This window comes from Triturus cristatus, chromosome 2_2 (assembly GCF_964204655.1).
Source record: "Triturus cristatus chromosome 2_2, aTriCri1.1, whole genome shotgun sequence".
In the NCBI taxonomy this organism is placed as follows: Eukaryota; Metazoa; Chordata; class Amphibia; order Caudata; family Salamandridae; genus Triturus; species Triturus cristatus.
The window spans coordinates 245043983-246197415 of NC_140582.1; positions in this window are offsets into that span (position 1 = coordinate 245043983).

Below are 1153433 nucleotides of genomic sequence, written 5' to 3' on the forward strand. Positions count from 1 at the left end.
AGTTGCATGGATACACTGCCAGGGTTTAAAGGTGCTGTGCAGATCCAGTTACCCACAGTATAGCTGTGCTCTCCTGCCTCCCTTCCCCTCCTTGCAATGTGTTCCCTGGTCTGTGTGTAGTCACTCCTTCCCAAGGTAATGTAGGCTGGCGCTTTCTCCACGTGAACTATGCCTGTAGCATCATGTGTGGGGGTGGTGTGTAACAGGTTTGGGGGCCTTGCCTGTGCCCTGTCCAGTTCAGTACATGTGGGTTCCATGTCTTTTGGCACTGATGCAGAGTCCAGACATGGGAGTTAGTCTCACAAGTGTCATGCCTTACAGCGCGCATGTCCTATGTTGTGGCCTGTGACATGATGTGCATGAGTGTGCGATACGCATAGTGCAGGGATGGTGGCGTGTGTTGCAGTCATTCCCATTCAGGACCATGGAGTTGTGTTGCCACTACTGTCCCCTGGGGCATATTTTCATAGGTGTCATGTGTGTCATCACAAAACGTGGACACTCTCAGTGTCTACAGCATAGGTTGTGCTCTGTGCCATTGTCCCCTGGCACCATGTATATTGACATGAAATGTAGTACAAGTGTCCACTGTACAGCCTGACCTGATTTTCCTTGTTCATAGTCACAGTGGCCAGTGCCTGTGTGTCTTGTTACAATCATCTGATGATGGCCATTTGTACATGATTATTTGGACAGGCGCACCTCGGGTATTTGGCGTCCAATCTTGCATTTATGCATCCCCTGTGTATTTCACCCAGACTAAGAGATGTAAGTGCCACCTGTGTCTCAACAAATTGTCTCATGTAGGGGGTGGTTGGTGCGGGCCAAGCCTACATGTCAAAACCAGAATTCTCCTTGCTACGTCTGGCCAGTGTGTGATGTTTGTCTGGACATACACTCAAGGTGCAGTGAGCCAGTCATGTTGGGCATGTTTTCAGTATTACCTATGCAGCATGTGCCTCAAGCTCATGGATTTGGTCCCTCCTCATCCCTATTGTCGGCAACGCTGTGTGGTGCAGATGCAGTGCTGGATTGTCCCCAGGGCCTGGCTCCTATGTCAAACTCCATTTCATGTCATTTGCTATTGTGTCATGCTCTCCATGGATTTTCAGTGGCATGGTGGGTGAACCAACTGTGTGTTGCATTCCCTACATCTGTACCTTGTTTTGTAGATGTTACTGAACTTTCTTTGCAGGCTATGCACTGTAACCTATGTAGATTGGACTCATGTGACATATGTATACAGGTGTGTGATTAATTGCTGTCTCTTCACCTTGCCCACAGCATCGTCGGGGGACACGGAGGGAGACATGAGCACAGACGGAGCGGAGGGACCGAGCACCAGTGCCAGCGTTGACATCGTGGCTGGCACATTGAGTGGTACAGAGGCAGAGGAGAGTGAGGCCGAGGACCTGTCCTCTGGCACCACCGAATATGAAGCCGACGGGTCCAAGGATGATCTCTCCGAGTGGGCGGAGGCTGCACCAGCAGCTGACAGCAGAACAACATCGCACCCCGCCCCCTCCATTGCCATCAGCTGCCTCCCACTTGCTCATGTCCCTTCCCAACGTCCACGGTCACCACATGTCTCCTTCCTGCCAGGCACCGCACCCCCTGCCCCTGTCTCCACTGCTGCCGCCAATGCCGAGTCTGTGGACATCCAGCAGCAGTTGCAGGTTGGTCAGGCTGCGATCCTTAATGTCCTCCATGGCCACAGCCAAGTGCTGCACAACATGGAGGCATACTTGGAGGGCATTTTTTCGTCGCAGGCTGACCAACGCCAGTTGCTGAGGTCCATAGACTCGACACTGACTGCAGCAGTGGGTCTCCTGCAGCGCTACGTCCCACCCCCTACCCCTGCCCCATCCACACTTCCCACTCCCATGCCTGTCCCACGTACACCCAGACGTCAGCATGCACCCACCACAACAGACACAGGCACCACACCAGCAGGGAAGGTCATACGCACACCTCCTGGCACGCACACACAGGGTGAGGTAGGCACACCCACTGGGTCGGGGGCAAGCGTAAGACACGCAGCCAGAGTGGGAGTCCGCATTCCACCCAATCCACTCCCTCCAAATCCCCTCCTCTCAGCTCTCCTGGCCACATATCCGGCAAGGACTCCTTCATGGCCGCTCTGTCCCTGAGCCCCACTGTGACACCACCCCGCAAGCGGTCAAGGGAGTCCCCGGTCAGGGTGGTTGAGTCCCCCCCCTGTCCACACCCTCCCCCAGTGGCACTGCGACCCATCCCTCCGCCCCCCCCTCCTTGGGGCCTGTAGTTCCTTCGGGTGCAGGGGAGACGCTGGAGGACCTTGCTAAGGTGTGCAGTGAGATCCTGGCCTCCGCCTTTGGCCCTGCCCCACCCCCTGTGGTGGAGTCCTCCATCCCTGCACCCACGACGCCTACCCTTCGCCCTCCTGTCCCTGCGGTGCCTGGTCCTTCCCCCCAACATGATGCCCTCCCCGCTGTGGAAGACGAAGGAGTCTGACTGTGCAGGCAAGCTAGGGGACACGCGTCCCACTGTGTCCCCCGTCCAGCTGTGACTCATGGACTGCCCTATGGGCTTTGTAAATATTGAACTTTCTACGAACACACTATTTAAGATCATGCTGATTAAAGCCATTTTTGTTTCCTTTGAACACTACTGCTTTTCTGATGTTGCTGTTGGTGGGGCTGCTACATGATTTTGGGTGGTAATCATGTGTTGGGTGTGTGGGAAATGTAGTAGTGTGCTGTCATAGGGGGGACCCTGGTATCTGTGTGCCATCACACGGTGTTAGCTAGGTTTCTCTGTTCATGTAAGCAGTTACTGCATGGTTAAATTGTCCCAAGGTGTATTCCTTCCTCTGTGTACCCTGACATCTTCCCTGCAGGGTGTTCCCAATATTTAGCGCTGAGCTGTGCGTACATTAGCTGGGTGTGTGACGGACTCCTTCAACTTTGCACATGCATGCTGAGCGATGTCTCCACCTGCATCATTCGTGGCATCCTTGGTAGTCATTGTACTTGTGTATGTGGACTATTGACATGACTTCATGTGGACATGTTTTCTTTTCGGCGCTATGCATGCATATACTCCCGGCCTCGCACACATGTGGTACATGTACTGCAGGGTCTTTGTACACCTGACTGACATTTGTGGGCATGGTATCTGTGGCTACTCCACCCTTTGCGTTCCATGGGCACTGCTGGGAGTGTTAGGCACCCACCCCTCCTGTGTCTGGGCACTGCTGGGAGGACTCTGCACCCACCCCTCCTGTCTCTGGGCACTGCTGGTAGTGTTAGGCACCCACCCCTCCTGTGTCTGGGCACTGCTGGGAGGACTCTGCACCCACCCCTCCTGTCTCTGGGCACTGCTGGGAGTGATAGGCACACACCCCTCCTGTCTCTGGGCACTGCTGGGAGTGATAGGCACACACCCCTCCTGTCTCTGGGCACTGCTGGGAGGACTCTGCACCCACCCCTCCTGTCTCTGGGCACTGCTGGGAGTGATAGGCACACACCCCTCCTGTCTCTGGGCACTGCTGGGAGGACTCTGCACCCACCCCTCCTGTCTCTGGGCACTGCTGGAAATGATAAGCACACACCCCTCCTGTCTCTGGGCACTGCTGGGAGGACTCTGCACCCACCCCTCCTGTCTCTGGGCACTGCTGGGAGTGATAGGCACACACCCCTCCTGTCTCTGGGCACTGCTGGGAGTGATAGGCACACACCCCTCCTGTCTCTGGGCACTGCTGGGAAGACTCTGCATCCACCCCTCCTGTCTCTGGGCACAGCTGGGAGTGATAGGCACACACCCCTCCTGTGTCTGGGCACTGCTGGGAGGACTCTGCACCCACCCGTCCAGTCTCTGGGCACTGCTGGTAGTGTTAGGCACCCACCCCTCCTGTGTCTGGGCACTGCTGGGAGGACTCTGCACCCACCCCTCCTGTCTCTGGGCACTGCTGGGAGTGATAGGCACACACCCCTCCTGTCTCTGGGCACTGCTGGGAGTGATAGGCACACACCCCTCCTGTCTCTGGGCACTGCTGGGAGGACTCTGCACCCACCCCTCCTGTCTCTGGGCACTGCTGGGAGTGATAGGCACACACCCCTCCTGTCTCTGGGCACTGCTGGGAGGACTCTGCACCCACCCCTCCTGTCTCTGGGCACTGCTGGTAGTGTTAGGCACCCACCCCTCCTGTGTCTGGGCACTGCTGGGGGACTCAGGCACTGCTGGGAGTGATAGGCACACACCCCTCCTGACTCTGGGCACTGCTGGGAGTGATAAGCACACACCCCTCCTGTCTCTGGGCACTGCTGGGAGTGATAGGCACACACCCCTCCTGTCTCTGGGCACTGCTGGGAGGACTCTGCACCCACCCCTCCTGTCTCTGGGCACTGCTGGGAGTGATAGGCACACACCCCTCCTGACTCTGGGCACTGCTGGGAGTGATAAGCACACACCCCTCCTGTCTCTGGGCACTGCTGGGAGTGATAGGCACACACCCCTCCTGTCTCTGGGCACTGCTGGGAGGACTCTGCACCCACCCCTCCTGTCTCTGGGCACTGCTGGGTGTGATAGGCACACACCCCTCCTGTCTCTGAGCACTGCTGGGAGGACTCTGCACCCACCCCTCCTGTCTCTGGGCACTGCTGGGAGTGATAGGCACACACCCCTCCTGTCTCTGGGCACTGCTGGGAGTGATAGGCACACACCCTTCCTGTCTCTGGGCACTGCTGGGAGGACTCTGCAACCACCCCTCCTGTCTCTGGGCACTGCTGGGAGTGATAGGCACACACCCCTCCTGTCTCTGGGCACTGCTGGGAGGACTCTGCACCCACCCCTCCTGTCTCTGGGCACTGCTGGGAGTGATAGGCACACACCCCTCCTGTCTCTGGGCACTTCTGGGAGTGATAGGCACACACCCCTCCTGTCTCTGGGCACTGCTGGGAGGACTCTGCATCCACCCCTCCTGTCTCTGGGCACTGCTGGGAGTGATAGGCACACACCCCTCCTGTGTCTGGGCACTGCTGGGAGGACTCTGCACCCACCCGTCCTGTCTCTGGGCACTGCTGGTAGTGTTAGGCACCCACCCCTCCTGTGTCTGGGCACTGCTGGGAGGACTCTGCACCCACCCCTCCTGTCTCTGGGCACTGCTGGGAGTGATAGGCACACACCCCTCCTGTGTCTGGGCACTGCTGGGAGGACTCTGCACCCACCCCTCCTGTCTCTGGGCACTGCTGGGTGTGATAGGCACACACCCCTCCTGTCTCTGGGCACTGCTGGAAGTGATAGGCACACACCCCTCCTGTCTCTGGGCACTGCTGGGAGGACTCTGCACCCACCCCTCCTGTCTCTGGGCACTGCTGGGAGTGATAGGCACACACCCCTCCTGTCTCTGGGCACTGCTGGGAGGACTCTGCACCCACCCCTCCTGTCTCTGGGCACTGCTGGGAGTGATAGGCACACACCCCTCCTGTCTCTGGGCACTGTTGGGAGTGATAGGCACACACCCCTCCTGTCTCTGGGCACTGCTGGGAGGACTCTGCACCCACCCCTCCTGTCTCTGGGCACTGATGGGAGTGATAGGCACACACCCGTCCTGTCTCTGGGCACTGCTGGGAGGACTCTGCACCCACCCCTCCTGTCTCTGGGCACTGCTGGGAGTGATAGGCACACACCCCTCCTGTCTCTGGGCACTGCTGGGAGTGATAGGCACACACCCCTCCTGTCTCTGGGCACTGCTGGGAGGACTCTGCATCCACCCCTCCTGTCTCTGGGCACTGCTGGGAGTGATAGGCACACACCCCTCCTGTGTCTGGGCACTGCTGGGAGGACTCTGCACCCACCCCTCCTGTCTCTGGGCACTGCTGGTAGTTTTAGGCACCCACCCCTCCTGTGTCTGGGCACTGCTGGGAGGACTCTGCACCCACCCCTCCTGTCTCTGGGCACTGCTGGGAGTGATAGGCACACACCCCTCCTGTCTCTGGGCACTGCTGGGAGTGATAGGCACACACCCCTCCTGTCTCTGGGCACGGCTGGGAGGACTCTGCACCCACCCCTCCTGTCTCTGGGCACTGCTGGGAGTGATAGGCACACACCCCTCCTGTCTCTGGGCACTGCTGGAAGTGATAGGCACACACCCCTCCTGTCTCTGGGCACTGCTGGGAGGACTCTGCACCCACCCCTCCTGTCTCTGGGCACTGCTGGGAGTGATAGGCACACACCCCTCCTGTCTCTGGGCACTGCTGGGAGGACTCTGCACCCACCCCTCCTGTCTCTGGGCACTGCTGGTAGTGTTAGGCACCCACCCCTCCTGTGTCTGGGCACTGCTGGGGGGACTCTGCACCCACCCCTCCTGTCTCTGGGCACTGCTGGGAGTGATAGGCACACACCCCTCCTGTCTCTGGGCACTGCTGGGAGTGATAGGCACACACCCCTCCTGTCTCTGGGCAGTGCTGGGAGGACTCTGCACCCACCCCTCCTGTCTCTGGGCACTGCTGGGAGTGATAGGCACACACCCCTCCTGTCTCTGGGCACTGCTGGGAGGACTCTGCACCCACCCCTCCTGTCTCTGGGCACTGCTGGGAGTGATAGGCACACACCCCTCCTGTCTCTGGGCACTGCTGTGAGTGATAGGCACACACCCCTCCTGTCTCTGGGCACTGCTGGGAGGACTCTGCACCCACCCCTCCTGTCTCTGGGCACTGCTGGGAGTGATAGGCACACACCCCTCCTGTCTCTGGGCACTGCTGGGAGGACTCTGCACCCACCCCTCCTGTCTCTGGGCACTGCTGGGAGTGATAGGCACACACCCCTCCTGTCTCTGGGCACTGCTGGGAGTGATAGGCACACACCCCTCCTGTCTCAGGGCACTGCTGGGAGGACTCTGCATCCACCCCTCCTGTCTCTGGGCACTGCTGGGAGTGATAGGCACACACCCCTCCTGTGTCTGGGCACTGCTGGGAGGACTCTGCACCCACCCGTCCTGTCTCTGGGCACTGCTGGTAGTGTTAGGCACCCACCCCTCCTGTGTCTGGGCACTGCTGGGAGGACTCTGCACCCACCCCTCCTGTCTCTGGGCACTGCTGGGAGTGATAGGCACACACCCCTCCTGTCTCTGGGCACTGCTGGGAGTGATAGGCACACACCCCTCCTGACTCTGGGCACTGCTGGGAGCACTCTGCACCCACCCTTCCTGTCTCTGGGCACTGCTGGGAGTGATAGGCACACACCCCTCCTGTCTCTGGGCACTGCTGGGAGGACTCTGCACCCACCCCTCCTGTCTCTGGGCACTGCTGGTAGTGTTAGGCACCCACCCCTCCTGTGTCTGGGCACTGCTGGGGGGACTCTGCACCCACCCCTCCTGTCTCTGGGCACTGCTGGGAGTGATAGGCACACACCCCTCCTGTCTCTGGGCACTGCTGGGAGTGATAGGCACACACCCCTCCTGTCTCTGGGCACTGCTGGGAGGACTCTGCACCCACCCCTCCTGTCTCTGGGCACTGCTGGGAGTGATAGGCACACACCCCTCCTGTCTCTGGGCACTGCTGGGAGGACTCTGCACCCACCCCTCCTGTCTCTGAGCACTGCTGGGAGGACTCTGCACACACCCCTCCTATTTCACAATATGTACGCTTAGAACATACACGTGTGTGGGTTCGCTCCATGCATATGAGGTGGGGGTACGTGTCGTACATACACGGTTGGGGTGGGGGTATGCTCCATACGTCCGCGGGTGAGGGTACGGGTCGTATTTACACTGTTGGGGTGGGGGGTACGCTCCATACGTCCGCGGGTGAGGGTACGGGTCGTACTTACACTGTTGGGGTGGGGGTACGCTCCATACGTCCGCGGGTGAGGGTACGAGTCGTACTTACACTGTTGGGGTGGGGGGTACGCTCCATATGTCCGCGGGTGAGGGTACGGGTCGTACGTACACTATTGGCATGGGGGGTACGCTCCATACGTCCGCGGGTGAGGGTATGGGTCGTACTTACACTGTTGGGGTGGGGGGTACGCTCCATACGTACACGGGTGGGGTACAGTTCGTACTTACACTGTTCGGGTGGGGGGTACACTCCATACGTCCGCGGGTGAGGGTACGGGTCGTACTTACACTGTTGGGGTGGGGGGTACGCTCCATACGTCCGCAGGTGAGGGTACGGGTCGTACTTACACTGTTGGGGTGGGGGTACGCTCCATACGTCCGCGGGTGAGGGTACGGGTCGTACGTACACTGTTGGCATGGGGGTACGCTCCATGCATACGGGGTTGGGGGTACTGTTAGAAGGCGACCTCAGAGGGGCCCGGAGGGGGCCCTGACTGTCCTGAGACCAACCCTCGAGGTATCGTAGCCGGGCACTGGCGGGAGACTCCTCAGGGGAGGAATCTCGTATCTAGGATCGTACACTCGGCACCACACGACAAAGAGACACCACACCGAGAGTTCTTAAGAGCAAATCTTTATCAGATCGGAGTGGTAAGATCTTTATGATCAGCAATGCAATATATATACAAGTAGAGCGCGGGCTCACAAAGTCTTGGAGGGGGGTTAGGAGGTAGCGGGACAGTCTTTGGGGGAATGGATCAAATGCAGGAGCGTATCCGGCGCACAGCTCACAATCCTCGAGCTGGGGGATACGCTTGTCGTCGTGGGGTCCGGCGGGACCAAGGGAGTCTGGGGGCGCTGCGAGATACTCAGCAGGCTCGAGTACAAGTTCGGAGGTCTTACGATCTTCAGGGAGCCGCGAGTCACTCAGCAGGGCTCAAGCACAAGTTCGGAGGTCTTACGATCTTCATGGAGCCGCGAGTCACTCAGCAGGGCTCAAGCACAAGTTCGGAGGTCTTACGATCTTCAGGGAGCCGCGAGTCACTCAGCAGGGCTCAAGCACAAGTTCGGAGGTCTTACGATCTTCAGGGAGCCGCGAGTCACTCAGCAGGGCTCAAGCACAAGTTCGGAGGTCTTACGATCTTTCAGGGAGCCGCGAGTCACTCAGCAGGGCTCAGGTGTTTCCAAGGCGAATCTGCCGGACAGTCCCAGGGCACCCCTTGTTATAGGGCGACTCCTCTTTGATGTCCGGAGTCTGTGCAGGCAGGGGTCTTGTCACCTGGGGGTCGCTTGTTGGGGGTTTCCTGCCATTGTCCTTTGATCCTTTCAGGGCTGGGTCGGGAGGAGCCCCAGACACCCAGCAGGCGTGGAGCCAGCCATCGGGGAGGCCGGCGGGTCGATCGAAACCCACCTTCCCAGGGAAGCGCAGAGGTGTGATGGAAACTGCTCCTCCCTTTCTCATCCCAAGGGGAGCGCGATGTCCTCCAGCCGGAGTGGCGCCTGTAGGCTAGGGTCGCGCTAGGGCCGGGCTGCCATCTTGGTGCATGGAGTGGGCACGCGGGCCCGGGGTGGCCGAAGGAGGAAGGCCTACGGACGGGGGAAGTCCGGGTAGGGTGTGTGTGTTCTGGTGGGAAGGATCGGCCAGGCCAGGGGCTCGGGGCTGGTGTGAGGTGCAGGGGTCAGGTCTGGCTATGTTACGAGGGCCGGGTCTAACACGCGTCCCCCCCAGCTGAAAGCCGGAGAGAACTACCCATCTTCTTGGGGGTTCTCTTCGCTGAGGCGGAAGAATCGGGAGAGGCCATCGGCGTTGGCGTGGTCCGTACCAGGGCGATGTTCCACGGTGAAATCCATCCCCTGGAGGGAGATTGACCACCGCAGAAGCTTGGGGTTTTCCCCTCGCATCTGCATGAGCCATCGCAAGGGGCGATGGTCGGTCTGGACCCTGAAATGGGTGCCGAACAGGTAAGGGCGTAGTTTCTTGAGGGCCCAGACTACTGCGAACGCCTCGCGCTCGATGGTACTCCATCTCTGTTCCCGGGGCAACAGCCGTCGGCTGAGGAAGGCCACGGGCTGGTCCAGACCCTGGTCATTTACTTGGGAGAGGACGGCCCCGATGCCATGCTCGGAGGCATCAGTTTGTACCACAAACTCTTTGGAGTAGTCGGGGGCCTGGAGGACGGGGGCCGTACACATGGCAGTTTTCAGGGCATTGAACACCTCTTGGCAGGCAGGGGACCACTGTACCTTCTTGGGCTGCTTCTTGGACGTGAGCCCCGTGAGGGGACCGACCAGGCTGCCGTAATTCCGGATGAATCTCCGATAGTAGCCTGTGAGGCCCAGAAAGGCTCGGACCTCTGTTTGGGTAGTGGGAGGTTCCCAGGCTAGGATGGCGTCGATTTTGGGCTGTAGAGGGGCGACCTGCCCGCTTCCGACCTGGTGCCCCAGGTAGGTTACCGAACCTTGCCCAATCTGGCATTTGCTGGCTTTCACGGTGAGGCCCGCCTGGCGTAGGGCGGTTAGCACCCTCCGGAGGTGTTGGAGGTGCTCGCTCCATTCGGAACTAAAAACTGCGATATCGTCAAAATATGCAGCGCTGAATTTTTCCAGCCCGGCCAGGACTCTATTTACCAGTCGCTGGAAGGTGGCCGGGGCATTTTTCATCCCGAAGGGCATTAAGCGAAAGCGATAGTGCCCATCCGGGGTGGAGAAGGCGGACCGCTCCTTGGCTCCCTCTGTGAGCGCAATTTGCCAGTAGCCACAGGTGAGATCGAAGGTGCTGAGGAACCGTGCAGCTCCGAGCCGGTCAATGAGCTCGTCGGCTCGGGGAATGGGGTGGGCATCGGCTCGGGTGACCTCATTGAGCCCCCGGTAGTCCACGCAAAAGCGGAGTTCCGGGGCGACCCCGGGGGCGGCTGCTTTTGGGACCAGGACCACGGGGCTGGCCCAGGGGCTGTCTGAGGGTTCGATCACGCCTAAGGTCAACATTTTTGAGACTTCGGCTTGGATACAGGACCGGACCCGATCGGGGACTCGGTAGGCTCGGTGTCTCACTGGTGGGCTGTCCCCGGTATCCACATCATGGACACACCAGTCGGTGACCTTGGGGACCAGGGAGAAAAGGTCCGGAAACTGCCCTAGGAGCTGGCGGCAATCCTCACGTTGCTGGGGAGTGAGAGACGGGGAGAGGTTCACTCCTTCTACGGAGCCGTCCTTCTCCTTGGTGCATAGAAGATCAGGTAGAGGATCCGACTCTTCTTCGGACCCGTCGTCAGTGGCCAGTAGGAGGCTCAGCTCTGTCCGCACAAAGTGGGGTTTGAGGCGGTTCACGTGGAGGACCCGGAGGGGGTCCCTGGGTGACTGGACGTCTACCAAGTACGTGACCGGGCTCTTTCGCTCAACTACTTTGAAGGGCCCGGTCCATTTATCCTGGAGAGCGCAGGGTTTCACGGGGGCCATGACCCACACCAGCTGGCCCGGCTGAAACTCGACTAGCGCGTCATTCTGGTCGTACCAGCGCTTCATCTCCTCCTGACTCGCCTCCAGATTGGACTCTGCCATTTCCCGGAACCTCCTAGTCTGATTGCGGAGGGTCAGGACGTAACGGAACACGTCTCGGGGGGTGCCTCGGGGCGCCGCCTCCCACTCTTCTTTGACCAGGCTGAGGGGCCCCCTGACGGGGTGCCCGTAGAGTAGCTCGAAGGGGCTGAAACCCAAGGATTTCTGGGGAACTTCTCGGTATGCGAATAGGAGGCAGGGGAGCAGGAGGTCCCACTTACGCCGGAGGGGCTCTTCCAGGCCCACGATCATCCCCTTCAGAGTCCGGTTAAACTGCTCTACCAGGCCGTTTCCTTGGGGGTGGTACGGGGTGGTGAACTTGTAGGACACCCCGCACTGTTGCCATAAGGACCTCATGTATCGGGAGATAAAGTTGGTACCGCGATCGCTCACGACCTCGCGGGGAAAACCCATGCGGGAGAAGATCCCCATCAGCGCCCGGCCCACCACGGGGGCCGTGACGGTGCGCAGGGGGATGGCCTCAGGGTAACGAGTGGCATGGTCCACCAGGACGAGGATGAACCGGTGCCCCTGGGAAGTTGGGGGGTCCAGAGGTCCTACAATGTCGATCCCGACCCGCTCAAAAGGGGTACTGACGACAGGGAAGGGCTGGAGGGGAGCCTTGCGCTTCCCTCCACTCTTCCCACTGGCCTGGCACGTGGGACAGGACTTGCAGTGGGCTTCTACATCCACTTTCATTCTGGGCCAGTAGAAGTGAGTCACGAGGCGACTGTATGTTTTGTCTTGACCCAAGTGGCCTGCGAGGGGGACGTCGTGGGCCAAGCCCAGGAGGAGGTCTCGGAAGCGTAGTGGTACCACCAGCACTCGGCCGGACCCTAGCTCCACCGACTTCTGTTCGCTGTACAGAAGGTCATTCTCCCAACAGACCCGGTGCGTCCCCGTCTGGTCGCCTGCGGCCTGGGCCTCTGCCTGTTGCCGGGGCCCGACCAGGGAGGGACAGGTAGCCTGCTCTCGGCAGAACTCCTCTCGGGAGGGGCCCCCTTCGTGGCGCCACTGTGCTAATTCGGGCAGATCGCCTAACTCGGTGTCTGCGGTGGGGTCAGAAGGCGGCGGTTCGTCACTGGCGAGCGACTCTTCCGGTGGGGGGATGTGGGGGCCCTCGGCCGGGACCATCCCATCTTCAGGGGTCGGGGCGTCGTCGACGTCCCTCAGGGGGGTCAGTCGAGTCGCCATGGATCGAGTGGTGGCGCACACCCACTCAGGGAGGCCCATCATCCCTAGGTGGGTCTTGCGCTCAACTTGCCCCCAGGGGGAACTTTCCAGGTCGTTCCCCAGGAGACAGTCGACGGGCTGGGATGTTCTCACTGCGACGTTCAGTTTACCCACCACCCCTCCCCACTCGAAAGGCACCAGGGCTACCTTACATAGGCTTTCTGTGTTGTCGGCTGAAATGACAGGGCAAAATACGTTGGGGAGGACCTGGTCCTCGTGGACTAAATGGCTGAGGACACCGGTGATGCTGGCCCCGGTGTCACGGAGGGCTTCTACTTGGTGGCCATTGATCGTGACGAGCTGCCCATATTTCTTTGTGTTAGAGGGCAGGAGGCTCCCAGGGACCATCTCTCTATCTCCTAAGGACACTAGGGCCATAGCGGCGGGTTCCCACTCCTCGGCCTCCTCAACCTCCTCCCCCAGGGCTACATTGGCTATCTGTCTAGCGGGGGGTGCTGCCTGGTTGGTGCGTGGGGCCATGGGGCATTCAGGGTCGTTGGCGTAATGCCCGGGCTTCTGGCAACGGAAACAAGTGATGGTTACCCGGTGCCCCCGTCTCAGGGGGGGGCCGGATACAGCTGGTGGGGGTGCCGGGAAAGGCGTAGGTTGGGACTTCGGGGGACTAGTCTGGGGCTCTCTCTGCCCTCCCTGGTTCCCCCCCCTCTCTGGCGGGGTGGTCCCTGACTGGCTCGGGGGTACTCTCCTACAGGGCCCCGGGAGACCCGGGTGTTGGTCCAGCGATCCGCCTCGACAGCCAGCTTTCTCGGGTCCGTGAGCTTGCTGTCAAGCAGATGCTGGCGTAGTTCCACAAAACAGTTGGCAGCCAGGTGTTCCCATAACATAAGGTCAGTTAGTTCTTCCAGGGTGGTTACCTTGCTGCCCTTGATCCCCCCATCGAAGACACGGCTGAAGAAATTCACATATTCCACCCAGGTGGTACCCGGGATCTTCCGGCAGTCCCGGAACCGCTGGCGGTACATCTCCGGGGTGAGGCCGTACCTTGTGAGGAGGGCCGCTTTCATGTGTTCATATGAGGTCTGCATGGAGGTGGGTAGGTCAAGCAGGGTGTCTCTTCCTTCGCTCAGGAACCGTCCCCATAACCCAGCCCCCCAATCCTTCTGCGGGACCCGATGGGAGGTCATGGCGACCTCGTAGGCCCGAAACCACTGCTGAATGTCATCATTCTTGTAATATTCCTTGACCACATCCTTGGGGATGTGGACCTTCTGTTCCGTCGGGGCGGCCGCCTCTCGGTTCCCCGGGGGCCGCGCTTCTTCGCTTCTTGCTTTCAGTTCTATTTCCTTCAAACTGCGTTCATGTTCTAGTTGAAGTCTCCTTCCCTCGTGTTCTCGTTGGAGTTTCTTCTCTTCCAATTCTCCTTGCACTCGCAACTGTTCTACTGCTAGCTTTTTTTCGGCTAATTTCAACTCGCCCTCAATTTTGAGTTTGGCTAATTCGAGCTCATGATGGCGACTTTTTTCTCTGTCTGCGAGTTCCTCCGGGGATAGGCCTCCGTCTGGTACGAAGCCTCGCACCTGGTTGCTGCTGCGTTCTCCTTGGGGGGGTCCTGCTTCGTCGTGGGGCTCCACCGCTCCTTCTGGGCGGGGGGCTCCCGAATCCACCCAAGCTTTCAGTGCCTTTTGCATATCTTCTTTGGTGTTGAGACCAGTGGTAGCGATTCTGAGTTCCTTACAGAATTGCTTTAGTTCCCTGTGAGTGTACTCTTCCAGCTGTTCCACCTGGAACACGGTACTGGCGTCGTCTTCTACGAGAACCACGGCGTTTCCTTCTGCCATCTTTGTCGGTAGTACGTCTGCCGTTCACGGTACGATCTCTAGATTATGGGCCCGAATCCCGTCGCTTGCCACCAATGTTAGAAGGCGACCTCAGAGGGGCCCGGAGGGGGCCCTGACTGTCCTGAGACCAACCCTCGAGGTATCGTAGCCGGGCACTGGAGGGAGACTCCTCAGGGGAGGAATCTCGTATCTAGGATCGTACACTCGGCACCACACGACAAAGAGACACCACACCGAGAGTTCTTAAGAGCAAATCTTTATCAGATCGGAGTGGTAAGATCTTTATGATCAGCAAGGCAATATATATACAAGTAGAGCGCAGGCTCACAAAGTCTTGGAGGGGGGTTAGGAGGTAGGGGGACAGTCTTTGGGGGAATGGATCAAATGCAGGAGCGTATCCGGCGCACAGCTCACAATCCTCGAGCTGGGGGATACGCTTGTCGTCGTGGGGTCCGGCGGGACCAAGGGAGTCTGGGGGCGCTGCGAGATACTCAGCAGGCTTGAGTACAAGTTCGGAGGTCTTACGATCTTCAGGGAGCCGCGAGTCACTCAGCAGGGCTCAAGCACAAGTTCGTAGGTCTTACGATCTTCAGGGAGCCGCGAGTCACTCAGCAGGGCTCAAGCACAAGTTCGGAGGTCTTACGATCTTCAGGGAGCCGCGAGTCACTCAGCAGGGCTCAAGCACAAGTTCGGAGGTCTTACGATCTTTCAGGGAGCCGCGAGTCACTCAGCAGGGCTCAGGTGTTTCCAAGGCGAATCTGCCGGACAGTCCCAGGGCACCCCTTGTTATAGGGCGACTCCTCTTTGATGTGCGGAGTCTGTGCAGGCAGGGGTCTTGTCACCTGGGGGTCGCTTGTTGGGGGTTTCCTGCCATTGTCCTTTGATCCTTTCAGGGCCGGGTCGGGAGGAGCCCCAGACACCCAGCAGGCATGGAGCCAGCCCTCGGGGAGGCCGGCGGGTCGATCGAAACCCACCTTCCCAGGGAAGCGCAGAGGTGTGATGGAAACTGCTCCTCCCTTTCTCATCCCAAGGGGAGCGCGATGTCCTCCAGCCGGAGTGGCGCCTGTAGGCTAGGGTCGCGCTGGGGCCGGGCGGCCATCTTAGTGCATGGAGTGGGCACGCGGGCCCGGGGTGGCCGAAGGAGGAAGGCCTACGGACGGGGGAAGTCCGGGTCGGGTGTGTGTGTTCTGGTGGGAAGGATCGGCCAGGCCAGGGGCTCGGGGCTGGTGTGAGGTGCAGGGGTCAGGTCTGACTATGTTACGAGGGCCGGGTCTAACAGGTACGGTCTGTACATATCCGTACCCACGCTATGGAATGCTTGGCGGGCCGTACCCAGGCCTTTGCCACATGGGTACAGCCTTCCCGCCATTGTTGGGATGACGTAGGTGTGGGCGGGGTACGACTCGTACCCACGCTCTTAAGGCGTGGGTACGGGACGTACCTGTATTGTTGTGTTGCCGGTTCGCGTCGTCAAGCACTTCCGTTGTGGTGGACGCTGGCTTTGCTGGACACGCCCCCACCCCCTCGTAGTGACCAGGGCCTGGGGGTCAGGTATGTCCAGGGCATGTGTGCTGTGTGACTTTGGTGGGGGTTTTGTGGCCTGCCCCTGCTCCTGCCCCCCCCTTTCCCCCCTCCCTTTGTTGTTCTGACCTTCTGCGGCGTCTGCGTCCGAACCTGTAGAGGAGGTCGACTGCTATGAGGGCCGGGATGACACGTAGGTTCGGGTCCATGTCTGTCCGTCGCGTGCAGGTACTCCTTGTTCGCGTCGTCCTGATTTTCCGGCAGTTTTTGGCAGCCGGAAAATATTCACCGTGCGGGATGACGTCGGTGCGAATCGTAATTCCTGGTTCGTGAATGGCAGGCTGCGTGCGTCCCGACGTCACGTCGGCGCTTTCCCGGATCGCATTTGTATGTTTATTTTCGTCGGTCGGGGTTTTGTACGAATCGTACGGAAATGGAGTTTCCTTGCGATTCGTAATTCCATGTTTGTAAGTTTTGACGACCGGGTTCGCGTCGGACGGAGAATATGCTCCGTCCAACGGTTCGTACCCGGTTTTTACAGGATCGTGATCGGCACCCTTGTCCAAAAAAAAACAGCAACTGATCCAAAAAAAATCATTTGGCGATAAATCCAATTGGCAAACCCTTCAAAAACCCAAAAACGCTTACAAAGTAAAAAACACTCTATGAAAACGCGAAAAATTAAGAGTGTGTTAAATAAACATTAGTTCACTAAACTAATACACACCTCTTAAAAAAAAAGAAACGGCAACATTCTCCAAAAAGCTACGTCGTCAAAGAGAAACCTGTAAAACAAAAAAAAACATACCCACCCACACAAAAATACATAAACAAAACTTCTAAAAACGTTTAATAACATTTAATAACAATACACATAATAATATCTACAAACACTTCTACAGAAACACGAGTTCTAAAACACGTAACCTACTCGAAAATTCCCACAACGTAACGCACACCTAAATTACGCCAGAAACACAACCACCAAACTCTAAGATGACTACAAACCAACAAACTACATCCAAATTACCTTTAAACCTAATTGAAACAATAATAAATAACTCTTACCTGCCTCCAAGCGACACAGCTCCCAACCGCGATCTCATCCCGGCGAAATAACCCAAAACGACACTAAGCGGTTACAAAAATAGTCCCCTTCAACAAAAAGGATTGAATAAATAAAAAGGTTAAACTTAAATATAATAAAACATACAGTAAACTTACCGAAACTTTTACCAAAATATTTTCTAAAAGGTTTAAAAAAAAATGATTCATTTCCCAAAATTTCATAAAACTAGTACAACATTAATAATAAATAATATAACACATATATTAATTTTTAATATTAAAAATCAATAGGATTATTAACTCTACATATCAAAATATAAAATAAATACATAAGTTGACACCAAAATACAAAACACTTAAATATTGTAAATATTAATTTTATTTAAAAAAATATATTAATAATATTAATTCAACATATCTAATATATATACAAAATATACTATTAAAGTTATATTATGTTTTGTTAAATGCAATTAAATGAAAATGCAATATTCCTATTACAACAATAATGAAAATATAACCAATTTATTTATTAATACTATTAATAATACACATATTAATAATATTAATACTCTATTAATTATATATATATTTAAACTGTTAGGTGAAAATATGATCATTTTCTAAAGTACAATATAAAAATGCTATATTGTATTAATCAATACTATTCCAACTCCACTCAGTATTAAATCATGGAAGGTACTGGATATTAAATCTATATAATTTACTATTCCAACTCCAGTCAGTATTAAATAAGGGAAGGTGCTGGATAGTAAATAAATATAATTTACTATTCCAACTCCAGTCAGTATTAATTTAGGGAAGGTGCTGGATAGTAAATAAATATAATTGACTATTCCAACTCCAGTCAGTATTAATTTAGGGAAGGTGCTGGATAGTAAATAAATATAATTTACTATTCCAACTCCAATCAATATTAAATCATGGAAGGTGCTGGATAGTAAATAAATATAATTGACTATTCCAACTCCACTCAGTATTAAATCAAAGAAAGTGCTGGATAGTAAATCAATATAATTTACTACTCCAACTCCAATCAATATTAAATCAGGGAAGGTGCTGGATAGTAAATAAATATAATTTACTATTCCAACTCCAGTCAGTATTAATTTAGGGAAGGTGCTGGATAGTAAATAAATATAATTTACTATTTGAACTCCAATAAATATTAAATCTGGGAAGGTGCTGGATAGTAAATAAATATAATTTACTATTCCAACTCCAGTCAGTATTAATTTAGGGAAGGTGCTGGATAGTAAATAAATATAATTTACTATTCCAACTCCAATAAATATTAAATCTGGGAAGGTGCTGGATAGTCAATAAATATAATTTACTATTCCAACTCCAGTCAGTATTAATTTAGGGAAGGTGCTGGATAGTAAATAAATAGAATTTACTATTCCAACTCCAATAAATATTAAATCAGGGAAGGTGCTGGATAGTAAATAAATATAATTTACTAATCCAACTCCTGTCAGTATTAAATAAGGGAAGATGCTGGATAGTAACTAAATATAATTTACTATTCCAACTCCAGTCAATATTAAACCAGGGAAGGTGCTGGATAGTAAATAAATATAATTTACTATTCCAACTCCAGTCAGTATTAATTTAGGGAAGGTGCTGGATAGTAAATAAATATAATTTACTATTCCAACTCCACTAAGGTGCCGATTATGATCCTGGAGAAACCGGGTACGAACCGTTGGTCAGGGCGTTTTCTCCGTCCGACTCGTACCCGGGAAATAAACATTACAAACATGCAAGTACGATTCCCACGGAAACACCATTTCCGTATGAATCGTAAAAAACACAGACCGACGAGAAAATACATACCAATGTGATCCGAGACAGCGCCGACGTGACGTCGGGACGCATTCAGGCTGCGGTTCACGAACCAGGAAGTACGATCCGCACCGACGTCACCCCGCACGGATAAAATTCTCCGCCTGCCAAAAACTGCCGGGAAATCAGGACGACGCGCACAAGGAGCACCTGTACGCGATGGACAGCCATGGACCCGAACCTACGTGCCATCCCAGCCCTCATAGCAGTCCACCTGCTCTACAGGCATCGACGCAGACGCCGCAGAAGGTCAGAATAACACCCAGGGGCAAAGGGGGGGCAGGGGCAGGACACATAACCCCCACCCAAGTCACAAATTACACATGCCCTGGACATACCTGACCTGCAGGACCTGGTCACCTCGAGGGGGTGGGGGCGTGTCCAGCAACGCAAGCGTCCGCCACAACGGAAGTGGATGTTGACGCGAACCGATAACACAACAATACCGGTACGTACCGTACCCAGGCCTTAAGAGCGTGGGTACGGGTCGTACCACGCCCACCACTACGTCACCCCAACAATGGCGGTACGGCCCGTACCCACGTTCTAAAGGCCTGGGTACGGGCCGTACCAGCATTGTTGGGGTGACGTAGGGGTGGGCGTGGTACAACCCGTACCAATGCTCTGAAGGCCTGGGTACGGTGCAGACCCCAATGGGGTGCCGTAGGGGTACACACCGAACCCAGCCCTGCAGAGCGTGGGTACGGGTCGTACCACGCGTACCCCTACATCACCCCAACAATGCTGGTACGGCCCATACCCAGGCCTTTAGAACGTGGGTACGGGCCGTACCGCTATTGTTGGGGTGACGTAGTGGTGGGCGTGGTACGACCCGTACCCACACACTTAAGGCCTGGGTACGGTACGTACCCAGGCCTGCAAATCGTGGGTACGGGAATGTACGGAGCGTACCCCCACCCATGTATGAATGGAGCGTACCCACACCCGTGTATGTCCCGACCGTACATGCCCAGACATAGGAGGGGTGGGTGCAGAGTCCTCCCAGCAGTGCCCAGACATAGGAGGGGTGTGTGCAGAGTCCTCCCAGCAGTGCCCAGACATAGGAGGGGTGGGTGCCTATCACTCCCAGCAGTGCCCAGACACAGGAGGGGTGTGTGCAGAGTCCTCCCAGCAGTGCCCAGACACAGGAGGGGTGGGGCATAGTCCTCCCAGCAGTGCCCAGACACAGGAGGGGTGTGTGCAGAGTCCTCCCAGCAGTGCCCAGACATAGGAGGGGTGGGTGCAGAGTCCTCCCAGCAGTGCCCAGACATAGGAGGGGTGGGGGCAGAGTCCCCCAGCAGTGCCCAGACACAGGAGGGGTGTGTGCAGAGTCCTCCCAGCAGTGCCCAGACATAGGAGGGGTGTGTGCAGAGTCCTCCCAGCAGTGCCCAGACACAGGAGGGGTGTGTACCTATCACTCCCAGCAGTGCCCAGACACAGGAGGGGTGTGTGCAGAGTCCTCCCAGCAGTGCCCAGACACAGGAGGGGTGTGTGCAGAGTCCTCCCAGCAATGCCCAGACACAGGAGGGGTGTGTGCAGAGTCCTCCCAGCAGTGCCCAGACACAGGAGGGGTGGGTGCAGAGTCCTCCCAGCAGTGCCCAGACATAGGAGGGGTGTGTGCAGAGTCCTCCCAGCAGTGCCCAGACACAGGAGGAGTGTGTGCAGAGTCCTCCCAGCAGTGCCCATGGAAAAAAAGGGTGCAGTACCCACAGATACAATGCCCACAATAGTCAGTCAGGTGCTCAAAGACCCTGCAGAACACGTAACATGTGTGCGAGGCTGGGAGTACACACATGCATAGTGTGTAAAAGGGAACATGTCCACATGAAGTAACTTCAATATACTCCACACACAAGTACAGTGACCACCAAGGATGCCACAAATGATGCAGGTGGAGACATTGCCCAGCATGCATGGCCAAAGTAGAACGGATCCGTCATACAACAAGGATATGTAGACACAGCTCAGCACAACATTTAGGAAACACCCTGCAGGGAAGATGTCAGGGTCCACAGAGGAAGCGACACACCTTGGGACAATGTCACCATGCAGTAAGAGCATACATGAACAAAGTTATTTGGCAAATACCTTGTGATGGCACACAGATACCAGGGTCCATCCCATGAGCAGCACACCACTACATCTGCCAGACACCTAACACATTATCCCCACCCCAAACATGGAGCAGCACCACCAACACCAATACCAGAAAAGCAGTAGTGTGCAAAGGGAAAAAAACATTGCTTTATTCAGCATAAAAAAACGATTTGTAATTAAAAGTTGAATATGTACAAGGCCCATAGGGCAGTCCATAGTCCCATTCCTGGTGGGGGACACATAGGGACGCGTGTCCCCTAGCTTGCCTGCACAGTTCATACCTCCTTTGCTTCCACAGGGGGGGGCATCATGTGGGGGGGAAGGACCAGTCACCGCAGGGACAGGAGGGGCAAGGGTAGGTGTTGTGGGTGCAGGGACGGAGGACTCCACCACAGGGGGTGGGGCAGCGCCAAAGGTGGAGGTCAGAATGGCGCTGCACACGGTTGCAAGGTCCCCCAGCGTCTCCCCTGCACCCGAAGGAACCACAGGCCCCAAGGAGGGGGGGGTCAGAGGGATGGGTCGCAGCGCTACTGGGGGAGGGTGTGGACAGGGGGGGACTCAACCACCCTGACTGGGGACTCCTTTGACCGCTTGCGGGGTGGTGTCACTTTGGGGCTCAGAGACAGAGCGGTCATGAAGGAGTCTTTGGTGGAATCCTGGCCAGGAGAGCTGAGGGGAGTGGATTTGGAGGTAGTGGGTTGTGATGAATGTGGACTCCCACTGTGGCTGCGTGTCTTCCGTTTGCCCCCCGACCCAGTGGGTGTGCCTACTTCACCCTGTGTGTGCGTGACAGGAGGTGTGCGCTTGGCCTTCCCTGGAGGTGTGGTGCCTGTGTCTGGTGGGGTGCGTGCATGGCTACGTCTGGGTGTGCTTTGGACAGGCATGGTAGTGGGAAGTGTGGATGGTGCAGGGGTAGGGGGGGGACGTAGCGCTGCAGGAGACCCACTGCTGCAGTCAGTGTCGAGTCAATGGACCTCAGCAACTGGCGTTGGTCAGACTGTGCAGCTGAGATGCCCTCCATGTATGCCTCCATCTGGGTGAGCACTCGTGTGTGGCCATGGAGGACATTAAGCATCGCAGTCTGACCAACCTGCAACTGGCGCAGGATGTCCACAGACTCTGCATTGGCGGCAGCAGTGGAGACAGGGGCAGGGGGTGGGGTGCCTAGCAAGAAGGAGACACGTGGTGACCTAGCACGGTTGGAAGGGACCAGAGCAAGTGGGAGACCGGTGATGGGAATCGAGGGGGCGGGTAGAGATCGAGTGCTGCTGTCAGCTGTGGGAGCAGCCTCCGCCCCCTCTGGGAGATCAGCCTCGGACCCGTCAGTGTCATAGTCGGTGGTGTTACTGGACAGGTCCTCCGCCTCACTCCCCTCGGCCTCCGTGCCACTCGATGCACCAGACAAGACAGCACTGCTGCCACTGGTGCCTGCTCCCTCCTCACGGTCCGTGCCAGTGTCTCCCTCGGAGTCCCCCGACGATGCTGTGGGCAAGGTGAAGAGACAGGAAATGATCAGACACCTGTATACATATGTCACATGAGTCAAATCAACATAGGTCACAGTGCATAGCCTGAAAAGCAACATGAGTAACATCTACAACACAAGGTACATATGTAGGCCCTGCAACACCCAGCTGGTTGACCCACCATGCCACTGAGAAACAATGGAGAGCATGACCCAACAGCAAATTACTTGTTATCAAATAGGACAGAGGAGCCAGGCTCTGGGGACAATCGTGCACAGCATCTGTACCACACAGCGTTGACAAAAAAGGAATGAGCAGGAACCATGTCCATTAACTTTTTGCACATGCTGCAAAGCCAATACATTAAAACATGCACAACATGACTGGGTCACTGCACCTTGAGTGTATGTCCAGACAAACATCACACACAGGCCAGACCTAGCAGGGAGACTTCAGATTTGGACATGTAGGCCTTGCCCGCACAAAGCACCCCCTACCTGAGACAATGTGATTGTGACAGAGAAAGTACTTACACCTCTTACTCTGGGATAAAAACACATGGCCTGCACTAAATCCTGATTGTACACAAACTACCCCTGGTGCGCCTGTCCACATATATCATTGACAATCAACCATCATCAGATTGTCGTTCCGAGACATACAGGCACTGCCCACTGTGAGTATGCACAAGCAAAATTGGGTCACACTGTACAGTGGACACATGTAGCACAGTTTACGTCAATACAGATGAGGCCAGGGTACAATGCCACAGAGCCCAACCTATGCCGAAGATATCCACATAGTTGGATGACACACATGATACATAGGAAAAGGTGCCCCAGGGCACGGTGGTGGCTACACACCTCCATGGTCCTGGATGGATATGACTGCAACTGAAGCAACCATCCCTGCACTATGCATTAATCCCACTCATGGACATCATGTCAGAGGGCACAACATTGGACATGCATGCTGGAAGGCAGTACACTTTAAAGACACACTCCTATGTTGGGACTCAGCATCAGTGCCAACTGACATGGACCCCACAATGACTGAACTGGCCAGGGCACAGCCAAGGTCCCAAAACCTGTTACACTCCACCCCCACACATGATGCTGCAAGCATTGGGCACTTGGATTGACTGCCAGCCTAGATTACCTTGTGCAAGAGTGACTACACACAGACCAGGGAACACATGGCAAGGAGGGGAAGGGAGGAAGAACAGCACCGGTTTACTTTGGGGAACTGGTTATGCACTGCACATGTAAACCCTGGCAGTATATCCATGCAACTGCGCACTTCCAAAAGCTGGTGACACACAACAAACACACATGTACCTACCTCCTTCCTGCTGCTGCTTCTCCAGTAAGCGCCTATCCAAGTCGGGGAAGACCACCGCCAGCACACGCTTCTGGATGTGAGTCAGACGCCGGCGCCCACGGTTCTTACGGCTCTCAGGTGAGTCCCCCAACAGGACCCGTGCAATCCTCCTCGTCCAGCACCGGATATCCTGCCAGCGTTTCCTCACCTGGGCTAGGCGCCGCTTCCGACCCTCCGTTTTCCTCACGGCACTGACGGCTTGCTTCCATATCTCCCCCTTGGCATGGACGCCTACCTGTGAGGATGCAAAAGTGAGAATACTTTAATTCACCTGAGCAATGACACAGAGACACACATATTAACAAATTGTCTTCTTTGAACAGGCCATGGTATGCAGGCAACTCATTGCACATTTGTCATAGGGACATAATCCACTGTGGAAGGCAAAATGCACTACGTGGCATTGAAGGTACACTGGTGGCATGAGGGGTGCCACACAATCAATGATCCTGGATCACACTGAGCATCACAAGCTACACAAGGATTATGTACAACACCTCAAAGCAGTCACATGTCCCAGCCCACTGACGCTACCTCAGCAGAGTACACAGACACACACAGGCACAGGACAATCACCTGCCATTGCCAACTGCGGGTACAAACCTCACTCTGCCCATGTGCCACTAGACTGGGGGGTGTCACAGGTGTGGGGCTGGCTCAGCACGGCAGTCACACAGCACTGCTCCCTGCTCACATCACATGGGCAGGGTATATCCATCCCTCATGCAGCTGGTGTGCAACACTCCCCATATGCACTCACCCACATGACAGGGGACTTACACACACACCAATGTCCAGGGGACGAACACATCATTTGGACACTCACAGCACAGGTACACTAAACAAACACACATCTATGGGTACTGTCACCTGTCACACTGGGGGGACCACAGAATCACATCAGGACTGTAGCAACAACATACCCAGGAGGAGTAGCCAGGCAGAATGTGGCATGCACCATGCATTGATTGTCACAGTAAGCACAATGCAAGTGAGGAGTGCACACAGGAACCACAGCATGCTCTGCATGGGAGACATGAGGCCTTCCCCACCCTGTGACCCACTCGAAACAACATTGCATGTCTGTCACACAGGGACACAATGCCAGAAGTCACAGTCACAAAAAAGGGGCACAGTCTAAGCTAGTGGAGTCTGCACTCACCTGCTCCCCTGGTCGACCATACAGCATGGTGTACTGTGGGAGGATCACATCCACCAACGCCATATTCTCCTCCATGGTGAATGGCTGGGCCCTCTCCACAGACCTGGACATGGTGCCAGAGGAATCACGAGCAGCAGCAGTGTTGTGGAATGAAAGGATGTGCAGGCAAGTGCTCTCTCATGGGACCTGGCCGCCTTATATCTGCCTTGCTGGCCTGTTTCATTCACAGGAGTACAGAGGGATTGGTCAGTCACATTAGCATCCTACGTTTCCTCCAATCCCTGTAAACCTACCCCAGTGAGTGGCTTTGCATGGTTTAAAAATTGAGCATGATGTCAAGTCAACAACCACTTTGCAACAAAGTATATTGTTTCCAACCGACTTCTGCTGGCCACCTGATGCAATAATTCAAACTTTAAACTTGGTCTCCATGACAACCAGCATGCATTTAGGCCCTTATACTTGTCCCTCATGTGTCCCCTATGTTATTTCAAGATTTACACACAGGTACGGTCCGTTTCATGGCCCTAGGGCACCCCAAATGCAGTGATACGGCCCGTACACGCGTGTGTAGGGTCCCTATCACTATGGGAGTGCTGGCGAATGCGTACGCCACAGTGATATGGACCGTACACGCGTGTGTAGGGTCCCTATCACTATGGGAGTGCTGGCGTATGCGTACGCCACATTTATATGGACTGTACACGCGTGTGTAGGGTCCCTATCACTATGGGAGTGCTGGCGTATGCGTACGCCATAGTGATACGGACCGACCCTACACACGCGTGTACGGTCCGTATCACTGTGGCGTACGCATTCGCCAGCACTCCCATAGTGATAGGGACCCTACACACGCGTGTACGGTCCGTATCACTGGGGCGTACGCATACGCCAGCACTCCCATAGTGATAGGGACCCTACACACGCGTGTACGGTCCGTATCACTGTGGCGTACGCATACGCCAGCACTCCCATAGTGTTAGGGACCCTACACACGCGTGTATGGTCCATATCACTATGGCGTACGCATACGCCAGCACTCCCATAGTGATAGGGACCCTACACACGCCCTCAGAGCGTATGTACGGTGCGTTTCACACCTGACAGTGGTGACAGGCGGCACACAGAAAGGAATTGAGCTGTCATACTTGGCCAAGGCTGGACATCAAGGCATTGTCTGTGCAGTACTACATGTGTCGGGCACAGGTGGGTCAGGCTGTGATGTGGCATTATACTCCTGAGGTCTGAAGCTAATTAAAGTATGATGAGCTGTGTACACATGTCATGTGTGATGGTACCCTATGTGCCACACATCCCCTTCACTCCTTTGACATGTGTGCATGTAGTACAGACTTGGTGAGCCATGCGTCACTGGCATGGCACAGTCACCGACACCCGCAAATGTCCCCTGATGCCAGGTACACGGAATATTACCCCTGACAAGTGAATGCCCGCGTTGCACGCTGTAACTATGTCATGTGTGTCATGTGTTCCCATAGGTTTGCTGTAGGTGTTTGGTCAAATGCATCTGCAGTTGCTGCAACCAACATGTGTCTGTGTGTAGATGGGCATGGCACACTGTTACGCACACCAGCACACATGTGTAATCCGACGTAAGGTGTGTATGTATGCATCAACATGGAGTTTCAAAACAAGGACATATTTGCATACTCTAAATGTATGTGTGATCAGTCTTGACATGTAATCCTTCATGGCAAGGTGTGTGGTCTGTTCTTTTTCTATGACATGTGACCTGTGCCTTTAGTGTTCCGCAACCTGTCTGTACAATAAACATCCTTCTTCTGCACATATTTGGATGTCTGTAACTCCTGTAATGCGTCTGCCTGCTCACTTACACTGGCCCACAGCTAGTTTCATGGCATGGCATATTGAGGTTGAGAATCAACGTTTGTAGCTGGCTCTTGGTAGGAGTGTCACCTGCCTGGCATACGTGTCCAGGGCATATTGCACAGACCTGACTCTGTATGTATTAATCAATCAATCATGGAATTTATATCGCGCACTACTCACCCGGAATGATCTCAAGGCGCTAGGGGGAGGGGGTCTGCTACTGCTCGAACAGCCAGGTCTTGAGCTGTTTCCTGAAGGCGAGGTGGTCCTGGGTCAGCCGCAGGGGGACGGGCAGGGAGTTCCATGTCTTAGCCGCCAGGTAGGAGAAGGATCTTCCTCCGGCGGTGGCTCTCTGGATGCGAGGGACGACGGCGAGGGTGAGGTTCGCGGATCGTAGCTGGCGGGTGGGCGTGTAGAAGGTCAGGCGGTCGTTGAGGTACTTTGGGCCTAGGTCGTGGAGGGATTTGTGTGCGTGGGTGAGGAGTCTGAACGTGATCCTCTTGTTGACAGGGAGCCAGTGCAGGTCTCTCAGGTGGCTCGAGATGTGGCTGCGACGGGGGACGTCCAGGATGAGTCGGGCGGAGGCGTTCTGGATACGCTGAAGTCTTTTCTGTAGCTTGGCTGTTGTACCGGCGTAGAGGTTGTTTCCGTAGTCTAGTCTACTGATGACAAGGGCCTGGGTGACAGTCTTCCTGGTCTCGGTCGGGATCCATCGGAAGATCTTGCGGAGCATGCGGAGGTTGTGGAAGCAGGATGAGGAGACGGCGTTGACTTGTCTAGTCATCGAAAGGGAGGAGTCCAGGATGACACCCAAGTTGCGTGCGTGGTACGTTGGCTTGGGTGCGGTGCCTAGGGCCGGGGGCCACCAGGAGTCGTCCCATGCGGAGGGCGACGGTCCCAGGATGAGGACTTCTGTCTTGTCCGTGTTCAACTTCAGGCGGCTGATGTTCATCCACTCGGCGACGTTTTTCATCCCTTCGTGTAGGCTGGCTTTGGCGGTGTCGGGGTCTCTGGTGAGGGAGAGAATCAGCTGGGTGTCATCGGCGTAGGAAATGATGTTGAGGTTGTGTTGGGTCTTGAGCTGTTTCCTGAAGGCGAGGTGGTCCTGGGTCAGCCGCAGGGGGACGGGCAGGGAGTTCCATGTCTTAGCCGCCAGGTAGGAGAAGGATCTTCCTCCGGCGGTGGCTCTCTGGATGCGAGGGACGACGGCGAGGGTGAGGTTCGCGGATCGTAGCTGGCGGGTGGGCGTGTAGAAGGTCAGGCGGTCGTTGAGGTACTTTGGGCCTAGGTCGTGGAGGGATTTGTGTGCGTGGGTGAGGAGTCTGAACGTGATCCTCTTGTTGACAGGGAGCCAGTGCAGGTCTCTCAGGTGGCTCGAGATGTGGCTGCGACGGGGGACGTCCAGGATGAGTCGGGCGGAGGCGTTCTGGATACGCTGAAGTCTTTTCTGTAGCTTGGCTGTTGTACCGGCGTAGAGGTTGTTTCCGTAGTCTAGTCTGCTGATGACGAGGGCCTGGGTGACAGTCTTCCTGGTCTCGGTCGGGATCCATCGGAAGATCTTGCGGAGCATGCGGAGGTTGTGGAAGCAGGATGAGGAGACGGCGTTGACTTGTCTAGTCATCGAAAGGGAGGAGTCCAGGATGACGCCCAAGTTGCGTGCGTGGTACGTTGGCTTGGGTGCGGTGCCTAGGGCCGGGGGCCACCAGGAGTCGTCCCATGCGGAGGGCGACGGTCCCAGGATGAGGACTTCTGTCTTGTCCGTGTTCAACTTCAGGCGGCTGATGTTCATCCACTCGGCGACGTTTTTCATCCCTTCGTGTAGGCTGGCTTTGGCGGTGTCGGGGTCTCTGGTGAGGGAGAGAATCAGCTGGGTGTCATCGGCGTAGGAAATGATGTTGAGGTTGTGTTGGCGTGCGATGGCAGCGAGGGGTTTCATGTAGATGTTGAAGAGAGTAGGGCTGAGCGACGATCCTTGCGGGACGCCGCAGAGGACTTTGGTGGCCTCAGATCGGAACGGGGGGAGGCGTACTCTCTGTGTTCTGCCGGAAAGGTATGAGATGATCCATTCCAGAGCCTTCCCCTGGATGCCGGTGTCGTTGAGGCGTTGGACTAGGGTGCGGTGGCAGACAGTGTCAAATGCTGCGGAGAGGTCAAGGAGGATGAGTGCCGCTGTTTCACCGTTGTCGAGCAGGGCTCGGATGTCGTCGGTGGCTGCGATGAGGGCGGTCTCGGTGCTGTGGTTGGCTCTGAATCCGGACTGCGATGGGTCGAGGGATCCGTTCGTCTCGAGGAAGGCGGCCAGTTGCTTGTTGACGATCTTCTCGATGACTTTGGCAGGGAAGGGAAGGAGCGAGATGGGGCGGAAGTTCTTGAGGTCGGTCGGGTCCGCTGTTGGTTTCTTCAGTAGTGCGCTGAGCTCGGCGTGCTTCCAGCTCTCCGGGAAGGTGGCTGTGTCGAAGGAGGTGTTGATGATGTCTCGGAGGTGGGGGGCGATGGTAGAGGCGGCCTTGTTGAAAACATGGTGGGGGCATGGGTCGGTCAGAGATCCGGAGTGGATGGTGTTCATCATGTGTGTCGTGTCTTCGGGGGTCACTTCGGTCCATGTCTGGAGGATGGCGGCGGGGTGTGTAGGTTCGGTCGATGGGTGCGGGGGTGGAACGCCGAAGCTGTTGTGGATGTCGGCGATCTTCCGGTGGAAGTACGAAGCGAGGGAGTCGCAGAGGTCCTGCGAGGGAGTGATGTCGTTGTTGCCGGTGCTGGGGTTGGAGAACTCCTTGACGATGTTGAAGAGCTCCTTGCTGTCATGGGCATTCTTGTCCAGTCGTTTCTTCAGAGATTTCTTCTTGGTGGTGCGGATGAGCTGGTGATGTCTGCGGGTGGCGAGTTTGAGGGCGGTCTTGTTGTCGGTGGTCTTGTCGAGGAGCCAGGCCTTCTCGAGGGTGCGGCAGGCCTTCTTGGAGTCCTTGAGTTCGTTGGTGAACCAGGGGGCCTTCTTGCTTCTGGGCCTGGTGAGTGGGTTCTTCAGTGGGGCGAGGTCGTCGGCACAGGAGGTCAGCCATTGCGTGAGGTCGAGGGCTGCTGTGTTAGGGTCCGTTGTCCTGATAGGTGGGTTCTGGGTGAGGGAGGTGGTGAGCTGGTCGACAGTGATCTTGCTCCAGTTTCTGTGGGGAACCTGCTTCGGGTGGTGGTGGACCGTGTTCCTTTTGAAGCTGAAGTGGACGCAGCTGTGGTCAGTCCAGTGGAGTCCGGTGCAGTGGCTGAAGGTGACGTGCTTGCTGGATGAGAAGAGAGGGTCGAGCGTGTGGCCGGCGTAGTGGGTGGGGGAGTAGACCAGTTGCTTGAGTCCGAGGTTGGCGAGGTTGTCCAGCAGGGCGGTGGTGTTGCGATCGTTGTTGTTCTCCAGGTGGAAGTTGAGGTCCCCGAGGAGGATGTAGTCGGCGGAGGAGAGGCCGTGAGGGCTGATGAAGTCTGTGATGTCTTCGCTGAACTGTGCGCGTGGTCCCGGGGGTCTGTAGATGAGGGTGCCTCTGAGGGTAGTCTTGGGGTCGGTGTGGATCTGGAAGTGCAGGTATTCGGCGGCGTTGAATGCGTCGATGCAGTCAGTCTAGATGCGAATGGTGCTTTTGTGAACGATGGCGATGCCCCCTCCGGTCTGGTTGATGCGATCCTTCCTGATGATCTTGTAGCCGTCCGGGATGGCTATGGCGATGTCGGGGGCTGAGGAGGCGTTCATCCAGGTTTCCGTGAGGAAGGCGACGTCTGGAGATGCGGTGTCGAGGAGGTTCCAGAGTTCCACGGCGTGTCTGTGGACGGAGCGGGTGTTGACCAGGATGCACTTGAGGTGGTTGCTGTTGTCCGTCTTGGTGGGCGTAGTGCCTGTTCGGAGGCAGGAGAAGTTGCAGGATCGGCAGACGAAGGGTCCATGGGTGCGTCGCGGGGGCGCTCGGTAGCATCCAGGTGCTCGGGCGGTGTTGAGTGCGATGAGCGTGGCGAAGTCGTAGGTCCTGCGGGGGGGCTGGCGGGCGCGGGGACCAGGGGGCCTGGCACTGGGCGCGGTCCAGGCGCAGACGGGCTTACCTTTGGCGCACCTTCGGCGCTCAGTCGGCGCGCCCGCTGCGCGCGTCCGCTGCGCGGTCGCTGAGGGGGCGTCATAAGTATGAGCCGGGAGGGAGGCTCAGCCGGGAGGCGGGAGGACCAATGGGAGAGGAGGGGAGGCGGAGCTACGGGTCAGCGGCGGTGGGAAAGTGGCGGGAAGCACGGAGGTGACCGGGGCAGCGGGGCCGGTGAGGAGCGGGGGCAGAGGCGGCAGGCTGCGGGCAGAAGGTGAACCTAAGGAGGATGCGGAGGGCAGCGGCGTAGAAGAGGTGAGCGGAGGTCTTCAGCAATCAGGGAGCGGCCAGGCAGCAGGTAAGTCAGCAGGCAGGCAGGCGAGCGGCAGAGCAGCGTGGAGGGAGCGACCGCCTGCGAGGGCACAGGGGCCTGTTGAGCATGTGCTCAGTACATTGACATTGGTGGTGTACTGTACTCACTCTTCGTTGTCCCTTCTAATTCACTGCAGGGCTCCACCTCTCCCTCGACCAATTCCGGACTTGGCTGACCTGAGGGAACATGACTGTATACGCCGCTACCGCTTCCCCCAACGTTTGATTGAGGACTTGACGACACGGCTGGCACCACACCTCCAACCGCTACACAGGTATCCTACTGCACTGACACCCAAGATGAAGGTGATGGCAGCCCTACATTTCTTTGCCACGGGTACCTTTCAACATACCATTGCCCATGTCGGTGGCATGTCCCAAACCATGTTCAGCCGTGTTCTGCATGATTTTTTAGAGGCCATGTTGGATCACCTGGATGAGTTCATTAAATTCCCAACTCCTGAGCAGTTGACAGGTGTCAAGCGTGAGTTCTATGCCCTGGGAGGGATGCCCCATGTCATTGGGTCCATAGATGGAACACATGTGGCTTTGGTACCACCACAGGCACAGGAGGTAGAGTATAGGAACCGCAAGCATTACCACTCCATTAATGCCCTTGTGGTGTGTCTTGCCAACATGGTGATTTCACGTCTGTGCTCGTTTTCCAGGATCAGCACACGATGCCTACATCATGAGGAGTAGCAGGGTGCCTGAAATGATATTGCAGCTGCGCAATGAACGAGCATGTATTGTTGGTGGGTATACTCTGGCAGTCCTGTATTTAACGTCATCTTCCTGTCTTACTACTTCTCCTGACCCACTGTTGTCCATGATGTTTCCATGTAGGGGACGCTGGCTATCCCAACATGCCATGGCTGATCACGCCTCTCCCTAACCCCAGCACGGCTGCCGATCACCGCTACAACAACGCCCATGGGCGGACCAGGCGAGTGATAGAGAGGAAGTTTGGCCTCCTGAAGAGCTGATTCCGTTGCCTCCACAAGACCGGTGGCGCACTCCCATATGCACCGGTGAAGGTCTGCAAGATCTTCCGCGTGTGCTGCATGCTGCACAACATGGCAGTGGAGAAAGCTGTGCACTCATCCTGGATCCAGATGAGCAGGACCATCCACCCGTGGAGGATGAAGGGCTTGGTCACGAGGCAAGTGATGTGGAGGAGGAGGAGGCAGTAGAGGATATCCAGAGTCGGCTCATACGCAACTTCTTTGCTTAGTGGTGAGTTCCAGTGTCTGAGTGTGCACGCATTGGGCCGTGTGTGGCATGTGTTGCAATGTGTGTGTCCATCTGCATGTCTGCCAAGTGAGTCAGAGGTGTGTTTGGATGTGTCACTCGAGTGATGGTGCAATGGAAGAATGTTTTTCCAGAGTCCTCATTGTCACCTAGCATGTTGACAACCTTATACGTGTCGAGTACATGCACATGCATGCGGTTGTGCTTCTTCTGGTGTGTCTTTCATCCACAGGTACTTGCGCATGCTGTCTGCTGGTGGCATTGTTGTGCTCCTGCTATTCCTCATGAACACAGCAACATGTGTTGAATCAGCGTTACATGCACGGACACGTTTGAAAATCTCCTTAGGGTAAGGGATGCAGCACGGCTTTTTGGGAGTGGTATTTGTTTTGAATGTGTGTGCACTGCTCCTGTTCATGTTTGGATACTTTACATACATGTAGAATCACCATGGGGCACATGACATGGAGCTGAATTCACCTGAATTGATGGTCAGACTTGGTGACAGTCATCTGTAATGGGATTGTGGATTGGGATGGAGCCATCAATGTGTGTAACACTGCCCTCGGAAACATACGGGTTGCACCGGGTTGACATGGTGTGTGAATTCCCCATTAGGGGCTCAATGGTGTATAGCAGCCTCTCCTTGAGCAGCAGGGGGTGTTTAGCTGTAACCCGTCACTTGTGTGCCAGTGCCATGGATTTCCAGCATCTGTGGTGCAAAGGGGGGTGCCAGTGTTGGTCCCACGTGTTCATCCACATGACCTGTGTATGTGTTGACAGAGTTGCATTAGCATTCCGACACACATGAGTAATAAAGGTGTCCCTCTGCCTCCAAGGTGCCTCATCTCTGTCAATGTTGGTCTGTTGCCACTGTGCATGCGGCATGTCTGGCATTGTTCTCAGAGATGGTGCATATGAGTCTATGTGTAGAGTAGCAAGATGCAAGCTGTTTGTCAGGGATTAGATTCTGTATTGTGCATGATGTCCATGGCTGTGTGGCATGTCAGTCTCCACGACGGCCACTGTGCTGCATGTGAATTCATTGTGTGTTTGAGTGATATGTTGAACCAGACATTCCTTCCTTGACATACACCTTTTGCATAGTTCCTTCCGGAGAGCCTTGTCTTTGTGTGCTACTTGTGGCATTGTTTTCTTGACATGGCACATGCTGCTGCAGGCCCTGCAGCAAGGGCACCCAGTGTCCACGCAAACGAGCTAGTGTTCATCATGGATTGCTTGCTGACATGTGCTATGCTGATCAGCAGCATCTGTGCCTCATGCGGCAGCACACTCTGCATTATGCACAAGATCCCCAGTTCCATCAACCTCAAGGCAAGAGGGAGACCCTCCCCCAGGTCAACTACGACATCCGTGTCTAATCCTACCCTGCACTCTACGGACATGTGGGTTACAAATCCCATGATACTTGTCCACATCCAGGGTGCATCTGCACAGCTCTGCTTCTACATCCGGCGACCAGGCCACATCAACGTCCAACAGAGATGGGGGGAGTGGATCACTGCCAGCTGCAGGATGACCTTCTCAATCCACGCACACACTCAGGATGTAGCCCACAACCACAACACAACCTTGTGGCACTGTGATCCAACACCCCATTGTGCCATCTCCATGCATCCAACCTTGCCCGGCCCACCATTCTCCACATCCACCTGACTCAAGCATGCAGGACATGGTTCTGCCACGTGTCTACACATACCTGGGACTCCCACCCCAGGACACTCCACATGATCCCTGACCTCTGCGCATGACTGTAGCTAAATAGGTCTGTAGGCACAGTTGTGCGGCCACCCCCTCAGCTGGTTGGGCCCATCACGGGTGAGTATGGTGCTCCATGTCTGTCTTGGATGATACATTGTGTCCCATGTGTGTCCTGTGCCAGACTCAGACACCAGGGTATGGATGGTTGGAGTTACTACTGAAATCAGGCATGGTTTGACTTTACAACACAAACATGTAGTGGAATAATGCAAAATGACGGCATCATCTGGTGATTGTGATGTTTTTTATTTGTGGTGGGGCACATGTTTGGGGGGATGACAAGAGGTGCTTGGCGGGAGTGTAGAATCCATAGTTCACAGGGGGAGTTGGTATCCTTGCCATTGACAGTCATCAGAGTCTATGCCACAGTCTTTGTCTACATTGGTCAGACAGTGACCAGCAAGGCCATGTGGAAGAGAATGTCATTTGCTGATGTGCTGCTGTTGGGCCAGAGGGCCAGGTGCCAGGCCAGGTGACCTGGGAGATGGTGATGTTCCGCTGACTCTCACGGTCTTTTGCTTGGATGACCCACCCTCCTGCGGGGACCCTCAGAAGCAGGCCGTGACAATGCGTGGGATGCTCCGTCGGATGAATCCTCCTCCTCCTGATCCCTCCCTATGGGTGGTGATGTTCTATGCCTGGTGGCACAGGGAGGGTTGCCCATGTTTTCGGCAATCCGATGGAGTACACGGGTCATGTCCGTTTGCACCGCCACGAGCTCAGCCAGTCTTGCCTCCATTTGTCCTTGGTGTAGCTGTTGACTGGCATGTTGCTCGACCTGCAGGGTCTTCATCTCCTCGAGGGTGGACACAACCTGGCTGATGCCCCTGGTGTCACGCCGGTATGAGTCGAGGATGGTGCTGACGTGTGACATTACCGGTTCCTGAGCCAACTGGTCAGGTTCGCGCCTCCGCCGTCCTCCACTACCACCACCCCTGCCCACTTGCGCCTGGCCTGCCGTTGTGGGCACATCGGGTCTCCGGGACCCCTGAGGGATGGCATTTGCGGTGTCGCCTGCCTCCTCCTGGGTGCCCGGAGCACCTTGTCCCTCGTGGACAGACTGGCTGTGTTGTTGTGTGCGGGCAGGGCTCCTGGGTGTCTCCTGGGATGTGGTAGGAATGGGGGTGGTGGTTGGTACAGTTGTACCTGACGCAGGTGCTGCAGGTGGTTGGACACCAGAGGGGCCAGGTTGGTCTGGGTCATCCACAGAGTGGTGAGAGTCGTCGCTGCCAGTGGGGTCCTCTTCACGCAGAGCCTGGTCCTGTGAGTCTTCCCCCCCAGTGTTGGGGGGAGATCGACGACGTTGACCTGTGTGTGAGAGAGACAGTGTTAATTGTGTTACATGCGACATCCATGTTTCATTCATTTTTGATTAGGCACAGTTCCTCTGGGTGGTTGGATTTGGCTAGCATTCCTCTCACAGTGCACTTGTGCATGGGTATGTCCCTTGGCCACAGCTTTCGACACTTTACCTATGTGTGACACAATCTTAGTTGATGCATCTTTTGGGAACGCAGTCAGCAGTGTAGTGAGCGGGTGTAGCAAGTCATGCAGAGCCGCCTTACGTGTTGCACTGTACGTGGCCAAATGGTGTTTTTTCCATGCTATTTGAGAATGCAGGTAGGTAAATTAACAATTTGTGACAGGGTTCTGACAAACACAGTGGGTGGGTATACTGGGTGTAAGGTTCTGTTTGTGCCTGCAGCACGGATGTACTCGTGCACAGATTGACACATGGCCCAGTGTTTATCAGAGGTTGAAGGGGGGGTTCATGCACTGCCAAACCTTGTCTACATGCACACAGTCCACCTGCTGACGAGCGGACATGGCCACACCACCCAAGGGTGATTTGGTCTCCCTCTGTCTCCCTTTCTCCCTCCCTCTGTCAGCCTCCTCCCACTGTCCATCTCCCTCTGTCTCCCTTTCTCCCTCCCTCTGTCAGCCTCCTCCCTCTGTCCGTCTCCCTTTCTCCCTCCCTCTGTCAGCCTCCTCCCTCTGTCCGTCTCCCTTTCTCCCTCCCTCTGTCAGCCTCCTCCCACTGTCCATCTCCCTTTCTCCCTCCCTCTGTCAGCCTCCTCCCACTGTCCATCTCCCTTTCTCCCTCCCTCTGTCAGCCTCCTCCCACTGTCCGTCTCCCTCTGTCTCCCTTTCTCCCTCCCTCTGTCAGCCTCCTCCCACTGTCCATCTCCCTCTGTCTCCCTTTCTCCCTCCCTCTGTCAGCCTCCTCCCTCTGTCCGTCTCCCTTTCTCCCTCCCTCTGTCAGCCTCCTCCCTCTGTCCATCTCCCTTTCTCCCTCCCTCTGTCAGCCTCCTCCCACTGTCCATCTCCCTTTCTCCCTCCCTCTGTCAGCCTCCTCCCACTGTCCATCTCCCTTTCTCCCTCCCTCTGTCAGCCTCCTCCCACTGTCCATCTCCCTCTGTCTCCCTTTCTCCCTCCCTCTGTCAGCCTCCTCCCTCTGTCCGTCTCCCTCTGTCTCCCTTTCTCCCTCCCTCTGTCAGCCTCGTCTTTCCCTCTGTCTGTCTCCCTGTGTCCACCTCTGTCTCTGTCCCTCTCTCTGCCCCTCTCCCTCCCTCTGTGTGTCACCCTCTGTCACCTCAGCCCAGCTTCCTGGGCACACACAGTTTGCAGGTCTTTCAAAGGCCATTGGCTTGTTCATGTGGGTTTGTTTCTTCTCTGCAGGCACCCATTGGGCGGTGTGTCTGAGTCTGCGCTGCTGCTGTGGCGGTGTGTGCTGACACTCTTTCAGAGTGATGCGTCTTAATTAGCTGCTGTTATGTGCAAATTGTGCCTTCATACCCATGTCATCCTGCAACGCGGCCACCATTAGCAGGCAAACCAGTACTGTGTGGGGACACACTGTTTGTATGGCTGTGCCCTAAGCCATATGGGCTGAGGGCATTGTTGTGTGCTTCAGAGTTGCTCTATGTTAGTTTTGAGGCCCACCCTCCCGGCATCGGGGACATCCTGTCTTGTGTTGATGTTTTGTGTGGCCTGTGACTTGGCATGGCCTTGCTTGGGGCATGGGGCATGGAGGCGCTAGTGGCATGTGTGTGTTTTTGGAGTGTGGTTGTGTACGGTGCAGGCTTGGGGGGGGGTTGCGTGCATGATTGGTATTTTGGTTGTGTATGGCGTTCCCCCCATGTGAGGTGAGTTGTTTGTGTACTTACCAGGCTCTCAGACTCCTTCTACTCCGTCTACTCCCACCGGCGGCAGCGTGGCCATCACCTTCTCCTCCCAGGGATGGTAGTGTACCGGTCTGCGGGGCGGCCCCCCTCCAGTGATGTTGGCCTCGTTGTGCTCATCCGTCATTTTGCAGCGGACCGTCCTCCGCAGATCGTACCACCTGGCTTGGCACTCATGCCTGGTCCTTCTGGTGGACCCAACAGCATTCACAGAATTGACTATCCTCTCCCACATGGCAGATTTTTCAGATATGCTGGTCCGTCTGACCAATGTTCCAAAGAGCTGTGGCTCGACTCTGACGATTTCATCAACAAGGACCTCCAGCTCCTCCTTTGTGAACTTTGGATTCTTGTTAGTGGGCATGGTGTGGGGTGTGGGTGTGGATGGTTGTGGGGGTGTGGGTGTGGATGGTTGTGGGGGTGTGAGTGTGGTTGTGCAGGTGTGTGTGTGTGAATGTGATGAGGGGGTGTTTGTGATGGTGGTTGTGTGAAGGAGTGCAAGTGGAAGGTGTATTGATGTATGTAGTATGGTGCAGTGCGTTGTCTCTGTGGTCTGGCAGTAGGGGATCTGTTGCAAGTGATCATCATTTGTGTGTGCTGGGCCTTTTTATTGGTCCATTTGTGGGTGTGGCTGTGTTTGAACTTTGGGTGGGTGTGTTATAAGGAGTGGTAGTGGTTTGGGCCTCTGTTTAGCTGTTTGTCAGTTGCAGGTCAGTGTACAGGATGTATTTGGGCTTGTTGGATATGTTTTGTGGTGTTGTGTGCTTCAAATTGACTCTCCTTGTGTTTTTTTGGTTTGTCCTGGTTCAGTACGAGTGTTTTTTGCGTCTGTACGGTGCGTACATGGGCCATGTTGTTGTTCAGTGCTGTCCTTTGCTATGGCTTAGTACGACTCGTACATGCGCGCTGTTGGGTGAGGGTGCTGGTGTGTGGGCCTGGGGTAGGGAGCGTACAGACACGGGCAGGGTGTTGGTCCGCACCGTCCATCGGTGGTGGTATTTCGCACCGTACATACAGGGGGGGCTGGGTGTAGGGTCCGTACATACACTGGTGGGGTGTGGGTACGGTCCGTACATACACGGGTGGGGGTATGCTCCATACATACACGGGTGGGGAGTCGGTACGCTCCATGCATACACGGGTGGGGGTACGGTCCGTACATACACGGGTGGGGGTACGGTCCGTACATACACTGGTGGGGGGTTGGTACGCTCCATGCATACACGGGTGGGGGTACGGTCCGTACATACATGGGTGGGGGTACGGTCCGTACATACACTGGTGGGGTGTGGGTACAGTCCGTACATACACGGGTGGGGGTACGGTCCATACATACACGGGTGGGGTGTTGGTACATTCCATGCATACACGGGTGGGGGTACGGTCTGTACATACACGGGTGGGGGTACGGTCCGTACATACACTGGTGGGGGTTTGGTACGCTCCATGCATACACGGGTGGGGGTACGGTCCGTACATACACGGGTGGGGGTACGATCCGTACATACACTGGTGGGGTGTGGGTATGGTCCGTACATACACGGTTGGGGGTACGGTCCGTACATACACGGGTGGGGTGTTGGTACGCTCCATGCATACACGGGTGGGGGTACGCTCCATAGATACACTGGTGGGGGTTCGGCGCATACATACGAGGGCTGGGGGGGTGTTCTGCGTGTACATACGGGGTCTGGGGTGGGGTGTTCGGCGCGTATGCGGGCACATGTCTCCATGGTTGCTAAAGGAGTTCGGTCCGTACGGTGTTTTCTCCATCCAGTTGTAAAATCGAAAGGACGGGAGTGATCGTACTTGCGCGGTCGGACTTCATTTTTCTGATTCGTACGATAAATCGTCCGGGGATGTGTCGGACACATTTTCCGACCCGAGGACGTGTGGGGAAATTTTCCCACTGCGATTCGAATGGACTTTTTCCCATGCGAATCGTACTTGGCAGTTTGTACGCTACTTGTACGAATCGTACGGTAAAATATCCGGATACGATTCGTACGGGGACATTTTTTCCAGGATCGGAATCGACCCCTAAGTATTAACCCCTTCGGTGCTCATGACGGAACGGTTCCGTCATGAGCCACGGTTGAGCTGTGCTCATGACGGAACCGTTCCGTCATGACCACGCCCGCGCAGGAAAAGATCAGCACAGCAGGGGAATCCGTCCAGCATGGAAGGGGTTAAATCTGGGAAAGTGTTGGATAGTAAATAAATACAATTTACTATTCCACATCCAGTCAGTATTAAATCAGGGAAGATGCTGGATATTAAATAAATATAATTTACTATTCCAACTCCAATCAGTATTAAAGCAGGAAAGATGCTGGATAGTAAATAAATATTATTTACTATTCCCACTCCAGTCACTTCTAAATGACAACATATTCTGTATATTTAAAAAACATATGTCTGTATTATTTTTAATTAAAATATTATTAAATATTTTATATATCTATTCCCACTACATTCTAATATAACAATTTACTATCAAATAGTCTAACATATCAAAAATCTAAATCTTTTATTTACATATAGAAACTGAAAAGTTATACATTTCCATTATTAGTTATTTTATCTAAATGAACATTTATTATATTTCTAAAACTTTTAATTATTTCACCAGTCATTTATTTAATGTTTAAATATATCTTTTAATCTCAAAATATTTAATTATTATGAAATAATTTACTAATTTTTCTATAATTTAACCATGCCCAGCTGTATACCTTTACAACTCAACAAACCACTACACAATTACACATAACAATATTAATCATAGAACATTTATGTAAAACAGCACAACACAAACAACCAAGAAATATTAAACTAAAATGCAAAATTTACAAATTGTCTATAAATTGTGAAATTTTTTAATATTCTAAATTATAAAGATAGTAAAAATATTTATTAACATTAAATTATCTTTTATAAACTCTCAACAAATATTACTTATTACTAACATATTAGAAATTTCTAATTTTTGAAAACAGTACACACCCTTACCCACTAATAACACAACATCCCACTCCTAAAATTTCCATAACTCATAATTAATTATATATTAAAAATAAAATTATCTCATAAATATATATTTACTCTCAACAATAAATATTTTATATTAACATATTATAAAATAGTATATTTTAAAAAAAACTCCCCACCCTTATCCCCTAATAACCCAACATACCGCTCCTAAAATTGTTAAAAAATATCATTTATATTATTAATTTGACTAATTATTAATATCTAATAAAAAATGTATTCTCATAATTTGTTTAAAATTAACATATTATAAAAACAATTATTTTAAAATACTCCCCACCCTTATCCCCTAATACCCCAACATCCCACTCCTATTATTTATATTCGAAATAACCTTTCTAAAAAATGAATATATCATTATTTTCTCATAAAAATATATTTACTCTCAACAATTGCAAATTATAATTTACATATTATTTATATATATATTTTTAAAACACTCCCCACCCTTATCCCCTAATAACCCAACATCCCACTCCTATTATTTATATTAGAAATAACCTTTCTAAAAAATTAATATATATTATTATCTCATAAATATATATTTACTCTCAACAATTACAAATTATAATTTACATTTTATTTATATATATATTTTTAAAACACTCCCCACCCTTATCCCCTAATAACCCAACATCCCACTCCTATTATTTATATTATAAATAACCTTTCTAAAAAATTAATATATTATTATTATCTCATAAATATATATTTACTCTCAACAATTACAAATTATAATTTACATATTATTTATATATATATTTTTAAAACACTCCCCACCCTTATCCCCTAATAACCTAACATCCTGCTCCTAAAATTTATAATACAATGGGCCCGATTCACAGAACTAACTTAAGACAAAATCCTAAACTTACTACCATTTTGGTATTCACAGAAGGCACTTACTCATTTTGGTATTCACAGAAGGCACTTACTCATTTCGGTATTCACAGAAGTTAGGAGTCCTAACTTTAGGACTCCTAAATGCCTTCTGTGAATACCGAAAGTCTTAAAATTAGGATTTTTCTCAGTTTAGTAGTAGTATAGTTAGGACTCCTAACTTTAGGACTCCTAAATGCCTTCTGTGAATACCGAAAGCCTTAAAATTAGGATTTTTCTCAGTTTAGTAGTTGTAAAGTTAGGAGTCCTAACCTTAGGACTCCTAAACTGAGAAAAATCCTAATTTTAAGACTTTCGGTATTCACAGAAGGCATTTAGGAGTCCTAAAGTTAGGAGTCCTAAACTTAGGACTACTAAATTGAGAAAAATCCTAATTTTAAGACTTTCGGTATTCACAGAAGGCATTTAGGAGTCCTAAAGTTAGGAATCCTAACTATACTACTACTAAACTGAGAAAAATCCTAATTTTAAGACTTTCGGTATTCACAGAAGGCATTTAGGAGCCCTAAACTTAGGAGTCCTAAACTTAGGACTACTAAATTGAGAAAAATCCTAATTTTAAGACTTTCGGTATTCACAGAAGGCATTTAGGAGTCCTAAAGTTAGGAGTCCTAACTATACTACTACTAAACTGAGAAAAATCCTAATTTTAAGACTTTCGGTATTCACAGAAGGCATTTAGGAGTCCTAAAGTTAGGACTCCTAACTTCTGTGAATACCGAAATGAGTAAGTGCCTTCTGTGAATACCAAAATGAGTAAGTGCCTTCTGTGAATACCAAAATGGTAGTAAGTTTAGGATTTTGTCTTAAGTTAGTTCTGTGAATCGGGCCCCCTAACTTTAGGACTCCTAAATGCCTTCTGTGAATACCGAAAGTCTTAAAATTTGGATTTTTCTCAATTTAGTAGTCCTAAGTTTAGGACTCCTAACTTTAGGACTCCTAAATGCCTTCTGTGAATACCGAAAGCCTTAAAATTAGGATTTTTCTCAGTTTAGGAGTCCTAAGGTTAGGACTCCTAACTTTACAACTACTAAACTGAGAAAAATCCTAATTTTAAGGCTTTCGGTACTCACAGAAGGCATTTAGGAGTCCGAAAGTTAGGAGTCCTAAACTTAGGACTACTAAATTGAGAAAAATCCTAATTGTAAGACTTTCGGTATTCACAGAAGGCTTTTAGGAGTCCTAAAGTTAGGAGTCCTAACTATACTACTACTAAACTGAGAAAAAGCCTAATTTTAAGACTTTCGGTATTCACAGAAGGCATTTAGGAGTCCTAAAGTTAGGAGTCCTAAATTTAGGACTACTAAATTGAGAAAAATCCTAATTTTAAGACTTTCGGTATTCACAGAAGGCATTTAGGAGTCCGAAAGTTAGGAGTCCTAACTATACTACTACTAAACTGAGAAAAATCCTAATTTTAAGACTTTCGGTATTCACAGAAGGCATTTAGGAGTCCTAAAGTTAGGACTCCTAACTTCTGTGAATACCGAAATGAGTAAGTGCCTTCTGTGAATACCAAAATGAGTAAGTGCCTTCTGTGAATACCAAAATGGTAGTAAGTTTAGGATTTTGTCTTAAGTTAGTTCTGTGAATCGGGCCCCCTAACTTTAGGACTCCTAAATGCCTTCTGTGAATACCGAAAGTCTTAAAATTTGGATTTTTCTCAATTTAGTAGTCCTAAGTTTAGGGCTCCTAACTTTAGGACTCCTAAATGCCTTCTGTGAATACCGAAAGCCTTAAAATTAGGATTTTTCTCAGTTTAGGAGTCCTAAGGTTAGGACTCCTAACTTTACAACTACTAAACTGAGAAAAATCCTAATTTTAAGGCTTTCGGTACTCACAGAAGGCATTTAGGAGTCCGAAAGTTAGGAGTCCTAAACTTAGGACTACTAAATTGAGAAAAATCCTAATTTTAAGACTTTCGGTATTCACAGAAGGCTTTTAGGAGTCCTAAAGTTAGGAGTCCTAACTATACTACTACTAAACTGAGAAAAAGCCTAATTTTAAGACTTTCGGTATTCACAGAAGGCATTTAGGAGTCCTAAAGTTAGGAGTCCTAAACTTAGGACTACTAAATTGAGAAAAATCCTAATTTTAAGACTTTCGGTATTCACAGAAGGCATTTAGGAGTCCGAAAGTTAGGAGTCCTAACTATACTACTACTAAACTGAGAAAAATCCTAATTTTAAGACTTTCGGTATTCACAGAAGGCATTTAGGAGTCCTAAAGTTAGGAGTCCTAACTATACTACTACTAAACTGAGAAAAATCCTAATTTTAAGACTTTCGGTATTCACAGAAGGCATTTAGGAGCCCTAAACTTAGGAGTCCTAAACTTAGGACTACTAAATTGAGAAAAATCCTAATTTTAAGACTTTCGGTATTCACAGAAGGCATTTAGGAGTCCTAAAGTTAGGAGTCCTAACTATACTACTACTAAACTGAGAAAAATCCTAATTTTAAGACTTTCGGTATTCACAGAAGGCATTTAGGAGTCCTAAAGTTAGGACTCCTAACTTCTGTGAATACCGAAATGAGTAAGTGCCTTCTGTGAATACCAAAATGAGTAAGTGCCTTCTGTGAATACCAAAATGGTAGTAAGTTTAGGATTTTGTCTTAAGTTAGTTCTGTGAATCGGGCCCCCTAACTTTAGGACTCCTAAATGCCTTCTGTGAATACCGAAAGTCTTAAAATTTGGATTTTTCTCAATTTAGTAGTCCTAAGTTTAGGACTCCTAAAGTTAGGACTCCTAACTTCTGTGAATACCGAAATGAGTAAGTGCCTTCTGTGAATACCAAAATGAGTAAGTGCCTTCTGTGAATACCAAAATGGTAGTAAGTTTAGGATTTTGTCTTAAGTTAGTTCTGTGAATCGGGCCCCCTAACTTTAGGACTCCTAAATGCCTTCTGTGAATACCGAAAGCCTTAAAATTAGGATTTTTCTCAGTTTAGGAGTCCTAAGGTTAGGACTCCTAACTTTACAACTACTAAACTGAGAAAAATCCTAATTTTAAGGCTTTCGGTACTCACAGAAGGCATTTAGGAGTCCGAAAGTTAGGAGTCCTAAACTTAGGACTACTAAATTGAGAAAAATCCTAATTTTAAGACTTTCGGTATTCACAGAAGGCTTTTAGGAGTCCTAAAGTTAGGAGTCCTAACTATACTACTACTAAACTGAGAAAAAGCCTAATTTTAAGACTTTCGGTATTCACAGAAGGCATTTAGGAGTCCTAAAGTTAGGAGTCCTAAACTTAGGACTACTAAATTGAGAAAAATCCTAATTTTTAGACTTTCGGTATTCACAGAAGGCATTTAGGAGTCCGAAAGTTAGGAGTCCTAACTATACTACTACTAAACTGAGAAAAATCCTAATTTTAAGACTTTCGGTATTCACAGAAGGCATTTAGGAGTCCTAAAGTTAGGACTCCTAACTTCTGTGAATACCGAAATGAGTAAGTGCCTTCTGTGAATACCAAAATGAGTAAGTGCCTTCTGTGAATACCAAAATGGTAGTAAGTTTAGGAGTTTGTCTTAAGTTAGTTCTGTGAATCAGGCCCTAAGACTTTTTTACATATTTTTAATCTATTATTATATATACTATTTTGAATTTATTATTATTACTACCGTAATATGTTAATATTTTCAAATTCAGATTTTTGTTATAATTCGACATTATCATATTCGATATTACTTACCTTAACAAAATAACTATATTTTGTCCTTTCGATATTTTAGACTCGATATTTGAACATTCGATATTTAAAAATAAAAAAAACAAACGATATTTAGGCATTCGATATACTGACAAACGATATTTTGGTACATTCGATATTACAAACTCGATATTATGTCATCTCGATATTTAAAAGTCGATATTATGTCCATTTACCCTTTTGACCATAGTGCAATGGTACCTGCGCTGGCGCTAAACAGCCCATTGTGCACCAGTGCTGGAAAAGGCTGGAACGCACCATATTGTGATAATATGGCACATTATTGTCCTTCACCTGGAATGCAGCACAGTGAGGTGACTGACTGCACTGTGCTGCTCTAATTTTCGATAAATATGCCCCAAAATGTTTCCCCCAGTAGCATGAGGTTAAAATTCACATTACGTATCGGGCAGTACATGGCAAAATATTTGTTTCAATAGGAACAAGAGAAATTGGCATCAGTACGCACATAGAGGGCCACATGTATGTAGGTTTCATGTTGGGATATCCTAATAGTGATTTTTTGCGATTTGTTATTAGGAAATCAAACACACCTATGTACTAATGTTTCTTTGACACATTAGGCAATTCCTAATGGGGTCTCAATTGACCTACCTCATTCTTATTCATGAGGTAGGTCGCAATTTACGACCCATAGGGAATCACTAAGAACACAGGGCCACATCTGTGTTTGCTTTTAAATAAAACAATGTTTTTTTTTTCATGCAACCTGTTTTCATGCCTTTCAAAAAGAAAAGTGAAACATTTCAGTTTCATTTTTTAAGAGTAGGCAGTCGTTTATGGGACCACTGCCTGCTCTGAAAGTTTTGTTTTGCATACATTCACAAAGGGGAAGGGGTTCACTGGGGCCCCCTTTCCATTGGCAAATGTGTTGCCACCTACTTGAAGTAGGCAGTAAAATGTAAATGTTTTTCGACCACATTTTGGTCACAAAACATTCATACATAGCACTGCAATTCGCTATTATTAAGAGACGCCCTTGGTACGCCCCTTCCTAACCCATTATGCGATTCTGTAATGGGTTACCGAATCGCGAAATGGGTTAAGTACATAGGAAAATGCTTTTTTCCGATCAATAATAGCCTGATTCTGGGAACCAGGCCATTTGCGACTGGAAAAAACCTATGTATTTCTGGTCTATGTTCACTTATCTTGTAACTTCCACTGCTGGCATGAACAAGTAATGCTTCCTTCAATACGATGTGCTGCCTTAGAAGACATCTCCCTGCAGCAGTGGTTTCTGAGCATGGGTGGAGGGGCCACACCCTTCTAATTACATTGGTTATGGATGGTAATTTCACAAAGCCATTACCAACCAATTTAAATTATATTATGTGCATTTACCACCTTCACCTACCTAGAACAGGCTAGTCCGTTCTCCAAAATGGATGTCAGGCAGATGCAGTTTTAATTAGGCATATGCGCTAGTGCGCATGTGCCTGTTATTTGGTGGCAGCAGTGAATATTAAACAGCCTATGGGCTGACATGCTGCCAGCACGGATGTGCAATGCTTTGGGTCTCCAGGGACCTCCCACTAATGACGCGGTAAAATGTCACATTCTGAAGCAGCCCTGGGCGTGTACAGTATCAGCCTTATACTCCCAAGGCTGCTTGTCAGTTATGTACAGCTGCTTCTCACCACCGCTCCCTTTCCTAAGTAGTCTCAGGATGAAGAGTTGGGAAGGGGAGAGGTTGCAGCCTTCGGAAGAGGGCCTGACAGAGGCCAGGACATGTGCTGTAAACAGATACACTGCGCATGCTTCTACGCCTCATGTTCTGTTTACAGCATTCCAGCAAAGAGGGGATTTCACGGGCTGCTAGCTCATGGAGAAGAGCCGTGAACTGTTGGTGTGTAATATGTCCAGTGCAATGCAAAACCAGCCACACTACAACAAGACTTTAGAGGTAAGTGATTTTGACTTGACGTAATGTTTGGGTTCCCGCCTCATTTCCCCTCTTTTACTCCCTTTCTCTCTTCATTCTCCTTCATTTCATTTTCTCTCTGTGCTTTTTGAGTCGCTCTTTTCTCCTTTTGTTGCTATTTGCTCTATCTCTCTTCAGTTCTAGTAGCAGCAGCAGTGCTGATACTAAAGAGAGAGACAAGAAGATCAAAAAGCGAAGCAGGCAATAAATTAGGCACTTTCTGGGCCTTTGGCAGCATTAGCATTCTAAATTCTGCCACTCTGAGAATGCTTCTTAAAGTCATTTATCCCAGATGTATGTTCTGCATCTTCAAAGCAAGTCACCTAATTAAATTACGCAACTTGCTTTCTAGACATGGAATGTATGTATTTCTGAAGTGTATTAATTTATCCCAGAATGTGTTTTATGTCTATAAAGCAAGTTTCCAATTTCATTAGGCAACTTCCTTCCTCGACACAAAACTTATGTACTGGATAAAAGCCCACTTTTTAACTCTTTGGGTGCCATGGATGTAACGGTTATGTCCTCAGCTGTGGCGCTGGTGTGCAAAGGACTTAACTGTTACATCCTCTGCACACCAGTGAGAAGTACCTCTCCTGTAAGCAGCAGAGTGATTTCTTTTTCTTTTCTTTTTTTCAGCCTCATGAGCTGGGGAAGAGCTTTCCCAGCTGCTCAAGGCTTTTTTTTCAGTGCAATGTGTACTGACTTCAGTACACTGAAAGTGAAAGTGAAATGAGCTGATCGGCTCATTTCACTTTCACTGCATATGTGCTCGTGGGGCTATCTCAGCCACCCCAAAACACGTAGGCAGATGGGATGGGTACCATTTAAAAGGTGGTGAAACTCCCCTTTCCAATGATGCTCCTCCCTACTGGATTCTTGCGTGGGGATCACCACAAGAGGGCGATCTCCAAGCAGGGATCCACCACTAGACACCAGGGAGGGGGAAGCTGCCCCTTGGGCAAGAGCCTTTTCTCACCCCATATTACTTTGGGCATAGTCAGTCTTATTGCCTCTGGGGGTCAGAAAGCACACTAGGCACCAGAGATTATTTTCTTTCCAAAACACAGGGGTGGGGTCTGCCCAAAATGGGCATGCCAATGCCCCCACCCCCCCAAAAACAAAAGGGACAGTCTTCTGTCTCCCCTGGAGGGCACATGGGGGTTCTTACCCCCGATCTGCCCCCGGTGGGGCGAAAGCCTACTACACACCAGAGCTTTTTTATTTTATAATAAAAGAGGGATGGGGCTACCCACAATGGGCAAGACCATCCACCTACCCACAATAACAAAGAAAAAAGTGTTTCTGACCCCCCGAGGGGGCAGAAAGCCCATTAGGCACCAGGGATTATTTTTAAATGTAGGGGTGAGAGCTGCCCAAAATGGGCATGTCAGTGCCCCCACCGCCAAACAAAAAAGGGACAGTATTTCTGCCTGCCTTGGTAGGCAGATGGAATTCTTTATCCCCGATCTGCCTCCGGGGGGAGGGCAGAAATTCCACTAGATAACAGGGTTTTATATGTTTATTAAAAGAGGAGTGGGAACTGCTAATGGGCAAGACCATGTACCCTCCCCCCCAAAAAATACCCACAGTCTTTCTGCCTCCCATGGGCAGATGGGGAAATTGCCTCCTAATGTCAATTTAGCAGTGGTGGCTGCCCTGAATGGGCATTGTAATATCCCCACCCCACCAAGAAATATGCATAGTCTTTCTGCCCCTCAGGGGGGAGATGGGGGCAATAGCCCCCAATATGCCTCCTTGGGGCTAGAAAGCCCACTAGGAAGCCCTGGGGATGCTAATGCCCCACCCCATCCCAAATAAATAGCCACAGTCTTTCTGCCCGCCTTAGGGGCATATGGGGGTTATTAGCCCTGATCTGCCACTGGGTGCCTACTAGCCACCAGGGTTTTTCTGGGGGAAGGGCAGGGGCTGCCCACAATGGGCAAGGCCATGCCCCCAACCCACTCAAAAAATACCCACAGTCCCTTTGCCCCCCTCAGGTGGGCAGATGGGGGTAATAGCCCACAATCTGCACCCTTGGTTGGGCAGAATGCACACAAGGAAATAAGGATTTTTTGATGTAAGTTTAGCGATAGAGGCTGTCCTGAATGGGCATTGTAATGCTCCCACCCCACCAAGAAATAGGCACAGTCTTTCTGCCCCCGGAGCGGTTATGGGCCCCTTGGGGGCAAACAGCCCAATAGGAATAGCCACTGTCATTAAGCTCGCAGTATAATAGTAACAGATCTGCCCCGGGGGGGAAAAAAAGCCCTATAGGCACCAGAGATATGTTTATGGGTTTGTTAGGGAGCAGCCCCTAAGGGTATCATCATGCTGGCACAAATTTCTTACCAACCAGCGTTCCCCTTGGTCTCCCAAGTGAAATGTTACCTCACTTGTGTGGGTGGGCAAAGGACCTGCTACTAGGAAATGCCAAAAACATATTGATTGAGGGGCTAGCACAGCGAGCATTAAGCTCTAACAGCCTCATGCATCAAGCCATAATCCAGTCGGTAAAATACCGATTCGCTAATAGCTCCCGGTATTGAGTTAAAAATACCCAATCCCAATGCATCAACCCAAAAGCAAAAATCGCAATTTAAGGAATCCTTAAATAGCGATTCCTTAAATAGCGATAGCATTTAAGGAATCCCAAATTGAGATTCCTTAATTTAAGGAATCTCAATTTGGGATTCCTTAAATGCAATGCATGAAAGTTAAAAAATTAGCGAATTCGCTAATAGGGGGAGCAAATTACCATGAAGATGAACTGCATGGTAATTTGCTAAAAGTTTGAAAAATGCACTTTTGTGCATTTTTCAAAGTTTCATGTTGCGCACACACATGCCCTTAGAGCATGTGTGTGTGCAACATATGTGCACATATCAATTTCAGGGGGTGCAATAGGGTGTCATTTTGACACCCTTGCACCCTTGAAATTGCATGAGCAATTTGCGAGAACCTACTGGTACTCGCTATTTGCTCATGCAATCTCCAATTCATTCCTATGGGCCTGGAGGCCCATAGGAATGATTGGGATGGCATTCCTTAATTGCTACTCGCAATTTGCTAGTAGCAATTAAGGAAAGTTAAGGAATCGCTATTTGAATAGCGATTCCTACATGCATAGCCTTTTGCTATTCCTTATTAGCGATTCCTTATTTTTCGCTAATAAGGAATCGCAAATGGCATTGTTGATGCATGTGCCCCTATATCTTTTTCATATACATTTTTAGGCTGACTCTACATTAGACACTCACACAAGTGAGGTATCATTTTTATCGGGAGACCAAGGGGAACCCTGGGTGGTAGGAAATTTGTGCCAGTCCGATGGCCCTAGAAATGTAAGGAAAATATGATTTCTTTTAGCTAAATATGAGGTTTACAGGAGATTCTAGGTAGGAAAACGTTCAGGGATCCACGCAAGCCACACATCCTTGGACTCCTCCAAGAGTGTAGTTTTCAGAAATGGCTGGGTTTGGTAGGTTTCCTTAGATGGCCGCCGAGCCCTGGACCAAAAAGACAGGTCTCCCCTTAGAAAGCCAGGTCGTTTTGTGATAGATAATTTTGATGTCTCAAAAATACTTTTTCAGCCCTTCCCTGTAGCAGGACTAGGCCCACCCACACAAGTGAGGTACCGTTTTTATTAGGAGACCTGGGGGAATGCTGGGTGGTAGGGAATTTGTGTCTTCCCAGTGATTCCACAAATTTTCCACACAGAAATAAGAGGAAAATATGATTTTTGAAGCAAAATGTAAGGGCTGCAGGGGATTCTGGGTAGGAAAACATTGGTAGATACATGCAAGCCACCCACTCCCTGGACTCCCCCGTGTCTAGTTTTCAGAAATGTCTGGGCTTTGTAGGCTTCCCTATATGGACACCGAGCCCGGGACCAAAATCGCAGCTGACTCCATCGCAAAACCAGGGGCCCGATTCACAGAACAAACTTAAGACAAAATCCTAAACTTAGTACCATTTTGGCATTCACAGAATGCACTTACTACTTCTGGTATTCACAGAATGAACTTACTACTTTTGCGATTCACAGAATAAACTTACTACTTTTGCTATTCACAGAATGGATTTACGACTCCTAACTTTACGTCCGCACTCGGGCCGGAAATTCCGGGCCGGAGGCGGAGCTTCCGGGCCGGAGGCGGAGCTTCCAGCCAGGTGCGGAGATTTAGCCATGGCCAAATTCTCCACCTCTGGGCCGGAAGCCCCGCCTCCGGCCCGGAAGCCCCGCCTCCGGGCCAGAAGCCCCGCCTCCGGGCCGGAAGCCCCGCCTCAGGGCCGGAAGCTCCGCCTCCGGGCCGGAAGCTCCGCCTCCGGGCCGGAGTTTCCGGCCCGAGTCCGGACGTACAGTTAGGAGTCGTAAATCCATTCTGTGAATAGCAAAAGTAGTACGTTTATTCTGTGAATCGCAAAAGTAGTAAGTTCAATCTGTGAATACCAGAAGTAGTAAGTGCATTCTGTGAATACCAAAATGGTACTAAGTTTAGGATTTTGTCTTAAGTTTGTTCTGTGAATCGGGCCCCAGGTCTTTTTGTGATCAATAATTTTCAAGTCTCCATGGTAACATTTGGGACATTTCCTGTCGCGGGCACTAGGCTTACCCACAAAAATGTAGTACAACTTTTATCTGGAGATTTGGAATACTGGGTGGGTGGAAGTTTGTGGCTTCCCGCAGATTCTAGAACTTTCCCTTACAGAAATGTGAGGAACCTGTGTTTTTGTTTGACGAAGTTTGAGGTTTGTAAGGTATTCTGGGTAAAAGAACCTGGTGAGGGTCACACAATTCACCCCATCCTGGATTCCCCTTGGCGTCTAGTTTAAAAAAATTAACAGGTTTGCTAGGTTCCCCCAGGTGACGTGGAAGCTTTGACATTAATACATCACATTATAGCACTGCAATGAGAAGTGCTTTTCAAACGTGATTTTTTTTTAGACTTGAACCACTACTGAACTAAGAGGCAAGAAGAAAGGTTATCTAAACCCTGGGACTAATTTTAAATGGGAACATGTGACATCATGGTGACCCAAGGGGCTTGTAAATAAGCACCCCTGTACGTGGTCCATATTATTACATAGGAACATTATAGTCTATTAAATCAAGCTAAATTGCTTTTTATACAGCTGTTATTCTGAACTAACATTTTAGAAAGTGCTTTCATGCTTGATAATGTAGAAAATGGAGTTTTGGTGAAATAAAATATTCCCCTAAAATCACATAATTTAAGTGGGGAAGCCATAATTTATCTAGATTTCCTGGTTTCAATTTATACAAATCAGCCACTAAAGAAATATCTGTTTCTCTTTCATTATGTTAAGGATTTGTTTTTTACCCACTTTGTGCAGTTTTTATATAGCGAAAACGCAACCTGAATATACTGAAGTTGCTTACATGCATGCCAGTCACATTAAACATGGTCACATACATTTTCTTTTAGGCACAGGAGAGATTAACTGATTTGCTTAGAAACTGAGGGGCAGATTTACAACTTCTGGCGCATCTCTGCAAATCAGCAGGGATGCGCCAGAACAGATGCGTCACGTAATGCCCCATTGCACTACCACGGATGCGTCGCATTTACAATGCGGTGCACCATGGTGCAAGGAGGGGAAGATGCGTGACGCATCTTGGGGCGTACGGGTGGCGCATTGCTGGAGTCGCGTCGCAAGCGCAACGCAACTCCTGCAGTGCACGGGGGCCGCCCATACTTAACGTGGTGCGTCACTCCTTACGCCTGCTTCAAGCAGGCCTAAGGATTTGACGCAGCAGCGTCGTAAAACTGACTCAGTGAAATCTTGTAGATTTCACTGCGTCAGTTTTACTGGACTTTCCTGCGAGGGAACGCCCACCCTGCGACAGAAAGCCCACATGAAACCTGACGCAGGTTTCATGTGGCATAGGGCTTTACAACATGACGCATCTGCCTAGATGCGTCACGTTGTAAATAAGTCGCAACGTGAAGCATGGTTTACGCCGCAGCTGCGTCACAAAAGTGATGCAACGGCGGCGTAAAAGTGTCGCAAGGGGCTTGTAAATCTGCCCCAAAGGATGTTGAGCCAATGCCTAAAGTTGAACCTAGTTCCTCAGTTCCAGAGTTGGCAGCTCTGGCTGTATCCACATCCTTTACAGAGGGGTGGTGGCCGGCTGAATCCAGTATAAGAACCGTATTGTTGGTCCATTTATCACAGAAGTAGTGCAGAAAACTGTAGCAAAAGACACCGCTCACAAACCCTCCTCACAAACATCAGGATCGATCCATTCGCTCGTTCACGCTATAATTCATACATTGCTCTTATGCCACACCGCTTTCAAATTCCACCAGCCACCTCTGTCTCCCTGGATAAGCTTCAGCAGTTTTCAAGGAGGCAAGGAGTAGCGTTCTCAGTCAGCTACTCTTCAATGACTGGCTCGAGGAGAAGTGAGACAGAGAAGGTACTAACGCCTTTGATTACTTAAGTTTGCAAATGATTGATTGCTAAACAAGATATGTCCATTGACAATGAGGAACAAGTAAAACACAAAGGAGTGGTTACTCTCACTTATAACAAGATATCAGTGGGTTCCGAAATCTTCATAAATGTTGCTCCGCCTGTGCCTGGTCATGCGTGTACATGGTGGTTGGAAGAATTGCACAATAACAAAAACTGTTTCGAGCTATAAACCATGAGAAACAACACAATAGTACTTTTATGACTTAAGTTTCCCTCCCAAATAAATTGAAAAGTCTTCCATACCAGTTAAAGCTTGCCTGACCTGCACAACGAATGAGACAGAGGAGGAGTTTGGCATCCCATGATCCTCACTATTTAGAGTGTATACATGGATCTTACGTAAACATGGCTACTCATCAAATAGAATGGAAGGTATGGCCACCTATGCTTGCCAAATGTCATGAATCCATCAAACTCCAAATAAAAGCCACACTTCTGTCTTGTGCTTGGCGTCTGCAAGGCAGAATACTTGGAAAAGGTTTTCCAGGAGCTATGGAATGAAATGTACAGGTAAGCTGAATAATTATCTGGTCGAAGGAGTCTCACACTATTACTATTGTTGCAAAGCTGTAACTAATTTTCCAGAGCCTGCATGCAATTGATGGTGCATGGACTAGGGGTGGGCGGAATTTGCGAAATTAACTTTCGCAAATTATCGCGAAAATGTTTAAAATTATCGCAAACAAGCAGAAATATCGCGAAGATGCAGAAGTTTTTTTCCGGCATGTTCGTGAGATTTTCTGCATGGTTGCGGGGCGCCAACTTACCCATGTGGTTGCTTGCGGGCGCGGCCATCTTGTTTTGAGTTGTCTCGCGGTGCATGATCGCGAGAAGAAAGACGTGATCGCGCGACGCATGATGTCACTGCGGGCGCGAAATGTCACGAGACAGCGCATATGGCTAAAAACAATACAACATCTCATGGAGAACGCGCTATTTTTGCATCTACAAGGCCATGAAAACCCAAGCAGGGTGCCTTTACGTGCCGTTGTAGATGTGGCCCTGCAGTGTGCATTGCCGGACCGTCACTAAAAGTGATGTCCCGGCTGTGCACAGGGGCTCTTAAATTAGGCCCTCAGTCTGCACTGATGTGGGAATCTTCACTGTCTGTGCAGACCTGCCACACATTAGAGTTTCCTAAATGACCATGTGTACACATTCAGCTGCAATATGCAGTAGACAGGCAGATAGGTTTCATTCCACAAATTCCATGTCAACATTGAGTTTAATCATAATGTCCTTTGTACCATCATGCCATGTTGCCTATCTCTCCTCTGTCACACCATCTCACATGTCACAGATATGCAGTACTCTGAGGAATGTGCTTGTACCCATGATGCACGGTGACAGCTATAGCATATCATGATCAATGTTGTCTAAGGGGTGAGCACAGGTAACTCAATGACATGGGCAATGGACTTATGGACTCACTAAAACAAATGGAGATATGTGACTAGACCACTGCTCATGTCATTTGAAATGATACATGTTAACTATGCCACCTCACTTATACATCTGCTGCATCTATACTAGGAAGGGATCTTGTATTGTTACGGGGAACCTTCACACATGCTCACCCAAGTCCATTGAAGTCCAGACTTTGGATAGAAGGTGTACTACAGGTACATCTATGGAAGGCCAAATAATATGCTGTTTGTGTGGCATGAATGTCTGACATGCTTTCCATCATTTAGCCTGTAACCAATGTTGGTAGGGTAGAGGTAAGTAATTGGCAGCCATGTGCTTGGTATGATGTGAATACACAATATTTGAGCACATATATTGGTCACATAATCATTGTGCACATGTCAACATCCAATGTGCTGTTGAGTATTTGAGGGGTTGTGTGGGATATGTGTTACACTTCAACCTCTGTGTCCTGGCTAAGATATGACATGGGCACACATACTGTGTCAGGGAGTTCATAGCCTAGACCATGCAACATGTGTGTCACCTACTTGGGCTTGATGGAGGGAATCTGCTCCTACACATTGATATTACTTTAATTATACACGGGTGAAAAACAACTTAAAGAACTAAGAACGATCAAATAAAACAAAAAAGGCAACTTACTTAGTTTGGCCAACTAGAGGAAGGCTTAGTCACATTTCGTGATGTTGGAAGGGAATAAGATGAAGCCCTCTTTATACTTCAGAATTTTGCCCTGAAGAAGTCCTCTGGGACGAAACGCGTCGGCTACGCTGTATGTGTCTTTTATACTTGTAAAGAGAAGAAGAACCCAATAAAGAAATAATTTTGAAACAACACCTGCTGAATGGACTGATATATTATATGATCATAAAACAATTTTGTGGAGTGCTGGATCGCAGTGATTTGTTGACATATTGTAGGATCTCTGATCCTAAGGGGGTTTAGGGGTATTTAACCTCATGATCCTTGGCACCCGAAGAATATTAATAACTTTGACCTGACTAAATGATTTGGTGCACTTAAGCTTCTGCCTTATACCCCGTCTCTTTTGTGTGTTGCTACTTGGGGTAACATGTTGGCAATTGTGGACCATAGTATGGCTGACGGTTATTATAATCAATTTCCATCTTTAGGGTTTGGGGCAAATGATGGTACATGTGCCATCAGTCTTCTCACCATAGCTGACACAATGCTAGCACAGCATAATAAGAGGCATCCAGTATGTGGGCCTGCATACATTACTAATAATTCCAGATGGCAAATTGGACCTTGGAAGTTTATCTTCCTCCTATTGTAAATCACCATGTAAGTTGCAGCTCATGTCCGCAGACCGGTTATGCCCCTTGCATATTTCACTGCAAACCATGCCAGCAAACACATTCGCTACAGACCACACTGATAATGAGGTGACACTCACAGGTAGCATTGGTATCTCTGAATGCCGCAATCTCTGCAGAGGTGTATGGGGTTGGGCCGCCCACAGGACAAAATCATGGTACATTGCTCTGTGAATGCTGAACATTTACACTGTGTACATATGAAGCACACTACATTGGGCCTTATTTACAATTTTGTGACACATACAGTGCAGCAAGCCTTCCTGCTGCGCTGCTCTGCATCCAAAGCAAAAGACAGGAATGCACCATATCAACAAGATACAGAACATTTCTATGCTTTTTCCCTGTGCTGGCATCCAGTAGGTTTCCATGCGCCAATGCAGACACCGTTGAGCCATGGTGAAAGTGTGTCTGCATTGTAGGGGCGATTGTTTTTGTGCACAAAAATAATTACAAGAGATATTTTCCTCTTTCTATATGTGCTACAGAATGCAGCACACATGGAAAAAAGAAAAACAAGGAAAAATAAAGTTAATTCTCCTCGTTGCACCTCCCTTACACCTAGGGAGCAAGACCACTGACTCATTGTCAGTGAAATTGCTCCCCCTCCCTCGCAGCTCCACCATTAAGTGAAGCCTGCCCCTGCACTTGCACTCTTGTGTGTTGGTGTTTGAGGCCCTCCTCCACCCGCAGGTTTACCTGCGCCTCATCCCTGGTGGTCCAGTGGAACTATGTCTCCTTTCTATCGCTCGGCTTTTCTCTCCATTTCGCTCGTTTTTACCGTCTTTTCAAACCCCCCTTTTCACTCTCCTACTGTGTCTTTCCTCTACTTCTGTGCCTTTCCTCCACTTTTTCTTGCAATCTTTCTGCCTCGTTTTCGCTCTGCATTGTAGGGGCGATTGTTTTTGTGCAGGAAGGAACATCGTCCTGCACAAAAATAATTACAAGAGATATTTTCCTCTTTCTATATGTGCTGCAGAATGCAGCACACATGGAAAAAGGAAAAACAAGGAAAAATAAAGTTAATTCTCCTCATTGCACCTCCCTTACACCTAGGGAGCAAGACCACTGACTCATTGTCAGTGAAATTGCTCCCCCTCCCTCGCAGCTCCACCATTAGGTGAGGCTTGCCCCTGCACTTGCACTCTCGCGTGTTGGTGTTTGAGGCCCTCCTCCATCCGCCAGGAACACCCCTCCAGCACCGCCAAGATCACAGACCCAGCGCAACTCGCCCGCAAGAACGCAACCGAACTGAAGACCCTGCAATGCATCCTCCTCAACGTCCGATCCCTCCAAAAACACGCCACCAAAATCTGGGACCTCCTTGACAGCACGACCCCGGACTTAGCATTCTTCGCCGAAACCTGGACCAACCACACCTCGGGACCGGACATCGCAATCACCATTCCCCGGGGCTACAAGATCTCCAGGAAGGTCCGCCCCACCCGCCCGGGAGGAGGAATCGCCATCATCCACAACTCCACCCTCCACCTGAGCACACTCCCCGAAGAGCCCACAGACCTGATGGAACACCTTCACTTCAAGATACTGGCCAGCCCTATGACCACCCTCCAAGGAACCCTCATTTACCGACCCCCTGGACCCCGCGGACTTTTTACCAACTCCATTACCAACATCATCTACCCAAAGGCCATCACATCCACCAACTACACCCTACTGGGAGACCTCAACTTCCACCTCGACAACCAACTGGACCCCAACACCACATCCCTCCTGGACAACCTCCACAACATCAGACTTCACCAGATCGTAACCGAACCCATGCACTCAGCAGGACACACCCTCGACCCCCTCTTCACAACAGGAAACTCCATCACCTTCAGCCATACCACCGAACTCCCATGGACTGACCATCGATGCATCCACTTCACCTTCAGAACACCCACCATCCACAGACACCAACACCAGCTCCCACGAAGAAACTGGACCAGAATCAGCAACGGCCAACTCACCTCCTCACTCAGCAACTCCTCCCCAACCATCGCCGAAAACGGCGACCCTAACGCTGCAGCCCGAACTCTGCACGGATGGATCTCCGACAGCACCAACACCATAGCCCCCTCAAGAAAAACAACAACACCCATGCCAAGAAAGCCAGATGGTTTACCATCAAACTTCAACAGTCCAGACGCACCGAAAAGGCCTGGAGGAACTCCAAATCCACAGAAGCCCACAATAACTTCGGAGCCGCCACCAACGCCCACCACCAACTCATCAGAAAAACAAGGAAAAAAGCGATTGAAGAACAGAATCTCCACTCACGCGCACAACAGCAAAGAACTCTTCAACATCATCAAGGAATTCGCCCAACCCAGCAGCGAATCCACCAACATCCCTCCCTCACAAGCCCTCTGCGACAAACTCAGCACCTTTTTCCACCACAAAATTAAGAGCATCTACGACAACTTCGACGAAGACAACCAACACACTGAACCCTCACCAACCACCCCCGACACCCTGAAGCTAGCGATTGACAACTGGACAGCCCTCACCACCGAAGAAACACTGAAGACGATGAAGTCAATCCACTCCGGGGCCCCCACGGACCCCTGTCCCCACCACATCTTTAACAGAGCAGCCAATACCATCGCATCCCTGCTCCGCCACACCATCAACTGCTCTCTGGCAACCGCCTCGCTCCCTGATGACTGGAAACACACCAAGGTCAACCCCCTCCTGAAGAAACCCTCGGCGGACCCCACCGACCTAAAAAATTACAGACCCATCTCCCTGCTCCCGTTCCCAGCGAAAGTCATCGAGAAAGCCATCAACAGCCAACTCGCCACAACATCCTTGACCCCTCCCAATCTGGCTTCAAAAAGAACCACAGTACGGAAACTGCCCTCCTCACCGCAACCGACGACATCCGCATCCTACTGGACAAAGGAGAAACAGTAGCTCTCATCCTCCTTGACCTTTCAGCGGCGTTCGACACAGTCTCCCACCACACCCTAATACACAGACTCCACGATGCAGGAATCCAAGACAAGGCCCTTGACTTGATCCTCTCCTTCCTCTCCGGCAGAACACAAAGGGTCAGACTCCCCCCTTTCATCTCGTACCCTACACCAACCACCTGCGGATGCCCAAGGATCCTCCCTCAGCCCTACGCTCTTCAACGTTTACATGGCTCCACTCGCCCCCATCATCAGAACTTACGGACTTAACATTGTGTCATACGCAGACGACACCCAACTCATCCTCTCCCTATCCAACGAACCCAACACCGTCAGATACAACTTCCGAGAAGGCATGGAAGCCGTCGCCAAATGGATAAAAAACAGCTGCCTACAACTAAACACCAACAAAACAGAAGTACTCATCTGGGCCCAAACCCCGACGCCTGGAATGACAACTGGTGGTCCCCCTCCCTTGGAAGCTACAGTCACCTTCAAGATGCTCACCCATGCACACAAGGCCCTCCATGACACCAGACCAACATACCTGAACAGCAGACTCAAATTCCACACACCCCAAAGGAACCTATGATCAGCCCAGCTCTCCTACGCAGTGGTCCCCCACACCAGAAAGACTAGATCGGGTGGCAGTTCCTTCTCCTTCCTCGCAGCCAGAGCCTGGAACGCCCTTCCGCTCCACCTAAGACAGACAACATCGCTCCCCATCTTCGCAAGAAACCTCAAAACCTGACTCTTCGACAGACCCCCTCCTTGATGGACTGGAACCTGCACCTCCCCCCCCCAGCACCTTGAGGTCCTTACGGGTGAGTAGTCGCACTCCACAAACACCTGATTGATTGATTGATAGGGAGGAGTAGGAATTTGACATATTCCCAGGTTTACAAAAACTTCTAAATCTGAGATTACGTCAGGGTCCAAGGATGTTGCGCAGGAACAACCACAGCAACACCCATAGAACACCCATTTCAAACAGGGTAATGCATGACAGGGGGCCATATTTACAAGAGCATGAAAAGCCACACAGGGTAGCTTTATTTAACATTGTAAATATGGCCACGCATACTGAGTCGCCAATGCATACCACAAAATGACACACTGGCGGTGAAATGGCATGTTAATAAGCCCCATTGTCATAACAAATGCCTGATATTGTCTGTACATTAGACTTGTAGCACAGGGCACAGTTGGAATGCCCTCATGATGAGCATATGTATGCCCTGTTATAGTGTATTCAGATGATAGCAGGTTCATCACATATGAGGTGCACTGAGTGCAGACCAGGTACAAGATCAGCCTAGATTGAAACATGGTCAAAATTAATTGACCACATTCTGCATAGTATGACAGAGCTGGAGCCTTCTCAAGGTCATACGTAAACTTTACAAGGCTACACACATCTGACTATAGCCATGCTTGTTTGTCTCCTCACTTAGCTCCTTATATGTTATCAGGGCACTGTAAATGAACAATGTTCAATCACGACCCATACAGGCTCATAAAGGTATGAGGATGTAGTTATATAACAGAGATATATGTATGACTTTTTGGGGGGACACAGACACCTGATGACATCTGAGTGTGATCCCCTGCAACAAATATGGGAGGTGGGCCACACAGTTCAGAGTCAGTATTGATCTAGCATGCTGGGTGACACTACTGTCTGAACAATGCAGGATAGGTCCTAACACATGGGCCTTCCCTGCACTGCATTGCATGCTTTGGCCACTATGATGCCCTTGTGAACAGGCCCCTGTGTCATGTTCAGTGTCTGTAATTTAGTTAGCACGTATCATGTCCTAGTCACCTAGATAGATATATGGCCCTTTCAATTACAAAAGCATAAAAAATATTCTGCTACAGCCAAACAGCTACAAGCTCATGGTATATGGGAAGTTACCGACATTTCCTCCAACTTCTAGGCCTAGGTGATCAAGAAGATCCGGCTCCTGATTGACAATGTCAGACCACTGGTGCTTGTATTGTCTGAGTTTCTGGTCCACACCGAACATTTGTTCCATTTGGAAGCACACCTTCTCCCACTAGTGCCGCCTCTCCTGGGTTAGGTAACCCTGTAGCACCCTGCCTTCACTCCCAATCATGTTAGGCAGGTATCTCACAATCAGCCACAGCAGGCCCCTATACTGCTCCTCGGGCAGGTTCCTGGACCTGCCCCTGTCCCTACCCAACACCCTAACCCCAACTACAAAAAAACTACCCCTTGCCCGTACATCTATCACTAATAACCCTTATTTAGACAAATACCCTGCAATACACGACACAAAACAACACAAAATACAATACAAATACAAGACAAAAATAACAATTTGGGGACACTTCTCATAAAGCACAGGCACCTAAACAACCAGGAAACACCACCAAACACCCCAGCAAACTTCAAACACCTCCACCACCCAACACGGACAAAAATACAGTAAGTGAAAGAAACTTCAAACTTCCTGGTCTGCAGCATGGCTGTGCCATTACATAACTTCCTGTGTGGATAAAGCACGTTTTTGGTTGTATGTATCTTTTTTCTGAGTAAAGCATGTTTTTTTTCTGATGCATCGCTAGGCAAATGTCCAAGTCACTAGTTAGACTATGGACAAAGCATTGTTTTTTATGCAGTGCCCTTGACGCGTGGCTTCCAGGGGATGCTCATTCGATTTATGAATCATGTTTAGTAGTAAAGCATCTGTTTACCTATTAAAGTGGCACATTCAACACATGAAAATCACTTTGCATGCCATTGAGTCATTTTTCCTAGTCAAATGTCACTTTTAATGGTAATGAGTGATTTTCCATGCCAAAAAGGAATGTTTCATACAGAAAAGCCACCCTTCACATTATTGAGTCACTTTTCCTAATTCAATGTCACTTTAAGTGGTCATGCATGACAAAGAGTCACATTGAGTAGAATCGCCTTTCATTCCTTTGAGTCATTTTTCCTAATTCTATGTCACTTTTAATGGTAATGCATGCCTTTCCTTGCCACAAAATCACATTTCCTACATAAAACTCACCTGTCATGCCATTGAGTCCCTTTTCCTAGTCCAATGTCAATTTTAGTGGTCATGCATGACTTTGCATAACAAACAGTCACATTGAGTCACTTTTCCTTGGTCAATGTCACTTTTATGGTTAATGTGTGACTTTCCATGGCAAAAAGTCACAGTTCCTTCAGAAAAGTCGCATTTCTTTCCATTGAGTCACTTTTCTTAGTCCTATGTATCTTTCAGTGTGCATGTGTCACTCTCCATGCCAAAGATTCACATTCACTACAGAAAATACACCTTTCATAGCATAGTGTAACCATGTGTACTGGAGTGTCACCTTCCCTACTGAAATCTAGTTGTTTACTGACACACTGCTATGGAATTGGTCAAGGTACAAGTGACACACAACATTTGACAATGCACGGTGGATTGTTTTAGGGAGTTTGACATTAATGCCTGGCTTCCAACCTGAATGGACACTTCTGAGGGCTACTTCTAGTTGACAAAATGTGTGGACGCAGATGTTTCCTGGAAATGTGACATAAACAAACACAAAGACAAGCAATAGTTTCAAACATTTATTATCATGTTGAAACATTCATTCAGGTTGTTTCATGGTCCATTCACAAACGTGTTTCATGTAAGAAAAAAATTGCGTAATGTGTGCACTTCTGTGATTGCCTGCAGCTGTATTTTAGATGTCTCAATCCTCGGCATCCTCCTCTTCATAATCATCCTCCATGGGGTCCTGAAGTTGTAAGTCACCGTACCAGGGCACATTAGTCCGCTCACAAATGTTGTGCGGTATTGCACAGACCTAGATGATCTTGCAGACCATTGGGGGAAGTAGAGCAATTTATCCCCCAAAATGTCAAAGCAGCGGAACATGGCCTTCAGCGGTCCAAAGGTTCTTTTGACGATGTTCAGGGTCCTGCTGAGAGCCTGACTATAGGCCTTCTCCGGCTCAGTCTGGGGATGTGCATGGGGTATCATGACACATGGCTGGATTCCATAACCCTGGACTGCTGAAAGTGAAGCAAAAGGACAACTGTCAACACTTTAGAAAGCTGTTACTGATACATGTCAGGCCATGTGCGTTATATTTACACCGTCATACATATTTCTTACATTGGTTTCACAATATGTGTTAGTCATACAGTTGATGATAGGTTGACACTTTTTTTGCTAAGCATGGGCTAATACATCGTACACTTCTACATCATGACTGTGATGCACATCCCGTTATTTTCTGTGATGTCTATTTGGAGTAGCTCATGACCACTCAATGGTATGTGCTCACACAACATATGTGAACTTGCGATAGGGGTACATATTTGGGTACTTGGTCCTCCGCAGGTAGATGTTGACATAGGAGACATGCCTTACACTGACACATGCATTTGTCCATGGTTAACCACAGATGTGGTTGTTGAGTTACATGACATGATTGATGAACCATGGAAGGGGCATGTAGACACCCCCACAACTCCCATGGAAAACCTCCCTTACACACATTGATGCTTCACTGCATTGGGGCCAGCAATGCATTGCTGTACCCTTCCAACATTAAATGGACACCATAGTGGCTTTGTGTGTCTTGATATTTGGTCCTTGTGGGTTTGCCTGACATGCACCATGATACATGGTGCATGTATGTGCTCCACCCTCTTACTTCTGCTCCTAACAACGTCAACAGACACAGTAAGGGGTCTTATGTCATCCATTTCTAACTGTTAGTGGGTGTGTTAGGTATTAGAGTTTAGCTTACCTACAAGTAAGCTATTCCCATATTGTCCATTCTGGAATCGGTCATTAATGATGCAGTGCCTGACTATGTATGCATCATGCACACTGCCAGGGTATTTGGCCAGCACATTGGTGAAGAGGCCCCTGTGATCCACAATGGCCTAGACATTTATAGAGTGTGTGTGTGCTTCTGGTTTCTGTAGAGATGGGATGGGGCTGCAGAGGGTACCAGTTGCACATGTGTGAAGTCCATGGTGCACAGCATGTGTGTGAACCCAACAATGGCATAAAATCTTTGGTTGCTCTCTAGATGCAGTTCTTGGGTGTTGGAGAAGAGGAAGTAGAAGGATGATGGCATCCTGGATGGATGGAAGGAATGATGAGAAAGAGGGCTGGGGGATTCTGGCCAATAGGGCAGCTGTGATCTGAAAGGACCCCGAGGCCAGCATATGTAGTACAGCCATGAGCTTCTCCTGTGGAAGGATCTTGGTAGCCCGGTCAGTTGTTGGCTGAAGGATTGGGTCAATCAGGTGTAGCAGGTCTACAATGGACGGCCTCATCAGCTGGTAATAGGTGATTACCTCATCCTCCCTGAGTCCTATTAGGGTGGTCCTCTGTCAATATATGCGCTCCCGCCTCCTGCTTTGCCTTTGTGGTGGTGGCGGACTAGGTAGGGGTGGATGATGGTGGTCATCTCCGTGCAACTCCCAGCTGCAAAATAACTACCTCCATGGCGTAGTTCTAGTTGCTAAACTGTCCTGCCTAGCTTTTCTTTACATAGCAAAATGAATGTGTCATTTTCTTTGCGTGGGTTTCACAGGCACAGGAATTTACCGCACCGCTGTGTCACTTCTGCAGCCACTGCATCAATAATGTCATAAATATCCATGTGTCTCTTTTATGCTGGGAATTACAACAGAACAGCTACTTTGCATATATTAATACTTATGTAATACAAGAAATTCTGATGCAGGCTTCATTTGTCGCACAAGTCTAAAAAGTGATGCATGCTCAAAAATACTTCACCGTGTAAATATGGAGCAGTGATTGCACCGCCAATGCATCAAATATTTTGACGTACTGATGGAGCAAGCTCCTTGTAAATAAGCCCCTTGGAGTATTCTATTTCAGTGCAATTAATGAAGGGTCTACAGGATACAGCAGACCAACACTCTAACTCTCACATAAACACTGCCACTCAAGCCATGGGAGTCAGTGAGAATCCGCTGGGAAAAAACACTTATGGTCTCCAACTGTCCCAGAAGCCATAGTGTGTGAGGAACTGTTTGTCTCGCAGCACTGCATGTCCTATATGTCCTTCACCTTTTGTAAAGCTCACTGCTCACCCGTGAGAGTCTCAAGGCGATGGGTGTGGGTGTGAGCAGCTCCGTTGAGGTCATTCGAAGAGCCAGGTCTTGTGGTCCTTCCTGAATTGGTGCAGTGTCGGGGTCCATCGGAAGTGAAGGGGGGAGTTTGTTCCAGGTCTTGGCTGTGAGGTAGGAGAAGGATCTTCCACCTTCTCTGGTCCTGTAGAAGCATGGGACGGTGGCTAGGGAGAGGTCGGTTGAGCGGTGGCTTCTTTTGGGGGAGTGGAAGTTGATTTGGTCTTTGGGGTAATGAGGCCCAGTGTTGTAGAGGGCCTTGTAGGCATGTGTGAGTAGCTAGACAGTTATTCTTCTTTCTACGGGGAGCCAGTGGAGGTTTTCAGAGGTGTTGGGTGATGTGGTGGTGCCTTCACTGCTTCAGCCCTGTCAACACTTCTGTCTGAGCAGCAGAGGCCAACAATTACACGAGCATCTACTCGACTGTAGCTTTGGTGTTTGCAGCACTTCTCCACTCCAGAAGCGCACTTGCCAGGGATACCCATATCCCTCCTAGATGGATGTCAGCATCAAGTGCTAGATGACAAGAACATAAAGCTGCCCTTCTCACTATTTAGGAAGAATCCACTTGACATAATTGCATTTTATTTATAGATTTGTTCATTTGGAGAACCGTCATGAAAAAATGGCATATGATTTAAACTCTTATTAGGAAGAAACAGCATTTGCTACTGCCTGTCATACGTTTCCCCTTACTGCAGGTGCTCTTGATAGGCCCTATGGACATTTTTTAGGTTGAAAATATTGCTGATAATGTGTTGTAGGAGTTCTATAAAATAAAAGTGCACTACTCATCTCTTATGTACTGGTCCCAGAACACAAGGACCTCCATAGTACTCAGGGCCTCTTCTGACTTTCAGCACACATTATCTACTTGATTTGTTTGAAATCATTTTCAGGTTTAGTATGATCTTTCCTTCATTGATAGGACATGTCTAAGGCTGTTATTACTGCTGTTCTGGTTTAATTGTTTTTATCTTAGCGGGTCTGAGCCACTGTTGCAGCAGTTTGCTCCCAAGAGTAAAGAGTTAACAGAAAAAAGCATGGTTTAGGGAGGGCTACAATTTTCAAACCACAGTAAGCAGGTTAGTAACTCAAATGCTGGTGTGTCGGGTCACTGAGGATCTAGTGGCCTTTGAAGAAGAACAACTGAAGGCCATTGAGGGGACAAACAAAGTTAAAACTGCTCAGAGGTCAGTGCTCAAGGGAGGTACTAGTGCTTGAAAATTAATTAGCACCAATAGGGAGTGGGGACATGCAGGGGCGTCATGAACCCCAGCTTTGGCAGCTACAGTGGGGGCGGGGCACTTTATGGTCCTCTTTTGTATGGAACTAGGCAGACAAAATCTAATAATTAACATGATGGAGGAATTTAGCATCAATAGAAGAGCATGCGGGAGCAAGGCAAACAAAAGATGGTAAATAGAAAAGGGAAAGGAGGATGGAATATTGAATAGAAGGAAGGGTGAAGGGAAGAATGGAGGGATGTGTATACAGATGAATGTGTAGGTAGATGAACGAATGGGTGAAATGGATAGGTGGATAGATGGGTGTCAAGATGGCCCAGTAGATGGATGGATGGATGAGTGAATCAATGGATCGATGGAAGAACAGGTGAATTGATGGTATAATAAAGGGATGCATGAGTGGGTCAAAGGATGAGCAAATGGATGGCAGAGTGGACGAATGAGTGGAAGGATGATGATGGATGGCAGGGTGAATGGATAGATGGATGAATAGCAGAGTGGATGGATGGCAAGATGGATGGATGGCAGCTTGAATGGATGGCAGAGTGGATGGATTGATGGAATGGGGAAAGATTAACTCATGCCTAAAAAAATGAATGTATGTAAGAATGTAAAGGTGAAATTGTGGGTATCAGTGGGTGCATGGAAGTGTGAACGGATGAATGGTTATATGTCTGTATGGAAGAGACAGGGAAGCTCTTCTAGGGAGGGGCCGGCTCACTTGCTTTATTTACTTTTGTCACCAGAGCTTTCATTTCAAAGTGGGGGGGGGGGTACTTAAATTCTCTGGCTACTCCCCTGTGGACATGTAAATGTCAAACTAGCTGTACAGTCAGAAAAGGTGAACTGCAAAAACAGATAGAGTTGCACCTAGGCATAGTAGTAAATATATAAGTGAGTAAATGTACATGTAAATATGTACCTTTGCAAATAGGCTCTAGAGACTGTACAAGACAATTATGGGTAATTTTTACTTTCTCAGCCTCATATTCCCTTTCTTTAGGAAGTCTATAGAGTGAGCATGCGAGAGAGGGTTAAGGCAGCTGGTGCATTTTTATAAATCATGATCTTCCTAAACGAATTCACTAATCCAGAAATCCTTCATCCTTCAAATTTAACTGTGTTGTCAAGTGTAAAGAAAACAAAGATATGCAGAAGTAATGAACAAGTCCACCATGCACAGAGATAATCGAAAAATGCTCCTCTCCAATCCATCACCGTGGCGTATCTGTACATCAAAGGTTACTTAAAGGTATGAAAATATAAGATTGTGCAGTTCCGGAATCTCATTTGCATAAACCTATTTCGTTTCGATTATTGCAAAAGTGTATCACATGTTACTCATAAGAAAAATAGACGTTTGGTAATGTAAACAACTACACAGTTTCGTTATTCTAGTACATTTGCTTTTGCGAGGTGAGAAACATATCTCCATTGAATTATCTTTAGGAAATTCCACCTTGGAAATTGAAACTTCGACGTGTTCTTTTTAGAAGTCTGTGATGTAGTGAATTATAAACTATTTTCTCTCCAGAATTCTATTTAGATATAAAAGCCCGGATTCATGAAAGTAAATGGAAATGTACGGGTGGAGATTTATGCCTTCGCCGGAGGACTTTTCGGTTTATTTCCTAGCCAATAACATCCCCGGAACAAACCCTGAAAGCTGCTTCACGTTTACGTTTCCTGGCATACTGCAGGAAATGTCAAAATCTATTTTAAAGAAATGTCACCCATACCGTTTATGGCATAGTAGTCCTCACACGGCCGGCTTTAGAGCTATTGATGCTCGGTGCGACAATCATTTTTTGGCGCCCCCTCCCCCATGACGACCTCCTCCTCCTCGGATTCCATCACGACCACCGGACAAAAGTGCTCCCCATCTCTCCACAGCCCCTCTCGCACATATATTTCATTTGTTTTAAAGCACCGGTAAAATCCTACTTTACTAATAAGAATGCTATCAACCCAAACAAACACCTTTCAGCAACGTTAGGACAAGATAATGAAAGACTGAGGGGAAAAAACAGAACGTCCTAACCTATTTAATGCAGTTTGCATGCAGGTCTTTAATGACAGTAGGTACCGGTCACTGTTTTTAGGGTTGTATCTTATGAATTTTGGTAGCAAAAGGATCCCTGTGACAAAAGCAGTAATCCACTCAAATATCCACATTAAATGCAGATCTGTGATCTGCACAGTACACGTTATTTGCAGCTGGCATCTTAAACCTCCGCAGTACTTTATGGTGATTCAATACTGGCACTAGCTGACACTCTGATCTCTCTCTAGCACGAAGCCAAGAGTTATCTTTACATTTGTGATGCTGCCTGAAAATGGACACAGGTGTTGTAAAATGGTAAGTTATTGCTAAACAGCACCACCCCCTGAGGTCAGCGCCCCCTGCCCAGGTCAGCGCCCTGTGCGGCTGGACCAGTTGTTCCGCCCTAAAGCCTGCCCTTAGTCCGCACATGCTTAATGGATCCCTCTCTGAAAGCATACTTTTCTCTGTGCACGGAAAACATTTTTCCGATGGCAAAGCCAAATCTGGTGGTGATTCTTTCTCATTCACCATTTTAGGAAGGGGAGTTACATTGCATAAATATTGGCACACTGAAGCAAGCAGCAGGTTTTATTTTATTTTATTTTATTTTTTTGTGGTCTATGCGTGCAATAAAAAAAAAATACCTTCTACACTGCTTGGCAAGGCCAGACCTGTTGGCTTTGACAAGTTTATGGAATTAAAGAGGCAGCGAAGATAAAAGCTAAATACTTGGAAATCCAGCAGTCTGAATGCTACAAATTAGAGCCTTACAGTATAAGATGTTTGTTGAGTAAGGAATATCTCTCTATAAAGCAATATCTCACCATGTGGAATAATTAACCCTTTCTTTTCACATATTTTCATTTGTAAGGTCCTTTGTTCTTGCATCATCTTTAGAGTCACAGGGGTGTATTCACTAAAATTTCTGGCAGCTCAGCGCAGTAACCAAAGCTGTTGTGTTGGGCGTTGTGTGCGAGGGAGAGAGCATTTAAGCTCCACGGGACATATCATCAACGAGCAGCGATAAATATCGCCGAGCTAGCTTAGCGCGATTTTGATTAACGCCGGCTATCGCCGGATTTGATCGCCAAGATATCACGTTATTTACAACGCTTATCTCCACAGCGATGAAAAATCCGGCGATAGCGGCGAAATGCAGGTTTATCGCTGTGAATCCAGCGATAAACCTGCAGGGATGGGGGAATCCTTAGTATTAGGGAGATGTGGATTTTGCTCTACAATCCACCTCCCATGTAAAAGATAGTGAAGTCAGGAATTTATCAGACGTAAAATACCGGCGATAATCACGGTTAGCGTGGATTTTAACATCGCTATTGGTGTCCTGGGCGGGCTTGTAAATGCCGCGAAGGACCGATAGCGATATTTTTAATGTTGTTTTTCTTGGGAACGCCTACTTTGCATCTTATTAGAGATGCGATGCAAGGCGTAAGGAAAACCGGTGCTGTAACAAGGAAGCACACGTTAGCGTGTCCTTGCTAATAGTGCGATGCCATTATCTCCGCTTTTCGGCCGAAAACGGCCGCTAAAGCGGCGATAATGGACTTGATAATATGCCCCCACATCTCCAGAAATACAGTACTGTCCAGTTCCCTCTAAAATGCTTGCTCCCAGTCAGGCTGACAGCGCCACACACACCTATCCATCTGTGCACCACAGTGCAATGGTGTTTAAGGCATGTCTAGCATAGGTTTAGTGCTGCAATGGTACGCGTCCAGGTCAAAATACTCTGCTTAGATTAACTTTTAAACGTTTCCCACTTTTGGATGTGTACTGTACAGTTCAGCACACATGCCAAGTCAGAAAAAATTGGAGAAATAACTCCTCGATAGAGTAAATGTCAAAACAGAGGTTATTTTTTTATGGAAAACCCTTTCTACCTTTTCAAATGGAAAGGATTATGTGTCAAATACATTTCATATAAAAATTTCACGCTTATTTGCATCACTCCTGTGACACAAAGCCAGTGCAAAATGGTAATAAATATATCACACACTCATTATCTCTTCCACAAGTTCAAATGAGACATTGTAGTTTAGCTTCACCACCAGGTCTTCCTACACTGTTACTTAGAGAACTAAGTGAAGCTAACAATAGGCACTTATTGAAAATAGAATGTTTAGATTTAGTTTAACTTCCATAAACAAATTGTAGATAAACAAGGGAAAATGGTCAATGCCAGTGGATTGATATGATGCAGTGGATGTAGCATGTGAAGCGTAATTCTGAATTTAGTGTATTTACCACACAATTTTCCACCTATTATGCAGATTTCACCAACAATAATGTTCCTATCTAAAATGCATGTCAAAGCTCTGCAAAGGGGTTTGAGAGGCTGCCATTTTGATAATGAAATCCATATCTATCTATCTATCTATCTATCTATCTATCTATCTATCTATCTATCTATCTATCTATCTATCTATCTATCTATCTATCTATCTATCTATCTATCTATCTATCTATCTATCTATCTATCTATCTATCTATCTATCTATCTATCTATCTATCTATCTATCTATCTATCTATCTATCTATCTACCTACCTACCTACCTACCTACCTACCTACCTACCTACCTACCTACCTACCTACCTACCTATCTATCTATCTATCTATCTATCTATCTATCTATCTATCTATCTATCTATCTATCTATCTATCTATCTATCTATCTATCTATCTATCTATCTATCCATCCATCCATCCATCCATCCATCCATCCATCCATCCATCCATCCATCCATCCATCCATCCATCCATCCATCCATCCATCCATCCATCCATCCATCCATCTATCTATCTATCTATCTATCTATCTATCTATCTATCTATCTATCTATCCGTCAGTCTGTCCGTCCGTCCGTCTATCTGTCTGTCTGTCTGTCTACAAATGGTACCTCACTTGTGTGGGTAGGCATAGTGGCCTATGCCTACCCACACAAGTGAGGTACCATTTGCATACCTCACTAGACACCCTGGGGAGTCTAGTGAGGTATGCAAGCCATAACTCACTAGACTCCCCAGGTTCTCTAGTTTTCAGAAATGTGTGGGTTTGGTAAGTTTCCCTACACAGCGGCAAGCCCAGTGCCAAAAAAACAGGTCACCCCTCCTCCAAAACCAGGTCGTTTTATGATAGGTAATTTTGAAGTCTCCAAAGTACAATTTGGTCCATTTCCTTTTAAGGCCACTTTGCCTACCCACACAGGTGAGGTACCATTTTTATCGGGAGACATGGGGGAATGCTGGGCGGTAGGACATTTGTGTCAGCCCAGTGATCGTACAACTTTCCTAACATAATATTTTGAGAAAAATTGATTTTTTCAGCAAAATTTGACGTTTGCAGTGGATTCTGGTTAGGGAAACATTGGTGGAGCCACGCAAGCCATAACTCACTAGACTCCCCGGGGTGTCTAGTTTTCAGAAATGTGAGGGATTGGTAGGTTTCCCGAGAGGGCCGCCGAGCCCACGGCCAAAAACTCAGGTGACCCAACCTGCAAAACCAGGTTGTTTCAAAATAGGAAATAGTGATGTATCCACAATATGTTTTGAGCCCTTTCCTGCCGTGGGTACTTGGCCCATCCACACAAGTGAGGTACCATTTTTATTGGGAGACTTGGGTGGTAGGAAATTTGATGTTTCTTTCTGAAGAGTGAAAATTATGGCACAGTAATGCAAGGAAAATGTGACAGTCACATTTTGAGGTTTTCAGGACATTATGGGTAAGATAACTTGTTGGGATCCACAAGAGAGACATCACCATGTACTCCCCTGGGTGGTTAGTTTACTAGAATATCTAGAGTTGGTAGGTTTACCTTAGATGGAATGTACACCCAGGCAGAGGAAGACAGAAAACATAAATATTACTGCACAACCTTCTATTCCTCAAAGACACACACATACTGGTTGGATTTGGCACAATGGTGAGTGATGGTTCAGTGTATAAAAGTTTATTAACAATAGATTTCACAGAAATTAAATGCACTGTCAATAATTGAAAGGACAAAAAACTGAACCAGTGACTCACACTCATGAGCTGTAAAGCTACAACAAGGCACCAACCTCTTTACTGGGCATTCGTACACCTTTCATTCGTGTGACACATACAAAACCATTCATACTGCCAGCCGCGGGCCCATCATATTACAACACTCACATCAGCAGACAGTGCCATTCAAGTGCCCATTACTTTCACACACCCACATGCCTGACACAGCAAACACACCAGCTGATGGAATGCATGGACTGGGGCTTGGCTACCAGTGTGTGTGTAGTGACCAGCAGCAAGTCAATACTCACATACCGCCAGCCAAGTGCCAGTCCACACACACCGCCTGCCAAGCACCAGTTCACACACACTGCCAGCCAAACGCCAGTCTACGCACACCACCTGCCAAGCACCAGTCCATGCACACTGCCTGCCAAGTGCCAGTCCACGCACACCGCCAGCCAAGCGCCAGTCTACACACACCACCAGCCAAGCGTCAGTCCACACACACACCCAGCCAAGCGCCAGTCCATGCACACCGCCAGCCAAGCGCCAGTTTACGCACACTGCCAGCCAAGCACCAGCCTACACACACCACCATCACATTTAGGGTTTTTTATACAAAAGAGAGAGCACAAACAAATTGTAAATAGATACAAATCTACTAAAACAAAATCTGAAACAAAATACATTGCACTAATGCCAACCTTGAAACCGAACCAAAAGTTTTAAACAATACAGACCAGGCAGTTCACTTTACCACTCATGGATGCACCCAAAAATATTTTTGCGTGTGGTACATTCTAAAATAAGCAGTCACACACAGTGTAGGGTTAGAAGAACACTCGGGCAGTACATACGAGTCTCCTTCCGCATACTTCTTTGCCAACACACTCTACATATCCTACTGGGAAAGTCTTTTGAGGGCATGTGAGGAATATGATCAGGAAAGTGGCGATCTTTCAATATAGCCACATCCTCCACCACTCCAACTCTCGGAACACTTGCCTGTTCCATTACAACAAGGATGCCTATTACAGACTCCTGAAACTTAGCAATAGTCATCTTTGACTCAGGACAACAATACTTAAATACAACAAAAGCATTAAAGGTTGCCAATTGGAAGGTGGGGCGTGGCCAGCCACGAGCGATGGCGGACGCAAAGGCTGAGAGCTTCCGGGCCGGGCTGCTAAAAACCCAGACACATATAATTAATCCTTATGAATGACCACCGATACCACCGCAGCAATGTGGTTGGATGACCTAGCAACCGTGTGGACCCGAGGACGAGCGTGACTGCCCCGGCTGGCGGGTTCGGTGTCGAGGCTGTGTGCGGGCCAGCTGACGATTCACACAAGGTCTTGGCTGGCGGCCTGGTCCACCCGATGCACGTCGCTGGGCTCGCAGACACGGGGCTCGGAGTGGCTGGCGGGGTGCCGTGCTACCTGGTCCCAGAGTCTGCCTTTGGTGCGCTGGGCGGTTTTCTGGTACTGACGGCGTGAATTCCCTTTGCCAGTGGCCCTGCGAGTGATACAGAGGAGTGCAGAAGACATTGAAAAGAGTGCGATCGGTGGCGGCATGCGAAGGCGCTCCCTATGCCCTGAATTGGATCTGGAGTTGGTGGCCTTGCTCTGCTTTGCCGAGGTGGGTGCCCACTCTGCCCCCCCACATTGGAGAACCCCCACTCCGGATGGGGCATGTTTTATAAGTGGAGAGAGGGAGGACCAACTGTAATGGGGAGCACCTTGGAGAGGAGTGGGAAGGAGACGCGACCTCCGCTCTGAATTATTTCTAGTGAAGGCTGGAACAGCCACTTCCTTTGCCAGCGGTGGGTGACCCAGGATTGCCCTGAACTGGTCCTCGCTCTCTTGGGATCTCCCTACGGCACAGAGGATCCAATAAGGGAGTGGCCCCTCATGGACATAGCTTAGTTGCCTGGCTGTGAAGCAGAGAACCTGGGACGGGAGTGGCGGCGCTGCAGTACCATTTGCAGACCTGATCGGTAGCAAGGTGCTTCAATCTTGGTGTGGTGACATTTGGCGCTCACCTGTACGACTGCGTGCCGGACGGGACTATTATTCTACGGTCACTGGGGGGGCAGCCTGGAAGTGGTGTGCCGCACAGTATGGGGCGGACCAAAGGGAAAACGGTGGATCAAGGCCAACCTGTAAAAGCTGGTCCTCACTCGCAGCCCGATCCTCCACTCACGCTAGATGTGATTCCAGACTCCCTCATGCAGGACGAGCAGCCCCTGGACTAACTGGATATTATCTTGAAGGAGATCCAAGAGTCTAGGGCGGTGGTGGAGCAACAGCTGGGCAGTCTGGCGACGGATGTGAATTTGCTCTGTGCAGATCATAAAAAACTAGCAGAACGGGTGCAGACCCATGCAACTACCCTATTGGACATTATGCCCTGGGGTAAGGCGCAGTCGGAGACGGTCTCCCTGCTTCAGCGACAGGTGAAAGAGCTCCAAGAAAGAGTTGACGATGCTGAGGGGGGGTCCAGGAGAAGTAAACTTCGTATTGTTGGCATGCCGCAAAAAAGTGAAGGCCCGGACCCTACACAATTTATTGAAAATTGTCTCCGCCCTACAGTAGCGCCAGAGGGACTGACCACAATGTTTAGCGTGGAAAGAGCTTACAGGGTGCCGACAGGGCCCAGGGCCCCCAGAATGCCACCCCAGCCTATTGTGGCAAAGATCCTGAATTATAGCGACAGGGACACACTGCTCCGCAAGGCACAGGAGAAAGCCACCCTCCTGTATGAAAATTCAAGGGTCTCCTTGTTTCCGAACTATACGATCCAGGTGCAACGGCAGAGGGAGGCATTTTATGGGGTTAAACAGCACCTGCAACAGTTGAATCTACGGTATGCTTTACTTTTCCAACTAAAAGTCCTACAGCATAATTCCAGTCATTTTTATCAAGACGTCAAGACGGCCTGGTTGGGGATCGAAGTGAACTTTCCCAATCTAGCAATACTAGAGGAACATCGACAGCCATGAACACTGAGTCAATGCCGCCGGCGCATAGAGCTCCATTGTGTATTTAGGCCTAAAACAAGGGGCGAGAGGGAACCAATTCCTGAACAGCAATTGGAGAGCAAGAGAGCGGCGTTGAAGGCGGTTGCTATGTGGAGAGCACCGAGAAGGAGCGGCGGACGTGATTCGTCTTCGGAGGAAGCCCCAGCAACGTACTCAGAGGCCAGTCAACAGTTATTCCCATCTGTGACGCTGCAAACCGCCAGGGAACTGGAGGACTGACCGCGCTGCCAGAATGGAACTGGTGCTGAGTTGTAAGACACTGGAGGAGATGGTGGGGGCTCCCCAGCGCCCGAAGTCCAGAGACTCTACATGACGTAGATAGACAGCAAAGAAGTCTGCGAGCTGGCACCAGTTGGTAACTGTATCGATAAGAATGATTCTTCATATATAATGTGTGTTGATGGGGGGAGGTGTCCCAGGCCCAGGAAGCAATCTCTTTTTCTCCCCTAACTGTGACTTTTTCTTGTTTTCTTATCTTAAGTTTGTACTGTTTAATTTACCAAGCTCAATTACTGTCGTATATCAGTAGTAAAGGACACTTTTGGCACAGCGTGTTGTGCGTGCATGAGGCAAAATGGCCCACGGCTGGCGTATCATCTTCACCCCGTGCAGAAGCAATAGACGAGTTTTAGCTGTTATTGCATGTAGCAGCTGTTTGGTCGAACACAGTTTTGGGGTTGGACCTTCGAATTGGGGTATTTTGAGAATTCACTGCAGCAGTTACAAGGGGGCACAATTGATTATGCAGAAGCTGACACTGAGACAAGGCACAGGGGACAAGGGCTGGTGGAGTTCAACATACCTGCTATGGATGGAGTCCAGGGCATCGTATAACCTTATTACATGGAATGTACGAGGTATGGGCTGCATGCATAAACAATACCACATTCATGCCCAGCTTGGTAGACGGAAAGCACAAATTGTCCTCCTACAGGACATACATCTAATCACCAGTGAAGCGAATAAATTGCGTAAAAGTTGGAGAGGCCAGTTATATACTACAACTTAATCAGCCTTCGTGAGAGGAGTGGCTGTATGGATACGGGTGGGGGTCCCTTACAGAGTGATGGAGCAAATGGTGTATGTTGAGGGCAGGTATGTACTACTGAGGGGTGAGCTGGATGGACAGATGCTGGTGTTTGGGAGCATTTATGCACCAAACTCAGAACAGGAAGGGTTCCTCCAACGATTGAGCACAGCATTGGCAGACTGGGTACCGTACCCTTGGATTCGTGGGGGGGACTATAATTCGGTGCTGAACGTGCACGTGGATAGATCACTCCCACCACTCCGAGACGCATTGGCAACATGACAAACCAGGGCATTAGGGGTCTGGGCAGACGGGTGGGACCTCAAAGAAGCTTGGCGCGTTAAATATGCAGCGACACAGGAATACTCCTTCTACTCCCATGTACATGCAGTACACACTAGAATAGATCATATCTTCTGTCCCCCCCATTCTTCCGAGAATGTTGCGCATAGCACATTTAGGTAAGACGCTCTCTGACCACTGTCCGCTAGAGATGACAATAGAGTGGGGATACAGTCCGACACCGGTGCCGACATGGAGGTTTAACCCCACCGTGCTTGAGGACGGGGCTTTTCGGGCACAAATGACTGCCACTGTTACAGACTATTTCGCCAGGAATGCGGTCTCCGCCTCCTCCCCACTCACAGAATGGGAAGCGTTCAATGTGGTAGTAAGGGCGGCCTCTATAGGAGCAGTGGAGGGAGCAAGGCAGGAGATAGTGCGCATGTTGACGGAAGTTGAGGGTCAATTGGGGCCTCTGCAAGTAGCAGCTGCGGACTCTCCAACTCAAGGGGATAGTCTGCAGAAGATGCGAGTTGAAAATGCCGATTTACCGGAGCGGCTGCGAGTAATTGATTATAAAGCGTATGTCCAGAGAACTCACGTGGAGGATGATAAGGCAGGTATCCTACTGGCACGCATTATTAGAGACCAGCCTCAGTGACCCCTATAACACAAATCCGTTCCCCGTCAGGCGAAGTGGCTGATACTCAATTATCAATAAATTAGGTATTTCGGAAATATTATAGCAGTTTGTACAGCGCCCCTTGAGACTCACAGGGACCAGAAATCCGGGGGTTTCTACAGGGAGTGAGGCTGCCGAAGCTGTCAGCAACCGAACGAGAGGAACTAAGTTCCCCCATCACAACGGCAGAAATGGTAACCGCCATCCAGACCCTGCTGGGAAATAAAACCACGGGGCTGGACGGCCTACCGGCAGAGTTTAATTCAACCTACACCAGGGAATTGGCCCCCCACTTGCAGGTGCTGTACACAGTGTCTGCTGAGGAAGGAGCTCTCCCCCAGACCACAAACCAGGCACTAGTGGTTTCCCTGCCCAAGCCTGGGCGAGATGCGGCTGACATCTCAGCGTACCGTCCCTTATCACTCCTCAACACCGAGTATAAGATTCTAAGTAAGATTTTAGCAACACGATTACTGCCCTATCTTAATAAGCTAATACATGTAGACCAATGTGGTTTTGTACCATGCAGGAGAACGGCGCAAAATGTGAGGCGGCTATTTCAAATAATGTGGGCCCCCTTGGAGCGTTTCCCAAGGGCGGGCTGCCTCTCCTTAGATATGCGACAGGCGTTCGACACGCTGAGTTGGGAATACATGCAGCACACCCTGGCCCTATATGGGACACCTGCTGAATACAACAATTGGGTTAGGTTATTGTACGCTGCCCCAATGACTCGAGTTAGGACTGGAGGCAACATATCGCAGGCGTATCGGGTTCAAAGGGGTACGAGACAAGGTTGCCCCTTGTCCCCGATGCTCTTTATACTAGCGGTCGAACCGCTTGCATACAAACTGTGCATATCAGCCCCCGATTGGGGCATACTAGTAGGCCCGGTGATACAAGCTGCATCGCTATACGCTGATGACATCATACTGCATTCCAGAGATTTATATAGCGGACTTCCTGATGCAGCAGTGACCATTAAGGAGTTCGGGATGTGTCTGGGCTCCGCATAAACTTGGATAAATCAGTGGCATATTTCTTCCACCACCTGGATGCCCCATGTATAGCAGGATTCGGGGACGACGAGGTACAGGTGGCCCCAGTTACGTTTAAATATCTGGGTGTGCACATAAATAGAACACAGCTAGACAGAGCCGATGGCAATGTGCAGAGGGCAATAAATGCACTGCGTTCTCAGATAGCGTTCTGGACCACATTGCCGTTATCAGTCATGGGATGTCTCGCCATCGCTAAGATGGTAATGCTACCTAGAGTACTGTACTATTTCACGAGAATCCCGATCTTCCTCCCGGCGAAAATATTTAGTACTAGACTCCTTACTGATAGAACTAGTATGGGGCACGGGTTTGAGAAGAGTGGCGTTTAAGAAGTTGCAATTACGGACCACTGCTGGAGGGGTGGGAGCACCTGACTTTAGGGCTTATTGCATGGCGAACCAGCTACAATGGTTTTCATTCTGGCTTGCTGGACACAACCTGCAGGAGATTGGGTACACGACCAGGATGTGGTCGCAAGGTAAATTGCATTCGAAACTACATAGCGAGCACCCAATTGATACTATGGTCTCACCACTACCACAAATAGCGTTGAAATACTGGACTTACGCCAAACGGTACACTCGCGCACGTGTACCATACGCTCCAAGTATCCCTTTTGTAGGACTACCTATCCCAACAGGGATAGTTGTAAAGAGACAGGTAGCAAGTTGGGAGACGGAGGGAGCAGCAATGGTGGGAACACTATTCCAAGAGGGTACATTAATGTCACACGCTGATTTCACGAATGCTAATGGCTTGATGGATACCTTGTTCCTCTTACACACGGTATTGTCACACTGTGTGCAACAATTATGGTCCCCAACTGGACAAGAGCTACCTGTGAATGACTTAGTGCATATGCTCCATTTAATGGGCTATGGTACACATTTAACAAAATGGCTTTATGTGGGTATAAGAGGGAGAGTAACATCACCCCTTAGGACATTGCGGGTGAAATGGGAAGCAGATGTAATGGGGGGACTGTCGGACAAAGACTGAGTGAGAGCACTAGCATACCCAAAGATATTGTCCCGCAATGCGCAGTTAAAATTTATACAATTTCTGATTCTTCAGAGAGCACACCTCACCCCACATGAACTTCACAAAATATTCCCAGCCGCCCCCCCGCCCCCCCGCCCCCGATTGCCTGCTTTGCGTTGAGTCAGATGCCGGGTTTGTGCATATGCTATGGTCCTGTCCAGCACTATCCCATTATTGGGGGCAGATTGCGAGTGTGCTTACAGAAGTTATAGGGGGCAATGCTTGGAATACGGCGAGGAGCTGTTTGCTGGGTTATACCGCCAACCCAAGGGGTACAAGGTGCAGGCGTGTTTTGCCAACCTATCGCTCTTACTAGTGAAGAGATACATAACTAGTCGATGGAAGGCGGCCAGGCTGCCCAGCTTAGAGTCCTTGGGTGAGGACGTGATAATATGGAGTCTCACTGAAAGTGCTGCGATATGCAGAGAAGAACATAGATGACTGCAAACAATTCCAATATCACTGGCGTGGGATGTGTTGTGTGAGGCGTTTAAAAGCTGGGTGGAACCAACGCAGGTTTGATGTACCATGAGCATGGCTGTAGCTGAGCGATACTGTGTCGGGGATAGATGCTTCTCACAAGTTATCCCTGAGCGCCCCAGATTGGGGGCGCTTATGTTCCGAATCCTAGGTCTTGTACAGGTCTTTACGCATCATGTTACTATTTTACTAGACAGTGCTCCCAGTTAGATAACTGCAGATGGGGGGAGGAAGGAGGGTTCCAGGGTAGTTCTATTGTTTTATCAGACATGATTACACTCTCACAATGTAAGGTAAAGATATAGACAGGAATACTGACTATCACGTGTTGTACAAATAATGATGTATTGTTGTTGACAAATCATGCACATTGTACTGTTGCACTGGCACCTTGTTAATGTACGTGTTCACTAAGTGTGCAACGACATGCCACACGATCTACATTGTGATTTACTGTGATTATGGAATATGATTTTCTCTTATAATTGAAAAGCTTAATAAAGTTTGTGTTAAAAAAAAAGGTTGCCAATTGGAAAAGATGGATAGCCAACTTTCTATACCAAATGTAAGCCTTACGAAGAGCAGTGTAAGGTTTCAACCTCTGCTCTACTCTATCAACATCACCCATGTGCCTATTATAGTCTATAATGCACACAGGTGTGCGCACTTCAGCAACCTGACCCCAAAGAGTCACAGGTGAAGTGCTTTCATCATGGATGGTAGTCAGCATGTAGACATCTCTCCTGTCTGCAAACTTCACCGATAGAAGTTCCTCGTTACGCACCGCACTGCCACCGCACAAACATTTGACAGACAAGTTATTTTGGGAAACCTTTGCGGTTAGAGTGGATTGTGCCACAAGCAACAGTTTCCACTTTGGCCAATTACCTGAAAAACTGCACACAAGTGTAGAAGTTATCTACGTATAAGTGGTGACCTTTGTTAAAAAGTCCACTACCAAGTTCCCACACAATTGTCTCAGTCACTCCAAAAGTGGATGGACAACCAAGGGAGTCAATCCTGTAATCCCTACCAGTGTACACCCTGAAATTAGAGACATATCCAGTACTACTGTCACACAGCATATACATCTTAATTCCATAGTGTGCCCTCTTGCTAGGAATATATTGCCTAAAACCCAAGCAGCCATTGAACAAGACCAAAGACTCATCCACAACTATTTGTTTCACTGGAGCATAGATCTCAGAAAATTGATCTACAAAGTGATCAATGACAGGCCAAACCTTAAAAAGATGGTCACAATCAGGGTGATCTCGTGGAAACGCTAAACCGTTATCGACAAATACAGCATCTGAAGCAGAAGAAAATACCTATCATGACTTATGACTGGCGGAAATATAGCTGTTGCCTTCAAAGGACTAGTAGACCAATATGAAGACATTGATGGCTTCCTTAGTAAGCCCATCAAAAAAGTTAAACCCAAGAACTTCTTCATCTCTTCCAGATTTGTAGGAGTCCACCGGGTAGCTCTAGAGTGGGGCCTAAGGCTGGCACTGTTGTCCCTCAAAAACCGTGCAGCATACAATTTTTTTTATTTTTTAAATTAATTTATTTATTCAACTTAAAAAAAAAATACACATTCACTTTTTACAGTAAAAAAGGAAAAAGAGAAGAAAAAAATGATACACAGGTCACGTACAATGCACAAAGTTCTACTGAAGGAATATAGAGGGGGGAAGAGGGGAAGTTAACTTTCCTCAAACCGAACATCACCAATACAACAGTGGCGTACTCTCCAGAGGGACATATACTAGTTGAATAAGCAATCTCTCCACATTTGCATCTCATGAGTTAATAGCTACGCAGCTATATTGATACAGCAGATAAATTGTAAATTATATACACACAATTTTAGCTTGTCTGTGCACCGTTGGCAGAACGAATGGCTGCCTGATATTGAGCGAAAAGGCCCCAAAAACTTAAGGGATGGGAAGAAGGTGGGAGCAGCTCGTTGTACACATCTGACTGGGTGTTGCAGTACACCATGTCTCTTTCCCACTTTGCCAGTGTTGGTAAAGGCCCCCGCATCCACCTCATTGCCAGCAGACGTTTGGCTAAGAGAAGACCCATGGCTACCAACTTACGCATTTTTTTTGCAGGAGTGTCATATAACCCAGTAGGGCTAATAGTGGATCAGGAGTGAAATGGGAGCCCACTATAGCAGTCAGAGTCGCGAAGCTTTGACTCCAAAACTCCGCCACAGGAGAACATGACCATGCCAGATGATAAAACCCGCACCTGGACAGTCACAATGATCACACAGTCAGACTCACGCAACCCATACCTGTGCAAGCGCTCCGGCGTATAATGAACCGTATTGAGGAATTTAAAGTGTGCTAGTCTAAGCCTGCCATTTAAAGAGATTTTCCTAGTGGCCTCGCAGCAATAAAACCATATGGGGTCCGAGAGGAGCTCCCCGATGTCGGTTTGCCAAGCCAACCGAGCCTTTGTGTATGGAGATATCTTAGTTAGTAAGGCCGAAACATACAGTTTAGAGACCAACTTGACTGGGGATTAAGATAGGAGTAAGAGGGATAGAGGAGGGGATTCCAATGCGTGCTTTGTGTGAAAAAAATTGAAACTGTGTGAGTGCAGAAGGTCGTTCCTTGTTCGCAATAGTATCATCCAAGTAACCAACTTGCCATCCTTATAAAGGTCACCCATGTCGGACAATCCAAGACTGTTCAGGCCACGTAACACTCCCCTGTCCGAGCTAAAAACAAACCATTGGCACCATTCTATACGCAATTGCGGCGAATACAGTTGGGTTCTGGCAAACATGCCGAGCAGAGTGTGCCACGCGTGGACAATGGAATTTACAGAGTCAAGGATACCACAACGCCGATCCGGAGCTTTAGTCAAGAGCCAAGGCAATGGCTCGGGAGCTGCTGCAACTCTTTCTATATGAAGATGTGGTAGAGTGTGGGGACCATGAACCCAGAAATGCACGTGGGATGCCTGAGCGACTCTATAGTAAAGTTCGAAATCCGGAGCACCCAATCCGCCAGCAGAGCATGGCAACATAAGAGTGTCCATAGAGACTCGTGGCACCTTGCCTGCCCAAGCCAATCTGACCATCAGCACCCGCAATTCCTTAAATAGATGCCGTGGGACAACAATAGGGATCTTCACAAATAAAAATAGCAGGCGAGGCAATACCACCATCTTCATCAAAGAGACTCTCCCCACCAGGGACAACGGGAGACAAATCCAGCGGTCCGCGTCATCACTCAACTTTGCCATCGATCTGCCGTAGTTCGCTCGGACCACCAGTTCTGCATCCGAATGAACCCGTATTCCGAGATAGCGGACTGGATCTGAAGTCCATTGCAAAGGGTAATCAAGCTCCACCAGGGTGGTACAGGGAGTCAGCGGGAAGATCAAGGACTTATCCCAGTTGATGTTTAGACCCGATAGACCCCCGTAACGCAACACCTCACGTACAATCTTCCGGATTTCTTATGTACAGAAGAGTGTCGTCCGCATAGGCCGATACTATCAAATTGTAATTATGGAAGCAGAGGCCTCTGTGGCCGTGATATTCTCTCAAGGCTCTCAACAGGGGTTCAGCAGCCAGCGCATACAGTAGCGGGGATAGGGGACATCCCTGCCTGGTGCCTCTGCAGATGACAATAGGAAAGGATACAACATCTCCCACCTGAGTTTGAGCCCCCGGCTTATTATAAAGGATCTCAGCCAGTTGTAAAAAAACAGGGCCAACCCCACACGTTTCAGGACTGTATAGAGGAACAGCCACACGATAGAATCGAACGCCTTTTCGGCATCTAAAAAGACCGCCACTGCTGGGACATCCGAACGAGTATTCTGTAGGACTCCGAATACCGTACGAAGATTGTGTGAAAGCGTGCGACCGGGGATAAAACCGGCTTGCTCAGGGTCAATTAACTGAGGCAACAGTGGAGACAGAAGGTTTGCGAGGATCTTGGAGAAAATCTTAGCATCACATTCAGCAACGAAAGCGGACGAAAAGAGGAACACAGGTGGGGATCTTTATCGGGCTTTAATAAGGTGAGAATCAAGGCTTCCCGCATTGTTTGTGGCATAATCCCAAACGCACCTATTTCCTGGAACAGCGTGGCCAGGTGGGGAAGCAGTAAATCACTGAAGGCATTATAGAACGTAACCGTTAGGCCGTCCTGACCAGGCGCACTGCCTTCCCTCATAGAGTACAATGCCAGTCGGATCTCTTGCAGCTCCATGGGTCGCATTAAAAACTCCCTGTGCCAGTTTTGTAACCAAGGGAGTTCGATATATTCCAGATACTGTACAATGTCTACATCACTGGGGGAGACCTTAGAGCTGTATAGCTCTTGGTAATATCTCCGGAACTGCTCAGTAACAATCACTGGGTCCGATTAAGTGGAGCCAGTGGTTGAAGTCAGAATGGGGACATAACTGGAGCACACCCTACACCTAGCCATGGCCGCCAGGACTGAACCTGGCCGATCCGCTTCCCCATAGACCCACGCCGTAGCATATTTTCCCATGTGCTTAACCTCCACATCCACCTTGTCACTGAACTCAGCCATCGCGGATTTCAGTAGGTCAAGCAGCTGTGGAGAGGACCCCTGAGACAGCTCGTCCTCCAACACGGCAATCCGAGTTTCCAGCTGCGCCAGTCTGCGCCCCTCCCGCTCCCTTGACTCGTCCAGAGATACCTTGTTTCCTGTTCCTGAGCTCTGAAACTGACTTGCGGTTGCGTTTTTGACTGATACGCGAGCCGCGAACTCCACATTCTGACACCTGAGAGCTTTCTTAAGCCATTGGCTTCCTTGCCTTTTGTTTGTAGTTAGCTCAGTGACTTTTTTCTGACGTTTCCCAAGGAAAGACACACTCTGGGCCTCAAGTCATTTTTATTTTGAATGTCTTCTTTGACCACTTCTGCAACTACTTTAAGCTGTGGGTAAAGAAGTATTTGCCTGCATGTAAATTGCAAGTAAACTTACTCTAATGATATTTCACAGAGATGTACAGCTGGTAAGTGGATTTCTTCGTTTGTACAGAGCATGCGTTTAGTGGATTGTTATATTCCCCTGTTATAGAAAATAGGAGATTCTGATAGATGTTTTTGTTTTCCCTTTAGGCTACTACACATCCTGCCTCTCGTTCTAAATTAACCTGTTGAGCCTGCTGGGGGAAAGAGAAGTGGTCGTCTTCCAGAAATTATTCCCCACATCTCCTTGAGAGAGTGATCTTACGTGAGAGTTACTTAATCCTCATTTTGGGTGCTATCTTTTGGGAGTGTGGGGAACTCCTCTTCGTTCCTGTGGATTAGGCCCAGTTCCAGGTTAGTGGCGATTCCGACACTTATTTCTCTTTTTTTTTCAAGCCTGCGAGAAATGTACCTGCCAATCCACACATCACGAATCTATGTATATTGTTAATAAAATGTTAAATAAAGTTTTTTTTTAAACGTATTGAAAAGTATTGTTTGGTGGAACAGTGTTGGACAATGGAGTGTACAGACAAAGATTGGATTATAGAGTTAGACAGAGGAGTGTACATGAATAGAGTGAAATAGAGTCTAGTAGAGTGTCAAAGAGTGGTTTGGCGGTACATTTTAGTGCATTACAGTGGAGTGCCATACAGTGGAATAGTGTAGAGTGTTGTAGCATACAGTGGAGTAGTGTATGGTGAAATAGTGTGTAGTCGAGTAGTGCATAGTGAAGTTGTGTACAGGGGAGTGGCATACACTGGATGTGCATCCAGTGTAGTGTGTAGAGTGGAGTTGTGTACAGTGGAGCTGTGAATACTGCAGTGAGTTACAGTGGAGTGGGGTAGAGTAAGATAACATATTGTGGAGTGTCCCAGAGTGACGTGTCATCCTAGGCAATAGCATAGAGTGGAATGGCATAACGTGTAGTGGCATAGAGTGTAGTGGAGAACAGTGGAGTAGCGTGCATTTGAGTGCTATACGGTGAAATATGGTAGAGTGGAGTGAAGTAGTGTTGAGAGGCATATAGTGGAATAGTGTGTGGAGTTGCATACTGTGCAGTTGCATACAATTGAGTGGTGTACACTGCGCTGGCATACAATGAAGTAGCGCAGAGTTGAGTGGTGTACAGTGTAGTGCCATACAGTGCAGTGGGGTATGTATGTACTAGAAATTTTGGGGGACTGTAGATAATGGTGTGCAGTAATGCAAGTCAGTGACTTGCACTGAACTGTGTTTCTGTGCATGTTCCACGCAAAGCAGGGCAACGCATGGTGTGTTTGCATAGTTTGGTAAATGTTATGTAAGTATTGCGCTCTCTCTTTGCAACACTATGTGTATAAGCAAGGGTAACGGAATAAAATCCCAAATTTGTCCCATAGTGATATATTGTGCCACAGTACACTACTCTAAGATAATGGTGTACCTTGGTACATTGAGATAAAACGCCAGTGTATAATTGGTGAATGTCCACCTTTACAAATTTAAAAGACAGCTATAATCGTTTTAGTAGACTTTTGGAATGTTTTAGTTTATGACCATAAACATAGGTAACAAATTGGCATTTTTTAAAGGGGAAATAGGCATGGGAATTTATTTATAATTTTCTATATATTTATTTAACCAGTTGATGCTGTACCACATATGTGCCTAGCAAGTACCTTGTTTTTTTACAAAATTTTCCTTTTTTTGGTAACTTTTTAAAGGAACGCAGTAATTTGTAGGTATTACCATGGTAATGCAGAGACTTTTTTTGACATCACAAAATATGTAAAGAAATGAAAAGACACATTAGTACAATCTAAATATTGTTTATTACAGTGTTTTTCAATTTTACTAAATATGATTTTCTTCTTTTTAGGATCCTGCACTCCTACTTTTCTAGTACCCAGGTAGTAGGCCGGTAGTCTGTCATATGTATTTTAAAAATATATGCAAACTAATAATTATATTTTCCTACCAATTTCCACTTAAAGCATGTGGAAATATGTAGGGAAAACATATGAAACCTGATACTTACCGATATCTAAGGCCCTAAGCTACAGCACTGGCAAAGTGGCCTTAAATAACATGGCTGCCTGCAATTTTAGTAAAGACACTCATTATCCAATCAGATAATAACTTTTCATTGCCATGACCTGTGGGACTACCTCGAAAGTACTGTGCTAACAGACATCAATAAGTTAAAAATGCTAATAAATCCTAAACTACTTACCCTTTTTAGTTTCAACTGTACACTATAATCTTCAATCCTGCCAGATTTCATCAAAATCCGACTGACCATTTTTGTGCTACATGAAATACAAAAGTTTATGTAAAATGCATTGGAGTCCAAGTGTGATTTGGGACCCCCATTTTTCTTTGCAACCCTTTTAGCAAACGCTGCCAAACTTTCAATTCTTCACCAATGTGACAGTTGCAATAGGCCTGCAAAGTTTTGCAAAGATTTATCAAGTTGGTGCCACTCTGTAAGATGATATCTGTATATGTCTTATCTACCGGAGGTCGCCAGTAGAAAGTTATAGTTAGGACCATGGTTCCATAGTAAAAGCTTTATTTGACTTGCCTATATCTTTGGCACCGTTTGACTAATCTTCCTGAACTTTTCCAGAAAAAATTTCACAGTGAGTCTTGTTCTGCATGGAAAGTTTTGGGGTGATCTGTCAAGTGGGGGTTGAGAAAAGAGGGGGTAGAAAAAGTGTGTTTCCTATGTTAATTCCCATAGGGGTTTTGAGCACGACCCCAGCCTGAACAGCTGAATGGAATTGCACTAAATTTGGCAGAAAGGTAGATTTGGTTATGCAGGTCATGCTTTCAGTTATTTGGTGTAAATTCATTCAGTAGTAAATTCATTCAGTAGCTGTTAAGAAATTTAAAGAAATCCAATTTTGTATATCTGCGATTGCGGTTAAATCGAGAATAATAACTAGCCCTTGCAGGGAAATGCAGAGCTTTGATTGGCTGCAAACACTTTAAGTAGGAACTGTTGGCAGTCATTTTGAGACCAGTATGACAAAAAAACAAAAACATAAAAGAAAAGGGGGCAAGGTAGGAATACCTTGACACCCAAGGTTTGGTCTTTGGGGTCCCAAGCATAAAAGCATTTTTTTTAAATTCACTGCGATTTTTGTGAAATATTTATGAATATCGCTGTGAATCTTTAAAAAGTCCTTGTTTTAATTGTAGCCCCCAGATGGGCCCACTCCTGGGGGTATGTGGGATTTAATGAAAAAATGGAGGGAGCACATGGGCCCCTCCAAGGACCTAAAAATGCCCAGTGGACAACCTCCTCCCTGGGACTAATTTAAATCGTGAGTGAGTAAGCCACAGGGACCCCCAGCTCCTGGGAACCACCACCACCCTGGGGCTACAAATTAAAAATGATATGGGGGGCCACATGGATCCTTCTGAGCCCCTGGAACTACCACCCCCTAGGGCTATAAATGAATTTCTTTATTTTTAAGGAGTGGGCGTGCGCCCCCCCTCCAGGTCTGTTCCTGGTCCTGGGGCCCTCCACCTCCCCAGGGCGGCCTGTGCAAACAGAAGGAGGCCCTTGGGATCGCCACCCCCCAGGGCAGCACCTGCCATGTCCTGAGGTCACCCGGGAAATAGCTGTTAGCTTTTGTTTGGCGGTAGCTTTGACAGCTCCCTCCAAGCAAAAGCAAACACTCTGGTTCCAGCGTGTGTTGGAGTTGCCAAAGTACTCCTGCCCACTGGAAGTGGCGGTTTCATATCTTTTCCTGCTTGCAGACATGCGGGCAGGAAAAGAGGTGAAGCATTTGCTTCTGCATGGAGGGAGCTGTCTTTCCAGCAGCTACACTGTGCAGCAGCAATGGGGGCTCTTGCGGGAGGTGGGAAGTCGGAAGGGACCGCAGGGGAATTTAGTTCCCTCACGGTCCGCAATGCTGGCGACTGGGTGCCACGGGTGGGCTCCAGGGCACCCAGCATTACATACCTGGGACCGAGGGATGGGGTCTTCAGGCCAGAAATTCGCCTGGAGGCTGGGGCCATGCCTCCCCATCCCCCTTATTAATAGAAATAAATTTAGGCCGTGCCCCTGGAGATGGGGTACCTGGTGTCAAAATCAGCCAGGGGAGGGGGGCTTCCCCATTTAAATGTGTCCTGGAAACTCACACAGCAGGCCCTCCCAGACCCATTCAGACAGTAACACACCCACTCACTAATAAAAAAAGTTATTCAATTATTAATTAATTAACTTCCCACCCTAAACTTTTTTTTTACATAATTTGCTTTCCCCAGTCCACGCTAATGTCAACATGTATTACAGAAATAAAAGATATCAACAATTCTTGTCTTTCTTTGTATTTGTTAGGTTTATTCTTATATATTCTTGTTTAGTTCTTTTTTTAGCCTCTTTTCAGCCAACATGTGTCTCATCACCCATGGCAGGTGGCCACAACTTCCTCAGGGCTGTTTCATCTGTATGGTTAGTGTTATCTTTTAACCGGTTGAAATTCTGTCCCGGTTTCCCCAATTAATTCCCTGTTTTCACTAGTTTTTCTCTCCCAATCATGTCAATATTGTCCCTTATCATTTATTGTCATCCGTATTACCGCCTTCCGAGTGTTTGCTCGTGCAGCCTTTCGTCGTCTCAGCGAGTACGATTTGACCTGAAATATAAACAAAAGAAATCATATTCCAGAATTTTCATATTTAAAATCATTTAAATAATGAACAATTATTGTTAATTAATTATTACCTTCCCACCCTAGACCACTGCACACCTAGCAGCTCACAACCAAACTATAAAGAAAATAAACAAGTATTCCATAATTTACAAATTTAAAATTCAATTGAATAATTATTTTGCAACTAATAGTTAATTAGATATTCGTTAATTAACTTCCTAGCAAATACCCCAAAAAAGCTAGCAGTCCACAATTAAAATATAATTGAAATAAATCAGTATTTCATCATTTGCATAATTAAAAAAACAATTAAAATATTGTTTTACAAATATAAATTAATTGTTAAATAATGAATACTATGTTAACTTCTCACCATAGACTCATACAAACCTAGCAGCCTGTAACTAAAATATAAGTAAAATAAATCTGTTTTCCATATTTTACAAAATTAAAAATCAATTAAATTATTAATTGTAAATTACTTGTAATTTAATTAACTTCCCACCCTTTATCCTACACATCTAAAAGCCTATAAATAACATATAACACAAATAAATCAGTTTTACATAATTTACATATTAAATATCAATGGCATAGTAAAATGTAAGTTATTTAGCAATTCATGATTTTTTTTTACTTAATTAACTAACCACTTTATACCCTATAAACATAACAACCTGCTACAACACTAAGAGTTACAATCAATAATTAAAGAAAATATTCTAAAGCACTTTAAAATACAAGGTATATTAAAAAAAAATAACATACTTACTCTTGCACTCTGCACTACAGGGGAAGCTTCCTAGAAGAATGCCACATGGCTTTGATGAGTTTTGTTTTGTTATAGGAATTAATAGTGGAAGGAAATGTAGATGTGGGTTTATAATACATCGGATCCTGCATTCCCTGTGTCAAAGCAGGGCTCCAATTTTCTTAGTGCATTAGAGTTGTCACTGTCTGGCCCTTGTAATAAGAAAATTATGCAGCTGCTCATTTGTAATAAATGACTACAGTTGAGTTGTGATGTCATAATGCCTAATGCCAAAGCCAACAGTCAGCGTGAAAGGCAGGTCACAATTCTTAATGGCAGTTGCAGGTTAAACCACCAAAACCGAGAGCTGGCTTTTTCTATTTCTGTTCCGTTTCCTTAATATAAACAGTGATTGGAAGAAAAAAGATGTTAATAGCAACAAGTTTAATTGTTGCAGTCATTAGAGGACAAATGAAATCTCTGCTTGCTGTTACATATTCTAAGCTGTTAGCATTTCTATTCTAATTCACTTAAAACTGATTTTAGTATGTTTTCTATAACAAATTAACTGTTTCTTGTGATTAATTTTGCAGTACAGATTCTGCTTTTATACTTCAAATCTTCAGTCATACTATCTGTTTCACGTGAATATTGTGGAAAAGGTGATGTGTGACGCTAAATTATGATTAAAAAGATGTTGCAAGTCACCTTGGTGCACCTAACTTTATAATGGAATTAGGCCTTCAGCCTTTTTCCTGTATGTGCTTACGGAAGTCCTCGGTGACGTATGGCAGGACTAGTATATCTTATATATAAGCAAAGAAGAAGCCCAGATTCGGTATCTAGGTATACAAATATCGCAGAAGATTTCTGATTTAGCACAAGTAAATCTTGATTTAAAAAAGGAAGAAATTACTGTACTACTAAGATCTTTGGCAGGCCTTCCACTGACTATTTTAGGCCGTTCTAACTTGATTAAAATGTCTATCCTGCCAAAATGTACTTTCATTCACTCCCTCTATATTTCAGCTTTGCTACCTTGAAGGGCCTCCAGGGCTTCATAAATAGTTTCTTCTGGCTAATAAAGAGGTTAGGATAGCATGGAGGAAACTGCGGTGTGAAAAGTTAGAGGGTGGCATTACTGCTTCTGATCTTCGATTTTATTGTCATGCCTTCCAACTGAAGAATCTAAGGTCCCTTTTGTTTAATGCTTCCTGTTTCCCCCCAATGTTTTAAGCAATGGTTAAAAATACTCCTCAAGGTGGAGATGGCTGCCTTTTTAAATTTGGACATCCCAAATACTTTAAAACGATTAAACTCAAGGTATTAAGAGCTGCCTGTGAAGTCTGGTATTATATAAGGAAGATTCTAAAAATCTCTTGTTATAGTTCCGAGGCCCCCATTTGGAATTCCCCTGGGACTCCTACCTGTTTAAAAGATTGTTTGTCAACACCGTTGTTGGAAGAGGGTTTTTCTAAGTGGGGCCAACTCTTACAAGAAAATGAACTCTTTCCTTGGGAAATACTTTCCAACACCACCCATCAAAGACTCTCAAGAATTAAGTATTATCAGTTATCGAGTTGGGCTGCCAAACTAAATAAAGAGGGGGAAATAAATGGAGATTATGAATTCACCTCACGGGGACCCCTTCGTCAGCGTAAAGTGGTCTCTAAATGGTACTGGTTGCTGATCAGGGGGAGCCTCCCCTACAACCGGTGGAAGAACCCTGGATGAAAGACCTGCCTTTGTCCAACGTAACATACTTATGGCAAGTATCGATGCACACTTTATGGAACGTGGTCAAAGCTGCCCATCTTAAAAGAAACCATATGTTCACACTCCATAGGGCGTATTAGACCCCGAAGAGACTCTCAAAATTAGGAGGAAGTCGGCAGAGGGTCTGCCCGAAATGTGTTTCCGTCGATGCTGATGATGTACATATGTTTTTGCAGTGTTCTTCTATCCAGAGCTTCTGGTCCAATCTTGGTAAGGCTTTTACAGAGATGATGGGGAGAGAAATTAAGGTAAGCCTGATCTTGGTTATTTTTGGGGGTTTTCCAGAGGAAACTCAGAGTTGAAATCTTTCTAAATTACAAGTTTCCGTTTTATTTTTGTTAATTTTACTTGCAAGAAGGGAAATTTGTATAAAATGGATCTCTCCTCAATCTCCAACGATACTTGATTGGGTCTCCTCGGTGAAACCTATATATAAACTTGACCTTGCAAGTTCTTCAAAAAGTAGAATAGAAATGTGGGGGATTTTTTACAGGTGGGTTAATAACCTTAGTTAATTTTTTTATTTAATATTTTGAACATAGAACACCCTGTCAATTTTCAATATCCTTACGGTCCAATGATTATACTTTAAGTGAGACCCTGGAAGACATACAGCAGGGTGTGTATTTCCTTCCTTTGGGATGGTGGCAGTTAGTTTCGTCGGATCCCCTTTGATTTACCAACTCGGTATCGTCACCTTATTTAGGGGATCTGAGAATAAACTTATGGCCTGCCTATAAACCTCTCACCTATTGATAAATGAGGACAAAAAACAATACAAATTTTAAAAAAGAAGTCCATTAGTGCTAGAATGTGAATGTCAACATGTGAATGTAAATCTCCACTTTGCTCTTTACTTGACGGATAGCATTGTGTGATTGCCCCCAAAGAAACAATGAAAGTTCGCAAAATTACTTTTTATTTTATTATTGCAAAACTTCCTAGGCTATTTGAAATGTGGTTAATGGTTGTTAGACATACAAAAATAACTGTTCACATTTTTATTGAGACTGCACACTTTTCATTTCATGCATAAATCAAGCTTGGTGCATGCATAATGACTACCCACCAATTTATTTTAGAAAGATTGAGTTTTAAGCATGTAGATTAATCTCACAACCAAAAGGATTTTGTAGCTCCTGGCTGTCAGGCTGTCATTTTACATTTTGCTTGTTTACCCTGTCTTGACCTTCAGCACAGATCTCAAGTTGGCCAATGTCAGACGCCATTTTTCTCTTTACATTTTGGTACTTGTTGTCTAATCTAAATGAAAAACCTCAAAACACGACCTGTTTTCTCATAAAACTGTGCGGTATCTGTGCAAACATTATCACATAGTAAGAGATATATTTTGTCCTTGCTTCACAACCAACAGAGCGGGTGGAGGAAACCTGGAGTGTAATATAAAGTCTGTTTCTGCATTTCTGTATGAAGTATGCATTTTGCAGAAATACATTTTTTGGGTGAGAGTGGTGGGCAGTGGTTGGCAGCATGACTACATTTAATTGGATTTAGATATTTCTTGACTGATTTTCTACACATGGCAATTTGCATTGTGCCACAGATTGCTACCCATTGACCTAAACCAGTGCAATTGAAACTGAACCAGTTACACATGATGAATACCAGACAAAAAAATAAGAACCAAACTAGGAGAGAAAAAGGTATAATGACCGTGAGATGGCGACAGGGAAATATGCAGACATAGCGGCAGAAAGTTAGATTAACGGTGAGACAACAATGATAATATAAAAAAGGATTAGGGAACCATAGGAAGATAGTACCAAAAGAACAGCCAGAGAAAGAAAGACAGTGAAAGAGAGGAATAAATATTGATTGGAAAAAGGCAGGTAGGGAAAAGTCACAGAGGAGAGTGAACAAGAGTGAAAAGATTGAAAGGGATACAGTGGCAGGGGTTCAAGACAAGTGAAGCGGTGTAGAAGCAAACCCTTGTGGTTAAATTGTCTATTGCTTCTATACCATTAAACATAATATAAATGAACTGAGTTGAATTTAAATACCAGCTTAGAACTTCTCACTTTATTATCAGATTATGAATTTCTTGCTTCACAAAGGTTATTTAAGTATTCATATGTCAGTTGATTTATTATTTATTTTCTGCTCATTTGTGCGACAAATCTTATTTTTACATGGTGATCAAATGTGAACCCCTTGTGCTCAATATATGTTGTTCGCCATCTTCACAATTACCCCATTAAAGTGCACCTCATCAGCACCATTTTGTTCTGGATAATGTAAAAAAGTGAAAGCACCAGGGTCGTGCTGGTCTTTATCACAAACTAGCAATGTCGCATGGGCCAGTCTGACAAGTCAGTGTATGGGCTGGTTTTGTGGCTGTGTGTGGGTCAGTTTTGTGGAGACATGACCAAGTTTGAGGCTGTAGCTAACCCAGTGTTGGGAACATCTTTATGTAATGACAAGGACGCAGTAGCAGGTAGTACTGTGCAGGCAACAGTAGGTTGCAGTAGAGACATAGTGCAACCCTGTCATATCTCATACGGTATGTACCTGGTGTTCAGCGGCAGGCGGTGCACCTTACACAGGGGCGGCTCCTCCATTAGGGCGGAGGAGCGTCACCCCACTGCTTTCTCGCAGTGTGAGAAAGTAGAAACATAAAATGGTATTATAAATACCATTTTATGTTTCTGCTTCTCGCACTGCGAGAAAGCAGAAGAGTTTGGTTGTAGGTGGGCAGGTGAGCAGGTGGGCAGCTGGGGAGGAGTTGCTTGCCCACTGTTGTTGGCGCTGACTATTTGTGGAAAACGGCCTCCCCATAGACGCCTGTGTGGTCGGCATCCCAGCCAATCACAACGCTGACATTGCAGCATTGTGATTGGCTTAGGGGAGGGGAGGGAGGCTACCAGCTTCCTTGGACTCGGAGGGACGCAACGCGGGACCGGACTGGGCAGGCAAAGATAAGTTTAATTTTCTTTTTATTAGCCCCCATCCGCCCCCTCACCCACGAGTCATGCCACCCGTGACTGACCTCAAATATGAAAATCACCTGACTTCCCATGGTTGCTGAATACTATCCTACTCTGAATTCTCCACTCTCCAACTTTGTGTAAATCCTAATCATGCAGGCGCTGAATGCACCCATGAATGTCCAATGACCACTGCCTAGTCCCGCCTGAAGCTCCGGCAGCTTGTAATTGACAGGCTGTGATGGGTGGGGAGAGTGGACAAGCGGGCTGTAGGTGCAGCAAGAACTCCACAGAGGTATGAATGGAGAGAGGCTGGCTGCCTGGCACGCTGTCATGCAGTACTGTTTTTTTATTATTATTATTTACGGAAACGTTTATTTTTTGCACTTCTCAGGTAGTTTTAGAAAAGTTAGAATCTGTTCTTTTTTTTCAGTTATAATTGCGGGAATAAATTGAAACAACAAAAAATCATAACAATTTACACACATTCCTTATAGCTGTTATATTCCACGTTTATCCATTTAATTGGCATATGTTGCGCTCGGGCCTTTAGTCTATATTCCAGGACATCATACCCAGTGGCTTTTATCAAACACGTTAGTCTTATTATCCATTCTTAGCAGAGTTATGTAGTAAAACTTCACGAAACGGCAACCAAAGGCCTTTAGGTCGGGATGCTTCCGGGAGTAGTTTATTATGCAGTTCAAGTTGTTCACTACAATAGGTCATCTTAGACAACCTTTGTTTTAATGTGGGGACCAGGCCCAGACCCAGTGCTGCGCAACCAATTGCAAAGACGCGGCTGTCAATGGACGTTTCGTCAATGGACGTTTAGTGTAAGGAATTTTCTGTACCCATCCTAGTAGTGCGATTTGTGGAAATGACTGTACAAAGATATTGATTATTTTTAGTATCATGCCTACTACCCTTTCCCAATTTGTTCAAGGGCCTTGGTGCATCGCCCTGCGAAATGCGTACATGCTGCATCTTCCATTTTACACAACTCACATCTAGAGTCAGCTCTCTCTCAGTCCTCGCTTATGCAGTTTAGTATACCCCATGGATATCACACAAGCTACAATGTACTATTAGGTAGGGGCTCACTGTCTGTTCGTCCCAATTCTCCAAAATCGGGTAGTGAGAAGAGCGTCTAAATATACGTGCCATCCAGGGCTGGGCTGGGAACCAAAACCGGCCCTGGCAAAGTGCTCGGCCGGCACCACCACCCCTCCCCCCTCCCGGGTTGGGGGTGCGGCCGAGCTCTTTGCCATGGTTGGTTTTTGGCCGATTTGGTTACAGGGCCGATTTTGCAGCTGCAGCAAAAAACGGCAATGTAACAAAAACGGCCCCCAGGGGCCCAAAACCACCCATGTGGCGCACCAGGGGATTGCCCAGTGCCCACTATGGCCAGTCCGGACCTGGTGCCATCTGTAATGATGTGCGCTGACTAAGACAGGTCAGGCACTAGGACCGGCCCGAGTGGGGACCAGGGCGGGCGGAAAGGGAGGAGCAAAGGGCTAGGGACGGCAGTTAGCCGTTAGCCCTGGATGAGGAAGTATCGAATAAACGAAGCTGACCACCTATACTCTGTGTCCGTGTCCTTGGTGTCCACGGGAACACTACAACTGGCGATGAAGGGAGCTTCCACGTGTGCGTGAAGCTATTGAGGAAACAGCGCGACGACAGACGTGCCCACCGGGAGTCCACCCCGGCGGCGACAAAGTAGGAGCTCGCCCCGCGTGTGGAGGCTGAAGCGTAAGACATAACGAGCCTACCGGGAGCCCACCCCGGCGGCGACTGACCCAGAGCTGCTCGCCCTGCGTGTGGGGCTGGAGCGTGAGGCATAACGAGCCTACCGGGAGCCCATCCCGGCGGCGACTGACCAAGAGCCACTCGTGGCATCTAAAGAGCCTACCAGGAGCCCACCCCGGCGGCAACAGCGAACAGTGCCCAAAAGTAAAGAAAACAGCCTTACCTGGCACGGTAGCGGCGCCCAGAAGCGGAGCCCCGGTGAGTGACATCGAGCAAAATTAAGCGCGAACCAGCGCGGGTCTCCGGCCACTTGAAAAGCCAAAATCTCGCTGTACACGAGATTCTCGCGGCGGCCATCTTAAAATCAGGCACGAGATTTGCCCGATCCCTTGTCAGGAACCACCGGCGGCCATCTTTAAGTCAGGCAGATGAGCCAAACAGCAACAAGCATTGACAAATGAAACAGAAATAACAAACAAGCATTAGTAAATGCAATAGGAACAACGAACAAGCATTGGTAAATGCAACGGAAGTAACAAACAAGCATTAGTAAATACAACAAGAACAACAAACAAGCATTGGTAAACACAACAGAAGTAACAAACAAGCATTGGTAAAGACAAGAGAAGTAAAAAAAAAATATTGGTAAAAGCAACAGAAGAAAAAAACAAGCATTGGTAAAGACAAGAGAAATAACAAACAAACATTGGTAAAAGCAACAAAAAAAAGCATTGGTAAAGACAAGAGAAGTAACAAACAACCATTGGCAAATACAACAAGCGCAACAAACAAGCACTGGTGAGTGCAACAGAGAGCGAACAAAGTGGGTAACAGCAACGAGAACTGAACAATGCCTGACCAAGCGCCCGCAAATATGTTTGGAGCCTCATTCCTGCGCCGCCCTGAGCCCCTCGTTCTTGAATCAAGCGGGGGCATGGGTCCGCGATGGCAAGAATGGATAGAAGATTTCGAGGACTTCATGAAAGCGTCCAAGGTGACAGACCGTGAAGAACAACTGTTTGCCCTCAAGAACCTGATTGGCAAGGAAGTCGGACGGATCATAAAAGAACTACCGGCTGAGTCCTCTGGTACCTATGACAAAGTTCGCGAAGCACTAGATCGCAAGTTCCTCCACAAACGGAACGTTGACTACGAGCGGTACACATTCAATCTGGCCGCGCAAGAGAAAGGTGAACAAATGGGGGTGTTCGTCACACGGCTGAGACGACTGGCGAGATACTGTGAATTTGACAATTTCTCAACTGAAGACGCCCTTCGGCTGAGAGTCATAGAAGGATGCCTCTCTGAACCACTACGACGCAAATTGCTCAAGAAAAGCTACTCGCTGGATGAGATAGAAGAGATGACGAGAGTAGAAGAGCAAGCAGACGAACATGCGAAGAAAATAGAAGCCGGGAAAGGTGAGAGACGAGAGCAAGCATTCAGGATGCAGTCTCGGCCTAGACATGGAAGATCACCACCACAGAGGCGTTCCTCCAGATCCAAGAGACAACATCACCAGTCAAGCAATGGACACAAAGGCAGACAACATCACAAGGAACGGTCAGACAGACACCTCAAATGTTACAGATGCGGCTACGACTTCCCACATACCGACGCATGTCCAGCACTTGGCCAACAATGCCGGAAGTGTGGTAGAGACAACCACTTTGAAAGCATGTGCGGGGCAGTACCCAAAGGTGATCAAAGGGGAGGGCACCGGCAACATCAACATTCAAACAGTCGTCACCATGTCAGAGCAGTCAAGGATAGACGAGACTCATCCACTGGGTCGTCACAATCGAGCTGCCACTCTTGCAGGACATATCAGTCTCGACGGTCGTCATCAGGAGAATCTCGATCAACATCACCAATTTCTCACGACCGAAAGGAATACATTTACTGTGTAGCCGACCCTGATCGGCTGAAAGAATACCCGAGATTGGACATCAAAATTGGGGCTCACCCCACCAAGTTCGTGCTAGACAGTGGGGCGTCACTAAACTACCTGCCCGTCACGGAATACCAACGAATGAAATCACCCCCCAAGCTGGACAACGCACACGTACGAGTGTACACGTGGATGTCCAAAAAGCCACTAACGTGTCTTGGGAAATTTGCAACCGAACTGTCGTATCAAGATCGCACAATATCAGCATACATCCACGTCATCGAGGGACCTGAGGCCGACTGCCTCCTGAGCCTGGCCACCGCAGAACGACTGAAACTGATTGACATCTTATACCGAGTGGCTGACAAACCAGCTATCATCCACAAGTTCCCCAAACTCTTTCAAGGCCTGGGAAAAATGAAAGACTGCCAAATAAGACTACACATAAACGAACAAATCACACCGGTAGCGCAGCACCACCGAAAAATCGCATTCCACCTGCAAGAAGCCGTGGAGAAGGAGCTCCAGGATCTACTGGAGGCAGGCATCATAGAAAGAACAGATGGGCCGACCCCCTGGGTCTCCCCGGTGGTGGTAGTCCCGAAGAAAGGGGAAACAAGCCGAGTCCGCATATGTGTGGACATGAGGGCGCCCAACATGGCGATAGAGAGAGAGAGACATCCAGGTCCTCACATCAGTGACATGATCACTTCACTCAATGGAGCGAAGATATTCTCAAAATTAGATCTCAACAAAGGATACCACCAGCTAGAATTGCATGAAAGGTCAAGATACATTACGACATTCTCGACACACCTCGGGCTGTTCAGGTACAAATGCCTAAGCTTCGGAGTGTCATCAGCAGCGGAAATATTCCAAGAGGCAATCAGGAGAACAATACATCATATTCCACATGTCCTAAATTACAGCGACGACATCCTAGTATATGGAGCAACGACTCAAGAACACGACAAAGCACTAGATGAAGTCTGTCAGGCACTCATGGAAGCCAATCTTACACTAAACAAGGACAAGTGTGAATTTCACAAACCAACGCTAAAATTTTTCGGACACATATTCTCTGGAAGTGGCATGAAACCAGACCCAGACAAAGTAGCAGCGCTAAACGACACACCAAGCCCAGATGACGTGGGCGACGTAAGATCGTTCCTAGGAATGGCCAGCTACTGTTCCAGATACATACCTGACTACGCCACGTTGAGCTACCCCCTGAGGATGCTCACCAAGCAAGGACAACCTTTTCAGTGGTCCGCCCAATGTGAAGGGGCGTTCAGAGAAATCAAAAGAGCTGTAGAGTCGGCGAAAAATCTAGCCTACTTCAATCCAAAGAAGAAAACAGAGATAACAGTGGACGCCAGCCCCGTAGGACTAGGGGCTATCCTAGCACAATATGTGAGAGAAGAAGATCAGCGACACATAGTAGCATACGCCAGCAGAAGTCTAACAGACACAGAGAGAGCCTACTCACAGCCAGAAAAAGAAAGCCTGGCCGTTGTCTGGGCGTGTGAACACTTCCACATCTTTATCTTTGGGAAACACTTTACACTAGTGACTGACCATCAAGCTTTGACAACAATTTTCGGAAACCCGCGGGCAAAAATGCCACCAAGAATAGAGCGATGGGGCCTCCGGCTCCAAGAATACACCTACACTATCATCCACAAGCCAGGAAAAGCTGCAAACCCTGCCGACTACATGTCCCGACACCCCATCAGATGCAGCAAATCAGAACAATCAATCGCAGACGAATACATCCACTTCGTAGTGGACCAAGCGAGACCTCCGGCTGTCCCACTAGAAGCCATTTGCGAAGCGACGCAAGCAGATGCCACCCTGCAAGAGGTGAAACGTCGGATCCAAACAAACAGCTGGAGACACGAGCACAGCAGTGAACCAAGCGACCAAGAAATGACGGCATTCAAACATGTCCACGATGAACTGTCAATAGCGGCGAATGGTCTCATCCTACGAGACACCAGAATAGTGATCCCACGACAACTCAGACAAGGAGTCATCAACTTGGCTCATGAAGGACACCGGGGCATAGTAGCCACAAAGAGAGCACTCCGTGAAAGAGTATGGTTTCCGACACTAGACATGATGGTAGAGACAACACTAAAAGACTGCCCGCAATGCCAACTGGTGAGCCGTCCGGACCCTCCTGCACCACTACAAATGTCTCCGCTACCGGAGGGTGTTTGGCAACACATTGCTGTAGACTTCTTCGGGCCAATAAAATCGAACCAATACGTCCTGGTCATCATGGACGAATACTCCAGATTCCCCATAGCGCCCCTGTGTTCATCAACGAAAGCGTCGAGCGCCATACCGATATTAGAGGAGGTCTTCGCTGCATGGGGCATCCCTCTAGTGGTAAAGTCAGATAACGGGCCTCCATTTAACAGCCATGACTTTGCTGATTTTGCTCAACACCTCAATTTCAAGCATCGCAAGATCACACCACTATGGCCTCAAGCCAACGGAATGGTTGAGCGCTTCATGGGCACGATAAAGAAAACGATTCAGCAAGCAGAACTCACTGGAAAGAGCATTCAAATGGCCCTCAACGAGGTACTACGAGCGTACCGAAACACGCCTCATTCCACCACAGGCAAATGTCCTGCCACTCTCATGCTGGGACGCCAGTGCGTACCAGACTACCAATGATGACTAGGGCAGTGAACGAACAGTACCCTGATTCTGACCATGAGGAGCTGGCAGCTAGAGACAAAATAAAGAAAGAAAAGATGAAAGACTATGCTGATGAACGGCGACGTGCTGCGTCCCCACACATACAAGAAGGAGACTGGGTGCTTGCGCGACAAGAGCAGCCCCGGAAGACCGACAGCAAGTACCACGAGGTTCCGCTGAAAGTGATACAACAAAAGGGGACCATGATCACTGCAGAGACTGACGCAAAAAGACTAACCAGGAATGTGGCGTACTTCAAAAAGTGCGGACCCAACATTAAGGAACTACTGACTGAACCAAAGATGGAGATGGAAGAACCAGAGACACTGCCCACACCCAGTCGGGCATTGATAGAACTGGCTGACGAGAACGAGTGTGAAAATACTGAACTCCAGTCACGCCCCAGACGGGTCATCACAAAACCGACCCGCCTCATTGAGGAACTCTAAAGAGACAGTTACTGTACTGTTCTTACTTTGCTTCATTTACAGAGGGGGGAGATGTAATGATGTGCGCTGACTAAGACAGGTCAGGCACTAGGACCGGCCCGAGTGGGGACCAGGGCGGGCGGAAAGGGAGGAGCAAAGGGCTAGGGACAGCAGTTAGCCGTTAGCCCTGGATGAGGAAGTATCGAATAAACAAAGCTGACCACCTATACTCTGTGTCCGTGTCCTTGGTGTCCACGGGAACACTACACCATCCCACCATGGCATCCAATTAATTCCGAGTGGGCATCTCACCCTGGCAAATGTACAATGGGATTGCGGCACCGGAGCATCAATTTTGATGTTCTGGTGGTGCAATTCCCCTCACCCTATTTCTAAAGCAGCTTTAATGATACTTAGCATAACTTAACACTCCTTTCACACAAGTATCTGTGTGAAAGGGGCCTGCAATGGGTGTTCCTGTGTGCGTTCCACCACAACACCTATTGCTTTTTGATGCTCCCCAGATTCACAAAGATTTGTAAATCTGAGGCAGCGCCAAAAACGAATGCCATGCAAAAGCAGGCATTAGATTGGTGCAACGAGGAGAAATATTTTTATTTCTCCTCATTTTTGCTCTTTCTACATGTGCTGCATTCTGCGGCACATGTAGAAAGAGCAAAATGCCATTAATGATTGTTTTTGTGCAGGAAGGCACTATGGAGCAATGGTGTTTGTGTTGGCGCTAGGTAGCTATTTTAAGTTCCAGCGCAAGGGAAAATGCAGGGATACACCGTATTCTTGCAAATATGGTGCACCCCTACGTGTTTTTTAAATGACGCAGCGTGACACTGCAAATTTAGCCGCAGCACCACGCTGCGCCATTTCCTCGTACAAATGGCCCTCTGCGTCTCCCGTTACAGTATTAAATACGCGTTTTTAGTGGGGTTTGTGAACAAAACTGTCTAAAACGGTGTGAATCTCTCTGGTTATTGTTTTTCAGATTGTTTTCAACCTATATTGTAAAAATGTATCTAAAGGTGTATTTTCAACTCGTGTTTGGATATTGTCTATTGCAAAACATGTGCCCTTGTCATAGAGTTCTCTAAAACATCTGAAGTTTTGCTTTTGTACCTGGAAATATTCCTTTTGCTCAGAAGACATAGGAAAATATAGAGGTACCAGCAAGGGAGTGTTTGGTGCACATAGTAGGTTGAATTTTGTTTTATGTCTCAGATTATCCCACAATGCAATTGTGCACTTTACAGAGTTCATTTCATCGTAACATGGAAACGATCTGCTGCATCTTTCTCCACTGCCAAATGTGCAGAATATTTCCGGAGGGAAAGCCAGAATTGAATGAAGAGCGCCTGGATACAGAGGTAATATAATTCCATATTAGTGATCACAAATCCCCCTTTGTGATATGGCTTCATCCTAGTTTACCAAGTAATTTCAGGTTATTCCCAGCCCATGTAAGTTAAATAAGAGTAAGTTTAATGTTTGGAAGAAGCTTTTCTTTAACCGAATGGGAATGTTCACAAAATGATATAGGAATTGTGGTAGGATTACTATTTTTATTATTCCAATAGTTACACCCATTGTGAGGGGTAATTGTAGCTGTATCGTTATGGTACCTTCCAAGTTGCTAAATGCACTTCCGTAGTTAAGGGTAATGAATCGCAGGATGCTTGTTTCCGGTTCAGGGAAGACCTGGCATGGCAGTTCGGGTTGGACTGTTCCCATGAGGCACAGGGTCAAGACTGATTTGCATGTGGCTGGTTTCAAACTGGAATGGCATGGTGAGCAAAAAAATGATGGATTTAGGCCCAGATCTCATTACTGGGGTGAATGTATGACATTGTTCTACATTCTGTCCATCAATTGTTGTTTTTGCATTTGTCACCCCGAGTGGGACGGGTATGCTCAGACGTGAGTCCCGTGCTCTCAATGCCACTGGAATCAAGCTATCCTGGCTGAAGAGGGGTGAAACCCCAAAACCGGTCCTTGGATGCTTGTTTCCAGTCCAGGGAGGACCTGGCATGGCAGTTCGGGCTGGACTGTTCCCATGAGGCACAGGGTCAAGACTGATTTGCATGTGGCTGGTTTCAAACTGGAATGGCATGGTGAGCAAAAAAACGATGGATTTAGGCCCAGATCTCTGTACTGGGGTGAATGTATGACATTGTTCTGCATTCTGTCCATCAATTGTTGTTTTTGCATTGGACTGTTCCCATGAGGCACAGGGTCAAGACTGATTTGCATATAGCTGGGCTTGAACTGAGGTGGCGAAGTGAGCTAAAGAATAATAATGGATTCAATCCATATCTGTGACTGGGGGTGAGAGTCTGAAAAGCTTCAGCGCTCCGTCCATCATCTCCTTGTGTTTCCTTTGTTCGCCCTAAATTGGCAGGATATGCCAAGATGTGGGTCCCTTGCTCACTTTGCCACTGGATTCAAGCTTGCCTGGCTGATGAAGGGTGTTACCCAGAAACCGGTCCCAGGATGCTTGTTTCCGGGTTCAGGGAATACCTGGCTTGTCAGTTCGGACTGGACTGTTCCCATGAGGCACAGGGTCAAGACTGATTTGCATATAGCTGGGTCTGAACTGAGGTGGCGAAGTGAGCTAAACAATTATGATGGATTCAACCCAGATCTGTGACTGGGGTGAGAGTTTGCAAAGTTTCAGCATTCCATCCATCATTTCTTTGTGTTTGCTTTGTTCGCCCTAGGTTTGCAGGATATGCCAAGACATGGGTCCCTTGCTCACTTGCCACTGGATTCAAGCTAGCCTGGCTGATGAAGGGTGTTACCAGAAACTGGTATCAGGATGCTTGTTTCCAGTTCAGGAAACACTTGCCTTAGCAGTTTGGGCTGGACAATTCCCATGAGGCACAGGATCAAGACTGGTTTGCATATAGCTGGGTCTGAACTGAGGAGGCGAAGTGAGCTAAAGAATGATGATGGATTCAACCCAGATCCGTGACTGGGGGGTGAGTGTCTGAAAAGTTTCAGCACTCAGTCCATCATTTCCTTGTGTTTGGCCTCAGGAATCAACACACTTTACCACTTCTTAACAGTGCTAAAGTGCTTGTGCTCTCTCCCTAAAACATGGTAGCATTGGTTTGCACCCTGTAATCACAGTTAATTTGCTTGTAAGCACCTAGTAGAGTGGTACTACATGTACCCAGGGCATGTAAATTGAATGGTACTAGTGGGCCTACAGCACTCATTGCACATGTACTTTTAACTTTATCTAACCTGGTAGTGAAAAAATCTGCAACTCATTTTTCACTATTGCAAGGACTACCTCTCTCATAGGACAACATTGGATTACCTTATTGCATTTAATAAGTGTTCATTTTCTATTGGGAGCAGGTAAGAAAGCCGAGCTAGGCCTCTAAAGAGTTGTAATTTTTAGTCACAATTCTGAAAATGTAACTTTTAGAAAGTTGGCAGTTTCTTGTCAGAACCATTTGGTGCCAGCAGCCTGTATCCTGTGTCACATGACTAGGTGCAGCTGGCAGTTGGTCTTTTTGTGTTACTCCTAGACAGTTGCACAAAGGGGAATAGCTTTTGACAGGATGGGACATTTCTGTCAGGATGAGGGGGAGGAGCTTTCAGCTAATACACTTGCACATCACTAAGAGTTTCACACCAGTATTTTTGTGACCACAGACTTGGTGGGCCCAGGGCAGGGAGGTAGGAAATTCCAGACATCTCTGCACTGAGAGCACTCTAGAAGCTTCTCCCACTTCAAAGCGGGTGCCAGGTATAAATGTTGGACCCTCGGACCAATCTCTTAAGTACGCTTCTGGACTTGTGAAAGACTTAAAAGTACTGCTGTGCTGCTCTGTTGCTGCCTTGCTGTCTGAGTGAGAAGGACTAGACCTGCATCCTGAACCCAGGACCACCAGTGTGGCACGAACGGCTAGTTGACTGGCCCCCTGATCAAAGACTCAGGGACAGAAAAGGCTCTATTCAACTTGAACCCTGCACCTGGACTCTATCTGCTGTGAGTCCTTCTCCCCAAGTGTTGCCACCCCTGTCCTGGAACCATGGAAGTGGGCCTGAAGGTAGTCTGCCAAACCGGCTGTGGTCTCCATTGGAACTAATGTGAAGCAACACAAATCCCCACAAAGCCTCCCACTACAGCTACAAAGCTGCCAGCCTCATCAAAACCATTGAGCGAGGCAAAGCTCAGTTAAGCCTCACGACACAGATGGCAGCTTCATCGAAACCAACGCAAAGTGAAGCAAAACCCCGACAAGCTTTGCCGCACCGTTCACACAGCCGACACAGTGCAAAGCCCCACAGGCCTTGCCGCACAGCCTCATTGGAACAGAAACAGATGATGCAAAGCGTCACAAAACATTGCCACAGAGTCCCTGCAGCACGTGTTACTTTATTCAATGAGCCTAACTTGATCCCTGTACCTGGCCCATGACCCATTGCAGTCAGCCTGAATTTGTGACTTTGTCCCGGTTTGTCATGACCAGTTTACCCCAATTGGCACTTGGTGTTTTTTAACACTGTTCTTACCTACATCTTTAAAAGTTCATATCTCTGGGTCTACTAATTGGATTTTTGTCATTTTGGTCTCAAATAATTTATTACAGTTTCCTCTATTTCTGTAAGTTGCTATAGGATTTCTCTTGTGTTGTATTTTTACTTTATTACTGTTTGAAGAGGTGCATAAATGCTTTACACATTGCCTTTAAGTACAGCCTGACTGTTTTTGTGCCAATCTACCAGAAGGTTGAGCATATGTTAATTTGTGGTTTACTTGTGTTTCACCCTGACAAGAACTGTGGTTCCTGCTTGAGAAGAGATCGGCCCCCACAACCAGTAACCCAGTTTCATACATTGGTGTTGAGCGGTCCGGGTTAGGACTTGTGTTTATGGAGTGCCATTCAGTAATTGTGTGTTACTCTAAAAATCTCAGATATATAATTTGGTACCAATCCAAGAATTTTTTAGTTTTTTTATTCTCCTTGATTGGCCCTGTTTGCATTTTCCAAACTCACTCTCATTCTACCAGGTCTGTAGCCATACCAGCAGAAATGAAATTTGAGCTCATCAATCTGGAGAGCTACACTGTAGTTGAGATCAAGGAGTTCTGTAAGTAAAAGAGGCTTCCAAACAAAATGGGCACCAACAAGTTGGAACTTCAGAAAGCAATGTGGGCCTGGGAGGAGACTCAACAGTTACTGACAACAACAGCTGACCAGGATTAGGGAATATGATAAGTAGTGGACCTCGGTGCAGGTCCTGAGATGCAGCACACAGGGGAGGGGTTGTTTTGCCTCTAGAATTGGAGATCACTACCAGAGCGAAAAGGAGTGTGTCCTCCCAAGGTCAGTCCCCAGAGGAGTTGGTGGACAAGAAAGCTTATATGGAGCTTAGCCTGCAGATGACCAATTTCAAGATGGAGGAACAGAAACTGGTCATGGAAGCAGAGCAAAAGAAGGCTGAGGCTAAGAGATCCTTGGTAAGGGAAAAATGTGAGGCTGAAATAGCCTTGAAGAAAAAGAGTCTGGCCATGGGGGAGAGAAGAATGGCCCAAGAGCTATGTCTCAGAGAGCAGGACATCAGAGCTAAGCAAGCAGAGTCCAGTAATAATGGTGGCAGCATACCCACAGTGCCCTCTGGAGACAAGAGGTTCCACATTTCTAAGGATCTGGTGCTTAACTTTGTTTTGGTGGATGACGTCGATAAGTAGTTTGAAGCATATGACATTGCTCTGGGGAACACAAGTTCCAGGGACTCTCCTTCCTCTTTCATAGTTCAGTGGGCGTTTGGAGTCTAGTCGAACTTTCAAATACTCCTCCAACATTGTGCTCCTCCCTAGGATCCTTGCTTTTCATGAGTACCTAAGCTTAATTTCCCCTTGTTTTAAAATAGTGTGCACATTACATGCAGTTGGTTTTCTTAAAATAGTTCCTTGAGGTGCTTATGAATCCCTAAGCGATTTTCTTTTTGACACTGCAGAGTTGTTCATTCACTAGGTTTAAAAGACCCAAATTCCAGAGGAATCGAGGCACCGCCAAACCAGCTGGTAACTGTTTGCCTGCAGGTGTGGATATTCAGATTCAATCAGATTGGTTTGAGAAGTCTCTTCCTTTGGTCCATAACTATTGGGCACCTGCACAAGAGGTGACATATTGACTCCAGTTTGTAACCGCATAAACAGCAATTTGGGTCTGTCAGCCTGCCCTTTCATGTCGGTTGCAGGTCTGTGGAATCAAAATGCCCAAAACGATATAGCATGAAACATTGTTCTAAAGCCAGTGGAAGTGATCCTCGATGTATGCTTGAGGCCCCATAGTTTTGTAAGAGTTTATCACAGCCTAAGTGTACCACATCTTTGCGAAAATATTTTTTTGTGTGTGACTTTTTTGATGAGGAGTTGGTGGTTCAGCTGCACGCTGTTCATTTCATCCTACTTTCCCATACTTCCAGAATGTCTAAATGTGCCAATGCCTCCCCCCTGGATAATCTCCACATGAGTATACTTGTTTTTTCCCCATTTGCACCTCGATCTCTAGCCAGCATAAGTTGTTCAGGGATCAGCTCACTGAGGCAACAGCTGGAATGGTACACATGACTGTTACTGAAATTAATAATGGCACAGCAAGGGTGCCATGGATATTAGTGAAAGTAAGTAATTCATCCCCACAAGCCAACAATTCAACACCACATACTTCTCTCATGCTTTGCCTAACCCCTCGTTGCATATCTCCTCTTTCAAATATTTTTTTCCCTCAATTCCATGTTATCATTCCAGCCATCTGTTTCTTCTTCTGCCTCTCTTTACCCTTGTTTCCTGTTTCTCCTTTGCCTCTGATGTACTCACATTTGTGATGGCAAAAGTGATCTATCTACAAACCAGTGCTAGAAAAGAAAGACAAGAATAGGTAAAGTATCCCACTATCCAGTCCCTCTTTTGGAAAGCCTGGGTAGTGTGAAGAAGCCCCAGTAGGCATTTCCCAAATGTCCCTACTAGCTACCCACAATCAGCGAGAGGAGGACTGTGTCATCTGCCTGCCATTTTTGAAGTGCCATCACATAGCCAGCAATGACTGCTTCTGCTCTCTCCTGAGTTGAGCAGTCAGCACCATGTCCCTATGCATCAAGTGCAAAGAAATATTACCCAAAATTATATCAGGTATGCATGCTGCTAATCCTCCCTCCAATTGCTTAGCTGACAATTTTTTTAATTAAGTAATGTGAGAGAGGATATTCGATATAATTCTAGGAGACATGGAAGGAAGAATGAATGGTCTATGTGTCCAGCCATGTGCTTTGACTCTGCTTTCTACCTTATAAAATGGCATCCGTCAACCATATCTACCTTTAAAGGAGAACCAAAAGCACTTGGCAGAACTGCAGGGTCAGGTGGAAGACCTCTCGACTTTGGAAATTGTCCAGAGTGTTCATCAGATTTGCAAGAGGTAGGCTTGTCACTTTAACTACAAGTGCAATCCGGAGTTTAAGCTCTGCCCACCTGCAAGTGACGCTGCTCTTTACGGCACACTTTTATCTGATAGACATTAATGTAAATAGACACACACCTTAACTTGTTTTTCCACTTACCACTTGTTACCACAACCATGCAGTTAAAGAGCAACTTTAATGCGGGTATCCGCCTGAGCAGTGCTTAGTTCAGTCGCACTAAAAGAATGAAAGGCTGAGTTTGCAGCCACAGAATGCGAGCCTGTCACATTCTGGTTGCCCTTAGTTAAGCACAAAAGAAACATTGATCAGTCGGGTATCATACCAGCCACACAATTGTAACTAAGGGCAAAATGGCTTGGGGATTAAGCACCTGCTGAGAGGATCAAGGTACCTTATGGTATGTGTGCATCCAACACCTCTTAATATGATGCTTTTACTACATCGCTAAGGTTTATGATACACTTGATAAAGAGATCTGTCCCAAATATGATGCTCACAAGTTTGAGCAATCATACAACATCCTGAACGGTTATGCTACTTGACAACCTGGAGGGTTATTTTGCCTGCTTAAAAGTACTGTCTGCAACCCTGTGCTCACATTCTAAATTCAAACAAAGATGGCACAGTCACTTAAATTGGTGGAGGCGACAATAGAGGTGACCAAGACTAAACCAGGGGTACACCTTTGGGGGAATTCAGGAAGGAGCATTGTGGGTGCTACAATGTCACCAAAGCAAATTTAAATGGAACAATATCACTTTCTGAGTACAAAAACAGGGATGTTACATTTAAAAAAATCTTTTTAATAGGAAAGGAGCATAATTAATTTTAATGCTGGGCATCCTCAATATCTATTCAAACATTAGCTGCAAATAGCATAAAACCAAGTGGCTCCCTACGGCTCAGAGACTACCCAGCCAGGTGTTCTTAAAAAGCTAAAAGTTCTTTGGTTAACTTTTAGACTCTTAAGGGGGTCTGCATGAACCAATGAAAACAGGGATGTTAGAGTGATGGGGTGGGAATGCAGGAACATAAGAATTCTCGAAATTACACTTGCACAAATATATATCATTCTGTTCTTCATGCGTGCAACACACATGTTTTGAATACATGCACTTGCTATGCCCTTAAATAGTAAAAGGTGGATTGGATATTCCTGCCCCAGGGTGTTTTTTCAGCATTTTCTTGAACGTAAACGTTAACAGCCTCAGATGTATGTGCTTTTATTGAATTTCTGTTTAGAATGTGCCCTACGATAATCCCCTGGGTTAGTACGTGACAGCACATGCTAACAGTGTATCCACAAAATAATCCTGCTGGATCATTTGGATGCTAGGAGGTCCCTTAAGGATTAGCAATAGCACTGCTGGTTTTAGGTCGGCGGCTGCCGCTGATGGAGCACTTTTAGGTTGAGTGAGACTATCCTAGGCATTAACCACAGCTGGCTTAGAGAACTTGTAAAATATCTGATCTTAGTAATGGAACAAGAACCTGGGAGAAAAGAAGAGCAGTGACTTTGTGTCAAGCTGCACCATAGGCCATGGCTCAAAAACCATTATCTAGGATTATGTGCCAAAAAGCTGTAGCAATATTGCTATTTTCACGCTCTGTTTAAGAGATTGCTATTGACTGCATTCAAGACAAGAACCTAAAAGTAATTTAAACTCTAATATCCAAGCACGGACAGAGCTTTCTTCGATGGTTGCTGTGGGACACATGTGCACTCAATTTTAGACAGTGAACATTGCATCTGTCATAATAATAGGATCTGTATCATTGATATTGAAGTAGTAGCAACACCGACAGAAAGGGGGGTATCTCAGCCTATTTATTGGTTCTGGCAAATCTTCTCTGTGTATTAAGGATTCATGCTTGGCGTCTCTGTGATAGTGGCGATATTCTAGTGGTAAAAAGTCACTGGCCATGTAACCTTTTATGCACACCTCAAACTCCTAGACCAAGCCAGGGACAGAAGGAGGCAAACGCTTTCAGTGCTGCCTTTCTAAAGTACAAATACCTCTCCTGTTGATCTGATATTATCGGGGAGGTCAGTGCTTATTGTCGAAAGGGATGATGGAGAATGTGAGAAATGCCATGCACAAATGAAAACACATCATAACTTATAGGATGGAACATCCATATGAAGAGAATTAACAGTTGTGAATACTGTATTGATAGTACATCACTGTGAAGAAAAAAACTGTAAAACCGGAGATCATTAAGAGCTGCAGTGTTAGGAAAATATAAATACAAAATTGAGTAATTTTAAATGCTTTACATCGCAGAGAAATTTTAATTTTTAGGACGAAGGTTCCTCTGCTTCAAATTAAACGTACAGGGGACATTTATTTACCACTGCTTTTCAGAAGCTTACACTTTACCACCGCTATTAAGAACCCACCTCAGACAGCAGTGAGGCACCTGATCAGGTCCACAAAGGGAAACAGTTGCTGTGCCACAAAGACTGGAGGCATTGGACAAAGTTCACTTCCCACTTAAAATATGGGTCGGTGCAAAGTTTTTTCAAGTCGTAGAAAGTTACAAAGGATGTCCAATTAATTATGGTCATCATCAATCACTTAAAGTGTGGTTTAAAAAGGGGGGCTGGTGGTTTAAGAAGCCGAATGGTGAACTTAGCATGATGTGAGGCCCTTGGATTGCAACAGTGATTGATCTTTGTCATTCATCTCTGAGCAGTGAACGTCATTGAAGCAGTCAATGCTCACTGGGGGATTGCGTCAAACATACAGCAGCCTAGAATGGGCTCCATATGGTTCTATCAGTCAGTGAGCCTGATTTTGGGATCCAGGTAAGATCATTGCTCATTCCAGGTCTCCATAAGGCCAAGCTAGTTGGGAACCACTCTCATGGCAGCCCTTACCTATATAAGTAACTTTAGCTGTCTTCTTCATCCTGTACATGATTGTCTCGCTCCTTGGCCCTTTACCAAGCTCAGTTTTTCCCCAGATAGGTTTTTGTTATACAAGTGCCAATACACACATACAAAAGTACGTAGTGTTTCCTTTATGTTGTAGTCTTTGCATTACACTTTATATCTAAGATCTACCAGGAAAGAAACACCTCTGATGGGAAAAGCATTCGTTTACGTATCGCCCTGTAACAGACTGAAGTAAAGAGAGCCACTCTTCTGTTCTATTGTTGAAGCCCTCCTTTCAATCCTCCCCTTGATGTCTGCTCTCATCCTTTGTGATATGAACAAACCGAGTTAAAGCTTTTGAAAGGTGGGCTTTCAGAAGTAACTCATGAAGGATTCAGGTCAGACACAAAAGGCAGATCAGGGTGCAGAATCCACATGATATTTTCATTGTGCTCCCAAGAGTGCCCAATGGGGGAGCATTATGGATAGGCTACCAAGAAGACTTATTGGTCTACATGGTGGTGCATACTGCCATCTTGGTGCAAGCTAGCTAAGCTCGCTACCTCACATATTTGGATACTTCCCCAGGCTTATTGAATCCCAGATATTCACCCCTGCACTGCCACCCCAAGCACACACTCAGTCAGCCCAGGTGATTCCCTGAAGTTTTCTGAAACCAGAGAAAGAGAGTATGTTGAGGTGAACATCATCATCTCCACATTGGTGGAAGCATCAGCTTGTTTACCACAATGGACCAGGCTACTAAGCCCATGTCAAAATGAGGTTGGATTTATAGGTGGCTGGAAGAGTCTGGGATTATGCAGGTTAAGACACGTCAAAACAAGGTGGACCAATACTTCACTACTCTGATTACAAAGCCTACTGGTATCATTTTGTAGCTGAGTAGAAATGTATCATTTAATAAACTCGAAGTTACTAATGAACTGAAGTCTATAATTCATAAATTTCAAGTACACTTAGGGCCTGATTATGACTTTGGCGGTCGGACCGCCGCCAGCCTGATGACACATCGCCGCCACTGTCAGGATCATGGATGCCGACGGTCTGACCACCAGGTTCGTAATCAGGCCCTTAGGGCCAGATGTATCAAAGGGTTTTACTCATTCTGTGTCTATGGGAAAATGTATTTGTACATATGGCCCTTAGTGACATAAAGTATCATCCAGATATCTATGAAGGGCAGACAGTTTATATACCTAGATGCACATAGATGCAATTGAGTAGTACAATGTAAACTGACTAAATCTCTCACAGTCGCCTAACAAACTGAACACTTTTATATGAGTTAGAATATTTTTTTTTTACCAAGAGGATAGATTAAGGTGTTATTCTACACACCTTTCAAACTATTACCTATCATTTTCAAACCCTTGTGTCTAGCAAAACACTCCCATGCATATCCTAACAATATGCCGTTGTAGCCCTTTCCACACATAAGCAATATCATAAAAACGTTTGGTTTTGTAACAACTAATAAATGGTGAGCACTGATTCTAAACAGTAGAGTGCTTGATGAGTGGTTTGCTTTAAATGAAACTGCTGTCTAATAGTTAACCACACTATTCAATTTGCACTGGGAAACTCAGTTGGAGTAGCCATGCTCTTTATAAATTTATAGATAGAAAGTCAACCTAAGTACATTCATGGTATTATGTAAAGGCATATATTATGACAGAAGAAACGTTTGCTCTATATCTATTATTGGAGTTCTTTAAGCTACTACATGCAGCTAAAACATTTGTATGTAAGCACCACCATAGTAGTTCTTAACCATTCCAACCTCTTTTTATTAAAACACCAAGAAAAACACAGTTTTCTTATCACACTTAAAAACATTTGTTTTGTTGATTGGAAAATAGAAAATGTTCACCATTTTGAGATGCTAAATGATCTAGCTGATGCTTGAGGCCAATAGGTATCACTAAATTATCAGCATATACGCACAGTATAAATTGGGTCGAGATAATTTGGAAATAAACTCAACTCATTTGGTAGGGTAAACCTGCTAAGTGCATTTTTTTAAAAAAAAGAGTAGAAGGAGGCTGCCTTTTTAAAGGCTATTGTTAGATTGTACTTTCCTGCTATACTGACCGCCCTTGCCCAAACATAGCCTAACACACATGTCTATATGGAAAGCCTGGAGCAACATTATAGAGCTGCCATTCAAACCCAATACACCCAGTTTCTTCCAAAGCGTGTGCTGGCTGATTTTGTCAAAGCCACCCCATTATCTACCATACACACATATAAACTGGTGCTCTCCCTCAGTGTTTTGATTGCAGCTGGTGACAAAATCATGATATTGCCTCAGAGTTCTTTCTAAATCCAAGTTGCTCTTTTGGTATGGCATAAACTTTTTCAATCATTTCAGCCAAATTACCCAAAGCAAGATGAGCATGGCTTTTTCTGTCGTTATCCAGCAAGGTTATTTATCTATAATTGACTGGATCCATTCTTTCTCAATCAAGTGACTACCGATCCCTGATTCTGGAACCTTATCGTACACCTTCTTGTCACTTTGTGAAATGTGGGTAGAATCTGAGAAGCACAGAAACATAGATTACATTGATGTAACACCATCACAAGTTCATTTGGACTAGGTGGGCCGTGATGGCTTAACTTGCCTAATAAGACATACAATATGTTTAATGAACATATTATCAAGAATCAGGGAATTGTCCAAATAATTATTACCTTGCTCACAAAGGATACTATTATCCCTCCCATAGACAGAATCAATATGTGCCAACTAGTGTCTTTAACTAATTATAGAATGCAAAAAACCCTTCAAAACCATCTGCCAAAAGTTTTTATAAAGGTTTGACCAAATTCCACTAACAAGTGTTTCCCACTGTCTCCTCATGAAATATTGTTTGCCAGAACTAATTTGTGTTTTATACTCTAATTTACTGGTGGCTTCAAACAGTCGTTTGGGTCATATGGGCAAGAGCCAAGGTCTGTTTCCTTAGGTTATGACGCTTACTATGAAACCAGTGTACACGGATTTAGAAGGACTTTATTTTCTTTTAGTAGGAATGTCGTAAATATTTGTTGATCCCTCATTTCTAGGGGCCTAATTACGAGTCTGGCAGTCCAAGGACCGCCAGACTCATGGGGGTGTGGCAGTGGTGGTCCAGCCACCATAGCACCCACAGTCTGACCGCCCCTTTACAAGTTGGCGGTCGGGCTGCCATTGAACCGGCTGGTGGCACGGTGGTCAGGGCCTCAGTAATATGCTGGTGGTGCCGCTGCGACACCGCCATGCATATTACGCGTTTCAGGACTGCCAGCAGTGTCATGGAGCTCTTTCCTCCATGGAAAGGCTGGCGATCCTGAAACAAGTGGCCCCCTGGTGCCCATGTCATGGCGATACATGCAGGGGGCACAACATGTGACCCCTGTATGCATGCAACCCAGTTGCTGCACAGCATGGACTTTACAGTCCATGCCGTGCAGGAACTTTTTTGGGCGCACCCATTGCGGCGCCTGTTTTCAGGGGCACCGCCGTGGGACTGACAAAAAAGCATAGCAGTCCACAACTGCACCGCCAAACTTGTAATTCTGCCTGCAAACAGTTGAAAATAAATTCCACAGTAGGCTGTTAGCAGTCCCAAAGAGCACCACAAATGTTATAACCCACAGGGACACTGGTCTCCCCTATATGGTTGACATAATATCACACTGCTTGTCCTTTGATTGAAGATTTGGAGTTGTCCTTACAGTAAATTGTTATGCCACGTTCTCGTAGACTGTGCCATACTAGAGCATAACGATTTAATGCCTTGGTTAGCTTACATAAAAAGAACATTTACATAACTTATTTCACTCTCCAAATGATATAAATAACAACACAAGGGCCATGGTAAAAATTATTTTTCACAACCATAGATCATAAAGCAGAGCAACCAAGTTTCAGACAATGGACACAGTCCGCCACTCCATAGAGATTAACAATAAGGGTCCTGATCCCTTTTACTATGGATTCCTAACCTTGAGCATAGATTTTATCTAACTCGTTTTATATTGAGCACAGGCCATTTCCTGGCAACTTTTCCACAACAGGGCACATGGGTTTCTACTCTGCACTGCTACCCCTGTGATAATTTTATGCAGCAATCTTTTATTCATTCAATGCATTTTAGCGACTTTTATGCATTACCTTGAGCCCAGACTTTATGTCCCATACTGCGTGCAATTAACCTTAATGACATCCTTTTCTGAACTGGGACTAAGATACAATTCCAAACTTTCTGACTTCCAGACTTTCACCAGGACCAATCCATTTGGTGTATCCGACCAGGGCTCCATCGTGGTTAGACTCAAATCACATCTAGGTCCTCGTCTAACACTTCCGTAGACTACCATTTGCACTTAATGCTTTTTGGTGCTATTTTTACTTAAAATTCTAAAACTTCTAATCTGTTGTTCACTGTATTGATCTCTGATCTTTTGGGGTCATTAAATAGTACTCTTTATCTAATCAGGAAGTTCCCTTGCCGCATTGCATGAAAGTTTAGGAAATCCCGTCCTGAATGTATATGTGCCCTCTCTCCTTCTCTCCTTATCCTCTTTCTCAATCTCCCTCTCTTAATCTCTCCTCTCTCTCTCTATACATATATATATATATGAAAGAAGCAAACGAAATGCAGAAAGAAGCAACAGAAGTCCTCAAAGACGAAGAAAAGTGCAGGAAGAAGGAAGACGTGCAGAAAGAACAAACAGAGGAGCAGAAAGAGGCCTTGTTACAAATTCATCCTGTACCCTCAACTTTTTCAGATGGGTACTGGTGGTAACTGACTCTGACTAACCAGTCCTAGAGCCAGTGCTATGCTAAAAGACACTTAGAATACAGTTAAAACACCTACATACACTAGGGAACACTATGCATCTGGGTACCCCTGTGATTACCATGTCCTCCTCTGTAAGCCCCTAGGACATAATAGGACAGGGGTATTAAAACTACCTCTTAAAATGCACCACAGGGCGCGTTTGCACACTGGTGAATGGAGGGAGGGCCTGAGGTGACATGTGTGCAAAAACACTCTGTGGCCGTGTTAATTTGGAGGATAAAGTCCCCTTGAATCCTGGGTGTCCCTTGGGTCCAACTAGCCCACCAGGTATCTCCAGGTAGCGCCACAGAGCTGCGTTGCGAAGAGGTGTACAAAGGGGCACGGCTTGGACCACCTCTCTGCAACGCAGCGCAGTAGTGCTTACTGGAAGCACCTGGTGGGCTAGTTGGCCCCCAGGGGCCCTCAGGATTGAAGGGGAATAATTTCCCCAACTTAAAATGTGCCACAGGGCGTGTTTGCACACGTCACCTCAGGCTCCACACCCTCCCTTCACCACTGTGTAAACGCGCCCTGTGGCCGTTTTAAGTTGGGAGATTAAGTCCCCTTGAATCCTGAGAGTCCCTAGGGTCCAACTAGCCCACCCGGGGCCTCCAGTAAGCGCCACAGAGCTGCGTTCCAGACAAGTGTATAAAGGGGAACGGCCTGGACCACCTCTCTGCAACGCAGCACAGTTGCGCTTACTGGAAGCACCTGGTGAGCTAGTTAGCCCCCAGGGCCCCTCAGGGTTGAAGGGGAATTATTTCAGCAACTTAAAATGCACCACAGGGCGTGTTTGCACATGTCACCTCAGGCCCCGTCCCCTTCCTTCCCCACTGTGTAAACACGCCCTGTGGCCGTTTTAATTTGGGAGAATAAGTCCCCTTGAATCCTGAGGGTCCCTAGGCTCAAACTAGCCTACTAAGTACCTCCAGTAAGCACCACAGAGCTGTGTTGCACAGAGGTGTAAAAAGGGGCGTGGCCTCTGAACACTTCTCTGGAATGCAGATCCCTGGCGCATACTGGAGGTACCTGGTGGGCTAGTTGGTCCTCAGGGACCCTAAGTATTGAAGAGGAATTAATTTCCTAACTTACAACTCGCCAGGGGGCGCGTATGCACAATGGTGAAGAAAGGGGGCGTGGCCTGAGGTGACATGTCTGCAAACACGACCTGTGGTGCGTTTTAAGTTGGGGAATTAATTCCTCTTCAATCCTTAGGGTCCCTAGGGGCCAACTAGCCCACCAGGTACCTCCAGTATGTGCCAGAGAGCTGCATTGCAGAGAGGTGTTCAGAGGCCACACCCCTTTATACAACACTCTGGAACGCAGCTCCGTGGCGCTTACTGGAGGTACATGGTGCGCTAGTTGGCCCCCAGGGACCCTCAGGATTGAAGAGGAATTAATTCCCCAACTAAAACCGCGCCACAGGGTGTGTTTGCACACATGTCAACTCAGGCCCCGCCCTCTCCCTTCACCACCGTGCAAACGCGCCCTGTGGTGCATTTTAAGTTGGGGGATTAACTCCCCTTATATCCTGAGGGTCCATTAACCGCCACAGAGCTGCATTGCAGAGAAGTGTAAAAAAGGACGTAGCCTCAAAACACCTCTCTGCAACGCAGCTCCCTGACGCATACTAGAGGTTACTGGTGGGCTAATTGGCCCCCAGGGATCTCCAGTATTCAAGGGGAAATAGTTCCCCATCTGCAAACGCGCCAGAGTGCTGCAAGGAGGGGCCGGGGCCCCCAGCACGATGCCGGTCTTTTTCTTTCCTTATTTTTTATGAAGAGGGGCTGTGTGGCCCCCCTTCTTTTTCTAATTAATAGGCCTTGGGGACCCCAACCACACAGGATCATTTATTTTACAATTAAAGCCCCGGCGGTTGGCGGTCCCTGGGTCTGGGGGGGCTGTGAGGCCCCCCACATATTTTTTTGAAAGCCCCGGGGGTGGCAGTCCCCAGGGCTTGGGGGGCCTTTGAGCCCCGCCACCCATTTCTTTTTGAAGCTCCGGAAGAGGCGGTCCCTGGGGCTGGGGGGGCTGAGAGCCCCTTCACACATATTTGAGAAAAGCCCCGCGGGTGGCTGTCCCCGGGGCTGGGGGGCCCCTCTGGGCCCCCATTATATAAAAGATATTGCCCCCGGGACTTGGCCTCCCCGGGGGCTAAATACTAACGAATCGCGGGAGGCGGCGCTTTGTTTTTTCCCCCTGCGGCCGGATCCGTGGATCCTCCATGGATTTTCCCGTAAAAAAAAAATATTTTTTGGGGGGGGGCCCTGGGGGTCCTTGTGGGACCCCTAAGCAGGCCTAGGAGGTCAGGGTGTTTCTACCCTGCCTCCTTTTTGCGTTTTGCGCACTTGTATGACTGATTTCTTGTGCCTCGGTTCTACAGAGGCACAAGATGGCTGCCAACACTTCCTGGTTTGGAGTGTTGATAGCCAATTAGCATACAGCTCGTGATCGGGAGGGTGCGCGGATCCTCCGCGGCCATAGATATATATGTGTTTTTACTTTTGATTTTCTCAGCAACTGCTGAACGTATTTACACCATTTAACAAAAAGGGTTCTTTCTGAACCAAGAACTACCTCTTTGCCAAATTTGGTGTAATTCCGTTCAGCAGTTCGGGCTGTAGCTGTGTCTAAAGTTTCCTATGGAAAATTGCATGGGGAAAACACGTTTTGGGACCCCCCTTTTTTCTCAGCCCCGCTTGCAAAATCACCCCGAAACTTTCAGGATAGGAGCGGACCGGAGAGCCCCACGAGTTTTGAAAATGTCGCGAAGATTTATCAACCGGCGCCAAAGTTATTGGAAATAGAATGTTGTGAATTTCCTATTGAAAATAGGTCCTAACTATAACTACCTACTGGTGACCGCCAGTAGGTTATATATATATTATCTACTGGCGTTCGCCAGTAGATAGTTATAGTTAGGACCTATTTGCTATAGGAAATCCGCAACATTCTATTTGGAATAACGTTGGTGCCGATTGACGAATCTTCGCGAAATTTTCCAAACTTTTGGCCAGCTCCGCTCCACTCCTACCTTAAAAGTTTTGTGGTGATTCGTCAAGCAGGGGCTGAGAAAAAAGGGGGGTCCCAAAACACGTTTTCCCAATGCAATTTCCCAAAGGACCTGTTGTCGCAGCTACAGCCCGAACTGCTGAAAGGAATTACACCAAATTTGGCAAATAGGGAGTCCTCAGTACAGACTCGTGCCTTTTGCTTAAATGGTGTAAATCCATTCAGTAGTTCCTGAGAAAATTACAGTTAAAAGTATATATGTATATATGGCCGAGGAGGATCCGCGGACCCTCCACGCACCCAGCACGCACCCTACCGTGCATGAGCTGAATGCTAATTGGCTGTCAACACTCCAGATCAGGAAGTGTTGGCAGCCATCTTGTGTGTCGAGAACCGAGGCACAAGAAACCTAAAAAAAAAAGTGAAAAACGCGACAAGGGGGCAGGGTAGAAACACCCTGACCCCCTACGTCGGCTCAGGGGGTCCCACAAGGTCCCCCAGGGCCAAAAAAGGAATTAAAAAAAATAAATAAATTGGCGAGATTCGCGCACCCAGTGCGAATTTCGGCCGGAAAAAAAAAATTCTAGTCTGTATCTGTCTGTCTGTTGGTGTATGAGCGGCTGCATGGTTTTGTGAATAGCTATATGAGTGTCTATATGGGTTATTGATTGGTTGCCTGAGTATCTGTATGGGTGCCTGAGTGTTTGTGTGGGTAGGGTGTGTGTGACTCTGTGACTAGATGTGTGAGTGGGTGATTCACTGGGTGCATGGTTTTAAGAGTGCATCTGTGATGGACTGTATGGTTGGGTGAGTGTATGTATGGGTGATTGAATGTATATCTCAGTTGTACATGTGTCAGTAACTACATATGTGAAACACAGTGTATATGTGTGTAAGAGTATATAACTATCTTTATGTGAGAGTGTGTGATTTTGGGAGTGGCTGTATGCGCCATAGTGCAAGGATATCTGTGTCATGTGCTGTTTGTTTTTTCTGCAGGAAGACACAGAATTTGTTAGTATTTTTATGAGTAAGTGAACTTGAGTGTGTTTAACTGTATAGGTGAGTAAATTGGACTGTGATTAATTATTTGCATGACTGACGAGATGTGTCAGTACCTCAATGGATGATTGGCGGTGTGTGAGTGTCTATATAGGTGTATAAATACACAGAGTGACTGTAAGTATGAGTGACTGTAGAGGTGAGTGAGTGGACAAGTATGTAGACCTAAAAGTCAATGAGTGGGTGAGTAGTTATTGGTATTGGAGTATCTATGGTTGTCAAAATGGCCATCTGAAATTTTGAGTCGGTGTATCAAAGGCTATATTAGGGTGGGAGAAGATGCACTAATTTATCACATGGATGACGTCACCAGTGATGTCATCAGTGATGTCATTTGAGATGTCATCAGTGATGTCATCAGTGATGTCACTGACCATGTCATGAGTGATGTAATCTGTGACATCATCAGCAGTGCATTGCGGGGGCGCGAGTTATAGTTAGCTGAACTAACTATAACAGGGGAATTTCTAGGGTTTTGTATAAGGGAAATGTCCAGCTAACTATAACGCCCCTGAAACCTATGGTTTTTTCAGTGAATTTCTAAGGTTTTTTAAATGCCAATTCCTAACTATAACGTGCATGAAACCTATGGTTTTTTCAGTGAATTTCAAAGGTTTTTTAAATGATAATTCCTATCTATATCTCATCTCTGAAGATATCATGTTTAATGATTTTGATTGAATTTCTATATTTTTCAAATTCAGTGTGTCATTTCATTAATTACATTTTTTTAAAATACTTTTTTATCACCATTTTTAAAAGTATTTTTTCAATTAATTCTTTTAAAAATTAAAAAATATTATTTGAACTTAATGGGTTTTTCAAACATATTTTTGTATATTTTTCAAAATATTTTTTTAACTATATGTGCAAAACTTTATTTTATATATATTTTTTCCATGTTTTTGGATCCGCGCACCCTGCGCGCACCGTTCTCGATCCCTACGCGGTAGCATCCGTGCATGGTATGCGTCGGGTACGTGGTTAGTGCGCGATTCCAATGCGACTGGTACGCGACTCCCAGCCTATACGTGACACGTTCGATGTACGTAACGCGACGTTTACGCGCTTCCGTGATGCGTCATCTGCGTCTATGACACGGTGGGTGAGCGGATCCCGCGAAGTATTTAACATTTAAAAAAACATATTTATGTATTTCATGTGAATATTCATTGAAGACAAACTCTAAACTAGTCTTAAAAGTAATATATTTTGACATCTAATCCTATATTTCTTTTTAATTCAATTTTGCGGATGCGCGCTGGGTGCGTACGCGCAGGGTGCGCGGATCCCACGTGACCTGCAAAAAAAGAGATTTGATTGGTTCATTACACTTCCTGTTCTAACTACTGAAAGACCCCACCCATTTCAATTATTCTTCTTTGAGCTTCGTTGGAGAACCACGTCTTTGGAGAGAAGAAGATTTTTTAGACTAAGTTTACACTTAGCTCTAACTTTTTTCGACCAAAAATGGCTTCCGGGCAGCAGGCATCACCTGCATCACCTCATAGTTCTGAGGATGAATTTTTGCCGGAGGCACCACTCCAAAAACAATTTTCTTCAGTGGTGTGGAAATTTTTTACTTTTCCCGAGGGGCAAAATAAGACCAATGCCACCTTGGTCACGTGCAAGATTTGCAAAAGAGTCCTAACGAGAGGGGATCCTAACAAGAAATACTCTTGCGGCACGGCAAGTATGATGAAGCACATGAGGACCCTTCATCCAAACAATCTTGCAATAGAAGAGTGCCGACGGATGAGAAACACTCCTGCTCCTGCGCCATCCACCTCATCGCAGCCAAGCACATCAAGAGTGCATCCATAAGCCCAAACCTTGGACATCCGTCCCCAATTTCAATTTTTAAAAGTGCTCTGCACTAAGTGCAATAAGACTTTGTGCTATAGCGAGTAGTCGATCGATCTGATCTGCCGCCCCCAAGAAAGTCAGATTTGCTATTTTTTTTTTATTGTTCCCTTAAGTTCATTGTTTGGTTTCTCCTGTTCTTGTTTTTGTTTTTTTTTCCAGAAAAAAAAAAAATATCACAAAATTGTTAGAAAACCCCCCAAAAAATATAAAAGAAGAAAGAAGAATAAAAGTTCTTGTAAGAACTAACTTTCCTGGTTTAAAAAAAAGAGCTACATTTCTTTGTTAGTGTGTGAAAGTTTAGATGAATGTATCTGTAGTACGTAATTGACTGAATGAATGCATTAGTAGCGTATGGTGAATGTATAAGTGCAGAACTATAAGGAAGTGCTGCAGCATCACACAGTAACCTCTTTAACTGCAGTGTGCTGTAGTACTTCCGAAGCACAGGGATGCAACATATGTACATAAATATGTTGCAAATCTATGCTTCTCTCTGCACGGCTGCTTAAACTGCAGCCATGTGGTGACACAGGCACCCTTGCACCATAGTGCAAGGATATCTGTGTCATGTGCTGTTTGTTTTTCTACAGGAAGACACACCTTCCTGCACAAAAACAATGAGAAAATGCATTTTTCTCCTTCAATGTATGCTGAACATTTCAGCATATTTTGAAGATATAAAAATGTAGAGAACTTAAAACAATTCTCTTTGTTGTGCTTTCCTACACCAATTTTAGAATGGTGCACCATTCACACACATATCGAGATTTATGATTTCTGATAAATCTAGACATGTGTCTTGTTCTATGAGTATTAAGTGCAATCATGCACAACAACACTTATAGAACACCCTTTCAACACAAAGTGTTCTAAATGATGACGTTGTATTTATATGGAGTATAAAAAGTGCACAGAGTGCCTTTTCCTCTCTTTGTAAATATAAAAGAGTATCTTGCACAATAACTATGTTAAAAAAGTGACATATTTCCGTTTTTAAATTTCCTTGCGAATGATAGAAGGTAAGCACAGAGTTTTGTCTGCAAAGATGTTCAACGAAGAATGATTGAAATGATTGCGGTCCTTCAACAGCTAAAAAGGTGAAATATTATGAACCCCTCAAATCTCTTTTTTTGCAGGTCACATGATATCTGATTATGGTCAGATTTCAAAACTACATAAACAGAGTGTTTTTAGAAACGTGTTTCAACTTTGTAGCTTCTTGCAGGACTCTTCATTCTGCATATTGAGACTTAGTTAAACTTACCTTCACAGTAATAGGAATAAAAAATGGTATTCATTTTTTGCTGTTTTTCATTTAAATATAAATTCTTAAAAATTGCTTATTTTAAAATTTGGATCTGTGAAAGGAAAGAAAAAAAAATTATAACATATAATAATACATTTTTTACAACACAACATAATTTCCACAAAGTAATTTGTTTGCCTTTTTTGATGTTCTCAGAATATATTGAATTTCACTAAAAATAGTGATTTCAATCGTACTCATCACTTAACAGCGGGTAAAAAAACGATGTTACCAAATGCTTCTCTCACAATGCACACAGACTCTAAGGAAGTGCTGCAGCATCACACAGTAACCTCTTTAACTGCAGTGTGCTGTAGTACTTCCGAAGCACAGGGATGCAACATATGTACATAAATATGTTGCAAATCTATGCTTCTCTCTGCACGGCTGCTTAAACTGCAGCCATGTGGTGACACAGGCACCCTTGCACCATAGTGCAAGGATATCTGTGTCATGTGCTGTTTGTTTTTCTACAGGAAGACACACCTTCCTGCACAAAAACAATGAGAAAATGCATTTTTCTCCTTCAATGTATGCTGAACATTTCAGCATATTTTGAAGATATAAAAATGTAGAGAACTTAAAACAATTCTCTTTGTTGTGCTTTCCTACACCAATTTTAGAATGGTGCACCATTCACACACATATCGAGATTTATGATTTCTGATAAATCTAGACATGTGTCTTGTTCTATGAGTATTAAGTGCAATCATGCACAACAACACTTATAGAACACCCTTTCAACACAAAGTGTTCTAAATGATGACGTTGTATTTATATGGAGTATAAAAAGTGCACAGAGTGCCTTTTCCTCTCTTTGTAAATATAAAAGAGTATCTTGCACAATAACTATGTTAAAAAAGTGACATATTTCCGTTTTTAAATTTCCTTGCGAATGATAGAAGGTAAGCACAGAGTTTTGTCTGCAAAGATGTTCAACGAAGAATGATTGAAATGATTGAAATGATTGCGGTCCTTCAACAGCTAAAAAGGTGAAATATTATGAACCCCTCAAATCTCTTTTTTTGCAGGTCACATGATATCTGATTATGGTCAGATTTCAAAACTACATAAACAGAGTGTTTTTAGAAACGTGTTTCAACTTTGTAGCTTCTTGCAGGACTCTTCATTCTGCATATTGAGACTTAGTTAAACTTACCTTCACAGTAATAGGAATAAAAAATGGTATTCATTTTTTGCTGTTTTTCATTTAAATATAAATTCTTAAAAATTGCTTATTTTAAAATTTGGATCTGTGAAAGGAAAGAAAAAAAAATTATAACATATAATAATACATTTTTTACAACACAACATAATTTCCACAAAGTAATTTGTTTGCCTTTTTTGATGTTCTCAGAATATATTGAATTTCACTAAAAATAGTGATTTCAATCGTACTCATCACTTAACAGCGGGTAAAAAAACGATGTTACCAAATGCTTCTCTCACAATGCACACAGACTCACAGTGTGATTCTAGACAAGCACCACTATCCCTAGGAGTTTACCAAAACTCATTCACTACACTGGAAGTGGTAAGGGAACTGCACACAATCTACATATTTCACGACTACACTTTACTGTCAATACCTAGCTCAGCCATAACTGTCTTCTAATGCTACTAAAACTTAACAACATGACATGTTTTAAAACAGTTATCTGTCAGCAAATACACAATGTTACCAAACGCTTCTCTCACAGTGGTTCCCAAATGTACACAGACTCACAGTGTGATTCTAGACAAGCACCATTATCCCTAGGAGTTTACCAAAACTCATTCACTACAGGGAAAGAGGTAAGGGAACTGCCCACAATCTACATATTTCACGACTGCACTTTAGTGTCAATGCCTGACTCATTTAATCAACGCATAAGCAAAGACTGGCTTCTAATGCTACTAAAACTTGACAACATGACAGGTTTTAAAGCAGTTATCTGTCAGCAAATACACGATGTTACCAAACGCTTCTCTCATAGTGGTTCCCAAATGCACACAGACTCACAGTGTGATTCTCGACAAGCACCACTATCCCTAGGAGTTTACCAAAACTCATTCACTACAGTGGAAGTGGTAAGGGAACTGCGCACAATCTACATATTTCACGACTGCACTTTAGTGTCAATGCCTGACTCATTTAATCAACGCATAAGCAATGACTGGCTTCTGATGCTACTAAAACTTGACAACATGACAGGATTTAAAATAGTTATCTGTCAGCAAATACACAATGTTACCATATGCTTCTCTCACATTGGTTCCCAAATGCACACAGACTCACAGTGTGATTCGAGACAACAACCACTATCCCTACGAGTTGATCAAACCTTATTTACTACTATGGAAGTGGTAAGGGAACTGCACACAATGTGCATATTTCAAAAGTGAACTTTTGTGTCAAAGCCTGACTCATTTAATCAACGCATAAGCAAAGACTGGCTTCTAATGCTACTAAAACTTGACAACATGACAGGTTTTAAAAGAGTTATCTGTCAGCAAATACAAGATATTACTAAATGCTTCTCTCACAGTGGTTCCCAAATGCACACAGGCTCTCTGTGTGATTCTGGACAAACAACACTATCCCTTGCACTATACCAAAACACATTTCTTCATCTACAAGGAGTACTACATTTTACTGCAGAAACATAACTCATTTCACAAATTCATAAACAATGACTGGTTTCTAATTCTACCAAAATATAAAAACTGCATAGTTATCTGTCTACAAACACATGAAAAAAACAAATCCTTATCACAAAATGGTTTCTACATGCACACACAGGGTCAATAAGATTGTAGAGAAAAAAAGTACTCCCTACACTTTAGCAGAAGAAATACATTACTCTGATTAACATAAAAATAGTCTACATACATCCCCTGACAATTAAATAACTCACCTTTCAAGATGTTTTGTAGATTAAGAAGTATATCAGTCACACACCAGATATCAGTCACACACCAGATTTTTTTATACAGAATCTCTGCACTGTGCACCTGTCAGCAGAACCAAAGAATGGCAAAGTTTCCCTCTCATTTTCCACACATATACATGTAAACATCAAATCACATTCCTTCCCACATAAATTCAAAAGCAAACACACATTTCTATTGGTTAAACATTTCAACCCTTTCCAGATGACATAAACTTCAACCCTTCCCCCAATCTGCCTTCTGCCCGTTACCATAGAAACAGGTCATGGAACACTGTACTGAGCACACAGGTCACAAGTTCAGCACACACAATGTTGCTAATCAAAACAGCAAGTGTGCTTGACTTCTCAACATATCAGCTTATCATATATAATGTTCCTTACAATCAGTTTTTGTTAACCAATAAGAATCATGCGTTTAAAAAACAGAAATATGCACCCTACCTTTCAGTGTAGAAGGTTGTTAAACAACCAATGATTTCTTGTCTTTTTTCAAAATTGCATCTTAGCCACCATTTTAGAAACTTCTTACTTTCCAAACTGCCATTTCATTTACAGAGACCATCTGAGTGCATCCAGACCTCCTTACAAGATGCTTACAGTGTGGATTGTGGGACACAGCTACATTTTCTGGAGCCAAAGGTATGCAGAAAACAAAGGCATTCTCAAAGAAAAGGGATTGCCAAATGTAGACAATAAATGGATTGGACAGAGAGGGTTAAAGTGGCACCAATTGATGCCATTGGTGAAATCCTTCATGCAAATCCAACACTCTGACCTCATAATAGTGCACTGTGGTGGCAATGACCTAGGCACTTTGACTGGGGTAGGTCTGGAAATGCTTATGAAGGACACCTTTGCAGAACTGATTTCACTTTTCCCTAAAACTGCCTTTGTGTACTCTAACATATGCCAAAGGCAGAAATGGAACTGGTCCGATCATTTTTGTCCACAGATTGAGAAAGCTAGGAAACATGTGAATAAATCTGTTTCTGCTTTTCTCCGAGACTACAGAATGGGGTCCATTTACAATAACAATCTGCACTTTCATATGCAAGAGATGTATAGGAGAGATGGAGTACACTTAACTGATGAAGGAAACAGAGTCTTCCTCAACAACTTTAGACTCTGTATAGGTACTTACTTATAAGTACCAAAAACTCTCAATGAACACAACGGCTCTTTTTAGAGACACTGAAGAACAAAACACTTAAGCTTAATCTTTATCTCCCAACAATTTCATTTTTTTTCCCTTGGATCCGCGAACCCACCGCAAGAGGATCCGTGCATCCAACGCGATAGGATGCGCACACCATTTTTTTTTAAAAAGGGGGGACCCAGGGGGTCCTTCTGGGACCCCCTAAGCACCTCTAGAGGGTCAGAGTATTTCCACTCTGCCCCCTTTATATGTTTTACACACTTATTCCCCTTGCTTCTTCAGCCTCGCTTCTACCGAGGCAGAAAATGGCCGCCAACAGTTCCTGGTTTCGAATGAAGAGAGACACTCGACAGCCAATTAGCATTCAGCGCGCGATCGGGAGGGTGCGCGCTCGGTTCGGGGAGGGTGCGCGTACGATGCGTGTACGGTCCGCGGATCCTCCGTGGCCATAGATATCACTAACTTTTTTACCCTAATTTTCTCAGGAACTACTGAACAGATTCACACCATTTATACAAAAGGCACAAGTCTGAACAGAAGACTACCTCTTGGCCAAATTTGGTGTCATTCCGTTCAGCGGTTCGGGCTGTAGCTGCGACAACAGATCCTATGGAAAATTGCATGGGGAAAACGCGTTTTGGGACCCCCCTTTCTTCTCTGCCCCCGCTTGACAAATCACCATAAAACTTTCAGGGTAGGAGCGGAGCTGGCCAAAAGTTTGGAAAATTTCACGAAGATTCGTCAATCGGCGCCAGACTTATTGGGAATAGAATGTTGCGGATTTCCTATGGAAAATAGGTCCTAACTATAACTACCTACTGGCGACCGTAGTGGCTTGTTCACACAACGTTGTCTGAACAAGCCACTACGGTGGCGAAACGCTTCACGGCGGGTTTATGAGAGGAATAAACCCCCACATGGATATGAATTGAAGCCTGGTTTATTGTGTCAGAGGTTTTTGAGAGCGCGAGTGGGACTTCGTTTCAAAACTATATATATATATATATATACTTTTTCACAGTTTGTCCCAAAGAGCGCACTCCTCACCAGGATCAAAAATAAAGCTCAGGCAGGGTAAAGACAAGTAGATTTCATCCTCATTATTTCATGCCCAACGCGTTTCAGAATTAATTTCCTTGGTCACGGGCAGCAGCACCTTCTGAGATCTCACGAGACTAAAATGCACTGTTTTTCAATCTGCTTTATTGAATCTCAAATGAGGGTCACGTGCTCAACAGTGCATGCTGGTAAACATAGTTTCAAAAATGTAAGTCTCTCTGTACAATGCCGCTTTCAATATTAGTGCAATCCTTCATACCCTTGATACGGTGGATGAGACCATCTGTCTTCGTCCTGTCAACATAAGAGCATCCCGGGATTCCGACTAGCTTTGCAATCTCAAAGCCGCAGACCTGCCAATATATAGCCAGCAGCGGTGCGCTCACGGCCGGACCAGCCGTATATATACTTTTTCACAGTTTGTCCCAAAGAGCGCACTCCTCACCAGGATCAAAAATAAAGCTCAGGCAGGGTAAAGACAAGTAGATTTCATCCTCATTATTTCATGCCCAACGCGTTTCAGAATTAATTTCCTTGGTCACGGGTAGCAGCACCTTCTGAGATCTCACGAGACTAAAATGCACTGTTTTTCAATCTGCTTTATTGAATCTCAAATGAGGGTCACGTGCTCAACAGTGCATGCTGGTAAACATAGTTTCAAAAATGTAAGTCTCTCTGTACAATGCCGCTTTCAATATTAGTGCAATCCTTCATACCCTTGATACGGAGGATGAGACCATCTGTCTTCGTCCTGTCAACATAAGAGCATCCCGGGATTCCGACTAGCTTTGCAATCTCAAAGCCGCAGACCTGCCAATATATGCCAGCAGCGGTGCGCTCACGGCCGGACCAGCCGTATATATACTTTTTCACAGTTTGTCCCAAAGAGCGCACTCCTCACCAGGATCAAAAATAAAGCTCAGGCAGGGTAAAGACAAGTAGATTTCATCCTCATTATTTCATGCCCAACGCGTTTCAGAATTAATTTCCTTGGTCACGGGCAGCAGCACCTTCTGAGATCTCACGAGACTAAAATGCACTGTTTTTCAATCTGCTTTATTGAATCTCAATTCTGAAACGCGTTGGGCATGAGGAGTGCGCTCTTTGGGACAAACTGTGAAAAAGTATATATATATATATATGTATATATATATATATATGTATATATATATATATGCAAAAAAGAAGCAGAGAACTCTGGGTAGTTCTCAAGTTTATGTGGAAAGCAGCTCCTGTATGGAGCACTCTCAACACCAGCGACACTCTAGATCTACTCACCTCAAATGTCTGTTTTTCTATCAAAATCTTTAAGCATAGGATTAGCACAGTGCCATCCACGCCGAGAAAAGGACAAAGTCTTTTGCCATTTGTACAGCAAAGTCTTTAAGCATAGGACTAGCACAGTGCTGTCCTTGCCGAGCTGTAAAATGACAAAAGCCAATTACCACTCCAGGCACAGTATTACAGCTTTGAGTTGGTAAAATACAAATCAAGCCAACCTGAAATGAGTAAAAGCAACCCCTGACACAGTGTTTCGCTCTAATTAGAGCTCTTCAGAGAGGTATAGCTTTGTCCAGACACAAGGGAGCACCCAGTATAAGTCAAAGAAATACCCTTTCAGGCATAGAGTGACGAATAAATTATGCAAAAAAGAAGCAGAGAACTCTGGGTAGTTCTCAAGTTTTCTCTGCTTCTTTTTTGCATAATTTATTCGTCACTCTATGCCTGAAAGGGACTTATACTGGGTGCTCCCTTGTGTCTGGACAAAGCTATACCTCTCTGAAGAGCTCTAATTAGAGCGAAACACTGCGTCAGGGGTTGCTTTTACTCATTTCAGGAGTGGTAATTGGCTTTTGTCATTTTACAGCTCGGCAAGGACAGCACTGTGCTAGTCCTATGCTTAAAGACTTTGCTGTACAAATGGCAAAAGACTTTGTCCTTTTCTATCTCGGCGTGGATGGCACTGTGCTAATCCTCTGCTTAAAGATTTTGATAGAAAAACAGACATTTGAGGTGAGCAGATCTAGAGTGTCGCTGGTGTTGAGAGTGCTCCATACAGGAGCTGCTTTCCACCTAAACTTGAGAACTACCCAGAGTTCTCTGCTTCTTTTTTGCATAATTTATTCGTCACTCTATGCCTGAAAGGGTATTTCGTTGACTTATACTGGGTGCTCCCTTGTGTCTGGACAAAGCTATACCTCTCTGAAGAGCTCTAATTAGAGCGAAACACTGTGTCAGGGGTTGCTTTTACTCATTTCAGGTTGGCTTGATTGGTATTTTACCAACTCAAAGCTGTAATACTGTGCCTGGAGTGGTAATTGGCTTTTGTCATTTTACAGCTCGGCAAGGACAGCACTTTGCTAGTCCTATGCTTAAAGACTTTGCTGTACAAATGGCAAAAGACTTTGACCTTTTCTATCTCGGCGTGGATGGCACTGTGCTAATCCTATGCTTAAAGATTTTGATAGAAAAACAGACATTTGAGGTGAGCAGATCTAGAGTGTCGCTGGTGTTGAGAGTGCTCCATACAGGAGCTGTTTTCCACCTAAACTTGAGAACTACCCAGAGTTCTCTGCTTTTTTTTTGCATAATTTATTCGTCACTCTATGCCTGAAAGGGTATTTCTTTGATATATATATATATATATATATATATATATATATATATATATATATATATTCACTGAAAAAACCATAGGTTTCACACATGTTATAGTTAGCGGAAATTTTACTGATAAAAAACCAATGAAATTGCCCCGTTATAGTTAGTGCTGGCAACTATAACTCACGCAACCGCAATCTTCTGCTGATGACATATGTGTCTTTATGAAAAAAAAATATTTGTAATATATGTATAGCTAAAAATGTATGGAAGAAGACATGGGCAAATAAGTGTCTAAATACAGTATTAGCATCAGCAGAGGATTGCGGTCGCGTGAGTTATAGTTGCCAGCACTAACTATAACGGGGCAATTTCATTGGTTTTTTATCAGTAAAATTTCCGCTAACTATAACATGTGTGAAACCTATGGTTTTTTCAGTGAATTTGTACGGTTTTTTAAATGCTAAGTGACTTTACGCCATTCGTGGCGTGCGCGCCCACTTAACGCAGTTCGTTCCGTGCGCGCACGGTGCGCTTCGCGCACCGTGCGCGCACAGTGAGCACGCGGTGCGCTTCGCGCACCGCGCACCCACTTTACGCAGTTAGTGCCGTGCCCACGTTACGCTAGATGGGCCATGTACGCACGATGCGCTTCGCGCACCGTGCGCACATGGAGGACATATTATGCGCTTCCTTGTGATAGGTAATCTGTTGAAATTTTTTGGGAAATTTCTGTGCTCTGATAAGCCATGCACAAATGGTGGCCTTCGGCCACCATTTGCACAAGGGGTGGAGAAAGTGTGGATAGTGTTTTTTTTATTTTTATTTTTTTACCGTACGCTTACGGTAAGCGTACGGTAAGCGTACCCCGCGAAATTGCCGAAAAAAAAATAATGCCGTTTTTGCTCTTGGGGGATGTTTGGGGACTCCCTCAACATGACTATGTGAGAGGGAGTTGTCAAAACATCCCCGTAACATGTTTTTGGCCATCATGTTTGATACATAACACTCAGTGCGGTAGACAAAATGGCGGACGCCGCTTCCTGGTTTCTGCCGATTCGAATGTTTACTAAGATCTAAGAGCCAATCAGAATCGCGCTCGCGCACGCCACCGTACGCTTACCGTAAGCGTACGGTAAGCGTACCGTAAGCGGGCTCAGATATATATATTGATTTAAAGGCTATTTTCTCAGAATCTACTGAACAGATTTACACCAAACCTACAAAAGGCACTTCCTTGACCTAGGGACTACCTCTCTGCCAAATTTCTAGTAATTCTGTTCAGCCGTTCGGGCTGTAGCTCGTTCTAAAGGTCCTATGGAAAAATGCATGGGAAAAAAGCGTTTTGGGACCCCCCTTTTATCTCAGCCCCCGCTTGACGAATCCCCCCGAGACTTTCAGGGTAGGAGCGGAGCGTAGCGCCCCACCTATTTTGAGAAATTCGCGAGGATTCGTCGACCGGCGCCAAAGTTATTCAAAATAGAATGTTGAGGTTTTCCTATGGAAACGTGGTCCTAACTATAACTACCTACTGGCGACCGCCAGTAGGTAATATATATATATATATATATATTACCTACTGGCGGTCGCCAGTAGGTAGTTATAGTTAGGACCACGTTTCCATAGGAAAACCTCAACATTCTATTTTGAATAACTTTGGCGCCGGTCGACGAATCCTCGCGAATTTCTCAAAATAGGTGGGGCGCTACGCTCCGCTCCTACCCTGAAAGTCTCGGGGGGATCCGTCAAGCGGGGGCTGAGATAAAAGGGGGGTCCCAAAACGCGTTTTTCCCATGCATTTTTCCATAGGACCTTTAGAACGAGCTACAGCCCGAACGGCTGAACAGAATTACTCAAAATTTGGCAGAGAGGTAGTCCCTAGGTCAAGGAAGTGCCTTTTGTAGGTTTGGTGTAAATCTGTTCAGTAGATTCTGAGAAAATAGCCTTTAAATCAATATATATATCTGAGCCCGCTTACGGTACGCTTACCGTACGCTTACGGTAAGCGTACGGTGGCGTGCGCGAGCGCGATTCTGATTGGCTCTTAGATCTTAGTAAACATTCGAATCGGCCGAAACCAGGAAGCGGCGGCCGCCATTTTCTGTGTTTCACTCTGAAAAAAAAAGAGTGAAAACAAGAAAAGGGGGCAATGAGGAGAGTTACAGACCCCCTTACATTTGTGAGGGGGTCAAAGAAGGACTGTAAAGTACAAAACAAACATTTATTGATTTTTAAAAAAAATCACGGGGTACGCGTACGGTAAGCTTACGGTAAGCGTACGGAAGAAACATGGCGTGCGCGAAGGAGATTCTGATTGGCCCATAGATCTTAGTAAACATTCGAATCGGCCGAAACCAGGAAGCGGCGGCCGCCATTTTGTGTGTTTCACTCAGAAAAAAAACAGAGAAAACAAGGAAAGGGGGCAATGAGGAGAGTTACAGACCCCCTAACATTTGTAAGGGGGTCAAAGAAGGACAGAAAAGTACAAAAAAAACATTTATTGATTTTAAAAAAAATCACGGGGTACGCGTACCGTAAGCTTACGGTAAGCGTACGGTAAAAAAAATAAAAAAAAATAAATGAAAAGCAGATTTAAGAGTTTGCTCATCATATGTCCTCCATGTGCGCACGGTGCGCGAAGCGCATCGTGCGTTCATGGCCCATCTAGCGTAATGTGGGCACGCGGTGCGCGAAGCGCACCGCGTGCTCACTGTGCGCGCACGGTGCGCGAAGCGCACCGTGCGCGCATGGAACGAACTGCGTTAAGTGGGCGCGCACGCCACAAATGGCGTAAAGTAACTTAGCATTTAAAAAACCGTACAAATTCACTGAAAAAACCATAGGTTTCACACATGTTATAGTTAGCTGGACATTTTACTGATAAAAAAACCAATGAAATTCCCCCGTTATAGTTACTGTAGGCAACTATAACTCACGCGACCGTAATCCTCTGCTGATGACATATGTGTCTTTATGAAAAAAAAATATTTGTAATATATGTATAGCTAAAATTTAATGGAAGAAGACATGGGCAAATAAGTGTCTAAATACAGTATTAGCATCAGCAGAGGATTGCGGTCGCGTGAGTTATAGTTGCCTACAGTAACTATAACGGGGGAATTTCATTGGTTTTTTATCAGTAAAATGTCCAGCTAACTATAACATGTGTGAAACCTATGGTTTTTTCAGTGAATTTATATATATATATATATATATATATGTATTTATTTATTTATTTTTTATCTTAGAAATCCAAAGGTGACAAATTAATTAGAAATGTAATAATTTCTTTTTTTGCATTAAGAAAAGAAAACCTTAGAAATTAGTAGAAAAAATTTAAAAGATAATGAGAGATTATAGTTAGATAAAAATGTCAATTAAAATATATAGTTTTAAACAAACAGAACCACTTAAATTCACCAGTTATAGGTATCTTAAGTAACTATAACTTGTGCCCTCAAGTAAATTTAACTGTTGCCCCTGCCATAAATATTGTTGACATCAGTGATGTCATTTCAGATGTTGCAGTGATTTTATCAATAATTTCACAGAACATTAAGAGAGATGTAATATGTGTGGTCATAAGCAGTGCATGACGAGGGAGCTAATTATAGTTACTTTAAGGCATGAGTTATAGTTACTTGTGATTTCACCCAACTTCATAACTGATTAAGTAACTAATTTAAAATAACCAGACAGAGCAGTTCAAAGCTGCCAACATACTGAAAAACCACATAGTGTATTTATCTGCCTTTCACACCTAATCATCTACCACACTGCTATGGGCAGTGTCCCATAACACAATAACTGCATCTTGTTGGTCAGCAAGTACAACAATGAAATACTTCCTGCCAGGATCACCAAACAAATACAACACCTTTTTAACTACACCAGACAGGCCGTAGCTTGTGGCCCATGCTGGTAAGCACTTCAGTTGCCGACATAGGGATAGTAAGTGCTATGCAAATGCTGCAATGCAATACAGTTCAATATTTATAAGTTGTGCATCAGCAAGCTTTGTTTTAATCCTATGAAAACCTTTGCTTCCATCATACTTTAGAATTAAAAATAAAAAGTGCTTAATTTGCTTTGTCATAACCTCTGAAAATGTGTGCAGTTCATTTACAGGAATTAACATTTTGTTGCATATTAGAAAAAAAATACATCCTATGGTCTTTCTTTTGGTAATCCATGTACCTCAGGGAGATTATTAGATAGTTCCTTTGCAAAATTCGCTCACCTTGCAGTCAGAGACATATTCTGACATTTGACCTCTGTCTTTAAATGCACAGTAAATGTGACAAGATAAAAACAACACCTAAAGACAGGTTTACTGCTCATTTACCTTCTAAACTTGAACATGGTTATTTTTGGGGGGTGCTACAGTGCCCTTGTTTTTCGATTGGATTATATGCATTCAAAAGTCAATGCAGATTATTTAGATAAACTACCTTTTCTATAAATGCTGGGACAGCTGCCAGTGTCATTTGGATGGGCCAAAGATTAATATGAGCTGGCCCAACCCTTAAATGCCTCCCTGTGGCTACGGTCCTGGTGTGGATTAGCTTGGTGGTAGACAATTAGGGGTAAATGTATCATAGTGTTGCATCGACCTTGCACCCTGCAATGGCACGCAAGGGCAATGCAACACTAAAGTTAGATTTATCAAGCCTTGTGAAGCCACCTTGCGTGGCCTTGAGTGGCATGATAAATCCAGAGCAATGCAACGGATTGCAAATGACTGCCTTGCGTTACTATGCCCCAGGGAGGTGTTCCAATGGTGAAGTGTGGTTGTCCCCTCGCATCCACTTATGCATTTTGGCACATGGCCAGATTTTCCATTAATGGGAGATCTGAGAATGTGTCAAAATGTTACACATTTCTAGGGGAGGTGTAACAAGGAGAAATATCTTTAATATGCCTCATGTTTCCACTTTCTATGTGTGTTGCGTTCTGCAGCTCACATAGAAAGAGGAAAATATCTCAGATGGGTAAACCTTCCCGCACAAAAACAATCCTGTCTGCAATGCAGGCACCCTTGCACCACGGCACATGGGTGCCTGCATTGGTGCTAGGAATCAGTTTGTGCACCAGCGCAAGGAAATGGAAGGAATGTGCTGTATAATGTAAAATACACCGCATTCTTGACAGTTCCCTTTCCCGCAGCGAGCACAGTGCAGCCAGGTAGCTTGCTGCACTGCTCTGCATGAAAGATTCATAAATTTGGCCCATACTTCCTGTCACAGCTGTGTCCTAGATTCAACACAGGGCTTCATTTACAAACCCATTGCACCTCCAGTGCATCTATTTTTTTGACACACTGGTGGTGCAGTGTGCCTGCCCTTATTTACAAGGCCAGGTAAAGTCACCCTGTGTGACTTTTCATGGCCTTGTAAATATGGGCCCCTTTCACACATTAGTCTGCGTGAAAGGGGCGTTCCATGTGAGTTGCTGTAGGTGTTTCCACGCAACATCCATGGAACCTGACACATCCCCAGGTTTACAAAATGTCATAAACCTGGGAATGTGTCAAAATACTACGCCTCCCCACGGGAGATGTATGAGTGGCATGACGAGGAAAATACAATCTCTTCAATGCAGGCACCCTTGCACCACGGTGCGAGGGTGTCTGTGTTGGTTCACGACTTCTGTGTTTGCGTTGGTGCAGGGGAGAAGGACTGGAATGTCCCATACCTTGTTGATATGATGCATTCTGGCCCTTTTAGTAGCACAGCAGGAAGGCTATAGTAAATGAGACCCACAGTTCTTTATTTTCGAAAGTGATTTTGGCACAACCTTCAGACCACCATGAATTAGTTTCCCAGAATAGCACCCAGTGAATGAATTATTTTATATTTGTGGTGATGTCGTAGTATTAACCTGTGCTCCTAACAAGCTACGAAGATTACTAGCAAACTTTGAAGAGCAATACCCAAAGAAGGACATGGTAATGGATGGACTAATGCAAAAATTAGGGCCTCTCGACAAATGAAGGCACCTTCCCAGAAATATTTAATATACGTATCCATTAGTTGTATTTCATCATGATGTTAAGTTAGGGCTTTCTAGGCTCATTTCTGGTAAAAGAAGAAAAGAACATCCATGTTATTAAAGCAATTAGCCATGCTCTCTAAAGTTTCAAATAATGGGGTACAGAAAAATGACACAGTGACTAGCAAAGTTTGTTTGTGAGGCTGAACTTTAGAGAGGGACAAATGTAACTGTCTTGTAAATTACATTTTATTTGTCTAAATGCTCAATTGCCTTTACTTTAAGATAAAAGCTGGTTGTCGCAGGTGGTGATACAATAAAAGCATTTAACATTGTATTTTGTTTGGCTTACTATAAAAATGGACGCATTGGTTGATGGTTTTCAGGAAGCTCTTAAAGTTAGCCCTGTGCACCCGGATAGCAGGAAGACCATTTATTGCACCTATGTCAAGAGCACCTAAAAGAATTTGTAGTTGTGTTGAAAGGGAGAGAGGTGGAGTGCCATATCTACTAAGATATGGTGCTCTTCAATTCTCTACCTGCACTTGTGCACTTGAGGCTGCCTAGCACCAGCACAATAAACCTTGCGCTATGCTCTAAGGGTGTCAGTGTTACAGGTTGTTTTGTGTAGGAAAGAACCTTCCTGCACAAAACAATCCTAAGAAGAAATGTCCTCTTTCTATACATGATACAGAATGCATCACACAGAATAAAGAAGTAACAATGAAAAATATACATATTTATCCTTGTTATTCCACTATCTGGTAGGCTCGCCATTTTGAATGAATGAATGAATGATTAATTTATAAAGTGTAGCAATACCCTGGGGTGTCTAGGCGCTACCTGAAAGAACATGTAGCTAGGTACACGGGGGATATGTGTTTTATGCCCTGAAGAGCCATGTTTTTAGTCTCTTTTTGAAGCAATTCCAGGTTTACTACTGGTAAATATGGGACTGTGTTAAATCCATGGGTGGAAGCATAAGAACGCCTATGCTCAACCCTTGGAGCAAATACCACAAAGAAATATAATCCAACAAGGCACAAGCTGCTGTGTTGAGTTACATTTTTTACAAATACACGCAAGGTAGTGCAAATAACCCCTTGAATGGCTTTGTAAATCCAAATAAAGGACTTCCATTGCCTCGTAACGACTTGCGTCACACAATGACAAAGCCAGGCCGTAATAAATCTGGGACCAAATATTGGCCAAATGCTTTGCAGATAAGAATATTAACATGCTTATTAGGTCTGCATTTTGTTGTTCATTAATTTTATCTATTTTAATAACCAGCCCTGCGCAGCAACCAACGAAAGAGCAATGCAGAGTCATCTTACTAAATACGCTTGTTGCTGCTATACTGGTGCACAAAGATGCGGTTACTCCCACCCACGCATCACCCATGGAATGCCACCCTGGGCTGAGTAATGCAGCACAACGATTAGTGCCATTCATGGTGGCCTTGTATGACTTGATAAATTGCACTAAAACTTTGACTGTTGAACTATTTCTAAGACTTTGTTTGGTCAGTGAAACTGTATTAAAATGTAATTTTGCCAGTTGTGACCAGGGTCCAGGGCTTTCAAAAGGATTTTGTAAAACATCCTCATGAAACCAAACTTTCACTGGCTCTGCACTTTGAATTAATATTAAGATATGAAACACACAAAAGGTGATGGGAGGCTGCTTGTAATAATTCTAACCACTGGCAATAGCTGGGGGTAGCACTCCAACCCATGGTTCTTTTGTTCACCATGCCACCTCAGTTTGGAACCAGCCATATGAAAAACAGTCTTTTCCCTGTTCTTTATGGGAATAGTCCAGCCCGAACTGCCGTGCCAGATCCACCCTGGACCGGAACATAAGCAACTATGGGCCATATTATCAAGCAACGGCGATAACATTATCGCCGCTTCAGCGGAATGGAAACTGCCGCTAAAGCGGCGATAATGTTATCGCCGTTCCTTGATAATATTGCCCCAAATTTTTAGATAAACAGTTGTACCGTTTCCTCCTGCCGTTTTTGTTCGTTTCTGGTTTTGCTTTAAATGTCCTAGCAGAAGAGGACCAATAACGTGTGCACCCCACTGCATCACTTCAGAGACTTACTTATATGAAATGGACAGATATTGACTTTATTTGATGTGATCCCGAGGACCAATTACTCCAAGGGGAAGAGTTGATGGATGAGTAATCAATTCTGCAGTTCTGCAGAATCATTATGCTTACCTGTAATTAAAGAATTTCCGGTGAGATTGGAGATATATTACGGCCACACAGATTGTAAACATTTATGAAATGAGACAGAGGCAAAATAGAGGGAAATAGATCAGTCCTATTTAATTCAACAAAACACTGCCACGTAAAGGCTGACATTACCAGGGCATATTAAGGTCATACAACCATTATAAGAAGAGCAATTTTTCAAATCTTCTCACCACCGTGTTGAAATTGACAACGAGTTTAAGAACCCATCTTTAAAAGTTCCATGCAGAATTAGCTAAAACATCAGTGCATTATTTAAACCCAGTTACTCACTAAAATGATGTCATTTTACATCTCATTCTCTTTGTCAAATTGGCGCATCATCAATTCCAAATTACATTCACTGGCTTTTACCCTTCAGCTGATTGCTACAATTTTTATCTATGATTTAAGACTTTATGTCCTTTGATTTTGAAATATAAGTAGATTGTAAAGGAGAAACAAAGAGGAGTCTTACCCAGGCAAATAACTTCTAGATATTGAAAGTAGGAGGAACCCTAAAAATTGGACTTTTCTACATTATTTGTGACAGCTGGTAGCTGCCATAGTCTTTGTAGGAGACGAACAGTGATGACTCAATTAGAAATAAAGAAAAACTAAGGCTTTAAAAGAAAACATTTAAAGTGGAAGTGGTAGTGTAGAAACACAGCTGGACTTCCACCATTAGTCCTGAGGTGGTAGAGCAGCAGCCATTAGAGTCCAGGCGGCCCATCAGACAGTTGGAAATAGGAAATTACTCCTCAATAATTTTCTATCATCCACTACTGATGATTATGAAAAATCTTTTGTATAATTAATACCAATCAAATTAACAAAGATCAACATTTCTCCATATTCCTCCTTAAATAGGCAGCAAACTCCAGTTGTACACCTTGAACAAGTCCAATACAGATGAATATTTACAAAGTCTCTCTCACCTTTCCAACTCGCTGTCCAATGAATTGATAATGGAAAACTATCTTAGACCACAGCCTCCCTCATTCACTCAACAATCATTGTCTCTAACTTTAGAAATGCATTGCAAGTTTATTCTCACTTTGAATTGGTGGTACAAAATTGTTGAAGCGAAATGGACACATCTAAACAGTCGCTAAAACGCTGGGGCTGCGGGGCCCCCCTTCGCAAACTATTATAGGTCCGGGGAGCCTACTCTGGGGCCGAACCTTAATAAAAAGATGAGTGGGCCGCACAGTCCCCCACCCTGAGTCTCTGTTTGCAACAGAGCAAAAGTCTGCTCTCAGCTGGCGGGACCATTTTTAAAGCTCTCGTCTCGCTCGGAGCAAACTTTATGCCTCATTTACGAGACCCCTAGCATCACTTTTGCACCTCCGGAGCGTCACTTTTTGTATGCTCCCATGGTGCAATGTGGTGCTGCATATTTACAAAGCCACGCAACACCACTTTGAATGGGTTTTCATGACCATTTAAATATTTTCCCCTTTAACGTAGAACATTGCATGAAGGGGGCGTTCCATGGGTGTTGTTGTGGATGTTCCCATGCAGCACCCATGGACTCTGAAGCATTCCTGGATTTACGAGGAATCATAAACCTGGGAATGCGTCAGATTCTAATGCCACCCCAGGGGGGGTACTAGGGAGAGACAATGAGGTGAAATATTCTCATTGTGCATTCAGCAGCACACATAGAAAGAGGAAAACAACTCTTGTGATTGTTTTTGTGCAGGAAGATTTCCTTCCTGCACAAAAACGATCACCCCCTACAACTTAGACACTCTTGCACCATGTCACAAGGGTGCCTGTGTAGGTGCATGGCAGCCAATTGTGCGCCAGCGCTGGGGAAAAGGACAGGAATGTGGCGTATCTCGTAGAAACAGTGCATCGCAGCCTTTTTCTTTTGACACAAGGCAGCGCAACAAGATTCCTCACAGCACCGCCCTGTGCTAAAACCTCATAAATGAGTCTCTTTGGGTTTGCTCCCGTAAGGCAGTAGATTAAAAAATGCTCCCACCAAGAGGTTGCTGATGATTAGTGTCTCGGGGTGGGGGGGTGCATGGCCGCCCTCCCCTTTAGTAATAAAATCTGTCCTGGGTGGATGTGTTCCCTGGGGACACCATTTTTTCTTTTTTGTTCCTGCCTGAGATTTGGGCCCCAGGGGCACTCCTCTATGGGGCCTAGAAGTTCTTCGTATCCCTAACCTGCCCCCATATATATTAATTTTCTTTTTTTACTTCAGGACAGGCGACTGAGTCCCCGAGTTGTGTAATGACTGCAAGCAACATTTTTCTCATGCTGTTGGCAGCCAATCAGAGCTCCCGCTCCTGCGCAGGAGTCTGGCTCCCTAGGGAGCAGGATGGCCCAAGGGAAACAAAGCTACCCCAGCCAATCAGAATGCTCCATTTTTGACTTGGCGCTCCTATAAGAGTCTCTCGAGCCCCTTGCGAATCCAACGATCCTGCTATACAATTATTTTTTAACCTTAATTCCTCAAAAACGACTGAACAGATTTACAGCAAATCACAAAAAGCACAATCTGGGGAGCAAAATCTGGCTTTGTGCCAAATTTAGTGTAATTCGTTCAGCAGTTTTTGCTGTAGCCCTGCCTAAAGAAGTCCATGGAAAATGAATAGGGATTTTGTGTTTTGCGACCACCCTTTATTCTCGGGCCCTGCTTGACCTAGCACTCCAAAACTTTTAATGCACAAACTAACTAAATATAGCACCTTTTTGGAAAGTTTAATTGAAATTCACAAAATGGTACCAAGGTTATTAGCAACACAAAAAGTGCTTTACCTAGGGTACAGCTGACTTAATTATAACTACCCAGTGGTGACTGCCACCGGGTAATATAAATAGATAGATAGATAGATAGATAGATAGATAGATAGATAGATAGATAGATAGATAGATAGATAGATAGATAGATAGATAGATAGATAGATAGATAGATAGATAGATAGATAGATAGAATTTCTCAGAAATGTAGTTGCTAATAACTGTGCCCCCATTTGATGAATCTTCACAAGATGTTCCAGTTGTATCGCTTTTTCTGCATTTGCGGAGGATGGAAAGTTTCACAGTGATTGGTCAGGGGGATGGGGTGCAAAGATAAAACGGGCGTCCCAAAATGCATTTTTCCACCAATGCATTTTTCATGAACTTTTGCACCTTGCATACTAAAAAAACAGCTGAATGGATTTAATAAATTTGGCAGGATTACACATTATGGTGCATGGATGATACATTAGACTAATACAAGTACATAGGGTGAGTATTTTTTAAGTTATAAGGCATTTAAATTTAGTGATATGTTGTTGCTGTATTTTTACATAATTTTGTGGTATTTCACAGTATTTCGCAGAAGTGCGGCAGCACATAGTGATGACAAGTCAATATGTAATTTTGACTAATGACTGACATTACAAACGTTAGAGGCAGCCATATTTTTTTTCAGTGCACTTTGGCTGTGTTCTGCATTTCACACTTAGATATAGGTACGTTTTAGGTTTAATATATTGTTCCCCTTACCTATTGTCACTTTATTCAAGTGGCATTTGTAGGGAAAAATATTTCCAAGCTTCTATATATATTTTTTAAAGTCTTCCGTGGGGCCTCAGGAGTACTGTGGACTTAAACATAATAAAAATGAAAAATATGTTAAAAAATGAAAAAATACACTGTACTCCCCTATAGTTTAAAAATATAGTGTAGTAGAGTTTATTACTATCTATTATTAACATATTTAAATCTTCACCAGAATGTCTAAGCAAAAAATGTGAAGTTCTCCCTAAACACTTTAATAAAGTGGTAATAGGTAGGGAACAACAATAAAACCTAGTACTTACCATTGTCTAAGATCCGAATCCAGAATGCAGTGAAACGTAAAACAGCAAATGCAGCCAAACAGTGAACAAAACAACATGGCTGTGTTTTACGTCTAGTAAACACAGTCATTAGCCATTCACTTACTGCTGTGTCATGTGCATGTACCATGGTATACAGCGAACCTATCATGGTATACCGCACCACAATATATAACGAAATATTTTAAAACTTATATTTTTAACGCTACTTAACTATTCACATATACTACCTAAAAGTACCATTTACACCTAATAATGTATTTTCCTGCCATATTATATCTACATACGTTCACACATTTTCAGGCTACATTTATTTCAATTACCACACTCTACTCCACTTTATGCGGCTTCACTGTACTTCACATCATTATTCGCACCTCCACTCTACTCCTCTCCTCTCAACTCTACAACACTCCACTCTAAGCCATTACACTGTACAGTATTACACTCTACGCCTGTCCACTGTACGCACTGCACTCTACGCTGCGCCACTGTATGCTATCCACTGTAGGCTATTACAATGTACATCACTCCATTTTAAGCCACTCCACTCTACGCCACTCCACTCCACTCTATGCCAATCCACTATCCCTACCTACTATAATCTACGCTATTCCATTGTACAACACTCCACTCTATATTACTCTACTCTATGCTATTCCACTATACATCACTCCACTCTATGTCACTACACTGTACGCCAGTAACACCCAACATTATTTCCCTCTACACCACTCCTCTGTACACTTCTCCACAGTATGCCACTTCACTCTACGTCACTCTCTTCTACACCACTACAGTCTATGCTACTCCACTGTACGCCACTCCACTCTACAACACTCTACTGTATGCTATTACACTGTACGCCACTATAGGCAACCCCACTACACTGTAACCCGCTCGAATTTACAACACTCCACTCTACATTTTTCCACTCTACAACACTCCACTCTATGCTACTACACTATGCACCATTTCTCTCTATGCCACTCCAGCCTATGCTATTTCTCTGCATGCCACTGCACTGTAGATCACTCGCCTCTATGCTATTCTACTCTACACCAACCCTCTCCACAGTTGGCCGGTCCACTATACCCAACCCCACTCTACAGCACTCTAGTGTACGCTATTCCACTGTAGGTCACTCCACTGTACGCCACTCAGTCAATACCTCTCCAGTGTACACAACAACACTCTACGACACTGTACGCTATGCTCTTCCACTGTACGGAACTCCACTCTACCCCACTCCACTGTATGCTATTCCACTCTACAACACTTCACAGTATACTTTTTCACTGAATACCACTCCACTGTACTCTATTCTATGGCACTCCACTGTACAACACTCCACTCCATGTCACTCCACTATATGGCATTCCACTGTATGTAACTATACTCTACACCACTCAACTCTACACTATTCAACATTACCCCACTCTACTCTAACAAACTCCACTGTACGTCACTCTACTGTATGCTATTTCACTGTATGCTACTCCACTATACCCCACTCCACTGTACGCCACTCCAATGTATGAAACTCTGCTCTATGCCACTCCACTCTATGCCACTCCACTGTACACCACTCTACGTCACTCTAAGCTATTCTACCTCTATGCCACTCCACTCTACAACACTTGAGTTAAAGCCAATCCACTGTACGCCGCTACACTCTATAACACTGTACTCTGTGCTATTTCACTGTTCGTAACTCAACTCTACCCCACTCCACTCTATTCTAATCCACTGTATGACACACCACTGTATGCCACTCCATTCTCCTCCACTCCACTGTATGCTATTGCACTGTAGGCTACTCCATTCTACGCCACTCCACTGTACATTACTCTATTCTATGCCACTCCACTCTACCTAACTCCACTGCACACCACTCCACTACGCTCCTCTCAACAACACTCTACTATACTCAACAAAACTCTTTGCCCCTCCACTGTACTACACTTTAGTCTACCAATATAGCACTATACTGTGTAACAATGTGCTCCTTTCAATGTCACTTTAAAGCAGTCTATTTTACTGTGTGGCACTTTACAACACTACTCCAATCTACGACCTTCTATGCAACTCCCTCTACACCGCTCCACCACAGTCATTATACTCTAGTCGATGAAACTCTACTCAACTGTATTCTACTCTGCTCTACTACTGCACTCTACTCTACTCCACTGTATGCTACTCTATGCCACTCAATTCTACAACAGTCTATCCAACTCTGCTCTACCATAGTGTACTGGACTCCACTCTACTCCATGCCATTCCACTGTACAACACTTTATTCCACTCTGTGACACTTTAATCTAGCACATGCTATTCTACTCTAGACTACACCACTCCATTGGACTCCATTATACTCTACTCCACTTCACAACACTTTACCCCACTCTATAGCACTGTACAGCCCTCAATTCTACATCGTCCCACTGTACCACACTCTACTCCATTCTATACAATTCCACTCTAAACAACTCTACTGCACTCTGTGCCACTATGAATAGATGCACACCACTCGATGCCCCTACACTACACTGTGCAACCATCTACTCCACTCTATGCCCCAGCAACCCACTGTACAACACTGCACAACACTTTCCAAAACTTTACAACACACCACTCCACTATACAGTACAAAACGGCATTCCAATTTATAACACTTTACTCAATTCTACAATACTCCTGCCCACTCTGGTGCACTCCACGCCAGTGTACTATAACAACATGCCACTACACTATACATTTAGGACCATATTTATGTAGTGGTTGCATCACTTTTGCACCAAGTAAAGTGATGCATGTGCGACACAACCCTAAAACGCGATTTAACAAACCACGCAAGGCCACTTTGTATGCCCCTGTGTGGCTTGATAAATCCAGAGTGAGCCAACTCAGCGCAAAGCACTGGATTGTGTTACACTGGCCTAGGAAGGCATTCCATGGGCCTTGTCTGGGCGTATTCATGCAACACCCATGGATTTTGATGCATTCCCAGATTTACCATTAATGGTAGACCCGGGATTGTGCCAAAATGCTGCTCCTTTCCGGGGAGGTTAACGAAGAGAAATATCTTTATTTCTCCTCATTACTTGCTCTTTCTATGGTTGCTGCATTTAGCAACACACATTGAAAGAGGAAAATGTCTCAGGGGATTGTTTTTGTCCTAGAAGGTGCCACATCCTGCACAAAAACAATCTTGCCTGTAACGCAGGCTCCCTTGCTCCATGGTGCAAGAGTGCCTGCGTTGACGCTAGGCAGCACATACACACTATATTGATAGCCAAGTCAGGAAACCCAAGACTTAGGGGATCTAGCACAACCTGGGGTTTCCACAGGAGATTTGCAGAGTTCAAACTCATTATTGCGTCTTCAAATGGACAGACTTACATCTCTAAATGAAGGACGTGGTAAAATGGAAATATAATAGGTTAAATCTACTAATTTATTCTGCTTGAGACACAGTCCAAGTTAATACATCATGATATGAGTTTGGGGTCAGATAATTCCAATGGAGCTGAGGTAGACTCGGCTAGATCTCAAGATGAAGACCAGAGGAGAGACGACCTTTTTTTCCCACTCCTGAATGTTCAAGATTGGCCAAGCATCTCTGCCCTGACTCATAAATAACTTTCATCAAAATTGGCTAGGTTTTTGTGTCTCATTTCTTGTGATTGAAATTCTGAAGTAACAGATCTGGATTTAGATGGTAAACTATTTTCATCTGAAAGAGGTTACCTTTATCATCAGAAGGGGAACCAAGTTGCCCTCAATAATGGTTAGTTACTCTTCTTTCCCAGACCAACCACAGCTCTGTGTAGTACAGTGTTCAAAAGAATGGGAGGAGAGATGTTATGGGGTCAGACCAAGGTCTGTATCAACTGTCCTTTTGGCAAGATGGGTGAAATGGATAATGTCTAAGGCTAATATTAATGTAGACAGGTTTAGTGCACATTCAGTGAAATGAGAGAGGAGCAGTGGCAACCAAAGTTTTATTGTAGGAACTCATTTAGTACATATTATGCAAGCTGCGGATTGGTCTTCAGATTCAATGCTTAAATAATGTTTTTCGACAGCTTGACTACTGTGACTTCCAAAGTAACTGATAAGCTTTGAACTCGCGTAATACACAACAGTCACTGAATATATGTCCAAGTTTTTATGCCTGAAAGTTTTAACTCAGGTACAGACACATAGGTGAGTATTACCCCACCGGTCATGTGTATTGTGCAACTGTTCTACCTCAAGTTTGCATTGAGGGGATCACAATGAATGGAAGGAAATTGTACTATACTGCTTCATTTTTCTTCTCTCCCATGGTATTAAAAATAATGATAATGCTTGCAATGTTGTAAATGATTGCATGCATATACCTTAGGTTCGGGCCACAAACTGGGCAAATGAATGAATCTATGAAGCTTGCAAAGAAGGAGCCAAGATGGCCATGCAGCATTCTCTTATGCAATGGACGTCTGCTGATATTTGTACCTTATTATGTGATGGGGCGAGTTACCATGTTTAACTTGACTTATAGGGAATTTACTCTTCATTTCTGTAACGTTGTCATTCTTATTTGACTGCTGTAAAAGTAAAGAGAAGCATGCATTAATACTCGCAACCCTGTCCCTAATAGAATTTAACTTTTCCGTTAAGAAAGCTAGGGCATTTTTAATGCTGCATTTCCAATTCCAGCTACATGGCATCCAGTTACACATCACACTTGTCATGAATGCAGAATGTTACTATTCTGTTTTTCAATAGAACTAAGTAGTGAAGTTACAATAAAAGGCAGGGGAATTAGCTGGTCTGCTGTTGCTGGAAGCACATATTTAATTTCGCATGTCAGACGTGATTTCTCACAAGGATTCGTGGGATATTTGTGTATTTAGTACAGGGTTCTTCTTTTGTTTTCTGTATCACTAATCCTAATGCCCTAAAAAAATTAAACCCCTCACTAGTTTTTTTGATTTAATACAGTTTATTCTACAGTAAAAGTTTTCAATTCTCTAGTTATATTTCCAGCAACATGATGTTCAGGTATATCTCACACAAATTTAGTATTTCAGTTGTCCGTTAGACCTTTTTGCTGAATTTGCTTTAGATGATGGGGGATCAACTGACAGCTGCTGCTGGAAGTACGTGTTTTACTAACCATGCAATACTATTTTTCCGACATGGATGAGGAAAATATGTGTCATAGAACAGATAATCTGAAATTAATACAACATTTCTCCTCAAAGATGCTCACCAAATCCCAGACGAGGATCAGCATTGTCACATTATGAAATCACCTTAGACCTCTTCACAATTCCTAAAAACAATGAGGTACCACCAATAAATTATTTCTATTGCAACTAGAAGCTATTACCTCCCTTTCAATATGCTTCTTTTTGTGACCCTCAAAACCAGCCATTCATTACAGTGCATTTAAATAGTACAAAAAAAAATCCAATGGGATTTTCGTAACCTTCTACCTAAATAGCACCAAATGTTTAGGGTCTGATTTACAATAGCAATGTTTTCCAAGGGGGAGGGATCTGAGGGAATTTATTGACCAGGGTGGAGTGCAGCCATCTGCTTTGCCTCGGGTCCTCTGATTCCTCTCCGGTCAATAACTACTTGGGAGTGTCTCCCCTTTTGGTGATAGTATTGCTCTATTAACACCCTGGATCTAACGCTAGAAGCTGGACAGCTTAATTGGGGGGGGGGGGGGGCATTAGTTATCGTTACTGGCCCTCTGAGGGAGCACTCTGTGCTGCCACTTCTGTGTTGGGTTACACTCCCACCCCTATCCATAGTTGCCCAAGCCTCAGACTTAGGTCAACAGCTGGTAAAAATTAGGAGCACATTGGTAGCAGGAACTGGCCGAAGTAGCTGTTGTTTAAGACTTGGCTATCGAGACTTCCATCCTTACTTTACTGAAGGGAAAGCCCCATCAACCAAAGAAAAGTTACAAATATAATCATTCTCACGTGTTTGTTTATTTTTTTGCTATTATATGGCAATCAGGTCTACAATCCTCCATCAAAGCAAGGAAAGAAGCTCAGATTGCCATGTGTGGACCCGCTGTTTGGTGCAGGAGACTGAAGAAGTGCCAGGGCAGATGAAGCTGTTGCTTTTTCTCTGTGCTGCAAATGAGAGCCACAGCCTGATCTCACTCTGCTCCATAATTTGGGTTGAGATACCTAATAGCCTGTGACTGGGAACCACTGCAATGTTGAGTGTAATTAACAGCACCTTCCGGCACAAAAAACAATCAATAGAAATGTTTTCATAGCACACATAGAAAGAGGAAAAATAGAAGAGCAATAATATTTCTCCACCTCCACTGGGGAGGCGTAAGATTTTCACACATTCATAGGTTTACAAGTCCTTGTAATCTGGGAATCCATAAAAAACCATGGGAGTTGCATGGGAACACACACTCGAACGCCCATGGAAAGCCCCACTTGTGCAAGTAAGGTGACACAGCTATTTGCACTGTGTTGGCTTACTCCAGATATATGAAGCCATTCAAAGCCACACAATGTGGCTTTTCATGGCTACAAGTATCTTACTTAGAGGCTTGCTTCATGCATGTACCAATTTGCGTGGTGCAAACGGAACGCAAGCCTCTCATAAATATGTCACTAACTTCATATACACTTACAAAGCTTCAAACTGAATGCTTTTAAATGCAGTTCAATTTTTACGGCAATGCTTTCAGGTAGCAAAAGTCTTGGTTTCAATCAGCATTTTGGAATACAAGGACACTGGTTGCAATGACAACAAGCTTCTCAACTAAAATGATGGCAACATAGGTCCATTAAACTCAAATAAATTGAGGAGAACATGAAAAATGTGGATTCCTACGCAGATGGAAACTACAAGAGCAATGAACAATGATTCACACTGAAGGTTTAACTAGACTGCTCTCCTACCCATGTAATTCACTTTAGATAAAGGAAATTAATGTAACGGCAGAATGTAAGCCAATGAATAGCATTCCATTACCTAAGGGTCCAAGTAACGATGCTAAAAGATGTTTAGAATAGCTGTACGATTACCTATTAGATGCACTGCTTTTATCAAGAATTAAGCCAGTCAGCCAACAAGAAATGTCATGTGTTTCCTGCATTGCCATTGTAGTTTTCCCTATGTTAGCCCAATTGTGCACGTTGTAGGCCGCATTTTCCTGTGCACACGTTACTATATAGCACACTTGCTTTTGTGCCACATTGTACTTTCACACAGAACTTGCATATGATTTGCGTTCTGTTGTTTTCCTGGGATTTAGTCTGAACACACTAAACAAGGTAAAACAACAATGGGCCATATGTATCATTCCAAATTGCGATCGCAACTGCCGAAATTAGCAGAATTTCGGTGTTTGCGATCGCTATTGGGCTCAATGGTAGATATGAAAGAAAAACTGCCTCGCAAAATTTGCGATTTCCTATTTTGCGATTGCATTTAAGAAATCGCAAATTGCTATTCCTTAAATGCAATGTAAGAAGCACAGAAAAAGTGCAATTTGGCCGTAAGGAATCGCAAATTACTACCAACTTCAAGTTGGTGGTAATTTGCGATTTCTCTGAAAAATGCTCTTTTTGGCATTTTTCAAAGTGCCATGTGGCGCACATACATGCCCTTAGGGCATGTATCTGTGCCACATGTGCACACATGCACATTTCAGGGGTGCAAAAGGGTGTCTTTTGAGAATCGCAAATTGAGAATGCCTTCCCATTCATTCCTATGGGCCTCTAGGCCCATAGGAATGAATGGGGAGGTATTCCTTAAAGAATATGTAAGATTCTCAAAATTATTTGCAAATCCTACATACATAGCGTTTTGCGATTCCCAAATAGCGATTCGCAAAAAAATCGCAATTTCAGAATCACAAAATCAGAGTTTGACACAAATGGCCCAATGTCCCTTGTTATTCTCTCTGGTCAGACACTAGCACATAGACATAACATGACAACGCAGCTTGCTGTTTGTGAGCACACACATTTTGTCGTATAACTGAGCACAAAAACTTGAGAAAACACACACACACACACACACACACACTGAGCGAGTGTGCTGAGACGAGATTGCTACATCAGCTGAGATGTAGAATGTCCATCTGTGTATGCTAAGGTACAGGGCCCCTAAATAATCCCAGAAATCTTCTTTGAGATATAATCATTTAGCTTCAGTAGAAGGGAGGGAGGTTAGAATATTCTGTCTTATAATATACCAGGGCTTTTTATGATATATGGTTTATTGACCATGCTAACAGTATTTATAGAATGCATTTGTTTTCTAATTGTGGCATGAATAGTGCATTTTAGCACACATCAATTTGAATAAATGTTCTAAACTTCCTTTGTGTCAATTGTTTATTTTATTGTGGACGAGAAGGGAGCGAAAGGGTGTGTCCTCTTACCCCGATCCCTGAGAGGGTCGAGAGTGTTGTGTTCTAGGTTGCCAGCTCACTTGTTTCTGTGGTAAGGTTGGGAGGGCAAGTGGGGCACAATAGCTAGTCGACTACTGAGGTAGTATGGTGACTCAGTCCCTATGTGCCGATGTTCTCTGGTCCCAAGCATAGTTTTGTTCCTGAGCAAAATCCCTGCAACAGAAATAGACAGATTATCCCATTATTAAAAAAAATATAAGTCAAACATTGGTGAGAGTCAAACAACTTGCAGACCTTATTTTTCTCCTTGTGGTTATCCTGAACTTCTGTGTCGACAGCATCATAGAATGGTAGCTGATGTATGTATCTCACTTGGGACTTTTTCAAGGAGTGAGATGCTCTTCAGGAGAGTCAACATACAGTCAAGTGAAAACAGCCTATACTTGCTAAAGTGTGCTCAGGTCAGTTACAGGGAGTTTTGAAAGCTGCAATGCACAAGGATTTAAAATTAAAGCAAGCTTTCCAGTTATACATAAATACAGTGTTACTGGTTATTCCAACATAGGAGGCTGAAGCTCCTTCAGAAACTATACTATGGAGTGCCGATATGCTGAATCAGTAGAGTATCAGTAAGGAATTGGCATAAAATCCCCCTATGATGGTGACATATAACACATATGCATACCACTGGGTAGCTTTATTCCTCATTCTACCGTTTTTAAAAGAAAGCAGTATTAATTAATCTATCTGTTATGAGTTGACAGAAGCATACTGTCATTCATCTATTCTTACTTTCTCAGGTTCAAGCAGCATTCTGATTTCCAGGTATTTGGTGCTTTACTTAAGCAGGGAATCCATCAGTGATTGTTTGGGCCATAATCCCATAACTGTAAAAGTTAGATACTCTCCTTATATATATTTTGCAGCACTTCCTACAACACTGCCACCTGCTTCAACACCCTGAAACTTATAATGGCTCCCAACTAGGACACGCGGAACTGTCACATGGACCCTCACCACAAGCAAGCAGGACTACAGAAACACCCTCTACTCCAGGATCAGAAAACAATGTATCAGGCAACTCAGAAGCCAGAATCACTCCCAACCTACCACACCACATGCACATCACACCACACCCCAAGAACTTCTACTGGCTTACAATATACAAACAAGTACAATTTAAACTCCTCGCACACCTTCAAAGCACTAAACAATGTGGGCCTAGACTACCGCAAGTCGAATATCATTTCACAAACCAACCAGGTGCTTACACTTGGCTGGACATCTACTTGAACACATCCCATAAAGAACCAGCATTGCTCTTCGAATGAGTAGAGCCCATGACTGCCCCAGTCCTATCTATATATGTTCTTGAAACAGTACCAGGATATCCTCCCAGGTGAAGGTGTGCTTTACAAATACACATAACATAACATAACATATTTCTCTCACAACACAAAAAAAAGGCACTATGGATGTGTGTCAACATTTCGGACACATTATGCTTGTATTTTTCACATGAAAGGTGTTGGCAAATGCTTGCTTGAGCATTTCAATCCTATGGAAGATGAACAAGAACATCCTCAGATTAAACGACCTGGCCAATCTTCAATGCGAGATAACATCATGGCACTCCTATTTATTCAGAATCAGTAAATTCAAAAGAAAGCATGCTGAGCAAATTAGTCTAAAATTGTAAAACAAACTTTCTGACCTTGGGATACCATGAAGGATGCTGGAGTTGGTGGTAGCCTTACACACCAATACCAGTGTCAGGTTTTTATAGCAGCAGTACAGGCCTCAATAGCTATACCAAACAGCCTCCTAAAGGGATATGTTCTCGCTTTCCTGTTATGTTCTTTGTATCTGTAAGATCTCTCATCAATCTTTACCAGAATTGAAGTTTTCCCCTCTCTTTAGGTGCTTTATAGAGATAATATAATTGCCTTAGACTTAACATCAGTTGATGTCGAGCGTGGTTTTGTGCAGGAATTCCTACTCCTGTGGCATATATGTTAAAATAGACAACAGAAGGAGTAAACAATGGTATTCAGAAAGCACTCCTTTGAGATCATAGGTCTTGACATGGGGATTGCCTGAATTCGATTTAAAGTGTATGGTGCAATAGTTAGATGGTGCTATTGATTTCAATCTGCAATTATACGAGGTAGTGTTAGAGAGATCTGCCTTTCACTTTTAACAACAATTTAAGAGACACCACAGTCATCTTGGCCACATATTCCCTGATTTACACTGTTCTGCAGATGCAGTAAATCAAGTAGGAAGTTGTCCCGGAACACAGGTTTATTGCTCATTGACACTGTTCTATAATAGCACAACTTCTTCCTGTGTGTAAGGATGACGCACTGAAAAAACACAATAGCCTGGATTGCGACGGAAGCCTATACCGAGGGAGAGGGCCTTTAACAACTAGTATACTCCAATGCAGAAGGGCTGTAAGGCTATTAGGACATTACACACACTGAGGGTATAATGTTCTAAATTAAAAATGGAGAAACAAAAAGACTCACATTCGAACTTTGGAACAGAAGGCTTATACTGTTCATTATAAGCCCTGAGCCACTTCATTGTCTTCCATTGAGCTCCCAACATTCCAATGTTCTAATAATTCATGCATTCCTCAAAATAGTCTGTTGTCATTGAACTGTCATAAGCAGTGACTTCTACTGTTAAATGATCTACAAACAATAACACTCTTTCTGAGTTTTGAGAGCATGGTTTTAACTCCGAGATCACAGTGACGGCTGACACAATTAAAGAAAGGTAGGGCAGGTGAAGGGGCCACGAGGGGAGCATGAGGAGGAGTGCGGTGGGTAATAGTAATGAAATAAAACTTGCCTGATGCTGCCGGCTGCCTCGCGCCTCAGTGCTCCTGGGCTTCCTGGTCCCAGCAGTTCCTGAAAAAGCATTAGAGACTTTCTATTGAATTACCACGCTGCTCTCATACTATATTACCATGCATGAGAGCAACGCGGGGACTAGCCTGAGCGGGCTGGTTTAATGCTAGCTCAGGCACAGGGAGTCTATGCTGTTTCTCCAAGCCGGCTGTGCTATATAGCTGGGTTGGAGAAACATAACTGCACATGTCTAAGACGGCCTGCCACACACACATGCGCACTTAGCAGTGCACATTGGGAAACAGCATTTACAACGCTGGTAATACCACGAGGATAGGTTACCGCGTTGTTACCACGCATGGCATTACGGAGCGCAACACCAGGGAATGTGTTGGATTTTAAATCCAACACATTACCTGCTATTGGGCTAACTGGAGAAGGAATAGTAATTTATACTATTCCTAAATCCAGCGCGCCATTTAGCGCAAGTCGTAGAAACGACTTGCGATGTAAAGCCATGCGCGGTAACAACGCGGATTATGTAACGTCCGTGTTGTAACCTACTGCGGGGTAATAGATGGCGTAGTAATGTCATACATTTGTGCACATCACTCAGCCCCATCTGCCATGGCATGTACCCGCCCCTCCCTACATACTCTGGCTCAGCCACCAGCTGAAAAATAAATTGATAATGAAATATTTTTCTATTTTTCAGCTGCTGGCTCTGAGCCAGTGGGATGACGTTCTTCCGCCATTGCCGCAGCTAGATAATGGTGTCCCATGAAGAATGACTGCGTTCTTTCAGGAACTTGGGGGCCAGGACTTAAATCATGTTTTGTTAATCTCTTAGCAACAGCAGCATCTAACTTTTCAAGTTTATTAGGATAATGCCTTTTAATAATATTGTCAAATGAGAAAATCCAGATTTAAGAATTTCGTACTCTTGCTGCCACTTGGGACAGTTTGGTACTGAGATTTTACATTTTATGAATTTGTCTTAAACTGAATGGTTAATGATTCTGTATCTGTTGCATTGTTTTTCGATCTTTATCAGAGGTGATTGTCAGAACTAATAAACTAAATAAAATACCGTTAGCAAACAGGGCCACTTTGTATCAATCTATGGGTGTCTGATTTTTTTGCTGTTAGGGCAGTTTCTGCACAATTTTACTGTGGACTTGCGTAAAAGCCAAATATGCTAATCAGCGCATGGTAATCAGTCAAGACGTTTTAGTGGTATAATACATGTATGAGTGATTACAACCTCTAACTGCTCTGAGGTCCAAAATAGCAACAATCCAGAGCCTAGTGTGCAAACAATTTTGAGGTTTCAAATCACATGCTGTGCGACTCGAAAAGACTATTTTGAAACTTACAAAATAACTGTCTTATGAGTTTGGTATGTCTATCCAACTCATAAAAGGGGTTTTGCGTCTCTTCAACTAGGAAGGGTTGTGAAAGTAGCTTACCTCTCCTATTTTGGAGTTGCAATGGAATGTGTCAATAGTTTGCACTGCAATTGCAGGTGCTATCCATGGATCATATACCAACACCTCAAAGGCAATTGTAACCAATGCTCCCTCTAATTATTTTCCTCTGTGTGCGGCAGAGTAAGGTCTCTGTACGCTGCAGCCAAGAACCTGACCGCGTGTGTAGCCCAGGGCTTTAAGTGGGATGAAAAAACCAGGGGGGTCTCTCAAAGGTGTGTGACCGATGCAATTAAGGGTGTGGCTTAAAAGCAATTAAGCTAAAAATCTATGCTTAGAGGAAGAAAGATTCCCCTTTATTAGTTACAACTTGTAACTAATAAAGGGTAAGCTGTCTTCGTGGGACATATTTCCCTTTGGGAGTTGTGTCAGGTGGCTTCAGGGGAGGTGGGTACTGGTCCAGTGGGTGACTGCCTGCTTTCTCAAGTGTGTTCTCAAATAGGAAACCTTTGCAGTTTAATAGTAATGAAAGTGTGCCTATTGCACAGTCCTGTGTATAATCTGATGGTGACAGTTTCAAATCCATGTAAAATACCTCAGTGGGTTCATCCATTTGCAAACATCCCTGTGTATAATCTGCAGGTAACAGTTTCAAATCCTAGTAAGATAGCTCAGTGGGTTTGTCCAGTTGCAAACATCCCTGAATTATATCAAGGTCATGAGTTTGGCTCTTCAGAAACAGTTCAGTGCGTGATGCATTGACGTCAAACGTGAACATGTGAACTACTTGGCATACGTTTGAATCCTTTCTTGGCTGGAATCTTCATATTCTGCTAAATAAATGGCAATAGACAGTAATATTACTACATGAGGAAAATTGTACTGTGCTATGCAAATGCGAAATATAAGTATAATTAATCATGTATATATTACATATTAATAAACAAATAAAAACAAAGTCCTCCATATCCTCTCTTTCTCTTTTTCCTCAGGTATTATTGCACACATTTTCTCAACTTTTTCCTTTCAAGTCATTTTCAGGGACCATCTCAGCATGGAATGCTTTCATTCATACTTTTATCATGGTTTGGCCAACTTATGATATGATGAGGTAGATTGCAGCTTTATTTCCCCTAATGACCTGCTTAGTCACACATCCAAGAATGAGGGTCCAGCAGAGCTACCAGTGACCTTAGACAGCTCCACTAGGCCCTTCACAGCGGCCATCTAATAGTAAGTTGTGGTAGTCTAGGTTTTTTGTTTCACTAATATTTGTTCAAATTTACATCCCAAAGTTGAGATGCTTGTAGTAGAATCACTGTTCTAGATAGCTCTGAGAGCAGAGACACTCCTTAACCCCTATTCAGTAAACTCTTCTAAACATAATATTGATAAAAACACAAATGCATCATTATTTGACTTCAGCAGATATCAAAGCCCTATGCAATTCAGGAGGAACCTATGTTTTTTGATGAAATGACTATGTGGTTACCTTTTAATTCTGGACCTGTAATGAAAGAGGATGAGTGAGTAATACAAGGGACTTTCCAAAAACATGTATGGTTTAATGAATCGTTCCTTTTCTAGGTCAAGACTGCATTTTGGAAAGTATCTTCATGGCACGCTCTACCGTCCAGGTCTGGACATTACTTGGCAAGTACTTAGAGTAGGCCTGCTTCCAGAGAACAGTACTGAGTGTGGGAGACATTTTTCACAGATCAGCCTCTTCTGCCTGCCTAGTTTGTTGGGCCATCCAAACATGGCGGTTTTCAAGGTAACAAGTTTTATATAAGCATTGGTTTTCAATTATTTTAATAGGCATCACAAGGGCTGTAATATTAAAAGATTCTACAGATTCCACAGCCAAACTAGCTGCAGATAGGGCTTACATCCCACCCCTTCCTATAACTCCATTGCCATCTCCCCATCCTATTTGTCACCTGCTCTCCCCCAGATGTCATTTGTTTCCTCACTTGTCCTCTTCTTTAACCCCTAATTCCTTTATTTCCTAACTACGTTGTCCCCTGCGTCTCACACATCTCCACAGCTCACATCAAATTCATTCCCTCTCCCCACCTCCCCGAAACCTCTCCTTTAGTCCTTCTTCATTGCATTCCAGACATCCAAATCCTTCTGTCTCTACCTATGAGAGCATCTCTAATAAAAATAAATTAACGCTTAATATAAATGCAATCTAGTTAGCATAAATCTTTAGTTAACATGACTGCGGCCTTGTCAAACCGCATTGACATTTATTTTACATTCACCTAAATAAGTGCACTCTTAAATTACATGAACAAACTTTCTATGTGCATTTTTGTCTTCGATGTTTCTCCATTTCAGAAAATAAAGCAAAATTGAATTCCTTTCACAGTGTTATTTACTTGTGGAGCTTAAGTGTATTCATTTGTATTACTCAAGAAGCAAGCCATGTAGAGAATGTTTCTGTATTTGCAACAAATTGAAGGCTCTGTGCCTGAGTCTGCTGTAGGAATCATTGCTCGGTTGTTGTTTTTTGTTGCAGAAATGTCATATTATTTCCCTCATTTCCTATGTACACATTATTATAATTATGCATGAAATTAAGGGATTCTTATTTGATGTATAAAATTTTCTTGAGAAGACATTCGTTTATGTGTATGTTGCTTTAATTATAAACAGTGGTATTATGTCAGACCATACAGTGTGGTGATTGTGCGACTTTCATTGCTTGAAACCTATAAAATGTGCCCTTTTTAAGAGATGTGCTGGAGCAATTTGCCTTTCTATCTGAGCAGACTCTGCACTAGTCTATTGGCTTAATACTAATGTCTACTGACTTAATGCTTAAACTATTTGAGCAGATTGTACATTAGTTCTCTTGCTGAACTGTACCTAGTACTGGCTTATTACTTGCTTTGGATATAGACCTCATTTGATTGTCTTACAGTTACATTATTTGATGCATTATTGATGCTGAGTTTAATTTGACTAAACATTTATGGTTTTACTGTTGAATTTTGTCTTGTGATGATTTCTTTCATTTGCACAAAGGCCATTGTCTTATGAGACTCACACAGCCCCAGTCCTGCATCAAACCGTTTAAGATATTAATTAAAGGAATTGAAATTCTTTGTACTTTAATGCTACTCTAGTTTCTATGCAGATGCATTCATATTATAGGAAAGGCTATGACTTAATGGATGACAAGGGAAAGGCTAACTTTCACCGATAGCTGCTCATAAGCAAAGAGGCAGGTCTGACTATCGATCTGAATTTACCTATGGCGTCAGGTGGTGTAATATCCTCATAGGATTCTTTCACAGTAGAGGAAGGTCACTCCAACAAAGGGCTAGGTGGTTTAACAACCTAGCATCCTCACTCTCTTCTTCTAGAAAGTAGGATAGAGGTGAAGTGTTGCTATTGGATTGAAACATCTTACTTTTCCATGGACGGACTGTTTGTGCAGGCTAAAGAAAGCTAATCGTGGAGTCTGCTTTCAAAGGTTAGATTTTTCCTCATCTTGAGGTATTACTCAAAAGAGCTGGTGCTTCTCTGCCTGCAAATCCTAACTATGCCCTCCAAATGCAACATCCCTGAATACCTGAGGGATACCTTGAAGAGTACTGAAATCTTGGAACAGAGCATTTCTCCACATACACCTGCCTCAGCAACATTTAGCATTGTCCATATCCCTCTTGCAACACAGTTGTTTAACCACTGTTCAGTCTTGGGCCCCTTAGGAAAGGGTCCTTCCTTGCTTCTACTTTTTCTCCTGATGTTGAGATGAGATCTCCTGTCACCTGTCTGGGCCAATCCCTTAAAACCATTCCTTACTCCTTCACTGGGGTTGACCTTTCCTACTAAATGCAACATCTCTGGAACCCAGTTTACCTGTGTTGGCTGATTTGGTGACCATGCTTCCCTGCTCAGCCCTAATTGTCTTCCAAAGAATAAGCTTGCTTTCAGGGGCTCCTTTCATCCCAGCTTGCTGCCATAGTACTACCTCCTAATGGCACTGACCACACCACAATATATATCTTGGAGAAATATATCCAAGTGGAAAATACAATAGACCTCTCAATCTTTTAGTTTTCATTGTGTCAAGCTCTCCAAGGAAATACATTAACACAATAAACCCCTGTGATACCACATCACTTAAAAGTCTTGCTGATAGTCTCACATTGGACCTTACCCAGCATGATACCTAAATACATTAAAAGGTATAATGTTCATTCAAAGTAGCAATAACACTCCTTTATGGGCATTTGTGGTGAAGTAAACTGTCCACCAATCTTTAAATAATGCCCCTATTTAGCAAAGGAGGTAAAACTAAAAAAATATCTAGGCTGCCAAGCATCAACTAAACCTTCAGCCTACCAAACCCACCATATGTAAAATATACCTCTCTCACCCTATACAGCTCTTACCTTACACTCACTACAGCCACCCTAGAGAATCAAGTCCACACATCTGTGGTCCAACACCACTCCTCTGCTACCCAGTGATGTCACCATATTTCCAAATGATACAAACAACATGTAGCTCTCACATGCCCCAATGGCGTCTCAAATTCTCTTCTGCAGTCTGATTTGAATATCGTAGCCTGGCACTTCCTTAACACTGACCACCTACACATCGACAAACATACCAGATCCCTTTGTAAGCTCACTACCCATGCCACCATAAGCCTCTCTTTATATCAAAGCATTAACAATTAAAAAAAGCAAACTTTAATCAAAAGCTGCAAATAGAAACCCACCAACTCACCAGTTCACTAACCAAAGTCTTACAAAAAACCCATAACACTGCCCATACACACCCACAACGTTTTTCTTTTTTTTTTAAAACAACCTTTTCTTGGCACCTCCAAAAACTGTACATCTATGAATTGCTCCTTCACAGAAACACACATATTTTATTCCTTGCACAAAACTGATTAGATTATTATTGTACTTCCATTATACAAAAGGCATTAACATTATCAATATAAGTTCCTTTCAAATTTATCATCCACTATCAAATGACTCAAAAAGGTGAGGAGTGATTGTTCTAGCTTACATGGAATGGATAAGTTAAAAATGTGAACCAGTCTTCACACTTAAATATGAAGTATAGTTCCTACACTACTCTTTAGCACATAACACCAACCTCTCTATGCTCTGACCTAAAGACCTTCTTGATACAATCAAAGATCTGAGACACTGAAGCAAGCATCATGTTAGTGCATCCACCCATCAACATTCTCGAAGACAGCAAAATAAGGTTCATTATTCCCAACAAACCTTCAACCCACTTCCATATCAGTAACCCAGAATAACGTAATTTAAGAAATTTGAAGACAGTTAAATGCACAACAAGCTTATTTTACCCACACGGAATATCTGTGTCAAGAAAAGCCCCATATAACAATTGTCTCTACTACCACTAAATTGAGGCTTGAGAACCTCTAATCCAGAGGTCTTCAATCTGTGGGGCGTGACCCCGATGGGGGGCCATGGAGTCCTGTGAAGGGTGACGTGCACTCCCCAGCCTCACTTTTGTCTGGAATCCAAAACGTTTGCTTTCGTTTTGGGAAACAAACAACCAGCAATAGCCTGCTACTTTTGATCATTAAAATGCTTCAGCTGAAGTTTCATTGATTGAGTCTCTTGTGCTGTGAGAAGCCTTCATGCCATGGTGCCTGCTTGATTGAATGAAATGCAAATGTTCACTAATAGTTAATCTGCAAATGTAAAAGGTGCTTCGGAGCCGGTACCGGCTTTAATTGATCGCATCACTCCAAGCTTTGTGATGGTTTTTTTGAGTGGTAGTGCAAAGTGTCAATAACTGGGCGGTGAGGCCCGTGCTTTAAATCAAAATTGTATTTACACAGCCCTTAGTAACCCTAAGGAGGTGTTGAAGGGACAGTAATGCAAACAAAATGCATTGCATATGCTCTGGTATTACTAAAATCTACATTTTGGAAGCACCAATTTATCGTAAATCTATTTGCACATTTTGTATCAGTCTATCTTATACAGCGTGTAATGCAAGTATAAAATAATGACTTACATATTCACATTGCTTTCTGTTAAAGCCTGTGAACTCGTAGCACAAAAAATACACTAGTCACTATTCTCCACTGGACCAACCAAGATTTAATTCTGTGGCTCTCTGGTTATACACAGACCTCTACATACGCATTATCTAATAGAGATTTCATAATGTACTACAGTGCATTTCCCAGTAACAACTTTTAAAATTAATTTTCATTTAAAATGTCTATTATTTTATATGTGGCTACCTGATGGTGAAAGACCTAAAAAACGTACAGAATATTTTGGGGCTTATTTATGAACAGCTTGAGCCTCCAGAAAAGAATTTATTTTGACGCTCCTCTCAACCATACCTATGGGGCAGCGCAAAGTCACCCTACATTGCTTTGCATGGCCTCATAGTTATGGTGTATAACAAAGCAGCCCAAGTCACTGCATTGCCTTGATCTTTGTCATTGAGGCATTCCATGGGCATTGGGTGGGAGTTCCCATGCAACACCCATGCATTTTGATGCTTCCCCAGATTTACAAAATCACGTAAACCTGGGCTCAAAACTTTATGCCTCCCCAGCGATGGCTTAATGAGGAGAAATGTCTGCATTTCTCCTCGTTTTTTCCTCTTTCCATGCGTGCTGCTTTCTGCAGCACATAGAAAGAGGAAAAAGCCTCTCAGGTGCCCCTTCCTGCACGAAAACAATCCTGCCTATGTTGTTGCTAGGCAGAAACTTCGTTCCAAAGCACGGTGAAAGGGCAGAAATGCATCGTATTTAAAAAATACAGTGCATTCCTGCCTTTTCAAATTGGCGTTGGGCAGCGCAGCAACAAGACTTGCAGCGCTGCCCTACGCCAATTACTAATAAATGAGGCTCTTTGTTTTTAGCTACACCCTTCACCACACCCTCACTCTCACTGACTTTTGGTTTGCTAAGCACTGTTCAATATTATTTCCCCACCATAAAAATGATATGCTGTGTGAATTGAGGACGTTTATGGTAGTCGATAGTTGTTGATGATGAGGAGTGCCTGGTTCTTTACATTTTTGTAAGGCGGGTGTCCTTATGCCTCAAGAATTTTGACAAGGGGTATCGTCATCAAAAAGTTTGAAGACCTCTATCTAATCTAGTCAAACAAACCAAAGGTAAACATTGTCAGACAATGGAATCACCAAAACAGACACAGCAGCCAGGCTCATGGACAACTCTGAGTACTACACGTTCTGCCCTGTTTATTCCTAATTCGCCCATTAACTCAACCAATTCCATCCTTGACTGACTAAATACATCAACTCCCTAGCTCACATCCTCACTGCCTCATCTCAAGAGAATAAAACATCCAGACGAGCACAAACGGTGCACCTTTTAGCTCTTACAAGTCTTAATGATCTTATAGTAAGAGCTGAGATGCTATCGAGTCACCACACAACACTCCAAGTAAGTACATTCAGCAAATAAAATTGGCGGATTGCAGCTGACAGAGCCGACAGCTAGGAGCATGCATCCTTCTGCTGGTGTTTGTGTGTGTGTGCTGCCACTGGTTGGAAGTGAGCTGCAGAGTTTTGCATTATTTGTTCCTTTCATTAATCACAACCCAGTGCACTCCGGGAGGCTGGGAATCGGGTTGCGGGCTGGTCAGCTTCTCAGGGAATTGTCACTGCAGGGTTGGAACACAAACATACAGTCACAACTAGTGACTGCTGTGAGTAGAGTGGGGGCAAGGAGTTCCTTACCTTGTTGGTCTTCCGCTGTTCTGTTTTCTTGATCACTGAGGGTGATGTCTCTCATTGCAAAAACACTCAGGGCAGAGATGGCAAGAGTAAACTGCCTTGCCATGCTGTCTTAGAGTTCCAATTAGGTGCTTATATTTTAACATTATAGTTAAGACTAAAGAAAGCTAACACAATATGAAATCATATTTTTTCCATTCTACACTACACTTTGCGTCACACTGTGAATTGTTTGTTTCTGCTATTTTTCCCACCCAGAGTTCTACTTAGTGTAAGCTTGTTGTTTCTGCATAATGTATCTGATTACAAATTGCTCTATTTCATTTTATTGTGTTTGCCAAGAGAGTGCAGCGAGCAGTTTGTACAGCTCAGGTTCCCCCTCCCGACCTTATAATGGCACCTCTTACCTCCTCATATAAAGAGCAAGAAAATGAAACAATCACAGTTGTCATTGTTTCTACAAACAATACAGAAGAGTCCAGCACTGCCTATGAGATATAGTACCCTTCCTTTGGCCTGAGAATGTAACCCCAATAAACAAGGCTTACCCATGGCTAGTTCAGCCTATCTTCGAAAGAAACAAAATAGGAGGAGAAGTCTGACATCGAGAACAAGAAACAAAGCACAAGAAAGGTGGAAGAAGACCCTCTAGTCCCTAAACGTAGTGTTGTGATTCAGGCACAAAACATGCCTGAGGCAGAAAGCAGCAAATAGGCGCCAAAGGTTCAAATGATAATGGACATGAGGTTACAGATTACGCGGTTGGCCATCCAGTTGAGGATCTTCAGTCAAGAATGCGGATCTAGACTCACAGGAAGCTTCCATTAGAATGGCCTTGTTACCAATCTCCAACTTAGATTTACCCAGAGTCATTTTAGCAATTCCAGATTAAAATGTCTTCACTTTCCTCATTCATTTGAACTCACCAATATAGGAGAATTTGCTTACATTGGTTGGATCTCAAAAGAAAACTCTTAGTGGGACTGAAAAATCCTGCTTCTACTCCCGCCTCTGGGAATTGCCCATTTAGAGCCACAGGTAAGCAAGATGTTGACGACCACATTGCCCAAACAATTCCAACCCAATCTTTAAAAATGAATGGCCAAACATACAAGTCAGAGACTTCCCATCATCAAATACAAAGGAACAAAATTCCATTTGTGCAAACTCTACCATGCAGACACCAAATTCAGTAGTGCAATTCCCAAAGCATCCTCTAGCATTGTATCCTCAAAAACGTTATGCTCCTCACAAAAATGTGTCTACCCCAGAAGGAGAAAAATGTGATAAAAAAAGACATTTTAAGAAATTAAGTTATTGGTTGGGGGGTGAAAATCCTACTGAAACAACAACCACAATCCTTGCAAGGATGAACAAAAAAAGGCCCTAATTAAACTCTGATCAACCCTCTTGCAGCTTTGCAGAAAAACAGTCTTGGCTTACCTTTGAACTTAGAAAGCAGGCTGTGTGCCGAGTTGGACTTGTTGTTGTCGGTTAGCCACTGGAATAAATCTTGGTGAAGCTGTTGATGATGGCAGGAAAAAGCTGTGAGAGGGAAAAGCTGGATTTCCATGCCAAGGATGTCATCATCATCATCGATGGGAGCCAGTCACTGTCGAACCAGGGGGTGAATTTTACCTCCAGACTTAAACAACTTTTTGGAAGTCGGAAGCCTCCAGCGGGAAGAAGCTGCTGATGGTAGCTGAAGAGGCCTCCAAGAGGCAGGATACTGTCAACTAAGAGGACCCACTGACAGAATTTGCTGCTGTGGAGAAGAACGCTGTGAGAGCTACAGAGAAGTCAAGCTGACCGGCAATGCATTTTCAGGATTGGCTGGCTGGTAGGTCCTGGTCTTCTATTGGTTCTCCAGGACGTTTTGGGTGAAAATTCCCAAGTTTTAAGGTTAGTCAGGTGCAGTACTTCTAACACCATTTGCAAAGGTCCAGGACCAGGGGAGCATCACTTAGGGAGGCTTAATACTAACTCCAGCAGAGGCCAGATGTAAGGTTCAAGGCTCTCCGGAGCTTACTATGCCCCTTTAGCTCGCACCTGAGGTTGACCCTTGGAGTCACTTCTGGTGGTCCAGGATTTAAGGAGATGGTCCAGTTCTCCTTCAAGCAGCAAGGCAGTCCTTCAAGCAGCAGGGCAGTCCTCTGGTAGCAGCAGTCCCCAGGGAGTCAAGGCAATCCTTTTGAAGTCTTTCAAAGGTCCAAAGGTGTACTGAAGAGTTGTTGTTAGTGTCTAATAATTTTTCCTGGTGCCTGCCTTTTAAGTGTGGGGGGGTGTTTCTGAAAAGCTTTTCCCTTCCCCTACCAAGGTTCCAGGAAGTCTGCAGTGACAAAATGCTAGTGTCAGGGTACTTTGTGTATGCTGGAGACAAGAACTTTAAAGTATAAGTGGGGCAAGGAACAGCTCAACCACCAGCCAGCCCAGCAGGATTGTTCATCCAGCCAACACTTAGTCCCTTTTGTCTCACTGTCCGGGAGGAATGCACAAATCCCATAGCAGGGCCATTCACAGTCATGTAAACCAGGCCACTGGCAGAAGCCCAAAATGGCTAGGACAGGAAATGTTAACTTTCTAAAAGTAGCATTTTCAGAATAGTGAATTATAATTCGACTTTACCATTACAGTGGAGCTTAAATTACAATTCACTTGAGTTTAAACATGAGCTTTCTACCTTCTCCTAATCAAAGTTTAGCACTTAGGAAATGCAATAAGGCAATCTAGTTTCTATAGGCCTGTGGAAGAGGTGGCCTTACAGTAGTGCAATACAAATATGAGCTTTTCACTACCAGGATAAAAGATATGTAAACCCATATGTCCCTCATTTTAAATACAGTGCACACTGCTCTGTGGGCCTTTAGGGCCTACCTGAGGGGTGTCTTATATGTATTAAAAAGGAAGGTTTAGGCCTGGAAAAAGGTTTATTTTGCCAGATTGAGATGCCAGAAACTGCCCAAGAGGCTGCAATGGCAGGTAGAGGACATTTTTAAAGTGCTACTTACTGGGGGAGGGGGGGGGCAATAAGTGCTGGAGATCCATTAGTAGCATTTAATATACAGCTTCTGAACAGTATCATATAGTAGGGACTTATCAGTAAATTAAATGTGCAAATCAGGGGCAGGCCTAAATTGCCAGGTTTACTGGACAGAGCACAAGCACTTTAGTGGTAAAGTGCAGAGTTCTAATGTGAACAAAAACAAATTCAGAAAACAACAGGGGCGAAGGCAAGACATTTCAGGGAATACCACACCAAGAATGTCGGGTTTAACAGAAAAGATAAGGAAAATGGCACTCGATGCAATAATACCAGCATTTGATCCAAAATCAAGGAGGGAATTTAGGAATAATATCAGAGAATTGGTAGAATCCAAAAGGAATTTGTCAGTAATCCTAGACCCAAAGTTGGAGAACTTAGTTTTTTTATGAACATCACATTGTGCTTCTCAGTGTTCTCAAAAAATCCCACGATGAACTTTGGGAAGCATTTTGTAACCAGGTCAAAGACAATTTCAGACCTGGGACAGTTTGTTTACAGGACATGAAGAGAGAACATTGTGGGGCCGATTACGATCCTGGAAAAACCCGGTACAAACCGTGGGTCGGAGCTTTTTCTCCGTCCGACTCGTACCGGGTTGTAAAACTTTACAAACATGCAATTACGATTCGTTCGGAAACACCATTCCCGTACGAATCGGAAAAAAGACCAACCGACAGAAAAATACATACAAATGTGATCCGGGACACCGCGGACGTGACGTCCGGACGGAGTTAGGCATGTTTTTACGTACCAGCAATTACGATTCGCACCGACTGCAGTCCGGATGGGAAAATTTTTACGGCACCTAAAAAGTGCCGGAAAAGCTAAGTACGCAGCGATGCGAGCTGATTAGGGGGCCCGGTACTCGCCGTACCCCCCCCGCCCCCCGTATGTACGGAGCGTACCCCTGTACCCCCCAGCCCCCTTATGTACGAAGCGTACCCCCATATGTACGGAGCGTACCCCCGTACCCCCCAGCCCCCTTATGTACGAAGTGTACCCCCATATGTACGGAGCGTACCCCCGTACCCCCCAGCCCCCCGTATGTACGGAGAGTACCCCCCAGCCCCCCGTATGTACGGAGCGTACCCCCACCCCCGTATGTACGGTGCGGACCCCCAGCGCTACGCGCTGGTGGTCCGCACCGTACATATGGGGTGGGGGTACGCTCCGTACATACGGGGGGCTGGGGGTACGGCGCGCCCATCCGCAGGGGGGGGCTGGGGGTACGGCGCGAACATACGGGGGGCGGGGGGGGGGGGGTACGGCACGTACCAGGCACTTGTTTGGACATCTCCATGGTTGCTATGGGAGTTCGCTCGGACGGTCTTTTTTCCATACAGTTGTACAATCGGACGGATGGGACGGATCGTAATTGCGCATTGGGACTTCAGTTTTCCCATTTGTACGTAAAAATGTCCAGGGACGTGTCGGAGACTTTTCCTGACCCGAGGACGTGTGGGGGAATTTTCCCAATGCGATTTGTATGGACTTTTTCCCTTACGAATCGTAATTGGCAGTTTGTACGGCGCTTTTACCATTTGTACGGAAAAAAGTCCAGATTCAATTCGGTTGGGGAAATTTTTTCCAGGATCCTAATCGGCATCTGTGTCTTCAACCATGTCTGCTACAATAAGTACTCCACCATTAAAGAGACATGTTAAGACATGAGCAAAGTGGGCAATTGCACAGGGCCCCCACCTTCCGAAGTGTTGGGCCCTGGGCAAAGGGAAATTGACCTTTCTAGTTCACTTGTGTGTATTTATGTACCTTTAAGGTGTAATTCAATATTGTAAGCCAACAAAGGGCTTGAATTAGCAAAAATGGGTAATAAAATTCGAAATTGTTCCGAAAATAAGCCAGCCGAAATCTTTAGGATCTCACTGCATCATTATGGTTTGTTGTTTGGGAAATCTACCTGAGTTTGTTTGGCTCTCCATAGAAACATTTTTTTTAGATATCCATGCTGAAATTGGCAGCTGGCCATATAGCAAACTCGTGAGACATTTTCTGAAGGTGCTCAGCTAGACTCATCAACACTTAAGATGAAAAGCAACATTAGTACAATATTTCATAACTACCTCCTAACATTTAAAGTTTCTCCTTTTGCAATACTAGATATTTTTTTGTTTCTTAAGAAAACAAGGCCAAATTGGTCAAAAGCCCCATTCTTTCAAATATACTGCTTTCTACATGGTTTGTTCTGGTTTTGTGGAAAAAAGTTTAAAATAAATGGCTATTGAAATCTGTTTTCCATATCTTTCCCTCTCCCCGTGTTTGCTTACAAAGGGGTTGAAATGGACATCTCATTAATTTTAAAGTGTGTGGTAGCACTGGTGGAATACATCTATCTTTTTGAACTTTTTCTTTCACTTCCCTCCCTTTCGCTTATTGTCCCTGCTTTCGCTGCAGACTGTCACACTATCAACCAACTCACCTTTTGGGCCAAACTAAAAAACTTCAGCATCAAAGGTTTAACCCATATCTGGATAGCAGATGTGTTAGATCTTTTCCCATACTCATGGCCCACCTCAATATTGTGTTATTTTTACTATTATTTATTAGGTATGGATGGGTAGAATGCCTTAAGAATTTGCTAATTTACGTAGCTGATTGTTTTACCTTTTGTATTTATTTGCTTATTATCACACCACAAATATTAAATGGATATTTTCACAATATGAATGGTACAACTTCTAGCTATAATTAGATTCTACGGGGCAGATTTACAAGCCCCTTGCACCACTTTTGCGTCACTTTTAACATGGGAAACGTGATGCAAAAGTGGCGCAAGGGGCTTGTAAATCTGCCCCTATGTTTTTTTATAAATAATCTCCGAGTTTACTCACCGCTGGTTTCAAGAAGACTCAACTTTGGAAAGGAAACTTTTAATTCTAGTAATACTACTTCTCCCTCAAGGGTAATTTGCGTAATTTATTTAAATTAACGACTTGCCGTCCTACCTGTAAAAACCAGAAATAGAGTTGAGCATTCCCTACAATTATTGTTTTCTTAGTCTTTCTCAATCTTTCCCAAAAAGATGAACTGCTGTGAATTCTGAGAAAGTCAAACACATGAATTCCTCAAAAAGGTAGCAACAGATTTAATAACACTTGTTAGACATGGCATCCTTGGCATGCTTTCCCCTGTCTTTTTGCCTCTACCTCCTGCATTTTTGAAGCTATGCTGGACTTCATTTTTGCTGTTTTATGTACTCTAGGCACTTTACCAATGCTGCTCAGTGCTAAAGTGCAAGTGCTCCCTATGTAAATTGTGATTCTGATTGGTTTATCATGATTGGCATATTTGATTTACTAGTAAGTGCCTAGTAAAGCGCACTGTGGGCCTGATTCACAGAACTAACTTAAGACAAAATCCTAAACTTACTACCATTTTGGTATTCACAGAAGGCTCTTACTCATTTTGGTATTCACAGAAGGCACTTACTCATTTCGGTATTCACAGGAGTTAGGAGTCCTAACTTTAGGACTCCTAAATGCCTTCTGTGAATACCGAAAGTCTTAAAATTAGGATTTTTCTCAGTTTAGAAGTAGTAAAGTTAGGAGCCCTAACTTTCTTACTCCTAAACTGAAAAAAATACTAACTTTGAGACTTTCGGTATTCACAGAAGGAATTTAGGAGTCCTAAAATTAGGAGTGCTAACTTTACTACTCCTAAACTGAGAAAAATCCTAACTTTAAGACTTTCGGTATTCACAGAAGGCATTTAGGAGTCCTAAAGTTAGGACTCCTAACTCCTGTGAATACCGATATGAGGGTGAGCAGCTAAAATATCGAAACTAAAATATCTACCTACACTAATATCGAGTTTTAAATATCGAAGGGACAGAATATCGATGTCAATAATATCTATGGACAGAATATCGATCCTAAGGTAAGTATTTTAATATCGATGTTAGTAATATCGAAGATAGTAATATCGACATCAAATATATCGATTTTACTAATATTGATGTTACTAATATCGATATTTATATTATTGTTATGTATTTTATTATGTATTTAAAATGTATGTGTTATATGTTTTTAGTTAAGTGTTCTACTGGTTTTAACATATATGTATAGAATTTTTATATGTTAACAATGGTTTTTTAAGTCAATTTTGGTGCCTATCACGATCCGGTAAAAACCGGGTACGAACCGTCGGACGGAGCATATTCTCCGTCCGACGCGTACCCGGTCGTCAAAATTTACAAACAAGGAATTACGAATCGCACGGGTACACCATTACCGTACGATTCGTAAAAAAGCCCGACCGAACAAAAAACACCTACCAATGCGATCCGGGAAAGCGACGACCTGACGTCGGGACGCTCGCAGCCAGCCATTCACGACCCAGGAATCACGATTCGCACCGACGTCACCCCGCACGGTGAATATTTTGCGGCAGCCAAAAACTGCCGGGAAATCAGGACGACGCGAACAAGGACCACCAGTACGCGACGGACAGACGACGACGCGAACAAGGAGGACCAGTACGCGACGGACAGACATGGACCCGAACCTACGAGTCATCCCTGCCCTCATAGCAGTACACCTCCTCTACAGGTTACGACGCAGACGCCGCAGAAGGTCAGAATAACTAAGGGAGGGGGGAAAGTGGGGTGGGGTGGGGGTGGCACGACCAGGGCAGGCCACAAAACAACCACATAAGTCACACACCACACATGGCCTGGACATACCTGACTCCCATGCCCTGGTCACCACGAGGGGGTGGGGGCGTGTCCTGATAAGCCAGCGACCGCCACAACGGAAGTCCGTCACCACGCGAACCGGCAACACAACCAGACAGGTACGTCCCGTACCCACGCCTGAAGAGCGTGGGTACCAGTCGGACCACGCCCACACACGTCACCCCAACAATGGCGGGACGGATCGCACCCACGTGGCAAAGGCCTGGGTACGGGCCGCACAAACATCACATAGCGTGGGGACGGATATGTACGGACCCTACCCCCACCCCGTATGCAAGGAGCGTACCCCCCAGCCCAACAGTGTAAGTACGACTCGAACCCCCACCCACGAATGCAAGGAGCGTACCCCCCAGCCCAACAGTGTAAGTACGACCCGTACCCCCACCCGCGGACGTACGGAGCGTACCCCCACCCCAACAGTGTAAGTTCGACCCGTACCCCCACCCGCGTATGCATGCAGCGTACCCCCCATGCCAACAGTGAAAGTACGACCCGTACCCCCACCCGCGAATGCAAGGAGCGTACCCCCCATGCCAACAGTGTAAGTACGACTCGAACCCCCACCCACGAATGCAAGGAGCGTACCCCCCAGCCCAACAGTGTAAGTACGACCCGTACCCCCACCCGCGAATGCAAGGAGCGTACCCCCCAGCCCAACAGTGTAAGTACGACCCGTACCCCCACCCGCGAATGCAAGGAGCGTACCCCCCATGCCAACAGTGTAAGTACGACTCGAACCCCCACCCACGAATGCAAGGAGCGTACCCCCCAGCCCAACAGTGTAAGTACGACCCGTACCCCCACCCGCGAATGCAAGGAGCGTACCCCCCATGCCAACAGTGTCAGTACGACCCGTACCCCCACCCGCTGACGTACGGAGCGTACCCCCACCACACCAGTGTCAGTAGACTCGTACCCTCACCTCGAATGCATTGTGCGTACCCCCACCGTGTATGTGCCAAGCGCACATATCCTGAAATCGGAGGTGTGTGTGCAGAGTCCACCCAGCAGTGCCCTGAGACAGGAGGGGTGGGTGTGGAGTCCACCCAGCAGTGCCCTGAGACAGGAGGGGTGGGTGTGGAGTCCTCCCAGCAGTGCCCTGAGACAGGAGGGGTGGGTGTGGAGTCCTCCCAGCAGTGCCCTGAGACAGGAGGGGTGGGTGTGGAGTCCTCCCAGCAGTGCCCTGAGACAGGAGGGGTGGGTGTGGAGTCCTCCCAGCAGTGCCCTGAGACAGGAGGGGTGGGTGTGGAGTCCTCCCAGCAGTGCCCTGAGACAGGAGGGGTGGGTGTGGAGTCCTCCCAGCAGTGCCCTGAGACAGGAGGGGTGGGTGTGGAGTCCTCCCAGCAGTGCCCTGAGACAGGAGGGGTGGGTGTGGAGTCCTCCCAGCAGTGCCCTGAGACAGGAGGGGTGGGTGTGGAGTCCTCCCAGCAGTGCCCTGAGACAGGAGGGGTGGGTGTGGAGTCCTCCCAGCAGTGCCCTGATACAGGAGGGGTGTAACACATGTGTGTGAGGCCAGAATTATCCACATGCATACTGGCTACAAGGGAACATGTCCCCATGAACTCATGTCAACAGACTCCACACACAAGTACAGTGATCACCAAGGATGCCACGATTGTCGCAGGTGGAGACATGGCCCTGCATGCATGGCCAAAGTAGAAGGTCTCCGTCACACACACAGCTCATGTAGACACAGCTCTGCGCTAAACATTGGGAACACCCTGCAGGGAAGAAAGCTGGGTACACAGAGGAAGGAATACACCCTGGGACAAGTGCACCATGCAGTAACTGCTTACATTAACAAAGAAAGTTAGCCAACACCTTGTGATGGCACACAGATCACAGGGTCCCACCAATGAGCAGTACACTACTACACATCCCACACACCCAAACCCTTACACACCACCCAAAACCATGTAGCAGCCCCACCAACACCAATACCAGCATAGCAGTAGTGTGATAATGAAAACAAAATTAAGCTTTATTCAGCATGAGCACAATGTCCGTGGATCACAGGCAGTTCAATCTTCACAAAGCCCATAGGGCAGTCAATGATTCTCAGCTGGATGGGGGACACAGTGGGATGCGTGTCCCCTACATTGCCTGCACAGTCAAATGGCATCGTCTTCCACACTGGTGAGGGCATCAGGGGGGGGGGAAGCAACAGGCACCGCAGGGACATCAGGGCAAAGGGGCGGCGTTGTGGGTGCAGGGATGGAGGACTCCACCACAGGGGGTGGGTCAGTGCCAAAGGCGGAGGCCAGGATGGCACTACACACCTTTGCAAGGTCCTCCAGGGAGTCCCCTGCACCCGAAGGGACCTCAGGCCCCAAGGAGGGGGGGGGGGTCAGAGGGATGGGTCGCAGCGCCACCGGGGGAGGGTGGAGACAGGGGGGGAGACTCAACCACCCTGACCGGGGACCTCCTTGACCGCTTGCGTGGTGGTGTAACTGTGGGGCTCAGGGACAGAGCGGCCATGAAGGTGTCCTTGGGGGAGATGTGGCCAGGAGAGCTGAGGGGAGGGGATTTGGAGGGAGTGGACTGGGTGGAATGCGGACTCCCACTATGGCTGCGTGTCACACGTTTGCCCCCCGACCCAGTGGATGTGCCTACCTCACCCTGTGTGTGCGTGTCAGGAGGAGTGCGGTGGACCTTCCCTGCTGGTGTGGTGCCCGTGTCCGTTGATGTGGGTGCATGCCGACGTCTGGGTGTACGTGTGACAGGCATGGGAGTGGGAAGTGTGGATGGGGCAGGGGTAGGTGGGGGGAGGTCGCGCTGCAGGAGACCCACTGCTGCAGTCAGTGTGGAGTCGATGGACCTCAGCAAGTTGCGTTGGTCAGCCTGCGATGAATGAATGCCCTCCAAGAAAGCCTCGATGTTGGTGAGGGTTTTGCCGTGGGCATGGAGGACATTAAGGATTGCAGCCTGACCAACCTGCAGTTGCCGCTGGATGTCCACAGACTCTGCATTGGCGGCAGCAGTGGAGACAGGGGCAGGGGGTGCGGTGCCTGGCAGGAAGGAGACATGCTGTGACCGGGCACGCTGGGAAGGGACACGAGCAAGTGGGAGGCGGCTGGTGGAAACTGAGGGGGCGGTGCGAGGTGTTGTTTCGCTGTCAGCTGCTGGTGCAGCCTCCGCCCACTCGGAGACATCGTCCCCGGACCTGTCAGCTTCGTAGTCTGATGTGCCAGTCGACAGGTCCTCGGCCACACTCTCCTCCGCCTCTGTACCACTCGATGTGCCAGACCCGATGTCACGGCTGGCACTGGTGCTCGGTCCCTCCGCCTGGTCTGTGTCCATGTCTCCCTCCGTGTCCCCCGACGATGCTGTGGGCAGGGTGGAGAGACAGAAATAATCAGACATCTGTACACATCTGTCACATGAGTCCAATCCACATAGGTAACATTGCATGGCCTGAAAAGGAAGATCCCTAACATCTACTGAACAGGGTACCGATGTAGGGCATGAAACACACAGTTGGTTGAGCCACCATGCCACTGAAATACCATGGAGAGCATGAGACAATAGCTAAACACAGGAAAAGGAGTCTGACATAGCACCCAGGCCCTGGGGACAATCCAGCACTGCATCTGCACCACACAGCGTTGGCGAAAATACCGATGACCAGGGACCATATCCATGAACTTGAGACACATGCTGCATAGGTAATGCTGAAAACATGCACAACATGACTCTGTCACTGCACATTGCGTGTGTGTCCAGACACATCACACACTGCCCAGACCCAGCAAGTGGTAATCAGGATTTAACACATAGGCATTGCCCGCCCCAACAAGACCCTACACGAGGCAAATTGTTGAGACACAGGTGGCACCAACATCTCATAGTCTGGGTGATACACACAGGGGCAGCCAAAAAGCGAGATTGAACGCCAAACAGCCAAGGTGCGCCTGTACAAATAATGTGGTACCAGTGCCCATCCTCAGATGAGTATAGCAAGACACACAGGCACTGGCAACTGTGAGTATGAAGAAGGACAATCAGGTCAGGCTGCACAGTGGACACCTGTACAAAATAGCACGTCTATATACATGGTGACAGGGGACAATGGCAGAGAGCACAACTTATGCTGTAGACACTGACAGTGGCCACGTTTATGATGACACATACACCACTGAGGAAAAGGTGCCCCAGGGGACATTAGTGGGCACGCAACTACATGCTACTGAATGGTAATGACTGCAACACACGTCACCATCCCTGCACTATGTGTATCGCACACTCATGCACATCATGTCACAGGCCACTACATGGGACATGCGCGCTGTAAGGCATGACACATGAGAGACCAACTCCCATGTCTGGAGTCAGCATCAGTGCCAACTGATATGGAACCCACATGCAGTGAACTTGACAGTGCACAGGCAATGTCCCACAACCTGTTACACACCACCCCCACACATGATGCTACAGACATTGTTCCCGTGGACAAAGCGCCAGCCTACATTACCCTGTGAAGGAGTGACTACACACAGACCAGGGAACACATTGCAAGGAGGGGAAGGGTGGCAGGGGCACAGCGCTATACTGGGGCAAACAGGATCTGCACAGCACCTTTAAACCCTGCCAGTGAATTCATGCTACTGTGCCCTTACAAATGCCGGTGACACACAACAAACACACATGTACCTACCCCCTTCCGGCTGCTGCATCGCCTGTAAGCGCCTCTCCAGGTCTGGAAAGACCACCGGCAGCACACGCCTGTGGAGGTGGCTCAGACGGCGGCGGCCGCGGTTCTTGTGGCTCTCAGGTGAGTCCCCCAGCAGGAGCCGTGCAATCCTCCGCGTCCAGCACCGGATATCCTGCCAGCGTTTCCTCACCTGGGCCAGGCTCCGCCTCCGACCATCCACACGCCTCACGGCACTGACGGCGGTCAGCCAGATCTGCTCCTTGGCAGTGGCGCCTACCTGTGAGGAAGAACAAGTGACACCACATCAATACACCAGCCACATGTCACAGAGAGACATATGGGTACAAATTAGCTGGTTACAACACGGCATGTCATGCAGCCAACGCATTGCACCTTTGTCATAGGGACATCATCCCCTGGTGAGGGGAAAAAGCACTACGTGCCACAGTGTGTACACAGGTGGAATGATGGCAATGTCACAATCAATGATCAAGGCTCACACTGTGCATCACACCCACCCCTCCTGTCTCAGGGCACTGCTGTGAGTGATAGGCACACACCCCTCCTGTCTCAGGGCACTGCTGGGAGCACTCTGTACCCACCCCTCCTGTCTCAGGGCACTGCTGGTAGCACTCTGTACCCACCCCTCCTGTCTCAGGGCACTGCTGGGAGCACTCTGTACCCACCCCTCCTGTCTCAGGGCACTGCTGTTAGTGATAGGCACACACCCCTCCTGTCTCAGGGCACTGCTGGGAGCACTCTGTACCCACCCCTCCTGTCTCAGGGCACTGCTGTTAGTGATAGGCACACACCCCTCCTGTCTCAGGGCACTGCTGGGAGCACTCTGTACCCACCCCTCCTGTCTCAGGGCACTGCTGGGAGCACTCTGTACCCACCCCTCCTGTCTCAGGGCACTGCTGTTAGTGATAGGCCCCCACCCCTCCTGTCTCAGGGCACTGCTGGGAGACATCAGGCACCCCCCCCCTGGGACCCCCCCGACAGTACATGGCATGTGTGTTACACCTGGACGCAATGGCAGAAGTCACAGTCACAACATAGGGACAGTCTGTGGCAGTGGCCTATGCACTCACCTGATACCCTGGTCGCCCATACAGCATGGGGTACTGTGGGAGGATCACATCCAGCAGAGCCATGTTCTCCTCCAGGGTGAATGGCTGTGTCCTCTCCACAGCCCTTGACATGGTTCCAGAGAATCAGTAGCAGCAGCTGGGTTGACGAATGCAAAGATGTGCAGGCAAGTGCTCCCTCATGGGACCTGGCTGCCTTATATGTGCCCTTCTGCCCAGTCTCATGCACAGGAGTACAGAGAGATTGGTCACTCACATTTGCATCCTATGTTTCCACCAATCCCTACAAACCTAGCAGTCTGTGTGTTCTCTATCGGTTTCATTCTCCTGCATGATGTCAGCCCCACAAACACATTGCAACAAAGTAGACAAATTCCAACTGACTTCTGCTGTGCACCTTCCAGAACGATTTCGAATTTTGAACTTGGTCTCCATGACAACCAGCATGCATGTAGGCCTTAATACTTGTCCCCTATGTAATTTGGAGCATCACACACAGGTACGGTGCGTGTGGTGGCCCTAGGGCACCCCAAATGCATGGCAACGGCCCGTACATGCATGCCTACCCTCTCCATCACTATGGGTCTGCACGCGTATGCGTACCCGTAGTGGTACGGACCGTACACTCGCATCTACGCTCACTATCACTATGGGTCTGCACGCGTATGCGTACCCGTAGTGGTACGGACCGTACACTCGCATCTACGCTCACTATCACTACGAGTACGCATACGCGTGCAGACCCATAGTGATAGTGAGCGTAGATGCGAGTGTACGGTCCGTACCACTACGGGTACGCATACGCGTGCAGACCCATAGTGATAGGGCCGTACACTCGCATCTACGCTCTCTATCACTATGGGTCTGCACGCGTATGCGTACCCGTAGTGGTACGGACCGTACACTCGCATCTACGCTCACTATCACTATGGGTCTGCACGCGTATGCGTACCCGTAGTGGTACGGACCGTACACTCGCATCTACGCTCACTATCACTATGGGTCTGCACGCGTATGCGTACCCGTAGTGGTACGGACCGTACACTCGCATCTACGCTCACTATCACTATGGGTCTGCACGAGTATGCGTACTCGTAGTGGTAAGGACCGTACACTCACATTTACGCTCTCCATCACTATGGGTCTGCACGCGTATGCGTACCCGTAGTGGCACGGACCGTACACTCGCATCTACGCTCGCCATCACGATGGGTACACATACGGCAGCACTCCCACAGTGATTTGGGAACATGCACAGGCCCTCTCAGCAGCAGTACGGTGGATTTTACACATCACTGTGGTGATAGGCGACACACATGTAGGAATAGGGCGGACATACTTGTCCATGGATGGACATACTTGTCCAGGAATGGACATCAAGGCATCGTCTGTGCATTACCACATGTGTGGGGCACAGGTGTCACAGGCTGTGATGTGGAACATGCCTCCTGAGTGGAGAAGGCACCAGATGTATGATGAGATGTGTACATGTGTACTGTGTGAGGGTGCAATGTGTGCCAGGCATGCCCTTGACTCCTTTGACATGTGTGCATGTGGGACTGCGCACTTGGGGTGAGCGTCACTGGAATGGCACCGACACCAACACACGGAAGTGTCCCATGATGCCAGGTACAGGGGTCATGACACATGACTTATCACTACCCACAGTGCACAATGTGACTATGCCATATATGTGTCCGGGATTTACATCAGGTTGATGTTGTAGCACCCTCAAAAGCTGCAGCCGTTGCAGCAACCAACATGTGGCTGTGTGTAGATTGTCATTGCACACTGTTCCCAACACCATGCCACATGTGTTCTCGGATGTGAGGTGCACATGTATGCAAGGGACACGGAGTAGCGTGACAAGGCCATGTCAGCAAACTCACAAGGAATGTGTGGTGAGTCATGACATGTGCACCTTCATGGCAAGGTGTGTGGGCTGGACTAGTGTAATGTCATGTGACCTGTGGCTCAAGTGTTCCGCTGCCAGTCTCTGCAATCGGCATCACACTACTGCTGATGTGTGGGTGTATGTCACTCCTGTCTTGCGTCGGGCAGTGCACTTGCACTGGGACACAGCTATTTCCATGGCATGGCATGGGGAGGTTCTCAATCACCGTGTGTAGCTGGGTCTTGGAAGGAGTGTCACCTTGCATCCATACGTGTCCTGGGCATGTAGCACATGCCTGACTCCCTATGTGGCATGTGTGTATTGCCAGATTTACATGTGCTCAGAAGACATGAGTTGTTCTCGTAGTGCACTCACTCTTCCTTGTCACTTCCAAATTACTGCAGAGCGCCTCCTGTTGCCCGAAGAATTCCAGACTTGGCCACCATGCAGGAGAATGACAGGATCCGGCTCTACCGCTTCACCCAACCGTTGATTCTGGAGCTGACGGCGAGACTGGCACCACACCTGCAACCGCAGCACAGGTATCCTACGGCACTGACACCCCAGCTGAAGGTAATGGCTGCCCTACATTTCCTTGCCACGGGTACCTTCCAAAATACCATAGCTCATGTTGGTGGCATGTCCCAGAGCATGTTCAGCGGTGTGCTGCATGATTTCTTGGAGGCCATGTTGATTCACCTGGATGACTTCATCAAGTTCCCAACCCCTGAACAGATGACTGAGGTCAAGCGTGGTTTCTATGCCCTGGGAGGGATGCCCCATGTCATTGGGTCCATAGATGGGACACATGTAGGTTTGGTACCACCACACGCACGGGAGGTGGCGTACCGCAATCGGAAGCACTACCACTCCATCAATGCCCTTGTGGTGTGTCTGTCCAACATGGTGATTTCACATGTCTGTGCTCGTTTCCCAGGATCAGCACACGATGCCTACATCATGAGGCGTAGCGGGATGCCTGATATGATGATGCAGCTGCGCAACGAACGAGCATGTGTTGTTGGTGGGTACAGTCTGTCTGTCCTGTATTCTGTTTGGCCGAGCAGCACTACCGCTTCGCCAGTTCTAACGATATCCATGTGCTTTCCATTTAGGGGACGCTGGCTATCCCAACATGCCTTGGCTGCTGACACCTCTCCGCAACCCCATCACGCCGGCCCAGCTCCGCTACAACACCGCCCATGGCCGGACAAGGCGAGTGATAGAGAGGACGTTTGGCATGCTGAAGAGCCGATTCCGGTGCCTCCACAAGACCGGCGGCGCACTCCCATATGCCCCGGCAAAGGTTTGCAAGATCTTCATGGTCTGCTGCATGCTGCACAACATGGCAGTTGAAAGAGCTGTGCCACTCATCCTGAATCAACATGACGAGGAACATCCACCCGTGGAGGACGAAGGGCTTGGCAATGGGGCTAGTGATGTGGAGGATGTGGAGCCGCAAGAGGACATCCGGACTCGGCTCATACGCGACTTCTTTGCTTAGTGGTGAGTACCAGTGTCTGAGTGTGCACGCCTTGGTCCCCGTGTGGCATGTGTTGTGATGCGTGTCTCCACCTGCATGTATGGCACGTGAGTCAGAGGTGTGCGTGGGTGTGTCACTGGAGTGATGGTGGTAGTGATGGTAGTATTTCCCCACTCATAATTGTGACCTAGCATTTTTTCATCCATACATGTGTCGAGTCAATGCACATGCAAGTGGCTGTGCTCTGTGTGGCTGACTTCTTGTGTGTCTCTCTTCCCCAGGTACCTGCGCATGCCGTCTTCTGGTTGCATTGTTGTGGCACTGCTATTCCTCATGGACATGGCATCGTGGGCTGACTCAGCGTTACAGGCACGGACACGTTTGGAAGTCTCCATGGGGTAAGGGATGCATCTGGGGTGTATTGGGTGTGGCAGTTGTTCACGATGTGTGCACACTGGCCAGGTCGGTGTTTGGTTCCTCTGCAGACATGTGGCATCCCCATGGGACACAACATGCAGCTGGGTACACCTGAATAGATGGGCTGCCTGGTTGTCAGTCATCAGTGATGGGATAGTGGATTGTGATGAAGGCATCAATGTGTGTGACACTGCCCTCGGACACATACGGTTAACATTGTCTTGACATGGCGTGGGACTTCCACATCAGCGGATGTATGGTGTATGGCAGTCTCTCCGTGAGCAGCTGTGGGTATTTAGCTGTTAGCCGACACTTGTGTGCCAGTTCCATGGCTATCACGCATTTGTGCTGCAGAAGGGGGGTGCCAGTGTTTGAGCCACATGTTACTCCACATGATGTGTTCATGTGTACTTCAAGTTGCCTCTGCAATCCCAAAAACATGACTATTAAAGGTGTCCCTATGCCTCCAAGGTGCCTCTGCTCAGTCAATGCTGGTGTGTTGGCACGGTGCATCCTGCATGTCTGGCATGGTATTCCCAGATTGTGGCTATGTGTCAATGTGTCGAGTAGCAATATGCAAGCTGTGTGTGTGTGCTGAGACTGTGTATTGGGCATGATGTCCATGACTGTGTGGGTATTGTGACATGTGCCATCCCCATGCATCCAACGTTGTCCAGGCCCCCATTCTCTGCATCCACCGGACTCAAGCTTGCAGGACATGGTTCTGCCACCTGTCTACACGTACCTGGGTGCCCCCCAGGACACGGGCCAGGTTCCCTGACCTCTGCGCATGACTGTTGCTGTACTCAATGTGTCTGTCAGCACGGTTGTTCGGCCACCCCCTCAGCTGGTTCTGACCATCACGGGTGTGTATGGTGCTCCATGTCTGTCTTGCCTAATAAACTGTGACCCATGTGTCCTGTGCCAGACTCAGGCCCCAGGGTGTGGATGGTTGAAGTGAACAGATGACTCAGGCATGTTTAGACTGTACAAGACACATGTTAGGTAATAATGCTACCAGCAGGCATCTACTCTTAATAGTGTGATTTATTATGGGGGGGGGGACAAAGTGAGGGGCTTTCCGGGATTAGGGAATCCAAAGTTCAGTAGGGGAGTTGGTGTCCTTGCCATTGGAAATCCTCAGAGTCCATGCCACAGTCTTTGTCAACATTGGTCAGCCAGTGACCAGCAGGGCCATGTGGCAGAGAATGTCTCTTGATGCTGTGATGCTGTTGCTCCAGTGGGCCAGGTGCCAGGCCAGGTGTCCTGGGAGATGGTGATGTAGCAGCCACCCTCACGGTCCTTTCCGTGGACGACCCGGCTTCCTGCGGGGAACCTCAGCAGCAGGCCGTGACGACGTCTGGGATGCTCCGTCGGATGTTTCCTCCTCCTCCTCATGATCCCTCCCTGTGGGTGGTGATGTTCTCCGCCTTCTGGCACAGGGAGGGTCGGCCATGGTGTCGGCCATCCGACGGAGTTCAGCGTGAATCCCCTGGGACGCCGTCACTTGCTCAGCCTGTCTGTCCTCCATCCTCCGTTGGTGTAGCTGTAGACAGGCTATTAGCTCCGCATGTTGCTGGGCCTGCTGGACCTTGATCCCCTCGAGGACGGACACAACCTGGGCCATGCCCGTGGTGTCCTGCCGGTATGAGTCCAGGATGTTACGGACATGTGAAAATACCGGATCCCCAGCCAACTGGTCAGGCTCGCGCCTCCGCCGTCCTCCACTCCCACCACCCCTGCCCACTTGCGTCTGGCCTGCACTTGTGGGCACATCGGGTCTCCGGGACCCCTGAGGGGTGGCATTGGCGTTGTCGCCTGCCTCCTCCTGGGTGCCCGGGACACCGTGTCCCTCCTGGCGAGCCTGGCTGCATTGTGGTGTTGGGGCAGGGATCCTGGGTGTCTCCTGGGATGTGGCAGGAGTGGGGGTGGTGGTTGGCACGGTTGTACCTGACGCAGGTGCTGCAGGTGGTTGGACACCAGAGGGGCCAGGTCGGTCGGGGTCGTCCGCAGAGTGGTGAGAGTGGTCGCTGCCGGTGGGATCGGTCTCCTGCAGATCCGGGTCCTGTGAGTGTTCCCCCCCAGTGTTGGGGGGTGCAGCACGACGTTGACCTGTGTGTGAGAGAGAAAATGTTAATTTGGATCCATGCAACATCCATGTTTCATCCGTTACAAAGTTGGCACATTTCCTCTTGGAATTAGGATCTGTCTTGCATTCCACTCACAGTGCACTTGTGCATGTGTGTGTCCCTTGGGCACCAATTTGGCCCCTTTAACTATGTGTGGCACAGTCTTACTTGCTGCGTCAAGTGTGACTGCAGTCAGCAGTGGAGTGTGCATGTGTGCCGAGCTATGCATTTGCGCCTTCCTTGTAGCACTGTACATGTGCACATGGAGTGGATCCACACACTCATATGATGCAGGTGGCTGTCCTTGTGCTCGTGTACAGGTTGTGACATGGCCCTGCGTTTTGCCATGATGAAGAGGGGGGGTTCTGGCACTGGCTACCCTTGTCTACATGCACGCAGTCCACCTGCTGACGAGCAGACATTCCCACACACCACAGGACTGATTTGCTCTCCCTGTGTCTCCCTCCTTCTCTGTCCCCCTCTCCCTCCCTCTCTGTCCCCCTCTCCCTCCCTCTGTGTCCCCCTCTCCCTCCCTCTGTGTCCCCCTCTCCCTCCCTCTCTGTCCCCCTCTCCCTCCCTCTGTGTGTCAGCCTCCTCCCTCTGTCCATCTTCCTGTGTCTCCCTCCCTCTCTGTCCCCCTCTCCCTCCCTCTCTGTCCCCCTCTCCCTCCCTCTCTGTCCCCCTCTCCCTCCCTCTCTGTCCCCCTCTCCCTCCCTCTGTGTCCCCCCTCCCTCCCTCTCTGTCCCCCTCTCCCTCCCTCTGTGTGTCAGCCTCCTCCCTCTGTCCATCTTCCTGTGTCTCCCTCCCTCTCTGTCCCCCTCTCCCTCCCTCTGTGTCCCCCTCTCCCTCCCTCTCTGTCCCCCTCTCCCTCCCTCTCTGTCCCCCTCTCCCTCCCTCTGTGTCCCCCTCTCCCTCCCTCTCTGTCCCCCTCTCCCTCCCTCTGTGTGTCAGCCTCCTCCCTCTGTCCATCTTCCTGTGTCTCCCTCCCTCTCTGTCCCCCTCTCCCTCCCTCTCTGTCCCCCTCTCCCTCCCTCTGTGTGTCAGCCTCCTCCCTCTGTCCGTCTCCCTCCCTCTCAGTCCCCCTCTCCCTCCCTCTGTGTCCCCCTCTCCCTCCCTCCGTGTGTCACCCTCTGTCACCTTGGCCCAGCTTCCTGGGCACACACTGTTAGCAGATCTTTGAGTGGCCCTTGGCCTGTTGATGTGAGTTTGTTTCTGATCTCCAGGCACCCATTTTGTCTGCTGTGTGTCTGTGCGCTGCTGCTGTGGTGGTGTGTGCTGCCACTCTTTCACACTGTTGGCTGTTCATTAGCTGCTGGCATGTGCAAAACAGTGCCTTCACCCCCATGTGTTGATGCAAGGCGTCCGCCATTTGCTGGCAAGTCATTCCTGTGTTGGGACACAGTGTTTGTCTGGCTGTGACCTAGGCCATATGGGCAGAGGGCATTGTTGTCTGCTTTGGAGTCGCACTATGTGATTCTTGGTGCCCAGCCTCCCGACATCCGGGTTACCGTGTCATGTGTTGTTGTCTTCTGTGGCCTGTGACTTGACATTGTCCAGCTGGGTGCATGGGGCATGGTGGCAGCAGTGGCATGTGCCTGCTCATGGAGTGTGGTTGAGTAATGCGATGGCTTGTGGTGGTTGCGTGCCTGTTATTAATTTTGGTTGTGGTTGCAGTTCCCCCCATGTGAGGTGCGTTGTTTGTGTACTCACCCGGGTCTCGGAGTCCTTCTACTCCTTCAACTGCCTCCACCGGCAGTATGGCCATCACCCTCTCCTCCCAAGGATGGTACTGTACGGGTCTGCGGGAGGGCCCTCCTCCGGTGGCGTTGGCCTGGTCGTGTTCCTCCTGTCTCTTGGCTCTGACCCTCCTCCGCAGATCGTACCACCTGTTCTGGCAATCCTGCTTGGTCCTCCTGGTGTCCGCAACAGCATTCACAGCATCGACGATGGTCTGCCACATGGCTGTTTTGGCTGCCTGGCTGGTGCTTCTGACCAATGTTCCAAAGATCTGTGGCTCGACTCTGAGGATTTGATCAACAAGGACCTCCAACTCTCGGTGACTGAACTTTGGATTCTTGGTAGTGGGCATGGTGAGGGGTGTGGGTGGGGATGGTGTGGGTGTGGGGGGTGTGTGGATGTTGGGGGGGGGTGTGGATGGTTGTGTGTGTGTGTGAATGTGATGAGAGGGTGTTTGTGAGGGTGGTCGTGTGAAGGTGTGCAAGTGTAAGATGTGGTGTCGCTTGTAGTCTGGTTCTGTGGTGTCTGGCAGCAGTGGGTCTGTTGCAAAGGCTCATGGTTTGTGTGTGTGGGCCCTTTTTATTGGTCCATGGGTGGGTGTGGCAGTGTTTGAATTTTGGGTGGGTGTGTTATAAGGAGTGGTGGTGTATTGGGCCTCTGTTTGTTTTTGACAGTTGCAGGTCAGTGATTGTGTCATTTTAGTGGTTCTTGGCCATGTTTAGTGGCTGTGTGCCTTTCGAATTGTGTATTGTTGAGTTGTTTTGTTTTGTCCTTGTTGTGTACGTGCGTTTTGAGCGTGTGTACGGTGTGTACATGGGCCATTTGGTTGTACGATTTGGTCCTTGTGTGTGGCTTTGTACGACTCGTACATGCGGTTGTGATGTTGGGGCATGGGGTGCGCTCCGTACTTAGGAGGTTGTGTTGGGGGTGCGCCAGGAACGTACTGGGGTGGGGGTACGACTGGAACGTACTGGGGTGTGGGTAGACGGGGCTATGACACGTCCTGGGGTGGGGGTGTGGCTCGCACGTACTGGGGTGTAGGTACACGGGGGGTACGACACGTACAGGGGGGGTGTACATGGACGGTGGTACGACACGTACTGGGGTGGGGGTACGACTGGAACGTACTGGGGTGTAGGTACACGGTGGTACGACACGTACTGGGGTGGGGGTACTACTGGAACGTACTGGGGTGTACATAGACGGTGGTACGACACGTACTGGGGTGGGGGTACGACTGGAACGTACTGGGGTGTAGGTACACGGTGGTACGACACGTACTGGGGTGGGGGTACGACTGGAACGTACTGGGGTGTAGGTACACGGTGGTACGACACGTACTATGGTGGGGGTACTACTGGAACGTACCTGGGTGTGGGTAGACGGGGCTATGACACGTACTGGGGTGGGGGTACGACTTGAACGTACTGGGGTGTACCTAGACGGGTGGGGGTATACATACACGGGGGGTACGTGTCGGACGTACGGGGGCTGGGGGGAGTGTTGGGCGCGTATGCGGGCACATGTCTCCATGGTTGCTATAGGTGTTCGGTGCGGACGGTGTTTTTTCCATACGGTTGTCGGCTCGGACGCACGGGATGGATCGTGATTCCTCGGTCGGACTTGGATTTTTACGTTTGTAAGGTAAATCGTCCGAGGACGTGTCGGACACATTTTCCGACCCGAGGACGTGTGGGGAATGATTCCCGGTGCGGTTCGTATGGACTTTTTACCATGCGAATCGTGATTGCCAGTTCGTACGGCACTTGTACGATTCGTACGGTAAAAAGACCCGATACAAGTCGCACGGGGGTATTTTTTACCGGATCGTGATCGGCACCTTTGTGTTTTAGTACCGTAGCGGGTTGTGGGTTTATAGGGGAATAGGGTGGGAAGTAATTTAATTATATGGAATTAATTATACATTTTTAGGAATTATAAATTGATTTTAATACATTTTTGCGTTTAAGTTCTGTAGCTGGTTGTGGGTTTATAGGGGAATAGGGTGGGAAGTAATTTAATTGTAATTAATTAATAATTTATTTTCATTTATTGGTATTGATAATTATATTATTGGTAATTAGGTATTAATTGGTAATTAATTTTTATTAATTGGCAATTAGTTTTAATTAATTGATTAATTGATAATTATGTTAAGTGTATTATTTTATTAGTGGAGTGTGTTGTGCGTTTATAGGGGAATAGTGTTGGAAGTAATTGAAATCTAATTAAGTGATTATTAAATTAGTTGTTGGGTATTGATAATTAATTAATTGGATGATAATTATCAATTGGTAAATATTTTAAATTATAATATTTTGTTTATGAAAAATAATTAATTGTTGAGTAATCATTAACTGTGACTTAAATATAATTAAATATTATGCATTGATATTTATAATTAATATATTAATAAGTAATTATTAATTGGTAATTAATGTGTAATATTTAATATTTTGGCATATGAAAAATATTTAATAGTTCAATATTTTTTAATTGGTAATTAATGTTTCATAATTATTATTTTGCGGTATATATTTTTTGAAATTGTTAAATATATTTTAATTGGTATTTACTTTTTAATAATTCATATGTTTTTGGTTATGAAAAATATTTTATCGTTTAATATTTATTATTTGGTAATTAATATTTATTAATTATTATTTATTGGTATTTATTATTAATGTATTGTTAATTAATTATTCTTTGGTAGTTATTTTCGTAATAATTATTTATTGGTATTTGTAAATAATTTTGAGTTATTTAATAATTAAATCACTAATTATTTTAAATAATTATTTTATTTATAACTATGTTATTTTTAACTTCTACGCTATCCAACACTTTCCCTACTGTTGCACCCTCTGGAGTTGGAATAGTAAATTTTATCTCTACGCTATCCAACACTTTCCGTACTGTTGCATTCTCTGGAGTTGGAATAGTAATTTTTACCCCTACGCTATCCAACACTTTCCCTACTGTTGCACTCTCTGGAGTGGGAATAGTAATTTTTACCCCTACGCTATCCAACACTTTCCCTTCTGTTGCACTCGTTGGAGTTGGAATAGTAATTTTTACCCCTTCGCTATCCAACACTTTCCCTACTGTTGCACTCTGTGGAGTTGGAATAGTAATTTTTACCCCTACACTATCCAACACTTTCCCTACTGTTGCACTCTTTGGAGTGGGAATAGTAATTTTTACCCCTACGCTATCCAACACTTTCCCTACTGTTGCACTCTCTGGAGTTGGAATAGTAATTTTTACCCCTGCGCTATCCAACACTTTCCCTACTGTTGCACTCTCTGGAGTTGGAAGAGTAATTTTTACCCCTTTGCTATCCAACACTTTCCCTACTGTTGCACTCTCTGGAGTTGGAATAGTAATTTTTACCCTTACGCTATCCAACACTTTCCCTACTGTTGCACTCTCTGGAGTTGGAATAGTAATTTGTACCCCTTCGCTATCCAACACTTTCCCTACTGTTGCACTCTCTGGAGTGGGAATAGTAATTTTTTCCCCTCCGCTATCCAACATTTTCCCTACTGTTGCACTCTCTGGAGTTGGAATATTAATTTTTACCCCTACATTATCCAACACTTTCCCTACTGTTGCACTCTCTGGAGTGGGAATAGTAATTTTTACCCCTACGCTATCCAACACTTTCCCTACTGTTGCACTCTGTGGAGTTGTGTCACGTTGGTTCAGTCCTCGGGATCGGATTGTTGCTATGTGAGGTCCACCTCTTGATCTACCCAAGCCTAAATAGCCGTTATGGCACAGGTCATTAGGAGGATCAAGTGAGGGAAGGAAAGGAAGGGGACAGCAGGGAGGGAGATCTGTAAGACACAAAGAACACGATTAATACCCTACCTATCTTCCCTAACTTCTTGGCATCCCTCTTTAACGTGGTATGCTGTATACATCTATTACCATCTCTATGTACCTGTAAAGAAAAAGAATGTGCAGCTTTATGGCGTCACTCTGGGTGTTCCTAACAGCTGTTCTCTTTGGAGTGCTACATCAGAGGATACAGAGTAACAATGCAATCATAGGACAACACCACAGCGTCTCCGCTAGCACACTTTTCCCCAACACCTGTTATATCACAGTATAGGTTTCTCCCCGCACCTACCCCAAACAATGCTCCACCTTGCTTCACAGGAAGGGTGCTAGTCCGCACACTTTAAAGGGCTCCCTGTTAAAGATGGAGTCGAGAGCACACACAGTACAATACAACAGTACACATTAGGAACAACAACAGAGAGGAATTCGCCAATGGGTTTCTCAACCTCCTCTAGAGGTCAGAATCCCGACAGCTTGCAATGTTGGCAATAAGACGTAAGGACACAACAAAACAAACATTGAGTGATGCGTTGAGGTCAAAGTTACTGCCTCGTACAGGCTTGTGACAGAGTGCCAGATGAGTCACGATATACTGAAATGAACCGGAAGCCTCCGGACAAGAGTAATTATCAAGAGTCAAGGAGTCGGTGGGTCCGTGCCACAGACGACGAGTGTAATCAACAGGAACCACTCCCCTTTCTCCGCATGAGCTGAGCTCAGCTTCACCAACGAGAGAAAGGAGGAAGTGACTGGGGACAGCGTTGGGACTCGGTGCACTGCACCCTTACCGGACCTGACGCCCGACTGGAAAACGCTCTACCTCCACCTCCGATCACCGCACCGTTGAGAAGCCGGCTCCACAGTGACCGCTACACCAGGACCGGTTCCAGGAAAGAATTTCCGACGCTCGGTGAGGCTGCGTCAACGTCTTTGTAGCGGCTGCTTGGGCGTGATGACGCATCACGCTGCTTGCGTGAGGCGCGCATGGGTTTTCTGGGTACTGTAGTTCTGGCGGGAGGGGTTTATCGAGCGCGCTCGAGCTCGAACCGCAACAGTACATCCCTCTCTTCAACGAGAGCGTGCAAGAGGACTGGGTTTTTGTGGGTTTTTTCTGTGGAACTCGGCCACTAGACGGTCTGCATGGATGTTGGTTGCTGGTTACCATGAGTCTTCTTCTGGCCCGTATCCCTTCCATGCTACTAAATACCACAATCTTCTACCATGGAACTTAGAGTCCTTAATCCTTTTTACCTCGTACTCTGGAACATCACCCACCATGACTGGTGGAGGGCGAGTGGTGTAGGAAGCGCTAGCCGGCTTCAGTAGAGAGACATGAAAAACAGGGTGTATTCTGAGGTGTGGGGGCAAGTGCAGCTTCATGTTTACCGGACTGATACATTTCTTTATTGTGTACGGGCTGATATACTTGGGATGAAACACACTATGTTTTTTAAAACGAATGTTACGTGTTGACAACCAGACTGAGTCGCCTTCTTGATATACCGGTCCGGGTTTTCGGTGCTTATCCGCTGCTGCCTTGTACTTGTCTTTTGCGAGCCGTAACTGCTTTTGTGTCGTTTCTACGATTTCCCGAATGTGTTTCACTCTCCTGGCTACTTCGGGTATGCTGGTGGAGTTGTCCGGGTGAACAAATGGGAGGAACCGTGGATGGTATCCATAAGTGCAATAAAACGGGGAAGAGCGCGTGGAACCATGGGTGGCGTTGTTGTAGGCTATTTCCGCTAGCCATAGGTACTCTACCCATTTCTCCGTATCTTGGCGTACATAACACCGTAGGTATTGCTTTAGCGTTTGATTAAGGCGTTCGGTCTGCCCATCGGTTTGCGGGTGATAACTCGTTGATAGGGCTGTGTTGATGTGGAGAGCTGAGCACCATTGCATCCAAAACCTTGCTGTGAACTGGGAGCCTCTGTCCGACACAATGATCTTTGGTATTCCATACAGTCGCACAACATTTTTCATGAGCGTGGTGGCTAGTTGACCTGCCGTGGGCACCGCCTTACAGCCACGAAGTGTCCCATCTTGGTCAAATAGTCTATGACCACCATTATCACAGTGTACCCGTTATCTGCGGGTAAGCCCACTACAAAGTCCACTGAAATGTTCTCCCACGAACCGCTAGGCGTGGGTAGGGGTTGTAATAGACCTTGTGGTCGTTGATTGTCTGATTTCATTGTGGCACATGTGTTGCATTCCTTGATCCATGATACCACGTCGCATCTTATGGATGGCCACCAAAACTGCCGATTCAGCAGACTAAGGGTCTTTTGTATACCAAAGTGCCCTGCGCTAGGGGATTCGTGACACCACCAAAAGGCTTGTTTCCTGAGTTGTTGAGTCGGTATTAATAAGCGGCCTTGGTTCATAGGGAAGCCATCTTTGTTTCGCCATTCCTTGTGGCTCCTTAACCAGGTTCTCCATGTTCCTGCCTGAACTCCCTGTAGTACTCCCTTGAGGAACACCTCCGGCTGGATCACTCCAATCACCTTTGTTGGATGAATGATGGACTGCTCCGGTGTCTTCACTTCCACGGAGGACGACTGTCTAGTCAGTGCATCGGCTTTGCGATTTCCCACTCCGGGTCTATAAGTGATTATGAAGTTATATTCTGAAAAGAACAGAATCCACCTCAGTTGTCTCGGTGTAAGATGACGTGCCGCTGCCATGAATTGAAGATTTCTATGATCTGTGTACACAGTAACCACATGTCTGGCCCCCATCAGAAAATGTCTCCATTCCATAAAGGCTGCTTTGATGGCCAACAGTTCTTTTTCCGAGATGTTGTAGTTACGCTCGGCATCATTTAATTTCTTAGACATAAAAGCTATTGGATGCATTTGTCCAGTGATGGGGTGCCTTTGGGATAACACCGCCCCTAACGCCACATCAGATGCGTCGGCCTCGACAATGTAGGGTTTCTCTGGATCCAGATGTGAAAGAACCGGAGCCGTGATGAAGGCGGTTTTCAATGCTTCAAAGGCGTCTTGCGCTTCTTTTGACCAATGGAATTTCTGGGATTTCCTCAGCAATCGGGTTATGGGGGCCACTAGATTAGAAAACTGATGGATGAAGCGCCGGTAAAAATTGGCGAACCCTATAAAACATTGTACATCCCGCACATTCAAGGGGGTCGGCCATTCCTTAATGGCAACTATCTTTCGTTCTGCCATTTCTTGTCCATGAGGGGTAAGCATAACCCCTAAGAATTCCACCGTGGTTTCGTGGAATTCACACTTTGTCAATTTGCAGAACAAATGATGGTTATGAAGAATCTGCAATACCTTTTTTACGTGTTCCACGTGAATCTCTGGGTTTTCGGAATAGATGAGAATGTCATCGATGTAGACAACCACATAGTTGTCTAGAATTTCTCGTAACACGTCGTTCAGGAAATACTGAAACGCTGCCGGGGCGTTGCAGAGTCCAAACGGCATGACCAGGTATTCGTATAGGCCATAGCGTGTCTTGAACGCTGTCTTCCATTCGTCACCCTCCCTCATCCTCACGAGATGATATGCCCCCTTGAGATCGAGTTTGGTATATATCTTTGCCTTTTTTACCTGTTCGAGTAAGACCGGGATGAGAGGCAAGGGGTACCTGTTCTTGACCGTGACTGCATTCAACGCCCTAAAGTCGATACAGGCGCGTAGCTCGCCATTGGCCTTGGGTATAAAGAAGAGTGGCGAGGCGGCCGGGGACTTGGAGGGACAAATGAAGCCCAGGTCCAAATATTTGTCCAGATATTGTCTAAGGTGCCTGTTCTCGGGTTCTGTTAAAGCATAAATCCGCCCGCTGGGTACCACCGCTCCTGGAACCAGATCGATTTGACAATCGTACTGTCTGTGTGGTGGTAGTTCTTCTGCTTGACCCTCGTTGAACACTTCACGGTATTCATAATAAACTTTCGGTAACTGGACGTTTTTCTCTGCTGCAGTGGCTATCTCCAGTCTGGAAGCCAACGATGTAGCGGGTCCGTCGAGATTCCCTTGGCAGAATGCCTGGCAATACGGAGAATTCATGAGTACTGTACGTTTTTCCCAATCGATAGTGGGGTTATGGCGTATCAACCAGGGTAGCCCCAAAATGATGCCATACTGAGGAGCATGAATCAGGTTAAAGGATAACCGTTCCCAATGAAAGGTGCCATATTGCACCTGGACTTCTGCGGTATTGTACCCAACTGGACCTGTGAGCAATTCCCTCCCATCAACGGCATAGATACGTTCTGGGCTGTCCTTAGGTATTAGGGCCATATTTCTGCGCTTGGCTTCTCCTAAGTCCATAAAGACACCTGTAGCCCCAGAGTCAATCATGGCTGTCACCTGAACCCATTCCCTATCTAATAATAATAATAAAGGAATGAACAAATGTCCTTGTTCCACTGTCGTAGGAGTGCACAAAGAAGGGATATACTGTTGACCCCAAGAAGACCCTTCCACCTTTCTTGGTTCTGTTAGTTTTCCGGGGCCATATCCCCCACTGCTACGGCCGATTTGCAGCGAAATCGATTAGTCTTTGGCTTTACAGGACACTCTTTGACAAAATGTCCCTTTTTGCCACAATAAAGGCATAACCCTTGTTTACGTCTGGCCTCTTTTTCCTCTGTGGTGAGAGCCGCTCGTATCGAGCCTATGTCCATCGGCTCTCCGGCTTGTGACACTCGAGCATCCGTAGTTCTTGGGCGATCCCACTGAGGTGCTTTTCTTTCTTTTCTCTTGTGGTCTCCATGGCGTTCACTCAACCTGTGGTCTAGTCTCAAAACCAGATTTATGAGATCTTCACAAGTAGCTGGCTGTGGGTCGATCTGGGCTATAATATCCTTAAGATCCTCTCTTAGTCCTTGATGAAAGATGGCCGTTTGTTTAGGTTCTGGCCACTTGGTTTCCGTTACTAATCTCCGAAAAGCATTTAGGTAGGTTATTAGATCTTTGTTCCCTTGTCTTAATTCTAATAATTCCCTATCTGCTGCATACGACTCAGTTCTCCTGTCGAACACCCTGAGAAACTCAGCCCTAAACTCGTCCCAATCGTAGAGTAGAGGATCATCACGGGATACCAACGGTACCGCCCACTGGGCGGCATCGCCGGCCAAATAAGAAATGAGAAAGGCGACTCTCGCTTGGTTAGTGAGAAAGGATTTTTTTTTGCACGAGAAATGAAGCAGGACCTGGGTTAAGAACACTTGGACCTTGCTGGAGTCCCCATGAAACCTCTCTGGTGTGGCTAGTGGTACCGATACCGGTAATTCCACTAAGACCGCACTTGAGGGAACTGCTGTTGCTAACGCACCCCCTGCATTAAACGGGTTACGTTGCATACTCTCTACTCTAGCTCTAAGATCTGCGGTCTCTTGACGGGAGGCTGTTAGTTCTGCCTGAACACTAGCAAGAGCCGTCATCACATCGTTGAGCGTGGCCATCCTCACAACCCGACCAGGAGGACTCAATTCGTAGGTCGGAAATTCTGTCACGTTGGTTCAGTCCTCGGGATCGGATTGTTGCTATGTGAGGTCCACCTCTTGATCTACCCAAGCCTAAATAGCCGTTATGGCACAGGTCATTAGGAGGATCAAGTGAGGGAAGGAAAGGAAGGGGACAGCAGGGAGGGAGATCTGTAAGACACAAAGAACACGATTAATACCCTACCTATCTTCCCTAACTTCTTGGCATCCCTCTTTAACGTGGTATGCTGTATACATCTATTACCATCTCTATGTACCTGTAAAGAAAAAGAATGTGCAGCTTTATGGCGTCACTCTGGGTGTTCCTAACAGCTGTTCTCTTTGGAGTGCTACATCAGAGGATACAGAGTAACAATGCAATCATAGGACAACACCACAGCGTCTCCGCTAAGCACACTTTTCCCCAACACCTGTTATATCACAGTATAGGTTTCTCCCCGCACCTACCCCAAACAATGCTCCACCTTGCTTCACAGGAAGGGTGCTAGTCCGCACACTTTAAAGGGCTCCCTGTTAAGGATGGAGTCGAGAGCACACACAGTACAATACAACAGTACACATTAGGAACAACAACAGAGAGGAAGTCTATTGGCAATAAGACGTAAGGACACAACAAAACAAACATTGAGTGATGCTATGAGGTCAAAGTTACTGCCTCGTACAGGCTTGTGACAGAGTGCCAGATGAGTCACGATATACTGAAATGAACCGGAAGCCTCCGGACAAGAGTAATTATCAAGAGTCAAGGAGTCGGTGGGTCCGTGCCACAGACGACGAGTGTAATCAACAGGAACCACTCCCCTTTCTCCGCATGAGCTGAGCTCAGCTTCACCAACGAGAGAAAGGAGGAAGTGACTGGGGACAGCGTTGGGACTCGGTTCACTGCACCCTTACCGGACCTGACGCCCGACTGGAAAACGCTCTACCTCCACCTCCGATCACCGCACCGTTGAGAAGCCGGCTCCGCAGCGACCGCTACACCAGGACCGGTTCCAGGAAAGAATTTCCGACGCTCGGTGAGGCTGCGTCAACGTCTTGGTAGCGGCTGCTTGGGCGTGATGACGCATCACGCTGCTTGCGTGAGGCGCGCATGGGTTTTCTGGGTACTGTAGTTCTGGCGGGAGGGGTTTATCGAGCGCGCTCGAGCTCGAACCGCAACAAGTTGGAATAGTAATTTTTACCCCTACGCTATCCAACACTTTCCCTACTGTTGCAGTCTCTGGAGTGGGAATAGTAATTTTTACCCCTACGCTATCCAACACTTTCCCTACTGTTGCACTCTCTGGAGTGGGAATAGTAATTTTTACCCCTACGCTATCCAACACTTTCCCTACTGTTGCACTCTGTGGAGTTGGAATAGTAATTTTTTTCCCCTACGCTATCCAACACTTTCCCTACTGTTGCACTCTCTAGAGTGGGAATTGTAATTTTTACCCCTACGCTATCCAACACTTTCCCTACTGTTGCACTCTCTGGAGTGGGAATATTAATTTTTACCCCTACGCTATCCAACACTTTCCCTACTGTTGCACTCTTTGGAGTTGGAATAGTCATTTTTACCCCTACGCTATCCAACACTTTCCTTACTGTTGTACTCCCTGCAGTGGGTATAGTAATTTATACCTGTACGTTATCCAACACTTTCCCTATTGTTACACTCCCTGGAGTGGAAATAGTAATTTTAGCTCTACGCTATCCAACATTTTCTTTACTGGTTTTTTTATGAACTGGAGTAGTAGTTTTATTGTTGGTGCTATTTAATATTTTTTGTATTATTTTAGCTAATGTAATATATAATTAATTTTAACAATATTCAAATTAAATGTAATTTTTTAAATGTGTTATATATAATTATTTAATTTTTATTCATGTTATTGTTTTATGTGTATGATGTATTTGTAAATTATAATAATTTTTAACAAGTTATAAGGTATTAAAACAATTATTAAAATGTATTATTAAGTAAGTATATATATTATATATTATATGTATATGTTTAATTAATGCTTTATTACATTGCATATATTAATTATTAATTTTAAACATTATAAAATATACTTAATTATGTTTATTTTATTTATAAGTATTATTTGGTTTATTTTACATATTTTTTTTTAACTAAAAAATACTTTATATTTTTAATAACGATATTTTTGACATTCTATATTTTATTTTCGATATTTTTGTACTTACCATGTTGTAGATAGGATCTCGATATTCTTGTCATCGATATTTTTGTGTCAATATTTTTGTAGGTCGATTTTCTGTCCGTCGATATTCTGTCAGACATTCGATATGAGTAAGTGCCTTCTGTGAATACCAAAATGAGTAAGTGCCTTCTGTGAATACCAAAATGGTAGTAAGTTTAGGATTTTGTCTTAAGTTAGTTCTGTGAATCGGGCCCTGTGTGTGCCCATGGCCTGTAAATCAAATGATACTAGTGGGCCTGCAGCACTGCTCGTGCCACTCACATGAGTAGCCCTGTAAACTTGTCTCAGGCATGAAGTGTCTGTGAGTGCAGTTTTAAACTGCCATATCGACGTGGCAAGTGCACTCATTTGCTAGGCCCTAACCTTCCCTTTTACTACATGTAAGGCCCCCCCTAAGGTATGCCCAACGTACCCCCATAGGCAGGATACAGTGGGCGTGAAAGGTAGGACATGTATCTGTGTGTTTTACATGTCCTGATAGTGAAAGACTGACAAAGTTTGTTTTCATTATTGCAACAGCTAGGTCTCGCACAAGCTAACTTTGGGGTACATTGTAACATTTGTAAAAGGGAAAATTTCAATTGGGAACAGCCAGAGATTTGGAGTTTGACCTCCCTGAGCTCAGAATGTAATACATCTTTTAGTGCAGGTGGTTTGTAAATTGTGTGTTTAAAAATGCCACTTTTAGAAAGTAGGCATTTCTTGTTTAACCATCCTGTGCCTCTGCCTGCCCTTTGGAATTGGTGTCTGGTTTAGAATGAGTTGGGCCTGTTTATGCATTTACTCTTGACAGTGACACTAAGGGAGTTGAAGTGTGCCCTGCATATCCTGATCGCCCATCACTCGGCAGGCGGCGCTTCCTGGTGGTGGGAGGAGTTGTCACATAAACCTGACTAGGGCTGTGCCTGGCCTCTCACAATACTGTCTCCACCCCGCCTGGAGTGTGCCTGGAGCCCAGACTAGGCAGGACAAGAACTTGCGCACTACAAAGGCAATCCTTTGAAGAATGCCTACTTCAAAGGCCAAAAGGGGTATAAGTATTGGACCTAAAACCCCAGACTTTTATAACACTTCTGGATCACGAGGAGACTCTGGCAAGGAGAAGAACTGAAGAGCTGTAAAGAGGAGTACTGCCCCTTTGCTGTGTGCTGCTTTGCTAGTTTGGCCTGCAGTTGCTGCATCTGCTTTGGAGAAGAAAGGGGCTGGACTTTGCTGTATATCCTGCTTGTGAAGTTTCTCCAAGGGCTTGTGTGGGCTTGCCTCCTCTTAGAGGTCTCACAGCCATCAAAGAATTCACCTGCAGCATCCCTCAACTTCACTGCTGGGAGTTCTGACCTGCCAAGGGGTACTAATTCCAATGCTGGACCCTTGAAGGTTGTCCCTGCTGCATAAAGCTGCAAAAGAATTCAAAATCAATGCTTCACCTTTCCAGCGCCTTTTTTCCTGCACAGTGCATGAAACGTTTCCATGCACCACTGCCATGCCACCAAAGAAATCAATGCTGTATCTGCACACAGCCGAAGAAACCACTGCAGCCCGAGTTCAGCGCACCGTGTCTCTGAAGTCCGAGACCCCTGCACATATTCCAATGCAGGCTCTGCTGTGCGGCTGAAAGAATCGACGCACTGTGGGACCGCAGCTGAAGAAACCGATGCAGAGCCTGTTTTTAGCGGCTGCATCGATATCCAGTTTGTCAGAATTTCCATGCATTGCACCTGTGGGCCAATTTTTCCACCACAACAAATTGGATTTCGATGCATTACAGTCCAGATTCAATAGAACACTTCTCCTGTGTGCAGCTGAACTGACACATCGCCTACCCAGGCAGTGAGGAATCAATGCATTGCTGTGTTTTCTGACACTTCCCTCCACTGGAACTGTTTTCCTTTGTGGATTTTGATGCATCTAAGGTACCTTGAGTAAAATCACCGCATTCATACAGTTCTATGGACAGAATTGCTTAGCATCTACAAAAAGTCATTTTTTGAGTTCTGTATGTTGGATTTTTGTAATTTGGTCTTGTTTCCGCTATGGGGAACTCTGCAGAGTGCAAAAAAACCTCGGCCACGCTACACTGAGCCCCGCAAGCAGCGGAGTGCTTTAGATTAATGCTGTTCGCAGTGATTTTCAGTGCCAGGTGCCTGTCCACACTGTGCAATCATCGCAAACGGCACCATGCACAGGGCAAGCGGGTGATGCTTCTTTTCTGCTGCTCAAGCAGATTTTTACGCAAGCGGCAGCTTTCTCAATGCGAACGGACGGTTTCTCAATGCTTGAAGTCGCGAGCATACTCGACCACTCGCAATGAGAAATCGCACCGTCCACATTGAGAAATCTCAACAGGTTGACTTTCCATGCTCGGATTGGCCAACTTTATGTTGACGATCACGAACGAGTACGCATCCACCGGGTCAAATCCGCCCATTTGGAGTCAACATGCCCCCAAGGGGGATTTTACCCGGTGGATGCGGACGCCAGCCTGGAGAGCTGGCTGAGTAGCTCCTTAGACGTCATTCTCCCAAAGAAAAAGATGCTCATCAGGGATAAGAGAGCGGGCTCGGCCCCATGGTACTCTCCTGAGCTAAGGGCACTGAGAAAAAGCTGTAAAAGGCTAGAACGGGGGTGGAGGAAGGACTGGGGGACAACAAGTAAGAACAAGTATCGCTCAGCCATGAGACTGTATAAGAATGCGATAAGGGAGGCTAAGATCAAATACTTTGATGAAAGAATTTGTAAAGCCACCTGTTCCTCGAGAGAGTCCTTCAAAGTAATGAAAGAGTTGCTCAAAACCCCCGACCCACCGGTTATTCACGACAATGCCCAAGGGAAATGTCTCGAGCTGGCTATTTACTTCAGTTCCAAAATTGAGACCATCCTATGCTCACTCCCCCAATTAACCGCAGTGGCAGCGCCAACTGCTCAGCATAGGGCAGGAACAACGGAGTTTGATCTTTTTGGCCCTGTGACTGAGGAGGAAGTACTGAGGGTGCTTGGGAAATTGATGAGTGGCTCCCCCAAGGACCCTGTCCCGATGTGATACTTAAAACAGGTTGCGACGACCATTGTGGCCCCGGTGACCGAGCTGATTAACCTGTCTCTATCGCAGGGAGTGGTGCCACCTGGATGGAAAGGAGCAGTCGTTAAGGCCATCCTGAAGAAGCCGAGCCTTGACCCCATTGACCTGGCCAATTTTAGGCCAATCTCTCTGCTTCCGGGTGTAAGCAAGATAGCTGAAAGATTGGTTAACCACCAACTATCTAATTTCCTGGAGGCCAATGGCCGGTTACGGGATTCCCAGACGGGATTTCGTCCTGGACAGGGCACAGACACCGCCCTTCTGGCTGTGGTGGAGGAAGCCAGGTGCATTCTGGATTCAGGAGGATCAGTGGCAGTGATCCTCCTGGACCTGAGTGCGGCTTTTGGTACGGTAAATCATCAGGTACTACTCCAACGGCTGGAAGGGTTGGGTGTGAGGGATGGCTCGGAGATGGCTTGCCTCCTTTTTAGGAGGACAGTCATTTGAAGTCTGGGAAGGAAATGAGAAGTCTCCCCCCTTTGCCCTCCAGTGTGGGGTTCCTCAGGACTCGTCGCTGAGCCCTACCCTATTTAATGTATATATGGCCCCCCTGGAGGATGTGGTGTCTCCGTTCGGCTTTAACATCATTAGTTACGCGGATGACACGCAGTTGGTGGTGGGGCTTTCTCAATTAGAGAAGCAACCTGCGATGCTTCATTCCTGACTGGAGGAAGTGTTTAGGTGGATGTCGAATTCGTCCCTTAAACTGAATGGCTCAAAGACCGAGCTTATGATCTTAGGCCAAAAGTCCTTCTCCCTGTCTCCCAGTAGCTGGCCTGACTGCTTGGGAGCCCCTCCCTGCCCGAAGAAGGAGATTAAGAGCCTGGGGGTGTGGCTGGAGCAGGACTTGACATTTCGAACACACGCCAAAAAAATTGCTGGTATCTTTTTTGGTATGCTCCGGTCAGCCCGCAGGATTCTGTCACTCCTCCCTGAGACCTCTCGTAAGCTGCTTATACAGGGGCTCATCATTTCGAGGCTGGATTACAGCAATGCACTTTTTTTGGGCGCGCCGGAATCTACATTTAAGAAGTTGCAGCAGGTGCAAAACGCAGCGGCCAGACTCCTGACTAACGTCCCCAGAAGGCAGTCCGCCAAACCGGCACTGAAGGTGCTTCACTGGTTGCCGGTGCGGGAAAGAGTAACCTTTAAAGCACTCTGCATGGCACAGAAGAGTCTACAGGGGAAGGGTCCAGTGGTCTTAAGAAACATGATCAAACCCTATAAAGAAGCAAGGGCTCTCCGTTCGGATCATAAGTTCCTCCTCCAGCCTCCTAGAGTAAGACGAGCCCGCACTGGAGGGAGAAGGTTCTCAGTGAATACGGCCTCCGCTTGGAATGCGCTTCCACTTGTATTGCGGGCAGAGATCAGTACTCTGCGTTTTCGCAAACTATTAAAAACTCATCTTTTCCCAGTTTAGTGTGTCATGGTTGGCTGTGGTTGGTCTCTGGATAGCGCTGGGATGCTCAATGGTAACCGTGCGCAATATAAAATTCCAAATAATAATAATAATAATAATAATAATAATAATAATCTCTCGGGGAAGTGGATTTTCCTCGCTCCCTGGGGAGGTGTATATTTTTGGCGCAGTCCCAGGTTTACATGTTGTGGTAAATCCAGGAAGGCATCTAAAACCATTGGAGTTGCATGTGAACACCCACGCAACACACATGGAACTCCTCCCTAGTGCAGGGTAGGGCAATGCAGCCATGTTTACTGCGTTGCTTTACTCAAGACTTATGAAGCCACTCAGGTCCCGCAAGGTGGCCTTGCATGGCTTCATAAATCTCTTTTTTGTGTTGCATCGCTGTTGCCCCACATTGTGTGGTGAAGGGGCGATGCAACGTGGCTCGTATATATGCCTCCAAATCAATATTTACCTTCTATGGTAATAATACATTATGTGAATTCTTTCTTGTGATATTTCACTGCATCCAAGAAGCTGGAATATTTTGTAAATGAGAACTTTTTTGTCCTCAGACTTGGGTATTATTTACTGCCTCACGCCTTTATAGGGAATCAGTTTAATGTATTTAGTGTCCTTTGCTTCTCCTTCTTGCACAATAAGTTCTACACCATTCCAAAATCACTGATTCAGGGAAACAAGCAGAAGGTTGACATCCAGCATGAGATTGTGAGACAATGTCACCATAATTGTCCAACATCATGCTGTTAAGGCACACACATCCTGATCCCGAAATCGGTCCTAGGATGCTTGTTTCAGGTCCAGGGAGGACCTGGCTTGGCAGTTCGGGTTGGACTGTTCCCATGAGGCACAGTGTCAAGACTGATTTGCATATGGCCAGGTCTAAACTGAGGTGGCATTGTGAGCAAAAGAATGATGGATGTACCCAGATCTCTTGACTGGGGGTGAATGTTTTGATTTGTTCTACATTCCATCCATCAATTGTGTGTCTTTTGCTTTCTGAACCTCTGTTTAAACATGGGTTGAAATTATGAGTTAAACAATATTTAACATATCCGATAATTATCAGGTGTGTTACATACCTCAAGCTTCTATACATTTCAGTAGGTCAAATCTGCTGATATTTAACAGGGGAAATACGTAAATTTTTTACTGATTTATATGGATTTGGTATGTTAAACACCAAAATCCACATGTTGTTCCCCACAAACTCTGTAATAGGTGCAATTTATTGCACCCGATAAGTAATGTACCCCGTGGTACTGTCATTTATTAGTTGCGCAAAAAAACACTACCACTCATAATCATGGCGATAGCCTATTAAGCAAACACGTGATATGCCAACCACAAATGGCCAAACCCACTGCCAATCAAAATTCTCTAGCAGTTAGAGTTTAGTGTCAGGGTTCCATAGAGCAAGGCTAATGAGAGCATTTTTAATCTTTCTAGTGCACCGGCATCTGACAAGCCACTGGTGTTCGGTTATATCACTGTCCCTGTGTCTGTCACCAGTGGATAGCATGCTTGCTGAGATATCTAATAATGTTTTGCAGCATGAAATTACTGAGCCCAGACTTGAGATTTGGTGCATAATACTCCATCTGAGAAATTGGGTTACTGGTTGATGGCGGTGAAACCCTACTCAAGCAGCTACCACATTTCTTGTCAGGGTGAGGCATAAGCGAACCCCAAATTAGCAGCCCTCTGGTAGCTTGGCACAGAGAAACTAGGCTTAATTTAGAGTTACTATGTAAAGTATTTATGCAGCACTTCAAATAGTAATTAAGTACAAACAAAACACAAGAAAAGTCCCACATCAATTTAGAAAAATAGAACAAGCTGTAATAAATAAATCCAGTCCAAAACAACAAATATTCAATCACTTTTAAAGATCTAAGGGAAATGAGTGCCAAAAAGTAAAAAATGCCAGCCACGGCTATCTGGTTTTGCGATACTTGGAGAAAGTCACAAGTTTATACCAACTGCAATGGAGCGCTGGTTGGATACAGGGACCAAGTTAGTCATGCGGAAATGTTAGAGTGAAGATACTGTTGTCGTGAGAGGGCGGGCCGAAGGTTCACGATGGCACTCTCTGCAAATGGTTGATGATGAGCACCAAGAATTGGGTTGATGGAACTTTGCGTTGGCAAGATCTGCAGCAAGATTTTGGTGTCAATGGGTCCATTCATGGTCGCAAAAAAACAAAACCTTCAGTTCAGCCTCTCTGAAGCCACACCAATGGTCTAGAACTGGAGGGCCAGCCCTTGGGGACCAAGGGTCTGCTCTAACTGGATCTGGGTGCTGGTTCAGGTGGTTGTGAACCTGTGGCCCTGAAGAACAGAGTCATTCTGAGGGTCCAGTATTTAGGTGTGGAACCAATACCTCTGACTCAGGCAGGAGAGCAGCAAGACAGCAATCCAGCAAGGCATAAGTCCAGCAAGGCAGTTGTCCAGCAGGGCAGCAGGCCAGCAGAGTGGCAGTCCATTTAGCAGCACAGCTGTCCTTATTCCTGGCAGTCTCCACAGATGCCTCCTTTGAAGTGGGATAACCTTCCAGAGGTTTCCGTCCAAAGTATACAGTTTTCCTGCCACACCTGCCCTGGCTCCAGACTAACTACAGGGGGTATGCCGTCCTTTGTGTGAAGACAGGACACAGCATATATTAAACTGTAAGTAGCGTGTTGCCCAACTCCGACCACCCATCCTACCAGTGAATGCCCATCCAAGCACACCTAAGCCTTCAATTGTGTGTGGCTCTTTAAGAGGACGACACAAATCTTAACTGTCAGCTACACCTGGTCATGTAACCCGGAGACAGGCTGCAGGCACTAATGGCATAGACAGGAAAATTGCAACTTTCTAAAGGTGACATTTTCAAAACTGTAATTTCAAATCCGACGTTACCATAAGAGAGGGTTTTCTTTTCCTATTCCAAAGACACCAAACGTGAACTGGTGACCTGTTTCCAATTGGAAGTTACAGCTTATTAAATATAATAAGGTAACTTCAATGTTATCTTATGGGGGAGGTAGACCTTGCAGTAGTGAAACAAACAATTTAAGAGTTTTTTTTACTACCAGGATATTTAAAACATAAAAGTACATGTCCAGCCTTTTAAATACAGCACATGCTTCCCTCTGAACTGTCCTGGCCTACCCTAGGGGTGACTTATGTATATTAAAACAAAAGAATTGGGCATGGCAAAAGGTTTATTTTGTCAGGTCAAAATGGTAGTTTAAAACAGCACATATAGGTTGCAATGGTAGAAAGACCTTAGACAGGTTTAAATGACTACTTAAGTAGGTTTCACAATCAATGCTTCGGCCCTCTAGTAGCATTTAATTTAAAGGTCCTGGTTACAGGTAGTGCTGCTTTACTAGGGACTTATAAGTAAAATAAATATGCCAATAGGATATAAGCCATGTTTTAAAAAGAGAGCACAAGCAATTCAGCACTCGGAAAGTGTGCATAGTCATAAGGCCAGTAAAAATAAAGTCTGCAAAATAGGATGGTTGAAGGCAAAAAGTTAGAGGAAAACCACACCAATAATGCCTGGTCTACCCCTCCATCTCTCTTTGCTTGGGCTTGAGTCTCTGGGAGAAATATTAACTATTATTAATAGGATTCTTTCTTAGAGAACGATGTTGCTAAAAAATGCTCTTGTGTACAACATACTGTCACCACAGTGGATGAAATGGAATATGCAGGAGTGAGATAAGGGGGCAGAATGTTTAGGGCTTGGAACAATAAGACTTGACGTGAAATCAGGGCTATCAAATTAACAAAAGAAGGAGGGAAGAGGTAGTGCTCGAAGAGCATAAGAGGTGGATACATCCTCCTCAGTTCAATATGTAACAAAACAGTTTGCATGCAGCTCTTATATGTCAGTTAATAGCTCACAACTGTTCTAAGTTTGCATTTTAACTTATAAACTACAAGTAACAAAAGGATTTTGCTGACAAAAGCAGTAACCCACTGACCCATTTACATTATGTACACTTTGTGATCAGCATGGTACATGTTCTTTACAGCAGGCACATTAACCCTCTGCACTACCTTTCTATGAGCCAAAACGTTCACTAGACAAAACTATAATCCATCTCTCGCTAAGAAGAACATCAATCACCTGAGTTATCATGACATTTTTATTGTTGCTGATGCCCCCACCCAAACTCAGAGCCTGGTGTGGTCACAACAGTCACACCTCCCTAGAGCCGGCCCTTCTCAAGGATCCTGTAACCTCATGCTCTAGGGTGTGATGCTTCATAGGCTACCTGCAATGCTGAAGATGACGTTTTGGTTGACAGACCTTCAAGGTTAACCCGCACTTGCCACTGCTAGGGTCCTCCTGTTGGTGGTAAGACACTAGGGCTTCTAAGCTCTTGCAGAGCCTTCTAAGGTCTAGCATGAGAATGTGCTCCCTCAGAAGAGTGGTCTGGATGTATGGTCATGAAGGCTGAACCTGGTTCCCCAGTTGCAAATTGGGCAACTTTCATCATAGTGCCACATCCTCTCCCCCACTAAAAACCATAGTCCCCAACTAAGAGAAACTGGCACTGCCTTCAACTACAACGCAATTCTACCACGCTATAAACACCTGGATTCGCCTCAATTCAAATTACGCACTAGACAAGTGCAATATGCTGCATAAAAAAAAAGTAACAACATCCTGGAAAAACAAAACTCTCATAGGCAATGCAGGATTAAGTAAAGCATGTGAAATGTAAGCAAGAACAACATGGTTACCTTAACACTTTTACACTCAATATTCAGAAATCAGTGAGTGCTTTTCCTTAAATAGTTAAGGACATGACTACAGGGCCTGGAAGGGACCCATTTCAATATCCATTGCTTATATTCTTACAAAATGTAAGAAGTATGGTTTAAGAAGACCACATCCATAAACACAGAGCTGCGGTACACATTTTGTTTTCTAATTTACCCAACAATCATGTATTGCAGTACCTTCAGGATTGGTGCACTTCCCCACTGGGGGAAAACAATGCTATTCAAAGAAAGAAAAGAAACCAAAAGTAGCGCTTCACTGGTAAACTCTGTAAAGTGACGCTAATGTGTTTGTGTGTGAATAAAATCATTCTGGCCACTTTGAGACCACTTTACCTTGATTTATTTTGTTATTTATTTAATTTTCATATTTTGGACCATTTATTTCAGAGGCTGCACTTTGCAATAGGAAAATGTAAAAAAGACGACATTTCCACCAAAAATGTTCATTTTTTTGGAACCCATTTCACAAGTGAGCAAAACAAAAGGATGAAAGAGACGGTCAGAACCGTTTCTTGAAGTCACGGTCTTCAGTAACTGAGGAGGAGCTAGACAGAAAGAGAGTTAATAAGAGGAAGAAATAGAGGGAGGGAGCAGCTGCCAGAGGCAGGGCACAAATGGAAACTGTACTTGTCTTCTCCATGCAAGAATTAAAAGACTAACTGGCACATGCATCAACAATGCCATTTGCGATTCCTTATTAGCGAAAAATAAGGATTCGCTAATAAGGAATAGCAAAAGGCTATGCATGTGGAAATTGCTTACAAAATAGCGATTTCTAAACATTCCTTAATTGCTACTCGCAAATTGCGAGTTGCAATTAACGAATTACCTCCCCATTCATTCCTATGGGCCTATAGGCCCATAGGAATGAATGGGAAGACTTTCTTAATTTGCGATTCTAAATTAGAGAATCGCAAATTGCTCATGCAATTTCAAGGGTGCCAGGGTGTCAAAAGGACACCCTGTTGCACCCCTGAAATCTGCATCTGAGTACATCTTGCACACACACATGCCCCAAGGGCATGTGTGTGTGTAAAATGGAACTTTGAAAAAAGCACTTTAGTGCATTTTTCAAAGTTTTTGCAAATTACCATGAAGTTCAACTTCATGGTAATTTGCTCCCCCTATTAGCGAAATCGCTAATTTTTTTACTTTAATGCATTGCATTTAAGGAATCTCAATTTGGGATTCCTTAAATGCAAGCGCAATTTAAGGAATCGCTATTTAGAGATTCCTTAAATTGCGATTTTTGCATTTGGGATGATGCATCCCAAATGCAAAAATACCGGTCGCAAAGGGGCAGATTCTGCTAATCTGCCCGTTTGCGACCAGTTTTCTCGTTGATGCATGTGGCCCAGAGTCCTTTTCCTTCTCTGCCCGCCCCGCCCATCCCTTAACGGCCAAAAATGCAGAAACTTATCTGTAGGCCTCCACTATTTCTGCCGTCCTGGGATGCGTGTGTAAATTAAAAAGTAGAGGAACGGATTATAATGATTAAAAGAGGTAGGAGCACACCGTGCCCTGCTGATCCAGGTAACTTCGACCACTGGTCTCACTATAGTCTTGAAAGCATGCAGGCATGTGTATCTGCCTTTTGCTACTAGCATCAAACATAAAAGAAACATACACATAGATGTATACCTGTGTTTTATAGCTCTAGCACCTTCAGGTGCAGAACACATGTAAAAATACATGTAGAAGTACAGACATTCCTCAGTCACAACTCCATGCAGTTCTTTCAACTTCACAGACTGCACTTCCGATTTCAAGCAGATACCTAAATTTATATGGCCTACTTGAAGTACACCTTTCCACAGACTCATACAAAGTAGCCTAATCACTAATCACTCTGCCAGCCTGTCTTAAACCTCACTTTTATCTTCCAGCTTCACTATTCAGCGACTACTCAGAGTGTTGGAAAGAACCAAATATAGAGCAGCAACCCTTAGCATGCCTCTGCTGCAACTCTCACGATATTCCTCAAACCATCCACACGTGTCTGTGCGTTTTGCTAGTGCCATCATATATAAAAGCAAAATACAAATAGATGCATACCTGTGTTTTATACATCTAGCGTTGTTGCAGGGATTCTGCACAAATACAGAACTATGTGCAGAAGTATGGGACCTTGGTATATACGGACTAGGTATTCCAACCACCTTACTCCTCAGAAACTCAGGACCGACTAGCTATGGTGTCTCCCGTGCTCTCCTACACAATTCCCATAGAAACAAATCATTAGACACCCCAGAACACAACACTCCCAGATCTCTCAGGAATCGCGGTAACAAGGCACACCCTTTCACTCACACTGTTCTACTTGTCCACAATAAGATCTGACAGAGACACAAAACAGTTTAAAATATTTATTTTAACTCATGTGCCCTAACATGCTGTATACGTGCCACAACAAGCAGGAAAATATATAGTACTAATATAGTCAGCATAGCAGCGAGTCCATACATCATAAAGGGATATGTCATCATAAAAAGACAATGGAGAAAAACACTATGGTGCCGAACCTTCCTCCCCATGCTAAGAAGAACTATTATTATATAATACAAGATCTCTGGGCATTAACTTAGCCTATACATGGTATATCTACATCATAGGTCTTCTCTCTGAAAAAGTCCCTCTCCAAGTGTGCCTTTTCATGTACCCTACTAAAAAACCTAAGTACGCTGTCCAGACAACAGCTGCATCAGTATGTTTTATCTTAGGGCTAAGGGCTGGCCAGAACAAAATAACAAGGGGTATTGTTGCTCGACCTTGCATATAATGTTCAGTCAAAATCCCAGGAACTTGCAGAGAGCGAACACAGCCATGACTTCCTGTGTGAAAGCAGTCATTGAAATATTGCAAAAATAAAGATGTGTAATAACGTGCTCAAAAGCAGCAGGCAAGCTGCGAAGTTCCCATACTAACTTAGTGAAAAACGACAATGTCCCTATAAGCCACTTGACGCCCTTCCCTTGGCCAGAGCATTAGCCATATGTGGAATCACAAATCAGAGATATTTAGAAGCAAAATGTCTTAGTCGCAGTCCAATTGAGATTGGCAAAAAGGCCCAAAACATTAAGGGCCATATGTAGGTAATTTCTATTTACCGATTCCTAAATACCGAATTTTACCGATTCGGTATTTAAGAATCGGTAAATAGAATGTAGAACAATCGGTAAATGTTACCGATTCGGTAATATTTGTTATTACCGATTTGGTATTTACCGAATCGGAAATAAGGAATACCTTCCCATTCATTTCTATGGGCCTGGAGGCCCATAGGAATGAATGGGAAGCCATTCACTATTACCAATTCGGTAAATACCGAATCGGTAATAGGGGGAGCATATTCAAGGGTGGCAGGGTGTCACATTGACACCCTGTTGCACCCCTGAATCGTGCATATGTGCACATGTGGTGCACATACATGCATAAGGGCATGTATGTCTGCCACATGGCACTTTTAAAAAAGCACAAAATTGCTTTTGAAAAGGTATTCGGTATTTACCACCAACTTGTAGTTGGTGGTAAATAACGAATTCTTAAACCAAAAATGCACTCACTTGAGTGCTCCCTACATAGGATTTAAGGATTCGGTAATTTACCAATTCAGTATTTTACCGATTCCTTAAAATACCGAATCGGTAAATTACCGAATCCTTAAATCCAGCCTCCTACATCTCAAAGGGCTAAATACCGGTCGGTAACGGGGAAATTTACCGATTTTCGGCTGTTACCGACCGGTATTAGCCCACCTACATATGGCCCTTAGTATTTTCAAAAATATATTGTTTGGAAAGACAAGATTTTGCCAATCGGGCGCTCAAAAGTCCATTCATTTACATGTCGTCGTCAGTGACCAAAATGTTGCAAGAAAAGTGGAATGCCATGAACTCCAAAATGTTCTCTGTTTCTTCCATTGCAAGTTTGCCATCCAGTTGATAAGATCAAACAAACACACATGCTCCTCATATCCACAGGTTCTTAGGAGCATTTCAGGGCAACCTTCGTCAACTTCGATGAAACTCTGAGTAATGAGGCACTGCGAACGGGCGCAGGTACTCAAGTCTGCCCTTGGTCCTAATAAGGGATAGCATAACAGGCGCCTGCCCATAGCACATTCCTGGTCATGGGCCTTTTAGGCACCAATTTGCAGATCCTAATCCATGGTGGCTTGTGTGGTACTGGAGAGGCATACATCCAGGGCCCATTGAAAGGGGCACCACAGGCAGTGGAACACAGGTTGCACGCAGGTGAAATAGGCATAGCGGAAGGTCGGCCAATATTCCATGGAAAAGAAGGTCTCCAGCAGAGACCCAAAAAGCTGCCACATCCGATCACGGTACAGCTGCAACTGGACCTCGCCTGGCAGTTCCACAAATCAAGCAGCCATTGCAAAGCAACAGTTTAAGAACCAGCACGCCGCAAATCAACTGGAGCAACAGGGGAAACCCTCCGAAGGCATTGGAAAAAAACGAATGAATAAAGGCTGGTATTACTCCAATAAATAGTCTCAAAGGAAGAAACAAGGTCATTTCCCACCAGTTTAAATAAGTGAGGGAAGCCTTCCCTATTAGACACATTAAAAATTTGAAGAATTAATTCTCGAAAACAGTGGGAGATTCGTGTTTAGCAGTGAGTTTATCTCACTTGCACTTGTTCCCACCTGCAATTTGAAGGTCTCCCCAACCGATCTGAGAGTGACTTCTTGTTGAAACAATAGGACTTTGATTCTGCCGAGTTTGTTGAAATCTGTTTTCAAAGTTGGAATTGAAGGCCAAATGGAACTGTTTACTATACCATGTGAGGTCGGAAACAGGAGGTTGCTGAAACATGGACCTCTATGACAACAGTTACTATGTACGGAACACCAGCCCGAAAGCCACGGCACTCATGGTTATTCGAAATAAGATAACTGCCATTACAAAGCAAAGTAAGCTCGGAAATAACAGCTGGGACCGGAATATCTTTTTAAAAGCAAGCCAGATTTGGAGCCAAAACGTTACAACCCAGTACAACTTAACTTGTTTGCATATTAGGGAATGTCCTACTATACAATCGCAGTCCTCCCCTGTAAGAAAAAGTTCCCTTTCCGTGTGCTGACATCTATAGGTGAACGTAAGCAACCATAGTCTGTGAATATAATTATTGCCAAGGGGGTTATATATCTACCAATTGTGCACTGTTTCATGCAAGCTGTGAACTGAAAACATGAGATAGGCAGTGAAATAACCCCATATATTAATCACACAGCTTAATCAGTCCGCTACAGGAAAAGGTAACTGTTCTGATTGCTCAAAATGTAATAATGCGTAAATACAAACATACCTCAGTCACAACTCCATGCAATTATTTCACCTTGATAGACTACACTTCCCATTTCAGACAGATACCTACATTTATATGGCATACTTGAAGTGTACCTTTCCACAGACTCATACAAAGTAGCATAATCACTAATCGCTCCACCAGCATGTCTTAAACCTCACTTTTCTCTTGCTGCTTCACTATTCGGCAACTACTCAGAATGTTTGTCCTAGCCAAATATAAACAAGCAACCTTTTACATGTCTCTGTTATAAATCTCACCATATTCCTGAAAACATGCATGCATGTCTCTCTACCTTTTGCTAGTGGTATCATATATAAAAGAAACATCCGAGGTCAAGCTTCCCGCTCCACCGAGGGAGCGTCGGTCTTTTGAGCGCCTCTGGGCGCTTTGATGACGTCAGGGGGCACTAGGGCGCCTGGGAGCTGTAGTCTCCCCGCACCAGACCCGCGGCGTGTTGTGGCGGCAGCAGCAGGGACACTCGCGGCAACATGAGTCAGCAGCAGGGCTCCAGGTGAGCAGGACAGGGCACCAGCAGCTTCCCCTCCAAGGGATGTGCTCGAAACAATTGGCAGGGCTCCGAGGTCAAGCTTGCACTAACTATTTCAATCATCATTTCAGTACAACAACAAAAAACTACAATGCAAATCTGTGCATTTCGTATTATATTTCAAACATCACACTTCGCTAATAATTTCAAAACTTTGAAAATAATGCCTTTCAGATCTAAAAATATCACTACATAGAGTGAAGCACTACTACACCTTACATATGTGTAACTCGCCTCTGTAATAGTATTGCAGAATATGAAATATCACAAACTCATAAAAGATTTTCTTTCTCACACAATAAATGTAATGCACCACTCTCAACAAGGTAAAACCAGCAATGGCAAGCTTTCCCTCTCTTTCTCCACACAAATAAATGTAAGTAGCAAATCAAATTGCTTCCTACTTTGTTTCAAATTGTGAAGCACATTTCTATTGGTTAGACATATTAACCCTTTCTAAATGTTACGATGCCGAAGTGTAGCATCCCGATGGAGCTGCAAACCCTTACGGAAGTTCCAAAACCTATTTCCAATAATACTAGTATTATTTTTTTAACATCACACCACTTCTAAATATAGTACTTATTTGGGAAAACGTACTGTATCAGCATATCACTTATATATAAGTTAGCATTTCATATTATAAAATGACAGTTGAGTTTCGACACTTCCCCCATTCTGCTTAATAATAGTTTCCATAGCAACACTTTTTGCAACATTGAACTCTACCAGAAGGTCGCAAGTTCACCATATTTTCAAGTTCAGCACAGTAGCTTGCTAGAGCAAGAAGCAGGTGTGGTTGACTTTTGCAACATATTAGCTTATCCCATCTCCCGTACCTTTCAAACATTTTTCTATAACCAATCTGAAACATGCTTCTTGAGCAAAATAACATGCAACCTATTTTGATTGCACAAGGATTCCTACTGGCTGTTTCTCTGGACCTGCCACCGGTCTGCTGTTGTTGCCATTGTTGTCCTCTGCCTTTTTTGACTTGAAATTCATCAGCAACTCGCCGGACCCGCTTCGCGGGTCCCGCAGCGCACATTCCACCATCGAGAGTTGCTGCTGAGAGAGGGGCTGTCTTGTGCTTTAAAACTTGGGGCGTGTTATTGCTGGCAGGGCTGCGAGTACGTTAGCAGGGACTACATCACCCAGGAGTCCCTGCGAGCCCAATTTGTTTCACCTGGGCTGCTCTCCCTGCTGGACCCGCCCCCCCGCCCATAGACTTAAAACTGGGATTCAGGACTTTGTTTGTTGGATTCCTACTGGCTGTTTCTCTGGACCTGCCACCGGTCTGCTGTTGTTGCCATTGTTGCCCTCTGCCTTTTTTTACTTGAAATTCATCAGCAACTCGCCGGACCCGCTTCGCGGGTCCCGCAGCGCACATTCCACCATCGAGAGTTGCTGCTGAGAGAGGGGCTGTCTTGTGCTTTAAAATTTGGGGCGTGTTATTGCTGGCAGGGCTGCGACTACAGGGACTTCATCACCCAGGAGTCTCTGCGAGCCCAATTTGTTTCACCTGGGCTGCTCTCCCGGCTGGACCCGCCCCCCCGCCCACAGACTTAAAACTGGGATTCAGGACTTTGTTTGTTGGATTCCTACTGGCTGTTTCTCTGGACCTGCCACCGGTCTGCTGTTGTTGCCATTGTTGCCCTCGGCCTTTTTTGACTTGAAATTCATCAGCAACTCGCCGGACCCGCTTCGCGGGTCCCACAGCGCACATTCCACCAGCGAGAGTTGCTGCTGAGAGAGGGGCTGTCTTGTGCTTTAAAACTTGGGGCGTGTTATTGCTGGCAGGGCTGCGAGTACGTTAGCAGGGACTACATCACCCAGGAGTCCCTGCGAGCCCAATTTGTTTCACCTGGGCTGCTCTCCCTGCTGGACCCGCCCCCCCGCCTATCACCCCTTTTGTTCTACTTAAGGAGGCCGCAGAGCCGCAGCGCGGGAGCGTGCCGGGAGAAGCCCGGGACAAGGGCGGGACCGTCTGTGGCCGTCCGGGGCTGGACAAGGCTGGGCTGGGCCACCCCTCTGATATCTGCTTTAGGAGGTGCACGGGTAGCAAGCATTGTGAGTGTATTGGATTGTTAGCTGAAGGATTCCTTCTCTAGGCGCAGTTAGTGGCTTAACTATCTCTGCTGAGGTCTCTATGCCAATGTCTACGTGATCAGGTAGGGGCTTGAGGGGGTAGGCGGGGCGGGCGCTGGTTGTGTTTCTGGGACTATGGACCAATTTATTACCCGGGTTGTTACGGTTATCGAGAAAGAAATCGCCATGACGGAACGGCGTCTTTCTCGGGAACCTCTGACCGGTAAACGCTCATCGTTGGGCTCTCTGGCATTACTTCCCTCCCCAGTACACCCAACTGACCCTCTAGTTAATGTTTCTCCTGTTCATGCATCTGATCCCTTAGTTAATGTTTTACTAGACCCTGACCACCCACGGGTTGTTGCGATTAGGGCTAGCCTGGACCGGCTAGAGAGTTTGTCTGCTGCGGTTTCGCTGGGAGGTGAGAGCGCCCTGCCAGAGCCACGGCCGATTGGGACCTCTGCGCCTTTGCTCCCTGTTGCTACCCCACCTCGTCAGGAGGAATCCACCGCCCCTTCTGTGCCCTTACCAATGGCAGTTAATGGCCAAGTTTTTAGCAAAAGGAAACGACTGGCTAGTCCACATAAGGGCAGTTACTTAAAACCTTTTAAGAAACCTAGGAGAGTTGGAAGTAGGGTGGGTTGGTCCCATAAGGGTGCAGGGGTGGGTGTTGGTTATCCACAGGGGCTTAAAGGGGGAGCAGTTACTGGTGCTGTTGTAGAGAAGACGTGTGTGGATCTGATGTCCGATCCTCCTGAATCTGCCGACGGCCCCCCTACCGAGACCCCATTAATCACCCAGCTCGAAAAAATCATGAAATCATTGTTGATCCCGGTTCTAGAGAGAGTGAAGGGGCTAACAGAGCGACTGGACAGATTCGAGCAAGTCACTCTTGATAATTTTTTCTCCCTAAAATCTCTCATTAAACTCCACTCTAGAATTAGGGAGGATGTCTCAGTAGGGAATTTTGCTCCTCGAGAGTCACCTCCTGCCCCAATAAGTCTAACTAACACGTGTGGGGCAGTGCAGGGGGTGGTTGAGGTAAATAGCCCTGTGGTACAAACTGTGGCCTCCTCTGGAGCCATCCCAAAGTTCGGGGCAACCACAGTGGGGGTACCGGCGCAATCTAACGCAGCACTGGGTAGCATTGTCTATCCAGTGACGATTGCGAGGTCTACGGGCCCAAGCACAAGCGGTATCGCTACGACTAAAAAATCTAGCGATAGTAATTGTACTGGTACAACTAATACCAAATCTGGCAAAATAACCCCAACTTCCATCTTACAACCAAGAAATGCTCCAAGCATTTTTCCTGTCCCCAATGTCAACTTACCCCCAGACTGCCAGCCCTTTGTGACAGTACTTACTGGGGTTCCCGTGCTAAAGCCAGGTAAACATGAGTCATATGCCGAACTTAAGAATAAAACCCTATTCTGGCTAAAGGAAAACAGACCTCTCCCTAGCTCATTGGGTGGTCGGGTTATCCATGTGAGGAGGGTTAGCTGGTTAGGCACCCGGCCCAAAGACATAATGGGGGACTGTATTATAGTTAATTTTGAAGACCCTAGGGTAGCCAGCTATGTTTGTAGTTTCAACAATAGTGAGGGCGGTATGGGCCCCAACACAGGAATTGGTACGCGTGATCTTAGTTTTTTTAATCCCTATGTAGCTCCCGCCCGGCCTGCTAGAATCGCTAGTTGGGAGGGATGGATTGGCAGACAAACTCCTCAAAATCTCCCCCAATTCAGCCTGTTTCGTCAAAATCCATGCCCATTTCCCACTTGGTCCTGGCAGGATTGTTGACAAAATAGTTACCAACCTCCCATGAAGTCACCTGCTGTACTTGAGGAGGAGGAGAGCTGTGTTTTAGATTGTAAAGGGGTAGTTTTGGGGCCACCCTTTTATAACTTATCTTCTTTTGAGGGTAGTGCTGTGTCCCATATTGTGGAGACAACAGGTTATTCAAATCCCGAAGAGTCCGCCCTCGAAGCCTCTAACCAGCTGAAACCAGTAAGTGATGTACCAACTAACTCTGGATTTCAGGATAGTCTATCCGTGCAGAGGTTTCCCTCTGCACAGGTTGCAGTTGATGATGAGGTCCTGAAGATTGTCAGCTGGAATATAGCGGGCATTTCTCGCAACCTGGACATACCGGAATGGAACTCTTTTATTGAGTCATTCGGGATATGCTTATTTCAGGAAACCTGGTGTCTGGAACCACGATACAAGGTTGGTTACACCACCTATTTTGTACCTGCAACCCCTTCGTCCGCTGGGAGAGGTCGACCTTCAGGCCGTCTATTAATTTGGGTAAGCATCTTATTGGGGTATCAGATTAGATGTATAGAAACTAAGTCCCCAGATTTGCAGAGACTAGTAGTCAGAGGGTCTTCTGGGGGGCGGACTTTAGAGATTTTTAATATCTATGTTAGATCCCCGAAAGGGGGCGCGCCCTCATTGACCCTACTGGGCTTAGAGGATGCACTCAGATCCTGTAGGGCAGCAACGTATATTATGATAGCAGGGGACTTTAACTGCACCTTTGAACCCCTAGCCAAGGATGACATATTAGGCTCTCAAGAAGACGATGTTAGGAGAGGCAGTCCACCCCTGTTAATACCACCTATTAAGAGCTGGACCCAAAGTGCTATCCATTTAAATGCCCTAACCCTGGAATATGGTGTGAGGGCAGTAAATGGACGGTCAAAGTCGGACTCCTGTAGGGCCCACACCTTCAATAGGGTAGGTCATTCATCTCGAATTGACTATATCCTGCTGAATTTCAAGCTCTGGGGGCATTTGTTGGATATGGCAGTCCTCCCTTCATCTGACAGCGATCATAATCCGCTGTCTTTGTCACTGTCCCCAATGTGGACGGTTGGGGAGAAACTGCAAGCCCCCCAGGCGTGGAAGTCAACAAGCGATGTTTGTCCCTCGAATTGCGGTAGGCGCCTAAAATGGAAAAATGTAGCTTTCGATGAGGGCAAGATCGTGGCAATAAGATCAATCATGGCTAATGCCTTGTCCAGAATAGATTCCCTTGCGACGAATGTTCATGAGATTTCCACTCTGTGTAGCCATACTACCAAAGCATTAGGTGACCTCTTCACTGTGCGAAATCCAGGTTATAGGGCCAACAAGGTGGGGCGCCCTAAGGGTAACCCTGGTTGGTATTCTGCTCCCTGCAGAAGTGCGAAAAGGGACTTAATCAATGCAGTTAAACTTAAGGATACCGAATTGATTAGTACAGCCAGGAAGTTGTACAGGGGTGCTATTGGTAAGGCGAAGAAAGAGTGGGAAAATCAGTTCTGGTGTGATCTAAAACTGGCAAGTGCTTGGAGGGACTCAAAGGGTTTTTGGGATTTAATTAGAACCAGGGACAAACCCATAGATTCCCTTATAACATGCAATATCCCTGAGGCGTCATGGTTTGACCATTTTTCCAACCTTTATACTGTGGCTACGGGGGTTGGGGTAGATCCAGCTGAAACTTTTTCGGTTTATTTTTTCGGGCTGAGTGAGGACCTCCTGTTTACAGGGAAGGAAGTAGAGGCTGCGATTTCGTGTCTTGTCCCAAATAAAGCTGAGGGGCCGGATGGGCTACCCGGGGATTTGATCCGCATTAATATATTAGAATGGGGAAAGCTCATTGCATCATTACTTAATGCAATTTTTTATCATGCACCTCTCCCAGACTCCTGGATGGGCGCTGAGGTCGTCCCGATTTTCTAAAAAGGGAGTCGGGACGACCCAGCTAATTATCGCCCTATAAGCCTACTGGATTCATCGCAAAAGGTGGCAGGAAAGGTGGTTTTAGGGAGGATGCTCCAGTGGGTAGAGGAGAATAGGATACTTTCTGATTTCCAGGTGGGCTTTAGGTCAGGTACTGGGACCATTGAGCAGTCATTCCGTCTGCTGTTGTTATACTGGAAGGTGGTTGTGCTGGGCAAAGGCAGTCTGTATCTTGCCTTTATAGATTTACGGACTGCCTTTGACCTAGTGCCCCGCAGCCGCCTATGGAGGGTGTTGTCAGATTTAGGTATGCCACCGTACTTATTATCTTTGATAATTAAGTTCCATGCAGAAAACTTTGCACAGGTTCGGTGGGGCAATCAGGGCCAAAAGACCGCCCGAATAACTGTAAATAGAGGTGTCCGTCAGGGCTGTGTTTTAGCCCCCACTCTGTTTTCATTGTACGTCAATGGAGTGGTGGAGCATCTCTTACAAAATCCTTCAGATGCTCCATCCCTGGCGGGCAGGAGAATACCCACTCTATTATTTGCAGACGACACCCTCTTGATCTCCAAGACCCCAGTTGGGCTGCAGAGCCTCCTTGATAGGTTCCAAACTTTTTGTAATTTGAGGGGATTAGAAATTAACACGGGAAAGACCAAATATTTGGTCTTGAATCCCCCCCAAAAAAGGGGTAGGCCACCTGCACTGAACTCAGTGTCCCTAGAAAGGGTCAAGGAGTTTGACTATTTAGGAATCCGCCTCTCTGACACCATGAGGTGGAATTGTCATCTCCATAAAATGCTGCTAAGTCATAAAAGGGTGGTGGGGGCACTGCTCAAAGAACAACGGTCCTCCACCCTCAAACCGATTGCCCCAGTACTTGACATCTACAAGTCAAGAGGGGTGAGTGCGGCGCTTTACGGAGCAGAGCTTTGGGGGGCGCAGAATGTGGATCAGTTGACCCGTTCAGAAAATAAGTTTTTGAAGGATTTAATGGGCCTCCCTTATAGTACCCCCACCCTTCCCTTACTCCTTGACATGGGCTGCTGTCCTATTAAAGAACAGGCAAGGTTGCGCCCTCTACTCCTCTGGGCCCGCATATGGAGAGTTCCGGAGCTTGTTAGTTATGCGGAGGGGCTAAATGAGGTTTTATCAATGCCTGGTTGGCATAAAATAGGATGGTTGAGGGATGTTAAGCGGTTGCTGCGCGAGTTGGGTCTTGGAGAGGCCTGGCAGTCCAGGACCGCACCATCCAAGTCTGTCCTGAAAAAACTGTACTGGAAATGGGTAATGGATTCCAGAAACTCTAATCCCAATCTATGTAGATGTTCTGCTGAATTCCTATTAGTAAAGGAGGTGGCACGACTTGAGCCTTATCTCGATATCATTTCAAAATTTTGAGATAGGGCTTTATATTTTAAATTTAGGATAGGTGTGCTGCCTGTGTGTGAGTTGACCGCAGGATGGAAGGTACCAGCACCTTTCTGCCCTTTCTGTGAGACCAGGATTGAGTCGGTTTCCCACCTTTTATTTGAATGTCCTGCATATAAAGCTCCTCGCCTCAGGTGGCTGAAACCCCTATGTAAAGAGCTAGGCACAAGACAATGTAGTGAGGCTCTCCGTATTTTAAAATCCGACACACACCCTTTATTCGCCTGTGGTATGGCGAAGTTCTTAAATTGGGCATGGTCGATCAGATCAAAAAGGCTTTTGTATGTTGTTTAATTATGGTTTTAAAAATTTGAATTTTTATGTAATTTATCTATGCCATTCGTATTTTGAACCTGCATAATTGTTTTCTTATGAATTGGCCTTTTATTTTATTTTTAAAAATAGATGTATTGTATTGCTTTTAAAGATATGTTTTATATCGAAATAAAGCCAACTTTGACTGACTGACTGACTGACTGAGTGCACAATGTTAATCAGCAGCCAATCACTTATCGGCTTTTTCAAAAATGACATCTTCTCCACCATTTTAAATACCTCTCATTCTACCAACTGACCATCACTATCACCTAAAGCTTGTCAGCTCAATGACTCAAGGGAGACTTTTCAAAATAAAGGGGGTTGGGAGCACATCGCTTCACTTCCCAGCACAGTTCACCCCTTTGTATTATGGTAAATGCAGTTCATGGTAAATGCTCACTTGAATATTTACTGGAGTATTTCACAAAAGTTAGTGCAGGTTAGTGCTGTAAATCTCTGGACACGTGTTTTGTGGTATCATCTGTCATCAGTAGAGATAAAACATATTTAATCAGGGGTTGCTTGAGAAGGCTGCCACAATCCTCTTAGGTCTCAGTACCTCTCACTGGCGCAGGTGCATCACCAAAAGCTTGTCAGCTCAATGACTCAGAGAGTCTTTTGAAAATAAAGGGGGTTGGGAGAACACCGCTTCACCTCCCAGCACAGTTCACCCCTTAGCATTATAGTAAATGCAGTTCAAGTAAGCATTTAAAATTAACTGCATTTACCATAATGCTAAGCGGTGAACTGTGCTGGGTGGTGAAGCAGTGTGCTCCCATTCCCCTTCTGTTTGAAAAGGCTCCCTTGAGCCATTGAGCTGACAAGCTTTTGGAGATGCACCTGTGCGCCTGTGAAAGGTACTGAGACCTGAAAGGATTGTGGCAGCTTGCTCGGCAACCCCAGATAAATTTCATTTTTCTATCGCTACTGATAAAGAATAATATCCAGAAACACAAGTGCCTAGAGATTGACAGCACTAACCTGAACCACCTTCGGTGAAATACTTCAGCAAAAACTCAGGTAGCCATTTAAAATTAACTGCATTTACCATATTGCTAAGGGGTGAACTGTGCTGGGAGGTGAAGCAGTGTGCACCTATCCCCCTTCTGTTTGAAAAGGCTCCCTTGAGCCACTGAGCTGATGAACTTTTGGAGATGCGCCTGTGCGCCTGTGAGAGGTACTGAGAACTGAGAGGATTGTGGCAGCTTGCTCAGCAACTCCAGATACATTTTGTGTTTTATCTCTACTGCTGAAGGAAAATATCAAGAAACACATGTGTCTAGAGATTGGCAGCACTAACCCGTACCAACTTTGGTGAAACATTGCAGGAAAAACTTAATGCTAAGGGGTGAACTGTGCTGGGAGGTGAAGCAGTGTGCTCCCATCATCCTTCTGTTTGAAAAGGCTCCCTTGAGCCATTGAGTTGACGAGCTTTTGAAGGTGCACCTGTGCGCCAGAGAGAGGTACTGAGACCTGAAAGGATTGTGGCAGCTTGCTCAGCAACCCCAAATAAATGCCATTTTTTATCTCAACTGATAAAGGATAATATTCAGAAACATGTGTCTAGCGATTGACAGCACTAACCTGCACCAACTTTGGTGAAACTCTTCAGCAAAAACTCAAGTAAGAATTCAAACGGAACTGCAGTTACCATAATGTTAAAGGGTGAACTGTGCTGGGAGCTGAAGCAGTGTGCTGCCATCCCCCTTCTGTTTACAAAGGCTCCCTTGAGCAATTGAGCTGACGAGCTTTTTGAGGTGCACTTGTGCACCTGTGAGGGTACTGAGACCTGAAAGAATTGTGGCAGCTTTCTCAGCAACCCCAGATACATTTAGGTTTCTATTTCTACTGATGAAGGCTAATATCCAGAAACACATGTCTAGAAATTGACAGCAGTAACCTGCACCAACTTTGGTGATACACTTCAGCTAAAACTCAAGTAAGCATTTATAATGAACTGCATTTACCATAATGCTAAGAGGTGAACTGTGCTGGGATGTGAAGCAGTGTGCTCCCATCCCCCTTCTGTTTGAAAAGGCTCCTTTGAGCCATTGAGCTGACGAGCATTTGGAGATGCGCCTGTGAGAGGTTCTGAGACCTGAAATGATTGTGTCCGCTTGCTGAGCAACCCCAGATAAATTTTGTTTTATATCTCTACTGATTAAGGATTATATCCAGAAACACATGTGTATAGAGATTGACAGCCCTAACCTGCACCAACTTTGGTGAAAACCCTTAGCAAAAACTCAAGTAAGCATTTAAAAGGACATGCATTTACCATAATGCCAAGGGGTGAACTGTGCTGAGAGGTGAAGCAGTGTGCTTCTTTTCCCCTACTGTTTGAAAAGGCTCCCTTAAGCCATTGAGCTGACGAGCTTTGGGAGATGCACCTGTGTGCCTGTGAGAGGTACTGAGACCTGTAAGGATTGTGGCCGCTTGCTCAGCAACCCCAGATACATTTAGATTTTTATCTCTACTGATGAAGGATAATATCCAGAAACACGTGTCTAGAGATTGACAGCACTAACCTGCACCAACTTTGGTGAACCACTACAGCTAAAATATAAGTAAGAAATCACTGTGAACTGCATTTACCAAAATGCTAAGGGGTGAACTGTGCTGGGAGGTGTGGCAGTGTGCTCCCATCCCCCATTTGTTTGAAAAGGCTCCCTTGAGCCACTGAGCTGACGAGCTCATGGCGATGCACCTGTGCGCCAGAGAGAGGTACTGAGACCTGAGAGACTATGGCAGCCTTTCCAGCAATCCCAGAAAGAATGTTCATTTTTTATCTCTACTGAAGACGAATAATATCCAGAAACACATGTATCTAGAGATTCACAGCACTAACCTGCGCCAACTTTGGTAAAAAACGTAAGCAAAAATTCAAGTAAGCATTTAAAATGAAGATTGTGGCAGCTTGTTCAGCAACCCCAGATAAATTCCCCCACTTAAGATTATGGGGGGGCCTACTGCCCCTCTTGTCAGCTCATTGATCTTTGTAATGGCTTGGGGGGGTCATCTTCTATTGGGGCATAATATTTCACAAAACTATAATTTATAAAGCATCTCGTTCACCCCTGTGACCACCTAAATCCACCTTCCCGTGGAGTCTCTTAGGACTTGCGAGATCTCCCAATCGATACCTTGCCCGAAATAAATAGCAACCCCACTTATTGCCAGCCCAGTTTAGGCAAAATAGGCTTGATAAAAATATTTGGGGATAAAAAGTTTTGGGGTATTTGTTTTTAAATGAGTGTCCGGCTAAAAACAATTGTGGAGAAAGAGAAGTTAACAATCCATTCAATCCGCTGTATTTGTATTTGTTAGAAACTCCATTTACATTTACCGAAACTTTACAGGCTTTAAGAGCCATCATTCCTTACGGGTAGGACCAACTAACATTGTGAAATTAGAGCTTCTACATAATAAATCCATATCTTTTTTTTTATTGTTTTATCCCCTTGCTCAGAATAGCTTCTTCTACTATAATTCTGCTCTTTTTTCATTATTGCTCCTAACCCTTACCACCCCATGCCCCCCCAACCATGGCAATTGGGGAATTACCCACCATGCCCCTAGTCTACCTCCCATGGTTAGACCTTAGTCTGTGTGCCATGGGGCCATGGTGCCGATGGAAAATTGTCTCTTTTGAATGGCCCTATTGAGTATCTGTTCTTTCAGACGGAAATCTGCGAAATTGACTAAGATCGTTTGAGGCAGCATTGAGTTGGGGAACAGCTGTGTTGTTACCCTGTGTGCTCTTGTAATTGTTAAATCTCCTGTAAGCTCTGGCAAGACATTGTGTTAATAAATGTCTCAACCCGTTTATGAGCTTGCGCGCCTTCACATCATTCTTAGACTCCCACTAAGCGCAAGTTGGAACGTCATAGCCTGATGCTGCATCATACTCATTTGATCTTCAAGCTGGGAGATCCGAGATTCGACTTCTTGCATTCTGGCCGGATAGCTACTGACTATAATGGTGTAGAGATGGAATATCACTTGCCTGTGTTGCTTAAGTTCAGGTATCTCATCAAGAAAAAGATTTAACATAGGTTTAATATCATATTTGGCGATGCAGTGTTTCTTGGAGTGTTTCTAGTGCCTGGTTTTCTGAAGATGCATTTAATGCTTGCAGCACCTGGTCATGCTGTCCCACCTCTGCGAATTTACCTAAAATGAAAACTGTAAGCCATGGCTGGGAATCTGTAGAGGCGGTATTCTGAGGCTCAAAGAGTTGAGGAGCCCCCTTTTCTTTTTCCAAAATGTTTTGTGACAGAGTAATCGATTGGTCAGTTCGGAGCAATCCTGATTGTAAGTTAATGGTGGATCCTTGTACTTGTACTTGTGCTGTAGTTGTTAACATTTGAGTTGTTTTGGATTTTGTAAATAGAGGATATTCCTTAGATTTTTTTTCATTCAGACTCTTCTCTGTATTTTCTGCTATCCAGCTGCCATTGTTGGAAATGTCCACTCCACCGGCTGGACCAATTTGAGCCTTCTTCTTCTGCCGACCTTTACTGCTGAGAAGTTTCCAAACCTCAAACGCCCGCTTTAGCCCCCACTCCATGCTCCAACCTATCCTCCTCTGAGCTTAGGGGGCTTGATATTGGGGCTGACCCATGACAGGATTTTTGAGAGTGCTCGCTCTTGCTTCCGCTGAAGCAATCTTCATCTGAGCTGTACGAGATTTAGATATAAAGCCCACATTGGAACCGACATGGGCCATTACATTAGCGATCTTTAGATGCTTCCCCATCCTAACAAGAGCCAAATGGATGCAATGCTATTGGCAAAGCCACCCAGATTTGAGGGAGCAAAAGAAAAAGCTCAGACCACAGTGTAGTCTCCTTATAAGAAGGATGGCAGTCCCAAGATCATCAAAGCATGCAAGATTACATGCACGTTTCCCTTTCCGCTTTCTCAGTAAGCCTTCAAATTTAACAACAAGCATTAAGGGGCCAGATTTCAATAGATAAAAGAAACACCCTCACAAGAGAACAGACTGTCAAAATTAATCCAATAGCCTCCTGAGATTAGCTGCTGTCCACCATTGAGAGCCGTAACGCATGTACCTGAAAATCCCTGTAATTTTTTACGGAGTGGTAGCAGCTGCCGAGCATTGTTTACCACAGGTTTTCACCCTCATCAGCGGGTGCCCCCACAGCTCCTGCAGCGCTGGCAAGCATTCGTCATTCCTCAGGTCCCGGCGGCAAAAGACGTCTCTCACGCATCTGCAAAATCCCAAGGCGGCTCATTTTTTCTGTGGCAGCAGCTCCCATTAGCGTCTCTGCCCAGTGCGAATGTGCTCCAGAAACTGAAGCGGCATTATGTGGGATGAGGAGGGGCGAAGAGGTCCACCAGCGGCAGATCATACTGGGTTTGCCTGGCCCCGCCACCTATCTTGATAAGTGAATGATCATCATTATAACATTTCTAATATGTGCAGGAAGAATCTTGAATGATTCCAAAACATTTACTTCTGCCATGTTACACCCATGCTGAAGATCGTGCAGTCCAAGGGTACCTCTAAAACTAAACTTCTGTTAATATTTGCAGCACTTCACGCATCCTTTTACTTAATTGTCCACTTCTTCATCCAGACCGGGCCATCAATATTAGTTTCTGAGTCTCTTCCTGTTACTGGCCATATGACTGTTATGTACAGCCTCTAAACTCCTTTTATGAAAACATGTCATCTTATTAGCTCGCACAATCTTGCCTTTTTTTAAAGAAATTAGTCAGCCACTTTCCAGTATGTCTGCAATTCTATGCAAAATATTTTTTTTTTAGGCTATCATTCCAGCACATTTTTCACTGCGTCCTTTAATAGCAAATCTTTTTGCACTTCACAAATGTTTCTCCTAACACAACCATAACATTAACACTTGACACAATACATTCTTCAATCTCACATTCTCAGTGCTGCTCTTTCTCATCTTCCAACAGTAACCTGGATCAAACCATCACACCTCGTGCCCTACAGTTTTTTCCATTCTTTAAATGGCTAAGCTTAAAATTAAATTTCAGCGGCTTTGCTGACAACTTGTCCAACAGGGCTGTAGTTGCTCATTCTTACATCTGGTCAGAATATTACCAAAGGCCAATGGTGGGTTTTCAACAGGATTGATATTCCCCTATAGTCCTCATACATGCTAGCAATTCTTGATATCTGAGTATGTTCTCTCTTTGATTGTAATGTTGTAGATTAAAATCCATCAGTCAGTTGACGTTTCCCATGCATATGAGTCAGAATTGCACCCAAGCCATACGAGATAGCATTCACAGTCACGGAATTCATTTGACCTTCCACAAAATGTTACAATGCCAGGACACAGAGCATTCTTACCTTGATCTCAACAAAACACATTTCACACTCCTCTGGCTAATTGAATTATGTTCCTTTTTTCAGTAAAACCCTGAAAAATTCCAATAACAACTTCATATTTTTCCATAAGCTTTGCATTAAACTCATACATGTCCAAAAAATGGAGTAACTGTTCTATTTACTCGGGATGGAGCCTTGACAGTGCTTTCCACTAAACTTGGTTTGGCCTTTACTCTTTCGTCTGATACAATATGACTAAAGTACTCTATCTCATTTGCCTGAATTCACACTTGTCATTCATCAAAGTGATTCCCTTCTTGTCTAACACTGTCATTACTTAAAATAATGCCTTCTCATGTTCAGTTTCTGTTTTAGAAAATACTAAAAATATTAAAATATCACCCTCAATTGTAACTTTTCAAGAGCCACTTAGAAATATGACTCCACCCAAAGTTAACCTAAATGGAAGTCTGAAAAAAATTAAAGACTCATTTCAGATAAAGGCAGTTAAATTTTGTGATTCTGGATCCTGCTCCATTTGGTGACACTTCACCCTCAAATACAAATTAATGGAAAAGCCACATTGACCAATTTAGTTTGTTAGAGCACTCAAATTTAGGGGAAGTAATTTGCTTTTATCAAAGTGGCATCATTCAAACGTTTCAAATCTACTCACAACAGCGACTTGCCAGATCTCCTGCATACCAATAAAAGCTAGTGATAAACACAACATGGCATCTACTAGTTCAATGACCCCTCGTGAACACATGCCTTTTAGCATTTCTGATGAATTGTTCCTCACTCTATATGGCATTCTATGAAACCTGTGTTTAATTGACACAAGGATTTATTTAACTTTGATAGAATTCACAAAACCTTTGGCATTGCCCAGTTTACCATGAAAACAGACTTTTCTTACTTAGAACTTTAACAACTTCTACTCTTCTTCTATTAACACATATGGAGTTTCTTAATCCTGGTTTAATAGTAATATGAAATTCATTCTAGGGGTGGAAGCCCAACACATAGATTCCCTTTTTCACACTAATAATCTTGATAAAAATCTCAATAGTCATCTGCAAATAAATTATCATATCAATTTTGCTTCTGTCAAGAGCTGTGCTGATGGCCTCCAGAGGCAGCAACAGTTTATCATCCCACTGTGCTTTGTATGTGCCTTGAATCGACTAATACTTTAATATTATTCTCCTCAATGTTAAAATGAATGCCACAATTCCCAAATGTCTCTCCATTAGAAGTGTTGATTCTGTTGCACTAAATTACTAACACATCATGTGCACCCTCACCAGATTTTGGTTATTTCCTTAGGAATCTCCTTGTTGCATTCCTTTTCTCTGTACATATCCTATAAATATGTCAAGTTTTCACAACGGTCTTGTATTGTTGACGAATAGTCAGGCAATAGCCAAACACGTTTGAGCAATTGACAAATGAGTGTTGGGTCTATCCAAACCTTTAACACACCACGTTCATAGAATGTCTTACTGATTAGTAGGATGTAAATGTTTGTGCCTGTACTTTTCTAGCAACACTAGTGGCTGCTCGCTATAACTCAAAACAGTATTTTGCTATTGGACAGGCACCACAATATCCTAGCACTGATCATCCACCAACAGCTTAAAAAGTGAATGCATCTACATCTCTGCATTGTGGATTTCTGTGCCTCTTTTCATAGTGTTCATTGGAATGAGAAATACCGGTTGAGTGGGTAATGCAGCCTTCTTTTCTAAGATCCATCCAACTGGTTTACACTAACATCTGGGAAAGAATTCAGATTGGTATTCGTTCGTTTGTGTCCAGGAAGATTAAAACCCCCCTAGGCTTGAGACAGGAATGTGCTTTGGTGCCCGAACGTTTAAGCTTATTTCTGGCGGACCTGACATCTGGCCTGGATTCTGTAAATGCTCACCCTTCAAAAATAGTGGCTGGCCTTTATCTAACCTGTTATATGCAGACAATGTATTTCTAGCAAGTCAAACTAAAGTTAGTTTTCAAAGGCCTATTAACAACCTAGCAGAGTACACAACTAAAAATTACTTGGAAATAAACGTAATAAATTCTATGGTGATGGAGCTTGACAACAAAACAAATAAAACACATACATGATACAAAGGGAGTCAGTCAGTCAGTCAAAATACTTTATTCGATATATAAAATATCATAAAAGTATAAAACATATAAAAACAGTGATTAAGATGAATAAAAAAAGGAAAGAATTAAGGCAATGTCTGTAGCAGCATAATTCATAAGCCCCGAGGGGAAAGGTGGTCAGCAATCTATACAGTGTAAAAAAAAAGACAAATATAGCAGCGGTAAGCCAGTTCAAGAAGTGCTAGGGGCTAGGCTGAAACCAAGTGACATTTAAACTTTAGCACAAAGGCTGGCACTTCTTGAGAAGCCTCTGTCTAATCCTCCATGCCCCCCCCCCCCAAGAACTTGGCAGTCCCGCAGATGACACTAGGGACTGTTGTCTCATAGGTAAGGATGCGCAGGGCCACCCTGGCTGACCTACAGCCCAGATTTAGACAGATGGGTTTCAGCCATCTAGATCGTACCTGACTGTATGCCCGGCAAGCAAACAGAAAATGGGCGGTTGATTCCGTAGGACAGGCACAACCCGGGCAGCCCTTTGCAACACCCTGCCTGCAACTCCACCCTGACTGGAACTCGTGTAATGGTAGAGTACCGTATCTAAGCTTGAGGTATAATGACTCAATCAGGTCCAAGAAGGCCTCTAATCTAGGTGTGGGTTTACAGGCACATGCATCAAACCTTTTTGCGATCGCAAACGGTGCGAATCGCAAAAATTGGCCGTTTGCGATCGCAAAATACCGTGTCGAAATGCATCAACTGTATATTTGCGAAAACCCAGCTTTTCGCAAAAATAAGGAATCGCAAAAAAATCAGCGATTAAAATAGCGAATCGGTGTTAGCGTCTCCCAAATTGCGAATCGCAAACAAAGAATCGCAAAATGTATGCATGAAAAATCGCTAAATGCGATTCCCGTGAAAATCGCAATTTTGCGTGAGCTAAATAAGAAGGATCCCAACCAGGTGGTAATCATGAGTGCAAATCAGAGACAGCTGAAAACCAACTAAAACCCATTTAAACACATCCAGAATGAGCCAGCACCTTTCACAATGGCAGGGATTTACGTCATGGCGAGGAGGATGAGGCTGCAGGCTGCCGGACAGAGACGGAGGCGAATAAATGAGCGCATTTACCGACTCCGCATAACTTTGCTAGGACAGCAAGAGGATGAGATATACGATAAGTATAGGCTCAATGCAGCAATGATCCATGATCTGATCAATGAATTGGACCCCATACTGCAACGATAGACACGTAGGACCAATGCTATCCCAACGCATGTGCAGGTCGTATGTTGCCTACACCTACTGGCTTCAGGCAGTTTCCAGGGGGTCATTGCTGTAGCAGGAGGTGTGTCACGAAGCGCAATTTCAAGAATATTCAAAGCATTCCTTGATGCCATGATGGCCTTGATCGGGTCTCACATCAAGTTCCCTACCACTGCTCTTGACCTTGCAAAAACCAAACAGGAGTTCTACCAGAGAGCTCGCTTCCCACATGTGTTGGGTTGTATTGATTGCACCCACGTGCCAATATGTCCCCCTGCAGCACAGGAATATTTATATAGAAATAGGAAATGTTACCATTCCCTCAATATTCAGGTTGTATGCAATGCCAAAAACATCATCACTGACATAGTTGCGCAATTTCCCGGAAGTGCACATGATTCTTATATTTTCAGGCAAAGTGGCATACACACCCGTCTTGTCAGGGGAGAATTTGGAGAGGGACATCTGCTTGGTAAATATGTGTAATTGTTTCTCACTGTCATTGTACGCATGTCAATGTCAAACTGCCACTGACCCTTTCCTTCCTTACATGTAGGTGACAGCGCATACCCCTTGCGTAATTACCTCATGACGCCTTACCTCAATCCCACAACTGCCAATCAACAGAGGTACAATGCAGCACATATCTCTACGAGGAACATCATAGAGCGTACATTTGGGCTGCTGAAGAGCCGATTCAGATGTCTACATAAGACCGGTGGTGCACTGCAGTACAATCCTGAACAATGCTGCAAGATAGTAGCAGCATGTGCCATGCTGCACAATATTGCGCCAAAGGGAGGAATGGAAATCGAGGTGTCTGACAGCGATACGGAGGATGGGAACCAGCAAGTGCCACACCACCATGCAGCACAAGGGGCAAACGCAGCAGAAGGGCGTAGGAGAAGATTGGACATCACACATAATTATTTCTGAGGTGAGTAATGATGACACAGACACGTTATATTGCAATCAAAGTAATCTTTAATTAAATAAATAGGTCATGAGTGTTGAAGCACACTTTTAATCTGACCTGTATAATGTATATAAGTGGTTTGCAAAAGAAAATGGACTTGTAAGGCAGTCAAAAGTCAGGTCACAACAATGGTTACGTCACCATAGTAGAATGTACTTGTACATGGCAGTCTAGCGCTTTCTACCACGAACACCCAGACGCCTGTCAGAGCCAGCATGGTCATCCCTAATGTTGGAAGCGGAGGGGGTACTGCTGCGTGTGTTGCGTCTTCCTGCAGTGGCGACTGGAATTGCCAAACTGCTTAGGCTTGAGGCACCCTCACTACCCTCTTCGGCCGTGGAATTGTTGGCAGCAATTGTGGAAGCATTAAGCAATTCAACTGCATTGGTGACCTGGTCCAGTGCTTTAGCCACATCCCCGCTACAATGACACATTTTAGTTTGCATGGTCCCAGACCTACGTGCCAGCAGTGCAGTTGTGGTGGCCAGCCTATTGTTCGATTTTGCAAACATTTTGAGGTGCAGCATTAGTTCACGATGCTGTCTCTTTTGGGATACATTTCCCTCCTGCATCACCTTGCTCAGTTGCTGCACACTTTCTGATAGTACTGCTATGTTGCTTGCCATCTTGCCTACTTGCAATTGCACTGCACGTGTGTTCTTTGTCTGCAGGCGCTGCATACGGAGCATCTGTCCCTCCAGACCACCCCAGACATCAATTGGTTGCTCCTCCTGCTGTGTCCTGAGTGCTCTTCCTCTTCTACGCCGGACTCTGAGATTGGTTCTGGGGACCTGTGGTTGTGGTTGTTGGATGGAAGTGGGCTGTCCATGGCTGCCACCTGGTGTTGCATCAGCCTCATCATCACACTCCATGGTGACTAGGGATGGGACAGTTGGCCTGCGTGAGTGTGTGGCACGTGACAGATTTATTTGCACCACGGGTGTGTCCATGTGTTCACCTGCGCTGGTGTCCTGCATGTCTGGGGAATCGCTATCCACGGCTTCTACACGTTGAGCATCTGTGAGTTGAAACAGTGCAAAACTGCATTATTTAATGTCTGTGTTCAAAATATCACAGTCATACATTTGGTAGTTTGTTAATGAATTCATAATCTATTAAACTATTTTGGGTCGTTTCTCTGAGATTTGTCATTGTAACTGCTTGACCTGACTACATCTCCCATAATGCACCACCCCTAATGTATACATTGTGTGCTGGATGGTCAAAGTGTGCACTTGGGCTGTACTGTGGATATGTTCTACCTTTACATTTTGGGATAATGGTAACATGCATTCATCTTACCTTCAGATGTGTTTGCTGCTCCGGACGTGTCAAGCTGGGTCACCCCTACAACAGCTTCTGGCTGGATGGTGGATTCGACCAAGTCCTCCATGGAAGTGTTCCCAGTGTCTGTTGGTGTTCCCCCTCCTGTCTTTTTTGCCTCCTTGAGCCGGTCAGCTATGCGCACCTTAGCCCGACTGCGCAAGTTGTACCATCGTTTTTTCAGTTCTTCAATGGTGCGGTGTGTCACCCCAATGGCATTGACCCTGTTTTGGATCCGGAGCCAGATTTTCCTTTTCTCCTGCTCTGCCACTTTTAATGATGCCTTTCCAAACAGCTTGTCATGGCTGTGGACTACTCCCTCAATGAGGGTGTCAATTTCTTTTTCTGCAAACTTTATTTTGCGCTTCCTGCCTGTTTGGCTCTCCTCTGCTGTTTGTGAGGCTTCCATTTGGTAGAGGAAGTTTTTCTGATGTCTCTGTCCCACTCCTGTTCAGCTCCCAGAGCCAGCTCCCTCCTCTCCCTGAGACTGTGCACTGGAAATGAGGCTGGAGCTGCTCACTTCCTGGTTGTGATGTCATCAGGATGCATCAAAATGCGACTTCTGTAACTGCGATTTCGCAAATAGCGAAATCGCTATTAGCGAGTTCGCAATTGCCGGAATCGCTATTATATTTGCGATTTTTAGCGATTCTTTATTTTCTCGCTATTTTTGTGGTGCATCGCGATTTGCGAGTCTTTATTTGCGATTCCTTAAAAATCGCTAATAAGAACTCGCAATTTTCATTTTTGATGCATGTGCCTGTTAGTGTCTAGAAATTTCTCGCTGAGAATATCTTTCTGGGACCTCAGGGTAGCAGCGTTAATCCAGGCCCAATAGATTTTTTTTACAATGGCTTTGGAAGGGGGGCTCTGGCTCTCACAAAACTCGCTCAAGCCCAGTGCCACCACCAATTTGTATAGGTTAGATACCCAGGGAATCTTGAAGCGAGCACCAAGTAGGAGAATGTCGTTCAGGGCAGATGCATACTGGCCCAAGTACGGAGACCTCCTTAGCCTAACCCAATATAATAGAGGGCGTAGTCTAGCCACGTCGCTTGTAGGGTATCTGCCAAGGTCGCTGCAAAGGGGGGCTAGGGGAGTAGACTGGGGGAGTGAAACAATATCTCTAAAGAATTTGTTTTCTGATTTAATCAGATCTGTAAGGTTATCGAATCCCCATAGTTCCGCCCCATAGAGAGATGCTGGTAGAGCCTTCCCCTGGTAGACCTCTGTTGCTGCAGCAATTGGACGACTATAAGACAGCCTCTGATGTCTTACTATAGCTCCAGCTGTGCGTTTGTGGCACAGGAGCATTTTGGAGAGGTGTGGTGCCCAGTTCAGCTTGTTATTGACCCTCACCCGAGGTAGTCAAAAGCTGTAACCAGCTCCAGTTTCGAATTGTCCACCCTGATGTTGTTCTTGAAGTTCTTGGAGGGGGACATGGCCATTAACTTGGTCTTAGAGGTGTTGATTACAAGGCCCCTGATGTTGCAGAAGTCGGTGAAGCGGGTCAGGAGTTTTTGAAGGCCCATAGGGCTTTTCGAGATCAGCAGCGTATCGTCTGCAAACAGCAAGGAGGGTGTTTTTTCCCCGTTCCGGGTTGGCGCGTCGACCCCATCAACCCTCAAATGGTCAACCACCCCATTAATAAAGAGGGAAAATAGGGTCGGCGCCAACACACAACCCTGCCGGACCCCTCTCCCTACTGCTATTCTCTCGCTCGTCTGTCCCTGGAGGCCCCACCTGACTCTTGCAAAATTATCTTCGTGGAGCCGAATAAGAAGATCCAGAATAAAGGGGGAATGCCAAGATCAGCCAAGACTTGCCATAGCTTTAAACGAGGAACCAAGTCAAAGGCTGTCTTGAGGTCGATGAACGCCAGGTAAAGGCTGCCCTTTTCGATAGTCACCGATTTCCAATATATGGTACAGAGTCGGAAAACCTGGTCGATAGTTCCCACTCCTTGCCTGAAGCCTGCCTGAAAGTGGGACAAGATGCCAGCTTCATCGACCCAGTCCCTAATCCTGGTTAGGAGAACCCTGCCAACCACTTTTTGGATCACATCAATTAGGCTGATAGGCCTGTAGTTGGCAGGGTCCTCTTTGTCTCCTTTTTTATAGATGGCCACCACCTCTGCCCCCTTCCAAGAGTCTGGCACGGGGTGACCAATAGCAATGTTGTTCAGGGTTAATAGGATGAACTCGGCCCAAAGGTCTCTATCGTGGAGAAGGAGATCTCCAGGGAGGCCATCAGGTCCAGCTGCCTTGACAGGCGCAATCATCTTTAGAGCCGAGTGGATCTCGCTAAGGCTAATATGGGCCTCCCCCCTTTGGGGGCAATAAGTTCCCGAATTGGGCCGTCGGTCAGCAAGGGAGAATCTTCCCCTGATGAGTATAGGCCGGAGAAGTGTTCAAACCACTGGTGCCCAGTTATGTGGTTCGGGATTGGGTCCGCTCCTCCCCTTGCGCTGATATTTATGAGGTCCCAAAACAGGGTCTGATCTTTGCATCGTACTGCAGATTTCAGATCCTGCCAGTGATCCTCTTCCCAGAGACTCTTAGCTTTTTTTATGGAGTTGTAATATGATTTTCGGGCGCAGACAATAGAAGGCTGATCCCTTAATTTTAGAGCCCTAACGAGTTCCTGCCCACTTGCCCTGCAGTCGGCAGAGAACCACAAGTTACCCATGTTGAGTCTGGGTTGCTTACAGCCCCCGTTAGAATTGGTTACAAAGAAATTCCCCACCTTTTTGATGGTCTCAAGGTAGATCTTTTCAAAGCTACTGGGTAATGTAATACTGAGAGGGCAAACCCGGGCAGCCTCCAACAGACCCGTACTTTCTACCACAATGTCTTTTATCCTGGCCAAATCTGGCTCTCGCTTGGCAACATTAGACCACTTAAGTCGTCTGTTGCAGTTGGATGGAGCAACCTCTCTGGACCAATAAGACTGGGTTCCATTGGGCGCAATGGATGTGGTAATCATTTCACGTCTGAGTTGCATGGTTAGTGGGTTGTGGTTGCTCTCCTGCCTGGATATAACTTCCATGTCAATGAGATCCGGCCACAACTCCACATCCAGCAGGATGTAGTCTAGGCGCGAAGGGACCCTAGTTCTAATGAATGTAGGTGCTCCTATAGTATCAGAGCGAGATCTACCATTTGTCGCCCTAAGGTTGAACTCCAGAGTTATGGCAGTGATTTGAACAGCCCTTTTTGACCAAGTTTTGAGTGGCAATAAGCCAAGAGGGGGGATTCCTAGCTTATGATCGACCAATTCTATGCCTAGGATGTTGTCATCTCCAAGGGGCTCAAAGGTGCAATTAAAGTCACCAGCGACTACGACACCCGAGGTGGGGGTAAGGGCAGAAAGCAGGGACTCGAGATGAGACAACGTAGGACTCTCTTGCGCTCCTGAAGATCCTCTAGCATACAGATAAAAAATGTCAAGGCCGTGGTATAATTCAGACCCACCAACTGATAGGTGGAGAATATCGTGGGATAAGCTGACATTGTGCTTAACTGACCAGTTCAACTCTATATTCACCCAGGTAAGAAGGCTCCCTGATGGACGCCCTCTGGGAGAGCTGATTGCTGGAACAAAATAAGTAATGAACCCAGATCTATGAATGGGTTCCAAACACCAGGTTTCCTGGAGAAGGATGACATCAAATTTGTGGATAAATTCATTCCACACAGGATCGGTGAAGTTCCTTTTTAGGCCGGCAATGTTCCAGGATAAGGACTGGATGACTCTTGTTGGACACAAGGTAGTTGAGGGAACTACCGCTCCAGCCCTGCATGTTGTAGGTCTCCCAGTATGGCCTCCCCCTAAAGCTTCACTAGGAGTTGCATAGATGACTGGGTTAGCCACAGTGGGGTCCCGAGAATGGGCAGAAAATAATCGAGTGACCTCTGGTGGAGGGCTTTCTGGGAGAGATAGAGAAACGTGTGCATGGGGCCTGGGTAGTCAGTCCACCTGTCTTAGGCCTGAATCAGCCCGGTCACTGAACTGGGGCCAGATCGGACAGCTGCGAATTTGGATAGAGGAGTGAGCGGGTGGTGTGGACCTATATTCCAGCAAGATTACATTTTCGGCTACAAAGGGAGTCACATTTGTAATGTGTATGAAAACAAGCACTTAGGGGAGGATTGTAAACTCTAAAGGCACCTTCCAACAACAGAAGAGGCAGTTGAATGTTAAAGACCGCTCACTAATGGTATATTTTCTAAAAAGTTTCTAAACACATAAAGGCCCACCCTAACCCCCTTTTCGAAAGCAGTATCTGCAAAATTGTTACCAACCTTAACTTGAAGTGAGGCCCTAGGTGGATGAGTTTTAACACTGCTGGACACTATTCTTTCCAATACATGTAGGTACCTGTTCTCCCTTCAGGAGAATGCATCCCCCACTCAGATATGCCTGGAGTTGGGTAGAACTAAGCAAATATTAGCAAAGCTGGGAACCTTTGTTAAGTGTTGCCGCAGGCAGGGCGCAACAACTAAAACATCTTTTAATCAGGTCTTGTCAACAGAAATAGCAAATGGTTCTGAATACTCACCTACAAGGATGTGCCATAAACATATTTGCATACTCTTCAGATAAATCCTTTATGGGATGTGTAGTTTACGCATGCCTTTCAAAGAAAACATTGAATAGTGTAATTAAACAGCTTGACAGAGGACAAGGCACGCTTGTCCAAACAAAAAAAATGCATGGATGCTGATGAACACTTATAACGCTTGAAATCCCAAGTCATATCTGGGAATAGATTACTCTCTCTCCATAAAATGGAAATTCATGAACCACAGGTTTAGCAACATTCCTTCACTTAGTCAGATTCCACCATGGCTCAAGGAAACTGAGAGTATTATTTGCCGGCTCGTGGATAGTCTACGATGTAAGGCCTCACAGACCCCTGCAAGTATCTTCAAGAACTTGACACATGTTTTAATTGACTTAATTAGAGCTTTTGCTCTTGCCAAAAAACATTCACAATCATTTTTCGGATTCTGATTGTTAGATGAACCCCTTTCAGAGGGCAACGGGAAACACAAGATCTGCTGAACCCAATTGTTGTGGATGAGGCTTTTTACTTCTGATGTCCTGGGGCCCGACCTACTATTGATCGTGCTCAACTGGGCCGAGTAAGCCTTCTGCACTTGACTCTCAGTGGTAGCTCTGGTAGAGCAGTCAAGGCTCCCTCGGGAAGGATGCAGATACAGGTCAGTGAAGAAGAGCCAAATATTTGCTTTTATACGAAATAATAGTATTTTATTTCAAATTCTGCTCATTCAAAGAGATGCGATATTCAAATTCAATAACACAAGTCCCCTTGAGGTCGGGGCTCTAGTAGTTGTCAGGCGAATCTCTGTGCAACTCTCCTTCGTCTAACATGTTTACTGTTATTCCACATTCACTGGAGGCCACATTAGGGAATGTACAGTATTAGACTGTACTCAAGAGTTCTCCCTTCTGACCTTTTATGAATGTAGTCAAAAGTGTTTATCGTGGTGCAGCATCATTAGCAGCAGGTCTCCAATAGCCCCAAAGGCCTAGTTTAAGTCTTACCCCCTCCAGGTGTATGACAGTGTTCAGTGGTGCAGTAAGTGCCCTCTTCTCAGGCTCTCCCAAGTCTGGATTCTGTACCTCGAAATCGGGCCACTCATCAGGGCTGCAACAGCACCCAGCTGTGCAGAATTTTTCCGTCGATCAGAGCTGCTGGTCTGTTTCCAGTGATCGGAGCTGCTTCCACTTGACAAACACAAAATGTAATTTGCTCTTACCCATAGCAGAGGAGTTGGGGTGCTGGTGTGCTCCTCCAGCTCCCAATCAGAGCTCCAACGAGGGTGAGACATTCTCAGCAGCACCTCAGTGAACCTCCGGGACATCATCAGGTGAACATCACAGTGTGCAGACTTGACTCGCTAGTCACATCAGTTCTGCTTTGGTCCAGACCATGACTGCCCAAACTCTAAGCCAAAGTGGTACCGACAGCCCCTCCTGGCATACAGAGTTGCCATGGTAATCAAAATCAGTGCACAGAGTCTCCTGATCCACTCACTACGTTGGTTCCTCATGGTTTATAGTGTTGCCGATCTAGGCAATCAATCCACCACTAGACCGCGCTTCGTCCAACACTCTCTTTTCCCTCACAGGGCACACTAGTTTTGGCAAAGAGGCAGTTTATGGTGCTCCATTCTCCAGGGCAGGTGATCTTGGTGTCCTGGCTGATGTCTCCTCATCCAGCAGGGAGACTAGGGAGCCTTTTACCCCTGTCCTGGTCACAGACAGAAGTCTTGAAGAGCTTCCACTTCACACACAGCCCATCTGGCTGCTTGGCAGATGATAAATGTTTGGGGACTCAACCTCCCCTAGTCCTTTTCCATACACCAAATATTGTTTAGGGTCTGGGTCTCTGAAAGTTAATTTGAGGTTTTGTACTTTTGAAGTGGGCACTTCTTCTTTTCATCTTCCTTCAGGAAAGAAGTCTATCACAACAGGCACAACTCCAAAGCTGATTGCCTGCAGCATTATTTATGGGAGGGACCAGAGTTTACATCTGGATGTCAGCCACAGTGATATGTGAATCAAAGTATTAACCATAGACCCCCAGTACTTCTCTTTATGATTCTCTTATCAGAGAAATTCTACCTGTCGGTCTGCAGAACTCATTGTGCTACCCACTGAAGTAGCACTTAAAAATTAGTCATCTACCTTTTTAATATTTATAAGTTGCCCCTAAGGTAGGCCCTAAAAGCCCATAGGAAAGGGTGAATTGTAATAAAAAGCAGGACATGTGTTCCAATGTTTTCCATGTCCCGGTAGCAAAAAGCTCCTAAATCTGTTTTTTACTACTGTAAGGCCTGATCTCCCATTGAATAAAATTAGGTCAACTTCCTATATTTAATAAGTGCTACCTCTGGATTGGGAGCAGGTACGAATGTCATGTTTAGACGCAAAATCAGATTTCACTCCACAATTATGACAATACCACTTTGTGAAATTTGGCATTTTCTTGTCCGAACAATTTGTGCCTTCTCGCATTGTTGTAGGTCACATGACTGTGAACGGCTCTGCTGTTCAGGTTTCTGGATTCCTGCCAGGCAGTGAGAAATAAGAAGATTGGATGTTGGCATGATGGTTGTGGTGGAGCTGTTCCCTGCCCCACTTACATTTCAAAAGGGTTGCCTCCACCTCACACAAAGGAACCTAACACTGGTTTTTTGTCACGCTAGGCTTCTGATAGCTTTGGCAGGGGAAGGGCACAGTTTCCAGAAATAGTAGCCTAGAAGATTCCCCAACTTCAAAGGATGACACCAGATATACATTTTAGACCCTCACAGCAACTCTTCAATACGCTTTCGGACCTGTGGACAACAGAAAAAGAACTGCCTTGTTCCCCCAGTAGAATGACCTGCTCCTTTTTGCCTGCCTTGTTCTTCAGAGGACTGCCCTGCTCCTACCAGCATTCTGCCCTGCTAATGGAGGCCCCCCTTATTCTTCAGAGGGCCGCCTTGCTGCTTGTAGCCTGCCCTGCTTTCTGAGAAGGAAGGATATACCTGCTCCCTTCTTTTCAGGCTGACCTGAGTGACCCTAAAGATTAGTTGGCTGACCTCCTGTTCTGAGCTACAGGGACACAAAAAGCTCCAAGGCCTTTGCTGTAACTGCCCACCTAGCCTACTACACTGGGCCTGCTTGGGCCCTGTTGGCCCCTGCTGGAGTGAACCTGTGGTCCCCAAGAGATGTCTCTCTAGTCCTGGCTCCTTGGTTGGCATCAGAGTTCACTCCTCTGTGAAGAAATGAGATATTCTAATGTTTTGGGCTCCTCACAACCGTGAATAGAACTATTCATGCCGAGACTCTGCCGCCCGACTACAGCCAACGCGAAGCTCCAGTGAACCTAAGTCTTCACTCTACACCAACCACCAGTGCCGACTGCTAATGAGAGAATTGATCTTCATTCTGCAGCAACAACAGCCCATTATGACCGCCAGCACAAAGCACCAGCAACCACCATGTGTGACTCCTGACCGAATATTCTCAATACAGTGACAACCATATGTGACGTCAGATGTCCCTAATCCCCTCAACCCCCGCCACCATGAACGAAACTCTTCACACTGGAATTTAAGAAGGTAATTTATATAGTGCCACTAACCTAGTCCCTGTATCTAGCCCATTATCCATCGTGGTCGGCCTGAACTTGTAACATTACCCAGTCTAGCATGACCAAATGACTGCAAGTGGCACTTTATGCATTTGGTGCTATATCTATTGAAATTTTTAAAGGCCTGATTCACAAAGGTTACCTTTTTTATTATTAATAAATTACAAGTTAATAGTAAGCTTACGACTGCAGACAATCTACAGTGAGGGAGAGAACTCTGTAAATATAGAGATAGACATGCCTTGAAAGTCAAAAACTTACTATCCATTTGTAGTTTGTGAATACCATAAAAAAAAGTAAACGTACACAAAAGTATAAGTTCACCTTTGTAAATCAGGCCGTATAATTGCATGTCTATGGTTCTACTGATTTAATTTTTGTCATTCTAGTATCATTTTCTTTATCGAATTGCTCTCTAATTTTCTAAATTGGTGTGGGATTGTTCTTATTTTGTGTTTTCACTTTGTTACTGGTTGAGTGCTGCATAAACACTGAACACAGTTCCTCTAAGTTAAGGCTGACTGCTTTTGACAACCTACCAGACCAGGGTTGTGGTTGTTGCTTGAGAAGGGTTTTCATCGCCCTCAAAAACTCGATTTCTTACACACACAACATACTCCCAGTTGATCTCACATCTGGATTATGAGTAGGCTTTCCTGTACTCAATTCTTATTATTTACACATTGCAGTGGGTTTTTTCAGTGTTTTCCAATGTTTTCAAAAAGTGTTTGTCGGTTGTCAGTGTTTAGTGCTTTTGTCTCGGTGAAAGTCACAGGCCTGGTGTTTTTCTACCACTAATAAAGAATTTCAGTTCTACAATTCCTATATCCTACTCCCAATTTCATTCTTTGTACCATTTCCTTGATTTTTTTTAAAAGTAATGTTTCATTGTTTTTCTCATCTTTATGCTAGTGTCATTTGTCAGCAGTAGTAAACTCCAAGTTTCAAATTGAGATGAAGACAGTAGGAATGGATGTTGAACTTGAAGTGCTCACAAACAAAGGGAGATAGCATGAACACTTTGGAGACTGCTCACAGACACAGAATAGAGCTGTTTACCTGCTTTTCAAGTACTCACACCTTCTATAGTACATGCACTAAATAAGCAAAGCTAAGAATTAGATAAGTTAGAAGCTGAGCTGAAAGTAACCCAGCAGGGAAACCTGAAGAGGTAATCACAATGCCATCTTTCTGAGCTGCCCTGTCTGCAGGTCATCTTTTAGATTCTAGTGTTCTAGTGTTACATAGTTTGTACATGTCCTTTACACAACACAAATTCTTGAAAAACCTGTGTCCAGTTGCAGAACATGTTTATGTTATAGCCCTGAGATTTTTAACATGGTGTGTGAGAGTGAGAGTAATTTTACACTGAACATGTTGAGAAACAGAGTTAGGGTAGGGACATGAACAGGGACCTTTGCTTGGCATGTTCACAGGATTATGTTCAAACAGGACCTTGCAAAAGGTGGGAATGGGGAAGAGGACATGTAAAGAGAACTCTGCCAGGGAAAACAGTGAAATCAGTTTGCATGTCACATCGCAAGTGGCTGGGGAACAGTCAGCAGACATGTTGGGAAAGGTATCTATGATGGGTAATGTCTACAATGCAGCACAAATCTGCCCATTGCCCAAAAATGAAATGTTTTGTTATTTAAGTCTGATTTGTAATCATGGTAACTAACATTTATGAAGGCCAGGTGGCCGAAACGCGTTTCTGTTAGCTCTTTTTCCTGGAGCACGCTGGAATAAATTGAATTTTTCTGTATAAGCCCAAGTGCGCAGCCGTGTGTGTCCCTGTGCTGCAGATCGGCGCATATAAATTCTCCCTACTTCCACGGACAGAGTAAACCTACAGTCGCACGCACATACACTCATCATACGCTAGGGCCCATCACACTAACATTCATTCTATACTCTATCCACACTGAATATAGGAGAGAAACCTAAACCAATCTGCATCTAAAACGAGGTCAATGCGATCATAAAGACATTGTCCTGAGTCATGATTTTAAACATAGGAAATACGTTTGAAACTCAATAAATGACAAAGAAATAACCACCCGACACTAGAATTCAAACAAAAGTCATATTTTATCTAAATTAGTTCAAATGAAAGTCAATCAAAAGCAATCAATAGCAAGATCATTATTCTCATAGTTACCTATTCTAGCTAAATGGGTCAGGACAGGTCTCTCAGTAATGTCTCTCGAGCTGCCGTCCTCAGCATAGGTTCAGGAAGAAGTGGCCAAAATCTGAAATGCAACGCCACAGACCCTCTCTAGTCTAGTATATTTATAACAAAACTTGTGAAATAAAAGTTACAAACAAATTCTGAATGTCCGTTGAGCCGCTGAGCAGAGCGAGCAGGAAAGGATGTCACTTGGTAACATTTAGAAAACCTCCGCTCAGGAAAAATCACAAAAATAAAAACACGGAAGAAGGAAACTCGAGTTTGCAAATGATACATTCATGAATGCTCTTCCTTGGTACCATAGCAGAGCCACTGCAGGTTTATCTTTGTTCATTGTGGCTTCATTCTCCTCCAAGGACAATTGGAAACATGCCCAGAGCTGCTGTCCTCACGGAAACATTTAATTCAGACAGAGGCTGTGGTCAGGTGACTTTCAACCATGTTCAGCAAGGCCTCTCGTCAAAGTTCAATCACTTGAGCGCAGGCTGTAAATAGCAGCCATCTTGGTTTAGGCCAAAACGGACCATCTTAATTAAAAGAAACACAAAACAACGTTACCACATCATAATGATTATACAGTGTTAATCCCCACTAATACCCTTATGTGTATGTAATTACCTAGCCGTCTGCAACACAAAGAAGCATTAGCACACGTTATTTAAAAAGCGTTTGCGCTTAAACAAATAACAGAATAGCACTTTTGTGACACTTATTTAATTAATTTGCTCACCAATTTAATTCACATATTAATAAAGCAACATATATGCATTCCCACGTGTAATTTTCTCTCATTAGTAATGTTGATTAGTCAAGATTTCTAACAAAGTTAATAATTAATGATTATAAATTAGTAATTTTAATCATAACATATAGACAAAACTGGAGCTTAAAACTCAATAAATTTTCAACAGAAAACGCTGCTCCAGCAATCCCCCCTTTGTTGATATATTATCACCACAAAAACCAACCCAAAAAAAAAAAAATTGTCCCAATTTTAGGAGAAATTGAAAATGTCTTTTATGACACAACATTAAACACCAGACTCCCTCACATCATCCCTCTTTGACTCCAAGTAAACACTCTCCCTCAATTCTTCTAATTCTATTTCTTGTGGGTCTCTCTTTGACCTCTTTTGTTTCTTTACAGAATTTCCTCTAATTATTCTCTTTTTCCCTCCCCTGTTTTTACAACACAAACACCCCAATTTTAGTATCAATAAAGCAACAATTACACATGTCAATGGAAATAATATTTTACCAATAATGGTACTACCTATTTTAGCAATAAAACTCTTAACAGCAACTATCTTATTAGCTATTTTAGTCCAGATACTCTCAGCTTCCAGTGCTACTAATTCCTCATGCAAATCAGTAATATTTTTGATATAGACCTTTAGATCTCTGCTTTCGTCAGGAATGTAAGTGCAACAATGTTGAACCTTCAGCATTCCATAAACTCCACCCTCCTTGGCCAATAGAATATCAAGGGCAAGTCGATTTTGCATAGACATGGCACGTACGGCAATCATCTCCGTATTTACCAAAAGAAACCCTCCAGCGGTACTTGTCGATAAGCGATCCACCACTGTTGACAGTTTCCGAATCCCATATGCATTTAAAGAAATTCCCACTGCTGGAATCAAAGCTCCAAAAATATCACCCACGATTTCTGACCAAGTTTCTCTCTTAAAACGTGTTAGTAAATTAATGTGTTCTACATCTTCTATCCTATGTATATGGAAAATCAGGCCCACATAACACGTGCCATACCAATGGTCAGGCAACTTGTAATAAGCCTTGTTCCCACAAACATAATACACTCCTGGGAAAACTGGATCTTCTCCACCTTTAAAACCCCATCCTGTTGCAATGAAGTATGTATCATGACACTCACTAGTCCCAACAAAATACCTATCATATTGGGATTTCCTTCTGGTAATGCATAGTTTACCCTTCTGTGGTGCATCTAAAGCTAAAGTTGGACTAGCTCCATTCTTCAATTCCTTTCCCATCTCAATATCCCATATTGTCTCACTCACTTTATATTTCCCTGCCTTCTCATGCATGCTCACTCTCCTTTCCTCTACCATGTCTAGGAAAGCCTTCTCTTCTTCTTTCAAACTGCAAGTTAAATTGTTTCTAAAAAAATAATCTAATGTTAATTCTTCTTTCTCAATAAAAATCTCACCAAAAATGTTAGCTTCTTTAGCTGGATTCAGCTTTTTATTCATAGGCAATTGCCCAAAAATGTTATCTTTGTTAGACATCTCATAATCTATTTTCCCTAACAAATAAAAAACACTACTTAGCACACTACACGAAATTCCATACGTAGCTGGTAAATGGTGATAAGTAACACCTTCAGAAACGGATGCAGGTAATTGCATGCAGACGTAGCAATCCCTAACTTCCATTGTCTTTAGGTATTCGTACAACAACTTTGAAAAAACATTGCTAGAAAAATCATTAATTAACCTATCTTTATGTATGTAAATGTTACTAATTCTAGTCGGAACTATTTTCTGTGAACTCTTCCCTATATTAGTCACATTCTCAGTGTGTATCCCAAAAGTGTCTATTGTAACTCTAAAAGTAACTAGTAAAGCTAGTACACCCCATAATAGCATTAATAATCCAGTACAGCAGCAGCACATTCTACACCATCTTTTCAAGAAGGCACATCTACTTTGATTATTTTCTGTGTTAGCCATTTTACTACTTTGGCAGTGTCTTTTGACTTTGCCTCTTCTACTCCACTACTTAAATTTAGATCACTAGATTATTTCAAACAGCTAATTTTTAGATTTTATTCTTTTCACTTTTCTCCAAGTGACTCCTTTAGTTCACTCAATTTGGATTTTCATCACTTTTCACTTCTTCTTCCACAACATCAAACTGTATCAGATCTTCAACAACATCCTGAGCATCCGACTCTTCTCCAATGTCAGTCAAGATAACTTTCAGGATTCCAACAGTTTTCTCCTCAACCACTTCTCGTACGGTCCCCTCTGGATTTCCTTGACTTTCTGCCTCTTCACCTTCAGACAGTGCCACATACGTCCATTCCGGTGACCTATACTTCTGGTTAGGTTTTCTGATTCTCTTGATCTCCTCTGGTTCTTTTGAGACCTTTTGTTTTTCACTTTTTGCTTGATTCTGACTCGACACCTCGTTCACCTGTTCAGCTTTTGATGAATTTGCTCGTGTCAGTCTGTACCTCAGTCTCTTTATTCTATTAGGCCAAAGATCTCCTCTTACAACCCTTTTCGGTCTCACTTCTTTATTATTTCTTTCTCCAATCCAAGTTCTCTTTCTCAGAACTCGACCCTCTGGCTTCTCATTCTCACTTTCATCTGATTCTGTTTCATTTGCCTCTTGTTCTTCAACAATTTTCTTTCGCTCCACAGTCTTTTCCACCACTGATTGAGATTTCCCTATTTCTGTCCCTCCTCGGGTCTCCGACACGCAATCTTCTTGCTGTCTACTTGTCCCTTCACCTAGCTTATCAGGAATGTTCCCTACACCTCCTCGGGGGTCTTCCGCAATCTGTCCCTCTCTATCTTCTTCTGACCCTGCTTCTTCAGGTATAATCTCAAGTGGATTTTCAACCTCCTCATCTGATTCAGGTGTAGTCTCTGTGGAATTTCTCTTTTCTCTTCTTTCTTCTCCACTGCTTGTTGGAACTTCAGGCACTCTTACAGAATCCGATCTCTCCTCTGAGACTCCCAATGTTTCTCTTGAAGCCTCTCTTGGAAAGAAAAAAGAATCATCTGACTCTCTTTCTCCTTCACCCCTTTCAGGATTCTTTCTTCTTCTCACTGGTTCAGTTTCTGCATCATCACTGGAATCTGACTCTTCAAAATACTCTTTACCAGTCCCATCCTTTGGATTTGGAACTCTCAGAGTATGACTCGCATGCACCCAGTTTTTCACACCGGCACACTTTACTGCAGTCGTTGTAGTCAGAATAACTTGTCTTGGCCTTCCCCACCTTGGAACCAAGCAATTTCTTCTTCTGTGTACCTTAATCCTCACCCAGTCCCCTGGACTCAAATCATGGGCTTGCTTCTTCTCAAGTGTGGTAGCGTCTTCTCCAACCTGGTGAAACACAGAATGAACTGCGTCAGCCAGGCCGTTACAGTAATCCAAAATCATGTCATCAGTTATTGTCATCAACTTGTTGACAGGCACAAATGCATGTCTCATTGCACGTCCCATTAATATTTCGTGTGGACTTAAACCTGTGGTTCTATCTGGAGTAGACCTAATAGTCATCAACACTAGAGGCAAGACATCAGGCCATTTCATTCCAGTGGCTAAACACATCTTACCAATTCGGTTTTTGATTGTGCCATTCATCTGTTCAACGACTCCAGAAGCCTCTGGTCTGTATGCACAATGTAGCTTCTGCTGTATGCTCAATGCTTCACAAATTAAACCCATGAGCTCATCCTCTGCTACCAGAAAACTGCTGCAGATCGGCGCATATAAATTCTCCCTACTTCCACGGACAGAGTAAACCTACAGTCGCACGCACATACACTCATCATACGCTAGGGCCCATCACACTAACATTCATTCTATACTCTATCCACACTGAATATAGGAGAGAAAGCTAAACCAATCTGCATCTAAAACGAGGTCAATGCGATCATAAAGACATTGTCCTGAGTCATGATTTTAAACATAGGAAATACGTTTGAAACTCAATAAATGACAAAGAAATAACCACCCGACACTAGAATTCAAACAAAAGTCATATTTTATCTAAATTAGTTCAAATGAAAGTCAATCAAAAGCAATCAATACCAAGATCATTATTCTCATAGTTACCTATTCTAGCTAAATGGGTCAGGACAGGTCTCTCAGTAATGTCTCTCGAGCTGCCGTCCTCAGCATAGGTTCAGGAAGAAGTGGCCAAAATCCGAAATGCAACGCCACAGACCCTCTCTAGTCTAGTATATTTATAACAAAACTAGCGAAATAAAAGTTACAAACAAATTCTGAATGTCCGTTGAGCCGCTGAGCAGAGCGAGCAGGAAAGGATTCACTTGGTAACATTTAGAAAACCTCCGCTCAGGAAAAATCACAAAAATAAAAACACGGAAGAAGGAAACTCGAGTTTGCAAATGATACATTCATGAATGCTCTTCCTTGGTACCATAGCAGAGCCACTGCAGGTTTATCTTTGTTCATTGTGGCTTCATTCTCCTCCAAGGACAATTGGAAACATGCCCAGAGCTGCTGTCCTCACGGAAACTTTTAATTCAGACAGAGGCTGTGGTCAGGTGACTTTCAACCATGTTCAGCAAGGCCTCTCGTCAAAATTCAATCACTCGAGCGCAGGCTGTAAATAGCAGCCATCTTGGTTTAGGCTAAAACGGACCATCTTAATTAAAAGAAACACAAAACAACGTTACCACATCATAATGATTATACAGTGTTAATCCCCACTAATACCCTTATGTGTATGTAATTACCTAGCCGTCTGCAACACAAAGAAACATTAGCACACGTTATTTAAAAAGCGTTTGCGCTTAAACAAATAACAGAATAGCACTTTTGCGACACTTATTTAATTAATTTGCTCACCAATTTAATTCACATATTAATAAAGCAACATAATAATGCAAACTGCTGTTGCTAATGTGATTCGAATTGTGCACTGACTCCCCGGTCCACCGCAGCTACTCGGGCTGATTGTTGTGGAGGGAGAACAGAGCGCTCCTACTTCCTGGTAGTGCCATTTCTTGGCGGCCGTTTTAGTGGGTTGACGCTCCAGTGTTCCCTGAGCCCTGACTACTTAGGCTCCCAGCGCTGACACGCTCGAGTAAAACCTGAATTGATCACTCCTGCGCCAGCGCTCTAGGTGATAGCACCTTTGCTGTTTGTTGAATGTGTTTTTTTAAAAAGAGAAAATTGTTTTTTTAAAAGGGAGAAAATCGTTTTTTTAAAAGGAGAAAATTGTTTTTGAAAAAGAGAAAATCGTTTTTACATGCAAACTGCTGTTGCTAATGTGATTCGAATTGTGCACTGACTCCCCGGTCCACCGCAGCTACTCGGGCTGATTGTTGTGGAGGGAGAACAGAGCGCTCCTACTTCCTGGTAGTGCCCTTTCTTGGCGGCCATTTTAGTGGGTTGACGCTCCAGTGTTCCCTGAGCCCAATCTATATTAACTTCCTTCGCCCCGCGCAGCGGCACGCGCAGCGGTAGCGCCTTAGACGCGCCGAAGAGGCGCCAAAGAGAAGCCAGTCTGCGCCAGTCCGCGTCCAGACGCTTCTAGTCTCCGGACCCAGCTGTCATCATGGTAGGAAATCTCCTCACATACAGCACTTCCTCACTATATGCATTGCGTCCTTCGGTCAACCCACTATGTTTGTATTCAGTCCTTCCCTTACACCCGAAGGCCCACTGCAAAACTTGTGATTGGGGCATAACTACTCCAAATGTTGTGAAAAACCTCTCCAAGCAGAAATGGAGGATTTTCCTTCTTAACTGCCGTTCCCTGCCCAAACACCATACTGAACTGGCCATGCTGATAGAGGAGCTCAATCCAGACGCCCTCTTTCTAACAGAGACATGGCTTCAGCTAGAAACTGATCCTGCAATAGCATGGGCCACCCCCCAAGGCTATACTATTAAACATTTGGATCGCAAGACTGGCAGAGGTGGAGGGCTGGCTATTATCTATAGGGACAACTTTAGATGCCGCATCACTCCCTCCCCCATGCCAGCCTGTGAGAACCTACATTTCACTCTTGAGTTCTCCCCATCCACTACTTTCTCCGGTATCCTAGTCTATCGACCACCTGGCACCCTCAACAACTTTATCACTAACATGACGGATTTAGCTGCCAACCTAGTGCTCACCTCGGCAAACTTCACCCTGCTGGGCGATCTTAATTTACACCTAGATGAGCCACTTGATTCAACAGCCAATAGTCTTCGAACAAACTTTCAGTCCATTGACCTGGCTCAGAAAGGCTTTCAATCAACGCATGTCAAGGGACATCTCCTAGATCACATCTACAGCAATCTAGATAGCTTAACCGTCGAGGCTCCAGTACCACTATCCTGGACCGATCATTTTTTAGTACCTTTTACATGGTCCACTTGCTCCCCCCCCATCTCACAAAATCACAATAAGCAGCGGGGAAGAAAATGGGCCTCCCTCCCACTTTCTAAGTGGAAACTGGCTCTTATAGAACACCTTCCCCCAAATGTGACCAATCCCAATACAGCCATTGTCAATTTTGATAACTGGATCTCCAGTTCCCTTGACCTAGTCCTACCAGAGGAATCTTTGCACTTAATAAACAGAGCCAAAGTGGCCCCCTGGTACTCCCCGACTCTCAGGACTATGAAGCAATCTTGCCGCAAACTAGAGAGAGCCTGGAGACAAGATTACTCACAATCAAAGCAAGTTGAGTATAGAGCCGCAATAAAGCTCTATAAAAATCAAATAAAATCTGTGCAAGCCCATTTTTATGAAGCCAAAATCAATCTAGCTGCAAACTCCCCCAAAGAAATTTTTAAAATAGCCAAATCTTTAATTTCTCTCCCTCCCCCCGAGCGTCTGTCACCTGACGGCGCGCAAACCCGTTGCAATAATTTAGCCACTTTCTTCTCCCAGAAGATCCAGGCCATCTATTCTTCATTTTCTACTGGCAGTGGTGACATGGACCACACCACCACCACAGATTCTGACTTCTTAGCCCCCAGCTCACTGGATGAATTCCCCCTCCTCGATTCCGACACTTTAGACAGAATGCTTCTTAAAGTCATCTCGGGATCCCCCAATGACCCAGCACCCCCGCAAACTCTCAATAAGGTGATGGACATCATCCGCCCTGTCATTCTGGATGTCCTTAATGCTTCCATCTCCTCTAACTCCGTCCCAGCACCATGGAAATGTGCGATGGTTAGGGCCCTTTTGAAAAAACCCACCTTGGACCAGAACAACTTGGCCAATTTCCGCCCCATTTCCCTACTTCCCTGGATGAGCAAACTGCTTGAAAGGCACATCAATAATATCTTAGTGGACTACTTAGAATCAAATAGTCTGCTATGCGCCTCTCAGACGGGTTTCCGCCCGCAACATGGAACTGAAACTGCTCTCCTAGCAGTGACGGAAGAAACTAGATTGGTGCTGGACCGGGGAGGAAAAGCAGCCATCATACTACTCGACCTCAGTGCCGCGTTCGACACTGTCAACCATGCTACACCGTCTGAAAGGCATGGGCGTGTCGGGCGCGGCCCTGGAGTGGCTGACCTCCTTCCTGGACGAGCGCTTCTTCCAGGTGTTTGAGGGCAAAGCAGTCTCCCCTCAGCAACAACTTAGATGTGGGGTTCCTCAGGGCTCCTCCCTGAGCCCCACACTTTTTAATGTCTATATGCGACCTCTAGCGGAGATAGTCCAGCCCTTTGGCGTGCGTATTGTCACCTACGCGGAAGACACCCAGTTGGTGGTCTCTTTGGACCACACTGAGGAGCCGTCCAACACCCTGGGCCTCTGTCTAGAGGCCGTTGCTAAGTGGATGCAATCGTCCTGTCTCAAACTTAACGGGGAGAAGACAGAGATTATGCTATTGGGTAACCCTCCTCCGACCATTTTGACATCAATTTGGCCCACCTGCCTTGGTGCTCCCCCCCCCTCCCAAACCGCAGATAAAGAGTCTGGAAATCTGGCTCGATAAAGCGCTGGACTTCTCGGTCCAGGCTACCAAAACTGCCTCCACGTGTGTCGGCCTAATGAAAATGCTCCGCAAAGTACTCCCTCTGCTTCCTTTCCAGGCGAGGAGAATCATGGTTCAGGCCCTGATACTCTCCCGCCTGGACTATGGAAACGCGCTATATCTGGGTGCCCCGGCTTCAGTGACCAACAGGCTCCAAGTCACGCAAAACTGCGCCGCCCGATTATTATTCAACATCCCCCGCTGGCAGTCAGCCAAGAAAGCTCTAAAAGAATTGCACTGGCTCCTGATGGCTGCTAGAGCACAGTTTAAGGCTATGTGCATTGTGCACAAATCTTTCCATCGAACAGGCCCTGCCATCCTGTCCCCCTTAGTTGTGCCCTACGCTCCATCCAGAGCCCTTCGCTCGGGATCATTGCACCTAGTTACCACTTCTAAAATCAACAAAGCACGTTGGGGCGGCCGTTCCTTCTCCCATACTGCTGCGAGACTTTGGAACTCCCTCCCCTTAGCCCTCAGAGAAAATAATAACCGGCTGGCTTTTAGGAAAGCTTTGAAAACCCACCTGTTTGCAAAAACGTGCTAGTCTCACCCTGCGGCCCGCCACAGTGATCAATTAAAGCGCTGCGAGGCCTCCGGGTAGTCTATGCGCTATATAAATATAATTTTTCATTTCATTTCATTTCATATGCATTCCCACGTGTAATTCTCTTTCATTAGTAATGTTGATTAGTCAAGATTTCTAACAAAGTTAATAATTAATGATTATAAATTAGTAATTTTAATCATAACATATAGGCAAAACTGGAGCTTAAAACTCAATAAATTTTCAACAGAAAACTCTGCTCCAGCACCTGGACATTGGTATATATATATAGAACACGCCAAGACATTGTGGTGAGATGGTCGGATAAAGGCAGTAATGTTGTCCTTTGGCCATTAGATCAATACAATCTGGAAGCGCATCAACAACTCCAAGACCCTGAATGCTACTGTCGGGTAAGCCCTACATCTTTAGTTAGTACTAAAGAAAAATATCATGCGGACCTATACCAGTGGAGATGTTCCAACCTGATCTCAAAACCTGAATTTGATTTTCTCAAGACAGACTTTCCTATTATTCCACAGTTGTACTTAATACCTAAGATACACAAAAACGCAACAAATCCACCTGGAAGACCAATTATATCCGCCATAGGAGGTCTTTTTGAGAACACTTCTAAATTTATTGACTCTTTCTTACAGCCGTATGTTCAGACTCTTCCATCTTTTATTAAAGATACCGGTGATTTTTTGACAAAGATCTATGACCTACATTGTGAAGAAGACTTTGTTCTGATGACACTTGATGTCAATACTCTTTATACAAGTATTAGACATAGAGATGGACTCAACGCCCTAAATTACTACCTGGGAAAAAGATCTATTGACTTATATACTCACACTCTCATGTTGCTAAAGATGTCTGAATGGTGTCTAGACAACAATGTGTTTGTATTTGACAAATTATTTTACAAACAACTGCGCGGGACGGCCATGGGTACCTGCTTCGCCCCCAGTTTTGCTAATTTGCATATGGGCTGGTGGGAGGAGCAGGTACTCATGGTCGAACATGAACAGGAAATGACTGAAAATGTGAAGCTGTATGTTCGTTATATAGATGATTTGTTTTTTCTTTGGCATGGTACAGAAGAATCTGCTCTTAACTTTGCTAAAGCACTCAATGAAAACTCTCTTAATTTATCTTTTACATGTAACATCAACAAGTCGTCTATTCCATTTTTGGATTTAGAGGTCTATGTGGAGAATTCCAAATTAGAGACTAGAACCTATAGGAAACCTACATCAGGAAATTCCATTCTCCACTATAGTAGCTTCCACCCCACCTCTCTGAAACAAAGCATCCCATACGCAGAATGTCTCCGTATGAAGAGAAACTGCAGTACAGAAAGTAGTCTTGTCAAAGCCACTAAAACTCTATTTGATAGATTAGAACATAGAGGTTATAATGCAGACACTTTAAATAAAGCCAATGCCAAAGTACAAAATGACACCATAAAGGAACTTCTTTTCCCTAATCCTGAAAACGCAAAGGACAAAAGTAAAAATTCTACATCAGGAATACCTAGATTTATAACTGGATATAATGTTTATCATGACGTTTTGAGAAAGACATTATACAAGCATTGGCAAATTGTGCGCAATGACCCTGTTCTAGGTCCAAAAATGCCAAGAACACCGTCTCTAACTTTCAGACGTGCTAAATCCATGAGACAGGAATTAGTCAACAATGCACCTAGTGTCACCAAGGGTTCTGAGTGGTTAAAAACCAACAATGGCTTCAGGAAATGTTTTAAATGCAAGGCCTGTCGCCATGGGATTAATGTGAGAGAGATCAGTTCCCCACTTAGACACTCTCCCTTTATTATAAGGGGAAGTTTCACATGTAAAAGTGATTTTGCAGTATACATGTTACAACGCACATGTAATAAACGCTACATAGGGTCTACCATCCACCCTGTTCATGTACGTATACTGCAACATTTGCGGGCAATCAACAATGATGACCCAAATTACCCAGTGGCCAGACACATCAATCAATACCACAGTGGAAGATCCTCTGACCTTTCCTACTGTGTTATTGATACTGTGCCTAGGAATCCTAGAGGAGGGAACAGACAGCAAACTTTGCGTAGATTAGAATCCAAATACATTATTCTGTTTAATACCAAAATACCCATTGGATTAAACACGGATGAAGCCTTATCCGTACATTTATGAATCTACTCTGCCTGTCTCTAATCGTACCCATACTCCGTTTTTTATCCCAGGTTCACTCTTTTGTATTTTTAGTTTTCTTTTAATTATGTGTCTGGATTACTATCATCCTCAGCCCAGGGGGACAGATGATATGTTTTTGTATGTACTCATTACGAGTTCAGTCTAGCCTCTCTCTCCCTTTCAGTCCTCTTAGAAGTATGTAGCTATTTGGCTAATAATTTTAAGGACAGTAGGAGGGAGTCTTTTCAGTCTAGGCCCACTTGGGCTCTATAATTAACTTTTGAATTAATTTAATCAATTTAAAGAATTAATTCATGCATTAACTTACGCTAATGTTCTTTTTCTGTTGAACTGATATTGCTTAAATTTTTGCATAATTATCAGCGGTAAGGAACCGGTATGCTAAACGAAACAGTCTGTCTTCCAAGACTGGGGCTAAGATGTCCTTTGTTGTTTTCTATGTCAATTGTATACCGTTGTCATGACGATTCTTCTATGACGCACAGTACTTAATGGTTGTCAATTGTTGTTACCTGGGATATTGACAAAGGCGGCTTGCCGCCGAAACGCGTCATGGTCTTCAGACGATAATAAATTCCTTCATGCTTCATTCTCACGGAGTCTACGCCTGTTTTGAATTCCCACAGCAGGATTGGTTGTATGTTAAAGACGATCCGGAGTCTTCACGTAGACCCTCCTCGATTTGGAGCACCGCGTAACCGGGACCTGGTGGTTTCTTTTTGTGCAGAAAACGCAGCGCCCCCCGCACCGGATTTCACCCACCTCGATCATTATTTTGTGTCGACTTTTCTTGCAGACACACACGATAGCCGGAGGGCAGTCTGTCTGTCAGGTAAGAATTTCTTCGCATACTTGACTTCGAGTGTGGTATTGCAGTGGCTGATGGGAGAGGTAGTCCCGAGATAATTATTCGGGCAGTGAGAAGCAAGAAGGGAGATTTTCCATTCGTAAGATGGCCGAGGAGTGGGACCGAGAAAGAGAAGAGGCAGCATTAGACATATTCAGTGATGAAAAAACAGATTTGCAAACACAGCCAACAAATAGCACTGAGGCTATGAATAAAAATAAAGATATAAAACAGACTATGTATGACTTGGAGAAACTACGCAAGTTGGAAATAACCAAATAGTGGGAGTGCAAATCACTACAGAGGTACTTGGATGTAGGTCGCATACCGAGAGGATTACGAGTGCTCGTTGCACCAACCTACGAAAATCCAGATCCAAATATGCTAAAGGAGTGGGCTGAAAACAGCGCCATTTCATCACGGCGCATGTTAGAGATCCTGATAAAATATGCGATCAGTGATCGAGAGAAAATCTTGTTGAAAATAGATGAATTACACAAGGAATTGGAAAAATTCACAGACAAAGAAGAACTCAGTAAAGCCCAAATCGAGATGAAAAAAAAATTGGTCAAACATGAACAATCAATCAAGGAACCTAAAGCAACGAAATTCCAGAGAGACAAACGAGATTACCTCAATGGAAGAATATATACTTTTTCAAAGAAATTCGATAACATTCGAAGACAACAACTATCTTCAGCCAGTATCTCTCAACAAAAATCAACAGATCCCAGCGGTTCAGAGCTTAGCTCAGAAGTCGAATCAGATATTGAAGAAATTGCATCTGGTGCCACGCCATCCGTAATCCAAGAGCTGTATTTTTTACGGCTAGAGCGTTCCATGCATTTGAGACCCCGCCCGCCTCGATACGAACAATCAAACAAAACAAAAAATCAAAGACGAGAAGGCGGAAAGACCGGAGATGGGGAGGGAGAAACAAGCACATCCAAAACAACCAACAGACGAACAAAGAGAAAGTAACATTCAACACCACTATTGATAATACAGTCATAAACCTTACCAACATGATGCTGACGGAAAAAGAACAAGAACTATTGTCACTAGGTTTATCGTGGTGTGCACCCACCAACTTTGATTATGTGCAAACTCGTGTAGATCTCTTCCATTTTGTAAGGAAACTCAAATTACAAAAATACTTCAGTTCCACCAATAAATCTGAAATTCCAGCACTGAACCAAATGGATGGTAATCAGCCAGAAAGCAACTTGAGAGTGGCTGACATGGTGTTGTTACAAGATATGGCAGCATTGGAATCTGGAGAAGACACTCCTTTCAAGCAAGTGGCAGATAGCATGGGATTGGATATCTATGGGAGGAAACCAACTCCGTACAAACCCAAATCAAGTTTCCTTCCAGCTATGCCAAGAGACAACATTGATATTTTCGCTGAAAATATGATCAAGGACCTGAAAAATGTATCCATCTTATCTAGTACAAGGTTCATCCGTACCAATTACAATCAGAGAATCAATTACGAAAAACTCATAAGCAGAATTAGAACACGCCAAGACATTGTGGTGAGATGGTCGGATAAAGGCGGTAATGTTGTCCTTTGGCCATTAGATCAATACAATCTGGAAGCGCATCAACAACTCCAAGACCCTGAATGCTACTGTCGGGTAAGCCCTACATCTTTAGTTAGTACTAAAGAAAAATATCATGCGGACCTATACCAGTGGAGATGTTCCAACCTGATCTCAAAACCTGAATTTGATTTTCTCAAGACAGACTTTCCTATTGTTCCACAGTTGTACTTAATACCTAAGATACACAAAAACGCAACAAATCCACCTGGAAGACCAATTATATCCGCCATAGGAGGTCTTTTTGAGAACACTTCTAAATTTGTTGACTCTTTCTTACAGCCGTATGTTCAGACTCTTCCGTCTTTTATTAAAGATACGGGTGATTTTTTGACAAAGATCTATGACCTACATTGTGAAGAAGACTTTGTTCTGATGACACTTGATGTCAATACTCTTTATACAAGTATTAGACATAGAGATGGACTCAACGCCCTAAATTACTACCTGGGAAAAAGATCTATTGACTTATATACTCACACTCTCATGTGGCTAAAGATGTCTGAATGGTGTCTAGACAACAATGTGTTTGTATTTGACAAATTATTTTACAAACAACTGCGCGGGACGGCCATGGGTACCTGCTTCGCCCCCAGTTATGCTAATTTGCATATGGGCTGGTGGGAGGAGCAGGTACTCATGGTCGAACATGAACAGGAAATGACTGAAAATGTGAAGCTGTATGTTCGTTATATAGATGATTTGTTTTTTCTTTGGCATGGTACAGAAGAATCTGCTCTTAACTTTGCTAAAGCACTCAATGAAAACTCTCTTAATTTATCTTTTACATGTAACATCAACAAGTCGTCTATTCAATTTTTGGATTTAGAGGTCTATGTGGAGAATTCCAAATTAGAGACTAGAACCTATAGGAAACCTACATCAGGAAATTCCATTCTCCACTATAGTAGCTTCCACCCCACCTCTCTGAAACAAAGCATCCCATACGCAGAATGTCTCCGTATGAAGAGAAACTGCAGTACAGAAAGTAGTCTTGTCAAAGCCACTAAAACTCTATTTGATAGATTAGAACATAGAGGTTATAATGCAGACACTTTAAATAAAGCCAATGCCAAAGTACAAAATGTCACCAGAAATGAACTTCTTTTCCCTAATCCTGAAAACGCAAAGGACAAAAGTAAAAATTTTACATCAGGAATACCTAGATTTATAACTGGATATAATGTTTATCATGATGTTTTGAGAAAGACATTATACAAGCATTGGCAAATTGTGCGCAATGACCCTGTTCTAGGTCCAAAAATGCCAAGAACACCGTCTCTAACTTTCAGACGTGCTAAATCCATGAGACAGGAATTAGTCAACAATGCACCTAGTGTCACCAAGGGTTCTGAGTGGTTAAAAACCAACAATGTCTTCAGGAAATGTTTTAAATGCAAGGCCTGTCGCCATGGGATTAATGTGAGAGAGATCAGTTCCCCACTTAGACACTCTCCCTTTATTATAAGGGGAAGTTTCACATGTAAAAGTGATTTTGCAGTATACATGTTACAATGCACATGTAATAAACGCTACATAGGGTCTACCATCCACCTTGTTCATGTACGTATACTGCAACATTTGCGGGCAATCAACAATGATGACCCAAATTACCCAGTGGCCAGACACATCAATCAATACCACAGTGGAAGATCCTCTGACCTTTCCTACTGTGTTATTGATACTGTGCCTAGGAATCCTAGAGGAGGGAACAGACAGCAAACTTTGAGTAGATTAGAATCCAAATACATTATTCTGTTTAATACCAAAATACCCATTGGATTAAACACGGATGAAGCCTTATCCGTACATTTATGAATCTACTCTGCCTGTCTCTAATCGTACCCATACTCCGTTTTTTATCCCAGGTTCACTCTTTTGTATTTTTAGTTTTCTTTTAATTATGTGTCTGGATTACTATCATCCTCAGCCCAGGGGGACAGATGATATGTTTTTGTATGTACTCATTACGAGTTCAGTCTAGCCTCTCTCTCCCTTTCAGTCCTCTTAGAAGTATGTAGCTATTTGGCTAATAATTTTAAGGACAGTAGGAGGGAGTCTTTTCAGTCTAGGCCCACTTGGGCTCTATAATTAACTTTTGAATTAATTTAATCAATTTAAAGAATTAATTCATGCATTAACTTACGCTAATGTTCTTTTTCTGTTGAACTGATATTGCTTAAATTTTTGCATAATTATCAGCGGTAAGGAACCGGTATGCTAAACGAAACAGTGTGTCTTCCAAGACTGGGGCTAAGATGTCCTTTGTTGTTTTCTATGTCAATTGTATACCGTTGTCATGACGATTCTTCTATGACGCACAGTACTTAATGGTTGTCAATTGTTGTTACCTGGGATATTGACAAAGGCGGCTTGCCGCCGAAACGCGTCATGGTCTTCAGACGATAATAAATTCCTTCATGCTTCATTCTCACGGAGTCTACGCCTGTTTTGAATTTCCACAGCAGGATTGGTTGTATGTTAAAGACGATCCGGAGTCTTCACGTAGACCCTCCTCGATTTGGAGCACCGCGTAACCGGGACCTGGTGGTTTCTTTTTGTGCAGAAAACGCAGCGCCCCCCGCAGCGGATATCACCCACCTCGATCATTATTTTGTGTCGACGTTTCTTGCAGACACACACGATAGCCGGAGGGCAGTCTGTCTGTCAGGTAAGAATTTCTTCGCATACTTGACTTCGAGTGTGGTATTGCAGTGGCTGATGGGAGAGGTAGTCCCGAGATAATTATTCGGGCAGTGAGAAGCAAGAAGGGAGATTTTCCATTCGTAAGATGGCCGAGGAGTGGGTCCGAGAAAGAGAAGAGGCAGCATTAGACATATTCAGTGATGAAAAAACAGATTTGCAAACACAGCCAACAAATAGCACTGAGGCTATGAATAAAAATAAAGATATAAAACAGACTATGTATGACTTGGAGAAACTACGCAAGTTGGAAATAACCAAATGGTGGGAGTGCAAATCACTACAGAGGTACTTGGATGTAGGTCGCATACCGAGAGGATTACGAGTGCTCGTTGCACCAACCTACGAAAATCCAGATCCAAATATGCTAAAGGAGTGGGCTGAAAACAGCGCCATTTCATCACGGCGCATGTTAGAGATCCTGATAAAATATGCGATCAGTGATCGAGAGAAAATCTTGTTGAAAATAGATGAATTACACAAGGAATTGGAAAAATTCACAGACAAAGAAGAACTCAGTAAAGCCCAAATCGAGATGAAAAAGAGATTGGTCAAACATGAACAATCAATCAAGGAACGTAAAGCAACGAAATTCCAGAGAGACAAACGAGATTACCTCAATGGAAGAATATATACTTTTTCAAAGAAATTCGATAACATTCGAAGACAACAACTATCTTCAGCCAGTATCTCTCAACAAAAATCAACAGATCCCAGCGGTTCAGAGCTTAGCTCAGAAGTCGAATCAGATATTGAAGAAATTGCATCTGGTGCCACGCCATCCGTAATCCAAGAGCTGTATTTTTTACGGCTAGAGCGTTCCATGCATTTGAGACCCCGCCCGCCTCGATACGAACAATCAAACAAAACAAAAAATCAAAGACGAGAAGGCGGAAAGACCGGAGATGGGGAGGGAGAAACAAGCACATCCAAAACAACCAACAGACGAACAAAGAGAAAGTAACATTCAACACCACTATTGATAATACAGTCATAAACCTTACCAACATGATGCTGACGGAAAAAGAACAAGAACTATTGTCACTAGGTTTATCGTGGTGTGCACCCACCAACTTTGATTATGTGCAAACTCGTGTAGATCTCTTCCATTTTGTAAGGAAACTCAAATTACAAAAATACTTCAGTTCCACCAATAAATCTGAAATTCCAGCACTGAACCAAATGGATGGTAATCAGCCAGAAAGCAACTTGAGAGTGGCTGACATGGTGTTGTTACAAGATATGGCAGCATTGGAATCTGGAGAAGACACTCCTTTCAAGCAAGTGGCAGATAGCATGGGATTGGATATCTATGGGAGGAAACCAACTCCGTACAAACCCAAATCAAGTTTCCTTCCAGCTATGCCAAGAGACAACATTGATATTTTCGCTGAAAATATGATCAAGGACCTGAAAAATGTATCCATCTTATCTAGTACAAGGTTCATCCGTACCAATTACAATCAGAGAATCAATTACGAAAAACTCATAAGCAGAATTAGAACACGCCAAGACATTGTGGTGAGATGGTCGGATAAAGGCGGTAATGTTGTCCTTTGGCCATTAGATCAATACAATCTGGAAGCGCATCAACAACTCCAAGACCCTGAATGCTACTGTCGGGTAAGCCCTACATCTTTAGTTAGTACTAAAGAAAAATATCATGCGGACCTATACCAGTGGAGATGTTCCAACCTGATCTCAAAACCTGAATTTGATTTTCTCAAGACAGACTTTCCTATTGTTCCACAGTTGTACTTAATACCTAAGATACACAAAAACGCAACAAATCCACCTGGAAGACCAATTATATCCGCCATAGGAGGTCTTTTTGAGAACACTTCTAAATTTGTTGACTCTTTCTTACAGCCGTATGTTCAGACTCTTCCGTCTTTTATTAAAGATACGGGTGATTTTTTGACAAAGATCTATGACCTACATTGTGAAGAAGACTTTGTTCTGATGACACTTGATGTCAATACTCTTTATACAAGTATTAGACATAGAGATGGACTCAACGCCCTAAATTACTACCTGGGAAAAAGATCTATTGACTTATATACTCACACTTTCATGTTGCTAAAGATGTCTGAATGGTGTCTAGACAACAATGTGTTTGTATTTGACAAATTATTTTACAAACAACTGCGCGGGACGGCCATGGGTACCTGCTTCGCCCCCAGTTATGCTAATTTGCATATGGGCTGGTGGGAGGAGCAGGTACTCATGGTCGAACATGAACAGGAAATGACTGAAAATGTGAAGCTGTATGTTCGTTATAGAGATGATTTGTTTTTTCTTTGGCATGGTACAGAAGAATCTGCTCTTAACTTTGCTAAAGCACTCAATGAAAACTCTCTTAATTTATCTTTTACATGTAACATCAACAAGTCGTCTATTCAATTTTTGGATTTAGAGGTCTATGTGGAGAATTCCAAATTAGAGACTAGAACCTATAGGAAACCTACATCAGGAAATTCCATTCTCCACTATAGTAGCTTCCACCCCACCTCTCTGAAACAAAGCATCCCATACGCAGAATGTCTCCGTATGAAGAGAAACTGCAGTACAGAAAGTAGTCTTGTCAAAGCCACTAAAACTCTATTTGATAGATTAGAACATAGAGGTTATAATGCAGACACTTTAAATAAAGCCAATGCCAAAGTACAAAATGTCACCAGAAATGAACTTCTTTTCCCTAATCCTGAAAACGCAAAGGACAAAAGTAAAAATTCTACATCAGGAATACCTAGATTTATAACTGGATATAATGTTTATCATGACGTTTTGAGAAAGACATTATACAAGCATTGGCAAATTGTGCACAATGACCCTGTTCTAGGTCCAAAAATGCCAAGAACACCGTCTGTAACTTTCAGACGTGCTAAATCCATGAGACAGGAATTAGTCAACAATGCACCTAGTGTCACCAAGGGTTCTGAGTGGTTAAAAACCAACAATGTCTTCAGGAAATGTTTTAAATGCAAGGCCTGTCGCCATGGGATTAATGTGAGAGAGATCAGTTCCCCACTTAGACTCTCTCCCTTTATTATAAGGGGAAGTTTCACATGTAAAAGTGATTTTGCAGTATACATGTTACAATGCACATGTAATAAACGCTACATAGGGTCTACCATCCACCTTGTTCATGTACGTATACTGCAACATTTGCGGGCAATCAACAATGATGACCCAAATTACCCAGTGGCCAGACACATCAATCAATACCACAGTGGAAGATCCTCTGACCTTTCCTACTGTGTTATTGATACTGTGCCTCGGAATCCTAGAGGAGGGAACAGACAACAAACTTTGCGTAGATTAGAATCCAAATACATTATTCTGTTTAATACCAAAATACCCATTGGATTAAACACGGATGAAGCCTTATCCGTACATTTATGAATCTACTCTGCCTGTCTCTAATCGTACCCATACTCCGTTTTTTATCCCAGGTTCACTCTTTTGTATTTTTAGTTTTCTTTTAATTATGTGTCTGGATTACTATCATCCTCAGCCCAGGGGGACAGATGATATGTTTTTGTATGTACTCATTACGAGTTCAGTCTAGCCTCTCTCTCCCTTTCAGTCCTCTTAGAAGTATGTAGCTATTTGGCTAATAATTTTAAGGACAGTAGGAGGGAGTCTTTTCAGTCTAGGCCCACTTGGGCTCTATAATTAACTTTTGAATTAATTTAATCAATTTAAAGAATTAATTCATGCATTAACTTACGCTAATGTTCTTTTTCTGTTGAACTGATATTGCTTAAATGTTTGCATAATTATCAGCGGTAAGGAACCGGTATGCTAAACGAAACAGTCTGTCTTCCAAGACTGGGGCTAAGATGTCCTTTGTTGTTTTCTATGTCAATTGTATACCGTTGTCATGACGATTCTTCTATGACGCACAGTACTTAATGGTTGTCAATTGTTGTTACCTGGGATATTGACAAAGGCGGCTTGCCGTCGAAACGCGTCATGGTCTTCAGACGATAATAAATTCCTTCATGCTTCATTCTCACGGAGTCTACGCCTGTTTTGAATTTCCACAGCAGGATTGGTTGTATATATATATATATATATATATATATATATATATATATATATATATATATATATGTATATTATCTACTGGCGGTCGCCAGTAGATAGTTATAGTTAGGACCGAGTTTCCTTAGGAAATCTCAAAATTCTATTTTGAATAACTTTGGCGCCGATTGAAGAATCCTCGCGAAATTTTCAAAACTAATGGGGCGCTCCGCTCCGCTCCTACCCTGAAAGTCTTGGGGTGATATGTCAAGCGGGGGCCGAGAAAAAGGGGGGGTCCCAAAACGCGTTTTCCCCATGGATTTTTCCATAGGGACTTTAGTCGCAGCTACAGCCCGAACGGCTGAACAGAATTACATGAAATTTGGCAGAGAGGTAGCCATAAGGTCCATGAAGTGCTTTTTGCAGGTTTGGTGTAAATCTGTTCAGTATTTCCAGAGAAAATAGCATTTAAATAAATATATATATCTGTACGCGCGCAGCGTGCGCGCTCGGTGCGCGCACCTTGCCGTGCACGAGCGCAATTCTGATTGGTTGTTAGATCTTAGTAAACATTCGAATCGGTCGAAACCAGGAATTGTGGGCCGCCATTTTGTCTCTCGCACTCTGAGGGGGTGAAAAACAAATGTGGAGAACGTGAAAAGGGGGCAGGGTGGACAGTTCCCGACCCCCTAGCCGTGGTCAGGGGGTCCCAGAAGGACCCCCAAGGGCCAAAAAACAATGTATTTTTTTTTCGAAAAATCGCCGAGTGCGCGCACCCTGCGCGCACCACCCAAACGGGAAAAATTCTGCGAAGTTCGCGCAGCGTGCGCGCACTCCGCGATTTATCGAAAAAAAAAAAGTATTTGGCCCTTGGGGGCGAAGCGCTCCGTGCGCGCACGGCACGAACTTTGTGAAGTGGCCGGGCGGTGCTCAAAGCGCACCGTGTGGCCACCGCGTGCGCACGGTGCGCGCGCCGTGAAAAAGTTTTGTTTAAAAAAATATATTAATAAATACATAACTTAGCATTTAAAAAAACGTACAAATTCACTGAAAAAACCATAGCTTTCACACACGTTATAGTTAGGAATTAGCATTTTAAAAAACCTTGCAAATTCACTTAAAAAACCATAAGTTTCACACATGTTATAGTTAGCTGGGCATTTCCCTCGTAAAAAAACAATGAAATTCCCCCGTTATAGTTAGTGCAGGCAACTATAACTCACGCGACCGCAATCCTCTGCTGATGACGTCAGATATTACATCACTGATGACATATGTGTCTTTCTGAAAAAAAAAAAAGTGTAATATATGTATAGCTAAAGATGAATGGAAGAAGACATGGGTAAATAAGTGTCTAAATACAGTGATGTAATATCTGACGTCATCAGCAGAGGATTGCGGTCGCGTGAGTTATAGTTGCCTGCACTAACTATAACGGGGGAATTTCATTGTTTTTTTACGAGGGAAATGCCCAGCTAAGTATAACATGTGTGAAACCTATGGTTTTTTGGTTTTTTAAGTGAATATATATATATATATATATATATATATCCAACTTCTTAATTGTCCCTTCAGTTAGAAACAAACTCAGACACAGGTCTGGAATAAATCCTTGACTGGTAAAATCGTTTCTCATGTGCAGATGTCTCTTCCAACTTCCCCGTCGATTATGCCTGATGCGTTTCAAAGCCCAAAGCTTCTTCTTCAGAGGCTCGAAGTTCGATATGCAATCTCTGACACACCTCTTTTCTACTTGATACCACGCCCCCTGATGGGCAAAGAAATATGGTTCTTTTAGTGTGTCTTGCAATTCTCCCCCTATATGGGTGCACCTTTCTGCTGTTGACCTTCACTCAAAGCCCACAGATGATTCCGAAATAAATCCAATGTCTGTGTCCCACGATGGAGGCTAGGTTGGATACCGAGCCCCGTGGCCCCCAATGCTGGCATTGCACGGGGAGAAAGCATTTTGGGTCTCCCCCTTTTGCTCAGCTCCCGATTGACTGATCTTCCCACATCTTTTCATGCACAATTAGGCAAAAAAGGGCACTTTTTTTAGAAAGGCTCGTAAAGATTCATGAAACGTGACAAAGTAATTAGCAAAACAAAAAAATGCTTTGTCTATGGGAAAAGTTGGTCCTAACTATAAATACCTACTGGCTTTAGGGCAGTAGCTGATACTTTATACTTTGTTTAACGTTTTAATAAAAAAGCAATGCATTAATTTCAATAATGTATTATGTTATGTATTTTGTATAATTATGATTTTTTTTACCAAGCAAATATATGTGTGTGTATGTATATATATATATATATATGTTTGTTTAACATTTTGAGTACAAAAATGTTTTATGTGTTAATTTTAACAAGGGATTATAATATAAATATTTTTACAGTTAGTTATTAATATTTTGAAGTATTTGTTTACATTGTAAACGTAATATTTTTTTTAAAAAAATTGACTATTAAGTTATATTTATGTTAAATAGTTGACTTATAGACTGATATTTATTTTAAAACATATTTTTGCCACTGTTTTGGTGATTTTCTGTTAAACAATATTTTTGACAAAATATTTTTGCATTCTCTGCGGTATGCATAGGAAAACAATGTTTTTGACAATTATATTTTTAACACATTATTTATGTGTGTTGACATTCTTGCTGTAGATATTTGGACATTTAACCCCACTTTACAATGACAATATCTGTGTAGTGGCTTCAAAGCCCTGAGGCCACAATTAAACCCATAACTGTTGCGTCCTACCCAACTCAGTACATTTAAATGATTACACCACACTCAGAGCTAGGCATTGCACATCTTTATTCCTCAGCATATAACTGCAAACGCAAAACTCTAAATCATGAATTTCATTAATGATACCCGAACATTTATGTAACAGTCCCATGGAGCAAAAGACACACAATTGATGGACGGAATGCACAACAAATCAAAACATTCACCCCCAGTCAAGAGATTTGGTTTAAATCCAACATTCTTTTGCTCACCATGCCACCCCAGTTTAGATCTGGCCATATGCAAATCAGTCTTGACCCTGTGCCTCATGGGAACAGTCCAGCCCGAACTGCCAAGCCAGGTCCTCCCTGGACCAGAAACAAGCATCCTAGGACCGGTTTCGGGGTTTCACCCCTCTTCAGCAAGGATAGCTTGATTCCAGTGGCACAGTGAGCCCAGGACCTACGTCTGGGCAGTGAGCCCAGGACTCACGTCTGGGCATGCCTGGCGCACTTAGGGCGAGAAAGCAAAAGACACACAATTGATGGACGAAATGCAGAACAAATCAAAACATTCACCCCCAGTCAAGAGATCTGGGTTAAATTCATCATTCTTTTGCTCACCATGCCACCCCAGTTTAGATATTGCCATATGCAAATCAGTCTTGACGCTGTGCCTCATGGGAACAGTCCAGCCCGAACAGCCAAGCCAGGTCCTCCCTGGACCAGAAACAAGCATCGTAGGACCATGTTTGGGGTTTCACCCCTATTCAGCCAGGATAGCTTCATTCCGGTGGCACAGTGAGCCCGGACCCACGTCTGGGCATACCTGGCGCACTTAGGGCGAGAAAGCAAAAGACACACAATTGATGGACGGAATGCAGAACAAATCAAAACATTCACCCCCATTCAAGAGATATGGGTTAAATCCATCATTCTTTTGCTCACCATGCCACCCCAGTTTAGATCTGGTAATATGCAAATCAGTCTTGACCCTGTGCCTCATGTTAACAGTCCAGCCCGAACTTCCAAGCCAGGTCCTCCCTGGACAAGAAACAAGCATCCTAGGACCGGTTTCGGGGTTTCACCCCTCTTCAGCCAGGATAGCTTGATTCCAGCGGCACAGTGAGCCCAGGACCAACGTCTGGGCATACCTGGCGCACTTAGGGCGAGAAAGCAAAAGACACACAATTGATGGACGTAATGCAGAACAAATCAAAATTTTCACCCCCAGTCAAGAGATTTGGTTTAAATCCATCATTCTTTTGCTCACCATGCGACCCCAGTTTAGATCTGGCCATATGCAAATCAGTATTGACCCATGGGAACAGTCCAGCCCAAACTGCCGAGCCAGGTCCTCCGTGGACCAGAAAAAAGCATCGTAGGACCGGTTTTGGGGTTTCACCCATCTTCAGCCAGGATAGATTCGTTCCAGTGGCACAGTGAGCCCAGGACCCACGTCTGGGCATACCTGGCGCACTTAGGCCGAGAAAGCAAAAGGCACACAATTGATGGACGGAATGCAGAACAAATCAAAATATTCACCCCTATTCAAGAGATCTGGGTTAAATCCATCATTATTTTGCTCACCATGCCACCCCAGTTTAGATCTGGCCATATGCAAATCAGTCTTGACCCTGTGCCTCATGGGAACAGTCCAGCCCGAACTGCCAAGCCAGGTCCTCCCTGGACCAGAAACAAGCATCCTAGGACCGGTTTCGGGGTTTCACCCATCTTCAGCCAGGATAGCTTGATTCCAGTGGCACAGTGAGCCCAGGACCCACGTCTGGGCATACCTGGCGCACTTAGGGCGAGAAAGCAAAAGACACACAATTGATGGACGGAATGCAGAACAAATCAAAACATTCACCCCCAGTCATGAGATCTGGGTTAAATCCATCATTCTTTTGCTCACCATGCCATCCCAGTTTAGATCTGGCCATATGCAAATCAGTCTTGACCCTGTGCCTCATGGGAACAGTCCAGCCCGAAATGCCAAGCCAGGTCTTCCCTGGACCAGAAACAAGCATCCTAGGACCGGTTTCGGGGTTTCACCCCTCTTCAGCAAGGATAGCTTGATTCCAGTGGCACAGTGACCCCAGGACCTACGTCTGGGCAGTGAGCCCAGGACCCACGTCTGGGCATGTCTGGCGCACTTAGGGTGAGAAAGCAAAAGACAAACAATTGATGGACGTAATGCAGAGCAAATCAAAACATTCACCCCCAGTGAAGAGATCTGGGTTAAATTCATCATTCTCTTGCTCACCATGCCACCCCAGTTTAGATATTGCCATATGCAAATCAGTCTTGACCCTGTGCCTCATGGGAACAGTCCAGCCCGAACTGCCAAACCAGGTCCTCCCTGGACCAGAAACAAGCATCCTAGGACCGGTTTTGGGGTTTCACCCCTCTTCAGCCAGGATAGCTTCATTCCAGTGGCACAGTGAGCCCAGGACCCACGTCTGGGCATACCTAGCGCACTTAGGGCGAGAAAGCAAAAGACACACAATTGATGGACGGAATGCAGAACAAATCAAAACATTCACCCCCATTCAAGAGATCTGGGTTAAATCCATCATTCTTCTGCTCACCAAGCCACCCCAGTTTAGATCTGGCCATATGCAAATCAGTCTTGACCCTGTGCCTCATTGTAACATTCTAGCCCGAACGGACAAGCCAGGTCCTCCCTGGACCAGAAACAAGCATCCTAGCACCAGTTTCAGGGTCTCACCCCTCTTCAGCAAGGATAGCTTGATTCCAGTGGCACAGTGAGCCCAGGACCTACGTCTGGGCAGTGAGCCCAGGACTCACGTCTGGGCATGCCTTGCGCACTTAGGGCGAGAAAGCAAAAGACACACAATTGATGGACGGAATGCAGAACAAATCAAAACATTCACCCCCAGTCAAGAGATCTGGGTTAAATTCATCATTCTTTTGCTCACCATGCCACCCCAGTTTAGATATTGCCATATGCAAATCAGTCTTGACGCTGTGCCTCATGGGAACAGTCCAGCCCGAACAGCCAAGCCAGGTCCTCCCTGGACCAGAAACAAGCATCGTAGGACCATTTTTGGGGTTTCACCCCTATTCAGCCAGGATAGCTTCATTCCGGTGGCACAGTGAGCCCGGACCCACGTCTGGGCATACCTGGCGCACTTAGGGCGAGAAAGCAAAAGACACACAATTGATGGACGGAATGCAGAACAAATCAAAACATTCACCCCCATTCAAGAGATATGGGTTAAATCCATCATTCTTTTGCTCACCATGCCACCCCAGTTTAGATCTGGCCATATGCAAATCAGTCTTGACCCTGTGCCTCATGTTAACAGTCCAGCCCGAACTTCCAAGCCAAGTCCTCCCTGCACAAGAAACAAGCATCCTAGGACCGGTTTCGGGGTTTCACCCCTCTTCAGCCAGGATAGCTTGATTCCAGCGGCACAGTGAGCCCAGGACCAACGTCTGGGCATACCTGGCGCACTTAGGGCGAGAAAGCAAAAGACACACAATTGATGGACGTAATGCAGAACAAATCAAAATTTTCACCCCCAGTCAAGAGATTTGGTTTAAATCCATCATTCTTTTGCTCACCATGCGACCCCAGTTTAGATCTGGCCATATGCAAATCAGTATTGACCCATGGGAACAGTCCAGCCCGAACTGCCGAGCCAGGTCCTCCGTGGACCAGAAAAAAGCATCGTAGGACTGGTTTTGGGGTTTCACCCATCTTCAGCCAGGATAGATTCATTCCAGTGGCACAGTGAGCCCAGGACCCACGTCTGGGCATACCTGGCGCACTTAGGGCGAGAAAGCAAAAGACACACAATTGATGGATGGAATGCAGAACAAATCAAAACATTCACCCCCAGTCATGAGATCTGGGTTAAATCCATCATTCTTTTGCTCACCATGCCACCCCAGTTTAGATCTGGCCATATGCAAATCAGTCTTGACCCTGTGCCTCATGGGAACAGTCCAGCCCGAAATGCCAAGCCAGGTCTTCCCTGGACCAGAAACAAGCATCCTAGGACCGGTTTCGGGGTTTCACCCCTCTTCAGCAAGGATAGCTTGATTCCAGTGGCACAGTGACCCCAGGACCTACGTCTGGGCAGTGAGCCCAGGACCCACATCTGGGCATGTCTGGCGCACTTAGGGCGAGAAAGCAAAAGACACACAATTGATGGACGGAATGCAGAACAAATCAAAACATTCACCCCCAGTGAAGAGATCTGGGTTAAAATCATCATTCTCTTGCTCACCATGCCACCCCAGTTTAGATATTGCCATATGCAAATCAGTCTTGACCCTGTGCCTCATGGGAACAGTCCAGCCCGAACTGCCAAGCCAGGTCCTCCCTGGACCAGAAACAAGCATCCTAGGACCGGTTTTGGGGTTTCACCCCTCTTCAGCCAGGATAGCTTCATTCCAGTGGCACAGTGAGCCCAGGACCCACGTCTGGGCATGCCTAGCGCACTTAGAGCGAGAAAGCAAAAGACACACAATTGATGGACGGAATGCAGAACAAATCAAAACATTCACCCCCATTCAAGAGATCTGGGTTAAATCCATCATTCTTCTGCTCACCAAGCCACCCCAGTTTAGATCTGGCCATATGCAAATCAGTCTTGACCCTGTGCCTCATTGTAACATTCTAGCCCGAACTGACAAGCCAGGTCCTCCCTGGACCAGAAACAAGCATCCTAGCACCAGTTTCAGGGTCTCACCCCTCTTCAGCAAGGATAGCTTGATTCCAGTGGCACAGTGAGCCCAGGACCTACGTCTGGGCAGTGAGCCCAGGACTCACGTCTGGGCATGCCTGGCGCACTTAGGGCGAGAAAGCAAAAGACACACAATTGATGGACGGAATGCAGAACAAATCAAAACATTCACCCCCAGTCAAGAGATCTGGGTTAAATTCATCATTCTTTTGCTCACCATGCCACCCCAGTTTAGATATTGCCATATGCAAATCAGTCTTGACCCTGTGCCTCATGGGAACAGTCCAGCCCGAACAGCCAAGCCAGGTCCTCCCTGGACCAGAAACAAGCATCGTAGGACCATTTTTGGGGTTTCACCCCTATTCAGCCAGGATAGCTTCATTCCGGTGGCACAGTGAGCCCGGACCCACGTCTGGGCATACCTGGCGCACTTAGGGCGAGAAAGCAAAAGACACACAATTGATGGACGGAATGCAGAACAAATCAAAACATTCACCCCCATTCAAGAGATATGGGTTAAATCCATCATTCTTTTGCTCACCATGCCACCCCAGTTTAGATCTGGCCATATGCAAATCAGTCTTGACCCTGTGCCTCATGTTAACAGTCCAGCCCGAACTTCCAAGCCAGGTCCTCCCTGGACAAGAAACAAGCATCCTAGGACCGGTTTCGGGGTTTCACCCCTCTTCAGCCAGGATAGCTTGATTCCAGCGGCACAGTGAGCCCAGGACCAACGTCTGGGCATACCTGGCGCACTTAGGGCGAGAAAGTAAAAGACACACAATTGATGGACGGAATGCAGAACAAATCAAAACATTCACCCCCATTCAAGAGATATGGGTTAAATCCATCATTCTTTTGCTCACCATGCCACCCCAGTTTAGATCTGGCCATATGCAAATCAGTCTTGACCCTGTGCCTCATGTTAACAGTCCAGCCCGAACTTCCAAGCCAGGTCCTCCCTGGACAAGAAACAAGCATCCTAGGACCGGTTTCGGGGTTTCACCCCTCTTCAGCCAGGATAGCTTGATTCCAGTGGCACAGTGAGCCCAGGACCAACGTCTGGGCATACCTGGCGCACTTAGGGCGAGAAAGCAAAAGACACACAATTGATGGACGTAATGCAGAACAAATCAAAATTTTCACCTCCAGTCAAGAGATTTGGTTTAAATCCATCATTCTTTTGCTCACCATGCGACCCCAGTTTAGATCTGGCCATATGCAAATCAGTATTGACCCATGGGAACAGTCCAGCCCGAACTGCCGAGCCAGGTCCTCCGTGGACCAGAAAAAAGCATCGTAGGACCGGTTTTGGGGTTTCACCCATCTTCAGCCAGGATAGATTCATTCCAGTGGCACAGTGAGCCCAGGACCCACGTCTGGGCATACCTGGCGCACTTAGGCCGAGAAAGCAAAAGGCACACAATTGATGGACGGAATGCAGAACAAATCAAAATATTCACCCCTATTCAAGAGATCTGGGTTAAATCCATCATTATTTTGCTCACCATGCCACCCCAGTTTAGATCTGGCCATATGCAAATCAGTCTTGACCCTGTGCCTCATGGGAACAGTCCAGCCCGAACTGCCAAGCCAGGTCCTCCCTGGACCAGAAACAAGCATCCTAGGACCGGTTTTGGGGTTTCACCCATCTTCAGCCAGGATAGCTTGATTCCTGTGGCACAGTGAGCCCAGGACCCACGTCTGGGCATACCTGGCGCACTTAGGGCGAGAAAGCAAAAGACACACAATTGATGGACGGAATGCAGAACAAATCAAAACATTCACCCCCAGTCATGAGATCTGGGTTAAATCCATCATTCTTTTGCTCACCATGCCACCCCAGTTTAGATCTGGCCATATGCAAATCAGTCTTGACCCTGTGCCTCATGGGAACAGTCCAGCCCGAAATGCCAAGCCAGGTCTTCCCTGGACCAGAAACAAGCATCCTAGGACCGGTTTCGGGGTTTCACCCCTCTTCAGCAAGGATAGCTTGATTCCAGTGGCACAGTGACCCCAGGACCTACGTCTGGGCAGTGAGCCCAGGACCCACGTCTGGACATGTCTGGCGCACTTAGGGTGAGAAAGCAAAAGACAAACAATTGATGGACGTAATGCAGAGCAAATCAAAACATTCACCCCCAGTGAAGAGATCTGGGTTAAATTCATCATTCTCTTGCTCACCATGCCACCCCAGTTTAGATCTGGCCATATGCAAATCAGTCTTGACCCTGTGCCTCATGTTAACAGTCCAGCCCGAACTTCCAAGCCAGGTCCTCCCTGGACAAGAAACAAGCATCCTAGGACCGGTTTCGGGGTTTCACCCCTCTTCAGCCAGGATAGCTTGATTCCAGCGGCACAGTGAGCCCAGGACCAACGTCTGGGCATACCTGGCGCACTTAGGGCGAGAAAGCAAAAGACACACAATTGATGGACGTAATGCAGAACAAATCAAAATTTTCACCCCCAGTCAAGAGATTTGGTTTAAATCCATCATTCTTTTGCTCACCATGCCACCCCAGTTTAGATCTGGCCATATGCAAATCAGTCTTGACCCTGTGCCTCATGGGAACAGTCCAGCCCGAACTGCCAAGCCAGGTCCTCCCTGGACCAGAAACAAGCATCCTAGGACCGGTTTCGGGGTTTCACCCCTCTTCAGCAAGGATAGCTTGATTCCAGTTGCACAGTGAGCCCAGGACCTACGTCTGGGCAGTGAGCCCAGGACTCACGTCTGGGCATGCCTGGCGCACTTAGGGCGAGAAAGCAAAAGACACACAATTGATGGACGAAATGCAGAACAAATCAAAACATTCACCCCCAGTCAAGAGATCTGGGTTAAATTCATCATTCTTTTGCTCACCATGCCACCCCAGTTTAGATATTGCCATATGCAAATCAGTCTTGACGCTGTGCCTCATGGGAACAGTCCAGCCCGAACAGCCAAGCCAGGTCCTCCCTGGACCAGAAACAAGCATCGTAGGACCATTTTTGGGGTTTCACCCCTATTCAGCCAGGATAGCTTCATTCCGGTGGCACAGTGAGCCCGGACCCACGTCTGGGCATACCTGGCGCACTTAGGGCGAGAAAGCAAAAGACACACAATTGATGGACGGAATGCAGAACAAATCAAAACATTCACCCCCATTCAAGAGATATGGGTTAAATCCATCATTCTTTTGCTCACCATGCCACCCCAGTTTAGATCTGGCCATATGCAAATCAGTCTTGACCCTGTGCCTCATGTTGACAGTCCAGCCCGAACTTCCAAGCCAGGTCCTCCCTGCACAAGAAACAAGCATCCTAGGACCGGTTTCGGGGTTTCACCCCTCTTCAGCCAGGATAGCTTGATTCCAGCGGCACAGTGAGCCCAGGACCAACGTCTGGGCATACCTGGCGCACTTAGGGCGAGAAAGCAAAAGACACACAATTGATGGACGTAATGCAGAACAAATCAAAATTTTCACCCCCAGTCAAGAGATTTGGTTTAAATCCATCATTCTTTTGCTCACCATGCGACCCCAGTTTAGATCTGGCCATATGCAAATCAGTATTGACCCATGGGAACAGTCCAGCCCGAACTGCCGAGCCAGGTCCTCCGTGGACCAGAAAAAAGCATCGTAGGACTGGTTTTGGGGTTTCACCCATCTTCAGCCAGGATAGATTCATTCCAGTGGCACAGTGAGCCCAGGACCCACGTCTGGGCATACCTGGCGCACTTAGGGCGAGAAAGCAAAAGACACACAATTGATGGATGGAATGCAGAACAAATCAAAACATTCACCCCCAGTCATGAGATCTGGGTTAAATCCATCATTCTTTTGCTCACCATGCCACCCCAGTTTAGATCTGGCCATATGCAAATCAGTCTTGACCCTGTGCCTCATGGGAACAGTCCAGCCCGAAATGCCAAGCCAGGTCTTCCCTGGACCAGAAACAAGCATCCTAGGACCGGTTTCGGGGTTTCACCCCTCTTCAGCAAGGATAGCTTGATTCCAGTGGCACAGTGACCCCAGGACCTACGTCTGGGCAGTGAGCCCAGGACCCACATCTGGGCATGTCTGGCGCACTTAGGGCGAGAAAGCAAAAGACACACAATTGATGGACGGAATGCAGAACAAATCAAAACATTCACCCCCAGTGAAGAGATCTGGGTTAAAATCATCATTCTCTTGCTCACCATGCCACCCCAGTTTAGATATTGCCATATGCAAATCAGTCTTGACCCTGTGCCTCATGGGAACAGTCCAGCCCGAACTGCCAAGCCAGGTCCTCCCTGGACCAGAAACAAGCATCCTAGGACCGGTTTTGGGGTTTCACCCCTCTTCAGCCAGGATAGCTTCATTCCAGTGGCACAGTGAGCCCAGGACCCACGTCTGGGCATACCTAGCGCACTTAGAGCGATAAAGCAAAAGACACACAATTGATGGACGGAATGCAGAACAAATCAAAACATTCACCCCCATTCAAGAGATCTGGGTTAAATCCATCATTCTTCTGCTCACCAAGCCACCCCAGTTTAGATCTGGCCATATGCAAATCAGTCTTGACCCTGTGCCTCATTGTAACATTCTAGCCCGAACTGACAAGCCAGGTCCTCCCTGGACCAGAAACAAGCATCCTAGCACCAGTTTCAGGGTCTCACCCCTCTTCAGCAAGGATAGCTTGATTCCAGTGGCACAGTGAGCCCAGGACCTACGTCTGGGCAGTGAGCCCAGGACTCACGTCTGGGCATGCCTGGCGCACTTAGGGCGAGAAAGCAAAAGACACACAATTGATGGACGGAATGCAGAACAAATCAAAACATTCACCCCCAGTCAAGAGATCTGGGTTAAATTCATCATTCTTTTGCTCACCATGCCACCCCAGTTTAGATATTGCCATATGCAAATCAGTCTTGACCCTGTGCCTCATAGGAACAGTCCAGCCCGAACAGCCAAGCCAGGTCCTCCCTGGACCAGAAACAAGCATCGTAGGACCATTTTTGGGGTTTCACCCCTATTCAGCCAGGATAGCTTCATTCCGGTGGCACAGTGAGCCCGGACCCACGTCTGGGCATACCTGGCGCACTTAGGGCGAGAAAGCAAAAGACACACAATTGATGGACGGAATGCAGAACAAATCAAAACATTCACCCCCATTCAAGAGATATGGGTTAAATCCATCATTCTTTTGCTCACCATGCCACCCCAGTTTAGATCTGGCCATATGCAAATCAGTCTTGACCCTGTGCCTCATGTTAACAGTCCAGCCCGAACTTCCAAGCCAGGTCCTCCCTGGACAAGAAACAAGCATCCTAGGACCGGTTTCGGGGTTTCACCCCTCTTCAGCCAGGATAGCTTGATTCCAGCGGCACAGTGAGCCCAGGACCAACGTCTGGGCATACCTGGCGCACTTAGGGCGAGAAAGTAAAAGACACACAATTGATGGACGGAATGCAGAACAAATCAAAACATTCACCCCCATTCAAGAGATATGGGTTAAATCCATCATTCTTTTGCTCACCATGCCACCCCAGTTTAGATCTGGCCATATGCAAATCAGTCTTGACCCTGTGCCTCATGTTAACAGTCCAGCCCGAACTTCCAAGCCAGGTCCTCCCTGGACAAGAAACAAGCATCCTAGGACCGGTTTCGGGGTTTCACCCCTCTTCAGCCAGGATAGCTTGATTCCAGCGGCACAGTGAGCCCAGGACCAACGTCTGGGCATACCTGGCGCACTTAGGGCGAGAAAGCAAAAGACACACAATTGATGGACGTAATGCAGAACAAATCAAAATTTTCACCTCCAGTCAAGAGATTTGGTTTAAATCCATCATTCTTTTGCTCACCATGCGACCCCAGTTTAGATCTGGCCATATGCAAATCAGTATTGACCCATGGGAACAGTCCAGCCCGAACTGCCAAGCCAGGTCCTCCCTGGACCAGAAACAAGCATCCTAGGACCGGTTTTGGGGTTTCACCCATCTTCAGCCAGGATAGCTTGATTCCTGTGGCACAGTGAGCCCAGGACCCACGTCTGGGCATACCTGGCGCACTTAGGGCGAGAAAGCAAAAGACACACAATTGATGGACGGAATGCAGAACAAATCAAAACATTCACCCCCAGTCATGAGATCTGGGTTAAATCCATCATTCTTTTGCTCACCATGCCACCCCAGTTTAGATCTGGCCATATGCAAATCAGTCTTGACCCTGTGCCTCATGGGAACAGTCCAGCCCGAAATGCCAAGCCAGGTCTTCCCTGGACCAGAAACAAGCATCGTAGGACCATTTTTGGGGTTTCACCCCTATTCAGCCAGGATAGCTTCATTCCGGTGGCACAGTGAGCCCAGGACCCACGTCTGGGCATACCTGGCGCACTTAGGGCGAGAAAGCAAAAGACACACAATTGATGGACGGAATGCAGAACAAATCAAAACATTCACCCCCATTCAAGAGATATGGGTTAAATCCATCATTCTTTTGCTCACCATGCCACCCCAGTTTAGATCTGGCCATATGCAAATCAGTCTTGACCCTGTGCCTCATGTTGACAGTCCAGCCCGAACTTCCAAGCCAGGTCCTCCCTGCACAAGAAACAAGCATCCTAGGACCGGTTTCGGGGTTTCACCCCTCTTCAGCCAGGATAGCTTGATTCCAGCGGCACAGTGAGCCCAGGACCAACGTCTGGGCATACCTGGCGCACTTAGGGCGAGAAAGCAAAAGACACACAATTGATGGACGTAATGCAGAACAAATCAAAATTTTCACCCCCAGTCAAGAGATTTGGTTTAAATCCATCATTCTTTTGCTCACCATGCGACCCCAGTTTAGATCTGGCCATATGCAAATCAGTATTGACCCCTGGGAACAGTCCAGCCCGAACTGCCGAGCCAGGTCCTCCGTGGACCAGAAAAAAGCATCGTAGGACTGGTTTTGGGGTTTCACCCATCTTCAGCCAGGATAGATTCATTCCAGTGGCACAGTGAGCCCAGGACCCACGTCTGGGCATACCTGGCGCACTTAGGGCGAGAAAGCAAAAGACACACAATTGATGGATGGAATGCAGAACAAATCAAAACATTCACCCCCAGTCATGAGATCTGGGTTAAATCCATCATTCTTTTGCTCACCATGCCACCCCAGTTTAGATCTGGCCATATGCAAATCAGTCTTGACCCTGAGCCTCATGGGAACAGTCCAGCCCGAAATGCCAAGCCAGGTCTTCCCTGGACCAGAAACAAGCATCCTAGGACCGGTTTCGGGGTTTCACCCCTCTTCAGCAAGGATAGCTTGATTCCAGTGGCACAGTGACCCCAGGACCTACGTCTGGGCAGTGAGCCCAGGACCCACATCTGGGCATGTCTGGCGCACTTAGGGCGAGAAAGCAAAAGACACACAATTGATGGACGGAATGCAGAACAAATCAAAACATTCACCCCCAGTGAAGAGATCTGGGTTAAAATCATCATTCTCTTGCTCACCATGCCACCCCAGTTTAGATATTGCCATATGCAAATCAGTCTTGACCCTGTGCCTCATGGGAACAGTCCAGCCCGAACTGCCAAGCCAGGTCCTCCCTGGACCAGAAACAAGCATCCTAGGACCGGTTTTGGGGTTTCACCCCTCTTCAGCCAGGATAGCTTCATTCCAGTGGCACAGTGAGCCCAGGACCCACGTCTGGGCATACCTAGCGCACTTAGAGCGAGAAAGCAAAAGACACACAATTGATGGACGGAATGCAGAACAAATCAAAACATTCACCCCCATTCAAGAGATCTGGGTTAAATCCATCATTCTTCTGCTCACCAAGCCACCCCAGTTTAGATCTGGCCAAATGCAAATCAGTCTTGACCCTGTGCCTCATTGTAACATTCTAGCCCGAACTGACAAGCCAGGTCCTCCCTGGACCAGAAACAAGCATCCTAGCACCAGTTTCAGGGTCTCACCCCTCTTCAGCAAGGATAGCTTGATTCCAGTGGCACAGTGAGCCCAGGACCTACGTCTGGGCAGTGAGCCCAGGACTCACGTCTGGGCATGCCTGGCGCACTTAGGGCGAGAAAGCAAAAGACACACAATTGATGGACGGAATGCAGAACAAATCAAAACATTCACCCCCAGTCAAGAGATCTGGGTTAAATTCATCATTCTTTTGCTCACCATGCCACCCCAGTTTAGATATTGCCATATGCAAATCAGTCTTGACCCTGTGCCTCATGGGAACAGTCCAGCCCGAACAGCCAAGCCAGGTCCTCCCTGGACCAGAAACAAGCATTGTAGGACCATTTTTGGGGTTTCACCCCTATTCAGCCAGGATAGCTTCATTCCGGTGGCACAGTGAGCCCGGACCCACGTCTGGGCATACCTGGCGCACTTAGGGCGAGAAAGCAAAAGACACACAATTGATGGACGGAATGCAGAACAAATCAAAACATTCACCCCCATTCAAGAGATATGGGTTAAATCCATCATTCTTTTGCTCACCATGCCACCCCAGTTTAGATCTGGCCATATGCAAATCAGTCTTGACCCTGTGCCTCATGTTAACAGTCCAGCCCGAACTTCCAAGCCAGGTCCTCCCTGGACAAGAAACAAGCATCCTAGGACCGGTTTCGGGGTTTCACCCCTCTTCAGCCAGGATAGCTTGATTCCAGCGGCACAGTGAGCCCAGGACCAACGTCTGGGCATACCTGGCGCACTTAGGGCGAGAAAGTAAAAGACACACAATTGATGGACGGAATGCAGAACAAATCAAAACATTCACCCCCATTCAAGAGATATGGGTTAAATCCATCATTCTTTTGCTCACCATGCCACCCCAGTTTAGATCTGGCCATATGCAAATCAGTCTTGACCCTGTGCCTCATGTTAACAGTCCAGCCCGAACTTCCAAGCCAGGTCCTCCCTGGACAAGAAACAAGCATCCTAGGACCGGTTTCGGGGTTTCACCCCTCTTCAGCCAGGATAGCTTGATTCCAGCGGCACAGTGAGCCCAGGACCAACGTCTGGGCATACCTGGCGCACTTAGGGCGAGAAAGCAAAAGACACACAATTGATGGACGTAATGCAGAACAAATCAAAATTTTCACCTCCAGTCAAGAGATTTGGTTTAAATCCATCATTCTTTTGCTCACCATGCGACCCCAGTTTAGATCTGGCCATATGCAAATCAGTATTGACCCATGGGAACAGTCCAGCCCGAACTGCCGAGCCAGGTCCTCCGTGGACCAGAAAAAAGCATCGTAGGACCGGTTTTGGGGTTTCACCCATCTTCAGCCAGGATAGATTCATTCCAGTGGCACAGTGAGCCCAGGACCCACGTCTGGGCATACCTGGCGCACTTAGGCCGAGAAAGCAAAAGGCACACAATTGATGGACGGAATGCAGAACAAATCAAAATATTCACCCCTATTCAAGAGATCTGGGTTAAATCCATCATTATTTTGCTCACCATGCCACCCCAGTTTAGATCTGGCCATATGCAAATCAGTCTTGACCCTGTGCCTCATGGGAACAGTCCAGCCCGAACTGCCAAGCCAGGTCCTCCCTGGACCAGAAACAAGCATCCTAGGACCGGTTTTGGGGTTTCACCCATCTTCAGCCAGGATAGCTTGATTCCTGTGGCACAGTGAGCCCAGGACCCACGTCTGGGCATACCTGGCGCACTTAGGGCGAGAAAGCAAAAGACACACAATTGATGGACGGAATGCAGAACAAATCAAAACATTCACCCCCAGTCATGAGATCTGGGTTAAATCCATCATTCTTTTGCTCACCATGCCACCCCAGTTTAGATCTGGCCATATGCAAATCAGTCTTGACCCTGTGCCTCATGGGAACAGTCCAGCCCGAAATGCCAAGCCAGGTCTTCCCTGGACCAGAAACAAGCATCCTAGGACCAGTTTCGGGGTTTCACCCCTCTTCAGCAAGGATAGCTTGATTCCAGTGGCACAGTGACCCCAGGACCTACGTCTGGGCAGTGAGCCCAGGACCCACGTCTGGACATGTCTGGCGCACTTAGGGTGAGAAAGCAAAAGACAAACAATTGATGGACGTAATGCAGAGCAAATCAAAACATTCACCCCCAGTGAAGAGATCTGGGTTAAATTCATCATTCTCTTGCTCACCATGCCACCCCAGTTTAGATCTGGCCATATGCAAATCAGTCTTGACCCTGTGCCTCATGTTAACAGTCCAGCCCGAACTTCCAAGCCAGGTCCTCCCTGGACAAGAAACAAGCATCCTAGGACCGGTTTCGGGGTTTCACCCCTCTTCAGCCAGGATAGCTTGATTCCAGCGGCACAGTGAGCCCAGGACCAACGTCTGGGCATACCTGGCGCACTTAGGGCGAGAAAGCAAAAGACACACAATTGATGGACGTAATGCAGAACAAATCAAAATTTTCACCCCCAGTCAAGAGATTTGGTTTAAATCCATCATTCTTTTGCTCACCATGCCACCCCAGTTTAGATCTGGCCATATGCAAATCAGTCTTGACCCTGTGCCTCATGGGAACAGTCCAGCCCGAACTGCCAAGCCAGGTCCTCCCTGGACCAGAAACAAGCATCCTAGGACCGGTTTCGGGGTTTCACCCCTCTTCAGCAAGGATAGCTTGATTCCAGTGGCACAGTGAGCCCAGGACCTACGTCTGGGCAGTGAGCCCAGGACTCACGTCTGGGCATGCCTGGCGCACTTAGGGCGAGAAAGCAAAAGACACACAATTGATGGACGAAATGCAGAACAAATCAAAACATTCACCCCCAGTCAAGAGATCTGGGTTAAATTCATCATTCTTTTGCTCACCATGCCACCCCAGTTTAGATATTGCCATATGCAAATCAGTCTTGACCCTGTGCCTCATGGGAACAGTCCAGCCCGAACAGCCAAGCCAGGTCCTCCCTGGACCAGAAACAAGCATCGTAGGACCATTTTTGGGGTTTCACCCCTATTCAGCCAGGATAGCTTCATTCCGGTGGCACAGTGAGCCCGGACCCACGTCTGGGCATACCTGGCGCACTTAGGGCGAGAAAGCAAAAGACACACAATTGATGGACGGAATGCAGAACAAATCAAAACATTCACCCCCATTCAAGAGATATGGGTTAAATCCATCATTCTTTTGCTCACCATGCCACCCCAGTTTAGATCTGGCCATATGCAAATCAGTCTTGACCCTGTGCCTCATGTTAACAGTCCAGCCCGAACTTCCAAGCCAGGTCCTCCCTGGACAAGAAACAAGCATCCTAGGACCGGTTTCGGGGTTTCACCCCTCTTCAGCCAGGATAGCTTGATTCCAGCGGCACAGTGAGCCCAGGACCAACGTCTGGGCATACCTGGCGCACTTAGGGCGAGAAAGTAAAAGACACACAATTGATGGACGGAATGCAGAACAAATCAAAACATTCACCCCCATTCAAGAGATATGGGTTAAATCCATCATTCTTTTGCTCACCATGCCACCCCAGTTTAGATCTGGCCATATGCAAATCAGTCTTGACCCTGTGCCTCATGTTAACAGTCCAGCCCGAACTTCCAAGCCAGGTCCTCCCTGGACAAGAAACAAGCATCCTAGGACCGGTTTCGGGGTTTCACCCCTCTTCAGCCAGGATAGCTTGATTCCAGCGGCACAGTGAGCCCAGGACCAACGTCTGGGCATACCTGGCGCACTTAGGGCGAGAAAGCAAAAGACACACAATTGATGGACGTAATGCAGAACAAATCAAAATTCTCACCTCCAGTCAAGAGATTTGGTTTAAATCCATCATTCTTTTGCTCACCATGCGACCCCAGTTTAGATCTGGCCATATGCAAATCAGTATTGACCCATGGGAACAGTCGAGCCCGAACTGCCGAGCCAGGTCCTCCGTGGACCAGAAAAAAGCATCGTAGGACCGGTTTTGGGGTTTCACCCATCTTCAGCCAGGATAGATTCATTCCAGTGGCACAGTGAGCCCAGGACCCACGTCTGGGCATACCTGGCGCACTTAGGCCGAGAAAGCAAAAGGCACACAATTGATGGACGGAATGCAGAACAAATCAAAATATTCACCCCTATTCAAGAGATCTGGGTTAAATCCATCATTATTTTGCTCACCATGCCACCCCAGTTTAGATCTGGCCATATGCAAATCAGTCTTGACCCTGTGCCTCATGGGAACAGTCCAGCCCGAACTGCCAAGCCAGGTCCTCCCTGGACCAGAAACAAGCATCCTAGGACCGGTTTTGGGGTTTCACCCATCTTCAGCCAGGATAGCTTGATTCCAGTGGCACAGTGAGCCCAGGACCCACGTCTGGGCATACCTGGCGCACTTAGGGCGAGAAAGCAAAAGACACATAATTGATGGACGGAATGCAGAACAAATCAAAACATTCACCCCCAGTCATGAGATCTGGGTTAAATCCATCATTCTTTTGCTCACCATGCCACCCCAGTTTAGATCTGGCCATATGCAAATCAGTCTTGACCCTGTGCCTCATGGGAACAGTCCAGCCCGAAATGCCAAGCCAGGTCTTCCCTGGACCAGAAACAAGCATCCTAGGACCGGTTTCGGGGTTTCACCCCTCTTCAGCAAGGATAGCTTGATTCCAGTGGCACAGTGACCCCAGGACCTACGTCTGGGCAGTGAGCCCAGGACCCACGTCTGGACATGTCTGGCGCACTTAGGGTGAGAAAGCAAAAGACAAACAATTGATGGACGTAATGCAGAGAAAATCAAAACATTCACCCCCAGTGAAGAGATCTGGGTTAAATTCATCATTCTCTTGCTCACCATGCCACCCCAGTTTAGATCTGCCCATATGCAAATCAGTCTTGACCCTGTGCCTCATGTTAACAGTCCAGCCCGAACTTCCAAGCCAGGTCCTCCCTGGACAAGAAACAAGCATCCTAGGACCGGTTTCGGGGTTTCACCCCTCTTCAGCCAGGATAGCTTGATTCCAGTGGCACAGTGAGCCCAGGACCAACGTCTGGGCATACCTGGCGCACTTAGGGCGAGAAAGCAAAAGACACACAATTGATGGACGTAATGCAGAACAAATCAAAATTTTCACCTCCAGTCAAGAGATTTGGTTTAAATCCATCATTCTTTTGCTCACCATGCGACCCCAGTTTAGATCTGGCCATATGCAAATCAGTATTGACCCATGGGAACAGTCCAGCCCGAACTGCCGAGCCAGGTCCTCCGTGGACCAGAAAAAAGCATCGTAGGACCGGTTTTGGGGTTTCACCCATCTTCAGCCAGGATAGATTCATTCCAGTGGCACAGTGAGCCCAGGACCCACGTCTGGGCATACCTGGCGCACTTAGGCCGAGAAAGCAAAAGGCACACAATTGATGGACGGAATGCAGAACAAATCAAAATATTCACCCCTATTCAAGAGATCTGGGTTAAATCCATCATTATTTTGCTCACCATGCCACCCCAGTTTAGATCTGGCCATATGCAAATCAGTCTTGACCCTGTGCCTCATGGGAACAGTCCAGCCCGAACTGCCAAGCCAGGTCCTCCCTGGACCAGAAACAAGCATCCTAGGACCGGTTTTGGGGTTTCACCCATCTTCAGCCAGGATAGCTTGATTCCTGTGGCACAGTGAGCCCAGGACCCACGTCTGGGCATACCTGGCGCACTTAGGGCGAGAAAGCAAAAGACACACAATTGATGGACGGAATGCAGAACAAATCAAAACATTCACCCCCAGTCATGAGATCTGGGTGAAATCCATCATTCTTTTGCTCACCATGCCACCCCAGTTTAGATCTGGCCATATGCAAATCAGTCTTGACCCTGTGCCTCATGGGAACAGTCCAGCCCGAAATGCCAAGCCAGGTCTTCCCTGGACCAGAAACAAGCATCCTAGGACCAGTTTCGGGGTTTCACCCCTCTTCAGCAAGGATAGCTTGATTCCAGTGGCACAGTGACCCCAGGACCTACGTCTGGGCAGTGAGCCCAGGACCCACGTCTGGACATGTCTGGCGCACTTAGGGTGAGAAAGCAAAAGACAAACAATTGATGGACGTAATGCAGAGCAAATCAAAACATTCACCCCCAGTGAAGAGATCTGGGTTAAATTCATCATTCTCTTGCTCACCATGCCACCCCAGTTTAGATCTGGCCATATGCAAATCAGTCTTGACCCTGTGCCTCATGTTAACAGTCCAGCCCGAACTTCCAAGCCAGGTCCTCCCTGGACAAGAAACAAGCATCCTAGGACCGGTTTCGGGGTTTCACCCCTCTTCAGCCAGGATAGCTTGATTCCAGCGGCACAGTGAGCCCAGGACCAACGTCTGGGCATACCTGGCGCACTTAGGGCGAGAAAGCAAAAGACACACAATTGATGGACGTAATGCAGAACAAATCAAAATTTTCACCCCCAGTCAAGAGATTTGGTTTAAATCCATCATTCTTTTGCTCACCATGCCACCCCAGTTTAGATCTGGCCATATGCAAATCAGTCTTGACCCTGTGCCTCATGGGAACAGTCCAGCCCGAACTGCCAAGCCAGGTCCTCCCTGGACCAGAAACAAGCATCCTAGGACCGGTTTCGGGGTTTCACCCCTCTTCAGCAAGGATAGCTTGATTCCAGTGGCACAGTGAGCCCAGGACCTACGTCTGGGCAGTGAGCCCAGGACTCACGTCTGGGCATGCCTGGCGCACTTAGGGCGAGAAAGCAAAAGACACACAATTGATGGACGAAATGCAGAACAAATCAAAACATTCACCCCCAGTCAAGAGATCTGGGTTAAATTCATCATTCTTTTGCTCACCATGCCACCCCAGTTTAGATATTGCCATATGCAAATCAGTCTTGACCCTGTGCCTCATGGGAACAGTCCAGCCCGAACAGCCAAGCCAGGTCCTCCCTGGACCAGAAACAAGCATCGTAGGACCATTTTTGGGGTTTCACCCCTATTCAGCCAGGATAGCTTCATTCCGGTGGCACAGTGAGCCCGGACCCACGTCTGGGCATACCTGGCGCACTTAGGGCGAGAAAGCAAAAGACACACAATTGATGGACGGAATGCAGAACAAATCAAAACATTCACCCCCATTCAAGAGATATGGGTTAAATCCATCATTCTTTTGCTCACCATGCCACCCCAGTTTAGATCTGGCCATATGCAAATCAGTCTTGACCCTGTGCCTCATGTTAACAGTCCAGCCCGAACTTCCAAGCCAGGTCCTCCCTGGACAAGAAACAAGCATCCTAGGACCGGTTTCGGGGTTTCACCCCTCTTCAGCCAGGATAGCTTGATTCCAGCGGCACAGTGAGCCCAGGACCAACGTCTGGGCATACCTGGCGCACTTAGGGCGAGAAAGTAAAAGACACACAATTGATGGACGGAATGCAGAACAAATCAAAACATTCACCCCCATTCAAGAGATATGGGTTAAATCCATCATTCTTTTGCTCACCATGCCACCCCAGTTTAGATCTGGCCATATGCAAATCAGTCTTGACCCTGTGCCTCATGTTAACAGTCCAGCCCGAACTTCCAAGCCAGGTCCTCCCTGGACAAGAAACAAGCATCCTAGGACCGGTTTCGGGGTTTCACCCCTCTTCAGCCAGGATAGCTTGATTCCAGCGGCACAGTGAGCCCAGGACCAACGTCTGGGCATACCTGGCGCACTTAGGGCGAGAAAGCAAAAGACACACAATTGATGGACGTAATGCAGAACAAATCAAAATTTTCACCTCCAGTCAAGAGATTTGGTTTAAATCCATCATTCTTTTGCTCACCATGCGACCCCAGTTTAGATCTGGCCATATGCAAATCAGTATTGACCCATGGGAACAGTCGAGCCCGAACTGCCGAGCCAGGTCCTCCGTGGACCAGAAAAAAGCATCGTAGGACCGGTTTTGGGGTTTCACCCATCTTCAGCCAGGATAGATTCATTCCAGTGGCACAGTGAGCCCAGGACCCACGTCTGGGCATACCTGGCGCACTTAGGCCGAGAAAGCAAAAGGCACACAATTGATGGACGGAATGCAGAACAAATCAAAATATTCACCCCTATTCAAGAGATCTGGGTTAAATCCATCATTATTTTGCTCACCATGCCACCCCAGTTTAGATCTGGCCATATGCAAATCAGTCTTGACCCTGTGCCTCATGGGAACAGTCCAGCCCGAACTGCCAAGCCAGGTCCTCCCTGGACCAGAAACAAGCATCCTAGGACCGGTTTTGGGGTTTCACCCATCTTCAGCCAGGATAGCTTGATTCCAGTGGCACAGTGAGCCCAGGACCCACGTCTGGGCATACCTGGCGCACTTAGGGCGAGAAAGCAAAAGACACATAATTGATGGACGGAATGCAGAACAAATCAAAACATTCACCCCCAGTCATAAGATCTGGGTTAAATCCATCATTCTTTTGCTCACCATGCCACCCCAGTTTAGATCTGGCCATATGCAAATCAGTCTTGACCCTGTGCCTCATGGGAACAGTCCAGCCCGAAATGCCAAGCCAGGTCTTCCCTGGACCAGAAACAAGCATCCTAGGACCGGTTTCGGGGTTTCACCCCTCTTCAGCAAGGATAGCTTGATTCCAGTGGCACAGTGAGCCCAGGACCTACGTCTGGGCAGTGAGCCCAGGACCCACGTCTGGACATGTCTGGCGCACTTAGGGTGAGAAAGCAAAAGACAAACAATTGATGGACGTAATGCAGAGAAAATCAAAACATTCACCCCCAGTGAAGAGATCTGGGTTAAATTCATCATTCTCTTGCTCACCATGCCACCCCAGTTTAGATCTGCCCATATGCAAATCAGTCTTGACCCTGTGCCTCATGTTAACAGTCCAGCCCGAACTTCCAAGCCAGGTCCTCCCTGGACAAGAAACAAGCATCCTAGGACCGGTTTCGGGGTTTCACCCCTCTTCAGCCAGGATAGCTTGATTCCTGTGGCACAGTGAGCCCAGGACCCACGTCTGGGCATACCTGGCGCACTTAGGGCGAGAAAGCAAAAGACACACAATTGATGGACGGAATGCAGAACAAATCAAAACATTCACCCCCAGTCATGAGATCTGGGTTAAATCCATCATTCTTTTGCTCACCATGCCACCCCAGTTTAGATCTGGCCATATGCAAATCAGTCTTGACCCTGTGCCTCATGGGAACAGTCCAGCCCGAAATGCCAAGCCAGGTCTTCCCTGGACCAGAAACAAGCATCCTAGGACCAGTTTCGGGGTTTCACCCCTCTTCAGCAAGGATAGCTTGATTCCAGTGGCACAGTGACCCCAGGACCTACGTCTGGGCAGTGAGCCCAGGACCCACGTCTGGACATGTCTGGCGCACTTAGGGTGAGAAAGCAAAAGACAAACAATTGATGGACGTAATGCAGAGCAAATCAAAACATTCACCCCCAGTGAAGAGATCTGGGTTAAATTCATCATTCTCTTGCTCACCATGCCACCCCAGTTTAGATCTGGCCATATGCAAATCAGTCTTGACCCTGTGCCTCATGTTAACAGTCCAGCCCGAACTTCCAAGCCAGGTCCTCCCTGGACAAGAAACAAGCATCCTAGGACCGGTTTCGGGGTTTCACCCCTCTTCAGCCAGGATAGCTTGATTCCAGCGGCACAGTGAGCCCAGGACCAACGTCTGGGCATACCTGGCGCACTTAGGGCGAGAAAGCAAAAGACACACAATTGATGGACGTAATGCAGAACAAATCAAAATTTTCACCCCCAGTCAAGAGATTTGGTTTAAATCCATCATTCTTTTGCTCACCATGCCACCCCAGTTTAGATCTGGCCATATGCAAATCAGTCTTGACCCTGTGCCTCATGGGAACAGTCCAGCCCGAACTGCCAAGCCAGGTCCTCCCAGGACCAGAAACAAGCATCCTAGGACCGGTTTCGGGGTTTCACCCCTCTTCAGCAAGGATAGCTTGATTCCAGTGGCACAGTGAGCCCAGGACCTACGTCTGGGCAGTGAGCCCAGGACTCACGTCTGGGCATGCCTGGCGCACTTAGGGCGAGAAAGCAAAAGACACACAATTGATGGACGAAATGCAGAACAAATCAAAACATTCACCCCCAGTCAAGAGATCTGGGTTAAATTCATCATTCTTTTGCTCACCATGCCACCCCAGTTTAGATATTGCCATATGCAAATCAGTCTTGACCCTGTGCCTCATGGGAACAGTCCAGCCCGAACAGCCAAGCCAGGTCCTCCCTGGACCAGAAACAAGCATCGTAGGACCATTTTTGGGGTTTCACCCCTATTCAGCCAGGATAGCTTCATTCCGGTGGCACAGTGAGCCCGGACCCACGTCTGGGCATACCTGGCGCACTTAGGGCGAGAAAGCAAAAGACACACAATTGATGGACGGAATGCAGAACAAATCAAAACATTCACCCCCATTCAAGAGATATGGGTTAAATCCATCATTCTTTTGCTCACCATGCCACCCCAGTTTAGATCTGGCCATATGCAAATCAGTCTTGACCCTGTGCCTTATGTTAACAGTCCAGCCCGAACTTCCAAGCCAGGTCCTCCCTGGACAAGAAACAAGCATCCTAGGACCGGTTTCGGGGTTTCACCCCTCTTCAGCCAGGATAGCTTGATTCCAGCGGCACAGTGAGCCCAGGACCAACGTCTGGGCATACCTGGCGCACTTAGGGCGAGAAAGTAAAAGACACACCATTGATGGACGGAATGCAGAACAAATCAAAACATTCACCCCCATTCAAGAGATATGGGTTAAATCCATCATTCTTTTGCTCACCATGCCACCCCAGTTTAGATCTGGCCATATGCAAATCAGTCTTGACCCTGTGCCTCATGTTAACAGTCCAGCCCGAACTTCCAAGCCAGGTCCTCCCTGGACAAGAAACAAGCATCCTAGGACCGGTTTCGGGGTTTCACCCCTCTTCAGCCAGGATAGCTTGATTCCAGCGGCACAGTGAGCCCAGGACCAACGTCTGGGCATACCTGGCGCACTTAGGGCGAGAAAGCAAAAGACACACAATTGATGGACGTAATGCAGAACAAATCAAAATTTTCACCTCCAGTCAAGAGATTTGGTTTAAATCCATCATTCTTTTGCTCACCATGCGACCCCAGTTTAGATCTGGCCATATGCAAATCAGTATTGACCCATGGGAACAGTCGAGCCCGAACTGCCGAGCCAGGTCCTCCGTGGACCAGAAAAAAGCATCGTAGGACCGGTTTTGGGGTTTCACCCATCTTCAGCCAGGATAGATTCATTCCAGTGGCACAGTGAGCCCAGGACCCACGTCTGGGCATACCTGGCGCACTTAGGCCGAGAAAGCAAAAGGCACACAATTGATGGACGGAATGCAGAACAAATCAAAATATTCACCCCTATTCAAGAGATCTGGGTTAAATCCATCATTATTTTGCTCACCATGCCACCCCAGTTTAGATCTGGCCATATGCAAATCAGTCTTGACCCTGTGCCTCATGGGAACAGTCCAGCCCGAACTGCCAAGCCAGGTCCTCCCTGGACCAGAAACAAGCATCCTAGGACCGGTTTTGGGGTTTCACCCATCTTCAGCCAGGATAGCTTGATTCCAGTGGCACAGTGAGCCCAGGACCCACGTCTGGGCATACCTGGCGCACTTAGGGCGAGAAAGCAAAAGACACATAATTGATGGACGGAATGCAGAACAAATCAAAACATTCACCCCCAGTCATAAGATCTGGGTTAAATCCATCATTCTTTTGCTCACCATGCCACACCAGTTTAGATCTGGCCATATGCAAATCAGTCTTGACCCTGTGCCTCATGGGAACAGTCCAGCCCGAAATGCCAAGCCAGGTCTTCCCTGGACCAGAAACAAGCATCCTAGGACCGGTTTCGGGGTTTCACCCCTCTTCAGCAAGGATAGCTTGATTCCAGTGGCACAGTGACCCCAGGACCTACGTCTGGGCAGTGAGCCCAGGACCCACGTCTGGACATGTCTGGCGCACTTAGGGTGAGAAAGCAAAAGACAAACAATTGATGGACGTAATGCAGAGCAAATCAAAACATTCACCCCCAGTGAAGAGATCTGGGTTAAATTCATCATTCTCTTGCTCACCATGCCACCCCAGTTTAGATCTGCCCATATGCAAATCAGTCTTGACCCTGTGCCTCATGTTAACAGTCCAGCCCGAACTTCCAAGCCAGGTCCTCCCTGGACAAGAAACAAGCATCCTAGGACCGGTTTCGGGGTTTCACCCCTCTTCAGCCAGGATAGCTTGATTCCAGCGGCACAGTGAGCCCAGGACCAACGTCTGGGCATACCTGGCGCACTTAGGGCGAGAAAGCAAAAGACACACAATTGATGGACGTAATGCAGAACAAATCAAAATTTTCACCCCCAGTCAAGAGATTTGGTTTAAATCCATCATTCTTTTGCTCACCATGCCACCCCAGTTTAGATCTGGCCATATGCAAATCAGTCTTGACCCTGTGCCTCATGGGAACAGTCCAGCCCGAACTGCCAAGCCAGGTCCTCCCTGGACCAGAAACAAGCATCCTAGGACCGGTTTCGGGGTTTCACCCCTCTTCAGCAAGGATAGCTTGATTCCAGTGGCACAGTGAGCCCAGGACCTACGTCTGGGCAGTGAGCCCAGGACTCACGTCTGGGCATGCCTGGCGCACTTAGGGCGAGAAAGCAAAAGACACACAATTGATGGACGGAATGCAGAACAAATCAAAACATTCACCCCCAGTCAAGAGATCTGGGTTAAATTCATCATTCTTTTGCTCACCATGCCACCCCAGTTTAGATATTGCCATATGCAAATCAGTCTTGACGCTGTGCCTCATGGGAACAGTCCAGCCCGAACAGCCAAGCCAGGTCCTCCCTGGACCAGAAACAAGCATCGTAGGACCCTGTTTGGGGTTTCACCCCTATTCAGCCAGGATAGCTTCATTCCGGTGGCACAGTGAGCCCGGACCCACGTCTGGGCATACCTGGCGCACTTAGGGCGAGAAAGCAAAAGACACACAATTGATGGACGGAATGCAGAACAAATCAAAACATTCACCCCCATTCAAGAGATATGGGTTAAATCCATCATTCTTTTGCTCACCATGCCACCCCAGTTTAGATCTGGTAATATGCAAATCAGTCTTGACCCTGTGCCTCATGTTAACAGTCCAGCCCGAACTTCCAAGCCAGGTCCTCCCTGGACAAGACACAAGCATCCTAGGACCGGTTTCGGGGTTTCACCCCTCTTCAGCCAGGATAGCTTGATTCCAGCGGCACAGTGAGCCCAGGACCAACGTCTGGGCATACCTGGCGCACTTAGGGCGAGAAAGCAAAAGACACACAATTGATGGACGTAATGCAGAACAAATCAAAATTTTCACCCCCAGTCAAGAGATTTGGTTTAAATCCATCATTCTTTTGCTCACCATGCGACCCCAGTTTAGATCTGGCCATATGCAAATCAGTATTGACCCATGGGAACAGTCCAGCCCAAACTGCCGAGCCAGGTCCTCCGTGGACCAGAAAAAAGCATCGTAGGACCGGTTTTGGGGTTTCACCCATCTTCAGCCAGGATAGATTCATTCCAGTGGCACAGTGAGCCCAGGACCCACGTCTGGGCATACCTGGCGCACTTAGGCCGAGAAAGCAAAAGGCACACAATTGATGGACGGAATGCAGAACAAATCAAAATATTCACCCCTATTCAAGAGATCTGGGTTAAATCCATCATTATTTTGCTCACCATGCCACCCCAGTTTAGATCTGGCCATATGCAAATCAGTCTTGACCCTGTGCCTCATGGGAACAGTCCAGCCCGAACTGCCAAGCCAGGTCCTCCCTGGACCAGAAACAAGCATCCTAGGACCGGTTTCGGGGTTTCACCCATCTTCAGCCAGGATAGCTTGATTCCAGTGGCACAGTGAGCCCAGGACCCACGTCTGGGCATACCTGGCGCACTTAGGGCGAGAAAGCAAAAGACACACAATTGATGGACGGAATGAAGAACAAATCAAAACATTCACCCCCAGTCATGAGATCTGGGTTAAATCCATCATTCTTTTGCTCACCATGCCATCCCAGTTTAGATCTGGCCATATGCAAATCAGTCTTGACCCTGTGCCTCATGGGAACAGTCCAGCCCGAAATGCCAAGCCAGGTCTTCCCTGGACCAGAAACAAGCATCCTAGGACCGGTTTCGGGGTTTCACCCCTCTTCAGCAAGGATAGCTTGATTCCAGTGGCACAGTGACCCCAGGACCTACGTCTGGGCAGTGAGCCCAGGACTCACGTCTGGGCATGCCTTGCGCACTTAGGGCGAGAAAGCAAAAGACACACAATTGATGGACGGAATGCAGAACAAATCAAAACATTCACCCCCAGTCAAGAGATCTGGGTTAAATTCATCATTCTTTTGCTCACCATGCCACCCCAGTTTAGATATTGCCATATGCAAATCAGTCTTGACGCTGTGCCTCATGGGAACAGTCCAGCCCGAACAGCCAAGCCAGGTCCTCCCTGGACCAGAAACAAGCATCGTAGGACCATGTTTGGGGTTTCACCCCTATTCAGCCAGGATAGCTTCATTCCGGTGGCACAGTGAGCCCGGACCCACGTCTGGGCATACCTGGCGCACTTAGGGCGAGAAAGCAAAAGACACACAATTGATGGACGGAATGCAGAACAAATCAAAACATTCACCCCCATTCAAGAGATATGGGTTAAATCCATCATTCTTTTGCTCACCATGCCACCCCAGTTTAGATCTGGTAATATGCAAATCAGTCTTGACCCTGTGCCTCATGTTAACAGTCCAGCCCGAACTTCCAAGCCAGGTCCTCCCTGGACAAGAAACAAGCATCCTAGGACCGGTTTCGGGGTTTCACCCCTCTTCAGCCAGGATAGCTTGATTCCAGCGGCACAGTGAGCCCAGGACCAACGTCTGGGCATACCTGGCGCACTTAGGGCGAGAAAGCAAAAGACACACAATTGATGGACGTAATGCAGAACAAATCAAAATTTTCACCCCCAGTCAAGAGATTTGGTTTAAATCCATCATTCTTTTGCTCACCATGCGACCCCAGTTTAGATCTGGCCATATGCAAATCAGTCTTGACCCTGTGCCTCATGGGAACAGTCCAGCCCGAACTGCCAAGCCAGGTCCTCCCTGGACCAGAAACAAGCATCCTAGGACCGGTTTCGGGGTTTCACCCATCTTCAGCCAGGATAGCTTGATTCCAGTGGCACAGTGAGCCCAGGACCCACGTCTGGGCATACCTGGCGCACTTAGGGCGAGAAAGCAAAAGACACACAATTGATGGACGGAATGAAGAACAAATCAAAACATTCACCCCCAGTCATGAGATCTGGGTTAAATCCATCATTCTTTTGCTCACCATGCCATCCCAGTTTAGATCTGGCCATATGCAAATCAGTCTTGACCCTGTGCCTCATGGGAACAGTCCAGCCCGAAATGCCAAGCCAGGTCTTCCCTGGACCAGAAACAAGCATCCTAGGACCGGTTTCGGGGTTTCACCCCTCTTCAGCAAGGATAGCTTGATTCCAGTGGCACAGTGACCTCAGGACCTACGTCTGGGCAGTGAGCCCAGGACCCACGTCTGGCGCACTTAGGGTGAGAAAGCAAAAGACAAACAATTGATGGACGTAATGCAGAGCAAATCAAAACATTCACCCCCAGTGAAGAGATCTGGGTTAAATTCATCATTCTCTTGCTCACCATGCCACCCCAGTTTAGATATTGCCATATGCAAATCAGTCTTGACCCTGTGCCTCATGGGAACAGTCCAGCCCGAACTGCCAAACCAGGTCCTCCCTGGACCAGAAACAAGCATCCTAGGACCGGTTTTGGGGTTTCACCCCTCTTCAGCCAGGATAGCTTCATTCCAGTGGCACAGTGAGCCCAGGACCCACGTCTGGGCATACCTAGCGCACTTAGGGCGAGAAAGCAAAAGACACACAATTGATGGACGGAATGCAGAACAAATCAAAACATTCACCCCCATTCAAGAGATCTGGGTTAAATCCATCATTCTTCTGCTCACCAAGCCACCCCAGTTTAGATCTGGCCATATGCAAATCAGTCTTGACCCTGTGCCTCATTGTAACATTCTAGCCCGAACTGACAAGCCAGGTCCTCCCTGGACCAGAAACAAGCATCCTAGCACCAGTTTCAGGGTCTCACCCCTCTTCAGCAAGGATAGCTTGATTCCAGTGGCACAGTGAGCCCAGGACCTACGTCTGGGCAGTGAGCCCAGGACTCACGTCTGGGCATGCCTTGCGCACTTAGGGCGAGAAAGCAAAAGACACACAATTGATGGACGGAATGCAGAACAAATCAAAACATTCACCCCCAGTCAAGAGATCTGGGTTAAATTCATCATTCTTTTGCTCACCATGCCACCCCAGTTTAGATATTGCCATATGCAAATCAGTCTTGACGCTGTGCCTCATGGGAACAGTCCAGCCCGAACAGCCAAGCCAGGTACTCCCTGGACCAGAAACAAGCATCGTAGGACCATTTTTGGGGTTTCACCCCTATTCAGCCAGGATAGCTTCATTCCGGTGGCACAGTGAGCCCGGACCCACGTCTGGGCATACCTGGCGCACTTAGGGCGAGAAAGCAAAAGACACACAATTGATGCACGGAATGCAGAACAAATCAAAACATTCACCCCCATTCAAGAGATATGGGTTAAATCCATCATTCTTTTGCTCACCATGCCACCCCAGTTTAGATCTGGCCATATGCAAATCAGTCTTGACCCTGTGCCTCATGTTAACAGTCCAGCCCGAACTTCCAAGCCAGGTCCTCCCTGCACAAGAAACAAGCATCCTAGGACCGGTTTCGGGGTTTCACCCCTCTTCAGCCAGGATAGCTTGATTCCAGCGGCACAGTGAGCCCAGGACCAACGTCTGGGCATACCTGGCGCACTTAGGGCGAGAAAGCAAAAGACACACAATTGATGGACGTAATGCAGAACAAATCAAAATTTTCACCCCCAGTCAAGAGATTTGGTTTAAATCCATCATTCTTTTGCTCACCATGCGACCCCAGTTTAGATCTGGCCATATGCAAATCAGTATTGACCCATGGGAACAGTCCAGCCCGAACTGCCGAGCCAGGTCCTCCGTGGACCAGAAAAAAGCATCGTAGGACTGGTTTTGGGGTTTCACCCATCTTCAGCCAGGATAGATTCATTCCAGTGGCACAGTGAGCCCAGGACCCACGTCTGGGCATACCTGGCGCACTTAGGGCGAGAAAGCAAAAGACACACAATTGATGGATGGAATGCAGAACAAATCAAAACATTCACCCCCAGTCATGAGATCTGGGTTAAATCCATCATTCTTTTGCTCACCATGCCACCCCAGTTTAGATCTGGCCATATGCAAATCAGTCTTGACCCTGTGCCTCATGGGAACAGTCCAGCCCGAAATGCCAAGCCAGGTCTTCCCTGGACCAGAAACAAGCATCCTAGGACCGGTTTCGGGGTTTCACCCCTCTTCAGCAAGGATAGCTTGATTCCCGTGGCACAGTGACCCCAGGACCTACGTCTGGGCAGTGAGCCCAGGACCCACATCTGGGCATGTCTGGCGCACTTAGGGCGAGAAAGCAAAAGACACACAATTGATGGACGGAATGCAGAACAAATCAAAACATTCACCCCCAGTGAAGAGATCTGGGTTAAAATCATCATTCTCTTGCTCACCATGCCACCCCAGTTTAGATATTGCCATATGCAAATCAGTCTTGACCCTGTGCCTCATGGGAACAGTCCAGCCCGAACTGCCAAGCCAGGTCCTCCCTGGACCAGAAACAAGCATCCTAGGACCGGTTTTGGGGTTTCACCCCTCTTCAGCCAGGATAGCTTCATTCCAGTGGCACAGTGAGCCCAGGACCCACGTCTGGGCATACCTAGCGCACTTAGAGCGAGAAAGCAAAAGACACACAATTGATGGACGGAATGCAGAACAAATCAAAACATTCACCCCCATTCAAGAGATCTGGGTTAAATCCATCATTCTTCTGCTCACCAAGCCACCCCAGTTTAGATCTGGCCATATGCAAATCAGTCTTGACCCTGTGCCTCATTGTAATATTCTAGCCCGAACTGACAAGCCAGGTCCTCCCTGGACCAGAAACAAGCATCCTAGCACCAGTTTCAGGGTCTCACCCCTCTTCAGCAAGGATAGCTTGATTCCAGTGGCACAGTGAGCCCAGGACCTACGTCTGGGCAGTGAGCCCAGGACTCACGTCTGGGCATGCCTGGCGCACTTAGGGCGAGAAAGCAAAAGACACACAATTGATGGACGGAATGCAGAACAAATCAAAACATTCACCCCCAGTCAAGAGATCTGGGTTAAATTCATCATTCTTTTGCTCACCATGCCACCCCAGTTTAGATATTGCCATATGCAAATCAGTCTTGACGCTGTGCCTCATGGGAACAGTCCAGCCCGAACAGCCAAGCCAGGTCCTCCCTGGACAAGAAACAAGCATCCTAGGACCGGTTTCGGGGTTTCACCCCTCTTCAGCCAGGATAGCTTCATTCCGGTGGCACAGTGAGCCCGGACCCACGTCTGGGCATACCTGGCGCACTTAGGGCGAGAAAGCAAAAGACACACAATTGATGGACGGAATGCAGAACAAATCAAAACATTCACCCCCATTCAAGAGATATGGGTTAAATCCATCATTCTTTTGCTCACCATGCCACCCCAGTTTAGATCTGGCCATATGCAAATCAGTCTTGACCCTGTGCCTCATGTTAACAGTCCAGCCCGAACTTCCAAGCCAGGTCCTCCCTGGACAAGAAACAAGCATCCTAGGACCGGTTTTGGGGTTTCACCCCTCTTCAGCCAGGATAGCTTGATTCCAGCGGCACAGTGAGCCCAGGACCAACGTCTGGGCATACCTGGCGCACTTAGGGCGAGAAAGTAAAAGACACACAATTGATGGACGGAATGCAGAACAAATCAAAACATTCACCCCCATTCAAGAGATATGGGTTAAATCCATCATTCTTTTGCTCACCATGCCACCCCAGTTTAGATCTGGCCATATGCAAATCAGTCTTGACCCTGTGCCTCATGTTAACAGTCCAGCCCGAACTTCCAAGCCAGGTCCTCCCTGGACAAGAAACAAGCATCCTAGGACCGGTTTCGGGGTTTCACCCCTCTTCAGCCAGGATAGCTTGATTCCAGCGGCACAGTGAGCCCAGGACCAACGTCTGGGCATACCTGGCGCACTTAGGGCGAGAAAGCAAAAGACACACAATTGATGGACGTAATGCAGAACAAATCAAAATTTTCACCTCCAGTCAAGAGATTTGGTTTAAATCCATCATTCTTTTGCTCACCATGCGACCCCAGTTTAGATCTGGCCATATGCAAATCAGTATTGCCCCATGGGAACAGTCCAGCCCGAACTGCCGAGCCAGGTCCTCCGTGGACCAGAAAAAAGCATCGTAGGACCGGTTTTGGGGTTTCACCCATCTTCAGCCAGGATAGATTCATTCCAGTGGCACAGTGAGCCCAGGACCCACGTCTGGGCATACCTGGCGCACTTAGGCCGAGAAAGCAAAAGGCACACAATTGATGGACGGAATGCAGAACAAATCAAAATATTCACCCCTATTCAAGAGATCTGGGTTAAATCCATCATTATTTTGCTCACCATGCCACCCCAGTTTAGATCTGGCCATATGCAAATCAGTCTTGACCCTGTGCCTCATGGGAACAGTCCAGCCCGAACTGCCAAGCCAGGTCCTCCCTGGACCAGAAACAAGCATCCTAGGACCGGTTTCGGGGTTTCACCCATCTTCAGCCAGGATAGCTTGATTCCAGTGGCACAGTGAGCCCAGGACCCACGTCTGGGCATACCTGGCGCACTTAGGGCGAGAAAGCAAAAGACACACAATTGATGGACGGAATGCAGAACAAATCAAAACATTCACCCCCAGTCATGAGATCTGGGTTAAATCCATCATTCTTTTGCTCACCATGCCACCCCAGTTTAGATCTGGCCATATGCAAATCAGTCTTGACCCTGTGCCTCATGGGAACAGTCCAGCCCGAAATGCCAAGCCAGGTCTTCCCTGGACCAGAAACAAGCATCCTAGGACCGGTTTCGGGGTTTCACCCCTCTTCAGCAAGGATAGCTTGATTCCAGTGGCACAGTGACCCCAGGACCTACGTCTGGGCAGTGAGCCCAGGACCCACGTCTGGACATGTCTGGCGCACTTAGGGTGAGAAAGCAAAAGACAAACAATTGATGGACGTAATGCAGAGCAAATCAAAACATTCACCCCCAGTGAAGAGATCTGGGTTAAATTCATCATTCTCTTGCTCACCATGCCACCCCAGTTTAGATCTGGCCATATGCAAATCAGTCTTGACCCTGTGCCTCATGTTAACAGTCCAGCCCGAACTTCCAAGCCAGGTCCTCCCTGGACAAGAAACAAGCATCCTAGGACCGGTTTCGGGGTTTCACCCCTCTTCAGCCAGGATAGCTTGATTCCAGCGGCACAGTGAGCCCAGGACCAACGTCTGGGCATACCTGGCGCACTTAGGGCGAGAAAGCAAAAGACACACAATTGATGGACGTAATGCAGAACAAATCAAAATTTTCACCCCCAGTCAAGAGATTTGGTTTAAATCCATCATTCTTTTGCTCACCATGCGACCCCAGTTTAGATCTGGCCATATACAAATCAGTATTGACCCATGGGAACAGTCCAGCCCGAACTGCCGAGCCAGGTCCTCCGTGGACCAGAAAAAAGCATTGTAGGACCGGTTTTGGGGTTTCACCCATCTTCAGCCAGGATAGATTCATTCCAGTGGCACAGTGAGCCCAGGACCCACGTCTGGGCATACCTGGCGCACTTAGGCCGAGAAAGCAAAAGGCACACAATTGATGGACGGAATGCAGAACAAATCAAAATATTCACCCCTATTCAAGAGATCTGGGTTAAATCCATCATTATTTTGCTCACCATGCCACCCCAGTTTAGATCTGGCCATATGCAAATCAGTCTTGACCCTGTGCCTCATGGGAACAGTCCAGCCCGAACTGCCAAGCCAGGTCCTCCCTGGACCAGAAACAAGCATCCTAGGACCGGTTTCGGGGTTTCACCCATCTTCAGCCAGGATAGCTTGATTCCAGTGGCACAGTGAGCCCAGGACCCACGTCTGGGCATACCTGGCGCACTTAGGGCGAGAAAGCAAAAGACACACAATTGATGGACGGAATGCAGAACAAATCAAAACATTCACCCCCAGTCATGAGATCTGGGTTAAATCCATCATTCTTTTGCTCACCATGCCACCCCAGTTTAGATCTGGCCATATGCAAATCAGTCTTGACCCTGTGCCTCATGGGAACAGTCCAGCCCGAACAGCCAAGCCAGGTCCTCCCTGGACAAGAAACAAGCATCCTAGCACCAGTTTCAGGGTCTCACCCCTCTTCAGCAAGGATAGCTTGATTCCAGTGGCACAGTGAGCCCAGGACCTACGTCTGGGCAGTGAGCCCAGGACTCACGTCTGGGCATGCCTGGCGCACTTAGGGCGAGAAAGCAAAAGACACACAATTGATGGACGGAATGCAGAACAAATCAAAACATTCACCCCCAGTCAAGAGATCTGGGTTAAATTCATCATTCTTTTGCTCACCATGCCACCCCAGTTTAGATATTGCCATATGCAAATCAGTCTTGACGCTGTGCCTCATGGGAACAGTCCAGCCCGAACAGCCAAGCCAGGTCCTCCCTGGACAAGAAACAAGCATCCTAGGACCGGTTTCGGGGTTTCACCCCTCTTCAGCCAGGATAGCTTCATTCCGGTGGCACAGTGAGCCCGGACCCACGTCTGGGCATACCTGGCGCACTTAGGGCGAGAAAGCAAAAGACACACAATTGATGGACGGAATGCAGAACAAATCAAAACATTCACCCCCATTCAAGAGATATGGGTTAAATCCATCATTCTTTTGCTCACCATGCCACCCCAGTTTAGATCTGGCCATATGCAAATCAGTCTTGACCCTGTGCCTCATGTTAACAGTCCAGCCCGAACTTCCAAGCCAGGTCCTCCCTGGACAAGAAACAAGCATCCTAGGACCGGTTTCGGGGTTTCACCCCTCTTCAGCCAGGATAGCTTGATTCCAGCGGCACAGTGAGCCCAGGACCAACGTCTGGGCATACCTGGCGCACTTAGGGCGAGAAAGTAAAAGACACACAATTGATGGACGGAATGCAGAACAAATCAAAACATTCACCCCCATTCAAGAGATATGGGTTAAATCCATCATTCTTTTGCTCACCATGCCACCCCAGTTTAGATCTGGCCATATGCAAATCAGTCTTGACCCTGTGCCTCATGTTAACAGTCCAGCCCGAACTTCCAAGCCAGGTCCTCCCTGGACAAGAAACAAGCATCCTAGGACCGGTTTCGGGGTTTCACCCCTCTTCAGCCAGGATAGCTTGATTCCAGCGGCACAGTGAGCCCAGGACCAACGTCTGGGCATACCTGGCGCACTTAGGGCGAGAAAGCAAAAGACACACAATTGATGGACGTAATGCAGAACAAATCAAAATTTTCACCTCCAGTCAAGAGATTTGGTTTAAATCCATCATTCTTTTGCTCACCATGCGACCCCAGTTTAGATCTGGCCATATGCAAATCAGTATTGCCCCATGGGAACAGTCCAGCCCGAACTGCCGAGCCAGGTCCTCCGTGGACCAGAAAAAAGCATCGTAGGACCGGTTTTGGGGTTTCACCCATCTTCAGCCAGGATAGATTCATTCCAGTGGCACAGTGAGCCCAGGACCCACGTCTGGGCATACCTGGCGCACTTAGGCCGAGAAAGCAAAAGGCACACAATTGATGGACGGAATGCAGAACAAATCAAAATATTCACCCCTATTCAAGAGATCTGGGTTAAATCCATCATTATTTTGCTCACCATGCCACCCCAGTTTAGATCTGGCCATATGCAAATCAGTCTTGACCCTGTGCCTCATGGGAACAGTCCAGCCCGAACTGCCAAGCCAGGTCCTCCCTGGACCAGAAACAAGCATCCTAGGACCGGTTTCGGGGTTTCACCCATCTTCAGCCAGGATAGCTTGATTCCAGTGGCACAGTGAGCCCAGGACCCACGTCTGGGCATACCTGGCGCACTTAGGGCGAGAAAGCAAAAGACACACAATTGATGGACGGAATGCAGAACAAATCAAAACATTCACCCCCAGTCATGAGATCTGGGTTAAATCCATCATTCTTTTGCTCACCATGCCACCCCAGTTTAGATCTGGCCATATGCAAATCAGTCTTGACCCTGTGCCTCATGGGAACAGTCCAGCCCGAAATGCCAAGCCAGGTCTTCCCTGGACCAGAAACAAGCATCCTAGGACCGGTTTCGGGGTTTCACCCCTCTTCAGCAAGGATAGCTTGATTCCAGTGGCACAGTGACCCCAGGACCTACGTCTGGGCAGTGAGCCCAGGACCCACGTCTGGACATGTCTGGCGCACTTAGGGTGAGAAAGCAAAAGACAAACAATTGATGGACGTAATGCAGAGCAAATCAAAACATTCACCCCCAGTGAAGAGATCTGGGTTAAATTCATCATTCTCTTGCTCACCATGCCACCCCAGTTTAGATCTGGCCATATGCAAATCAGTCTTGACCCTGTGCCTCATGTTAACAGTCCAGCCCAAACTTCCAAGCCAGGTCCTCCCTGGACAAGAAACAAGCATCCTAGGACCGGTTTCGGGGTTTCACCCCTCTTCAGCCAGGATAGCTTGATTCCAGCGGCACAGTGAGCCCAGGACCAACGTCTGGGCATACCTGGCGCACTTAGGGCGAGAAAGCAAAAGACACACAATTGATGGACGTAATGCAGAACAAATCAAAATTTTCACCCCCAGTCAAGAGATTTGGTTTAAATCCATCATTCTTTTGCTCACCATGCGACCCCAGTTTAGATCTGGCCATATACAAATCAGTATTGACCCATGGGAACAGTCCAGCCCGAACTGCCGAGCCAGGTCCTCCGTGGACCAGAAAAAAGCATTGTAGGACCGGTTTTGGGGTTTCACCCATCTTCAGCCAGGATAGATTCATTCCAGTGGCACAGTGAGCCCAGGACCCACGTCTGGGCATACCTGGCGCACTTAGGCCGAGAAAGCAAAAGGCACACAATTGATGGACGGAATGCAGAACAAATCAAAATATTCACCCCTATTCAAGAGATCTGGGTTAAATCCATCATTATTTTGCTCACCATGCCACCCCAGTTTAGATCTGGCCATATGCAAATCAGTCTTGACCCTGTGCCTCATGGGAACAGTCCAGCCCGAACTGCCAAGCCAGGTCCTCCCTGGACCAGAAACAAGCATCCTAGGACCGGTTTCGGGGTTTCACCCATCTTCAGCCAGGATAGCTTGATTCCAGTGGCACAGTGAGCCCAGGACCCACGTCTGGGCATACCTGGCGCACTTAGGGCGAGAAAGCAAAAGACACACAATTGATGGACGGAATGCAGAACAAATCAAAACATTCACCCCCAGTCATGAGATCTGGGTTAAATCCATCATTCTTTTGCTCACCATGCCACCCCAGTTTAGATCTGGCCATATGCAAATCAGTCTTGACCCTGTGCCTCATGGGAACAGTCCAGCCCAAAATGCCAAGCCAGGTCTTCCCTGGACCAGAAACAAGCATCCTAGGACCGGTTTCGGGGTTTCACCCCTCTTCAGCAAGGATAGCTTGATTCCAGTGGCACAGTGACCCCAGGACCTACGTCTGAGCAGTGAGCCCAGGACCCACGTCTGGGCATGTCTGGCGCACTTAGGGTGAGAAAGCAAAAGACAAACAATTAATGGACGTAATGCAGAGCAAATCAAAACATTCACCCCCAGTGAAGAGATCTGGGTTAAATTCATCCTTCTCTTGCTCACCATGCCACCCCAGTTTTGATATTGCCATATGCAAATCAGTCTTGACCCTGTGCCTCATGGGAATAGTCCAGCCCGAACTGCCAAACCAGGTCCTCCCTGGACCAGAAACAAGCATCCTAGGACCGGTTTTGGGGTTTCACCCCTCTTCAGCCAGGATAGCTTCATTCCAGTGGCACAGTGAGCCCAGGACCCACGTCTGGGCATACCTAGCGCACTTAGGGCGAGAAAGCAAAAGACACACAATTGATGGACGGAATGCAGAACAAATCAAAACATTCACCCCCATTCAAGAGATCTGGGTTAAATCCATCATTCTTCTGCTCACCAAGCCACCCCAGTTTAGATCTGGCCATATGCAAATCAGTCTTGACCCTGTGCCTCATTGTAACATTCTAGCCCGAACTGACAATCCAGGTCCTCCCTGGACCAGAAACAAGCATCCTAGCACCAGTTTCAGGGTCTCACCCCTCTTCAGCCAGGATAGCTTGATTCCAGCGGCACAGTGAGCCCAGGACCCACGTCTGGGCATGCCTGGCGCACTTAGGGCGAGAAAGCAAAAGACACACAATTGATGGACGGAATGCAGAACAAATCAAAACATTCGCCACAGTCAAGAGATTTGGTTTAAATCCATCATTCTTTTGCTCACCATGCCACACCAGTTTAGATCTGACCATATGCAAATCAGTCTTGACCCTGTGCCTCATGGGAACAGTCCAGCCCGAACTGCCAAGCCAGGTCCTCCCTGGACCAGAAACAAGCATCCTCGGACTGGTGTCGGGTTTTCACCCCTCTTCAGCCATGATAGTTTGATTCTAGTGGCACAATGAGCCCAGGACCCACGTCTGGGCATACCTGGCGCACTTAGGGCAAGAAAGCAAAAGACACACAAATGATGGACGGAATGCAGAACAAATCAAAACATTCACCCCCAGTCAAGAGATCTGGGTTAAATCCATCATTCTTATGCTCACCATGCCACCCCAGTTTAGATCTAATCATATGCAAATCAGTCATGACCCTGTGCCTCATGGGAACAGTCCAGCCCGAATTGCCGAGCCAGGTCCTCCCTGGACCAGAAACAAGCATCCTAGGACCGGTTTCGGTGTTTCACCCTCTTCAGCCAGGATAGCTTGATTCCAGTGGCACAGTGAGTCAAGGACCCACGTCTGGGCTAACCTGGCACACTTAGGGCGAAAAGCAAAAGACACTCAATTGATGGACGGAATGCAGAACAAATCAAAACATTCACCCCGAGTCAAGAGATCTGGGTTAAATCCATCATTATTTTGCTCACCATGCCACCCCAGTTTAGATATGGCCATATGCAAATCAGTCTTGACTCTGTGCCTCATGGGAACAGTCCAGCCTGAACTGCCAAGCCAGGGTCCTCTCTGGACCAGAAACAAGCATCCTAGGACCGGTTTCGGGGTTTCACCCCTCTTCAGCAAGGATAGCTTGATTCCAGTGGCACAGTGACCCCAGGACCTACGTCTGGGCAGTGAGCCCAGGACCCACGTCTGGGCATGTCTGGCGCACTTAGGGTGAGAAAGCAAAAGACACACAATTGATGGACGGAATGCAGAACAAATCAAAACATTCACCCCCAGTCATGAGATCTGGGTTAAATCCATCATTCTTTTGCTCACCATGCCACCCCAGTTTAGATCTGGCCATATGCAAATCAGTCTTGACCCTGTGCCTCATGGGAACAGTCCAGCCCGAAATGCCAAGCCAGGTCTTCCCTGGACCAGAAACAAGCATCCTAGGACCGGTTTCGGGGTTTCACCCCTCTTCAGCAAGGATAGCTTGATTCCAGTGGCACAGTGACCCCAGGACCTACGTCTGGGCAGTGAGCCCAGGACCCACGTCTGGACATGTCTGGCGCACTTAGGGTGAGAAAGCAAAAGACAAACAATTGATGGACGTAATGCAGAGCAAATCAAAACATTCACCCCCAGTGAAGAGATCTGGGTTAAATTCATCATTCTCTTGCTCACCATGCCACCCCAGTTTAGATCTGGCCATATGCAAATCAGTCTTGACCCTGTGCCTCATGTTAACAGTCCAGCCCGAACTTCCAAGCCAGGTCCTCCCTGGACAAGAAACAAGCATCCTAGGACCGGTTTCGGGGTTTCACCCCTCTTCAGCCAGGATAGCTTGATTCCAGCGGCACAGTGAGCCCAGGACCAACGTCTGGGCATACCTGGCGCACTTAGGGCGAGAAAGCAAAAGACACACAATTGATGGACGTAATGCAGAACAAATCAAAATTTTCACCCCCAGTCAAGAGATTTGGTTTAAATCCATCATTCTTTTGCTCACCATGCGACCCCAGTTTAGATCTGGCCATATACAAATCAGTATTGACCCATGGGAACAGTCCAGCCCGAACTGCCGAGCCAGGTCCTCCGTGGACCAGAAAAAAGCATTGTAGGACCGGTTTTGGGGTTTCACCCATCTTCAGCCAGGATAGATTCATTCCAGTGGCACAGTGAGCCCAGGACCCACGTCTGGGCATACCTGGCGCACTTAGGCCGAGAAAGCAAAAGGCACACAATTGATGGACGGAATGCAGAACAAATCAAAATATTCACCCCTATTCAAGAGATCTGGGTTAAATCCATCATTATTTTGCTCACCATGCCACCCCAGTTTAGATCTGGCCATATGCAAATCAGTCTTGACCCTGTGCCTCATGGGAACAGTCCAGCCCGAACTGCCAAGCCAGGTCCTCCCTGGACCAGAAACAAGCATCCTAGGACCGGTTTCGGGGTTTCACCCATCTTCAGCCAGGATAGCTTGATTCCAGTGGCACAGTGAGCCCAGGACCCACGTCTGGGCATACCTGGCGCACTTAGGGCGAGAAAGCAAAAGACACACAATTGATGGACGGAATGCAGAACAAATCAAAACATTCACCCCCAGTCATGAGATCTGGGTTAAATCCATCATTCTTTTGCTCACCATGCCACCCCAGTTTAGATCTGGCCATATGCAAATCAGTCTTGACCCTGTGCCTCATGGGAACAGTCCAGCCCAAAATGCCAAGCCAGGTCTTCCCTGGACCAGAAACAAGCATCCTAGGACCGGTTTCGGGGTTTCACCCCTCTTCAGCAAGGATAGCTTGATTCCAGTGGCACAGTGACCCCAGGACCTACGTCTGAGCAGTGAGCCCAGGACCCACGTCTGGGCATGTCTGGCGCACTTAGGGTGAGAAAGCTAAAGACAAACAATTAATGGACGTAATGCAGAGCAAATCAAAACATTCACCCCCAGTGAAGAGATCTGGGTTAAATTCATCATTCTCTTGCTCACCATGCCACCCCAGTTTTGATATTGCCATATGCAAATCAGTCTTGACCCTGTGCCTCATGGGAATAGTCCAGCCCGAACTGCCAAACCAGGTCCTCCCTGGACCAGAAACAAGCATCCTAGGACCGGTTTTGGGGTTTCACCCCTCTTCAGCCAGGATAGCTTCATTCCAGTGGCACAGTGAGCCCAGGACCCACGTCTGGGCATACCTAGCGCACTTAGGGCGAGAAAGCAAAAGACACACAATTGATGGACGGAATGCAGAACAAATCAAAACATTCACCCCCATTCAAGAGATCTGGGTTAAATCCATCATTCTTCTGCTCACCAAGCCACCCCAGTTTAGATCTGGCCATATGCAAATCAGTCTTGACCCTGTGCCTCATTGTAACATTCTAGCCCGAACTGACAATCCAGGTCCTCCCTGGACCAGAAACAAGCATCCTAGCACCAGTTTCAGGGTCTCACCCCTCTTCAGCCAGGATAGCTTGATTCCAGCGGCACAGTGAGCCCAGGACCCACGTCTGGGCATGCCTGGCGCACTTAGGGCGAGAAAGCAAAAGACACACAATTGATGGACGGAATGCAGAACAAATCAAAACATTCGCCACAGTCAAGAGATTTGGTTTAAATCCATCATTCTTTTGCTCACCATGCCACACCAGTTTAGATCTGACCATATGCAAATCAGTCTTGACCCTGTGCCTCATGGGAACAGTCCAGCCCGAACTGCCAAGCCAGGTCCTCCCTGGACCAGAAACAAGCATCCTCGGACTGGTGTCGGGTTTTCACCCCTCTTCAGCCATGATAGTTTGATTCTAGTGGCACAATGAGCCCAGGACCCACGTCTGGGCATACCTGGCGCACTTAGGGCAAGAAAGCAAAAGACACACAAATGATGGACGGAATGCAGAACAAATCAAAACATTCACCCCCAGTCAAGAGATCTGGGTTAAATCCATCATTCTTATGCTCACCATGCCACCCCAGTTTAGATCTAATCATATGCAAATCAGTCATGACCCTGTGCCTCATGGGAACAGTCCAGCCCGAATTGCCGAGCCAGGTCCTCCCTGGACCAGAAACAAGCATCCTAGGACCGGTTTCGGTGTTTCACCCTCTTCAGCCAGGATAGCTTGATTCCAGTGGCACAGTGAGTCAAGGACCCACGTCTGGGCTAACCTGGCACACTTAGGGCGAAAAGCAAAAGACACTCAATTGATGGACGGAATGCAGAACAAATCAAAACATTCACCCCGAGTCAAGAGATCTGGGTTAAATCCATCATTATTTTGCTCACCATGCCACCCCAGTTTAGATATGGCCATATGCAAATCAGTCTTGACTCTGTGCCTCATGGGAACAGTCCAGCCTGAACTGCCAAGCCAGGGTCCTCTCTGGACCAGAAACAAGCATCCTAGGACCGGTTTCGGGGTTTCACCCCTCTTCAGCAAGGATAGCTTGATTCCAGTGGCACAGTGACCCCAGGACCTACGTCTGGGCAGTGAGCCCAGGACCCACGTCTGGGCATGTCTGGCGCACTTAGGGTGAGAAAGCAAAAGACAAACAATTGATGGATGTAATGCAGAGCAAATCAAAACATTCACCCCCAGTGAAGAGATCTGGGTTGAATTCATCATTCTCTTGCTCACCATGCCACCCCAGTTTAGATATTGCCATATGCAAATCAGTCTTGACCCTGTGCCTCATGGGAACAGTCCAGCCCGAACTGCCAAACCAGGTCCTCCCTGGACCAGAAACAAGCATCCTAGGACCGGTTTTGGGGGTTCACCCCTCTTCAGCCAGGATAGCTTCATTCCAGTGGCACAGTGAGCCCAGGACCCACGTCTGGGCATACCTAGCGCACTTAGGGCGAGAAAGCAAAAGACACACAATTGATGGACGGAATGCAGAACAAATCAAAACATTCACCCCCATTCAAGAGATCTGGACTAAATCCATCATTCTTCTGCTCACCGAGCCACCCCAGTTTAGATCTGGCCATATGCAAATCAGTCTTGACCCTGTGCCTCATTGTAACATTCTAGCCCGAACTGACAAGCCAGGTCCTCCCTGGACCAGAAACAAGCATCCTAGCACCAGTTTCAGGGTCTCACCCCTCTTCAGCCAGGATAGCTTGATTCCAGCGGCACAGTGAGCCCAGGACCCACGTCTGGGCATGCCTGGCGCACTTAGGGCGAGAAAGCAAAAGACACACAATTGATGGACGGAATGCAGAACAAATCAAAACATTCACCCCCAGTCAAGAGATCTGGGTTAAATCCATCATTCTTTTGCTCACCATGCCACCCCGGTTTAGATCTAGCCATATGCAAATCAGTCATGACCCTGTGCCTCATGGGAACAGTCCAGCCCGAATTGCCGAGCCAGGTCCTCCCTGGACCAGAAACAAGCATCCTAGGACCGGTTTCGGTGTTTCACCCTCTTCAGCCAGGATAGCTTGATTCCAGTGGCACAGTGAGTCAAGGACCCACGTCTGGGCTAACCTGGCACACTTAGGGCGAAAAGCAAAAGACACTCAATTGATGGACGGAATGCAGAACAAATCAAAACATTCACCCCGAGTCAAGAGATCTGGGTTAAATCCATCATTATTTTGCTCACCATGCCACCCCAGTTTAGATATGGCCATATGCAAATCAGTCTTGACTCTGTGCCTCATGGGAACAGTCCAGCCTGAACTGCCAAGCCAGGGTCCTCTCTGGACCAGAAACAAGCATCCTAGGACCGGTTTCGGGGTTTCACCCCTCTTCAGCAAGGATAGCTTGATTCCAGTGGCACAGTGACCCCAGGACCTACGTCTGGGCAGTGAGCCCAGGACTCACGTCTGGGCATGCCTTGCGCACTTAGGGCGAGAAAGCAAAAGACACACAATTGATGGACGGAATGCAGAACAAATCAAAACATTCACCCCCAGTCAAGAGATCTGGGTTAAATTCATCATTCTTTTGCTCACCATGCCACCCCAGTTTAGATATTGCCATATGCAAATCAGTCTTGACGCTGTGCCTCATGGGAACAGTCCAGCCCGAACAGCCAAGCCAGGTCCTCCCTGGACCAGAAACAAGCATCGTAGGACCATTTTTGGGGTTTCACCCCTATTCAGCCAGGATAGCTTCATTCCGGTGGCACAGTGAGCCCGGACCCACGTCTGGGCATACCTGGCGCACTTAGGGCGAGAAAGCAAAAGACACACAATTGATGGACGGAATGCAGAACAAATCAAAACATTCACCCCCATTCAAGAGATATGGGTTAAATCCATCATTCTTTTGCTCACCATGCGACCCCAGTTTAGATCTGGCCATATGCAAATCAGTATTGACCCATGGGAACAGTCCAGCCCGAACTGCCGAGCCAGGTCCTCCGTGGACCAGAAAAAAGCATCGTAGGACTGGTTTTGGGGTTTCACCCATCTTCAGCCAGGAAAGATTCATTCCAGTGGCACAGTGAGCCCAGGACCCACGTCTTGGCATACCTGGCGCACTTAGGGCGAGAAAGCAAAAGACACACAATTGATGGATGGAATGCAGAACAAATCAAAACATTCACCCCCAGTCATGAGATCTGGGTTAAATCCATCATTCTTTTGCTCACCATGCCACCCCAGTTTAGATCTGGCCATATGCAAATCAGTCTTGACCCTGTGCCACATGGGAACAGTCCAGCCCGAAATGCCAAGCCAGGTCTTCCCTGGACCAGAAACAAGCATCCTAGGACCGGTTTCGGGGTTTCACCCCTCTTCAGCAAGGATAGCTTGATTCCCGTGGCACAGTGACCCCAGGACCTACGTCTGGGCAGTGAGCCCAGGACCCACATCTGGGCATGTCTGGCGCACTTAGGGCGAGAAAGCAAAAGACACACAATTGATGGACGGAATGCAGAACAAATCAAAACATTCACCCCCAGTGAAGAGATCTGGGTTAAAATCATCATTCTCTTGCTCACCATGCCACCCCAGTTTAGATATTGCCATATGCAAATCAGTCTTGACCCTGTGCCTCATGGGAACAGTCCAGCCCGAACTGCCAAGCCAGGTCCTCCCTGGACCAGAAACAAGCATCCTAGGACCGGTTTTGGGGTTTCACCCCTCTTCAGCCAGGATAGCTTCATTCCAGTGGCACAGTGAGCCCAGGACCCACGTCTGGGCATACCTAGCGCACTTAGAGCGAGAAAGCAAAAGACACACAATTGATGGACGGAATGCAGAACAAATCAAAACATTCACCCCCATTCAAGAGATCTGGGTTAAATCCATCATTCTTCTGCTCACCAAGCCACCCCAGTTTAGATCTGGCCATATGCAAATCAGTCTTGACCCTGTGCCTCATTGTAACATTCTAGCCCGAACTGACAAGCCAGGTCCTCCCTGGACCAGAAACAAGCATCCTAGCACCAGTTTCAGGGTCTCACCCCTCTTCAGCAAGGATAGCTTGATTCCAGTGGCACAGTGAGCCCAGGACCTAGGTCTGGGCAGTGAGCCCAGGACTCACGTCTGGGCATGCCTGGCGCACTTAGGGCGAGAAAGCAAAAGACACACAATTGATGGACGGAATGCAGAACAAATCAAAACATTCACCCCCAGTCAAGAGATCTGGGTTAAATTCATCATTCTTTTGCTCACCATGCCACCCCAGTTTAGATATTGCCATATGCAAATCAGTCTTGACCCTGTGCCTCATGGGAACAGTCCAGCCCGAACAGCCAAGCCAGGTCCTCCCTGGACCAGAAATAAGCATCGTAGGACCATTTTTGGGGTTTCACCCCTATTCAGCCAGGATAGCTTCATTCCGGTGGCACAGTGAGCCCGGACCCACGTCTGGGCATACCTGGCGCACTTAGGGCGAGAAAGCAAAAGACACACAATTGATGGACGGAATGCAGAACAAATCAAAACATTCACCCCCATTCAAGAGATATGGGTTAAATCCATCATTCTTTTGCTCACCATGCCACCCCAGTTTAGATCTGGCCATATGCAAATCAGTCTTGACCCTGTGCCTCATGTTAACAGTCCAGCCCGAACTTCCAAGCCAGGTCCTCCCTGGACAAGAAACAAGCATCCTAGGACCGGTTTCGGGGTTTCACCCCTCTTCAGCCAGGATAGCTTGATTCCAGCGGCACAGTGAGCCCAGGACCAACGTCTGGGCATACCTGGCGCACTTAGGGCGAGAAAGTAAAAGACACACAATTGATGGACGGAATGCAGAACAAATCAAAACATTCACCCCCATTCAAGAGATATGGGTTAAATCCATCATTCTTTTGCTCACCATGCCACCCCAGTTTAGATCTGGCCATATGCAAATCAGTCTTGACCCTGTGCCTCATGTTAACAGTCCAGCCCGAACTTCCAAGCCAGGTCCTCCCTGGACAAGAAACAAGCATCCTAGGACCGGTTTCGGGGTTTCACCCCTCTTCAGCCAGGATAGCTTGATTCCAGCGGCACAGTGAGCCCAGGACCAACGTCTGGGCATACCTGGCGCACTTAGGGCGAGAAAGCAAAAGACACACAATTGATGGACGTAATGCAGAACAAATCAAAATTTTCACCTCCAGTCAAGAGATTTGGTTTAAATCCATCATTCTTTTGCTCACCATGCGACCCCAGTTTAGATCTGGCCATATGCAAATCAGTATTGACCCATGGGAACAGTCCAGCCCGAACTGCCGAGCCAGGTCCTCCGTGGACCAGAAAAAAGCATCGTAGGACCGGTTTTGGGGTTTCACCCATCTTCAGCCAGGATAGATTCATTCCAGTGGCACAGTGAGCCCAGGACCCACGTCTGGGCATACCTGGCGCACTTAGGCCGAGAAAGCAAAAGACACACAATTGATGGACGGAATGCAGAACAAATCAAAACATTCACCCCCAGTCATGAGATCTGGGTTAAATCCATCATTCTTTTGCTCACCATGCCACCCCAGTTTAGATCTGGCCATATGCAAATCAGTCTTGACCCTGTGCCTCATGGGAACAGTCCAGCCCGAAATGCCAAGCCAGGTCTTCCCTGGACCAGAAACAAGCATCCTAGGACCGGTTTCGGGGTTTCACCCCTCTTCAGCAAGGATAGCTTGATTCCAGTGGCACAGTGACCCCAGGACCTACGTCTGGGCAGTGAGCCCAGGACCCACGTCTGGACATGTCTGGCGCACTTAGGGTGAGAAAGCAAAAGACAAACAATTGATGGACGTAATGCAGAGCAAATCAAAACATTCACCCCCAGTGAAGAGATCTGGGTTAAATTCATCATTCTCTTGCTCACCATGCCACCCCAGTTTAGATCTGGCCATATGCAAATCAGTCTTGACCCTGTGCCTCATGTTAACAGTCCAGCCCGAACTTCCAAGCCAGGTCCTCCCTGGACAAGAAACAAGCATCCTAGGACCGGTTTCGGGGTTTCACCCCTCTTCAGCCAGGATAGCTTGATTCCAGCGGCACAGTGAGCCCAGGACCAACGTCTGGGCATACCTGGCGCACTTAGGGCGAGAAAGCAAAAGACACACAATTGATGGACGTAATGCAGAACAAATCAAACTTTTCACCCCCAGTCAAGAGATTTGGTTTAAATCCATCATTCTTTTGCTCACCATGCGACCCCAGTTTAGATCTGGCCATATACAAATCAGTATTGACCCATGGGAACAGTCCAGCCCGAACTGCCGAGCCAGGTCCTCCGTGGACCAGAAAAAAGCATTGTAGGACCGGTTTTGGGGTTTCACCCATCTTCAGCCAGGATAGATTCATTCCAGTGGCACAGTGAGCCCAGGATCCACGTCTGGGCATACCTGGCGCACTTAGGCCCAGAAAGCAAAAGGCACACAATTGATGGACGGAATGCAGAACAAATCAAAATATTCACCCCTATTCAAGAGATCTGGGTTAAATCCATCATTATTTTGCTCACCATGCCACCCCAGTTTAGATCTGGCCATATGCAAATCAGTCTTGACCCTGTGCCTCATGGGAACAGTCCAGCCCGAACTGCCAAGCCAGGTCCTCCCTGGACCAGAAACAAGCATCCTAGGACCGGTTTCGGGGTTTCACCCATCTTCAGCCAGGATAGCTTGATTCCAGTGGCACAGTGAGCCCAGGACCCACGTCTGGGCATACCTGGCGCACTTAGGGCGAGAAAGCAAAAGACACACAATTGATGGACGGAATGCAGAACAAATCAAAACATTCACCCCCAGTCATGAGATCTGGGTTAAATCCATCATTCTTTTGCTCACCATGCCACCCCAGTTTAGATCTGGCCATATGCAAATCAGTCTTGACCCTGTGCCTCATGGGAACAGTCCAGCCCAAAATGCCAAGCCAGGTCTTCCCTGGACCAGAAACAAGCATCCTAGGACCGGTTTCGGGGTTTCACCCCTCTTCAGCAAGGATAGCTTGATTCCAGTGGCACAGTGACCCCAGGACCTACGTCTGAGCAGTGAGCCCAGGACCCACGTCTGGGCATGTCTGGCGCACTTAGGGTGAGAAAGCAAAAGACAAACAATTAATGGACGTAATGCAGAGCAAATCAAAACATTCACCCCCAGTGAAGAGATCTGGGTTAAATTCATCATTCTCTTGCTCACCATGCCACCCCAGTTTTGATATTGCCATATGCAAATCAGTCTTGACCCTGTGCCTCATGGGAATAGTCCAGCCCGAACTGCCAAACCAGGTCCTCCCTGGACCAGAAACAAGCATCCTAGGACCGGTTTTGGGGTTTCACCCCTCTTCAGCCAGGATAGCTTCATTCCAGTGGCACAGTGAGCCCAGGACCCACGTCTGGGCATACCTAGCGCACTTAGGGCGAGAAAGCAAAAGACACACAATTGATGGACGGAATGCAGAACAAATCAAAACATTCACCCCCATTCAAGAGATCTGGGTTAAATCCATCATTCTTCTGCTCACCAAGCCACCCCAGTTTAGATCTGGCCATATGCAAATCAGTCTTGACCCTGTGCCTCATTGTAACATTCTAGCCCGAACTGACAAGCCAGGTCCTCCCTGGACCAGAAACAAGCATCCTAGCACCAGTTTCAGGGTCTCACCCCTCTTCAGCCAGGATAGCTTGATTCCAGCGGCACAGTGAGCCCAGGACCCACGTCTGGGCATGCCTGGCGCACTTAGGGCGAGAAAGCAAAAGACACACAATTGATGGACGGAATGCAGAACAAATCAAAACATTCGCCACAGTCAAGAGATTTGGTTTAAATCCATCATTCTTTTGCTCACCATGCCACACCAGTTTAGATCTGACCATATGCAAATCAGTCTTGACCCTGTGCCTCATGGGAACAGTCCAGCCCGAACTGCCAAGCCAGGTCCTCCCTGGACCAGAAACAAGCATCCTCGGACTGGTGTCGGGTTTTCACCCCTCTTCAGCCATGATAGTTTGATTCTAGTGGCACAGTGAGCCCAGGACCCACGTCTGGGCATACCTGGCGCACTTAGGGCAAGAAAGCAAAAGACACACAAATGATGGACGGAATGCAGAACAAATCAAAACATTCACCCCCAGTCAAGAGATCTGGGTTAAATCCATCATTCTTATGCTCACCATGCCACCCCAGTTTAGATCTAGCCATATGCAAATCAGTCATGACCCTGTGCCTCATGGGAACAGTCCAGCCCGAATTGCCGAGCCAGGTCCTCCCTGGACCAGAAACAAGCATCCTAGGACCGGTTTCGGTGTTTCACCCTCTTCAGCCAGGATAGCTTGATTCCAGTGGCACAGTGAGTCAAGGACCCACGTCTGGGCTAACCTGGCACACTTAGGGCGAAAAGCAAAAGACACTCAATTGATGGACGGAATGCAGAACAAATCAAAACATTCACCCCGAGTCAAGAGATCTGGGTTAAATCCATCATTATTTTGCTCACCATGCCACCCCAGTTTAGATATGGCCATATGCAAATCAGTCTTGACTCTGTGCCTCATGGGAACAGTCCAGCCTGAACTGCCAAGCCAGGGTCCTCTCTGGACCAGAAACAAGCATCCTAGGACCGGTTTCGGGGTTTCACCCCTCTTCAGCAAGGATAGCTTGATTCCAGTGGCACAGTGACCCCAGGACCTACGTCTGGGCAGTGAGCCCAGGACCCACGTCTGAGCATGTCTGGCGCACTTAGGGTGAGAAAGCAAAAGACAAACAATTGATGGATGTAATGCAGAGCAAATCAAAACATTCACCCCCAGTGAAGAGATCTGGGTTAAATTCATCATTCTCTTGCTCACCATGCCACCCCAGTTTAGATATTGCCATATGCAAATCAGTCTTGACCCTGTGCCTCATGGGAACAGTCCAGCCCGAACTGCCAAACCAGGTCCTCCCTGGACCAGAAACAAGCATCCTAGGACCGGTTTTGGGGTTTCACCCCTCTTCAGCCAGGATAGCTTCATTCCAGTGGCACAGTGAGCCCAGGACCCACGTCTGGGCATACCTAGCGCACTTAGGGCGAGAAAGCAAAAGACACACAATTGATGGACGGAATGCAGAACAAATCAAAACATTCACCCCCATTCAAGAGATCTGGGTTAAATCCATCATTCTTCTGCTCACCAAGCCACCCCAGTTTAGATCTGGCCATATGCAAATCAGTCTTGACCCTGTGCCTCATTGTAACATTCTAGCCCGAACTGACAAGCCAGGTCCTCCCTGGACCAGAAACAAGCATCCTAGCACCAGTTTCAGGGTCTCACCCCTCTTCAGCCAGGATAGCTTGATTCCAGCGGCACAGTGAGCCCAGGACCCACGTCTGGGCATGCCTGGCGCACTTAGGGCGAGAAAGCAAAAGACACACAATTGATGGACGGAATGCAGAACAAATCAAAACATTCACCCCCAGTCAAGAGATCTGGGTTAAATCCATCATTCTTTTGCTCACCATGCCACCCCGGTTTAGATCTAGCCATATGCAAATCAGTCATGACCCTGTGCCTCATGGGAACAGTCCAGCCCGAATTGCCGAGCCAGGTCCTCCCTGGACCAGAAACAAGCATCCTAGGACCGGTTTCGGTGTTTCACCCTCTTCAGCCAGGATAGCTTGATTCCAGTGGCACAGTGAGTCAAGGACCCACGTCTGGGCTAACCTGGCACACTTAGGGCGAAAAGCAAAAGACACTAAATTGATGGACGGAATGCAGAACAAATCAAAATATTCACCCGAGTCAAGAGATCTGGGTTAAATCCATCATTATTTTGCTCACCATGCCACCCCAGTTTAGATATGGCCATATGCAAATCAGTCTTGACTCTGTGCCTCATGGGAACAGTCCAGCCTGAACTGCCAAGCCAGGGTCCTCTCTGGACCAGAAACAAGCATCCTAGGACCGGTTTCGGGGTTTCACCCCTCTTCAGCAAGGATAGCTTGATTCCAGTGGCACAGTGACCCCAGGACCTACGTCTGGGCAGTGAGCCTAGGACCCACGTCTGGTCATGTCTGACGCACTTAGGGCGAGAAAGCAAAAGACACACAATTGATGGACGGAATGCAGAATAAATCAAAACATTCACACCCAGTCAAGAGATCTGGGTAACATCCATCATTCCTTTGCTCACCATGCCACGCCATTTTAGATATTGCCATATGTAAATCAGTCTTGACCCTGTGCCTCATGGGAACAGTCCAGGCCGAACTGCCAAGCCAGGTCCTCCCTGGACCAGAAACAAGCATCCTAGGACTGGTTTCGGGGTTTTACCCCTCTTCAGCCAGGATTGCTTGATTCCAGTGGCACAGTGAGCCCAGGACCCACGTCTGGGCATACCTGGCGCACTTAGGGCGACAAAGCAAAAGACACACAATTGATGGACGGAATGCAGAACAAATCAAAACATTCACCCTCAGTCATGAGATCTGGGTTAAATCCATCATTCTTTTGCCCACCATGCCACCCCAGTTTAGATCTGGCCATATGCAAATCAGTCTTGACCCTGTGCCTCATGGGAACAGTCCAGCCCGAACTGCCAAGCCAGGTCTTCCCTGGACCAGAAACAAGCATCCTAGGACCGGTTTCGGGGTTTCACCCCTCATCAGCAAGGATAGCTTGATTCCAGTGGCACAGTAACCCCAGGACCTGCGTCTGGGCAGTGAGCCCAGGACCCACGTCTGGGCATACCTGGCGCACTTAGGGCGAGAAAGCAAAAGACACACAATTGATGGACGGAATGCAGAACAAATCAAAACGTTCACCCCGACTCAAGAGATCTGGGTTAATTCCATCATTCTTATGCTCACCATGCCACCCCAGTTTACATCTGGCCATATGCAAATCAGTCTTGACCCTGTGCCTCATGGTAACAGTCCAGCCCGAACTGCCGAGCTAGGTCCTCCCTGGACCAGTACCAAGCATCCTAGGAACGGTTTCGGTGTTTCACCCTCTTCAGCCAGGATAGCTTGATTCCAGTGGCACAGTGAGTCAAGGACCCACGTCTGGGCAAACCTGGCGCACTTAGGGCGAAAAGCAAAAGACACTCAATTGAAGGACGGAATGCAGAAAAAATCAAAACATTCACCCCCAGTCAAGGGATCTGGGTTAAATCCATCATTCTTTTGCTCACCATACAACCCCAGTTTAGATCTGGCCATATGCAAATCAGTCTTGACCCTGTGCCTCATGGGAACAGTCCAGCCCAAACTGCCGAGCCAGGTCCTCCGTTGACCAGAAACAAGCATCCTAGGACCGGTTTCGGGGTTTCACCCCTCTTCAGCCAGGATAGCTTGATTCCAGTGGCACAGTGAGCCCAGGGCCCACGTCTGGGGATACCTGGCGCACTTAGGGCGAGAAAACAAAAGACACACACAATTGATGGACGGAATGCAGAACAAATCGAAACATTCACCCTCAGTCATGAGATCTGGGTTAAATCCATCATTCTTTTGCCCACCATGCCACCCCAGTTTAGATCTGGCCATATGCAAATCAGTCTTGACCCTGTGCCTCATGGGAACAGTCCAGCCCGAACTGCCAAGCCAGGTCTTCCCTGGACCAGAAACAAGCATCCTAGGACCGGTTTCGGGGTTTCACCCCTCATCAGCAAGGATAGCTTGATTCCAGTGGCACAGTAACCCCAGGACCTGCGTCTGGGCAGTGAGCCCAGGACCCACGTCTGGGCATACCTGGCGCAATTAGGGCGAGAAAGCAAAAGACACACAATTGATGGACGGAATGCAGAACAAATCAAAACGTTCACCCCGACTCAAGAGATCTGGGTTAATTCCATCATTCTTATGCTCACCATGCCACTCCAGTTTACATCTGGCCATATGCAAATCAGTCTTGACCCTGTGCCTCATGGTTACAGTCCAGCCCGAACTGCCGAGCTAGGTCCTCCCTGGACCAGAAACAAGCATCCTAGGAACGGTTTCGGTGTTTCACCCTCTTCAGCCAGGATAGCTTGATTCCAGTGGCACAGTGAGTCAAGGACCCACGTCTGGGCAAACCTGGCGCACTTAGGGCGAAAAGCAAAAGACACTCAATTGAAGGACGGAATGCAGAAAAAATCAAAACATTCACCCCCAGTCAAGGGATCTGGGTTAAATCCATCATTCTTTTGCTCACCATACAACCCCAGTTTAGATCTGGCCATATGCAAATCAGTCTTGACCCTGTGCCTCATGGGAACAGTCCAGCCCGAACTGCCGAGCCAGGTCCTCCGTTGACCAGAAACAAGCATCCTAGGACCGGTTTCGGGGTTTCACCCCTCTTCAGCCAGGATAGCTTGATTCCAGTGGCACAGTGAGCCCAGGGCCCACGTCTGGGGATACCTGGCGCACTTAGGGCGAGAAAACAAAAGACACACACAATTGATGGACGGAATGCAGAACAAATCGAAACATTCACCCCCAGTCAAGAGATCTGGGTTAAATCCATCATTCTTTTGCCCACCATGCCACCCCAGTTTAGATATGGCCATATGCAAATCAGTCTTGACTCTGTGCCTCATGGGAACAGTCCAGCCCGAACTCCCAAGCCAGGTCCTCCCTGGACCAGAAACAAGCATCCTAGGACCGGTTTTGGGGTTTCACCCATCTTCACCAAGGATAGCTTGATTCCAGTGGCACAGTCACCCCAGGACCTACATCTGGGCAGTGAGCCCAGGACCCACATCTGGGCATGTCTGGCGCACTTAGGGCGAGAAAGCAAAAGACACACAATTGATGGACGGAATGCAGAACAAATCAAAACATTTACCCCCAGTCAAGAGATCTGGGTTAAATTCATCATTCTTTTGCTCACCATGCCACCCCAGTTTAGATATTGCCATATGTAAATCAGTCTTGACCCTGTGCCTCATGGGAGAAGTACAGGCCGAACTGCCAAGCCAGGTCCTCCCTGGACCAGAAACAAACATCCTAGGACTGGTTTCGTGGTTTTACCCCTCTTCAGCCAGGATAGCTTGATTCCAGTGGCACAGTGAGCCCAGGACCCACGTCTGGGCATACCTGGCGCACTTAGGACGAGAAAGCAAAAAACACACAATTGATGGACGGAATACAGAACAAATCAAAACATTCACCCCCAGTCAAGAGATCTGGGTTAAATCCATCATTCTTTTGCTCACCATGCCACCCCGGTTTAGATCTGGCTATATGCAAATCAGTCTTGACCCTCTGACTCATGGGAACAGTTCAGCCCGAACTGCCAAGCCAGGTACTCACTGGACCAGAAACAAACATCCTAGGACTGGTTTCGTGGTTTTACCCCTCTTCAGCCAGGATAGCTTGATTCCAGTGGCACAGTGAGCCCAGGACCCACGTCTGGGCAGTGAGCCCAGGACCCACGTCTGGGCATATCTGGCGCACTTAGGGTGAGAAAGCAAAAGACACACAATTGATGGATGGATACAGAGCAAATCAAAACATTCACCCCCAGTGAAGAGATCTGGGTTAAATTCATCATTCTTATGCTCACCATGCCACCCCAGTTTAGATATTGCCATATGCAAATCAGTCTTGACCCTGTGCCTCATGGTAACATTCCAGCCCGAACTGCCAAGCCAGGTCCTCCCTGGACCAGAAACAAGCATCCTAGCACTGGTTTCGGGGCTTCACCCCTCTTCAGCCAGGATAGCTTGATTTCAGCGGCACAGTGAGCCCAGGACCCACGTCTGGGCATGCCTGGCGCACTTAGGGCGAGAAAGCAAAAGACACACAATTGATGGACGGAATGCAGAACAAATCAAAACATTCACCCCCAGTCAAGAGATCTGGGTTAAATCCATCATTATTTTGCTCACCATGCCACACCAGTTTAGATCTGGCCATATGCAAATCAGTCTTGACCCTGTGCCTCATGGGAACAGTCCAGCCCGAACTGCCAAGCCAGGTCCTCCCTGGACCAGAAACAAGCATCCTAGGACCGGTTTCGGGTTTTCTCCCCTCTTCAGACATGATAGTTCGATTCCAGTGGCACAGTGAGCCCAGGACCCACGTCTGGGCATACGTGGCACACTTAGGGCGAGAAAGCAAAAGCCTCACAATTGATGGACGGAATGCAGAACAAATCAAAACATTCACCCCCTGTCAAGAGATCTGGGTTAAATCCATCATTCTTTTGCTCACCATGCCACCCCAGTTTAGATCTGGCCATATGCAAATCAGTCTTGACCCTGTGCCTCATGGGAGCAGTCCAGCCCACACTGCCGAGCCAGGTCCTCCGTGGACAAGAAACAAGCATCCTAGGACCGGTTTTGGGTTTTCACCCCTCTTCAGCCAGGATAGTTTGATTCCAGGGGCACAGTGAGCCCAGGAACCACGTCTGGGCATACCTGGCGTACTTAGGGCGAGTTAGCAAAAGACACACAATTGATGGACAGAATGCAGAACAAATCAAAACGTTCACCCCCAGTCAAGAGATCTTGATTAAATCCATCATTCTTTTGCTCACCATGCCACCCCAGTTTAGATCTGCCATATGCAAATCAGTCTTGACCCTGTGCCTCATGGGAACATTCCAGCCCGAACTGCCAAGCCAGGTCCTCCCTGGACCAGAAACAAGCATCCTAGGACCGGTTTTGGGTTTTCACCCCTCTTCAGCCAGGATAGTTTGATTCCAGGGGCACAGTGAGCCCAGGAACCACATCTGGGCATACCTGGCGAACTTAGGGCGAGAAAGCAAAAGACACACAGTTTATGGACGGAATGCAGAACAAATCGAAACATTCACCCCCAATCAAGACATCTGGATTACATCCATCATTCTTTTGCTCACCATGCCACCCCAGTTTAGATCTGGCCATATGCAAATCAGTCTTCACCCTGTGCCTCATGGGAACAGTCCAGCCCAAACTGCCAAGCCAGGTCCTCCCTGGACCAGAAACAAGCATCCTAGGACCGGTTTCGGGTTTTCACCCCTCTTCAGCCAGGATAGTTTGATTCCAGTGGCACAGTGAGCCGAGGAACCACATCGGGGCATACCTGGCACACTTAGGGCGAGAAAGCAAAAGACACACAAGTGATGGACGGAATGCAGAACAAATCAAAACATTCACCCCCAGTCAAGAGATCTGGGTTAAATCCATCATTCTTTTGCTCACCATGCCACCCCAGTTTAGATCTGGCCATATGCAAATCAGTCTTGACCCTGTGCCTCATGGGAACAGTCCAGCCCGAACTGCCGAGCCAGGTCCTCCGTGGACCAGAAACAAGCATCCTCGGACCGGTTTCGGGGTTTCACCCCTCTTCAGCCAGGATAGCTTGATTCCAGTGGCACAGTGAGCCCATGGCCCACGTCTGGGTATACCTGGCACACTTAGGACGAGCAAGCAAAGGACACACACAATTGATGGGCGGAATGCAGAACAAATCAAAACATTCACCCCCATTCAAGAGATCTGGGTTAAATCCATCATTCTTTTGCTCACCATGCCACCCCAGTTTAGATCTGGCCATATGCAAATCAGTCTTGACCCTGTGCCTCATGGGAACAGTCCAGCCCGAACTGCCAAGCCAGGTCTTCCCTGGACCAGAAACAAGCATCCTAGGACCGGTTTCGGGGTTTCATCCCTCTTCAGCAAGGATAGCTTGATTCCAGTGGCACAGTGACCCCAGGACCTACGTCTGGGCAGTGAGCCCAGGACCCACGTCTGGGTATATCTGGCGCACTTAGGGTGAGAAAGCAAAAGACACACAATTGATGGATGAATACAGAGCAAATCAAAACATTCACCCCCAGTGAAGAGATCTGGGTTAAATTCATCATTCTTATGCTCACCATGCCACCCCAGTTTAGATATTGCCATATGCAAATCAGTCTTGACCCTGTGCCTCATGGTAAAATTCCAGCCCGAACTGCCAAGCCAGGTCCTCCCTGGACCAGAAACAAGCATCCTAGCACTGGTTTCGGGGCTTCACCCCTCTTCAGCCAGGATAGCTTGATTTCAGCGGCACAGTGAGCCCAGGACCCACGTCTGGGCATGCCTGGCGCACTTAGGGCGAGAAAGCAAAAGACACACAATTGATGGACGGAATGCAAAACAAATCAAAACATTCACCCCCAGTCAAGAGATCTGGGTTAAATCCATCATTATTTTGCTCACCATGCCACACCAGTTTAGATCTGGCCATATGCAAATCAGTCTTGACCCTGTGCCTCATGGGAACAGTCCAGCCCGAACTGCCAAGCCAGGTCCTCCCTGGACCAGAAACAAGCATCCTAGGACCGGTTTCGGGTTTCCACCCCTCTTCAGACATGATAGTTCGATTCCAGTGGCACAGTGAGCCCAGGACCCACGTCTGGGCATACCTGGCACACTTAGGGCGAGAAAGCAAAAGCCTCACAATTGATGGACGGAATGCAGAACAAATCAAAACATTCACCCCCTGTCAAGAGATCTGGGTTAAATCCATCATTCTTTTGCTCACCATGCCACCCCAGTTTAGATCTGGCCATATGCAAATCAGTCTTGACCCTGTGCCTCATGGGAGCAGTCCAGCCCAAACTGCCGAGCCAGGTCCTCCGTGGACCAGAAACAAGCATCCTAGGACCGGTTTCGGGGTTTCACCCCTCTTCAGCAAGGATAGCTTGATTCCAGTGGCACAGTGACCCCAGGACCTACGTCTGGGCAGTGAGCCAAGGACCCAGGTCTGGGCATGTCTGGCGCACTTAGGGCGAGAAAGCAAAAGACACACAATTGATGGACGGAATGCAGAACAAATCAAAACATTCACCCCCAGTCAAGAGATCTTGGTAAAATCCATTATTCTTTTGCTCACCATGCCACCCCAGTTTAGATATTGCCATATGCAAATCAGTCTTGACCTTCTGCCTCATGGGAACAGTCCAGGCCGAACTGCCAAGCTAGGTCCTCCCTGGACCAGAAACAAGCATCGTAGGACCGTTTTGGGGGTTTCACCCCTCTTTAGCCAGGATAGCTTCATTCCAGTGGCACAGTGAGCCCAGGACCCATGTCTGGGCATACCTGGCGCACTTAGGGCGAGAAAGCAAAGAACACACAATTGATGGACGGAATGCAGATCAAATCAAAACATTCACCCCCAGTCAAGAGATCTGGGTTAAATCCATCATTCTTTTGCTCACCATGCCACCCCAGTTTAGATCTGGCTATATGCAAATCAGTCTTGTCCCTGTGCCTCATGGGAACAGTCCAGCCCGTACTGCCAAGCCAGGTCCTCCCCGGACCAGAAACAAGCATCATAGGGCCGGTTTCAGGGTTTCATCCCTTTTCTGCCAGGATAGCTTGATTCCAGGGGCACAGTGAGCCCAGGACCCACGTCTGGGCATACCTGGCACACTTAAGGCGAGAAAGCAAAAGACACACAATTGATGGACGGAATGCAGAACAAATCAAAACATTCACCCCCTGTCAAGAGATCTGGGTTAAATCCATCATTCTTTTGCTCACCATGCCACCGCAGTTTAGATCTGGCCATATGGAAATCGGTCTTTACCCTGTGCCTCATGGGAACAGTCCAGCCCAAACTGCCAAGCCAGGTCCTCCCTGGACCAGAAACAAGCATCCTAGGACCGGTTTCGATGTTTCACCCTCTTCAGCCAGGATAGCTTGATTCCAGTGTCACAGTGAGTCAAGGACCCACATCTGGGCATACCTGGCGCACTTAGGGCGAAAAGCAAAAGACACTCAATTGATGGACGGAATGCAGAACAAATCAAAACATTTACCCCCATTCAAGAGTTCTGGGTTACATCCATCATTCTTTTGCTCACCATGCGACCCCAGTTTAGATCTGGCCATATGCAAATCAGTCTTGACCCTGTGCCTCATGGGAGCAGTCCAGCCCAAACTGCCGAGCCAGGTCCTCGGTGGACCAGAAACAAGCATCCTAGGACCGGTTTCGGGGTTTCACCCCTCTTCAGCAAGGATAGCTTGATTCCAGTGGCACAGTGACCCCAGGACCTACGTCTGGGCAGTGAGCCCAGTACCCACGTCTGGGCATGTCTGGCGCACTTAGGGCGAGAAAGCAAAAGACACACAATTGATCGATGGAATGCAGAACAAATCAAAACATTCACCCCCAGTCAAGAGATCTGGGGAAAATCCATCATTCTTTTGCTCACCCTGCCACCCCAGTTTAGATATTGCCATATGCAAATCAGTCTTGACCCTGTGCCTCATGGGAACAGTCCAGGCCGAACTGTCAAGCCAGGATCTCCCTGGACCAGAAACAAGCATCGTAGGACCGTTTTGGGGGTTTCACCCCTCTTCAGCCAGGATAGCTTCATTCCAGTGGCACAGTGAGCCCAGGACCCACGTCTGGGCATACCTGGCGCACTTAGGGCGAGAAAGCAAAGAACACACAATTGATGGACGGAATGCAGATCAAATCAAAACATTCACCCCCAGTCAAGAGATCTGGGTTAAATCCATCATTCTTTTGCTCACCATGCCACCCCAGTTTAGATCTGGCTATATGCAAATCAGTCTTGTCCCTGTGCCTCATGGGAACAGTCCAGCCCGTACTGCCAAGCCAGGTCCTCCCCGGACCAGAAACAAGCATCATAGGGCTGGTTTCAGGGTTACATCCCTCTTCTGCCAGGATAGCTTGATTCCAGGGGCACAGTGAGCCCAGGACCCACGTCTGGGCATACCTGGCACACTTAAGGCGAGAAAGCAAAAGACACACAATTGATGGACGGAATGCAGAACAAATCAAAACATTCACCCCCTGTGAAGAGATCTGGGTTAAATCCATCATTCTTTTGCTCACCATGCCACCCCAGTTTAGATCTGGCCATATGGAAATCAGTCTTTACCCTGTGCTTCATGGGAACAGTCCAGCCCAAACTGCCAAGCCAGGTCCTCCCTGGACCAGAAACAAGCATCCTAGGACCGGTTTCGATGTTTCACCCTCTTCAGCCAGGATAGCTTGATTCCAGTGTCACAGTGAGTCAAGGACCCACATCTGGGCATACCTGGCGCACTTAGGGCGAAAAGCAAAAGACACACAATTGATGGACGGAATGCAGAACAAATCAAAACATTCACCCCCAGTCAAGAGATCTGGGGAAAATCCATCATTCTTTTGCTCACCCTGCCACCCCAGTTTAGATATTGCCATATGCAAATCAGTCTTGACCCTGTGCCTCATGGGAACAGTCCAGGCCGAAGTGTCAAGCCAGGTTCTCCCTGGACCAGAAACAAGCATCGTAGGACCGTTTTGCGGGTTTCACCCCTGTTCAGCCAGGATAGCTTCATTCCAGTGGCACAGTGAGCCCAGGACCCACGTCTGGGCATACCTGGCGCACTTAGGGCGAGACAGCAAAAGACACACAATTGATGGACGGAATGCATATCAAATCAAAACATTCACCCCCAGTCAAGAGATCTGTGTTAAATCCATCATTCTTTTGCTCACCATGCCACCCCACTTTAGATCTGGCCATATGGAAATCAGTCTTTACCCTGTGCCTCATGGGAACAGTCCAGCCCGAACTGCCAAGCCAGGTCCTCCCTGGACCAGAAACAAGCATCCTAGGACCGGTTTCGGGGTTTCACCCCTCTTCAGCCAGGGTAGCTTGATTCCAGTGGCCCAGTGAGCCCAGGACCCACGTCTGGGCATACCTGGCGCACTTAGGGCGAGACAGCAAAAGACACACAATTGATGGACGGAATGCAGAACAAATCAAAACATTTACCCCCAGCCAAGAGATCTGGGTTAAATCCATCATTCTTTTGCTCACCATGCCACCCCAGTTTAGATCTAGCCATATGCAAATCCGTCTTGACCCTGTGACTCATGGGAACAGTTCAGCCCGAACTGCCAAGCCAGGTCCTCCCTGGACCAGAAACAAACATCCTAGGACCGGTTTTGTGGTTTCACCCCTCTTCAGCCAGGATAGCTTGATTCCAGTGGCACAGTGAGCCCAGGACCCACGTCTGGGCATACCTGGCGCACTTAGGGCGAGATAGCAAAAGACACACAATTGATGGACGGAATGCGGAACAAATTAAAACATTCACCCCCCGTCAAGAAATTTGTGTTAAATCCATCATTCTTTTGCTCACCATGCCACCCCAGTTTAGATCTGGCCATATGCAAATCAGTCTTGACCCTGTGCCTCATGGGAACAGTCTAGCCCGAACTGCCAAGCCAGGTCCTCCTATGGAGTCCCTCAGGAACCAAAAGGGCTTGTCATCTCTAACTCACAAGACACATCTCCCATTTGTTAAATAAAAATGTACAAATATTACATGTTCATATCACAACTCTTTGATAAGTCATATTGGAGCTCAAATCAATCACCCAGACCTTGTTCTATGAGGCTGTGAAGAGATAGGAGAAGTGTCCATGAATGACACTGGTGATCCAGAGAGAGACGTAATCAGTGGGCTCTTAGAAGTCTAAATTGAAACAATCTCGTTGCTGAAATCTAGTGTTAGCGAATGATGAGGCAGATGTTTGAAATGCAAAGAATCTTGCATAATGGACTTTCCAGGACAGTGAGCAGTCACTATGTGTCCTTTACTAGTCACAATTGTAAATGGTTCACCATCAAATGGAGCATCAGATATGAATTTTCTCTTTTCTCTGATCTCTTGAGTCTGTTTAGCAAAGTTCACCATCATTTGTTGATCTTTCATTGATCCATTGTGGCAACTTGGTTTTCATGGCTATCCCGAACATCAGGCTGGCTCACTTTCAACTGTTGTTGAATGTGGAGTAGACCGGTAGGCACAAAAAGCAAAGAGCAAAATGAAGAGCTGATTTGAGATCAAGCTTCTAAAGTGCAGCATGCTAAACAGTCTTCTTGAGTGTGCTCACAACGTGCTTGACAACACCATTTGCTTGTGGCCAAAATGATGTACTTTTCTGATGCTTAACATTGAGATGATTAAGAAAGAGTCTGAATTCTTGACTGTTGAAAGGTGGGTCATTGTCAGACTTAAGAAGTTACGGAACATCCCATGTTGCAAAAATGCCATCTAACCTCTTTATAACTTTTTCTTGATTGATCAATAAGAGTTCTTCTTCCAAAGGAAAATGAGAGCACTCATCAATGACCACCATCAAGTGATGTTCAATGTCAAGGGGTCCAAAGAAGTCAGAAGTCAAAAGGAATTCTCACCCACACATGTTCTCGTAGAGCAGATGTGTTCAATGGATGCTGAGTTGTTTTGGGAGATAAGCATTTGCACAGATGACAGGCCTTTAATTCCCTCTGAAGATGAGGAAACCAGTCTTGTAGAGTTTGTTTAGTATCGAGAATTTCACGATGTACTTTATTTGCCACTTCACTTACTGGGTGTTGCAGACTCTGTGATATGGCAATTTTCGAACCTCATAAGACGATACCTTCCTGGTTGGCAGACAGTTCATCGTTCCCATTTATTAATTTCTGATATTTACTGTCATTTGTAAGAGGTCGAGTATGCTGTTTCTAGGATTGATGTTCAATAATGTATTTAAATATCAGCATGTCACTGTCTGTGCTCGTAGCATTAAGGATTTGTCCCAATGAAATAGCAGCAGGTGTACTAGAGTTTACGATGAAGTTAATGTATGCTTCAGCTGCTTTGTAAGTAGTACTATGATACTGCATACTGACACTCGTTAAAAATAGTCAGCAGGGTTTCGATCTTTTTCTTGTTGGTGCACAATAGCGTAGTCATATTCTTGTAGATACAAACCTCAATGTTCAAATCTAGGAGGCATCTTGGCTTTAGAATTGCCAAATATGTTAAGCAATGCTTGATGATCTGTGACAATGCGTTCCTAAAAAAATATGTGGAAATGTTCACAAGCCAACAAACCTGCAAAACGTTCTTTTTCAGGCTCTGAATAGGCACATTCAGTGTGTGACAATCTTCTGGTAGCATGTGCCACAATATGCCTTTGAGCATTTGGGTGTCCATTGTGTTGGGCAAGGATCGCACCCAACCCTACAGGGCTTGCGACAACAACAACATCTATATAAAGCTTGGGATCAAAGTAGGCCATTTCAGTGGTGCCTGAATTGCATGTTTGATTTTCTTTAAGCTTTGTTCACATTCTTGTGACCATTAAACATTTAATTTAGTTAAATCTCTTAAGGGAGCACTTACTGTTGCAAATTCACGTATGTAACTAGAACAGTAACTGGCCATGCCAAGAAAAGAATGTAACATGTTTATACCTTGTGGGTGACAGGTGGATGACAAAACTGGTACTTCAGCCAGATCTGGAGTCATTCCCCCATCAGAGAAAATATGGCCAGAGCTCTGCAATCAAGGTTAGACCAGCATCAGCACGTAATCAACATACGTGTGCAAGAGCTTTATAATGTTCTTATCATGTAGCTGCAAACACCAATATATCATCACTGAAAGCATTTGTGACAGGCTGTATTATACGTGGAATGACATCTTGAAAAAGTTCTGCAGCTGATGACACACCAAAACTAAGGCCTAATTATGAGTACAGCACCCTATAGGACTATCGCACTAGCTGTGGCGTAGTGGGAACCGCTGCACTGGAGGTCTGACCACTGCATTTTGAGTGCGCGATGCCACTGCCACAAGACCACCACAACCTCCGGGAATTTGCAATCCCTTGATGGTGGTTTAGTGGTCTGGCCTAGCAATATGCTGCCAGTGCTGCTGAAGCACCACCAAGGATATTCTGAATGTCCTCACTGCCACAGTTTTAAGTGCGGCAGTGAGAATTCTAAGGTGGCCCTAGGGGGCCTACTGCTTTCTCACAGCCTTGGGATGCATGCATGGAGGCACATGTTGTGCCCCCCTGTGTGCATGCACCCCAGTTCCTGTACAGAATGGACTGCATCAGTCCATGACATGCAGCAATGGGCTTTGGTGCTCCCTTAGTGCTTCATTGATATGGCTTACTTATGAGCCTTTGTACTGCACTGCTGCGGGACCAACAAACGACCGCCTACCAGACCATGAGGAAACACGTCATCTGGCAGCCGGTCGGCTGTTGAGTTTGGCGGTGTGGAAGCGGGGCGTGGCATGCTGCCCCACTCCTACACTGCCAAACTCGTAATCGGGTCCTTAATCTTTCATATCCGAACAAACCAATATAGGTAGAAAAGGTGGTTTTGTGCGTGCAATTTTCTTCAAGTTACAATTGATGATATCCTTTGTTCAGATTAAGGCAAGAGAAGGCTTTGGCACCATTTAGCTTTGTGATCATGTCAGCAATGTGTGGACCTGGATGTAGTTCTCTTTCAATTACCTTGTTAGCTTCCAGTAGCGGTCCGTGGAGGGAGTTCGGTGGGGCAGTGAGGTGGGGCGGGGGAGGGGCAGGGTGGGTCACATTTTGCGATGCAGCGCGTGCAAAGGAATTTGTTTTATTTATTTAAATGTGTACTTACCTCCGTTCACATTTAAATAAAGGGGCAGCGCTTCTGTTTCACTGCAACCTGGGGCTGCGCGCAGTTTGAAAAGGGGATTCCCCCGCTTTTGGTGCTTATTTATAACGGGTGCCCACCCCGCGTTCTTGTAGCCTTGGGTGCCTTTAATTTATAGCGGGTGCCCACCCCGCTTATCTCCTCATCTTTGACGTTAATACGAAGGCGGGAGCCCACCCCGCGCTTCGTTGTACGGAGAAGATCACCGCCGCGGCCGGGCTCGAAGGAAGTCAGGCAGGCCGGGGGCGGGACTCCGGGACAACCGGAAGTAGGAGGGCGGGAGCCTACCCGACCTCCCTCCGAAAGACTCGCGGCTGTTTCCTGGGCCCCGGAGCAGGCAGGAGCCCACCCTGCGCCCCGGTGCCCTCGCCCGAGCAGAGAAGACGACGGGAGCAACGCGGCCGGAGGGGAGCAGAGAGCCTCCCGCCGCGACCAGAGACAGCCTCGTCGCTCCGGTGAGTGCGAGAGGGTGCACGGGGCAGCCTGTTCTGTTACTGAGCGCTGGTGCGCTCCAACGGGGCTCGCACTAACTAACGAGCCTACAACGCGCCCCCCCCCCAGTTGTTGCAGAGCCAGCAAGGCTCAGTGGGACATCTGTGTGGGTAGAGCCTGCGAGGCTCACGAGTCCCCCGCGTGGGACTCCAACGGTTGGGGGCAGTATTTCCGAGTCCAGAGGGACTCCAACGACGGCGCATTGGTTGCCTAGAGCCCACGAGGCTCCCAACACGTTTTAGGGGGCATTTCTATGGCAATCAGAGCGGCCCCGGAAGGCAGCGGGCCGCTCCAACTTTTATGGGGCACATTTGTTTATTGAGCCTGTGAGGCTCTAACGGGGGCATTTCTTTATCGTTCAGAGCCCAGAGGGGCTCGGGGGACAGTCTGTGGACAGAGCCTGCAAGGCTCCAGCGTTGGCCCCATCCTTGTCCTACAGCTGCCCAGCACTTCGTGGGCAGCTGCTCCGTTTAGGCCCCTGACTCTGCTGGACGCAGGGCGTCCTAGACCCAACAAGGCCAGTTGGCCTAGGGACTGCCACAGGTGGTGGCTAATGTGAGTTCTTGCGCAATTGTGTTTCCCTGCACCTCTGAATGTGTTTTTATGCGTCATGTGCCTTGTTTTACACCGCTGAATGTGTTTTTTTGCGTCATGTGCCTTGTGTTTACACCTCTGAATGTGTTGTGATGCATCATGTGTAATGTGCGTTTACCCCTACAGGTATTGTGATACTTAGGTGGTTGTTTTCTCCTAGTACAGGTGGGGCTAGTGAGGTCCTGGTTCCCTGCGCAATATTTTCCTAAGGTGGTTAGGGTTGCATAGGTGGTACTTACCTGTTACCAGTAGTTACTGGTTGTGTGCTACATGTGTTATTTTGCGCTACAGTAATTTTATATTCTATGTTCTAAGTGCTAATTTCTACAAAGTGCTAATTCCTGACAGTGGTCCATGCGGCCCTGTCCCCTGTACATATAATCCCTTGTAAATTCTGCCCGTGCCTATTGGCACATTGTTGAGTGTGTGTTCTTATCTAATGTTTTCTGGTAAAAATACAAAGGTTATTTTTATATAATACCTTGTGTGGAGTTTCTTTTGTGGTGGGCCTTGGGTTTTGTTGCTGGGTGCACGCGCAAACGCTTTACACATCGCCTCCGAGATAAGCCTGACTGCTCGTGCCAAGCTACCAAGGGGGTGAGCAGGGGTTATCTTTGGCGTGTAACTTCCTTGCCCTGACTAGAGTGGTGGTTTCTGCCTGGCTTTGGCGCAAGCCCTAGCCAACCAGAAATCCCATTTCTAACATATGGCCACTTTGATTGGAGGGTATGAGACTTATTCAGCATGTGGTATTTTCTTTAGTACCTCCTTTACTCCTTAACCGGCAAGATTTTTGAGATATTTGATAATCTTTCTGTTATCTGTTACTTCCAGTGCATCAAATAAATCATCAAATTTATATCCATGCAGTCCATCTGTAACCAATATACTGCTTTTTGGAAGTATCGAACTGAAGTGGTGGTTTAGAAAGGCAGCAGCATTACAACCATTTGTGGAACTTACTGACATGGAAAGTGGGGTACTCTCCACCATGTCTGCTGTCCGCTGGGAACCTGCTTCATTTATGACATCACTGAGGTCCTGGGACCTGCTGGCATCAGGGTTGTCCAGGCTCACTCACCGGATGTGCTACACCTTCTTCTTCCTTTATGGTAAGGACTGGTTTTATTTCTTGTACCTGTTATTCATCATCTTCACCCATCTGCATTGTACTTGGTTTTTCACTGCCTTTAGAGTTTCTTTGTATCAGGCTAGTTATCTGCTAGTGCTTACTTGCATCTGCCTATCACTGTCTTTAATGCTTTTTATTCCGCAGCTCAGTGTTGTGTTGTAATATGACTCGTTACAACGTGAGTCATCACAACGCGTGCCATTACAACGCGGTCGTTACTATGACCGCATTGTTATCACGCAAAGCCATTGCTACGCAAGTCATTACATCGACTTGCAGTAGATGGCGCGCTGACATTAGAAATGTATAATTTACTATTCCAACTCCAGCCTCTGTAACAGTAGGGAAGGTGCTGGAATAGTGAACTATACTATTTCTAATGTTAGCACGCCACCTACTGCAAGTCGATGTAATGACTTGCGTAGTAATGGCATTGCGTGGTAACAACGCTGTCGTTGTAACAACCGCATTGTAATGGCATTGCGATGTGATGCCTGCACTGTAGTGGCTGTTTTCCATTGTGTTGTGGTGCAGTACGTCTTTCAAAGCCTCACCAGCAGGTTCCTGGCCGATGATGAGTAAATGTCTGTGGGAGGCTTTCAATTCCTTCAAAAGCTTGGCACTGGATGGAGTGGTACTTCGACTCCACATACAATAAAAGTTGATCTTCACTTTGACTGAGGCATTTGTGGCATCCACGATCAGTTTGCTGTACCACGGCAAACTCTCTGAAAGAGCACTGTTTATTCTTCAGGTTACATACCGCCTATCTCGTCGCAACTTGTCTTGTTCTCCCCAGCCTGTACATGTAAATGATTATACCACACACAGAGCTTAGTATTACATGTCTCAATTCCTCTGTGTGCAATTGTGAACTCACCTCACCATTCTAAATCATTAATTCTATTAACCACACCCGAACACTTACGCCACAGTTCTATGGAGCCCGTCAGGAACCAAAGGGTCCAGTTATCTCTAAATTACAAGACAAGGCAATAACCTTTTCACCCTTCATGTCAGAATTGTGCTGCAGTCCTAGGACTTAAGTGCCACAATTGTGACAATGACAAGCACTTTGCTAAAATTAACAGGGTTAAAAATGCAAGTGCAAGAAATCCAAAGTTCCAACACACAGGAAAATAGAGAAGACATTGAACTAGCAATCAGCACATCTACTGAAAGTGAATCGGTTAAGAAGCTAAATATGACATCGGCATATGCACAGTCTTTCAAAGAAGGACATGCACAGCTGGACTGGGAACCTCATGCAGCCCAGGCAAAAAAAGTTAAAACAGGACTTACAAACAGGCAGACAACAGGGCCCTGGTCCCATCCCAAAGCACATTAAATTAGTGACTGAGAAAAGTTACCATATCTGACCACACAGGAGTCATACATTTTGAAATTAAACAATTAATTCAGGAACTGGCGATTACTTCTAGCAGTGGATTTATTCGCTGTTTGCAAGGTGTAATAATGTAAAAATGTTTGCTTCTGATTCAAAACTTTACCAAGTACTAATAGGAAAAGTAGTCAAAAAGATATGTGCGCACAGCTGTTAAGAATAATAGCTAACTTGTTGGACAATTATTATAGGATCCATTCATGCTCCCACCCATCAAAAATGGTTGGCACATTGATGCAGGTGGGCACAGCAGGATACTGAGCTGAGCCATTGCTCCAGGGTGACTTGCTAAATCTCTAACAGTTTATGAACACTGCATTCCCCACTGAGATTCATAATGGAGGAGTTAGTATGAGGTGAGAGTAGAAAGATGACTTTGTAAAGGCTCTTCAACAATGAAAAAATGACTTTATTTTACTAGCAACAAAGAGGGAAGCAGCTGGAAGCCTGGGAACATTTGAAAAGAAATTGCCTTGTCATAGCGTGCTTTAAAAGCTTCAATGTTTAAAAGATTTTCTGATCATTCAAAACTGAGAAACACTAGAACAGAGAGCATGTTAAGCTAACAGTTTTTTTTAACAATGCAGTTTTGATTAAAGCCCAGGTGCAAGCTGTGTGTAGACCAAAAAAGACGCTCCGCTGAGATGTGATATATATTCCACACAGAAACAGTACATGATAAACCTTTCTTTTGATCTTCTAAAGGAAGAAAAACCTTCTTTATGGCTAAGGTGTGGATAGAATGTAATCACTGCTGTTGTGAGTCTCCTATGGGACCTATTGTATTTTTGCCTTATATTTGCCTAACTATACACATAATAGGCTGCTTTTGCTTTGCACATGTTATGCAGCAACACTCTGGTTTTTGTATCACACTTTTCTGTTCTTCTTCGTGCAAGGGCAAACAGCACTGTGCCCTGTTTGTCTCTGTGGTCAGACACTAACACCTAGATATAATTGCAAAATCCAGCTGCTGTTTTTCGAACAGAGCAAGTCTTATCATGTATGCCAAGACTTTCAGTTCTAAAAACAGAGTGAAAAGAGGCTTGCAGAGAAAATGTCCTGAGCTGAACTAGCTATGCGCCTTAGATGTAGACCAATTGATTATGACTCTCAGGTATGGGGTCTAGCACTAAGCCCAGAGATCATTAGTATAATACTGTATTTATAAAGTAAAGGTCAGTTCATGTTGATTTGCCATTCGCTATGACAGTGCTTTTCATTCTGTACAGTTTAATAATTGTGCTGATCAGATTCTTGACTTGCATATGTCTCCTAATTGCAGCACAGTTTTTGCATGATAGAGCCCGCTAGTTTCAATAAATATTGTAAGCTTTCTACGCGTCTCTTTCCTTTTATTGTGAACATGTGTGAGTGAGAACACCAAAGGTAATGACCTGTTACCGCGACTCCTGAGGCAGTGCAGTGTTGTGTTCTGGGGCGCTTAGTTACCTGCCTATCTGGAAGGTTAGGAGGGGAAGTAAAGCACGATGAGTTAGTCTGAATTAGGGGCCATAGGTTATGCTGTTGCGAGGTGACTGAGTCCCTACATGCCGATGTCCTGTGATCCCAGGCACAGTTCTGTTTCTGAGCAGAATCCCTGCAACACTGCTGAAAACTTAAACATAAAAGTAAATCCACTTGAAATTTAGGGCTCAAGCATAAGTTGAACGATAATCGCAGTGTGGTAACTCTGCAGCCTGAACTTCCGGTACCATGAAATATTACTCAACTATTACTGTGTAATTCTGATTAATCCCCTAAATATTGGAACTAACATGTAGAATGCCTAATTACCAAATGTTTATGCATGTATTTCCCATTACTAGGCTATTTACCAGACATGAATTCCTTGATATGTGTCCAGCACCAGACATTTCACCACCTGAACTGCACCACAATAGACTGTGACAGTTGCAGGCAGATCAAATTTCTATAGGGAAGAGAAGGGACATAATATTGATTCAACATATATTGAAATACAATAATATCAGAAATTAAATATCGATAACAAAAATATAAACTCCATATATTTATCTATAAAAAGTACAAATAAGCAAGAACACAAATGAAAATCATTTTTTACATATATTGAAAACAAAATAAATATATGAAAGAAAAATAATGTTATCTTAAAATAAATATAGACTATGCCAGACATATTGATCCACACAATATTAGTAAAACAATAATGAAAACACTTTTTACATGACAAAATTACTTTAAATAAACCCAAAAAGTAGTAGTATACAAATATTTATTCTAAACAAGAATATATTAATATTTACCATGCACCCCAAATTATTCTAGATCTGAAATACATACAATAAACCCCCCACACATTACCATTAACTACAAACAAGTAAACACCAATCTTAGGATTACCAAATATACATATATAATTAATTATACAAACAGAAATATGGAACTATATATTAAACATAAGTAGTAAAACACAAATTAGACCTCCACACCTGAGTTGCTGGATTGGGAGGGATATAAGGCAGAAACTCGGCTTTTCTCACTTTCACACTTCCTGCGCCACGTTGGATCTGATCTTCAAAGTTCTGCAGCTGCTGCTGTTGCTTTATGACAGAGAAAACATTCAGCGTCAAGGACACAAACGACGGTATCCTCCACTTTTACAAGTTACCTATTGACTTGTCTGTTAACATTTGCACAGGATTTGTGCATTTATAAATCTCTCTTACAAGCAATAGCATGTCAATGTGCAATGCATATGTCTGTAATGTTGACGTTTAGGAAATTTAAAGAAACACACCTGTATGATCACATGGTAATTATACATGTGGGGCTAGCTGCTTTCAAAAGCAATTTGCACTTGCACAAAAAAGGGCATGCGTAAAAAATTAAAAAGTCACCATACTGGTGTGTTTAAAGAAATCCCTAACATTTCCACATTAAATAAATATAAAACACACATCATAGGGATGAATGCAATGTAACATGATATATACATTGCACTAGACAAGGTGTAACATTTACCTTATATATTAACAGTAACATCAATGTCAGTCACAAATTAGTATTCAACATATGCATCCATGAAACATTTACCCTTGTCTAGTGCACATCTTGTAGTGTGTCCAATTTCAATAGTCACTAAATTGATCATACTGATCAGTAATCGAGGTGAAACAAACACACCTGTAGTAACACATCCTAAGAAACATTTTAACATCAATTAGTTGGTGCAAGTGGCAATTAGAATGATGAATAGCTGCACTAAATTCGAATGACCATTCCATACTGCATTAAAGTGTATGCACTTAAGAAAGTAGACATTTAAAAAATCGGTTGTATTACCTGCCTTTATGGTAAATAAAAAATTGTGCTTCATATTTTACACAGAAACATTGCTAGGAATCAAAAAATTGCTAAGGAAAAGTAATGCCAGGACTGATTTGATGAAATAAAAAGTGTGAATTTAATCCAAAATAATATTCCAGCCCAATGACAAAAAGTCCACAATTGTGCACTGTTGTGCAGTGGCACAAAGCGCACCTCCAATCAACTGCCAAGGGAAACCTCAGGAAGGGCCATTTAATGGGCAGAGCAGGCCCCTCAAAGATAGTACATGGGAGGGGGATTGGGTTTGGGAGGGGTGCCCTTTGGTTTGGGAGGGGTGCTCTTGGGTTTAGGGGGGCAGTTTGAGAGGGGTGCTCTTGCATTTAGTAGCAGTGATTTGGGATGTGGAAGTGGTGGGTTGTAGTGTGGAAGGGGTAGATTTAAGCTTGCTAGTGATGGGGTGGGATGTGCAAGGGGTGGTATGGGGTGTAGAAGGGGTAGATTTGCATTTGCTAGGGGTGGGTTGGGTTTTGAATGGGTTAGGGCAAGGGTAAAAAGAACATATAAAGAAAAATGGATAGGGTGTTCGGCAGGGAGTTTGGTTTGGGAGGTAGAGGGAGTGGCAGTGCCTGATGTGCATGTGTCTGTTGAGGTTGCAAGTACATGTGGGTCTGGTGTATGTTGAGCACATTTGGGTGTGTCTTGCTTACTAGGTGTCTATTGTGTGCATGAATGGGGGCATTTGAGTTTTGGAGTATGTATTCTAGGTTGTGTATGTGAGTGGATGGGGTGCTGTGGAGGTGCTTGGTGTGGTTGTGGTGCATGTAGCTGTGTTGTCTGTGGGAGTGCTAGTGGTGGGGGTGGTACATTTGAGTGTGGCAGTGGCTACAGTGTCTGTGGCTGTGCTGGTGGTGAGGGTGGTGCATGTGTGTGTGGTGGTAGCTGCCGTGTCTGTGGTTGTGCTATTGGTGAGGGCAGTGCATTTGGGTGTGATAGTGGATTTGGTGTCTGTGGAGGTGCTGGGTGTGGTTGTGGTACATGTGGGTGGTATGGTGGATGCATTGTCTGTGGAAGTGCTGGATATGGTTGTGGTGCATGTGGGTGTGGTGGTGGTTGCAGTGTCTAAATGTTTGTTTGTGGTGTTTGTGTTTCTGTGTGAGTGTGCTGCTTGTGTCTGTTTGAGTGGATGCATGCAAAGATGTGAGTGTGTTTGGGACAGGTCTGGGAATAGGGAAATTTGATGGGCAAGGGGCGGGAGGTGGGGCACAAGGTTGGGTTGTGTGGAAGCATGCAGTCTGTAGGGAGGCTAGACCTTGAAAAGACCTCTGTAGGCCAGATATAGCAATGTGAATGCTTACAGGTAGACTATCATTTGTTGCAATTGGCAGGCATGCCCCTGGATAGGACTGAGTAGTGCAGTCTGGCATACAGATGTTTTCCAGAGGAGGTCAATAGCCTCCTCACTCAGCACAGCCAAGAGGGATAGAGGCAGGTTGTGAGGTGCCTGTAGCAAAGGAGATGCCACCCCTTTTAGGGCGGTAGGTTTTGCCAAATGGGGGTAGCAAGAGGGAGGATGGGGACGGTACTTTGGGTGGTGGACAACAATGTAGGTGGTTAAAATCCTGTTGGGTCTGCCACCACTAGGGAGTACTCACTGGAGGAGGCCTCCGAAGAAGATGTTAAGGAGCTGTACACCTCCATTGCACTTCCCTCACCCTCTATGCCACTGGATGCCTCAGTGTCAGTGGTTCCCACACCCAAAGCACAGGGGGCAGCTGTTTCCCCACCTACATTGGCAACTTCTCTTTTGCCTGCTCCAGATGATGCTGAAATGACATATACAATAGTTTTATTGACCTTTAATCACAAATCAGTTCACAAGTTTTCAGATTTCACCTGCTTCAAGGCTCTCAAACTTTGGTTCTACATTAGCATAAGCTCATGCATGTAGGCGGCATTGTCAGAAAACATTTACTCACAGTTATGCCATTCCCCATGATAGATTCTATATCATGTATGATCTTGTCTCTCATCCAACATTATGTCTCTCCAGGAACTGTTTCACATCTCTGAATGGTTGGCCTTGGTAGTTTAGAATAGTTAAGTGATGTCACCAAAAATGATATCAACCAAAACTACCTTTGTACAGTGTGTTCACAAGGCCCTAAAATATGCATACTTTTCATTCTCAATAATTGAAATATGAATAAATGTGTGTCAACAAATACTGAAATGTTGCACCAATATTGGTATAAACTGAAAGCAGGTTACTTTTGTTTAGGCATTTCACAATGGCTACACGTTTTTCAAATCCATAAAGTAAAAGTTAAATGTCAAAAACTCATAAATGAATACTGTACTGAAGTAGCTTAACAATGTATCACATACTGTGTAGATGCCTATGCTGTTGAAGACTGTAAGAATCATATATTTGGGTGGATTAACAAATGGCTTCTGCAGCATAAGTAAATGCATAGTCCTTGATACATATCTAGTCCACCTCAGACCAGACCAAAAACATTTTCCCACATTTGACAAATAAATAAATCTAGGTTTTTGATGTTTGTATTACCATTGTGTAATTGTTTCACAAAATACGGTGGTGTTCACTCTAGGTGCACATTGGTATAAAATCACGATAATTATTCTATACACTGATTCACATATAAATGTTTACTTCAAATATTCAAATGTTTATCACAATATGCAACATATTACATTTGATGCATTTTTACATTTGCCTAATGAGTCATGAATTGGGCCCGATTCTGAGTTTTCCTGATTGGATATGCCTACATATAAGTGATGGAACATTCCATCTTCCGCAATCCTTTTAAGTTTACCATTTTTCTCCATCATTGATTTATCATCTGTACATGACAAAGGACATTGACACATGATTTTGAGTATGTGCTACTGTCACCAATGTGTACACATTCCTATCTGTGTTTCAACAAAAACTGTATGCGTATCTCAATTTGTAATCTAAAACAGACTGGCTTGCACACACATTTGGGAAGGAGTAAGACATCATGCAAATCTGTCTCTTTTAGCATGTATGAAACAGTATTTCTGATGTTAAACCCAATTTGGATATGTATTCCTTCCAAAATGTAGCCATTAATTCTGATGTGACTATTCATTTTGGATCACACGCTCACTCTTGTTTGTGTAGAATCTCATCTTACCAATTTGATGAATAGTACATCCACTATATCATAAGTGACTAGTATGCTATGTCACATGTAATAGGGTTGCCGTTACATCATCCACAACAGTGAAAATCATCACATGTGACACAATCAAGACTATTGGCCTGTTTGGTACAACTGTCCCTCATAAAATCAAAGAAAGTGATGTATATGTGGAGTTTAGGAAGCCATGTGTCTGTTCAGAACAGAACTTTGTTAGTGAACAGGAATGTGGTGATATCCTTTCAAACAAATGAATAGACTAAGCACATCATCATGTGCATTGTACAAAATTGACACCTTCAATAACTCTTCTTGTGCGTTGGACCTGTGCCACCATTAATATTGATGGGAAAATGTCCTGGCTGAAGCAACAAATTAGTCATGTAATGTGAAACTCTGATAAGAACTTACTCCCTTGTTGTTGCTGTTGGGCACTCAACTGTCCATCAAGCTCTGGATATGCCAAGAATATATATCAAGAATGCGGGCCATTAGGGGACTCAGGGTTTGGTGCACATGCTTCCCACATTGGGAGGACTGCCCAAGTTGGACTTTTGACTGACTTTCTGGTCCTGTGTCTTAGGTCCTCCCACCTCTTGTGGCAATGGATTCTGCACCACTTGTACACCCCCAGGGTCCAGCACCTTCCTGACGATGACCTTCCAAATGTCCCGCTTCTGATTTGCGTTAACCTCTATGGGTACATGAATTGAAAGAAAAAATAATGCTTTGGTGACTTTTTCATCTGTATTGATGTAACACAATGTTTATACATCTATCACTAGCATGACTCATAAGTTAGCATACAACATGTGTATTTTCACATGCTGACCAAAACAAACATCTCAGTATACACTTTTGCAGATCCCTGTTGACTCTTCTCATCCCATGTTGTGGCCTAAACTCACTAATCCAGGCCTGAGACATCATCTTGCCCAAGGGGTGTTTACATATTCTGTGACCTACTTCTGATCAGTGCAAAAGATGGTGAACTACTGAAGCCTAAACATAAACTTGTATGGCACAATTAATACTGGCTACTGTGAGGAAAGGGCCTGCAGTTCGGACATGACACACTTTGAAATGGGAGAAAATGAAAGGAGATGTTAGCTCAAGGAATTAAGTAACTCTCCCTTTCAACTGCCGTCCATTTAAAGGCATTCAGGGGCATAATTTTTGAGCACACCTCAAAATTTGACCTGGCAAATATATATGTATATGACTCAGTGCTTCAGTTGTTTGTCCCTGTGACTCAGCCCTAACCTGTCCCATTATTCTGACTGAGCAAAGCTTATTGTCAGGCCTTGTTATCTGCAGCTTGATGTTCATGATGTCACATGAACACAGCCTTCCCTTAACCTTTACATGAAAAATGCACTGGTGCCCCTTCTAATACAATACCTCAAGCCTCGGTGCTACCCTGAGGGTATATGGGAGCTACTAGGAGCTCCAATACAACTGTTTGGAGAGCCCTGATCTAGGCTGAGTGATTTGTGGGACAATACACATAGCTAAGCTCAGTTTTGTTTGGTGTGTACAGAAAACATTTTTCTCTACAGTTGTAAAGAGTATGTAATGTGTTTTCTAATTTCCCTGATGTGAGTTTTCAACATATCATGTAATTCAAACATATACATAGATGTATATCTAAATACACACCAATTACAAACTAGGGCTTTAAACACACAACACATACTAATGTTGTTGTTTTTTAACTTTGTAAAGTGCTGAAAAATTCCCAACATCATTGTCCTATGTAACAAACTAAATGTATGACCCTTTATATTAATAACTACACTTCACTCAGGAACTCAAAGGGACATTGTAGCCTGTGTTCATGAAAAAAGAAACAGTTAGATTGATTCACATATATATTTCAGACATGTACCTGTTCCTCTAGTGAGCCATAGAGCTGGCCATGCAGGAAGAGGACCTCCTTTGCCAGCAACTTCAGCTCCTCTGGAGAGAATGCAGAGGCACTCTCCCTTTTTCAATCTGCCATCGCTGCTCTCGGAGGTCAGTAACAGCAGCAAAAGTGGAGGAGGACTTGGTGGCTGCAGTGTTAGGATGCAAGTGAGTTTTTTTGAACCACTGTGTACATGTATGAGCCGTATGCGGTCCTCAGCCGAGACGGACACAGCCATTGGCCTTTGTCATTGCTTTCACCAACATTAGCCGATGGCTGTGTCCACTGTGTACTTTACTCCCCACTACACGGTCAATTCGATCACGTCTTACTGATTCCAAATGTCCTATTGGCAAAGTCAGGCACCCGCCATTTCAGATGTTTAAAAGTGTGTGTATGTGACTGTTAAGTGCATTACCACCTCGCAAAATGGGAGCTACTTTGTTTGCATATTCAAACTTCGATGGACACTCGGGCATATTCTAAAGGACCTATTGCCGAGTTATCGTCACATTAGCGCAGCCAAAGTCAGATAAATGTATCGCCCCATTCACAAGCTGGTGCTAACAGCTGATAACACCAGTTTACCTGCAATAGCAACCGCAAAAGACATCGCCACAGATGACCCTGACAACTAACGCTAATGAGATGCAGAGTAGGCGTTCCCGAGCAAAAAGAAGCATCAACACTACTCCCCAACATTCCCAACGACCAGCCACATCTGTGATATAATCACAAAACAGGCGATAAGGCGTGTTAGCAACAGGAAACTAACACCTGCTCTGACCTGGTGCAAAGTCGGACGACAACCGGCAGCAGCCAAGGGAGCACAGCCCATAGCCAAACATGATGAACAACAGATGCCCCCGAGCAACTGAACATGCAGGCCGGAGCCCCAATAGGGCAACAACACCCACCGCTACCACCCCCAGGACCCCACCACTCCCCCTTTGGACAAAGATGATGCACATCAACTCCACAAAACCATGAACCAAACAAATCGTCTGAAGTTGCACAATCACAACACCTAACATACAGGTGTGGCCAGAAAAAGGGAAATCATACATTCATATCATATGAGCCAAATAAAATGTTTATTACAGATTAAACAAAAAGCAACAATTCTGAAAAGGCACAGTGGGTCTTCTCTGGGCATTTTGTAAGTCACAGCCTGCAAGACAGAAATACAGATAAGAAGGTGTGTCATGCGCCCATCAAAGTACAGAGAGAGAGAGTGAAAGAGAGAGAGAGAGAGAGGGGGGAGAGGGGGAGAGAGAAAGAGAGAAGAGAGAGGGAGAGAAAAAGAGAGAGAGAGAGAGGGAGAGAGAAAGAGAAGAAAGAGAGGGAGGGAGAGGGAGAGAAAAAGAGAGAGAAAAAGGTAGGGAGAGCGAAAGAGAGAGAAAGAGAGTGCCGACACTGCGGACCCAGACCTCACTGCTCACCTGCTGCAACTGGTGTGTCTCCTACCACGTGCCGGTATACACTGCGGTCCCCCAGGTCCCTTATCTGCAACAGTTCACAGAGACATGAATGGCAGAGTCCATACAGTTGCACCGCCATCATAGCTTGCACACCCCTGCGCACACAGTTTGCTGCACCCCAGCCCCTCCCGCCGCCCAGTGATGATTGCCCGCCCCTGCTCAACCAGGCCTCACTGCTCACCTTCCGACACCGTCATGTCTCCAAGAGGGCACACCACGTGCTGGTGGGAGCACCAAGCCTGGGGCCAGCGACCATGGCACCCTCCACATCATGCAGCCCTGCACCGGGGGCCACCAGATCACACACTTGATTCTGGGTCTTGATTATGCAATGGCAGAGACCATATCAGTGCATACGGCATCATCGCAGGCTGCACACCCTCTCAGCCCTAGAGGTGCCACTAACTCTGAACCGCTAGGCAATGCCACGTGGCGAGAGGCCGGCACTGCCCGCTGGCTCAGGAGTACACTGCGGTGCAGCAATGCGCACACCTCGCCAGTCAGGACAGCTAGGGTGGTGCATCATCGCAGGCTGCACACCCACTCAGCACTTAAGGTGCCCTTACCTCAGTGCACCGAAAGACACCGTCCCGTGGCAGTGTGCCTGTGCCTGCCACAGTGTATCCGATACCACCAAGTCTGTGCACCGCAAGCCATGGACCCTTTATGAATGAGTCACGTGGTGCGGATGCCATCATGTCACCCCCAGCACTGTCCAATGTGCTGTGGCAGGGCCCTAGGGACTCATTCAGAAATGAGAACCACATGGAGACAACCAGTTACAGAGTGGAAATGGCGTCCAGCACGTGCACCAGGCCCTTTATATTGGCAGGGTCACATGTCCTGTGATGGCTGTGCTGGATGGGTGTGGTGTGGGTGTAAACCAGCCATGAGGGAGTGGCTGTGGCATGCTGACAACTAGACCTGTGAGCAGCAGATCCCTACAGGGAAGAGCTGGGACATGTAGAGTTGTCCCCCCCCCCCCCGTGAGCATAAGCCGAGTGGGCTGGCCTGGCATATGCCTGTCCAGCGTAAGGGTGAGAACAATGACCCTGGGGCACTGGGTGTAATTCCATCCTGGGCTGGACAAGGAAGTAACTAATGCGTGTGTCCCTTTGTAGTGTCAGCGCCACCCGTGCCGCAATCGGCACTGTGTCACCCGTGACCCAAGTCCCACAACATGAGCAACATGAAAGTAAGGGAGAATCACTGACCCTAAATTTATCCATACTTCCACACTTGAAAGATCATAGGCATGACACATCGGTGTGACCACAAATGTTTATTGCACAATCAGTGGAGTTCTGAAGCCGGAGCAGTACAGGGCCATGCAAACACCACTTCACATTGTTGGCCCGTGTAGGGCCAGCAAGAGTCCTTCAGGGAATGACAGGCACATTAGAAGAGGAGGATATCAGTCCGTAGTCTGATAGCTGTGTCATTGGTAACCAAACAGAATATGGCAGTCCATGTTGAGGTTCAAGGTAAGTGCCGCAGAGTGGAAGGTGATGATGCAGAGGGCAGAACCAAGCAGAAACAGGCAATATGGCGGAGATGGATGCTACTGTGACCTTCTCACCACGGAGCCAGATTCATCCGCATCTTAGTCCTCTGCTGTTGCATGTGCCTCACATGTGGGTGCTGGTGTGCTGTCTCCAGCACTGTGTGGCAGGGACACCTCAGGGGCCGGAGGTGGAATGTCTGACGCACTGTGTGGCACTGACACATCAGGGGTCAGAGATGTGGATGGAGTGGTAGCAGCAGCATGCATCAGCGCCAGGCCTTGTGGCAGCAATGTCATGAGGAGGGTCTTTATAGCAGATGCTCTTTCTGCCCGTGTCCGCTCCGTGTTCTCCATGAGCCTTCGTATGAGTCCCAACTCCCAGGCGAGTTCACTGGAGGCACTCTGACTAGACAGTCATTCTTGTCGCAGAGTCAGGACTTTAGCGATGTCAGCCATGGTTCATTGGAGAGCATGGAGGGACTGTGGCTGTCCGTTAGGGACTGTGAGTGGGCCCTTATGATACTTAGACACCCACATATGGCGTCTAGTTTGTCTGCCATGCAATCAAACCCCAACTGCACCCGTTCTGCCAGCTTCTCCTGGCACCTCAACACACGTGTTGGAAGGCCATATGTATGTCATGGGGGTCCTTGGAGGCAGCTGTGGCGGTGGGTGCTGCTTACTATGTGTTCTGTGTTGGGGGTGGGTTTTCCTCGTAGAAGCTGGGCTGCCCTGCTCCTGGAGGTGGGGTGCGGAGGCTCTCCACAAGCTGTTGGAGGGCGTCGGAGTCGAAGGTGTGGTGGTCCTCTTCATCATCAGAGAAGAGAGGTTGGGACTGCTCTGCAGAAGGTGTTGGATTCCCCCCTGAAATGTGAAGGGGAGATGCAGTTTAACATTGTCTTCACATGTATGTTGACGCATTGTACATGTTTACATGCAGACTGAATGACAGTGTACATTGTGACTGTTGGTGGGGAGCTGCCTATATGATGCGGGACAGTGGACATTTCGACAACATATAGCATGTGTGTTTGTACTTGTACATTGTCAACTCACATTTCCCTGCGATGCCATATGTGATTGGTCAGTTTCTGCACACTAGCGGCACCAGTTGTGTCCTCTGTTCTGTTGTGGACATGTTGCGGTTTGTATCATGACGTTGTCAATGTTGATGTGCTCTACCTGTAATCTGTGTGTGCCGCATTTTGGGGGAGTCGCCCCTGCAGCTCTGATTTGGCTGCCCCTTATCTGCCTCTGGCTTCTGTGCTCATACAGTGCTGAGATGTTTCATACTTGGGTGCATTGGTCTCTTGATGGGAGTTGGGGATCTGGGGCATGGTTTGTCCGCAGATGTGCTATGCTTAATTGTGCATGTGTGCCATTGTGCCCATTTCCCCCCGTCCCCCCAGTCCCTGGTAGTTACTCACCCTGTTGTTGTTGTGTCCGGTCATGTTGAGCAGTGTCCGGGCCCCCAACTCCTGCCACCGTCTCACCATTGATTACTGTAGACACCATTTCCTCCATCTCGTCAAGCTCCTCCTGTGGCGCTGGACTCCCACCTCCAGTCTGCATTGCTGCCTTCCTTTTGTTTGTGAGTTTCTGCTTGGTTTTGCGCTTGACATCATTCCAGCGCCTACAACAAAATGGTCGCACACTGCTGACCTACCTGCGTGTTACCCCAAAGAACTGTGGTCCCTGTAGTTAGCGTCGGCGGATACACCTATGCTCGTGTCGTGAGTGCAAGTGTGAATAGCGTTAGCCATCCCTGGACACGTGTTTCGAGATAGTTGCCTCTCGTCAGGAGGGAGTAGGAAAGAGTGTAGGGTTGCAATGTAAGCTGCTAAAATCATTATCAGGTCTAGTACCTCTCGTAGCAACGCAGGTGCGTAACCTGAGTCCGTCGACTCCCTGGCTCAGAGAGCCACTAAATAGTTACAACAAAATGGTCGCACACTGCTGACCTACCTGCGTGTTACCCCAAAGAACTGTGGTCCCTGTAGTTAGCGTCGGCGGATACACCTATGCTCGTGTCGTGTCGTGAGTGCAAGTGTGAATAGCGTTAGCCATCCCTGGACACGTGTTTCGAGGTAGTTGCCTCTCGTCAGCAGGGAGTAGGAAAGAGTGTAGGGTTGCAATGTAAGCTGCTAAAATCATTATCAGGTCTAGTACCTCTCGTAGCAACGCAGGTGCGTAACCTGAGTCCGTCGACTCCCCGGCTCAGAGAGCCACTAAATAGTTACAACAAAATGGTCGCACACTGCTGACCTACCTGCGTGTTACCCCAAAGAACTGTGGTCCCTGTAGTTAGCGTCGGCGGATACACCTATGCTCGTGTCGTGAGTGCAAGTGTGAATAGCGTTAGCCATCCCTGGACACGTGTTTCGAGGTAGTTGCCTCTCGTCAGCAGGAAGTAGGAAAGAGTGTAGGGTTGCAATGTAAGCTGCTAAAATCATTATCAGGTCTAGTACCTCTCGTAGCAACGCAGGTGCGTAACCTGAGTCCGTCGACTCCCCGGCTCAGAGAGCCACTAAATAGTTACAACAAAATGGTCGCACACTGCTGACCTACCTGCGTGTTACTCCAAAGAACTGTGGTCCCTGTAGTTAGCGTCGGCGGATACACCTATGCTCGTGTCGTGAGTGCAAGTGTGAATAGCGTTAGCCATCCCTGGACACGTGTTTCGAGGTAGTTGCCTCTCGTCAGCAGGGAGTAGGAAAGAGTGTAGGGTTGCAATGTAAGCTGCTAAAATCATTATCAGGTCTAGTACCTCTCGTAGCAACGCAGGTGCGTAACCTGAGTCCGTCGACTCCCCGGCTCAGAGAGCCACTAAATAGTTACAACAAAATGGTCGCACACTGCTGACCTACCTGCGTGTTACCCCAAAGAACTGTGGTCCCTGTAGTTAGCGTCGGCGGATACACCTATGCTCGTGTCGTGAGTGCAAGTGTGAATAGCGTTAGCCATCCCTGGACACGTGTTTCGAGGTAGTTGCCTCTCATCAGCAGGGAGTAGGAAAGAGTGTGGGGTTGCAATGTAAGCTGCTAAAATCATTATCAGGTCTAGTACCTCTCGTAGCAACGCAGGTGTGTAACCTGAGTCCGTCGACTCCCCGGCTCAGAGAGCCACTAAATAGTTACAACAAAATTGTCGCACACTGCTGACCTACCTGCGTGTTACCCCAAAGAACTGTGGTCCCTGTAGTTAGCGTCGGCGGATACACCTATGCTCGTGTCGTGAGTGCAAGTGTGAATATCGTTAGCCATCCCTGGACACGTGTTTCGAGGTAGTTGCCTCTCGTCAGCAGGGAGTAGGAAAGAGTGTAGGGTTGCAATGTAAGCTGCTAAAATCATTATCAGGTCTAGTACCTCTCGTAGCAATGCAGGTGCGTAACCTGAGTCCGTCGACTCCCCGGCTCAGAGAGCCACTAAATAGTTACAACAAAATGGTCGCACACTGCTGACCTACCTGCGTGTTACCCCAAAGAACTGTGGTCCCTGTAGTTAGCGTCGGCGGACACACCTATGCTCGTGTCGTGAGTGCAAGTGTGAATAGCGTTAGCCATCCCTGGACACGTGTTTCGAGGTAGTTGCCTCTCGTCAGAAGGGAGTAGGCAAGAGTGTAGGGTTGCAATGTAAGCTGCTAAAATCATTATCAGGTTGAGTACCTCTCGTAGCAACGCAAGTGCGTAACCTGAGTCCGTCGACTCCCCGGCTCAGAGAGCCACTAAATAGTTACAACAAAATGGTCGCACACTGCTGACCTACCTGCGTGTTACCCCAAAGAACTGTGGTCCCTGTAGTTAGCGTCGGCGGATACACCTATGCTCGTGTCGTGAGTGCAAGTGTGAATAGCGTTAGCCATCCCTGGACACGTGTTTCGAGGTAGTTGCCTCTCGTCAGCAGGGAGTAGGAAAGAGTGTAGGGTTGCAATGTAAGCTGCTAAAATCATTATCAGGTCTAGTACCTCTCGTAGCAACGCAGGTGCGTAACCTGAGTCCGTCGACTGCCCGGCTCAGAGAGCCACTAAATAGTTACAACAAAATGGTCGCACACTGCTGACCTACCTGCGTGTTACCCCAAAGAACTGTGGTCCCTGTAGTTAGCGTCGGCGGATACACCTATGCTCGTGTCGTGAGTGCAATTGTGAATAGCGTTAGCCATCCATGGACACGTGTTTCGAGGTAGTTGCCTCTCGTCAGCAGGGAGTAGGAAAGAGTGTAGGGTTGCAATGTAAGCTGCTAAAATCATTATCAGGTCTAGTACCTCTCGTAGCAACGCAGGTGCGTAACCTGAGTCCGTCGACTCCCCGGCTCAGAGAGCCACTAAATAGTTACAACAAAATGGTCGCACACTGCTGACCTACCTGCGTGTTACCCCAAAGAACTGTGGTCCCTGTAGTTAGCGTCGGCGGATACACCTATGCTCGTGTCATGAGTGCAAGTGTGAATAGCGTTAGCCATCCCTGGACACGTGTTTCGAGGTAGTTGCCTCTCGTCAGCAGGGAGTAGGAAAGAGTGTAGGTTTGCAATGTAAGCTGCTAAAATCATTATCAGGTCTAGTACCTCTCGTAGCAACGCAGGTGCGTAACCTGAGTCCGTCGACTCCCCGGCTCAGAGAGCCACTAAATAGTTACAACAAAATGGTCGCACACTGCTGACCTACCTGCGTGTTACCCCAAAGAACTGTGGTCCCTGTAGTTAGCGTCGGCGGATACACCTATGCTCGTGTCGTGAGTGCAAGTGTGAATAGCGTTAGCCATCCCTGGACACGTGTTTCGAGGTAGTTGCCTCTCGTCAGCAGGGAGTAGGAAAGAGTGTAGGGTTGCAATGTAAGCTGCTAAAATCATTATCAGGTCTAGTACCTCTCGTAGCAACGCAGGTGCGTAACCTGAGTCCGTCGACTCCCCGGCTCAGAGAGCCACTAAATAGTTACAACAAAATGGTCACACACTGCTGACCTACCTGCGTGTTACCCCAAAGAACTGTGGTCCCTGTAGTTAGCGTCGGCGGATACACCTATGCTCGTGTCGTGAGTGCAAGTGTGAATAGCGTTAGCCATCCCTGGACACGTGTTTCGAGGTAGTTGCCTCTCGTCAGCAGGGAGTAGGAAAGAGTGTAGGGTTGCAATGTAAGCTGCTAAAATCATTATCAGGTCTAGTACCTCCCGTAGCAACGCAGGTGCGTAACCTGAGTCCGTCGACTCCCCGGCTCAGAGAGCCACTAAATAGTTACAACAAAATGGTCGCACACTGCTGACCTACCTGCGTGTTACCCCAAAGAACTGTGGTCCCTGTAGTTAGCGTCGGCGGATACACCTATGCTCGTGTCGTGATTGCAAGTGTGAATAGCGTTAGCCATCCCTGGACACGTGTTTCGAGGTAGTTGCCTCTCTTCAGCAGGGAGTAGGAAAGAGTGTAGGGTTGCAATGTAAGCTGCTAAAATCATTATCAGGTCTAGTACCTCTCGTAGCAACGCAGGTGCATAACCTGAGTCCGTCGACTCCCCGGCTCAGAGAGCCACTACATAGTTACAACAAAATGGTTGCACACTGCTGATCTACCTGCGTGTTACCCCAAAGAACTGTGGTCCCTGTAGTTAGCGTCGGCGGATATACCTATGCTCGTGTCCTGAGTGCAAGTGTGAATAGCGTTAGCCATCCCTGGACACGTGTTTCGAGGTAGTTGCCTCTCGTCAGCAGGGAGTAGGAAAGAGTGTAGGGTTGCAATGTAAGCTGCTAAAATCATTATCAGGTCTAGTACCTCTCGTAGCAACGCAGGTGCGTAACCTGAGTCTGTCGACTCCCCGGCTCAGAGAGCCACTAAATAGGTACAACAAAATGGTCGCACACTGCTGACCTACCTGCGTGTTACCCCAAAGAACTGTGGTCCCTGTAGTTAGCGTCGGCGGATACACCTATGCTCGTGTCGTGAGTGCAAGTGTGAATAGCGTTAGCCATCCCTGGACACGTGTTTCGAGGTAGTTGCCTCTCGTCAGCAGGGAGTAGGAAAGAGTGTAGGGTTGCAATGTAAGCTGCTAAAATCATTATCAGGTCTAGTACCTCTCGTAGCAACGCAGGTGCGTAACCTGAGTCCGTCGACTCCCCGGCTCAGAGAGCCACTAAATAGTTACAACAAAATGGTCGCACACTGCTGACCTACCTGCGTGTTACCCCAAAGAACTGTGGTCCCTGTAGTTAGCGTCGGCGGATACACCTATGCTCGTGTCGTGAGTGCAAGTGTGAATAGCGTTAGCCATCCCTGGACACGTGTTTCGAGGTAGTTGCCTCTCGTCAGCAGGGAGTAGGAAAGAGTGTAGGGTTGCAATGTAAGCTCCTCTTGACCTCTTCCATTGACCTCTTCAGCACTCCGACTGCGTTCACCTTGTCCACGATGGTCTGCCAAATTCCATTTTTAGTTGCCAGTGACACAGTGGAGGTGACGAACAGTAATTGATGGTGTTCTATCACCTCCGTTATCAGGATCCTGTTTTCCAGCGAACTGAACCGCTTCTTCCTACTCTTCTTGTCCTTGCCCTTCCCTGACCCCGTAGGCCCAGGCTGGTCCTCCGGGGGGGCTGGTGGGGTTCTGGTTGTCCTCTGCACTTGCGCCGGCTACCTCCAGTGGGCTTCACTGTTGTTTGGCTTTTGTCTGTGTTTTTTATTTACTTGATGCGTGGGAATTGCAGGCCTGTGGCTGGTTTTTGTTGCTTTTTGTATCGCGATTGGCCTCATCGCAGCTTTTTTTGCGTTCGTGTTTCATAATTTTTGCGGCATCATGTTGACTTTAACGTGGTCATTTGGCGTTTTATCGTGGGAGTATTGCATGGTGCCGCCAGGTGGAGAATACCACGTTGACACGGAGTTATTTTCCCGCAATAGACTGTGATGTGAAGGGTTGCATTAAGCTAAATTTGCAATGGTTATCACACGTTCTTGAGAATATCCCCCTCATTGTTTTAGAAATAAAAATTTATATGGAGTGCAATAGTGTGCTGAAATGCAATATTTGCGCTGTTTTGCTTACACCTTTAATGAAAGTCATTTTAGAGGAAAGATATTTAAAAATACATTTGAAATGTATTATTCACACATTTTGTTTTTACATTTATTTTAGTCTATAAATGTCATTTGTGAAGAATAAAGGAAAGCAGGCAAATGTTTGATTAAAATATGCAGTAAAACCATATATATTTTGTAAAACTGCATTTCTGTATTTGTGTAGGATAAAAAAGTAGTACATACAAAAGGTAGAGCCAAGAGAAAAAGGAATATTAAACTGACACACATCCAGCAAAACAAAATGCCTCTAAGCACATCTCCAATACGACAGTGCAAAGTGCAAAATACGATTATACCAATTCATATTTGTAAGTCAAAACAAACAAGTATCATTTTTAATGAAATCTAGGATTTCTCAAGAGAAGAATAAAAATCCAGTTTAAAATACATCACAGAAAGTGCAAAGTATAAGATACAACTTTTGGCAATTCATCATAACCTGATATCTTGAATTGTATTTCTTGGTTAACGAAAAAAAATGGAATTCTAGATTTCCAGCAACCTTACATTGTTACAGATAGCACTAAATGTGGGATACAAAATGCTCACAAATGGCTATAGAGGAACTCTAGATACAGATGACAAAAGTTATATAGAGCCACCCTATGAAGAACAATTACCTTAATTCATTTTTAGGCTCGGTAGTAAACTTGATATCTACATAGCAACTATGAAGCAGAAAGAATGGGAATCAACAATTTCATTCATTAGCCACTAATAATAGAGAAAAACCTGACCACATTACCTTAAATCCATGCATTGCAGCCCTGTGCTTAGCATATGCCTCCTCAAAAGCATGACTCCTGGGCATTTCACTAAACCATTGCTGTACTGATGGTATCCTATCTGAGTTCCAGTTCTGCAGGATCAGAGATCTGGCTACCACTATTGCAATGAAATATTGATGATTTTTCTTCAGCTGGTATACCTTATGTGAGGAGCCACACAACACGAGTCTGAGTGAATGCGAAGTTGAAGTGGACATTGATCGATCAATCACCTTAAAAACCTCCTCCCAGAATTGTTGTAGATGACTGCAATAGAAAAATATATGATTCTATACTCCTGTTCCACTAGTATTCACCTAAAACGTTGATCTGAGAGAAATGGGAACATCTTATGCAACCTATATGGGGTATAATAAGTCATCCATCTTGATAAAAAGCCATAATTGACTGCTCTTAGTGCTCTGTATCCAGCCTCACTTAGGGGCATATTATCAAGGACGGCGTTACAATTATCGCTAAAGCGGCGATAATTGTAACGCCTTCCTTGATAATATGCCCCTGAATATCTGCCATTCTTTAATATTCACGCTATAGCCTATTTCGTCTTCTACTTTTACTAAAAATAGATCTATCTCTTTCTGATCTCTGGTCTGACGTAAAAGATGACCAATTACTCACCCCTAGCAATTTGTTCTTCTGCTTTTGCGAAATAATCGTCCTCCCCAAATCACTGAGCAGCCCACAATTATCCCTTAGAAAACTAGTTAGTTGGTTGAAACTTAGTCAAAGCCCTGCATTCTGTCCGCCAAACTACAGTACAGTCGAATCCCAAGTATGAGGACTTGCAAGATTGTAAAAATCACCCAATCGTTCAAAACTAAGATCTCTCTATGAACGTAAAACCCCCCAAGAAACCTGTAAGCCCCAAATCTCACAATCAAGGATTCTATTGAATGCATGGCACGCCGGTACAGTGCGTGCTTTAAAAAATAATTGTATACAAGATACTAAGATATTAACATCTTATACCTTGATGTTTTCTGTAGTTTTGGAGATTGCAAAACAACAGGTAATTTAATTGCACTTTCATTTTGCATGGAATTCATTTTAGAATTTTTGTATTTTGGAGGTGCTGCAGTTAACTGAATTGTAAACTTAACCAATGCTGCCTGATAGTATGTCTCGAAGTGTGGAAGTGCTAAGCCCCCCTGTCTTGTATCTCATTGAAGTAGAGACAGTTTAACTCTTGGTTGCTTACTAGCCCAGATAAACTTTTGAATAATCACATCCAGCTTTATAATATATGGATGGGGTATTTTAAGAGGAAGATTAAGAAACAAAAATAAGAATAATGGTAAAATGGACATTTTGATCAATGATACGCGTCTTTAGTGACATCAGGAGCAAATACTATTTGTTTAAAAGATTTTTCACTTTTTCAAGAGTATTGCCATAATTTAGCAAAAATGATTGCTCATAATTGTTTGTTACAAATACATGGAGAGAATACCATGCTAGCAAGACCACCCCAGGGTGGGGAGAATCGCATACTACCAACATTTATTGTAAAGGGGATGTGACTCGTGGGAGCTGCACATGCCGGGAAGCAGAGGCTGCTGACAGTGGGAGGAGGCGGCTGGGGAAAGCCGTCCCTTCTCCGCGCGCACCCCCGCCCATGCAAGCAGCCGGGGCTCGGGCCGGCGACCTTACCGAGCCCTCTGCCCGCTCCCTTCGCACATGCTCGGCAGTGGAGCGAACGGGATGACAAGGTCCCGGTGACGAGCAGCGCTGCGGGGGACAGCGGGTCAGAGCCCACCGGCGGCCCTACTGACCCTACTGACCACAGCCGATGGCACTGACCACAGCGGAGGCAGTGGCACACCGAGGAAGGCAGCTTGGAGGACGGATCCTTGAGCTACTACAGCCTCTATGACTCCACCTCCCTCCTCCAATTCTGCAACGGAACTTTGAGTGTGGATTTTACTTAAGACCCATTAAGTGCATTAAGTGCTGCTGCTTGCCACAGGACCACAGGCCCCAGAAGTCTTGCCCCCTGAAGGGAGGGAGGACCACTGACACGCGGCAAAAAGTATCTTCTGTTTCCCGTGGCGCAGGACGCATTTACCGCCGCTGCTTGCCACAGGACTACAGACCACAGTCCACAGAGGTCTTTGCTCCCTGGAGGGCGAGAAGACCATCAACGTGTTACAAAAGTGCCTCCGTTTCCCCCAGCGTGGGACGCCATTTACCGCGTCATAGACTGTTTTTCGCCGCCGTGAGGGAAACGGCCAACGAAGATTTAATTTCCTAGTAGCCCCAGCCCAGGCGCCTGACACCAGCATCACCAGACAGAGCCAGGCTGCATTAAAGCAGAGCCGGTGCCCCGCAGAGTGCGCGCGGGTGTGCGCTGGGCTAAGCCCGGGCAAAGGGCGGGCCGCCTGTGGCCGTCAGCAGCCAATGGAGGCCGGGCCGGACCATCCCTCTAAGCTGGACATACCGCGTTCGGACTTGGAATGTTTTCTGGTAATCTTTCAGTATGTTGTTCAGTCAAAGTTAGGCTTTTAAGTGATTATTTCATATGATTCACTGTTACAGCGTTTTTAATGGTGTTTTTGTTAACTTCTTAAAGACCACTACCCTTTGTAAATAGTGAAGTACTGGGATATTACTATCCTAAACGATTAAGCATTGTACGTGTTGCATTATGGGCAAACCAAAACCTCCAACCTCTCGCTCTCTCACATGACAAAAGGCAGCCCTAATACCCCCAGTTCCGAGTTTAACTGCTATAGATAAAATGTTACAAAAAACAATAGGGGTGGTAGCATCGGCTATTGAGAATACCGAAAGACGCCTTTCCCTTACTCCAGCTATACCCCCCCTTTTGCCGTCTGAGAATATATCTCTAGCCACTTGTAATTCACCTGACTCATTGTTAGCTTCCTCCTTTGCTGAGCTCCCTCGCACACAGGTAGTGCAAGATGTTAGCTATCCTACTAATTTGGTACCTGAGACAGCTCCTAAGGTGATTAAAAAGGCACCTAAGCACCGCCCCAGAAATAAGAAATCAAAAACGAAAAAAATACCACCGAAGACTAATACATCTGCCCTAGACTCCTCTCAGGATGATTTAGGCACCCCTTTCTCCACTTTAGCACCCCCGGTCTGGCCACTCACTTATTAATCGATCTTCAGGCCCAAATGGAACAGCTTATCAAATCTCAGTTTAAAATCTTGATGAGTAGAATTGATAAAGTAGTCTCATTGATTAACAATAAGAGTCATGAGGGTGAACAGTTGCCCATACGCACTGGGAACAACTCTGCGATATTGGCTGCATGTAACATTGACCAGGTGGTTCAGGGCCCTAGTCCTAATGAAGGGTCTCGATCTGACGTCCAGGCACAAGGATCGGTATCAATGAACACGTGTAGACGCACCCCTAATAACATTGGTCCCGGCCCTGACACCCGTCTCAGGGTGCACCCGGATAAAGTTACTCTTCCCACTCTAGACCCACCCATATTCCAAAAATCCATCAGTAAGCAGCAGCCGGAGGGGGGTCCGGCGCCTCAAAAGCCCAACATGAATTTTTCAAAAAATGGAAATCGACAATCATTATTTTACCCCCAGTTACCACCTGAGGCTTCTCCGTACGTGGTGGTATTAACCGGTGTCCCTCCGCTGTCTGGCGAACGAGGCGAAACATACACCGCGCTGAAGAATAAAATCACTTCGTGGTTAAACAGACATAGACCACTAATGAGATCGGGTCAGGGGGAAATACTATTTGTTAGAAGAGTTACTTGCCTGGGGACAAATCCAAAAGATATCGGAGGGGAGTGCGTGATTGTTAATTTTAGGGATCCTGGAGTAGTCAAGCACATCCTTGATTGGGGAGGACCCTGTCAAATGGGTGCAATTATTCCACTTCCTTTGGGGTACTTCAGTATCAGGGGGACTTGAACCAACTCATTTTCATCAAGGTGGCCTGGAGGGGGAATATAATATACCCACAGCCAATGGATTTAGTGCCTTGAATAATGTAGATTGACTATTTCACTCATTGGGGTCTAAAAAAACGAATTCCAACGTAGCGGGGTGCCCCTTGGAGGCTTCTGGGGTTAAGGAAGTAGGTCTGGGAATAATCCCCTTAAGCCCAGGTGCAGATATAAGCTTGTCAAGAGATAGATTTGAACTGGAGAATTCTGCAGGGACTCCTTCTATCATCATGCCTTCTTCCACCTCACCCAGTCCTCATAGGGCAGAACCCCCAAGATCATTATTAGATCCTGGAATGTAGCAGGGCTGAGATCTAAGCTATCCAATCCAGAATGGGGTGAGTTGGTGGATCAGTATGATCTGTGCTTGTTCCAAGAAACCTGGATAGTATCTGCCCCCACAAGGGTGGGATTTGCAACATTCCATCTACCCGCTGTACAGGGACCTAGAGGAAGACCTTCGGGGGGACTGTGCATCTGGGTATCTACACACCTGGGGTGTACAGTGAAAGTAATAGATTCTCATTCCCTGGACATTCTCTCTATCGTCCTTAAATTTATGGATGGCTCGAAGGTGATGGTTGCTAATATATATTTGCGTCCTACCCCCCACGAGCTGGGGCTATCTATGTTAGAGGCTCTTGACAAACTTCTTTCATTTTCTTCACCATCAACACATAGAATTATCGGGGGTGACTTTAACTGTCACTTCGAACCTCTTGTGGGGATTCCCTCTGTAACCTTAGAGGAGGATTCCATCTGGCATATCCAGGAGTGTTCTATGTACCCAGCCATGCGCTTAATGCCAGTGGCCATACAGATTAATAAGGTTCTAGTAACCCACTCTCTTGGAGCCTGCAATGGCAGATTCCCTCCTGATGTTCCAGGGAATTTTACATTCAATAGAGTGGGGAAAAGCACTACTATTGACTACATTATGGTCAGTGTAGAATTCTGGTCTCAAATAAGGGCTTTTTGTGTAATTCAAAGGGTAGATAGTGACCACAATCTTTTGTCTTTAGAACTAAAACACACACTGGGTCACCCACATAGATCAGGGGAGTTGGACATCCGTGTTGACAGGAACTTAATCTCAGTAGCGGGTGGCAGACGCATTAGGTGGGCCAAGTTTGTGCTTGCACCCGAAAAAATTGTTGAGCTATATTTACTTGTAGCTCGCTCCCTAGAAGAGGCCTTTGAACTTCCAGCTGTGAATTATGATCTTTCTTACTTTCATCCACTGGACTGTATTCACACTAACCTAATCGCCAATATTTTTATACCACAGAAACAAAAAAACAGGTCCAGTGGTTTATTAAAGCTTGTAGGGAGGTGAAATGTGCACTTGTTAGGGAGGTTAACCCCTTGAGTGCCCATGACGAGATGGTCTCGCCATGGGCCGCGGTTGCGCTGTGCCCATGATGAGACTATCTCGTCATGAGCCCCGCCCGCTAATGAAACGCCCGGCACAGGGCGTGGAAAGGGCGGGGCACACAAGGGGTTAAAATCGGTTCTGTGCAGAGTATTAGAGTGGCCAGAACTGCTTATAAAAGTATAATCGCGGAGGCCAAGTCGGAATGGGAGGCCCTAAGATGGGCAAGTATAAAAGAAGCCTTGGATAGGCATGACTATGGCACGTTTTGGAACCTTGTGAGATCAGGCTCGTTAGAAGGGACGCCCGCTATAACACCCAAACTGAGCAAAGAGGTTTGGATAGCCCACTTTAAGCCCTTGTACTCTCACACTGACATTGTTTCCTCGGTAGAACTAGGTCTCCCCGCTAAGTGCACATCCCCTTTAGTATTATCGGAGGTGAAGGACTCCGATTGTCAATCTTGTTCTATGCGGGAAATTAAGGCGGCCCTTAAAAGTTTGTCTTCTGGGAAGGCTCCGGGATTGGATAGAATCCCAGGAGATCTTTTTCTGAGTGAGCAGAAGGTTTGGGTTCCCTACATCTGGTTATATTTTAATGCCATCTTACATGGCATGGAAATTCCCCGAACTTGGTTGGGGGCCGAGATCATTCCCATCTATAAGAAGACATCCCCACTTGATCCGGCTAATTACCGTCCCATTAGCCTCATTGATGTCTTGCAGAAACTGTTTGCCCGCCTTTTACTAACGAGGTTGCAGTGCTGGATGGACGATCAACACATCCTGACCTCCGTCCAAGCGGGCATTCGTGCTAAGGTCTCTACTATCGACCAACTGTTTAGACTTCAACTGGTCTATTGGAAGACGGTGACTCTGGGGGCTGGTAGCCTATACTTGATCTTTGTAGATCTTCGATCTGCATTTGATTTGGTACAGAAGGATAAGCTCTGGGCTATACTGGTAGAGATGGGTGCCCCAGCATACCTGTGCCAATTGTTCAAACGTCTACATCAAGGCACCTTTGCGAGGGTGAGGTATGGGAGAAATGGGGAGCTTTCGGCCCCCTTTCCGGTCGAAAGGGGAGTGAGGCAGGGGTGTGTGTTGGCCCCTACTCTCTTCTCTTTGTTTCTTAATGGATAAATTGACCATCTTTTGGGGATTAGGGATTTAGATTCTCCTAGCTTAGCAGGCCGCAAGATACCAGCCCTGATGTTCGCTGATGACACCCCTCTATGGGTATTCAGCGAACACTGGAGGCGTTCTGCTTTTTTTACAAGACAAGAAATCTGGAGATTAACCTCTCCAAAACCAAATTCATGGCTTTTAATGCAAAATCATCTAATTGTCCCCACCCCCATTTGGATGGCACGGTGTTGGAAAGAGTCTCCACCTTTGACTATTTAGGAGTAACACTGAACGATAAGATGGGTTGGGGGTCGCAGATGGCCAAGACAAACATGAAGTTGGCCCAATCCTCTGGTGGTATCTTAAAGGTGCATGAAGAGAGTTCACCTAAAACACTGGGACCCCCTTTGAAATATACAAGGCCCAGGCGAGACGTGGGGCACTCTATGGGGTAGAGCTATGGGGTCATGTTAGCGCCACCCCCTTGTCTATCACTGAGAATAGCTTTATTAGGCATCTATTGAGTCTCCCGCAGAGCACACCTCTGATTCCTTTCCGGTTAGATCTGGGTCTGGCCCCCATACAGGAGATCATTTCGAACCGACCTCTGATGTACTGGAGGCGACTCTGGGCTACCCCAGAGCTGCTAAGCTACCAGGATGACCTAAGGGATTTAATGACAATAAGGGGGGGTAGGAAAAATCCCCTCGCTAAAATATGTTAAGCAGCTCTGCTATGCACTGGGTAGGGGAGACATTTGGCTCTCTCCGGAGCAGACATGTCCTTTGATGCCTAAAAGGGTGTTGGTCAACTTACTCAATCAATATCGAATGGATCTTGTATGTTCTAGTCCATCCCTGGGCAAGTTGACCAACAGATTCCTGGAGGCGAAGGATATTTACCGCTTTGAGAAACTCCTGGATGACATTCAGCCCTCACTGGCGAAGAAACTTTATGTCCAATTTAGACATGGGACACTTCCACTGAGGGCAGTGACAAACAAGTGGTCAATCGCTTCACACGTTTCTAGCTCATGCCCGGGATGTGATGGTTGTGAAGAGACAGATCTGCCTGTTCTGCTCTTCTGCCCTCTTTACACCAGGGCTAGAGCTAAATGGATTGTCCAGCTTTGTAAGTCACTGGGTCTCAGGGATTACAGGGAAGCATTTAGAATATTTAAATACGACACCACCCCCCTGATTGTCTTTGCGACCTCTAGATACCTCTGGGCCATGTGGTGCGCCAGAGGCGCAAAAATTTAAAAACAATAATCTGTTAAGCTCGCGTTACCACAGACCCAGCATATCACAGGGATTCCCTGATATTAACTTGTGAAGGGATTGATTTACTTTTTTATCTGTTATGTTTTAAATTGCATAGGATTATTTCCTGGTTTTATACTTGCATTTAAAAACTATTTTAGGAGTATTCCTCTTCATCATGAATATATTGCATTGTGGGATATTGGTATGTTTTATTTAAATCTTTGTAAATATGTGCTTTTATGGTTTTTAGCCGATAATAAAGCTTTTTTGACGGACTGACTGACAAATATTCCCAAATGTCGTGATGTTATCAATTGCATGTAAGGTGAAAGCTGCAAAATAGTTGAATTAAACAACAGTACTTCAGTCTTAGCTTGATTTAATCTATATCCCCCTAAATGTGCAAAGGCCTGCATTTCCTCTAATACATATTTGTGAGCTCATCTTTAAGGTATAGAATGATATCAACCGCAAATGATTTTCTTAGCCATTTAACTTATAGGGGGTAGAACCTGGAGATTTCTGCAAATTTTAATTGCAAGAGGTCCAATAAACAGTGTAAACAAGAGAGGGGACATCGAGCAACCCTGCCTAGTACCCCACTTAATCTGTGCCACCCCGCCTCTTCTATACTTATACTAATTTTATCCTCTGATCCTTCATAAAGTTCTTGCAACATTTCAAAAAATTGGGGGGAAACCCACATCTTGCCAATATAAAATACAATGCCTGCCAGTCAACAAGGTCAAAGGCTTTTTCAGCATCTAGCACAAGTATAGCGGCCATGACCCTCTTGACTGTCATAATCAATAGCTTGCATTAAAAAATAAGTGCTTGCAGTCATTATTCTCTTTGGTAAAAAAAAAGTTTGATGCCAATAGACAACCTGTTGAGCACATGGAGCTATCCTTGATGCCCAATTATTCATCAATAATTAGTAATCTACGTTTAGTGGACTAATATGGCGGTAACCATTAAGATCCCTTGGATCTTTGTGTTTCTTTAGAAGGCTTACTACTTCTGCTTCCTTTACATTTTTAGATATGGTAATCCCTCCCTTCATCTGATTGAAAAACGTTATTAAAAATGGTAGTATCTCAGCTTGGAAGCTCTTATAAACCTCTGGAGGAATACCATCACTTCCTGATACCTTTGAGTTAGCCATATTTTTAAGAGCGCCCGCCACTTCATCACAATCTATTTGTTTAGTGAGTGAATCACTGTGATCAACAGAAATGTGGTAATTGGAGGGGTCCAATAAAATATAACAACTGTTGAGGATCTCCAGCCTGCACTTCCTCATACATATTTTTGAAATGGTTAAGGCAAATTTTACCAATCTTCGCCTTGTTATCCTCTCTGGTGCCTGTATTTGGATAGCTCACCTGGAAAATTGTGTGTCTACTATTTTATTATTTGATGGTCCAAGCCAAATATCTACCTATATGTTGACTTTCCTTGTTTACTCCCTGCAATATCTTCCAGTATAAAAAAGTCCTTTAGTTGCTCTTTGGCTTTGAACAATTCTTGATACAAGATGGTTGTCTGAGATCCTGTCAACCCTGAGTTTAATTCAGACTTAATCTTTTCTGCAGCTATTTGTAAGACCTCTATTTTTCTAAGTCACTGAAAATTAATCCTTACCTTAAAGGCAATAGCCTGGCCTTGAAAAGTAGCTTTAAAAGCTCCCAAGATCAAACATATTAGGGCTGAATTTTCAGTAATTTTGAAAAAAATTTGAATAAACATCTTCATTTCTTTGGTTCATACTGGGTTTTCCAGTAAGATTTGATCATACTGCCAACGTCGCATATTTTTCCTCTTTACATCTTCTGTCTTAACTATCACTAAAACCAAGGAGTGATCAGAAAAAGAATTGGTTATTATCTCAGACCCCCCTCTTTCCATACACTTATCCACCAGAAAGAAATCTATCCATGAGGCAGACTTGAACCTGGAAGAGTATCAGGCAAATTGCGAACAGCCTGGGTGGTCTGCCCGGTATTGATCCATTAAGGCCAGGTTGTGTTTCATAATATTTATCAGTCTCATCGTTTTACGTTTTAACTGTTTCTTTGATGTATTCGATGTATCTATTTTGACAGCTTGAATATAGTTAAAATCACCTCAGAAAATTAAGGATCCTTTAGCCAAGACCAATAAATCATAAACTTGTTACAATACCTCAGTATTATCAAAAACAGAGCAATAGTAATTCAACAAATGCAAAACCACCTCAGCCATCTTGACCTTAAGCTAGATCCATCTATGTTGTTGATCTCCAATAACTTGCTCAACCTCCCAAGCCACAGTGATCAACCGTAATATCCCAGCCCCACAAAACAGCTGAGCTTGCTGATGCAAAGCAAGCTTGAATATGTTTATTAGGCTATACAAATTTGAGGGTTTAGTCTTAATTGGGTCTCCTGCACAAATAATATCTCAGTTGAAAAAGACAACAGCCAATTTAACAGAGGGCCCTCTTTCTGATTATTCAGCAGACAATTCGCATTACACATAATTATCGTAATATTATGGAAACTATCTCTCAAAGAAAATCTTTCTCATATTCCTCTCTTTTGCTATTCCTTTGAGCCTGATTAACTAGAAATAAAATAATCTGCTCTTTACCTACTCTTTTTTCCTCCCTGCACCCCAACCCCAACCCCCCTCTCCCTCCCCCTCCCGCTCACCCCTTGCCTATGAGACATATGAATTTAGCGCCGGCGCAGGGGGAAATGCAGGGCTGCGTCATATTCTTGTAAATATGGTGTAGCCCTGCGTTTCTAAAGTTACAAAGCGCGGTGTTAGCCTTCTTGGCTTAACGCCTCACTTCACCACTTTATTTGTAAATATGCCCCCTGTCTCTTCTCCATACCCTTTCTTCTCTTTCTTCTCTTTCTTCTCTTTCTTCCACTCTCCTTGCTGAATAGAACGGATTGCTCAGGGAGGCTTCCCACCCACCAAATATTATTACTCAATCTTAGGAGTTTCAAGTGTTTTAAGAAAGAATTCCATTCAAAAGGTGTCTTCCTCTTTTCTTCCCTCTTACCTCTTTTCCACTTTTCTGTGCTTTAAGGAGCATAATTATCAAGGGTATGCATCGCATTTGCACCACACAACGTGGTACATTATGACAAAAACCCAAAATGCGATTTATCAAGCCCTGCAAGGCCACTTGTTCTTGGCCCTGAGTGATGTGATAAATCAGGAGTAACAGAACGCAGCATTTTACTCAGTCCTCAGTGATAACAATGTTTACTATGTTTACTATTCATAGTCAGTTATCCCTCTGCTGCATTTCACCCCGGAGCAAATTTGTGCAGTAATTAAAAATAGCAGACAGGGTGGAACCCCGAGCGCAAATGGAATACCCCAAGCACTGTGTATACAAACCCTGCTTTCTGGGTGTCCAATATTTCTACATACTTCAATAGCGCCCTTTAATTAGAGACGATTCTGGACTCGTGGAAGGGATCAACCCCATCTTTAAAGGAGGCGAACACCACGCCATAAAATTATAAACTCATAACATTATTAGACACTGAGGCTAAACACTTTGCAGGTCTTGTCGCATCTGATCTACAGCTTTGGGCAGAAGAAAAACAAATTGTCCTCCCCAATCAAACTGGGTTTATGCAGCGCATGGGCACAATAACTAATCTCTTTTCGCTGTTCGTCATCGCAGACAAATAGAAGCTGAACAAGCAATCAATCTTTATGCATTTGACTGTGTGCAGCGCAATCTCCTCTGGCGAAAGTTGGTCCATTGGGGTATCTCGGTTAACCTACTGAAAGCAATACAGATGCTTTTAGGAAGGCAAGGGTAAAAAAAGGTCATGGCTACCCCTTGTCCAGGAAAATCAATACCATAGATGGTCTCAAACAAGGATTATTTTAGCTCCGTATTTGTTCAACCTCTTCCTGGCTGACTTATCGGGAGCCTTGAATAAAGTAAACGCTCATCTCCCAAAAATGGGCAACATTTCCCTCTCAAATCTTTTATTTGTGGATGATGTGGATGATGTAATACTATTAAATCAAATAAAACGGTCTGCCATGCCTTATTGATTTATTATCCACTACTCATCTGCCAACGGGATGACTGTAAATGAGAAAAAGCAAAAGGTGATGGAAGCGAGCAGTAGAAAACAGAAAACCCACAACTGGGGGCAGATTTACAAGCCCCTTGCGCCTCTTTTACCCCGCTGTTGCGTCACTTTTGTGACGCAGCGGCGGCGCAAAGCCAGCGCCATGGTGCGGGGTACTTACAACGTGATGCATCTGGGAGATGCGTTATGTTGTAAAGCCCTGCACCACATGTAGGCGTTTCGGCACAGGGGAGGGGCGTTCCGGCGCAGGAACGCCTTCTAAAATGGCTGAGTGAAATCTACAAGATTTCACTCAGCCACTTTTAAGGCCATGCTGCGTCAAAACCCTGTGCCTGCTTGAAGCAGGCGTAAGGATTGATGCAGCATTTTAAAGATAGGGCACCCCCAGGCCTTGCTGGAGCTATGTCGTGCTTGCGACACAACTCCAGCAATGCGCCGCCTTTACAGCAGCAGATGCGTCACGCATCTGTCCATTTTTGCCCCATGGTGCACCGCATTGTAAATGTGGCGCATCCATGATGGCGGAACCGTGACGCACAATAACTGACGCATCCCTGCTGATATGCAGGGATGCGCCAGTTATTGTAAATCTGCCCCCTGGTTTTTACAAAGTCGTCAATTGGAAAGGTTAAACCCCATAGATGTCTTTGGGTCCTCTTCGATGACAAGGCCTCCTTCCTCCAGCTTAAGCAAGACCTGCAGTGAAAGGCCAATAATTTTCTTCTGGCATTTTGCACCCTACAGAGATCTCTTGGTGGCCATAACTACAAGCCGTTGCTAAAATAATTGCAGCAAAGCTTCTGCTGACTATCTCCTATGGGGGCAAGGTTTTACGAGGCAGAGATTCACTTCTTTTAAACATCATTATTGCAAAAATATTCAGGTTCCTCTTTTGACTTCCATTTACTGCTTCAGCGTCCAGATAAGACTTTAATTTGGCTTTTTAAATCAAACGGTAGCAAGGAAATGGGCCTACGTCAAGGTCTGGAAGAGAATTAAATAATTGTCAAATAATCAACTATGCCAAGCTATGTGGTGTGAAGTGCAGACAAATAAACGCTCACCTGCCTGGCAGTATCTGGACCAGACAGCTGACGGTCTAGCCCTTGGTACACTGACTTTAGACCCATTTAAAAAAGTGGTCAACAGCGTATTGAAAAAAAACATCTATGGTAAGAGATGAAGACTCCGTTAGATCTCACACTTGGACAATCTTAGGTGAATATAAGGTTCTTAAACCTCAGCCCTATTTGGAGGGTGGGTGGGCAATGCATTTAAAAGGGCAGTTTTTGAGACTTCGCTTAGGTTCCCTCCAAGGCCTTATTCATGCCTTGCCTTGGCTCAACGACGCTTCCTGTAGACTGTGCAAGGGAGGCGAAGAGAGCATCATTCATAGAAAATGCATGCGCCCTGGTTTGCTCATGGAAAGAAGGAGACTATTAAGACCTTTGTTTAACCACTGTGGCATACAGACTTGTAGGCAGGCGGTAATTGCCTGCTTCAAGGCATCAGGCGTTGCTTTAAACTCTAGTTTTACAACATTTTTAAAACTTGCTATAACAAAGTTTGATACATGTTGTAGCTTCTTTTTTCTGTGTATCAAAAACGTATCCATAAATGTGTGCGGGTAGCTGATGTCTGCCTGCACTGCAGTTTTTAAACATGATTCTGTAGGCAGGCAATGACGTTTGTGCAGGTATAACATGGCTAACAGGTATCTCAAAAATAATAAATATTTGTGAAATATTTTAGGGAGTGCACTTATTGCCTTTAAATTAAAACCTACTTGGACAGTATGCACCTTGATGTAAGGCCACGTTTAAGTGGCCCTTTCTTATGAATACTCATTTACACATTCACCTGCACTTTACTAGCACTTTACCTCGTTGTTTCCGAGAGGGGCCCCTTTGCTCTAATATTCATGTCCACTTTGGTGCATACCTTAGTAGCACTCAACTCTGACGTTTAGGAATTGTACAACTACTGTACTCTGTGATTCACCTACGGTTACTTTATGAACCATTTTAGCCTATGTCCTCTAAAAGCAGCTGTATATTAATTTGTATTAATTGACTGACCCAGGTGTTTAAAAGTTTTACTATTTTTACATTAATTGTGGTATATGTTTTATCAAGTATGTATTTTTTAAGTAAGATATTAACAAATAGTTTTATGTCGTTTGTCTTTAATGAACTTGAGTGCCTAAAAAAAGAATTACAACACCACCAATGTTAGAAATGTGCTTCCCGAAATCAAATATTATCTTTAATTATATCTTGGAAATTCAGCTATTTTTCTCCAAACATCAACGTATGAGTTCTGAAAGTACACACAGGGACGTTTTAAGGATTTTGGGGGCCCTGGGCTAAATGTATATTGGGGGCCCCTGTTCGGACCAGCTTTGATTTTATGATCCAGTCTCAACTCTTTCATGCCTTCTTTGGTCAAATACTAAATGTGCGTACATCTGATATTCAGGGATAGTGATGTGTGTTTTCAATATGTAACACAACAGCAGTTCACTAATATTACTGCAAATAATCTCTGTCACACCCTCCCATTTCTCATATGCGAGGTCCTGTATTGATCTAAAATAATGCATGACGCATAAACACATTTTGTCTGCAAAATGTCTATAATAGATTCTTACACATTAAAAATGAATGATAGAAAAACGATGTTTACAACATTGTGTTAAAAAAAAAATCAAGGTCATGAGGGCAAGACTCTTTCAACCCCCCCACCCCCTTTGAAAGGCTGGGGCCCTGGGCCAGAGCCCACTTTGCCCATGCCTTAAAACGTCTCTGAGTACACACATTTTCATCTCAACTATACACTCTCAATTTTGGTATTTTGTATATTATTTAAACTAAGCAAAACATCTTATATAGTAGGCTAGGTTGCTCACAGGAGAGTTACTTACAGTTAGCTGTAGAGATACCAGTAGCTCTTGAGTGACTCGTTGGAGAAGCCTGGTCTTCGTGCATCATCGACTGCCTGCCAAGTAAACAATTTACGTTAAGTCCCTGTAGGTCAATGTGCATGCGTGCCTCTTTATCTGTTGGTTTGTGTGTAAGGGCCCGATGTACGACAGTTTTTTGCGGTCACAAAAGGGTATTTACCCCTTTTGCGACTACAAAAACCTGTAGTGGAATCTACCAACGCTATTTTGCCAGTCACAGACTCGCAAAATAGCGTTTGCAACTCGCTATTAGGAAAGGGCGTGCAAAGGGCCTCCCTTCCTAATAGCGAGTCCAAATGGTATATATCATTGTTTTGCAACCACGTTTGGGGTCGCAAAACACTTGCAGTTTATGACATACTTCAAGTAGGTGGCAAACGATTCTCAAACAGGAAGTCGTCCCCAGGAGACCCCTTCCCCTTTGTGAATGGGTTTTTAAATATTTTTTAAGAGCAGGCAGTGGTGCCGGGAACCACTGCCTGCTCCTAAAAAATGAAACTGAAAGAAACTGAAAAGTTTAATTTTTCTTTTTTAAATGCATCTTGTTTTCCTTTTACAGAAAACGGGCAGCATTAAAAACAAAATCTGATTTATGTAAAAAGCAGTCCCAAACATGGTGGTCTGCTGACCCCAGCAGCCCACCGTCACAGGGAGTGCTAGCCATTTCCAATGGGGTCGCAAATTGTGCTTCACTCATGAATATTTATAAGGCATGCAACTTGCGACCCTATTGGGAATCGCTAACAGTGTCTATGATACTGTTGTACATTGCATTTTGCGACTCGCATATTGCAAGTAACAAAGCGACGCAATTTGTGAGTCGCAAAATGTAAGCGTCGTACATCTGGCCCTAAGTCTCCTTTTGTTTGTAGTTTGTGTAAAGGTTTATTTTCACCCTATAAACATTTGCAAATTTTCTGATTTTTGTCCTCCACTAAATTTGCAAATTTCCAGTTTTTCTTTCAATGTCAACCTGTGAGTTTTTTTATCCTCATAGTTAGAAAATGTTCACCCTAATGCGGTGGAGTCTGCTGGTGGGGCGAACGTGTGAGGCTAACTCAAAATAAATAAAATATATAAAAGATTCACTTACCTCTGCCCTCAGTGCTCACAGCTCCTCCTTCTCCTCGTCAGTGGCTCAAACTCACCTCTTCCAATCAAGGCACTGCTCTCAGGCTACATAGGCAGCATGACAGAAGCACCAGGATTGGCTGGAGCAGACTGGCTCCACTCTCACTGAGGCACTTGGGCCCTCTGCTTGCTCTCCACCCGGCTGTCTTAGAGTAGCAAGATGGCCTGCCACACTGACCAGCACAGTGTATACTGGGGGAGTGAACACCACTCCCCTGCTGCCAGTCAGCAGTGGCCCCGCTTGCAAACATGGCTCGGGCTGGGGAAAGGGAAAAATAAAATGGTAATAAATTCATGTTTTTACCATTTTATTTTTCACGTTATGAGGCTCTGGCAGCAAGAATGCGAAGTTCCTCTGTCATAATAAAGGGGCCACCACTGCCCTAATGGACTGCAGTCAAACTGCGCACAACAAAATGCCATTGACACTAGATGCATGTTTATCTCATAATTGCCTGGCTGGACGTATATTATGTACAGCTTTTATAAGTATTAAAAAAACACTTACAATAGCTCATAGAATTCTAACGTGTTTACTGCAAAAAATAGCCAGCAAGCTTCCTATATATCAATTGCCATTTCAGTAGACCAAAGATTCACACGTGATAAGTCATAGCATGTAATGCTAATATCCATAGGGGGATATTCTCAAGAACGTGTGACAACTAACGTAAAAGTAGCGCTACGCAACTCTTCACATCGCAGTCTATTGCGGGATATTAACACTGTGGTAACGTGGTATTCTCAACACGGCGGCAACATGCGATAGACCCACTACAACGTAGCAAATTAACGCATTAAAATCAATGCGGCACCTCAAAAATGCAAAACACCAACGTGAAAAAAGCAGCGATGACGCAAATCACGATACATAAATCAGTGAAAACCAGCCACAAGCCTGCAATCCCCATGCAACATGTGGGAAAATGCACTACAAAAGTTGAGGGAAAAAACACATACAAAAGCCAAACAACGGCGAAGCACAATGGATGCAGCCGGAGTAAGTGCAGAGGACAACCAGAACCCCACAAGCCCCAGGAGGACAAGCCTGGGAGCTTGGGGTCAGGGAAGGGCAAGGAGAAGAAGAGTAGGAAGGAAAGGTGCAGTCCGAAGGAAAACAGGATCCTGATAACGGAGGTGATAGAACACCATCAACTACTGTTCGTCACCTCCACTGTGTCACTGGCAACTAAAAATGGAATATGGCAGACCATCGTGGACAAGGTGAATGCAGTCGGAGTGCTGAAGAGGACAATGGAAGAGGTCAAGAGGTGCTGGAATGATGTCAAGCGCAAAACCAAGCAGAAACTCCCAAACAACTGGAAGGCAGCAATACAGACTGGAGGTGGGAGCTGAGTGCTGCAGGAGGAGCTGGACGAGATGGAGAAAGTGGTGTCCACAGTCATCAGTGGGAAGACGGTGGCAGGAGTTGGGGGACCGGACACTGCTCAACATGACCGGACACAACAGCAAGAGGATGAGTAACGACCAGGGACTGGGGAGAAGGGGGGAGATGGGCATAATGGCACACATGCACAATTAAGCATAATTAAGCCCAATGCATCCAAGTATGCAACATCTCAGCACTGTATAGGCACAGAAGTCAGAGGCACACCGCATGTAAGGGATAAGGGGCAGCCAAATCAGAGCTGCAGGGGCGACTCCCCCAAAATGCATCACACACATCACTTCCGGCGCACATCAACATTCAAAACGATGTGCACAATCTGCAACATGTCCACCACAGAACAGAGGACACAACTGGTGCCCCTTGTGTGCAGAAACTGGCCAATCACATGTGGCATAGCAGGGAAATGTGAGTTGACAATGTACAAGTACAAACACACATCCGTGATGTTGTCGGAATGTCCAATGTCCCGCATCATTTAGGCATCTCCCCACAAACAGTCACAATGTACACTGGCATGCATTCTTAATGTAAACATGTACAATGCGACAACATACATGTGAACACAATGTTAAACTGCATCTGCCCTTCATATTGCAGAGGGAAATTCAACACCTCCTGCAGAGCAGCCCCAACCTCTTTTATCTGATAACGAAGAGGACCACGACACCTTTGACTCCAACGCCCTCCACAGTGGCGGCTCCCCCATTAGGGCGTTGGGGCATTGCCCCACTGCTTTCTCGCGGTGCGAGAAGGCAGAAACATAAATGGTAAAAACGACCATTTATCATTTATGTTTCTGCCTTCTTGCATTGCAAGAAAGCAGAAGTGCCTCTGTGCTTGGTTGGGGGAGGGAGGGTGGGCGGTCGTGGTCGAGGGCAGGGGTGGAGTGGCTTACCCACTGTTGTAGATACTGACTGTTTGGCCGTCGGCCCTGAGCCGACCAAACAGTCAATACCCACAACAGTGGGTAAGCCACTCCCCCCCTGCCCTCGAGCATGACCGCCCACTCTCCCTTTTTCTATATGCGGGAGAATATGGCGAGGCTGGGGCGCTCTCCCCAGCGCCTCACCAACATTGTGATTGGTGGAGGGAGGGAGGCGTCCTTTCCAGTTGTCGACGTCGACGAGGAGCGAGGCGGCCTTTCCAGTTGACGAGGAGGAGCTGCAGGAATTGGCGCAGGACCGGACGGCGGGAGTCGGAAGTCATCGGACCCATCCAGAAGCTCAGTAAGTTTTATTTAATATTTTGAAGTAACTTATTAAACCCCTCCCGCCTCCCCCCATACCCCACCTGACGACCCCATTTCCACCTAACAATAATCTATCCCAAAACATCTGCGTGTGCTACTCCTAAAGGTATATAGAAACATAAGCTCCGATCAATAAATGTTTAATTTTATTACATTCATATAAAATGTATTTCTTTTTCTTCAATACCTTTGTTTCGTGGTATTTATGTCAAAGCCTAACATTTCTCTTTTCACTGTGAGTAGATGATATTTCCCGCCCCTATTCAGTGACTAAAAATAACTATTGCCGAGCGTGGGATCCTGGTGGATGCCGACCACTAAACCCCCAGGCTGTGTGGAATGCGGTTCTCTCTGGGTATTTTGCATTTCACAAGGCACAGGATGGAAGTTGCCTTGATAATATCCTTTGAAAAAAATTACAGGAAGCTGTTTTTGGACTCGTAGGTGGCCCATCGCATTCCACATGCAGGGACAGTATTCGTTATTATGTACCGCACCTGCAAGGCCTATGGAGGCCCAAAGCTTGGTTTCATCCTGGTGTTGGCAAAGTGCGTTAGGCAGGATAGGTTCCCAGTCCGAGTCCGACCCTGCCTCTGCTGTGTGCGAGTCGCTCAGCAGGTTCGGAGGTCACAGTCTAGCTTTAGAAATGTTCAGAGATAGTGGAAAGGAGAGACAACGTAATGAAGAGAATTAAGAAGAAAACGCTCGGGGTTCACCTGACGGAATGGTGAAAATCGTCGGTGTAGTGCTTTGATTTGCATTGTACAGCCAGATGCCAGTTGTGAAAGTGGGGGCGCTTTTTTGGAATTACAAATATCCAGTAATAAATCGCTGTGTGCCGTTGTCTTACTTTAATAGTATGAAATTGTTCACTAAACATCCAGCAAGTTATTGTTGCAAATACAAACATCTTGATCCAAACTGCACCTACGGACCATGTCTCCTTTGTAAGTACATACCGTACACGGGGAATCTCTATGGAAAATGAAGTACTTGGTGAAAGGTCCTATATAAAAGCCTCCTTTAGTTATTGTGTATACGTATTTCAGTTTCCTAAACATGCGTAACATAGGGGTACATTTGCATATTTTTTAAATTGCACAGATAATAGTTTTTTTATTCAAATACCTGATGCCATGTGCCAGCCAAATGGCAAGGTAATTGAAGAAACATGTCGCACCGAACAGCATCATTCAAAGCATACTTGGTTACACCGCAGCCTGGATCTGCATATACACTGCCCAGCCTTTGTAATTTGTTTTTTTTAACATTAGCATACCTAATTGAATTAGCTTGAGTCCCCTGCCAACCTCTGCATCTCTCTTCATCTCACGTTGAAAGTGTTATACTTCAAAAGTGTAATTAGCGCTTTAATGCTGAGCTCTTCCTGCTCAAACTGCCGATCAACCACTCATCCATAACTTTTACGCCCCCCACTTTCAAATGTCACCAGCCGCCACTGGCCCTCCAACAGCTCGTGGACAGCCTCTGCAGCCCACTTCCAGGAGCAGGGCAGGCCAGCTGCTACGAGGAGAACCCACCCCCTCCACAGAGCACACAGCAGGCAGCACCCACCAACACGGCTGCCTCCCAGGACCCCCACAACGAACACATGGCCTTTCAACGCTGTGTGTTGGGGTGCCAGGAGAAGCTGGCTGAATAGGTGCAGGTGGGGTTCAATCACAAGGCAGACAAACTAGATGCCATACGTGGGTGTCTAAGCCCCATCAGGGACCATTAATAGTCCCTAACGGACACCCACATGCCCTACAACGAACCATGGCTGACATCGCCAGAGTCCTGACTCTGCGTCAAGAATGACTGTACAGTCAGAGTGGCTACAGCGAGCTCGCGCGGGAGTTGGGACTCATGCGGAGACTCATGGAAAACATGGAGCGGACGCGGGTATAAAGATTGGCTGCCAAGGCTGCACACGAGCGAGAGGTAGCTGGGTCACTCAATACCATAAAGATTGACTGCCGCAAGGCATGGCGCTGATGCATGCTGCTGCTACCATTCCATTCACATCCCCAGCCCCACACAGGGCTGGAGACAAAACACCACCAACCACATGTGAGGCACCTGAAACAGATGAGGACGAAGATGCAGATGAATCTACACTCGTGGTCAGAAGGAAGCGGTGGCATTCATCCCCGACATATGGCCTATTTCTGCTTGGTTCTGCCGTTTGCATCATCACCTTCCACTGTCCCCCGATGCACTCTGCAACACTCACCTTGGACCTCGACATGGACTGACATATTCTGTTTGGTCACCAAAGACACAGCTATCAGACTGCGGACTGTACTCCTCCTCTTCTGATGTACTTGTCATTCCCTGAAGGACTCTGGCTGGCCCTCCACGGGTTATCAATGTAACAAGGGTTTTGCATGGCCCTGTACTGCTCCAGCTATGGCACTCCATTGAATGTGCATTAAACATTCATTGTCACACCGATGTGTCATGTCTATGATCTTGCAAGTGTGGAGGTATGGATGGATGTAGGCTCACAGGGTGACACATTGCCGATTGCGTTCCGGGTGGCGCCGACACTAGAACGGAGACACACGCATTAGTCACTTCCCTGTCCAGCCCAGAACGGAAGCACGCCCAGAGCCCTGGGGTCATTGTTCACACCCTTACGCTGGACTGGCATATGCCAGGCCAGCCCACTCCGCTTATGCTCACGGGGGGGGGACAACGCTACATGTCCCAGGTCTTCCCTGTAGGGATCTGCTGCTCACAGGTCTAGTTGTCAGCATGCCACAGCCACTCCCTCACGGCTGGTTCACACCCACACCACACCCATTCAGCACCGGCATCACAGGACATGTGACCCTGGCAATAAAAAGGGCCTGGCGCACATGCTGCCATTTCCACTCTCCAACTGGGTGTCTCCAGGTGGGCATCATTTATGCATGAGGGCCTAGGGCCCGGGTACAGCACATTGCCCGGTGCCATGGGTGACATGATGGCATCCGCACCACGAGACTCAAGCATAAAGGGTCCATGGCTTGCGGTGCTCAGACTTGGTAGCGCGCAGATACACTGCGGCATGCACAGGCACACCGCCAGCGGATGGTGTCTTCCGGTGCACTGAGGTAGGAGCACCTAAAATGGTGAGTGGGTGTGCAGCCTGCGATGAGGCCGTGTGCATTGATATGTTCTCTGACATAGTGAAATTAAGACCCAGAATCAAGTGTGTGACCTGGTGGCCCGTGGTGCGGACTGCATGATGTGGAGGGTGCCATGGTCGCGGGCCCCGGACTTGGTGCTCCCAGCGGCACATGGTGGGCCCTCTTGGAGACACGCCGTTGGTGGAAGGGGCTGGGGTGCAGCAGCCTGTGTGCACAGGGGCAGGCAAGTGCGGATTGCGTGTGCTACTGTATAGACTCTGCCATTCATGTGTCTGGCAACTGTTTCAGATGAGGGACCTGGGGGACTGCAGTGTCTAACGGCACGTGGTTGGAGACACACCGGTGGTTGCAGGTGAGCAGTGAGGCCTGGGTCTGCAGTGTCAGAACTCTCTCTCCTCTCTTTCTCTTTCTCTTTCTCTCCCTCTCTTTCTCTTTCTCCCTCCCTCTCTTTCTCTCTCTCTCTTTCTCTCTCTCTCTCTTTCTCTCTCTCTCTTTCACTCTCCCTCTCTTTCTCTCCCTCTCTCTCTATCTCTCTTTCTCTCTCCCTCTCTTACTATCCCTCTCTTTTTCTCTCCCTTTCTTTCTCTCTCCCCCCTCTCTCTCTCTCTTTCGCTCTCTCTCTCTGTACATTGATAGGCGCATGACATACCTTTTTATCTGTATTTCTGTCTTGCAGGCTGTAATTTAGAGAATGCCCAGAGAAGGCCCGCTGTGCCTCTTCAAGATTGTTGTTTTTGTTTAATCTGTAATAAAGGTTTTTTTGGGATTATATGATTTGAATGTATGATTTCCATTTGTCTGGCCGCACCAGTATGTTTCATTTTGTGATTGTGTGACTTCAGGCAATTTGTTTGGTTCATGGTTTCGTGGTGTTGATGTGCATTCTTTTTGTCCAAAGGGAGGGGGGGTGGGTGGTGGGGTCCTGGGGGTGTTGTTGGTGGGTGTTGTTGCCCTATTTGGCTCGGGCTGCATGTTCCATTGCTCGGGGGCATCTGTTGTTCTTCATGTTTGGCTCTGGGCTGTGCTTCCTTGGCTACTGCAGGTTGTCGTCCGACTTTACACCAGGTCAGAGCAGGTGTTAGTTTCCTGTTGCTAACGCGCCTTATCACCTGTTTTGTGATCTTATCGCAGATCAGGCTGGTAGTTGAGAATGTTGAGGTGTGGTGTGGGGTTGTTGCTGATTTTTCATCGGGAACGCCTACTCTGCATCTCATTAGCGATAGTTGCCGGGATCATCTGTGGCAATGTTTTTGGAAGATGCTATCGCCGGAAAACTGGTGATATGGACTGTTTGCACCAGCTTGTGAATGGGGCGATAAATTTATCGACAATTTGGCTGCAATATAGTGCCGATAACTTGGCGATAGCTCCTTGAGAATATGCCCCATACATGTTAAGGCTACAATTTATTGCTTCTTCTTAATACAAGTGAATTGAATCAGTAGCGCAAGTCAGACATTAAACTTGTGGATCAACACTAATGAGAAGGTGGCAAGATATCCTCATGGGAAGATAAGCCCTGACTACTATTTTCTAAAATCCTCTCATTGCTTTGCAAACTTCAGAATGGGGCTTCACTTTGCTAGAATGATTCATAGAAAATGTTCAGAGTATAACAGAGAATAACAAAACGAGATTTCATTTAAAAAGTGTGTAAGTGTGCAAGCATATTAAAGTTTTAGTGGTCTTAAAACAGGTATAAAACGTAAGTGTGATTGACTAATAAAATACAATAGTGCGCGTTATGGCATACATGGACATTTGTATTGCCATCGTAAACATATAAGCAATTAAGACACATGTGGAGATGAATTTTCTATCTTAAGCCCTCCTTTAGTTATTTGTAACATCTATACAATCAGGTGTGCTCAATGAAGACAGGTAACACTATGTCATCCCATAGTGTAAAGTATAAGGGAGAAGAACCCCCAGTATACACAGAGTATCAAGAGAATGTCTAGAGCACCACCAAAATAAGTTGTAAAGGGTCTGTCAAAAAAACGCTGATTCCATTTGTTTTTATTCTGTTCCTTGCACAAGGAATGGAAGAAAAACGAATGGAATCATTGGTTTGCTGTGCTTACCTTACGTTTATTGAAGTTCATTGTGCTGAAACGGAACCACTAGAATGATGGACCCTTTACAACTTATTTTAGTGGTGCTCTGGACATTCTCTTGATACTCCATTAGATGATATACATAATACATTTAAATAGCACATATAAACCTATTAGGACAATTTAAAAATATATATTTATCCCCAAGTTACTAAATTTGCCTGACAACCAAGACCAGATGCCACACAAGTTGAAATCGAATCTCATGTAATTTTCTTAATTTGGTCTATCTGTTCATGTGCACCAAGTGAGGGATTGGGGAGGTGTTTAAAAACCTTGGTGCCTATTGTTGCACAGGCCCCCCCTCGGGCTGCCAGGATTTAATCTAAGGACACCCTATACATCTATCTCATGGTCTTGTCGGTATCTAATTGATCTATTAGCAAACCTAAGAAAATGACGGTAGCACAGGGTCAAGACTGATTTGCATATGGCTGGGTCCAAACTGGGGTGGCGTAGTGGTCAAAAGAACAATGGATTTATGCCAGATCACTTGACTGGGGAGAATGATTGAATCATTCAGCATTCTGTCCATCATTTGCTGCAGTTACACTTTTCACCCTAAGTGGGATGGGCATGCCCAGGCTTGAGGCCCTTGCTCACTGTGCCACTGGATTCAAGCTAGCCTGGCTATTAAAGGGTGACATACTCCGAAACCTGTCCAAGGATGCCTGTTTCTACTCCAGGGAGGACATGGCTTGGAAGTTCGGTCTGGAATGTTCCCATTAGGCACAGGGTCAAGACTGATTTGCTTATGGCTGGTTCCAAACTGGGGTGGCGTAGTGGACAAAAGAACAATGGATTTATCTCAGATCTCTTGATTGGGGAAGAATGTTTGAATCATTCAGCATTTTGTCCATCATTTGTTGCAGTTACACTTTTCACCCTAAGTGGGATGGCCATGCCCAGACTTGGGGCCCTTGCTCACTGTGCCACTGGATTCAAGCTAGCCTGGCTGGTAAAGGGTGACATACCCCGAAACTGGTCCAAAGATGCCTGTTTCTGGTCCAGGGAGGACCTGGCTTGGAAGTTTGGTCTGGACTGTTCCCATTAGGCACAGGGTCAAGACTGATTTGCATATGCCTGGGTCCAAACTGCGGTGGCATAGTGGGCAAACGAACAGTGGATTAAATCCAGATCTCTTGACTGGGAGAGAATGTTTGAATCATTCAGCATTCCATCTATCATTGGTTGCAGTTCCACACTTCGTTTAGTGGAGGAGTGTGGCTCAATGGTTAGAGCGGCAGACCCTGATGCAGAGTTCTGGCCCGAGACCAGCGTTCAATTCCCACCTCGGCGGGTCTTGGGCTTAATTTCCTCGGACCTGTTAATTCTTGCCTCGGTGCCTATTCTAATCATGGGTCCCACGCTGCAACTCTGGGCAATAGCTTGCTTAACCTCCACAACAGCCCCAACAGCGCTAGGATGCCTGGCCTCACCTTGGGTGTGCCCAGGAGTGGGCACTTCACAGGGAAAGGCCAGGAAGGGTTCCACAGCGGTATGTGTACAGCGCCTTGAGACCCCTTTGGGGATGATATGTGCGCTATATAAGCACTACATTTACATTTTACACCTAGGCAGCATAGTTATTGCCTCTCGCTTTCATATACGGTCACGCTCTCTGCAATTATATCTCTTCTTTCGACGCACGCTGGGTTTAGCTGGAGTGCTGCCATGACGCCGGGATAGCCCACAATTGAATTGGTAGGCTGGTAAGTAACGCACAGCCAACAGTCGAGTTTATCATTTTCCATATTGGCAGCCCTCATAGTTTGATTATTTTGACATTTCAGACTGCTTATACTTGTGGTTGAAAATGATCTTCACGTTTCACCTTAATTAGAAAAATCTTCTCTCGTCGAGGTCACATCCAGTGCCCATATCTACTTACTCAACTAATAAGTTTAGTTACTAGCACCATGGGCAGCCTTTTATTTTTCCAGTGGTCTCAATGCCATCATCTCTTTGTTCTAGGTCCGTTTTGAATCTGCTGTATTTCTCATGTACACCAACCTATAATAAAACGTGCTATCACACCATGTCGGTAAGTCCAGTCAGTGGTTGCTCACTTAATACATCATGTTCCTCATCACTGAGACTCTGCCATTCCTTTTATCAGTGTATTTTTTAGTATGCCTACAGTCACAGGCTACCATTCATTCTGCAGAGTCATACATCGTCATCCTGTTATGTTTCAGGCTTGACTCTGTGTGAGGCTCCAAAGTGGAATTGAGCCATATCTGGCAATAATAGTAATTCCACTCAGGTACTACACTTTATAACATAGGCACTTTGGACATTCACCCCACTTGGGATGGCATGCTTGGGCTCTATTAAGATCTCAGCATGAAGGCCAACTTCAGCGATTCATACTAATTTGACATCTTCATTGGTTAATATTCACTAATTGAGAACTTTGTATAAATATTCTATATTGTTCTTCTTTCGGTCACAAATATCCCTGTTTAGTGCACAACTTGTCTTTTGGTAGTCAATCTGGCTGTAAATACACACACTGCTTTTAAATAAAGTTTAATATCTTTTAGTATATATTAATTATCTCTTTTGGGGCATATTGCATATTAAGACTATTCCATAATTTGCTGTTTACTTACAAATATTGTCTGGACGGCTTCCTGATGAAGGCATTTGCTTAAGTCCTCTAGTACTATGTCGTATGGTTACTATTCACCCAGGACCCAACATCGCTGCATAAAGGGAATACTATGTCAAAATGTTAACATTATGTCTATTTGTTAGCAAATATCAAATTGTACCAATATCATGATGAATTGTTTGACATTATAGAAATGAATAGTTGCTGTATTCGTTATGAAATAGGAATGTGACTAGTGGAGTGGAAAGTCTTTAAACAACATTTTAACATTATTCCTAATGTATAACAAATAAAAATGTTGATACTTTAGACATAGATTTAGCAGTTGAATTTTATTTTTGCAATATATAACTGTTTATTATATTGTTTGATTAAGTTACTAGTGTGTTGCTATACGCCTGCAATTAAACCGTACATTTTCTTGCTCAATACATGTTTTAAAGATTGACTGCATTTTCCCTGCTCTTGGCAAGCTACCCTAATGCAGGGGATTTCCCCTTTTTACCTAAAATATAAGGAACCAATGCATTACCTTCTCTGGGCATGAGGAACCGATGCATCACCTTTCCTGCAACTGTTTTTGTTTATGATTGTAATGCATCCAAGTTACTTTGTGTTAAAAGTGTCGCATCTACAGTTTGCTATGGCCAGAACTGTTTTTACCTTCTAAAAACCCTATTTCGATTATTGTATGTTGGATTTTTATCATTTTGGTCTTGCTTGGATTAGATAAAAAATTACTTATTTTTCTAAACTGGTGTGGTGTCCATTTGTAGTGTTTTCACTGTATTACTGTATGCGTGCACAAATGCTTTACACACTGCCTCTGAGGTAAACCTGTCTGCTTGTGCCAAGCTACCAAGGGGAGCAGGGGTTATTTTAGATGTGTATGCCCCTTACCCTGACTAGGAAGAAGGGTCCCTACTTGGACCAAGGTGCAAGCCCTTGCCAACTAGAGACCCCCATTTCCAACAAGCCCCATTGGTTAACACACGGTTACCAGATGGCATCTCAGCCCGGATAACTTCTCAAGGGACTGCCTAACAAGGTCAAGTAAGGTATCAAATAATTGTGGCATTAAACCTGACCTGATGCCCAAGCCAGTTTTAAAGGCACTATCAAAGTTAAGCAACTTTTAGAATGTTGTCACTCTGCACTCCAGCTGGAATAGTGGCCTCACAAAGGTCCTGACACATAGACAGGTTTCTGATTGCCTGAGGAGATGTGTGAATGACTCCCAGGCCCAGAAACAAAGGCATTTGCCACACAGCGAGATGAGACCTTCTCTCCCAAGATGGTCACTCAGGGTGTTAGCCTAAAAGACAGGCTTCAATGGTGAAGCCGCTTTTGAAGGGCCGCTTGTGGCAACATCCCTGAGAAGGAAGCCTTTTGTTCCTGCAGATAATTAGGAGACAGATTCAAGGAAGGGAAACCTTTGTCCAAACCAGTTTTCCCATGGTCAGGGAAAGGTAGCCGCAACACTAGGGTTGGCTACCCTGCTCCTGAAGACCAAAGAAGGGTTGTGCCATCTTGAAAGGGGCAAGAATGGGGCACTTTGGAATAGCCAGATGCCACATATCACAGGAACTTTGTCACTAGAGAGCAGGAAACCCTGTAGCCCATTGGCTAGTGACTGCATGCTTCCCTCAGGGCTTGTTCCTGGGTTAAATAGAACACTCTTGGCACCCTGCCCCTCAGCTCACACTGGAGAAGAAGAGAGGACCAAAGAAGGACTGCCCTGCTGCCTTTTACCTCTAAAAATAGAGGCTGCACTGTCAGTGCCGGCTTTAGTGCTCATAGTGCCCGGTGCACCAATCACTTTTGGCCCCCGTGCCCCATGACTGCCTCCATGGATTCTCTCACTAACACTGGGAAAAAGTGCCCCTCGACTCTCCAATCATAAGATATTGCTAACCATAGCATTCCCCCCTGAGGTCAGCGCCCCCTCCACAGGTCAGCAACCAGTGCAGCCGCACCAGTCGCACTGCCCTAAAGCCAGCCCTGTGCACCAACATGAAGACTGCACCTGCTGCACCTTTGGGCTAGCGAGACTATGACACTGCCTGTGGTTCCATGGGGAAAAGTTGACTTCATACCTTTACCAACAGCAGTGACTCCAAGGGCCAGTCTGCTGAATCAAGAGCTGAAAGAGCCAAAACCAAAAAGTTGGTAGTCGCCGCAGAAGTTTAGCTTCTATAGTTGCCGGGCACAAGAGACAAATCCGAGATAGCCAGAACATGCAGCCGAGATTGCAGGACCGAGGAGTGCTATCAGAATCTGGATTTGTCACACTCAAGGGACACCAGCACCACCAGGAGTTTGCATCCAACCGCTGTGCAGTGTGACCAGTAGTACAGTACTGGCTCCCTGACTGCTGCGAATATAACACATTACATAATTTACATCATGGTTTTTACACCGCGATGCAATCACAACGCGGTTGTTACAACAACTACGTTGTTACAAGGCAGTGCCATTACAACGCAATTCGTTACAATGACTTGCGCTAGATGGCGCGCTGGACTAAGGAATAATATGATTTACTATTCCAACTCCAGCGTGTGCAACACTAGAGAAGGTGTTGGAATAGTAAATCATACTATTCTTTAGTCTAGAGCGCCATCAGGTGCAAGTCGTTGTACCGACTTGCGTAGTAATGGCATCGCGGTGTAAAATCTGCGATGTAAATGTTGTTTCTGGACTGCTGCCATAGTCTGAGGAACCACCACAAGACACCCTCGTTGATTGAACCACAACAGGAGCATCCTTTTGAGCACCTTTGCCTGTATCCCTCAGCATCAGGACCACTCTATTGATTTCTATGGTGGTCATCCTGTAAAGTTTGGAATTTGCTTTAAAAATGCTCTGGTGGTCATGTAACTGTCTAGGGCATCTTTTCTGGCTCCTTAGAACTTTTCCCTGCCATTTTTGGTCACCTAACCTAGGTACCCGCACTAACTTTTAAAAAGTTTACAAACTTTTTGTTTCCCAATGCTTGTTGGGAGTTACATTTAAAAGTGCTACAAATTGCTAAAAACTGTATCGCTGGACCCCATGGTAGATTTTAATGATCAAGGTCTTTAAAATTCATAGAAATATGTTGTGTCTTTGTATTTGTGTGTGATTTTCCTATTTTGTTGTTTGGGGCTGTTAAATGCAAGCTCAGTGCACAGCCAAGACGTCACTTTTTTGGATGTTCCGGCAGTGCACTGGGCTTACCCATATCTATGACGCAAAGTAAAGCCACCCTATGTGACTTTTCACAGCCTCGTAGATATGGTGTGAGGCAACACAGCACAAGTTAAAAAATTCTCATGGGGTATTTTTTCACCTGGGTGGTAGGTAGAGCGAAATGGGTTGGTGATGATGGAGGGTAGGGTGTTAACGGTGACTTGGCTGTCCTGGAATGTAAATGGTTTAAGGGTTAAAGCAAGGAGAGATAGGATCTTAAAATATTTGAGAGATCACCCAGCGAGTATCATGATTCTTCAAGAGTCACATTTAACTGAGAATGAGAGCAAGAATTTTATAGGTTCATGCCGGTGGTTAAATTTTGCGTATTTTACGCCACAGACGCTGGTAACAAAAGGCATTGCTTTGTTGGTCAAGAAAGGTTTAGACTGTTCGGTTGAAGGTAAGAAGGCAGATCCAAAGGGTAGATGGTTAATAGTGAATTTGAAGATAGGTGGCCTTCTGTATAATGTTATAGGTTATTATGGCCCAAATCAGGATGACGTGGGCCCGTTGGATGAACTAGCTAAAGAGATGATGGGTCTCATGGGGTTTATAGTTCTTGCTGGAGATTACAATACAGTTTTGGACCCTATGCTAGATAGATCTTCGGGCAGCAGATCTCAGGTTAATAGCAAAATGGCATCTAGAGTAAGGGGTTTGATGGATCAGTTTGGATTGTGTGATGTCTGGAGGCAGAGGGCTGGTAAGGTTGAAGGCTATACCTTTTATAATAAAAAATATCGCCACAAATCCAGAATTGATTATTTCCTAGTAGATGTCAGATTAGTGAATAAAGTAAAACGTATTATGCATGTGGGAGTACATCTATCTGACCATTCAGCCGTTAGTTTGGTACTCTCGGTGGGGATCCACGATATGGATTCAGTATGGCGATTGGATCGCACGATTTTGTATGACCATGAGGCAATGCAGTCTTTACAGCAGGAACTTATAGTATTTATTGAGCATAATGTGGGTTCGGCCAGGTTAGATATTGTATGGGAGACGGCAAAGGCTTTCCTCCGCGGTAGATTAGGTGCGATGGGGGCAAGTAAAAGAAGGGATTATTTTAACGAAGTAAAATGCCTAGAACTTGAGATTAGGAAGAGAGAAGCAGCTATTGTAAATAGTGCGAGAGCCCCGAAGGAAGAGACAGTCAAAAATTTGTTGGAATTGAAAGAGAAATTAGCTACTGTAGTTGATAAACGTGTAAAAGAAAAATGGGAGGCCAGTAGATTGGCCCATTTTGAATATGGGGAGGGCACAAGTAAATTATTAGCTTGGAAAGCTAGAAAAGATCGGATAAGGAACACAATCAAGGAAGTAAAGGTGGGTGATACAGGAAACACTATTATAGAAACTAAAGATATTGTGGAGGCCTTTTATAGATACTTTGAGGAGATGTATAGGGAGGACTTGGTCCCGATATGCAGCGGGTTGAAGATTGGCTAAAGTTTTTAAAGCCTTTGACCGATGATCTTCAGAATCTTTTGGACCAAGAGATTACACTGGGAGAAATAGAGGAAACTATCAGACAAGTCAAGATAGGTAAGGCTCCAGGCCCAGATGGCCTCCCTGTAGAAGTGTATAAAACTTTGTCTGAGTGCCTGTCACCACTATTAGTTAAGGTGTTTAATGGAGTTCTTTTTGGCACCATAGAACTTCCTACATCCTGGAACCAGGCGAATATAATTGTTATCCCAAAACCTGGGAAATCACCTAAAAATATGGAGTCGTATAGGCCTATCCCACTTTTAAATAGTGACTATAAATTGTTTGCAAAGATCATGGCAGATAGGCTGGCTAAGGTGATTCCCTGTATTATCCATGAGGACCAAAAGGGCTTTATTAAAGGCAGGCATCTAAAGGAATTAACGTTTACCATGATAGCTAGCATCGATGTTGCAGTAGATCAGAAATTGCCTCTCGCAGTGGTTGCTCTTGATGCCGCCAAGGCTTTCGATCGTGTAAATTGGGTCTTTTTGAAAGCTTTAATAATGCATTTGCAATTGGGAAGGAATTACTGTCAAGCTTTAATATCACTGTACCAGTCTCCCACTTCTCGAGTATTAGTTAATGGAGTTTTAACCAAGCATATAAAGATAATGAGAGGTACCAGGCAGGGATGCCCTTTATCCCCGCTTTTATTCGATCTTTATATCGAACCATTGGCCTGCAAGATTAGACAGGCGGATTCTATTCCTCCTTTTCGATTTCAGGGTTGGAGCAGAAAGATAGGTCTCTACGCAGATGATATAGTCATTTTTTAATCGGACTTGGATCAAACACTGGTTGCGATAAACACTATTACCAAAAGTTTCGGCGAAGTCTCAGGGTATTGTTTAAACTCGGACAAAACTGAAATTATGTCTTGGAACTTGGCAACAGAGGTTGCAACGCTTAAAAAGCATATCAGGTATTTGGGTGTCCAAATTACTCAAGATATAAAGCAACTTGTTACAATTAATTTTGTCAAAATCAGGAAAGAGATCTCTATGTTAATGAGGGGTTGGAGTCATCTTCCTTTAACTATTTTTGGCCGTGTTAATTTGGTAAAGATGATGGTGTTGCCGAAGTTAACTTTTTTATTTGACTCTATCCCTCTTATGTTCGACAAGGAAGGCCTGGCAAAGTTGCAGAGTGAGATAGGCTCATTCATTTGGTCATCCAAGGGTTCACGACTATCTTGGAAAAAAATCAGGAGAAAATGTATCAAGGGAGGTCTCGCCGCCCCGGATTTTCAGATCTATTCTTGGTCTTTTTTGCTTAAAAACTGCAGAATGCTTTTAGGTACTCCAGGAGATTCGGTTATTGGGCAATTATTCTCGGCCTTGTTGAGAATTGAGAAGATTAAACAGGCGGGCTTTTTGTATAAGTTCGCGGACCCAAAATACTTTAAAAAAGTAAGACTTAAAGTCTTAAGAGATTTAGCTACGGTTTGGTATACGGTCAGGAGGGCCATAAAAATTCCATATTTCAGTGCTGGAGCACCAATATGGGAAACTCCGGGCGCCCCAAATTGGTCGGAAGATGCTTTAGCAAAGGCATTAAAATCGGAGGGCCCTCAGAAATGGGGCGAGCTATTTGTAGATGGAAGTTTACTTCCGTGGTCTGTTTGCGAGCTAAATTGGGGTGAGAAGTTCTCCAAATTCAAATATTTTCAGATTCAGAGCTGGGCAGTTGGGAAAGAACATCTGATTGGGCGGCATAATGACTTTGAGGAAAAACTGGCATCAGATGTTAACATGAAGAAAGAGGTGGCGTTGTGGTATTGGGTTATCATTGAGATGGAAGATGGCCTTTTTCAACTGCCAGAGACCTTGTGGGGAGAGTGCTTGCCGAGGATTGCGACAGAAGAACAATGGCAAGTAACTATGTTGATTCTATATAAGGTGGTTAAATCAGCTAACTTAAGAAGGAATCAATTATTCACTCTCCACAGGGCCTATTGGACTCCAAAGAGGCTGGCTAAATTTAAAGACGGCGGAATTGTAAGATGTCCTAAATGCAACAGCCTAAATGAGGATGATATCCATATGTTTGTTACTTGCCCGGCTATCAAGGTCTTCTGGGATGCTGTAAGTAATTGTCTGTCAGTGGTGCTAAAGCGGAGTATTAAGGTAAGCCCTGAAGCGATTATTACAGGCAGACTGGACTTACAAGGTAAGGGCCTGGACGATGTTACGAAGTTGGTTTTTTATGCTATTTTGTTGGCCCGAAGGGAAATTTGTAAACTTTGGGTTTCTCCTGATCCTCCGACTGATCTGTCTTGGATTAGAACAATGAGAACTATAGGCAAACTGGACATGGCAGGTCACTGTAAAAAGAAGCATGGATTTTGGACTTTATTTTTGAAGCACTATGGGTGATGGGCAGGGATATAAGTAATTTAAAACGGGGGATAAAGCTAAGGTCCTATGATTAAGCTGCTTTGAATCTCTTGGAGAAAAATTGCTCTGGAAGGATTGGCTAGGGCGCCATTACCTTTATTCCTTTGTTTCCAGTAAGCAAGAATTTCTCTATATAAATGAGATGATCACACCCTAGGGCGCTACAAAGAAGGAAAGGGTGAAGAAGTGGCAGATGAGGACAAAAAAAAAAAAAAAAAAAAACACAGCACAAGTTGCTGCATTGCCTCGAATTCTCTATCACGAGCTCCTACTCAAGAGCTATTGCAAACGTCATCAGGTGGGCATATAATTTGCTGCACGCAAAGGCTGGAACTCTCCGTTCACTACTTAAAATGGAGACCTTTGACGGTGACGCTCCGAAACAAGTATTCTTCAGCAATATGTCCACTGCATTTAAACTAGCTGAGATCAATGTTAACCTGTTGCTCACGTGGACTCCGTCACAACTGAAACTCTTTTTAAAATGTTTCACCCCCAGACTCAGTTATGACCTTGATTTTTCACACTGTGCGAAATTGACTCTGTATAAAAGTTTCACGGAAACAATCGCACCTAAGCAAGTACAACAATACATATACTTCAATCTTTCGCTCGGAGCAAGGAGATCAATTATCCTATTAAGGCTCGGCATTTTACCAGTGCTAACCCCAACATCAAGATGGCACCCAAATGGATCTTCATTATGTAACTTCTGCCACGGAGGGGAGCAGGATGTAGAACATCTTTTATTCATATGCCCTAACCCAAAAGTAGTGGCAGCTAGGACAAAACATCTGTATCCTATATACATTAACTGCCGTATCACCACCGTAAAGGATTTGATCACAGTATGCCTCACACAATGCGATAGGGAGGTGTGTCATGGGCATTATGGTGGGTGCTCCCACATAACACCCATGGCATTTGACACATTCCCATATTTGCAGCATGCTGTAAACCTGGGAATGCGTCAAAACCTAGCCTCCCCAGGGGTGGAATACGGGTTGTTTTTGAGAAGGAAGGTGTCCCTTCCTCCACAAAAGCAACCTGGCACAAAGCATCTATTTGAGCACCAGCGTAGTAAAAGAAGACAGGAATGAGCCTTATCTCATAGATACAACGCATTCTTGCCCTTTTCTTTTGACATAGGGCAGTGCCGCAGGACGGCTTGCGGCGCTGCTCTATGCCAAAAATAAGTGAATCAGGTCCACAGTTCCTTTGCCAAGCCTTACTGCTATCACCCACAGCTGCCCAAAGTTGAGCTAAGGTTGAGTAAATGAGACTGACCGGACCCAAGATGGTATCTGCGAGCATACTCCACGATAAGGCCCCACAACCATAGCATATAATACACCCAGACCCTCACAGTTACCATATGTATGCGCTGTTTTAATAATACTGAGAAATTACATGTTTGGTACATTTTTATTTTTGTGCTTGTGCTATATGGTAAAGTTAGGGTGCTTTTGGCATGCGATTTTCTATTTTAAAATTCCCTCATGGCAATGATTTTTATTGGGAAATTCAAGTACAAACGCTTCATGCCTGCAGGGTTACCACTTAACCAAGAATAGCTGATTTCGATTTTTCTCTTTAGATTTTACCAATCAGTAAATTTGAGTATATTTCAGCATAGGGATATGTTGTATGCAATTTTACTGTTGGGTATTTTTGCATGAGACGAATCCACTTGGGGAAAGCCTGACTTCTGCGGATCTGTGTCCTGACCTAATAGCACTGTACTGTAAAATAGGTGAGCGCACACACATACAGCAGTAAATAAGACCAACATTTTTGGAAATGACAGTTATCCAACTTGTAAAGAAAAAAAACATAATTTTGTCCCAGAAACCACCTGATCTCTGTTACAGAAAACAGTCATATCACATGCAGTGAATGCGGTGAAGAAAAAATAAGCACACCACAGAAAATAAAAATAACTGTAATAAGGGTCATGTTGCTACCAGCTTTAGCTAGTGCTATGAAATAAAATAAAATACTTACACCACGCCAAACATATTGCCTTTCTCACTACTTGTTTTGTTCTTTATTGGTTTTCACCATATACTTATATTAGACACCAGCGCGCTCATCTTTCCTAAGGCGGTGGTGATAACAGCTGAAGTGACAAAAACAGCTAAAGATATTAAATAAAAAAAAAAAAAACACTAAGCATTCGGGTTTTGGAAATTTGGGTTAGCAATGCAAGAAAGTTCAACACAATTTATTTGTGTCTTGCTACATGTTGCGCTTTTGACCTTCTGGCAGGAGAATGATGTCCCAGACTGAATTACAAAATGTATGTCCACTGCTGCGCATGCACACATTAACAATACTGACATCACAAACAGCAAATGTGCTTAGCAGGTCAATCAAAGCACTGTAGCGGAGAATCTTATTAATAATATAAATTGTTTTTCTTATCACCCGTATAATAGAAATTGCAACAATAATGTAACAAACCATTGAGAACAGCGTGCAGGCAGGTAAATCAATAATTCAAAAGAAAGCACAACTTCTAACATTTTCCTAAGGATTGAAAATGTGAATGAAAAATAACAGTAAAATGAACTTATTATAATAAAAGCTCTGTGAGATCACATTTGACTGAGCATTAGCCATACACCAGTTCCCCAGAATTGCTTATTTGCCTCACTAGGAAATATTCCACGCCATTAAGTGTTTCAGAGATGTTTGAATGCTTCTCATTTGGAACAAGAATAAATGACTAAGCCTCTGCAACATGCAGGAAAAACAGCATGAAATAGAACCTAATGAGGACTGTAGCTGATTCACAACCAGTAATGTGTAGATTTTCAGGGCCTACTTTAGCATTTGGGCAGGCGAGTGACTCATGCACTTGTAGCACAGCAGGCGGGACAGCCCTCACATTTCTAAGGCAGTACCCTGTCTTCCGAACTTTAAACCAGGGCCATGGTTTACATTCCAGATGGCAGGTTCCACTTATTCCATGTGCTTCCATCAGCATAAAGATCAACAGTCAATTTGTTCCATGTCATGAGGTTTACATTTATCAAAATCCTGCTTTTTCAGGTAACTACATTAGGCATTCTGGGCTTTTCCCATGCTTACATTGGAAAAAGAAAAACTGTGGTCCTGATGTACAAAGGTTTTGCATGAGGTTTGTGTTCTTTCTTTAATACAGACTCACCACAAAATCCTGTCTGAGATTTGCAATCCTACGTAAATGATGAATTGCGTGGGTTTGTAACAAAATGTAATGCAGGGTTTGTAACAAAATGTAATGCAACGTAGCATAATGTCCTGCCTTGCATCACTTGTGTCAGGGGTGCGTTCGTTGGGTGGTGCATGTGCACTCCCATTCCCACGCATCCACCCACGGGCTCTGATCCAAATCCATATCTACAAAGGCTTGTAGACTTGGATATACACCAAAACCCTGCGCCTAGCTGAGGCTGGTGTAACGAGGACAAACATCTTTATGTTTTCATATTTTTTCCACTTTGCAGGAGTGCTGGATTCTGCAGCACACACACATGGAAGAACATAACCTTAAATAATAGCCTATTTGCATAAGAGATCCCTTACTGCACAAACCTATGCTGACCACAGCGCAAACATCCTTACCCTGCCTGGACCTGCATGTCTTGGCATGCTTAGTGCAGTTAAAGGACAAACTAGATCTAGCTCAGGTCACAAACATAACTGGGGCTGATTGACACCTGGAACATAATAAAAATTAAACAAGACACACAGTAGGTAAAATTAGGCTGTTTAATGTTATTCGAAGAATTCAGAAGAATGAATTCCCACAACAGAGAATCCATTATCGCAAACTCAACACAACAGCTTTAGAATGTATTATGTAATAGTTTTGACAATAAACATGCCAGAGCAAGGAACCATACAGCAGACCTTTTATTCCACCCCTAACTTTTTTTTTTTTGTTTGAAAAGCTTTATTGAAGAATTTGTTAACAAATAAAGATATTAGCATACATAGAAATCATACATGAATCCAGTGTAAAACATTAACAATGCTAATATCAATGCAAAAAAGACAAAAAGCATTTTATGAGGATTTTAAAGATAAAGGGGAGAAGAGAAGGAGAGAGATAGGAAGGGAAAGGAGGGGGGAGGGGTAAAGAAATAGTATTACAAACCATAAACTATAAAATAATTACGGCATACAATCAAGTTATATAAATGAGCGATACAAAATGATCAGCATAAAAAAGAAATATAACAGGATAAACCTATAAGAAGTAACAAGAAGGAGAGAGTTAAAGTCGTTCAAGGGGGTTTATAATTTTCTGAATTGATATGCATAGACTTCTTCAAAGCCAATCGATCAAGATGTGTGGTGAGGGGCAACCAAAAAAGATCAACATTACGTATAGGTTTGCAAGCGGAGGCAAAAGAAACATCCAGTCTGTGAAAATGACATAAAGAGTTCCACCAGCCTTGTAAGGAGATGTTTGTGAGAGATTTCCAGTTAGATGAGATGTGCTGGAAGGCAAGAGCAAGCGTGAGATCAAAAAGACCATGTGAGTGTGCGGGTAAATTTAAAGAATCAGAAAGACTACCCAAGAAGAGGAAAGTGACTGAGAAAGGAGTAGAAAGAGTGAAGATGCGAGAAAGGCATGTCCAAACTTTCCCCCAAAAAGTAGAAACGACAGGGTACAAAATGAACAGATGTAGAAGGTCAGCATTAGGAGTACCACAAGTCCAGCATTTAGAATCAGAAGAGGGTAAGAAACGAGACAAGGAAAGAGGAGAGAGATAGGGTCTATGATACAGATAAAATAAGGATTGAGTAAGAGAAGCAGAACGAGAAATTTTTAAAGATCTGGACCAAAGTTTATCTCAAAGAGCAACAGACCAAGTATAACCAAAATCGGCTTCCCAAGAAAGCTCCACTTTAGTTTTGGCACGGTCCGGATTAGGAGACGCAAAAAATTTATAGATAAGAGATGCTTTAGGGAGGGTAGTGAGAATTCTAAGAAGAGGAGATGGAGGTATTAATGGGGATGAAGGAGGGAGAGAATAGTAGCGGTCAAGGATTATTGCCGTGAGGGTAGTAAATTTCTGCAAAAAGGACCGAGGACAATGAAATAAAAGTTGAAATTGGGGAAAGGAGCAAGGTAATGCACCATCAAAGAATTGGTTAACCCACGTGACGCCCCTCACTCTCCAAGATTTCCAAAAGATTGGTCTATTATTTAAAAGGATAAGTGAATTATACCAAATGGGGGTATTTAAAAAGGAGCTACGTGTAATGGTAGTAGGAAGAACCAAAGATCTTAAAAGAGAAGATGTGTGTTTGAATAAAGGAAATAGGGAATAGGGATTCCTGGCAGAGAAACACACCACTTCGGCGAAGGAGAAAGGTAATAGTAATGATTGCTCAATGAGGAGCCAAAGAGGAGTAAAAGGGGAAAGACTTGATGAGATCCATCTCGAGGCTTGTCGTAAAGAAAAGGACCTATGATAGAGACGGAAATCCGGAAAGTTAACTCCACCATTATATTTGGGTTTACGAAGAGTTGCACAAGAGATTCTATATTTTTTATTTTTCCAGAGAAACTGCGAAAGGAGAGAGTCGATACGTTTAAAGTAAAGTGTAGGAATCTGAACAGGTAACATGGAGAAGGTATAAATTAGAATAGGGGCTATCATCATTTTAATTGAATCCAATTGACCCCACCAGGAGAGAAAAAGAGGATTCCAGGCTGAGAACAATTGATCAATTCGAGAGACAACTGCGGACATATTTAATTTAACTGAAGAGGAAATAAAGTTAGAGAACCAAATACCTAGATATCAAATCTTTGAGCTATTCCAAGCAAAACCGGTAGAGGAAATAAGATGAGGTAGACAGGATGTGGTGAGAGGGAGGATTTCAGTCTTATCTGAGTTAATCTTATATCCTGATACCAAAGAAAAGGAATTGAATTCAGATAATAAGGGGGGAACAGATGTTTCTGGGTCAGAGATAAACAATAAAATATCGTCTGCATAGGCAGAAAGCTTCAATTGATTGTTACCATAAGGAAAACCAGAAATAGAGATATTATTATGAATGGAAGATAAAAAGGGTTCAAGAGTCAGGACAAAAAGAAGTGGGGATAGAGGACAACCTTGACGAACGCCCCGCCGAAGAGTAAAAGGTGAAGAGAGCTGCCCTTTCACAAGCACCGAGGCCTTGGGATCAGAGTATAACAGAGAGATAAGGGATATGAATTTGGGACCAAAGCCATGTCAATGTAATGAAGCAAACAAAAAAGACCAATCGACCCTGTCGAAAGCCTTTTCCGCATCAACAGAAATAGCGGAAAAAGGGGTTGAAAGTGAGGAAGCTTTATTTAGGACATTAAGAAATAGGCGAGAATTATCAGATGTAAATCTACCTTTAACAAAGCCACATTGTTCTTTGCCAATGAGATGAGGCATAAGGGGATCTGAGCGCATTGCAAGTAATTTGGCAAAGATTTTATAGTCCACATTAACTAAAGAGATCGGACGGTAATTTTTACATAGCTGATGGTCACGACCCTCTTTTGGGATGAGACAAATGGTAGCATCCTGAAAAGTACCTTCCGCCTTACCAGATGAATAAAATGACTGAAAAAGGGTCAAAAGTTTGGGCAATAAAAGATCTGAAAAGTACAAGTAAAATTCAACAGGAAAACCATCAGGGCCGGGCGTTTTACCTTTGGTAAGAGAGGTCAAAGCTATAGAAAGTTCATGTAATGAGAGGACAAGTTCAAGATCCGGAAAGTTAAGATGAGAGTTGGGAGGTTTAGGAAGTTTCTCAAAATAATTCTGAATAAGAGAAGGAGTAGGGGGGCATTCTGGGGTGTAGAGTTGCTGATAAAATAATTGAAATTGGTCAAGTATTTCCTTATCTTTATGGAGAAGAACATTGTCAGAAGAGTAGATAGATTCAATAAGAGTACGTTCTTTACGAGATTTAAGATAATTAGCTAAGAGTTTTCCTGACTTATTGCGGCCTCCATAATAACGGGCACTACTACGAAGAAGAATCGAAGAGGCATTATCAGTAGTTAATTTATTGAACTCCAATTTTGCTCGTAAGAGATCTGGTGACATAAATTTATCTGAAGAGTTATAAAACTGGTGCTCCAAAGAGACAAAATCAATAATGAATCCCCTTGTAGTGGCCTTGAAGGAGTCCCAAAGAATATAAGGAGAGATACTAGGGTCACAGTTAAAGAGAAAGAATTCCGTAGCAAAAGAACGAAAAGAGGAAGAGAAATTGGAATCGGTAAGAAGCGCGCTATTAAAGCGCCAACGGGAGGGCTTGGGACGTGGTGGGAGCAGATCAAGATCTGTTACAATAGGGGCATGGTCCGAAATACCAATGGGTTCAATAGAAGAAGACAATAAGTTTTGAGATAAAGGTTGAGAAAGAAAGATATAGTCGAGACGAGAAAAAGATGAGTGAGGAGGAGAGAAAAAAGAGTGGTCCAAAGTGTCAGGGTGTGAAATTCGCCAAGAATCAATGAAATGTGATTGCGAGATGGTGTCAAGAAATTGTTTGTGAGATTTGTGTGGTGCGAAGCGAACTGCAGATTTACGGTCAAGGAATGGATCAACAATCTGGTTACAATCTCCACCTAAAATAAACGATTCATCCTTATGTTCAATACATTTCTTTGTGATTAAAGGCCAAAAAGAACATTCCGGTTGCATAGGGCCATAAACATTAAAGACAGTTAAAGGAATAGAGTTAAGTAACAATTTAGCTAATATCCATCGTCCATCAGTGTCTTTTTCCTGTGACAAAACAGTGAACTTTAGCTTTTTGTGACATAGTATGGCAAATCCATTCTTTTTGTTGTTGGAAGGTGAAAATAAGACTGTACCTACCCAATTCCTTTTTAACTTAAGAGATTCAATATCATTAAGGTGGGTTTCTTGCAAAAGAACTATATCCGGGTTGTAAGATGCTAAATGGGAAAGAACTCTCTGCCGCTTAATGGGATTAATGAAACCTTTTACATTCCAAGTAACAACCTTGAATTTACAAATAACATAAAATGAAGTACGACAGAAAATATCAAAAAACATGCGTGTATTAAAAAGCCGAAAAGTGAGAGAAATAAAAGGAGGATAGAAAAATAGGACAGAGTAGAAAAATAGGGAGGAAATGGAAATGAAGGAAAAATGAACTTGGCCAACAAGTAAAAGGGAAAGAAAAGGAAGAAGGGGAAAGGAAAAAAGGAAGAAATTACAAGAAGAGACAGTACATATCCAAAAAGGAGGACTGAGACCAACATACCTGAGGGGAACACGAAATAGGACAACGGGGAAATGGTGACACTCAACGAGACGGGTCTCCCAAAAACGGGAGTCCAGACCGGGCCGCACCAGGCCGGAAGACGTAGAAGAAGAACTAAATAGGGAAGAAATCAATCCATCTAAATAAATAAATAAATAACATTTGAGATAATAGAAATACACCAAGAGGTACAAAAGGTTAAATGCTAAGGAACGACAAGCAACTAAAAGACATGAGGGTAACAGAGAGTAGAGATGTCTAAAAAGATCAGAGAAGAACAGAAAGTATACATTACTAATAAACAGAGGGAGGAGTTGTATTGTAGTTAGATGAAAATTGTGGAAGGAGCGAACCTACAATCTAAAATCTAAAATCTAACATATGGAAACAAAGTCAAGAACATAGTTAGAAAACCTGTAAGGGAAAAAAAAGTTAAACACAATCAGAAAACCTGCAAAAGAAGAAAAAGTTAAACAATCAGCCACAGGAAGAGTAGGAAGTTTCCATAGCACTATTAGAATGAATATGAATGAAGTTTTTAAGTTCAGCAGGATCTTGAAAGGTCCATGTCTGATTTTGGTAAGTAACCTTGAAAGTACATGGATGAAATAAACCATATCTAGCACCAAGAGATCGTAGAGGAGCACGTAGAGACAAAAATTCCTTCCGTCGTGATGCAGTTGCATTAGAAACATCCTGAGAGAGGAACACTCTCTGACCCAACCAGGAAACATGACGTTTAGATCTAGCTGCTGAAAGAACAGAAAGAAGATCCGTGAATTTCAAAAAAAGAACAATGACTCCCCTTGGTTTGGTTGATGTAGATGAACGAGTGCCAAGTCTATGAGCTCTCTGAATATTGAGAGAAGTGGTAGCCGGCATATCCAGAAGCTTCGGAAGAAAGGAGGAGAAAAACAGCACAGGGTCATCCCCTTCCAGAGATTCCACCAAACCATAAATGCAAAGTTATTCCTCCTATTTCTATTTTCCAATTCCTCAGTATGTTGCTGAAGCGCCAAAACTGACTTTTCCAAGGAGGAGACTCGTTGAGATGTAGATTGAAGCTCCGAAACCTGCTGCTCCACAGATGTCACTCTGTTATCCATGGATGACCATTTCTCCTCAAGAAACTGCATTTTATTGTTGGTTTCCTCTACAAACGGGCGCACAGCACGAATTTCCTCTAAAAGCAGTTCCATAGAGATAGGAGATGGCGGATTGTCTGGGGATGAAGAGTCATGTTTCAGACGCTTAGTAGACGTGGATGGAGGTGAAGATTTATTCAAAATCGGCTGCGCTGAAGAAGAAGAGTGAGGTAGAACCACTCCCGCCATTTGGGCTGCGTTGGAAGAAGAACCTGCTGTTGAGGAAAGTAAAGATGATGCCGCAGGAGTGCTCTTCGAGGGAACAAAGACAAATTTCGGATTGCGTAGTTTGCCCATAGAAATCTAATTCCTTGCAACAGTGGAATAAGTGAGGAAACTGTAGGATGAAGGAGCATAGGCTGTAAGGGAATCCACTCACATGTAATAACAATGTCCATTGAAGAGCAAGAGGAATGGCTTGAAAGACAACTTGAGAACAGCCAAAGCAATCATTGCGCAACAAGAAAGAAAGGGCAAAACCTTATTGTGAAGAAGATTGATGACAGGAAAAATGCCCCAAACCTGAACAATAATAGACATCCATGAGAGGACAGTCGATTGAATAGAAGAACGAAAGCATTCAATAAAAATTAGTCCTCAAGGTTGGCGCCGAATACAGTCTTAATGTATATCCAAACCAAAGGTGTGGCAGAATGCTGCCGTAGGAAAAATATAGACTCACATTATGATAGCAACAGTGAGAAATCTACTTCATTTCTGTGATGTAGAAAATAAAATGGCAAGGCATTAATGAGAGCAGTCCAGTGTCCAGTTTACTTGAAAAAACGGTCTCCGGGGCTTGAAAAACATCAAGGAGGCCAGTTTTAGACAAAAGAGAATAAACAAAATAAAGCCATTAGCAAGCGCGAGCGTAGCGCATTAATCAAAATGGCGGCCGCTCTGAGGAGAAGACGAGCGCGGCATAAAAGGAGTCATTTTGGTGGCGAAAATGGAAATAACAGTGCTCACCAGAAGCGAGCTGTGCTCCGACCTCAGGTAGTCCCAAAATCCACAAAAACCGGGACCGGCAGACAGGGATTAGACCCGGTGCGTCGGAGGTCCCGAATCAGGCGGCCATCTTCGTCGGCGCCGTGACCACGCCCCCCTCCACCCCTAACTTTAACCCACACATATTCTTGTTTAAATAGAAACACCCCATCTGAAATTAGCCAGTGTAAACACTAGAAACCTTTCACATTCTAAGTAGCAAAACCTTTCTCATGAAGAATCCAAACACCACAAATGACTTCCTTAATAGTAGCCTCACTCACATCAATGCAAAGCATGATATATAACTGAACAAAACTGTCCAACTACACGTCTAATCACAAGGTCCAATTCAGAAACGGTTGGCATTGAAAGTCAGAAAGTTTCTCCAGTAGGATTTCTACTGTGTGATAAAAAATTGTCAACATTGTTCACATTCACATTGGAAATCAATGACAGTCAGAGATTTATTTCCATAATATAATGCACAACCATATGTAATTTACACCAGATGTAAAATTGAATGAGCAAATATCAGATGTGAATGTAGATCTATATAGTGTGTTTCTTTCCCTTGAGGTTCAGGCCTTGGTCTGCTCTTCAGGTACCATTATGTTGTTTGCCGTAAAGAACAAAGGATTCACAAGGGACAAACACAAGCCAAGTCCACAAATTCTGGATCCTGTACATGTGACGCCAAATTTGTGGGGTTGGCAAGCATTCCCAGAGGATTCTTAACTGTGACTTGAGGACACTTGTTTTGGCTCACGCACTCAAGGGCAATTGATGGTTGCAGGCTCATGACAGGCAATATCTAGTAGGTTCATGTTTGATGCTGTTGCCCTTGGCAGGAATAAAATGTGTGTGCTGAGCTAGCCAGGCAGAGTCAGTGCTTCTATGGAAACATGCCCTTGGTAATAGGGTTCCTACTAACACTGCTCAAATGTATTAAGGGCCAGATAAGTTTTCAGGTCACTCTGGATTGACCCTGATGTGGATCATGGGTAAAGCTAAGTTACTAAATAAAAATAATTAAAACGGCATCAGGACTGACACACATGTGCTAGGTAGAGCATAAGCTTAATCATGAACTTGGGGAGACATGTAGCATACAGTTCCATATATTCAGGCAGCACTGAGGCATGAATCATGTTGTTCTTCTTATAATGAATGTGTTCAACATTCTGAAGTGGGTGTCCGCCTGTTAGTGCCAGGCCATGGTAGCAGCCCAAGTCAATCTGAGTCAGCGCTTTCTCCAAATTTGTAATCCCAGCCAATCTAGGCAAGGCTTGCCTCTGTACAAGTAATAATCAAGAGGACTGCTCATGAGGAAAACTGTACATATCTCCCCCAGAGAGTCCCAAGGCAAGCAGAGTCAAACAACAAATGAGGGACACAAAGGATCCATCATCGATTTTAGGCCTAGAATCAGAGACATGCATGTTAATGCTTATTCATAAGGTAAGCGAAAAAGAAATCCCAACTAGTGATGACAGTAAGTCGGTTCTAGGAATTGCAAGGGTGTCAGGGTTATTACTCTGCTCACAACTGTTCTGAAGTTTGCAGTCACTTCAGAGTGTGAAAAGGGGTACCAAATATTAGAGCAGCTGGGGAGTGAATATCACAGAGGTTAAAGAAGGCATATCCCCTATTCTGTGTCCACATCACCCACTGTCTTCTATAGATAAGTTAACTCTTTAAATTAGAAGAACCTGAGACAGTGGCAGAAAAGCAGGGGAGCAAAAGTCTAAAATGGTGGGATGGGGCAGCTGTGCAAAAGATACTGTGAACTTATTTCCTTCCGCAAGGGATTTTCTTTGCATTACCATGGTCAATCAAGTCTAGAATTTATTTGGCATAAAAATTATATACCTAAAAATGTAATGTATCTTTTGGATGTCATTGCCTAGCGTAGTTTATATTGCTCTGCAGTACAAATACACATTTTGATTTCTTGTTTTGACATAATGTCCCCATCATTGTCTTCAAAGGAAGTAAAACATATAGAGTGATTATGAAACCCACCCTCTTACTGACCTTTCAAGTGTAAAAAGTCATGATAAATAGACTTTTTTCACACTCAGACCAAGGATATTTACAGAGACTACAGGCTGCTTTGATTCTTTTCATGTCATTGTTAGATTTTGCAAATAGTCTGGTGTTGGAAGGTGGTTTGTTAATAGGTACTGGTAGAACCTACAGCTAGTAACAACACCACATTCACAAATACGATCCAGTAAAGTCTCAATAAATTAGTCCTTGCTCAACCCTTGGTAGCTTGGCTCACGAACAGTCAGGTTTAACTTAGGGGACAGGTGTGAAAAGCATTTAAAAACACCAAAAACATTAAATAAGTAAGACACAACACATAATAAAAATCCAACACCAATTTATAAAAATATTAAATATTTGTATGATTAAAATGATATAAAAAATCCAAATGTAGGGAACCAGAGATATGAATTTTTAAAGATTAAGGGGTCGAATCCGATCTCGCTCGGAAGGGCTCCGAACGCGATCCAGCTGGAAAAAGTATGAGCCGTACGCGTGTTTCCCTACAGACTCGTACAGCTGTACGAGCGTGCAAGTACGATGCGAGAAACGTGAAATCACCGACCGAATCGTTTCTGGGTCCGAACCGCTCCGTACGTCTCGTCCATAAGCAAACCATGCCGTGCAATGGAGGCGATTCCTGACCGAGCCAGTGCAATGCACGATTCGGACAGCCGGATCGAGTCGGAGCCTCTGACACGTAAACGCTCCAGGAAGCAGACCTCGGAGGTCCACGCCGGACCCCCCTCCACCCGTAGTCATACTAGTCGGTAACAGGGGGGGAGCCAAGGGTCCCCCCTACACATGCATGGATGGTGCGGGTAGGACAGATGCGTACCCACTACAGGGGGTGACCTTGTGCACAGCATACCTTTTTCGTCAATGGGAGCCTATGTACGCGTTGTACAACAGGCTCCCATTGACTTCAATAGGGCTCCGAGCGACCCATGTCCGTCAGTGCTCGTTTGCATCGTACTCGGGCGCTCAGAGCCCTGGAGCACAAGTCGGTTGGAAAGCCCTCCGGATCCGAGTCGGACGGAGACTTCACCCAGCGAGATCGGAATCGGCCCCTAAATGTAAAAATGTGCTTTCTACTGCCTAATTAATTTCTAAAGACAGGGGTCCCTAGACAGATTAGAGATACTTAAGGTAATAAATATAGAATGAATAGGCTCTATATTCTTTGTCCACCCGGACAGAATTTAATATTCAATAGGTATCTGGCATAAAGTACATAAAAAATTCAAGTGGGACAGAGCCAGCGTCCTAATAACACAAATAGACAGACAACAAATAGGGAAGGGTTCAGGCAAGGGAAATGTGTCTGCATAACATAGAATATAGCAGACTTCGATAACGTGGGAACACCATTGCACAATAGGCTAAACACTGTATTACATGCATATGGTGTACACATTGTCCGGCTGGACAAAGAATATCGAGCCTATTCAGTCTATATTTATTTCCTTAAGTATCTCTAATCTGTCTCGGGTCCCCTGTCTTTAGAAATTATATACGCACCTAAGGTCCCTGACCAATTGCCTATTAGGTTCCCTTGTCTTTCGAAACAATTCTACTGCCTAATATCCAAAAGCACCAACTTGGGACATCTGGTCACGCTTGACCAGGACAAAGTCAAATTTTCAGTCCAACTGTAATGGAACACAGACCGGATACAATGAGCAGTAGTGCCCGGTCATGTTTTTACCTTCTGACAAGGTCACTTTTTGGAGCTTTTTCTCTCGACATCGAGCGAGGCTCCTCATCAAGCAGTTCAATGAAGGTGGCTTGCTTCCATGCGATGCCTAGGTGACTCCTGGAAGTCTTGGCACTTGTCACCAATGGAAAAGCACTCCGAAGCTTTCAGCGGACCAAACCTGGATTTCAGGCCGAGTCATGGTTGGGCATCTCCGGCTTGTCTCTCGTCGACGGGTCGGTCAACTTCTGGAGCTTTTTACCAAATATTCTCTAAATGGTTGAAAACTTTTGGATGTTCTTCTAGAAGGTTCTTTTAGGGTCTTGAAGTATCCACAACACCAGCCAAGATTTCAGAAGCTCTGAGTTCCTTGGAGAGTTGGTACTACAATTCCCACAACACACCTGGACAAATCTTTAAAGGTTTACTGGATGCTGGTCAGCTGGACTTTGCTTGGTGGAATTAATGCAAATAACTTTTTGAAAATCTTTTTTACCTGTTTCTTTCAGGGAGTCCACTCCTCAAATGTTTAAGGAAGGCAAAGTCCTCTTGTGTGAAGCCCAGACTGTGCAGCAGGTGCAGAAATGTACTATTCTTCTTAGGATGTGCATTGTATCTGTGGTGCGATACATAAATTGCTTAGAGGGGTGCAGATCAAGGGTGCTTTCAGGGCTGATGAAGGATCTACGGTACAAATTTTCAGATGAAGAGATAAGTCCCAGTTCATGTGGCTGATCAGAATACAAGGTTTTTGAGAAAATACAGTGAGTGGATGTGGCATCTGAAGAGGTTTACAACAATTTGCCAGTTGTTTTGTGCTTGAGAGTGTTGCGGGGATTCTGCTCATGCACAGAACTATGCGCAGGAAACCAGGACCTCAGTGAATTGTGGTGTACCAAAAAACTCACCTCAGTACCCAGAACCCCTATCCGACTAGCATCAGTGTCTCATTCGTTCTCCGTACTACAGTGAAGCTACCAATGATTAGACAACCCAGAACAAGCGACTTAGGGTACTCTCAGCAATGGTGGGAATCAAGAACACTCTTTCGTCTTTATTCTCATACAAGTCCACAACGTGAGTAATCAGGGACACGGAAAAGTTTAAAATGTTTATTTTTAACTACGTGCTCTAAGATGCAGTATTTTGGCTAACATAAGCAGACAAATTATTAGAAATAAAACAATCATCATATTATAAATATAGTGGAAACAGGTCTTATAGCGCTTTGTGTACCACCCTCCCCTGGCTAGAAGCTAGTTTTATAATAATAAAAGGTCTCTAGGTTTGAATGGGGAACCCTTAACTTCCAAGATCAGCTTAGGTGAATCACATCACAGGATCAGCAACACTCTCTGTAGATGGAAAGGTTTTCTCCAACTGCCAACATCATGCATGCAAGGCAATATTAAAGGTTTCAGATATTTGCAGCTGTGTGCTTGTTGTGTCTAGAGCGTGGGCCGCTCAACCTGAATTCAACAGCATACATTGGGGCATATTATCAAGAAACAGCGTTAAAATTATCGCCGCTTTCGCGGCAGAAAACTGCAGCTAAAGCGGCGATAATGGGCTTGATAATATGCGCAGAGAATTCCCATAGAAGCCCATGTTCTGGTGTCAACATGGGCTTCTATGGGAATTCTCTGCGGCATATTATCAAGCCCATTATCGCCGCTTTAGCGGCAGTTTTCTGCCGCTAAAGCGGCGCTAATTTTAACGCCGTCCTTGATAATATGCACCATTGTTATTTGACCTTGAAGGCTTCTGCACACAGTGTTCAGACTAAGGTCGCGGTGTAAGACCAGGTATGTGAAAAACAGTCCGTTCTCATGTGAAGAAAAAGAAAGCAGGCAGTTTTACTTATAATAACAGTTACCTGTAGTGTCGTGTGCAAACTGCAGCAAAGTGGCACGATGGCGTTTAAACATCTAAAACGCTTATGCTAACATAGCAATGTGTGCAGGCAGAACCCTGTCTTCACTACAAGAGGTGGATCTCTTTGCATTTCATTTAGAACGCCATATTGTTACAGTTGTAGACTGGCTCAAGGAGCAAGTGATTTGGTGAATTACAATAGGATTGGATGCAGGGGTAGGTTTATGCTTCTTTTCCATTCGCAATATTGGAGCACATTGTGTCAGAATTGGCTTGTGTGTGTTATTTACCACTCTCCATAACACAGAGTGTTTCTGTTAGCTGTGCGTGGTGCAAGTCAGCAAAGACATGCATTATCAAAGCTCTTTATTGCAATATTGGAATATCAGTGCAGAACAGAGGGGCATTACAGGGCTCTGCAGATGTTTGAATGCAGTACGAATCCTATCAATGTCCCAGGAACTGAATATTACTGAATACACATTACTACAATACATGAATACAGTTAGACTGGAGACATGATTTGAGAACAAGATGTTACAGGCTATGAAGGACCTGCTTTTTCTCTGAACTTCATCACTCTAGGTCTGCGGGGAAAACAGAGCACACAGTGGGACTAAAAACTGCATCAATAACATTTCTCTCTTTATTGGGTGCCAATGGTGCCCCTGCTTGCAAGCACCGCCAACGGTGGTCAGTAGTGTAAGCAAGCAGAGCCCACACTGCACTGCAATGAGGTGAGGTCACCAGTTTGAATATTCATAATATATTTTGGTTGGTTAATGTGTCTGTGGCAAAGTCCTGCACATAACCTGCAGGTCGTATGTTTATGTCTGTATAATATGCCTTGTTGAACTTAGTTTTTTGCAGGATTTGCAACCTGCTGCTCACATGTTTCTTTCCTCAGAAGTAGCTCAGTGTTTTAAGCTCCTGTTGCAAGCATCTTCATGTAACAAGCAAGGCATACATTTGTATCCTATGAGGACCACTGAAACACTTTTAAATGATGTTTGATTAAGTTTGATTAAGTTGTTTAATTACACAGATATGGTAGGGCTAACTAATATGTTTAGTGGTTGTGTACAAACAAAATAAAAAGCTGATGTAATTTAAATTGACTTCTTGAAGGCCGAATTGCAACGTTGAACACGCCGGGTCTAGAACATCTTTGGATGGCAGATTTTACTCTAAACAATGCTGAGCACATCCTCACATAAGGTCCCCAGTTTTATTTTGATCTTGGATATGCTCCTTGGTTTTTGGCTAAGAACCATATGACATTGTTCGAAAGTGATAATCCCTTTCTGGAAGGCTGTCAACGGTGCAGGAAATTAGGGGAATGCTGTTGAATTTAAAATCCATCAGTTATTTCTGAGCTGGATCTAAGATCCAGCTGACCCAGTAAAACATGGTGAATTTGTTCTGGTGTAATTTTCAAACTGTGTGTTATGTACTTATTCATTCATGGCGCGTGGTGCCCACGAGCAATCTTGCATCTTGCTCGTGGAGACCACGCGGAGTGTTGTGGTTCAAACAGGGTGTCTCGGGTGGTGGTAAGCGTTAGGGGAAAGGTTGGGCATTGATTGTTTGTACTGGAGTGAAGAGGATGAATAAACTTTTGTTCCAGCCGAACTTTGCTGTCTTCCGTCTTTTTGATAAGTAAGACGTTTCTTAACATTGGCGACGATCGGGCACGGACCGCCTATACATACTGGAAGAAGAAAAGTCAATTAAAGGAACTATTCTGCCCAGATGAAACTGACATCGGAAGGAGCGGTTTGAAAAGGACGACCTAAACAACTTCAAGTATTCTTTGGATCACAAGGGGTATCGGAAGCTGCAGCATATCAACAAATATTTAACCTGTTTTTGGCTGTTTAAGTGTTTGGAAACAGCGCGGAACTGTTTAAACAAAGGTATTAAGGAAGTCATTGGCTTAAGGAAAACAAGGATTTCAAAGGAAAGAAAAAAAAAAGGAGATATTTTACTCACTATTGCAGAGGAATCCTGGTTTTGTTTCCTTTTGGATTTTTTCACAGTGTTGATGCGCATGCGCGCACTGTATCAGCGCGTAACGTGGTTCGTCGAGACTGTAAATGTGACCTTGTTTACGGTTTACCTGATTCAACAAAAGGAAACGAGACGGCATATCCGTGTAAATTCAGTTTTAGTCACGGGAAGTGCTTTGTGTCATCGCGTCACGTTGTTTGTTAAGATAGTAACCATAGTCTTGTCCTTGGATTGCCTGATTCAACACAAAGAACCAAGACTGAAAGCAACGAAAATTCAGCTCCAGTTACTGAAAGTAAGGTTGGGGTGCATAATAATTTGGGTACCATAAGTCATTGATATTCAGAATAACAACCATTGTGCATGTAAAATTTACAGTTAATTTACCATTTACAGTACAATATGTCTGGTATTGTACCTCCCCCTTCATTTCTATCATCATCAGGCGATCCTCCCATGCCATGGGAAGTATGGGAACCAGTATTTTTGGCATATGTGGAGGTTTTAGAAGGCGAGGATTGCGAACCAGAAAGAAAATTGTCACTGTTAAAACACTGCTTAGGTGGATTTGGCTTAAAAGAATTTCAAACATTACCTGCGTTAATTAGCCCAGGGAGAATTAATGTTTACCAGTACGCCTCGACACAGCTTAACATACGTTTTGGGAAAAAAAAAACGTAGTGATGGAAAGATTTATCTTTTACTCCCGTAAACAACGCAGCGATGAATCCATTGAAGACTATGTCTCAGCACTCAGATCGTTGGCAGTTTCTTGTAAATTTGAGAATATATCATACGAACAAGTACTGAGAGATCAAATTTTAATGCGTACAAACAGCAAGAAAGTCCAAGAAAAACTATGGTCAACATCTGGCTTGTCATTAAATGCAGCTATTGATATTGCAAAATCTATTGAACATTCTGAAGAGTTCGTGAAAGAAATTAGAGGGAATGAGAAAACAGATGTATTCATTGTCAACAAAGAGTTAAAAGATAGTGACAAACAAAAAAGATTTGTTAATCAAAGATCTGAGAATTATGGGAAAAATGGGAACAAACCTAAGTATCCAAATTCTAGAGTTGAGAAACATAATTCATCATTACTTTGTTTCAGGTGTGGAAGCAATAGCCATCTAGCAAATTTCAAAGGGTGTCCTGCTATTGAGAAAGTCTGTTCTAAATGTAATAGGAAAGGTCATTTCAGTAGGTTTTGCAAAACACCCACAAAGAAAGTAAATTACATACAGTCTTCTGATGATTATGAACCGTCCTATGACAGTGATGAAAATGAAATTAACACTGTAATTAATGTATGTAGTGATGACAATGTTTCGAAATTTCCTTCTTGTCTTATCAGTGTGGATGGTGTTTTTTTGAGATTCTTGGTTGACTCTTGCACCTGGTATTCTAATATTTCCTTGAAGGTTTTCGATGATAACTGGCCAAAAAGGTAACTTAGTGACCCTGATGTTACTCCGGGTGGTTACACAGGGTACAAGATTGATTTGGTTGGCTATTTTTATGAGAACATAAAATTCGCAGAACAGCAAACTTACAGCAAAATTTATGTGGCAAGGTCAGGGAAATCACTTTTAGGGTGGCCACATCAACATGAATTAAGCATCAAACTTGACCCTAGAGCCAATCCTCCAGTCTTTGCTGTTGACCATGGAGTTCACCATGGGTCGGTCACTGTGGCTGAGCTCATTAAGGAATTCCCTAGTGTTTTCAGTGGTAAGCTTTGGAAATACGAAGGGTTTGAACATGAAATTAAACTCCATGAGAATGCCATCCCTGTACGGCAAAAAGTAAGAAATGTTCCATTGTCATACAGGGATAAATTGAAGAGTATGTTAAAAAAATTGTGTAATGATGGCATTATTGAACCTATAGAATCTTCCCCGTGGGTTTCTCCCATCGTAATTTCAGTCAAATCTTATGGGGAACTCAGATTATGTGTGGACTTGCGCAGCTTGAACCAAGTTATTTGGGTAGATGCACATCCTCTTCCTAATTTGCATGAGATGGTATCCACTCTATCTGATGCGCAAGTATTCTCCTGCATTGATTTGGCAAGTGCATACCACCAGGTAGTTCGGTCTGACAGCTCAAAAAATTATACGGCGTTTATCACACCTGAAGGTCTATTCAGGTATTGTCGCATGCCATTTGGGTTGGCTAGTGCTGCCTCTGTTTTCCAGAGGTTGATGAAAGAAACTCTAGAAGGGCTGTCAGGGGCCATCGCTTTCCAAGATGACATCTTAGTTTTTGGGAAGAATGATGAGGAGCACGATAAGAATTTACATAACGTCATTGCAGCTTTAGCAAAAAAAGGCCTCACTCTTCGGTTAGATAAATGCAAAATAAAAGCTAAGGAAGTGGATTATTTAGGACACACTATCAGTGGAAAGGGGATTAAACCGAAACATAAGCACATTGAGAGCATTACCAACGCTCCTCTACCGTCCTCGAAGGAACAGTTGGTTGCTTTTCTTGGATTGATTGAATTTTATGCCAAATTTATTCCTAATTATTCCATGAAGACTGAACCGTTCAGGTGTCTATTAAAAAAAAATGCAAAGTTTGTGTGGACAAGTGACATGACTGAGGCGTTTGGGAAATTGAAGGCATTCATAGTCAATGCACCCTGTTTAAGACCGTTTGTTCCAGGGAAGAAATGCATAGTTATGGTAGATGCAAGTAATCTAGGTCTGGGTGGTGTTTTAATGCAGAAAGATAATTCTAGTGAATGGATTGTAGCATATGCGTCCAGGGTGTTGAGAGATGCAGAGAAGAACTACTCTGTCATTGAAAGAGAGTTACTTGCTTGCGTATGGGGAGCAGAACACTTTAGAAGTTTCTTGTGGGGGACTGATTTCATAATAAAAACTGATCACAAACCGTTAGTTTTTCTAATGTCTCCTGGCGGTAGTAGATCCATGTCTGCACGGTTAGCTAGACTGTCATCAAGGTTACAATCCTTTCGTTTTCACATTGAATATGTCCAGGGGAAAGCGAATATGCATGCGGATTGCATGTCCAGGTTGCCTTTGGATAGTGATAAGGATTATCAGGAGGATGATTGTGAAGTTGCTTTCACAACACATGATATCAACTTTTTACATGGTGATAAGGCGTGTTTGGATGAAAAAGTTTGGATGGAAGCAATGAGAAATGACAGTGAATTGAGCAATGTTAAGAATTACATTGTGCAGGGATGGCCGGAAGAAAGGAAATTATCTGGTGATATGATGAGCTATTCTAAAGTCCATGATGAATTGGCCATTGAGAATGGATTGGTTATGAGGATGGACAGAATAATTCCACCTTTTTCTCTTAGAAAAACCATTATGGAAATTGGCCATGAGGGACATTTAGGAGTTTCATTTACTAGAAGGCGAATAAGGGAGGCATTTTGGTGGCCTGGCATTGATTCTGCTGTTGAACAATTTGTACGCAAGTGTGACAAATGTTCGAATAGTGATAAATCAGCGGTGCCTTTAAGAGTTGAGTCGTGTCCAGTGGAATATCCTGTTGGGCCATGGAGGAAACTAGGGCTCGACATTATTGGTCCATTTCATGTTCTGCCCAGGGATAAATGTTTTGGGATTGTTTTAATTGATTATTTTTCCAAATGGCCTGAAATCAAGATGGTTAAGGAAGTTACATCACAAAGTGTCATTGAATTTCTTGATGGTATATTTTGTAGGGAAGGTATTCCTCAGGAGATTGTCACAGACAATGGTCCCCAGTTTATTAGCGGAGAAATAGAGTCATTTTTTGGAAAATATGGCATAACTCATAGGAGAATTTCAGTCTTCCATCCAGAGTCAAATGGTCAGGTGGAACGTTTTAATCGTGTGGTGAAGGAAGCGATTCAACTTGCCATTAAGGGGGGACTCAATTGGAGTAATGCTCTACAGTCCATGCTACTAGCATATAGGACATCTCCTAATTCAGTAACTTTAATCAGTCCATTTGAGCTTTTGAGAGGACGGAAACCCAGCACTTGTTTGGTTCCGTGGTGGTTAAAGAAGGGTATGGATGACAAGAAGTTGGTTGCTGTTGACTACAATGTAGTCAGACAAAGGGTCAGTGAGTATAAAAAAAAAATGAAAGAAGTTATGGACCAGAAGCGAGGTCCAATGAGCACACAAAAAATTGGAGTGGGTGATCTGGTTCACATAAAGAGGAAAGAGAATGTTCTTAAGGGTTCCCAAAACTGGTCAGATCCAAAGAAGGTTGTACAAGTTTTCAGCAATGCGGTGAGAAGAGAGGATGGAAGTGTTTGGAATTTGAGAAGAGTATCTATGTTTAAAGGTTCTACTCAACCATCTGGAATTGCATCCAATGACATGCGTTTGGATGATGTAAAAAGTGACATTTCATGTAGGAATGTTAAAAATGACAAACGATTGGAGAATGTGCAAAATGAAATGAGATATGATCAACAACCAGGGTGTTCTCATTGGAGAATGGATGTGTCTAGGAGAAAACGTGAACACCATTGTCCGGGAAGGTTTAAAGATTACATTATGGTTTAGTTTGAAGAATAATATTGTAAAAAAAAAAATAAAAAAAATAAAGGGGGGGAGATGTGTTGTGTACTTATTCATTCATGGCGCGTGGTGCCCACGAGCAATCTTGCATCTTGCTCGTGGAGACCACGCGGAGTGTTGTGGTTCAAACAGGGTGTCTCGGGTGGTGGTGAGCGTTAGGGCAAACGTTGGGCATTGATTGTTTGTACTGGAGTGAAGAGGATGAATAAACTTTTGTTCCAGCCGAACTTTGCTGTCTTCCGTCTTTTTGATAAGTAAGACGTTTCTTAACACTGTGGTACTTTAAATTTTGGGACCACGTAGGAGGCATGGCCCTACCCTGCCTATTTCGGTATCAGCGAACCGCGAATGGCCAATGCGGTATGTACAAGTGTTTTGCATAACGTTTCATCGATAAATTCACTTTGTATACGATATTACACATTGACTTCGTGGGTTCCATTTTAGAGCAGTAGCCATCTTATGGTTGCCCTCACATAGGCTGCACATTAAGGACATGCACAGGCCTTCAGAACACATGTACTTTCTATTGACTTCTCTGTGACCTGTGCGAACTGGCTCCACTGCCCGAGGTCAGTCCGGTCTCAAGAGCTTCCCTTCATACGGCCACCTATGATTAGTATCAGGGTTTGACACACCATAAAGCCTTTCATCCCACACAAGCCCCCAACTAATCTCTTTCACACCTGACTCTGCTTCCTGCTTTATGGCCTGTTTTACGAGGAGGAGGTGCCCGTGTTTATTGGGGTCTGCTGATATCTGATGAGGGATCTGAGCCTCGCTGGATAAATAATTGTGGGCTGGCTGAACTGAAATCATCAATCATCAAGAAAGCTTTATTGCGATTCGATAAAATCATAAAAGCACAATCATAAATCACAATTTTCATACAAATATAATTTCCAATTAATTAGGAATTAAAAAAAATACAGAGAAGCAATAAAATAGTAAATCAGTAGTCAAGGTGGTTTAACGAAAATCTAGCCATAGTGATACTAATATATCAGTGGGTAATTTTTGCTAGTAATTTCCTACGGATTAGCCACATTGCAAACAGGAACTTTGAAACTGAGACCACAATAAGTGGGTTTGTGTCGCTTCTCAAAATCCTAAAGAAATCAAGATAGCTCCTAATGCCCAAATTTAGACATAACTGTATAATCCATTTTTTCCGAATGCCAGCATACGCAGGACAAAAAAGCACGACATGAATCATGGTTTCCAATTCGGTTAAGCAACCCGGGCACACATGCTGTCTCCCGCTCACCCATCGATCTGTAAATGAATATAGGGGCAGGGTGCCATATCTGAACTGTAAATATAGCTTCTTTGCTAAGATAGGCTGTATGACGTCAAGATCAGGCACAAAGGCATAAAAACATTTGACGTCAAGGAAAGCGTCAGTCAGACTTGATGGTTTAGCCGAGCTATAAGTTTTCAGTAAAAAGTAATCTTTAAATGTTATGGCAAGAGATTTCTTGGTGATGCCTAAAATTGAGTCCTCAGGGTTATCCCAGAGGTGAGCAAGACCGATCTGATTGAGTGTCTGCCGAACATACTGGAGCCAAGGAATCTTATCGGCTCCGAGGGTACCCAAGATTACTTTCAGTTCATCTCTGTAGCATGCCAACTCAGTTGTACTCCAAATCCTCCTCCAAAACATCACAGGCCTAGTAGCAACAACCTCTGATAACGGACGAATGTTTAAATCCAGCCTCAGAGGTGTAAGCGGCGTGTTGTTTGGGAGAGTTAAGAGTTTCCTAAGAAAGTTATTTTCAGTACTAACCAAATCATTTACAGAAGTGTGGCCCCATAATTCAGCTCCATAGAGTGTCAAGGACCTGGATTGCACAGAATAGATTTCAAGAGGGGCACTTATGATTTTTAGGCGCGATTTTTTGTAGACTTTAAGGATGCCCCCTATAGCCTGATTAAGTTTTAGATTTGCTTTGATCTTTTGAGGGGACCATCCCATTTTGTCATTCAGGGTCAGACCTAGGTACTCAAAAGTAGACACCCGATCCAAAGGAATACCTTCCATCTTAGGATGAGGGTAGTTAGAGGGTTTTACATTAAAGGCCATATATTTTGTTTTATCTATATTGACCACCAAATTCTTTTTATTACAGAAGTTAGAAAACTGGTTCAACACCCGCTGCATGCCCATCGGTGATTTTGACAACAGCAGTGTGTCGTCTGCAATCATGAGTGCAGGATATCTTTGAGAAGCCAGTTTTGGAGCGTCAATGTCTGTAGTTTCCAAAAGGTCATCAATGAGGCCATTAATGAAAAGTGAGAACAGGGTTGGGGCAAGGACACAGCCCTGGCGCACACCCTTCTCCACTGGGAAAGGGCCGGTTAGCTGACCAAATTTACCGTAGCGGACTCTAGCATATGTCCCGTCGTGGAGAATCTTCAATTGATAGCATAGATAGGGTGGAACCCCCATATCTAGCAATAAGTTCCAGAGCTGGTTGCGGTCCACCATATCAAATGCAGATTTCAAATCCACGAAGGTCAAATATAGACTACCCCCCTCCAATGTGACGTGTTTCCAGTAAAGGATCTGGAGCCTAAATAATTGGTCCATAGTTGAAATTTTGGACCTGAATCCCGCTTGAAATGGGGTAAGGATATTATTCTCCTCAATCCAGTTCTGCAACCGTTGCAAGAGAAGTCTAGAGTAGATTTTTTGGCTCACATCTATAAGGCTTATAGGCCTGTAATTGCCTGGATCAAGGGGGGATCCCTTTTTAAAGATAGGGATAATTTCCGCACCCATCCAGGTAGATGGAACCGGTAAACCTTGCAGGATAGCATTAAAAAAGATTAGGAGGTAGGGAGCCCAGACTGACTGTTCGTCCTTGTAAAGGTCCCCGGGGATCCTGTCCAACCCAGGTGCCTTGTTTGGTTGGAAATTATCCAATGCCAAGCACACTTCTGTTAACGTCCAGGGAGGAGCATCCCAAGATGGATCCATGGTCATAAGAATGACAGGGGGATCAACTCTTCTGGTTAAGTTAATAGAATAGAGTTTTTTGTAGTGTGAGGTCCATGCGTCTTCGGAAACATTAGGGTCAATCGTGGTTTTACCCTCCGATTTCCCAGAGTGAACAAGGTTCCAGAAGGTCCTAGAATCTTTTACCATAAGTGCTGATCTAATGTCGAGCCATATTCCCTCTTCCCATTCAATTTTAGCACTAAGGATTATCTTCCTATAAGCCCATCTTGCTTCCAAAATATGTGGTCGATTACCTTCCTTTAAAGCCTGTAATAATTCCTGTTTGGCTATCCTACAGCCCTTGGTAAACCAGGTCTTTGAGTTCCCAGATTTCTTTGTGTTTACTGTACCTACTTTCTAGAAAAAACCACACAAAATATCAACTAGGTCCTTATGAATTTTAGCCAAATCCATAATTTCACCAGCTACAGGGTTGTTAACTTCCGTTTTGAACGCTCTTTCAAGGAGGGGAAGAATCTTTTGATACATACTGGTAATGGCCGCATCAGACTGTTTTACGGTACGCCAGCGTATCCTCTTCCCCCCTTGGATGACTCTTAGAATCCCTGCTGAAGGGGTATCTTTATCTGGCCCTATGGTCAACAGTTGGTAGTTCAGATCTACTGTCAGGGGATCGTGGTCACTCTCCATACGCCTAATTATTTTAAAATCCTGCACTTTGTGCCACAAATCTAGACTGATCAGAAAAAAATCAATCACAGATTCGTGTCCCATTCCCCTATAGGTTGACTGCCCCGGCATATCCCCTTTGAAACGACCATTACACGCTCTCAAAGAGAATGAATAAGTAAGGGAGGTAAGTTGGAGAACCAAGGGGGTCCAACGTTTGACTGCATACATACTAGTGGGTGGAATAGATCTAGCATCATCTTCCTCGGAAGTAAATGGGGTTTCTCCACACAGGGGCTCGAAATGACAGTTGAAGTCACCTCCAACCATCAAAACCACGTCATCCGGAAGGGATTCTAGAAGAGATGACAAGGCCTTAAGAGTCGGTGATGTACCACCCCACAAATTGGGCGCGAGTAAACGTTAATAAGTGCAATTTTAGGGGTCTTCCTATGAGACATGAGGATACATATTATGTCTCTGCTATTGGTTTCTACCCTTTTGATCTTAAAACCAAGGTGGGTGCCCACCCAGACACACAAACCCCCAGATGGTCTACCCTTTGGACCTTTTAAAGCCGGTTGCATAAAAGTAATATATCCCAGTTTGTGTATGGGTTCTATAGACCACGTTTCCTGTAATAGGCAAATCCCAAAGGGATCTGTAAATAAACACCAATCTGGGTTATCAATGTTGGAGGCCAAGCCCGCAATGTTCCAGCTAAGTATTTTAAGCGTTCTGTTAGCGGAAGATGAATCGTTTATAGGGTTAGTCTCAGAGGCTAAGGTGTTAACAGATGCTGGAAAGTTGTTAGATGTGTCCACCCGAACCACAGATTGAAAAGGTATATCCCCCATATTGCTTGGGCCAGTGTATGGAATGGCCACGGCGTTTGAAGATACTAACGCCATAGGCGGAATCACCGTTAAGGCTCCAAAGCCATCTTTGACGCCATTCTCAACAACAGGGGAGGTGGAAGATGGATGATAATTGACATACAACTTTAGTCATTCCACCTCATCCAAGGAGCTAAACCTGTTGTTGACTGGAAAACCCAAGACTACATTATCAGACATCCTACTCCACATATCATCAACTGATTGCCCTTGATCGTAATTATTACGAATCGGTACGGGAGGCCTAAGATGAGAAAAGGAGGGTTTGTTGGGGGAGGATAAAAATGTCCTAGATTAAATGTTTTGATGTTGGAGGTTGCATTATCAAAGAAAGAATTACAAACATGGTCAACTACCTCAGGATTTTTGAAGTTGACAATAATGCAATCACCTCCCACATCCTTTGGTTTGTGACCCACCCAAGCAACTCTCCTGACAAACAGAATAGATTAACATACATTCCTAGGCAATGGTCTGTTAGTATTCAACCAAAATGTTACTTTGTTTTTGAGTTCCTGGAATGATTCAAGTCTCTTAGTAGCCAGTTTGGGAACATCAGTCAAAACGACCACATAAGGGGCACTTTCTGGAGGGAGGTCGATACGACGTAGGTCGGTGTGAGGATGGGGCACATCAGGAGGCTCTGGGCATTGATTATTGATTGGTGATATACTATCATGCAAATTTGTGGTGTTGGGCAATGGTATCCCCTGTCGTAAGTTGGAGTGGGGATTACAAACGACTCCCTGTTGTTGAATCTGTCGGGTGTCAGATGGTATTTGAGAAATAATAGGGACACCAGATATTTTATCCTTACTTTGGCATGGATGTGAGCAGGGTTTGACGGTCTGTGCGTAATTAACATTATTGACCGTAGCAACCTCCAGTGCAGCCAACCTTTTCTCTATTGCGTCTAATCTAAGCTCAAGCGGTTGAATGGCTAGAGCTAGTACTGAAGACATTTTCCCAAGTAGCAACTCCATATCAAATAACTGAGGCACTGGGTCTAGGGGGAATCGATCTGTGCAAATTGGCTGGAAAGGAAGTATAACTGCAGGTAGAGAAGAATCCAACGTATCAGGATTTAGTTTCTGAACTTTTTTTTTTTTTACCTCTTGGCGAAATCACAGTTTGTTTCCTTTTGGGAATAGTGCCCACTTCCCGTGCTGGAGGTGCTATCAAAATGGGAGGGTCTTGTTCGGAGACTGGAACACTAGAAGCAGTATCAATAAGGCCTTTGACGGGGCAGTAGTTAAATTTGTAAAGGGAGAATGGCCATTATGTGGGCTCATAATTGGAGGGGTGAAGGGAGGGACGACGGGAGAGCGACTAAGCGCAATTGAGCCCAAAGAAGAGCGCTTGGAGGAGACCGGCTCCATAGACAGCCGTCGCTCAGTCAAAGCAATTTCCTGTTCAAGTATAGAGGAAGCCCTTACAATAAACTTATCAAGTGAACCCGCAATATGGTCTGTAGTAGTGGATTTCATACCCCTTTTGTTTACCATTGTTCGACAGGCCAATAAACAACAACAAAGGTACTCACGAGGTTCGTAAGCGTAAGAGAGTGGGCCCGGTCCGGTCACGCTCGGGCACGAACGGGCAAAAACGGGCCCGCCCTTGGCCCGGGCTTCGCCCGGGACGACGCCCCGGACGCGTCCCGCTTACGCGTGAGTGGAGAAACAGTTATAGTAATCAAGGAGGGAGGGGCCGGGAAGAGCCAGCAGCTGCAGCAAATGATCAGCAAGGCAGTAGGGCCGCTGGTACTCGCAGTCCCGGGGATTGATGTAGAAGTGAATCACCGCTCCCGCACTTCTCCGCCCAGCAGATGCCTCCGGTGAGTTATAGAATGTGACAGAGTTCGTAGACCAAGCCAGGCTCCGAGCGGTTCCCGTGATGCGGGGGCCGCGAGGCTCTTTGTAGTGGGAGGGAGGGGCCGGGAAGAGCCAGCAGCTGCAGCAAATGATCAGCAAGGCATTAGGGCCGCTGGTACTCGCAGTCCCGGGGTTTGATGTAGAAGTGAATCACCGCTCCTGCACTTCTCCGCCCAGCAGATGCCTCCGGTGAGTTATAGAATGTGACAGAGTTCGTAGACCAAGCCAGGCTCCTAGCGGCTCCCGCGAAGCGGGGGCCGCGAGGCGCTTTGTAGTGGGAGGGAGGGGCCGGGAAGAGCCAGCAGCTGCAGCAAATGATCAGCAAGGCAGTAGGGCCGCTGGTACTCGCAGTCCCGGGGATTGATGTAGAAGTGAATCACTGCTCCCGCACTTCTCCGCCCAGCAGATGCCTCCGGTGAGTTATAGAATGTGACAGAGTTCGTAGACCAAGCCAGGCTCCGAGCGGCTCCCGCGAAGCGGGGGCCGCGAGGCGCTTTGTAGTGGGAGGGAGGGGCCGGGAAGAGCCAGCAGCTGCAGCAAATGATCAGCAAGGCAGTAGGGCCGCTGGTACTCACAGTCCCGGGGATTGATGTAGAAGTGAATCACCGCTCCCGCACTTCTCCGACCAGCAGATGCCTCCGGTGAGTTATAGAATGTGACAGAGTTCGTAGACCAAGCCAGGCTCCGAGCGGCACCCCAATTGCTGGGTGTGTGGTTTAATGCCGCATACCATTAATAAGGGTATCCCACATCTAGTGCTGCCGTTTAGCAATAATGGATCGTCATGGGCATTCCAGACTATGTTTCTTTTTGCATTAGATGCCTACTCCCCGCGACAACCACGTTCCATCAGACCTAGCACAAACAATAAGGCCTTAATGAAAGGAGTTGCTGATATGAGCAGAGATATCAACGCATACTCATCTATTCCCAAGAATGAATTGCGAGCTTATGTAGGTTGGAACGCGACGGGGTATAGCATTAGTCTGGGCGAAAAGCAGCGCAAAATTTCATCCCCAATTTGGGTCGTACCCCACATAGGTCGGTTCTGTTTACAAGGTAATGGTCAGAATCCAAGAGCTCAACTGGGGAAAAGTGACTGTACTGAAACGTACACTTTTCCATCACAATTTTCCCCTGTGTTTTTGGCTGCCAAGGGTACATATTTTGTCTGCAATGACCGAGCATATACATGGTTGCCCCCTGATTTCTCGGGCACATGTTATATTGCAAACTTGCTACCGCCAACATTTACTGCTGCCTCTGATTATCACAAGACCAGAGTTGTGAGAGGCGTTGTTAGTCAGGAGGATACTGCCGGTCAGGAAGCGGGAGACTTCTTTATGGGTTTCCTGCCGTTTTGGGGACCGATGGTCAATAGTAGGAACCTGAGACAACTGACTTGTGTGGTTGAATCCACTGTTAATGTAACGGCTAGTGCCCTTGGTAATTTGACAGCTGAGCTCCAAGCGGATCGCCTCATGACTTTGCAGAACCGTATGGTTCTAGACGTCATACTTGCAGACCGTGGTGGGGTATGTAAGGTCATCCAATCTAGCTGTTGCATTTTCATACCAGATAACGCTCCAACAGTTTATCAAGCCATCTCCAAACTGCATAAAATATCTGAATCTATTCACGTGGATAAAGGAGATTGGTCACTGATGGGGTGGTTCTGGGAACTGATATCTGCCTGGGGATGGAAGATTCTGATGGTCATTGGAATGATCTTAGCCATTCTTTTCCTGTTCTGTCTGTGTGTACAGTGTGCTCCTACAGTATGTGGCCTCTGTGCTACATCGTGTAGAAGGAAACCTGTAACGAGGGACAAGCTAAGCAATAGGATGATGCTACAGCAACAACTCCATGACCTTATGAATATAGACCTGGACTCGGATTAAAATTAGTATAGCTATTGCCTATGTAAGGGCAAAAGGAGGGTCTGTGGTACTTTAAATGTTGGGACCACGTAGGAGGCATGGCCCTACCCTGCCTATTTCGGTATCAGCGAACCGCGAATGGCCAATGCGGTATGTACAAGTGTTTTGCATAACGTTTCATCGATAAATTCACTTTGTATACGAAATTACACATTGACTTCGTGGGTTCCATTTTAGAGCGGTAGCCATCTTATGGTTGCCCTCACATAGGCTGCACATTAAGGACATGCACAGGCCCTCAGAACACATGTACTTTCTATTGACTTCTCTGTGACCTGTGCGAACTGGCTCCACTGCCTGAGGTCAGTCCGGTCTCACAAGCTCCCCTTCCTACGGCCACCTGTGATTAGTATCAGGGTTTGACACACCATAAAGCCTTTCATCCCACACAAGCCCCCAACTAATCTCTTTCACACCTGACTCTGCTTCCTGCTTTATGGCCTGTTTTACGAGGAGGAGGTGCCCGTGTTTATTGGGGTCTGCTGATATCTGATGAGGGATCTGAGCCACGCTGGGTAAATAATTGTGGGCTGGCTGAACTGAAATGTGGGATGGTCATCATGACTCTGCCTTTTCGTTTGTAATGAATACATATGAATGACCATATCGTAAAACGAGGAATGTGTGCCTGAAGCATGATATTTTGTATATAAGGAGAAGACTGGTTTTGTAACTTTGAGCAGTCTCCTGAGAACATACTCGTGTGTACTTCTAGGATACCTGTTACTGACTGCAGTCATAATAAAATCGATCTTTGACGCCACCACAAGACTCTGTGTTTCTGTGGTCCAAGACAGGAAGAACTCAAAGTCATAGGGTGCTACCCCTGGCACCGCTGGGGTCCTAAAAACCCCAGTACTTCAAAACACTGGGTCACAATTCAGCAGTGCCTGCACATTTTATTTTCTGAATCCCTCTGGAGCATCAACAATTCAAAATACAGGTGGCCAGGGGGCTGTCTAGCTGGGTCTATGACAAAGGTCTGATTTCAAGGGCCATCGGTCCATATTTTATACTTGCATCATTCAGTGTGGCAGCCATCTGGAGCCTAACAGCTAGATGTCAATGCAAGGGAAGGAAACACAGGTACACAGCTTATTACTTCACAAATACTTTAGAGAAACTATTGTTTGGAGGCAGGCTTTTGACTTTGTTCAGCACCCTATATAACAGATGCGCATGCACTATATGAATGCTAGTTATATCTCTGTGTATTAATAATTACATAAAGTTTTATTTAATTCTTTTATAGCGCTGCTCATCCTGATGTATGGTGCCAGAATGCTATACATGACACATAAAGAAGCAATAAATCATACAAGTGTGTAAATCACTGTACAGCAAATGTTACAAAATACACTGCGGGTTATAAAGTGTAGGAGTCACATACAGTGCCTAATTTGTAAGAAACGTAGCAGTGGGCAGAACACACAGACTTTACTCCATGCAATTCTATGCAGTTAGTTAAAAACTCAGCAAGATTCTGCAGAGTTCTGCGAGTGGCAGAATTACAGCATGTCGCGCTGCTCGTACTGATTTTTAGCACTGAGTGCTTGTTTCAGGATGTAAAATCGAAGCCAACGGCATCTTTCTGCCACTCGAGTAGACTTTCCACTCGAGCTTCAGCATTCTCAAAGTGAAGAGTAGCGACCTGCTGCAATGGCCTGCTTTGAGGAAAACGCACCAGGACTCGTCGTAGCGCTGAATGTTTCTTGCTCACACTTGCCAACTTAACGTGGTGAGCAGTGCATGAGAAAAACTCCACCACATGGCAGTTGACAGATTTTTTGGGGAACTCAGGGCCCGATTCACTGAACTAACTTAAGACAAAATCCTAAACTTACTACCATTTTGGTATTCACAGAAGGTACTTACTCATTTCGGTATTCACATAAGTTAGTAGTCCTAACTTTAGGACTCCTAAATGCCTTCTGTGAATACCGAAAGTCTTAAAGTTAGGATGTTTCTCAGTTTAGGAGTAGTAAAGTTAGGACTCCTAACTTTACTACTCCTAAACTGAGAAAAATTCTAACTTTAAGACTTTCGGTATTCACAGAAGGCATTTAGGTGTCCTAAAGTTAGGAGTCCTAACTTTACTACTACTAAACTGAGAACAATTCTAACTTTAAGACTTTCGGTATTCACAGAAGGCATTTAGGAGTCCTAAAGTTAGGACTACTAACTTCTGTGAATACCGAAATGAGTAAGTGCCTTCTGTGAATACCAAAATGAGTAAGTGCCTTCTGTGAATACCAAAATGGTAGTAAGTTTAGGATTTTGTCTTAAGTTTGTTCTGTGAATCGGGCCATCAGTGCGCCAGTTGCAGTGTGGAGTGGGCAAAACTCTGTGAACTTCGCCAGCGGAGTGGAGTTTATGGCCAACCCCTAAACAAAATAAATGCCAGATCCTTCATTAGAAGGTCACGTCAGCTTGCACCACCTGCCAGTTCTGACAGTGACAGTCCCAATGAAGCTACTAACCATCACACTGCCACAATTGTGACAATTCAGACTATTCAAGGCCCCCAAAGCTATAACATTGGCTTGGGTGACATGTATTAGTATTTTTTATGTTTTGGGAAGTATTAACTGTTTCGGTGCTCATCTCTAAATTAGACAAACAACTCCACCATGTGGCAGACTGTCATAAGTGCCAGTGTTGACAATGAAGTGGCGTTGCAAAGCACTGAAACCCACCAGCTAAAATTAAACATGTGTCACATGTCGTACTTACTTGTAAACATTATACATTAAGAGTGCAAGGTTGAGAGAAACACAAAGTCAAGATTTGAAACAAAACATAGTGATTGGGTTTGTCTGTACTAATGAGACTTCATTGCTACCCAATCCTTCTTTGCAAACTTAGAATCAAAACAGATTGAGAAAAAAATAATAAGGATCTAAACCAATGAGTCGTAGTTTGCACGCAGCTCCTTGATGCCAGTCTACAACTCACTGTGCTATATTAGCACTGCAACTTATGAACAGGAAGTAAAAACAAATTTCTTTCTGTCACAAGCAATAATCCGCTTGCCTATCTACATAAAATACAAATCTGTAAAGAGTATTTTCTTTGTAACATGGACTATAAACCTCAATGCCAGTGGTTCTTAAACAAAGGTCCGGTGAAGCTGGGGTATCCTCCAAGCCTACTCAGGTAAGGAGGTGAATTCTTTGAAAACTAAATAAGTTTAGAAGCATAATCAAATGTAAAAAACAAAGAATCAAATGTAAAATGTAATTTTTTAAAACATTCTCTAAATATTAAGGAATTTGAAATTGGAGGCTAAAACTTAAGTCAGTATCTTCATATTTATTCGAGGAGGCAATGAAGCATAATATAGCATGGACTGTGGGTGGTCTAAGTTGAATTTAGAAGTTCCAACCTTAGTAGATTTATTTTATATTTGTTTGTGAATTAAATACAATATTTCATAATTTCTATGCTTGCTTGATGAATGTTTGTTTCTGTATTCTGTAATCATCAAAAATGCTTAAGCCAGGATACCCAGCTTCCAGCAGTGATTTAGTGGTGACTCAGATTCCAATAATGATTCAGCAGGGGTCCCTGGGATCCAGTAATGATTTAGTGAAGGTCCACAGAGGTGAACTGGTTAAAAACCACTGCTCTATGCAATTTTATTAGTCACAATTGTGACTGGACAAAACATAGAACTCTGCTGTAACTGCATTAACCACCTGAGTTATCTTACCACTATTATAATTGCCTGGACATTTCTGGGCACACACACATCTTTGCAGCAACAGATACCCTAATTATGTAAAGGTAATTTACATACAGCCTCTTTGTCATCAATTAAATAAGCTAGAACAGATTTACTGTCACATTTGCCCTTGTTGTCAATGTATTTGAGGCAGATTTTCAAAAAATAAATACATAAGTTGACTATTGGACTCTACTTTTCATGGCCCCTGCCCCTCGTCACTCCACCCGTTTTCCTCTGCTATAACTTGACACCCAATATATGGGTCCCCCAGTTAGCGTTTTCCAATTCCAGCACTGACTGTCGCACACGATTGCAGGCTACAGCCATCCAGTTGCTGCAAGAAGCAAAACTACAAACGGCATGCAGTTGTAAGTCACAGATAGGATATTCATTATAAAGCAGGGGACAGGGTCACGTTGACTAACTAATATCATCTGAAAAATCAAACCATTTACCAACTGGTTTTCATAACATGGTTTTCCTTTTGGCTTAACAGAAAACCTTTAATTAAAAACATTCAATCAATTAGAAAATGCGTTTGGTATAACTAATAGCCTTCAAATTCAGGGGTCTATATATGAGGCCACTTGCATCGCTCTTGCACCACACAACGTGGTGCAAGAGTGACACAAACCTTAAGAAATATTTTTGAAGCCACACAAAGCCACTTTATGTGGCTCCGGCTGATTCCAAAAATGTGGAGTAGCACAACGCAGTGCAAATTGCTGCGTTGCATTACTCTGCACTGAGAAAGCATTGCATGGGTGTTCTCATGCAACTCCCATGGATATTGACGCATCCCCAGATTTACAAGAAATTGTAAACCTGGGGATGCACCAACATTTAACACCTTCCCAGGGGAAGTGTAAAGAGGAGAAATATCTCTATTTCTACTAATTTCATCCTTTTTCTAAGTGTGCTGCTTTCTGCAGCACACATAGACAGAGGAATAGGCATCCCCAGGAATGTTTTGTACAGGTAGGTGTACCTTCTTGCAGAAAGGCAATCCTGCATGTAACGCAGGCACCCTTACAAGGGTGCCTGCATTGGCATTAGGCTGCCAAAAAGGCACCTACGCAAGGGAAAGGAGAGGAATGTGCTATATTGCCTGAAAATGCTGCACATTCCTGCCCTTTCCCTGTCATGCAGTGCAGCACAGCAAGGTAACTAGTTGTGCTGCACTGCATGACTTTTGCACAAATGAACCCCTCAATATTTAATATTAAACACAATATATGGGAAATGCTCCAAGTTTTATTCATTTATACTCGACCAGGATCAAACACCAATCAATAATGAAGTTATGAAATGGAATGATGTGTTTAGCTAAGAAGGCCTCAAGAACAGCAATTTTAAAACTCATATTTCTTTCTACACACGTTTTTATGGGGACCTGCACTTCTTCAGAAACCTTAGGTCTATGAAGAATTATTATAAAGAATTATTGATATATTAAAAAGCAATGAATTCTTATTTGTTTTGAAGTACATAATCCGATTGTCATGTAGGAAAGAATTGGGAGATAAACTGTATATAGTTTTTACATTGCAATTCTCTTGCACGCAACTATTTTAGGTCTGTGACCCAGGGACTTTTTTAGGTATGCAATTCTAGTATGGTTTTCAAATCTAATCAAATCAACTTTATTCGGTTTTTTGCACAAAAACCATAAAAACACACAATAAATACAAATTAAAAACTACCTCAAATAAAAGTTTGCCTCCTGAAACAGTGACTGAGACTGTAAATAGAGACAATATGGGCAGTTAATAAGTAATCAGAATGTATTTAACTTTACAAAGAGCAGCATGCCAAAGAAAGAGTGTTAAAATCCACAAATGAATCACAGCTAGTTCTAAGTCCTACTGCAGATCTTAAAAAACTAAGCTTGTGGAAAGCTGTACTACCTGAAGCATAAAAAAAAGATATAGGCTGAACACACATGCCTGAAGTTAGCTTTTTTCAAGATCGGGATGATAAAAGGCTTCCTAGGTAAGTCATAAAAACTGCAAAACACAAAAAAATGAGGCATGTCCTGTGGAGACTTACCATCGCAACCACAGGGCAGCAGCCTCTGTCCCTTACACAGCCCTCTTGGGTGGGCGAGAAGAAGATGAAATAGGTCATAGGTGTTCACAAACCCCAGTAAATAAGGTTCAATCGTCTGCTTAGTTCTTAGCAAAATGAAACTACGTACACTAGGCTTCAAGAGCTCCTTCGCTTCCCTGTCTACTGACTGCAGTCTAAAAAAGACTTCCTTGTTACCGAGCAGGTCCTTCCTGTTACACAATTCTGGGTGAAAAAAAAGGCCTGCTCTCCCCAAGTTCAATAAACACTCCCTGATGTGTTTTAGCCACAGTATATGGGAGGCATGATCAAGGGCCATACAGTCCTATTGCTGGTCAAAATTCGTAACCATAATGAAGGGGGAAGAAAAGTCAACAAATCAGTGAGATAGCTCATACCCAGCTCTTCATGAACAATAAAAGTGGAAGTGCCCAGAGGTACAGCTAAAAGCATCTCGAAAATATATTTTCTGTGATTTGGAGGTCATTAAGGGCAATGTAGCCCCAGATTTCAATGCCATACAATACTTTTGTGATGCACTTGGCCCTATAAAGCTGCAGTATAACCCCAACTGGTCTTTTAACTAATGAGGAGGCAAAGTTAAAAATAGCCGCATTCGCCTTAGTAAGATCACTTTTCTCACAAGTTTTTAAGGACCCCCAGTTCATCTTGGTGTCCAACAGAACCCCCAGATAGGAAAAGACACATGTCCTGGGGACCGGCGAGGATCCAACCTTAAAAGTGTAGGGCCTACTCCATCGAGCACCTACTTGCATCACATAGGATTCTGAAGTATTGAGCAACAGGTCCTCCTGCTCTTCCATAAATTGGACAAACAAATTAAGCAATGTTTGCAAACCCCTCTCTGTCTGGCCATCAGGACTGCGTCATTTGCGTATAATGGGACGGGAAGGCCACGCTGTCCCACTTGTGGATAATGCTCCTTGGTCTCCGGTAGTACCTTGTCTAAATTATTTATATAAAAATTAAATTAAAAAGGGGTCAACATACAACCCTGTCGGACCCCTCTCTGTATGAAAAACTGCTGGTTTACTTTAAAATCATTGGAGTATCTAACTTCCACATTCGTTTCTCAATGAAAATCTTGTAGGAAGAGAACAATATCCCTGTCCACCCCATAGAGAGCAAAATCTGCCACAACTTAGATGATACCACAACAGGCAATAGTGCACCTATTAATGGTCGATCTGTCAGGGTGAAAACCGCACTGAATGTCTGACAAAATGTCATTTTCATCCGAACAGCAAGATAACCTATCCAATAAGATACGTCCAACCACTTTTACCACTGAATCCAACAGGGAGATTGGCATATAACAGTGCATGCCGTCTCTTTTCCCTTTTTTTAAAAACAGGGACAACTGTAGAAATGGCCCAAGAAACTGGGGGACCAGCTCTAACAGCTGTATTAATTACTGAGATAAGAGCAGGGGCCCACAACTCCAAATTGGAAATATAAGGATCAGGGATCCCATCTCGTCCTGGGGCCTTGTTACGAGACAACCTCACAATTACTGGCCTAACTTCCCTCTCTGAAACAGACAAGGCATATTCCCCCACTCCTACTCCACAGAAAGCGACCTGGTTAGATGAGTATCAGAACATTTCCTCGAAATGGTCAACACATTCGTTCTCAGTAATATGGGCATCAAAGATGGTTCCTGTATCCAAGGATAGAAAAGGACTGTTAACAATACCCCAAAACTTGGTGCTGCTCTTGAGGATACTAGCCTGGATAATCTCATTCCATACATCTCCCTTCAGTGCCTCCTTTGGCCTACCCAGAGCCTCTTTGTACTGCTTTCTACAAGGTTTTCCTAAGCAGACATCTCTTGGAATGATGCGTAATGCTTCCTTTAACTTCCTAGACGGGCGTGAGCAGGCGGAATCAAACCATCTTGGGGCCCAATCTAAATGCCCTTTGGTGGCAGGAGCCTTCAATAATTCAGCTATCAAACGGGATATGGCAGCAAAAGCATAGATGACTACTCCTGGCGCTGATTGCATAGTCAAGCATGTCTGTAACTCCCATTGACATTTAGATAGTGTCTCTTGAAAGGAGCCAGGAATGATCTGGGCTCATTTAAGCCTTCTGTCCCCGTCTACAGCTTTCAGTGATCCCGCCCTACCTTTTTCCTTGTTCTGGGCTAATAGGGGCCAGCTAGCTTTAATACAGAGAGGGTCATGATCACTAGAAATACTTGCTTCAATAGAGAATTTCTGTATAAGATCAAAAAGAGTGGTGGAAACAAAAAGAAAGTCAATAAATGAATAATTTCCGTTCCATTAAAAGGTACAGAAAGTTTTAGTCTGGCCTGGATCCAATTTACCTATTGCTGATTAAAGATCAAATTCTCTCAAAAGGGCGTTTAGGTTGTCCCCCTGACAGGTGTGTTCTAGGTGTAACCCATATATATATATACGGAGGCAAACAATACACCCAATGCCCTGGTGTCTCGGGCACACATGAATGGATGTTAATGTCACCAGCCAGCACAAGTTGCATCGTATGGAAGGTGGCAACATTGAGATTACTCAAGAATACACCTGGCAGGGAGACAATACAAACCTCGGGAAGAAACGATGTGGCGTTATAAAAGTTCAGAAGCAATAGTATACAGGGACCACTTGAAAGTAACAGGGGCTGCAAGCATGGATTCTCTTTGGCCAACACTGCAATACCTAATTTCACCATTAGAGAAAAATATACAATTAAACCACCCTTGGAGCGGCCAGCCCTCAAAGGGGTGGCTGGCATGAAAAAGGACTTATACCCCTCCATAAAAAAGGAGTTTTCAGTGGCCCAAGTCTCTTGCAAACAAATGGCATCAAACTTTTTTGTGAAACCACTCCATCCTGGGTCAAGAAACGTGCTTAACAAACCGGCTATGTTCCATGAAATAAGTTCACAGTGATAGTCATCCACTGAATTTTCCCTAGAAGAACCTTTGTCAGACTATGGGCCATAAGTATCAAGCCTTTTTCCCGTTTGCAAACAGGCAGATTTTCAGAATCTGCCCAATTGCGAATGGAAAAAAGGCCATAGCAAAATAGAGAATCGCAAAATTTGCGATTCTCTATTTTGCGAATGCAATTAAGGAATTGCAAATAGCGATTCCTTAAATGCAATTCTGGAAGCACCAGAAATTTGCTATTGGCCTTAAGGAATTGCAAATTACCACTAACTTCAAGTTGGTGGTAATTTGCGCTTTTCTTTAAAAAAGCATATTTTAGATTTTTTTTAAGTGGCATATGTCGCACATACATGCCCTTAGAGCATGTATGTGCACAAAATGTGCACACATACATATTTCAGGGGTGCAACAGGGCATCCTTTTGGCACCCTTGCAATCTTGAAATTGCATTCTCAATTTGCGATTCTCTAATTGGTAATCGCAAATTGAGAATGTCTTTCCATTCATTCCTATGGGCCTCCTAGCCCATAGGAATGAAAGGGAGGGTATTCCTTATTTGCGAATCTCAATTTGCGATTTGTAAATAAGGAATATGTAGGATTCGCAAAATGTATAGCAAATCCTACATACATTGCATTTTGCGATTCTCTGATTGCGATTTGCTAAAAATCGCAATTTAAGAATTGCAAAACTCTTTTTTGATACATATGGCCCAAAATGAGAGGAGCGGCATGTGAGATGAAATCCGTTATATTCAGAGGTACTAGTGCTGAGAGTCAATCACAGTTATCCAGGAATCCGGAGAGAAAAGAATTTGAGAGGGAAACTGCGGAAAACCCAGTTGCCCCCCCCCCCCGGTTGACGTGACCGATAGACCTCCTTGTGCACCATTGTCCGAAGGATGTTACGGAGTTCATGGGACAGTAAATAAAGCCCAGGGGGAGGGCCATGATGGACGTGGCAGGACCAAAGGGAGTACTTGAAGGAGCCATATGGAGGATTCTCTCTGCCATGTGTAATCGATTAAAATTGATCATGCCATAGTCACCACCACAACTCTTTTTCGACCCCCCTATCCAGGCAATTCTACACACTATGTGGATATACCTCTCCACTCTTATCTCCAGGGTCGTGTTGATGTTCAGCCAATGCAATACTTTGTTCTTCAATTGGTGGAAATCCTGGCTTTAGCACAGGTATCTTTCCTAAGACCACCACATATGGAGCCACTTCCGGTGGGAGGTGGAGGGTAGTTGTACTCGGCATCAGGGTGCCTTGCGCTCCTTTCATCAGGGTGACCTCCCCTTCTGTCCCGGTCTCCCCCCTGTTGGACCTATCGATGCCCAACCGGGCCTTCTTTCCGGGACTCACTAGGAAGGATTCCTTCCCCCTTGGCCTTCCCTTTACTATCACAGGCAGGGGGGACATATAGGTTGGCGAATACTCTCCTGTGGTTAGGAGGGGGCTGGTAAATCCTCTTGAATTGCAGAACGATGCCTAGGCTGATTAAAACCCGCGATACCAGAGTGTCCCCGTATATCCGCAAAGCCATGTTTAGCTACGTTGCTACCCATGTTGTCATACTGGGTCAAATTAGAAAGTTCCTGCTCTATTGAGGCAACTCATAGCTTGATTGATTACAATTTGAAGTCACAGTCCTGCCAGTAAGGTACCCGCAAACGTTTCCATCATAGCTGCCAAGTCCTCCTTAGACAGGGTCAGAACGCCTTGTGTGTTGGATATCTGGGCATCTGCCCTGAGAAACTTTGCCATACGCCCTGTCAGGCAACACTTTATTTTGGTCTTGATCCCAATAACATCGCCAGTACCCCCCCATTGAAATGAGAGGACAGTGATGTTACTACAACTGGGCACGAACACTGGTGCTGTTTTGCCCCTGCTTAAGTCTTCCCCAATTACAAGTGCATCAGAAGCACCTACAACTTCCTGGACAGGGGTGGTCAAGGTGGAGAGCCCCCTGACTGGCTTGGCCATTTCCACCAACTCCAGGCTGCGTAAAGCTGGAACTGAATCACTTGGGTGACTGGACAAAAGGGGGAGCAGACGTTTTGTCAGAGAGTGAGATAGTCGATGTGTCGCAAGCTCTAGCTCCTTGTCTAGGACCCACGCAGCACGCTGTAAAAAGGAATCCATAGTGGCTATAGCAGGGGCCACCGGAGCCGCCACCACCCTTCTTGCGTTTCCCCATGAAGCCCAAAGTCAAAGCTGGAGATGATGCAAGTCAAAACAAAGTGGGATAGGACAGGGCAACAAAATGGGACACTTCTAACCAGTATCACCTAAGTTTAACCTAATGGAGCATGGAGTGGGGGGAAAACGATAATCTAACGTGCAGGAAACAACGGGTTAAATGGCTGGTTGCCAGATCGTTGGCAGGAAGCCCTGCTTAACCTACCTTGAGTTAGAGGTCTAGCCCTACCCCGGCTCCTCAGTAGACGTGCGTCCTGTGTGTCCAACAGGGGCTGCAGTTGACTTCAGCTGGAAAAGATTACTGTCATAAAAAAACACCAAAGGGTGGCAAAATCTTTTCAGCTGCTACACAATTGTCAGGCAGGGATCAGGCCACAAGCAAGTTCAGAGACAACATTGATCATCATAAGAGAGGATCTGCTGGCAGTCTTTGATAATTCCACTTCCCATATTCCGTGTCCACATTGAACTTCAGTGAAACCCCTCCTCATCACAGTTTGCGAGTGAACACCTCTGGATATGCAGAATGGGTGTAATGGCACGAGGCAAGTGAAATCCTTCCACAACCAGAGCAAACCTTGAGTGAAACTTCAAATGGAAGTCCTCAGAAAACACACCCTAACTCTGAAGCCTCCAATGTGTGCTGGAGTCCCACACAGAGGACATATACGAGCAGTTAGGTCCCTTGAAATCATGGGCATCCACAGAAGCACAGAGTCCGGTCCAAGCTGGGCTCAGCATGCTGGGTCCACAATGTCAATTTGGCCTCAACCTGCGTGGCAGGCTGCTCTGTCAAGGGGAGAGACACTCACCCTCCAATCTTGCAAGGTGGGACCTAGGCAGGCAATTCAAGTGAACACCATGCCCTCCAGAGCTGCTCCCTGATCAGGCTAGTGGGGAGAGGGGCAGCTGCAAGGCAGGCCTCCAAGCCCCGCGGCCTGGTCACAACAGGAGGCGTTCAGTGTGCCCGATTGCAGGGAGCACGTTCACGGAGTATGTTTTTCGACATTATGACTGTAGACATTATGGAAATAATTTTTATAAATTCCAAGAGCATTCCCCAAGATTTAGATATGTAGGTATCTAGTATGCATATTTTTATGAGATAATGTTAGAAGTGACAAGGTCATTTGAAATTAGGTACAGCGTTAAAGTTGTGTTCAACGCTCACCAGGCTGGTGACTTTCCCTTGCTATTTGCTCCTTTTTTAACTTGATTTTAAACTTTGTGATTGTTCTTGTAATTTTATATTAAAATTGGCACTTTGCACTTTACTTTTGGCTTCGCGCTGACTCTCTGGTCGTACTGCTGCTCATTGGGGGAACTATTGTTAGGACACCGCCATTTTGGCGGTTAGCGCTCTAGTCTTTTGCTTCCTGGGCTCATAAATCACCATGCTGAAGTGACCGCACAGCGGACGCACACAGCGGGCGCGCTGCCGGCACACCGAAGGCGCGTGAAAGGCAAGCCCGTCTGCGCCCGTCCACGCTCGGTCCGGGCTCAGGGCATGTTCTCCTGGCCCGTTCTTATCAAGATCACTAATATATTCAAGGGAGCAGCTCTTAGGGTGGGATCAGGAGTGGGCTAAAGCACACTGCCCAAGGATTACTCCCAACCTAATGAAGGAGGTACAGGATGAGCATTGCCCTAAGTGTTCCTTTTCCCTGCCCTGCATTACTGAGATACGTAGTACCCTTTATGATAATACACCCTATGCAAAGATTACTCGAGCCTCTCTGCTACCATTTAAATGTCTTTTGTTAAATGCTAGGTCGCTAATCAAACATAGTGTGGAATGTGCTCTGCTCATGGAAGACCACAATATTAAATTAGGCTTTATAACCGAATCTTGGTCTGATGAAACCTCAGGGCCTGACCTGCTTAAAGCAGCCCCCTGGCTTCCTTTGTTTTACACAAGATAGACTCCTGAAGAGGGGTGGTGGGCTGGCAGTCATTTACTATGACTCCCTTAGACCCACTTTTACCAAAGCCTCCAATCAGACCTGTGAAGCTCTGCTAATCAATATCCAAACCTCAAATCACGATACATTCAATAACGTCCTCCTCTATCGACCTCCTGGGCCCAGGGGTGCGTTTTTAGATTCTTTAGGATCCCTTTTAGAGGAAGGACTGTGTAACAAGAACTTCACAGTCATGGGTGATTTCAATTTTCATCTGGAAGATTTGAATGACCCTGATAACATAAAATTGCAGCAAATATTTAGCGGGGGCGACCTCAAACAGTTAGTAGTATACTCTAGTCATTCTGCAGGCCATATATTGGATGGAATTTTCTCCAATAATCCCAACCTTGTCTATACCAATACCATACCTCTCACCTGGACTGATCATGCAGCTGTCCTATTTGAACTTAAACAAACCTCACATAATAACTATAAACCTCTGGCTACAGCAACTATAACTACTAGGTGCTGGAAAAACATTGATCACCTTGCTTTAGATAATCTTCTACAGGGTTCAATACCAGCACTTGTGACCGACGTAGATGAAGCCACAACCACTTATACAGATTGGGTGGACTTGGCCTGCAGGAAGCTAGTGCCAGGTAAACGGTGCATTGCTAAGCGGGCACGGCCAACTGCCCCGTGGTACTCCGAAAGCCTAAATAACCAAAAATTAGAGTGTCAAAAGCTGGAAAGAGTATGGTGGAGAGAGTACAGTAACACCGGCAGGGAGGCTTATAAGACAGGACTGGCTAAATATAAAAAATTGCTATTTGAAACAAAAAAGTTCTACTTTGGGGAACAGATTAGAGGTGCTAGCTCCTTATCCAAAGAGCTGTTTAGAACCATCTCTCTGCTAACCTCCTCTACTAGTCCTAAGATTGAAAGTAATGTAGAACTTTGCGAATCTTTGGCTGTCTTTTTTCTACAATAGGTCGAAATTATTTTTTCCTCCTTTACATTTACGCCCATATTTACCAACGAGGTAGTGCCAATAAAGCGTCTAGAGCATGGTGGACTTTACTCTGCTTTCGATCATTTTACATCTCTAGATTAGGTTGGAGTCACCAAGCTTCTCTCCGAGATTCGCTCTGGCTCCCCGCTGGACCCATGCCCGGCCTCAGTATTGAGGCTGGTCCCAGATGTCATTGGGGAAGCCCTTACTCCACTGTTCCGCTCTATTTTTAAAACCGGTCATTTCTCTGTTCTCTGGAAAATTCCCTCCATTCTCCCATTGCTCAAAAAACCTAATTTAGATCTAAAACATCCGAGCAATTATAGGCCCATCTCTCGTTTTCCCTTTCCGGGTAAGATGATTGAAAAGGCCATGAATGTTCAACTTAGCTTATTCCTGCAGTCTAATTCATCTTTAGACACCACGCAGTTTGGATTTCATGCCGAACATAGCACCGAATTGGCACTAATAAAACCACGGACGAGATTGGGGAGGCCTTAGATCAAGGTGGCACTGCCATACTTGTCATGCTGGATCACTCGGCCGCTTTTGATACGGTCCATCAAGAAGTTCTGATGGACCGTTTATCAGCGGTCGGGGTTAAAGACAAGGCCTGGGACCTCTTGAAATCATTTCTAGCTAACAGAACACAAACGGTGGACCTTGGCAGAAATAGCTCTAAGCCCTTTTCTCTTCCTTGTGGAGTCCCACAAGGGTCTTCGCTCAGCCCGACATTATTTAATGTATATGTCACCCCGCTGGCAACCCTGGTTAAATCCTTTGGATTCCAGTTGTCTTCTTATGCCGATGACACGCAAATCGTGTTGTCAATCAAAAAGGCGTCAGCGGCTGAGACTGCCTCAAAGTGTCATAACTGCATGCAGGTAATTGCTGCCTGGATGGCATGAAACTGCCTCAAACTTAATGCAGAAAAGACCGTGGTCATACTCTTTGGGAACACGGCCAACCTTTGGACACCGGACTGGTGGCCGACTAAAATGGGAAGGCCTCCTGTTCCGGTGGTAAAGGCAAAATATCTTGGAATGCTTATAGACTCAAAATTGTCTTTCAAGGACCAGGTCAGCAGGGTTGTTTCATCCTGCTTTTTTACGCTCAAAACCTTACGTAAAGTTAAATTCCTCCTCCCAGATGACTGTCTGAAAACTGCCGTTACTGCACTCATTCTGTCGCGGCTGGACTATTGTAATAGTCTTTATATTAATATCCATAAAAAACACCTGTCCAGACTCCAGACCGTGCAGAATGCTGCAGCTAGAATGCTTACTGGCACACCTAGTTTCACTTCAGTAAGGGCGGGACTTAGATCTCTTCACTGGCTACCTGTGGCATCACAGATTCAATTCAAGGCCATGTGTATAGTCTTTAAAGCTCTTAATGGCATGGGCCCTGACTTTTTAAAACACTCTATTCAGTGGTATGTGCCGGGGAGAGCCTTGCACTCTCTGCAATCCAGACTCGCCATCCTCCCCCGCTACTACAAAACCAGCTGGGGTGGTAGGAGCTTTCTATATTGCGCCGTTAAGGCTTGGAACAGCCTTCTTTTCATCTTAGGAACTCTACAGATCTTCTTCCTTTTAGGAAGGGATTAAAAGCTTGGTTATTTTCCTAGACAATCGCTTCGGCCCACTGTTTCAGTTTCTTCTGTGGCTGGTAGTGCATTGCGCCAGGACACCTCAGGGTAGCAGCGTGCTTTAAAAATCTTAATAATAACATATTCTACTGTCTCTCCTTGTTTCTATTAACTACATTTTACAATCAAGTTCTGAATGTTTTCTAGTAATGATTTATGTAACCTTGGACTTGTGTTCTTGCATTTCCTTTTACAGGTTAGTATATTTAATAAATACAATTATTGCATTGTCTGTGATAAATGAAATTCCCCAATAAAATACATTTGACATAACAAAGGCATCCAAATTGATTTAAAGGTGATTTTCAATGCAGTCTAAGACTTCCCAAAAAATATACTAGAATAAAGTAAACGAATACATGAATAATTACATATGTTATTTAATAAATGTTCTTGTTTCCCTTCATCTGTGTTTAACCGTGCTTTTTACTAGAAATCTTTAGGGGTTCAGTAGATCCTTGCTCTGCACAATTACCCCAATAGTAAAACTACAATTGTATCAAAAAAGGGGCTTATTTATGAGAGCCCTGCGTCACATTTGCAGCATGTACAGTGGTGCATGTGTGACGCAGGTCGCTCATAAAGAATATGAAGCCACGCAAAGCCATCCTGCTTGGCTTTGAGTGGCCTCATAAATCATGAGTAAGGCGATGCAGCACAAATCACTGCGTCGCCTTACTATGTGCCCGGGAGGCATTCCATGGCTGTTGTGGTGGGTTTTCCCAAACATACCCATGGAATTTGATGCTGCCCCAGATTTACAAAGTAATGTAAACCTAGGGAAGCCTCAAATCCGTACACCTCCCGAAGTGAGGCATAACGAGGATAAATATGTTTATTTCTCCTCGTTTTTTAGTTTTCCATGTGTGCTTAATTCGACAGCACACATAGAAAGAGGAAAACACCTCCTAGGTGTCCCTTCTTGCACAAAAACAATACTGCCTGTAACGGAGGCACCCTTGAACCATGGTGCAAAGATTCCTACATTCAAGCTAGGTTGGCCCTTCTTGCACAAAAACAATCCTGCCTGCAACAGAGGTACCCTTACGCCATGGTGTAAGGATTCCTACATTTATGCTAGGCTGCCAAAACGGCGTTAGAGCAGGCAGAAAGGACCCAAATCCACCATATTGCTTGAATACAGTGCATTCTTGCCTTGTTGCACAGCCCTATGCCAAAATGACATAAATTAAGCCCTTAGATTATGGTCATCTATTTCTTATGGTGCGCAATCAATGACTTTACAGTAAAATCCTCAAAATAAATATAATTTCAGGCCCCCTTATTAATATGACTCGATGCAAACTGATTTTCCTGAATTGTCAGCCATATTTGTTTCAAGAATATCATTCACTTTTTCACTGCTGAAATAATGTAAACAAAACAATCACCAAAAAGTCTTTACAAGTAACAAACATGAATGTTTCAGTTTAAAATCTAAATTACATTAAAAAAAATTGTAAAACAATATTTTTGCTTTTAAACATTCTATGCAATCAACCTGTTCACGTTTCAGTCCTGTACCTTGGTTTCAGCCCTTTTTACTCCCATTTATTACGTTAGTTACAGCATTTAAAATAATTATTATATCATTATTTTACCATGAAAAGAGGTTTTTTTTTCATTTAGTAGATATTATTTCCATTTTCTGTTCATGCTATTCCTTTGATTTCTTACTAAGATTTAGTTTAGTGTCTCTCCTTCATATATTTCACAATTTTTTTATAATAACTATGTAGCAAAACCAAATTGTTTGGTCCTGTCACCTTACATGGACACACATTTTGACAAAAATACCTCCATGCTTCATATTCATATATGTCCTACTCTTCGGAAGCCTGACTCAAAATTCTTAACTTCAAAAGCCCAAAAAGTGACCTCCAACCATCCATTAAATTAATTTTAAATTTCAAAAGCCTGTTAAAATTCTACCTTGACACTAAGCAGTGCTCGGAGTCGTTCTCAGTTATGCAGTACAGAGCAATACAGAGCACTTTTTCATGCAATCTTATTTCGGCTTCAGGCAAACAGCAACAGGGAGGAAATGAGTTGAAAATCACTCGTTTGTGCATCGCCAGTGGAGAAGCCTAGAAATGCTCTATTGCGTGTGATTTCAGATGCTGACAAGAAATATTGTATTCGCTGTTTCAGATATATCATGGTTCCCGATTGTTAAAATGAACAGATGCCGAAATTGTGGTGCATTACATTAAACGTTTTCAGCATGTGCGTAAAATTAACCATGTGGTATGTTTTTTTTAAAAGTGTCGACAAAAATAGATTTCCAATAGATTCTGCTTTTTGTTATTTCATAACATCGTCAATATACATAAATGTAACTACAGCCTGAAGCAGAGCGTTACGTGGGGGTTGTTTAAAAGCAGTTTACCTTATGTAATTAAGAGAATGGCTATCAAATTAAAATTCTGGGCTTCCTATAGTGCCTGACGGATGGGGTCTCATTTACGAGTGTCCCTTTTTTTGACGCTCCGGTGGCGCAGTTTGCTGGCCCATACATATGGTCCCTTTTCGCAGTACTCTGTGTGAAGGGGGAGTTCCATGGGTGTTGCTATGGGTGTTCCCAGCAACATTCCCAGATATATAAAGTTTTGTAAATCTGGGAATGATTCTGGTTCCTATGCCTTCCCAGTGGGGCATAAGGTAGGCGCAAGAAAGAGATATACCTGTATTTCTCCTCGTTTTTCCCTTTTCTCTGTGTGTTGCATTTTGCAGCACACATAGAAAGAGGAAATCACCTCCCTTGATTGTTTTTCTGCAAGAGAGTTCACCTTCCTGCACACAAAAATGCATCCCTGCTTCGCAGGCACCATTGCACCATTGTGCAAGGTTGCATGCATTGGTGCATGGCAGCCCATTGTGTGCCAGCGCTGGGGAAAAGGACAGGAATGTGCCATATCTCATGATATGGTGCATTCCTGCCATTTTCATTTGACGCAAGGCAGCGCAGCAAGATTCCTTGCGGCACTGCCCTGTGCAAAGCTTCATAAATGAGGCCTATGGTATGGTTGCATCCAGATATTTGACACAACAATTGATATACACCTAAAATAAGCAAGGATTATTGGCTTTGTCAATTGTTGTTAGCTGTATAAGATAAATGAGTGTCAACAATGATTTGGTTGTAAATAAAATTTAAAATGCTTCAATTCTGAAAATTATGAGACTGTGCGTTAAACATTACTGAGGACTGTGGAAGGAGTAGCGTCTGTGGAATGGGAAGCGGGCTTCAGAGTATCTCATTCCCTCCCGTTCTTCCTTCACACCATATTCATCTGAAGTCTACATTTGACACTTGTGCCCTTTTACTCTTCACACCTTTCTGAAATCCTCCACCTCCACCTCCATATCTCAACTTCATCTCCTTCACTTCACCACGGCCACACAAACAAAACGCACTTACCCACCTCTAAGCACTACATTTTCTTTTACTTACGCCTTTTCAATGTTTTAATCATTGTTATCAACTGCAGCTGCAACTGGCATAGGTGACCATCTCTCTGTGTGCTCTTCAGATTGGCCAAGTATTAAATTACCTTTTATTCTGAACATCTTTTTGACCCAGTGATAGCCTGTTGAACCTGGCCTTCTCTGCAGGGTCACCACAAATGTGTGCTCTCCTTTGACGTCTAGTGCTGAACTTGTTTTTGAGGGTTTTTCGGACTTTACCCTAATAATCAGTGATAAACTACTTGTGCTCTCCCTTTTAAACATGGTGAAACTGGCATACACCCAATTGGAACATTAAGGCCCTCATTACGATGAGGGTCGGAAAGCCTCCGACCACAGGTGTGTTCCGAACGAGATCACAGGCTCCAATGGAAAACAGGGGTGGTTGGGGAAAACCTTGCACCCTGTGGCAGGCACCCTGTACATGCAGGGAAAGTGGGGATCCATGGGTACCCCCACGGGCCCGATTCGGAGGGCCCCTGGTGAAGGAGGGACTTCTACAGGCCCCCAAAGTCTGATTCTGGCAGCTGATACATGCTGGAACAACCGACTCAGAAAGGCTGTCTGAATCCAATATCCTAATCGTTCGTCCAGAAACGGGACCCATGGACCACAGTTACTCGGAGGTGAGTGGGACAGTTTGAACGCTTTCATGACATCATGATCGGTCTCCCGGAAATGTGTTTGAGTCGGTCGGAAACAAGGTTTCTGAATTGGATTCGACCGAATTGGATGCCGTTCTGAGCCTTTCAGGACGGTATCGTAATCAACTCCTTAGACATTCAAAGGTATCTGGTCAGGGGTAGAGGAGTCATTGTGAAGACATGCACCATCTTTTCTCCTCCTTATGGCTCTTCTACACTCCCTTCCTATTACATTCAGCCCATGCCTCTCCAAAAATATCTATATTGTAATAATATATAAATAAAAAACGATACCTACACTTCTGGCACTCTCCCAGTCAGGGGCGGCTGGTGAACTTTCAAGTTGGTGAGTTCTAAGTAGCTGCCTTGAGCAAAGTGAACAAACCCCAAATGTTTAAGGAGAAATGGGTATCCTCCTTCTGGGAGAGTTTTTTTCCAGGTCCAGTCTATTGTGGGGAGCCTGCAGTTTACTGTGACACATACTTGCTCCACTTACCTTTACTGGGGAAACAGCCATTACAACGCGGCTGTTTCCCCGCAATGCCATTACATCGCAAGCGTAACAACGCATGCGATGTAACAACGCATAGCCAGTACTACGCGTGTTTTTACATCGCATGTGCTGTTACAACGCATGCGATGTAATGCCGATCCACTTCATTCCTCACAACGATGTCCACTGCCCCTCGATGTGAAGCAGGAAGCAAGAACCGGGAGCAGAGACGTCGATGCTGGAGAGGAACCAAAGAGAGGTAAGGGTGATTGTGCTTGGGGTGGGAGCAGTGTGGGTAGTGGTTTAGGGTAATGTTGTAGTGTCATAGTGTTTTAGCGTTTAGGGTAGTTTAGTGGTGTTTGGGTAGTGTAGGGGATCGTGCTGGGGGTAGTGTTTTAGGGTTAGGGGTAGTGTAGGGATGGGAGTAGTGTGGGTAGTGGTTTAGGGTAGTGTTGTAGTGTCGTAGTGTTTTAGGGTTTAGGGTAGTATAGGGGTGGGAGTAGTGTGGGTAGTAGTTTAGGGTAGTGTTTAGGGTAATGTTGTAGTGTTTGTGTAGTGTAGTGTAGTGGTTTAGGGTTTAGTGTAGTGTTATAGTATTTGTGTAGTGGTGTGTTTTAGGGTTTAGGGTAGTGTTGTAGTGTTTGTGTAGTGTAGTATTTTAGGGTTTAGGGTAATGTTGTAGTCTTCTTGTAGTGTTTTAGGTTTTAGGGTGGTGTTGTAGTGTTTGTGTAGTGTAGTGTTTTAGGTTTTAGGGTAGTGTTGTAGTGTTTGTGTAGTGTAGTGTTTTAGGTTTTAGGGTAGTGTTGTAGTGTTTGAGTAATGTAGTGTTTTAGGGTTTAGGGTAGTGTTGTAGTGTTTGTGTAGTGCAGTGTTTTAGGTTTTAGGGTAGTGTTTGTGTAGTGTAGTGTTTTAGGGTTTAGGGTAGTGTTGTAGTGTTTGTGTAGTGTAGTGTTTTAGGGTTAAGGGTAGTGTTGTAGTGTTTGTGTAGTGTAGTGTTTTAGCGTTTAGGGTAGAGGTGTAGTGTTTGTGTAGTGTAGTGATTTAGGGTTTAGGGTAGTGTTGTAGTGTTTGTGTTGTGTAGTGTTTTAGGGTTTAGGGTAGTGTTTGTGTAGTGTAGTGTTTTAGGGTAGTGTCGGGGGGTCGTGCAGGATAGTGCAGTGTTATTGTAGGGAGAGGACTGGGGGTCGGGGGAGGGTTGTGCAGGGGTAGGGTAGAGTTACTTACCTTGCAAACTTTAACCACGAGTATAGCTTTACCACGGATGCCTTTGCGTTGTAATGGCATGCGTGGTAAAAGCATAGTTGTGGTAACATTTTGCGATGTAATGGCATGTTGTTGTCATTGACATCGCGTAGTAATGGCACCGTGGTATTGGTATGCGATGTAATGCCATACATCCCCTTTACTGGTGAACTCCACAGATATTTCCTCTAGGCGTCTGTCGGGCATCACCCACATATTCCACTGAAAGCAGGCCTGTTGAAATCCCTATCAGAAGTCAATATAGGACTGAGACTGATGCTGCTTCACTCCCTTCTCTAACTTGGTTTCTGGTTTGTTGATGGCGGAAAGAGTTTTACGCCTGAGCAGGTTCTTATCTTCATACATGATGCCATGATTTGAGCATTGGCAGCATGTATGTTTCTTGGAAATGTCTGAAGGCAACTTAGATGGAAAGCACCTGTCAGACATGCACATTTCACCGAACTGACCTACTCCATTTGCTGATTTCAAGCACTTTGCGCTGTCAATACAGACAACGGAAATGAAAACAATTGAAGTGACAGATCTGTCAGCTTGTTTGTTTTCATCTCTGCTGCGGCATTTACAATTATCATTGTTGTGTGTTTGAGCTGGGGGGCAATGCTCCAGTGCCCCATGTGCACCAGCCGCTAGTGCTCCCAGTTCATCCATCATAAAGAGCACTGTCACTTCCCTTCATTGAAATATTTCAAAAATATATCTGGCATGGTGTCATCTCTGTGACTACCACCGCCCACTCCATACCACAAAGTAACAATAAATATATTTTCACAGTTCAAAACCTTTAAAGAAATGTTTTTTTCAAGGCACAGCAAAATGTACATACCTGTAAATTAACTGTATGCATCCAGCAGTTAGGAAAACAATCATGAAGCATTTTTTTGTAAGTTTGAAGTGTGGTGGAAAAAGAGATTTTAATAGGCTCAAACAAATCAAGATACTTAGGCGCTCATTCCGTTGACGGAGGGCCCGCAACCGACAGGCTGTCAGTGGGAGGCCCACCAACATCCATTGAAGTGGTCCAACCATCGGACTACTTTCCGATGGTAGGAGGCTTCTGGGGGAGGGACCAACCAGTGCTCTTCCAACGGGCTAAAGGAGCCCGTCGGAGCAGCGGTGGGTTGGTAATCCCTACAATAGGGGCGGTGCCTTCTTAGGCACCGCCATAGGGATTGTGATTTCCTTTCCATCTGTTTGTCTGTGGCGGTCTGACCGCCATAGAAAAGCAGATGGAAAGGGAGTTGGTGGGGCCCCTAGCAGGGTACCTGTCCCTATAGGCCTCGGCTATGGGGCCTGTGGGGCACCTGTGGTTCCACAAATCCATGCACTGTGTGGTTGGCATCGCATGGGGCCTGGCACAAGGTGCATGGATGTTTGAAAACATAATTTTTTTTATTGTAGCTTGTGTTGTGGCCCTTTTCTGGCAGCTGCACAAGCTGTAATGGAAAAATTGATATTTCCGAACACACCTAGGGCGGTCACATCCAAATTCGGGGGTGGAACTGCCGACTAATAGTCAGGTGTATTCCATCCAGCTTTGGTGTCACTCTGATATTGCAATAGGCCCCTGACTATTCACTGAAGCCCTATTTCCCCACACTATCATTCGTGTGCTATATAGTTTTATGAAAACTGTACGTCGGTCTAAATTTAGTGGCCATTTCAATGGGAAAAGTGTTGTCTGTAAATGACAGTGCAAAACCACAAGATGCTTTAATTACATTTAAAAATAACCCACCCTGACTCTTTTCTATTAAGGATAGATAGGTTACAAAAGTTTGATGTTCTAAAAAGTGGGTTGTGGTTCTGAGCATTTTTTTAGTGTCTCTTCTTTCCCTTCCAGTTCCCCATGTTGTTTAAAAATACAGTTGCTATGTTGCACTATAATATTGTTTGCTACTTTTGCTTCACAGATGCTAACACAAATTACCTTCGATGTTTATATCCCTCTATATTATATAAAAGCTCAAAAAGTGACTTGATTTATCCCCAGTTTGAATTTCAAAAGCCTATCACTGTTCTACCTTGACATTAAGCAGATCTTTCCCTTAGATATCCCATGCAGAGCAATATATAGCACCTTTAACACACTAATATTTGAGCTTTAGGCAAAGAGGAACAGCGAGAAAATAAGTAGTGGATGTATTTTAGGATATTTAGACTTGGGTATTTTAATTACAGTTTCCGATATATCAACTAGGTATATCTTGGTCAGAGTTTGTTAAGATACACAGATTCCAATATCGTGTGAGATAAAATAGAACTCTTATGTATTGGCACACAATCAAGGACATGGGATGAGATATTTTTTACCTCCACATATGTCCCCAGTGAGGAGGATTTGAACGTCTCTTCCTCGCATTGAAGGCATTCAATTCTACTTTGGAGAAATCTGGGGCCCTAATGGACGAGTTTCCCTCACAGCAAAAAGACAGTTAACAATTTCCCCCTACTCTGGCAGGACAGAAGGTGTCAGCGGGTGGGCCTGTTTATTGGTGGGAAGCACGGGTGCAGGACAGACATGTGCTTTTCTAGAGAGGAGCATTGCCTACTCCCCAAGACTGCTGCATGGGGAAGGCGGTGGCTGGGCTTTGCTGAGGCCCACTGCTCCTGCCCCTGCCATTGCAGCAACTAATATAAAATAAACATTTACCCTAAAAGAGGACCTCTCATTCCAACCTTGCATTGACAATAACGCCCTCCTTTCAACTAATGATGATTCCAATTTTTATTCTTTCAACCGTCCCTTATGCCATTGAGTTTTCATTAAAATGTATAAAATATTTATTGAAGATTTAAGTTTGATAACAATATGCTGGTGTTGAGACAAAATATCGAGTTTAAAATATCGACTTGAAAAGCAAATAAAGTCAAAAATATCGTGACATGGCAATATCATCAGCAAGAATGTTGTTGTCAAGAATATCGATTTTAAGGTAAGCAATTTTTAAAATGATGAAGTCATTAATATTGACTACAAAAATATAGTTGTTTATAAAATTGTTTTTTAATTATTGGTATGTATATGGGTATATATTGTAAATGTATATGATGTAAATGTGTTTTTTTATGTATTTGTAAAAGTTTTAGTAGTTTTCAAATTTAATTTAATTAATTTTGTTATTTTAGTACAGTAGCAGTTTGTGGCTGTATAAGGGCACAGGGTGGGAAGTAAGTCAATTATAATAAATTATTGATTAATTTAATTAATATTATTTTTACATTAATAATTATGTGTATTAGTAGTGTAAATATATATTTGTAAAATGTTATTTTTATTAGCGGGTCATGAGTTTTATAGTGGGACAAGGTAGGAAGTAATTTAATTGCAATCATTTAATAATTAACTGTTAAATAATATTAATTATTCATTTGATAATTAATTATGTTAACAGTGTTAAAGATTTTTTTTAAATATACATATTATGTGCGGGTTGTGGGGTTTATAGGGATACAGGTTAGGAAATAATTACATTTTAAATAATTCATAATTAATTGGTACTTAATATTAATTATTTAATTGATCATTAATTCTGTTAATTTTGTTTAAAAAATAATAATTTTAGGGGTGGGTTGCGGGGTTTATAGGGGTAGAGGATGAGAAGTAAATAATTCTAAGTTTTTAATAGGAGTATTTGTATTTTATAAAGGTTATTTAATTTATAAATAAGTATGCCTAAAATGTTAGGTGTGAGTTTGGGTTTTATTGGGGTATATGGTAGAAAGTAAATTACATTATAATTAGGTTAAAATCAATTCTTTAATAGATTACAATTATGAACATTACAATGTATTATGTTTTTTGGGGAACGATCAGGTCTTCTTTATATATGGCTCAGTTTAATCTGAGGTGCCACCTTGGGCAAAAAACAATGGACTGGGATGCAATCTTGCATAATTATAAATGGATGAGAATAATTCAAGCCTTCCATCCATCACTGTTTGGTGGTTTTTAGTGGTCAATCATTCAACAAGCATTTGATGGCATGCTTTATTTAGGTCAGTCCCCATGCTGATATTGTGTGCCTGAGTCTGTCATGAGAGGCACAGCTGTTCCACAGCAGGCAAAACAAACTAAAAGCCCCACTTGCAGGAGAAACCTCCCTGCACATCAGGGCCATTTATTTGCTTTTCAAAAATGAAACCCCGCTTGCCGGGTTGCATTTCAAAAGCAAAAATAAAGGGCAAACAGGCTGCACCAACATGGCAGCACACTCCACAGGCCCACTTTCACCCACTTAATATTCAGCTATGATAAAAGTGCACTTGGGATGCTGATTTGCAATTGGGATCCCTCTAAGGGAGATAGAGAACTCTAGATAGGTTAAGAGATCCTCCATTCTGGCATAAGCTGTCTCTGCAGACTTGCAGAGATGGTGCATTACCCACCAAATATGAAATGAGTACATTTTCTGCACTGCATGCAGGGTACAAACTGCTCTGCCCATTGGCTGAAATGAGATTGAGGCCAAGGACGATAATGGTAATGTAGGCTTTGGCGGTGAACTCCGCTCTGTTCATGTGGTTTGCAGAGTTTTCTGCACTCTACGCTCCGTGGACCTCGCAAAGTGCAGAAAACTCCGCTTCGCATAGTGCAGATGAGTTTTTTCCCCACTCACGCTCACGAACAGTAAGTTCATGAGTGCATGCTGCCACTCGGGTAGAATTTCTACCCGAGTGGCAGGAAGACCAGCGGGAACGGCAGTTCGCACTGCACTCTGCCACTTGCGGAACTCAGCAGAGTTTTTTTGTCACTTCGCGGAGTTCCACGTAGCGAAACTCCGCTAACTCCGCCCAGGTCTGGTAATTTGTCCGTATTAACTATCCTACATCTTTCTGTGTGGATCAGAGTTTCCCATTGGGTCATCTTAAAACATTTTGACACATTTTGTGGGGTTGCTGTGCAGTGTCAGTTGTGATGCTTGGAGGGAGACCTAAATGAACAAAACAATGAGGCTGTGCCGTATTGTACAACAGCAAGTCTCTTTAATCTGTCAGAAGTGATTTGCCACAGCAGTGAAGCCTGATACTTTAATCATCCATGACAAGGCACAGCAGTGTGCAAAAGAGAATACTGTTATGAAATACATTGCACTTATTATTCGCATTGCATTATTGTTTCTCTCTGTTTACTGGAATTTTCACAAATAGTTGCAGCAAGGAGTCATCTTCTCTGTGTGTCTTCTGGTATCTGGCATCTTCTTGGCATAGCCTAAGTCCCCGGCTTTGCATTTTTGAACAGCCCTTTTACTTTTTATGATGCCTCCCCACTGTGCAGTAGGTGTCCCTCCTACACATTCAGAAACTTGGCTTCCTTTGGCTGTGGCAATAAAATGAGGCGACCAACTCAACTGAACAATTCTGTGCCACCAGTTTTGTGCAGGAAGAGCGAGACATATTCGACTGGTGTTACAGTAGGCCTGTGTGGTCTGACTACAACTGCATTCAGTGGACTCAGCAGAATCCACAAGAGAACCTTCATCTAGTAATTTGGCACTGCATTTATACCTGATGCATTATTCAGCCAGTAATAGGCAGCATCCTCTGCAAATAGTGCACTGTTAAGGAACAGTGAGCTGTTTCGTCAAATTGTTTTGATGGTTGCTTCAGATCCTTTAATTGCCCCACCACTTTGAACAGAACTAGGCATCAGTGATGTCAATAGTTGACTACCATACATTTCTTATACAAGAGCTCCAAAGACATAGGGCCCAATTACAAGTTTGGCGGTGTAGGTGCGGCCTGCCATGCCACCGTCCCGCTCCCACACCGCCAAACAAAGCTGCCGCTTGCCAGCCAGATTATGAGCATTATTGTGGTCTGTCGGGTGGTCGAAGGGGAGGTCATGCGGTGGTACAGTTTAAAGGCTCATATGTGAGAGTTGAACAGCATTGCCAAGGGACTGACAGTGCATGTTCCTGCACAGCATGGATTGTGTAGTCCATGCTGTGCAGGAATAGAGTGCATGCACACAGGGAGGCACAACAAGTTCCTCCCTGGATGCACCCCTGTGCACAGGGACAAGTGGGGGCCCTGTAGGACCTCCTTTCTTTCCTTACCACCAGCAGTATAATGGAGTAAGAACCAGTGAGGGAAGTTGTAATTTGCTTGACGGTGCCGCAGGGCACCACCAGGCATATTGTGGCCCTCAGACTGCCACCACAGGATCACTGATGGTTGCAGCGGTGCTATAGCTATTGGACGGCCCAAGTTTATATTTGGCGGTCAGAACTCCCGTGCAGTGGTTGCCAGACCACCACCGCTGTGCCACTGTGAGTTTGGCAGTCCTAGGACCACAACACTCTTAATTAGGCCCATTATGAAGATTCCGGGTCTGCAAACCAGACTGCCACACTCTAGCTCATCCTACAAAAAACTGCTCACATTCATACTAGACTTCAAAGAGCGCCACTGAATTATTGTAACTGAGAGAAATAGATGAAACCTATCTGCAATGCCTTCAAATGTCAGGGGAGTTGACATCCAAAATATCTGCAGGACCGGTTTCCTAACTAAATTACCAACTGCTATTACACTTCCAGCCAATCAAATTTGATTAGTCATTAGGAATTCCAAGAAGGAAGATCAATCACACTTCTATTTGATGAACTCTAATACTATATTAGCCCAAAAGTTAGGCATTTTTTAAACCTGGCAACTTCAAAGAACAGCTCTTCACTGAAGCATTCACATTCAGCCAGAATAAGTATTAGAAAATTACTAGGACCAGACAGCAAAAAGTGCTGTGTGGCCATATATGGGGATATACAGTGAATGTACAACTAGAGACAGCTTCCATTGCTGTGTTTACAGGATTGGTACAAACCTTTAATAAATACACATTTCTCTGTTTTTTTTGTTATTGAGGAACCTTGCTTCTTTGGCTCAGCCTTTTTCCTTTGCCCTTCTGTTCTGCATATCCCATTCTTCTTCACGCTACCACTTAACCACTGTGCATCATTTGTACTGTCATGCTTTCTTGTGTATTTAAGTTCTTCCTTTACATTGATTGGAAGATGTAGATGGTCAATTGTCCTTTTTCATAATCCACTCGTTGTCTACCCTCTATGCTTAAACAGGCCAGGCATCATTAATGGATTCAAGTAACTAGAGGAAAGTCTGCTTAGGTGAAACAGTCTGACTGTGACCACATCCTGGGACTTCTGTGCAATCCAAAAGGTTTTACTCATCAAATATTTTGCTACATCTACATATCTATTACTAGCAATGCCATCTGCATCATATTGTACTGTTTTGGAATTCTATACACATATCTAATGCTTTTTACTTCACAAGACCAACCCAAAAGTGTAGTAGCCCATTAAGGGTAATGGGGCAACCAAGTATCCCTCAGAACCTGGGAAATTTAGTAGTATGTAGCAACAGATAGTTCTGTGGGGGAGGTTATATTTCTTTAACTAGAGCATTAGTTACTCGCAAACATTCTTTGTGGCATGGCAAATCATTTGCGCCTTGGTACGGACAAAATACTGTAGGACACCAAAGAGATAGAGTTGATAATTACGGTATATTATCAATCATATATCGTAAAGTGATGTACAAATTAACAGGTCACAGAATCACACTGGACTGTTAAGAGACATATACAATAATTAAAAGGAAAAAGGAAAAAACACATCCAAAAACAGGGGTACATATAATTGTAGACTTAAACACAGTTTACATATACAATGATACAACGATTACATAAATGGTTCTTTGTGAGGGTATCTCAAAGAAACAGATGACTGTACAAGCAGATGTCCTTTTTACATTAGAAATGGAAAAAGCTTGGCAGGTTAAGGGAGTACCATTAATTTTTGTCAACATTTCGACCCTTTATGTGGGTAATTCACAAACATCATCCCGGGTCTTAAATATTTATTTTTTTATTTATAGAGCGCAACATTCATCCAAATAGGATATCACGGCGCTAGAAGAGCTTCAATTGTAGGGGTGAAGTGAGGTGATGATTGCTGCCATTATATCCGACAATAGGCCTTAGGGAACAGATGGGTTTTCAGCTTCTTTCTAAATGCCATGTAGTCATCAGTGAGACGTAGATCAAGTGGAAGTTCATTCCATTGAGTTGTAGCCAGGTGGTAAAAGGTGCGGCCCCTTGCCCTTGCTTTTTGATACGTTTTGTCTTAGCCTGCGCCTGGTAGCATGACCTTAGATACCTTGTAGGGGCATAGAATTGGACTTTGTTTTGAAGAATTCTGGGACAGCCTGTGTGTTACAAAATATGTGTTGGTGTCAGATGGAGAAAAACTAATCAAAAAAGAAGTTACACAGTCACTCCATGCGTGTCTCACCTGTGATAATGGTGAGAAGTAGCCTCTAATGTAGGTAGCTATGTCCGACAATTAATGTGGTGTCAAGAAATACAAATAGGGCCGAAATTACTCTGGCCTAAATGCAGAGAAATGGGAAAGAAAAGTAGAAATCATTCCCAGGTGGATTAATAATATGTAGATACAAGTGCTCAGTTCAGCAAGGGATCTTACTTGAGGTGCCAGGGAAATTATCTACCAGGGATGTGTACTACATGAGCTCATGATTTAGCTTTTAGTAGGCATTGATTCCTCTGGGATCCGGGTAGGATTCTCTGTGGGAAAATAGTTACGTAATCTTTGTAATGGCCTTGGTGCCCACACATCATAAAGACACTGGCCAGAAGATTAAAACCACTAGTGGCTAAAAATGCGGGCGCAAAAGCTACATATACAAAAATAATAATCAGTCTCCAACGAGGTCAGAAACCTTCCGACTAGCGGTCATAGCTTTCCGACCTAGATCGTAATATCCCCTATATTTGTTAGTTGTTATAACTGTAAAAATATAAAGGGGTATATTCACAAGCCCCAATCGCCACCACAACGCCACTTTCAGTGGCGCTGTGATGGCGATACGGGCCTCGCCTCATTGACAAGGCAGTGTTAAGCCACTTAACGTGGCTTAACGCTGCCTTGTGAATAAGGCACCCTTTCACGCTGTATTTAGTGTGAAAGGGGCGTGCAGTGGGTGTTGCGGTGGGCGTTTCACCGCAACATCCATTGATTTTGACACTGCCCTCTATTCACAAGGGCAGCGTAAATAGGCGGCAGCGCCAAAATTAAGACCAGGAAAATCCTTGAAATGCTTTAGTTCTTCTCGTTTTTGCTTTAGCATGTGTGCTGCCACGTGCAGCACATGTGGAAAAAGCAAATTGCCATGGTGTATGTATGTGTAGGAAGGTGTCCGTTCCTGTATATAAACAAACCTTTTTTAAAAATGCCATTCTGTCACATTCATGAGTACTGCATAAAGCAGCACACATGAAAGTGAAAGAATTGCATTTAGGATTGTTTATGTGCAGGAAGGGACACCTTCTTACACATACACAATCCTCCCCTGCACACAGACCTCCTTGCACTCTGGTGCAAGGTTGCCTGTGTTGGTGCTAAGTTGTGGGGTAAACGCATAGCTGCACCATATCCTTTCCGAAGTGGCAGAGAGAGGCGTTGAGCCAAGAAGGCTAACGCCTCTCTCTGCCACTTCCTTGTGAATATCCTCCAATGTGTATTTTAATTAGATTCTTATTTGTTTTAATTTGAAATAATTATCAAATAGTGTACTAAATTTGCAATTATTTTCATTCTTATAAAAATGATTTATATATTTTAAATTTAAATGTTTGTATTTGTTGTTATTTAGTGTAGCTGTTAAAATATTTTATTCGTTTGATGTGAACTATTTTCTCTCTACTGTTGCACAGACTGGAGTGGGATAAGTACATTTTACCAGTCCTCTATCCAATGCTTTCTCAACTGCTGCACAGACTGGAGTAAAAATAGTAAATTTTACCCCTCCTGAGTCTAACACTTTCCCTACTGTTGCACAGAGTAGAGTGTGAATAGTAAATGTTACCCCACCTGCGTCCAACGCTTTCCCTACTGTTGGAGTGGGAATAGCAAATGTTACCCATCTGAAATCCCATACTTTTCCTACTGTAGCACAGAAGAAGTGGGAATAGCACGTTGTACCCCTCCTGAGTCCCACACTTTCCCTACTGTTGAACAGACTGGAGTTGAATTGTAAATGTTACCCCTCCTGATGTCAACAAGTTTGGTATTGTTGCAGAGAGTGGAGTGGGGATACTATATGTATTATTCCTACAATTTTATAGTTTTGTTTATATTGTTTCAATGTAAATTATTATGATGTTTCTGTGTATTTAACATGATTTTATTTTCATTTATTAATGTGTATGTATAATATATATATTTGTTATTTTTTTAAAGTTTACAAAAAGAAATGTGATTTGTAACCTTAAATTGTAAATATCATATTATTAATAGTTTTAAATTATATAACTTTAAATAAACATACACTTATATGTGAGTTCTTTAAGTAAGAATACAATGTATATATAATTTTCAATTATTAAAATATATTTAATTTACATTATATTACTTTTTAATGGTAATATAATTAATGTTTATGTTGTTTAACTAGGTTTCTATTAATAAACTATATTTTTTGCTTTATATTAGTGTGTAACGATTTTTTCCCAATATTTGTTTTATTGTCATTATAGGTATATGATAACGATATTTTTCTACTCAATATTTTTGACACAATATTTATGTCCTATGATATTTGTTGTTTGATATTTTGTCAGTGAACCATCTGATATCCATCTAGGCTCTTCCTTAACTTAGTCACTGGCACTGCTTTTGTGTGAAGCCCTTTTGCTTTCCTATTCCCGCACCCCTCATGGGCAGAAGTGTACCCTACCAGTTCTTTCCACCCCTCACCCTCTTTCTCTTAGAGCCATTGAATCGTGTTGGTTGTCAGGTTTACAGCTCAATCCTCTATTTATCCACTGCTAAAATGGAGTCCAGCTTAGGGACACTGGGTAAACTGTGGACAGGCTAATGGTGACGCTCCAGTGTTAACATGTTGGGGCCGGGTAAAGTATTTGGCTAGAACCCCTTCCCTTTAAAATTCTATCCTAAAATATACGTTCCTTAATCCCACCTTTCGTGTCATTCACCTCACGCAAAAATGCCATTCCTTCCACAGTATTGCCCTGCTATTGTCACAATTACCTTTGGGAGCATTAGATACCCTTTGTTCATCCCACCAGGACACTTCCTGGTGGACTCTACACAAAATCTACCCTAGCTGTCTATACGCAGTGCATTCCTGCGGGTTACTCCTCTGTCACTAAAGGATGAACTGTTTAGAGTCTTTACACTGAATGCTTGTGTCCAGTGCTTGTTTTAGGGATGAAGAAATTGAGCAAAAGACACATACACATGAATGCTCTTGTGCTGGAGGTTTATTCAGTTTTTCCAGACTCAGTGACGCCAAACATTCTAGTGACGCTGTGATTGTTTTCTGTGTTCACCACAATCATTCAAACAGTGGTTTATAAAGCGCGCTACTCACCCGTGAGTGTGATTACGCCAAATTAGTCTTCCCTAATTATTATACTAAGTTACGACTGATGGTCTTTTATTTGCTTGCTAAAAGTGGTAGAGGCGAGTAAAACAAGTCATGGTTATACTTTCAAATTTAGTCATACTCTAAAGGACCACAGACTCCGAATTCCGATTTTGTGGATTTATTATAAGGCTAAAAATTATTGAATATAAACACATCTGAGTATAAGGGTGTACAGATACATGAAAATCAATACAGAGCCAATTTTAAGAATATAGTTCATCCGGCATAAAAGGCATAATATGATGAACTCCAAAATCAATACACAGCAAAGAATAGAGGCTGAGTCGAGTTCTCTTTTCTCTGGGAGGAAAACAAAACAAAGAAAAATATCTTTCCCTACACTACTTCAAATGAGCGTCCTACCTATTTCTCTTATAACATTTCCCAAAGGTGTCATCACGTGTTGACTTCCTAAGAAGTACTCACATCAAATGGGTTTCCTAGCTTAAGGCTATAGAGCTCGCTCTAAGATGCTCCTTCTCCTCCGAGAATCAGCAGAAGACTCCAGTCTCTGTACCGGCGCATCATATCAAAAACAGACAAAGTTCAGCCCCCAATGAATCATGTGATAAACTTCTCTATTGCATCATTTCAGTAACTTTCCAGTAGTTTTAAATAATTCTTCTTCGTCTTTCAGTGGCCTTGGTTGCCAGACAGGACAGGCACAATGGTATCTCCTTAAATCTAAGAATAATGAGGTTGAATTCCTGCACCTGCAGTAGGATGAGAATACGCTACTTTTGAGTACGAAAGAGATTCATTTAATAAATGCTTTGAGCGGCCAAGGAGAATCGAAACTGTCAACAACTTTACAAATTGGGCCTACGATTCAGGCAACTTATACTAAACATGGTTACAGTGCACAAATATAATTTCATCCTGCACATTACATATGCAGGAATTATGAATGCTTCTAATACATGTAAAATCCTACTTGAATATGCGCTCTACATTTCAATGTGAAGATAACGTTGATTAAATGCATCTTAATAATCGTAAATCACTGCAAACGATGAAAATACATGTGAGTGCGTTTGAACCAAGAGTATAGTGCACCCATATAATTTAGAGTGCTGTAAGCGCTCTATCAATGGTCCCAGGGCCCACTGCATTACAGCTATTCTGGGGGATTCCCTGGAGATGGACAATGTTTATGAGCAAGATAGTGGATTACAAACACTTGATTTCATTTTTCTTCACACAGTAAATGGTTTTCTTTGTATACATGCCATTTTCATACAACCCATTAATTGTAGGTGCTTTCCTTATTGATCCCAAACGTTGAAATACATGTCTTAAATCCATATTATGAGTTGAGCAGGATGGAGTTCCTCTGTGGAATTCCATGCAACTTAATTGTAATTTGTCCACTTTCCCGTAACTGGAGTTTTCAGTTGGTGGAACCGCGGACCTAATTTTACCAGCCAGAACTTTCGGCCATTAAAATTGTTTTAGAAAGGAGTTGCAATTTATTTCCTGGGCCTTTACCAGCCCTCAACCAGGGTAGATACAATCCTCCCCTTGCCAAATGACAGGCAATAACTTTCCCTGTGGTCTCTGAACCTCTCCAACCCCTGGCTCGCCCCATGGCCCTTCTCAGAACAGGTGTTACATTTCCACACCATGGGGATAACATGCAGGAAGAAACTGTTCCGCACTCGTATTCCCCATTCTGTGTTGTTTAACTTGAAATAGCAGGAATTCTATTAGGAGAAACCTGCCATTATTGAAAATACCATCTTTCTTTCAGAGTATAAGAAAGTCTTCCAGTTGGACTATCTGAAAATAGAAGTGTGTGAAACTGCTTTACATCCAGTTTGCACGCCTTGTAAATGACAGATATCACTGTTAAGCAATTAAATGGAACTCAATTTTCCAGTCTCATAAGAGTGGAAAGCTGACCTTGGCAGGATTCAAGGTCATGAGTGACCTCCAATCTACTAAAGTTATCAGCAGCGAGCATTTAGTTCACAAAGCCATCTAGCCTCATTTTGGTGCCCCTGTATGACAGCGATGAATGATCATGTTGTGTTATAAGGTACACTCTCATATGATAATGTATTTACAGTCAAGGAATTTAGCCAATGATAATTATATGGGCACATCGGTTGGAGCAACATCTATAGCTGTGCAGTCTGTGCTCTGCATTCCGCAAGTTTGCGCATAAGAACTATGTGCAAAAAAATATCTGGCATAATTTATATATTTTTTTCTTTTCGCTCTGCTATGTGAACTGTTCAGTATTTTCCTACTTTCTCAAATGTCTCCAATTGAACACTTTAAAACATTTAAATGCATTCCTCAATAGTTGTCGCTCGTGTACCCTGGGGTCTTTTTTCCCCTCTCTAAGAGTGAGATTAGTTATTCCTCTAGAAAAGCATCCCAGTTCCCAGCTAAACATATCCCTGAAGCAAAAGTTTAAAGAAGATATTGCGCGCACTTTCACATAAATTGTGTTACCCTCACATACTGAAATCACCCTGCACGCAGATAAAAGCTTTTCTGTTCATCAAAAGAAAGTACCGTCCTCCATGTGGAAGGAAATAATCAAAATTAGTCAAGCAAGCCCTACAAACTCCCAAACGTGACAGCTTTGATTGATTGATCCACCTTGAAACAGACGGCTATAAATATTCAAGTCTGATCAAATTTCATCACATCATCAAAACACTTATCTTTTCCAAGCTTCCTCTGAAAATGTGAACCGTTCAGAATCTGTATGAGTGAAAAAAAAGGTCTCACCCTCCCTCCTGCAAATGCACTACAATAAAGGTTGTAAAATTACATTTTAATTTGTTGTTCATTTGTTTGCTATTTTCTGCTATAAAATACAGCCATAAAGGTATGTGCAATTTAAAAATAACAAAAGGTGACTCAAAGGGACTAAAATGGTGTTCTCATCAAAGTTAAGTACTCCCTCACCCCACCCATTCTTAATATTACATTAACCAACAGTATCTCCATGGTGTATGCACCTGCTAGGAAAAAAAAACACAGGGCCTCATTTACAAGGCCATAGCGCTGCTGGTGCCACTGTCTTTTGACGCACACGTTGCACAGTTGGCCTGCCCATGTTTACAAGGCAATGTAAAGTCACCCTGCATGACTTTGCATGGCCATGTAAATATGGGCCCCTTCCACGCATTACTCTGTGTGAAAGGGGCGCTCCATGGTTGTTGCTGTGCGCGTTTGTTGGAAGGGCGACCCCCGGGGAGCTCCCAAGAGCCTCCTTTCCGTAGGGAATTAGCCGAGCGCTGCTGAGAAGCCTCCTAGGCGAGGTCCTTCTCCGATAATCGTAACAGCCAAGCAACCCCACCACCACACAGGACTCGACAAGGGTATCGATTCTCACAAATCTTTATCAGCATTAACGGCAGGGTTCAGTGGCAATATTTACAGGCGGATAGAGGGATCCAAAAGAGTCTCAGGGTCTTTTTAGGGGACGGGTAGCGGGACAGTCTCAGTACCGGTCTGGCACGGGGATACTCGGCGGTCAGTTCTCAATCCTCGAGCTGGGAAGGTTCCGGGAGCCGCGACGAGGTCAGCTGGGCTCCGATGGTTAGTTCAGCGAGGGTGGGCCGCGACTACGTCATCAGGGCTCCGATGTTCCGTGAGGGTCTTTTTCTCAGCAAGGGGGGAGCCGCGACGTCATCAGCAGGGCTCCGGTGATCCGTGAGGGTCTTTTTCTCAGCAAAGGGGGGAGCCGCGACATAGTCAGCAGGGCTCGAGTCCCGAGGTCCAGGCAATGAGTCTCTCTCCGTAGGGTCAGCTGCGATCCGATCAGCAGGGCCCTTGACTCCAGGATACAACTGCCGTCCTGGTTTCGGGCTTCCCCAGATATAGGTCTGGAGCCCTTTGATGTCCGGACCCTCATGCCTGGGGGGTTGGAGGGGCCGGGATGAGAGAGCCCAGACACCCAGCGGGAGCCAGCGCCCAGGGAGGCCGGAGGGCGATCGAAACCAGACGTTGGGGGACGGCTGGAGGCCCCATCGAAACTCTCCTCCTCCGGGATCTGTTGAGTGGCCACTCGACCCCCCTGGGCGGATCTTGGTGCCTCGATGTCGGCACTTCGCTGGGACTGAGGCCGGGGCGGGCCACATTGTGAAGGCTGGTGCGGGTAGCGGGGTACAATCCAGGGGGGCCCGAAGGGTTGGGGTGGTCCCCATTGGATCTGGTAGGGGGGTTCAGGACCACGCCACGAGGCCGGGTCCAACAGGCGTCCCCCCCAGCTGAAGGCAGGGAGAGTCACCCATCTCCTTGGGGGTTCTCCTCGCCGAGGCGGAAGAAGCGGGACAGGCCGTCGGCATTGGCGTGGTCGTTGCTGAGCCGATGGTCTACAGTGAAGTCCATCCCCTGCAGAGAGATGGACCATCGCAACAGCTTCGGGTTCTCGCCTCTCATCTGCATTAACCACCGCAAGGGCCGGTGGTCGGTTTGGACCCGAAAGTGGGTGCCAAAGAGGTAGGGCCGGAGCTTCTTGAGGGCCCACAGCACGGCGAAAGCTTCTCGTTCAATGGTGCTCCATTTCTGTTCCCAGGGCAGCAGGCGCCGGCTGATGAAGGCCACCGGTCGGTCGACTCCTTCATCGTTAACTTGGAACAAGACAGCCCCAACTCCGTACTCCGAGGCATCAGTCTGCACCACAAACTCCTTGCTGTAGTCGGGGGCTTGCAGCACGGGGGCGGTACACATCGCTGTTTTGAAGGTCTCGAAGGCCGCCTGACAGAGGGGCGTCCAGTGCACCTTCTTTGGTTGCTTCTTGGATGTGAGCTCCGTGAGGGGGCCCGCAATGCTTCCATAGTTCTGAATGAACCGCCTGTAATAGCCCGTGAGACCCAGGAAGGCCCTCACAGCGGTTTGGGTGGCCGGGGGCTCCCAGGCCAGGATGGCATCGATCTTCGGCTGGAGGGGAGCCACCTGGCCGCTCCCCACTTGATGACCCAGATAGGTTACGGATCCTTGGCCTCTCTGGTACTTACTGGCTTTTACGGTGAGTCCGGCCCTTTGGAGGGCGGTCAGGACCTCCCAGAGGTGCCTCAGGTGCTCGGCCTAGTGGCTGCTGAACACCGCAATATCGTCCAGGTAGGCGGCGCTGAACGCTTCTAGCCCGGCCAGTACCTTATTCACCAGTCTTTGGAAGGTCGCCAGGGCATTCTTCATGCCGAAGGGCATCACTCGGAAGTGGTAGTGGCCATCGGGGGTGGAGAAAGCAGAACGCTCTTGGGCGCCTGGGGTGAGCCCGATCTGCCAGTATCCGGCGGTGAGGTCAAAGGTGCTAAGGTAGCGGGCTGCTCCTAGGCGGTCGATCAGCTCATCCGCCCGGGGAATGGGATGGGCATCGGTTTTGGTGACGGCATTCAATCCCCGATAGTCCACGCAAAACCGGAGTTCCGGGGTGGCACCTGGGGTGGCAGCTTTCGGTACCAGGACCACAGGGCTGGCCCAGGGACTGTCAGAGGGTTCGACGACCCCCAGGGCCAACATCTTAGCGTCCTCGGCATGGATGCAGGCCCGCACCCGGTCGGGGACGCGGTAGGCGCGTTGTCGCACAGGGGGGCTGTCTCCGGTGTCGACGTCGTGGACGCACCATTGGGTGACTCCGGGAGTGAGGGAGAAGAGAGCAGCGAAGTGATGCAGCAGCCTTTGACAATCTTGGCGCTGCTCTGAAGTCAGGGTGGCGGAGAGGATGACCCCCTCTACGGAGACATCCTTTTCGGCGGTCCTCAGGATGTCTGGTAGGGGTTCGGAGTCGTCTTCGGCCCCATCGTCTGTAGCCATCAGTAGGCTAAGTTCTGTTCGGGCAAAGTGGGGCTTGAGTCTGTTGGCGTGGAGGACCCGGAGGGGGTTCCTGGGGGACTCCATGTCGACCAGGTAGGTGACGGGGCTCTTCTTCTCCACCACCTTGAAGGGCCCGGTCCATTTGTCCTGGAGAGCACAGGGGTCCACGGGTGACATGACCCAGACCTGCTGGCCTGGCTCGAACTCGATGGAGGAGGCGTTCTGGTCTTACCAGCGCTTCATTTCTTCCTGGCTGGCTTCGAGGTTGGCTTCGGCCAATGCCCGGAATTTCTGAGTGTGATTCCGCAGGGTCAGGAGGTACCGGTAGACGTTGGGAGGAGCACTGTGGATTAGGCCTGGGCGGCAAATTCCGTTCCCCTCGCGGAATTTGCGGAATTTAGGTAATTTCGCGTTCCGCGGAAAACGCGAAATTGCCCAAAATGCTGCTTTCCGCGGCTTCGCGGAATTTTTGCTTGTTCGCGATCTCAAAATGCGTGTTCGCGAGATATTTCCCCCAGAGCACACAAACAGCAGGCGCGAACAGGTAAAAAGCATCGCGAACAAGCAATTCCGCGTATTCACGGAATTTCTGCATGTTCGCGGAGATTTTAAACCATTTCGCGGAGATTTGCGTAACACGACTACGCAAGTTCCTCCCACCCCTACTGTGGATGGTAGTTTCCCAGCCTTCTTTGACCAGGCTGAGGGGGCCTCGGACAGGGTGTCCGTACAAGAGTTCGAAGGGGCTGAACCCCAGAGACTTCTGCAGGACCTCCCGATAGGCGAACAGGAGGCAGGGCTGCAGGACGTCCCATTTACGCCTCAGAGGCTCCTCCAGGCCTTTAATCATCCCTTTCAAGGTCCAGTTAAATCGTTCGACTAGTCCGTTCCCCTGAGGGTGGTACGGGGTGGTGAACTTGTAGGTGACTCCGCATTGTTGCCACAGGGACCGCATATACTTTGAGATGAAGTTTGTGCCTCGGTCGCTCACGACCTCCCGGGGAAACCCCACTCTGGAGAAGATTCCCATCAAGGCCCGGCCCACTACGGGGGCCGTCACTGTTCGGAGAGGGATGGCCTCAGGGTATCGGGTGGCATGATCGACGAGTACGAGGATGAAGCGATGCCCTTGGGAGGTTCGAGGGTCCAGGGGCCCCACGATGTCGATCCCCACTCGCTCGAACGGGGTGGTTACTACTGGAAAGGGCTGGAGAGGGGCTTTGACTCTCCCCCCAGTCTTCCCGCTGGCTTGGCAAGTCGGGCATGTTCGGCAATGATTGTCCACGTCCTTCCGCATTCGGGGCCAGTAGAAGTGGGTCACCAGGTGGCTGTAGGTTTTGTCTTGCCCCAGGTGCCCGGCGAGGGGCACATCATGTGCCAGATTGAGGAGAAAGTCTCGGAATCGGAGGGGGACCACTAGTACTCGGCTGGCCCCCAGTTCTGCGGTCTTCTGCTCGCTGTAGAGGAGGTCATTATCCCAGTAGACCCAGTGAGTCCCTGTTTGGTCTCCAGTGGCCTGGGCGGCTGCTTGTTGTCGGACCCCTTCGAGGGAGGGGCAGGTCTTCTGTTCCTGGCGGAATTGTTCCCTTGTGGGGCCACCGTCCTGGCGCCACTGTGCGAGCTCGGGGAGGTCGCCGAGCGCGGCGACCTCGTCCGGGGGGTGTTCGTGCGGCCCGGAGTCTGTGTCGGCTTCTCCCTCGACGGAGGGAGGTGGTGGTTCGGGCCCCTCCGGCTCTCCGGGGGGAGCAGCTACGTTTGGCCGGGTGGCCTGGGCGGTCATGGACTGGTGGTTGCGTAGGCCCACTCGGGCAGTCCCAGCATTCCCAGATGTTCTCGGCGCTCGACCTGGGCCCAGGGGGAACTTTCCAGGTCGTTCCCAAGGAGGCAGTCTACGGGGGCGTCGTCGCGGACGGTCACCTTCAGCATGCCCGACACTCCCCCCCCCACTCGAAGGGAATCCGGGCCATCTGACACAAGCTTTCAGTGTTGTCGGCCGACCGGATGGGGCTCAGTACATTGGGCAGGATCTGTTCGGGGGTCACCAAGTGGCAGCAGACGGCTGTCACGCTGGCGCCGGAGTCGCGGAGGGCTTCGGCCCGGCGTCCATTAATGGTGACCCACTGTTGGTACTTCTGGGTGTTGCTCGGGATGGGGGCCCGGGGCATCATCTCCCGGCTGCCCAGGCATACCAGCGAAATGGCGGCGGGTTCCCACTCAGTTGGCCCGACGCCGTGGTTCTCTTCCTCTTCTCCCCCTTCCCCCAGGGCTGCGGCCGCCAACTGTCAGGGGGGTGGCCCGGTGGTCCCGGATCGTCGGTTCACGGGGCAGGTCGGGTCACTGGCATAGTGCCCTGGCTGTTGGCAGTTGTAACAGTTTACCGTTGGTCGAGGCCCTGGTCGGGCTAGGGGGGCCCCTCTTCGGGCGAGGGATGGGGACGTGTTGTTCGGGGCCGGTCCCCGAGGAGGACTCCGGGGCGGCCCTGCTGGAAAGTCTCTGTTCCTGTTTGATCCTCCTCCTCCGCCGCGCTGGCTGGGGGGGCCCCGAGGGGTTCCGTTGGTACTCCCCCATCGAGTTCCGAGGGACCCGGGTGTTCACCCATCGATCGGCCTCGGCGGCGAGCTTCCGTGGCTCGGTCAGCTTACTGTCGAGGAGGTGTTGTCTCAGCTCGATGAAACAGTTGTTGGAGAGGTGTTCCCCATACAATGAGGTCGACCAGTTGTCCGTAGGAGGTGACTTTGCTGCCCTTGATCCACCCTTCCAGGGCTCTGCTAAAAAAGTCTACGTATTCCACCCAGGTGGTACCGGGGAGCTTCTTGCAGTCCCGGAAGCACTGGCGGTACATCTCTGCGGTTAGACCATAGCGGGTGAGCAGGGCCTCCTTCATATGGTCATACGAGGTCATCACCTCGTCCGGGAGCTGCAGCAGGGCGTCCCAGCCTTCGCTGAGGAACCGTCCCCATAGGCCGGCACCCCAATCTTTTCGGGGTACCCGATGGGCGGTCATGGCCACCTCGTAGGCCTTGAACCATTGTTGGATGTCGTCGTTCTTGTAGTACTCTTTGATGACATCCTTGGGGATATGTACTTTTGCCTCGGCCGGCAGAGGAGGGTCCTGGTTTCTGGGGGTGCCGGTCTCTCCGTTTTTGGACTGAAGTTCAAGTTCTTTAAGGCTCCGCTCATGCTCGAGGGTTAGCCTCCTCTCTTCCAGTTCTCTGTGCCGCTTTTTCTCCTCTATTTCTTCTTGTAACTGCAGTTGTTCTAGGGCCAGTTTCTTTTCGGCCAGTAGTCGGGCGAGCTCTAACTCATGGGTCCGGACCCTCTCCCGTTCCCGTATCTCTTCCGGGGAGAGGCCGGTCTCCATGCTGGTTCTTCCCCCGTTTACTGGGGCTACAGTTGGTTGTAGGGGCACGTTTGGCACCGGGTTTTCTTCGGTTTGGGGTGAAGCTGCTTCGGACTCCACCCAGGCCCTTAGGGCTTTTTGCATGTCCTCTTTTGAGTTTAATCCGGTGGTCGAAAAGCCTTTGTCTTTACAAAACTGTTTTAGTTCCTTATGTGTATATTCTTCCAACCGTTCTTGTTGGAACTCCGCGGTTGGGGTGGTCTCTTGGTTGCTCATGGTTATTCTGTGTCTGGGTAGGTGGTGGGTGAGTTACTCGTTGTACGATTCGCGTCCGGCTCGGATCCCAAGGCTGCCACCAAATGTTGGAAGGGCGACCCCCGGGGAGCCCCCAAGAGCCTCCTTTCCGTAGGGAAGTAGCCGAGCGCTGCTGAGAAGCCTCCTAGGCGAGGTCCTTCTCCGATAATCGTAACAGCCAAGCAACCCCACCACCACACAGGACTCGACAAGGGTATCGATTCTCACAAATCTTTATCAGCATTAACGGCAGGGTTCAGTGGCAATATTTACAGGCGGATCGAGGGATCCAAAAGAGTCTCAGGGTCTTTTTAGGGGACGGGTAGCGGGACAGTCTCAGTACCGGTCTGGCACGGGGATACCCGGCGGTCAGTTCTCAATCCTCGAGCTGGGGAGGTTCCGGGAGCCGCGACGAGGTCAGCTGGGCTCCGATGGTTAGTTCAGCGAGGGTGGGCCGCGACTACGTCAGCAGGGCTCCGATGTTCCGTGAGGGTCTTTTTCTCAGCAAGGGGGGAGCGGCGACGTAGTCAGCAGGGCTCCGGTGTTCCGTGAGGGTCTTTTTCTCAGCAAAGGGGGGAGCCGCGACGTAGTCAGCAGGGCTCGAGTCCCGAGGTCCAGGCAATGAGTCTCTCTCTGTAGGGTCAGCCGCGATCCAATCAGCAGGGCTCTTGACTCCAGGATACAACTGCCGTCCTGGTTTCGGGCTGCCCCAGATATAGGTCTGGAGCCCTTTGATGTCTGGACCCTCGCGCCTGGGGGGTTGGAGGGGCCGGGATGAGAGAGCCCAGACACCCAGCGGGAGGGGGGAGCCAGCGCCCAGGGAGGCCGGAGGGCAATCGAAACCAGGCGTTGGGGGACGGCTGGAGGCCCCATCGAAACACTCCTCCTCCGGGATCTGTTGAGTGGCCTCTCGACCCCCCCTGGGCGGATCTTGGTGCCTCGATGTCGGGGCTTCGCTGGGACCGAGGCCGGGGCGGGCCGCGTTGTGAAGGCTGGTGCGGGTAGCGGGGTACAATCCAGGGGGGCCCGAAGGGTTGGGGTGGTCCCCGTTGGGTCTGGTAGGGGGGTTCAGGACCACGCCACGAGGCCGGGTCCAACAGTGTTCCTACGCAACATCCATGGATTCCTGACACATTCCTGGATTTACTAAGATTTGTAAAGCTTGGAATGCGTCAGAATCCTGTGCATCCCCGTGGGAGGCGTAGGAGTTTCGCAACGAGGAGAAATACTTTTATTTTCCACATTTTTATCCTCTTTCAATGCGTGCTGTACATAGAAAGAGGAGAATGCCATTAATAATTGTTTTTGTACAGAAAGGTGTCCCTTCCTGGACATAAACAATAATTCCCGCAACATAGACACCTTTGCAACATGACACAAGAGTGTCATGTTGCAAAGGTCTTCCCTTAACGCTGCTCTTCCCTTAACGCTGGCTGGGTATCGTTAGCGCTGCTACTGTGCCTACTTTGACTGAAGCATTATTTAACTGCGCCTCTGCTTGCTTGAATTTACTGTATCTCGCTAGCGCTGTGAGAGTGCCTACATCGATTGAAGCTTGTTATTTTTCACAGTGCCTTGCTCCTAGAGATAGCGCTTTGTCTGTCTGCTTGACTGTCTGCGCCCCGCTACTCACCACAGATTAATTATTTAACTATTTCTCCCCAACCCGGTCGGCTATTGCCTTTGAGCCGCCATTACCTGGGTTGTTGTTGTTGTGGCCGGAGCCCGCCCCCTACACCACGCACCCGCCTCCCAGCAGCTCCTCCCTCCCACTCAGAGGCAAGGCTTCCTCGTGCACATCGCGACGCTGTGACCGTCCTGACTCTGTTGGACAGGGTCGCTCCCTCCTGCACTGCTCTTCCCTTAACGCTGGCTGGGTATCGTTAGCGCTGCTACTGTGCCTACTTTGACTGAAGCATTATTTAACTGCGCCTCTACTTGCTTGAATTTACTGTATCTCGCTAGCGCTGTGAGAGTGCCTACATCGATTGAAGCTTGTTATTTTTCACAGTGCCTTGCTCCTAGAGATAGCGCTTTGTCTGTCTGCTTGACTGTCTGCGCCCCGCTACTCACCACAGATTAATTATTTAACTATTTCTCCCCAACCCGGTCGGCTATTGCCTTTGAGCCGCCATTACCTGGGTTGTTGTTGTTGTGGCCGGAGCCCGCCCCCTACACCACGCACCCGCCTCCCAGCAGCTCCTCCCTCGCCCCTCCCCCTCCACTATCCTTATATGACAGATGCAATAGCGCGCAGCGTTCACGCGCAGCGATCATGCCCCAGTCGCGCCGAAGGTGCGCCAAAGGTAAGCCCGTCTACGCCCGTCCGTGCCTGGACCGCGCCCAGCGCCATACCCCCTGGTCCTCGCAATGCCCACCCCTCCCGCATTACTTACGATGCCACCACCCTCCTAGCCCTCAACCCCGGCCGTTCCCCCAACTGCGTCCAAGCCGCCCCTGGACACACCCATGGACCCTTCTCCTGCAACTCCTGCAAGTTCGACGGCACCAAGAACAACTCCTCATCCACGAACACAAAACATATAACCGACCCCAACCATCTAAAATGCATCCTACTCAACACCCGATCGGTCCACAGGCACGCCATTGACCTCTGGAATCTACTAGACACTATCTCTCCGGACGTCGCCTTCCTAACAGAAACATGGATGAATGCCTCTTCAGCCCCAGACATCACCATTGCCATCCCGGAAGGCTATAAGATCATTCGCAAGGACCGTACCGGCCACACAGGAGGAGGCATCGCTATCGTCCATAAGAAATCCATCCGCATCTCAACCAGCTCAGACGTCAATCTCGCCAACTCTGAACACCTTCACTTCCAGATCCACACCGACCCCAAGATCACGCTCAGAGGCACCCTCCTTTACAGACCACCAGGACCCCGCACACAATTTAGTGATTACGTCACAGACTTCATCACTCCACACGCGCTCCCCTCCGAGGAGTACATCCTTTTGGGAGACCTCAACTTTCACCTTGAAAAGAACAACGACCGCAACACCACCACCCTTTTGGACAACCTCGCCAACCTCGGACTTAAACAACTTGTCACTACCCCCACCCACATCGCAGGTCACACACTCGACCCTATCTTCACCTCCAGCAAACATGTCTCCTTCAGCCACACCACAGCTCTCCTTTGGACTAACCACAGCTGCGTTCACTTTACCTACAACAAGCCCACACCCAACATCCACCCCCAACCCACTCTGCAAAGAAACTGGAACAAAATCACCATCGACCAGATCTCCTCATCGCTTCTGCAAAACCCCCCAGCCCACTCCTCAAACCCAGACCAAGCAGCCACCAACCTCACCCAATGGTTATCCAACAGCGCCGACATCCTAGCACCACTGAAAAAACGACAAATCAAACTAGGCAGCAAGAAGGCCTCCTGGTTCAACGATGATCTTCAGAAATCCAAGAAACTCTGTCGCTCCCTTGAGAAGGCCTGGAAAAAAGACCCAACCACCAGCACCAAGGACGCCTTCAAAAACGCCACCCGCATACACCACCAACTGATCCGGAATGCCAAGAAAGCCGCTTTCAAGAACCGACTAGATAACGCCCACAACAGCAAGGAATTATTCAACATCGTCAAGGAATTTACCAACCCCTCGGCCAACTCCAACGACATCACCCCCTCTCAAGCCCTCTGCGACTCCCTAGCCTCATTCTTCCACAACAAAATTGCAGACATCCACAACAGCTTCGACAACCGACCCAGAGACCAACCCACCCAACCCCCTGCAGGACCCCCACCCCCCCCGAATAGCCTCAATGACTGGAAGCCAATCTCCAATGAGGACACCATCCGTCTGATGAACTCTATCCACTCAGGATCCCCCACAGACCCATGCCCTCACCACATCTTCAACAAAGCAGACTCCGTCATAGCACCACACCTCCGAGACGTCATCAACTGCTCCCTCAAATCCGGCACCCTCCCGGAAAGCTGGAAACATGCCTTCTGAAGAAACCCACAGCTGACCCCACCGAACTCAAAAACTACCGCCCCATCTCGCTCCTCCCATTCCCGGCCAAAGTCATCGAGAAAGCGGTCAACAACCAGCTCGCCGCCTTCCTCGAAACCAACAAATCCCTCGACTCCTCACAATCCGGCTTCCGAGCCAAGCACAGCACTGAAACCGCCCTCATCGCCGCAACAGACGACATTCGAACTCTACTGGACAATGGAGACACAGTCGCCCTCATCCTCCTCGACCTCTCCGCAGCCTTCGACACGGTCTGTCATAGCACCCTTTTACAATGCCTCAGAAACGTCGGAATCCAAGGAAAAGCACTGGAATGGATCACCTCGTTCCTCACCGGAAGAACCCAGAGAGTCCGCCTTCCACCATTCAAGTCAGAGGCCACTGAAGTCATCTGCGGCGTACCACAAGGATCTTCACTCAGCCCCACCCTCTTCAACGTATACATGAGCCCCCTCGCGGTCATCGCACGCCAACATAACCTCAACATCATCTCCTACGCCGACGACACTGAACTGATCTTATCACTCACCAGAGACCCTAACACCGCCAAAACCAACCTGCATGAAGGAATGAAAGAAGTAGCCGAATGGATGAAACACAGCCGTCTGAAACTGAACTCAGACAAAACAGAAGTCCTCATCCTAGGCACCTCCCCCTCCGCCTGGGATGACTCTTGGTGGCCAGAGGCCCTTGGAAAAGCACCCATCCTGACAGACCACGCACGGAACCTGGGCGTCATCCTGGATTCCTCACTCTCGATGAACAGACAAGTCAACGCCGTTTCTTCATCTTGCTTCAACATTCTTCGCATGCTCAAAAAAACATTTCGCTGGATCCCCACCGAAACTAGAAAAACAGTCACCCACGCTCTGGTCACGAGCCGACTGGACTACGGAAACACCCTTTACGCCGGTACCACCGCAAAACTCCAGAAAAAACTCCAACGCATCCAGAACGCTTCAGCTAGGCTCATATTAGACATCCCGCGTAAAGAACACATCTCTGGTCACCTGAAAAGCCTCCACTGGCTCCCCGTCAATAAGAGGATTACTTTCCCATGCACACAAAGCACTCTACGAAATCGGACCCGAATGCCTCAACACACGACTGTCCTTCTGCACCCCCCCGCAAGCTACGATCCTCCAACCAGGCCCTTGCCACTGTACCTCGCATCAACAAAACCACCATGGGAGGTAGATCCTTCTCCTACCTGGCAGCTAAAACCTGGAACTCACTTCCCACTCACCTTCGTCTTACTCAGAACCACCTAGCATTCAGAAAGCAACTTAAAACGTGGATATTTGACAAGTAAGTCCCCTCCCTTCTTCAAGCGCCTTGAGACCCTCTGGGTATGTAGCGCGCTATATAAATTTATTGACTTGACTTGACTTGACTACGTTGGCGCGTGACAGCCAATTGTCTACCAATGCAGGAGAAAGTAAATGGATGTGTCATTTTGTTAATACGATGCATCCCTGTGCAGTCAAAATGACGAAGCTCAGCGCAGCAAAAGGGCTTGCAGCTCTATGTAATTGTTTTGCAAATGAGGCCTGTAATCTTGGCACTGTGATGTGGTGCACATGGTTTTCTTTAAGCATAACCATGACAGCCACTAAAGTGGAAATTGTGTAAGCACTTATGAGTAAAATTTACTTACCTTTCAGCATGGTCAACTCAGACACAAATAATTTCTCTAAAAGCCTTTGGGTCAGCCAGTGTAGTCCCGATGACTCGTGGAAAGAAAGGGTTCAACTTCATCCACAGGTTTTGCCCAGATTAGTTTTAAATTCGGTTTAATGAAGCAGGCTTTGGTGTTAGGAGCTTAATTAGTGAAGATGACGGATATGATTAGGGCTTTGAAGTAGCAACCTGTTGAAAAGTTAGCTCTAATTCTGAAAGCAACAGCTATATGCTGCAAGGGAGAAGTGACTTTGTCATAGGTTTTTCTTCATTATGCTTGTTTGTCCTAGCTTTATGGCGGCAGATTGTCAGCACTGCAGTATGATCTCCTCAAGGTGACTCTCCTCAGGGTGAAGTCACAAGCAAACCCTAAACTAACTTGTGCTCACCCTGGGGTAGCTTGATGCAGAGCACTTGGTCAATGTGTAAAGGAATTGTGCAACACTTCAAACAGTAACACAGTGAAAACACGCCACAAAAGAGTTAAAAAATAGAGTAGATTTGAATAAAACAAAGAAAACCAAAATTACAAAAATCAAATTATTAGAACCACAGATATTGAATTTTTTTGTTTTGAGTGGAAATAGCGCCAACAGGCATACAGCAGCAGCTGTAGCTATTTGGTAACACCAGACTGGGACAAAGGCTGACCGTGATGGAGCCAGCTACATGGACCCAGCTAGGCGCGCAGAACAAAAGTACTTTGAATCCTGGTTTGCACAGTGTTGCTTAGATCCGCCTCACAGTTGAGTCGTGCAAATGAGATGATGAGTCGGACTCTGAGATTGGGGGTGGATGCGATGCGAGCGCTGTTGTATCGGCATTGAAGATCTCATTGAAGTGGCTTGTAATGTGGTACTGTAAATTGCGGAACCATGTTGGAAGCATGGCCCTACCATGCCGATTTTGGTATCAGCGAACCGCAAATGACTAATGCGGTATGTATGAGTGTTTTCGTCATGTTTCACCGATGAATTCGCCTTGTATACGATACTACATATTGTATTCTCGGGTTCCATTTTAGAACAGTAGCCATTTTGTGGTTGCCCTCACATAGGCTGCGCACGAAGGCCATGCCTAGGCCTAGAGGACACGTACACCTTCTGTGACTTCTTTGTGACCTGTGCAAACTGACTCCGCTGCCCGAGGTCAATCCTGTCCGGCCAATTCCTTTTACTGCGGCCAAATGAGATTAACATCAGGGCTCGACACATCATAAAGTCTTTCTTCCCACACGAACCCTGACTAATCTCTTTCACATCTGATTTTGTTTCCTGCTTTATGGCTTGTTTTACGAGGAGGAGGTGCCCGTTTATTGGGGTCTGCTGATATGTGATGAGGGTTCTGAGCCTCGCTGGGTAAATAATTGTGAGCTGACCGAGCTGAAATGTGGGATTATGATCATGACTTTGCTGTTTCTTTGAAGCAAAAATATGTGAATGACCACTTGTAAAATAGGGGCGGTGTTGCCCAGAGCATAATATTCTGTATATAAGAAAAGACTGGTTTTTGGTTCGGGAGCAGTCTCCTGAGAACATACACCGTGCTGTACTTCTCGGATACCTGTGATTGGTCTGCAGCCAATAAATACGATCTTTGACTTCACCTAGAAGACTCTGTGTTTCTGTAGTCTGAAACAGGAAGAACTCGAAGTCTTCGGGTGTGTCCCCTGGCACCGCTGGGTTGGTTCTGAAAATCCCAGTACTTTAGTTGGCGCCCACGTGGGGCGATTTCAAAGGTACCGGTCCAAGCCAGAGGTTTGTGAGGAGCTTCGTGTGAAAATTCTGGAGGAAGGCCGCCACTTCATCGACCCCTGCATGTCGACGTGGTCCGAAAGTCTTTACTACGAGGTTCACCGCGTCCCGACGGCTACGAAGGACTGCTGCCCTGACTATCACCCTGTTTTGGACCCTTGATGATTTGGTAGAGCGAAACGATTAAATGAGTCTTCTGGTGACGCCATCGATACCTCAGTTAAGTATAAGTGGAGCGTCTCCCAGTCTTTAGTTTGGTTCTTAGTTTGGTATCCCTTTGGGATCGCTTTGATTTGGAACTTGCAAGTGCCAAAGCCAAAGGACTCGTGTATTCACAAGAATATTATATTCGATAATCCTTTGAAGTTTGAAACTAGACTAGTGAGCGAAGATGCCTGGCTCTAGTATATTTGGAAATTTGTTTTGTTTGGGTTGTATTAGGGATTCCCGATTAGAGGATTCGTGTCCGGTTCCTCCAATTGGAACTCCAACTTATGAGCTTTATGTGAAACATGGCGTGGGCCCCATTACGTATAATGAAGTCCAATACACCAGGAAGGATGGTGTCTTAAAATGGCCCCAGAATGGTAGTTTCGACACAGAAATACTAGATAACTTAGAAGTTAAAATATTTAAAAAGAAAGCCCGGCCGGCGATGTTTGATTCTTTCTGCCTATGGCGAAAAGAAGCCAAACAGAAAGAAATCAAGTTAGCAAAGAAAAATAAAAGAGAGAAAGGTATGTCGATAATGCAAGCAGCTTTGCAGTTTAAAGATAATGAAGAAGAACAAATGAATGAGCAGTTGCGCAGGCAACGTAATCTAGTGATTGATAAATGTTACCCAGTTTTGCCGCCCCTTCAGCAAGATGCGGCAAAAGAAAAGGAGAAAGATCCCCTAATGTCACATTTGCTGAGTTCGCCACCCCCGTATGCGCAGAATGCTACAGCACCTCCGCAACCTTTAAATGTACAGCCTCCAGTTAATTTGCCGCAAGCCTTCCCGCAGCCGCCAGCTCCTCCTCAGCCGGCTCCTATCCCTACGGCGCTGCCCTCTCAAGGGCCGCCGATTTCGCTACCTATCTCTTCTGCGCTTCCTGCAACTTTACCTACTACATCAGCTGCCTCTCTCGGCACTCTTCCTGATACGACCCCTGTACCTGTATCTGCACCCGTTTTTCTTCCCTCTGTCTTTCCCCCTGTTCTTGCCTCAACTTCTCCTTCTACACGACAACGAATAGCTAGTGCGGTCACTAGTTTTATATCGCCTCTCTTTGGGTCATCTAGTACGACCCCTGGTTCACAACGTAAGCAGTTGCGTAGTCAGCTGCCTGGTTCTGGAGAGAAAGAAGTATTAGACCGCATGGCACATAGATGGATTGTTTATCCTTCAAGATATGATGTAGAGTCTGTTGTGAATGTTTTTCATCAATGGGAAGCACCAAAACAGAGATACGTTTTTGAGAAAATGTGTGAATTCCTCTGTGAGGAATTGGAAGACCATGGTTTAGACTCAAGCCCGCAGGAGTTGTGTCATGTACGGTTCGATTTTGAAAAAGGCACGATTGTGGGCCCCGATGTTGATAAAGCAGTTGCGACATTGTTGTCCTTCAGGAATGAGGATTGTCATCAGTCTTTGTTCGAACAGGAGTTTCCTGTAGGGAAAAAGGTAAAAGCGCGTCAGTATCCGATGCGTGAGGTTCCTCCAGTTTGGAGACCTGGCGATGCGCAAGCTGTTCCACCTGTTCTGCCACATTTTCAGCGTGTTTGGGTACATGTTCCTTGGAAGCGATCAGAAGTTTTAGCCCTTAAACAGACTTTGCCTGACCCCCGTGAAAACCCTGCAGGATATTATAAGGAGTCATCACAGACCACAGAATCGTGTGTCATGAATCTAGCTGACATAGATATGTTGTTCGGGAATGTTGTTCCGCAGCCTTTGTGGGGATCAATTCGTAATACAGATCATGCTGCAGAACTAGGTGACACATGGGCTAATATCACTGCTGCAGACACTAAACAAGTTGGTGGTGCCAAACCTGAGCCTTTGGTAGCAGAACTCCCTGCTAGAATTATCACCTACATGAAATCTTTAATGCTCGCGATGCGTGTGAATTGGGATAAATTATCCGCATGCAAGCAGAAGAAAGATGAGACAGTGTCCGACTTCTTCACCAGGTTTGAAAAAACGTTTATCGACCATAGTGGACAAGATATGAGTACAGAAGGTGGTCAACGGTTATTTGTTGATAAATTTGTGCATAATTTGCTTCCCGAGTTGTGTAAGAAATTGAAAGATTCCGAGAGTTCTTGGGCTGTTTCCTCTTCAGCGCAAATACTGGTTACTGCACAGTATTACAAAAATAGGGATAAAGATGAGAAGGATAGAGCAGACAATAAAACAAAAGAATTAAAGACGAAGGTTCTGTTACAGCAGGCCTACCCACCACGCGGTAGTCAGAGAAACTATCAGCAACCTCAACAGTTTCAGAGAAACATGCAAAGGTTCGAGTATTCCCAACCGTGTGTTCCTGTAGGTCCCAATCAATGTTTGTATTGTAAAGAAGAAGGTCATTTTAAGTACAGTTGTCCTAAATTGTTGCAGCGTACGAATAATGCAAGAGGTAGAGGTGGTCCGCAAACTCCTAGAGATAGAGGGCGTGGAAATGTACCCCAGAGCGCATGTCCTCTTCCGCCTCAAAATACGATGAATAGTTTTGATCAGCAAGCCAATGCAACTGGTAAGACAGCTCAGTACTATAATAATGACTATTATGCAGAAGATGAAAATGCGGAAGGTAATGATTACTAGGACAGCCATAGACAAAGAGAGGGAGTTGTTTCAGTGCCAGTGGATCAGAGTGGCCCGTATGTTAAGGTGACTACAGTGGGTGTGTCAGAGCCTTTTCTGTTGGATACTGGTGCTGCAAAGAGTTCAATTATGCATTCAAAACTCCCTGGCGCGCCTTTGTCTGGCGAAATGAATGTTTCAGTAGGTTTTTCTGGCCCGATCTCTAGTCCTATGCCCCTTTCTGTTGGACCTTGTGAGCTGAAAGCACCCCTTATCCTAACGACAGGTTGTGGTGAAAACCTGTTAGGATTGGATTTGTTAAAGAGATTACATGCGACATTATATTGTACTCCCTCGGGAGTACAACTTACACTGGGTAGGGAAGTGATTTCTCCAATGTATTTGTTGAAGAATAAACTGCCAGCTGAATTGTCGTCTCTTCCGGATGTCCTTTGGGCTACTGGTCCTAATGATGTGGGTCTCTTGGAAATACCGCCATATGTGGTCACTTTGAAAGCCAATGTTAAATTGCCACGCATTCCCCAGTACAAGATCTCTAATGAAGGTGAGAAAGCGTTGTTAGCGATCATCTATGATTTAATTGAAAAGGATGTAATTGAAGAGACAAGAGGGAACGTTTGCAATAGTCCTGTTTTGCCTGTTTTAAAACGTACTGACCCTTCTCAGCAACCTGTTTACAGGTTTGTGATCGATCTTAGAGAGGTCAATAAGATAGTTGTGCCACAGTTTCCAGTCGTCCCTGATATAACTGCCTTGTTAACTATGATTCCAGCTTCCGCTGCTTGGTTCTCAGTGATCGATTTAAAGAATGCTTTCTTTAGCATCCCGATTGCAGAGGAGAGCAGAGATATTTTTGGTTTTAGTTTAGGAGGTCGAAGCTTCCGTTTTAAACGCACTCCACAGGGCTACTGGGAAAGTCCATCAATATACAGTCAGGCTTTAAAAGCGCAGCTTGATGCAATTATTTTACCTGATGGTGCTACTCTTATACAGTATGTTGACGATTTACTAATCGCCGCGGATACTGAGGAGATTTGTAAAGAAGCTACATTGTCATTGTTGCGTCATTTGTCTGCCTTTCATCACAAAGTGTCTCTCTCAAAATTGCAATATTGTCGAGAAGAAGTGACCTACTTAGGTCATCTCTTATCGAAGGAGGGAAGGAAACTGACCCCAGAAAGAATTCAGGCCATTGCACAATTGAGCGTGCCAAGAACACAGAGAGAAGTGCGTGCTTTCTTGGGTATTACTTCATACTGTAGGCAGTGGATTCCGAGATTTTCTTTGCTGGCAAAACCTTTGATAGCATTAACATGTAAGGATACACCGAATCCCGTCCCATGGTCTGAAGAGTGTCAGAAAAGTTTTTCGGAATTGCGTAAGGCATTATGTTCAGCTCCTGTGTTGGGTACCCCCGACTACAGTAAGCCTTTTACATTGTATGTTCATGAGAAGGAAGGTTGCGCATTGTCAGTGTTGACACAGTTTTTTGGAGACAAACAGCGTTCATGCGCGTATTTTTCGTCGAATTTGGATCCGGTAGCTAAGGCATTGCCAAGTTGCTTGAGAGCCACAGCGGCAGCAGCTGTGTCTATTCGATAGTCTGCTGGGTTAGTGATGAATAATACGTTGATTGTAATGGTTCCACATGCAGTGGACACATTGTTAAACAGGACCAAGACACAGCACTTAACTAGTGCTCGATTGTCAGGGTATGAATTGTCACTGTTAGCGAACCATGTGCACATAAAGAGGTGCAACACGTTGAATCCAGCTACATTATTGCCGATTTCAGCAGGCACAGATGAGATTGAACAGCATGATTGTCTGTTCAGAACAGAAGAAGAAACAAAAGGGAGAGTGGATCTTAAAGATACTCCCCTGGTTGAGAGTGATGGTACCTTATGGGTGGATGGTTCATGCTTCAAGCTTCCGAATGGTGATCCGACTGCTGCATATGCTATCATGACTTTGCACACGATTGTTGAAACTGCACGTATACCACATAATTCGGCTCAAGCAGCAGAACTAATTGCACTTACAAGAGCATGCGTGTTGTCGAAAGGAATGAAAGTGAACATATATACTGACAGTCAGTATGCCTTTGGCGTGGCCCATAGTTTTGGGCGCTTGTGGAAAGAACGTGGGTTCCTGACTTCGCATGGAACTAAGATTCAGAATGGTCAGTTGGTGAATGATCTCCTTGAGTCGTTGAACTTGCCGTTACAAGTTGCGATTGTAAAATGCAGTGCACACAAGAAGGTTACTGATGATGTTGGTCGTGGTAATGCATTTGCTGACGAAATCGCGAAAGAAACAGCAAAAGATGTGACAACTCGAATGTATGTTGCAGGCCCTGCAAGATGGGTTGGTGATGTTGGAATGTGTGAAGACACGATAGAGAGTGTGAAGTCCCTTCAAGCTGAAGCCACAGAGAAAGAATTGGGTATGTGGAGAGAAAGTACGGGTAAATTGGATGAAAATGGTTGTTGGGTTAATTTGTCAGACCACCGGCGATGGTTGTTATCTGATGCATATGTGCTTCCAGTGGTTACGATGGCCCATGGAATGGCGCATATCAGTGTGAAAGGAATTTGTAAGTTGTTGGCTCCAGTATGGCAGAATGCTGGAATTCCCAAGTGTGCGGAGAATGTGGTCAAAAATTGCATGGTATGTCTGAAATACAATCCTGGTAGGGGAACCCCAACTCCAGCTGGTCATTTTGCGCCCCCAACGTATCCGTTTGAGGTTTTTCAGCTAGATTTCATCCACATGGAAAGGTGCAACAATTTGAAATATGTACTTGTTATTGTTTGCGCTTTTTCAAGGTGGATAGAAGCATATCCCCTAAAAGACAATACTGCCTTATCCACAGCTAAAGCCCTTGTCAAAGAATTCTTCCCCAGGTTTGGAATGCCAAGAATGGTATGGAGTGATAATAATGGGAGTGAATTTGTGGGTCGAGTGATGAAGAATGTATGTGAGGGACTAGGTATTAAGCATAAGTTCCACGCTGCAAATCACACCCAATCAGCTGGACTAGTAGAGTGCTACAATGGCACTTTGAAACTTAAGTTGGCTAAGATTCAGGCGAGTTCTGGTGTTAAATGGCCTGACGCTCTGCCCTTAGCACTCCTATCAACCAGAATGACTGTGCATTCACGAGTGGGACTTAGTCCGTACGAGATTGTGTTTGGCCGTCCGGCCAATATATGGGGTGTGCCAATACCGACAAAGTTCAGCGAAATTAAACATCCAGTACTGCTTGATTATCTGTATGAATTGACGGCTAAATTGCGTGTCTTACACCAACAGGTTCACGATACTCTGCCTCAGGTCTCTGAAGCTCCAGGACATCCTATCAATCCTGGATCATGGGTGCTGGTCAAAAACTTTCAAAGAACAAAAAATGATGAGCCCCGTTGGACCGGCCCCCATCTCGTCCTTCTCTCGACAAGATCAGCTGTTCGAGTGAAAGGGAAAAAGAACTGGATTCACGGCGTACATTGTAAAAGGGTCCCTTTGCCTCTACCGTACGACCGGTGGGTCCAGGAGGGTATCGCTGATTCTGAGACTGACATTGTGCCTCATTTCGTGCCATTTAGCGATGCACGTGTAAAAGGAACAATTTCCGAACGAGAGAGTGACGACATTCTGCAAGAAGCTGTGCCATCATCAATTCGATTGGACACCACAGAGCCTGAGCTCTTGTTTCAGGACCAGACAGTACTTGGAAAAAGCCGTTATAATTTGAGGTCAAAGACTATGGACAAATACAAAATTCCCTTCCCTTGCTATTTTTTGATACTACAGCTCTCCCATCTGAAGGACTTTTTGATTTTTGTTTTTCGAACCACCATCCGGGTTCAGCTGTAGGGTCGCTGTGCCAAGACTTTGGGGTACAAGCCGGAGACGTTAGGTCAACGGTTCTGGTTGGTCTAGGGCGTTCCCTGGACTGACAGGTGTACTCCTTAGCAGAAGACACTCATCCGCCGCGAGCAGCACGATTAGAGGATGGAGTTTTTCGAGATGGAGAGACCCGCTGAGGAAATAAATTTTAAGAGCAGAATATGTAAAGTAATGAATAGCAAACGTTTTGTAATATTATGTCTGTTTGTACTATTTAGCATGATGATGTTTTCTGTAGGTTATGTATTATTGTCTTTTCAAGTGTCATTTGCACCCACTATACAGCCCATACCTCCTCCTACTGTTTCCTCACACTCTTTCCACCCTCTGCCTGAACACGAACAAGCTAGACGTTCTGAGTTTGTAAACAATTCGTTTATTCAACTCCTGCACCAGCACCAACTAGTTCTGAATACAACAAATTGCTGGGTGTGTGGTTTGATGCCGCATACCATTGATAAGGGTATCCCGTACCTAGTGCTGCCGTTTAGCTACAATGGGTCATCATGGGCATTCCAGACTATGTTTCTTTTTGCACTTGAGACCTATTCCCCACGACCACCGCGTTCCAATGGACCTAGCATGAACAATTAAGCCTTGATGAGAGGAGTTGCTAATATGAGTAGAGATATCGATGCATATTCATCTATTCCCAAGGATGAGTTGTGAGCTTATGTGGGTTGGAACGCGACGGGGTATAGCATTAGTCTGGGCGAGAAACAGCGTAAAAGTTCATCTCCGATTTGGGTCGTACCCCACATAGGTCGGTTTTGTTTACAAGGCAATGGTCAGAATCCAAGAGCTCAACTAGGGAAGAGTGACTGTGCTGAAACCTACATTTTTCCATCACAGTTTTCCCCTGCATTTTTGGCTGCCAAGGGTACATACTTTGTTTGTAATGACCGAGCATATACATGGTTGCCCCCTGATTTCTCGGGCACGTGTTATTTTGCAAATTTGCTACCGCCGACATTTACTGCTGCCTCTGATTATCACAAGACTAGAGTTGTGAGAGGTGTTGCTAGTCAGGAGGATACTGCCGGTCAGGAAGCGGGAGACTTCTTCTTGGGTTTCCTGCCGTTTTGGGGACCAATGGTCAATAGTAGGAACCTGAGACAACTGACTCGTGTCGTTGAATCCACTGTTAATGTAACGGCCGGTGCCCTTGGTAACTTGACAGCTGAGCTCCAAGCGGATCGCCTCATGATGTTGCAGAACCGTATGGTTCTAGATGTCATACTAGCAGACCGTGGTGGGGTATGTAAGGTTATCCAATCAAGTTGCTGTATTTTCATACCAGATAACGCTCCGACAGTCTATCAAGCCATCTCCAAACTGCATAAGATTTCCGAATCCATTCACGTGGATAAAGGAGATTGGTCGATGATGGGGTGGTTCTGGGAACTGATATCAGCTTGGGGATGGAAGATTCTAATAGTCACTGGGATGATCTTAGCCATTCTTTTCCTGTTCTGTCTATGTATACAGTGCGCTCCTGTAATGTGTAGCCTCTGTGTTACATCATGTGTAAGGAAACCTGTATCAAGGGACGAGCTAAGCAATAGGATGATGCTACAGCAATATCTCCATGACTTTATGAATATAGACCTGGACTCAGATTAGTATGAGTATAGTTTTTGCCTATATAAGGGCAAAAGGAGGGTCTGTGGTACTGTAAATTGCGGAACCATGTTGGAAGCATGGCCCTACCATGCCGATTTTGGTATCAGCGAACCGCAAAGGACTAATGCGGTATGTATGAGTGTTTACGTCATGTTTCACCGATGAATTCGCCTTGTATACGATACTACATATTGTATTCTCGGGTTCCATTTTAGAACAGTAGCCATTTTGTGGTTGCCCTCACATAGGCTGCGCACGAAGGCCATGCCTAGGCCTAGAGGACACGTACACCTTCTGTGACTTCTTTGTGACCTGTGCAAACTGACTCCGCTGCCCGAGGTCAATCCTGTCCGGCCAATTCCTTTTACTGCGGCCAAATGAGATTAACATCAGGGCTTGACACATCATAAAGTCTTTCTTCCCACACGAACCCTGACTAATCTCTTTCACATCTGATTTTGTTTCCTGCTTTATGGCTTGTTTTACGAGGAGGAGGTGCCCGTTTATTGGGGTCTGCTGATATCTGATGAGGGTTCTGAGCCTCGCTGGGTAAATAATTGTGAGCTGACCGAGCTGAAATGTGTGATTATCATCATGACTTTGCTGTTTCTTTGAAGCGAAAATATGTGAATGACCACTTGTAAAATAGGGGCGGTGTTGCCCAGAGCGTAATATTCTGTATATAAGAAAAGACTGGTTTTTGGTTCCGGAGCAGTCTCCTGAGAACATACACCGTGCTGTACTTCTCGGATACCTGTGATTGATCTGCAGCCAATAAATACGATCTTTGACTTCACCTAGAAGACTCTGTGTTTCTGTAGTCTGAAACAGGAAGAACTCGAAGTCTTCGGGTGTGTCCCCTGGCACCGCTGGGTTGGTTCTGAAAAACCCAGTACTTCAGTAATGCAAAGTCCGGCACCAGGGATGCGGCAGGAGGATGGTGCTATGCATCGGTTCCGTAGAGCTGCGAGACTGCGATGCGGAGTCCGGCCTCATTGTCGATGCTGCTGTGAGCGGGGTATGCAACGACCTAGGCCAAGGATGCGTAGTGCAGTGGAGGTTCCAAAGACAATGCGAAATGGGGTGGTGATGCGAGTCTTTGTGATGGGTCCAATCCACACAGTAGCAGAAATACTTCTGTACTGCTCGGGGTTGCGCCGTGCAGCAGAGGAGATGCATTGGCTCCACTGGACAGAGACTGGCAAAGCGCCTTAATTCCACTTCCAAGGAACCAGGGCTAGGATGGCACCATTGGCAGGGTACACTCACAGATGGCAGAGTCCTTAATTTTCTGTAAGCTTTGCTTACATTCATTTGACCATTGAAATTTGACATTTTGTTTAGTTATGTCTCTCAAAGGGGCAAAGTCACTTATATATCTTGAACAGTAACTTGCCATACCAAGGAAGGTTCACAGCATAGTTGCAGCTTGTAGGGGAGAAGTGGATGACATGGCTTGTCCTTTAGTTGGATCCAGAGTCTGCTGATAACACTCTGAATCATAGCCTTTTGTATCTAAATAAACCAACATGAGTCGAACAGATGGTAATGTACCTGAAATTCTCTTCCAGTTCGAGCTGGTGATATCCTTAGTTTGAATTAAGCTGAGAAAATCCTTTGGCTCCATTCATCTGCATAACGATTTCAGCAATGTGTGGACCTAGATGTCGTTATCTTTCGATCACCTTATTCACTTGGTGTATATCCATTCAGAGGTGCACGGCTCCTCCACTGTCGTTTTTCGGCACTACAACCATAGGTGTGGCAGTGTACAGCGGGTGAAACAGAAACAGATATCATAGTACTCACTTGTAGTTTATAGACCTCTTTTATTTTTCATTAAAGGGAAGTGAGGATCTTTAGTGATAGCAGGTCCTTTCTTCTTCTTCTCTTCCCCCTTCTGATCATTCACAGGTAGGAATATGCCAGGACCACCGGGTTGGATATGCCCCTCGGAGGAAGCAAAACCAGAGATCAATGTTCAGAAGTTGCAACAAAACATTATAGGGGAGGGATTTTGTGAAAGAAGATATCACCAAATCAAAGAAAAATTATTTGGCCCTCAACTGAATGCTTGAAATGACATTTTCTTTCTAACCGCTCTAATCCAGTTACTTTGTCAGTTTGATAAAAAAAAATTACAACAAAGACTACCTCCAATGAGTTTCAGACAGAGGTTTTGTATTGTAATCTCTTTTTAGCGCTCTGCGTTTTACTTCCCTCTGCTTTCACTTGACGGGTATTTTCTCTAACAAAAATAGAACCCGCGTTCTAATTCCTATTATCTCCCCATCTCTCCGTGAGCCCCTGCATACGAGCACGTATCTTGGTCGTGGTGGGGCAGTTCCGAAGACCTTCTGGCATTCCGCTGGTGTTCAGAATGGATCATCTGTCATCCTCTGGATCAGGTGTTCTGCTCGGGCTATGAGCAGAGTTTTCTTTCTGCGTCTCCTCACTCCGTCTGGTGCTGCATTCAGGGAAGCACCCACTGATTCTTCTTCTGTTTTTTTTAGCTCCATGGTGTGTAGGGATTGGTTGAGCATGGTGTCTGTCGGAAGGGGCCGCTGACAACCTTCCTCTGTGTTGAGAGAATCAGCTGGGCCTTTAAAGGCACAGGCAGTCCATGGAGTCTGTGCGGAAAGGAACAGGGCTTTGGTTGGTAAGTAACAAGGGAGATATGGAGTCTCTTCCCCCACGTCTTTTTCCCCGTCACAGGGGGATACCCATGGTGTCGGAACAGTGGATCGCTCAATTAAGTTGTGCTTTAATAGTATCTCAAGTTCTTTCTCAACAGCCTCTTGTAAATGAAATGCAATTTGATGATGTCTTTGAACAATAGGACGAATGTCCTAATTTATGCGAAATTGCACTTTCACTGTCTTAAGTCTTCACAGTCCATAAAAGAAGGATGGAAACTAATTCAGTATCTCTTGATAGACATTTGTTTGACATTGAATCTCTAGTTGGCAGAGGTTTGTACCCTGTCCAAGTAGGGACCACAACCCTAGTCAGGGTAAGTCAGATACATAACCTAAATTAATCTGTGCTCACCCTCTGGAAGCTTGGCACAGAGCAGTCAGACTTAACTTAAGAGAAAATGTGTAAAGTATTTGTGCAACACTTAGATACAGTAAAACAATGAAAACACCACAAAAAGACTCCACACTGGTATAGAAAAATAGCATACTCCTTGCTGAATAAAACAACACCAAAACAATTAAAGTATCCAGTTAAGCACTTTTAAATTTATAAAAGAAAACATAGTGCTTAAACCAATCATGTTCAGCAAAGTAAATGGTACAGATCCAAGCAGGAATCAGTAGATATGGGGTTCCCCTAACGTTCCTGCTTGCAACAGTGCTCAACCACCACTAGAATCGAAGAACTCAGCAGGTCTCTGAAGACCAGTGTGAATATGGCAGTTCAGCCACCCACAATAGCCCACAGACTATCCACAGTGACCTCACGGGTCTTGGGGCACACAGTACCTTTCTCCAGTGAGGCAGCAATGTGGTTGGCTTCGGGGTCAGGCTCATGTTGCTGTTCTTCCCATCAGGGTTTGCAGGTGGTGCACAACAAGCCACCACCATTGAAGCCTCGCGTTGATGCGGCCTCCACTTGGAGACTTGCTGGTTGTGAACAACATTGCTTAGGCAATGCTCGGGAAAAGGAATTCAGCGATCGTGTGTGATGTGCTGCTGCTAGTCAGGACTCTGCAGCAGGTCGGAAATGAAGTGCAGGTCCTTTGTGCAAAGCTCAGCTGCAGATCGGGAGCAAGCACTGGCCATTATCCAATGGAGCACTGAGGTCTGCTTGTAGAACAGGTAGAAATTGTTGCCCTTTGAAATGTAAAGCGTTAATCTTTGCAGTGCTGGGCTGGGCTGCCAGACTCACAGATGTCAGAGTCTGGTATCACTGTAGATGAGACTAAAGTCTTTGATGGCCCTGAGACTTCATGAAAAAGGAGCAAGTCAACAAGCATTTGGAGTTAAGAGGTTTTTGAGAGAAGATCCAGTCCTTCTCACTTTCAGGCAAAACACAGCCGAAAGAAGGCCAACACAGCACAGCAGTTAGCAGGGTGGCAGTCCCTCCTGTAATGCAGCCCCTATTCCTGGCAAAGTCTCCTCAGGTCCTAAAAGTGAACTGAGTACATGGTGTCCGAGGCCCAGTGCTTATATCCATTTTAGTCTTTGAAGTAGGCAAACTTCAAAGAGACCTTTGAACCTCACAAGGTCCCTGTCCTTCCTTCCCTGACTCCAGACACACTACAGGGGAGCATAAAGCTCTTTGTGTGAGTACAGGTACAGCCCTATTCAGGTGCAGGTGTGAGCTCCTCTCTGTCACTCTAGATCGGGGTGACCCATCAGCCTGGTGATTGGCCATCAAGATATGCGTGGCACACCTCAGCTCCCTATGTGTGTGACAGTCTGGAAGGAATGCACAAAGCCCAGCAGTCATCCAACCCAGACGTGTATTTAGAGGCAGGCAGAGGCACAGAATGGTTAAAGTAAGAAAATGGCAACTTTCCAAAAGTGTCATTCTCAGACTTACACTTTAAAATCTGACTTCACCATAAGTTGTGATTTTAAATTGTGAGCCAGAGACACTAAACTCTAAGGGCCTGATTTACAAAGATAAACTTTGATATTTGGTCTAAACTTAGACCAAAAGTCTAAGTTTACGACTTTGGAAATTGCACATAAAAGATGAATTATGGGTATCTTACTGTTAACCTATAAGAGAGACAGGTCTTGCAGTAGTGAAAAATGAATTTAGCAGTTTTTCACTACCAGGACATGTAAAGCTCAAATGTTCATGTCCTACCTTTAAAAAAACACTGCGCCCTGCCCATCAGGCTGCCTAAGGCATACCTTAAAGGTGACTTATATGTAATAAAAGGGGTGGTTTGGGCCTGGCTAGTAGGTTAAACTGCCAGGTCGAAATGGCAGGTTAAACTGCACACACAGGCTCTACAGTGGCAGGCCTGAGCCATGTTTAAAAGGCTGCTGAAGTGGGTGGCACAATCAGTGCTGCATGCCCACTAGTCGCATTTAATTTACATGCACTGAGCATGGTAAACAGCCATAACAACCACATTTTCACAACGAATACCATCAACCAGCATTCAAACACAATGCAAATACCATTACTCCGCAATGCCATTACAACACATGGCATTACAATGCATATGCATTCACCACGCATTCCCTTACAACGAATTTCGTTGTAAAGGCATGAATGGTAAAAGCATATGAATTTTACATGTAAGTATAAGGTAAGTATAGGGTTCAGGATGAGTTTGGGTTTTGGGGTGTAGGGGTATAGGTTTTAGGGGTATTGGTGAGGTTGAGGGTGGCTTTGGGTTTTGGGGTGCATAGGGTAATTTTAGGTTTCAGGGTGGGTTTGTTTTTTGGGGTGCACAGGGTAATTTTAGGGTTCAGGTTGGGTTTTGGTTTTGGGTTGCAAGGTATTTTAAGGGTTGAGAGTGTATTTGGGTTTTGGGGTGCCCAGGGTAATTTTACGGCTTAGGGTGGGTTTGGGTTTTTGGGTGCAAGGGTATTTTTAGGGTTGAGTGTATATTGGGTTTTGGGGTGCCCAGGGTCATTTTAGTGTTCAGGGTGGGTTGGGGTTTTGGGGTGCCCAGGGTAATTTTACAGTTCAGGGTAAGTTTGGGTTTTGGGGTGCAAGGGTATTTTTAGGGTTAAGGGTGGGTTTGTTTTTTGGGGTGCAAGGGTATTTTTAGGGTTCAGGATGGGTTTGGGTTTTGGGTTGCTAAGGGTAATTTTAGGGTTAAGGGTAAGTTGGGGTTTTGGGGTGCACAAGGTAATTTTAGGGTTTAGGGTAGGTTTGGGCTTTGGGGCTTTGGGTATTTTTAGGGTTAAGGGTGTGTTTGTTTTTTGGGGTGCAAATGTATTTTTAGGGTTAAGAGTGGGTTTGGGTTTTGGGGTGCCAAGCATTATTTTAGGGTTCAGGGTGGGTTGGGGTTTTGGGGTGCACAGGGTAATTTTATGGTTCAGGGTGGGTTTGAGTTTTGGGGTGCAAGGGTATTTTTAGGGTGAAGGGTGGGTTTGATTTTGGAGTGCCGAGGGTAATTTTAGGGTTCAGGGTGGGTTTGTTTTTTGGGGTGGCCATGGTAATTTTAGGGTTCAGGGTGGGTTTGGGTTTTGGGGTGCAAGGGTATTTTTAGGGTTCAGGGTGGGTTTGGATTTTGGGGTGCCCAGGGTAATTTGAGGGTTTAGGGTGTATTGGTATTGGGGTGGTATGGGTAATTTTAGAATTTTGGGGTGTATAGTTATTGGGGTAAAAATATATATATATATATATATATATTCACTGAAAAAACCATAGGTTTCAGGGGTGTTATAGTTAGGTGGACTTTTCACTTGTACAAAACCATTGAAATTCCCCCGTTATAGTTAGTTCAGCTAACTATAACTCGCGCGCCCGCAATGCACTGCTGATGACGTCACATATTACATCACTCATGACATGGTCAGTGACATCACTCATGACATCACTGATGACATCTCAAATGACATCACTGATGACATCACTGATGACATCATCCAGTGAATGTGTGTTTTTCTGAAAATTAAATATGTTTTATATATGTATATCTCAAGGTCGATGGAAGAATAAATGGGTATATAAGTGTCTAAATGGATGATTTGTTTTTGAAAAATTGATTGTGTAACTGACTGATTAAGTGTATCATAGTGAATACATGGCTTAGTGTTTAAATATGTAAATATCTGTATCAGTCTCTCACTTTGTGTATAAGTGGCTGCATGGGTTGGTGAGTAGCTACATGGGTGTCTATATAGGTTATTAGTTGGTTTTTTGAGTATCAGTCTGAGTGTCTGCATGGTTCGGTGGGGGGTATTACGTAGTGCATAGGTGCATGAATGAGTGACTCACTGTTTGTATGTGTTGAACACAGCATGTGTGCAGGACTGTATGGGTGGATGAGTGTGTGTATGGGTGTGTTAGTGAGTGAATGACTGTCTCAATAGTGTCTTTATGAGTAACTACCTATGTTTTAAACTAGTATATGTGACTATTGGTGTATATATGTGAGTATATGTGAGAGTGAGAGATTGAAAGAGTTCCTGTATGAATAAGTATGTGTTTCTATAAGTGATTGTTTAAAAGACTAAGTATGTGTAAGTTTCCGTAGAAGTAAGTATGGTGGTGTGTGTATAACTGTATATGCAAGTAAATGTATGTTTGATTCTTTATTAGCATGAGTGACTATGTGTGTGAGTAACTCTATGGATGAGTGGCATTGTGTAACAGGATGTATAGGTGTATGAGTACATATGATGAGTGAGTACATGTATGAGTGACTGTATAGGACTGTTGTTGAATGAGTGGATGTGTATGTGGATCTTAGAATTACTGAAGAGGTTGTTGTAACTGGTATTGGTATGTCCATTGTTTTGAAAATTTTATTCTCTATTTTTGAATGTGTGTATCAAAGGTTATATTAGGGTGAGAGGAGGTCTGCCACTCTATCACAAGGATGATGTCATCAGTGATGTCATCAGTGATGTCATCAGTGATGTCATTTGAGATGTCATCAGTGATGTCATGAGTGATGTCACTGACCATGTCATGAGTGATGTAATATGTGACGTCATCAGCAGTGCATTGCGGGCGCGCGAGTTATAGTTAGCTGAACTAACTATAACGGGGGAATTTCAATGGTTTTGTACAAGTGAAAAGTCCAGCTAACTATAACACCCCTGAAACCTATGGTTTTTTCAGTGAATTTCTGAGGTTTTTTAAATGCTAATTCCTAACTATAACGTGCCTGAAACCTATGGTTTTTTCTGTGAATTTCAAAGGTTTTTTAAATGCTAATTTCTAACTATGCCTACAGAGATAGGACATGTGAAGAAAGAAGAAAAAATGCACAGAAAGAAACAAAAGAAGTGCAGAAAGAAGCAACAGAAGTCCTCAAATACGAAGATAAGTGCAGGAAGAAGGATAACGTGCAGAAAGAACAAAAAGAAGAGCAGAAAGAAGCCTTGTTGCAAAATCATCCTGTACCCTCAACTTTTTCAGACGGATACTGGTGGTAACTGAGTCTGACTAACCAGTCCTAGAGCCAGTGCTATGTTAAAAGACACTTAGAATACAGTGAAAACACCTACATACACTAGGGAACATTATGCGTTGGGGTCCCCCTGTGATTAGCATGACCTCCTCTGTAAGCCCCTAGTGTATAATAGGGCATGGGGATTAAAACTACCTCTTAAAACAGGCCACAGGGCGTTTTTGCACACGTTAACTCAGGCCCCGTCCCCTCCCTTCACCACTGTGTAAACACGCCCTGTGTCCATTTTTAGTTGGGAGATTAAGTTCATTTGAATCCTGAGGGTCCCTAGGGTCCAACTAGCCCACTAGGTACCTCCAGTAAGTGCCACAGAGCTGCGTTGCAGAGAGGTGTAAAAAGTGGCACGGCCTGGACCACCTCTCTGCAATGCAGCTCAGTGGCACTTACTGGAAGCACTTGGTGGGCTAGTTAGCCCCCAGGGGCCCTCAGTATTGAAGGGAAATTATATCCCCAATTTAAAACGTGCCATAGTGCGTGTTTGCACACGTCACCTCAGGCCCCGTCCCCTCCCTTCACCACTGTGTAAACGCGCCCTGTGGCTGTTCTAAGTTGAGAGATTAAGTCCCCCTGAATCCTAAGGGTCCCTAGGGTCAAACTAGACCACTAGGTACCTCCAGTAAGCGCCACAGAGCTGCGTTGCAGAGAGGTGTAAAAAGGGGCTTGGCCTCAGAACACCTGGCTGCAGCGCAGCTCCCTGGCGCATACTGGAGATGCCTGTTGGGGGCGCGTTTGCAGAGTGCTGCACGGAGGGGGCATGGCCTCCGGCACGATGCCAGTCTTTTATTTATTTTAGTTTTTTAAGAAGGGGGGCTGTTTGGTTCCCCTTCTTATTCTAATTTATTGGCCCTGATGACCCCATCCCCCAGGGCCAGTCTCCTAATTATATTTTTTTGACCCCAATCCCCAGGGCCGGCCACTGTTTTTTATTATTTTTAAAAAATATATATTTATAGACACACCTAGGACATGCTGGACAAACCGTACGTACCTATCACCATGACGATTTGCGTGATATTCATTAAAAGGCGACTATGCATGCAATGAATCCACGTGGAATGTATTTACACCACTAGTGAAGCTCTGACATGTCTGATGCCCTACCGTGCCTAATCCTGGTAGACACCCTTGTCGTTTATTTATACAAACATGGGTAGCTATTGACGGGCACATTTAATACACATGCACACCAAGCCATTCAAAGGGGATTCGACAAAAATTCGACCAAAACTATGCAAGAAACCCCCCTCACGGTTAATAAAACACACATCCACTGCCGGATGTGTAATACTTTTTATTTTACTCTCTGGAAAGGGGACGAACATCACTTGAGAGTCACAGCGTGCTCCTGACAGAGCCCAATGCTGTGTTACACCCACCATTGCCTGCCGAGTGCCACACACCTCTGTGTTGTATTCCACTAGCTAGTGCATATGCTATGACACTCTCTAGCCCATGTGCACTGTAACACCACCCCGTGAATATGTCATGCCACACTTGTCTTCGCACGGGTTATATTGCCCCATCTAACGTGCCTTTCTCGATGCCTATGTTATAACGCACAGTGCTATGCCATACATATTACAATCTGGGATCCATATCTTTGTCACAGTGCATATGCAACGTTACACTCCCCAGCACATATTTTATATTACAACTTTAGAGACTAGTTAGGTTACACAACACTGCCCTGTGCATATTACACTCCAAGGCGCATATCGCATAGCACGCGCTAGTGCCTGTGCTATCTCGCGCTCTCCAATGAATCTGTCATTGCGCACAATGTATTGCATATTATATTTCACGCCCGGTTCATCTTATATCACACTTTTTGGTGCATAGTTTATACCATACACTATATCTAGTTTTCATTTTCAATCGTGCTCTCAGGACTATGTTCTATATAACACTGTGTTCACCTACCCTTTTCACGGGCATTACATTTTGCGATAGGGGGTGGAGGGTCAGGGGGTGTTTCTGCCAAGTGAGCCCGGAGTCACAGTCACAAACGTCCTCTTCTTCCTGAATAAAAGTGAGATTATGCTGCATACTTGTTCATATTTTAAGTAGTTCGCACAGACACAATGTTTTAAAAACAATAAAGTTCCTAATACCCGCCTTCTCTGAACAGTTAGCTTGCTGCCCCATCCCCTTCCTCCCTATCCTCTGTTGTGTGAATCCATGGACTAGCCTCCTCCCTCCTGCCATGCATGGTCTGATGTGCTGCCACTGCCCTCAATTTAGTATGATGTACCAGTCCACTCCTCCTGCCCTCCATTGCCCAATTCTATGCCCCATCATTGACCTCCTGCTTAAACTCTGTGCTTAGCTTGCTGCCCCTATTCTCCTTCCCCCTGCCCTCCGATGTCTTTGTGCATGCCCCTGCTCCATCCTTTTTGCCCACCATGTCCCATGGACCTGCCACTCCTATCTACTCTGAGTGTTCTGTTGAGCTGCCACTCCCCTCCCACCTGCCTAGCATTGTCAGATGACTGTAACCTGTCCCTGCCACCTCCACCCTGCCTGTCCACATGCCAAGCCCCTATCCTCTTCCTCCTGTCCTACATGGTCCATTGTACTGCCACACCCTTCTGCCCTCCCTGGTCTGTTGTGCTGCAACTGCTCCTCCTGTCTGCCCCGTGTGGTCTGTTGTGAGGTCCCTTCCCCTGAACTTTCATGTCTGTGCACAGGTCCTGACCCTCCCTTCTATCCTCCATCGTCCTTTGTGCATGCCCCTCCACCCTCCTTCTTGCCCATCATAGCCATTGTGCTGCCACTAACCCTTCCACTTGCCATGCATGGTCTTCTGTGCTGCCATGGCCCCTCCCACCTTCCCTGTGTGGTCAGTTAGCTGCCCCTGACCCCCTCCCACCTTCCCTCCATGGTCTGTGTGTATGCCATCACAGTCTCACTGTTGCTCTTCATGGTGTGTCTTGCTTCTAGTGCCCATCCTGCCTGACCTCCATGGCTATCTTGCTGCTCCTGCCCTGCCCCCTTGCCCCCAGCCCTACTCCCTCCCTCCTGGCTTGTCTGTTCCATTGTAATGCCCCTGATCCGTCCCTCCTGCCCTTTATGGTCTGTTATGCTGCAGCTTTCTCTCCTGTCTGTCCATTATGGTCAGCTAGCTACCATTGCCTCTTGCCCCTCTGTTCTCTGTTGTCCATGTGCATGGTCCTGTCCCCTCCCTCTTGCTTTCTATGGATTGTTGTGCTGCACTCCCGTCCTGCATGCCCTGTGTGGTGTATTGTGCTGCTGCAAACCCTGATGCCTGCCCTGCAGGGTCAGTTTGGTGCACCTCTCCATGTCCCTCCTGTCCTCTGTTATCCAAGTCCATGTCCCTATCCCATTTCCTTCCATGATCCAATGTACCATACTTGCGAACATTTTGAACTTGGTAAGAGGGAGATTTTGAAAAAAAACTGGGGTATTGATTTTCCCCTTTGAGTTACATTGAAAAAGAGGATATTGTAGACAGGAGACAGATCAAATAAAGCCCATTTGAGCTTAAAAACATTGGACGTTTCCTGGCTGAATCGGGTCTGTTGGCATGTATGGTTGTACTACCATTGCCTCTTCCTTCTGCCCACAATGGTCTATTACATTGCCACAGCCTTGAAGGAGGGTAGATTTTGTATCACAGGGGGCCCCTGACCCGTTCTGTCCACACCTGAAGTATGAGACCCTTGTCCTTGCCCTGCCAGCTGCATTTGTAGGCCGTATTAAATTGACCAGCGGGTCCTGTGTTGCTATATAATTATCCTGAGACATCCTTACCACTCAGCCAGCATAAAACCCCTGTGTAGGCCCTTCTGTTCAATATGTAGGCCTCTTTGTTAAATTGACCATAGCTCTGCAATTTTAGTGTATAGCAGTCTGAAGGCAGGTCTGCGAGGCCTTCTGATCCAAACTAGTAGCCCCCACCCTACCCGAGTGCTCCGTGCTCGGTATCAAAGTTCAACATCCCCCTGAAGCTGTCGACATACAGTAGGCTGCATCCTGGACTGGTACTTGCTTCCTGGGCAGGTTTCCCGCTTTTAAGGAAGTGGCAACCGCAGAGCGTCAAGTTAGGAGAACTGAGGAGATTTTATACATGAATATATTGAATTCCCGTACAATACCCATTATTTTCTGCTTGCTCTATGGAACTTACGATAAGCGATTGGCCTGAGAGACTGATCTTTTCACCCAGTCCATTGTCAGCATTAAGTGGGTAAATGACGAAATGTCTGGTAAAATCTGCAGACGAAGCTTTTGGGTAGCATACGTAGGTAGATGTAGCGTGCAAAGGAGCCCACAAAATGATATAAAAAGGGAGCACCCACAGATATCGACGGACTACCTCGCCGTCTGTATGTAGGTTAACAGGCAGTGCAGGTTTTCCCCAAGAGCTGGGAGCTCTTGTCTTCCTTTGCTTAAAATGTCTTGCTCTGCTTTGCTTGAAGTATCTTATTCTATTTTACCTATATGAAATGTCATGTTATGTTTAACCATTGTTCTCTTTACTTTTGCATTTAAAAGATTTTGTATTGTAATTGCAGGAATGCTTGCTCTAAGAGTAAACGTGAGTGTTCCTAGGTAACATTTTCCTTGGTGTAACTTGTTTCTCATGATGCATTTATAGATGTGTTTTCTCTCTCTCTCTGTCAGTACATTAATTGAGATACAGAGAATATTATGACAGCTGTATGATTATCTGGATTCTGTATTTTGTACTTTATGTCTCTATTCTGCGGTTTCTTTGAAGTTGCATCTTCTCATTAAACTGCCATTGTATTCTGCCTCCAATTCCATGTCTCATATGTCTGTTTTCTTCATTTTTGGAGCAAGCGTTCCTAGGCACCCCGGCTCAAATTAAGGTGCCCCTTTTGTCCCTGACTCACTCTCCTGCTCAGTTCTGTGGTGGCTCCCGGGGATCTGGGGACCGCCCCTAGCTTCCTTGACCCGTAATAGATCTTCCCTCCAACAGCCTCTCTTGCAAGTCCTGTATTGTTGGTTTGTTGCCCCTGCCCCCCTTTCCACTGCCCTCCATAGTCTGTTGTGCTTCCACGGCCCTTCCTGCCTGCTCAGTGTGGTTAAATTGTTGCCTTTGCACCCTCCTACCTGCCTTCAATTTTCAGAGTCCGTGCCCCTGGCCTCTGCCTCTCAACAGTATCCTAATGAACAACTAGATTGCTAACATTCTATATTTATTACAAAAGTGTGGAACGCTTGACATCATCTTGATGTAATCAAAACTGTAATACCTAGAGCATTTCCTTTAGAAATTCCATATATGAGAGGGTCTTATTGGCATCAAAATTATGGTTAGTGCTCTAAAAGACTAAAATAAGGACATATTTTCTGAGTTTTCCAATAGCGACACAGCACTTTTAAATTATTTGTTATCTTTATGTTTTTTTATCCAGTTGACCACTTGATTAAATGTTGCACTTAGGGGAGAGGATGTGGTGTTACTTCCAGAACTGCAGACTTTGCAACTGGGGAACCAGGTTGAAGTTTCTGCTTCAGCTCGACATTCTGTGATTCTGGTCAAATCACTTAGTCTCCCCATGTCTACAACCAAAATGAATTTGTTCTTGTGTGATGTAACCAATGCTCATGTAAAGCACTCCAATACCTGACAAGTCTGCACTATATAACACTGCAAAAACACAAAATAATAAGTGTTTTGCACACTTCTGTCATTGGGCTATATTTGGGCTACATCTGGGTGATTTTGGGCTACATTTGGGCTCTTTTGTCTCCGGTGGCCATCTTGGGAGATTTATTTGTTATGAAGTTTCCTAATTTCCTCATGTACTGCAGTCTCCTCAGTAGGAAACGCTTTCAGTTTTTTACTTTGATTCCATCATGAAGGTATTCAGATATGTCACACATTTGCCATAAATTCTGAATGTTAGCACTCTAGTTGCTCATTAGATCACTGTAGTAAAACTACTGCACCATGGAAGTCTGCTCCTGGTATTAAAAGTGCATGTTTCAGTCTGCATGTCAGAATTTTTTAATGAAATAGAAGAGGATTTGAGAAGTCACTCAAAATGTGCCCTCATTTTCTTTCTTCAGCATTAATCATAATTTCTATGGCAAAATGAACCTCCTCATTGTGTTCCTTTTTAAATTAAATGTTTTAAGTGTTACCAGTTTATTCCAATCAAGATGGCTTCAGGTGTGCCATACTTTTGTCATAATGAAGACAGTAAGCGCTCTAGTTGTTTTTAAGAACATTCTGGGACATTCTGTCATTGGGCTATACTTGGGCTACATCTGGGTGATATTTGGGCTACATTTGGGCTCTTTTGTCTCTGGTGGCCATCTTGGGAGACTTATTTGTTATGAAGTTTCTAATTTCCTCATTTACTGCAGTCTCCTCAGTAGGAAATACTTTCAGTTTTTTACTTTGATTCCATCAAGAAGGCATTCAGATGTGTCACACATTTGCCATAAATTCAGAATGTTAGCACTCTTTTTTCTCATTAGATCACTGTAGTAAAGCTACTGCTCACCAGGGAAAACTGCTGCTGGTATTGAAAGTGCATGTTTCAGTCTGCATGTCAGAATTTTTTAATGAAATAGAAGAGGATTTGAGAAGTCACTCAAAATGTGCCCTAATTTTTCTTTCTGCAGCACTAATCATACTTTTTATGGAAAAATGAACCCCCTCATTTTGTTCCTTTTTAAATTAAATGTTTTAAGAGTTACCACTTTAATCCAAGCAAGATGGCTTCAGGTGTGCCATACGTTTATCATAAGTAGGACTGTTAGCACTCTAGTAGTTCTTTGGAACACTCTGGGAAGCTGCAGTAGAACACAAAGGAATCAACTGACAGTCTCTGCCCTTGTTGGATGTACATGTTTTACTGAGAATGTCAGACTTCATTCTCACATGACTGAGAAAGATAATGTGAATTTACAGAAAATAAGCTCTCAGTTTAGCCTATAGATCACCTTCCAAACCTCTGTGGTAAAAGCATGAGAAAATATTTTTCTCTCAATCATGATATCCCAGCAGAAGGCTTTTTCACATGGTGAAATCACCTTAGAACATACCACAATTCCTAAAATGAGTATGGTACCATCAACAAATGATTTATAATGTAACTAAAGTCTTAAAACCTTCTATTAACTGCAATGCTTTTTAATGAGGTGCTATCATGTATATTGGTCCCAAGATGGCTGCCAACACTTCTTGGATGAAGTGCTGACAGCCAATCAGATCTCAGGATGAGATGTGTGGTTAGGCTCCGCCCACATATATATATGCTTTTAAATGGTATTTTCTCAGGAAATACTGAACAGATTTACACCAGACCTGCAAAAGGCACTTCCTTGACCTTATGGCTACCTCTCTGCCAAATTTCAAGTAATTCTGTTCAGCCGTTCGGGCTGTAGCTGTGTCTAAAGGTCCTATGGAAAAATGCATGGGGAAAACGCGTTTTGGGACCCCCCTTTTTTCTCGGCCCCTGCTTGACGAATCCCCCCGAGACTTTCAGGGTAGGAGCGGAGCGTAGCGCCCCACCTATTTTGAAAATTTCGCGAGGATTCGTCGACCGGCGCCAAAGTTATTCCAAATAGAATGTTGCGGATTTCCTATGGAAACAGGGTCCTAACTATAACTACCTACTGGCGACCGCCAGTAGGTAATATACATAAATATATATATTTAAATATATAAACATTTTATATATACATATATATATATATATATATATATATATATATTCCAAAGAAGCACGAGGCGTTCCCCAGTTACCGGAGCTTCTGGCTCTTCGGGGCGGTCTCACAAATGGGCATGGGGAAGCCCATTACTTTTTCTCACCGAATACACACGAAGTGAGGCCCAATGCATTTGAAGTGCTTTTATTTCATTATTTCCTTGCTTTTCATGCGCTTGCCTCCATTTGCCCAACGTTTCGGCGTGATGCCTTGTTCACGGACTGGAAACACAAACGCCCAGGTGCGCTTGAGTGTGCTTTTATATATATATATACATACATATACTTACCTTAAGCACTTTTACAAAGTATATTCCTTTCCCACACTTGACTTTGCATTGTAATGGTATGCGTAATTAAGGCATATGCGATGTAAAAGTATGCCTTGTAATGGTAACGCGTTGTAATACCACTTGCGTTGTTACAAATGCGTTGTGATGGTATGCGTGGTGTTGGAATGCAGGGTAAGAACATATATTCACTGAGCATATGTAGTGCACTTTACTAGGGACTTAAAAGTAAATCAAGTATGTCAATTTTGGATAAACCAATGTTATCATATTTAGAGTATCGAACAAATGCACTTTAGCAGTGGTAAAGGGCCCAGAATCCTAAAGCTAGCAAAAATAAAGTCAGCCAGACAAGAGGTCAGAAGGCAAAGTGTAAGGAAAAACCATGTCAAGCATGCCAGGTCTAAACAGCATTGACATTGTAGTTTACAGAAATCAGCCACATGTCAGCAGCAGTACTGAAACTGAGTAAACATATACTCGATGAAGTGCCAGGGAAGACATGAATTGGTGCTTGTACTTTTGTCTGTTTATGCTTCACAGTTGATATGAACGAACCTTGACTTTGCAGTGGCATCGAAGCAGCCCACATATACACTTTGGGGTATATTCTCAAGGAGTTATCGCCGAGCTAACGGCACTTTATCATACCCAAAGTCGAGATAAATTTATCACCCCATTCACAAGCTGGTGCTAACAGCCCGTAGCACCAGTTTACCTGCGATAGCAGCCGCTAAAAACATCTAATGAGATGCAGAGTAGGTGTTCCAGTGCATAAAACCGCGACAACACCACTCCATAACATTCTCAACGACCAGCCACATCGGCGAAAAGACCACAAAACATGCGATAAGGCATGTTAGCTGCAAGAAATGAACACCTGCTCTGACCTGGTGCAAAGTCAGACGACAGCCTGCAACAGAAAAGGTAGCCCAGCCCAGAGCCACACCTGAAGAACAACAGATGCCATGGAGCCACTGAACATGCATGCCGGACCCCCAAGAGGGCCACAACACCCACCGCCACCACCACCAGGACCACGCTCCAGCCCCCCACCCCTCTGGGCCTCACCCCAGGCAACCCCCACCCCGAACCAAAACACTGCACATCAACGGCACGAAAACATGAACAAAAGCACCCGCCTGATGTCGCACAATTGCAACTATCAACATACATGTGAGCACTGAAACCCTGATCCATAAATTCACCATTGAAAGACCAAACAAAATGTCACTTCGTAATTTGTCAACAAACAACTATTTTGAAGAGTCATGGCGGGGCATCCCTGGACAATCTGTGACTCAGAGCCTGCAAGACAATATCCAAGATTAGAAGGTGTGTCAGGCACTCATCAAAGGACAGAGAGAGGGAGAAAGAGAGAGAGAAAGAAAGAAAGAGAAAGAGGGAGACTGAACAAGGAGTGCAAGGCCAATCGGGCCCTTGGCACATGCAAACATGCCAACAGCTGCACGTGTCTCGAAATCAATGCACCCCAAATCGCAGGCCTGGCATCAAAGTCAGTGCGAAGTCCACCTCACATTTAAGAAATGCAAGCAGTGGCCAGGCTGAAATCATGAATGAAAGCCCCTTTGTCTCAACACACAAGGCTGAAGGCCAATCAAACCCCCGACCTTGGTCCTGAATGCGGCTGGCACACCCTGTGTGAGATACCATACCAGCCTCTGATGACTCCCACACCACGAACTCTGCTACTGAAATACCAATGTGCCCACACCCCACACACACTTGTCCCTGCACGACCTACACCTGCAAGGGATGCCCTTGACACATTGGCTAAAAACTACCCATACGTCCAAACGTTGCACACACATACGACTCATTGCCCACAGCTGTGGCATATCGTCCACTGAACTACCACCGGTCTGAGGAGTGCCGGTGCCACGAGCCCAACAAACGCAATGGCAGGCATTCACGAGCACATGCACAACCCCTGTCAAGTGGAACTGTACCGTGCACAAATGCTGCATCTGTTTGGATCCCTGCCAATGGCAGTGTTGCGAATCAGTTTCCGTCTGAGTTTCCGTCTTGTCACCCGCATCCAGTCCTGATTCCACTGTCGAACATGCACATTCGAGTGGCCCATGGAGGTCTGCCTATCCAATGCAATGGTAGCTGAATTGGATTATGACTTGACAGTGCCCCCTGTTGGCCCATGAACAGGAGTGTCACTGGGATAGCCGTGCAGGGGATGCACTGATCTTTGGCGTATGTGCTGGCAGTTGCGCATGAGAGATTGCAGAACTCCTCGGGCCGATTCACAGAAATAACTTAAGACAAAATCCTAAACTTACTACTTTTGGTATTCACAGAAGTTAGGATTTTGTCTTAAGTTTGATTTAAGACAAACTTAAGACAGACTTAAGACAGACTTAAGACAGACTTAAGACAAACTTAAGACAAAATCCTAACTTAAGTCTGTCTTAAGTCTGTCTTAAGTCTGTCTTAAGTCTGTCTTAAGTTTGTCTTAAGTCAGTCTTAAGTCTGTCTTAAGTCTGTCTTAAGTTTGTCTTAAGTTTGTCTTAAGACAAACTTAAGACAAAATCCTAACTTCTGTGAATACCAAAAGTAGTAAGTTTAGGATTTTGTCTTAAGTTAGTTATGTGAATCGGGCGCGATGTGCAGTGACCACATTGAGGTGCTCCCCTATTGGGCTGTGTTGCCGATTGGGGAAATGGCGTAGACTGAGCACATCTGCCTGGACCAGTTTATGGTTTGGCTCACCCTGGTGTTCCTTGAACCCGACAACGACGTACTATTGAAACACATTGCACATGAAGCTGCGCTGGCATGGACGAGTAACTACGTTCCTGCAGCCACATCAGATTGTCACCCACAGTACAGGTCTCGACACCTGGTTGCATCGTGGGGAATGCTCACATATCCCACCACAACAGAGGACAAGTCTGCCTTCGTATGGACTCTGAATGCATGTGCGTGGAACTACGCGTGTGTACACACACCTGTGCAAGGGGATGCAGTTCCATGGTCGGAGCAGCACAGCGTCGTTTAGCAACGTTACGTTACTGCTGGGGGAAGAGCACTCACATGGCAACATAGCGCAACATGTGACCCTGTAGGACCCCTTCACCAGATCACTGTCAGCAGAGCAGACAGTCGGCGCAGTCCGGTGGCAGAGCACTATGCAGACCCGATGGGCTGTAAGTCGAGCCCCCTCACACGGGGCAATGGGCAGACGCCAAACTTCACATGACTCGTCCAGCAAGGCAATGTGGGCTGAGACTGTTGCCATCCGTAATGATTGGTCTTCATTTCTGCCTACCCATTTCCTGCACCTCAACATGTTCCCATGCTGCGTGTAAGTGTCTTAAGCATGTCCCTGCATGTTGTGGCCGTTGACTTTTCCGTACTGACATGCACATGCCAATAAATTCTACGCAACTTCACAGGTGTCTAACTGTGATTAGTGTTGATTAGATTGACCACTCATCTGCCACAATGAGCATCATCCCTACACAGGAAGGGTCTAACTGACGCATGTATAATGGGGGTGGGTCCCTTTTGACAGCTCCACCTCTGTGATCCAGACATAGTCTTGGGATAGTTGCTGGCAGACCTGTGCACTTACGTGTCTCTCTTCAGCAATGTGAGTATGGTGTCCAACCTCTGACCATGTGGAGCAATGTCATAAATCATAACAGAATGTGTCCACACAGATGTATGTGAGTAGGTTTGCAACGTGAAGTTCTGTTGTCACATATGATGTAGGACACCACTCCTGGCCTGCTACCGATTTGGTTATTCCTACACACAGCCCTATTCAATACATGGACGTGTGCCTACGTTGGGGGTTGTGAAATTGTTGTTGATGTGCAATGGGGACACAGCTAGTTCTCACCTTCACAGTCATCCAATTGGCCATGTGTCTCAGGGATAAACATGCGCATTGATGTCATTCACCAGGGTGTACCTTCTTGTGCAATCATAGTCCCTACATCCAGCCATACTTTCATACGTACTGCTGTGTAATTGTCAAGCAGTGAAGATGTGGCAGTCCATGTCAGGTTCCGGGTGGATGTTGCAGAGTGTTCCAGGGTTCAGTGGAAGGTGTTGTCCCAGGGCATGATGCATAGGACAGAACTAGGCAGGGACAGGCCATCTGGCGGTGATGGATGTTACTACCTCCTTCCTCACACAGTAATTACCATCCACATCTTACTCCTCTGATACTTCTTCTGTGTCCGCTGTGTCCGGTGTGTGTGGCAGTGCAATGACTGCATCACTGGGTGCCACTGACACATCACGGTGTGAAGGTGATGGGGCTGCATCACTGTGTGCCACTGACACATCAGTGTGTGAAGGTGATGGGGCTGCATCACTGTGAGCCACTGACACATCAGGGGTCGGGATGTGTGTGTTGAAGTTCCTGCTGCAGTTATCTGGGACTGCCTCAGTGGCAGCAATGCAAGATGATGACCTGCAGGGCATGGAACATCCCAGCTTCATCTCGCTGGTGTTCAGCCGTGGCAGCCATACTTCCAGCCTGCATCTGCTCCATGGTCTCCATTGTCCTCCGCATCTGTGCCAACTCTGTGCTGTCATCGCTGGCTCCTGTCTGAGTAGACAGTTCCTGTATCCGAGTAATGGCACCAGCGAGGTCAGCCAAGGATTGTCGGTGAGCATGGTGCGGACAGGGGGTGTCTGTTAGGGACTGTATGTGGTCCCTGATGGGACTCAGACACCCACGTATTGCATCGAGTTTGGCTGCCAGAAGCTCGAAACCCACCCACAGCTGATCCGCCAACTCCACCTGGCAACCCAACAGATGGCGTTGAAATTCCATGTATTGTTCATGGGGGTCCTGGGAGACAGCCGTGGTGGTGTGTGTTTCCTGCTGTGTGGTCTGTGCAGGTGGTGGGGTCACCTTGAGGCAGCTAGCCTGCCCTGCTCCTGGGGGTGGGGTGCAGAGGCTGTCCATTATCCGTTGGAGGGTGTCTTGACATATGTGCAGGTTGTCCTCTACATCATCAATGATGGGATTTGTGGCCTGCTCTGCAGTAAGTGTTGATTTTCCCTCTGCAATGTTAAGGGGAGATGCAGGTTAACAGTGTGTCCCTGGTGGTTACTCACCCTGTTGCTGTTGGGTCAGGTCATTTCGAGCTGTTTCCGTGCCACCAACTCCTGCCACCGTCTCCACACTGATGTCGCCCTTGCTGCCTTCGTGTTGGCAGCGAGCTTCTCCTTGGTTTAGCTGTGCACTTCATGCCAGCGCCTCTTCACCTGCTCCATTGACCTCCTCGACACTCTGACTGCATTGACGTTGGTGACGATGGACTGCCATATTTCCGTTTGGGTAGCCAGTGCCTCAGTGGAGGTGACGAACAGTTGTTCATGGTGTTCTATCACCTCCGTGCCGATGATCCTGTCTTCCTGAGGACTGAACCCCCTCTTCCTCTTCTCCCTGTCCTTCCCCGAACACGGGGTTCCTGGCTGGTCCTCCATGGGGCTTGTGGAGTTTGGCTTGTCCTCTGCCCTCGGTCTGGGTGCATCCATGGTGCTACATAGTTTGAATTGGTTTTGGTGTTTTTTGTTGCTTTTATAGTTCATTTTCCCGCATGACGTGTGGGAATTGCACGCGTGTCGTTGGTTTTCTGTGATTTTTGTATCGCGCTTTGGGGCATCGCAGCTTTTTTTGCGTTCGTGTTTCACATTTTTGTGGCGTGGCTTTGATTTTAACACGGTCAGTTGACGCCTTATCTGGAGACTATCGCATGGCACTGCCATGTAGTGAATACTTGGTTGACACAGCGTAAATTTCCCGCGATGGACTGCGATGTTGAAGGTTGCGTTAAGTTACTTTTGCGATGGTTATCACACGTTCTTGAGAATATCCCCTTTTGATTTTCGACGGAGGTAAACTGGGCACCGAAGTAAGTTCATTGTACTGTTCCACTGGTATAATGTTTATCGACGCGCCACTGTCTATGATAAAAGGTATGGACCCATTCACTTTCAGTGTGATCATGGGACAGTGTGCAAATGACCTTCGCACTTTCACTTTTTGACCCAGCTTCTACCGACATTCTTCCTTGCACGAAGCTCATTCTACATGTGCACATTCTCCAGAAGTCAACTTTGACATTCCACACCCATCTTCCTCACTGTCACTTGACAATGACAGTGAAGAACCTTTAGATGAGGAATTTGATGACACTCAATGTCGTTCAGTTACTACTTGCCTCAACTGTTAAGGTCGCTTGGCCATGTAGCATGCGTAGCACATCACCTCTGGAAAGTTCTGGCATGATCTTTCCTCTATTTTTTTTCTTGACGTGACGCACTTGATCTTACTCTCGCTTTGGAAACCATTACAAAACAATTCTCTTTCCTGCAGCCTTTGCATAGCTGCCAAATGGAAGGATATTTACCTTCATGTAGAAAGGAAAACCACATCAAAAACACACCTTTTTCTGTGTTGACATCATTTTATGACCTTCTGCCTTGTGTTTTGATTTACTTTTCACTCTCAGCACTGATTCATTTTGGGCCATTTCCACCTTCATGTTAGCTGCTTGTCTGTCAGCTCTTTTTTTTGCTCTGGAAGCCATGAGTACTCACTCCAAGCTGAGTGTCTCTTTCAGCATTCATTGTCTGAACTAATCAGAGAGACAACCATCTATTACTTTGATGGGCTTAACCTCTTCATTATTAAACTCGATGAACTTGCAATGCTTGATGAGCGAATCAAGTCTTTTGACAAACTCATCCATTGCTTCACTAGCTCTGCCTGGCATTGGATTGAACTTGGTGTTTAACGCTTCTTTGATTTGACAGTACATCACTTCCTCACCTTGTGGTATTTTTTTTTATCACTTCTTTTACTGCTTTACCTGCTAAATTCTTTAGCTATATATTGATCATTTTGTCATTTGCTTCTTTCAGTGCATCAATGAAGTCATTGAAGAATTCGTGCCAGGCAGTCCATCTGTCGCCAATATTTAGCTTTTTGCCGGTATCGAAGGGATGCAGTGGTTTTAGGAATGCTGCGGCATTTTCTGCTGTCGGGAGCGAAGCTCGCTCCGCCAATGTCTGCTGCCTACTTGCACCAGCACCTTTGTCATGCACTAGCCCCATACTGACATTTGGGTTATTGCGCTCACTTTCTGGTTGTGAGGTTCTGTCTTCTTTGGTGCTGAGTATCGGCATTGATTCTTGCAAGGGTTCTTCACCCTTCTTGCCTCTTTGAATTGTATCTGGTTTCTACCGCCTTTATCATTTCTTTGCGTCAGAACGTTTTTTGAATCTTAGCCCATTTGTGCACTTGGCTATCACTGCTCTTAGCACTTCTCTGTATCTGGTAGTCACTGTTTTTATCTTTGATGTACTATATAAATGACATCTCTGTTTCGCATTGTGGTGTAATATCTCTTGATCTCTTGTCTCGACTTGACCAGCAAAGTTTTAGCCGATGTCAAGGAAACTTTCTATAAGTCCATCACTTTCTTTACAGGCCTTGCAATGGCTGGAGTGGCACTTTTACTCCACATATGCCTACTGTTGATTTTCACTTCAACTGAGGCACACGTGGCACACAAGAGCACATTGCTGGCCCATGCCAATCTCTCCGTAAGAGCACTCACTGTACTTTGGGTTATGGGGGTTATGTAGCCCCTATCTTGTTGCCAGTTGTAGCATCCTTCCCAGCCCAGGTACATGCCAATGAAATGATCACACCACACACAGAGCTTGGCATTGCATGTCTTTATTAAGCAGCTTGTAACTATTAACAGAGCATTGTACATCATGAATTCTATCACCCACACACTCACTGTTCTACAGTATCTGCGAGAACCAAATGGGTCTCTTCATCTGTAATTCACAAGAGACTACACCAGTGATGGTCAATCTATTCACACTTCAGCTCTAATTGTTTGTGGCTGTCTAGGAGGAATGCATAAAGTCCAACTGTCAGCTAGAACCAGTCATGTGACCCAGGTAGGCTGCAAGCATCAAATGGCTAAGGAAAGAAAATGGCAACTTTCTAAAAGGGGCATTTGCAGATTTGTAATTAAAACCCGACTTCTCCATGTTAGAATTTCAAATTAGGATTCCAGAGACACCAAACGTAACCCAGTTCACTCTTCCACTTTGAAAATTACACTTATAAAATGTAATAAGGTAACTTCAGTGTTATCCTATGGAAGAGGTTTTCATTACTAGGACATGTAAAACCTAAAGGTACATGTTCCACCTTTTAAAAACACTGGACCCTGCCCTCTTGACTGCCCAGAGCTTACCCTAAGGTGAATTAAATGAATGAAAAGGGTAGGTGTGGGCCTGACAACAGGTTTATTATGCCAGATCAAATGACAGTTCAAACTAAACACATAGGCTGTGCAATGGCAGGCCGGAGACACGTTTAAAGGGCTACTTAAGTGGATGGCACAATCAGTGACGCAGGCCCTCTAGTAGCATTTAATTTACAGGCCCTGGGATCATATAGTACCATTTTACTAGGTACGTGTAAGTAAATTAAATATGCCAATTGAGTATAAGTAAATATTACCATGTTTAGAGGAGAGCGCACATACTCTGTAGCACTGGTTAGCAGTGGTAAAGTACTTAGAGTCCTTAGGCCAGCAAAAACAAGGTCAGAAAAAAGGGAGGAGGAAGGCAAAATGTTTGCAGAAGGGGCCAGGTCCAACATACACTCACTACCACAAGCACTCTCACACACCTCCAATAGTGTTCTAGCAGTGGTGTACACATTCCTATTTTAATTAAACCATCATGTAATAAAACAAAAAGTCCCTCTAGCATCAATATGCAATTAAACACAATATGTCACTGGTATCAAGCTTGCTGTGGCTTAATGCTGGTAATTGGTGATATAACCTATTGCCTTTTCACAATGCTAATTTCTTCCTGCTCTGAATTTCGACGAAAGTTTAGCAGACCTCTGCCATCACCCCTTTTGAACAATTTTTATTAAAGAAACTACCCTGAGGCAACTTTAATTTCTAGGATGTATCTATGCTTCTAAAACTGTTGGGCAAGAGCTTAGCTATGTTGCAAATCTTACTCAACCTGCATATTTACTCTTTATCTCTGCTTTCAGTCAATTTCAGTTGTCTGAAAAACAATGTCAATAATCGTTCAGAATAACTACAAGAAGCACAGACAGAGAGTAGGGCAGTGAGTCAGCCCCCTTCCACGATTGTTTTCAAGCGTTTTCCATGGTTTCCCATTACTTGGAACAGCTATCCTTCAGGGACATGAGGTTTTGAGGATTAGGTATATTGTACCCTTTACTCCCATTACGTTTTGGTTATGGGGCATCAAGTAGTCTGTTTGTTTGACTGCTGATGCAACCTGATTTATAACTTGCAATAGAGAAACCAGTTTTTGTTCCTTGATGTATTTACCTCGCAACATTTGTCTGCTAATTTATGGTTTCAAAAGTGCTAGCTGTTTTTATGCCTTAGCTATCTTAAACAAACAGACTTGTTCACTAATTGCAATCACTCAATCATTTCTTTTGCTTTACTGCATGAAAATATATTGGATTTAGGCCATATTTTGCTCGCAAAATAATATCTATCTAGGCTTTCTTAACCATGTAATGGAAATACTAATTCTTTGCTGAAAGTATTTACTATGCAATATTTTGCTGAATATGGCTTTTAAGTTCACCACTTACAAGGCAAACTTTATCTTCTGACTCATTTTGATAACACTCTTCTTTGAGGGGTAAACTTTAGTTAGTGAGAGCATAATCCGTATGACAAGTCTACGTTAACATGCTTACTACACAGAACACACGACATACAACATGCAATCATTAGAAGGGAGCCTTCTTTCATGCCCCAATAGCCACTGACTTGTTTGGCATACCTTACCTACTATACCTCCCATATTTTTTAATCTCATCTAAAATACCTCATCCAAAAAAACTTTCCTTCCACATTTTACCTACCATGTAAATATACCTACTATTTCTAACTAGAATGCTAAACTTGCCATACATAACCTACCACACATACTTCCAGGCTAAAATATATGCATACTAGACCACCTGATCTGGTCTTTGTTAAATACTTGAATATTTTTAACCTATCTCTAATAAATCAGAAACCCACACATATATCAGGACACCCATTAGATGCCATGCTTACCTCCCAATTTATGCCTTGTCCAATCAGGGAATGTATTCATTTACGGTGATCAGATCACTTGACAGTCCCATTTATCCTACACAAAATTAAGCAGTCATATTTCAAACAGGAGAAACCTTGAATAAATTCAGAGATGAGAAACATGTTTCACTAGATAAAATATCCACAGTTATTTAAATGTCTGTCTTCTCAGAGTTGCACTCTAATACATACTAATATAAATGTTATTTTGACTCCTTTGGATGTGCAAATGCCTGATGAACTGGACATGATATTAATAATAAGAACAGCATATCGTTTTTTCAATCCCAAACATTAAAATAATCCTTGGTTTACAGCAGAGTTGACCTCAGACCTTGCAGAGCTGAGAGCGATTAGCCTGACCCTGCCACTAAATCAGCTCACCTTCAAGCATGATAAAATGACAAACATAATATATATTTATGAGAAAGTGGATCATTAGTTGGGGTGTATGTAATCCACCACAAGGAATAATGTCACTATTGTTGTTAGATCCAGGAAAGGTTTCAGTAATTTAAACTAGAGCTCAGTCCCTTACAGCTATGGCACAAAGCAGACAAGCTTAACGTAAGAAAATGAGTAAAGCATTTAGAAGTACTAAAACAGTTAAAAAGTTGAAAACAGAACATGATAAAAATCCCACTCCAATTTATAAAAATAATGAATAATTTAACAACTAAAATAGCCCCAGAAAGACAAAACTCCAAAAAGGGGACCCAGAGTTATACATTTTTAAAGTTTAGATTTAAAGTAGCACCAAAAGCATTTAGCACCAACAGCTGTCATCTGTTTGTGTTTGATTGGGACCTAGTCATGATTTAAGGCTGATGGTGATAGAGCGCAGGTCAGATACAGAAACCAAGTTCATCCCGGTCAGAAGTTTTACCTTCTTACTTAGGGGCTGATTAGGATGGCGGGCGGACGCATCCTATCGGAGATGGGGACCCCCAACATGCTGTCAGCAGTCCCACAGGGTAAATTAGGATGCAACCCCCACCGTGGCAGTCGCATTGCCCATGTTTTACATTGCGGCAGGTGCTACTAGCTGCAGCACCCACCGCAATGTAAAAAAGGGCATGTTTTACATATCCCTGCACTATGTGACAGGCACCATGTCTGGGGGGAGGGTGGAAGGGGGCCTCACTACGAGGCCCCAATGTCCCTTTCCGCCAGCCTTTTCATGGCGAGTGAACCGCCATGAAAAGGCTGGAGGGGAGGGACATGGTTATCCCTATGGCAGTGCCTAGTAGGTACCGCCACCATTCTGGAAATGCGGAGCGGTCCGACAGGCAATCGGAATGCTTGCGACTGTTGGTCCCGTGGCGGTCGGGCTTTCTGCCCGCCAGCACACCACCCGTCATCAAAATCTGTTGGGCAGGAAACCTGCTTAGAATGTCGTCGGCGGTCTCCCAGCCAACCTAATCAGCCCCTTAGTCTCTGAAATGGAAGTCAAAAATCCTCAGCGGGGCAAGGCAGCAAGCTGTGGATGAGATGAGCTCCATGAGGCAAGAGAACTGTCAGACAAGGTCCCCGTAAAGCCACTGACTTTAGGCAGGAAAGTTCAGAGCAGATGAAATTCAAAATTTGCACCCAAGGAAGGTCCCTCACAGGCCACATAATTTGGGCTTTTTTTCCCAGTGATGATTTCTATGTTCTGACTTTTTTGAATTTTCATTTCCTCTAGTGGGGCAAGATTGCTAGCTGTAGCTGAAAAGGGCTCCACAAGACCAGATACCTAACCTGTAACTTTCTGCTAAAATAGATTTGCTGCTCCTGTAAAACTCTAGGTGGGAGCTACCTAATCTTTGGCCCAGAGGCAGTGCACCTTCGTTAGATTGATTTGGCAGATATGTCCTGGTCTTTAGAGCACATTGGAAACAAAAGGTTTCTAAGTCCCAGCTTTTTCAGGATGTTAGGAGGAGTACACTTTGACACAGACAAGGGTCTCAGGAACAGCACTTGGGGGTCAAGACTCACTCTAGCACAAACCACGTGCAGGGCCGAGGGCAGGCACACTTGGATCTGGTCAGCCACCTGTTCATTAAAAAGGACTTCTAGCAGCTTGTTGTGTGCCAGTAGCTTAACAGAAATTCTGTCAACTGATCCTTTGAGTCCAATTCTTTGCCCTGGGTGCTAGCAGGCAAAAGTACAGCCTTTCAGGTCTCCTCACAGGTCTCAACAGCAGGTGGCGTCTTTCTTCAGTTTCTTTCACAGGTTGAGTGGTGTTCTGAAGAGGGTGCCCAGGGGTGGCACATTTATGCCTGGCACTAGCCTGTGGTTAGGGGTGATGCCTGGCCCTGCGTAATCAATAAGGAAATACTTTCCAGGGTTTATGGGAGGTGTTTTCCCCTATGGGGTGGTGTGTTTACCCCATTGCTGTTCGTTTGTTGGTGGTGTTTGCCATCTAATTTTTTTCCCTAGGGAGGGGGATCCTACCCACTTTGCAGTAGTTCCTGTGTGCCCTACTGCAAACAATCACACAGTCCCCCAGAACTACCGGATATGAAGATGACAGAAGATTTCTTCCCCTGTGCATAGCTCCTGTGGATTCCCCAGATGTTTGGCCATAGAAATGAGCAACATCTCCTCTGTGTTCACTCAGTTCTGGGGGCAGCTCCTCGTCTAATGGGACTGGGGCCTGTTTAACTAGGAGGACAAAAGCGGGATCTGCCCAGCGTTGATCTAACATTTGCCTGTGACAAGGTAGGCCTGGTTGTAGCTAATGAAGGCCCAGATAATCATCCTCCCAGAGGAACAGTACACCTCCCCACACCTAAGGCCTTTGTTTCAGCTCTGGGAGCAAATTCACACCTCTTCAAGGGGGGTATTCAGCTGCCAGGTGACAGTTGAAGTTCATGCACATGGACTTCTTTAGCCTTTAGGTAGGCAAAAATGAACTTTCTAAAAGTACCTTTTCCAAAATATTTATTCCAAGTCTAATTTCACTAGTAAACTGGGCTTGTAGAAAATAGTTAAAATACATAAAAAACATGGTGGCGATGATTTTATTAAGTTTAAAATTGTATCCCAGTGCTTTCCTTTAAACAACTCACTCCGGTACATTGAAAAAAACCTTGGGGACTTTTCACCATAAGGACATGGTTTTATTAAACTTTCACATGTCCTACTTTTAAATACAATACACTGTGCCTTATGGGCATCAAGACCTACTTATGGATGACTTATTAAAATGTATAAGGTGAGTTTAGGTCTGTCAAAAGGGGTTATTTTGGAAGGTCAAATTTGCAGGTTTAAAACTGTAGACACAGGCTCCAGTTATAGTTCTGAAGTCATGTTTGCACAGTCACTGTAGTGGGTAGCACAATGGGTGCTGTCCACTAGTGATACTTAATGTACAGGCCGTGGGTACATTTTGTACCATGCAAGGGGCCTACTGGTACGGTAAATTTACCAATTAAGAGTCTATCCATTTTTGACTTGTTTTAGGGGTCAAAGAACATGCACAGGGACCTGATTATCATAGTCCCAGTGCACAAAGTAAAAAAATCCAGCAGCGTCTGTCAAAAAAAATGAGCATGATCTTGCAACTAAATTCTATTAATATTCCTTCTAAGTCATAAATGTACTAAATATTGTTACAAAACAGTTCACAGTAGTTTAAAACATGTCATCGCCCTTGCCAAATCAATCACGGCAAAAAATTCAAAGATTAGTAATGACATTAAAGTAGGTTTTGATCTTATGGGTAGTCTTCAAAATTTTGACCCAATGTTTTACAATATACAGATATTTTTTTGTTTAGACCTGCAAAGGAAACAAAGTCACACATTTTATCCAAATGGCTAGATCAATAGGCTCCCAACTGACATTTATTTTGCATTTAACATTTTTTTGTAGATTGTTTATATCAAAGCTTTGATGTTATCATTTGTAGTCTTTGATTTAGATATTGCACAAAATGTTCAAAGAAATACAGGTTTTGCTGTTTTTAAACAGAATATGCTAGATTATTTTTAAATGAATAACAAATATATATATTTTTTCATGCTCACAGGGAAAAATATGTTCCTTAATGTTCCCATATCTTCTGCTATACCGTTGCTTTTGAGGAAGGTGTATTATAGGTCAAGGAAACTGTATATTAAGATGGTGGATATTTATTCTTATAACTGAAAACCTCTATACATGCAACCAGTCAGAAAGGAGAAGAATGAAAGTGACACATGCTACCTGAGACAGTAAAGTAGGAGCACAATGGGACATACTACTATCTACATGAAACATGGGCCACTCTGGCATATAGTACACAAAAAAGTCAAAACAAACCAAAATGAAATAGAAAGTGGCTAATCCTACCTCAATTAATGAGGAGGGAGCTCAAGTAAAGAAATGACAGAGCTCATCCCCAATACCTTGACTAAAGTAAATAGGAATGTTTTTAAACTTCGCTGTTTGCAGTGTCTAGAAAATATTAGATTAAATACAGAGATATTAAAAATCTCTGTTCTGGCTCACCAAAACATCCTGACCACTTTTAAGGTGCAGTCGTATTTAACTTTTGTATCTTATGACTTCGAAAGATTTTTATTAACACGTTTCAGGATGGGCATTGTCCATAGGTCGCTTAGTTTTCCAGTAATTAACGATTGGTCCAGGCAGCTGTCTAATTGCCCATGCGATGATTTGTCAGCACAATCCACCAAGCATGTTTTATTCTTTGGAAATTTTACACAGTCCAGAGGAAAAGGTGGATTCTTCCGATGATTAGAACACTAGGCCTGCGACAATGCCATCCTGCATTCATAGTCATGCAATCCCTTGGAGAAGAGTTTGTAATTTTATCTGTTTCGTTGTTTTTAAAGTCTGTTTTTAAGTGTAGAAAAACTATCTTGATGTAAGATTTTTTACTGTATAATTTATCCCATAATTCTGTGGTTATCCATCTTTCTGTAACATGCGATTTTATCGTTTTATAAATATGCTTTTATGATTATTTTATAATCGAATAAAGCTTAACTGACTGACTGACAGAGCTCATCAAGAAAATAATTTTAAAGCCTGATAATATTTTAAAGGTGTTATGTTTAAAGAACACATTTCTTTATTTTAATGCAACTTTTTCAGAATATAAACAGTAATTTTGTGTGAAGTTAACATATGCCCCATAATAGAGAGCATTTATATACTTACTTCTTTAGATATCACTGAAAGAGTGTGCTTATAATGAAGAAAATGTTGCTTGAAGATGACCTTTTCTCCAAACTGTTGCATCAGTCTAACCAGGTGGCAGAATTTTACAAGAAAGAGCCAATAACTTGAGGTAAGAGATGTATTCTACTCTGGGATTGTACTACATTGACAAAGTTTCAAAGTAGTGATGACAGTGGCAGAAGGGTGCTGCTGACCCAAAGGTACAAGAGGCCAAACCAAAGCTCACTTTCTCTACAGTGAAAACAATAGGTCTAGCAGACACCTGTGCTATCCAGAGAGATCTAGAAAGCAGTTGTTTGCAAGGCCTGGGATTGTTGGAGGTGGATAAAGTGCCAACCAGAATGTGCATCAATAGAGTTTCTCAGATAAATGAATGCTTCAAGAAAATACCAACATGTCTCTTTCTTTTTTTATATTGTTTTACATGTCTAATATTCTTAATATTGTAGTACATAAATGTAGAACTTTGCATTCTGCAGTATCCTGTTCATGTATTTATACTGTTCCTTTCTCCCTAGCTGATGAATGGAAGGTTTAGGTGCCTGTGAGGTGAGGTGTGACGTCTCCACAGGAACATGTGCTTCGTGTGCAAGGTTTGGTGCATGCATGCACCTTGAGTCAGCTGAAGCTGGGTTCATTTGTGCACCCCCATCTTTGTTCTATGCAACAACGGTACACTACACTGGGAAGCTCGAGGAACAGGCATTAATTTTGTGTGTTTTGTTTTTCTTGGAGCACACGTGGCGATGCACAAACCCTCTTGAAGGCATGCACATCATAGCAAAGACATAGAAATGTTTCGTAGGCACAAAAACTGGCACATGTTTCACCTGCATGTTCAACAATCTGCAAGTAACTTTATTTGTTTTCACTTGTAGCGAGAGAACTGTCTTATAGGTTCCAGAGTGACGATCGATCTCTGGAGTAGTGGCAACCTCACGCCAAAAAGCTCTTTGAGGTCCATGACAACGTCTTATTTGACGGTGGGTGCTGCGTGAAGCAGACCAATCGTGGTGTAACACTACTTATGGCTTGGCGGGAGATGTCCCTCACCACTGACACTATCCTGGGTTATCAGCTTTATGGCTGTTCTACTTTATTACAAATGTATGCCTTTCGTTCAAGTATATGCCATTTCTTATTTTTGAATGGCACATTGCTTGTTTGCAGTCTTCTTGTATTTCATTATATGCAGTTGCTTGACATGTAGGATGCATTTTCATTATTCAGTTTGTCAATCACATACACTGTCCAAGGCTTGCCCGTGTTAGTATCATTATACCTACCATGCCATATTTCTTTGAGTAATTATGTTCTATATGTGTTTTCTGGTTTGTGTCCATTGTTTTAGTGTGGGCAAGATGTTTGGTTTAAAAAATGTGTATTGTATACAGTGTTATTTAATTCCCTATGCTTGTGGGAAGATTGGTTGCCATTGATATTCAGCTGAGTGTCACTGTATCGCCGTGTTTAGCCAATTTGTCTTAACAGTGTATGTTTATTTACGGTGAGCAAGCTTACTTTGCTTTAGTGTCCATTTTTATGTGTTGTGGTGGGATTTATTTTTGTATTTCTACATTCAACTTTACAAATCCCTTACACATGGGATTACTCTATTGGTGGGAATTGCCCATTTCTTTTGTTTAGCCTGTATGCCCTTACATTAGGGATGTCTTAGTGGGTGGTGGTCACCCATTTCTATGTTAGTCATTACACACCCTTACATGAGGGATGGAAATGGGTGAAAGTCCCATTTTTGCAATTTATATTACAAACCCTTACATGAGGGATGTCTAATTGGGTATTAGTCCCATTTCTACAGATAAAGTTTCATATCCTTACATGAGGGACGTCTAAATGGGTGCAAGTCCCATTTCTACAGTTTACATTTTAGACACCTGCATGAGGGATATCTGTTGGGTGAAAGTCCCATTTCTACAGGTTACGTTACAGGCCCTTACATGAGGGATGTTTGTGGGTGGCATTCACCCATTTTCTACATGGTTATTTGTTATCTGTTGCTACGTGTTTCGCTACTTATCCTTGTTTGGGGGACGTTTGGTCAGGCATACTTCACCCATTACTTCTATGTTATGACATGTGAGTCGTGCCTAAGGCTAGTTCATGTCGTGCTGTGTTGTGCCACCTTTCATTTTTGTCTGGCCAGTAGGAGTGGTTGGTGGTAATAATAGATGCAATTTTGTTGTTATTCTTTATGCTGAAGGAGAATTGTTAGGGTTCTTTCACCATCTGCTGCCTGGCAACAAGGGCATTAAAGAAAATGCTTCCTCTTCTGTTACATTTCATGAATTTTATAAAGGGGTAGGATGTGTGATATCTTGAATAGTTATCTATGCATCTTCTTCATTTTCTCTTGTATATTTATCTTTGCATCTTCTTCATCTTCTCATTATCTATGCATTCTCCTATATTTGTCAATGCTATATTGTGGTTCTTCATTGTATATCTATCTTCGTTCTGATTGTTTTATTGTGGTTCTTCTGGTTAATGCTTTATTCTTTCTAGCATTTTTGTACTTTGGCGTGATATCCCTTTTCATGGTTCTTTTTGTCAATACTTTATTCCATTTTGCAGTTTCATTGTTTGTGTTATATAAAGAGGGAGGATGTGTAGTATACTGTATGTATATTTATCCTGTTGCTTTCTACCTAGCTGCTAGAACAGAAAGATGTTGAATTGTCATAGTCGCACCGTCATTGCTTTTACAGATCATTTGTAAAAATCAGTTGTAACCTCTTGGCAGTCGAAGTCAAGGTAAAAATGAGCTTTATTCAATTCTGTATTAAAATCATAAAAGTCATACACAATGTATAACAAGTAAAACAGAATAACATATTTTAAAAAGAGATAAAAATACTGAATACACACAACAGTGGCATTATAATTCAATGCATCTCAGAATGCATTCAGCCTAGTATAACTTAATTGTTGCAGACAGATAGAAGTTTCCTCAGATTGATCACAAGTGATAGATATCTAGACATGATACAAGAGATCGGAGGTGAGGGTAAAGACTGTAAAAACAGGTATGATGGACAACATTGTGCGAGTATGTATTCTTGCAAGCAAGGTGCTAATATTCTCTTCCTTAAGCCTTTGTAAAATTTACAGAATAGAACTACATGCATTCTAGTTTTACCCAATACATTGTCACAAGGGCATTTAACAAGTATTTTTGATGAATCATTGACAGAGGGAAAAGAAATCAGACAATGAAAAATATCAATTCTAAATTTAGTTAAGAGAAATCTATGTCTGAACAAAGTTAAGTTAGGACTGAATCTCATCAGTAAATCAACATCATCTGAGTTTTTAGATCACTTGGTTTTACCAGCTCTGTGGTCAATCTAAAACTCTCAAACAAGGAGTGACATGCCTATTTCGGACCTTTTTTACTATTCACCATCAATGTTTCAGGAGAGTTAAAATACTCAGGGTGTCCCAGGTCTGAACAAGGATTTGTTTTACAAATTTCAACCAGGGAATGTATAAATGAGAGGATGATTTGAGGCAGTCTTTAATGCTCTCGTAGTTAAGAGTCGTGGCCTCTGAGATCCAGACTTTATGTCAGAGGAGAATTGGATGAGATCTGACAGCATCACATAGGAAGGGGACTCCAACTTCTTTGTGGCAAATTACCACCGGGCTACTTTGGAGTATAGACTAAAGTCTCCTAAGGAAGGAATTTTCCACTGTTTGATGAGGTTAGCAGTCAGTACAACCCCAAATGAGGTAGTAGGCAAGCACTTTACTCTGTACATGTTTAATATTTCCTTGAGTGGCTTTCTACCATGTCTAGTTGCGAAGCTGGTAAGCTCAGTGATGACCTTCATAAAGTGTATGTAAAGGTAGTTGCAAAATTAAGCTTGGTATTCCCAATCAAAATATCACGACACTTAAAATGCCTCCTACTGCACTTCATAATAGCATTTTTTCCTATATTAATTGAGATGGTTAGTAAATTAGGTGTACATTTATTAGAGCTGTGTCTTCCTTGCATACACTTGTGCTTCTCCTGGGTGGCCCCAACAGCTTGCTTTGTAAATCAGATGTAACCTCTTGGGATACACCTACAGCACTCATGGGAATAGATTTTTTAAGTAAATCACTTGTACCCACATGTGAGCTGTGCCACCCAGGGCCACACATTCACAGCTTCCTTGTGGACCTCAAAGATTTTTTGAATTAATGTTTATTCTATTGGTCACATGATGCTTCACTGGGTCACAACTCTTTCACTCCTGGATTGAGAACATTGAGCGTTTGGGTACCTCAGTTGTAACATCTTGGGTCACAGCTACATTACTCCAAGGGAGAACTCACAAATTGCTGATTAGATCATTTATAATCTTGTTTGCCACACTAATGTTTTTTATTTTTATTTTTATTTATTGAGGAGTATTTCTACAGCCAGCAAGCATTTAAGTCACACTTCATAAACACATTAGCAAGGATTCATTTCAAACCAGACAACTGTTTACGTTTTCTCATTTCCACAGTTAAAAAGGGAAAAAACATGATATCCTAAATGTAAAGTTACTCCGGTTTCTTTTACCCTAATGGGAGCAGCATTACCCTGGCGTTGCTAGCATCAATATAGAATAAACAGTACTAATTTATTATGAAAAGCTCCATTAATATCGGGGCAAAAGTAGATCATTCAATTCAATCTTGAGAGTAAGCTATCAAAATACCCTAAAGTGGTGATTTTGTTGATCTCAAATTAGTAAGTGCAAATGTCTACTCACATGACCTGAAAAGTGCTAGTGCTTAGTCCAAGATCATAAAAAGTCCCTTAATATTGATACACATTTACCCCAATCTACTTTTCTTGTTGTCTAAATACATTCACTTTTATACTATTTTTCATCTTTCTAAGCCATTTATCAAGTTGTGGAAAATGTCAAGTATTGAGTTATCAATTATCTAACAACCAACATTGCAATATAATGTAAGTGTTCTCCTCTTAAGGGAAAGGAATCCTAACTGGGAGAGGGGCCATTAATAAAATCATGGGAAACCACTGTATCATCACTTCTAACTAACTCTGGGTGGAGTTTGCGTAGCAGTGCTATGCAGAACTACGCAAAGCTGAAAAAAAACTCTGCCATCTTACGCGAGTTCGGCGAGCGGGCGGAGTAGATGTGCTAAATAAAACATATTGTTGAATGCTAGGTGAATGTACAGTAAAGAACCTAGTGTTGATAACACTCGCCACTAGTTCAAGTTTCAAGTTTATTTTTATTTGCATCGTTAATTAAAACCATTGCAATACAATGACGTCAATTTAAAACAATTCTATGTTTAACACATTTCATAGTGTATTTATATAATTTTTTTTAACCACAAAATAGAAGTTCTCAGCCTGCATTAAAAGGTGCTTTATGCAGTCCATTTCTTCCCTTCACGTCTTATGCCAGACTTCAGAAAAAAGTGCAAAAAGTGCTTTTGACAAGAGGTATAAGTGCCACAGCTGGTGCAAATACTTGGAAGCTTCCCATCCAAATACTATTCTAACATTGCCTTTCTTCCCAGTTATTCGGGAACTATGGTACTTAGTTCGAGTCCATAGGTTCCCTTCACTCCTTATACCAGGCTTCAGAAAAGGAGCAAAAATAAAAGTGCATTTGACTTTGGCAAAGTGCATTGAGGCTCGGCTGATACAAACAGATGGAAGCTTTCCATCCAACCTCCGTGTTAACATTGCACTTGTTCCTCAACAACAACAACATAAGGGATTATAACTGTCGTGTTGGCATTTTCTTTTCAGCTAACCTCAAAAACTTTACTAAGCAGCAGTTCAGTTGTGGGTCAACAGGTGCAAAACATGCAAACACTGCTTGTCTCCTAGTAGGTACCCCTCGCTGATTAAAATAGCTGGACCTTGTTTTTTCCTTTAGCCAGTACGGAAGATGCTGTATACAAGGTAGCAGGCCAAGTCTGTGCTTCAAGAACTTGATTGTAATGGCTTTAGCGTAGCCCATACTTTTGGGCACTTGGTGCCGTGTAGGTGTTCAGAGTCATCCATCCATGTGCCCTTTTAGAGAGAGATGCCTTGTCCTCGAACCACTAGATGGCACTTAAAACTTGCATGTATAGTATAAACTTTACAAATAACGTTTTTCATTGTTACTGTCAGATAAAATTAACGCTCCATTGGTGGCAGGGGAACAAGGACAGCTAGCGCAAATGGGATAAGAAAATTAAAAATAGTATACTCATTTACTACCTGAGCCTGCAACTCTGCACGCTCCGGTCTGCATGCTCTTTCCCTGCTGCTGCCCAGAGTCCAGAGCCAGCACGTCCTCCTAGCCCTGATCCTGCATGGGTAGGTGGAGTTAATCTCTGGCCTTGCCTGCAAGTTTGCTTTGCATTGCATGCCCATAAAAAAAAACAGCCGGGCTGGTAACCAGCGTTTCAGTTTCGCTTTTCCTGGTGACGTCACAAGACATTACAAAATAAAAAGATGTGTGAAAAAAAAAGAAACAAAGACGTGGCTTCCCAGACATGAGCAGCACGTGTCAGGTCTGCTACAACTGCATCCCGTTTGCTGCTGCGGTTGTCTCGAGTCCCGAGTCGGCTCCCAAGGTGGTGGGCGTAGGTTTTTGCTTAACTCTGCATTGGAACCAGAGTACAGAGTTGCAAAAACTTTGTGAATTCTTCCAGCGGAGTGGAGCTTACCATCCAGGCTTACTTCTAACTTGTTTTTGACATTCCAGAATATTTTCTCCCAAAATTGTAACAAAATTTGGCATGACCACGCAATATGAAACTAGTTGCCCGTGTCTAACAAGGAGCACCTAAATCAATTTGGATTTATTCTACTATCAAACTAAAGGAGGAAAGCTATTGTTCTGTTTGAAAATCACTTTGTGTGAAACTGCATCCTCTTAAAATGTACCCCTTTATTCATCTCAAAAATGTAATTGAATATTCTTCTCCAGGTCTCAATTAAAGCGATGTTTGTTTCTTTATCCCATGTTTGTGCTATGCTTCTAAAATCATCTGATTTCACCTCCATGCTTAAGCTTGCTAACCACCATCGCAACCTCCAATTTTGTTTATTTCCAAATAATTTGTTTAACAAATCGTCCACCTTATATATGGAAGCACGGCCAGTCAATGAAAGATAGGAGCATATTTTAAAATAAAACCACCGGTGTTATTGCGCAACTGAATTTCTCTGTAATACAATTCTTTCAATTTGCTTCACTGACTGCCAGTTTTTCACTTGCTCGATTACTAATTGTTAAATTCTTGAATGACCGACTAATCACCACCTAATGGGGCACCATTCTAGGGGCCCCATTAGTATGGCGGGCGCCTGACATACCCTCGGGAAACGGGACCGCCCGCTGAGGGTGCGGCGGTCCCGCACTCCCGATTAGCATGCGCCCGCCACACTGGCGGGCGCATGGCGCATCTGCAACATTGCGGTGGGCGGTGTAGAGACCACCGCCCGCCGCATTGACACAAAGGCAGCCGGTGCCTTTCAATGCACAATGTGACAGGCACCGTGCGGAGCCTGCCACATTGTACATTGAAATGCAGGGGGGTACCATAGGTACCCACCATGTGCACCCCCCACCCACCAGAATCACTGGGGCCCGCTACGCCTGCCTTTCCATGGCGGCGTTGCCGCCACAAAAAGGCAGGTCCCCTATTCATAGTAATATGGATGGCGGTGTCTACCAGACACCGCCACCATATAAACTGCTTTTCCACCCGGTAGGCAATCGGGCGGATTGCCTACCGGCGGAAAACCGGCAGACGGTCTTCCCATCCGCCGTGGTCCCCCCGCCATGGTAATGTGGCAGGGGAAATTGGCAGTGGGCGGAGGGTTTTAGCGGGCGGATGGCGGTGGCGATCCACCCGCTATACTAATGGGCCTCTTTGTCTCCAATGTTTCTCTTTTCTTTTATTCAAATCTATTTTCTATTAAGTTATACAACCTACTAATGTTGCCATAAATGCATCCAAGACTTTGCTCTGGTCACCAAATTCAAAGAAACAAAATTTCTCTATGAAGGCTGTCTTATCCTTCACCAACACCTGACATGCTACGAGCAATTTATTAAAACCACGTTTTCAACTGTAGATGGTTATTTTGGACAGGGTATTAATCACTTCTGTGTATTGATCCGAGAGACCATTTGGATAAATATTTTGGCATACATATTCTACAGAAAAACAATGGGAGAGAAAGGGTTTTGTATTTGGGGTACTCCTGTTCCCCTCAAACAGATTTTAGCAAACAATGGAAGGTGTACACCCTCCGATACATATTCTACAGACATTTAATTATTTTTAAAAATGAATCTAGCCTCTATCCAATGATCATGCAAGTTTAACCAAGCCGGATACTTGAAGAACATTCCTACAACAGGATTATGGTTTTGATTCAAGGAATTTTAGGATGGATGTCAGAAGAAGTTCAAGTCCCCCCTAAAAAGAATTGCCTTCACTGCATTAGGGCTAGAAACAGTTCTACCAGAGGAGAACAGTTATCCTCTATTTGAGCACAGATATTAGGCATAGTCAAACATTTACCGTTTAGAGTACAATTCACCAGTACCTTTCACCCTGCCTTTCTCAACTCTTATTTATAGGTTTTAGCATCCGTTCCTTTTGCCAAAAATATAAATAGCCCCTCTATGTGCATCACTTCCCAATGCGAAAAAGCTATGATGAGCCCAAGCATGAAACATCTTAAAATATTTAAGTTTCAAAATGAATATGTGAGTCTCTTGTAGTAAAATAACTAAAATGTTGTGAGCAGTAACCCAGACCTCAACCGCCTTACGTTTGCAGAGTGCTCTTTTTGTCTGCAAGTGGTTTCAGTGGACATATTAGAGAAAATGCAGAACTCAAAAGCATTAGACATTTTAAAAGATTTGATGGCAATGGCTTTAGAGAGAATTTGCTCTTTGATTCTAGAGTCACAAAAGTTGAACAAGCTAATTACTGAATAGTTCTCGTGAGGAATATGTTTGGATTGTACTCTATGTACTTGCAAGATACGTAGGTCTTTGTCACATCTGGACGTAATATAATCCTTACACAATTTTTTGATGTCTTTTCCTGCCCCAATTCTGATTCCTTATGTTTCATTATCCTGGTAAATCGAAGATTTGATCTCTCTGGTTGTACAGATGATTCTAAATATGGCATCAGTACCAGAATCTCATTTCTCAAACTGAAAGCTTGTTATCCAGCTTATCCATTTATAGATTAACGTGTGCCACCACCTCTACCTGAACTTCATTTAGAGTACTTCTAACAATTACAAAATCTTGTTCTCCAGCCCTGCTGCATCAATTTGGGCAAAGTCTTAGCCACAACAAAATATATTTCCCCAACTCTTATTGACTGCTTTTGCTGGGTAACCGGCTACTGCTGCACTAACTGGAGTGAAGATGAGTTGTCTGAACTATTCTGGGGGTCAAGAAAGGAATCTGAGTATCGCTCCTTCAAAGCTTGTTCCTCTCCTTTGTTTAATTTACACTGAGGTGCTGGGGCTTTCAAGGCTGAAATAATGGAAAAGGTTTGGCATTTTTTGTCTTTGATGAACTGTGGGGTACAGTAGCCTCAATGTCTAAGGTATCAAACTTTTGCTTTGGTGCTGCCTGTTCACCCAATACTACTACCCCCAGAAAATCAGATAGTATCTGACAGTCCCAAATGGTGTTTGTCCCATTATTCTTTACAGCAGCTGATGGGCAACGCAGTTCAGATCTATCTTGACTACCTTGATTACCAATAATCATTTTTTAGTCCAGAATTGTGAGCTGCACTCTATATCTTACTTGTTAGTGTTCTGACTGTTTGATTTAACACACTTTTTTTGTTATTTATTTCTAGACAAAGCCTCTATGAAAGGTTGTGAATCCTTCTGGAATGCTTGTTTCAGCCATCTGCTTCTTTTTCTATTGCATCCTTACAGCCCCCTTTTTTATTGTTATTTGGGGAAGGGGCTGTAAACGGGTTTTTGCCCATTCATTTGATTCAAGCAGTCAGTAAAATAATGACTATGGGCCCGATGTAGGTAAATATGAAATACCGATTCCTAAATACCGAATTTTACCGATTCAGTATTTAGGAATCGGTATTTCATATGTAGCTAAAAACTCGGTAAAAAATACCGAATCGGTAATATTCGTTATTACCGAATCGGTAATACCGATTCGGTAATAAGGAATCACCTTCCCATTCATTCCTATGGGCCTGGAGGCCCATAGGAATGAATGGGAAGCCATTCACTATTACTGATTCGGTAAATACCGAATCGGTAATAGGGAGAGCATATTCAAGGGTGGCAGGGTGTCACATTGACACCCTGTTGCACCCCTGAATCGTGCATTTGTGCACATGTGGCGCACATACATGCCCTAAGGGCATGTATGTCTGCCACATGGCACCTTGAAAAAAGCAAATTATTGCTTTTTTAAAGGTATTCGGTATTTACCACCAACTTGTAGTTGGTGGTAAATAACGAATCCTGAATGCAAAAAGGCACTCACTTGAGGGCCTCCTACATAGCTTTTAAGGATTCAGTATTTTACCGATTCCTTAACATAAGGATTCGGTATTTTACCGATTCCTTAAAATAAGAAATCGGTAAATTACTGAATCCTTAAAACCTGCCTCCTACATTAGAAAGGGCTAAATACCGGTCGGTAACGGGAAAATTACCGATTTTCAGCCGTTACCGACCGGTTTTAGCTATCTACATATGGCCCTAAATGTATTCAATGATAGGACTAAGGGAACTGGTCAACTCCATTGGCTGAACTAATGCCAAGCAAAAGGGTACCACCTACGTAAATATTTGCTGCCACTTCATCTCTCAGAGGATTCAGCATACACCTCTAGGGGCCGATTCACAGAACTAACTTAAGACAAAATCCTAAACTTACTACTTTTGGGGCCCCGATTCACAGAACTAACTTAAGACAAAATCCTAAACTTACTACTTTTGGTATTCACAGAAGTTAGGATTTTGTCTTAAGTTTGTCTTAAGACAAACTTAAGACAGACTTAAGACAGACTTAAGTTAGGAATTTGTCTTAAGTTTGTCTTAAGTTGGTCTTAAGTATGTCTTAAGTTTGTCTTAAGTTTGTCTTAAGTCTGTCTTAAGTCTGTCTTAAGTCTGTCTTAAGTTTGTCTTAAGTGTGTCTTAAGACAAACTTAAGACAAAATCCTAACTTCTGTGAATACCAAAAGTAGTAAGTTTAGGATTTTGTCTTAAGTTAGTTCTGTGAATCGGCCCCTTGGTATTCACAGAAGTTAGGATTTTGTCTTAAGTTTGTCTTAAGAAAAACTTAAGACAGACTTAAGACAGACTTAAGACAGACTTAAGACAGACTTAAGACAAACTTAAGACAGACTTAAGACAGACTTAAGACAGACTTAAGACAGACTTAAGACAAACTTAAGACAGACTTAAGACAGACTTAAGTTTGGATTTAGTCTTAAGTTTGTCTTAAGTCTGTCTTAAGTCTGTCTTAAGTCTGTCTTAAGTTTGTCTTAAGTTTGTCTTAAGTTTGTCTTAATTTTGTCTTAAGTCTGTCTTAAGTTAGTTCTGTGAATCGGGCCCCCAGTGTCTACCTTTGTGTTTTTCTTGACACTAGCCAACTTCAAGCCACCTCCAGCTGTCAAATTTCTTTGCTAAAATCCTGTTAATGACCGATTATCAGACCAGACGGATTCTCTGTCCTTTTGCATCTTCTATCCTTTTATCTGCCATCTACCATCAAGAGCCTAATGACTTCGGTAAACAGAGCAGCTCAGTTGTCTCCATGCTACTGTGCGTGAATCACTGCTATATTCAAGCAGGGGGCATAGTCCATTGAACATGGACTTGTTCATGGACGGTGCTCCACACTACATTAATGTTGTTCCTGGTGTAGGAATCCATTAATGATTCACGGAAATCAGGTTTAACCTATTCAGTGCTGACTTTCTATTAGTAGCACCTATCCACCTGAAGGGTGGTTTGCATTTGGTGTTGTGTAAATCTGTTGCAATTACTGCAATTACTTGGTCACACGTGGGTGAACCTTATAGATTGATCAGGGAAGAAGTGGTCTCAAAATGTTAGGTGAAAACCAAGCATTCCTGTACCACGCAGTTATGTCTCTAGCCACAAGAATGAACACATAGCCATCACATTCACCATAATCCATAAGTTCAAACCCACAACTACTGTCTATCAGGCCTGGGTAAAATTTGAATTTTGTGAGAGAAATTTGCAAAATTACTACATTTGTGAAATTTCTAAATATTTTCCATTATCCACCCTAGGAAGAGACATTTTCTACTTGAGCTAGTTCCCTGTCGAAGTCAAAGTCTTGTGTGACTTTTTTCCACAAAGTATATTTTATATATAGGGGCCGATTCCGATCATGTAAAAAGGCCCTACGAATAGTTGTACGGAGCGTTTTCTCTGTACGACTCGAACCAGGTAAACTGATTTCACAACCTAGGAATTACGATTCGTACCGAAAGCCTTTTTCTGTACGAATCGTACAAAAGACCGTACAGCAAAAAAATACCCACGATTCTGATCCGGAAATTCTTGTACGCGACGTCCGTACGTATTTCACCAGCGTTTTCCGGCTCAGCAAGTACGATTCGTACCGACGTCACTCTGTACGGCTCTTTGTTTACGGGAGCCAAACACAGCTGGAAAAGCAGAGTCCGACACGAACGGCAACGCCACGGAGCCCCGGTACGCGACGCACAGCCATGAACCCCATCGTACGTGTCATCCCGGTCCTCCTGGCCTACGACCTGGTGCACCGCACCCGACGCACACGCTGCAGAAGGTGAGAACAACATGCGTGAGTACGGTGCGTAGCACACATACCCCTACGGTGCCATGACAACAGTGGTACGGACCGTACCCACGCATGAATGCGTGGGTACGGTGCGTACCCCTACGGCCCCATGAGTCCTCAGGTACGGACCGTACCCACGCATGAATGCGTGGGTACGGTGCGTACCCCTACGGCCCCATTAGTCCTCAGGTACGGACCGTACCCACGCATGAATGCGTGGGTACGGTGCGTACCCCTACGGCCCCATGAGTCCTCAGGTATGAACCGTACCCACGCATGAATGCATGGGTACGGTGCGTAGCCCTACAGCCCCATAATTAATCAGGTATGGACCGTACCCACGCATGAATGCAGCACCAAAGGTGGTGGTGAGCAGCACGCTGCACACTGCAACCAGGACGTCCAGAGGAACCCCTGCACCGGAATGAACACCAGGGCCAACGGAGGGGGGTGTCCAAGGGATGGGGTGCAGCGCTCTTGGGGGAGGTGGTGGACATGAGGGGGACTCAACTCCCCTGGCCAGAGACTTCCTCAACCGCTTGCGGGGTGGTGTCACAGTGGGGCTGAGGGACAGACTAGCCATGTAGGTCTCTTTGGGTGACATTTTTCCAGGGGAGGTTAGGGGAGTGGATTTGGAGGAAGTGGGTCATGAGGACTGCGGACTCTGACTGTGGCTGCGTGTCTGCCGTTTGCCCCCAGACCCTGTGGGTGTGACTACATCCCCCTGAGTGTGCGTGCCAGGAGGTGTGCGCTGTGCCTTAGTTGGGGGTGTGCTGGATGTGTCTGTTGTGGTGTGTGCCTGTGACTGTCTGTGTGTGCTTTGGACAGGAATGGGAGAGGGCAGTGTGGATAGGTCCGGGATAGGGGGGGGTGGAGCGCTTCAGGAGAGACACTGCTTCCTTCAGTGAAGAGTCCATGGACCACAGAAAACCTGCGTTGCTCAGTCATTGTTGATGACATGCCCTCCACGAACGACACCAAATGTGTGAGCAGTCTAGTGTGTTCATGGAGGACATGCAGCATCGATGCCTGACCAACCTGCAACTGGTGCAGTGTGTCCACAGACTCTTCACTGAGGGCAGCAGGGGTGACAGGGGCAGGGGGTGCGATGCCTGGTCCGAAGGAGACACGGTGGGACCCTGCATGGACAGAAGGGACGGGAGCAACTGGGAGGGCGGAGATGTCAATGGAGGAGGCGGGTACAGATGGTGGGATGCTGCCAGATGTTGTTGCATCTTCCGCCTCCTCAAGGATGTCAGCCTGGGACCCGTCGGTGTCGTACATGCTCTCGCCTCCGGACAGGTCCTCTGACTGACTCCCCTCGCCCTCCGTGCCACTGTCTCCTGCTGACTCCACAGCACTGGTGGCACTGTCGCTGGGTCCCTCCTCAAGGTCCATGCCGGTGTCTCCCTCGCGTGCGGATGATGATGCTGTGGGCAAGGAGAAGAAACCAGAAAGCATCAGTCACCTGTATACATCTGACACATGAGCACAAGAACAATAGGTCACAGTGCATATCAGGCAATGCATCATGAGTAACAGCTGGATAACTCCACACATATGTAAGCCCTGTACTGCCCAGTTGGTAGACCCACCATGCCACTTTGACACCAGGAAACTCTATACGCAAAAGGCCACTACTTGAATTAGCAATACACTGAGAAGCTAGTGTCTGTGAACCGGTGAGCACAGCAATACAATGAAGTCATGACACCTCTTGTTTACCCTGAAATAAACCGGAGTGGTGCACTCAAGGTAAACTTACACACCTCAATACTCAAGGTGCCACCACACTGAGAGACTTGTAAGTCCCTTGGAACACAAAACGAACAAATGTTGGCACGTTGGGACTCACACAACTTCAACAGATCTACATGTTTGGGATGTGCCAATTGGCCATTTTGCTAATAGAACACTGATGTGCCTGCATGCAAGATGTTGCACATGGCAGTGCATACAAAAGTACATTGACACATTGAAGAAGCTGCCACCTGTTCGGAGGAGCCACTGTCAGAAATAGGTTGTGTTGCAGAAAGTATATACATGGGCCCACGGAGGTCTGGACGTCTTGACACTCGTTAGTTTGTATCACAGACAACTAATGAGTCTCAAAAAATCAAGACCACCGTGGGAACATGTATATGGAGAATCTGTGACAACATTTATTTAAAACAGTGGCTTCATAGAAAATGTGCCAGCTCATTCCATGACAGTGTCAATGTACTTTTGTGTGCACTGCCTTGTGCGACATATTGCATGCAGGCACATCAGTGTTCTTAACACAAATCAACAAATTTCCACATGTGAAACATGAACAACTGTTGACAAGTGCTGTGAGTGCCAAGGTACAAATCATGAAGAGTAACAAATAGAATCATGTCAGTTGTCACCAGGCCATCCGTCACCTGATGACACAGTTGGCTACACATATGACCTACTGCCTGTCATCTGGAGTGGCACCCATGTCCACACCCAGGACAATGCATAAGCCAATGGGACTGCAATTGGGTGTTAAAAAAGGCTAGCTGTACTGTGGGGACACCCTCATGGCAAGCCTGAATGTACACACAGATGTCAGCACACACAGTCCAAACTGTGTTGCATCAGAACCACACATATGCCAAAAGATGTATGGGCAGGATTCTTGTTGGTAAAAAAAAAATACACAGGCTGCAAAGCACATACATTGAGCACTGGCCAGCATCACAGGGGCACTGCCCAGTGTATTTTAGTACAGCCAATTCTCCCACAAATGTCAGACCTGCCGATTAAAAATCTGAGTTGCACATGTATGCCTCTCCCACACCCCCCTCCCCCAATACCTGAGTCAATGTGATGTATACAGATCAAGAAGTGACACCTCTTATTCAGGGTTACAACAACTGTGCTAGCAAAATAACTTCATTGACACCACATCACCTCATGGGGCTGAGAACACATATTTGTGACAAACAACCATCAACAGATTGTTGTGAATAGCCACACAGGCAATGCCCAGTGTGAGTATGCACACATTAACCAAATCAAAATAGGGCAGGGAACAATGCCACAGAGGCAGACCTATGCAGCACACACAGAGAATGTGCACAGTGTTGGATGACACACATGATTAGGAGGCCAGGGTGTCTCAGGAGACTGTAGTGGGCACACTGCTCCATGGCCCTGGAATGAGCTGACTCTACTATGTTCAACCGTCATGGCACTATGCATATCTCACACTCATGCACATCATGTCTGAGGCCACAACATTGCACATGCATGCTGCAAGGGTGTCCAGTTGAAGGCTCACACTCCTATGTTGAGAATCAGCATCAGTGACAACAACTATGGACCCCCTACATAGTGAACAGGTCATGGCACAGGCAAGGTACCGACATAAGTCACAGACCACCCACCCACATGATGCAGAAAGCAATGTGCACTTAGAAGTACTGGCACCATAGATGACCATGTGCAAATGTGATTACACACACACCAGGGGACACATGTCAAGGGGAGGAAGGGATGAAAAAGATGGGCAGGTGACATTTAGAAAGAGAAAATGCACTGCACATATGAACTCTGGGAGTGTATTCATGCAAAATAGCACTTCCTAAAGCTGGCGACACATAACACAACAAAAAACCACGTACCTACCCCCTCCTTGCTGCAGTTCCTCTTCTAACTGCCTATCGAGGTCGGGGAAGACCACCGCCAGGACACGTTTCATGTGGAGGGTCAGGTGTTGACGCCCGCCGATGCGGCGAGGTGGAGAGAGCTTCAGCTGGACCCGGGCGATCCGCCGGGTCCAGCACCGGATGTCCTGCCACCTCTTGCAGACCTGGGCCAGCTGCCGATCACGCCCCCACAGTCCTCACGGCCCTGACGACGTTGGTCCAGATGACCCCCTTCTCTTAGGCAGTTACATGTCAGGATGACAAAGTGTCACAACATCAATACACCTGCTCCATGTCCCAGAAACACACATCAGAGCATCTTTGAAATGTTGAACAGGGCATAGGATGCTGACAGGAATAGCCTCATTCACCACATGCAAGTGGCCTGCGTGCAAGCGCACATGCAGTACATGGCATTGAAAGTCTACAAGTGGCATGAGGGGTGCAAAACACTCAATGCACATGCCACACACTGTGCAGCACATGCAACAGCAGGCTGATGGGCAGCACGTGCCATGCAGTCACATGTCCCACTCCACTGACGCACCTAGACAGACACACCCAGCCACTGAGCACTGGCCTGTAATTGACCACAGCAGATACAACCCTCACTCTGCACATGTGCCATTTGCTAGGGGGGAGTCACAGGGGTCGTGGCAGCTCTGCAAGTCAGACACAAAGCACGGCTCACTTTTCACATCAGATGGTTAGATCAGTAGCCTTCCACATGCAGGTGTGGTGCAACACTTCACATAGACACTCACCCACATGAAAAGGAACATTCACACACGTCAATATCCATGAGGTCGTACACGTCATTTGGACACTCTCACCACAGGTCCACCCAACTCATACACATCTGTGGGTACAGTCACCTGTCACACCGGGGGGAACACTGAATCACCTCAGAACAACATGAAGAAAAGCCCCCAAGGATTAGCCAGGCTGAATGTCTCAAGTCACTGTAAGCACCATGCAAGTGAGGAGTGCACACAGGAACTACATGATCCACTGCAAGAGTGACATAAGCATCCCACCCGGGACACACTCTGAACAACATTGCATGTCAGTTCCACCTGGACACAATATTGACTGTCACACAACAGGTGCATAGGCAAAGGTAGTGGACTCAGAACTCACCTGCTCCCCTGGTCTCCCATACAAGCTGGTGTACTGTGGGAGGAGGACGTCCAGCAGGGCCTGATTCTCCTCCAGGGTGAATGGCTGGGCCCTCTCCACAGCATGAGACATGGTCCAGGGAAGCAGAGACAGCAGCAAGGTTGTCGACAGGAAGGTTGTGAAGGCAAGTGCCCTCTCATGGCTTCTGGCTGCCTTATATCTGTCTTGCTGAGGGCCATCCATTTTGAGGAGTACATAGTGATTGGTCAGAATCATTCGCATCTTACGTTTACTCCAATCCCTTTAAACATACAGCAGTGACAGCATTAGCATCGTTCAAATTTAGAGCATTATGTCAAGTCAACAACCACTTTGCAACATTGTATATTGTGGCCAAATATATTGTGAGAAAACTCGGTATCCATGGCAACCTGAATGCACTTAGGGCCTAATACCTATCCCTTATGTGTTCCCTATGTAAATTTGAAAGCAACATACAGGTACGGTGCGTTTCACATGTACCCCTACGGCACCAGTTGCACTGTGCGTGTGACACGTACCTGTAGGCACTGTATGTGTACGCACTGTTAGTACACGTATGTGTACAACTGGTGCATACACGTACGTGTACTACCAGTGCCTACACGTACTTGTACAGGTACGTGTAGGCACTGTTAGTACACGTACGTGTACGCACCAGTCGTACATGGACGTGTACGACTGGTGCATACACGGACATGTCCAAGTACGTGTAGGCACTGTTAGTACACGTCAGTGTACGCACCAGTTGTACACGGACATGTACGACTGGTGCCTACACGTACGTGTACAGGTACGTGTAGGCACTGTTAGTACACGTATATGTATGCACCAGTGGTACACATCCGTGTACGCACCAGTCGTACACGGACGTGTACGACTGGTGCGTACACGGACGTGTCCAAGTACGTGTAGGCACTGTTAGTACACGTAAGTGTACGCACCAGTTGTACACAGACGTGTACGACTGGTGCGTACACGGATGCGTACGACTGGTGCCTACACATACGTGTACAGGTACGTGTAGGCACTGTTAGTACACGTACGTGTACGCACCAGTTATACACGGATGTGTACGACTGGTGCCTACACGTACGTGTAGGCACTGTTAGTACACGTCCGTGTACGCACCAGTCATACACGTACGTGTACGACTGGTGCCTACATGTACGTGTACAGGTACGTGTATGCACTGTTAGTACACGTCCGTGTATGCACCAGTCATACACGGACGTGTACGACTGGTGCCTACATGTATGTGTACAGGTACGTGTAGATACTGTTAGTACACATACGTGTACGCATCAGTTGTACACGTCCGTGTACGCACCAGTCGTACACGGACGTGTACGACTGGTGCATACACGGACGTGTACTAACAGTGCCTACACGTACTTGGACACATATGTGTACGCACCAGTTGTACACGTCCGTGTATGCACCAGTAGTACATGTCCGTGTACCACTGGTGCCTACACGGACGTACGCATTTCACACGCTTACAAAGGTGATACAGCCGTACACATTCCAGGAATGGAGGGCTACGAGTCGCACATGGATGTCAATCAAGTACTTATCATTGCATACTTTCAGGTGCCAGCCCTAGGTGTGTTAGCCTTTGATCTTGCACAGGTCCTTCCATCTAGTTGCACAATTGATGTGTTCTGACCTGTGGACACATGTCATGTGTGATGGGGCATGATGTGGGACACATCACCTTGACACGTGCCACATGTGTGTCTGTGGTACAACTGTGTCATGCATAGCAGCAGTGGGTGGCACAGTCATCAACACCCGCACCGGTCTCCTGATGCCAGGGACAGGGACACTTATGAACTGACCTGTCACGATCAGCGTTCCCCTTTGGGACTATGTCGGCTTTGTGTCATGTGTTCCCTTGAGCTTCATGTCATTGTCCCGTCAACGGCATCTGCTGTTGGTGCATCCAACAAGGGTCTGTGTGGAGATGGGCATGTAACACATCTACGCATACCATGCCACATGTGGATTCCCAAGGCTGTAGAGTCTGTGTGCATGGGACATCATATATTTTCTGTCATTCATGTGTTTGTCGTCTCAATGGCTGTGTCTTTGTGTTGTCACTTGTACCCCTTCATCGCACTGTGTGTGACATGTACATTTGACATTCCATGTGACCTGTGCATGTGCCTTGCAGTCAGCTGTCTGGATGAGCTGACATCCTTCAAATGCAGCTATGTGGTTGTGTGTCACTCCGGTCATATCTGTGGCTCTTCACTCAGACTGGCCCCCAAATCATTTCAGGGCATGTCATGTTGACTTGACAATCAACAGGTGTATCATGCATTTTGTCGGATTGCCAGCAAGCTGCCATCTGTGTCCTGGTTGTATTGCACACACCAGACTCCATAGTTACCTGATGTGTATTAGCAGTGTAGCATGTGCTATGTTCATTGACATTGATGTTTGCCGACTCTCAATCTTCATTCCTCTAAACTATGTTTTGCAGGGCACCACCTGTCACAAGACTAATGCCAGACTTGGATGCCATGATGGAACGTTCCTGCATCCGCCATTACAGATTCACTCAACAGTTGATTGAGGACCTGACAAACTGGCTGGCACTACACCTCTAACCGCAACACAGGTATCCTACTGCGCTGACTCCCAAGATGAAGGTGATGGCAGCCGTACATTTTTTTACAACAGGTATATTTCAATTCACCATAGCTGATGTGGGTGGGATGTCCCAGACTATGTTCAGCCGTGTCCTGCGTGATGTTTTAGCAGCCATGTTGGAGCACCTTGATGAATTCATCACATTTCCTAGTCCAGAGGGGTTGAGGGATGTCAAGGGGGATTTCAATGCCCTGGGTGGGATGCCCCATGTAATTGGGTCCATTGATGGTACACATGTGGCTTTTGTACCACCACAGGCACAGGAACAAGCCTATCGCAACCGCAAACATTACCACTCGATAAATGCCCTTGTGGTGTGTCTTGCTAACATGATTTCCCATGTCTGTGCACGTTTTCCAGGATCAGCACACGATGCCTACATCATGAGGCGTAGCAGGGTGCCACAAATGATGCTGCGGCTGCACAACGAACGAGCATGTCTTGTTGGTGGGTATAGTCTTTTTGTCCTATGTGTTGCGGTATCCTAGGGCCTTATGTAGGTAGCCTAACATTTACCACTTCATAAATACCGAATTTTACCGATTCGGTATTTATGAAGTGGTAAATGCTATGTAGGTAATTAGTCGGTAAAAATTACCGATTCGGTATTGGTCGGTAATTAAGAATCGGTATTTACCGATTCGGTAATGGTAACTGGCTTCCCATTGATTCCTATGGGCCAGGAGGCCCATAGGAATCAATGGGAAGCCAGTTACCATTACCGAATCGGTAAATACCGATTCGGTAATGGGGGGAGCACAATCAAGGGTGGCAGGGTGTCACAGTGACACCCTTTTGCACCCCTGATTCCTGCATGTGTGCACATGTGGCACACATAAATGCCCTAAGGGCATGTATGTCTGCCACATTGCACACTTCTAAGGGCCAAATAATGTTTTTTCTAAGACATTAGTCATTTACCACCAACTTTTAGTTGGTGGTAAATAACGAATCCACACTACACCCACATACTCCCCCTACATCTCATTTCAGGATTCGGTATTTACCGAATCGGTAAAATTACCGATTCGGTAATTTTACCGATTCGGTAAATTACCGAATCCTGAAATGTCCCCCCTACATACCAAAAGCCTGAATACCGGTCGGTAACGTGATTTTTACTGAAAATCGGCCGTTACCGACCGGTATTGGGCTTCCTACATATGGCCCCAAGTCTCTTACGGCATCTCGTGACCCACTTATTTACATGATGTTTCCATGTAGGGGACTCTGGCTATCCCAACATGCCATGGCTGCTGACACCTCTCCGCAACCCAAGAACAGCTGCAGATCACCGGTACAACGATGCACACGGCCAGACCAGGCGAGTGATTGAGAGGATGTTTGGACTCCTGAAGAGCCGATTCCGGTGCCTGGACAAGACAGGCGGGTCCCTCCCTTATGCCCCGGAGAAGGTCTGCAAAATCTTCATTGTGTGCTGCATGCTGCACAACATGGCAGTTGAGAAGGCAGTGCCACTCATCCTGGATCCAGATGAGCAGGAGCATCCGCCCGTGGAGGATCAAGGGCTTGGTCACGAGGCTAGTGATGATGAGGAGGGTATGATATCCGGAGTCAGCTCATACGCAACTTCCTCTCATAATGGCGAGTCACTGGCTATGAGTGTGCAAGCTTGTAGCGTCGAGTGGCATGTGTTGCAATGTGTGTGTACAGCTGACTGAATGCACAGTGACTTGGATGTGTGTTCTGATGTGTCACTCGAGTGATGATGTCATGCAACACAGTTTTGCAGAGAGACTTGATAGGCAATTTACATGTGTCCAACATTGTTGCTGTTTTGTACACTTCCATGTGTGCGTTGAGAATCATTTTTTGGTGACTTCTCGTGTGTCTGTCAATCCCAGGTATTTGGCACCTGTTGTCTGGTTGTGTCTTCGTTGTCCTCCTGCTATTCCTCATGTGGATTGTAACGTGTGCTGAATCAGCGTTCCATGCACGGACATGTGGAAATGTCAGTTTGGGTGAGTATTGCAGCAAGGCTTTTTTGTGGTGATACAGGTTGTGAATGTGTGGTGACTGCTTCTGTGCATGTTGTGGTACCATACATACATGTCTTCTCACCATGGAGCATATGACATGTAGCATCACTCCCATGACATGATAGTCAGCCTTCTTGACAGTCCTCTGTAGTGGAATATGGCGTCTGAGGAAGGCTTCAATGTGTGTGTACCTTGGCTCTGAAACATTGTAGAGGCTACGGGTGGACATAGTGGGGTACATCACAACAACATGCTGTATGGGGAATTGCAGCATCTCAGTGTGCAGCAGGATGTGTTCTGCTCATCCCCTTACCTTGTGTGCCAGTTCATTGGGATTGACATCTTCCGTGTTGTGAAGGGGGTGTCCAGCGTATGTCCCACATGTTCTGTCAACTGACCTGTGAGTCTGTTAATATGGAGGCATATCCCTTTGTGTGTGTATGTGGAATAAAGGTGTTCAGCACAATCCAAAGTGCCTCATCTCGGTCACTGCAGATCTCTTACCAGTTTGCATGCGTCATCTATGGCAGACTTGACAAAGATTGGGCATATGAGTGTATGTGTACTTTGGCAACATGCATGCAGTGCTTCATTGCTAATGATCTCTATTTTGCATGATGTGCCTGGTTGTGTATGTATTTGTGCAGGTTGCTGCCCTCAACGGGACGTGAATGGCTGCTGATGGTGTGTCTCCTTTGCGAATCTCCGCATTTTGTTGCCTGACACAGTGGCTGTCATTTATGGTGATTGATCATACACTTTCTGGGAGTGACCTATGAGTGAGCTAACACTCCTTCCTTGACATACACCTGTTGCACTGTGCCTTGCAGACCTCATTGTCTTTGTGTGTTGATTTTTGCATGATTTCTAAGCCCTTCCGCCTGCTGCTGCCTCACCTGCGGCCCCGCCACTCCGAGTGCCCTAATTCTGCAACCCCCACGCCTCTGAAATGCTCAGCTCTTCCCCTTCCACCCATTTGTAATGCAGCCAGCAGCTTTTCTGTGCCACTGTAGCCCCACCGCCGTGCAAAAGGACAGATCGTCTGCGCCTTCAACATGCACAGTGCATGACCCTCTAGTCTTTGCATTACCCATGTCACACAACAGGGTCATGCTGCAGCCACTCTCCAAGCAATGTCCTCGTGACAATCATCCTCCTGCCATCAGGCAACCCCTAAGCACACACAGGACACCTTCGCATGCTGAGTGTGCAACTCCAACTGCCTACACAGTGCTGCCCAGCCTCCCAGACCCTGTCATTCCAACCAGGTTAGGTGCCTCCTACACCACACCCGCTCCATCCACCAGCATGCCATTGGACTCTGTTACCTCATCAACACTGCAGCCCCACACATCACCTTCATGGTAGTAACCTGGACAAAAGCATCCTCAGCACATGACGTCTTCATTGCCATTTCAGATGGATCCAAGATCACCCACAGGGACGCCAACACCACTCACGGGGGCTGAATAGGTAATTATTGACAAGTACACCCTCAGTTTCACAAGTCTGGGTTTGCAGCAACTCCCTAGCAACCCTCGGAGTAACACTCATCTACAGATCTGCAGGCCTACATCCACAATTCCGCTAAGCCATCAACACGTACATCTGCACGCAGGGCCTCACCTCCACAGGCTACATGTGGATGGGGGCCCGTAACTTCTTGCGGGAGGGGACATACACCACCATTCATCATTGGTCCATCATTGGTCCATCAACATTTGAATCCACATCTCCAACAAGCAACACAGTGCCACTCACCCCGCTTCCGATCCCTCACAGATGCCAGATATAAGTCGCCACAGACAAGCTGTGTGGGACACTCAAAACAACACCACCGCCACCCCCTGCAAACTCACACACTGGATCAGCAACTGATCCATCAATCTAGCCACATTGACGGACTTTCCTGTGAAGCACAACGACAGTTAAGGCACCTGGGACAAGGCAGACCTACTGGACTCCTTCAGACCTAGCCGGACTCTTGTGCAAACCTTGTAACACAAAGAGCCATAATTTTCCTTACAGCCCTGGAAAACACCACACAGAGCCATCACCATATCTTCAGCAAGGACAAGTGGAGATCCTTCAGATAGTGCCGAGACACCCAAACACACGACATTAAGGAGCTCTTCAGCATTGTGAGTGAACTGACAGCACATCTCCATCCAAGACACCCCACCCTTGCAAGCCAGATCCCATCCCTTGCTACTTTGTACCATTGCAAGCTCATGGCCATGGACAACAGCCTTGGCACACAGAGGCAGACAGCACTATTTTCCGCTGGACAAACCCCCCTCAGGTCATGGACTCCTATCAGCAGCAAGTACACAACCGGGATCATGTGCACCATCCACTCTGGCTCTCCATCAGGCCCCTTCCCACACAACTTCTCAACCACATCATTCGCCATCCTTGAAGCCCACGTCCTGCGCGTCATGAATGTCTCCTTTGAGTTAGCCACATTCCATGGCTGCAGGAGGCATGCAGAGCCCCAGGCCCTTCTTAAACAACGGACGGCAGTACCACAGGATCTCCTGGTACATCAGCCTACTTCCCTACCCAGCAAATGTCACCAGGAAGACACTCTACTAGCAACTGTCCAATTTCCTACATGCTACCAGCTCCAGCCAACTGGCACCTGACCGTTTTACACAGTAATTACACCACTGCAACTGTCATCATTGCCAACACCAATGACTACTTTGCCCTGCTCACCAATGGTGAGCCCACCACCCTTGTCCTCTCAACGCCATTCTACACCATGTGCTACCACACTGTCAGCTCACACATCTCCAACAGTGGTATCCAGAGGAGGGCCCATGATTCACTCAGGAAGTAGCTCACCAGCAAGGGCCAGGGAGTCTGCCTCCACCCTGCAACATGCAGTACACTGGAGGTATCTGGCCTATGCCACAGGGCTCTACTCTCAACGTGACGATCTTCAATGTCTCCATGACCCCCCCTATCCACCATCACATGCACACACAACCTCATCATCATCTGGTATGCCATTGACACCCAGCTGCTCCTCAAACTCACCAAAGGGCCAGCCATTGACAGATCCAAACTTCACAGAGGCATGAGATCCGATGATGAATGGCTGAACATCAGCCATCTGAGGCTGGACTTGGACGTGACAGAGGTCATCATCTGAGGATTGTCCCCTTACAGCTGGGTCAACTTCCTGCGTCCCACTGGTGTGTGCACCGCACCAGCACCCAGAGGCCACACAGGCAAGCTGGTGTTCGTCATGGACCCATCGCTCACAATTAACATACAACTCACCAACATCTGTACCTCATGCTGCAACACCCTCCACATGCTACTGATGGCCCCCAGATAAATCCACTCCAAGGCAAGACAGACCGTCCCCTGGTCCAGGACGCCAGCCGGCTCACATACAGCATCGGCCTCTACAGAGGACAACAGCAAACATGCTGGAGAACTGATCCACATCGAGGGTGCATCCGCACACCTCATCTGCAACATCCCCCGCCCCAGCCACATCACCGTCCAACTGAGATAGGTACAATGGCTCACTGTGTGCTGCAGGATCACCTTCAGACTCCTCAACCACAACCAGGAGGCAGTCCACAACCCCTGACCCAAACCGACCTTGGACGTGTGTCATCCAACACCCCGTTGGCCCTACTCCATGCAGCCCACTTTGCCCTGCCCACCATTCATCACATCCACATGACCTCTGCATGCAGGAGATAGTTCTACCACCTCGCAAAACAGACCTGGTACTCCCTCCCCGGGCACATCAACATGACCCATGACCACTACACCTTCATGTGACTCTACAAAATGTGTCTGTCAGAGCAATATAGCAAGACTCCCCTCAGCAGCTTGAGGCTATCACAGGTGAGTGTTAGGCTCCATGTCTGCATTTTGTGATACATTGTGAGCCATGTGTGTCCTCGACCGGACTCAGATGCAAGTGTATGGATGGCTGGAGTTAGTTCCACGCACAGGCATACTTTAACATATCCCCACACGTAGGTTGTGGACTGCAACATGAAATTTCAATAAATAAAGTTTTTAATTTCGAACTCTGGGGCGTGATTTGTGCACAGAAAAAGGGGAAATGCAAGGACCATAGAATCCAAAGTTCACAGGGGGAGATGGGATCCTTGGCATTTGAAGTCATCAGAGTTCAGCCCACAATGTTTGGCATCATTGGTCAGACTGAGACCAGCAAGTCCATGTGGCAGATGATGTCAGTCAATGGGGTGATGCTGTCGAATGATGAATTAGGATTTTTCTCAATTTAGTAGTAGTAAAGTTAGGACTCCTAACTTTAGGACTCCTAAAGGCCTTCTGTGAATGCCGAAAGCCTTAAAATTAGGATTTTTCTCAGTTTAGTAGTAGTAAAGTTAGGAGTCCTAACGTTAGGACTCCTAAACTGAGAAAAATCCTAATTTTAAGACTTTCGGTATTCACAGAAGGCATTTAGGAGTCCTAAAGTTAGAACTCCTAACTTCTGTGAATACCGAAGTGAGTAAGTGTCTTCTGTGAATACCAAAATGAGTAAGTGCCTTTTGTGAATACGAAAATGGTAGTAAGTTTAGGATTTTGTCTAAAGGTAGTTCTGTGAATCGGGCCCCTACTGTTTATCTCTTTTGTCTCCCTTTACTGTGTATTCCTAGTAACACCATCAAGGCCACCACCTTACCATTTCTTCTCTCCATTCCCAACTTTCCAATCCACAACATTCTCATTCTCCTGGTCCATCTATCTGACTCGCAGCTCAAAATCCACATACTCCTCTACTTGCCAACACCCTACTAGCCTGTCTCTCTAACTTCATTCCATGACTCACTTAGTATCAATGCCCTCAAACATTCCTTCTCCGGTCCTCTTCTAGAAAACATTTTCTAAGTAACTAACTCACCAGCTTTCCCAAGTTGCTTTCTCTCTGCCCCTCCCTTCATTCCTACCCTGCTTCTTTCACCTCTGAGCCCATCCACTTCCTCTCTGCCTCAAACCATTGCATACCAATCCCCACAAAAACTTTACCCTTTTCCTCTGTCTTTTCTTTCCCACTACACCCCATGCGACTGAATATTAACCCCTCCTCCCAATTGCCAAAACAGCAACCACCTCTAAAAACTCCAACTCTATTTCATGGACTCTTCCCCTCTGGATCAAAGCCATTTTTAGTTCCTTTCTCTGGCACATACCTCCAGAAGGGTATTACCTCTATGCACAATCTATGTCACCAGATGACCTATCCCTTCATTCATTTTCATGTTTTTTGACTCCCAACTGTCTAATTTGCAGTACAAATGTTTTTCAGAAATCAATGCCTTCAGAGAACCTACCAGTTAAAGCATATGACCTCCTACGTCGTCCTGAAGAAGTCGAATCTATACCCAAACAATCAGCACAACGTCAGAAAAATTTGCAATTGAAAGTACCTGGGTAAGTTGTTTGAAAATCTATTTTCACCCAATTCATCAACTATACTGAGAAGCAGGAGCTCCTCCTGGCTGCCCAGATGAGCATATTGTGGCCAGAATCACCTATGGAGAACAGATCTATTGCCTTTATTTATCTGGACAACTTACAGGGCTTTGATGTGATTTATCTCCCTTTAAGAACTTGGGGCCCAAATAGAGGTTGTGCAATAAATCTTCCAATTCTTTTCAAATGGCCTACGGATACTCTTGATTCAATTTTTGATCTCATCCAATCAACTGAGGCGTAGCACAAAACTTTGTACAATTTTATTTAATATCTACTGAAATCAGTTTGAAGTTATCTTGTCTAATCCCTTAGCCTAATCTGTTAAAATAACATAGGAAAGATTAATTTCGAGCTAATAGAGAAACCCCCTTGAGTCACTGACAGCACTGCACTAATATTTAGCTTCTCTGCAAACCATGAGCCAATCACAAGAAACCCTTTAAAACTAAACGTCAAAAGGACTAAATGCAGGTTTTGATTTCACATAATTTCACATACTCTTTGAGGAATTTTGTATAATTTCGTAAAAGAAAATTATTACTTTTTCAAATGCTACTTATTACCAAGTCTGGAAAAACCTCTCTTTGAGCTTCAGAGAAAGAAACCTTCCTAGGATCTGGCTAAAACAGCAACTGGAAGTAGGTTTTCAGAATCTGAAATCCATGCACAAAAAGCAAAGATGACATTGAAAAAGGACATGTGGTGGTTTGAAGTTTCAGAAGACACCATCAAATTGAGTGACTACCTAAAGGCAATAGAGACCACAGAAGAAAGATGTTCTACTTAGCGAGACTCAACACGCTACCCACTAATGAGAAAAAAGGACAAAGACAAAAGAACACATTTGACAGCTGCCAGCGCAATGATCAACAAATAAAAAAATCATTGATCACCCTTTTGCTGTCCTGTCCGAAGTGGAGGCTCAGATGAGCAAGATTCTGTGAGGAATGTTTTTAAAAAAGGCAGAAGAACTGCCAGATCTGGCATCCTTTCTTTGTCCAACCTAGATGACGAAGCCTCCACAACAGGGTCTAGTCTCATCAAAACAGTAATTTAGCTTAATGCAAATTAAAAAGGTGGAGCTGGGCTCAACAGACACTCTGTGGTCCAGCAAAACTTCAAGGTTGCCTCTTTTCAACAGCACAAACAACTAGCAGAAAACTTAAAACATATTGAATGAGACCAAAATGTCCCAAAGTTTGCCCGAGTTACAATAATAGGGCAGCAAGGATAGACCAAAGTCTTCTAAGCGGGGAAAGGTGAAATAGCATAGACCAAGGCTATTCAGAACTAACCTGTTTTGCTGGCAGTACAGCCTGAGGAAGGTAAAAAGACCACATAATTGAACACTTCTCCTCACTATGATTAGACAGGACTCCGTCCTATAGAAGTCCTCATGGGAAGGTTTCTTCCCTTGGATTAAGTGAGTGGACACATCCCTTCAGACATGTATCATTGTTAAAAATAAAGTTGTATAAAATATCGATTTTTTTTTTAATGTCTTGAAAATAATATAAAATTAATTAAATTATACATATAATTGAATAAAACATAGTTATAAATATTTCAAACATGTTAAAATGAATAAATAATACATGTAATGTAAAAAATATTAAACATGAATATTTTTTTATATATATCTTAACTTGATAATATGAATAAATATTTATTAAATGTAATTTTAAAATGTTAAAAGCATAATTTAAATTATAATTACATAAATATATATATATAAACCTGTAATATATATATATAAATTAATTTTATATATTATAAATTCAATTATTACAATTATTATTATTATTTAAATAGTATTTCACACTACATTAATCATAACAGTAGGAAAAACATTGTATAACGTAGGGGATAAAATTACTATTCCAACTCCAGTGAGTGCAACAGTAGGGAAAGTGTTGGATAGCGGGTGGGTAAAAATTACTATTCCCACTCCAGTGAGTGCAACAGTAGGGAAAATGTTGGATAGCGTGTGGGAATAATTTACTATTCCCACTCCACCAAGTGTGACAGTGGGAAAAGTGTTGGACAGCAGGAGGGTAAAAATTACTATTCCCACTCCAATGAGTGCAACAGTAGGGAAAGTGTTGGATAGCGGGAATGAAAAATTTACTATTCCCACTCCAACGAGTGTTCCACTAGGGAAAGCGTTAGATAACGGGTGGGAAACATTTACTATTCCCACTCCACCAAGTGTAACAGTAGGGAAAGTGTTAGATAGCAGGTGGGTAAAAATTAGTATTCCCACTCCAGCAAGAGCAACAGTAGGAATAGTGTTGGATAGCATGTGGGAATAATTTACTATTCGCACTCCACCAAGTGTAACAGTAGGGAAAGTGTTGGATAGCGGGAGGGTAAAAATTACTATTTCCACTCCAGTGAGTGCAACAATAGGGAAAGTGTTGGATAGCGGGAGGGTAAACATTTCTATTCCAACTCCAATGAGAATAACAGTAGGGAAAGTGGTGGCTAGCGTAGGGGTAAAAATTACAATTCCCACTCCAGCAAGTGCAACAGTAGGGAAAGTGTTGGATTGCGTGTGAGAATAATTTACTATTCCCATTCCGCCAAGTGTAACAGTAGGGAAAGTGTTGGATAGCGGGAGGGTAAAAATTACTATTCCCACTCCAGTGAGTGCAACAGTAGGGAAAGTGTTGGATAGCGAGAGGGTAAAAATGTCTATTCCCACTTCCACGAGTGTTACAGTAGGGAAAGTGTTGGATTGCGGGTGGGTAAAAAATACTATTCCCACTCCAACAAGTGTAACAGTAGGGTAAGTGTTGGATAGCAGGTGTGTAAAAATTACTATTCCCACTCCAACGAGTGTAACAGTAGGGAAAGTGTTGGATAACGGGTGGGTAAAAATTACTATTCCCACTCCAGCAAGTGCAACAAATGGGAAAGTGTTGGATAGCGGTGGGAATAATTTATTATTCCCACTCCTGCAATATAATTAACATTAATTAACAATTAATTAATTTGAAAAAAATAATCTACCTCCCACCATATTCCCCTATTAACGTCACCACCAATATTGTAAAATATTAATCAATTAACATAATTAATTATCAATTAATTTATTAACTAATAACAATTAACTATAAAATTCATAACCATCACATATACATTAATTCACACAACTAACCTTCTAAAATAACTTATCTAAAAAAATATTAAAAATTTTAATAATGATTAAATTACTTCTCACCCTACTCCCCTATCAAACCTCTACCCACTCCTAAAAAAAGTACACAATTAACATATTAACAAATTCATTGTTATTAATATCAAATTAATAACTATTTAATAACTTTGTAAACACAATTAACATATTTACCAATGAATTATTAATTATTATTACTCAATTTATAATGAATTAATAATTAATTAATTAACACAATTAACAACATAAATTATTAAATACAAAAATATTAATTAATTAATTAATTTAAATTAAATTACTTCCCACCCTATTACCCTATAATCCCACAACCCATTGTGGAATAAAATTACGCAAAAATTAATTAGCATATAATTAATTAATTTAAAAAAATCGTAATTAATATATTTTAATTAAATTACTTCCCACCCTATTCCCCTATAAACCCACAAACCGTGACAGAATTAAAATACACAAAAATAATTTAACATAAAATTGGATATTATGGCTGACAATATTACTAGCTTCGATATTATGACAATCGATATTTCTTACCTGCATTTCGATATTCCGTACCACTATATATTTTACGGTCAATTTTCTGTCCACTCGATATTTAAAACTCGATATTTTGTCATATCGATATTAAAAACTCGATATTTAGACTGTTTACCATTACACTCTGTACACCGGCTTCCAGATACCAGAATAGTCTTCTACAAGGACAGCTACATTGCCCACCAAGCACAACATGCAATAGGATCATCCTACTTTACAAAGTTTTGCGTTGTGTTTGCGTTACTTTTTTAATGCAGACCTGACTCAAAGTCCTTTTTGGGATTTACAAACCAACAGAAATTGGCATTTGGGTTGGTTTTAACGTAATTCAGTGTGAAGCACTGCTCTGTGCTACTCCACTTCAAGGGGGGGGTCCAATGGGATGTTCATGAGCTTTCCCATGCAACTGCCCATGGTTTCTGATATAAAACCCTATCTGCTAAGAAAAGTAGATAGGGTTTTGCACAAACAATTAATCTCATTTGAAAGTAGGCATTAAAAAGATATCTAATTTAATTTCTCCTTTTTCTTCTGACTATGCATATATGCTGCACTGTTCAGCACATTTGCAATGTAGGACAAGTTTTATATTTGTTCTAGGCATAGTATTTTTTACTGGAAGTGTACTTTTCCAGTGTAAAACCTATACTAGACTCACACAAACACCCTTGTACCAGGGTAGAAACGTGTGTGCTTCCCGCACAGCTGCCTGCTCGTGCACCAACGCTAGGGAGAGGGGGAGGCGAATGCCATATCTCTAGATGTGGCTCTATCCTGATCTCTCCTTGTCATGCAAAGCAGTTCAGCAACTTTGGGTGTTGCACTGCGTTCCGCGACACTTTTGTAACCTGTTCTGAAGTCTCCTGAAAGATGCTTCACCAACTCGAAATGAAAACATACAAGAGGTCACAAAGTTATAGATTCAACCTTCCATTCCTATCAGAAACATTTGGAATTCATGCATTGCCAAGAAAAGGAACACCCTGAACACCACACCTTTCCCAAAGCATTGAAGAACGTGGTTTTTATAGTCTTCAGTCCTGTAGTGCATCCATTATGCCACCCGGCCATTCCAACTTGGAGCTGTTGACAACGTCTAAACTTGAGCTTGTGGGCTGATCACTAATGTGCTGAAGTTTAGCTGAACTGAGATTATAGCGACCAACAGTCATTTATGTGATACACCACAAAAAGATTCAAAGAATGAAACCAACTCCTAGTGAATATACTGCGTGAGGAAGGGCGGGGCCTCTTGCCAATCAGTGCTTGAGACAGTTTTTCCACCTTCTCCACTAAAATAAAATAAAAATCTTGCTTAGGCTGTCGCTGGTGTCCTGGAGTGTATTTTTACACCGCTTAATGGACATCAGTTGTTCAAATCCTCAAAAGACGACACTTTGTAAATCTACACTTTGTGGTTGTTTCCAACTTGTTTTCCCTACCACCATGTGATTACAGATCCTCACAGAGTGACTGGTATCGTTTGGCACATTGTGGTACCCTAATTTTTAACAGTTGGGAATGGGCAAGAAGCAAATTCCTGAATACACACAAGCATTTGAATTTTTAGATTTTTACACACTTAACAGGACATTTCCTCTAAGTAACGCCCACCTCTCCGACCTCCCATCCAACTCGTAAATTTTCTCTCACACCAATCATAGCCTGAGCAAATACTTATACTAATCAGAGACGTTTTGAGCCATAGGCAAAATGGGCTCTGGCCCAGGACCACAGAAACAGCTCTGTTCTTGTCTGATGACCATGAATAAATCTTAAACAGATTGCTTCAAGTACCAGTTTCCTTTATATTATTTTTTAATGTGATGGAGCACTGGCTGGGGGGAGGTGAAACCGGACTCGATGAGGGTCCGTACAGAATGCCTCCCGGGGGCATGAACCCTCAAAAGGGAGGGCGCGCACAATTGGGTGCCCTCCAAAGGCTAGTAGACAGCCCAATCAGGGCCGGAGAAGTAAAGCGGCTGGTGGGGTCAAAAGGGGCAAGTTTTCCACTGTTGGCACAGGAAACCCACCAGCCCAGCAGAATCGAAGAACACGGAAGAATTGACCAACACAAAGAAGTGACCTGGAAGAAGACTGATCGGCCGATCGTCAACCACCGGAGGCGTAAGTGCTCCGCGAGGCAGGAGCAGCGAGGATCCTGAGGGTGCCTCTCCCTGTCACTGGAGTCTTCGGAAGATCGAGGAAGTGACTGAGTCCAGGAACTGCGAGCATGCATCACTGAATCCAGCCACGGAATCGAGCAAGGGACACAGCAGGGGATTTGAAAAAAATGTGGGGTTCCTTCATTGGATTGGATTGTCGAGGGGTTTCCCTCAGGGTACCTGGAAACAAGTCACCAAATCTGGCTGGGGATTTAATTCACCGGCTCCTGTGGCAGATCGTCTGTGGCTTTTCCTCGGGCACCAGAAGGCTGCTGAGGTCCCCCCGGTTGGAGCGAGTGTGCCTTGGGCCCGGGGGGATCAAGGCATTTGCCAGTAACCCGGCGGCAAGGGAAATAAAGAGAAGCTACGCTGGAAAAAACAGTTGAAACCGGTGTTGAGCGAGGCATCGGCCTTGATGTGGGCCGGATTCAGCAGGGTCCTTGGGGGCAGGAAGGCAAGCTTTCTTCCACTGCCATATACCGGGAGACGGTTCCTGACTCCAGGACACTTTGGGGGTGGAAACCACAAAAGGAAATGCCAGGAAAATGCAGCGGGAGGGGTGCAAGACTGCCAGCGTGCTCCTGGGCAGAATCAGAGGAGCGGGAGCCCCCACACAAACAAAGGACCCATAGGAGGACATTGGGACCTAGAGCTTCTACTTGAAAAGGCAAGAGAATTGGTGTCCCTCAAGGGCAAGGAATGGGTAAATGAGAACATGGGGTTGCCACCTGTCAAGAAAAGGGCAAGGCCAGCACGGGTAGCATCACCACCCCCGGGTCCGGTTAAAAAGGGGCAGGCAAACCAGATGGTGGCCCCTGCCAGCCCGGGAAAAAGAGCACCATGAGCAAAGCCACCCCTGCATGGCCCAGGTGCAAAGGGCAAGCCTCCAAAACAGGGGGGAGGGGTGGAGGGGAGACCAGGTGGAAAAGGGCCAAAGAGAGTGCAGCGGCCTAACCCAGCAGCCACACCTACAGAGATATGGAGCGATCGGACGCATGGATGTCAGCAGTGGGGACCAGAGGTCTGTGGTCAGCATGCCGACCCCAAGGTACCACAAGGTGCAGCAGGAGCAAGCATGAAGAAGGACAATGGTGATCGAAGGGGCCGGGCAGGGCAACAAAAAGAGGGGAAGGAAGGGAGGGCCAGGAGTGGGAGTACCCGGGCAGATTGCAAATTACGACATGCAGCTAGGGGTAAGCAACTTTGTGGTACAGGGGCCACGGGGGTTGCCCCCCCATGGCCAACACACCCGGGGGAAGCATGGGGACAAGCAGAGTAGTATCCAGTGGCATGGATCCCCTGGTGGCAGTGGCATGGGCCGGGAGCCCCACAGGGTGGTGGACCTGAAGGGGGACAGGACATGGCGCAGGGGATGGCAGGTACAGCCAATCTAAGGGTCACAAAGAGGGGCAGAAGGCCAAGAGCAAAGGGAAGTCGGGTGTAGAGGGGCCCCCCAGGGGCACTAAGTTGCAACAGCTTGACCTGAGGGAGGCCAGGCAGCGTGAGGGAGGAGCAGAGAAGACCGGGACCCAGCAGGGAGAATGGCAAGCGAGTACCTACGTCCCTCCCTGAGTGACTCGCCCGCGACCACAAAGTTACTGGGTTTAGCAAACCTCATCCCACTGTGAGCGAAGGAGAGAATTTGGCGTAAAGAGTACAGAGACATTTTCTTATTTACAGAAAACGATCAAAAAGGGAAATACCATAGGTAGAAGAGCAGATGACGCAGGGTCCTTGGGATACCTCATGGCAGGGACACAGGGTGAGTGGGTGACAGCACGCAGCCACAGGCAGAGTAGATGATGCTCGCACAGTGTCCTTGGGACGCCACATGGCAGGGACACTGGGGAGCGGTGAGGAGTGTCCAGCAATGGCCCAAGAAAGCGGAATAGCACTTGCAGCCCTGGCCGGTCCTAACGGACACCCACAATAATCAGTAGCAAGGGAGGTCTGGAATCGTGAACGCTGAAACATTGCATAAGGGGCAAATTGCGCAAGATTAGTGCTGTCATAAAAGTTAGAACCAAACAGAAAGGTAATGTAGGATGTACATTGACATGGAAGGTATGAATAACCAACCAATAAATTATGATATGTATAACTCATGTCTGAAATAAAACTGCGGCCTTTGTATGAACCATATCATGTCATCACTGGAATGATTTATGGGGGATTAAAGGACGTATGTGGGGAGGACACCCAGGGTGAACCGGGGAGCGTGCCCCTTGGCAGGGGTTTGACCTAAGAGGTGTATTACAGACGTTTTGCAGGGAAATATGTTTATTTTCATACAACATCCATAAAAAAAGTTTCTTTTATATCAAAACAGGACCTCAAATATGAGAAATGGGAGGATGTCACAGAAATGATCTGCAGTAAAATTAGATGTTGCTGTTGTACAACATTGAAAACACACATCACTATCCATGAAAATTAGATGTAACACATTTAGAATTTGGACCAGAGTGCCTGTGCACCGCCAGTAACCTGTCTAAAGATGGTATGAAAGAGCTGAAATTGAATCATAAACTCAAAGCTGTTCAAACAGGGGCTCCCAAAATAAGTTTCACCCTGGTCCCCCCAGATCCCTAAAATATCCCTGATACTAATGGCAAGCCAACTTTTGTGATTAGAAAAACTGGTTTGTATTAATAAAAAGCTAATTAGCGCCCGCAAGTCACTCGTTAACTGCTTCGAGAATCAGATCGTGTGTTGCAGGTCACCCACATAGAGTAAAAAGCTGAGTATAATGCTCTGACAGAACTAACAATATTAAATGTAATTGCTTCTGATTTCTAAAGTGTATGCAAAGAGAGTGTGGGAACATCAATAATGAACCTGTAGCCTGAGAACTGGAGTTTCCATATTACTGCATATATTTCGCATTCATTTCAAATCTAAGATACTTCTCATTTTCCTAAAAAGCTTTATCTCTCGACCTTCTCCTTTTCAGTTCATTATTTTGGACGGTAAATCTTGAAAAATGTAATAGTATTACTGGTTTACCTACTAAGCCACTTTTATTTCGTGCAAGAAATATATGTATGATTTCACCACGGGTGCCCCAGAGTCACCTCCGATGGTTCTTTTTTTATGAGATGCTACATCTAATTTATTGTAATTATCACACTTTGCCATCCTCTGAGGAGCTGGGCGTCGGGGGCAGACACTTCTTTGTCCATGATCAGCAAATAAAAAGGAATGACTAATATTTGAAAATGTACAATACTAAAGATTGCCTGCTTCTCTTAAACATATGAAGGATGGGCTATATTAACAGAAAATATTGAAAGCTGTTTCCTAGGTGTTGCTCTCAACCTATTTTGAAAACGATGTTACGGGTGAGATCCCACCTTTGGTATCCGGATAGGAAGTTTCTGGTCCCTGCTTCAGAAATGATGGAAGTAGTGACTCTGAGGAATTATTCATATTGATCAAATATGAATAGACGAGACCTAAAATCACTCTACACTTGAATGTAAACATTTATAAGGTTTATTTTTCCAAAAATAAACCCAACTTCTTTTGATTTTTCTCGCTCACACTCGCCAACTATACGATAGTGAGCAACAAAAAATCCTGCGGGGAAGTGGGGGCACGAATTTGTAGCGAGATCGGAGCACGAGTGAGGAAAAAAACTCCGCTCTGCCTGTTTGCTGCACAGATCGCAGAGTGCGGAAAACTCTGCATACTCCGTGAACAGAGCGAAGCTCTTCGCCCAGGCTTAATTTTGTCGCATTCCCTGGTAAACTAGCTTTAATAAATCTGGGAATGCACCAGAATCTATGGGTGGATGCATGCGAACGACCATGCTCTACCCATGGAACGCCTCCCAACTTGAGATTTGATGTAACGCAGCACAAGCAGCTGTGTTGTGTTATGTTTTTAACAAAGACACACAAGGCAGCACAAATCGCCCCATGCAAGGCATTGTATTTATTGCTGACATATTTGAGTTTTTCTTGAATTGCCTTACATGACGCAAGGACATCATAAAGGCTTGATAAATCTGGGCCTTTGTCTGCTTTAAGTAGCTGCAATTTGTGTGTAGAACCCGACAACTAGAAAACCTGACAGGGCCAAGAACTTATTCTACTGGCACATTGAGATCACCAGAAGCACTCACAATGAGGCCCAAAGTGTCTCTTTGAAGCTAGGTAGCCCAGAATAAATCCAGTCTAGTCCTCATAAATAAGCATGTGAATCACTTAGGCTAGTTACTAAAATATGGATCAAGATATAAGAATCAGACTTTAATTACGAAATTGGCCAGTAGGATCAACACACTTGAGGACACTTTTCATGTGTTAAGAAAGTGGAGAACTTTCTGCTGAGATTATTAGATAGAAAATCATTTGATAAAAGCTAATTAGGTAAGCCGGGTTACTAGACAGGGAAACCTACAGCAAATTCTACTTTTTGTTTTCGCAGACTGACTTCTCCTGCGAAATTGGAAGAGGGTAGTGAGTTAATAGCTCTCTCTACTTATTTCACTAAGGGGCATATCAACAAGGGGCGGCGATAATATTATTGCCGCTTTAGAGCCTGTCTTCGGGTGAAAAGCGGCGATAAAATTATTGCATCATCAACAAGGACACGCTAGCGTGTGTTTCCTTGCATTAGCGCCCCTTGTCAGCACACCTCCCATCGCATCGCTAATGAGATGCAAAGGAGGCGTGCCTGACAATACAACATGGGAAAATATCGCTAACCCAGCTTCGTCATATTAACAATGAGGGTTAGTGATATTTGAAATCGCGTTAAGTATGCCTTAACGCAGGAATTAACGTCTGTTAAATTCCTGACTAAGGCATACCTAACATGGAGGGTGGATTGTGTGGCTAAGACCACAGGCTCTATCACCAAGGATATCACCGTTTTCCATGGAACATCACTGGAAAACCAGCGATGTTCCATGGAAAACACCACTATCACTGGAATAATTATCGCCATTGCGCTATGCGTTGTTGATACAGTGCTAGCTTGGCGATAATATCCAGCGATAACTGGCGATAAAAATCCTCACGCTAAGAGCGGCCAGCGATAATTATCACTGCCGCTTGATAATATGCCCCTAAGATCGGTCAAGCTTTAACGTTTCCACATCGGCAAATTTACCTAATTTAGCAGCTGCTAATACATTATTGCTTGCGCCTCTCTTCTGATACAGGATCTCAGTATATAACTTCTTCTAGAGGGTAAGAACACTTTACCAATAGCCCCATGATCCTCCACCCTATGTCCAGTATTAGGATCTGTTAAACATTGTACCTAGTTCTGTGCCTCTGACTTTTGCCCTTCCATGACAGAAGGTTCCTAACTTTATTATTCTCCGCAAAAGATTTTGTATCCATCGTATGCTTATTAACTATTTTCCTTAGTTTGCTGATATAGGATTGATGGCAACTCACTTTTGAACTTGAACAAGTTTCCGCTCCTTTTCAGTAATCACTGTGTTATCATGCTTTTTATTAGCAGACCGGTATATTTAGACCATTCAAAAATAAGCTTGATAGCATCCCTAACCACAGTTAGATAGACAACTACCTCACTATTCTCCAAAGACCAGGAAATCAGCTGATTTCATTTGCTCAATAAATGAAGGGCTTGAAGGTTTTCCACTGAAAAATACACAATCTTGTTAGTGCCAATTTAGCATATTATAGATATGAGACAATTGTTGTAGAGCAATAGGCAAAATTCAAAAGTATGCGATTTTGAAGATTACCCACATACCCAACCACATTTCATGATGTTCTTTTCTATATCATGATTTTGATCCACCCATTGAACAGTAGCCAGTGCATTGGAATATGCAGCCCCTGGGCCCAGGCCAGATATTTAAACCATATGAACAAGCAACATAGCAAACTTTGCTTTATCTTCTTTTAAGAGACTAAAATTGGTAATGTTTCCTCTTTATGGACAACCCATTTACACTGACTGAAAAGGTTTAAGCTTCTCATCATCTAGGACAATAGGATGATGCTATACCTGCTTATCTCTAGGCACTTTTTATATAAAAGGAACCTATCAATTAAATCAATACAAACACAATATTTCTAACGTTTTGCATTTTTTTACATTACCTTCAATATTGTTCCCCAACAACAGCTTCCCAAACTCCATCCACTGCAGCGAGCAGCAAATAACAGTGTTCTGGCATTCACTGTCGCATCCACCCAACAAACAAATGATTTGGAGAGAAACTTGAAAGGAAGAACCTGCAAGCACAAGTATCACTAACTATAGCCCCTGCTACAATGACCAAAACACCCAAACCCCTTAAGTACATACAAGGATGGGGGCGTGATTATGCAAGATGGCTGACAGGACGCATCCTTGAGCGGCTCCTAATGGGCCAGAGAACCACTGCATCAACAGGCTATCAGCCACAGATTGATAGAGAGGTGGATAGCTGTACCCCTGGCCTATCTTTCGTCGACCCTTGAGGCAGTGTTTGGAGCTGGCAGTTAATGGGCCTGCCAGCTGAGAGCTGGGCATCCAAGCCTACAACGAGGCAGCTGACACCTGAAGCTGAGTCAGGCCGCCAGCATGGCCCGCGGGTGCAACAGGGGGCGACCCCCAGGATTGGCACAGGAGCGGCACGTGACACTGGGATGCAGCAGTGCTTATGCCCCTTTCCCCCCTCTTTCTACAAGTGGTGCTGCCTGGAGAAGACGGGCCGCTAGGCAGGGGCACCCAGCAAGAGAATTCACCTTGTCATTGGTCAAATGGTGGGGCCTGCAGGCCACTGCACCCATGGGCAGATACAGGGCCCTATTGTCCTCAGCGGGGGCTGTGACACCCTGTTGGGGTTACCAGCGAGTGTTGGGTGGCCTGTATATGCAGAGTGGGTGAGTGCCAGCACAGGTGGGCCCTCCAGGGATTGCTGCGAGGAGACTGTTTGCTGTGTGGAGGCACTTGGCCAACCCCATACCTCTCCCCTTCCAACTGCTTTGTGAGCACTGTAGGGGTCACGCAGTAGTGTTAGTGAAGCCCAGCACTTGGGACTCGAGAGTCACCGGGGCTACCACTGACAGGAAATCCTGCTTGGGGGGCATACCCAGAACTCTGTGTGGTGACCCCTTCACCCCGATTGTGACTGTCAGGCTATCAGAGATTGGCCTAACACATTTGCTGAACTCTTTGAAACTTGAGGGGCCATCTGTGTCTGGCAACTACCCCCTCAAATGCAGAGAAGGGCACAAGGGTAGTGCCCAGATGCAAAGGGGTGCTCATCCTGTCTGGAACAAGTGCTTGTAGAGTGCCTTGAGGTGCAAGCAGTAGCCTGTCCCTGAGATAGTAAAGTCTGACTGGCCCAGAGATTGTAATGTGCCAGTGGTGAATTCTATCATGCCCTCCATTTGGGAAAGAACAAGATGCCTGGTCTTCTGTAGGGGAACACCATGGTGCACTATACCACCCAGACACCTGCCTCGCATCAACAGACATGACAGGTGGGAAAAATAGAGACTGTGTCCTTCAAGGTGAACCTCCTCCGTGTGGCCCTGCGGAAGTTGTCAAGTAAGGTTCGGGCCATGGAGGAGTATATTGCTTAACCCCTGATGGAAGAAGTCTCACTTTAAAATCAAAAGGCCACCATATCATCCAAAACTGGGGCATTGGAGGTGGAAGATGCAGAGGGAAGATAGAACTGCAAAAATATCTGCCTCCTGGAGTTCCCTGAGCAGGCCGAAGGCAATGTAATGGAAAGCTGTGTTGAACGGTGGATCTGGGAAATGCTGAAGTCCAGCAGTATTCACCCTTTTTTGCCATCAAAAGAGCACACCAGGCGTTATTAGCCCCCCTCCCATGAGGCTGGGGGTGCCGCCACAGGCTTTTACAGCTCGAATCCTAAACAACAAAGATAGAGACTGTATACTTCACGTGGCTTGAAAGGCACCTAATGCCTATTATGAGAATCATAAGATCGTCGTATATCCCGACTACACCCAGAAACTGCACAGGAATCTGAAATCCTTCCTGGAGGTTAAGAGAAACCTAAAAGACATGGGAGTCAGCTACATGTTCTTATATGCTGCTAGACTGCGTATGATCTCACTTCTTTGACTCAACGGCAACTGTCTGGAGGTGGTTGGAAATGTGGGACAAAGTGCTGCATGACAAAGTGGTTCTCTTGGCAAGAGAGGGCTGCACTGCCTGGACTAGGGAGTGCTTGATGCTTCTGCGTACAGGGATGGTAAGGGGCACAGCAGCAAGGAATCCTTGAGGATTGTAATTCAAGGTGATGGTATCATGTCGCTGGCTTCCCCCGTGGTTGTGCTGGGGTGGAGAGAGACTCACCCACCCCAGTGGTGGACATGGTGATAAGTGATTCACCCACTTGACTGGGGAACTTTGCGCTGTTTGTATGTTCTCATTAGAGGGGTTGATAGGTGGGTGGAGGCATCCTACCAGGGATGTTGTCAGACCTATACTTGGATTGTTCCTCGGACTGTGTTTTGTTTCAGTTCCTTATATGACATTGGTACAGCTTTGTACCAGTGCAAGGGGTTCTGGCGAATCCTCTCCATGTGAAGGGGTAGGACATATTTGAAGGGGGAGGGTTTAGGCTGTGGGTCCTGACAGCATAGACAAACATGGACGAACAAAATGGTTTGTTGTAATGTTGTTTGTCTGGGGTAAGGGGAGTTGGGCAGTTTTTGATGGTTCAGCCACTATCTTATGAGGAGGTCTGGTTTGTATTCACAGTGAGAAAACTGGTTCAAGGTGCTGAGTTTCTTATGGGGGGGTCCTAGTTTGGCTTGCTCTTTGGGGAGGGGCCGGTCCGGCCCTGGAAGGTGGACAGAAACTTCTAACAGCTGATTGTACAAATATTGTCATCTGGAATGTCTGGGGACTGAAGGGCTACTCCAAACTGCACAGGGTGTATTAGTTTCTAAGGCGCAATCAAGTCCAGATTGTCTGTCTACAGGGAACACATCTAATGGGCAGTACAACGCCAATACACTCTACCCCGCCAGCATACTGAACGGCTTGAACAGGAAGGAAGAGAACAGTTCTCCTTAACGAGAGACACTACATCATACACCTCCTGATGCTATAGTGCTTGACTGTAATTTTCTACATACAGTGCTCTAAGTGTCCGGCCATTTCCATATCTATAACAAGAGGTACACTTAGAATCTGTACGTATCAGTGAACGGCCGCAAATTGTATTGAATCAAGCGATGGTGCTCTGATACTAAGATATTGCCTTATATGTGCGCCATATGATCCTATGAGCAGTAAGGCTGATGCCACCTGCCGGTTCCCAGAGTTTGATGCTCACCTGAAACTTCCCTTTCAGTTTGATAAACCTTAAAAAATAGAGCCAATATAAACCGAAAAGTGACACAACAGCCTGTTAATATACAATATATATTTTAGAAACTGCTGTTATTAAGGTGAGGTGAAACCCAAATGGAGTGTACCTCGCCCCATTATAACTTATGCCATAAATAATTATAAGAAGTTGATGCATATATTAATATCTGGATATTACCAGATTAATATTCGATACACTTAACTCCACATATATGGAGACATGAGGATAATTGTTTGTAAATAATTATTATTTGTAGATACATCACTCACTCTGTCAATTACTGAGCCCCGTATATGGAAGTGGGATGGCAAAAGGTAAAAGACTAAGTGCTCGCATACATGACTCACAGGTGTAATCTTAAGAGCCTTCAGCACTAAGGTACTAATGTTTGTGTGTCCTTCCAGATTATATATTGCTGCTGTTCATTATCTCCACCACAGTCCACAGAGTTATTATCTTAGGATATGAAGTGCATAACGCCTCTTTAGTCCTTTTCACATTCTCAACCTTAAAAATAAAGACACTGATAATTATCACTAAAAGATCCATCACAATTTCACACACATTATATAATTTACAGTGCACCACGGTGCCGCAACCTATAACCCTCCTCATGCACTAACCAATGTAATCATGCTATATATTCCCCAAATGCACACTGCATGCCTGGGCCTCCTATCCCAGTTTCTGGGTCACTGATTAAATCTCAATAGTCTTAACAACTCCTCCTAAAACGGACTATGACTTTGTTGTAGATGCTGAGCCCTGGTGAAGTCTGTTGAAACTTGATCAGCCTGAGACGAAACACGTGTTGGCAAAGGGCGTTTGAAACTACAAAAGAAATAAATGAACTTTTAAAACCACAACCTCAACATTATTTTTGTGTGCCTGAAGAACTGAGTTTACTGAATCCTGTACCTCTCCAGTCGAGGAGGATTGGATGGCTCTTTCCTCTTCAGAGCACCACATAACACTTGGACACTGGTTGAATAAGTCTTTGATTTTGATTAGACTTACCTGGTAGAGCGTGCAACATCCTAGCCATCGCATTCTTTTCATTCATTTTAAAGATGCCAAGTCTAACACATGGCAGCATAGAAACATGCTGGAGTAGCCACACTGAATCTGATGCTTCTCATTTCATCTATGTTACATTACTAGTTTGGAGCTCAGAGAAGGGAAAGATCCACATATCACAAGCCATTATGCAGGGCAAACTTTTTTTCTTAAACAGTGGCCTGTTCTATAGAGATTCTGGTACTGAACTTCAGTGCTGGCTATCCACGAAGAGGCCCATGAAAACTGGACATGTAGAATGCACTTCACAGTTTACTTGAGATGATCATTTCAAACATAGCAAGGACATGATGGGCTAGGAGACTGAAGATGTTCATCACTCAGAATTGTTTTCTGTAAGGAAAGGCCAGGAATTGACTGTGCATAGACGATTGCACTGGTTTCCCTACCTCAACTCTGGTAGTCTAAATATTAAACCTGAATGCACCTAGCGTCAGACATATAAACTTCAACAGCAATTCAAGTGTCTACAGGTATAGGTCTTTGCATTAGCAAATCTTCATATGTATACCCCACCAGGAGTTATGATGTTCTTACTTGATCAAGTCATCAGCTAAGGTGCTCTGTATTACTTCTGGGAGAGGTCGCTTGCACTTTAAGAACAGGTGAATTCCTACACTCATCCAGGATGTACATTCATGTGCAGCATGACCTGCAATCACATCACTCCCAAGAATACCACATCGCCCTTTGCACGGAAAGGACATGCACAAAGGACAACACCAAAATGCCACAGCCTGAATATGAGCTGTTTATTCGCTCCATATATATATATATATCTTTACTGTGTTTGACTGTATGTGTAGCTTGACGCCATGTGATTGCATGAGTGGTGGTTGTTATGAATGGGAAACTGTGGATTGGAGTACAAGGATGCCTCTATGCCTGGTTGTCTATTCATGCTGCATGTCTGTGTGTTTTTATGTGCAAGAATGTCTGTAGATATGATTCTCTGCATATGCATGGAAGTCTTTCTTTGTGGAACTTTTTCTGCTTATTTGTATGTATGTGTAACTGTTTGACTTAACCCTCTCTGCACGGTAACCCGCAAACCTTTTGCCTTTTCCCTACATTTTTATTCTGAATTAATTTTTGTTAGCCTTAGGTCTCTGAATACTTTACACTGCTGACTAGTGCTAAAGTGCATGTGATTCACCCCTAAATATGGTATTATTGGCTTACACCTAATTGGCACATTCAATTTATTTGTAGCGTGGCATACCATATAACAAGGGCCTGTAAATGAAATGCTACTAGTGGGCCTACAACACTTATTGTGTCACTCACTTAAGTGGCCCCTTGAAGCAAGTCCCGGGTCAGCCATTACAGGCTGGATGTATTAAACTGTCAATTCGACTTGGCAATACAAACCTCTTGCCAAGCTTTACACTCTCCTTTTATTGCCCTAAGTAGCCCATAGGGCAGGGTATATTGAAATTACAAGGTTGGACAAGTATGCTTAAGCTTCACATGTCCTGATAGTTAAAAACTCCCACATTCATTTTTCACTACTGTGAGGCCTACCTGTCCCACAGGATAACTAACATTGAAGTGACTTATTACATTTAGTAAGTGCTAACGGCTAATTGGGAATAGGTGAACACTTCATATTTGGTATCTATGAAATTGTACTTAGAAATCCTCTTCAATGGTAAAGTCAGATTTTATACTACGATTTAGAAAATACCACTTATAGAAAATTGACATTTTCCTGCCCTTTACTTTTTGCTGCCTGTACCCTGTCCTAGGGCACATTACTGGATGCAGTTGGCAGTTAGACCTGATGAATTCCTCCAGGACAGTCACACAATAGAGGGATTAGGTGTGCCTAGGTGTGCCATCTGCTGGCTGGTTGGGGGTCAGCACCACTTGTAACTGAATAGGCTGTGGTCTGCCTTTACACAAAGGGCTCATCACCTCTGCATTGTCCCTGCAGCCAGCCTGGAGCCTGGGCAGGGGAGTCAGGAAATTCCAAGTACTTCAAAAAGAAACCTCCAGAAACGTCTTCTGCTTCAAAGAAGGTACCATGTTAAAAAAGGGGACCCTCAGACCCACTCTTCAGTTCACTTTCTGGCCCTGTGGAAAGACTCACAGCGGACTGCCTGCTGTTCTCACCTGCTGTGTACTCCATAAGATTGATTTGCTGCATCTGGAAGGATAGCTTTGCTGCCTGGAGCCTGCCTTGATCTCTTAGAGGCCTGCCCTGCTGCTTGTGCCCTGCTTCTTTACCTGAAACCAGAACTACCAGAGTGACTCCAAAGGCAAATTTGCTGGCCTCTTGTTCACAGCCACTGAGACATAGGAGGTTCCTTCATACCATCTTGAACCTGCACCTAGACCCAGCCTGAGTGAGTCCTGGCCCTGAAATTGGTACCCCTCCCAACCTGGACCTTTGGTGGGGTGCTAAAGGTCCCCAGATAGCTAAAATCCGTAACTTGTGATGGGGCAATTTGGGGCTAAAAGTGGTCTGAGAACTCAGAGAAGACCTGGACCAACCAGCTTGTCTGTCCACCCAAGGTGCATCACCGGTCGAACCGGATTCCTGGCAGCTCCCGCTACGTTCTTCTTAAATTCATTGCCGTCTGGACCCACGCTGGAGCAGCAGACTGATCCCAGATGCTCCAACCCCCGGTGATTGACTCCAGTGGGCCCTACGATCTCTTCTATACATTTGGACGCCCCTCTGATTCTAACTTTACAACAATTACAAACTCTCTCTGGACACTGCCTGATCTCGCCCCGCAATTTATTTCTATTAGGAGGCTGCGCTTACAATCGTCCTTGGTACTTCACCGCGTCTACACCTATCCTGCCGATGTGCCACTCGTCCAGATACCCCCCTTGACTCATGATGAGTTCTTTCTCACATTGTATCCAAAATCTGTAACCTGGTCCTGATCATGGCCTGCCATTGTATGCAGGCTGAAACGCCGTTGACCCCCATAGCGTAATTCACAGCGCCTTCTCTGTGATTGCCCAGAAGAATTAACTTTTCCATACATTTTCTAACTGTATGGGCATCATAGATGACTTCATTGCACATATAACAGTGCTTATGCCATTTTCCCGCTGTATATAGTTCTTCACTTGTCACTAGCACCGTTCAACTCTCACGAGCACCTGTGCACAACTTCAGAGGCTTCATGGCATTTAAAGTAACAGTGTAATTTTGATGGTTTGTTGAAATATTTATGTTTTGACCGTATAATATAAATGAATATATGTGTAAAGCATTTCCTTAATCTTTTCACTTTATGGTCTTTTGTTTCCCTGTGCCCCCTCAGCCTTTTCTCAGCAATTTATTGTGCATCTCAAATAATTTCCCCTACCAAACGATACCCCTTAAGACATTGTCTATGCTAAATGTTCTCCTCTGCAGCAGCAAATGCTGTTCAGCAGTCCTTTGCCAAAGGGGTATACGAGCACCTGAAACTCTAATCAACTATAGCCTCCTGTCTCATCCTGCTGAAGATTTTTGACTTTCAAAAAGCAAATTCCAAACATAGAAATCTTCACTGCGACTTCGTCCAGCAACCCTGAGGACGACACTCCAACATCCGACACCTCTTGCAGCCTTGCCCCGCTGAACTTCTACTTTCTCAGGGACTTTATCTCAGAATTCCTTTTAAGTCTGAAGGTAAGCGGTGATTGGGCCCAATCCACTTCTTGTGTCCGATCTGTGCTCCATAACGGTCAGCCATATTTTTCAATCTTGATCTGGTCTCGCTTGACTACATGTCCAGAGTTGGCACTTTGATCTTTTAGGCGCTATTACCTCAAAATGTAAAAAAATTCATAACTCTGGTTCTACTAATTGGATTTTTGTCTAATTGTTGTCAAATAATTTATTAAAATTAACTTTATTTTTCTAAATTGGTGTGGGATTTTTCTTGTGTTTTCACTTTATTATTGTTTGTGTGCTGGAAAAATACTTTACAAATTGACTCTAAGTTAAGCCTGAATGCTTTTGTGTCAAGCTACTAGTGTGTCAATCACAGGTTAATTTGTGGTTTGCTTGTGTTTCACCCCAACAAAGATTGTGGTTTCTGCTTAACCAGGGTTTCACCCCCCCCTCTACCAGTAATCCAATTTACAACAGTAATCTATACCATTGTGAGCAAGGATGTTGTGTGCCTCTTTGAGTATGCATTATTGAAGGGGGCGCGCTGGATTTTGGAATAGAATAATTTACTATTCCAACTCCAGTCTGTGCAACATTAGGGATGAAATCTGACACCTTCTGCCCCCTACAGCACGTTGTTGTAACAACTTGAGATGTAATGGTTTCCGTTGTAACAACGCGGACGTTGTAATGATAACGTTGTAATGGCATGCGATGTATCGCATGCGTTGTAAACAATGTTTCCCATTATGATACACTGAACACCAAGGTGAGCTGGAAACCTTTAGAAAGAGGAGGTTTCCAGACTGTGTGTAAGGGCACAGCACTGTTACAGTCTATTGTTTTTGCAGGTTGTACTGCCTCCTCACGACATGGAAGGCGGCCCAAATATCTTTGTTTAAGCTGCTGGGCAGGCTAGGTTTTCTTCTGCAGCAATGCAAGTGCTCAGAGTCCCTCTCGTTCTATAATGCCCACTTCCACCAAGGCCTATGCTCCTCCTTCCCCGTAGGCTGGGACATCGTAAGGATTTTTGGGGCCCTGGACCAATCATATTTTGGGGGTCCCTGTTTGGAACAGCTTTGAATTTATGATCCAATTCCAGCTCTTTCGAGCCCTCTTTGGCCAGGTCACTGATAGTGTCCAGGCACACTGGCCCAAATTCAAAATGTGTTTACATCTAATATATGGGGATAGTGACGTATTTCAATATTCTAACACAACAGCAGCTCACTAACACTACTACAAATAACCTTTGTCACCCCCACCTGTTTCTCATATGTGAGGTCCTGTTTTGATCTAAAAGAAATTCTCTTTATGGATGTTGCATGCAAAATAAGCACAACATTTCTCTGCAAAATGTCTATAATAGACTCTCGCACATCACCCAGATTAAAAATACATTAAAGGAAAACAGTAATTAAAACAATCTGTTTAAGAATTATTCAAGGCCATCAGGGGAAGATGGCTGTATGGGGGCCCCCTGAAAGTTTGGGGCCCTGGGCCAGAGCCCACTTTGCCAGTGCCTTACAACGTCTCTGCTTGTAGGAATATATGGCGGGTATTAATTATTTGAAAGCTGTCAGATCTTTAATTCCCCATGCACCAAAATTATTGTTCTTTGTTAATGCCCAACTTACAAAGGAGTTCCCTTCCTTTGCATGCATTAGGGCTCACAACAACTGCACAGCATCGCTACGATCAACTCACTGCAATCCAATGCGCTTTTTACACCCAGTAATTTTTCTAGGTGAGATTTAAAGTCACTTCAGACTCTTATACACAAGATATTGTCTGTTCATATCATGAAGGCGATGATATTTCAGTACCGTAACCGCTTCAGATGCAATAGGAATTTCTATATTTAGCTCCCTTTTGGTGGTGGTGCATTTTGGATTAATATATTTTCTGCATCAATTATCTGGTGGCGTGTAATTTCTCCGCTGGGTGTGGAGGGGGTGGTATTGTTGCTTCTGCGATGCAAATTACATTTTAATATTCTGTATCTATTTTAAAACGTACTGGATGCTTTACTACCATTCTTCCTGTTCTTTAAAGCATTTTATAGCTGCAGAGAGCAGCACATCCGTTATGATATGAACCTACTCTCGAATGTTCTGAATATATTGGTAGTAAAAAGTTCTCATGCCTATAAATGTGGTACATGCTGGAATAATCCTGAAAGAGTCTCAGACTGCTCTTCCGAATCATCATTGCACATTGCTTGGCAGCTGCCAATATATCCTGTGCTCTGTGTTGTCGCATTTCAGAAACTGACTTTACTTGAGGTGTGTTTAAACCCTCATCAGCACCCAGCGGATGCTATTTTATGGACCAGGTTGTCTTCAGTGAATGCTCATACCTTGTCATTAATTTGCTTTTTTTATCAATACAGTACTATGTGACCTATTTTATGGGGCCCATTCTGAATTGTCAATCACCCAAAAGCGAACAACAGGCAATCGCTTAGGGTAGGATTCAGGCCACTGTTTTTCACCCACCCTGCATGTCAGCATTGGCCCTGCTTGCCATGGGAATAGTTCATCCCGAAATGCCAGGAGAAGCTCCCTCCCGAAGTGGACACAAGCATCCTCAGGCTAGTTTCAGCCTTGTTAGGTGTCATCAGCGAGCTGTTGCTTGAATCGTGTACCGTGAGCAATGGACCCCTGCTTTGGCATACCCTTGGCCACTGAGGGCGTTACATAAGTCACACAAAGAAGATGGGAGGAATACTATTGGAGCAGAGGCAAGACTGATTTACGTATGGCTATGTCCAAACTGAGCTGGCATTGTGGGCAAAAGAATGATGGGTTGCAATGACAGCCTGAGTGATTACCTGTAGTAAGAAGTATTGCAAGCATTCGTTCGAGCACCATTTGTGTGTTTCATGTAGCGCCCTAAGTAGCCAAGGAAATTCCCAGATGTGTGTGTATAGTGCCTACTGTGCCCCTGCAACTAAGCTACACTGGACTGAAGAGCCCCAATCAGGGAGAAAACAATCCTGCATTGCTTGCGTTCTGATTCAGGGAGGGCCTTGACTGGCAATTTGTATTGGACTTTTCCCATTGGAGCAGGGCCAAGACTGATTTCCAAATGACTAAGTCCAAATTAGGGTGGCTTGGTGGGCAAAGGAACGATGGGTTGAAGTGCTACCCTAAGCGATTGCCAGTGGTTAGAATTATTGCAAACAGCCTCTGATCGCTTTTGTGTGTTTGCTTCACTCGGAAAGAGCCATTGTGGTATATAGTGCACTACTTAATCATTCACGTTCCTGACCGGTAACTAAGGGCCATGTCAGCAACGGCCAGCAATAATTATCGCTGGCCGTGCTTAGCGATAATTTACTTATCGCAGGCTATATCTACTTTTTATCGCCCTGGTAGCGCGTTATCATCAACGCGCTGCTCCAGGGCGATAAAAATTCGATAGATAGCGATGTTATCACCGTTTTGCAGGGAACATCGCTGGTTTTCCAGCGATGTTGCCTGCAAAAGGGCGATAACCTTGCTGATACGACCCTGTGGTCGTATCAGCATAATCCACCCCAATGTTAGGGGTGGCTTAGTCAAAATTTTAGCAGCCGTTAGTTTTTGGAGAAAACAGAAGTTTTCTCCAAAAACTAACGTCTGCTAAAATGCAAGGGCATCCTTGCTGATAGCGCAAAGATGCGTTATTGCTCTCCTGACATGTAGTGTATGTCAGGAACGCCCACTTTGCATCTCATTAGAGATACAAAGGTAGGCGTAGTGTAAAAGGGTGCTAATATGCGAATACGCATGTTAGCATCCTCTTGCTGATAGGGCGTTGGTTTTATCTCCGCTTTTCTGGCTTTTAAGGCCAGAAAAGCAGAGATAAAGCGCTTGATGATATGCCCCTTAGTGCTGGCAATGTTGTTTGTTGATTGTATCTAATAAGAAGCGCTGGCATGAATAGATGCCAGAGATCATGCTGGCCATACTTCTCTTAGAAAGAAATTGAATTTTATGAAGAACAATTTTTATTATTAGTATTATTATTATTATTTTCTGGTCAAGCATTCTCTGATTATTAGCGAGACGAAACACAGAAGTAGTAGCTAAGATGCTACTGAAAAATAAACGCTTTACTAGAGGATGAACACTAAAATGTTTACCTATTTCAGCTGGTATACGGAAGTCAGCTGACAAAATAAAGTCTTCATATCTGATTCCTGAGCTAAGCACTGGAATTATGAGGCATTGAGGTCCAAATGATAGAATAGGGTCGACTAAATTATGTAAAAAAACAAAAAACAAATAATGCAGCTTAATTTGCCACATTATGTGGCAGTTTTATTTCGCTATTTTGCCTTTTTACAGCACTAATGCTGTATGAAGGTCTTGCTTCCCTAGTTACAGTTTGACAAATAACTCTAACAATGAGTAACAAAAAAGTGACCAGTTAATCTTTGCAAAGGGTCTACCAAAGAGGACAGTTTTCTAAGTAATATTTGCTGCATGCCAGAATCTTTAGTGAGTGCCCTCCTGCTGCCCTAGCATGTAAGAAGTGAGCTACCGGAATATTCTTGTCTTGGCACAGCAACGCAGCCCCTGCCTACAAAGTAAAGGAGAAGGAGCTAAGGGCTTGATGTACTAACATTAGGAATACCAATTTCCTAATTGCAATTCTGTCCGAATCACAATTAGGAAATTGGTACTCCTATTGTATGAAACTCTTGTGACTTTCATTAGCCCTTCCTAGTGGGTTGCAAATAGACTTACCTCATGCATATTAATGAGGTAGGTCAGCAGACCACTATGTCTGTGGTTGCTTTTTGTTAAAGTAATCTTTCCTTTTTTTAAATGCAATCCATTTTCCTTAAAGGAAATTGGAATACATTTAAAAAGATCAAATGAAACATTGTTGTATCATTTTTAAGAGCAGGCAGTGGTCCCTGGGACCACTGCCTGCTCCTAAAATATTTGTATTTACATTGTGCAAGGGGAAGTGGTCCTTTGGGATAGCAAACATCCCCTATGGTCATTGGCATTGAGTCCAGCACAGTCTGATGCTGAGCAGTACAGTTGGCTCTGGCTCGCTTGATTCAATGGGCTGACTGGAGGGTTTACATGCAGTACAAATCCAGAAGCAAATCATGCTAGCAGAGCTTTCGCAAGGTCACAAACCTAGTTCCCAGCAAAAGGAATTGACAGGATGCTGGCACAACACGCTCAATGTACTTAAATAGCAAGCTTCTACGCTGGTCTAAGTCCAAAAAGTGTTCTTTGAGCCGTCATGCAACTCTAGCTTTTGTATCCAAAGCCAGACAGTTGAGCAGATGCCCACTGCCTTTCAGTGTCCAGTGCTTCCTTACAAATGTGAAGGTCCAGACAAATGGCTAGGTGATTCCAATCTGAGAAAGGAACCTGTGATTGCAGAAGGCTCTGCTTATGCACGGGGTCTCAGGTAAACTAACCATTCGGTGCTCTGGCAGTGAGCCATATGTATTCCCCCATAATAGATGAAAGAAAGGTACAGCAGGATGAAGCACAAGTTCTCTGTTTTGTATACACAATTCCTAAATTATGATAAATGTTTGTGAACATCTATTGTTAACCCTAACTTAGGCATAGGGGTAGTGTCCCTGAAGGCGTTTAGCAAAATTCCTATACACTTATGTTTGCAAAGGGAATGACAGCGACAGCGGCATGTAATATTACAGACATTACAGATATTATCTAACAGAAAATACAAATGTCTCCACAAGGGCCCAAGCCTTAGTTTTGGGAGGGCAGAAGATGCCTCACTGTTAAGAAACCTGTGCCCAGATATACTAAACACTTGCGTTGTCCTTGCACCATGTAGGTCGACGCAAGACAATGAAAGTTTTTAAGTGGCATTTACAAAGCTAGGGAATCGATACTAGCATGGGCTTGTGTCTTTTTTCACCCACACAGTAAAATGCAAGAAAGTGCATTGGGCTGCCTTGTCCTGTGTTGGGGAGGTGCTACATGGGTGAAGTGTGGGTGTTCCCTTGCATCCACCCACATATTATGACACACACACAGATTTACCAAAGTCAGTATACCTGGGTATGCACCAGAATAGTGCACCTACCCAACCTTGGCAAAACATAGAGAACATTCTCCTCATTACTTCCTCATTGCATGTGTGCTGCAGTCTACAATACATATACAAAAGGGAGTAAGCCTCTAAAGGCTGTTTTTGTGCGGCAAGTTATCTCTTCCTCCACAAAATTAATCCTGACCACAATGCATGCACTCTTGCACCATGCCTCAAGAGTGCCTGCATTGTACTAGGAAGCCATAAGTGCGCCAGCACAGGGGGAGAGTTGAACAGCACCATATCTTTGTAAATATGGTGGACTTCAGCCTTCTACTGTTCATGACACGCAGAAGCTTGCCTTGCTGCACTGTGTTGCATTGGATGAAGTATTAGTAAATTTGGGCTACAGTGTCTGAGACTGTAGATGGCTCCTGACTCTTCTTTGTAGTGAAGAATTCCAGCTTCTCTTTTGGGACCTCACTCTGCAAGCAAGCCAGTATTAGCACAACGAGCTAGGTCCGGAACATAATTATTGTTTACCAAACACAAGCTTTAGATGTTATGCAGGTGATCTGCTGCAAATGGCCAATTGGACGTCTGAAATGGCATAAAGCCGGAGCGCTGCAGAACACATGATCTGATTCAAAGAAAGGAGCTGGAGAAAAAATAGCAATAGAATTGATCTAAAACAAAAAAATGAATCAAAGCTACGGGGAATGCAAGATCTTCACTGGGGATGAGAGAAGCAGTATCTAATCCACACTGTTCAGAGAAAAAATGAAAAAAGTGAGAGTAAGCATACACAAAAGCATGAAGGCGTTTGTGTAATGTGCACATCTATATGTTTTACCAGAGCTGAAAATATAGGGGCTTATTTACAAGTCCATTGTGATGCTGGTGTATCACTTGTATTGACTCACAAACAGAGCAATGGGCTTCCCCATATTTACAAGGTCATTTGAAGTCACCCTGTGTGACTTTTCATGGCCTTGTAAATATGCTTCCCTTTCACACATAACTCCATGCGACGCCTGAAAGGGGCGTCCCAGGGCGTCCCATGGGTTTTGCTGTGGTTGTTCCCATCAACATCCATGGAATGTAATGCATTCCCAGATTTACAACATCTTGTAAACCAGGGAATGCGCCAGAATCCTACGCCTCCCCATGGGAGGTGTAAGGAGACACGTGGTGAAATCCTTTTATTTCTCCTCGTTTTTTCCTCGTACTATGGATGCACGCATAGGAAGGCAAAAATGCCTTTAGGTGTCCCTTCCTGCACAAAAACAATCATCCTCTCAGCACAGATACCCTTGCAAAATGATGCAAGGGTGTCTACACTGGCGCACGGCTGCTGTTTGTGCACCAGCACAGTGGAGAAGGACAGGAATGCGCCATATCTTGTAGATATGGTGCAAGCCTGACCTTTTAGTTCAACACACGGCAGCACAGCAGGAAGGCTTAGTTTGCTGCTGTGCATCAAAATCGTGTAAATTAGGCCCTCAGTTTTGAAACAACTATAAAAGCACTTCCTACTCCAACCATTGGCTGAAATGGATATCCACAAGGTGAAAATAGGAAGAGCTAGAAAATACAAATATATATTTTATTTGAGTTTAGTTGGAACTATTGACTTAAGGGTTAAAGGTCCCTGCAGGTAAAAGGCATACTAGCAGGGGTGTAGATTAGTCAATACGATTCAGGGGTGTAAATCTCAAATTTTCCATCAGTGAGTCATAGGGTGTATTTGTGAGGTGGCCAAGGTTTGGGATGGACTGTTCCCATGAAGTGCAGGGTCCGTGTGTGCATTAGGTAGCCTTTCAGAGTGTGGTGGATAGGTTTTCTGTTGCATTACTGAAGGAATACCTTGTCTGCCAATTTCAAAGTCCCCTCCCCAATTTTGACTAGGGGTGGGCGGAATTTGCGAAATGCACTTTCGCAAATTATCGCGAAAATGTTAAAAATTATCGCAAACACGCGGAAATATCACGAAGATGCAGAAGTTTTTTTCCCGCATGTTCGGGAGATTTTCTGCATGGTTGCGGCTCGCCAACTTACCCATGTGGTTGCTCGCGGGCGCGGCCATCTTGTTTTCAGTTGTCTCGCGGTGCATGATCGCGAGAAGAAAGACGTGATTGAACGACGCATGACATCACTGCGGGCGCGAACTGTCACGAGACAGCGCAAATGGCTAAAAACAATACCACATCTCATGGAGAAAGCGACCGGATCAAGAAAACTTGTCGGTGAACGCAGAGATTCAGGTAAGGCGATCGCGCACGCGCGAGAATGTATTATTTTACAGCACGAGCAAGAAACAAATTATCGCCAAGCTGCGGAATGCAGAAATTTTGACATTTTCGCGCTCTCCACGGATCGCGAAAATGACAAATTATCGCAATTTCCGCGAACGGAACGAAATTTTCGCCCAGGCCTAATTTTGACCCATGCAGGCCACAAGTTTTACGAAGGCAGAGTAAAGGGCACTTCATCAGTGTAAAACGTTCTCCCATGGCCCAATCGAGTAGGTGTCATCAGAAGTAAGCCATCCGACTGTCTGTACCATTTTCATTGGATGCTCACATGGCTTTTTTTTACTGTCCCTCACCACAAGGTATATCCCAACAGCAACGGACTGTAAAAGAAGAAGAATGACTCCTACACCATCGGAGAAAACTCATTTAAAAAAATCAAAAATATACCTCAACTTTTGGAGCTTGTTTTTGAAAAATAAAGAATGTTGGAAAAGTTTGATTGCCAGCCATCATGTTTGATGGAGCCATCCGCCAAAATGTTCCTACACTGGTATTAACCACCATGATGGTGGTTCCTGCCAATGTCGAGAGACAACCACAGAGCTGCAAGACATCTCTAAGGGGCATATCATCAACAACCGGCGATAATTATCGCTAAGCGCACTTAGCACTAGGATAATTATCGCCGGCTATCGCTTGTTTTTATCACGGAGATAGCACTCTATCAGCGACGCTTATCTCTAGAGCGATAAAAATACCCGAGATAGCTGCCAAATGTGCAATTATCACTGTCATTCCAGCGTAATCGCACAACGTTTGGCGCTACGTTGTTGATAGGGCACGGCATACTTAACTATGATATCCACCTTCCATTGGATATCATGGCTAAGTCAAACTTAAAGCAGGCGTAAGGAAAGTAGCGTTAACTGCGGTTAGCGCTACTTTTCTTATTGCTATGCTTGTTAGCGTGCCGATTGATAATTGGAGAAATGTCGTTAGCGTAATTTCTCCAGTTATTTTCGGAAGGAACGACCACTTTGCATCTCATAAGGCGATGCAAAGCTGGACGCTGTTGTAATGGGTGCTAAGTCAGCAAAACACGCGATAAGTCACGTGTCTTTGCTGATAAGGCGATAATTTTCACCCGAAAACGTACGCAAAAGTAGCGATAATTTCATAGCGCCGCCTTATGATATGCCCCTAAATTTGGCTGGTGCCTTTATTCCATCTTTACTTCATCTGCTAAATCCTAAATCAGGCCCTCTATCTAGAGTGGCACAGTGGGCAAAAAACAATAGTTTAGAATGCTGCCACCATGGGTTTTCAGTGGTAAGAATATTATAAGCTTTCGTTCCATCACCTTTTGGGTGTTTGATTGTCAGTGTATGCCTGGAAAACTGAGTCTGGTGTCGATTTCAAAGCCTACTACGGCCAACGGCTATAAATTCCACAAAGCAGTACATTTGCATCCATTCCAATTGCATATTTGCTACTTATTTGTAGACTGGTCACTAACTATATTGAAATTCCAAACCCAACAAATGAGCAAGCTAAAACATATCAGTGAATTCAGAATAACAAGAAAAGCAAAACAGACATTGAAGACCCAACTCAGGGCCCCCATACTCATCTATTAAGCCAGGAATGTATTTGTTTGAGGGTGTCAGACCCCAAACAACCAACCTGAAGCAACACCCCTCCATATTAGTTGCCTTAGCCTATTGTAGCTATTGTACAGGGGGTGTAGCATGTCACTTGGAGAGAAAAACAGGTATTGTTGGGGGCACATTAACAACCTGAGTTTATTGCTGTGAAAGTAATCAATGACTAGCAGGTTACCTGACAGTGTTAGCTGTCTAAAGTACCTTCCCTATACGTCGGGAGTTGAATTCCACGTGCGTCGGATGTCAGGGAGTGATTGATTATCTCTTTGGAAAGCTTTGACTTCGGCTTCAAACCGTCTACCATAACGGGTACTTTCATGATCAGCTGTCATAGTCAAGTTCTGCGCCTATGGACACTAACAGATAGCTACAATATCTCTGTGATACTTTGTTTGAAAATGGGCATTTCTGGTGGAACCTTTGGAATACAGACTGGTATTGAAGGTTGTTGCGCACATGGACTTGTAAAGATACTCGAGTAGCACTGAGAAACCTCGATTAGTAAATAGGTCGTTCTTTTTGGACCTGTTGAAATACAGAACTATCATCGAAGCCTTAAGAAAGTCGTTTCATCGACGAAACACGTGTTGGCTGTTTATTGTTCTACAACTACGTGTCAACAGTTTTGAAAATTGAGTTACATCCTACCACGGTCTTGCCATTTGGATTGTTTTCATTCACAATGTACTTTTATAATTAAATATATTACTGACTTTTGTTGGTCAGTTGCTACTTTAGTAAGTTAATTCTAAGATAGCTAAAATTTAAATAAAAATATAAAGTCTTCCCTCAGATCATAATACTAGTCATTAAAACATGTATTAATACCTGTACAAATCCTATATAATATTGTGCCTGATTCAGGTAAATGATTTCTTAAGAGGTTAAAAATTCAGTTAATGAAACACTTTATGATGCATGTCATTATTTGTTATATGAAATGTCTCCTACGCTTACAGGCCCAAAGAAATGAGGCTACACCAAAGCAAACATAAGGGTCGCAAAGCTTCTTAAGAAAAAACAACGCAGTAGGGCATTGGTTAAATTGATGGTGCCTTCAGAGAGGTAAATTGTATTTATTTCTCTGTTCTTTTTAAAAATGACAAATGTTGGAAGGCTTCAGCGGGTCCCTCTGACTGCTGCTTCCGACGACACATATCCTAGTGCAGCAGTCAGACCGCAACAGTAGATGCGGTTCAGACCTCAATCGACGAGCCATCGGTTGTGGTCCAAACCGCATGGTAATGAGGGACTAAGAGTTCTGTCAAAGCAATGCAAAATTACAGCATTAGTATTTGATGCTCTAAAACAGTGGTTCCCAAACTTTTGACTCCTGAGGACCCCACTGAGTCACCACTGGAAGTCGGGGACCCCCAAGCAATTTGTATGATTTAAATTTCAAACGTTAAAACTGTAATTCGAAAAAAATAAACACATTTGTGCACACAAAACAAATACTCGAATTACTAAGGATTTTAGAGACATATTTACAAACCCCTACCACCATGGAAACATCACTTTTTGCAACGTTCGCGTGTCGATAGGGGCTTCACCTTATTTACAAGGTAGCGGTAAGCCACTTAACATGGCTTAACGCTGCCTTGTAAATAAGGCCCCCTTTCGCGCAATGCTTAGCGTGAAAGGGTCGGGTATTGGGTTTGGCAGTGGGCGTTCCACCGCAAAACCCATTCATTTTGATGCTGCCCCCTATTCACAGGGGCAAGGTAAATAGAAGGCAGCGCCAAAATTAACACCAGGGAAAACCAGGTCTTAACTTGGCGAAACGAGGAGAAATGCTTTATTTCTCCTCATTTTTGCTTTTTCCATGTGTGCTGCCTTGTGCAGCACACATGGAAAAAGCAAAACGCCTTGCATTGTTTATGTACAGGAAGGTGACCCTTCCTGCACATAAATAATCATTTAAAAAAATGGCATTTTGAAACTTCCATGTGTGCTGCATTAAGCTGCACACATACAAGTGACAAAACCCCATTTCAAGATTGTTTATGTGCAGGAAGGGGGGACCTTCCTTTACATAAACAATCTTCCCCTGCACGCAGACACCCTTGCACTGTGTTGCAAGGGTGCCTGCATTGGCGCTACACTGCTAAGTGTAGCACCAGCACAAGGCGAAATGTAGGGCTGCACTATATTCTTGTAAATATGGTGCAGCCCTGCGTTTCTGAAGTGGCGGCGCGTGTCGTTAAGCCACAGAGGCTAACAACACGCTCCACCACTACTTTTGTAAATATCCCCCTTAGTATTTTATATTGAAAGAATTTGCAAAAAACTAAAATTTTAATGGGAAGGTTGGTGCTGCATCTCTGTGACTAACTTTTAAATGGTTGGTTTTATTTTGGAGTACGAGGCTCCTGCGAGGGCCAGACTGGAAACCCAAAACAGCCCTGGCAAATGTTTTCAGACCAGTCCCCATACGGTGCACACCAAGTGCATTGAGTGTGCTTGACCACTACAAAGGGGGGCTTTGGGAGGCTCTACCCCCATAGAAATGTAGAAAACAATGGTGCAGTCTACAACACGTTTATCACTTTATATCACACACATATAGAGACAATTAATCATAAGTGTAAATCAGTGTATAGAAAATGTTACATAAGGCAAAGGGGACTGCAAGGTATAGGATTCACATGTCATTTATACTGGTAGGCATTTTTAAAGAGTGCTTGGTCTGGAGAAGCACAAAAACTCGGGATTCAGAACATAAAACAGTGGTTAGCATTGAGTTTCACAATAAAAATGTATTTCCACCCTGATAAACCTTTTTAGCAGCATCGGGATAATGAAAGACCGGGAAAAAACATAAGTTACTAACTTGTACCATGCAGTTTGCAAGCAGCTCTTTGATGACAGTATATAGGTCACTGTGCTAGATTACGGTTGTCACTTATGTACTGCACAGTAACAAAATAATCTTTGTGACAAAAGCAGTAACCCACTCAGCTATGCACTTAAAATACTGTTATTTAAGTTGCATGGTACACATTCTTTACAATAGGCATATTAACCCCCTGTGCTACATTAGATAACTCAAAGCTGCCACAGGACAAAACTCTAATCTCTCTCCAGCAGGTACATTAATCACTGTGCTATCTTGACACTTTTATTGTTGCTGGAAAACTGCTAATTATACAAGTGCAGTGCTTTTTAAACTGCTGCCTGCGGACCCCCTGGGAAAGTGTCAGGGACCCCTGGGGGTCCCCGGACCACAGTTTGGGAAACGCTGCTCTAAAATGATCTCCTCTGGTCATTTGTCACAAATTAGGAATGCACACTCAAATAAAAAGAGACAATCATGATAGCTGAGTCGTTGATTTAGTTTAGGTTATCAGAAATGTAAGGTACACAAGTGCATCAACATCTCAGATTGAAAGACAGTTAGTCAGATACTAATAAGACATTGAAAGAAGATACCAAAGCTCAAGAGTTCAGAAAGGGACATGAAACATACTAGTTCAAGCAGTCTCCTGGCAGTGGCGGCTCCTCGAGAGAGTGCTGCAGGCAGTGGGCGGGGTGGGGGAGAGGCAGGGTGGGGGGGTAATAAACTCCGGCATACGGCCGACCAGAGTTAAGTGAATAAATAAATAAATAAACCGAATTACACTGCGCACGCTGCAATGCAAATGGCATTGCAGCGCGCGCACTGTAATTCATTTTATTTATTTATTTATTCACTTAACTCCGGTCCACGGTATGCCGGACTTTACTACCCTGCACCCTGCCCCTCCCCAGTCCCACCCCACCGCCCTACTGCCCCAAAGCACTCAGTCGAGGAGACGCCACTGTCTCCCGGAAAAGAAGAGACCACTCAATGCACACAGCCTATGCATCAGTTCGCAAAAGAGGCCAGGTGAGTCCGTTTCGGGCAAGTCAAGATTGCAAAGCAAAGTTCTTCAAAGAATCCGTCACCATCAAGAGCGCTAACTCCAGTGCAGGCAGCAAGCGGAACCAATAGCTTCTCTCTCTGTTGAATCAGGCAACATTATATCCCTGAGGTTCCAGGGGTGACACCTCCTCGAGTCACCTTATCTGGTCAGACCACTCAGTCCATTGGTCAGTTCATATAGGATGGATGTCAGGCGACATAAAGAAGACACAAAATGCAGAAAAAAAGGTGGCACCATTACCTAGTCCTTAAGCAATCCAATGTTGAAAACGTTAGAACAATGCTCCTTTAGCAAGAACACAGAGGACAGTTTCCCAGGCAGCTGGTCAGAATTGAATAACTCAAATTTAGCAAAGTATCTTGTACAATACATGAGCACTCAAGAAAGACTACACTGTTGCACATTACTTGTTACACTGAGGTATTCTGTCACGAAAAGTAGATACAGTATGGCAAAAGACTTTACATATTCAGTTTGGCCTATATTAAACCATGCTAATATAACGTGAAAAATATAGAATTATTTAGCATACATTTATGAGAGACAATAAGATGTCATGATTCTAGTATGACTCTGATGCATTTGAAATCTTTTAGTATGATCCACAAATAATTTGTGTGAGTGTGACACTTTTATATTTTCAAATGTATTAAATACATTTAAATTATTATTTAATTAAAGACTTTCTGAGTGCACTTAATTAGTACATGTATGAAATACAATCTATAAACGTCTCATAAAGACCTAGCTCCTCGACTGATCTGGAGCTGCACCCCCCCAGTGCCTTGAGACCCTCACGGGTGAGTAGGGGGCTTTATAAACACCTGATTGATTGATTGAATGAAAGGCATCATTGGTTATAAAAGGGTGGCACCAACTTTTCATTTTTCATTTTGGTGCACACACTAAAATACACTAAAATTGAATTCATCATCATATTCAGGTTAAATCTTGATGATTAACTAATTTCCATTAGTTGTACACACATATACATTATAATAAAGTATGATTAGAGATAAGCTCCAAAATGTGAACGTTAACCATTTTACACATTTTCTAGCACACGTTAATAGAATGAAGTTAGTTTCGCTAATGTATCACAATCTATATTAATTATACAAATTATATCATCTAATCTAAACTTTTTTTCTTATGCTTTTAACTGATGGAGTAACTAAAACATTTTATTTTCGTCATCTGCATTGATATTTACTGAAGAAAGGTGATTAACTGTATGCTGTGGTACGGAAATGGCCTTTCCTGTGCTCCAGCTGTTATATATCTGCCTCGCTAAGTTGTTTTGCTGAGTTAGTTTACATTAATTATACCAACATGCACAATCAAGTTCATTTAAATTTGCAAACCCATCACTACAGTCATATAAATAGATTCTTATATTTACATTCTAGATGAATGCCAATTTTTATAATTGCCTAACCTGTATGATCACTAAGGATCTACGTGTTACATTACCGATGGCAACTGTTGCCAATGTGAAGCTTCTGTAAAAAGCATACATAATGACAGAAAAGAGATGTCTGGTGTGAGATGAGATTTCGGTATTTTTGCAGTGAAATAGCTGTGTCACGTTGCAGTCCAGAATAGGTGCATATCATTTTGAGCTCTGGAGTATCAGTGAATGTTCAGTGAACATTAATTCTACCAAGTATAGTATTTTTCAGAGTGTCACATCTAAAGGTATTACTCCCCTTCCTCAGCCTTATCTTTTGGCTGGGCTACACATCATGGTTTGGGGGCAAACTGGCAATCATCGCTCCCCCTAATCCATGCGGTCCCTGACAATGTGTACCGCTGGTGTCCCAACCAAATTTTGATATCAGTTTGAGGGGCTTTTTATTTCTTAGACCCACTGCCAACACAGAAGAATGTTGATTTTTATTGTCACCATTTAAGGGAGCCCTGAGAGGGTGAAGCCAGTTGTGCAGCCCATCCTTCATCCTACAAGTGTAGACCCTTTGGACCGCTTGAATCTGCTCCTACCGACCCAAAGCCTCCCTCCGTTAAGTCACACCAATATCCTGTTCAAAACATGCTCGTAATCCCAGGCAAGCTAACACCTGGTTGAATATCCATCTAACATGAGTACATTAAGACGTTCTCGAGCTGTAACCCCATTTCAAAACCCAGTGAAAGTGTGTGAGGTGGCTTGGAGCAGAGGATCATTGAGAACATAGTTCCTCTCCCCCAGAAGCTCCTTACACTGTCGAGTCAAGCTATTACTTTATTTTTTTAAGTTGTTCTTTAAAGATTTATATTATCTCTAGAATTTTTTTATGTATTATATGACTTTATATATATATATTATATATATATATATATATATATATATATATATATATATATATATATATATATATATATATATATATATATTATCTACTGGCAGTCGCCAGCAGATAGTTATAGTTAGGAGCCAGTTTCCATAGGAAACTCGTTTTTTGTTTTCTCAATATCTTTGGCGCCGGTTGACGAATCTTCGCTTAATTTTCAAAACTCATGGCCTGCTCCGGTCAGCTCCTATCTTGAAAAGATCGGGGGATTCGGCAAGCTGGGGCCGAGACAAAAGGGGGGTCCCAAAACATGTTTTCTTCATGTTAATTCCCTTAGGAATCTTTAGAAACGGTTACAGCTGAAACTGCTGAACAGACTTACACCAAATTATGCAAAAAGGTAGACCTTGGTTCAGAAAGAGACCTTTTTTTTAAATGGAGTAAATCCGTTTAGTAGTTGCTGAGAAAATCAAAAAATAAAAGTTTCGATATATAGAGGCACGGTGGATCCGCGCACCCTCCCGATCACAAGCTTTATTCTAATGGGCTGTCAACACTCCAAACCAGGAAGTGTTGACAGCCATCTTGTGCCTCAGTAACCAAGGCACAAGAAAACAGAAAAACAAACGCAAAAAACAAGAAAAGAACACCCTGACCCCCTAGGCCTGCTCAGGGGGTCCCACAAGGACCCCCAGGACCCAAAAATAATAAATAATATACCTTTTTGGGGGGCTTGAGCCCCCCAAACGCCCAAGGGACCGCCCCCTCCCGGGGGCACTAAAATGCTAATTTGGGGGTCCGTTACGGACGCCCGAGCCCCGGGGACCACCACCTCCCTGGGGCTTTGCAATTGAAGGGAGGGGGGCCACGCGGCCCCCCTCCTGGAGCCCGTGATGGCCCTGGAGACAGCCAGCCCCCAGGGCCGGCACCTGCAGTGTCCCGGGGTGCCCACCCCCGGGACACTGCTGTTTGCAATGACAGGGTGGGAGCTGCGTGGCTCCCGCCATTGTAAACTGCCTTGCTTCATTGAAGCGAGAGCAGGGAAACCTGCTCTCGCTTCAAGTGAGGCAAAGCAGATTACTTTTCCACAAGGGGAGCTGCATGTTAGCAGCTCCACTTGTAGAAAAGCAATGCCGGATACCGCAGGACGCGGGGAGCCGGTGGGACCGTTGCGGAAATTGGGGCTCCCCCCACAGTCCCCAAAGGAGAGGGCTGGCCCCAGGGGATGGGGTCCCCGGGGCTAGAAGTGGCCCCAAAATAGAAAAAAATAAAATAAAGGCCGGCCAGGGGGATGGGGTCTCCGGGGCCCATAGAGGCCTCAGGAGGGGGGCCACGCAGCCCCCCTCCATAAAAATAAATAAATAATTTGGCCATGCCCCAGGGGATGGGGTCCCCAGTGCCGGAATTGGCCACGGGAGGGGCGCCCATGCAGCCCCCTGCCCGTTCATTTTTTTTTTTTTTTTTTTTAAAGGGGTCAGTCCCTGGGGATGGGGTGCCCAGGGCCCAAAAAAAGGGAAAAGAAGGGGGGCCACACAGCCCCCTTTCAAAAAAGACGCAATCGTGCCAGAGGACCCGCACCCTCCCAGCAACACTCTGCAAACACGCCCTGTGGTGTGTTTTAAATTGGGGAATTAATTCCCCTTCAATACTGGGGGTCCCTGGGGGCCAACTAGCCCACCAGTTACCTCCGGTAAGCGCCACAGGGCTGCATTGCAGAGAGGTGGTCCAGGCCACGCCCCTTTTTACAATTCTCTGCAATGCTGCTCTGTGGCGCTTACTGGAGGAACCCGGTAGGCTAGTTGGGCCCCAGGGACCTTCAGGATTCAAGGGGACTTAATCCCCCAACTTAACACGCGCTACGGGCACGTTTACACAGTGGTGAAGGCAGGGGGTGGGGCCTGAGGCGACATATGTGCAAACACGCCCTGTGGTGCGTTTTCATTTTAGGGAATTCATTGCCCTTCAATCCTGAGGGCAACTGGGGGCAGCTAGCCCACCAAGTACCTCCAGGAAGTGCCACAGGGCTGCGCTGCAGAGAGGTGGTCCAGGCCACGTCCCTTTTTACACCTCTCTGCAGTGCAGCTCTTTGGCGCTTACTGGAAGTACCTAGTGGGCTAGTTGGACCCCGGGGACCCTCAGGATTCAAGGGGACTTAATCCCCCAACTTACAACACGCCAGGGGGCGTGTTTGCAGAGAGGTGGAGAAAGGGAGTATGGCCTTTGTCTACCTCTCACCAATCCCACTGCGTGTGGCTTACTGGAGGTAAAAGGTATGCTAGTTGGCCCCTAAAGGACCCCCAGCAGTGAAGGGGACTTCATTCCCCATTCAAGAGCGTTCCAGGGAGCGCATTTGTAAAGTGGTGGGCAAAGTGGGTGTGGCGTGGTATGAGTACTTACCAATGCTGCTGTATGGGACTGACTGGAGGTAATAGTTTGGGAAGTTGGCCCCCAAGGATGTCCTTGGGGGCCAACTACCCCTCTTGTTACCTCCAGTAAGTCCCACACAGTTGGATTGCTAAGACGTCTTCGGAGGCCATGGTCCCCTTTCTCTACCACTCTGCAAACGTGCCTTGTGGCAGACTACAGGATTGGGGATGAAGTCCAATTTAGTCCTGAGGGAGTTTGGGGGCCAAGAGTCCCTGCTGGTACCTCCTGTAAGACCGACGCAGCGGAATTCCTGAGCATTGGTTGGACGCCCAGCACCCTTTATCCACCACTCTGCAAACGTGACTAATAGTTAAAGTAGCATTTTTCTGCACCTCTGACTTAGAGGTAGTTTTAATCCCCCTGCCCAATTACGTCAAGTCAAGTCAAATGATCTTTATTCGGAATTCATACATCCATAAAAGTACATCCAGGTTAAAACACATAAAAACATATATAAAAATTTTTTAAAACAAAATTTTCAATAGGGTTTGAGCAGCATATATAACGTAAGGTGCATAGTACATAGAAAGGATATACATAGTCTAACAAGATTTCCAATTGGGTTTAGCAGCATATATAGCATAAAGTGCAAGGTGCACAATAAGGACATACATGGTCTATTAATATATGAGGTTGTAAATTCCACCTTATCCACTTCTATAATAGTCATACAGATCCAAACACACGTATAATTAATTCTATATACTATTTATGATAACATGATAAAGTGCAATGTACATTCAGTGGCCGTTATGTGTGTTCCATACTTGCCCTAGATCTTATACAGGTTTTTATAAAGCAGTTTACCGTGTGTATAACCTCGTCTGTCGGCAACATTTGTAAGAATCTTAATGCCAGATTAAAGTCCCTTAAGTTATGTTTACGAAAAATCGGCATTAGATATTGACGGGTATACAGCTTATAATGGCCGCAGAAGAAAAAGAAGTGCAACAAACTTTGTTTTCCCCCCTCTGGACAAGGGCAATCCAGCTCTTCTAAATTTTTATTAAAGCCGAGGGGGAAGCTTAGTAAATTGACAATACTTCCTTCCCGGAACCTAAATAAAAGGCTCCGGTTCCATCTTCCAGTTGGAATCGACAGGTATCTGCAGGGCTTATTTAGGTTATCATTGTCTGGATCAGTTAGTGGCAGATATTTAATAACAACAGGTTTTACCAATTCAGATCTCCTACGTTCCTCCTTATATAAATCAAACAGTGCCCGTTTTACGCCGTTCTTATGAGAAGGGGCAATGATATTAGGGGAGCTAAACAGAAGACCATGACCCACACTCAACAGGCTGTTGTTAACTGCATTTAACCAGGGTATGAGGTGGGAGCTTTCAAGTAGTAAACAATCAGATATTATGCTGCGTGTTAAAAATGCAGCTGGGTTGGACCATATTTTTATAAAGAAAAGTGCAGGCCTTGACCTAATAAAATCGGCAATATATGGCAGCCTAAGTTCATTATGACAAATAAATGTGGGCGCACAGGGAACTCCCCCCAGTACCTTTCTACAAAATCTATTTTCCTCCAGCTGGAGAGAAGTGCTGTTACAATAACCCCACACTTCTGCTCCATATGTCCCAGTTGGGTGGCATTGGGTACGATAAATGTTAAGCAGGGGGGAAATGACATCGGCCAGTTTGGGTTGTCGGAGAGATAAAATTGAGTTAATCGATTTACCAATTTTATTTCTCGCATAGGCAGCATGTGGCTGCCATGAGCCTGTATTAGAGAATAATAACCCTAAATAAGGGAAGGTGCTGGTGCATTTTAATATATTGTCCCCTGATTTTATCGAAGTGATATTGTACTTTTTAGGTCCACAGTTCATAATGAAAGATTTTTTAAAATTAGTACTTAGGCCCAAATCAGACATAAAAGCAACAAAACCAGTGATTAAAATGCGTAAAGCATTCGGAGTACGCCCCATTAGTACTGCGTCATCCGCATAAAGAAGGGTAGAAATGGGGGAACCATTTATGATTGGAACATCCTTAGTGTTCATGCTCAAAGAGCGGCTCAACCCGTTAATGTATAAAATAAAAAGCAGTGGGGCGAGTACGCAGCCCTGTCTTACTCCTCTGCTGATAAAAATATCATCTGATAATTCGCCATCATTATTAATACGTACTCTCGCCTTTAGATCCCTATGTAAGTAAGAAAGAAAATATACCAGTGAACTATCTAAACCATAATCAAGCAAAAGTGACCACAACCTAGAACGATTAACAAAATCAAATGCGGAACTCAGATCCATAAAACCTAAATAAAGCGGGGACTTTTTAACAATGGTATATTTAGCCATAATCAGATTCAGATTAAGGCATTGTTCAACTGTACCCACATGGCTTCTGAATCCCAGTTGACTGCAGTGTAGAACATTATTATCCTCAGCCCAATTTCGTATTCTTTTAAAAATTACCCTTCCGAGAACTTTTAACGTATTGTCGATCAGTGAAATCGGACGATAACAGGCAGGATCCGACCAGTCACCTTTTTTGAATATCGGTACGATGACACTGTTCGACCAGGAATCGGGAATTGAGCTGTCAGCCAAATTATTAAATAGGTTACATAATAGGGGGGCCCAAAAATTGATTTCAGATTTAATCTGGTCGATAGAAAGACCATCCGGGCCTGGGGCTTTATTACCGGTGCTCTCAAGTATAGCGTCCTCCACCTCAGATAATAAAAAATTCAATCGATCAACGGTGTTAAATGAATGGGCAATATCTAGGGGAGAGGGTAATATAGCATAGATTTTAGAAAAATGCTCTACCCACGCTTCACTAGTTATATTGCAATTGATTGGTTTGATGTTAGAACCAAAAGATCTGAGGGACTTGACTTCTCTCCAGAAACCTGTCGTGTCCTTTAGTGAGGCAAAGCGCGTGAGAGATTCCCAGTGATTAATCATTAGGGCCTCAGATCAGATGCGTAACGCGGATTTATATTTTGATCTTAATTCTCTCACTAGTTGATCGTCCCTCGGATTGGTTTTTAAGGCAGCCCTCAGGTCCCTATTGGCCCTAGAGCAGGAGGAGTCAAACCATCGGAAGCCGTGATCTATATTAGGCCTAGCTGGTTTAGAGGATTCTCTTTTAATAGCCCCACAGAGATTACCAAAAGCAATAACCACATCATCGCCTGGGCTAGTATGCGACAGACAGGTCTCTACTATCATAGGGTGCTTTTTGATTACTCTAGCTAGAATATCTTTATTATCCACCCCTTTCCATATTAATCTTAATCTATCGGTGGATAGATCCAAATGTTGTTCCCCCAACTCTGCTCTCAGTGTAACCTTCGTGGTCTGTGGATTGTCTAAGCATATTCTAAGAGGATAGTGATCACTATATGCGGAACAGATGACTTCAGCTTTAAAAATTATATCACACAATGAGGGACAGATAAATATATAGTCTATCGTGGACGCACAACCCTGGCCTATATATGTAGGTGTTAATATATTGTTTACACTAGAACCAGCAGTTTCCATTGCATTTACTAAATCACGGGAGGCTAGATGATTTTTCAACTCTTCACCGTTTCTACATGGGGGACTGTTACGATACATATGAGCATTAAAATCCCCTCCGATGCAGATGCCATCAAAAAACCCATACTTCTGCCCCTCCATAATTTCATCAATAAAATTAAACAATGACAAAAAATTGTCATTGGGGCGAGTAACAAAATCATTATTATAAAAATTGATTAAACATAATTTCATCCTGTTAATGTACTTCATAGCCATAAAACATTTACCCGGGGTAGGGATCAATTTTGTTTGTACCCCGGATTTTATTTTAGTCCAAATAGATAAACCCCCACTGGGGCGACCCATGGTTGAAACAGAAGCCTTTAGATTATAACAACAAAAACCTTCCATTGTAGGTGTAGTTGTACACCAAGTCTCTTGTAGCATCAGTATGTCACAGTTATTTTTAACCCATTCTAACCATTCTTTAATTTTCATTTTAGTATTAAGTCCCGCTATATTCCAACTTACAAAAGATAGTTCGGAATCCTGGGACAATAGTCTATGGTTTGTGGGTTTTTCTTTCTCTACAGTCCAAGATAGAGGTTGTGGGACTTCCATGATTTCAGCAATTGATTTCAATGATGAAGAATTGGCTGAATTAGTCAATGAGGGTCAGTCTAACGTATCCAAATCTGACAAAGGTGCAAATCTGTTAAACATATTGAGCGGAGGTAAGGTGGCTGGAATTGTGTAAAGGGTGACCGTTTTTAAGGTTGCTGGCGTTTTTATTAATACTAACAGAAGGGGCAGTTTGTCTAGGTGCAGGAGTTGTTGTAGATTTGGGAGGTAAATTGGATTTTGTCAGATTCTTCCCTCCATTAGCAGATCGTGGTTGGATTGTAGGTAGTGCAGGAGAATGGGCTGATGTTCCAGGATTACTCGTGCCACCGCCCGGTAAGATGGAAACTTCCTGTTTCTTTAGTGACATAGTGTTGCTTACAGATTCAAGTTGTTTTACGAGACGGTCAGCTCTGATTTGATCCAGGATGACAGATCCCTTTCTTTTTGCTTCTTCGTTCTTAACCAGGTTATCTAATCTATCAAGTCTTTTAAAAACATTATTAAACTGATTGATCATTAGCTTTTCTAGTCGATTAAAAATAGTGTCCACTATGGTTTCTATAAGGTTCCCATTCTGTTTCGTGAGATGGTAATTATCTCCCATTAGTGTTGTTTGGGTCCATATAGTGTTAGAAGGCCCACTTGAGTCAACGGTGGTTGCGGTAAGAGTATCATCATCCGCAACCACAATGTCTTTGTCCACAACATGAGCAATTTGTGCCTCAGTGAATTTTTGTTTATTCCACAGGCACTGAGGCGTCGGCTGATTCTTGCTCGTTGGGAGTCTTTTCCTTTTATTGGCACTAGGTTTGGTAGTACCCCTTTTGCGTTTTTCCCCTCCCAGTTTATTACTGGTGTCAGTAGGTCCCACAGTAATGACATCATCCTGGGAGGCAATTGTGATAGTAGGAGCAGTTTCAGACAACAGGGATACGGGTGGTGGTGGTACTAATACCGGTTTTGTAATTACAACAGCTGGTGATAGAGGAATCCCAGGGCTATTTGACAGTGATGTCGACTGAATAATATTGTTAGAACAGCTCATGGACATTCTTCTTTCAGTGTCAGCTATTTCACTTGATACCAAGTTCAGTGCATTTTCAAGTAGGGACTCAAATGTAGCAGGGGGGAACGGGAAATCATCCTGTGTGATACCAGCATTTACAGACTCCATATTTAAAAGGTTCTTTAGACTCACCAAGACGAGATGCAGATGATAGAGGGGTGGCCCTGCCCTGCCTCCTCCTGCCCCGGACGGCCACAGACGGCCCGCCCTCTGCCCGGGCTCAGCCCGGCGCCGCCCGCGCGCGTCCCGCGACGCGGAGGAAGGCGCGTGTTTTTAAAGCACCTCCGGGCGCGTTGGCGGCGTCAGCGGCCGCAGGGGTGCTTGGGGGCTGTAGTCTCCCCCCGCTCTCGACCGCAAGTATGGTGATGGCGGCGGCGGGGGAGGCGAACAGCAAGGAGTGCCCAAGACAGCAGCGCCAGCAGCACTGGCGTGGAGATGGTGTGAGCGGTTCCCTCAGCAGCGGCAGGTAACGGAGTCTGTCAATTCCCCCGCTCCTCCGTGGAAGGCGCGTGTTTTTAAAGCGCCTCCGGGCGCGTTGGCGGCGTCAGCGGCTGCAGGGGTGCTTGGGGGCTGTAGTCTCCCCCCGCTCTCGACCGCAAGTATGGTGATGGCGGCGGCGGGGGAGGCGAACAGCAAGGAGTGCCCAAGACAGCAGCGCCAGCAGCGCTGGCATGGAGATGGTGTGAGCGGTTCCCTCAGCAGCGGCAGGTAACGGAGTCTGTCAATTCCCCCGCTCCTCCGTGGAAGGCGCGTGTTTTTAAAGCGCCTCCGGGCGCGTTGGCGGCGTCAGCGGCCGCAGGGGTGCTTGGGGGCTGTAGTCTCCCCCCGCTCTCGACCGCAAGTATGGTGATGGTGGCGGCGGGGGAGGCGAACAGCAAGGAGTGCCCAAGACAGCAGCGCTGGCGTGGAGATGGTGTGAGCGGTTCCCTCAGCAGCGGCAGGTAACGGAGTCTGTCAATTCCTGACATCACTGATGACATCTCAAATGACATCACTGAGGACATCACTGATGACATCATCCAGTGACTGTGTGTTTCTGTAAAGTTTAAATATGTTTAATATATAAAGGGAATTGAGTATTGAACAATAAGTGGGTGTATAAGTGTCTGAATGAATGATTTAGTAAGTGCGTGACTGACACTGGCGCATCCCGCTGCCAAAAAAAAAAAAACGCGGACCCCCGCGCTTCGTTTTTATTTAGCCCCCTGGGGGGCCAAGTCCTGGGGAAATATGTAAATGCAGCCCCGGGGACCGCCACACCCCGGGGCTTGGTTTTTTTTTAAAACAAAAAACCCTGTGTGGGGGGGCTCGAGCCCCCCCACACACCCCAGGGCCCGCCACCTCTTCGGGGCACTAAATATTTAAAATAGGGGGTCCATTACGGACCCCCAAGCCCTGGGGACCGCCACCCACCGGGGCTTTAAATTAAGTGGGAGGGGGGCCACCCGGCTAACCCCTGGAGCCAATGATGGCCCTGGGGAATGCCACCCCCCAGGGCTGGCTCCTGCAGTGTCCCGTGGTGCCCACCCCCGGGACACTGCTGTTTGCAATGGCAGGGCGGGAGCCTTGCGGCTCCCACCCTGCCATTGCAAACTGCTTTGCTTCATTGAAGCGAGAGCAGGGAAAACTGCTCTCGCTTCAATGAAGCAAAGCAAATTGCTTTTCCACATGGGGAGCAGCATGTTAGCTGCTCCCCATGTGGAAAAGCAATGCCGGCTCCCGCAGGAGGCGGGGAGCTGGCTGGGACAGTGGCGGGATTGGGGACCCCCCCATGGTCCCCAATGAGGTGGCCAGGCCCTGGGGGATGGGGTCCCCAGGCCCCAGGGCAAGTAGTGTCCCGGGAGGGGGGCCCCCTCCTAAAAATGAAAAAAATAATAAAATTAAAAAAACGGCCCCGGGGGATGGGGTCCCCGGGGCCAAAAGGGGCCACAGGAGGGGGGTAAGGCAGCCCCCCTCCAAAATACAAAAAAAAAAATGGAGTCCCTGGGGCAAATTATGGCCTCGGGAGGGTGGCCTCGTGGCCCCCTTCCTGATTTTTTTTATAAAAAAAAAAAATTGGGGGCAGGCCCTGGGGGATGGGGTCCCCAGGGCCAATACATTAGAAAAAGTAGCCCCCCTTCTAAAAAACCCAAAAAAAACAGGATCGAGCCTAGGCCACGCCCCCTCCTTACACCACTCTGCAAATGCACCCCCTGGCGCCTTTGCAGAGGGGGAACTAATTCCCCTTGAATACTGGGGGTCCCTGGGGGCCAACTAGCCCACCAGGAACCTCCAGTATGCACCAGGGGGCTGCAGAGAGGTGTAATGAGGCCACACCCCTTTTTACACCTCTCTGCAACGCAGCTCTGTGGTGCTTACTGGAGGTACCTGGAGGCCTAGTTGGCCGCTAAGGGACCTCAGGATTCAAGGAGACTTAATCCCCCAACTTAAAACGCGCCATGGGGCGCGTTTGCACAGTGGTGAAGGTAGGGGGCGGGGCCTGAGGTGATACTGTGCAAACACGCCCTGTGGGGCGTTTTAAGTTGGGGAATTCATTCCTCTTCAATCGAGAGGTCCCCTAGGGGCCAACTAGCCCACCAGATACCTCCAGTAAGCGCCACAGAGCTGCATTGCAGAGTGTTGTAAAAAGGGGCGTGGCCTTTGAACACCGCTCTGCAACGCAGCTCCCTGACGCATACTGGAGGTACCTGGTGGGCAAGTTGGCCGCCAGGGGACCTCAGGATTCAAGGGGACTTAATTCCCCAACTTAAAACGCACCACAGGGCGTGTTTGCACACGTCACCTCAGGCCCCGCCCCCTTCCTTTACCATTGTACAAATATTCCTCTAAAATCAGCCGAACTACGAATTCCGATTTACTCACCTGTTATCAGGAGAAAACCCAAGGCTGCCTCTTTTAGACCAGCACTGACCCTGAAAAGTAATTCCAAGCGTACTTACCAGTAACTTGTATTTCTTTCTATAGGAATCCATTGTGTAGTTTTCAGCAGAAAAGTTTCTAAGTGTCCATTTTTGAAACGTACAAATATTCCTCTAAATCATCCGAACTACGAATTCCGATTTACTCACCTGTTATCAGGAGAGAACCCAGTGCTGCATCTTTTAGACCAGCACTGACCCTGAAAAGTAATTCTAAGCGTACTTACCAGTAACTTGTATTTCTTTCCATAGGAATCCATTGTGTGGTTTTCAGCAGAAAAGTTTCTGTGTCCATTTTTGAAACATACAAATATTCCTCTAAAATCAGCCGAACTACAAATTACGATTTACTCACCTGTTATCAGGAGAGAAACCAGGGCTGCATCTTTTAGACCAGCACTGACCCTGAAAAGTAATTCTAAGCATACTTACCAGTAACTTGTATTTCCTTCCATAGAAATCCATTGTGTGGTTTTCAGCAGAAAAGTTTCTCTGTGTCCATTTTTGAAACGTACATATATTCCTCTAAAATCAGCCGAACTACAAATTCCGATTTACTCACCTGTTATCAGGAGAGAACATAGTGCTGCATCTTTTAGACCAGCACTGACCCTGAAAAGTAATTCTAAGCGTACTTACCAGTAACTTGTATTTCTTTTCATAGGATTCCATTGTGTGGTTTTCAGCAGAAAAGTTTCTGTGTCCATTTTTTAAACAAACAAATATTCCTCCAAAACCAGCCGAACTACGAATTACGATTTACTCACCTGTTATCAGGAGAGAAACCAGGGCTGCATCATTTAGACCAGCACTGACCCTGAAAAGTAATTCTAAGCGTACTTACCAGTAACTTGTATTTCCTTCCATAGGAATCCATTGTGTGGTTTTCAGCAGAAAAGTTTAGAAGTGTCCATTTTTGAAACTCACAAATATTCCTCTAAAATCAGCCGAACAACGAATTCCGATTTACTCACCTGTTATCAGGAGCATCAGAACCAATCAAACACTCAGTGTTTGATTGGTTCTGATGCTCCGTCCATTACCACCCCCTTTTGTACTGCTTTGTTCACCACAAGTTGGCAGGGTATGCTCAGACTTGAGTCCCTTGCTCACTTTGCCACTGGATTCAAGCAAGCCTGGCTGAAGACGGCTGAAATGCCAGAAACCGGTCCTAGGAAGCTTGTTTCCGGTCCAGGGAAGGCATGGCTTGGCAGTTTGGGCTGGACTGTTCCCATGAGGCACAGGGTCAGACTGATTTGCATATGGCCATGTCTGAACTGGGGTGGCAGAGTGGGCTAAAGAACGGTGATGGATCAAACCCAGATCTGTTGACTGGGTGTGAGTGTTTGATTGGTTCTGATGCTCCGTCCATCACCACCCCCTTTTGTACTGCTTTGTTCGCCACAAGTTGGCAGGGTATGCTCAGACGTGAGTCCCTTGCTCACTTTGCCACTGGATTCAAGCAAGCCTGGCTGAAGACGGCTGAAATGCCAGAAACTGGTTCTAGGAAGCTTGTTTCCGGTCCAGGGAAGGCATGGCTTGGCAGTTCGGGCTGGACTGTTCCCATGAGGCACAGGGTCAGACTGATTTGCATATGGCCATGTCTGAACTGAGGTGGCAGAGTGGGCTAAAGAACGGTGATGGATCAAACCCAGATCTGTTGACTGGGTGTGAGTGTTTGATTGGTTCTGATGCTCCGTCCATCACCACCCCCTTTTGTACTGCTTTGTTCGCCACAAGTTGGCAGGGTATGCTCAGACCTGAGTCCCTTGCTCACTTTGCCACTGGATTCAAGCAAGCCTGGCTGAAGACGGCTGAAATGCCAGAAACCGGTCCTAGGAAGCTTGTTTCCGGTCCAGGGAAGGCATGGCTTGGCAATTCGGGCTGGACTGTTCCCATGAGGCACAGGGTCAGACTGATTTGCATATGGCCATGTCTGAACTGGGGTGGCAGAGTGGGCTAAAGAATGGTGATGGATCAAACCCAGATCTGTTGACTGGGTGTGAGTGTTTGATTGGTTCTGATGCTCCGTCCATCACCACCCCCTTTTGTACTGCTTTGTTCGCCACAAGTTGGCAGGGTATGCTCAGACGTGAGTCCCTTGCTCACTTTGCCACTGGATTCAAGCAAGCCTGGCTGAAGACAGCTGAAATGCCAGAAACCGGTCCTAGGAAGCTTGTTTCCGGTCCAGGGAAGGCATGGCTTGGCAGTTCAGGCTGGACTGTTCCCATGAGGCACAGGGTCAGACTGATTTGCATATGGCCATGTCTGAACTGGGGTGGCAAAGTGGGCTAAAGAACGGTGATGGATCAAACCCAGATCTGTTGACTGGGTGTGAGTATTTCATTGGTTCTGATGCTCCGTGCATCACCACCCCCTTTTCTACTGCTTTGTTCGCTACAAGTTGGCAGGGTATGCTCAGACGTGAGTCCCTTGCTCACTTTGCCACTGGATTCAAGCAAGCCTGGCTGAAGACGGCTGAAATGCCAGAAACCGGTCCTAGGAAGCTTGTTTCCGGTCCAGGGAAGGCATGGCTTGGCAGTTCGGGCTGGACTGTTCCCATGAGGCACAGGGTCAGACTGATTTGCATATGGCCATGTCTGTACTGGGGTGGCAGAGTGGGCTAAAGAACGGTGATGGATCAAACCCAGATCTGTTGACTGAGTGTGAGTGTTTGATTGGTTCTGATGCTCCGTCCAGCACCACCCCCTTTTGTACTGCTTTGTTCGCCACAAGTTGGCAGGGTATGCTCAGACGTGAGTCCCTTGCTCACTTTGCCACTGGATTCAAGCAAGCCTCGCTGAAGACGGCTGAAATGCCAGAAACCGGTCTTAGGAAGCTTGTTTCCGGTCCAGGGAAGGCATGGCTTGGCACTTCGGGCTGGACTTTTCCCATGAGGTACAGGGTCAGACTGATTTGCATATGGCCATGTCTGAACTGGGGTGGCAGAGTGGGCTAAAGAACGGTGATGTATCAAACCCAGATCTGTTAACTGCGTGTGAGTGTTTGATTGGTTTTGATGCTCCGTCCTTCACCACCCCCTTTTGTACTGCTTTGTTCGCCACAAGTTGGCAGGGTATGCTCAGACGTGAGTCCCTTGCTCACTTTGCCACTGGATTCAAGCAAGCCTGGCTGAAGACGGCTGAAATGCCAGAAACTGGTCCTAGGAAGCTTGTTTCCGGTCCAGGGAAGGCATGGCTTGGCAGTTTGGGCTGGACTGTTCCCATGAGGCACAGGGTCAGACTGATTTGCATATGGCCATGTCTGAACTGGGGTGGCAGAGTGGGCTAAAGAACGGTGATGGATCAAACCCAGATCTGTTGACTGGGTGTGAGTGTTTGATTGGTTCTGATGCTCCGTCCATCACCACCCCCTTTAGTACTGCTTTGTTCGCTACAAGTTGGCAGGGTATGCTCAGACGTGAGTCCCTTGCTCACTTTGCCACTGGATTCAAGCAAGCCTGGCTGAAGACGGCTGAAATGCCAGAAACCGGTCCTAGGAAGCTTGTTTCCGGTCCAGGGAAGGCATGGCTTGGCAGTTTGGGCTGGACTGTTCCCATGAGGCACAGGGTCAGACTGATTTGCATATGGCCATGTCTGAACTGGGGTGGCAGAGTGGGCTAAAGAACGGTGATGGATCAAACCCAGATCTGTTGACTGGGTGTGAGTGTTTGATTGGTTCTGATGCTCCGTCCATCACCACCCCCTTTAGTACTGCTTTGTTCGCCACAAGTTGGCATGGTATGCTCAGACGTGAGTTCCTTGCTCACTTTGCCACTGGATTCAAGCAAGCCAGGCTGAAGACGGCTGAAATGCCAGAAACCGGTCCTAGGAAGCTTGTTTCCGGTCCAGGGAAGGCATGGCTTGGCAGTTCGGGCTGGACTGTTCCCATGAGGCACAGGGTCAGACTGATTTGCATATGGCCATGTCTGAACTGGGGTGGCAGAGTGGGCTAAAGAACGGTGATGGATCAAACCCAGATCTGTTGACTGGGTGTGAGTGTTTGATTGGTTCTGATGCTCTGTCCATCACCACCCCCTTTTGCACTGCTTTGTTCGCCACAAGTTGGCAGGGTATGCTCAGACGTGAGTCCCTTGCTCACTTTGCCACTGGATTCAAGCAAGCCTGGCTGAAGACGGCTGAAATGCCAGAAACCGGTCCTAGGAAGCTTGTTTCCGGTCCAGGGAAGGCATGGCTTGGCAGTTCTGGTTCTGATTCTCCCTCCATCACCACCCCCTTTTGTACTGCATCTTTTAGACCAGCACTGACCCTGAAAAGTTATTCTAAGCGTACTTACCATTAATTTGCATTTCTTTCCATAGGAATCCATTGCGTGGTTTTCAGCAGAAAAGTTTGTAAGTGTCCATTTTTGAAACGTACAAATATTCCTCTAAAATCAGCAGAACTACGAATTACGATTTACTCACCTGTTATCAGGAGGGATATCAGGGCTGCATCTTTTAGCCCAGCACTGACCCTGGAAAGTAATTGTAAGCATGCTTAACAGTAACTTGCATTTCCTTCCATAGGAATCCATAGTTTGGTTTTCAGCAGAAAAGTTTCTCTGTGTCCATTTTTGAAACGTACAAATATTCCTCTAAAATCAGCTGAACTACGAATTACGATTTACTCACCTGTTATCAGGAGAGAACCCAGGGCTGCATCTTTTAGCCCAGCACTGACCCTGAAAAGTAATTGTAAGCATACTTAACAGTAACTTGTATTTCCTTCCATAGGAATCCATTGTCTGCTTTTAAGTAGAAAAGTTTTTAAGTGTCTATTTTAACAAACTAAAAATATTCCTTAAAAGTCGTCTGTATGACTTAAACACATTCTTTCAACTGTTTACAGGAGATTCAAGTAAGAAAAAGTTACGATAACACTACTTACCTGCTGAGTGAATTTTCTGCCATAGGATAACATTGGTGATTCTATGTGGAAAATATTCTGTGTCAACTTTTAAAATACTATAATAATCCTTAAAAATCACTACTGTAACCAAAACGCTGTTACTCAACTGTTTACAGGAGATGTCCAAGGACTGAATCTAGCATCCAGTCCTGTGGTTAGAAAAGTAATCCATAAAGTAACTAATTGCATTTGACTAGAAATTCACATTGAGCTCAATGTTGCTTTGTGTTTGAAATTGTGTTGCCCATTACAACAACTGTAACTACTGCACTTAAAAGTCTATTGCCTATTTACAAAGTATTTAAACTAAAGTAATTCATTCTGAGAAAGTATATTTTGTATTGTTATGTGTAATGTAATTAAGAAAATAAAATATCTAAAAATAAACAGTTTAAACAATGTAGTAAATCAGTATAAAAAAATCAGTATAACAATTAATACATTAAAAATTGTCATTTACAAAACCTTTGAAATTCACTGAAAAAACCATAGGTTTCAGGCCTGATATAGTTAGGAATTAGCATTTAAAAAACCTTTGAAATTCACTGAAAAAACCATAGGTTTCAGGCCTGATATAGTTAGGAATTAGCACTTAAAAAAACTTTGAAATTCACTGAAAAAACCATAGGTTTCAGGCCTGATATAGTTAGGAATTATCATTTAAAAAACCTTAAAAATTGACTGAAAAAACAATAGGTTTTAGGGGTGTTATAGTTAGCTGGACATTTCACTCGAACAAAACCATTGAAATTCCTCCAATATAGTTTGTTGTACTAACTACATCTCGCGCGCCCGCAATCCACTGCTGATGATGTCACATATTACATCATTCATGACATGGTCAGTGACATCACTGATGACATCTCAAATGACATCCCTGATGACATCATCCACGTGACAATCAGATACACCTCATCATACACTAGTATAACCTTTAATCACTCACTGTAAAATACAGTGCCAGATTTAAAACCATTGACACACCAATACAAGTTTCTAAACACCCACTCAGGGATTCCTAGATCTATACACACATCTAATCACTTATCTATAGATTCACTCATACATGCTGTCAATGATCAATAGAACACTATCAAATATACGTATACACCTATATCGACATTACACACCAGCACACATCCTAATCACTTATGAAGTCATCCTACTCACTTATACAAACAATGGATCATACTTAGTTTTACTTAGCTATACACTTATAAAAACACCACTTCATCTATTCATATAGATAATAGCTCATACTTAGTGTGTTTTAAAATCACTATTACAACTATACAGTTATCCATACAGTCACTCATACAATCACTGAGTGTTATGTATACTTATTTCCTTAAGACAACGGAAGGGTGAACCCAGCAAACAGGAAAGCTTCTGGTAGACACTTTTGTTCGTCAGATGACTATACTCATGGACTAGAATATATTTTCAAATTTCTTCACCATCTCCACTATACCGAAGGTAATGTCCGACTCCTACTATACAGTGGGGATGGATTCACTTATTTCTGACTCAATACACCCTGTTTGGGTACTGCAGGATATATTTAAAACACATTAGGTTCTGGGCACTGTCCTTTCAGGCTGCCTGACACATTCCATTTTCTTGACTCACAACTCTGGATTTTCTGCTTTTCTTAACACTACGACTAATATTTACTTTTGTACCTTTTTGGCATGGAATCTCTGTTGGGCTATCTCCCTGCTCTTGGTTCTTCACTATTTGGGTTGTATTGAAATGGAGTACAACTAACCTAATGAGTAATGGTATACGCATATGTTTGGACCAAATCTCTTGCTGAGACGTTTTGTCTTTCTGTCATCATTACATATCGCATAACAAGGAACAGAAGTATATTCATAGAAGAAATTTTGGATATGCTCACCTGTCAATAAAGGTTTTTCTTGCAATGATTATATTCACAGCCTTGAAAAAGTTACATTGCGTAACGAAACATGTGTCGGCTGTTCCGGATTACTTCCTCGACGAGGTCTCGACATCTGATTCTTCCTACCTCGCGGGGATTTGGTTCATTATCAGGGGACCAAATGTGTAGACTATACTGTCAGGATGTATTAAGCCAACAAGGAGATAGGTTTTCTTTTGGAATTTGTATATAAATATGATACATTCAAGTGTATAATGTACTGTTCCAATACAATAATACAACAAGGAGAATAGGTCCTTCTTGAACTGTATATAATTTGTTACAAGACACATTAAATCTCATGATTTCTTATGAAGAACATTTGTTGGGACATAACTGTTTTTTCCTATTCATCACAAAAAGTGCTTTAATTCTTATTGGAGTGATAACATTAGGGGACAGCAAGGACTACTTGTATTGGTACTGTGTATTCGTGTTATATTTCAAGTCAACTCGACTGACATTGTCATTATTAACATTGGAGTGCCGGGGTAGTACCCAGTTTTTAAAAAACGTTAGTGATAACAAGTGCCCCTCCCCGGGTCTTGTTGTCGGTCACATCCATGGTAGTGGGATGTATTTCCTATGCTGATGGGCACCTAGAACTGTTCAGGCAATTGTGAAATAGATGTGCGACCGGTATTTCCATTACTACCAACTCAGTATTGTGTATAGTATAACTAACTATATCGGAGGAATTTCAATGTTTTTTTTTGAGTGAAATGTCCAGCTAAATATAACACCCTTAAAACCTATTGCTTTTTCAGTGAATTTCTAAGGTTTTTTAAATGCTATTTCCTAACTATATCAGGCCTGAAACCTATGGTTTTTTCAGTGAATATATATATATATATATATATATATATATATATATATATATATATATATATATATATATATATATACATATATATAAATTCACAGAAAAAACCATAGGTCTCAGGCACGTTATAGTTAGGAATTAGCATTTAAAAAACCTCAGAAATTCACTGAAAAAACCATAGGTTTTTAGGGGTGTTATAGTTAGCTGGACTTTTCACTTGTACAAAACCATTGAAATTCCCCCGTTATAGTTAGTTCAGCTAACTATAACTCGCGCGCCCGCAATGCACTGCTGATGACGTCACATATTACATCACTCATGACATGGTCAGTGACATCACTCATGACATCACTGATGACATCTCAAATGACATCACTGATGACATCACTGATGACATCATCCGGTGAATGTGTGTTTTTCTGAAAATTAAATATGTTTTATATATGTATATCTCAAGGTCGATGGAAGAATAAATGGGTATATAAGTGTCTAAATGGATGATTTGTTTTTGAAAAATTGATTGTGTAACTGACTGATTAAGTGTATCATAGTGAATACATGGCTTAGTGAGTAATGTTTAAATATGTAAATATCTGTATCAGTCTCTCACTTTGTGTATAAGTGGCTGCATGGGTTGGTGAGTAGCTACATGGGTGCCGATATAGGTTATTAGTTGGTTTTTTGAGTATCAGTCTGACTGTCTGCATGGTTCGTGGGGGGTATTACATAGTGCATAGGTGCATGAATGAATGACTCACTGTTTGTATGTGTTGAAGACAGCATGTGTGCAGGACTGTATGGGTGGATGAGTGTGTGTATGGGTGTGTTAGTGAGTGAATGACTGTCTTAATAGTGTCTTTATGAGTAACTACATATGTTTTAAACTAGTATATGTGACTATTGGTGTATATAAGTGAGTATATGTGAGAGTGAGAGATTGAAAGAGTTCCTGTATGAATAAGTATGTGTTTCTATAAGTGATTGTTTAAAAGACTAAGTATGTGTAAGTTTCCGTAGAAGTAAAAGTGGTGGTGTGTGTATAACTGTATATGCAAGTAAATGTATGTTTGATTCTTTATTAGCATGAGTGACTATGTGTGTGAGTAACTCTATGGATGAGTGGCATTGTTTAACAGGATGTATAGGTGTATGAGTACATATGATGAGTGAGTACATGTATGAGTGAGTGTACAGGACTGTTGGTGAATGAGTGGATGTGTATGTGGATCTTAGAATTACTGAAGAGGTTGTTGTAACTGGTATTGGTATGTCCATTGTTTTGAAAATCGTAGTCTCTATTTTTGAATGTGTGTATCAAAGGTTATATTATGGTGAGAGGAGGTCTGCCACTCTATCACAAGGATGATGTCATCAGTGATGTCATCAGTGATGTCATTTGAGATGTCATCAGTGATGTCATGAGTGATGTCACTGACCATATCATGAGTGATGTAATATGTGACGTCATCAGCAGTGCATTGCGGGCGCGCGAGATATAGTTAGCTGAACTAACTATAACGGGGGAATTTCAATGGTTTTGTACAAGTGAAAAGTCCAGCTAACTATAACACCCCTGAAACCTATGGTTTTTTCAGTGAATTTCTGAGGTTTTTTAAATGCTAATTCCTAACTATAACGTGCCTGAGACCTATGGTTTATTCTGTGAATTTCAAAGGTTTTTTTAAATGCTAATTTCTAACTATGCCTACAGAGATAGGACATGTGAAGAAAGAAGAAAAAATGCACAGAAAGAAAAAAAAGAAGTGCAGAAAGAAGCAACAGAAGTCCTCAAAGACGAAGAAAAGTGAAGGAAGAAGGATAACATGCAGAAAGAACAAAAAGAAGAGCAGAAAGAAGCCTTGTTGCAAAATCATCCTGTACCCTCAACTTTTTCAGACGGATACTGATGGTAACTGAGTCTGACTAACCAGTCCTAGAGCCAGTGCTATGTTAAAAGACACTTAGAATACAGTGAAAACACCTACATACACTAGGGAATATTATGCGTCGGGGTCCCCCTGTGATTAGCATGACCTCCTCTGTAAGCCCCTAGTATATAATAGGGCAGGGGGATTAAAACTACCTCTTAAAATAGGCCACAGGGCGTTTTTGCACATGTTAACTCAGGCCCCGTCCCCTCCCTTCACCACTGTGTAAACAAGCCCTGTGTCCGTTTTTAGTTGGGAGATTAAGTTCATTTGAATCCTGAGGGTCCCTAGGGTCCAACTAGCCCACTAGGTACCTCCAGTAAGTGCCACAGAGCTGCGTTGCAGAGAGGTGTAAAAAGTGGCACGGCCTGGACCACCTCTCTGCAATGCAGCTCAGTGGCGCTTACTGGAAGCACTTGGTGGGCTAGTTAGCCCCCAGGGGCCCTCAGTATTGAAGGGAAATTATATCCCCAATTTAAAATGTGCCATAGTGCGTGTTTGCACACGTCACCTCAGGCCCCGTCCCCTCCCTTCACCACTGTGTAAACGCGCCCTGTGCTGTTCTAAGTTGAGAGATTAAGTCCCCTTGAATCCTAAGGGTCCCTAGGGTAAAACTAGACCACTAGGTACCTCCAGTAAACGCCACAGAGCTGCGTTGCAGAGAGGTGTAAAAAGGGGCTTGGCCTCAGAACACCTGTCTGCAGCGCAGCTCCCTGGCGCATACTGGAGATGCCTGTTGGGCTAGTTGGCCCTCAGGGACCCTCAGTATTGAAGAGGAATTAATTCCCCAACTTACAACTCGCCAGGGGGCGCGTTTGCAGAGTGCTGCAAGGAGGGGGCGTGGCCTCCGGCACGATGCCAGTCTTTTATTAATTTTAATTTTTTAAGAATGGGGCTGTGTGGTTCCCCTTCTTATTCTAATTTATTGGCCCTGATGACCCCATCCCCCAGGGCCTGTCTCCTAATTATATTTTTTTGACCCCAATCCCCAGGGCCGGCCACTGTTTTTTATTATTTAAAAAAAATATATATTTATAGACACACCTAGGACATGCTGGACAAACCGTACGTACCTATCACCAAGACGATTTGTGTGATATTCATTAAAAGGCGACTATGCATACAACGAATCCACGTGGAATGTATTTACACCACTAGTGAAGCTCTGACATGTCTGATGCCCTACCGTGCCTAATCCCGGTAGACACCCTTGTCGTTTATTTATACAAACATGGGTAGCTATTGACGGGCACATTTAAAACACATGCACACCAAGCCATTCAAAGGGGATTCAACAAAAATTCGACCAAAACTATGCAAGAAACCCCCCTCACGGTTAATAAAACACACATCCACTGCCGGATGTGTAATACTTTTTATTTTACTCTCTGGAAAGGGGACGAACATCACTTGAGAGTCACAGCGCGCTCCTGGCAGAGCCCAATGCTGTGTTACACCCACCATTGCCTGCTGAGTGTCACACACCTCTGTGTTGTATTCCACTAGCTAGTGCATATGCTATGACACTCTCTAGCCCATGTGCACTGTAACACCACCCCGTGAATATGTCATGCCACACTTGTCTTCGCACGGGTTATATTGCCCCATCTAACGTGCCTTCCTCGATGCCTATGTTATAACGCACAGTGCTATGCCATACATATTACAATCTGGGATCCATATCTTTGTCACAGTGCATATGCAACGTTACACTCCCCAGCACATATTTTATATTACAACTTTAGAGACTAGTTAGGTTACACAACACTGCCCAGTGCATATTACACTCCAAGGCGCATATCGCATAGCACTCGCCAGTGCCTGTGCTATCTCGCGCTCTCCAATGAATCTGTCATTGCGCACAATGTATTGCATATTATATTTCACGCCCGGTTCATCTTATATCATACTTTTTGGTGCATAGTTTATACCATACACTATATCTAGTTTTCATTTTCAATCGTGCTCTCAGGACTATGTTCTATATAACACTGTGTTCACCTACCCTTTTCACGGGCATTACATTTTGCGATAGGGGGTGGAGGGTCAGGGGGTGTTTCTGCCAAGTGAGCCCGGAGTCACAGTCACAAACGTCCTCTTCTTCCTGAATAAAAGTGAGATTATGCTGCATACTTGTTCATATTTTAAGTAGTTCGTACAGACACACGTTTTAAAAACAATAAAGCTCCTAATACCCGCCTTCTCTGAACAGTTAGCTTGCTGCCCCATCCCCCTCCTCCCTATCCTCTGTTGTGTGAATCCATGGACTAGCCTCCTCCCTCCTGCCATGCACGGTCTGATGTGCTGCCACTGCCCTCAATTTAGTATGATGTACCAGTCTACTCCTCCTGCCCTCCATTGCCCAATTCTATGCCCCACCATTGACCTCCTGCTTAAACTCTGTGCTTAGCTTGCTGCCCCTATTCTCCTTCCCCCTGCCCTCCGATGTCTTTGTGCATGCCCCTGCTCCATCCTTTTTGCCCACCATGTTCCATGGACCTGCCACTCCTATCTACTCTGAGTGTTCTGTTGAGCTGCCACTCCCCTCCCACCTGCCTAGCATTGTCAGATGACTGTAACCTGTCCCTGCCACCTCCACCCTGCCTGTCCACATGCCATGCCCCTATCCTCTTCCTCCTGTCCTACATGGTCCATTGTACTGCCACACCCTTCGGCCCTCCCTGGTCTCTTGTGCTGCAACTGCTCCTCCTGCCTGCCCCGTGCGGTCTGTTGTGAGGCCCCTTCCCCTGAAATTTCTTGTCTCTGCACAGGGCCTGGCCCTCCCTTCTATCCTCCATCGTCCTTTGTGCATGCCCCTGCACCCTCCTTCTTGCCCATCATAGCCATTGTGCTGCCACTAACCCTCCCACTTGCCATGCATGGTCTTCTGTGCTGCCATGGCCCCTCCCACCTTCCCTGTGTGGTCAGTTAGCTGCCCCTGACCCCCTCCCACCTTCCCTCCATGGTCTGTGTGTATGCCATCACAGTCTGACTGTTGCTCTTCATGGTGTGTCTTGCTTCTAGTGCCCATCCTGCCTGACCTCCATGGCTATCTTGCTGCTTCTGCCCTGCCCCCTTGCCCCCAGCTCTCTGTTTACATGTGCAGACCCCTACTCCCTTCCTCCTGGCTTGTCTTTTCCATTGTAATGCCCCTGATCCAACCCTCCTGCCCTTTATGGTCTGTTATGCTGCAGCTTTCTCTCCTGTCTGTCCATTATGGTCAGCTAGCTACCATTGCCTCTTGCCCCTCTGTTCTCTGTTGTCCATGTGCATGGTCCTGTCCCCTCCCTCTTGCTTTCTATGGGTTGTTGTGCTGCACTCCCGTCCCGCATGCCCTGTGTGGTGTATTGTGCTGCTGCAAACCCTGATGCCTGCCCTGCAGGGTCAGTTTGGTGCACCTCTCCATGTCCCTCCTGTCCTCTGTTATCCAAGTCCATGTCCCTACCCCATTTCCTTCCATGATCCAATGTGCCATACTTGCGAACATTTTGAACTTGGTAAGAGGGAGATTTTGAAAAAAAACTGGGGTATTGATTTTCCCCTTTGAGTTACATTGAAAAAGAGGAGATTGTAGACAGGAGACAGCTCAAATAAAGCCCATTTGAGCTTAAAAACATTGGACGTTTCCTGGCTGAATCGGGTCTGTTGGCATGTATGGTTGTACTACCATTGCCTCTTCCTTCTGCCCACAATGGTCTATCACATTGCCACAGCCTCTCTTGCAAGTCCTGTATTGTTGGTTTGTTGCCCCTGCCCCCCTTTCCACTGCCCTCCATAGTCTGTTGTGCTGCCACGCCCTTCCTGCCTGCTCAGTGTGGTTAAATTGTTGCCTTTGCACCCTCCTACCTGCCTTCAATTTTCAGAGTCCGTGCCCCTGGCCTCTGCCTCTCAACAGTATCCTAATGAACAACTAGATTGCTAACATTCTATATTTATTACAAAAGTGTGGAACGCCTGACGTCATCTTGATGTAATCAAAACTGTAATACCTAGAGCATTTCCTTTAGAAATTACATATATGAGAGGGTCTTATTGGCATCAAAATTATGGTTAGTGCTCTAAAAGACTAAAATAAGGACATATTTTCTGAGTTTTCAAATAGCGACAAAGCACTTTTAAATTATTTGTTATCTTTATGTTTTTTTATCCAGTTGACCACTTGATTAAATGTTGCACTTAGGGGAGAGGATGTGGTGTTACTTCCAGAACTGCAGACTTTGCAACTGGGGAACCAGGTTGGAGTTTCTGCTTCAGCTCGACATTCTGTGATTCTGGTCAAATTACTTAGTCTCCCCATGTCTACAACCAAAATGAATTTGTTCTTGTGTGATGTAACCAATGCTCATGTAAAGCACTCCAATACTTGACAAGTCTGCACTATATAACACTGCAAAAACACAAAATAATAAGTGTTTTGCACACTTCTGTCATTGGGCTATATTTGGGCTACATCTGGGTGATTTTGGGCTACATTTGGGCTCTTTTGTCTCCGGTGGCCATCTTGGGAGATTTATTTGTTATGAAGTTTCCTAATTTCCTCATGTACTGCAGTCTCCTCAGTAGGAAATGCTTTCAGTTTTTTACTTTGATTCCATCATGAAGGTATTCAGATATGTCACACATTTGCCATAAATTCTGAATGTTAGCACTCTAGTTGCTCATTAGATCACTGTAGTAAAACTACTGTTCACCATAGAAGTCTGCTCCTGGTATTAAAAGTGCATGTTTCAGTCTGCATGTCAGAATTTTTTAATGAAATAGAAGAGGATTTGAGAAGTCACTCAAAATGTGCCCTCATTTTCTTTCTTCAGCATTAATTATAAATTCTATGGCAAAATGAACCCCCTCATTGTGTTCCTTTTTAAATTAAATGTTTTAAGTGTTACCAGTTTATTCTAATCAAGATGGCTTCAGTTGTGCCATACTTTTGTCATAATGAAGACAGTAAGCGCTCTAGTTGTTTTTAAGAACACTCTGGGACATTCTGTCATTGGGCTATACTAGGGCTACATCTGGGTGATATTTGGGCTACATTTGGGCTCTTTTGTCTGTGGTGGCCATCTTGGGAGACTTATTTGTTATGAAGTTTCCTAATTTCCTCATTTACTGCAGTCTCCTCTGTAGGAAATACTTTCAGTTTTTTACTTTGATTCCATCAAGAAGGCATTCAGATGTGTCACACATTTGCCATAAATTCAGAATGTTAGCACTCTTTTTGCTCATTAGATCACTGTAGTAAAGCTACTGCTCACCAGGGAAAACTGCTGCTGGTATTGAAAGTGCATGTTTCAGTCTGCATGTCAGAATTTTTTAATGAAATAGAAGAGGATTTGAGAAGTTACTCAAAATGTGCCCTAATTTTTCTTTCTGCAGCACTAATCATACTTTTTATGGAAAAATGAACCCCCTGATTTTGTTCCTTTTTAAATTAAATGTTTTGTTTTGGTTTGGATGAACCTCTGGTCCAATTCCTGGCCCATTTACACAGTGATTTAAAAGCCTGTGTTCGTATTAATAACGATGGAGAAGTTTCGGGTGAGATTTTAATTGGCAGGGGTGTAAGACAAGGTTGTGTCTTGGCTCCCCTGCTTTTTATTTTATATATAAATGAACTAAGCACATCCTTGGATAAATTGAGTACTGATGTCCCGCTCGTCAACGGCAAACCCCTCCCTGTATTGCTTTATGCCGACGATGCGGTACTATTAGGCCGTACACCTAATGCACTTCGCATTTTAATTTCAGGCTTCGTCTCCTATATGGCCGACCTTGATCTATGTACAAATTTTAAAAAATCTTATATAATGTCTTGTGGGCCAAAGAAACATAAAATCCGCCATATCGTGTCAGGGAATAATGTTTTAAATAGCACTAGCACTTTCCCTTACTTAGGTCTGTTGTTTTCCGATTTCGGATCCTGGCAACCTCACGTTGCCAGAGGGAGGAACAAACTGGGCAAAGCCATTAACTCTATAATTACTTTACGCCAACCAAAGCACACTGAAGTCATTCCATCACTCTTACAAATCTATAAAACCCAGTGCGTCCCTACAGGAACTTACGGTGCCGAGGTGTGGGGATACTCGAGCTGCACGAACATTCAGGTAGAAGAAAATAAATTCTGTAGGAAGGTACTGGGGGGAGTTATTTCGGCACCATCATATGTGTGCCATAGAGAATTGAATCTCCCTTATATAGAGGACTTTATAAAATCTAGACCTGCTTTGTTTTGGTTAAAAATTTGGCGTAACCCAGTCGCCTCTCTGACCCGTGACATCATCTTAGATTGCCTAAAAAGTGAGCGGGCAAAATACATTCCCTGGCTTAACGCGGTACAGATGAGCCTTTTAAGCGTAGAAATGGGGCATCTTTTTTTAGCACCCGAAACAATTGATTCCTCACATAAAACTACAGTTAAAAAGGCCTTATTCGATTTGTATCGAGCGAACAGAGAAAAAATTGAATTCACAAAGCCAGCAGTTCTTGGTTATATATCTCTACAAGTATCTTGTTCTAGGCCACATAACATGCCCCAAGGTTATTTACGCAAGAAACTGGGCAGATGGAATCGGAGTTTGCTGTTTAGATTTAGGGATGGGAGTGTGGTAAACTTACTCTGCTTCCCCCTAGGTTACACCCATAATTTGGGAAATTTATTTTGCCCATGTAACCAGGGTGGAAAGCAAAGCCTGCTGCATTTTACACTGTTCTGTGGCTTCTATGTAAAATATACGAAACACTTGCTAATCCCTTATTTGAGAGCCAATGCCCTGACGGATTTCAATGAGGCTTTTAGAGTTTTACGGATGCTAAGTACTGACGATGTAATATACAGAGTTAATCACTTTCTTCAAATTGCTGTCCGTTCCCGTGCCTCAATGAACATGACTTGAAGTGTGTTGATTATTATGCTCACTCAACACATCTACCTCAATGGATTTGGTTTGACAGCCTGTCCATTATTTGCACATTGTATTTTTGTACATTGGGTGTACTATTAGATACGCTGTTTGTAAGATCAGTTTCCATTAATGTATCCGGCTGTTTTATTACTTGCACATTGCATATTTGCACAATGGATGTACTTTTAACATGCTGTTTTCTTAAGATTTGTTTTATTGTTCATTGGGATTACTTTTTATGTATTTTAATGGACGCATCTTCTAGAGCTCTCTGACATGCTAGATCTAGAATTATCTTTGCACTATTTGCACATTGATATTTGCACTTATTTGACTGTGTATAAGAATGTCTGATGTAATTTGTATGTACTTTTATGGATGTCTTTGAATATATCCTAATAAAGATCATTTGAATTGAATTGAAATTAAATATTTTAAGAGTTACCACTTTAATCCAAGCAAGATGGCTTCAGGTGTGCCATGCGTTTATCATAAGTAGGACTGTTAGCGCTCTAGTTGTTCTTTGGAACACTCTGGGAAGCTGCAGTAGAACACAAAGGAATCAACTGACAGTCTCTGCCCTTGTTGGATGTACATGTTTTACTGAGAATGTCAGACTTCATTCTCACATGACTGAGAAAGATAATGTGAATTTACAGAAAATAAGCTCTCAGTTTAGCTTATAGATCACCTTCCACACCTCTGTGGGAAAAGCATGGGAAAATATTTTTCTCTCAATCATGATATCCCAGCAGAAGGCTTTTTCACATGGTGAAATCACCTTAGAACATACCACAATTCCTAAAATGAGTATGGTACCATCAACAAATGATTTATAATGTAACTAAAGTCTTAAAACCTTCTATTAACTGCAATGCTTTTTAATGAGGTGCTATCATGTATATTGGTCCCAAGATGGCTGCCAACACTTCTTGGATGAAGTGCTGACAGCCAATCAGATCTCAGGATGAGATGTGTGGTTAGGCTCCGCCCACATATATATATGATTTTACTTTTGATTTTCTCAGGAACTACTGAACAGATTGACTCCAGATATTCAAAAGGCACATCCCTGACCTGAGGACTACCTCTCTGCCAAATTTCAAGTAATTCTGTTCAGCAGTTCGGGCTGTACCTTGGACTAAAGGTCCCTATGGAAAAATGCATGGGGAAAACGCATTTTGGGACCCCCCTTTTTTCTCGGCCCCCGATTGACTAATCACCCCGAGACTTTTAGGGTAGGAGCGGAACGGAGCGCCCCACCTATTTTGAAAAATTCGCGAGGATTCGTCAACCGGCGCCAAAGTTATTCAAAATAGAATTTTCAGATTTCCTATGGAAACATGGTCCTAACTATAACTATCTACTGGCGACCGCCAGTAGATAAGATATATATATATATATATATATATATATATATATATATATATATATATATATATATATATATATATATATATATATGTATATTACCTACTGGCAGTCGCCAGTAGGTAGTTATAGTTAGGACCTAGTTACTATAGGAAAATGGCAACATTCTTTTCGCAATAACTTTGGCGCCGATTGATGAATCTTCGTGAAAGTTTCAAAACTAATTCTTTGTTGAGATCAGCTCCTATGTTGAAAGTCTGGGGGTGATTCGTGAAAGGGGCGAGAAAAAAGGGGGGTCCCAAAACGTGTTTTTTCAATGTTAATTTCCATAGGAAACTTTAGACAAGGCTACAGGTCGAATGGGTGAACGGAATTACCCCAATTTTGGAAGGGAGAAGGGTCGCTTTTGTTTATTTGGTGTAAATCCGTTCAGTAGTTTTTGAGAAATATAAAAATTTACAGATATAGATATTTGGGAATTCTGCCATCTGATTGGCTGAGGCGTTACGAGCACAAGCTTGCTGGTGATTGGCTGCGAGCGTTGTGAGCGGTTGCAACTAGGAAGTGTTGGCCGCCATTTTGTGATTTTGTTGAAGTGAATAAGGGGAAAAAAGGGAGAAAAAAATATTAATCCCTACTGGTGTGAAAGTGCTATTTTGCCCACTGAGAGATGGTGCTGAAGTGAGGTGCCGGTACACTCTGGGATGAAACCGTGCATCTAAACTGTGAGCTGAGTGCTGTAAAGTGATGTGCTCTGGGCGCTGTAGCATAGTAGGTGCTGTAGCATATCTGTGCAGGTGGTGTTAGTATGCGTTTAGAGTATAGTGGGAGTGGAAAGCAAAGTACTTAGTGGTATCGGTATGAAGACTCGGGGATGAAACTGTGAGTGTAAGTAGTGAGTTTATTGCTGTGAAGAGATGTGCCGGGGGCGCTGTAGGATGCTGGCCACTATAGAATACCTGTGTAAGTAGTGTTAGTGTGCGTTTATTCTATACAGGGAGTGTGAAACAAACTACTCATCCCTATTGGTCTGAAGAGCCGAATGTGGTGTTTTAGGAAGCAGGAATAAAGGAATAATCATGAAGAATATAATGCAGAAGTTTGTAATGCCAGAGAAGGAAAATGGTAAAATGAGTTGTGTCTAAGAAAGTGGTTGTGTGTAATAAAGGGATGGAGTTTGAAAATTATATAGAAAGTGTCTTTATTTAAGTGCCATAATTGGACCCACTGCTGCAAGAGCTAGGGTATCCAGCTGATGCAAAGTTGAACCACTTCTGCTGTATTCAAACGTAAGCTCCGGCATCGGTGAATTGTATATTACATGTTACAGTTGCTTGTGAAATAAACAATAGTTATTACACTTGAATGACTCTACATTCTATAAAGAAAATAAAGGTAGGATACGATTACCACATGTATCGTTTAAGAAAAGAAAGAGATAAAAAAGAAATTGCAAAGTGTAGTCATCAAACTTTTTATGTACCTTGGCGGTGCTTTTTTGTAACAGAAAATTAACAACAGTAGATTAGTTAGCAATCTGTTGTATAGTAGATTCAATGTGGTGCATGTCAGAATTGTTACTAGTTCTACCCACATTGGAACTTTGAGGATGAATACAAACATGTCGCTTCTGAGAAGCACATTTGGTACCTTTGTAGTCAAACCGTGCATTATTGTCTTCAGCTGTTTCCAAAAAACATTCTTGTGTAGAGAGCTAAGGCATTGAGCTTAGACAAACTCCAATTGCTTCTGCTGTAGTCAAATCGAAGCTCCTGCATCAGTGAATTGCACATTATATGGTATAGTTCTATGTGACCTACAGAATAGCTATTAGACATGAATAAATACATTGTATAATAAAAATAAAGGTAGTTTACGATTACCACACTGTGCCAACCAGTTCCTAAATAAAGTTGTCTTTTTACATTTTTATCGTGAGGTTCTGAGCAGAGGCTGACTTTGAGTAAAATTGTGTGAAAGGGCTTTGTGACTAACAGGCAGGCAGAGAGGTGTGTGCACAAAGAATAGACGTGGTTTCTAAATGGTTGTCAGGTTTATGTCAATTTTGGAAGTAAATAGCGTATTTGCATAGACCATACTTCACCGATACCTGGTTAGACGGGAGACGTAAGGGTGAATAATGAGGATAGAGTTCAAATGTCTGAGTATACTTAGAAAGTTATTATATCAAAGTAGTAGGATTGAAGTGTATTATAAAACTTAAAAGGAAAAAGTCAAAAAAGATGGAAAAATATCCATTCAAGAATAATGTGAGTTTCTTACAAGCCTTGGAGATTCCAGTCCAGAAGTTCCTCAGCTGCTTCAGATGCGTAATGTTCCAAGAGGCTATTGTTGCCATTGTGTGAGAAAAGCGAAGCGATCCAATTCATATCCTCGAAGGGGCAGTAATGTTCCTCGAATGTTGGAGCGGGCAGGAAATCTGCGATGTTGTGAAAGGTCACACGTTGCAGGAGATCTTTTGCGGCTGCGCAGAAATCCCATTGCGCTGCGATTCCTTTTTGTATTGCATTCGCCATTGCTCCGCTGCCAGAACAATCACGTTTATGGTTTTCAAGATACTCCATCACCTGCTGGATATCTGGAGCGATTGTTGAGATGTTGGCAAGGCATACATCCATTTGCCAGTCGAATGGGAGAGTTTTGCAATCAAACGATGGTTGTACGCATATTGCATAAGTGTAGATAAATGTTATGTTGTAGCTATCTCCGATAATAGATAGAGGCAGGCAGCCGAAAAGTTTTTCAGTTTTTTTACGGTATTGGTGTAGCTTGGCGTAGAGGGGATTCTGTCGGACATAGTTGTTACCATAGAGAGCGTAGCCATTTCTAGAAGTAGAATTACTAGTAGGATGGCCGCAAAGAGGGTGAGAATTATGGGCACTGTTCCTGTTATTCCAGAGATGATCGAAAGAATGTCTGAATGTATTCTGGTATTAAAAGAAGAACAGTTTGAAAGCGTGTTAGAAGGCTGGAGGAGTCTGTGTTAGAAAATTGAGTGTGACATGTGTTGAAAATTGTGTAACAAGTCACAAAGTGTAATTGGCGGTTCGTATTTAAAAGGGAGTGTATTTTATTTGAAGTTCGAGGTATCTGCAGTCGATAAATTTCTTTTGCAGAAGTGAGGGAGACTTCTGTTCTGAACAAAGGTGCTTTTATTTTGGTTTGTTCCTTGAAATGTGTTTTCAAACTAGGAATTGAAGGCCAAGTTGAAGTTTGGGAGTTAGTTTGTGTGGGTGGGTTATTGAGAAGCAGTGTCGTTAGAAAGCTGTGTGAATGTTGGCGTGATTGTGGGAGTTGGCGTCCTTTTAGGAAAGGACGCAAGATTGGTGGCTGTAAGCTTAGAAGCGCCGTGTAGTTGGACATTCTTGGATAGTAATGATAGTAATGAATGACTGCCATTGTGGTCGCACTATTCACCTGTGAGAAAAACTTTTGTATGCTCTTTAAAACAGAGATATGTAAATGGAATAAGCCACTGTTCGTGAATAAACGCACTACCTTATATAATGACATTCAACATGACAAACAACGTGTGCACGTAGCAGACTCAATGACACTACATACTGTTGGAACCGTGGCTAGCCATGTATACAAACTAAACATGGCATGGCACATTTGCCTCACTATGCAGAATGTGGGGAGAGATGAGAGCAAAGTATGTGCGAAGGTGGCAAGTAATTCTCGATTATAAAAGTATAGAATGCAAAGTCTTGAGGGGATGTGCCGGACAGACTTGAGTATGCAGTGCACAGACATATACATGTCAACATACACTGATGGTCTATTGAGTGAAGTGGACAGTGGACGCAACCATGATAGTACAGTCAGTTGGGAAGATTACGGAATGGTAGAGCATACGTGCCTCCTCCCCCCCCCCCAAATGTTTAGGGAAGTGGGCTGGCTCGCCGTACGCAAGGCTAGCATAGGGGTATGAATAAAAGTCACGTTTCTTTGGGTGTGGTTCTCTTCCGGATTGGTGAACGTGTCTGCCAGGTCTGCGCAGATTACACCGCCACGAGGCTGAGACTGTGAGCAAAGGTGGGTGGGTGAATGATGCTCTCAGCCTGCTGGTACTCAGAAACCGTTATGGCCGCTGTGACACATATATGCCCCACAGTTCACCTTTTGACACCGCTGTATGTGAAAGAGGGACGAGCACGTGCCGGCGGAAGGTCCTGGGCCGAGGTCTGCGAGCTTGGAAGGCTCCTGAGATTAACGCTGGCTACCGTGACACAGGCACACAGAGCCCAGCCTGAGGCCCAGGAGTGTGGCGTGCTCTTTATAATAGTAACACAGTAGTCCGACAGGTACCGACAGTGCAACTGTGTTTTGATACCATAGTGGACGATGTTAGAACTGTATCTGAGAGTGGAGATGAAGGTACTCCCTTTGACGAGCTTCAACCAACTCTGGGTCCCAACAGTGGAACGGTGTCTTGATCCCATAATGGATGATGTCCGATATTACCTGCTGCTGAGTTTTCTGAGAACTTCCTCCATTGAGGTGCATCAGACTCTGTGCTTACGTAGCTAATTGATACACATGATTATTGGGCTTGGTTGACTGCAGTCGGTGGAGTACACCGTGGTACAGCAGGTCGGGACAATGAAACGGGATCTTGATTCTATGATTGAGGATGTCAGAAGTTAAAGTCTGTGATGATTTCGGTGTACCCCCTCCGATCAGGTGCAACCAACTCTAGGTCCAAACAGTGGAACGGTGTCTTGATCCCACAATGGACGAAGTTAGAACTGCATCTGCGAGTGGAGATGGAGGTACTCCCTTTGACCAGCTGCAACCAACTCTGGGTCCCAACAGTGGAACGGTGTCTTGATCCTATAATGGATGATGTCCGATATTACCTGCTACTGAGTTTTCAGAGAACTCCCTCCATTGAGGTCCATCAGACTCTGTGCTTCCGTAGCTAATTGCTGCACATGATTATTGGGCTTGGTTGACTGCAGTCGGTGGAGTGCACCATGGTACAGCAGGTCGGAACAGTGAAACGGGGTCTTGATTCTATGATTGAGGATATCAGAAGATGTCAGAAGTTAAAGTCTGTGATGACTTCGGTGTACCCCCTCCGATCAGGTGCAACCAACTCTAGGTCCAAACAGTGGAACGGTGTCTTGATCCCACAATGGATGATGTTAGAACTGCATCTGCAAGAGGAGATGGAAGTACTCCCTTTGACCAGCTGCAACCTACTCTGGGTCCCAACAGTGGAATGGTGTCTTGATCACACAATGGACGATGTCCGATATTACCTGTTGCTGATTTTTCACAGAACTCCATCTGTTGAGGTGCATCAGATTCTGTGCTTCTATAGTTAAGTGCTGCACATGGTTATTGGGCTTAGTTGACTGGCATTGCTGGAATACACAGCAGTCGAGCAAGTCCAAACAGTGAAATGGGGTCTTAATTATATGATTGAGGATGTTAGAAGTTACAGTTTGTAAATATTTCTGTGTACCCCCTCCGATGAGGTGCAAGCAACTCTAGGTCCCAACAGTGGAATGGTGTGTTGATCCCACAATGGATGATGTTAGAATTGTATCTGAGAGTGGAGATGGAGGTATTCCCTTCTACCAGCTGCAACCAACTCTAGGTTCCAAAAGTAGAACGGTGTGTTGACTCCACAATGGACGATATTAGAACTGCATTTGAGAGTGGAGATGAAGGTACACTCTTCGATCCGGTTCATCCAACTTTAGGTCCCAACTGTGGAACGGTGTCTTGATCCCACAATGGATGATGTCCGATATTACCTGCTGCTTGCTTTTTTCAGAAGTTCGTGTGTTGAGGTGCATCACAGTCTGTGATTCCATAGCTAACTGCTGCACATGATAATTGGGCTTGGTTGACAGTAGTTGGTGGTGTATACTGTGGTACAGCAGGTGTAAACAGTGAAATGGGCTCTTTATTCTATGATTGAGGATGTCATAAGTTAAAGTCTGTGATGATTTTTGTGTACCCCCTCTGATCAGGTGCAACCAACTCTGTGCTTCCGAATCAAACGGTATGTGGCTGTGAGTTGTGAATGACCACTGGATTTGGTGTAGACTGCAGTTCGCAGGGTTCACAATTTAGATTGCGTGGTGATTGTTTAATTACAGAATCCAGTAGTTAAGTAATTAGAACGTCTATTGAAACATACACAATATTGTTTTAGTATACTTGCTTCAAGAAGTTTTTTTTATATCAGTTATAGGTTAAGTGAAATGACCAAATTTATCTTGGAAGTCCAAAGGAACAGTGAACAGTGTAGACTGTGGCGAGATGAAATCCCAATTCGAATTGTTTTGATTTATTCATTGTAGAGTTCTCTGCAATTTATGTTGTTTTATTTTGTAAAGAGGAAGTGAGAAAAAGTATTGATGGTTGTGTGTGTGAGTACTGCTTTTAATTAACAATGCAGACAGTAGTGTTCACAGTTCAGATCGAGTTGCTATTGTAGATGATGCAGTCCTGTAAAAGAAGAGATTGCTGTAGTGTGCTCTGTCTGCACCACTCATACGCATCATTGCAGGCTCCGCACATGTTTTCTTTGCTTCTTGAATTGCAAACTGTAGAGCTCAAGTCAATGCTACATGACTGTTGGCCCTTGCTGAACGCTTTCTCTGGCCTATACTGCAGACTTCAGTGTTCACATTTGATATTGAGTCGGTATTGTAGATGATGCAGTCCTATAAGAAAAGACATTGCTCCAGTGTGCTCTGTCTGCACTACTCATACGCATCATTGCGGGCTCTGCACACTTTTTTTTTGCTTCGTGTATTGCAAACTGTAGAGCTCAAGTCAATGCCACGTGGCTGTGGGCCCTTGCCAAACGCTCTCTCTGGCCTATACTGCAGCCATCAGTGTCCACATTTGACATTGAGTCGGTATTATAGATGATGCAGTCCTGTAGGAAAAGACATTGCTTCAGTGCTCTCTGTCTGTACCACTGATATGCATCATTGCAGGATCTGCACACGTTTTTTTTCTTTGTGTATTGCAAACTGTAGAGCTTAAATGAATGCCAGGTGGCTGTGGGCTCTTGCTGACTGCTCTCTCTGGCCTACACTGCAGACAGCAGTGGTCACAATTCAGATGGAGTCGCTATTGTAGATTAGGTAGTTCTGTAGGAATAGACATTGCTCCAGTGTGCTCTGTCTGCAGCACTCATACGCATCATCGTAGGCTTTGTACACGTTTCTTTTGCTTCGTGTATTGCAAACTAGAGGTAAAGTCAATGCCACGTGGCTGTGGGCCCTTGCTGAACGCTCTCTCTGGCCTACACTGCAGACAGCAGTGTTCACAATTCAGATGGAGTCACTGTTGTAGATGATGCAGTCCTGTAGGAAAAGATATTGCTCCAGTGCACTCTGTGGTGTGCATCACTCATATGCATCATTGCAGGCTCTGCACATGTTTTATTTTAGTTTGTGTATTGCAAACTGTAGAGCTCAAGTGAATGCCATGTGGCTGTGGGCCCTTGTGACCGCTCACTCTGGCCTACACTGCAGACAGCAGTGTTCACAATTGAGATTGAGTCGCTATTGTAGATGAGGTAGTCCTCTAGGAAAAGACATTGCTCACGTGTGTACTGTCTGCACCATGCATATGTATCATTGCAGGCTTTGCACACTCTTTTTTGTTGCTTCATTGATGACAAACTGGGTAGGTGAAGTCACTTTACGTATCTGTGGGTCCTTTGTGACCGCTCTCTATGGCCTACACTGCAGACAGCAGTGTTCATAATTCAGATTGAGTCGGTATTGTAGATGATGGCAACAGATATTGTTTCTAGTACGGCCTGTCTGCAGCACGCATTATCGGTGGCAGTGCACATGCTGAATGCTTTTGATGTGGCTATGTGAGTGCACTAGAACTGATGGAGCGTTTATGATATAATCTTTTTGTGTATTATTTCAGATCTATTGATTGTGTGTCACTATAACACAAGTTGTTGTTCTTTTACGATGGAATTATTTCTGTATTATTTCACGTCTACTGTCCCTACCTTACTGCAGCATAAATTATTGATTCTTTTAATATTGAATATCTGTGTGTGATCCAATGATTACTGTTGTAGTTGATGCTAGCAGCAACCATTGTCTGAAGGCTGGTTTAGACTTACCGCACACACATCCAGCACAGACGTCACTGGATATGTCACCATGGTAATAAAAAGGAGTCGAGCGTACGTGCCCATATCCACTTCTACTATCTATCTGTGTCCATGTGTTCATTATCTATGCATGATACTGTCTCTGGGCCATACTATATTACGTTGTGTTGTGGACAGCATATGCAACCATGTTACCTGTGGTATTGGAGAAAATGTAGGTAATGTAACTTTTAGGTGTATGGGTATCACATGTGGAAGGCTACTTTACAGAGCATGAATATTGATGAAAATGATGGTTGCATGTTGTGTGTAGTGTAAGATATGTGTATATTGCAAAAAGTTTTGAACAAAGCTCTCTAAGCAGAAGAGGTGTGTCTCATGAAATGCAGTACAGATATTGACTAAAATGGGTGGCGTTTTCGAACTGTTACAATGGGAAATATTATAAACTAATGAAATGCTTTTTTTTATGGTTACATGGCAATCGCGCAGCCAGTGCGCAATGAGATCGCACCAGATGTGATTTTGAGAAAATATATTTATTATAATATAAGTTTAGAAGAGTTAGAAATATATAACTGTTCAAAATATTTTTAATTATCGCTTGCTCTCATATACACTTTAAAGTTTTTTAGATATAGTTTTGAGACAAAAAAATTGAGGGAATGGCGTATGCGATGCAGCATCGTACGTCTATGACGTAACACAGGCCGCGGCAGTGTGCACTCGTCACATACGCAACACGCAGCGGGTGCGACCCTATACGTACATGAGGTAATGCGTGGCTTGGTAGTGCGTACCCGTCGCATACCAAAGTAGCAGCTGGTGTGACCTCATATGTACATGTTGTTACACGGGACGCGGTGCCACAAACCCGTCCGATCCGAATTGCACATCATTTAAATTTGGTGGATAGGATTCGTGTGTTGATCGAGCTTGGTAGACTACTGGTACGGGACTGTAGTTTTCTCAACAAAAAAAAAGATATACATATATTTTGGGGAAGATATAAAATATTATATAATTTGTAAAGTTTAAAAAAGGGGTGATAGAGTTGCAAAATATTAAAAAACAATTTGAAAAAATATAGGTTTTATAAATATTAAAATATGAAATAACCATTTAAAAAACCTTCGAAATTCACTGAAAAAACCATAGGTTTTACAGTCGTTATAGTTAGGAATTAGCAGTTAAAAAACCTTAGAAATTCCCTGAAAAACCATAGGTTTCAGGGACGTTATAATTAGTTGGACATTTGACTCATATAAAACCAGAGAAATTCGCCTGTTATAGTTAGTTGAGCTAACTATAACTCCCGCGCCTGCAATGCACTGCTGATGACATCACATATTACATCACTCATGACATCACTGATGACACCTCAAATGACATCACTGATGACATGATCCACCTGATAGTCTGACACACCTCTTCACACTGTAATATAACCTTTGATAGACGCACTCTAAAATACAGACTACCATTTTGAAAAGCATAGACACACCAATACCAGATACTAGATTTATTGTGAGCCATATATACACTGATACAGTCACTTATAAATGGTGTCACTCATCATTACATCAGTATAATATCCACTCATACACGTATATATACATTTACACAGTGCTACTGATCCATAGAATTACTCACACATCTATTCAGTCATGCCAAAAATCAATCATACACCCATGTACTCACATATGCAGATAAATAGACAACACCTGCCTTATTTATACACACATTACTTTCCTTATTTATATAGATACTATCACATACTTACTCTCTTATACAATCCCTAATACATGTACACATTTGTGTATGTAGACACTCTTGCAATCACTGTCTTTCACGTAGTCAATTATACACCCCAACACTCACATATAGTGTGTAAAAACATATATAGTTACTCACATATATACAACTGAGACATCAATTCAATAATGAACACACCTGTTCACACAGTCAGCTATCTATACAGCCCTTCTGAGATGCACTTTTGAATCTATAGAACCAGTGAATCGGCCATTCAGACATATATCTATTGATGTATATGGAGTCAGACAGCACCCACACACCCACATAGACAGTCAGAACCCCATACAGATACTCATACAATCAATGAAAAACAAATATACACACTGATGTAGCTACTCACCAAGCCATGCACCTGCTTACACACCAGGTGAGAGACTAATAGAGACATTCACACAGTCTAGTCACTAATCCGTGCTTTCAGTAACATACATTCAATCAGTGACTCATAGAGTCAGTCATGCATCTACTAAATAATGTATTCAGGCACTTTTAAATCGACTTATTCTTGAATAGACCTTGGCATAGATATATATGAAAAATATTTAAACTATACAGAAACACAAATTTACTGGATGATGTAATCAGTGATGTCATCAGTGATGTCATTTGAGATGTCATGAGTGATGTCATGAGTGATGTCACTGACCATGTCATGAGTAATGTATGTGACGTCATCAGCAGTGCTTTGCGGGGGCGCGAGTTATAGTTAGCTCAACTAACTATAACAGGTGAATTTCTCTGGTTTTATATAAGTCAAATGTCCAACTAACTATAACGTCCCTGAAACCTATGTTTTTTTCAGTGAATATATATATATATATATATTATCTACTGGCGGTCGCCAGTAGATAGTTATAGTTAGGACCGTGTTTCCATAGGAAATCCGCAACATTCTATTTTGAATAACTTTGGCGCCGATTGACGAATCCTCGCAAAATTTTCAAAATAGGTGGGGCGCTCCGCTCCGCTCCTACCCTGAAAGTCTCGGGGGGATTCGTCAAGCGGAGGCTGAGAAAAAGGCGGGGTCCCAAAACGTGTTTTCCCCATGCATTTTTCTATAGGACCTTTAGTCCAAGCTACAGCCCGAACGGCTGAACAGAATTACTTGAAATTTGGCAGAGAGGTAGTCCTCAGGTCAGGGATGTGCCTTTTGCAGGTCTGGTGTAAATCTGTTCAGTATTTCCTGAGAAAATAGCATTTAAATCAATATATATATCTATAGGCGCGCTCCGAGCGCGTACGGTAAGCTTACCGTACGCGCACGCTGCCGTGCGCGAGCCTAATTCTGATTGGTGGTTACATGACTGTAAACATTCAAATCGGTCGAAATCAGGAAGTGTCGGCCGCCATTTTGTGTGTCTCACACTGATAAACAAATGTGGAGAACGTGAAAAGGGGGCAACGAAGAGAGTTGCAGACCCCCTAGCGTTTGTCAGGGGGTCCAAGAAGGTCCCAAAAGTATGAAAAATACATTTAAATTTTTTTAAAAAAAATCGCGGGGTGCGCGTACGGTAAGCTTACCGTACGCGTACGGCAGAAAAAAATTATTAAAAAAAATAGAAGTAAAAATCAAATATATATATATATATGTATATATATATATAAAACCTATGGTTTTTTCAGTGAATATATATATATATTATCTACTGGTGGTCGCGCGCACGGTGAAAAACCTGAAAAAAAAAATTAATAACTTAGCATTTAAAAAACCGTACAAATTCACTGAAAAAACCATAGGTTTCACACACGTTATAGTTACGAATTAGCATTTAAAAAACCTTGCAAATTCACTTAAAAAACCATAGGTTTCACACATGTTATAGTTAGCTGGACATTTCACTCATAAAAAACCAATGAAATTCCCCCGTTATAGTTAGTGCAGGCAACTATAACTCACGCGACCGCAATCCTCTGCTGATGACGTCAGATATTACATCACTGATGACATATGTGTCTTTATGAAAAATAAATATTTGTAAGATATGTATAGCTAAAGGTTAATGGAAGAAGACATGGGTAAATAAGTGTCTAAATACAGTGATGTAATATCTGACGTCATCAGCAGAGGATTGCGGTCGCGTGAGTTATAGTTGCCTGCTCTAATTATATATATATTCAGTGAAAAAACCATAGGTTTCACACATGTTATAGTTAGCTGGACATTTTACTGATAAAAAACAAATGAAATTCCCCCGTTATTGTTAGTGCAGGCAACTATAACTCACGCGACCGCAATCCTCTGCTGATGACATATGTGTCTTTATGAAAAAAAAATATTTGTAATATATGTATAGCTAAAATTTAATGGAAGAAGACATGGGCAAATAAGTGTCTAAATACAGTATTAGCATCAGCAGAGGATTGCGGTCGCGTGAGTTATAGTTGCCTGCACTAACTATAACGGGGGAATTTCATTGGTTTTTTACCAGTAAAATATCCAGCTAACTATAACATGTGTGAAACCGTTGGTGTTTTCACTGAATTTGCAAGGTTTTTTAAATGCTAATTCCTAACTATAACGTGTGTGAAACCTATGGTTTTTTCAGTGAATTTGTACGGTTTTTTAAATGCTAAGTTACTTTACGCCATTCGTGGCGTGCGCGCCCACTTAACGCAGTTCGTTCCGTGCGCTCACGGTGCGCTTCGCGCACTGCGTGCCCACTTTACGCAGTTAGTGCCGTGGATGGGCCATGTACGCACGATGCGCTTCGCGCACCGTGCGCACATGGAGGACATATTATGCGCTTCGCTGTGAAAGTTAAGCTTTTACATTTTCTAGTGCGACCGCCAGTAGATAATATATATAGATAGATATATAGATATATATATATACATATTCTTTGCAAAGTTACCAATGAAAGCACACTCTCAAATGGTCTCTACCAGTGCAAGGAAAGTTTATTCCTCATTGAGGAATAAACTTTCCTTGCACTGGCAGAGACCGTTTGAGAGTGCGTTTTCATTGGTAACTTTGCAAGGAACATTAAGGTCCGGCGGTGGTTTTTGCCGGCATCACGCACCACCTGGCAACGGGCTCCTTTCCAGTAAAAACCGATTTTGTTGACAAAATATATATATATATATATATATATTACCTACTGGCGGTCGCCAGTAGGTAGTTATAGTTAGGACCACGTTTCCATAGGAAATCCGCAACATTCTATTTTGAATAACTTTGGCGCCGGTTGACGAATCCTCGCGAATTTTTCAAAATAGGTGGGGCGCTACGCTCCGCTCCTACCCTGAAAGTCTCGGGGGGATTCGTCAAGCGGGGGCTGAGATAAAAGGGGGGTCCCAAAACGCGTTTTTCCCATGCATTTTTCCATAGGACCTTTAGACACAGCTACAGCCCGAACGGCTGAACAGAATTACTTGAAATTTGGCAGAGAGGTAGTCCTCAGGTCAAGGAAGTGCCTTTTGTAGGTTTGGTGTAAATCTGTTCAGTAGATCCTGAGAAAATAGCATTTAAAAGCATATATATATGTGGGCGGAGCCTAACCACACATCTCATCCTGAGATCTGATTGGCTGTCAGCACTTCATCCAAGAAGTGTTGGCAGCCATCTTGGGACCAATATACATGATAGCACCTCATTAAAAAGCATTGCAGTTAATAGAAGGTTTTAAGACTTTAGTTACATTATAAATCATTTGTTGATGGTACCATACTCATTTTAGGAATTGTGGTATGTTCTAAGGTGATTTCACCATGTGAAAAAGCCTTCTGCTGGGATATCATGATTGAGAGAAAAATATTTTCTCATGCTTTTTCCACAGAGGTTTGGAAGGTGATCTATAGGCTAAACTGAGAGCTTATTTTCTGTAAATTCACATTATCTTTCTCAGTCATGTGAGAATGAAGTCTGACATTCTCAGTAAAACATGTACATCCAACAAGGGCAGAGACTGTCAGTTGATTCCTTTGTGTTCTACTGCAGCTTCCCAGAGTGTTCCAAAGAACTACTAGAGCGCTAACAGTCCTACTTATGATAAACGTATGGCACACCTGAAGCCATCTTGCTTGGATTAAAGTGGTAACTCTTAAAACATTTAATTTAAAAATGAACAAAATGAGGGGGTTCATTTTTCAATAAAAAGTATGATTAGTGCTGCAGAAAGAAAAATTAGGGCACATTTTGAGTGACTTCTCAAATCCTCTTCTATTTCATTAAAAAATTCTGACATGCAGACTGAAACATGCACTTTCAATACCAGCAGCAGTTTTCCCTGGTGAGCAGTAGCTTTACTACAGTGATCTAATGAGCAAAAAGAGTGCTAACATTCTGAATTTATGGCAAATGTGTGACACATCTGAATGCCTTCTTGATGGAATCAAAGTAAAAAACTGAAAGTATTTCCTACTGAGGAGACTGCAGTAAATGAGGAAATTAGGAAACTTCATAACAAATAAGTCTCCCAAGATGGCCACCAGAGACAAAAGAGCCCAAATGTAGCCCAAATATCACCCAGATGTAGCCCAAGTATAGCCCAATGACAGAATGTCCCAGAATGTTCTTAAAAACAACTAGAGCGCTTACTGTCTTCATTATGACAAAAGAATGGCACACCTGAAGCCATCTTGATTGGAATAAACTGGTAACACTTAAAACATTTAATTTAAAAAGGAACACAATGAGGAGGTTCATTTTGCCATAGAAATTATGATTAATGCTGAAGAAAGAAAATGAGGGCACATTTTGAGTGACTTCTCAAATCCTCTTCTATTTCATTAAAAAAATTCTGACATGCAGACTGAAACATGCACTTTTAATACCAGGAGCAGACTTCCATGGTGCAGTAGTTTTACTACAATGATCTAATGAGCAACTAGAGTGCTAACATTCAGAATTTATGGCAAATGTGTGACATATCTGAATACCTTCATGATGGAATCAAAGTAAAAAACTGAAAGCATTTCCTACTGAGGAGACTGCAGTACATGAGGAAATTAGGAAACTTCATAACAAATAAATCTCCCAAGATGGCCACCGGAGACAAAAGAGCCCAAATGTAGCCCAAAATCACCCAGATGTAGCCCAAATATAGCCCAATGACAGAAGTGTGCAAAACACTTATTATTTTGTGTTTTTGCAGTGTTATATAGTGCAGACTTGTCAGGTATTGGAGTGCTTTACATGAGCATTGGTTACATCACACAAGAACACATTCATTTTGGTTGTAGACATGGGGAGACTAAGTGATTTGACCAGAATCACAGAATGTCGAGCTGAAGCAGAAACTTCAACCTGGTTCCCCAGTTGCAAAGTCTGCAGTTCTGGAAGTAACACCACATCATCTCCCCTAAGTGCAACATTTAATCAAGTGGTCAACTGGATAAAAAAAACATAAAGATAACAAATAATTTAAAAGTGCTTTGTCGCTATTTGAAAACTCAGAAAATATGTCCTTATTTTAGCCTTTTAGAGCACTAACCATAATTTTGATGCCAATAAGACCCTCTCATATATGTAATTTCTAAAGGAAATGCTCTAGGTATTACAGTTTTGATTACATCAAGATGATGTCAGGCGTTCCACACTTTTGTAATAAATATAGAATGTTAGCAATCTAGTTGTTCATTAGGATACTGTTGAGAGGCAGAGGCCAGGGACACGGACTCTGAAAATTGAAGGCAGGTAGGAGGGTGCAAAGGCAACAATTTAACCACACTGAGCAGGCAGGAAGGGCCGTGGAAGCACAACAGACTATGGAGGGCAGTGGAAAGGGGGGCAGGGGCAACAAACCAACAATACAGGACTTGCAAGAGAGGCTGTTGGAGGCAAGATCTATTACGGGTCAAGGAAGCTAGGGGCGGTCCCCAGATCCCCGGGAGCCACCACAGAACTGAGCAGGAGAGTGAGTCAGGGACAAAAGGAGCACCTTAATTTGAGCCGGGATGCCTAGGAACGCTTGCTCCAAAAATGAAGAAAACAGACATATGAGACATGGAATTGGAGGCAGAATACAATGGCAGTTTAATGAGAAGATGCAACTTCAAAGAAACCGCAGAATAGAGACATAAAGTACAAAATACAGAATCCAGATAATCATACAGCTGTCATGATATTCTCTGTATCTCAATTAATGTACTGACAGAGAGAGAGAGAAAACACATCTATAAATGCATCATGAGAAACAAGTTACACCAAGGAAAATGTTACCTAGGAACACTCACGTTTACTCTTAGAGCAAGCATTCCTGCAATTACAATACAAAATCTTTTAAATGCAAAAGTAAAGAGAACAATGGTTAAACATAACATGACATTTCATATAGGTAAAATAGAATAAGATACTTCAAGCAAAGCAGAGCAAGACATTTTAAGCAAAGGAAGACAAGAGCTCCCAGCTCTTGGGGAAAACCTGCACTGCCTGTTAACCTACATACAGACGGCGAGGTAGTCCGTCGATATCTGTGGGTGCTCCCTTTTTATATCATTTTGTGGGCTCCTTTGCACGCTACATCTACCTACGTATGCTACCCAAAAGCTTCGTCTGCAGATTTTACCAGACATTTCGTCATTTACCCACTTAATGCTGACAATGGACTGGGTGAAAAGGTCAGTCTCTCAGGCCAATCGCTTATCGTAAGTTCCATAGAGCAAGCAGAAAATAATGGGTATTGTACGGGAATTCAATATATTCATGTATAAAATCTCCTCAGTTCTCCTAACTTGACGCTCTGCGGTTGCCACTTCCTTAAAAGCGGGAAACCTGCCCAGGAAGCAAGTACCAGTCCAGGATGCAGCCTACTGTATGTCGACAGCTTCAGGGGGATGTTGAACTTTGATACCGAGCACGGAGCACTCGGGTAGGGTGGGGGCTACTGGTTTGGAGCAGAAGGCCTCGCAGACCTGCCTTCAGACTGCTATACACTAAAATTGCAGAGCTATGGTCAATTTAACAAAGAGGCCTACATATTGAACAGAAGGGCCTACACAGGGGTTTTATACTGGCTGAGTGGTAAGGATGTCTCAGGATAATTATATAGCAACACAGGACCCGCTGGTCAATTTAATACGGCCTACAAATGCAGCTGGCAGGGCAAGGACAAGGGTCTCATACTTCAGGTGTGGACAGAACAGGCCAGGGGCCCCCTGTGATACAAAATCTACCCTCCTTCAAGCCTGTGGCAATGTAATAGACCATTGTGGGCAGAAGGAAGAGGCAATGGTTGTACAACCATACATGCCAACAGACCCGATTCAGCCAGGAAACGTCCAATGTTTTTAAGCTCAAATGGGCTTTATTTGATCTGTCTCCTGTCTACAATATCCTCTTTTTCAATGTAACTCAAAGGGGAAAATCAATACCCCAGTTTTTTTTCAAAATCTCCCTCTTACCAAGTTCAAAATGTTCGCAAGTATGGTACATTGGATCATGGAAGGAAATGGGATAGGGACATGGATTTGGATAACAGAGGACAGGAGGGACATGGAGAGGTGCACCAAACTGACCCTGCAGGGCAGGCATCAGGGTTTGCAGCAGCACAATACACCACACGGGAGTGCAGCACAACAATCCATAGAAAGCAAGAGGGAGGGGACAGGACCATGCACATGGACAACAGAGAACAGAGGGGCAAGAGGCAATGGTAGCTAGCTGACCATAATGGACAGACAGGAGAGAAAGCTGCAGCATAACAGACCATAAAGGGCAGGAGGGACGGATCAGGGGCATTACAATGGAACAGACAAGCCAGGAGGGAGGGAGTAGGGCTGGGGGCAAGGGGGCAGGGCAGGAGCAGCAAGATAGCCATGGAGGTCAGGCAGGATGGGCACTAGAAGCAAGACACACCATGAAGAGCAACAGTGAGACTGTGATGGCATACACACAGACCATGGAGGGAAGGTGGGAGGGGGTCAGGGGCAGCTAACTGACCACACAGGGAAGGTGGGAGGGGCCATGGCAGCACAGAAGACCATGCATGGCAAGTGGGAGGGTTAGTGGCAGCACAATGGCTATGATGGGCAAGAAGGAGGGTGGAGGGGCATGCACAAAGGACGATGGAGGATAGAAGGGAGGGTCAGGACCTGTGCACAGACAAGAAAGTTCAGGGGAAGGGACCTCACAACAGACCACACGGGGCAGGCAGGAGGAGCAGCTGCAGCACAACAGACCAGGGAGGGCAGAAGGGTGTGGCAGTACAATGGACCATGTAGGACAGGAGGAAGAGGATAGGGGCATGGCATGTGGACAGGCAGGGTGGAGGTGACAGGGACAGGTTACAGTCATCTGACAATGCTAGGCAGGTGGGAGGGGAGTGGCAGCTCAACAGAACACTCAGAGTAGATAGGAGTGGCAGGTCCATGGGACATGGTGGGCAAAAAGGATGGAGCAGGGGCATGCACAAAGACATCGGAGGGCAGGGGGAAGGAGAATAGGGGCAGCAAGCTAAGCACAGAGTTTAAGCAGGAGGTCAATGATGGGGCATAGAATTGGGCAATGGAGGGCAGGAGGAGTGGACTGGTACATCATACTGAGGGCAGTGGCAGCACATCAGACCATGCATGGCAGGAGGGAGGAGGCTAGTCCATGGATTCACACAACAGAGGATAGGGAGGAAGGGGATGGGGCAGCAAGCTAACTGTTCAGAGAAGGCCGGTATTAGGAACTTTATTGTTTTTAAAACATTGTGTCTGTGCGAACTACTTAAAATATGAACAAGTATGCAGCATAATCTCACTTTTATTCAGGAAGAAGAGGACGTTTGTGACTGTGACTCCGGGCTCACTTGGCAGAAACACCCCCTGACCCTCCACCCCCTATCGCAAAATGTAATGCCCGTGAAAAGGGTAGGTGAACACAGTGTTATATAGAACATAGTCCTGAGAGCACGATTGAAAATGAAAACTAGATATAGTGTATGGTATAAACTATGCACCAAAAAGTGTGATATAAGATGAACCGGGCGTGAAATATAATATGCAATACATTGTGCGCAATGACAGATTCATTGGAGAGCGCGAGATAGCACAGGCACTAGCGCGTGCTATGCGATATGCGCCTTGGAGTGTAATATGCACAGGGCAGTGTTGTGTAACCTAACTAGTCTCTAAAGTTGTAATATAAAATATGTGCTGGGGAGTGTAAGGTTGCATATGCACTGTGACAAAGATATGGATCCCAGATTGTAATATGTATGGCATAGCACTGTGCGTTATAACATAGGCATCGAGAAAGGCACGTTAGATGGGGCAATATAACCCGTGCGAAGACAAGTGTGGCATGACATATTCACGGGGTGGTGTTACAGTGCACATGGGCTAGAGAGTGTCATAGCATATGCACTAGCTAGTGGAATACAACACAGAGGTGTGAGGCACACGGCAGGCAATGGTGGGTGTAACACAGCATTGGGCTCTGTCAGGAGCGCGCTGTGACTCTCAAGTGATGTTCGTCCCCTTTCCAGAGAGTAAAATAAAAAGTATTACACATCCGGCAGTGGATGTGTGTTTTATTAACCGTGAGGGGGGTTTCTTGCATAGTTTTGGTCGAATTTTTGTCGAATCCCCTTTGAATGGCTTGGTGTGCATGTGTATTAAATGTGCCCGTCAATAGCTAGCCAGGTTTGTATAAATAAACGACAAGGGTGTCTACCGGGATTAGGCACGGTAGGGCATCAGACATGTCAGAGCTTCACTAGTGGTGTAAATACATTCCACGTGGATTCATTGCATGCATAGTCGCCTTTAAATGAATATCACGCAAATCGTCATGGTGATAGGTACGTACGGTTTGTCCAGCATGTCCTAGGTGTGTCTATAAATATATATTTTTTAAAAATAATAAAAAACAGTGGCCGGCCCTGGGGATTGGGGTCAAAAAAATATAATTAGGAGACTGGCCCTGGGGGATGGGGTCATCAGGGCCAATAAATTAGAATAAGAAGGGGAACCAAACAGCCCCCCTTCTTAAAAAACTAAAATAAATAAAAGACTGGCATCGTGCCGGAGGCCATGCCCCCTCCGTGCAGCACTCTGCAAACGCGCCCCCAACAGGTATCTCCAGTATGCGCCAGGGAGCTGCGCTGCAGCCAGGTGTTCTGAGGCCAAGCCCCTTTTTACACCTCTCTGCAACGCAGCTCTGTGGCGCTTACTGGAGGTACCTAGTGGTCTAGTTTGACCCTAGGGACCCTTAGGATTCAAGGGGACTTAATCTCTCAACTTAGAACAGCCACAGGGCGCGTTTACACAGTGGTGAAGGGAGGGGACGGGGCCTGAGGTGACGTGTGCAAACACGCACTATGGCACGTTTTAAATTGGGGATATAATTTCCCTTCAATACTGAGGGCCCCTGGGGGCTAACTAGCCCACCAAGTGCTTCCAGTAAGCGCCACTGAGCTGCATTGCAGAGAGGTGGTCCAGGCCGTGCCACTTTTTACACCTCTCTGCAACGCAGCTCTGTGGCACTTACTGGAGGTACCTAGTGGGCTAGTTGGACCCCAGGGACCCTCAGGATTCAAATGAACTTAATCTCCCAACTAAAAATGGACACAGGGCGTGTTTACACAGTGGTGAAGGGAGGGGACGGGGCCTGAGTTAACGTGTGCAAAAACGCCCTGTGGCCTGTTTTAAGAGGTAGTTTTAATCCCCATGCCTCTTTATATACTAGGGGCTTACAGAGGAGGTCATGCTAATCACAGGGGGACCCCAACGCATAATGTTCCCTAGTGTATGTAGGTGTTTTCACTGTATTCTAAGTGTCTTTTAACATAGCACTGGCTCTAGGACTGGTTAGTCAGGCTCAGTTACCACCAGTATCCGTCTGAAAAAGTTGAGGGTACAGGATGATTTTGCAACAAGGCTTCTTTCTGCTCTTCTTTTTGTTCTTTCTGCACGTTATCCTTCTTCCTGCACTTATCTTCGTATTTGAGGACTTCTGTTGCTTCTTTCTGCACTTCTTTTGTTTCTTTCTGTGCATTTTTTCTTCTTTCTTCACATGTCCTATCTCTGTAGGCATAGTTAGAAATTAGCATTTAAAAAACCTTTGAAATTCACAGAAAAAACCATAGGTTTCAGGCACGTTATAGTTAGGAATTAGCATTTAAAAAACCTCAGAAATTCACTGAAAAAACCATAGGTTTCAGGGGTGTTATAGTTAGCTGGACTTTTCACTTGTACAAAACCATTGAAATTCCCCCGTTATAGTTAGTTCAGCTAACTATAACTCGGGCGCCCGCAATGCACTGCTGATGACGTCACATATTACATCACTCATGACATGGTCAGTGACATCACTCATGACATCACTGATGACATCTCAAATGACATCACTGATGACATCACTGATGACATCATCCTTGTGATAGAGTGGCAGACCTCCTCTCACCCTAATATAACCTTTGATACACACATTCAAAAATAGAGACTAAAATTTTCAAAACAATGGACATACCAATACCAGTTACAACAACCTCTTCAGTAATTCTAAGATCCACATACACATCCACTCATTCACCAACAGTCCTATACAGTCACTCATACATGTACTCACTCATCATATGTACTCATACACCTATACATCCTGTTACACAATGCCACTCATCCATAGAGTTACTCACACACATAGTCACTCATGCTAATAAAGAATCAAACATACATTTACTTGCATATACAGTTATACACACACCACCATACTTACTTCTATGGAAACTTACACATACTTAGTCTTTTAAACAATCACTTATAGAAACACATACTTATTCATACAGGAACTCTTTCAATCTCTCACTCTCACATATACTCACATATATACACCAATAGTCACATATACTAGTTTAAAACATATGTAGTTACTCATAAAGACACTATTGAGACAGTCATTCACTCACTAACACACCCATACACACACTCATCCACCCATACAGTCCTGCACACATGCTGTGTTCAACACATACAAACAGTGAGTCACTCATTCATGCACCTATGCACTACGTAATACCCCCCACCGAACCATGCAGACACTCAGACTGATACTCAAAAAACCAACTAATAACCTATATAGACACCCATGTAGCTACTCACCAACCCATGCAGCCACTTATACACAAAGTGAGAGACTGATACAGATATTTACATATTTAAACATTACTCACTAAGCAATGTATTCACTATGATACACTTAATCAGTCAGTTACACAATCAATTTTTAAAAAACAAATCATCCATTTAGACACTTATATACCCATTTATTCTTCCATCGACCTTGAGATATACATATATAAAACATATTTAATTTTCAGAAAAACACACATTCACTGGATGATGTCATCAGTGATGTCATCAGTGATGTCATTTGAGATGTCATCAGTGATGTCATGAGTGATGTCACTGACCATGTCATGAGTGATGTAATATGTGACGTCATCAGCAGTGCATTGCGGGCGCCCGAGTTATAGTTAGCTGAACTAACTATAACGGGGGAATTTCAATGGTTTTGTACAAGTGAAAAGTCCAGCTAACTATAACACCCCTGAAACCTATGGTTTTTTCAGTGAATTTCTGAGGTTTTTTAAATGCTAATTCCTAACTATAACGTGCCTGAAACCTATGGTTTTTTCTGTGAATTTATATATATATATATATATATATATATGTTAGAAATGGGATTTCTGGTTGGCTGAGGCTTGCGCCAAAGTCAGGCAGAAACCACCACTCTAGTCAGGGCTGGGGAGTTACACGCCAAAGATAACCCCTGCTCACCCCCTTGGTAGCTTGGCACGAGCAGTCAGGCTTATCTCTGAGGCGATGTGTAAAGCGTTTGCGCGCGCACCCAGCAACAACACCCAAGGCCCACCACAAAGGAAACTCCACACAAGGTATTCTATAAAAATAGCCTTTGTATTATACACAACACATTAGATAAAAACACACACTCTACAATGTGCCAACAGGCACGGGCAGAATTTACAAGGGATTATATGTACAGGGGACAGGGCCACATGGACCACTGTCAGGAATTAGCACTTTTGGAACATAGGAATAATACTGTAGTACAAAATAGCAAATGTAGCACACAACCAGTGACTACTGGTATCAGGTAAGTACCACCTACGCAACCCTAACCACCTTAGGAAAAATACTGCGCAGGGAATCAGGACCTCACTAGCACCACCTGTACTAGGAGAAAAACAACCACCTAAGTATCACAATACCTGTAGGGGTCTAAGCACATAAACACATGATGCATAACATTCAGAGGTGTAAAGCAAAGCACATGACGCATAAACACATTCAGAGGTGCAGGAAAGGAACAATGGCGCAAAAACTCACATTAGCCACTATCTGTGGCAATCCCTGGGCCAACTGGCCTAGTAGGGGCAAGGACGCCCTGTGTCCAGCAGAGTCAGGGCGCGCCGGCGCAGGCTGCGCAAACCAGCGCGCACAACGTACAACCTACACGTGGCAGTTGCCCACTAAGTGCTGGGCAACTGGAGAAATGCTGGGGCCAACGTTGGAGCCTCCCAGGGCTCTGAAACAAATGAAATGCCCCCTAGAGCCTTCGTGGCCCTAAACGTTACTGTGGGGCTAGGGGGAGCGACCCGCTGCCATCTGGGGCCGCCCCGTCACGAAACAACTGGTGCCCCCTTTAGGTGGAGCCTCGATGGGCTCTCGCAAACCTTGCCCCGTCGTTGGAGCGCCACGCGCTCAGAAACTACAACAATGCCCCCGAGTACGTGGGAGCCTTCTAGGCTCGAGGACAACGTGCCCAGTCGTTGGAGCCTTCACGGGCTCTAAAACGAATATGCCCCCTTTGTTTTGTGCGAGTCCCACTCGGGGGACGCTCTACAATACTGATGGCCCCCTGCCTCGGCGGGAGCACACCGGCAGTTTCCTCGGGATCCCCGTGGGGGGGGGGCAGGCACTGGAAACGTGCCCCGGCTCTCTCTCACCCCCCGGGCCCCTCCTCACCTGGTCGGCGGTTGCAGGTGCGCGGGGTGGGCTCCCGTCTGCCTCCTGCTCGTGTCGTCGGGCAGCGCGGGACTCTCCTTTCCCCAGGGGAGCTCCGCTGTCCTCCGCTGGCTTCTTCCGCTCCCGGGCCGATAACCGGAACTCCCGTCACGCTGGGCCAAGCCCCGCCCACGTCAGCACCAGGACTGCCTGACTTCCTCTCCAAGCCCGGACCGGGCTGCAGCGGTGATTTTTAGATCGCGGCAACAGTCTCACGTCGTGGGGTGGGCACCCGCGACGTAGGGGAAATAAACGGGGTGGGCACCCGCAATGTAAATGATCAAATAAGCGGGGTGGGCACCCGCCAACGAGTGGCAATGTCCCTGGCAGGGTGGGCACCTGCCAGGAGGCTTTAAAATCCGCAAAGACGGGTCAAACGCCGGGTGGGCACCGGCTTCCCCAAATAAAGCGCTCCTAGCGCTACGGCCAAAGGAAAAGCGCTCTGGAAGCGCTGGGGGTACCATAAAAAGCGCTCCTAGCGCTATTTGCAAGATAAAAGCGCTCCCAGGCGCTTAGGGGTGCCAGTAGCCACAAAAGTCCAGTAAAGTTCTCCCCTGCATGCAGCAGGGCAGGGGTGGGGGGCAAGGCTGGACCCAGAGCCAGCTCACTGGGCCTCCAGGCAGGGAGGTAGTCCAGGTGGCGGTCCTCTGGTCCAGCAGCAGCAGCAGCCCCCCTCAGATAGGATCCTGGCAGAGAACAGTTTCTGTGGGGACACAGCCCCATTTTTATACAGGCAAACCCTTTGTTCTGGGTTCAGGGTGAGGGGGAAAACCAGTCGCAGCTGGTTGGGGAGCACCCTTGATGTGCTCAGCCCCTCACTCTATTCACTGGCAGGGCTAGGGTCGTCAGTCGCACCACAGGGGGCGGGGCCAGCATTGTGTTTGGAAAACCCTGTCCTATTCAGGACCCAGGTGGACTCCTCCCACCCATCTAGCTGCTGATCTCCCCATTCACCACTGGGTGACTCATCCTGACACTGGGGAATCCCTAGCCCGTCACATGACACGACCAGCCAATCACGCGACAGACACACTGCACACAGAAGTGCCCACTTCTAGAAGTGGCACTTCCACACTAGGTACATGCACGCCGCACACATCATCGCGCAGCATTCACTCCCACGAGTCCGCACATACCAAACTCGGGCCTGCACACCCCACGCATCAGGAACTACTAGGGACACATACATTCCCCATGCATTCCTATGGGAGGGCAGGCCTATCTCACCACATGCACTCAGCGCACGCACGCACTTTACCCTGGGCCACAGGGAAAGTGCGCAGAAACCAAAAAAATTACCACACCAAGTCACCAATAAAAAGCCAAAAAGTCCAGGGGTGAACCTGCCAGCAGGGCCAAGTCCAACACAACCCCCTTCCAGCCAAAACGCAGGGCAGACCAATCACCACCGTGATGGACTTCCCTGCTTGGGGCGATAGAACACGGACGCGGGCCCGCAACTGCATGGACACCCTCCGGTTCTACGCCACGGTGAACCCATGGAATTCTTTTTAACACCACTGTCCGGACCAACTGGGCTACCCCACTGGTACTCCCAAGCTGTCCGCGGCCAAGACCAGGCCCTAGGCCACCCAGGTGCCACTGGTCTTTGCCTAACCACAGAGTGGGGGGTAGTAACCCCTGGCACATAGCGGCCATTCTCCACTCTTCCTCTCTGAAAGACAGGACTAGACTGCCACTGGTTCTCCAGCCTAGGGTCTACACCCTCAGGCGGACCAGGAGTCTCAGGGAAGGCTCTCCTCCCCCTACCTCTTCTCCTAGGGTTCCTCCTCCTCTGGCGAGGGGTACACCTAGAACGCCATCCCAACCCAGGGTTTAACCCCTCAGGTTGTACCGGGGGCAGAGGTGGGCTCTCCCACCCTCTGCACCCCCTTCCAGAGCCCTGCTCCCTACCAACTGGGGCGGTACCTCTGGAAGAAGAACTGGTCGGGACGCTGGTTACAGACGTCCCACCCTTCAGGTCAGGCTGATCCCGAACCTGGCCTTCCAACCTCCGGCCTAGAACCTTTGGTGGAATAATTGCCTGGCACACCAGGACTTCTGGGGATTTCCACTCCATCCCCCTGAGGCTATCAAATGACACATATGTCGAGCGACTGTCTGTCTGGCGCTGATCTCCCGTCCCCTGTCCACCTGACAGTGCGCGGAGATCCCCCAGAACAGAAGTGGTGCCACCCTGGTCACTACACGGGATCCTAGCCCAACTGGGTAGTCCCTGACCCACAGGCTCTTCCACTGGGAAACTCATCCCCCAATCACTCCTCACACTGGACTCCTGTACCCTCCCTACCGGAGCGGTACTGCCAGACTCTAGAACCACAGGAGCCCTGGTTACAGGTGCTCCAGGTCCTCTACTCACCAGGAGATCTCCCTCAAATGGGCTAACAGGACAGCCTAGGTCCCCAACTTGGTGTTCCCTCATGGAACCATCCAAGTCCTGAGGCAGGGTTTCGTACGTCCGGGGACCCTCGGTCACCCTCTCACTCCTGCTCCACTGAGCCAGGCCGTGAGCCCCTACACCCTCCTCGCTATCCTGGGACCTAGCTGGGCTACACTGAGCCTCTTCCACCACGCTGGGCTGGAAGATACCTGACCCACTACTTTTGGAGTCACTCCCTAATGACTCTAGAGAACCTCTAGCCCTTTCCCAGCGCTCTGCTTCCTCCGCAAGCTCCCAAGGACAAAAAGAGTCGTACCTCTGCAGGTGTTGGCGCAACCCTGGAGAACAACTACTGAGCATCTGCTCTTTGATAATCATTTTGATCACTGCCTTCAAATCCTCTTCCGGGTTAACCATCAGCCATTCCACCAGTGCATCCTGACAGTCATCCACAAACTCCTCCCAAGACTGGTGAGACAGCTTCCTACTGCCCCTGAATTTCAACCTTAACTCCTCCTCCTGGGAAACAGGTACCAGACTGGGGGAACTGGGACTGGGATTTCCTACACTGGAATCTATCTGGCTGCTACCACTGGACTCAACCCTCCCTGGGGAGCCCAGAAAATTAAAACTGCGCGCAGGGGATAGTCTACCCTCCAGAGCTACTTTGCCTCTGGTGGAGGCCCTCTCAGCCTCCTCTACCCTCTCCCGCGCCAAGACCCACTCAGTCTCTCGCTGTTGCTTCCTGGCCTCCAGCTGCGCCATAGCCTGAGCATGCTCTAACCTGAGCTTCTCTAACGCCAGCTGGTGCTCCCTTTCTTTCCTCCTATCTTCCCACTCCTCTGGGGACAGGGAAAGGGATGAGGCGCTGCCTCCTACGCTGGACCCAGCAAGGGACGCCCTACCTATGGGGTCCTCACTCTCTACTGGCGTCCAGGTATTGTCATCCTCTACCTCCTCTTCTGACTCTTCCTCTGTACAGTACCTTTCTAACTCCTGCCTCTGGCGCCAAGCTAGCTCATAGGGATCACAAGCAGGCTCCATTCTGGCGGACGTTATGGTAAAAATTATACAGGGAACCTAGGGGTCTGAGTTTCACACAGGAGCACACAATTCACAAAAAGATTCAGCAAGCTCTCTAACCCAGAGAACTCACACTTACTTGCCTAGTGCCACACACCATTCATCCACACACACAACCCTCCCCTCGGACTGGTAAGGCAGTTTCTACCACCCCTGATTCCTCAACCTGACCACCACGTGACACAGGTACCAACTCTGGGCGCAGGGCGGGGGACAAATGTACAGGACACTATTACGCTGCCACCACTGGATCCCACCCTCTGGTGAATCCAGAAACACAATGCACTAAGGGGGATGATCTACCCTCCCGAGCTAGGGACACCTAACTCACAGTGCACAAAAACACATTTCCAAAGAAATGACAAGTTAAAAACAATCTTTAAAACAATAATCCCTATACCATGTGATTTATCTAAATGCAGAGTTTTGTAGTGCGGCCAGTTGCCGCTGCGGTACAGCGCAAACGCAAGTCCAAATCCCACCCATCTAGCTGCTGATCTCCCCATTCACCACTGGGTGACTCATCCTGACACTGGGGAATCCCTAGCCCGTCACATGACACGACCAGCCAATCACGCGACAGACACACTGCACACAGAAGTGCCCACTTCTAGAAGTGGCACTTCCACACTAGGTACATGCACGCCGCACACATCATCGCGCAGCATTCACTCCCACGAGTCCGCACATACCAAACTCGGGCCTGCACACCCCACGCATCAGGAACTACTAGGGACACATACATTCCCCATGCATTCCTATGGGAGGGCAGGCCTATCTCACCACATGCACTCAGCGCACGCACGCACTTTACCCTGGGCCACAGGGAAAGTGCGCAGAAACCAAAAAAATTACCACACCAAGTCACCAATAAAAAGCCAAAAAGTCCAGGGGTGAACCTGCCAGCAGGGCCAAGTCCAACAATATATATATATATATATATATATATATATTACCTACTGGCAGTAGGTAATATATATGTCAATAACTTTGGCGTCGATTGACAAATGTTCGTGAAATTTTCAAAACTCGTGGGGCGCTCCGGTCCACTCCTATCTTGGAAGTTTTGGGGTGATTCGTCAAGCAGGGGCCGAGAAAAAAGGGGGTCCCAAAACCATGCAATTTCCCATAGGAAACTTTAGACACGGCTACAGTCCGAACTGCTGAACGGAATTACACCAAATTTGGCAAAAAGGTAGCCCTTGGTTCAGAAATATCCCTTTTTGTTAAATGGTGTAAATCCGTTCAGTAGTTGATGAGAAAATCAAAATTAAAAATGTTTCAATATCTATGGCCTCGGAGGATCCGGGCACCCTCCCGATCACGAGCTGCATGCTAAATGGCTGTCAACACTCCAAACCAGGAAGTGTTGGCAGCCATCTTGTGCCTCGGTAGAACCGCTCAAAGGCCCCAGCAAGCCCCGGGGACCGCCACCCACTGGGATTTTAAGAAAATATTTGCAGGGGGGCTCACGGCCCCCCCGCGGCCCTGGGGACCGCCACCCCCGGGGCTTGTGTTTTGTTTAAAAAATAATAAATAACCTGTGTGGGTGGCTTGAGGCCCCCCACACGCCCTAGGGACCGCCACATCCCCAGGGCTCTAAATATTAAAATTGATAGGGTCCGTAACGGACCCCCAGCTCCAGGGACCACCACCTCCCTGGGGCTTTGGTAATGTTGGGAGGGGGGCCACGCGGCCCCCCTTCTGGAGCCATGTCATGGACCTGGGGACCGCCACCCAGCAGGGCCAGCTCCTACAGTGTCCCGGGGTGCCCACCCCTGGGACACTGCAGTTTGCTATGGCAGGGCGGGAGCCGCACCCTGCCTTTGCAAACTCTGCTTTGGTATTTGGATGAGAGAGCAGGAAATCCAATAATTTATAAAAAAAAAATTAAATGGCCATGCCTTGGGGGATGGGGTCCCCGGGGCCAATTATGGTCTTGAGAGGGGGGCCACGCGGCCCCCTTCCACATTTTTTTACAAAAATAGGGGTCAGCCCCTGGGGGATGGGGTCCCCAGGACCAATAAATTAGAAAAGGAAGGGGGGCCACAAAGCCCCTTCTTAAAAAAAAACAGAAAAAAAAACGGCATCGCGCCAGAGGCCCGCCCCCTCCCAGCAGCACTCTGCAAACGTGCCCCCTGGCGCGTTTGGAGATGAGGAATTAATTCCCCTTGAATACTGGGGGTCCCTGGGGGCCAACTAGCCCACCGGGAACCTCCAGTATGCGCCAGGGAGCTGCATTGCAGAGAGGTGTTCTGAGGCCATGCCCCTTTTTACACCTCTCTGCAACGCAGCTCTGAGGCACTTAATTGAGGTACCCGGTGGGCTAGTTGCACCCCAGGGACCCTCAGGATTCAAGGGGAGTTAATCCCCCAACTTAAAACGCGCCACGGGGTGTGTTTGCACAGTGGTGAAGGGAGGGGGTGGGGCTTGAGTTGACATGTGTGCAAACAGGCCCTGTGGCGTGTTTTAAGTTGGAGAATTAATTCCTCTTCAATCCTGAGGGGCCCTGGGGGCCAACTAGTCCACCAGCTACCTCCAGTAAACGCCACGGAGCTGCGTTGCAGAGTGTTGTAAAAAGGGGCGTGGCCTCTGAACTCCTCTCTGCAACGCAGCTCTCTGGCGCATACTGGAGGTGCCTGGTGGGCTTGTGTGCCCCCAGGGACCCTCAGGATTGAAGAGGAATTAATTCCACTACTTAAAACGTGCCACAGGGTGAGTTTGCAGACATGTCATCTCAGGCCCGATCCCTTGCTTCACCATTGTGCAAACGCGCCCCCTGGCGAGTTGTAAGTTGGGGAATTAATTCCCCTTCAATACTGAGGGTCCCTGAGGGCCAAAAAGCCCACCAGGTACCTCCAATATGCACCAGGGAGCGGCGTTGCAGAGAGGTGGTCCAGGCCATGCCCATTTTTACACCTCTCTGCAACGGCGCTTACTGGCCCTAGTTTGATGGTTTGACCCTAGGGACTCTCAGGATTCAAGGGGACTTAATACACCAAATTAAAACGGCCACAGGGCGTGTTTGCACACATGTCACCTCAGGCCCCCCCTCCCTTCACCAGTGTGCAAACGTGTCCTGTGGTGCGTTTTAAGAGGTAGTTTTAATCCCCCTGCCCTATTATGTACTAGGGTCTTACAGAGGAGGCCATGGTAATCACAGGGGTACCCCAACGCATAGTGTTCCCTAGTGTATGTAGGTTTTTTCACTGTATCCTAAGTGTCTTGTAACATAGCACTGGCTCTAGGACTGGTTAGTCAGACTCAGTTACCACCAGTACCTGTCTGAAAAAGTTGAGGGTACAGGATGATTTTGCAATAAGGCTTCTTTCTGCTCCTCTGTTTGTTCTTTCTGCACGTCTTGAGCATTATCTTTGTTTTTTTTTTTAAACAAATGGGTAGGGGGCTGCATGGCCCCCTTCCCTTGGCCACTATTGGCCCGGGGCCCCCTCCCCCATGACCTGGCCTGGGTTATTTGTTTATTGATTTTATATTTGTGTGGAGAGGGGCCATGTTGCCCCCCTCGCCTGGGCCATTTCTGGCACCCGGGGCCTGTCCTAGATTATTTATTTATTTTACATTTCACAGGAGGGGGCCGTGTGCCCCCCCTCCTGGGCCGTGTGCCCCCCCTCCTGGGCCACTTCTGGCTCCGGGTACCCCATCCCCCGGGACCTGGTATGAACATTGAGGACCGTGGGGGGCCCCAATGCCCCTATGGTCCCGCCGGCTCCCCTCCTCCTGCAGTGCTTTTGCAGCTCCCCTTGTGCAAAAGTAATTCTGCTTTGGTTTTTGGAAGCGAGAGCAGGTTTCCTGCTCTCGCTTCCAAAAACCAAAGCAGAGTTTGTTATGACAGGGCAGGATCCTTGCTCCCGCCTTGTCATAGCAAATGGCAATGTCCCCGGGGTAGGCACACTGGGACATTGCAGGAGCCAGCCCTAGGGGGTGCTGATCCCCAGGGCCATCAAGGGCAGCCCTCCTCCCTCAATTTGCATAGCCCCGGGGAGGTGGCGGTCCCCGGGTCTGCTGCAACTGCAATCTGGGGAAGGTTCTCTCCCTGAGCATCATCAAAACCTTCATGAAATGACGATTTGGATTAAAAAATCTCCTCAAATTGACATTTGGCTGTACTTTTTTGTGCAAGGAGTCCTTTTTCTCTTTTTACTTTTTTTTTTAGAGGCAGGAAGTGCCCCAGAGTCGCCAACTTCCTGTTCCTGTTCAGCAGGCTCCTCCCAGTGCTTTGTCCCTCTTCCAATCACTTTTCATCTGGATTTGGAGCTGGAAGGATCTCTCTTTGTGTGTGCTGCATCATATATCATTGGATTTGATTGAGGATTTTAGAATTTGAGATTTCACAAGTAAATTGGAAAATTGGTGCTTGCTTGATTGGGGCCATGCTCCTAGATGTATTTGTACTGTAGTTTCAGTAGGTGCCTAGTTGTTTCTTTGTAAGTAATTTTTCTTCTTTAATAAAGGAAACAGTTCACTACATTTTCTCCAACTTTCGAAATCAATTTGCAATATTTATTTAATTTACTATGTAGCCCAGTAGTCTGCCAATAGGCCTTTCAGCCAGTAGGCTCAAAGCTACTAATGGGTGAATGAAACAACTATTTATGTGGTGTCTGTTGAATTTAAACATCATCTAGGGCATGGATGGCATTGGATTGAAATACAAACTGTGTTTTTTGGGAGTATTTCACTTATTATTTTTTTATGTGTGTTAAATGCCATTGTTTGATGTGTGTGGTTGTAACTTGCAAACATTTTTTTAGCCCTGTGGAATTTTGGTTTTGGCATTTTTGCAATAAAGATGTGTTGTTTAGCATGCCTCCTTCGTCTGGCCAGTGTGTGAGTGGGTTTGTGATAGAGCGCCATAATTTGCCTTTGCTGATCCTCCTCATGTGTCCAGGGGCCATTTTGTAAAGTCTGCATCCATACTCCATATAGTCCTGCTTGAGTTAATTGTTTTCCAGTCCTCCTACTTCTTGTTGTTGTGTGACGTGTGGCTGGCGGCCATTTTGTGGAGGCAGTTAGTGTGCTTTTGCCATATAGGCCTGAATGTCTGTCGTCCCTGTGTTCCCCTTGGCTTATTGCTTCCACTGTCATTTGTCAGCTGCAGCTCCCCGAGTGCTGCATCCCACGTGATGCAAAATGCCAAACCGTTACATTTGTATTGTTGTTGCTGTTCTTCTTTCCTATCCTTCCTGAGTGTACTACTGTTGTGTACACAGTAACACAGTACACCATGAAGGCCCTTGTTATTGTCAAAGTCTCACAAATGGTTGCACTGTATAGTTAATTGTTTTAATAACTGAGGTAATAATAACACTGACAAGTGTGACCACACACACTAAATTATATTATATTTGTTTTTACTAGTAATTGAACCAAAACAATGCCATGTTTCACTGATGTTCTTCTTGCTTCTTTGCTTTCAGGTGCCTAAAGAGGAGGAAAAACATCACCCATTGTACTGTGACGTCATGTGACGTGTGACCACAGACAGACATCTCTTCAACTTGTGCCACTGTGTGCTAGCTGACATCTTCAAGATGGTCCCAAAGAAAAGTACCAGGTCCAGTACCAAGAAAGTTGCAAGTGAGAAGAAGAAGGAACTACCACTTACCACCGCTGGTTTGTCACCCAAGACCTTTTTGGGGAAACCAAAATGTTGCATGCAGCAGTGTGGCACAGGGAGCAGCACCCTTCGCATCAGTGGACCCACCACACCAACCTCGGACCAAACCCATGTCTGTCGCACAGGCAGCCAGTCTAATCACGACAGAGCCGACGAGCAGTGATTTTGAAATGTACTTATCGTTATTGTAAAGTGGTACCCAATCAATTCATGAATGCCAGATAAGTGAGCAACAACAGACGCAACCATCACCCCAAATAGTAGTTGTTCCTCCCGAAGTAGGGGCAGTTCAGGAGATCGAGCTTCCTGCTGAGGAAGAAGAGCAAGCGACTCTGTCGGAAGATCCATTGTCTTCCAGATCCCCAGCAAGGAAAAGGAGGGTTAGTCCATCAACTTTTTTTGCAAGCCTCCCTTCTGATGATCTAGACGCCACTTGGATCCCACCTCAGTCTGAGAGTGAGACATGCCACGAGACAAGGCTAGGGAAAAGGAAAGATCTGGAAAGTCTTAGAGTTATGGAGGTAGATGTAGAAGAGGAGGTTGATGATGAGACAGTCCTCATGGAGATTAGCCCAGCCCCAGTAGAGACCGACATTACCCCTTCCCAAATTGCTGTGAGGGATGTGGCACGGATCTCACCAACACAGATACCACCAACACCACTTCCAGCTGCCATATTTATAAAGTCCAGGCAGCGACCTACATCCACTACAAACACAACCACCTCTGTGGAAGTAGGTACTGTAGAGAGTCAAACATCACGCCCACCTACCAGTTCATCCGACATTGCAAGTGGCATCACCAGCATCAGAAAATTGACTACCACAGTTTGGTACATCTTTTCGGTTAGCAGGAAGGAGGTGAACATTGATATATTCTCCATTTGTGGAGTCGATGTTAGTCGGGGACAACCCATCTAAGAAAGCATCACTTGATTCAGTGGGAGGGGTACCTTAGCAGCCAAAAAACTGGAAATGTTGTTAGTGGAGGGGATGAAGATCCAATCACAGTGGAAGGTGAACAAGAGGGAGACATTTTCTCTGGTACACAAAGCAGCACTGTCCCCAGCAGTGCAGTGGTATCGCCCACATCATCATCAGCAACATCGCAATGTCACAAGAGTCCGACTGAGACACCAAGGGGTCCATGGCAAGAGAGTACCACAGTGAAAAAACACACATTGAGCCTAACATCTGGTGTCTAGACGTCACCTGCATCAGTGGCACCAGAAAAGAAAAAAAATTCAGGCTACCATTCTCAGCATGTTTAAGTTGTAGGCGCACTACAAACGCAACCACCCAACGGCATGTTTGTACAACGCGAAGCTGGATAAAATGTTAGCGCTGGACTTCCTCCCTTTTTCTTTTGTAGAAGGGGTGGGTTTTCTTGAATTTGTGGCAGCCATCTGCTGAAAATTGAACGTTTCCAGCCAGTCCTATTTCGCCAGAGTTGCTGTTCCTGCATTACATCACAACGTGCTGGAATTGCTTTGACAAGCTTTGTAGCAGAGTGCTGTTCACACTATCCACCTGACAGCAAACATGTGGACCAGTTGTCAAGCCCCTGATTACATGTGCGGCACTGAACACTCGGAAACATGCAACTGTAGCCATGTTCGCCATTGGAGAAATCTCATACTGCTGCAAACATTTTGGAAGACATTGACAACAAGGTCTTTGAATGGCTGTGACCAAGAGGGTTTAACATTAGTTTTGTTGCCACGGACAATGGCAGTAATATAGTTAAGGCCATGGCCAATGGTGGCTATTCCAGGGTCCTGTTTTCTGCGCACTGCATTAACATCATTGTTCAAGAATTTCTGAAAAAAGACCAAATCATCAACTTACTGACCACCTGCAGAAGAATCTGCACACATTTCAGCCATTCTTTTAAAGCCCCGAAGCAGCTGAGAATCATTAAATGTGATAATAGAATGCCAGTTAGAGCACTCATCCAGGAGGTGCCAACATGTTGGAATTCAACTTATTACATGCTTGAACACATGTTTGAGCAGTACAGACCAATCAATGAATATGTCATGCAAACAGGGGATGCTACTGTGAAAGTCATGATCATTGGGATGTACCAATGGGCCTAGATAAAGGCCTGACAGAGATGCTGATTCCTTTTGAGGTCTTCACACATAAAGTCAGCAAGAAGGACTGTACTATGGGCCAAGCAATCCCATTGTTGCACATGCTACAGGAACAGCTGAAGGAGGTGTCTGCAATATATACAGGTGTGGGGAAAGAAAAGAAGCAAATGAGTTGTTGGAGAGCTTAACCCTTCGCGTATTTGAAAATACAAGGGTGCAAAGAGGCATTGTGTCATCCAACCATTTCATTTGTGCCTCAATTCTTGGTCCAGGGTGCAAACCATTACTGCATACTTTCATTCCTTTTTCAGATAGGGATGTTGCCAACTACAAAACATGGACAGCTGTGCAAGCCAGTCAGCTACGAAAGGAACAGCTGGGAATTTGAGGCCCACTCCTCCAGGGCACAACAAGTACTGCAGGACAGCCTTTAAGTTGAAATTCAGATCCTGAGGGCAGCGCGGTTGGCTAACAGCAGCCAAAACCACCAACAACACCAAGAACAATATCAACAAGAACAGGAGTATCAACCCCAAAAAATGACAGAGCAATGGTTTCTAGAGGCACGGCTTAAGTCCAGTGCTGAGGCAAAGGCAAAAGAAGCTGAGCAAAGCGGAGCACCCATGACCATTGAGTGGATGGTCCAGGACTATCTGGATGATCCAATAGAGGTCTACTTTGATCAAAACCCATTGCTGTATTGGTATGGAAAAAGAAGCCAATGGCCAGTGCTCAGCAGGCTGGCGATAAACTATCTGCTTTCTCCGTAGCACGTGTGTCTGTTGAGCGTGTTTTCAGTGCTGCTGGTGCAGTTCTGACAGTGAGAAGGACCAGCCTCATACCCTAAAATGTGGAGAGGTTAACCATGATAAAAATGAATCAGCACTTTATACCACCAGATTACACCATAACTGCAGTAGCACAGCAGGAAGACGATGACAGCGACTCAGGTAATTGAAGTAGTGTGTTAGGTGACCTACGTCTGGGAGAACCACCAGTTTGAGGACGAGCTCTACTTCCCTGACAACTACTAGGCTCTTTTATTTTCTAGTTAATTACATTCTTTCTTTGACGCCACCCCAAAAAAAGATGATATAGCTGAGGAACAATTATTTACTTGGTGTGTCACTGTCTTTCTGGTTCACAGCAAATCCATCCCCCTTGTCTTACTCTTTTATTGCCAGATTGGAGATGCAACTGTGTGCACTCAGTGAAGTAAGTCCACTACTGACTCGCCTTTAAGCCATTTGAAATGTGTGCCTGCCTCCAAACCTGGGCCCTGACTATGTATCTATACTTTCCGGGCCTAGGGGGACTGCCCCGGAAGAACAGGTAAATGATGGCATGCATTGCACGCTGAGTGATTGTTGTTTGTTGTGCATGATGTCTACTTTTCTACACAAAAAAGTGACTCACGTCAATCTTTCCCTTCTTGTTGTTCAATACCAAAATTGCACTACTGCAGGAGGATCCATTGCATTTTGAGGTAGGACGAGTCTGGACTCACTCAGTACACTTTTGGTACAGAGTTGGACATCATGACCATATTATACTAGCAGAGTGAGGAGGATCGGATGATTGATGGGCGTGAAGTGGCCTAAAAGTAAACAACAACACCAGTCCTACATGTCTGCAAAGTCTGGTGGCAAGTGTGGTGTGAATGACAGCAGTGCATTGATTTTTTTACTTAATTTTGAAAATTCTATGTTGATATGTTGCTGTGTGTGTGTGCTCAGTGCTGTTTGTCTCAAATTCGAAGCAAAGTGGAGATTAAGTGGGGGGGCCTACTCCTGTTGTTGGAAGTAACTGTCGGAAACAGACATGATTTAGCCATGCCACCTTTGAAAGTCTTCTTGTTGCACTCCTCCTTAATTATGCAGTTTAACTTTTCTTCTTGATTTTTCAGTATCGTTTTTGTCTTTCCAATTACAGGCCCTGTCTTTACCCTGCGTCATACTGGGAAAAACAACTCACACTTACCTTACCAAACTGCATCCGCCAGGCACCCAAGATTGACGGACGGACAGTCCAAGGAAGGACCAAGAGGAATGGGGAGATGCAACTCTCAATTTGGCAATAATATAGTATAATTTCATTTGATTCATTTTTTCTCTTCAATCATTATGACTGTGTGTGTTGTTCATGTTTGCTTATATTTGATATTTCTTAATTTTATTTGCTATCTTTCAAAGGGAGCCAGGTATAACAGAACATAATATGTATGTAACTTGGGTCTCTCTGGGGGCAGCCTGGCAATTGCATAATTAATATACTGCCCTGTTCTAGTCTAGTACTACTCATCATGAAGTCATCATCATCATGCATGCATTTCCTGTTTCTCCATTAACAGATTTATGATGGTCGGCTGCCATGATGAATGTTTATTGTCCATGTGTAGTGTTTGTCTTTGTCAAACCTGTCCCAAATCCCCCTTCCCAACCATTCATCAAACCCTCACCCTTTTCCCTCGGACTGTGTGATTTATATTGGTGTGACTAAATTAAATTTACACCAATAATTGATCACACTTGCTGGGGCAGATGTGGTGAAAGCAAAACAAACTCAAGGCAATGCAAGGACCTTCTTCTGCTCTAAATATATATACTATAGCCCACGCTGGCAATATATAGATTAGATTTCCTACCCATGCACAGTATTCAATATAAATCTTTTTCCAGAGGAACATAATCCATCATAAATAATTGCCAGCATCGATTCATCATCCTAGTTCCAGCACTAAAGGTTACACTTGTCCACTTCATAGCTTGAGTCAACTTCAGTTTGTATTGTAACTTGTACTAGACTAGCCCACCATTCTGTTTTATTTTACTTTCGCATTGCTTATCATCATGGTTTCTTGTTTGACAGTCCTCTTCTTGTGTACTGTACTTCTACTACTCGTTCCCTTGTTTCCATCAGTTGACTGACTGTCTCCTTTTCTTTTTTGCAAATGCTACTGTCATTGTCTACTAACACTACCACCACCTTGGTACCTTGGGAAACCAAACCATCACCATACAGCCATTGCTTCACCTAAACATCAATCACAGGTAAGAAAATAAGTGTGGGGGAGGCATAATGTATATACTATGGAAATTAATCAATTCACACACCCTTCTGAGACCATAGGGGTTTTAGTTGCAGACTGCATAGACTAGGAGGAGACACTGACAGTAGTAGGACAAGTGAGGGGACCGCATCAATCTGTTGGTGTGTTACACTATCTGCAGATTTCAAAAACTGTCTGCAGCCCTACACCAAAGGAAAGAGTGTAAAGAAAATAGTAACTCTCCCAAATAAGATCAACACTATATGTAAAAAACTATAAATAATTGATTCCCATAACAAATAAACTAGAATGAAAGAAAGAAACCCACAACACCTAACCCACCCCTCTCACTAACCCCAACCAATGTCCATTAAAAAAGTCCGATTGTCCATAAATGTCATTAAAAAAAGAACCCCTGAGATTTCCCCAACTCTCATATTCCCACCCTCTCCCCAACAAAAAAAGGATTGAAAAGGGGGCAAAGGTCAAGACTGAGGTCTAGCGGCGGGCTTGCCGGATCTTGCGCTCTAGGGCGTGGAACCGCTCCTCAATCCTGGCCTCTAGGGCACGCCATCCGGAGAAGCATGTGGCGCTGATGTTTTGCAGGAACAATAGGGGTGAGGGGCAGTGTTTGAATTGCAGTTGGTAGCTGCCAGACCACGGCGCCATATCATCGGAGGCACTGGGGGGTTATGGCTGGGGCCCGAGGAATTGGAGGCTGCAGCTGCTGCCTCCTCCTCCTCTACCTCCACCAGAACCAACAGCCACTGATATTCCTCCCTGATGACCAACAGCTTCCGTTGCCGGATCTTGGCTGCTATCTCCTGCCTGTTGTGTTGGGAAGGAGTAGCTATATCAAGAAAGAAAAAGACAATTGTAACCAATACTCTTAGCAAAGCAGTAACACAAAACTATACACATAAAATTATAGTTGCACAGTGGCACTAGCAGTACATAACATTTGTGGTATCCTCATTTCCTCGCACCTAAGATTTTAATGTGATTAGAGTTTCAGGCATTAAGCACTATGAAGTAGACAAGTATTCTTTGTCTTCTCTTTCTCTTGTTTAGCTAAATTAACCTTGTAGGCATGCCAGCTCAGTCAGCTTGCACCCAAGACAGACATACTACTGTCTGCAGGTGGGGCAGCTGTACAACACAATTGTTTATTTTCCTACTCTGGCAATACTTTGTTAAATCAATGGCAAATGCTCAATTTCACTTTCACCCTGACTACTACAACAAGACACATGATATGATTACTAATATGAATGAAACGACGTGAGGTACTACTATTTTTTTATTGTAACCATGCAGCCAAAAGGCCACCCTCGGCTGACACGGTTGAAATGACGTTGGTAGGGAGCGGGAATAAGCCTTGTAGTTGGAGGGAGGTGATTGATGATGGGTGGGTACATACACGATATATGTGTTGTGCTTGCAAACTACTGTGAGTCAAGGGAGTATTCTGAAATACAGCCTTGAATCAAAAACCTTGAAAAGAAGCCAGTCCTTGTTTATTCTTCTCCCAGAGATTTTTCCATTTATCATTGCATTGTTTTTCTAGCATTATTTTTTTTTCTTCAACCTTGACTTTGCTACTCTGGCACAGTTTCATTTTCTTATACATTCTTTTCATCCAGTCTCCACCTATGCTATGATTGAATTCCATCCAGGCATCAATCCAATCAAACATGGCTATCATTCTCAGTCTCAACAAACCTTTCACCAACAACATATATTTGTCATTTTAACCTCCACCCATGTGTTCTTGCTTGCCTTTGAGTTTGAACCATCAAGCCACCCGGAGGATTCCTTTCACCAATACAGTTTCACTCACCCAGGCACTGGCAGACATCCTTTCTTCACCTTTCACCCATTCTTCAACCACCAATGCATCCTATCAGCAACCTATATGCATCCCGGGCCCCCTTCCTTCACCCACGCATCCTTCTCTGCCAGTCATATATTACATATCACCTGTCCTTCTGCCTTCCATCCTTCTTTCCCTTTTTCATCAAGCCATCAAGGTTGTCTGATTCTTAGTCTTCTTCATAAAACGTTCTCTGCTGAGTTGAAGATAGAAGAGGCCATTAGTTACTCATCTCCCGCTAATGCTAATGCTAAGTAAAGGGTGTCTTCTTAAACTGTTCACAACAACTTATTCTCAACAGCACAGAGTGTACACCATTGCGGTGAGTGTATTGTCAATAAGTCAACATCTATGTTGCTCCCTTGGCCAATCTCCTGAGGATATATGGGTTCATTCCCATATCATATGCAGACGATACTCAGCTTCTTTTCCCATTTAACAAATTTACGACTGCAGTCCAGTTGGCCTTCTACAATGGGATGAGGGCCATTTCTCAATGGATGGTAAATAATTTCTTACAATGTAACGTGGGAAAGACAGAGGTAATGCTCTTTGGAAAGGCCCCCCTTCTATGGACACCTGATTGGTGGCCAACTGATCTGGGCCTTCATCCTGCTCCTAAGCTTTTAGTTAAAAATCTGGGCATTCGCCTAGGTCAGGCCCTGAGCATGAAGGAGCATGTTGCCCAAACAGCTGGCTCCTGTTTTCATGCAAAGGCCTACTCTGCCGGGTCTTTCCTTTGCTCCCTGATTCTACCCGCAAAACTGTAGTCCAGGCCCTGGACGCCTGGACAATTGTAACGGCCAACTGATCTCGGCCAATGATGCCTCTCTCAGCAGACTGCAGGTAGTTCAGAATACGGCATCACGGCTGGTACTGAATGTTCCGCCTAGGAACCCTTCCCACCCCTGCTTGTAAAGCTGCACTGGCTTCCTATCCGCCAACGGATAGAATTTAAAACGTGCTGCACTATCCACAAGGCATTGCACAACCTGGGCCCTTCCTACCTTTCGGAGAAATTCCTGCCTTATACGGCCCCAAGATCTCTCCGTTCAAGTGTTAAACATCTTCTGATGGTACCCCGTATAAGAAAGGTTTGACTAGGAGGAAAAGCTCTCTCCTACCTCGGCCCCCGCCTTTGGAATAAGCTCCCTCTCTCTCTAAGACAGTGCTCTGAACATCTGAAATTCAGAAAGTTGCTTAAGACCTTCCTATTCAGTGTTTGTTAATCCTGCCAGGATCCGCTGCTTCTCCTCACAGTCTGCTTAAGCGCAGAGATAACCCTCCGGGGGTCGATTCTGGCGCTATACAAATAAATAAATAAATAAAGTAAGGAATATGACTTACCACCCCCTGCACCGGCCGCATTAGCTCCCTCCTGACTGGCGTCGCCTTCGCCGCTGGCCCTGGCACTGGTGGTCTGTACACCTAGAAAAAAAAATCACATTTTTTAGATGCCATATACACTTCCCCCTATTGAATTTTTTCAATAGCAAGATTGCAAATACAATACATACACACACACACACATCACTACAATTCGGGTACTACTAGAGTAGACAGTATGTCCATCAGAAATAATACAATATCTGGTTGGGCATTTTGCTGGTGGCAATTTTTGAAAAGCCTCCCAAGAAGAGGACAACCTAAAGGACTGTTTCAGTTGCTGGAGCTATTGGTGAATCTGAGTTTTTGAAAAGAAAAAGAGTGCCCAACTGGGCAGACAATCGGACATGAGGTCTCTCTTGGTTGGAAAAGATAGTGGTGCCATCCTCCTCCTCATACTTCCTTCCAGCCATGGTGCACTGTAATCAGTTGTTCACCATCAACTGCCGCTAATAAAAATAGTACTAGGCCTAGACAAAAAAAAGTAAAATACACCACTTTAGGGTATCCAACGTGACCATCATTTTATTTACTGATTGAGCATGAGAAAGTAAAAGCAAGCCTTCTCCTCTCAACAAACATGCATAGAATACCTTACTTGGGCATGCAATCTGCACAGCAGAGTAGTAGCACTAGTACATGTAGTAGTAAGGACTAATGGGTTCTCTGAGTCTTACAGTACCACAACTAGGCAGTCCACAGACTATATACAGGGAGAGGGAAAAACCAGAAGAAAGCAAGCTACTGTCAGACTAATAAAGAGTCAGAGGCAGTTTGATTCTACGTAAAAAAAACAGAAGCTAGAAATATAAATACTAAGTTGGTAGGTAATGGATAGATAACAAGACTTTAGAAACAGATAGATCAAAGAGGATTTGGTAAAAAATTAAATTAGGAAACGGAAAGAATAGTTCTAAATAAGGTGTGGTAAATGTTAGGGAAATATATATTGATATTGACAACAGGAGGACTTACTGGGGCCAGCAGAGCTATCGGCAGAGGAGCATTACTGCTGGGAGGTCACTCCAGCTCCTGTACCTACCTTGGCAGACCCCGTATGCTTCTTGCCCCTGAATGCTGATCATGTAAGACATAACTAAAGAGACAAAAATTAATTGATCCTAAATAAATATAAAAAAAATTGCTCCAAAAAGACTTTTGGACAGAAAATGCCAATTGCAATAACATTGACCTATCTAAACAGATCGACTAGTAATAGACTAGAATCATGGTAGCGGACGGTCCTATCTTTATTATTCCACAGTTCCATTCCGATTCCTGAATCCTGGACATAAACCTACCTAGCCCGCCTATTCCAAAGACTTTGGAATGAATTGCAGAAAATTTGCTTCTAAGTTACGATCTCATTTGCAATCATCTCAATCCCTATTGATGGGCCAATTCACTAAGTCTGCATTTAACATTCTTATATGCATAGATGGACACATGCATATTGCATACACCAAATTGGTTGGTTGCTTGCTATATTCACTCACTATACCAACTACGAAAGGTTCTATGAAGGATTAAGGAGTCAGCATGTGAGAGAGGAGCATGCATTACGCGGACCACTAAATTACCAACTACTACTAAGTAACTAACTACCTACCACTATCTTAGTGACAGGACAAAGGAAAGGAGTCTCTCTAGTCTACATAATCTAACTTAAGTTCTCCAACCTCTCTTCCATAATCAGCCCAAGCGATCGCAAAGTTGCAAACAAGTAAGATTAGTAGAGCTGAGCACCTGTCTAGAAGAATAACAATCACATAACATAAGATTTTTAAATGTAACTTACCTGCATGCAGCCAACAGAAGCATTCTTACTATTTGGTAAATAAATAATATTTGCAATAACTCAAAACTCACTATAGTAATACATAATTAGCTACACACCAAGCCCCATGACCTCAACACCTAGCAGGTCCAGCAGGTCCTGCCATCGGTCCAGGATGTTAGACCACCGGTGGGTGAGTTGGTTATAGGTGCGCCGGACCTCAGAGCAGCGAAACACTACCTGGCGCACCCTCGCCCACTGACGGTGATGCTCCTGGATCCCGTACACAGAGCCAGGCCTGCTGCCTTCTGCCAGGGTTGAGGGGAGGTGGCGCTGCACAAAAAAAACCTATGCATCCACCTCCACCTCATAGAATAAGACTCAAGCTGCACCCTTTCCGGGCGATGCCATCCGTCCGCAAGGAAGTCGGTCCTGGTCGCACTCTGCATCGTCTTCTTACTCTTAGCCATGGTTCTGGGGAGCAGGGGGCAGAAAAGAAAATGTAGAAGTAAAAAATGAAGTCAGGAAAAGAAGTAGGGAAGTAAAAAAAATTGAAAAAAACAAGTAATAGAAAAACAGTACAAAAATGCAGTAAAAGTAAAAGAAATACAAAATATACACTTAGGAAGAGAGAGGGATATATAATAAATATATAATATCAGAATAAAAGTTTTAGGAACAAAGGATTGGAAAGATATGTGGATGATTCAAAACAGGCCCACCCTCGTTGTGGTGCCAGGACTGCCCGCCGGTAATGCAGTAGTCCTGCTGGGTGAATTAGGATGTGCCCGCCACTATGGCAGGCGCATCCAGGGCCTGATCATTGCGGACGAGCCAGCAGCACCATTCGCAATGCCAAAAAGCCACGAAGTGCATTTCCATGCACAATGTGGCAGCCACCATGCGGTGCCTGCCACCATGTGCATGGAAATGTTGGGGTGTAGCATGGGTACCCCCCCAGTGCACATACACCCTCTGCATTTCGAGCAGTCATTTGATCTTCATCACACTGACCAAAAAGAATCTTAGTTGGCACCAGCACTGCTATACGTTCCGGTTCTTCCGGAAACCCTAGATTTCCCCTGATAAAGGGCAAATGACTGCCTGAAATGCATTGGGATAACTAAAAACATTGGGCATAATATGTATCGAAGTTGATCATGATATGCTGAATTTGATATCGTCATCTGACTACAAAGACCTTCAAGCAAACACAGTGTTCCTTGGATTATTCCATTTTTTGTTTGAAACTTCTTTGAAAAAACTTCTAAATATCGCTTTCAGCGACCATTTCCAGCTGTGCTCAGAGGGACGTTCCCTAATCCAGGAAACGCTATGCTTCCATACTTATGAGCACTGCCTCATCTGAACTTTATTGATTTGTAGTCTAGCACCTTCCTCAAAGAATAATACATTGTGACTTGTGGTGATGATTAAGATCAGCATGTACTTTAACCTCATGGGTAATCTTGAGTGAGACCCATGGAACCACATGTCCAATGATACAGTATACTCAGTCACAATAGAAGCAGTAATACCTGGAGCTCTCACAGTAGGAGCTGCACCAACAGGTGCAGGTGGAATAGATGCACTGGGAGCAGTCTCCCATTCTGAGATATATACGTATCAATAGGGGCTACAGACACTGTGGCACTCGTGGTTGCAACACCCTCTGTCCTTGTCATGGGAGCAACATTTGCTGGTGGACGTGATGATCACAAGGCATCTAAAATATAATCACCTGAATCACTAAAACTATCAGTGTCAGTTATCCTTACAGCTTCTTCATTAATATGTGTCTGCTATCAGTTCTTTCTATTGTTATTGCTGGGTATATTCTCGCTCCCTCAACTACGCTTTTTCCCCACCTCTGCTGTCATTCATCCCATTGGGAATCTGTGTATTTTTGCACTGCTCTATTCTGGTGCCTATCTTTCTCTTAGGCTGTGTGCTTGCTCCCAAGCATTTGATACTTCATACTGTGTAGGTCTAGGAGGTAGCTTCATTTCATATTATTTTTCCCTAATATGTTCAATAATCTTTAAAACAAAAGTCCTTCATTTTCAGTGATCTTGCACCATTGACAAATCTACAAGTATGAAGCCTTATAAAAGCCGCAAAGCAAATTCCTGCATGGCATAGACTTTGCAGTCCATGCCATGTAGCAACAGGGGTGCATGCACACAGGGGGGCACAACATGTGCCCCCCTGCATGTATCACTAGGCCATGAGGCAACATGGGGCCCTGTAAGGCCCCCCTTATTTTCCTCACTGCCAACATTTTCATGGCGTGAGCACCAACATGAGGCCGCTGGGGATGAGGAAACTCTTAATATGCTTAGTGGTGCAGCAGCGGCACCACAAAGCATATTGGTGCCTCAGAACACTGGACCACGGCCAGGGATCGTGGATTCCAGGCAGTTGCAGTGGTCCTATAGAAATCCGACTGCCGTAGTCATAATACGGTGGTCGAGCTACCTCCACTGCAGGTTTGGCAGTCTGATGGATCACCAAATTCGTAATTAGGCACTCAGTATTTTGCTATGCTGTGCTCTTATCGTAGTGAACTGTCAGGCACTTATGTGTCTGAGTTTAAATGCACTGAAAGGCGGCCCCATATAAGCGCGTACAAAAAGTTGAGGTTTTATTTGCTACTTTAGTTTTGCAGGTTCAAGGTGAGGAGAAATTACCATCCCGTTGAAGCGGAGATCCTCGTGTTTCAAGAAGAATGGCACAATCCAATCAGGAAAGTGTCCAAGGGTGAAATTTGCTCTGCTCAAGAGAGAGACTAGGTCAAGCGGTATTCAGACAAAATATTGAGTAATAAATATCGAGATGCATAAATATCGAGGTTTTATTATCGTGATACACAAAATCGTAATGTAGGACCATTGTGACAAGATTATAGATTTTCTAAGGTAAGTAATATCAATGTAATATCAATGTCAAAAACATCTATGTTAATATCATTTACAAAAATATCATTGTTAATATCTTTTTTTATTAGTTTTATGTATTTCAGTATATGTTGTGATTGTATATGTTATAATTGTATAATTATTGTTAAATATTTTGTGTTTTAGCAGGTTGTGGGGTTTATAGGGGTACAGGCTGGGAAGTAAATTCATTATAATTAATTAATAATCCATTTTTAATTTATCATTAGTTATAAATTGATAATTAATTATGTGAAATGTGTACTTAAATACAGTTTAATTTATATTTTTATTTGTGTTGTGGGGTTTGTAGGGGTAAATGATGCAAAGGTATTATTCATAATTAATTAATATATAGTGTTAATTAATAATAATGATGTAATTCATAATTAATTATGTAAATTGCGGAATTAAGATATTTTTAAGGTATATATCAGAATCATGTTGTTGGGTTTGTAGGGGTAAAGGGTGGTAAGTCAATTAAATATAATTAAGTACTTTTTAGTTTACTATTAATTGTTTAATTGATAATTAATTATGCAAATTTAATAATTATTATAATTGTTTATATATTTTAGGTGTGGGTTGTTGGGATTCTAGTGGTACAGGGTGGGAAGATAATTATGAAATCATGTCTCGATGGTTAGTTATTAATGTATTAATTATTTAATTTATTATTATGTACATTGTGAAATTATCATTTTTGTTAAGGTATTTTTGAGCTATGTGTTGTTCAGTTTGAAGAGATATAGGGTGGGAAGTTAAGTTTAAGTAATAATCAATAGGAAAATATGTAATAGTTTATTAAAAATTGTTCTATTTATTACATTATGGTGCCGATTCCGATCCGTTAAAAAAAATTACCATACGACTCGTATCTGTATTTTTTAACGTACAAATCGCACAAGTCCCGTACAAACTGCGAAGTACGATTCGTACGTGAAAAATACATACAAATCGCTTCGGGAAAAGTCTACGAGACGTATCCGGACAGTTTTACATACAAATCATAAAACTGAAGTCCGAGCGCGCAAGTACGATCCGTACCGGCGTTCCGTTCCGAATACACAAGCGTATGGAAAACGTCCCGTACGGAGCGAACTTTGTACGACCCCCTACCCCGGGTACACTTGTGCCCAGGGTACAAGTCAGATATTACATCACTGATGACATATGTGTCTTTATGAAAAATAAATATTTGTAATATATGTATAGCTAAAGATCAATGGACATGGGTAAATAAGTGTCTAAATACAGTGATGTAATATCTGACATCATCAGCAGAGGATTGCGGTCGCGTGAGTTATAGTTGCCTGCACTAACTATAACGGGGGAATTTCATTGGTTTTTTATGAGTGAAATGTCCAGCTAACTATAACATGTGTGAAACCTATGGTTTTTTCAGTGAATTTGTACGGTTTTTTGAATGCAAATTTTTTTTTGAGATTTTTGGTAAACCTATGTATAAAATAATATATGTACTATATCCTGCATTATGGAATGGTTAATTTTTTTTTTAATGCATTTTTTTCCGTGCGCGTACGGTAAGCTGACGCTACGCGCTCCGTACGTCATAAGTACGGTGCGCTTACGTGATACGATGCGCATACGGTAAGCTGACGCTACGCGCTCCGCACGTCATAAGTACAGCGCGCTTACGTGATACGTACGTGACGTACGCGTACACGCGGAAGCAACGTCGCGGTTACGCAGGGGCGTGTAATGCGCATGCGCGAGTGCGTCTTACGTACGTGCTCCGTAAGTGCTCCATAAGCGTCACGTTTGCGCATGCGTACTTGTTTCCGAGCACGTACCGTAAGCTTACGGAGCGCGCACGGTAGGTCATGTGATCCACAAAGAACACTTTTCATTGGTTGAAACTACTTTCAGTTCCAGAAACTTCCCACACCACACCCATTCCCCTCATTACTGCTTGAGATCCCCTAGGAGAAGGAGCTGAATTGACATTGAGATACAATGGCAGAACAGCAGACCTCTTCTGAGAGTGAAATGTCCAGCTAACTATAACATGTGTGAAACCTATGGTTTTTTCAGTGAATTTGCAAGGTTTTTTAAATGCTAATTCCTAACTATAACGTGTGTGAAACCTATGGTTTTTTCAGTGAATTATATATATATATATATTATCTACTGCCCGTCGCCAGTAGATAGTCATAGTTAGGACCGTTTTTCCAGAGGAAATCCGCAACATTCTATTTGGAATAACTTTAACGCCGGTTGACGAATCCTCGCGAAATTTTCAAAATAGGTGGGGCGCTCCACTCCGCTCCTACCCTGAAAGTCTCGGGGGGATTCGTCAAGCGGGGGCTGAGAAAAAAGGGGGGTCCCAAAACACGTTTTCCCCATGCAATTTTCCTTAGGGACCTTTAGTCCAAGGTACAGCCCGAACGGCTGAACAGAATTACTTGAAATTTGGCAGAGAGGTAGTCCTCAGGTCAGGGATGTGCCTTTTGCAGGTCTGGTGTCAATCTGTTCAGTAGTTCCTGAGAAAATCAAAAGTAAAATCATATATATGTGGGCGGAGCCTAACCACACATCTCATCCTGAGATCTGATTGGCTGTCAGCACTTCATCCAAGAAGTGTTGGCAGCCATCTTGGGACCAATATACATGATAGCACCTCATTAAAAAGCATTGCAGTTAATAGAAGGTTTTAAGACTTTAGTTACATTATAAATCATTTGTTGATGGTACCATACTCTTTTTAGGAATTGTGGTGTGTTCTAAGGTGATTTCACCATGTGAAAAAGCCTTCTGCTGCGATATCATGAATCATGTTTGAGAGAAAACTATTTTCTCATGCTTTTCCCACAGAGGTTTGGAAGGTGATCTATAAGCTAACCTGAGAGCTTATTTTCTGTAAATTCACATTATCTTTCTCAGTCATGTGAGAATGAAGTCTGACATTCTCAGTAAAACATGTACATCCAACAAGGGCAGAGACTGTCAGTTGATTCCTTTGTGTTCTACTGCAGCTTCCCAGAGTGTTCCAAAGAACAACTAGAGCGCTAACAGTCCTACTTATGATAAACGTATAGCACACCTGAAGCCATCTTGCTTGGATTAAAGTGGTAAAACATTTAATTTAAAAAGGAACAAAATGAGGGGGTTCATTTTTCCATAAAAAGTATGATTAGTGCTGCAGAAAGAAAAATTAGGGCACATTTTGAGTGACTTCTCAAATCCTCTTCTATTTCATTAAAAATTCTGACATGCAGACTTAAACATGCACTTTCAATACCAGCAGCAGTTTTCCCTGGTGAGCAGTAGCTTTACTACAGTGATCTAATGAGCAAAAAGAGTGCTAACATTCTGAATTTATGGCAAATGTGTGACACATCTGAATGCATTTGGAATCAAAGTAAAAAACTGAAAGTATTTCCTACTGAGGAGACTGCAGTAAATGAGGAAATTAGGAAACTTCATAACAAATAAGTCTGCCAAGATGACCACCAGAGACAAAAGAGCCCAAATGTAGCCCAAATATCACCCAGATGTAGCCCAAGTATAGCCCAATGACAGAATGTCCCAGAGTGTTCTTAAAAACAACTAGAGCGCTTACTGTCTTCATTATGACAAAAGTATGGCACACCTGAAGCCATCTTGATTGGAATAAACTGGTAACACTTAAAACATTTAATTTAAAAAGGAACACAATGAGGGGGTTCATTTTGCCATAGAAATTATGATTAATGCTGAAGAAATAAAAATTAGGGCACATTTTGAGTGACTTCTCAAATCCTCTTCTATTTCATTAAAAAATTCTGACATGCAGATTGAAACATGCACTTTTAATACCAGCAGCAGACTTCCGTGGTGAGCAGTAGCTTTACTACAGTGATCTAATGAGCAACTAGAGTGCTAACATTCAGAATTTATGGCAAATGTGTGAAATATCTGAATACCTTCATGATGGAATCAAAGTAAAAAACTGAAAGCATTTCCTACTGAGGAGACTGCAGTAAATGAGGAAATTAGGAAACCTCATAACAAATAAATCTCCCAAGATGGCCACCAGAGACAAAAGAGCCCAAATGCAGCACAAATATCACCCATATGTAGCCCGCATGTAGCCCAATGACAGAAGTGTGCAAAACACTTATTTTTGTGTTTTTGCAGTTTTATATAGTGCAGACTTGTCAGGTATTGGAGTGATTTACATGAGCATTGGTTACATCACACAAAATCAAATTCATTTTGGTTGTAGACATGGGGAGATTAAGTGATTTGACCAGAATCACAGAATGTTGAGCTGAAGCAGAAACTCCAACCTGGTTCCCCAGTTGCAAAGTCTGCAGCTCTGGAAGTAACACCACATCCTCTCCCCTAAGTGCAACATTTAATCAAGTAGTCAACTGGATAAAAAAACATAAAGATAACAAATAATTTAAAAGTGCTTTGTCGCTATTTGAAAACTCAGAAAATATGTCCTCATTTTAGTTTTTTAGAGCACTAACCATAATTTTGATCAAATAAGACCCTCTCATATATGTAATTTCTAGAGGAAATGCTCTAGGTATTACAGTTTTGATTACATCAAGACGACGTCAGGCGTTTCACACTTTTGTAATAAATATAGAATGTTAGCAATATAGTTGTTCATTAGGATACTGTTGAGAGGCAGAGGCCAGGGGCACAGATTCTGAAAATTAAAGGCTGATAGGAGGGTGCAGAGGCAGCAATTTGACCACACTGGTCAGTCAGGAAGGGCAGTGGCAGCACAACAGACAATGGAGGGCAGTGGAAAGGGGGGCAGGGGCAACAAACCAACAATACAGGAATGGCAAGAGAGGCTGTGGCAATATAATAGATCATTGTGGGCAGAAGGAAGAGGCAGTGGTAGTACAACCATACATGCCAACAGACGGTTCAGCCAGGAAACGTCCAATGTTTTTAAGCTCAAATGGGATTTATTTGATCTGTCTCCTGTCTACAATCTCCTCTTTTTCAATGTAACTCAAAGGGGAAAATCAATACCCCAGTTTTTTTTCAAAATCTACCTCTTACCAAGTTCAAAATGTTCGCAAGTATGGTACATTGGATCATGGAAGGAAATGGGGTAGGGACATGGACTTGGATAACAGAGGACAGGAGGGACATGGAGAGGTGCACCAAACTGACACTGCAGGGCAGGCATCAGGGTTTGCAGCAGCACAATACACCACACAGGGCATGCGGGACGGGAGTGCAGCACAACAATCCATAGAAAGCAAGAGGGAGGGGACAGGACCATGCACATGGACAACAGAGAACAGAGGGGCAAAAGGCAGGACCATAATGGACAGACAGGAGAGAAAGCTGCAGCATAACAGACCATAAAGGGCAGGAGGGATGGATCAGGGGCATTACAATGGAACAGACAAGCCAGGAGGGAGGGAGTAGGGGTCTGCACATGTAAACATAGGGCTGGGGGCAAGGGGGCAGGGCAGGAGCAGCAAGATAGCCATGGAGGTCAGGCAGGATGGGCACTAGAAGCAAGACACACCATGAAGAGCAACAGTGAGACTGTGATGGCATACACACAGACCATGGAGGGAAGGTGGGAGGGGTTCAGGGGCAGCTAACTGACCACACAGGGAAGGTGGGAGGGGCCATGGCAGCACAGAAGACCATGCATGGCAAGTGGGAGGGTTAGTGGTAGCACAATGGCTATGATGGGCAAGAAGGAGGGTGCAGGGGCATGCACAAAGGACGATGGAGGATAGAAGGGAGGGTCAGGACCTGTGCACAGACAAGAAAGTTCAGGGGAAGGGGCCTCACAACAGACCACACGGGGCAGGCAGGAGGAGCAGTTGCAGCACAACAGACCAGGGAGGGCAGAAGGGTGTGGCAGTACAATGGACCATGTAGGACAAGAGGAAGAGGATAGGGGGATGGCATGTGGACAGGCAGGGTAGAGGTGGCAGGGACAGGTTACAGTCATCTGACAATGCTAGGCAGGTGGGAGGGGAGTGGCAGCTCAACAGAACACTCAGAGTAGATAGGAGTGGCAGGTCCATGGAACATGGTGGGCAAAAAGGATGGAGCAGGGGCATACACAAAGACATCGGAGGGCAGGGGGAAGGAGAATAGGGGCAGCAAGCTAAGCACAGAGTTTAAGCAGGAGGTCAATGATGGGGCATAGAATTGGGCAATGGAGGGCAGGAGGAGTGGACTGGTACATCATACTAAATTGAGGGCAGTGGCAGCACATCAGACCATGCATGGCAGGAGGGAGGAGGCTAGTCCATGGATTCACACAACAGAGGATAGGGAGGAGGGGGATGGGGCAGCAAGCTAACTGTTCAGAGAAGGCGGGTATTAGGAACTTTATTGTTTTTAAAACGTGTGTCTGTGCGAACTACTTAAAATATGAACAAGTATGCAGCATAATCTCACTTTTATTCAGGAAGAAGAGGACGTCTGTGACTCTGACTCCGGGCTCACTTGGCAGAAACACCCCCTGACCCTCCACCCCCTATCGCAAAATGTAATGCCCGTGAAAAGGGTAGGTGAACACAGTGTTATATAGAACATAGTCCTGAGAGCACGATTGAAAATGAAAACTAGATATAGTGTATGGTATAAACTATGCACCAAAAAGTGTGATATAAGATGAACCGGGCGTGAAATATAATATGCAATACATTGTGCGCAATGACAGATTCATTGAGAGCGCGAGATAGCACAGGCACTAGCGCGTCCTATGCGACATGTGCCTTGGAGTGTAATATGCACAGGGCAGTGTTGTGTAACCTAACTAGTCTCTAAAGTTGTAATATAAAATATGTGCTGGGTAGTGTAACGTTGTATATGCACTGTGACAAAGATATGGATCCCAGATTGTAATATGTATGGCATAGCACTGTGCGTTATAACATAGGCATCAAGGAAGTTACATTAGATGGGGCAATATAACCCGTGCGAAGGCAAATGTGGCATGACATATTCACGGGGTGGTGTTACAGTGCACATGGGCTAGAGAGTGTCATAGCATACGCACTAGCTGGTGGAATACAACACAGAGGTGTGTGGCACTCGGCGGGCACTGGTGGGTGTAACACAGCATTGGGCTCAGCCAGGAGCGCCTTGTGACTCTCAAGTGAGGTTCGTCTCCTTTCCAGAGAGTAAAATAAAAAGTATTACACATCCGGCGGTGGATGTGTGTTTTATTAACCGTGAGGGGGGTTTCTTGCATAGTTTTGGTCGAATTTTTGTCGAATCCCCTTTGAATGGCTTGGTGTGCGTGTGTATTAAATATGCACGTCAATAGCTACACATGTTTGTATAAATAAACGCCAAGGGTGTCTACTTGCATGTTGCAAGCTAATATCTCTTGACACTAGCTAGATCTTGAGTGCCAAACAATGTCCCCAAGAACACCAAGCCTAGTAGGGTTGAGAGTTGCATTAGGAGGGGCAATGGATGTTAATAAGGGTTTGTAGGGGGCTACAAGAAATGATCCCTTTCTCAAGAAATAGCCAATGTGTGGAGGGCTGAAGGAAGGAACACATAATGGAGGGAGGGAAGGGGATCAACCTAAGAGCTTAGGCACCAGACTGCCTGGAGGATAACCAGATGGAGGATGCTCAACTGATGTGGTAGGGTGTGCAGTAGTCATGGCAGTGTGTGCAGTGGATGTGGTAAAGACAACTTCAACACAATGAAAGACCCTTAATTAAACAATTGTGATTGATAACCCGATTGATACACACTCCTCTACCACTGCAGCCACCTTCAAAACCACAGACTCTTTTAGTCTTCAAGTTCAGGCTTTGGACTTAAGGGACATTGTCAATTCTAAACTAGGGCAAATTATGTCAGCTCCTTTTATCCTGTGGCATAGACTCCTCTGCTACCACTCTCAATCTTTCGGTGTAATCATTAATAATCCCTTCCACTGGCCGTATGAACCTTTGTATGCCGACAAGGAGTAGTGTAAAGGAGAATTCATATACATTAGATACATATCAATCAATTATTGAAGAAATTCAGCACAGTTAATAAAGAGAATTGGTCTGAGTTAAAGGGTTTTATTTTATTTTCAATTCTTTTAGTTTTTCATTGTTTATTCAGTAGGTATTAATCTTTTAAATCTCAGCATTTAAAGTTAATATTATCCAGTAATCAAGATTTCTTTGAAAAATAGAACAAATTATTGTTATAATAACAGTTAATGTTCTACTGATACAGAAATCATGTTCCATAAAGGAAGGTCCCGAATCGAAATTAGATGTGGAATAAAAGAATAAGGTGGCAGTTCAGATACCCAACCTAGGACCGATTCACAAAGGTAAACAAATTTAGTTTGGTCTAAACTTAGACCAAACATCTAAGTTTATGACTTTGGGAATTCACAAAGGGCATTTATGAGTACTATGTTTAATCTTCACTTGGGCCAGATCTCCTCCCCAAGTGCAGACATAAAGATAGTACTTATTGAGGCCCTTTATGAATTCCCAAAGTCAGAAACGTAGACGTGCGATTGGGCCCAAAGAGTTCTGATGAGAGAATCAAGCCTTTGAATATCAAGTTGGAAAAATGTTACAGCTATAAATCAGCAGACATTTAGCAAATAGACTAATCAACCTTTTATGTAGAGAAGCATAGGAAACTCAAAGGAACAATCACTAATATAAACACAACAATCTAGACAACAACAATTTTCTTCTTTCTCATCCATGTCAGACAATGGAATTGTCGTGCGCTCCTGGGAATATGTTAATTCTCCATTTTCACTTGTTAATACAATAGTCTTTGGACATTAGGCCTTGAAAATATACATTGTCCACATTCTGCAGTCCAGACAGTTCTTTTCATGTGTCATCCTTCCTGTTACATCCTCTCCACATGGTGAGAACCTCACTAGCAGTTGTCTAATTCAGACAAGTGTGTATCCACTAGCTAATAAAAGGCTTCTGGAAAGTTACAGTTTTTACAGCAAAAGAGAAAAACATTTAGTGCAAAATAAAATTTAATGTGAATACAGGCCTTTGAATGTTAGCATAAAACATCCATTATTATGCCATCAAAAGTTAAGCTAACTTAAATCAGTACTTATGTGACTTAACTTAAAGGCTAAAACAATTAAATATGGTTACCTACTACAAATGTACATTTCTTATATGAGATTTGCACATTTTAAGAAAATTGATTTCATTAGCAAATAAAATTAGCGTCTGCAAAGGCATGGGGAGGATGGAAAATAAGAAGAGGGTCACTCTGAAGAAAGAAAGTACATCAAGGTAAATTTTCTATGCAGGGCTTTAGGAGCATAGTGGGAGAAGGCTTTCTGAGATTGCAAGCAAACAGCAAATGTAGGTGGGAGAAAGAAACAACATTATACATAGTGCTCCATATCCAGGACACACAGCTTAAACATGTGGTTCTAAGTGTACACATCATTTAAATATTAAGAACCCTCGTCTGTTGTGTACCAAGTCTATGACAGCTCTTTCATACATAGTCAAGAGTAGATTTCTCCATCAAGCAGCTCATGAGCTACCAGTAGCTCTCAAGCTACCTGTTAGCAACTCTCCTCTGTGCAGCCCAGCCTATTAAATTAGAAGCTTATTCTTGGTTGAATTATTATATGTATAGCAAAATTGCAGGTTTATATTTGAGATGAAAATATGTTTATTTTCAGAACTCATCAGCTGATATTTGGAACAAGATGGCTGGATTTTCAAAATATATTTATAAATGATATTCAAGCAATAAATCATGGCACTGGGAAGACATTTTACAAATGGTATGACCCTGGTACTGGAGACAATGCTGGCAAATACTTTTTTCCATTACTTCTGGTAGCTTCACATGATGCACCGAGGTGATCGCTGGTAGTAATCTTACATATGATGGCCATTAACGTAATCTTGTCTAATGTGGTCACTATTCCAACACTAATAATATTAGTAGCTTTCAATGAGGTTCATGGAATATAAGTAGTTCCCATTGCAGAAATGTTTGGAGACGGCTGGTCTAGAGTATCCTAACCTAAGTACAGGGTATGTATGCTGCCCAAGGGGAGTTGCCACAGAAAAAGAAAGCATCTCATTTAAAGATCTTCTCTCATTGTTCTGTAAAGTTTTTTTCACTCACTCACAAAAAGGTAACTTACTTGGCACTGGCTGAGAGAGTCCCGCCAATGCGCAGTCGGATTTATCACCTGTTTTGTCACCTAATCCAATCCAAGCGTATGTGGTGCTTGTTTGTGGATGTGGATATTATAGTATATGCATTGTACTTATAAGGGAAGCAGAGTGATGAAGGCCTGTGGGTTCCATTTGGACTTCTCTGACCCGTTACTGTGCAAAGTGTTTGATGTTGTTTTAACAAATAGTGGAAGTGGAAGGAGCAAGGAATAAAAAGAAGATAACGAGCAAATGAGGGTGACAATAAAGCTAACCAATGGTTAACATCGGGCAGGCAGTAAGGCCACTGTAAGCTCACAACAGATCTTTAACAAGCAGGCAGCTTAAACTGCCTGGTAGGCCTGACCTAAAAACTATGAAAGTGTCTATTTATCTGGCTGCCAGTTCATAATCTTTGCTATTTACTCGTTAGCTATCAAAATAGTACCTATTCTCTGGTGTTTAACGGGCCATAGCCTAAATAGTACAGATAATGTGCACTTTGGCTGGTGTGAAGGAGGTCTTTATTTACCTAGCTGTGAAGAACAAAGGGACAAAAAGCAATGGTAGGGTGGTGGAATCTTGCAGTGGGAATGCAACGTGTGAGGCATTTGAAGGTAAACGATTCTACAAATATACAGTTTGTACAAAGGTAAGTGCATGATTTAAGCTAAACAGTTTACAGATTTCAAAACAGTGAAACCAATTTTGAATAAAAACATTTATGTAATTTCAATATTCAGATAAAAAATGTAGGAATCAAATGTCTATTTCAGGAACTTTAGGGTATGGCATAAAGATACTTTGTACTGCAGTCTTAGACTGTTTGGTTTCCTGCAAAGAATAATGAGTATGTTTTAAAGCATGATACATAAATGTTTTATTCGCTCAAGAGAATGCATTTTTTTGATGTTCATGATGCTTCTTTCGATTATTTTTTAATACTGGGCTCTTTTTTGGGCTTCTAGTGGAAGGCCTTGGGCAAGCTGTAGGCTGCAGTTTAGGGAGGTTGTGCTTGCTTAGTGTTTAAAATCTGGCAACACAGCATCAGTCAACAAGCAGCAACAAATAGAATTCAGACAGATAGGTGGTATCTGGGCTATAGAGGGAGGGACACATACAGTAAGTATTTGGTTTTTGGGGTTATAGTGCGTTGGGTCCCTTGCAGAAGGTAAATTAAGGGAGACTCTATAATGGAGCTTCGGTGGAATGGGAAAGTGAAACAGAAGGCAGGTAAGTAATACATCTGGCACAGAAGGAGTTCACTCTGCTGCATGTGAAAAAACACACTTTTTCATACTATTCACCTAGCAGAGTAGGTTTACATCAATGATGCTTATTGGTCCCATGCCATGAGTGCTCCCTCTGGCAAAATACATCTTGGAAATGGTAGTTTAAATTTTGACATGTTACACAGTGTTTTAAGTAGGCAAGGTCTTGTCTCTACTGGGCCTCATTGCTGTACTTTACAGTGCTGTCTCAGAAAAATAAATATGAAAGCCCCAAAAAAATTAAAATAAGCGTGAAAGACTTTGAGGCTGTACTTGACTAAAGTCATTGTGGAGGGGGGGGCTGGGGAAGGAAGCAGTAGGAGGTGGAGGATGAAAATGAGAATAATGGCCAAGAGTGGGTACCACTAGGAGTTCTAGAAGGACCAGAACCATGAGGACAAGTACAAGAAGAACCAGGACCACAGAGACCTATTCTATGAGGGTGAATTTACCAGTGCCAGAGGGAACCAGGAAGAAAAGAAGATGAGGAACAGGCAAATCAAAAACAGCTCAAGGATACAGAGGCTAGGGTGAGAAGAATCAGGAGGGCCAGGAGGATGTAGAACAAGGGGATCTGGGCCCTGTGGACAAGGGCCCAAAGGAACAGAAGGACAAGAGGTAAAAGGAACAGAAGGCCCTGGACCCTAACAACTAGGAGGGCTGTGAGGTCCTGTGTGCACCAAGTCAGGACCAGAGGGAAGAGGCCAATCAGCGCCAGGAGTACCAGACCAAAGTAGACAGACCAAAGAGGACTAGTATCAGGAGGCCAATGAAGAGAAGTGCCGGAGCCAGGACGGCCAAGATCACAAGCATCAGATCAAGGAGGACCAATGGGCAAGAAGCAAAAGGACCAGGAAGATCACAAAAAGAAAGGACCAGGTCTAGCCGGACCTAGAGACCCCAGATCAGAATGACCACGGGCTGCAAAGGACCAAGAAATCTAGGTCCGGCAGTGTCAGACTCAGTGGGTTCCTAAACCAGGGTGACAAGAACTACATGAACAAGTGTGCCCCATAACATAGGAATTAGGTGGGCCAGTGTCAGTGGGATGAGAAAGGCCAGACCCAATAGGACCATTACTAGGAGGACCTGGATAGTGGGGCCCATGGCCAGATGATTAATAACAAGTTAGAATAGGTGAACCAGGAGGACTTGTAGGCGTAGGATGGGGCAGTAAGATCAGGGACAAGGAAGGCTAGGGAAACCAAGGCCAGTGGAACCAGGACCAGAAGACCCGAAACATGAGGGTCAAACAAAGGAGTACCAAAACTAAATCCAGGGATACACGGACCAAAATAACCAGGAACAAAAGGATTAGGAACAGGCAAACAAAGGGATTAGATAAACCAGGGGAGCAGGACCAAGAGGACTGATAGACAAGAATTGAGGTGAGGAGGATGAAAAGGTCTAGGACCAATAGCCTGTGAAACAGGAGACCTATGATCCAAATGACTGAGGCAGGAGTACATGGGAATGACAACCAATAAAACAAGTACCAGGAAGTACAGGACCAGGAAATTCTTGGACTAGCATGAACCAGAGGTCACAGAACATCAGAACTGGGAGAGGCTAGGATGATCTGTGACAGGACAAGTTATTGCAGAGCCATGTGGTCAGGAGACCCAGGAGCATCAGGATCAGATTAAAAAGGATCATGACCAGGAGAACTGGAAACAGGGATAAGATTGGGACCTAGGGGACCAGGGCTCTGATTGCCAAGTGGGGCAAACCAACCATTACAAGTAGCAGGACCAAGGTGAGGGGGATCTGAGGTGAGAAGTCCAACCAGCATTTGAAAGACCAAGTGGAATGGACAGTGGTGGGCAGGAGGACCAGGACCAAACGTACAAGACCCAGGAGGACCTGTACAAGGAGAACCTTGATCAAAAGGACCTGGCTTAATGGCTGCAGTACCAGTAGGAGTTAAGGGACAGGGAATAGATACAGAATAGCAAGAACAAGCCAAACTAGGTGGACAAACACTGTTTGCCTAATTCACAAAGGTAAACTTAGACCTGAAGTCTAAGTTTAGACCTAAAGTCTAACTTTAGACCTGAAGTTTAACTTTAGACCTGAAGTCTAAACTTAGACTTCAGTTTGGAAAGTTAGACAACAGTCCACCCATTTTTTAAATGTGTTATTGCTTAAGTAACTTTCTACCCTATTCTTCAAGAACTTACACAACGCATATGTAAAAGTCTTAATTAAATAATATTAAGCACACATAAAAGTATTAAATATTAGTAAAAATAAAAATAATTTTTATTTAGTCCTAAAATAATTGTAGTAAATTATCACCTCACCCTTTATACATACAAATAAATCAATGCATACGAGCTATATAAATAAAAAAATTATTATTTCAATCATTTTCATAATTAAATCTCAATTAAACATTTATTATTAATAAATAAGTATTAATAAATAAATGATTAACTTCCCACTATTTTACTCCTAAAAATTCAACAACTGACACTAATATATAATAAAAAAACATATTTTTTTAAACATTTTTACGAATTAACAATATTTAATATTAAGTATAATTGATTTCTTACACACCATTTAAACATACAAAAACAACAAAACACGGTCATTTATTTTATATATTACACAATTTACATAATGATATTACATTTAAAGAATTAATATTATTTAAAAATTAATTATTAACAAAAATAATTATAAAATAATTCTAATTTAAATACATCCCACCCAATACCACTACAAAACCCGAAGTCCCCTCCTAAAATGTATCATAAAAAACAATATTTCCATAATTAACAGAATTATTTGTCAATTAAATAAATGATATCAATTGAAAATTAATTACTTAATTACCATGAATTTATTTCCCAACCTATACCCCCTCAAAACCCACACCCACAATTAACAAAATTAAGAATCGATTTAATAATTATAACTAATTTACTTCCCAACCCTATAAACTTCACAACCCACACCTAAAATGTAACTTTAAAAAAATTAATTGCACAATGTACTTAATTATCAATTTAATAATTAATATTAATGAAAAAATGAATCATTAATTATAATGTAAATACTTCCCACCCTGTACCCCTATACACTCACAACCCGCACCTATAATGTAGCGCCCAAAATTTATTTACACAATTGGCACAAGTAATCATCAATTAAATTATTAACATTAACTAAAAATGAATGAATAATTAACTATAATTAAGGGGATGATTAGGATGGCGGGCGGACTTTCGGAAACGGGACCGCAGGACAGGCTGTCAGCGGTCCCGACAGAGGCATTGCAATGCGACCGCCACCATGGTGATCGCAATTCCTATATTTTGCATTGCGGCGGGTGCTGTTGACACCAGCACATGCCGCAATGCAAAAATGGGATACATTACACATCCCTGCACTATGAGGTGCCTGCCACATGGTGCAGGGATATCACAACCCACAGCTTGGGACAAGGACGCATGGGGGCCCACTAAGGACCCCCAAGTCCCTTACCGCCTGACTTTTCATGGCGGATTACCTGTCATGAAAAGGCAGGCGGAAAGGGACATTGTAATTCCAACGGTGGTACCTGCCAGGCACCACCCCCATTGTAGGGAATACAACTATCTCCGATGCACAGGTGGGCTCAAGGAGCCTGTTGGATAAGGGGCTGTCTGTCTTTCCGAACCGCCAAGAAACGGCCTGCCATTATAATATGGGGGAAACTTGTTTATGATGGCGGTGAGACCGCCACTGACGGGCTGTCTGTGGCAGTCTCACCGCCATCAAAATTGGCCCCTAAATTACTTCTCGCCCTGTACCCCTATAAACCCACAAGACGCTACTTACGGTACAAAAAGTCTCGAAAGTTATTACATTTAATTAAATAACTACAAAAAATTAACAAATATGTTAAAAAATTAAACAATAATTAAACAAATAAATTACTACATATAAATTTTAATTATATACTAAAATACACAACAATAATTAAAAAATGATATTATAAACAACTATATTTTTGAAAACAATATTAATGACTTTGATGTTTTAAAAATCGAAATTATTAGCCTTAAATCAATATTCTTGGCAATGATATTTTTGCAGATGAGGCTTCCATATTTTTGTCTCGATATTTAGTCTGAATACCGACCAAAATGACGGGGCTCAGAGGGATGCAAACAAAGAGGACCAAGAGGGCCCAGACCATTGGGTGCAGTGCAGAAAGGACCATGAGGACAAGGCACAGGGCCAGGAGGGCAAGGATGATCCAAAGCAGAAAGACAAGTGCTATGAGTGCAAGGCTTAAGAGGCCCGGGACACAAGAGACCAGGTAGACAGAGGGGACAAGCAAGCCCTGGAACTGATATACTATGAAGCAGATGGGCAAGATGAGAAGGATCTGAAGGACCATGCTAAACGGACAGGGTTCAAGAGGATCAGGAATTTTTTTTGTAAAAGGTGACTAAAAGAGCCAAGCTGGCCAGAATGACAAGAACCAAGAGGATGAGACATACAAAGACCAAAACAATAAGGATCAGAAACAAAATGATCCAGTCTAGTAAGCACAAAATGAGGAAGAGAACATGGACTGTGAAGACCAGGAATAGGAAGATCATTGCTAGACAAACCACACAGAGAGTGAGGAAGACTAGTAGAACAGGGTCTGAAGAATAAAGAGGAAATAGCTAGGCAACTAGAAGCAATAGGGCAAGAGCTAAGAAGACCTGTGGTGCCATACCAAAGGGGAAAAGAAAGCTCAATTCACAGAGGCCCAGAATATCAGGGCCTGGCATAACAGAACATGCAGGACTAGAATGAGGAGGGAAACGAGGACCAAGACAAGGAAAGCGGTGATTACAGGAGCTATGAAGACCAAGCTGGGTGGCCAGAATGGCTAACATGAAGATGACTTGAACAAGGAGGCTAAGGATAAAGTGGACAAGTTATTCCAAGGTGATGGGCAGGAGGGCCAGGGACAAGACAGAGTAGCATTACAAATTGGAGAAGGACCCAGAGAACTAGTTATTTCAGGAGTATGTGGACTAGGGACATTAAGACGAGGGACCAGATAGGGGAGGATTAGATGGATTAAAAGGGTCAGAAAGAGCAGCGCCAGGGTTAGGAGGACCTAATAGGTCAGAAACAAGAAACCAGGACCTGACATACCAAGTGGAGCAGGAGGATTAGGAACCGGGGTATTAGGGCCAGGCTGCTAAGGATCAGCGGAACCAGGACGAACTGAGCCATGAGGACAAATGGGACCAGAAGGGAACCGAAAAGACCAGACCCAGCCCAAGAGGACCTAATAAGGAGAACCAGGAATGGTGGAGCCAGTACCTGGTGGACCACAAGAACTAGGGCAATGAGATGACCCAACCAAAGAAGACTAGGAGTGCCAGCCCAATGTGGACCAGGATAGCAGGTCTAGGTGGATATGTACCCAGCAGACCCGCAGAATCAGGATGAGAATCAGTAGTATCAGGATTAGGAGGACCAGGTAGGGCAAATACAAGGATGAGCCAGGAGCAGGACCAGAAAGAACAGGATCAGAAAGGACTAGTACCTGGAACCCCGGATTTAAAAAAAAACACATTACCAGGGTGACCAGCACTAGTTAGGCGAGGGTCAGGATGAAGATCCGGAGAACCAAAACAACCCAGAAAAGAAGGACTTGGAATAGGACTAGGAGGAGGAGGACCAATGCCTAAAGGCACAGAAGGAATTGGAAGATGACCAGGAGCAGGAGGACACCTATGTGAGTCTAGGTCACATGCATTAGGATACCCCGTATGTAAATGGTTCCTATGCCTGTTTCTTGTACTCTCAACTCTTAGAAACCCGCACCTCTTCAGCCCACATATAGAATTGGTAAGTATTTGGTAAAAAATTAGAGCATGTAAAGGTAATAAAAAGCCGGGACTGTTACACTTTGATCTCTGGGTGTAGAAAACACGGTCTGATGCTGGCCCAATAGTCTGAGGGTAGATCTGCAGGCATAGGGACTGAAACGTGAAGGAGGAGTTTAAAGGTTGATGTGAGAAAATGAGTGTGATCTGTAACGGATGGCAAAAAGGGTTTGAGAAACTCTTATGTCAAGTCAAAGGAATATGGCAATCAGCAAAAGGGGTGATCGAGGCTCCAGATGGACTGTCTCAGATGGACCAGAGAGAGATTCTGTGTGACCCCCATCATTGCACTGACATTCCACATGTGGGTATATGAAGGGGGTATGTAGCTTTGTGTGCTGCCTAACACCAATGCAGGCCCTCTTGAGACATGGTGCAAGTATGCCTGCATTACTAGTAGGAATGTTTTGTGCACGAAGGTGCACCTGCCTGCACAAAAAAACAATACTTTGATTTATTTTTCTCTTTCTTTGTGTGTCATTGAATGCTTGCTGGGATTGCATAAAAATCCATGAGAACCTGCATGCCCCACCCATGGAATGCCTTCTCAAGGCTGGGTAATGCAAGGTATCGATTTGCGCACCCCTGCACTACTCTATATTAACTAAGTGATGCAGAGCCACAACATGGAGTGGATGGTAGGATCAAGGGCTAGGTCATAGGGTTCTCTTGTTAAAGGTGTCAAAGTTTCTAAGCAGGGCTGTCTTTTTGCCTGTGCCTCATGCCTACTCAGAAAGTCTGCTAATAGTCAGGTGCTGATATCTCATGAATCTTTGAGTCCTTGTTTTTGATACTACTGCTTGGAGGCAGCACTATTGCTGCTGCTGTGAGAGCCATCACCTAGCACAAAGGCTGTGTCTAGTTACACCCAAAAAATGATATTTACCAGAGAAACACCCCAAATCAGTTTTGAAACCTAATTTTTTGTTACACTATTTGTAATAAAGTCAATAAAAAAACTCTTTGTGAGTTTCTTTTCTTCTGTTTCTTTTATGCTGTATGTATTTTTCTGATTTACTGGAAAAATTCATTCATATGCCAATGACCTTCAGTTCCCTTAATTATAGTCCCATTCAAAGTCAAAGACAAAGTAGTCTTTATTCAGCTTAGCATAAAACCAGAAAAGATAGTAGAATAAAATGTGAATCACAGCAACACATTTAAAACAAATCAATTAAAACGTTACAAGGTAACCATATAAGATGTATGCGAGCACAATCGGAGGTAAACATGTAGGAATCGATTAAATCTACTTTATGCATCCAAGCTAAACAAACTGATGATAAAATCCTAGCTAGCCTTCCATGGATTTCCTGCACCACACAGTCACTTTAAGGAAAGAGGAAACTCTAAAACACACATCTGGACTCCCTAAAAGCTGTAGATAAAATAATGCATTACCACACTTTCTAAAACCCAGAAACTTTACAAACAGTTTCAGGTAGATAACAAAGGGAGCTCTATAAAATTTGCGGAACAGCATAAAAAGCATAAAAGTTTGGGTTGAAGACTTGTCATAGGGACAGGCCTGATTACACATTCCCCAAGCACAAGGACTTTTCCAAAACCAAAAAGGCGCCATACCAAACCTGCCCTAAAGCAAAACAAGAGCAAACTGCCCCACCTGGAAAGAGGTAAGGATCTGTAATGCGAACTTTCACTTTGCGTTCTGTAAGTCCCACGTATATTTTACCACAAGGGCATTTGATTGCGTAAATAACGTTTTTGGTGTCACAAGTACTTGTGTGTGTTAAAGTGATTTTTGTGCGTTTAGTGCGATGTGCAAATTAATTTCCCACCATGACATTATTACAAAATTCTTTTAGATGTTTTCCACGCTTAAAAGCGAAGGTGATTTTCTCATCGTACAAATTTTGTAATTCAGGTTCATTACTTATCAAACTCCAATGCTTATTCATGATGTTTTTTTTTAAATGTTTGGAGAAAAGTATATTCAAAGAGGTTATCCAAAAGAAATTGATGAAGAATCTATGAAACGCGTTAGCACATCCCACTATCTAAATCTACAGTAAGAAGCCAATCATCAAATCTCTCAATTACGATTTACCATTTTGGAATAAGTACAATTATGCCCAGATATAGACCTATAAAAACAACTTTTAAGAGCTGAATTTTTTTGGATCAGAAAATTGCAGTCCATGCTACCTTTTGGAATGAATGATCGCATTGAACTGTCGTGCTTTCTATAAATGTATATTTACATATCCAAAACATCCTGCACTGTTTAAATCGTTTATGGTTAAAGTAATAATTAGTTTATACTGGCTGGCAAGATCAGTTTGCACATACAGTAATTGGTTACTTCCTCTAAACATTCATATGATTACCATGTTTATCATGCTTATACATTGCGACACAGAACTGTTTTCAGTGCAGCGAGTTATGAAATGTTCTTGTTTTTTATTGTTTCACATCACAGAATGACTCTGATGAAACGCGATTGTTTTTTATTTAACATCATAATCTTATGTTCACACGAAGAAACACTGCATAATCAGGTGGCGGTATTTTACACGCCACTGCGAGTGCATTATGGTAAGCATAGTTTTTCAAACTTGTTCAGAATAAGAGCACAGACGCTTTAAGAATCATTTGAACCAGCAAGACGCGTTTCACGCAAACAATTAAAGTATCGTGACATTAGCTACAATCGAGAAAAGCAGTCGCGTGCCATTCCGTGAAAGAAGCAGCGTTCTTTAAAGTAAGCGTTGTGTTTTTAATATGGTAGAGCAGAGGTCTTCAAACTTTTGGATGCCGAGACCCCCCTGTCAACATTTTGAGGCGTAAGGACCCCCTCCTGACAAAAATGTCTAAACCTGTTGACTAAATTGCGTGGGATGAAAATGTAAATGAGGTTATGTGATGCCGCGTATTTTGGGATAGCATTGCTTCATTATTTTGATATTTGTTACACACAGTAACGCTGAGGAAAGATTTCACCCAATCAGTACCCATTTATAACCAAAATACAGCAATTATCATCAGAAAGATTTCAAGTCAACCTTTGTGAAGGGCCTTCCACTCTGCAGCAATACGTGCTGCCACATTAGAAGCTCACCTGGCCCTGACCGGAAGAAGCAGGGGTCCCTTAAAATCCTGGCGGTTTTGTGTAGAGTTAAGCCGTTTACCCATGCAGCTTTCCTCTCACCCCCTCCCTTCCATCCCTCTCTCCTCTCCTAACCCCGGATCCCTCTCTCACTTTGCAGGTCATTTCCTTTCACCCCTTTTTACAACTTCTGAACTCTCCCCATTCAACCTCTCACTTCACCTTTAATCACCTCTTGCCATTCTGTCCTTTCACTGCCCTCATCTCTAACAGTCTCTCACATTTATCTCATGGCCTCTCTGGCCCTGTCACCTCCCGTGCCCCTCAGCACTTCTCATTCACCTCGTCTCTTCATTCAAATTTTTGTCTATTTGTATCTTACACCTCACCAGTCCCCCCATTCCTCTTTCATATCTCCCCTTTGTTCTAACAGAAGCCCTCACCTTTGGATCACACTCACTTCTTGCGTGTCCACACTTCTCTTCGGCAATTCACATTTCTCCTCATCCCTGACCTCTTCAATCAAATTCTCTCACTCCCTTGCTGTCCTCTCTCATTTTGGGTGCGGATGCAAGTTCAGAATGGGATGAATGAATGTATGATTACTGATGGGCTTGTTTGAGTGAGTTGCATATTGAGTAGTGAGGGGGACAGGTGAGTGAAGTGTCACATGAGTGCAGGATGAGTAGTGTACTCGTGTGACTGCAGGTTGAGGTATAGTGTGAGCAGGACAAGTGCATTTTGAGTGCAGAGTGATCACTGTGAGTGCAAGGTGAGAGGGTGAATGGTGCAAGTGCATGGTGATCAGTGTGAGTGCATTGTGATCACTGTGAGTGCAAGGTGAGCGTGACAATAAAGGGCGAGAATGAGGAATGAGTTGTCTGAATGCAGGGTGCATTCCCAGACCCATGAAGTAACTCAGCATGTTATTGACGGGGCGTAGACTTTAAGATCTAAGTTAAACTATTGCGGCATTAATCGGGGATCGAGGGTGAAGGAAATAAATAATGTGCTGATCCTGCAACAAACTTCCAGTCCTATGGTTAGGGTTGCCAGCAGATTATTTTGATGGCCCAGTCGGTACAAAAAAAAGCAGTCACCTAAAGCGGTATTTTCAGCGCTTATCTGTGCATACTTCCCTGGGCCGGCTTTAGTGCTGGTGGTGCCCTGTGCGACAATGTTTGTTGGTGCCCCCCCAATGACCACCCCGACCACGGATTCTCTCACTAGCACCCTTTAACAGTGACCAAGTCTCCATAACCCCACACTCTCAGATGCATTGAATTAGTTATATAGTGCCACTCATACCAGTGTAGGGTGTCCGAGCACTTTGCATCACACACACATTACACAGAGACAATCAATCATAAGTGTGTAAATCAGTGTATAGGAAATGTTACATAAGCCAAAGGACTAAAAGTATAGGAGTCACATGTCATCCATACTGGTAGGCAGTATAGTTTAAGAGTGCTTGGTCAGGAGAAGCACAAACTCAGAGTCGAAAAAGAAACAGCATAGTTGGGAGTTTCCTTTAATAATAAGAATTGATTTCTAGCCAAATTAACCCTTTTTGCAACATTAATCAATGTTCTAATAATGTATACTTTGCAGTGTGTATGCAGTTCTGGGATGAAAGTTAATAGCTCACTATTCTATATTAGGACTTTAAGTTATAAATTGCAAGTAACAAAAGGATGTCTCTTTTGGAAGCAGTCACCTGCTGATCTTTTCACATCATACGCACTCTGTAATCTACTTGGTACACGTTCTTTGCAGCAGGCATATTAACCCTCTGCACTAACTTCACCTAAGTCAAAACCTCAACTATACAAAATACTGATCTCTCTCCAGGAAGATAATTAATCACACAAGTTATCTTGACATTTATGTGAGGCCTGGTAATTGCCGGGGAAAGAAACGCTGCAGCAGGTGCTTCAAAAGCACAATAAACTTTCACACATGGCGCCCCCAGGAAGCCAACTTTGTATTCCTTTCCATGAAATGCATTCTCACACTACGGCAGTGAATGTAAAATCCAAATGTAAGGAATAGGCACAGTGGGGACCCAGGGGGTACTGGAACCAGCAAAAAAACCTAAGCCTCTGTAACCAGTTTACAAAGGCATGTTAAATGGTCTTTAAAGACCTGTGAAAAAACACGGGGGTGCCGGAGATAGGAATCCAGACACTGCCCAGCTGAGCCCCCAGCAGCTCAAGTTTCACTGAAGCAGCCGGGCTGAGACACAGGACGGGGGAAGTGTGGGGGGGGGGGGGGGCTGAAGCCCTTGGGCCTGAGCAGAAGTGTGACTGGGAAGGCGCGACCCCCTTTGCATCACTCCACGGCCCCCCTGGGGGTCGCGCCCCACAGTTTGAAGACCCCTGTGCTAGAGTCATTTTTTAATGAGAAAGTTTCCACTACAGGAGCCTCATCTTTGTAACCAGGCTTTCATTTGAATTTTTGTAACCGCGTAACAGTTAATTACGTATGCATGCTTTCCGTAAGCAAGGGCTCTTTGTCGACACAATGTATCTAAAAACTGTTGACACTGCATACATTCTATGCGTTTGCTCGGCTCGCGCATAGAGTGTTTCATGTTCATAGGCTAAGCATGTATTGAGATATTCTAATGTTGGTAAGGTTATTTCTGGTTTATGCATTATTCCTCAGATTGTTATGATCATTACAACACGCACATAGAGATTACATTATACTTAGTGAAGTGTGAGTTTTAATCAATAAATTGCTCACACTACTGAATTTAGACCAGATGGGATAGTTATAAAAGTATTGTTTTTTGTTTAAAGCATTTGAGCATTATTTTTAATGTAAATTTGATCTGTGCCATTCATGTATTTGTTTTCAGACCCCTGAGGAAGGGTCAAACAAGACCTGGAATGTATTGGGTTTAGAAGATACTGCGAATATGGAATCTTTTCACATCTGAGAATACAAGATGCTAGAATTGTAAAGAAATTACAGAAGAAAGAAAAATAAGAATAAAACTTTTCGTCGAGCAAATATTCAAACTTATGTGGATATTATTGATTTACTATGAGAAGAAACTGCATGTTTCAAGGTAAAGGTGCACACATCTAAGGGAAAGGAGCTCCTGACCCACACTTTTTGGACCAGCCATACATCCCCTTCCATATGGGTGCAGCAAATTGCTGCACACTCCCAAATTTCACCACAACCTGATGCCTCCACTGTGGGACACAACACTGTTTGGCAGTAGGCTGAGCAGTCTTAGATGAGGGTACATTGGACCCATCAATCAATCAATTAATCACTTATTTGTAGAGCGCACTAATCACCCGTGAGGGTCTCAAGGTGCTGAGCGGGGGTGGGGGTGCAGCTACTTCTCGAACAGCCAGGTCTTGAGAAGTCTCCTGAAGGTCAGCAGGTCCTGGGTCTGTCGCAGCTGTGTGGGCAGGGTGTTCCATGTCTTGTCAGTGAGGTAGGAGAAGGATCTGCTGCCGGTGGAGGTCCTGTGGATGCGTGGGACAGTGGCGATGGCGAGGTTGGCGGTGCGAAGCTGGCGGTTCGGGGTGTAGAAGGTGAGACGCTGGTTGAGGTATGCTGGTCCGCTGTTGTGTAGTGCTTTGTGGGCATGGGTGAGGAGCTTGACGGTGATCCTCTTGTTGACTGTGAGCCAGTGCAGGTCTTTCATGTGGGCATTGATGTGAGTGTGGCGGGGATGTTGAGGATGAGGTGTGCGGAGGCGTTTTGTATGTGTTGAAGTCTTATCTGGAGTTTTGTCGTGGTTCCTGCGTAAAGGGCGTTGCAGTAGTCCAGTCTGCTGCTGATGTGGGCCTGTGTGACCATCCTTCTGGTTCTGGGGGGATTCATCTGTAGATCTTGCGGACATGCGGAGGGTGTTGAAGCAGGAGGATGAGACGGCGTTGACTTGCTGGGTCATTGAGAGCGATGAGTCCAGGATGAACCCCAGGTTGCGTGCGTGGTCGGTGGGTTTGGGTGGGGATCCCAAGGCAGCTGGCCACCAAGTGTCATCCCAGAATCTCGACTGTTTAGCCTGCAGCCGGGTAAATAGTGAAGTTTTTCTGTTATTTGCCGGACAGCGCAGCAGCTCCACTATTCAGCCAGCAACTGTGTAAATGCTTACGTTTTCCTGCTATTTGCACAGCTTCTGGATGAACAGTGCAGTATCTTTACTATTTGACCAGCGCTATTTGCATAGTCAACAGTGGCACAGTGAAGAACCTCCAATGTTTAGTCAGTGGTCGAGTAAATAGTGACGTTTTTTCTGCTTTGTGCATGGTCACCAGTCAAATAGTGCAGAATCACTAATATTTAGCCCGTGGCCAGGAAAATAGAGAAAGTTTTTCTGTTATTAGCACCTCCGTTAGTCAAACAGTGCAGAGTGGTAAATAGTGAAGTTTTAATTGCTATTTGCATGGCCTTCTGCCAAACACTGCAGAAACTCTATTATGTAGCCAGTGGCCGGGTAAATAGTAAAGTTGTTCTGCTATTTAGAAGGCCACCAGACAAATAGTATGTAACTTTTACTATTTGGTCAGTGGCCAAGTAAATAGCAGAAAACTTTCATGATTTAACAAGCGTGCGTGTAAATAGCTGCTACCCAGGGGTGGCTGGCTTAGGTAAAGGTGGTGGGGTGGTGGGGCGGGGCAGGGCGCAGCAGTGGGGAAGCTGATAGACAATGGAATAGGTATTATTTATTTATTTAATTATACTTATTTCATCATCCGTCGACTTCCCCCAGCCAACCCCGCTGCACCACGTTTACCTGGGCCGGCCGCCACTGTTGCTACCTTTTAATAATACCAAGAGGTAAAGTGGTAGGTTGGCTGACTCCCAGGACTCTCCCAGTTTCCCTTGTCACTCTTTTCCAGTTTCCTGCTTTCAAAACCTGTGTTTGTCTACTCCACATCTGACCAAGGACTGATTTAAACTCCAGTGATACTTCATTCCTGTAACGCTTATAGCTGCTCCAGGTTCTCCTAAACTGACCCGCAATCTATTTTAGCCTTATAGCCCGCCGTAGAGGGCTATACCGGCTATTAAAGGCCCGCTACCGCGTTAAAGGCCCGAGCCGAAGACAAGGGACTTTAACAAGGTAGCGGGACTTTAATAGCCGGTATAACCCTGCTACGAAGGGCTATAAGGCTATTAAAAAATTCTGCCACTAGAGGGCAGAATGTTCTAACAAATAAAACAAAGGCCTCTCGAAGGTCGAGGGGATTTAAATCCCCTCGAGCTCTGAGAGGCCTTTGTAAGACATTGGAATGTTGCTATGCGGGCCTTTACCGGCCCATAGAAGCAGGGAGCACTCCATTGTCTACAATGGAGCTCCCAACATTCCAATGTTCTAAAATTCCATAAAGACCTTGCATTTTTAAGGACCCATTTCTCTCCGAGGGCAAGTGCTGGGCACCAACCCACAACGCTATGATCTTCGCTCTCACTTACCAAAAGCTGAAGCATTTTTCTTCCAAAGCAAACTAAGGCAAGAAAACTTTTCATTTAAAAAGTCTCACTTCCGGTGCTACAAGATGTACCTTCACTTCTCACTACCCACTGTGCTCCTGTAGTGCATGATCGAGAATAACATTGGGATTTTGGCCTTTAATGTACTAAAATCCACAGGATACAGTAAATACCATGGGGCAGATTTACAAGAAAGTGACGCATCTGTGAAGATGCGTCACTTTCCCTGCGCCACTTTGAGAAACACTCGCGCCACTATGGATGCGCTGTATTTACAATACGGCGCACCATGGCGCAAGGATTGACAGATGCGTCAGAAATTCTGACGCATCTGTTGACGCAAAAGTCACGCAACTCCAGCAATGCAGGGGGATGCCTATCCTCATTGTGCTGCGTCACTCCTTACGCCTGCCTCAAGCAGGCATAAGAATTTGATGCAGTGGCGTCCTAAAAGTCACTTCTACGAGGCTTTTTTGCATTGGAACTCCCACCCTGCATACATTATACCTGACGTAGGTATAATGTGACGCAGGGCTTTACAACGTGACGCATCTCCCTAGATGCGTCACATTGTAAATGGGCCGCATTTTTACGCTGCAGCTGCGTCACAAAAAGTGACGCAACTGCGGCGCAAAAATGATGTAAGGGGCTTGTAAATCTGCCCCCATATGCTTTCCCCTGTTAAATTTCAGCAGGTTTGACCTGGTCGAAATTTATCGAAATTTGTGTTATTTAACACATACGATAATTAAAGGATGTGTTAAATGAAATAAAACTCGTAATTCCGTCCTGTGCTTACATGGGTTTACTCACTGCACGCAGTTTAAGGAGCCACTCCTAATTAGGTCCTAAGTAGTAATTCCCGACAAAGAAATAGTCATTTTTTATGGCAATGGCTCAATAACATTTGAAAATAAACCGAGCAAAATGAAAAAGCAAATATTAACCTCACGAAAAAATTACCATTAGAGCAGGGAATACAGGTGTGCTGATCATGAAAAATCTTTCCTTGGACTGACATTCATAGCTTACCTTTTTCTTTTTTGCAGAGTTGTAGATAGCGCGAACTTGACCCGAATGCAATCAGGTATCAGAGCGCTTTACATAGCACCAGTTAGGTTACATGAGAACACACATAAATATTTTTGCCAGGCACGGGGAGATTAAGCGATTTGCCCAGAATCACAGGATGTTTAGTGTCGTTACCGAGACTCGAACCCAATTACCCGTCGAGCGCCCTAACCATTAGGCCAACTCCTCTCCCCATCATGTGCAGACAGATTTGCTGGCAACCACCTTAACTATATTGCTCAGCAGAGGTGTCACTAACGGAGGCATACTCAAAACGTGTCCTTGACGATAATATTTTGGTAAGCCAGGAGGTCTTTGTTTCTGTCGGATGTTTGATGAAAATTCAAAAACTTCCACTCACATCTAATGTGAAATACGTCCTCAGTCAGCATGACCTGTGGATCTGTTATTTTACCTAATTAAATGTACTCTCGTTTCTAGGTTGTAGCATAAAATGCCTGAGGTATTTACCCCCCCCTGCTGCAGTCCTTGTTTTTAAATGCAGCTAATTAGGTGGGGGGGGTGGGGGGTGGGGCTGGAGCTGGGGAAGGCCAATGAATGAATTGATACTTCTTCGCTGGTTCTGAAATTAAACAGCAAACAATGTGTTGTTTTGTGCCCCAGACCATTATTCTTGCCTTTTGGAGATGTCTTAATTTAATGAGAAATGCCAATTAAAGCGTTGTTTTCGTTTTTAAATGAGGCTCATTTATCCTGGCTCCCTCAGAAAGACATTGCTATTGACAGGTGTATTACCTAATGTACAATAGGCTCGTTTTATCTGCCCCCTTGGGGCCTCCCAGTACCACATTGGGAAGATTACGCCCCATCGCAGATCACTCACTAATTTCCGCTGTGCTACAAAATTCTATCATCTTCAGCCGATTCCAATCTTATTAATTATTTCAGCAATAAGTACACCAGACTAATTATATGACTGTAGTGAGAATTATTATTCGAAGCCAGAAACAAAAAGCGCCAACTTACTTATCTGCACGCTGTGTGTACACATAAGCCATCTGACTGGATGGCACTGGAACTTCGTGATAAATATTCTAGCAAGATTATTTTTATTTTTTATTTATTTATAATTTTATTGCAAACAAACATCAGTTAATACATGTCAATAGCAATCCTTAGACCAAATTTATAGCAAATAACTTAAGAGCATGTTTCATTATCCAAATATTAAAAAGCAAATAAATATTCACATTGAAACAGATAAGTCAGAACAAATATGAAGGAAATGTGACACTCACAGTTGTACGCAGGGAGGAACTGGGAAAGAAAACCCGCCTCGGGTGTGTTTTTTTGCAACAGCACAGTCTGGGTGGAAAGCGAGACACACCCTTAGACTATTATGTCAAACATGTGACAGCACAATGTATCAAATATGCTATTTATGACGAGACAGACTTGACAGGCCATTCTGAATGAAAACTGATAACATGAAAGCACCGCGGAGAGGCCAGTCCCACTTTGACCCAGCCTGTAATGTACCATAGAGCACTTTTCACAATTCAGCAGTATGCATAGCACAATAGAACGGTTAGGATTGCCCCCATATGGAATCTATTGCAGCCAGAACTAACAATTCTTCAATATTTAAAGCACTCTATACAGGCCTATAGTGCTCCAGTTTGCAAATCACCACTGCTAGGGCCGTTCTGCTCCTCGTGATGAACCATAACCAGGTCAATAGCTACAATGTCCTAGTATGTAAAGTACCACAGCTATGCTTATTTCTACAATGCTGCAATACTTATATCACAGAGCCTTCGAAGCATTTTTCCATTAAGTAACTCGTTACAGCAAAGCCTTTTTCCACAATCTCCCAAAATACTAATTAGTATGGAATGCACTTTGCATATGGTAGTTCTGTAGCAGTAAAGCATACTAGCCAGTTCAGTGCCGTTCTAATATGGGATGCATCATATACATTTCCTTCCCCAGAAGATACAGCCAGTTTCAAAGGCTAGCAGTACTATATTCAATACAGGCCAGCACTCATTTCTCAGTATACATGCAGCATCCCCAGGCTGATAACCAAATCCCTTAGGTATGTAAAGAGCCCCCTCTCTTAGTCAAATCTGGTTCACCTGTGTTCCTGCATCTCTTCTGATCAATCACTCACTGCTAGGAAGATGTGTGAAGGCGTTCCTCTCACCCTGTTTCTACCTGGCACATTCAGCAGCTATGGCCATGGGTATTTTGCCTGGAGCGGTAAATAACATCTGATGAGCCTTATTTTGAGAGTGGTGGAACATGGGATGTTTGGAAGAGTGTTCACAGGTATGACCTAGCAAACTTCATCAGGGGTACTTCAGGGCGCGTGAACTTTACATCAAAACTCATAATTCCAACCACTGCACAAACTCCTTATGTGCAGGAAATAAAAGAGTATCTCCCAGACTTGGAATCAGGAAATAAGAGTGCTCACATCCATAAAAAATGCCCACACTGTCAAAAGCCTTTGATATACTGAGTACACTATTGATCATACATTTACACTTCACCAATTTAATAAGTGACTGTGAGACAAGCGAGATGAATTATGAAGTGGGAATAATGCTCAGTTTATTATATTTTCTTGCCCAAAAACTCTTATATTTTTTAATTTTCTCAACTTAAATCAACTTAAACTATGTAATGTTCTACTGTGGTTGCACGTCTCCTGTCCTCATAGTGTTTGCTGCTGTTCCTTCCAATTTAGGTTGACATTGAATTAGGCATCCCTCCTTCCACCTGGAGAGTTTTACTCTCTCGGAAGAACACAATAACAGGAAGTGTCAAGAAATGACTACCTCTCCCCTTTCACTATTTTGCCCTTCCTTTCTCTATTCCTTCTGTGGTGGCTGATGTCTAGGTCCAGGATGACATTCTAATAGTGTGATGGATGCCAGAGGCTCAGAGGCTTCTATGCTCCTTGACCCCTCGGAATCATTCAATACCATAGATTATGGAATCCCACTGAATAGGTGATCTGATATGGATGTCACCAGAGTTGCGCTATCTTAGTTGTCTTTTTTCCTGTCCAGTCAGAAACAAAGAATATTTACACCACCTCACTTTTTCAATTATAGGTTCGATGTGCCGCAGGGATCTGCGCTCTCATCCCTCCTGTCGAAAATCTACGTGACCATCAGCACATGTGCTTCAACTTCTTGGTACAGTTATTCATGTTGATATCTGACTTACCTTTGGTGTCACCCCAAATCAAGGATCAAATTCGTTAGCAATTCCACTTTAGTCTGACAGCTCAGCAGTCACTCGCTGGTGGATGTGAGAAAATTATTTAAAACTGAACCAGATTATTACTTAGGGGCCTATTACGATGTCATTCGGACAAGCGTCCGACCGACACCGTAGCAGGATGGAATCAGTCTGACTATTACTTGGCAGTTCCACCCAACGAATTAGGATGCGACCACCCTATGGGCAGTTGGAAACATACATTTTTCAATTACAGCTTGTGCGGCGGCCGCCAAAGGGACGCAATGCAATCTGCAATAGAAAAATGTATGTTTTCATACATCCATGCACCTTGTGGCAGGCATCATGGGGTGCCTGCCACACAGTGCATGGATGTTTGGTCGGGGCACCATAGTGGAGGCCCAGGGGGGACTGGGGCTTTGTTAGCGGCCCCCCAAGTCCCTTTCTGTCTGCTTTTCCATGGTGGTCGGACCGTCATAGATAGGCAGACGGAAAGGGTTATCGTAATCCCTACGGTGGTGCCAGAGTAGGCACCGCCCCTTTTGTAGGGATTACGGTCCCACAGCTGCTCCAACAGGCTCCTTGAGATGCCTCCGACCACTGGATCATAATCCTGAGGTCCGATCGCATCCATAGATATCGGTGGACCTGCCAGGCTCACCGACATCAGCACATGTGCTTCAACTTCTTGGTACAGTTATTCATGTTGATATCTGACTTACCTTTCGTGTCACCCCAAATCAAGGATCAAATTCATTAGCAATTCCACTTTAGTCTGACAGCGCAGCAGTCACTCGCTGGTGGATGTGAGAAAATCATTTAAAACTGAACCAGATTATTACTTAGGGGCCTATTACAATGTCATTCGGACAAGCGTCCGACCGACACCGTAGCGGGATGGAATCAGTCTGACTATTACTCGGCAGTTCCACCCAACGAATTAGGATGCGACCACCCTTTGGGCAGTTGGAAACATACATTTTTCAATTACAGCTTGTGCGGCGGCCAGCAAAGGGACGCAGCACAATCTGCAATAGAAAAGGTGATGTTTTCATACATCCATGCACCTTGTGGCAGGCATCATGGGGTGCCTGCCGCACAGTGCATGGATGTTTGGTGGGGGCACCATAGTGGAGGCCCAGGGGGGACTGGGGCTTTGTTAGCGGCCCCCCAAGTCCCTTTCTGTCTGCTTTAACATGGTGGTTGGACCGCCATAGATAGGCAGACGGAAAGGGTTATCGTAATCCCTACGGTGGTGCCTGAGTAGGCACTGCCCCTTTTGTAGGGATTACGGTCCCACAGCTGCTCCAACAGGCTCCTTGAGATGCCTCCGACCACTGGATCGTAATCCTGAGGTCCGATCGCATCCATGGATATCGGTGGACCTGCCAGGCTCACCGACATCAGAATGAGGGGTAACCTCCCCCTGCACAAATGTGCTAGACCTTTACTGGCCATGAAACAAGTCCCCTCCAATGCCTACTAAATCCATCTGAAATCTCGGGATATACAATAAATCTGACCTTGGGGCTCACATAGCCAACATTTATAGGTCATATTTTGAAAATTCTAGGGAAATTATGTATTTTCTTATTTTGCTATCCCATAGTCCAAGAAGCAAATGGTTTCATTCAGGCCTGGATGGACTACAGAAAGCAATTCTCCTTCCTCACCCACAAAACCACACTATTCAGTTGCAGTTAGTTCAGAATGTAGCAATGTGTCATAGCTGTGGTCTAAAATATCTGGCCCAATGACATGAGCAAGAAGAGTCTTATATTAGCTTCCATTTTATTCTAGAGTCAGTCATTTTTAAAGGTTTGACTATACTTCATGAAGAACTGTATTCACATTCTCCTGCTTTCATTGCAAATATTTTTTCCTGGCCTAAGTTCTCTAGGAGCCTTAGATCTAATCAGCAATTCCTCTTCCAGATATCCCAAAAACACATCACTAGATACGGTGGCAAGCCTTCTCGATGGCTGCAAAAGAGGAGGACCTGGCCTGGCTGTTCGGGCTGGACTGTTCCCATTGGGCACAGGGTCAAGACTGATTTGCATATGGCTGGGTTCAAACTGGAATGGCATGGTGAGCAAAAAAACGATGGATTTAGGCCCAGATTTCTCTACTGGGGTGAATGTATGACATTGTTCTGCATTCTGTCCATCAACTGTTGTTTTTGCATATTTCTCGATGGCCACAGCAAACGTTTTGAATACTGTGCAGTTTTCTTGGTGTAGTCAACCTTTCTTTGTCAATCCAGAAAAAACATCGAAAACCTTTCTGTGAGATCTCTTTTTTTTACAATATGGTTTAATTGGAATATATATGTGGTTACTTTTACTGTGGCTTCCATATGTTTGATTTCTAGGGTCATACTATGTTAGGTTCCTCTTCTCTCCTCGCTACCCGTCTTTCTTTTCTCTACACTACCCCCCTCTCTATATCCATCTTCACCCCATGGAACATCCCCTTTCTGCTTAAAAAAAACTTTCTTTCTCCATTTAGTGAAGCGTTTGTTAAACTCTTTGGGGCAGTTCTACAAGGAAGTGCCGCAGCGCGGCATCGCAAGCTCTTTGGCTGCGCCACGCTGCGGCACTTCCGAAGCACAGGAATGCGACATATTGACAATAATATGTCGCATTCCTGTGCTTCCCCCCTGCGCTGGCGCAAAAACTGCAGCCATGTGCCCGCGCAGGCACCCTTGCACCATGGTGCAAGCATGCCTGCGTCATGGGGGAGATTGTTTTTGTGCAGAAGGGGGCACCTTCCTGCACAAAAACAATCACTACAGGCATTTTCCTATTATCCTATATGTAGAATGCAGCACGCTTTGAAAGAGGAAAAAACGAGGAGAAATAAAAGATTCTCCTTGTTGTGCCTCACTACGCCTCCCCTGGGGAGGCGTATCAATGACACGCATTTCCAGATTTACGATTCCCCATGAATCTGGAAATGTGTCTTGTTCCATGGGGAACACCCACAGCAACACCCATGGAATGCCCCTTCCACGCAAAGTGCTGCGTGTGAAGAGGCCATATTTACAAGGAGATATAAAGTCATGCAGGGCGGCTTTTCCTCTCCTTGTAACTATGGAGAAGTGGAATGGGCCTTCAGTACGTCACAAAAAGTGACGTACTGGTGGCGCAGGGGGCTTGTAAATCTGCCCCTAAATGAGTGAAAAGCCCATTGTGTGTTATAAGTGAAGTGCTGGCTCCCACATGTTTCTTGTGTGCCCAAGACCTGTCCTCAGATCACGGAATACGTTGGGTGCGCTTCTCCTGGTGCAGGCACAGCTGTCACCAGTTTTCCTCTTCTATCATCTCAATGCAGCCCTAGGTCCGTCACTACCTCACCTTTCATACCACGTTCCCTGTGTCCCTCCTTCGGCTCCTTTTCTGGTAGTCAATGTCCTTCCTTGTGGAATGTTGACTCTCTTCTGCAGCTCTCGTGAGTTTACAGCTTTCTATGCGATGTCCTTCTGCCTCCCTGGCTGCTGTGACATCCACCTGTGATTAAGAAAACTCTTGTCCATAATGGCCTTCTCTCTCCTCCCTTAGCCTGTCAACTTCCTTCCCCATCTTATTGTTGCTAGACCATTTTCTCCCCATTTCCCATAGTCGGTTGTGCCTTTTTACTGTTCTTAACATTAGTCTTTGCTCTATGCCTAACCTCTATTTTCCCTTCTAGATGGTTCCAGATATCTATGTTGTGGCGGTAAATGCTTTGCTGCCCCTCCACAGTGGCTACAAAATATCTTCATTTGGCATGCATCATTAAAAAAATAATTTAAAATGTAAGCTGTTCAGCATCTGATCAGGAAGATGGAAAGAAGTGGGAGTAAATACAAGCTTCTTATGTTAAAGTAAGAAATGCAACCCTGATCACTGTGATCAGTGGCATGGTCAGCAATAAAATACCATTACATTAATGTAATTGATCCTGTCACGTACGTTAATGCAAATAGTTCCGAGCTATGGTACAGTTACATCTGCTTCCCCGTCCACGCTCTCACATCCCAGGGATCATGGCACATTCTCTCATCCTTTTGTTCTAAAAACAGAGATTATTAATCGCAATATCTCATCCAACTACACTAAAACCAATTACGTATATGTTGCGCCTGGCATGGTAAAACTGTGTGGTAATTCACCGCCAAAGTAATAATTAAAAAAACACAAACTTTCATGAGTTCTACACAGTGAAAACATGCACATTATGCTGCCTGACCCCTCGTGTTCTGGCTCATTATGGAATACTATCACACCAAGCTATACACAGACATAGCTGGCTTTTCGAACCCTCAGTTTCACATATCACCAATGCGTTTTTGCATAACTTGAGGAGAGGGGCAGTGCACTTATGTATTTCTGCACCAATGTCGTTTTCTGCATAATTGTGCAATAACTTCATCTGCCACATAACCCAACATCTGGTGCATAATTCAACTAAAAAACTAGCCTCCACAAATCAAAAGTTACCAAAGGCTGCACGCGGTTCTGCACTTTGTCAGATACCTCTCAGTGGCTAGTGTCTGTATTCAGGTGCTAAACTGCTAAATTTGTACTATGCAGATTTAAAATGACAAAACACGCAAATTAATATACTGCCAAGAACGTTGTTGTATAATTTGCTGGCTGCATAATTTAGACGTCCATGAATGTTGTCCTCCATAACCGGATATTTCCATTTGCCCACATTAAGGCTTAGCCATATATTGATGAAGCATGAAGTGGCAACACCCTCCCCAAGAAACAATAACTGATGAATCACAGCCCTGTTATTTGTATACATCTTTGGGTCTGTTTTTCTTTTCAGAGGTCGTTGAGCACACTGTCTAACTGAATAATGAGTTCAATGATGCATTGTCTCCATTCAGATCCTTGCCCTATGAGGGTGACAGTAGACACAGATTAGGGCACTGCATGCGCTTGCTTTTCTTGGATTGGTTGATCTGTCCTGTTCTTCAATCCCTTGAACATTCTTACAAAGCCTTTAGAATTCCAGCCAAAATACTTCTCCATGTCCAGATTATGGTGTGAACCACAGCCTGTGCATAAGGGAGTCTAGGAGTGGACGGATCTATTCATCAGACACACAGCTTTAAATGTGTTGCTTTTGGCTACCTATAGACAGTGCAGAGCTTGTGGGCAGTGAGGGATGATCTTGCTTGCTGGTTAAAAGAAATAGGATATCTTGTGATCACTGGTCTCCTCATAACCCTTTGAAAAACGTATGCCTCTCTGTTCACATGCATGTCCACAAGTTCTTCTCCAATATTTCTGGGTAAACCATTTGTTGTGGCTCAATATTTTTTTCAGGATTAAGGCAATTTTCTTTGCAGTTTTTTGTGCTGACCTTGAGTTATGTACCATGGTGTAAAGGTTACTTTTTTTGTAACTCTCCCTCACCACGAAGTTTTACCTGATGGAGACAGAAAGCAAAAACAAAACACATTACACCGTCCACTCTAAATCGGATGGACAGAGTTATATTTAAAACTCCATCGACCTAACGTCGGAGGTTTTACGACCGAGATCGTCAGTTTCAGTTCCAACCAGCTGATTAAAATACAGCTGGTCAGAATTGAAACGGACGGTCATTTTGCTGGCTTCTGACAGGCTCCAAGAGCCTGTCTGCCAGTCGGAGTCTGACCCCTAATCCAAATGGAAGGCGTTTCTGCCTTCTTGGCTACAAAGCACGGTTTCTTGCAGGGTTTCCATGCCGGACTTTCTGACATGGAAGCCCTGTCGGAAAGCATGTTCGGGGGTCCCTAACAGGGCCCCCTTCTGTTTTCAGCCTCCGGTTTGGGTCAGAGGGGGTGCCGTAGGTGCCCTCTTGTTGATCCCTGGACCCTGTGCTGCCATGGGGTGAAGGGATGAACACAGCCTCCCATTCCTCTATGGGAGATTGTGTTATGGACAATTTAATGCTGTAACACTAGAACCCATAGAGGAATGGGAGTATGTCATTAGGCGGTCCTGTTTTTGTAACGCAAGTCCACCCAACATCGAAATAAGCCCTTTGTTTGTCTTTTTTGTTTTCAACATTATACCTAGGCACTGATTCACGGCGCCACCACTAGGTATGGCTAATTAAGGAGAGGGTGTGTTTTTTGTCTTCCTAATCAAGTATGGCAAAAGCGCGCACACACTAATGAATGAGTGAACATGTATATTGTATTTTAAACTAAATCGCCTACACCACAGGGAGTAGGTTGCACGTGATAACCCTGTTTTTTGATTTCTATTCACAGATACTACTGATTAACATATCGTATGTATTAACCCCTCTTGCCTAATAATTGCAGTGCAATTTAATATTCTTTCCTCACTTTAGGTCACTTTAGGAGTGGTACTCACAGGGCTGGACCCTGAGTTTGTCCTGAAGAAGAGCACTGGGGAAGCTCGAAACTAGTTGACGTCCACTAGGGACCCCTGACCCATAGCAGACAGGGACCCTAGAGACCGAACTCGTTTTTAACATATAAACTAGGGGCTCGAATAAAGTAATTTTACCCACTAGTTAGATATTTTTAACTCACCCACTCCACTCATACCACTGCACTACACATAGTCACTCACAATAACAGTGCTCCTACGTAGTGTCGCAAGTCGTAGCACGCCTCAACCCGCAGCAGGTTGGTATGGCCCCTATGATAAAGCATGTCACCGTGGGGAAACCCTGGTGAGTGAGGGAACTCAAGAAAGGAAATTTTTCCTTTCATGCCTTGTTTTTTCTGACTCTAACTGAGCAAGAAAACCTTTTTGATTAGCTATTTTCTTTATCCGAGATCTCGGATGTTTTTGGTTCACGATTGATACAGGAGGGTGGACCTAGCTCTTTTCCCTCTTTCTCCCCCCTTTTCTGATTTTTATTCATATGTATTGTTAGTCATGGTGCATAAATGCAAGGTAGTGAAAATGGCCTCCCCTTCCTCATTCTAGTGATCAAATGTAATGTGTCAGTATTTCCTTACTGCCATTGTAGTCGTGAACCATAAACATGTTAGAAGCCTATCAAAAGAAGCAGGACTGATAGGAAAAGTGCAAACTGCTGTGACGTCTGTGAATCCACAGCTGAGGGCATCGGCCACCACTGACTGCCCTCCACAGTCCTATTCTCTGGTTTTACTTTATTTTCGTCCCCTTTAGAGACTGGCCCAGGCTGGGATCGAGATTATTTGTCCCTCAAACGTATCCATCCCTGCATTCAGAGCAATTCATCGCCAGACACAAAAGGAGGCCTGTCTCATGCATATAAATGAGGCAGGATAATTTTCAACTCCTTTCGAATGGTGATTTTGTTCTGTGACTAATAGCAGCAAATGGAAGTCGGGAAGTAAAACAGTTGCTATGCAAAAATCACACTGACTACTGTACAATAAACCTCTGTACATCGGTCCCCTGGTATCCAAGGCAATAAAAGGCACCTGGGGTATTCTAACTGATTTGGAGGCGATGCAATGGAAGCAAGTCTAATACTATTCATTAAAACAGCATGATTTTCATAAATCACAGTGGCTTCTTCGGAGCGATAAGACTAGTTTTTTATTGTTTTACAAGACATACGAAAGAGTCCTACTGGTTCTTATGTGGTAGTTTTCAAAAAAGCTGTCACATTTGTTCCAATTTTTTTCTGTCTGCCATGAAAAATCTTCCACTTGCTAAGCTATAAGTAGAATGCATATTCACGCATGCAACACTTTTCGTGCATATTTTACAGTTGTCATGTGAAAAATAATAAACTCGCATGCAGTTCCATTTAAACCTAATTAGCATCAGACAATTCCCAGAGGAGTCACAATCTGAAATAATGTAGTCCCTTGAGAAGACGAAGTAGCAGAATTAAAGACGTATGTGCCATATATAGCAGCACAGAAATAGCAAATCTAGCAAATCATATTAGGAAATGTAAAATATCTCCCACGTTCTGTCTCCACGTGGAACTTTTTAATAAAAAACAAAGTGGGGATATATTACAGAGTGAGAAAAACCTGATAAACAGTTTCTACCTTTATGACTAAAACCCCACAAGGCATCATAAGTAACATCAGTGTCAGAGGCTGACTGAGTTATCGAATGCTTCTTTTGCAAGATTAATAGGGCTAGGACTGATGTCTAACAAGTGACTGACTCTGTCCCAGCCTACTTGCTGTCAGACCATCTGGCAGGCACGTAGGTTAGGAAACAGTCTGTCTTGCCCTCATCCCACTGTACATAAACACAGGGTCAACTCAATCATGACAACACAAGTTCCCAAACCAGTTTTGGGAACACAACATATCAGTAGCAGGCATAAATTGTCTCTAGATAAATGTTACCCTTCCTGTATAGTGTAGACTCTGCCATATTATGCAAAATTCAGTGGGGATACAGTGAGGGCCTCATTTATGAAAAGTGACGCATCGCTGCGAGAAAACAGCGATGTGTCACTTTTCATTGTGCCCTCCTTGCGACACCAATGATGCGTCATATTTACAGTATGACGCATCATGTCGCAAGGAGTTACAGATACGTCAGTATTTCTGACGTATCTGTAGGCGCAAAAATTACGCATTGCTGGATGTGTCACAAAAGTGACGCAACTCTAGCAATGGGTCATTACACATGGGCAACTCCCGTGTTAAATGTGCCCCCGTCAGTCTTATGCCTGCCATTAGGCAGGCGTAAGATATTGACACATTTGCACCCTAGAAGTGGCGCAGTGAAATCTTATAGATTTCACGGTGTCACTTCGATGACCCTTTCTTGCGTTGTAACACCCCCCCTGCATATATTATACCTGGCGCAGGTATAATGTGGCACAGGGGTTTGCAAAGTGAAGCTTCTACCTAGATGCGTCACTTTGTAAAAATGGTGCAACTAGGCACATTTTTTACGGCGCTGGTGCATCACAAAAAGTGACGCTCCGGCGGCGCAAAAGTGATGCAAGGGCTCATAAATAAGCCCCTGAGTTTTTTCTACTGCTTTTTTTCCCCAAGGGCACTTCGGCATTACAGAAGGGATCGCAGATGCATGTATGACCCCCTTCAGTCATATGGATCTTGCAAGTTCCAAATCTATGCCTGCAGGCCTTCAAGGGGTGTGCTCTCATTTGCCAGGGAATGTGATCCATGCAAATGAGGAAATCTTTGGTCATTGCACCATTGGCATATCACTGAAGAAGTAAGAAAGGCAAAGAAGCACAGTTATTGCACCCTCTGAGGGCATCTCTTGGGCACAAGCCATTGCCTTACAGGGACCCCTTCCGCCAGCACCTTCCAGTCACATACAGCACAATCTTCGAGGTGATGACTGCTCCTCTTAAAAGTAAGGCTGGTCAGCCAGCAATAAAAAAGAGAACCACAGTTTTAAACAACGGCACTATGTTCAGTGCAATGTTTGTCCCTGGGCTGAAGAATGCACATTATTTACTGTAGTCAGGCACCTTGTCCCGGTCGGCAACTGGTTGGCTCATTAAAGGGCGCATAATGTTGCAAACCAGGACAATGAGCCTAAAGTACAATTTAGCCCCTGGGCATGTTCTGTTGCTCTGGACTGTGAACACAGATGATTCAAAAACATATAGCGACAACATCAATACATAGAACAATATTTTATGTTTGTAGCAAGGATGGGTTCTGAGCTGGGACTGTATGAGGCTATATATTACAAGTTTCTGATTTTTTCAGATTGATTTAATTCAACTATCTCTTATGAAAAATTGTGGTGACAAATTGTCATTTTTGTATATTGCTTTTTTGTTTTCAGGAGTACAACATTCAAGATTTAGCGATGAGAGGGTGCCACACCTAGCCAAGTTTTGGACACTTTCGAGCCATGCATAATCATTCTACTAAGAACATTATGGTTTTCCCTCTTTTCTTTATCCTCCTGTGTACATTGTATATGGTGATGCCTTAACCTGTACATTAGTTACCACAATTTGGAGCGTTTTTTATTGGCACCTCCTGGGCAGAAGGAAAGAACTGGGTATTTGTCATAGGCATTCTAATGAAAAAGAAAATGAAACGACAATAAGTCGACTGCTCGCTATATGACCTTTAAATTACTCAAACATCAAAAACTATTGTAAATGCCAAGCAATAGTTATAACAAATATTCAGGAAGATTTCACGCTGGTTTGTCTTGATGAATATATCAGTGTAGTATGATTTTGTGTTTAGTCATGGTTACAATTACTTGCTATGCTGTAGCACTGAAACAAGAACAAACTTATGGGCTTTGGGGAAATTAGTTTTGTTCCCACCCAATACACTAGTTCCTTGGTTCATTGTAATTTGGAATGGAATGCGTGATCTACAGTACTTGGTATCTTCCTCAGAAATCTCAGTGCTGGATATTTTTCTGTTTTCCCAGTGATAGTCAAGGGATTGCAGATATTTGCTTATGCTCAATTTCACAGAATACAGCCAAACATATCCCAAGTGTTGGTGTGGCTGCATAATAAAACTGATCTGCTTGCTATTCTTTTACCACTGCATCACTGCTTTGCTCACCATAACTGGTGACCATCCCTTGAAATTTCCTGCTCTTCACCTGGGCCTTATTTTTTAATGGCCTATTGCAGTACTGCTGGAATGTATACTTATATCTATGAACTTGCAGAGTGTTCATACCAGAAATATTTTTTATTTTGCGACCGAAGAATATTTATTGTTACTGTGGTAGTCAGCTGTTCACGTGGTCAGAACTTCTTTGAAGTGCAAAATTGTACTCCAGCTTGGTCTAAAATACAATGTAGAGTGTAACAAAGAGAACGTCATCTAGTAAAAGATGCTAGAGAAATAGCAAGAGAAAGGACGGGTCTGTACGCCTGACTTACATACTGATAGATTTATGTTTATACATGCTTGAGCTAGATTTTAAATCTTTAATGTTGTGAATATTTTTGTGAGAATCAGCCTCACAGCAAATTCTTTTTGCACGATTACAGAACCATTTTTGACCAAGAAGGTTGCTTTAGGCTAAAATAAATTTTACTTCAGTGACTTTGAATGTTTTATAAGGTCTTCTTTCCAACGGGCGAATACACCACTTTAGGAAACCAGACTGAAATCTCTGGGTGCATGGTGTTGTTGCCATATCAGGGTCATCTTACCTAGGCCAAACCTCTGTAGGTAGTACTAAAGAAGAAATTACTCTAGGATGTGTGTCTGCAGATCCGGTTGCATGACAGCTGCATCATAGTTGTGCTTGTCAGCACTAGGGACTGTCATTCCACAAAAAGTTGTTCACTTGCACTTTTTTGCCATTGGTTTGGCAAGGCCACACCCGCTGTCATGCATGTCTTCAGTGTTCTGGCTTGACCTTCTGTACTGTTGTGTATGGCCTCACTTTGCAATATACCTGTTATCACTGATATCGTTGGCCATCCTTTGCTTTCCTTCTCAGGATAATCTGCTCTAGGCACTGTAATCGCGTTTATAATAGAAAGTGCACATCAGACAGTTGCATGCTACCAAATCACTACATTTGATTGCCTCCCAGTCATCAATATCTAACCAGGGGATTTACATCCTTAAGTTGAGATAGAACTCTTTACAGTCAAAGCTCACATATGCCTTAGCCCTCTTTACTGAAGATCACAGTGTTCTACTAAAGAGCTAGACTGTTAACCTAGCTCACAGAATGTTCCCGCACTGACAGACATGCTGCTGGATAGACAACGTCACTTGTTTGTGTGTTTATAGCATGATCTTTAATGTGCACCTTTAACTTTAATTTTCTGGAGTCGGAATGTGTCATTTTTTCTGTTGTAAAATCTCGAAAGAAATTAGATCACAAAGTCATTACTTGTATTGCAAAAGGGTTGTTAGTGTATTTAAACTGTTCAGTGTCCGAATATTTTCAAAATGGTTAATGTAGGGCAGTTTCCAATGTTCCAAATGGCTTCAGTCAGACATATATTGGAAAAGTATGTAGTCTTTAAGCAATCGATTATGTATTGTTTATTGTATTAATCAGTCTTCCTCTTTGCTGGTTTAAATGTCCTTCAGTGTGGTAAAGTGGTAGAATGTAAACTAAGAACGAGTACTTTCAGTGTTTGGAAACCAGAAATAGGTATTTTTCATGTAGTCAGCCATATATGTGGTTGACACTTCAATAAAGTGTACAAAGTACCACAGTATGAGCTAAAGTATCATTTAAATTGTAACAGTGAAATAGCTAGGAAAAAGAGGGAGTCCTGTGGGCTTGTTTGTTTGGTTTACAGGCTGATTAATTTGTGTTCATAATGGAGCTGGATTTAAAATCTCCAACGCAATGTGTAGTTTGCTTTCTGTGATACAGCCACACAGCAAAGTGGTTTCATGCATGATTAAGTAATCATGTTCAACCAAGAATGATGCCTATTTTAAAAAATGTTATAATTCGTAAACGTTGAATACGCTCATTTATAAGTATATACACATCTTTCTACAGAAAATAAATATGTCTTTTTTTAATTTGTTCTAACACTTCAATACATTTTACTCACAATAAAACGATGTTGAAGTGAGGTCACTTTCCTGCAGGGAGATGCAAAAGTTATATGCATAACAGAGAAAGGTAGCAATAGACCGAAAAAGAAATGTCTAAAAAGTAACTCCTTTGAAGGATCTGAGTAGTCCTTTGACTACAAAATATTCATTTTAAATATATGATCCCAAACAGCTTCCAGCCCCTACAATACGTACTCATTTGTATTAAAATAGATGGCCAAAAAAGCCCTGCTTCCTCTACCAAAATGTTACTATTTTAAATTTAAAGAAGTATTAAGCAACTTACAGAATGGATACTCAGAGAACAGGGCTGTGGAAAGAGAAGCCTGGAAGTAGCTGGGCCTGCCATTTAAAAAGTGTTGGTCATTGCAGTCTTAATGTAGAATTTGACGTGCAGGTAACTCTATCAGAAACATAACAGATATCCTGCCTGACTTGAAGTGTATTACATCTTATGGCTCTTGTACGAAGGAGGGCAGGAGATTTGTCATGTTTGTGGTGATGAAACCTATCTGCAGGCTTTAAGCCAGGCCCTAAATAGTCATATTACTGCTCACATGTTTAAAAGAACTGGATGCAATGCTGAAATAATAATACTACTCAGTACATCTAGAGACCTCTTTGTGCTCATCTCTTCCCCCAGCATGAGAAATCCTTTAAACCAGTGGTTTCCAAACTTTTGACTTCTGGGGACCCCCACTTAATCATTACTGGAACACGGGGACCCCAACTGAAACCTTATTTGAATCCGGGGACCCCCCACGAGTCATTACTGGAAGTCGGGGACCCCAGCCTAAGCAATGTTGATGATTTGAACCACAAAACAATACACAAAAATACAAAAAAAACATTCAAACAAATACACGAATAACACATTTTATTTAATTAGAAAACATATAAATAAAGAAGAAATCAAAATGTAATTTTAATAGAATGGTTGGAGCTTTTCTAAATTCAATTGAGGCCGCTCATCAGCCATACTATATTCAGTTTGATGCACTTGCACTGCTCCCGCAAATCAATCTGAGGATACTAATGTAATTTTTAGCCTCCAGTTTCAAATTCCTTCACATTTACAGTATGTTTTAAAATGCTCAATTGTACATTTAGCCTCTTTATATATCTGCACTTTATTGATCTGTTAATATTATTCGATTTCAAAGTAATCGCAGACCCCCTGAGGAAGCTTCGGGGACCCCCAGGGGTCCCCGGACCCAAGTTTTGGAAACACTGCTTTAAACTAAAGAATCCATCAATGTTGTGTTACGGAGTACCGCGCATCCGTCATGAGAATAGAAAGTAGCACTGTAGGTCTTTATTAGGACTCTATGGGGAAGCCACAGTAGAACAATGGGGAGTCAGGTGACAGACGTCTGCTGTATTTGATTTGTATATGTCAGACGTTTTTCCCAGATTGAAAATAAGAGAATAGTGAACTAACTGAAAATGTCTTTCTTTTTGCCCAATAAATGATTAGCCCAATAAATGACTAGTTCATAATATTTTCCCTCGAAGATAGTAAAGCAAACGCCATTAGGGAAGGTCAAGCCTTTTCCTCTGGTGAAATTACCTTACAGTCAACCACCGTACCTAAAATTAGTGTGGCATCTCCAATAAATGGTTTTGATCGTGACTAAAGTGGTCATCCTCAGTCCTAGATTGTCTTTTTTGTGACCCTCTAAAGCAACCATTCACTGCAATGTATTTCTTCAGAATAATGGTGGTTCGTAATCACCAAAACCCATGCAACATTTATATTTCATTTAATATTCTTCCTAAAAAGGTCTTTGAAAAAACACACCATATAACAAAAAAGTTTACCATTTACATCGCTAGCTGTATCAGTCATGTTTAATATGGTTATCGTATACAAGTAAGAGGGCACTCCCAGATAGCAATTGGCCAGGCTAGACTACTCCAGGCAATAAATATCTGCAAAGACTATCTGCGTTGGACACAATTGCTTACAAGTGTATGTGATTGTGTCTTCCCATGTGTTGCCATTAGAGTCCTTTTCTCTCCTGTGTTGCCAAACGTTTCTTTGGGCCGATAGCACTTCTCCCTCATCCTTCAGCACGTGCTACTGACACTGTTTCTAGCCTGTAGATGCCTGTGGTGCCTCTTTGCATTAAAGTGCCTGATTTAGAACTTGGCGGATGGATTACTCCATCACAACTGCCACGGATGTCCCCTACCCAGACATATAAAGCCCATAGGATATAATGGGATTCATATTTTGCCGGGAGGTATATCCATCACTGTTGTGACAGAGTAACCCATCCGCCAAGATATAAATCAGGCCCTTGGTGACCATTGAAGATTTCTGTGAGACCTCCTATGGGCCTCTGTACTCCGTCTACGTTTTTCCTAATAATGGTCTTACAGGGTTAAACTTGAAGTGCTTTTGCTGCCAGGGCCTATTCCTAGACCTTTTGCAAGCAAAAGTAGCCTCTAGTCTCTGCTACCTCCTAGTATCTCTTTCACTCTGTACCATTGCCCACCTCTGTGCATCATCCTCCCAAACTCACCTGCTGTCCTCTCCTCTCCTGGTAAAGCAGTGTAGGGCTTCATTTGGCTTGTATTATGGCTTTGCTGATGCCAGATCACTTTGTCACAACTATGATCTGTTACCGCATTGCTCTTTGCTAGCTTCCATTTTGCTGCCACTTTTGTTCTGCCCCTTTGGTGGTTTATGTGGCCCTATCACCTGATTGTAACTAAGAGGCATAGGTGTTTTGCCGTTATCTCTTCCTGCACAGATAAGAACTGGCACTAGTATGGCGTACTGTTGGCCTAACACTCTTCATCTCATCCAATCCTTTCCCTTTAGCAGTCTCTAAGACAGTTCCCACCGTTTGCAGTGGGTTCCACTGCTGCTGAGTTAATTACCCACACCACTTTCAGCAACTGTAGGCAGTAGTCCTAGATAACTCCTAGTGTCCTCTTTCTCCAACTGTACCAAAGGAATCTGCGGATACTATTTCCAAATGTACTGGAGATTCCACTGACAGTCTATATCTGCCTCTGCTCAAAACTGATGCCTTCTTTGGTTCTTGTGTGCAAGTGATGTCACCTTCACCCTCCCCTACCTATAGTTTGTTTGACCCTCTTCCCTTGCATGCAACAATGCTGCTGTTACCTCTGCCTTCTCTTACACATTTCACATCCAGTATATTAACTCAAAGTAGGTCCTGTCTCGATGTATACCCTGTCCCAATCATCACTGTAGACCTTCTTGCTACCCTTAACCAATAGCATTAATGACCCCTGCTGCAGCATTCATAGCCAGCACAGCTTCTTGCCCCCAAAATGTCCCAACGCCATTTTCCACAATGCTTTATCAAAAGCCTCTATGTGCACACTTCCTAATCATAACTGTTGCCACCCGCGGTATTGCTCTCAACTAGCGCTTCCTCCAGACAGCTTGTTCCGTGTACCCCTTTCATTGGCAGTTAAAAACAGTACTTTCAGACATTTGGTCAATATAAAACTACTAAAAGATATGCTATGATTTTACATTTTGAGGCTTTTCTTGGCTCTTTAAAAAGTTGAAATGATGGTGTCTTTTTACTTAACCATTATGTTTTATGTGTTTCAATGCATTAGGTGTGATTAACCAGGGCATACATACAGGCATGCCAACACCACTGCTTTGCACGATCATAATTTTGAGTTTTGTTATCCAAATTGTGTGATTCTCAGTGATCTACAGTATTTGAAATTATATTATTATGACTAAATTTGTAGCAGAAAATTTAATATAGACAACCAATATTCAATTATACGTTTTCAAAATTGTTCTTTCCTTCCTTCATCTTTATTTTAAATCTAGCAGCTAAAGTTCAGCATTCATTAAATGTTGATAGATCTTTTGCATATTTGGGCTCGTAATGTAATTCACTAATGGCGCACTATCCCTGCATGCCCATTGGCACAACTTTAATAAGGTTTGCTGGGCACAAACAGGGACAGTATACCCTATTACTGATAATGCACTGACCCCAGGGAAGCTGCAGTCATGGGGACAGTGCATTAGTGAAAGACATATTGGCTGATTGAAGCAGCCGGTCTGTCTTTCACACTGAAAGTGGCACCTGGCTTGCATTTTCAAGGGGAGCAGCGATCCTCCTGCAGGTGGTTGTAGTGAGTGACTGCTTCCACCTGCAAGGGGCTCTCAAAGAGAGGTCCATTGGAACCCCATTTTCCCCTTCCATGGAGTACACTGACTGCCACCACTTAGTGGCACACAGTCAGTTCACCTCCTGACAACCTCTTTACATTGGCACCGGTGTCCTTAATATGGCATGAAAGCATAACCAAAGGGTTTCCCTCATTGACGTGGTGCCACACTCCTATGCAAAAGAGGGCATATCCCTTTTAGGATAGCGCTGGCATTACATGTGTACGAAAGCTATCTGTAACAAAAAGGGGAAGTGCAAACATTTGGAGCTTTATTGCAAAATCAATGTGCCACTGGGGCGCAGAAACAGGCACATATTCCCATGACGCCAGAAGGGCATTTTGAGCAACACCACATTTGGGGCCTCATGTAGGTAAATAAATATTACCGCTTCTTAAATACCGAGCCGTACTGAATCGGTATTTAAGAATCGGTAAGTTATATGTAGGTAAAAATTCGGTAACAATTACCGAATCGGTAACATTCGGTAATCAAGAATCGGAAATCACCGATTCGGTAAATACCGAGGTGGTATTTACCGAATCGATAAATACCGAGGTGGTATTTACCGAATCGGAAAATACCGAATCGGTATTTACCGAATCGGAAACTACCGAATCGGTATTTACCGAATCGGTAAATAAAATCACATGACTTGATGAAATAGCCAATCCTGTGCAACCACCCCCCACCCAACCAGGAAGTGGCCACACCCAGGCAGGTGCACATAATTAACAGACCCTGGAGAGGCTTGGAGTGCAGAGGAGAGGCAGGGAGCCAGTGCCTGTTCGTGCAGCAAAAATAACATCATGTCCAGCCAGAGGACACAGAGAGATGGAGGGGAAAGGAGGAGGAAGCTGAAATTCAGCCCCAAGGAACTCCAGGTGCTGGTGGAGGAGGTGGTGAAGCAGCACCAGAAGCTGTTTGGGAGGCAATCCCTGCAAGTGCCTGAGGCTGAAAAGCGCAACATTTGGCTGGCCATCCAGGCGCAGGTCAATGCTGTGGGAGTGACCCACAGGGACATAGAGGTCCTCAAAAAGCGCTGGTATGACCTGAGGATTGTAACCAAGAGGAAGATGGGGGACATCCAGAAGGAGGCCAGCCAGACTGGAGGTGGAACCAACAGGGCACCTGCCCTCACCGAACTGGAGGAGCTGGTGGGGGCCACAATCGAGCAAGAGAGCGTCGTGGGTCTTGGGGATGCTGACAGCTCTGCCAGAGCCGCCACCCAACAAGGTAAGACGAATGCACAGCAATGTAGCCCCCCCTACCCCTATCCCACATCCCCCATTGTGAAAGGAGAATCCCACTCCAGTCCACATGTGTTAGTGCAGACAGGCAATGCATTCTGGGAGATGTAGTCAGGGAAACACCAACCATGAAGTAAATGGCACAGGGCAACAAGGCATGTCACACACATGAGGCACAAGGAGGCAGAGGATATTTTGGAATGTGAAATGATTTATTGTGATGGGGACACTGAGCCGATGTTGCATTTCTGTCCACAGATGTGACATCACGCAGGACAGGGCATGCTGCAGGAGAGAGGGCACACCGGCCACAAAGATCACCTCTGGCCAGCACAAGTTCAGCCCAGGGAGCAGGGCCACAGGCAGCCGCACCACCAACACAGGCAGCCTCGCCTCACCCAGAGCCAGCATCACCGCACCCAGAGCCAGCATCACCTCACCCAGAGCCAGCATCACCTCACCCAGAGCCAGCATCACCTCACCCAGAGCCAGCATCGCCACTCATGTTTGAGTCACCGGCCATATCACCGCCTGCAGGTGTGAGAATGAGGAGGCATCCTGCAGCCAGGCTGCGAGCCTTAGACACCTCGTCTGACGACAGCAGGGGCCCTGAACAAATCACCATGCCCCAGGATGGGAGCCATGCCACTGTGCCCTACACCTCACAGGCAGCACAGACGGGAGCAAGAGGGCGCCGCAGGTCGCGTGTCCAGAGTCCACCAGCAACCATTGACAGCCATGGTGTCTTCTCGGGGCTCGAGGGCCAAATGTTAAAACAACAGCGCCTGCAAACAAAGGCAGTCATGTCAGTCCAGAGGCACATGCGGTTCATGAAATCTACATTAGTCAACATGGACAATAACATCAGCGCTATGGCAGCGGGCATTCGGGACATGTCCCAGTCAATCCAGCAGTTGTGCAGCAAATTAGATGCTGACATAGATGCACGGCGCCGGGAACGGCAGAGGAGGGACACTACCACCAGGGCACTCAACTGTCTGGCAACTGCCACTTCTCTACTCTGCCGGTGCTCTGTGTCGATGCAGGAGGGCCTGACACACTGCTGCAGCGACGTGTCTCAGGGGATGGTGCAGGTGACAAGTGCACTAGAGGTGCTATTAACTAGTCAGGCGGCGACAACTGCTGCAGGGGATGCTGCGGAGAGCATCGACACCAGCAGCAGGAGCAGCATCACACCCCCTGTTCCAGAAGGACGCAGGAGCAGCAGGCGGCTTGGGGTTGGCTCCAGTGAGGATGCTCAAGCCGTGCCATCCAACACTGCAGCGCGTATGCGCAAACATTGATGCAGCCCTGCGTAGCCACTTCCCAATGGGTGACATAACCCTGGACTTACTCCTTGTATATATGCTATGTTGCCAGATTGGCTTGATCTTGTGTTCATGGCGTAGTGCCGCATTAAAACTACGTCATGACATACCACAACTGGCTGTGTCCCCTTACTTACTCAGAAATAGTTGCATGTGATCTCTGCCCGTCTCTCTCTCCCATCTATTGCAGTTGGCACTCTGGCTGCGTTGCCCTCTGGCTGGCCTGACTCATCCTCGTTGTCCTCAAAATGTGTTAGTTCCACATCTGTACCTTTCTTCGTGGCAAGGTTGTGCAGCATTGCACAAGTGGCAATGATCTTGCAGCAGTTGATGGGTGTGTACTGGCGTGCGCCTCCGCTCTTGTGGAGGCAGCAGAACCTGCTTTTCAGTAGTCCAAACGTGCGCTCCACCACGTTGCGTGTTGATTTGTGTGCCACGTTATATCGTCTCTCACTCTGGGTTGATGGGTGTAGGTAGGGAGTGAGGATGAATGACCGGCAGGCATATGCACTGTCGCCTAGGTGAGTAAAAGGGAAACATCAGTCACATGCCTCTATACACTATGATTTGCAGGTTTCAAGGGGCGTCACTGTTACTTACCTAGCAGGTATCCCTCTCCAAATTCTCCGGCACTCAGTCGTGTGTAGATCCCACTGTTCTGGAAGATGTAAGAGTCGTGGGTGCTCCCAGGAAACTTCGCTACAATATCAGTGATGATGTTCCCTGCATCACAGATCACCTGCACATTGATGGAGTGGGTGGACTTTCTGTTCCTGTAGATGTGCTCTGTGTCAGCTGGTGGGCAGATTGGGATGTGTGTGCCATCAATACAGCCAATGACATGGGGGAACTGTGCCATGTGATAAAAGTCAGTTTTAGTTTTCTGCAGTTCAGCCTGTGTGTTTGGGAAGCTGATGTAGTGGTGCATTCTCTGCATCATGGCATCCAGGAACTTCCTGAAGAAACGGGACAGGCAACTCTGGGATACACCACCCACCGCAGCTATCACCACCTGATAACTGCCGGATGCCAGTAGATGTAGGCTGCAGAGCACCTGCACATGTGGTGGTATGGCATGCGCCCTTCTAGTTGGCTGGTCCAGGAGTGGGTGCAGGTCCCTTATCAGGTCCATGATGGTTTGGGGGTGTAGCCTGTACCTTTCATGTATCTCTGCATCAGTCAGTTGGAAGAGTGTGATGCGCTGTCTGTAGATTTGTTCCTCCCGTCTCCATATCCTCAGACCTGCTGCCTGTAGACGTAGGCGCCTTGCAATGACATACAGAGCGGCCATGTTGTCCACGCTGTTGCATTTTGGGATTGCTTATATGCACTGTTGATGGTTACCACCTGCTTTCAATCCGTGTTAATTACCGACTCTTAATTACCGATTTTCATGGATTTCTTAATTACCGATTGTTCCTACATGTCATTTTCAGTTTTACCACTTCATATTTACCGAATCGGTAAATATGTATTCGGTAAATATGAATCGGTATTTTTGGATTCGGTAATTATGATTCGGTATTTACCGCTTCATATTTACCGAAAAGTTGTTTTTGGACTCCTACATCTCACTTGTCTAAATACCGGTCGGTAACGGCATATTTTCCGAAAATAGCCCGTTACCGACCGGTATTTGGCTACCTACATGAGGCCCCTGGTGATCTAAGATATCAAACTTCACAATCTAGACTGATGAATTTATCTCATCAATTCTCTCATGATAAGTCTCCATAGCTGTGATTGATAGAAAAATAATAAAATAGTGGAAATAAACGCCTCATGTCATTAAAAAGCATCCTTTCAATTTTTAAAGGCATCTAAGTGCTTGACTGGAATGAGCAGAGGTGTTGTACTGTAAAGAGCTGCTATAATCAGGTTGGCTATTTGCATCATGTCATAAAATAGCCATATTAAAATTAAGCAAAGACTACAGCAGATTGTATCTCTTTACTTTCTTTTAAAATGACACTTCTGCTTTTCAATTATTTTCACAATGTCAGAAAGTGACAGTGGTCCCACACAATAGCTAGTGCCTGAAATACTTTATGGCAAACAAAGGTGTAATGGACAAAATTAAAAATAATATAAGCTTTGGGATTCCTGAGCACATTGCCGCTATTGCCCCTTCCTTGAGCTAACCTTTGAAAGATTTTCTTGGTCTCCAGCGCCTCTGGTAGTAAACTCAAACCGGCCCCCTCTATAGGTCTAATATACGCCACACTTAAGGCAATGCAGGTAGAGGCTCGCCAGGAGCATAAAAGAGCTCAACTAGCGACTAAAAAAATCCAATGCGCAATTTGTAAAACAACTAAAGCTTGCACTGAGATTGTAGCTAGAACTACTGCCTTGGAGGAACGTGTGGGAGGGCTGGAGGCTGGCTTGGAAAGTACAGAGCAGAAAACATCAGCAAATGATGGCAAAATGATTGACATTTTGTGGAAGTTGGAAGAGTCTGAAAACAGACAGAGGAGGAACAACCTACGCTTGCTGGGTGTTGAAGAGAAAGTTGAGGGGAGCGATGTGCGAGGATTTGTGCTCAAACTTTTTAAATCAGCTTTTCCTGAATTATTGCACTGGAATTGGGAGGCAGAGATCCAGCGAGCACATAGATTTCCTCTGATGTTAAAGAGTAACCTTGGCCCTAACACAAAGCCCCGAGTAATTCTAATTTTTTTGGGTAACTTTCTACTGCGGCAGGCGATATTTGAGAAAGCTAGACCAGATGCAAAGAGAACAGCCGAGGGGCAGACATTTTTCGTGCGGCCAGATTTCTGCCACACAACAGTGGAAAGAAGATGGCGGCTGAGGCAGCTGATCATCCCCTTTCAAAAAAGTGGATGTGAAGTGTATTTAATGAACCCTGCTCGGTTGAAAGTTATTTGCCAGGGGAAAGTTAGGTTGTTCACCTCCGAGATCCTGGCTGAGATCTATTCACAGGAATTAACTGGTCGTGATCGAAACTGAGTCTTCTTGTTTGTTCTGTTTCTCTAGAGTGGGGTGGGAAGGGGGGGAGGGAAGGATATGGTTATGTTTTTTGACTGTTGTATTTCCAGGTTGTTCTGAAAATTGGCTAGGTCTCTCTTTGGGTTTTTTCTTTTTCTCTAAGTTGGTCGGGAAGTGACAGGGGTTCACTATGGGACACGGGAGGCATCACAAGGGTCTTAGGACCTTTTTTGCCCTAGAGTTGGGTTTGGGGGGAGTGGGCGGGTTAGAGTTGTGGTTCCTATTGGGAAGGAGGGGATTGCATGTGCTGTTTTTGAATTGTCTAGATGTTATTTTTTCTTTTAATCATCTGGGACTTAGTGTGTCTCGATGTGCTCTTAATCCATAATGGGATGTATAAGGATTGCCTCTATTAATATATGTGGACTAAATGACCCAGTAAAAAGGCGAAGGATAAGGGAGGATATTCGAATCTTGAAGGCAGATATTATCTGCCTTCAAGATACTCATGTTGTAGCTAGTAGTAATAAAATTATGGATTTCGATGGGTTTCAACTAATCTCATGGACAAAGCAAGAGGTTAAAACTAGAGGTGTTGCTATGTTGGCTCGTAGGGGTATGGCTAAATGTACGCAATCCCTCTCAGACAAATATGGCAGATGGGTAATTGTACAATGTTTGATCGACAGTAGTATGTTTACATTATGCTCCGTATATGGACCTGTATTGGATGACCCTGAACTCTATGATTGGTTGAGTCTAGAAATGGTGGGCTGGCCTTTCCCAATTATATTATGTGGGGATTTTAATATAAATTTGGGCTGTGCGGTATCTAACCACCCTGAGATTACTTATCAAGGGCGGAAACCAAAAGTGTATAAGCCTCTTTCCCATTTAAAAGCACTGCATGGGTTACTTGATATATGGGCACAACTAGAAGGAAACGACCCAGGGTTTACTTATTTTTCTGCTCCTCATAGAACCCATGCAAGATTGGATTATTTTTTCGTCTCTCAAAATATGGTACAGGGCAGTAAGATTATTAAGTTTCCTAGAGTTATGTCTGATCATAACCCTCTGGTCCTTGAATTGAATATTAAATGTCAAAAACAAATATCTAGCTGGACGTTTAACAGGGCACTGTTAAATTATAAATCCTATATAGATCATATGGCAAAATGGATTGTTAGGTTTTTAGAGCATAATATTGGAAGCACGGGGATTCCAAATGTTTGGGACACTCTCAAGGCAGGGATAAGGGGCGAGACGACGCAGTTTGGTTGGGAGACTCAAAAGAAAGAGAGGCTAAAGATTAATGAGCAGTATGAAGCATTAGGGGAAGCTGAGACTAACCTTGTTAAAGTAATCTCAGATGGTGGGGCGACCGAGACAGCTCAAACTAAAATCACAATTGTAAAATCGGCCATAACTCAAATCTCATTTGCCAAATCTGCAGGCAGATATTTAGCTTGGCGGTCTAAGCTTTATGAGTGTAATGAAAGGGTGGGTCATATGTTGGCTGTCCGGGCTAGAGAAAAGGAGACACAAACACGGATTACAGGAATTTTTGACCCAGATATCGGTTTGGTAACTGACACAGGTGCAATTCTTATGGTCTTTCAGAGATTTTATCAGAAGGTATACACGGAAGATATAAGTGATAATTCTGGGATCCAAGTCGAAATCGAGAGATATCTTAGGGAGGCTAAATTAGATCAATTGACCTACTTAGGTCATGATATGTTGGATGCTCCGATTAGGCTGGAAGAAATACAAGCTGCTATAGATTCACTTCCATTAGGTAAAGCTGTAGGTCTCGATTTCTTACCAGGCGAATTCTTTAAAATTTTTCGAACTCAGTTAGCTTTGACTATGCTGGAGATGTTTCGCCTAGTACAGAATCCTGGAAAATGGCAAAGATTGTTATATTTTTAAAGAAAGTAGCGACTGACCCAGGGGCTTATAGGCTTATTACTTTGATAAACAGCGACATTAAAATTTATTCCAAGATTTTAGCAAATAGATTGGCATTAGTTATTAAAAAAATTGTCTCTCCCCAGCAACATGGCTTTGTGCCTGGTCGAGAAACTATCGATCATATTCGCCGGACAATTGCATTATTTGATCATACCAAGGTTACAGGAGACCCTATGGCCTTAATTCTGCTGGATGCTGAAAAGGCATTTGATAGGGTCTCCTGGCCTTTTTTATGGGTGGCTATGAAGTATAATGGCATAGGGGTTGGAGCTATACAGAGCTTGTATAAAGATCCAATTGCCAGAATTGCATTAATGTGAATTCAGTCGGGGATAATTTATATATCACGAGGCACGTGACAGGGGTGTCCATGCTCCCATCTGTTATTTGCCATCTACATTGATCCTTTAATTAGGAAGATTCTGGAGGATCAAAGAATTCAATCTGTCCAGGCTAGAGAGGGTAATGTTAAAATTGTGGCATATGCCGATGACCTAGCCATTATAACTACTGATCCCCGGTCTGCTCTTGAGGAAATAAATAATCTAACATCGCAATTTGGTAGTATATCGGGCTATCAACTGAATGAATATAAAACTCAAATTGTCATTAATGAAAAAACTATTTTAGTTGATCAGCGGATAACATCAAGTGCTAGATATTTAGGTATTGAAATAATCACCAAAATCCAGGATATCGTTGATATCAATTTGACACCATTGATACAGCAAATCAAATCAGATTCCCAAAGAATGAATAAGCTACATTTGACACTAATTGGGAGAAGTAATGTAATTAAAATGATATTTTTGCCTAAAATCTTATATTTTCTCAGAGCGATTCCCCTAGATATAAACAAAACTTGGTTTCAGAAACTAGATCAGCTAGTTTCATGGTTTTTATGGGCGGGGGCAGCACCCCAGAAGGGCTCTTAGATATATGACCTTAACCAGAGACAGGGGAGGGTGGTCCGACCCTAACTTTCAAATCTATTATTGGGCAATTGCGTTAAAACAGATGGGGAAATTGCTACAAGGGGGGAATCTGGGAGGTGTGGAAATATCAATTTATCGTTTGATCTACGGGATAGAGGCCAGAGGACTCCTTATGCGCCACATAGACTACGCCTATTTTAAGAGGGTTACATTTAAGGTCTTGCTTGGTGCTTATAGGGTCTGGACAGCAGTTAGGAAAAAGGTGGGGATCGGGCAGCTACATATATATTCCCCTTTAGAATATTTTTTTCTTTAAATATTTACAGATTAGGGATTTCTTTACTAAAACATTAACGTCCCGGAATAGAATTCCTTTATTAGATATGATTTTTGGGGGTCAAGCTACAATATCTTCTTTATATAAATTCCTAAATGGTAATATGGGCGATGATTTAGCCAAACATTTTGATAGATGGCAAACGGTTTTACAAGCGGGGCAGGAAGAATGTGAAGACTCCCTCATGTACAGCCAAACGGCATGTATTTCGGCAAGTTTGCAGGTACAATGCAATAAGCCCTGGTGTAATTTATATATAACTCCGGCATGTATTTATCGATGGGGGGTTCTTCGGGGATACATTGTTCTCGGTTTGGGCTCCTGGCAGCTGATAGCACACATATGTTTGCTACCTGCCCCAGTCTTTCTCAACTATTGATTAAAATCGAATCGCGTGTAGAATCTATATTTGGTTATCTAGTCCCACTGACCCCCCAGGTTATAATGTTAGGGATTTGCAATCAGGAAATAGAGGAGGCCAATAGGAAGCTGGTTTATATTGCAATGGCTGTATTACGACTTTTTTTGGCTACTGTGTGGCTTGATCAGGACCCTCCTACAATACATGTGTGGTTTAGTAAACTAATTTTCTTTTATAATTGGGAGATTTCTGTGTTTAGGAGAAGAGGAAGCCGGACAAGGGCTAAAGGGGAAAAGATATGGGAACCGTTAACCAAGTGGTTAAATAAGAATGAATAGTTATTGTGATGTAAAATACCCCTTTGTCTGTATGCTCATATTTTCTTTTTTTATATTTCTCTCTTCTTCCCTGTTTGGATCAACCAGGGTGGGGGGTTAAAATTTCAAAAATTGGACATCGGATATGTTTTTTTCTTTAAAGTATTTTGCTGTAACATTTATGTTTTGTCTCTGATGTCCTAATAAAGATTAAAAAAAAAAAAAAAGATTTTCTTGGTCTCTTTAGAGTGCAGAATGTCAGCATCATCTTGGGAGGTAGTGCTATTCAAACCGCTCTCCTTCAGGATTGGATGGTTCACATTGAGAAAACCAAAGACGACAAAATGTCCAGTTGCAGCACTCCTGACAAAACAAATGTTACTCCATAATCTTGTGGATTCAGATAAGTGCAGAGGGAGTTAGTTCAAGAATTTTGGGCTTGGGGTGCATGCCATTGGCAGTCAATGCACATGTGGTATTGTAACACGTCAGGGTAAATCTAAATTGAAAGTCTAGATGCTCTATATAGAATTAAGCACTTCCATGACTGGAGCCCTATTTAAATTTAACCATGGAATTCTTTCTGCCAGGATAGCAGAGTGCATTACGTCACCCATCCTGATGGTATTCTGTTTGTCAAATTTAGAGATAACTGCAGGGCCAGCCGTCAATCTTGTACCACAAAAAGGTTCACTTGGTGGACAGCTGCCATAGGTTTGTTTCTGTAAAACAATTGACACACATACACCCTAGGAATTCAATTCCAGGGTATCTGGTTATTATTATGTTTTCTCTGTCCCTTACCACTAGGTGTTAGATGGTGGCAGTGATGGACAAACAAAAAGGACATTGCAACATCTACCCTAAATAGAGCATGTGGTGTAATGGCCTTCCTTCTACAACCCCTACTTCATTGAGTCAAAGTTGTCCATCATTGGAGGCATTGGGGCTCAGTCAATGGAAAGCTTAAGGTCCGCCATCTCTAAATGAGGCAAGAGGGCCAAGAGTTTAACTGACAAGGTACTTCATCACACTCGTGACAGAGTTACCTGTCCATCAGTCCCTTTTCTTGTGAATCATGTTCTTTTTCTTGTTACTATTTGAAATGGACATTTTCATGACTTTAGAACATTGCAAACTGAATTGGTAAAAAAAAAACGATATTTGACTGCCTGGGCAGGAGGTATAGATTACTTTGTCTTGTGGAATTTTTGTCCAAGATTAATGTGCAATGTAAAACATGTTCTTAGAATTATTATGTACAAGTATGTGTGTATATGTATATATTGATATCAAGTGATGCATGAACATGTGTCTATGTTAGTAAACCCCTTTTATCTGGATCTCACTAAAGAACCTTCCTGAGTATTCACCTTCAGGCCAGACTTTTATGTTCTGTAACTCTTGCTCTTTACTTTGAAGTTATGCAAGGTTGTATGAGACTATTTTAAGAAAAAGAATATTGCCATATACACATATCACCAAACAATATTAGGAGCATAAATATAATGACCCTATACTTAAACAGTAAACACACAAACATCCATGAAAAATGGAAACAAATTTCAGGAAAAACAATATCCAAAGGACAAAAATGTATAAGCAAAAATAATGACAAAACAAAAATCACATACACACTAAGAAAGCTTAACAACAATCACAAAAAACTATCAAGTACCAGAAAATCAACGTAATTCTAAAACCACATGACATTCCATTTAAATAATGCAAACATATAAAAATAAGTCAAAATAGAATGAATATACATTACATAAATAATGAAAACACTAATTTGAGTTTAACATATATGATGCAAAAAGAAAATTAAATTTGTCTCCAAAAAACCTATAAAATGAATCTTAAAAACAGTTCACAGAAATGTATTTATAATTAAGAAACAGCATTAAAAGTCCAAGTATGCAAAACAAAATGCTTCCTAAAAGGATTTCCTCAGGATAGTGTCACTCTGCCTGTTTACAAGCCTTTAAAAGAATAATGTACCACTTCAAGAAATCAGTAAATACCACAAACAAAGTACGTTTCGGTGATAAATGAAAGATGAAAAAATTATTAAATAACTAAAAGTATGTAAAGATAATAAAAAATGTATGCTACATGTTTATTTCTCTAGATTACAGGTGCATCCTCAACAAAATTGAAAGAATGCTAAAAGGAAGGGGAAAGAAAATGAAGACATCGACACCAACTTATTTAAAATGCAAAAAAAAACACCTCAAAGGTAAGTATTGTAACCCAAACAAGAAAAATAAATTAAACTAAAAATAACTCTTTAATATATTTTAAAAATAAAATAAAATTAACAACCCCCAAACTAAACATTACATTAAAAATAAACAACAAAAGTAATACGTTTTTCCACTTAACAGACTGTAACAGTTACCACTTAAAATAAAAAGGTTGAATGTGTTAGAGAACATAATCATCGCCCTAATTGTACTGAAATAGAAGATGAAAATATTTTACAGGTCATAAAAGAGCTCACAAGAGTCAACATGAATGATACTTTAAAATTATATTCCAGATGTTCCTGAACAGACAACAGGCCTTCTGCTGGGTTATCAATCCTAAACAAATTAATTTTCAAGACACATACAACAGCCAGGGAAACAACAGTGGCATCTGAAAATAATACAATATAGACATACACCAACACTGACAAATCACACATAAAAAGACAACTTCAATAATGATAATAAAGAAATAATCTATGCTACCTATAACAATTTACTAATTCTATTTCTGTGTATTACATGGATGCCAATTTTGTGTCTTTCGTCACTACCATTCACTCAAATATACAAAATCCATGGTCAATATAAAAATTCAAAGCCCATCAGTGGTTGCACTGTTACTTACCAAAGTACTCTTTACAACTGGGAGCTATAGAGGGTAACTGCCAAGCCGCCCTCCACTCAACATCTATCAAAACCAATAAGGGCTTGGCACCAAGAGGAATCACACTTGAACTTTAGGACCTCCACTACTATTGGGAATACCTATCTCCCCCCAATCTCTGGCATCACGTCCAAATTAGTGAAGTCCTGGATCTCTTAAATTTCAATTAAAAAGACCTGCAGCACTACCCTCCGTTGCCTAACAATATTTTTCCACACAAAGTAAATCACCAAAACTCAGAAAAGTAATCAGAGAAATAGATGTGAGAAGTGAGAGGGCACCTCACGTACGCAACACCAGGGAGGCTACCAGCTGGTTCTCGCCAGTATGCCCACGTTTTGTCATCATTGGTTGCCAACTCACAAGAATCAGAAAACTAGTGTCCAGTGAAGAAAAAGTAGACAGACAAATAAAAGAAATTTTGAAGAAACTTTGCTGTCCCCATAAACAGAAAGAGAGAAAGAAAAACCCAGTGTATTGCAAAGAACAAGTGTTCCGAGCAATGTTAAAATTGAGTTGAAAACTCACTATAGGTCACCCTCTTTATTCAAACCGGTGAGTTCACTCAAACTATAAGCACTGTATGTTGCTAACCTTTGTAAGGAAGGCCAACATGTTTCATTGCCATTTATCCTTATTGTGGCAAATTCATCAGGGCATAGGGTTTCAATCACTTGCCTCACTGGACATATACTTTTGTGTTGCGGAAGGGCATGTAAAGGCCGAGGGCATTCATACCAGCCTTCACCATACCAAACGGGGTTGTATTAAACACTCTTTCCCCGATTTATGGAAGTGCACTGTCGCTAGCGCGTGTTCCACCACAACCAGTATCGGAGCAATCCGTATCCCGTCACCGCCACCTAAAGTACCAACTTACAATAAAATGCTAGTAAAAATAAAACAACAAAATAGCAGCTATAACCCACAACACATTATCATAGATTTTGAACAGGCAGTGAGTTTGACCAAAGCATATGGATGTATTTTCAAAAATGCATCCTGAGCATAGAATATGCAACTAACCTAGAATTTGCATATTAAATAAAAAAGCTAATAGTTTTAGCATACATCCCTGTAAAGTCACGACATTTCATGATATGCTAATTGAATACCGCTATTATCAACAACATGAAACAAAACTAACTACACTAATGAACTATTTTGAAGATACTTGGGTTTATTGCCTGCGCCGGCAAGGCCACAACACCAAACCAACTATTACATTTCATGGCGGAATGTCTACAACAGCACTATGTCCCAAGTAGCAAATGCAAATGCATAGTGTTGCACAGTTCTGAACCACCTGTAGAAAGCCATCCTACACTCTATCAATTCCTATAAACATTTAAGAAGAATTAAGTGGGCAGGAATTTAGAAAGGTGGAATGTCTAAACCAACTCAAACCAACGCTCTCCAAACAAACTAAGCCAATGTATGCAATCCTAGCATTCAAAGTAAAACGCTTTAGTAACAACCCAGGCCTACCATATTGAAACTCAAAAGCAGCAACTGTATTGAAACACCCTAAGGGCCCAATTACGATGCCGCATGGAAAAGACTTCCGACCACCATGGTTTCGGAAAAGAAAACCCTCATGACCCGCGGCATTTCCGTCGGTCAAATTACGATGCAATGTACGCAAAATCAAACCGCGGCGGACGGATGTCCCAAAAGACTGTCCACCACGGCCGCAAAAGCTGTAAATCCGACCGCAGTGGAAGGGGAAAGCTGTTCAACTGTCTGAAAAGGCTGCTCCGCTGTGGCATGACCGCATGGAAAATCACGATGAGAATGTGGAGCTGGCAGATCGAGCACTGCGTCCGACCCCCGTGCACACACATAGGCCAAACGAATGGCGGATGGAACCAACTTCACAACTATGCCCGAAGTGTGCCTGTATTCCCTGCGGCCCTCAATCACAACACACTCGTCGCAATGATACACCCCAACTTCCTCTGGTAAGGAAAGCCATGCGCAGCATGGAAGAGACATCTGGAGGTCATCACTCATGTGAACACACCCACATACCACAGTATAAAACAAACCCCTTCCTGGACCAGCATCCTTTGCACACCACAAGCCGAGACAGAGACACAGGACACCATTGACTCACACTGCACAACATCACACACACCTATCTCCACATGGCACCACTTTCACCCACACACCTCACACCCTTCACATATCTCCACCACTGACTTGCACCCTGCTCGTCTCATCCATTTGCTCCATGCCCCCTACAAAAATGCCCAAATTCACCAACTTAGAGTTCAAAGTGATGGTAGACGAGATAATCAGGGTAGAACTACATTTGTTGGGGCACCTGGTCCAACACACCCCACTTGTGCGCAAGAATCAGATGTGGGCAAGGATCCACAGCAAACTCAATTCCGTAGGGACCACCCTACTCACTGTGCGTGACATAAGGAAGTGGTGGGGCAACCTCAAGTGCCAGGTCAAGCATCAGGCCCAAAAGAACCACACAGCGGCCCAGAGAACTGGTGGCGGACCTCCTATTCCACCACTAACCTTCACCGAATGGAAGGAGAAGGTGCCTGACATACTGAATCCAGAGAGTTTCACTGTATTCGAGGGGGGAGTGGAGGCTGGTAAATACTAACAAATGCCTCCCATCACACTGCAATGTACTGTTGTGCACAAGTGAGCCTCAATCACCAGCCCATATCAAACTCATGTGGAATGCATGCTTTCAATATGAACTGATTACAAGGCGAGCATTTCCTCACCGAGCCGCACCTCACAGGTAGGTAGTCAGCTCATGCACCCTGACCTCCTTCTCAAACAGCATGGCCCACCCTCTCCACCCCACAGCCATGTGTCAGATAACTCCATCGACAGTGCCTCCTAAAAGGTAGGTAGCCATCTCACTGGGGAAGGGGTTGTTGAGCCCTGACAGGAAGGCTACAACTCCCACAAGGCCCTCTGTCTTCCCTCACAGACAGCATGGAGCCAAGTGACCTCCACTTCCCGCACTTGGTAGTCTTAACTCTGGAGCCCCCCATAAGTTGTAGGCAGTGCACATATAGCTAATACCATTGATAGGCCACATATCACAGTGTCAGTGATGAAGTCACATGTAACTGCAAAGCAAAATACAAGAACGCGATCACACAAAGCCAATGTGCAAGTCCCATTTCCTCAAAGCAGAAAGACTCAGGTCAACACAACACATGCATGGAATTTCTGTCAAACCTCACAAACCACAGGCGGTAAGTACAAAAAGCATAACCCAAATCATGAAGTTGTGGCATAGTAGTCAGAAACTCATAGAAAAGACACAAATGTCCAAGCATGAACTGAATCGGATGAGCAACAAGTTGGTACTCGAGGTCATGTCCTTGGAAATACAATATCTATACATATGATTTTGTTTCTTCAGCCATAACACATAGCTAACGAGCAAATTATGTACCTCCATATCACGTTCGACTGCAGGCAAACTGTTATGAATGCATAGTAATGCCAAGCTAAAAAGTATAGCCATCTCAAATGAAATGGGTGAAACATGAACATCAAAGTTGTGCTGTGTAGTGAACATGCTGACAACATACCTCTCTTCAACAGGTGACTCGCCAGCAACAGCAGGCGCCCGTGCCTTGGACGATTCCAGCCAGTCTCCCTCCCAGGAAGGTGAATCCTCGGATGCAGACTCCCTGGTCTTTTTGGATGAGGAGGACTGACCTGGACCCTCCGGCGTGTCCAGGACAGCTCAGTCTCTAGCCCTCACTGTCCGCTCCACCACCACCACCATGGCTCCCACAACAGCTGCACCGCCAACCCAGACCCCTGCAGCAACGACCTGTATGGCAGCCACCTTCACCATCATCACCGCTGCCTCCAACAATGTCCCTTTGCCAGCAGTTGCGAATACCACCAGGCAGACCGGGGATGCTGGGGACAGTGTACGGCGGGCGCACCTGGCACCGCCACAGGTCCTTAGCAGCAGGGCAGGTGGGAGGCCAACTGGGGGACAGCCACAGGAGGACATTGAGACTGAGGTCCAGAACACCGTGCTAACTGTCATAGGCGCATACCAGCAGAACCAGGGACAGATGGGCCAGGTCCTTTTAGAACTGCGGGAACTCCGCCGGCTACAGAGCTCCATGGACACTTGCTTGGGACAACATCTGGAGTACATGGGCCAGCTTGTGGGTGTCCTGAGGGACATGCATGAGGCTCAAATCGCTGCCAACCCCCCGTGGCCAGCCGGATGATAGTCACACCGCATTGGCAGCACCTCGGGGAGGGGTGTGTCAAACCACGGCGAATCTGAGCATTGACTTTGTTGTAAATACCAAACCACATTGCCACAAGTATGGGAGTGTTCGGTTGGACTTTGGAACTCTACAATTGTTTGTTCTACCATAACTATATGTGTACCATTACTTTCTACATCACCCCTCACCTGTTACTCATTTCAAAATAAACACAACTGACAACAGTATGCATTTGTGTCAAGAGCATTCTCGTCACAATAAATAGCATGTTGACTCACATTGCAATGTATCCGAATATGTAAAAGCGAGAGTGGAGGAACACGGGAAGACACAAGGAAACAACAGTGCGTTGCCATATTATGGAATAACCACAAAAAGCACACAACAAGGCAACACTGTACAATATGCATTACAGACAACACCGTCAAACACCATCAACATGTACAGCAGGGGGACTGGAGCCCATGACTGCACCTCCAAACACAGTTTAGCCCTTAGCCTTCTGGTAGATACAGTACAGCTAAAAAGCTTACTTCTGTTACCCTTGTCATGTGTCCCCAAGGGTGGTGCAGGTCATTGCTGTGAAACTCTATTCACATGTGTGTCCCATTACCCTCCCACATCAGTAGGGGGTAGATACATTGTGATCGGTGTCTGCTGAGGAAGCTGCCACAATCTACTCTAGCCTCTGTACGTCTCCCTGCCCAACTCAGGTGAAACACCTCAGTCACATGACAAGTATGCATCATGACTGAACTGCATTTACCAGAATGCTGAGGGGTGAATTGTGCTGCGAGGTGAAGCAGTGTGCTCCCATCCCCTAAATAACATCATCATGGACATGACGGAAGCTGTCACAGATCACACAGTGCAGAATAATGAAATCCGTAGCAGTGTGCCCAAAAGAGACAGCATCACAACACATCCTGTCATGTGTACAATGGTGGCATTGTCGCATTCACACACTCAAGTACTGTTGCCCAGGGAATTTCAAGTGATATGTACGATCTATGCATGTTTACCCACATGAACACCAATCTCTGACAACACACCCATGCTAAATCTGTTTCAATACTGAAGTTATCTTCTCCTGAATGAGCACAACTGCAGCGGTCACAGGGCGGGTATCGCCTATATAGGAACTGTTGCACACCGTGTTCCTTGCTGTAGCAATGTACTCCTTACTCCCCCATATGTGATTGTGGATAGGTTTTTGTGGCCTCACAACCCCACAGCGAAAACATACTTAAATAAGTGTTCAGGCACAATGGGTTTCTGTTTCAACAAGTAGTCGCTCACACACCAGCGTTGAAACCTTCAAATTCCAGGTGTATTGACCGCCCCGCATGATTCAGTCACTGCTGAACATGGCACTCTCACTTTTTTCCGGGGAAATGACACAGAAATCATCGAAAGCCTTTGATACTGAAGGCTGTTGCACACTTTTTTCAAACTTGTGGGCTCTGGCCTTGTCTCCTTTGTTTCAGGCAAGTACTACCGGGTGTCATTTCTCCAATTTTCAGACTGCAGTTAGCGGTTTGATATCACTACTTGTGGCTGTACAGCTGAGCACTGGTTCTAGGAGTGCTCTCACGTCATGTCTGCCCGTCCTGTGGTCCAGGCGAACCCCGGTCAGTTGCAACTGTACCGTGACCGCATGCAGCTTATCTTTGGATGTGTCCCATTAGCTGTGCTACACAACAGTTATAGGCTTACCTTCCGCTATGCCTATTTCACCTGCGTGCAACCTGCAGACGATGCACCTTTCAGTGGTCTATGGATGTTTGCCTTTCCAACACCTCCCTTGCCCTGGATCATGAGCTGCGGGTGAGTAATTTTTTTAACTTTTATTAATTATTTTTTTACAGAGTTTTATATAGCGCAAACTTGACCCGAATCGGGTATTGGAGCACTTTACATAGCACCAGTTGCATTACATGAGGACACATTAACTTTTGTTAGGCACGGGGAGATTAAGTGATTTGCCCAGAATCACAGGATGTTCAGCTGTCATTGCAGAGACTCGAACCCAGTTCCCCAGATTCGAGGGCGGCAGCCCTAGACGTTACCCAACTCCTCTCCCCACGATCAGGACTGCTACGGTGATACACGTTTGTGGGATGCCTTTCAATGTGTCAGACAGGCTGCCAGCTGCGCCTTTGCATTTGCGCAAAGGCTCCTGTGTCATGCCTACATCGAACCTCTCCCAGGTTGCCATAGGATGCTCCTTTCATCCTTGTGGTGCGAGGACCACATCTTTTCCTTCATTCTGCTGGATTGGATGGCGGTCCTTTTTGCTGCAGATGATTTGGATCGTCTTTTGGAACTGATTGCTTTCGAAGCTGCCTGTGCCTTCTTGGATTCGTAACTACTTAACAGCGTCTGGAGCTGTTGGTAACTAATTCAATATCCTTTTACCTTTTTCATGCCTACTAACAGGAATTGTCATTCAGCTTGCTGACTTTTGCCCTGCCTGCACTTGCTTTGACTCTGCTGACCTTTTTGGTCTGTTTTGCTTGGTACCAGTATTTGTCGCTCACATGAGAAGTGTCCGCAGAACTTGTTCTCTGTGCGGTCCAGGGGTACTGCTTGAACATTCTGTCCATGGTCGGAGGACATTGTCCGTTGTCATAATGTTCAGATCAGGCCCTTGCACCCTGACTCAAGAAAGTGTCACAGCTGCTAGAGGATACGGGTGCCTTTCAGATGTCATGGGGAGGCGGGCTAGTTGCCCCACACTTGGACAGTGATCCATCCAGTGATGAGAGTGACCCAGCACTTGATGTACAGTTCACCATGTATTGGCTGAGGAATGGGGTCGGCTGACAAAGCCCATAGACCTGAGACTTTTCATACAACTACTCCCAGCAAGGGTGGGGGATATGCTTGTGGGTCTTCGTCCAAAGGGTTAATAGATATAACATCTTGCTTAATGTTATATTGATGTGTCACAATGGAAACTGTATATGTACTCATGCATTCTCAACTTCTTGTGGTACATATGTTGCATGTTTTGACACTATAGTAAAAAATTCACTTTTCAATGCGTTTCTTGTCTTCAACTTCTCAACTTGTGTACACGCGCTTGCATACCTCTGAGTGAGTGGGAGAGCTAGTGAGGCACTATTGCAATTTGATCCTGTGCTAATGGGTACTTCTGGGTGATCAGTCCCTGTCTGCCCAAGTTCTCTAATCCTGTGCATAGTCCTGTATGTGTACAAAATGGCAGCAACAATTCTCAAAGTTTGTGAGACAACAGCAAGGCACTCAGACAAAGTCATAGTCACTCATTGTTAACTCACACTCAACGGAAGTAGTTGACGATGAGCTGGTGACGCTCGTCAAGGCCTTATTCCTCACCACTGTCATCGTCACTGGGCATGTGTGGGTTGGGAGCGGTGGGCTGCTGCTGTTCATTGTCGTCCAGAATCAGGGGGATCATTCTGCGCAAGGCCTGGTTGTGTAGCATGCAGTAGGTGACTACCTTCCGTGGTGAGTACATAAGTGCACCACCAGTCTTGTCCAGGCACTTACATTTTGACTTCAGCAGTCCAAACGTGCGCTTCACCACATGATGTGTACTCCCATGTGCATCATTGTATAGGACTTTCCCAGATGTGGTTGGATGCCGCAGTGGGGGCAGCAACCATGGACGATTGTGATACCCAGACTCACCTAATTGTGAGACAAACAGGCAAACAGTGTGACCTGAATATGTGGGGAGAGCAGCATGTCACACATTCCTCCGAGTCATTAACACAGCCCACTCACCACCAAGCTAGGGGTGCAGATTGGCCATCAATAGTGGTATGGTGCTGTTCCGCAAGATGTGGGAGTCATGTGCTGACCCAGAATACTTTGTACACACGTGTGAGATGATCTGATCTGTCTGGCATACCACTTGCACGTTGATGGAGTGGTAGTGTTTGCGGGTCCTATAGACATGTTCACTTGCCTGTGGTGGAATGAGGGCAATGTGGGTACTATCATTGGCTCACACAATATTTGGATTGCCTCCCAGGTCATAGTCTTCCCTCTTCACAGCTGCCAATTCATCCCTCCTCGGGAAGTGGACATGTCTGCCCTTGTAAAGCATCGATGCTAACAGGACGTCACACAACTCCATGCTGAACATGGGCTGTGACATCCCACCGGCGCTGGCCAAAGTATACTTGAAAGACCCAGTAGCGAAGAAATGCAGTGCAACTATTACCTTCTCTGTAGCAGACAATGCAGCCGGATATATTCTTTTGGGCTCCGTATGGGCAGTCAACTGGGCACAAAGGTTTCGTAGTGTGCTGTGATCCAAACGGTTTTCCTGATGATTTCGTAGTCCTACATCGGCGCCAGGTCGGGGACAGGTCGGAAGAAGGGTGGTCTCCTTCTACATATGTCAGGGTATACAAGCATGGGCTGAGTTATAGATGAGATGTGGTGAACAGGTTACCCAGAGACTCACACAACCACAATATTGACAGAACTCATGGTTACATGAAATGCACAAGTGACTTGCATTCAGAGGTTGTTTTTCTTCACTCACTCGACATACTGACACTACGACATCCAGAGATTTCGATGTGTATGGCATATAGTACAGTGCTACATCAAGGATGAGGTGCCCTGTGGTTAGATGGCACAGCACTAGTGTTTCCCAGCGTAAGTGCTGAGTTGTATGTAGCTGCTGTCACTGCACGACCGCAAGCTTTAGTCCCACAATACACAACAGAATTACGGGATGAGGGCAGTGAGTGTCATCTGGACAATGCAACATGGATATACAGCACAGTGAACAGACACATGTGGACATTATGGGGTCAGTCCTGCGTGAGTGTGTGGGGAATTTGCGTAACAGACATTTCAATGTTCACCTGAATGAGGCACAAATGCACAAGGATTGGGTATACATGCCTACATGGCTGACAATGACCAATGATGTCAGTCAGAGCTATGTTTGGTTTAGGGGTGGGCGAATTTGCGTAGTCGGGCTACACAAAACTCTGTGAATCTTTAAAAACCTCCGCGAGCACGCAGAGTTCCGCGAACACGTGAAATTGCTGGTCCGCACGTTCACAATGCCTTTTTCTTGTCCGCGAAAACTGTTTGCGTGCTCGGGGGAAATATCTTGCAAACACGCATTTTGAAAGCGTGAACAGGCAAAAATTCCGTGAGGCTGCGGATCATGCAATTTTTGGCAATTCCTTATTTCACGCAGAACGCGAAATTACCCAAATTCTGCAAATTCTGCGAGCGGAACGGAAATTACTGCCCAGGCCTAGTTTGGTTGTTCCACATGTGCACTCCTATGACGTGTGTGGGAACATTTGCAGGCAATTGCAGCTAGTCACACAGCACGCCACACCAGTACGTGTGTTGGGAGTGCTAGGGATTACAAGTATGTCTGATTTGCGGACAATGGACACCTCTGTTTGTCTGCCTCATCACTGGCCCTTCACAAGATGACCCCTGGCCAAGGGACGCCAGTCAGATGTCAAGGGATATACAAGCGATGTTCACAGGTTGGATGTTTCATTACACAACATTGGTACAGTGCGAGGGACCTCTGTCCTTTTTGACTCCTTCCCTCATTTCAGTCTATGCTGGCCACATGGCATGGCAATGTATGTAATTTCACTTTCCTTTTCTTGGACATACCTTGTGTGCGAAGACCTGACTCAAAGATCACACTCTCTCATACCTTCACAGTCTAGTGACCAGCTGGTCACTGTTCTAGTTGTTCTGATGCACCAGCTACTCCAAGAGGGCTGGCTTACCCCCACCCCACAGCCACCCAGCACTAGGGGTGGGCGACAATTTCCGTTCCGCTCGTGGAAATTACGAAATTTCGACATTTTCGCGTTCCGCGCAGAACGCGAAAATGACGAAACGTCCGCCATACGCGGCCGGAACGGACATATGCAGGTTCAGGACAGGATTCATTCTGGCACGATGCTCCTGTTACAAAAATTAAACCTCAACAGGAAGCACTTACAGATATAAATAAAGCAGGGGACTGAATTGAAGCTCAAATTCAGTAACGCATTAATCAGCACAAAACATTCGGGGGTTAGGTCGAGGCTGGGCAGGTGTGCTGTTTTCTCCCCACATCTACTGTCAAAAATTAGCTGTGATCCTTGATGGAGCTCTGTGCATCCACGACTTTCTCGAGCGCAATCCCCATGTAGCTGCTGACGCCAGGAGGTTCTGTCTCCTCATCTGCTGCTCTGATCGGTCTCTGGCCCTTTATAAACAAGAGGCATGTGAACTGCGGTGCGCAACGTCTTACCTCCCTTTCCCCCACTATGATGGACAGCTGACTCGAGGGACCCCGGGGCCCGTCGGCGTGGTGGCAACGTTACAGACACACATGGTCACCGTAGACAACTCTTCTGGCCCTTTACGCAGCTGTAGTGTGGGAAAAGCACTAAACATTTACCCACCGAGGTAGCACTTACTGATTAGCCAGTAGAAAGTACTCCAGTTGAGTAGAGGTATTGCACAAAACGGTGGCATCTTCTTGGGTAAATATGCAGGGTAGGATTCATTCTGGCACGATGCTCCTGTCACAAAAATTAAACCTCAACAGGAAGCACTTACAGATATAAATAAAGCAGGTGCCCGAGTTGGAGCTCAAATTCAGTAACGCATTAATCAGCACAAAACATTCGGGAGCTAGGTCGAGGCTGGGCAGGTGTGCTTTTCTCCCCACATCTACCGTCAAAAATTAGCTGTGATCCTTAATGGAGCTCTGTGCATCCACGACTTTCTCAAGCACAATCCCCGTGTATCTGCTGACGCCAGGAGGTTCTGTCTCCTCATCTGCTGCTCTGATCGGTCTCTGGCCCTTTATAAACAAGAGGCATGTGAACTGCGGTGGGCAACGTCTTACCTCCCTTTTCCCCACTATGATGGACAGCTGACTCGAGGGACCCCGGGGCCCATCGGCAACGTTACAGACACACATGGTCACTGTAGACAACTCTTCTGGCCCTTTATGCAGCTGTAGTGTGGGAAAAGCACTATACATTTACCCAACGAGGTAGCACTTACTGATTAGCCAGTAGAAAGTACTCCAGTTGAGTAGAGGTATTGCACAAAACGGTGGCATCTTCTTGGGTAAATATGCAGGGTAGGATTCATTCTGGCATGATGCTCCTGTCACAAAAATTAAACCTCAACAGGAAGCACTTACAGATATAAATGAAGCAGGTGCCCGAGTTGGAGCTCAAATTCAGTAACGCATTAATCAGCACAAAACATTCGGGAGCTAGGTCGAGGCTGGGCAGGTGTGCTTTTCTCCCCACATCTACCGTCAAAAATTAGCTGTGATCCTTGATGGAGCTCTGTGCATCCACGACTTTCTCAAACGCAATCCCCGTGTATCTGCTGACGCCAGGAGGTTCTGTCTCCTCATCTGCTGCTCTGATCGGTCTCTGGCCCTTTATAAACAAAAGGCATGTGAACTGCGGTGGGCAACGTCTTACCTCCCCTTTCCCCACTATGATGGACAGCTGACTCGAGGGACCCCGGGGCCCGTCGGCAACGTTACAGACACGCATGGTCACTGTAGACAACTCTTCATGCCCTTTAAGCAGCTGTAGTGTGGGAAAAGCACTATACATTTACCCAACGAGGTAGCACTTACTGATTACCAAGTAGAAAGTACTCCAGTTGAGTAGAGGTATTGCACAAAACGGTGGCATCTTCTTGGGTAAATATGCAGGGTAGGATTCATTCTGGCACGATGCTCCTGTCACAAAAATTAAACCTCAACAGGAAGCACTTACAGATATAAATAAAGCAGGTGCCCGAGTTGGAGCTCAAATTCAGTAATGCATTAATCAGCACAAAACATTCGGAAGCTAGGTCGAGGCTGGGCAGGTGTGCTTTTCTCCCCACATCTACCGTCAAAAATTATCTGTGATCCTTGATGGAGATCTGTGCATCCACGACTTTCTCGAGCACAATCCCCGTGTATCTGCTGACGCCAGGAGGTTCTGTCTCCTCATCTGCTGCTCTGATCGGTCTCTGGCCCTTTATAAACAAGAGGCATGTGAACTGCGGTGGGCAACGTCTTACCTCCCTTTTCCCCACTATGATGGACAGCTGACTCGAGGGACCCCGGGGCCCGTCGGCAACGTTACAGACACACATGGTCACTGTAGACAACTCTTCTGGCCCTTTATGCAGCTGAAGTGTGGGAAAAGCACTATACATTTACCCAACGAGGTAGCACTTACTGACTAGCCAGTAGAAAGTACTCCAGTTGAGTAGAGGTATTGCACAAAACGGTGGCATCTTCTTGGGTAAATATGCAGAGCAGGATTCATTCTGGCACGATGCTCCTGTCACAAAAATGAAACCCCAACAGGAATTCAGTAACGCTTTAATTCAGTACACAAAAATCTCTGCGATCACGCGAAATTTCGCGTGATGGCAGAGATTTTTTGCCGTTTCGCGATATTTTGCGAAAAGGCACTTTCGCAAATTCCGCCCACCCCTACCCAGCACAGGCGTCACTGGACATGTGACCCTTCCAACAAATGGGGCCGGACACACGTGCCCTGGGCCAGTTCTCCTATACATGTATTGTGTCTGTGTGGTTACTTTCTTTGCATGGGGGCTCGTTCTCCATGACATTACACATAGGATGCACCAATCACTTTTGGCAAATGAGTTGTGATGTGTGATGTAATTCGCATGGAGCTAATGCAAATGCAGAATGTGTTCGCATGGGCGGTAGCTGGCATCCGCAGTGATGACAAGCATTTGCCCAAATTCAATGATGCAGGGTTGCGGTCGCAGCTTCCAGGCCGCAGCGGTGTGGCAACCACTATGCGAATGAGCCATCAGCCAATGGGGGCCTTTGGCTTACATTTCTTGACATTGTGGTGCGCGTGTTCTGCAACTGCAGGGCTCGTCATTGGCCCCAATTACCTTCTGGCGCACTATGGGTCACTCATGAGGATTGGGTGGGCCTCGCACTTTGCATTTGGCAGGCTGCCTCATTCATCGTGGTGCCTCAATGCCTGCTGGGAGATGCAGTTGTTCTGGGGTTGCATGCATGGAGATGTTTGGTACGTGCCTCTGCTGTTGGGCATGGCTGTGTCTTGGCTGCCGGAGGTGCAGCAGGTAGAGCAGCGGGGAGGCCTGTGGTGTAGGATCCATGGCGGCTCAAGTGGTTTAGATGGGTTCTGTATCGGCTCTTCCTCTCCGTTGCTGTGTTTCCACCATCCGCAACATGGTGGTTTTTCCACGGCGGTGGGAAGGGCTGTTTGCAGCATCGTAATCTGGTTGGCAGGCGGAATGTGTTTCCGCAATCCGGTCTTGTTCTGTTGGTTCCGTCCACCACCCTTGCATACACAAAAAAACGTGCGGAACCTGATAGACCACGGTCGACGGGAAATGGCCTCTGTTGGACCATTGTAATTCGGTGGTCACAATGGCCACATACGGAGCGGGGAAATGCAGCTTTTCCGTCACCGCCACCAGTGCGGATGGGCTTCCGTCCGTCATCGTAATGAGCCCCTAAAGTCAACACAATTTATCCTCCCCAAAACACAGATACCTAATTAACATTTATTTCTAAATATTATTTATTTATTTATTTGTTAAGCGCCAGAATCGACCCCTGAAGGAGTATCTCTGCGCTGGATCGAACAGTTTAAGAGGGTAGTCCAATTATGGACTAGAAACAGAAAAGAAAAGTCTTAAGCTGTTTCCTAAAGAGAAGATGATCCATACACTGACGCAGCTGTAAGGGCAGAGAATTCCAATAACGAGGGCCCAGATAGGAAAGGGACTTGCCCCCCAAGCGGACTCTTTTAATTCTCTGAGTTTCGAGTAAGCATTTGGATTCAGAACGCAAGGTCCTCCGGGGCTTATAAAGAGTAAATTTATCACTGAGGTAAGTAGGGCCAGAATTCACCAGAGCCTTATGAACAATACAGCAAACCTTGAACTTCACCAGCTCCTGTATGGGGAGCCAATGTAGCTTATAAAGCAAAGGGCGGGAAGCAGTCCTTGGTGGGGCATTGACAATCAGGCATGCCACAGTGTTCTGGACAACCTGCAATCTGTCAAAAACGGCCTCATTGGCAGTAATCCAAGCGGCTTAAAACAAGAGCCTGTGTCCGGATCGAATCAGGAAGCATAGGGAAAATGCGGCGTAACAGGCCCAGTGTTGGACCTGGCCCTTTTGGCAGGTTCACCCCTAAACGTTTTGCAATTATCCTGTCCTTTTTTCCTATGTAGTGTTAGTAGTTTTAGGCCTCTAGGCACTTTAGCACTGTGTCCCAGTGTAAAGTGTGTGCGCTCTGTGTTACATGTAGTGAGACTGGCCTGCCCTCCCATAGGAATGCATGGGGGATATGTGTGTCCATGGTAGTTCCTGATGTGAGAGGAGTGCAGGGGCGAGTTTGGTATGTGCGAACTCGTGAGAATAAATGCTGCGCAATAGTGTGCGCAGATTTATGGTGACTGGTGGAGAAGTGCCACTTCTAGAAGTTGGCATGTCTGTGTGCTGTGTGATGTGAATTACCTGTCTGGCTTGTGATTGACAGGAGATGAGAGGGCTGGGGAATTCCAGGAGCCAGGGTGAGTCTGCCCGGTGGTGAATGGAGAGATCTGCATGTAGATGGGAGGGAGGAGTTGCACCTGGGACCTGAATAGGGCTGGGCCTTCCCTTCACAATGCTGGCTCCACCTCCTGTGGATTGTCTGATGTCCCTGGCCTGTCCTGTGAATAGAGAGGGGAGCTGGGCAAAACAAAGTGCTCCTGAACCAGTTGTATCTGGTTCTCCCCTTGCTCTACAGTTGTTGAGACAAAGGAAAATGTAGTATAAAAGAAGGGGCTGTGACCCCATGAAAATGTTCTTGTTCTTGACTTGAAACTACCAGGGGCGTGCTGCTGCTAGGGCCCAGGGGAAGGCTTGCCTCCCTGGGCCCTGCCCTGCCCCTGGATGCCTAGAGGACTTCTTTTTGGGACCCTTCTGCCTTGCTTTTATTCCAGTACCCTACAGAGACTTTGGCAGCCCGTTTGCGCCCTGGGAGTGCTGTGCTGTCTTTCTTTTGTTTTCCTCCAGAGAAGCGTGTTGGCTGCACAGCAATGTGCTGCAGCCCTTTTGGAGGGAATCCCAAGCGTAGGGATTCCCCCTCCTGGTGAGCGTGGGTGCCCACCCCGCTTATTTTCATTTGATTAAGCAGGTGCCCACCCTGCGTCTGCGCTGTCCATTTTTATTGGCTCACGGGTGCACACCCCGCTCTTGCTCCGCTTATTTTGATCCTTAATGTGCAGGTGCCCACCCCGCGACTTTGCTTGCCTTGTTATGCGCGGGTGCCCACCCTGCGACTTTGCCATTACTTATGTGCGCAGGTGCCCACCCCACGACTTCGCCAGTGCTTGTGTGCACGGGTGCCCACCCTGCGACTTTGCCATTACTTATGTGCGCAGGTGCCCACCCCGCGACTTCGCCAGTGCTTGTGTGCGCGGGTGCCCACCCCGCGACTTTGCTGCCACCAAGATTGCCGCTGTAGTCCCGCCGTGGCCGCCCTGGAAGTCAGGCAAGTCCGCCTGTGACGGGGAGGGGCTGCGGCAGGACCGGAAGGAGGAGGCGGCAGCCTGGAGCCTCACTAGGCTCCACTCTGTAAGTCCCGGTAGCGAGGAGAGGGGACTGGATGAAGCCGGGTGCCGACTCGTGCGGGGCTCCCATGACTGGGGAGAGCCCCGCAGGCGCCCACGAGTACAAAGGAGAGCCGGAGGGGGCTCGAGGCACATTGCCGGTGCCTGCCCCCACTGCGAGTGATGAGGAGTCCTGCCCGAGGCCCGGTGAGTGGGGCCGAGGGGGAGGCAGCCTTGCTGGGAGTCTCCGTGGTGGGGAGGGGGAAGCTCCCTGCGCCTATCGTGGTGCCTTGTCAGGCACAAAGCTGGATTCCTTAGTCCAGAGCGGGCCCGCCGTAGCGGGCCGCTCCAATGTGAGGGTGCCATTATTGTTCTAGAGCCCCGAGTGGCTCCAACGTTTGGGGAGATATTCATTTACGGAGCCAGGGCGCTCCAGGGGGGCATAATTGTTTCCAGAGCCTACGTGGCTCCCATGTTTGGCCCCATAATCCTCCGAGCCCCGTGTGGCTCCAACGAAGGGGACAGACCTGTGTTAAGGGCCAGAGGGGCCCATGTCCTTTCCCCCCAGTGCTTGGGGACGTACTTATCTTCAGAGCCAGATGGCTCCAGCCGTGGCATATTTATTTTTAGAGCCCCGTGTGGCTCCAACGTTTGGCACCTTTGTTTTAAGGGCTACTGAAAGCCCAGGACGCATTTGAGTATTTAAAGCTGCCCAGCAAGTAGTGGGCAGCTGCATCCTTTAGGCGCACCGTTCTTTTGGGGTCTTGTGAAGTCAGGAGTCGGATGCGCTCCTTTGCCCCACACTTTTCCAGCTGCCCAGCAAGTAGTGGGCAGCTGCCACGTTTAGGTTGGCGCAGTGGCGCACCCGTGACTTTTGCTGCCTAGGCAGCAACCCTGACTCTTGGGACCTAGGGCATTTGAGCCCTGTTTGAAATGGCCAGTTGTCCAGGGGGGATTGTTAGAGTCATAGGGCACCAGGCCCTACTGTGATTCTTGGGTGCTAGGAAATGTAATGTATGTAGAATGATTTACGCACCTGTGTTGATACCTCTAAAGCGGCGTTATGATTATGAGGTTGGTTCGCATATAATGGTTTATGCTAGTGAGAGTTATTCCCTAAGATGGGTTATGCTTAGGAGGTTAGAGTTTAATGTGTTTACACTTGTGAGAGAATTGTATAATGTGGTTATGCTGATGAGGTTGGCGTACAATGCGTTTGGCGCCTGATATAAGACTGTGCATAATGTAGTTTATGTTACAGGCTGATGGTAAGTGCAGTGATTACCAGTAGTACTGGTTGTGTTCTATGTTTATGCTAAATTCTACATTTACTAAGTTCACTTTGTGATGGTACTGATAGTGGTCCAGTTGGCCCTGTCAGGTGTAAATAATCCCTTGTAAATATGACCTAGTGCCAGGTGGCACCCTGCATAATATGTGCTTAATATTCTAATGTGTGATGATAATACAAAGGCTATTTTTATATATAACCTTGTGTGGTGTTTCTGTTGTGGTGGGCCTGGGATGTTGTTGCTGTGTGCGTGCGCAAATGCTTTACACATTGCCTCCGGGATAAGCCTGACTGCTCGTGCCAAGCTACCAAGGGGGTGAGCAGGGGTTATCTTTGGCGTGTAACTTCCTTGCCCTAACTAGAGTGGTGGTTTCTGCCTGGTTTTGGAGCAAGCCTTAGCCAACCAGAAATCCCATTTCTAACACCAGCACTTGGAAGCAGAGGCCAGCTATCTGAGTGGCATGTTCCTTCATTGTGAGGGTCTGATCAATACGAACGCCAATATTTTATACGCAGGTCTTTGGGGAGGGAGGGGAAACAAGGTCTGTTGGCTACCAACTGGGGGTCCAGAGTAACTGCGCGTCCCTAAATAGCATAATCTCCGTCTTTCCGGCATTACTTTGAAGGAAATTACTTCTCATCCATTGAGAAACGATTCTCATTCCCGATGAGAAGGCGTCCTGCACTGATGAAGTGTACTCTGCAAAAGGAAAGAGCAGCTGAGTATTGTCAGCATAGGAGATGGGGATAAACCCACATCGCCTCAGCAGAGTGGCCAAGGGGGCCAAATAGATATTAAACAAAGTTGGGCTCAAACACGAGCCTTGTGGTACACCCTTGGTCAGTTCTGTGGGTGCTGAGCGATACGGCCCAAGAGTGACAGCCTGCGTACGAGAAGACAGAAAACTTGTCATCCATTGAAGGGCCAAATCTCTAAGTCCAATCTCCTCCAACCTCCTGAGCAATATTTGGTGAGATATTGTGTCGAACACGGTGGAGAGATCCAACAGCACCAAAATAGTTGAATGACCCCTATCTAGGGTCATCCTGATGTTATCGGGGACCTCTAGTAGGGCTGATTCTGTGCGGTAGTTAGGTCAAAAACCCGACTGGGAAGGGTCAAGACTACCCGTCCGTTCAACATAATTAGAAAGATGTATATTTATATGTTTCTCTAAGAGCTTGCTCAGGAAAGGGAGGAGAGACATAGGATGGAGATTGAAAAACTCAGTCAACGGAACCTTGGTGTTTTTACGAATGGCCATCACCTGTGCAGCTTTCCATTTTAAAGGAACATAACCCTCTCTTAAGGAGAGATTGAGGAGATGCATAATGGAAGGGGACAGATAGCCAGCAAGAAAAGAAATAATCTTAGCCGGGATAATGTCCTGAGGGGACCCTGATTTAATGGTACCAATTAATAACTCTACATTTGCCTGTGTAACCGGAGGAAAGCTCACCAGTAGTTGGGTAGCAGTCTGTGCAGGTGTCTCAGGTGGTAAAATGACTAAAGGATGATTCCCTGATTTTATCATAAATGGACTCTATTTTCTGCATGAAAAAGGATCCAATATCGTCACACAATTTTTGCGTGGGGGCCTCTATGTTCTCAGAGGCTATAGGGTTAGTAAAAGTTTGAAGGGTACGAAAAAGCACTTTAGGATCATTGTGTGCTTGGTCCAGTTTTAGTACTATATGAGCTTTACGCGCTGCCCTAATTTCCTGTGATATTTGGCCAGGGAGGCATAGAACCGATCTCTGTCATTCCCATCATGAGTACGGCGCCACCGTTTCTCATGTTTTCTGCAGAGACGCTTCAGTATGCGTAGCTGGGGGGAATACCAAGCATGTGAGGGCCGATTAGGAGTAGTGGAAAAAGGTTTTAAAGTTGCCAACTGATCAATGGCACTTAAAACAGCCAAGTTATATGTAGTAAGGGCATATTCTGTACTACTCGAGTCTAAATCCGGTGGTTCTACGAAGAGCGTTTGAAAGCCTTCCGGGGTGACTCCCTTCCATTGGCGACGACAATGGTGAGTGACATGGCTGAGGTTACTTGTCTTCCTAGGGGCACGAATAACAAATTCAATTAATGCTTGATCGGACCAAAGTAATACCTGTGAAGGTTCACAAGAAACTTTGGAGGAGTTGGAAAAAATAATATCCAATGTGTGGCCAGCTTTATGTGTGGGACCCTCATTGATTTAAAAAAAACCCCAATGTGGCTAAGTCGGCCAAGAGTGTCGTGGCATCGGCATTGGATGCACATTCACTATGTATATTAAAATCGCCCAGCAATAAAAAATTTCTACTCGCGATCACATGCGGGGCAATTAGTTCAACAAGTTGTGAGGAAAATTTGGTTAGACGGCCAGGAGGCCGATAGACAAGAGCCCCCTTCCGACTTGTTTGGGGCATAAGGTCTATACGAAAGACCATAACTTCCATAGCCTGGTCGCTTCGTTGTTCTAATATAATTACCTTAACACTATTTGTGTGGGCTATGGCAATCCCTCTGCCCACCTTAGATTGTCTGTCCAAGCGAACGAGCCTAGTGTCCTCAGGTAGGGCGAGCGTAATAGAGGGTACGGAATGGGGCTTAAGCCAGGTTTCAGTCAGAAACCCAAATTCCGGCTGCACAGATGATAGAAGATCCCAAACCTCAGCAGAATGCTTAGGCAGTGATCTTACATTGCATAGTAGGCTTTTCCATGCTTGCGTCGTGGGCCAATTACTTGGTTCAGTAATATTCAAGTCTCCGTTAGAATCTTTAGTAGGGGCAGGATGGGGGTCTACAAAATATGTATTGACTGAGGAACCCTGAAATTGGCAGGCTTAACAAGCAAAAGGACCCTCCTGAAGTGGCCAGATGTCAGCCTGAACAGAGGAGCAGAGCATGGATCTAAGCTCCAACAACTCTGTAATAGAGTACGACAATCTCGGAGGGGAAGCATCTGTTACTAACTGATCAGGGTCCCTGGCTCCTGGCAACTCCCGGGCGCGGACGGGCGCAGACGGGCTTGGCTTTGGCGTGCCCGCTACGCCTGTCCAGTGCGCGACTGGGAGAGCATCCGGTTTTATGCTAATCTCGTGGTGAAGATGTGATGGTGAAGAGGTGCGAGTAAGTGAACGATTTCCCCGTGTTTCAATATTAGCAATTAAAACAGTTTAGAAAGTTTAAAAAGCACTGCTTGCCAGCGTAGTGCTCTCTTCCTCTACAAACGTGCCTCTGTTGCGTGCCCGGGAGAGCATCCGATTTTATGCAGGAAGTACGAGCCACTAGGATGCTGACCTCACGCTTGCCCTGAGACGGGCTCCGCCTCCCTCCACTTCACGCTACAAGCTAATCTTGTGGTGAAGATGTGATGGTGAAGAGGTGCGAGTAAGTGAACGATTTTCCCGTGTTTCAATATTAGCAATTAAAACAGTTTATAAAGTTCAAAAAGCACAGCTTGCCAGCGTAGCACTCTCTTCCTCTACAAACGCGCGTCCGCTGCCCGACCGGGAGAGCATCCGGTTTTATGCAGGAAGTACGAGCCACTAGGATACTGACCTCACCTTTGCCATGAAACGGGCTCCGCCTCCCTCCACTTCACGCTACGAGCTAATCTCGTGTTGAAGATGTGATGGTGAAGAGGTGCGAGTAAGTGAACGATTTCCCCGTGTTTCAATATTAGCAATTAAAACAGTTTAGAAAGTTTAAAAAGCACAGCTTGCCAGCGTAGCGCTCTCTTCATCTACACGCGCGTCCGCTATTAAATCATGATTAGATCCTGCTCTGAATGAAAAATTATTTTAAAGACATTTCATGTTGATAGTTAGAATTTATTATAATAAATATTTATATACAAATAACTAAACAATGCAAAATAATCAACATTTTTTTAAATAAGTAAAACTTTTTACCACTTAATGAAATATGCTAACACAATAGAAATCATGCATAAACAAAAAATGAACACGCATATGATTAATGCAAAAATAACTGTGCCTACTCAGTGACATCAATAAATTAGGAAAACTAAAAACATTCGCCAGGAAAACAGAAAAATTTAGGAAAAATACACAAATAATATTTTGAAAAAATAATACAACTCATCCAGGGTAAAACAAAGGCACACATATAATGTATAAACCCACCCAAAGAACACTTACAACCCTAGTATGAAACAAATCAAAGTAAAAAAGCATTAATAACTAAGGGGTCTATTCGGATGGCGATTTGAAAACTACCCCGACCGCCATGGTAGCGCAAATCAACTGCCCGCCGGTACCGTGGCAAAACCTGTGATCCGATTAGGATCAACCGCCCAAAATATCCAACCTCGGCGGAAAGAGGCAACGAAAAAATACCCGTAGCGGGTGGAGCTAGTGAAAAACTATCCGCGACGGTCAGATTCGCGGCAGAAACACATAAAACCTCCACCAGGCCCGCAGAGTAACTGCCTGTGAAATTATGATTCCCCCGATGTGACAGCGGTACGTTCCGCTGTTTCTGACCCCCGCTGTCACAAACAGTGATAAATGGTAGAGCCGGCGGTAGGGCTGTAGCATAGCCGCCGCTGCGGACACTCCGTGACAAATATGTCGGTCGGCAAAAAAAACTCACAACAAGGCCACTAAGTGACCACAGCAAACTAGCCCTGCCCCAAAAAACACCTAACACACCCCAATGACACACCCCCATGGCAACTTAAAAAATACAAATCACAGGAAAACACACCTGGCAGCAATACCCCATTCGGACACACCCACATAGCTGAGTTAAAACCAGCCCCTTCCCTGACCACAATTCTTTGCAATACTCTGGAAGTGAAGGGCCAAACACCACAGCTGAAAGGAGAGGCAAATCAACACACCATCACTACACACACACATCACACACATTACCACCGCCACTTCCACACCTGCACCTCTAACCCCTTTACACATCACACACCACGGCACCACAGAAAATGCCCAAATTCACTGAGAGTGAGTTGACAGTCATGGTAGATGAGATAATCAGAGTAGAACCACAATTGTTTGGTAACTTGGGGGCATATGTATGAAACTCCCGTTTTGCGAATCTCAAATTGCGACATTTTGCGATTTGCAGTTTGAGAATCGCAAATCGGGATGTTAAAAATAAATCGCAAATGTTTAGCGATTTCTTAATAATCGCAAAAAAGTCTCAGAAACATCATTAGCGATTCCTTAATTGCGAAATTCGCAAATTATGAAATCGCAAAAACGGGAATCTGCAATACAGGTGCAGCCTGATGACATCACAACCAGGAAGTGGGAGTGATTTCCTGCACCTGCTCACCTGAGCCACACCCAGAGGCTGTTTGGAGAGTGTGAGGAGGCCTCCCAGGAGATAACAAACCCCAATGGAGTCCCACAAGCAACATGAGGGCAAGGAGGCTGAGAAGAGAAAGAGAAAGCACAAGTTCTCTGACAAGGAGCAGAAGGTCCTCATAGAGGAGATGGTCTGCAGCCATGAGCTCCTCTTCGGGAAAAAGGCACTGCGAGTCCCAGAAGCAAGGAAACGAAAGATCTGGCTGGAGATACAACAGAAAGTGAATGCTGTGGGTGTGACAAATCGCACTGTCGAGGAATTGCGCAAGCGATGGTAAAATATGCGGCAGAGGTCGAAGGAGAGGATGGCAGCCAGACTAAAGGATGCAAACAAGACCGGGGGAGGACCATCCACAGCAGCACAGCCAACACCCCACGAGGAGCTTGTGGAGTCCACCCTCCTGCCTGAGAGCATCGGTGGTGTGGCTGACATTGACAGCTCCGACCCTGCATCCAGCAGCCAAGGTAAGATGCATGCCAAATCAATCTGCACTGATCCCCATCCCATGCACACTTCCCCAAATGCACGAAATATACACAAAAAATGTAATTCCAGTCCAAGTCTTCCAGCACACCCAGCAATGCATCATGGAACTTGTAGTAATATGTCTGACAGTGCGTCCATGAGACATAGGAAATCTAATGCAAAATGTGGGTTGGGGATAAGGGAATAATACAGTGTCAGAAGTTAGCCGAGACAAACTGTAGAAACTTTATTGAGTGCAAATTGCAGACAAAGACACAAACTCATGTAGTCCCCTTTACATCCACAGCACAATCCAGGGCACGTGATGACAGTGCAGAGGGAGATGAGCATGAACATCCTGAGGAGCAGCATGACGATGGGGACTCCAGTGATGATACGGAGCACACAACAATCCTGCGCAGGAAGCGCAGACATGTGCCCCCACTGCCTCCATTGGAGGATGACATACAGGCCACAGGGGAGGACAGTGACAGAAGAGAGGAGAGTCAGGGTGTGTCACACATGCCGAGTGAGGAAACACCAAGGCCGAGCATTCCAGCACTGGAAAGACGCAGGTCAAGGCCCAGGAGCAGCACTGCGACTGAAGTGGAGAACACCATATTTTCAGGGTTGGAACACAGCATGCTGCAGGTACAGCGCCTGCAATGTAAATAATTGCGCTCAATAAATAGGCAGCTATGCAGTCTCAACAAAAATCAGCAAAACATGGGGGAGGGCATCATGGCCATGGCAGGTGCCATACGTGACTTCTGTGACACTCTGAGGCACAACCAAGATGCCAGTGACAGGGCTGCCCGACGTGCCAATGCACGACTGCACACTTATACTAAGGCCGTGAACCGCCTCTGCACCACCACCAGCAATCTGACACGTAGAAGCATTTCCATGCAGTTGGAAATGTCGCACTGCTGTCAGGACATAGTAAGAGGGCTAGAACAGGTCAACAGTGCCGTGGAGCAAATGCAGACGACCAACTCTGCTGGCACCGCTCTCATGGCCTCTGGCGAGAGTGAGGAAACCTCCAGTAGGAGTAGCATCACTCCCACATTGCCTGGAGCAAGACAGCGCAGTTCCAGACAGGGTGCAGGACCCAGGAACACCACGGAGGGCACTCAGCCTGGAAGCCAGACAGCACCAATGCGTCACCGAAGGAGGTGAACTGTTCAGTGACAATTTAGCAAAAATGCGTGACGTAACCCAATAATGCAGATTGCACAGTTACTTGTGCCGTACCTGCACTGTGTGCATAACATGTGCTGGGTACAGCAACACTTAATGATTGTGAAGTGTGAATAAACACAGCACACATTATAATCATTTTTTGTCTCATGTCATCATTAGTCACCTAGAAGTAGTTTTGTGTGATCTCAGTCCGTCTCTGGCGTCCAGCAGCTGCCCCGACTCCTGATGCTGGTCTGCCAGGGGGAGCAGGGCAATCGTCATCTGATGTGTCTGTATCGGTCACATCAATTGTGGTGCCTTTCCTCATAGCCATGTTATGGAGCATTGCACAGCTTGCCACGATTTTACAGCAGGTCTCAGGGCTGTATTGCAGTGCACCTCCACTTTTATGCAGGCACCGGAACCGGCTCTTTAGGATTCCAAACGTACGATCAATGACGCAGCGTGTAGATCTGGGTGTCCTGTTGTATCTCCTCTCACTTGCATTGGCTGGATCCAGATAAGGGGTCAGGATGAAGTCCCGCACTGCATAGGCACTGTCACCTGCAGGGATAGACACAATAGGTAAGTCAATGTCCCCACCCTCCAGTGATGTAGTGGATGTATGGATGTGTGCCATGTATTTACCTAGCAGGTATCCCTCCCCAAACTCTCCAGCACTCAGACGTCTGTGTATTCCACTGTGTCTAAAGATGAAAGAGTCATTTGTACTGCCCGGGTATTTGGGAAAAATGTCATTGATGATATACTTTGCGTTGCACACAATCTGTATATTCAGGGAATGGTAGCATTTACGGTTTCTGTAGACATATTCAGTTGCTGATGGGGGTGTGATGGCCACATGGGTCCCATCGATGCAGCCAATGACGTGGGGGAAACGTGCAATCTGGTAGAAGTCAAGTTTTGTTTGCTGTAATGCCTGTTGGGTGGTGGGGAAGTATATGTGATGTGATAGCCTCTGTAGCATTGCATCTAGAAAGGCATGGAAAAGCACTATGACCCCTTGAAAACTCCCTGACGCCAGGAGGTGCAGGGAGCACAGGGCCTGCACATGTGTGGGAATTGTTTGTGTCCTGCGTGTAGGGTGTTACAAATAGGGTTTCAGCTCCTCAATCAGGTCCAATATGATCTGTGGGTGCAGCCTGTACTTGTCATGGATGTCCTCTTCAGTGTGCTGGAACAGAGTGATGCGCAGCCTGAATATACGTTCCTGTCTCATTCTCCTCTGTGCAAGAGCCCAAATACGCAGCCTCCTGGCTATGACAAACAGTGCTACCATTGTGGAAGGTTCTGTTGCATTGTGGGGTGGTTTAAGTACCTTGCACCTGTTTACCACCTGCATGCACTTGGTGTTAAATGCGATTTCTTATTTTGCGAATTTCGTTATTTCTCAATTAGCGAGTTTTTCATACATTTGCTTGCGATTTCTTAATTTGCGATATCCTTTTTGCGATTTTCGCAAATTGAGAACATCGCAATTTAGGAATTCGCAAGCTTATTCGCAATTTTGGAGTTTCGCAGCCTAAGAAATTGCAAATTTAGCGATTTCTTATTTTGCACTGGGAATGTGTGTCATATACATGAACTTGCGAAATTTTATTCGCAAACGCTGTTTTTTTGCGATTCGCAGCATTTGGTTTCATACATATGCCCCCTGGTCCAACAGACACCATTAGCCATGAGAACACAAATGTGGGTAAGGATAGTTGACAAGGTCAATGCAGTAGGGACTACCCCGCGCAACAAACAGGAAATCATGAAGCGGTGGCATGACCTGAAGAGTGCTGTAAAAAAGAAGAGGAACAAGAACCATGAGCTGGCTCAGAGGACTGGCAGTGGCCCTCCCATTACACCAAGAATATTCACTGCATGGGAGGAGAAGGTGCTTGCCATACTGCATCCAGAGAGTCTCACAGGAATAGCCGGGGAAGTGCAGGCTGGTAAGTACAAACAAATGTATACCATTACACTGCTATGTACTGTCCTGCACAACTACAAAGCTACATCTCCGAGGCCCAAGTACATTCATCTGCACCACAATACCCAACACAGGTCTCACAGATGTAACATGCACTCCATCCGAATCACCCCAAAGGTAGCCAACATTTACATGGTTGTATGTGTCCAGGTGACCAGCACTACAACTCCCACCAGGCTCCCCTTACCTACCCCTGAGCAGGATGTAGCACTCCCCCCGAAGCAGGTGTCAGCCATTGTATGGTTCCCCCTCACCTAACAGGTAGGTAGCCATCTTCTCAGGGAGGGCTTTTTGGGGGTGAGAGGCCTGCACAACAACTCCCACCAGGCCCCCCTGTCCCACCCCTGAGCAGGATGGAGCACTCCACACCTACCCAGAAGCAGTTGTCAGCCATTGTATCACTGCAAACAAACATAAAGGTAGGTAGCCATCTTCCCAGGGAGGGCTGATTGGAGGTGGGAGGCCTACACCACAACTCCCACCAGACCCCCCTGTCCCACACCTGAGCAGGATAGAGCACTCCTCCACACCCAGAAGCATGTGGCAGCAATTGCATTGTACACCTTCACCTAACAGGTAGGTGGCCATCTTAACAGGGAGGTGTGTGTGTGTGAGGCCAGCACAACAACTCCCAACAGTCCCCCTTGTCCCACCCCTGAGCAGGATAGAGCACTCCCCCACACCCAGAAGCATGTGGCAGCCATTGCATTGTACACCTTCACCTAACAGGTAGGTATCCATCTTAACAGGGAAGGCTGTTTGGGTGTGGAAGGCCTGCACCACAACTCCCACCAGGCCCCATGTCCCACCCCTTAGCAGGATAGAGCAACCCCCTACAGAAGCATGTGGCAGCCATTGCAATGTACACCTTCACCTAACAGGTAGGTAGTCATCCTAACAGGGAGGGCTGTCTGGGGGTGGAAGGCCTGCACCACAACACCCACCAGGCCCCCTGTCCCACCCCTGAGCAGGATGGAGCACTCCACACCCACCCAGAAGCAGTTGGCAGCCATTGTATCACTACAAACAAACATACAGGTAGGGAGCCATCTTAACTGGGAGGGCTGTTTGGGGGTGGGAGGCCTGCACCACAACTCCCACCAGGCCCCCCTGTCCCACATCTGAGCAGGATGGAGCGCTCCCCCGCACCCAGAAGCAGTTGGCAGCCAGCACATTGTACACCTTCACCTAACAGGTAGGTAGCCATCTTATGCTCTCTTGTCCCACCCCTGAGCAGGATGAATCCCTCCACCACACACAGAGAGATGTGTCACAAATCCCAACCAAATGTGAAAACAGAACAGGTAAGTAGACAGTATAAGCACCCAGCCATTCCTCTCAAAAAGCATGGTGCCATATGACAACACCAGCCCTCTCATTCCCCAAATTTTCACACAGATCCTATTGCCACTTACAGTGTGCAGACAGCTAAGCGAATGAAACTGCTACAGCAACCAAAGTGTGACTCACCAATTCACATGTTAAAAAATGTCTGTGCACAATCAAGCACAGCACTAAATGCCATGTGTAAGTGCCATGGTGCCAGAGCATCAAGGACCAAATGAAAACAAAGCAAGCATGGTCGGTAGTACAAATTGTGATTTGCACATAGCATGACAAAGGTATGCATGAGATAACGATGGCTAGTTCATGCTCAGATGTAACATCTGCCAGGTAGAGTAATAAAAAAAAATGCTTCACATAAAATCATTGTGACGCTAGTCGTTAGATGACAACATGTCCTTGCAATCACAAAATATGCACGTGGCGCATGATATGTATTGACATGTCACACCATGGACAAGAAATGCATGTCCCGCAACATCATGTCAGGATACACAGTACTGTGCAGACAAACAATGTGATAACTAGAAAACTGTGTGGTGTATAACCTGTGGATAAGATACATCTAACATCAAGCTTGAGGGGTGCACTTCAATGACCATTTCCCCTCTGTCCCACAGGTGACCAAGAACTGACTGCAGAGGACAACAACAGCAACCTGCAGAGCCAGTCTCCCTCCCGGAACATGGACTCTTGGATGTTGACTCCCGGGATTATGAGGACGCGGAGCTCGAAGCCAGCCCATCTGGTGTGCCAGGGCACAACAGGTCCCAGGGCCCCATTGTCCCCCCACCACATCTGCAGCAACACCAATTTCTCCGCAGAGCCTTGCTGTAATGACCTGGGCATCCTCCACCACCACCACCAGTGCTGCCTGCAACACTCTCCCTGCCCCAGAGGATGACCACCCCACACCAGCAACTGAGGAGGGCAGGGTCAGGATGTGTGTGCCTACAGTGGTGAGGCAACAGGTCCATGGCAGCAGGGCAGGTGGGAGGGCAAGGGTCAGTCTAAGACAACTGGACACTGGGACCGAAGCCCTGGACAACATCAACAGAGTCCTTGGGGACTATGAACAGGCCCAGGAACGAAGGGGCCGGGCTGAGGAAGATTCACATGAGCTCCTCCTGCTGATGAGGTCCATGGACACCCGCATGGGCCAAAGTGTGGACCTCTTGGGCCAGCTAGTGGTGGTACTGAGGGACAGGCCTGCGCCACAACCAACACCTCCACCTCCCTCTGGTGGGCCACAGGATGACAGTTCACTATCCTCCCCTGCGGACACAGAGAGGGGTGAGTCCTCAGACCCCACTGGCCCCGCAGCAGAGGCCCCCACGCAAAACAACCAAGGGGCCATCCCATGAAATCCCATGGAGGATCATGTGGCAAAGCACCTGTCAAATGCCAGTCACGGAGCCAGCCATGATGGCAAAACTCTTCAATACTGCATTGACTTTTTGGACTGTCCTTACCCACACTGCCTTGTGAATGGCATCTGTCTGTTGGACTGGGTCACCACATCAATGTGGTGACTCCTCGATTGTCTCATGTACCATAACTGACAACTCACTGCTTCACTAATCACCTTATTGTAAATATTCACCCCCTCACATGTCCCCAGTGTAAATAAACACTCCTTACACACACATGTTGTTGTGTCTGCTCTGTGTTTATTCCAGGAAGTACAGCCTTCACCATGATTACAATGTACCTGGAGTATGGAATGTATGTAAGCACGGAAAGGTTGAAGGGACCTAGGAAAACACAGCAGAACAATATTCAATAGTCAGGTGTTGGCATCACAGCCATCACACAACACTTGTCATCAAGGTACTCCAATCTGCACACATTACAATGAGCAACACTGCCGAGTTAAACATCCTGTAGATGTGCCAAACTACCCTGTCCCAGAAACATGGGCAGCCACCACTGAGTCAACAACCGGCTGCAGTCACAAAGCTAACATGCCCCTTCCCAACAACAACGACATCATCAGACAATGGGTCTGTTGTACATTGTCACTCACCTTCAAATAAAGTAGCAGTTGAAGAGCTGTGGACGCAGGTCAACACCTTCCTCCTCTCCACTATCCTTGTCACTGGACACAAGTTGGTTTGCAGGTGTTGTGTCTGCTCAGTGTTTATTCCAGGAAGTGCAGCCTTCACAATGATTACAACGTACCTGGAGTATGGAATGTGTGTAAGCAAGGAAAGGCTGAAGGGACCTAGGAAAACACAACAGAACAATATTCAATAGTCAGGTGTTGACATCACAGCCATCACACAACACTTGTCATCAAGGTACTCCAATCTGCACACATTACAATGAGCAACACTGCCGAGTTACACATCCTGTAGATGTGCTAAACTACCCTGTCCCAGAAACATGGACAGCCACCACTGAGTCAACAACCGGCTGCATTCACAAAGCTAACATGCCCCTTCCCAACAACAACGACATCATCAGACAATGGGTCTGTTGTACATTGTCACTCACCTTCAAGTGAAGTAGCGGTTTATGAGCTGTGGACGCAGGTCGACACCTTCCTCCTCTCCACTATCCTTGTCACTGGACACAGGTTGGTTTGCAGGCGGGGGCCTTGGCTGCTCATCAGCATCCAGTAGCAGGGGGATCTCCTTGCGCAAGGCCAGGTTGTGGAGCATGCAGCATGCAACTACAATCTGAAACACCTTCTTAGGCAAGTACATCGGTGCACCTCCGTTTTTGTCCAGGCAACGGAAACGTGACTTCAGGAGACCAAAAGTACCCTCCACCACACAGAGTTTCTTCTCATGGGCATCAATGTAGCGGACTTCAGCTGGTGTCCTGGGATTCCGCAGTGGGCTCAGCAACCAGGGATGGCTGGGATATGCTGAATCACCTAGATGTGAAAAACACAGAGGAACCTTGACATGTAACTTTGGCAGAGGACAGCATGTCACACGCACAGCACGCTACTGGACTTTTCGTACCCACCCACAATCCATGCATGCTCCGGAAGCCGATTATCCATCAGTTGTGGCACAATGCTTTTACGCATGATGTACGAGTCATGGGCCAAGCCAGGGAATTTGGCACAGACGTGTGGGATGATCATATCTGCCTGGCACACCACTTGCACATTGATGGAATGGAAATGCTTCCTGTTCCTGTAGATGTGCTCACGTGCCTGGGGTGGAACCAGGCCAACATGTGTGCAGTCAATGGCACCAACAACATTGGGGATGTGCCCAAGGGCATACAAATCTCCCTTCACACCTGCCAATTCATGCCTCCTGGGGAAATGGATATATCTGTCCTTGAAGACCATCATAGCGGACAGGACATCATGTAGCACCACACTGAACATAGGTTGCGACATTCCACCTACGCTGGACACCGTGTGCTGGAAAGATCCAGTAGCAAAGAAATGCATGGCCGCCATAAACTTAGACATTGGCGTGAAAGCCGTTGGATAGGTTCTGCGATGCTGCAGGTAGGGCTCCAACATAGCACATAGGTCTTGTAGGGTGGCTCGATCCAGACAGAATTTCCGTATGACCTCCTCATCCTCCATGTCTGCCAGCACTGTGTACGGACGATGCACATTTGGTCTCCTCCTTGGTGAGATGAAAGCGGACACAGGTCAATGCAATCCACCAGGAGATGTGTCCGGAATCTTTCGTTTTGACTGACACAATGGCAACAATGACTAGCATCACAGTCCAGCTTACAGCACAACTTACTTCTAGGGACACCTTCAGCTACGCCATACGGACCCTTGTACACTTTTCACACAGCTAGCATCTCACAAACAACATCCGACTATGTGAATGTTCAAAGGGATAGGGCCACATTTCGCATGGGCAGCCCTGAGAGTAGTACCAACAGCATACGTGTGAAACTGGCACACTACTGCTTCCTACCTAGCTGCTGTACCTGCCACACCTTCTTGTGTACGTCACACAGGGCACACATCAACCGCACAATGACCCAAGACTGTGCGTTCATTGACAAGTATGTGCATGAGCCAAGAAAAGTAGACAGTCAAATCTGCACATTGTGTAATAAGACATTGATCACTGTGAGTTGCTTAGCCCTTTCACACATTGACATGTGTACCCATTGGAGAGTTCATCACAACACTGTTCTGTGTACATGCCCAGCTAAATCACAAGTGACATGTGAGTGAGAACATGCCAATGTTTCTAATCATATACAACAACATGGCATGTGTAGTCAGAAGTGAGGTAAAGGTTAAATTGGGATTGAGTGCACAATCTTGTGCCATGAATCATGTGTCTACTGTGCACTGTTGAGAACTGGCCATTGGCCATTCACACTGCATGACATGCCCATAGGTGCTGTCTAGGTGATCAGCCACCCAAATCACGGTCATTCAAGCAATGTATGGCACACATATCGTGGTAGCTACCGCCTGGCCCCTGCGGTGTGTCAACGCCAATGCCCAAAACACAATCGCGGTAGTGATAGGTATATACACATGGTCAATTGGTGGCTGGCATGCTCCGCCACCCAAATCACGGTCATTCATAGCAATGTATGGCACAAATATCACGGTAGCTACAGCCTGGCCCCTGTTGTGTGTCAGCGCCAATGCCCAAAACACACTCGCGGTAGTGATAGGCATATACACATGGTCATATGGTGGTTCGCATGCCCTGCCACCCAAATCACGGTCATTCATAGCAATGTATGGAACACATATCGCAGTAGCTTCGCCACCATGGGGCCGGTCATTGGATGCAATTGAAAGATGTACGAACGTGGTAGCGACCACCTGGCCCCTGCGGTGTGTCACCGCCATGGCCCATGCCCTTACAGCCAATGGGAACCGCAATCGCAGTAGACTAATGCAATTTTGGAAATCGTGGTAGGTGTGCTCCGCCACTGCGGAGCCGGTCATTGGATGAATTTGAAAAAGGCTGACCTGGAACACCAATTGCAGCAGCTTAGAACCACTGAAACTAGCCCAGGGGGCTATATATGTGTGGGAGAGAGACTCACATATCCACAACTCACAGAGCCCGTTGCCTGCCACCCCTCAACATCAAGTGCTGCTGCTGCTGTCTCCAGGGCCTGCTGCCTGACACCCCTCACCATCAACTGCTGCTGCTGCTGTCTCCAGGGCCTGCTGCCTGTCACCCCTCACCACCGCCTGTTGCTGCTGCTGTCTCCAGGGCCTTCTGCCTGCCACCCCTCAACATCAACTGCTGCTGCTGCTGTCTCCAGGGCCTGCTGCAGGCCACCCCTCACCACCAACTGCTGCTGATCCTGTCTCCTGGACACAGTGATAGCAAGGACTGAGAAGATCCGGGCCAGTCCCTTCACCACCGAGGAGCTGGAGGTCCTGGTGGACAAGGTGCTCACACAGTATGCTAGGCTATATGGTGCTCCAAATGTCATGGTAAGTCTTTCAGAGTGGAAGTGAGAGTGCAGGGGGGCACACATGAAGTTGATCTGCTGCAGTATGTGCTTGAGAGTGTGGGGTTCTGTCATGCACTGCCTAGCATGCTGTCTCCAGTGGAAAGGTGTGTGTAGCCTATTTCACACATTTCCCTGCCTGCACATCAAGATTGGAGGGACATGTATTGTCTTGTCAGCCATACAGTGATGCAGCAAGTTGGTAATGCAGGAGTCAGGACAGTAATTGCTTGTCTGAATGGATGTGGGGATCCCTGAGGTCCTTCACAGGCTCATCTGTGGCCTTAGCGAGGGTTTACGTCCAGAGGGTAGTGATGGAATTGTGTCTGACTCAAAATTTGCATCATCCATGGCACAGCACTATGCTCAGGACTTCAGTACCAGAGGGTGACACTCTTGGTGGTCATTCACCTATGACACAGCAGCTTGTCGTACTTTTGTGCGCAGCCCCTTCCACTTCCATCAGCATGTGTACTGACTGGCATGTGTAGGCACTGTTTCCGCTCTCAAATTGTCCCTTCATGTGACATTTCTGATGCCCCACGTTGGACCTCAGTGTGATTCCATCTGGCCTGCACAGTCACTTCCCAATCTGACAAGGACACATCACTGAATGTACAGAGTGTAACATGTGTGTGGTTTGCTGGACTCTCCATCAAAGGGCCATCTCAGCCCTGTAGATTGCATATGACAGGCCTTATGAGAAGGGTGTGGGATTGTAAGATCATGTCCTTTGATGTGACCTTCATGACACAGTGAGCCATTCACAGGGCGAGGACATTGTTGGCTGGGTAGTGTTGGACACAGTGAGTCTGCCCCTAAACATATATTGAAATGTAATGTATGTCTTGCTCACCCTTAAACTGGATAGTAGATGCGGGCAGCCTACACATGGCTTTCCGTGCTGGCAACCTGCATGTGTATGAGATGGGCAGGTAATGTGTCCACCCTCATACCTGCATGCATTTTTGTGTGATTCTCCCATGCTAATGTGCCATGTGAGAGGCAGTATTGTCTCTGCTTGACATATCTGTCAAGTTGGGCTGAGTTAGTATCATGCCCCTGTACTGAGAGACAGTGGTACTGTGCCACTGATTTTTTTCCCCCTCTTGTCTCCCATGCCTGCAGCTCAAAGTACACCAGCGTAAAGCCGTGTGGAAGGCCATTGCATGCAAGGTGCAGGCTCTGCGTGTCTCCAAATGAGGGCGCACACACTGTCACAAGAGGTGGGATGACATCTGCCAGCGCAGCAAAAACGTGGCAGAGATGACGCTGGGGCTGCTCCCTCAGACTGGCAGGTTGGCACGCAGGAGCATGATACCACTAATGGCCTGCATCTTAGCTGTGACACAGCCTGAGCTGGATGCACGTTTGAAGGAGCATCAGCAGCAAGCTAGGGGTGAGTATTCTGGGAAGGGTGACTTTGGTTGTGAGTGGCTGCATGTGTTCACAGCCTGGGCCAGTGCTGGGCTCTGTGATGTTGATAGTGTGCTGCAGTGGCTTGTAAGTGGCCTCTGTGTTGTGTGCAGCTGTCATGCATTTGCCCTACCTGTACTTTCTCATGTCATTGGAGTAATGGCCCTTGACATTGCATTCTGAGTCGTGGCCTTCTGGCATTGTCTGCATTGGGGTAGTCAGGGACATCCCATGGAAGATAACGGCAGTGTGCATCATCTGAGTGTGCTTTCATCAATGTGTGCATTGCCTGACGTCAGAATTGTGAGGACTAGACATCTGACACCAATGTGCAACTGTAGTTGTGACCCAAACAACAACATGGTGGATGGCATGAGCTCATAGCCATTGTGGATTGTTAAGTTGGAGTCTGTATCTGTGTTGTCCCCTTCTGCTCCCTCCAGATGTGACAGTGGCAACATGTTTGGAGGTACATCTTTGCCCCTCTCAGGGCCCTAGTGTGCTCAGAGGAATTTGTGTGTCTGGTTAAACAGAGCCACCGGCAGGCTATTTGGCTGTGTGGTCATCACATGGCTCACTTATGCCACGTTTGAATGATGACACACAAAATTTGAGGTTTGAATTGAGGTTGCACAATGTTACTGCACAGTGTGGTGTGCAAGATTGGGATATCATCAACTTGTTTAGTGCTTTGCTTGCATATGATGGTTAAGTTGATGCCACTGAACTGACCCTACGTCTCTATTTCTTGCAGCATCTCCCGTGGGCACCGAAGAACAGAGGATGGACACCAGTGGTGAGGCATCAAGCAGGACTGCTACACACGAGCACAGTGACACTGATGTGACCAGCGCCTCGGAGGGGAACAGGAGTCTGCTTGAGGGATCACAGCCAGAGACACCAACCTCAACATCATCTAACATCAGCGGCGACGCATCTAGATTGGCGGGCACAGGGAGCTGGAACTCTGCCTCCTCTTCTACCACACAGCGTCCAGTGCCCACCCTCCCACCTACTTCCACTGGTGCTGCCCGTGTTCACACCAGTAAGAAGGGAAGAGTGTCCTTCCCCCCAGGCACCGCTGCCCCTGCCCCTGTCCCCCCTGCTGCCATCAGTGCTGAGTCTGTGGATCTTTTGCGCCAGCAGTGTGGGGGCCAAACAACTCTCATCAATGCCTTCCTAGACCACGACAAAAAGTTGTCACAGGTAGTTGCTTTCATGGAGGGCATTCATTCAGACGTGGGTGGGTTACACCGGACTGTCCAGTCTTTGTCCTCCACAGTGACGGCAGCCATTCAACTGGCACAATCTTAGAGTCCAGCCCCAGACCCTTTGGCCACCCCCCTGTCAGTGGCTACACCTGACGATAGTGACCACACACCACAGACCTCAAGGGCAAGATACAGCACACGCAGCACACAACAGCAGCAGCCCAAGCGGTTCAGGGCGCAGACAACATCCCCACAGAAAACTAAAGCCATCCCAGAGCGCAAAGGCAAAAGTCCATCAGGCGACACCCCCGGGCCATAAACCCAAGAAGAAGGCCTCAGGCTCACATGCCTCAGAGGCACCCCAGCCAAAGACTCTCCTGTCCCAAACGGGTCTCGCAAAGACAAGCAGACCGTTGCCGTGCCCGCTGAGAAGCTGGTGCCTGCTAAGCGTACACATAAAAAGAGCTCCAAGGGTGATTCACCCACAACCTCAACTCCCATCCAGAGCCCTGTGAAGCAGGGAAATGAGGGCACTGTAAGGGGTACACCTGGTAAACAGGGGTGGAGGGGCAAAGGCAAGGCCTTGCCATGCGTACCGCTGGAGGGCCTGTGGCTGCACCTGATGCAGCTTTGGTGGAGAGTGTGCCTGTTGTGCCCGCCCCAATTACCACTACTCCCAAGACAGTGAAACCATTTAGAATCCCCAAAGAGTGGAAAGGTACCCCTCCACATTCTCCCCCCCACACTGTATCTCAAGGCAGCATGACTCCACCTCCACATGCCACCACACCAACCGGTCAAAGCAGCTCTCCGGCTTACAAAGCCACTGATGCCTCTACCTCAGCTGGGCCTCTCTCTCCCCGGTCCAGTCCTCCAACTGTCCCCGACATTCAGCCACCTCCCAGTCCCACGGACAGCCAGGTCTGAGTGGAAGTCCCCCTCACACACCTGTCTCTCTCACAGCGCTGCCTGGACTGCCCATTGTGATCCCCTAACTGTGTTACCGACCATGGCAGGGTACAGTCTCACTCATTCCCTGAGCAGGATCTCACGTACCTCATCTGCACTTTGTACTGACCACTGGCCTTGATGTTCACTGATATTTGCCCCTTCCCTGTGCAGCTTCTCATGTACTTACTCTGCACCTTGGACTGGCCACTGACCTTGATGTTCACTGTTGTTTGCCCCTTCCCTGTGCAGCTTCTCATGTACTTACTCTGCACCTTGGACTGGCCAATGGCCTTGATGTTCACTGTTGTTTGCCCCTTCCCTGTGCACCTTCTCATGTACTTACTCTGCATCTTGGACTGGCCACTGGCCTTGATGTTCACTGCTGTTTGCCCCTTCCCTGTGCAATATCTCATGTACCTACTCTGCACCCTGGACTGGCCACTGGCCTTGATGTTCACTGCTGTTTGCCCCTTCCCTGTGCAGGGTCTCATGTACCTCATCTGCACTTTGTACTGGCCACTGGCCTTGCTCTTGTCTACTTTTGGTGCCTATCCGTGTAATATGTGAATAAAGGCAGTTACTCCTAATTTCTGCTTTGTCAGTGAACTTGCTAAATAAAGGGTTTTCTGTGTTGGTATGGTTTACTGTGACACATGCTCTATATGCCACTTCAACATTGCCAATGGCTTGTTTAATTTTTTCAAGGTTTTACAGAGGTGACAGGCACTTCAGTTCTTCAAGACTCTGAGGCTTGGGGGTGCAATGACGTTGGTTTGTGATGAACTCCTGTTATCATAATCACTCTTTGGTCAGGTTAGCTATATTGTACACATGTCATCTTTGTATGCACTGCCAGCACAAAGTGGGATTCTATCCACAGTATTGCAGACTGGCTGGCCAGGCTCATCATCTCTGTGTGATCTTTTTTGATGTGTGCACAATAGTGTTGGTGTATGCTCCTCTTGTGATGGCCAGGCATCCTAGTCACATGGGTTAATTTCAATGTGTGCACTTGGGTGGTCAAGAAGTGTGCAATGTGAAGGGGTGACTTTGTCAGTAGTGTTGATGTGTGTGTGTCCCTGCAATGTCAACTGTACACATGTGTCACCCAGGAGTTGAATACCTGGTATTTGGATTGGTCAGCCCTGTGCTTGTGATTGTGTGCACATGTGGGAGTTGTAGGTTGTGCACTGTGCAGTGTGTTGGTGTGTCCTTGCACTTCTGGGGAACACCTACTTGTTGTTGGTGGCAATTGTGAGTATGCAGAGTGTGTGACTGGCAAGTCAGTGTTGTGTTTTGTTGGTCAGCCATGTGTCTTGATACTGTTTGTACTCACTGTGCAGACCTGCTCAGCCACACTGGCATTGTGGGTGTGTTTTCTCATGCATTGTTGTCACTTGGGGCATTTTTGGCTCCATTATGGCATGTGGGGTGTGGAGTCATACCATCCCCTATCTGTGCTTCTGATGCCTACCCATTGTGAGTCTGCACTAAGGGTGGGCGTAATTCGCGAAGTAGCACTTCGCGAAGCTACGCAAAGTGAAGTTCGCACTACGCGAGCTACGCGTAGCACTTCGCGAACTGCGTAGTAACATGTTCGCACTGTGCAAGATGTTGTTTTCAATGATTGCACAGTGCGGACAAGCAACCGGCACTGTGCAATCATTGAAAATGGCATCTTGCACAGTGCGAGCTGTAGTTTTCTGCTGCTCGAGTAGATTTTTACTCGAGCTTCAGCTTTCTCAACGCGAACTGGTAGTTTCTCATCGCGAGCGGTCGCGAGCATACGCGACCACTCGCAATGAGAAACCTGACCTCCTCGCGTTGGGAATCTCGCCGGGAGGTTTATTTTCCATGCTCGCGATCGCCAACTTGCAGTTGCTGATCGCGAACAAGGAAAAAGTCTCGCCGGGATGTCATTTTGCTTGCTCGCGGTCGCCAACTTGACGTTGAGGACCGCGAGCAAGCAAAAAATGACCGCAGCACTACGCAACACTACGCTACGCGTGTTCGCACTGTGCTACGTGCAGTTCGCGTAGTGCGAAGTAGCGCGAACTTCGCAAACTACGCGGGCGTAGCGTAGTGCTTCGCCCAGGCCTAGTCTGCACTCCATCTATTTTTGTATGGGGCACTCCTCACCTGTCCACTACTGACGTACACACCACTTCACTCTCATGTCAGCTGTCCCCTTGGGTTGTCAGTGTGTGTGCCTCCCTATCACTTCATTTGTTACACTATGCTTTGTGGTGCTGATATGTGCACAGGACCAATGTGCCACTCAGGACAGTTTCCCAATTGGTTTTATGTGATTTTCTTGTTTTGCAGTCATGGTTGCTCATATGCAGTAAAACTGTTTGTGCTGCACAATCCTCTGGTCATGTTGATGTCACCTGGGGGTCCCAGACTTGTGCATCTGTGGGTGTTGGGCTAGCTGTATGTGTGTTTGCTGAGGTACATCTTCACTTCCTGAGTGTGATGTTGTCTGTGTGCTGTGCTGATTAGTGTTGTGTGGGTTGATGGTGTGTCACTCATATCTGTGTGGGACTGGTATGTTTGGGGTGCACACACTGCTTGTCATGCATGCAGTGCTGTGAGTGTTTGTTGCCTTGTCCTTGCATGATGTGCACCCCCTGATGTCCTGCTGTGTTTGCAATATGATGGATTGGCATGTGCATCTGTTGTGTGTTTGATGTGGATGTGTGCAGTGTTTGGGCTGTGTTGTCTCTTTCAGCTGACAGATGCTCTGTGTGTGATGTTCTATTTGCATGTCAGTGTGTGTGTTTTGTTAGTGTGTTGTGATTCATTCAGATGTGTGTTGCCAGTGTAATGTGCATTACTTGTGTGCCTGTCACATGCACTTAGAGCTATTCTTGTTCCTGGGCTTGTTTTGGGTGCATCCTTTGGGTTTTCTCCTCTAATATGTGACCTGTCATTTGTCAGGATTGTGCATGTGCATGCATGTGGTGCACTATATCACCATGTTGACTTGATGGGTGGTGTGGTATGTCTGTCTGTGTTTCATTGTAGGCTCATTGGTCCCAGTTTGTGTCCATGATTGTTTTGAGATGATGCACTTCTTGTCTGTGTTGGGGTATGTTGTCTGTGCATTGTTCCTGACTGCTGAGGTTGTGTTCTCCTGTCCTGTTGTGTCTGGGCTCCCATTGTCTTTCCACAGTTTTGCTGCACAGGCCAGGTCTGGTCTTGTAGTACTTCTGTGTATGTTGTTATTGAGTTTTGTGTTTGGCTGTTAGTTTTGTGCCAGCATTGGTTCAGGCATACCTCAGTGTGTGTGTGTGATGTTTGTGGATGCCCCACAGGGAGTGTGATTGTTTGTCAGTGTATTGACTGGACATAATTGACAACCCTTCTGTGTGTTTTACACTGGTGTTGTGTGCTGCAGGTTTGAGGTTGGGGGGTATGTGTGAAGGATCCAAGTTGTGTTTGACAGTCATGGAGTGTAACAATGGGCCCTGTGTGTTGTGCTGCTGACATACACCTGTCAAGTAGTTGAATGCAGATATGTGGCTGTTCACTGTTTAACGTCAGAGACTTCCTTTCATCCCTGTGCCTATACATGGTTTGCCTTGCTGTCTCCCTGATTTGTTACACAGAGGTGACTGTGGTTTGATTTCACTCACTGTGCCACCATGTGTAATTTGATGGGCTAAGGGTGTTGTTATATGTGCCTTCTCTTGCATGTGATGTACACATGCTTAGTGGTTGGCTCCTTGTCCTTCCATTTGTGTGCATCTAACTTTAGCTTTCCTATTTGTTGTCCTCCATTGCTGCTGACAACTGGTCTGAGTATGGGGTTGTGTGTCAGTGTGGGGTTATGTCTGTGTGATTTAACAGGCTGTGCATCCAGTTGAATGATTGTTCATATTCTGTGTGAATGTTCATTTTGTGCTTTGACTCAGTTTTCTTGCCAGGAGGGTAGTGTGAGTGTGGTGTGAGGGTTTCCCTGGCCCTGAGCTTCTGTGCTGTGTGTTCATCTGCAGCCCCACCTGCTGAGACTGTCTCCCTGGTTGGTGGCTGGTTATTGTGCATGGGGAGCACAGGAGGGGCACATAGCATGTCCCTTAATGGGGGGGCCTAGTGTGTGGAGAGTGGAGGTGTATCCCTATGATCTTTGTGCACTGCCAATGCCTGGCTCTGGCCCTGCCTTCTGCATTGTGCGCATGTTTTCCCGCGTTTTCACTGCTGCGGTGACGTGACCGGGACATTGAATCAATATCGCAGTTGGTGGGTGACATGGGTGCGGAGGGGTGATTTTGTGACAGGTAGGACATGGGTGGGTACACTAGTGGATGTGTTCCTGTCCATCAGGGTGTCTGGGGGTGTCAGGGTGTCTGGGGTGGACAGGAACCCTATATCTGCCCAGGTATTGTGTGTTGTTGTTGTGTGCGGAGTTGTGTTATTGCGTACCTGCGGCATCGTCTGCGACGGTGCTGACTTGCTGGTAGTGTATCAGGTACAGCACCGGGAAGATGTGTAGAGCTGGATCCATTGCGGTCGGGACCGGGCGGAGAGGACCGGGACTCTGGTTTCGCGCTCCTCTGTCGTGCTTCCGCCGTCTCTGGTTGGGCGGTTTCTCCGCTGCAGTGCGAATGGCTGTTTGGGGCATCCTGATTTGCACAGCGGGCGGGACGTCATTCCGCACGGCGGTGGGTCTCCATTGGCTCCCACCACCGCAGTGGTGGGCGCATTTTGATGGCGGTTCACGTCGCACCACGGCAGACGGGAAATGGGCTATGTTTGGCCATACTAATATCGCAGGCGTGAGGACCACTGCTGGCGTGCGGAAAAGTTTATTTTCTGCCACCGCCAGCACTGCGGTGGTGCCATCCTAATGGGCCCCTAACTTACACACATAGAACACACATATAAAACACAAAATTATAATAAGGTCTACTGCAATGCCATAAAATATACTAAAATCAAAACAAGAGTAAACCTTTATCCCTCAAAAATAACTAACTATGTCAAAATACCTCTCCCACCCCTAAACACTTGAAAATACATTTTAAAAAGTCATACCTCAAATGGATATTAGCCAGGGGAAACCGCAACTGTAAACTGCACTAACTACCCAAAATGACGGAAAAAGTCTACAAAAAGAAAGAAGGTGAAAAATAATGGCAGAAAAATTACAATAGAAAAACTTTGATTCCATAAACACAAATGGGAAAACAATTTTATTTATTTATGTTTATTAAATAAGGAACATGTTACAATGTTTACAAAGTGTGTATAAATAAATGTTAAAAAATGTTTCCTGTGTTTGACAGTATATTAGAAGGTTAAAAAACAAAGTAATATAAAAAAGTATGTTACTTAAATATTACAGTACATGTTAAAAAAACTGTATAGCAACAAATACAAATTAATATATACTACAGCCAATTTTATTCTCCTGAAAAAGGTGTTTTTTTTCTTTAACACAAAAGAATTTTAAAAACTTACTGCAATTATTGAAAACAAATAAATTCATGCTTGGAAATGGCAAATATTAAAAGAGATATTTAAAATATAACAAAATGTAAAAATGATACTTTAGAAAAACTAATAATAAACAAACAGTTAATATTATATATGTTTATAACATTTTAATGTACAAAATAAAAAATACAAAGAAACCTCTCAGCATATGTATATCATATTTACTATTCACAATAACAGTGTAGCCATACTGGGGAAAGTATTGGAATTTGAGGGGGTTCAGATTTACTATTGAAACTCCAATGTAACCACACTTGGGAAAGTGTTGCACTTAGTGGGGGCCAAATGTGCAATGCCCCCTCCAAATTCCACCACATTGAGAAACGTTTTGGACTTTGGGAGGTTCAAATTTACTATTACATCTCCAGCTTTGCCCAGATTGGGAAACAGTTGAACTTTGGGAGGTTCAGATTTACTATGCCATATCCAAACTTCACCACACTAGGAACGTGTTTGACTTTGGGGGCGAAGGGCTTATTTACTACTCTAGTTCCAAACTGCGGACTTCCCCTCATTTAAGAAAGTGTTTGCCTTAAAGCATCAAATGTACTATTCCCACTTCAAACTTACCCACATTAGGGAAAGTGGTGGACTTTGGGATGTGTCCAATGTACTATTTGAACTCCAAACTTAACCACAATAGGGAAAAAGTTGAACTGTGAAGGGGTTGAGATTTACTATTTCAATTTCAAACTTAGCCATGTTGGGAAAATTGTTGGACTTTTTAGGGTTCCGGGCCACTTTTCCAACTCCAAACTTCACTATTAGGAAAACTATTTGTCTTTGAAGAGGTCTAGTTTACTATTCCCACTTTAAACTTACCCACATTAGGGAATGTTTTCTATCTTGAGAGGTTCAGATCCCAAATCCAAACATCACCACATTGGGAAAAGTGTTGGGCTTTGGAGCAGTTAAATTTACTATTTTTACTCTAAAGATAATGGCATTGGGAAAAGTGTTGGACTTTGGGGAGAGGACTGGGGGTTAAATTTACTATTCCAACTTCAAACATAAACATATTGGGAAAAGCATTGAATTTTGCGGGATGGGAGGTAGGATTTACTTTTTACTATTCCGGCTCCACAGCTACCCACATTAGGGAAAGTTTTAGACTGGGGGGGGGGGGTTCAGATTTACTATTCCAACTCCAAGCATAGCCATATTGCATAGTTTGAGAGGGTTCAGATTGAGAATTTAAACTCCAAGTGTAACCACATTGAAGAAAGTCTTTGGCTGGGGGTTATATTTACTATTTCAACTTCAAACTTAATTACATAAAGGAAAGTGCTGTACTTTTAGAATTAATAATTCACTTAGCTCAGAAAATAATGGCATAAATCACACTGAAAGAATACATTACAGAATTTCATTTTAATTATCGCAAAAAACAAAATCACACAACATAAAAAGATTAAATTGAGAGCAACATCAAAAATGTGAAAAGATACCTAATATTTACAATAAATTTCAAATTAATAGCTATAAAATAAGTAAAAAAGAAAATACCATAAAATATCAATTTTATCTTTAGAACAACTTTACTTAAACCCAATATATATGCTCAAATAAATTAAATAATATTAGTTTAACCTAAATTGTTAAAAAAATAATTTTAATAATCAAGGAACAAAAAACATTTTATAAAATTATATATCAAAAACATACCAACTAAAAATATAAAATTATAACACTATTTAAATTAAATTTTAAAACCTTTGTTAAAATGCACATGGAATTTGACTTTTACATCATCAAAAGCAATTAAAAAATGTATCTAATTTAATGTAAAACAATTTACGGAAAAATGAAATAAAAAAAATGAAACAGCAACAATTCTAAACAACTCACTTAAAAATGTATAACATGTAAGGGTACTCCCCTACCTGTTGCCCTATAGAGCTAACATCCAGCCACTAAAACTATTATACACATTATAAATATGAATACAGTATACTAAAAGAAACAAATACACAAAGTACACTTAAAAAAACAACATAACAACACGGAGGTTGTGGAGGTTAAGGTCATGTGCCTGCTTCTCCGTGGATGTTCAAGACTGAATAAACGGAAATCGACATCCTGAACTGCAGGAGAGAGAGGTGAGGAGTGGTGGTAAACAAGGCTGAGGCTGATAAGGCAGGGGGCTAGGAAACGCATGGACAATAGTGGCAAACAGTGGTAAAAAATAGCAACCGGCCCATAGCAAAAAAAAGGGGGGGGGGAAAGAAGATGGGGAAACAGTTAAAAGACGGTAACATCTCGAACAAGGCTAATAAGGAAACTATGGCCCGTCTGAAAAAATCTGGCCAGACCTTGGCAAAGAAAGCAATACTGCGTGGTGCTAAGGCTAAGGATGGGGGGGATAATCCCACTTCACCGGGCCCTGCAACTACCTCAGAAAGTTCAGAGAAGGAATCTCCCGCAAGGTATCCTGCGCCCCTACAGGATGATGGACTTCTCGACCGGGCCACCCCCCACCCGCGGACACTGAGACAGGCCTGTCCAAGGCAACTATACCAGCCTCTACACCAAATCAAAGAAGTGATAGAAAAGAATTAAAGGAAATCAAGGAGTTTCCTCTATTCACTAGTAAATCCACCCCAAGATCTTTACATTCTTCACCCTCCTCCTCATGTGTCTCCACTCTAGGGCCGACTGATACATTATCTACAGAAAATGGCACGGGTGGAGTTGATAGCCACCCTGGGACGATGCAACAGATTATCGAAATTTCTGGTTCGGTGGCTCACCCGCATAAACAACTCAATTTCCAAATGAAGCCACTACAACCGCAGCCTCAAGCGCAAGCAGAGCAAACTGAGCGAAATCGCTTGACATCTAACTCTACGAATTCTTTGAATATAATGGACAAGGAAATACAGAACACCGATCACCCACCTCAGGAACTACTTAATGAAAACTGCTACTCAATGACAGAGGTACCAACAAGCCCATTTAAAGGGTCAGCAGCTGCCATTCCACTGGGAAGTAGGAGAGCAGTCCCAGCTGAGATCGTAGCTCTCTCTCCAACTTTCCTGAGCCAAGCAGTGTTCAAGGAAGGCGAGGTGAATGTGGGTACGAGAGATCAACTTACCAACGTTACACAAAGTTCTGAAATTAAGACAACGCATCAACTAGATATCAAAGATATGTTAAATCTAATCCTCGAAGAAATACGAGACATGAAAAATTCACAACAAGTAGAGATTGCTGCGCTCCATACAAGATTAGGAAAGCTGGAAGAGACAATGGCTGGACTCCCGAATAGACTACAGGAGGTGGAGTCTCGGGTCTCAACGCTAGAGGATCAGGTATCTTTTGCAATGGGTGAGGTCAAAGAGGAAAAAAAAAGACACTTACTGTTGAAGCCAAGCTGGAGGAGCTCGAAAATTATTCTCGAAGATCAAACCTCAGAATTCTTGGGGTTCCGGAAGGGCTAGAAGGAGCCCAAACAATTCAGTGGGCGACCTCATTCATTAAGAAGCAAGTCCTGCCAGAACTTGATGGAGATCTCACAATAACAAGAGCTCATCGTGTACCAGCACAACCCTTTCCTAATTCTACATATCCAAGAACAATACTACTTAATTTTGCTGACTATAGGATTAAGGAAAGAATTTTAGCTAGGGCGTTCCAGCAGAGACAGTTTCCAGTTACGGAGACTTGTAAATGTAGAATATTCGCAGACATGACAGCAGCTGCTGCTCGTCGGAGGAAAGTATTTGTTAAAATTCTTCAACTCTTTAAAGCGCATGGCGCCCAAGCTACAATTGCTCACCAATCCAAACTTAAAGTGTTGGTGAAAGGAAAGTTTTTTTTGTTTTCGGATTTGGAAGAGGCTCAGGCTCTGTTGAAGGAAATTTCGGAAGGTTCTAGTAGATAATGGCAATTGGCAGATGTAATGTACGAGATTCTGGGTGTGAGGCGGTGTGAGGTGGGGGAAGTAAAAAAAAAAAAATGTTTTTTTTGCTATCGTTTACAGCCTGTGATTTAATGGATATGCCTAGGGATTTAACTCGACTGTGGGTTCAAGTAAGTGGCTAAGTATATAGGGTTGAATAACACTCACAGGACACAGGAGGGTGGGGATACAATTTAATATACGGCAAAAAAATATATATATTTTTTTTGAATGGGCGGAATCTGGGGATAAGGGCAGGTTCCTCCTGGGCGTAACTCCAAGACGCCCCTAAGGTTTTTGGGAGGGTTGCAATGTGGGCTGTGTGGCAGCTAGGGGGGTTTCCACAATGCAAGGGGAGGGCAAGTGGTAGGGAGTGGGGATTGGGAGGATCTTGGGTCAGTAGGGGGGGTATAAAAACAAAATAATAATGAGCAGAAGCCGAGCAGAAGCTGAAAAGGTCAAATTAGCTAAGCAGTGGAAGGTTAAAACAGGTAGACGATGGGTAGGTTATGTTTTTTCAGGTAACTGGTGGGAAGTAGTCAGTGGAAGTAAGATGGAATTATATAGGAAATGACAAACTCGTGTAGTATCTACTCTCTAAATGTTAACAGGATTTTAAATAAGCAGAAATACGGAGGCCTGATTAGATGGCTCACCACCCTGACTCCTCAAGTTCTGTTTTTACAAGAAACACACTTAAAATCAAATTCTCCAAATCTATTTCTTCCTCGTTGGTTTTCTCATGTCTTTTTCGCTTCGGCCGGATTGGCTTGTAGAGGTGTTGCTATATATTTTTGTAAAAATCTTCCTTGGGAATTTGGCCAAATAGTAAGAGATCCTCTGGGTAGATGGATCTGGGTTGAAGCCAGATTAAAGGGCGTTTCATTTAATTTTGTGAATTATTATGCCCCTGTAACGGATGACAACGTAGCTGTAATTAAAATAGGGGAAATACTACGGGGGAGACCGGGGAAAATTATTTGGGGTGGAGATTTCAACTTTATCCAAAAAAAGATACCTCAAATAGGAAAAAAAAAGAGCTGAAACCCCAAACCAAGAAAGCGCTAGAAGGCTTAATAGCAGAACATGTTTTAATAGACCCTTGGCGTGAGGCTAATCCCTTTAAGATGGAATTTACTTGCTATTCCAATAAATACAATACAGCATCTAGAATTGATTTTTTTTTAATAACTAAATCTTTGGGGTATAAGAGCACACAAATTATGACAAACCCTTTCTCGGATCATTCCCTAATAAAAGTAGAGATCAAAATTAACGAAAAGGTGAGATCAAGATCCAAGTGGCAGATGGATTGACTCCTCTTACAGGATAGTCAGTGGGTGAATAACACGGAGGAATGGATAAAGGAATTTTTTGACAGAAACGAGAACACAGCAGACATATTATCTGTATGGGGGGGGTTTAAGGCTGCTCTAAGGGGCCAAATAATAGCCTACTCGGCCGCCCAAACGAAACAGAGGAGGGAAAAAATTTATAATCTCCAACTGAATGTCGAAAAGGCAACAAAGGCAGTAAATAATCGCACTGCAACGTTAGAGGAGGATAAAAGTCATTTGATTAAAGCTAAATATGAACTGAAAGAATTTTTTATTATAGAAGAGATAGCTAGCTCCAGAGCTTACCAGCAACGAGTGTATGAGGAAAACCAGTTGATTGGTAAAATGCTTGCTGGCGCTACTAAAACTAAGCAAGAGTCTGCAATGATCATCGAAATCATGGACCCCAGAAATAATGGCCTGTTATCTGAAAAAGGAGAGATTGCACAAACATTCTTGGAACACTACACTAAATTATACGCAACTGAATATCAGGTTGGAGTAGACCAGATTGATCAATTTTATGAGCAAGTCGAGATACCTAGTCTTAGAAGAGAAATGGCAAACCAGCTTCAAATGGACATATCCAAAGATGAAATAGAAAAGGCCATAGGACTAATTCCAGGGGCAAAAGCCTGTGGAGCGGACGGGCTCCCGATCGAGCTATATAAAATTTTTAAGAAGATATTGACTCCCTTTCTTGAAAAAATATTTACTTTTATCAAACACCGGGGTAAGGTTCCCACAACTTTCACGGAGTCTGTTTTGATCAGTTTTGTCAAAAAGGGGAAGAATGAAAAAGATGTGAATTCGTATAGACCAATCAGCCTTTTGAACGCAGACTTTAAAATATTAATGTAAATCTGGGCCCAGCGCTTTACACCCATAGCCCAAGTTTTAATTCATCCAGATCAGACTGGGTTTATCTCAGGTAGACATATGTCAACAAATACCCGGTTTTTAATTCAGACTTTAGACTTTGCCTCTGTAAATAAACTACCCATTTTTATCACAATGGTCGATGCCGAAAAAGCTTTCAATCTAGTGAATTGGGAAGCTCTTTTTATCGGTTTATCCAAGTTTGGGTTTCCTAGCCAAACTATTAAAATGTTAAAAAATATATATCAAGGAGCTCATGCCAAACTAATTATAAATGGTGAATCAATTGGGGAAGTAGAAATAAAACGAGGGACAAGGCAGGGCTGCCCCCTTTCACCTATTTTGTTTACATTTTTTATAGAGCCATTGGCTTGTAGAATAAGGAATAATCTTTTAATTAGAGCTCCCATTGATGGGATGCCAAAAATGAAATTATTTGCAGACGACATAATCTTGTACTTATATCCGGATTAAATGTACTGGAGCGAGGTATTAGCGGAGTTTAGAAGATTTGAACAAATTGGGGGATACAAAATAAATCAAAATAAAACAGAAATGATAATATTAAATAATGACTATAATTTTCTACCCCCGAATTTAAAACCCCAGGCGATGAAAACAGACCCAATAAGGTATCTGGGCATTTATGTCTCTAGCCAAGTTGATCTACTCTTTAGCTTGAATTACTTGACAATGAAATGTAAGATCAAAAGTTTATTGGACAAGTGGTCTATACTACCTTTGACTTTGATAGGCCGGGTCGGGCTTTTAAAGATGTCTATTCTACCCTTATTAAATTTCTTATTTATCAATATTCCTCTTAAGATAAATGTGAAATTTTTTAAAGAAATCGATTCAATGTTTAGAGAATTTATTTGGAACAACAAGATCTCCAGAGTTAAACTTTCCACACTACAATTAGAAATAGACCAGGGGGGATTGGCTCTACCTAATATACAAATCTATTATGAGGCTGCCCTTCTGGACATAACTGCCCGTCTTCTTGACTGTAAAGATTTGACTGAAATGTATTACTATGAAAAAATGCTTTGTGAGTCTGGAACACAATTATCAGCCTTTCTTAAAACAACCAAACTACCTAAGAAATCCCGCTATAAGACAATACGAGACTTCTCCAGGCGCCTTTTATGCTTCTTTAAACAAACTAACTCTTCCGGCTACATTTTTTTAAATCTCGAAGAAATTAGAACTCTGGGGTTGCAGATGCATTCTCGCCTGTTAACAAAATGGAAGGACAATGGTTTTTTTGAGTTAGGTAGCTTTTTAATAGTTCAAACCTTTATGTCCTGGGAACAGGTTATAGCCAGATGTGGGAATATGGAGAAACCTGGATTCTTGGAATATTTACAGATCTCGCACCTGATTAAAAAATATGATATCTGCCCAGACCAGGTAGTAGGAGGACTTGTGAACGCACTCTATAAGATGCGATTGAAAGGCGTAGGTAATTGGTACTCTCTACTTTTAAAACAGAGGTCAGCTCCTTTAGTTGAAATTTTTTGGGGAAAAATCATTCAAGAAACTAATTGCAAATTTTCCCAGCTAGAGTGGCAGCAGATTGCATTAATGGGTAATAAAGCATTGAGAGCGGCCAATTTCAAAAGGATGGCCTTTCTTTCAAGGTGGATGGCATACTATACTCCGGCAGTATTAAATAAGCGTCATGCCGGGGTTGCTAATAATTGCTTTCGGTGCCAGGCCTTGGGAGAGGGAGACTGGCTACATATCTGTTTTACATGCCCAAAACTTCAGATTTTTTGGAATACATTTTTTTCAACTATAAGCAATGCAATGGATAAAAATATCAATCCTGAAACAGAGGTAGAGCTGTTTGGGATCACTAGAGTAGGAGCTGACCTAAATAAAGCAGAAGCAACGTTCGTGGCTATTGGCGCTGCAATAGCACGGTCATTGATTTTACAAAAGTGGCGAACAGAACAGATTCCTACCTACTCGGAATTGTTAATTAAAATGTGGAGGACTAGGAGATTTTTAGAAGCATATGCCAAGCGGATTGGGGCAGTAAAACATTGTTTTGGGGTTTGGAAATTCTTAGATAAGTATCAGGCCATATAAAAAAAATAAAAAAATAAAAAATTTTTAGTATGGTAGTGGCACAGCACTTTAGCTCTAAATACCTTAGCATGTTGCACGGTAGGATAATTTGCATTTTTGCACAATTTATTGTAGATTTGATGAAACAGATCAAAACATGCCGGGAAAAAAGAAGAGGATAAAGCAAAAGTTTCTCTTATTGTGGAGCAGAGGCCATCAGATAAACTGTTGCACTTTAGCACACGGCACTTACGCATATTGCACTTTAAGAAAATTTGTATTTTTGCGCAATTTACTTCTGATTGGATGTAAAGATTTAATACGTAGATATTGTTGGGCGAGGAAAAGTAGATAATTTTCATATTATGGACTGTAGGCTAGTAGATAAACTGTTATTAATATAAAATTGAAATCTTGTAGAAAGCCTCACAGTCTTGTACATTGCACTTTAGTAGTTTTATACTTCTTCAGATCATTTATTTGGCTATTTTAGGTATTTTGGCACAATTGATTTTTGAACTGTCGAGGGTCCATTGCACTGCATATTGCACTTTAGCTGCTCTACACTTTCTGTTTGCCTGTTTTTAGATTGGTTTGTCAGGATGTGTTGTTCCAGATGTCTACATGTAACAGAAAGAAAATCGCTTTAAAAAATTGTCTTTCTTACTATTCTGCTCTATTCTGCTCAATAAAAATATATTTTTTTAAAAAACAATGATGGTTTTAACAATATTAAAGAATATTAAAAACAATAATCTTACCTGTGATACCCTAAACCACAATATTTTTTATATCAAAATATTTAAGACACAAAACCTGTTTTTCACCATCTTGTTTCCACATTAGTATGTCAGAACATCACTTTTTAAGAACACAAGTGTAGGAAGTAAGAGGAATCTTAGCTAAAACAAATGTATTCTTATCTTCCAAGTAAAGGGTTTTAAAACTAATACAACAATAATCAGAATTTCAAACAAGTATACTATCAGTGTGCAGCAGTCATTTTATGGTACTGTCTCTCAAGGTCAAAAGGGACAGGGAAAGGATGAAGGAGAGTCTTTTTTGGGGACAGTTTTATATAGTGCAAACTTGACCTGAAGGTATTGGGTATCAGAGCGCTTTACACAAGCACCTGTTGTGTTACATGAGAGCACAGGGGAGATTAAGTGATTTGTCCAGAATCACTGGGTGTTGCGCGTCCTTGTTGAGACTCCAACACAGTTCCCCCGATTTGATGTTGACCGCCCTATCGGTTAGGCCACATCCTCTCCTCTAAGAGTCTAATTGTTTATTTCCCTCCGCATGTGAACATGCAACCAGTCCATTTTGTTTTCTGTTGAGATTTTGAGTTTGTCATTTGGCTCTGATCTCCCCTTCCCCTGGGTCTACTTGACGTGTCACTGTGTAAACAGGAAGCAGTGGTGGTTAGGTGGTCATGGGAGGTTGCAGGTCCAGGCTACCTCTGTGATTAACATGAAGAGAAGAATGTATTCCAGGGTGGGTGCCTGAAACACTCTGTCACTGTAGATTCTAAAAGCTCCTCATCAAATGATGAGTGAATCTTTGCTTGCTGTTTCCTATTAACTTGGAATTTGGATATAAATCTGAGGTGATCATTTGCACCAGGAAACTAGTTTGACTCCTGAAAAGGTTTTAAGCACCCATTGCTTAGAAATTGACTCAAAATTGGAACCCCATATTTCACAATGAGTGTATTTAATGTATCACACAATATATTTCCTGTAAGAAGGTATAATGAGTAGGGGTGGGCGGAATTTGCGTAATCGCGATACGCAAATCTCCGCGAAACGGTAAAAAATCTCCGCGAACATGCAGAAATTCCGTGAACACGTGGAATTGCTTGTTCGCGATGCTTTTTTCCTGTTCCCAGTTGCTGTTTGCGTGCTCGGGGAGAAATATCTCGCGAACACGCATTTTGAGAACGCGAACAAGAAAAAATGTTGCGTTCTCCGCGGAACGCGAAATTACCGAAATGCCGCAAATTCCGTGAGCGGAACGGAATTTACCGCCCAGGCCTAATAATGAGAAGCTAAGTTACTTTAACCCAGAGGTGAAATATTGTCAGGAGTAACTAAAAACTAATTTCTTTAAAATATCCAGAACATATTGGTGTCTGGGAAAGGCCTTAGAAGTAGTAGTACCTCCAGACGCGTCCTTTCTACCCGGTGCTAGGCACCACTGGGTGAAAACGGTTAAAAAAGCATTGTCCAAGAAATAAAGAATAAATGTAATGTATGCAATTGCTTGGAAACATTGATAGAAGTTATGGGATGAAACCGAAGCATAGAAGTGAATGGGTAGGAAGGTGGCATTGATAAAAGGGGGAAAGGGAGGATCTGATGTGGAAAGAAGGATGAGAAAATAATTTAGTTTAGTCATGGAAGGAAAGTGGAGGATTGAAGAGGGAGAAATGAACAAGGATGGGCATGACCGATATTTGAAACAAGGAGAGTTCCTGGCATTTCCCTTGGAAAATGGTGATTTTATACAGGATCCAGAAGACCATCATAAAAAGGCCAAGACTAAAGAATTGTGAAAAGCATTACATTTTTCAGTATCAATTTTCTATTCTTGAAAACCTGGTCGAAGAAGCTAGTGGCCAGAAATTGGATTTGTCAGGGAATGTTAATCAGGACAGATTTTCTGGCACTCTCTAGGAAAACAAGATTGAATACAACATATCTGCTTCAACTCTTGTTTTAATTTCCAGTACTGTAAAACTCTGAAAATCATGATTAGTCACAATTCAGCATGTGAGCAATGGTGTCATGATGCTGGTTAAAGATCTGCATTTAGATAAATATGCAAGTGTTAACAAGCATGTTGAATGTTTGATAAGTAGATGGCCACACATTTAACACTATTTTAATATTTCAGGTAAAGTGGCATTAACATATCATTTCTGCTGTAATACCACTTTCGTCCTAGACAAAGTCAAGTTGTTAGCATCAGAAAAAAGGTGGTGTTATCATTTAACCATTAAATTGTATCTTCTGGACGTCATTCAGTTAATAACCATCACACACTCATCACAAACTTCATTACAAATTTCTCACAGAAGTGGCAAAGTATTAGTAATCTACTCCTCCTACTTAAGAACAAAATATTCAGAGAAGATTTAGCCAACTTAAGGGGGAGAAGTAGCATTTATCATTTGGAAAAATGTATATTCAAGAAATTGAATTTCATTATCTGTTCCTTATTTGAATAATTTGGAGTAGTTTAGAACTCCACACCCAAACTTTGTGATCAACTTTCACATAATCTAACATCCCCAAGTGCATATGTATCCTATATTGAAGTCTTAGTTGAATACGCATCTTTTGAACTTCTATCAAATTTCCACAATATATACCAAGAGGGTAAACTAGAACAACTCCTATATTATATTTTCCTATACAAAAAGTCTAATGAATAATAGCACCTACCCGTACAATTTGCATCACTCTTCTACATAACCAACTCATGTGAAAGGCAAAACTATCAACCTGATTGTAAATGACCCAGCTCTGATTCTACATCAGTTGCAAATTGAAATTGAGTGATCAGATCTACAGCTCATTGTATACCCTATGGTGCAAAATGACTGTACCACATCCAACTGAACTACTCCTGTGTACATTTTCAGAAGATTATTCAAACATGTCTCTGCAGCTGAATTGACTTAAACAAACAACAATATTACTTTAGTGTCTGATTTTCCAAAATATATAAACAAACTTTCCACCACAGACAAGGATACATTGACAAAAGATTTCAACGTACGTTGTTCAGAGTGGAACCATCTTTACACAAAAGGAATACATGTTTTTCCAATTAAATATTCCATTTGAGGCATGAAATAAAAAACCTTTAGAGAACTTTGTCCACAAAGACAACACCTTGGGTATTAACCTAAAAAAAGCAAGTAAAAAATACAAAATGCACATCCTTGCTGCCAAAGCTATTTTTGTCCAGAGTGAAATATAAAACTCATTAAATACACATAATAAACTCTTCATTTTAGTAAAGAACAATTCTTCTCACTTGGTAACCACTAACATACCCGTAAGCTATCAGAGATGAACAACTTTCTAGATTTCCTTTCCACAAAGATATTTCCTATTGAAAAGTTGATTCCTTCTCCAGGCTTGATAGCTACACCTGATAATCCACTACCACTTCATGCAAGTCCTTAGATCAGAATCTTCTCGATTTTGAATAAGCATCTGATAAATATATTTTGAGAAGAAAAACCACCATTGTATCACAATTAAATTATACCTGATATGAGTCTCAAAGAAAACATTCAGCTGTTCTCTAATCCTTGGTGCTGACTAGCCAATGCATTGTTCCTCGACTCACTGAAAACTGGACAGATCATACATATGTATAAAATTGAACTCAGAGACCCTAACTTTATCTAAAACTATTTTCATGTGACTAATCTTCTTTGGTTAGAAAACTTTTTTGAAAAATATATGTTGCTGTTAGGCTGAACAAACATAACAAAAGCAACAATCTTCTTACTCCTCATCAATCTGGACTCATGAATATCTGCAGTTCTAACAGAGTCTCCCTAAAAAATCTTGAGGACATAAACCCATTGTGAAATAGTGATGTCCAGCGCTGCTGATACTTTTGGGCATATTGGCAGCCTTTCACACAATTGACTATACCTGGCACTTGCAGATTGTAAGGCAACAAATACACTTTTGGCGATGCTGTCATTACCTTATGGTTTGTGTCAGTCTTAACAATTTTGCTGTAGTTGGTCAGGCTTAGAAGACACTCAGCAAAGATTACAACAATGACTTGTGAAGTTCAATTCCCAGTCTGACACTGTCTAAGCTGTATAAGGTAGAAGGAGCCACTGAGAACCTTGATGTAGGATTTACTAGCGGCTACACATCAATATGCTTGTGACACCCAGTTATACCCCCAAAAAATGTCTGTCAAAAATGTTAGCACCATGCACTGTCTACTGATTATCCATCACTAGATGTACCAGCTATTCAAATGTCAACAAAATACCAAATTTAAGAATTGCTGTGCAAATTCACTTCTAATGGCTGTTCTCATGTAGAAACCTCTGTGATAGGGATTTTTATTTCTCCATAGCCTACCAGGCATAACACATAGCTTCAAAATCCTGAGCTACTCATCCAACTGACTCAATGATTAATTAGTGCTCTCCAAAATTGATTAGAGAAACTCTATTTTAGCTGATTTTCTTTCAATTGATCCAATCCCCATCAAGTCACAGATTTACCCCAGGACCAGCCTTTTTTTAACAAAAAAAATCGGTCACATTACTCTAATACACAAAGATTTACACAGGCTTCTTCTCAAAGCCATCATGCAATTACACTAGGCTTCATAATGTACAAGATACTATTTCTTAGCAAACCTGACTAGCTTCATACAAGCTAAAAAACAATCGGTTTGCACTGAGAGCCTGAGAAGTCTTCAGACGTTCTCTAAAATATAATACATTTAACACTACAGTGGTGTTTGAAAGGTTTCTTGTTCCCTGCATTGTTGCAGTGAGCCTTTATCTTGTTATGCTTTGTATAATGCATACATCAATCAATCAATAAACAAATTAATAAATAAAAGAAATCTGCATTTCTTTCTCATTTTAAGTGAAATATGTATATTAGCAGAGACACTGAGGGCCCGATTACGATAACGGTGGGACAGTCCCCGACAGTCTATCGGTGCCGGTCCCACTGCCATCGCAATCATTTTTACCGCCTGCCACATTTAGATGTTGGGCGGATGGTCAGGGGCCAGAAAGACCGTCCAACACTAATCTGACGGGCTCAAGGAGCCAGTCGGACTGTGTGTGTGAGCCTTCCAGGTACCACCGTAGGCATTATGATGTTCCTTTCTGCGGGCCCTTTCATGGTGGTGAACCCACCATTAAAAGGCAGGCTGAAAGTGACATTGGGGGCCCATAGCGGGCCCTTCTTCCCCCCCTGGCTGATCCGATATGGGCAGTGGGGGCACCTATGGTGCCCTCCTACATATCCCTGCACCATTTGTCAGGCACCGCATGGTGCCTGCCACGAAGTGCGGAGATATGTAAGGTGTCCACCTTTTGCATTGCGACCGGTGCTGCAGTCAGCAGCACCCGTCTCAATGCAAAACATAGGCATTGCAACCGCCGTGGTGGCAGTTGCATTGTTAAGCCTATGTCGGGAACGCCGACAGTCTGCCGGCCGGTCATGATTCCAGATAGTACTATTACCTTGAAAACCAAAAAAGTCTAAATGATAGAATCTCCATGGCACTGATTTAAGGCTACAACTCAGTGTATTTACATCAACTAGACTTTCTGAGTATGGGTAATAATGAAAGCAATTCTTCCAATTTACTTGGATCACCCTAGGGCCTTTCTGCTAATTCGTACAAGCATTATAATGTATATGTCTCTTCAAAATGTATATGATGTTATGCAACTGTGAGTTGTAGTGTAACCTATACCAGATGCAAACATCTTTTCTTCAACAGTATTTTCTGAAGGACATTATTTCCCTTTCATTATCAGATTGCTCCACGTCGATATCTGGGGTTCCTTTAATTCTGCAGTTGATCAAGGCCTTTTATGGACTCAGACCTTTGCTATAGAAAAGGCCATTGCAGCTCTTGTCAGGGTAGATCTCATATGCCATTGATCAAGGGGTGTAATATTTAATTAGGTGGCAATATGCAATGCATCATAAATTTCTAATGACTTCTTTTTAATCACCTGAGCCCAAGGCTTTTCAGCAAGGACTAGTGATAACGGAGGTCAGGAAGTATTAACTTTTTTCACTTCATTAAAAAAGATTATAGAAGGTTACATGTACTTTAATGATTTTCTTAATTAAATACAGTAAAAGAGCACACCAGATTACTTTTTATCATTTCATGCAGAGAATCCTGAAATACTGGAAATCTGAACTAGTGGATGGACAGTGCTACACATGCAATTTGTTGTCTTTGATCTATGTCCTCTGCTATGTGGCTCTGTCATCTGTTTATCATCTATATTCTCTATGTGGCAGTTAGTGGGTGTCAGATAGTACCTGGGGATTGGACGGTACTGGGAGTGATCAACTTGTCTATCTGTAACTACGTATATGATTACATATCATAGCAACATATAATACAAAACTGGCTTAGAAGCCCTCCACCAGTGCTGCTGTAAACTGGGGTTACTGAATGACAAGCTGCCCAGTCTTGATTCCACTGCATTCATCTCTCTTTCAGAACCTTCCACTTCCTGTCTATCTTACTCTAAGGGTTACAATTCCAATGTGCTTACTGAATGCAGTGCAAGAACCAGTTTTTGCTGCTCTGCATTGATTTGAAGGGAGAGGGTAGAAAAGCACAATATCAATTTGTATATCTCTTCCCTTGCTCTGGTTCACTTTCATCTGTCTTGCACCACGCCTGCACCCTTGGACCATAGTATGAGGCTGTGCATGTCATACCTAGCATTGGTGTTGTACTGTATGGATACACTTCTAGTAGGAAGTACTATGCAGAGCTAAGTTTTAAACCTTTGAAAGTGTATGTGTGTATCGTGCAGTAAGGCAAACAAGCAAAGTTGAAAAAGCTTTTAAAAAGAAAACTGTTATTTAGTGTTGCGCATGCCTTGAGGAGGTGAAAATTGTTGGTACAAAGCCCTGTTTATCTTTTGGAGTAGATATGGCTTTGGATCACAAACCATAGATTGTTGCATGGGAATACCCATGTATTACCCATTTTTGCCTCCTTGATGTAAATTATTGCAAAATAGCGAATAGCACATCTTTCCATTACTATTGGGATTCTTTTCAGTACAAGTCCACTTTTATACTGGAAAGTAAATCCCTAAATTAACCCTTTCTGTGGGTTTGTGTCAAACTCAGCACAAAGTCTTAGGGCCTTATTACGAGTTCGGAGGTCCTCAGGACTACCTTACTCGTGATGACAGTCCACCCACTGCCAATTTGTAGGTCTGCCTGCAGTATTCTGAGTGTGGTGGTCGAACTGCCACGAGACCACTGGCTCTGCCAGAATGAAGGATCCCATTGGGACGGTGGTTAAACCGGCCTGAATATGCTGGTAGTGCTGCTGCTGGCACCACTGAGCATATTACAAGTTGCCTTTTCACTACCATGAAAAAGGTGGTGGAGAGGTAACTAAGAGGTCCTAACAGGGCCCCCTGCAGGATCTGGGCCTGGGGGTCCATGCTGAGGGGCACATGTTGAGCCCCCCTGAAATTGCACCCCATTCCTGCATGGTGTGGCATGTGTGCAACAACATGCAGTTACATGCTGCAGGTGCTGTCAGGGTGTAGACTGCATGTTAGGCTCTCCTGTGAGCCTAAAAGCCCACAAATGTGAGACCACCGCAGCACTGCCCATCCACCATGGATACACTCATAATCCAGCGGGTGGGCTCACTATTGGCTTGGTGGTCCTCCTGTTGGCGCAACAGTGGCGTGTTGACAGGAGGACGCCAAGCTCGTAATAAGGCCCTTTTTATATCTGGGTCTTAATGGTTAACTTTTCTCCTTGCTTTGACCTCCTTTGTCATTATTTTCTATCTTTCTCTTCCTCCTTTGTTTTCCCTTTTATGTGTTTCTTTCTCTTGCTCTCTGTCAGAGTTGGATGGAAATACATTCTGGTTCCCACTACCTGCAACTACCAGCAGTGCTTCAACAACTGTTCCAATGGCTCACTAGCCTTTCATTGGGTGACACCTGTGCACAGGGATGACCATTGTGCCTAGAGAAACTACATGGATTTTTGGTCCCTGGTGCTCGACTTGGATGTGGCAGTCTCGTCTATCACAGACAGGGCTGAGTTGTTACATTAGAAGCTTATTGATTACTAAGACTGTCATCTCTTTTGCCCCAGCTACCCTTGTGCTGGTCTCCCCAGACACCAAGGATACATTTCTTTTGTGACTTGAAACACTGGCTTGATGCATATATCACAAATCTAGGCGACCTATTTCAGAATGGACAGTTCCTCCTTTCAATTTATTAAGGGTGCTGTTCACTATACGTGAGGGCAATTTCTAATGCAACATGCCCTGCTCCACAAATATTAAATTCATTGTTCTATCAGTAAGTATCAGGACACAATATTGAGTTTACAACATTGGGAGACAGAAATATGAGAGAAAAATGACACAAATATATTGTGATGCACAAATATCTTTGGGCCAGATGTACGACCATTTTTGCATGCGCAAACGGGTTTGCGAACCCATTTGCGCATGCAAAAACGGCATGGACCATGTACAAAGCCTATTTATCGTGTCGCAATTTATTTGCGACTCGCTAAGTAGGTTTTGCGACTCGCTATTAGGAAGAAGCGTTCCCTTCCTAAAAGCGAGCGCAAGCCTATGTATCAATGTTTTGTGACCGCAATTGCAGTCGCAAAACACTCGCAAATTACCACCCTCTTCAAGAGGGTGGTAATGCACTCGCAAAAGGGAAGGGGCCGCCAGGGGACCCCTTCCTCTTTGCAAATGCAGCGGAAAATATTGTATATATTCTATAAGGGCAGGCAGTGTTCCCAGGGACCACTACCTGCCCTTAAAAAATAAACTAAACACTATTTTATTTTTTAAATGCATCCCGTTTTCTTTTAAGGAAAACAGGCTGCATTTTAAAAAAAAAGCTGCTTTATTTAAAAGCAGTCCCAGACATGCTGGTCTGCTGAGCCCAGCAGGCCACCATACCTGGGATGGCCTGCGATTCCCAATGGGGGCGCAAATTGCGAGAGGCTCATTAATATTCATGAGCCTCCCAATTTGTGACCCCATTGGGAATCGCAAACAGTGTGATACGCACTGTTGTACATCCAAAATAGCGCCTCGCAAAATGCGAGGCGCAAAAAACTCACAATTTGCGAGGCGCTATTTTGCGCATCTTACATCTGGCCCTTTGTAAAGAATATCATTTTTAGGTAAGTAATGTTGTTTTTAATATTGTGGTTATTAATAATACTTTCATTAATATCGTTGTTAAAAATAGATGTATTTTTATTATTTTACTGTGTTTTACTGCACACGGCAATTGTATGTGTTAATATTGTTTGTAAATTGTTATTCATTTTTTTATAATCTTTTTAATTTTAAGTGATTTAGATATTTAAATGCTGATAGTAATTTATAGTCTCGTAGTGGGTTGCTAGGTTTGTATAGGTATAGGGTGGGAAGTTAATTAGTTAATATTTTTTATTAATATTTTGATTGATTCATAGTTATGTATTTTGTGTAATAATGATATAATTTAGTGAGATTTTAGGTGTGGGTGTGTTGGGTTTGTAGGGTATAGGGTGGGCAATTTATTAAGGAACAGTAAGTGAATAATTAATTATTAATTGTTAATTAAATATTCAATTGATTATCTATTATATACATTGTGGTATACTTATTTGTTTTAGTTATATTTTAGGCGTGGGTGGCTAGGTTTGTAGGGCTACATGATGGGAAGTTGATTAAGTAATAATTACATAAGTATTATTTTAAAGTTTATTAATGAAGTACATTGTTAAAATTGCTTATTATTTTATAACATGTATTTTTTAAGTAAATTAATATTGAAATAAAATGAAAATAAATGCTATAAAGCACATGTATGCCCGTTGGTGTCATGGCGCTGCCAGTTTACCCAGCGAGGGGTAGTGAGAAAAAGAATAAAGAGAAAACTGACCAATAGATAACAAAGTCAAGTCTTGATGTTTTATTGTTTATATTAAGAGCTTTATAGTTTTTTTAATTACATTATTAGGTTTATTCAAATATGTAATGTGTTTGAAGTGAAGTACTTTCCCTACTGTTGCACAGACTCAAGTGGAACTAGTAAATGCAACCCTTTCAAGGTCCATCACTTTCCCTACTGTAGCACAGACTGGAGTGGAAATCGTAAATTGTATACATCCACAGCTCAGCGCTTTTCCTACTGTTGCACAGACTGGAGTGGTAATAGTAAATTTAACACCTCTGAAGTCCAATGTTTTCCCTACTGTTGTATAGACTGGAGTGAAAATAATAAATCTCCCCCCCTCCGAAGTCCAACGTTTTCCCTACTGCTGCACAAACTGGAGTTGGAATAGTAAATCTTATCCTTCCAAACTCAAATGCTTTTCCTATTCTTGCACAGACTGGAGTGGGAATAGTAAATGTTACCCCTCCAAAGTCCAATGTTTACCCAACTGTTGCACAGACAGGAGTGGGAAAAGCAAATGTAATCCCTCCAAAGTCCAACACTTTCCATACTTTATTTAAAATGTATCGTATTATCAGTAAATCTGCTTTTATATGTGTATATATATATATATATCAACAAACAATCCCGATAATGATGAAGGCTGTCTGACAGGACGGTCCGTGTTGGGGTAATCGGCAGCCCCACTTATGAAACACTACACTTTTCTCTTTCGAAAGTATACACGGACGCCAAGGAGATTTGCAGTTTTAAAGCTGGTGTGCAGTCCATTAAACCAGCTTTAAAACTGCAAATCTCCTTGGCGTCCGTGTATACTTTCGAAAGAGAAAAGTGTGGTGTTTCATATATATATATATATATATTTAGTCTCACAGTAATACATTTTAGATATTAAAAACATAATGTAATGTGAAATTAATAATTGTATTAATTATGCTACACCATATATGTATATATACATATATTTATATATATATTCATATTTATATAAACCCAAACACATATACATTCATATATGTGTGTTTATTTGATTGATTTTTTAATATATAGTATTACAGGAATGTATTTAATTTACATTATATTACATTTACATGTTCAAATATTTAACATGCACTACTTTAAACTCAATTAATATTAGTTATGCTAGTGTCAATGATGTTTTCTTATATGTTTTTTACTTACCATTATAAGTGTAGGAATGCAATATTTTTGCTAACAATATTTTTGACACAGTATTTGTGTCAAACGATACTGTTTACCTCAATTTTGTTTCAGTAATTCATTCTATCTCTGATACAGAACCAATGACTCATTCCTTTAGCCAGAGACCTTGTGTATGCACACATTTCATCTCAAGCAATGCAAAGTTAAAATTTAGAAGTTCAACATCCTAAATAGGACCTACCTATTCTGCGCTGCAAGTAAGAAATATTTCCCCAATGTAAACGCCTCTTCCCATGTTGCTCTGTTGAATCCAGTGATTTGCGATGTATGATATGGTCATGCCATTCTCTGATGACCTATTTGTCTGAAACACTGAATGCACTGCCATGTATCAGTGGAATAGCCATTACCAATAAGTGGGAAATGTGTGTTATAGGCATATACAAAAGAAAAAAGGAGATTAACGTTGAGGCTTGATTCCTTGACCTTTCTCTGCTCCTAACTATCACTATGAAATGGAGACTGTGGGTTCCTTTACAGATGAAGTGTGGTACCAGGTCACCATAAAATGTTTGAAGCTGAAAGCAAGCTGGCGACTGGGATAGTTTGCTGGTGAACTCTATGAAACCACTCATGATTCATTACTTCAGCAGATCCTACTATTCTTTCTAAATGGCTCATTTGGCCACTTTCTTTTAAAATTCTCACCAAACATTGCACTTTACTTCAGCTGTGCTCCCTTGATTCCCTCTAGGGATGGAGGAAATCTCTGACACTCTAAGGAACTACTTACCTGCTCACTATCACCATTCCTGTCACTCGTTACTCTTTTCATTTTTCCTTCCCTTGCTTTTCACTTGTACACTAATTTACAGTTACTCTTCACAATTGCGTTGCCTAGGCCATGTCACTCTCTTATCTGTCAAAACAATGCAGTAGTGATAATTGTTAACTGTTAATGATGATGCTTCTGACTGCTGTGTGGACATTTATGCAAAGTACTCTGCCTGTGGCAGATGATGTAAACTTATGATCGCCCGGATTGGAGCCAAAATTAAATAATATGGTTCACCCTTTCAATTTCCATCACTTACAGGGTCAAGACCGGTTTGCGCTCCGGTTTCTTCTCACCTCAGGTGATGGATCTTTCCCACCATATTTTGATTCAAAGAGCTTATTCAGCATCACAAGCTAAATTTCAAATCCAATTCCAAGTTCATTCAATGATGAGAGTTTGAAGAAGTTTTTGAAAGCTCTGTTCTCAGTAAGAGATAAATATCTTTTTTCTTATATTAAAATTAGTCAATAAGTCTTTATTAAATTAACAGAAATCTCATTAAAATGTTTGGTTAAGACAAATAATCAAATAATACATCAAGCACGTCCAATAAAGGAATAAAACTCTATTCTAAAGAAGAGAACCAGAATTTTAAAGTTAGTAGAACTCATGAAGAGTTCAAGTTCAAAGGAAAAGAGTGAGATCATAGGAGCATAAACCTCAAAGCCAAATGTAAGCAGCAGAACTTCCTATAAACTTCCTACACAGTAGGTAATGAAACTCAGCCAAGTCTCAGTAATATGAGTAAAATGATAAGTCACTGTGGTCTAGTGGTTAAGGTCTCTGACTCTTACTCCAAAGGTTATGAGTTCAAATCCTGGTGTTTCAGTGGTTGTGGTTTCTGAGGGGGGTGTTTCCAGCATCCAAACCAGGACAATCCGGTGTGCAACACTGGTATGAGCACACGAAAAGGGGAGAAGTCTAAGGGCAAAAGATGAGGCCGCTATGCTATTCCTTCCATCCTCCTGGGGTGGGACTCGGTCCCCCAGACATCATCTGTGTTCTGCGAGGGGAGGGAGCCCCACTCACCACCAAAACCAACGCTGGCATCCCGCAGCCCGGGAGACTTTACGCACAAAAGCTCTGCCTGCAACACTATCTCTGCCATCCTCCTGGGGGTGGGACTCGGTCCCCTAGTCAGCATCTGTGTTCTGCAAGGGGGAGGAACCCCACTCGCCACCAAAATCAATGCTGGCATCCCGCAGCGAGGGAGGCTTCTATGGGCAAAAGCTGAGCCAGCAACACTATTCATGCGATCCTCCTGGGGTGGGACTCTGTCCCCCAGATGGCATCTGTGTTCTGCGAGAGGGAGGAGCCCCACTTGCCACCAAATCCAACGCCGGCATCCCGCAGTGCAGGACACGTGTAGGCATGCCCGGGCAAAGCCCAGGCCAATGGCGGGCCCATCTGCGCCCAGGGGTGCCCGGAGTCACCCGGAGGCGGTTGGGCTGGGCCCAGTCCCTAGGTTCCCCATCTTTTGGTCTCCCTCCAACCTAGACTTGGTCTAACTACCTGCGAAGATGTGTCTCAAGACCCGGCAGAGTGTCCAAAAGGTAATTCTATTGCGACCTTAAGATGGGAAAAAGAAAGGGGGTCATTTAGACCCAATAAGGGAGAAAGGCGATGCACAACGTAACTCCATTAAAAGCTATTTGACCTTTATTATGGGTGCCATTGAGAATGAGATTGGCAAGGTTGTGGCTAAAAGGGACCAGCTCTACCATTGCTAAATCTACGCAGGTTGACCATACTGGTCAGGCACAGAAAGGCCATGTTAATCGGACATTGACCCTGCCCAAGTCCTCAAAGAAAGTGAAATCATTATCTAGCTGAGAGATCCCCGAGGTTACTCCCCGCCTGATTTCTAACTCCTGTGTGATTACATATAAGCAATCATTATCTGCGCGGGGGCAAGATGGCGGCCGCTACTGTGGCCGAGTAAGCTGGTGTTGGTGTTCTCCCCCCCCCTAGGAGCGATTGATCTGACTAATTGTATGCTGTGACCGGTACCTGTGCCTGTGTTTGTCGGATGTTGCTGTGGCGGCTCTGGTGTTTGAATCACGGCCTCCGTCCCCGGACTTTGGTGACTTGGTGCGGGTCCGCTTGTTGGCTCCTTCGTGCGGGCTCCCTATTTACATCAGCCTGGGATATCATCTGGAATGCTGCCTAAGAGCCATACGCGGGGGCCGGCCCGGGGGGCTGCGAAGCTTGCAGCGGGAGCTCAGACGGCGGCTCCGGCCCGGCGAGTACCTTTGAGATCGACATCAGCGTTGGCGGTGTCAGCTGCCGGGCCATTGACAGCTACCTCATCACCGGGCAGCGTTTCTAGACTCCAAACATCGGTGTCGGCTATGTTTAAGCCCCGGAAGAGCGCAGCAGGCGGGGGGGTCTTGAGTCCTCCTGCCGTCGTTCCTTTCGATTCTGTCTCTGTCCCCCAAGTGCTTGGAGCCCAGGCAACAGTTGTGGATAATGCTGCCTCTCTTTCTCCTGTTGCGTTGTCTGGGAGCATTGTAGAGGGGTTTTCTGGAGGGAATCAGCCAGGTGGCGCCGTGGCAGCACTAGTTCCTGGTTCAGACTCCACCCAGGGTTTAGTTCAGGGATTACAGGGTGTGCTGGGAGACGTAGTCTTTTCTGCCCAGTTACCTAACCTGCAACAGGCTATTCCCCTTGACGATTGCTTCTCACACTGCTCTCTTACAAATTCCTACCGTCCCTCCAGTTGCTGAGGTTGAAACGGATGTGGATAATTTCTTTTCGCTTTCTGAACACACTGGCTCGTCGGGAGAAGATGGTGGATTGGATAAGGACTGAACAGAGGATGAGGGTAGTGACACTGGTGATTGGCGAGCCAACGACATCTTGAATTCCGTGGGCGCTCTTAGTGGACCTCCTACAGTTCGTAAGGCTCCTACGGATCACGCTTCAGACACTGGATCGTTGGCATGGGATTATTCTTTCTCGGCACAGGCTGCCCCTCAAAGTGCTTCTCAAAATCCAGTATCTCACCCTCAGGTATCTGTATCGGGCCCCCCTCCAGGAGAAATTTCACTAGCCACAATCTACCAAATAATTATGGCACACAGAGAGGAGATGCGACAGGAGAGTGCTCGTGCACAGGGGGCATGCCGTAGGGTTCAAAACTCCCTGCGCAGAGTCATTAAGACTTGCACGGACATTGCTTCCAGGGTTACGGAAGCTGAATCTTGGATCTCTACTCTTGAGGATGATCTAGTCACTCACAAAGCCACCATTGACTCAATCCAGTTACAGAGGGGTGACATCGAAGGGAAACTGATCGACATGGAGAATCGGGCACGGAGGAATAACCTTAGAGTTCTGGGGGTTCCTGAAGGTTTGGAGGGTCAAGATACGCGCCAGTTCATCATAGACTTATTCACGGAAGCATTTCCAGAGGTGAAGGAGTGGGATTGGCGCCAGGAGATCCAGCGCGCCCATCGCTTTCCCTTTAAAGTAAAACATCGCTCTGCTCAGGCGGATAATAGACCACGTGCTATTTTAATATGCTTGCATCATTTTTTGGCACGAGAAAGGCTCTTTGATTTGGCCAGGCCTGACAGGCAAAGATCTGGGATGTCAGTTTTTTGTTAGGCCGGACTTTTGTCCAGCTACAGTGGAACGGAGGTGGCAGCTCCACCAGTTGATTGCCCATTTTCAGTTAAAAGGGGCACAAGTCTTTTTGTTGTTTCCCTCCAAACTTAAATAATTTTTCATGGCCAGACAAATATTTTTGAGTCTGAGGTACAGGCTAAGGCATACCTGGGCACGTTATAATGACTGCTCAATGTATGTGGAGGTATTTTGAATTTCTGTATTAACAGTAGGTCCTGTTTTTTCTAGCTCTTTGGGGTTTTTTTTTTGCCATGTACAGCGACTCCTGGGGGTGGGGGTCACTGTCTATACCGGCTTCTACATCATTGGGACTTTGTTCCCTGCCCTGTTTGGGGGGAGGTTAGGGTTTGGGTGGGGGGGCGGGTCAGCAGTGGTGAGGGGCGGGAGGGAGGATGGGGGTAGGGTGCACGGTAAAAATAAGCTTGACGGTTATTTTCCTTTTTATGACAATCTTGGTTTAAATCAACAAAACAAAAGTATTTTTTCTTTAGGTCTTTTCATGTTAATGGATAGTGGGTAAAATCTCTATTGCCTCATGGAATGTTTGTGGTCTCAACAACGCGAGGAAGCGTGCTTTATTTGCACAGGTTATTCGGTCTTTTCAGTTAGAGGTACTCTGTCTGCAGGAAACTCATGTTCCTTGGAACAATAGAGAGTGTCTTAAAATTCCAGGGTTTGACCTGATAGTATGTTACCGGCAGACCTCCATGACAAGGGGGGTGGCTATACTAATGAAGTGCGGGATAGGATCATGCTCGAGATATAGTCAGGATGCCGGGGGTCGTTGGGCAATTGCGCAGCTCTTGATTAATGGTTCAACCCTGACAGTGTGTACCGTGTATAACTCAAACTTTGATGACCCTGAACTACTAGATTTCCTAAATATTGAGCTGGCTCTGTGGCCCCAACCTATTTGCCTTTGCGGGGACTTTAATATGAATATGTCAGGTAACTTTAATATACTAGGAGGGCAGACTTACTTTGGCCAAAAACTCAGAGTTTATAGAGCCTTACAAGCCCTTGTCCAAGAACATCTTATGACTGATTTATGGATCTATTATTGCAAAGATAAGGAGGGGACCACCTATTTTTCTGCACCCCACAAAAAAAACGGTCCGATTAGATTATTTTTTTGTCTCGGATCAGTTAGTATCTTCCTCTTCAATTTTAATTCTTCCTAGAATATTGTCAGACCATAATCCTTTGGTCATCAAATGCAATATATCAGCAGATAGGAGCACATTAAGGCCTTGGACTTTTGAGCGGAAGCTACTTTTGGATTCAAAATATATTGATCATATGAGACCCTGGGCAACTGAGTTTTTGAATATTAACAGAGGCTCGGCCCCCAATAGCATACTTTGGGATTCGTTTAAAGCTGCCATCCGCGGGGAAACTAAAAGTTTTTCCTTTTTTCGGCAAAAACAAATAAAAGACCAAATCAAGGATCGGCTTGATGAATTACGTAGAGCTGAAATCTTGCTCACCACTACAATTAGGGAGGGAGGGGCCATAACCCCAATTCAAACTCAGGTAGCACGCATCAATGTTTCAGTGCAGGAGTATTTTGGGCAGGACCTGGCGGACAAATACCTGCAGTTCCGCTCGACAATGTTCGAGTATGGGGAGAAGTCTGGGCGGGTTCTTGCCAAACGGCTTCAACAGCGTGGGTTAGCCAACTGTATTACCAGGATTCAGGATCCTTTGGGGGTCACTCATGAGACCCCTGAAGGGGTCCTATCAGTTTTTTTCGAATTCTATTGCTCCTTATACACTGAGGATGCTATTTCGCATACACTGGATCGTGAATTTGCTGTCTTTATTGAGGGACTAGACACAGTTAAAATCCTGGACCATCAGAATACGGTCCTGGAGGCCCCAATCCAACGGGATGAAGTGGTTTCAGCAATGAATTCACTGGCTAGTGGGAAGGCTGCGGGTCCTGACCTTATTCCTTTGGAGTTTTACTGCACATTTCGATCAGAAATACAGGAGGATTTTTTGCGGATTTTGAGAGACGCCCAACGAGAGATTATTCCAGACTCTTAGTGCTTCACTTTTATCATTCTGTTAAAAAAAAAAAGGACAAACCTGAGCTGAATCCCACCTCTATTCGTCCGATTTCGTTAATAAATACGGACAGTAAAATCTATTCAAAAATTCTGGTCGCTAGATTGGCTTTGGTCATATCCCCCTTGGTCTCTATTCGTCAGCACGGATTTATCCCCGGAAGGGACACGGCGGATCATGTCCGCCGTGTTATTGCCCTTCTGGATTGGGCACAGGTTACTCATTACTCTCTTGCAGCAATCCTGTTGGACACCGAAAAGGCGTTCGACAGGGTAGCTTGGGAATTCCTATGGAGGGTTCTTCGGTGGAAGGGCCTCTCCTCGAATTTTGCTCAGGCTCTCCAATCACTCTATATCGCTCCTCAAGCATGTTTGTCAATTTCAGGGAACCTTTCAAGACCATTTACAATAAACAGAGGCACTAGACAGGGCTGTCCCTGTTCGCCCCTGTTATTTGCTTTATATATCGATCCTTTCCTAAGTACAATAGAGCTCTCTAACAGGATCCTACCTGTCGAGATTAATGCGGTTGATTTCAAGGCATTAGCCTATGCTGATGACATTATAGTCATAACGAGGGACGTGACATCGGCGTTCTCTGCTATTAAGACCTTAGCGCACACTTTTGGACAGCTCTCAGGGTACAAACTCAACGTCCAGAAAACTCAGATTATCCAGTCATCATCTATGGTACCCACGGAAATTCCGGTGGCACAAACTGCAATGTATCTGGGGGTTAAAATTTCGGCAGCAGTAGAACAGATACCAGACATGAATATTCTACCTATTATTGATGCTGCTAATTCTACTTTACGTAGGTTAGATAATTTACATCTTTCTCTATTTGGTAGAAGGAATGTTTTAAAGATGATAATCTTGCCGAAATTTTTATACATTTTCAGGACCATACCCCTGGAATTCTCGCAGGCCAGTCTTAATAGTGCAGAAAGATGCTGCAATAGATTTATGTGGAGCTATCATATGCCCCGTAGAGCCGCTAAATGGATGGTCCTCACACTGGACAGAGGAGGGTGGTCAGTCCCTAGTCTCTCTTTATATTATTGGGCTGCCGTACTTCAGCACTTGGCTTCCCCACTATTTGGCCTTCGTGGTTCACTTCCTTTATCTTGCAGTCCCTCTATTTTTGAGATTAGCTTAGGACAAGAGGCCTAGGGGCTGCTCCTCAAGGTCCTCGAGCCGAGCTATTATAAGAAAACTAAATTTAAGGTCATTATAGCTATGTACTCTGTTTGGAGGAAGATCTGTCGAAAATGGTCGATACTTAAAATACATTTCTACACTCCACTGATTGCTGCTAGGCTGTTACCGTCAATCTTCCAAGACTCAGTTACAATTGTAAGGGGATCTCATGGTATTCTTATGTTGGGGGGATCTACTCTATGAGGGGAAAATGGCCTCCTATGCATTTTTAAAAGATAAATATGCTTTGGCTTCATGCAACTTTTTTAAGTACCTGCAGTTACGTAGTTATATAGATCGCCTTGTTATTAATTTCCCTAACGCACTAAGTAAGAACTCTCTTATGGAGTTAATTTTAAGGAGGGCCCGTCAGAGTGCCCTTTATCAAACCCTTTTAAAGGGCCTTCCCGACGATCTTTCTTTTCAGATGGCAAAATTAGAAGGTAAATTTGGTAAGGCAGATATAGATATCATCCATGCGTTGGACCTGTCTAATTCTGTATTGATTTCTGGGAGTTTACGTTCACAAAGTTATATGGCTATGTTTGATTTATATTTTACTCCAGCCAAAATTTCTAAATGGGGAGGGAGTAGCGTTCAGGGGTGTCCTAGATGTGGTCTGGTGGCAGCCAACGATGTTCATATGTTTTTTTCATGTGTTAAATTGCATAATTTTCTTTATGATATTCAAGTGTTTATTAATAACTCACTTAATATTCAGATAGAACTCTCTTCTGAATTAGTAATTATGGGGTGTGTGACAGATCTAAGTCTGGATAGACCATTTTTTTAATCTGCTCTTCTTTGCATTGCAATGTCCTTAGTTCGTCTATGCATAACCTCCGAATGGATTAACCACTCACCTCCGTCTTTCTTGAATTGGAGGGCGAGAATTATTGCCCTTTATAATCTGGAATCAGCGGTGTTCTTAAAAAGTGGGAGAAGGAGGCGGGATAAGGGTTTAAGGATTTGGGCCCCTTTTTCGGCTTGGTATAATAAGTAACATCTTTCAGGCCTGCTGTCATTCTCTGTTGAGACTATTTGTATTTGTGCTTTTGCCTGTAAATTCCTATTTTGTACTGTTTACCATGATTGTCTAAGTTATGTGCTTTTTTTTGGCTTTATGTTATGTCAAGCGGAAATATAAAAAAAAAAGCAATCATTATCTGCAATAGAAGTTATATCCCGGTTGGATAGCCCGCCTTGTAAGAAAAGAAGACAAGATCTGAATATCAAAGAGCCATCAAAGCTTATCCCCCCTAACTCTAACTCCCGTCCTTCGATCATACAAGGCTCAAATAAAAATAAAACTACAGGGGAAAAACATACAAGAAAGACACTCATGGGAGAGTTTGCTATGAAGAAACCAGGCACAAATTATCCTGTCAGTTTCATTCAATTGTATGAACAGCTAAACTCTATAGTTAAATTATGTTCCTGGACATATGAAAAACTAACTTTCTTAGAGGGAAAGATTGCGGAAGTAATCTCGGTTCAGGAAAGGCTCATAAGTAGAGTAGCGGACGCTGACAGCGCCGACTACCTCGCAGAGACCGATTTACCTACCCTGACCAAAGCTCATGCAGACCATTTGGAGAGAGAAATAAGAATAGGAGAGGTTATTGCGGCCACTTTGCGCCCTAAACCAGCTAAGGCCCCGGGGCCTAACGGCTACTCCACTGCTTTTTATAAAATGTTTTATGCGCTACTGGCTCCCATCTTGACCAGTCTTTTTAACTCCTTTGACTAACCAGGGGCGATCCAGGAAGACATGCTTGAAGCCTCCATAGTGGTCATCCCGAAACCAGGATGAGATAGGACTGCCTGCGGAGCTTATCGTCCCATATCTCTCCTTAATATTGATATTGAATTATACACTGGAATCTTAGCTGCTCGCGTTGCGCCCTACATACCGGGGCTGATCGGCCCGGATCAGGCAGGTTTTATCACCCAACGCAAAATGAGCGACAACACCAAACGGGCCCTCCACCTCATTGAGAAGGCCCCCGGACACAGGGGAGTACTTGTTGCTTACCATCGACGCCGAGAAGGCCTTTTATAGGGGGATAATCTCAGAACACACATCTAAAACTGCTACCGCTTTCCATCAGCCATGGTCCGGGTGAACGGCCACACGTCGTCCCGCTTCCCTATAGGTAGAGGTACTAGGTAGGGGTGCCCCCTCTCGCCCCTCCTCTTTGCGCTCTATATGGAGCCTCTGGCTCACCAATTCTGGCATCACCCTGCGATAACAGGGATCAAATTTGGGGGATACCCATACAATCAGTTTATATGCAGATGACGTCCTGATTTCACTATCAAATCCGCCTCCCATGCTGCAAGCCTGCTTCTTGGAACTAGAAACCTTTGCGCAACGTTTGGGGTTCAAGGTCAATATGGACAAGTCCGTAGCACTTGATCTTTCCCTGTCGCCGTCCATCCTGGCACGCTTGCAAGAGCAACACCCTATCGAGTGGGTGACAGACACGATTCCTTACCTAGGGATCCAGTTAGCCCCTTCTATCCCGGCCATAGCCGCCACTAATTATGCTCAGCTGCAATCAAGAATTCGCAAGGAGCTGGGTCAATGGAAACATTACCCACTCTCCTGGATCGGCAGGGTAGCAGCCGTTAAAATGACTATACTGCCCCAGATCTTAAATTTGTTCCAGACCCTGCCCCTTCATCCTCCCCCTGGCTGGATCCAACAAACCCAATCCGAACTCGCGCAATTCATATGGAATGGCCGTAAACAACGGATGAGGCATGCCCTAGCGGTCCTTAAGTAGAGTATTGGCACTGGAAGAGAAGGAGTATTCTCAAGGGTTGCGAAGGGCTAATATTGGGTCTGTAAATAAACAACATGCCACCCGAATAAGAGAAGAACTAAGGCACATACAACCCCCAAGGCCTGTAATCCCATTGCCTTACGCCCAGCTGCCGGATAGACAAATGGCTTGAGATTCACAGGAGACTGATCATAGGGTGCCTCAAGCATCCAATAGTGTCAATCAATGTGACCTAAATAAAATACGACCTCACGTTCCACCGGAGTGCACACCTTACATAATAGTATTGGAAAATATCCCCTCACTCCATCAGGCACAATATGAATCTCATACATCCCCAGTGAACAAAGTCTCCTTCTGGCTGAAGAGGAATTCTAACTGGTCATGCGATCTTTCTAGGGAAATCATTTCCATAAGAAGAGTAAACTGGGTGGGTTCAGCCCTAAAGTTATCTCCTGGGGAATGCATATTTTTTAATTTCAGGAACCCTCGCCTGGTCAAAACTCTTTTTTACAGTCTCCCAGAAAATATTTCTCATGCTGAGGGTATTAGAGCACAACCTCTAGGTTTCTTTTATCAGCCGAAAGTCTGTGCGTCGATAGGACATCAAAATAGATCATTACAGTTAGATCCTAAAACAGACCAAGCTGCTCCCTCAAGACTGCTAAATGATCTCGTCCTCTCAAATAGATTTGAGGTTTTGTCAGACCTGGAATCACAAGACTGACAGTCACTGGACTCAGAGGGCATAACATAAAAGAATACTGTATAATACCGCCTGTGCTACCTCATCCTGTGTCTAAACCTGGATTCATCTGGAAGGAGGGCTTCAGTATTGTCTCATGGAATATTGTATGTCTTCTCTCCGAGACTGATAACCCGGACTGGAAAATGTTGGTAGAGCAACACAATATTATCTGCTGCCAGATCCCTGGCTAATAAACTCTCCTCACACTGATGGACATGCCTCTTATTATGAACCAGCAGTACCGTCCAGATCTGGTCAAGCTAAAGGGGGCCTAGCTATTTTTAAATCAGTGACTCTGACAGACATTACAATAGGAGAACTGTGTATATCCCCGTATTTTTAGCTGCTTATAATCATCCTGCCGAAATCATTTGATTTGCTTTTAATTAATTATTATTCTAATGTTTTTGATCCAACTGTGACAAAGATCATAGATGACTTAGAGGATGCAACAACCCGAGCTCAGATCAATCATCTAAAGGATCTTCAAATAATCTGGGCTGGGGATTTTAATATAGGAATTTGTGACCCTGGAGTTCAGGAATCGTGCGGTATCTGTGTTGAGATGGATCAGTCCTGGATGCACTTTAAACACACGTCATATGGGGACTCATTGAGTTACTTTTGTTAAGAATTTGAAATTTGCTCAAGCTCTGGATATGGCTATCTCTCCCCAGAGTCCAATATATGTGGGCCCCATATCAAATTCTCCAATCGATCACATTTTAATTAGTGAAGACTTGACACAGTATTGTAAGGGATGGGTGGTAATGGCTAGTTGTATAAGCGACAACAATCCCATCATATTAACTTTAAATTTGGCTGTGAACACTAAGAGGGAGAAGAAACTACAACATAAGGTAGCATACAATAAAAATAAGGGCCTGAATACTACATGGGAAAAAATGTATAAGGTGGCCTTCCTTACTGAACTTATGGCAAATAATCAGGGTCAAATTGAGATAGCCCTCTCAGACTCTGCCACCCTGGATGATGTCATAGGGGCCTTTATAAATCGTAATGGCCTTATGGCAGACAAATTAACCAATGAAAAGCTCCTGATTAACCCTAGGCATAGTTCTCGTAGTAGCACTGGGCGTAGCTACGCGAAATGCACTTCGCACTACGCAAGCTACGCGTAGCTACGTGAACTGCGTAGTGCACTGTGCAAAATGTTGTTCGCACTGATTGCACAGTGCCGGATGCTTGTCCGCACTGTGCAATCATTGCAAACGGTATCTTGCACAGTGCAAGCGGTCGTTTTCGGCCGCTCGAGTAGATTTGTACTCGAGCGGCAGCTTTCTCAACGCGGCCTGGTAGTTTCTCATCGCGAGCGGTGGCAAGCATACGCGACCACTCGCAATGAGAAACCTGACCGCCCTGCATTGAGAATCTCGCCAGGAGGTTTATTTACCACGCTCGTGATAGGCAACTTGACGTTGTTGATCACGAACGAGGAAAAAGTTTTGCTGGGATGTTATTTTGCTCGCTCGCGGTCGCCAACTTGACGTTGAGGGCCGCGAGCAAGCAAAAAATGCCCGCTTTGCTACGCTACGCGTTTTTGCACTGTGCTATTTGCAACTTGCATAGCGTGTAGTTGTGCAAACTATGCAAACTACGCGAGCGTAGCGTAGTCCTACGCCCAGGGTTACTCCTGATACTCCAAAATGGTTTAATAATGCCCGTTCAGAAGCTCATAGAATATTATGGCGTGCACTTACAAAGATCCCGGGGAATAAGGCAGAAATAACACAAACCAGGAAAGATTATAAAGAGGTAATTAGGAAAAGGAAATTGTACCTGAAGGATAAAGCCTGGGAAGATTTAAAAATTGCCTCAACCATAAAAGACTCACATGCATTTTGGGAGGTTGTAAATTCAAGCTCTATGATTGGAGATGAAATGCCCAAACAAGATACCACAGTACTAGCTAAAGATTGGGTAAAACACTTTTCGGAAATATTTTCCCGAACCCTCAGCTAGTAAATACGTCTCCGGCCTTAAAAACCCCCTTTGATATAAGATCAGCTCAAGCCCTGAGAAATTCAACAGAGGTGAGTGATCTACTCTCTGCAATAAAGAATAGGGTCCGGATAGAATCCCAGTTGATCTATACAAGTATTTACCAGATTTTTGGGCCCCGCTAATAACTAATGTATTAAAGGTCGCCATAGTAGGACCTCAAGTTAAGACTTGGCAGGAAGCCATTAAAGTTCTGATTTAAAAAAAAGGGGGATAAAAGCCAACCTCATTGTTATCGCCCAATCTCCCTACTTGACAGCTCAGTTAACATCCTGGGCAAGGTTATCCTGGCTAAATTAGAACTTTGGGTGCCTGAGCCCCAAGCGCTCTCGATTTACCAGTTTGGATTCTGGCTAGGACTTGAAACCGTGGAACAAACACGAAACTTGGCATTAATTGGCCAAAAATATACAAAACCACAAAAGGGCTGTGTACACTTAGCCTTTATGGACCTAACATGTGCTTTTGACACAGTGAATCATTTTAAATTATGGTCCATAATGGCACAAATGGGGATTGATGGAGCAATTATTTCCCTGCTCAGTCGGCTCCATGAACACACTTCAGCCTCAGTACAATATAGCAGCAAGGGAGATCTAACTGAAGAATTCCCCTCTGATATGGGGGTAAGGCAGGGCTGTGTCCTGGCCACATTTCTCTTTTTACTATATATTAATGGGTTAGGGGATCAATTATGTTAGGTGGAGAAGGACACCCTGAGGATTAACTTGCGCCAAATTCCCGTATTACTCTATGCGGATGATGCTGTCCTGATAGCCAGGCCGCTAATGGCCTACAAATATTGCTTGGCTCTTTTAATGATTTTATGAATGACCTGGGATTAAAGGTCAATCGCATTGAATAATTTGTAATGACATGTGGGCTAAAAAAGTCTAAAAGTAGGACATTTTAATCAGGGGGTGAAGAAATCAGGAAAGTCCCGCATTTCACCTACCTGGGGGTACAATTTGATGTAGATTTTACTTGGAAATCTGTTTTAAATGTGGGAGCCATGCAATTTCAAAAATCGATTGATGCCATTTTTAGATTTGCTAAGAGATTGGGCCATAAGACCATCAAAGAAATCTTGTGTATTTATAAAAGCAAAAGCCTTTCAGTGGTAACTTTTGAGTCTGGGGTTTGGGTATATGTAAACTGCAATTGACTCCAAATAGCAGAAAATAAGTTTATAAGAAGACTTCTCTCAGTGCCCCAGAGTACCTCTGTTTCTTTTTGTCATGAGGAAGTCAGTTTGAGTCTCTTGAAAGACTATATTGCATTACAGCCATTGTTGCTCTGGGTAAGAACCTGGAACAATCCAGAAGCTGCTCTCTGTAGGACAATATTGACCGACTGTACAACAGCTTAGACATACCCTGGTGGAGGTTTATTAAAATGAGCTTTGCTAAACTGGGGGAATAATATACAAATCCAGATACCCTGAGAAATGTTTCATCTGCCGCAATCAAGTCACTTTTTTATCAAAGCCTTGAGCGGGTAAGCCCAATATGTAATTTTACTGGACACTCAGACCCTTTTTATCAGCCACAAAGGCAACCCACCCTCTATTTGCAAATAGACCTGAACGAAAGGCGGAAATGTTTGCTGACCAGGCTCCATCTAAAAACTATACACTTTGTGGTTGCTTTTCCTATTCAAGGCTCATGGTTCACATCACTCCCCATTTGCCACTGTGACAGTTGTTCATGTCAAAGCACTATGCACTTTATCTTATTTTGTAGATTTTATATTTGTCACAGGAGGCAGTTTATTCGTCCATTACTACTTGCAGCAGGGATTAGAGCTCATGAATTGGCAATGGAATATTTGCTCTCCCTAGCAACTACAGAGAAATATATATGATATTTTAAGCTATCTTTTTACTCTTTTTAAGATTCATAGCAAATACTAGGCATTTTTATCAATCTGTATTGTATGTCTATGCTTTTCTGTTTTTCTTAATGGGAATGTATGCATGTAATCTTTTATGACTCTTTTTTTAGTCGAATAAAGTACATTGATTGATTGATTAATTGACTAAATGATGACGTAGTTGCAGTCTCAATCTGTAAAAATAAAACATCAAGATAAAATGCAGATGAACAGGAGCAGTAGTAGCCACATCCATCAAACTAGAACAAGAAGGAATTTCAGATATAGTGGCTTTTGGGTGTCCACTTCACTTTACAGGTAATCAGTAGCGGCTCCTGGAGGGAGTGCTGCCGGGTGGCGACGCAGGGCAGGGGAGGTGCAGGGTGGGGGGTAGTAAACTCCGGATTATGGCCGAACGGAGGTAAGTACACAAATAAATGCATAAAATGAATTTTATTGCGTGCATTTGGAGATGCAGCACGCGCAACGAAATTCGTTTTATTTATGTATTTGTATACTTACCTTCGTTCGGCCATAATCCGGAGATATACTACCCCCCCACCCTGCACCTCTCCTGCCCTGCGTCACCACCGGGCAGCACTCCCTTCAGGAGCCGCTACTGATTACCTGTAAAGTGAAGTGGACACAACCGAAAGCCACTATATCTGAAATTGTAACTTGTGTACACAGTTTCTAATAAACAATGCCAATAAAAATGCTTTAAAAAATGCACAAAGAAACAAACAACAGGAGTGTACCCGTTATCCCAGCAGAGACCGGGCAATAATGTTTAACAAAACAACAATGTCTCAACTGGATATCATTCAAAGGCAAATTTCAAAACAATAATGAAATCACAAGGGAAAGGACGGGAGACCACCATGAGAGTTGAAAAAGGGTATATATTGTAGGTAGTTATAACAGCACTACGGTACAATAAAGGTACAAATGACCAAAACCACACAAGTGAGCACTGGGCGTGCTAGTGATAGTGAACGGCGCAGTGAACACAATAGGTGAAGACAGCGTGAACGGCGATAAAATGATAATAACAATATGGTCAAGAGATTATATGATTATGTACAATCAAATTTGAACGAATTTATAAGTGACCACAGAAAAGGCCAAAGTTCTTTGCTGAGGGTTGTCGACGGCGTTTCAGCCTGATTGATTCCAGGCCATCATCAGGACAATGGTCATACATTTATTTATTTATTTCTTTATTTTTGAAATTTATAAAGCGCGAACAAATGCCCGTAGGCGTCTCGGCGCTAGAGAAAACAAGGCGTGAGATACCCACAGAGGCTAGTTGACAGCTGTTATTGATCAAAAAGCCAAGTCTTTAATTTCCTGCGAAATGGCATTAAGGATGTGCTTTCTTTGATGGTGGTAGGTAAGGAATTCCAAAGTCTGGGAGCAGCCACCAGGAAGCGCCTATCGCCCCATGTGACAGTTTTTGTTCGTGGTACCTGCAGAGATTTAAGGTTGTTAGACCGGAGAGATCTAGTGGAGGAGTGATACCGGAGATGGGACTTCAAAAAGTCCGGACCCTGATTATGAAGTGCTTTGTATGAGATACAGAGTGTTTTGAATTTAATCCTGTTATTGATCTTAAGCCAATGCAGCTTTTTTATTGTTTCTGAAATAGGCATGAATTTCGGAGTACCAGACAGGAGACGGGCTGCGGCATTCTGAACTGACTGTAGTTTGTTGATCACTTTGGCCTGAGCGTTGATAAACAGACCATTACAGTAGTCGAGGGAGGACAACACCAGAGCACTGACCAAGGTCTTTCCAGCAGCAGCTGGTAAAAATGGCAGAATTTTTTTGATCAACCTTAGTTTATGGTGGGCCGACGCTGCTGTTTTATTTGCGTGGGCCATAAAGTTCAGGTTTTCATCAAAAATCACTCCCAGGTTTCTGACAGAAGTGACTGGTTTCAGGGGGGTCCCATATGAGGGAGGCCACCAAGTAGTTGACCAGCAAGGTGAAAGATGTCCGAAGATGACTACCTCCGTTTTTTCGGAGTTTAGTTTTAAGCAATTGGAGGCCACCCAGTCCCCAATTGCCCGTAAACCCTCCTGGAAGTTTCCTGCCATTCTCTCTCCATCGCCATTAATGGCCAGCACCAGTTGTGTATCATCTGCGTATGAGGTGAGGCCCATCCCATGGGCTTTGATGACAGTTGCCAAGTCCGACACATAGATATTAAATAGTGTCGGGCTTAGCGATGAGCCTTGAGGGACCCCACACGGCAGTGATAACTTGTCAGATTGAAATTGCCCCAGTGTGACCACCTGTGTTCTCCCTGCTAGAAAGGAGGAAAGCAGATTCAGTGGCAGGTGGTGAATGCCCATCTTTCCAACACGGTCTACCAGGATCTTATGGTCGACCGTGTCGAACGCAGCAGATAAGTCGAGTAGTATCAGTATCGCTGTTCCTCCCAAGTCACGAATCATTCGTATATCCTCCGTGGCTTTGATTAAGGCCGTCTCTGTGCCGTGGTATTTGCGGAAGCCAAATTGAGTGTTATCTAGTGATTGGTGCTTCTCTAAAAACTGCGAGAGTTGTGTATTCATGGCTTTCTCCGCTACCTTGGCTAAAAAAGGTAGATTAGCTATGGGACGGTAATTTTTTAGTTGTTCCTTATCCAGATTAGCTTTCTTTAAAAGGGGTTTAACCAGGGTGTTCTTTAGTGAGTTGGGGTAGATCCCTGTGCTAAACATGGCGTTGCAGATTGAAGTGATCTCAGGGGTCAAGCAGTCCATTACCGGACGAATAAATTTGAGAGGGCAGGGATCTAATGCCGATCCAGATTTAATGGTGGCAATGATGTCCTTAATTTGTGTCTCGGCGAGCTCCGTGAACTGAGATAGTACAGTCTCATGAGTAATGCCATTGGGCATCGGTGGCCGAGTTGTAGTTTTATCAGTGAATGCTTTGTAAATGTCGTTGACCTTGTTAAAAAAGAACTTAGCCAAGGAGTCGCAGAGGGATTGAGAAGGAGGTGGAGCTAAGTCTGGGGGGTTGCCCGCTAAGATTTTGGTGATCTCGAACAGTTTTTTACTAGAATTGTTAGCATTATTAATCTGTTCTGTAAAGAACTTTTTCTTGGTTTCGACAATGAGGGCTTTATACAGCCTTAATGCTTCCCTATAGCTGACTTTGTCTTCAGGACTATAAGATCTGCGCCAATGCCTTTCCTTGTTTCTGCACAGTTGTTTCTGTTTGCGCAGATCATCTGTAAACCAAGGGGCCGACGGGGTGGTTCGGTTTCTAGAGGGGTGTTTGGTAGGGACTAGAATGTCTGTGGCAGAGCTCAGCCAGTCTTGATATTGGCAGGTGGCTATATTGGGATCAATAGAGAGGCACGGTCGGGTCCTATCTAGAAGAGCAGTGAGCTCCAAATGATCGATATCATTCCAGTCTTTAATAAGTCCTGGTCTCACGGCGGGTTCTCTTCTGATCCTATTAGCCATAACAGAGATCCTCATTAGGATAACAAAGTGATCTGTCCAAAGCATGGGCAGGGTGTCTACAATGCTTAAACCTTCCAGATTGGAAAAGATGCCATCCAAAGTATGACCGGCCCTATGGGTGGGGGTGGTCACCAATTGTTGAAGGCTCAGAATGTCCATGTCTGATATCAGGGTGTGGGTGTCATTATCGGAAGAGTTCTCAAGGTGGAGGTTCATATCACCCATCACTGTGAAAGAATTTTCGATTGCTAGTGCTTCAAGTGTTGAGCCAATGTCGGCAAGGAAACCGGTTCGGGGGCCTGGGGGGCGATATAAGAGCACTCCTTTAAAGTTAAATGAAGGAATGAGCTTAAGATCAAATTGGATAGCTTCAAAAGAGCTGGAAGGGATATGGGACACTCTCACTGTTATGTCGTCGCGGGCTATAATGGCTAGCCCCCCTCCACGCTTTCCGACTCGGTCTTGCCGGTAAGATGAGTAAGCTGGAGGGGAAGCGACTGCCATGTCTGGGTCAGAAGCCTCATCCGTCCATGTCTCCGTGACAAAGAGACAGTCTAGATTGTTGTCTAGGATGAGGTCAGATATTTCTTGCCGGTGTTTCACTAAAGAACGGGCGTTTATAAGAGCTATGGAGAAGTTAGTCGTGGTGATAGTTGTCGTAGTATTCTTTTTAACCTTACCATTGGTTAAATGTATACTGATTTTACAGTGAGGACAAGTGAGTTCAGAAGCCATCTGCAGTCTACGTAAATTATGGCGAACGCATTGGGGAGTAGACGTAGCACATAGTTCTAACAGGGCAGATTTCGAATAGGTAAGTAGTCCGTGGCGGGAGTTTTGGGCAGGGGTTGTAGCCCTTGGCCCGGTCTTGGCGCGGACGGGCGCAGACGGGCTTGCCTTTGGCGCGCCTTCGGCGCGCCGCCGGCGCGCCCGCTGCGCCCGCCCGCTGCGCCGCCTAGGAACAGTGATCATTTTATCGGGAGGAGGAGGGTGGGAGGCAGCCGCAACTAGCGCGCTGCCCCGGCCTACTCCCAAGATGGCGGCCGCCGTCAGCTCGGCCCAATGGCAGGAGTCCCGAGCGAGGAGGGAGTTCTGCCGGTAGGGAAACGAGTGAGGAGGACACTGAAGAGTCTATGCGCCAGGTGAGCAAATAGGTTAAAAACGATTAAAATACGTTTTTTAAAATAGCAAATACAGAGGTATAAGCTAGCAATTGCGGTTCACAGTAAGCAAAAATTAAGATAAACAGGAATCACGCCACTAGCCCTCCAATGATTGCAATTCTAAAGCTGCAAAATTACACAGCTTCCGCCTCAGGGGTATTCACACCAGAGTTTGAATAAACGTGTGCTGTGGAGAGAGAGGCGAAACAAAAAAAAAAGGGGGGGGTTTTGAGTTGTCTAAAAGAGAAAGGCCCGAAAAGAATAGCCCAAAAAGGTGAAAAGGAAGGGAGCGAATTACCTGGGCATACAAATTCAGTGCAAGAATTCCAAGGGTAGGGGTTGACCCGGGCGTGAATCAACGTACAATCTAAAGGAGGAAAAGAGGGACGAAGGGGTCCGAGTTATTGACCATGTAATCTCAATGGGGTGAATAAAGGCAGGAGAGGGGGGGAAAAAAGAGGGGGAGGAGGGGCGAACAAGTAATTACCAATGTGTCAATGAAGGATCAGCATCAAGGAGGTATGTAGCCAGAAAAACCAAAATTCGGGAGCCTGGCGTGGGCATCAATTCAAAAAGCCTGGGGAAGGGAGGAGAGGGAGAAATTAGGGAGAGGAATTATAAAATAAGGCCAAAGCGGAATCAAGGGGCGTCTTCTATATTGCGTGATCTTACCTCGGGGGGAATAACAGGGGGCTCAATCGCTGGGGGTCGCATCACTCGAAGGGCAGGAACAAATCCTCTGGACGGACGAGTCAAACGTCCATGCCGGTAGCGGCAACCGCTATGGAACATCGTTATGAGTAACGTGTCACGTGATCGGGACAAACCAGAGAAGGGACTAGACCTGTGGCTAGCATGGGTGGAATGGTGCCCCGGGGGAACAAGTTAGACGGAAAGCGGAGTGGAAACGGAAGTGAAAAACACCGAGAGTGAACGGTTCGAAACTAGAGTAAACCACAATGGAGGATAACAAATATTGTTTAGTAATACATCAAATCAAAATTAACTGAGGTGGGGTAAAGGGGAAGGGGGGTGGGGGGGGAGGAGGAGTGGTGGCGAGGAGTGGGTAGAAGGCAAGAGGGGAGGGGTGGTGGGGGGAGGTGTGTTGGGTTGGAAAAGGTGCTAAAAACAGGGCAAGGATTGGACATTATAACATAATAACATACACAACAAACATATTATATGACAATACAAATATAAATTAAAGATCATATTGAATAACGTCATATTCGCAGTAATCAAAAACAACTATATAATGAAGAAAGAAAATGGGAGGGGAGAACAATTGGATTACAATTAAAGCAAAAAGACCAAATTAAAATAATAGTGGGCAACAGAATAATATATGATGATAACATGTGTACCCAAGAGGACTCAAGATTATATTAATTAGATATAAAGAGAGAGACAAGGAGAAGGGAAGGGGGGGGTGGGGGGGAGGAAGAAGAGGGGGGGGGAAGAAAGGGAAGGGGGGGGCGGGGGATTATGGGAAGGAGGGGGGAAAAAAAGGGGGCAAGGGATGGAAACACAAGGGGAGTAGGGATGGGAAGGAGGGGGGAAGAGGGCAAGGGATGGAAACACAAGGAAGGGAGAATGACAACATGAAAGAATCAAACATTATAAACCAGATTCAGATTCAGAAGGAGAGAGTTAAGATGTATTAGTGACTGTATTCCATTCATCCAAAGTGTTCAATCCATGATTGACTGAGTCACAGCGTGCGATCCATCGGCATTCGCATTTGTTTAGCAAGAGTTGAAGATTACCCCCTCGTAGTGGGAGTGTTGGATGATCAATTACTTGCCAAATCAAATCGGTTTCTGAGTGGTTTTGTTCTTTGTAATGTCCAACAAGAGGTGCAGTTTCAACATTACATCGTATGCGGCTTTGATGTTGAAAAATCCGTTGTTTTACCATCTGTGTTGTTTGGCCGATGTAAAGAAGATTGCAAGGACAACAGATGGCCTAAATGACATTGGTGGTTCGACAATTGGAGAAAGTTTTCAGTTGGTATGTTTGATCTGATGTTACAAAATCCTTGGTGTTAAACGTAAGATTACAGGCTGCACAGGTTTGGCATTTGTAATGGCCTACAACTGGGGGAAGGCCCCAGAGAGTAGTTACAGATTGAATCTTCTTCTCTTTTATGGGCCACGTGATGGCGTGGACCAATTTATCTGACAAATTAGGGCCCCTTTTGTATGAAAACAGGGGGGTTCTTTGAATTGGACATAAGTCCGAAGAAGCAACCAGTTTCTCTTGATCACTTTGCTAATCAAATTGCTTGAAGGGCTGTAGTTAGAAACAAAGGGGATGCGCAGATTGCTTTTTTTCTCTGAGGGGGCAAGGAGGATCTCCCTGTGACAGTACCAGGCTCGTTTCTGGGCACGGGAAACAATGCGTTTCGGATAACCTCTTGAGATCAATTTTTCAGATAAAATAGCAGCTTCCCTGAAATAGTCCTTTCGCCATTTGCAATTTCTTCGAATACGAAGGAACTGACCATAGGGTAAACCATCTCTTAGGCCTCTTGGGTGATAGCTGGAATACATTAAGAGGGTGTTACGTTCTGTGGGCTTGCGATAGAGATTAGTCCCTATGGATCCTTCTTCTGCATGCAACGTAAGGTCAAGGAAAGGAAGGTCATTAATCCTAACATCACTGGTGAAAGTGAGATGTTTTTGAGAGTTGTTTAGCCAAGTCATAAAGGATACAAGGTGTTCCTGTGTACCACGCCAAAGTAGGAGAATGTCGTCTATGTAACGACGCCATAGATTAATCCTATTGAGAAAAGGATTCAAGGGGTTGAGAAAAACAGTGGTTTCCAAATGATGGACATACAGTATTGCAAAATTTGGAGCGAAGCAAGCTCCCATTGCTACACCTTTAATCTGTAGAAAAAAGGTGTCTTTGTATAAAAAATAATTGTTGGTAAGTGCAATGTGTAGCAAGTCCATGAGGAATTCTGACGGGATGCGAGTGGGTCTAGGACGGGTGTCTAAAAGTGATCTTATGAAAGTGAGGCCCTCTGAAAGGGGTATGTTGGTGTATAAAGATTCAATATCCAAACCTACCATGAGATCATGGTTGCTGTCAAAGGAAAGATTCTCAATAATGTTGATTAAGTGTGTGCTGTCCTTGATGAAAGTGTCTGTCAAAGGAACAAAGGTTTTGAGAAAGGAATCAATATATTTCCCTAATGGCTCCAGTATGGAGCCGCAGCCAGATACTATTGGGCGTCCTGGGGGGTTGGCAGAGTCCTTGTGGACTTTGGGTAGGACATAAATGACTGGTGTGCGAGGGTGAGTATTATTTAGAAAAAGAAATTCTTTTTTGGAGATGATCTCCAAATGTAAGGCTTGGGTAGTGACTGTCTGTATTTGTTTACGGATGTCTGAAAGGGGATCTCCTGGTAAAGGGCGGTAGTGGGCAGTGTTGTTAAGCTGCCGTAAGATCTCGGCATCATATTTATCTATGTCCATAATCACGATGCCGCCACCCTTGTCTGCTGGTTTTATGACTATCTGTGAGTTTTCGCTAAGATTTTTAAGGGCGTGTTTCTCACAGATAGGTATATTATAAGGAACAAACTCATGTTGGGACTGTATTTCCTTGACTTCATGTAGGACCAATCTCTCAAAAGTCAAGATTTCAGGTGGCATGGCGGAAGCTGGGGGAAGAAAGGTAGACGGGGGATGAAATGATTTTTCATAGGTCTGGGGTTGATCAATTTCATCCCTGAAAAAATACTTTAGACGGATACGTCTAAAGAACATTAGTAGATCTTCCTGCAATTTGAAAAAATTACTACGATCTGTTGGAACAAAGGAGAGGCCCTTGCTGAGAATAGAAATTTCTTCGGTGGACAAAATGTGTTTGGACAAATTGAAAATAGGAATAGGGGAAACCATAGAAGGCGAGGAAGTTTGTTCCACTGCCGGTACAATAGTAGGGATAGATGATATAGAAGAATCCATTAGAGTTGTACAGTTCAAAGATCCTGTTGGTAGACCTGCTTGGGGATCTAAAAAATGGGTTGAAGATTGCATCTCAGTATTTTGTTCGATATCCATGAGAGTCATCATTGTGGGCCCCATTGATAGAATTTCCGACGCGTTTGTCTCTCGCCTGCGTACTGGTACTGATCGTTTGCTCGCGACTGCCCTCGTCCGCGGCCGCGGCGTTGCCCTAAAAAAAGGGAGGGTAGTAGAGGAGGTGGGGGTTGAAGTAGAGCTCTGTTTTGGGGGCGTTCACTACTAGTGCCTTCACCAGGGTCTGAGTCTTCAATTGAGGTGTTGGATGAGTCCGAAAAAGTAATGGCCTGGTTGTTTCTATATCTACCCCAATTTCGACTTCTTGGAGGTTGGTAGGGTGTATTGAAAAAAGTATCCAGAAGATATGGGTAGGTATTGTCCTTGTTATAGTTCTTGATATCTCTTTGTATTTTGTTGATCTTCTTATTTTGTTCAAAAGTATGAAATGTGGCGATGGTGTTATTTATTTTATCTAATAATGCTTTTGCATCAGCGATGGAGGTATCTGATAGAATAAGTTTCTCCAATTCCGCAATTTCTTCAAGTTCTTTTTTGCTGTGCTCAATAGCTGTTTCGATACCTAGAACCATCCAATGTCGGGAGCAGGTTGTGGCAAGATGGCTGAAGCCGTTGCGGAATTTGGGATCTTGTGTAAAGATGGCCGGGATATTACGTATTTGGAGGCCCACTGGTATAGTGTCTGATTTGAGGTACTCAGTTAACATTCGTGCATGCAAATCTGTGCGTATCTGTTTCTTTTTGAGGTTCTCAAGTTTCTCTAACAGGACTCTCGAAGTGTTAGGTGCTGTTGTAAGGGGAGTGGAAGTATGTGAAAGAAGGGAAGGGCCACTAAGGATACGTTGGATATAGTCATCCGTGTATATAGGGGTCTCGCCTCTCTCTCCACAGCACACGTTTATTTATGACCATTGTCCTGATGATGGCCTGGAATCAATCAGGCTGAAACGCCGTCGACAACCCTCAGCAAAGAACTTTGGCCTTTTCTGTGGTCACTTATAAATTCGTTCAAATTTGATTGTACATAATCATATAATCTCTTGACCATATTGTTATTATCATTTTATCGCCGTTCACGCTGTCTTCACCTATTGTGTTCACTGCTCCGTTCACTATCACTAGCACGCCCAGTGCTCACTTGTGTGGTTTTGGTCATTTGTACCTTTATTGTACCGTAGTGCTGTTATAACTACCTACAATATATACCCTTTTTCAACTCTCATGGTGGTCTCCCGTCCTTTCCCTTGTGATTTCATTATTGTTTTGAAATTTGCCTTTGAATGATATCCAGTTGAGACATTGTTGTTTAAAAAATGCACACTTTCTATTCTCAACACTCCAACTCCTTTTCTTATTCACACATACCCTTCCTTTATACACCTTTTTCTTATTTCTTGCCTTCATGTATTTTCTACTTTAATTTTCTCAGACCCTTCTATCAAAGGTCCTCTTTTCTTTCCCACACGCTTCTCTAAACCATCCTTCCATCACACATGCTACCACTTCTTCATTTCTCAATGAGATGCTCCTCTCACAAACACATGCAAACAGTCTTTCATCTTTCAGATCAAGGCTTCCTCTCACAAAACTCGCATAGTTGGCATTCTCACACACTTAGGGGCAGATTTACAAGCCCCTTGCGCCTCATTTACGCCGCCGTTGCATCACGTTTGTGACGCAGCGGCGGCGCAAATCCTGTGCCATGGTGCGGGGTACTTACAACGTGACACATCTGGGAGATGCGTCACGTTGTAAAGCCCCGCGCCACATGTAGGTGTTCCTGTCGCAGGGGGGGGCGTTCCGGCACAGGAACACCTCCTAAAAGTGGCTGAGTGAAATCTACAAGATTTCACTCAGTCACTTTTAGGCCCATGCTGTGTCAAAACCCTGCACCTGCCTGAAGCAGGCGTAAGGATTGACGCAGCATTAACAAGATAGGGCCCCCCAGAGCATTGCTGGAGCTGCGCCACTTTTACAGCACAGATGCGTCACGCATCTGTGCCGTTTTTGCCCCATGGTGCGCCGCATTATAAATGCGGCACATCCATGGTGGCGGAGCTGTGGCGCACAATAACTGGCGCATCCCTGCTGATATGCAGGGATGCGCCAGTTATTGTAAATATGCCCCTTAACATTCATTCTGTTGCTCATAATATCCTTTCTCTGCTCCTGTTTGTCAAACGGACTCTAACATTTCCCGCTCCCTCCCTTACACAGATGCAAAAACTAAGGGGCATATTATCAAGCACGGCGTTAAAATTATCGCCGCTTTAGCGGCAGAAAACTGCAGCTAAAGCGGCGATAATGGGCTCGATAATATGCCGCAGAGAATTCCCATTGAAGCCCATGTTGACACCAGAACATGGGCTTCTATGGAAATTCCATAGAGCATATTATCAAGCCCATTATCGCCGCTTTAGCGGCAGTTTTCTGCCGCTAAAGGGCCGAGAATTTTGACGCAGTTTCTTGATAATATGCCCCTAAAGGATTGGAGGTTTTTATGTTCCCTCGAATGTTGAACGATCATTTTTTTTTAAATATGCTGGTGAAAGCAAAGTTGTATTCCACAATTTGGCAACATCAACTTAGAGGCCTCCTGATGAGGACTGAAAAGAAAATACTCTGCTGGATTATAGATTTAGATCAACACAGTGATGATTTCAATGACACATGGATATTTGATTAGGAAGCTGGAAAACATGGAAGTATGGGGACATTTACAAGATACTGAAGTTTCCGATGTTTTTTTTTTATTGTCCACATGTTGAGAAGTAGATGTCAGTAGATCATTTTTATTTGGAGCAACCCAGCTAGAACCTGAGTAAATACTCCAGAAAGGCACAAAAAAGTCCTATGAAGGAAAAAGTAAAACATATCTGAAAGAAACTGACGAAGATAAGATGAAGGAAAGGCACAATCCCCGCCATTGACATAGTTCATTTGGCAGTCACTAGGGAAAGAGAAAGGTACGTCCCTGGGAAAACTACCAGCTCTGCTGAATGTGCTAGTGAATGCAGCAGCTGAGAGGTGACATTAACCGATTTCAATTTCCCTCTAACACTATCAGCGTTCTCACTTCCCCGGAGGCACAATGTGACAGGAAAGTCACTTTAACTCTAAGGTATGGAACTCCATCCTCCTACAATAAGGACAAATAACTTTTTTTCTGACAGTTTTAAGAAAGAGCTTGAATCCCTAAACTTCGCGCATCAGTTTAACTATGGCAACCTTTAATCTGACCTCCCATAGCTGCAGATGAGCTGTGAGGATCAACAGTCAATCCGAGCTCGGACTGCTTTAATCTTCTTTCAGACACCAGTCAGCCCTTGAGCACCTTGGCTCTATGGTACATAACGTTTGTCTGCATCGTTGTCCTTTGTTCTCCTCTTCTATTTGTTACTCACTTTAGAGTTTTGTAGATTGTGTTTTTAATGCTGAGTCCCCGGTGGGCCTGTCTTGCACTATAAAAACAAAAACTGAAAATTAATACAATTATCAATTTGAAAAACTTTATTTCGGACAAATTTCCTAAAAAGTACATCACAGAGCAAACATTTTAAATCTAAAATTCCGTCATATTGTCAGTCATAGTAAAAAAAAATCATAAAAGGCAATGATAATTATACATGCAATTTCAGGTTAAAAATACATTACATTTTGGGATATAGGATTTGGACAAAAGGTAACACAATTAGATTGGAAAGTGCATGGTGCAATAAATACATAAATTAGCTAAAAAGAGAACCTCTATATGAAAGGAAACAAAAAGTTCCTATATGTAAAACTATACATGAAGCGGAAAAACGGGAAATGGATTTGCACTTTTGCTACCGGGCAATCAATTCATTATTGTGAGATCTCAAATAACCCCTTCTAGTGCACCACATTGAAAACAAAACACCATCCACCGAGTATACTATTGGAATTCCTGAGTCAGATTTCAGTATCCTAAAAGCTTCAAGGCAGCGCCTACTGCCAAGATTCCTGCAAATCTGAGCCAACCAGCGTCTCCTTGCCTTCGGATAGCCAGAACAACTAAAGAAGACATGGAGCTCTGTTTCCTCGGGGTGGTCACAAACCGGGCACTGGGTCATTTGTTGGTCTCTCCACTTGGATGTAAAACAGCGGAGTGGGAGTACCCCATATCTAAATTGTAAATAGAGCTTCCTAGCCGCTGGTGGAGTAATGAGATCTATAGCCGGTTCAAAGCAAGGAGAATCTTTTATTTCTAAAAAAGCACTAGTACATTTCCCGATCCCAGAAAAGGTATTGAGTTGGGTTAGTCTGTAATCTTTGTAGCATGCCTTCATACGACCCTTAGATATTAACGGGCAGGCTGACTCAGGATCAAGCCAGCAATCCACTAAGCCCATGGTGTATAAGAGGAATTTTATATGGTCAAGCAACTGAATTTTTACAGCACCCCGTGACCTCAATACCTCTGATAACTCCTCCCTATAGGGTATGAGTTCGGGGGAGGTCCAGAGGCGACGCCAATACATTATGGGCTTGAGGCTCGCTACTTCAGCTATTGGTATTATACCTGTGTCCAAATGTAACGGAACCAAAGGGGTACTATGAGGTAATCTAAATAATTGTCTTAAAAATTGATTCGCCACCTGCGATAATTTTGTCAAATTTTGGTGGCCCCATAACTCTGTGCCATATAAAGCCCCGCCTCTTGCTTGAGCCCGATAAATTTCAATTGCTGGAATAACAATTCTTTTACTGGACTTATTAAAAACCTTCATGATGCCTCCTGAAGATTGTGCTAGTCTTAGCGTAGATTTTGTGATGTGTGCCCCCCATTCCATGGACTCGGTGATTGTAAAACCTAAATACACAAAAGATGACACTCTTTTGAGGGGTTTACCATTTAGAGATGGGTTGGGACGTGTACTTTTTGGACAATTAAATGCCATAAATTTGGTTTTTTGTTGGTGAATTTCTAAACCTCTGTCTCTACAAAACAACTCAAATTTGTCCAAAACCCTTTGTATCCCCATAGGTGATTTGGCAGCCAATAGGGTATCATCGGCAAACATCATAGCCGAGATTCTACGGGAAGCTAGCTTGGGGGCATCCAGATCTTTTTCTGCTAGCAGGACATCAATCAGGCCATTAATATAAAGGCTAAATAAAGTTGGCGCGAGCACGCACCCCTGGCGAACACCACGATTGATTGGCATAGGGGCTGTAAGATTACCATCCTTCCCATACCTTATTTGCGCATAGTTGCATTCATGCAGGCGTTTAAAAAGTCGAATTAAATAGACTGGGACCCCCATCTCGACCAAGACCAACTATAATTTCTCCCTTGGTACTAGATCAAATGCTGATCTTAAATCTATAAAAATTAGAAAGAGACTACCCCCCTGCAGACATACAGTTTTCCAATACAATAGTTGTAGTCTTAGGACTTGGTCCAGGGTCGACAATTTTTCCCTGAACCCGGCCTGTAAATCAGACAAAATATTCCTCTCTTCCATCCATGACTGCAGTCTGAGGAGGAGAACTCTCGCAAAGATTTTTTGGGAAATATCTATTAGACTTATAGGTCTATAGTTGGTCGGGAGGAGTGGGCAGCCCTTCTTAAAAATCGGAATTATTTCCGCGCCAAGCCAGCTAAGGGGAATCTTCATACCTTGCATAATTTAATTAAAAAGCATCCAGAGATATGGAGCCCAGATAGCAGGTTCACTTTTGAAAAGGTCTCCAGGTATCTTGTCCAAACCTGGAGCTTTGCCCGGAGCTATTCTTGCCAGTGCGACCTTTATTTCTTTTATGGTTATACTCAAGCCCGAGTCACCATCAGACGGGGGCTTTGAATCCTCAATACCCTCAGGACAAGGAACTGTTGGTTCACAACCAAGAACAAGATCATCACCGGACTCCTTAGCGTAAAGGGTTTCAAAATGGGCCCGCCAAGTCTGTTCGTCTAGATTTGGCTCAATCGCACTTCGAAGAGTGGTTGTGCCAGAATTAGCAATTCCCCAGAATGTCCTCATATCTGTATCTCCTAAAGCAGTTTTCATGATGGCCCAATTTTTGACTTCCCAGCTTTGCTTTGCCTCATGTATAACTGCTTTGTAATTTGCTCTTGCCGACCGTATTGAAAGGCGGTCTTTGGTTTTAATAGTTGTTACCAAAGCCTTTTTAGCCTGACGGCAAGAGATGTTATACCAAGGGTGGATAGGCAACTTATCTTTTTTCAGATTTTTTGTTGGGAAAAAGAAATCATAGGTAATTTTTCCTAAATTGTCATAATTTGATTGGGCCTGCAAGAGGTCTATGCCCTCTTTAATCGGGCTAGACAAATTAGACGCATCTATAAAAACCAGGAGCAAGGCATCATATAAGCTGGCCATTCTTACTTCTGATTGGCTAAAATTAGACCATTTCACTCTCTTCCTACAATGCGTGACCACAAGCCTAGAGTCAGAAGGGTTATCTGTATCCATCAGACTCCCCTTATTCAGTGCTTTAAGTTCCTCCACTAGAGCAGAGGGGTCACTGTCTAGACGAGGAATTATCTTAAAATCCAACATCCTATCCCAAAAATGTGAATTAATAAAAATATAGTCTAATATAGACCCCCTATTTTTGCTATGGAACGTGTAACTATTCGATGTCTCTGATAGAGATCTCCCATTGCAAGCTCGAAGAGAATGCCTCATGGTGAGACAACTCATCTGAATCACCAGTGGGGACCATATTTTGACTCTAGGACATCCTGACTCTGGGATTTTTAAAAAGTGATCCTCATCATACAGACCATCAAGTGATAGTCCTTCTAGCGGTTCAAACTGACAATTAAAATCCCCACCTATTATGATCAGCTGGTTAGTGTCAATAGTGCCTAGGAAGGTAGTTAACTCTTCCACAGTGTTAGATTCATTACCTTTTGGGGAGGGTCGTGAATATACATTTATTAAGACTACAGGAGGCTTTGTAGGGAACCGTAACGAAACACATAAAATGTCACTAGAGCCTGTGTCAATTTGACCCGCAGAACACCCCAAATGGGATCGCACCCAAATTATAAGGCCCCCGGAAGGTCTCCCTTTCCCCCCGAAGATGCCAGGATGTTGAAACTGGCATAACCTAATTTGGAAACCTCTCTTCTTGCCCAGGTCTCTTGGAACATGCAGATTTCAAAACAGTCGATGAAAGTTCCCCATTCGGGGTCATCTAGTTTACTGTTTAGTCCCGCAATATTCCAAGATAAAACCCTTGTTGCATCGGCATTTGATGGGGTCTTATGTGGGGTCGCAACTGTTATTTGGTCTAGAGAAACATTTATTGGTTCAACACCATCCGTCGTCTTTGAAGCTAAATGCAACAAGTGTTCAGGGTTTTCAGGATGGTCGAACCGCGGGAAAGGGTGACTTATATTTCGGGAGCCAATCAGGCTCCCTCTGTCTGGTTCATCCTCAGGCTCAGGAATTTATCCCAATGTGGCTACCCTGGTTCTCTAAATCTATTGATATCGGAGCTAAACCCACTTTATTAATAGTATTTAACCCCCCCTGTCAGTCCACTCCCTCAAGGGGACTGTACCTGTTACCAGTTGGAATATTAAAAATTGGGTAATTATAAAACAACTGGCCTGGATTTGGGGGTACCGCTCTTCTGGGGGGAAATCTCATTTTCAGCAGATGTAGGTGATCTTGATGGTGAGGCCTTATTGGGGGATAGAAATACCCTAGGGGAAGTAGAATAATAGTCCCCCTATTCCTCCCGTGTTCTGTCGCTAAAATTTGCTCGATGATACTTGGATTTCTAAAATTAATTATTACACAATCCCCTTGTATATCCTTGTAATGTTTACCAATCCATCCTACCCTTCTTGTGGTTATTATCTCATGGGTATTCTCATAGCCAAAATCACTATGGTTTGCTAACCAATGGATGGTTTTGTGTTTTAGCTCTTGGTGTGTTTCTGTTAATCCCTTTCTCAGTTCTGGGGCTCCTGCAAGAATCAGTACATATGGTGCAGACTCGGGTGGTAAATTTATACTTGGGGACAGTATGTTTGAATTTTCGAATCTAGCTCATTACAGACCTGATTTGAAGAGCTGTCGACCAACTCCCGCCTAGGGGTGTCCTCCAATGTCGTTCTTCCTGACAACCGGGGGCGGTCCTGATGCACCAGATTAGTTGGTGCTGAGCAGCGTCCCGCATTGGTAACAATTTCCCCCCTGTCATATGAAGTTTTTCCCTGTAGAGTCGAATTGCAAGAATCTTTGGTAACTGTGGAAGTCCCGGCTTGCATATTGCTCGTAGGGGCCTGGGCACTTGGCATGCTTGCTTTGTTGGTTATATCTATGGGCGGCTCTTTATTTTGTACCCATACATCCCGCTTGGCTACCAGCCTATCCAACATTGACAGTACAGGGATTAGTTCTTCTTTAATAATAGATCTTATTTGCTGTTGAAGATTCGTCATCAGCAATGAAACCCACACGGGCTGATCGTTTGTGGTTTCAGAACTAACCTCGTTTTGGGACCCGCCTTGCTTTCCCTTTTCCTTGACCGCTTCCTGCCCCTTTCTCTTTCTTATAGGTGGTTTCACAATATGTTTGGTTTTTTCTTTGCATTTTCGACCGGGGCAACGAGGGGCTTCCTCTCTAGGAGGATCCAGGGTCTGAATCACCTCGATTATGGATTGGTCTTTGGCGGGCTCTGGGTCTAGTGTCCGTATGTTAATTGATGGGTCAGAAGCTTGCGAAAGTAGCTCTAAATTTGGGGTAATGGAAAGACGCCGCTCTGTGCACTCTATTTCTGTAGCCACTGCTCCTAATGCTTTCTCTAGCATTCTATCAATAGATGTAGGTTTAGACATACTAGTTGAAGGAGCAGGGTTATGTTGCCTCACAATACAGGCCCGCTTCCCCATCTTAAGCACGAATTTGCTAAGGTGCAAAGGATAATTAAGTAAGTACAGTACTAAGCCCGGGATTTCACACGGTCACAGGTTGAACAAAATATATAAACGATTATAATGCTAGCATGGAAATTTAACACTGCATCAATTGATATGTGTGTTCAGTTACTGCAAATAATCCACAATGCCACCTTGTCCACTCACGGAAGTCAAACGGAAGAGATGGGGCCCAGCCCAGCCCAGCCTCTTTTTGCCTCTGACGGCCACAGACGGCCCGCCCTTTGCCCGGGCTTAACCCGGCGCGTCCCACGTGCGTCCCGAAGGGTGGGAGGCGTTCCGCAGTTAAGTAGCGCCTCCGGGCACTGGTGGTGTCGTCAGCGCGCCGGTAGTTGCTGGGGCACCTGGGGGATGCAGTCCGTGGACGCTGCGGCGATTCTGAACCTCGCTCCACTGCCCCAAACCTCCGTTCGTCCTCACACCAAGGGCACCGGGAGAGCAACAAAGACAGCGCCAGGGAGGAGAGTCTTATCAGGGACACCAATTAATCGATACAGTCAGGGACACGGAGGGCACTCGGCGCTCCGCAGTTAAGTAGCGCCTCCGGGCGCTGGTGGTGTCGTCAGCGCGCCGGTAGTTGCTGGGGCACCTGGGGGATGCAGTCCGTGGACGCTGCGGCGATTCCGAGCCTCGCTCCACTGCCCCAAACCTCCGTTCGTCCTCACACCAAGGGCACCGGGAGAGCAACAAAGACAGTGGCAGGGAGGTGAGTCTTATCAGGGACACCAATTAATCGATACTGTCAGGGACACGGAGGGCACTCGGCGCTCCGCAGTTAAGTAGCGCCTCCGGGCGCTGGTGGTGTCGTCAGCGCGCTGGTAGTTGCTGGGGCACTGGGGGATGCAGTCCGTGGACGCTGTGGCGATTCCGAGCCTCGCTCCACTGCCCCAAACCTCTGTTCGCCCTCACACCAAGGGCACCGGGAGAGCAACAAAGACAGCGCCAGGGGGGTGAGTCTTATCAGGGACACCAATTAATCGATACAGTCAGGGACAAAATTAATACATAAATAAACTACGATGTTCACTTTTTAAAACTCATTTTTATGATATTGAGTATGCGCAGTATTCACTGTACGATTACAAAGTATGAATGGGACATTTTTTAACAAAACATTCATTCTGTGAGAAGAAGAAAGATGACTTATCTTCCCCTCTGTTCTGTAGCGTAGCTGGGGACAGAGCTAGTACTGAATGTGCTCATCAAGTACTCTACATGTTATTTTTGTTGTTTAATGTGAGTCTTATACCTTTCCTTCCATTGTGTGATGTGCATTTAACAACAGAGGGGCATATTCACAAGGAGTTATCGCCGCATTGGCGGCAGTTTTCTGCCACTAATGCGGCAATATTTGTATCGCAGTATTACCAAGCTGTCGCTAAAAGCCGTTACCGACAGTTTTTAGACGAAAACATCCGTTATAAAGATCGCCACTTCTGTTAGTGATAATTATATGCAGGAGAGGTGTTCCCATGCAAAAACGGCCATAAACCCCACTTCTCCATATTCACATGGGGATGCTTGAAGTTCTGAAGACCAAAAAAACTGCCAGTTACCTAAGACCAGAAAATAGCTGGTCTTAAAAATGGGGATAACACTTGGAGCCACATCTCAGCAGGTTTTGGTGCTGGACAGCACTGTAAGCAATGTTGCAGCGCTGCCCTGCGACAAAACTACAGTGCAAGAATGCGCACCATCAATAAGATAGTGCGCATTCCTGGGCCCCAGTCATGAAAAGTGTTGCAGCGCTGCCACAAGACAGCGTTGCAACACTTCTCACTGCGCCCTTCTGGCGACAGCATGGATGCACTGTATTCACTGGACAGTGCCCCATGACGCAAATAATGACAGATACGTCAGGAATCCTGACGTATCTGTCTGCGCTAAAGTAATACATTGCTGCAGTCGTGTCACAACCATTGCTGCAGTTGTGTCACAAGAGCAATGCATGGGGACAGCCTATCCCTGTGGCACTGCATCACCCTCACACCTGCCATCAGGCAGGCGGAAGGCACTGACGCAGTGCCGTTCATGAAGGGTGCCCGAATGTCGGCGCTGTTGGAGATCCATCAGTGGTGGTTGGGGGATGCAGTTTGGTCCTTGGGCTTGGTCAAGATCTGGGAGTTGAGGTGGTCCATGGTCACCCTTGGGCCATTAGAGTGTGTGGTCAGTAGGAGTGTGCTTCTGTAGGTGATGGCAATGCCTCCTCCTTGACGGTCAGGATGCTCTTTGCGGGTGATACTGCAGCCATGAGTGATGGCGATGTCCTGTCCGGAGCAGAGGTAGGTCCTGGCAGGCGAGGTGGTGACCAGGGTTGATGGCGAGGAGGGTGCTGGCATCGTAGCGGTGGAGCGTCCAAGAGGAAGGCTCCTTGGTGCTGAGCGCGGTCCAGGGGCAGACGCATGCAAACAGCGTAGCCTATGCGTTGCCTTTGGCATGGGAGATGACCATTACAACGCAGGCAGTACGTCGTTAACAACGCAACTCCGACAACACAGGTGCCTTTTACATCGCATTGATTACAACGCATTGTGAGGTCAGTAATGGGGTAATTAAATGTTTTTCGGGTAGGTATGGGTTTCTGATGTCTGATCAGGAAATTGGGGTGTGATTTGGGGTAAAATATGAACATTGGGGTGTGTTTTGGGGGATCAAAAAAGAATTTTAGAGTTCACGCTTTAGTTTGGGATACAAAGGTTAATTTGTGGGTGCACTCACTGAAGTGGGAATAGTAATTTTTACGTCTCCGCTATGCAACACCTTCCCTACTGTTGCAATATGCCTAGAATTTGTATGCATTGGAATGGAATGCCATGTAATGGCATGCCTCGTAACTACGTAAGTACCTTTGGCACACGAGTGGTACGCCCGCTGCGCATGCTCGTGCAGCGGCTGCCATTGAGAAGTGCTGGGGGGGCTGGACAGCTGGGAGGTGGTTAAGGCCGCAAAGAACACTGGATGGGGCATGGACGTGGGTGTGTGTGTGTGAGCGGGTGTTGTAAATATTTTAATAAGGGAAGTCTTACCTCGAGGCTGGGTCCTGTGTCTTCGTTGCTCCTGCTCTCCTGGAACTGCTTCCAGGAACAGGAAGTAGGCAACCAGGCTCCCTCCCCTGAGCCAATCACAACGCTGCAATGTGGCGGTGGGATTGGTAATTGGCAACGGGACAAGACATGCAGCCAGGGGCTGAAGGGGTGGGCATGTTCCCCATGCAGGCTGTAAAACAGTCTGCATTACTAACAGGGAAGTGCGCATGACTGCTTTGGGTGGCCTGAGTGAGCCAACCAAACAGTCATTGCGCACTTGAGTGGGAATGCCAATCTGCCCATGCCTTGCCCCATGCTAGGAGCAGTCCTAAAGCAAATGAAACAACATGGTTACATCACTAAGTTATCATCATGTGATGACTGTTCCTCTTCTGCACTGCTTGAAAGCAGTGGGACGATGCTCTTCCACCATAGCTGATGAGGCGCCACTGGGGGTGCGTCATCTATGTGTGCTAGGCCTGGGTGACTCAACCCCCAGGCGTCCTGTGCTACGCGTACCACCTTCTCCTTACCTGGACATTGACACCATGGTGCAATCATCTGCACTCTCTCCAAATCTGTGACTCAGCCAGCAGGAGCCTCAGCCCAGGTAGGATTTCACAAGCCTGGGTATAGCAGTTGCCGCCAAGTCCTCTGGTGAACCACCCAATGCAGTTGGTGCAGCAGGCCCCATTAGGCGTGAAGTTGCAGCGCTCCCGCCACACAAGTTCGGCGCAGCTCAGGGGCCTCACCTTCCACAGCGTTATGCCAGCCCAACATCATTCGGCTGTGATGCAGAGAGGCTGCACCCACCGTTGGTGATCCCATCCGTGCACCCCGGTGTAGTGGTGGATCGTAGTATGCGATGCAGACCTCCGTACATTGGTGCGCAGGAGCGCCTCTACTATTAACAGATCCAAGGTGCGAAAGGCGGTCTTCTCACAAAGGTCAGCAACGTGTCTCCATGCGACCTGTCAGACTTCACTACCAGATACAGGCGATCGTTGCACCTCAATGTCTACCGCCACGGCTCATCGACTCCACAGCTCCTCTGCCTCCCACTCCAGGTTCCAGACGGAGGTCCAGTGAGGCATTCAGGCTCCAGACTCAGGTCCAGCGAGGCAACCAGGCTCAAGACGCAGGTCCATCGAGGCATGCAGGGTGCAGACGCAGGTCCAGCGAGGCATTCAGGCGCCAGACGCAGGTCTAGCGAGGCATGCAGGTTCCAGACGCAGGTCCAGCGAGGCATCCAGGCTTCAGATGCAGGTCCAGCGAGGCATCCTGGCTATCATTCTGGATGTTGGGTGGCTTGCAGGGGTTGTTGATGTGAGCTGCATTTGGCCCTGACTGCTCCATTTTGCATTTTGTTGGTTTTATGCCTATTTTCTATTGGATGTTGCCTGATAGGCTATTTTTTGCATTAGTGTCAAAAAAAGCTCACGTTTGGCGGACTAACGTGAGTTTTTTTGCCCCTAATGGGCCTATTGGTAGTTTCACCCGCTAACGCAGGATTTCCTATTGCCATTGCGCTGATGTTAGCAGCAGTTTTTACCGCCGTTCCCTGATACTATCGCCATGTGGCAACGTCTTGTTAATACGCCGCTAACATGGCGATAGTTTTCAGGGTTAGGCGGAGATTGAAAAACTGCCGCTAACTGGCGTTTGCGATAGGTATCGCCGGTTCTTGTGAATATGCCCCAGAATCTCTTGAGATTTGTTTTTGTCTTGAACTGGTCTTTGCTGTACCGTGAATAATCCAGTGTGCAATGCCTCTACAGCAGTGAGCTGGTGCCGGGGGAAAAGAATGGTGTGCCATGCCATCCTTGAATATCTATTTTTTATGCCTCTTGCAGATTGGTACTTATGAGGCATGCGTGCACTTACCTGTACATACAGTAAACAGTGTCTGACCAAATTTTGTGGAGATTATTTACAGGTAATCTTCATAGTGAAGATTACTTACTTCAATTCTTCCTACCTCTTCCTATTGCTTATATGATCTATTCAAGCCCATTTCTTTGTTAACTTTCCCTACAGGAAAGCCAAACCCCATCCATAGTCACCCCTAACACTTCTTGTCCAAAAAGCTCCTAATAGATCATTCAAGAAGGGCACAGCAAGGTAGGAAGACGAGGGAATGTAAGGAAGGGGACGACGAAAGAAGAATCGTTGTAATGAAAAATACTGGTACATATTTTCTACTTTACCTTCTCTCCTCTAATCACATTCTGTGTCTTACTATTATTAGGCTATACACAAGCGGCATGCCTTCATCATGATTTAAGACAAATAGAAAAATATACCACTTGAGAAACAGAAGTGCTGTTCACACACATGAATTAATTTAAATAATTCTGGAAAAGAATATGCATGAAGGGAATATACCAAACACCCATAAACAGCCATATTTTATGGCTGATAAATTCTAAAAATTCACTATAGCTTTGCATTTGACACAATACCTGAAGCAAAAGATAACTCATTTTCCTGGGCCAAATTCAGTTCACAATTTTCCTTGTGCCCTACTACCCAGATTCCGAAAATTTCGCCCAAACCTAATCATTTTATGGTTTTATTAGTGCTCCTCTGCCCTTGTGAACTGTAGAAGAGTAATAGAAAAAATAGCAAATACATTTGGTATTGCAACAGATGGGCACTGAAAAGAATATAAATAATTTAGCAAGTGCTCATGTATCGTTTTTTTCCATTTAAATGTGAAATTAAGCATGTGAAAGACTCTAAGTGACAACATTTTTAATCAAAAAGGGGTATGCTTTCTGTGTACTTTTAAAACGTCACTTTCACTGAACAAATCTAAATTCTGAGATCTTTTGCGAATAATACTTTCTTGCAAAACAAATAGACATAGGGGCATACTATCAAGGACGGTGTTAAAAATTATCGCCGGTTTAGCGGCAGAAAACTGCTGCTAAAGCGGCGATAATGGGCTTGATAATATGCCCGTGAGAATTGCCATAGAAGCCCATATTCTGGTGTCAACATGGGCTTCTATTGGAATTCTCCAGGGCATATTAATTATCAAGCCCATTATCGCCGCTTTAGTGGTAGTTTTCTGCCGCTAAAGCGGTGATAATTTTAACGCCGTGCTTGATTATATGCCCTTGGTTTCTCTTCAGGTGCAGAGATCTCTTCCTTCAAAAATGCAAATTTCTATAGTGATTTATGGAAACAAGGGCTAGACATATCAAGCATTTTTTCTGGTACCAAATGGCCTAATTTCGAGAATCAAAACATTTGCGACAGGAAAAATACATTTTGGTATGTATCAATCCCAAATTGTGATCCGGTAAAATTTTAAGGAATCGCAGTTTTGGGATTGCGAATACATAACGGTTCGGTGTTAGTAAGGGGCCTGTTTAGTCCATCCATTCCTAATACTGATTCACAGTGGTATGAAATAATGTTTCAGACCAAAATGCGGTCGCAAAACATTCACATTTTACCACCTACTTCAAGTAGGTGGTAGCCCATTTGCATATGGGAAGGGGTCCCCAAAGGACCCCTTCCCCTTTGAGAATGTAAATAAAAAAAATTTAGGAGCAGGCAGTGGTCCCATGTACCACTGCCTACTCTTAAAAAATGAAAAAGCAAAGTTTCCTTTTTCCTTTTTATATGCATCCTGTTTTCTTTTAAAGGAAAATGGGCTGTATTTAAAAAAAAAAAACAGATTGCTTTATTAAAACGCAATCACAAACATGTTGGTCTGCTGACCTCAGCAGGCCACCATACCTGTGAGGGCTGCGATTCCTTATGGGTCTCAAATTACAACCTACCTCATTAATATTCATGAGGCAGGTCTATTTGTGACCTACTAGGAATGGCTAAAGAGTTTCATACATTAGGAATACCGATTTCCTAACTACGTTTCGGAGAGAATCGCAATTAGGAAGTCAGTATTCCTAATGTTCGTATCTCCAGCCCACAGAGTGCTATAAGGCGGAATTCAAAATAAGCAGATTTGCTTTCAGGGATGATGGGCATTCCAGGATAGGTTTAGCTGCTAATGTTTGCTAATACCCACAAACTCTCAAATGTGTGAGTAGCTACCAAGTATTTGAGTCAACCTTTGGATCCTGAAACCAGTTCGAAATTTACTGTCCAGCCATAGAGTAAATCTATTTTCATGGTAGGCATTGGGAAGGAATGTTGTTTAAATTATTTGCTTTATAAAGGAAGAGGTTGCACCACAGAAAATACAATGGATGCTGCAAAAAAATATTAGCAAGTGGAAATGCACTTTAGCATGAAATGTCTGTATGGATGTGGCAATCATAATATGTATCGTTCTGTTTCTATAAATGAATATGTTCCTGGGATTCTTCCTAGAAAACAAAGCCCATGCGCTCATTCCAATATCATGCTCTGTATGTCCAACATAGATACAAAGCAACATGCAGGCTCAGGTTTAAATAGAAGTCGCTCAACAGAGGGCAGAAGTGAAGTTGCCAGCATGCGTTGTATGAATGGGAGATAGCAGAACAGCACCCTATATAAGATATTTCAGCTGCCATGCTCCTTGCACCATAGTGGACGAGTGTCTGTGTTGTGAGAAGCATATGTTTTGTGCTTCCAGTACAAAAACCATGCTTTAAGGAGTTTCGCACTATATATATGTGCTGTACAATGCAGCCCACATACAAAGTGAAAACTGAGGAGAAATAAAAACTTTTCTCCTTATTATACCTGCCTTAAGGACACATAAAAATATAGGACTGTCCTATCTTTCTACGTGTGGAGTGCTCTGCCCCAAGTGAGGAGTCTCCACAGTTGTAACGTTTCTATTAAATTTCTTGTTTGTGAATACTGAAAAAGAATACACTTGCACAAAAGTGTAAGTTGAATTTATGGGTAAGTTTACCTGGTGAATCTGGTCCAAATTGTTTTACAAATCTGGCCTACATTTTAAATACAAAAAAACAACAAGCATTTGCAATGCAATAGGTCTCGCATTACTGAAAGTTTGAGCTACTGGCGTTGCATAATTATTTGCAACGCCAATAGCTCAAAATGTTAGTAATGAAAGACCTATTGCATTGCAAATGCTTGTTTTTGGGGGGGGGTACATTAGATTTTGCTGACAGCACATCCCCGTTTTCAGGTGCAAGCTAAAAAGGAGCTCAGCCGTGCCCCTGGTTGCCATCTCATGTGACACTAGCTAATGTTGAGCCACTGCACTTCAACTCAGGCCGCTATATGTGCACTGTATTTACACAGAAGGGTATTTAATGGCCCCCGCGCAACCCCAGGTAAAATTAAGAGTGGAAGGAATGCTTGAATGAACTAGCAGGCCACGTTTTATGGATTGAGCAAGTTGGGCAGCAGTGATTAAAAGTCTAATTTAACAACAAGAAAGCTCCTGCGATGGATGTTTATTTTATTTGTAACTGATGATCAGGTCCCTGCAGTGCAGCCTCGGAGCAGGTCAGATTTCCCAGGGGATCTGCGGCATCTCTGCAACCAAACACGAATCCTGCAGGGAGAAAGATTTATTGGAATCCCTGGTCTGCAAAGCAGCCACTTCCATAAAGCACCGGGAGCTGAGTGAATTCTCCTGAACCCCATTTTGAGACCCTCGTGAAAGGCGTTTGATTGTTGAAGTCCTCGGGCTCAGCTGGCGGCATCGGGGCCCTTCACGAGGGCTGCGCCGGCGATGGCCACTCTGCACTGTCGCCTGCACCAGCAGACCGCCGTTTTAGCGGCAGTCTTCTGCCACTAAAGCGGCGATAATTTTATCGCCTGTCTTGATAATATGCCCCTAACTTATTCATTCTCGTCTCAAATTTGGGAGGATTTTGCTCTGTGCAGGTTCATTGCCGATTTGCAGTGCAATAGGTCTCCCATTTACGCGAGTTTAAGCTATTGATATTGTAAATTACAATGCCTTTTATTTATGTTTTAAACACGAAAACCAAAATAAAAGGCATTGTCATTTGCAATGTCAATAGCTCAAACTCGCATAAATACGAGACCTATTGCATTGCAAATGCTTGTTTTTTTTTTGCTTTGTCTCCGAGAAAGGTGATCAATCTTTTCCTTGAACGTTGATGCTGCTAATCAGAAGACAGCCTTCTCTGGTAGGAAATTATAAAAACTTTTTGAGCTTATTTTGTCTAAAACGGATGATCGGGTTGTATTTTGCAAAATTAAAAAAATTGTGTGAGTTTTTAGTCCATGGAATGGCAGTACTTCAAAATGTTTGCAATCTAAAAGGAGTAAACAACAACTCCCTGAATGGGCACACACAAAAGAGATAAGCTACGTGAATGTGTGGGTGTCAAGACACTTCCCACAAATAGCTTTAGAGGTTGTATACTTGTAGCTGGTAACACAGCTGACTGTGCTAAAAACATAGCTCACTTGGTTACTGCATGTATTGCAGAGATCTATGTGTAACCTGCAAGTTACATGCTAGAAGTGGAATGCCAGTGAACGTGATAAACGCAAGCAATACTCGGATTACAATAAACAAACACAGAATGTCTTTTTTGGCCGCAGCGGGATTGCAGCATTGAAAACTTAGGTTGTTCTATAACCAAAATGACTCACGTTGCCGCACAAGGCACGCTCTTACCAAAAGTTGACGGAACCCTTTGCGTTGCGTATCGCTGCATTTGGGTGTTAAACTGGCGCTAAAGATGCAGTACGTGCTCAGACAGGGTTAACATGCAAGAAATCAGCAACACAGCGAAGCGATGCTACCACAATCCGCCTGTTGACCAAATCGTTTAGTCAACTCTGCTGCACAATATGTTCCTCCTGTGCCGCATAATTCCAGTGGTCCGGTCAGTAGGTAAACGTGACGTTCTATACGACTTTGAACCATGCAGGAAGTGGAAAAACCCACTTCATGTAAGCACCCCTAGTGCACTATTCCTGCTTCAGAAAGTTCATTTACCCCATTTCTGAGGTGAATGACCAGGGAACATGCGGCCGGGTTTGGGGCATAATCGCTTTGGGGTCTCTGAGGTTGAAATCGTAAGCAAGGAAACAGCGTTTTCTTTAGGGGAAAAGCTATTCTAGAACGAGAATTTTTTTTTACATGTTTGCAATAGTGTCTCAATTGGTTTCCTCTATTCGCTGGTTCAAATTCAAATTGTGTTATGTAACATGGACTACAACAAAATTGTTTCCCCTCCCCAGAAGCACACTGCCCCCCTTTCCCATCACTACAAACTCTCACGCTACGCTTGCCCCTCCTCGTCTTCAGAGCCCTGTTACCCAGTTTTTATGGGGACCACCGATTCACACATGTCGCCCCAGGCTGGAGAGCTACAATAATTTCCCGTCTACGTTTTGGAGCCCAGCCTTCCTCCCTGGTTGATACCGTGCAGGTCCGGCCCATAAATCCCACATGTGCGTCCATAACCCTACATACCAACTCATTAGTTTTAACGAGGATAAAGCGGCCAGTCTGCATGCAGCCGGTCGGACCATTGTGTGTTAGACAGCAAGGCAACTCAGTGGGTTAAAAACGGTCTTAAGGACGCAGGTGCAGAGTCTGCAGGGCTGGCAAGCCTTCCATCCTTCCAAGGTCAAGCAGACGTGTTTGATAAGAACAGTATATAATTCCGAAGCACAGCGGTGGCAAACAGGCACAGAGGCCACTGCAATGAGCACGTCATTGCTGTGTTTTAAGTGCTTTGCTCTGCATAGACAACCTCTTCCATTTAAATTTCAAAGGTCGATAGGGTCGGGGCAGAGCAGTCACGGTGCGTGGGGAGGTTGATAAGGCCAGAGTAGAGCGCATTACAGGCCAATGGTACCAAACAAAATAAACAACATTTTATCAAATTAAAAAGTAAAATAGAATGGAAGCCATGGAGACGCATATAGTTTCAAGTAGGAAATCTTCAAACACAAATGAGAGAATAAACCAGCCAAAACCACGCCATGATTGCGTTTCTGTATGTTTGGGGTGAGTGACAGGCGCTTTGTGAGTTGGTGCAAGTGATCTTTACTGGGGGAGAGTAAAGGGGGCTTTGAGTGGATTTTTGAGGGCTTGAAAGACGCCAGAGTACCTACAACGGAGCCTCAAACCCGCCCCTATGCAAACATTAATGCGCGGCCCTAGCTAACAAGCTGTACGGAGTCTGCAGCAGAACTCAAACACAAAGGGAAGCTGGGGGGGGCTCCAAGAAGAAGGCCTGTTACTGTACCGAAATACTATGGGCCCTGCACTCATGCAGTACACACAGGGCCCTACCGAACAGTTGACGCCCTCGCCTACCTTGACATCTGTAACAGACAAGCACCTCCAATTACGGCATTGTTGCTGTGCGCAGAATACAAGCGCTACAAGGCCTTACCATGGACAGAATAAGCGCTATATAAATCGCTGCAACATAAGAAACATGTACAGTATTTTACTCAATGGCCTGTGCGCAAATGGAGTGATCACTGCAAACCTGGACGGGATAAAGACCTGTGGGTTCTGCGGGCCCACCTGAGGCTTTTATCACTGACTACTTATCCACGCCCAAGCTGTACTTAAATCTCTCTTATCCACTAGAGCAATTTTTAATCAAAATTAATATTATTAACACTAAATATAAACATCGGAGTTTATAATCCAAGGCAAGGGTCCTATGGCCGCCGCACAGATGAAAGGCGGAGTTGGCCTCAGACACGTGAAACACAGATCACCGCGGCGGGGGTACAGCCTCCTTATGCACCTTCCCGTGTTTCCACCTTACAGTCTGCCATCACCAAAAAGAAGCCAGGCAGAAGGCTCTAACTTGTAAGCGTGAGCTAGTGGCTGCTTGGCGAAACAAGTTTTTCATAGCGCATACTAGAATTTGAGTTGCGAGTAGGCGCTTTGATGGATTTATACTGTGGCTCAGGCTAAAGGTTAGGGCGGTTCATCGCAGCCGATACAGGCAGCCTCCCCCAAAGCAATCCGCCCCACAGCCAAACACAGGGCTGAAGCATTGGAGATCATAGCGTCAATCCTGCTTGTTCCCGTCTGCCTTATGCACGAAGGGGGTTACCCTAAGAGACGGCCTTCTGCCTTCAGAAGGGCTCCGGTTTGAAGCACCAGAGGAAGGAATTAAACACCAAAGCCGCATAAATCTCTTCCAGTTGAGAGATGTTTGATGGCTTCTTTGTTTTAGGCAGTGTTCATGTTCGGCAGCGCTGGGATCAGTCACCTCCCTGTCAGGCTCTCTCCTGACTGAACCTGTCAGCTGTTAACCTAGATACAGAAATTTGGATATAAAAAAAAAGGCAAAAAATCGTAAATAAATAAAAGGCTAACACTGTACCTCTGATTGCCCATCTTTGGAACCTTCTTCGGACATTCTTGTTGTTTTTTCGACCTAATTTGACATGGTTTTATTAGCGTTTGCTTCAATGCGTTTGCTTCAATAACAAAGCGAGGACGGAGAGGAGGGAGGCCACGCCCCCAACAACGACCGGCGCTTACATTTGTCGGCGGGGTCTGGCACGTCTGTCGGGGAGGGGTTAAAAACAGATGTCACACTGCAGCAATTAAGTGCGAGTGAAGCGGAGGAAAACTGTAGTTAGGCGCCGCTGCTTCGGGACTTCACGGAAGTTACCATAGGATCAACAGCCAACAGAAATCAAGAAAACAACAGCAATGCCAGACTTGAACCAATCACAAGGGGCAGGAGAAATTACACGGAGTTGAAGCCAATATAGAGATTACTTTAAGTCTCGCTGAGACAGTGCATGCAGTGCATGCACTGCTAACGCGAGACCTAAAAATGGTATCCCCTTGCCTATAATAGCTAAAGTGTGCTTCTGGAATAAACACCACCTCTTCATGAGATAGAAAAAAGGAAAACCCATCTTTTTTTTATACAACCCTCACTCACTCTAGCTCTTTGTACATGTTGCTGCTATAATCTAATGGCCAGAAGGCCCAGTGCATTCGTCAGGGTGGATTTGCTTCACTAATACTCCCTGGTGATGTCCTGCGGGTAAATACCTCACTATAGCATGCACATATATTAATGGCATGCAAAGGCAGGAAATACTTGCCAGTCCAAAGTATCTACAGGTGGAGATATATAAAAAGGTTCACATTTGTGTACAGTGCATAGGAGGATACATGTGAAGTCTAACAAACACAACAACATGCGTTAATCAGCTGTCTTACAGAAGTAAGATGCTTTTGCAGCTCAGAAAATAGAGCAGTGCAGCAAATGCTGCTCAGGACTGAAGTCCCATTGTTACTCATGTATTCAAGGGTCCCTAACCATCCTTGTACCTACCTTGCTCCACTTCCACCCAGCTTTAGGTATGAGTGAGTGCGTCTGTGGGGGAAGTTTACTCCTCCATTTCGATCTCAGCTGAAACTGGTTAGAAGTTATCAAAATGAGAACGTGACATGGCATGCGTATGTGTCATGTTGCCCAGGGATCATGGAATTGGAGTCCTAATTCCCACTGCATGCTAATGCCAGCTGTAACAACACGCCGGCAGTCATTGCTGATTGATAAATGTCTACTTCCTTAAGACAATGTCTACTCTTATGAAAAATATGCATTGCAATGGAGGTTTTCGCTGTACCCATGCATAGCTCAATATAGTCTCAGCCATTTGGTGGGGGGGATTGACAGAATTATATCAATCAATCAATCAATCAATCCATCAAGGTTGGTAAACCACGGGTACTCTCCTGAAAAGGTCTCAAGGAGCTAGGGGGAAGAGGGGGTGTGGCTCCGATGAGTGCTGGGTCATCTTTAGAGCCAGGTCTTGAGGTTCTTCCTGAACAGGAGCAGCGTAGGGACTTTCCGGAGGTGGAGGGGGAGGTTGTTCCAGGCCTTGGCTTTGAGGTAGGAGAAGGACTTCCTCTCATTCTGGTCTTGTAGGTGTGTGGGATTGTGGCTAGAGAGAGGTCAGCTGATCTGAGGTGTCTATTGGGTGCCTGGAAGGAGAGGCAATTGTTTAGGTATGCAGGTCCTATGTTGTGAAGGTCCTTGTATGCATGAGTGTGAAGGTTATTCTTCTTTCAGTGGGGAGCCAATGGAGGTCTCTGAGGTGTTGGGTGATATGTTTGTGACGGGGATGTCTAGGATCAGTCTTGCTGACGTGTTCTTGAGGGTCTGGAGTTTGCAAAGTAGCTTCTTGTTGATTACGGCATAGAGGGTGTTGCTGTAGTTCAGCCTACTACTGATGAGGGCATATATGACTGTCTTTTTGTATTCAGATGGGATCCATCTGAACATTTTTTGGAGTATGTGGAGGGTGTTGAAGCAGGCAGAGGATACAACATTGGTCTAGTGATCATCGTGAGTGATGAGTCAAGTATGATGCCAAGGTTTTGAGTTTGGTCTGTCGGGGTGGGGAGGTTCCCAAGGGTGGAGGGCCACCAGGTGTCGTCCCATGTGGAGGGGCTGAAGCCAAGGAGGCTGTTTTCTCGGAGTTGTTTTTCAGGCAGCTCTTCTTCATCCACGTGGTGACGGCTTTCATACCTTCTTGGAAGTTGTGCCTGGTGATGTTGGGTTCTTTGGTGAGGGAGAGGGTGAGCTGGGTGTCGTCGGCATTGCAGTCGATGTTGAGCCCATGTTATTTGAAGATAGTTGGGAGGGGGGCCATGTAGATTTTGAAGAGTGTGGGGCTGAGGGAGGATCCCTGGGGCACTCCACATCTGGTCTCTGTTGGTTCAGAGAGGTAGGGCGGGAGTCTGATTCTCTCAGTTCTGCCTATGAAAAATTAGCATATCCAGTCAAGGGCCTTTCTGCAGATACCGGCGTCGTGGAGTCTGGTGGCTAGTGTGCGGTGGGAGGTGATGTTGAAGGCAGCTGAGAGGTCCAGGAGGATGAAGGCTGCCATTTGACCCTGGTCAAGGAGGGAGAGGATGTCGTCAGTGGCGGCGAGTAGGGCGGTCGTGGTGCTGTGGTTACTGCGGAATCCATACAGGGAGATGTCCAGGATGTGGTTGGCTCTGGTGAAGTTTGCTAGCTGGGTGTTGATGGCCTTTTTGATGTTCTTGGCTGAAAATGGAATCAAGGACAGGGGTCTGAAATTCTTGAGGTCCGTCGGGTCTGCAGAGGGTTTCTTCAGGAGGGGGTTGATCATCTGGCGTAGTTCGGGTGCGATGGCCGTGGCGGCTCTGTGGAAGAAGTGGGGTGGGCAGGGGTTTCTGAGGGTGCTCTGGAGTGGATGCTCTTCATGGTCTTTAGGTATCTTCTATCGAGAGTGGGGTACAAGTTCAATCAATCAATCAATCAAATAATTTGTAAAGCGCACTACTTACCCGCAAGGGTTTCAAGGCGCTGAGGGTGGGGAGTGCCACAGCCAGGTCTTGAGTCGTCTCCTGAAGGTTAGAAGGTCTTCGGTTTGTCGTAGGTTTAGGGGGAGGGTGTTCCAGGTCTTGACGGCACGGCATGAGAAGGATCCGCCTCCAGCTGTGGTTCTACTGATGCGTGGGACGGTAGCCAGGGAGAGGTCTGCGGAGCGGAGTTTCCTGTTGGGTACGTAGAAAGAGAGTCGACTGTTGAGATGGGCTGGGCCGGTCTTGTGGAGTGCTTTGTGTGCGTGGATCAGGTGATTGAATGAGATTCTTTTGTCGATGGGGAACCAGTGCAGGTTCCTCAGGTGGGGGGTGATGTGGTCGCGGCGCGGGACGTCGAGGATCAGGCGTGCAGAGGCATTCTGGATTCTTTGCAGTCTCTTGATGAGCTTGGTCGGGGCTCCGGCGTAGAGGGCGTTTCCATAGTCGAGTCTGCTGCCGACTAGGGCCTGGGTGACTGTTTTCCTTGTGTCTGTCGGGATCCACCTGTAGATCTACGGAGGGTGTTGAAGCAGGTGGAGGAGACAGCGTTGACTTGTTTGGTCATGGTGAGTTTCGAGTTGAGGATGACTCCCAGGTTGCGTGCGTGGTTGGTAGGTGCAGGGGGTGTTCCCAGCGACGCGGGCCACCAGGAGTCGTCCCATGCTGAGGGGTTGGGCCCGAGGATGAGGAGCTCCGTTTTGTCTGTGTTCAGCTTAAGGCAGCTATCCTCCATCCAGTTGGCGACGGCCTTCATTCCCTGGTGGAGGTTGGATTTGGCAGTGAGGGGGTCCTTGGTGAGGGAGAGGATCAGTTGCGTGTCATCGGCATAGGAGATTATGTTGAGGTTGCGATGTCGGGCGATGCGTGCGAGAGGTGCCATGTAGACGTTGAACAGCGTCGGGCTGAGGGAGGATCCCAGCCGGATGCCGCATATGATCCCAGAGGCTCCGGATCGGAACGGGGAAGGCGGACTCTCTGGTTTCTGCCGGAGAGGAAGGAGGAGGTCCAGTCCAGGGCCTTGTCTCGGATCCCTGCGTCGTGGAGTCGTGTGTGTAGTGTGCGGAGGCAGACGGTGTCGAAGGCGGTGGAGAGGTCCAGAAGGATGATTGTCCATTAGGATCCTGATGTGGCGGCGATGAGGGCGGTCTCGGTGCTGTGGTTACTGCTGAATCCTGACTGAGAGGGGTCCAGGATGCTGTTGTCTTCGAGGTAGCAGGTGAGCTGGATGTTGACTATCTTCTCGATGACCGTAGCTGGGAACGGAAGCAGGGAGATGGGCCGGAAGTTTTTGAGTTTGCTCGGGTCCGCCTTGGGTGTCTTCAGTAGGGCGTTGATCTCGGCGTGTTTCCAGCTCTCAGGGAAGGTCGCGGTCTCGAAGGAGAGGTTGATGATGTTCCGCAGGTGGGGTGCGATGGAGCTGCCGGCTTTGTTGAAGATGTGGTGAGGAAAAGGGTCAGACGGCGAGCCGGAGTGGATTGTGCCCATGGTCTTGATTGTGTCTTCGATGCTCACGTTGGCCCAGGTTGTCAGGGGGTCATGGTCGGTGTGGTGTGGTGGGTCTGGCATGTTGGGGCCTGTTAGGGTCATCCGGGGGTTGAAGCTGACGTGGATGTCGGCGATCTTGCGGCGGAAGAAGGTGGCGAGGGAGTCGCACAGGGCTTGCGACGGTGGGATGTCGTTGGCGTTGGAGCTGGGGTTGGAGAGTTCCTTCACGACGTTGAAGAGCTCCTTGCTGTTGTGTGCGTTGTTGTCGAGGCGGTCTTTGAAGGAGATCCTCTTGGCGGTCCTGATGAGGTGGTGGTGGTTGCGGATGGCGTCTTTGTGGGCTGTGCGGCTGCCCGGCGACTTCTCGCTGTGCCATATGTTCTCCAACTTCCGGCAGGTGCGCTTTGACGCTAGGAGTTCCGGGGTGAACCAGTTGGCTCTCTTTCTGGTGTCTTTGAGGGTTTGTTTTTTCAGCGGGGCTAAGGTGTTGGCACAGTCATCCATCCATCGTCTGAGGGTGCGTGCACCATCGTCAGGGTTGGAGGGGTTGGTCGGTGGGTTGAGTGCAAGGTTTGTCTGTAGTTGTACTTCGGTGATTTTGCCCCAGCAGCGAAGGGGGATCTGTAGGGTGCGGTGATGTGCGACGGGTTTACGGAAGGTGAAGTGGATGCAGTGGTGGTCGGTCCAGGTGGGTTCAGAGACGTGGCTGAAGGAGATGTGGGGGCTTTTGGAGAAGATGGCGTTGAGCGTGTGTCCGGCGATGTGGGTCGGCATCGTGACGAGCTGTTCCAGTCCGAGGTTGGTGAGGTTGTCTATGAGGGAGGAGGCGTTGCTGTCGTTGTTGTTCTCCAGATGGAAGTTCAGTTCTCTGAGGAGGATTTAGTCGGTGGAGGTCAGTGTGTGCGTGCTGATGAAGTCGGCGATGGCGTCGCAGAATTGTGGTCGGGGTCTGGGTGGTCTGTAGACGAGGGTGCCTCTTAGGGTGGTTTTGGGGTCCATGTGGATCTGGAAGTGCATGTGTTCGGCGGTGCTGAGAATGTCGTCGGTGTTTCTTGAGACCCTGGTGGTCTTCTTGTGGACAATGGAGATTCCTCCTCTGACTCCATTGGTGCGGTCTCTGCAGGCGATCTTGTATCTGTCAGGGATGGCTATGGCGATGTCTGGAGCGGAGTCTTCGTTCATCCAGGTCTCGGTCAGGAAGGCGACGTTGGGTGATACGCTGTCGAGTAGGTCCCAGAGCTCGACGGCATGTTTGTGTGCAGAGCGGGTGTTGATCAGGATGCATCGGAGCTGGTTGTGTTCTGCCGTGGCGGGGGTTTCGGTGTCTTCGATGCAGGAGAAGCTGCAGTTCCGTCAGGTGAAGGGACCGTGGGTGCGGTTCCTGGCGGCCCTGCAGCAGGTGACGGTACGTCCTGAGTTGAGAGCATTGAGGGTGCTGGCGTCGTATCGGAGGAGGTCTTCATGGTTGGTGCGGGGGCCAGGGGTTCTAGTTGTGGGCGCGTTCCAGGCACAGATGGGCGCAGACGGCTGCCATTTAAGGGGAGGTGGGAGGGAGGAGCAGCTGGGAGGCGGGAGGCGGGAGGCAGGGGGCAGCGAATGGGCACGGAGGGGGGCGGGCCGCAGGGGATGCAGCGGCGGGAACGGGAGCAGTGAGGGGGGTGAGCAGGCACAACAGGGGGCACGGGGTACAGAAGGCAAAAACAGGCAGCGGGGCACAGAAGGAGCAAAAGGGCACCCAAGAGCACAGGGAACAGAAGGCAAAAATGGGCAGTGGGGCACAGAAGGAACAAAAGGGCACACAAGAGCACAGGGAACAGAAGGCAAAAATGGGCAGCGGGGCACAGAAGGAACAAAAGGGCACACAAGAGCACGGGGAACAGAAGGCAAAAATGGGCAGCGGGGCACAAAAGGAAAAAAAGGGCACACTTAGCAGAAGAAAACGGCAATGGGGCAACAAGGGCACTCAGAGAAACATACAAACCTAAGGCCACCACTGCCACCAGGGATGAGGCGCAGGTGGTAGCCTGCGGGTGGAGGAGGGCCTCAACTTCGGCGGTGACAGCAGGAACGCATGTGGAGCTGCAGCGGGGGATGAGCAACCTACCTGGCAAGGTCAAGTTAGCAGGGTCTGTTGGGTGGCATCTCTGGGATGGGAGCTGGAGCAGTGCTAAGGTCTTGGTTGCGAAGTTGTCATAAATCATCTTAATCTTGAGGTGAAAAAAGGTGCTGAGTCTGTAGCAGAGGGTTTGGGAGGGTGGAATGTCTGTTCTTTCGCTGTTAGGTTTGGCAATTTCCTTGGTGATGCAGAAGTTGTGGGCATTGGTGTTAATTCTTTCTTGGAGGAATTTCTTCTATGTGAATTTGATGAGTTAGTGGTTTGTTGTGGTGACTGCTCTGTAGGTGGTGCGTGTTTCTGGGGTTTTGTTGTTCCTCCACATCTTTTCGAGCCATCAGTGGGAGCCCTTGGATTCTTGGTGTGCAGGGGTGAACCAGCTTGCTTTCTTGATGTGTCATTTAATTATTTAAGTAGTTTTATATAGCGCTGGCCAAACCCGGTGATATCGGAGCGCTTTACAACAGTATTAACAGCAAGAGTCATATAATAGAGCCTGTTATCTTGCTGTACATATTGGTTCAGAAGTCCAAGTGCGCTGTGCAGTATTGAGGTAGTAGTGAGTCCTGAGATCGCCTCGATTAGTGCACGTTGTCTTGGGTTGAACCACAGCAGTTTCCGGTAAGAGTCACATAGTAGAGCAGTGATATACATATAGGTTCGGAGGTCCAAGGGTTGGGGGACCAGGAGGAGGATAGATTGCAGTGTTATACATAATAGGATAGGGAAGTCCAAGTGTGCTGTGCAGTATTGAGGTAGTGTGTGAGACCTGAGATAACCTCGATTAGTGCACTTAGTCTTGGGATGAACCCTGGGGGCGGGGAACAGGAGGTGGTCAGATAGCAGGTAGAAGGTAGGTCTTAGTGATACAATGTCATGGAGCAACGGCGAGTAGGGATTAGCGCTGAGGTGGCAGCTATCTCTTTGGGAGGGAGCGGTTGAGGAAAAGGACTTGTATGTGTTTTTTTAATTTTGTGAAGGACGAGATAGTTCTGATATCTGCTGGGATGGAGTTCCAGATTTTGGGCACATTTCCGGCAAAGGATCGTGCAAGGGGTTTTTGTTTGCGTGTTTTCATAGGGATGAGAAGTAAGGTATTTGAACTCCTGAGGTTTCTAGTCTGACCAGCCTTTTCAGTTTGGCGGCCAGTTAGTCGGGTTTTCCTGTGCGTAGGTCTTTGTGCGTGAGGCAGGCAGTTCTGAAGCTGGCATGCATTTCGACTGGGAGCCATTTTAGCTCACTGAGTGCTGGAGAGATGTGCTCGTATTTCTTAATTCCAGTGACCATTCTGGCTGCTGCGTTGATTGTTGTTTTGTGGGGAGCTAGGTGGTATTTTGTAGTAGCAGTGAGGGTTGCATTTCCGTAGTCAAGTCTGGAAAGTACCAGTGATTGTGTGGCTTGTTTGAGATCTTTGGTAGGGATGACTGTCATCCTGTGCCTTTCTTGAGGGGGCGAGTGTTTCGGCACAGTTCGTGGTCCAGCTGTGGAGGTTGCAAGGTGTTAGCGTCTGGTGTCATTGGTGGTGCAGTGCTGATGAAGGTGGAGGTGAGTTTTCACGCAGTAATGCATCACTTTTCATAAATGTGGCCCTTAGAGCTTTGATCTTCCTTAGTTACTCTCCATTAATACACTGGAATGCTGAGTGCTCCATTGATTACAATGGAGTGCTCCGGAATTCTAATGGATGGTAGAAGCCTGGTGCATCAGAATTCCAATGTTTGTTCACAGCTATTGCTGTGAATAGTGGCCTCACAGAGCCCGTGGGGATTTCAACCCCCTCAGGATCCATGATGACTTTGCTTTACAAATTATAACATTCTGCCCTCTAAGGGCGGCATGTTCTAATAGCAATAGAGCCTTCTCTAGCAGGCTCCACCGGCCATTAAAGGCCTGCTCCCTTGCTGGAGCGGGCCTTTTGTGGCTGGTGGAGCCCACTACGGAGGGATCTAAGGCTAGATTAGATCAGCATGAAACTTGGCATGAAATATAATACAATCTTTAAAGCGTCTGCCAAAGTTTGTGAAGATTTGTCACACGGTGTCAATGTTATTAGAGGAATAAAAATCTTTGTCCACCTTTTAACTTGTGCCCCCTTGATTGAACTGTGTAAACATGAGCATATCAAGTGGAGGCTATGCTAACTTTCTGCCAACGTTCATGCAAATCGATTACTAGGTGCTAAAGTTATTAGTGAATCAAAAATATATTTCATAAGTTGGGGATGACCATGCTTTATGTGGTAGTCCAACTAGATTTGTGTTTAGGACTCTGTGCACTTTACCCTGCTAACAAGTATCAGATTGAGCTCTCCTCTCCAAACTTGGTAACATTGGCATTGGTACACCCCTAATTGCCACATTTAATTTACTTGTAAACCCCTAGTATATGGTACCCCTTGTACCCGGGGCATGTAAATTAAATGCTACTAGTGGGCTGCAGCAGTAATTGTGCCACCCAGCAAATTAGTACTGTAAACCAAGTTTCAAGACCTGCCTGGGTGTACACCATTAATCTGTCACTTCAACTTGGCAAAATACGCAATTTTCCAGGCCAAATTCTTCCTTTTCATTAATACGTGTCAGTCACCCTTAAGATAGGCCTAAAATATCCAAAGGACAGGGTGGGTGGTATTTAAAAATGTGTGCATATATATTTGATGTTTTTCATGCCCTGGCAGGGAAAACCCTCTAAAGTCATTTTTACAGTGGTATGGCTGGCTCTCCCATTGGCTAACACTGGTTTACACTATTATATTTAATCAGTGCTGCTAAATTCTATTCGAGTAGCTAGAAGATTGTCCAAGGACAAATTTTTATAGTAATTTAAAATCCTCCTTAACGGTCAAGTCAGACTTTATATTACTATTTTAGACACTTCCTTTTTGAACTGTGGATTGCTTCCAGGCAGTGGACAAACGGCTTGGTTGTGGGCAGGTGTTTTCAATTCCTTGAGCAGGATGGCCAGGGGGCTGTGCCCAGCACCTTATGGAGCTTCAAAGATGCCCATCATGTCACTGGCAGATGATGATCATGGCCAATTGATAATTTGCTCATAAGGTTTGCACAATATTATGAACATGCATGAAATTCATCAGACTTGGGGCCTGCATATGAGATCGGCGGTCCGACTGATGGAGAACCGCATCCATCTACTCCACACCGCCATTGAGCCGGCAGACAACTGCCTGTGCAATTATGAGTTAAGCAGTCTGAAACACACACCGCCGGCCTATTTGTCGACTTTCAAAAGTGATATTTTCAGTCAGCCAGATACCGTACCTCTCATCACAAGTGGCCATGCCTACAAAACTAACTTTCAAACACACCTGTAACTTAACCTACATCCTTTGCCATTCCAGAACAAGCTGCCATATTCCTCACTACCAGAAATACTCTTTCCTGAATCCTTTCCATAGTGTCAATCTTTAGCCACCACCTTTTAAGTACATTTGCACAATCTAAGTTGTTATTCCCCTCACCAAAAATCTTCTCAAATCACTACCCTCAAATTATATTTTCACCCCTCACTATGGTCCTAAAAGAAACAGCCTTCAGTGAAAGTGAACTACATACCATGGTGAATGAAATAACCAAAGTTGAGTCCCATTATTTTGGTACCCAAGTCCAGCATACTCCTCACAGCATGAGATCAGAAATATGGGAGAGGATAGTCAACAGTGTGAATGCTGTTGGAAACACCCTGCGCACACAGGTGGACATTAGGAAGAGGTGAAACGACCTTCGAAAGATTGTCCATAAGAAGTACAGTGACCACCTTCTGGAGGCACGGAGAACTGGCTGAGGGCCTCCCAGCACGCCATTACGACTCATGCCCTGGCTGGACAAGGTCTTGGCCATCCTACACCCTGAGGGTTTGGAAGGAATACCAGGAGGAAAGGAGAATGGAAAAGCTATACTACACAATATCCTGGCTGCAATCAAATAGGCCTTTCCTCTACTCATTTGGATCCATATGTGGCAAAGAATATTGTTGCAAACTACACTACTGATATTCAGTGCAAACATGGAATCATAATCAAATGCTATCTGCAAGTGCTGAATCAAATACAACAGGAATGGAAGCATGTAATGTGAGATCAGGTAAATGTGTGTTTAATCAAAGATCTGTACAATATACAGCCACAATACTTATCACAAAGGTCATGATTAACTACACCTACCATGAGGCCTTGTCTCTTCATCCCCACTCAGCATGCTACACCTCTCACCACACCCATTCTCACCTGGCAGCCAACTTATTACTGAACTAACTCCACTCAATGACCACAATTCTACCCTGTACCTTCAACACCTCCACCATGAGGCCTTGTCACTTCACTAACACCCAGCATGCCACACCCCTCATCCCCCTCCTCACCTAGCAGCCATCTTGCTACTGAACTAACTGCACTCAAGTACCACAACACTACCCTGTCCCTTCAACACATCTCCATGATTCCTTGTCTCTTCCCTAACACCCAGCATGCCACATCCCTCACCCCCTTCTCATCTGGCAGCCACCATGCTACTGAACTAACTCCACTCATGGACCACAACTCTACCCTGCCCATTCAACACATCTACCGTGAGGCCTTCTCTCTTCACTAACACTCAGCATGCTACACCCCTCACCCCACCCATTCTCAACCGGCAGCTATATTGCTACTCAAATATCCAAAATGAAATATGTCACATTGAGAAAAGTACAGAAGTGTAATATGAGATAGCCATCTTAGGTTCTTGGTGTCATGCACAATAAAAGGCAAAGCAATGTTGTCCTGAGCTACTAAATAGCACAACTATACAACTAAGAAATGTGTACCAAACAAGACACTCAGTTGATCTACAAAGCCAACTGAGCCCATGCTCACAAGTCTAAATTTATAGTGAGGAAAAAGTAAGTTATCAAAGCTCACTGTTGGCAACATAGCAAATAAAATGCCTTATTACATGTACAGATATACAAAGGAATCCTAACCTGTGAGTGTAGGTAGTTGTTCAAGACTCACCGAGGAAACTGTAAATTAGATGGAATAAGATTTGAATTGTTTTTCAAAAAGATATTATAGCTTTGAAGATTTACTTCATTAATGTTGAGGACGAGTCATGTTAGTAGTTACAGATATCAGTTCTTCACCTCAGCAATGGACTGGACACAAAAGTCCAAGATGTTTCCCCATTAATGCTGCCATTAACTTTCATCTCCATTTCAATCCATAGCTGATCCAGCAACTGCTGCCGATCATATAGAGACAAGTCAGCAGAGTACCTCCCAAAACCAAGACGAAGATGATGATGACAAAGACCGAATCTCGCATGGGGTTTCATGTAGTGCGGTATGCGATGGCGCCTCTGCGTGTGAACGTAGATTTAAACAAAATTCAATACGGTGCCACAGATGGGGGGATAACCCTAAACCCCCTGAGCAGACCGAAGTCTAGTACAGAGAAACAGAAGATCTGTGAACACGTTTCAAGAGTCAGCAGTACAAATTAACTGTTATTTCATTTATTCCCTCTCTTCCTGTAGATCTCTTATTCCTGCCCTACTTGTCCATTAGGTAAGACTTGTTCCATCTCACTTATTGCCGTTTACCTCACTTTCTTTCTCATCCATATTTTTTGCTTCTGATTGGGTGTTTTCTAATATTTCGGTTATTGGTTCACTTTCTTCATCTTCCATGTCACCTTGAATTATGATATCCAATAGATTCTTTATATGTTTCATGCCAAACCCAATTTTATAACTCATACAGTGCTTTCTCACCTAGTATGTTATTACGCTCTTGTCTGATATACCTTTCCATGTTCCTGAATTGTCTTTCTCATATATTGTCACTTGTAGCACACAGGCCTCATTGATGCCACAAATGGTACTAGGGCCTTGGTCACATACCATAATCATTTCAAGTGCCTTCATGTATCCTCTGGTTGCACTGTGTCTGGCTCTTTTCTGGTTGCTTTTTATCACTTTTTATCACCTTCTAGCCATTTTCAACTTAGGTCTTGATCGTTGGTTATACTGGTTTTGGCCACTTTCTGGTTGCTATGTATCGCCTTCAATACCATGCAATTGTACATCTTGTAGCCCTGAAGAAGTCACTGAGTTCACACCCTGATGAAACATGTGTTGGCTGGGCATTTGATCACCGATTAAATCTACAAGAAAGAACATACATCATCGGAGCACTGTTTTATTTGTTTTCCTTGTTCATTACTTACAGTTAATTTGTACTGCTGACTCTTGAAACGTGTGCACAGATCTTCTGTTTCCGTGATGAGGACAAAGCCCTCAGTGAATAATAAGCTCCTGAAACATTGGACATCGACAATCAGCCAAGCACATCTGGGCATTCTGGGCAGACCTCAACTCTGAGACCACACCTTCTACCATGGTGCGAACAACTCAGACAAATTCTTTCCCCATGACCACTGCGCCTAGCACAAGGACCACCCTCTCCTGCCCCCCAGTCCTGGCTTCTCAGACAGCCACCACCACCACAGTCAGTCAAGAGCCAGGACCCAGTAGAAGTGTGTAGTCTGTATCTAGGGTAGAGGGTAGTGGGGCAAGACGTCGGAGGAGGGGAAAGTGGATATACAGCGTGAGTCTACTGATGAGATAGGCTCCCAGGCTGCCATAACTGGTCCTGGACTGTACCAGGACTTTCAAAGTTCATTGGGCCAGGTTGTCACTGAAGTCAGAGAAATGTAGGAGTTGCACCAGTCCACATACCAGGAGGTCGCTGACCTCCAGGGCGATATGGATGGCCTCAACAAAGAGGTGGTGGGCCTACACATTAAGGTAGCAGGGGACCGCACTGAGGTGGCCAGCCTACGTTCCAAGGTGGCCTCCATGGTATGGTTGCTGAGGGATATCCAATCCAATCCAAGAAAGCTTTATTCGACAATTGTCATAAAGGCGATACAAAACAAGTACAAAATCTATAGCAGCAATACAACATATATACAATTCATAATTGCATAAGGGATCTTAAAAAATTAGTTGCTTAAAAATAGAATTAAAAACCAGACTTTAAAATTTGTGGAAGAATTAAAAAAAGAAACATATTTCAAACATACTCGAGGTTAAATACAGATACGCATCCAGGAACAGCTAGGACATCACTCTCGAATGCTGCGATTTCTTATAATCCACACCCATCCTAGACATTTTGCCACAGCCACAACAATAACCGGTGCTGTACTAGTACATAGGATCCTTCTTGCCTCACCACTTTGCCTAGTGCCCAATAGTTTACAAATTGGTCTCAACCACACCCGCCTTGGAGATAAATAGGCAGGACATACAAAAAGCATGTGAGTTATTGTTTCTTCGTGAGACATACAGAATGGGCATAAGTTATTAACATTACTAGACCACCGGGCAGTGAATGAGTTCAGGGGCAATGATCCCACCCGTAACTGAAAGTGCAACTTCCTATCTAATACTTTAGTGACGAGGTCCCAAAAGGGCTCCAACCTTGGGACAGATTTTATATTTAAAAAACCATCAGTTAAAGAAGGGGTGTTACAATCAGTCATTATCTTTATATTAATCAACTCCCCGTATTTTTCTTTCAACAGGTTTTTTGGTGGGAAAGAAACACCCAAGGGCTTCACCCCTAGATCACTCATACCCAAAGCCTCAAAAGTTTTTCGGACATCCTTGAACCACCCAATTTTATGGGATCCAGCCATGGACAAAACATCCAGGAAACCCGCTGCATACTGAGCTAATGCCGGGGTTGACCACAGTCTACGCCAATATAAAATTGGACGCAGTCTAGCTACATCTGCAATAGAACTCTTCCCCAGATCATACCTAAGGGGAACTAGGGGCGTGCTCTGAGGGAGTGATGTGATGCCTTGAAAGAACTTGTTCTCTGAGATGGTTAAAGAGGACAAGTTCTCGAAGCCCCACAATTCAGCTCCATACAGTGCTGCACTAACAGCTTTAGCACTATAAACCTGGAGCACAGGTTTGATTGGTTTTGTTAAAGATTTCTTAAATTCACCAATTATTACTCCAGTGAGCTGTCTATGTTTTAAAGCTGCCAATTCTTTCTGATGCGTCCACTTAAGATTATTTTGGATATTAACCCCTAAATCAGTAAAAGCCTGTACTTGTTCTAAGGATTGGTTAAACAATAAAAACTTATTTTTAAAATCTCTATGAGGGTTAAAACAAGCCATGAACTTGGTTTTCTTTACATTTACTTCAAGTCCACGTTCCACACAAAAGTTCTCAAAAATACCTAATGCCCGCTGTAGACTGCTAGGATTCTTAGCAATTAAAAGCGTGTCATCCGCGAACATTAGGATCGGGATTTTCACACCTGCAAGGGAAGGGGCATCAGTGCTTGCTTCTAGAAGACGATCAGCTATACCATTAATGTATAGGGAAAATAAAGTAGGGGCCATTGCACAACCTTGACGAACCCCCATTCAACCGGGAAGGCCTCTGTTGTCTCGCCCTGCCCTCCCCACCTAATTCTGGCGGTTTTATCGTCTTGAAGCCTCTGTATTAAGTACAACAGCCCTGGATGAAGTGCCAGATCTTTCAACACCTTCCATAATTTAAGACGAGGGACTAGATCGAAGGCTGCCCTTAGATCCACAAAGACCGCATAAAGGCTCCCCTTACCCAGTGTCACGAATTTCCAGTATAGGAGGACAAAACGGTAGGCCTGGGCCAAAATTCCGTTACGTTTGCGGAAAATGCGATATTTTGGCATTTTCTCGTTCTGCGGGAAGCGTGAAAATGTCAAAATTTCCGCATTCCGCAGCTTAGCGATAATTTGTTTCTTGCTCGCGCTGTAAAATAATACATTCTAGCGTGCGCGCGATCGCCTTACCTGAATCCCCGCGTTTGCCAAGTTTTCCCGACCCGGTCGTGTTCTCCACGAGATGTTGGATTGTTGGTAGCCATTTTGCGCTGTCTCGCGACAGTTCGCGGCCGCATTAACGTAATTTGTCGCGCGATCACGTCATTTGTCGCACGATCACGTCTTTCTTCTTGCGATCATGTACCGCGCGAGTATGAGAAGATTGAGATCTCGAACACGTCATTCTACATCGCGAGCGAGAGGGTGAGGACGCGGGCACGTCTAATTGAACGCGAACAGGAGAAAGAGACCTCGAACACGTCATATCCAACGTGACAGGAACAAAGAGAACGCGATCATGTCATTTTCGACACGCCGGCGGAAGTAATGTGAAGCTCGAGAACTCGAATATGTAAAATTTTCAATTTGGAGAGGAATATCAGCTCTAGCAGCATGAAACCTTCTGCAAATGCTGATTTTCGATGAAAACAACTCCTTACATTGACATTTGGCTGTCCTTTTTTGTGCAAGGAGTCCTTTTTTTAAAAGGTGGAGAGAGGGAGGAAGTGACACAGAATCTCCAACTTCCTGTTCCTGTCCAGCAGGTTCCCCCCAGTGCTTTGTCCATCTCCTGCTCATACTGCCTTTGGATTTGGAGCTGGAAAGATCACTCTTTTTGTCTGCTGCATCATTGCAATTGGATTTGAGGATTTTTAGAATAGGATATTTTACAAGTAAGTGGTTGTTGTGTCTGTTTGATTGTGGGCATTGCAGTTGTTGTAACTACAATTTATTTTTGATAATTAATTATCATCATTCCTTTTTATTTTTTTTATTTTGTGGGTTGTAGTAGTAGGCCCGAGCTAGCCATGAGCATGGCCTCATGGGTGTGTGCATGATGAAGCAAATGTTCCTTTTGTTGTTTTTTGAATGTATTTCATTTTCAAGCACATTTAGGGCATGGATGGCATGGGATTGAGTTGGGGAAGTGTGTCTTTTGGGGGTGGCCTTTGTGATGTTGTTGGGCCTGGCCATGTGGCTGGTGGCCATTTTAAAGCCTAGGCCTGCAAGCTTGCCTGGCCTTGTCTGCCAACAGGCCTGCTTTTTCATCCACTAGGATCAGAGCAGGTAGCCACAGCTTTATTAATCAAGTGTTTTCTGTGTGATCTGTTGAATTTAGACATCATTTAGGGCATGGATGGCATTGGATTAAGTTGGGGAAGTGTGTTTTTTGGGGTGGCCTTTGTGATGTTGTTGGGCCTGGCCATGTGGCTGGTGGCCATTTTGAAGCCTAGGCCTGCAAGCTTGCCTGGCCTTGTCTGCCAACAGGCCTGCTTTTTCATCCACTAGGATCAGAGCAGGTAGCCACAGCTTTATTAATCAAGTGTTTTCTGTGTGATCTGTTGAATTTAGACATCATTTAGGGCATGGATGGCATTGGATTGAGTTGGGGAAGTGTGATTTTTGGGGGTGGCCTTTGTGATGTTGTTGGGCCTGGCCATGTGGCTGGTGGCCATTTTGAAGCCTAGGCCTGCAAGCTTGCCTGGCCTTGTTTGCCAACAGGCCTGCTTTTTCATCCACTAGGATCAGAGCAGGTAGCCACAGCTTTATTAATCAAGTGTTTTCTGTGTTATCTGTTGAATATAGACATCATTTAGGGCATGGATGGCATTGGATTGAGTTGGGGAAGTGTGTTTTTTGGGGGTGGCCTTTGTGATGTTGTTGGGCCTGGCCATGTGGCTGGTGGCCATTTTGAAGCCTAGGCCTGCAAGCTTGCCTGGCCTTGTCTGCCAACAGGCATGCTTTTTCATCCACCAGGATCAGAGCAGGTAGCCACAGCTTTATTAATCAAGTGTTTTCTGTGTGATCTGTTGAATTTAGACATCATTTAGGGCATGGATGGCATTGGATTGAGTTGGGGAAGTGTGTTTTTTGGGGGTGGCCTTTGTGATGTTGATGGGCCTGGCCATGTGGCTGGTGGCCATTTTGAAGCCTAGGCCTGCAAGCTTGTCTGGCCTTGTCTGCCAACAGGCCTGCTTTTTCATCAACTAGGATCAGAGCAGGTAGCCACAGCTTTATTAATCAAGTGTTTTCTGTGTGATCTGTTGAATTTAGACATCATTTAGGGCATGGATGGCATTGGATTGAGTTGGGGAAGTGTGTTTTTTGGGGGTGGCCTTCTTGATGTTGTTGGGCCTGGCCATGTGGCTGGTGGCCATTTTGAAGCCTAGGCCTGCAAGCTTGCCTGGCTTTGTCTGCCAACAGGCCTGCTTTTTCATCCACCAGGATCAGAGCAGGTAGCCACAGCTTTATTAATCAAGTGTTTTCTGTGTGGTCTTTTGAATTTAGACATCATTTAGGGCATGGATGGCATTGGATTGAGTTGGGGAAGTGTGTTTTTTGGGGTGGCCTTTCTGATGTTGGTTGTCTTAAAGACATGCTTTTGTTGTATGTGTCTGGTGTGTTGGTGTGCAATGCATGCACCCTGCAGACCTTTTTGGGGCCTGTGAATGTTCGTATTTCCATTTTGTTGCATTAAAAAGGCAGAGCAGTGTGCTTTAGCATGCATCCTTTACCTGGCTTTTATAGGCCTTTTGTCAGCTCCTGCTGTTTCCCAGGCCCCCGGCTTGTTTGTGATTTGTGAGTGTCCATGTGGGTGGTGGCCTTTTTTGGTGTTTGGACTGTGAGTTATTAGTGTCCTGCTTTTGCCATAGGCCTGTATGGTTTTCCTATTGGCCATTTGGCTTACTGCTTCCATCCATCCACCCCCTTTGCCAGCAGCATCTCCATGGATGCTGAGATGCTCAAATAATTTAATGGTCCACCCCACTTTCATTACATTTTGATTTTGGTGGTTATTATTAACTTTCCTATCCTTCCTGAGAGTGTAGTGTGTGGCTGTATGGCTGTACACAGTAGTATAACATAGCTCTAGTTAAAAAAAAAAGTCATAAGTGGCTAGACTATCTTTTGTTTGCACTAGTACAGTACTAAGTAACTGAACCACAACAACAAATGCAACATTTCACTGATGTTCTTCTCCTGTCTTATTTGCTTTTAGGTTCACAAAAGACAGAGTAGGAGGTGTCATCAGCATCACCCGGCTACCCGTTGTTCTGCCAGCCAGACAGAAGTCCTGCTGCGCATCACGTCCACGTGAGACCAGAACTTGTTGTGCATCTGCATCCTGCCTGACATCTGAAGAAGATGGCCCCAAAGAAAGGTACCAGGTCCAGTACCAAGAAAGTTGCCGGTGAGAAGAATGAACAGAGAAAGGAAGTGCCATTAATCACGACTGGTGGTGTGCCGGCCAATGTTTTTTTTGGCACCAAAGCGTTGTCCGGGAACCAAGCTGGGAGCAGCACAGCGGTCCAACCCCACCAACCTAGGCCCAAGGGCTTTAGTGTCGCAGAGGTAGCCAGTCTACTAACGAGCAGCGATGTTGAAGAAATGTCATTACCGCAAAGTAGTACACAATCAAGTTCAACGCAGGCGCAAACTCAGCAGATCAGTGTGCAGCCACCGCAACAAGAACAGCAGCAGCCGCCGCAACAAGAACAGCAGCAGCCGCCGCAACAAGAACAGCAGCAGCCGCCGCAACAAGAACAGCAGCAGCCGCCGCAACAGCCCACCATAGTAGTTGTTGCTCCTGACGTAGGGGCATTTCAGGAAATCGAGCTTCCTGCAGACAAAGTGGAGCAAAGTCAAACCACTGTTTCAGAAGATCTATTGTCTTCCAGACCACCAGCAAGGAAAAGGAGGCTTAGTCCATCATCTTCTTCTTCAAGCCCCGCTTCTGATGATCGTGATGACACTTGGGTCCCACCAGCTCGGTCTGAGAGTGATATACGCCACAAGACAATGCTTCTGAAAAGGAAGGTCACAGAAAAACTTAGAGTTATGGAGGTAGATGTAGAAGAGGGGGGTGATGATGTTGATGAAGACGAGCCAGTCATCACACACATTACTCCCGCCCCAAAGGTATTGGAGACCGACATTCTCACCCTATCCAGAAAGGCTGCTACTGAGCGGGATGTAGCACGGATCTCACCAACACAGGTTACACCACCACTACCTCCAGCTGCCATATTTTCCAAGGCCCGGCAGGGACCTACATCCAGCTCATCCATCTCAGTAGGAAGTGGTAGTAAAAATCACACTGTAGGTGGACAGGGTCACATATTTTCAAGCATCCCCTCAAGTTCATCTGGTGTTGAAAGTGGCACATCCAGCAGTGCCAGAAAGCTCTCCTCCCCAGTTAGGGACTTCTTTTCTGTTAGCGCCAAGGAGGAGAACGTTGCTACATGCTCAATTTGTCGGCAAGGTGTTCGGCGTGGTAAGCTTGGTACAAACTATGGTACCAGAGGACAAGCAAGTCATCTCAGAATACACCACACTATCGTGTGGGAGGATCACCTACTTAAGTTAAAAGAAAGTAGAAAAACTAAACCCATTGAAGTTGGTCAGGATTCAGAATCAGGGAGTGATATTATTGTGGTGGCAGGTGAAGAACAGGGAGGCATTTCTAGCCCTGTCTCCAGTAGTGCAGTCACTGCAGTGGTAACGCCCACATCCTCCTCAGTAACATCAGAGTGGTACCGCAGTAAGAGCCATAGTCAGAGTGTGGGTGAGACACCAAGGCGACCGACGAGTACCTCAATGAGACAATCTGTGTCGTTAAGCCTTAGTGGGTTAATGAAAACAGCACCACTAAGGAAAGTAAGCCAGCCTACCATTGAGAGCATGTTTAGGTTGGAGGGGCAGTTCCAACGCAACCACCCAACGGCACGATTGTACAATGCGAAGCTGGATAAAATGTTAGCGCTGGACCTTCTTCCTTTTTCATTTCTGGAAGTGGTGAGTTTCCTTGAATTTGTGTCTGCCATCTGCCCGAAATGGAAAGTTCCCAACCGGTCCTATTTTGCAAGAATTGCTGTTCCGGCACTACATCATGATGTTCTGCAATTGGTTGGACAAGCTTTGCAGCAGAGTGCTGTTCACAATATCCACCTGACAACAGACATGTGGACCAGTTGCCAAGCCACAGATTACATGTGCATCACTGCACACTGGGTCTCTTTTGTGGGGGTTAGCGATAAACTATCTGCACAAGGTGTTGTTGACACAGCTGCGATTTTTGAAGGTACTCGGAAACATGCAACTGTAGCCATGTTCGCCATGGAGAAATCTCATACGGCTGAAAACATTTTAGAAGAGTTTCGCACCAAGGTTTTGGAATGGCTGCGGCCCAGAGGACTTGGTATTGGTTTTGTTGCCACAGACAATGGCAGTAATGTACTTAAGGCCATGGAACTTGGTTCCTATTTCAGGGTTCTGTATTTTTGGCACACTGCATAAACATTATAGTGCAAGACTTTCTGAAAAAAGAACCCATAGTCAGCAATTTACTGGCCATCTGCCGAAGAATATGCACTCATTTCAGCCATTCTTTTAAAGCTCGGAAGCAGCTGAGGATCATCCAACGTGAATTTAGGATGCCAGTCAAGGCAGTCATCCAGGAGGTGGCAACACGTTGGAACTCAACGTATTACATGCTTGATCGTCTGTACAAACAGCACAGGTTACTCCATGAATATGTCTGGTACAGAAGCAGTGATGCTAGTGTTAAAGGCATGACCCTTCAGAGGGAGCAATGGACCCTACTTAAATGCCTGACTGAGATGCTGTCTCCTTTTGAGGTCTTCACAGGTGAAGTCAGCAAGGAGGACTGTACAATGGGCCAAGCTATCCCATTGTTGCAAATGCTAGAGCATGAGCTGAATAATGTGTCTGAATCCTACGGTGTAGAGGACAGAAGGCAAGCCCATGACTTGGTGGAGAGCTTATCCAGGCGCTTAACTGAAAATGTAAGGATACAAAATAAAATGTTGTCACAAGAACATTACATTTGTGCCACAATTCTGGATCCACGTGCAAAATTAGGACTAGTAAAGACATTCCTTGCTTTTTCCGACAATGATGTTGCCTGCTACAAAAGTTGTATAGCTGAAGCAGCCATTAAGTTTGAAAACGAAGGGCTGCTAATTAAAAGCCCGCCACATCAACCCACAACAAGCACTGATACTGAAGCAGGCCATGCAGAATCAAGTGCAACTTCGTCGGCTGAGGGCAGTGTGGTTGGCTCACAATCACAACACTCACCATCACTATCGACTACAGAAACAATAACTGAATCATTAGGCCGAGTACAATCATTATCATTACAGGATTGGTATGTAAAGATGGGCTATTGTAAGCACAGTGCTGATGCACACAAAAAACAGCACAAAAGCTTACCAGCAGCAACCCTGAACATTGAGCGGATGGTCCAGGCCTATCTGGACGACCCAACAGAGGTGTACGTTGATCAAAACCCATTGCAGTATTGGTATAGGAAAAGGTCTGAATGGCCACAGCTCAGCAGGCTGGCGATAAGCTATCTGGCTTGCCCTGTTGCAAGTGTCTCTTCCGAACGTGTTTTCAGTGCTGCTGGTTCCATTGTAACATTGAGAAGGACCAGTCTATCTCCAAAAAACGTGGAGAGGTTAACAATGGTCAAAATGAATCAGCACTTCATACCACCGAATTACACAATACATGAATAAACAGAGGAAGATGAGGACAGCGGCTCAGGTGACGGAAGTATTGTGTTAGATGATTACCTACTACTGGAAGAACCCCCAGAGTTTGAGGACGAGCTATAGTTCCCTGACAATTAGGCTCGCACTTACTGTCTTCCTCCCTTTTTTCCCCCTTTGTTTATGTGTCTGTCGTTCCGGTTATAAACTTGTGAATCGCAACAAATCCATTATCACCGTCTTCTACTCTTCTAATTTAATATACAAGTTTCAGGTGTCTGCCATTTGACAGTACAGTCCTCCGAATCCAGCTCCTCCGTTCCATCATACTGAATCTCCTGCTCAATTCCATTTCCCTCATGAATGATGATTGGATGATGGTAACAACAAATTCAAACTTTCCTCGTCCTTCCAAAACAAGTGGACCATGAATCAGATGACTACTATAGCTATCCTCCTTTCAGAGCCAAGAGAGACTGGCCATTAACTGAAAATAAGATGGAACAGGTAATGATTGATGCCATGCATTGGACGCAGAGTCGCAGACTGAATGATTTAGATTTTGTTGTGTTTGTTGTGCATGAATTTATGTAATTGTGCACTGCCACTAATCAACTTCCTACAGAACACACTATTTTTCCCCTTCTTGCAAAAAAAAAATGTGTGCTTCTCCTGCAGCTTGGTGATACATTGCTTTTAATTCAATACAGGAAGGGGACTCACTCAATCTGCGCAATGCGTATGACTGTGACACAACAGCACCGTCCATGATGATGATGGCGAAATAGACGGCCCGTTAACAAGATGAGATGGAACAGGTAATGATTGATGCCATGCATTGGCCGCAGAGTCGCAGACTGAATGATGTAGATTTTGTTGTGTTTGTTGCGCATGAATTTATGTAATTGTGCACTGCCACTAATCAACTTTCTACAGAACACACTAATTTTCACGTTCTTGCAAATAAGAAATGTGTACTTCTCCTGCATCTTGGTGATACATTGCTTTTAATTCAATACAGGAAGGGGACTCACTCAATCTGCGCAATGCGTATGACTGTGACACAACAGCACCGTCCATGATGATGATGGCGAAATAGACGGCCCGTTAACAAGATGAGATGGAACAGGTAATGATTGATGCCATGCATTGGCCGCAGAGTCGCAGACTGAATGATGTAGATTTTGTTGTGTTTGTTGCGCATGAATTTATGTAATTGTGCACTGCCACTAATCAACTTTCTACAGAACACACTAATTTTCACGTTCTTGCAAATAAGAAATTTGTACTTCTCCTGCATCTTGGTGATACATTGCTTTTAATTCAATACAGGAAGGGGACTCACTCAATCTGTGCAATGCGTATGACTGTGACACAACAGCACCGTCCATGATGATGATGGCGAAATAGATGGCCCGTTAACTTAAGATGAGAAGGAACAGGTAATGATTGATGCCATGCATTGGCTGCAGAGTCGCAGACTGAATGATGTAGATTTTGTTGTGTTTGTTGCGCATGAATTTATGTAATTGTGCACTGCCACTAATCAACTTTACAGAACACACTAAACTTAACTCAAGGTGAATTCAATTTTCCCCTTCTTGCAAATAAAAATGTGTACTTCTCCTGCATCTTGGTGATACATTGCTTTTAATTCAATACAGGAAGGGGACTCACTCAATCTGCGCAATGCAAATGACTTGACACAACAGCACCGTCCATCATGATGATGGCGAAAGAGATGGCCCGTTAACTTAAGATGAGAAGGAACAGGTAATGAATGATGACAATTAATGGCATGCATTGGACACCTGACTCTGAGCTATTGGTCTTTGTGTTTGCGTTGTTTGTTTGTTGTGCACAAAGTGATGTCAAAGTGTACTAGTAGTAATCTATCTTTCTGTACACAATAAAGAATGACTCAAGTCAGTAATATTTATATTTCTACTCTTGTTGTGTCATAAAAATTTTACTTATACTGCAGGCCGATCTTCACAGTCAGTCAGTAAAAGTATCAGAGATGATGATGAAGTCAGGAGGATGTTTCAGGAGTGGCATAAAACGTAAAAGCTTAAAGGTAAACACGTCAACAACAACCACATCAGACCCAAATGTCTCTGTAGAAGTTGAATAGAGTGTAGCGGTGGGATGACTGCAGTGCATTGATTTTACTAACTTAAACTGTAAAATGCTATGTTTGGAATGGATAATGTGCTTTGTGTTTGTCCAACTCTTTGAGAGAAAAAAAAAGGACTCTAAAGTGTTAACGTAGGATGTGCTAATGCTAAGCACTGTGGGCCTGCTCTCTCCTGTTACTGTTGAAGGTCAATGCTGGAAACAGACTAGAGTAGAGATAATGCATACATGCCACCTCGGAAAGTGTTCTTGTTGCACTACACCATCACTTGTGCATTTGTTTTAACTTTCTTTCTCAATATCCCCTTTGGTTTTCCATCTACAATTACAGGCCGGGCCTTGCCCTAAACTTTGTAAAACATTACAATGCATATTAATTACCTTACCAATCCATCACCTTTTTTTTTCCAGCCGGGCAGTGGCGAGGCGACACACCCAAGATTGATGGACGAGAGGAGCAAGAGGAATGCCGAGATGCAAATCCAGTTCAGATTTTTGACCGGGATAAGACAGTAACAGTATCCACTTTTATCTTCTTTTAAATAATTTGATTAATATCTTGTATACAATCTTTACAACAGTGTGTTTTTGGAGTTGTTATCATCATTAGGTTTGCTCTGTGTTTACGTTTCTTCCCTACCAATATTTAAAATTTCTATTTGCTATGTGTTAAAGTATTAAGGCCGGAACAACAGAACAAGAACTAGAAGTGTATGTAATCCGGGTCTCTCATCATCATGCATGCATTGCCTTTTTCTCCCTTAACATATGGATATGGTAGTCTTCAATGATTGTCGTTTGTTTGTCTATGTATGCATTCTGTTTTTCTATGTCAAACCTTTCCCTAAAAAACCCTTCCCATCCATTAAACAAACCCTAACCCTCTTCCCCCGGGCTGTGTGACTTATTGTCGAGGTGTAACTAAATTAAATGTACACCAATACTTAATCACACATTTGCTGGGGCGGATGTGGTGAAAGCAACACTACTTCATTTTCAAGGCAGAGCGATGATCTTCTTCTGCTTGGCCACCCATGAGTAGGATATTTCAGAGGTTCTTTTATTTAACAAAGGAACATATACCTCAGCATGAATTGCCGGCATTGATTGGATTTGTTTGTTGTCATTCTCATATACAGCACTAACTGTTAGACTGTAGGCATAGTCAAGTGACTCGACACAACTATAGTTTGTAACTCTGTCTAGTAGGCTATCCTCCTAACCATCATTCAATTTTTTTGTCAAATATTTGAGCATATTATTGTTGCTCGGTAAGTTCTGTACTGTACTTCATTCAACTACTCTTCTAACAGTCTCTCAAAGGCGATTGACTGTCTCCTTTTCTTTTTTTGGAAATGCTGCCGCCCTGCCAGTGTCTACTACTACTACTATACTACCACCACCACCACCACCACCCCAATCATGGCATGTATGAAAAAGGAATGTGTTATAATCTCGTACATGTTCTCATGCTTGTTCTGTTCCATGCTGGAACAGATGCGCGCTACGAATGTTTGCGGGGCTTGAAGAATGCGGGGGGAAGGCAGTTGGTTGGGCGTACTTGAAGAGGCAACATCTTTGGTCTGTTGGTGGTGCATTTGGAATAAAGCAGCTATTTGGATTAACCCTTGGAGTCCTGCGACTTCCTAACACTGGCGACGATCGACTGTAGGAGCACCACCAACGTTGCAAGAACCCACGGATTGATTTGGAAGAATTGTCCGATTTTGTAACATTAATGTGGATGTGAATGGACTTGAGACTCTACATCCTATTGTTGACTGGTTCCCTTCAAGTATACAACAAGTCAGACTCTTGCTGTTTTTGCTCGAGGCATTGTGTATTGTGCGTGTAACGTGATAAGCGGCGAGAAACAAAGAAGTAAAGAGTTTCTGCCGTTTTGAACTAGCAAGTGGATTAAGGAGCTGTGGCTTGTCGGAGGTACTGTGTTGCGGGCTACAGTGATTTCAATCAATAAACAATCACTCTTACCGCTGTGTTTACCGATCTCACGGTGCTTGAGCTGACTATCTCCCTGCATGCGCATCACTCGAATCTTCGTAGACTCGCCCTTCGCGCTTGTGTCACAGCGCATCACGCATCACATGGTTTCCCAGCGTGTCACGTCACGTTGGACGTTCCTCCGTTTTAGTAGGTGGTAACCTTGGTTACAGAGGAAGCTTGCTACGGAGTGCAGGAAGAGTCACAAGTCTCGTTTCAAATGCTGTTTCTTCGTGATGGATGGAGATATTAACGTCCTGCATTCATGCTATTCCCATAGACTGTGATTAAGGCATTTTGGTCAGTTTTTTTTTGGGGGGTTTTTTTTTTTCGTGTATTTGCCTTGAAATGTCGTCGACCTCAATGAGCCAGCCACCTGCATTTCTGTGTGAGAAAGGTGAGCCATTACTTCCTTGGAAGCGATGGAAAAATCTTTTTGACTCTTATTTGGTGGCAATTGGGGGGAAAGATTCTCGGTCATTCGGAAACAGGCAATCCTCCTACATAATTTGGGAGTGGAAGGGCGAAATATTTATGACAGCATTGATGAACTTCCGGTGGGGGATGGATCTGGTGAACCGTCTGATGTTTTTAAAATGTCAATGAAGATGCTTGAGAACTACTTTGGGCCACGCATTAATGTTGTACTGGAACGTCATACGTTTTTTATGAGAGTTCAGGAACCAAAGGAGAAGGTGGGGAACTATGTAGCATCTTTGAAAACTTTAGCCAGAACATGTGATTTTGGGGATTTGACGGAATCACTGATCCGTGATCAGTTAGTCAGATGTACAAATAGTAACAGAGTCCAAGAAAAGCTCTTATCAAAGAACCCGTCCCTACGAGAAGCTATTGCGATTGTGGAAGGCATGGAAAATACTTCAGGTTGGGTAAAAGAGATGAAGGAGCATAAGACTTCCACGGACTGTACTTCTACCCCCAGCAGCATTCATGAAGTTACAACCATGGTTCAACAACCAGTTGTTGGAGACAATGTTGGCAAAGTTTCTCAAGTTCCTAAGGCAAAATTCCAAATTGATCGTAGCAAAATCAAATGTTATCGTTGTGGGAGTTCAAATCACTCTGCCAATTTTCAGAATTGTTTTGCAGAATCTGCAACTTGTATAAAATGTGGCATGAAAGGCCATTACGCCAGGGTTTGTAAGTCTCCTGGCAAGGTTCAATGTCTTGACAATGATGAATTTGTCACATCCGGTCCAAGGATGGTTGTTTCTAATGTTAGGAGTGATGGTATTGTGGATGCTGATCCCATATTTATGCCTGAGTGTGATGTTGTGATTGGGGGGCAAAGTTTTGTTGTGTTAGCAGATTCTGGCTCTCCATTTACAATGATTGGAGAGGAGATTTGGAACAAAACTTTTCCTGACATTACGTTACTTGACCCCGATATTAATCCTGTTAGCTATGGGGGGTCACGTATAAATGTTTTTGGTTACACGATTATGGGCATATTTTTCAAGGGCCGTGAGACTATTGGTAAAATCTATGTGGCACAGAGGGGGGATAATCTGTTGGGTTGGAGGCATCAGAGGGATTTGGGTATTATACTGAATCCTAATGCTCTTAAAGCAGCTGATCAGGTCATGCTGATTGACTGCATTCCCAATTCCAACAAGTTTTTTGTAGAATTTCCCCAAGTTTTTACAGATGAGTTGGGTCTTTTGAAAGATTTTGAACCTCTCATTATCCTGAAGCACAATGCAATACCATGTGTGCATAAGGTTCAGAAAGTACCGAACATGATGATGGCTCCTCTTAAAAAAGAGTTGGATAGGCTAGTGGGTTTAAAGATTATTGAGGAGATTGAATCATCTGAATGGTTGGCTCCGGTAGTTTTGGCTCCCAAGGATTCTGAGAAGAGCATTCGTATGTGTGTGGACCTTAGAGGTCTGAACAAATGGATATGGGTGGACCGCCAACCGTTACCCAACATTAACGAGTCCTTGTCTATGCTGAGTGGTGCGAAGGTTTTTTCTGTTCTGGACTTGTCATCGCATACCATCAGGAACCTCTTCATGCTGATTCTAAGCATCTGACGTCCTTTGTAACTCCATTAGGTGCATTCAGATTCGTCAGGATGCCCTTTGGTTTGGCATCGGCTGCGGCTTGCTTTCAACGAATTATGAAGTTGGTTATTGGTGATATGTCAAATGTCATCTTTTTCCAGGATGATATTCTGGTTTATGGAAAAGATGACTCACAACATGACACTATTCTAAGAGTGGTTCTATCAAAGCTAGCGAGTAAGGGTCTCACAGTCAACAAACTGAAGTGTAGAATTGGAGTGTCTTCAGTCACATATCTGGGGCATGTAATTTCTGGGGAGGGCATTCAACCTAAACTAGAATTAGCTAGAAGCATTGTTGAAGCTCCAACTCCAATGGATAAGGAGCAGGTTAGATCTTTCTTGGGTTTGGCTGAATTTTATGCTAAGTTTGTTAAAGGATTTGTATCTGTCGTTGAGCCTATAAGAAATTTGCTTAAGAAAGGCACTCAATTTGAGTGGAATGAAGCCTGTGAAGTTGCTTTTGGAATTGTTAAACGTTCCATCAGTCAGTTACCCAGTTTAGGCCACTTTGATACCAACAAGGGAACTATCCTTACCACTGATGCGAGTTTGGCTGGGTTGGGTGCAGTACTATCCCAAGTGGAGAATGGTGTAGACAAAGTTGTTGCATTTGCTTCTCGAGCGTTGAGAAAAGCTGAGCAGCAATACTCTTGCATTGAGAGGGAAGCGCTTGCAATAGTTTGGGCAATTAAGCATTTTAAATTTTACCTTTGGGGTATTCCCTTTATTGTAAGATCAGACCATCGTCCTCTTGTGCAAGTTTTCTCGTGTATGGAGAGTGACAGATTGACTCCTAGATTGAAGCATTGGAGTGAGGGATTGGAGGAGTTCAATTTCCAAGTGCAGTATCTAACTGGGTCCTCGAATGTGACTGCTGATTGTCTGTCCAGATTGCCAATTCAAGAACATGAAGATTATGTGGATGTGGAACAGGTATGTGTTTCTTGGATTAGGGAATCCTCTATTTCCCATGAAGAATGGAGTCAAGCTATTTCTGAAGATCCTTTGTTTCCTGGTATTAAGGATTTTATCATCAAGGGTTGGCCGGTTTATTGCAAGGATGTGGATCCTGAGCTTAGTCCTTTTTGGTCTGCTAGGGATGAGTTACCTATTGCACATGGGTGGTTGTTGAGAGGTAGTAGATTTATTCCTCCTTTATCCTTGAGACCAAAATTGATACATTTAGCTCATGAGGGGCATCTTGGAAGGAGTCTCACTAAGTCACGGCTTAGGGAGAGATATTGGTGGCCATTAATGGATCGTCAGGTGGAGATTGTGGTCAAAGATTGTCATTTATGTGCGTCTAATGATAAGTCCAAAGTAGTCAACAGTGCCCCTTTGTCTCCAGTGGAAGTTCCTAGTCAGCCGTGGACAAAGTTGGGTTTGGACTTAATGGGTCCATTTGATTTACTTGCGCCATATGAGAGATTTGTTATCTTTTTGGTTGATTATACATCCAAATGGGTATCTACAAGGTGTGTGAGTAATGTCAATACAAAAGGTATTGTGGAATTCCTGAAAGACGAATTTGCTGGGGAGGGTGTTCCGAAGTATCTAATCACTGACAATGGTGTGCAATTTGTCTCTTCTGAGATGGGGGAATTTTTGAATGATTTTGGTATCATTCATCTGAAAACAGCTCTTTATTCTCCTCAGGCCAACGGTCTGGCTGAGCGCATGAATTGCGTTGTCAAGGGTTGTGTGCAAACAGCATTGGATATGAAAATTCCCCTTAAGGATGTGTTGCGTGATACATGGTGGGCTCATTGTACCACGGTGAACCAGGTTATATGTAACTCGCCTTTTTTTCTTCTGCGGGGCAGACATGCAAAGTGAAAGTTGAATCCGACTTGGTTTCCTTTGCAAGATCTGATTCCTTTGGATGGGAAGAAGGTGGAATCCAGGGTCCATTCTTATCAAACGGGGTATAAAAAACGGTTTGATTTCAAGAATGCTGTTAAGTCCAAGTTATGGTGTGTGGGGGAGTGGGTATTGGTCAAGAAACCCAGGTTTTCGAAAAAAGGTATTTCGGAATTTATGGGTCCATTCATGATTTCTTCTATTCATAAGAATGTGGTCACAATGCAAAGTGGTTGTAAGTGGAACATGTCGAGGCTGGTGAAATACACGGGGCCTTATCCTTCATTGGGGTCTGGTCCTTGTGATGTTTCAGCTTCTGATCAGACCGATTTCTCTGCTTCTTCAGGTTGTGATAACTGTCCTAGTACTTCAACTTTTCCTGATCCAGGTCAGGTGCATACCAGGGATCTTTCTAGGAGATTGCGTCGCACTCCTGCAAAGTTCAATGATTTTTATCTGAATACCTGTTAATTGATTTGTGTTTTATTTTGTTTATTTTTGTCATCATTTGATCTTTCTATTGTTATGTAAAGGGGATGTTTTATAATCTCGTGCATGTTCTCGTGCTGCGCGCTACGAATGTTTACGGGGCTTGAAGAATGCGGGGGGAAGGCAGTTGGTTGGGCGTACTTGAAGAGGCAAAATCTTTGGTCTGTTGGTGGTGCATTTGGCAGTTCGGGCTGGACTGTTCCCATGAGGCACAGGGTCAAGACTGATTTGCATATGGCCATGTCTAAACTGGGGTGGTGTAGTGGGCAAAAGAACTATGGATTTAACCCAGATCTCTTGACTGGGGGAGAATGTCTGCATTGTCAGCATTCCGTCCATCATTTGTTTGTTGTAACGCTTTTCGCCCTAAGTGGGATGGGTATTCCCAGACGTGGGACCCGTGCTCACTACACCACTGGAGTCAAGCTATCCTGGCTGATGACGGCTGATAGCCAGAAACCGGTCCTAGGATGCTTGATTCCAGTCCAGTGAAGACATGGCTTGGCAGTTCGGGCTGGACTGTTCCCATGAGGCACAGGGTCAAGACTGATTTGCATATGGCCATGTCTAAACTGGGGTGGTGTAGTGGGCAAAAGAACGATGGATTTAACCCAGATCTCTTGACTGGGGGAGAATGTCTGCATTGTCAGCATTCCGTCCATCATTTGTTTGTTGTAACGCTTTTCGCCCTAAGTGGGATGGGTATTCCCAGACGTGGGACCCGTGCTCACTACGCCACTGGAGTCAAGCTATCCTGGCTTTTGACGGCTGATAGCCAGAAACCGGTCCTAGGATGCTTGATTCCTGTCCAGGGAAGACATGGCTTGGCAGTTCGGGCTGGACTGTTCCCATGAGGCACAGGGTCAAGACTGATTTGCATATGGCCATGTCTAAACTGGGGTGGTGTAGTGGGCAAAAGAACGATGGATTTAACCCAGATCTCTTGACTGGGGGAGAATGTCTGCATTGTCAGCATTCCGTCCATCATTTGTTTGTTGTAACGCTTTTCGCCCTAAGTGGGATGGGTATTCCCAGACGTGGGACCCGTGCTCACTACACCACTGGAGTCAAGCTATCCTGGCTGATGACGGCTGATAGCCAGAAACCGGTCCTAGGATGCTTGATTCCGGTCCAGTGAAGACATGGCTTGGCAGTTCGGGCTGGACTGTTCCCATGAGGCACAGGGTCAAGACTGATTTGCATATGGCCATGTCTAAACTGGGGTGGTGTAGTGGGCAAAAGAACTATGGATTTAACCCAGATCTCTTGACTGGGGGAGAATGTCTGCATTGTCAGCATTCCGTCCATCATTTGTTTGTTGTAACGCTTTTCGCCCTAAGTGGGATGGGTATTCCCAGACGTGGGACCCGTGCTCACTACACCACTGGAGTCAAGCTATCCTGGCTGATGACGGCTGATAGCCAGAAACCGGTCCTAGGATGCTTGATTCCGGTCCAGTGAAGACATGGCTTGGCAGTTCGGGCTGGACTGTTCCCATGAGGCACAGGGTCAAGACTGATTTGCATATGGCCATGTCTAAACTGGGGTGGTGTAGTGGGCAAAAGAACGATGGATTTAACCCAGATCTCTTGACTGGGGGAGAATGTCTGCATTGTCAGCATTCCGTCCATCATTTGTTTGTTGTAACGATTTTCCAAGCACAACATGACGGGCCCCGCACGGAGCCTGTCACGTTTTGCTTGGAAAGGCGGGGGGTACCATAGCATAGGTAGGTACCCTCCATGGGGGCACCCAAGCATACTCTGCAATGTCTGCTTGCCTTTCCGTGGCGTACGGCAATGCCGCCACGCAAAGGCATTCCAAAATGCAGATTATATGGCTGGCGGTGTGTTCAGAGAGACACCACCGGCATATATGGAACTCTTTTCCGCCTGGTCGACATGTGGGGGGTCTGAATAATTTCTACAGGGATGGCGGAGGTTTGCCCCTGCGGTGTCGGCAGTGAATTCCAGCCGGCCCGGCGGGGGCAATGCGCCCACCATCCTAATGGGGCCCTAAGTCACAACTGTACAGTATACATATACATACAGTACACCCTTGCAGTGAGTGTGCAGTCAAGTTCAACAATAGTTAAGGATTATGAATCTAACTTACCACCGCCTGCCATTGGTGCTGCCACTCCCCCTACCGCTCCATCGTCGGTATCGGCAGCAACTGCCGCATCCTCTCCCTCCGCGTCGCCTTGTTCGCTGGCCCCGGCACTGGTGGTCGGTAGTGCGCCTAGAAAACATTACACATTTATTAGGCGTCATACACACCTCCCCCTAGTGATCAGTTGCAAGGTTGAAAAATGAGTTAATACTAACATACATCACTAGTACAAATCAGGTAGTAGTAGAGTAGACACTAATAGTTATATATGATCATTGTAGCCTTTGCTTTATTAGCCCTAGCCATGCTACCATTTTACCTTTGTGGCTTTTATTTTTGCACATGTGACGTTACCTTTACCTTGCAGCTTCTTAAGACACCTTTGAGCCCACATGACCTGCCTCACACTGCTACTGTCTAGTCTACGCGCTGCGTACAAGCGGTCCACAAACATTAACAAGCCACTTTTTTAGGAAGTACTGGTGTACTACTGTTACTTTTAGTCCATATTGCTTATCCATAGATGCTACACGTTTTTGGCACGGCTGAGAAATGCTTGCAAGTTGCAATATACTAACGCACACCATTTCTTTTTTCGCATTACAGACGCAAGATTCCCTTCTACGAACCAGAGCTTCTGAATGATGCAACAACTACCAGTACTAGGTTCTTCTAAGGTGAGGGGTCCCTTCACTCACATCTTCTTTTATAAATTTATATAAACTAAATTGCTATGGGATGGTGGTGCTGCCTTCCACCACTGTTCAGTTATCATGATTTAATTCCCAACTGTATAAGTGTAACAATATATATTGTTTTAATGTTATTGATTTTCCGGTTGCTGCTGCTAAGAAAACAGTGTACAGACCTTCTTAAATTGAAATAAACATTTTCAACTTACATAGACTTGGTGGTATTTGGTGTGGACTAACTGACACGAGTGAGCAAATTGAAGTAAGGGTGTGCATGTGAATTGCTTCCACGACTGAGAGGTTGGGTGTGTTATGTTCTGGGTTGTCTACTTGTTGGGTATCTTGGGGGGAGGGTTCCGAGACCTAATAGTTATGACAAGACAGTACTATAGTCAAGCAGTGGAATTGTGGTGGGTGCGGAATTTCTGATTGAGGTGTGCAAGGAAGGTCCAACCTACCATCACCAACATCCTATTTTCTGGTGCAAATGTATGTGCAAGATCCCTACAGCAGTAGTATGTCCTATAGGGTATCATATCAAAATAGTAATAAATCTGGTAGGGCTGTTGTTGCTGTGAATTTTCAAAGCCTCAAGATCAATAGGAGTAAAGGTAGTACAAGACGACGACCCAACGGATTGGACTCAATGGCTCGAGCTACTGGTGAATATGAGTTTTATATTACAACCGTTCACAAAGAGTGGCACTGGCCAACTGGGCAAGACTAGCTACTACAGTACAGACAGACTGATAGTATGTAGTAGTAGTAGTAATCAGAGTCATCATAGCGGAGGCAGGGATAAGATTTTTGAAACCGTACAGATCGAAGGATAATTGGTGGTAAAAAAATAGCATTTGGAAACAAACAATAGTTCAGGAAAAATATGGGGCAGTAAAAGTTATGGAATAAGAAATATTATTGAAAACAAGAAGACTTACTGGGGCCAGCAGAGGAACCCTCAGCGGTGTCCTCCTGGTGGTGTTGTTCCTGTCCCGCCGACTGCCCAGTCCCTGTCGGTCTGCCCCTGGGTGCTGATGAACAGGAAAGATATAAGAAAGAGACAAACATTGATGGATGGTGTCAAACAAATACAATATTTTTCAACAACGGTCAAAAAACACTTATGTAAACAACAATTGCAATAACTACATTGACCGATCTAATCTGGTCAACATGTAATATCGGGGGATTCGCAGTTCGACTACTTAAGTTACTATTTATCAACAGTAATCCAGTCTTCCATTCTGATTCCAGAAAAGTAAGTTACAACTAAGCCTAAGTACAACGTACCACCCAACCTAGCCCACCTATTCCAGGCATGCCAATTGTACATCAAGTATGCATTTCCACTGTATTCCTCAACAATGCGTTTGGTCAAATCATGGAGGACACATGAACATGACTACATTTTTTGTATACACCAAATTTTGGTTTGATTGATGCTGATCTGCTACTGCTAAGTAACTGCTAAGCCTACCACCACTCATTGAACAAACTAGAAAAGGTTCTAAAGACTGCCGTACTAGCAGCACGTCACGTAACTGAGTGAGGGGGCATCACGCATACCACTAACAAATTAGAAGCTCATACAAAGTAGTGTACCTAAACATCAATCCGCCCCTATCTATTAGTGACGGGACAAAGTATGGAGTGGACTAGAGTCACTGTTGCATTACGTAACTTAATTTCTCTAAAATAAACTCGTAAAGAATCACACTAAGCAAGCGCAAACGCAAAGCTGCAAACAAGTAAGATTAGTAGTAGCGCAGAAGAGCACCATAATCACAGAAGACTTTTAAACGTTATTAACCTGGAATGTATTGTGAGCAGCAACATTCTAGCTGGTTGGAAGGGAAAAAAAATTCGCAATATATAACACAGAGCAGAAGAACAGACACAAAGTTGTAGTAATTAAATATGTACTCACCAAGCCCCGGGACCTCCACTCCTAGCAGGTCCAGCAGGTCCTGCTCACGGTCCAGGATGTCGGACCACCGGTGCGTCAGCTGTGCCTGAGTGCGCCGGACCCCAGAGATGCGCAACACTGCCCGGCGCACCTTCCCCCACCGCTGCCGACGCTCCCGGACGCCGTACCCGGACCCAGGCCTGCCACCTGCTGCCAGGGTTGAGGGGAGGTGGCGCTGCACAAAGAAAATTAGTGCAGCCAACTCCTCCTCCCCAAATAAGGCCCGTGCCTGTACCCCTTGTGGGCGCCGCCTTCCGCAAGGAAGGCGGTCGCGGCTCTGGCCGCGCCGGCAAACAGCCCTACCCTTGGACATGGTTCTGGGGACGGGGCGGGAAAGAAAAGGTAAAATAAATAAAGGAGTAAAGGAAATAAATAGCAGGCAATAGAAAGAGAAAAAGTAGCTAAAAAACAAAAAATAAGTAGACAAAAAACAAAAATATAGAAGCAGGAAAATAGTTAGAGAAATAATAAGTAATAAAGATCCAAAAAAAGTGGCTATAAACAAAGGATTGAAAAGATTTTGGGAGGATTGAAAATCAGGCCCCAGAACCATGCAATAGAGTGAAAAACAAGATGGCCGCGCCCATTGCGACCACGTGCGCAAGTTCGCGCGATATTTTCTCCCCGAGCAAGCAAAAAGCAACGCGATCAAGTAAAAGCGGTCGCGAACAGGAAATATCGACCGCGAACGGGCGCGAACATGCATTGCGCGACCCGGAACAGGAAGTAAGCATCGCGAGAGGGCGGGACAAGTGAAAACAAGATGGCCGCGCCCTTGAGCAACCGCATGGGTAAGTTGGCGACCCGCGATCACGCAAAAAATACCGCGAACAGGCGGGAAAAAAACTTCCGCGTCTTCGTGATATTTCCGGCGTGTTTGCGGAGATTTTTAGCATTTTCACGATAATTTGCGAAAGTTAATTTCGCAAATTCCGCCCACCCCTACAAAACGGAATACCTGGTCAACCGTACTAATATGCTGACGAAAGCCCGCCTGAAATGGAGACAAAATACTATTTGAGGCTGCCCACAGGTGAACACGATTTAAAATCAACCTGCCTATAATTTTCTGGGTAGCATCAATCAGACTAATGGGCCTTTAATTTTCCGGGAGCGACCGGTCCCCCTTTTTGAAGACTGGAATTATCTCTGCCAATTTCCACGTGCTAGGAATAGGTGCACCACGCGCCAGGGCATTAGCAACCAGTTGAATGTACCTCCCCCATTTGACCTTGTCATTCAAAAGGAGGTCTGCTGGGACCCCATCAGGGCCAGGAGCCTTCCCAGGAGCTACACCGGTAAGGGCCAGCGTTACTTCCGCACTATTAAAATCAGGTTCCAAGATAATCACAGCAGCAGTACCTACACTAGCTGTAATATCCAGGTGAGAAGCATACTGGGGTTTAAAATACTCCACCCACCTCTCTGGGGGAACATTGTTTTGCGGCCGCTCTGACTTGCCACCATAGCCCCACTTCACGATGCCCCAGAACAATTTACTGTTGTTCTTGGCACTCGCTTCTGAAAGATCCAGCCACTTGAGTTCATCCCAATGACGTTTTGCCCTAGCAATGCTACTTTTGTAGTTATTTCTGGTAGCACGCACAGCACCTACGTCACCTTCCTTTAGAGCTTTGCCCAGCAGTAGCCTCGACTGTCTACAATTCTCATTGAACCAACTGACTCGGCTCGAGACCAATTTTGGACCAGATCTCCTTTTCTTTAAAAAAAGAGATCTCAAGAAAGCAAAGAGACTAGTATGAATTGATGTTATATCCCCTATATCGCCATTGGAAGAAAAGATCTGTTCCATTTCTTGGATAGAACTATTAACCTCACTTGTAATACTCTGTAGAGTAAAGGGATTCTCTTGAATACAAGACCACCTCAGGCGACGCATATCGTTAGATAACACGACATTCGAGGTGGGCAATTCTCCAGCTGCCAGAAGAGCGCAATCCCTTTTCCACCAGTTATGATATAGACAAAGGGGATTATGGTCACTTTCAGGTAGGTCAAAAACCTTCATATCAACAAGAGAGTGCCATAGACTCACGGCCGCAAGGATATAATCAATACGGCTCCCACTTTGTCCATTATTAAAGGTATAGGCACCATTACGGTCACTAGGCATCCTACCATTCAGAGCCCTTAGACTCTTCTCCATACAGAGGGAGTTAATCTGGATTATTATTTCCGTCCACCTATTTATAGGAGGCAATTCTAGTGGGGGGATACCCCAAAGTGCCTCTTCATTCTCATATTCATCCCCCTCAAGAAGTACCAGGGGATCGAAGGTAGCATTGAAATCGCCTACTACTACCACAAGGGTACCAGTTGAGTGGAGATCAAGCAGCCTCATTAACTCATCAAAAACTGGTGATCTTACTCCACCCGAACCCCTAGCATAAACATTATAAATATTGATTGTGCCCACAGAACCTAATTCTAACCTAAGCAATGGTATATCTCTGCTCCCAGTAGGAATGGGTTTACTATTTAAATTTAAATCTTGCCGAAGCCATATCGTTAAACCCCTAGATGGTCGGCAATGCGCCCCTTTTATTGCCGGAATGTGATAGTTTAAATAACCTACACAAAATCTTGGTTCCAGCAACCAAGTCTCCTGGAATAAGCATATATCCATATTATTAATGAATGCAACCCATTCCTCAATGGGCAACTTAGCATTTAATCCAGCTATATTCCAAGAAAGTAATGAGCCACCCCCCAAAGATAAAAACTTATTAATAAGGGTAGTGGCTTGGGGAGCAAGGCTAACAATATTCTTCGGAAGAATAGGGTCCAGAGTCTGGTCTGGAACAACAATGTCAGAACAGTTATTAGAACCTGGACCCATAAGCGGGATAGAGGTAATACAAAAACCAGTACGGCAGCTATTAGCACTATGCGGTAGGATCCCTTCATCTATTTCCCTTAGAGAAGGACAACAAAAACCTGTGACCCCCAGGACATCTTGTCAATCAACACTATCCAGTGCAGACCCATCCTCTCTGATGGTACTCTGTTGGTCACACTTAACCCACCCAGAACCATGCAAAATAGATTTTCTTAGCTAGATGGGAGATCCATTTGGGGGACATGTCCTAAACTCCAGGGTAAAAAGATTCTCCACAAGTTCGCTAGTGCATAGACTTAGTTCAATACAATCGGTTGGGGACAGTGGAGAAATCAATCTAGTAGCTCTAATAATTTCATCCCTAATAAAAGAGCGACAACCTCTGACATATCTCAACCAGTGGATCGCCTTATTTTTCAGCGAATCAGCATTCTCATAACCCTGATTATTACACAATTTCGGCACATTAGCCATGAAGATTTTTTTGTTAGTGCAACTGTTATCTATATTCGTATATTGCTCCGCACGTGGCCCCCTTCCTACTAGGAGTCTCTGAGTGTTAGTGGTAGGAATCCCTCTCTCACCTTCATTCCGCTTACAATTCAGATTAGACTGTGAAGCAGCAACGGGAGTACCCCCAGAGCGACGTGAGGAGCAAAAATTCCCCGCCCTTACTACATCACTATATGTTACCTTCTTGTTGGCTTGGGCACCTGATTTTAACAGTCCTGAAGAGTTAAACTGGGAGTGAAACCTAGCATCCACAGGTAACGTGGATGCTTTCTTGGGAATACAAGAGAGAGGTTGTTGATCTAATGTGCAATTACCAACAGCAACAGTCAAGGTGTTAATCACAACTTTCAGGGCACTAACTTCCTCCTGCAATGAACGGATTACCTTAACGAGAGCTTGAAGGGGATCTTCCTGGGTCCTGACAATACTACATAGGGGACTTATTGGTAAAGATGGTGAGGGGTCAATAATTTCTACACTATTCTCTCTCGACTCGTTCATCAATGGGGCAAATCTACTAGAACATAGAACAGCAGGCACAGTATCCACAGAGTGGGTAGAGACGGCAGAAAACAAATCAACCCCTCCCCCCGGGACAACTCCCTCCTCAACACTCCCCTGTCCCCAAGATGTTTTTTTAGCTTTAGTACGAAACATAGCCGGGATATTAGGGGATGAACTGGGAATAGTATACACCAGGGAATCAACAGGCACCTCAGAGGAAGCACCAGCTACTCCCTCATCAGACTCCAAAATAGCTTCACACTCCCCAACCAGCAGAATAATACGGTCCAATGTCCCCACTGGGTCGGGCACTTTAGCAGTCCTCCAAACTCTCTTTTTTCTACGCTGTTTTAATGCAGTGCTACCTTAACCACCAACTCCTTGACTATCTATTAACTTTCGTTTAACCATGGTAAAAGGAAAAGGACTAGGTGGGAGGCACAAGGGGAAATGTAAACAAGAACCCGTACAACCGGATATAATGGCACCAATAGAACTCACAGTTAGGCCAACAGGTCCGGCAAGGGGAGTAGCCCAGCCCGGCCTCCTCCGGCACCTGGCAGCCACAGACAGCCCGCCCTTTGTCCGGGCTTCGTCCGGCGCGCCCGCCCGCGTCCCGCGTAGCGGAGCGCGATACGTAATATATAGTGTTATGGGCGGAGTTCTACACTGGAACCAGGTGAGGCAGCCCCTCGGTCCTCTGGGATATTGAGTCCAGCACTGTTCAGCACCTTCTCTGCGATGTGTTTCCCGCGAAGCGGGAAGCGCTAGGTTTCTTTAAAGGCGCTATGGGCGGAGTTCTACACTGGAACCAGGTGAGGCAGCCCCTCGGTCCTCTGGGATATTGAGTCCAGCACTGTTCAGCACCCTCTCTGCCACGCGTTTTCCGAGAAACGGGAAGCGCTAGGTTTCTTTAAAGGCGCTATGGGTGGAGTTCTACAATGGAACCAGGTGAGGCAGCCCCTCGGTCCTCTAGGATATTGAGTCCAGCACTGTTCAGCACCTTCTCTGCGACGCGTTTCCCGTATCAACAGCACCCTCTGCAGGGCTTTCCTACAAACACCTCCCCCTTCCTGTGTGCCAAGCTTATCACCAAAAACAACCTCTGCAGCTGCCACAGGAAAAGAGGCCCTGCTAGAGGATTCTACACATGCAGGCACCCTAGGATCTGCAGCTCCTGATCCCTCCTCACCCAGAAAGAAGACCATCCAACATGATTGTATCCCCCACTTCTAAGTTTTGTTTTCATACACATTCCTCTCATGGTCCTCCTCACAATCACTCATTATTTTTGGTACTTGCATTCTTATTCCAATACATTTTGTTATAATAAATAATTATATGTGTCCACCGTATCCTTTTAAACATTGTTTCATGTGATGATTCATCCACGGCTAAATAACAATGGGGCTGATTCACAGAACTAATCTGAGATAAAATCCTAACCTTACTACTTTTGGTATTCACAGGAGGCATTTAGTAGTAGTAAAGTTAGGTAGGACTCCTAACTTTACAACTACTAAACTGAGCTAAAATCCTAAACTTACTACTTTTGGTATTCACAGAAGGCATTTAGTAGTAGTAAAGTTAGGACTTCTAACTTTACTACTACTAAATGCATTTTATGAATACCGAAAGTCGTAAAGTTAGGATTTTGTCTCCGTTTAGTAGTAGTAAAGTTAGGAGTCCTAACTTTACTACTACTAAATGCCTTATGTGGATACCAAAAGTAGCACGTTTAGGATTTTATTTCAGATTAGATCTGTGAAACGGCCCCATTGTTTGTAATTGACAAATTTCAGACTCTATGTAAATGTAGTTGTGTCTGCATAACAACAGTGCTATCCACTCGGTACCGTAGTGGCTCACATGAGGGTAGACACACATTGTCTCATCATCTACATCATTGCATCTGTACATACAGCGACTATTTAAAAGTGTGTCTGGGCTTGCTGAAAAAGCTTAGTGCTGTACAATCACTAGTTTCACAACTTTGGATCTGAATACATAGTTGTCACAAACCCACTTCATGTGAGGAACCAATAATTAATCTAAAAACATATGACATGCACATGTGTTTTTATTCTAATATTATTAGAACAAAATATCAGATCGAAATTAAGAACACAAACACATGTCTGCACCACAGTCGATGACTCCAGGAGCTTAACAATCAGGTGTTGATAACATCTTGTGGCATAACACATGTCAGTCATATGTGACAAAACATTATGATAAGACACAGAAACAATCACATGCAGGTCATATGCAATAAGGAATGAGCCCAAGTGAAGTCAGACTTACAGCAACTAGCCTTAACCCAAACATTTGTTGTGATGTCACACATATTGGATCATGAACGACACACCATGAGACTAAATATAATGAAACACCAGCTAGCTGTCTAAGGATTGGAGAACATGATGTCCTTACGCAGATGTGTCTCCCATCATCTATGGCACACAGTTCAAGAAACACTCCATGGTCACTCCTTTTCCACAGACACAGCAACACATACCCAACTCCATTATGATCATATTAAGATGACCTCGCGGGTTGGAACTGTGACATCAGCCTTGGTATGTTACTGTTCTGTTGGATGAAGCTGTCATGAGCAGACGCTGGGAACCTGGAGTGGTAGTGTCTGTGGTTCCTGTAACCTTCTCACGGTCGTGTGGGGCCACTAAGGGAATATGTGTATAATCAATGGATTCAATTACATGTGGGATATGACCTAGCCCATAGAAAGCTGCCTTCACTGCGCCTAAATCGTCACAGGCAGGGAACTGAATGTAGCAGCTCACGTCTTTAAACAATGCAACGATCACCTCTGTTGGGACATGACTGAACATCGCCTGTGACATCCCACCTGAAGTGAAAACAGTAAAGTAAACGAAAGAAGCCAGTGGCCAAATAGTGCAAAACAGACAAACCTTTACAAGCAGGGTGATACTGGGGGATATGCAGTCTCTGGTCAGAGATCCCACACCAACTGACTAGTCAGATCCAGGATGGTCAGATGATCCAATCTGTATTTCTGGATGATCTGCCTCTCCTGCATGTTCTGGAGGGCAGGAAATGGATGAAACACTGGAGGATGACTGCCTCCTCCCCTCTCAAGGTACCTGTGTGAGAGAGTAGTGGAACATCATTGCACTCTGTTAGCAACATCATTAAACTCTTCGGGCCCGATTCACAGAACTAACTTAAGACAAAATCCTAAACTTACTACTTTTGGTATTCACAGAAGTTAGGATTTTGACTTAAGTTTGTCTTAAGAAAAACTTAGGACAGACTTAAGACAGACTTAAGACAGACTTAAGACAGACTTAAGACAGACTTAAGACAGACTTAAGACAAACTTAAGACAAAATCCTAACTTAAGTCTGTCTTAAGTCTGTCTTAAGTCCGTCTTAAGTTTGTCTTAAGTCTGTCTTAAGTCAGTCTTAAGTTTGTCTTAAGTCTGTCTTAAGTCTGTCTTAAGTCTGTCTTAAGTTTGTCTTAAGACAAACTTAAGACAAAATCCTAACTTCTGTGAATACCAAAAGTAGTAAGTTTAGGATTTTGTCTTAAGTTAGTTCTGTGAATCGGGCCCTTCACATGTAAATTAGGCCTGGGCAAAAATTTCGTTCCGTTCGCGGAAATTGCGATAATTTGACATTTTTGCGTTCCGCGGAGAGCGCGAAAATGTCAAAAATTCCGGTTTCCGCAGCTTGGCGATAATTTGTTTCTTGCTCGCGCTGTAAAATGATACATTCTCGCGCGCGCGCGATCGCCTTACCTGAATCCCTGCGTTCGCCGACAAGTTTTCTTGATCCGGTCGCGTTCTCCATGAGATGTTGTATTGTTTTTAGCCATTTGCGCTGTCTCGCGACAGTTCGCGCCCGCAGTGACGTCATGCGTCGCGCGATCACGTCTTTCTTCTCGCGATCATGCACCGCGAGAACAACTCAAAACAAGATGGCCGCGCCCGCAAGCAACCACATGGGTAAGTTGGCGACCCGCAACCATGCAGAAAATCTCGCGAACATGCCGGAAAAAAACTTCCGCATCTTCGCGATATTTCTGCTTGTTTGCGATAATTTTAAACATTCTCGCGATAATTTGCGAAGGTTAATTCCGCAAATTCCGCCCACCCCTAATGTAAATCATTGAACAAATGGAAACATCATTTGAAAAATGGCTTGTCTGACATGTTTTAACTGGTACACCATCACACATGTAGCAAAGTTTGCCAACCTGCCATGTACATACATGCTTGCACAATGAGTACCAAGTATCAGTAAGCCTTAACAAGTACTTGTAGTGATAGTGGTGCATATACAATTGTTAAAAAAGGTAAAAAGTGGGTCTGAAGCCATTGCAAACACATCACAGTCAACCGCTGACATGGCCGTAGTCAGAATTTGCTCTAATATGGAAATAGAGGCAATCACCGCCAGCTGACAAAGACCGCACGTTTGGTGTTTCATGCACAGCGGGCTCTCTCATAAGATAACATTGGCAACATTTGATCGCGGTCGACCAATCGCTATGTGTGTCTACGAGTGCGTATGTGTATGCGCCGTAGAAGTGCGCTGCAAATTGAATAATACACTCACTTGCCTACAAACACTGCTGCCATGACGCACTCATAGTGCTCAGCTTACCCCTGGGACCAACCATGCCAGGCCAAACTGCTGTGAGGGCACAGAAGACGAGCTGGAATCCCTTGTAGGAGAAGTATGGCCAGCTCTATGGTTCACCAGAGGAGCAGGTAAGTGCTGACTGCTGATTTTAGGATGCAGATGTCACCCTCCCCAACTGTCAAAGTCAAACATACCCACTAGGATGTCGACAGTCATATCCCTTACAACTGTACATTTAACTTTCATAAGTTTGTGTGTACAAAATGTGCAAGCATGTGATAGCACTTAAGTTGTATGCAATTAACAACTATACTATCAAAATATGTACCGCAACATATCCGAAACATAAGAAAGGGATGATCAACTAGATGAATGTCTGAATGTGGAATCCATTGGCATATTCATGTGAAACGTGTCCAAGCCTAATGAAAAGTGGGTAGGTAACTATACAAACCATTCGGGGTAAATGGTTTGGGGCAGCATCAGGAGAAGGATGCATGTGTATGGATATCGAAACAGGTGACACAGCCTGAACTACTGTGATAGTGTGAAAGCATCCTCAAATATTGCCACTATGAGCAATCCAATTCTGTTTGAATTTTTAGCAGAGACATTTGATGTGCATAAAATACTGATATTCAAAACATGTTGGTGCCAGTGGAAGCGTGGTGACTAACTCACAAACAGACAATTCTGACAAGATGACACTATACCTAGGCCAACATCGCTGATGCAACTTGTTCCTCATCATTCTAGGCTGTTGTGCAAAATATATTATTGTTAACAATCTTAACTACTAATGTGTGATGTTATGTATATTTTTATTATATGGTTTCTCATAATCTTGACACTCTTGTGTCTCTTCCTGAGTATTAATTTAATTATCATCAGGAGTCACATAATGCCAAACATTCACATGTGTCTGACAATGGCAGTAAGACCCGAAAATATGTTTGTTTTGTCTTCATCATACATATAACAGTGCTTTCTAATACGACAAGTAGAAACTTAGCATATCTGAAATTGCACACAAGACCTATGTGCGTGACATGTGTCACTCTCAGAGTCACACAGATGCACACCATGTTTTATGCTGGAAGTATGAGTCACCACACATGGGAGCAAATCGATTTGTACAAACATCAGAACATGTCACAGTAGTCAGAAATATGTTGTGTGATCCATGTTTGGAGTCATAGTACTATTTTGACATAACCATAATAAAGTTTGCCATTGTCTTCGGACCTGTACTGCACTGCCAAAGGTAGATATTGTGATCTTTTGCCAGACTTGTGTTTGCCCTGCCCTTTTTTTCGATGTGAAATCAATCTGACTCCTGGACCAAGATAAATGTATCTAAGCATTCTAAGCACATATGTGTGATGTTAGCTGATGTATGTGTACCTGCACAACAATGTCACTAATGACCTCTATCCGGTAGCAATGGACATTTTGCACATGTTAGTTCTCAGAAAATTCCTTCATCTGTGTCGTAAAAGTCATATGCCATGCATGTGCAGTCCATTAAGGCTCTATGTCGACCCTCCTGGTCAACACCCAAATGAAGCAAAGGATTTGGAAAGCCATTGTCAGGCAAGTGGGGACCCAGGGAGTCTATCGCCGGCTTAGCTTCCATTGCTGAAAGAGGTGGGAGGACCGCAGACGTTGGCAGAAAGATCACCCTAGTCCAGCTGGGAAAGTCCTCCCCACTTTGAAGGAGCAGTCACCGGACTCTGACTCCCCCCGTGGCCCGTATTCTGGTGGTGGCCTATCCTTAGCTTGATGGGCAGTTGAGGGCCCAATAGCAGCTAGGAGAGGGTGCGTATAGTCCTAAACTCATTAATGAACACCTAAGCACACTTGTAATGGCACAGGCCACTATAAATAGATCTATCTTTATTGTGAGCAATGCCAATTCCCATTAAGGAGTACATGCTTGTGTAGTGTTGTCTGGCAGGTTTGGCACACACATGTGTCTTGGACAACCCTCAACAATGAGGTATACAACTAAATCTATGGCTCTTCATGGCATGGCCTCAATGCCCAACATAATAGACGTAGGCTGTTAAGGTGTCAAGGGCATATGTGTGAGGTTTAGGTATAGCATCATACAACTCATTAGTTGCAGTGATGTGAGGACATGGGTGTTTTTTTACATATACTCATCGGTATGAGTGTTTTGAGACAATACATATCTGCTGTAGAGGCTCAGATGTCAATCCTTATTGCAGACATCATTGTGCAAGTTTGGTGATTGTACCATGTCTGTGTGAGGAATGGTGTGACTGAAGTAAGCAAGGTCTTGAGAGTTGTCGTCACGTTTCCCAATCATGTGCGAATCTGACACATACACAAAGGGCAACAATAGATCTTGCTACAGACATGGATGAGGAGGATTGGCAAATTGACACTTTCAATTGTCAGATCCTATTTTCAATGGCAGCATGTGTGGAGGGATTACTAGCTCATGGTGTTGACATGCATGCACTCTTGACATATCAGTGTCACTGCTGTCATGCCAATTAGGATAGTTTTAAAGTGCACATTCTAGTTGCTCACAGTGCTCAGCTCTTCCTCCTGTGAGTTTAGAATGTTTTCCATAAGATAGCTATACTTCCATTGTAGAATCTACAGAGCTAAGTGGAGGAGACATATGCCTAAATGTTGGGAAAGCTGCTGGTCCGAATGGTTTCAGTCGGGACACTGACACTGATGGACCCAGTGACCAAGAGAGTGAGGAGAGTGCAACTGATGATCCAGACAGGACCAACACATCCAGCGAGTCGGGCTCCAGGGGATCTCCCTTGGTGGTGGTGGCCACCACCGAAGGTGGTGCAGTGTCATCATCAGTGTCTGACACCCCTGTGGACCTCTCCACCCTCCCTGCTACTCCCCAACCAGTTGCACAAGCTCACAAGCCTTCCAGGGTTCCCTGTCTCCTCTGCTGCAGGCACCTCTACCCCTGCCCCTGTGTCCTCAGCTGCCCTGCGTGGAATTCACAGTGAAATGTGTACCCTACAGGGATCATTTCGTGCTCTGGCCTCCTCATTACTGGCAGCAATAACCCTACCCCAGCCTTCCATTCAAAAGTTTCACCGACCCCATTGCCTTGCCAATCCCGATCCCTATCCCCATCACCATCCCCATCCCTATTCCTATCCCCAAATCATAAAGCTCTGCCTGTCCCTAGCACACACACAACTGTGCAAGCATCCACACAAACACACACCTGCAGCACACAACCACCATCACCAACAATCACCACACACAACACACCTCCAGACATACAGACAGCAACACCACTACCTATCAGCACAGACAGTACCCCTCCATCCACGTCACCTTTGCAAACAGCTGACATCTCAATTTCCTCTTCCTCCCAGCCTGACCCAAGCTCTGATTTACCCTCAACCTCTACCCGTGACCATTTCTTCTTTTCCCTTGGACTTTGTCGTGTTGGACAACTTCCGCCCCCCCCAACATCTAAGGACCAATTTTTCCATCCCTATCCCCTATCTTTCGCCAGCACACCCTACCCATCTTAAATCAACTCCCAGGAAGATGGAGAGAGGCAGGACCCATTTCACCCACATAAAGCGCTCTGCCAGGGCAAAGTCCACCCCCACCCCAAATCCACGGTATTCAGTCAAAATATCAACTTGGAAATGTTGGCTTACACTAATCTCGAGTTTTAAATATTGTGACACAGAAATATCGACAGCAAGAATATCGCGGTCAAGAATATCGACTTTAAGGTTGAAGGAAGTGACCCGATTAGGGCCACCTTGGTCACCAATGACCACCTCTAAGAACTTCCATGCCAAATGAAGAGACAGAGAAAACAGTTGAGAATATCCATCAATAATCATTTGGGTGCCGATTCCAATCCTGTAAAACCCGGGTACAAATTGTCGTACAGAGCGTTTTCTCCGTACGACTCATACCCGGGAATTCCACCGTACAAACCAGCAAGTACGATTCGTACAGAAATACCATTTCCGTACGAATCGTAAAAAACACCGTACGGCTAAAAAATACATACAATTCCGATCCTGGATAGCGCGTAAGCGATGTCCGCACGGAGTCAGGCAGCGTTTTACGGACCAGCAAGCACGATTCGTACCCACAGCACTCCGCGCGGCTATATTTTTACAGGAGCCAAAAAGTGACGGAAAAGCTAAGTGGGGGTACGGCGCATACATACGGGGCTGGGGGTACGGCATGTACATACGGGGCTGGGGGTACGGCACGTACATACGGGGCTGGGGGTACGGCATGTACATACAGGGCTGGGGGTATGGCACGTACATGCGGGGGTGCGGTGGGGGGGCCGTACGACTCGTACCCCAGGCACAAGTGTACCCGGGGTAGGGGTCGTACACAGTTCGCTCCGTACAGGACGTTTTCCATATGCTTGTGCATTCGGAACGCCGGTACGCTCGGACATCAGTTTTACGACTCGTACGTAAAACTGTCCGGGGACGTCTCGTAGACTTTTCCCGAGGCGATTCCTTTTTTTTTTTTTCCCGTACGAATCGTACTTCACCGTTTGTACGGTACTTGTACGATTCGTATGTAAAAAAATACGGATACGAGTCGTACGGGAAAAAAAAATACAGGATCAGAATCGGCCCCTTATTGTACACGCTCAGAGCAGGGCCCCGTCTGCATAGTCTCGAGAGAGTGTTACAGAGGGAACTGAGAATCTGTAAGCATAAAGCTAGATTAGATGCATCGCATGGTCAACTAATAACACAGTGGAATTTTCCAAACAAATGTTGATGAACAGCATAAAGACAGAAAAACTTCTACTCTCATATCTTGCACAACTCAGAACATTCTCAAGGCCCTTCTACCCTGCGCTACAATTAAACTGCCAGACAGGTGGGAGAGGGCCTTTACTGAGAGGGAAAGCTGTGCACTGGCACTAACAGTTCTTTGTTGCAGAAACAAAACTTACCAAGGAGCATTTCCCGGAATCCAGCAGGATTCGTTTCGAACAGCAGGAAAATGATGTCTAAAGGAAAATGGCATATCGAATGCTAACTTTTACATGGCATTAAAAAGCATCAGCGAGCATAATCTAACAAGGTAAGAAATATCGATTTTAAAAAGATAGAAGTCATTAATATAGTTTGCAAAAATATAGTTGCTTAAAATATCGAATTTTTAATTAATGTTATGTATTTTAATATATATTTTAAATGTATGTGATATATTTTTTTGTATAAGCATTATGTTTTAAAATATGTAAACATTTTTGTAGGTATTACGTTTTTTAATTAAATTTTGCATTTTTTAGTTCCATAGCGGGCTGTGGGTTTATAGGGGAATAGGGTGGGAAGTAATTTAATTATAAAAATTAATAATTTGTTGGTAATTATTAGTAATTAATCAATCGACAATTAATTGTGATAATTGTGTAGTTAAATTTAGGTGCGGGTTGTGGGGTTTATACTGGTAAAGGATGGGCAGCAAATTATTTTTAAATAATTAATAATCAGTTGTTAATTAATATTAATTAATTAATTGACAATTGAATATGGAAATTGTGTAATTAATTTTAGTTACTGTTTGTGAGGGGTAAAGAGTAGGAAGTAATTTATTTTTAATACATTATTATTTAGTCGATAATAAATATTAATTAATTGATCATTAATTAGGGTAATTGTTTAATTATTTTTGTGTGGGTTTTGAGTTTATGGGGTAAAGGGTGGGGAGTAAATTAATTTTACTTACTTTATAATTAGTTGTAAAACTCTGCTAGTAATTAAATTGAAAAAAGTTACAATTGTGTAATTAATTTTTTACAGTTTATTTTTAGGTGTGGGTTTTATTGATAATTGATTATATTAATTATGGAAATATAATTTGTCTTTTCGATGTGGGTTGTGAGTTGTGTGGTGTTGTAGGATAGCAAGTAAAAAGACTACATTTATGTAATAATTAATGTTTTTGCTAATAAATAATATCTACACAAAAATATTTATTTGTTTGAATTTTTTTAAAGTATTTTAGATATAATATTTGTTGGTATTTGTGATATGTATTTAGGATTATAATATGTTTTTATTTTAATAATTTTAATATTAAATATATATTTGTTTTTATTTTAACATATGTATTTTTTTTGTACTTTAAAAAAATATATATATTTTGTCGATCATATTTTCTTTGTTTTTAATTATGAACTGACTGGATTGATGCACTGACTAAAGTGGGAATAATAATTTTACCCCTCCGCTATCCAACACTTTTCGTACTGTTGCACTCATTGGAGGGGGAATAGTAATTTTTACATCTCCGCTATCCAACACTTTACCTGCTGTTGCACTTACTAGAGTGGGAATAGTAAATTATATCCCTCCGCTATCCAACACTTTTACTATTGTTGCACTCATTGGAGTGGAAAATGTAAGTTTAAAGATTTTTAAATAGTTTAATGTTTCAATTTATAATAGAATTTTTTTAATAGATTTTGGTGCCGATCACGATCCTGTAAAAACCGGGTACGAACCGTCGGACGGAGCATGTTCTCCGTCCGACGCGTACCCGGTCGTAACAATATACAAACATGGAAGTACGATTCGCACGGAAATACCATTTCCGTACGAATCGTACAAAACCCCGACCGACGAAAATAATCATGCAAATGTGATCCGGGAAAGCGCCGATGTGACGTCGGGACGCACGCAGCCTGCCATTCACGAACCAGGAAGTACGATTCGCACCGACGTCATCCCGCATGGACAATATTTTCCGGCAGCCAAAAACTGCCGGGAAATCAGGACGACGCGAACAAGGAGTACCTGTACGCGACGGACAGACATGGACCCGAACCTACGTGTCATCCCGGCCCTCATAGCAGTCGACCTCCTCTACAGGTTGCGACGCAGATGTCGCAAAAGGTCAGAACAACAAAGGGAGGTGGAAAGGGGGGGGGGCAGGGGCAGGCCACAAATCCCCCACCAAAGTCACACAGCACACATGCCCTGGACATACCGACCCCCAGGCCCTGGTCACTATGAGGGGGTGGGGGCGTGTCCAGCAAAGCCAGCGTCCGCCACAACGGAAGTGCTTGACGACGCGAACCGGCAACACAACAATACAGGTACATCCCGTACCCACGCCTTAAGAGCGTGGGTACGAGTCGTACCACGCCCACACCTACATCACCCCAACAATGGCGGGACGGCTGTACCCACGTGGCAAAGGCCTGGGTACGGCCCGCACAAGCATTCCATAGCGTGGGTACGGATATGTATGGACCGTACCCTCACCCGCGTACGTATGGAGCGTATCCCCACCCCAACAGTGTAAGTACGACCCGTACCCTCACCCGCGTATGCATGGAGCATACCCCCACCCCAAACGTGTATGTACGTACCGTACCCCCACCCCAACCGTGTATGTACGACCCGTACCCCCACCCCCGTATGCATGGAGCATACCCCCCATGCCAACAGTGTACGTACGGAACGTGCCCCCACCGCCGTATGCATGGAGCGTACCCCCCATGCCAACAGTGTATGTACGACCCGTACCCCCACCCCGTATGCATGGAGCGTACCTCCACCCCAACCGTGTATGTACGACCCGTACCCTCACCCACGTATGCATGGAGCGTACCCCCACCCCAACAGTGTAAGTACGACCCGTACCCTCACCCGCGTACGTATGGAGCATACCCCCCACCCCAACAGTGTAAGTACGATCTGTACCCTCACCCGCATATGCATGGAGCGTACCCCCACCCCAACCGTGTATGTATGACCCGTACCCTCACCCGCGTACGTATGGAGCATACCCCCCACCCCAACAGTGTAAGTACGACCCGTACCCTCACCCGCATATGCATGGAGCGTAACCCCCACCCCAACAGTGTAAGTACGACCCGTACCCTCACCCGCGTATGCATGGAGCGTACCCCCCACCCCAACAGTGTAAGTACGACCCGTACCCTCACCCGCGTACGTATACGTCCCACCCCAACAGTGTAATTACGACCCGTACCCCCACCTCGTATGCATGGAGCAAACCCACACCCGTGTATGTTCTAAGCGCACATATCCTGAAATAGGAGGGGTGGGTGCCTATCACTCCCAGCAGTGCCCAGACACAGGAGGGGTGGGTGCATAGTCCTCCCAGCAGTGCCCAGTCACAGGAGGGGTGGGTGCATAGTCCTCCCAGCAGTGCCCAGACATAGGGTGGGTGCAGAGTCCTCCCAGCAGTGCCCAGACATAGGAGGGGTGGGTGCAGAGTCCTCCCAGCAGTGCCCAGTCACAGGAGGGGTGGGTGCCTATCACTCCCAGCAGTGCCCAGACACAGGAGGGGTGGGTGCAGAGTCCTCCCAGCAGTGCCCAGTCACAGGAGGGGTGGGTGCCTATCACTCCCAGCAGTGCCCAGACACAGGAGGGGTGGGTCCACCAACAGCAATACCAGACAGACAGTAGTGTACTAAGGAAAAAGAAATTGCTTTATTCAGCATCAAAAAAATGTGTTTGTCCCTTGAAAGTTCAAAATGTACAATGCCCATAGGGCAATCCAAAGTTCACATCCAGGTGGGGGACACAGTGGGACGCGTGTCCCCTAGCTTGCCTGCACACTCAGACTCCTTCGTCTTCCAGAGCGGGGAGGGCATCATGTGGGGGAAGGACCAGGCACCGCAGGGACATGAGGGCGAAGGGTAAGCGTCGTGGGTGCAGGGATGGAGGACTCCACCACAGGGGATGGGTCAGGGCCAAAGGCGGAGGCCAGGATGGCGCTGCACACCTTAGCAAGGTCCTCCAGCGACTCCCCTGCACCCGAAGGAACCACAGGCCCCAAGGAGGGGAGGGGAGGGATGGGTCGCAGCGCCACTGGGGGAGGGTGTGGACAGGGGGGGGACTCAACCACCCTGACCGGGGACTCCCTTGACCGCTTGCGGGGTGGTGTCACTGTGGGGCTCAGGGACAGAGCGGCCATGAAGGAGTCTTTGCCGGATATGTGGCCAGGAGAGCTGAGGGGAGGGGATTTGGAGGGAGTGGATTGGGTGGAATGTGGACTCCCACTCTGGCTGCGTGTCTTACGTTTGCCCCCGACCCAGTGGATGTGCCTACTTCACCCTGTGTGTGCGTGCCAGGAGGTGTGCGTTTGACCTTCCCTGCTGGTGTGGTGCCTGTGTCTGTTGTGGTGGGTGCATGCTGACGTCTGGGTGTACGTGGGACAGGCATGGGAGTGGGAAGTGTGGATGGGTCAGGGGTAGGGGGTTGGACGTAGCGCTGCAGGAGACCCACTGCTGCAGTCAGTGTCGACTCAATGGACCTCAGCAAGTTGCGTTGGTCAGCCTGCGATGAGAAAATGCCCTCCAAGTATGCCTCCATGTTGTGCAGCACTTGGCTGTGGCCATGGAGGACATTAAGCATCGCAGCCTGACCAACCTGCAACTGCCGCTGGATGTCCACAGACTAGGCATTGGCGGCAGCAGTGGAGACAGGGGCAGGGGGTGCGGTGCCTGGCAGGAAGGAGACATGTGGTGACTGAGCACGCTGGGAAGGGACACGAGCAAGTGGGAGGCGGCTGATGGCAATGGAGGGGGCGGGGAGAGATGTTGTGCTGCTGTCAGCTGCTGGTGCAGCCTCCGCCCACTCGGAGAGATCATCCTCGGACCCGTCAGCTTCATATTCTGTCGTGCCAGTGGACAGGTCCCCGGCCTCACTCTCCCCCGCCTCAGTTCCATTGGATGTGCCAGGCACGATGTCACCGCTGGCACTGGTGCTCGGTCCCTCCGCTCCGTCTGTGCTCATTTCTCCCTCCGTGTCCCCCGACGATGCTGTTGGCAAGGTGAAGAGACAGCAATTAATCATACACCTGTATACATATGTCACATGAGTCCAATCTACATAGGTTACAGTGCATAGCCTGAAAAGAAAGATCAGTAACATCTACAAAACAAGGTACAGATGTAGGGCATGCAGCACACAGTTGGTTGACCCACCATGCCACTGAAAAACTCTGGAGAGCATGACACAATAGCAAATGACATGAAATGGATTTTGACAGAGGAGCCAGGCTCTGGGGACAATCCAGCACTGCATCTGCACCACACAGCGTTGCCGAAAATAGGGATGAGCAGGGCCCATATCCATGAACTTTAGGCACATGCTGCATAGGTAATACTGAAAACATGCCCACCATGACTGGCTCACTGCACCTTGAGTGTATGTCCAGACAAACATCACACACTGGCCAGACCTAGCAAGGAGATATCAGGTTTTGACATGTAGGCTTTGCCCGCACCAACCACCCCCTACATGAGACAATTTGTTGAGACACAGGAAGCACTTACATCTCTTAGTCTGGGTGAAATACACATGGGCTGGATAAATGCAAGATTCGACACAAAATACCCAAGGTGCGCCTGTCCAAATAATCATGTACAAATGGTCATCATCAGATGATTGTAACAAGACACACAGGCACTGGCCACCGTGAGTATGAACAAGGAAAATCAGGTCAGGCTGTACAGTGGACACTTGTACTACATTTTACGTCAACATACATGGTGCCAGGGGACAATGGCACAGAGCACAACCTATGCTGTAGACACTGAGAGTGTCCACATTTTGTGATGACACACATGACACCTAGGAAAATATGGCCCAGGGGACAGTAGTGGCCACACAACTCCATGGTCCTGAATGGGAATGACTGCAACACACGCCACCATCCCTGCACTATGCGTATCGCACACTCATGCACATCATGTAACAGGCCACAACATAGGACATGCGTGCTGTAAGGCATGACACTTGAGAGACTAACTCCCATGTCTGGACTCAGCATCAGTGCCAACTGACATGGAACCCACAAGTACTGAACTGGACAGGACACAGGCAAGGTCCCAAAACCTGTTACACACCACCCCCACACATGATGCTACAGGCATTGTTCACGGGGATAAACTGCCAGCCTAGATAACCTTGTGAAGGAGTGACTACACACAGACCAGGGAACACATTGCAAGGAGGGGAAGGGAGGCAGGAGAGCACCGCTATACTGTGGTTAACAGGATCTGCACAGCACCTTTAAACCCTGGCAGTGTATCCATGCAACTGCGCACTTACAAATGCTGGTGACACAAAACAAACACACATGTACCTACCCCCTTCCTGCTGCTGCTTCTCCTGTAAGCGCCTGTCCAAGTCTGGAAAGACCACCGCCAGCACACGCTTGTGGATGTGGGTCAGATGGCGGCGCCCACGGTTCTTATGGGTCTCAGGTGAGTCCCCCAGCAGGACCCGTGCGATCCTCCGCGTCCAGCACCGGATATCCTGCCAGCGTTTTCTCACCTGGGCCAGGCGCCACTTGCGACTGTCCGTCCTCCTCACGGCACTGACGGCGTTCATCCAGATCTGCTTCTTGGCAGAGGTGCCTACCTGCGAGGATGAACAAGTGACACTACATCAATACACCTGGCACATGTCACAGAGACACATATTAGAACAAATTTGCTATTTACAACAAGGCATAGTATGCATCCGACGCATTGCACCTTTGTCATAGGGACATGATCCTCTGGGGAAGGGCAAAAGCAGTACGTGCCATTGAAAGTACACAGGTGGAATGAGGGCAACAACACAATCAATGATCCAGGCTAACACTGTGCATCACAATCTACACCAGGATAATGTGCAGCACCTCTAAGCAGTCACATGCCACAGGCCACTGACGCTACTGCAGCAGAGTACACAGACACACACAGGCACAGGACATTCACCTTCCATTGCCAAATGCTGGGACAAACCTCACTCTGCACATGTGCCACTAGACGGGGGGGGGCTCACAGGTGTGGGGCTGGCTCTGCACGTCAGACATACAGCAGTGCTCCCTGCTCACATCACATGGGCAGGGTATATCCATCCCTCATGCAGCCCGGGTGCCACACCCCACATATGCACCCACCCACATGACAGGGGACTTACACACACACCGATGTTCAGGGTACGCCCACATCATGTGGACACTCTCAGCACAGGTACACAGAACTAACACACATCTGTGGGTACAGTAACCTGTCACACTGGGCTGACCATATAATCACATGAGGACTGTAGAGGCTACATTCCCAGGAGGGTAAGAATGTGGCATGCACCTTGCAGTGATTGTCACAGTAAACACAATGCAAGTGAGGATGGCAGACATGCCCCACAGCATGTTCTGGCTGGGAGACATCAGGCATTTCCCCCCTGGGACCCCCCCTACAGTACATAGCATGTGTGCCACACCTGGACACAATGCCAGAAGTCACAGTCACAAAAAAGGGACACAGTCTGTGCCAGTGGACTCTGCACTCACCTGATACCCTGGTCGCCCATACAGCATGGGGTACTGTGGGAGGATCACATCCAGCAAAGCCAGGTTCTCCTCCAGGGTGAAGGGCTGTGACCTCTCCACAGACCTTGACATGGTTCCAGGGAATCAGTAGCAGCAGCTGGGTCGTGGAATACAATGATGTGCAGGCAAGTGCTCCCTCATGGGACCTGGCTGCCTTATATCTGCCTTGCTGGCCTGTTTCATGCACAGGAGTACAGAGTGATTGGTCACTCACATTTGCATCCTATGTTTCCTCCAATCCCTTCAAACCTAGCACAGTCAGTGGGTTCTCATTGTGATTTTTTTCTTCAGCATGATGTCAACTCCTGAAGCACATTGCAACAAAGTAGATTCATTCAAACTGACTACTGCTGTGCACCTGCTTCCAAATATTTAAACTTTAAACTTGGTCTCCATGACAACCAGCATGCATGTAGGCCTTTATACTTGTCCCTCATGTGTCCCCTATGTAATTTTGAGCTTCACACACAGGTACGGTGCGTTCCGGGGCCCTAGGGCACCCCAAATGCATAGCAACGGCCCGTACAGGCGTGTGTACGCTCCGTATCACTATGGGTGTTCTCGCGTATGCGTACTCATAGTGGTACGGACCGTACCCACGCCTGTACGCATATCACTATGGGTGTTCTCACGTATGCGTACTCATAGTGGTACGGCCCGTACCCATGCCTGTACGCTCACTATCACTATGGGTGTTCTCGCGTATGCGTACTCATAGTGGTACGGCCCGTACACACGCCTGTACGCTCACTATCACTATGGGTGTTCTCGCATATGCGTACTCATAGTGGTACGGCCCGTACCCACGCCTGTACGCTCACTATCACTATGAGTACGCATACGCGAGAACACCCATAGTGATAGTGAGCGTACAGGCGTGTGTACGGGCCGTACCACTATGAGTACGCATACGCGAGAACACCCATAGTGATAGTGAGCGTACAGGCGTGGGTACAGGCCGTACCACTATGAGTACGCATACGCGAGAACACCCATAGTGATACGCGTACAGGCGTGGGTACGGTCCGTACCACTATGAGTACGCATACATGAGAACACCCATAGTGATACGGCCCGTACACACGCCTGTACGCTCACTATCACTAGGGGTGTTCTCGCGTATGCGTACTCATAGTGGTACGGCCCGTACACACGCCTGTATGCTCACTATCACTATGGGTACACATACGGCAGCACTCCCATAGTGATAGGGAATGTACACAGGCCCTCTTTGCGAAAGTACGGTGCCTTTCACACATCACAGTGGTGACAGGCAGCACACAGGAAGGAATAGGGCTGACATACTTGTCCATGGATGGACATCAAGCCATTGTCTGGGCAGTACTACATGTGTGGGGCACAGGTGTGAAAGGCTGTGATGTGGCAACTCACTCCTGAGTCGAGAAGGCACCAGATGTATGATGAGATGTGTACAGATGTTATGTGTGACGGTGCAATGTGTGCCGGGCATGCCCTTGACTCCTTTGACATGTGTGCATGTCGTACTGCACACTTGGGATGAGCGTCACTGGCATGGCACGGTCAACAACACACGCAAGTGTCCCCTGATGCCCGCTACAGGGGTTACCACACCAGACAGGTCACTACCCACGGTGCACCTTGTGACTATGTCATGTATGTGTGGGGGGTTCACATTGGGTTGATGTTGGTGCTCCCTCAAAAGCATCAGCTGTTGCAGCAACCAACATGTGTCTGTGTGTAGATTGACATGGCACACTGTTCCGCACACCAGGCCACATGTAGTACCCGATGTGAGGTGCGTATGTATGCATGGGACACAGAGTAGTGTAACCAGGACATGTCTCCATCCTCTGCATGAATGTGTGGTGAGTCATCACATGTACACCTTCATGGCAAGGTGTGTGGCCTGTCCTAGTGTAATGTCATGTGACCTGTGGCTCTAGTGTTCCGCTACCAGTCTCTGCAATCGATATCCTACTTCTGCTGATGTGTGGATGTATGCCACTCCTGTGTTGCGTCTGGCTGTTCACTTACACTGGGACACAGCCAGTCCCATGCCATGGCATGTAGAGGTTCACAATCTCCATGTGTAGCTGGGTCTTGGTAGGAGTGTCACCTGGCAGCCATACGTGTCCAGGGCATGTAGCGCATACCTGACTCCGTATGTAGCATATGTGTGTTGACAGATTAACATGTGCTCAGTACATATAAATTGTTGTTGTAGTGCACTCACTCTTCCTTGTCACTTCCAAATTACTGCAGAGCGCCGCCTCTTCCCCGACCAATTCCGGACTTGGCTGACATGCGGGAGAATGACTGTATCCGGTGCTACCGCTTCCCCCAACGGTTGATTCTGGAGTTGACGGCGAGACTGGCACCACACCTGCAACCGCTACACAGGTATCCTACGGCACTGACACCCAAGCTGAAGGTAATGGCAGCCCTACATTTTCTTGCCACGGGTACCTTCCAAAATACCATAGCTCATGTTGGTGGCATGTCCCAGAGCATGTTCTGCCATGTGCTGCATGATTTCTTAGAGGCCATGTTGCTTCACCTGGATGACTTCATCCATTTCCCAACCCCTGAAATATTGACTGGGGTCAAGCGTGGATTCTATGCCCTGGGAGGGATGCCCCATGTCATTGGGTCCAGAGATGGGACACATGTGGCTTTGGTACCACCACAGGCACAGGAGGTAGCGTACAGGAATCGCAAGCACTACCACTCCATCAATGCCCTTGTGGTGTGTCTATCCAACATGGTGATTTCACATGTCTGTGCTCGTTTTCCAGGATCAGCACACGATGCCTACATCATGAGGCGTAGCAGGGTGCCTGAAATGATGACGCAGCTGCGCAACGAACGAGCATGTGTTGTTGGTGGGTACACTCTGTCTGTCCTGTATTTTGCATAGACTTCCAGCACGACCGCCTCTCATGTCCTACTTATGTCCATGTGCTTTCCATGTAGGGGACGCTGGCTATCCAAACATGCCATGGCTGATCACACCTCTCCGCAACCCCATCACGCCAGCCCAGCTCCGCTACAACACCGCCCATGGCCGGACAAGGCGAGTGATAGAGAGGACATTTGGCCTCCTGAAGAGCCGATTCCGATGCCTCCACAAGACCGGCGGTGCCCTTCCATATGCCCCGGCGAGGGTCTGCAAAATCTTCATGGTCTGCTGCATGCTGCACAACATGGCAGTTGAGAAAGCTGTGCCACTCATCCTGGATCAAGATGATCCGGACCATCCACCCGTGGAGGACGAAGGGCTTGGCAATGGGGCTAGTGATGTGGAGGATGTGGAGCCGCAAGAGGACATCCGGACTCGGCTCATACGCGACTTCTTTGCTTAGTGGTGAGTACCAGTGTCTGAGTGTGCACGCATTGGTCCCCGTGTGGCATGTGTTGCGATGTGTGTGTCCATCTGCATGTATGCCACGTGAGTCAGAGGTGTGTGTGGATGTGTCACTGGAGTGATGGTGCCAGTGATGAGTGTATTTCCCCAGTCATAATTGTGACCTAGCATGTTGTCATCCATACATGTGTCTAGTACATGCACATGCAAGTGGCTGTGCTTTTTGTGGCTGACTTCTTTTGTGTCTCTCTTCCCCAGGTACTTGCGCATGCCGTCTGCTGGTTGCATTGTTGTGGCACTGCTATTCCTCATGGACACGTCATCGTGTGCTGACTCAGCGTTACACGCCCGGACAAGTTTGGAAGTCTCCTTAGGGTAAGGGATGCATCAGGGGTGTATTGGGTGTGGCAGTTGTTCACGATGTATGCACACTGCCCCTGTCGATGTTTGGTTCCTCTGCAGACATGTGGCATCACCATGGTACACATGACATGCAGATGGGTACACCTGAATAGATGGTCAGACTTGTTGACAGTCATCAGTGATGAGATTGTGGAATGTGATGATGGCATCAATGTGTGTTACACTGCCCTCGGACACATACGGTTTGCATTGGCTTGACATGGTCTGGGACTTCCAAATCAGCGGTTCAATGGTGTATGGCAGGCTCTCCGTGAGCAGCAGGGGGTGTTTAGCTGTTAGCCGACACTTGTGTGCCAGTTCCATGGATATCACGCATTTGTGGTGCAGAAGGGGGGTGCCAGTGTTGGACCCACATGTTACTCCACATGACCTGTTCATGTGTACTCCGAGTTGCCTCTGCAATCCCAAATACATGACTAATAAAGGTGTCCCTATGCCTCCAAGGTGCCTCTTCTCAGTCAATGCTGGTGTGTTGCCATGGGGCATCCGGCATGTCTGGCATGGTTTACGGTGATAGTGGCTATGTGTCTATGTGTAGAGTAGCAAGATGCAAGCTGTTTGTGTGGGATTAGACTGTGTATTGTGCATGATGTTCATGACTGTGTGGGTATTGTTACATGTGCCATCCCCATGCATCCAACGTTGGCCAGGCCACCATTATCTGCATCCACCTGACTCAAGCTTGCAGGACATGGTTCTGCCACCTGTCCACACATACCTGGGTGCCCCCCAGGACACTCCACATGATCCCTGACCTCTGCGCATGGCTGTCGCTGTACTCAATATGTCTGTCGGCAAGGTTGTGCGGCCCCCCCCTCAGCTGGTTGGGCCCATCACGGGTGTGTATGGTGCTCCATGTCTGTCTTGCCTGATACACTGTGACCTGTGTGTCCTGTGCCAGACTCAGGCCCCAGGGTGTGGATGGTTGAAGTCAAATGAGAACTCAGGCATGGTTAGACTTTACAAGACACATGTAAGGTAATAATGCAACCAGTAGGCATCTTCTCTTCATGGTGTGACTTTTTATTTTAGTGGGGGGGGGGGGTTGACATGAGGGGCTTTCCGGGTGTGTGGAATCCAAAGTTCACTAGGGGAGTTGGTGTCCTTGCCATTTGAAATCCTCAGAGTCCATGCCACAGTCTTTGTCAACATTGGTCAGACAGTGACCAGCAAGGCCATGTGGCAGAGAATGTCTTTTGATGCTGTGCTGCTGTTGCTCCAGTGGGCCAGGTGCCAGGCCAGGTGTCCTGGGAGATGGTGCTGTGGCGCCGACCCTCACGGTCTTTTCCGTGGACGACCCGCCCTCCTGCGGGGACCCTCAGCAGCAGGCCGTGACGATGTTTGGGATGCTCCATCGGATGTTTCCTCCTCCTCCTCCTGATCCCTCCCTGTGGCTGGTGATGTTCTACGCCTGATGGCACAGGGAGGGTTGCCCATGTTGTCGGCCATCCGACGGAGTGTACTGTGAATTCCCGTGAACACCGTCACGAGCTCAGCCTGTCTGTCCTCCATCCGCCGTTGGTGTTGCTGTAGACAGGCATGTTGCTCCGCATGTTGCTGGGCCTGCTGGGTCTTGATCTCCTCGAGGATGGACACAACCTGGGCCATGCCCGTGGTGTCCTGCCGGTATGTGTCCAGGATGTTTCGGACATGGGAATATACCGGTTCCCCAGCCAACTGGTCAGGCTCGCGCCTCTGCCGTCCTCCACTCCCACCACCCCTGCCCACTTGCACCTGGCCTGCCCTTGTGGGCACATCGGGTCTCCGGGACCCCTGAGGGGTGGCATTGGCGTTGTCGCCTGCCTCCTCCTGGGTGCCCAGGACACCGTGTCCCTCCTGGCCAGCCTGGCTGCTTTGTGGTGGTGGGGCAGGGATCCTGGGTGTCTCCTGGGATGTGGCAGGAGTGGGGGTGGTGGTTGGCCCGGTTGTACCTGACGCAGGTGCTGCAGGTCGTTGGACACCAGAGGGGCCAGGTTGGTCGGGGTCGGGTTCGTCCACAGAGTGGTGAAAGTCGTCGCTGCCGGTGGCTCCTTCATCCCACCGAGCCGGGTCCTGTGAGTCTTCCCCCCCAGTGTTGGGGGGTGATCCACGACGTTGACCTGTGTGTGAGAGAGACAATGTTAATTTTGTTCCATGCAACATCCATGTTTCATTCGTTTCAAAGTTGGAACATTTCCTCTGGGAATTTGGTTATGTCTTGCATTCCACTCACAGTGCACTTGTGCATGGGTATGTCCCTTGGGCACAGCTTTGGCGACTTTACCTATGTGTGGCACAGTCTTACTTGCTGCGTCAAGTGTGACTGCAGTCAGCAGTGGAGTGGGCAGGTGTGGCGATCTGTGCATTGGCGCCTTCTGTGTAGCACTGTACGTGGGCACATGGAGTTGTTCCACACACTTATATGATGCAGGTAGCTGTCGTTGTGCTCGTGCACAGGTTGTGACATGGCCCAGTGTTTTGCCATGGAGGAGAGGGGGGGTTTTGGCACTGGCCACCTTTGTCTACATGCACGCAGTCCACCTGCTGAGGAGCAGACATTCCCACACCCCACAAGGCTGAATTGCTCTCCCTGTGTGTCCCTTTCTCGCTCCCTCTCTGTCCCCCTCTCCCTCCCTCTGTGTGTTTGCCTCCTCCCTCTGTCCGTCTCCTTGTGTCTCCCTCCCTCTCTGTCCCCCTCTCCCTCCCTCTGTGTGTCACCCTCTGTCACCTCAGCCCATCTTCCTGGGCACACACTGTTAGCAGATCTTTGAATGGCCCTTGGATTGGTGATGTGAGTTTGTTTCTGATCTCCAGGCACCCATTGGGTGTAGTGTCAGTGTCTGCACTGCTGCTGTGGTGGTGTGTGCTGCCACTCTTTCACAGTGTTGGCTGTTCATTAGCTGCTGTCATGTGCAAAAACGTGCCTTCACCCCCATGTCTTGATGAAAGGCGTCCGCCATTTGCTGGCAAGTCATTCCTGTGTTGGGACACAATGTTTGTCTGGCTGTGACCTAGGCCATATGGGCAGGGGGCATTGTTGTCTGCTTCTGAGTTGCACTATGTGATTTTTTGGGCCCACCCTCCCGCCATCCGGCTTACCGTGTCATGTGTTGGTGTTTTCTGTGGCCTGTGACTTGACATTGTCCAGCTGGGTGCATGGGGCATGGTGGCGCCAGTGGCATGTGCGTGTTCATGGAGTGTGGTTGGGTCATGCGATAGCTTGGGGTGGTTGCGTGCCTGTTTGTGAGTTTGGTTGTGGATGACGTTCCCCCCATGTGAGGTGAGTTGTTTGTGTACTCACCCGGCTCTTGGAGTCCATCTACTCCGTCCATTGCCACCACCGGCAGTATGGCCATCACCCTCTCCTCCCAGGGATGGTAGTGTACGGGTCTGCGGGCCGGCCCTCCTCCAGTGACGTTGGCCTGGTTGTGTTCATCGGTCATCTTGGCTCGGACCCTCCTCCGCAGATCGTACCACCTGGCTTGACATTCCTGCTTGTTCCTTCTGGTGTCCGCAACAGCATTCACAGCATCGACGATCGTCTGCCACATGGCTGTTTTTGCTGAAGTGCTGGTCTGTCTGACCAATGTTCCAAAGAGGTGTGGCTCGACTCTGAGGATTTCATCGACAAGGACCTCCAACTCTCGGCTAGTGAACTTTGGATTCTTGTTAGTGGGCATGGTGAGGGGTGTGGGTGTGGATGGTGGGGGGGGGGTGGATGGTTGTGGGTGTGTGGGTGTGGTTGTGCAGGTGTGTGTGTGAATGTGATGAGGGGGTGTTTGTGAAGGTGGGTGTATTAAGGTGTGCAAGTGTAAGGTGTGGTAAAGCTTCTAGTATGGTGCTGTAGGTTGTCTGTGGGGTCTGGCAGCAGTGAGTCTGTTGCAAAGGCTCATGGTTTGTGTGTGTGGGCCCTTTTTATTGGTCCTTTGGTGGGTGTGGCTGTGTTTGAACTTTGGATGGGTGTGTTATAAGGAGTGGTTGTGTTTTGGGCCTCTGTTTTTGTTTTTGGCAGTTGCAGGTCAGTGAATGTGTTGTTTTAGTGGTTGTTGGACATGTTTTGTGGCTTTGTGCCATTCGAATGGTGTATTCTTGTGTCGTTTTGGTTTGTCCGAATTGTGTACGTGCATTTTTAGCGTGTTTACGGTGTGTACATGGGCCATTTTGTTGTACAGTGCTGTCCTTGTGTGTGGCTTTGTACGACTCGTACATGCGCGATGTTGTGTGAAGGTGGTGATGTTGGGGCCTGGGGTGCGCTCTGTACTTAGAATGTTGGGGTGGGGATACGCTCCATGCATATGCGGGTGGGGGTACGACTCTAATGTACACGGGTGTACATACAGGGGGGGTACGACACGTACACGGGTGTACATACACGGGGGTATGACACGTACACGGGTGTAAATACCGGGGGGTATGACACAAATGTACACGGGGGGGGTACGACACGTACACGGGTGTACATACACGGGGGGTACGACACGTACACGGGTGTACATACCCGGGGGGGTACGACTCTAATGTACACGGGTGTACATGCACGGGGGTACGACATGTACACGGGTGTACATACCCAGGGGTACGACTCTAACGTACACGGGTGTACATGCATGGGGGGTACGACACGTACACGGGTGTACATACACGGGGGGTACGACACGAACGTACACGGGGGTACGACACATACACGGGTGTACATACACGGGGGGTATGACACGTACACGGGTGTACATACCCGGGGGGTACGACTCTAACGTACACGGGTGTACATGCACGGGGGGTACGACACATACATGGGTGTACATACCCGGGGGGTACGACTCTAACGTACACGGGTGTACATGCTCGGGGGGTACGACACGTACACGGGTGTACATACATGGGGGGTACGACACGAACGTACACGGGGGTACGACACGTACACGGGTGTACATACCCGGGGGGGTACAACACGTACACGGGTGTACATGCACGGGGGGTATGACACGTACACGGGTGTACATACACGGGGGGTACGACACGAACGTACACGGGTGTAAATACCGGGGGGGTATGACACGAACGTACACGGGGGGGTACGACACATACACGGGTGTACATACACGGGGGGGTTACGACACGTACACGGGTGTACATGCACGGGGGTATGACACATACACGGGTGTACATACACGGGGGTTATGACACGAACGTACACGGGGGTACGACACGTACACGGGTGTACATACCCGGGGGGGTACGACACGTACACGGGTGTACATGCACGGGGGGTACGACACGTACACGGGTGTACATACACGGGGGCTACGACACGAATGTACACGGGTGTAAATACCGGGGGGGTACGACACGAACGTACACGGGGGTACGACACGTACACGGGTGTACATACACGGGGGGTACGACACATACACGGGTGTACATACCCGGGGGGTACGACTCTAATGTACACGGGTGTACATGCATGGGGGGTACGACATGTACATGGGTGTACATACACGGAGGGGTACGACACGAACATACACGGGGGTACGACACGTACACGGGTGTACATACAGGGGGGTATGACACGTACACGGGTGTACATACACGGGGGGTATGACACGTACATGGGTCTACATACATGGGGGTACGACACATACACGGGTGTACATACAGGGGTGGGGTGTGCATACACGGGGGAGTTCGACTCGAACGTACGGGGGCTGGGGGGAGTGTTGGGCGCGTATGCGGGCACATGTCTCCATGGTTGCTATGGGATTTCGGTGCGGACGGTATTTTTTCCATACGGTTGTAACATCGGATGCACGGGATGGATCGTGATTCCGCGGTCGAACTTCACTTATCACGTTTGTACGGTAAATCGTCCGTGGACGTGTCGGACACATTTTCCGACCCGAGGACGTGTGGGGAATAATTCCCAATGCGATTCGTATGGTCTTTTTCCCATGCGAATCGTAATTGGCAGTTTGTACGGCACTTGTACGATTCGTACGGTAAAAAGACCGGATACGAGTCGAACGGGGAATTTTTTTACAGGATCGTATTCGCCACCTAAGTCTTTCGATATCCTATACCTCGATATTTTACTACACATAACAATATCGAAATTTTTTACATCGATATAAAAAACAGAGATATTTTATTCCATCGATATTTTTACTTCGATATTTCTGTATATGTGTGAATGTGATGAGGGGGTGTTTGTGAAGGTGGGTGTGTTAAGGTGTGCAAGTGTAAGGTGTGGTAAAGCTTCTAGTATGGTGCTGTAGGTTGTCTGTGGGGTCTGGCAGCAGTGAGTCTGTTGCAAAGGCTCATGGTTTGTGTGTGTGGGCCCTTTTTATTGGTCCATTGGTGGGTGTGGCTGTGTTTGAACTTTGGATGGGTGTGTTATAAGGAGTGGTTGTGTTTTGGGCCTCTGTTTTTGTTTTTGGCAGTTGCAGGTCGGTGAATGTGTTGTTTTAGTGGTTGTTGGACATGTTTTGTGGCTTTGTGCCATTCGAATGGTGTATTCTTGTGTCGTTTTGGTTTGTCCGGGTTGTGTACGTGCATTTTTAGCGTGTGTACGGTGTGTACATGGGCCATTTTGTTGTACAGTGCTGTCCTTGTGTGTGGCTTGGTACGACTCGTACATGCGCGATGTTGTGTGAAGGTGGTGATGTTGGGGCCTGGGGTGCGCTCTGTACTTAGAATGTTGGGGTGGGGGTATGCTCCAATCATACGCGGGTGGGGGTACGACTCTAACGTACACGGGTGTACATACAGGGGGGGTACGACACGTACACGGGTGTACATACACGGGGGGTATGACACGTACACGGGTGTAAATACCGGGGGGTACGACACGAACGTACACGGGGGGTACGACACGTACACGGGTGTACATACACGGGGGGGTACGACACGTACACGGGATACCCGGGGGGGGGTACGACTCTAATGTACACGGGTGTACATGCACGGGGGTACGACACGTACACGGGTGTACATACCCGGGGGGGTACGACTCTAACGTACACGGGTGTACATGCACGGGGGGTACGGCACATACACGGGTGTACATACACGGGGGGTACGACACGAACGTACACGGGGGGTACGACACATACACGGGTGTACATACACGGGGAGGTACGACACGTACACGGGTGTACATACCCGGGGGGTACGACTCTAACGTACACGGGTGTACATGCACGGGGGGTACGACACATACACGGGTGTACATACCCGGGGGGTACGACTCTAACGTACATGGGTGTACATGCTCGGGGGGTACGACACGTACACGGGTGTACATACACGGGGGGTACGACACGAACGTACACGGGGGGTACGACACGTACATGGGTGTACATACCCGGGGGGTACGACACGTACACGGGTGTACATGCACGGGGGTACGACACGTACACGGGTGTACATACACGGGGGGTACGACACGAACGTACACGGGTGTAAATACCGGGGGGGTATGACACGAACGTACACGGGGGGTACGACACGTACACGGGTGTACATACACAGGGGGTACGACACGTACACGGGTGTACATGCACGGGGGTACGACACGTACACGGGTGTACATACACGGGGGTTATGACACGAACGTACACGGGGGTACGACACGTACACGGGTGTACATACCCGGGGGGGTACAACACGTACACGGGTGTACATGCACGGGGGTACGACACGTACACGGGTGTACATACACGGGGGCTACGACACAAACGTACATGGGTGTAAAGACCGGGGGGGTACGACACGAACATACACGGGGGGGTACGACACGTACACGGGTGTACATACACGGGGGGTACGACACGTACACGGGTGTACATACCCGGGGAGTACGACTCTAACGTACACGGGTGTACATGCACGGGGGTACGACACGTACATGGGTGTACATACACGGGGGGTACGACACGAACGTACACGGGGGTACGACATGTACACGGGTGTACATACAGGGGGTACGACACATACACGGGTGTACATACACGGGGGGTATGACACGTACATGGGTCTACATACACGGGGGTACGACACATACACGGGTGTACATACAGGGGTGGGGTGTACATACACGGGGGAGTTCGACTCGAATGTACGGGGGCTGGGGGGAGTGTTGGGCGCGTATGCGGGCACATGTCTCCATGGTTGCTATGGGAGTTTGGTGCGGACGGTGTTTTTTCCATACGGTTGTAACATCGGATGCACGGGATGGATCGTGATTCCGCGGTCGGACTTCACTTATCACGTTTGTACGGTAAATCGTCCGTGGACGTGTCGGACACATTTTCCGACCCGAGGACGTGTGGGGAATAATTCCCAATGCAATTCGTATGGTCTTTTTCCCATGCGAATTGTAATTGGCAGTTTGTACGGCACTTGTACGATTCGTACGGTAAAAAGACCGGATACGAGTCGTACGGGGAATTTTTTTACAGGATCGTAATCGCCACCTAAGTCTTTCGATATACTATACCTCGATATTTTACTACACATAACAATATCGACATTTTTTACATCGATATAAAAAACAGAGATATTTTATTCCATCGATATTTTTACTTCGATATTTCTGTATATCGATATTACATTTCCGATATTTTGTCTACTCACCATCTTTGATGGATTCTGAAAAGGCTTTTTACCTGGTAGACTGGCAGGCCCTATTTTTAGTTTTGCAAAAGTTTGGATTCCAATTTCTGCTTATTGATATGTTGAAAGAAGGCTATAAGCAGGCAGAGGGCAAAGTTTCATTAACGGGGTGGAAGCAGGGATTATCAATATCAAGCGGGACACTCAGCAGGAATGCCTGTTATATCCCCTCTTATTTTCCCTTATAATTGAACCTCTTGCGGGCAAAATCCATATTAATTTGCTGATAGTACCTCCATCAGCGGGATGGCTAAAATTAAACTAAATGCGGATGAAAAAATTTTTCTTTCCTAAAACTGAAGTCTCTAATATATATAATGTGATGGAAGAAATTGAGAAACTTATGCAAATTGGGGGATATAGAGTAAACCAAGCAAAAACGGAAATTCTCACATTTAACCTGAACAGCTTAGAGACTGGTTTGTTTACAGAATGTTCTACCATACCTGATTAGATACCTTGGTATTTGCGTAACGAATGACTATGCTCAACTGTTTTCGTTGAACTACGGTAATACATTGTCAAAAGTTAAAAAATATTATATACATGGATTCTGCTGAATCTCTCTCTGATAGGGCAGATTTCAAAGCTAAAAATGTCTATACTGCCATTATTTTTATTCGTTTTCATTAATCTTCCCCTTAATATTCCTACCTCCTATTTTAAAGAATTGGATGGAATGATTTGAAAGTTTGTCTGGAACAACACGCAACTCAGATTGAGATTAGCTACACTTCATTATATTAGAGGGAGGTCTAGCATTGCCACACTTTGAGACATACTAACAGGCCTCCCTGGTCAATTTGACAATACAATTAGCCGAAAAAAATTCAATCTATGACAACTTTTTACAAAATCATATGGTAAAAGAGAGCACAACCAAGGTACTATTTTTTTTTATCTGCAAAACTTCCCAAAAGAACTAGATACAAGGTCGTATTAACTTTATCAGTACAAATCAAGCTTTTTCTAAGATCTCAAGATGTACCCGCATACCACACCTATACCCCCATCCAAGATTGTGTGGGGGGTTTAATGTTGTCTAAGGGGTGATACCACTCATGGCAAGAGTTATGCTTTGCTCAGCATGGGCATTTTTACAATCATGATATTTTCATCACATGGGAAACTTAATTGGCACAACATGGTAATCAAAGAACTGCTTTCTGGAAGAGTTTCTGTCAGCTAGCCAATTTCCTCAAGACCAATTATGCTATGGTGAGTGAACCAACGTGTCATTATTAGGCAACGGGCAAATAGGATGGTGGGTGTTGGAGTCTGGTATCATCTACTTCACCAGAAGGCCAATGGGGATAATTTCATTACAGAATGGCTTCAGAAAATCTATTACATGACAGGATGTAAATTCAGTATAAGAGACTGGCAGCAGATTAGCAAGATGGGCCATAGGGCACTGCAAGGCGCTAATTTCAAGAGAATTAATTTTCTATCCAGAAGGATGGCATATTGCACACCTCAACAACGTTATAAAATGTTTTCAACATTGGGGAATCAGTGTTTTAGATGTCAAAAGCTGAAAGAAGGTGGCTGGGTGCATATCTTTTATTTTAACGTATTAATCTATGGCAATTTTGGAAAGATGTGTTTGCAGCTATTTGTCGCTGTATGTCTACAACAATTGCTCCATCATGAATGCTGGTTTTATAAATTTTTCAGAGGAGGTAAAGTGCTTAAAAAAATATCACAGTATTTTATATCAATCTCTATAATTGTGGCAAGGTCTCTCATTTTACAGAATTGGAGAACACATATACAACCAACAATTGGCCATTGGATCAGCAAGATGTGCAGGACATATAAATGGGAGGAGGCTTATTCAAGGAGGGTGGGTGCCACCGTCAGTTTAGGGCAAAATATAAATGCCGTTGCACACCAATTCAATGACTTTTGAATAGAAGTGACTTCCATTGTCACCCCAAAATCATGCGTGGCAATCCATAGCGCGGGAAGAACTCTTTTAAAATTGCCTTTGCCGTCGCCATAGCTGTATTCTCTTTAGTGGGGTAAGCCTCAATCCATTTACTAAAAGTGCAAATTACTACCAGCACATACTTCAAGTTATTGACTCATTCCATTTCGATGAAATCCATCTGGAGAACCTCGAAAGGGAAGGAAGGTGGTGCAAAGTTACCAGGGGGTGTAGGAGTACCTTTTCCAGGATTATGCTTCAAACAAATTTTACAATCCTTCACTAGGTGTGTGGCTACCTTAGCGATATTACCATTCTGCCATACTGGGTCTAGTAGCTTGCATATTCCTTTGGCACTGATATGCGCTGGGCCATGGGCTGTGGTAACAACAGGGAGCACGCAGGAATTAGGCAGCAACCATCGCTGTTTCCCAGACAAGTCAGTCCAACACCGATCCTCGTCCAAATGACCTGTTCTCTCTTCCCACATTGTCAGTTCATCTAAATTCGCCTCACCCTGGATTTCCCTGACATTTTCCAATGTGTCTTTGAACATTCCATTGTCTGGGACCCACCTAGCGGGACCTGCCACAAACATCTTTTTCATCTTTGATCGAGCTGTCTCCTTAGCTGTCTGGTCTGCGATTTCCCCTCCCGACATCATCTGTGATAGCTTGATGAGCGCTACATTTTACTATTTTACTATTGCTAACTTATCAGAAAGTGTCAATGCGGACTTCAATCTGTGTATCAATGGGCCGTTCTGTATTCGCAGTCTGTGCGAAGTTAAGAACCCTCTCTCTACCCAGAGGCGCCTAAAATTCTGTGCCACCCCAAAGGCGTACTGGCTATCGGTGTAGACATTAACAGCCAGTCCCTCACTCAACTCACAAGCCCTGAGAAGGGCAACCAAATCTGCAGCTTGAGCCGATTGGTGTGGGATATGGGATGCCTCAACTACAGTGTGTAACATTGTGATTGCATAGGCTGCAGTGGTGGTGCCATCTGGTAGCTTAAAACAAGAGCCATCGACATATAGTTCCCCTTGGGGGTCAGATAAGGGAACATCAGTCAGGTCTACCCATCCTTTCGTTTCTTCCTCAGTACGAAATAAATAATCACGGACATCATTGTCCTTTCCTTCCGAAGGGAGGTGTAGTAATGTGGTTGGGTTCAGAGTGGCACATCTTTTGATGGTAATGCGCGGAGCAAACAAGGTAAGCTCATATCCAGTCAGACGTGCACTAGTAAGGTGCTGTATCTTTGTCTTGTTCAAAAGCGTATCCACAGCATGGGGTACCATTACTGTGATGAAGTATCAAGGACGAGCCATGCCGATTGTCTGATAGAAACTGCCACTGCTGCGGCAGCTCTCAGACATCTCGGGAGAGCTCTAGTGACATTTTTGAGCATGGCAGGGAAGTACGTGCAGGGTCTCTGCTTACCACCGAAACCCTGTGTTAGAACAGAAAGCGCACAACCGTCCGCCTCATGCACATAGAGCACAAAAGGCTGCTGGTAATCAGGGGTACCAAGCACAGGAGCAGAGCAAGGCGCAACCTTTAATTGCTCAAAAGCTTGCTGGCATGCAGGTGTCCAAGGCAGGGGTTCATGCACATCTTTGGTGGTCAGGTAAAGAAGGGGTTTTGTTAGTAGCGAATAGTTAGAGATCCACTCCTGACAATACAAAGTTATCCCAATAATACCTCGCATTGGGTCTTAGGGACAGGCATATTAGTAATAGCAGCTATGCGTTCAGGTGTTAGTCTGCGACCCTCCTTTGACAGTAGGTGACCTTCTGTTGACAATATTGAAATTTCGAAAGTGACACCTTGTGTCCATGATGAGCCAAATGCAACAATAATTTAACTGTGGCTTCTTTGCAACCATCCTCAGTGTCCGAAGCCACAAGGAGGTTGTAAACGTACTGCAACAGCACATTAACAGGGGGAAGTTCCAATGAATCCAATTAAGCTTTCAAAGCTTGGCTATAAATACTAGGACTTTTTGTATAGCCTTGTCGAGCATGTGGGAATCTAAAGTTCTGACCGGCGATTGCAAACCCAAACAAATATCTGCTATCGTATGGATGGGTATGCTGAAGAAAGCATTCTTTAAGTCAATGACAGACAAGAATTTTGCAGATGGGGGAATCATTGCCAGGATCATGGTAATGTCTGGGACCACAGGGTACTGGGAAACCACTATTTTATTTACCTCTCTGAGGTCGATCACAAAACGGTAAATGTCAGGATGGGCATCAGAAGAATCCATGGGTGTCTTCTTAAGAATGGGAAGAAAAGAGCTCTTACACACATTCGCCACTGTCTTCTCCACCCCGCCAGACTTAATCAAATCCTGAATTATTTGTAATAAGGCCTTTTCTTCTGCCTGCGAGATCTTGTACTGGGGAATGCGTGGCAATTTGGCATTGTCCTTTATCTGAATGAAGACCGGTGGGATCTGAAGCAACCCCACATCCGTGTCCCCTGTATCCCACAATGTGCATGGCACATCTTTGAACTCTGCAGGAAGGGGAGCATCTTTTGAGAAGCATTGCTTTGCATGGGCCACCTGTGGTCCAATAATCATGTATACGCCATCAGGATAACAAAATATTGTCGCATGTAACCTTTTTAACAAATCCCGTCCCAGCAAATTCTCTCCACAATTGGACGTCAATAAAAATGGTGAATCAACTGTGAAGGGACCAACAGTCAAGACAAGAGGTTTGGAAATGGGGCTAACACCTGAGAAACCCACCAAAACATTATTTTGGCCAGACAGAGCTGCCCCCAGGACCAGTGAATGGGAAACAGAGCTATTCATAGCCCGTGTATCAACTAAAATAATTTCTGTGGTGCCCTGTAAATCAGCAGTGACACAGGGTTGGCGCTGATCTATAGACACCAGAACTGGTCCCTTGCCCTGTCCCTGGCTGTCCTAGCTGTGAGATAACCCAGTCACCTCGTCTATGTCATAGTCATCGTGGTAGTACTGTCGGCACAAAATAGTTCCTGCTCTGGCTATTGTATGATGTATCCTCTGACTGCGTCCCCCCTCGGCCTCCTCCTCCTCTTCCACGTCCTCTAAACCCTCGACCTCTCAGGGCCTCACCTTTCTGCAACAACTCCGGACACTCATTCCGCCAATGTCCCTCCTGCTTACAATATGCACATTGGTTAAGCCGAAGGGGCGCACTTGAACCACCACCCTTATCGGACCTGGGCAACCGCTGAGCCGAACCCGAACCTCTCCCTCTCCCCCTTGCAACCTGCTGCATCAACACCCTCGTCTTCAAATCCTTGGACTTTTTCTCCACCTTCTCTCTGTCCTCACTCTCTCTATGCTCGTAGGACTGTGCCATACTAAAAATCACGGATGGGGGTGATGTCGTCCAAGTACTTTCCGAAGCCTACAAACTGGTTGCAATCTCGGGGAGCAAATTAGTGACAAATCTGTTAACAACCAAACAAACACCACCCCCCTGTGACAGGTCCTGACCACTAAAATCTAGAAACACCCCTTCAAATCTAGTACGTACCACCGGACCGAGCCCACCTATTCCAGGTGTGCCAATTGTACATTAAGTAAGCATTTCCACTTCTTTTAGTCCTCAAAAATGAATAAATGGAGGACATATGCCTATAGTTTTGCATACACAAAATTGTTGGTTCGTTGATGCGGATGTTCTGCTAGTGCTAAGCCTATTAGCACTAACTGAAAAAACAACAAAAGGTTCTACTAAGGACTGGGTTAAGCAGTAGCAGCACTCAGCAGCACGTGACATAATATAGGGGGCGTCGCAGACCACTAAAAAATTACAAACTTTTAATAAGTAACTAAACCTAAGTATCAATCCACCCCTAAGGATCCTAAGGGACGGACAGGATCTAGCTTGCTGTAGCCAAACAAAGCTGTAGTACTGCTGATGGGGCAAGGATTCGAGAAAAAGAAACTTGCTTGGATTAATCTCTCATTAACAGACACTAACAAGTAGAAATGATAGATAAATAATAATCAACATACATGCGACAGTCATACACGGGGAAAAAGGATTTTTGCTAGCTTAAATAACAAAGAATAATTCGCTATGTGATTGAAATCCCGCTTGAAACCGAAAATTGCTTTGCACATACGCGAACCTAGCCATGTGGCTAACCGTGTGAGAAGAAAACTCTCACACATGCGCAAAGAGATGCTAACTGTAGGTATCGAAGTACCGCATGTCTGGCATATGCTTGTCCGAATCTTAAACAAAGTTTTTCCCTACTAACGCTTGGCTTCACAAAGAAGAAATAACAAGGGATAGAGTAGAAGGGTGAGGTAAACAGTGATAGTAACATATTTGAGAAATTAACATCTGTTTATGATTCTTTCATTAATAGTGAGCGTTTTGGGCCTGATATGCTAAGCTGAAAGAAAGATGGCGGGGGAAACGTAATGAAAGTTGAGTCTGCGCCTTGAAGATCCGGAGTGACCCGGTAACCGGGACATTGATTGTCTGCCAAAACCCAAGGATGAGAGCTTGAGAGAATATCCTCAACTGAAGAAATTATACAAAATTTGCATCTATCTATTGTGTGAGATGTATAGGAACAGGAAGAGTCATGAAAAGGGAATACATTAAGTAGGAAGGGTTTGCTAAACAAAGAATGAGTTAAACATCTTAGGATGACCACATGTGGTGATGACAACTCCCCTGTCCTGGCCCAATCATAGTTCAGAATTCACAGACATTTGCAACCTTTGAGGGTGGGACATGCTAAATTAAAGGGTATAATTTGAGTGACTTATATAGATGCTGAGAGAGTTGCAGAGAAGACGATGATGAGAGATGATGAAGGCTGCTGAGGAGAGTTGTTGACTGAGAAGAGCAGACTGGGAAGATTCAATACTGAGTGACAGCCTGATTAGATTGAACATTTGCGGAAGAATATCGAGGAGGGAGAGAGAGTAAGAGAGGGATGCGCTCCGGTGCGTCGGGTTTCTAGAAAGATATAGTAAGAATAATACTATACTGCACTTGTCCTAAAGTCTTTGTTGCCTGACTCTTTTAATCAGGTGTCCGCCATCAACCCTTTTGGCCAGGGGTTGTATTTCCTGTTTCACTTTGGTAACTATCACTCTTCCTTAAAGTGTTGAATATTTGCTGCAAAGTACAGATTATTGTGTGTTTTGTCTCTTCATCTATCACTCTCAATGTGTTTGGGATTGTTGAGTCTGTATTTTGAATGAAATTTGATAAATGAAATTTTCTCTCCCATGAAAGTTGATAGAGTTTGCACTGTTGATCTGTAAAAATGAGCGTTCATTTTTATTGAATTATTAGATAAAATGTATTGAATCTTACCTGGAGTCTGTGATTATTTTAATGTAAAGTTATAAGAAACTTTTAATGAATTTTGTTAACATCACCATCAACTACTCGACTAATTGTCCATTGACCAAAGGAAGAGTGTTGATCTGTGAAGATTAGTTAGGTATTGCCTAATTCAGATCAAGGAAATAAAACGACCCCAAGCGAAACAGTCAGGAAATCCAAATGTGTATATGGGCCCATTATCTTTTTTTAATCGGTCCGAACTAGGACAACTTGCAATCATATGTATTAGATCCGCCCTTAAAACTGGCAACAAGAACAGTTTGTAGCAGATACCCCTCACCATTTAACGATTTTTCCCAGGGTAATATTAAACCAGATTTTAAAATGTTGGGCTTTCAGATTGGCAGACATGCCAACGTCTAGTATGTTTATCTATATCATCAACTATCCTGCTGTTCAGCATCCTAAATAATAAATCAATTGAAGGCTATCACTCTATATTTATACCTACTAAATCAACCATAGAAAACCAACTTCACCCTTCTCTTGTCTTCCCTAAGAATTCTCTTATCTGTAGATATTTGAAATATTAATTTTGCACCAGATCGAATTTACATTTAATGGCTTCAAACGGTATTATACCACTGTCGCCCACAAAATCCCCAAGAGTGAATGGACCATGCTCTTTCCAGCTTTTGACATAAGAATCCCTAAAAATATTCTGTGGGATTGTTTTTTTTTTTACAGAGGAGTATAAAAATAACAGTGGCTAAATCCCACTTTCTTCCAAACAGCGGACCAAATTCGATATGCACAAGTAGGGTGCCGATTAAGATCCTGGAAAAAAATTCCCCATACGACTCGTATCCGGTCTTTTTACCGAATGAATCGTACAAGTGCCGTACAAACTGCCAACTACGATTCGCATGGGAAAAAGTCCATTCGAATCGCATTGGGAATAATTCCCCACACGTCCTCGGGTCGGAAAATGTGTCCGACACGTCCCCAGACGATTTACCGTACAAATGTGAAAAGTGAAGTCCGACCGCGCAAGTACGATCCATCCCGTGCGTCCGATGTTACAACCGGATGGAAAAAACACCGTCCGCACCGAACTCCTATAGCAACCATGGAGACATGTGCCCGCATACGCGCCCAACACCCCCCCCAGCCCCCGTATGTACGCGCCCAACCACCCCCACAGCCCTCGTATGTACGAGTCGAACCCCCACCCGTGTATATACACCCGTGTACGTACGAGTCGAACCCCCACCCGTGTATGAACACCCATGTACGTACGAGTCGAACCCCCACCCGTGTATGTACACCTGTGTACGTACGAGTCGAACCCCCACCGGTGTATGTACACCCCCGTACGTACAGCCCGTACCCCCACCCGCGTATGTATGGAGCGTACCCCCACCCCAACAGTGTATGTACGGACCGTACCCTCACCCGCGTATGTATGGAGCGTACCCCCACCCCAACAGTGTATGTACGGCCCGTACCCTCACCCGCGTATGTATGGAGCGTACCCCCACCCCAACAGTGTATGTACGGACCGTACCCCCACCCGCGTATGTATGGAGCATACCCCTACCCCAACCGTGTATGTACGGACCGTACCCCCACCCGTGTATGTACGGAGCGAACACACACCCCACCAGTCTAAGTACGGAGCGCACCCCAGGCCCCAACACCAGCACCCTCACCCAACATCGCGCATGTACGAGTCGTACCAAGCCAGAGACAAGGACAGCACTGTACAACAAAATGGCCGATGTACGCACCGTACAGACGCTAAAAACACACGTACACAACCAGGACAAAGCAAAACAACACAAGAAGACTCCACAAGCGGGAGCGGGTCAAAAGCCAATTTGTTATTAAGTCAATCAAAGATTGTGGGATCATCCACTACAGAACCATTAACAGAGCAGAGTGTAAAAGATCCATTTTTTTAACAACATTCTGCAATGGCCCATTGGCCATAATCATCTGCCATGCATCCCAGAACGTTACACCTACTTTTCTGTGCTAAAATGGCGACCCTCCACCTTTCCATGCCAAAATGGCAACCCTCCTTGATACCCGTAAACTCCAACACATTCTGTCTATGCGCCTCAATGCATATGTCAGCTTTCAGATCCTGTATATCAGGAGGTTATTTAGGCGAGATATATTAATTGTAGCAATCTGTAACTTGCTCATCTAGAATCCGAGTACTGCCAAACCATATTTTACCATTCTGCCTAAAAAAACCTTTCTGTCTGCTTGGTAATCCAACCTTCTTCCTCCCATCCACCCATTCCCCTGAGCCCCCCTACCCACACCCCTAGTCCCCATCCACCCCCTCCCCCTACCTCGAGCAAGAAGTTCAACAATCACCCTAGTGATGCCTCCTACCACCCCCAAACACCCCATCCCCAGCCATACCAACCACATTACCCCCCGAGTGACCACGCCATTAAGGGATAACAGACAAAAAAGCAAGGGAAAAAATAAACAGCACACCTAAGGAGGGTACATTACACCTTAAGCGAATGAGATTAGACTCCTAAAATTGACACCTAAAATTGACTCCTAAAATTGACAAAATATGGTTCGACTCCTCCCCAGTCTACCTTTTGTCATCATCCCTCAATACAACTAGGGGTGGGCAGAATTTGCGTAGTCGCGTTATGCAAAGTTCCGCGAAACGGTAAAAAATCTCCACGAGCTATGCAGAATTCCGTGAGCACGCGGAATTGGTTTTTTTGCCCATTCGCGATGCGTTTTACCTGTTCAGGGACGCTGTTTGCGTGCTCGGGGGGAAATATCTTGCGAACTTGCCCATGGGGTCGCCAATTGGCACGGCCATCTTGTTTCACTTGACCCTCCCGCTCGCCATGCGCATTTCCTGTTTGCATACCCAGATGTCCGATGGCGCATCCAAATGATGTGTTCGCGATCGCACACTTTCGCGGGATCTCGTGGCGCACACGAACGGATAGGAAAACTTGTCGCCGAACGCAGGGATCCCGGTAAGTCGCTCCCGTGTGAGCGAACACGCGTTTTGAAAGCAAGGAAAAAATTCCTTTACGCTGAGGATCGCGGAATTTTCGGCAATTCCATGTTCTCCGCAGAACACAAAATTGCCAAAATTCCAAAAATTCACGGAGCGGAATTTACCGCCCAGGCATAAATACAAAACCTCATTGCCCGTCTTATTTCACCCCTGCCAAGCCCCTCCAGAGATCTCTTTTAGAAATTCTTGTGCTCTTATCTCTGACATAAATACCCAGGTTTTTCCCCTAAAATTTAACCTTGAGGCGGGCAGGATTCATCAAACATACTTCACAGTCAAGCCCTTAAAAGGGCAAAAATGGCTGCTGTAGACGCCACCTTCTTTCAACTGTCATGTGACAGAAATCCGGCCAGACAAAAATGTGTTGCTATCAAATGTTCGTCTAGCCTTGCTTTCTCAAACATTGCTTGGTGCAGGAGAAAATTCCCCAAAAACACAAAGATTGCTCTAGGCTTCTCAGGCTGCCGGGATTGCAGATTTTTCTTTACCAGGAAAGTGAAATGGTGTACTCATTGCACCTCTGACTCCCAATCCCAGTGAGCCAATTCAGGATAATCACCCTTTAGTAACCCCGACATAAATGGACTGATATCGTTCCTCTCTGTTCGCCACACCTAAAAACCTTAGATTGTTCCTACGTTGGCAGTTTCAAAATGCTCTAGTTTCCACATCATAACTAACATTTGGAATTCTTGAATGTCGTGCTGTTTCTCCAGTGCCCCAACCCCGGCCTCCAATATTTCAGCCCGCTCTTCCACTGCCATAATTTTCTCAGTCATTTTCCGAGCAAATCTTGTTGACTTTGCGCATTGCCCCTTGCAGTTTGTTTGTAGCTGGATGAGCTCTCTTATTCCCAATGCAGGCTACCCCTTGCATCTGCTTTTGTATAGAGTAAATCAGTTCAATTGTAGGAGCGTCTGCTACCCCATGGCTTGCTACCATCCCCCCTTGCAGAGTGCCAATTCCCCCACGTTTTCCTCCTAATGTACTTGATATGTGACAGAATAATCCCACTTAAATTGCTGGGTGGTGCTCAGGTCTGAATCATGCCCCCTTCTGCTAGACCTAGCTTTCTCGCTTCCCTTTTTCTGCGTGAACATATGCTTTTGTGTAACCGGTTTAGTGAGATAGCTATTAGGGCTCCCCCTGAAGTGCCTGGAGCAGAGTCCTCCTCCGTCAAGACTTCACTAGCTCCAGAGAGGTCTGATTCATAAATGAGTGAATAAAATGTCTCCACCCCTTCTGGAGACCCTCCAGCCGTCAGACTTTGCAACCCTATCCTTGACTGCGGGTTACTCTCCTTGCGCAAAAACAAATTTGCAGGGGTTACTGAGCTCCCAGCCTCGGCCTCTGAGACCCACACCATCAGGGGCCCTCAAGCCTGTATTCTTCGAACCCTCCTTTGGAATTGACCCTTATCCAATGATTATTTTGTTTAGTCAAGGTAGCAGTAGCAACAAATCACAGTTTCTAGGGGAGAGCCACCTACCCTCTTATCGCACTCCTTGGGTGTGCTAATTCAAGCACCCCTGCGTGGCTAGATCTCTTTGAGTTAAGTCCTGCAGGCCTTTCGGCAAAGATCTCTGGGATCAGCGGCTGCTTCTCCCTCAGCGGCTCCCCACTATACCGCTGATCTTTCTCTTTCACTTTCTTTGGCCCCAGCTTCCTGTCATCGGCACCTCCCGCATTTTGATTCTCTATTGTTGGGGTGACAGCTTCCTCTGCCTTTTGCCCGCCCGCTGCCTTCTGAGCCTGAGTTGTCGTACACGCAGTGGTTGAAGGCGGGGCCTCAGCCCACTCTCTCTCTCTGTTTAATTTGGGGGGCATTCTTGAACCAAGCTGGACTCCAAATCGATTGACTGAGAAAGCAGAGCAAACCATTGGCGAATCGCAACAACAGCAAGATGACCTCTCTCACTCACTGAGATCCTGTTCTCCAAATCTCCCTTCTCACGTAACGCTGTGCTCCTTTAGTTAGTGGCATATAAAGTTCCCTGCATTTCATATTCCTTATTTTAAGGAGCCATGTTCTCTCCTCCACCATTCTCTTCATTAAGGCTGGGGCCAAGGAGGACAGCTACCGCAGTGTTCAAGCAGCCACCATCTTTCTTCCAAACAACCCATGTGCTTCCAGGATAGGACTCTTTTAATGAGATTTAGACATGGGATTATAAAATGCTATTCATGTTATTGCCTTGGGCAGTATGATTCTTCACCTATTCTTATCAGACCTTGTGATGAAAGATCCTCACAGAGTTTGCTCCCTTTTACTTTCTTTGTAGATTTTATTGCCACTTCACTGGCAGATTTTTTATTTTTGCTTTGCCGGGTATGGGCCTACTTTGCATTTGCTGTATTTGCATTCATTGAATTCACCTGCAATCTGTCTTAGTGTTACTTCCTTTATCAGAAATGCCTTCCGTCTTAGGAAATGTATGCTCTGATTCTGGGAGGAGGTGCTTCTCTTTTTACCATAATCTTTTTTGATGTGATATTTTAGTTATTTTGTGTGCAAATTTCCAGTTTTATCACTTTGATGACAATTTTGCTAGATTTTATGTTAGTAATTATTGTGTTAATGTGAATTGTATTTGCTTTTATGATCATTATCTAATACTTGAATAAAGCTATTTGATTTGATCTGAACTAAGGAGTAGTGTTTCACATGCACTGTGTTTATAGTCCCAACTATACAAAAGAGGGATGGGTTGGCTTGCAGGGAATCAGCCTCTCTTCTGCATATTACCTATCAGAAATTGAGTTTAGTTTTTGTGTCTTTAATAGTAAATCATAATACATTTTTTAAGTGAAACTGAATCAATGTGAAGAAAAGTTTTTGTAGTGCACTTTAGACTGTATGTTGCAATTTTAGTGTCCTGTATGTCCTCACTAACACACTGAAAAGCCTATGATTGTTCATCATTACTAATTCTGACCGTCAAATGCTTGAGGGATTCTACTTAAAAATGTGGCTAAGGCATAGAGGGATTGATCCTGGGACAGGGGAGATAAATAACCTATGTTCCACGGCTGAGGCCCACTAGGCCAGTCCTGCCCTGTGGACCCTCAAATCCCTTCACTTCACTCTGTATCACGTCAACTATATGATTTATAAATTAAATCAGACAGTTCAATTCCATCAGCAAGGTGAGGAAAAGTAGTAACAAACTGCATGACATTATAATCATCAATAAAGAGAAATCCCAATATCACACCATAGAAATTGGGTGTGTCACTTACAAAACAGTCACAATATTTTTAAAAATATTTCCTTCAAGGTAATGCAGCAATATCACAGTCATCTGCCTCAACTGCACTGTCCACTGTGCCTCAGGACACAAGATCCAAAGTCTTCAGTAGAAGGAGCACTCCTGCTGACGAGGACAATCTTGAAGACCAGCCTGGCCCATCAGGTTTGTTTTGTCAGCATCCTAGGCTCCCCCCTCTCCTTGAGGATTCAAGATCAAGAACGACCAGCAGAATCCTGTTCCCAGTCCTGGAATCGGTGTCCCCCAAGCTCCCTATGTCCTCACACCCCAACATATGTGGCCACCCCATCCAGGTTCCTGTGACACTCTGCTGTGCATCCAGAACACCCTACACCTGTGGCCACCAAGCAAAGGTCACAGGGTATTTTTGAAAGGGCTGGTGAAAGATCTGCTGCAGGGAGGGAGGCCCAGGGTGCAATGACCAATATGAACATCATCAATAGAGATCTGGTGCATGCAGTTATTCAGCAGGAGGATCAGCTAGGCCAGATTATTGAGCTACCCAGAGTGATTTCCTGAGGGCCTGGATGACATCCAGGGGGCCCAGAATGCCCTTCTGGTCCATTACATGAGTGTCCTAACTCTACAGTCTGGTTTGGTGCAGTATGTCTTCAGAAGATTGACTGCAGCCAGATCTAATTTAGCTGAGGTATTCTGAGTAGATTTTAATAAATAAATCAATGCCAAAACAATAAAAATGCAATCAGTGTTACTAGAGCTATGCAATGTTCAGGATTTAAGTGAATATAGGGCCAAAAAGCACAAAGTGTCAATTTTGGATATCTGGTAGAGCCAGACTGGCACAAAGTCACAAGTTCAAGCTGCTGTAATGGAGCACAGGACAGGTAAAGGGACCTAGATAGGCCCGCTGAACAAGAGTACTGTAAATCCTTGTTGCAAAGGGTTGCAGAATCATGCATCAAGGATGCGTTGCACAGCCGAGGCGATGAGAGGTCCGAGTTGGAGATGCAGCTGGCCGGATCTTCCGGGCAATGAGGCTGCAATGTGAGGTCCGGCGTTATCGTTAAGTATGCCTTCAATAAGGAGGGCCTGCGATGTGAAGTCCTGCATCAAGGATGCGTAGAGCACCAGCTGGTTGCAAGAAACTGCAGGTCTTAAGAAGTGAAGTCTTGTGTTGTCATCAAGGCTGCAGTCGACAACAGACTTGAGATGTGAGGGCCTGCATTGGGTCTCTCAACGATGGTTTTGATGTGGCTTCAGCCCGCGATGTGCACAGGGAAAGTCCTCGCAGCAGAGTTGATGCATTGGTTCTGCACGGGATTGTGCCACGTAGCAGGGGAGATGTGTCAGTCCTGCTGGATTCACACATTGGCTGACACAGCACCTTCAGAGCTACTTCCAAGGGACCAGGACTGGGGTAGCATGACTTGGCAGGGTAGACTCACAGATTGCAGAGTCCAGGTGCTGGGTTCAAGGTTGTTGGAACCTTCTGTCCATGAGGCTCTAGTCAGTAGGCCAGCCAATTAGCCCTTAGAGTCACTCTGGGTTGAATTAATGCAGGTCCTGGTGTTCTCAACCAGGCAAGAGGGCAGCAGGTCATCACAGCAGTCCTTCAGAGTAGCAGGGCAGAAGTGTGTCAGTTCTTTCAACAGCACGGCATTCCTTCTTTCTGGCAGAGTCCATAGGTTCAGAAGTGTACTGAAGTGTAGAGTCTGGAGTCCAAAATGTATACCTGGTGCCCACTTTGAAGTGGAGGAATATGCTAGAGCTTTCCACCCCCCTGAGTTGTCAGGCATCCACTTCCTCCCTGTCCTGGCCCCAGCTTGTCTGGGGTCACAATAGACCAGTGTTAAGACCTTTATGAGAGTACTCAGGCAGAACCTTTGTGATGAGCAAGTGTGGCGGGGGACAGCCCCCCCATGTTTACTCAGAGTAGGCCATCCTGTCAACACTTATCTTCCCTTTTGCTCACTGTCTTGGAATAATGAACATAGGCCCAGTGCCAGCTACACATAGTCATGTGACTCAGGATGAGACTGCAGGCCCGAAGTGGTTAGGACAAGAAAATGTCATCTTTCTAAAAGTGGCATTTTCATAATTGTGATTAAAAATCCAACCTTACCATTAAAGAGGGCTTATAATTACAATTCTTTAGACACCAAACTTGACATACCCACCTACCCACCTGCTCCCAATTGGACGTTACAGCTTATTAAATGTAACAAGGCAACTCTAGTGTTATACTATAGGAGAGGCAGACATTGCAGTAGTGAAATACAAAATTATTTTTATTGCCAGGTCATGTAAAACTTAAAATTACATGTCCAACTTTTTTAATACCCTGTACCCTCTCCTCTGGGCTGTTCAGGGACTCCTATGGAGGGTGACTTATATGTATTAAAAAGGAAGGTTTGAGCCTGGAAAAAGATTTATTTTGAAAGGTCAATGGCAGTTTAAAAACTGCAAACACAGGCTGCGATGGCAAGCCTGACAGATGTTTAAAGGGCTACTTAATTCGGTGACACTATCAGTGCTGAAGGCCGACAAGTAGACCCCAGGTACATATAGTACCACTTTACTAGGGACTTACAAGTATATTAAATAGGCCAATTGGGGATAAGACACTTCTACCATGTTTTTAAGAGAGAGCACAAGCATGTTAGCAACAAAAATGGTCAACAAAAACGGGTTTAGAAAACCGGAGGATGAAGGCAAAACGTTACTAGATGACCCTGCAGAAAGGGCCAAGTCTAACATATAGACAACCAAATTACTCTTTCTTTACAGTCACTTACCATCAGGCAAAGATATTTTCAGTGAGTTCACACCAGAAGTCAGTCTTTATCCTCATCATGAATGATTGCTATGTTTCCTCGCCAGGCGATTTTGTGAAGCAGGGTCCAGTCCTTATTCTTACCGGCCTTGTCAGGAGAGTAGAAGAGGGCCCCTCTGATCTTTTCCAGGTGCCTTAACTGGACCTTCTGCAGCCTAAAAGCTAGCTCCACAGGACCCCTCGTTATCACCTGGGCCTCACTGAAGAGAATTTCCCTGGGTGTTGTTGGGTTTTTCAGAGGTGATAAAAGCCAAGTACGACTCAGATGCACTGAGTCTCCTGAAATAGATCCTCACAAATGTAAGTGGGCTGACCATTGGAAAGGCACGCTATAACAGCAACATGCCAGGCCCCCCTTGGTTCAGGTCCTACCATCTGTTTTAGTTTGCAGTTCTTGCATAACACCAGCAATTCATCCGTGGAATCTGAAAATCTTGCCCTGATACTGCTGATTTAGAAGTCCACAATGAAAACCACCTGCACATTGAGAAGTGGAAATGCTTTGTACTGCAGTAGAATTACTCCCAGTCATGAAATAGCACCAAGGCAACATTGGTTCCATTTATGGCACCTACCACATGTGGTTTACTTCCTAATCCATAGAACTCATCAGTGATAATGCTCAGTGTAACATTTTACATTGTAAATTGAATGTAATCATTCATGCATCTGTGAATAACAACCAGGACCTGGTTGAGAACCAATGGCTGAATTATCCCATTTCAAGTGACTTATTGTATACTGGAATGAGCCAGTAGCACAGAAATGTAACACTGCCATAATCCTCACAATAGATGGAACAGTAGTCTGAATTCTGATGTGTGAAAAACACTCTTTTTATAAGGGATTTTCAATGCCTTTATGGCATTCCCTTTCATTCTGTACTTCTTATGATGTGTTTTTCCTGTTCCCTCAAGGCTCATGACAGATCGTTCAGGTATTGAAAGGTATAAATGATCTTTATGTATCATTACATTTTTGTGAACAAACTTACGATTGATGAACCTCTTCCTTCCAGCCTCTTTAGCATCTCTTTTCACCTGTATCAAATGGCATTCCACATCCTTCACCCACTGCCCTAGGACTGTCACTAGATCACTTTGCACAGCATACCTTCTTCTGCTGCGCTGTCATTCTTTTAATTTATATCTGTATTATCTTTTCAAATATAAAGCTATCAATGGAAACTATTCTAACATCACAATAAAATAAATGAATATGTTCCAATGAAATAACACGTTTTACTTCCATTCAGTTTAGTGAATGTCTGACTGGTTGGATGAAAGGGAGGGCCTGTTCAGGTGTGAATTACATTTGTCTGTGTGACAGGGGAACCTCTTGTGAAGTTAATTAAGTTCCCAGACATAGACCAACTGGTTTCCCAGCCAGAGGAACAAAAGATTTCCCCATACTGAGGCCATTGTCTGTGCCCTAAAATAGTTTTCACACCTGACCAGGGCCATTCACCAGCAGGGCCATAGTTGAAAGATAATTCAAGTTAGCCTCTGAGAGCTTCAGGAAAGGAAAAGTAACTTTTTAAAAGTGTATTTTCCTTAATATTTAATAAAAATCCAACTTCCCAATTGAGTATGGATTTATTGAATAAGATATACAGTTTTCAAATTACATTTCCTAGCTGATCCCTAGCCTGGTGATATTGCTCCCACGTGTTTCTGTATGGGCCAGTCAGCTTTCCTACATTGAAAATAACTTTTGGGGGCACGCACTCAAATAGAACCTCTCCTTCTTGGCTGGAAGGACCCAGTCAGTGAGCCTGTCCCCATATACTTTGGCTGTCTGTGACCTAATCTGTAGAGTTCTGCCAGGATCCTCCCTGAGCCCAATCTTCTTCAATGCATATATGATCCCTCTAGCCAGCAGCATCCACTTTTACGACATCAATGTCTCTTGTATGCCAACAATACAGACCTCATTCTCTCCTTCACAGACAAGATGTCCGGTATCTGGTTCAAGTTCAATGCCTGCATGACTGAAATCACCCACTGGATGAAGACCAACTGTCTAAAGCTGAACACTGACAAGACCGAAATCATGATCTTCAGGAAGAGCACTAGACCATGGGACTCTACCTGATAGCCAACAGAGCTTGGACTGACATCCACCCCCACCCACCCTAGCTAAGAACCTTAAGATATTCATTGACAACAACTTGAAATGACTGCCCAAGTCAACGCTGTCACTGACTCATACTTCGATACCCTGAAGTTGCTAAGGATTTTCAAATGGCTCCTAAGCAGCACATGGAAAACTGTCATGCATGTCCTGGTCAGAAGCAAGCTGGTCTATACGAAAACACTCTATGCTGAGATCAACAAAAAACTCAGCAAAATGCTGAAGACCATTCAGTATTCAGCAGCCAGAATGGCGCTAAAACTCCCAAGCAGCACCCACATTACACCAATCTTTAAGGAGCTCCTCTGACTCCCCAATACACAAATGAGAATTGTTCAAACTCCTCACTCAAACATTCAAGGCACTACAAATCAGTGGCCCAGAATGCCTCAACAATTGCATCTGCTTTCACAAACCTTCCAGACACCTCCACTCGTCCAAACTCGAACTTGCTCTTATCCTTCCCACTCAGAAAACCATATGTAGCAGTCAATCCTTGTCCTACATCTACATCACTCCTCAAGTGTGGAATGAGCTGCCACTACATGTACGAACCTCCTACTCACTTTTTGGAGTCCTCAAGAAGTTTAAGAGGTGGCTTCTTGAGTAGTCTCAGTAGTCCATACGTTTGGCTAGGCTCACACCTGCTCAGAGCCAGAATACTTTCCTGAGTGATGGTGTGCTCTCCAAATTTGCCTAACATATCTCAACAACAGTCACTGTAAGAACATGTCACCTATACATTTCTGCATGTCCTACTTTTAAATCCCATGCAGATTGCCATGTAGGCTACAAGGTGTATACATAGTGGTGACTGCTTAACCCCTTCTATGCCAAGGACAAAATGGTTACATCCTTGGCTGCGGTGGAGCGGTGCCAAGGACGTAACCATTACGTCCTCGGCACAGCAGTAAGAAATACCTCTGCTGTGAACAGCAGAGGGATTTCTTTTTTTCTTTGATCCTCGGGAGCTGATGAAGAGCTTCTTTAGCTGCCTAAGGCATTTTTTAGTTTCAGTGTAGTGACGATCAGCGCGCATGTTGCGCCAACATCATTACACTGAAACCAAAACTAAAATGAGCTGATCTACTCATTTCAGTTTCATTGCCTATGTGCTCAGGGGGCAATACGTTTTGGGCCCCTCCCTGTCTCAGGCACTTGACCCACCCATACAAGTGTGGTAATATTTTTATCAGGAGACCTTGGGAAGTACTAGGTGGTAGGACATTTGTGTCAACCCAGTGATCCCACAACTTTCCCACATTGAAATGTGCATAAAATATAATTGTTTTTGGCAAAACTTGAGGTTTGCATTGGATTCTGGGTAAGAAAACCTTGGTGGATCCACACAAGCCATTCAAATTTGTGAGTTGTCTGTCAATTATTGGTCAAATGAGGAATTTGGTCATCCTAATTTCCAACCCTCCTATCGGTGTAGAAAGATTCAATAGAGGATCATTTCCTCTGTGGTAAATGGAGGTGCTGTAATTTGTCAAATCATAAAGTCCCAGTACGGTTAGAGAAGTAAGGAAAGTAATCATATAATAAATATTTTTAGCATGCTTTACGCTACAACAAATCTAACCTGCTTCAATTTGCACAATCATGTTTCAATTTTGTGACTAATATATCTAGTTACTTAAGGATGTTATATATAGTTTTTTTGCAGATATGTACCTAAATATATAACTCGTGTAGCTCACTTAACGTTCAAAACCTTGAAGTGTGAAGAGAAACAGGATCAGTAAAACCACTGACGTATTCCATGTTTTATAACCTGAAAGTGTAGCAAATGCATCCATTAATTGCAGTAAGTAATGATCCACTTTATCGGTATTTCAGATTACCAACAGTGTGCCATTGGCATACAGAAGAGCCTTAAACCTGTTTCCACTCTAGTGAAAATCATGACAAAATGAATGTATGCATTTAAAAGCACACCACATGTTTTGAAAGGCAGAGGTATTCAGATTGTCTGGAAAAAAATCTGAAATTTTAATTCAAGGGATTCTATCAGGTCTTTGTCCTATAAACATAATTATGTCAAGGGACATGTGGTGGAGAATTTGCCAGACCTACTCATATAAATATCTTCCAGGACACTAATAGCATCAGAGATTTAAATTTCATTTTTTTATATTCCATACAAGAATGCTTCTGAGAATAAGTATTGTGTACAGGGGAAACAAATGCATATTTTTTCCTTCCAGTTTACATATTTCCTGTGCATCATGTAGATAGAATTAAGAACACATATTTTCCAATTCCTTTGCAGGTTTGAAACCAGCTAAAGTATGAGAGCTGGAGGATCCGTCTTTTGTTGAATGAAATACAACATTGATTTTGCTTTTCAATATACCCTTAGAATACAAACAATACTGAATGGTGATGCAAGAGTCTAAAAAAGGTATGTGAGTTTGCAGTTTGCATTTGGAGCTTAAATAATACTAAGCAAAACTATTTTTCCCTCTACCATGAACTCATCTAAAACAAATCTCCCCTCTGCCTGCATTATTACTTTATAAACATCATATTAAACATGTTTCCTTAAGATTTAACTCCCTTGCTTTTGCTTTTCTTAGTGACTGAAAATACTTTGTGACTGGTGTTGAAAAGATGATTGTACTTGGTGCAAGGTGGATCAAGACTGACAACAACATTGAGATAGGTAAGACTCCAAAGGACCAGGACACAACAATAGAAGTATTTTGCTTACCTGGTTAGAGCAAAGACCAGGCTAGAGTTCACACTATGAACGTATATGGACTGCAACAGACAGTGGACTAAACTAGGACTGGACCGAATATAGGGTGAAAGAAGAACCAAAATACAGGGTGGACAAGGCATCAGGAAGACAGGGAGAAACCTAGGACAAGGAAGTGTGAACAGAGCCTCAGAATTCAAGAACAGAAATACTGGAAGAAAGAGCAGGCTAGATCCAACAGGCCCTGTGAAAAGTAATGCCTTGCTAGTACAGGGAAACTGGAAGTAGGAATCAGAATAAGACATTCAAGAATGTTTCCACCAGGCACTGGCACTAGTAATGTCCAGCTGGTACGTGGAATTCAGAATAATGGTAGAACATTAAATCAAAACAAGGAAACAAGGGAACCACTGCCAGCTCAGCAAATGTGAGGTCAAAAGCAGTCCCGGCCGGCATGACTTGTGGGTGGGCGGGCGGTGAGTCACGCGGGTTGGGGGGAGGTTTAATTTAAAATTAAAATTTAATGTTAACTTACCTTCACCGGCTCGGTCCTGCGTCGTGTATGCTCCTCTCCTGGAAGCAGGAAGCCTCCCTACCCTAAGCAATCACAATGCTGCAATGGCAGCATTGTAATTCGTCGGGACGCCGACCAGCCAGGTGTCTATGGGGAGGCCATTTTTACCATGTAGGCTGCATGCAGCCTACATGGAGAAAAGGCAGAGGGCCGAACAAACAGTCAGCACCCTCAGCAGTCGCCAAGCCACTCTTCCCCTGCCCTAGAGCATGACCGCCAATTCGCCCGCCCTCCAACCAAACACTTCTGTTTTTTTGCAGTGCGAGAAGCAGAATCATAAAATGGTATTTATAATACCATTTTATGTTTCTGCTTCTCGCACTGCTAGAAAGCAGTGGGGCGTCGCTCCTCCGCCCAGATGGAGGAGTCGCTCCTGGTCAAATGTCCAACAGGAGAACACAGAAAACATATCAAACTAGAAGGGATAAAAAGAAAGAAAGTTGGGACTTGGAAGCAAGGAAACCACAGTACAATACTCGACAGGGCAGCCACATGAAAACAGGGCCATGCAAAAGCAGTGGCAGAAAACAAAGCTCTTCTCAGGATTTCAAACATTCAGCAGTGGAGACAACTGAAGAAGAAAGCAAGGGCTTCCATTAACATCAATTGAAACACAAATTCTATCTTAAATCCCTCCTCCTAGCTCAGAGCCACAAAAGGTAATTATCTTCTAGCTGAAGCACACTGCAAGTGAGAGCAGTTAACTCCCCTCCTCCAGCTCCCTGCCTGAAGGAGTGCACTGAAGTTCCAGGAAGCAAACAGTAGGTAGAGCTACTCTGGAGTAGAACCTGCTTTAGATCTTGCTTTGGAACACAAGAGGAATTCATGCATGAGAGACCATGTGTATGCATATGATGGAACTAGTAACACAGAGCACAAAGTGTAATAAGATTCCGCGAAAGGCTCCTCTTTAGCACTATACTCGAGTAAGACATACAAGTACCATAATGCATTAGGAGTTGGTAAGAAAACCCTGGATTGGTTTTTGGAATGGATCTAATTTCCAAGAGGATTTGTACAGCCTGTGACTGAACATTAAAGTGTAACATAGGTTCCAAACTAGTGTTTACAATGGATGCAGGCTCACCGAATGTCTTCAATTAGCGCTATCCTAAGGCAGGATCATCAAAGGATCCTCACAAAGACATTTTAAATCGAGTGTGAACTACATGGACAAAACCCCTTCGTAATGGGTCTGTCAATGTAAATTGAAAAGGACCCATAAAAAACTAAGCATTACTATGAAAACATGAATACACAATGGGTCATATGTATCAAGTTATTTAGCATTTTGCCACACTGCAAATTGCCATTTCAGTATGTATGATAGGCATTTGCGGTTGTACGAAAAGCTATTTCTACTTAGTAGAAATCGCATTTTTAAAATTTCAAATTAGGAAATCACAAATAGGATTTTCCAAATTTTGAATCACAAACAGCAGGTACAAAGGATGTCCTTATTGCGACTAGTTGCCAAATGGCCATTTAGGAAATGATATTACCGTTGATTCGGATCAGGTGGTTACAGGTGCAAACTAATAAAAGGCACACAAAATGCATCAGGCTCTTTCACAATGGTGGATTTGTGTGTTCCGGTGAGGAGGATGAAGACATAGAAGGAGGAGGAGACAGGAGAGGAAATTTAGGATGAGGGTCACCCTTTTTGAGCAAACTGAGGAGGAGATTTATTAGGTAATTCTTAATTTAATTGATGAGTTTCAACCTCAGCTACAAACCCCAACAATCCAAAAAAAAGCAATCCCAAAACATGTGTAAGTATAGTGTGACCCGTTTGCACAAAATGGGGTACCCCTAATAGCGTTTCCTAAATTTGGGTCTGCATAACATATGTGAAAAAACATTTAGGAAACATAATAAATAGTGGACTTACAAATTTACATTAAAGAATATGTAAACACCCAAAAATGTGTTCCATATAGGTGACCTACACCTAGCTTCTGGCAGTTACCAGGGTGTCATGGCAGTAGCAAGGGGGTGTCACAAAGTGCCTTTTACAGGTTCTTTCACAGGTTCATGGATATCACGGTTAGTAAAGTTAACAAATATATATCTTTCTTCAATACCCCCAATCATAGCAACAATCCAAATTGATGTTTTACCTTATAGCACAGTTCCCCAGTGTCATTGGTTATAGTGCTATATGCCCCTCTTAGCAACTGAACAGGAAAACCTCACACTCGTCCAATGTACCATACCAGACCATGTGGCCATATTCCGAGGCAGCACCCACAACACATTTATGTTCCGTCACAGGGTGAATTTGGCTATGGTTTTTTACTAGGTAGGTGAATCACAGACTCAATGAATGCAGTGGCCAGGATGGTGTGTGTGATGTGACCCAATGGTTTTCCCTCTCATGTTCTTAAGATGCCTTGCATCCTTGGATACTCATACCATACCCGATTCCAAGGACAAGAAGTGAAAGGCAATACAACAGGGCATACAGGACAACACATTCAATCATAGAAAGAACCTTTGGAATCCTGAAGTCCCAGTTTCTCTGCCTCCACAAGACTAGTAGTGTACTACTGTACAGACCTGAGACATGCTGCAAGAACATTACCACATGTGCCATACTGCACAATATGGCAATGAAGAAGGCACAACATCCCCAAAGAGCCTGAATCAGACTCTGATGATGAATTATCACCACTAAGGGTGCAGCAGGAGGGTAAACATGCAGAAGAGGGATGAGCACAACTCACAGAGATCACCAACTACTATCTCTGAGGTAAGAGTATTTAAAACATCTAAAAAATAGACATCACACATGATGGTAATTTATGGTGCATAACTTTTTATTCAGGTAGTGACAAGAATCAACTGTATCCATTATGAATGTATCATTGTTTAAACTAAGCATCAAAGTATGTTATGACAAAGAAAACAAAGTCGACTCATGAGTATTCACTGGTTTACTTCTTCCGTCCTCTGGGATTTGTTGCCTCGTCAGCAACACTGGCCTGTGAAACTGATTACATGTCAGTCCCAAGAGTGTTTAGGCATGAATGCCTGGAACTGCATGCCTCCTGACTCAATGTGCCACACAGGCTAGAGCCCTCTTTGCTCTCAGGTGGGGTAGGATGCTGGGGATACAGAGGTTGTGGGTCTGAATATTCTCAAGGGCTGTGTTTCACTACTTGCACTAGCCCACGTGTAACATCCCGACAGCAGTGCCCATATCATTCTGTGTGTTGACAGTTTGCCTTGCTGGTGTTGTTGTGGCTACTGCCAATAAGTTGATGAAGGAATCAAAGTGTGCCAGGTACTGCCTGTGTTCTGTCTCTGCACACAATGTGTTATGTACGTGGGAGCATGTTTCCCCGTGCTTGCACGCTCCATTCCTATGTGTATTGCGAAGTGGACATGAGCAGGACACCACTGTGGCGTGCTCCTGCCCACTTTATTAATCGCCTTTACTGAACAATGTACTGGCCTCGTGGGGAAGGGTTTGGGATGTATATGTTTGAATGTTGGTGAAGGACATATATTTGTGGAGGTTGTTGTAATGAGTCATTCATGACTTTAACCGCAGAACGCAAACTCATGCGGGTTTCGTATTAAACACGGATCTCCATGAAGACACTGAGTCTGGCTATTTCTTCTAAAAAATAAGCTTACCTTATTTTACAACACAGTGCTCCTACTCCATGGTAGCAAACCACCGGTCCTGCCATTTCTCCATTTGCTGCATTAACCTAGACATTTGTAGCAAATGCCTATTGACAGTCCTTATTTGTTTTGTTTGCAGGCAGGGTACAGGGATGATGGATTTCGCCAAGCCACCAAACATAGGAGAATTCCCTAATATGTCGTCTGACACATTATCATTGTGAAACTGTTGATAGTTGGCCTCTGCGCTGTCTGTGTGTCCTGCCCACAGGTGTTGTGGTGTCTGTGTTCTATGATTGCCCCTCATCACTGTCCACAATGTCTGCTAGTAATGAGATGTTTTCGCTCCTAGCTGTTGGAGTTGGGCTGATGGGCTGAGAATATGGTGATGTGTCCTCAGTTTCCATATGTGTGTTAGTAGCCCCTTGAGCATCAATCAGAAACGACTACAACGCATACAGAACGCCTCCGCACGACTCATCCTCGACATCCCTCGCCACAGCCACATATCTGCCCACCTGAGAAACCTGCACTGGCTCCCCGTCAACAAGAGGATCACATTCAGGCTCCTCACCCACGCACACAAACCGCTCCACGACATGGGCCCCAAATACCTCAACAACCGCCTCTCGTTCTACACTCCCACCCGCCAGCTCCGCTCCGCCAGCCTCGCCCTCGCCACCGTCCCACGGATTCGCAGAACCAACGGCGGCGGAAGATCGTTCTCCTACCTGGCAGCCAAAACATGGAACTCCCTCCCCGCACACCTACGAATGACCCAGGACCATCTCACCTTCAGGAAACACCACAAGACCTGGCTTTTCGAGCAGCACCCCCCCCCCCCTTTCAGCTCCTTGAGACCCTCACGGGTGAGCAGCGCGCTCTATAAATGTTCTGATTGATTGATTGATTGAATAGTTTCTGACACGTTCATGGTGTGATCTGTGAAAATGCATGTATATAGTAAATTTAAATAAATGGTTAATGTTTGTTCACAATATTGTTGTAAATGCTTTGTGTGTTTGTGACATGTTTATGATGTACAGATATGTAGGGGTGGGCGGAATTTACGGAGTCGTACTACACGGAATTCTGCGGAGTTGCACAAAACCTCAGTGAAATTCCGCAGAGTTCCGCTCACCCGTTAGATTTTCATATATCCTAAGAGGTGGCCCAGAGGATCATTGCACAGGACATGCATTACATTTACAGCACTGCAGAGAGTACGGCACAGCTGGAGGCCCATAAATATCCCAAGAACCACCAATGAGAGGCAGGGGGAGCAGGTCAGGAAACACTCCAGGAAGAAATCTTTAAAAAGCCTAATCTCCTCCAAGAAACAAATTCCCAGCTGCTGCAGAGACTCACCACAGCCACTGGGCACAGTAAATCCTCTTTGAACACTTTTTTCTCTTCATGGGATCACAAAAGAAGTGGAGGCACCATTCCTTTGTGTTAGAGTCAGAAAACAGCTTCAAGAGTGGTGGTGAAGAGGTGGACGCGGCAGTAGTGCAGCTTGAATGCCATGGCCCTTAGTCAAATGAAGGAAAAAGGCCCCTTTCAAGACTGCTCACTATGGTGAGCACCAACAACATGCACACGGATGGGAGCGAACTCAGCGAAGAAATCTTTCACACAGCCACCTTGGCATTTGCGGCCCATGCACTCACTGCAATTCATCCGGATCAGATCACCTGACTGCCCTCAGCATTCTAGCATGCTGCAGGAAGCTGTAAAAAAGAACTAGAGTACTGACTTCACTTTTGTAAGTGCCAGCAGGTGAATAATAATGGCATGAATTCATGAACAGTGATTCATTTTGGGCGCTAAATTTCACTACGCAATGTTAACGGAGAGCGGAGTGGGCAGAACTCTGCAGGCAGAGAGGAGATTACTGCCCATACCTACAGATATGTTTGGTGTAGTCATCAGCACACAATACAAGAAGCAACTTATGTGTACTACAACTCTAATGATGCATTGTCAGGGTAGCGCAAGCATCTCAATTGAATTATTTATGCTGTAATGTATGATGTATGGATTTGCTAAGATTTTGTTGTGTTTAGTAAGTAAAGGGAAGATGGCTTACCCTGGCTGGTGTCTGCAGGATTGGAGTCGTATATGTCTGTCACTCCTACCACGCTTTCTGGTTCCAGAATCCCTCCCATGGGATTTGGAGGGGGATGTTTTGAGGGTGCACCACCTGTTACATAAGCCTCAGCCATCCTGCTGGCCACCTTCTCCTTTGTGCAAGACCTAAAAACCTCAGATCATACCAGCGTTTGCGTATCTCTGGGATGGTCCTCTGGGAGACACCTAGGGAGTTCACCTTCTCCAAGATGCTGGGCCAGATCTTTGTTTTTTGGCTGTCTGGAACTGTGAAGGAGGCCTTCCTAAACAGCTTAGTGTAGGAATCAGCTAAATACTCAATGATCGGTTGATCTGACGCATCTGTGGAAACTGTTTATTGGAGATATATCTTTGCGTCTCCCCCTTATCTTTTAAATGCGACCTGGCCCTTTAAACATTGAATGAGCCATGAGCCTGCTGTATCATTAATTCTCTGGGTAAGTGTTATTAAACTACCCATCTATTGCGATATTCACGTTATCCAATGATTCCCACCCTGATTACCTTATCTTTATACCTCTATTATTGTTTTAGAACCCTATTTCTACGAGTCTTTTAAAGCCCTGACTCCCTCCATAACCTGAGGGCGATATTAAGACCATATTTCGTATCAAGGTATTGATTTTGTTCCCTATCTGGAATAGTTGGGACCTTCCTTACCACCGTATGTACCCACCTGGCATTCCCTGCACCTCTTGGTGTCTTTCCTATATATCACGGGTGTTACGTTGGATTCTATACTATCTCTTTTCTATCTTGGCCTTCTAATCTTGTGAAGATTCCTCTTGGTGCACTTCGTTTTATTTAATATGGGTATATTTCTTTCCCATCTAATCTGTTTTCACATTTGGACCCCACCACGACTGACACTGATTTTAGATAATTATAAAAAAAAGCCTTTTGGATTTCTAGTCTATTTATGTTATCACTGTTTGGTATGTTCGACAGTGACTAGTGATTCTTTTAAGTACTTACAAAGCTAATGTGCTATCTGAGTTATCCTTGTTTATACCTTTTTTGTTTTTAGGTGCTATTTGTGTGTCCCACCCGATTGTAACAACCACTGCCCTGATGAAGGTGTAGCCCCTTATGGGCCCAACACCGAAACGCGCGTTGGCCTTCATTGTCTCGTGATTATCTGGAGACATCGCCTCCATATACCACTGGGAGAACACGAGCGTCTGGAATTGTTATTTTTTGAACCTTGATTGTTTTAACTTACCTATTAATGTATATGTTTTGATTATGTGTTTGTCGAATATATGAGTATGTTGAGGGAATGAATGTTAGTATGATTGAATTGTTGGGTGTGGAACTCATTCATTTCTATTTTGTGAAATATTACTGATTTCTATTTGATCATCATTCTGAGTTTTTAAATTAAAATAAACTGATACTGTCTATTTCACTCCGTTCTGAGTGTTTTCTCATTGTTAGTCTTGGTGTTTGGTTGTATATTCAACCCTGACCCATCCTTGGGCTTATCTATATCCTTTTTTTGTAGGCAGCTGGTATCTTTTTTGTATATTGTGGTCTAATTATCCCCTGCACCACCTGCCTACCCATCTGTTTTTCAGGGGTCCCCCTTTATATTGGATATGTTTCTAAACAGCTTGTGCATATGGGAGGTACATTCTTCTGTCAGGAGCTCCGGCTCTTTTTCTGGAAATGTCCCCTTCTTCTTCCTGCTCCCTGGATACTTGTCCCCATCTTCTTTGGACATGGCGTTCTCAAGGAATGGGGCAATACACTGGCAGTAGTGATGCAGAAACACTCTTTACTTCCAGCCCCTCCCTAGTCTTCTGGTTTGTGGCCACATCCTGTATTTGTAAACTTTCTGGTCTAATATCATCAGTCTGCATCCAGAGTGTGACTTTTTCTATTTTGTGATTTGATATTAGGAATTTCGAATCCATCGGAATTGCTAGTAGTGGAATCGGTGGCTATAAACACATACTGTTTTGCGATTCCACAGAGAGATTTCTATGGAATCGCAATTTGGAAATCGCAAATCCTAAATTTTCGTACACATAGCCCAATATGTTTAGTTAGAAACTAAAACTGTATCAAAAAATTACTAGAGAAAACAAAAGTAAAGCCATAAGTAACATTTAACATTTAAATGGAAGAGTTGGCCATGCTATATTCCAAAATGTGCTCCTTAAATGCTCTATACAATTACACAAAGTTAGATAAACAAATTACATATTGTCTAAACTAAAAACATAAAAGTATTAGAAGAATGGTAAGGCCAATCCAAACATTCTTTTTCTAAAATACACAGTTAGTTCTGCTTTATGAGACAATCTCTCTAGTGTCATGGCCATATGCAAGTTGCATTGTGAGCATCAATGTCACTCAGCACTACACTTCGCTCATGTTGAGAACCTATATTGGAATTGGATAATTATTCAACTCTTTGAAGTTGTAAGCAGGGTTTTATTGACCATATTGTGTTTTGACTCTCTTTATCTTTTGAAGGATATGAAATGACCACTTAAGAACAGTCCACCAGGACACTTACCTCTTCATTATACACCTGGTGGGCTACTTTTCTGAAGTGATCAGAAAGGCAAAACTGCAGTGTTCGGCAAACTTTTTGAAATTAATGATACATAAATGCTAAATGTTTTTCAAGAGGCTCACATGAATGAGCTTGTGAGATTGCATAATGAATGTATGAAGTAACTTCGGTCGAGCTTTGTGACCTCAGGTGTTTATTTTCACGGCTGTAGGCCAGTCCCTGTCAGTAGTTATCAAGATGCAGGCTGAAAGGGCTGCTTACTGTTAAGCCGAGTTAGTTTGTGAGAAAGTGGTACTTTGAGACCACCTGCATTGAGGACCTGTTGGCAAAGCAAAGGCTTGTAATCACTACAGACTGTGGGTGCTGACAGGATTCAAACTGTGCACTCCTTGTGATTGTACATTGCAGTAGAGTTTAGGGGGATAAACAAAATTTCCCAGAGGACCACAGACTCTCCTGTGTCTAGAGAGACAGTGGCCATCACAAATCTTTCCCTCATGTTGCTTGGCTTTCTTGCTAGGCAATTGAGCTACAACGTTGCTGCAGTCAGAAAAACCTCACTACTTAGTTGTTAGATTGAATGTGTCTAGACCTCTAGTTCCCTCATGAATACATTATGGAGGTTTCAGTTTTCCAAGAAGTATCCTGAGGTAGGGTGTGATTTGGACACAAACTTTAATCTAATTTATGGGTATTTGCTTCAGCTCAGGAATTATATGTTCTGTTAAGGGTTCCTGTGATGGAACAGGACTGATTGCAAGCAGAAAGCCATATGTTCATAAATATTAATGCACACAGTGAAAAAGCAATAGAATTCCACAAAGTGTATATAATGCTAAGTGTAGGCATGTTATTTATTTTTCCAATTATAAGCAGTCTGGTGGAAACAATATTTATCTTCACAAAGGAGAGTTTAGTGACACATCCTAAGGTGGTTATGCTAAACGTAGAGAGATGTGAAGTGTATATCTATTTAGAAAGATATTTATGGTTCTTTATATTTATCTTTCAGGAATTTCCAGTATGTTGTCAAACCAAGGAGGGAAGGTTATACAGAGATTTTTTCTATGGTATATACTTTCACAATTCACAGTAATGTTCAGCATCCCAAAGACTTCTAAATTAAGGCATTTCTTCACTTGTAAGTATTCACTACAACTAGCAGGTCTCCTTGACCCTAAAAGTGACATGACAGAATGTTAAGACCTTTTTTACTTTCTTCTCTCTTGTCTCATTCCCCTTTTCCTGCTTCTATTACTGGCTCTCTGGTTATTGTGCAAGTGGTAATTGGTGGGGATGGTGACAGACGGAAAGGAACATCACTTCTATTGGATTTTGAGAACAGGTTTGGTGCAGAACCTACTAGAAATTATTTTTCAATTTCTCTCACTCAGTAGAAAATGGTTGTCTTCGAACTAACCTTGTAATCACGTATTATTAACAGAGTGTAGAGTAAGGTCTGAACTCCTGCAAAGTACAGGAATATTACTGTAGCTGATTAGATAAATGCAGTTCAATTACAAAACCTTGGCTTAGCCCTTGTAAATATGGGATAGATCAACAGGCTTGTCTTTAGAGATGTGCAAAGCATTTAAACAAACACAAGTAAAACAACAAACAAGTCAAGAATCAATCTTAAAATATTGAAAAATTAAATATGCAAGACGAAAATGACAAACAACAGGATAGGGGATCCTGTGATGTGATTATTTAGGGCCTGATTCACAGAACTAACTTACTACAAAATCCTAAACTTACTACCATTTTTGTATTCACAGAAGGTGGACATAAAGTTAGTATGAGTAAGTGCATTCTGTGAATACCAAAATGAGTAAGTGCATTCTATGAATACTAAAATGAATAAGTGCCTTCTGTGAATACCAAAATGAGTAAGTGCCTTCTGTGAATACCAAAATGGTAGTAAGTTTAGGATTTTGTAGTAAGTTAGTTCTGTGAATCGGGCCCTTAATGTTTAAATGTCAGAAAACCTTAAGAAACATCAAAGTGCCAAAATAAAGAGTATTCAGGTCCTGGATGCTTTTTCAGAGTGACTGCAATGAAAAGCTGTTTAATACTGAACATTCGCTCACTCCTGTCACAAGGTTTAATTTTTGACTTAGACAAAATTAGGGAATTCAAAATGCTCTACAAAAAAAAGCAGGAAAATATGGTGACAAGTTATCCACAAATCCGGGGCTGATTCTTTCAGGGTCTCGCTGAAGCCTTACATTTTGATGCCAAAAGAATGGAGGTATCAACATTTGAAAAATGTAGCTACTGGTATAAGTTTTCTTGTCAAGGCTTGCAAAGGTCAAATATCTTCTGGGCATAGTCCAACTGAAAACTTTATTTTTCATTTGGCAAAAATGGTAAACCCAGGAGAAACAAAGGGGCATATTATCAAGGACGGCGTTAAAATGATCGCCGCTTTAGCGGCAGGAAACTGCTGCCAAAGCGGCGATAATGGGCTTGATAATATGCCCTTGAGAATTCCAATAGAAGCCCATGTTCACACCAGAACATGGGCTTCTATTGGAATTCTCAAGGGTATATTATCACGCCCATTATCGCCGCTTTGCTGGCAGTTTCCTGCTGCTAAAGCGGCAATAATTTTAACACCGTCCTTGATAATATGCCCCAAAGATCTTTCTCTTCGTTAGGCCATATTTTAGGAGCTGCCCTAAGCCATGCAAATTGGCTTTGTGTGGCTTCAAAAATATGACCTAAGAATTGCATCTCTCTTGCACCACATTGCATGGTGCAAGAATGATGCAAACTGGGTCATAAATATGGCCCTAAGCCTTCTTTGCGCGCCACATCTGACCAATATCTGACCAACTTGCATAATCCCAAACTCTAGCCAAAATGTTCAAGACAATGGGTAATTTAAGAATGTACCCATTCAATTTCTCCAAAGTGAGGCCTCTGAAAGGAAGAAATATCACTCATACCGTCACTAAAATAAGCTTCACCTTTTTACATAAGGGAAAAGGGACTTTATTAGTGCTTCAACTATATCCAGGGCCACTGGAATTATGCGGCAGGGGAGCACCAGAGTATGCAGCAAGGTTGACTAAATTATGCAGCAAGGGAAGGAACATTTTGAGGCATAATTAGGCACATGCTTTGATAGTATAACTTCATTATTTTGTAATTTTTACACATGGAATACTGTTTGGGCAAAGATTTCACATCATTAGTACCAGTTTAACAACCAAATACAGAAATAAGCAACTGAAAGATGATCAGTTAACCTTTGGAAAGGGCCTTCCACTGGGCGTGAGCATATGTTGTAAAGTTTTAATAACCTTTGATCCATTTGAACTAGAAAAAATATATTGTACATATCCCAAAGTTGGCAAGGAGGGTAGCTGTATAGGAATAACAGTTTACTTTCTTTGATTTTATCATGTTTGAAATATGATGAACCTACAGACCGTTTGCCTTGGAGTTTACGAATTTGCCTCTCCTACAGCTCTAGATTTTTTCAAATTAAATATGATCTGATTATGTGAAGAGAATGTTTACTTTTTCACTAAAAATGGATGTGCACAAAATGTTCAAGAGTTCCCACACAAGAACGATTTACAGCCTCATGCATCAACCCAAAATCCAGTCGGTAAAATACCGATTCGGTAATAGCTCCCGGTATTAAGTAAAAAATACCCAATCCCAATGCATCAACCCAAAAGCAGAAATCGCTATTTAAGGAATCCTTAAATAGCGATTCTTTAAATAGGGATTCCTTAAATACCGATTCCTTAAATAGCGATTGCATTTAAGGAATCCCAAAGTGAGATTCCTTAAATGCAATGCATCAAAGTTAAAAAATTAGCGATTTCGCTAATAGGGGGAGCAAATTACCATGAAGATGAACTGCATGGTAATTTGCAAAAACTTTGAAAAATGCACTTTTGTGCATTTTTCAAAGTTTCATGTTGCGCACACACATGCCCTTAGTGCATGTGTGTGTGCAACATATGTGCACATATCATTTTCTGGGGTGCAACAGGGTGTCCTTTTGACACCCTGGCACCCTTGAAAGTGCTCCCGCTATTAGCGATTCGGTAATACCGAATCGCTAATACAGATTGGCTTTACATTCATTCCTATGGGCCTCCAAGCCCATAGGAATGAATGGGTAGGTATTCCTTATTACCGATTCGGTATTACCGATTCGGTAATAAGGAATATTAAGGAATCGCTATTTGAATAGCGATTCCTACATGCATAGCCTTTTGCTATTCCTTATTAGCGATTCCTTATTTTTCGCTAATAAGGAATCGCAAATGGCATTGTTGATGCATAGGCCCCTTAGTTACCAAAGTTTCTAAAATTGAAATTCATCTTTTATAATTCTCTGTCAAGTTACTGATTGAATGGGCTGAACGCCTCTCTAAGCTCACCATGACATAAGGATACAACGCCGAGAGAGAAGACTCGAGAGAACTGCAAGCAAGTCCATTTGTTGCTATTGATTTTGTGTTCGAAAACTACTCTTTTAAAACAGCAGTAGGGAACAACAACATGGCGCCGTGAGAATTCCATTTGAGAAGCCTTTTTTAATGCGATCAAGATTTATGCCATTACAAAGCACTCTAATGTTGAGTTCAAAGGCCTTGTACACAAAAGAAGTTCACCAAAGAAATGTCCATTAGAGAGCTTCTGAATCGTCTTTTATTTTCAGTCTGTCACATTGCTTTACGATGATAGCATGGAATTATGATCTCATATGTTTGAAACCTTAATCAAAACTGCTAGCAATATGGGCATTTTTTTCAGGCTGGCATGCTTCCCTGTCCTTTCTCCTTCCCTCACATAATATTATAACGGGTACTGAAGAAAACAGTTTTTTTCTTTCTGTGACTAACATGTACACGTTCTCTCATTGCTTTCGGCTGATGTGCATCGCGCCCTACGACTGCAGTGATGAAAAGGCAGCTTTGACACCAGCTCCTGTAAACAAACAAAACCATTACTGTGAACATAAGTTACCTTTTTAAAAGCTTGTTTTCTAGAAGTTGAAAACTATGCGGCCAGATTAACTAATCTTTCATGCAACACAAGGCAGCAAGGGAACTTGATGTGCTGCGTTAAGGGAAATAGCATAAATGCAGCATATCTGCTAAGATATGGAGTAGTTCTGCTCTCTCGTTTTGCTGGTGCACTTGTTGCTGCCTAGAGCCAAAGGCATCACAGTTGCACCATAGTGCAATGCTGCCTGTGTTGCGGTCAGGACTAATTTTGTGCAGGAATGGATACCTTCCAGCACAAAAGCGATCCTTAGAGGTTTATTTCTCTTTATGTGTATGTTGCAGAATGCAGCACATATCCAAAGAGGAAGAAATAAGGAGAAATAAAGATATTTCTCCTTGTTACACCAAGACCGAGTAGGCACACCAGTTTGTCGTAAACACTGGTTTAGTGACTTTAGTAAATCTGGCTTTGCGGCAAAATACAATAGGCCGGTTGACCTGAACACTCATGTGCCACGCATATAATGCATGCAAAATACAGGGTATCACAAGACACAGCAAGGCACTTTGCATGGATTTGTAAATGTCACTTAAGCACATACGTTGCTTTGTGCTGCCTTGCCTCGACTTGCACAACACAAGGACAGTGTAAGTGCGTCGTGAATTTGGTCCTATATTTGCTTGCTTTCTTACTTAAGATCCCTTTCAGAGTAAGAAGACAGCAATATGTGAACTGCTGTCCTACAAAACAGACTATATGGTTTGTCTAAGATACACAGTGATGACACATTGTCAAGATATTATGAACACTACCAAAAAATGCTTTGATTGCTTAATGGTAATCTTCATTACTCCATGTTAGACCTGGCACCTTTTGGTGTGGTTTCCCCTGGCTTTTTGTCTCCTGACCTCCTGCGTTTTTGACTGTGTGCTGAACTTCGTTTTTGCTGGCTTTAGGACTGTGTGCAACTTTTCAGTGCTGACCAGTGCTAAAGCGCATGTGCTCCGTGTCTAAAAATTAATGGCTTTTGTAGGAGAGTAGGATCTGCTTCTTATAGTTACCCCCACTTTTTGCTTATGTTTTACAGTTTTTAGACTTTAGTCTGGCTGGGGCCCTGCTAACCAGGACCCCAGCCTAGCTGCTTCCTCTCTAAAATGATTCCCAGTAGTTTAGGTACACTACAGATTGGATTCTGGGGTACACTTATAAGTCCCTAGTACATGGTACAGTATGTATCCAGGGCATAGGTACCCCAGAGGCCTACCAGGAGCTGCAGCATGTATTATGCGACCCCTGGGAAGCCTTCCAAAATGACACCAGAGGACTGCTACTGCAGCCTGGGTAAGGTGGTGCATGCACACCTTACTGAGATATAGGTTCACTATATCTCTCTACATCACTGCACATATAAACCTATCAGTCACCCCTATGGCAGGCCTTACTAATCCTGAATGCAGGGTGCTGGGTTTTTTGTGAGAGGGTGCCTGTTGGACTTGGCCCTTTTTGCAGGGTCATCCCTAAACTTTTTGCCTTTCTCCTAGCCTTTTTTCTGACATGGTGTTGGTGTTTTTAGTCCTCTGGACACTTAAGCACTGTTGTCCAGTGTAAAGTGCATGCGCTCTCTGTGTTACATTGGTGAGATTGGCCTGCCCTCACATAGGAATGCATTGGGGATTCCCTGCTAAGTGTGCCAGTGGTAATTCCTGGTATGAGAGGAGCAGTGTGGTCAAGTCTGGTATATATGAAATTGTGAGAATAAATGCTGCGCAATGGTGTGCACAGATTTATTATGACTATGGGAGACATTACACTTTTAGAAGTTGGCATTTCTGTGTGCTATGTGTCTGCCTGCCTGATGTGAATTGCATGTCTGGCTTGTGAGTGACAGGGGCTGAGAGGTGTGTGTGGCTCCAGGAGGGGCAGGGTGAGTCAGCGCTGGGTTGAATAGGACATCTGGCTGGGAGTAGTAGGAGGAGAAGTCCCTGGTCCCTGAATAGGATTGTGCCTGCCCTAGTGTATGCTGGCTCTGCCCCCCTGTGGTGTGTCTGATGATGAGCCCCCACCTAACAATGGAAAAGAGGAGCCCTGTCAACAGAGTGCTCCAAATCCCCCCTGAACCAGTTGCATCTGGTTCCCCAAGCCCTGTGCTGTGCAGACAAAGGAATGCCTAATATAAATATAGGGGCTGTGACCCCATGTTGGTGTGCTTACTGTACCTGTTTTAGGAGGACGAAGGACTGCTGGGCAAGGAGGAACCGCCGTGGGACCCAGCTGCAGCTTCCTGGGCTCCCTACGTGCTGGCCTACCTGTGCCCAGCTCTGCTCCTCTGCATTTTGGACTTAGCGCCTTGTGAGCGCTACCTTTCTTATCCCCAGGACAGAGCGGGCTGGGGCTTTGCAGCGCTGAGCTGCACATCACTTTATAGGGAATCCCCGGCGTAGGGATCCCCCTGTGCTGCTGGTGCCGCTATTTGTGGATGCGGGTGCCCACCCCTCATTTGAGCTGTTTACCGGCAGCAGTCCACCCCGCATTTGTTGATGTTCTGCCGCATCTGCCGTCTGCGTGAGCGGGAGCCCACCCCGATTTATACTTTAGTTTAAGAGGGAGCCCCCCCTCGTTGGTGCCAAGAATAAAGGGATCACCGCTGCGACCCGGAATCCTCGCACCGAAAGGAGAATCCAGGCGGGAGCCTACCCCGAGCTGGAAGGTGCCGAAGTAGCCTTGGGGTCATCGCCCCTGAGTGAGGTGGTCCGGGTGGGGCTCCCGTATGCCAGGGAGAGCCCCGCATTGGTGCCACAAGTAAAACGTTGTGGAAGCCCACCCCGCATCTCCACGTTATTCTAAACAGCCGCCGAGAATGATGAGGGCCGCCGCGCTGCCCACGGCAACCCGGAAGACAGGCACGAGTCGCCTGGTTGGGGGTGGTGCCTCGCGCCCTGGGCGGAAGTTGCGGCGAGTGATTCGCGGGGCTCCCATGTGGAAGGGAGAGCCCCTCGGCCAGCAGCGGAGTCAGGGTCTGTGGTGCAGGGGGGCCCGAGGCACATTGTCGGTGCCTGCCCCCACTGCACCGGGGGAGAACGGAGGGGAGCTTGATCAGAGTCAGAGCCTCGTGGGCTCCATGTTGCAGACTACCCACCTTGCCCCCAGAGAGGAAAGTCTCCCGCTGAAGGAGTCCTGACACGCCCCGGTGAGTGGGGCTTCCAAGGCACAGTGGTGCCGAGTTGAGGACACAGATGCTCCGCTAGAGAAAGCGGGCAGCTGCAACTAGGGAGTAATTGTAGTTAGGAGTCCCAGTGGGGCTCCACTTTTGCACCGAGGGGGCCCTTCGTGTTCTAGAAGTCCCGGAGTGTGGCTTGGGCCATTTTCTTTGTTATTAGAAATCCCAGTGGGGCTTCAGTGGCACAGTGGTGCCAGGGCTCATTCCACAGCTGCCCTGCGAGCAGCATTTGCGCCAAAGATTACCCACCTACACCTACGAGTGTTCCGTGAGCTGGCCATTTGTGGTTTCTCTCGAGGTCCCTTCGCAATCCCTAGTCTGTCAACTGGTGGGTCCCTGTGAAGGCAACTTCACTTCTAAGTGGGCTTACCTGGTTGCTCCAGATGTGCCCTGACTCTCCATCGCTTGGGGAGTCCCCAGGACCTTGCTGGTCTGCACCGAAGCATCTTTTCTCTTCCTGCGTGGGTTGCTGTTGCCAAGGCTTATTGGGTCCAATCCGGGCACCGACATGGCAGCAATAGGACGTCCCACTTCTTCCTCAAATCCTCAGGCAGACTCTTGATCATTCCTTTCAGGGACTTGTTGAAACGCTCTACGAGCCGGTTGGTCTGGGGGTGGTAAGGGGCGGTGAACTTGTAAGTCACCCCACAATCCTTCCACATGGCCTGCATATAGGCGGACATAAATTTGGTGCCCCTGTCCGACACCACGACCTTGAGGAAACCCACCCGTGTAAAAATCCCCATCAGGGCCCGCACCACCACAGGTGCAGTGACGGTCCTCAGAGGGATTGCCTTCGGGTACCGGGTGGCGTGGTCCACCAGAACTAGGATGAACTGGTGTCCCGAAGAGGTCGGCGGATCCATAGGCCCGATAATGTTGATGCCCACCCGCTCAAAAGGAGTACCAACGACCGGTAGTGATTCCAGGGGGACCTTCAACTTGGTCCCGACCTTCCCACTCGCTTGGCAGGTCATGCAAGTCTTGCAAAAGGCATCAGAAGCAATCCTCATCCTAGGCCAATAGAAGTGTGGGACCAGATGAGCAAAAGTTTTATCTTGGCCCAGGTGTCCCGCCAGGGGGATCTCATGCGCTAACTCCAGCAAAATGGCTCGATAGCATTGGGGGACCACTAAGGCCCTTGAGGACCCATGCACCGGAGCCTTGGGCTCACTGTAAAGAAGGCCATCCTCCCAGTAGATATGGTAGTTTCCAGCAGCATTTCCAGCAGCTTGGGCTGCGGCTGCATGCCCTCAAGGGTGGGGCACTCCTGTGCCCGACAGAATTCCTCCCGGGTAGGCCCTCCTTCCACCTGCCACTCTGCAGGGGTTGGCAAGTCCCCCACTGGAACAGCGTCACCCTCCGTGGACTCTGGGGCAACCGCAGCGGGTGACCCATCCATCTCATGGGGTGCATCCTCCAAAGAGTTTTCCTGGTCAGCAGTGGGCTGGGCCATTGTCCCAGGCTCCAGCCCTGGTTGATTCCCTCACCGGGAAGCCATGGACCGTGTGACCGCACAGGTCCATTCTGGTAGTCCCAGCATCTCTGCGTGTGCTTGGAACTCTACCTCCTTCCAGGCAGTATGCTCAAGATAGTTTCTCAACATACAGTCGACTGGCATGGCAGGGCTCACTGCAACTCTCAACGGGCCTGAAACCCCTCCCCACTCAAAGGCAACTTGAGCCAAGGGGTAGTGACCCACACTGTTGTCAGCCATCACAACCAGGTGGAATACATCAGGAATCACTTGCTCCAGGGACACCAGCTGTCTCCTTACCATCGTCATGCTGGCCCCTGTGTCCCTCAGAGCCTCCGCCCCCTGCCCATTGACAAGGACCCTCTGCCGGTACTTGGCAGTATTTGAGGGTACCTGGGTCTGTGGGACCATCTCCCTGTCTCCCAGGGATACTAGGGTCAAGCCTGCCCACTCACTCCCCATATCTAGGGACAACTCCTCCCCCAGCGCTACACTCGCCACCCCGGGGTTCTTACCTCCAGTAGGGGCTGGGGTCCTTTTACGACACTGGGGATCCCCCTTGTAGTGTTCAACCTCCCCGCACTCGTAGCACCGGACAGTTTTGGGCTGCTGACTTCTGTCAGGATAAGTAGGCTTCTGGTAGCCAGATTGGGGCTGGGATCCAAACCCTCTCCCTTCTGCTTGGGCTGCAGTCTGTTTCCTCATGCCCTCAAGGGTTGGATACTCCCTCTGTGCCCTACAGCACTCCTACTTGGTGGGTCCTCCTTCTACATGCCATCCATTAAGTGTGGGTAGGTCACCAAGGAAAGAAGTTCTTTCCTAGTGGGCACCGGGGCGACCATTGCAGGTGCCCCATCCACCTCACTGAGAAGACACTTAGTGACCGGTTTACCACGACCTCTGCTTTACCCTTTTTAGCAGCTGCCTGGCCATTGTTCCAGGCTCCAGTCCTTTTGAATCTTATCCTGGGGAGCCAGGAACCTTGTTGTTGCACAGATCCAATGAGGTAACCCCAACATCCTGAACTCCACTTCCTTCCTCTGGCTTAACTCAGAGGCAATGTGTAAAGCAGTTGTGAAACACTTCAAACAGTAGCTACAAACAGGGGCAAAGAAAAATACCAATCCCATATGAAAATATACATGTTATCTATATAATTTTATACCCTTATGTGCCGTACTGTTTTATAACTTTTAATAATTAGAACATAAACTAAGTGAAAACATGCCAGAAAAAGGGCCCATATCAGATTAGAACAATACATTTAAATGTCAAAAATTCAATCAGTACAACAGGAGAAATGCAGGTTTAAAGATTTCAGGGACAAAGTCACAAGTTCAGGCGATTGCGAAGGAGCGTGGCCTGGCTAAAGGGACACAGTTAGGCCCGCTGAACAAGAGGTTCCTTAAATCCTGGTTGTGGAGCGTTGCATAGTCCAGCATCGAGGATGTATCAGGCAGCCGAGGAGGTGTGTGGGTTATGATGAGCTGCAAGACTGCAGCGAGATGTCCTGCCTTGTCTTCGAGTATTCCATCGGTAAAGGCTTGCAATGTAAAGTCTTACATTGAGGAATCATCATGCAGCCAAAGGGATTTGAGGGTTCTGAGGAGCTGCAGGGCTATGGTGCAAGATCCTGCATCATCATCAAGGATCCCATTGACAAGGATTTATGATGCAGAGTCTGTCTTTGAAAATGCATCCTGTAGCAGCAGAGATGCGCCTTGTTCCGAGGAACTGAGGGACTGTAATGTGAAGTCCTGGTACCAGGAAAAGACCATTTAGCAGAGGCAGAGCATCGGTTATAATCGGGTTTGTGCTGCGCGGCAGATGAGATGCATCACTTATGCTGGAACAACAGATGGGCTGGCAGAACACCTTCAGGCCCGCTTCCAAAGGTCCAGAACTGTGATGGCATCACTAGGCAGGGTAGGACTCATAGTTACGGAGTCCAGGTGCTGGTTACAAGAGACTTGATACCTAGAGTAACTCTGGTGGTTCTGGGTACAGACTGCAGGTCCAGTGCTTCTCGCCTAGGCAGGTGGACAGCAGATCAGCACAGCAGGGCAGGCAGTCCTTCAGGGAAGTAGTCTAGTAGAGTGGCAGTCCTTACAGCAGCACAGCAGTTGTTCTTCCTTGCAGAGTCTTCCACAGGTCCATAATTGTACTGAAGAGTTTGTGTCTGGGGTCTAATATTTATACCTGGTGCCTCCTTTGAAGTGGGAAAAGCGTCTTGAGGTTTGCATTTGAAGTGCACTGGTTTCTGCCTCCCCTGCCCTGGCTCCAGACTAATCACAGGGGCTATGCAATGCTTCATGTGAAGACAGGACACAACTTAGTCAGGTGTAAATAGGGTTGTGCACAGATCCACCCTCCCATCCTGCCAGTAATGGCCCATCCAGGCACACTTAAGCTCCCTATTGCGTGTGACTGCATAGGAGGGCACAAAGACCAACTGCCAACTACACCCAGTCATGTGAGCCAGAGAAAGGTTGCAAGTCCTGAAGGCCAGATGTACAAACATTAGGAATACAGATTTCCTAATTGAGATTATATCCAAATTGCAATTGGGAAATTGCTATTCCTAATGCATGAATTTTTGTATTCCAAAATCACAATTCCTAGTGGATCACAGTTCGACCCACCTCATGAATATTAATGAGGTAAGTCACAATTTGCAACCCACTGGAAATCGCAAATAGTAGTATATAAACAAGTGATGGATGGAATGCTTGAATTAATCTCAGGAACTGATAACTACTCAGTCCGCATACCTGTTCATTGTTGTTTTGCACACTGACTCAGCTATATGTAAATAAGTCTTAACCCTGCTCCAATTGTAAGAGTACAGCCCAAAATGCCAATCCAGGTTGTCCTTCAACTGGAACGCATGCAACCCAGGACCAGTTTCACCCTAGATATGGGCTCATCAGTCGCGTACAGTTTGGTTCCAGTGACACACTGTGCATGGAACCCATGTCTGGGTATACCCATCACACATAGGGTGACAAACTGTTGTGTACAAATACAGTGATGGATGGAATTCTTCAATTAATCTCAGCCACTGGTAATTATGTGGGTTTGCATCTCAGTAAATCATTATTTTGCTAACCATGCCACCTTACTTTGAACCCAGCTATATGCAAATCAGTCTTGACCGTGCTCCAATTGGAGCAGTCCAGCCTGAATTGCCAAGCCAGATCCTCCCTGAATCGGTACACAATCAACCCAGGACTGGTTTTGCCTTAGTTATGGGCTCATCAGCCGGTACAGCTGGTTCCAGTGACAGTGTCCACGGGACACACGTCTCGGCATACCCGTTCCACTTAGGGGACCCCTACCCATTTGCGAATGGGTTGCCACCACTTTTAAAATGGCAGTAAAACAATACTTTTTTGCAACCAGGATTCCCCTTTTGGGCCACTGTTAAGTGGACCTGGGGGCACATGTAGTACCCCCACACACCTCCATGCACATGGTATGTGGCACACAGTGCATGGAACTGCAGGAAGTGACCCTTTGTACAGCAGTATGTGCTGTGGCTCTCTTCCTGGGCCTCAGCTCAAGACGCCTTGGAAAGGAGCACTTTCTGACAGGCAGCATGACAGTCCTATTCTAACTCCAACGGGCCCTAACCGCATGGCAGGTGCTGGACAGTGACTTGGGAACACAATTACTAATCCAGCTCCAACAGGAACTTACCTCAGGGCAGGTGCTGTACAGTGAATAAGGGGCAAAATGACTATTTTAATTCCACAAGATACTTACCTCACAGCAGGTGCTTGAAAGTGACTGGGTAGCAAACAATTACTATTCTAACTCCACCGGGTATTTACCTCAGGGCAGGTGCTGGACAGTGACTAAGGGGTAAAATTACTATTCTAATTCCAGAAGCAACTTACTTTAGAGCAGGTGGCAGATAGTGACTAGGGAGCAAAATTACTATTCAAACTCCACTGAGTACTTACCTCACAGCAGGTGCTGGACAGTGATTAGGAAGCAAATTACTATTCTAACTACACCAGGTCCTTACCTCAGGACAGGTGCTGGACAGTGACTAAGAGGCAAATTTACTATTACAACTCAACCAAGTACTTACCTCAGGGCAGGTGCTGGACAGTGACTAAGGCCTCATTACGATTGAGGTCAAACTGCCACCAACAGCCTATTGGTCGCGGGCCGACCGCCAATAGCCCTTGTGGCAACCTCTGCATTACAATGCATGGCAGTCAACTCAAAGCGGTCAGGGGCCAGACTGCTATCTCCAACAGGATTTAAGATCCCAACAGGGACCATGCCAGGATTTGGATATACCTTTCCAACAGCCTTTCCATGGCAGGAACACAGCTATGTAAAAGGCTGTCAGAAAGGGAAATTGAGGGGCCCAAAAAGGGCCCCCATCCCTCATGGGCCACTGTTAAGTGGCCCCGTAGCACATGTAGTGCCCCCACACACCTCCATACACTGTCTGCCATGCACAACATGGTGGATGGCACACAGTGCATGGAAGTGCAGAAAGTGCCCGTTTGCACTGCGGTATGTGCTGAGGCCCTTTTCCTGACCCCACAGCACAAGCTGCCTTGGAAAGGAGCACTTTCTGACTGCCAGCACGGCAGTCCTATCCAAATGTGGCATTTGTACATCCGCATGCTTCTCGGGTGGTTTCCTGACCCCCACAATAGCGTATGGTGGTCTTAATGACCATCATCATAAAAAAAAAGTGACAAAATTACTATTCTAATTTCACCGGTTACATACCTCACAGCAGGTGCAGGACAGTGACTAGGGAGCAAAATTACTCTACTAACTCCACCGGGTTCTTACCACAGGGCACGTACTGGACAGTGACTAGGGGGAAAAATTAATATTCAAACGCCACCAAGTACTTACCTCCGGACTGGTGCTTGACTAAAGTACAAATTTAGTAGTTTAAAAGCACCAAATATTTAACTCAAACAAGATACGCAAGTTCATAAAATACAAGCTTTATGAAATAATTAATAACATGCATTTCGCTTACTATTAAAACAGATACATCTATCTACGAACCAATTTGAAAAACATTAAATTACAGGACATATCCTGAACCACAAGTAATAGTAAGGAAAACATCCAAAAACTCAAAGATAATCATTAAATAATAAAGTCATAAATATTACTACTAAAGTATTAAACTTAATACCTGAGTATTAGTACAATTCCCCAACCAATACCCCTATATTCCTTGCATCGTGCCCCAAGACTTATTATAATTTAAAAATATATATAAATAAAAACCTGAGCATTAATACACTTCCCCACCCAATAAATACCCCTATATCCCTTACATCGAGTCCCTAAAACTTGTCATTAAAGAAATATTAAAAATAATTATAAAATTAATATTTTCCAAATACCTTTAACATATACTTACTTATGTACTTACCCATATACTCACATATTGATGCATGCTAAAGATATTCGTGGTAATGACACTAGTGGTAAAACACATAAGTAGTTATGACACTAGTGGTAAAAAAAAGTGTAGTAATGTCTGCAGTGGTACACACATGTTTGCTAAATATGTACATCTACATAATATTGTTCTCATGAGTGATAATTGCACTAGTGGTAAATAAATGCATAGTAGTTGTAAAAACCTGGGTGGTAAAGACTAACGCATAGTTAAGACTTTGTTGTAAAGGTACATCACAGTTTAGACTGTATTGTAAATGCTGTTTACTTGGCAGAGGAGCACTTCTGCTGCGATTATCCTAGAACGCTGTGCACTGTAAAAAGTCACCATTAGAAAACGATGTCAAGTTTAAATGAATAACTAAAATGGAGACTTGTGTGCGATCCTGTAGATCCTTATAACACCCACTTCTTGGCCAGTGGGAGATTTCGCTTCACACTAAATACTCAAAAGTCAGTCTAAAAAATCTAACTTAAAATGTAATCCTAATGAAGATAAAATTAATATAAAATGCACTTTATTAATATAAGCAAATGAAAGCCATAATGTATTAAAAAAAAAGCCAATTAAAAGCACACAATTATTGAATTATATTATTAAATGAATAGGAGGTAAATTTGAAATAAAAACAGGGTGCCGAATTTAAATCTAGGAGGTGCCCAAAATGTTTTCCATGTTCAGAGAGTCAGTAGGATCCAGGAAGGAACCCAAATCCACAGACGATTGAACACAGTGGCCCAGACTGCAAGTTCCAGAGAACATACATGGTCAGATCCAGCCCAATCACCAGACGCTCATGGGGCGTTAGCCAATAGTTTAACTGCAATGAAGGAGCCAGAATACAGGAATTCAGGAGCTGAAGCATCGAGGAATGGCTCTAAGCATCCTGTAGCAAAGCTAGTCTCATAGAACAATACCGGAGATGAGTACTTAATGGACACACCTACAGATCCATTTTGGAGATTGAACTAGTTGCATCAGAACACATAGATTCAGTGCACACTTGAATGTGGACGCTAGACGTAGTGTAACCATGTAGATCTAAAGGACAAGGATAAGTTGTCATTCAGTTCCTGAAGTAAAGGCACTTCAAAGTACTGTATCATGCATTCACGAAACAGCAGGACGAGTGGTAGTTCCATAAACATATGGCCTTGAGGTGAAACTTCCATCGAGGAGCATAAAAATAGAACCAAAATTCCAACAATTGGGAAAAACACCAGTGGAATGCCTCCACATACACTCTAAACCACAGACTATAATCTGCCTGGAAGATCCTTGGGCAGTCGGACCCTCTATGAGGTCTTGTTTGTCATCCAGATGTACGTTCCAGATCTTGATAGTCCTGGCACAGTGGCGGCAGATATACCTTTTGACATCAATGAACGTTTCACTGTCTTACAGGAAATACAGGACTTCTGCAATGAGCACTCACATGAAACTAATAAATATTCTCCCAGTGATGAAGTGCAGGTGCAACCAGCAACTTTTAGCTGGTTTCCTAAAGTTGGGGATCTAGATCGAGAGAAGAATGCAGACAAGAAGGAGTTTGGCCAATCATATAAAGCACCTGTGCCGGTCCTTGGCATTGCAGGTGCCAGAACTGTGATTTTGCCATCGCTGGCTCGTTGCAGAAATAAATGGCTTGAGTCAATTCATCTCGTCAAACTAAACCATGCGGCTGTGTTCACAGTGGGCCATGAGGATTACTGGGTAATTACCTGTCTCCTCTCTGTACCATGCAGAAAATCACTCTGCAATCATTAAATAAAACAGAAAATTGCTAAATATGCTAAATTGTACTACTTCCTGTTACTACTACAAACACAGAATGTATATCAACTGTGAGTTTACAGTTTTCTACTGCTACTCCTAGAAATGGATTTTTTATTATTACCCACCTTCTGTGGTGTCTTCCAGTCCTCTCTTACCATGTGAGGTCCCTGTTTTTGCACATACTACCTCTGGCTACTTTGTCAACTTTGCATATTTTTGTTCAGATTCATCACATACTTCATTGCATGGGATATGTGCATTTTTCTTCTAGCTGAAAAGTCTTTTCTGATTCCACCATGGTCATAATTTTGGATTTCCATTTCACTGTTTTACTATTCATTTGGATTTGATTTGTTACCGTTATCTTTTGGCTACTAAATGGACATTATCTCCCAGAATGCTCTGCTGCTGAACTGGTAGGTGAGGTACTGAGGCTTCATTCTTCTTCACACAAAGTGCGAAGAGGCCTGTTCCTTGTGAACATTTCAGAATTCCCTAAACTTGAAGGAATTATTTTGGATACTGTCCAAATAATATTTTTGCCACAACAGAAACATTGCCAATTCCTTATGTATTTAAAGTATCAATGAATGACATCATCACTCCTGGTAGTATTTCTGATGACTGGGATGTGACCACTGTCCAAAGCGGAAAGAAATGTAAAGCTTTTGTTCACCCATTTATCACTTTGTAAAGAGGTGACACTCCATGGGGCATGTAATGCACCCATGGCCAGTTTGGTGTATTATTTGAAATGTGTACCAGCTGCCTTGATTTGGCCAATGGACTGGTTGTTTTCAAATGAAGTTTTTTGATCATGAACAACCAAGGTTGTTGTGGGATAAAACCGGGAGTGCCAAATGTGATGGTTTCAAGGGTCATGCCACGTGTTTATTTCCACCCACACACACAACTAGGGACGTTACCTTGTGGCCTTCAATTCCTATTTTTAACATTAACTTTGTGAGGTTAAGCCGACTGAATGACTTCTTGTTTTACAGGACGTTGCCCTCCCATCTACTAGAGAATCATTTGCTCTCTAAGTTTCAAAGCCTTCCTCTAAAATACAATTGTTACTGTGCACAAATCTGCCACAACATATTGGTGGGATGTGCATCGCATATTTAATGATTCAAATACTGCAGGAGTGATTTATTAGCACCCATTAAAATCATATGCCAAATAAAAAAGAATAACCCCTCTGCCCCTTGGTTCAATGACGCCCTGAGAGCCCTTAAACAAAAATACAGTAGACAGGAATGTCCCTGGAGGAATGACTACAATGAAGAGGAGAAGGATAAATGTAGAAAGTGTATTGCACATTACAAAATTCTGACAGAGAAAGAAAAATCCTCATTTTTCACTAAGCAAATTGAGTCCTCAAAAAACTCCATTAAGGAACTCTTTCAAACAGTCACTAAAATTACCACCATCCCAGTAGTAAACACAGCAGATGGAAGTCAGGAATTTAGTGATTCCCTGGCCTACTTTTTCATAATAAAGTAAGGGAAATCTTTGATGAATTTGATGCCCAGGTTTTGAAGCTATCATCGGAAGGCGAACAGTCCTCCTTTAAAACGTTTTCGTATCTTTCAACTTACCAGGTCAGTCAGCTGATTACTACTATAAAGCCTGGGTCCCTATCAGACCCCTGTCAACCGCATATAATTCACCTTGCACCCGATATTATCACAAAATTCTTGACAAATACTATCAACTCTATGTTCAGTACAGGACGGTTTCCTTTACTAAAAAAAGCTCATGTGGATCCTAAGGACAACAACAACTATGGGCCGATATCCAGACTCCCATTTCCAACCACGTTGGCTGAAAAACATATGAACACCCAACTGTATGCATATATCGAGTCCAATGATCACTTTGATAAAACTCAGTTCAGATTCAGGAGTAGTCATAGCACATAAAGTGTGTACTTTGTAACTACAGAAGAAACAGATTTTCCTTAGATTCGGGCAGCAGATCAGCCCTGATCTTACTCGACCTATCTGCAGCCTTCGATAAGGTCAATCTTATAGGTCTGATTGACCGTTTGTGATCCATTGGGTTTAAAGACACAGTGCTTGCTGTTCTTCTCTAATTTTTTAGTGATAGGACTAAAACAGTAACACACAAAGGTTTCATCTCAGAGTCTTTCACTTTGCCATGTGGAGTTCGACAGGGCTCGTCATTGAGCCCGACCCATTTTGACATCTACGTTTCCCCTCTTGCTAGTTTATTAACATCGTTTGGGTTCTCACTGGTAACCTATGCAGATGACACTCAGATTATTGTTTCAGTTACCAAGGATATTTAAAACACAGCAGAGAAATTTCGTAAGTGTATGATGTGTCATTTTGGTCCCCCTCTTGATTGCCCCAAGAGCTTGGGAATTTACCTAAGCCAGAAAAAAACGTAAAAAATCTGGGCGTGTTTGTAGATGACAAGCTCAATACAGTGATCTCAACCTCTTTTTGTATTTTCAAAATAATAAAGAAAATTGCTCATCTGCTCACCTTTGACTCATTAAAGACTGTGGTCACTGCACTTGTCTTGGTAAGACTAGACTACTGAAATGGTCTTTTCCAAAGCCTTCAAAAAAGATCATTGAGAAAACTTCAGACAATGCAAAATACAGCTGCAAGGATGCTCTTTAACATCCCTAGGCCTGAATCCGCATCCTTAGCTCTGAAACAATTACACTGGCTGCCTATCGAAAAGCATATCGCCGTTAAAACTCTGAGGCTTCCATATAAGGGGCTGCATGGAACTGGCCCAGATTACCTAAAAAACTATCTAAAATGGTACACTTCAAGTAGGTCCATATGTTCTAGCTTCCAAAAAAATCTGGAAGTTCTTCCTCACAAAGGTATATCCTGGGGTGGCAGAATCTTCATCAGAAGTACTGCCCTGAAATAGAACAGTCTCCCCCAATCATTGAAATCTACAATCACTCTTCTAGCCTTCAGAAAACCCTTAGAAATCTGTCTCTCCTCCAACTAAAAAGGATTCCTCTGTTGATCACAGACAGCACCAAAATGCCTCCTGGTATATGCTGTGCTTTTGAAATGTATTCAATATCAATATCAATACACTTTAAAAAAATGATTGGGTCTGGCTTTGTTAGCATGTTCCAGACTGTATTCAGAATGACTACGACATTTTTACACTCTGGTTTCTGGTATATTTGGAGGCATACTGCTTGTGTTATTCCTGATAGTCTGAATTCCGGTTAAATTTTAGCTGCTCTGCAATGGATGTTTCACTTCAAGGCCAAATGGTGATGGAATTACCACACGTCCTACGGTGTTGTGTATGCATGCTACAGTACTTTGGAGTATTTTTACTACAGGACCTGATTGAAAACTGGTCTTTGTCCTTTAGACCGATATGGTTACAATGTGTTCAGTCCATGTTTCACTGTCTGCTGTACCCTTTCGAGTATGCACTGGATATTTGTCTTGCGATGTAACTGGTTCAATCTACGGATATGGATCTGCGGGTATGACCACTGAGGGCTCATCTTCATACTGTCCTATGAGACTACAATTGCTATAGCATGTTTACTATGAGCCATTCCTGGATGCTTCAGCTTCTGTATTCTTGAATCCTGACTCATTTACTATGGTTACACTGCCAGCTGGCACACGATCAGCATCTGCAAATTGGTCTGGATCTGACCATGTTTATTCTATGGATCTTCCTGTGCAGGCCACTGTGGAAACATTGTCTGCTGATGCGGGTTCCTTTTTGAATCATACTGGCTCTCTGAACATTGGAAACATTTTGAGACCCTCCTAGTTTTTAATTCAGCCCCTTGTGTTTACATCAAATTGACATTTTATTCATTGTTATTAATAGGGAACTTTTAGTTGCCATTTTATAACAGCATTAAAGCAAAGTCTTCCCCAGGCCAAAGGGAGGGTGTTGTAGGGTTCAACAGGGCCCGCTCTAGAGTCTCCATTTTACCTACTTGTTTTAACTTGACATCTTTTCTAATGGTGCCTTTGTACATGCTTTGCACATACACAACATTGTCCTTAGAAATTATTCTGCATGATCACATTTTTTAGTAAGCATATTGTCATGTTGCAGGAACACTCTGACCAGGCTAGGAAATCTGAATGCACCGCCCTTCCATTTGGTTGTCTGGTTGGAGACAGCTCCAAGACTTCAGACTAACCATCACATCAGCTCTGCACTTGTGACACAGTGCGATTAGAACAGGGCTTTTATCATGTAAACTGTTTCTGAGCCGAATTAGTCAGAGGAGCACTTCTGCTGGGATTAACCTGGAATGCAGTGCACCGTGGCAGAGGTGCTGCCCTGCTGACTGTAACCATCATCCTGCAAAGGACGATAGCCTGCTCTACACCAGATTGGCTTCCTGATACATCATACACAGGTATGGAGGGTTAGGCTGTTGAAAGAGATCTGGCAGAGTGTACTCCCACTATGCCCTTGATAGTGTAGGTAGTATTATACAGGACTATCAATATAATTATAATAACACAGTAATGTTATAATGTTTGAACTGCTTATCTTTTCACCATTCCTTTAATGCTGGTTCCAGTGCTTTGTTTCATCCTCCTAATAATTGCAGCTTATGCTTTCTATACAAGAACATGATTTTTTCATTAAACATTCGAAAAGCCAATTTGTATCTTTCTTTTGTTTACCTTGGGCATTCAAAAGTAAAGAACCAATGGGTAGATCTGTTTCTTGGGGGAAATTAAAGTGGTCATGTTCTGCGGTTGTAGATACCATCTGGTAAGGTTAGGGGTTCAGATTAGGCAATGTGAACTAGGTAGGAACTGGGCCATCATACTCTGATAATATGTGTGGACTCGGTCCCCAAATTCTGATGGCTATGTTATTCAGATACACAGTCCTACTTAATTCATAGGAACGGTATGACAGAGCCAGGAAGACCAGGGTCAGGAATGTCTAGAACTAGGATTGTCATATTCATGAAACCAGTACCAGGATGACCAGAGCTAGTTGGACCAGGAGGAGGATCAGGGGAACAAAAAAAACACAGAAATGGAGGATTTGCAACTGGACTAGGATGCAGACCAATGTCTAAAGGCACAGAATGACCTGGAAAAGAAGGAAGAAGACCAGGACCAGGAGAATAGCTATGTGATTCAAGGCCCCATGTATTTGGATATCTCTTTTGTAAATGTTTCTTATTCATGCTTCTTATGCTACCAACCCCTAGCATTCCTCACCTCTTTAGCCCATGTATAGAACTTGTAAATATTTGCTGAAAGCACGCAAAGAGACTAAAAAACAAGGTCTATTACACTCTGACCTCTGAGTGTAGAAAATGCGGTCGGATGCTGGCACAGTAGTCTGAGATGGATCTGAGAGCATAGAGACTGAACTTGGCAGAGGAGATTAAAGGTGGATAGGTGAAAATCAATGTTGTCTGTGAAGGATGAAAAAAAGGATTTGAGAAACTCAGAAAAAAATGGTTAATGGCTTACAAAGTGGTCAAAGTGATATGTCAATTAACATAGGGGAGCTGTGGATCGTACACAGGCTTGGATGACCAGAAGAGGGATGATGCAAGTTCCAGATGGATCATCTCAGATGGCCCAAAAAGAAATTTCGTGTGACTCCCAGATCTTTGTGCTTACACTCAATTTGTGTATATGTGAGGTGGGTAGGTAGTAAGTGCATGGTAATAAGAATCACTTGTGTGCTAAAAGTCTAAGGACATGGACCAGTGGGATGCATTTTGCATGACTTGCTGGAGAGTAGATACAGCTTCCCTAGACAGTGGGCGTGTATTGACTGCATCCTAGTGGATTGATGGTGGAGATCCAGAACTGAAGTGAGGGAGAATGGAGAAAAGTCTACCCAAACAATTTTGTGAATTCATTTTTAGCAAAGGGCTGATGATTAGCTGTTTTTGACTGATAACATAGGGTAGATGGTAGAATTGAGGGGTAGGTCATGGGATTCTCTTGTGTCAAAGTTTCTAAGCAGGGGTGCCCTTTTGTGTGTGCCTGATGGCTACTCAGAAAGGCTGTTGACAACCAGGTGCTGAGATCGCATGCTTTATTTTGTCCTTGTTTTGGACACTTCTGCTTGGAGCCAGCACTGTTGTAGATCTCAGGGCCGCCTTTTATCTTATTCCACAAAATAATTTATGGCGGGTTTTGTCATCCATGGGTGTCCCTACTAACCTTATCCATCTTATGACCAGACTTCATACAAAAATCTTTGCTCAAGTTCGATATGGCAGCCAGGGTGAAATTAACTGAACACATCCCTATCAAGCGTGATGTCTTCCAGGGTTGTGTTCTTGCACCTACACTATTAACTCTATATAAATGAGATACTGGATGGAATGTTGAATTGTAAGACAAGAGGAAGATTCCTATTCTTTTACTTGCGGATAACTTCTTACTTATTTCTAAAACCCCGATGCGGCTTCAAATTTGAATTGACAAGTTCCGAGGGTTTTGTAGATCAAAGGGCCTAGAGCTTAACCTAAACAAAATAAAATATATGGTGTTTGGAACGGGCCTGTCCAAAAATTATGACAGTCGCATGGGTAGGGAAGCACGAGGGAGGGTGCATAGGTTTGACTATCTTGGGGTCAAGCTAATGGAGAGTTTCAAATGGACAGGACAAACCACTAGGGGGGATATTCACAAGAACGTGTGATAACTACTGCAAGAGTAGCGTAACACAACTTCCAATATCGCAGCTCATCAAAGGAAAATAACCCTGTGTCAACAAGGAATTCACAACAAGGCGGTACCATGCGATAGTCCGCCGACACCGCGGACAATGCCCGCGATAACCACCACGACAGAGATAAAAACACAAACCACAACACCAAAAAAAACAAAGCCAAAGCGCAATGAGGAAATCAGCGATAAGCAGCGCCAGGCCAGCAACACACACCTGGCAGGCCACAAAAAACACCCACACCCCAAATGACCTACACACAAGCACCATGGAGGCAGCTGGAGCAGGCGCAGAGGAGGAGCGCAAACCCACAAGCACCCCGGACGACCAGCCTGGGACATCGAGAACAGGGAAGGGCAAGGACAAGAAGACGCGGAAGATAAAGTTCAGTCCACAGGCGAACAGGATCATAGTCACGGACTACTCTTCGTCAACTCCAACGTGTCAAAACTGGAATTTGGCAGGACATCGTCGACAAGGAGAATGCCATCGGAGAGCACAAGCGGACAATGGATGAGGTCAAGAGGCAATAGAATGACATCAAGCGGAAGACCAAGGAGAAACTCTCCACCAACCAGAAGGCAGCAATGCAGACCGGAGGTGGGGGTCCAGCTCCACAGCTCGTGCTGGATGACATGGAGGAGCTAGTCTCGACAGTCATCAGTGTGGATATTGTGGCCGGAGTGGGGAGAACGGACACTGCTCGACAGGACACAACACAACTGCAACAGGTACTGGGGGGATGGGTGGAGATGGCCACGATTGCACACATGCTCAATCAAGCAGGGCACAGTACACACCCACAATGACCCTGGCACCTCGCCCAGACCCACAGACTGTCACAATGTACAATGCAATGCTGTCAGAATGTCAACCTGTACCATACGGCTACATACATGTGGACACATTGTAATACACCATCTCCCCTTCACATCCAGGGGCATCGTCAACACCTCCTGCAGAGCAGTCCCAGACACTCTTCACTGATGACGAGGAGGACAACACCAGCATCGACACACAAGCCCTCCTAGACATAATTGACCTCATCCGCGATTCACCTCCAGGATCAGGGCAGCCCAGCTACATCAAGGAGACCCCACCCACCACCCAAACTACCCAGCAGGAGGCACCCACAGCCCCGGCACCCTCCCAAGTCCCCCAGGAACAACATATGGCCTTCCAACGCCATGTGCTGGAGGGCCAGAGGGAGATGGCTGAGCAGGTGCGGGTGGGGTTCGAACTCATGGCTGCCAAACTGGACGCCATCCTTGGGTGTCTATGTCCTATGGTCTCCAACGAGCCCTGACTGACATCGCTGGAGTCATGACGCGGAGAGTAGAACATCTGTCCGCTCAGAGTGGCTCCAGCGATACCAGCCATGAGCTGGCACACATGCGGAGGCTCATGGAAGACATGGTGCGTATGGAGGCAGAAAGGATGGCAGCCACCGCTGCACATCATCGGAATGTAGCTGGGATCTATCATGCCCTGCAGACCTCCATCATGGCATTGCCGCCACAAGGCTTGGCGCTGATGAATGCTGCTGCCCTCACACCATCCATATCCCCGCCCCCCTGGTGTGAAGGTGCCTCACAGTGTGGCAGATGTATCCACCCAGGCCCCTGATGTGTCAGTGGCACACAGTGCCACAGCCGGGACAGCAACACCCACGGGGGGCAGGGCACACATCCGAGGACAAGGATGTGGATGGGTTTGTGATCAGGAGGCACTAGCATTCATTTCCGCCACCTGGCCTGTTTCTGCTTGGTGCCGCACATGGCCTCATGACCTTCCACTGACCCCCGATACACTCCGATGCACTCACCTTGGACAGCAACATGGACTGCCACATGCTGTTGACGACCAGTGACACAGCGGACAGACTGCAGACTGTACCCTTCCTCTCCCGCAGTACATTTCATCCCTGGATGGACTCTGGCTGGCCCTCCACTGGCCCATATTGTGTAGTGTGCTCGGCATTGCCCTGTACTGAACCAGCTGCATAACTGCACTGGATGTGCAAATAAACATCCAGTGACGCACTGCTGTGTCATGTCTTACATCATTCAGGTATGGATGTGTGGATGAATGTGGGGACAGTGCCTTCCCTTGCGTCAATGATGTTCTTCCTGTGGGATGCGAGCCAGAGGGTGCAAAATTGCATTTTGTGTACCTGGTCCCGTGAACACTACAATAGGGACCACGCCCCTAGCCCACGAGTCATTGTGGCAAGCCCTGCACTGGTCCAGCGTATGGCAGGCTAGACCACTCCGATGACGTACTGAGGGGGGCCATCATTGCTACCCGTCGCAGGCATACTCGCTGGTGGTGTGCAGGTCACTGGTCTAGTCGTCAGCATGTCACAGCCACTCCCTGAGGGCAGGTTTGTACACACACCACACCCATCCGATACAGGCGTCACTGGCCATGTGACTCCGCCAACATAAGGGGCCGACGACGTCACATTCCCCTCTTCCAGTGGTGACTGGATTACGGCCGCTCCACTCTTCTTATTCATAAAGGGCCCATGAGTTGTTGCGCACAGGGTTGGTGGCATCTGAAGCCTGGAACACGACACGGGCCTACCGCCACGTGGCACTGACTGAGCGTGCACAGGGTTAGAGGCACTCGGGGCATTGCAGCTGGCACAGGCACCCCACCACGGGACGGTGAGTTTGAGTGCACTGAGTCAGTGGCACCTTGAGCTGCTGAGCGGGTGTGCAGCCTGCGATGATGCCCCGTCCCGGCAGTCCGGACAGCTCAGGTTTTGTGTGCCCTGCTGGACCACAGTGTAGGCCAGAGCCAGCGGGCAGCGTGGGCCTACCGCCACGTGGCGTTGCTCCCGGGATCCCAGAGATAGTGGCACTCATTGGGCTGAGCGGGTGTGCAGCCTGCGATGGTGCCAGGTGCACTGGTATGTCCTCTGCCATGGAATTATCAAGACCCAGCACCAAACGTGAGACCTGTTGGCCTGCCGAGCATGGCTGCATAGTGTGGAGGGTGCCATGTCTGTGGGCCCCGGGCTTGTGGCTTGCAGCGGCACGTGCCATCCGACTTTACATCAGGTCAGAACAGGTGTAGATTTCTTGGTGCTAATGCACCTAATGGCCTGTTTTGTGTTTTTATCGCCAATGTGGCTGGTCGTTGAGAATGTTGTGGTGTGATGTCGCAGATTTTGGCACGGGAATGCCCACTCTGCATCTCATTAGCGATAGTTGCGCGGGTCCTCTGTGGCGATGTTTTTTGCGCCTGCTATCGCGGGTAAACTGGTGCTGTGGGCTGTTAACACCAGCTTGTGAATGGGGCGATGGATTTATCGCAACTTTGGCTGCGATAAAGTGCCTTTGACTCGGCGATAGTTTCTTGTGAATATGCCCCTTGGAGCGCTATGTTAATAGATTTGATATCAAATGCTATTATTAAGCTAAAAAAAGCAAACAAGTTTAGGCCTTGTTTCACCAGCCCTATAGGTCTACCGCGCAAAAGCACAGGGCGCTGCACTTTACTGTGCCGAGATTTGAGGCTATGCAGATGTGCAAACACTATCCATCGCTGAAAATAAATTTGCAAGAAAGCTGGTTTCTGTCACTAACAGCACCCCTTTAACTCCATTATATTTTGAATTGGAACTGAAGGGAATCAACGATCAGGTGGCGCTCAAACCACAAATGTACTGGGTTTGTCTCTGGTCTACACCGGAAATAAGTGATTATAGATATGCGCTCAAAGATGACTTCATTTAATTAGCGCAAAGGCAGATTCCGGTCCCAAATTTATTTCACATTAGTTTCAGAGGCTGGATCTTAACAGGTTCTGGGATGCGCCAAATGCTATATCTCAACTTGATATTGTCAATTTGAAAACATGTTATTGGTCACACATACATGAAGGCTACATAAGAATGGATCAAATGGATCAGTGACTAACATGTATCTTGATTTCAAATTGATCCCATTTTTAGATTTTAAATCTGCTCCCCTAGCAAAAAGCTTGTATGTTTAAAAACAATCCGAGCCGGTGGGGCTGACGAGCCCATGGCTGCGCACCTGCACGCCTTGAGTGGTACTTTACCTGAGAATATTTTTTTGGCAGCCTACGCAGCAACCCTACACACATACCTACTCCCTGCTGACGAGAGGCAACTACCTCGAAACACGTGTCCAGGGATGGCTAACGCGACACTTATTTTCATTTTAAACTTTTGGCATAGGCGTACCAGCCGACGCTACTTCATGGACCACAATTCTTTGGGGTAACACGCTGGTAGGACTAGCAGAGTGCGGCCAATCGGAAGCTTGTATGTTTGTTTTCACCTAAGCATTCTACGATTGAGATCCTTAACTGATTAATGGAACCAGGACCTGGCTACAAACGTTTGTTCTGCTTGTGCTTTGGACATAGAGACTGAGACGCACATATTGTATTTTTTGTTCAGCACACCGTAAATGGATTTGTCCAATATGTTGGTCCTTGGGCTTGTCAAGATATCTAGTGATCAATAGAATTTTAAAAAGGGACCCGACTCTGGCTATCGGTTTTGCTGTCAGCAAATGTTTGCAAGCTGTTTGGCATAGGCGCAGCAAAATTCTAACGGATATAGCACGTTGAAATATGTTGTACACTAATTTTTTACATTCATACTTTTTGGATGATATCTTTGCATATGTATACTGTTTTTTTAATTTTGATTGAGATTTTAAGCCTCTGACAACTAATTATTTGTACCCAGTCTTTTAGTCAATTGTGTATCAATCACTTATTTGGAGGAATTAAATGTGTACTTGTTGAGTTTTTACAGTTACACTGATGGGGGGAAAAAATTGAAACCGACATGAGCATGTGCAATCTTATTTATTAACCTATTTATTTTTTAGAAGTATTTTACTGTACAATTGTATGTACACGTTGATGGTTCACGGTAACCGAAATAAAGTATTCTACTACTACTACTACTAATACAGGAAATGCTTAATTCTGACCTAAGTCCAATCTCTACTTTTAAAACATTTCTGTCTTCTTCTTCGCTTGCCTTTTTCTGTTTTGTCTTTCTGGAATGTATGCCTTCAATACGTAGGCTTTACCGAGAAGTAAATGGAACTCCTAATATGTCCATCAATTATTATCTTAATCACTTGTTTTTGAACATTTTTGTATTTCGTTGCATGTGTACAGTGTTGGCTTTTGTTATTAACAATATTTTGTTATTTTTATGCATTTTCATGTCTTTGCAGTGGTCAAATGCTTACAAACAATGTTGGTTAAACAGGTGAAATAATAGGTAATTCATAGTATCATGCTCGTTTCTTTTTGGGTGCTGTAGATTGGTAACAGTGAATACAGAAAAGTGCATAAAGCTCACATGTGCGGATTATTCATCAGCAGGGAAAAGAGCATCAACCATAAAAGCAGCTTTGCCAAGTGTACGTCAGCTGAACATTTTGCATTTAGTGCTGTCTGCGCTTTCTCGCCCGCGATAGCTGTCATGATTCAACGTGATTCACGACAAACGGATTCCTAGGCCTTGACAGTCTTAAATCTAGAGTACGTAAAATGTGCTTTAAATGCAGTAATATCGCACTGATTTGTCACCCTGTCTCGGCACATCTCACAGTGGCAAATGCTTTCTGCTTTTACAGGTCGGACGTACTGAATCCCTTATGTACGTGCATACTGAGCAGGACAGGCTGTCATCGCTGTGGTCTAAAGCGACAGGGATAGAAAGCAAAGCAGACAGCCAACTTTCCACCCAGGACCACTGTATTGATGTCAAACGCTATTTTATTTTAACAGTGTAGAAGGCACACATCCCTAGCCGCTCAAATGCATTCTAAAGGGAATGGGCACACACTCAGGATAGTTGGGGACACATACTGGCCTAGGGACTAAAGACAGTTAAGCAAAATGTTTTGGGAGAAATAAGGGGGATATTATCAAGCCAGGCGATAAAATGATCGCCGGTTTAGCGGCAGCAAACTGCCGCTAAAACGGTGATAATGGGCTGGATAATATGCTCTATGGAATTCCAATTGAAGCCCATGTTAGATGTGAAGGACATCTAACATGGGTTTCAATTGGAATTCCATAGAGCATATTATCAAGCCCATTATCGCCGTTTTAGCGGCAGTTTTTTGCGATAATTTTATCGCCAATCTTGATAATATGCCACCAAGCAAGTCCGACCCCCTCTGGCTGTGTTGAGAGTGTTCTTCAGCTACAAAACAAGGGCCAAGCAATATATTTAGCAGCATAAACACTGGGGCAGCTCCTCCGTTTGAGCGGTTGAGAGTTGCTCCACTGAAATGCCCCCCAGAGAGAAAAATAAAACGGTAATTAAGTTAATTCATTACCATTTTATTTTTCGCCACCCCATCCCGAACGGAACATCAGGACGGGGGTGGGACTGCTGCAGAATGACAGTAGCAGAGAAGGCAGGGCACTTTCAGTTTAAAGTGTGCATGTATTTTTGGCCGGCCGTCTTGCGCAGGCCAGCCACACATGTGAATTCCTTTCCTTTGGCCCTGCTTTATGCTCCAAGAATGCTAGATATCGTCTGATACATCCTTGTATATTCAAAGTGACTTACATGGACAGAGCCTTTTCATCTGATTCTCCAGATGACCTATGAAATTTCATTTTCCAGCCCAAGGGCGAAGAAAGGGAACTTAGAAAAACTTGAAGCGTTTTTAGTGCTGCATAGTTATTGACATGTTTCTCTCTGTATTTAAATTGTGTCCGTCAGTTTGAGGTTATTCTTATTTTTCTTATGCTAAGATTTGCTCTTCAACTATTAATATAATTTTTCTTTTTACAGATATCTCTTGTTTAACCCGGACCCCTACCCCAGCTGTGTCTTCTCCCATGTATTTCTCATTCCAAACCTATTGTATATATCTTTTCTATATTTGTTGGTAAGTGCTCTTTATAAGCAAACCATGTACTCTAGTTATTTTTGTGTTTCCTTATCTATGTAATCTTTTTTATGTCTCTTATCTGCTGTCTTAATGTAAATTTTAATGTTGATTGTCTCCGTCGCTTCAATCTATCATCTCTGGTTGCCATAAGTCTGCTGTTCATCTTTTTCCTTTCACTTCTCCGCCCCTCCTCATTACTTTTTATACACTGGAAGTATCCCATTTCCCTTATCTTTTTCCTTTTGCATTGTATCTTTTATTGAACTAAACATGTTTTTACATTATAAGCTGTTTTTCCATTTATATGGTTAACAATTTGGGAGTAGTGTCCTGGAATGTGAAAGGTATACACAACCCTATTAAAAAACAGACAGGCACATGCATCAACAATTTTTGAGAGCGCAAATGGTGTGATTCACAAAAAACAGCCGTTTGCGCCCGCAAAAAGGGCTTTTTTGATGCATCAAGGTTCAAGGCACTCGCAATTTGAGAATTCGCAATTAATTGTGATTTCTCAAATTGCGATTGCATTTAAGGAATCGCAGTTTGCGATTCCTTAAATGCAATGTAAGAACCACTTTAGAATAGCGATTTTGCTACTAGGGGGCTCAAATTACCATCAAGTTGAAATTGATGGTAATTTGCAAATACTTTGAAAAATGCACTGAAGTGCATTTTTCAAAGTTGTAGGTTACACACACACATGCCCTTGGCGCATGTGTGTGCGCAACATGTGTGCACAAAGCAATTTCAGGGATGCAACAGGGTGCCCTTTTTACACCCTTGCACCCTTGAAATTGCATGCGCAATTTGCGAGTACATATTGGTACTAGCAAATTGCATATGTACTCGCAAATTGCGCATGCAATCTCCCATTCATTTCTATCCAATCCACACGTTTGGTAGACCCATGGAGGATCTATAATCCAGACAACCAAGAATTTACCTTTTATTACCCCATGAATAAATTCCAAATCTAGAATTGATTACTTCCCACATTAGTACACGCTGAAATCTGATCTATATTAATATCTGATCACACACGTTTTCATTGTTATAGAAATATCACTTGGATCCTCTAGATCAAAAAGATGGAGTTTCAATCACTATTCACTGAAAGATCAAACCTTTGTGAAAAATTCAGGACTGTTTTTGAAGGATTATTTCGACTCAACCCTTTCTTTTAACCTACCATTCTATATTATCTGGGAAGGCTTCAACGCAACGGCTAGAGGTCACATAATTGATTACATCACAGCTAAAAAGAAATAATCCCTGAATGAATCTGCACTCCATCAAAAAGAATTGAGCATGAATACCATACGTCTAATAACAAAACCACTTTAAAACATCTTATTCAAGCCAAGCTGGCTTTTAACAAAAATCAATTGAAGAGGCTATTACTCAAAGTTTTATGGAGGTCACAATAGAGCAGTAATGCTGTCAAACTATCTTAAAGTAAAATCCCCCAAATCAAAAATAGTAAATATTATAGATGATAAAGGCAAAGAAATTTTACAACGTTTTACATAATTTTATCAAAATTTGTACACACATGAATTCTCTCCATCAGATGCTGCCCTAGACTCTTTCTTTGAATCTCTTCTCACTCATTCCCACTTGCCTCAAGAATATTCCCTACTTAACAAGGACATATCCTTAGCAGATCCTAAGTCTGCTTCAGCAAAACTACACAAAGATAAAGCCCCCAGACCAGATGGTTTCCAGCCTAATTTAACTTGTGATTTTCACACATTTTACTTCCCTATCTCCTCTATTTATACCAATACTTTTTCTTATTAATGAAGCTAGAGGCACCTTTGTGGAAGCGATGCTTTGTTTGATTCCTTAAAACGATTAAGACCTTTCCACCTGTGATGACTATTGACCTATTTCCCTTATTAATCTGGATTGCAAGATCTTCGTGAAAATATTAGCTCTTTGACCTAATCAATTCATCCTGGACTTCATTGGGATAAAACAAACTGGGTTTGTTAAGGGTAGACATATGACTCAAGAGCCTTCCTCAATATTTTTCTCCTTAGATCTAAGAGTTCTACCGCTAAAGCTACCCTCACTTAAGAAGCTTTCAATCGTGTTCATTGGCATTTCATGATTAAGGGTGGGCGTAGTGGGGCTACGTGAAGCAGCGTGTAGTGTGCCCAAATCTACGCACACTCGCGCGCTACGCGTAGCCCCACTACACGCCACCCGCCTCCCGCCCGCCCGCCCGCCCTCCTTTTAAATCAAACCCCGCATGTAAAATAAATAAGAAGTAAAGAAACTCAACTAAAGCGCGGTGTCTCAGGGGCTCCCTCTTCCATTTCCAACTTCTTCTGACAAATGCGCATGCGCGGACGCTCGCGCATGCGCATTTCTCGCAAGAAATGCGCATGCGTGGGCATCCGCGCATGCGCATTTGTCAGAAGAAGTTGGAAATGAGGAAGAGGGAGCCCCGGAGACGCCGCGCTTCAGGTAAGTTTCTTTACTTTTTATTTATTTTACATGTGGGGTTTGATTTAAAAGGAGGGCGGGCGGGAAGCGGGTGGCGGCGGCAGGCAGCTACGCTTCGCCCTGGCGTGTACGTAGCGCTAGCCTGCTTCGCCTACTTCGAAAACTGTTAAGCAGGCAGCGCTACGTACACTGCGTGGGCGAAACGTAGTGTCACGCCCAGGGTTATTCCTGATGTGAGCTCCAAAATGGCATGGTTGGCACTGGAATTTTGCAATATATTAGTTTACTTTACTCTTCTCCAACTATCTCTATTTTTGTTAATGGCACCCAAACATCATATTTTTCTCTCCAACATGGTACTAGACTAGGTTGCCCTTTATCTCCATTACGTTTTATATTATCCCTCGAACCATTTTTACATGCTCTGCGCCATTCATCATCTTTTTATGGTTTCACTCACAAAAACACAGAAATAAAATTCACAGCCTATGCGGATAGCATCACTCTATATGTCTCAGACCCACAATCTTTCATACCTGCATTTACAGATCTTTTATGGTTTAAATCTTTTTATTGATTTTCAAAGATGCACAGAGTAACATTAGCTGCCACCTACATCCCAAGGCCAGTGGTGAGCAATAAGAGATTGAATATTTCAAAGAGAGAGAAAAAGGAAAGAAATGAAAATACATAAGAGGAATGAATAGAGAATATGGTGCTCAGAAAGGGTCTCTTAATTTGTGTTGCTACCTGGTGGCCACGAGGGGGGTTACTTCCATTCCTGGGATTGGTCTTCCGTGAGGGAGTGATCCTCTCCATGCCCATTATCTCCCAGACCTTGTACAGATAATCTAGTTTGGTCAGAATCTCGTCCGTTCCCCAATGGGACAGCAGCGCCTGTTTAGCAGTGCCTGGCATTAGAGTAATTGATGATTTAAGAGGGTAGGTAAGGGGGTTTGGGAGTCCCAAAAGGGTGAAGCTGAGAAGCCTGGGAATTTCCTTGTGGTGAATGGAGTCAATGTGTTGCATAATTATGTCTCAGTATGATTGTATTTTTGGACATTCCCAAAGAATATGAGTGAGTGTGCCAGGGTGCCCACATTTTTCACCAGCACAAATCGCTTCCACCGGGTTTCCATCTTGCGGTTCTAACTGGGGTGTAGTACCAGTAGTGAGCTTTCTTTAAAAACATTTATTTTCCTACAGAACTACAGGAGGAAGATCTGGCCCTGTGGATTATATCCTGCCACTCCTTGGGGAAAATTTGTGGTCCATCTCCGATTCCCATCTACGCTGCGCTGGGGTCTTAACCATGTATTTGGGCTTATTTAAGAAGGCGTAAATGTCTGACAGCAGACACTTGTCTGAGGTGTGTGTTATGTACCAAAGTTTGAATTTAGTGAGGGTGTGACTTGCGTGGGGTTGCACCTGAGATAGTGTCACCCAGTGGCAGATCACTAAGTACTGCCAATATGTATCTTGGGGGATTCCAAAGCCCAACACCTTTTCCGGGAAGTCCATTATCCCCTTCTCATCAAATAAATAACCAATTATTTTACAGTTAGCTTCTTGCCATTTCAGATGCCTGATCCCTTCCATCGCTGGTGGGAAATCTGGATTGCTAATGAAAAGGGTCGGTGGAGATACGGGAGTCGAGAGGCTGCAGGGTTCATGTACTCTATCCCACACCCCAATAGTCCCCCTCAGTACCAATGAGATATATACTCCAGCTGGTCTGTGCCATTTAGGGAGCCAGGAAACCTTCCATATATACATCCCTACAATTGCGCGGTCAATGAAACACCAATGTTTCTCAGATTCTAATTTATACCATTCAATCATGTATTTTAATTTTGCAGCTTGAAAATATCTCTTCAGATGTGGGACCCCAAGACCCCCATCGGCCTGTCTCAGGAATGTTTGGTGTCGAGCCGTGCGGGCTCTCTTTTCTTCCCAAATAAAGTTCCCAATAAAGTGTTGTATTTGCGCTAAGATTCGAGATGGGGGATAGTGGTAGTGTCTGCATCACATATAGGATGCGAGGCAGAAGGGTCATTTTGATGGCCGCCGGTCTACATAACCAAGACATTGCATGGTTCTTCCAAGTGAGAAGTTTGCGTCGGTTCTCATGCAGTAAGATCTAATAGTTCACCTTAACTGTCTTCTCCATCATGGAATATATCTGCAGCCCAAATAAGAGACACCCCCCTTGAGCCCATGCAAATGGGAATGTCTGCCTCAATTGTTCCTGCTCCGCCCTGGGGAGGGTCAGACTGAGAGCCAGTGTCTTCTGCAGGTTGATTTTAAATCCAGAGACCTTGCCAAAGGTTGTGGTAGGGAGAGCGATGGTTGCATAAGGAAGAGCACCACGTCGGCCACGTACAGGGATATTTTGTGTTCCCTGTAGCCTTTTCGGATCCTAGTGACCATGTGGAGACTTCTTACTCTTTCGGCAAATGTCTCCATATAGAGCGCAAAGAGAAAGGGTGAGAGCAGACACCCCTGGCGAGTGCCCCTCCTTATCACCACAGGTCGAAAAGCTATACCATTCACTCTAATGCGTGCTTCAGGGGCCTTGTATATACATTCCACCCATCTCTGGTACCGTTCCCCAATCTCAAATCTGCGTAGTACGTGTCTCAGATATGACCAGTGTATCCGGTCAAACGCCTTCTCGGCGTTGACCAACAGAAGCAGCGTAGGCTGCTGAGTGCGTTGAGTTTTATCTAGTAAGTGACAGAGAGGTCTAGTCCCGTTGCTGCAGTTGTGTTCGGGAATAAAACCGTTGGTCTGGGTCCACTAGGCGCTGCATGTGTGGAGCCAGGCAGGCCGCCAGGATGCTAGTGAAGATCTTTAAATCAAGATTCAGTAAATATATTGGATGGTAAGAGGCGCACTCTGCGGGTCTTTACCGGGTTTCTGTATAACTACCACCTGTGCATCTGTGCAGTAAGTTCAGGGGCAAAGGCTTTGTACAAATCTACTGGGAAACCGTCTCCTCCCGGAGCCTTCCCTAACGTCAGTCTCTGGATAGCCCGCAGAACCTCATCTTGGCGGATGTCCGAATCCATAGCTTCTGCGCCTGTGGGGGGGGTCACTGGTGCCTGGCGGACATAGTCTTCAGTCGCAGCAGAATACAATTGCTCCGCAGTGTACAGATTGTTTTGAAAGTTTCAAATTCCGCTGCTATAGCAGCGTCACTCTGGAGAGTTTCTCTCTTGGGTGTCCTTATGCCTGCAATGCAACGCAAGTTCGTCTGGGCCCTCAATAGATGTGCTAAGAGTTTCCCGGCTTTGTTTCCCCCTTCATAATAGAGCTGTTTAGTGCGTAGGAGAGCATATTCCGCTCGGTCACTATCCAGCGCCTTCAGTTGCTTCCGTACGGTATTAAATTGTCTTCTAGTCTGGACCGCGCCCGTGCGTCGGTGAACTCCTTCCAGCTCCCTAACCTGCATCTCAAATAGTTCTCTTTTGTCCTTCCTTTCTTTGTTCAGTCCCACTGCAATGGATAGGAACCGACCCCTCAGGACTGCCTTCAAAGCATCCCACACCTCAGGAAGTGGGACCGAGCCATTATCATTGATTGCCAAGTAGTCTTTTATAGACGCACCGTATATGAGTGATATTGGAGTCATATGGAAGCAGTGTGTGGTTGAGTCTCCATGACCTCTGACACGGAGACCCTCCAGGTAAGTGTAGCATCAAGGTTATCAGAGAGTGTTCTGACAATGCAGCAGTTCCCATCGTATCGTCTCTGATATATCCCATAACCTGGGGGGAGGCCACAATAAGTCGATCCATGCATAGGTTAGGTGCAACGCTGAGAAAAAGGTGTATTCTCAGGCAGTAGGGTATCTGTTTCTCCAGGCGTCTCTCAGCCCCACTTCCCCCAGCCTTTGGATCATAGAATCAGAAAGAGTTCCCGAGTGTCCCACCCATATCACAGACCTATCTAGCTGTGAATACGGCACTATGTTAAATCACCTCTAATATTAAATCCTCATCTTGAGAGACTCTAGAATGGTGTTCAGTGTGTCTTGGAGGAAGACTTCCTGGGTTCATTATGGCTGCAAATGGAAGCTATGGTATATGTGTGGGGTCCCAATAGAATTCATAGCACCAACATCCTGCCTGGTGTTTCTGTATGCACCCCCAATACTGTTCCCGGGAATTGTGTAGATATGAGAATGGCCACCCCAGCCTTTTTCCCCATGGCTGAGGAGAAGTACTGTCTGTTGTACCATTTGGACTGGAGACATTTCCAATCGGCACATAGTAAGTGAGTCTCTTGCAATAGGCATATGTCACAGCAAGTCGCTCTAAGCATGGTAAGGATCGCTCGTCGTTTGACAGGCGTATTGAGTACTTGGACTTTAACGCTTATTACCTTGATCTTAAGTAGAGACAAGTGGGTGTTTGTGAGGATGCGCGGTGATTCTCACCTGGGTTTTGTAAAATTCAGAGCCTGCCCCCTCCACTCACAGCAAATCCAGTCCCCAAGTGTTGGCAGGCTGCAGAAACAGAGGCACGCCCTCTTGCCCATCCCCAGTGTTGCCCAGCCTCCTGATGGGTTGTCCTTCTTTTCGAGACCACCCTTGGTGTCGAGAGAATATGCAAAGTATAGTGTTGTGGCCCATGGATGTGAGCATTGAGCTTTCCCAAGTAGAAATTCCTCCCACTCCTCTGAAGTTGACACCCCTCTGCTCTTATTTCAGCTCCCTCCCTGGTTCCGCATAATCCTCGACCATCTGAGTGTTGGACCACCCCTCTGTGGTACCAGCAGCCATAGGCACCAAGTAGAGGGAAGGAGAAGGGAGAAAGGGTAAGATAGAAGGAAGACAGATAATGTAACAAACACATAGAGAATGCCATCAACTTGGCATAGTTCGCACTATTGTGCATGGGTTCCTGTGTCCAGTGGTAGGTCATCTCATCGACAGGGATGAGCCCCCTCCACTCAGACCAATTCCTTCTTCCCTGGACACCCCTAATTAGAGTCCCTGGCCCAAGGGCAGAGTCAACTGCGGCACATTAGCTCATACGGTCAGAGTGTCTGCATCTCCATCTCAATTCTTTATCTGACGGAGAAGCAACTCTTTCTCTTTTTTACTCTCAATCTCAGAGGGTTTGGAAGGTTGCTTTCATGTGATCCCCGTCGTCTTCCGGGCTTGATCAGTCCACATGTGGAGGAGCCCTCTGTTGACAGCTCGGCAAGGTCACCCCCTTCCAAGTCTAGGCCTAACACCTCCTGCACATTGTTTAGGGACTTAATTGACAGAAATTCTTTGTTCCAGACGAATGAGAGCCAGAAGGGGTGACCCCATCGGTAGCGAATTCCTTTATCTCGAAGGAAAGTTGTGGCTGGCCTCAGAGCTTTACGTCTTTGGAGAGTGAGTGGCGATAGGTCCTGGTAGATTCCAACTTTGAGCCCCACAATGTCAATGGTCGCTTTGTCTCTTGTTGCAGTCATAATGATCTCCTTCCGCTGGAATGAGTGAAGGCATGTGAGAATGTCTTGTTGTTGGCCCCGGTCTTTGGCTGACTGTTCGGCGTGATGTGTGCGATCCAGGATGATATATTTGTCCCCTAGCTCCGGTGCAGCATGTCCGAACAATCGGATCACCCAGTCCTCCCGCTTCCCCCATCCGCCTGAAGAGGGATGCCTTTGATGTGAATGTTAGATCTCCTCGAGTGGTTTTCAAGGTCCTCAAGACGGAGGTAGATCTCCTTGGTTCAGTCTCTGAGCTCCAGCAACTCCCAGGTCTGTTCAGTTCTCCTCCTCCATGAGATCATCATTCCTTTCCAGAGAATGGACTCGGTCCCCAGTTGCCTGGATCTCCACCCTCATCTGCTTGATATTGGAATCGACATCCTGCCTCAGACCTGTGAAATCTTCTCTGAGTGTCCGGTAAGTCCGGGAGGGAAGGTGGCATGTAATAAAGGGGACGAGGACAACGGGACCAGGGCCATCATCCCACAACAAAACACCAGAACCAGGACAAACAGCAACCCAGTGATTTATTGGAACACGGAACAGAAAACAAAAGGGAAATCAGGAGCAGACAGCCTGAAGAACCCCAAACCAAAATTAGCATCATCCCTCAGAACATGCTGAATCCGATAATGCCTCACAAAGGTATTAGGAGAAGCACAGGTAGCCGCCCTACAGATCTCAGACTGGGACACTCCACGAACTTCAGCCCAAGAGGCCGCCATCCCACGAGTAGAATGCCCCTGAACCCCAGCGGGAGGAGAGGAGCCAGAAAGAGAAAGGCCAACATGATAACCTGCTTCAGCCAGCGACCAATGGAAGAAGAAGAAGCCGGATTCCCACGAGAGAAAACTCCGAAAGACACAAACAGGGAGTCAGATTTCCAAAAAGGATGAGTGTGTTCCAAATAGATCCGCAACACCCGGCAAACATCCAGTAAAGCCCAAGGAAGAATATCACCCGCTACCTGCTCCAAGCACAAAGCAGGCAGTGCCAGCTTGTGGGAGCAATGGACCTGAGACGGAACCTTGTGAACAATGGAAGAATCCAACCGCAGGTCCTCCCCATTGGCAGAAAAGGACGAAAAAGGCTCACGAGCCATCAAGGCCCCCAGTTCACCAAGGCGCCTGGCTGAAGTAATGTCCACCAAAAAGACAACCTTGAAAGTAACACATTTCAAATCAACATCCAACAAAAGGAGATGCCACCAAAGCCCGCAACAGAGAGAAACCAAGTCATTCACATCAGACAAATTCCCCCAAGCGGAACTGACAGTGCTGATAGCAACCCAATGAGCACACAAAGTGGAGACAGACAACCCCTTCTCCAACCACTCCCAGAAAAATAGAAAGGACATCAGGCAGGGGACAAACCAGAGGTGACAATGCCAGAACCTGACACCAACATTGGAAATTACCCAAATGATGACTGTAGAATTTGATAGTAGAAGGCTTCCTGGACTGCTGAAGGGCCAAAGCTAAATGCTCGGGGAGACCCTGACACCTCCAACTATGCCTCTCAACTTTGAGACCGACAGTCAAAGCCACTGGAGGGACAACATCGGCGATGACCACAGGGAATATGGAAGGAATGGGAACAACCAAGGGCCCGGAACAGTCAACAACCGAAGAGTGGGAAACCAGGAACACCGGGGCCGAAAGGGCACCACCACAACCATCTCCCGATCCTCCTACATCAGACGAGACAGAAACCTTGGGATCAGAGCAGGAGGTGGAAAGGCATACAGCAGGCAAGATGGCCAAAGAATGGTCAGAGCATCCACCTCCCAAGCCCCCCTCCCGATGGACCAGGGAGCAGACACGAGGAAGCTGAGCATTGTGCCGGGAAGAAAAGAGGTAAAAAAAAGGAAGACCAAACCTCACGCATACAATACGAAAGGCCACTGGAGTCAGAGACAACTCCTTAGAGGCGGGGAGAAATTGACTGAGGGCATCCGCCACCCCATTGTCCTCCCACTAGATGTGAACAGCCGATAGAGATAACAGGTGCTTCTCCACCTAAAAAAACAATAGAAACACCTCTGCATTCTGGGACTTGGACCGAATACCTTCCTGGTGATTCAGGTAGGCTCCAGTCACCATGTTGTCCGCACGAACCACCATATTGTGATTCAACAACTGATCCCAGAACCCCATGTCAGCCCAGAACACGGCTGGCAATTCGAAGACCTCATCCCTTCTAGAAGGGACCAATGACCCTGATGGGATTCCGTCCCCAACGTTGCCCCCACCCCAAAGCACTGGCATCCGTTGTGCGGACAACTGGAGGAGAGGGTTGCAGAGGCAAGTCCCAGGCAAGATTGTCCGACACCGTCCACCAGCACAGGGCAGAGAGGACAGACAGACACTGGAACCAAGACTGTCAAATTGCGAGACAAAGGATCCCAACAAGACAGCAAGTGCGAACAAAGAGGTTGCAGATGAAACCGTGCCCAAGGCACTGTGAATACTGATGCCGCCATAAGACCCAGAAGTCGCAACCAGAGACAGACTGGGAAGGAACCACCTCCAGGAAATCATGAGCAGGGGAACACAAGGTCACCGACTGAGACACAGGCAGGAAAACCCGATTCAGATCAGTGCGGAAACAAGCCCCTATGAACGTAAAGTCCTTAGAAGGCACCAACTGACACTTGGGAAGATTCAGCAGCAACCCATGGTCCCTCAATGCCGAACACACCAACTCCTGATCCCGCAACAACTGATCCCGGGACGGAGCATAGATCAGCCAGTAGTCCAAGTAAGGGTAAATCAGGACACCCTGAAGATGTAATGAAGCCACCAATGGTGCCTTAACCCTGGTGAATACCCTCGGGCCGACCTCAGGCTAAAAGGCAGAACCTGAAACTGATAATGCCGCCCCAAAGGCAAAATCTCAGGAACCTGAGAGAACTGGGGTGGACAGGCACATGATAATAGGCGTCCTGAAAATCCAGGGTGCAGATGAAATGAACCGGAAGAACCAAGGTAATCACCCATTGGAGAGTCTCCATCTATGAAATGCAGATGTAACACAAATTTGTTCAAGGCCTTCAAATCCAGAACAAGACGGAACCCCCCTGTCACTTTGGCCACCAGGAAAATCAGGGAGTAAAACCCCTTTACCATCTCCAGGAGGAGGAACCTCCGGCACAGCCCCCTTGTCCAACAGAGATTGGATCCTGAGACATAGCTCCGATCTCTTGGTCGGACAAGACAGCCAGTGAGTCGGAAAGACCCCAGGGTCCAGAGTCGACTCCAAGAAATCGATGAGATAACCTAGTCTCACAATGTCCAGGACACACATATCAGAACAGGATTGCACCCAGGCTGGTAGAAAGTACTGAAGCCGACATCCGACCAAGAATCCGGCGTCAGCCACTAGATAGTCAGGAACGAGGCTTCGCAGGAGGAGACTTCGCCTTCTTGTCCTGGCCCCTACCAGAGAAAACTTCCCATGGCTATGAGAAAACTGTCTCCTAGAGGGGGATGGAAGAAGGCCTTTGGGCTTAGGAGGAGCGGAAGCAGAGGATGAATGCTTAAAAGAGGAGGAATGCTTCTTTTACTTAAAAAACGTATGCACTTTGCCTTCCAACTCCTCACCAAACAATATTGTACCCTGAAAGGGCAACCGAAGGGCCAAAGACTTCTGTGCAGAATCCGTCTGCCAGTCCTTCAGAACCAAATGGAGGCGGGCTGCCACACAAGCGCCCCGGAAAGGAACTTCACCTGCCTGTCAATAGGTTCCAGCAGTCCCGAACAGTCTGAAGAATCATTTATAGACACATAAAGAGACTTGACATCAGAAATAAGTGACTGAGCAACATATGTCCCATAAATGCCTGCTCTGAGTGTCAGATGGGAACCAGAATACACTTTTCGAAGGGAAGCATCCACCTTCTTGTCTAAGGGATCCCTGACCACTGCATCCTCAGCCAATGACGTATAACCCACCAGACTTCCCACAAAAGAATCAATAGGAATGGAGTCAGGCAATTCTTTGGACATATCCTGAAGAGGGTAGAGCTTAGCTATGAACCTTGGAAGCATGATGAGTTCAGGGTCTTTCCACTCCCTCTTAAGAACCTCATGGATGTAGGGATGGACCAGAACATCCACCGCAGCAGAGCTCTGAAATTGGCGACCCAAGGAACCCCCAGAAGTACCAGGAGCATCATCGCAAGAAAATCCCTATTGGACTTGACATGCATCAGCAAGTCCGGCAACATATCCTTATCAATGTACTTGCCCTTATGCTCCTCACCCCCATCCAATCCTCCTCAGAGTCAGAAGAATGAGAAAGAGGAACACGCACAGAGCTTTTGGACCAGGGACGCCTTTCTATCTCCTGCAAGGTCTCCTTAATCAAACGCTTAATCCTGGCAGCAACACCGTCCTTGAATCTTTTGAAGCGCGCAGGAGAGGGCGAAGAAGAAGACTCAGAAGAGGAAGAGGAGAAACGTTCCACATGCCTGCTCTTTTTGGAATGTTTACCCATGTCCACAGGCAGGAAGAGCAGGAGAAAGGTTCAGTGAGCAGCTGGAAAAAACAGGTGTACCAACCCCCTTCTGGCAAGACACACTGAGTGACAGAATCAGTCACAGAGTCCCAGCAGGTCTTTAGTAACGTGCCACTGGAGTCAGAGACAATACAAATAGAACCAGTAAACAAAAGGAGAAACAACTCCCAGCAGAAGCCTGTACTGAGAAGTCACAGGCAGTCTCCGTAGAAGAAGCCCAGACACCAGACCGCCAGCAGCAGTTAAGGACATGATCCCAGATCCCAGGATCGCACAGGCATATCCAGAAACCCATGAGGCTGAATCCAAAAACAAACCGTTATGTGGTACTTATGGGCAGGCCTGCACATATACTCTTTCACAAGCTGTCGGCCACACACCTCTGTAATGCCTGACTTCCTGCCACCTCGTTGCGGAGGTCAGGCAACTCAACCCTAGAAACGCCCCACTACTCGAGGGCTGTTGGGTCAAACCGAAGCCAAATCAGGAACCGCTGCACCCCGATTTGCCCGGCAACCCAGTAGGCACGGCGCAGACCCCTCACAGGCAATCCTGAAGAAGAAGACACGGTTCGATCCCCGACATGAGGGGGCCAGCATGACTCACATTAAACCCGGCAGGGAGGGAGTCAAAGAAACCAGCTACGTTCCCGGCGCCCAGCAGCAGAATACGGGAAGAATGCAGGTGCCTCCTAGGATCCTGCTCGTCCTTCACACTGTTGGTAGACAGAAAAAAAGAACAGGAAGAATGCTGGGAAGGATACAGTTATATACTCACAGAGGGCGGTGGAGGGGTAGTACTAGCATTCCTTCGTTCTGTTGGTGAGATAGGATTATCTCATTTGTTACAAGGAAGGGGACGAGGACAGGACGGACATGGGGGTAATGTCACAGTCAGCTGCGGTCGGTAGTAGGAGTAACTGCAGGGCGGTGACGTGGGGAGGGGGAGGGGAAGGGGAAGGGTGGGGGGTAGTAAACTATGGATTATGGAGGTTTACAGGTAAGTTAACATATAAATTAATAAAACGAATTTCGTTGCATGCACTGCATCCCCAAATGCGATGCAGTGCACGCAACGAAATTCGTTTTTATTAATTTATTTGTTAACTTACCTGTAAACCTCCGTAATCCATAGTTTACTACCCCCCACCTGCCCCTCCCCCTCCCCACGTCATCGCCCTGCAGTTACTCCTACTACCGACCGCGGCTGGTCACAGTTGTAGAGTAAATGTCTTATATTTTAATCCCTCACACTAGCAAGTTAATTGTGATCTAGTTGTTAAGGTCTTTCTCTGAGGGTTAGGGGTTCAACTCTTGGCCATCTCGATGATCATCTGAAGTCTTGTTTGCAGAGATTCATTATGGTCCATGAAAAAAGGAAATATTATTGCCATTTTTATTCATGGACAAATAACATTATTCTTGACACTTGGTTTGAAAATGTCAGTTTTAAGAATACTGTAATGTCCTCCCCAGCCTGGGTACTCACCAAAAACGATGCCACACATGGAGCTTATTATAACATGTCTTTAGTCATCTGCGTTTAACCACAAACTCAGCATTCTAAACCTGCATTCACTTCATTATGATCTAACGCTTACGTCACAGTCCTACGAAGTCCATCAGGAGGCACAAAGGTTCTGTCATTACAAACTCACACAACACTACATCTCCCTTTCTGTTAAATAACATTATTTTTTTACAAATGTATACAATTAGAGCTCTTCAAAGAGTCTTCATGGCACTTGGATCACATGTCCTGACTGTCTCTTCAGAAACTGTGGACAGGCAGTAGAAACAGGCATGACTGGTGATGGTGATGGAGAAATAGCTGCAGCGAAGGGTTCTTCACTTGTCCGTTCAGACCCAGTCTCTGCAATGACATCAGTGCCTGATGAGTGACGAGCCACATGTCGGAAATACTAGGGGTCTTGTGTAATGGACTTCCCAGGACATTGGGCATTCACCATGTGTACTTTGCTGGTCACAACATGAAATGGTTCAGCATCAAAAGGAGCATCAGACTTTAATTTTGTATGCTGGCGAACAAACACTCGACCTCCTGTTGTAAACTCGCTATCTTTGCATGTTGATGCTTGTCAGCAAAGGCTTTCAATTTCCTCTTATGATCCAAGACTTTCATGCATGTTTCTTCCTCAGTATTTGCTCTTCTGTTGGTGCATTGAGGTAACTTGGTCATCATGGCTCTCCCGAGCATCAAGGTTGCCTGGCTTTCACCTGTGGTTGAGTAAGGGGTCAAGCAGTAAGCTCGAAGAGTGGAATTGAAGACAGATTTAAGGTTAGGCTTCTCTAGTATAGCATGCTGGATGGCTTTCTTTAGAGTACTCATGAAACATTCGACAAGGCCATTGGCCTGTGGCCAAAGAGGGGTGCTTTTCTGATGCTTTCCACTAGGATGACTTAAAAAGTATCTCTCCTCTCTTTCTTTCCATTTTCCATCCAATTCTGAGATGGAAGACAGAGAGAAAGTGAGATGTTCAATACAAGGGTTTTTCAAATCGAAGATTCCAAAATGTCAATAGATTAAAAAATGTCGTTCAAATGTTACAATTATGCTTTGAAGTCAAGCAGTAAAGAATCAAGTGTGGCCTAGTGACTACGGTCTTAAACTTTCACTCTGAAGGTTAAGGGTCTGAGCCTTGGAGCCTAAATGTTAATGAACACTCTCAAATAAAGGATCTGCAACATTTTTTTCTCTCTCTCCCTCTGTCTATCTCTCTCTAGTCTCTCTCTAGTCCATTTTCTCAATGTCTCTCTCTCTCTCAATCTTCCATCCCATGCTGGGATGGAAGACAGCGCAAGAGAGATCCTCAATACAAGGGTTTCTCAATTCAAGGATTCCTAAATGTCAATATATCAAAATGTTTCGTTCAAACTTTATAACTATGCTTTCTGGCTAGACTGTAAAGTGTTACATGTGGCTTAGTGGTTAAGGGTTCCAGTCTCAATGATAATGTGCAGGATTAAATGTCTTGTCCACTACAAAACTTCTAATGTGTAAGTTATATACTGAAAAATCATCACAATCTTTCAAATTGGCAAGTACATTTTTCTTTTTACTTTCTCCCAAAAATCTCATTTTTTTTAAGTTCAAAAGATTTTTATTGGATAAAGGAAGGTGTCAATACATGAGAAAGAATACAAACATATCTTCAATTAGAGGAAAAAAGTAAAACATGGTAATGAAAATATACAATTAATCAGAGGATAACAAAAGTATGAGGCTAAATAACAAAAAACAGCGCTGGTAATAATGAGCAATAAAGTAGCTTATATAAAAAGAATAGTGCAAATGAAAAGCAATGTCACTCAGGGAGGCTTAGAGACCGCTTGCTGAATAGGTGATACATGAGAGGAGCGTTTAGCACAGGTATCTAGGTACAGGGTTACAGGAAGCCATAAATCATGTCGTTTAGCAGCTAAACTAAGGGGGTGCACAAAAACAGTATCTAGCCTGTGATTATAACAAACATTGTACCACCATGCTTTAAAAGAAATATTCGTAAAGTTTTTCCAGTTAACGGTGATTTGCTGGAAAGCAACAGCTAACAACAAATCAACAATTTGCGTATTAAGATCATTGTCATCCCAACAAGGAGAAAGGCTCCCTAAAAAAATATTGACAAAAGAGAAGGGAGATGTAGTATGGAATATGGCATTGATTTGGGCCCAAACTAGTGTCCAGAAATTTTGCGTGAAAGTGCAAGAGAAAAGCATGTGAAAAAGAGTGGCCTTAGGAGCAGAACAGGACCAACAAAGATCCGGTGTAGAAGAAAATCTCTTATTCAACACCTGGGGAGAAAAGAGAAGTCTGTTGTATATGAAGAAAAGAGTTTGTGTAAGGGAAGCAGCTCTAGATGTCTTGCGTAGTTTGGTCCATAATTTATCCCAAAGGGAGGTGGGCCAAGAAATGGCAAGGTCAGATTCCCACTGTTCCTCAACTTTGGATTTTGGTCTAGGTGTGAGAATCCTATGAAATGAGTGGTATAATGAGGAGGCTGTAGGGTGAGTACGCAAGAAGGAATGAAGTTGTGAGGTAGGATTGGGAGGGTGAGGATGCATGAGGGGGTTAGAGAGAAGAGCATAAGTGGACATGACTGCATTTTTAAGCGCAAGATACTTGCAGGCAAAAGAACGAGGGAGATGGAAGTGTTGACTGAGAACGGAGAAGGATAAGAAGTCAGAATTAGAGAAGAGTTGAGATACCCAGATTAAACCCCTCTGTCTCCAGGTTTTCCAATAAAAGGGCTTGCGATTGATGGTTATACTGTTGTTGTGCCAGATAGTGGAATTGAGAAACTCTGTTACAGAGGAAGGGGGGCCTGGAGAGGCGGAAAGAAGCAGCTTGGCTGTAAACTTGTGGATAGGAATGGAGGAAAAGTGAGGCTTACGAGAGAATGAGAGGTATTCAGCAAAAGTGAAAGGGGATAAGGAAAGTCGCTCAATAATAACCCATAAGGGGGACGGCTCAGCAGGGTCTTGCAGCCACTGGGAAGCTTGCCGCAAAAGGAATGCCTTGTGGTAAGCGGGAAAGTTCGGGAAGTTGACTCCACCCTCAGATTTGGGGAGTTGCAATCTAAGCAGGGACATACGTGCTTTTTTGCCGGACCAAAGAAAGGAAGAGAGAATAGTGTTGATTTTCTTAAAGAACTTAGCAGGGATAGGAATAGGGATGTTGGAGATGGTGTAAAGGACTAACGGGGAGAGCATCATTTTAATCGTATCAAGATGACCCCACCAGGAAAGGTATAAAGGGTGCCATCTGGAAGTGAGGTCGGATAATTTCTGGATGCATTTATTGAGGCACAACGAAACAGTGTCAGAGAGGGAGGAAGTAATGTGTAGACCTAGATATTTGATGTGTGAGGGGCTCCAAGTAAAATTGGACGCCATAAAGTCCGGTTTAAAAGTGAACTTAGTAAGGGGTAAGATCTCACACTTGTCATTGTTTAGCTTATAACCTGAAATCTGAGAGTATTCATGGACTTCAGCTAGGAATGCGGGAATAGAAGTTGCTGGGTTAGATATGAATAATAGAATATCGTCTGCGTAGGCAGCAAGTTTAATATTAGTGTGGGAGATTTGGAAACCGTGTAAGTTGGGATTCTGACGAAGTTTTGGAAGAAAAGGTTCCAGGGCCAAATTAAAAAGAAAAGGGGAAAGAGGGCATCCCTGACGAACACCCCTACCTAGATTGAAAAAAGAGGAAACTAGACCGTTGGCGCAAACCGCCGCTCTAGGGCTGGAATAAAGGAAGGAGATAAGAGAGATGAAACGTGGGCCGAATCCAAACCATTTGAGGGCGGAGAAAAGGAAAGTCCACTCCACCCTATCGAACGCTTTTTCTGCGTCTAGGGCAATGGCTGCTAGTGGATGCTGGAACTGTGGAGATTTGGAAAGGACATTAAACAAAAGTATGGTGTTATCTGTGATGAAGCGACCTTTAACGAAGCCAGATTGTTCAGGGCCTAACAATTCGGGAAGATAAGGGTCTAATCTAATGGCGAGAGATTTGGCATACAGTTTGTAATCAATGTTGACCAACGAAATTGGTCTGTAATTCTTACAATGCTGGGTGTCTTTGCCTTCTTTGGGTATAATACAAATGTGGGCGTCTGAAAATGTACCTGAGGAAGAGCCATTAAATATGAAGGAATCAATAAGGGAGTGGAGTCTGGGCAACAACAATTTGGAAAAATGCAGATAAAATTCAACTGTGAATCCGTCTGGCCCAGGGGCCTTATCCTTCTTGAGTGACTGAAGTGCTGTAAGTAATTCATCACTGGAGATTGGTGATTCAAGGGCGGACAAATCAACAGGGAAATTGGAAGGTGGTTGGATGGTGGCAAAGAAAGTAGCAAGAGAGTGAGCAGTGGGGTGCGTCTCAGAAGAATAGAGTTTGGAATAAAACTGGGAGAATTGCTCTAAAATATCAACATCTGTATGCTTTAAAACAGAATTAACATCATAGACAGATTCAATATTCAGTTTGTTTTGTTTAACTTTTAAATAATTGGCTAAGACCTTCCCCGCCTTATTTTTACCTCCATAGAATTTTGAACTGGATTTCAACAAATACAATGAAGCATCCTCAGTGGATTGTTTATTAAATTGCATCTTAGCAGCAATGAGAGCAGTCAGACTTTCTTGCGAATGGGATGTATAGAAGGAATGCTCTAATTTTTTAATCGTACAAAGGAGGTCGCTGGTGTGCTTACGAGCATTCTTGCGTTTAGTAGCCACAAAGCTGATAATAAAACCTCTGGCTGCTGCTTTATAGGCGTCCCAGACAACGTGGTTAGGCATAGTGGGTGTGTCATTAATGGTGAAAAATTCTGTGGTGAAGTCTACAAAGGAGGCGGAGAATTTGGGATCGAGGAGTAAAGTGTTGTTAAAGCGCCACCTCTTTGGTCCAAAGGACTTGGGTAAGATGTCAATGTTTATCAAAACGGGGGCATGATCAGAAAATAAGATGGGGCCTATGTCAGCGTGGGTGAGGGATTGGGACATATGGTGGGAGAGGAAAATATAGTCAATACGCGACTGGGAATGATGAGTCGGGGAGTAGAAGGTGAATTCTTTAGAGGTAGGATTGCAGAGACGCCAAGCATCAATGAGTTTATGTTGGGATATCGCTTGAGCGAAAAGCTTGTGAGATCTATTAGGGATAAAAGGTGCCTTGGAGTTTCTGTCTAAAAAAGGATCAAAGGGTAGGTTACAATCACCTGCTAAAATAAAATTATCATCAACAAATTCAGTGATACGGGAGGCCATTGCGCGCCAAAAAACCTGATCACCACCAGTAGGGGCGTAGATATTAAGGAGGGAGAGAGGGACGCCTTTTGAGGAGAGTTTGACGTACAACCATCTACCATCAGGGTCTGATTCAGAAGTCAAGAGCAAATGAGCAAGAGATTTGCGAACTAGTACAACCACACCGTTTCTCTTACCATCACCCGGAGATGAAAATACAGCACCCACCCAACCTCTCTTAAGTTTAGCAGCTTCAGCGTCAGACAGATGGGTTTCTTGTAAAAAGGCAATGTCTACATTTAATTTGGCTAAATGAGAGAGGATTTTTTGTCTCTTGATAGGAGAATGCAGACCTTTAACATTCCAGGAAACAATTCGAACTGACATTAAGGATTAATCAAAAAGTGGACCAATTGGAGAGTAGGACAGCAAGGAAATGCCTCACAGCGAGCAAGGGCACAAAAGAAAAAGAGAATGAGGTGAGAACTGACGAGATGGAAGAAGGGTAGAAGAAAAAATGAGAGAGGAACCAGTGAAGCCATAAAAATAGGAAAGAGCCAAGAAAGTAGAAAGAATGATAAGAAGATACAGTAATACTTAAAGATAATGGTAAGTAAGGTCCGAGGGAGAATCAAATAGGTAAAGGGAGATGAATACAAGCAAGAGAGCCAATATACAATGGGGAAAAGAAAAGATGACGAAAGAGAAGTGGAGGAGAGCCATGGAAAAGGTAATGACACCAATAAATCTGAACGCAACGAGGGAAAAGGTAAGATAAGAAAATATAGAACATAGAAAAACATGATAAATAAGGAATGAAGAGTACTTACGAGGGGTAGCATGGGAGAAATACAATCAGGAACTGGGAAACAGCCGAAACACACGTGGAGATGAGGGGAGGGAGGTAGGGCCAACTGGGAGAGGCAGGGCATTCGGGGTGAGGGAGACGTCCAACCAGAGATAACACAACGGAACGCAAAACAATGATCTGTGAAGGGAGAAAAAGAACATGGTTAGAAACTCGAATACAACGAAGATAAAAAACAAACATATGACCAGCTGAGGGGCTAGAACAACACTATCAGACGATAAAATGAAAAATATAATCTTAACTAAAAGTCATACAATCTGAAGAACCTGCAAAAATGAAGGCATTAAAGCAGAACAAATTAGAGAATCAAATTGCAACAACAAAAACAAGTCATGGTGGGTGGAAAGAGGGACCAGCTATCTCCATGTCAGGTTGACCGCAAGAGTTCAGGAAACTTCGGAGTCGCGCAGGATCCTCATATGTCGTAGTCTTGTTATTATGAGTGACCTTAAATAGACAAGGATGAAAAAGCCCGTATCTGGCACCAATGGAGCGAAGGTCAGGTCTCATATCTAGGAAGGCCTTGCGACGGTTTGCTGTGGTCCTGGCATAATCCTGTGCAAAGAACAAAGTGGAGCCTGACCATGTGAGGCGAGGAGAGGCTTTGGCGGCTAAGAGGACTTTCAACAAGTCTGTATACTCCAGAAAGTACATTATTACACCTCTAGGCTTCGCTGACGAGGAAGGAGAGGAGGAAGCTCGACCAAGCCTGTGGGCACGTTGGATATTCAGTGAGGTGTCTTCAGGTAGGTGAAGAAGCTTCGGGAGAAAGGACTTGAAAAAACTGATGGGATCATTTCCCTCACAACCCTCCACCAAGCCGTAAATACGGAGATTGTTGCGTCTGTTGCGATTTTCAAGGTCCTCCACCTGCTTCTGAAGGGAGGAAATCTGCGTGTGCATGTGGGAGACCTTGGACGCGGATTCCTGAAGAGAGGAGACATCGCGCTCCACCAACGACACTCTTTCGTCCATCGAAGCCCAATTGTCAGTGAGAATCTGCAATTTAGCATTCGTCTCCTCCATGTAAGGGCGCAAGGCCCGTATCTCTTCGAGGATTAGCTCCATAGAGATGGGCGAGGAGGACTTAGGAGGCGAAGGCGGGTCTTTCTTTAACCTCTTAGAGTTCACTTTTGCCGAAGGCTGTGAGGAGATATCCGCAGTTGATGTCATCTCAGTTGAAGGTAGAGACTGAGAAGCTTCCAAATGAGCCAGTGCCGTGAATAATTTGGAATTCTTAATATAACTACGTTTTTGAACTTGACTGGAGCAATGCGCCATCAGCACGCTAATGGAGCGTGAGGTCAAAAAGAAGAAAAAATATCTTATTGCCCAACTGAAAAAGGACCAGGGAGCAAATTAATAAAGGAAGGAAAATGCCAGGCCACAGAATTGGAGTAAAAAATGTTAGAGACTAGAGTCATAAAGATGGCCGCCGTACATGAGGAGAATTGAAACTTCCAGTCAGCTGAAAAAGGCGGCGGAAATACACATAGTTGAAGAGAAAAGAAAAAAGTCACCTTAGAGTGCAGATTATCCACATCTGTGCTTCAGGAAGTGCTGGGGACAGTAGTGTAAGCATGAGGCGTCCAGGGGATCCATGCGCGATAAGGCGCGCTGCTGAGGCGATCAGGGGCGAGAGTAAACAAGATGGCGGCCGCGGCCGAAATCGAGCCGCGACCGAAAGTAAAATGGGCTGTAAGTCCCAAAATAACTGTGCCTCAGCGCCAAAAAAGGATTAAAAATGATCCTGGCATGTTCCGACAGGGAAGACTGCCCTTCGTTGGTGGAAATTGAGACGCGAACCGCCGGTAGATCCTGGTGCGAACGGAGCTCCTAGCCGAACGCCGCCATCTCCTTCGGGCGCCAAGCCACGCCCCCCCAAAAATCTCATTTTAAGTATATAATTTGCCAAAGGCTAAACAAAAAACCTCTCTCTTTGTCTCTCTCTCTCTCTCTCTCTCTCACCCTCGCTCTCTCTCTTTCTCAGTTTTTAATCCCATTATAAGATAGAAGACAGAGCTATATAGAGAAAGAGAGAAAGAGAGAGTGAGAGAGAGAGAGAGAGAGAGAGAGAGAGAGAGAGAGAGAGAGAGAGAGAGAGAGAGAGAAATTTTCAATAAAATATTTTCTCAATTCTAGGATTTCAAAATATCATTATATCAAAATGGGGACCAACAGGGGAAGAGCGCCACAAAGTCCTCCATAGAATCAAATGGTCAACTAACTGGGAGGTAAACTTCTAGCCTGGATTGATAAAAGAAGTCAGACAACAAGCTCCTCATGCTTAATAACATCAATGGTACACTGGGAGGAACTTGTAGCAGATGTCCAACAAGTGCTGAGGAACGGACAAAGAAAACCTCTGAGAACAAAATCCCAGTCTCAAGTAGCGTACTTTGTTGCACCAAGGAACTAATTGTCTGTAAGAACACTCTCCGCAGGGCCTAAGCCACTACAAGAAGAGTCAAGAAATAGAATCAGGCCAATCGCTCACCACTCCCAGAGCAGCTTAAAAACAGATAGTATGGCAGCACAAAAGGGAGCACAACAAAGCTCAGAATTTTCTCTCTACTAAAAAACACGAATCACTCTTGCCTGTGGAAGCACATAAATTGCCTTTGCAATCCAGTACAGACCAAAGAGAATGGTGTTGTGGAAAGGGAATGGATCAGGCATGTTATACAGCTATATACAACAGAACCAGCTGTAGCCGATACACCTCTTATATACCACTCTGCCCCAGATCTCTGGGTCCAACACGGCATCCTCATCACAGAAGGTGCTGTAATGGTAATCATTAAAAAAATGAGGAATGACGGGGTCCCAGGGTCGAACGGGATTCCTACTTCTGTGTTCAAAATGGCACAAGACTTCTGGGCTAGAATACTAACACCACTGGTTAACCTTGACATTGCCACTGCAATACCACCGACCTCCTGGAGGGACTCAATCCTCTTCCTCATTCAAGAAATGGGAGACCGTTCCAACACAACAAACTATCGGCCCGTCGCTCTCCTCGACCTTGAAACCAAAGAAGCTAGATGCGTGGGGGATCCTACCCTTGCCCCTCAAGGTGATTACATTTTTATGTCAGGAGGCTTGGGTCCAGGTAAAACGAAGCCCCACCACAGCCTCCACCAGTGTGCCCACCAACAACAGGCTCAAACTGAGCTGTGAGTAGGCCTTCTTCCTCTTTAAGATCCATACTGCAGACCTGGGTGCAGCCCTGAAAGGTGACTGTTTAGTTACACCAAGGCTGTGCAGAGTGTGCCCTCCCATTTCACACTGCAATGATGGACCAAATTTTAGCCGGCCTAGAGAGAGGCCTCAATGCCCTCCATGGCAACAATCTGGAGAACAAACTGCAGGAGAATCAGAGTGAAACCAAAGTCATCATTTTTGGCACATATACACCTAAAAAAAAAATAAACTGTTAGTTTGGAGATCTACAAATTATGACATCACCAGCCTATAATTTCCTTGGTATCTGGTTCACAGAAGGGGACAACCCAGCTGTCCACCTAAGGTACCTCAGAACTAAGTCTACCAACATCACCCATACTCTGAAGCACCTAAGCAATCGTCTACAAAGTTCAACCAACAAGCCTATGCTGACTGTTCTAAAAGCATAACTGACAATGGCTCTCAACTAAGGCCACTTAGACTTTCTTGGTGCCCTCGACACGCTTCTAATGCCCTCATAGGTTACTGCGTATAAAAAAGACCTTCTTGCTCCACGGCAAATCAAAAGAACAAAGCTGAGACTGGAGTTGGTCCTTGGGAGCCCAGACCATGTGTGTCAGGGAGTCCTAATAAATTACTATTCCAGCGTCCTGCAGGCCCCAGAGTCTGCCCTCAAACATCACCTGTAACCAATCTATTAAGAGGACGGCACTCCATGGCAAACCTGGTTAGCATGGGCAATCATCAGATTGAAGATCATGGCAGCCAGCCTGCATACAAGAAATATCACTCTCAGCCTGGAAAAAAGCTGTGTATAGGCAGGTGATACTAACCTTGTTTGAACAGGATACTGAAAGACTACGTGTCAGCCCCACCAATGAGGTGATGGATGCATCTTACAACCAACGGATTGCCCAGCCTTACTTTAAATGCACTCCGCCCAGGCACACTGGAAAATCCTCTACATGAGGCTCATAGCTTTTCCAATCTCAGACCTTTCTCCTGTCAGGGTCCATCGGGGGGAGGCAATCTCACGCAGCTTATGCAGCTACCACGAAGAATCCTGATTCACCTATTGTGTTGGTGCCCCAAACTCACCAATGAGCAACGTTGCCTGCTTATTCCTCTGTTTGGACCAATGGAGTCAGGCGGTGCAAGGAGGCCTTGGATTTGTGCTTCTGCGATAACACCCCAAGTACCCTAGCCAGACTGGTAAAATTCACAAACTGTATCCCATTCACACTTACAGATGTCGGCACAGGTTGACACTAGCTCCGGTAGCACACCACATGATCTTCTTCCAGCCTCCAGGAGATGCAAGCAGCCCAGATCGACAACTGCAAGGGATATATGCAACGCTTCCCATGGCCTCAAGGGTTTGCGCACTGCAGGTTGTCAATCTTGTACCTCTTTGCCCCCTGCACCATCATCGTAAGCCTCACCCAGTGGGGGCCGGGTGGCTAATTAGTTCATATCAACACCCTGAAGTGCCGAATTACTAACCATCCTAAGCCCAAAGCTGCACCAGGCCCTACTAGGTTGCACTTTGCACTTTATCCCCACATTCCACAATCCTGGAAGCTATTGCCCATGTACAACACAGCTTAAACCTTCTGAACCCACTTTTATTTTTGTTTTAATCAATGTTTACTTTGCTTATAGAGCATTGTGCCCTAATCCAAGAAACATTATTGCTTGTATCCTTTCAAAAGCTTTATTAATAATCGTCGGTTTTATTTATTGGTTTTATGTGTTATTGCAGTGCATTGTTCCATGTAGTGATTTTAATTAATCGAACATGAATAAAATGCTTACTTAATATATCAAAATGTGCGGCTTTAACTTTATAATTAAGCTTTGTGCCCAAAGATGAGCAGTCATGTGAGGCCTAATGCTAAAATTCTTAAGGGCATATTTACAAGGAGGATATCGCCAGCAGAACATCAATTTTAGCAACGTTCTGGTGGCGATATGTCCTTCATATTTACAAAGCGGCGTTAAGCCACTTTTTGTGGATTAACACTGCATCATGTAGCATGAAACAAGCATGCAATGGGTGTTGCTGTGGGTGTTTCACCGCAACACCGATTGCTTTTGACGCTGCCCCAGATTTACAAGGAGGTGTAAAACTGAAGCAGTGCCAAACACTAACGGTATGCAAGAGCAGCCGTTAGAATGGCAAAAGAAGGAGAAATGCTCCGATTTTTTCTTGTTTTTGGTTTTTGTGTTTGTGGTGAATTCTCCAGCACACATGGGTGTCGATTATGATGTAGTTCGGAAAGCATTACGACTGAATCGGTCTTAGAATGGTTTCCGATCCAATCGGATTCGGGGAGTCCGACTGAACGATTACGATGGTTCTGGATACCATTCAGTTGCACTCCAATTGACTTCCATGGGAGCCTGTGTTCTGACCAAATACACAGGCTCCCATTGAAGAAAAGGGTGGGTGGGTGGGAAAAAACGTACACCCTGTGGTGGGCACCCCTTGGTGCCAGCCACACTGTGCATGTTCTCAAATGGGGGGCTCCAGGTGAAGGGGGGCTGCTACAGGCCCCTGAAGTCAGATTCCGACACCAGATCCGTGTTGGACAAACTGATTGGGAAAGGCTGTCCGAATCCGACATCATAATTGCTCGGTCGGAGACTTGGTCCGTAGACCTGTACGAGTCGGTTCCGAACGACTCGGTTCCTCCGAATGCAATCTGGAACAGAGTCGGAACAGACTCGGAAAGTCCGAAAATCGTAATCGGTCATTCAGAAAGCTTTCCAAATCTGTAGGAATGACGTGTTCTGAATCGGATTCGGCAAACCCTAATCCGATTCGGAGTCTTTACGAACAACATCATAATCGACCCTATAGAAAGAGCAAAATGCCATTAATGATTGTTTATTTGCAGGAAGGTTTCCCTTTCTGCACACAAACATTCATTAAATAATGACGAGTTGCTACTTCTATCGGTGCTGCATTCTGAAGCACACATAAAAGTAACAAATCACCATTAGTGATTGGTTATGTGTTCCTGCACATAAACAATCATTCATTACGATGCAGGCACCCCTGCACTATTGTGCTAGGCAGCTAAATTTAGCACCAGTGCTAGGGAAAACATAAGGGCGAGCCGTATACTTGTGAATACGGTGCATCCCTTCGGTTTGAAATTGTCAGAGTGTGGCACTGCCAAATTTTGCGCAGCCCCACGCTCCAACATTTTGTGGTAATTATGCCCCTTAGCGGCACATGAATCAAGCATTTTACCAGTCACAAACGGGCCAATTCGCAGAATCGGCACGTTTGTGACTGGTGAAATGCAATTTGCAATGCATCAAACAAAATGCATTTGCAAAATAGGTAATCACAATTTTTTGTGATTACCTACATTGCGAATGCAGTTAGGGAATCGCAAATTGCGATTCCCTAAATGCAATGCATTATGCATTTGCAAATTGCGTCTTCGCAATTTGGAATCGCAAATTACTATCAACTTCAAGTTGATGGTAATTTGCAATTCCTTTGAAAAATGCAAATAAATGCATTTTTCTAAGTGTATTGTGGTGCACACACATGCCCCTAGGACTTGTGTGTGCACCACAAGTGCATACTTACATTTTTTGGGGGTGCACCAGGGTGGCTTTTTGATCCCCTTGCACACCTGACATTGCATGCGCAATTTGTGAGTACCTATTTGGCACTCGCAATTTGCGAATGCAATCTCATTCATTCAGGCCCATAGTAAAATTGCGTTTCGCAATTAAGGAATATGTAGGAATCACTACTATTTTAGCAAAACCTACATGCATAGGCAATTGCGATTCCTTAATAATAGCTATTAAGGAATCGCAATGCCTAGCTTTATGCATGCACCCCTTAGACTCTTACTCTTACTCTTACTTAGCGTCCAATGTTTAAATAATATTCTGAAAATTCAACTAGTTATTTTTAATTGGAAAATACATTTTTCTTTTTAATTTGTCCCAAAAAAATCACATTTTAAGTATATCGTTCACCACAGGCCAAAAAAACCCTTCTCTTTCTCTCGCTCTTTTGTTCACTCTCTCAATTCCTCTTTCTCTCTCTCTCTGTCTTCCATCACATTCTGGGATAGAAGGCAGAGAGTGAGAGATTTTCAAATAATGTTTTCCTAACTCAAGAATTCCAAAATGTCAATATATCACAATGTTTGGTTTGAATGTTACAGTTTTGTTTTGAGGCCAGGCAGTGATGGACCATGTCTACTGTAATGGTTAAGGTCCTTGATTTTCACCATAGTTGTGCAGGGGTAAAACTTCGGTATCAGCATTGGTAATGTTCACTCTTAAATGTCAGGTCAGCTACAAAACCTAGCTATAACGTTATAAAATTAAAATGGATCTTGTTCTTTTTAAATGGAAAAATATAATTCTTTTATCTTTGTCCATTTTTTTTTAATTTAAAGTATATCATTCAACAAAGGCATCATTCAACAAAGGCATGCTATCTCTTTTTCTTTCTCGCTCTCTCTCTCTCTCTCTCTCTCACTCTCTCTTTTTCTATCTCTCTCTCTTTCCTTCAATTTCTCTCAGTCTTAGTCTTCAATCCTATTCTGGGATGGAAGAATAAGAGAGAGAGAGAGAGAGAGAGAGAGAGAGACAGAGAGAGAGAGAAAGAGAGAGATTCTCTAGAATTAAATGATTCCAAAACGCCAATATATCAAAATGTCCAGTTCAAATGTTATAGTTTTGGTTTCAGGATAGTGAGTAAAGGTTCAGGTCAATAGAGTCAATATTAAGGTTGAAGAAGAGAGTCCTCAGGCATATTATCAAGCCCCAGCGATAATTATTGCTGGCTATCGCTGGAATATATCGCTAAGCTAGGGCTGTATTATCAACGCTTAGCGTTATGGGATAAATATTCCAGCGATAGCGGGAAAATGGCCAAACATCACTGGAAAACCAGCGATGTCCCTTTTAAAACGGCGATAAGCTTGGTGATAAGGCCTTAATCCACCTACCATGTTAGGTATGCCTTAGTCAGGAATTTAGCAGACGTTAAATTCCTGCGTTAAGGCAGAGTTAGCGCGATTATGATTATCACTACGCCTCGTTGTTAATATCGCGAAGCGGCCTTAGCGATATTTTCCCGTATTGTTTTGACAGCCACGCCTACTTTGCATCTCATTATCGATGTGATGCGAGTCGTGACATAACGGGAGCTTAATCAAGGAAACACGCGCTAGAGTGTCCTTGTTAATAATGCGATTAAATTATCGCTGCTTTTTGCCCGAAAACGGATGCTAAAGCGGTGATAATTCTATAGCCAGCCCTTGATAATATGCCCCCTCGTGTCTCAATCAAAGTGTTTGGTTAGCTACAAAACCTCCAATGTTTACGTTATATACTGAAAGGTGATCTTGCTCTATATAATTGACAAATACATTTATCTTTTCACTTTGTCTAAAAATATCTTATTTGAAGTAAACCATTCACCAAAGGCTAAAAAATATTTTCTCTCTGTGTCTCTCTTTCTTTCTCTCTCTCTCTCTCTTTCGTTCAATCTCGTACTTTCTCTATCTCTCTCATTCTTCAATCCCATTCTGGGATGGAAAAGACAGAGAGTGATTCTCAGTATGATTTTTCCCAATTGAATAATTCCAAAATGTCAATTTAGCAAAATGTTCCGTTCAGATATTATAGGTATGCTTTGATGCCAACCATTGACTTCTTGTGTATGGCCTAATGGTTATGTTTCCTTGCTCTCACTCTGAATGCCAATGGTTCACGTCTTCGTGTTTAAATGGTAATGTTCACTCACAGTTGTCTGGTTAATTACAAAACTTCCAGTGTTTAAGTTATAAATGGATCATGCAAACACATTTTTAAAAATATCTAATTTTAAGTATATCTTTCACCACAGGCCAAAACAAACCCTCCTCTTTCTCCCTCTCTTTCTCTTTTGTTCACTCTCTCAATTTCACTTTCTCTCTCTCTGTTTTCCATCGCATTCTGGGATAGAAGACAAAGAGATATTTTAAATAATGCTTTCTCAATTCAAGGATTCCAAAACGTCAATATATCAAAATATTTGTTTTGAATGTCAGAGTTTTGCTTTGAGGCCACACAGTGATGAGCCATGTGCAATGTAATGGTTAAGGTCCTAGACTTTCTCTTTTAAGGTGCAGGGGTCAAGTTTTGGTATCTCATTGGTAATGTTCACTCTTAAACGTCTGGCCAGCCACGAATCTTAGGATGTGTAAGTTATAAATTCGAAATCGATCTTGTTCTTTTTAATTAGCAAAATGCATTTCTTTTTACTTTGTAAAAAAAAACATCATTTAAAGTATATCGTTTAACAAAGGCTAAAAAACTTCTCATTCTCTATCTCTTGTGCTCTCTCTCTCTCTCTCTCTCTCTCTCCTGCTCTCTGTTTTTCTATCTCTCTCTCTCTCTCTTTTCTTCAATCTCTCAATTTCTCTCAGTCTGCAATCCTATTCTGGGATGGAAGAAAGAGAGAGAGAGATTCTCAATCCAATTTTTCTCAATTAAATGATACCACAATGTCAATATATCAAAATGTTCAGTTCAAATGTTACAGTTATGGTTTCAGGATAGTGAGAAAAGAGTCCTGTCAATAGAGTCAATATTAAGGTTGAAGGAGAGAGTCTTCATGTCTCAATCAGAGTGTTTGGTTAGCTACAAAACGTCCACTGTTTAAGTTATATATTGAAAGGTGATCTCGTTCATTTTCATTGACAAATACATGTATCTTTTCACTTTGTCTAAAAACATCTCATTTTAAGTAAACCATTCACCAAAGGCTAAAAAATACTTCTCTCTCTCTCTCCTCTTTCTCTCACTCCCTCCCTCTCTCTCTCTCTCTCTCTTTTGTTCAATCTCTTAATTTCTCTCTCTGTCTCATTCTTCAATCCCGTTCTGGGATGGAAAACAGAGAGATTCTAAATACCATTTTTCTCAATTGAAGGATTCCAAAATGTCAATATAGCAAAAGGTTTGGTTCAGATATTATAGGTATGCTTTGATGCCAGACTTTGAGCACATGTCTGTGGCCTAATGGTCAAGTTTCCTTTCTCTCACTCTGAAGGCCAAGCGTTCAAGTCTTTGTGTGTAAATGGTATTATGCCCTCACAAGTTTCTGGTTAATTACAAAACTTCTAGCATTTGAGTCATAAAGTGATCATGCTTTTTTTAATTGGCAAATAAATTTTTCGTTTCGCTTTGTCAAAAAATCATACTTTGAGTATATCTTTCACCAAAGGACCAAAAAAACCTTCTCTTTCTGTTGCAAGGGGGAAGTATTATATGATATGGCTGGGAGGCCTTATCGTGTAATACTAACACAAGAGATGGACTTGACTCGAAAGCAACCGCAACAGCAATTTATAAAAATAGGTTACATTTTTATATAAATATTGACACTAAAATGCACTTTGTATCATACACACAACCTGAGGTGTGGGTTTTGATTACATTCAAAAATAGATAGAGTAAATCTGTTAAACTGGTCTCATTGAAGTCAACCAGGGATAACGCAGGTGACACTAGGTCACTTGCAGGGTGAGTTCAACTGAACCCTCTTGTGAACAATGTTATACAGGTCCCTAGACCAAGTTCCAACAGTTATTACTTTGTTACCTTGCCCAGGGAGGCTGGGTGCAGAGGTGACATAGCTGTCCATGGTATTGAACGGTATCGGCAAGAGCTGTCAAACCTGCAGCACTTGACAAAACCACACTTGGAGATGTAGTTCTTCTACCTTACTCTGCGGCTCAGAGTGCAGAGGCCCAGGGTGCAGAAGGAGCTGGCAGTTGTCAATCACCAAGTCAGGTTGCACCAATGATGCTTTGCCGTACACTTGACAACTACAACTTCAGGATGCAGGAAGAGAGCAGCTGGGTCGTTGCCAACATTGGTCGCTGTCGCTGTGAGGTGCTCTGAGGCTGAAGATGTCATTCATGGGGTCGATCACCCAACTGATGATCACCAAGCCTTGGTGATGACAAATGTAGGCCACTGTTACTTCGGTTGCTGGAGGTTGACAGCAGTTGAGTAATGGCTTGAAACTTGGTGAAAGCTTGTCTCCCACTTCGGGCTTGCAGGACACCACTTCTCTTTGGGCTCACTCTTGACAGGCTCAGCGGGCCTCAATTCTTGTCATGCAGCATCCCGATGTTCCTGTAGCGGCAGTGGACTGGTCCCACCAACCCAAGGGAGTCTGCTTTGGTTTTTGGTGTCCACTGGAGTCCCTCTTGCTGAGAGCAATGAGCTTTTGCCATGGACACACGTCGAACACACGGTTCCAGTATATGGTCTTTTCAGGACACTTAGGTATCCAATCTTCGCACAGCGGCAGAGTCCATGGTCCTGTTGTCAGTGACAACATCTTCTGCATGCCTCTCCTTGGACTCAAAGTCAAAACTGAGGTTCAAGTGCCAGGGGAGACCTATACATCCTAGTGTAGGGGGTATTAAGGGCTAGAGGGCCATATGTGGGTGCATATCACCTTTCTACCCAGAGTCCTCTATTTCAGGGTCATATAACATGGTAGAACCCTTTCTTGGCTGTGCGGACATCCTAATGCACCCTAAAGGTGTGGCTAGCCTTTTGAAGTTGTACACCACCTAAATAATGACTTTATCAGCCTGTCGGGTTGACAGGGTGGAAAGGGCTTTGTCCTTGAGTGGGGTACAAGAAATTACATATCAAGGGTGGTGAAAGTCTTTGAGGCTCAGTGCTTTGATGACTGTAAAGACTAGCCATCCTGGGAGGAAGGAGGTATAACCTTTGTCTCCATCCTGGGGAAGTGCTAGCACACCCCAGCAGGCAGATGTGTGCCTTGGCAGCAAACAGCTCAGGGAAGCCTTCCAGGGCACTGTGTCACTGTATCCTAGGGGGGCACCCACTTAGAGTGGCAGCCCTGTGCATGCCAGTTTACCATAAACACGAGAATCATGTTGGGAGTGAAATAGCATGGTGTTTGACACCAAACACAACACAATTCAGTCATTCCATAATGGAGCTGGCTATCTTTAGTTTTCTTGGTAGCCAACCGTTATTACTCTTGCAGGCACATGTATGAATCTTTTTTGTGAGCGCACACGGTGCGATTCGCAAAAATCGTCCGTTTGCGCCCTCAAAAAGGGCCTCTGCGAAGCATGAAACTGAAAGGCTCTCGCAATTTATTGCGATTTCTTAAATTGGAATTGTATTTAAGGAATCGCAAATTGTGATTCCTTAAATGCAATGCATGATGAAATCGCAAATAGCGATTTTGCTAATAGGGGGCCAAAATTACCATCAATTTGAACTTGATGGTAATTTGCAATAACTTTGAAAAATGCACTAAAGTACATTTTTCAAAGTTGTAGGTTACACACACACACATGCCCTTGGGTCATGTGTGTGTGCAACATGTGTGCACAGTTCAATTTCAGGGGTGCAACAGGATGTCATTTTGGCACCCTTGCACTCTTAAAATTGCATGCGCAATTTGCGAGTACCTATTGGTACTCTCAAATTGCGCATGCAATCTCCCATTCATTCCTATGGGCCTGTAGGACCATAGGAATGAATGGGAAGACATTCCTTAATTGTGACTCTCAATTTGCGAGTCGCAATTAAGGAATGTTTGGAAATCGCTAATTTTATTGCAATTCCTACATGCATAGGCTTTTCCAATTCCTTAATTGCGATTCATTAATAATCGCAATTAAGGAATCGCAAAAGCCTACAATGATGCATGTGCCCCTATGGACCGCCAGTCACTTACAGTAAAACCTTGCCTAAAATGGTGACTGTGGGAATATCCACACATTTAATATAATGCACTCTACCTTCTGGGCCTAGCAGAACACCCATAAGAGTGATATTAAGGCAGTGGTGTGGCTCTGCAGCACATGGTGTGTGCAGAGTCACTCTCGAGCAGACAGGCTGCTCGTGCAGGGCTGCCATGAGAGACCTGGAGACACAATTTTACTTCGGTCACACAGGGTGGCACAATACAGTGCTGCAGCCCTGGGGACCACTATACCACCCTTGCCCTGGGCACGACCGGTACCGTATTCTAGGAACTCAGGGGGTAACATATCTTGCCAATTGGGTATACCAATTCATACCAATTTTTGGGGGAAAGAGCATGGGCACTGGGGCCTGGGTAGCAGGACCCAGTGCACGATCAGAGTCACAATACAGCATCTAGTAGTCTAAAATGGGGAAAAAGGGGGGGGTGTCTGCAAAGAAGTCCAGTTTACAACAGTTTCTCTCTGTCTTTCTCTTTCAATCACCCTCTCGATTCCTCTTTCTCTCCCTGTGTCCTCCATCACATTCTGGGATAGAAGACAGAGAGTGAGAGATTTTCAATACAACGGTTTCGCAATTCAAGGATTCCAAATTGTCAATATATCCAAATGTTTGGAGTATATGATGTAGTCATGATTTGCGGCCACAAAGTAAAGAGACACATGTGGCCTATTGGTTGAGGTACTAAATTTTCAGTCTAAAGGTTCAGTGCTTGCATCTTCTTGAAGGAAGTGGCCCGATTAGAGTCACCCGCGTCACTCATGACCACCTCTCAGCCTTCCATACCAAATGAAGAGTCGGTCAGACAGTAGAGAATACAAACCAATATCTGTTTATTCAGGTACACTCAGAGTGGAGCCCAGTCTGCCCAGTCGCCTAGGAGTGCTGACATCAGCAAGCATAAAGATACATTATGTACATTTCAGAAACCATTAAAGGCATGTCCACTATGGAATTATCCAAGCAGATGCAGCAAAACAGTGTAGTACAAAGAATAAGTTTTGATTCTGAGGCCAGGCGCACACTATCTACTACTCAAGGTCGTTCTGCCCAGTGCCCACTACTAGACAAGTGGGAGAAGGCATCTATTTAGAGGGAAAGATATGCACTAATAAGAACAGTGTATTCATTAGTGAGGTGAATTCCGGCCTCGGGAAATGAAACCTAACTGAGTTTCAATTATAACCCAAAATGGCGCCGGCATAGAAAATGGCGCCGCAAATGCTTACATACATAGAACAATGCGCAAACATGAATTTTTCTAATCTAACATTGTAGTCTCAATGGCAATGTACACACTCAAATGTCCAATCAGCTACAAAACCGCCAATGTTTTTCCAGTCTGCTACAAAACTTCCAATGTGTAAGTTATACAGTGATCATATTCTTTATACTACGTAAGTACATTTTTCTTTTGCCTTTGTCCACAAATACCTCATTTTAAGGATATAATTCAACAAAGACAAAAAAAAACTTATATCTCTCTCTCTCTGTCCTTCTCTCTCTCTTTTTCTTTCAATCTCTCTCTTTCTCTCTGTCTTCTATCTCATTTCGGTATGGAAGAGAGAGAGAGATTCTCAATACAATGGTTTCTAAATTCAAGGATTCCAAAATGGCACTATATCAGAATATTTGACTCAAGCGTTTTAGTTATGCTTTTAGGTCAGACAGTGAAGAGTTATCTGTGGCGTAGCGGTTAAAGTCCTAGACTCTCACGCTGAGACCCAGATCTGAAAGGTGTCATGGAGCACAGCATCCAAAAATGCTATGCTGCATTGTGTGACAGGGAGAGAACAGTACAGTTCTATATTCAAAGTGATATGGCTCTCTCCTCCCCTCTCCCTAGCGCCGGCACTGACTTCAGCTGCAGGGCGCCAGGCACACACCTTAGCGCCATAGTGCTAGGGTGTGTGCCTGAGTCTACCACAGGTTTTGTACAGGAAGGCTACCTTCCCTCTACAAAATACTATGGCTAGACACATCTTAAAGCTTTTCCTACTTTCTATGTGTGCTGCACAGTGCCGCACACATGCAATGTAAACAAAAATGGAGAAATGAAAACATTTCTCCTTTCAACTTCTGCTTTCCAGAGGCATTAGTTTTTGTTGATAAACACTGTCTACTCATACTGATAGATTGGGTTTAGTTTCAAAAAGCATGAGTGTTTGCATGGGAATGATCATGTGCAACCCTGTGACCCCCCTTGATGCAAAGTAATGCAAAGCAGTGTTTCGCAAAGCTTTGCATTACTTTCCCATTCAAACTAACGCTAACTACAATTAGCATTGGTGTGTTAATCTCTAAAAAAGTTTGGCATAGGGTTAGCATTAAAAACGTAACACTAAATCGATGCTAACACTTTTTGAATCTGAGCATGAATGTTAAGGGTTTGAGTCTTGGTGTCGCAGTGGTAATGTGCATGCACAAATATCAAGTCTGCTATAAAACGTTTATATTTTTAAGGTATGCACAAAAAATTATCTTGTTCTTTTTAAGTGGCAAATGCATTTTTGTTTTCACTTTGTCCAAAATTATCTAATTTTCAGGATGTCTTTCACCAAAGGCTAAAAAAACCTTACTCTATCTCTCTTTTTCTCTCTGTCTCTCCATCTCTTTCTCTCTGTCTTTCCTTCAATCTCTAACTCTCTCTCTCTCTCTCTCTCTCTCTCTCTCTCAATACACTGGTTTCTCAATTCAAGTATTTCAAAATGTCAATATATCAAAATGTGTACTTTAAATATTATAGTTATGCTTTGAGACCAGACTACAAAGAGTCATGTGTGGCCTAGTTGCTAAGGTCCTAGACTTTCACTCTCAAGGTTAAGGGTTTAAGTTGTAGTGTTTCAATGGTAATGTGCATGCTCAAACACCACCTCAGCTACTAAGCCTCCAATGTTTAAGTTGTTTACTGAAAATGTATCTCCTTTTTTTTAACTGGCCAATACATTTTTCTTTGCACTTTGTCCCAAATTATCTCATCTTATGTATATTCTTCAGCATAGGCTAAATAAACATCTCTCTCTCTCTCTCTCTCTCTCTCTCTCTTTTTCATTCAATCTCTCACTTTCTCCCTGTCTTCCATCCCATTCCAGAAAGAGATGAAAGACAGAGAGAGATTGTAAGGAAATGCCTAATTGTGCATGTTCCCTGTCATAATTTTGGACCAATGCTGGTTTTTCGACCCTGACAGTACACTGAGGCCTGCTAATCAGACCTTCGTGCCAGTGTTCTAACCCCTTCCTAAATGTATGTTGAATTGGCTTTCCTGAATTGGCAGAGACTGACTTACTTATAGGTCCCTAATATATGGTACACAGGGTACCCAGGGAAAATTAGGGAGCTTGTCCACTCAGGGTTGCAGCACTGATTTTGCCACCCTGTGTGTGACAAAGTATAAAGGAAGGGCAGTGGTAACACTGCTAGCTCAGCTTTGCCATTTAAACCAATGGCCCCATCTATCTGGGACAATTAGATGTGTTTTGTAAGGTATTTAATTATTTGTGGCTTTAAACCAGACTTGATGCCCAAGTCGAATTTAATGTTACTAAGAAAGAAATGCAACTTTTGGAAGTTGCCCCTCTGCTACCCAGTTTGACTATTGGCCTCACACCATCACTGGCCACCAGACAGCTTTCTGCCCACCTGGGGAGTTCAGTGAATGACTCACAGGCTTAGGAATAATAGCAGCCTGCTGCAGGGTGAGCTGTTACTTCCGCTTTGCAGGAAGCCACTCAGTGGTTTAGCCCAAAAAGCAAACTTCAAAGCAAATGTATCTCTGGAAACCTCCCGTGGATTTTGCTCATCTTGGATTCTAAAAAATCATTATACCATAATCTATTTTTCTAAATTGGTGTCAGATAACCTTCATGTCCTGAGGCTTTCTTATTTTTTGTGTGGTACTGTTAAATGCCTTACACTAGTTTCTTAGTTTAAGCCATGATACTCAAAGCCAAAATCTTCCAAGGTTGAGCTTACGGTTTTGCAAAGAAGCCTGACTGGCCCCAAGACAGTTTTTGTCAGTCTATTACACAATAAGGTTGCACAGCCATACCATATAATTCACTCAGATCCCCAGAGAAAGAGATTCTCAATTAAATGGTTTCTCAATTCAAGGATTTAAAATGTCAATATATAAATGGTATAGTCAAATGTTTGGTTTGAATGAATGTTATGGTTAGAAGAAAGACTGCAAAAAGAGACATGTGTGACCTAGTGGTATAATTCCAATACTCTCAAAGTTAAGGGTTTTAGTCTTGGAGTCACAATGATCATGTGAATACTCAATTGTCTGGGTATCTCCAAAACTTCCAATGTTTAAGGTACATGCTGAAAAGTGATCTTGATCTTTTATTTGCAAAGTACATTTTTCTTTTCACTTTGTCCAGAAATATCTCATTTTAAGTATAATGAATGAGTGTGGATTTTTCGTATCCTAATCTTTGAGTATAATCATTAAATGTCCGCCACCACTGGTCATATGGACTTTTGTTTGTGGGCAAGGAGTGATGGGAAGGAGCAATCATTTACATCAAACTTCTTAAATAGCGGAGATCATTTAGGGTTTCCCAGTAGTCAATAAAGAGAATTTAAGAAGTTTAAAAGTTTTTATTATCAACCCAATAAGGTTATATTGTTTTATTCAACAAATATTAATCACTTAGTCATCAATATTACAAATTCAAATAATCCATTATTGGTGTTACAAAACATGATAAAATATCAAGTGAGTGAGTATAACAAATTAAACAGAGATAATACATAAAGGTACTCCCTAAACTAGTTTAAGCATGAAAAGGCAACTCCTACAATAAGCATGGAAAGGTGTCAGCTCAGAAATCCAAATAAGGAGATCTGTTCAGAGAATAAAATTCATAAGCATGAAGTCTTTCTACTTAAGCAATATAAGAATTTTGTGAAGCTTTAAAGTATTCTCAGTTATCAATTAGCAGACATCTATGAGAAATAGAAGCGCTTAAAGGTGATGTCTCCTTAAGGGAGGTAATCCTAAGAATCCCCCAAAAAGAGTCCAGAGCTCTATACTAAGAACACACGCTGAAATGTGGTTGGTTAAATATGATGCATTTCGCGTACTCAGCAAAAAATCTGATTTCAGTGAACCCTGGGAGCAGGTAAACTCTTTAGTTTCTCATATCTTCACAATAAACCATGGAACCAACTCCTTGAAAAAATACTTTGTACTCATTTTGTGGTTCAGACATGTAAGAAATTGTGTTGTTGGTTGACTGGGGTGTGAGCCCTGGTCAAGCAGCAACCGCATTCATTGTCAGGGTGATGCACAAGCCATCCCTAAATGAACCTGTGCTCAACCCTCTGGTAGCGTGGCACAGAGCAGTCTGACTTAACTTAGAGGCAATGTGTAAAGTATTTGCGCAACACTTCAAACAGTAATAAAGTGAAAACACCAGCAAAATGGATCTTGCACCAACTTAGAAAAATAAAACTTTTTTAAATAAATACAACAAGACCAAAATGACAATGATCCAATCAGTTGAACCAGAGATATGCAATTTTTAATGTTGGTGTAAATACCACCACAATGACAAATTCACAAGTTCAGGCTGACCACGATGGAGCACAGGCCGACTACAGGAACCCAGTTAGGCCCATGACAAAGATGCAATCAGTAAAACCGGAGATATGCCTTTTTAAAGATTTTGGTGACAATACCACCAAAAAGAATAAAGCACCAACTGCACATATCTGGTTGTGCCTGACCAGAACAAAGTTACAAGTTCAGGCCGACCGTGATGGAGAGAGGGCTGACCCAGTTAGACCCACTGAACAGAGTACCTTAAATCCTGGTTTGCCAAGCATTGTGAGGATCCACGTCCAAGATGTCTCAAGCAGCCAAAGCGATGCATCAGTTCCGAGATAAAGCGAGGTTGCAATGCAGAGTCCAGCATCGTTGTTGAGGTTTGCCATAGATGAGGGATATGAGGGCCTGCGCCAAGAATGCGTCGCACAGTGGTGGTTCCAATGAGGATGCGATGTGGATCTTTTTTGATGGTTCCAATCCATGCAGCACTGGCGATGCATTGGTTTTACTCAGATTTGCGCCATGCAGCACAGAGATGCTTCGGTTCCACTGGATCCACAGAGGCTGGCAGAGCACCTTAAGCCCATTCCCAAGGGTCCAGTACATAAGTGGCACCCCTTGGGAGGGTAAACTCAAAGATGGCAGAGTCCAGGTGTAGCTGCAAGGGTTTTGGAAGCCTGTTGCATCCCTGAGGCTTCAGATCAGGAGACCACATTGGTAGAAGCCTCTAGAGGCAAGCCTTTCAAGTGCACAGATTGCCTGCCTTCCCTGCCCTGACTACAAGTGATATGCTTCCTTTTGTGTAGAGGCAGGACACAGCCAATTCGTGAGTAAGTTCGCAGGGTCCGGTTCCCCACCTCCCATCCTACCAGTGATGGCCCATCTAGGCCCACCAGAGCTCCCTGTTGTGGGTGGCTGTCTAGGAGGAGTACAAAAAGCACAACTGTCACTACAACCAGTCATGTGACCCAGATACTGGTTGAAGGCACCAAATGGCTAAATCAAGAAAATGGCAACTTTCTAAAAGTGGCATTTTCAAAATTGTAATTAAATATCCAAAGTCACCATAACTTAGTATTTTTCATTCCAATTCCAGAGACCCCAAACATGAACTGGCTACCCACTCCTATTTGGAACTGGCACTTTTAAAATGTAATAAGTTAACTACAATGTTAGCCTCTGGAGAGGTAGACCTTTCAATAGTGAAAAATTAATTGAAGAGTTTTTTACTGCCAGGAAGTGTAAAACTTAAAAGTACATGAATTGCTTTTTAAATACATTGCATCCTGTCCTCTGGGCTGTCAAGGGCTTACCCTAGGGGGGGACTTACATGTATTAAAAGGAAGATTTGGGCCTGGAAAGCATTCGCTTTGCCGGGTCGAAATGGCAGTTTGAAACTGGACACACATAGGATGCAATTGCAGGCCTGAGAAATGTTGAAAGTGCTATTTAAGTGGGTGGCACAATCAGTGCTGCAGGCCCACTAGTATCATTTAATTTACAGGCCCTGAGCACAGATATTGGCTCTTTACTGGGGACTTAGAAGTAAATTAAATATGTCAATTGGGTGTTAGCTAATCCAACATGTTTTAAGGAGAGAGCACACACACCTTAGCACTGGTTTGCAGTGGTAAAGTGTGCAGAGTCCTAAAGCTAGCATAAACAAAGTCAGCAAAACAGGAGGTCTGAAGACAAAATGTTAGGGGGAAACTCACGCCAAGGATACCAGGTCTTAAACGTATGGGAGGCTACAGACCTCACTCAAACTGAGCGCACGTGGGTGTCTCTCAGATACCTCCTTGCTAAACGGAATATTGATCAGGTATGGGGGACCGGAGATTCGCCTACATATCGGCGATGGGCTAACGACATGGATAATGCGATGATCGCAGAGAAAGATGTATTCAAACACAGGTTCTGTCCCAAGAAATGGGATTACAAGTGGGCTAAGTGGAATGTAGAATGTGGTGAATTATGTGTATCTCCATCAGAGGAACTGCGTACATCAGATGTGGACATTGATATTATTCTAATTTAGCACTGTACAAAGACTATGTGAAAATTGTATGAACTTCTTATTCGTCCCTTCACCACTGTGGTTCCTTATGATGTGACCTCATGGCAGTTCAGTGTACTATAACAACTGTTTAATAAAAAGAGAAATAAAAAAAGGATGCCAGGTCTCACAAGACAGTTCTTTCCATGAGTCATGGTTCCTGCCGTCTCCTATCCTCCCAGTGAGAACCGCACTATCAGTTGTCTAATCATATCGAATGTCTTTTCACGAACTAACAAAGAGCGTCTGGAAAGTTACAACATTTACAATGAAAGAGAAAAATATCTTGTGCACAGAAACAGTTCAATGTGAAAAACAGGCCTATTAATCCTAATGTCAGTATGGCATCAGTAGTTAGGCTTACTTAAAGCAACACATTATTATTTCTTTTACATGCTTGCAATGCCTAAGTATTGTTACATATTACAAAAATTGCTTTTATTACATTTATGTTATTTAGCATAGACCTTTGCATTTTTCATTTAAATGCATGTTTGTCTGCAAAATGAAACATTTGCGTCATCGGTTTCCCCTCTCTGATGGATAGAATAGCCATCACAATTTATCAGAAATGTATCTTTAAGGTGCACTGTCCTTGCCTAGTCATCTATTCTATTCTTTAAAGTTTCCACCTCCTTCAATTTCTTGTAAGTCTTATTCTTTCTTTCATCCATTTCTATTTCTTCTCTCCTATGTCTTTGTCTTTCTTTGTTTTTAGTAAGGCAACATTAAAATCCCTTATACAATGCAAATAAGCATATTAAGCAAATGCCAATAATCAATATAGGTTTGACTATGACTCCGTAAAATCCATTCCCAATATGTCTAAGTCAGCTACTTCTAGCAGATGCTCCGTTGCCTAAGGTATCTAGCACACTAGTTGTCTCTTAAAGTTTCTAATTCAGGTTTTAGGCCAGGAATGTTCTTTGTAACTTCTATCATCCTTCAACATCTTACAGACTCCGCCTTTCTCTGCCAGAAATATATTTAAAGCTAATCGATCTTGTAAGACCATTGATCTAATAGCTACTAATTCTGTATACACTGCAAGAAAAGCATTTGTTTACTATTGTAGGAGCCTTGTAGTTTTCTCTTCATTTAGAACTATTCCGCCTGGAGGAATGATTGCTCTAAAAATATCTCCCACGAACAGTGTCCCAACAATGGTACTACATTTATGGCTATGAGATGGATTCATTGTTAGAGCATCTATGCTACTTACATGGTACATTTTAGGGAACAATGAAGATAAATAGCAAACAACCTCCCAGTCAACTGGTAACTGAACAAATTCATCTTGCCCACCAACAAAATATACTCCAGGAATAATTGGTTCTTTCCAGTTAATATTTGAACAGGCCCTCCAAGAACTTCAAATGTATGTTTGCAGCTACTTATCCCAAAGTCTGTTTTGCTCAAATGATTTCTTCTTTTATAAATACATAATTTTCCTTTCTGTTGTCTATCTAATTTTAGTTTTGGAAATATCATTTTCTTTGCATATTCTTCATTCTTTCAATTTGTCCTTGTCAGAAAGACATTGTTGTAGCACAGTTGATATAGTTTGAATAAGACACCGTTCATTATTTGTGTAGTAAGTCCATTCGGGTGATGAATACCTGCAACATGGTACTCTGGCTCTCTTAGATTTCCTTGGTGTATGTTGATCTTTTCCGGTGTCACTTATACCACTAGATTCAGCTTCTTCAATGATGGTTTGTGGTGTGCATTCCCTGACATACTAGATTTCAATTGTCTCCTACTGCTTGGCCATTCTGATCTCACCTGTAGTCATTCATTTCTCACACTTGTTCCTTCATCAGGTTCATTCAGTTGGTCTGGTAGTGATTCAGTAGCCCTCTTCTTCCAGGTCTCAGATCTTCATATTCAGGGGGCACTACTGCACCACTCTGCAAGTTTTGCAAAAATCATGTTGGAGATCTTAGATTTGGCTCGAATATTACCATCTCATCAAGTGGACACCTATCTCTCTGGGTGTAAGAGACATGCACCCAATTGGTTATCCCAGCGCACTACACAGGGGTGTTAGTGATTAGAATCACCTGGCAAAGACCTTTCGACTTTCGTTCCAAACAGGATTTTTGAACATGCTTTTTAACAAGGACCCAGTTTCTGGGGTTAAGGTTACAATACTGCTCATAACTTGCATTTACAGTGGCAGCTCGAGCCTGGTGAAAGACAGAAGCACCACATCAGCCACCCCTTAGTCAAGAATCATGTAATCTGTGACATTTACAAGTGCATTTGTAGGCACAGCATGTAGTCGCATAGCACGCTCCATGCATGAATAGCTCATGTGGAGACAATCCTGCCCTGCTGTCTGGGGTACTGGTGAGACTCATCAATACTAATGGAAAAGTATCTGGACATTTCAGAGAAGTAGATACACAAACTTTGGCCGAATTGATTTCAGTGCTCCATTAAGGTCCTCAAATATTCCAGAAGCACTTCGATGGTAGCTGTTCCCTGTTCTGCTTGAAGTGCCGCTGTTAGAAAGTGGGTTTCTGGTTGGCAGAGGTATGCATCCTTTCCAAGCAAGAGCCACAGTCCTAGTCAGGGTAAGCCAGAAACACACCATAAATTAAACTGTGCTCACTCTTTTGCACTTTGGCACAATGCAGACAGGCTCAACCTAAGATGCAACGTGTAAAGTATTTGTGCAAACAGTAATACAATGAAAACACCACAAAAAGACTCCACACCAGGTTAGAAAAATAGATTATGATTTTATACATAAAACAAGACCAAAATAACAATGCAAACAGTAAGTAGAAGTTGAGATATGAGTTTAAAAGTAAAAGTAGCACTTAGAAGCAATAAGTCAGTCAGTCAGTCAGTCAAAAAATCTTTATTTTGGCTATACAGCCATAAAAGCACAATTGATTATAGCATAAATGAATTACAGAAACTTACAATGCGCAACAGTTTATACAAATAAAAACAGTGCAGTATCCCTGAAAAAAATGGGAAAGATGGTGTACTACCAGTTTATAATATGTTTACTGACCCCACTACCTCTTGTCACCCTATAATTATCAACCTTAATTAACAATCAGTACCAGGAAATCTATGGTCACGGTTTAAAAAAATTAAAAACAGTTAGAATAAATAACTTATAAAAGAAAATTAAAATGATAAAATAGCTACACAGGGAAAGATTTCAAAACAGTTTTTAGTTAGCAACATAATTGGTGGGTGGGCACAATTAGATTATTTCAAGCTCTTTTTTCTTTATAATGCCTCTGCGTATACACCACATTGCAAATAAAAATCTAGAAGTGGCAAAAACAAACAGTGGGTGTGTCTGGTATTTTAGTAGCCTAAAGGCCTCAGTGTGGCCTCTAATCCCCACATTTCTGCAAAGCTGGATCACCCACTTAGACCTTGACCTTCTGTAGGCAGGACAAAAGAGAAGAACGTGAAGTTCTGTCTCTTCAGTCAAAGTACACCCAGGACAGTCTAGTTTTGTGGCTCCCTTCCATTTGTTTGTAAGTGCTTGAAGTGGGAGCACCCTGTGTCTAAACTGTAAAAACATTTTCTTTGCAGCAACAGGTTGAATGTTGTCCAGTGCCAACTCTAGCTTATAATGCTGTTTGACATCCAGAAACCTGGAGGTCAGTCTGGATGAGTTGATGCTCTGCGACAATTGGACAAATGTATATTCTTTATAGGCGAGGATTAGGACTTTTTGGAAATGGAGGGGCAGGTCTCTTCAGGTGTTAGCCAGATGTTTGTCTTCCCCTTTGCTTGGCATATGTTCCTGGTGTGGGACAGCCATGGTATGTTCCCTGCTCCCAAGATGGCCATGACATCCTTCAGTTTCTCCCTATAATTTACTAGCTCAGGTGTACTCCATATACGGCGCCAGAATAAAAGTGGACGGGAAACGATTAGATCAGCTATGGGGCCAATGCCCAAGTCCATCCTTAGTGGTGTTAGGGGGGTGCTTTTGGGTAGAAGCAATAAGCTCCTATGGGGGTTATCTGGTCACACTGGACTGGGGCAAAGTCAAGAGTTCAGGTGACCATGATAGAGTGCGGGCCGAGGACAGGAGCCACGCATGGCCCGCTGAACAAAAACACCTTCATTTTGATCACAACAGAGAGATGCCGTGCGATGCGTCAATGTCTATCCTGCAGTCAAGGTTGATTTTCTTTGTGCAGCGATGGCAATGCGCCTGTTCGAAACGAAAAGTGCCAGGTCCAAGATACGTTGGTTCCAAAGCTGATGTGCTGGGTTTCTCCACACAGTTGAGGGATGCATCGATCGTCTCTCACTTCAGCTGTGGTGATGTGGTGGTTACGATGAGCCGGTTACAATGGGGATGCACTGGTTCCAAGTGTGACACGCTGGTTTTGTTCATGAAATTGAAATTGATTCAGTTTATGCAGCAGAGGATATGTTGATTCCATTGGAGCAAGCACCTGGATCAACTTGCAACATACCAGGCACAGGGCCAGGGGGTGAGACATTGATATCCTTGAGTTTCCAAACAGGAGGCAATCTAGCATGCCCTTGGAGATCATTCTGGGTTCCAGTCAGAGTCTAGTTCTTCCTCAGCAGGGCAAAGGGCAGCAAGCAGCACAGCGGAAAAGCAGTTATTCCAGAGCAGCATAAGAGTAGAGTTGCAGTGCTTGTAGTAGAACTGCAGTCCCTCCTCCTGCACAGGTTTTCTCAGGTACCATAGTGTCAGATTTGGTGAGGTCAGAGAGCCAATACTTTTACCTAGCTATGCCTATGAAGTGGATGTGACTTCAAAGAAGGGCTTTGAAGTTCATAGAGGTCCTCCCTACCAGCTCTGGCTCCTGGCTCACTATGGGGGGATATACATCTCTTTGTTTGGAGACAGACCACTGTCTATTCAGGTGTAAGTATCAGCTCCTCCCTCCTATCCTGCCCTGGACAACCTATCAGAATGTGAATGGCCACTCAGTCACACCTAGTCTTCCCGTGTGTGTAGCTGTCTAGAGGGAATACAACATGTCCAGCTGTCACCTACCCCAGATGTGCATTGGAGACCGGCTGTTGGCACACAGAGATAAGAGCAAATAAATGCCATCTTTCTCAAAGTGGCAGTTTTAAAATAGTAATGATAAATTCAACTTTGCCAGCAAACAGGATTTATCATTTCCATTCCAATGATATGAAACATAGCAGAGCTATTCCTTCTTCATCAGAAATTACAGCTTGTAAGTGCAATGTGGAATTCCCAATGTTAACCTATGAGAGGGTTCGGCCTCACCGTAGTGAATGTTTTTCACCACCAGGACATACAAACCTTTACAGTTTATGTCCTACATTTTATTTACACAGCACCCTGCCCTAAAGGCTAGCCAGGGCCTACCTTAGGGGTGTCTTATACATAATAAAACTGGAGTTTTAGCTTGGGATTTAAAGGCCAAGTTGACATTGCAGTAAAACTGCACACATAGGCTCTGCACTGGCAGGCGTGAGATATATTTAAAGTGCTACTGGCATAGGTGGCACAATCAGTGCTGCAGGCCGACTAGTAGCATTTAGTTTTCAGGACCTGGACACATGTAGTGCACTCTACTAGGGACATATAGATACATTTATTATGGCAATTGTAGATAAGTCAATCCATGTTTTAGGGGAGACACACATGCACTTTAGCACTGTTTAGCAGTGGTAAAGTGCTCAGAATCCTAAGGGCAACAAAAAGAAATCAGCAAAAAGATGAGGTAAGCAGGCACAAGGTTTGGGGAAGACCAGCCTAAGAATGTCGGGTCTAATAGCTGTACACAGCATTCTAGGGACCTCTGGCCATATGTACAAAAGAAAGTCTTTGTTTACGACATGGACCCACAAAGAATATTTGTCACCAACCTGGAGCCACTGGACCGCTTTGCTCATAAAATTAAGTAACCCCCGAATCTAAAAAAAAACACCCAAGACTTTACAACATAGACTCCTCAAATCTCACCTGCAAACCCTTGTTTCTGACCCCTACTTCTGCGTAAAAAAAGGAGTTATAATAAATGACCTTATCTTTTATACCAATAGACGCGCACAATGGAGGAACGCCCAAGTTCTCATCGCCCTTGATCTCTACATCCAGGAAAACGGAAAACGCCTCATGGTCTGAGACTTTCAGTAGCCCCCTCATCAATTTTCAGACCAGAAGCAACCATCACCATTTACAACAATGGGGTTATCCTCATCCAATCATAGATCGCAAACTAGAAATATTTGAAGAAATGTTCCCTATCATCAACCAAGCTGCAGCGAATACTGTATCCGAACCTGCCCCAGGCTTTCCTATCTCTGCCTGGTACACTAACAGGTCTGAGTCCCCTCCATCAATCGCCACACCAGTCTGCAATTGCACCCCTTCCCAGAGGAGCTATTTCAGCTATTTCGGAGCATCATACCCATGGCACTCACACCCTCACCCCTTATAAACCACTGACCCTCTCTCATGCCTCAACTATATCATGCCCAAATTCTGATCCCTTAAAATGACACAGTGACATATAACTAGCAATCACACTCACCCATTTCTTGAGCTCTCCACCACCTAAACTCAGGCTTAACTCCATCTCCAACCCATTGTCCCTTCTGCTGTCTCCCCCTGGTCATCAGTACTCTAACACCATAGACATCAACACCTACTGCATCATTGCCCCCTCCTTCAAGACCCAACAACATGCTTCCACTGCTAACTAGAATCCAGATTGGATGAGATCACACAAAACCTTCATGAACTCTAAGCAGAATTACATAGTTTCATTCACATCACCTTAGATATGGCCAACAATCAGTGACCTAATAAGTGTCCGAGGAGAAATACTCGTACTCATCACCGATCTTCCAACTACCTCACCATTCCTCAAACACACCTCCCAACCAACTTGACCTCATCTGCTTTGATGCCCACACACCTGAAATGGAGAACCCTACCCTATCCCAATGCGCCCACTCAGCCGATTAGATGAAAGGTCCCTCTATCCGACAAAGATATCCACTTTTCATTGTCTTATCCAATCCATTCCACTGAACTCACACAGAGCAGCAAGACTCAACCATAGAGCTACAAACAAGCACAACCTTAAACGTATAACCCCCAACGAGCCTACCTCAGCAAATTCCAAACCCCATCTGAAATGTATGCTACTCAATTGCAGATCGGCTTCTAGACATGCAGTGGATATTGCCGACCTTATCCTCACACATGATAGTGACCTCCTAGTCCTGACTAAAACCTAGCTGAATGATTCCTCTGCATCTATCCTCCTTGTCATACTAGTCCCTCCCAATCATGGCATCACTAGACTTGATAGACCAAGCAGACCAGGTGGAGGCATTGCCTGCTTACACTGTAACAGACTATAACTGAAACATTCACAATCTCCTGTTTTATCCACATGTAAATACCTATGCCTTGATATCACGTGCAACAGCAGGCCACTATGAAAACTACACAAATCTATTACCCGCCAGGGCATAACCTTTCTGTCATAGAACAAATTATGGAAATCATCACTACTAACACAGGACAACACCAGATCCAAATCTTCCTCGGAGGTTTAAACCTTCACTGGAATTATCTGAATGACCCGGCTGACCTCAACCTGACCAAAATCTGCTACAGTCCCACAGACAATAAGGGAGTGATGTTAGATCTTATCACTACGAATGCCAACTCCATTCAACTTGAATCTACCCCTCCTGCAACTGGTCTGATCACCATTGTATCACTTTCCTCATCACTGAATCAGTGAGAATAAACACATCTCAAATAATGAAACCCAAACCTGGAAAACGAACATGTGAAACATCAAAGTTAATGAATGGAGACAGGTCATATATTCATGATCTTACAAACCACTACACTAGCTCCATGGAGAATATTCTAGACTTAATCGCATAGCTACAGCTAAAAAGATTCTCCATCAAAGACTCCAAACCATTGTACAATGATAGCGTCAATACAGACAGACGTAACACAAGAATAGCCGAACGGTGGTGGAGATAATCACCTCCACTAGAACACCTCAATCATTTGAGATCACTGAGGAACAGATACTAAAAATGCATTAGAAGTTTGAAACCAACTGGATCAAGCTAGAAACCGACCCCAAAAATATTTGAACTCATTAAACTACAATCTAATGGCCTACCCCACCCTTCCCTAGATGGATCCAGTCCACTACCAAACTAAAAGGAATTTGCCTCCTTTTTTCTTGAGAAGACTGAAAAAAAGAGCAAAAGAATTGCAGATGGATGTGGAGCATCATCTGCTACTACCTCACTCCAGCCTCTCCTCTTCCAAGACTGTCTACCCGGCATTCCCCCAAAAACAATGCCTCATGGAATTCTTTCAAATCCTTTGATGAATGCACCATTCTCAAAATTCTAGTAATGCTGAAACCCTCATACTACTTCAGCAACTGTCTACTACCCAACCTCTTTAATGACATTAAACCATTGATACTCCAACTCTTGACCAACAGGCACATTCATCAAGCTAGGATTTTGCGAGTCCTTAATTGCGAATATTAAGGATTCGCTATTAAGGACTCGCAAAATTCTATGCATGTGGGAATCGCTATAATAATAGCGATTCCTACATATTCCTTATTTGCGACTTTCAAATAGCTACTCGCAAATAAGGAATAGCTTCCCATTCATTCCTATGGGCCTACAGGCCCATAGGAATGAATGGAAAATTGCAAGCGCAATTTGCGAGTACCAATTGATACTCGCAAATTGCTCATGCAATTTCAAGGGTGCAAGGGTGTCAAAAGGACACCCTGTTGCACCCCTGAAATTGATCTGTGCGCAAATGTTGCACACACACATGTCCCAAGAACATGTGTGTGTGTAACCTACAACCTTGAAAAATGCACTTTAGTGCATTGTTCTAAATTTTTGCAAATTACCATGAAGTTCAACTTCATGGTAATTTGCGCCCCCTAGTAGCTAAATCGCTACTTCAAAGTGGTTCTTGCATTGCATTTAAGGAATCGCAAAATGCGATTCCTTAAATGCAATCGCAATTTGAGAACTCGCAATTAATTGCGAATTCTCAAATTGCGAGGGCCTTGACCCTGGATGCATCGCAAAAGCTAATTTTGCTATCGCAAACGGTCAATTTTTGCGAATGGCACCGTTTGTGATCACAAAAGGCTTTGATGCATGTGCCAGTAAGATTGTTAATGCCGCCCTACTTCAAGGCATTATCCCTGATTGCCTAAAGTCCTTGAAGGTTTCCCCAACCTAAAAAAAAACCAATTCAGATCTCACTGACCTAAACAACCTCCACCCTATCTCCAACATCCCCTCCCTGGAGAAGCTCATTGAAAAATGTGTACACATCCAACTCTGGATCTACAGTGAACAATTCTGCTTCTTATACTAATTTCAATCCGGCTTCCATCCAGGGCATAGCACCAAATTGGGACTCAAACACATAAAAGATGATGCACTAAGAATGTTGATCTGACCAAATCTTGCCTTCTAGTCCTCCTGGGCCTATCTTCCACATTCAAAACAGCTAAGCATGACAACCTTTTAGACCTACTGGCACATAGAATGGGGTTTACAGAGTCAGTCCTAAACTGGTTCACCTTGTTTCTCCATAACAGAACACAAAGATTCAAGGTTAACCATTCCCTATCTCAGGCCACTCTGGTCACTTTAGGGGTCCCACAGGGTTCCTTCCTCTCACCCACTCTCTTCAATTTGCTCATGGAGCCTCTAACAGATATTCTGAGTTCATCCAACATCCACTACCAGATGTACGCCGATGACACCCAACTATACCTGAAAGCCTCCTCCCTGAAGACATCAGATCCCTCAACCTAACTCTTCAGAAAACCCAAAGTTTTCTAGCATTCAACCACATCAAACTAAACACTCAAAAAATCGGATTTCTCCGAATCTCCCCAACCATCCAGTCACCTGTTATTGAGGAATGGATGAAACAACTAACAGCCCTCAACTGCTTGCCACATGTTATAGATTCAGCGAAATCTCTGGAAATTACTCTTGAAATAATCTTTAACATGTAGAAGCACATCAGTTCAGCCACCAAATGGGCTTACCTCCAAATGAAGATCTCAAGAAAATAAAAACCCTTCCTCCCCCCAAATGACTTCAAATTCAAATCTCCAGTGCAAGCCCTTGTGATTCCCAGGTTAAACTATGGAAGTGCAACCCTCTGCAGCTTGCCCAGATCCAAAACAGCTCCTCTAAGGGCCTTTCTGAACTCTACTGCAAGGCTCATCACAGAATCAAAAATAAATAACCACATCACCCCTACTGTGAAGTCCCTCAACTAGCTCCCTTGCGAAGCAAGAATTTAGCTAATAATTGCCTGCATGACCCACAAAGCCCTACACTTCAATACCCGAGATACCTTGCTCAGAAGCTCAAGGTTTCTGGCAGCTGCAGATCTTGCAGAAGCACTAGCACCAAGCTGCTGAAACCACAGAGATTCCTTAAAAATAAAACCTAAAATGGAGCTTTCTCTGGGATCGCACCGAAAATTTTGAATGCGTTCCCTCCTGAAATCAGATGCATTCCCTTGACTGCATCTTTCAAGAAGAAAGTTAAAGCTGTACTTATGAACACATTTCTGCTATAGATTCTAGGATCTCCTCTCTTCGTCCCCTTCATGGCACATCAATCACATCCATGACTACTGTTTCCCTGTTATATTCATGATTTTGTTTTGACCTATTGGTCTTGACATTGTGTTGTACCCTCCCTTATCTAGAATGCTACCATATCCTGTATTTTTCTTGACTGTGATATTATTGATTCTATTTGTCTCTGCTCTCTGAAACCTTGTAAAGTGCTGTGATACCCACCAGGGTCATGTTCGGACGATATATAACTTTCAAAATAAATAAATATTGTGAATAAAGATTAACCATTTATTTACATCAACTATATACATACATTTCCACAGATCACATCCAAGACGTCCCATAAACAATTGAGACTGACAAAGCTACTGACACACATGTGGAAATGGAGGACAGCACAATTGAAACTCCTACGCCCATTACTCCAGCTCCAAATACTTGACGAGCAAACATGACACCTCTACCAGACTGTTTGAAAGGTGATGAGGAGCAATCCCAAAGCAGAAACAAAACTACATCTGTGGGAAGGGCACACAGACACAGTGGAGTACAACAAGCAACAGTCCACAATGATAATGCGTCTGATGACATGGCAAACAGTTCTCCTTTGCTTGATGGCCTAGAGAAATCCCTCAGCTCAGCATAGAGCCTGCAAGCCTAACAAATTAAGATTTTTAATAGGCATCTTCAAACTAGCATGTCAAGGTCAATGCTGCAATTGCAGAAAGGACAAGACCGTTGGTTTGCTACAATAGAGAAGGAGCAATGTCTGCAAAGACACAGGCAGAGGTAGCACATGGTACGCTATGATGCCTTCACTCGAGTAATCAATCGATTGGAAGTAGCCATGACCACTTATGTAAGGAGAACTCTCAATACACAAAATGACATGGCACACTGCTGCCAAGATGTTGCACATGGCTAGTACAAGTAACCACAGCCCATGAAAACACACAGCGGGTCTGTCTCTAACATTTTACCACTACCTGAGAGTGAAGCCCGCTCTAGCACTAGTGCCATATCTGTGCAAGAAGGATGCTGTACCAGGCGGATATGTGGAAACACATCAGGAACTAATATATCCCCTCCTCCACAGCCCAATCCTGCTGAGAAGGCACCCAGTGCTAGAGGATGTAAAATGTAAACATTGTAGACCCTCTGAATTATGTGGCTGCTTTGTAATGTTTGTGTTTCTATGCTTTGTAGTGGACGCGCACACATTCGCAAGTAGAACTTTGACTGCCACTCTTAAAACTGTTAAAACAGTGAATTTGATGTCGATCGTTTTTAGAAGTTATGGTTGCTAAATTGTTGCGATACTTTTTTAAATTACTGCTGCTACAAACAACTGTTTCTTACCTGGAAAGCTTCTTTATTGCACACAAGCACTTTAATCTTCACTTAGTCGCCATCTTTACTCATGCTTCAGTTAGGGATCGAGGAGTTGAGGTAGGCAGGGCCTCCATAGCTCTCACTGACTACTTAATAGCAGATAGGGCACGGACACAAAGCGCATTCAGCAAGTAGGACTGTTACTGCCACTTTTAAAACTGTTGAAACTGTGAGTGAGATGTTGATCTTTTTTTAAAGTTATAGCTGTTAAATTGTTGCGACTATCTTAAAATTATTCCTGCTAAAAACAACTCTTTCTTACCTGGGAAACTTATTTATTGCACAAGAGCACATTGGTAGGATAGCATCATATCCTTGGTACCTAATCTCCTCTGAATCACCATTTTTACCAGAGTTTAGTTGCAGATTTGGCGCAGACACTCCACGGGGGTGCTGAAGGTGCATCAAAGGGAAGCACGTCTGCACCCTTCCATGTCCAGTCGGGGCCACTGGCCATTCTCTATGCCCAAAACTTCACCTACTCCCCATATGAAATCAAGAACCTATACTCAGTAAGCTACAAATTAGACCACCTACTCCTGAAAAAACTACATGACATAGGACTCTCAAACCACCCTACTACAGCCCTTAATTCAGTAGGAACTGATGATATGTCCCCCATCAGCAGAACTAAGGAAAGCACTTGCACTACATATGGTCCAAACCCTGACCAGTTAAAGATCTTTTACCTTAACACTTCCTCCATGGTAAAAAATCAAATTGAGATCTTCCACTTACTAGACTACGAATCACCAGATATCCTCCTACTGACAGAAACGTGGCTTACTGATGAGTCCTCTCCTGACATTCTCGCCACCCTCTCCAAAGATTATTATATTCGCCAAACCAACCGGTCAACAGGTAAAAGAGGATGTGGTGCAGTCACCGTGATTAAGAAATACCTAAGGTTCTCCAAAATAACTTTGATAAATATTTTGGTGGTTGATAGCATCGTAATCAAACTAGAATCTTTCACTTCTCCCCTTATATGGTTCCTCACCTTTAGACCCCCAGATTAGATGCAGGACTTACCTTAGTTTATTTTTTGAGTTAATCTCCCCCTTTTTCGTTGATCACGCAAATATTACATTAGTCGGAGACTTCTACTACTGGGCAAATAACGACAAAGGTGGACAACTTTTCTTGGACTTTTTTGACCAGCTTAGCAGTCTAAACCTTGAACCTCGTGAGTTCACTTCAACCCACATTAAACGCCACACATTAGACACAGTCTGGACCACGCATTTAACTCTGTCCAACCTTACAGTATCCCCATGTGTGTGGTTTGATCACCACCTAATCATATTTTCACTAACTGGACTCTTCCCAAAAAAAACAACACAGCGCTCTGGAATCTCCATCAGGAGATGGTCACGGGTCGACCTGAGCTCCTTCTGTGACTCTCTAGCAACATTAATATCTGACCTAAACAACAATATTGACCTATACAGGAATGCAATTGTGACTGGCTAATGACAGCCAGTGACACTCATGCCCACAAAGTAACTCAAAACAGGCCAGACGGCATGACACTTCCAAATGATGTAAAGCTAGCCAAGCTAGACTTACTTCGCTGCGAACGCTAATGCAGGAAAAGCTACTATCTGGATGCAAAGGAAATCTTTGCAAAACAGCTTAAAGTATATAAAATAAAATAAAATATGGATATTGCAAGCCAAATTTGCCTTCTTTTCAAATAAAATCCGTTCATCCACAAACAAAACTAGGGAGATCTTTGGAATCGTTTCAGAACTCCCGACTCCTTACAGAGTCACTCTACATATGGTCCCCTCTCAGAACCTCTGTAACACCCTCAACATCTTCTTTGGCACCAAAATTAATATTGTTAAAGATAGCATTCCTACAAACTCACTCTCTAATTAAATCACCCATGAAGTCATGAACCCCAGCACCTTATCCTCTTTTCCCGTTGTCTGCAAGGATTGCCTTGCGTATCTGCTGATTAAAGTTAAAGCAGGTACTCCAAATGATACTTCCTCCCAAAAATTCTAAAAGCAGTACTCTCTAGTCTCGCAGATCCAACTCTGTACCTTCTGAACCTTTCCCTCAGCCTAGGGCAGGGCTGGACTGGCCGTAGTGGGCACCGGGCTTCTCCCCGGTGGGCTGCCCATTTGGGGGGTGGTTTTGGATCCCTGGGGTACATTTTATTTACCGGGGGCCTGCAATATCATATTCATATGCCCCTTAATCAAACTGAAAAACAGGAACTATGCTGTATAAAACTACATGGATGACATGCAACTTCTCTTCACGATCAACAACTCTTCTAAAACAAGGAAATCTTTCAATCCATGATGCTTTACATCTGTAACTGAATTAACAGAAACCACCTAAAACTAAATTTGGATAAAACCGAAGCCATCATCACCAAAACTAAGATAGACTACTGGATGACTTCATTTTGGCCTCCAGAGATGGGCATTCTTCCAACCCCCAAAAATCAGTAAAAAGTCTTGGTGCTTATCAACAATGAACTTTCCTTGAAGCCCCAACTCGGAGCAGTCATTTCCTAATGTTTTTTACTTCTCTGCAGAATCAGGAAAACTGCCAGATTCCTTACTCTTGAGACCCTCACTCAATCTGTGAGTGCGTTAGAGTTCTCCAGATTAGACAATGCCCACTCCGTACATACAGGTCTACCTAAAGGCCTCATCCACAGGCTCCAAATCACCCAGAATCAGGCAGCCAGACTAATATATGAATAACTTAGATGGTGCCACATCAACCCCTGGTAGAAAGCCCTTCACTGGCTGCCTGTGGAACAGAGGACTGACTATCTTCAAAATTGGTTTCAATGTCTTTAAAACACTCAATGACAAAAGTCCTGCCTTCATTACATCCCGAATCCAAAGGTACATTCCAAAATGCACACTGCGGTCCACTTCCATGAATTACTTGACGGTTCTCAATTTCAAGAAGAAAAGAAATGGGCGGTGCCAGAATCTCAGGCCTTGCACCCAGTACCAGGTATTCTCTTCCCCTAGAGATCAGAACAACCTCATACTACTTGAAATTCAGTAAACTTCTTAAAACCTCTTAGACAATATTATGACTAATCTCTTACCCGACAGTAACACCAAGCACCATGCACCCAGCACCAAGAAACCGTTTAGTGAATGAGTGATTTATAACGTTTACAAGCTTCATGTATATTTAACGGCACAAGTAGGTCATCAATGTACTAAACAAAAACTGAGTTACATGGCATTTATAAAGTCCCAATATTGTTTTTCAAGATCTGATTAAAGATTATACTCTTGTGGAACTTGACACCATGCCAAAACAGTATATTTGAACACAATCAAGAACAGGTATTGACTATCCTCATGTAATGGGATAGAGAAGAAGGCTTGGCAGAGATCACCAAGAATAAATTTCACAGGGAATAATGCAATAATGTTTTAGTGGGATTCAGTTCTATTGGACAATATGGAATGAATGTGCTGTTAATTTTCTGCAAATCCTGCACAATACTTGTCGGTAGGCTTTTGTAAGCCCATAATCAGCAATTTGCCAAGACTTCCAACTATTTCTTTCAAAACTCGTCCCAAATAAATCACCAGAGTGCTTCCAGCCACTGTTTCAGGCATAAGATTGCATGGTGCATTCTTGGAAAAACTGCATTCTGTTTTATTGTTACTTGGACAGGTTCTACACCTTTAACCCCTTCGCTGCGGCGCGAATATCGCCGCAGCGCTGGGGGGGTTTGTGGTGAGCGCGGCGCCGCTATGCTCATGACGGAACCACGCCGTCATGAGTCACGGGCGAGCTGTGCTCATGACGGCGTGGTTCCGTCATGACTCCACCCACTTGCGCTGATCACCCGCACAGGCGGGGAAACAGCGCCGCATGGGTGGAGCGGCCGCCAACGGCCGCAGCATGACGGAACCACTCCGTTATGAGCACACGGCGCCCGTGGCTCATGACGGAGTGGTTCCGTCATGAGCATGCAAGGGGTTAATAAGTCTGATGTCCTTCCCTGACCACTCCCTTACTTCAGATTTCACAGTATCTTGAAATTGCCTAAAAATAAAAGTAAAAGTAGGGCACACCCATAAGACAACAGAAAAGTATAAATGGTTGATTTAACAATGAGTGCAGGAATTTGAAACTTAGGGTACGGAAATGGGAAAGACAGTTAAAGAAAAAAACAGATAAGGGTACAATGTAGAGCCTCCAAGTGTCGAAACTGGAATACAAAAATAAAACGAGAGATAGGAAATTAGAATATAAGTCCAAAAATTGGTAAATATTGTTAGAAGTGATACTCACAAATAATATAAGGTCCTTCTGGCAATTGGTAAAAGAGGGAAATGTACAAGGGGAAATGCAGTGCCTGGTGGGCGAAGACGATTGGGTTATTCATTTGAGTAATTTATATAAGGGCAAAGATTTGAAGAAGACCCTGGAATTAAGACCCAAGGAGTTACAACAATTAAAGCGGCACTCCTCTTTTCAAAATATTTTAAAAAATGATTCAATCTTTAAAGTTAACTAAAACCGCAGTCCCAGACAATCTACCTGCAATTATTTAAAAAAATAGTACTGATTGGTGGGCAAGCTTCTTAAAAGCGACCTTTCAACAAATTCTTGTTGCTGGGATTTTCCCAGAAAGTTGGTAGGGGGCAATTGTTAGGCCAATTTATAAAAAGGAGGATGCTACGTTGCCCCAGCTTTATCGCCTCATAAGCTTACCGGATGTGGGGGAGAAGGTCTTTTCGAAAATATTGTTACGGGTAGTGAAGTCCTGGGCAGAACAGCATAACCTGATTCCAATAAAACAAGGGGGTTCAAAGAGGTGCACTCGAATGTTGATCACTGCCTTAGTTTATGGGCATTGGCAAAAAAGGCAATAGAAGTGCGCGGCAGCTTGTTTTGTTGGTTTGTTGATTTCCGAGCCGCATTTGATTTGGTAGATCGCAGTACACTGTGGAGTATGCTGGCAAAGCTCGGAATCAACAAGGCAGTTCAAATTCAGGAAATGCATTCAAAGAATTGGGCTAGGGTAATCTTGGACAATCTTGGAACATTATCAAAGAAAATTCAGATAATGAATGGCCTGAGGCAGGGCTGTGTTTTAGCCCGTTTGCTATTTTCTCTGTTTTTATCCGACCTGCCAATTACACTGAGCAAAGCAGGAGGTCTAAGCCCTAAGATGGGGGAACCCATATATCATGTCTGCTATATGCGGATGATTTAGTGATAACAGACAAGACAGAGTTAGGCTTACAAAAAAAAACTGGATACCTTTTCCGAATACAGTACAAAGAAAAGCCTGACGGTTAATTTAGAAAAGACCAAAATAATGGTACTAGGGAAAAGAAAGAGCTCCTTCTACTGGAAACTGGGGGATGTTGGAATTGAAGAAGTGGATAAATATAAATATTTGGGCATGTGGTTCGATATTAAGCTAAATTGAAAGGACCACATACAGTCATTAAAAACGAAGGCCCATTCTTCAGTATCGGGATTTAAACAATTTAAACAGAAGTATGGAGGCCCCTCGCTGCGACCAATAATACAGCTTTTAATGCATTGGTTCTATAAAAATTTCAGTATGGTGTCGAGGTTTAATTCATGGGGGGCAAATCGGATTGGAATTTAGAGGAGGGGAAATGCGTGAAGCAGCTTCTTGCTCTCTCATCGACAACTATGTTACAGGCTGTGCGAGCAGAATGTCACCTTACAGCCTGGAACTATCGGGGAATCCAAGCGACATTTAACTTCTGAAAAAGAATGAATGGAGAAGGCCCTCCCAAAATAGCATACCTTTGTAAGAAAGAAATACAGACAAGTGATCTTAACTGGGCGGTCCAAGCAAGGAATAAACTAGACAAGTTATGTGCTAAACTTACTCTAGAGCGAGACCAATGGAATTCAGGGCAGCAGATCCCTAAGCGGGAGTTATGGGCCATTATTAATATGAAGGCCCGAGAAGAAGATTTATATTACTTGGAGAGCAAATCATCTGCCCGGTTTCTGATAAATGGGTGGGCCAATGATCATATCTTCCCCTATATAGAAGCTATGCTCAACCCAAAGCTCAGAAATGTAATATTGAAATTTAGAGTTGGCCTGAACCCATGTAACATCAATTGGAAGATAAAATCCTTCATGTCGAATGATCAAGGTCTGTGCTCCTGTGGCCTACAAGTAAAATGTAGTAGTCAATATATCTTGATGGATTGTTTGTGGTTTTTAGAAGAACGGAAAAGTTTTTAAAAGCCTATTTTTATTGTCTATAAATCTTTCAGTAGGGACCAAGCACTTAGCTTATTGATAAATATGAGATTTTTAAAGGTGGCATGTGCAATAGGAATATTTGTTATTGCAATACAGTAGTCATTGAAGGAAATATTAATATAGTTTGAAATGAACATGTGGTAGAAATTCGATCTTACCCATGATCTGTGGATTATCCTTGATTCTGTATAAATGTATAGCTAATGTATAAGCGACCCCTTGCTGCTTTGGTGATGAATTAAGATTTTTATATAGGCGGGTTTCCCATTGTATACTTTAGTAGGTTTTTACTGTGTATTATATTGTTTTATGGGCAAATTGTTAGGACAAATCATATTTTAATTGTTTGTAATGTGCTTCTTTTTATGGCTAGATACGCCCCAAAAAAATATAACCAACAACAACAAAAGTTTTCCCTTCCAAACAGATTCACAGCATTTGAATCATACACAACAAATTGGTAATTTTTCTTAAATTAGTCTATTTTGACAAGAACCTTCTTTGAAACAGGGTTAGTAATTTGCTTATTTGTAACACCTACATTTTGTAAGTCTGGGACTTTCACTATTCTAACAGCAGAAAGGGTGGCGCCTGTGTATATCAGATGAGATGTTTGGTGGCCATTTACCTCACCTTTTACAAACTGTCCACTCTAGTCTATCTCTAAGAGTGTGCCAATTATGCAACCTTCCTGTCTTCTCAGACATGGTCATTGTGAACTGTAAAAGCCTTTGCTCTAAAACATAGGGAACTGTTGAAATGAGTTCTGATTTTGAAAAGGTTTTGAATCTGCTCTTGGTGTTTGATTCATATTAAATCTATGGTACCCATTTTTTGTAGGGCCATTGGAGTGCGTAGGACCTGCATCATTGGGACTCATGACTGATTTTCCCATAACCACCTACTAGGTTAGGATTCTATCTACATTCCCTTTTCCAATGCCACGCTTGTTACAAAAGTGACAAGGAGTTGACTTCTTCAATGTCATAGTATCTATCCCTGAATTTCGATCAGTTGGAATGCCTCCGACGCTACCTTGTAAAATAGCAACTCCACCCTATGTCTTTTGACTTCCATTCTGGGAGCCAACACCTTGCATTACTCCAACATTCCCCACATATGGCTAGTTTTGGAACCCTTTCTGAGTTAGATTTGTTTACTCAAGCATAAAGTTTTCTTTAAGTCTCTTCTGCTTCATCTCTTGTCCATCACTACAATATTTTAGATACCTCAGGATTTTATCTAAAGGTTTCACCTGTCAGCAAATCACATTTGTTGTACGAGCATGCTAATTTCTGCTTGCAACCCAAGAACAAACTGTGACACAAACTGTACCATATCACCACTTTTGGAATTTTCTTGTCCACTGTTCTGTTTAAACACCTGTAACAATCATTCATAATAAGCATGCACTGATTTGTTAGCTTCTTAAATATTCCTATTATCTTTAACCAATCAATATCCCTCATTGAAACTTTTCCTTTCAAAAAGGTAATCACTAGGGGTGGGTGGAATTTGCGAAATTAACTTTCCCAAATTATCGCAAAAATGTTTAAAATTATCGCAAACAAGCGGAAATATCGCGAAAATGCGGAAGTTTTTTTCCCGCATGTTCGCGAGATTTTCTGCATGGTTGCGGGTCGCCAACTTACCCATGTGGTTGCTTGCGGGTGCGGCCATCTTGTTTTGAGTTGTCTCGCGGTGCATGATCGCGAGAAGAAAGACATGATCGCGCGACGCATGACGTCACTGCGGGCGCGAACTGTCGCGAGACAGCGCAAATGGCTAAAAACAATACAACATCTCATGGAGAACGCGACCGGATCAAGAAAACTTGTCGGCGAATGTAGGGATTCAGGTAAGGCGATCGCGCGTGCGCGAGAATGTATTATTTTACAGCGCGAGCAAGAAACAAATTATCGCCAAGCTGCGGAAACCGGAAATTTTGATATTTTCGCGCTCTCCGCGGAACGCGAAAATGTCAAATTATCGCAATTTCCGCGAACGGAACGAAATTTTCGCCCAGGCCTAGTAATCACCTCATCATACTTTAGCATCACAATAGGTGAGGGTGTATGGGTACGCACATCCCTTGGGGGCTCTGTATGTGACCATTGCACAGCACTCTGCCCATAAATTACTTGGCACCAGAATGTCAAAGAAGGTATTCAAAACTATCCACAGTACCTTCGAAACCTTTACAAATCTGTCATCTTGTGTATACCATCAGGCAGGATTTTCTCTCAATTCAGGAAAATTATTTGTAAATGTTGCATAATCACCTCTGCTCCATGTTACATGAACATATACTCTCTAATTGGTATTTTCCTCATAAGGAATGCTAAAGGCTCATCCTCATCTAGGGGCACTGGAAGTGGTTTAGCATTTATCTCTTTATGTAATATCTGAGTATTTATTTTTCTTGCCGTGCTTGTTTAGCTATTTACCCTCTAATTGATCAAAATCCCTCCACTTCCAAATGCACATAACCAATTCAGCAATCTGTAATCTAATTCCCGAAGTTTGCACAGTCACAATCACTTCATCATCTAATTAAGCCCTAAAGCTTTTCTGTAAAGGAATACTTTTAGAGAAATCCACCTAATATTTATCTGCCAATTCTGCTAATTTATCATGAGTGGCAGCTGCATGTCTTGTAATTTCCTTACTCAGGGATATCAGCTCAATTTCAATTCCGCCTTCAATTTTGGTACATCTAGGAGTCTCGAATCTTCTCGATATGTAGAGGGTCTCTCCATATCTCCTGTACTCTTATTCTCAGAAGCCTCTTCAAACCATAGGGGTAGAATTTCCTTATCAGATCGTCCTATTTCTCCCTATGCAATTAGTGTTCTACAAACAATTCTCCTTTCAAATGAGCTAGATTATCTGTTATTTCTGCCCCTTGTACAAATGCGCCAGAAACACTTGGATTAAACCATTCTTTATTAACCTTGGAATAAGGTGGCGCACATACATGCCCTAAGGGCATGAATGTGTGCCACATGGCACTTAACAAAAAACAAAAAAGTGATTTTTTAAAGGAAATCGGTAATTACCACCAACTTGAAATTGGTGGTAATTACCGATTTCTTAAGGTTCAAAAGCACTCTTTAATGTGCTTCCTACATTGCATTTAAGGAATCGGTATTACCGATTCCTTAAATGCAAGAGCAATAAGGAATCGTTATTTACCGATTCTTTATTTACCGATTCCTTACCTACATTAGGACCGGCTAAATACCGGTCGGTAATGCTGAAATTTACCGAATTTCGGCGTTACTGACCGGTATTTAGCAACCTACATCTGGTCCTTGGTTTGTAACATTTCATCCTTGTTTTAAAAATTGTATTTACTGTTATCAGCACTTTGAGTTTTTAATCTAAGTGTCTGACAAATGCACTTATTTAGGGATGTCTGTAAATCACAAAGATCAAGTGTTTGATTAATTGTATTACTATGTTTATTATATGCAGGATGTTGTTGCTCTTTGTTTTATGGGGTTTTACCTCAAAGTAAAAATATTAAAGAGAGAAAGAACTCCGTCTCTCTCTCTCTCTCTCTCTCTCTCTCTCTCTCTCTCTCTCTCTCTCTCTCTCTCTCTCTCTCTCTCTCTCTCTCTCTCGTGTAATGTGCATAAATCTCTGGTTTGTTACAAAAGTTTAAAAGTTTAAGTTACAAACTGAAAAGTGATCTCATTCTTTTCAATTTATCAACAAATGTTTTTTTCACTTTGTTAAAAAAAAATCTCATTTTAAGTATATCATTCATCAAAGGCTAAAATAAACTTCTCTCTGTCTTTCTCTCTCTCTTTCATGATAACTGTTTTTCTCTGTAAGACAGAGTGAAATTCTCAATACAATGAGTTCAAGTATTTCGCAACGTCAATACATCAAAATGATTGGTTTGAATGTTTTAGATATGTTTTTCGGACAGACAGTGAAACGGTATGTGTGGCCTAGTAATTAAAGTCCTAGACTCTCACTCTGAAGGTTAAGGTTGTGAGTCTTGGTGTCTCAATGGTAATGTGCACACGCAACTGTTTGGTTAGCTGTAAAATGAACATTTTCTAAGTTATATTCCGAAAAGCGATCTCATTCTTTTTAATTGGCAAATACGGTTTTCTTTCCAATATCTAATTTTAAGTATGCCATTCACTAAAGGCTAAAAAAAAGTATCACTCTCTTTTTCTCTCCCTGTCTTTCATTCAATATCTCAATCATTCTGAGATGGAAGACAGAGAGAGATTTCTCTATGTAATGTTTTTTCAATTACAAAATTCCAAAATGCCAATATTTCTAAATGTTTGTTTCAAATGTTATAGTTATAATCTGGTCAGCAACAAAACATTAAGGAGCATATTAATCCTGAAATTGATCACTCCTGCGCTAGCGCTCTCGGTGATAGCACCATTTGTGTTCTGCTGTATGTGTTTTAAAAAAAGAAGGAAAATCGTTTTTATACTTGCAAATTTGCTGTTGCTAGTGAGACCTGATTTGTGCACTGACTCCCCGGTCCACCGCAGCTATTCGGGCTGATTGATGTGGAGGGAGAACAGGCCGATCCTACTTCCTGGTATTGCCATTATTCGGCGGCCATCTTAGTGGGGTGACGCTCTAGTGTTCCTTGAGCCCTGACTATTTAGGCTCCCAGCGCCGACACGCTCGAGTTAATCCTGAAATTGATCACTCCTGCGCTAGCGCTTTCGTTGATAGCACCATTTGTGTTCTGCTGTATGTGTTTTAAAAAAAAGAAGGAAAATCGTTTTTATACTTGCAAATTTGCTGTTGCTAGTGAGACCTGATTTGTGCACTGACTCCCCGGTCCACCGCAGCTATTCAGGCTGATTGATGTGGAGGGAGAACAGGGCGATCCTACTTCCTGGTATTGCCATTATTCGGCGGCCATCTTAGTGGGGTGACGCTCTAGTGTTCCTTGAGCCCTGACTATTTAGGCTCCCAGCGCCGATACGCTCCAGTTAATCCTGAAATTGATCACTCTTGCGCTAGCGCTCTCGGTGATAGCACCATTTGTGTTCTGCTGTATGTGTTTTAAAAAAAAGAAGGAAAATCGTTTTTATACTTGCAAATTTGCTGTTGCTAGTGAGACCTGATTTGTGCACTGACTCCCCGGTCCACCGCAGCTATTCGGGCTGATTGATGTGGAGGGAGAACAGGGCGATCCTACTGCCTGGTATTGCCATTATTCGGCGGCCATCTTAGTGGGGTGACGCTCTAGTGTTCCTTGAGCCCTGACTATTTAGGCTCCCAGCGCCGACACGCTCGAGTTAATCCTGAAATTGATCACTCCTGCGCTAGCGCTCTCGGTGATAGCACCATTTGTGTTCTGCTGTATGTGTTTTAAAAAAAGAAGGAAAATCGTTTTTATACTTGTAAATTTGCTGTTGCTAGTGAGACCTGATTTGTGCACTGACTCCCCGGTCCACCGCAGCTATTCGGGCTGACTGATGTGGAGGGAGAACAGGGCGATCCTACTTCCTGGTATTGCCATTATTCGGCGGCCATCTTAGTGGGGTGACGCTCTAGTGTTCCTTGAGCCCTGACTATTTAGGCTCCCAGCGCCGACACGCTCGAGTTAATCCTGAAATTGATCACTCCTGCGCTAGCGCTCTCGGTGATAGCACCATTTGTGTTCTGCTGTATGTGTTTTAAAAAAAGAAGGAAAATCGTTTTTATACTTGCAAATTTGCTGTTGCTAGTGAGACCTAATTTGTGCACTGACTCCCCGGTCCACCGCAGATATTCGGGCTGACTGATGTGGAGGGAGAACAGGGCGATCCTACTTCCTGGTATTGCCATTATTCGGCGGCCATCTTAGTGGGGTGAAGCTCTAGTGTCGCTTGAGCCCTGACTATTTAGGCTCCCAGCGCCAACACGCTCGAGTTAATCCTGAAATTGATCACTCCTGCGCTAGCGCTCTCGGTGATAGCACCATTTGTGTTCTGCTGTATGTGTTTTAAAAAAAGAAGGAAAATCGTTCTTATACTTGCAAATTTGCTGTTGCTAGTGAGACCTGATTTGTGCACTGACTTCCCAGTCCACCGCAGCTATTCGGGCTGACTGATGTGGAGGGAGAACAGGGCGATCCTACTTCCTGGTATTGCCATTATTCGGCGGACATCTTAGTGGGGTGACGCTCTAGTGTTCCTTGAGCCTAATCTATGTCAACTCCCATTGTACCGCGCAGCGGCACGCGCAGCGGTAGCGCCCTAGACGCGCCGAAGAGGCGCCAAAGAGAAGCCAGTCTGCGCCAGTCCGTGTCCAGACGCTTCCAGCTTCCGGTCCTAGCCGTTAACATGGTAGGAAACGTCCTTTCATATAGTACCTCCTCACTGTACGCACTGCGCCCTACCTGCAACCCATTATGCATACACTCAGTCCTTCCTACAAATTCGAAGGCCCACTGTAAAACATGTGATTGGGGCATTCTTACCCCAAATACAGGGAAACATTCCTTCAAGCAGAAATAGAGGATGTTCCTCCTCAATTGCCGATCCCTGCCGAAACACTATGCTGAGCTGGCCATGTTGATAGAGGAGCTCAATCCTGATGTCCTCTTCTTAACAGAGACATGGCTTCAGCTAGAAATCGATCCTGCAACAGTTTGGGCCATCCCCCAAGGTTATACTCTTAAACGATTGGATCGCAAGACTGGCAGAGGTGGAGGGTTGGCCATTATCTATAGGGACAACTTTAGATGCCGGGTCACTCCCTCCTCCACGCCAGCGTGCGAGAACTTACATTTCACTCTTGAGTTCTCCCCTTCCACCACTTTCTCTGGTATTTTAGTCTATCGACCACCTGGCACCCTTAACAACTTCATCACTAACATGATGGATATAGTTGCCAGCCTAGTGCTCACCTCGGCAAATTTCACCCTGCTGGGTGATCTGAATTTACACCTAGACTCAATAGCCAACAGTTTTCGAACTAACCTTCAGTCCATTGACCTGTCCCAGAAAGGTTTTCAATCAACGCACATCAAGGGGCATCTTCTAGATCACATTTATAGTAATCTAGATAGCCTAACCGTCGAGGCTCCTGTACCACTACCTTGGACCGATCACTTTTTAGTACCCTTTACATGGTCCACATGCACTCCCCCCACTTTACGAATTCACAATAAGCATTGGGGAAGAAAATGGGCCTCTCTCCCACTTCCCAAGTGGAAACTAGCTCTCACAGAACATCTACCCCCGAAGGTGGCCAATCCCAATACAGCCACTGTCAATTTTGATAACTGGATTTCCAGTTCCCTTGACCTAGTCCTGCCAAAGGAACCCCTGCACTTAATAAACAGAGCTAAAGTTGCTCCCTGGTACTCCCCGGTTCTTAGGACTATGAAACAATCCTGTCGCAAATTAGAGAGAGCCTGGAGACAAGAATACTCACAATCAAAGAAAGCTGAGTACAGAGCCGCAATAAAGCTCTACAAAAACCAAATAAAATCTGCACAAGCCCATTTCTATGAAGCCAAAATCAACCTAGCTGCAAACTCCCCTAAAGAAATCTTTAAAATAGCCAAATCTTTAATCTCCCCCCCTCCTCCTGAGCGTCTGTCATCCGACGGCGCGCAAACCCGTTGTAATAATTTAGCCACCTTCTTCTTTCAGAAGATCCAGGCCATTTATTCTTCATTTTCTACTGGCAATGGTGACACGATGTGCACCACCACTACAGATTCTGACCTCTTGGTTCCCAGCTCACTGGACAAATTCCCCCTCCTAGATCCCGTCACTTTAGATAGAATGCTTCTTAATGTCACCTCGGGATCTCCTAATGACCCAGCACCTCCGCAGACTCTCAATAAGGTGATGAATGTCATCCGCCCAGTCATCTTGGATGTCCTTAATGCCTCCATCTCCTCTAAATCTGTCCCAGTACCCTGGAAGTGTGCGATGGTTAGGGCCCTTTTGAAAAAGCCCACCTTGGACTAGAACAACTTGGCCAACTTTCGCCCTATCTCCTTACTGCCCTGGATGAGCAAACTGCTTGAAAGGCACATCAATAATATCTTAGTAGACTACTTAGAATCAAGTAATCTGCTATGTGCCTCTCAGACAGGTTTCCGCCCTCAGCATGGAACTGAAACTGCTCTCCTAGCGGTGACGGAAGAAACTAGATCGGTGCTGGATCGGGGAGGAAATGCAGCCATCATATTACTCGACCTCAGTGCCGCGTTCGACACTGTTAACCATGCCACACTACTACATCGTTTGAAAGGCGTGGGCGTGTCGGGCGCGGCCCTGGAATGGCTGACCTCCTTCCTGGACGAGCGTTTCTTACAGGTGTTTGAGGGTGAGGTAGTCTCCCCTAAGCAACCACTTAGCTGTGGGGTTCCCCAGGGCTCGTCCCTGAGCCCCACCCTTTTTAATGTCTATATGCGACCTCTAGCGGAGATAGTCCAGTCTGTTGTTCTTCCTGTTTGGCTATGGGCTGTGCTTCCTTGGCTGCTGCCGGTTGTTGTCCGACTTTACACCAGGTCAGAGCAGGTGTTAGTTTCCTGCTGCTAACGCACCTTATCTCCTGTTTTGTTCTCTTATCGCCGATCTGGCTGGTCGTTGAGAATGTTGTGGAGTGGTGTTGTTGCGGCTTTTTGCTCGGGAATGCATACTCTGCATCTCATTAGCGATAGTTGCCGGGGTCATCTGTGGCGATGTTTTTTGAGGATGCTATCGCTGGAAAACTGGTGATATAGACTGTTTGCATCAGCTTGTGAATGGGGCGGTATTTTTATTGTGACTTTGGCTGCGCTAAAGAGCAGATAACTCGGCGATAGCTCCTTGAGAATATGAAATGAAATGAAAAAGGGTGGGCGTCAAATTCTGTTCCGCTCACGGAATTGCGATATTTTGACATTTTCGCGTTCCGCGGAGAGCGTGAAAATGCCAAACTTTCCGCTATTTGCCGCGTTGCAAAGATTTTTTTCATGTTCGCACTTTGAAAATGCGTTCTCGCGCGCGCGTTCGCCTTACTGGGATCCCTGCATTCGCCGACGAGTTTTCTAATCCGTTTGCGTTCTCCACGAGATGTTGATAGCTGGTCGCGCTATCCCGTGAGAGTTCGTGATCACGTCATTCTCCTCGCCATCAGACACCGCGAGAGTCTGCGATCGCGAACACGTCATTTTCCACCGCGAGAGAGAGCGTGAGGTCGCAATCACGTCAATCTCCACCACGACAAAGAGCATGAGATCGCGAACATGTCTTTTTGGACGTGCCATCAACATCCGGCGGAAGTGTGGTGAAGGTCGCGATTGCGAACACGCCAAATTTTCTGACTTTAATCAGATAGAAGAGGCCATTGGTTACTCAACACTCCCGCCACTAATGCTTTTACTAATGCTAAGTAAAGGGTATCTTCAACCGTTCACAACAACTTCTTACTTAGTAAGTCAACTGTACAGTATTATACAGTACACCCTTGCAGTGAGTGTAATGTCAATAAGTAAGGATTAGGAATCTAACTTACCGCCGCCCACCACTGCTGCTGGCTCACCGCCTGCAGCTCCTCCTGCAACTGCCGCCTCCTCCTCCCCTCCGTCAGCAGCCGTGTCGCCTTCGCCGCTGGCCTCAGCACTGGTGGTTGGTTGTGCGCCTTGAAAAAACATTACACATTTTTTAGGTATCCACCTCCCCCTATTTTTCACTAGCAAGATTGAAAAATGAGTTAATAGTAATACATACATATACAACATACATCACTAGTACAAATCAGGTAGTAGTAGAGTAGACACTAGTAGTTATATGGTCCCTAGGGTCATTCTAGTCTTTGCTTAGTTAGCCTGAGCCATGCCACCATTTTACCTTTGTGTCTTTTATTTTAGCACACGCGTCGTTACCTCGCAGCTTGTTGTATAAAGAGTGACGTCTTTGAGCCCACATGAGCTCATACTGCTACTGTTTAAGTGCTGCGTACAAGGTCAAACAAAACAAGCCACTTTGTTATGGAGTTCTGGTGTTAGTCCATATTGCTTATCCAATATGCTACACTTTTTGCCACAAGTGAGAAATGTTTGCAAGATACTAACGCGCACCATTTTTCTCCTAACAGATGGAAGATTCCCTTCTACGAACCACAGCTTTGCAGAGCTTATGATGTAACGAGTACTAGCTTCTTCTAAGGTGAGGGGTCCACAGAATTCGCTCAGAGATCTTCATTTATAATTTTATATAAACTATATTCCTATTCCTACAAAGGGGATGGTGGGGCTTCCACCATTGTTCACTTATTATCAATCATGATTTCGCATTTTTTTTTCTTCGTTCTATGGACTTGTAGTTGTTGTAAGTGTAACTAAGTGTAACAATGTTTATAGTTTTAATCTTATGCATTTTGCTGTTGGTGCTGCATTATAGAACAACGTACAGAGCTTGTCAGTTGCAAATAAAATTTTTGAACTTACATAGACTCAGTGGTATTTGGTGTGGATGGACGTACACGAGTGAGCGAGTGAAAAGAAGGGTGTACAAACTGTGCATGTGCATTGCTTCCACGACTGAGAGGTCGGGAGTGTTATGTTCTGGGTTGTCTACTCATTGGGTATCTTGGGAGGGGTTTGGAGAGCTAATAGCAATGAAACACTAGTATAACTAGTCGGGCAGGGGATTGTGGTGGGTTCTGTTCTGATTGAGGTGTGAGTGTGAGGAAGGTCCAACCTCCCATCACCAACATCCTATTTTCTTGTGCAATGTTCTGTATGTGGAAAATCCCTACAACAGTAGTAATATGTCATATCCTGTCAAAATAGTAAAATCTGGTTGGGCATTTTGTTGGTGGGATTTGTCGAAAAACATCAATATTAATAAAGCCTCAAAGATTAAGAAGAATAGAAGGAGTACAAGAGGACAACCCAAAGGACTGGACTCATCAATTTCTAGAGCTACTGGTGATTCTGAGTTTTATTTAAAACATTTTAAATAAAGAGTGGCCAACTGGGCATGCTTAGCTACAGACAGACTAATAGTAGTAGTACAGAGAGTCATAGCAGAGGCAGTTAGAGGCAGGGATAACAAGAATCTAGAAACAGATAGTCTAGATCGAAGGGTAATTGTTGGTAAAAAAATAGCATTAGGAAACGGAAACAATAGTTTGGGGGAAAAAATACGGTGCAGTAAAAGTTAGTGAATAAAAATTAATATTAAAATCAGGAAGACTTACTGGGGCCAGCAGAAGAGCCCTCGTTCTGCTCCTCCTGTCCAACTGGAACTACTCCCGCCGACTCTGCCCCCTTCTTGTTGCCCCTGGGTGCTGATCATGAAAGATATAAGAAAGAAAGAGACAAACATTGATGTTTGGTGTGAAACAAATAAAATATTTTTATAAGACTGTCAAAAAAACATTTGTGTAAACAACAATTGCAAAAAAATTGACCTATCTAATCTGGTCGACAAGTAGTATCTGGGGATTCACGGACCGACTAGTTATTATTTATATACACTAATCCAGTGTTCCATTCTGATTCCAGAATACTAGCTAAGCCTAAGTAGTACGTACCACGTGACCTAGCCCACCTATTCCAGGCGTCCCAATTGTACATTAAGTAAGCATTTCCACTTCTTTTAGTCCTCAAAAATGCATAAATGGAGGACATATGCCTGTATTTTTGCATACACAAAATTGTTGGTTGGTTGATTCATATATTCTGCTAGTGCTAAGCCTATTACCATTCACTGAACAAACTACAAAAGGTTCTACTAAGGACTGGGGTAAGCATTAGCAGTACTCAGCAGCACGTGACGTAATAGAGGGGGCATCGCAGACCACTAAAAAATTACAAACTTATAATAAGTAACTAAACCTAAGTATCAATCCACCCCTATCTCTTAGTGACAGGACAAAGGAAGGACTAGAGTCACTCTAGCATTACCTAACTTACGTTTTCTAAAATAAACTCTTACATAATCACGCAAAACGAGCGCAAACGCAAAGTTGCAAATAACAAGAGTAGTTGCGCAGAGCACCTGTGTCATAACAATCACAGAAGACTTTTAAACGTAAATTACCTGTAATGTATGTAAGCAGCAGCATTCTAGCTGGTCGGAAAAAATATATATTCGCAATATATAACACAGAGAAGAAGAACAGACACAAAGTAGTAATAATTAAATAGCTACTCACCAAGATCCGGGACCTCCACTCCTAGCAGGTCCAGCAGGTCCTGCTCCCGGTCCAGGATATCAGACCACCAGGTGCGTCAGCTGGTTCTGGCTGCGCCGGACACCCGAGCAGCGAAACACTGCCCGGCGCACCTTTCCCCACCGCTGCGGACGCTCCCGGATCCCGTACCCGGACCCAGTCCTGCAGCCAGGGTTAAGTGGAGGTGGCGCTGCACAAAAAAAAACCAGTGCGGCCAACTCCACCTCCCCAAATTAGGCCCGTGCCTGCACCCCTTGTGTGCGCCGCCTTCCGCAAGGAAGGCGGTCATGGCTCAGGCTGCGATGCCCCCTGTGGCCCTTTGCCATGGTTCTGGGGTAGGCAGGGGGCGGAAAAGAAAAGGTAAAAATTTGAAAAGTAAGTAAGTAAAAGAAATGAAAAAAGCAGGTAATAGAAAAAGAGTGAAAAAGTAGTTAAAAACACACAAAAAGTAGACAAAAACAAAAAATATAGAATCAGGAAAATAGAGAGAGAGATAATAAATAAAAAAGATCAAAAAAAAGTTTTCAGAAACAAAGGATTGAAAAGATAGAGGGAGGATTGAAAAGCAGGCCCCAGAACCATAGCATAGAGTGAAAAAAAAGATGGCCGCGCCCATTGCGACCGCAAGGGCAAGTTCGCGAGATATTTTCCCCCCGAGCATGCAAAAAGCATCGCAAACACGCAATACGAGAACAAGCGCGAGCATGCATTGCACGACCCGGAACAGGAAATAGCATCACGAGCGGGCGGGACAAGTGAAAATAAGATGGCTGCGCCCATTAGCGACCGCATGGGCAAGTTGGCGAAATATTTCCAGAGTGATCACGCAAAAAACATCTTGAACAGGTGGGACAAAAACTTCTGCGTCTTTGCGATATTTCCGTGAGTTCGCTGAGATTTTTAGCGTTTTCGCAAAGATTTGCATAAAGCGATTACGCAATTTCCGCCCACCCTTACTGCTCTGCAGGAGGTGTTGAATTTCCCTCTGCAATGTGAAGGGGATATGCAGTATAACATTGTGTGTACATATATGTTGACGCATTGTACATGTTTACATTCAGACTGCATGACATTGTACATTGTGACTGTTTATGGGGAGCTGCCTATATGGTGCAGGACAGTGGACATTCTGACAACATCATGGATGTGTGTTTGTACTTGTACATTGTCAACTCACATTTCCCTGCTATGCCACATGTGATTGGCCAGTTTCTGCACACATGCAACACCAGTTGTGTCCTCTTTTCTGTGGTGGACATGTTGCGGATTGTGCCACATCGTTGTCGATGTTGCTGTGCTCTGCAGGTGATGTGTGTGTGGCACATTTTGGGGGAGTCGCCCCTGCAGCTCTGATTTGGCTGGCCCTTATCCCTTACATGTGGTGTGCCTCTGACTTCTGTGCTTATACAGTGCTGAGATGTTGCATGCTTGGATGCATTGGTCTCTTGGTGGAAGTCGGGCGTCTGGGGCATGGTTTTTCCGCAGCTGTGCTATGCTTACTTGTGCATGTGTGCCATTATGCCCATCTCCCCCAGTCCCCCCAGTCCCTGGTCGTTACTCACCCTGTTGCCATTGTGTCCGGTCATGTTTAACAGTGTCTGGGCCCCCGACTCCTGCCACCGTCTCCCCACTGATGACTGTGGACACCATTTCCTCCATCTCGTCCAGCTCCTCCTGTGGCGCTGGGCTCCCACCTCCAGTCTGTATTGCTGCCTTCCGGTTGTTTATGAGTTTCTGCTTGGTTTTGCGCTTGACATCATTCCAGCGCCTCTTGATCTCTTCCATTGTCCTCTTCAGCACTCCGACTGCATTCACCTTGTCCATGATGGTCTGCCATATTCCATTTTCAGTTGCCAGTGACACAGTGGAGGTGATGAACAGTAGTTGATGGTGTTCTATCACCTCCTTTATCAGGATCCTGTTTTTCTGTGGACTGAACCTTTTCTTCCTACTCTTCTCCTTGCCCTTCTTTTCCATTGTGCTTCGCTGTTGTCTGGCTTTTGAATTTGCTTTTTTCCAACTTTTGTAGTGCATCGTCATTGACGCTTTTTTGGCGTTGGTGTTTCGCATTTTTGCGGTGTTGCGTTGATTTTAATGCGTTCATTTGTTGCGTTGTGGTGGGTCTATCGCATGGTACCGCCGTGTTGTGAATACCACGTTAACACGGTGACTGTGATGTGAAGAGTTACGGTAAGCTACTTTTGCGGTCGTTATCACACGTTCTTGAGAATATCTCCCTAAATGTTTGAGTTGTATACTGATAATTTACCCCATTCTTTTTAATTGGCAAATACAATTTTCTTTTAACTTTTTTCAAAAATATCCTATTTTAAGTATATCATTCAACAATCGCTTAATTCCACCATCTATCTAGCTCTCTCTCTCTCATTCTGAGATGGAGGACAGAGCGAGCGAGATTCTCAATACAATGCTTTCTCAACTCAAGGATTTCAAAATGTCAATGTATCAAAATGTTTGATTTGAATATCATAGTTATGCTTTAAGGCCAGACAGTAAAGAGTCACGTAGGGCCTACTGGTTAAGGTCGGGGACTCTCACTATGAAGCTTACGAGGTTTAGCCTTGGTGTCTAATTGGAAATGTTCATGCTCAAATGCCTTGTAACTTCCAATGCTTACGTTAGATACTAAAAAGTGATTGTGTTCTTTTAAACTGGCAAAGGCATTTTCTCTTCACTTTCTCCAACATATTAAATTTTAAGTGAATAGTTCACCAAAGGCAAAACAAAGTTTGCTCTTTCTCTCTCTCTCTCTCTCTCTCTCTCTCTCTCTCTCTCTCTCTCTCTCTCTCTCTCACTGTCTATCTATCTATCTATCTATCTATCTATCTATCTATCTATCTATCTATCTATCTATCTATCTATCTATCTATCTATCTATCTATCTATCTATCTGTCTGTCTGTCTGTCTGTCTGTCTGTCTGTCTGTCTGTCTGTCTCTGTTTGTCTCTCTGTCTGTCTGTCTATCTATCTATCTATCTATCTATCTATCTATCTATCTATCTATCTATCTATCTATCTATCTATCTATCTATCTATCTATCTATCTATCTATCTATCTATCTATCTATCTATCTATCTATCTATCTATCTATCTATCTATCTATCTATCTATCTATCTATCTGTCTGTCTGTCTGTCTGTCTGTCTGTCTGTCTGTCTGTCTGTCTGTCTGTCTGTCTGTCTGTCTATCTATCTATCTATCTATCTATCTATCTATCTATCTATCTATCTATCTATCTATCTATCTATCTAGCACTCTTTCTGTGAAAACAGGTCATTAGTTGTGTGGTCCGCATAGGTAATAGGTCCACATTCATGTTCCACTGGGAACCAAACACCGCATTGCTGCACCCCACTCTCTCAAAGGAGGTGGTGTGGGCAAGTAATCACCATTTGCTGGTACACTATAATATTACTCAATAAATAATCTCCAGTCTGTGCTTTTCCTTTAAAAATGTAAAAGGGAATGTATTACATACACACTACACAATACTTCACAGTAATTAAAAAAATGTATAGGGCTGGTGAAAATACCTTTGGCAACATGACATTTGACCCCTAGAGGTTCATGACCCCAAAATTAACAGTGCATCCACTCCATGTATGACACAGTACATAACCACATATGGGGGTGTGAATTTTTCAATAGTTCAATGTTGCCTGTTTCAAGATTGGACTCACATGTTTTGATAATACTTCATTCCATCACTGACTTCTGTAACCATGATCCCGCTGCATCTATTAAGACAAGTCAAGCACTGCAATCATGTGCCTACATTATCTGTAATAAAGCTTGACATTCCTGCATTATAAGTAATGAAGCATGACATCCCCTCTGCTCTCATAATGAGTAATCAGGCATTGCAATAAGGTGTTCGCATCATAAATAATAGAACAGTGCAGCTTCTCAAGAATAGGAATTACTGTCAGCATTAACAACCCTTTCAATAGAGCATTGCCATTGACATCTTTGAATAATGCATTGCTCACACTCATGGTGAATAATACTTTGAAAGAAAGCATTGCTAAACTGTCATGGAAAACATTTCTCATAAAGCATTGTTCAAATCCTTATGACAACCACCTTTAAGTAAAGCTTCTTCCAACATCCACCAAGTCTCTGTGTCTCCTTTAACAATCTTTAGCCACAGAGCTCGCAATCATGAACTGCACCCTTAGAGGGCACTGCAATCCAGATGTAGAGCACATGCTCCAGCCTAGGGAGTGCTTGAAACTATAAGCTAGTTTAGAAGGTTAACCTACCTGTAGACCCTCCAGTCCTAGTGTCAGTACCTTTCAAAATGCTTGTATGCCTCCTTTGGGGGAGCTGTCACCCTCCCCAACTCTCCCACACTCCTTTACTTTTGCTGGTGTTTGTCTCACCATCTTGGGACCACCACAAACAGGGAAAAAGTTTTTTGTCAGTTGATTCACCACATGATATTATGGGGTGCTCACTCCAAGATGCTGCACTGTTGATGCAATTTTAAGACATAAGGTGTCTTATTTTGAAAGAGAAGTGAGTTTGTGTATTCAGCAAGTGTGGTCCGCAATGCTGAGGCTGCCCTGAGAGGGTCTGAAGCTCCTACTTGCAGAGAATGCTGTCTTTGGAGATAATTAATGGGAACTTCCTCCACTAACTGGAATACAAGGTACCAGACTTTCCTAACCATGATTTACAGTAGAACTGGGCAAGGGAGGTGAAAGGCAATGAGAATATTCCCATTCACTGTCTATCAGCACCTTTTGGTTCAGCAGGACATTTGTTTATATAACAGCAGTCTTATTAAAGCAGCAGTATAACTATTCTTTAGCGCATTGAGGCTGCTAAAATAAAGGAATGACTGTAGTGCTGGTTTTCAATGGAGAATGATATCTACAACAACACTGACGCTGTAAAAAATGAAGTGTTGCACTTTGTTTTCAATGCACTGTTTAAAATTCTATGACCTAAAGACCACGTCACACCAGGGTGGTCTTATATAAACACATGGTCGCTTACCTGCAAAATACTTAAATTTTCACTGGTAAAGGCATATTCTGAATTTCATGGTAAAAAGGTTAGTGGTAAAGGCAAGTGGGGTAAAGGCATAAGCATTGTAATGGATACATGATAAAGGTAATGTGTAGTAATGTAATGACCATGTTGTAAATGATGGTTCACCCTCCCTCATCATACCATGACCTCAGACTGCACTATGAAACCTCTTGGTTCTAGGTTGCATGCATCTAAGGCACTAAATACCTACATGTACTGAGCAGAACTAGGCCAACCCTTGCCCTGGCTCATGCAACACTACCCCCAACACACTCATTATGTCAAAGGTTCTGTGTACCTATTCCTGAGTCACTGACTTTCTCTGGAGATTACGCAACCCAGTACCCGCTCTCATCTGGGTTTTCACATCATGGAGTTGTAGACTCCTTTGACCCTCATCCAAAGCATGCATGCCGGAGCCTAAAGCTGCCACCACCCTTTCCGCACAACTTTCTTCCCTAAAGAAAGAAAGCCCACTAACAACACTTAGTAGCATGGTATCCCCCCTTGTGGAGAAGCGCACTTGAGCTCTTGGCCTGGGTCCCAGCTGAGACAAAATAATCCAGCCCATGACTCACCACCACAGCAGTGGTGTCTGGAGGGCTCAGGTCACCTCATCAGACAACCCTGACGTGCACTTCTCCTAGGTAGCACCCTGCGAAAACCACCTTGGGAACCCAGAACGCTAGTTTTGTTGTCCATTGTGAGAACAGAGCCTATGTACCCTACCTTAGGAACTCTCAAACTCACTCTTCCGGGAGCTTCAAACCCTACCTTTCACAGGAATTATATCTGTCCCTTAGTGCCCATGGGTTTCAGGTCAGCTTTACCCACACCCACTCTCTTTAGGCCATTCCTCAGCCTCCCAGCAGCCTACCTGAAGACCATCTAAAGATCCCTTCCTTGGAATTTGATATGTGTCCGTGTATGCACACTCTGTTGCCTTCCATCATAGGACATCTGCACTATACTCAGTACACCTACTGTGAACCCTTCAGAAGTTTGTCAGGCAAAGTGCTCTGCAGTCTGCCCCACAAGCAGCTCGGGCGACTGTCTGTACAGAAATAACGAAATCAACTCAGTTTGATCCACATGGGTCCTTCCCTTAAGATACGCCCCACCTGGCTAGGAGGCTGTGCTGCTGCGGGTGGAACAGCCTTCTGTCCCTTGCTGAGGGCCACACTCACATCTAAGCCACCTTAAAGGACTCCAGAGATGCTCCCCAGGGCACCTAAAGTGCATTAGACATGAGTCCCTTAAAGCAGACCCTCTGCAGCCTGTCCCACTTTGACAGATTAAAAACAAATCCCTATCATACGTGACTTCCTGCCCCTCTGCCCTGGGGTCTGACCCCAGAGGACCTACCTGATTGGTCACTCAGGCGGGCACTGCCCCACCCATTGCCTCAGGTTTAAAACAACAATACTCTAGGGTGACATCCCTTGCTTTCCTTGGGCAGTTGCCTGCTTTTGCCTGACACCTCAGGGTCCACTACTAACCCCTCAGTATACAGAAAGGCACAGTTTTAAGATAGCGCCTATTTCCCTGGAATGTATTTTGTTATCCCGCAGTCTTTTTACCCGCAGGGAATCACAACGCGGTTGTTACAATGACCTATTGTCACAGGTTTATGAATTGCATTTAAGGAATCTCAATATGTGATTCCTTAAATACAATCGCAATTTAAGTAATCGCAAATTTTGCGATTCCTTAAATTGCGATTTTTGCATTTGGGATGATGCATCCCAAATGCAAAAAATACCAGTCGCAAAGGGGCAGATTCTGCGAATCTGCCCGTTGCGACTGTTTGTTTCCTTGATGCATGTGGCCCTATGTCTTCAACTCTTTTCTAAAATTAAGCATGATTCTGGTAGTTCTAATATGCAATCTTGATTAGCTTCTGGTCAACAATCATATTTTAATTCCAATTCCATCATTATTAATTATGAGACACTCCTCAAACAACTACCCCTTAGCCTCAAATGCACCCTCACTCATCTCTTCATGGCAAACCATCATCTGAACCAGATCCATGGCCTGTTGATTTTGGAACTTGTTTCATAAGTGGTATTCACTCCTCAGTCATCTTCATACAACATCATGACATACATGGCAGTAAGAAACTTCAGGCTCGCCTACCCTAATAGCATCCCACTTCATCCCTTAGTTTGTTTTGCCTAAATTAATCGGCTACTTTCCTATCTACTGTGTTATGTTCCAGAATTAGTGTTTCACTTATTAGTGTACATATTGATAACCTAATTCAAGTAAATTGAAATTGCCTACCTTCCTGGTAGGTGTAAAACAACAAGACTAATTATTTCATGCAAGTGAATCAAAAATAGGAGCAGCATAAATTGCTGCATGAAAAAACCATGATGGTGTAAAATCAGCATTGATAAGAGAAAACTTCTGAAAAGTTACTGAAAAAAACTACTGAAAATGTTTTCATTCATCCCATCTTAGGGTCTAGATGGAATGAGATCCCCTGCTACAGAATCTACACCCATGTATTTCAATGCATCCACACCACACAAACATCCGTTATAAGTGTTAATTATTGTTTTCTGTCCGTCACAGGCATTTATCCCAAGTGGGTTGGTGAACGTAAAGGTAGCTATCATACTCTTTTAATAACAATATTGCACCAATACCACAAGGAGTGATATTTACTTGATGTAGTAAATGACTCCAGTAGGAAATCTGCTTTTAATGCATGGTCACCCCAGATTCTTCACATCTTTTTGGTTCTTTTTTACTGGCCTTCAGAACTCTGTGCACTTTACCTCTAATGAACAGGAGTAAAGTGGCTGCACTTCCCATTTAAACATGTTTAAATTGCCTTATTCCTTATTGACACATTTATCTTGCCCGTAAAGCCTCGTATGGTGTAGAAAATACAAACAGGGCCTGGAAGTTAAATGCCAACTGTGGACACCAGCAGCTATTGGGCCATCAATGCAGTGTGCCTATACACAAGGTTTCACTACTATCACCATGGCCTGACTGATGCATTGTAAAACAACGTGACCGTGTCAAAATAACTTTTTGACAAGCAGAGACTTCCTGACTGTCAGAATTTCCACCACAGCTCACCTCTCTTGACTATTACAATATACCGGCATGACTCATTTCATTCCTCCCAACACTCATGAATGAAAAATCATCTTGTACCCTGACTTTTAACCATTTTACATGCTGTTGGTAATAGCTAGCTGCAGCTGGTGTTCCCTGATTTGTTTGTAATAGCTTAGTAGCTTTTACAAACGTTTTACCATGCATATGCAAGGTCAGGGTTCATGAAAACATCAAGAAAATGTACCAGAATAAGCATAAAGCAAACATCATAGATGACCTCAACGTGAACCTTCCGGAAGATAGCCCTCATCAAATTAATCCCCTAAAGCTGTTCCTTGCTCTAAGCAATTATAATCTGTCCTTTGTGAACATTCTAAAACACCTTCGAGAAGACAGCCTCATCAAATTAATCATCTGCACCTGTTCCTTGCTATAAGCAATTGAAATGCAACCTTTTTGAACATTCTAAAACACCTTCTAGTAGGCAGCCTCAACAAGTTAATTATCCGAACATTTCCTTGTTACAAACAATTAGAATGTGACCTTTATGAACATTCTAAAGCAGTCTTATTTAAAGGCCGTCCACACTCCTCCTCCCTCGCTTAACCTCTTCGCCTGCCACTTACCTGTTTCCCGGGTTTCAGTACTCTCTCATGCCAGGTGCCTTGATCCTCCTGATTCGACCTCACTGCAATGAATGTCCTGCATTAGTCTCGCACCTGGATGGAATAAAGAAAAAGAAGAAAAGGAGAGACACATTAACAGACTTGGATGCATATTTAGAAGAACTTATCGCCGCCGTAGCATCATTTTTTTGACATTATGGCGGGTTTTTTTATCACCGTATTTACAAGTTGCTGCTAAATCCAGTTAGTGGCAATTTAGTTCAGCGTAGACGGGAATTGCTGAAAATTAGATCCAAGGTAGTCGTTCCCATGAAAAAACTGACGCTAAACACACAAAGCGATATTTACAAGGAATTCCTTGTATGTTGCAAACCAAAAAAAACTGATGATCATTTCAATTAGAGGCAGTTTATTAAGACCAAAAAATATCTGGGCTTAAAACTGGTGCAAATACTTGGGTCCACATATAAGATGTTTGGGTGCTGGACAGCACTGCAAAGAATATTGCTGTGCTGCCCTGCACTGAAACAAAAGTTCAGGTATGTGCCCTATTAATAAGATAGGGTGCATTCCTGGGCCTTATTCATGAAAAGTGTTGCGTCGCTGTGATAAAACAGCTTTGCAACACTTTTCACTGGGCCGTTCTTGCAACACCATGGATGCGCCATTTTTACTGTACAGTGCTCCATGTCGCAGTCAATGACATATACGTCTGAAATCCTGACGTATCTGTTGGCGCTAAAGTCACGCATTGCTGCAGTTGTGTCACAAGCATGACGCAACTCCAACAATGCATGGGTCAGGCCAATACATATGGCACTGCGTCACCCCTACACCTGCCATGAGGCAAGCGAAAGGTTTTGACACAGTGGCATCCTAGAATTGTTGCAGGGTAATCTGATATATTGCACTGCGCCACTCCTATGAGGCTCTGTTGCATAGGAATGCCCACTATGCATACAACATATATGATGCAGTTATAATGTGGCACTGGGCTTCACAATGTCATGCATTTGACTAGTTGCATCACTTTGTAAATACAGCTCACCATGGTGCAAACGTCACGCTGCAAGTACGTCAAGGAAATGATGCACCGGCAGCATTAAAGCCCCCCTGTCTTCTTCCCCTACGTTGACGCACAATGGCTGCCATGCGCCAATGCAGGCACCCTTGCGCAATGGTGCAAGGGTGACTTGACTGTGTTGCATAGCTCATTGATGTTGAGCATGAAGGGACACCTCCCGGCATGGGACCTATCAATCTAGGGTATTTCCTCTTTCTCTTTGTGCTGAAGAATCCAGCACACATAGAAAAAGTGAAAAATAGAGGAAAAGTGAGAACATTTATCTGCGTAGCGCCTCACCAAACGCCACCCTTGAGGCGGTGTTAGATTGTGTTGTGTTCCGAAGGTTTACAGTTTCTTGTAAACCTGGGAATGCTTTAAATTCCATTGGTTTAGCATGGGAACGCCCACAGCAACACCCATTGTACGCCCCTTTCACACTGTTTAATTCGTGAAAGGGGCACACATGTACAAGGCCATGAAAAGCCACGTTAAGTGGCTTTACATGGCCTTGTAAACATGCTGTGGCACATTGCGCCACCAGAACGTCAAACAAGTGATGTTACAGCATTGCATTGAGTGATGCTAGGGCCTTCTAAATGAGGCCTTTGTATAATAGAAGAACTCCTGCAATTCATCCTTGGCAAGGTCAACAACACCAGGGACCTCCTGCCATTGCAGCTAGGAGCACCAAGGAGACCACTAACCATGACATGCATCGCTCACCTGAACAACTGCTCCATTCCCTTTGTGTGACAACTGGACCTGATCCCCACTAAGTGCTGACTGCGGTACACCGGAACTTCAGCAACAGGGGGCTGGAGACCAGGAACCACAGAAATCCAGTGACTAATTGGAGCTGACCGTATCTCTGGAAGAAGGAGAGATGCACAACCAGTCAAGATTAAAATAGATCTGCCATCTGAGGAGTCACATCCAGGGGCTGCACGGACTCTGCACCGGATGACCATGTCGCAGTGAAGCCACGTCGCTGAAGGAGCGTTCAGGGGAAGTGTCGGGATCCTGCCTCTGAGTGTGATTGCACATCGTCGGTGCCGCATGCAGGTCCTTCCGTCTCTCTTGTATAACCTGCTGCAGATTGGGGGTGGGTTGTAGTTGTGGTGGGTATGCATGTTCCTCCTATGCCTCCCAGTATGACTGGCTCCATGAACGACAGCTTGTTGCGCAGACCCTGCAGCACCTGGCGACCAGTGGATTGCAGCCAGGTCCAGACCTGTTCAGCGTTGTCAATGATTTGTGTGTCAACATCTGAGATCGCTCACAGCTTTACGGGTGGAGGAGGGAGTCTTTGATGCCCAACTCTCGGAGGCATCACTTAACCACTAGAGATGAGTCCTGCTGCCCCTGCACCCCTGTGGAGTAGTCAGGGAAGAAGATAACTGTCTCGTTATCCACTTTCACCTCCCCCAGTTTGTGTACCTCCCCCAGGACAGTGTAACGATCCCTGTAGGAGGCGGAAAACAGAGGATCTAGGATCTGTCCCCAGCAGCGTGCAGTTCACCATCACTGGATGGGCCTGCTACACAACAAAGAATGGGGAGAATGCACCAGTAGATCAACCAAGTATCAGTTTATGCCACTGCATCAGCCCCTTCTGCTCCCTCAGGAAGGTCCAACACCCTGACATTGTTACGCTGGGAGTGGACCTCCACATCCTCTTCTGCAGGTGCGCCATTCTTGAGCCAGACACCCAGGCACCTATGTATGACATTCGGTGCAGTGCAGTGTGGCCAACATGGCCCCTCCCTTCCAATAATATGTATGCTAGCCAAGAATCTTACTTCAGGCCGCACCAATGGAAATCTTCCTTACACCCAATTGCTCACTACCAGGGGGTGAGGAAAGGCAGCACCACCCTGTCGCCTCCTCTGATCTAACAGTAGCGACTAGATTCAGTGTTCCCCAGTGCCCCAGTAAGTGACGTCAGATCAAGCTGTGGCCCAAACAACTGGGACTGAACTGAACCGCCACCACCAATGGTCGATATCAGTGACTAGAGCCAGTTAGTGGAGTCTCTCACCAGTCTTGTGCAGTGCACTCGGTGATGTAGGTTAGGCGCAGCACAGTGATTGCTCATGACACAGTGTGCACCACCCATAGGCGCTAGGCCTGGGCCCGACATTACCCTCCGGACTCCTCCTCCGCTCCGCATCCCACCTTCATCTCACCTGGACATTGACACTGGGGCTCAATCTGCCACACTCTCATCAAATCTGTGACTCAGCCAGCAGGAGCCTCAGCCAAGTGGAATTTTACAGGCCTGGGTACAGCAGTCGCCACCAAGTCAGCTTGGGAACCTCCCGATGCAACAGGGCACCCTTAGCCGTGAAGTTGCAGTGCTCCTGCAACACAAGTTCAGCCTAGCTCAGAGGCCTCACCCTCCACAGCATCCGGGCAGCACCACATCCTCTGGCCTGTGATGCAGAGATGTGCAGCCCATCATTGACAATCTCCTCCGTGCACCCAGGTGTAGTAGTAGCATGTTATGCAATGCAGACCTCCCTATGTCGGTGTGCAAAAGCACCTCTACCGATCACAGCTCCAAGGGACACCAGGCAGTGCTCTCACACAGTTCTGCAAGATGTCTCCATGTGACCTGCCAGACTTCGCCACCAGGAAAGGGTGACTGTCAACGCCTCGATGTCTGCCGCCACAGCCCATAAGCTTGGGCCGGATGCGGCCAGCCTCCACCGTCAGGCTGCAACAACTCCACAGCACCGCCATCTCCTACTGCGGGTCTCAAATGCAGGCCCAGCGAGGCCTCTGGGCCCCAGAGACCATCCACGCTTCTAGGCTTCGGCTGCTATGGTGTCGCAATAAGGGTGCTATAAAAAGTGCTGAATCACTGGTTTTCCCCAGAGATGCGCCTCTTTTCGTAAATAAGGCCTTGAATCTGCATTTCCACTTCCCCTGGGACTCTGGCTGGTCATCCTGGCTGTTGGGAGGTTTGGGGAAGTTGTTGCTCTGTGCTGAACTTGGCCCTGGCTGCTCCCTTCTGCATTCCATTGTTTTTTGTTTTTTGGGAGGTGGATTTAAAGGCTGTTTTTGCCCCTAGACGCTGAAAAGTGATGTTGGGCTGACTAACATGAGTTTGTTGCCGCTAATTGGCCTTTCGCCACTTTTCTCTCACTAACATCAAATTTGTTATTGCCTTAATGCTAGTGATTTAATTTCATTTAATTTAATTGTGGGTTTCTATAGCGCTAGAATCGACTCCCGGAGGAGTATCTCCGTGCTTCGACCGCTGGGGAACCCGTCCTGGCTCACCCTGAGAGATGGTCCCTAATGGGTATCTCTAAGGTGCGACCAGGCATCCCCGGCGGTCTGGGGGGGCCGTTGTGAAGATGAGGCAAGCTAATGCCCAGAGTTGCCGAGTGTGGTCCCTGACTGGAGTAGGCACCGAGGCGAGAATTATCGAGCCCGCTGACCCTGGTCCACGACCCTGCCGTGTCAGGAATCGAACCCTGGTCCCGGGCCGTCCTCTGCTTACGGGTCTGCCGCCTCTAACCAGTGAGCCACACCTCTCCACAAGAGGTGTGGCAGTTTTTGCCTCGGCCAGCTGATACTATCGCCATGTAGCAACTTATTGTACATACGTCGCTAACAGGGCGATAGTTTTTGGTGATAGACAGTGTTAAGAAAATTGCTGCTGCCTAACACAAAAAACAGGTAAGTAGCAATTCTTGAAAATATACCACTTGATTTTACTACTCACTGAGCTCAGTCGTAACATCGTGCTGCAAACAAAGGTATTGGCAGGGCTCTGCAGAGAGGACTTGGGTAAAGCTAACCCCATCCAAATTTGCTTGTGGGTTTGATGCTGAAATCATACTCACTACAGTTTTGAAAATGTTGATAAAGGAGCCTCTACGGACAATCTAAAGGAAAACAAAACAACAACAAAACTAAAGGTTGGTTGAGATTTGAAAAGCTTTTGTGAGGTAGTACCTTAAGAGAGTTAATACTAGACTAAAGCCTTATTTTTTATTTGTTTCAAAGTACCTTATCTGCCGGTACCATTCATTAGACTGATGTGAATGCCTGCTGTTGAGTAGACGAGCCACAGCATCTTTGATTCTACATGCTCTCTGCATTCCAACCCCCTTATACCTGGGATTTGCCAACTGAGCAGTGTCTCCTTTGTAAACCGAGGGCAAGTCTCTGGAGGAACCAGGAACTAGTGTTGGTGCCCCATTGGGATCATCTGGGATTTAGGCAGGTTGTTTATGACAGCTCCCTTTCAAATATTAATAAACCACATGATAGGGTGTAAGGTATTTAAAAGTAGAACACAAAGAAAATTAATATTATCTTGTTTCTACATGAACAAGTCCCCAAAATCTTGACTGAATCACCTGTGCACAATTCTTGTGTATCCTCTGCCTGCTTGCCTACGGACCCTGCTTTGACTTGCCATACGTCCATCTAATTTTTTGTTGTAGGTCCATGACTTGCTTCAAACTGGATTTTAATGTTAGATGTTGGAGGACACCAGTAATTTCTATAGTACACTCCCCTACACACCCCCAGCTCTCAAATTCCAGGTTTAGTGTCGATTAAGACATTAGTCATCTTGAAATTGCCCTGATACATTGCATTTTGGGGCTGTTCTCAGCAAGGCAAACAGAAACTGTTAAAAAAGCTAGGTTGACCAGGGCCTGGGAATGCTTACCTTATTGGTTAAGAAGTTGCCAGGAGTCACGGTACCCACTAGCTAGGGCCAACCATAAATGTGGTACTCCAAGGTATTCTGGACCTGCGGAGCTCTGGAGAGGTCTGGACCTGCTGTCTGTAACCTGAAATGAGCCCTGAAATTCTGTACCTGCATCCTTTTGCACACAGGACAAAGAAATGGCCTCAAAGGGTCAATTTGGCTGACCTCATGTGTAGCTATGGAGAAACAACATGCTTCAAGAGGCTTTTTCCTGCAGTGTCCAGCTGGGCAATTGGACCTGGACTTGACTTTGCCATTTATTGCTGTCTAATACCCTCAGAATCCCTAATTCCCTTCCTCTGAGGTCCTGGAGCCTTTATAAGTGTACCCCCGTGGTTGCTTGGACACCAAGAGACAATTTGGAAACGTTTGAAAACTTTTCCTTCAGGGTGCATCACCTTCAGTGGGACCTGCTGGAAAAGTATGTCACCGGCAGCTCGATAGTTTTGGACTGGATTTTGGCTACATCCCACTTGCACCTCAAGAAAAATGACTGAGACACATTCTGCACTGGAACTTAGAAACTTTTATCTCTGAAGCGATAGTGGGATCAACTGGCCAGGTCCAGCCACTGACTCCACAGCTGCGGTTAGAGTTCCAGCTACATCCTGTGTGGGGAGGGTTTTTTTTTCAAAAAGTGACAAAGTCCCATTATATAGGCATGTTTTAGATCTGGGCGGAAGGGTTTCTCCATCGCAAAGGTGACGGATTTCGCATCCGCTGAAATATAAATCCCATTATATCCAATGGGATTTATATTTCGGTGGACGGGATATCCATAACTGTTGTGACAGAGTAACACATCTGCCAAGATCTAAAACATGCCTATATAATGGGACTTTGACAGTTTTTGGAAAAAAAAAACCTCCCCACACAGGATGTAGCTGGAACACTAACCACAGCCGTGGAGTCAGTGGCTGGATCTGGACTTAAAAGAAATTTCATAGCTTGTGCGGACTTCCAAAAAGTGACAAAGTGACTTTCTATATTTCAAACTTTTTAACTTCCAGCCTTTCACCAGAACTAATCCACTCAGTGTATATGAATCAGGCTCCATAGTGATTGGCCTCAAATCACACCTAAGTCCAAGCCTACACCTTCCGTAGACCATCATAGGATCTTAGTTCTTTTTGTCACCATTTATACTTACAATCAAAATAAATGCATATCTCCAGTTACCCTATTGGATTTTTGTCATTTTGGTGTCATTTGGTTTATTACTTCATATTATATCTTGAGGTTTTTTTTGCTTGGTGGTTTGACTTTACAGTTTTAGTGCTGCATAAATGCTTTACACATTGCCCTAAGTAAAGACTGTCTGCTCAGTGCCAGAACTACCAGGGGGTTGAGCTCTCATTAATATGGGGAGAAAATGTAGCCTCATGGTTAACTGAATTCCTCCTCCTATCTCCCCGCCTCCTGTTCAATCCTGGATGGATCAGCTGAATTTACTCAACAGTAAACCCATCATTGTCGACTGCGCTACATCCCAAGGTGTCCTACTTGACAAAAGACTCAACCTAATCTCACACATCAACTCCATTGCCAAGAACGCACGTTATCAGCTGCGCCTTCTGTGGGGGATTCGTCGGTTCTTCCCGGAGAAAGACCTAAAAACCTTGGTCCAATCACTAGTTCTCGCTAGACAGGATTATTGTAATTCTCTTCTGACTGGCCTTCCCAAATCTCACCTCTCCCCCCTTAAATCCGTCCTCCATTCAGCAGCTCGCTTCATTTCAGGGTCCAAACGAAGTGACCACATCACTCCTATCCTGTCTTCTCTCCGATGGCTTCCCATCGAGGCTAGAGCTATTTACAAAACGGCTTGCATCACCCACAAAGCCTCGCACTCTTCCTCCCCTCTCTCTCTGGCGAATAAACTGAAATTGTCCGGAGGCTTGGGACCTTCTCGGAATGCAGAAAAGTTCCTGCTTGAGCCCCCCTCCTTCAAAAGGGAAAAATTAATGGCCCAATCGTTCTCAGGTAATGCGGTGAGAATCTGGAACTCGCTTCCTCCTGTGCTCCGTGCCACCACCTCCATCCGGATCTTCAAAGCGGACCTCAAATCTCTTCTATTCCAAAGACACTTTCAGAACTAATTCCTTCATTCTCAGACCCCGCCAGGAAGTTCGTTAGTCATTGTAAATTTGTTATATATATTTTTTTTTTGTACATTCCTTGCTTGCTGTGTTTGATATTGTGTTCCTCTTGCCTGCTGTGTTTGATTCTGTGTCCTGCTATTTTTGTACGTTCTATTTTGTAACATTTCTCTCATGTAACGTAACTGGTTCTATTGTACAGCGCTCTGACACCTTTGGGTAAAGTCCACGCTTTATAAAAATGCATAAATAAATGGCTAGAGCGGTCGACCTCGAAGCTAGGGAACCAGGTTTGAGTCTCGGCAATGACGCTCAACATCCTGTGATTCTGGGCAAATCACTTAATCTCCCATGTGCCTAACAAAAATGAATCTGTCCGTCTGTAACGAAACTGGTGCTCATGTAAAGCGCTCTGATACCTGATATCCTCAGGTCTAGTACGCGCTATATAAAACTCTAAAAAAAAAAGAGAACGAAATATGGTGACTTTCAGGCTTTACCCTGACAAGAAGTTCCATTTTCTTACACCTCCTATTCTGAGTTTTTTGCTGAAAAATGCTGTGCTGTCTCTGCAGTCAGTGATTACTGGACGGCATTTTTAATACGTTGGATCATGTTTTCCTCTGTTAAATTCGACAGGTCTGACCTGCTGTATTTTATCAGGGGAGAAGTTCAAGCGCGCGTTGTTTACTATGAATTTAGAAATGTATACCTGTGCGCAAACACAAGTTTACGCAATAATTGGAATTTACCACCTCACCCGGCATCAGGCCCACTGACTCTGAAACCCCTTCATTCACCAGCCATGCGAAAAATACAGCTTTCGTGAATAATTCTGCAATTTTTATAAACTGAATGAGAGTGACTCATTCTTAGACAAAGGAAATATAGCTAATTTAAAATACAGCCACATAATACTGATAAACAAACTAAACTGAAGTGCCATGTCCCCTGCCGAGCTAGGTCTTGAAGTACCTGATAATCAGTCTGTACATCCATCACAAGCTGAGAAATTGAACCAGGCATCTAAACACAGCAAAACAGGAGAACATATTTTGGAGATTTTTTTCTGCAGCACATGGTTGTCTGACAAGGATATTTTTTCAGCAAATTAATGAGCTTCTTCACAGCATTTTGATATGCAAACACATCCTGAATCGACAAGTAAATAGACAAAGGCCCTCATTAGATGCTCAGGTCTAAATTCCGATCCCTGTAAACATGCTTGCTTGCTGGGGAATCGGAATTACAAATTGTGTGATCATTTTCACACTTTGGCAGGTTTCCCCTGATAGTTTCTGACAGGCCAAACCTGCTGAAATTTAGCGGGGAAAAAGGCTAGTAAAAAGGCAAACATGGAGAAGAATTAAGGGACATATTTACAACAGAATGGCGAAGTTTGAAAACACACAGATGCACAGTATTCACAAGAATGTGTCACACCCCTGTTTTTCCCCTGGTGCTGGCGCTAAATCTAGCTGCCTAGTGCCAACGCCGGCACCCTTGCATCATAGTGCAAGGGTGTCTGCGTTGGGGCAGTGATTGTTTACATACCGGAAGGTGTTCCTTCCTGCACATAAACAAACCAGAATGCCAATTTGAAAATTCCATGTGTGCTGCGGTGGAACGCCGTCCAATGGGCGTCGCAGCGGAACACTCACCGCAGCACCCATTGCCCACCCCTTTCACAATAAATATAGCGTCAAAGGTGGCCTTTTTTATGAGGCAGCGTTAAGCCATGTTAAGTGGCTTAATGCCGCCTTGTAAATAAAGCGATGGGATTATTGCCACAAGAAAATCACAAAAAGTGATGTTCCTGTGGCAATAGGGGATTGTTAAATATGCTCCTTCGTGTATTAAATACAGTTTCCACATGTTATGCTCATTTGCTAGTTGAGAGCTCACATTGGGGATATTTCACACAAATGGTAAATACTTTACTTCAAGGTAACAGGATTTACCATATGTGGTTAGTACCTCACCCTATTCTATCTAACAAGAAATGAGCACCTACGTGTTCTGGATCAAATACCAAGAGTGATTTTCACTTGCAGCTATCAACACAAATTGTCTGGACAAGTCATGGTAGTCGTTTTTATTCAGGAAAATGTCCAATACGCTGGTTTCATGGTGAAAAATCTTTATATGAAAGTGCTATAACTCATTTGAAAATTATGATTTAGATATGCGAGCTTGTGACAAACAGCCAGCACGTGTTTCACCCCTTTTAAATGGCCATCCGGCCTGGGGCTTCCTCAGGGCTGTACATATACACATAACACATTGACACGTAGGGCCAGTGCAAAGTGCCACACACCATTGAACAGGGACATGTAACCATAAGAGGGACAAATCAGGAATATAAAATAAGATTGAAACACAATAACATATTATCCATAGACACACAACACAAGAGAAAAATACGGGTGAGAGCAAGCAGCACGTGCAGAGGGTCTTAACGCAACAGATTCTATTGGTATCACCAGGCACATAGAGGGACCAAATTATGGCAGACAACTCTCTTTGGGACTCTTGTATGATTAGGGGGTTAGGGGTTTCCCCCTGTCGAGGACAAGTACTGCAAAAAATATACCTGCTCTACAATATATGGCTAATAAGGGATCGGTACCCATAACTCCTCTGTTCTCCACATCAATAAAAATTGGCAAATTGTACTTTGCATACATGTTCAAATCCATGCATGTTTTTTTCCGCCTGTCACTGTTGCAGATTTAAATGCCGATCATGTTGTCCTGATCATTAGTCAAATGTTTTTCAAATGCCTCTGCTTGGTAAGATGCCATGGCAAAACTAAATATGCGCCATAGTACAAAATGTCTGTATGAGTCCAGCATGGATTTTATGCTGGAAGCTTAGAAGAAATAAAATAATTTCTTCTTTTTAGCACCCGTTTCAATGTGGCTTTATTTTGTGATGCAAAACCCTGTTTACTGTTGATAGCAGATAGGTTTTTGTGACAAAAACAATGGGTGGTTGCATGGGAATGCATGTACAACCTAAGAAATGTTCGCTTGAAGCAGAGTAGCCTAAAGCTGAGCTAGAAAGCAAATAAAATTTTGCTCAGGTTTGCATCCTTTTGCAATGCAAACCAAGTGCAAAATGTTTGTTAATCTGGGATTCTGTATCGTCTTACTTAAAAAGAAAAATGAATGAAGGATGAATAAAAGAAAATGGAGGATCGCCTCTCTCCAGACTCATTAACACCCAAACAAGCATATGTCCGTTAAATTGACATCTCGATGATACTAGGAAAAATACTAGCAGTTAAACAAAGTGAAATATGTTTCCTGTGTTTAGGAAAAATAGTTCTAAATCAGGCTTAGAGAACAACGAGACAGTGTGGATGCCTAATATAGATACTCTGGGAACTGAATCAACTATAACATTTGATCTCTAAAATCACAAACACAAGCAAATCAAATAAGAAGCTGCCTAAAGATGTACCGATGACGAATTTATTAGGACCCACAATTACTGGATATTGATAAATGTAAATTTTTATTTGTTTTATATTTCCCACTGAAAACACAAAGGGGCATATTTACAAGCCCCAATCGCCACCGGAGCGTCACTTTTTTTGACACTATGGTGATGGAGCACCATTTCCTATATTTACAATATGGCGCTATGACACTTAACGGGGCTTAACGCCACCTTGTAAATATACCCTTTTCTACCGCAATCCTCTGTGGAAGAAGGGGTGTGCAACGGGTGTTGCTGTGTGTGCTCCATCGCAACACCCATTGCTTTTTGATTCTGCCCCAGATTAGCAAGGCTGAGGTTGAAAAATAGCACCATTCTAATGCCATGGATTACCAGGCGTTAGAATGTCGATACGAGGAGAAATCATTAATTTCTCCTAATTTTTTCCTCTTTCCATATGTGCTGGATTCTGAAGCACACATAGAAAGAGCAAATAGCCATGAATGATTGTTTATGTGCAGGAAGGTGTTCTTTTCTGCACATAAACAATCTCACGTGAAGCGCAGGCACCCTAGCCACATGGTGGCAGGGTGCCTGCGCTAGTGCTAGCCAGCTTTTTTGCACCAGAGCTAGGGGAAAACAGGGGTGCGCAGTATTCTTGTGAATATGGTGCTTCGCTGTGTTTTAAAAATGTCAGAGCGTGGTGCTGCTGATTTTGGCGTGGCTCTGCGCTCCGACATTTTTTTGTAAATACGCCCCTCAATTTTCAAACAAGATCAGCATTTTTGTCTCTCTTAGCATTTCTGCACAACCTCAAGCCTTTCACATCTTCAGATATAGATTTGGTTGCACAAAATTTGGAACGTTTACCATACTTGGTGAAAGGAACAAAATCTAATACGTCTAACAGATGCACTACACATGCTCAGGACTCACAAGATGAAATATATTTACTCATGGGCAGTGCTGTCTCATGCTAACTCTGCTAGATGAACAGGGATGATTGTCTTGAATCTTGAGGTGTATTGGCACAGACCCTGTCCTTTGTGGTAGGATGGTAAACAATTACAGATTGAGACAAACTACACCATTAACCCTTTGGATGCTCATGACAGAATGGTTCTGTCATGAACACCAGTTCTCCTGTGCTCATGACGGAACCATTCCGTCATGAGTACAGGCAACGAAAATCTCTCTGCTGCAGACAGCAGAGGGATTTCTGGGTTTTTTTGCCTTGGGAGGTGGGAAGAGCTTCCCCAACCTCACGAGGCTTGTTAGAGGTTTTCATTGCAATGACATGCTGTCGTCATCACAATGAAAACGAAACTGAAACTTAGTTTCAGTTTCACTGTTTCAGTGATTGTGGGGCTATCTTAGCCCCCCAAGCATAGAAACACATGGGAGAGGTATTGTTGGAAAGGGGAGAATCTCCCCTTTCCTATGGTACCCTTGCCTAGTGGATCCCTGCTTGGGTATCACCCCAGGAGGGCGATCACCGAGCAGGGATCCACCCACTAGCACCATGGTGGGGGGAGCAGCCCCTTGGGCAAGGGCCTTTGCTCCCCCAATAGATTTTTGCCAGAGACAGTCTTTCTGCCCCCCCCCGAGAGCAGATTGGGGCAGTAGCCCCCATCTGCCCCCCCCCGGGTGGGGTAAAAAGCACCCTAGACACCAGGGGTTCATTTTTTATAGGCTAGGGGAGGGGGCTGGCCAGAATGGGCATCCCAATTCCCCCACCCTACCCCTGCAAAAAAGGCAAAAAACTTTCTGCCCCACCCCAGGAGGCAGATGTGGGCAATAGCCCCTGACCTGCCCCCGGGGGAGCAGAACTCCCACTAGGCACCAGGCATTTTTTGGGTTTTTTTATACGTAGGGATGCCAGTGCCCCCACCCAAAAAAAATGGTGCAGTCTTTCTGCCCCCTGGGAGGCAGATGAGGCAATAGCCCCTTATCTGTCCCCCCGGGGGGGCAGAAAACCCACTAGGATTTTTCTTTTCCAAAGTTCGGTATGTGGGCTGCCCAGAATGAGCATGCCAATGCCCCCACAATCCCCCCAAAATGCCACTGTCTTTCTGCCCCCTCAGGAGACAGATGGGGGCAGTAGCCCCTGATCTGCCCCCAGGGGGCATCAGAGAGCCCTCTAGGCGCCAGCGATTACGCTGGCTTTTTTTATGCATGGAGTGGGGGCTGCCCAGAATGGGCATACCAAAACCCCCACCCCAAACAAATAGCCACAGTCTTTCTACCCCACTTGGGGGCATATCAGGCCAAACCACCCCACCCCCGATTCCCCTCCCAGGGCGGCAGAAAGCCCACTAGGCACAGACTTGTATTTAGCAATGTGCCTACCTGTGGATTTTGGACATTAGCGCAGCCGGCACATAGGGAAACCTAGCAAACCTGTACATTTTTTAAAACTAGACACCAAGGGGAATCTAGGATGAGGTACCTTGTGTGCCTCTCACCAGGACATGTTACCCAAAATCCCTAGCAAACCTCAAACTTATTTTTGAAAAAACACATTTTCTTCACATTTCTGTGATGGAATGTTCTAGGATCTGCGTGGATCCTCAAAATTACACCCACCGCGCATTCCCCAAAGTCTTTCAATAAAAATGGTACCTCACTTGTGTGGGTAGGCCTAGTGCCCATGACAGGAACAGCACAAAACGCAAATTAGACACACCACATGTTTACAGTGAAAACTGACCCTTTTTTTGCAAAGTTCCTAGCTGTAGATTTTGAACCGTAGCCCTACTGGCACCTAGGGAAACCTAGCATACCTATACATTTTTGAAAACTAGACACCCAGGGGAATCTAGGATGCAGTGACTTTTCTGGCTCTCACCAGGTTCAGGTACCCAGAATCCCTTGCAAACCTCAAAGTTTGTAAAAATAAAAACACATTTCCCTCTCATTTCTGTGATGGAAAGTTCTGGAATCTGTGTGGAGCCACAAAATTCCACCCACCCAGCATTCCGCAAAGTCTTCTGATAAAAATGTTACCTCACTTGTGTGGGTAGGCCTAGTGCCTGAAACAGGAAATGGCCTGAAATGCAACGTGCACACCACATTTTTACAGTGGAAACTGACCCTTTTTTCGCAAAGTGCCTAGCTGTAGATTTTGAACCCTAACTCTGTAGGCGCCTAGGGAAACCTAGCAAACCTATATTTTTTTTTTAACTAGACACCCAGGGGAATACAGGATGGGGTGACATCTCTGGGTCTCACCAGGTTCTGTTACCCAGAATCTCTTGCAAACCTCAATCTTTGTAAAGAAAAAACATATTTTCCTCACATTTCTGTGGTGGAAAGTTCTGGAATCTGCGTGGATCCACAAAATTCCACCCACCCCGCATTGCCCAAAGTCTTCCTAGGAAAATGGTACCTCACTTGTGAGGCAGGCCTAGTGCTCATGACAGGAAAGGGCCCAAAACGCAACGTGGACACACCACATAGATAGATTTTGAAACCTAGCTCTGCCGAAGCCTAGCGAAACCTAAGAAACCAATACATTTTTAGAACTAGACACCCAGGGGAATCCAGGATGGGGTGACTTGTCTGGCTCTTACCAGGTTCTGTTACCCAGAATCCTTTGCAAACCTCAAACTTTGTAAAAAGAAATACATTTTCCTCACATTTCTGCGATGGAAAGTTCTGGAATCTGCTTGGATTCACAAATTTCCTACCACCCAGCATTCCCTCAGGTCTCTTGATAAAAATGGTACCTCACTCGGGTGGGTGGGTCAACTACCCTCGACAGGCAAGGGCCCAAAACGTATTGAGGAGACATTAAAACTACCTACCACAAAACATCCTGGTTTTGCAAGGGTGTCACCTGAGTTTTTGGCCCGGTGCTCGGCGGCCATCCTGGGAAACCTACCAAACCCACACATTTCTGAAAAGTAGACACCCTGGGGAGTCCAGTGAGGTATGGCTTGCATGGACCCCCCCAACGTTTTCCTAACCAGAATCCCCTGCAAACCTCAAATTTAGCTGAAAAAATCAAATTTTTCTCAAATTTCTGCTTGGGACAGTTCTGGAATCTGCATGGATCCACAAATTTCCTACCACCCAGCATTCCCCCAGATCTCCTGATAAAAATGGTACTTCACTCGCGTGGGTGGGTCAAGTACTCACGAGAGGCAAGGGCCCAAAACGTATTGAGGAGACATCAAAATTACCAATCAGAAAACAACCTGGTTTTGCAAGGGGGATCACCAGGGGTTTTGCCCATGGGCTCAGTAGCCATCTTGGGAAACTACCAAACCCACAAATTTCTGAAAACTAGACACCCGGGGAAGTCCAGCGAGGTATGGCTTCAACGTTTTCCTACCCAGAACCCCCTGCAAACCTTACATTTAGCTTAAAAAAACACTTTCAATATATTTATATGTGGAATCACCGTGCCGGCATAAATGTCCTACCCCACAGCGTTCCTCTGAGTCTCCAGAGTAAAATGATACCTCACTTGTGTGGATGGGGCAAGGGCCTGTGACTGGGAAGAGCCAAAAACATAAGTTTTAAGGGTATAGCACCAAGAATTCTAAGCGCGAAAAAATTTTTAAATACGTTTTTTGCCAATTCTGCATTGGACACCCACTTAAGGCAGGTATAATTTTACTAGGTTCACTAGTCCAACAGGATTTGTTAATTTTGTAATGTATTATCATCTGATCCTTTGTGAATCTAAGTCCATGAAGGATGCAGGGAGTAAACATCAATATACCTACAGGTTAATCCAAAGCACAATAAAGATCTATTCATTGGACATATATATTTTCTTGCCAGGTATGTTGTAAATCCATTGGGCATATTTTTCTAGTAGTGATGAAAATTCTTATGGAACCTCAAATAGAAAACACTGATTTTGACCTCTTTCCTTATGGATCTTCATGAAACCTAAACTGTAGCAGAGGCAATGAGCTTTGTCACATAAATTAACCTGTCTATAAGGAGTCCATGTTTAAAGGTCAGGTGGACCCCAAATGGCCCCCAGGCTGTACTATTAGTATCCCTGCCCTAAAACAATGTCCTGTGTCCTGAGAACAAGACATTGCAGGTTGGAATCTATGATGGGGCTAGGCCAAAGATCAGCCGGCAGGAAAAACTACTTGGCATATCCAACGTCTTTGTCCAGCAGGATCATGGGATGAGTGGGCAATGTCCAGAAAATATGCCTACTCAGATAGCCAACTAGATACAGCCAATGTCCATGTTCAATGGACTACGAGTCTCTGGGCACAATGTTTGGGTCAAGACCTAAAACCACTTCCTACACCAAGAGCACACCAGCATGCATATAGGTTCATCCCCCTAAATCTGTGCAGAGCTGTTCTATGCTACATGTTTGACCTTTAGCCGAGGACTGCACCCAGTGCCATTTGGGAATGTCCAAAGGAGGTGTACTGAATACTCTGGAGCCAGGAGAGGTGTACAGCAGTATATCATTTGGCCACACCTTGGGCCCAATGCCTTCTGGACAAAGCAAAAGTCTATGTCTAATGGAGAATGAGGACATAGGGTACAACAAGTGAAATGATCAGTTATTATGAGCTATGCATCTGTAACTCCCCATGACCTGCTCATGTATTATGTCCCAAATACGTTCACAAATGTCATGAGCAATGACATTATCATCCAATGGCACCATACATTACATCGATGTTGTTATCAATGACGTTATAGATGGCATCACATATTCTAAATATATATATATATATATATATATATATATATATATATATATATATATATATATATATATATATATATATATATATATATATATATATATATATATATATATTAGTGTAAATTAAATACTTAGACCTCTATACGTGGTTTCTTTGCCTGCTTTCCTGAGAGCGTACTTTATTTTATTTTGTTTTTGGAATTTGGAGATATATATATATATATATATTCTGTGAAGATGCACTCCTGTCGGAAAACGTAGCCCTCCGAGGGGTGGCACAGCGCCGGTGGAGTAATCCGGTAATTTAAATCCTTGAAAAACAGAGTTCCAACTGTGCTCTCAGGTCAAGGAAAAAGACACCACACCATCCAAGTTGCTTCAAGGGGGTTTATTGCTTCATAAACCCAACGTGACGCGTTTCACCCTCAACGGGCTTGCTCACACACCGTTATGCTACCGGACCATCGTATACATACTAAATTTGTATAGGCATCAACATTGAAAGAGGACTTTTGCAAGGGTTATTCAGCGCCATATTGGAACAGTAAATATTTGCACAAATGACAGTATTTTGTAGGCGCCATTATATAATAGTAACACAACTCGTGTATTGAGTCCAAACATACTCTTTGCTTGTTTGCAAATGGACACTCGTGGACTGTGTCAAGACATGCTTTGTAATTTAAACATAGACACTCCAATACTATGGAAAATTGACTCATTTGTAGATGGAAAAGACTGAATCTCGCTCCTATAGAGATAAGGTTTGATTATCGGGACACTTTTGAATTTTTTGGTAGTTGGGTTAAGGATGCACCATTGGACCAGCGTGTCACATAATAATTGAATGTTTATGTCATTATTTTTCTGGACTTTATAGAAACAATGCAAGGCAATCATAAGGGCAGGCATGACAGGCTGTTGCTTTTAACACCAGTTAGACCTAAGACACCAGGGTCAAAGCCAACACTTCAACATACATGTGGTTTGTAGATCAACATAGTTAATTGTCTCAACCAACATGCTTGGAAGCAAACGGGGAATAGGGTGCACCAGTAATGAGTAATACAGATAGAGGGCACACACATACTTGCTCCCATTTAACGTACGATACCATTATGCGTGATTAGATGTATACAAAGAGAACAAATGCGTAAATCTACCATAAAATCTACCATATTGCGCAAAGATAGTCCCTGTGATGCCCCTTAGGCTATACCAGTGCTCATTCAACGCCCTAGAACTAAGCTCACTGGGAGCGATTTATGACACTGTACTACACAAAGAGCAATTAAGCGCCCTTCAGCCTCATCTCACGGCACCGCATTATTGTAGTTCAACGCCCTAGAACTAAGCTCACTGGGAGCGATTTATGACACTGTACTACACAAAGAGCAATTAAGCGCCCTTCAGCCTCATCTCACGGCACCGCATTATTGTAGTGGACGACATCTGTTCTCACTAGGAGCGAGATACAGTCTTTTCCATCTACAAACGAGTTAATTTTCCCAGGATTTGAGTGTCCATGTATTAATCATAAAGCACGTCTTGACACAGTCCACGAGTGTCCATTTGCATACAAGCAAAAAGCATGTTTGGACACAACAGACGAGTCGTTTTACTGTTGTATTATGGCGCCTACGGGTGCAAAAGTCCTCTTTCAATGTTGATGCCTATACAAATTTAGTATGTATACGATGGTCCGGTAGCATAACGGTGTGTGAGCAAGCCCGTTGAGGGTGAAACGCGTCACGTTGGGTTTATGAAGCAATAAACCCCCTTGAAGCAACTTGGATGGTGTGGTGTCTTTTTCCTTGACCTGAGAGCACAGTTGGAACTCCGTTTTTCAAGGATATATATATATATATATATATATATATATATATATATATATATATATATATCATCAATAATATAGCCGAAGACATAATACAAACACTTTTATTTCAGAATAACCTGTTTTTCCACATTGTTTATATTTTTCACAACACCGTTGTTCTTGACCTATCCTGCCATTAATGTTCTAAGTACCAGAACTAACTAAAGCATAATTTAAATATTTCAAATTGCTTCTTAAACAAAATGCACAAATTGAGTATGTGAGTTGGATGTAGATTAAATAAATATTTGCCTAACAATGTCACTCTGAAGTTAGGTTATTAATTTGGAAGGAGGTACCCCTCAGCTTGCTCTGTCACAAAAATCTGCCTAATCCCTGGTACTGCTGCAAAAGTCCCTAGAGAAAAGTTCAGGCAATATAAAACACCTTTAAAGTTCAGAACACACACAACTTCCGAACCTGTTTTGAAAATGATTTAGAAAAATCAAGAACAAAGAAACATTTAAAATGACACAAATGTGAATAAAATGGTTTAGCCTAACTTGATACAAGAATTTTTATAGTTTTGGAGCACAAATGTCAAAACATGGCTCTAAGAACAAAGGAGCTGCAAAAGTCACTGTCAGCCAACCTGCACTACCCAGATACCAAACACAGATCCCAGAAACTGGTTGTTTGAAATTGAGTCTCTAGTTGGCAGAGGTATGCACCCTGCCCAAGTAGGGAACACAATCCTAGTCAGGGTAAGCTAGAAACACTTTTAATTACCCTGTGCTCACCCTCTGGTAGCTTGGCACTGAGCAGGCAGGCTTAGCTCAAGAGGCAATGTGTAAAATATTTGCAAAACACACACACGCACAGCAACACAGTGAAAACACCACAAAAAAACTCCACACTGGTTTAGCAAAATACAGAATATTTATCCAAGTAAAACAAGACCAAAATGACAAAAATCCAAACAGTGGAATTTGAGATATATATGTTCAAATAATAAATGTAAAAACATTGCCTAGAAGTCAGTAGCACTAAAAGGTGTCTTGAGGTCATGCTAGACCGGGGCAAATCCTAAGTTCAGGCTCACCACAATGGAGGGAGGCTGAAAAAGTACCTTGGACGGAGCAAGTGTTGAAGTCTTCACTGCGTCGGTTCTGATTAAAGAAGTCGGGTCGATGCGTGGGAGTTAAGCCTTGCATTCAGTGTTGAAGAATCAGCGCTGAATCAACATCAAGTGTCGAAGGATCGGTGCTGCGTAGTTATCAAACCTCACAGTCAGGACCCGTACCTGCGTTAGAATAGGAGGGCACTGCATCGGTTCTGATCGGTGCAAAGGTCTCACAGTGTCAATTATTGCAGAAAACAGCTGCAGAATCCACTTCTGAGGCCCAGGACTGGCGAGTTGGCGATGCAGCAAGCGCAAGGTAAATAGTTTTATTTATGTAATTACTTACCTTACTCCTGTTGTATGTCCAAGTCCACTACCCCCCCAGCTTGCCCCTCCCCCACCTCACCACCCCACAACACTCCCTCGGCGAGCTGCCACTGCACTCAATATTTCTTTATGCCGTTCATTCCTGCTGCCCCCACGTTATTAGAGCAGGTTCCTTTACACCAGGTCACTCTCTATTCAATGCCCAGTGCAGTTCACTCAGAGCTGGGAGTGGGTTCACAGGATAGAGCTTTTCTCTTTCAAACTTAATCTTGAAGGCAGTGAACAGGAGACCAGAATATGACCATTGGAGATGAGTTGTAGGTCAGGTGTTCTTCAGGTTTCTATACAGAACAAGCCAGGTAGAGTTTTTCCTTTCTTCAGATGCTCGTCCTAATTCTGCAATGTTCTTTTTGAAATCGTATTGAGCATACAACCTTGACTTCCATAACTGTGCCAAACCCCAACTCAGAAACACACTGAGGATATGAATACAAATCTTTAATGAGTATCTAATGGCGGAGAGAAGGAAGGGAAAATGGATACTTGACTATTGTTAGACTAGAAGAGCTAGAGGTCCTAAATATGACAGTGGCAGTATAATAGGGAGAAAATACAACACGGCAGAAAGTCCCCAGGGTATTAGAAAGAAAGCTAGATAAGGAAGTCATTTACCAATAATAGAACATGATTTGTAAGTGTGATACCCAGGTAACATATGCAAATATGATGGAAACACAGAAGTATAAATTATTTTAGTGGTTGCACTTGTAGCTAACTTGTAACAGGGCTTCTAAAATACATCCCATTCCGTAGAAAAAATGGAAATTCAAGATGAAAAAAATCTCGAAAGACAGGAGTCTGGTGTAGTTCGGAAAATGAGCATGGTAATACTAAGACTAAAAGTCGTCACCACAAAACACAAGACATAACAAAATAGAGGCGCAGGGTGTCATAGGTACAAACTGTTTCAACTAACAAAGCCCAGAGAAATACTGATATTACTAAGGTTGGTTCTTCCCCTTCTGCTTCCTTTTATTGGCACATGAATCAAAAGCGTTCCCTGCAGCTGACCTGACGTGGCTGAAAGTTTTGGGCCCATAAGTTCTGGACCTGTTCTAGAATCACAATCCAATGTTTCTTTTTAGCAGCATGGAAGCGTAGAAGGGAAAACAATTGTTATTACAGCAAACCAAATCAGCAAGAATTCCTTGGGACAAATAGTAACCACAGAAAAGTACGTTAGGTTAGTTGATTTATTACAAGGCTAAAAATAAATGAACATAAATACACCTCAAGATGAGTGAGTAGAAATGTATCGGAATCAGCATAAAGCCAAATCTGAGAATTCAATTAAGACAATCAAGCAAATGTAAAATAAATATTTCAAGAAGCAGAATGCAGAGGATCAGAAAGCCCGAGTCCAAGTTTCCCTGCATCGACAGTTGATGAGTATAAATCATTAATCCATCCCTATACTAACGCTAATATGACATCCCTACTTAAGCATCTTCAGGGAAAGAAATAAAAAGTGTCAGCATGCGGAGTCTTCCTAAGAAGTCTCTCCACCATTGATGGTTCGATAGCGTAAAGATATTAAGACAGAGCTTGTTTCAAGATGCTCTCTCTCCAGAGGCAAAGGAAGAAGCGGGCACTTTCCCTACGCTCAACATCGCATTATTTGAGGTAACCTTCCCACGATTCCCTGTGGGTCACGTTATCTGCTCTGGGTACAGTCCCAAAGGGAATTTTCCACAGGATAATGTTCTTCTTCTTGTTGCAACAGTTTGTCCTTGGTTCCCAGACCTTCCCCTGTCTGAACCACAATGACCTTCTCATATCGATTCAGGCTGTGCAATTTTAAATTCTTATCTACTTGCCTGACTAATAAAACAAAAGTATTATTCTAGCTAACAAGTAAGCTTCTTCCACCTGCAACACAAAACGTGGGAAAGAACACATTTCACAGCACATACAAGATTCTGCTATTAATTCTAAAGCAAGAGTTTCTAGGGAAATGCATTTCAGGCCTACAAGATTCAGCTAACATAAAAAACCAGCATATCAGCTTTACGAATTTGCATAGTAAAATAAGGCACATTTAGTACATGAATACATGTCAGTTTCATAACATGAGCTCAACATGTTAATGTTTTCTGCTAGGTAAATTCACTTTCTATGTTAATTCTCCATGTTACTTTTCAATGACCTCAGCACATCACAGTTCAAGTTAATACATTTCACAATTCTAGTAATTTGTGTTAATACGACAAAAGATTATGTGCAGGTGCGCTCTACAAGTGTGATTATAATGCACCCCTACAAATGAAATGTGATTTCCTCTACATCAGTTCCCCCCTCTGATGACGTTGAGTCATGACAAAACACCTTAAATCCCTGTAGAGTATACCTCTAAAAAGATGTCGTAACTAGTCTACTCCTCTGTCTGAACTCCTCCAACAGCTTCAGATTCTCATAATGACTGTTCTGCAGTCTTTCCACCCTTCTCTCTCCCTAAAGGAATTCTCCCTTTGATTTGCCTTGTGCTATTTGTATGTCCTTATCATTCCTGACCAAATGATATCACAGATCACAACATTTATGATTGGCTTCAAGATATGGCCGAGAATTCCCTTTCCTATCTTAGCAAGCTAGTTTCCAACTACTCCAAATCCCTTTCCAATCTTGTCACAGACTCCCTTAGTTGCCAAGTCATGTATCTCATGATGTATCTCAGTGATGTTACTTATCTATCGCCTCAGATCTTTACTTTTGTCAGGGATGTAAGTACAACACTGTTGGACCTTCAGTATCTGACAGACTCCGCTTTCTTTTGCTAGCAACACGTCTAAAGCAAGATGGTTTCTCAACACCATCACCCTTATTAAAACTATTTCCCCATCTATGAGTAGCAATGACTAAGCTGTGTTAGCTGATAACGTATACACAATGGTAGACAACCTCCCAATCTTGATATCAATCAGCACATCACCCAAACTAGGTATCATCGCTTCAAATATGTCTCCTACCACTTCACCAGCACTCAGGCCACGTTTTTCCCTATGGTTTGATTTACCTTTGAAACTTTCCAAATCATCCACATGGTATATCTTTGGAAACACAAATGCCACTTAACAAGTACCATACTAATTGTTCGGAAGCTGAATATATGAATTCATCCCACACACAAAATATACTCCTGGTACCACTTGCACTGTTTCCTGAAGAAACTTCTTTGAGGAACTATCCATCAGAAAGATGTAGTCACATACACTCTGTCCCACAAAAACAGTGTTGTAATGGCTTTGACCTTGACAAATGCAAAGCTTGCCTCATTGTTCCCAATCCAAAGCTATTGGACCATAACATTCCTTAGCCTTGTGAGCTAACTCCTCCGTCGTCTATTCAAAATGTCCTTACTTATTATTAAGCTTAACAGTTAAACCTCTATGCCTATCCTGTACTTGGTCAGTAAATTTCTTTTCTATGTCTGTTATTGTGCAGGTTAGATTATGTATAGCAGTGTATAGTGTTACTGTGGGCAAGAAGTATTTTCCCATTCTTTCTTCTTGCTTGAAATAATCGTGTTTGCTCAAGTGTTTGTAAATGGGAATTTCTGACAATACCACATCATAATTTGAGAATTACTACTTGTAATGACCTTTTCCATAAAACATGCTAAAATGTAATCTACAGCTAATGCCATAGGTCAAAAGCAAGTGATAGTATCTAACCCTTTCCTCGACCGAAGCAGACAGTTGCATACACATATAACATCCATAGTATTCACATATTCGTACAGAAGCTTAGCATAAGTATTCAGAGTGTGATCACCTTTAGACAAATCTACATGCAGAAAGCAATTAGTTTATTAGTTTGCTCTATTAAGCTTCTATCAGGTCCTGGTGTACCCTCCTTGAGGCAGCAGTGGCAGGTGTTGATGTCCCATGTATCCCCACTCCCTGTTTCTTAGTTTTGTGTGCGCTTAAAATGGACTTAGTAATGACTACAGCTATTACTATGATTACTCCTACAATGAGGGTGCCTATAATACATGTGTACCTATGATTCGAATTTCCAGACTCCATTTTCAAACTGGCTCGGATTGCAGCTGTAAGAGGATCAAGACACAGAGCCTCTTTTCTCCACCTCCTAATCACATGCAACAAAAGTATTTAAGCAACTCCCCTTTAATCTTGAAGAATTCTTTAACATTGCATGGCGCAATAGATACACAGTTTGGAAGACTTCCCTATACCTCTTTCTTCTTCTAGATTAAAAGTCCCCATTTTTATTCTTCTTCCAATCGGGCCTAGGTTATCTTCTTTAACGATTTTTATTTATAGTTCAAGAGTTCAATTTACATCCCTCATGAGATCAGAGATAATCTCCTCAATGAATTGCTGTAACAGTTCTTCTCTCAATGATGCAATCTCTTGAGGAGACTGTGGCGCTCTGAAGCTTGGAAATTCGATGTCTTCCAGAATCAAAGTCCGTAAACCACTCAACCTAGGTGGAAAAGGCACAGTCAATGACAGAACTGCAATAGCCTCAATTTCAGGAACTCTCAGTAGGATCTCGATAATCAGTATTGAGAACTTGAACCTTGCTCTCCCCAGCATTTGTAACCAGATAAGTCCACTTGAGAGAGGAATATCTCTGACACAGCACTCTTGCTCTCCTGGTCCTCCTTATGCTTTCTGTGGCTTGCTTGGACTCACTCAGGTCAGACTCAGAAGATTCACTTATTGGTGCAAGGTATCTTTCAGAAGCAAGTCTCAGATTTCTTCTTTTCCATCTCACAGGCCACGTTTCATTTGCGCCATCCTTCTTCCTTGACTGTACACAACCACGTTCTGCACCAGTCTCTTCTGCTGAGTCAGACTCTATACCGCTCGCAATGATACCATCTTCCTCAGAGTTTATATCAGGGCCTTGTATAGCTTGACCCTCCCAGCTTGATCTGGTGTGTATCCAGCCTAATCCGGAACCTCCACAGCTTGGCTTACCCTCTTCTGTGACCCTCAGTCACTGCTGGAACTACTTCTGGGAGAGGAGCTGTTTCAACGAACAGACCTGTGACTCTTTGGGTATGGGAAGCATGGATCCAGTTTGGCAATCCTCCTCCACACTTCACAGCAGTATTTGTCACCAATACCATCTGATATGGTCCACACCACCGAGAGTCAAGACAGTTCTTCCTTACATGCTTTCAGACAAGCACCGAGTCACCTGGGCTCAGTTCGTGGCAGAGGTCCTTCGAAGTCAGTGCAGTTGTCGCACCAATTTGATGAGACACAGAACGAACTTCATCAGCCATTTTTTTTACAGTAGTCAAGGACCTAGTCATCTGTGGTATTAATCAAAGCAGTTGCTGGCACTGCAGGCAAGTGCATTGCCCTTCCCATCAAAATTTCATGTGGCAATAACCCAGTCCTCCTGTAAGGAATGCTACGCAAACTCGTTAGAACCATGGGCAAAACTTCGGGAAAATTTCAAAGATGTTGAAGCCCACGCCTTAGCTAGTTTTGCATTTAAGGTGCCATTTATTTGCTCCACAATGCCTGATGCCTCTGTCCTGTAACTACAATGCAGTCTTTGATCCTCACTCAAGGTGGTACACAACAGCTTCATGATTTAGCTATGGAAGTGTGTTCCTCTATACGACTGCAATGTAGCTGGAAATTCAAATCGGGAAATGAGTTCCCTCAACAATAACTTTTCTACTGTAGGACTACAACACATCAAGAAAAGATGCGCACAACCAACAAGATGTACCTCAACCCATTACACACAGGCACCTCAACAAAGTCCAGTTTGATCCGATTGAAGGGACCCACTAATCTGCCAATATGACTTAGAGCAACAACTGTCTTTTACCAAGCATTCATCTGATGACACGTGACACACCGATGACACACTGCTTCCGCAATTACACAAAACCTCAGTTTGAACCAAGTCTGTCTGAACAATCTCACCATTGCATCCCTTCCTATGTGAGCTGCTCCATGAATCTGCCTTGCCATAGGGTTTAACAGATGATCCGGCAACACCGCCCTACCATCAGTTGAACCTCATATGTCACTTTCTCCTTTCTCACAACCTGCTCTGATCCAACCCGCTTGTTCCTGATCTGTGGCTTCCATTTGCAAATGCCTGACTGCATCCCATGTGTCTACAACAGCTAGCATCATGCTGAGTTTGGTCTTCTCTGTACTCTCGGAAACATATTCCTCACTAAAAATGCATGCTCATGTAGCAAAAAAGTGAGCAACTTTATCTGAATAGCGGTTTCACGTTGTGACAAAGTCGTCTCTCTTCCCATGGGCTGTGCACTTAATTACAGCCACTTTCTTCGGTAACTGCAATGCTTGCAACAGTTGTCCCACATATTCCCCATTCTTAATGGGAGAGCCTGATGACATTAGGAACCCTCTCTGCGACCATAGCTGTCCAAAGTCATGAACAACACCGAAACAGTACTGCCTAATGGTACACATGCTGACTCAGATAAGCTCAGAGACAAGACATTCATGGGTCAAGGCAGTGATTTCGACAACTTATGCTGAGTGTACTCCCTGTAAACAAGCGGCTTACACCACTCCAGAAATGGTACAGATAGCAAATGCTGCTCTCAGATTACCCTCATTGTCTCTCAGACATGAACCATCAATAAAAAGGACTTGATCTGGATCAGACAATGGTGCATCAGCGATGTCAGGTCTCAGCTTGGTGCAAAGGTAAGTAACATCCACATAGTCATGGGCTTCACAATCTTCTCAATCAGCGCTTGGAAAAGATAACAACATTTAGCACAGAACAGTGCTTCAGAGTTATGTTCTCTGCAGCGAGCAACACCTGCTCATATCTTGTCAGTCTGTAATCAGTCAAATGCTGTGTTTTAGTCCTCGTCAGAAGCTCAACTGAGTGCGGTACATATACAGTATGTGGATGACCCATCACAATGTTCTCACATTGTTCAATACTGACACCTGTTGCAGCAACGGATTTGAGACATCCGGGCAATGGTGAAGCTACATGATCTAAAGTAGCTGAAAAATAGGCCACTGGCCAATGGGCACCTCCATGTGTCTGGGTGAATAAAGAAAGAGCACAACCCTCCCTTTCGTGGCAGAACAAGGAAAATGTTTTGTTGTAATCTGGCATTCCAAAAGCTGGAGAAAGCAAGCAAACAGTTGTTATACCAGGGTACTGGATCACACACATTCTTTTGGATCAGCAACTACAAAGGCTTTGCCATCAAAGAGAAATTTGGGATCGATTGTCGGCAGTAGCCAACCATTCCAAAAAACATTGTGACCACTTTCTGGGTAGTAGGTGGATTCATTTTCATGATTTCCTCCACTTGTTCTGGTGAAACCTTCCTCTTGCCTCTCTCAATTCGATGACCCAAGTACTGAACTTCAGTCAGACAGTACTAAAGTTTGCCGGGAGACACCTTATGCCCATTATCAGCCAGTGGTTCAGTAAGATGATAGTATTGTCCTTACCAGCCTCCCGTGTTTCAGATGCAATAAGGAGGTCATCGATGTACTAAACTAGCACTGAGCTTTGGGGCAGAATCAAGCTCTCAAGATTCCTCTTCAAGACCTGTTTGCAAATGGATGGAATATCAGTATACCCTTGAGGGATACGACACCACATTAGGACACAATTCTCCAGACGGAAAGCAAATAAAAATTGGTTTTCCACTTTCAATGGGATGGAGAAAAATGCCTGACAGAGTTTAATCACTGTGAACCATGCAACCTCACAAGGAATCTGAAAATAGAATCACAAATGGATTCGTGACCACAGGCCAACATGGAATCACAATGTTATTCACCCATCTAAGGTCCTGGACAATGCAATATTTTCCACTCTGTTTCTGTAATCCCATGATGGAGGAATTGCGTGGACTTCCTATGATCTCCTTCAGAATGCCCTGTGCAATCATGGACTCAATTACAGATGTAATCCCTGCCACAGTTTCTGGGGTCAGGTTGTACTGAGGTGTTCTCAGGAATTCTGCATGAGGCCTTATCTGTATAACGGACTGGCTTGAGTCCTTAAATCAGTCAGATTTCCTTTCAAGAGAAGTCCCATACCACGGGAGAGACGGTGTCCCTCAAGACCAGCGGCATGGCTTCCACTCAATCAATCAATCAGGACATTTGTAAAGCGCACTACTTACCCGTGAGGGTCTCAAGGTGCGGGGGAAGGGATGCTGCCACTGCTCGAATAGCCAGGTCTTGAGGAGTCTTCTGAAGGTTAGCAGGTCCTGGGTCTGCCGTAGGAGGATGGGAAGGGTGTTCCAGGTCTTGGCGGTGAGGTGGGAGAACGATCTGCTGACGGAGGTCGCTCTACCACTGTCATTAAAGGAAACATGGCTGCATAATAATGTTGATTCACCAACTTGAAAGCAACGTCTTCATCATTAATCTACAGCTCAGTCCCCTTTGGCATACAATAAATGGTACACTTCAATTTGCACAAGAGGTCACTCCCTAGTAAACACACTGGACTTGAATCACACACCACAAACTGATGGTGATCCTGAAATGTACCGATTTTCACTGGGACCTCTTCTGTCAAAGGGTTTGTCATTTTTTTGTTAGCCACTCCTACAGCATGGATCAATTTTCCTGAGAGGGGTAAGTTTGGGACTACTGCAGATCTCACAGCAGAATGGGTAGCACCAGTATCAATCAAGAATGTAATGGGAATCTTAAACTACTTCTACATATGATCCACTCTGGTCTACCTCTAAGACTGTGTCAAGTGTATAGTCTTCCTCCCCCCTCAGGCACCGTCATAAGGACGGGTCTTGATCAAATCCATCCAGGGCTTCTATTAAGGACATCTGATAATAAGTTTGATTGCCCTGCGAGGTACTCAGAGGTTGAGGCACATGCACTAACTAGTTCTGATTACCTACCACATTAAGAGATCTCGGCCTAGTCACTTTTGGTATCTGATTCACCACATCTGTCACTTGAACAAGTTCTCCCTCCTGCACAGGATTTACAGAATTTAAGCAGCACTTGCGCTTCCAATGCCCGATCTTGTGACAAAAATGACAAGCAGTGGTCTTTTTCAGAGTCGCAAAATCTATCCCTGTTTTGGCATCTATAGGGACACCCCTTCCTTTCCTCTGTCCTGTTGTAACATGGGCACCTCCTGAGACATTTCCTTGATTGTGAACTACTGTTCCCCCTGTTGCCTGTACCTGCTCTCCCTTTTGTGAATGTTGCCTTTGAATCAGCATCCACCACTACCTTATCCTCCTATGTTGGGAATCCACCTCCTTACAGCAATACCTGGCATACTGCAGAATTTCGTCCAAGGACATGTTTTTTGCCAGCAGATCAAATGATGCTGGATCATAAGGCTAACCTTCGGCCTCAGTCCTCTCCCAAACTTTGAGATGAATTGGCCCATGTCTTTAGGATCGAGTGTGTCTAACCCACTGTACTGACTAAAGGCGTGCATTATTCTTTCATAATAAGCATGCACTGACTCCTTAAGCTCCTTCGTCATTCAATCTATGATCTATGATCACCTGCTCATATTTTGTCATAACTAACGGGGAATGACCATGAGTCACTGAACCCCTCTCTGGTTCAGCAGCAGGCCACTCTATGGCTATTTTACAAACAGAGCAAAGACAAGGAGTTGATGGACGGAGTGCCGAGACTTTTCAGACACTCACCCCCAGTCACAGATCCGGGTTGAATTCATCATCGTTCTTTAGCTCATTTTGCCACCCCAGATCAGACCCAGCTATATGCAAATCAGTCTTGAGCTTGTGTCTCATGGGAACAGTCCAGCCGGAACTGCCAAACCAGGTCTTCCCTGGACCGGAAACAAGCATCCTGGGACAAGTTTCGGGGTAACACCCCTCATCACCCAGTCTAGCTTGAATCCAGTGGCAAAGTAAGCAAGGGACCCATGTCTGGGCATACCCTGCCAACTTAGGGCGAACAAAGCAAACACAAGGAGATGATGGACGGAGTGCTGAAACTTTTCAGACACTCACCACCGTCACAGATCTGGGTTGAATCCATCATCATTCTTTAGCTCACTTTGCCACTCCAGTTTGGACTCAGCCATATGCAAATCAGTCTTGACCCTGTGCCTCATGGAAACAGTTCAGCCCGAACTGCCAGCAACCTGCTTGTGGAACGCGTTTCAGCCGTCCTATGTGGCCTTTGTCAACCTTTGGAAATTCCAGTTTGAATTTATTAAAATTACTTGTGCACGTGACAACTGCCATAGTGGAAATACTAATTCACCCAGCACTTCAATAGTCATTTCAATAGTCATGTAAACAGTCTCGGGCTAGTGTCCCTTTCAATCATTCTATGGCATGAAGTGCGAGTGCATTTTGAAGTTCATTTGTGCAAAATTACCCATAAAGTTAAAACCTGACTTTCAGTTCAAGTTGCTGCAGATGAAACCAACAATTAAAATCTATCATGAAATGTTGTTTTTCTCTTGCACCTCACCATAAGGCAGCTGCCTTGCCCGGCCCCAGCTCCGTAGGCAACTCTGTCCTCAGGTCGAGAATTCTCACTCCTTCTGTCATTTTACCTTCGGGGGAACTCTCGGGTTCACAAGCCGTGACCAAAGCAGTTTTGCGGTTCTCCGTGAGCGCATCCTGAATGCTGGTGGTGCAGACAATGACATCCCTGCTGGCATCTTTAACATTAACTTGGTTCCTCTTTCATCAAAAAGGAGTCCGCACTCGGGTGCAAGGTGTCATCAATTTTATTGTACAACATCGGCAACCTGCACTTGGAACGCGTTTCAGCCGTCCTATGCGGCCTTTGTCAACCTTTGGAAATGCTGGTTTGAATTTATTTAAATTACTTGTGCACATGATAACTGCCATAGTGGAAATACTCCACCCTGCACTTCAATAGTCATGTAAACAGTCTTGGGCTAGTGTCCCTTTCTATCATTCTATGGCATGAAGTGCGAGTGCATTTTAAAGTTCATTTGTGCAAAATTACGCATAAACTTAAAACCTGGCTTTCAGTTCAAGTTGCTGTAGATGAAACCAACAATTAAAAATTTTTTTGTTGCATGTTGTTTTTCATCTTGCACCTCACCATAAGGCAGCTGCCTTGTCTGGCCCCAGCTCCGTATGCAACTCTGTCCTCAGGTCGAGAATTCTCGCTCCTTCCGTCATTTTACCTTCGGGGGCACTCTTGGTTTCACAAGCCGTTTCCCACAGGTTTCCCACTGAGCTCGGGTCATACACAGGGACAACAGGACCAATAGTGACTAGTACTGAAAGAGCTTCCGGTAATCTTGAAGCAGTGCTAGCTCCGTCCTGTTCCATGCCTCTCAAGGTGGACACACCTGTCCCCCCTACTCCTGCAGATATCCTCCCCACAAATCCTGTACCGGGACCCACTTGACCTGGTGTGCTTCCCACGATTTCTGCACTTCCAGTGTTATTGCCCCTGTCCCCTGACTGTGGACTTTAAGGTGGAGGGCGCTCAGATAACAACCCAACCAAGAAGCTGTCTTCATTGTCACCACTGTCACTTCCAGTTACCTTTTTGCTCCTGTTCTGGGAATCTCCCTCTTTGACCAGTACATGATATAACCTTTCTCCTTCAAAGGTACGCACTCTCCATTTCTTAAGCTGTGTATCCCACAGAGCATTCTGGAATGACCTCACAGTTTCCTTCATCCTACCTTCATATATCTCCCTCTGTTTAGCATGTGCTGCACACATCCAGGCATCTAATGACTCAAACTGTGTTGGTCTAGTCAAAAGTTGCAGCACAAACATCACTCTGCTCAACTGATGCAACACATCCAACCGAAATCAACCAAAACCTGGGAATGACAATTCACCTTCCTTTTCAGTGATTTTATGCCAATTTTGAAGCGAAATTACAGTATTGAGCCCATATTTAATCGCCATATAATGTGCTGAGTATCCTCAGGTGGTGCCTCCTTGCCCACTCGATCAACAACCCCTTGATCACCCCTGAAAAGATGCCGAAACACCCTAAAACATGGCATGATTTAATTGCAAATTGTTCCGATTTTTCGACGGGCAGTTTCTTCAACCACAACTTCCGATGACTACCAACCAATCCCAGTGCAGCGTTACACCAACCAACATATCGCAGAGTTCCACACTCTGATGTCACCTTCACTCCATGCAGCGGCACACCCTCCTTCACAATTTCTCCATGTACATTCACTCCGTAATTGGCTGCCACCTAAAAGATTGATAGAATTAAAACATCCAAGAACATCCACACACTGTGACCCTCGACCTGCACTGGTCGCCTAAACCAGAATAGTTCACCTCTGTACACCAAGTTTAACAAAAGATTCCCATACATACCATTCAAACAAAGTTCCCTATCTTAGGTGGAAGTGCTGATGACGTCTCATGAAAACTTCTCACTTCTTCAGTCAGACAATCACATCCAATCTCAGTTTCTTCTGCACCCTTAGTATATATCTGGGGATCTTAAGGCCGCTTCGGGATCTGAAACTCAAATCTCAATCCTTGGACCAAGTCTGGCCCGAAACCACATTCGATCGACTCTCACACCAACTCTGCAAGACATCACACGATCAATTAATTCCCGTAATCTAGCACACAACATACACTCTATTGATATTCACTCTTCCGCTCACTGCTGATCTCAAGGCACATCTGATTCCGTCAATCTCCGCCAGATTCTGTTTCTCTCTGTTCTAAGTCATTGAGTGCTAGCCTGGGACTTTGAGGTTCTAGGTTCCACTTTTCTAGGCTAATTTTAGATTCTCCCCTCGCTTCATATGCTATCCATCCTCTGCTACCAAGTGAAAGGGCCGGGCCCATAAATTCTGGACCTATTCTAGAATCACAATTTGATCGTTCTTTTTAGCATCATGGAAGTGACCAGGGAAGAGAATTAGTTATTACTGCCAATCAATTCAACAAGAATTCCTTTGGACACATAGTAACCACGGACAACTACGTAAGGTTAGTTGATTTTTTACAAAGCACAAAAACAACTGAACATAAAGACACCTCAAAATGAGTGTGTAGAAATACATCGGAATCAGCATAATACCAAATCTGCGTAACCATTAAGATGATGTAGCATGTGTAAAACAATGAATTCAAGAAGCAGGATGCAGAGGATCAGAAAGCAAGCATGAGCCCAAGTTTCCCTGCATTGAGGGTTGATGAGTATAAAGCATTAACCTATCCCTACACTAATTCTAAGAGGACATCCCTACTTATGGATCTTCAGGAAAAGGGATAAAAGGTGACAGTAAGTGGAATCTTCCTAAGAAGTTTCTCCACCATCGATGGGCCGATAGCATAAAGCTATCGAGACAGAGCTTGTTTTAAGATCCTCTCCATAGGCAAAAGAAGAAGTAGGCACTTGCCCTACTCGCAACATTGCATTATTTCAGGTATCCTTCCCAAGATTCCGTGTGCGTCACGTCATCTGCTCTGAGTACAGTCCCAAAGGTAATTTTCCACCGGACAACAGTGTTCTTCTTGCAACAGTTTGTCCTTGGTTCCCAGACCTTCTCCTGTGTGAAGCACAACGATCTTCCCTTATAAACTCAGGCTAGGCAATTTTAACTTCTACTCTCCTCGCCTGACCAATAAAACAAAAGCATTATTCTAGCTAACAAGAGAGCTTCTTCCACCTGCAACACAAAACATGAGAAAGAACAAATTTCACAGCACATATAAAATTCAGCTATTAATTCTAAAGCAAGAGTTTCCAGGGAAATAAATTTCAGGCCTACAAGATTCAACTAACATAAGAAACCAGCATATGACCTTTACGAATTTGAATAGGAAAATAAGGCGCATTCAATTAATGCATTTACCTACATGTAAAACAACACAATTGATAAACAATTTTGGTACATGAATAAAGGTCAGTTTCATAACACAAGTTCTATATGTTAATGTTTCCTGCCGGTTACATTCACTTTCTAAGCGTTAATTCTCCATGTAACTTTTCAATGACCCAAGCACATCACATTTCAAGTAATACATTTCACAATTCTAATACTTCATGTTAATACGACAAAAGATAATATGCGGGTGCACTCTTCACATGTGATTATAATGCAACCATACAAATAAAATGACATTTCTGCTACATCATGGCCGTTTCTGTACCGCCTGCTCCTTGTTTGCCCCAACCTCGATGCCACTGCATATCTCAGGACCCTGTTGCTCAGTGACGTCTGAGTCCTGGTTCAACATTTCTGTTTAATGGTCCCCCACTCCTTCCTTTTAGGTATGAAAGTCCTGACAGTTTAAAAAATTTCATGTGAAGAAATTGTGGCCAAAATGTTCTCACACTTAAATACAGTAGCCAAATATCGTTTACAAAAATGCTGACCATTTGGTGCAGATTTTCTATTTTTAACTACAATAGGACAATTGTTTTGGAAATTATATTTAAGAAATAGTATTTATGTTAGAGAAGGTTCTGCCCATGATATTTCATAACCATGCAGTCTGAGGAGTTGGTGGTGGCACGCCATTTTAATCTGTGTACTACCAGTGAATAGACAATGTCATAGACCGTTTCTCCTAGAATTCTCCAGAAAACCTCAAACCTATTTTTCACCCCTTTCTCTTTCACCCATGGTAAATTTTCTTAGAACCGCAAACTAGGAATTCAATTTCTGGAAATATACATTGATTTCCAGCATCTGAACAATAAGGTCAATTCTACTGTTCAGGGTTGTCAAAAACAATCTCTAAACAAGGGCAAAGAGGTTATATGTGCTCAACCTGCCCATATATTCCCCCATAATTTTTCAGAAAGAAATTCAAGAATGATCACAGCCAGTACTCGAATATCTGAATAGCAAATAGAATTAAAGTGATTGGCTCCAATTAGCCATTCAGACTCTAAAGCAATCATGTTGTAAAGGGTTGAGAAACTGATTAAGGTTCCTGAACTTATCAATGACTGGCTAGACTTTTCAGTTTTTTCCTAGTATCTCAACAAGTACTGACAAACTGCCTCCAGTACTGCCAGCCTGCCAGACTCCGTTTGTGCAGTAAATGTTGCTGTATGCTCACTTGATCAAAATTTCCAACGGAATTTAGAAACGGTACCACAATTATTGGTTTCCCCTATAGCTAGTTCCCCTTGTGATTAAGCTGATTGAAATTTGACAAATAAGCTCTAAGGTTATCAAATAGTTGGTGAAACAATTCCTGTAGATTTCTCAAATGGAGCTCGAGTAATTAAAAATAAGTAACTATTTTCTTATGGTTTCAAGCATAACTACAAGTTACCACAACCATTTGTAATGCAATCGGTCTCGCCTTTGGGAACTTATATGTATTTGGCTATGCAGCACATTAGCCTGGGTGCTGAAACATCTACTGTTTTTTAACATAGAGGGAAAGTAAGCACCAAACTGCGTGACACACCAGGTATGGGAATACATGGAGAGAAATAATGCCTTTCAGCAGGAACTGGTATAGTCCAAAGCTCTGTTTTTAATAATAAAGCAGGGCCTACGGTGGACATTTCACTGAAAATATAAGATTTCTATGGACTGGAATCTAGAGAATGCTAAAGTGATTCTGGTATTTTACTGACCTCTGCTGGTCGTTTTCTATCAAGAGAGTTAAATCGAGGAAGTTGCAAAAAAATAAAAAAAAAGAAAGTCCCTCAGCAGAAAGTAATTCTGGGGGGCGTGGCTTGGTGCCCGCGAGTGATGGCGGCGCTTGAGTGAGGCTCCGGGACGGCACCGAGAGACAAGCCGGTTCCTGCTTGTCAACCCTGGTGACACACAGCTAAAGATGCGTCGGAATATGCCTTGACTCCAACTGCCTTCGGTGGAATCCTTTTCTTGCCTCCGCGACGCTACCACTGACGCCAGTAAGTTCTGTCAGGCTTTTCACGGTGGCGGCCGCCATCTTAGATTCTCTAAATGGCGCGTATTACGTTGTGGTTACCGCACCACTAGCGCTTAAGAAGCAGTGCAGGATTCCCTCACTCCAGCTCAACCAAGGTGTGGCCCCAGGGACTGTTATATCCGTATTTGAAACCCAATATGCCATATAAACTATAATTTGAGTGCACCATTTTCTCATGGACCCGTAACTAGAACCTGGGATCCCAAACATGCGAGGACTTTTTTGTAAAATATAAACCTGGCCGTGTGCTTCGGGCTATAGGGTCCTGCCTGATGTGATTACACTGGATTCACACTACAGCAATACATCCTGTACCGAGGAGTACTGCGAAAAAGCTGCGACTCGCATCTACTTTCAAATAACACTGTCATCTTCCAGTCAGTCATTGAAACCCTAGGAGGGTGCGAGGAGCAGCACTCTGGGGGCTTCTTGACAACGTAAGGTAATCACCTCAAAGCATTTCGGAGTTGGAGAAACAGTCTAAAAGGTTCACTTGGTAGTTTTCGAGTCATCCAGGGGGATTCAAAGAAGATTGAAGGAAAAAGGTAACGCGCAGGATGGTAAAATGTGTCTGAGCACTGAACTTTTGTGGACAATAACCAAAAATGACTACCGACATTAATGCATAATCATAACAGACACTCGGGCATTGTAACCTACCACACCGAGACAGCACTGGCCAGAAAGTATTCATCACGAGAGCGCCCTGGCGACTATACACACTTGAGTTATCTGGAGATGGCTGCATCCCCTTCATAACGTACTCAATTACCCCCATACACCTGCTGTGCCACATTTCGTATTGTCTACGTTTTAGCTTCCTGTACATCTGCTGGGTCAATAATTCCTCGGCTTTGTTACATGGGTAGGCTCAAGTCAATGTCACACCTGCCCCGTTCGACCAAACCTCATATTGTGAAGAACTCCAAGGTTTTTTCTGCTTTTTCGCAATTTGAAGACTCCCTTAATACATCTGGCTCAGATACACCAATGGATCCTTCCAGGCCTGCGCAGGATAATTCTAAATCTAATACGAAGAGGCTTAAGTCGAACTCCCTCTCGCCCCCAAAGCATCCGGGGCCAGTATCCATGGAATTATTGTTAGAAGAAATAAGATCCTTGCGTCCTTTTATGGAAGAGACTAATATTAATCTTCAGGTCCTTACAGATAACTGGTCACAAATGGAAACAAGGGTTACATCGATTGAAAAATCTGTTCAGTCGTTCCAAGAGACGTCCTCTGTTGTCTCAAACCTGAAGTCTCAAGTTTCGGACCTTCAACAACAAGTGGAGCAGTTGGAAAACAGAAGTAGGCGCAACAACCTTCGTATTTACGGCCTAGTTGAAGGAATCGAGGGGTCTGACCCAATCGCTTTCTTCAAGTCGTTCCTCCCCAAGCTCTTGCACTTGCCACAGGACAAGGCCCTCAACATTCAACGTGCCCATAGACTGGGTCGACCACCTTCTTCTGCTTCCTCCTCACAGAGACCCAGAGGGGTCATTCTCTACTTTTTGGAATATACAGATCTCCTGATGGTATTAGCAGCGGCTAAATCCTCTCCAAATTTGACTTGGTCTGGTTCGTCCCTGTTCTTCGCACAGGACTATGCTAAGGCTACTGCCAATCGTCGTAAGGTTTTCCTGAGCTTCAGAAATGATCTACGTGCGCTGGGAGCGCGATACGGCCTCTATCACCCGTGTCTCTTCAAAGTTACTTATAACAATAAGACTACCACCTATGAAGACCCAGTGCGCTTACAATGCTTCATCAATGCGCACAAATCATCTGCTATGGATGGCTCTGGATCATCCTCCTCTGCTCCTGGTTGACTAGTGCTTTTCTGATCCTCTTATTTGCAGTTAACCTGAGTTTTTCTGATTCTCCGGATATTCACTTTGCCATTCTACACTGTTTATGCTTGCTGGTTGTTCCTTGTTCTACATGTTTGTCATGGTTTCATCATAATTTCCTGATACGTCTTAATCCTTTTTTCTCCTTTTTCGTTCTAACAGGAACTTTTGTTTCGTGTTGTGATGATGTCTCCCGGTCCTTGCCTCGTTGCTCCTGGATGTGCCGCCTCACCCATGTGGCTCCTTCCCTCCTCCACCCTCTCTCGCATTCTTCCTTTGTAGGTATGTTCCCTCTCTATTCCCTTATTTATCTTCCCTGTGCATCCATTGCTTTTTCCTTCGATTCCTCCCCCTTTCCTTTTTCCTCATTCTACATGTCTTTATCTTGTATTCCTACCTCTGGTCGGAACCCTTTGCTTGTGTAAGAGTTGCATTCCCTGTTCTTCTCGGTACATTTGTTTCTCAACTTCTTCTTTATTTCTGGCTTTCTGTTTCAATTTTGACACTGTCGCCTTTTATTCTTCCTTCCTTACTAGTGCTCATGCTTTCGTTTACCTGTTTATTTTCTTTTACTTTACCATGTCTCCACTGGTTTTTCTTCTTTCTTTATGTCTTCACTCCTTTTCATGGGTTTTTCTTTCATTAGTCATGTTTTCCACATTTTTTGTGGATAAGTTACTGTTATGTCATTGAATTTATTGTCATGGAATGTGAAGGGTATTAATTCCCCGATTAAGCGTCTACGGATCTTATCACACCTAGCCAAATTGAACGTTGATATTGCATTCCTTCAAGAAACGCATTTAACTGATGTAGAATCTGTTAAGCTTAAACGTGGATGGGTGGGTGAGCTGTTTTACTCACAGGGTGATGGCAAACGAAATGGTGTGGCAATCCTTTGTCGCAAGTCTCTCCCCCTTCTGGTTCTTGCTCACGAGTCGGATGCTTCTGGTCGATGGGTTTATGCCAAGCTATCACTCAGAGGTGTTCCAATCTCTCTCCTCAGTGTCTATGGCCCGACCACAGGTGAACCTTCTTTTTGGGCTGATTTATCTCCACTCTTAACTAAATTTATGGACCACAATTTTATTCTGGCGGGGGATTGTAATCAACCCCTCGATCCTTTTATTGATAGGATGTCCTTGGCCTCCTTTATTCCCAACAAGCCTCATAAGCTGTTTAGCCATGCTATTTCGCAACATAAGCTAATAGACTCTTGGCGCCTTTGTAATCCAAAACTACGGGAGTACACTTTTTATTCTCCCTGTCACCACTCCCAGTCACGACTTGACTATATCTTTGTCTCCCGCAACCTCGCTCAATCACTTTTACACTCGGAGATAGGTCCGATACTGCTTTCTGACCATGCTCCTGTTCTCACAAGTGTTGATGTACTTCCTAATATTGCTGGCCCTAGAAGATGGCGATTTAACAACTCCCTCCTTGCCGATCCCAAGTTTACAGCCACCTTCACTTCCTTTTTTGATGAATTTTTTCTGATTAATGATGATGCCACTCTCCCTGACCACACTATCTGGGATGCTTTTAAAGCAGCAGCACGTGACTTTATTATCAGTTATGTTGCGGACAAACGCAAGACTGCACGAAGGTTCACCAAAAATCTCCTTTCTGACATTAAGAAACTGGAACATGCGTATTTCACCTCTCATTCTGCTGATAGCTTGACAGCCCTTGTTGCTGCAAAAATGAAATTTATTGAGAAGTCTACGGAGGATGCCTCCTTGTACCTGTTGAAGTCTACTACTAAATTTTATGGGGGTAGGAACAAAGCAGGAAAGCTTTTAGCTAACCATTTGAAGATTAAGCATAATAAGTTAAATATTGAATCTGTTTATGACTCTGATGATATATTGAAACACACGGATGTTGATATTCTTGCTGAATTTTCACGTTTTTATGAGACTTTGTATACATCTGAATCTCAACCCTCTCCCAGCTCCCTTGCTCGTTTTTTCTCCACCATTCACACACCATCCAACTTCCCCCTTGACCTTTCCTCTTTAGAATCTGATGTCACACAAAAAGAATTGCTCACTGCATTACAACATCTCAAACCCAATAAAGCTCCTGGTCCTGACGGTTTTACCATCGAATTTTACCTCCACTTTTCTAAGTTATTGATTCCACGACTACATTCCCTTATTCATACTTTTATTGCTCACGGTGCCTCTTCAGGAACGTTTTCGGATGCCCATATTTGCCTGATACCTAAATCTGGGAAGGACGTAAAATATTGCAAAAATTATAGGCCCATATCCTTAGTCAATATTGACTACAAACTTTTCGCTAAAGCATTGGCGCTCCGATTGGACCATCTTCTCCCCGATCTTTTAGGTGACGAGCAATCTGGGTTTGTCAAAGGTCGACATATTACAGATAACACTAGACTTTTATTTAACATCCTGTCAAAATCCTTCCGTTGCCAGCACTCACTTGCAGTGATTGCCCTTGACGCCGAAAAGGCGTTTGATCGGGTTGAGTGGCGATATCTCTTTCACACCCTTACTTGGTTTGGTTTTGGCCCTAGATTTATTTCTTTCGTCTCCCTGTTATGCTCCCATCCCAGAGCTGCAGTATTTGCGAATGGCCAAATTTCCTCTTATTTTGATTTAGGCAGAGGCGTTCGCCAGGGTTGCCCTTTGTCCCCCTTTCTCTTTAACCTTGCTTTAGAGCCTTTTTTGTCCAGATTGCGTCAGAATCCTGCCATCCATGGTTTCCAGATTGCAGACTTTCATATTAAACTCGCTGCTTATGCAGATGATATTTTACTTTTTCTTTCCAACCCTGCAGAATCTATCCCTGCCTTTCTGGATGAAGTCCGAAATTATTCCTTTATCTCTGGGTATAAGCTTAATCATGACAAATGTGAGATTCTTCCCCTGACCAAATTTACTTTCAAACAAGACTTTAGTGACTCTCAGTTTACTTGGTGTCCTTCCCATATTAAATATTTGGGTTTATTTATCACCCCCTCCATTTCAGACACTGTTTCTTTATGCATGTCCAAATGCGCACAAAAGATTGCAGATCTCACTGCAAGGTGGCATCCTTTATGCTTATCCTGGTGGGGGCGTCTCGACACTATTAAAATGATGATCTCTCCTATTATTCTCTATACGCTTTCTAACATTCCAGTACCCATCCCAGTGAAATTCTTTACAAAGCTCAACTCAACGCTATCCTCATTTTTATGGAATTCCAAAAAATCCAGAATGTCTCTTGCCAGACTTATCCGCCCTGCCTCTGAGGGTGGTATCAACTTTCCTGACTTCCCTGCATATCAGAAAGCCTTTTTATTGCGTCAAGCCTCCCTCTGGCTGCAAGACCCCACTTCCCCTTGCCCTCTGTGGATTAAGGTTGAACGTACTCTCCTCTCTCCGTTTTCTTTTGCAGAATATCTTGCTTTTTCCCGTAAACCCTCTTTGATTCCTACTTCTATTCACAAACATACCCATAAGCTTTTATTGTCTGCTGCCCCAGGTCCCCCTACGACCGCCGCTGATTTCCTCTCGTCTCCCATTTGGCATAATAAATATCTCTTAATTGGTCGTAAGCCCTTTTATTGGAAATCTTGGAGAATCCGAGGTTTGATTTGGATTTCGCAGCTCTTCTCTTGTTCCACCTTTCTCTCTTTTCCTAATCTCTGTTCTTCCTTTGGCTTACCCCTATCCTTTATCTCTAAATATCTTCTACTTAAAGCTGCTGTACTGGAGGTTCATGAGCGGCTCTCGGTGTCTCCTCCTTCCCCTATTCCGCACATTCCTATTTTTCAACTTCATTCTCTCCTGCGTAATACCCCCAAAGCGTCTCTCATCTATAAATACCTTCACACTCATGAGTTACTTAGACCTAAATCCAAGGTTGATCTTCAATGGGAAACTGATCTCGAAACAGATTGGCCGGTATCCTTGTGGGACAAAATCTGGGCAAAGCTACGTAAAACTTCCAGAGCGGCTTCCTTGACACAATCCTTATTTTTTATTTACAACAGATTACTTCACACTCCTTCTACATTACACAAGCGATTTCCTAATACTCCAGACAAATGCTGGTCGTGCGGCTCTCCCAATGCTACCCTGCTTCACATGATATTTCTTTGTAAACATGTGCATGATTTCTGGATACAGGTGTGGGCTCAAGTTAATGTTATTTTTCATACCTGTATTCCCTTTTCTCTCCCTCACCTTTTCTTGGGTAGTCTATCCCCTAGCTGGGATGATGTAGATATGTATGTTCGCATAGTTGATTTGTTATTGGCTGTTGCCTTTCAGCAGATTACTGTTGATTGGAAAAATACATCCAATATTTCTTTCAAAGCGTGGTGGTACAATGTCTGTCACAATCATAGACTAGATAATGCCTTTGTTTTTCCGGTTCAACTAGCAACGAGACGTGCGGACCTATGGCTCCCCGTTACGCTATATTTAGATAATTGTGTTGCCTGTTCCTCTCGCCCATCACCTATTCAACAGGAAGTTCCTAAACCCCCATGATACCCTTTCCACGTCCAAGATTTTCTAACATATTATTTTGTTTTCACTCCCTTTGCAGTTAGCTGTTTAGCTTATGACTCATGTAATTTCTTTGCTTTTTTTCAAATGCCCATGATCATTGTTTTGTTGTTTACTTTCTCTTACATATTGTATCTAGCAACTCCTTCCTTCCCCTCTCCACCCCTCTTCCCTTTCCCCTCCCTCTCCTAGCTGATATTCTGTATTGCATTTTCCTTTTTTTTATTTTTTTTTATTGCCTAATAAAATTCTCTTTTAAACTAAAAAAAAAGAAAGTAATTCTGGTATTTCACTGACCTCTACTGGTCATTTTCTATCAAGACAGTTAAATAGAGGCAGTTGAACAAGCAGAAAGGAATTCTGGTATTTTACTGACCTCTACTGGTCGTTTTCTATCAAGACAGTTAAATAGAGGCAGTTGAACAGAAAAAAAAGTCCCTAAGCGGAAGCAGATAAGTCCTATGGATTATCTCCAGAGCCCACAAAGTACATGTGCATATAAGTATATACTAAAGTATATACAAGAGGTCTTGAATGCTCGACCTAAAAAGTAGAGAGGGGTTTCAAAAGCCCATATGTCATATTCCATGAATTATTTTCCAAAAGTTGTGAGAATGGCTTAATATCTATACATTACAAGTTTCAACCAATATAATGTGTACACATTTTGTTTATTGGCCTGAAACTCTTAGTCAATGTACTTCACCATGAAAAAGCCAAATGCTTAATCTTCTTTGTTTAATCTGAGATGGTAAGCACAAGAAATTAGCTCGGCATTGCTACTGTCACCTGTCTGTCTTTCTATCTGGGCATCTAGCTATCTATTAATGTTTGTGTGTCTTCGGTCTTTAATGGGCTGATTTTTAGTCTGGTGAACAGAATACCCTGTTGCAAACTTGACGGGTTACCCAGTCCCCCAAACTGGCGGTCCATCCTCCCAATTTAGGATTGGAAGGACGGCAAGCTTTCCATCCACAGAGCCCCTTTTGAGTCAGCTGACAGAAAGTATCCTCTGACAGCCCAACATAGTTTGGGCAGTTGGAGGAAGGACATTACACCACCTGCCCTAATTTGGGTGGATAGTGTGATGTCTTTTTTCTCTCTGTCACTGACAGGTAAAACATGGAGGTGAGGGAAAGACAATTGTAAATAATGAACCCTATAGCCAGGGAGAATAAACCGTCTGGATGTCGGGGCATAGGTTTCTTGTTGTTTAATAACAAACTCCCACTCTGAATGTTTGCTTTTGAAAAATGAAAACTTTATTAAAGTTTAGTGGACATCATCAAAACTACAGGTGATAATCCACAAAACCTTTTGTACCTAGACAGGAATCGCCATGGTGGTGGTTCCTGTCAAAGTACATATATGGCTCCCTTGACCTTTGAATTTGATGGACGGTAGACTAGTAGGATGGTGGTTGTAATGACCACAGCCACCCTGATGGATGGAGTACCGTGCGGAACTACCTTTAAATAATGAAAAGATCCTATTGCAAAGTACCCATGAAAAGAAACAATTATATGAATATTTCGATCAATTAAACACCTTTTTTAGACATTGCAAAGAGCAAAAAATCCCCCACTCACACGGTCAGTTTCGCAGTTAAACATCAACATATGTCTGTACTGAAACCCCACTTATTTACAGCGTTTGACTTCTCTTCCTTTACTAAATCGAATGAAACAGCAAATGGCCGTTTTCAACTTCTTGCTTTTAATGAATCATTTTATATTTCAAAAAAGCACATTCCTCATATCAAGTTAACGAAAGTAAATCATGCAATATGAAAAATCCATAAACTGCAACAGCCTCAGCAGTGCCATCTCGGGATTCTTGTGACATTTACAAAGCACTTGACTTTCAGCTTGGTAGTTACATTATTTATTAGCTTATTATTATTATTTTTTTATCTATGATGCGGATAAAGCCCGCGGGCATTAGAGCGATTTCCAGTCCAACACTATAAGAATCTGTAAATAGATTCTTACAGAGAATTGCACAGACAGAAGCGGTCACATTGGCCTATTAAATAGGAATGCAAGATGAAAATACATGGTAAGGAGGGTACACGGAGGTGTGTATAGTGATGCACATGTGTAGATTTCCTGTAATGTTTATGAACCACAGCATCAACATAAACCCACGACAGATTTTACAGTCTTAAGTGCACTTTAAAAAATGAGGTGGGATACATATACATCATGTGAATTTCTTGTAGTTTTATCTACAAAATTCCCCGTAGTTTTGCAGAAAGTTTCTGCAGATTTTTCTTTTTGACCCCGTTGAAGAGCGAGAATTAATCATACCTTTTGCAAACTCTTATTTCCTAAACCGTAAATCTCAAGGTGTTAGAGTGTACCTGCTGTTCCAGCATTCCGGCTGCTTAATGTGCTCAGTCGGTGCCTGCTTCTAATGGAGTCAGGAGGGGCCTTTTCACCCTCAGTAATCTGCACAATCCTACTTAAACCATTCAGTAACTGTCCGATGACCTTGATTTAATAAAGGTTAGCAATTAATAAAGTAACAAATACATGTAAGTGACTTGCTTAAGAACAACTGGAATGAGGCAAATTAGATAATTCCTGACATTTTAAGTATACTCCCATTAATATATCTATTTTAAAAAGCTGTACTGCAAAGCCCGACATCAGCATCTTGTGTTTCTCAGTGCTGACGTGTACATGTTCTCAATTCTAACTTTCGTATATTTCTTGTCTTAGTCTGAACCCACTGAGAGGACCAGGCATGAGCCCAGGAGGAGGGGAGAGTTTTAGGGGAATATGCACCAGGGTTTTTGCAACCGTCTCGAAGCATGGAGGTGACGTTTCCTATAGGACACAAGATAACAGACTAAGGGGAAGAATTTCAAAGTTGCTGCCCAGCGTTGTTTGTGATGAAGAGAGCGGGACAGCGCCATATCTATTAAGATATAGCGCTCCAGCCCCCTTCCCTAGCGCTGGTACACAATCAGGCTGCCTAGCGCTATGCACAGACACCTTTTCACCAAACTGTCAGTGTGATGTCTAGCATATGTTTTGTACTGTAAGAGTACACTTCCAGTACGTAATACTATGCTTAGACAAATTATACAACTTTTCCTGTTTTTGATGGGTGCTATGCATTATGACACAGATGCAAAGTCAGAAAAGTTTGGAGAAATAAAACCATTTCTCCTTTTTAAAGCCAACCTTAAAAGAGGTGTTTTTTATTTTGGTGCAAAGTCCTGTTTACAAATGGTAGTAGGTAAGGCTTTGCATCAAAAACCATGGGTGGTTGCATGAACACCCATGTACCACCCATGGTACACACCCTAGAATCAAAGCATCATAAAACAGGAGTACTTGGTGTTACTTAAGGGCTACTTTCCAGCACAAATAACGTTTTGTGCTTAAAAGTAAATCTCAAGAAAACATTTTGCAACTGTTTGCATAACTTTTTTGATGCTAACACAAAGCCAAACTTTAGTAAATCTGCGCCCAAAGCTCCTATATTATTCTGTATACATATATTGAAGCCATATACAAAGTCTATCATGCAGATAACAACATTCGTTTTACAGAAAACCAATTGTCATTATTTGTTATCGGTGGTATTGATGGAGCAAGGACTTGTAGAAAAGAGACTTGCTTGAAGCAATCCTCTCATCTAACTCCCTAACGTTGAATTAATTGTGTATTGTGTAAAACTAACATGCACTACATTAAAATAAGGGTCAGAGAAGCTTGCGTATATGTTTACTAATGTAAGTAACTCGAGCGAAATTCTAAAATGGCTGCTAACAGGAAATCTTTATAGCGCATGCGTCAACTGAATTAACGCAGTATGACGAGCTATCGCTTGGAGGGAGATTCTTGCGCATGAGCAGAAAATACCAATATGGCGGATTGAAAGCTCACATGCACGGCATCTGCTTTGCTGATATTAAACCAAGCTTTTTTACTAATGCTAACGCGGGGAAAGCATTAATAAGTAAATGGGATAAAAGTAGAGATGAGTGGTATACAGTGAAACCATTTATTCTTGAAATTAATATTTGTCTTTCTGATTTTCTTACTAGTACACATTTGGGCCTCCCGTATGAGTCCAGAGTTTGTTAGACATGTGGCCTCCGCGCATGCCTGGTGAGATTCAGCTGGAAGAGCGACGATACTCTTGAATGCGATCCAAGGACACACACGTTACATACCCTGGGAACAAGTGTGGGATTCGAGTCAAATATGTGTAGTTAGCATAATGTATCTTAGACTGTATCTCTACTCCATATGCGTCGAGGACTGCTTTATAAAGTACCTTCTGTGGTTTACGTGTCCTGCATGATAGAAAGGGCCGAAAAGCCATACTGTGGCCATCTTGATTCATGAACAGTCGTGCTTCAGATCACGTGTCTCTCTCTCTGCCCTCCCTTCTGCATGATTTAGCTCGTACCAGCCTAAAGACAGGATGAATTGTATTTATGGCCGAGGCCCAAGGTCACATCTGCAGTAGGGAGTACTAAGCTAAATTCCTCCGTGCCCGAGACGAAAGGGAGTCACCCGGCCGACCTTCTTTGAACAAGATAGTAACCTTATACGGGCAGATGGAATGAGCTCATTTAGGAGCTCTAGGACTAACTGGTACTTTTCCACTTGCAATGCTTTGTATGCTGAATCTGTAATGTATATAAGTGTGGTTCTGTCAAGGAGCCAGCAGTCTTCTTCGGCACACCTGATGGGTGAGGTTCAATGAGGCTCCTCCATGTAGAGTTCTGTTGTGGCCAATAAACGCTTGAACCTTCTACGTTGCCAACTGCTTATTATTGACTTAATATTGCGGGCCACTGGTAAGTGTGGCCCTTGGGATTACTATTAGATTACTTCAGTTGGCGACCACGAAGGGACCCCGTGACAGAGTCTTCTCCCTCCCCGTAAGCGGGTGAGGGGATCGGGGGCGTCTTGGCCGGGTGGGCGGAGGGGAGTCTACGTCCGCTCTGCGCTCCCGCTCGGGGCTCCCTCTGCTGCTAGTGACCCTTCACCGGGGTCCTACGGGCTTGACCCAGGAGCTGACCGTATTGGTGGTAAGAAGTTGGCAGCGGAGAACGAACATTCGTACCTGGTTGCACCCGGTGAGTAATTTGTTTGTTTGAAACATGCGCTGTTGAGCGGTGCATTTGTTTGAAGCACGCGCTGTTAAGCGGTGCATCTGGAACAGTTAACTGTATTTGATTCGAGGGGTCGTGAAGACCCTAGGAGAGTTACGGAGGTCTTGCAGGGTGGTCCGGTAGGGACTGACTGTGGAGACTCCGCGGATCTTTTTGTGATATCCTGTAGTGCCTGACATCACTACCATCCTGACCATGATTCCCCCGACGGCTAGATTTTTCTCTGTCATTGATTTGAAAAACGCTTTTTTCAGTATTCCCATACATCAAGATAGCCGTTATCTTTTCGGATGCTCCTTAGGGGGTCGCAGCTTCAGATTTTGTCGCGCCGCACAGGGCTATACAGAGAGTCCTAGAATTTATAGCCAAGCGCTTAAAACGTTGTTGGACACATTAACCTTGCCACCCGGTAACGTTTTAGTGCAGTATGTGGATGATCTTCTCGTGGCCTCTGATACTGAGCATGGTTGCCGACTAGCGACGTCTGCGTTGTTACAGCACCTGGCAGACCACGGTAATAAAGTTTTGTTGTCTAAATTTCAATATTGTCGACCGGAGTTGACCTATCTTGGTCATCTCCTGTCGAAGGAGGGACGACGGCTAACCCCTGATCGTATTCTAACCATATCTAACATGCCTGTTCCTTGCACGCAACGTGATGTCCACGCTTTGCTTGGTATAACTTCTTACTGTCGCCAATGGATCCCTAACTATTCCCTATTGACTAAACCTTTCCTGCATCTAACGACTAAAGATGTACATGAACCTTTACCTTGGACAGCTGAATGTCAGAATGCTTTTGTTGCTCTGAAATCTGCTCTTTGCTCTGCCCCTGTGCTTGGCACCCCTGATTACCGGAAGCCTTTTGTACTCTACGTGCATGAGGTGGATGGTTGCTCGCTTTCAGTGTTAACACAAGGATTTGGTGGTAAGCAAAGACCTTGTGCATACTTTTCGGCGGTATTGGATAATGTCGCCAGGGCACTTCCCAGTTGTCTGAGAGCCACGGCTGCGGTTGCAGTGGCGATCCGACAATCGGAAGGGCTTGTCCTGAATACGGACCTGACAGTGATGGTGCCCCATGCTGTGGACGTATTGTTGAACAAGACACAGACTCAGCACTTAACTAGTGAGCGTCTTACGGGGTACGAATTGACCCTGTTTGCACCACACATCACTATAAAACGTTGTGTCACTTTGAACCCTGCTACGTTACTACCCCTCCCCCCGGAGGATCATAGTCAAGATATACATGATTGCATATTTCGGACAGAAGAGGAAACGAAGGGGCGGATAGATTTGACACACATTCCCTTATCTGACCCTCAAGGGGAATTGTATGTCGATGGCTCATGTTTTCGGTTACCCAATGGCACTACGACTGCTGCTTATGCGATAACCACGTTGCAAACAATAGTTGAGATGGCCAAGGTACCTTATCGATCGCCCCAGGCTGCCGAGTTAGTCGCACTACTGAGGGCTTGGGAATTGGGTGAAGGGTTGAGGATAAATGTCTACACCGATAGCCAGTATGCCTTCGGCGTAGCACATAGCTTTGGAAGATTGTGGGCGGAGAGAGGTTTCCTTACATCCCATGGTCAAAAGATACAGAATGGTCAATTGGTGTTGAGGTTGTTAGCCGCCCTGACCCTGCCCCAAGCCATAGCAGTTGTTAAATGCAGTGCGCACAAAGCAATAGTTGATGATGTGGGTAAGGGTAATTCCTTTGCGGACAGAATCGCTAAAGAGACTGCCCAATCCAATACCACTTCCATGTTTGTAACAAGTTCGCATAACGGGATGATAGAGGCGGAGGCATTCAGTAACACTATAGACAGCGTAAGAGACTTGCAATCAGAAGCAACCCCTGAAGAACTACAATACTGGCAAGAGCAGATAGGGAAGCTGGATGACAATGGATGCTGGATTGATCTGTCAGAAAGATGTAGGTGGCTGCTGCCGAACGCCTTTGTGACTGCAGTTGTGTCCATGGCACACGGTCCTGCACATGTGGGAATTCAAGGTATTTGCACAATCCTGGATTCTGTGTGGTATAATACCAACATCCACAGGACTGCGAAGCATCTAGTTCAGAATTGCATGATTTGTCTACAGCATAACCCCGGGGGTAGCATCCCTGTTTTGACTGGCAGCTTCGCGCCACCCACCCTACCTTTTGAGGTGCTACAAATGGACTTCATTCAGTTTGAACGGGTTAATAATCTTAAGTACGTTTTGGTGGTGGTTTGTACGTTTAGCAAGTGGGTGGAGGCGTACCCTACCAAGGAAAATACTGCCTTAGCCACCGCGAAGGCCTTAGTAAAAGAGTTCTTTCCCCGCTATGGGGTACCCCGGGTGATTTGGAGTGACAATGGGAAACATTTCAATGCCGATCTGGTTAAACATGTTTGCAAGGGCCTGGCAATACAGCAGAAGTTTCATGCGGCTCGCCATCCCCAATCAGCAGGATTGGTCGAAAAATATAATGGAATCCTTAAATTAAAGTTGGCCAAGCTGCAGGACACAACAGGTCTAAAGTGGCCCGATCTCTTACCTCTGGCTTTACTATCTGTAAGGACCACTCCTCACTCCCGTAGTGGAATATCGCCATATGAGGTGATATTTGGTAGGCCCGCTAATGTATGGGGCGTGCTACGACCAAAATCCCTTAGAGACATCGAGTACTCTATGTTGGCAGACTACCTTTATGCACTAACTAAAGATCTTCGTTCCATTCATCAACAGATAACTGCAGTGCTGCAGCCTCTGCCAGAGGGTCCCGTACACGGCGTGGAGCCTGGACAGTGGGTTCTGGTTCGGAACTACCAACGGAAATCGAGTCTAGACCCACGTGGGACCAAGCCTTTCCAGGTGCTTCTGGCCACGAGGACGGCTGTGAAGGTCGAAGGGAAGCGGCATTGGATCCACGTGTCCCACCTAAAGAAGGTCCCCCTTCCCTTGCCGGATGACCAACGGGACCAAAGCTAGGTGTTGAGACACGAAAGCAATAAGTCAGCCGAAGAGTCACCTTCCCCGGACGCCCGAGGAGAAACGGATGGGCGAGAGGAGGGTGTCGTAAGTTCGGCGACATCTGTAAAAGGTAATCAGGCATCTGGGGTTACAACGGGTGACAGGAGAAGTCACGCACCCAATCCTTTACCTGACCCCACTGTGCCTGTTCTTTTCATTAATCCTGAAACACCGGGTCATGTTCGCTATAACCTGCGGCCCCGACCAAAAGCGAAGATCCCAGGCTCAGGCTAGAGAATGACAGCGAGAGATCTGGGTAGCCTCTGGGAATAAGTAAAAACACTGGACTGAACCCGTTGAGAGCTTGGAACTTTTTTGATATTGCTCTGTTCAGAAAGAAGAGAGAGACATTGGTTGACTGGTGGGGGCCCAGGTGGAGTTTTCCTTTCTTGGAGATTACATGTAACAATAGGAGTCTGCCTGTGAGGCTCTATAATGGACACAGGAAAGAAGCACCCTCCGGCAGGTTGGACTGCTTGTAGATTTTCTGTTTCCCCGAGCTTATAACTGGACTTTTAGTGAGAATGTACCCTTTTGGCCGCTTTGTCCCTGAAGAGGAGCGTCCCATAGTACACTGCCCTTTGCATCCACATTTGCCAATCTTTTCTACTTGGAGCTTGCGTGCCAAGATTGTTTTTATTGTCATAATAATTGTTTCATTAATGTTATGTTTAGGAATGTTCATTTATCTAGAATTCCATTATCCTGTACATACCCTGATAGCTACCACTCCCGTCCCCGAGGAGCACCATTTTCAGACTTTTGCCCCGCATAAAGAAAGACACCGCCAGACCTATGTAAACAATGCTTTCATTGAAATGTTGCACCAAACCCACAGTTCAACGAATACCACAAACTGCTGGGTATGTGGGCTCCTCCCCTCAGTAATGCACAAACATGATCTGTTCATTTCAATGCCGTTGTCATATTTAGGCAGTTGCGAAGCATGGTTTAGATTGTTGTCAATGATGTATGAACATTATGCTGTTGATGGGCACCGATTTTCAGAGAAGGATTATGATTTGATTCTGACCTATATAGAAAGACATCAGGGATTCACCCCAAATGCAGAGGGTACGGACGGTACCCTGGATCCTACCGCTTGTATGAATGTGTATACGGAACATGAGAATGACACCTGGTTAAGGGATGAGGTATCGGATTTTGTGTCCTTCAACTTTACTGAGTATTTTAGATATTTCCAGGAGCGAAATGTGTCAAATGAAAGAGTCATCCCGGTCCCTGTGTTGAACAGCACATCCTCCTTTTGCATACATGGTACTGGCCATTTATTTGTTGGTTATAGTAGATGTAACTATAGCTATAGATTACAAACCTTTAGCAGCCCGCCTATACTCACCCCCCCCGAATGTATATTTTGTATGTGGAGGAAATGCTTACACTTGGCTTCCTAGAGGATGGTCAGGTAAATACTACTTGTCCTTCTTATATCCTCCTGTTTATATAGCGCCTTCTGATTATCACCGATCTCACTCACTGAATCGGCGAAGCTTAGACTCAGTAAAAACTGATGGAGATGCCACTGACCAGACTGATACCCCTGCCCAACATTTTGTCGATATAATAAAGGGAGTTCTGCCTATGTGGGGACCCATTGTGACCAGTAAAGAAATTAGAAGACTGTCCAGAGTGGTAGAGGGAGTAGTAAATACCACTGCTGGTATACTGACCAATATCACAGTCGAGCTTCAAGCGACCCGACTTGTGACGCTTCAGAACCGCCTTGTTTTAGACGTTATCCTAGCCGATCGCGGGGGAGCATGTAGAGTGATTGGCAGCTCCTGCTGTGTATATATACCTGACTCCGCCCCCTCAGTCCATCTGGCCATACAGAAGTTACATCGATTGGCATCCGAGATTCACACGGAGACCGGAACCTGATCTATTTCAGGCTGGTTCTGGGATCTCCATACCACCTGGGGTTGGAAAATCTTCATGTGCCTTCTAGGAATAGGAGGTTTCCTTTTCACTTGTTGTATCTGCATCCAATGTGGGCCCGCTTGTTGTTCCTATTGTGCCACCCAAGTCCGCCTTGCCTTACCTACTCCTAAAGCAAACCAGGGTAAGGTAAACGATCAATTAGTTCAGAAAGAGATACATGATATAATGAAAATAGACGAGGGAATTTTTGAAGAGTAGCCCCCCTAGATAGCTACATTATGCTAAAAAGGGCCGTTCTGTGGGATTCGAGTCAAATATGTGTCGTTAGCATAATGTATCTTAGACTGTATCTCTACTCCATATGCATCGAGGACTGCTTTATAAAGTACCTTCTGTGGTTTACGTGTCCTGCATGATAGAAAGGGACGAAAAGCCATACTGTGGCCATCTTGATTCATGAACAGTCGTGCTTCAGATCACGTGTCTCTCTCTCTGCCCTCCCTTCTGCATGATTTAGCTCGTACCAGCCGAAAGACAGGATGAATTGTATTTACGGCCGAGGCCCAAGATCACATCTGCAGTAGGGAGTACTAAGCTAAATTCCTCCGTGCCCGAGACGAAAGGAGTCACCCGGCCGACCTTCTTTGAACAAGATAGTAACCTTATAGGGGCAGATGGTATGAGCTCATTTAGGAGCTCTAGGACTAACTGGTGCTTTTCCACTTGCAATGCTTTGTATGCTGAATCTGTAATGTATATAAGTGTGGTTCTGTCAAAGAGCCAGCAGTCTTCTTCGGCACACCTGATGGGTGAGGTTCGATGAGGCTTCTCTATGTAGAGTTCTGTTGTGGCCAATAAACGCTTGAACCTTCTACGTTGCCAACTGCTTATTATTGACTTAATATTGCAGGCCACTGGTAAGTGTGGCCCTTGGGATTACCATTAGATTACTTCACAAGCAATGAAGACCTCTGGATGAATGGATGTTCATGACAAAATAAAAACAAATGTTTCTCATGAGATGTAAATACGGGTGGGAATAAAGTTTTGAAATAAAAAATTAAGGGGTTGGATTTATGAACAATGGAATGATAGACTGCGATGACAAATATGCACGGTGTGATGATCTTCCCCCTTGCATGTCCAATCAGAGTTAGTATTTTTACAATATTGAAACATTAATGGGTGGTACATGAATATAGAAGGGTATATTTGAGGTAGCTTTAGTTAGTTAGTCAGACAGGGATTTGCTGAATGTTGCAGAGCTCGGGATGCTGTCAGAGTAACAAGAGATGCTGATGAAGAATCGAATGCAGAACCATCAATCGAAGATAAATTAATTTAGAAGATGATCGCGGAAGAATCTCGAGGAGGAAGAGAGTATCAGAGAGGGGTGCTACGCATGCATCGGTGCTAGAGAGGTCATCTATCCTGTCCTGATTCCTGTCCTGAAGTCTTTGTCGCCTGATTTTTCCCGGGGGGACCCTTACCAGCCCTTTGGCCAGGGGGTTGGTTTTAACACCATCCTAGGTAATTATTATTTTCGGTGATTGTGCAAATGTTCTTTTCTCTCTGTCCTCTCCTTTCTGAGCATAAGTCATTGCAGGATACAAAGTATGGGTTTGATGATTGATTAATTGAATCTTCCTTCCTATGAGTGACGGAGACTGTACTGTACTTTGAGGTGGTTCACATGCAATTAATTAATTAATTTAGATAAAAATTTAAAATTCTTTCCCGAGTCTGTGGTTATTTTTCATTGTAATTAAGAGAAGTTACTAATGTCATTTCACCATCAACTAGTTCAACTAATGATCCATCAACCAGAGGAAAGAACTTTTTGATCAGTGGAAAGTTTAGTTAGTTAGGAATGAAAGGAAACTAATCTTGAAGTCAGAAACATAAACTTTGACTCCAGCGGTTTTACTGGGCTGTGTGTGTTTATGGGCCCAGGTGAGTATATGGTATTGGAGTATCTGTTGCTGGTAAGCCTCTGGATCAGTATGATGGAACCAAATATTCTCCCCTTAAGACACATAACATATATATGGAGTTGGCAGTGCCCAGTATACTATTTCACATACTAGTTCACACACACTGACACGAATGAAAGACTTGATCCAGAATATGTCCCAAGCAGTGTGTAGGAGAATAGATGAAAGGGACTAGGTTGCATGCTGCCGTCATTTTAGACAGGGCCATCACATGAGTATCCAAAGGTTTGTCCATGTTTAGGTTGAGGTCCCCCAAGATAAGCAGATATTTGTATTTGAGGGCAAGTGGCGTTATGACTTCAATATGAGCCCTTATGTTCCATTCCGGTGGTTTGCAATTAAGAGCTATTGTTTTTATAAACCTCTTTGAATGACTGGATTTTTCTCCTTTTTTACACAATATACAGCTCTGCTGTAAAGGTGGTTTTTTCCGGCTTGAGAGTGCATTGTACCTCTACACTACAGGTATGATGACCCTCATATTCTCACTTAGCACAAGTTTGCTTCACTGTGCTTGGAACTGTGTGCACTTAACCAATACACATGGTATCGCAATTGTGTCTTATGTTTTGGTGTTATGTAATTTGAACACTTCTCATCCATTTTCTGTTTTATATATTGTCAAAACGTAGGTGGACCCTGTGATTCATTGGGCTATCCCGTTTCCACCTGGCTTACCTTTGTGAGTTCAGTATTATTGTTTTTACTATCTAAGCAGAGTGACTTCCTTCCTTGGGTCCTGATGAATGCCATGGAACCCTTCTTGGGTCAGTGGTATGCAGAAACATGTTGATCACATAAAGGGGGTATATTTTTTTTAATCTCTCGGTCCTTGCTTGTTTCTATTCCTATCTCGGAGGGCACCTGAACAATGTCAACTCAGTCCATCTGGAGACAGTTTTTCACTTTCTGTCTTTTGCACCCTGCACCTTACTCTAAATCATTATTATTAGGGTAAGGGTTCTCGTTCTAAAAGAAGTGTTCTACTCCAAACTAGGGGTGGGTGGAATTTGCGAAAGCGACTTTCGCAAATTATCGCGAAAATGTTAAAAATCTCCGCAAACAAGCGGAAATATCGCGAAGATGCGGAAGTTTTTTTCCGGCATGTTCGCGAGATTTTCTGCATGGTTGCGGGTCGCCAACTTACCCATGTGGTTGCTTGCGGGCGCGGCCATCTTGTTTTCAGTTGTCTCGCGGTGCATGATCGCGAGAAAAAAGACGTGATCGCGCGATGCATGACGTCACTGCGGACGCGAACTGTCGCGAGACAGCGCAAATGGCTAAAACAATACAACATCTCATGGAGAACGCGACCGGATCGGGAAAACTTGTCGGCGAACGCGGGGATTCAGGTAAGGCGATCGCGCGCGAGAATGTATTATTTTACAGCGCGAGCAAGAACCAAATTATCGCAAAGCTGCGGAATGCGGAAATTTTGACATTTCCGCGCTCTCCGCGGAACGCGGAAATGCCAAATTATCGCAAATTCCGCGAACGGAACGGAAATTTTGCCCAGGCCTACTCCAAACACCTACTCTGGTGTTCTTTTTCTCTTTCTTTCCTTTTTTCAGTAACCAGACTAACTTTGGCTCTGTTTCTGTGTAATTACACCAACATCATATTATGGGCATCTCATGCCCTTTGACCCCCCAGTTGACTTCACAAAAACAGATATCTTATAATGTATGACTCTACTCACCTCACATCCCTTGGATCCAATGAAGCAATTGGAAGCAGTAGGAAAAATACTACAATAGATGCACAACTAATGAACATCTTCAAATTAATATAGAAGCAGAAAACAGACAAGCATACAGTGGTAACTTTGAGGTTTTGCATTCAAGTTGCAACCCTTTGTTATCCCTAAATGACTCACCTGCCATTTGTTACTATCCTGAAGAATGTCAGACCCTCAGATGTTAGTCCCGGGGGCGTGTATGGTGATGCACAAAGTAACTCTCTAACAATTCCCATAGATGCTAGAGACTCAACAGAAACCTGAGAGACGCAAGGAAAAGCACCTATTGTGGAAAGCTTTAGATCAGAATAGCAACCGGTGAAGGATGCCAGTGGCTTTTTATTCCAGGTGTAAGCACATTACTATTATGTACCAGAGTGAACCTTGGGTTCCGGAGCAGTGTACTACCCAGTATAAAGTGCTTCAAAGCCTCCTATGGGGTAGTAAACTCTATATAAATGCAATTACATTTACAACATGGAAAATGTGCGCACGTTTGTCATTGTTACTCACAGGATAATCTTAAAGCTCATGCAAGAAGCAACTTCACAAAATGACACCTCCATTCCCAAAGGCTAGACATTACAAGCCAAACTAGCATGATCAGGTTCCAGGAGTTCCAATTACATTGAAAGTTCCCCAACATCCTAACAACTTAATGAAAAGACACAAAACGCCTCCATTTTTTAATCAGAGCACAATGATTTAACATGGACAACATTGAAACCAAAGACATTAAAAATAATCCATTTTGCTGGTTGGCGTACCTGACATCAGCACTCTTTCGTACGAACAAATTCAACCGAACGGTACTCCTCTACTTGGAATCAACACAGGTGCCACTATCGGTTTTTATCTTCTCTTCATTAGAAACTGATGTCCCTTTCAATATTGCTTCTCCTTTAAAAAAAAAATGTTTTTTTTTTGCTCTTTTTCATTTCACAAAGAGTTCTCCTTCATTTGGACAATATTCTCTGTACACCTTACATTAATAAAAAATATCAGGGTACATTTGACACCACTGGCACACAATTTTCTGCGCTACCTGTTTCTCCTAGTCATAGGTTATGAGGCTTCTCTTCTGCCATGAATATCATCGGCTACCTAGTGTATGAATAATGATTGACTAGAAGAACCTACCTATTGTCTGCTCGGGATGAGGAGGAAATTGTGATGATGTCCAAGATCGTAAAAATAACTAAGGAAAGGGATAGGAGGAGAAGTAGAAGCAAATAAGAGAGTAAAATGGGTATTGGCATATCTTTGCTCCATTCAAGGTACACCACCTGATGAAATGTATTGATGAGTGTAGTTTTTATGGATGAGTGGAGTTCCTGTTTTATCGACTGTCTCTTTTTCTTTCGATAGGGACAGCGTGATCTATTTATCTTCTGCCTACTGCAGGGTTCTGTGTATTACATTAGACGTTCTGTTCAAAGCTTAGTCATGCACATTGGCAAGAGTTCTACCCATAGCTCAGTGTCATAAAGTGGTTGGGATGTTTCACAGGGGTGCAAAAATGGCCCTCATATCTGGTTGAATGTTGCAGTTTAATAGTCTATATATAGTTCTTTCTGTGGTAGCTAGTTATAGGACTTTTCTCGCTGTGTAGGTGCAGCCTCTATTCTCCAATGCCTAAGAATGACCATATAAGCAGCAGAGAGGGCAACTGGTAGTCATCGCTGTCAGCACAATATAGCATTATCTGTACCTAAGGTATCATGTAATATGACTAATCCAGTTGACAGCTGTATATGGCAGATACTGACCTCATTACGTATCCACCATACACCGGTGGAGTAATTTGTCCGCTTTGTACTTGCCCATAATATAAGCATTAGGTCAGACTTAGTGACCCCCCACATCTCACAAATTAATCATCATTGGGCGCTTTGGCCCTCGTTAGTTTTGTCTAGAGACCTGTACCAATTATGTAGAATTTTAAAGTGTATTTATTTAAGTCTAGCCTCCCGCAAGTCTCTGTCATTGTTGTCTAACAGATGTTTCCAGTTTCGTCTGTTATGTCTATTTTCTAATCCTGTGTGCCAACCCGCCATAAACTCCTTTTTAATCAGAGCATAATATATTTCTGTGATAAAGATTTGATACATATTACATATTGTGCCATTAGTTATGCTCCACTTGATTAAGTATTCGCACATTGTTGAGCATTGTACTGTTACTCGGTTTGGCGGCATCTCCCTCTTAGATACCGCCTGAGTTGCCTGTATTTGCCAGCTTTGTGACTTGGGCAGTCCATACTCTATCTCCAATGTCTCAAAGGATTTTAGATAACTCTTCTGGGTAAGTAATTGAGCGTAAGGATCCCACATCTTTCCCATTCATGTATGATGCCTACGTTATGCTAAACTGATGCGCCTTTGTGTATATCACCATAGACCTTCAGCTTCTTATGCAACAGAGACCATGATTCAAGCATGACTGTCAGAATGTGATGGGGAATGGGTTGTGCCTGTGGTCGCATATATTATAGTTCATGAAGGTCAGGTAAGTTACCCAGGTGTGCATACTCTATACTCACCCACATTGGTGATGTATACTAATTGTGAGAGTTGGTGACTAGGTGTCCAGGTGCATGGCAGATATTTTAAGGTCTCCAGAAGTAGAATCCGGTGTTAATTTGTCTAGGTTTAGCATATGTTTTCTTTCCACACAAAGTATATTTGATTATGCAAAGTGTTGATATCAGTTGAATGCCTTCTCTGCATTGAGTGGCATGCGTGCTTTATCCATGGGATTATCCTTTACCTTCCAAATGATCTTTGGAATAAGCGCAGCTGGTTTTGGAATGAGTGAGGATAGATGACCAGGAACACATTTCACATGTGAGTCATGAATAAGGCTGAGTATCACATTCTTTAAATGCTTTGCCAAGCCTTTGGGCCGTATGTTGACATCCACATTGATCAGCAAGATGGATGTGTAACTGGCACAATGATGAGGGTCTTTGAGTGAGTGAATAAAGTAATAAACTTATTATGGTCTTGTTGGAATCCCTCCTCAGCATGCCTGTGCTTTCCACATCCTTAAACACCCTGTGTAACAATTTGCAAACCTCACTGAGGAACTCATCATGTTCTGGGGCCATGATCTCCTTGAATGATGTTTCTTCTTGAGGTAGATCCCTGCCAGCATCAGACAATATGGGGATATGAATCTCTTCTAAGAATGTTAGCTTTGACTGTATAGCATGAGGACACTCGTAAATGTAGGTGACCCAAAAAACATGCAAAACCATTTACACTCTGTTAGACCTGGCACCATTGGCGTGGGTCTCCCTTCCATTTTTTGCTGTTGCCTCCTGTGTTTTTGATATGTTTTGCAGGTCTAATTGCTTTGGGCACTGTGCCACTGCTATTCAGTGCCACAGTGCAAGTGCTCCCTATGGTAAATTGATGTAATGGATTAGTGACTCCATTATTGGCTTATTTAGTTTACTTGTCAGACCCTAGTACAGTGCACCGTGCGTGCCCAGGGCCTGTAAATCAAATACTGCTGTTGGGCTTGCAGCACTGGTTGTGCCACCCACAGAAGCTGCTTGTAAAGTGTGTCTCAGGCCTGCCATTGCAGAGCCTGTGTGCAGTCCAATCCTGCCATGTTGACTTGGTAAGTGCACCCACTTGCCAGTTTCCAAACCTTCCCTTTTCTACATGTTTGCAATGCCTAATGTAGACCCAAGGGCAGGGTCCATTGTATGGGAAAGGTAGGACATGCCCTGATGTGTGTAGCATGTCCTGATAGTGAATTACAGCCATTTTCGTTTTTCACTATTGCAAGGCTACCGGCTCCCACTAGGCCAGAATGGGCAGTTTGATTATAACATCTTATAATCTTAACTGACCCAGGGAAGAAGGTAGAGATTCGAGTTTAGTATGCCTGAACTCAGAATGATAAAATACATCTTTTAGCGAAGTTGGTTTTATCATTCTGTGTTTGAAAATAAATACCACTTTTAGAAAGTAGGTATTTTCTTACCTAACCATCCAGCCTTCCTCTGCTAGGTTAGTGTATTCCATGTCTGTTTTGTGAGTGACAGGGGTTAGGGTGGCAACAGGAGACAGGGTGAGTCAGCGCTAGCCTGAATAGAACTATCTGCATTGGGAGTGGTGGGAGGAGTAGCACCTGGGCCTGAATAGGGCTGTGTCTGCCTTCCACAATGCTGGCTCCACCTCCTGTGGTGTGTCTGATGACCCTGGCCCACACTGACAAAGAAAGAAGTTGTGCACTGGCAGAATGCACCCAGACCTGGTTTGGACTAGGTACAGACACTCTCTGCCTTCAGAGACAAAGGATTTATGTGTATAAAAGGGGGGACCCAGACCCCAGAACTTAAGATCACTTCTGGGAATCAAGACAAAGCTTTACTGAGGAGAAGAACGAGGAAACTGAAGGAGGAGACTACCCCTGTGCTGCGTGTTTGGGGGTTGGTCTGCAGTGGTTGCTTCATTGCCAAAGAAAGGAGAAAATGACTGAGTGTGCTTTCATCATCTTGAAGAAGATCTCCAAGGGCTTGAACTGTGCTCGCCTCCTGCTTGAAGTCTCAGGGATACAAGACTTCACCTCCAGTTACCCCCTGAATTCCCTTGCTGAGAATTAAAGTGCCTGCTGTTGTGTTGGGCCTTCTGAGAGACTGCGTGTCGCTGGGAGCTGGAAGCGCGACTCAACGAAGAAGAAGCGTGTCGCCGCCGCAGCAGTTGCCGTTGCATCGCCGAATAAGCGTGCCGCCGATGCCGCTGTCACCATTGCATCACCAAAGCATGTTGCATCACTGGAGAAGCATGCCACCGCCGCAGAGGTCGCCGTTGAATCACCGAGAAGCGTGTCGCAGGACCTGTCGCAGCTCAGAAGTTCATCGAATCGCCGCACGGTCATCGGGGCGTGCACGCATCACATCAACGTTGTCGCACTGTAACCAAGACGCCACTTGATTGCATCGCACCGGATCATCGCATCGAGGCGCCATCTTGTCACATTGTACCGGAGAGCAGTAAGAAACCGACGCATCACCTCCCCATACAGTAAGGAAGCGTGCATCAACTCCTTTGCGCAGCATTAAGGAACCAATGCATCCACTCCCCTGAGTGTAAGGAACCGACGCATCACCTTCCCTGTGACCCTTTTTGTTTGTTCTGCATTACGCATCCAAGGTACTTTGAGAGTAAAGTGTCCCATTTGCAATCTAAAGTGAACTAAGCTATTTCCTACCATTTTGAAGTCTATTTTCGATTACAGTATTGTGGATTTTCGTTGTTTGGTCTTGTGATAAGTCTAGTAAAGATTACTTATTTTTTTCTAAACCTGTGTGGTGTCCATTTGTAGTGTTTTCACTGCATTACTGTATGTGTTCACAAATGCTTTACACACTGCCTCTGAGATAAGCCTGTCTGCTCGTGCCAAGCTACCAAGTGGGTGAGCAGGGGTTATTTTAGGAGTGTAGCCCCTTACCCTGACTAGACGCAAGGGTCCCTATTTGGTCTAAGGTACCTACCTCTGCCAACTAGAGACCCCCAACTCTAACACACTCTCTATGGGGTGTGTGGTTAAAGTATCTGTGTTGTGCCACTACCAGCAACCAGGGTTTGCAGAGTTTGTGGCTAATCCCTCCTTTCTGCCCCTAAAGGTCAACTAACCCCCTTAGGAAATATGTCTCAGGTTATAAAGACAACTTGTGTTGAATTCAAACCACAAGCAAAATTAAATGATCTGCATGTTTATTTATTGATGTTTAGCAGTAAACATGAAATGTACCAGCCACAATGTCAGCCACCTTCCAACTGACCATTCTCACAGTTTTTTTTTATTCCATATTCAAAATGTTTACAATCGTTACAACATGACTAAGTATAGAGATACCACACATCTTCCTCTCTTTTTTAAAATAATGAGAAAAAACTATATATACATGTGAAATGAAAAAATAAGTTACCTTGTTAAATTTCATAAGAAAAATGTTTAACAGTGAGTGGTGTGAGTAGGAGAAAAAATATATATAAAATATGTCACTTTACCACACATGGGGTCTCATTACAATGTCGGTCTAAACTAACCCGCCCGACTCCTTGTCGGATTCGGTTTGACTGACTCATGGTCGGCAGGTCCGCCCGATCGATTATGATGCTTGCGAACGCCGTACGGAAGGACTCCGATTGACTTCAATGGGAGCCTGCATTCGGGCTGACAACACAGGCTCCTATGGGGAAAATGAGTGTCTGCGGAAAACTTAGGACCTTGACGCAGACACCCCATGGTGCCTGCCACACTTTGCATGATTTTATATCCACCCCAAAACAGAAGACTCAGGATGAAGGGGTGCCTGCTAGGGGCACCCAAAGTCAGTTTTCCGACAGCCTTTTCACGTTGGACAGACCGAGTCGGAAAGGCTGTTGGAATCCGACATCGTAAAAGGTCGGTCAGAAAAGCTGTCCATTGAGCTGTACGAATATACTCCCACCGACTCGGATTCTCCAAATGTTGGTCAAAACCGATTTGGAATGACAAAACAGTTCCCCTTCTGACTGCGAGCATCGTAATTGGTCGGTGGGAAAGTTTCCAAATGGGTCGGAAGGATGGGCTATGACACGGTCTCGGAGAATCCGACTGTCTGCCAGAGGCTTTCCGACCGATATCATAACCAGGCCCATAGTCTTTTCCGAATTACACCTGGACCCTCCTACCTTTTCTGGGCTCTACTTTATCATTAACGTTTGGGTATCTGGACCCTTCATAACAAACCTAATCACTGCCCACCACCACAATTCTATTCAAATCCCATATGCAAATGTCATCCAGTGTTACGGAATTGTGGAACAGTTTTATTACTCTGAGTGGTGAAGAAAGTTTTGAGATTTTCCCTTATCTTTGAGGATATTTTACTCTCGCCAAATCACCTACATACACTCTTATGACATGTTGAGTGTTTTTTGCCATAAAATAGTTTCCTATTGCTTATTCTTCCACCCCTCCTCCACCAAGGAAGCACCCACATTCTTACAATTCATCCACAATGGACACATCAAGGAATTGGGTTTTCCCCCTCTAAACAGCTCAAAGGGTACTCTAACCATGACAGAATGAGGTGTCAGGAGATATAGTTCTACCCTCTTAAGGATTAATTATTTCTAGTATTTATTTTGTGTTTTTGAAATTTGTGTGGATTCCTTCAAATCTCTGTTGAATCTTTCCACCATGCCATTGGATTTGGGATGATAAAGAGAACATTTTTTGTTTTTAATCCCTCTCTGAGACAAAAATTCCTCCATATCCTTGGAGACTAGTTGTACTCCATTTTCCGTCAAAATACAGCCAGGAAATCCCTCTCTGCCAAAAATCTCTATAAGGAAAGCAATTACATTGTCTTTCTCTATATTTTGCATTATACATATTTCTGGCCAACGTGACAACATGTCAATCAGCACAATCACATAGAATTGACCTGTTCTACAAGTAGCAGGTCCCAAAATTTCCATAGATACTGTTTGCCATGCTTTTGCCAGTGTATCTCCCGCCATCACAGGCTGTATTCTTGTTTTGCCAGCCTTGTCACTTGACCTGCACTCTAGACAGTCTCTAATTGCTGTGTGAACAATAGTATCAATTCCGGCCCACCAGAAGTGTAGCCTAATTTTTTCTTTCGTTTTTGAGATTCTGAGATATTCCTGATGTCTTAGTTGAAATGTTTTTTTGGGGGAATTAATCAACCATAAAATCATACTTTTGTAAAACTACAAACCATTTGCATATTCTGATTGATGTGATATACAAATTCTTTAAAAAAAAATACATCCTTGAGAGACTTATGGTCAGTCCTCACAACAAAATGTGTTCCCATAGAAATGTCTTCCATTTATTGAATGCCCAATAAATGCACAGTGCCTATCTTTCAATGTCAGAATATATAGTCGCAGGATAAACTAAGGATCTGGATATGAACATATTAGTTTTTTTCCTCACCACCCAGTTCTTGTTAAGTGCTGCTTCTAATCCTTTCAAGCCAGCATCTGTAACTAAGATTGACTTTTGTGTGGTGTTGCAACTCTGTAGTGAAGGATCATTAGATAAGGTATTTTTCTTTTCCTGACATTTTTGTTCAAATTGCGGAGACCACAATAACTTTAATCCTTTTTAAGCAACGTTCCTAGATTATACATGCGGTTTGCAAAGTACAGAGCAAATTTAAAATAGTATTCGGCCAGCCCCAAAAATTTAATTAAATGGTCTTTATTGTCTGGAACAGGTAAATTCTCAATCAAATGGTCTTCATTGTCTGGAACAGGTAAATTCTCAATAGTCTTTACCAAATGCTCATTTGGCTTGACACTACCTCTACTCACCTTATGTCCTAAATATATTATCTTCTTTTGGCTATGTTCAAACATTCCTTTTCTCAATGTGAGTCCCCTCTCCCTGACCCTTTCGAAGACTGATCTCAACCTATAGTCGTGTTCCTTCTGTGTGGATCCATAAATAAGTATGTCATCTTGGTGCATTTTTACCCCAGAAATATTTTTCAACACTTCCTCCATCAACGTTTGTAAGACTGAGGCTGTGGAAATCAACCCAAAGAGCATCCAAGTAAACTTGAACATCCCAAAAGGCGTAATGAAGGACATCAGATCCATAGAGCTACTGTCTAATCTGATCTGGTGATATGAAGCCTTAAGGTCTAAGGTGGAGAATATCACAGCACCCACTAGTTGTGTAAGCATCTCTGAAATATTGGGAAAAGGATATCTGTCTATAACTACATCTCTGTTCAATCCTCCTAAATCTACACATAGTCTTACCTAACCTATAGTTTTACAGGCAAGCACAACAGAGCAACCTATTTTTCACCTCTGTTTTTTCAATAATACCTTAGCTTTTAAAATGTTCAAGTTCTGTAGAAATGGCTTGTCTCAACACCAAAGATACCCCTCGTACTTAGCACACCACTAGAAAAACATTCTCCATCAATATAATTAATCAAGTGACAGACAGATGTCTTAATTTCTCATTGAACACATCAGAGAACTTTTGATGCCGCTCTTTAACCTGACCATCTCCATCATTGCTTTCCTCCACAAGCTTATTGTATACATTAATTACACCTTTGTCAACATTTCTAGAAACTTTGACATGTACGGATTCTACAGATGGTGGCAGCTCTTTCAACACAATGCAAGGTTCACCACATTTAAATTGTTTTGAAGGGACCACTTTTAAATCTTTAGGATCTAATACCACATTTAAATATTTTTGAAGGAAGCAGCTGATAATGCTATCACCCTCACATGAAATATAAATCTTCCCCACTGTGAACAGCCCCATGTATTCAATCTCTCCTATGATAAATTAAAGTAGAGTTATAGGTTGACCTCCATAAGCTGGTGGTCTTATGTCTGGTTTGAATACTTTAACTTTGTTCACCAAATTCCGTATATAAAACTCTTTGGGAACTAATGAGATTTTAGCTCCAGGATCAAGTACCCTTTCTACCATTTACATTGACCCAACCAATGGGTCTTTTTCTATTCTGGTGCCCCACCTGAATTACACATTCTCCACAGTGCAGTTCATCATAGTCACACACCTTATCCAATCCAACTTCCTTCAGTCTCTTTGTTCTATTCTGAGACTTGCAACACTTAGAAAATTGGACAACTTTCCCACAGATCCGAACCTTGAACGATAGTGCCAGACAACTCTTATCATTATCTAGATGACCTAATGTACCCTAACTAAAGCAGATACCATTAAATGTTTTCTTTTGTATGTCTGTACGTCTCCCTTTAATTATACTGTGTACCTTCTCTAAGGAGGCATAACCATTTGCCTTTCTTTTCACATCCACATTAACTAGTGAATGTTCAATCTTTTTCCACAATCACCAGTACTTCCTCTAACTTCGGGTCATCTTTCTACCAAAATGAATCCCTAACATTTTCTTTGTTCTTTCTAAAATAAACTGCGTTCCTCTAGATTACATTCAAATTTGTAAGAGTTCCCCGATTTCCGTAGTCAGTAACAAAGTTCTCCACTGATTCCTGTGGGTTTTGTACTCTTCATCCAAAGCGATACCTCTCTAAGATCATACTTTCATGCTCACGACCCAAATAATGAAGAGGTAGAGAGGCTTTTCTCTCTGCACTCAGCGAAGACCAACACACCAATGCATAGTGTGAAAACCCCTTTTTCCATTTGACCACTTAATGTTAGGCTCCCCTGTAGAGGTACAAAAAAATGGTGGTGAAGTGATATTCTGCATGACAAACACCTATATGTCTTTAATATTGGGCAAGCTGTGCAATTATTTTCACAGTTATGAAATACTGAACAAATTCTGCACTATGCTAATACCAAGAAGAACACCCACGCTTTTCCTTAAGGGCTCACTAATCTTAAAACCCGTACCAAGGCATGCCAATGTGCGTGTGGTTTGAGTGAACTTTCATGCAGGTACTGAATTAAGTACCTGAGAAATGAACTTTGAGGCTTCAAAAAGAAACTCCGGTGCCCAACTAGGCAGCGGAAACCATAAAAGAAACTTTGGTGAAACCTTAGACTTCTGTGTAAAAATACAATTTTCAGTCCACCGCAATGTCCAAGAAAAATAGCATTTAAAAATAAAACCTACTTTAAGAGAGAATGAAGCAAAACAAAATATCCATTGTGGAGATTCCAGTGACGAACTGTTGACCATGAGCACAATGCAGTGAAGCAATGGCAACAAGAAAGGATAGCATCAATACTCTTTATTGCCCCTGCAACTGTCACAGCAAAGCAGGTGCTCAGGTAACCAGCTCAACAAATAGTTACCATGTGACATTGATGTTCCGACGGGGTGATGTCAACGACAGATGCACTGTTTATCCTGAAATATCAATCTGCAGATGAACAATGACACACAATGAGCATGTAAAGGAGCTCGAGTCCTTGGCAGGCCTCTTCACATGTGCTATGGGAGAATGCAACCTCCACACGGGCACTAGATGTGAGGTAAGCTGTTCACGCTTGCCTTTGACGTCCTCTGTGCTCTGAACGAGGGGATTCTCTACACCCACGCCTGTATCTCACACTGCTCCCAAATGCTAAAAGGGAGTCACATGTACTCTCTACTCTCTAAATTGCTCAGTGCTGTAAGTTCCCATTCAAACCATAAATACTGGCTCATATGCTGGATTCCAGGAATTTTCCAACTAAAGAGAGCATAGTTGAGAAATTAGCAAAACAGTATCTCAAAATTCTCATCAGCTTTTTCTGTGAAAACTCTACAGGTATTGGGACGTTGCCTCCTTACCCTCAGGTCAATATCTTCACGTGTTATCAAATAATCCAGACTTCACTCGTTGCCAATGTGATGAAGTCAAACTGCACACAATAGTAAATGATGCACACGTTCATTTATTGAAGTTCAGCAGTAAACATGAAATGGCCCAGCCATCACATCAGCCAGCTTCCAACTGACCATTCTCACCGCTGATGTCCAGTCTATCTTGTAAAGTCTAAGAATCATTATGACATGGCTAAGTATAGCGATAACAAGTAACCCTTATATAGGGGAAAAGGAGGGAAAAAAGAGACACACGCCTGTAGGTCTGTGATGTGAAGCTCCAGACTATGGGTACAGTGTTTCTGAAAAGAATCAGGGATGGCAGTTCTTCACTTATTGATAATTGAACAGAAGTAAATGAGGGAGCCACACAAAGATGATGCACACATATATAAAAGGGTAACAGAATTTAGGACTTAACCAGTGTAGACAGCCATCAGACAGAAACTAGTCCCCAGCATATGGAGTACGCTCAAGAACAAATTTTGATGCAAGAACAACTGCAGCACTGGGAAGGCGGACGCCTTGAAGAATAAAGAGAACAGGGAAAAGGGAGAGCACAGTAGGTAACAGGAAATTCAACATCTGAAGTCAGACAAGAAGCGAGGGAACAGAAGGGGGAAATAAACAAGGTGAGGGCACTGAATATACCTGGTGTGAACTATAGGGACAGGCAAAAAAGCCACTGTTGGCCATCAGTATGTAACTGCACAAAAGTGACATCTGAAGGATTTGGCCTGAGGAAAAATTATATTGGATGGCCATAAAAACTTTGAATTTTATTGCCAAATTTCTGCTATTTCAAGCACAATGATGCCAAACAATATTGCATAATATGATACAGGTTGAAATAGAACAATAGACAAAAGTAGAGAAAAAGTGCACTTTCCCAGGGTCCCCATGGAAGGTGGTATCCCTGAACAATTGCACACTTTGTCCATGCTCTGAAATGTATCTGCAACATAGATGTTTTCATATATACCTCTTTGTAGGACTTGGCCTTTTTGGTTAAAGTTCCCTAAACTTTTTGCTTTCCCCCTAGACCGTTTTCCTGACATAAAGTTGCCAATTTAGATGCTTTGGGTACTTTGCCACTGCTGATCAGTGTCAAAGTACAAGTGTTCGCTGTGTAAATTGTAATGGTAATTGGTTGGCCTTGATTGGTATGTTTGCCTTACTAGTAAAGTCCCTAGTGATGTGCACTGTGTGTGCCAGGGCTAGTAATGCAAAGGTGCGCAGAGAAGGGAACTCAGGCCTGCAGCGTAGGGCCTGCGTGCAGTTTGCTAAGTTAGCATTTTCTCCTGACAAGTGCAACCACTTGTCAGACCTTACTTTCATTTTTGCTTACACAGTGGGCACCCCTGTGGTAGGTCCCGGGTAACCCCTGGGCAGGGTGCATTATAAGTAAAAGGAAGGACATATACTGAGGTGTGTGCTATGTCCTAACAGTGAAAAACAATCCATTTCGTTTTTCACTGGTGAAAGGCCATCCTGCCCATAGGACAGAATGGGGGAGTCTGGGTATTGTGTTTGTTAGCCTAGTTTCCCATAGGTTTAGTATATATGAACTCACAGTGTCATAACACATCTTTCTATGAAAGTGGTTTTGTCACTGTGTGTTCAGAAGCCAATCTTTTAGAAAGTGGCAGAGTTTTGTGCTTTAAGCATTTCTGCGTGTCTCTGCTGAAAGTGGATTGACTGTCTGGATCTGAGAGGTGAGAGGAGCTGGGGGAGGTCTTGACCCAGGGAGGTGTTGAGATGGCACCAGGCTGACCAGCATCTGGAGAGTAAGGGGAGGAGAAGCCCGGGAGGTGAAGGGGCCTGAGTTGCTGCTATAAAAAAATTGACCTGTCTCCTGCTGAGTGATTAGGGATCCAGACCCCCAGTATCAAAGGGAGAAAGGTGACACTGGGAGGGAGACACCCAGAACTGATTTAGGCAGGGGTCAGGGAGCCCTAAGCACAACAAACTTCAAAGACATTTAGAGGCATAACTATGAGAGCTGAGACCCCTGAACGTGGGAATAGAAATGGATAGAGACTGAAAAGGCTTTGACCGATTTCGTGGTCAAGAGGAACCTCTGCTAAGGAAGGAACAACTGAAGAGACTGCTGGGAAGGACCGACCCTTGCTTTGTGATTTGGGGCTGGTCTGCAGTTTGCTGTTTAAACCAAGGAAGAGGCTGTTGGGACTGTGCTTTGTGCGCTGGGTCCCCCTGCTTGAATAAAACTGTGCTTTGTGATGTGTCTTGTTACCCCAAGGGCCTGAGGTGAGCTGGCTCCCTGTTTGGAAACACAGGAACATAAATGTTTCTGGAGAAGAGCCAAGTGACAAATTGGGCGCGTGTTGTGACAGCTTGAGACCTTAGGAAGGTGTGCCCTGTGATCTTGGACACACGGATGTGAAGTGAGACTCGGATGCGCTGGGTGCGTGTCATGGTGCGCCTAGTCAACGTGTGCATCGAAGGTGAAGTGAGTCTCGGACACGCTGAGTGCTTGTTGTGGTGCACAGGAGGCATTGGTGTAGAGCGCCTAGTCAACATGTGCAATGAAGGTGAAGTGAGTCTCGGACGTGCAGGGTGCGTGTCGTGGTGCACAGGAGGCGTTGGTGAAGAGCACTTAGTCAACGTATGCATCGAAGGTGAAGTGAGTCTCGGACACGCTGGGTACGTTTCATGGTGCACAGGAGGCGTTGGTGAAGAGAGCTTAGTCAACGTGTGCATCGGAGGTAAAGTGAGACTCGGACATGCAGGGTGCATGTCGTGGTGCACAGGAGGGGTTGGTGAGGAGCACCTGGTCAACATGTGAATCAGAAGTGGAGTGAGTCTCCGACATGCAGGGTGCATGTCGGGGTGCACCGGAGGCACTGGTGAAGAGCGCCTGGTCATCGAGTGCCCCGGAGGAGAAGTGAGGCTCGGACACGGTGAGTGTGTCGTGGTGCGGCCAAAGGCATTGGTGAAGAGCGCCTGGATATCAGGGCACCAGAGTTGGAGTAAGTCTCAGTGAAGCCGTGTGTGTGCTTTGGTGCAACCTGGGACTGTGAAGGTGATCGGCTGATCATCGTGTGCACCAGAAGAAAGTGAGGCTCTGCAGTGCTGTGTGCGTGTCCTGGTGTCAACTGAGAATGCAGGAAGGAGAGCGTGGTGAACGTGCACTCGGAGTTGACGTGAAGTCCCATCAGCGTTGTGTGTGTGGCTTCTTGCCAGAGGAGACCCGGTGGGTGCTGTGGTGAACGTGCACCCGGAGTAATGTAATCTCAGAGGCGTGGGTACATGTGCCCTGCCACCGCCTGAGACCTTCCTAACAGTCGCAGCCCGGACCAGCAGCCCCGGCGGAGCTGAGCTGCCAGGCCGAGCTGCTGAGGCCCATTGAGAAAGTTCTGCACGGAAGGTCTAGTTCGCTGAAGGAGGAGAGGAGAGTGGGGTCGCGCCCCCAGGTAACATGAATCACTACCTGGGTGGGGTGCGGGCTCAGAGGGACACTCTCTCGGCCTCTCATTCCTTCTGGTGATGTGAACCTTTGCTGCGGCTCAGATTGGGGCCCTTACTGACCAAAGGAGTGGCCGTACTGGGGCCAGAGTGAGAAGCTGTACTTTATGTCATCGATGATATGTGTGGGGGGGCAACTGTTATCGAAGAGGCTGATTGTTGTAATACATATTGCCAATATTTCTGCTAGCGAACTGCTGGACTGTCTCATGAAGCCTGACTTTATTTCTGCATAAGGAAGTACACAATTGTAGCGCTACGCATTGCCTTATTTCTCCATTGCAAAGTACAGGATTGTAGCTGCCCGCATTGCATTATTCCTTCATTGCAAAGTACATGATTGTAGCGGTGCGCATTGCATTAGTTCTTCATTGCAAAGTACGTGACATGGGTGGGACGCATTGCATTATTCATTCATTGCGCAGTACATGATTGTAGCGGTATGCATTGCATTATTTCTCCCATTGCAAGGTACCGGGGTGTATCGTTACGCATTGTATTATTTCTTCTTTGCCAAGCACAGGATTGTATCATTACACAGTGCGCTATTGTTTGTCCATTGCAACGTGTGTGATTCTAGCATTACGACCAGCATAGCATTTGGAAAGCGGTGGTTTGGATTTGAACCTACCAGTCAGCCGAAACGAATATTACCCTTTATTATATGTTGGCTTTTGTATTTTGTGGTCTGATCGTATATCTATTTATATAAAGTTTATACTCTTTTTATCAAACTTGTGTGGAGTCCACTGTGGTGTCACCAGTGGGTTGCTGTGAGTGTGGTTGCACATACTGTACACTCTTGCCTTGGAGATAGGCCTGGCTGCTTGTGCCAAGCTACTAAGGGGGTGAGCAGGGCTATCTCAACCGGTGTCCTTACTTGGCCTAACGTTGAGTGAGGAGTCCTGGGTCTCGCATTTGGTGACAGCGGTGTGGGACTGGTACTCCGGCTTCCAACACTGGGGCATATTATCAAGTGGCAGCGATAATTATCGCTGGCCACTCTTAGTGAGAAATTTTTTATCGCTGGCAATTATCGCCATGCTATGGTTGTATCAGCAACGCATAGCGCAATTTTCCAGCGATAGCTGTGTTTTCCATGGAACATCACTGGTTTTGCAGTGATGTTCCATGGAAAACGGCGATAACCTTGCTGATACGACCCTGTGGTCTTATCAGCATAATCCACCCCCAATGGTAAGTATACCTAAGTCAGCTTTTTTGCAGACGTTATTTTTTGGTGAAAACTGCGGCTTTCGCCAAAAACTAACGTCTGCAAAAATGCGTGGACCTCCATGTAAATATCACGATGTGCACATCAGCGATAATTTACAAGGAGTACTGCCCAGTGAAGCCCACTTTGCATCTCATTAGAGATGCAAAGCGAGGCGTCGGGAAAACGGGTGCTAACATGCACTAATGCATGTTAGCATCCCCTTGTAGATAGGGCAATGTCATTTTCGCCGCTTTTTTGGCTTTTAAAGCCAAAAAAGCGGCGAAATTGCCCTTGATAATATGCCCCACTCTTCTGCCTCTAACAAACTGGAAATGCACCTCTCAGGAACTGCTCTACTATATAGCTCATATTCTGCATCTTTCTTTGGCATAGCTTCCATCCTCACCATGTTTTGTGTTTGCAAGGCCTCTGGTGCTCTGACCTGCCTTTTGACCTGGCAAGTCATCATAAATAGCTCACCAAGGGCCTCATGTAGGTAACATACTATTTACCGATTCATAAATACCGAATTTTACCGATTCGGTATTTATGAATCGGTAAATAGTATGTAGGTAAATAATCGGTAATTATTACCGATTCGGTAAATATCGGTATTTATGAATCGGTATTTACCGAATCGGTAATAATGCATCCCTTCCCATTCATTCCTATGGGCCTGGAGGCCCATAGGAATGAATGGGAAGCCAGTTACTATTACCGATTCGGTAAATACCGAATCGGTAATAGGGGAGGCATTATCATGGGTGGCAGGGTGTCACATTGACACCCTGTTGCACCCCTGATTCGTGCATGTGTGCACATGTGGCGCACATACATGCCCTAAGGGCATGTATGTCTGCCACATGGCACTTTACAAATAGCACAAAAATGCTTTTTGTAAGGTATTCGTCATTTACCATCAACTTGTAGTTGGTGGTAAATAACGAATCTAGACACCAATAATGCACTCACTGGAGTGCCCCCTACATTGCATTACTGGATTCGGTATTTACCGAATCGGTATTTTACCGATTTCTTACAATTCCGATTCGGTAAATACCGAATCCAGAAATCAGCCACCTACATCTCAAGTGCCTCAATACCGGTCGGTAACGGGATATTTACCGATTTTCGGCCGTTACCGACCGGTATTGAGGTACCTACATGAGGCCCTTAGTGTGTTCCTCTCATTGTTGCAAGCCAACCATACCTTTCTTCATGTTTGTAATCCCTCCATTGCATGTGTACTTTGCATTTGATGTGGGATAGAGAGTTAAGATTAAGCTTTTTCCTTTCTATCTGACGAACTACCGGAGAAGAAGGTTGTGTGGTTTAAGCTCACATCAGTCCCTTGCTCTCCCTTTCCACTTGTAGTTGTTCCTTATTTACTTTTCACTTTCACATGACTGATTCTCTCATTAGCTCAACTTCCGGAGCTACCTTTCCCATTGCCTATAGTGCCTCGGGTGATAATTTATATTCTTCATTCGATTCTAAGTATGAGCAGGAATGCTCTTTCAAGACTTATTTTTCAGTGGGCATTCTACATTTGGTGACATGTATCCTTCATCTCTAAAATGTCATTGCAATGTGGCCTAGGTCAAGCTCCTTCAGCACTAATATGTGGCCCAATTATCCTCCTGCAGGGACCTGAGGAAACATTCTTTACTGGAGCAGGTTCCATGGACACCTTAGACCAGAGGTCTTCAAACTTTTGGATGCCGAGACCCCCCTGTCAACATTTTGAGGCGTAAGGACCCCCTCTTGACAAAAATTTCTAAACCTGTTGACTAAATTGCGTGGGATGAAAATGTAAATAAGGTTATGTGATGCCGCGTATTTTGGGATAGCATTGCTTCATTATTTTGATATTTGTTACACACAGTAACGCTGAGGAAAGATTTCACCCAATCAGTACCCATTTATAACCAAAATACAGCAATTATCATCAGAAAGATTTCAAGTCAACCTTTGTGAAGGGCCTTCCACTCTGCAGCAATACGTGCTGCCACATTAGAAGCTCACCTGGCTCTGACCGGAAGAAGCAGGGGTCCCTTAAAACCCTGGCGGTTTTGTGTAGAGTTAAGCCTTTTACCCATGCAGCTTTCCTCTCACCCCCTCCCTTCCATCCCTCTCTCCTCTCCTAACCCCGGATCCCTCTCTCACTTTGCAGGTCATTTTCTTTCACCCCTTTTTACAACTTCTGAACTCTCCCCATTCAACCTCTCACTTCACCTTTAATCACCTCTTGCCATTCTGTCCTTTCACTGCCCTCATCTCTAACAGTCTCTCACATTTATCTCATGGCCTCTCTGGCCCTGTCACCTCCCGTGCCCCTCAGCACTTCTCATTCACCTCGTCTCTTCATTCAAATTTTTGTCTATTTGTATCTTACACCTCTCCAGTCCCCCCATTCCTCTTTCACATCTCCCCTTTGTTCTAACAGAAGCCCTCACCTTTGGATCACACTCACTTCTTGCGTGTCCACACTTCTCTTCGGCAATTCACATTTCTCCTCATCCCTGACCTCTTCAATAAAATGCTCTCACTCCCTTGCTGTCCTCTCTCATTTTGGGTGCGGATGCAAGTTCAGAATGGGATGAATGAATGTATGATTACTGATGGGCTTGTTTGAGTGAGTTGCATATTGAGTAGTGAGGGGGACAGGTGAGTGAAGTGTCACATGAGTGCAGGATGAGTAGTGTACTCGTGTGACTGCAGGTTGAGGTATAGTGTGAGCAGGACAAGTGCATTGTGAGTGCAGAGTGATCACTGTGAGTGCAAGGTGAGCGGGTGAATGGTGCAAGTGCATGATGATCAGTGTGAGTGCATTGTGATCACTGTGAGTGCAAGGTGAGCGGGTGAATGGTGCAAGTGCATGGTGATCAGTGTGAGTGCATGGTTATCACTGTGAGTGCAAGGTGAGCGGGTGAATGGTGCAAGTGCATGGTGATCAGTGTGAGTGCATTGTGATCGCTGTGAGTGCAGGGTGAGCGGGTGAATGGTGCAAGTGCATGGTGATCAGTGTGAGTGCATTGTGATCGCTGTGAGTGCAGGGTGAGCGGGTGAATGGTGCAAGTGCATGGTGATCAGTGTGAGTGCATTGTGATCACTGTGAGTGCAAGGTGAGCGGGTGAATGGTGCAAGTGCATGGTGATCAGTGTGAGTGCATTGTGATCGCTGTGAGTGCAGGGTGAGCGGGTGAATGGTGCAAGTGCATGGTGATCAGTGTGAGTGCCTTGTGATCGCTGTGAGTGCAGGGTGAGCGGGTGAATGGTGCAAGTGCATGGTGATCAGTGTGAGTGCATTGTGATCGCTGTGAGTGCAGGGTGAGCATGACAATGAAGGGCGAGAATGAGGAATGAGATGTCTGAATGCAGGGTGCATTCCCAGACCCATGAAGTAACTCAGCATGTTATTGACGGGGGCGTAGACTTTAATATCTAAGTTAAACTATTGCGGCATTAATCGGGGATCGAGGGTGAAGGAAATAAATAATGTGCTGATCCTGCAACAAACTTCCAGTCCTATGGTTAGGGTTGCCAGCAGATTATTTTGGTGGCCCAGCCGGTACAAAAAAAAGCAGTCACCTAAAGCGGTATTTTCAGCGCTTATCTGTGCATACTTCCCAGGGCCGGCTTTAGTGCTGGTGGTGCCCTGTGCGACAATGTTTGTTGGTGCCCCCCACAATGACCACCCCCACCATGGATTCTCTCACTAGCATCCTTTAACAGTGACCAAGTCTCCATAACCCCACACTCTCAGATGCATTGAATTAGTTATATAGTGCCACTCATACCAGTGTAGGGTGTCCGAGCACTTTGCATCACACACACATTACACAGAGACAATCAATCATAAGTGTGTAAATCAGTGTATAGGAAATGTTACATAAGCCAAAGGACTAAAAGTATAGGAGTCACATGTCATCCATACTGGTAGGCAGTATAGTTCAAGGGTGCTTGGTGTGTAGAAGTGGAGAAGCACAAACTCAGAGTCGAAAAAGAAACAGCATAGTTGGGAGTTTCCTTTAATAATAAGAATTGATTTCTAGCCAAATTAACCCTTTTTGCAACATTAATCAATGGTCTAATAATGTATTCTTTGTAGTGTGCATGCTGTTCTCGGATGAAAGTTAATAGCTCACTATTCTCTATTAGGACTTTAAGTTATAAATTGCAAGTAACAAAAGGATGTCTCTTTTGAAAGCAGTAACCTGCTGATCTCTTCACATCATACACACTCTGTAATCTACTTGGTACACGTTCTTTGCAGCAGGCATATTAACCCTCTGCACTAACTTCACCTAAGTCAAAACCTCAACTATACAACATTCTGATCTCTCTCCAGGAAGATAATTAATCACACAAGTTATCTTGACATTTATGTGAGGCCTGGTAATTGCCAGGGAAAGAAACGCTGCAGCAGGTGCTTCAAAAGCACAATAAACTTTCACACACGGCGCCCCCAGGAAACCAACTTTGTATTCCTTTCCATGAAATGCATTCTCACACTACGGCAGTGAATGTAAAATCCAAAACTAAGGAATAGGCACAGTGGGGACCCAGGGGGTACTGGAACCAGCAAAAAAACCTAAGCCTCTGTAAGCAGTTTACAAAGGCATGTTAAATGGTCTTTAAAGACCTGTGAAAAAACACGGGGGTGCCGGAGATAGGAATCCAGACACTGCCCAGCTGAGCCCCCAGCAGCTCAAGTTTCACTGCAGCAGCCTGGGCTGACTGGGAAGGCGCGACCCCCTTTGCATCACTCCACGGCCCCCCTGGGGGTCGCGCCCCACAGTTTGAAGACCCCTGCCTTAGACAAAGGTAAGGTATATTGTGGTTGCTGTGGTGGGTGATTCACCATGTTACTATGGTCACCCAACACATTGCCTTGCTTGGCTCAGTTTCTTGTGTTGGCTCTGTTCACTAGTTTTGTCAAATATTGGGTCCAAAACCAGGTCTATTACCCACCTAACACTACTTTTGTGTGCCCAAATTCAGTGAACATCCAGAACAGGAATATTAGAAAAAATATTTGTTTCAGTATTGGAAGCGTACCCAGCCCACACTGACATGCGTATTCAAGGTCATATATTTAGCAAAAAAGAAACTGCCCATCGGAGCAGCTCAAGTTTTTTGCACTGTGCACTGTAACATCTATTTGAACAGTAGTGTGACTTTCCGCATTTTACGGAGGATGGAGTCTGCCCTGCCTGTGCCAGTGACTTGATACTGCTGAAGACTTTTCCTAGCCAGTCTATTCTCTCTCACGCATGCTTTGGGAGTTCTGACATGTTGAGAGTATGTTGAAAAGTATTAGTAGAAAGGTAGTTGCATAGATCACAGGCCTTAAACTCCCTTTCAATCCTCTCATCCATATATGGAAACCACACTCGGTCTAGGAGAGCTCTTTTGGTGGCGACAATACAACGATGTCCTTCATGAGCTACTTCAATTATTTACTGTTGCAGACTCTCCAGAATCAGGATTCTTGACCCTCCCAATATAACTCCTTCTGGAGTTATGGACAGTTTTCCTTTAAAGTTTTTGTATTTTTGAAATTCACCAACATTGGTGAGAGGTCGAGAGTGTCGGTTCCAAGAATGATGTGTAATTATGTCTTTCAATTTCAGCAAGTCACTATTATGACAGTGATGACCTGGGCTAGCGACATAGCATCTGGTTAATTTGATTTTACAATTAAATAATGAAATTGATGTAGGCTTCAGCCGTCTTCGATGGAGTACATTGACCTGGTATAGGCACTCTGGAAAAATAGTAAGCAAAGTTTTGGCCTTTACTTGGACCATGCAGAATGGTATATCATACTCTTTTTTTTTTGTATTCTTTTTATTGACACCAAAACTCAGGTTTCGCCCATCACATGACGTAACATGGTTGAAAAAGGAATGCACATACAGTGAGCCTCGTTAGGGTAACCAACTCGTCTGCAATGTTTATACTCTTAGGTACCCACTTTTGCAGCCAACTAGAGCAGCTCTTCCGTTTTACCCTGTCTTTCCCCCATCTGAAGTACCTCCCGCAGTTCTCTAATCACCCCTGCCCCCTGTCTACTCTCCATGCCCCACACCTTCTCCCACTTTTTAGGGCATCCGCTTGCTTTATAGACTATGTGTACCTCCCTTTGGCACCAATCCAGGTCTGACTCCGAGTCCGTGACTACCAGGCAGGTAAGTGGTCTCCCCACACTCTCGCTAAGTTATTCCTAGCGACTCCAGCAGCCAGTTTCTGCCAAGTTTTCATGTACCTAGGCCAATCCTGCTCCCCTTTTATCCCCAGAACTAGCCATTTAGCTTCAAGAGGGACCTCCATCGCCACCACCCTGGTCATTGTTGTTGTCACTCTAGCCCAGTAACCCCCCACCATGGGACAGTCCCAAAGGAAGTGAATAAAGGATCCCTCACTCCCACAGCCCCTCCTGCACAGCAGAAACTCAGCTCTACCTATTTTGTGCAGGACTGTTTGTGCATAGTAAATCCTGTGGAGTATTTTAAATTGGACTAGCTTGAACCGTACTCTGGTAGCCACCTCAAGAGGGCCCCGGAGGCCCTTTGCCCAGACATCATCCTCAAGAGCACCCAGGTCCTCCTCCCATGCCGATCTCAGCGTGCCATGTAGGTCGGGGGAATTATTTATTGGTTACCTGCTGTGTAAAATTTCAAAAAACTCTGAGGTCTCTAGCTACCGCTGTGAGCTTCACTGGCTCAGGGTAGACAGCAGAATCCGCTTCAAAGCCTTGACGTACATGTTTAGAATCAAGGCAGGTACAGCGCCTAAATATCTCCTTGCTTTGGCCAACCCTTATCTTCCCAAACGTAACCTCCGTTCACAATCTCTCTCATACTTCTGTGTTCCTAGATTTAAATTGGCAAGAATGGGTGGCAAATCATTTGCCTACCTGGGTCCGGCACTTTGGAATACTCTTCCTCCCTTTATTCGTAAAGAAGACAACTATGGCAGATTTCGGAAAAATGTTAAGACTTGGCTATTCGAATGTTAACGTGAATAGCCAGTCTCTTCACCCCTGACTTTCTTGACTTCCTTGACTTTCTTGATGGTAGCTCGGCGCCGGGAAACCCTTTTTGGGTAGCTGTTGCGCCTTATAAGTTTACGAAATAAATAAATAAATAAATTACCTGTAGATCAATGACACTCCATTGTGCGGCAGGGCCTTGGTCAGTATTTGGTCCTCCAGTGCTGGGGACTTGGGCAGCTGTTCACCCTCCATCAGGTTGCATCGCAGGGCCTGCCTAAGCTGCAGGTACTGGAATCGCTCAGACTCCGCCAGATCAAATTCTCCCTTGAGGTCAGAACATTTTCTATAGGCCCGTTCCTCCACAAATCCCACAAATGTTCTAACCCAATGAGCTCCTACCTCTAGAATCCTTTCAACCCCCTATCTCTGACAGCGGGTGCACTGTATCAGAGTTGCGTTTGACCGGTAAGTCTCCCCTTCCATCTCAGGAACCGGGTAGCCAACCTCAATATGTTGACTACTACTTGGGTATGGCATGGCAGGCCACCATCCCCAGCCGCACTGTACAAGAGTTCCTCATACCCGTCCAGACTCATGGCTGCCCTGTCCACCCTGTGTGCCGCGTCTTGGTAGCCGGCGAATATCCAGTCGTTGACGACCATGAGTTGGGAGGCCCAATAGCATTTCAAGACATCAGGGACTGCCAGTCTCCCATCAGATACCCCTCGCTTTAGATTGGCCAACGCTATCCTGGGGGCTCCCCTCTCCACAACAGTCTGCAGTCCTCCCAATCAATGCCCCTAAACACAGTCCATGGAATCTTGCAGGGTGTGTTTTGCATAATATTGAGCTGACTTGGCAGACTCATCATCTTAAAAAGGGCTGCTCTACAGATTAGCGTCCATGACAGGAACCCCCAATGTGTCACATCTCCTTTAAGTCTTTCTAATTGTTGCTCAATGTTCTTACTGAGGAATTCCTGTCAGACCCCCGTAATTTAAAACCTAAATACCAGAACCCCTCCTGGCTCACTGGGGCGAGGCAGTCCTGAGGCAGGCGAGGAGCCTCCCCAGACAGAGGGTACACCACAGACTTAGACCAATTGATTGTATACCCAGAGTGATCACCAAAAATGTGAGACACGTGCATCACCCTGACAATTGAAGAGTGAGGGCATGCAGTGTACATAGGACATCAATTGTGTAGAGGGAGATCCGTTCCTCCCATCCCCCTGATTCCTCTATACCCCAGATTAAGGTGTTCCATTAAATCTACGTCGCCAGTGGTTCAATTGCCTTTGCAAGCATAATTGGGGACAACAAGCCTCCCTGCCGCGTACCCCTCTGGAGTTCAAAGCCCCGCTACACCTTGCCGTTAACCTTGACTTTGACCATGGGGGCCTGATACAGCAGTCTAACCCAAACCCTAAAGTTTGAACCACAGCAGAATTTCTCCTGCACTGCGAACATATATTTCCACTCCATTGAGCCAAATGCCATTCTTGCGTCTAACACCATAGGCACTGTCTGCGTCTCCCGGTGTGACTCAGTGAGATGTATCACCACTTAGAGACACCTCAGATTGAGCTGAGTACTTCTGTTGGGGATAAAACCCGACTGATTGGGGTGAACAATAGAGGGCAGTATCCCCTGCAGTCTGGTCGACAGGGATTTAGCCAACACTTTGGCCTCCACATTCAGCAACAAGATCGGTCTGAATGACCCACAGTCAGTCGGGGGTGTACCATCCTTAGGTATGACAACTACCATTGTCATTGTTTGTTCAATGGGGAGGCAACCCCTAGAGTTAGCTTCCTGGAAAATCGTTAACATTGGCTTAACCACCACCCTTGCTAACCCCTTGTACAATGCAACCGGTAGGCCATTGGGACCCTGTGCCTTCCCCTACTGAAGCTCAGTCAGTGCGCTTGTCAGTTCCACCTCGGACAGGTCTAGTTCCAGGACTCTCGCAGTCCTCCTCCTACAGCACCGGGAGGGCCACATTTTGCAGAAATTCTTTAAATTCTGCGTCTGTCATGGAGGTTTGTTAGGCATACCGCACCGCATAGTAGGAGGCAAAGGCCTCTGCTATGGCTGCTTTAGTGGTATGAGTGTCCGCTTGTTCATCCTGGATCTCCAATACCCATGATCTCTCTCTATCATGGCTTTCCAGCCATGCTAATAATTTTGTCCCCCCTACTTCCTATGCTACCCTTTCCAGTTTCAATATCTCTCTTTCAATTACTGCACACTGCAGCAGGGCTTCCTTCTGTTTACCTCCTATTATTGCCTGGGCTCCCCCTCTAATGACCGGTTAACGGCCTCCCAGAGGCTTACAGCCAAATCCACCTACCCCTGATTTTCCTAGAAATACAACTCAGTGCAGTTATGAACCTTGTCCCATATCCCTCTATCATTCAGATACCAGGCATCTAGCCATGGCGGCATCTGGTGGCCCACCAATGGACCCAACAGCTGGGCCTCCACTGGGGAGCGGTCTGATATTCCTGTCACCAGGTGTGCTGCTGCAAAAACCCTCAGCACCTGGGTCCAGAGCGTCATCAAATAATCTATTCTCAACAAGCAGCCATGAGGTGCAGAGAAATATGTTTATTGACAACCCTCAGGGTTATATTCCCTATATAGATCTTCCAACCCCATTGCTAATACAAATTGGGCCAGGGGATCCACATCTCCTCCCCCAGTGGTGCCACCCATTCGATCCATGCCCATATCTAGCACTGCGTTCATATCGCCACCTAGCAACAGAATTCTAGGGGGGAAATTTAGTAATAGGCCTCCCAGGTCTGATGCCACTCCACAGCTTATTAACAATCACAGACCATGTCCTCAGTTCCCCAGAAGCGTTATGTAGACCCCTTGACATCATCTCCTAGGGAATACCCCATCAATATCTGACGAATCTCAATGCCCTCCTGTGTTACCTGGGGAACATTCTGTGGGCCACTAGCCCCCAGGCTCACCATTGAGAAAATAGGAATCACAGTCCTGAAAAGTCTTTGTGAACAATAAACTAAACTGAAAACCCCTTAACTCCCCCCACCCTGCTACCCTGCTGTGAGGACATTGAACCCCCCACTTGCCCAACTAGCAGAGTGTCGGTCGCCCCAAACACAACATCCTGTAATGGGGCTAAGCTGAAGCTGCCTGGTCAACGGCATGATGGATAATCCGAACTGTCATTGAAACATCCCCCATAAACATTGGTTTTAAACGTGTACACCCCGACCCAGAGCTGATCAAACCTTTCATTCACAAGATTGTGTTGGCAACTCCTCCCATGCAACCCTCCGCCCCTCCCATGCCTTCCAACCATTCCCTAGTCCTTAATGGCACTTCCAATTTTACATCTCAAGCCATCCCTTTCATAATACTCTCCCCTCAGATGTGCTCACATGCCCCACGAGGGGGGAATCAGGTCCTGCTGGCTGTCTGGGGAAGGGGGGCAGTCCTTTTCTCACTGGGGCCTCTGAGTTGATCCTTCTTCCTGTCACCATTTGCTCCCTTCCCGGCCACCCTCCAACCTTCCAGCCAGTCCCATGCTTCCTCAGGTGTGGTGAAGTGCCATGTTTTTCCATCAGTGATGACTTTTAATTTGGAGGGGTAGAGCATCATGTATTTCACTTCAAGTCCATTAAAAATTGGATCAGTGAGTTGTCAAGATGTAAATCTCCTTGTGTCTGTGCTGCTTGCAGTATCCCATCACGATCCCTGAGGTTCAAGGAGCGGTGCTGGGTATATGTGGGCACAACACCAGATGGGCTCTCTCCACCAAGACAAAAGGTTGAGAGGCGTTTCAGCTTCAGTTTATTAAGGATCTAGTCTTCAAGGAACATATCAACACATGGGACCTAAGAACCCTCTGGAATGCCAATCACTATTATATTGTTCCGCCTTACTAGCCCCTCCTGCTCCTTCAGCCAGGCATCCATTACTGTGATTTGTTTTGTCAAGGTCTGTACTTGTTCCTCCAGGAGTTTTTTCGTGGAGAGCAGTCCATTTATATGTGTCTCCACCACTGCCACTTTTTGGGAAATTTTGTGGAAGTCTGCCCGGAGGAGATTGACATCTCCAGTCACAGCATCTAGTTGGGGTTCTAGAGGTACGATGGAGCTCCGTAGCTCCTGCAGGGCAGCCATTATTGTGCACAGGGAGCGTTCCCCCTCTTAGTGCAGATCCCCTCCTGGAGCTGCGATCTCTGCCTCCTGGGTCAGTGTCCTGGCCTTTAACACCCTCACTGCATACTTGTCTAGGGTATTCTGTTGCAGGTGCTTTGGGGGATTGACCTTCATCATTGCATGGGTTACCTCCTCATTTACGCCCCTTTCCTGACTGGACCCAAATCCATAGGGCCTAGGCAGGCCAGACACCCCTGACCGCTGTCCCACACACTGAATTCACTGAACCCCCTGTTGCAAAATCTGGCAGAAATGTCAATCACCACAGTATTCCTAGGCTTCAGTATACCGTTTACCTCTTGAGGATCTCCAGGTGCTATCCCACCCGGGGTGCCTGCAGACATCCCCCTTGGCTCACTTGCTCCAGCTGATACCATTGCCCAGGGCCTCACCGGACCCCTCTGGCATGAGGCACTGCAGTAGTAAGGCTAAGGCGCAACAGGCCATCTTCACACCCCCAGGCACCACATACGAGGCACACTCAGGCACTATTCCTCCACTTCAGTGAGGTGTCCGATGACCTACCCGATTGGGATCATTCTGTGCCCCCCACCTGACTCCACTGTCACAGGCCGCATAGGCCATGGGCACAGGGCCACCATCTGCTTGCTGTTAGCCCAGACGCTGCCAGGCCCCGCACCAGGGTTCACAGGCTGACAACAAGGGCGGGATTCGGTATACTTCACTCAGCCGTGGGTTTCACTCTGGTGGCCCTGCTCAGTCGAGACGTCAGGCCCGACCAGGATCCTCACCATCTGCCGTGCATCTTGAGGAAGGCTGAGCAGTCCACAATTGCGGCTTTCCAGGTTCGCTCCCCAGCCAGTGACAGTCTGGGTCTCCAGCTTCTCCTCCTCTGCACCGACTGTGCCAGCCTGAGAGTTATGGGACCGGGGCGAGTCACCATGCCATGAGCCTCCTGGTCAGCAGGGCCATGACTACCACTATGATCCTGAGTTTGTGATTGGAGATGCTATCATCATATGTCCAGAATGTAAGTGCATCCCACCATTTATAAATAAATCAAGATATGGAAAGGCTGGAAATGAAACCAAAAATATTGTTGTGGCATTAATTAATGCGCGTTCAGCATAGACAAGAAATAGCGGATTTAATCCAGGACAATAATATAGATATTTTATTTATGACAGAAAACATGGATGGACGATACCTCTGACCCGGATTTAGTGATTGCAGTCCCACCGGATTTCTCCATCCAGAGAATGGACAGGCGGGGAAAGAAAGGGGGTGGCATAGCAATAATATCCCGGTCTGTGTTTCCTATAAGAACTAATCCTATTCACTCCTCGTCCTGTGAAGCTTTACATTTTAATATCCTGCTTACACCTACATTTAATCTCAAAGGCATTCTTATATACCGCCACCGGGCCCCCGCAATGATTTTCTGTCTAATTTTAGCTCACTGCTGGAAACCCTAGCTATTGAAGACTCCTGTATGATAGTAGGGGATTGGAATTTCCATTTAGATAAAACTGACGATATAGACACGCAAACGCTACTGGCAGATCTGGATGCCTTTGGCTTCTCTCTTGAGATTACCACATCCACACACGAGGCTGGCCACACGCTGGATGCTATTTTCTCTAATATCAATGGGCTAAGAATCTCGGATATTCTGCCACTTACGTGGTCCGACCATCATGCCATATTGGCCGGGATTATCATCAATTCTGTACATTGTAGGAAGCACGTGCCCAGAAATCAAGAGTACTTTAAAATTTGGAAAGATTTAGACTATGTCGCTTTTAAAGAGCACTTAGAAAGCTCACGTCCTAAGATTTCCCCAGAAGCCAATACAGCTGCCAATCAGTACACCTCCTGGATTGGAAATGCGATTGATACCCTTGTACCTATAAAATCTATATAAAAAAATAGGACAACACCATCTGCCCCATGGTTTAACGAGGAATTAAGAATAAAAAAGCAGCAATGCAGAACTCAGGAACGTTGTTGGCGTAGATCCTATGACACTGAGAGCAGAAGGAAATATAAAGACACTTTACACTGTTATAAAAAAATGATCAACGAGGCAAAGAAAAAGTTCTATGCACAACAAATAGAGAATGCTAAGAACTCGAGCAAACAATTGTTTGGAGTAGTACAGCAGTTGGCAAGTAAAGTGGTAGATCTAGTCCCCCTCTCCTCGCAGAGCTTGTGCGACTCTCTAGCTCAATTCTTTTTTACTAAAGTATCTATGTAGAATTCGCATCCAGGGATAATGTAGACAACAATTTTTCTAATCATGGGCGGCTGAACTGCTCCTTAGACCAACTTAAAGATATAGATACCGCACACATGAGGACCATCATACAGCAGATAAAATCGGGATCGGCATTGGATCCCTGCCCTCCAAAAATTCTTCTCCCAGTCTTGGAAACGATTATAGAGACTGTCACCTTAGTCTGTAATACTGTATTTAAAACAGGTACCTACCCAGATAGCCTAAAAAACACGACAATTAAACCTCTTCTTAAGAAACCCTCTTTGGACAAAGAGGAGCTTAAGAATTACAGACCTATTGCTGGACTACCATTCCTGGCAAAAGTGTTCGAGAAGGCTATAAATTCCCAGCTGGCAGAATATATAGAACAACATAAATTGCTGGACGACACACAATTTGGCTTCCGTAAGCTTCATGGCACGGAGACGGCCTTGATTAAAGCCGCAGACGACATTAGAGTCATCAAAGACCAAGGTGGGACAGCAGTATTAATACTGCTGGACCTCTCGGCGGCCTTCGACATGGTCAATCATTCCATCTTGATTGACCGTGTCGGAAATCTAGGCATTCAAGCACATGCCAAGGATCTGCTCGCCTCCTTCTTATCAGGCAGAACACAGGCGGTAACGCTAGGCCCTTTTAAATCTGCAAATCTGGCGTTACCTTGTGGGGTTCCGCAGGGCTCATCCCTAAGTCCGACACTTTTTAATATCTATGTGTCGGACTTAGCTAGGGTGATTAAATATCACCGGATGAGTCTGATCTCTTATGCGAATGATACCCAGCTTGTGCTTGCCATTAAGAACGATGGGGAGGAGGTAGCGGCAAGGTTTCAGGATGGTATGCTGGCAATCAGAGATTGGATGTCAGAGAATTGCCTGAAATTAAATTCTGAGAAGACCGAGGTGATCATCTTTGGGAAACTTTCCCCAGGGTGGTCATCCGTCTGGTGGCCTCCATCCATAGGAACGCTGCTGACTCCGGTATCTAAAGTTAGGAACCTAGGTATCATCTTCGATGATAAACTTAATTTCGCCTCTCATGCAAATTAGATGGCCTCAACTGCATTTCAGAAATTAAGGATTATTAAAAAAGTCATTCCGTTCCTTCCTGATAATGCGGCTACAACAGTGGTGAGCACTTTCGTTCTCTCATCCTTAGACTACTGTAATGGCCTTTTTGCAAATGCTCAAACATGGGTGATAGCGAAAATGCAGTCAATCCAGAATGCGGCAGCAAGATTGCTTTCTAAAACCCCCGAATTTGCTTCTATTAGTCAAACCATCAGGGATTATCATTGGCTTACAATCAGGAAGAGGATCAAATTTAAGACCTTATGTCTTACTTTCAAAGCCCTAAACAAGCAAGGCCCACAAGTTCTTCAAGATCAACTAACCTTATATCAACCCACCAGATCCCTAAGATCTGTGACTAGTTTACATATCACTGTCCCACGTACAAAAACTGTGTCTTGGGGAGACAGACGTTTTGTGGTATCAGCAGCTAGAATGTGGAATATGTTACCACAACACATCAAACGAAGTCACACTCTCCTTCAGTTCAGGAAATTACTGAAAACTTGGTTATTTAACCAATGATCATGCCTACTGTATCTGCTATATTTCATCCCTTCTGATTATTGCTGAAAGTCATAGCGCCAAGACGCCTACGGGCAAACGTTGCGCTTAATAAATTGTAAAAATAAATAAATAAATACATTTTCTCAGAGCCACCCAGTCAGCCACGAGCCAGACCTGTGTCGCCGCGGGATCTCCACGATACTCTTGCATCTGGCCACACAGCCGACAGGGGCTCCACCACACTTTCCCCTCCAAGTCGGGTCAAACCCTGCCGGATGTTAAAATGGATACCAGGGATTAGCCACGGGTGAAACGGAGTCTGTTCAGTAAGCAGCCATCTTCCTCGGCTGCAAGCCACGCCCCCCTGGTATAATCATACTCTTATAATTGTAGGCCCCGTCATGCAATGCAAGGAGGTATCTGGGCTTTTTGATTGCCAAAGATAGTCAGCAATGTTTGATGATCATTCACCAGCGTAATGGCTTTCCATACAGAAATACATGGCAATGTTCACAAGCCCATACCAGGGCTAGACTTTCTATCTCAGGTTCTGAGTTAGCACGTTCTTTCTGAGACAAACTCCTTCTGGCTTAGACTACAATATTCCTGTGAGCATTTGAGTGTCTGCTGTGCTGTGCAAGGATTGCTCCTACGTCATCTAGCCCTGGGAGGTCCGTTGGGGTAGCTATGCATGATACCAATACAACTGAATTGAACTGAATTAAATTTGCGCTGACAGAGATAAAATATTATATTTCTCTTCCGGCATTATGTTTATCAGCGTACCACTGTCAATGATGAAAGGTATCGAGCAACCATTTATTATCCAGGTAATCTTTGGACAGTGTTTGTAGGACTTTGGACTATAGACTTTTCGTTGACTGACTTTTTTTCTCATATGCCAATAGTCTGTCATGCCCACGCTTCTCGGAGGTGAGTACTGACATGGCACAACCATCTTCCTCACTTTCACTTGACATTGTGGCAGAAGAATTATTTGACAATAATTTAGATGATGATCGGCCTCATTGAGGGGCCGATTCCGATCCAGGTCGGAGTGGTTTCCGACCGAGCCGGAGTCCTGCAGTCCGAACGAGCGAGTAGGATGCGGCCGTAAGCTGCCGGACTCGGTTCGGTTGGACTCCCCTAGAAGTCAATGGGAGCCGGTCATACGATGCGTACATGGGCTTCCATTGACTGAATGGGTACATCTCGCGCAAGGGCGCCCCCTACAGTGGGTATGCATCGGTGCCATCCGCACCGTACATGCCTGTGTTGGGGGGACCCTTGGGTCTCCCCATGTGTCCGAGTTGTAGGGCTGCAGGTGACAGGGGGTCCAACGCGGACCCCCAAAAGCAACCACCCGGACGTTTTGCGAGCTGGACACTCCGGCTCGCACAGGCTGTCCGACGCGTGCATCGTACTGGCTCGGTCGTAATCTGCATCCATTGCACGCCACGGTTATCTTTCGACCCGGGAACAACTCGGTCGGTGAATTTCGCGTAGCTCGCATCGTATTTGCTCGCTCGTACATCTGTACGAGTCGGGCAGAAAACACACGTACGGCTCGTAGTTTTTCCGGCCGGATCGCGTTAGGTGCCCTTCCGACCCGGATCGGAATTGGCCCCTCTGTGTCTATTTTCCTCAATTGATCTTGCCACGTGGCCTTGTGGATGTACGTCAAACATGGAATCTGGAAGGTTCAGGTGGCCATTTTGCCTTCAACCATGATGCACTCACTTTTTCCTTTGCTTAGCAAATCATTACAAATCGGTTCTCTTTCCCACAACCTTTACATATCTGTCCAAGAGAGGGACATTTACCTTTGTGTGGAAACAAAAACCCACATCTATTGCAGGACGTCTTTTTACGTGTAGACATCACTAGATGTCTTTCATAAAATCGAATGGCTGAAACAGCTCCGTCAGACCTTAACAGCCTTGGGCATGGCGGGACTATGGAGTGAACCAACAACTGTCCAGTTCACCCCAAAGAAAGTTATGAAAGCTATTTATTGGGAGTGGGTTAACCACCAGGTGTGGAACCGGGTAAATCCTAATGGGATGGCTGGTCGTTATCTGGCGGCGAAGTTTACACCCGCCTTTGAACCCTATTGGGACCTGATCACAAAGCCTAGAGACAGGAAGCTGTATTTTCAGTTGCGAGCAGGTTCTCTTCCAATTAAGTCTCTTACAGGCAGATGGTCTAGTGCAAACGAAGAGATCTGTCCAGCTTGTGGGGTGCATGTTGAATCTATCGCCCATCTACTGTTTGTCTGTCCAGCACTTGCTGTTCCAAGGCGAGTGTGGTTGTCACCATTATGTAGGAATTTGGGTACCACGAGCAGTGCCATTGCATTAAGAATTTTATGTACCAGCACTTCCCCAACCATTTCTATCCCATTAGCAAAATTTCTGGGTTGGGCGTGGAACCTAAGGGCGAAAGCCTCTAGCAAATCACAGATAATTCCCTCTCAAGCTATCACCATCGCTGTTGCCTAGTGCCAAATTCTGTAAAATGTTTTTACAATGCTGCAGCCCAGGGGTTTTTTTAATCATACATTGTTAGAATTGCTGTTAGTCTGATTAGTTTAATGCTCTTTTAGAATTCATTTTAGCTTATTTATTGATGAACTTAACGATTTTAATGTGTTTTTATATGTAATGTTTTTTGATTTGTGTTTGTGTCTTTCATGATTTTGTTAAATCGAATAAAGACTAATGGTACTGGTACTGGTACTGGTACTGGTGTAGACATCACTTTGTGTTCTTCAGTCTTTGCTTGGGCTGACCTTTGATCTTCATGACAGATTCACTCAGGGCATTTCCGACCTCCATGTCAGCAGCTCTTTCAGCATGCTGCTCAGTTCTGGCAGCCATTAACACTTGCTCCAGACTAAGAATTTCCCTCAGTATTCGTCATCTGACTGAATTTGACAAGCATCCATCAATAATTCAAAGAAGTATAGCTTCTTCATCATTAAATCATTTGAACTTACAGTGTTTGATGAGTCAACTTTTTGACAATCTTGACTGAAAATGTATCTGTCGTAATCAACGTTTGGTACTGGATTGAACTTGAGATTCAGTGTTTCTTTAATCTAATGGTATGCGACTTCTTCGTCATTTCTCAGCATTTTCTTTATGACTTGTTTCACACCCTCACTGGCCAGATTTTTTAGGTACTTGATAGTCCTTTTGTTATCAGTCTCTTCAAGCGCATCAATGAAATCATCAAATGTCTCTATCCAAACAGCACATCTATCACCAAGATTTTTCTTTTTGGCTGTATCAGAAGGTGGTGGTGGTTTCAGGAAATCGGCAGAGTGGTAACTAGTTATGGGAGTGGCTGACATTGAGGATAGAGCTCTTTCTGTTACAGTGATCTGTCTATTTGAGCCTGCATCATGTTGAGGTTGTAGAGCACTGCCTATCCAGACTCTGGTAAGTGCAATGATAATATACTTCTTTTACCATTCTTCAGTCAGCCAGCGCTTCAAAGTTTTTGGTTAGTCTTAACCCTTGTTTCTCTATCACTCCGTTCAATGTACAATTTTATTTTGAGTGGCAGTGTGACATCTTTAGATATGGCCTGACCAGCAGGTTCTTGACCAACCTTTAGATATGACCAGCAGGTTCTTGGCCAAAGATGTGTAGATTCTATGTGACGCTTTTGTTGTCTTGAACTGCTTCACAGCGGCTGGACTCCACATGTATTCAGCATCGATTCTGTACTCCGACAGCGACACATGTGGCAGGCACCACCAGTTTGCTTGGACCATGGCAAACTCTCTGGGAGAGCATAATCATTCCTATCCCTATATTGTCACCAGTTGTATCATCTTCCCGAGCCTGGGTGCCCGCTAATCAATATGCCACACATGGAGCTTAGTAATACACGTCTTTATTCAGGTGCATGTAAGTGCGAACTCAACATTCTAACACAAGCTGTCATTGCAATCCACTCTGACACCTACATGACAACTCTACAGAGTCCATTCAGAGCCATAAGGGTTCCATCATGGAACTCACAAGACACTACACATGGTAGGCCTTTGAGCTTCAGAGCACTTTACACAAGACAGCCAAGTATATACAGGAGAAAACAATAGCTATAGGACAGCTCAGCCTGAAAGATGGGAAAAATCTATTACATAAGTAGACAAATGCATTTGCATATTTTGTAGCTTCCGACCAAACTTAGAAAGGTTTGAATTGAAAAAGAATTATTTAGAGGTGAAGTCTTTGAGCTGTTTTTAAACACTGACAAAAAGGGTAATGACTAAATGTCATGGTGTATTGAGTTATGGATGCTAGGGCCACATCCTGAGTCAATGTCCATTGTCCTGGAGGCTGGTATGTTAAGTAGTAACATGCCAGTAATCTGAAATTAACAAGAGCTACCACAGAGTTTCAGTTTCTGGTTAAGTTTGTGCAATTCATCTGAATACATTAGTCAATTAATAAGCAGGTAACTTTGAACATGGATCTTCCTTCGATCAGAAGTCAGCCTAAGGAAGAAAATGTAGGAGTGAGGTGACCATACAAGTCTTATCCTGTGACCAGACAAGCAAAAGCATGAAGGGAGGTTTTATTATGAGCTAGGTAAGCTTAGGGAATTCCAGTTAAGATGACATTTGCATAGCCTAGACTGTATAGGATCATTGCTTGACTAACTTTTTTCAGGTTGTGGGTGGATAGAAAAGGTTTGATCCCCAAATAGGCTTAAGTTGCTAATTTGTGGTTCTTGTTGCTGAGTTGATATGGTTCAGGTGAGTTTGATCTGTTAAAATCAAAGGCTAACCCTACATAGAAGGATTTTGAGAATTCTAAAATGGTAGTGGGACAGCCTAAGATGTTTGAGGACCTTTACCACTCTTTGACTGGCATGGATAATATATTGGGAGAAAATAGAAGAAAGTCTGCCTTTTAGGAGTTGAGCTTGAAGTGTTGACTTGTCATCCACAACTGTATGTTGTCCAGGGTTGAGGCCAACCAAAGACACCATCCATGGAAAAAACTCTCATGACGAGTTGGGTGTCATCTTCTAATTGGTGACAGAATCCTTCAAGAGATTGCTCAATGGTTCCAGGTAGAGGTAGAAAGGGCAGGAGCTAGGACTGAGTCTTTCCTTTGGGGAACTCCTTGCAAGAGGTCAAGAGGATTCACCAGTGCATGCTCCACTTTGAACACTTGAAAGTAAATCAACCACTGAAGGACCTTTCCTTCAAAACCTATACAGTATACAGTATTTTAGGGTGCAAATAAGGACAACATGGTTGACTGTCAAAAGACACCGATTTGTGGGTTACGATGAGCAACCAAAATGCGTCACTGTTCAGGATTCTCAGAGCATCATCCATTAGGTACAGCATGGCTGTCTCTATATTCTGTCATTTTCTAAACCCTGATTGGAAATGATACAGCAGTTTGTTGTCCTTCACAAAATGCTTTAGTTGAAGATTGACCCAGTCATAGTGGAAAAATAGGACTGTGAGTTCCTCTATGTCATACGCAGGTTTATTTATTTATTAGTATAGTAGAAACTTGATCTACCTTTAACTGGTCAAGGTACAGCCTTCTTTTAGGCCAATTTTTATAATGTTGGACCAGTGTATTAATAGAATATTTTGCATTTCTTGCACAAGATTTGCAGGTAGAGAATCTTGGAACTGACTAGAAGGGGTGGTTTTAGAATTAACTATGTATTTCAGTTGGAAATATAGCTCTAATAATGGACAAGAGACTGAGGGATTTCCTGACATGAGTAGTACAAATCTCAACATCTTGCCCCAGAAGGTATGCGTCAATATTTTTGGTCTTTCTATCAAAGAAACAAACTAATTCCTCATCTTTCTTTTGTGGTATCATTGTTTCTTGAGTGGTCCTATTTTTCTTAAAGGAACGTGACTTCATCCATGATTGCAATTATAGTGTTGTTGAAGTGGTTTGTAGCAGTGTTTACTTGGTGTTTGGGTACAATATTGGAAAAATATTGAGATTCAAAAATATTGTGTCAAGAATATAGGAATGTCAAAAATATTGTTAACAAGAATATCGAAGGTAAAAATGTTAAATATAAATATATAAATGTTTTCATTTTTGTTTTTAATATTGTTTTAAAAAATCTATTTAGCAAATATGGTTGTAAATATTGTTTATAAGTGCTTTTTGTATATAATTTATTGCAGCGTGTTTTATTCTATTTGTTTATGATTTGTTTTTAATTTGTGTTTTTAGTAAGATCATTTTTTTTAAACAAATGTTGAAATTTGTGTTTTCAAATGTAATGTATTAATGTGTAAAAGTAATGGATTTATATTTTTTTAGCAATGGGGGATTTGAGTTTTATGGGGAGGAGGGTGGGACGTTTTTTAAAAAGTGGATATTTCAAGTTAAATGTAATGTTAATTAGTTAATCATATGCACATTACTATTCTACAATTTATAAATCTATTTGTTTAAAATAATAATAGTTATAAATACTTATTTTTAATTCTTTAAATATATCAATCATTATAATTTTATAAAAGGGTATGTTGTAAATAATGGAACAAAAAGCAAATAAAAAATGTAAAAAATATACACAAATTGAATTTCATACAGTAAAGTCTTTAATTTTCTGTACATAAAATGTTTACATTTTTCTTTAAAAAAACTTATATTTAAAATATTTTTACCTTTATGTTGAAAATTATGACATTGTACAAAAAAAGGATTTATATTTTAAACATTGCTGCTATATTGTTTGTAATTTTATAATTGTTTATCTTGAATCATTATTTTATTATCAATTCTATGTTTACAAATTTAAGAATGGTAGTTAATCATTTAAAATATGTATTCATTCTTATTAGTGTTAAAAGGAATCTTTTATATTCTAATGTCTAAATTTAAATATATAGGTTTGTAGTTTTGGTAAGTGTGTTTTTTAAAGTAGATTGTAGTTGATTTTCTATATTCTAAATTTTGTGTGAGTATGGAGCAATGATTGTATATATAAAATTTTTAGTTTGTATCACCCTGCATAAAATAGTTTAGATTGGAGTAGAAATAGTAATTTTCACTTCTTCAGTGTCCAACAAGTTCCCCAAATTGACTTAGATTGGAGTGGGAATAGTAATGTTTACCCCCTTAGTGTCCAACACCTTCCCGAAATTAGTATAGATTGGGTGGGAATTGTACATTACCCCCAGGTCCCTCCGTCCTCGACACCGTCATGGACAAGTGAGATCTACTATCTCACTGACAGAAAAAAGAACGAAGGAATGCTGGATCTACCCTCCCCCTCCCACTGGGAGTACTTAAGGAGTACCGTCCCAGCATTCCTCCTGTTCTTTTTTCTGTCATCCTGACAGTGTGAGGACGCGGCAGGAGCGTGGGCGCTCCTGCCTTCTTTCTGGATGTTGCGTTGTGGCTGCTGGGTCTTACCTGGTGCCGGCGGCCCTTCGCTGTTGGCCTCTCCCTCCCTGCTGGGCTTGGGGGGAGTGGCGCGGGCCTCTTCGTTTTCCGGACCTCGCGGCGGTGTAATACCGCGTTGGTTCTCTCCTGGCCCGATGGCCGCCTCTCCCGGCCTGCTGGGCTTGCTGGGGGGCGCGGCCGCACTGCTCCCCTGGATTGGTTGGAGCTGATTCCCCGGCCGGATGTGGTCATGCCTGACTTCCGGTTTTTGAGCGTGGGGACGGAAGTCAGGCGCCTCGAGGTTGCCGGCTTTGGGGAAACTCGTTTAAAACGAGCGTTTGGGGTGAGTACCGCATAGCGGTTGTTATCTCTGGCGATTTTGCTGTTGTTGGTGTGTTCTTTATGATGGGAAAGCATTCCAGGAAAAGACATCACCGGGAGATGTCTTCCTCTTCCTCTAGTGCTTCCAGGTCTCCCTCACCTGCCAGGTCCAGGCGCCGTGATGCTGGTGCTGATGCGCATATTAAGCGCTTGATCAGGGAGACTTTGACTGAGATGGGTGATGCTGGATCCCTTCGCAGGTGTCCTGCTCCTGTTTCTTCGGACTCTAGTGGCGATGAGTCTGCGGGTTTGGGAGATGAGGAGTTAAAGGGCAAATATGTGGACAAGGAGACTATGACCACGATTGTGCAGCATGTTAAAGAGAACATGGGGTTCCCTGACGGAGACGCGCCTAGTACCTCTAGGGGCCCTTTGTTGCGACAATTTCAGAGTGCTGCCACTGTCGATGTACCTGTCCATCCCTTCATCAGGGATGTTTTGAAGCGCGAGTGGGCTGACCCGGATCGCATCCTGATTCCGCGATTCATGACTAAACTCTATCCTCTGCAGGATATGGCTACTGACCTGCCTGATTCAATTCCTATTGACTCGTTTGTGGCTAGTTTGGTGGGGCGTACTTCCCTTGCTGAGGATGCTGTACTGAAGAATCCGGTTGACAAGAAGGCGGATGTGGCGCTCCGTAAAGTGTATTCTGGTTCCCACCTGGCCTTACGGGCAGGCATCTACGGGACTTATGTGTCGCAGTCACTGTTGTCTGACCTGAAGTCCCTCTATCAGTCTATGGATAATGCCACGGACTGTTCTGGTTTACTGGAGCTGATTGAGCGTCAGGTGGAACTACTATCTGATGTCTCCTTTGACGTTGTGCGTGCTTCGGCTCTTTCCGGGGGAGCTTGTGTGGCTGCACGTCGCAGTCTTGTCCTTAAGGACTGGAAGACTGACTCTGCGCAGAAAGCATGCGCTTTGAGAATGCCCTTTCAGGGTACTATGTTGTTTGGGGGGGAGTTGGAGGCGAAGTTACACAAATTGTTTAAGGAAAAGAAGCATTCCTCTTCCTTTAAGGTCTCTGCTACTGCTCCTGTCCCTTCTAAACCCAAATCTTTCTTTCGCCCTGCTTCTCGTAGACAGTTTGTGAGAGGCCAGGGTAGGTTTGCTTCTGGCCGTGGTCGGGACCGTAAGGCTAAATCCCCTCCTCCTGCCAAGCCGCGTTCCTAACTCTTTGACGGTGGTTCCCGGGTTGTTGGTTGGAGGGCGGCTGCGCTTCTTCCTGGCTGCCTGGGTTCAGTCTTGTTCCGACGTCTGGGTGTTGGACATCATTCGCCAGGGTTATGTTCTGGAGTTTACGACTCCACCTCCAGACTCGGGTGTTCGGCCGACTCCTTGGCCTTCGAGTCGCGTAAAGCGGTCTCATCTCTCTCTCGGGATTCTGGACCTTCTTCGAAAAGGTGCCATTCAGGAGGTTCCCCCGTTGGAGACGGGGTTGGGTTTCTATTCCCTGGTCTTTCTAGTTCCAAAGAACACAGGGGGTTTCCGCTTAATTTTGGATCTGCGGGTTATGAACAAATGGGTGGCCAAGATTCCTTTCCGCATGGAGACTTTACAAAGGGTAATTCCGTTGGTACTGCCGGGGCACTTCATGTGTACCCTCGATCTTCAGGATGCGTACTACCATGTCTCGATCCATCCTCGGTCCCGCAGGTTTCTGAGGTTTTGTGTTCAGGGACGTCATTTCCAGTTCATGGTCTTGCCGTTCGGTCTCCGGTCGGCGCCAAGGGTGTTTACAAAGGTGGTGGCGCCTTTGGTCGCGTGGCTTCATCTCCAAGGGGTGATGGTATACCCCTATTTAGACGACGGGTTGATCCATGCTCCATCTCGGGTCCTGTTGCTGGAGGCCAGGGAGGTGGTGTGCTCGGCATTGCGGGCCCATGGTTTCCTGATCAACTTGCCCAAGTGTCAACTGACTCCGTCTCAGGACATGGTTTTTATTGGGGCCCGATTCCGTTCGGATCTGAACCGTGTGTTCCTCCCCGAGCCTCGGGTGACGACGTTGGTGTCCCTTGCTCATCGTTTCTGGTTGGGGGGAGCCTTTCCGGTGCGCCTTTGGTTGCGTCTTATGGGTCTGATGGCGGCGACTGTTTTTACAGTAGCGTGGGCGCGGTTTCATCTGCGCCCCCTTTGGGTGTACCTTCTGTCTCTTTGGGATCCCCGGTCCCTCGCTTTGGAGATTCTCATTCCTGTGTCTCCAGTGGTCCTCCCGGTTCTTCTTTGGTGGTCTGTGAGGGATCATCTGTCTTTAGGTCTGCCCCTGCAGTCTTCTCCTTCTCTGGTCTTGACTTCGGATGCCAGCGCCTTGGGTTGGGGGGCAACCTTGGGGTCTCGCTCCCTTCAGGGTCGTTGGTCCCTCCTGGAGAGCCGCCGGTCATCCAACTGGAGAGAGCTCACGGCGGTGTCCCGGGCTGTGATGGGTTTCCGAGCTCTGTTGCTCGATCGGAACGTGTTGGTACGGTCCGACAATATGGTGACGGTGGCCTATCTGAATCATCAAGGGGGGATTCGTTCGGCGTCTTTGAATGCGGTAGTGGTGCCCCTGTTTTGTTGGGCGGAGGGCCATCTGCTGTCTCTGACGGCGGTTCATCTTCGGGGAGTGGACAACTTTGTGGCGGATGCCCTGAGTCGGTGCTTTCCGGATTCTCTGGAGTTGTCTCTCACCCCGGTTGCGTTTCGGCTTGTGTGCGGGAGGTTTGGGTGTCCCTTTCTGGACCTGTTTGCCTCCCGGCACAATGCTCAGCTCCCTCGGTTTTGCTCCCGGTTTCTGCAGGACGGTTGCTGGGGGGTGGACGCTCTGTCTCTCCCGTGGCCGTCGCGTCTCCTCTATGCCTTCCCCCCCCTGGCGCTGGTTCCCAGGTTTCTGGCCCGGTTGTGTCAGGAGGATCGGGAGGTGGTGGCGGTGCTACCGTTTTGGCCTCGGAGGTCTTGGTTTCCGACGGTGCGGCTTTTGGCGGTGCAGGGTCCTTGGTTTCTTCCCCTGTCTCCGTCTCCTCTGCGGTCTTCCCCGTGCCTGTCTCTTCTCCGGTTGCGGTTGTCTGTGTGGAGGTTGAAAGGCAGGGTTGGCGAAGGCGCGGTTTCCCGGAACATTTAGCGATGGCTCTTCAGCGTTCCCGACGGCCTTCTACCCTTAAGGCTTATGATCGGCATTGGGGTAATTTTGATCGTTGGTGTTCTGCGTTGGGTGTCTCCCCTTTGTTCTGTTCCGTGCCGGTTGTCCTTCAATTTTTGTGGGAGGGTTTCGAGAAGGGTTTGGCTGTTTCTACGCTGCGTGCCCAGTGGGCCGCTGTTCGGGCTTTTCGTTCCCCATGGGGGAATCTTTCGGATGTTGAAGATTTGGTTTCTCGTCTTCTTCGCAGTTTTACTGTTTCCCGGCCTGTGCCTCGCCCTTCTTTTCCCCTGTGGGACTTGCCTTTGGTCCTGCGGGTTTTGATCGGTCCTCCTTTTGAGCCCTTGGATACGGTGGATTTAAAGTTTCTCACCCTCAAGGTGGTTTTCCTGGTGGCTGTCACCTCTGCTCGACGTCTTGGGGAGTTGGGGGCCTTGATGGCACGTGCTCCCTTTCTGTCTTTCACGGAGGGTGGGGTGGTCCTCCGCCTGGATTCTTCCTTTGTGCCGAAGGTTTCTTCGCAATTTCACAGGTGCCAGGAGTTGGTGTTGCCCTCCCTGGGCTCTGTCTTGGATTCTCCCGGTGGTCCCCGGTGGTCTTTGTTAGATGTGTGCAGGGCTCTGCGCATTTATCTTGACCGCACTGCGGGATTTCGCAAGTCGGACTCCCTTTTTGTCTCCTTTGGTGCGGCTTCTCTGGGGTGTAAGGCTTCTTCTGTGTCCATCGGCCGTTGGCTGAAGCACGCCATTTCCTTGGCCTACTCTCTGTCTGGTTCTCCTCCTCCTTTGGGGGTTCAGGGTCGTTCTACGAGAGGGGTGGCTGCTTCTTGGGCGGAGGTTCGGGGTGTTCCTCTCTCTGAGATTTGCAGGGCTGCCACGTGGGCCTCTTCTAATACCTTCATCAGGCATTATCGTCTCCTCAATCTTTTGGGGGATGATGGAGGTTTTGCATTGGGGGTGTTGAGCTCTGTTCGCTCCTAAATGTTTTTTCTGCTTTATTTCCAATAAATCTCTGGGTTTGTTTGCTATCCTAGTGGTTTGTTGTGTTTTCTGGTATGAATGCCGGTGTTTGCTTTGGTATTTCTCACTTGTCCATGACGGTGTCGAGGACGGAGGGACCTGGGGGTAATGTCCTATTACTTACCGGTAATCTTCATTACTCCGGGTCCTGTAGTCCTCGACACCGTCATGACTTTCCTCCCTCCCTCCCTGTCTGCCGGCCTTCATTGGTGCTTGGTATTTCAGGAGGAATGCTGGGACGGTACTCCTTAAGTACTCCCAGTGGGAGGGGGAGGGTAGGTCCAGCATTCCTTCGTTCTTTTTTCTGTCAGTGAGATAGTAGATCTCACTTGTCCATGACGGTGTCGAGGACTACGGGACCCGGAGTAATGAAGATTACCGGTAAGTAATAGGACATTTCATCCTTTAGTGTCCAAAACCTTCCCCAAGTTGGTGTATATTGGAGTGGGAAAAGTAAATGTCCCCCCTTATTACCCAATAATTTCCCCACATTGGTCTAAATTCGAGTGGGAATAGTAATTGTTCCCTCTTTAGTGTCCAACACCTTCCACAAGTTGGTACATATTGGAGTAGGAATAGTAAATGTCAGTCCTTTAGTATCCAACACCTTCAAGAAAATTGGTATAGAGTAGATTGAAAATAGTAACTGTCGCCCCTTTAGTGTCCAACACTTTCCCCAAAATGGTATAGATTGGAGTCGGAATAGTGCATGTCACCTCTACAGTGTCCAACACTCCCCGCAAGTTTGTGTATATTGAAGTGGGAATAGTAAATGTCACACCTGTAGTGCCAAACACTTTACTTAAATTGGTGTAGATGGAGATGGAAATGGTGATATCACCCCTTTATATTCCAACACCTTTCACAAATTGGTATATATTAGATTGGGATTAGTAAATGTCGCCCCTTTAGTGTCCACCAACGTCTGTAACTTGATTTAGATTGGAGTGAGAATAGTAAATGTCACACCCCTGGTTTCCAACACCTTCTTCAAATTGGTATTGTTTAGATGCAATTTGGCTTACAAATTGCTCTTTCATAATTGTTGGTAGCTTTGCCCAGGCCACCCCATCCTGGATTCCCCAGGATGTCTAGTTTTAAAAAATGAACAGGTTTGCTGGGTTTCAGCAGGTGCCGGCTGAGTGAGGGTCCAAAATCCACAGCTCGACAAATTGTGAAAAAAGGGGCAATTTTCAATGGAAAAATGTGATGTGCCCACGTTGCGTTTTGGGCCGTTTACAGTCGCTGCCACTAGGCCTACCCACACAAGTAAGGTATTTTATTGGAAGACTTGGGGGAATACAGGATTCTAGAACAAGTGTTAATACCTATTGACCTTTCATGCATTTCTGCCTTCCAAAGGTAAAACAATGTGTAAAAAAGAAGTCACTTTGAAAAATGTCCTCTAATTCACATGCTAGTATGGCTACCCACAATTTCGGAGATGTGCAAATAACTACAGCTTCTAAACTCTATGTTTTGTTCACATTTTGGAAATACATAGGTGTCCTTGATACCTATTTTCTATTTTACCAAATGAATTACTATATACCCGGTACACAATGAAAACCCATTGCAAGGCTTAGCTCAGTTATTGACTCTAGATACCTGGGGTTCTTGGTGAACCCACAAGTCCTAAAAATCACCACAACCAGAAAGGCCCAGCGGATTTAGCAGTTTATTGCATTAGAAAATCTGGTATTGTTAGAAGAAGTTACAAGTGAAAACGTTGGCACAAACAGCTGTCTTTTTCAACTCAATTTTATTTTTTGTCTTCATATCACCATAGCATCTGCAACTCATGGGCCGCTCTATCTGTGAACCTCGTGGGCCGTTGCATTCGCTCTTGGCCCCCTCCACTTAGGCTGGCCACGGGGCCTCTACTTGGGGCAGTACCTTGGTGTAATCATAAGATACGACATTCATTCAATCCAGGACTTTTCCCTGAGACCCAGTCCATCTGGAGAAGTCGGCCCATACCCCATCTGCAATTCCTGGTTTACATTCCAGATCCAAACGCCACACCCATACGGCCGCTTTAATCCACTCTGTGACTTTCGGATGTGATGAAACCATCCACTTCTTACAGATATCCCTCCGTGTGATGAGTATCAAATAAAACAAAAGGCTGCGCTGCTCTCTACGCAGAGAGCTACGTGTTGTCGTATCCACTCCCAGGAGGGCCAACTGTTAATTCATGACTGTTACTGCCCTAAATATATATTTTAGGATAGCTTCTATGCAACCTCAGAATGCTTTTATGATCATTGTTGGCTTTTAGAAGCCCACACCTTCTACACCTGGGATTGGGTGATAGGGTGGATTAGCTATTTTTGAAGGTGTCCATTACAGTCTATTAATGGTAACAAAATGGTTTCACTTTAAATGTACTGGCTTGACAACTGAGTATAGTATTTTCAAAGAGTCACACCAAATTGACTGAAAGTCCACCCCTTGGAAAGTGTCTCCCCACACTGTGCTGATTCTGATTTTTTATCATCTGCTTCCAGGAATTTCCAATACTATAAAGCAACCTCTTTCTTTTTAGATCTAAAGTCCTGAAGGGAGGCCTTGTAATCCAAATTCCCCCCGACCTCCACATTCCAGATCAAAAACAAGGAAGACAATTGCACATATTTAAACCTGGATAGGCTATCCCCCACTCTCGCTATAAGGACTTCCCAGGGAACAACCCTTGCATAGCCATCAAATTCCCCCAGATGGCAATCCCCGCTCGGCGTAGTGGGAGACGCAGCCGGTCCTTCATACAGTCTGGGGTGCCTGGGGAGTCCCATATTGGAGCAAACTCAAAATAATAAAATACATCAACCAATTTTCTTACCCTACACCAAAGAAGAATGGCAGACCTTAGAACCTTCAATTTCACCTTTAAAAAAACGTAGATGCCCCAAACTTGTACAGAAACCCATTGACGGCTGCCTCCTCAGTCCTTTCTGCCAATAACCTACCCCAAGTGGAACTATCGGGTTTTCCAAACAGCATTTGGATATTCTTTAACTGGGATGCTATAGAATATATATATAAATCCTGGACAGCTAAGCCACCCTTAGCAGCCTTCATCTATGCTTGTTCCAGGCCAATCTGGCCCACCTAGAAGCCCAAATACAACTAACTATTTTCCCCTGGATCTTACCTATGTTTAATCTCGAAAATGTAAGGGGGATACAATTAAAGAGATATGTTAACTTAGGGAAAATTGTCATCTTTACTAAGTTACCACATCCATAAATTGTTAAGGGCACCTAGAAAGCAATACATCAACCTCCCTAGCTGCCCTTTCTAAATCACAGAGAGTAATTTCATCCACCTTATTGACTATCATAAGCCCTAAGTATTTTATCTCCAAGCTAGTTCTTTCATTCCACCCTTCTAAATTACAACACATTATTTTCATTTTGAACTTATTTACCAGGTACCTGGTCAGGGCTCCAAATTCTCCTACCAACTGCTAAACTCTCGGCACAGTTATATGGGGTTCAGAAGTATAGATTAACAGATCATGAGCGTACAACTCTAGCTTGCCATTATATGCTGAGTAGAAGGGGACAACCTGTCTGTCTGCCCTTAACTATTGTGCCAGGGGTTCGATGTAAAGGTAATTTTGATATACCTTCTGGAGGGTATCCATAAAACCAGAGCCAAAGCCCATGGCACCCAAGACCTCCCACAGATATGACCAACACACCCAATTAAATGCCTATCTCAACAACAGCTAGGGGAATAGAGCAAGTCATGGCTTGGTCAATTGGGCCTATCAGTTGTTGAATAAGCTCATGGATTTGCCTCCTTGAGATAAACCCTTTCAGATCCACATGAATCAGCTGAGGGGATAACTTATCTAGTCTCCCCGCCAAAATACTCATAAAGATTTAATAATCTGCATTCAACAGGAATATTGGTTGATAGGAGTATGCCTTCCTAGGATCCTTAGTGGGTTTTTAAATCAAGACAATTGTGGCTTCTTTCCACATTCTTGGAATCTACCCACCCTGCTGGTATATTGAATTAAACAGGAACCTCCCACACTTGAATCAGTTGTTCTATTAAAAGCTTACACACTTCATTGGGGAGAGCATCGGGGCCTGCAGATTTTCCATTCCTATTCCGAAGTAGACATGTCCCAATCTCTTCCTTTGATATAGGGGTATCCATAGCTTCTCTAGCCTCCAGTGTGAGTTTTGGAGTTTACCCTTTGTCGAACCAGGCTTTGAGCAGCTCTAGGCCCGTGTAGACCTCATCCGTATATAACTAGGTAAATAAAGATACCAGGCAAGATTGCATTTCCACTGCCTTATCTGAGATTTCACCCTTGGGATTGATAATAAGCTCCCTAATGTAGTTTCTTAACCTATCAGACCTTGCCTTCTATGCTAGCAGTGCACTTGCCTTCTCTCCATACTCAAAGTTCCTCATACACCAGGTTGCCAATGTTCCCTGAACTTCATTTCAAATGTAATCTTATAATGTGGCCTCGCCTCTTCCAATTGGCTTAACAGTTCCTCCCTTTCTATATTCAGCCTGAGACCTGGCTGTTGGAGATCCACTACTAAGGCTCCCACTCTATCCAATCTTTTGAGATCTTGTCTCACAGTCCTATTCTTTGTATGTGCCACATTTTGTAACACCCCTCTTGCCTTAAAAGCATCCCAAACAACTTCAAAGGAAGCTGATCCTAAGTTATAAAGAAATAAACCAACTGTAGCTTGTTTTAGAGCCTCAGTTACAGCAGTGTCTAAGAGAGCGGCCCTTTTCAACGTCCACCTTGGGCTTGGTCGGCCCACACAACATTCTAAGGACATACTGACTCCAGCATGGTCTGAAATATGGGCAGGTAGAATGTGGACCACCTTTACATTTTCCACCAATGCTCTATCTACAAAAATATAATTCAACCTCGAGAAATAGCCATACTTCCTACTATGGAACGTAAAGCCCCACCTTACTCCCTTTGTATGTTATGTTATGTTATGTTATGTTATAGGTACTTATAGAGCGCAAACAATCATCCCAGATAGGATATCATGGCGCTATTGTGGCAGTGCAGGAAGTGAAGGGAGGCACAAGAAGGAAAAATTTTAGTCAGGTTTAGGGAAGAGGAATTATGTATGTCTCCATATATCTACCAGAGCTAAATTCTGCAGCATATTCTTAAGGGCTTGTCTCACCCAGGGGAGCATGGGCATGTCTCTTTGGAGCAGATTTATCCAGATTGAAATTGAGGACTACATTGAAATCCCCCCCGATAAGTATAGGGGATGTAGCATCTACTAGGTTCCATTCTAAATTGGAGAGGTGCATGGGTCGTCGATGTTCAGGCTGTAAAAACAATACAAACAAACTCAAAATCTCCATATCTCAGAATTGTAATGACCCATCTTCTAGAACTTTAAATTCTAGAGGATTTTATCTCGACTCCCATTCCCCCCTCCTAATCAAAATAGTCACACCCTTACAATGTTCTGTTTGGTCGGATGCTACATAACTTTCTACCCAGTTCCACATACAAAAAAGTACTCCACTCTCCCTGGCTGTTAAATGAGTTTCTTGAAGAAGAATAACATGGGTCTGACTTTCTTCTACATACCTCCTAACCAATCTTTGTCTCCCAATCGGTCTAAGACCATTCACGTTCCATGACAACAGAGACAGCTTATTACTCCCCCATTATCATTATTTCCCACGGGCATCATATCCTGACCTTCTCACAACAATCTAAGCCAACTGGCTGTATACATATAGCTAGGAGATATCAAGGACTTATGTTTTCTTATTTTTTCCTACTGCTCCCCACCCAGAGCAGTTCCCCATCCCCCACCCAGTGCCTCACTTCCCAGCCCGGCCTGGGGAACCCTTCCATGACTTTTAGGCATACTGCCTAATGATCTCCTCCTAGGAGGTACATACCTACCTAAATACACAAAAAAAGAAACAGACTCACACCCCCAGCCCCCACTATCCCCCACAATCCCCCAACACACAGCCTCCACCTAGTTGAAATTCAAGAGGTCACTCCTTTTTTAATAAGATCAATTAAACCATACACTTCATCCACCGACTGGTAGTTGTACATATGGTTATTCCACATCACTCGAAGCATTGCCAGAAATCTCAATAGTGCATTAGCCCCGAGCTTGTTCAACTCCTCTATCCTCTTTCCAAGCTCCCATTGCTTCTGGTTAGTGGCATGGCAAACATCTGATCTTATGGTAAAAGAGGAGCTGACCAAGAAAGGACCATCCCATAAGGCTGCTCTGAGAATCTCCTCCTTCAGTGTGTATGAAAGAACGTTTACCAACATTTTCCTTGGTCTAACTCTTTGGGGATTGCTTTTGAATGGATCCCTGTGCACCTTCTGAATCTCAGAATCCAAATTAATGTCTAGCCTTTCTTTCATAGCTGTGTCTTGCAGGAGAGTAATTACGAAAGCATTAATATAAATGTCCGATCCCTCGGCGGACTGAGGAACATAAAGAAGACTAAGGTTATTTTTTCGAGAATGGTATCCCAACCTCTCCAGATCATCCTTCAAACCTTAGTTTTGTTTAGACAAGATGCTTGCATCAGAAAAATTCTTTTACTGTTTCCTGCCTCATAGAAGCCACCTCTTTCTCTAGTACACCTATCCGCGAGGCCACCTCCTCAAGCTTTTATGCTAATATTGCACAGGCAGCCTGGATATCGACCTGATTATTCTCTGAAATCTTAAATCTGCTTGTCATCTCTTCTTTTAAGCCTAACAGAATAGAGGCCAGGGACTCTTCTGCGGGTGCACTAAGAGCATTCCCCTCATGAATCTCCTGCTCAGCAGGGCTCATCCCGTCTACATTCATGAGGACATCAAATCTATTGGAAGTAGGAACTTGGGCAGTACTGTTTACCACTGTCGCTGATTCTTTATTCACTTCAGGAAGCAGATTGTTTCTTAATGTTTTTTCCGCAGAAGCTACAGGTTTGTTAGCTGTACAGTCCAGGCTGAAACATTGCTGAGGTTCTGGGAATGCAAGGACTTTATAATAGGATTTAAGGGACGGGATGACCTTGACCTTTGAGGTGGGAGTTCATTTCCCCCTACCCTGAGGGCTTTTCCCCAACAACTTAGTATCTTTCCACGCCTTCTCAGTCTTGGCCTCCTCCTCTGTGGCGTACCTAGATGGAATGCTTTACCCCTTAGTGGAAATTCTAACTCCCGGAATCACCACAGCAGTGGGATGTTCCAGCACTGGGCTCACCCCCACACTGTTGCAATACCTCTAGTTCACAGGGTATAAAGAGAATATTTGCCAACAGGCTTACTTGCCCCATTTCCTACAATTTGGCAGTCCTTCTCCATGGACAAGGGCACTTCATCCACTGAGTTTCTTACTCCCAGAAAGAGCCTCGACATCCATGCATTGTATAACCCCTGCTGGACAGCCTTGAACCCTCCTACCTCCTGAAGGGGAACCTCTCCCCTGCACCTGCTGAGGCTGTTGGAGAACACCTCTACTGTCTGCCTCCAAACCGATCCTCTCGTCAAGCCTGCACTTGTGCCTCTGACTCCTGTGGCACCATCTGAGGCAGGGAGGAAGGGGAGGAGCTTCTGGTATGGTTCAGGAAGGGAGTGGTGGTGCGAGGGGCACCGGCACAGCGCAAAATTAGTATGCTCCTCCTGGGGGCCTGCGGCTAGCTGGCTAGCGGCCACCATGCTTCCCTTCCAGCATCTCCTCAACTCAATTTCAACTTATTTTTATTTCAACTGTTACTTTCTATAGGAAAACCTTGAAGGATCTGAATTTTGTCTTTGTTTCTGAAATGTATAGCCCTTCGTTGATACTATTTTCAGGGAAAGAACCAGACCCTTTCTTCTGCCACACTTTTTCCCAACTTTTCCACAAAAAAACCCCACATTTTGCTGTATATTGGCTAATTTCCAGGTCCCCTCCAGGGAAATCCACAAACCTTGGGTATCTTTAAAATCTTCAGGATGTTGGAAGAAAAGGATGCAAATTTGGCACGGATACCTTCTGTGGACAAAAAGCTACAGCGGCCTAAGCACGAACAACCCCAAATAGCCCAAAAAAGGCTTAGCACGGGGGGGGGGGGGAGACCTAGCAGCTAAGGGGTTAAAGAGCACGAGTGCAGAATGTTATTATTTTAGTTCCTCGTTATAACTGCTGGGCTGAATATCAAATGCTTGAGGAAGCGTTTGTTTACACAGAGATCAGAATGAATGCTATTTACTACACGTGGTGAATGCCTCACCCTATTCTAACTTGAAAGGAGGACCTTAAAAAGGGGTAAATGACTGTCACTGACACTTTAAAGCATTGTGTTGCTTGTGGCTTAAAATTTAGCAACACATGTAGGCATCTCAAAATAAATTACAAAGCACAGCAGAACAAAATACAATCACATCAAACAAAGCCAAATAACAACAAAACAAAACTGAAACGCAACAACTATGGTACAGCATAACAATACCACCATGCAATAATGCAACACAAAAATACTGCAGCAAAAAAGCACACCACAACAAAATGCAATTCAACAAAAATGCACCACTTTTGCGCTGCAGTTGCGTCACTTTTTTGACGCAATAGCGGCGCAAGCAATGCGGCCTATTTACAAAATAACGCATCTAGGGTTTCGGTTTCGGTTTATAATTTATTGCACAGTTAATTAAAACCAATGCGATACAATACCACATAATAAAATTCGTTAAAAATCTACAGCATAAATAATTCATCTGTGTAAGTTAAATCAAATGTCCTGTTTTGCTGAGTTAATCATGGATCAGTTTTTGGTAGTTTTTTTTCTACTACTTTTAAAAATTTCACAAATCTACAGCTCAGCTGAGGGTCCTGTGCTGAAAAGCAGGTTAGCACTGCATTCCTTCGTGTGCGTACCCCCTGTAGAATGAAATGGCGTTTCAGCAGGAGCTTCCTTTCTTCGTGCAGTTCCTCACACGAGCATAGCAGGTGCAGCATGTCTTCTGCCCCTTTGCCGCATAACCTGCATAATGTGCCTGCTTTCGGTCTCAGCCAGTGAGGAAGATGTAGGATGCATGGTAACAAGCCCAATCTATATCTTAAAAAGCACAGTTTGATTTTTTTTGTGTAACCTAAGGCAAGGTAAGGCTGGGAGGCTTGTGTCAGGTATGTATTTAATACCATCCAAGCATGAGATCTTTTTGATAGGATGGCTTTATCCTGAACCCATGACTGTAGCTTGATCGATTTTTTCACCAGTTTGTTGAGTGTTTTATGATCTACAGGGGACGCCCAGAGCCCTGCCAACCCGGTGTTCCTTATGCTTTTTTCAAGGTGTTTTGCAGCTGGTGAGATTTGGGTCTGCTCTAGCTCTTTCCATAGATATTCGTCCAGCGTCCCTTCGGTCGTTTTTCTTATTTTATCCCAGGAGCAGATATATGCCCCCTGTCGTGCCAATAGCTGTGACCAAATTCCAAACTCCAGTCTGATCTGTGCTGGGGAGGATCGCCTTGGAAGGCTGAAGATGATTCTGTATGCCGACATGATTGTGCTGTCAAGTATAACGGCATCTCTGCCTCGATGGACCTCACTCCCATATGTTAGTGTTGGTAACAGTTGGGCACGTATAACATGTAGTAAGGGGGACAGAGAAGGGCTGGAGAGGTTGTTATTTAATGTTTTTAAGGCAATTGCCAGAACAGTGCCTTTGCCTCTTATGCTAGCCCTTTGTCCGCCACTGTCAATCTTCACGCCTAGATATTTATACGACGAGGTGTCTTTAATTCGGGTGTTTTTCCAGAACCACGAGAAAACTTTCTTCTTTTTGTTGTTACTGATTGTCATTGTTTGCGTTTTCTCGAGGTTCACTGTTACATCATTTAACTCAGAATATTTCTGGGTCATATTCAGAAGATTTTGAAGCCCAACTCTTGTGTGGCTTATTAACACCAGGTCGTCTGCATATAAGAGGCATGGTAAATTGAGGCCTCCTAATTTTGGCGAGTGTGAATTGCAGTTGTTTAGTAGGGGCACCAAGTCCCCCAGGAACAGGTTGAACAATGTGGGGGCCAGCACGCAGCCCTGCTTGAGGCCATTATTAGTTTGTATCCGCCTTGACAACAATGAGCCGTCCCCCACCTTGATCTGAATCCAAGTGTCTGTATGTAAATTAATTAACAGCTCCAACAAGCCTTTTGGGATACCCCAATCATTGAGTTTTGTCCATAGTAGGTTGCGATTAATGTTATCGAATGCTGCTTTGTAGTCTATATAGCAGAGGTGCAGAGGCAGTTTTTTTGTCTCTGCCTTATCAATAAGCATACCCATCGTCAGTATGTTTGTTGTCGTCCCCACTGATTTAACAAAGCCTGTTTGATTGACAGGTATGAGAGATTTCCTCGTAGCCCATTCCTTTAGTTCTTCCAAAATTAGACCTGCGAAATACTTCGCATCGTTATCGATTAGGGCAACTAACCGATAATTTTGAGGAAGGCCCCTATCCCCTGCTTTGTATATGGGGGCAATAATGGAGCCCTTCCAAGTATCTGGCAAGATGTTTGTGTGTCTGATCTCCCGAAAGAGAGGTTCAAGTGCCGCTGCCCAGTAATCCATATCTTGTTTGAAGAGGACGGGCGGGATCCCATTTGGACCCGGAGCGCCTTCCCTTCTACCTTTCTTTATTTGCCGCTTTATTATGGGTACCAAGGAAATATAATCTGCGTCTCCCGCCGTGTCCTGGTCAATTGGGCACCATTGTAACCTATTGCCGTCGTCCTGGGCTCGCACAGGGAAAGGATTGTTCATGTTCTGATTGGCCAACAGATCTCGGTTAAAATGGTTTTCGAGATATGCTGCCCAACTTGCCTCTGTGATGTTTGATGATATCTCCGTTTTTGCAGGGTGCGTTAAAGAAATTATTGTTTTCCAAAACCTTGCACCATCATTCTTTTTTATGTCCTCATGAAGGGTTGCCCAGAGTTGTTCCTCTAAGGTTCTATTTGCTTCCCACTTAAGTTTTTTTAATGAGGCTTTTAGTTCAGAGAGTTGATACAGCATCCTTTTGTTGTTGTGATCCTGCTGTACTATTCTCCTTAACTTGGAGATTGAATATTTTATTTCTTTAATTTTCACTCTGTGTGATTGAGGGAGGGTGCCTAACTTATTTGTCCTTGTGCGCGGTTTAGATTTTGTTGCATATTGTCCCAAGGTGGTAGTGAACTGCACCCATTTCACTACTCCATTAGGGCCTGTGCGCTCCAAATGGTGTTGTTTTGCCAGTCCAGTCAAAAATTCGCCCATTGCGGTCGAATACTTGATCTTTTTAAAATTTTCGGAATAAATGGACTGTTTGGGGGCTGTCGAGCGCTCGTAAGTTGGCTTAGCAAGGTCCATAATGATTTCCTGAGGGCAGTGATCGCTGTCTGTTTGGATCCCAATCTGATAGGATATTACGAATTGGAAAAGTGAGAGTGACATGAAGGTATAATCTAGCGTGCTGTTCGCTTTTTTTGAGTGAAAAGTTGAAGCTGGCGGGTTGTCCCCTGCAAACCTGCCGTTTAATGCCCTTATGTTGAAGTTTTCTACTGCCTCCAGTACCTTCTTTCCCAATTTTGATTGAGTGGCTATTAGTGGCTTGCTTTGTTGTGATAGTGCCCAGAATGTATTTTGTGCCGTAGTACCTTCCTCTTGTGTTGTTCCCATAAGATTGAGGTTGAAGTCCCCAGTGAGTACTAAATTCTCTGTTCTTTCCCCCGTAATACACTCTTCAATATATGCATATAACTCCCTCGCTGCTTTTTTCTTTCCTTTGGGGTGAATATAAGCATTAACCAAAATGCAGTTATTTGTTGTTTTGCCTTGTCCTGTTGTCAAAGTCAGGTTAACTGCGAGTGGAGCTGTCGCCGAGTGCCCGGTTTCTTTGGCCATCGCAAAGCTGGTTGTAGCTACATATGTCACCAAACCTCCTCTTAGATGACCATACTTAGCTAAGCTCTTTGCGCCGGAGAAGAAACAGAGGTATCCTTGCAGATGTGGGGGCTCGGCAAGCCAGGTTTCTTGTAGCGCTATTAGATCAAAGGATCGAATGTAAGCTATAAAGTCTGGGTCAAGCATTTTGGATGCTTGGCCATTTATGTTCCAGGAACATAAGCGCAATTGGTCCTGCAAGTTCTCCGTTATTGGCCACTGCACTTGTCAATTGCTGTTTGTTATGGTTCTCACAAACCGTCTTTGTTCCTGCCACCCATGAGGAGCTTGTCTTCCCTGTCGTGCTCCGAGAGTGAGTTCGCTCGACCCGTTGCTGCCAGTACGGCTTGGCCCGACAGCACCCCTGAGAACCGAGATTTTGCTACCTTTTGTATGCACCCTCGGATTCGGGTTTCTCTCAGAGCACAGTACATCCGGGTATCGTGGCTTTGTAAAGGGCTTCAGCGTGATGCCCCAGTTTTTAAAGGTCTCAGATTCCAGAAGGATCTTTCGTGCCATGTCTGCCGAGGCCCAGGTCGCCTTCATTGCTTCTTTTCCTATACCATCCACAACTATGAATTCGATAGTCTTCAGGTCCGAGCTTACCACAGATGACAATGGAGGAATATGGGCCAATAATCGCAAGATATTGCCTCTGTTGAGGATGTCGTGGCTTACTTTGGAGGTAAAATCCGGGATGAACCATGTGGCATCCGAGGCTTCCCCTTGATCGATAGCACCTCCAAATACGTTGTTCTTGTTTGGTGTTGCTGGCCGCTTCGTGTTGCTAGCTGTATTTGCTGGTACCCGATAGTTGTGTTCCCATACTGAAATTAGATCACTTGCATCATTTGGCGGATCAGAGATTACGCGGCGTGGAAGCTGTTCGTTTTTAAAGTCAGGATTACAGGGGCAATTGTTGACATTGTTTGGTCCACCTGTAGATATTTTGACACCGTTTCTTTGGTAATGGCTGATATTTGATTTTCGGTTAGTCCTAGATCCTGTCTTCCTGTTTTGTCTTCCCTTGGACTTATAGGGGCTTTTGGGCTTTCCATGGGTTTTGTGCAAGGCCAGATGTTAGGTATTAGTCGGTTCCAAGACCCGGAGTCGACCAATGTGGTTTTGGACCCGGACTGTAAGGGCGCCACTGCTTGATTGCTTTGTGGATCAGCTGCTGTCTTCACTAAGGTTTTATTTGCTGGTTCGGCGATGTCATCGATAATGCCGACTCTTTCTTCTTGTTCGTGATTCGGTGATATTGCTTCAACCAGATTGCTCGAGCTTTGTTCTGCAGTTTTAATTTGCCCGAAAAGTTGCCTAAAGCCTTCACGTTTGGAGCAGAGCTTCTGTTTCCTCCCTTTGCGTTTTTTCGCTCTCCTCTGTTTGGCATTTGATTTCTGGTTTGTGTCCGCGTCGTCTTCGACACCTGCTGATAGAGGTGTTATATTCTCAGTCCTATTTTCCCCTGTGTCCAGGATTTTCGCTACCGTTTTTTGATGGTCATGCCCATCGATCATTGTTGTTTCAGCGCGCCGTTTGGCGGCAGTATCTTTGCCGACGGTGGCATCATCCTCAGCCACCCCTATTCATGCAGTAGACTATTTTCCGGGTCCTTTTGGTTTGTTGCAGCCCGGTGCACCACTGCTGATCTTCTGGCTAAGTTCTGCAGATTGTTTTAGATGTCCGCATAAGTCTGACATTACTGTTGGCAGAGTGGCCAGTTTGTCAATGATTGGGCCACATTCACAATCAATGTTGTTTCTCCTTTTATTATCCACATGTTGGTTCAGTTTGCTCTGAAGAAGCGAGTTTAGTGTGCCCAGCTTCCCGTCTATTGCAACTACAAATACTGCCAGCGTATCTAACAGCGTTAGTTGGGCATCCATTTTCTCCGATTGATATTGTGCTGCATCCACCAGGAGTTGTACTGTGTTGAGGAGACTGGGCCATGCGCTTTCTTGTCTGGCCTGAGCTAAATATGCATCCTGGTTCCCATCACACTCTTTGGGCCCCGCTTCTTGGAGCACGGGTGACACTTTGAAGAGTTGCGCTGTTTCTGGCCCCTCCGTTCCTGATGTATTTGTCTGCTGGAGGACCGTTCCACATTTTGGTAACTTACTGGTCAGCCTACTTGTGCTTAGGTCTATGGGATATGCCGCCATGAGATCCTCCCACTCGATCACTTCTGGAGTGCAAATCTTCTGGCTTCCATCTTTTTTTCCCGTCCCTTCTGATGCCTTAGGTACTGGTGTTGCTGCGTTGTTTTTTATATCAAGGACTACTAATGAGGGTTCCATCCCCGATGACCTTGCTGGAGCGGTTTCAAGTTCCTCTTTCCTCCTGCCCTCTTCATCATTACTTATACCCTCGTGACCCTCCTTGCCTAATTCCTTGCTCATGCTGACTTTTTCGGTGTTAGTGTTAATGTTAGCGATATTCTTTTCCCATTTTAATGGTAACAAAGCCGTGGCTTCCTTTGGCCGATGTATTTGTATTAAGTTGGCATCTATGGTCATCTCCCGTCTTACCGGGATGTCTGCCATCACAAGCTTTTGCCCCGTTTTGAGATTATTGCGCTGAGATGTTGAAGTTTTTTAGGGTGTTATTATAGATGTTAAGCTTTTGTCTTCTCTGCTATTGCCGATGCTGTTGCTGTAGCTGTCGTCCAGTCGGCCCTGACTGTCGCTGGGATGGTGGTTTAAAGTTGGTTGGAGCGGTTCGAGAGGTGACTGAAGGCCTGATACTTTGTTGATCTTAGAAAATATAATGTCACCTGGATTCTTTAAAAAGCAAAATTTTGTATAGATTTTAGGCTGAACCAAGGTTGTGTTCGTTTTTTTTCCCCCTTCTTTGCTCGTCATAGGTCTTATTTGTTTGGGTGTAGTTGTAACAATATGGGCCTGAGCTGGCTCCACTGACTCGCTTGAAGCTGTTAGGTCAATTATTTCTGGAGGGGGGGACTCCTCTGTAGGTTTGGACATATCTGACTGTGCCTCAAACTCCCCTTTAGATGATTTTGTCCTTTGTTTCCGCTTATTTGGACCTCCCTTATGCGTTTGGCTCCCTCGGACCTTACCAGATCTCATGTTAGATTATTGAGCCTGGGTTGTGAGGACTGACAACCGGTGGAAGGTAGCAGGCGGAAGCTGGGTAGGGGTTGGGGTGCCCCCTGACCGTGATGTGGTTGTCTCAGTGGGAGCACTCTAGTCCTTTAGCTCCCCTCTCCCCTCGCACCAACACACCAATACACCACTCACCGGCTTGTCCTTGTCCTTGTGTGTGTTCGGTCCCTCCCGGGTGGCTGCCCGCCTCTCCCCCTTGCTCAGACTCTGTTCCCATGTGCCTTGCACCGCAGCAGCCCCCCAGCAGGCTTTTCCACGGACACCCCGCAGACTGGAAACCAGGGACCAGGCTACCGGCTGCCGGATAACGTGGGAGGGCGGGCGCTGGTTGTAATGCTCTGGACACGGGCTCCGGGCTCCGGGTAATCAGCTCGCCTGCTCCTCGCTCGCTGCTGCTGATTGCTGCTGATTGCTGATTGCTGACTGCTCGCAGGCGTGGAGAGTGGCGGCTAGGCTCCACTTGCTGCTGCTGCTCGCTGCAGCTCCCTGCTGGACACCAGCGCCTCTGCGTGCTCATTACACACTGCCTGCCGCTTCTGGCACGGCTCTGCCTAGATCTGGTGGTTTTCAGCAAGGCTCTGGCCGGCCGGTCACCAGCCGACACTCCTGGCACTCCTGGTACTCCAGCTCCTGCTTGGACCGCTGAGGGCGCCGCACGAGGGCTAGAGGAGCGCTGAGAGAGGAGCAGAGCTGCTTGCTCCTCTGTGCTCCGTTGCCCTTGCCCTTGCCCCCGCAAGTCCGCCCACTGTGCACTATGCACTGTGCACCAAACACGCACCAACCGTATCCCAGCTGGAGCAGGCTCCTGCTCAAGAGGAGCAGGGGGCGGCGGGGGGGCTGGCGGCGGGCAGGCTGTAAGAAATGTGAAAGGGCCACAGGAGTCCGTGTAGAATGCAGATACCGGCTGTACTTGGTTGCTGCCGGTTGCCGGTTGCCCTCAGATGCCGCGGTCGTTAGTTACCGGCCTCGGCCTCGGGAGCGGCGGCAGCTTACAGCAGCAACCTCTCCTCTCCTCTGAGATTCGCGCGTGTCTGCGGTAAAACCAGGACTGGATTCCTCTAGGGAGATGCGTCATGTTGTAAAGCCCTGCGTCACATTATACCTGCGTCAGGCATAATGTATGCAGGGTGGGCTTTCCCACGCAGGAAGGCCTCGTAAAAGTGACTCAGTGAAATCTACAAGATTTCACTGCGCCACTTTTAGGACGCCACTGCGTCAAAACCTTACGCCTGCTTCAAGCAGGCGTAAGTAGTGACGTAGTGTAGTGGGACTAGGCCTCAACACGCATTGCTGGAGTTGCACCGTGCTTGCTACACGACTCCAGCAATGCGTGACTTTTCCGCCAACAGATGCGTCAGAATTTCTGATGCATCTGTCAATCCTTGCGCCATAGTGCGCCGTATTGTAAATACGGCGGGGCAGATTTATGTTAGACTTGCGCCACTTTTACGCCGCCGTTGCGTCACTTTTGTGACGTAGCGGCGGCGTAAACCATGCGCCCTGTTGCGCCTTATTTACAACGTGACGCATCTAGGGAGTTGCGTCACGTTGTAAAGCCCTGCGCTACATTAAACCTGCGTCAGGTTTAATGTATGCAGGGTGGGCGTTCCATCGGAAAAAGCCTCGGAAAAGTGAGGCAGTGAAATCTACAAGATTTCACTCAGTCACTTTTCCGACGCTGCTGCGTCAAAACCTTGCGCCTGCTTGAAGCAGGCGTAAGGCATGACGCAGCATGTTAGGTATGGGCAGCCCCTAAACATTGCTGGAGTTGCGTCGTGCTTGCGACGTGACTCCAGTAATGCGCCGCCCTTACGCCATCAGATGCGTCACGTATCTGTTTATCCTTGCGCCACGATGCACTACATTGTAAATGCGGCGCATCTGTGGTGGCGCAAGGGTAAACTTGCGTGACGCATCTTTCCTGGCGCATCCCTGCTGATTTGCAGGGATGCGCCAGGAAACATAAATCTGCCCCGGCGCATCTATGGTGGCACAAGGGTTTCTAAGGGTGGCGCAGGGAAAGTGACGCATCTGTACAGATGCGTCACTTTCTTGTAAATCTGCCCCAGTATCTCTTATTCATTCCTCAATTAGGTTTAGACTATGCTACGTAAACGTCGATGAATGGCCAGGGTGCATGCCATTCGCCATGTTGACTCGTGCCTCTGTTCTACAGTTTTAAAGTTGTCCATTTTAAATCACAACTTCATGAACTTGGGTTGAATAAAAGGCTTCCCATCAACCTTCAGTGGAGAAGTGAAGAATAAAAAATGAGCATGTTGAAATTATGCAAATTAGTTTTACAAACCTCCCCAGAACATTTCGTGTAGACCTGCTAACAGCTGTGATGAATGTCAGCCACCCCTTTTGGACACAGTAACATGCACCTTTAAGCTGAGCATTTGTCACTTAACCTTGACCAGTGCATGACAAATGAGCCCCTTAGCAGGAAACACCATATTTCTAGGAAATACACGAGTTCATGCAAGGTCAGCACTCCCCCTAGTCATAGGATGCAGAATGTGGATAATCACAGTGAAAGTGACAGTCAAGGTCAGGATAATAAATTACCGAGATGGGTCCTGCCTTCTATGTACGGGGTGACTTGCCAAAGGCTGCTTGGTGTACAGCTAGTCAAGCTGCACATATAGTGAAATACTGGCAAAAACTGGGGGTCCATATGTATCTGTTTAGCACTCACAATAAGACTGCGGGCCAGATCGCAAAACATTTTTGACTGGCGCTATCACATGTGCTTAGTGGTAAATTGAGGCATCACCTAGTGCGTATACCTTTTACCAGCATATTATGAAAGAAGATTTCTGGAGGTGACTATGTGTGACAAGAATGTTTGTGCATATTTGCTGTGGTGCTAATGTGTTTTGTTGATTGTTTGTGCTGTTGTGATTTTTGTGCTGCATCATTGCAAGTTGATGTATTTTGCTGTGGTTGTTGGGTTGCATTCTGGTTTAACTGTTTTGTTATGTTGTGACCTGATATGTTTTAATTGTGTTGTTATGCTGCTTTGTGTATGCTGTTGTGTTAAGTCCTATTTTTTACTTTAAATATGTCTACAAATGCTTTTGCATTTCAAGAGAAACAAAGCACATGACTTTAAAGTTCCTGTGACAAGCATCCCTTTACACTGTCCAAAGTGGTTGAGCAGGAGGGAGAATGCAAGAACCAGCAAAAGTGAAACAGTGGGGCAGGGAATACTGGTAGTGAATTAAAAAGGCATGAAGTAGAACCAAGACTATGTAACCTTGGAATTCTTGGCGCCAACCTTTAAGCACCAGCAGCGGGTTTCTGAGCAGAGCTTTGGGCCCCAGCATTCACTCTTTTACAAGTTAAGCACAGATTAGCTGAGACTTATCAGACATTGTTGAAATCAAAGGTATAGGTAAAGGGATTCCCATTAACTTGCATTTTTAGCTGATGAGGAATACAAAGAAACTTATTTTTAAGAGGACTTTAGAATCTCAGATGTGTACTGTTGTCAAGTTTGAGACAATGTTATTACAGAAGCTGCCTGAGAATGTTTTGGACATCTCCCACCAAAGTAAGTTTCTCTCAGTACAATGGAAACTTGAACTGTAAGGGGTAACACAGTGGAAGAGCAAGCAGCCTTTACAGATAATACAACTTTTTAATTCATGCAGCATGGCCTAACCTTGTAATGTATTTAAGGATAATTTCATGAGATTCTTATTCCCTGAAACATATTAAGTCCCATGGGTTTTGATTTACTTTTACTGATATAATATGCCACGTTTGACTAACAAAAATTATAACTCATTGCCAACACCTAAAGGGTAAAATACATATTAACGTTTTAAATGTCACAATTTAAAAGTGAAAATGCTTACCCAGTATAGGGGAGATGTATCTGACTACATTAAGATATAGGTTCAAATAGCAGTTTCATAAAAATATATTTGCAGTCTATGTTGACATTCTGCAGAGGCTTTCCAACTGACATGGTTGGTTTGCGGTCCGACCACCGCGTTATAATGTCAGCGGTCAGAGTGTAAACCGGCAGGTCATTCCAACGCGATTCCAATAGGCGCTCGGAGTTTTCCGGCCAATCGGATCCACACCGCCATCGGGATTACAATGTCAGTTTCCCACAGCTTTTCTGTGCTGGCCTTTCCAATACGGAAAGGCTGTCGGAAAGCGACTTCTTTTGGTGGCTGAGGGTGTACCTAGGGTGCCTCTCTGTAAATCCCTGCACTGCATGGGGCACCTTCCGCAGGGTCAAGGGTTATACACCCCCCACTTCTTCATGGGAGCCTGTATTATGCCCGTTTAACAGCCATACCACAAGCTCCCATTGAGAAATAGGAGTACATGACCAGTGTTTGGTGACCGACGTAGTCAGGCAGTCAGGACTGACGACTGGAGGTCGGTCAGTCCAGAGACAGTGACAGTGTTGGTCAGAGGCAACTCCGACCGACATCGTAATAAGCCCCTAAGTGTTAACAAGATCCTTTGTTTGTATCTAATGTGCCCCCGTTGCAGATATTCTGCCAAAATATTGTTTAAAAAATGCTGTAAAACACAAATTTCATGTTGAAAATACCTGGATGACAAACTGCCAGCTGTCCACGCCTAACACCACTCACGGACAGTTCTCCTGCCGTCACTGCCACCAAACCTTCACCACCCTCCGCTCCACCATGCCTACCACCCTCACACCAGACGCTAACATCACCGAAGCCCCAAGGTGCATCCTCCTCAACATGCGCTCCCTGCACAGGCATACTGCAGAAATCTGGGACCTCCTCGGCACCCTCTCATGGGATGGCGCCTTCTTCACAGAAGCTTGGACGAACTCCACCTCCACCCCTGACATTGCCACCACCATCCCCGACGTATACAAGATCTAGAGGAAGGACCGCCCCAACTGCACAGGAGGAGGACTTTCCATCGCACTCAAGAGCTCCCTCTGACTCACGACCTCCAGCTCAAGTGACAGCCCGCCCACCACCAAAGACCTCCACTTCCAGTTCCAGACAATCCCCAGAACGACCCTATGAGGCATCCTCGCCTACAGACCTCCAGGTCCTCAAACTGCATTCACCACTGCCATTGCCAACCTTATCGCACACCAAACCATCGCCTCCTAGGACTACATGCTCTTCGGTGACCTCAACTTCCACCTCGACAACCTCAACAACCCCAACTCCATCACCCTCGTGGACAACTGCGCCAACCTTGGACTGATACAACTCATCACAAAACCCCAACCCACAAGTTAGGACACACCCTCGACCCCGTCTTTGCAGGAGGTACACCACGCAACCCCCCTGGACAGACCTCAACTGTCTTCACTTCCATGTCGACAAATCCGCTGCACCTAAACCTGCATCGCACCCTCCACGAAGGAACTGGAGCAGGATCACCGAGGAGCAGTTCAACTCCACCCTCAACCACACTACTCCCTCCACCACGACCAATGCCAATCTCACAGCCAAAGAACTCCAAAGATGGATCACCAACTGAGCAGACGAGCTCGCACCTCTACGTAACCCCGACAGACAGCACTCCAGAAAGGCCACCTGGTTCGCCGACGACCTCCAAGAATCCAGACGTACCTGTAGATGTCTCGAGAAGAACTGGAGAAACAGCAAATCCTCAGAAGACAGCACTGCCTACAAGAACGCCATGACAGAATATCACCAATGCATCATATACACCGAAAGGACATTCATCCGGAACAAGAACCTCGCTAACTCCAGAAACTCTAAGGAACTCTTAAGCATCATCCAGGAATTCACCGAACCCCCCAGTGAAACCACAGGCATCACCCTTTCCGAGGATCTCTGCAACAAGCTCGGCTCCTAATTCCATCTGAAAATCAAGGGCCTTTACGACAATTTCAACGACCAGACACCTGACTTTGAAACCACTCCCTCCTCCAGCAACGCCAGCCAGTCCACCATCTCCTCCTGGACCCCAGTCACCACCGAAGACACCACATCGACCATGAAAGGCATCCACCCCGGAGCCCCCACGGACCCCTGCCCCATCACATCTTCCACAGAGCCACCATCGCACCGGGACTACGACACACCATCAACGCCCCCTTTGAAACCGGCATCTTTCCTGATGACTGGAAATGCGCAGAAGTCAGACCCCTACTAAAGAAGCCCTCAGCAGATCCCACAGACCTCAAGAACTACCGACCCATTGGGAATCGCAAAAATCACAGGGATGGTAGCCTGCTGGGTTCAACAGACCACCATATCTGTGGTTGCTTTTAAATAAATATACAACAACGTGGACTAACCCAGAGGGGGATCCAAATAGAGGGAGGACACACTGTCACTCACAAGAGTGCCAAAAAACATTTGTTTTTAGAAGAACCCTCACCCACCAACCTTGTTGGTGGCATGCTTCGTCATTAGGTTCCCAGCTGGGCTGCCGAGTGCAACCCAGCTGTGCTGCGACGCCTAAATAACAGCGGAGCGTGTTTGTTTTGGGGTTGAGTGTGTGACAAGGGAAAAGTGCTAGGAGTGCAGTTTTAAAGTACCTCTAGAGTATCCAATAGTTAATTTTTATTCTTGAGTCTCAAGAGCACGCTTTAAAACAGAGCAGGGATATCTATGAAGATGAAATTGATCTTCCTAATCCCACTTTACATGGTCTACATGTTTCAGCTTCAACAAAGGTGCAGAGGCTTTCTTCAGGACCGGATAAAGTGCAAAAAAGTGAGCACACACGCTGAGGTGTGCTGTGATGCAGTCAAGCAGCCATAGTTACGGTTGCCACTGACAGCAAATTTGTCTGAAACAATAAAGCACAACATAAAAAGGCAAATCTTATATACAGTTAAAATGTTTACAGTGGAAAACGGTTTTGCTGGTGGACATGCAGGCACCCACTTTGAAAGGTGATGTAGTGCTTGTGGTCAACATTCAAGTGCGGTCATCCAAAGCGAGTTTCGGGATCCACATTACACCCCTTCACACAGGAATGCAGGTGTACACTGAATATTCAGTGTCACGCAAAAGGATTGTGCACTGAAGCATGCCGGCGAGTGAAGAGATGTACACACGTGATGGAGGCTGACCCCTAATGTGAGCCAGGCTGGCACATAACTTGCTGTTGGTACATGCGGTAAAGTACTCAAAATGCGAGAAAGTACAGTACTCAAATTGCGAGAATACCGTGCCAGGTAACCATGAAATGCAAGTTGCGGTAATACATTATAGTGGCATGGCGCAGATAACGTAAAACATATGGAGGAAGAAAAAAGGCTTACAAGGGCTACAAAGATTAAGTAGCTTAAATGATCCCAGAGGGGGGTGGACTCCTGTAGTCACACAATGCATGGTAAGAAAGTGGAAAACCTGTCAGCCCTCCAGACACTAAAACGGCAAAAAAAGTAACAGGGAGCGAAGGCATAGCTGTAAGAGAACTCAGGGAGAGTACTTACTCCTTCAAGGATGTCCACCCGCTTTCGATACCTACTGCTGTCCTCCATGGGATCCCATAGATATCAAAGTCAGGTGGCATCCCAGCCTTTGTAGCTAAGCACCAGAAGCTGGAGGGCATGGCCACGCCCATCACGTCTGGTCACGAGACCAGAGAGCCAGCGTACATCACTTTTAAGCACTAGAACACGTGCCTAACGCAATGTGAGGCAAGCGGAAGTGAGGAATGTGCCAGAATGAAGTAATGCATGCCGGATTCAATGCAGCTTGTGTAATCGATGTAAGATTACTATGTTACGGATTGAGAGTGGCTTACAGGAGCTGAGCCTCCATGTAACATTATTATGTTTAAGGAGGTGAAAGAAAAAGAAAAAGAAAAAGGCATAGACAAAAGAACTGGAAAAGAGTGTTACTGTAATATAAGATGTAGATATCAGGCAAGCAGAAGTGAAGGACACGTACTGACTCCAGTGGGGTTCGTGGGATCAAGGCCATCGATTCCAATGTGGTTTCTAGAAATTGAGGCTCCGTGTAGCATTGGCACGTATTATGAAAGCAAAAGACAATGAAAAAGAAGTATATGAAGGACGGGAAAAGTGCATTGCTCATGGATGAAACATAGATATTAGACCCATATGGTGGTCAACAGGTATAGGGAGTTACCAAAACTTGGGGCTCCAGCATAGATGATTTGAGGGGTGGAGTCAAAGCCAGGTTGGTAGAAGTCACATCTGATAACTGACCTCTGGTGTCAGAAACACTATAAGGTCACAGGTGGTGATAGAATAAACACCTTGGTGAGAAGGTGCGAGTAGTGTGTGCACAGTATGAGTGTGGATACAAAAGAGTCATGAATGAGAGTGGTATTCTCAGGTACCTCACACTTGGTAAGTCGGAGGCCCCTACAAAGCTGTAGTGGGTGTCATAGGCAATATGTGGTCTACACAGGACCCAGAGATCAGTTGATTAAGACCCCCAGACCGGGGTGTATGTGGACGCACATATGTCATGTAGATGTTACCATATACTGTTTAGAGGTTATGAAGTGCATTTCAAGGTATATTGTCATTCAGGCCTGCCCTGTTAGTGGCTAGGCGATATATCCAACGTTGCTCCTTTACAAAAAGCCGGTTGTGGAGGTTCGGGATGTTGGTATCCAATTGTTCAATAATCACCCACCTAAGGTTGTTGGTGGTGTGTCCTGCTTCAAGGAAATGATCTGTCATCCTGGTAGGTCTCCACTTACATCTGATGTTGCTCCGATGTTCACAAATACGATTTTTTATTGAGCGTGTCATCATGCCGACGTATCAGAGACTGCAGGGGCATGTTATCAGGTAGATGACATTACAAGAGGTACAGTTGGTGTGTTTGGTTATCTGCCACGTCTTTCCAGGTTCCAGGTTTAGGGATTTAACTGCTTGGGTGAGATGACATACGCTGCAATTCCCGCAGTGAAGGAGGCTCATCACATTGGGTAGCCCCATACATTCAGAATCGTCCGTATAGGTGGTGCCTATGTGTATGGACGTGTGGATACTAAGCTATCCTTAAGACTATGGGGCAGATTTATGAGCCCCTTGCGCCACTTTTGCGTCACTTTTAACATGGGAAAAGTGACGCAAAAGTGGCGCAAGGGGCTCATAAATCTGCCCCTATATGCTTTCTTGCAGGAAACCATAGGCTTCTCCCAGTTGAGTTTCCCTGTCCCTAGGATCCGTTAGTGTTTCTGTATGATTTTTGATACCTGATTGGAGATTGTGTTGAACATAGTCACACATGTGAGCGATATTATTCAGGTGTCGCAGCACAGCTGGGTTGCACTCGGCAGCCCAGCTGGGAACCCAATGATGAAGCATGCCACCAAATAGGTTGGTGGGTGAGTGTTCTTCTAAAAAACCAAATGGTTTTTTAGCATTCTTGTGAATGACAGTGTGTCATCCCTCTATTTGGAACCCCCACTGGGTTCGTCCACATTTTTATATATTGATTGATTTCAGGCAGATGGACGTTCCCCTTATTCCTTGCTCTCTCTTTGTTGTAATTGCTTTCAAATAGAGCAATATATATATATTTTTTTAAATGCAGACTGTTTTACTTAAAGGAAAACAGGATGCATTTCAAACAAAAATGAAAAGTTTTCTTTTCATTTTTTAAGAGCAGTCAGTGGTTTGGGGGCAAATATATTTTCAACCATCCTCAAAGGGGAGGAGTTTACCATCATCTTCAAGTTGGTGGTAAAATGGGAAATTTCCGCAACAGCATTTCGGTTGCAAAACATTCGTACATACCAATGGGAGTCGGTTTTTGATGGGACACCTTTTTGTGGTTGGAAGAAGCCCGATTGGCTATTTCCGACTGCAAAAATACTTCGCAACTGTAGCTCCCAGAAAGAAGAAGGGCCGAGTTTATCAGATGAGACACAAAACTGGGACGCTGAGCTCAACACAACTGGATGCATTAGTCCAGTGAGCCACATGTGTCACATATGATCTATACATCTAGGCCTTCTGTTAAGAATATAAGAATATTCATAATAAGTCTAAAACAAATTTGCAAGTGGCTTATTAGTGTACAGAAATCTGTTACTTCACCACCCCAAAGTGGGCCTCTGCACCATGCTATGAAGTATCTTGCATTCTCAACACAATGTGAATTAGGTAAAACCCGTGCAGTGACCACACAAACAGAGAACTCCCAGCACAGTCTAAACAATATAATAACAATAAAATGACAACTAATTTAAGATGGTATAACAGAAGCTCCAAAGCAAATTCTGAAGTGCCTGGAGGCAAAAACAAGAATGAGTACAAATAAAAACAGTACGTGCTAGAGGTAAGAGCAGTGTTCATAAGGTATGGACTATCTTTGGGATGAGGTAGGAGATGAGAAGGTAATTGCTGATAGTGCATTGAAATGACTTAAATTATGTCAGTCCTGTTGAAATGTTAGGGATTCCGTATTAAAAGTATCTCAGGGAACTGATGCTAAAGCTAAATGATACTATAAAGAAAATAACTATCAAGATAAGAGAGTATCATTAATAATACTTGGTATTTAAAAAAACAAGAATGTTTGAAAGTTTTGTTTTCACTGAATGCACAATAGTGTTAACACAATAAATAACGTCGTTGAGACAACTAACCGGAGACAAAATCCTAACTTTATGAATTTCAGTATTCACAAAAGCATTTAGTAGTAGTAAAGTTAGGAGTCCTAACTTTACTACTACTAAATGCCTTTTGTGAATACCAAAAGTAGTAAGTTTAGGATATTATCTCAGATTAGTTCTGTGAATCTGCCTCTATAAGAGGGACTTACTAAAGTTCTAATTTTGAATGGATAATAATCCAAATTGTTGATTGTTTATACTTTGGTGCGCAGGAGTAAACACACTGACAATGAGTAGTTTACCCCTGGCTGGTGACTTGCTAGACCTGTGAGTGTGATCATTTTTGAAGATATTTGATTTTCCCCTTACTTATTTTAAGATAAAGCAGATAAGAACTGTTAATTATTTTATCTTTTTTAAGTGTGTTGCACTCAGGTCTCACATTGTGGTATATTTGGCTATAATTTGTTGGTTGCTGTAGGATGACTTGTAGACATGCAGTGTGGTTGGTTAACCTTTGAATTAGAAGCACTACAATTTGTTGATTGTTTTGTGAGCTGTGCTATGATTGATTGATCACATCATCAAGTGTTGTGCTAGGATTGAATAGCTATTGTTGAGTACTGTTTGAGATCTGTGGATTGTTGTTGTATATAATACCATATTTGATAGAGCAAGTTAAAGTAAGGAACAATGTGAATTTCAATGAAGAAACTTCCTGATTCCATTTGCATGGACGAGAAAATGCATGCTGAAGGTACACCGGCCTACAGCATGGCACTTGATAAAAGGGTACACACTGGTCTGTGCATTAAAGATTGGAATAGGATCATGTAGGATGACAAGAACATCCCATTTCCCCTGAATGGTATATTTAAAGTGAGAAAACCTGAGAATTTCAGACAAGTGGTATATGAAATGAGTCCCCCAACCAGGAACTGCCCAATTTGAAGACTCATATAAATGGGACCACTTCGCACATAAGAAAGAATGCAAGAGGATAAAGACTCAGATTACACAAAGTGTTAGTAATTGGTTGGAATGCAAGATGGAATTCATGGTGTTAACATGAAATTGAAGGTGTTGGTGTCTACCCTGCAATTCTAAAGGAAAAAGACAGAAAGGAAGGAAAGTCAGATAAAAGTTGAGAAGAAGGAAGGAGATACAGGGTTTGATGATGAAGGCGATAGGTTTTTAGACGATTCTTTGAATTCAAGACCACCTCCATATCACGTTGTACCCCCTCACCACCACAGGGAGAGGGGATGTGAGGAAAGAGACCAAATGCATCTGAGAGTACAATTATATCCACTGTACAGAGTGCACTAGAAGAGGGAATACTCCCTGTTATACCTTTTTTTTAATTTTATTTATTTATGAATTTTTTAGTCACAGATAACAACAAAAACCAAAAAGCATACATTGCACAGAAAAGAAATAAAGAGAGAAAAAAAGAGAAGAGCAAAGATAAAGAAAGAGAGGAGAATATCAAGCATCAAAACTGTAAAAAATGGTATATACGAATTGATCATGAACATTGTATTTGTCCAATCCCGATTGGGAATACTTATAGGTGGATTTACCAATAATTCATGACAGAAATAAAAACAAAAACAATGAAGCAGTTATTCCCACTGAAGGCTTGACCAGACCCTCCCGAATTTCACCCTTGAGCGTAGACCCCAAGCTTTAGCTACTGCCAACTCCATTTAATAAACCCCCCTCAATAATAACCAAAAATCAGTAATCTTGGGACACAATGCGTCAATCCAAACCCTAGCAATGCACAACCCGGCAATAATGATGATGATTGAGTCTAAGGAAGTGGATACATAGCCTGGGTCTGCTACCAGGCCCAAGACTATTTCTTTCTCAGTTAATTGAATTTCCTTGCCAGCCAACCTAATCAACACACATGTAACATCATACCAAAACATAGTTAATCGAGGACACGTGACAAACATGTGTCTGAGATCAGCAGCATACTCATTACATTTAGGGCAGTATGACTTCGATGAGACCTGCAAGGTAGTCCATTTCGAAATGACCTGCGGGATATAATATAGCATTAACATGGTATGATGTTGTTGCAGCTTTAAATTAATTGAGGTAACAGCAGAGTTAATTATAGCCATTGAGTCAGCAACTTCTTCTGTATTAATCTCCATTGTAAACATGCGAGTGAGTTTAGCCGCAATCTGCGATCCGTCACTTCCACTTACAGACCGGAAACTCTGGTATATTTTCCCAATCTGACCCCGGCCAGAAGTCTTGAAGATAGCCCGCAGTAGCTCTGAAGTACAAGAGAGGGCAGATAAGCCCTTCCGTTGTATAAAATAATCCCTGACTTGCAGGTACTTAAAAAAAGAGGTGTAGGATAGCCCAAATTCCTCTTTTAAAGAGGAAAATTACCTAAAACCCCATTCATCATACAGCTGCCCTAACCATGTTATTCCACACTGTTGCCACATCCTGCATACCGAGTCCGAGAATATGCCCGGAAATCTAGGATTGTCCCACAAAACAATAAATTCATGTAGATCTGGTACGGCGAAATGTTTACCGATATCTTGCCAGATACGATAAATGGGTCTAACTATCTTGAAACGGACTCTCTTGAAGTAATTAGGGTCCGACATGTAGTGTAAAAGAAACCCAGTGTTTAGACCATATGCGAGCTGGTACGCAAGCCATGTTTTGACCACATTAGGTCCCAAGAGTAAACTCTGAATACGATTCAGAAAGGCTGACCAAAAATAAGTCTTAAAATCAGGGAGAAGGAGCCGCCTTGCTCGTATGTCAGCTTTATATATTTAAGAGCTCTTCTGGCTCTTCGATAGCCCAAAATAAAGCTTCCGATAACAGAATCAAGCCATTTAAAAAAAGACATTGGAACTCGTAGAGGAATAGAACAAAACAAATAAAGAAATTTAGGCAAAATTTTCATTTTCACTATATTGCATCTCCAAATGATAGTTACAGGCAGCCTATGCCACCTACGCAGGTCAGCTGTGATATTTTTAAGCAATGGTTCATAATTCAAGGCCAAAAAGTCCTCAGTGCGACACCTAATACAGACACCAAGATAGATAGCAGAGGTAGTTAAACCTAGGTGGGGTACTGCGAGTGCAGGGACATAATAAAGGATAGACTGCGTTTTATTCATATTAAGCTTATAACCCGAAAAGGAACCAAAAAGTTGTGCCTCATGTGTTAGTACGGCTATGGCCACCTCGGGCCTGATAGTAAATACAGCAATATCGTCTGCATAGGCTGTGACTTTTAACGTCATACCATTGAGTGATACTAGTGAGATAGAAACATTCTGAAGGAGATGTCTGATGAAAGGCTCAATATAGAGAGCAAATAGTAAGGGGGAAAGCGGGCACCCCTAACGCGTACCCCGCTGGATACTAACAGAACTAGATGTACAACCGTTAAGTTTGATAACAGCAGACAGATTATGATAAAGTCGCTGAACGGCCGAGACAAACCTCCGACCGAGGCCTAGAGAAAGCACAGTACACCAATGAAACCCCCAAGCTACTCGGTCGAAGGCCTTCTCGGCGTCCAGCATTAGCATGCCAATCCGCTGACCCAAGTGACCAGCAACATCATAAGCTGAAAAGGCGGTATTTATATGTGTTACCGTGTCTCTTCCGGGGACAAAGCTGTGCTGTTCTTCTGAAACCAATGGTGTATAAGTGGGGCAAGACGAGAGGCAAGAAGCTTGGAGAATATTTTCGCATCCGTGTTTATAAGAGATATCGGTCGATATGACCCTAAGTCTTCTACAGATTTGCCCTTTTTGGGGAAAATCACAATGTTAGTTCTATTCCATGAAGGAGGCGCATCCCCTCCCTGTAGTATGTCATTAATCAGCTCGAGGAGAACTGGCATCAACAAATCCCTGAAAGTTTTATAGAACTCAAGCGGGATAGTGTCCTCGCCCGCCGTCTTGCCGCTGGGCAAAGTCCTAATTGCTACATTCAATTCCTCCAAGTCAGCAATGTTCTCTAAGCTCGAATGAGACATATCCAGAGAAGGTAGAACGCTCTCTCGTAAATAATTCATGGCCACCTGTTGATTATAGCTGCCAGATTCCTTATATAAGCTAGCATAGAAAATCTTAAATTGCTCGGCTATGTCGTCAGACTTTGTATAGGTGACACCATCTACCCCGGGAATTATCTTAATATGTGATTTAGCCTTCTGATCAGCAAGTTGGTAAGCCAGTACACTTCCCACCCTCTCCCCATACTCATACTGCAGAGATCTAAACTTAAGAAAATTGTTGGCGACCTTATCCTTCAACCCTCTGCTAAGTTTTGTTCTAACTTCAATAATTTGGGCGTATATTAGTAACTCACTAATATCTTTTGAGGCAATTGCCTGGGCATGTTGCTGCTTTAATTCGATATACTGCTGATGTTCGTTACCCAGCTGAATACTATTAAGTCTATTCTGCTTAACTATAAACTGAACAGTAGCCCCTCTCACACATGCTTTTAAACAATCCCATACCAACGCGAGGGAAGAAGTGTAACGGTTATTAGCAATACAATCCTTCAGGACCAGATGCATGTAACCAATAAAAGCAGAATTATTTAGAAGATGCCGAGGGTACGAAAATTCCATAACTTGACCTTGTCTGGACGAACCAAGATATGCAGAGAGCATGATAGGATTATGGTCCGAGGTTACTTTTGGACATACAACCATTGATGCGTTGGCGAAAAGCCTGTTATTAGTGAAGATCATGTCAATCCTAGAATATTGTTTATGGGGATGAGAAAAAATAGTAAACCCAGATATTGTAGGAAACAATGTCCTCCAACCATCATCCAGTTGGTGGAAATGTAATAGATCTCGTATTGCAGCCCTAACCCGGACCATTCTAGCTCTTGCAAGAGTGTTTGTAGTATCACTTTTTTTATCTAAAATGCAGTTGAAGTCTCCCCTTACAATGAGATCACCAGCCCAATCTAAGAGTTCAGAATTCAGATGAGAGATAACCTCAGGACAGTCCGTATTAGGGCCATAGACCATACATACTGTGACTTTCTTACCAAAGATAGAGAGTTGTGCAATTGCCCACCTACCCCAACTATCAGCAAGAGTGTGTAATACAAAATTTTTAGAAAATGTATCCTTCAATAGGGCGACCCCCCTTATAGAAGCCGTCTGTGAAGTAAAGATGATCAAGTCATATCCAAGCTGTTTGAAAAAGTTTCTATCTTTATAGGCCAAATGAGTTTCCGCCAATCCGACTATTTGAGGCATGAATCCTTTGAGCTCTTTAGCCACCAATCACCTTTTACTGGCCAGGTTCAGCCCACAAATATTCCAGCTCATAAACTTGACTCTTGACACTACCAAAATTTTAGAATACTAAATAATTTCTCCTCCTCACATTGCTCATTATTAATTTCGAATATTTTCTGCGCTACTTTGGCAATGCCGTGACTATTTGACCCCGCCAAACCCCCTGTCCCCCTCAAACCATCCCCCACCCTGTTTCTTGAGAAAGGAATCACCCCCCTTAAAGCTGTCCTGCCCCGGCAGCAAATAAAGGATACCACGACCACCCCCCAGAGACCCCCTCCATGCCCACACACCATACCCCCACCATCCACACCCACACAATACATTTTCATCTTTACATTAGTGCCACCCGGGTGGCATTTCCAACCCCCCTGTGCTAACAAAAAAAAGAAGAAACATCAAGCGGAGACATTATATTAATCAAGGATTAGGAGTGATTTGCCAATTAGCCAATGCCTTTTTAGCCTCCTGTTCACTTAAAAAAAGTATGAGTGACCATCCTTAATCAGAAAGACCTGAGAGCAAACAGACTTAAATGAGTCCATAAGCTGACGAAACTGCCATATTTTATCCATAGACGATTTGCACAAATCAGATCTCACGAAGATTGACATAGAGTCGACTTGGACAGGAGCCGTTGGTCGGGCTTTAAAGAAAATGGCCTGGCGGAGTAGAAAGTTACCCAAAAATACCAGAATGGGCCTAGAGAATTTTGTTTTGACTTGATAGTTTGATGACAGGAATAATGGGAGGTGATGTGCTCTTTGAACCTGCGTTTCCATATCCCAGTCCCCCAAGTCCGGGAAAGCTTTCTGTAATAAGTCCACGACAAATGCACAAGGGTCAGAGCCTTCCCTCCCTTCCGGTACCCCAAAAATCCTCAGGTTATGTCGCCGCTGTCTATTTTCAAGATCATAAACTCTTTAGCTGCATAGACCAACTGTGACTCCAGCGAGGTAACTAACTTAACAGTTTGGGTATTGACTTCCTCCACACCTGCCACCCGCTGTTGCAGTTCAGTAAAGTCAGCTGTTAAGTGATGAACCTTGGTGGTGACCTCAGATAGTGCCTTTTTAATTTTGATACAGTCCGCCCTTGCCTGTTGGTAATAGGCTTGTGCTTCTGCTCTCTGAGTGTTTAAAGCCTGCATAATATTAGAAAGTGAGGGCTCGTCACCCCACCATTTCTTCCATCCGGATGATTCTGCTCAGAAGTATGACTTGTCACAGCTTCTACAGTGACCAGCGGACCATAGGGGGAGGGGGAGGGAGAGGTGAGAGAATCAGATACTGTGGGTTGAATGTTAAGCTCAGCTGGTGTTGACCCCTTAGAGTAGTGGAGCACCCCATCAGCAGTGTTTTGACCATAATCAGTGCGAGCGCCCGCAACCGGTGCTTGTGCATAGTCCATAATGTATGTATTAGTAATGGCCATGGTAGAGTAAATGGGCGGGAGGGGTGAGACCGGCCGTAGAAGCCAGCGAGATAG